Source organism: Heterodontus francisci, chromosome 38 (assembly GCF_036365525.1).
Source record: "Heterodontus francisci isolate sHetFra1 chromosome 38, sHetFra1.hap1, whole genome shotgun sequence".
NCBI lineage: Eukaryota > Metazoa > Chordata > Chondrichthyes > Heterodontiformes > Heterodontidae > Heterodontus > Heterodontus francisci.
Window position 1 is genome coordinate 7480902 of NC_090408.1, and position 1153433 is coordinate 8634334.

The 1153433-nt window shown below is 45.1% G+C and overlaps 2 protein-coding genes and 1 long non-coding RNA gene across 16 annotated transcripts in view; 2 read left to right on the plus strand and 1 right to left on the minus strand.

Annotated features, from left to right (window-relative positions):
• The window catches only part of cers3a (ceramide synthase 3a), a 202395-nt gene extending 193387 nt beyond the window's left edge, over nucleotides 1-9008 (plus strand). For 9 of the 13 annotated variants that reach the window (XM_068017697.1, XM_068017696.1, XM_068017695.1 and 6 more), the window contains one exon: nucleotides 2951-3032. Coding sequence is in view for 3 of the 13 variants with exons in the window: in XM_068017701.1 (XP_067873802.1) it covers nucleotides 2951-3073 (123 nt within the window). In the remaining 10 variants the exon portion in view is untranslated. Of the gene's footprint in view, nucleotides 1-2950; nucleotides 3642-8436 lie in introns of those variants that run through there. The other 4 variants (XR_010969695.1, XM_068017701.1, XM_068017702.1 and 1 more) reach the window with 4 other exon arrangements.
• Nucleotides 9009-265777: 256769 nt separating this feature from the next.
• On the plus strand, nucleotides 265778-944898 carry adamts17 (ADAM metallopeptidase with thrombospondin type 1 motif, 17). The gene is made up of 23 exons (XM_068017704.1): nucleotides 265778-265958; nucleotides 266216-266550; nucleotides 270539-270698; nucleotides 301600-301763; nucleotides 359356-359439; nucleotides 359981-360135; nucleotides 433901-433944; nucleotides 506662-506767; nucleotides 601708-601848; nucleotides 616250-616400; nucleotides 674356-674457; nucleotides 690122-690267; nucleotides 705483-705649; nucleotides 717583-717710; nucleotides 721352-721472; nucleotides 764866-764946; nucleotides 817793-817950; nucleotides 835865-836024; nucleotides 847076-847211; nucleotides 872510-872714; nucleotides 880187-880339; nucleotides 939131-939308; nucleotides 940514-944898. Exons 1-23 carry the CDS (start codon nucleotides 265883-265885, stop codon nucleotides 940663-940665), a joined length of 3303 nt encoding a protein of 1100 aa, XP_067873805.1. The 5' UTR covers nucleotides 265778-265882; the 3' UTR covers nucleotides 940666-944898.
• On the minus strand, nucleotides 716899-742092 carry LOC137352381 (uncharacterized). Of its 2 annotated transcripts, none has more exons than XR_010969697.1 (3): nucleotides 742036-742092; nucleotides 722695-722816; nucleotides 716899-719887 (listed from the first exon to the last, which is right to left on the minus strand). It is a non-coding gene; the product is annotated as an uncharacterized lncRNA (long non-coding RNA). The 2 variants fall into 2 exon arrangements; XR_010969696.1 differs by having other exon boundaries at nucleotides 741686-742050.
• Nucleotides 944899-1153433: the final 208535 nt, after the last annotated feature.

Here is a 1153433-nt window from a genome sequence, read left to right on the forward strand (position 1 = left end):
AAAGATAGGAAAGGAAAGAAAGGAGGAGAGTTAGCAGTATTTATTAAAGAAAACAATACAGTGCTGGAGAGAGAGGAATTCCGAGAGGGGTCAAGGACAGAATCTATTTGGTTTGAGGTAGGAAACAACAGAGGTACCATTATACTACTGGGTTGTGGGAAAGATGTTGAGGAACAAATTTGCAAGGAAGTTACAGAGAGGTTCAAGGATTATAGATTACTTATAAGGGGGGACTTTAATTCTCCTAATATTGACTGGGATAATAGTATTTAGGGCAGAGAGGGGCAAGAGTTTCTAGAGTGTGCTCAGGAGAATTTTCTCCATCAGTATGTTTCCAGTCCAATTAGGAAGGAGGCATTGCTGGATCTGGTTCTGGGGAAAGAGGTGGGTCAAGTGGATCAAGTGTCAGTAGGGGAACAGTGATCAAAGTCTCATCAGGTTTAGGTTAGCTTTGGAAAAGAACAAGGAGCAATCCAGAGTAAAAATAATTAATTGGGGGGAGGGCCAACTTCAGTGGGGTGTGAATGGATCTGGCAGACAAAACTGTAATGGAGCAATGGGCTGCCTTTAAGGAGGAGATTGTACCCAAACTATCATCATTCCCACAAGGAGGAAACGTAGGGCAAACAAATCCAGAGCTCACTGGATGATGAAAGAGGTAGGGTCAAGAACCAGAGGACATTGATTTAAGGTGATTGGCAAATGAAGCAATGGCAGCATGAGGAAAAACCTTTTTATACAGCGAGTGGTTGGAATCTGGAATGTACTGTCTGAGTGTGTGATGTGGAGGCAGATTCAATCATAGTTATCCAGTTCCCTTTAGAAAGCTATCTGAAGAGAAAAAATTTGCAGAGCTATGGGTAAAAGACAGGGGAGTGGGACTTGAGAGAGCTGCCATGGAAGCGACAGGCCAGTGGCAGCTTCCTGAGCTGTAACCATTCTATGATCCTATGATTTTACTCCAATGATATTTCTCGCAGTCCTGTCCTGGAGATTAATCTTCAATGCCTGGAGGCTCCAGGCCAATCCTGGAGGCTTCGCAAACCTGGCTTGATTTTTAGGCCCCGCCAGGGCTGGGCTTGGAGGCAGGCTGGCACTAAAAATTGCACCGCCGGCTGGCGTGCGGGTTCCCAGGCTCCATTCCGACCCTGGGCCATTTTTGCGGAAGCAGGATGGGAGGGCGCCAGGGCTACTCGCCTGCTTGGGCTGGTTTGCCGACCTGGCTCGTTAAGGGCCCATTCTAACTCCAATGAAAGGAGGCCGACTTGGATTTTCCAGACAGCCCCCGGGTTCCTAGAGGTAATGGGACTAGTTTAGCTGCCTGAAGGCAGCCTCCTGGTGGCAGAACAGGGTGGCAGCACTACAAGCAATCTTAGAGGTCCTCTCTGCCTGCCAATGTGCTGTAGCAGCCATAGGCTGCCCTTTAGAGAGGTTCCCTGACTTCCCCTTCACCCCCGCCACAGTTTTGGACTGACTGCAAAAGCCATATTTTATTTTAAATTCAAAAAAGTTTGGAGGGAAGTTTGAAGTGTCCTCTCCCTCACTTTCCTGCCATCACAGCCTGCTGCTGCTTTCAAGTTGGAAGACCTCTGATTGGCTCTCCAGCCTCGAGAGCTCACCCAGCTTGCTCTCCAGCCATGAATTGGCTGCTTCAGGGAAATCACAATGAGTGACTGTTTCCCACACACTGGATTTTAAGAGCCCGCCACCATGGTCTGCACGCGCTGGCTGTGTGCTGCGATCTACTGCGCGGTGGCTCATTTAAATACGTGGGTCAGCCCGCACCCCCCCCCCCTCCCAATCACATGGAGGGGGCGGGCTTACAGCATCAGCAATGGCATCAGATGCCTGTGTGCAGGGGTTGGTGCCAGTTTTAAAGGGCAGCCAACCCCTGCCAGTAGATTTAAATTTTTAAAGAGACTCCCGCCGCCAGCACTGTTGCAAACAAAATTCTAACACCTCTTTCCCACCCCCACCAATAACAATAAAGTTAAGTATCTGCTCTTCCCCAACACCCCCAAAAACACTTACCTTACAAATATGACCTCCCCGCCGCCCACCCAAACTCTACAAAGTTTAAAGTTCACCCCTTCACACCATCGCCTGCACTCATTATTGCCCCTTATCTTAAATCTATGCCCCCTGGTTATTGACATCTCCGCCATTGGTAAGATCAGGCCCAGCCCCCCTGACGTCGGACTCTGTGGCGGGCCTCTGCTGGAAGGATCTTCGGACATCCCCCCGCCCGCCACAGAGCCCGGTAAAATCCAGCCCAGTGCGGGGATTGCACCCACATTTGAACCTGACGGCGGGGTTCAGAAGTCCGCAGGGAAAATCCTGCACCCCTCACCGCCAGCCCAAGTTGGCCCCTAGGACAAGACCAAGTGGTCCTGTGTCGTTTTCTCAGTGACATTACTACATAAAAGAGCAACACTAGTGCTGGACCAGTGGCCCAAGAAATGTGGCTGCTGCCAGCTTCACGTACTTCTGGGCTGGATGCTGCTGCAAGATCTAATTAATGTATCTTAACCCACTCGGATCTGAATTAGAAACGAACTAGGATCATTCAAGCCACCGGAGACAGCAGACTTCCATCCCCTGAATCTGGGCTAGAGTCCAGCCCTGCACCTTTATTTACACTCACTGGCAAGCCAGCTGGATAAGATCCAAACCAAATCCTTTTTTATTGAGGCTGTCTGTGGAGGGTTTATTGCTGTGAATTACAATTTGCTGGGTGTCAATAATGTAGATCACGGTGAGCTTCAAACTGCATCCATAATACGGGAGTTGCATCTCAGCCATCTCATTTTACCAAGTTCCTGGGTCTTCTGGTGAAGTTTATTATCCTGACCTTGCAGTGGTTCAGGATCCAGTATGGTTTTAGTTAAAAATAAATACACATTGTATTGTAATTGGTCCATTAAACAGAGCAACATTGCTTATCTTTCAGCTGGATGGAGACGATCGGAGTGATCAGGAGGAGTGTGACGGGAGTGATGAAGAAGATGAGGGCATGAAGAATGGCGCTGGCTCCAAAAACAATCTGGTTGTTAACAGTCATCACAGTCACTGAGAATGAGACCAGTTTAGCTCCTGCGACACAGTAAGGAAACATGTGGAGCTGGTAGCGATGCCTGTGGAACAAGTATTGATGATAAATGAGTCATGTGTTGTTATTGGACCTGGAGTAAAGTGAGTGTTGGCTGCAGTCAGTCATATTTGTGGAACTCTTCCTCTTCAGAGTTCCCACAATTTCTATCAGAAACTGTCCTCAAAAAAAAAAAATCCGCAAGTGTTCACATTGATCTCAGTGTGAAAGTTAGATATTATCAGGCCAGTGCAGGCACGCACTGCCGGCAGGGTGTAAATTACAGGAAATCCAAGCCAGGTTCCCCATTGGCTGAATATATTTGAAAAATTGGTCCATAGGTTCAGTTTGTTTTTATTCTAAATCCACTGCACTAACATTGTGCTGATCTGCTTAACAAGGCACCTTGCAGTATTCCAGACTAATACATATCCAACATAGCACCCATCACGCTCAGCACCCATCACGCTCAGCTCCCATCACGCTCAGCACCCATCACGCTCAGCACCCATCACGCTCAGCACCCATCACGCTCAGCTCCCATCACGCTCAGCACCCATCACGCTCAGCACCCATCACGCTCAGCTCCCATCACGCTCAGCTCCCATCACGCTCAGCACCCATCACGCTCAGCACCCATCACGCTCAGCTCCCATCACGCTCAGCTCCCATCACGCTCAGCACCCATCACGCTCAGCTCCCATCACGCTCAGCACCCATCACGCTCAGCACCCATCACGCTCAGCTCCCATCACGCTCAGCACCCATCACGCTCAGCACCCATCACGCTCAGCTCCCATCACGCTCAGCACCCATCACGCTCAGCACCCATCACGCTCAGCTCCCATCACGCTCAGCTCCCATCACGCTCAGCACCCATCACGCTCAGCACCCATCACGCTCAGCTCCCATCACGCTCAGCACCCATCACGCTCAGCACCCATCACGCTCAGCTCCCATCACGCTCAGCACCCATCACGCTCAGCACCCATCACGCTCAGCACCCATCACGCTCAGCACCCATCACGCTCAGCTCCCATCACGCTCAGCACCCATCACGCTCAGCACCCATCACGCTCAGCTCCCATCACGCTCAGCTCCCATCACGCTCAGCTCCCATCACGCTCAGCACCCATCACGCTCAGCACCCAACACACTCAGTGAGCATTGGGGCACTAGGAGTCCACAGCCTCACAATCTTAAAATTAACCTACCCATCAACCATTGCTCCTGCCATTTTGCGGGCCATTCCATGAGCCAATGCACCCGGAGGGAAGCTGTACTTGTGCTGCGCAGCCCATGATTTTCCATCCATTAATTTTAATGTCGGAACCGTCCCTGTTGTGGGCTGACATTTGTAGCAGAATTATCCTGTGCCAAATTCTAACCTTGCAGTCCAAGAGGCAACATGGAAGTGTGAAAATATATAAATATACCTAGACATATGAGCTAGCGCTTTTAATTTAAGAAAGAACTTACATTTATATTTATACATTTCTCTAGTGCCTTTTACAACCTAAGAACATCCCAAAGTGATTTCTAGTCAATGAAGTAATTTTGAAGTGTAGTCACTGTTGTAATGTCGGAAACACAGCAATGAATATGCACAAAGCAAGCTCTCATAAACAGTGATGTTTTTTAATGCCCAGATAATCTGCTTTAGTGATGTTGAATGAAGGAGAAATGTTGACCTAGACTTCATAGTTAGTGAAGGCAATGATTAAACAGCTAAAATGAATCAGTTCCTAGGGAATAAGGTGGTTTGCGTTATCAAGTGAGTGAGCACATCATTTACCCTACTCTGTAAGCAGCTACCTCTCATCCACCAGCCACGAACTGGCTCCGAGAAGGATTGTCAGTGCCTAGAGCAGCACATCCGCCAGTTAGTCCGATCCCCCTACGACCTGGTCCATGTTCCTGCATCAGGATCAGTCTGTGGGGCGGTCTCACGGAGGCCTCTCTGCTCTTCAGTGTGGAGTTTGCCAGTGCAGGGGGTGGAGAGGGAAGTATTGGGGTCTTGTAGGGAGGAATAATCATGGCAATATCAGGAATGGGCAGGACAGGTTTGAAGGGGACAGAGACCCCAAAATGTTTTGGGGAAAGTTTGTAAGCCGCTCTGAATGAGCTCAGCACAACAGAGCTGCCCAGTGGAGAGGTGGGGGGAGAGAATTAGCTAGATCACCAAACTAAACCCTGTTCCCCTCCCAAAGCAATGCAGCTCCCACCCCCCTCCTGTCTTATGCCCTTCCTGTCCGCCTGTGTGGGAACAGCGGAGAATCAGCTGGAGTCTGGCACTCCCTCCACCCACTCTTGTTTACACATGTTCGAGCAGCCAATGGACAAAAGTGAACACAAGATCACAAGAAATAGGGGCATGAGTAGACCATATGGCCCATTGAAACTGCTCCACCATTCAAAATGATTATGGCTGATCTTAGGATTCAACTCTACTTTCCCGCCCCCCCTCGCCATATTCCTTGATTCTCTGAGAAACCAAAAATCTGTCTATTTCAGCCTTAAATGTATTCAACCATGGAGCATTCACAACCCTCTGGGTCAGAGAATTCCAAAGATTCACAACCCTCTGAGTGAAGTAGTTTCTCCTCATCTCAGTCCTAAATGATCTGCCCCTTATCCTGACACTGTGCCCTGTGTTTTAGATTCCCCAACCAGTGGAGATAATCTCTGTGTCTACCCTATCCAGCCCCTTCAGAATCTTGTATGTTTCAATGAGATCATTCTTCTAAAGTCTAGAGAATACAGATCCAATATACTTAGTCTGTCATCAGAGGACAACCCCCTCATCCCAGGGACCAATCTAGCGAACCTTCGCTGCACTGCCTCCAATGCAAATATATCCTTTCTTAAATGTGGAGACCAAAACTGCACACGGTATTCCAGATGTGGTCTCACCAAAACCCTGTACAATTGCAGCAATACATCCTTATTCCTGTACTCCATGCCCCTTGCAAAAAGGCCAACATGCCACTTGCGTTCCTAATTGCTTGCTGTACCTGTATGTTAACTTTCTGCATTCCATGTATAAGCACACCCAAGTCTCTTTGAATATCGACACTTACAAGTTACACATTTTTTAAAAATATTCTGCTTTTCGATTGTTACAATCAAAGTGAATAACTTCACACTTCCCTACATTATACACCATCTTGTTGCCCATTCACATAACCTATCTACATCTTTTTGCAGCCTCTCTGTATCCTCCCCACAGCTTACTTTTCCACCTACCATTGTATCATCAGCAAACGTAGACACATTACTCTCTGTCTCTTCATGTAAATCATTAATATAGATTGTAAATAGCTGAGGCCCAAGCACTGATCCTTACGGCACACCACTAGTCACGGCCTGCCAACTTGAAAATGACCTGTTTATGCCCACTTGTTGCTTCCTGTCTGTCGGGGAAATCTGTGGCTGGTTTCAGTGGTGGGGGGGTGGGGGTGCGATCCCCATTCCATTCTCCTTTATTCTCCTCCCCTTCACTGCTGCCTGCTTTGGGGCAATGATTCAATTAAAAATCCTCCTTGCTGACTCAAACGGATCAGCTACTTGTCCTGATGTATTACCAGGGACTCGGGCTAGATTCAGGTTTACTGCACAACACAACAGGGTAAATATGACAATGCTGTACTTCCACTGCAGGTTCTTACTCAAGAGGAGCCTGGCTCATGGGATCAGGAGGAATCTCTCCGTGAGTTATGTTGCTGTTTACCCATGCCCTGCATTGGAAGTGCAGTGTCTCTGAATTTACCCCGATGTTCAGTCAGTCCAATGATCAATATTTAATTTCTTCTATTTTTAAAATCGAAGTTAAACTTTACATTAAATTCCCAACAGTGATTAATTTTTGGCAAATATTTATCTCTCCTATCTTTATCATATTGCTGTTTGTGGGAGCTTGCTGTGTGCAAATTTGCTGCTGCATTTCCTACATCACAACAGTAACTACATTTTAAAAGTACTTTATTGGCTGTAAAGCGACTTGGGATGTCCTGAGGTTGTGAAAGGTACAAGATAAATGCAAGTCTTTCTTTCTTTAATATGAAACAAGCATTCTCCTCCACTGCAGTCGGCTGTTATTCTGGCACCGTCACTACAGGCTCAGATGCTGAGGATATAAAGTGTTGTTCAGCCTGCTGTGGATTTGCTACTTATCCTGAACTCCTACTCACAAAGGGACACAAAAATATTGTGATTCACACAGTGACTCAATATCCAGCTCCAATCATATTAAACTATGTCCATTCACATGACCAGTATAATGTGTAACAATGCAACACATTACAGATCAAATCGACCAAAGTAGAAACCATGACTATTTTACCTCATATAAGCTCCTTTCCATTTCATTTTGTGAGAATAGAAATCCAGTGATGAGATATAGAACTTACCCTCACTATTCCCCAGTCATTAGACTGTTGCACTGGGCCCTCTATGAATGCTCTTTTCTACCCTTCCCTAGTATTTAACTGGTAATGACCACTACTTGTACTCAATTTTATTCAAGTTTCTTTTCCAGTGCTGGTGGGTGTGATGTGAATGGTGATCTGTTAATGGAGTAGCAGTGCTGGATACCATCTTGTATCTAGTGCTGAACACGAATTTAGAATAGTTCCCTTGCATTTTGTTTCTTCGAGCTCTCCTGTCACATTCAGACTTCTTTTATCAGCCTGGAAGGTGGGATGGATCCAGGCCGAGGCTCTCTCCACATCTGTTCTCTGCGCTGCCCTGCATCAGCCAACAGGAAATGATACTTGTGGAACAAGCAGAAAGGCTCCTCTGTAAACCACCACCACCACCCCCCCCCCACCCTGACATGGAATGTTCCAGCACAGCCCAGAGCCAGAAAATCCCACGCCAACCATTTCTGTAGTTATATTGTTATTCAAACCCTGGAGAGCCGATTCAGTGAAATCCTGAGCAATATTTAAAAAGGAATAATCCTGAGAGGTTTTCAGTCTGCCTGATGTGAGTTCTGTACAAATGCTCCTTCACACTGTGTACATTGTGCTACTGATTCTGGATAAACAATTGTTCTCGAACGCCTTCCTCCTGAGTGTCCCGTACTTTAGATTGGGGAGGTCTCTGATCATGTGGACACTATATCCACACATCTCAAAGTTAAGGAGCAACATCTGATTCAGCCTGGGTTCAGAGACATTGCTGCTGTAACTCAGAGTGTAATTACTGCTAACAGCAGTTACACTGGCCTCCAACTCAGACCTGTAATATTAAAAAAAAACCATAATGGGCAGCATTTAGAAAGCCGTGATAACAAACACAGAGCAAGGAATCAAAATATTTATTTGAAATTTCTTTATGTTCTTCAGTCAAGCTGTCCTCAGTTACAACCCACAGTGCTCCTGTATCGACACTAAGGTCTACTTTCATATCCTTTCCAAGTCACGCTGGTACAGAGGGCCTGAGCTGTGTCGGGATAAAGATGACGTTGTGAGCTGATGAATTCAATAGTTGAATGACGGCTACTTTAACTGGTCCTGATCTGAACCTTGCCCATCACATGCAGCGGCTGAATTAGAAGCTAACAGAGCTGGCGGCTGGGCAAGAGATGATGTTCTGACCAGTAGATTGTGTGTCTTAATTTGCTCCAATTTCCGACATGTCCCCTCAGTGAGTGAAGCCCTCCTGCTGGCAGTGGGAAGCCAGCCATGAACTCCTTCTGCACCGGTACCTTTGTTTCATCTATTGATGTAACATCACATCCATTTTAAATAAAGTAATCCAACCAGAAAATACAAATGTCTAATATTTTTGTATTTTACTGAATAAGAGTAATTTTACTGATTATATTCTTATCATGTTTATATTCAGATAACTGTGAGCGCTAATGCAATAAGGACATTCGAGAATGTATTCTACTTTTGAAAATGTGAATGTTAAAATGATGGTAATTATAAATCTTGTTTACAATAAAACATTAGTTATCTGATTGTTATTGTGGTATTTTTCATAGTACATTACTGTAGTGGCAGTGATTGATTTGAGGGCTGATTTTTTTTGTAGATACGGCAGCTGCTGGAAATCTGAAGCAAAGCAGAAAATGCTGAAAATACTCAGCAAACCTGACTGATGACATAGTTAGGTCTAAGAAAGAGGTTTTTAATTTAGCCCCTGGGTGTTCATATTCCCTCAGCAGAACCACAAAGGTAATATTCTGGATTATTACCTGAGCCAGGGCAAATTGGCATAGGGTGAATAAGATCAGAGAGTTGAACGCATGGGTCAAAGATTGTACTGGGAGAAATGGGTTTCGATTCATGGGGCACTGGCACCAATACTAGGGAAAGAGGGAGCTGTACCATTGGGACAGGCTTCATTCGAACCACGCAGGGACCAGTGTCCTAGTGAAACATATAACTAAGGCTGTAGAGAGGGCTTTAAACTAAATAGTGGGGAAGGGAGAGTTAACGTGAGGGGAGATTAAGAAAGAAGAAAGCAACAGTGCAGGGTAGTGATATGGGTAATGGTAACCAGAATGTGACAGAGCCCAGAAACATAGGAGTGCACCAGCAGATAGGGTCAGACTAGGGAAAATTGGTAAAAAGACAGAATTAAAGGCTCGTAGCATTCGTAACAAGATGGAAAAATTGATAAAACAAATAGAAATAAATGAGTATGATCTGATAGCCATTACAGAGACGTGGTTTCAGAGTGAATATTCAAAACTATTTGACATTTCGGATAGCTAGGAAGAAAGGAAAAGGAGGAGGTGTAGCTCTGTTAATAAAGTATGAGATCAGTACCGTAGAGAGATATCATCTTGGCTTGGAAGATCAAGATGTAGAATCAGTTTGGATGGAGATAAGAAATAGCAAAGGAAAGAAGTCACTGGTGGAAGTAGTTTATAGGCCCTCTAAAAGTAGCTTCACTGTTAAGACAGAATATAAATCAAAAAATAATGGGGGCTTGTAAGAAAGGTACTACAATAATCGTGGGTGATTTTAATCTTTGTATCAACTAGACAAATCAAATTGGCAAAGGTAGCCTTGAGGATGAGCTCATAGAGTGTATTTGGGACAGTTTCTTAGAACAATATATTCTTGAATCAACCAGGCAACAGGCTATTTTAGACCTGGTATTGTGTAATGAGACAGGATTAATTAATTATCTTGGGAAAAGTGATCCTAACATTATAGAATTTCACATTCAGTTTGCGGGTGAGAAACTTGGGTCTGAAACTAGTGTCTTAAACTTAAATAAAGGAAGCTACAAAGGTATGAAGACAGAGTTGGCGACAGTGGACTGGGGAAATAGGTTAAAAAAAGTAACACGGTAGATAAGTAGACTTTTAAGGAAGAATTTCATAACTGTCAACAAAGATATATGCCATTGAGAAAGAAAGACTCTACAAGAAGGATGCACTGTCCATGGTTAAGGAATTTAAGGATAATATCAAATTGAAAGAACAGACATATATTGCTACAAAGATTAGTGGTAAGTCAGAAGATTGGGAAAATTTTAGGAACCAACAAAGGATGACGTCGGTAGTGGGGAAAATTCTAGAGTCCATTATCAAAGATTTTATAGCAGAGCACTTGGAGAACAGTGGTAGAATCGGACAGAGTCAGCATGGATTTACGAAAGGGAAATCATGCTTGACAAATCTACTAGAATTCTTCAAGGATGTAACTCGTAGAGTTGATGAGGGGAAATGAGTGGATGTGGTCCGAATGGCAGGGATAAATGGGTCTTTTTCCAAATGGCAGGCAGTGACTAGTGGGGTACCGCAGGGATCGATGCTAGGACCCCAGCTAATCACAATATATTAATGATTTAGATGAGGGAACTAAATGTAATATCTCCAAATTTGCAGATATTCCAGGTGTGGCCTCACCAAGGTCCTGTATAATTGCAGCAAGACATCCCTGCTCCTGTACTCGAATCTCTCGCTATGAAGGCCAACATACCATTTGCCTTTTTTACTGCCTGTTGCACCTGCGTGCTTACCATCAGCGACTGGTGTACGAGAACACCCAGGTCTCGCTGCATAGTCCCCTCTCTCAGTTTATAGCCGTTCAGATAATAATCTACCTTCCTGTTTTTGCTACCAAAGTGGATAACCTCACATTTATCCACATTATACTGCATCTGCCATGCATTAGCCCACTCACTCAACTTGTCCAAATCACCCTGAAGCCTCTCTGCATCCTACTCACAACTCACCCTCCCACCCAGTTTTGTGTCATCTGCAAATTTGGAGATATTACATTTAGTTCCCTCATCTAAATCATTAATATATATTGTGAACAGCTGGGGTCCTAGCACTGATCCCTGCGGTACCCTACTGGTCACTGCCTGCTATTCGGAAAAAGACCCATTTATCCCTACTCTTTGTTTCCTGTCCTCCAACCAATTTTCTATCCATCCCAATACTATACCCCCAATCCCATGCGCTTTAATTTTACACGCTAATCTCTTATGTGGGACTTTGTCGAAAGCCTTCTGAAAGTCCAAATAAACCACATCCACTGGCTCCCCCTCATCAACTCTACTAGTTACATCCTCGAAGAATTCTAGTAGATTTTTCAAGCATGATTTCCCTTTCGTAAATCCATGCTGACTCTGCCCGATTCTACCGCTGTTCTCTAAGTGCTCTGCTATAAAATCTTTGAGGACATATCAGAAGCACTGTCATGGAAGGTAGCATCATCAGAGCAGATGTGTCGGAGATGGAGAAACTGGGAGAATGGAATGGAGTCCTTACAGGAGGCAGGGTGTGAAGAAGTTTAGTTGAGGTAGCTGTGGGAGTCGGTGCACTTATAATGGATATTAGCAGACAGCCTATCCCCAGAGATGGAGATAGAGAAGTCGGGGAAGGGAAGTGTCGGAGATGGACCATGTAAAGGTGAGAGAAGGGTGGAAATTAGATAAAATGAGTAAGATTAGTTGATAAAATTTTCCAGTTCGGGGCAAGAGCAGGAAACGGCACCGATATAGTCATCAATGTACCGGAAAAAGAGTTGGGAGAGGGGGCCTGAGTAGGACTGGAACAAGGACTGTTCAACATAGCCCACAAAAAGACAGGCATAACTAGGACCCATGCGGGTACCCATAGCAACACCTTTTACTTGAAGGAAGTGAGTGGAGTTGAAGGAGAAGTTGTTCAATGTGAGAACAAGTTCAGCCAGGCGGAGGAGGGTGGTGGTGGATGGGGACTGGTTGGGCCTCTGTTCAAAGAAGAAGCGGACAGCCCTCAAACCATCTTGGAGGGGGATGGAGGTGTAGAGTGATTGGACGTCCATAGTGAAGAGGAGGTAGTTGCAGCCAGGAAACTGGAAATTATCAAAATGACATAGGGCATCAGAAGAGTCACAGATGTATGTGGGAAGAGACTGGACCAGAGGAGAAAAGATAGAGTCAAGATAGGAAGAAATAAGTTCAGTGGGGCAGGAACAGGCTGAAACAATGGGTCTGCCAGGACAGTCCTGTTTGTGGATTTTGGGAAGGCGGTAGAAGTGGGCTCTCCAGGGTTGCGGGACTATGAGGTTGGAAGCTGTAGAGGGAAGATCTCCAGAGGAGATGAGGTCAGTGACAGTCCTGTGGACAGTCGCTTGATGTTCGGTGGTGGGGTCGTGGTCCAGGGGGAGGTAGGAAGAAGTGTCTGAGAGTTGGTGCTGAGCCTCTGTAAGGTGGAGGTCGGTGCGCCAGACAACAACAGCACCACCCTTGTCTGCGGGTTTGATGACCATATCAGGGTTAGATCTGAGAGAATAGAGTGCCTCAAGTTCAGAGGGGGGCAGGTTAGAGTGAGTGAGGGGGGCAGAGAAATTGAGATGACAATGTCTCGCTGACAGTTTTCAATGAAAAGATCAAGAGCGGGTAAGAGGCCAGGGGGAGGGGTCCAGGTAGAGGGAGAATGCTGGAGATGGATGAATGGGTCTACTGATCAGGGGAAGGACTCCTGGTCAAAGAAGTGGGCCCGGAGGTGGAGGCGACGGAAGAAGAGCTTAACGTCATGCTGAGCGTGAAATTCATTGAGGTGGGGGCGTAAGGGGATGAAACTGAGACCTTTGCTGAGCACAGAACGTTCAGCGTCAGAGAGGGGGAGGTCAGAGGGTATAGTGAATACACGGCAAGGGGTCAGATCAGAAGGGGTGGGGTTAGAAGGAAGTGAAGGGGAAGAAGGATCTGGAGGGGCATTAGTCCCCATCAGCTGCTGGAGCTTGCATTCCTTGACACATGAAAGGAAGAAAAAAAGTTTTTTGTTCATGCATCAGATGAGACGAAGAATGAAATGAAACTGTGGAGTAGAACAGCTTTGAGATAAGGTGAGACGGTGCTGCTGGAGAGAGAGGTCCAGTGTGTGCATGTGGCGGCGCATAGCACTGAGTGTGGATCTCAGGATGCGGCGAGAACAGCAGTCCGAGGAACGTTGTATTTCTCGGAGATACCTGTGATCCTGGGTGGTTTCAAAACATGATAAGTGAATCTGCAGTTGGAATCCACGTGGAATAAGTCAGAGCCGGAGACTGAGGAAGGAGATGTGGCTGTGAAAACAAGTTTTGGTAGACACTTTATCAAACACCAGGAGGGAAATAGAAAGCAATGAAGGTGAACAAGGTAAAAGAGACAAATGAAAATCCTGTCAGACAGAAGAGCAGAACTTCTTCAAGATAGGCATTCCTGCAACAGAAGTGGCAGTGAATTAAACACTAAAATAAAAGCAAAATACTGCAGATGCTGGAAATCTGAAATAAAAACAAGAAATGCTGGAAATACTCAGCAGGTCTGGCAGCATATGTGGAGAGAGAAACCGAGTTAACGTTTCAGGTCAGCTTTCCTTTTCTGCCTTGTCTTACCCTGTAGGCTCCTTGACATCCATGGGGCTCTAGATTTGGCTGCCTCACCCTTTTTCTTTGTGGTAACATGTTTACCCTGAACCCCTTGCGTCTCCCCTTTGAATGTCTCCCACTGCTCTGACACTGATTTACCTTCAAGTAGCTGTTTCCAGTTCACTTTCGCTAAATCACTCCTTAGTTTAGTAAAATTGGCCTTACCCCAATTGAGAACTCTAACTCCTGTTTCATCTCTGTCCTTTTCCATAATTATGTTAAAACTGATTGAATTATGATCACTACCACCAAAATGCTCTCCCACTGCCACTCCTTCCACCTGCCCATCTTCATTTCCTAAAACTAAGTCTCAAACTGTGCCCTCTCTTGTTGGACTTGTTACATACTGGGCAAAAGAGTTCTCCTGAATGCACCTCAAGAATTTTGCTCCCTCAATTCCTTTCACACTAAAATTATCCCATTTAATGTTGGGGTAATTAAAATCCCCTTCTATTACTGCCTTATTGTTCTTGCACTTGTCAGAGATTTGCCTACATATCTGCTCTTCTATCTCCCTCTGATTGTTTGGGGGTCTATAGTACACTCTCAGCAGTGTGATTGCCCCTTTTTTGTTCCTTAGCTCAATCCATATGGCCTCATTTGATGAACCTTCCAACATATCATCCCTCCTCACAGCTGGAATAGTTTCCTTGACCTAAATTGCCACTCCCCCTCCTTTCCTATTGTGTCTGAAAACCCTGTAACCAGGAACGTTGAGCCATGTTTCTGTAATAGCTATGATATCATACTCCCAAGTGTCTATCTGTGCCCTCAGCAAATCTGCTTTATTTTCTATACTCCTTGCATTGAAATAGACACCCTTGAGCACTGCCAAACTCTTTTTTTTAATTTTCTAACCCTTGTTTCCTCTGTCTTCCAGACTCATCCATTAATTTTCTGCCTTCCATTTTAATTTCTGATTTTGTCCCAGCTGAGTCTACCCTCAGGTCCCCATTCCCCTGTCAAACTAGTTTAAACCCTCCCCAACAGCACTAGCAAAATGTCCCGCAAGGAACTCAGTCCTGGCTCTGTTCAGGTGCAACCCGTCCGGCTTGTACAGGTCCCATCTCCCCCAGAGCCAGTCACAATGTCCCAGGAATCTGAAGCCCTCCCTCCTCCACCATCTTTCCAGCCACGCATTCATCTGTCTTAAATAAAAGCAAAATACTGCGGATGCTGGAAATCTGAAACATTCATCTGTCTTATCCTTCTATTTCTATACTCATTTGCATGTGGCACTGGGAGTAATCCGGAGATTACTACTTTTGAGGTCCTGCTTGCTAACTTCTTACCTCGCTCCCAAATTTTAACTGCAAGATCACATCCCTCTTTCTACCTATGTCATTGGTTCCGATGTGGACCATGACTGCTGGCTGTTCACCTTCCCCCTTCAGGATGCTCTGCAGCCGGTCAGTGACATCCTTGATCCTGGCACCAGGGAGGCAACACACCATCCTGGATTCACGTCTGTGGCCACAGAAACACCTGCCTGTTCTGCCGACTATTGAATCACCTATCACTATGGCTCTTCCAGTCTTCCCTGTAACTCCTTGTGCAGCTGAGACACCCTTGGTGCTATGAACTTGGCTCTGGCTGCACTCCCCAAGTGAAGCATCACTTTCCTCAGTATTCAGAACTGAATACCTGTTGGAGAGTGAGATGCACTCAGGGGTCTCCTGAACTACCTGCCTGATTCTTTTTGACTGTCTGGAGGTCACCCATTCCCTCTCTTCCTTCATACTCTTAAGTTGTGGGATGACCACATCTTTAAACGTGTCATCCACGTAGCTCTCATCCTCATGAATGCACCCCAGTGTCGCCAGCTGCTGCTCAAGTTCCAAAACCCGGAGCTCAAGCTGCTTCAATTGACAACACTTCCTGCACAAACGGTTCTCCAGGATACGGGAAGCATCCTGGAGTTCCCATATAGCACAGGAGGTGCACTCTCGAGGTTGAAGCAATGCTGCCATTCCTTTATTTATTAGTTGACCCTTTGCTGCTGCGAAACAAAACTTTGTCAACACTACAACAGCTTAGAATTATTAATAAAACCTTACTAGTACTGATAAATCCTACTAATAATACTGTTCGCTAGTTAAAATAAACCTTATTCAAAAAACAATACCAGCTACTCACTTATTTCTTATTATTAAGCTATTTACTCACGTACCCTAACAGTAGGGTACTAACCCAGCTATTTAGAGTTATTCCCTAACAGCAGTTACTTACCAACCTTGCAGCTTTCTTGTGACATCACTGCTCACCTTGTTCTCCAACTCCGGTGCTCCTGGACTCCTCTCCGCGGCTCTCCCGGAAGGTAAGTGCTTGTAGCCTCAAACAGTAGAGCATCATGATCATGAGACTGAGCAGTGGCCTGGTCCCCAGAAGTCCTCCGATTGTCAGGGGATCTGGCTGTAACATGCTCCCTCAGCTACTGGAATGTGTCTGTCTTGTGCCCACCAGATTGTGACCCTGATTCTAATTGGAAACTCCCCATGGACCGTGTGGATGTATCTGTGCTGGAGGAGGTGGAAGAAGAGGCAGGTGACAGTGTACCCTCTGGGGCACTGGCAGCATCTTCCCCAGAGGCGGTGGCTTGCTCCTTGCAGTGTTCAGCTGGTCGAGTGCAGTCACCTACAGTGACAAAACAAACAGAGACACATTAAGCATCATTAAATCATGAGATCAGCACTTTAATACACATTCCTCTTGTGTTCACATATAGCTGCAACAGGAAATTTAACACTTTATCCTTACGTCTTGACAACCCTGCCTCGCCATCAGCAATTGCTCGACCTCCTTGCTCCCCAGCCAATTCTGCTGCCTCCTCCTCTGCTGGGGTCAGTATTCTTATGTCGGGCACTGCTCTACCCTCTTACGTCCACTGACGCTGATTGTGGGACTGTTTATCCTGCAGGAGAAGGTGCTGATCTAATGAGATGTCAAATAATGCCTCAGAAGTATTGTCCACATGCGTCGACATTACTCATTCTGGACTGTCATTTGCACACTGCATCCAAGCACAAACATACGCCACACTTACACATTCTGCACCACCATTCTTACACCATTCTGCACCACACAAAAAGCAGGACAAGTCCAACCCGGCCAACTACCGCCCCATCAGCCTACTCTCAATCATCAGTAAAGTGATGGAAGGTGTCATCAACAGTGCCATCAAGCAGTACTTGCTTAGCAATAACCTGCTCAGTGACGCTCAGTTTGGGTTCCACTCAGCTCCTGACCTCATCACAGCCTTGGTTCAAACATGGAAAGAAGAGCTGAACTCAAGAGGTGAGGTGAGAGTGACTGCCCTTAACATCCAGGCAGCATTTGATTGAGTATGGCATCAAGGAGCCCTAGCAAAACTGAAGTAAATGGGAATCAGGGGGAAAACCCTCCGCTGGCTGGAATCATACCTAGCACAAAGGAAGATGGTTGTGGTTGTTGGAGGTCAATCATCTGAACTCCAGGACATCACTGCAGGAGTTCCTCAGGGTAGTGTCCTAGGCCCAACCATCTTCAGCTGCTTCATCAATGACCTTCCTTCAATCATAAGGTCAGACATGGGGATGTTCGCTGATGATTGCACAATGTTCAGCACCATTCGTGACTCCTCAGATACTGAAGCAATCCGTGTAGAAATGCAGCAAGGCCTGGACAATATCCAGGTTTGGGCTGATAAATGGCAAGTAACATTCGCGCCACACAAGTGCCAGGCAATGACCATCTCCAACAAGAGAGAATCTAACCATCTCCCCTTGACATTCAATGGCATTACCATCGCTGAATCCCCCACTATCAACATCCTAGGGGCTATCATTGACCAGAAACTGAACTGGAGTAGCCATATAAATACCGTGGCTACAAGAGCAGGTCAGAGGCTAGGAATTCTTAGGCGTGTAACTCACCTCCTGAGTCCCCAAAGCCTGTCCACCATCTACAAGGCACGTCAGGAGTGTGATGGAAAACTCTCCACTTGCCTGGATGGGTGCAGCTCCAATAACACTCAAGAAGCTCGACACCATCCAGGTCAAAGCAGCCCGCTTGATTGGCACCCCATCTACAAACATTCACTCCCTCCACCACCGACACGCAGTGGCAGTAGTGTGTACAAGATGCACTGCAGCAATGCACCAAGGCTCCTTAGACAGCACCTTCCAAACACGCGACCTCTACCAACTAGAAGGACAAGAGCAGCAAATACATGGGAACACCACCACCTCCAAGTTCCCCTCCAAGTCACTCACCATCCTGACTTGGAACTATATCGCCGTTCTTTCACTGTTGCTGGGTCAAAATCCTGGAACTCCCTTCCTAACAGCACTGTGGGTGTACCTACCCCAAATGGACTGCAGCGGTTCAAGAAGGCAGCTCACCACCACCTTCTCAAGGGCAATTAGGGATGGGCAATAAATGCTGGCCTAGCCAGTGACGCCTGCATCCCATGAATGAATTTTTAAAAAACCATGTGGTATTTGGCACCAAGGCTGATCACGCATTTGAATGTATGTCATGACAGCCCACTGTTATAAATACACTCTTACAGAGCCAAAGAGCAAAACACTTGCTCAGCTTTGACGACATCACTTACTCTCGCAGATCTGAGCAAGTCATTGACATGTTTCCGACACTGTATCCAGGTTCTACGTGTGACCCCACGGTTCAAGACCTCCTCTGCCGCCTCCATCCAGGCCGCCTTGGTCAGGCAGGAGGGTCTTTTGAGTCCATCCCTTGGGAGGAAGACCTCCCGCCTTTTCCTGACGGCCTGGAGAAGAGCCTGCAGGGAGGCATCACCGAACCGTGGGGCAGGACTCTGCCTGCTCGCTGCCATGATGGTGCTGGTGTGGGTGGTGATGGTGAGAGGAGTAAAATAAAAAGGGGAATTAGTGCTGGTGTGGAAGAGATTGTAAGAGATGAAGGAGTGAAAAAAATACTTGATGTAAGCAAGGTGAAAAAAGACGTCCTAGATGAGATGAAAAACTGGGCAAGCTGCTGAAGCTCCAGGCTTGTACTGCGGAATGATTTATAGCCATGTAATTAACATGCTTTGCAGATTGACAGCGAGTTCCACCAATGAAAATCCGTCCCTACCACATGATTGCACATGTCTCCTGTGCCCGCCGCCGGTACTTAAATTTACATACTTGATTGCCCGGGAAATGGCAAAAAAGGGAAGAAATGGAACTGCCACCAACTTCTGATTCCGCCATTGGAGAGACTGCGGGATGCAGAGAGTGGAATGTGTGTGTGTGTATGTGTGAGTGTGAGAGAGTATGGACTGGATTTTATGGGCCCGCCTGAGGTGGGTTGGAGGTGGGGGAGAAAACATACCCAATGCCGCCCTCATCCTGATGACCACCTTTGTGTGCGGCTGCATCAAGCTGTGCATAGATCCCCAGTACGCAAACGCCAAGTGTCACTACGTGCTGAGGCTCTGCCTGTCCCCGGTGTTTCGAACGATGGGCCTGGTCACATTGCCGTGGAACACTCCATCCAGTTGGACCGTGCCGTACCACCTATCCTTCATGGAAAAGTTTCTGCAGAAAAACACCTTTTACCACCAATCCATCAGGCAGTGGTCTGCCCGGAATGTCCTCAAGGCCCTACGGGAAAAGGAGATGGTGGATCCTGTCAGATGGTTCCCTGAGCCAACTGCCAAAGTCATTTGGCAGAATGCCTCATCACCAGAACTTTCAAACAAGCACCAAGATGTAGCTTGACTGGTGGTGAGAAGAGCCCTCCCCGTCAGATCCTTCCTGCATGCCTGGAGTCTCCCCCCCTCCGCACAATACCCTCAAGGTGGCTGTGGTGGGCAAGAGATGGTTGCCCACCTCTTTCTGGAATGTGTCTTTGTAAAGCAGGTGTGGAAAGAGATGCAGTGGTTTTTGTTGAGGTTAATCCCAAGCAGCTCTGTAACACAGGAGTCTGTGCTCTATGGGCTGTTCCCAGGGATGCACACCGAGATAAACATCAACTGCTGCTGGAGGACCATCAACTCGGTGAAAGATGCTCTTTGGTCTGCCCGAAACTTGCTGGTCTTCCAGAGAAAAGAGTTTTCCACAACCGAGTGATGCAGACTGGCACATTCCAAGATCCAGGACTACGTGCTGAGGGATGCACTAAAGCTTGGGGCAGCCGCAGCAAAGGCTCAATGGGGAAAGACCACTGTGTAAGATCCTCCCGCCATAGTGAATCAAGGGGCTGGAACCATGGGAAACCCTTCGGGCTGTATCCAGAAAATATAGGTTTGCTGCAAAATGTACATGGCATGTAAAATGAAATGGAAGGGTTGTGAGGCAACTCACTCCTGTATTGAAGGAAACTGAGCTCCTTTGCACTTTTTGTATTGTCAACTTGGTGCTGTTTTGAACTGTTTTGTAATGTATTTTTTAACAGATTTTTATGAATAAAGTGTATTTTGGGGAAAAAAAGAAAACATACCCAACGTCGCCCTCATCCTGATGTGGCTGCATCAAGCTGTGCATAGACTCCTGGTATGCTAACACCAAGTGTCACTATGTGCAGAGGTTCTTTCTGGCCCTGGTATTGCGAAGGATGGGTCAGCCACATTGCCACGGAATGCTCCATTCAGTTGGACTGTACCGTACTATCTGTCCTTTGTGGAAAAGTTTGTTCCAAAAAATACCTTTGACCACAAATGCACGTAATGTCATCAAGTAGGAGAAAGAGATGGTGGATCCTGTCGGGTGGGTCCCTGAGGAGTCTGTCAAACTCATTTGGCAGACTGCTTCATCGACAGAACTTTCAAACAAGCACCAAGACGTAGCTACGGATCCTTCCTGCACGCCCGGAGTCTCACTGCTTCTGCACGCTGCCCTCGAGACGGCTGCAATGGGGAAGAGACCGTCGTCCACCTCCTTCTGGAATGTGCCTTTGCAAAGCTGGTCTGGAAAGAGATGCAGTGTTTTTTGTCGAGATTCATCCCAAGCAACTCAGTAATGCAGGACTTAATGCTCTATGGGCTGTTCCCAGGGATGCACACTAAGATAAAGATCAACTGCTGCTGGAGGACCATCAACTTGATGAAAGACGCTCTTTGGTCTGCTCAAATCTTGCTGGTCTTCTAGTGCAAAGAGTTGTCCATGACCCAGTGTTGCGGACTGGCACATTCCAAGCTCTAGGACTATGTGCTGAGGGACGCACGAAAGCTTGGAGCAGCCACTGCAAAAGCTCAAACCTCCTGCCGAGGGGCTAGACCCCATGTAAAACTCCTCGGGCTGTTTGTGCCAGAGAATGTTTTTATTATGTAATGCAAATGTACATTGTAAATCTTGCCTGGAATGGCAAGAGTGGTGAGGCACCTCATGTACTGTATTGAAAGAAACTCATCTTTATTGCAATTTATGAAAAGTCCAATTTGAATTCTTTTGTGATGTAGTTCTACAACTTTTTATGAATAAAGTTTTTTTTGGAAAAAGATAGAATCACAATGGGTTGGGGGGTGGGGGGGTGGTGGGTGGCAGCGACGGGGTGGAGCGCCTGTTGTTGCCCCTCGCCAAGTGATTTTCCCAGGGGTGGGATAGACCGACAACAGCCTTCTCGTCCAGAGGCCAACTGAGGCCCTTAAGTGGTGTATTAATGGCCAATTAAGGGCCTCTTCCCGCTGCCGCTGGGATCTTACCAGCGGCGGGAAGGTGGGGGGGTGGCGCCTCTACCACGTGGGCGGGCGCCTTATTAACTGAGGAGCCCTCCCTGCAGGCTTTGGAGGTGGGTCCCTCTTTCGTGGACAATCTGTGGCCCACAGAGGACCCCCACCGGAATGAACTTTACCCACTGGGACCCACATCCTCCTGGACTGCATCACCACCCCTTCTGCTTCCATCTCCCGGGGCCTTCTTGGAGTTGCCCCAGTGACCCTGCCTCACTTACCTGAGGTCCGGGGTTCCAGCGCTGGGCCTGGGTCCAAGGCCTCTGCAGTACTGGCAGTGGTCACTGCTCTTGGTGGCGCAGCCGATACTGCTGGGCTGCCAGCCCTCTGGTTGGCCAACAGCTCTTGGAGGCGGGATCTTTAAAGGGACGGGGATCTGGACTCGTGAAACTTAGATGTAAAAAAACTGGAGGTTCCCTCCGGGCTGGGGTGGGGGGGGAGGTAGGGAGGTGCCGGGTCAAAAAGGAGGACATGGTGCTCCCCCCACCTTTTCAGCCTGGTTCCGGGAGCCCTGCCTCCTCCACCAAATCCAGCCATATGAGAGTGAGTGTGAGTGAGTGTGTGAGTGAGTGAGTGTGTGTGTGAATGTGTGTGTGTGTGTGTGTGTGTGAGTGAGTGTGTGTGTGTGTGAGTGTGTGTGTGTGTGTGAGTGTGTGTGTGTGTGTGTGAGTGAGTGAGTGAGTGAGTGATTGGATTGAGAATGTGAGGGCACAGATTTAAAGTATTTGGTAAGAAAAGCAAAAGTGACATGAGGAAAAACTTTTTCACGCAGCGAGTGGTTAAGATCTGGAATGCGTTGCCTGAGAATGTGGTGGAGGCAGGTTCAATTGAAGCATTCAAAAGGGAATTAGACTTAGGGAGGTGGTGGCGTACTGGTGTTGTCAGTGGACTAGAAACCCAGAGACCCAGGATATTGCTCTGGGGACATGGGTTTGAATTCCACCACAGCAGAATGTGGAATTTGAATTCAATTAATAAATCTGGAATTTAAAGCCAGTCTCATGATGGAACCATTTCATCATTAGTTCATGAAACCGTTGTCAATTGTTGTAAAAACCCATCTGGTTCACTAATGTCCTTTAGGGAAGGAAATCTGCTGTCCTTACCTGGTCTGGCCTACATGTGACTCCAGATCCACAGCAATGTGGTTGGCTCTTACATGCCCTCGAAATGGCCTAGCAAGCCGCTCAGTTCAAGGGCAATTAGGGATGGGCAATAAATGCTGGCCTGGCCTGCGACGCCCACATCCCATGAATGAATAAAAAAAAATATGAAAAGGAAGAATGTGGAGGATTATGGGGTAATGGAACTGAGGGAATTGCTCTTTGCGGACACGATGGGCTGAATGGCCTCCTTCTGCACTGTAACGATTCTGTGAGAGTAAGTGTGAATATATGTGTGAGTACATCACCTAAGAATAGGATTAAGCTTTGCTGTGAAGACTTCCAAAAATATCCAGTCCTCAATGACAAGAATCCCAATACACAATTGGTGCAAGGAGGTGTTTTGGGAATTCTGCTATTCCTGATATCAAGGGCAATTATAGAGGTATGAAGAAAGAGTTGTCTAAAGCAGTCTGGGAAAATAGACTAAGAGGAAGGTCAGTGGATGTTCTGTGGCAGACATCTAAGAAATATTTCATAACGCTCAGCAAAGATTTATTCCGGTTAAAAAGGACTCAATGAGAAGGGTGAACCACCCATGGTTAACAAAGGTGGTCAAGGAGAGTATCCAATCAAAAACTAAGGCATACAAAGCGGTGAAAACTAGTGGTAGGCCAGAGGATTGGGAATTTTTTAGGAACCAGCAGTGGACGACTAAAAAGCTAATAAAGGGGGAGAAAATTGATTATGAAGGTAAATTGGCAAGAAATATAAAAACAAACAGCAAGAGCTTCTACGGTATAAAAAAAAGAAAGAGTAGCTCAAGTGAGTGTGGGACCCTTAGAGGATGCGACTGGAGAATTGATAACGGGGAACAGGGAAATATGGCAGATAATTTAAACCAATATTTTGCCTCGGTCTTCACGGTGGAGGACACTATAAACATCCCACAGATATCAGATAAGCAAGGAGCTAATGGGAGGAAAGATCTTGTAACAGTCTCTATCACGAGGGACAAAGTATTTGACAAACTGATGGGACTAAAGGCAGATAAGTTGCCAGGACCTGATGGCCTACATTAAAGGGTTTTAAAGGAAGTGGCTGCTGAGATAGTGGAGGCATTGGTCGAAATATTCCAGAACTCACTGGATTCTGGGAGGGTCCCAGCAGATTGGAAAACCGTGAATGAGACACCCCTGTTCAAGAAGGGAGGGAGACAAAAAGTAGGAAACTATAGGCCAGTCAGCCTAACATCGGTCGTTGGGAAAATGCTAGAGTCCATTATAAAGGAAGAAATAGCAGGACATTTAGAAAAGCTTAACGCAATCAAACAGAGTCAACGTGGTTTTGTGAAAGGGAAATCGTGTTTGACAAATTTGCTAGAGCTCTTTGAGGATATAACAAGCAGAGTTGATAAAGGGGAACCGGTAGATATAGTGTATTTAGATTTCCAGAAGGCATTCGATAAAGTGCCACATAAAAGATTATTGCACAAGATAGGAGCTCATGGTATTGGGGGTAACGTATTAGCATGGATTGAGGATTGGTTAACTCACAGAAGATGGAGAGTCGGGATTAATGGGTCTTTTTCAGGTTGGAAAGACGTAACTAGTGGAGTGCCACAAGGATCAGTCCTAAGACCTCAATTATTTACTATCTGTATTAGTGACTTGGAGGAGGGGGCAGAGTGTAATATATCCAAATTTGCTGACAATGCAAAAATAGGTGGGAGGGCCTGTTGTGATGAGGACATAAGGAATCTGCAAGGGGATATAGATAGGTTGAGTGAGTGGGCAAAACCTTGGCAGATGGAGTTTAATGTAGGAAAGTGTGAGGTCATGCACTTTGGTAGGAAGAATCAAAAGGCAGACTTTTAATTAAAAGGAGCGAGACATCAAAAAAGTGCAGTACAGAGGGATCTGGGTGTTCTTGTGCATGAAACACAAAAAGGTAGCATGCAGGTGCAGCAAGTAATTAAGAAGGCAAATGGAATTTTGGCCTTTATTGCTAGGGGGTTGAAGTTTAAAAGTAGGGAAGTCTTGTTACAACTGTACAGGGTGTTGGTGAGGCCGCACCTGGAGTACTGTGTACAGTTTTGGTCCCCATATTTAAGAAAGGATATACTGATATTGGAGGCAGTTCAAAAGAGATTCACTAGGCTGATTCCTGGGATGAAGGGGTTGTCTAATCAAGAACGGCTAAACATGTTAGGCCTTCATTCATTAGAGTTTAGAAGAATGAGGGGTGATCTTATTGAAACGTACAAGATTCTGAGGGGGCTTGACAGGGCAGATGTTGAGAAGATGTTTCCACCGGTGGGGGAACTAGAGGACATAGTTACAGAATAAGGGGACACTCATTTAAAACTGAGATGCGAAGGAATTTCTTCTCTCAGAGGGTAGTGAATGTCTGGATTCTCTACCCAGAGAGTTGTGGAGGCTAGATCACTGAAAGTATTTAAAGAGGAGGTAGATAGATTTTTGAAATATCGGGGAGTTAAGGGCTATGAGGAGCTGGCACGAAAGAGGAGTTGAGGTCTGGGGCAGATTAGCCATGACCTTATTGAATGGTGGGGCAGGCTAGAGGGGCCGAATGGACTACTTCTGCTCCTATTTCTAATGTTCTTATATGTTCTTATGTGTTGCCGGAGTACTGGAGAACAGATAACACCAGCTGAGAGATTCTAGTCTACAGGCTCTAACTCTGGCCCCATGTTCTGCTCTTCTAGTAGGTTTATGATACCAGTGAGTAACGAATAAAAATTGTGTTCGATTGGCCATAATTCATATAATTTGATCCTAGTCTGTCTCCAATGTACAGTAATAAATTTTAAAAATTGTGTAATTTTGGAATCACAGCTGTTAGATTAATAATCTGATTCTAATCTGTTATAATTAAAAGGTTTTAATTTTTAGAACCCAATGATCCTTTTAATTGTATTTATTGAAATACGGCAGGTACAATTTAAAAAAGAGAACATTCCGAATATTGTAAGAGCAAAATTGGAGGCAGAGTGGGAAGGGGCACAGCAAGGGAGGGGAAAATGGGAGCGGGCACAGTGGGGTAGGGGCATGGTAGTGGGAGATGAGGCAAAGCAATGGTGGGGCAGAGTGGGGTGGGGTAGAGCGGGGGTGGGGTAGAGCGAGGGTGGGTAGAGCAGGGGTGGGGTAGAGCGAGGGTGGGTAGAGCGGGGGTGGGGTAGAGCGAGGGTGGGTAGAGTGGGGGTGGGGAAAGTGGCGATGGGTAGAGCGGGGGTGGGGTAGAGCGGGGGTGGGGTAGAGCGGGGATGGGTTGGGGGTTGGGCTAAAGCAGGGCTGAGGTAGAGCGGGGGTGGGGTAGACGGTTTAACGTTTGGGGATGAAATGAGCCTAAGGACGGAACAAGCAGATCTGGGCCAGATTGATAAATGCTCACAAAGAAAAATTACGGCTCCGCACAGACTTCAACAACAGTAAACCTGGCCTTAATGATGAGATGAAATAGGCCAAAGCTGTGGAGCTGCCAAGGGTCCTGTTTAAGTGAGTGAGGTTAAATAGTGGGGGTGGGACCTGACTCAAGGTTGTGAAATTCAGCCTGGGACCTCATTTCACATGATTTAACTCTGGGTTGTTGTCTCCTCCTTTCAACCACCAAAGTTCAGGCCTTGCAAGCTGTGCTGTTACAAAACAGGGTGCCAGATTTGGCAAACTGTGCCCAGTGCCAGTGAGGGTCTGGAGGAACTCCATGAAATCAGGCTGAAAACACTAAATGGAAGCGATCGAACTGTCAACTTCACACCTGTTTCTCCCGTTACTCCTGAAGGTGGGTGGGAGCCACTCCAGGGACCATGTGGAATGGCATTGTAAACGTGTTTGTGAAGTTCTCCTCTGCTCAGAATACTTTAGGAATTTGTAAATATGTTGCAGTGCTACACAGCCTGTCTAGCCTACCCAAGATTGTGAAATGTTTGTAGTTAAATGGTGTTAATGAGAACAAATTGTGAATTCGAGAGGGAAAGTGGCGTCACACAGAAATATGAAACTGCAAATTCTGCCCAAAAATTTATCTACATAAATCAGTTGGAGATTTGCTGATTTTTCAGATAGAGTAAACTCGGGAAAATAATGCAAAAATGATCACAATCCCCTTTCATCTGTGCCATTAGCCGTGTCAAACTATTCTTTCAATCACTCTGTAGACCTTTCATTTATTCAGGTTGCTAAGTACCGTTACTGCCCTCATCTCCAGAAGTGGAACATTCCTGCGGAGTGAATGTTTTTCTTTCAATCAGTGGAACACGACTGTTTAATGTGCATAGTTAGCAATTTATTCAGAGCCAACAACCACATGGGCCTGACTCACAATTTGTTTTGAAGGTACAACATGTTCAACTACTGATCAATCGATGGAACATAAAGCAGTACGTTGGGATCGATCTTGGCTTTGTGAGATTGTGTAAAATGAGTGAGAGTGAGTCAGCAGCCTGCTTTACATCTCTGTCCATTTATATTTCCATTGTGATAGGAGGGAACAGTTTATGGCAGTAATGGTTTCTGCAGCTCCTAGCGCATTGCAGACCATTCCCTTGCTGTGGTATTTGAACTTTTCAGAACTGAACCCTGCCCCTCTGCACCGAGCATTAAATGGATTAGGGATCCCCACCAACCATCTACCATCGGTGAAAGCAAAGCACACAACATGCTAGCCCAATTTACCAGATGCTGCAAAGCACTGGAACCTTGCTCTGTACATCCTAATTACTCGTCTAATTCTTACCATGTGTGCTTCATCAGAGAATTCCTCCACAGCACTTGTGGCATCATGAGCAAAGGAAGAAGCTGATATTTCTCGTCACCTGGCAGGTATTCACTTCTGCCTAGGATTGATTCCACCCCTTCTGACATGTTCTGCAGGCCACATCCTTGACTACCTTTCAGCCATGATGGGACTAGAGCATCCTGCTCCCCTTCACCTCCTGAAGCAATTGACCCATCATTACCACAGGCTTCCCTGATTCTTCCTGCCGTCCTGATGGTGGAATGGTGCAAAAAGTGCTCCAGGGTTAGTTATTCAGCAGTTTTGCAGCTTCCAGAATATTCCCAGGTTTCCAAAACAGTTCATAAGGTGTAACAGCTCTTTAAAGGCCAGCAGGACACAGCAAATTCCTGTTCTTTCATTCCAGCATCCAATCACAGTACACATTCCACCCATAAAACTCCAGTGATATTTCAGTTAGTTCTAGCAGGGAATGAGGATGTGAGGCACTGGCTCCAGGTGGAGCATTCTTCCGCTGTGCTGTCCATGTTTGGACCCCACCTGCATGCAATTCAGGAGAATCGTCCCTATTGTGTCTCGTTCTGGGTGCATTTCTTTAGGAGGAAATGATGGATATGATGGACAAGAGGCTTTAGCTATGCGGATAGAGTGGAGAAGTTAGTGTTCCTTTCCTTAGAAAAAGGTTAAAGGGAGGTCTGATCGAAAGTGATAGAAGACTGAGGGGTTTTGGTAACTCAGGGAAAATGATTTACACTGGTTGGTCAGACGGTAACTGGAGGGAGATCAGACCCTAAAGAATGAAAGCAGAAGATCGGAGAAATCTATATACGCAAAGAGTTATTAGGACAGGGAATGCCCTACCAGAGACAACGGTGGAAGCAGAATCCATAGCAGCTTTTAAAAGGGATGTGAATAAATATTTGGAAAATAAATTTAAAAGGATATGGGGAAAGAGCAGGGGAATAAGACAGTGGAAAGCTCTTTCAGGGAGCTAGCACAGACAAATGGGCGGCACAGTGGCGCAGTGGTTAGCACCGCAGCCTCACAGCTCCAGGGACCCGGGTTCGATTCCGGGTACTGCCTGTGTGGAGTTTGCAAGTTCTCCCTGTGTCTGCGTGGGTTTTCTCCAGGTGCTCCGGTTTCCTCCCACAAGCCAAAAGACTTGCAGGTTGATAGGTAAATTGGCCATTATAAATTGTCACTAGTATAGGTAGGTGGTAGGGAAATATAGGGACAGGTGGGGATGTTTGGTAGGAATATGGGATTAGTGTAGGATTAGTATAAATGGGTGGTTGATGTTCGGCACAGACTCGGTGGGCCGAAGGGCCTGTTTCAGTGCTGTATCTCTAATCTAATCTAATAAAGTGGGCCAAATGGCCTCCGTCTATAGTATAAAATCCTATGATGTGAATAACAATAAGTTATGTCCACTGGAAAGCATGAACAAGTAAGAATTGAAGAAATTATAAGAACAACTGAAGTGGGGGTTACAGAGAGGGTGGTTAGAAGATGGAATTCTCTACCATGAATTGTTGTTTATAAATACTTTTCAAAGGGAATAGACAGTTGCTTGAAAAAGAGGAATTTTAACTGGTATTGGGGAGGGAGCAGGATCACAGGATTAGACTCGGTGACTCATTTTGGAGAAAAACATTAGCGTAGGGCCAAACATTCTGTTTCTGTGCTGAGACAATCCGTGGCCGAGAATTTCCTTGTAAACAAGGTTTCTGCAACACTTTCAACAATGTTATGGCTGCTCCAGCACCAAGGATATTCTCAGCCTCTGATTCTATAATTAAAACATGGAATTACTTTAGTGTGCAGTAATACTAAAAAAGGATATGAGGAGAGGACAAGGAAACGGGGTTGGATTGGATGAGTGCTATTGAAGAACTGGCTTCGGTTAAAGTCCACATATCAGGAGCACCTTGAATCAGGTGTTCTGGCCTCATGGTCAGTTCTCTGGTCCGATCTCCCATCAGATGAGACTCCATGCCGGGAGTGGAGATCTCTGTAAATGTTCTCTGGTGTTTTTAAAACAGGTTTGAAACTGAGAGTTGACAGTTCCATTGCAAAGCATAGAAACATAGGAAATGCTGGTCACATGATACAATGATAATGGAATTGTTGGCTAATAATAGCGATCAATAAGTCTACAACGGACTCAGACATGAGTCGATGATTGTCCTCGTGGTGGAGAGCAAGATGTCGTGATAAAAATGTTGCCTTGGTAAGGTGTGGGATTGTTATTTCACAGGTTTCGTTTTGGCTTTGACTTCATTTATACAAGCGACAGGTACCATGTTCAAAATATACCATCACAGAAGTATCTTGCCAAAATTTCAGATGGTGGAATATGTGGGTAAGCACTAGAACCAGAAATGGGTGTGAGCTGGGCAAAATTATTCATAGAAGCTCATGCCTTTATTCTGTTCAAAACAAACTAACCCTGGGGAATATAAACTGCTGCTGAGTAAGAATTTATTAACCCTCTAATGGGAAAGCTGGTAATCTCTTAATTTTGGGATGTTCACTCCTCGTGCACAATAGGAGTGGCACAGTGGAATTTTGACCTTGTTAACCTGCCACCATTTACCATGTTCATGTAGCATTTATCCTTCCCTAGGTGTCATTCATTTTAAAACACCAGCTTGAACATAAATAGAAACTGCTAAATAGAAGAGTGTCAAACATTCCTGTTTAATCATTCATGCACTGATATGTCAGTCATCCTAGACTTTAATTCTTACTCGTCTCTGGATTAAGATGGGGGCTTGAATGAATCTTTCCACAACTTGCCTCGCAGAAGAAAGTTCACTCAGAAAGGTATCATGGTGGAGTGGGAAAGATCAACTGAAAGCCTGTCCCACCTGGGGCACAGCAGTTCTCCATTTTGCTATGTCATGCATCAAGGCAGTCAGAGAGGACAAGGTTATGTGATGTCCTTTTTTGGCCTCCTTGTCTCGAGAGACAATGGGTAAGCACCTAGAGGTAGTCAGTGGTTTGTGGAGCAGCGCCTGGAGTGGCTATAAAGGCCAATTTTAGAGTGACAGACTCTTCCACAGGCGCTGCAGGTAAAATTGGTTGTCGGGGCTGTTACACAGTTGGCTCTCTCCTTACACTGCTGTCTCTTTTCCTACCAACTGCTGAGTCTCTTCGACTCGCCTCTCCTCAGCTCTGCCTTTATAGCTGTCCGCCAGCTCTGGCAATCGCTGGCAACTGGCTCCCACGACTTGTGGTCAATGTCGCAGGGCTTCATGTCACGTTTGCAAACGCCTTTAAAGCAGAGACATGGACAGCCGGTGGGTCTGATACCAGTGACGAGCTCGCTGTGCAATGCGTCCATGGGAATCCTGCCATCTTCCATGCGGCTCACATGGCCAAGTCATCTCAAGTGCTGCTGGCTCAGTCGGGCATACATGCTGGGGATGTTGGCTGCCTCAAGGACTTCTGAGTTGGAGATATGGTCCTGCCACCTGATGCCAAGGATTCTCCGGAGGCAGCGAAAATGTAATGCATTGAGATGTCGCTCTTGGCTGACATACGTTGTCCAGGCCTCGCTGCCGTAGAGCAAGGTACTGAGGACACAGGCTTGAAACACTCAGACTTTTGTGTTCCGTGTCAGTGTGCCATTTTCCCACACTCTCTTGGCCAGTCTGGACTTAGCAGCGGACGCCTTTCCCATGCGCTTTTTGATTTCTGCATCGAGAGACAGGTTGCTGGTGATAGTTGAGCCTAGGTAGGTGAACTCTTGAACCACTTCCAGAGCGTGGTCACCGATATTGATGGATGGAGCATTTCTGATGTCCTGTCCCATGATGTTCGTTTTCTTGAGGCTGATGGTTAGGCCAAATTCGTTGCAGGCAGCCGCAATCCTGTCTATGAGTCTCTGCAGATGCTCTTCTGTGTGGGATGTTAATGCAGCATTGTTAGCAAAGAGGAGTTCCCTGATGAGGACCTTCCGTACTTTGGTCTTCGCTCTTAGACGGGCAAGGTTGAACAATCTGCCATCTGATCTTGTGTGGAGGAAAATTCCTTCTTCTGAAGACTTAGGAAAGGGGTCTGATGAGGCACCGCTATGCTGAATTGTGCCTTTCATATTATCATGGAATGAGGTGATGATGAGGTAAGGACAAGTAAATCAAAGGTTTGAGGTGGTGAAACATCTGTGGACATTAATCCCAAACAAATCTGTATAATCACGAGTCCCCACCATTGAAGAGCTGGTTTCTGATGTCTAAAGCAATTATTCTGAACCATTATTTGGTATCTCAAGAAATATTGATGCGCTCCTGGGAATCCGGTACAAATATTGACACACTCCTGGGGACACCGTGTAAATACGGACACACTCTGATGGACTCCCTGTAAATACTGACACACTCCCAGGGACCCCCTATCGTCAGTTCTGTGTCAGCTACCCAAGGGAATTTTTTCTATTAGTGCACAGAAATAGAAGGTAATGTCCAAACCAATCAACACATATTGATAAAGTACAAAATTTAACAATGGACAGGCAACAATCTGATGTTACAAGGGAATGCATTCGGGTTAGCAGAGCCCAGTCTGAAAACTCACCAGAGAATGAAGATGCACCATGTGGCTCATGAGGGATGTAGAAGCAGATATACTTAATCACTGTTATTAGCTCTTGTACTGACAGAAACTGGGTGTATTCCCCAGTGCACTGGCTCCCTGCTTGTAGCCCATTCTCCATGTTACCTGAACCAATGTAAGATCTTTTGTGAGCAAAAGCATGAGAAGCTAGGCAGTTAACGGATGTCTAGGTGTTGGCACTTCATTGATCTGGAGGTCATCATGGTTACTAACAGGGCATTGTGAGATGATATATTGGCTTTGGAGATGGTACAGCTCATATTGCCCAGAATACCCCACCTTGAAGGGTTAAATTATGAGGACAGGTTGCATGAACTTGGTTTGTATTCCCTTGAGTTGAGAAGATTGAGGGGTGACCAACTGGTTCATCAGGCCGGCTCTGCACCATGATGGCCAGATACTTCCTGACTCCCTGTACCACACCCCTCCCCCACAGCCACGTCATCTCCAGGGAAAGGCAAAAAAACTAAGGAAAAACCTACGGAAAAGATACCCTGGCTAATTCTTCTCTAAACCCTTTGAGACCCAGTCCAAGAGATCACATGATTGAAGCCTTGGCTTAAAATAAGAGCTAATCCATTTAGGATTGAAATCAGGAAGCCCTTTTTCACACAAAGGGTATTGGAAATCTATAACTCTCTCCACCAAAGGCTGCAGTTACTGGATCAATTGAAATTTTCAAGACTGTGGTAAATAGATTTTTGTTAGGTAAATATGTCAAGGGAGATGGAGCCAAGGCTGATAAATGGAATTGAGGTACAGAACAAGGTTGAAGGTGGAATTTGTATTCAATTAATAAAAAAATCTGGAATTAGAAAAGCTAGTGTAATGATGGCCATGAAACCGTTGTCAATTGTAAAAACACATCGGGTTCACTAATGTCCTTTAGAGAAGGAAATCTGCTGTCCTTACCTGGTGTGGCCTACATGTGACTTCAGACCCACAGCAATGTGGTTGACTCTTAAATGCCCTCTGAAATAGCCCAACCATCTTCAGCTGATGTCACCTTCTTTCAATTATAAGGTCAGAAGTGGGGATGTTCGCTGATGGTTGCACAATGTTCAGCACCATTCACGACTCCTCAGATACTGAAGCAGTCCAGTAGAAATGCAGCAAGATCTGGACAATATCCAGGCTTGAGCTGATAAGTGGCAAGTTAAATTCGCGCCACACAAGTGCCAGGCAATGACCATCTCCAACAAGAGAGAATCTAACCATATCTCCTTGACATTCAATGGCATTACCGTCGCTGAATTCCCCACTGTCAACATCCTAGGTGTAACCATTGACCAGAAACTGAACTGAAGTAGCCATATAAATACCGTGGATACAAGAGCAGGTCAGAGACTGGGAATTCTGCAGCAAGTAACTCAACTCCTGACTTCCCAAAGCCTGTCCACCATCTACAAGGCACAAGTCAGGAGTATGATGGAATACTCTCCACTTGCCTGGATGGGTGCAGCTCCAACAACTCTCAAGAAGCTTGACACCATCCAGGTCAAAGCAGCCCGCTTGATTGGCACTCCATCTACAAACATTCACTCCCTCCACCACCGACGCACAGGGGCAGCACTGTGTACCATCTACAAGATGCACTACAGCAACGCACCACGGCTCCTTAGACAGCACCTTCCAAACCTGTGACCTCTACCACCTCGAAGGACAAGAGCAGCAAATACATGGGAACACCACCACCTGCAAGTTCCCCTCCAAGTCACACACCATCCTGACTTGGAACTATATTGCCGTTCCTTCACTGTCGCTGGGTCAAAATCCTGGAACTCCCTTCCTAACAGCACTGTGGATGTACCTACCCCACATGGACTGTAGCGGTTCAAGAAGGCAGCTCACCATTCTCAAGGGCAATTAGGGATGGGCAATAAAATGCTGGCCGAGCCAGCGATGCTCACATCCCATGAATGAGTAAAAAAAAAATGCAATCTAATTGAATGGTGGAACTGGTTTGAGGTGCAGGATAGCCTCCTGCTGTTCCTGTAATAGACACTAGAAGGGCTGAACTCTTCTACCAGATGTATCACTCGGATTGCTCACTAGAACTAAGGAGGTTTCTTTGGAAATTAACTCTATATAAAATGTTTTTTTTGGCATTAACTCCTCAGTTTTTAGTTTGGTTTTAGTTCTTGCAGTAGGAGGTGTAGGAGTTCTTAGTCGAGTGTATGTGGAAGGGTGTCAGAAAGTGCATCTCTGACAGACAGAAAGGTTTCAGAAATTCCCAAAGACTGGTTATATCAACCAGATACAGGCAGATACAGATGTGCCACATAGATTTACAAGTTTCCATGAGATTAAGGATGGTGTGATTTAAGATAGCTAGTTCAGATATAGCTAATGGTGTGAAGGGTGGATTTTCCCAGCAGGAGGGGATCCAAAAAGGAATGGATATCACCTCTCCAGACAGTTACATCACTATGATTTCTTATAAGGCTAACACCATCTTTCCAGATAAAGGCAAGGCAGCCAGCAAATCCACACCAGCCCATAAGGTCATATAAATTCTGGAAACATTATTAACTACAATACTATAATCTAGTCAATAGACTTGCTATCCAATGCTGTTAACTTGTCAGCTGTCTAAGAATTCTAATTCTAAATTGATCTCACCAATTTATATCATTCTCAGAGACTGATCTCAACTGTAAATTTATAATCAGCAACAATAATAAATTGAATTTATATAGTGCCTTTAACATAGCAAAACATCTCAAGGTATTTCACAGGATCGTTATCAAATAAAGTTTGACACTAAGTCAGATATTAGGAGAGGAGACCAAACCTTTGGTCAAAGTGGTAGGTTTTAAGAAAGGTCTTAAAGGAGAGAGAGAGAGAGAGATAGGCGAGGAGGTTTAGGAAGGGAATTCCAGGGCCATGACAGCTGAAAGCATGGAAAGCAATGGTGGAGTGTTAGAAATCAGTGATGCACAAGAAATCAGAATTAGAGGAATGTAGAGTTTATTTTTATTTTATTTTATTTTATAGATACAGCACTGAAACAGGCCCATCGGCCCACCGAGTCTGTGCCGACCATCAACCACCCATTTATACTAATCCTACATTAATTCCATATTCCTACCACATCCCCACCTGTCCCTATATTTCCCTACCACCTACCTATACTAGTGGCAATTTATAATGGCCAATTTACCTATCAACCTGCAAGTCTTTGGCATGTGGGAGGAAACCGGAGCACCCGGAGGAAATCCACGCAGACACAGGGAGAACTTGCAAACTCCACACAGGCAGTACCCAGAATTGAACCCGGGTCGCTGGAGCTGTGAGGCTGCGGTGCTAACCACTGCGCCACAGGATTGTGTGGCCGGAAGAGATTACAGATGTAGGGAGGGGAGAGGGCATGGAAGGATTTGAAAACAAGGATCAGAATTTTTAAATCAAGGTATTGCTAGATTGAGGTCCATGTGAGCTCAGTTGTGATGGATGAACGGGATTTGATGCGATTTAAGATATGGGAAGCAGAGTTTTGGCTGAGCTCAAGTTCAGATGATGATGAAATACTGTGACATAACTGAGCTATCTTTGTAACATCCACTTCTATTTTGTCAAAACCCTATTTATTAATTATTTGCATAGTGAATATTTCAATGCTTTTATCTAAGGTTCTAAGCTTTATAAATAGTTGTTAGTTCATCACTTTGTTGTCTGACCTCTTCTTTGGTAATTTCACTCAGTACCTTGGGCTGACACTGATGGGAGGTTAGTGGGGTAAATGCTAACATAATTTGAACTGGTTGATATTAGACAGTTGAGTGAGCCAAATTTAGTCATCGTCAACTCCACATATTGGATGGTAAATTCTAGGTGGTTCCTTCAAATCTGTTGTCATCATCCCTCTCCTCAAAAAAACAATCCTTGACTCGTCTCTCCTTGCAAACAACTCGTCCATCTCCAACCTCCTTTTCGTCTTCAAAGTTCTTGAACATGCTGTCACCTCCCTAATCCATTCCCATCTTTCCCGGAACTCCATGTTTGAATCCTTCCAATCAGGTTTCCACCTCTTCCACAGTACTGAAATGGCTTTTTACCAAAGTCACAAATGACATCCTATGTGACTGTGACAAAGGTAAACTTTCCCTCCTCATCCTGCTCGACCTGTCTGCAGCCTTTGGTATAGTCGACCACACCATCCTCCTCCAACCTTACCACCATCATCCAGCTGGGTGGGACTGCACTCATCTGATTCCATTCTCATTTATCTAATCGGAGCCATTAATGGCTTTTCTTCCCACTCCTGCACGGTTGCCTCTGGTGTGCTGCAAGGATCTATGCTCGGCCCGCTCCTATTTCTGATCTACATGCTGCTCTTCAACAATATCATCTGAAAACACATCAATTTCGACATGTAGACTGACAACAATCAGCTCTACCTCACCACCATCTCTATTGACCCAGTACTGGCTGAGCCAAAATTACCTCCAACTAAGTATTGGGAAGAGGGAAGCCATTGTCTCAGTGCCTGCTGCAAATTCCCTTCCCTGCTGCTGAAACCCTCATCAATGCCTTTGCTTCCTCTATAATTGACTATTTCAATGCACTTCTGGCCGGCCTTCCATGTTCCATCCTCCGTAAACTTGAAGTCATCCAAAACTCAGCTGACCATGTCCTAACTTGCACCAAATCCTGTTTACCCATCACCCCTGTGCTTACTGACCTACTTTGACTCCAGGTTAAGCAATGCCGCCATTTTAAAATTCTCATCCTTGTTTTCAAATCTCTCCATGGTCTCACCCTTCTCAATCTCGATAACCCCCTTCAGCCCTACAACCCAAAAAGATATCTGTGCTCCTCTAATTCTGGCCTCTTGAGCATCCCTGATTTCCATCACTCCACCATTGGCAGCCGTGTCTTCAGCTGCGAAGACCCTAAGCTCTGGAATTCCCTCCCTAAACCTCTCCACCTCTCTTTCCTCCTTTAAGGTACTCCTTGAAGCCTACCTCTTTGACCAAGTATTTGGTCATCTTCCTTGATATCTCCATGGTGGTTCACTGTCAAATTTTGTTTGATAACGCTCCACCAGAACCAGTGTGGAGCAGGCTGCATCTGCACTGACACTCTAGTGCAACTAAACGCTGGTGTCCCTATTGTTGGTGAGAATTTTTATGAGGTTGGGAATTTGTGTTTCCAGTTGCAGTGAGGTCAATCGAGCACAGCAGGAGCATCAGGAGATGGGAGGTCAGTGCTGGCACTTGGAGAATAGGGAAGCAGCAGTCTTGGTGTGCAGAGAGAGAGAGAGGAGGTACCAGAAGCAGCATTTTTTAGGGGTGAGTGCGAGGAAGCCAGGAGCAGCAATGGGAAGAGGAAGAGAGGAAGGTGAAGTCAACACTTTGACGGGGCCGGGGATTTGAGGTAGTGGAGGGAGAAGTTGAGAGCATTGCTGCAGGGCTTGGGGGGCAGTGTGCTTTGGGGGAGTTTGAAACCCAAATGTCTTTGTTTATCCCTTTTCACTATTAAAAATGATTAAAATTAACTAGAAAGCATCAAAATTGAATGTAAACATTCTAAATTATCCAGGAGTGTGAGGCCATTTAGGAGTAAAATCAAGACACACTTCTTCATACAAAAAAATCTGGAATTTTCTCTTGCAAAAGGCTGTGGATACTGGGGATCAATTATATTTTCAAGACTGAAATTGATAGAATTTTGTTGGTTAAAGGTATCAAGGGACATGGAACAAAGGCAAGTAATGGTCTGATTAAATAGTAGAACAGGTTTGAGGAGCTGAATGGCCCATTCCTGGTTCTATGCTCCATCAGACTCTCTTCAGAAATGTACCAGAATTGAGGGTGCGGTGGTGGGTTTAGCAATTTGAGAAGGATTGTTCCAACTGTAAATTTGCTGCCTCGAGCCCCGACTGAAATTATTCCATGATCGATAAAATTGGATTGAAACTCTATCTGCTATTAGGTAACTTCAAAAAGATTCATTATTTTTTCTGCCAGTAGAACCACCACGACTTAAAACATTCAGGTTTAAAATGGGCCAAAAAGCGCCATTAACTATTTATAATTTCAGTGTTGCCGGTTATTGTGTCTTTAGTTGCTGTATTTATTTATCACTGTTTAAGGTGCACCAAATGCAAGATCAAGCATAACATCAACCAAGCCACACCTCTTTAAGATCCATTCACCCTTTGTGTACTGGAGCTCCTCTAATTCCCTCCAGATGGTGTGGGATTATACTTGTATCAAGCACTGACTGATTAACATGACTTCAATAGTGATCTCCAGTGCCCAGTAGAACAGTGTCATAGCATTTTTTTTTATATTCATTCACGGGATGTGGGCGTCGCTGGCCAGGCCAGCATTTATTGCCCATTCCTAATTGCCCTTGAGAAGGTGGTGGTGAGCTGCCTTCTTGAACTGCTGCAGTCCATGTGGGGTAGGTACACCCACAGTGCTGTTAGGAAGGGAGTTCCAGGATTTTGACCCAGCGACAGTAAAGGAACGGCGATATAGTTGCAAGTCAGGATGGTGTGTGTCTTGGAGGGGTACTTGCAGATGATGGTGTTCCCATGTATTTGCTGCCCTTGTCCTTCTAGTTGGTAGAGGTCGCGGGTTTGGAAGGTGCTGTCTAAGGAGCCTTGGTGCATTGCTGCAGTGCATCTTGTAGATGGTACACACTGCTGCCACTGTGCGTCGGTGGTGGAGGGAGTGAATGTTTGTAGATGGGGTGCCAATCAAGCGGGCTGCTTTGTCCTGGATGGTGTCGAGCTTCTTGAGCGTTGTTGGAGCTGCACCCATCCAGGCAAGTGGAGAGTATTCCATCACACTCCTGACTTGTGCCTTGTAGATTGTGGACAGGCTTTGGGGAGTCAGGAGGTGAGTTACTCGCCTCAGGATTCCTAGCCTCTGACCTGCTCTTGTAGCCACGGTATTTATATGGCAACTCCAGCTCAGTTTTCGGTCAATGGTAGCCCCTAGGATGTTGATAGTGGGGGATTCAATGATGGTAATGCCGTTGAATGTCAAGGGGAGATGGTTAGATTCTCTCTTGTTGGAGATGGTCATTGCCTGGCACTTGTGTGGCGCGAATGTTACTTGCCACTTATCAGCCCAAGCCTGGATATTGTCCAGGTCTTGCTGCAGTTCTACACAGACTGCTTCAGTATCTGAGGAATCGCGAATGGTGCTGAACATTGTGCAATCATCAGCGAACATCCCGACTTCTGACCTTATAATTGAAGGAAGGTCATTGATGAAGCAGCTGAAGATGGTTGGGCCTAGGACACTACCCTGAGGAACTCCTGCAGCGATGTCCTGGAGCTCAGATGATTGACCTCCAACAACCACAACCATCTTCCTTTGTGCTAGGTATGATTCCAGCCAGCGGAGGGTTTTCCCCCTGATTCCCATTGACCTCAGTTTTGCTAGGGCTCCTTGATGCCATACTCAGTCAAATGCTGCCTTGATGTCAAGGGCAGTCACTCTCACCTCACCTCTTGAGTTCAGCTCTTTTGCATGACCCCATTATGCCGGCCATTGTGTGTAGCAGGCAAATCGCATGCGCATGCCCTCGTCTGCTACAAGCAGTAGGGACTGTAATATATCAGCTGTTGTTATTAAGGGTAAGAACTTCTAAAACTTGAAGAAAAAATTGATTTCCAAAATGCCTGCTCAAGGGGAGCTTTCAATAAAGTTCAGCAGAAGCTCTTTCCTCTTTAGATAAAAGGAACCATAATGTCCATGTTCTTTGTAGATTCCATATTAGTGAAAAATAAAATGTCCAAAATTTAAATTTTCAGCGAGGACAAGACCAATCAGAAAGCAACACGTTTTCTAATTTTCTTCCAAAGAGTCCAAAGAAATCTGTAATCCATCACAAACGTGTGGTTAAAAAACGATACAGCCGGCTTATTACCTTCTGTAATTTGTTGGACACTGAAATGGATCTTTTAAAGAATCAAGAGATTGGACATGAAGATTAGAGTGAAAAATGACACCGACATACAGAAACAGGTGTGTCATTTATACAAGGTCAGAATTGGGGCAGTTCGCTGATGATTGCACATTCTGACCTACCAGATGTGGAACAAGAATGTTGGTTTTCACTGATAATTTGGGCTTTCACCCTAATTCTTGCGACACACACTCGTGGCATGTGAGGCTGTGCATGTGATCATTAAAGATAGAAACATACGCCTTCGTGCTAAAACCTCATTAAGGACCCAGAATGGAAAGAAAAATATTGAAATTAATCTTTGATTTAATTTCCCAGTTTTTGTGCCAAGATTACACTTTTTCTTTCCCCTTCAAAGGACATTTTGAATACACTATGAAAGTCTTAAAGGGGAACTGGTCTTGGATTGTTCTCTTATGTTCTTTTATTTTTACAGTACTTGCTTAGTCCTGTTTTTATTTGCAACATTTTCCAATATTTCTGAAAATGTTATTAATAGTGCGTTAATAATGTGTGGAATAGTTTTTGGGGAACCATTTGCATTACAGAAAACCGGTTTTTACAAGTTCCAAATAAAATATCCATGGTTGCTCGTTATTGTTTGGGAAATGGTCTGTAAGTGATGTATTTACAACAACAACTTATATTTATATAGTACCTTTAATGTTATAAAACATCCCAAAGTGCTTCACAGGAGGATTGTAAAACAATGTATGGCACCGAGCCACATAAGGACATATTAGGTCTGTTACAGCCAGGTGAGGAGAGGGTCTCAGGTTCTTCCATTGCCCTTCCTCTTATTTGACCACAACAGGGTTTATTCCTTTTAAACAGTGGTTGTGCTCACCACCTCTGTGAGTATTTTACCTTTTTCCTTTACTGTGATCTTGAAAGAACCAATCGGACAGGTTTTCTGCAGTTTAAACAAGAAAGAGGTAAGTTTATTATACTTAACAATCTAACCCCGATTTAAAATAATAAAAAATACACTACACATTCACGCACATATTCACACCCAACCTAGGTCCAACCATCCTCAGCTGCTTCATCAATGACTTTCCTTCAATCATAAGGTCAGAATTGGGGATGTTCACTGATGATTGCACAATGTTCAGCACCATTCGTGACTCTTCAGATACTGAAGCAGTCCATAACAACAACAACAACAACAAAGAACAGTACAGCACAGGAACAGGTCATTCGGCCCTCCAAGTCTGCGCCAATCTTGATGCCTGCCGAAACTAACACCTTCTGCACTTCCGGGGCCCATATCCCTCTATTCCCATCCTATTCATGTATTTGTCAAGATGTCTCTTAAACGTCGCTATCGTATCTGCTTCCACCACCGCCCCTGGCAGCAAGTTCCAGGCACTCACCTCCCTCTGTGTAAAAAACATGCCTCGCACATCCCCTCTAAACTTTGCCCCTCGCACCTTAAACCTATGTCCCCTAGTAACTGACTCTTCCACCCTGGGAAAAAGCTTCTGACTATCCACTCTGTCCATGCCGCTCATAACTTTGTAAACCTCTATCATGTCGCCCCTCCACCTCCGTCGTTCCAGTGAAAACAATCCGAGTTTTTCCAACCTCTCCTCATAGCGAATGCCCTCCAGACCAGCAACATCCTGGTAAACCTCCTCTGTATCCTTTCCAAAGCCTCCACGTCCTTCTGGTAGTGTGGCGACCAGAATTGTACGCAATATTCTAAGTGTGGCCTAACTAAGGATCTGTGCAGCTGCAACATGACTTGCCAATTTTTATACTCTATGCCCTGACCGATGAAGGCAAGCATGCCGAATGCCTTCTTGACTACCTTATCCACCTGCGTTGCCACTTTCAGTGACCTGTGGACCTGTACCCCCAATCTCTCTGCCTGTCAATACTCCTAAGGATTCTGCCATTTACTGTCTACCTCCCACCTGCATTAGACCTTGTAGAAATGCAGCAAGTCCTGGACAATATCCAGGCTTGCACTGATAAGTGGCAACTAACATTCGCACCACACAAATACCAGGCAATGATCTGCAACAAGAGAGAATCTAATCATCTCCCCTTGACATTCAATGGCATTATGATTGCTGAATCCCCCCACTATCAACATCCTGGGTGTTACCATTGACCAGAAAATGAACTGGAGTAGCCATATAAATACTGTAGCTACAAGAGGAGGTCAGAGGCTAAGAATCCTGCGGTGAGTAACTCACCTCCTGACTCCCCAAAGCCTGTCCACCATCTATAAGGCACAAGTCAGGTGTGTGATGGAATACTCTCCACTTGCCTGGATGGGTGCAGCTCCAACAACACTCAAGAAGCTTGACACCATCCAGGACAAAGCAACCCACTTGATTGGCACCTCATCTACAAACATTCACTCCCTCCACCACCGACGCACAGTGGCAGCAGTGTGTACCATCTACAAGATGCACTGCAGCAATGCACCAAGGCTCCTTTGACAGCACCTTCCAAACTCGTGACCTCTACCACCTAGAAGGACAAGGGCAGCAAATGCATGGGAACACCACCACCTGCAAGTTCCCATCCAAATCCTGGAACTCCCTTCCTAACAGCACTGTGGGTGTACCTACCCCACATGGACTGCAGAGGTTCAAGAAGGCAGCTCACCACTACCTTCTCAAGGGCAATTAGGGATGGGCAATAAATACTGGCATAGCCAGCGATGCCCACATCCCATGAAGAACAAAATAAATGAGAATTACACACACACACAAACAAATAGATTACAGAGGGAAAAATAGATTTGGTGGTTGGATTAAATTTCGGAGTAAATGGAACTTAAATACACAATTTGGTAGTCCTCCGGCTGAAGCTGTATTCTTGAAGTCCCTGCCTAGTTAAAGTCCACTTTGTGGTTGGCCTACTTTGCTCAGGGTTTTCTTGAAGGCAGAGTGTTTGATGAGCTCTCTTCCCCTGGTCTCTGGGTGTAGCACTCTGTAGGCTTGGAGGGTCCACAGTCACAGACGGTTTTCAAACTTGATGTTTTCTGGAGAGAAAGAGAGAGAGAAAGGAAGCATGCAGCCTTCTCTGCTGCTGCACACACTGTTACTGCTTGTCTCTTCTGTGACTGTAAGAAAACTCCCAGTTTTCTCAGAGATGGCCAGACAGTCACATGACTGTCCCAGGATCTATCCCAGGTTACTGAGGGAAGCGAGAGAGGAAATAGCTGGGGCCTTAACAGATATCTTTGCAGCATCCTTAAACACGGGTGAGGTCCCGGAGGACTGGAGAATTGCTAATGTTGTCCCCTTGTTTAAGAAGGGTAGCAGGGATAATCCAGGTAATTATAGACTGGTGAGCCTGACGTCAGTGGTAGGGAAGCTGCTGGAGAAGATACTGAGGGATAGGATCTATTCCCATTTGGAAGAAAATGGGCTCATCAGTGATAGGCAACATGGTTTTGTGCAGGGAAGGTCATGTCTTACCAACTTAATAGAATTCTTTGAGGAAGTGACAAAGTTGATTGATGAGGGAAGGGCTGTCGATGTCATATACATGGACTTCAGTAAGGCGTTTGATAAGGTTCCCCATGGCAGGCTGATGGAGAAAGTGAAGGCGCTTGGGGTCCAAGGTGTACTAGCTAGATGGATAAAGAACTGGCTGGGCAACAGGAGACAGAGAGTAGCAGTAGAAGGGAGTTTCTCAAAATGGAGACGTGTGACCAGTGGTGTTCCACAGGGATCCGTGCTGGGACCACTGTTGTTTGTGATATACATTAATGATTTGGAGGAAAGTATAGGTGGACTGATTAGCAAGTTTGCAGACGACACTAAGATTGGTGGAGTAGCAGATAGTGAAGGGGACTGTCAGAGAATACAGCAGAATATAGATAGATTGGAGAGTTGGGCAGAGAAATGGCAGATGGAGTTCAATCAGGGCAAATGCGAGGTGATGCATTTTGGAAGATCCAATTCAAGAGTGAACTATACAGTAAATGGAAAAGTCCTGGGGAAAATTGATGTCCAGAGAGATTTGGGTGTTCAGGTCCACTGTTCCCTGAAGGTGGCAACGCAGGTCAATAGAGTGGTCAAGAAGGCATACGGCATGCTTTCCTTCATCGGACGGGGCATTGAGTACAAGAGTTGGCAGGTCATGTTACAGTTGTATAAGACTTTGGTTCGGCCACATTTGGAATACTGCGTACAGTTCTGGTCGCCACATTATCAAAAGGATGTGGATGCTTTGGAGAGGGTGCAGAGGAGGTTCACCGGGATGTTGCCTGGTATGGAGGGCGCTAGCTATGAAGAGAGGTTGAGTAGATTAGGATTATTTTCATTAGAAAGACGGAGGTTGAGGGGGGACCTGATTGAGGTGTACAAAATCATGAGAGGCATAGACAGGGTGGATAGCAAGAGGCTTTTTCCCAGAGTGGGGGTTTCAATTACTAGAGGACACGAGTTCAAAGTGAAAGGGGAAATGTTTAGGGGGGGATATGCGTGGAAAGTTCTTTACGCAGAGGGTGGTGGGCACCTGGAACGCATTGCCAGCGGAGGTGGTAGATGCGGGCACGATGGAGTCTTTTAAGATGTATCTAGACAGATACATGAATGGGCAGGAAGAAAAGAGATACAGAACCTTAGAAAATAGGCGACATGTTTAGAGAGAGGATCTGGATCGGCGCAGGCTTGGAGGGCCGAAGGGCCTGTTCCTGTGCTGTAATTATCTTTGTTCTTTGTTCTTTGTTCTATTCTCTCAAGCCCTTTTGTTTTTATTGAGGTCCAAAGTCTAAAGCCTAAAACTTCTCTTTAGTGGGGTTGTCAGTGTTTACCACCTGGAGGGACTTCTCCACTTATGAATGTCTCAAGATAGCTTTGACTGTCCCACTAACGAGGATGATTTGCATAATCTACTCAGTTAGCCAAAGCATTGCTCTGGCTGGGCGTCTTGTTAGACTTTTGTCTCCAGTTCAATCTCCTGATATTTCAGATACAAATTGCAATGGCCTTCTTAGTTGCTATTTTTAAAAAAAGTTAACTGTAGGATTTTTTCCATTAAAAGTCAATGTAAGTTTCCAACAAATGAAATTAATATTTCTTATTTGGCATATGGGTTTTCTTGACAGGTCAGATGACCAAAAGCTTGGTCAAAGAGGTATATTTTAAGGAATGTCTTATGGAGCAAAGCGAGGTAGAGAAGCAGAGATGTGTAAGTGTAGGGAGAGTATTCCAGAGCTTAAGACCTAAGCAACTGAAGGCACGGCCATTAATGGTGGAGCAATTAAAATCAAGGGTACACAAGAGGCCAGAATTAGAGGAGCTCAGATATCTTGGAGGGTTGTGGGGCTGGAGGAGATTACAGAGATGGGAGGGGTGAGGGCATGAAGGAATTTGATAGCAAGGATGAGAATTTTAAAATCAAAACATTGCTTGACCAGGAGCCAGTGTAGGTCAGCGAGCACAGGAGTGATTGGTGAACAGGACTTGGTGCAAGTTAAGACACGAGTAGCAGAGTTTTGGATGACCTCAAGTTTACAGAGGGTAGAATGTGGGAGACCAGCCAGGAATGCATTGGAATAGTCAGAGGTAGAGGCAACAAAGGCCTGAATGAGGGTTTCAGCAAAAATGAGCTGAGACGAAGTCAGGCAATGTTAAGAGTGGAAATGAGCAGTCTTAGTGCTGGCATGAAAATTAGATCGGAAGCTCATCTCGGGGTTAAATGTGACACTAAGGTTGTGAACAGATTGGCTTATCTTAGACTGTTGCCAGGAGAGTGATAAACTCAGTAGCTAGGGAACGGAGTGTTGAGCGGCAAACAATGGCTTCAGTCTTCCCAATAATTAATTGGAGGAAATTTCTGCTCATCCAGTACTGGATGTCGGATAAGCAGTCTGATAAATTAGCAACATGGAGGAGTAGAGAGAAGTGGTGGTGAGGTAGAGCTGAGTGTTGTCAGAATACATGTGGAAACTAATGCTGTGCTTTGGGATGATGTCACCAAGGGGCAACATGTAGACAAGAAATAGGAGGGGACCAAGTCATAGAGTCATAGAGTTATCCAGCACAGAAACAGGCCCTTCGGCCCATCGTGTCTGTGCCGGCCATCCAGCACCCAACTATTCTAATCCCATATTCCTGCACTTGGCCCATAGCCTTGTATGCTCTGGCGTTTCAAGTGCTTATCTAAATACTTCTTAAATGTTGTGAGGGTTCCTGCCTCCACCACCTCTTCAGGCAGTGCGTTCCAGATTCCAACCACCCTCTGGGTGAAAACTTTTTTCCTCAAATCCCCCCTAAACCTCCTGCCCCTTACACTAAATCTATGCCCCCCTGGTTCTTGAGCCCTCTGCTAAGGGAAAAAAGTTTCTTCCTATCGAACCTATCAATGCCCCTCATAATCCTCAATCATGTCCTCCCTCAGCCTTCTCTGCTCCAAGGAAAACAACCCTAGCCTTTTCAGTCTCTCTTCATAGCTGAAACGCTCCAGCCCAGGCAACATCCTGCTGAATCTCCTCTGCACCCTCTCCAGTGCAATCACATCCTTCCTATAGTGTGGTGCCCAGAACTGTACACAATACTCCAGCTGTGGCCGAACTAGTGTTTTATACAGCTCCATCATAACCTCCCTGCTCTTATATTCTAAGTCTCGGCTAATAAAGGCAAGTATCCCATATGCCTTCCTAACCGCCTTATCTAGCTGTGCTGCTGCCTTCAGTGATCTATGGACAAATACACCAAGGTCCTTCTGACTTTCTGTACTTCCTAGGGTCCGACCATCCATTGTATATTCCCTTGCTTTGTTAGTTCTCCCAAAATGCATTACCTCACACTTTTCAGGATTAAATTCCATTTGCCACTGCTCTGCCCATCTTACCAGAACATCTATATCGTCCTGTAGTCTAAGGCTTTCCTCCTCACTATTTACAACACCACCAATTTTCGTGTCATCCGCAAACTTACTGATCATACCTCCGATATTCACGTCTAAATCATTAATGTACACTACAAACAGCAAGGTCCCAGCACTGATCCCTGTGGTACACCACTGGTCACAGGCTTCCAATCGCAAAAACAGCCCTCGACCATTATCCTCTGCCTCCTGCCACTAAGCCAATTTTGGATCCAATTTGCCAAATTGTCCTGGATCCCATGGGGATCTTACCTTCTTAACCAATCTCCCATATGGGACCTTATCAAAAGCCTTACTGAAATCCATGTATATTACACCTACTACTTTACCCTCATTGACACATCTAGTCACCTCCTCGAAAAATTCAATCAAGTTAGTTAGACACAATCTCCCCCTGAAAATGTCATGCTAACTATCCCTGATTAATCCCTGCCTCTCCAAGTGAAGATTAATCCTGTCTCTCAGAATTTTTTCCAATAGTTTCTCAACCACTGATGTTAGACTCACCGGCCTGTAATTACCTGGTTTATCCCTGCTACCCTTCTTGAATAATGGTACCACATTCCCTGTCCTCCAGTCCTCTGGTACCTCTCCTGTGCCAGCGAGGATTTGAAAATTTGTGTCAGAGCCCCTGCTATCTCCTCCCTTGCCTCACATAACAGCCTGGGATACATCTCATCTGGGCCTGAGGATTTATCCACTTTTAAGCCCGCTAAAACAGCTAATATTTCCTCCCTTTCAATGCTAATATGTTCAAGTATATCACAATCCCCCTCCCTGAGCTCTACACCTACATCGTCCTTCTCCATAGTGAACACAGATGAAAAGTAATCATTTAAAACCTCACCTATGTCCTCTGGTTCCACACACAGATTGCCACGTTGGTCCTTAATGGGCCCTACTCTTTCCCTGGTTCTCCTCTTATCCTTAATATACTTATAAAATGCCTTGGTATTTTCCTTAATCTTGCCCGCCAGTGTTTTTTCTTGTCCCCTCTTCGCTCTCTTAATTACTTTTTTAAATGGCACCCTACTCTTTCTATACTCCTCTAGTGCCTCCGCTGTTTTCAGCGCTTGGGATCTCCTTTTATTTCCTGATCCAATCCTCTATATCCCTTGAGGGCCACCAGAGGTAACAAGGCGGAAGCAGAAAAAGAAGCCATTGCAAGTGACACTCTGGCTACAATTCGATATATAAGAATGGAACCAGGTGAGAGCAGTCCCATCCAGCTAGATGACAGTGGAGAGGTGTTGGAGGAGAACGGTGTGGTCAACTGTGTCAAAGGCTGCAGACAGGTCGAGGAGGATGAGGGGGAAAATTTACCTTTTGGCACAGTCACAGGATTTTAGGAGCAAAGGAACAGAGGATAAATGAAAAGGAGCTCTATTGTTACCAATGTTCATGGGAGCTAAGGAAGCCAAAAGGCAACTGTGTATAAGCTGCAGGCTCCCGCCAAGGCAGGTAGTGACCATGATTCAAGTATATTGTAGTTGGCATGGTACCAAATGATAGAAATCATGGGAGGGAGATCAGCTGCCAGCTGAGAGGCACTGATGACAGTTACCATTATATTTCCATGCCCTGACACACCTACCAGCAGTAATAGGAGTGCTGAGGGTGGAGGGGAAGGTGAGATTCTAGAAGTGGAAGGGGGTATGTGGGGACCCCAAGGTAGCAGCACCCCACATTATTCTTGGGGAGCTCCTAGGCACACCCGTGTTCCACTGGCTGCAGAAATAACGTTCTACCACATCCCTATCTGGGCCTCCTCAACTTGCTTGCTAAGATTTCCCAAGCTGAGCATCCACAACGCAACTATAATAAAAGCAAAATACTGCAGATGCTGGAAATCTGAAATAAAAACAAGAAATGCTGGAAATACTCAGCAGGTCTGGCAGCATCTGTGGAGAGAGAAGCAGAGTTAACGTTTCAGGTCAGTGACTGTTCTGATGAAGAATCCCGACTTACATCGATTTGTGAGGCTGCTGCCTGATTCGGTTTGGTACCTCAGCCAACCAGCAGCAAGCCTGGGAAATGTGGCAATGGAACAGGAATGTGGTCTTAAATCAAACAGCTTGATTTCAGTCTTGCTGCTGCTCCAATACGGCCAGTCAGGAAAATCCCTGTTTAATGTTTCAAGAATCTGCTGCCGTGTCTTTTGTTTTCATGAATTATTACTGAACCACACGACCGAACATTGGTCCTGAATTTCCTCATTGTTTGCCGCACCTATGCGAATTGTTAGGCCATTATTATGTCAAATAGAATGAGGAAATTTGTGTTTTAGTGCATTAGTTCATTTTGCCCTGAACACAAGTTTCCTTGATCTTTATAGCAGTGCAAATCTTTTGCCTCTCAAAGTTCCTCAGAGTTCCACGGTTCATGTACATAGCAGTCTCCTGGTTTTACTCTTGCAAACCATGCAATTTTGCACCCAAAAAAGTTTACTAGCTCCTCTTCGCACCAGACAAGTGCAAGTGAGGAGTTGGTGAGCTCAATACAGCGCCAACTTTACTAACTGATTACAGACTTCCTGGCAACTTTATTCATGGAATCATAGAACCATAGAATAGTACAGAACAGAAGGAGGCCATTCAGTCCATCGGATTTGTACCGGCTCTATCAAAGGGCATTCCAGTTAGTCCCACTTCCCTCTCTTTCCCCATATCCCTGCAAAGTTTTCTCCTTCAAGTAGTTATCCAATTTCCTTTTGAAGGCCACTATTGAATTTGTATCAACCACCCTGTCAACACAGTGCATTCCAAATCCCAATCACTCATTAGGTAAAACAGCTTTTCCTCATGTCACCTCTGACTCTTTTGCCAATTACCTTAAATCTATGCCATCTGGTTATCGACTCTTCAGCCATGGGAAACAGTTTCTCTTTGTTTATTCTGTCTAAACCCTTCATGATTTTAAACATCTCTATCAAATCTCTTCTTAACCTTCTCTGCTTTAAGGAGAATAACTCCTGTTTCTCCAAACTATCCATATGACTGTAATCCCTCATCTGTGGGACCATTCTAGTAAATCTTTTCTGTACCATCTCCAAAGCCTTCATGTCCTTCCTAAAGTGTATCATCGGGTCGTACAGCATAGAAACAGGCCCTTCGGCCCACCGCGTCCATGCCGACCATAATGCCTATCTATACTAATCCCACCTGCCTGCATTAATTCCATATCCCTCTATGCCTTGCTCATTCAAGTACCTGTCCAGATGCCTCTTAAATGTTGCTACTGTTCCTGCCTCTACCACCTCCTCAGGCAGCTCATTCCAGGTACCCACTATTCGTTGTGTGAAAAATTTACCCCTTTGATCCCCTTTAAACCTCCTCCCTCTCACCTTAAATCTATGCCCTCTAGTTTTAGTCACACCTACCATGGGAAACAGACTCTGGCTATCTACCCTATCTATGCCTCTCATAATTTTGTATACCTCTATCATGTCCCCTCTCAGCCTCCTTCGCTCCAGGGAAAACAGACCCAGCCTATCCAATCTCTCTTTATAACTCAAGCCCTCCAACCAGGCAACATCCTTGTGAATCTTTTCTGCACCCTCTGTGGAGCCCAGAATTGAACACAATGGTCCAGCTGGAGCCAAACTAGCATTTTATATAGGTTTAGCTCTGTGCCTCTATTTAGAAAGCCCAGGATCCAATATGTTTTTACAACTGCTTTGTTAACCTCACACTTTTCTACATTGAATTTAGTTTGCAATGTGTACACCCATTCCACCAGCCTATCAAATATGCCCTTTTGAAGTCTATCACTATCCTCCTCACTGTTTGCTGCACTTCCAAGTTTTGTATCATCTGCAAATTTCAAAATTGTGCTCTGTACCTGCAAGTCTAAGTCATTAATGTAAATCAAAATCAGCAGTGATCCCCAGTTCTGAAACCTGGGGAACACCATACCTCTCTCCAGTCTGAGAAACAGCCATTCACCACAACTGTTTGTTTTCTGTCCATTAAACAAATTCTATAACCATGCTGTTACTGCCCCTTTAATTCCATGGGCTTCAATTTCACCAGCAAGTCTAACATGTGTTTTTTTGGACACATTTCTACACATTTTTTGAAGCACAGGCACCTGCACGGCATTTTACTTTGGTGTTTTTCTCTTCCCAGAAAAAAATTGATGGGTTATCAACTTCTCCCAGCTGTCAACGCGTTTCTTTGTGTTTTCTTAAGCAACACAATGAGCTACGTGGATTCCAGTTTCTTGAAGATCTCTGGAAGATTTATTAACAGCTAAAACTAATACATACAACACAGAGCAAACTATATACAGAACATCTGTCCAGAGTGTTGCGGTGCAGAGTGTCTGTGGTTTCTTGTCCATGACTACATCCTGGTACTTAGCTCATTAACATACTGAGTTCATAAAAGGACATTACTCTTAAAGCGATCATACAACATCCCCTTGCTTTCCAAGTAAAAACACATAAAATTGATAATATCAAAATTAGCTTTACGGGTAAAGAGATTACAAAATTTGCAAATATAAGGATAGGGATTGCGAAATTTATGAGTGAAGAAGCTTAAGAGTCCATATATTGTTTTGTTGGTTTGAAACTCTTCCTGATCTTGTTATGGTATAACCTTCTGGGGATGGGGATTTCACCCTTGGCTGTTGGCTTGCAGACGTGTCGTCAATGTATAAGTTGTTGTCCTTTTGTTCCGTCACACCCTCATTGTCAGAGTGTGCTCTTTCAAGTCTGCTGTGCGCAATTGGAGTATTGCACACTTCTCTTAATTGGTTTTGGTTCCTCCTCAACACTGCTCTGTTAGGTGTTGTAACCTCATAGGAACTAGGCTCACTGCATATTTTGAATACCTCTATGGGTAACCATGTTCTCATTGTGGTGTGTATGAACCCGACCTTTGGTCCTACATGTAGTTGAGGTAGTTCCACCCCTGTGTGTCGGTCATGCACCATCTTCATTCTCCCTTGTTTCACCAGCAGTGTCTCCTGCATCTCGGAGAATTTGGTAAGATCGTTCACACTTGTCTGCCAAACATGATCGCTGCTGGTGATGGTAAGCCCATATCTGGTTTAGCTTTGAGGTGAAACATGGAAACATGAAAATCTTGGTTTGTTGTCCTACACTTCAGGATAAGCGATTTAACTGTGCGAACCATTCACTCGGCAAGACCATTAGATCTAGGGTAATGTTGTGAGGACATGGTTGAGGACCCATTTGGCACACATATCCCTGAAAGATTTGCCCGTATACTGTGGCCCATTGTAAGAAATAATTTCTTCAGGTGCACTGAATGGGCTGAATATGGCACTCAGTGTGTCTATGACGATGGATTTGGAAGTATCTGTTACCTATCTGGCAATTGGAAATTTGGAGAAATAGTCGGTGACTAAGATAAAGTAGTCTCCATTCATGGAAAATAGATCAGTGGCGATTTTGGACCAAGGGACTGATGGAATCTTGTGATGGTGTAGAGGTTCTTTACGCTGTTGTAGCTGGTGGCTCTGGCATGTCTTGCACATCCTCACTAACTTTTTGATGTCACCGTTGATCATCCGGCCAATAAACAGTGTCTAGTGCCAGTCATCTCATTCGCTGTATACCCATAGGGCCTTGGTGAAGTTGTGACAAGATGTCCTGTCGGAGAGCTTTGGACACAATCACTTGCCTTCCTTTGAAGGTGATGCCTCTCGAGGTACCGAGTTCATCTCTATAAGGCCAAAAGCATCTTGAGGGATTCTGGCACCTCTTTTATCGTATCAGGCCAACCTTCTATGATGACTCTCCACAGTGCCTTCAGTTGTAGGTCATTGGCTGTTTCCGGTTGCAGTTGGTCACATTTGAGCTGACCAAAATGCGATACATTGATTTCAAGCATATCTTCCACCTCAATGTCCACTTGTAGATCCAGTGGAACTTCTTCATTCTTGTTCGGATTTGGCAATCTGCTCAGTGTATCCGAGGTGACCACTTTGGTACCCGGTTTGTAGCAGACGTCGAAGTCGTATCCCTGTACTTGCACTAAGAGCAGCTGTAGTCGATGTGGTGCACTTGTCAATGGTTTACGCCAGATCATCTCCAGTGGTTTGTGGTCAGTTTCCACAGTGAACTGCTTACCAAACAGGTAGCTGTGGAACCTTGTGATCCCAAACACCAGAGCAAGTGTTTCATGCTCTATGTTTGAGTAATTGGACTGTGCTGAGGATAAACATTTGGATCCGAATGCAATTGGTTTGCCGTCTCCCAGGATGCACGCTCCTAGCCCTTTCTTTGAGGTGTTGACTTCCAGGATTGTCTTCTTCCTTGGATCATAGTACTGCAGGGTACAGGTTTCTGCTGACAATGCTTGTTTGAGAGACTCAAACATATGCTGATGGTCCTCCTGCCATTCATATGGTACATCTTTCTTTAAGAGCTCTCTCAATGAAGATGTTTTGTCAGAAAAATTTGGAATGTATGGTGCCAAGAAGTTAAAAAATCCAAGACATCTCTATAGATCTTCCTTGTCTTGTGGAGTAGGCATATGTCTTACATCTTTGACTTTGCCTGGGTCAGGATGGATTCGGAACCTGAATAGACAGAACCAAAGAAATTGATATGACTTACCTAGTACTTCTTGCTGTTAAAAATTAACCCTTTGCGATGAGCTACTGCCATCAGTGAATGAAGATTTCGATCATTCTCTTCTTTGGTTTTGCCCATTACCGCAATATCATTGGCAATGCATATACATCCAGGTGCGTTTTCTATAATTCTGTCCATATGCTGCTGAAACAAATCTTGACTGAAAAATAAGCCGAAGGGTAGTCGCTGGTAACAATATCTTCCAAATGGTGTTCTGAAGGTGGTGACTTCCTGAGATTCCTTAGCTAGGTGTACCAACCAATATCCATGAATAGCATCCAACTTGGAGAAGAATTTGTTTCCTGTAAACTTGGGATTCAATTCCTCTAGTGTTGGAATCTTGTGGAGGCATCTCTTTAGGGAGAGGTTTAGACGCTTCGGACCTAGACATACCCTGATTGCTCCATCCTTCTTCAGTACGCATGTAATTGAGCTGCACCAGTATGTGTGATGATGCACATGACGGACGATGCCGTTGCATTCCATGTCATCTAACTCGCGTTTAAGCTTTTCTTGTATGTGCACACTGCACTTTCTGGGAGGGTCGATTGACGGACTTGCATCCTCTCTGTGGTGCAGTACTGCATCACCTTTGAAATTTCCTATGGCGACGAACCTGTCTGGGTACATTTGTTGTAGGTCTGGACTGACTCAATGTGGGTACCTTGGTCTCTTCTGCTGTAATTGGTACCTTGGTGATCTCGTAGATAGTAACAATGTTACTATCCTTACATACTGGTAGTCCTGCCACTGTTGGTCCGCTTGTTTGTGATTTCCATGCCAACTTGCCATAGCTGCATTGCATTGTTAGTGTGCCACTGCAAGGATGGGTGACCCATTGTTTGCAGTTAACTTTACAGTTGTCAGTTGTATCATTAATTTCCAATGACCCCGGTTCATATCCTTCAGGATTCGGACTGGTAGGGTATTTGCACTAGCTCCCATGTCAATCTGAGTCCTGAGTGTGTGTTTACCAACTTGCTGTGGGTACATGATACTAATAGTAGCATATGTTTCCAGTTGTTTGACTTCATCAACTCAATGTGTCAGGTTCACAATATGAAACACCTGCTCATCTTCTGGCTGAGAATTGTTCTGCTCTGAGCCTTGTCTCAGTTCTATTTCGCTGTGGACTTCGTGTATCAACTTGTGTTTACGTAAGTTTCTGGCGCTCTCCTTGTTGCTGTTGCGATGTTGCTGCACCTGTCTTCTGTTTGTTTGTATCCTGTTGTGACTTCTGCTGTGTTTTTAGAGCCAGATTTCTTGTGCTGTCCTTTTGCACTGCACGCCTTGCACAGATCTTAAAATGCAGGACATCTTCGTGGTGAGTGGGACAAACCACACTTACCACACAGCTTGTTTGCTTTTTGCAACCTGGTTATTGAGCCCACACTGTCGGCTGTATCTAGTGCTTGTAGTTGCTGTTGTCCAGCTACAATGTCTTTGCATTTCATGCCATCTTCTAGCAGTGCATCAATGCTGTGACCTTTCTTTTTTCCCAAGAGGTCTTTTTGAAACACTTCAATAGGTATTGAGATGAGCACCAGCTCCACTATTCGCTCTGACAGCTCAGAATCTGAAGAATCGCATTCGTTGCCCTTACTACGGCATCTACTGATGAACTGATCTATTGATTCCTGCGGCTAAGGTAGATAAGGTAGTCAAGAAGGCATTACGGCATGCTTGCCTTCATCGGTCGGGGCATAGAGTATAAAAATTGGCAAGTCATGCTGCAGCTGTACAGAACCTTAGTTAGGCCACACTTAGAATATTGCGTGCAATTCTGGTCGCCACACTACCAGAATGACGTGGAGGCTTTGGAGAGGGTACAGAGGAGGTTTACCAGGATGTTGCCTGGTCTGAGGGCATTAGCTATGAGGAGAGGTTGGAAAAACTCGGATTGTTTTCACTGGAACGACGGAGGTGGAGGGGCGACATGATAGAGGTTTACAAAGTTATGAGCGGTATGGACAGAGTGGATAGTCAGAAGCTTTTTCCCAGGGTGGAAGCGTCAGTTACTAGGGGACATAGGTTTAAGGTGCGAGGGGCAAAGTTTCGAGGGGATGTGCGAGGCAAGTTTTTTTACACAGAGGGTGGTGAGTGCCTGGAACTTGCTGCCAGGGGAGGTGGTGGAAGCAGATACGATAGCGACGTTTAAGAAACATCTTTACAAATATATGAATAGGAAGGGAATAGAGGGATATGGGCCCCGGAAGTGCAGAAAGTGTTAGTTTCGGCAGGCATCAAGATAGGCGCAGGCTTGGAGGGCCAAATGGCCTGTTCCAGTGCTGTACTGTTGTTTGTTCTTTGGCTGTTGTCTGTAGGACATCAATTCCAGGTGATGAATTCTAAAATTCACTATTATTCGAAGCTGATCTTCTGGCACTTTCCATATCTTTGTGGGATCTTTCCGGTCTTCTTCAGATAGGCTAGAGATATTGATTCTGTATAACCCCTCATTTCCAACTGCTATCAGTATTTTTACAGCCTGCTTCTCTAGTTCTGCAACAGCTTGGTCTATGAAGTGCAACTGATTTCTTTGTTTAAAAAGTTTGAACTCGGATAAGATATCAATGGCCTTCTAGTTCATGCTGGGAAATTTGATATCCATCTTTCTGCTGTTCTTTTGCCTTTCTCGGACACTATGGATCTGCAAAGATGTTTCAGTAATCATGTTCTATAAAGATGCTCCGTATGCTCCTCCAGCAGTGTATCTGTTGTGCTTTCTGCTTTCTATTTCACTTTGTTCAGCTCTGTGTCTGCCTTCAGCATTGTACTTATTATGACTTTTCTATTTGTGACTCAAAATTTGGGCTATTGACTATTCACTGTTCCCAATTTCAGCCACTCTTTTTCTCTTTGCGTGAATTTTGGAGCCGTTTTTCTTTGCTCAGCGCGATACACCAGACTCAGCTGGCTGCTGGCCCAGACTTGCCCAGTTCAAACATGCTCACAATTTGTGGATTAAAATAAGCCTTATTTTCTTCTGTTTTCTGCACTACGGGAACTTCTGACTCCTGGTATTACATATAAATCTTGTTTGCTGTTTCACCCGTGGTCTTGAAGTAATCACCACTCTATACTATCACTGCCACCATGTCGTGCGTTTCTTTATGTTTTCTTAAGCAACACAATGAGGTATGCAGATTCCAGTTTCTTGAAGATCTCTAGAAGGTTTATAAAGAGCTAAAACTAATACATACAATACAGAGCAAACTATATAAAGAACCATTGTCCAGGGTGTTGCAGTGCAGAGTGACTATGGCTTCTAGCCCATGACTACATCCTGGTACTTAGCTGATTAGCATACTGAGTTCTTAAAGGGACATCACTCTTAAAGCGATCATACAACACCACATACCGGCACAGTGGCGCAGTGGTTAGCACCGCAGCCTCACAGCTCCAGCGACCCGGGTTCAATTCTGGGTACTGCCTGTGTGGAGTTTGCAAGTTCTCCTTGTGTCTGCGTGGGTTTTCTCCGGGTGCTCCGGTTTCCTCCCACAAGCCAAAAGACTTGCAGGTTGGTAGGTAAATTGGTCATTATAAATTGCCCCTAGTATAAGTAGGTGATAGGGACAGGTGGGGATGTGGTAGGAATATGGGATTAGTGTAGGATTAGTATAAACGGGTGGTTGATGGTCGGCACAGACTCGGTGGGCCGAAGGGCCTGTTTCAGTGCTGTATCTCTAAACTAAACTAAACACCAGCCCCAAACACACAGTCAGATTGATTTTGCATAAAGGATGGTATGGGGGCATCACTCTCTGGCATCATAATGCAGGGGGAAATGCAATAACAGCAGGGTCCAGGCCTGGAGAGTCAGGCAGTATCCGGGCCTGGAGAGTCAAGCAGTATCCGGGCCAGGAGAGTCAGGCAGTGCCAGGCCCTGGAGAGTCGGGCAGTGTCAGGGCCTGAAGAGTCAGGCAGTGTCGGGGCCCGAAGAGTCAGGCAGTGTCACGGCCTGAAGAGTCAAGCAGTGTCAGGGCCTGCAGAGGCGGGCAATGTCAGGCCTGGGCAGTCGGGCAGTGTTGGGACTTGGGGAGTCAGGCAGTGTCGGGGCTTGGGGAGTCGGGCAGTGTTGGAGCCTGGAGAGTCAGGAAGTATCCAGGCCTGGAGAGTCAGGCAGTATCCCAGCCTGGAGAGTTGGGCAGTATCCATGCCTGAAGAGTCAGGCAGTTTCTTAGTCTGGAGAGGCAGGCAGTATTCGGGCCTGGAGAGTTGGGCAGTACTCGGGCCTGGAGAGGCAGGCAGTGGCAGGGCCTGGGGAGTTGGACAGTGTCAGACCTGGAGAGTCAGGCAGTCAGGGTTGGAGAGTCAGGCAGAGTCGGGGCCAGGAGAGTCAGGCAGTATCTAGGCCTGCAGAGTCAGGTAATATCCAGGCCTGGAGAGTCAGGCAGTGTTGGGCCTGAAGAGTCAGGCAGTATCCGGGCCTGGAGAGTTGGGTTGTGCTGGGGCTTGGAGAGTCAGGCAGTATCTGGGCCTGGAAAGTCAGGGAGTATCTGGGCCTGGTGAGTCGGACAGTGCCTGGGCCTGGGGAGTCGGGCAGTGTCGGAGCCTGGAGAGTCGGGCTGTATCAGGGCTTGGAGAGTCAGGCAGTGTCGGGGCTTGGGGAGTTGGATGTGTAAGAGCCTGGAGGCAAAAACAAAAAGTGCTGGAAAAACTCAGCAGGTCAGTCAGCATCTGTGGAGAGAGAAACAAAGTTAAGATTTCAGGTCCGTGAACTTTCATCAGAACTGGCAAAGGTTAGAAAAGAATTAGGTTTTAAGCAAGTGAAGGGGAGGCAGGTGGGGGAGAGAACAAAGGGGAAGGTGTTTGATTGGGCAGGAGAGATTAAATAACAAAGCTGTCCTGGGACAAAGGCAAAGCGTGTGTTAATGCTTGTGGTGAAAGATAAAGTATTAGTCCAGAGAGTGTTAACAGTGGAATAATGAGCAGCTCTGACTACATGAAAAGCAGGTAGATGGTTAAAAAATGAAATATTAAAAAAGGCTAGTCATGCTCTGAAGTTATTGAACTCAATGTTCAGTCCACAAGGCTGGGCAGTGCCTAATCGAAAGATCAGGTGCTGCTCCTCGAGCTTGCGTTGGTGTTCACTGGAACACTGGAGCAGATCAAAGACACAAATGTTGGCATGAGAGCGGGGGGGAGTGTTCAAATGGCAAGAAACTGGAAGCTCAGGGTCATGCTTTGGATTGAGAGGAGGTATTCAACAAAGCAGTCACTCAATCTGCGTTTGGTCTCCCCAATGTATAGGAGACCACATTTTGTTGCTATGGGTATCTGCATGGGACCTAGTTATGCCTGTCTTTTTGTGGGATATGTCGAACATTCCTTGTTCCTATCCTACTCAGCCCCCCTCCCCCAACTCTTTTTCCGGTACATTGATGACTGTATCGGTGCTGTTTCCTGCTCCCGCCCCGAACTGGAAAACTTTACCAACTTTGCTTCCAATTTCCACCCTTCTCTCACCTTTACATTGTCTATCTCCGACACTTCCCTTCCCTTCCTCGACTTCTCTGTCTCCATCTCTAGGGATAGGCTGTCCACTAATATTCATTACAAGCCCACTGACTCCCACAGCTACCTCGACTACACTTCTTCACACCCTGCCTCCTGTAAGGACTCCATCAATTCTCCCAGTTTCTCCATCTCTGACGCATCTGCTCTGATGATGCAACCTTCCACAACAGCGCTTCTGATATGTCTTCCTTTTTCCTCAACCGAGGATTGCCTCCCACTGTGGTTGACAGGGGCCTCGCTTTGTCCGTCTCATTTCCCAGGCCTCTGCTCTCACCCCTTTCCCTTCCTTCCAGAACCACGACAGGGTTCCCGTTGTCCTCAATTTCCATCCCATCAGCCTCCACATCCAGAGGATCATCCTCTGCCATTTCCACCACCTCCAGCGTGATACCACCATCAAACACATCTTCCCCTCCCTTCCCCTGTCAGCATTCCGAAGGGATCATTCCCACCGCGACACCCTGGTCCACTCCTCCATTACCCCCACCACCTTGTCCCCTTCCCACGGCACCTTCCCCTGCAATCGCAGGAGCTGTAATACCTGCCCATTTACCTCCTCTCTCCTCACTATCCAAGGCCCCAAACACTCCTTTCAGGTGAAGCAGTGATTTACTTGTACTTCTTTCAATGTAGTATACTGTATTCGCTGCTCACAATGTGGTCTCCTCTACATTGGGGAGACCAAACGCAGACTGGGTGACCGCTTTGCGGAACACCTCCGCTCAGTCCACAAGCAGGACCCTGAGCTTCTGGTTGCTTGCCATTTCAACAACCCCCCTGCTTTCATGCTCACATCTCTGTCCTGGGATTGCTGCAGTGTTCCAGTGAACATAAATGCAAGCTCGAAGAACAGCATCTCATTTACCGATTAGGCACACTACAGCCTGCCGGACTGAACATTGAGTTCAATAATTTCAGAGCATGACGGGCCCCCCACCCCCCTTTTTATCTTTAGTTTTAGTTTTTTTTCTTTTTTCTTTGTTTATTTTATTTTAGTTTGTTTAGATAGTTTCTACTGTGTCTATCCACTGTTTTTTTCATGTTTGTGCTTGGGGCCAGGCTGTTCAGTTTTCTGTCAATTAACACCCTCTCTGTACTAATGCTTTGTCTTTCACCCCACCATTAACATACAGTTTGCCTTTGCTCCATAACCTTCTGGTCAGTTATTCTCTGTGACCTTGTCCTATCAACACCTTCCCTTTTGTTAGCTCTTGCCCCACCCCCACTTTACTTGCTTAAAACCTTTCACATTTCTAACCTTTGCCAGGTCTGATGAAGGGTCACTGACCTGAAACGTTAACTTTGCTTCTCTCTCCACAGATGCTGCCAGACCTGCTGAGCATTTCCAGCATTTCTTGTTTTTATTACATCTTCCCCTCCCGTCCCCTGTCAGCATTCCGAAGCGATCGTTCCCTCCACGACACCTTGGTCCACTCCTCCATGACCCTTGTCCCCTTCCCACGGCACCTTCCTATGCAACCCCAGGAGGTGAAATACCTATCCATTTACCTTCTCTCTCCTCACTATCCAAGGCCCAAAACACACATTTCAGTTGAAGCAGCGATTTACTTGTACTTCTTTCAATTTAGTATGCTGTATTCACTGCTCACAATGCGGCCTCTTCTACACTAGGGAGACTAAACACGGATTGGGTGACCGCTTCGTGGAACACCTCCACTCAGTCTGAAAGCATGACCCCGAGCTTCCGGTTGCTTGCCATTTCAACACTTTCCCCCCTTGTTCTCATGCCGACATTTGTGTCTTTGACCGGTTCCAGTGAACATCAACTCAAGCTCAAGGAGCAGCACCTGGTCTTTCAATTAGGCACTCTACAGCCTTGCAGACTCAACATTGAGTTCAATAACTTCAGAGCATGACTGGCCTATTTTTAATATTTTATTTTTTAACCATGTACCTGCTTTTCATGTAGTCAGAGCTGCTCATTATTTCGCTATTAACACTTTCTCTGGTCTAATGCTTTGTCCTTCACCACAAGCATTAACACTTTGCCTTTGTCTCAGGACAGCTTTGTTATTTAATCAGCCTCTACCCTATCAAACACCTTCCCCTTTGTTCTCTCCCCCACCCCCCTCCCCTTCATATGAACATACGAACATATGAATTAGGAGCAGGAGTAGGCCACTCGGCCCCTCGAGCCTGCTCTGCCATTCAATAAGTTCATGGCTGAACTAATTTCTCCACATTACCACCTACTCCCAATAACCTTTCATGCCCTTGCTTATCAGGAATCTATCTCCCTCTGCCTTAAAAATATTCAAAGACTCTGCTTCCACCAACTTTTGAGAAAGAGAATTCCAAAGACTCACGACCCACTGAGAGAAAAAAATTTCTCCTCATCTCTTTCTTAAATGGGCGACCCCTTATTTTTAAACAGTGACCCCTAGTTCTAGATTCTCCCACAAGGGGAAACATCCTTTCCACATCCACCCTGTCAAGACCCCTCAGGGTCTTATATGTTTCAATCAAGTCGCCTCTTACTCTACTAAATTCTAGCAGATACAAGCCTAGCCTGTCCGATCTTTCCTCATTAGATAGCCCGCCCATTCCAGGTATCAGTCTAGTAAAGCTCCTTTGAACTGCTTCCAACACATTTACATCCTTCCTTAAATAAGGAGACCAGTACTGTACACAGTACTCCAGATGCCCTGTATGACTGAAGCATAACCTCCCTACTTTTGTATTCAATTCCCCTCGATAAACGATAACATTCTATTAGCTTTCCTAATTGCGTGCTGTACCTGCATACTAACCTTTTGCGATTTATGCACTAGGACATCCAGATACCACTGCATCTCAGAGTTCCGTAATCTCTCATCATTTAGATAATATGTTTCTTTTTTATTCTTCTTTCCAAAATGGACAAGTTCGCATTTTCCCACATTATACTCCATCTGCCAGGTCTTTGCCCACTCACTTAACCTATCTATATCCCTTTATCGCCTCCTTAGGTACTCTTCACAACCTACTTTCCTACCTATCTTTGTGCCATCAGCAAATTTAGCAACCATACCTAATCCCTTGATCTAAGTCATTTCTATAAATTGTAAAAAGTTGAGGCCCCAGCTCAGATCCCTGTGACACACCACTCGTTACATCTTGCCAACCAGAAAATGACCCATTTATACCTACTCTCTGTTTCCTGTTAGCTAGCCAATCTTCTATCCATGCCAATATGTTATCCCCTTCACCACGAGCTTTTATTTTTTGCAATAACTTTGATGTGGCACCTTATCAAATGCCTTCTGGAAATCTAAGTATAATACATCCACCAGTTCCCCTTTATCCACAGCACATGTAACTTCCTCAATGAAATCCAATAAATTGGTTAAACATGATTTCCCTTTAACAAAGCCATGTTGACTCTGCCAGATTACCGTCAATTTTCCTAAGTGCCCTGCTATAGCATCTTTAATAATAGCTTCTAATATTTTCCCTAAGACAGATGTTAAGCTAACTGGCCTATAGTTTCCTGCTTTCTGTCTCCCCCCCCCCTTTTTGAATAAAGGAGTTACATTGGCTATTTTCTAATCTAGCAGAACCTTCCCTGAATCTAGGAAATTTTGGAAAATTAAAACTAATGCATCAACTATCTCACTAGCCACTTTTTTTAAGACCCTAGGATGAAGTCCATCAGGACCCGGGGACTTGTCAGGCCACAGCTCCAACAGTTTGTTCAATACCACTTCCCTGGTGATTGTCATTTTCTTGAGTTCCTCCTTCCCTTCCATTTCCTGACTTACAGCTAATACTGGGATATTACTTGTATCGTCAATAGCGAAGACCGATGCAAAATACCTGTTCAATTCATCTGCCATCTCCTTATTATCCATTATTAATTCCCCAGGCTCACTTTCTATAGGACCAACATTCACTTTGTTAAGTCTTTTCTTTTTAAAATATCTATAGAAACTCTTATTATCTGTCTTTATACTTCTAGCTAACATTCTCTCGTACTCTAATTTTACCTTCCTTATCAATCTTATAGTCAATCTTTGCTGTTTTTAACATTCTGTCCAATCATCTGACCTGCCACCCATCTTTTCGCAATTATATGCTTTTTCTTTAAGTTTGATACTATCTTTAACTGTTTTAGTTAACCACGGATGGCTGGTCCCAGCTTTGGAATTTTTCTTTCTCATTGGAATGTATCTATTCTGTGTATTCTGAAATATCCCCTTAAATGTCTGCCACTGCATCTCTATTGACCTATCCCTTAACTTAATTTGCCAGTTTACTTTAGCTAGCTCTGCTTTCATGCCCTCATAATTGCCCTTATTTACGTTTAAAATCCTGGTCTTGGACCCACTCTTCTCTCCCTCAAACTAAATGCAAAATGCAACCATGTTATGTTCGTTGCTACCTAGAGGCGCCTTAACTATGAGGTCATTAATTAATCCTATCTCGTTGCACAATACCAGGTCTAATATAGCCTGCTCTCTGGAACCTAATTCTTTTCTAACCTTTGCCAGTTCTGATGAAAGGTCACAGACCTGAAACGTTAACTCTGCTTCTCTCTCCACAGATACTGCCAGACCTGCTGAGCTTTACCAGCTGGAACAAGCATGCCTCTCTCCTGGCTGTCTCTCTCTTGCTTTCTGCCAAGCCATCAGACCCACGGAAGACACATAAACCTCAAGAGAGAAAAGACTCCGACATTGAAACAAGTTGAAGCGTGAACTGGGCCCCAACAAACAACAGAATTTACCGGCAACCAAACACTCCACATTGAACTCAAAGGACAGTAAATAACTAACAGATATTGCCTCAAACTGTTCCCTTTATTCTTTCTACTTTTTCTGTCTCTATCTGCGTGTGTATTTGTCGCGTATACATGCTAGCATGGTCGTGTCGCATAGTCGTAGTCGTTAATTGGATTAGAGTTTAAGATTAATAAACTTCTACCTTTCTTGTTTCAATCTAGGGAAACCTGTTTGATTTCTTTGCCTTACAATTGGAGCAGAGAACAAGGATTCACTGAGGGGGAGCTAAAAACATGGTGTTTTAAAAATTAAACCCTGTTATGGTTAAACCAGGCAAAGTCTGAGAGGGAAGCCCTAGACCCTTTCTCACCTGGTCATAACGTAAGCAAATTTAACAGTCTGTAAAATGTAGAGAAGGTTTGCTTATTCATCCAGATCTGGTTGAGCTTGTCTTGATAAATACCTTGAGATTCTGGTGACTCAGACCTCTGGCTGGCATGTTCTCTTTCAGTGTTTGTACCCTCCGTGCGTTTATCTCCAAATGTTGTTTTTGAACGTGTCCGAGATGCCAGGGGGTTGTCACTTGTAATGTTGTCAAACACCTCTCTGAGCTGACTCTGGCTTCTTCTGAGAAGCACACCACTGGGTGTCTGGACCTTGTATGATCTGGGCTGGTCACATATCCTAGCAAACTTTCACCAACTTCCCGACGCCTGATTGAGGACTTTGACCTTCTGCCATACCTGTATTCAAGCTAATTCTGGTTCAGCTTGCCTATCATATGGTGCCTTCATCTTCCCTTGTTTAGATAGAAGTATATCCTTTACTGTGGAAAACTTAGAGAGATGATTACTGGGCAGAGTAGCTGTCTTCCAAACATCAACTCTGCAGGCAACGGTAAGCCCATGTCCGATGGAGTAGTTCGGAGATGCAGCATTGCAACCTTGAGATCTTGTCCCGTCTGCCTACACTTCAAAATTAGAGATTGGAACGTGTGTACCATGTGTTCAGCCATGTCATTGGACTTAGGGTAATGTGGCGATGATGTCATGTGATGGACTCCCCACCCGGCACACTTGTCTCGAAATGGTCTTCCTGCCAATTGCCACCCATTATTGGAGACGATTTTGTCTGGCATGCCAAACAGGCTGAATAAAGCACGGACCGTGTTAGCAACTACTGCACTTGACATATCTCCTAGCTGCCTGACGATCGGAAACTTGGTGAAGTAATCCGTGACCAGGAGAAAATCATCACCCTAAACATGGAACAAATCTGTGCCGATCTCCACCCATGGGTGTGAAGGTGTTTCATGTGGGATGAAGGGTTCCTTCTGTTGATTTGGCTTACAGTTTGACATGCCTTGCAAAATTTCACTGCTGATTCCTGACCAGTATAACATTTCTCTGGCAAGGTGTCTATTCCTAAATGCTCTTGACGCAATTGGGCTAGAAACCAGACTGCAGGGCCTCAGGTATGAGGACTTGTTTATCACACTTTGTAATATACCGAGCTTGTCTCGATACAGCGTAGATGTTCGGTTACTTCCTGTATGGTGTCAGGCCATCCTTCCAGAATCACCTTCGACAACAATGCCATCTCATCTCTTATTTGTTCTCATTTGTGGGGTCTAAAACTCATGAGGCGGATCTTGAGGGCATCCTCAATCTCAGTATTCACACCATGGATATGCAAATCGAGTGATGCACCTGCATCTTTATGGGGGTTAGGCTTTATGGGGCTCAGGAGGCCTGATGTGACCATTTTGCCGCCCAGTTTATATCGTATGTCACAGTCGTAGCCCTGGACCTTCACTAGCAGACTCTGCAACCGTGGAGGGAAACTTGTGAGCAGTTTGCACCATATGGTTTCAAGCAGCTTGTGATCAATCTCCATGGTGAAATATTTTCCGAACAAGTAGGTGTGAAACCCCGCGATACCAAAAACCAGAGCTAAGGTTTCACGTTCAATGCTCGAATAATTGCATTGGGTTTGCGACAAACTCTTTGCAAAGGCGATTGCCTTCCCTTCCTGCATGATGCAGGCGCCTAATCCCTTCTGGGATGTGTCGACCTCAAGCATGGGCTCTTTGGTCGGGTCGTGATACTGTCGCACACCCACTTGACTTGACAGAACTAACTTTAAGAACTCAGGCACTTGCTGGTGGGCTTCCTGCCACAAGTAAGGGGTATCTTTGTGTAGCAGTTCCCTAAGCGGTTCTGCTCGTTCAGTGAAATTTGGAATGTACGGGGCCAAGAAGCTGAACAGCCCTAGACACCGTTGGAGGTCGTCCTGGTTCTGAGGAGTCTGCATGGATCTGATACCTTCGATCATATCTGGGTCTGGGTGTATTCCTGTGGTGGAATATATTGACCAAAAGAAGGTGATGTGCCCAATGTTGATCTGGCACTTCTTGTTATTAAACACATGGCCCTCATAATGAGCAGCCAACATTAGCAAATGCAAGTTTTGGTCATGCTCTGCCTTTGTCTACCCCATCACCGTAATATTGTCGGCTATACAGACACAGCCCTTTGTCTGCCCATCACCGTAATATTGTCGGCTATACAGATACAGCCCGGGACATCTACCGTTATCCCGCCCATGTATTTTTGGAAAATGTCCTGGCTGTCACACAGACTAAATGGTAACCATCTAAAACAGCATCCCTCAAATGGCATTCTAAAAGTTTTGAGTAGCTGGGACTTCTTGGCTAAATGGACAGACCAGTAGCCACGTTTCATGTCGAGCTTTGAAAAATACTTAGCACCGGTGAACCTAGGATTCAGCTCCTTCAGGGTTGGGATTTTCTGCAGGCATCTCTTGGGGGCTGAATTCAGTCATCGCAATCCTGAGATTGCCATCTTTCTTTAGCACACAGGTAATGAAGCTTCACCAATCAGAATGCTGGTGCACTTGGTGGATGACTCTATCTCATCCAGCTCCATTTTAAGCTTCTCGAATGTGGATGCTGCACTTAATAGGCCTGTTGATAGTAGGAACTGCATCCTACCTCACGTGCAATATGGCATCACCCTTGAAATCGCCGATTGTATCAAACCTGTCTGGGTAAAGTCATTTCAGGTCTTTAACTGACTCAATGCACTCCATATTGCAACCTTCCATACCTTTCAGTGTGGTGCTGACGATTTGTAAATCTTGGCATAGTGGAAGTCTTGCGACAGCTGGTCCAGTTATGCCTACAATATAAAAAATTTGTGGTCGCCATTCAGAGTTCCCATAGCTACACTGTAAGGTCATCATTCCAATGCACTTGATTGGAAAACCATTGTAGGCAGTCAGCCTAGCCGTGGTAGGTTATACCATAGATTCCCATTTCTTGGAGTACATGTCCTTCATTATATGGATGGGAAAAATATTTGCACTTGCACTGGTGTCGATGTTTACTTGGGGATTATGCTCGCTGTTCCTCCGTGGACATATAATCCCAATCATGGCAAATTCCTCAGATTGCGTAATAGCACTGGCATGTTGATCCAAATTGACAATGTGGAATGCTTGCTCACTGTTCACATGAGTGCACTCTTCATCAGTGTCCTCCTAGCAATCTGTCTCTCTGCTGACCTGATGTCCCTGCTTGGGCTTTTGTTATGTGTTGGCATACCTCATGTTTGCCATCCTGTCTTGCAGATGTTCTCTCTGCATGTGATCTGCGACCATTCCTGGGTGCAGTATTTGAGCTTGGCCTTCTGCACTGCCTTGCCCAATGTACTTGCATGCCACAAGCCTTGCACTGTTCCTGGTACGGCCATCAACCGCGAATTGGGTGAGTCAGGCCACATTTTCCACAAGGCTTAGCAGGTTTAGATTAGAGATACAGCACTGAAACAGGCCCTTCGGCCCACCGAGTCTGTGCCGAACATCAACCACCCATTTATACTAATCCTACACTAATCCCATATTGCTACCAAACATCCCCACCTGTCCCTATATTTCCCTACCACCTACCTACACTGGTGACAATTTATAATGGCCAATTTACCTATCAACCTGCAAGTCTTTTGGCTTGTGGGAGGAAACCGGAGCACCCGGAGAAAACCCACGCAGACACAGGGAGAACTTGCAAACTCCACACAGGCAGTACCTGGAATCGAACCCGGGTCCCTGGACCTGTGAGGCTGCGGTGCTAACCACTGCGCCACTGTGCCGCCCTAACCTTGGTAACCATACTGATTGTTGTAGCCACCTTCAATGCTTGTAATTGTTGATATCCAACCATGATGGCTTCAAATTTCCTTCCATAATTGAATAGTGCATCTATGGTGTGCCCTTTCTTCTTGTCTAGCAGGTCCTTCTGAAAAGCTTCAAGTAGGGTAGATATGACTACCAGCTCTATAACTGAGCTTTGTCTCAGCACCTTGCAACAAACTGGTTAATGGACTCATCTTGTCTTTGTTGATAGGACATAAGCTCAAGCCTATGTATGTGGAAATTTAGCTATACTTTCAGTTGCTGCTCCAGGAATGTGCAGATCTTGTTAGATGTGGTCAGATCCACATCTGACAATCCTGAGGGGTCGGGCCGTTTCAAACCTTCGTTGCCAAGTGCAATCTTAATTTTGGTAGCTGGTTTTCCTGGTTCAGTCACATCTTGGTCTAGGAAACACAGTTCCATTTGCTGTCAGAATAATTCAAATGCAGTTGCTATGTCTGACACCATCCAGTCCATAACTGGATATCTGAAAGCAATTGTTCTAATGATCCTGAGTTAATGTTTCAAATCTATGGCCTTTGAAATGTTGACCCTGTTTCACTCTCCACAGATGCTGCCAGATCTGCTGAGTATTTCCAGCACTTTCTGTTTTTATTTCAGATTTCCAACATCTGCAGTATTTTGCTTTTATATTATTGTCAGAATGATCCTTTTTAAAAAAAATGACTCTTGCAGGTATTTTTCACAGGAACACTTGTTTTGTTTCCTTTTTAAAACAAATTTGCTTTTGCAGACTGTTTTCCTTTTAAGAGAGATTTTTTTAATTGTGAGGCAGACAGGATGTTTGTTGACACAGCTGTGTTTACACAGGTTGGTTCTTTTTGTAAAATTGTGAACTACTATTTTTTTTAAAGATAACTGGAGCTTGCAGTACTTGCAGCTGCCACAGTCAGTCTTTCGCACTCTGCTGAACCGACCGTGGTACTGTCTAGTTCTTCCTGCTCTTCTGGGCTTAGCCCACTCACTCCACAAAGCAATAAAAACTGAGAAAGCCAAAACAGCAATGGCTTCAGCTTATTGCGTTTACATTTTTTTCAACCCACTGCCAAAGCTCGGAGCTCCTGGCAAATTGCCTGCTGTACTCAGAGAGTTCCAACTTCCTGGGGTCTTGGATGTGCTCTTGACTCACTGCAGTATTGTGGGGTCTCTTGCTAGCTGCTCTCCTGCTGGATCTTCGACTACTCAGTTAGGCAGCTTCTTGTTCCTTGTCTCTTTTGATGTATTCTTCGGGAGAAATCATAAGTTGTCACGATGTGATGTTCGCTGACTTTCAGATCCCGATGCAGCCACCAGGTAATAGTACATGTCCTTTGGTGTGTGATCTGTTGTTAAGAGTCACAGGACTACAAGTAATACCCAAAATGAACTTGGGGTTTTATTCTAATTGAACTGGAATATATATACATAAAAGGTTACTGCACGAGCTAGTCTTATTATCTCACCCACAATTTCCTGGTCACGGGTGACTCGACATCACTACCTCTGATGACTCGCACTTACAGTCCTTAAGGTGGTCCGGTCTTAAGGTCACCCTGCAACAGTGGTGCTCAGAGAGGAGAGGAACAGTGTGCTGGCGAGCGAGAGAGGGGTAACAAGTTACCTCACTTTCCCTTATGGAGTGTCTTCACTTCTTTCTGCTCCATTGATCAGTTTGGGGTGTTACAGAGTCAGTGTCAGTGCCAGTGCCAACTCGCTGCAGGTGGCACAATTGATATTGGTGCCTGGTTTGAGCCAGGAGTGGGAGGCTCCTGTTTTGTACCTTTGTCAGAGGAGGCGGCTGTTCATCCACTGCCTATTGTGGTGCCCCGTGGGCACAGCTTTAGCTGATGGTGCCAATCTAGACTGAGGCTGTGGGTGAGAGGTGCTATGAAGGGACTTGGTGAAAATTGCCAGCAAAACCATGTGTTGGCTGCTGACCATGCTGGACGGTGTTCTGACTCCGGGTGACTGGAGTTTAAACATTTACCCTGTTTTCGCACAGAAATTGTGGCACAGTGGAGTGGCGCAGTGGTTAGCACTGCAGCCTCACAGCTCCAGCAACCTGGGTTCGGTTCTGGGTACTGCCTGTGCGGAATTTGCAAGTTCTCCCTGTGATCGCGTGGGTTTCCGCCGGGTGCTCCAGTTTCCCCCCACAGCCAAAGACTTGCAGGTTGATAGGTAAATTGGCTATTGTAAATTGCCCCTAGTAGGTGGTAGGGGAATGGTGGGGATGTGGTAGGGAATATGGAATTAATGTAGGATTAGTATAAATGGGTGGTTGTTGGTCAGCACGGATTCGGTGGGCCAAAGGGCTTGTTTCAGTGCTGTATCTCTCTATGACTTTAAATTTCTGGAGTGTGAGGGAATGGGGAGATGGCCAGCAATGTAACCAGTTTCTACACTCAAGTGTTACGACCAGGTGAAAAAGGTGTCTAGGGGTCCGTAACAGACCCTAGACACCTTTCTCACCTGGTCTTATTGTAACGGGGTTTAATTTTTAAACACTCTGTGTTTTGAGCTCCCCTTTTGTTCACAGCTATCCAACTATAAGGCAAAGAAACAAACACAAACAGGCTTTCTCAGGTTTAAAGAAGAAACATGGAATTTATTAAACTTACTTAAACTGTAATATGGTTCCAGCCTACGGATATACGACGCGCCCACGCTAGCATGCACACGTGATATACACACGTGATATACACATGCAGATAGGGACAGAAAAGAGAAGAAAAGATAAAGAAAAGAAAAGAACAGTTTGAGGCAATATCTTGTTATTGTGCTTCAAGCTCACTTGATTGTAGGTAGTTTTGCTGTTCGTCGGGGCCCAATGTTCTTTTTAAACCTTGTTCCTGTAGGAGACTTTTCTCTCTTTGAGGTTCATGTGTTTTCACAAGATTCAGTTCTCTGAGAAGGAAATGGACAGGTCGACAGGAGAGGAGGCAATTCTTGCGTCAGTTCCAGGAGCACATGGCGTTCTGAATTCAAAAACTCTTGTTGGAAGTTCAAATCTCAACAACTCCAACAGCCAGTCAGTCATGTGACTAAAACTGGTCTGACCACTTCTTCTGCGATTGTGGATTCTGCTATCTTAGCAGTCAAACTGGAATGCTAGCTCACCCCACCTTCAAATTCTGGTGATCAAAAGTCCATTGTTGGTTGACTGTTACTATGCAAATGTCTTTCCAGTCAGGGACTTGAAATTTTAAGTTTTAATGTTCATGTGGCAAAATAATGTGTGCCTCAGTCTTGGCAGGTGAGGGGTGGGGGGGTGGGTGGGGTTGCCTGACACAAGTTACATCAGAGCTGTACCAAAAAATTTTAAATTAGCTTACTCCAGGAAACTTGCATGACTTGGTCTGAATGGCAGAACTTTCTGATGCAACAACAGTGTAACAATGGCATTGAGGAAATTTAGAGCACTTTTCTTTTTTTTTGATTCCCGGCAGATTCTTTGATGCAACCTGTTCATACAATAAATGTCAATAATGTCAGCAGGATCTTTACGATGGTGGCTGTTAATCTGCCAGGGTAGAATTTTTCACTGAGGCTGGTGTAACTGAAGCAGGGCACTATGAAAGGCACGGCCATGGCTTAAATACAACTGACATCTCCTGACTGTTACAGTATATACTGAAGTATTAATAGAGAATGTAAAAGTGCAATTAAGTTATTAGTAACTAATCCACCTGACAATGGATCTTATATCAATGTCTCCTCACTGCAAATCACAGATGCAGTTATATATGTCCCCACAATGAAAGCAATGATGTGTACTGATGTGGTGTAAATATCCAGTGTCTGTAAATCTTTTGCTTTGATTGTTAAACTGACCAAAAGCAGAGTTTGTAATCCCATGGAAAGTAACTGTTGGATTCACTGGGCCATTTATCTCCTACCTGATACATTATCTCAATAACATTTTGGCCATTTTAAAACAAGTCAATTAAACAATTTCTTTGAAAATATGTTATTATTATTGAACGCTAGTTACACTTTTCTAAGCTTTTTCAGATAGCCCCCGGTTTTAAAGCAGAAACCAGGCCAATAACATCCATTGTAAAATGCTGTGTGATTTTCACAGAGCAGCTCAGAAATGTGCCGCTCTTGGTGATCCTGATAAGAATTTGACAGGGACGTTGCTGCATTCCTTTTAACAGTCAAGCGATCCCAAGGATTGCCGGTGTAGCTGTGGTGGAGATCTGAGTTAGAAAGTTTGCAGAATGTGAAGAGAAGTACAGAGGCACTGCACATGAACTCCATTCACTTGTGAACAAGCTGCATATTGCATATGGATGTTCTGAGGTCAGGTAGGACACTGTAGAAATGCAAGTATTTCTTTTATTTGCACGTCACAATGTTTAATTTGTCTCCAGCTCATTGTGAGAGTTGGTTTGTGTGCCTTTCCTTTGTAAGTACATAAAGCACAATTAAAGTGAGCAGGCTGGATTCCTGTAGATTAGCAGCATTAAAAGTTTGTTGGTTTTGTGGCTGGAATCTATTATGCAATGAAGAGTGAAGTAAGGTTGAGTCAACACATTGCAGATTAAACCTTTAAATTCATATGTTCAGTAGAAACATATTCTTTGTGCTCGGAAAATGGAATGTAATCTGCAAACTGCTGAGTGCCAGTAGCTAAGTTCTCTAGGTGTGATGGATGTGTGCTGTGTGCTTTGAATGGGAAACCTCAGGGTCTTAAACCTGCACTTAAAGTTCTCCATATGAAAGATACCTGACACTTAACTCCAAGCTGCCAAACTTCCAAATATTCCCATTTCAAATTTTGTTTCTTTTGGCTCAAAATTGGGAACATTTGAGAATGTTTGGCCCCAGGATTTACAGGGAGGTGGGGAGGGTGTGGGAGGGAGAGGTCGGCAATTGGGAGTGGGGGAGAGAGGCTGTGATTGGGAGGGTGGGGGGAAGAGACAGAAGTATCGATCAGAAGGGGGGACACCAGTTCGCATTCAAAAGTGGGGGAGAGAGACTGTGATCGGGAGGGGGTAGACAGGTTGGCAATTGAGCAGCAGGAGAGAGGTCATGATTGGGAAGGGGGTATTGGGGGTTGCTGGTTGGTAGGGGAGGCTGGCGATCAGGGCTGGGGAAGACTGAAAGCTTCCTTGAGGAGTCAGGCAGAGAGTTCCTGCTTCTCCTGGCCCACAAGGAGAATAGAAACAACCATGTGGAGCCAACAGCTCCCACCTCCTTTTCGCAACCTGTTATCCCTGCAGTTAACTTCAAATTGGCTCTCAGTTTCACTGCTGAAGCCCAAGTTAAAGGTGTTCCACCTTCCCACGATGAGCCACTCAGATGTCTCGATATCCACCACCATAACAAAGGAGCCGCATTGAGGATGTGTTCCCTGTATTTAACTCTTTAACCTCCTCACCGATCCTCTCCCACCTATCATGAGGAGAACTGGGTGTGGGGGAATAGCAAGACCTTTATCTCAGAAATGAAAATGAAAATAATATCGCAGTATTTGGGTGGTGCAGTGGTTAGCACCACAGCCTCACAGCTCCAGTGACCTGGGTTCAGTTCTGGGTACTGCCTGTGTGGAGTTTGCAAGTTCTCCCTCTGACTGTGTGGGTTTCTACCAGGTGTTCCGGTTTCCTCCCACAGCCAAAGACTTGCAGGGTGTTAGGCAAATTGGTCATTGTAAATTGCCACTAGTGTAAGTAGGTGGTAGGAGAATTGTGGGGATGTGGGAGGGAATATGGGATTAATGTAGGATTAGTATAAATGGGTGGTTGATTTTTGGCACAGACTCGGTGGGCTGAAGGGCCTGTTTCAGTGCTGTATCTCTCTATAAAGTAAAAAAAGGAGCTTCATAAAAATAGTCTCAGTGAACTCGTTTCAGGAACAATTGTTGTGAAGCAATAAACTAGAGTCAAATTTGAAGCTGTTGGCTAAAACTTCAAAGAATATTATCAATGAATGCTGAAAACAACCTTGAAGTAGAATGACGATTTGGAAGTGATTTATTAAACCCTGCTTCAGCCAAAATTATGACTGAGTTGAGTTCAGTTTCAGTGGTTTCTGGGGGCAATCCTAGCTCAGGATGGCTGGATAAACCAAGGGCAGTTGTCTCCCCTCAGTCCAACAACTAAAAGCATAGCAGCATTGGCATCACAGTAATAAAAATATAAGAGTTTAAGAATGAGAGAAGGGCCGTCACCTGCATGACCTGGTGTATCATTAGGGTCCAGATGCAGCGACATCCATCTTCTCTTTGTTACTTGTTACCAAATGCCTATTCTTTATACATCCTCCGGAATCAACAACTGCCCTATTTATTATCTGACCACCCCCAGTTTCAGGGAAATTCCTGTTTCCCTGCACTGACTAGTTCTACTTTCTACACTGTGGTGTACGGGCTGAAAACAGCAGTAACATTATGGTAATAAAGAGCTATTCAAAACATGTGGCAATGGCTTATCATTGGAATCCGAATCACAATAAATATGAAGAACACAAACTTAACCAAATATAAGAAAAGCATAAACACTTTGTGGGTGAAATTGGTGTTTGGTGAAATCCTGAAGCAGGCAATAGCAAACCAAGCATTAGTTTTACACCCCCCGACTGTATTTTTTATTGATTTCAATGGGCTGCTGATTCTTTATCACGAGTATCACACATGTCACAGGATTCTTTATCACGAGTATCACACATGCATCAAAGGTCAATTTCACCCCTTAAATTCTGCTCACCCTCTTCCTATTGTCCCTATCCTTTCCTACTTTAATTTATATTTTTATTACCTAATTCAACCTAGCACTGTGGGTGTACCTACCCCACATGGACTGCAGCAGTTCAAGAAGGCAGCTCCCCACCACCTTCTCAAGGGCAATTAGGGATGGGCAATAAATGCTGGCCAGGCCAGCAACGCCCTCATCCCATGAATTAATAAAAAATTCGGGACCCACAGTTTCATTGCTGTCCTGGAGTCAACACTCATTCTACTTACCTTTGTATCATCAGCAAACTTAGATACATTACTCTCTGTCTCTTCATCTAAGTCATATATATCATCTTCATCTTCATCTTTGGCCTCCTTGTCTCTAGAGACAAATAGCAAGTACCTGGAAGTGGTCAGTGGTTTGTGGAGCAGCGCCTGGAGTGGCTATAAAGGCCAATTCTAGAGTGACAGACTCTTCCACAGGTGCTGCAGATAAAATTGGTTGTCGAGGCTGTTACACAGTTGGCTCTCCCCTTGTGCTTCTGTCGTTTTTCCTGCCAACTGCTAAGTCTCTTCGACTCGCCACACTTTAGCCCCGCCTTTATGGTTGCCCGCCAGCTCTGGCGATCGCTGGCAACTGACTCCCACGACTTGTGATCAATGTCACAGGACTTCATGTCGCGTTTGCAGACGTCTTTAAAGCGGAGACATGGACGGCCGGTGGGTCTGATACCAGTGGCGAGCTCGCTGTACAATGTGTCCTTGGGGATCCTGCCATCTTCCATGCGGCTCACACGGCCAAGCCATCTCAAGCGCCGCTGGCTCAGTAGGGTGTATATGCTGGGGATGTTGGCTGCCTCAAGGACTTCTATGTTGGAGATACAGTCCTGCCACCTGATGCCAAGGATTCTCCGGAGGCAGCGAAGATGGAATGAATTGAGACGTCGCTCTTGGCTGACATACGTTGTCCAGGCCTCGCTGCCATAGAGCAAGGTACTGAGGACACAGGCTTGATACACTTGGACTTTTGTGTTCTGTGTCAATGTGCCATTTTCCCACACTCTCTTGGCCAGTCTGGACATAGCAGTGGAAGCCTTTCCCATGCGCTTGTTGATTTCTGCTTCAAGAGACAGGTGATAGTTGAGCCTAGGTAGGTGAACTCTTGAACCACTTCCAGAGTGTGGTCGCCGATATTTATGGATGGGGCATTGTGACGTCCTGTTCCATGATGTTCATTTTCTTGAGGCTGATGTTTAGGCCAAATTCGGTGCAGGCAGCCGCAAACCTGTCGATGAGTCTCTGCAGGCACTCATCAGTGTGAGATGTTAATGCAGCATCGTCAGCAAAGAGGAGTTCCCTGATGAGGACTTTCCGTACTTTGGTCTTCGCTCTAAGACGGGCAAGGTTGAACAACCTGCCGCCTGATCTTGTGTGGAGGAAAATTCCTTCTTCTGAATACTTGGACGCATGAGAGAGCAGCAGGGAGAAGAAGATCCCAAACTGTGTAGGTGCGAGAACACAGCCCTGTTTCACGCCACTCAGGATAGGAAAGGGGTCTGATGAGGCGCCGCTATGCTGAATTGTGCCTTTCATATTGTCATGGAATGAGGTGATGATACTTAGTAGCTTTGGTGGACATCCAATCTTTTCTCGTAGTCTGAAGCAACCACATCTGCTGACAAGGTCAAAGGCTTTGGTGAGATCAACGAAAGCAACGTAGAGGGGCATCTGTTGTTCACGGCATTTCTCCTGTAGTTGTCGAAGGGAGAACAGCATGTCAATGGTCGATCTGCCCCATTTTTGCCCACTCGCTGCTTCCTGTCTATTAACCAATCCTCTATCCGTGCTAATATATTACCCCCAGCTCCATGAGCCCTTATCTTGCCTATTAACCTTTTAAGAGATGGGTGCAAATGTAGGAAAAGGTTGTGTCTTCATTGGCTGTAAGCATCTTTAAGGGACACTTTTTCAGCCAATCTAAAGAGTAGGCTTGAGTGATGGTTGCACTGTGACAGTTCAATTTCTCATGTGTTAAACCAGATGGGAACAGCCCTGACAATGTATTCAGCCGCAGCCCATAGGGACCAACAGGCTCAGTGTGTACTTTTCTTTCATGTTTGCTTGAACTAAATTGGCATTTGCTTTATATAGTGACAGTGGATTCCACAAGTTGCAATTCTAAGAGAGCAGTAAACTTTTAAGTCTCTTCATTTACAATCACTCTCTTGATTTTTCACAAAGAGCCCATTCATTCCTTTGACTTCCCTTCACCATTTAAGCATCTTGAATTATTTCCCCTCACACAATCCTTTCTACCAAACAAAGGATATTTATTCCCTTAGCCATCCTTTGTCTCATTTAAGACTCATAGACATACAAAAGAACACAAGAAATAGGAGCAGGAATAGAACATATGGCCCATCGAACCTGTTCCGCCATTCAAAATGATCATGACTGATCTTAGGATTCCATTTCACTTTCTTGCCCGCTCGCCATATCTCTTGATTCCCTGAGAGACCGAACATTTGTCTATCTCAGCCTTAAATGTATTCAACCGTGGAGCATCCACAACCCTCTGGGGCAGAGAATTCCAAAGATTCACAACCCTTTGAGTGAAGTAATTTATCCTCATCTCAGTCCTAAATGATCAGCCTCTTATCCTGAGACTGTGCCCCGTGTTTTAGATTCCTTGACCAGCTGAAACAATCTTTCAGTGTCCACCCTATCCAGCCCCTTTAGAATCTTGTATGTTTCAATGTGATCACCTCTCATTCTTCTAAACTCCAGAGAATACAGGCCCAATTTACTTAGCTTCTCATTATAGGATAACCCCCTCATCCTAGGGACTAATCTAGTGAACCTTTGCTTCACTTCCTCCAATGCAAGTAAATCCTTTCTTAAATGTGGAGACCAAAACTGTACACAATATTCTAGATGTGGTCTCACCAAAACCCTGCACAATTATAGCAATACTTCCTTATTCCTGTACTCCATGCCCCTGGCAATAAAGGCCAACATGCAATTTGCCTTCCTAATTGCTTGCTGTACCTGCATGTTAACTTTCTGTGTTTCTTGTACAAGCACACCCAAGTCTCTTTGAACATAGACACTTAGAAGTTTCACACCTTGTAAAAAATATTCTGCTTTTCCACTCTCACAACCAAAGTGCATAATTTCACATTTCCCTACATTATATGCTATCTGCCATCTTGTTGACCACTCATTTAACTTGTCTATATCTCTTTGCAGCCTCTCTTTATCCTCCCCATAGCTTACCTTTACACTTACCTTTGCATCATCAGCAAACTTAGATACATTACTCTCTGTCTCTTCATCTAAGTTATTAATATAGATTGTAAATAGCTGAGGCCCCAGCACTGATCCTTGTAGCATTCCATTACTTACTGCCTGCCAACCTGAAAATGTCCCATTTTTGCCCACTCGTTGTTTCCTGTCTGTTAACCAATCCTCTATTCATGCTGATATATTACCCCCAACTCCATGAGCCCTTATCTTGCCGATTAACCTTTTTTGTGGCACCTTATCGAATGCCATTTGAAAATCCAGGTATACTAAATCTACTGGTTCACCTTTATCTACATCCTCAAAAAACTCTTAATAAATTTGGCAAACAGGATTTCCCTTTAGTAAAACCATGTTGACTTGTTCTATGTATTTATTTGAATACTTTCCAAGACCAAGTTGATTGTCAACCACGTTTGAGACAGAAGGTTGTGCATTCAAACCTCACTCCAGAAACATGAGGATTCCATGCTGATAGACCCATGCAGTACTGAAATGAGTGCTACCCTGTTGGAGGTACCATTATGTTAATGAAATGCTAAGCCAAGGCCCTCTCAGATGGATGTAAAAGATCACCATGGCACTTTTTCAAAGAAGAACAGGGGAGTGCACTAGCCAAAATTCATACCTTAATCAACATTATAAATACAGACTGGTGTTGAAATTGGGCTCTGCAGATTCCAGTTTTTGGGTGCCATGAGGCACTTTCAGCATCAACATGGTGTCTGCAACGTAAGTGCACAATTCTGAAGGTAAGTGCTCAGCCCCATGCTCATGATGATCCTCTGCTTGTTGCTATGAGAAGTCTGCTGGATGTGCAGCAAAGCCATGTGGAAAATATGTCAGAGATACCTGAGGTCATATATGGCATTGCACATGCCCTGGATGAGTCCATGCAAGACATGACAACTGTCATGTCTTGCATGGACTCATCCAGGGCATGTGCAATGCCATATATGACCTCAGGTATCTCTGACATATTTTCCACATGGCTTTGCTGCACATCCAGCAGACTTCTCATAGCAACAAGCAGAGGATCATCATGAGCATGGGGCTGAGCACTTACCTTCAGAATTGTGCACTTACGTTGCAGACACCAACTGTCATGTCTAAGGCATATGAGTGTATGGCTTCCTTGGTTGAGAGTTTTGCGAGTTCCGTGGTGAGTCTGGTTGAGCACTGGAGTCATATGTGATCTGACCTGCACTCCATCGCTGTAGTGGGTTTCATGAAGTAGAATCTAAGCAAGAGAAGGACGAGGAACCTGGACCTCCCTACAGGTGCTCCTTCTCCTCAGGGAGACAGGCAGCTGCCATCATGCATCCAGATGGAGGGTGATTGTGAGACAGCTGCCCCGGGGCCCTCCTCTCAGAACACACCCAGGGGAAGCATCGTTTCGTCATTCCCCCCGACATTGACCCCCCTTACCTCCAGTGGGGGATACTCAAGCACCAGTGCTGCACACCCCAGTGGGATAGAGCTATCAAGGCCCCATTCCTCAGAAGTCACCCGCCACTGTCATCGACAGCAATGGGGCAGCGCACTGAGCAGACTGCCCCTACCTCAGCTGCTAATGTCGGGTTTGCACCTAAACGTGGTGGGAGAAAACATAAAAAGAAACAATTTTGAGCATGAATTTTGATGTTAATATTGTGCATGTATTTTTGAAGTTAAAATACATATTTATTTGCTCTAATATTTGATGCACTCTCATAAATCATTTGGTTTTTTTTGGTTGAAAAGGAAAATGCTTAATTGAGGCCTATGGCAGGATCGCATTGATGCTTGCAATGTGGATAAGGTAGTCAAGAAAGCATACGGCATGCTTGCCTTCATCGGTCGGGGCATAGAGTATAAAAATTGGCAAGTCAGCTGTACAGAAGTTTAGTTAGGACACACTTAGAATATTGCGTGCAATTCTGGTCGCCACACTACCAGAAGGATGTGGAGGCTTTGGAGAGGGTACAGAAGAGGTTTACCAGGATGTTGCCTGGTCTGGAGGGCATTAGTTATGAAGAGAGGTTGGATAAACTTGGATTGTTTTCACTGGAATGACGGAGGTGGAGGGGCGACATGATAGAGGTTTATAAAGTTATGAGTGGCATGGACAGAGTGGATAGTCAGAAGCTTTTTCCCAGGGTGGAAGAGTCAGTTACTAGGGGACATAGGTTTAAGGTGCGAGGGGCAAAGTTTAGAGGGGATGTGCGAGGCAAGTTCTTTACACAGATGGTGGTGAGTGCCTGGAACTTGCTGCCGGGGGAGATGGTGGAAGCAGGTATGATAGCGACGTTTAAGAGGCATCTTGACAAATACATGAATAGGATGGGAATAGAGGGATACAGTCCCCGGAAGTGCAGAAGGTTTTAGTTTAAACAGGCATCAAGATCGGCGCTGGCTTGGAGGGCCGAATGGCCTGTTCCTGTGCTGTACTGTTCTTTGTTCTTTGTTCTTATGCCCAATGTCCTTTTATTCTTGACATTTGAGCCTTCAGTCTTGAATGACGGCTGTTCTCTTTTGAAGATTTTGCACTTTTTTCCTGACTAACATGCCTTACATTTGTGGTTATGCAGTTAACACCTTACTTTCCTTGCATTGGTGTGTTTTCGGTTCCATTGTAACCCAGAGAACTTTTGATCTGCCGGTCACATCAAAGTGCTGCAATGTTGTAGCTTCCTGTATATGCAGGTTAATGCCTTGGTGTACCACAATATTTCCATGGAGACACAGGTCGCTTTTAATGATATCATACGGGCTGTTAGAGACATCTCCACATCAAGTTCATGTGCCATTGTCAGAAGAGCCCTTTTTTTCAATTGCAGCAATGAATAAGACCACAGGTGTATGTGAACATATTTGGAGAATGTCTTTTTCTCCTCCCAATATTCCTTTATGAAGTGCCTGAATGTTGATTGAAACGTGCAAATATGAGGTTCTCCTTGATATCCCTTGCATGTCTCTCCATGGCTCTTGTATCCTGAACGACATTGTTTGCATCGTTGTCCTCCTGCTCCTCACCTCTTCAAAGTCATCCTCATTGGAGGAGGACAGGTGTTCTTCCTGATCCTTTGGCTGCAGAATGTGACCACATCTAATTGCCAGGTTGCACAATGCAAGCAGACAATGATTATTTGTGACACCCTCTGTGGTGCGTACCAAAGAGCCCCTCCAGACAGGTCAAGGCAGCGGAAGCGCATTTTCAACATGCCAATGGTGTTTTCTATGATGGCTCTGGTGGATTATTGAGCAGCACTGTATTGCTCTTCAGCAGTGCTTTGGGGATGCCATATTGGTGTCATCAACCATGGACGGAGTGGGTAACCCTTGCCACCCAGGATCCAACCTTCCATATTAGCAGGTTCATCAAAAATTCCTGGCAGCCGTAAGTTCCTCAAGATGTATGAGTCGTGACAGCTCCCTGAGAAACATGTGCAGCTTGCATGATTCTTCTCCTGTGGCCGCAAACGGGTAGTACATTCAAAAAGTGGAAGTCCTTGCGATTCACAAATGCAGCAGGCTGGTCCCAGGGAGGCCTAATAGTCACATGAGTACAGCTGATCCCCTCTTGCACTCTACGGAAACCAGTGATGACGCCGACCTTGCTGCCTGGCTGTCCCCATCTACAGGTGAGTAGATGAAATCATTGGCATGATAAAAAAGGGAATTGGTCACCTCTTTGATACAGCTATGAGTCGCAGACTGTGATATGCCACATATGTCACTTGTTGATCCGTGGAAGGCCCTGGTAGCAAAAGAATTGAGTGCAGTCGTGAATGGTGGTGAACAATTAAACAACTAACTGGAGGAGGTGGCTCCACAAATATCCCCATCCTCAATGATGGGGGAGCCCAGAATATCAGTAGCGAAAGATAAGGCTGAAGCATTTGCAACAATCTTCAGCCAGAAGTGCCAAGTTGATGATTCACCTCGGCCTCCTCCTGAAGTCCCCAGCATCACAGATGCCGGTCTTCTGCCAATTCGATTCATTCCAAGTGATATCAAGAAACGACTGAAGGCACTGTATAGTGCAAAGGCTACGAGTCCTGACAACATTCCGGCAATAGTACTGAAGACCTGTGCTCTAGAACTTGCCGCATCCCTAGTCAAGCTGTTCCAATACAGCTACACCACTAGCATCTACCTGGCAATGTGGAAAGGTGTCCAGGTATGTCCTGTACACAAAAAACAGGACAATCCAACCCAGCCAATTACCACGCCATAAGTCTACTCTGCGTCATTGTAAAGTATTGGAAGGCGTCATCAACAGCGCTATCAAGAGGTACTTGCTTAGCAATAAACTGCTCAGTGATGCTCAGTTTGGGTTCTGCCAGTGCCACTGAGCTCCTGACCTCATTACAGCCTTGGTTCAAACATGGACAAAAGAGCTGAACTCAAGAGTTGAGGTGCGAGTGACTGCCCTTGACATCAAGGCAGCATTTGACCGAGTATGGCATCAAGGAGCCCTAGCAAAACTGAAGTCTTAGTTTAGTTTAGAGATACAGCACTGAAACAGGCCCTTTGGCCCACCGAGTCTATGCCGACCATCAACCACCCATTTATACTAATCCTACACTAATTCCATATTCCGACCACACCCCCACCTGTCCGTATATTTCCCTACCACCTACCTATACTAGGGGCAATTGCTAAATGGCCAATTTACCTATCAACCTGCAAGTCTTTGGCATGTGGGAGGAAACCGGAGCACCTGGAGGAAACCCACGCAGACACAGGGAGAACTTGCAAACTCCACACAGGCAGTACCCAGAATTGAACCCGGGTCGCTGGAGCTGTGAGGCTGCGGTGCTAACCACTGCGCCACTCTCAATGGGAATCAGGGGGAAAACTCTCCACTGGTTGGAGTCATATCTAGCGCAAAGGAAGACATTTGTGGTTGTTGGAGGTCAATCATCTCAGCTCCATGACATCACTGCAGGAATTCCTCAGGGTAGTGTCTTGGGCCCAACCCATCAATGACCTTGCTCAAATCATAAGGTCAGAAGTGGGAATGTTCGCTGATGATTGCACAATGTTCAGCACCATTCGCAACTCCTCAGATACTGAAGCAGTCCGTATAGAAATGCAACAAGATCTGGACAATATCCAGGCTTGGGCTGATAAGTGGCAAGTAACATTCGTGCCACACAAGTGCCAGGCAATGATCATCTCCAACAAGAGAGAATCTAACCATCTCCCCTTGACATTCAACAGCATTACCATCACTGAATCCCCCACTATCAACATCCTGGGGGTTACCATTGACCAGAAACAGAACTGGAGTAGCCATATAAATGCTGTGGCTACAAGAGCAGGTCAGAGGCTAGGAAATCTTGCGGCGAGTAACTCACCTCCTGACTCCCCAAACCTGTCCACCATCTACAAGGCACAAGTCAGGAGTGTGATGGAATATTCTCCACTTGCCTGGATGGGTGCAGCTCCAACAACACTCAAGAAAAACTTGACACCATCCAGGACAAAGCAGCCTGCTTGATTGGCACCCTATCCACAAACATTCACTCCCTCCATCACTGATGCACACTGGCAGCAGTGTGTACCATCCACAAGATGCACTGCAGCAACGCATCAAGATTCCTTTGACAGCACCTTCCAAACCCAAACCCAAGGACAAGGGCAGCAGATGCATGGGAACACCACCACCTGCAAGTTCCCCTCCAAGCACACACCATCCTGACTTAGAACAATATCTCCGTTCCTTCACTGTCGCTGGGTCAAAATCCTAGAACTCCCTCCGCAGGAGCACTGTGGGTACACCTACCCCACATGTACTCTGCAGTGGTTCGAGAAGGTAGCTCACCACCACCTTCTCAGGGGAAAATAGGGATGGACAATAAATGCTGGCCTAGCCAGTGACGCTCACATCCCAGGAATGAATTTAAAAAAATTGGCATGGGATTCTCACCAAACCCAAGCGGTTGCAGGTCATGCTGTAGATTTCTACAAATTTCTGTGACAATTTCACCTGACATCCTTAGGTGCCTTTGGCATTGCCTCTCTGACATTTGAAGTGATTTGTCCTTGTCCTGAGGATGCGATGACATGCCAGCGCCTGTCTGTGATAATGTCGTTCTTGGATGTTAGTATTTGGAGCATCAGCTTCGTGTCCTGCCTGTTGCTGGCATTCAGGTATTATGCATTGAGGGAAAAGAGGCCTCCTTAGTTGCTCCCTCTGCTCTTCCCGTGGTTGTAGACAATTGGGTGTAAGAGAGCCACGTCGCTACATCTTTACAGATAATAAATGAGCACAGCATTCCAAATCAGCCTTCTGTTGCCAGTCAGCTGAACCAGCACGGCAATGGGCAGTTTCCTTTAATGTACCTTAAATTTGCAGCCAGCAGGAAATCCCATCCGCCATCATTGGTCTCCTCCCACTCGACTTTTAATCTTGAGTGGCCACGTGGCTTGCATTATCGTTTGAGAAAATGGTGCGTGTGCAATTTAAGACAAGTTTCCTGACCTGCCAGCCTACTCCTGCCATCTTCCAGCCTAAACCCATCACCCTTGACCTCAGTTCTTCCCTCTGTTACCATTGAACTCCCCCCATTATCTCGGACAGTGTCATAATCAATTTATTCATGCCATCCTTCCCCACTGTTCCTACTCCCATTATGATCTAACTGCCAACTCTGACCTTTGATTATGCTCAAATTCATCTTAATGTTATTGCTAATTGCCGTTCCCCTCACTGTGATGCTATAGAATACTCAATCTTAAGTCTCGACTTTCCCCCCTACAGAACCCATTTGCTCCCATTGATTGTGACTGTTACCTCTGCCAGTCAGTACCCTGATTTTGCCCCACAGGTCTCTGATGTTGACAGCACTCATCCCTCCTTTAATCCCCTCATGACCATCTATTGACTGTAATGCTCAAATCAACCCATCACCCCTACAGCCACACACATCCAGCTTCAACAGCAATAGCAGCCGCTACACACCCTGGATGCTCCCCTCCTCCCTCCCCTGCTCCTTCATGCACCGATAGCCCCACCCTTTCCTCCCCAAGTGCCCTCCCCTGCTACTCCATGCACACACCCTCATAACTTCCCTGCCACGCCCTGTGAAGAATTGCCCTTGCTGGTGTCGAGCCTGGAGGCAAACATCCATTCCAATGCTGGCCTTCCTTGTGTTGATGAGTTCAAGACCTGAAACCACTGAGCTCAGACATAACTGTACAAAGCTGACTGGTGTACGCCAAATTTAGGCGAATGTTAACCGGGTGGCACCACTCGCCGCTCACTTACTCTGGCAGGTAGGTTTTAATTTGAACAAAGTGTAGGGTAATGAGTATACATGGTATGAAAATGAATGCAAAGCTGCAATCCGCCACTGTGTGGGGGGAGCTCTGGACTGCCGCAAACAAGCCACTGACTTAATTGCAATAAAAAATCCCACCATCAGAAGTCCGAAAAAACAACTCATGCCTAATGAAATCACCCAGCATGCCACCAAATCCACTCTTGCAGGGCCCATAAAATTCCTCCTCACATGTATCAAATCTAATGCCTTCAACTGAGATTCATGGGGAAGTGTGGAAAATGTCCGTTACTTCCCATATCTTGGAAGCTTTGTCCCAAAAAGCTGACACGGATATAGAACAATCTTCAGCCAGAAGTGCTGAGTTGATGATCCATCTCGGCCTCCTCCTGAGGTCCCCAGCATCACAGATGCCAGTCTTCAGCCAATTCGATTCACTCCAAGTGATATCAAGAAACGACTGAAGGCACTGGATACTGCAAAGGCTATGGGCCCTGACAATATTCCAGCAATAGTACTGAAGACCTATGCTCCAGAACTGGCCGCGCCCCTAGTCAAGCTGTTCCAGTACAGCTACAACACTGGCATCTACCTGGCAATGTGGAAAATTTCCCAGGTATGTCCTGATGGAAGTTGTTGTCGACAGTGCTATCAAGTGGAACTTGTTTCGCAATAACCTGCTCAGTGACGCTCAGTTTGGGTTCCGCCAGGGCCACTCAGTTCCTGACCTCATTACAGCCTTGATTCAAACATGGACAAAAGAGCTGAACTCAAGAGATGAGGTGAGAGTGACTGCCCTTGACATCAAGGCAGCATTTGACCGAGTATGGCATCAAGGAGCCCTAGCAAAACTGAAGTCAATGGGAATCGGGGGAAAACTCTCTGCTGGTTGGAATTGTACCTAGTGCAAAGGCTGTGGTTGTTGGGCTGATAAGTGGCAAGTAACATTCGTGCCACACAAGTGCCAGGCAATGACCATCTCCAACAAGAGAGAATCTAACCATCTCCCCTTGACATTCAATGGCATTACGATTGCTGAATTCCCCACTATCAACATCGTGGGGGTTACCATTGACCAGAAACTGAACTGGAGTAGCCATATAAATGCTGTGGCTACAAGAGCAGGTCAGAGGCTAAGAATCCTGCGGCGAGTAACTCACCTCCTGACTCCCCAAAGCCTGTCCACCATCGACAAGGCACAAGTCAGGAGTGTGATGGAATACTCTCCACTTGCCTGGATGGATGCAGCTCCAACAACACTCAAGAAGCTCAAAACCATCCAGGACAAAGCAGCCCGCTTGATTGGCACCCTATCTACAAACATTCACTCCCTCCACCACCGACGCACAGTAGCAGCAGTGTGTACCATCTACAAGATACACTGCAGCAATGTACCAAGGTTACTTAGGCAGCAACTTCCAAACCTGCGACCTCATTCAAATAGAAGGACAAGGGCAGCAGATGCATGGGAACACCAAAACCTGCAAGTTTCCCTTCAAGCTACACACTACCCTGACTTGGAACTATATCGCCATTCCTTCACTGTCAATGGGTCAAAATCCTGGAACTCCCTTCCTAACAGCACTGTGGGTGTACCTGCATCTACATGGACTGCAGTGTTCAAGAAGACAGCTCACCACAACCTTCTCAATGGCAATTAGGAATGGGCAATAAATGCCGGCCTGGCCAGCAACGCCCACATCCCATGAAATGAATAAAAAAAAGGTACATCACTGAATCCACTGTGCCAGCTCAGCCTGTGGTAAATTATGCACTCGAGTTTTGAGAATTGTGATATCAGACCCAACTCTAAACTCAAAGTGTTTCTTCCCATGCTTTTCTACAGTGCTGAAGCTTGGACAACTTATAGACACCATATCAAGGCCCTGGAACAACATCATCAACACTGTCTTGGAAGGCTTTCGCGAATCAAGTGGGAGGATAGGTATGAGCATCCTCCAAGACACAGATATGCCAAGTATAGAGACCATGATCATCTCACATCAGCTGAGATGCTTGGGGCATGTTGTCAGAATGTCCAACTCAACACTGCCCAAACAGGTTCTCTACTTAGAGCTACACCATGGAGCTCATTCACACGGGGGCCAAAGGAAATGTTTCAAAGACAATCTCAAAGCCTCCATGGAGAGCTGCTCTATTAACATCAACACTTGGGAAGCAGATGCCCAAATGTGACCAAAATGGTGATCCATCATCAAAAATGGTGTCAAGATCTTCCAATCAACAAGAGCAGCCACTGAGAGAATAATGCGAGAGAGATGGAAAGAGAGGGCAGCTGCTCAAAGCAAACATCCACCACCACCTCTACCAACTGACAACTGACGTCCTTGCTGTGGGAGAGCCTGCAAGTTTACAACAGAGCTCATAAGCCATCTGCAAACTCACAGCCAACACTGACACCGTACTTCCATCCAACCATCTGCAAGGAAGAATCATCCTCGACACGAGGGATTATCGATGATGATGGTTAGTGGCATTGGATAGGGGAGGGGAGTGGGGGGCAAAAGTGTTTTTTGCATGTGATTGTTAGATAGGCGTTATGGTGGAACCTAACAGAATCTGGCAATAATCTCAGCATCGCAGGCAGGAATGTGAATCACGAGAGCTGCATTGCCCTTATCACCTTCCTCGTCCTTGTCTTTCTCCTCCTCAGAATCCTCTGAAGAGACTCTGTGCTGTCTGCTTTGTTCCTCCTGCAGGTCCAAACCTCGCTGCTGTGTAACGTTGTGCAGAAGACCACGACCATTCTGAAGATGCTGACTGGTACGTACTGAAGGAGGCCTCCAGATCTGTCCAGGCACCTGAAGTGCACCTTCAGCATCCCAATGGCTTGCTTGTTGACATAGCTGGTGATGATATGGCATTCATTGTAGTGCTCCTGTGCCTCATTCTTCAGATTTCTGAGCAGTATCATCAGCCAGTCTTAAGTTGGTATCTGTTGACCCCAAGCAGCCAGCCGCTAACTCTGCTTCCAGGTGCAAAGATATTTTGAAGGGGGCACTGCTGCAGGACGAAATCATCATGGCAGCTGCCTGGGATCTTGTACATACCAACATAAAGATCATTTTGTAGTTGCACACCAGCTGCATATTGATGGAGTGGAAGCCTTTGTGGTTGATAAATACTCCTGGGTGATCTATGGGTGCCTTAATTGCCACATATCTGCAGTCGGCAATGCTCTGCACCTTTGTTAAGCCAGTCAGAGCTGGCATCATCACAGGCAAATTTGCCATATGTGGCTGCCCTGGAAAACAAGACATCAGTCATGTGGCTTATGCATTTGCAGTCCATTGACTGCGGGCTCCTTTCTGTCTCCAGAAGACCATCTCCCCTTGGCATTCAACAGCACTACCATTGCTGAATCCCCCACTATCAACATCTTGGGGGTCACCAATGACCAGCAACTCAACTGGACCAGCCATATAAATACTGTGGCTACAAGAGCAGGTCAGATGCTGGGAATTCTGCAGCGAGTAACTCACCTCCTGTCTCCCCAAAGCCTCTCCATTATCGAACAAGGCACAAGTCAGGAGTGTAATGGAATACACTTGAGTGGATGGATGCAGCTGTAAAACACTCAAGAAGCTTGACACCATCCAAGACAAAGCATCCCGCTTGACTGGCACCCCATTAACCACCCTCAACATTCACTCACTTCACCACCGATGCGCAGTGGCAGCAATATGTAACATCTACAACGTGCACTGCAGCAAATCACCAAGGCTCCTTCGACAGAACCTTCCAAACCCATGACCTCTACCACCTAGAAGGCACATGCATGGGAACACCACCACCTGCAAGTTCCCCTCCAAGCCACACACCATCCTGACTTGGAAATATATCGCTGTTCCTTCACTGTCATGGAGTCAAAATCTTAGAACTTCTGACCTAAAGCACTATGGGTGTACCGGCACCACATGGACTGCAGCCGTTCCAGAAGGTGGCTCAACACCACCTTCTCAAAATCAAATAGGGATGGGCAATAAATGCTGGCCTTGCCAGTGATGCCCATATCCCATGAACAAATAAAAAAGGATCCCAAGGCAGAAAAGTTGAGGGTGGTAGTGACTTTGATGGCCACTGGTAAAGCATGGCTTCCAGCTCCATCTGGCAGCAGGTCTTCTTCCAGTAAGCTGCAAATGTCTGCCACAACCTGATCTGCCACCTCCTCGTGACATCCTGAACCGCCTGAGCCACTGGTGTTTGAGCAAGCTTATCCTCTACCTGCAGGCCCTGTGTTATGACCTCCTGCGAGCTGCACGTCTCTGCTGCTGCCTTCTGTCCTGTGGAGTTACAGGTCTGTGAGCAGCAGGCTGGTGTTGGCACTGCTGCTTGTTCATGCTGGTTATCTTGGTCCTCATCTGAGGTCCAATCTAATTCAGCATAAGCAGCAGCCATGCTGATCAGAGCTCCAAAGTGCAGGTCAGTCCACCAAACCTCCAAATCATAGAATCATAGAAATGAACAGCTTTTATATTCTATGCCTCGGCTAATTTTTAAAAAATATTCATTTGTGGGATGTGGGGTCGCTGACTAGACCTGCATTTATTGCCTATCCCTAATTACCCTTAAACCGAGTGGCTTGCTCGGCCATTTAGAGTCATCGAGTTATACAGCACAGAAACAGGCCCTTCGGCCATCGTGTCTGTGCCGGAATTCAGAGGGCATTTAAGAGTCAACCACATTGCTGTGGGTGTGGAGTCACATTTTTTTTTTATTCATTCATGGGATTTGGGTGTTGCTGGCTAGGCCAGCATTTATTGCCCATCCCTATTTGCCCTTGAACCGCTGCAGTCCATTTGGACTTCGTAGCAGTTAGATACAACAGAGAGTCGGGATTAATGGGTCTTTTTCAGGTTGGAAAGACGTAACTAGTGGAGTGCCACAAGGATCAGTCCTAGGACCTCAATTATTTACTATCTGTATTAATGACTTGGAGGAGGAGGCAGAGTGTAATATATCCAAATTTGCTGACGATACAAAAATAGGTGGGAGGGCATGTTGTGATGAGGACATAAGGAATCTGCAAGGGGATATAGATTGGTTGAGTGAGTGGGCAAAACCTTGGCAGATGGAGTTTAATGTAGGAAAGTGTGAGGTCATGCACTTTGGTAGGAAGAATCAAAAGGCAGACTATTATTTAAATGGAGAGACTTCAAAAAAGTGCAGCACAGAGGGATCTGGGTGTTCTTGTGCATGAAACACAAAAAGTTAGCACGCAGGTGCAGCAAATAATTAAGAAGGCAAATGGAATTTTGGCCTTTATTGCTAAGGGGGTTGAAGTTTAAAAACAGGGAAGTCTTGTTACAACTGTACAGGTTGTTGGGGAAGCCGCACCTGGAGTACTGTGTACAGTTTTGGTCCCCGTATTTAAGAAAGGATATACTGGCATTGGAGGCAGTTCAAAAGAGATTCACTAGGCTGATTCCTGGGATGAAGGGGTTGTCTTATCAAGAACGGCTAAACAGGTTAGGCTTTTATTCATTAGAGTTTAGAAGAATGAGGGGTGATCTTATTGAAACGCACAAGATTCTGAGGGGGCTTGACAGGGTAGACGTTGAGAAGATGTTTCCACTAGTGGGGGAATCTTGAACCAGGGGACATAGTTACAGAATAAGGGGTCACTCTTAAAACTGAGATGCAAAGGAAATTTCTTCTCTCAGAGGGTAGTGAATGTCTGAAATTCTCTACCCCAGAGAGTTGTGGAGGCTAGATCACTGAAAGTATTTAAAGAGGAGGTAGATAGATTTTTGAAATATAGGGGAGTTGTGGGCTATGAGGAGCTGGCACGAAAGAGGAGTTGAGGTCTGGAGCATTGAATGGTGGGGCAGGCTTGAGGGGCCGAATGACCTACCCTTGCTCCTATTTCTAATGTTCTTATGTTTACAGCACAAGTACTGCAAATAAACCCTTTCCCACAGCAGGTAAGAAAGCAGAAAAAATACTGAGTAGTGATTAACATATTTCCGTGACATGGCTTCAACCCCCTCAGTTGCTGTTGTGTAAAGCCTGGCTATCTGAGCAGAACCCGACCAAACCCCGACTACATGTGTCGTGTCGGGTGGGGTCTATATTCTCTGTCCAGCATTTGGGTCGGGTCGGGTCGGGTTGGGCCGGGTTGGGCCGGACTGTACTGTTTTGTTTTGTATTGTTTTCTTTCTAATGTACGATTTTTTAAAGTTTCAATAACTGATATTTTCGGGTTGGGTTGGGCATGAGAAAATTATTGACGGACTTGGGCCCGGGTCAGGTTCGAGTTGGCTGTTGTCGGGTCAGGCCCAGGTCAGGTTTTAGTTTTATACCTGAGCCAAGCTTTACTGTTGTGTTCTTGTCTTGCTTTCACTGGCAAGTTCTGGGAAACCTGTGCCCAAAATTAAAGCTGAAAACCCACGTCAATATCACTCTAATTGAGTGATTAACGTATTAATATCGACAAGCTGCTTCTCCTGAGGGGGTTGCTCGCAGGCAGCCTAACACACTGGAGTCAAAAGCAGAAGTTGACGGGTTGCTGCCAAGTTCCCGATGCACTGTCAACTTTGTCGGTTTTAACCATTCACCCGCTCCCAAACCCCATGCCCCCCCTACTCATTAAAACCCTGCCATTGAATGCTACAGCATAGAAACCAGCCATTCAGTCCATCAAGTTCATTCTGGTGTTCTTTTCCACATGAGCCATCTAGTCTAATCCCACTCTCCTCCTCACTCGCAGTACCCTTTAATATCTCATTCAATCTTATCCCAATGTCCTGCATACTCCCCATGTTATTTAATAATGTGCCTAGTCTAATCCCATGCTCCCATTGAATCCCAAATGCAATAACATTGCTGCTTTTCAAGCAACTATCTAATAATGCTATTAAAATGAATTTATAAATTCTGCTTCAACAACAGTTTGCGGCAAGTAACTCACATTCTAACCCCCAATGATTTCCACCTCACCCCCCGCCTTTCAAATCTTTGCAGCAATTGGATGTGCGAACAATGATTGCCTATAACCATGCGAACCAACAGTGCAATTTGCAACGTTATCATGGAGCTGTGTTTTATTTTAAATATGTTTCTAATAAGGGGCCTCAGTGAATGCTTTCTATATAATCATGACCTCATCCATGTCTGTTGGCTGCATAACATTGGCAAAGAGTTTCCAATATGTTTGTTCAATCTGAAGTACCGAACAGAAATTGAGTGGTCTTTTGATCTATTGGTTTTCAAACATTTTTGTGCTGGAACTCATTACAAATACTGATGGGCTCCCAGGGACCTCCTATAAATATCTACACACTCCAGGGACCTTCTGTAAATACTGACACATTCCAGGTGACCCCTGCTACAAATACTGACACTCTCCAAGTGACCCCCGTACAAATACTGACACACTCCAGGTGACCAGCCCCTACAAATACTGACATATTCCAGGTGACACCCGCTACAAATACAGACCCATTCCAGGTGACCCCCCCCGACAAATACTGACACACTCCAGGTGAGCCCCCCTACACATACTGACACACTCCAGGTGACCCGCCCCCTACAAATACTGACACATTCCAGGTGACCCCCTCTACAAATAATGACACACTCCAGGTGACCCCACCCCCCTAGAAATACTGACACATACGAGGTGACCCCCCCCTACAAATACTGACACACTCCAGGTACCCCCCCTACAAATACTGACACACTCCAGGTGACCCCCCCCCTACAAATACTGACACATACGAGGTGACACCCCCTACAAATACTGACACACTCCAGGTGACCCAACCGCTACAAATACTGACACACTCCAGGTGACCCCCTTACAAATGCTGACACACTCCAGGTGACTGCCCCAACAAATACTGATAGACTCCAAGTGAACCTCCCCCCCTACAAATACTGACACATACGAGGTGACCCCTCCTACAAATACTGACACACTGCAGGTGACCGCCCCAACAAATGCTGACACACTCCAGGTGACCTGCCCCGACAAATATTGACACATTCCAGGTGACCCCTCCTACAAATACTGACACATTCCAGGTGACCAGCCCCTACAAATACTGACACATTCCAGGTGACCCGCCCTACAAATACTGACACAGTCCAGGTGACCAGCCCCTACAAATACTGACACATTCCAGGTGACCAGCCGCTACAAAGACTGACACATTCCAGGTGACCAGCCCCTACAAATATTGACACATTCCAGGAGACCAGCCCCCACAAATACTGACACATTCCAGGTGACCAGACCCGACAAATACTGACACATTCCAGGTGACCTGACCCGACAAATACTGACACATTCCAGGTGACCAGACCCGACAAATACTGACACATTCCAGGTGACCAGACCCTACAAATACTGACACATTACAGGTGACCAGACCCGACAAATACTGACACATTCCAGGTGACCAGCCCCGACAAATACTGACACATTCCAGGTGACCAGCCCCTACAAATACTGACACATTCCAGGTGAGCAGCCCCGACAAATACTGACACATTCCAGGTGAGCAGCCTCTACAAATACTTACACATTCCAGGTGACCATCCCCAACAAATACTGACACATTCCAGGTGACCAGCCCCTATAAATACTGACACATTCCAGGTGACCAGCCCCTACAAATACTGACACATTCCAGGTGAGCAGCCCCTACAAATACTGACACATTCCAGGTGAGCAGCCCCGACAAATACTGACACATTCCAGGTGACCAGCCCCTACAAATACTGACACATTCCAGGCGACCAGCCCCTACAAATACTGACACATTCCAGGTGAGCAGCCCCGACAAATACTGACACATTCCAGGCGACCAGCCCCTACAAATACTGACACATTCCAGCTGACCAGCCCCTACAAATACTGACACATTCCAGGTGACCAGCCCCTACAAATATTGACACATTGCAGGTGACCAGCCCGTACAAATACTGACACATTCCAGGTGACCATCCCCTACAAATACTGACACATTCCAGGTGAGCAGCCCCGACAAATACTGACACATTCCAGGTGACCAGCCCCTACAAATATTGACACATTCCAGGTGACCAGCCCCGACAAATACTGACACATTCCAGGTGAGCAGCCCCTACAAATACTGACACATTCCAGGTGAGCAGCCCCGACAAATACTGACACATTCCAGGTGACCAGCCTCTACAAATACTGACACATTCCAGGTGACCAGCCCCTACAAATACTGACACATTCCAGTTGACCAGCCCCTACAAATACTGACACATTCCAGGTGACCAGCCCCAACAAATACTGACACATTCCAGGTGAGCAGCCCCGACAAATACTGACACATTCCAGGTGACCAGCCTCTACAAATACTGACACATTCCAGGTGACCAGCCCCTACAAATACTGACACATTCCAGTTGACCAGCCCCTACAAATACTGACACATTCCAGGTGACCAGCCTCTACAAATACTGACACATTCCAGGTGACCAGCCCCTACAAATACTGACACATTCCAGTTGATCAGCCCCTACAAATACTGACACATTCCAGGTGACCAGCCCCTACAAATACTGACACATTCCAGGTGAGCAGCCCCGACAAATACTGACACATTCCAGGTGACCAGCCCCTACAAATACTGACACATTCCAGGTGAACAGCCCGTACAAATACTGACACATTCCAGGTGAGCAGCCCCTACAAATACTGACACATTCCAGGTGACCAGCCTCTACAAATACTGACACATTCCAGGTGACCAGCCCCTACAAATACTGACACATTCCAGGTGACCAGCCTCTACAAATACTGACACATTCCAGGTGACTAGCCCCTACAAATACTGACACATTCCAGGTGAGCAGCCCCGACAAATACTGACACATTCCAGGTGACCAGCCTCTACAAATACTGACACATTCCAGGTGACCAGCCCCTACAAATACTGACACATTCCAGGTGACCAGCCTCTACAAATACTGACACATTCCAGGTGACCAGCCCCTACAAATACTGACACATTCCAGTTGACCAGCCCCTACAAATACTGACACATTCCAGGTGACCAGCCTCTACAAATACTGACACATTCCAGGTGAGCAGCCCCGACAAATACTGACACATTCCAGGTGACCAGCCCCTACAAATACTGACACATTCCAGGTGACCAGCCCGTACAAATACTGACACATTGCAGGTGACCAGCCCCGACAAATACTGACACATTCCAGGTGACCAGCCCCTACAAATACTGACACATTCCAGGTGACCAGCCCCTACAAATACTGACACATTCCAGGTGACCAGCCCCGACAAATACTGACACATTCCAGGTGACCAGCCCCGACAAATACTGACACATTCCAGGTGACCAGACCTTACAAATACTGACTCATTCCAGGTGAGCAGCCCCGACAAATACTGACACATTCCAGGTGACCAGCCCCTACAAATATTGACACATTCCAGGTGACCAGCCCCGACAAATACTGACAAATTCCAGGTGAGCAGCCCCTACAAATACTGACACATTCCAGGTGACCAGCCCCTACAAATACTGACACATTCCAGGTGAGCAGCCCCTACAAATACTGACACATTCCAGGTGACCAGCCTCTACAAATACTGACACATTCCAGGTGACCAGCCCCTACAAATACTGACACATTCCAGGTGACCAGCCTCTACAAATACTGACACATTCCAGGTGACCAGCCCCTACAAATACTGACACATTCCAGGTGAGCAGCCCCGACAAATACTGACACATTCCAGGTGACCAGCCTCTACAAATACTGACACATTCCAGGTGACCAGCCCCTACAAATACTGACACATTCCAGGTGACCAGCCTCTACAAATACTGACACATTCCAGGTGACCAGCCCCTACAAATACTGACACATTCCAGTTGACCAGCCCCTACAAATACTGACACATTCCAGGTGACCAGCCCCTACAAATACTGACACATTCCAGGTGAGCAGCCCCGACAAATACTGACACATTCCAGGTGACCAGCCCCTACAAATACTGACACATTCCAGGTGACCAGCCCGTACAAATACTGACACATTGCAGGTGACCAGCCCCGACAAATACTGACACATTCCAGGTGACCAGCCCCTACAAATACTGACACATTCCAGGTGACCAGCCCCTACAAATACTGACACATTCCAGGTGTCCAGCCCCGACAAATACTGACACATTCCAGGTGACCAGCCCCGACAAATACTGACACATTCCAGGTGACCAGACCTTACAAATACTGACTCATTCCAGGTGAGCAGCCCCGACAAATACTGACACATTCCAGGTGACCAGCCCCTACAAATATTGACACATTCCAGGTGACCAGCCCCGACAAATACTGACACATTCCAGGTGAGCAGCCCCTACAAATACTGACACATTCCAGGTGACCAGCCCCTACAAATACTGACACATTCCAGGTGACCAGCCCCTACAAATACTGACACATTCCAGGTGACCAGCCCCTACAAATATTGACACATTCCAGGTGACCAGCCCCTACAAATACTGACACATTCCAGGTGACCAGCCCCGACAAATACTGACACATTCCAGGTGACCAGCCCCTACAAATACTGACACATTCCAGGTGACCAGCCCCTACAAATACTGACACATTCCAGGTGACCAGCCCCGACAAATACTGACACATTCCAGGCGACCATCCCCTACAAATACTGACACATTCCAGGTGACCAGCCCCTACAAATAATGACACATTCCAGGTGACCAGCCCCTACAAATACTGACACATTCCAGGTGAGCAGCCCCTACAAATACTGACACATTCCAGGTGACCAGCCCCTCCAAATACTGACACATTCCAGGTGATCCGCCGCTACAAATACTGACACATTCCAGGTGACCAGCCCTACAAATACTGACACATTCCAGGTGACCAGCCCCTACAAATACTGACACATTGCAGGTGACCAGCCCCTACAAATACTGACACATCCCAGGTGACCAGCCCCTACAAATAGTGACACATTCCAGGTGAGCAGCCCCTTTAAATACTGACACATTCCAGTTGAGCAGCCCATACAAATACTGACAAATTCCAGGTGATCCGCCGCTACAAATACTGACACATTCCAGGCGACCATCCCCTACAAATACTGACACATTCCAGGTGACCAGCCCCTACAAATACTGACACATTCCAGGTGAGCAGCCCCGACAAATACTGACACATTCCAGGTGACCAGCCCCGACAAATACTGACACATTCCAGGTGACCAACCCGTACAAATACTGACACATTGCAGGTGACCAGCCCCTACAAATAGTGACACATTCCAGGTGACCAGCCCCTATAAATACTGACACATTCCAGGTGACCAGCCCCAACAAATACTGACACATTCCAGGTGACCATCCCCTACAAATACTGACACATTCCAGGTGACCAGCCCGTACAAATACTGACACATTCCAGGTGACCAGACCTTACAAATAGTGACACATTCCAGGTGAGCAGCCCCGACAAATACTGACACATTCCAGGTGACCAGCCCCTACAAATATTGACACATTCCAGGTGACCAGCCCCGACAAATACTGACACATTCCAGGTGAGCAGCCCCTACAAATACTGACACATTCCAGGTGAGCAGCCCCTACAAATACTGACACATTCCAGGTGACCAGCCTCTACAAATACTGACACATTCCAGGTGACCAGCCTCTACAAATACTGACACATTGCAGGTGACCAGCCCCTACAAATACTGACACATTCCAGGTGACCAGCCCCTACAAATACTGACGCATTCCAGGTGACCAGCCCCGACAAATACTGACACATTCCAGGCGACCATCCCCTACAAATACTGACACATTCCAGGTGACCAGCCCCTACAAATACTGACACATTCCAGGTGACCAGCCCCTACAAATACTGACACATTCCAGGTGACCAGCCCCGACAAATACTGACACATTCCAGGTGACCATCCCCTACAAATACTGACACATTCCAGGCGACCAGCCCCTACAAATACTGACACATTCCAGGTGACCAGCCCCGACAAATACTGACACATTCCAGGTGACCAGCCCCTACAAATAATGACACATTCCAGGTGACCAGCCCCAACAAATACTGACACATTCCAGGTGAGCAGCCCCTACAAATACTGACACATTCCAGGTGAGCAGCCCCTTTAAATACTGACACATTCCAGTTGAGCAGCCCATACAAATACTGACACATTCCAGGTGACCATCCCCTACAAATACTGACACATTCCAGGCGACCAGCCCCTACAAATACTGACACATTCCAGGTGACCAGCCCCGACAAATACTGACACATTCCAGGTGACCAGCCCCTACAAATAATGACACATTCCAGGTGACCAGCCCCAACAAATACTGACACATTCCAGGTGAGCAGCCCCTACAAATACTGACACATTCCAGGTGAGCAGCCCCTTTAAATACTGACACATTCCAGTTGAGCAGCCCATACAAATACTGACACATTCCAGGTGACCATCCCCTACAAATACTGACACATTCCAGGCGACCAGCCCCTACAAATACTGACACATTCCAGGTGACCAGCCCCGACAAATACTGACACATTCCAGGTGACCAGCCCCTACAAATATTGACACATTCCAGGTGACCAGCCCCGACAAATACTGACACATTCCAGGTGACCAGCCCCGACAAATACTGACACATTCCAGGTGACCAGCCCCTACAAATACTGACACATTCCAGGTGAGCAGCCCCTACATATACTGACACATTCCAGGTGAGCAGCCCCTACAAATACTGATACATTCCAGGCGACCAGCCCCTACAAATACTGACACATTCCAGGTGACCAGCCCCTACAAATACTGACACATTCCAGGTGACCAGCCCCTACAAATACTGACACATTCCATGTGACCAGCTCCGACAAATACTGACACATTCCAGGCGACCATCCCCTACAAATACTGACACATTCCAGGCGACCAGCCCCTACAAATACTGACACATTCCAGGTGACCAGCCCCGACAAATACTGACACATTCCAGGTGACCAGCCTCTACAAATACTGACACATTCCAGGTGAGCAGCACCTACAAATACTGACACATTCCAGGCGACCAGCCCCTACAAATACTGACACATTCCAGGCGACCATCCCATACAAATACTGACACATTCCAGGCGACCAGCCCCTACAAATACTGACACATTCCAGGCGACCATCCCATACAAATACTGACACATTCCAGGCGACCAGCCCCTACAAATACTGACACATTCCAGGTGACCAGCCCCTCCAAATACTGACACATTCCAGGTGATCCGCCGCTACAAATACTGACACATTCCAGGTGACCAGCCCCGACAAATACTGACACATTCCAGGTGACCAGCCCCGACAAATACTGACACATTCCAGGTGACCAGCCCCTACAAATACTGACACATTACAGATAACCAGCCCCGACAAATACTGACACATTCCAGGTGACCAGCCGCTACAAATACTGACACATTCCAGGTGACCAGCCCCAACAAATACTGACACATTCCAGGTGACCAGCCCCGACAAATACTGACACATTCCAGGTGACCATCCCCTACAAATACTGACACATTCCAGGTGACCAGCCCCTACAAATACTGACACATCCCAGGTGACCAGCCCCTACAAATACTGACACATTCCAGGTGACCAGCCCATACAAATACTGACACATTCCAGGTGAGCAGCCCCTTTAAATACTGACACATTCCAGTTGAGCAGCCCATACAAATACTGACACATTCCAGGTGAGCAGCCCCTACAAATACTGACACAATCCAGGTGACCAGCCCCTACAAATACTGACACATTCCAGGTGACCAGCCCCGACAAATACTGACACATTCAAGGCGACCATCCCCTACAAAGACTGACACATTCCAGGCGACCAGCCCCTACAAATACTGACACATTCCAGGTGACCAGCCTCTACAAATACTGACACATTCCAGGTGACCAGCCCCTACAAATAATTACACATTCCAGGTGACCAGCCCCTACAAATACTGACACATTCCAGGTGACCATCCCCTACAAATACTGACACATTCCAGGTGACCAGCCCCTACAAATACTGACACATCCCAGGTGACCAGCCCCTACAAATACTGACACATTCCAGGTGACCAGCCCATACAAATACTGACACATTCCAGGTGAGCAGCCCATACAAATACTGACACATTCCAGGTGACCAGCCCCGACAAATACTGACACATTCCAGGTGACCAGCCCCTACAAATACTGACACATTCCAGGTGACCAGCCCCGACAAATACTGACACATTCAAGGCGACCATCCCCTACAAAGACTGACACATTCCAGGTGACCAGCCCCTACAAATACTGACACATTCCAGGTGACCAGCCCCGACAAATACTGACACATTCAAGGCGACCATCCCCTACAAAGACTGACACATTCCAGGTGACCAGCCCCTACAAATAATTACACATTCCAGGTGACCAGCCCCTACAAATACTGACACATTCCAGGTGACCAGCCCCTACAAATAATTACACATTCCAGGTGACCAGCCCCTACAAATACTGACACATTCAAGGCGACCATCCCCTACAAAGACTGACACATTCCAGGCGACCAGCCCCTACAAATACTGACACATTCCAGGTGACCAGCCCCTACAAATAATTACACATTCCAGGTGACCAGCCCCGACAAATACTGACACATTCAAGGCGACCATCCCCTACAAAGACTGACACATTCCAGGTGACCAGCCCCTACAAATACTGACACATCACAGGTGACCAGCCCCTACAAATACTGACACATTCCAGGTGACCAGCCTCTTCAAATACTGACACATTCCAGGTGACCAGCCCATACAAATACTGACACATTCCAGGGGAGCAGCCCCAACAAATACTGACACATTCCAGGTGAGCAACCCCTACAAATACTGACACATTCCAGGTGACCAGCCCCTACAAATACTGACACATTCCAGGTGACCAGCCCCGACAAATACTGACACATTCCAGGCGACCAGCCCCGACAAATACTGACACATTCCAGGTGAGCAGCCCCTACAAATACTGACACATTCCAGGTGAGCAGCCCCTGCAAATACTGACACATTCCAGGTGACCAGCCCCTATAAATACTGACACATTCCAGGTGACCAGCCCTTCCAAATACTGACACATTCCAGGTGACCAGCCCCTCCAAATACTGACACATTCCAGGTGACCAGCCCCTACAAATACTGACACATTCCAGGTGATCCGCCGCTACAAATACTGACACATTCCAGGTGACCAGCCCCGACAAATACTGACACATTCCAGGTGAGCAGCCCCTACAAATACTGACACATTCCAGGTGACCAGCCCCTATAAATACTGACACATTCCAGGTGACCAGCCCTTCCAAATACTGACACATTCCAGGTGACCAGCCCCTCCAAATACTGACACATTCCAGGTGACCAGCCCCTACAAATACTGACACATTCCAGGTGATCCGCCGCTACAAATACTGACACATTCCAGGTGACCAGCCCCGACAAATACTGACACATTCCAGGTGACCAGCCCCTACAAATACTGACACATTCCAGGTGACCAGCCCCTACAAATACTGACACATTCCAGGTGACCAGACCCGACAAATACTGACACATTCCAGGTGACCAGACCCGACAAATACTGACACATTCCAGGTGACCAGACCCGACAAATACTGACACATTCCAGGTGACCAGACCCGACAAATACTGACACATTCCAGGTGACCAGACCCTACAAATACTGACACATTCCAGGTGACCAGACCCGACAAATACTGACACATTCCAGGCGACCAGCCCCTACAAATACTGACACATTCCAGATGACCAGCCCCTACAAATACTGACACATTCCAGGTGACCAGCCCCTACAAATACTGACACATTCCAGGTGACCAGACCCGACAAATACTGACACATTCCTGGTGAGCAGCCCCTACAAATACTGACACATTCCAGGTGACCAGCCCATACAAATAATGACACATTCCAGGTGACCAGCCGCTACAAATACTGACACATTCCAGGTGACCAGCCCCTACAAATACTGACACATTCCAGGTGACCAGCCCCTACAAATACTGACACATTCCAGGCGACCAGCCCCTACAAATACTGACACATTCCAGGTGACCAGCCCCGACAAATACTGACACATTCCAGGTGAGCAGCCCCTACAAATACTGACACATTCCAGGTGACCAGACCCGACAAATACTGACACATTCCTGGTGAGCAGCCCCGACAAATACTGACACATTCCAGGCGACCAGCCCCTACAAATACTGACACATTCCAGGTGACCAGCCCCGACAAATACTGACACATTCCAGGTGAGCAGCCCCTACAAATACTGACACATTCCAGGTGACCAGACCCGACAAATACTGACACATTCCTGGTGAGCAGCCCCTACAAATACTGACACATTCCAGGCGACCAGCCCCTACAAATACTGACACATTCCAGGTGACCAGCCCCGACAAATACTGACACATTCCAGGTGACCAGCCTCTACAAATACTGACACATTCCAGGTGAGCAGCACCTACAAATACTGACACATTCCAGGCGACCAGCCCCTACAAATACTGACACATTCCAGGCGACCATCCCATACAAATACTGACACATTCCAGGCGACCAGCCCCTACAAATACTGACACATTCCAGGTGACCAGCCCCGACAAATCCTGACACATTCCAGGTGAGCAGCCCCTCCAAATACTGACACATTCCAGGTGATCCGCCGCTACAAATACTGACACATTCCAGGTGACCAGCCCCGACAAATACTGACACATTCCAGGTGACCAGCCCCGACAAATACTGACACATTCCAGGTGACCAGCCCCTACAAATACTGACACATTACAGATAACCAGCCCCGACAAATACTGACACATTCCAGGTGACCAGCCGCTACAAATACTGACACATTCCAGGTGACCAGCCCCAACAAATACTGACACATTCCAGGTGACCAGCCCCGACAAATACTGACACATTCCAGGTGACCATCCCCTACAAATACTGACACATTCCAGGTGACCAGCCCCTACAAATACTGACACATCCCAGGTGACCAGCCCCTACAAATACTGACACATTCCAGGTGACCAGCCCATACAAATACTGACACATTCCAGGTGAGCAGCCCCTTTAAATACTGACACATTCCAGTTGAGCAGCCCATACAAATACTGACACATTCCAGGTGAGCAGCCCCTACAAATACTGACACATTCCAGGTGACCAGCCCCTACAAATACTGACACATTCCAGGTGACCAGCCCCGACAAATACTGACACATTCAAGGCGACCATCCCCTACAAAGACTGACACATTCCAGGCGACCAGCCCCTACAAATACTGACACATTCCAGGTGACCAGCCTCTACAAATACTGACACATTCCAGGTGACCAGCCCCTACAAATAATTACACATTCCAGGTGACCAGCCCCTACAAATACTGACACATTCCAGGTGACCATCCCCTACAAATACTGACACATTCCAGGTGACCAGCCCCTACAAATACTGACACATCCCAGGTGACCAGCCCCTACAAATACTGACACATTCCAGGTGACCAGCCCATACAAATACTGACACATTCCAGGTGAGCAGCCCATACAAATACTGACACATTCCAGGTGACCAGCCCCGACAAATACTGACACATTCCAGGTGACCAGCCCCTACAAATACTGACACATTCCAGGTGACCAGCCCCGACAAATACTGACACATTCAAGGCGACCATCCCCTACAAAGACTGACACATTCCAGGTGACCAGCCCCTACAAATACTGACACATTCCAGGTGACCAGCCCCGACAAATACTGACACATTCAAGGCGACCATCCCCTACAAAGACTGACACATTCCAGGTGACCAGCCCCTACAAATAATTACACATTCCAGGTGACCAGCCCCTACAAATACTGACACATTCCAGGTGACCAGCCCCTACAAATAATTACACATTCCAGGTGACCAGCCCCTACAAATACTGACACATTCCAGGTGACCAGCCCCTACAAATACTGACACATTCCAGGTGACCAGCCCCGACAAATACTGACACATTCAAGGCGACCATCCCCTACAAAGACTGACACATTCCAGGCGACCAGCCCCTACAAATACTGACACATTCCAGGTGACCAGCCCCTACAAATAATTACACATTCCAGGTGACCAGCCCATACAAATACTGACACATCACAGGTGACCAGCCCCTACAAATACTGACACATTCCAGGTGACCAGCCCCTACAAATACTGACACATCACAGGTGACCAGCCCCTACAAATACTGACACATTCCAGGTGACCAGCCTCTTCAAATACTGACACATTCCAGGTGACCAGCCCATACAAATACTGACACATTCCAGGGGAGCAGCCCCAACAAATACTGACACATTCCAGGTGAGCAACCCCTACAAATACTGACACATTCCAGGTGACCAGCCCCTACAAATACTGACACATTCCAGGTGACCAGCCCCGACAAATACTGACACATTCCAGGCGACCAGCCCCGACAAATACTGACACATTCCAGGTGAGCAGCCCCTACAAATACTGACACATTCCAGGTGAGCAGCCCCTGCAAATACTGACACATTCCAGGTGACCAGCCCCTATAAATACTGACACATTCCAGGTGACCAGCCCTTCCAAATACTGACACATTCCAGGTGACCAGCCCCTCCAAATACTGACACATTCCAGGTGACCAGCCCCTACAAATACTGACACATTCCAGGTGACCAGCCCCTACAAATACTGACACATTCCAGGTGATCCGCCGCTACAAATACTGACACATTCCAGGTGACCAGCCCCTACAAATACTGACACATTCCAGGTGACCAGCCGCTACAAATACTGACACATTCCAGGTGACCAGCCCCTACAAATACTGACACATTCCAGGTGACCAGCCCCTACAAATACTGACACATTCCAGGTGACCAGCCCCTACAAATACTGACACATTCCAGGTGACCAGCCCCTATAAATACTGACACATTCCAGGTGAGCAGCCCCTACAAATACTGACACATTCCAGGTGACCAGCCCCTATAAATACTGACACATTCCAGGTGACCAGCCCTTCCAAATACTGACACATTCCAGGTGACCAGCCCCTCCAAATACTGACACATTCCAGGTGACCAGCCCCTACAAATACTGACACATTCCAGGTGATCCGCCGCTACAAATACTGACACATTCCAGGTGACCAGCCCCGACAAATACTGACACATTCCAGGTGACCAGCCCCTACAAATACTGACACATTCCAGGTGACCAGCCCCTACAAATACTGACACATTCCTGGTGACCAGACCCGACAAATACTGACACATTCCAGGTGACCAGACCCGACAAATACTGACACATTCCAGGTGACCAGACCCGACAAATACTGACACATTCCAGGTGACCAGACCCGACAAATACTGACACATTCCAGGTGACCAGACCCTACAAATACTGACACATTCCAGGTGACCAGACCCGACAAATACTGACACATTCCAGGCGACCAGCCCCTACAAATACTGACACATTCCAGATGACCAGCCCCTACAAATACTGACACATTCCAGGTGACCAGCCCCTACAAATACTGACACATTCCAGGTGACCAGACCCGACAAATACTGACACATTCCTGGTGAGCAGCCCCTACAAATACTGACACATTCCAGGTGACCAGCCCATACAAATAATGACACATTCCAGGTGACCAGCCGCTACAAATACTGACACATTCCAGGTGACCAGCCCCTACAAATACTGACACATTCCAGGTGACCAGCCCCTACAAATACTGACACATTCCAGGCGACCAGCCCCTACAAATACTGACACATTCCAGGTGACCAGCCCCGACAAATACTGACACATTCCAGGTGAGCAGCCCCTACAAATACTGACACAATCCAGGTGACCAACCCCAACAAATACTGACACATTCCAGGTGACCAGCCCATATAAATACTGACACATTCCAGGTGACCAGCCCCTACAAATACTGACACATTCCAGGTGACCAGCCCCTACAAATACTGACACATTCCAGGTGACCAGCCCCTACAAATACTGACAACTTCCAGGTGAGCAGCCCCTACAAATACTGACACATTCCAGGTGACCAGCCCCTACAAATACTGACACATTCCAGGCGACCAGCCCCTACAAATACTGACACATGCCAGGCGACCAGCCCCTACAAATACTGACACATTCCAGGTGAGCAGCCCCGACAAATACTGACACATTCCAGGTGACCAGCCTCTACAAATACTGACACATGCCAGGCGACCAGCCCCTACAAATACTGACACATTCCAGGTGAGCAGCCCCGACAAATACTGACACATTCCAGGTGACCAGCCTCTACAAATACTGACACATTCCAGGTGACCAGCCCCTACAAATTCTGACACATTCCAGGTGACCAGCCCCGACAAATACTGACACATTCCAGGTGACCAGCCCCTACAAATACTGACACATTCCAGGCGACCAGCCCCTACAAATACTGACACATGCCAGGCGACCAGCCCCTACAAATACTGACACATTCCAGGTGAGCAGCCCCGACAAATACTGACACATTACAGATAACCAGCCCATACAAATACTGACACATTCTAGGTGACAAGCCCATACAAATACTGACACATTCCAGTTGACCAGCCCCGACAAACACTGACACATTCCAGGTGACCAGCCTCTACAAATACTGACACATTCCAGGTGAATAGCCCCGACAAATACTGACACATTCCAGGTGATCCGCCCCGACAAATACTGACACATTCCATGTGACCAGCCCTACAAATACTGACACATTCCAGGTGATCCGCCCCGACAAATACTGACACATTCCATGTGACCAGCCCTACAAATACTGACACATTCCAGGTGACCAGCCTCTACAAATACTGACACATTCCAGGTGACCAGCCCCTACAAATACTGACACATTCCAGGTGAGCAGCCCCGACAAATACTGACACATTCCAGGTGACCAGCCCCTACAAATACTGACACATTCCAGGTGACCAGCCCCTACAAATACTGACACCTTCCAGGTGAGCAGCCCCTACAAATACTGACACATTCCAGGTGACCAGCCCCTACAAATACTGACACATTCCAGGCGACCAGCCCCTACAAATACTGACACATGCCAGGCGACCAGCCCCTACAAATACTGACACATTCCAGGTGAGCAGCCCCGACAAATACTGACACATTACAGATAACCAGCCCATACAAATACTGACACATTCTAGGTGACAAGCCCATACAAATACTGACACATTCCAGTTGACCAGCCCCGACAAACACTGACACATTCCAGGTGACCAGCCTCTACAAATACTGACACATTCCAGGTGACCAGCCCCTACAAATACTGACACATTCCAGGTGACCAGCCTCTACAAATACTGACACATTCCAGGTGACCAGCCCCTACAAATACTGACACATTCCAGGTGAGCAGCCCCGACAAATACTGACACATTCCAGGTGACCAGCCTCTACAAATACTGACACATTCCAGGTGACCAGCCCCTACAAATACTGACACATTCCAGGTGACCAGCCTCTACAAATACTGACACATTCCAGGTGACCAGCCCCTACAAATACTGACACATTCCAGTTGACCAGCCCCTACAAATACTGACACATTCCAGGTGACCAGCCCCTACAAATACTGACACATTCCAGGTGAGCAGCCCCGACAAATACTGACACATTCCAGGTGACCAGCCCCTACAAATACTGACACATTCCAGGTGACCAGCCCGTACAAATACTGACACATTGCAGGTGACCAGCCCCGACAAATACTGACACATTCCAGGTGACCAGCCCCTACAAATACTGACACATTCCAGGTGACCAGCCCCTACAAATACTGACACATTCCAGGTGTCCAGCCCCGACAAATACTGACACATTCCAGGTGACCAGCCCCGACAAATACTGACACATTCCAGGTGACCAGACCTTACAAATACTGACTCATTCCAGGTGAGCAGCCCCGACAAATACTGACACATTCCAGGTGACCAGCCCCTACAAATATTGACACATTCCAGGTGACCAGCCCCGACAAATACTGACACATTCCAGGTGAGCAGCCCCTACAAATACTGACACATTCCAGGTGACCAGCCCCGACAAATACTGACACATTCCAGGTGACCAGCCCCTACAAATACTGACACATTCCAGGTGACCAGCCCCTACAAATACTGACACATTCCAGGTGACCAGCCCCGACAAATACTGACACATTCCAGGCGACCATCCCCTACAAATACTGACACATTCCAGGTGACCAGCCCCTACAAATAATGACACATTCCAGGTGACCAGCCCCTACAAATACTGACACATTCCAGGTGAGCAGCCCCTACAAATACTGACACATTCCAGGTGACCAGCCCCTCCAAATACTGACACATTCCAGGTGATCCGCCGCTACAAATACTGACACATTCCAGGTGACCAGCCCTACAAATACTGACACATTCCAGGTGACCAGCCCCTACAAATACTGACACATTGCAGGTGACCAGCCCCTACAAATACTGACACATCCCAGGTGACCAGCCCCTACAAATAGTGACACATTCCAGGTGAGCAGCCCCGACAAATACTGACACATTACAGATAACCAGCCCATACAAATACTGACACATTCTAGGTGACAAGCCCATACAAATACTGACACATTCCAGTTGACCAGCCCCGACAAACACTGACACATTCCAGGTGACCAGCCTCTACAAATACTGACACATTCCAGGTGACCAGCCCCTACAAATACTGACACATTCCAGGTGACCAGCCTCTACAAATACTGACACATTCCAGGTGACCAGCCCCTACAAATACTGACACATTCCAGGTGAGCAGCCCCGACAAATACTGACACATTCCAGGTGACCAGCCTCTACAAATACTGACACATTCCAGGTGACCAGCCCCTACAAATACTGACACATTCCAGGTGACCAGCCTCTACAAATACTGACACATTCCAGGTGACCAGCCCCTACAAATACTGACACATTCCAGTTGACCAGCCCCTACAAATACTGACACATTCCAGGTGACCAGCCCCTACAAATACTGACACATTCCAGGTGAGCAGCCCCGACAAATACTGACACATTCCAGGTGACCAGCCCCTACAAACACTGACACATTCCAGGTGACCAGCCCGTACAAATACTGACACATTGCAGGTGACCAGCCCCGACAAATACTGACACATTCCAGGTGACCAGCCCCTACAAATACTGACACATTCCAGGTGACCAGCCCCTACAAATACTGACACATTCCAGGTGTCCAGCCCCGACAAATACTGACACATTCCAGGTGACCAGCCCCGACAAATACTGACACATTCCAGGTGACCAGACCTTACAAATACTGACTCATTCCAGGTGAGCAGCCCCGACAAATACTGACACATTCCAGGTGACCAGCCCCTACAAATATTGACACATTCCAGGTGACCAGCCCCGACAAATACTGACACATTCCAGGTGAGCAGCCCCTACAAATACTGACACATTCCAGGTGACCAGCCCCGACAAATACTGACACATTCCAGGTGACCAGCCCCTACAAATACTGACACATTCCAGGTGACCAGCCCCTACAAATACTGACACATTCCAGGTGACCAGCCCAGACAAATACTGACACATTCCAGGCGACCATCCCCTACAAATACTGACACATTCCAGGTGACCAGCCCCTACAAATACTGACACATTCCAGGTGAGCAGCCCCTACAAATACTGACACATTCCAGGTGACCAGCCCCTCCAAATACTGACACATTCCAGGTGATCCGCCGCTACAAATACTGACACATTCCAGGTGACCAGCCCTACAAATACTGACACATTCCAGGTGACCAGCCCCTACAAATACTGACACATTGCAGGTGACCAGCCCCTACAAATACTGACACATCCCAGGTGACCAGCCCCTACAAATAGTGACACATTCCAGGTGAGCAGCCCCTTTAAATACTGACACATTCCAGTTGAGCAGCCCATACAAATACTGACAAATTCCAGGTGATCCGCCGCTACAAATACTGACACATTCCAGGCGACCATCCCCTACAAATACTGACACATTCCAGGTGACCAGCTCCTACAAATACTGACACATTCCAGGTGAGCAGCCCCGACAAATACTGACACATTCCAGGTGACCAGCCCCGACAAATACTGACACATTCCAGGTGACCAACCCGTACAAATACTGACACATTGCAGGTGACCAGCCCCTACAAATAGTGACACATTCCAGGTGACCAGCCCATACAAATACTGACACATTCCAGGTGACCAGCCCGTACAAATACTGACACATTCCAGGTGACCAGACCTTACAAATAGTGACACATTCCAGGTGAGCAGCCCCGACAAATACTGACACATTCCAGGTGACCAGCCCCTACAAATATTGACACATTCCAGGTGACCAGCCCCGACAAATACTGACACATTCCAGGTGACCATCCCCTACAAATACTGACACATTCCAGGTGACCAGCCCGTACAAATACTGACACATTCCAGGTGACCAGACCTTACAAATAGTGACACATTCCAGGTGAGCAGCCCCGACAAATACTGACACATTCCAGGTGACCAGCCCCTACAAATATTGACACATTCCAGGTGACCAGCCCCGACAAATACTGACACATTCCAGGTGAGCAGCCCCTACAAATACTGACACATTCCAGGTGAGCAGCCCCTACAAATACTGACACATTCCAGGTGACCAGCCTCTACAAATACTGACACATTCCAGGTGACCAGCCCCTACAAATACTGACACATTCCAGGTGACCAGCCTCTACAAATACTGACACATTGCAGGTGACCAGCCCCTACAAATACTGACACATTCCAGGTGACCAGCCCCTACAAATACTGACGCATTCCAGGTGACCAGCCCCTACAAATACTGACACATTCCAGGTGACCATCCCCTACAAATACTGACACATTCCAGGTGACCAGCCCCTACAAATACTGACACATTCCAGGTGACCAGCCCCTACAAATACTGACACATTCCAGGTGACCAGCCCCGACAAATACTGACACATTCCAGGTGACCATCCCCTACAAATACTGACACATTCCAGGCGACCAGCCCCTACAAATACTGACACATTCCAGGTGACCAGCCCCGACAAATACTGACACATTCCAGGTGACCATCCCCTACAAATACTGACACATTCCAGGTGACCAGCCCCGACAAATACTGACACATTCCAGGTGACCAGCCCCTACAAATAATGACACATTCCAGGTGACCAGCCCCAACAAATACTGACACATTCCAGGTGAGCAGCCCCTACAAATACTGACACATTCCAGGTGAGCAGCCCCTTTAAATACTGACACATTCCAGTTGAGCAGCCCATACAAATACTGACACATTCCAGGTGACCATCCCCTACAAATACTGACACATTCCAGGCGACCAGCCCCTACAAATACTGACACATTCCAGGTGACCAGCCCCGACAAATACTGACACATTCCAGGTGACCAGCCCCTACAAATAATGACACATTCCAGGTGACCAGCCCCAACAAATACTGACACATTCCAGGTGAGCAGCCCCTACAAATACTGACACATTCCAGGTGAGCAGCCCCTTTAAATACTGACACATTCCAGTTGAGCAGCCCATACAAATACTGACACATTCCAGGTGACCATCCCCTACAAATACTGACACATTCCAGGCGACCAGCCCCTAGAAATACTGACACATTCCAGGTGACCAGCCCCGACAAATACTGACACATTCCAGGTGACCAGCCCCTACAAATATTGACACATTCCAGGTGACCAGCCCCGACAAATACTGACACATTCCAGGTGACCAGCCCCGACAAATACTGACACATTCCAGGTGACCAGCCCCTACAAATACTGACACATTCCAGGTGAGCAGCCCCTACATATACTGACACATTCCAGGTGAGCAGCCCCTACAAATACTGACACATTCCAGGCGACCAGCCCCTACAAATACTGACACATTCCAGGTGACCAGCCCCGACAAATACTGACACATTCCAGGCGACCAGCCCCTACAAATACTGACACATTCCAGGTGACCAGCCCCGACAAATACTGACACATTCCAGGTGACCAGCCTCTACAAATACTGACACATTCCAGGTGAGCAGCACCTACAAATACTGACACATTCCAGGTGACCAGCCCCTCCAAATACTGACACATTCCAGGTGATCCGCCGCTACAAATACTGACACATTCCAGGTGACCAGCCCCGACAAATACTGACACATTCCAGGCGACCATCCCCTACAAATACTGACACATTCCAGGCGACCAGCCCCTACAAATACTGACACATTCCAGGCGACCATCCCCTACAAATACTGACACATTCCAGGCGACCAGCCCCTACAAATACTGACACATTCCAGGCGACCATCCCATACAAATACTGACACATTCCAGGCGACCAGCCCCTACAAATACTGACACATTCCAGGTGACCAGCCCCGACAAATCCTGACACATTCCAGGTGACCAGCCCCTACAAATACTGACACATTCCAGGTGAGCAGCCCCTCCAAATACTGACACATTCCAGGTGATCCGCCGCTACAAATACTGACACATTCCAGGTGACCAGCCCCGACAAATACTGACACATTCCAGGTGACCAGCCCCGACAAATACTGACACATTCCAGGTGACCAGCCCCTACAAATACTGACACATTACAGATAACCAGCCCCGACAAATACTGACACATTCCAGGTGACCAGCCGCTACAAATACTGACACATTCCAGGTGACCAGCCCCGACAAATACTGACACATTCCAGGTGACCAGCCCCGACAAATACTGACACATTCCAGGTGACCATCCCCTACAAATACTGACACATTCCAGGTGACCAGCCCCTACAAATACTGACACATCCCAGGTGACCAGCCCCTACAAATACTGACACATTCCAGGTGACCAGCCCATACAAATACTGACACATTCCAGGTGAGCAGCCCCTTTAAATACTGACACATTCCAGTTGAGCAGCCCATACAAATACTGACACATTCCAGGTGAGCAGCCCCTACAAATACTGACACATTCCAGGTGACCAGCCCCTACAAATACTGACACATTCCAGGTGACCAGCCCCGACAAATACTGACACATTCCAGGTGACCAGCCCCTACAAATACTGACACATTCCAGGTGACCAGCCCCTACAAATACTGACACATTCCAGGTGACCAGCCCCTACAAATACTGACACATTCCAGGTGACCAGCCCCTACAAATACTGACACATTCCAGGTGACCAGCCCCGACAAATACTGACACATTCAAGGCGACCATCCCCTACAAAGACTGACACATTCCAGGTGACCAGCCCCTACAAATACTGACACATTCCAGGTGACCAGCCCCGACAAATACTGACACATTCAAGGCGACCATCCCCTACAAAGACTGACACATTCCAGGTGACCAGCCCCTACAAATAATTACACATTCCAGGTGACCAGCCCCTACAAATACTGACACATTCCAGGTGACCAGCCCCTACAAATAATTACACATTCCAGGTGACCAGCCCCTACAAATACTGACACATTCCAGGTGACCAGCCCCTACAAATACTGACACATTCCAGGTGACCAGCCCCGACAAATACTGACACATTCAAGGCGACCATCCCCTACAAAGACTGACACATTCCAGGCGACCAGCCCCTACAAATACTGACACATTCCAGGTGACCAGCCCCTACAAATAATGACACACTCCAGGTGACCAGCCTCGACAAATACTGACACATTCCAGGTGACCAGCCCCTACAAATAATGACACACTCCAGGTGACCAGCCTCTACAAATACTGACACATTCCAGGTGACCAGCCCCTACAAATACTGACACATTCAAGGCGACCATCCCCTACAAATACTGACACATTCCAGGTGACCAGCCCCTACAAATACTGACACATTCAAGGCGACCATCCCCTACAAATAATGACACACTCCAGGTGACCAGCCTCTACAAATACTGACACATTCAAGGCGACCATCCCCTACAAATACTGACACATTCCAGGTGACCAGCCTCTACAAATACTGACACATTCCAGGTGACCAGCCCCTACAAATACTGACACATTCAAGGCGACCATCCCCTACAAATACTGACACATTCCAGGTGACCAGCCCCTACAAATAATTACACATTCCAGGTGACAGCCCCTACAAATACTGACACATTCAAGGCGACCATCCGCTACAAAGACTGACACATTCCAGGCGACCAGCCCCTACAAATACTGACACATTCCAGGTGACCAGCCCCTACAAATAATTACACATTCCAGGTGACCAGCCCCTACAAATACTGACACATTCCAGGTGACCAGCCCCTACAAATACTGACACATTCCAGGTGACCAGCCTCTTCAAATACTGACACATTCCAGGTGACCAGCCCATACAAATACTGACACATCACAGGTGACCAGCCCCTACAAATACTGACACATTCCAGGTGACCAGCCCCTACAAATACTGACACATTCCAGGTGACCAGCCCCTACAAATACTGACACATTCCAGGTGACCAGCCCCTACAAATACTGACACATTCCAGGTGACCAGCCCCTACAAATACTGACACATTCCAGGTGACCAGCCCCTACAAATACTGACACATTCCAGGTGACCAGCCCCTACAAATACTGACACATTCCAGGTGACCAGCCCCTACAAATACTGACACATTCCAGGTGACCAGCCCATACAAATACTGACACATCACAGGTGACCAGCCCCTACAAATACTGACACATTCCAGGTGACCAGCCCCTACAAATACTGACACATCACAGGTGACCAGCCCCTACAAATACTGACACATTCCAGGTGACCAGCCCCTACAAATACTGACACATCACAGGTGACCAGCCCCTACAAATACTGACACATTCCAGGTGACCAGCCTCTTCAAATACTGACACATTCCAGGTGACCAGCCCATACAAATACTGACACATCACAGGTGACCAGCCCCTACAAATACTGACACATTCCAGGTGACCAGCCCCTACAAATACTGACACATCACAGGTGACCAGCCCCTACAAATACTGACACATTCCAGGTGACCAGCCTCTTCAAATACTGACACATTCCAGGTGACCAGCCCATACAAATACTGACACATTCCAGGGGAGCAGCCCCAACAAATACTGACACATTCCAGGTGAGCAACCCCTACAAATACTGACACATTCCAGGTGACCAGCCCCTACAAATACTGACACATTCCAGGTGACCAGCCCCGACAAATACTGACACATTCCAGGCGACCAGCCCCGACAAATACTGACACATTCCAGGTGAGCAGCCCCTACAAATACTGACACATTCCAGGTGAGCAGCCCCTGCAAATACTGACACATTCCAGGTGACCATCCCCTACAAATACTGACACATTCCAGGTGACCAGCCCCTATAAATACTGACACATTCCAGGTGACCAGCCCTTCCAAATACTGACACATTCCAGGTGACCAGCCCCTCCAAATACTGACACATTCCAGGTGACCAGCCCCTACAAATAATGACACATTCCAGGTGACCAGCCCCTACAAATACTGACACATTCCAGGTGACCAGCCCCTCCAAATACTGACACATTCCAGGTGACCAGCCCCTACAAATAATGACACATTCCAGGTGACCAGCCCCGACAAATACTGACACATTCCAGGTGACCAGCCCCTACAAATAATGACACATTCCAGGTGACCAGCCCCGACAAATACTGACACATTCCAGGTGACCAGCCCCTCCAAATACTGACACATTCCAGGTGACCAGCCCCTACAAATAATGACACATTCCAGGTGACCAGCCCCGACAAATACTGACACATTCCAGGTGACCAGCCCCTACAAATACTGACACATTCCAGGTGACCAGCCCCTACAAATACTGACACATTCCAGGTGACCAGCCCCTACAAATAATGACACATTCCAGGTGACCAGCCCCGACAAATACTGACACATTCCAGGTGACCAGCCCCTACAAATAATGACACATTCCAGGTGACCAGCCCCGACAAATACTGACACATTCCAGGTGACCAGCCCCTCCAAATACTGACACATTCCAGGTGACCAGCCCCTACAAATAATGACACATTCCAGGTGACCAGCCCCGACAAATACTGACACATTCCAGGTGACCAGCCCCTACAAATACTGACACATTCCAGGTGACCAGCCCCTACAAATACTGACACATTCCAGGTGACCAGCCCCGACAAATACTGACACATTCCAGGTGACCAGCCCCTACAAATAATGACACATTCCAGGTGACCAGCCCCGACAAATACTGACACATTCCAGGTGACCAGCCCCTCCAAATACTGACACATTCCAGGTGACCAGCCCCTACAAATAATGACACATTCCAGGTGACCAGCCCCGACAAATACTGACACATTCCAGGTGACCAGCCCCTACAAATACTGACACATTCCAGGTGACCAGCCCCTACAAATACTGACACATTCCAGGTGACCAGACCCGACAAATACTGACACATTCCAGGTGACCAGACCCGACAAATACTGACACATTCCAGGTGACCAGACCCGACAAATACTGACACATTCCAGGTGACCAGACCCGACAAATACTGACACATTCCAGGTGACCAGACCCTACAAATACTGACACATTCCAGGTGACCAGACCCGACAAATACTGACACATTCCAGGCGACCAGCCCCTACAAATACTGACACATTCCAGATGACCAGCCCCTACAAATACTGACACATTCCAGGTGACCAGCCCCTACAAATACTGACACATTCCAGGTGACCAGACCCGACAAATACTGACACATTCCTGGTGAGCAGCCCCTACAAATACTGACACATTCCAGGTGACCAGCCCATACAAATAATGACACATTCCAGGTGACCAGCCGCTACAAATACTGACACATTCCAGGTGACCAGCCCCTACAAATACTGACACATTCCAGGTGACCAGCCCCTACAAATACTGACACATTCCAGGCGACCAGCCCCTACAAATACTGACACATTCCAGGTGAGCAGCCCCGACAAATACTGACACATTCCAGGTGAGCAGCCCCTACAAATACTGACACATTCCAGGTGACCAACCCCAACAAATACTGACACATTCCAGGTGACCAGCCCATATAAATACTGACACATTCCAGGTGACCAGCCCCTACAAATACTGACACATTCCAGGTGACCAGCCCCTACAAATACTGACACATTCCAGGTGACCAGCCCCTACAAATACTGACACATTCCAGGTGACCAGCCCATACAAATACTGACACATTCCAGGCGACCAGCCCCTACAAATACTGACACATTCCAGGTGAGCAGCCCCGACAAATACTGACACATTACAGATAACCAGCCCATACAAATACTGACACATTCTAGGTGACAAGCCCATACAAATACTGACACATTCCAGTTGACCAGCCCCGACAAACACTGACACATTCCAGGTGACCAGCCTCTACAAATACTGACACATTCCAGGTGATCCGCCCCGACAAATACTGACACATTCCAGGTGATCCGCCCCGACAAATACTGACACATTCCATGTGACCAGCCCTACAAATACTGACACATTCCAGGTGATCCGCCCCGACAAATACTGACACATTCCATGTGACCAGCCCTACAAATACTGACACATTCCAGGTGCCCATCCCCTACAAATACTGACACATTCCAGGTGACCAGCCCATACAAATACTGACACATTCCAGGTGAGCAGCCCCTACAAATACTGACACATTCCAGGTGACCAGCCCCTACAAATACTGACACATTCCAGGCGACCAGCCCCTACAAATACTGACACATTCCAGGCGACCAGCCCCTACAAATACTGACACATTCCAGGTGAGCAGCCCCGACAAATACTGACACATTACAGATAACCAGCCCCTACAAATACTGACAAATTCTAGGTGACCAGCCCCTACAAATACTGACACATTCCCGGTGACGAGCCCCTACAAATACTGACACATTCCAGGTGATCCGCCCCTACAAATACTGACACATTCCATGTGACCAGCCCTACAAATACTGACACATTCCAGTTGACCAGCCCCTACAGACACTGACACATTCCAGGTGAATAGCCCCGACAAATACTGACACATTCCAGGTGATCCGCCCCGACAAATACTGACACATTCCATGTGACCAGCCTCTACAAATACTGACACATTCCAGGTGACCAGCCTCTACAAATACTGACACATTCCAGGTGCCCAGCCCCTACAAATACTGACACATTCCAGTTGACCAGCCCCTACAGACACTGACACATTCCAGGTGAATAGCCCCGACAAATACTGACACATTCCAGGTGATCCGCCCCGACAAATACTGACACATTCCATGTGACCAGCCTCTACAAATACTGACACATTCCAGGTGACCAGCCTCTACAAATACTGACACATTCCAGGCGACCAGCCCCTACAAATACTGACACATTCCAGGTGAGCAGCCCCGACAAATACTGACACATTACAGATAACCAGCCCCTACAAATACTGACAAATTCGAGGTGACCAGCCCATACAAATACTGACACATTCCAGTTGACCAGCCTCTACAAATACTGACACATTCCCGGTGACCAGCCACTTCAAATACTGACACATTCCAGGTGATCCGCCCCTACAAATACTGACACATTCCAGGTGAGCAGCCCCTACAAATACTGACACATTCCAGTTGACCAGCCCCGACAAACACTGACACATTCCAGGTGATCCGCCCCTACAAATACTGACACATTCCAGGTGAGCAGCCCCTACAAATACTGACACATTCCAGTTGACCAGCCCCGACAAACACTGACACATTCCAGGTGACCAGCCTCTACAAATACTGACACATTCCAGGTGACGAGCCCCTACAAATACTGACACATTCCAGGTGAGCAGCCCCTACAAATACTGACACATTCCAGTTGACCAGCCCCGACAAACACTGACACATTCCAGGTGACCAGCCTCTACAAATACTGACACATTCCAGGTGACGAGCCCCTACAAATACTGACACATTCCAGGTGACCAGCCCCTACAAATACTGACACATTCCAGGTGATCCGCCCCTACAAATACTGACACATTCCATGTGACCAGCCCTACAAATACTGACACATTCCAGTTGACCAGCCACGACAAATACTGACACATTCCAGGTGACCAGCCCCTACAAATACTGACACATTCTAGGTGACCAGCCCCGACAAACACTGACACATTCCAGGTGACCAGCCTCTACAAATACTGACACATTCTAGGTGACCAGCCCCTACAGACACCGACACATTCCAGGTGATCCGCCTCTACAAATACTGACACATTCCAGGTGATCTGACCCTTCAAATACTGACACATTCCAGGTGATCCGCCCCTACAAATACTGACACATTCCAGGTGAGCAGCCCCTACAAATACTGACACATTCCAGGCGACCAGCCACGACAAATACTGACACATTCCAGGTGAGCAGCCCCTACAAATACTGACACATTCCAGGTAACCAGCCCCTACAAATACTGACACATTCCAGATAACCAGCCCCTACAAATACTGACACATTCCAGGTGACCTGCCCATACAAATACTGACACATTCCAGTTGACCAGCCCCGACAATTACTGACACATTCCAGGTGACCAGCCCGGACAAATACTTACACATTCCAGGTGACCAGCCCCTACAATTACTGACACATTCCAGGTGACCAGCCCGGACAAATACAGACACATTCCAGGTGACCTGCCCATACAAATACTGACACATTCCAGTTGACCAGCCCCGACAATTACTGACACATTCCAGGTGACCAGCCCGGACAAATACTTACACATTCCAGGTGACCAGCCCGGACAAATACAGACACATTCCAGGTGACCTGCCCCTACAAATACTGACACATTCCAGTTGACCAGCCCCGACAATTACTGACACATTCCAGGTGACCAGCCCGGACAAATACAGACACATTCCAGGTGACCTGCCCATACAAATACTGACACATTCCAGTTGACCAGCCCCGACAATTACTGACACATTCCAGATAACCAGCCCCTACAAATACAGACACATTCCAGGTGACCTGCCCATACAAATACTGACACATTCCAGTTGACCAGCCCCGACAATTACTGACACATTCCAGCTGACCAGCCCGGACAAATACTTACACATTCCAGGTGACCAGCCTCTACAAATACTGACACATTCCAGGTGACTATCCCCTACAAATACTGACACATTCCATGTGATCCGCCCCTACACATACTGACACATTCCAGGTGACCAGCCCTACAAATACTGACACATTCCAGGTGACTAGCCTCTACAAATACTGACACATTCCAGGTGACCAGCCGCTACAAATACTGACACATTCCAGGTGAACAGCCTCTACAAATACTGACACATTCCAGGTGAACAGCCCCTACAAATACTGACACATTCCAGGTGACCAGCCTCTACAAATACTGACACATTCCAGGTGAACAGCCTCTACAAATACTGACACATTCCAGGTGAACAGCCCCTACAAATACTGACACATTCCAGGTGACCAGCCTCTACAAATACTGACACATTCCAGGTGAACAGCCCCTTCAAATACTGACACATACCAGGTGACTCGACCTTCAAATACTGACACATTCCAGGTGCCCAGCCCCTACAAATACTGACACATTCCAGGTGACCAGCCTCTACAAATACTGACACATTCCAGGTGAACAGCCCCTACAAATACTGACACATTCCAGGTGACCAGCCCCTACAAATACTGACAAATTCCAGGTGACCACCCTCTACAAATACTGACACATTCCAGTTGACCAGCCCCGACAAACACTGACACATTCCAGGTGACCAGCCTCTACAAATACTGACACATTCCAGGTGACTAGCCCCTACAAATACTGACACATTCCAGGTGACCAGCCTCTACAAATACTGACACATTCCAGGTGAACAGCCCCTACAAATACTGACACATTCCAGGTGACCAGCCCCTACAAATACTGACAAATTCCAGGTGACCACCCTCTACAAATACTGACACATTCCAGTTGACCAGCCCCGACAAACACTGACACATTCCAGGTGACCAGCCTCTACAAATACTGACACATTCCAGGTGACTAGCCCCTACAAATACTGACACATTCCAGGTGATCCGCCCCTACAAATACTGACACATTCCATGTGACCAGCCCGACAAATACTGACACATTCCAGTTGACCAGCCACGACAAATACTGACACATTCCAGGTGACCAGCCTCTACAAATACTGACACATTCCAGGTGACCAGCCCCTACAAATACTGACACATTCTAGGTGACCAGCCCATACAAATACTGACACATTCTAGGTGACCAGCCCCTACAAATACTGACACATTCTAGGTGACCAGCCCATACAAATACTGACACATTCTAGGTGACCAGCCCATACAAATACTGACACATTCTAGGTGACCAGCCCCTACAAATACTGACACATTCCAGGTGACCAGCCCCTACAAATACTGACACATTCCAGGTGACCAGCCCCTACAAATACTGACACATTCTAGGTGACCAGCCCATACAAATACTGACACATTCCAGTTGACCAGCCCCGACAAACACTGACACATTCCAGGTGACCAGCCCCTGCAGACACTGACACATTCCAGGTGACTAGCCTCTACAAATACTGACACATTCCAGGTGACTAGCCCCAACAAATACTGACACATTCCAGGTGACCAGCCTCTACAAATACTGACACATTCCAGGTGACTAGCCCCTACAAACACTGACACATTCCAGGTGACCAGCCCCTGCAGACACTGACACATTCCAGGAGACTAGCCTCTACAAATACTGACACATTCCAGGTGACTAGCCCCAACAAATACTGACACATTCCAGGTGACCAGCCTCTACAAATACTGACACATTCCAGGTGACTAGCCCCTACAAATACTGACACATTCCAGGTGACCAGCCCTACAAATACTGACACATTCCAGGTGACCAGACCCGACAAATACTGACACATTCCAGGTGACCAGACCCGACAAATACTGACACATTCCAGGTGACCAGACCCTACAAATACTGACGCATTCCAGGTGACCAGACCCGACAAATACTGACACATTCCAGGCGACCAGCCCCTACAAATACTGACACATTCCAGATGACCAGCCCCTACAAATACTGACACATTCCAGGTGACCAGACCCGACAAATACTGACACATTCCAGGTGACCAGCCCCTACAAATACTGACACATTCCAGGTGACCAGACCCGACAAATACTGACACATTCCTGGTGAGCAGCCCCTACAAATACTGACACATTCCAGGTGACCAGCCCCTACAAATACTGACACATTCCAGGTGACCAGCCCCTACAAATACTGACACATTCCAGGTGAGCAGCCCCGACAAATACTGACACATTCCAGGTGAGCAGCCCCTACAAATACTGACACATTCCAGGTGACCAGCCCCTACAAATACTGACACATTCTAGATGACCAGCCCATACAAATACTGACACATTCCAGTTGACCAGCCCCGACAAACACTGACACATTCCAGGTGACCAGCCCCTACAAATACTGACACATTCCAGGTGATCCGCCCGTACAAATACTGACACATTCCAGGTGACCAGCCCCGACAAACACTGACACATTCCAGGTGACCAGCCTCTACAAATACCGACACATTCCAGGTGACCAGCCCCTACAAATACTGTCACATTCCAGGTGATCTGACCCTTCAAATACTGACACATTCCAGGTGACCAGCCCCTACAAATACTGTCACATTCCAGGTGATCTGACCCTTCAAATACTGACACATTCCAGGTGACCAGCCCCTACAAATACTGACACATTCCAGGTGAGCAGCCCCTACAAATACTGACACATTCCAGGTGACCAGCCTCTACAAATACTGACACATTCCAGGTGACCAGCCCCTACAAATACTGACACATTCCAGGTGACCAGCCTCTACAAATACTGACACATTCCAGGTGACCAGCCTCTACAAATACTGACACATTCCAGGTGACCAGCCCCTACAAATACTGACACATTCCAGGTGACCAGCCTCTACAAATACTGACACATTCCAGGTGACCAGCCCCTACAAATACTGACACATTCCAGGTGACCAGCCCCTACAAATACTGACACATTCCAGGTGACCAGCCCCTACAAATACTGACACATTCCAGGTGACCAGCCTCTACAAATACTGACACATTCCAGGTGACCAGCCCCTACAAATACTGACACATTCCAGTTGACCAGCCCCGACAAATACTGACACATTCCAGGTGACCAGCCTCTACAAATACCGACACATTCCAGGTGATCCGCCCCTACAAATACTGACACATTCCAGGTGAGCAGCCCCTACAAATACTGACACATTCCAGGTGACCAGCCTCTACAAATACTGACACATTCCAGGTGACCAGCCCCTACAAATACTGTCACATTCCAGGTGATCTGACCCTTCAAATACTGACACATTCCAGGTGAGCAGCCCCTACAAATACTGACACATTCCAGGTGACCAGCCCCTACAAATACTGACACATTCCAGGTGAGCAGCCCCTACAAATACTGACACATTCCAGGCGACCAGCCCCTACAAATACTGACACATTCCAGGCGACCAGCCCCTACAAATACTGACACATTCCAGGCAACCAGCCCCTACAAATACTGACACATTCCAGGTGACCAGCCACGACAAATACTGACACATTCCAGGTAACCAGCCCCTACAAATACTGACACATTCCAGATAACCAGCCCCTACAAATACTGACACATTCCAGGCGACCAGCCCCGACAATTACTGACACATTCCAGGTGACCAGCCCGGACAAATACTTACACATTCCAGGTGACCAGCCTCTACAAATACTGACACATTCCAGGTGACTAGCCCCTACAAATACTGACACATTCCAGGTGACCAGCCCTACAAATACTGACACATTCCAGGTGACTAGCCCCTACAAATACTGACACATTCCAGGTGACCAGCCCTACAAATACTGACACATTCCAGTTGACCAGCCCCGACAAACACTGACACATTCCAGGTGACCAGCCCCTGCCGACACTGACACATTCCAGGTGACTAGCCTCTACAAATACTGACACATTCCAGGTGACCAACCTCTACAAATACTGACACATTCCAGGTGATCTGACCCTTCAAATACTGACACATTCCAGGTGACCAGCCCTTACAAATACTGACACATTGCAGGTGACCAGCCCCTACAAATACCGACACATTCCAGGTGATCAGCCCTTACAAATACTGACACATTGCAGGTGACCAACCTCTACAAATACTGACACATTCCAGGTGATCTGACCCTTCAAATACTGACACATACCAGGTGACTCGACCTTCAAATACTGACACATTCCAGGTGACCAGCCTCTACAAATACTGACACATTCCAGGTGAACAGCCCCTACAAATACTGACACATTCCAGGTGACCAGCCCCTACAAATACTGACAAATTCCAGGTGACCACCCTCTACAAATACTGACACATTCCAGGTGACTAGCCTCTACAAATACTGACACATTCCAGTTGACCAGCCCCGACAAACACTGACACATTCCAGGTGACCAGCCTCTACAAATACTGACACATTCCATGTGACCAGCCCGACAAATACTGACACATTCCAGTTGACCAGCCACGACAAATACTGACACATTCCAGGTGACCAGCCCCTACAAATACTGACACATTCCAGGTGACCAGCCCCTACAAATACTGACACATTCCAGGTGACTAGCCTCTACAAATACTGACACATTCCAGGTGACCACCCTCTACAAATACTGACACATTCCAGGTGACTAGCCTCTACAAATATTGACACATTCCAGTTGACCAGCCCCGACAAACACTGACACATTCCAGGTGACCAGCCTCTACAAATACTGACACATTCCATGTGACCAGCCCGACAAATACTGACACATTCCAGTTGACCAGCCACGACAAATACTGACACATTCCAGGTGACCAGCCCCTACAAATACTGACACATTCCAGGTGACCAGCCCCTACAAATACTGACACATTCTAGGTGACCAGCCCATACAAATACTGACACATTCCAGTTGACCAGCCCCGACAAACACTGACACATTCCAGGTGACCAGCCCCTGCAGACACTGACACATTCCAGGTGACTAGCCTCTACAAATACTGACACATTCCAGGTGACTAGCCCCAACAAATACTGACACATTCCAGGTGACCACCCTCTACAAATACTGACACATTCCAGGTGACTAGCCCCTACAAATACTGACACATTCCAGGTGATCCGCCCCGACAAATACTGACACATTCCAGGTGACCAGCCCCTACAAATACTGACACATTCCAGGTGATCCGCCCCTACACATACTGACACATTACAGATAACCAGCCCCTACACATACTGACACATTCCAGGTGACCAGCCCCTACAAATACTGACACATTCCAGGTGACCAGCCCCTACATATACTGACACATTCTAGGTGACCAGCCCATACAAATACTGACACATTCCAGTTGACCAGCCCCGACAAACACTGACACATTCCAGGTGACCAGCCCCTACATATACTGACACATTCTAGGTGACCAGCCCATACAAATACTGACACATTCCAGTTGACCAGCCCCAACAAATACTGACACATTCCAGTTGACCAGCCCCGACAAACACTGACACATTCCAGGTGACTAGCCCCTACAAATACTGACACATTCCAGGTGATCCGCCCCTACACATACTGACACATTCCAGGTGACCAGCCCCTACAAATACTGACACATTCCAGGTGACCAGCCCCTACATATACTGACACATTCTAGGTGACCAGCCCATACAAATACTGACACATTCCAGTTGACCAGCCCCGACAGACACTGACACATTCCAGGTGACCAGCCTCTACAAATACCGACACATTCCAGGTGATCCGCCCATACAAATACTGACACATTCCAGGTGAGCAGCCCCTACAAATACTGACACATTCCAGGTGACCAGCCTCTACAAATACTGACACATTCCAGGTGACCAGCCCCGACAAATACTGTCACATTCCAGGTGATCTGCCCTTCAAATACTGACACATACCAGGTGACCCGACCTTCAAATACTGACACATTCCAGGCGACCAGCCCCTACAAATACTGACACATTCCAGGTGACCAGCCACGACAAATACTGACACATTCCAGGTAACCAGCCCCTACAAATACATACACATTCCAGGTGACCTGCCCATACAAATACTGACACATTCCAGTTGACCAGCCCCGACAATTACTGACACATTCCAGGTGACCAGCCCGGACAAATACTGACACATTCCAGGTGACCAGCCTCTACAAATACTGACACATTCCAGGTGACTAGCCTCTACAAATACTGACACATTCCAGGTGACTAGCCCCTACAAATACTGACACATTCCATGTGATCCGCCCCTACACATACTGACACATTCCAGGTGACCAGCCCTACAAATACTGACACATTCCAGGTGACTAGCCTCTACAAATACTGACACATTCCAGGTGACCAGCCGCTACAAATACTGACACATTCCAGGTGACTAGCCTCTACAAATACTGACACATACCAGGTGACTCGACCTTCAAATACTGACACATTCCAGGTGCCCAGCCCCTACAAATACTGACACATTCCAGGTGACCAGCCTCTACAAATACTGACACATTCCAGGTGAACAGCCCCTACAAATACTGACACATTCCAGGTGACCAGCCCCTACAAATACTGACAAATTCCAGGTGACCACCCTCTACAAATACTGACACATTCCAGGTGATCCGCCCCTACAAATACTGACACATTCCATGTGACCAGCCCGACAAATACTGACACATTCCAGTTGACCAGCCACGACAAATACTGACACATTCCAGGTGACCAGCCCCTACAAATACTGACACATTCTAGGTGACCAGCCCATACAAATACTGACACATTCCAGTTGACCAGCCCCGACAAACACTGACACATTCCAGGTGACCAGCCCCTACAGACACTGACACATTCCAGGTGACTAGCCTCTACAAATACTGACACATTCCAGGTGACCAGCCCGGACAAATACTTACACATGCCAGGTGACCAGCCCGGACAAATACTGACACATTCCAGTTGACCAGCCCCTACAAATACTGACACATTCCAGGTGACCAGCCCCTACAAATACTGACACATTCTAGGTGACCAGCCCATACAAATACTGACACATTCCAGTTGACCAGCCCCGACAAACACTGACACATTCCAGGTAACCAGCCCCTACAGACACTGACACTTTCCAGGTGACTAGCCTCTACAAATACTGACACATTCCAGGTGACCAGCCCGGACAAATACTGACACATTCCAGGTGACCAGCCGCTACAAATACTGACACATTGCAGGTGACCAACCTCTACAAATACTGACACATACCAGGTGACTCGACCTTCAAATACTGACACATTCCAGGTGCCCAGCCCCTACAAATACTGACACATTCCAGGTGACCAGCCTCTACAAATACTGACACATTCCAGGTGAACAGCCCCTACAAATACTGACACATTCCAGGTGACCAGCCCCTACAAATACTGACAAATTCCAGGTGACCACCCTCTACCAATACTGACACATTCCAGGTGACTAGCCTCTACAAATACTGACACATTCCAGGTGACCAGCCCCTACAAATACTGACACATTCCAGGTGATCCGCCCCTACAAATACTGACACATTCCATGTGACCAGCCCGACAAATACTGACACATTCCAGTTGACCAGCCACGACAAATACTGACACATTCCAGGTGACCAGCCCCTACAAATACTGACACATTCCAGGTGACCAGCCCCTACAAATACTGACACATTCTAGGTGACCAGCCCATACAAATACTGACACATTCCAGTTGACCAGCCCCGACAAACACTGACACATTCCAGGTGACCAGCCTCTACAAATACTGACACATTCCAGGTGACTAGCCCCAACAAATACTGACACATTCCAGGTGACCAGCCTCTACAAATACTGACACATTCCAGGTGACCAGCCCCTACAAATACTGACACATTCCAGGTGATCCGCCCCGACAAATACTGACACATTCCAGGTGACTAGCCCCTACAAATACTGACACATTCCAGGTGATCCGCCCCTACACATACTGACACATTACAGATAACCAGCCCCTACAAATACTGACACATTCCAGGTGACTAGCCCCTACAAATACTGACACATTCCAGCTGATCCGCCCCTACACATACTGACACATTCCAGGTGACCAGCCCCGACAAACACTGACACATTCCAGGTGACCAGCCTCTACAAATACCGACACATTCCAGGTGATCCGCCCCTACAAATACTGACACATTCCAGGTGAGCAGCCTCTACAAATACTGACACATTCCAGGTGACCAGCCCCGACAAATACTGTCACATACCAGGTGACCCGACCTTCAAATACTGACACATTCCAGGCGACCAGCCCCTACAAATACTGACACATTCCAGGTGACCAGCCACGACAAATACTGACACATTCCAGGTAACCAGCCCCTACAAATACTGACACATTCCAGATAACCAGCCCCTACAAATACAGACACATTCCAGGTGACCTGCCCATACAAATACTGACACATTCCAGTTGACCAGCCCCGACAATTACTGACACATTCCAGGTGACCAGCCCGGACAAATACTGACACATTCCAGGTGACCAGCCTCTACAAATACTGACACATTCCAGGTGACTAGCCCCTACAAATACTGACACATTCCATGTGATCCGCCCCTACAAATACTGACACATTCCAGGTGACTAGCCTCTGCAAATACTGACACATACCAGGTGACTCGACCTTCAAATACTGACACATTCCAGGTGCCCAGCCCCTACAAATACTGACACATTCCAGGTGACCAGCCTCTACAAATACTGACACATTCCAGGTGAACAGCCCCTACAAATACTGACACATTCCAGGTGACCAGCCCCTACAAATACTGACAAATTCCAGGTGACCACCCTCTACAAATACTGACACATTCCAGGTGACTAGCCTCTACAAATACTGACACATTCCTGTTGACCAGCCCCGACAAACACTGACACATTCCAGGTGACCAGCCTCTACAAATACTGACACATTCCAGGTGACTAGCCCCTACAAATACTGACACATTCCAGGTGATCCGCCCCTACAAATACTGACACATTCCATGTGACCAGCCCGACAAATACTGACACATTCCAGTTGACCAGCCACGACAAATACTGACACATTCCAGGTGACCAGCCCCTACAAATACTGACACATTCCAGGTGACTAGCCTCTACAAATACTGACACATTCCTGTTGACCAGCCCCGACAAACACTGACACATTCCAGGTGACCAGCCTCTACAAATACTGACACATTCCAGGTGACTAGACCCTACAAATACTGACACATTCCAGGTGATCCGCCCCTACAAATACTGACACATTCCATGTGACCAGCCCGACAAATACTGACACATTCCAGTTGACCAGCCACGACAAATACTGACACATTCCAGGTGACCAGCCCCTACAAATACTGACACATTCCATGTGACCAGCCCCTACAAATACTGACACATTCCATGTGACCAGCCACGACAAATACTGACACATTCCAGGTGACTAGCCCCTAGAAATACTGACACATTCCAGGTGATCCGCCCCTACACATACTGACACATTCCAGTTGACCAGCCACGACAAATACTGACACATTCCAGGTGACTAGCCTCCACAAATACTGACACATTCCAGGTGACCCGCCCCTACAAATACTGACACATTCCAGGTGATCTGACCCTTCAAATACTGACACATACCAGGTGACCCGACCTTCAAATACTGACACATTCCAGGTGCCCAGCCCCTACAAATACTGACACATTCCAGGTGACCAGCCTCTACAAATACTGACACATTCCAGGTGAACAGCCCCTACAAATACTGACACATTCCAGGTGACCACCCTCTACAAATACTGACACATTCCAGGTGACCAGCCTCTACAAATACTGACACATTCCAGGTGAACAGCCCCTACAAATACTGACACATTCCAGGTGACCACCCTCTACAAATACTGACACATTCCAGGTGACCAGCCCCTACAAATACTGACACATTCCAGGTGATCCGCCCCTACACATACTGACACATTCCAGGTGACCAGCCCTACAAATACTGACACATTCCAGGTGACTAGCCTCCACAAATACTGACACATTCCAGGTGACCCGCCCCTACAAATACTGACACATTCCAGGTGATCTGACCCTTCAAATACTGACACATACCAGGTGCCCAGCCCCTACAAATACTGACACATTCCAGGTGACCAGCCTCTACAAATACTGACACATTCCAGGTGACCAGCCCCTACAAATACTGACACATTCCAGGTGACCAGCCCATACAAATACTGACACATTCCAGGTGACCAGCCGCTACAAATACTGACACATTCCAGGTGACCCGCCCCTACAAATACTGACACATTCCAGGTGATCTGACCCTTCAAATACTGACACATACCAGGTGACCCGACCTTCAAATACTGACACATTCCAGGTGCCCAGCCCCTACAAATACTGACACATTCCAGGTGACCAGCCTCTACAAATACTGACACATTCCAGGTGACCAGCCCATACAAATACTGACACATTCCAGGTGACCAGCCGCTACAAATACTGACACATTCCAGGTGACCAGCCCCTACAAATACTGACACATTCCAGGTGACCAGCCCATACAAATACTGACACATTCCAGGTGACCAGCCGCTACAAATACTGACACATTCCAGGTGACCAGCCGCTACAAATACTGACACATTCCAGGTGACCAGCCCCTACAAATACTGACACATTCCAGGTGACCAGCCCATACAAATACTGACACATTCCAGGTGACCAGCCCCTACAAATACTGACACATTCCAGGTGATCTGACCCTTCAAATACTGACACATACCAGGTGACCCGACCTTCAAATACTGACACATTCCAGGTGCCCAGCCCCTACAAATACTGACACATTCCAGGTGACCAGCCCCGACAAATACTGACACATTCCAGGTGACCAGCCCATACAAATACTGACACATTCCAGGTGACCAGCCGCTACAAATACTGACACATTCCAGGTGACCAGCCCCTACAAATACTGACACATTCCAGGTGACCAGCCCCTACAAATACTGACACATTCCAGGCGACCAGCCCCTACAAATACTGACACATTCCAGGTGAGCAGCCCCGACAAATACTGACACATTCCAGGTGAGCAGCCCCTACAAATACTGACACATTCCAGGTGACCAGCCCCTATAAATACTGACACATTCCAGGTGACCAGCCCCTACAAATACTGACACATTCCAGGTGACCAGCCCCTACAAATACTGACACATTCCAGGTGACCAGCCCCTACAAATACTGACACATTCCAGGTGAGAAGCCCCTACAAAAACTGACACATTCCAGGTGACCAGCCCCTACAAATACTGACACATTCCAGGCGACCAGCCCCTACAAATACTGACACATTCCAGGCAACCAGCCCCTACAAATACTGACACATTCCAGGTGAGCAGCCCCGACAAATACTGACACATTACAGATAACCAGCCCATACAAATACTGACACATTCTAGGTGACCAGCCCATACAAATACTGACACATTCCAGTTGACCAGCCTCTACAAATACTGACACATTCCAGGTGAATAGCCCCGACAAATACTGACACATTCCAGGTGATCCGCCCCGACAAATACTGACACATTCCATGTGACCAGCCCTACAAATACTGACACATTCCAGTTGACCAGCCTCTACAAATACTGACACATTCCAGGTGAATAGCCCTGACAAACACTGACACATTCCAGGTGACCAGCCTCTACAAATACTGACACATTCCAGGTGAATAGCCCCGACAAATACTGACACATTCCAGGTGATCCGCCCCGACAAATACTGACACATTCCATGTGACCAGCCCTACAAATACTGACACATTCCAGGTGACCAGCCTCTACAAATACTGACACATTCCAGGCGACCTGCCCCTACAAATACTGACACATTCCAGGCGACCTGCCCCGACAAATACTGACACATTCCAGGCGACCTGCCCCCACAAATACTGACACATTCCAGGTGACCAGCCTCTACAAATACTGACACATTCCAGGCGACCTGCCCCTACAAATACTGACACATTCTAGGTGACCAGCCCATACAAATACTGACACATTCCAGTTGACCAGCCCCGACAAACACTGACACATTCCAGGTGACCAGCCTCTACAAATACTGACACATTCCAGGTGACCAGCCCCTACAAATACTGACACATTCCAGGTGATCCGCCCCTACAAATACTGACACATTCCATGTGACCAGCCCTACAAATACTGACACATTCCAGTTGACCAGCCACGACAAATACTGACACATTCCGGGTGACCAGCCCCTACAAATACTGACACATTCCAGGTGACCAGCCCCTACAAATACTGACACATTCCAGTTGACCAGCCCCGACAAACACTGACACATTCCAGGTGACCAGCCCCTACAGACACTGACACATTCCAGGTGACCAGCCTCTACAAATACCGACACATTCCAGGTGATCCGCCCCGACAAATAGTGACACATTCCAGGTGACCAGCCTCTGCAAATACTGACACATTCCAGGTGACCAGCCCCTACAAATACTGTCACATTCCAGGTGACCAGCCACGACAAATACTGACACATTCCAGGTAACCAGCCCCTACAAATACTGACACATTCCAGATAACCAAACCCTACAAATACAGACACATTCCAGGTGACCTGCCCATACAAATACTGACACATTCCAGTTGACCAGCCCCGACAATTACTGACACATTCCAGGTGACCAGCCCGGACAAATACTGACACATTCCAGGTGACCAGCCTCTACAAATACTGACACATTCCAGATAACCAGCCCCTACAAATACAGACACATTCCAGGTGACCTGCCCATACAAATACTGACACATTCCAGTTGACCAGCCCCGACAATTACTGACACATTCCAGGTGACCAGCCCGGACAAATACTGACACATTCCAGGTGACCAGCCCCTACAAATACTGACACATTCCATGTGATCCGCCCCTACACATACTGACACATTCCAGGTGACCAGCCCTACAAATACTGACACATTCCAGGTGACCAGCCGCTACAAATACTGACACATTCCAGGTGATCTGACCCTTCAAATACTGACACATACCAGGTGACTCGACCTTCAAATACTGACACATTCCAGGTGCCCAGCCCCTACAAATACTGACACATTCCAGGTGAACAGCCCCTACAAATACTGACACATTCCAGGTGATCTGACCCTTCAAATACTGACACATACCAGGTGACTCGACCTTCAAATACTGACACATTCCAGGTGACCAGCCCCTACAAATACTGACACATTCCAGGTGACCAGCCTCTACAAATACTGACACATTCCAGGTGACCAGCCCCTACAAATACTGACACATTCCAGGTGAACAGCCCCTACAAATACTGACACATTCCAGGTGACTAGCCTCTACAAATACTGACACATTCCAGTTGACCAGCCCCGACAAACACTGACACATTCCAGGTGACCAGCCTCTACAAATACTGACACATTCCAGGTGAACAGCCCCTACAAATACTGACACATTCCAGGTGACCAGCCCCTACAAATACTGACACATTCCAGGTGACCAGCCCCTGCAGACACTGACACATTCCAGGTGATCCGCCCCTACAAATACTGACACATTCCATGTTACCAGCCCGACAAATACTGACACATTCCAGTTGACCAGCCACGACAAATACTGACACATTCCAGGTGACCAGCCCCTACAAATACTGACACATTCCAGGTGACTAGCCTCTACAAATACTGACACATTCCAGGTGACTAGCCCCTACAAATACTGACACATTCCAGGTGATCCGCCCCTACAAATACTGACACATTCCATGTTACCAGCCCGACAAATACTGACACATTCCAGTTGACCAGCCACGACAAATACTGACACATTCCAGGTGACCAGCCCCTACAAATACTGACACATTCCAGGTGACCAGCCCCTACAAATACTGACACATTCTAGGTGACCAGCGCATACAAATACTGACACATTCCAGTTGACCAGCCCCGACAAACACTGACACATTCCAGGTGACCAGCCTCTACAAATACTGACACATTCCAGGTGACTAGCCCCTACAAATACTGACACATTCCAGGTGATCCGCCCCTACAAATACTGACACATTCCATGTTACCAGCCCGACAAATACTGACACATTCCAGTTGACCAGCCACGACAAATACTGACACATTCCAGGTGACCAGCCCCTACAAATACTGACACATTCCAGGTGACTAGCCCCAACAAATACTGACACATTCCAGGTGACCAGCCCGGACAAATACTGACACATTCCAGGTGCCCAGCCTCGACAAATACTGACACATTCCAGGTGACCAGCCCCTACAAATACTGAAACATTCCAGGTGACCAGCCACTACTAATACTGACACATTCCAGGTGACCAGCCCCTACAAATACTGACGCATTCCAGGTGACCAGCCCCTACAAATACTGACACATTCCAGGTGACCAGTCCCGACAAATACTGACACATTCCAGGTGAGCAGCCCCTACAAATACTGACACATTCCAGGTGACCAGCCTCTACAAATACTGACACATTCCAGGTGACCAGTCCCGACAAATACTGACACATTCCAGGTGAGCAGCCCCTACAAATACTGACACATTCCAGGTGAGCAGCCCCGACAAATACTGACACATTCCACGTGACCAGCCCCTACTAATACTGACACATTCCAGGTGACCAGCCCCTACAAATACTGACACATTCCAGGTGACCAGCCCCTACTAATACTGACACATTCCAGGTGACCAGCCCGTACAAATACTGACACATTCCAGGTGACCAGCCCCGACAAATACTGACACATTCCAGGTGACCAGCCCCTACAAATACTGACACATTCCAGGTGACCAGCCCCTACAAATACTGAAACATTCCAGGTGACCAGCCCCGACAAATACTGACACATTCCAGGTGACCAGCCCCTACAAATACTGACACATTACAGATAACCAGCCCCTACACATACTGACACATTCCAGGTGACCAGCCCATACAAATACTGACACATTCCAGTTGACCAGCCCCGACAAACACTGACACATTCCAGGTGACCAGCCTCTACAAATACTGACACATTCCAGTTGACCAGCCCATACAAATACTGACACATTCCAGTTGACCAGCCCCGACAAACACTGACACATTCCAGGTGACCAGCCTCTACAAATACTGACACATTCCAGTTGACCAGCCCCGACAAACACTGACACATTCCAGGTGACCAGCCCCTACAAATACTGACACATTCCATGTGCCCAGCTCTACAAATACTGACACATTTCAGGTGACCAGCCTCTACAAATACTGACACATTCCAGCTGACCAGCCCCATCAAATACTGTCACATTCCAGGTGATCTGACCCTTCAAATACTGACAAATACCAGTTGACCCGACCTTCAAATACTGACACATTCCAGCTGACCAGCCTCTACAAATACTGACACATTCCAGGTGACCAGCCCCTACAAATACTGACACATTCCAGCTGACCAGCCACGACAAATACTGACACATTCCAGGTAACCAGCCCCTACAAATACTGACACATTCCAGCTGACAAGCCCCTACAAATACTGACACATTCCAGGTGACCAGCCTCTACAAATACTGACACATTCCAGGTGACCAGCCCCTACAAATACTGACACATTCCAGTTGACCAGCCCCGACAAACACTGACACATTCCAGGTGACCAGCCCCTACAAATACTGACACATTCCAGGTGACCAGCCTCTACAAATACTGACACATTCCAGGTGACCAGCCCCTACAAATACTGACACATTCCAGGTGCCCAGCCCCTACAAATACTGACACATTCCAGGTGATCCGCCCCTAAAAATACTGACACATTCCAGTTGACCAGCCCCGACAAACACTGACACATTCCAGGTGAACAGCCCCTACAAATACTGACACATACCAGGTGACCCGACCTTCATATACTGACACATTCCAGGTGCCCAGCCTCTAGAAATGCTGACACATTCCAGGTGACCAGCCCCTACAAATACTGACACATTCCAGGTGACCAGCCCCTACAAATACTGACAAATTCCAGGTGACCAGCCTCTACAAATACTGACACATTCAAGGTGACCAGCCCCGACAAATACTGACACATTCCAGATGACCAGCCTCTACAAATACTGACACATTCCAGGTGACCAGCCCCGACAAATACTGACACATTCCAGGAGACCAGCCCCTACAAATACTGACACATTCCAGGTGACCAGCCCCGACAAATACTGACACATTCCAGGTGACCAGCCCCTACAAATAGTGACTCATTCCAGGTGACCAGCCCCTACAAATACTGACACATTCCGGGTGACCAGCCCCTACAAATACTGACACATTCCAGGTGATCCGCCCCTACAAATACTGACACATTCCAGGTTTACCGGCCTGCAAATACTGACACATACCAAGTGATCCGCCCCTACAAATACTGACACATTCCAGGTGATCAGCCCCTACAAATCCTGACACATTCCAGGTGACCAGACCCTACAAATACTGACACATTCCAGGTGATCCGCCCCGACAAATATTGACACATTCCAGGTTTCCCGCCCTCCAAATACTGACACATTCCAGGTGACCAGCCCCTCCAAATACTGACACATTCCAGGTGACCAGCCCCCACAAATACTGACACATTCAAGGTGTTCTGACCCTTCAAATACTGACACATTCCAGGTGATCCGCCCCTACAAATACTGACACATTCCATGTGACCAGCCCTACAAATACTGACACATTCCAGTTGACCAGCCACGACAAATACTGACACATTCCAGGTGACCAGCCCCTACAAATACTGACACATTCCAGGTGACCAGCCCCTACAAATACTGACACATTCTAGGTGACCAGCCCATACAAATACTGACACATTCCAGTTGACCAGCCCCGACAAACACTGACACATTCCAGGTGACCAGCCTCTACAAATACCGACACATTCCAGGTGATCCTCCCCTACAAATACTGACACATTCTAGGTGACCAGCCCATACAAATACTGACACATTCCAGTTGACCAGCCCCGACAAACACTGACACATTCCAGGTGACCAGCCCCTGCAGACACTGACACATTCCAGGTGACCAGCCTCTACAAATACCGACACATTCCAGGTGATCCTCCCCTACAAATACTGACACATTCTAGGTGACCAGCCCATACAAATACTGACACATTCCAGTTGACCAGCCCCGACAAACACTGACACATTCCAGGTGACCAGCCCCTGCAGACACTGACACATTCCAGGTGACCAGCCTCTACAAATACTGACACATTCCAGGTGACCAGCCCCTACAAATACTGTCACATTCCAGGTGATCTGACCCTTCAAATACTGACACATACCAGGTGACCCGACCTTCAAATACTGACACATTCCAGGTGACCAGCCACGACAAATACTGACACATTCGAGGTGACCAGCCCCTACAAATACTGACACATTCCAGGTGACCTGCCCAGACAAATACTGACACATTCCAGTTGACCAGCCTCTACAAATTCTGACACATTCCAGGTGAACAGCCCCTACAAATACTGACACATTCCAGGTGACCAGCCCCTACAAATACTGACAAATTCCAGGTGACCACCCTCTACAAATACTGACACATTCCAGGTGACTAGCCTCTACAAATACTGACACATTCCAGGTGACTAGCCCCTACAAATACTGACACATTGCAGGTGATCCGCCCCTACACATACTGACACATTCCAGGTGACCAGCCCTACAAATACTGACACATTCCAGGTGACCAGCCCCGACAAATACTGACACATTCCAGGTGACCAGCCCTACAAATACTGACACATTCCAGGTTACCAGCCTCCACAAATACTGACACATTCCAGGTGACCAGCCCCTACAAATACTGACACATTCCAGGTGATCTGACCCTTCAAATACTGACACATACCAGGTGACCCGACCTTCAAATACTGACACATTCCAGGTGCCCAGCCCCGACAAATACTGACACATTCCAGGTGAACAGCCCCTACAAATACTGACACATTCCAGTTGACGAGCCACGACAAATACTGACACATTCCAGGTGACCAGCCCCTACAAATACTGACACATTCCAGGTGACCATCCCCTACAAATACTGACACATTCTAGGTGACCAGCCCATACAAATACTGACACATTCCAGTTGACCAGCCCCGACAAACACTGACACATTCCAGGTGACCAGCCCCTACAGACACTGACACATTCCAGGTGAGCAGCCTCTACAAATACTGACACATTCCAGGTGACTAGCCCCTACAAATACCGACACATTCCAGGTGAGCAGCCCCTTCAAATACTGACACATTCCAGGTGACCAGCCTCTACAAATACTGACACATTCCAGGTGACCAGCCCCTACAAATACTGACACATTCCAGGTGACCAGCCCCTACAAATACTGACACATTCCAGATAACCAGCCCCGACAAATACAGACACATTCCAGGTGACCTGCCCATACAAATACTGACACATTCCAGTTGACCAGCCCCGACAATTACTGACACATTCCAGATAACCAGCCCCGACAAATACAGACACATTCCAGGTGACCCGACCTTCAAATACTGACACATTCCAGGCGACCAGCCTCTACAAATACTGACACATTCCAGGTGACCAGCCCCTACAAATACTGACACATTCCAGGTGACCAGCCCCTACAAATACTGACACATTCCAGATAACCAGCCCCGACAAATACAGACACATTCCAGGTGACCTGCCCATACAAATACTGACACATTCCAGTTGACCAGCCCCGACAATTACTGACACATTCCAGGTGACCAGCCCGGACAAATACTGACACATTCCAGGTCACTAGCCTCTACAAATACTGACACATTCCAGGTGACTAGCCCCTACAAATACTGACACATTCCAGGTGACCAGATCTACAAATACTGACACATTCCAGGTGACAAGCCTCTACATATACTGACACATTCCAGGTGACCAGCCTCTACAAATACTGACACATTCCAGGTGATCTGACCCTTCAAATACTGACACATACCAGGTGACCCGACCTTCAAATACTGACACATTCCAGGTGAACAGCCCCTACAAATACTGACACATTCCAGGTGATCTGACCCTTCAAATACTGACACATACCAGGTGACCCGACCTTCAAATACTGACACATTCCAGGTGCCCAGCCCCTACAAATACTGACACATTCCAGGTGACCAGCCTCTACAAATACTGACACATTCCAGGTGAAGAGCCCCTACAAATACTGACATATTCCAGGTGACCACCCTCTACAAATACTGACACATTCAAGGTGACCAGCCCCGACAAATACTGACACATTCCAGGTGACCAGCCCCGACAAATACTGACACATTCCAGGTGACCAGCCCCTACAAATGCTGACACATTCCAGGTGATCAGCGTCTACAAATACTGACACATTCCGGGTGACCAGCCCCTACAAATACTGACACATTCCAGGAGATCCGCCCCTACAAATACTGACACATTCCAGGTTTCCCGCCCTACAAATACTGACACATACCAAGTGATCCGTCCCTACAAATACTGACACATTCCAGGTGATCCGCCCCGACAAATATTGACACATTCCAGGTTTCCCGCCCGACAAATACTGACACATTCCAGGTGACCAGCCTCTACAAATACTGACACATTCCAGGTGACCAGCCCCCACAAATACTGACACATTCCAGGTGTTCCGACCCTTCAAATACTGACACATTCCAGGTGATCCGCCCCGACAAATATTGACACATTCCAGGTTTCCCGCCCGACAAATACTGACACATTCCAGGTGACCAGCCCCTACAAATAATGACACACTCCAGGTGACCAGCCCCGCGAAATACTGACACATTCCAGGCGTCCAGCCCATAAAAGTACTGACACATTCCAGGTGACCAGCCCCTACAAATACTGAAGCATTCCAGGTGACCAGCCCCTACAAATACTGACACATTCCAGGTGACCAGCCCCGACAAATACTGACACATTCCAGGTGAGCAGCCCCTACAAATACTGACACATTCCAGGTGACCAGCCCCGACAAATACTGACACATTCCAGGTGACCAGTCCCGACAAATACTGACACATTCCAGGTGACCAGCCTCTAAAAATACTGACACATTCCAGGTGACCAGCCGATACAAATAATGACACACTCCAGGTGACCAGCCCCGACAAATACTGACACATTCCATGTGACCAGCCCCTACAAATACTGACACATTCCCGGTGACCAGCCCCTACTAATACTGACACATTCCAGGTGACCAGCCCCTACAAATACTGACACATTCCAGGTGACCAGCCCCTACAAATACTGAAACATTCCAGGTGACTAGCCCCTACAAATACTGACGCATTCCAGGTGACCAGCCCCTACAAATACTGACACATTCCAGGTGACCAGTCCCGACAAATACTGACACATTCCAGGTGAGCAGCCTCTACAAATACTGACACATTCCAGGTGACCAGCCGATACAAATAATGACACATTCCAGGTGACCAGCCCCTACAAATACTGACACATTCCAGGTGACCAGCCACTACAAATACTGACGCATTCCAGGTGACCAGCCCATACAAATACTGACACATTCCAGGTGACCAGTCCCGACAAATACTGACACATTCCAGGTGAGCAGCCTCTACAAATACTGACACATTCCAGGTGACCAGCCGATACAAATAATGAAACACTCCAGGAGAGCAGCCCCGACAAATACTGACACATTCCACGTGACCAGCCCCGACAAATACTGACACATTCCCGGTGACCAGCCCCTACTAATACTGACACATTCCAGGTGACCAGCCCCTACAAATACTGACACATTCCAGGTGACCAGCCCCTACAAATACAGACACGTTCCTGGTGCCCAGCCTAGACAAATACTGACACATTCCAGGAGACCAGCCCCGACAAATACTGAAACATTCCAGGTGACCAGCCCCTACAAATACTGACACATTACAGATAACCAGCCCCTACAAATACTGACACATTCCAGGTGACCAGCCCTAACAAATACTGACACATTCCAGTTGACCAGCCCCGACAAACACTGACACATTCCAGGTGACCAGCCCCTACAAATACTGACACATTCCATGTGCCCAGCTCTACAAATACTGAAACATTCCAGGTGACCAGCCCCTACAGACACTGACACATTCCAGGTGACCAGCCTCTACAAATACTGACACATTCCAGGTGACCAGCCCCTACAGACACTGACACATTCCAGGTGACCAGCCTCTACAAATACTGACACATTCCAGGTGACCAGCCCTACAAATACTGACACATTCCAGGTGACTAGCCTCCACAAACACTGACACATTCCAGGTGACCAGCCCTACAAATACTGACACATTCCAGGTGACCAGCCCTACAAATACTGACACATTCCAGGTGACTAGCCTCCACAAACACTGACACATTCCAGGTGACCAGCCCCTACAGACACTGACACATTCCAGGTGACCAGCCTCTACAAATACTGACACATTCCAGGTGACCAGCCCCTACAGACACTGACACATTCCAGGTGACCAGCCTCTACAAATACTGACACATTCCAGGTGACCAGCCCTACAAATACTGACACATTCCAGGTGACTAGCCTCCACAAACACTGACACATTCCAGGTGACCAGCCCTACAAATACTGACACATTCCAGGTGACCAGCCCCTACAAATACTGACACATACCAGGTGACCCGACCTTCAAATACTGACACATTCCAGGTGCCCAGCCCCTACAAATACTGACACATTCCAGGTGATCTGACCCTTCAAATACTGACACATACCAGGTGACCCGACCTTCAAATACTGACACATTCCAGGTGCCCAGCCCCTACAAATACTGACACATTCCAGGTGAACAGCCCCTACAAATACTGACACATTCCAGGTGACCAGCCCCTACAAATACTGACAAATTCCAGGTGACCACCCTCTACAAATACTTACACATTCCAGGTGATCCGCCCCTACACATACTGACACATTCCAGGTGACCAGCCCTACAAATACTGACACATTCCAGGTGACTAGCCTCCACAAATACTGACACATTCCAGGTGATCTGACCCTTCAAATACTGACACATACCAGGTGACCCGACCTTCAAATACTGACACATTCCAGGTCCCCAGCCCCTACAAATACTGACATATTCCAGGTGACCAGCCTCTACAAATACTGACACATTCCAGGTGAACAGCCCCTACAAATACTGACACATTCCAGGTGACCAGCCACGACAAATACTGACACATTCCAGGTAACCAGCCCCTACAACTACAGACACATTCCAGGTGACCTGCCCATACAAATACTGACACATTCCAGTTGACCAGCCCCGACAATTACTGACACATTCCAGGTGACCAGCCCGGACAAATACTGACACATTCCAGGTGACCAGCCTCTACAAATACTGACACATTCCAGGTGACTAGCCCCTACAAATACTGACACATTCCAGGTGATCCGCCCCTACACATACTGACACATTCCAGGTGACCAGCCCTACAAATACTGACACATTCCAGGTGACCAGCCTCTACAAATACTGACACATTCCAGGTGACCAGCCCCTACAAATACTGACACATTCCAGGTGATCTGACCCTTCAAATACTGACACATTCCAGGTGAAGAGCCCCTACAAATACTGACACATTCCAGGTGACCAGCCCGTACAAATACTGACACATTCAAGGTGACCAGCCCCTACAAATACTGACACATTCCAGGTGAAGAGCCCCTACAAATACTGACAAATTCCAGGTGACCACCCTCTACAAATACTGACACATTCAAGGTGACCAGCCACTACAAATACTGACACATTCCAGGTGATCCGCCCCTACAAATCCTGACACATTCCAGGTGACCAGACCCTAAAAATACTGACACATTCCAGGTGATCAGCGTCTACAAATACTGACACATTCCGGGTGACCAGCCCCTACAAATGCTGACACATTCCAGGTGATCCGCCCCTACAAATCCTGACACATTCCAGGTGACCAGACCCTAAAAATACTGACACATTCCAGGTGATCCGCCACGACAAATATTGACACATTCCAGGTTTCCCGCCCGACAAATACTGACACATTCCAGGTGACCAGCCTCTACAAATACTGACACATTCCAGGTGACCAGCCCCCACAAATACTGACACATTCCAGGTGTTCCGACCCTTCAAATACTGACACATTCCAGGTGACCAGCCCCTACAAATACTGACACATTCCAGTTGACCAGCCTCTACAAATACAGACACATTCCCAGTGACCAGCCCCGACAAATAATGACACACTCCAGGTGACCAGCCCCGCGAAATACTGACACATTCCAGGCGTCCAGCCCATAAAAGTACTGACACATTCCAGGTGACCAGCCTCTACAAATACTGACAAATTCGAGGCGACCAGCCTCTACAAATACTGACACAGTCCAGGTGACCAGCCCCTACAAATACTGACACTTTCCAGGTGACCAGCCCCTACAAATACTGACACATTCCAGGCGTCCAGCCCATAAAAGTACTGACACATTCCAGGTGACCAGCCTCTACAAATACTGACAAATTCGAGGTGACCAGCCTCTACAAATACTGACACAGTCCAGGTGACCAGCCCCTACAAATACTGACACTTTCCAGGTGACCAGCCTCTACAAACACTGACACATTCCAGGTGACCAGCCCATAAATTTACTGACACATTCCAGGTGACCAGCCCCTACAAATATTGACACATTCCAGGTGACCAGCCCCGACAAATACTGACAAATTCCAGGTGAGCAGCCCCTACAAATACTGACACATTCCAGGTGACCAGCCTCTACAAATACTGACACATTCCAGGTGACCAGCCCCTACAAATATTGACACATTCCAGGTGACCAGCCCCGACAAATACTGACACATTCCAGGTGAGCAGCCCCTACAAATATTGACACATTCCAGGTGACCAGCCTCTACAAATACTGACAAATTCCAGGTGACCAGCCTCTACAAATACTGACACATTCCAGGTGACCAGCCTCTACAAATACTGACACATTCCAGGTGACCAGCCTCTACAAATACTGACACATTCCAGGTGACCAGCCTCTACAAATACTGACACATTCCAGGTGACCAGCCCCTACAAATACTGACACATTCCAGGTGAGCAGCCCCTACAAATACTGACACATTCCAGGTGACCAGCCCCTACAAATACTGACACATTCCAGGTGAGCAGCCCCTACAAATACTGACACATTCCAGGTACCAGCCTCTACAAATACTGACACATTCCAGGTGACCAGCCCCTACAAATATTGACACATTCCAGGTGACCAGCCCCGACAAATACTGACACATTCCAGGTGAGCAGCCCCTACAAATACTGACACATTCCAGGTGACCAGCCTCTACAAATACTGACACATTCCAGGTGACCAGCCGATACAAATAATGACACACGCCAGGTGACCAGCCCCGACAAATACTGACACATTCCAGGTAAGCAGCCCCTACAAATACTGACACATTCCAGGTGAGCAGCCCCTACAAATACAGACACGTTCCTGGTGCCCAGCCTCGACAAATACTGACACATTCCAGGTGACCAGCCCCTACAAATACTGACGCATTCCAGGTGACCAGCCCCTACAAATACTGACTCATTCCAGGTGACCAGTCCCGACAAATACTGACACATTCCAGGTGAGCAGCCCCTACAAATACTGACACATTCCAGGTGACCAGCCTCTACAAATACTGACACATTCCAGGTGACCAGCCGATACAAATAATGACACACTCCAGGAGAGCAGCCCCGACAAATACTGACACATTCCACGTGACCAGCCCCGACAAATACTGACACATTCCCGGTGACCAGCCCCTACTAATACTGACACATTCCAGGTGACCAGCCCCTACAAATACTGACACATTCCAGGTGACCAGCCCCTACAAATACTGACACATTCCAGGTGACCAGCCCCGACAAATACTGAAACATTCCAGGTGACCAGACCCTACAAATACTGACACATTACAGATAACCAGCCCCTACAAATACTGACACATTCCAGGTGACCAGCCCATACAAATACTGACACATTCCAGTTGACCAGCCCCGACAAACACTGACACATTCCAGGTGACCAGCCTCTACAAATACTGACACATTCCAGTTGACCAGCCCCGACAAACACTGACACATTCCAGGTGACCAGCCTCTACAAATACTGACACATTCCAGGTGACCAGCCCATACAAATACTGACACATTCCAGTTGACCAGCCCCTACAAATACTGACACATTCCATGTGCCCAGCTCTACAAATACTGACACATTCCAGGTGACCAGCCTCTACAAATACTGACACATTCCAGCTGACCAGCCCCTACAAATACTGTCACATTCCAGGTGATCTGACCCTTCAAATACTGACAAATACCAGGTGACCCGACCTTCAAATACTGACACATTCCAGGTGACCAGCCCCGACAAATACTGACACATTCCAGGTGACCAGCCCCTACAAATACTGACACATTCCAGCTGACCAGCCACGACAAATACTGACACATTCCAGGTAACCAGCCCCTACAAATACTGACACTTTCCAGAAAACCAGCCCCTACAAATACTGACACATTCCAGGTGACCAGCCCCTACAAATACTGACACATTCCAGGTGACCAGCCTCTACAAATACTGACACATTCCAGGTGACTAGCCCCTACAAATACTGACACATTCCAGGTGACCAGCCCCTACAAATACTGACACATTCCAGTTGACCAGCCCCGACAAACACTGACACATTCCAGGTGACCAGCCCCTACAAATACTGACACATTCCAGGTGAACAGCCCCTACAAATACTGACACATTCCAGTTGACCAGCCCCGACAAACACTGACACATTCCAGGTGACCAGCCCCTACAAATACTGACACATTCCAGTTGACCAGCCCCGACAAACACTGACACATTCCAGGTGCCCAGCCCCTACAAATACTGACACATTCCAGGTGACCAGCCCATACAAATACTGACATATTTGAGGTGACCAGCCTCTTCAAATACTGACACATTCCAGGTGACCAGCCCATACAAATACTGACACATTCCAGGTGACCAGCCCCGACAAATACTGACACATTCCAGGTGACCAGCCCCTACAAATACTGACACATTCCAGGTGACCAGCCCCTACAAATACTGACACATTCCAGTTGACCAGCCCCGACAAACACTGACACATTCCAGGTGACCAGCCCCTACAAATACTGACACATTCCAGTTAACCAGCCCCGACAAACACTGACACATTCCAGGTGCCCAGCCCCTACAAATACTGACACATTCCAGGTGACCAGCCCATACAAATACTGACATATTTGAGGTGACCAGCCTCTTCAAATACTGACACATTCCAGGTGACCAGCCCATACAAATACTGACACATTCCAGGTGACCAGCCCCGACAAATACTGACACATTCCAAGTGACCAGCCTCTACAAATACTGTCACATTCCAGGTGGCCAGCCTCTTCAAATACTGACACATTCCAGGTGACCAGCCCATACAAATACTGACACATTCCAGGTGACCAGCCCCGACAAATAATGACATATTCCAGGTGACCAGCCCCTACAAATACTGACACATTCCAGGTGACCAGCCCCGACAAATACTGACACATTCCAGGTGACCAGCCTCTACAAATACTGAAACATTCCAGGTGACCAGCCACTTCAAATACTGACACATTCCAGGTGACCAGCCCATACAAATACTGACACATTCCAGGTGACCAGCCCCGACAAATACTGACACATTCCAGGTGACCAGCCCCGACAAATACTGACACATTCCTGGTGACCAGCCTCGACATATACTGACACATTCCAAGTGAACAGCCTCTACAAATAGTGACACATTCCAGGTGCCTAGCCCCTACAAATACTGACACATTCCAGGTGACCAGCCCATACAAATACTGACACATTCCAGGTGACCAGCCCCGACAAATACTGACATATTCCAGGTGACCAGCCCCTACAAATACTGACACATTCCAGGTGACCAGCCCCGACAAATACTGACACATTCCAGGTGACCAGCCTCTACAAATACTGACACATTCCAGGTGGCCAGCCCCGACAAATACTGACACATTCCAGGTGACCAGCCCCTCCAAATACTGACACATTCCAGGTGACCAGCCTCGACAAATACTGACACATTCCAGGCGACCAGCCTCTACAAATACTGACACATTCCACGTGACCAGCACCTACAAATACTGACACATTCCAGGTGATCAGCGTCTACAAATACTGACACATTCCAGGTGACCAGCCCCGACAAATACTGACACATTCCAGGTGACCAGCCCCGACATATACTGGCACATTCCACGTGACCAGCCCCTACAAATACTGACACATTCCAGGTGACCAGCCCCTACAAATACTGACACATTCCAGGTGATCCGCCCATACAAGTACTGACACATTCCAGGTGATCCGCCCCTACAAATACTGACACATTCCAGGATTCCCGCCCTACAAATACTAACACATTCCAGGTGACCAGCCTCTAAAAATACTGACACATTCCAGGTGACCAGCCCATACAAATAATGACACACTCTAGGTGACCAGCCCATACAAATACTAACACATTCCAGGTGACCAGCCTCTAAAAATACTGACACATTCCAGGTGACCAGCCCATACAAATAATGACACACTCTAGGTGACCAGCCCATACAAATACTAACACATTCCAGGTGACCAGCCTCTAAAAATACTGACACATTCCAGGTGACCAGCCCATACAAATAATGACACACTCTAGGTGACCAGCCCATACAAATACTGACACATTCCAGGTGACCAGCCCCGACAAATACTGACATATTCCAGGTGACCAGCCCCTACAAATACTGACACATTCTAGGTGACCAGCCCCGACAAATACTGACACATTCCAAGTGACCAGCCTCTACAAATACTGTCACATTCCAGGTGGCCAGCCCCTACAAATACTGACACATTCCAGGTGACCAGCCCCTACAAATACTGACACATTCCAGGTGACCAGCCCATACAAATACTGACACATTCCAGGTGACCAGCCTCTTCAAATACTGACACATTCCAGGTGACCAGCCCATACAAATATTGACACATTCCAGGTGACCAGCCCCGACAAATAATGACATATTCCAGGTGACCAGCCCCTACAAATACTGACACATTCCAGGTGACCAGCCCCGACAAATACTGACACATTCCAGGTGACCAGCCTCTACAATTACTGAAACATTCCAGGTGACCAGCCACTTCAAATACTGACACATTCCAGGTGACCAGCCCATACAAATACTGACACATTCCAGGTGACCAGCCCCGAGAAATACTGACACATTCCAGGTGACCAGCCCCGACAAATACTGACACATTCCTGGTGACCAGCCTCGGCAAATACTGACACATTCCAAGTGACCAGCCTCTACAAATAGTGACACATTCCAGGTGCCTAGCCCCTACAAATACTGACACATTCCAGGTGACCAGCCCCGACAAATACTGACATATTCCAGGTGACCAGCCCCGACAAATACTGACACATTCCAGGTGACCAGCTCATACAAATACTGACACATTCCAGGTGACCAGCCCCTACAAATACTGACACATTCCAGGTGACCAGCTCATACAAATACTGACACATTCCAGGTGACCAGCCCCGACAAATACTGACACATTCCAGGTGACCAGCTCATACAAATACTGACACATTCCAGGTGACCAGCCCCTACAAATACTGACACATTCCTGGTGACCAGCCTCTACAAATACTGACACATTCCAAGTGACCAGCCTCTACAAATAGTGACACATTCCAGGTGACCAGCCCTGACAAATACTGACACATTCCAGGTGACCAGCCCATACAAATACAGACACATTCCAGGTGACCCGCCCCGACAAATACTGACATATTCCAGGTGACCAGCCCATACAAATACTGACACATTCCAGGTGACCAGCCCATACAAATAATGACACACTCCAGGTGACCAGCCCCGACATATACTGGCACATTCCACGTGACCAGCACCTACAAATACTGACACATTCCAGGTGACCAGCCCCTACTAATACTGACACATTCCAGGTGACGAGCCTCGACAAATACTGACACATTCCAGGCGACCAGCCCCTACAAATACTGACAAATTCCAGGTGACCAGCCCCTACAAATACTGACACATTCCAGGTGACCAGCCTCTACAAATACTGACACATTCCAGGTGACCAGCCCATACAAATAATGACACACTCCAGGTGACCAGCCCCGACATATACTGGCACATTCCACGTGACCAGCCTCTACAAATACTGACACATTCCAGGTGACCAGCCTCTACAAATACTGACACATTCCAGGTGACCAGCCCCTACAAATACTGACACATTCCAGGTGATCCGCCCCTACAAATACTGACACATTCCAGGTGATCTGACCCGACAAATACTGACACATTCCTGGTGATCCGCCCCTAAAAATACTGACACATTTCAGGTGACCAGCCTCCACAAGTACTGACACATTCCAGGTGATCTGACCCTACAAATACTGACACATTCCAGGTGACCAGCTCCTACAAATACTGACACATTCCGGGTGACCAGCCCCGAGAAATACTGACACATTCCAGTTGACCAGCCCCTACAAAAACGGACACATCCCAGGTGATCTGACCCTACAAGTAGTGACACATTCCAGGTGACCAGCCCCTACAAATACTGACACATTCCAGGTGACCAGCCCCTATAAATGCTGACACAGTCCAGGTGATCTTTCCCTACAAATACTGACACCTTCCAGGTGACCAGCCCCGACAAATACTGACACATTTCAGGTGACCAGCCCCAACAAATACAGACACATTCCAGGTGACCAGCCCATACAAATACTGACACATTCCAGGTGACCAGCCCCAACAAATACTGACACATTCCAGGTGAACAGCCCCTACAAATACTGACACATTCCGGGTGACCAGCCCCGAGAAATACTGACACATTCCAGTTGACCAGCCCCTACAAAAACAGACACCTTCCAGGTGACCAGCCCCTACAAGTACTGACATATTCCAGGTGACCAGCCCCTACAAATACTGACACATTCCAGGTGACCAGCCCATACAAATACTGACACATTGCAGGTGAGCATCCTCTTCAAATACTGACACATTCCAGGTGACCAGCCCATACAAATACTGACACATTCCAGGTGACCAGACCCTACAAATACTGACACATTCCAGGTGAACAGCCCATACAAATACTGACACATTCCAGGTGACCAGCCCATACAAATACTGGCACATTCCAGGTGACCAGCCCCGACAAATACTGACACATTCCAGGTGACCAGCCCCGACAAATACTGACACATTCCTGGTGACCAGCCTCGACATATACTGACACATTCCAAGTGAACAGCCTCTACAAATAGTGACACATTCCAGGTGCCTAGCCCCTACAAATACTGACACATTCCAGGTGACCAGCCCCTACAAATACTGACACATTCCAGGTGACCAGCCCCTACAAATACTGACACATTCCAGGTGACCAGCCCATACAAATACTGACACATTCCAGGTGACCAGCCCCGACAAATACTGACATATTCCAGGTGACCAGCCCCTACAAATACTGACACATTCCAGGTGACCAGCCCCGACAAATACTGACACATTCCAGGTGACCAGCTCATACAAATACTGACACATTCCAGGTGACCAGCCTCTACAAATACTGACACATTCCAGGTGGCCAGCCCCGACAAATACTGACACATTCCAGGTGACCAGCCCCTCCAAATACTGACACATTCCAGGTGACCAGCCTCGACAAATACTGACACATTCCAGGCGACCAGCCTCTACAAATACTGACACATTCCACGTGACCAGCACCTACAAATACTGACACATTCCAGGTGATCAGCGTCTACAAATACTGACACATTCCAGGTGACCAGCCCCGACAAATACTGACACATTCCAGGTGACCAGCCCCGACATATACTGGCACATTCCACGTGACCAGCCCCTACAAATACTGACACATTCCAGGTGACCAGCCCCTACAAATACTGACACATTCCAGGTGATCCGCCCATACAAGTACTGACACATTCCAGGTGATCCGCCCCTACAAATACTGACACATTCCAGGATTCCCGCCCTACAAATACTAACACATTCCAGGTGACCAGCCTCTAAAAATACTGACACATTCCAGGTGACCAGCCCATACAAATAATGACACACTCTAGGTGACCAGCCCATACAAATACTAACACATTCCAGGTGACCAGCCTCTAAAAATACTGACACATTCCAGGTGACCAGCCCATACAAATAATGACACACTCTAGGTGACCAGCCCATACAAATACTAACACATTCCAGGTGACCAGCCTCTAAAAATACTGACACATTCCAGGTGACCAGCCCATACAAATAATGACACACTCTAGGTGACCAGCCCATACAAATACTGACACATTCCAGGTGACCAGCCCCGACAAATACTGACATATTCCAGGTGACCAGCCCCTACAAATACTGACACATTCTAGGTGACCAGCCCCGACAAATACTGACACATTCCAAGTGACCAGCCTCTACAAATACTGTCACATTCCAGGTGGCCAGCCCCTACAAATACTGACACATTCCAGGTGACCAGCCCCTACAAATACTGACACATTCCAGGTGACCAGCCCATACAAATACTGACACATTCCAGGTGACCAGCCTCTTCAAATACTGACACATTCCAGGTGACCAGCCCATACAAATATTGACACATTCCAGGTGACCAGCCCCGACAAATAATGACATATTCCAGGTGACCAGCCCCTACAAATACTGACACATTCCAGGTGACCAGCCCCGACAAATACTGACACATTCCAGGTGACCAGCCTCTACAATTACTGAAACATTCCAGGTGACCAGCCACTTCAAATACTGACACATTCCAGGTGACCAGCCCATACAAATACTGACACATTCCAGGTGACCAGCCCCGAGAAATACTGACACATTCCAGGTGACCAGCCCCGACAAATACTGACACATTCCTGGTGACCAGCCTCGGCAAATACTGACACATTCCAAGTGACCAGCCTCTACAAATAGTGACACATTCCAGGTGCCTAGCCCCTACAAATACTGACACATTCCAGGTGACCAGCCCCGACAAATACTGACATATTCCAGGTGACCAGCCCCGACAAATACTGACACATTCCAGGTGACCAGCTCATACAAATACTGACACATTCCAGGTGACCAGCCCCTACAAATACTGACACATTCCAGGTGACCAGCTCATACAAATACTGACACATTCCAGGTGACCAGCCCCGACAAATACTGACACATTCCAGGTGACCAGCTCATACAAATACTGACACATTCCAGGTGACCAGCCCCTACAAATACTGACACATTCCTGGTGACCAGCCTCTACAAATACTGACACATTCCAAGTGACCAGCCTCTACAAATAGTGACACATTCCAGGTGACCAGCCCTGACAAATACTGACACATTCCAGGTGACCAGCCCATACAAATACTGACACATTCCAGGTGACCCGCCCCGACAAATACTGACATATTCCAGGTGACCAGCCCATACAAATACTGACACATTCCAGGTGACCAGCCCATACAAATAATGACACACTCCAGGTGACCAGCCCCGACATATACTGGCACATTCCACGTGACCAGCACCTACAAATACTGACACATTCCAGGTGACCAGCCCCTACTAATACTGACACATTCCAGGTGACCAGCCTCGACAAATACTGACACATTCCAGGCGACCAGCCCCTACAAATACTGACAAATTCCAGGTGACCAGCCCCTACAAATACTGACACATTCCAGGTGACCAGCCTCTACAAATACTGACACATTCCAGGTGACCAGCCCATACAAATAATGACACACTCCAGGTGACCAGCCCCGACATATACTGGCACATTCCACGTGACCAGCCTCTACAAATACTGACACATTCCAGGTGACCAGCCTCTACAAATACTGACACATTCCAGGTGACCAGCCCCTACAAATACTGACACATTCCAGGTGATCCGCCCCTACAAATACTGACACATTCCAGGTGATCTGACCCGACAAATACTGACACATTCCTGGTGATCCGCCCCTAAAAATACTGACACATTTCAGGTGACCAGCCTCCACAAGTACTGACACATTCCAGGTGATCTGACCCTACAAATACTGACACATTCCAGGTGACCAGCTCCTACAAATACTGACACATTCCGGGTGACCAGCCCCGAGAAATACTGACACATTCCAGTTGACCAGCCCCTACAAAAACGGACACATCCCAGGTGATCTGACCCTACAAGTAGTGACACATTCCAGGTGACCAGCCCCTACAAATACTGACACATTCCAGGTGACCAGCCCCTATAAATGCTGACACAGTCCAGGTGATCTTTCCCTACAAATACTGACACCTTCCAGGTGACCAGCCCCGACAAATACTGACACATTTCAGGTGACCAGCCCCAACAAATACAGACACATTCCAGGTGACCAGCCCATACAAATACTGACACATTCCAGGTGACCAGCCCCAACAAATACTGACACATTCCAGGTGACCAGCCCCTACAAATACTGACACATTCCGGGTGACCAGCCCCGAGAAATACTGACACATTCCAGTTGACCAGCCCCTACAAAAACAGACACCTTCCAGGTGACCAGCCCCTACAAGTACTGACATATTCCAGGTGACCAGCCCCTACAAATACTGACACATTCCAGGTGACCAGCCCATACAAATACTGACACATTGCAGGTGAGCATCCTCTTCAAATACTGACACATTCCAGGTGACCAGCCCATACAAATACTGACACATTCCAGGTGACCAGACCCTACAAATACTGACACATTCCAGGTGAACAGCCCATACAAATACTGACACATTCCAGGTGACCAGCCCATACAAATACTGGCACATTGCAGGTGACCAGCCCCTACAAATACTGACACATTCCAGGAGACCAGCCCCGACAAGTACTGACATATTCCAGGTGACCAGCCCCTACAAATACTGACACATTGCAGGTGACCAGACCCTACAAAAACAGACACCTTCCAGGAGACCAGCCCCTACAAGTACTGACATATTCCAGGTGACCAGCCCCTACAAATACTGACACATTCCAGGTGACCAGCCCCTACAAATACTGACACATTGCAGGTGACCAGACCCTACAAAAACAGACACCTTCCAGGAGACCAGCCCCTACAAGTACTGACATATTCCAGGTGACCAGCCCCTACAAATACTGACATATTCCAGGTGACCAGCCCCTACAAATACTGACACATTCCAGGTGACCAGCCCATACAAATACTGACACATTGCAGGTGACCATCCTCTTCAAATACTGACACATTCCAGGTGACCAGCCCCTACAAGAACTGACACATTCCAGGTGACCAGCCCCTACAAGTACTGACATATTCCAGGTGACCAGCCCCTACAAATACTGACACATTCCAGGTGACCATCCTCTTCAAATACTGACACTTTCCAGGTGACCAGCCCCTACACATACTGACACATTCCAGGTGACCAGCCCCGACAAATACTGACACATTCCAGGTGACCAGCCGCTATAAATAGTGACACATTCCAGGTGACCAGCCCATATAAATGCTGACACAGTCCAGGTGATATGACCCTACAAATACTGACACATTCCAGGTGACCAGCCCCTATAAATGCTGACACAGTCCAGGTGATCTTACCCTACAAATACTGACACCTTCCAGGTGACCAGCCCCTACAAATACTGACACATTCCAGGTGACCAGCCCATACAAATACTGACACATTCCAGGTGACCAGCCCATACAAGTACTGACACATTCCAGGTGACCAGCCCCTATAAATGCTGACACAGTCCAGGTGATATGACCCTACAAATACTGACACATTCCAGGTGACCAGCCCCTATAAATGCTGACACAGTCCAGGTGATCTTACCCTACAAATACTGACACCTTCCAGGTGACCAGCCCCTACAAATACTGACACATTCCAGGTGACCAGCCCATACAAATACTGACACATTTCAGGTGACCAGCCTCCACAAATACTGACACATTCCAGGTGACCAGCCTCCACAAATACTGACACATTCCAGGTGACCAGCCCCTCCAAATACTGACACATTCCAGGTGACCAGCCCCTCCAAATACTGACACATTCCAGGTGACCAGCCCATACAAATACTGACACATTCCAGGTGACCATCCTCTTCAAATACTGACACATTCCATGTGACCAGCCCATACAAATACTGACACATTCCAGGTGACCAGCCTCGACAAATACTGACACATTCCAGGCGACCAGCCCCTACAAATACTGACACATTCCAGGTGACCAGCCCCTACAAATACTGACAAATTCCAGATGACTTTCCCTTACAAATACTGACACATTCCAGGTGACCAGCCCCTACAAATACTGACACATTCCAGGTGACCAGCCCCAACAAATACTGACACATTTCAGGTGACCAGCCTCCACAAATACTGACACATTCCAGGTGATCTGACCCTACAAATACTGACACATTCCAGGTGACCAGCCTCCACAAATACTGACACATTCCAGGTGACCAGCCCCTCCAAATACTGACACATTCCAGGTGACCAGCTCCTACAAATACCGACACATTCCGGGTGACCAGCCCCGAGAAATACTGACACATTCCAGTTGACCAGCCCCTACAAAAACGGACACATCCCAGGTGATCTGACCCTACAAGTACTGACACATTCCAGGTGACCAGCCCCTACAAGTAGTGACACATTCCAGGTGACCAGCCCCTACAAATACTGACACATTCCAGGTGACCAGCCCCTATAAATGCTGACACAGTCCAGGTGATCTTACCCTACAAATACTGACACCTTCCAGGTGCCCAGCCCCTACAAATACTGACACATTTCAGGTGATGAGCCCCAACAAATACAGACACATTCCAGGTGACCAGCCCATACAAATACTGACACATTCCAGGTGACCAGCCCCTACAAATACTGACACATTCCAGGTGAACAGCCCCTACAAATACTGACAAATTCCGGGTGACCAGCCCCGAGAAATACTGACACATTCCAGTTGACCAGCCCCTACAAATACTGACACATTCCAGTTGACCAGCCCCTACAAGTACTGACACATTCCAGGTGACCAGCCCCTACAAATACTGACACATTCCAGTTGACCAGCCCCTACAAGTACTGACACATTCCAGGTGACCAGCCCCTACAAATACTGACACATTCCAGGTGACCAGCCCCTACAAATACTGACACATTCCAGGTGACCACCCATACAAATACTGACACATTCCAGGTGACCATCCTCTTCAAATACTGACACATTCCATGTGACCAGCCCATACAAATACTGACACATTCCAGGTGACCAGCCCATACAATACTGACACATTCCAGGTGACCAGCCCATACAAATACTGACACATTCCAGGTGACCAGCCCCTACAAATACTGACACATTCCAGGTGACCAGCCCCTACAAGTACTGACACATTCCAGGTGACCAGCCTCTTCAAATAGTGACACATTCCAGGTGACCACCCTCTACAAATAGTGACACATTCCAGGTGACCAGCCCCTACAAATACTGACACATTCCAGGTGACCAGCCTCTACAAATAGTGACACATTCCAGGTGACCAGCCCCTACAAATACTGACACATTCCAGGTGACTAGCCCCTACAAATACTGACACATTCCAGGTGACCAGCCCCTACAAATACTGACACATTCCAGTTGACCAGCCCCTACAAATACTGACACATTCCAGGTGACCAGCCTCGACAAATACTGACACATTCCAGTTGACCAGCCCCTACAAATACTGACACATTCCAGGTGACCAGCCTCGACAAATACTGACACATTCCAGGATTCCCGCCCTACAAATACTGACACATTCAAGGTGATCCTCACCTAGAAATACTGACACATTCCAGGTGACCAGCCCCTACAAATACTGACACATTCCAGGTGACCAGCCTCTACAAATGCTGACACATTCCAGTTGACCAGCCCATACAAATAATGACACACTCCAGGTGACCAGCCCCGACAAATACTGACATATTCCACGGTGACCAGCCCCTACGAATACTGACACATTCCAGGTGACCAGCCCCTACTAATACTGACACATTCCAGGTGACCAGCCCCTACAAATACTGACAAATTCCAGGTGACCAGACCCTACAAATACTGACACATTCCAGGTGACCAGCCCCTACAAATACTGACACATTCCAGGTGACCAGCCCCTACAAATACTGACAAATTCCAGGTGACCAGCCCCTACTAATACTGACACATTCCAGGTGACCAGCCCCTACAAATACTGACAAATTCCAGGTGACCAGACCCTACAAATACTGACACATTCCAGGTGACCAGCCTCTACAAATACTGACACATTCCAGGTGACCAGACCCTACAAATACTGACACATTCCAGGTGACCAGCCCCTACAAATACTGACAAATTCCAGGTGACCAGACCCTACAAATACTGACACATTCCAGGTGACCAGCCCCTACAAATACTGACAAATTCCACGTGACCAGCCCCTACAAATACTGACACATTCCAGGTGCCCAGCCCCTACAAATACTGACACATTCCAGGTGACCAGCCTCTACAAATTCTGACACATTCCAGGTGACCAGCCCCTACAAATACTGACACATTCCAGGTGACCAGCCCCTACAAATACTGACACATTCCAGGTGACCAGCCCCTACAAATACTGACACATTCCAGGTGACCAGCCCATACAAATACTGACACATTGCAGGTGACCATCCTCTTCAAATACTGACACATTCCAGGTGACCAGCCCATACAAATACTGACACATTCCAGGTGACCATCCTCTTCAAATACTGACACATTCCAGGTGACCAGCCCCTACAAATACTGACACATTCCAGGTGACCATCCTCTTCAAATACTGACACATTCCAGGTGACCAGCCCCTACAAATACTGACACATTCCAGGTGACCAGCGCCTACAAATACTGACACATTCCAGGTGACCACCCTCTACAAATAGTGACACATTCCAGGTGACCAGCCCATATAAATACTGACACATTCCAGGTGACCAGCCCCTACAAGTACTGACACCTTCCAGGTGACCAGCCCCTACAAATACTGACACATTCCAGGTGACCAGCCCCTACAAGTACTGACACCTTCCAGGTGACCAGCGCCTACAAATACTGACACATTCCAGGTGACCAGCCCCTACAAATAATGACACACTCCAGGTGACCAGCCCCGACAAATACTGACATATTCCACGGTGACCAGCCCCTACGAATACTGACACATTCCAGGTGACCAGCCCCTACTAATACTGACACATTCCAGGTGACCAGCCCCTACAAATACTGACAAATTCCAGGTGACCAGACCCTACAAATACTGACACATTCCAGGTGACCAGCCCCTACAAGTACTGACACCTTCCAGGTGACCAGCCCCTACAAATACTGACACATTCCAGGTGACCAGCCCCTACAAGTACTGACACCTTCCAGGTGACCAGCGCCTACAAGTACTGACACCTTCCAGGTGACCAGCCCATACAAATACTGACACATTGCAGGTGACCATCCTCTTCAAATACTGACACATTCCAGGTGACCAGCCCCTACAAATACTGACACATTCCAGGTGACCAGCCCATACAAATACTGACACATTCCAGGTGACCAGCGCCTACAAATACTGACACATTCCAGGTGACCACCCTCTACAAATAGTGACACATTCCAGGTGACCAGCCCATATAAATACTGACACATTCCAGGTGACCAGCCCCTACAAGTACTGACACCTTCCAGGTGACCAGCGCCTACAAATACTGACACATTCCAGGTGACCAGCCCCTACAAATGCTGACACAGTCCAGGTGATCTGACCCTACAAGTACTGACACCTTCCAGGTGACCAGCCCCTACAAATACTGAAACATTTCAGGTGACCAGCCCACACAAATACTGACACATTCCAGGTGACCAGCCTCTACAAATACTGACACATTCCAGGTGACCAGCCCATACAAATAATGACACACTCCAGGTGACCAGCCCCGACATATACTGGCACATTCCACGTGACCAGCCTCTACAAATACTGACACATTCCAGGTGACCAGCCTCTACAAATACTGACACATTCCAGGTGACCAGCCCCTACAAATACTGACACATTCCAGGTGACTAGCCCCTACAAATACTGACACATTCCAGGTGACCAGCCCATACAAATACTGACACATTCCAGGTGCCCATCCCCGACAAATACTGACACATTCCAGGTGATCCGCCCCTACAAATACTGACACATTCCAGGTGATCCGCCCCTACAAATACTGACACATTCCAGGTGCCCATCCCCGACAAATACTGACACATTCCTGGTGATCCGCCCCTAAAAATACTGACACATTTCAGGTGACCAGCCTCCACAAGTACTGACACATTCCTGGTGATCTGACCCTACAAATACTGACACATTCCAGGTGACCAGCTCCTACAAATACTGACACATTCCGGGTGACCAGCCCCGAGAAATACTGACACATTCCAGTTGACCAGCCCCTACAAAAACGGACACATCCCAGGTGATCTGACCCTACAAGTACTGACACATTCCCGGAGACCAGCTCCTACAAGTAGTGACACATTCCAGGTGACCAGCCCCTATAAATGCTGACACAGTCCAGGTGATCTTTCCCTACAAATACTGACACCTTCCAGGTGACCAGCCCCGACAAATACTGACACATTTCAGGTGACCAGCCCCAACAAATACAGACACATTCCAGGTGACCACCCTCTACAAATTGTGACACATTCCAGGTGACCAGCCCATATAAATACTGACACATTCCAGGTGACCAGCCCCTACAAGTACTGACACCTTCCAGGTGACCAGCCCCTACAAATACTGACACATTCCAGGTGACCAGCCCCTACAAGTACTGACACCTTCCAGGTGACCAGCGCCTACAAATACTGACACATTCCAGGTGACCAGCCCATACAAGTACTGACACCTTCCAGGTGACCAGCCCATACAAATACTGACACATTGCAGGTGACCATCCTCTTCAAATACTGACACATTCCAGGTGACCAGCCCCTACAAATACTGACACATTCCAGGTGACCAGCCCATACAAATACTGACACATTCCAGGTGACCAGCGCCTACAAATACTGACACATTCCAGGTGACCACCCTCTACAAATAGTGACACATTCCAGGTGACCAGCCCATATAAATACTGACACATTCCAGGTGACCAGCCCCTACAAGTACTGACACCTTCCAGGTGACCAGCGCCTACAAATACTGACACATTCCAGGTGACCAGCCCCTACAAATGCTGACACAGTCCAGGTGATCTGACCCTACAAGTACTGACACCTTCCAGGTGACCAGCCCCTACAAATACTGAAACATTTCAGGTGACCAGCCCACACAAATACTGACACATTCCAGGTGACCAGCCTCTACAAATACTGACACATTCCAGGTGACCAGCCCATACAAATAATGACACACTCCAGGTGACCAGCCCCGACATATACTGGCACATTCCACGTGACCAGCCTCTACAAATACTGACACATTCCAGGTGACCAGCCTCTACAAATACTGACACATTCCAGGTGACCAGCCCCTACAAATACTGACACATTCCAGGTGACTAGCCCCTACAAATACTGACACATTCCAGGTGACCAGCCCATACAAATACTGACACATTCCAGGTGCCCATCCCCGACAAATACTGACACATTCCAGGTGATCCGCCCCTACAAATACTGACACATTCCAGGTGATCCGCCCCTACAAATACTGACACATTCCAGGTGCCCATCCCCGACAAATACTGACACATTCCTGGTGATCCGCCCCTAAAAATACTGACACATTTCAGGTGACCAGCCTCCACAAGTACTGACACATTCCTGGTGATCTGACCCTACAAATACTGACACATTCCAGGTGACCAGCTCCTACAAATACTGACACATTCCGGGTGACCAGCCCCGAGAAATACTGACACATTCCAGTTGACCAGCCCCTACAAAAACGGACACATCCCAGGTGATCTGACCCTACAAGTACTGACACATTCCCGGAGACCAGCTCCTACAAGTAGTGACACATTCCAGGTGACCAGCCCCTATAAATGCTGACACAGTCCAGGTGATCTTTCCCTACAAATACTGACACCTTCCAGGTGACCAGCCCCGACAAATACTGACACATTTCAGGTGACCAGCCCCAACAAATACAGACACATTCCAGGTGACCAGCCCATACAAATACTGACACATTCCAGGTGACCAGCCCCAACAAATACTGACACATTCCAGGTGACCAGCCCCTACAAATACTGACACATTCCGGGTGACCAGCCCCGAGAAATACTGACACATTCCAGTTGACCAGCCCCTACAAAAACAGACACCTTCCAGGTGACCAGCCCCTACAAGTACTGACATATTCCAGGTGACCAGCCCCTACAAATACTGACACATTCCAGGTGACCAGCCCATACAAATACTGACACATTCCAGGTGACCAGACCCTACAAATACTGACACATTCCAGGTGAACAGCCCATACAAATACTGACACATTCCAGGTGACCAGCCCATACAAATACTGACACATTGCAGGTGACCAGCCCCTACAAATACTGACACATTCCAGGAGACCAGCCCCTACAAGTACTGACATATTCCAGGTGACCATCCCCTACAAATACTGACACATTCCAGGTGACCAGCCCATACAAATACTGACACATTGCAGGTGACCAGACCCTACAAAAACAGACACCTTCCAGGAGACCAGCCCCTACAAGTACTGACATATTCCAGGTGACCAGCCCCTACAAATACTGACACATTCCAGGTGACCAGCCCATACAAATACTGACACATTGCAGGTGACCATCCTCTTCAAATACTGACACATTCCAGGTGACCAGCCCCTACAAGAACTGACACATTCCAGGTGACCAGCCCCTACAAGTACTGACATATTCCAGGTGACCAGCCCCTACAAATACTGACACATTCCAGGTGACCATCCTCTTCAAATACTGACACTTTCCAGGTGACCAGCCCCTACACATACTGACACATTCCAGGTGACCAGCCCCGACAAATACTGACACATTCCAGGTGACCAGCCGCTATAAATAGTGACACATTCCAGGTGACCAGCCCATATAAATGCTGACACAGTCCAGGTGATATGACCCTACAAGTACTGACACATTCCAGGTGACCAGCCCCTATAAATGCTGACACAGTCCAGGTGATATGACCCTACAAATACTGACACATTCCAGGTGACCAGCCCCTATAAATGCTGACACAGTCCAGGTGATCTTACCCTACAAATACTGACACCTTCCAGGTGACCAGCCCCTACAAATACTGACACATTCCAGGTGACCAGCCCATACAAATACTGACACATTTCAGGTGACCAGCCTCCACAAATACTGACACATTCCAGGTGACCAGCCCCTCCAAATACTGACACATTCCAGGTGACCAGCCCCTACAAATACTGACACATTCCAGGTGACCAGCCCATACAAATACTGACACATTCCAGGTGACCATCCTCTTCAAATACTGACACATTCCATGTGACCAGCCCATACAAATACTGACACATTCCAGGTGACCAGCCTCGACAAATACTGACACATTCCAGGCGACCAGCCCCTACAAATACTGACACATTCCAGGTGACCAGCCCCTACAAATACTGACAAATTCCAGATGACTTTCCCTTACAAATACTGACACATTCCAGGTGACCAGCCCCTACAAATACTGACACATTCCAGGTGACCAGCCCCAACAAATACTGACACATTTCAGGTGACCAGCCTCCACAAATACTGACACATTCCAGGTGATCTGACCCTACAAGTACTGACACATTCCAGGTGACCAGCCCCTACAAGTAGTGACACATTCCAGGTGACCAGCCCCTACAAATACTGACACATTCCAGGTGACCAGCCCCTATAAATGCTGACACAGTCCAGGTGATCTTACCCTACAAATACTGACACCTTCCAGGTGCCCAGCCCCTACAAATACTGACACATTTCAGGTGATGAGCCCCAACAAATACAGACACATTCCAGGTGACCAGCCCATACAAATACTGACACATTCCAGGTGACCAGCCCCTACAAATACTGACACATTCCAGGTGAACAGCCCCTACAAATACTGACAAATTCCGGGTGACCAGCCCCGAGAAATACTGACACATTCCAGTTGACCAGCCCCTACAAGTACTGACACATTCCAGGTGACCAGCCCCTACAAATACTGACACATTCCAGGTGACCAGCCCCTACAAATACTGACACATTCCAGGTGACCACCCATACAAATACTGACACATTCCAGGTGACCATCCTCTTCAAATACTGACACATTCCATGTGACCAGCCCATACAAATACTGACACATTCCAGGTGACCAGCCCATACAATACTGACACATTCCAGGTGACCAGCCCCTACAAGTACTGACACATTCCAGGTGACCAGCCCATACAAATACTGACACATTCCAGGTGACCAGCCCCTACAAATACTGACACATTCCAGGTGACCAGCCCCTACAAGTACTGACACATTCCAGGTGACCAGCCCCTACAAGTACTGACACATTCCAGGTGACCAGCCCATACAAATACTGACACATTCCAGGTGACCAGCCTCTACAAATAGTGACACATTCCAGGTGACCACCCTCTACAAATAGTGACACATTCCAGGTGACCAGCCCCTACAAATACTGACACATTCCAGGTGACCAGCCTCTACAAATAGTGACACATTCCAGGTGACCAGCCCCTACAAATACTGACACATTCCAGGTGACTAGCCCCTACAAATACTGACACATTCCAGGTGACCAGCCCCTACAAATACTGACACATTCCAGTTGACCAGCCCCTACAAATACTGACACATTCCAGGTGACCAGCCTCGACAAATACTGACACATTCCAGTTGACCAGCCCCTACAAATACTGACACATTCCAGGTGACCAGCCTCGACAAATACTGACACATTCCAGGTGACCAGCCCCTACAAATACTGACACATTCCAGGTGACCAGCCTCTACAAATGCTGACACATTCCAGTTGACCAGCCCCTACAAATACTGACAAATTCCAGGTGACCAGACCCTACAAATACTGACACATTCCAGGTGACCAGCCTCTACAAATACTGACACATTCCAGGCGACCAGCCCCTACAAATACTGACAAATTCCAGGTGACCAGACCCTACAAATACTGACACATTCCAGGTGACCAGCCCCTACAAATACTGACAAATTCCACGTGACCAGCCCCTACAAATACTGACACATTCCAGGTGCCCAGCCCCTACAAATACTGACACATTCCAGGTGACCAGCCCCTACAAGTACTGACACATTCCAGGTGACCAGCCCCTACAAATACTGACACATTCCAGGTGACTAGCCCCTACAAATACTGACACATTCCAGGTGACCAGCCCCTACAAATACTGACACATTCCAGTTGACCAGCCCCTACAAATACTGACACATTCCAGGTGACCATCCTCTTCAAATACTGACACATTCCAGGTGACCAGCCCATACAAATACTGACACATTCCAGGTGACCATCCTCTTCAAATACTGACACATTCCAGGTGACCAGCCCCTACAAATACTGACACATTCCAGGTGACCATCCTCTTCAAATACTGACACATTCCAGGTGACCAGCCCCTACAAATACTGACACATTCCAGGTGACCAGCCCATACAAGTACTGACACCTTCCAGGTGACCAGCCCATACAAATACTGACACATTCCAGGTGACCATCCTCTTCAAATACTGACACATTCCAGGTGACCAGCCCCTACAAATACTGACACATTCCAGGTGACCAGCCCATACAAATACTGACACATTCCAGGTGACCAGCGCCTACAAATACTGACACATTCCAGGTGGCCAGCCCCTACAAGTACTGACACCTTCCAGGTGACCAGCCCCTACAAATACTGACACATTCCAGGTGACCAGCCCCTACAAGTACTGACACCTTCCAGGTGACCAGCGCCTACAAATACTGACACATTCCAGGTGACCAGCCCCTACAAATGCTGACACAGTCCAGGTGATCTGACCCTACAAGTACTGACACCTTCCAGGTGACCAGCCCCTACAAATACTGAAACATTTCAGGTGACCAGCCCACACAAATACTGACACTTTCCAGGTGACCAGCCCCTACAAATACTGACACATTCCAGGTGACCAGCCCACACAAATACTGACACTTTCCAGGTGACCAGCCCACACAAATACTGACACTTTCCAGGTGACCAGCCCCTACAAATACTGACACCTTCCAGGTGACCAGCCCCAACAAATACAGACACATTCCAGGTGACCAGCCCACACAAATACTGACACTTTCCAGGTGACCAGCCCCTACAAATACTGACACATTCCAGGTGACCAGCCCCTACAAATACTGACACATTCCGGGTGACCAGCCCCGAGAAATACTGACACATTCCAGTTGATCAGCCCCTACAAAAACAGACACCTTCCAGGTGACCAGCCCCTACAAGTACTGACACATTCCAGGTGACCAGCCCCTACAAATACTGACACATTCCAGGTGACCAGCCCATACAAATACTGACACATTCCAGGTGACCATCCTCTTCAAATACTGACACATTCCAGGTGACCAGCCCCTACAAGTACTGACACATTCCAGGTGACCAGCCCCTACAAATACTGACACATTCCAGGTGACCAGCCCCTACAAATACTGACACATTCCAGGTGACCAGCCCCTACACATACTGACACATTCCAGGTGACCAGCCCATACAAATACTGACACATTCCAGGTGACCATCCTCTTCAAATACTGACACTTTCCAGGTGACCAGCCCCTACACATACTGACACATTCCAGGTGACCAGCCCCGACAAATACTGACACATTCCAGGTGACCAGCCCCTACAAATACTGACACATTCCAGGTGACCAGCCTCTACAAATACTGACACATTGCAGGTGACCAGCCTCTACAAATAGTGACACATTCCAGGTGACCAGCCCCTACAAATACTGACACATTCCAGGTGACCAGCCCATACAAATACTGACACATTTCAGGTGACCAGCCTCCACAAATACTGACACATTCCAGGTGACCAGCCTCCACAAATACTGACACATTCCAGGTGACCAGCCCCTCCAAATACTGACACATTCCAGGTGACCAGCCCCTACAAATACTGACACATTCCAGGTGACCAGCCCATACAAATACTGACACATTCCAGGTGACCATCCTCTTCAAATACTGACACATTCCATGTGACCAGCCCATACAAATACTGACACATTCCAGGTGACCATCCTCTTCAAATACTGACACATTCCATGTGACCAGCCCATACAAATACTGACACATTCCAGGTGACCATCCTCTTCAAATACTGACACATTCCATGTGCCCAGCCCCTACAAATACTGACACATTTCAGGTGATGAGCCCCAACAAATACTGACACGTTCCTGGTGCCCAGCCTCTACAAATACTGACACATTCCAGGAGCCCATCCCCGACAAATACTGACACATTCCAGGTGACCAGCCCATACAAATACTGACACATTCCAGGTGACCATCCTCTTCAAATACTGACACATTCCATGTGACCAGCCCATACAAATACTGACACATTCCAGGTGATCTGATCCTACAAATACTGACACATTCCAGTTGATCTGACCCTACAAATACTGACACATTCCTGGTGATCCGCCCCTAAAAATACTGACACATTTCAGGTGACCAGCCTCCACAAATACTGACACATTCCAGGTGACCAGCTCCTACAAATACCGACACATTCCGGGTGACCAGCCCCTACAAAAACGGACACATCCCAGGTGATCTGACCCTACAAGTACTGACACATTCCAGGTGACCAGCCCCTACAAGTAGTGACACATTCCAGGTGAGCAGCCCCTACAAATACTGACACATTCCAGGTGACCAGCCCCTATAAATGCTGACACAGTCCAGGTGATCTTACCCTACAAATACTGACACCTTCCAGGTGCCCAGCCCCTACAAATACTGACACATTTCAGGTGATGAGCCCCAACAAATACAGACACATTCCAGGTGACCAGCCCATACAAATACTGACACATTCCAGGTGACCAGCCCCTACAAATACTGACAAATTCCGGATGACCAGCCCCGAGAAATACTGACACATTCCAGTTGACCAGCCCCTACAAAAACAGACACCTTCCAGGTGACCAGCCCCTACAAGTACTGACACATTCCAGGTGACCAGCCCCTACAAATACTGACACATTCCAGGTGACCATCCTCTTCAAATACTGACACATTCCATGTGAACAGCCCATACAAATACTGACACATTCCAGGTGACCAGCCCCTACAAATACTGACACATTCCAGGTGACCAGCCCCTACAAATACTGACACATTCCAGGTGACCAGCCCCTACAAGTACTGACACATTCCAGGTGACCAGCCCCTACAAATACTGACACATTCCAGGTGACCAGCCCCTACAAATACTGACACATTCCAGGTGACCAGCCCCTACAAATACTGACACATTCCAGGTGACCAGCCCATACAAATACTGACACATTGCAGGTGACCATCCTCTTCAAATACTGACACATTCCAGGTGACCAGCCCATACAAATACTGACACATTCCAGGTGACCAGCCCATACAATACTGACACATTCCAGGTGACCAGCCCCTACAAGAACTGACACACTCCAGGTGACCAGCCCCTACAAATACTGACACATTTCAGGTGACCAGCCCCTACAAATACTGACACATTCCAGGTGACCATCCTTTTCAAATACTGACACTTTCCAGGTGACCAGCCCCTACACATACTGACACATTCCAGGTGACCAGCCCCGACAAATACTGACACATTCCAGGTGACCAGCCCCTACAAATACTGACACATTCCAGGTGACCAGCCCCTATAAATGCTGACACAGTCCAGGTGATCTGACCCTACAAGTACTGACACATTCCAGGTGACCAGCCCCTACAAGTACTGACACATTCCAGGTGACCAGCCCCTACAAATACTGACACATTCCAGGTGACCAGCCCCTATAAATGCTGACACAGTCCAGGTGATCTGACCCTACAAGTACTGACACATTCCAGGTGACCAGCCCCTACAAGTACTGACACATTCCAGGTGACCAGCCCCTATAAATGCTGACACAGTCCAGGTGATCTTACCCTACAAATACTGACACCTTCCAGGTGACCAGCCTCTACAAATACTGAAACATTTCAGGTGACCAGCCCCAACAAATTCTGACACATTCCAGGTGACCAGCCCCTACAAATACTGACACATTCCAGGTGACCACCCATACAAATACTGACACATTCCAGGTGACCATCCTCTTCAAATACTGACACATTCCATGTGACCAGCCCATACAAATACTGACACATTCCCTGTGACCAGCCTCGACAAATACTGACACATTCCAGGCGACCAGCCCCTACAAATACTGACACATTCCAGGTGACCAGCCCCTACAAATACTGACAAATTCCAGATATCCAGCCCTTACAAATACTGACACATTCCAGGTGACCAGCCCATACAATACTGACACATTCCAGGTGACCAGCCCCTACAAGTACTGACACATTCCAGGTGACCAGCCCATACAAATACTGACACATTCCAGGTGACCAGCCCCTACAAATACTGACACATTCCAGGTGACCAGCCCCTACAAGTACTGACACATTCCAGGTGACCAGCCCCTACAAGTACTGACACATTCCAGGTGACCAGCCTCTACAAATAGTGACACATTCCAGGTGACCACCCTCTACAAATAGTGACACATTCCAGGTGACCAGCCCCTACAAATACTGACACATTCCAGGTGACCAGCCTCTACAAATAGTGACACATTCCAGGTGACCAGCCCCTACAAATACTGACACATTCCAGGTGACCACCCTCTACAAATAGTGACACATTCCAGGTGACCAGCACCTACAAATACTGACACATTCCAGGTGACCAGCCCCTACAAATACTGACACATTCCAGTTGACCAGCCCCTACAAATACTGACACATTCCAGGTGACCAGCCTCGACAAATACTGACACATTCCAGTTGACCAGCCCCTACAAATACTGACACATTCCAGGTGACCAGCCTCGACAAATACTGACACATTCCAGGTGACCAGCCCCTACAAATACTGACACATTCCAGGATTCCCGCCCTACAAATACTGACACATTCCAGGTGATCCTCACCTAGAAATACTGACACATTCCAGGTGACCAGCCCCTACAAATACTGACACATTCCAGGTGACCAGCCTCTACAAATGCTGACACATTCCAGTTGACCAGCCCATACAAATAATGACACACTCCAGGTGACCAGCCCCGACAAATACTGACATATTCCACGGTGACCAGCCCCTACTAATACTGACACATTCCAGGTGACCAGCCTCTACAAATACTGACACATTCCAGGTGACCAGCCTCTACAAATTCTGACACATTCCAGGTGACCAGCCCCTACAAATACTGACACATTCCAGGTGACCAGCCCCTACAAATACTGACACATTCCAGGTGACCAGCCCATACAAATACTGACACATTGCAGGTGACCATCCTCTTCAAATACTGACACATTCCAGGTGGCCAGCCCATACAAATACTGACACATTCCAGGTGACCATCCTCTTCAAATACTGACACATTCCAGGTGACCAGCCCCTACAAATACTGACACATTCCAGGTGACCATCCTCTTCCAATACTGACACATTCCAGGTGACCAGCCCCTACAAATACTGACACATTCCAGGTGACCAGCCCATACAAGTACTGACACCTTCCAGGTGACCAGCCCATACAAATACTGACACATTGCAGGTGACCATCCTCTTCAAATACTGACACATTCCAGGTGACCAGCCCCTACAAATACTGACACATTCCAGGTGACCAGCCCATACAAATACTGACACATTCCAGGTGACCAGCGCCTACAAATACTGACACATTCCAGGTGACCAGCCCCTACAAGTACTGACACCTTCCAGGTGACCAGCCCCTACAAATACTGACACATTCCAGGTGACCAGCCCCTACAAGTACTGACACATTCCAGGTGACCAGCCCCTACAAATACTGACACTTTCCAGGATTCCCGCCCTACAAATACTGACACATTCCAGGTGATCCTCACCTAGAAATACTGACACATTCCAGGTGACCAGCCCCTACAAATACTGACACATTCCAGGTGACCAGCCTCTACAAATGCTGACACATTCCAGTTGACCAGCCCATACAAATAATGACACACTCCAGGTGACCAGCCCCGACAAATACTGACATATTCCACGGTGACCAGCCTCTACAAATACTGACACATTCCAGGCGACCAGCCCCTACAAATACTGACAAATTCCAGGTGACCAGACCCTACATATACTGACACATTCCAGGTGACCAGCCCCGACAAATACTGACAAATTCCACGTGACCAGACCCTACATATACTGACACATTCCAGGTGACCAGCCCCTACAAATACTGACACATTCCAGGTGCCCAGCCTCTACAAATACTGACACATTCCAGGTGACCAGCCTCTACAAATTCTGACACATTCCAGGTGACCAGCCCCTACAAATACTGACACATTCCAGGTGACCAGCCCCTACAAATACTGACACATTCCAGGTGACCAGCCCCTACAAATACTGACACATTCCAGGTGACCAGCCCATACAAATACTGACACATTGCAGGTGACCATCCTCTTCAAATCCTGACACATTCCAGGTGACCAGCCCATACAAATACTGACACATTCCAGGTGACCATCCTCTTCAAATACTGACACATTCCAGGTGACCAGCCCCTACAAATACTGACACATTCCAGGTGACCATCCTCTTCAAATACTGACACATTCCAGGTGACCAGCCCCTACAAATACTGACACATTCCAGGTGACCAGCCCATACAAGTACTGACACCTTCCAGGTGACCAGCCCATACAAATACTGACACATTGCAGGTGACCATCCTCTTCAAATACTGACACATTCCAGGTGACCAGCCCCTACAAATACTGACACATTCCAGGTGACCAGCCCATACAAATACTGACACATTCCAGGTGACCAGCGCCTACAAATACTGACACATTCCAGGTGACCAGCCCCTACAAGTACTGACACCTTCCAGGTGACCAGCCCCTACAAATACTGACACATTCCAGGTGACCAGCCCCTACAAGTACTGACACATTCCAGGTGACCAGCCCCTACAAGTACTGACACATTGCAGGTGACCATCCTCTTCAAATACTGACACATTCCAGGTGACCAGCCCCTACAAATACTGACACATTCCAGGTGACCAGCCCATACAAATACTGACACATTCCAGGTGACCAGCGCCTACAAATACTGACACATTCCAGGTGACCAGCCCCTACAAGTACTGACACCTTCCAGGTGACCAGCCCCTACAAATACTGACACATTCCAGGTGACCAGCCCCTACAAGTACTGACACCTTCCAGGTGACCAGCGCCTACAAACACTGACACATTCCAGGTGACCAGCCCCTACAAATGCTGACACAGTCCAGGTGATCTGACCCTACAAGTACTGACACCTTCCAGGTGACCAGCCCCTACAAATACTGAAACATTTCAGGTGACCAGCCCACACAAATACTGACACTTTCCAGGTGACCAGCCCCTACAAATACTGACACATTCCAGGTGACCAGCCCACACAAATACTGACACTTTCCAGGTGACCAGCCCACACAAATACTGACACTTTCCAGGTGACCAGCCCCTACAAATACTGACACCTTCCAGGTGACCAGCCCCAACAAATACAGACACATTCCAGGTGACCAGCCCACTCAAATACTGACACTTTCCAGGTGACCAGCCTCTACAAATACTGACACATTCCAGGTGACCAGCCCCTACAAATACTGACACATTCCGGGTGACCAGCCCCGGGAAATACTGACACATTCCAGTTGATCAGCCCCTACAAAAACAGACACCTTCCAGGTGACCAGCCCCTACAAGTACTGACACATTCCAGGTGACCAGCCCCTTCAAATACTGAAACATTCCAGGTGACCATCCTCTTCAAATACTGACACATTCCAGGTGACCAGCCCCTACAAATACTGACACATTCCAGGTGACCAGCCCATACAAATACTGACACATTCCAGGTGACCATCCTCTTCAAATACTGACACATTCCAGGTGACCAGCCCATACAAATACTGACACATTCCAGGTGACCAGCCCCAACAAATACTGACACATTCCAGGTGACCAGCCCATACAATACTGACACATTCCAGGTGACCAGCCCCTACAAGTACTGACACATTCCAGGTGACCAGCCCCTACAAATACTGACACATTCCAGGTGACCAGCCCCTACAAATACTGACACATTCCAGGTGACCAGCCCCTACACATACTGACACATTCCAGGTGACCAGCCCATACAAATACTGACACATTCCAGGTGACCATCCTCTTCAAATACTGACACTTTCCAGGTGACCAGCCCCTACACATACTGACACATTCCAGGTGACCAGCCCCGACAAATACTGACACATTCCAGGTGACCAGCCCCTACAAATACTGACACATTCCAGGTGACCAGCCTCTACAAATACTGACACATTGCAGGTGACCAGCCTCTACAAATAGTGACACATTCCAGGTGACCAGCCCCTACAAATACTGACACATTCCAGGTGACCAGCCTCTACAAATAGTGACACATTCCAGGTGACCAGCCCCTACAAATACTGACACATTCCAGGTGACTAGCCCCTACAAATACTGACGCATTCCAGGTGACCAGCCCCGAGAAATACTGACACATTCCAGTTGACCAGCCCCGACAAATACTGACACATTCCAGGTGACCAGCCCATACAAATACTGACACATTCCAGTTGACCAGCCCCGACAAATACTGACACATTCCAGGTGACCAGCCCATACAAATACTGACACATTCCGGGTGACCAGCCCCGAGAAATACTGACACATTCCAGTTGACCAGCCCCTACAAAAACAGACACCTTCCAGGTGACCAGCCCCTACAAGTACTGACACATTCCAGGTGACCAGCCCCTACAAATACTGACACATTCCAGGTGACCAGCCTCTTCAAATACTGACACATTCCAGGTGACCAGCCCATACAAATACTGACACATTCCAGGTGACCAGCCCCGACAAATACTGACACATTCCAGGTGACCAGCCCCTACAAATACTGACACATTCCAGGTGACCAGCCCCTACACATACTGACACATTCCAGGTGACCAGCCCCGACAAATACTGACACATTCCAGGTGACCAGCCCCGACAAATACTGACACATTCCAGGTGACCAGCCCCTATAAATGCTGACACAGTCCAGGTGATCTGACCCTACAAGTACTGACACATTCCAGGTGACCAGCCCCTACAAGTACTGACACATTCCAGGTGACCAGCCCCTACAAATACTGACACATTCCAGCTGACCAGCCCCTATAAATGCTGACACAGTCCAGGTGATCTGACCCTACAAGTACTGACACATTCCAGGTGACCAGCCCCTACAAGTACTGACACATTCCAGGTGACCAGCCCCTATAAATGCTGACACAGTCCAGGTGATCTTACCCTACAAATACTGACACCTTCCAAGTGACCAGCCTCTACAAATAGTGACACATTCCAGGTGACCAGCCCCTACAAATACTGACACATTCCAGGTGACCACCCATACAAATACTGACACATTCCAGGTGACCATCCTCTTCAAATACTGACACATTCCATGTGACCAGCACATACAAATACTGACACATTCCCTGTGACCAGCCTCGACAAATACTGACACATTCCAGGCGACCAGCCCCTACAAATACTGACACATTCCAGGTGACCAGCCCCTACAAATACTGACAAATTCCAGATGACCAGCCCTTACAAATACTGACACATTCCAGGTGACCAGCCCCTACAAATACTGACACATTCCAGGTGACCAGCCCATACAAATACTGACACATTCCAGGTGACCAGCCCCGACAAATACTGACACATTCCAGGTGACCAGCCCCTACAAATACTGACACATTCCAGGTGACCAGCCCCTACAAATACTGACACATTCCAGGTGACCATCCTTTTCAAATACTGACACTTTCCAGGTGACCAGCCCCTACACATACTGACACATTCCAGGTGACCAGCCCCGACAAATACTGACACATTCCAGGTGACCAGCCCCTACAAATACTGACACATTCCAGGTGACCAGCCCCTATAAATGCTGACACAGTCCAGGTGATCTGACCCTACAAGTACTGACACATTCCAGGTGACCAGCCCCTACAAGTACTGACACATTCCAGGTGACCAGCCCCTACAAATACTGACACATTCCAGGTGACCAGCCCCTATAAATGCTGACACAGTCCAGGTGATCTGACCCTACAAGTACTGACACATTCCAGGTGACCAGCCCCTATAAATGCTGACACAGTCCAGGTGATCTTACCCTACAAATACTGACACCTTCCAGGTGACCAGCCTCTACAAATACTGAAACATTTCAGGTGACCAGCCCCAACAAATTCTGACACATTCCAGGTGACCAGCCCCTACAAATACTGACACATTCCAGGTGACCACCCATACAAATACTGACACATTCCAGGTGACCATCCTCTTCAAATACTGACACATTCCATGTGACCAGCCCATACAAATACTGACACATTCCCTGTGACCAGCCTCGACAAATACTGACACATTCCAGGCGACCAGCCCCTACAAATACTGACACATTCCAGGTGACCAGCCCCTACAAATACTGACAAATTCCAGATATCCAGCCCTTACAAATACTGACACATTCCAGGTGACCAGCCCATACAATACTGACACATTCCAGGTGACCAGCCCCTACAAATACTGACACATTCCAGGTGACCAGCCCCTACAAATACTGACACATTCCAGGTGACCAGCCCCTACAAGTACTGACACATTCCAGGTGACCAGCCCCTACAAGTACTGACACATTCCAGGTGACCAGCCCATACAAATACTGACACATTCCAGGTGACCAGCCTCTACAAATAGTGACACATTCCAGGTGATCAGCCCATACAAATACTGACACATTCCAGGTGACCAGCCTCTACAAATAGTGACACATTCCAGGTGACCAGCCCCTACAAATACTGACACATTCCAGGTGACTAGCCCCTACAAATACTGACACATTCCAGGTGACCAGCCCCTACAAATACTGACACATTCCAGTTGACCAGCCCCTACAAATACTGACACATTCCAGGTGACCAGCCTCGACAAATACTGACACATTCCAGTTGACCAGCCCCTACAAATACTGACACATTCCAGGTGACCAGCCTCGACAAATACTGACACATTCCAGGTGACCAGCCCCTACAAATACTGACACATTCCAGGATTCCCGCCCTACAAATACTGACACATTCCAGGTGATCCTCACCTAGAAATACTGACACATTGCAGGTGACCATCCTCTTCAAATACTGACACATTCCAGGTGACCAGCCCCTACAAATACTGACACATTCCAGGTGACCAGCCCATACAAGTACTGACACCTTCCAGGTGACCAGCCCATACAAATACTGACACATTGCAGGTGACCATCCTCTTCAAATACTGACACATTCCAGGTGACCAGCCCATACAAATACTGACACATTCCAGGTGACCAGCGCCTACAAATACTGACACATTCCAGGTGACCAGCCCCTACAAGTACTGACACCTTCCAGGTGACCAGCCCCTACAAATACTGACACATTCCAGGTGACCAGCCCCTACAAGTACTGACACATTCCAGGTGACCAGCCCCTACAAGTACTGACACATTGCAGGTGACCATCCTCTTCAAATACTGACACATTCCAGGTGACCAGCCCCTACAAATACTGACACATTCCAGGTGACCAGCCCATACAAATACTGACACATTCCAGGTGACCAGCGCCTACAAATACTGACACATTCCAGGTGACCAGCCCCTACAAGTACTGACACCTTCCAGGTGACCAGCCCCTACAAATACTGACACATTCCAGGTGACCAGCCCCTACAAGTACTGACACCTTCCAGGTGACCAGCGCCTACAAATACTGACACATTCCAGGTGACCAGCCCCTACAAATGCTGACACAGTCCAGGTGATCTGACCCTACAAGTACTGACACCTTCCAGGTGACCAGCCCCTACAAATACTGAAACATTTCAGGTGACCAGCCCACACAAATACTGACACTTTCCAGGTGACCAGCCCCTACAAATACTGACACATTCCAGGTGACCAGCCCACACAAATACTGACACTTTCCAGGTGACCAGCCCACACAAATACTGACACTTTCCAGGTGACCAGCCCCTACAAATACTGACACCTTCCAGGTGACCAGCCCCAACAAATACAGACACATTCCAGGTGACCAGCCCACTCAAATACTGACACTTTCCAGGTGACCAGCCTCTACAAATACTGACACATTCCAGGTGACCAGCCCCTACAAATACTGACACATTCCGGGTGACCAGCCCCGAGAAATACTGACACATTCCAGTTGATCAGCCCCTACAAAAACAGACACCTTCCAGGTGACCAGCCCCTACAAGTACTGACACATTCCAGGTGACCAGCCCCTTCAAATACTGAAACATTCCAGGTGACCATCCTCTTCAAATACTGACACATTCCAGGTGACCAGCCCCTACAAATACTGACACATTCCAGGTGACCAGCCCATACAAATACTGACACATTCCAGGTGACCATCCTCTTCAAATACTGACACATTCCAGGTGACCAGCCCATACAAATACTGACACATTCCAGGTGACCAGCCCCAACAAATACTGACACATTCCAGGTGACCAGCCCATACAATACTGACACATTCCTGGTGACCAGCCCCTACAAGTACTGACACATTCCAGGTGACCAGCCCCTACAAATACTGACACATTCCAGGTGACCAGCCCCTACAAATACTGACACATTCCAGGTGACCAGCCCCTACACATACTGACACATTCCAGGTGACCAGCCCATACAAATACTGACACATTCCAGGTGACCATCCTCTTCAAATACTGACACTTTCCAGGTGACCAGCCCCTACACATACTGACACATTTCAGGTGACCAGCCCCGACAAATACTGACACATTCCAGGTGACCAGCCCCTACAAATACTGACACATTCCAGGTGACCAGCCTCTACAAATACTGACACATTGCAGGTGACCAGCCTCTACAAATAGTGACACATTCCAGGTGACCAGCCCCTACAAATACTGACACAATCCAGGTGACCAGCCTCTACAAATAGTGACACATTCCAGGTGACCAGCCCCTACAAATACTGACACATTCCAGGTGACTAGCCCCTACAAATACTGACGCATTCCAGGTGACCAGCCTCTACAAATACTGACACATTCCAGTTGACCAGCCCCGACAAATACTGACACATTCCAGGTGACCAGCCCATACAAATACTGACACATTCCAGTTGACCAGCCCCGACAAATACTGACACATTCCAGGTGACCAGCCCCTACAAATACTGACACATTCCGGGTGACCAGCCCCGAGAAATACTGACACATTCCAGTTGACCAGCCCCTACAAAAACAGACACCTTCCAGGTGACCAGCCCCTACAAGTACTGACACATTCCAGGTGACCAGCCCCTACAAATACTGACACATTCCAGGTGACCAGCCTCTTCAAATACTGACACATTCCAGGTGACCAGCCCATACAAATACTGACACATTCCAGGTGACCAGCCCCGACAAATACTGACACATTCCAGGTGACCAGCCCCTACAAATACTGACACATTCCAGGTGACCAGCCCCTACACATACTGACACATTCCAGGTGACCAGCCCCGACAAATACCGACACATTCCAGGTGACCAGCCCCGACAAATACTGACACATTCCAGGTGACCAGCCCCTATAAATGCTGACACAGTCCAGGTGATCTGACCCTACAAGTACTGACACATTCCAGGTGACCAGCCCCTACAAGTACTGACACATTCCAGGTGACCAGCCCCTACAAATACTGACACATTCCAGCTGACCAGCCCCTATAAATGCTGACACAGTCCAGGTGATCTGACCCTACAAGTACTGACACATTCCAGGTGACCAGCCCCTACAAGTACTGACACATTCCAGGTGACCAGCCCCTATAAATGCTGACACAGTCCAGGTGATCTTACCCTACAAATACTGACACCTTCCAAGTGACCAGCCTCTACAAATAGTGACACATTCCAGGTGACCAGCCCCTACAAATACTGACACATTCCAGGTGACCACCCATACAAATACTGACACATTCCAGGTGACCATCCTCTTCAAATACTGACACATTCCATGTGACCAGCACATACAAATACTGACACATTCCCTGTGACCAGCCTCGACAAATACTGACACATTCCAGGCGACCAGCCCCTACAAATACTGACACATTCCAGGTGACCAGCCCCTACAAATACTGACAAATTCCAGATGACCAGCCCTTACAAATACTGACACATTCCAGGTGACCAGCCCCTACAAATACTGACACATTCCAGGTGACCAGCCCATACAAATACTGACACATTCCAGGTGACCAGCCCCGACAAATACTGACACATTCCAGGTGACCAGCCCCTACAAATACTGACACATTCCAGGTGACCAGCCCCTACAAATACTGACACATTCCAGGTGACCATCCTTTTCAAATACTGACACTTTCCAGGTGACCAGCCCCTACACATACTGACACATTCCAGGTGACCAGCCCCGACAAATACTGACACATTCCAGGTGACCAGCCCCTACAAATACTGACACATTCCAGGTGACCAGCCCCTATAAATGCTGACACAGTCCAGGTGATCTGACCCTACAAGTACTGACACATTCCAGGTGACCAGCCCCTACAAGTACTGACACATTCCAGGTGACCAGCCCCTACAAATACTGACACATTCCAGGTGACCAGCCCCTATAAATGCTGACACAGTCCAGGTGATCTGACCCTACAAGTACTGACACATTCCAGGTGACCAGCCCCTACAAGTACTGACACATTCCAGGTGACCAGCCCCTATAAATGCTGACACAGTCCAGGTGATCTTACCCTACAAATACTGACACCTTCCAGGTGACCAGCCTCTACAAATACTGAAACATTTCAGGTGACCAGCCCCAACAAATTCTGACACATTCCAGGTGACCAGCCCCTACAAATACTGACACATTCCAGGTGACCATCCTCTTCAAATACTGACACATTCCATGTGACCAGCCCATACAAATACTGACACATTCCCTGTGACCAGCCTCGACAAATACTGACACATTCCAGGCGACCAGCCCCTACAAATACTGACACATTCCAGGTGACCAGCCCCTACAAATACTGACAAATTCCAGATATCCAGCCCTTACAAATACTGACACATTCCAGGTGACCAGCCCCTACAAGTACTGACACATTCCAGGTGACCAGCCCCTACAAATACTGACAAATTCCAGATATCCAGCCCATACAATACTGACACATTCCAGGTGACCAGCCCCTACAAGTACTGACACATTCCAGGTGACCAGCCCATACAAATACTGACACATTCCAGGTGACCAGCCCCTACAAATACTGACACATTCCAGGTGACCAGCCCCTACAAGTACTGACACATTCCAGGTGACCAGCCCCTACAAGTACTGACACATTCCAGGTGACCAGCCCATACAAATACTGACACATTCCAGGTGACCAGCCTCTACAAATAGTGACACATTCCAGGTGACCAGCCTCTATAAATGCTGACACAGTCCAGGTGATCTGACCCTACAAGTACTGACACATTCCAGGTGACCAGCCCCTACAAGTACTGACACATTCCAGGTGACCAGCCCCTACAAATACTGACACATTCCAGGTGACCAGCCCCTATAAATGCTGACACAGTCCAGGTGATCTGACCCTACAAGTACTGACACATTCCAGGTGACCAGCCCCTACAAGTACTGACACATTCCAGGTGACCAGCCCCTATAAATGCTGACACAGTCCAGGTGATCTTACCCTACAAATACTGACACCTTCCAGGTGACCAGCCTCTACAAATACTGAAACATTTCAGGTGACCAGCCCCAACAAATTCTGACACATTCCAGGTGACCAGCCCCTACAAATACTGACACATTCCAGGTGACCATCCTCTTCAAATACTGACACATTCCATGTGACCAGCCCATACAAATACTGACACATTCCCTGTGACCAGCCTCGACAAATACTGACACATTCCAGGCGACCAGCCCCTACAAATACTGACACATTCCAGGTGACCAGCCCCTACAAATACTGACAAATTCCAGATATCCAGCCCTTACAAATACTGACACATTCCAGGTGACCAGCCCATACAATACTGACACATTCCAGGTGACCAGCCCCTACAAGTACTGACACATTCCAGGTGACCAGCCCATACAAATACTGACACATTCCAGGTGACCAGCCCCTACAAATACTGACACATTCCAGGTGACCAGCCCCTACAAGTACTGACACATTCCAGGTGACCAGCCCCTACAAGTACTGACACATTCCAGGTGACCAGCCCATACAAATACTGACACATTCCAGGTGACCAGCCTCTACAAATAGTGACACATTCCAGGTGACCAGCCTCTACAAATAGTGACACATTCCAGGTGACCAGCCCCTACAAATACTGACACATTCCAGGTGACCAGCCCCTACAAATACTGACACATTCCAGTTGACCAGCCCCTACAAATACTGACACATTCCAGGTGACCAGCCTCGACAAATACTGACACATTCCAGTTGACCAGCCCCTACAAATACTGACACATTCCAGGTGACCAGCCTCGACAAATACTGACACATTCCAGGTGACCAGCCCCTACAAATACTGACACATTCCAGGATTCCCGCCCTACAAATACTGACACATTCCAGGTGATCCTCACCTAGAAATACTGACACATTCCAGGTGACCAGCCCCTACAAATACTGACACATTCCAGGTGACCAGCCTCTACAAATGCTGACACATTCCAGTTGACCAGCCCATACAAATAATGACACACTCCAGGTGACCAGCCCCGACAAATACTGACATATTCCACGGTGACCAGCCCCTACGAATACTGACACATTCCAGGTGACCAGCCCCTACAAATACTGACAAATTCCAGGTGACCAGACCCTACAAATACTGACACATTCCAGGCGACCAGCCCCTACAAATACTGACAAATTCCAGGTGACCAGACCCTACAAATACTGACACATTCCAGGTGACCAGCCCCGACAAATACTGACAAATTCCACGTGACCAGCCCCTACAAATACTGACACATTCCAGGTGCCCAGCCCCTACAAATACTGACACATTCCAGGTGACCAGCCTCTACAAATTCTGACACATTCCAGGTGACCAGCCCCTACAAATACTGACACATTCCAGGTGACCAGCCCCTACAAATACTGACACATTCCAGGTGACCAGCCCCTACAAATACTGACACATTCCAGGTGACCATCCTCTTCAAATACTGACACATTCCAGGTGACCAGCCCATACAAATACTGACACATTCCAGGTGACCATCCTCTTCAAATACTGACACATTCCAGGTGACCAGCCCATACAAATACTGACACATTCCAGGTGACCATCCTCTTCAAATACTGACACATTCCAGGTGACCAGCCCCTACAAATACTGACACATTGCAGGTGACCATCCTCTTCAAATACTGACACATTCCAGGTGACCAGCCCATACAAATACTGACACATTCCAGGTGACCATCCTCTTCAAATACTGACACATTCCAGGTGACCAGCCCCTACAAATACTGACACATTCCAGGTGACCATCCTCTTCAAATACTGACACATTACAGGTGACCAGCCCCTACAAATACTGACACATTCCAGGTGACCAGCCCATACAAGTACTGACACCTTCCAGGAGACCAGCCCATACAAATACTGACACATTGCAGGTGACCATCCTCTTCAAATACTGACACATTCCAGGTGACCAGCCCCTACAAATACTGACACATTCCAGGTGACCAGCCCATACAAATACTGACACATTCCAGGTGACCAGCGCCTACAAATACTGACACATTCCAGGTGACCAGCCCCTACAAGTACTGACACCTTCCAGGTGACCAGCCCCTACAAATACTGACACATTCCAGGTGACCAGCCCCTACAAGTATTGACACATTCCAGGTGACCAGCCCCTACAAGTACTGACACATTGCAGGTGACCATCCTCTTCAAATACTGACACATTCCAGGTGACCAGCCCCTACAAATACTGACACATTCCAGGTGACCAGCCCATACAAATACTGACACATTCCAGGTGACCAGCGCCTACAAATACTGACACATTCCAGGTGACCAGCCCCTACAAGTACTGACACCTTCCAGGTGACCAGCCCCTACAAATACTGACACATTCCAGGTGACCAGCCCCTACAAGTACTGACACCTTCCAGGTGACCAGCGCCTACAAATACTGACACATTCCAGGTGACCAGCCCCTACAAATGCTGACACAGTCCAGGTGATCTGACCCTACAAGTACTGACACCTTCCAGGTGACCAGCCCCTACAAATACTGAAACATTTCAGGTGACCAGCCCACACAAATACTGACACTTTCCAGGTGACCAGCCCCTACAAATACTGACACATTCCAGGTGACCAGCCCACACAAATACTGACACTTTCCAGGTGACCAGCCCACACAAATACTGACACTTTCCAGGTGACCAGCCCCTACAAATACTGACACCTTCCAGGTGACCAGCCCCAACAAATACAGACACATTCCAGGTGACCAGCCCACTCAAATACTGACACTTTCCAGGTGACCAGCCTCTACAAATACTGACACATTCCAGGTGACCAGCCCCTACAAATACTGACACATTCCGGGTGACCAGCCCCGAGAAATACTGACACATTCCAGTTGATCAGCCCCTACAAAAACAGACACCTTCCAGGTGACCAGCCCCTACAAGTACTGACACATTCCAGGTGACCAGCCCCTTCAAATACTGAAACATTCCAGGTGACCATCCTCTTCAAATACTGACACATTCCAGGTGACCAGCCCCTACAAATACTGACACATTCCAGGTGACCAGCCCATACAAGTACTGACACATTCCAGGTGACCATCCTCTTCAAATACTGACACATTCCAGGTGACCAGCCCATACAAATACTGACACATTCCAGGTGACCAGCCCCAACAAATACTGACACATTCCAGGTGACCAGCCCATACAATACTGACACATTCCAGGTGACCAGCCCCTACAAGTACTGACACATTCCAGGTGACCAGCCCCTACAAATACTGACACATTCCAGGTGACCAGCCCCTACAAATACTGACACATTCCAGGTGACCAGCCCCTACACATACTGACACATTCCAGGTGACCAGCCCATACAAATACTGACACATTCCAGGTGACCATCCTCTTCAAATACTGACACTTTCCAGGTGACCAGCCCCTACACATACTGACACATTCCAGGTGACCAGCCCCGACAAATACTGACACATTCCAGGTGACCAGCCCCTACAAATACTGACACATTCCAGGTGACCAGCCTCTACAAATACTGACACATTGCAGGTGACCAGCCTCTACAAATAGTGACACATTCCAGGTGACCAGCCCCTACAAATACTGACACATTCCAGGTGACCAGCCTCTACAAATAGTGACACATTCCAGGTGACCAGCCCCTACAAATACTGACACATTCCAGGTGACTAGCCCCTACAAATACTGACGCATTCCAGGTGACCAGCACCGAGAAATACTGACACATTCCAGTTGACCAGCCCCGACAAATACTGACACATTCCAGGTGACCAGCCCATACAAATACTGACACATTCCAGTTGACCAGCCCCGACAAATACTGACACATTCCAGGTGACCAGCCCCTACAAATACTGACACATTCCGGGTGACCAGCCCCGAGAAATACTGACACATTCCAGTTGACCAGCCCCTACAAAAACAGACACCTTCCAGGTGACCAGCCCCTACAAGTACTGACACATTCCAGGTGACCAGCCCCTACAAATACTGACACATTCCAGGTGACCAGCCTCTTCAAATACTGACACATTCCAGGTGACCAGCCCATACAAATACTGACACATTCCAGGTGACCAGCCCCGACAAATACTGACACATTCCAGGTGACCAGCCCCTACAAATACTGACACATTCCAGGTGACCAGCCCCTACAAATACTGACACATTCCAGCTGACCAGCCCCTATAAATGCTGACACAGTCCAGGTGATCTGACCCTACAAGTACTGACACATTCCAGGTGACCAGCCCCTACAAGTACTGACACATTCCAGGTGACCAGCCCCTATAAATGCTGACACAGTCCAGGTGATCTGACCCTACAAGTACTGACACATTCCAGGTGACCAGCCCCGACAAGTACTGACACATTCCAGGTGACCAGCCCCTACAAATACTGACACATTCCAGGTGACCACCCATACAAATACTGACACATTCCAGGTGACCATCCTCTTCAAATACTGACACATTCCATGTGACCAGCACATACAAATACTGACACATTCCCTGTGACCAGCCTCGACAAATACTGACACATTCCAGGCGACCAGCCCCTACAAATACTGACACATTCCAGGTGACCAGCCCCTACAAATACTGACAAATTCCAGATGACCAGCCCTTACAAATACTGACACATTCCAGGTGACCAGCCCCTACAAATACTGACACATTCCAGGTGACCAGCCCATACAAATACTGACACATTCCAGGTGACCAGCCCCTACAAATACTGACACATTCCAGGTGACCAGCCCCTACAAATACTGACACATTCCAGGTGACCAGCCTCTACAAATACTGACACATTCCAGGTGACCAGCCCCTACAAATACTGACACATTCCAGGTGACCAGACCCTACAAATACTGACACATTCCAGGTGACCAGACCCTACAAATACTGACACATTCCAGGTGACCAGCCCCTACAAATACTGACACATTCCAGGTGACCAGACCCTACAAATACTGACACATTCCAGTTGAACCACCCCGACAAATACTGACACATTCCAGGTGACCAGCCTCGACAAATACTGACACATTCCACGTGACCAGCCCCTAGAAATACTGACACATTCCAGGATTCCCGCCCTACAAATACTGACACATTCCAGGTGACCAGCCCCTACAAATACTGACACATTCCAGGTGACCAGCCTCTACAAATGCTGACACATTCCAGTTGACCAGCCTCTACAAATGCTGACACATTCCAGGTGACCAGCCCATACAAATAATGAGACACTCCAGGTGACCAGCCCCGACAAATACTGACATATTCCACGGTGACCAGCCCCTACTAATACTGACACACTCCAGGTGACCAGCCCCTACAAATACTGACAAATTCCAGGTGACCAGACCCTACAAATACTGACACATTCCAGGTGACCAGCCCCTAGAAATACTGACACATTCCAGGATTCCCGCCCTACAAATACTGACACATTCCAGGTGATCCTCACCTAGAAATACTGACACATTCCAGGTGACCAGCCCCTACAAATACTGACACATTCCAGTTGAACCACCCCGACAAATACTGACACATTCCAGTTGACCAGCCCCTACAAATACTGACACATTCCAGGTGACCAGCCCCTAGAAATACTGACACATTCCAGGATTCCCGCCCTACAAATACTGACACATTCCAGGTGATCCTCACCTAGAAATACTGACACATTCCAGGTGACCAGCCCCTACAAATACTGACACATTCCAGGTGACCAGCCTCTACAAATGCTGACACATTCCAGTTGACCAGCCCATACAAATAATGACACACTCCAGGTAACCAGCCCCGAAAAATACTGACACATTCCAGGTGACCAGCCCCTACTAATACTGACACATTCCAGGTGACCAGCCCCTACTAATACTGACACATTCCAGGTGACCAGCCCCTACAAATACTGACAAATTCCACGTGACCAGCCCCTACAAATACTGACACATTCCAGGTGACCAGCCCCTACAAATACTGACACGTTCCTGGTGCCCAGCCTCTGCAAATACTGACACATTCCAGGTGCCCAGCCCCTACAAATACTGACACATTCCAGGTGACCAGCCCCTACAAATACTGACAAATTCCACGTGACCAGCCCCTACAAATACTGACACATTCCAGGTGACCAGCCCCTACAAATACTGACACGTTCCTGGTGCCCAGCCTCTGCAAATACTGACACATTCCAGGTGCCCAGCCCCTACAAATACTGACACATTCCAGGTGACCAGCCCCTACAAATACTGACAAATTCCACGTGACCAGCCCCTACAAATACTGACACATTCCAGGTGACCAGCCCCTACAAATACTGACACGTTCCTGGTGCCCAGCCCCTACAAATACTGACACATTCCAGGTGACCAGCCCCTATAAATGCTGACACAGTTCTGGTGATCTTACCCTACAAATACTGACACCTTCCAGGTGACCAGCCCCTACAAATACTGAAACATTTCAGGTGACCAGCCCCAACAAATACAGACACATTCCAGGTGACCAGCCCACACAAATACTGACACTTTCCAGGTGACCAGCCCCTATAAATGCTGACACAGTCCAGGTGATCTTACCCTACAAATACTGACACCTTCCAGGTGACCAGCCCCTACAAATACTGACACATTCCAGGTGACCAGCCCCTATAAATGCTGACACAGTCCAGGTGATCTTACCCTACAAATACTGACACCTTCCAGGTGACCAGCCCCTACAAATACTGAAACATTCCAGGTGACCAGCCCCTACAAATACTGACACATTCCAGGTGACCAGCCCCTACAAATACTGACACATTCCGGGTGACCAGCCCCGAGAAATACTGACACATTCCAGTTGATCAGCCCCTACAAAAACAGACACCTTCCAGGTGACCAGCCCCTACAAGTACTGACACATTCCAGGTGACCAGCCCCTTCAAATACTGAAACATTCCAGGTGACCATCCTCTTCAAATACTGACACATTCCAGGTGACCAGCCCCTACAAATACTGACACATTCCGGGTGACCAGCCCCGAGAAATACTGACACATTCCAGTTGATCAGCCCCTACAAATACAGACACATTCCAGGTGGCCAGCCCATACAAATACTGACACATTCCAGGTGACCATCCTCTTCAAATACTGACACATTCCAGGTGACCAGCCCATACAATACTGACACATTCCAGGTGACCAGCCCCGACAAGTACTGACACATTCCAGGTGACCAGCCCCTACAAATACTGACACATTCCAGGTGACCAGCCCATACAAATACTGACACATTCCAGGTGACCATCCTCTTCAAATACTGACACTTTCCAGGTGACCAGCCCCGACACATACTGACACATTCCAGGTGACCAGCCCCGACAAATACTGACACATTCCAGGTGACCAGCCCCTACAAATACTGACACATTCCAGGTGACCAGCCTCTACAAATACTGACACATTCCAGGTGACCAGCCCATACAAATACTGACACATTCCAATTGACCAGCCCTGACAAATACTGACACATTCCAGGTGACCAGCCCCTACAAATACTGACACATTCCAGGTGACCAGCCCATACAAATACTGACACATTCCGGGTGACCAGCCCCGAGAAATACTGACACATTCCAGGTGACCAGCCTCTACAAATACTGACACTTTCCAGGTGACCAGCCCCTACAAATACTGACACATTCCAGGTGACCAGCCCATACAAATACTGACACATTCCGGGTGACCAGCCCCTACAAATACTGACACATTCCAGGTGACCAGCCCCTACAAAAACAGACACCTTCCAGGTGACCAGCCCCTACAAATACTGACACATTCCAGGTGACCAGCCCATACAATACTGACACATTCCAGGTGACTAGCCCCTACAAATACTGACACATTCCAGGTGACCAGCCCATACAAATACTGACACATTCCAGGTGACCAGCCTCTACAAATAGTGACACATTCCAGGTGACCAGCCCCTACAAATACTGACACATTCCAGGTGACCAGCCCCTACAAATACTGACACATTCCGGGTGACCAGCCCCGAGAAATACTGACACATTCCAGTTGACCAGCCCCTACAAAAACAGACACCTTCCAGGTGACCAGCCCCTACAAGTACTGACACATTCCAGGTGACCAGCCCCTACAAATACTGACACATTCCAGGTGACCAGCCTCTTCAAATACTGACACATTCCAGGTGACCAGCCCATACAAATACTGACACATTCCAGGTGACCAGTCCCGACAAATACTGACACATTCCAGGTGACCAGCCCCTACAAATACTGACACATTCCAGGTGACCAGCCCATACAAATACTGACACATTCCAGGTGACCATCCTCTTCAAATACTGACACATTCCAGGTGACCAGCCCATACAAATACTGACACATTCCAGGTGACCAGCCCCTACAAATACTGACACATTCCAGGTGACCAGCCCATACAATACTGACACATTCCAGGTGACCAGCCCCTACAAGTACTGACACATTCCAGGTGACCAGCCCCTACAAATACTGACACATTCCAGGTGACCAGCCCATACAAATACTGACACATTCCAGGTGACCATCCTCTTCAAATACTGACACTTTCCAGGTGACCAGCCCCTACACATACTGACACATTCCAGGTGACCAGCCCCGACAAATACTGACACATTCCAGGTGACCAGCCCCTACAAATACTGACACATTCCAGGTGACCAGCCCCTACAAATACTGACACATTCCAGGTGACCAGCCCCTACAAATACTGACACATTCCAGGTGACCAGCCCATACAAATACTGACACATTCCAGGTGACCAGCCCCTACAAGTACTGACACTATCCAGTTGACCAGCCCCTACAAATACTGACACATTCCAGGTGACCAGCCCATACAAATAGTGACACATTCCAGGTGACCAGCCCCTACAAATACTGACACATTCCAGGTGACCAGCCTCTACAAATAGTGACACATTCCAGGTGACCAGCCCATACAAATACTGACACATTCCAGGTGACCATCCTCTTCAAATACTGACACATTCCGGGTGACCAGCCCCGAGAAATACTGACACATTCCAGTTGACCAGCCCCTACAAAAACAGACACCTTCCAGGTGACCAGCCCCTCCAAGTACTGACATATGCCAGGTGACCAGCCCCTTCAAATACTGAAACATTCCAGGTGACCAGCCATTACAAATACTGACACATTCCAGGTGACCATCCTCTTCAAGTACTGACACATTCCATGTGACCAGCCCATACAAATACTGACACATTCCAGGTGACCAGCCCATACAAATACTGACACATTCCATGTGACCAGCCCATACAAATACTGACACATTCCATGTGACCAGCCCATACAAATACTGACACATTCCAGGTGACCAGCCCCTACAAATACTGACACATTCCAGGTGACCAGCCATTACAAATACTGACACATTCCAGGTGACCATCCTCTTCAAATACTGACACATTCCATGTGACCAGCCCATACAAATACTGACACATTCCAGGTGACCAGCCCCTACAAATACTGACACATTCCAGGTGACCAGCCCATACAAATACTGACACATTCCAGGTGACCATCCTCTTCAAATACTGACACATTCCAGGTGACCAGCCCATACAAATACTGACACATTCCAGGTGACCAGCCTCTACAAATAGTGACACATTCCAGGTGACCAGCCCCTACAAATACTGACACATTCCAGGTGACCAGCCCATACAAATACTGACACATTCCAGGTGACCATCCTCTTCAAATACTGACACATTCCAGGTGACCAGCCCATACAAATACTGACACATTCCAGGTGACCAGCCTCTACAAATAGTGACACATTCCAGGTGACCAGCCCCTACAAATACTGACACATTCCAGGTGACTAGCCCCTACAAATACTGACGCATTCCAGGTGACCAGCCCCGAGAAATACTGACACATTCCAGTTGACCAGCCCCGACAAATACTGACACATTCCAGGTGACCAGCCCATACAAATACTGACACATTCCAGTTGACCAGCCCCGACAAATACTGACACATTCCAGGTGACCAGCCCCTACAAATACTGACACATTCCGGGTGACCAGCCCCGAGAAATACTGACACATTCCAGTTGACCAGCCCCTACAAAAACAGACACCTTCCAGGTGACCAGCCCCTACAAGTACTGACACATTCCAGGTGACCAGCCCCTACAAATACTGACACATTCCAGGTGAGGAGCCTCTTCAAATACTGACACATTCCAGGTGACCAGCCCATACAAATACTGACACATTCCAGGTGACCAGCCCCGACAAATACTGACACATTCCAGGTGACCAGCCCCTACAAATACTGACACATTCCAGGTGACCAGCCCATACAAATACTGACACATTCCAGGTGACCAGCCTCTTCAAATACTGACACATTCCAGGTGACCAGCCCCTACAAATACTGACACATTCCGGGTGACCAGCCCCGAGAAATACTGACACATTCCAGGTGACCAGCCCCTACAAATACTGACACATTCCGGGTGACCAGCCCCGAGAAATACTGACACATTCCAGTTGACCAGCCCCTACAAAAACAGACACCTTCCAGGTGACCAGCCCCTACAAGTACTGACACATTCCAGGTGACCAGCCCCTACAAATACTGACACATTCCAGGTGAGGAGCCTCTTCAAATACTGACACATTCCAGGTGACCAGCCCATACAAATACTGACACATTCCAGGTGACCAGCCCATACAAATACTGACACATTCCAGGTGACCAGCCCCTACAAATACTGACACATTCCAGGTGACCAGCCCATACAATACTGACACATTCCAGGTGACCAGCCCCTACAAGTACTGACACATTCCAGGTGACCAGCCCCTACAAATACTGACACATTCCAGGTGACCAGCCCCTACAAATACTGACACATTCCAGGTGACCAGCCCCTATAAATGCTGACACAGTCCAGGTGATCTGACCCTACAAGTACTGACACATTCCAGGTGACCAGCCCCTACAAGTACTGACACATTCCAGGTGACCAGCCCCTACAAATACTGACACATTCCAGGTGACCAGCCCCTATAAATGCTGACACAGTCCAGGTGATCTTACCCTACAAATACTGACACCTTCCAGGTGACCAGCCCCTACAAATACTGAAACATTTCAGGTGACCAGCCCCAACAAATACAGACACATTCCAGGTGACCAGCCCACACAAATACTGACACTTTCCAGGTGACCAGCCCCTACAAATACTGACACATTCCAGGTGACCAGCCCGTACAAATACTGACACATTCCGGGTGACCAGCCCCTACAAGTACTGACACATTCCAGGTGACCAGCCCCTTCAAATACTGAAACATTCCAGGTGACCATCCTCTTCAAATACTGACACATTCCAGGTGACCAGCCCCTACAAATACTGACACATTCCGGGTGACCAGCCCCGAGAAATACTGACACATTCCAGTTGATCAGCCCCTACAAAAACAGACACCTTCCAGGTGACCAGCCCCTACAAATACTGACACATTCCAGGTGGCCAGCCCATACAAATACTGACACATTCCAGGTGACCATCCTCTTCAAATACTGACACATTCCAGTTGATCAGCCCCTACAAAAACAGACACCTTCCAGGTGACCAGCCCCTACAAATACTGACACATTCCAGGTGACCAGCCCCTACAAATACTGACACATTCCAGGTGACCAGCCCATACAATACTGACACATTCCAGGTGACCAGCCCCTACAAGTACTGACACATTCCAGGTGACCAGCCCCTACAAATACTGACACATTCCAGGTGACCAGCCCATACAAATACTGACACATTCCAGGTGACCATCCTCTTCAAATACTGACACTTTCCAGGTGACCAGCCCCGACACATACTGACACATTCCAGGTGTCCAGCCCCGACAAATACTGACACATTCCAGGTGACCAGCCCCTACAAATACTGACACATTCCAGGTGACCAGCCTCTACAAATACTGACACATTGCAGGTGACCAGCCTCTACAAATAGTGACACATTCCAGGTGACCAGCCCCTACAAATACTGACACATTCCAGGTGACCAGCCTCTACAAATAGTGACACATTCCAGGTGACCAGCCCCTACAAATACTGACACATTCCAGGTGACTAGCCCCTACAAATACTGACACATTCCAGGTGACCAGCCCATACAAATACTGACACATTCCAGTTGACCAGCCCCTATAAATGCTGACACAGTCCAGGTGATCTGACCCTACAAGTACTGACACATTCCAGGTGACCAGCCCCGACAAATACTGACACATTCCAGGTGACCAGCCCCTACAAATACTGACACATTCCAGGTGACCAGCCTCTACAAATACTGACACATTGCAGGTGACCAGCCTCTACAAATAGTGACACATTCCAGGTGACCAGCCCCTACAATTACTGACACATTCCAGGTGACCAGCCCATACAAATAGTGACACATTCCAGGTGACCAGCCCCTACAAATACTGACACATTCCAGGTGACTAGCCCCTACAAATACTGACACATTCCAGGTGACCAGCCCATACAAATACTGTCACATTCCAGTTGACCAGCCCCGACAAATACTGACACATTCCAGGTGACCAGCCCATACACTTACTGACACATTCCAGTTGACCAGCCCCTACAAAAACAGACACCTTCCAGGTGACCAGCCCCTACAAGTCCTGACACATTCCAGGTGACCAGCCCCTACAAATACTGACCCATTCCAGGTGACCAGCCTCTTCAAATACTGACACATTCCAGGTGACCAGCCCATACAAATACTGACAAATTCCAGGTGACCAGCCTCTACAAATACTGACACATTCCAGGTGACCAGCCCCTACAAATACTGACACATTCCAGGTGACTAGCCCCTACAAATACTGACACATTCCAGGTGACCAGCCCATACAAATACTGACACATTCCAGGTGACCAGCCCCTACAAATACTGACACATTCCGGGTGACCAGCCCCGAGAAATACTGACACATTCCAGTTGACCAGCCCCTACAAAAACAGACACCTTCCAGGTGACCAGCCCCTACAAGTACTGACACATTCCAGGTGACCAGCCCCTACAAATACTGACACATTCCAGGTGACCAGCCTCTTCAAATACTGACACATTCCAGGTGACCAGCCCATACAAATACTGACACATTCCAGGTGACCAGTCCCGACAAATACTGACACATTCCAGGTGACCAGCCCCTACAAATACTGACACATTCCAGGTGACCAGCCCATACAAATACTGACACATTCCAGGTGACCATCCTCTTCAAATACTGACACATTCCAGGTGACCAGCCCATACAAATACTGACACATTCCAGGTGACCAGCCCCTACAAATACTGACACATTCCAGGTGACCAGCCCATACAATACTGACACATTCCAGGTGACCAGCCCCTACAAGTACTGACACATTCCAGGTGACCAGCCCCTACAAATACTGACACATTCCAGGTGACCAGCCCATACAAATACTGACACATTCCAGGTGACCATCCTCTTCAAATACTGACACTTTCCAGGTGACCAGCCCCGACACATACTGACACATTCCAGGTGACCAGCCCCGACAAATACTGACACATTCCAGGTGACCAGCCCCTACAAATACTGACACATTCCAGGTGACCAGCCTCTACAAATAGTGACACATTCCAGGTGACCAGCCTCTACAAATAGTGACACATTCCAGGTGACCAGCCTCTACAAATAGTGACACATTCCAGGTGACCAGCCTCTACAAATAGTGACACATTCCAGGTGACCAGCCCCTACAAATACTGACACATTCCAGGTGACTAGCCCCTACAAATACTGACACATTCCAGGTGACCAGCCCCTACAAATACTGACACATTCCAGGTGACCAGCCTCTACAAATAGTGACACATTCCAGGTGACCAGCCCCTACAAATACTGACACATTCCAGGTGACTAGCCCCTACAAATACTGACACATTCCAGGTGACCAGCCCATACAAATACTGACACATTCCAGGTGACCAGCACCTACAAATACTGACACATTCCAGGTGACCAGCCTCTTCAAATACTGACATATTCCAGGTGACCAGCCCATACAAATACTGACATATTCCAGGTGACCAGTCCCGACAAATACTGACACATTCCAGGTGACCAGCCCCTACAAATACTGACACATTCCAGGTGACCAGCCCATACAAATACTGACACATTCCAGGTGACCATCCTCTTCAAATACTGACACATTCCAGGTGACCAGCCCATACAAATACTGACACATTCCAGGTGACCAGCCCCTACAAATACTGACACATTCCAGGTGACCAGCCCATACAATACTGACACATTCCAGGTGACCAGCCCCTACAAGTACTGACACATTCCAGGTGACCAGCCCCTACAAATACTGACACATTCCAGGTGACCAGCCCATACAAATACTGACACATTCCAGGTGACCAGCCCCTACACATACTGACACATTCCAGGTGACCAGCCCCGACAAATACTGACACATTCCAGGTGACCAGCCCCTACAAATACTGACACATTCCAGGTGACCAGCCCCTACACATACTGACACATTCCAGGTGACCAGCCCCGACAAATACTGACACATTCCAGGTGACCAGCCCCTACAAATACTGACACATTCCAGGTGACCAGCCCCTACAAATACTGACACATTCCAGGTGACCAGCCCCTACAAGTACTGACACATTCCAGGTGACCAGCCCCTACAAATACTGACAAATTCCAGGTGACCAGCCCATACAAATACTGACACATTCCAGGTGACCAGCCCCTACAATTACTGACACTATCCAGTTGACCAGCCCCTACAAATACTGACACATTCCAGGTGACCAGCCCATACAAATAGTGACACATTCCAGGTGACCAGCCCCTACAAATACTGACACATTCCAGGAGACCAGCCCATACAAATAGTGACACATTCCAGGTGACCAGCCCCTACAAATACTGACACATTCCAGGTGACCAGCCCCTACAAATACTGACACTTTCCAGGTGACCAGCCCCTACACATACTGACACATTCCAGGTGACCAGCCCCGACAAATACTGACACATTCCAGGTGACCAGCCCCTACAAATACTGACACATTCCAGGTGACCAGCCCCTACAAATACTGACACATTCCAGGTGACCAGCCCCTACAAGTACTGACACATTCCAGGTGACCAGCCCCTACAAATACTGACACATTCCAGGTGACCAGCCCATACAAATACTGACACATTCCAGGTGACCAGCCCCTACAAGTACTGACACTATCCAGTTGACCAGCCCCAACAAATACTGACACATTCCAGGTGACCAGCCCATACAAATAGTGACACATTCCAGGTGACCAGCCCCTACAAATACTGACACATTCCAGGTGACCAGCCCCTACAAATACTGACACATTCCAGGTGACCAGCCCATACAAATACTGACACATTCCAGGTGACCATCCTCTTCAAATACTGACACATTCCGGGTGACCAGCCCCGAGAAATACTGACACATTCCAGTTGACCAGCCCCTACAAAAACAGACACCTTCCAGGTGACCAGCCCCTCCAAGTACTGACATATGCCAGGTGACCAGCCCCTTCAAATACTGAAACATTCCAGGTGACCAGCCATTACAAATACTGACACATTCCAGGTGACCATCCTCTTCAAATACTGACACATTCCATGTGACCAGCCCATACAAATACTGACACATTCCAGGTGACCAGCCCCTACAAATACTGACACATTCCAGGTGACCAGCCCATACAAATACTGACACATTCCAGGTGACCATCCTCTTCAAATACTGACACATTCCAGGTGACCAGCCCATACAAATACTGACACATTCCAGGTGACCAGCCTCTAAAAATAGTGACACATTCCAGGTGACCAGCCCCTACAAATACTGACACATTCCAGGTGACTAGCCCCTACAAATACTGACGCATTCCAGGTGACCAGCCCCGAGAAATACTGACACATTCCAGTTGACCAGCCCCGACAAATACTGACACATTCCAGGTGACCAGCCCATACAATACTGACACATTCCAGGTGACCAGCCCCTACAAGTACTGACACATTCCAGGTGACCAGCCCCTACAAATACTGACACATTCCAGGTGACCAGCCCATACAAATACTGACACATTCCAGGTGACCATCCTCTTCAAATACTGACACATTCCAGGTGACCAGCCCATACAAATACTGACACATTCCAGGTGACCAGCCCCTACAAATACTGACACATTCCAGGTGACCAGCCCATACAATACTGACACATTCCAGGTGACCAGCCCCTACAAGTACTGACACATTCCAGGTGACCAGCCCCTACAAATACTGACACATTCCAGGTGACCAGCCCATACAAATACTGACACATTCCAGGTGACCATCCTCTTCAAATACTGACACTTTCCAGGTGACCAGCCCCGACACATACTGACACATTCCAGGTGACCAGCCCCGACAAATACTGACACATTCCAGGTGACCAGCCCCTACAAATACTGACACATTCCAGGTGACCAGCCTCTACAAATACTGACACATTCCAGGTGACCAGCCCCGACAAATACTGACACATTCCAGGTGACCAGCCCCTACAAATACTGACACATTCCAGGTGACCAGCCTCTACAAATAGTGACACATTCCAGGTGACCAGCCTCTACAAATAGTGACACATTCCAGGTGACCAGCCCCTACAAATACTGACACATTCCAGGTGACCAGCCCCTACAAATACTGACACATTCCAGGTGACCAGCCTCTACAAATAGTGACACATTCCAGGTGACCAGCCCCTACAAATACTGACACATTCCAGGTGACTAGCCCCTACAAATACTGACACATTCCAGGTGACCAGCCCATACAAATACTGACACATTCCAGGTGACCAGCCCCTACAAATACTGACACATTCCAGGTGACCAGCCTCTTCAAATACTGACATATTCCAGGTGACCAGCCCATACAAATACTGACACATTCCAGGTGACCAGTCCCGACAAATACTGACACATTCCAGGTGACCAGCCCCTACAAATACTGACACATTCCAGGTGACCAGCCCATACAAATACTGACACATTCCAGGTGACCATCCTCTTCAAATACTGACACATTCCAGGTGACCAGCCCATACAAATACTGACACATTCCAGGTGACCAGCCCCTACAAATACTGACACATTCCAGGTGACCAGCCCATACAATACTGACACATTCCAGGTGACCAGCCCCTACAAGTACTGACACATTCCAGGTGACCAGCCCCTACAAATACTGACACATTCCAGGTGACCAGCCCATACAAATACTGACACATTCCAGGTGACCAGCCCCTACACATACTGACACATTCCAGGTGACCAGCCCCGACAAATACTGACACATTCCAGGTGACCAGCCCCTACAAATACTGACACATTCCAGGTGACCAGCCCCTACACATACTGACACATTCCAGGTGACCAGCCCCGACAAATACTGACACATTCCAGGTGACCAGCCCCTACAAATACTGACACATTCCAGGTGACCAGCCCCTACAAATACTGACACATTCCAGGTGACCAGCCCCTACAAGTACTGACACATTCCAGGTGACCAGCCCCTACAAATACTGACAAATTCCAGGTGACCAGCCCCTACAAATACTGACACATTCCAGGTGACCAGCCCCTACAATTACTGACACTATCCAGTTGACCAGCCCCTACAAATACTGACACATTCCAGGTGACCAGCCCATACAAATAGTGACACATTCCAGGTGACCAGCCCCTACAAATACTGACACATTCCAGGTGACCAGCCCATACAAATAGTGACACATTCCAGGTGACCAGCCCCTACAAATACTGACACATTCCAGGTGACCAGCCCCTACAAATACTGACACTTTCCAGGTGACCAGCCCCTACACATACTGACACATTCCAGGTGACCAGCCCCGACAAATACTGACACATTCCAGGTGACCAGCCCCTACAAATACTGACACATTCCAGGTGACCAGCCCCTACAAATACTGACACATTCCAGGTGACCAGCCCCTACAAGTACTGACACATTCCAGGTGACCAGCCCCTACAAATACTGACACATTCCAGGTGACCAGCCCATACAAATACTGACACATTCCAGGTGACCAGCCCCTACAAGTACTGACACTATCCAGTTGACCAGCCCCAACAAATACTGACACATTCCAGGTGACCAGCCCATACAAATAGTGACACATTCCAGGTGACCAGCCCCTACAAATACTGACACATTCCAGGTGACCAGCCCCTACAAATACTGACACATTCCAGGTGACCAGCCCATACAAATACTGACACATTCCAGGTGACCATCCTCTTCAAATACTGACACATTCCGGGTGACCAGCCCCGAGAAATACTGACACATTCCAGTTGACCAGCCCCTACAAAAACAGACACCTTCCAGGTGACCAGCCCCTCCAAGTACTGACATATGCCAGGTGACCAGCCCCTTCAAATACTGAAACATTCCAGGTGACCAGCCATTACAAATACTGACACATTCCAGGTGACCATCCTCTTCAAATACTGACACATTCCATGTGACCAGCCCATACAAATACTGACACATTCCAGGTGACCAGCCCATACAAATAGTGACACATTCCAGGTGACCAGCCCCTACAAATACTGACACATTCCAGGTGACCAGCCCCTACAAATACTGACACATTCCAGGTGACCAGCCCATACAAATACTGACACATTCCAGGTGACCATCCTCTTCAAATACTGACACATTCCAGGTGACCAGCCCATACAAATACTGACACATTCCAGGTGACCAGCCTCTAAAAATAGTGACACATTCCAGGTGACCAGCCCCTACAAATACTGACACATTCCAGGTGACTAGCCCCTACAAATACTGACGCATTCCAGGTGACCAGCCCCGAGAAATACTGACACATTCCAGTTGACCAGCCCCGACAAATACTGACACATTCGAGGTGACCAGCCCATACAAATACTGACACATTCCAGTTGACCAGCCCCGACAAATACTGACACATTCCAGGTGACCAGCCCCTACAAATACTGACACATTCCGGGTGACCAGCCCCGAGAAATACTGACACATTCCAGTTGACCAGCCCCTACAAAAACAGACACCTTCCAGGTGACCAGCCCCTACAAGTACTGACACATTCCAGGTGACCAGCCCCTACAAATACTGACACATTCCAGGTGAGGAGCCTCTTCAAATACTGACACATTCCAGGTGACCAGCCCATACAAATACTGACACATTCCAGGTGACCAGCCCCGACAAATACTGACAGATTCCAGGTGACCAGCCCCTACAAATACTGACACATTCCAGGTGACCAGCCCATACAAATACTGACACATTCCAGGTGACCATCCTCTTCAAATACTGACACATTCCAGGTGACCAGCCCATACAAATACTGACACATTCCAGGTGACCAGCCCCTACAAATACTGACACATTCCAGGTGACCAGCCCATACAATACTGACACATTCCAGGTGACCAGCCCCTACAAGTACTGACACATTCCAGGTGACCAGCCCCTACAAATACTGACACATTCCAGGTGACCAGCCCCTACAAATACTGACACATTCCAGGTGACCAGCCCCTACAAATATTGACACATTGCAGGTGACCAGCCCGTACAAATACTGACACATTCCAGGTGACCAGCCCATACAATACTGACACATTCCAGGTGACCAGCCCCTACAAATACTGACACATTCCAGGTGACCAGCCCATACAATACTGACACATTCCAGGTGACCAGCCCCTATAAATGCTGACACAGTCCAGGTGATCTTACCCTACAAGTACTGACACATTCCAGGTGACCAGCCCCTACAAATACTGACACATTCCAGGTGACCAGCCCATACAATACTGACACATTCCAGGTGACCAGCCCCTACGAGTACTGACACATTCCAGGTGACCAGCCCCTTCAAATACTGACACATTCCAGGTGACCAGCCCCTACAAATACTGACACATTCCGGGTGACCAGCCCCGAGAAATACTGACACATTCCAGTTGATCAGCCCCTACAAAAACAGACACCTTCCAGGTGACCAGCCCCTACAAATACTGACACATTCCAGGTGGCCAGCCCATACAAATACTGACACATTCCAGGTGACCATCCTCTTCAAATACTGACACATTCCAGGTGACCAGCCCATACAAATACTGACACATTCCAGGTGACCAGCCCATACAATACTGACACATTCCAGGTGACCAGCCCCTACAAGTACTGACACATTCCAGGTGACCAGCCCCTACAAATACTGACACATTCCAGGTGACCAGCCCATACAAATACTGACACATTCCAGGTGACCATCCTCTTCAAATACTGACACTTTCCAGGTGACCAGCCCCGACACATACTGACACATTCCAGGTGACCAGCCCCGACAAATACTGACACATTCCAGGTGACCAGCCCCTACAAATACTGACACATTCCAGGTGACCAGCCTCTACAAATACTGACACATTGCAGGTGACCAGCCTCTACAAATAGTGACACATTCCAGGTGACCAGCCCCTACAAATACTGACACATTCCAGGTGACCAGCCCCTACAAATACTGACACATTCCAGGTGACCAGCCCCTACAAATACTGACACATTCCAGGTGACCAGCCTCTACAAATACTGACACATTGCAGGTGACCAGCCTCTACAAATAGTGACACATTCCAGGTGACCAGCCCCTACAAATACTGACACATTCCAGGTGACCAGCCCCTACAAATACTGACACATTCCAGGTGACCATCCTCTTCAAATACTGACACATTCCGGGTGACCAGCCCCGAGAAATACTGACACATTCCAGTTGACCAGCCCCTACAAAAACAGACACCTTCCAGGTGACCAGCCCCTCCAAGTACTGACATATGCCAGGTGACCAGCCCCTTCAAATACTGAAACATTCCAGGTGACCAGCCATTACAAATACTGACACATTCCAGGTGACCATCCTCTTCAAATACTGACACATTCCATGTGACCAGCCCCTACAAATACTGACACATTCCAGGTGACCAGCCCATACAAATACTGACACATTCCAGGTGACCATCCTCTTCAAATACTGACACATTCCAGGTGACCAGCCCATACAAATACTGACACATTCCATGTGACCAGCCCCTACAAATACTGACACATTCCAGGTGACCATCCTCTTCAAATACTGACACATTCCAGGTGACCAGCCCATACAAATACTGACACATTCCAGGTGACCAGCCCATACAATACTGACACATTCCAGGTGACCATCCTCTTCAAATACTGACACATTCCAGGTGACCAGCCCATACAAATACTGACACATTCCATGTGACCAGCCCCTACAAATACTGACACATTCCAGGTGACCAGCCCATACAAATACTGACACATTCCATGTGACCAGCCCCTACAAATACTGACACATTCCAGGTGACCAGCCCCTACAAATACTGACACATTCCAGGTGACCAGCCCATACAAATACTGACACATTCCAGGTGACCATCCTCTTCAAATACTGACACATTCCAGGTGACCAGCCCATACAAATACTGACACATTCCAGGTGACCAGCCTCTACAAATAGTGACACATTCCAGGTGACCAGCCATTACAAATACTGACACATTCCAGGTGACTAGCCCCTACAAATACTGACGCATTCCAGGTGACCAGCCCCGAGAAATACTGAGACATTCCAGTTGACCAGCCCCGACAAATACTGACACATTCGAGGTGACCAGCCCATACAAATACTGACACATTCCAGTTGACCAGCCCCGACAAATACTGACACATTCCAGGTGACCAGCCCCTACAAATACTGACACATTCCGGGTGACCAGCCCCGAGAAATACTGACACATTCCAGTTGACCAGCCCCTACAAAAACAGACACCTTCCAGGTGACCAGCCCCTACAAGTACTGACACATTCCAGGTGACCAGCCCCTACAAATACTGACACATTCCAGGTGAGGAGCCTCTTCAAATACTGACACATTCCAGGTGACCAGCCCATACAAATACTGACACATTCCAGGTGACCAGCCCCGACAAATACTGACACATTCCAGGTGACCAGCCCCTACAAATACTGACACATTTCAGGTGACCAGCCCATACAAATACTGACACATTCCAGGTGACCATCCTCTTCAAATACTGACACATTCCAGGTGACCAGCCCATACAAATACTGACACATTCCAGGTGACCAGCCCCTACAAATACTGACACATTCCAGGTGACCAGCCCATACAATACTGACACATTCCAGGTGACCAGCCCCTACAAGTACTGACACATTCCAGGTGACCAGCCCCTACAAATACTGACACATTCCAGGTGACCAGCCCCTACAAATACTGACACATTCCAGGTGACCAGCCCCTATAAATGCTGACACAGTCCAGGTGATCTGACCCTACAAGTACTGACACATTCCAGGTGACCAGCCCCTACAAGTACTGACACATTCCAGGTGACCAGCCCCTACAAATACTGACACATTCCAGGTGACCAGCCCCTATAAATGCTGACACAGTCCAGGTGATCTTACCCTACAAGTACTGACACATTCCAGGTGACCAGCCCCTACAAATACTGACACATTCCAGGTGACCAGCCCATACAATACTGACACATTCCAGGTGACCAGCCCCTACGAGTACTGACACATTCCAGGTGACCAGCCCCTTCAAATACTGACACATTCCAGGTGACCAGCCCCTACAAATACTGACACATTCCGGGTGACCAGCCCCGAGAAATACTGACACATTCCAGTTGATCAGCCCCTACAAAAACAGACACCTTCCAGGTGACCAGCCCCTACAAATACTGACACATTCCAGGTGGCCAGCCCATACAAATACTGACACATTCCAGGTGACCATCCTCTTCAAATACTGACACATTCCAGGTGACCAGCCCATACAAATACTGACACATTCCAGGTGACCAGCCCATACAATACTGACACATTCCAGGTGACCAGCCCCTACAAGTACTGACACATTCCAGGTGACCAGCCCCTACAAATACTGACACATTCCAGGTGACCAGCCCATACAAATACTGACACATTCCAGGTGACCATCCTCTTCAAATACTGACACTTTCCAGGTGACCAGCCCCGACACATACTGACACATTCCAGGTGACCAGCCCCGACAAATACTGACACATTCCAGGTGACCAGCCCCTACAAATACTGACACATTCCAGGTGACCAGCCTCTACAAATACTGACACATTGCAGGTGACCAGCCTCTACAAATAGTGACACATTCCAGGTGACCAGCCCCTACAAATACTGACACATTCCAGGTGACCAGCCCCTACAAATACTGACACATTCCAGGTGACCAGCCCCTACAAATACTGACACATTCCAGGTGACCAGCCTCTACAAATACTGACACATTGCAGGTGACCAGCCTCTACAAATAGTGACACATTCCAGGTGACCAGCCCCTACAAATACTGACACATTCCAGGTGACCAGCCCCTACAAATACTGACACATTCCAGGTGACCATCCTCTTCAAATACTGACACATTCCGGGTGACCAGCCCCGAGAAATACTGACACATTCCAGTTGACCAGCCCCTACAAAAACAGACACCTTCCAGGTGACCAGCCCCTCCAAGTACTGACATATGCCAGGTGACCAGCCCCTTCAAATACTGAAACATTCCAGGTGACCAGCCATTACAAATACTGACACATTCCAGGTGACCATCCTCTTCAAATACTGACACATTCCATGTGACCAGCCCCTACAAATACTGACACATTCCAGGTGACCAGCCCATACAAATACTGACACATTCCAGGTGACCATCCTCTTCAAATACTGACACATTCCAGGTGACCAGCCCATACAAATACTGACACATTCCATGTGACCAGCCCCTACAAATACTGACACATTCCAGGTGACCATCCTCTTCAAATACTGACACATTCCAGGTGACCAGCCCATACAAATACTGACACATTCCAGGTGACCAGCCCATACAATACTGACACATTCCAGGTGACCATCCTCTTCAAATACTGACACATTCCAGGTGACCAGCCCATACAAATACTGACACATTCCATGTGACCAGCCCCTACAAATACTGACACATTCCAGGTGACCAGCCCATACAAATACTGACACATTCCATGTGACCAGCCCCTACAAATACTGACACATTCCAGGTGACCAGCCCCTACAAATACTGACACATTCCAGGTGACCAGCCCATACAAATACTGACACATTCCAGGTGACCATCCTCTTCAAATACTGACACATTCCAGGTGACCAGCCCATACAAATACTGACACATTCCAGGTGACCAGCCTCTACAAATAGTGACACATTCCAGGTGACCAGCCATTACAAATACTGACACATTCCAGGTGACTAGCCCCTACAAATACTGACGCATTCCAGGTGACCAGCCCCGAGAAATACTGAGACATTCCAGTTGACCAGCCCCGACAAATACTGACACATTCGAGGTGACCAGCCCATACAAATACTGACACATTCCAGTTGACCAGCCCCGACAAATACTGACACATTCCAGGTGACCAGCCCCTACAAATACTGACACATTCCGGGTGACCAGCCCCGAGAAATACTGACACATTCCAGTTGACCAGCCCCTACAAAAACAGACACCTTCCAGGTGACCAGCCCCTACAAGTACTGACACATTCCAGGTGACCAGCCCCTACAAATACTGACACATTCCAGGTGAGGAGCCTCTTCAAATACTGACACATTCCAGGTGACCAGCCCATACAAATACTGACACATTCCAGGTGACCAGCCCCGACAAATACTGACACATTCCAGGTGACCAGCCCCTACAAATACTGACACATTTCAGGTGACCAGCCCATACAAATACTGACACATTCCAGGTGACCATCCTCTTCAAATACTGACACATTCCAGGTGACCAGCCCATACAAATACTGACACATTCCAGGTGACCAGCCCCTACAAATACTGACACATTCCAGGTGACCAGCCCATACAATACTGACACATTCCAGGTGACCAGCCCCTACAAGTACTGACACATTCCAGGTGACCAGCCCCTACAAATACTGACACATTCCAGGTGACCAGCCCCTACAAATACTGACACATTCCAGGTGACCAGCCCCTATAAATGCTGACACAGTCCAGGTGATCTGACCCTACAAGTACTGACACATTCCAGGTGACCAGCCCCTACAAGTACTGACACATTCCAGGTGACCAGCCCCTACAAATACTGACACATTCCAGGTGACCAGCCCCTATAAATGCTGACACAGTCCAGGTGATCTTACCCTACAAATACTGACACCTTCCAGGTGACCAGCCCCTACAAATACTGAAACATTTCAGGTGACCAGCCCCAACAAATACAGACACATTCCAGGTGACCAGCCCACACAAATACTGACACTTTCCAGGTGACCAGCCCCTACAAATACTGACACATTCCAGGTGACCAGCCCGTACAAATACTGACACATTCCGGGTGACCAGCCCCGAGAAATACTGACACATTCCAGTTGATCAGCCCCTACAAAAACAGACACCTTCCAGGTGACCAGCCCATACAAATACTGACACATTCCAGGTGACCAGCCCCTTCAAATACTGAAACATTCCAGGTGACCATCCTCTTCAAATACTGACACATTCCAGGTGACCAGCCCCTACAAATACTGACACATTCCGGGTGACCAGCCCCGAGAAATACTGACACATTCCAGTTGATCAGCCCCTACAAAAACAGACACCTTCCAGGTGACCAGCCCCTACAAATACTGACACATTCCAGGTGGCCAGCCCATACAAATACTGACACATTCCAGGTGACCATCCTCTTCAAATACTGACACATTCCAGGTGACCAGCCCATACAAATACTGACACATTCCAGGTGACCAGCCCCTACAAATACTGACACATTCCAGGTGACCAGCCCATACAATACTGACACATTCCAGGTGACCAGCCCCTACAAGTACTGACACATTCCAGGTGACCAGCCCCTACAAGTACTGACACATTCCGGGTGACCAGCCCATACAAATACTGACACATTCCAGGTGACCAGCCCCTACAAATACTGACACATTCCAGGTGACCAGCCCCTACAAGTACTGACACATTCCAGGTGACCAGCCCATACAAATACTGACACATTCCAGGTGACCAGCCCCTACAAATACTGACACATTCCAGGTGACCAGCCCATACAATACTGACACATTCCAGGTGACCATCCTCTTCAAATACTGACACTTTCCAGGTGACCAGCCCCGACACATACTGACACATTCCAGGTGACCAGCCCCGACAAATACTGACACATTCCAGGTGACCAGCCCCTACAAATACTGACACATTCCAGGTGACCAGCCTCTACAAATACTGACACATTGCAGGTGACCAGCCTCTACAAATAGTGACACATTCCAGGTGACCTGCCTCTACAAATACTGACACATTGCAGGTGACCAGCCTCTACAAATAGTGACACATTCCAGGTGACCAGCCTCTACAAATACTGACACATTCCAGGTGACCAGCCTCTACAAATAGTGACACATTCCAGGTGACCAGCCCCTACAAATACTGACACATTCCAGGTGACTAGCCCCTACAAATACTGACACATTCCAGGTGACCAGCCCATACAAATACTGACACATTCCAGTTGACCAGCCCCGACAAATACTGACACATTCCAGGTGACCAGCCCCTACAAATACTGACACATTCCGGGTGACCAGCCCCGAGAAATACTGACACATTCCAGTTGACCAGCCCCTACAAAAACAGACACCTTCCAGGTGACCAGCCCCTACACGTACTGACACATTCCAGGTGACCAGCCCCTACAAATACTGACACATTCCAGGTGACCAGCCTCTTCAAATACTGACACATTCCAGGTGGCCAGCCCATACAAATACTGACACATTCCAGGTGACCAGTCCCGACAAATACTGACACATTCCAGGTGACCAGCCCCTACAAATACTGACACATTCCAGGTGACCAGCCCATACAAATACTGACTCATTCCAGGTGACCATCCTCTTCAAATACTGACACATTCCAGGTGACCAGCCCATACAAATACTGACACATTCCAGGTGACCAGCCCATACAATACTGACACATTCCAGGTGACCAGCCCATACAAATACTGACACATTCCAGGTGACCAGCCCCGACAAATACTGACACATTCCAGGTGACCAGCCTCTACAAATACTGACACATTCCAGGTGACCAGCCCCTACAAATACTGACACATTCCAGGTGACCAGCCCCGACAAATACTGACACATTCCAGGTGACCAGCCCCTACAAATACTGACTCATTCCAGGTGACCATCCTCTTCAAATACTGACACATTCCAGGTGACCAGCCCATACAAATACTGACACATTCCAGGTGACCAGCCCATACAAATACTGACACATTCCAGGTGACCAGCCCCTACAAATACTGACACATTCCAGGTGACCAGCCCATACAATACTGACACATTCCAGGTGACCAGCCCCTACAAGTACTGACACATTCCAGGTGACCAGCCCCTACAAATACTGACACATTCCAGGTGACCAGCCCATACAAATACTGACACATTCCAGGTGACCATCCTCTTCAAATACTGACACTTTCCAGGTGACCAGCCCCGACACATACTGACACATTCCAGGTGACCAGCCCCGACAAATACTGACACATTCCAGGTGACCAGCCCCTACAAATACTGACACATCCCAGGTGACCAGCCTCTACAAATACTGACACATTGCAGGTGACCAGCCTCTACAAATAGTGACACATTCCAGGTGACCAGCCCATACAAATACTGACACATTCCTGGTGACCAGCCCCTACAAATACTGACACATTCCAGGTGACCAGCCTCTACAAATAGTGACACATTCCAGGTGACCAGCCCCTACAAATACTGACACATTCCAGGTGACCAGCCCCTACAAATACTGACACATTCCAGGTGACCAGCCCATACAAATACTGTCACATTCCAGTTGACCAGCCCCGACAAATACTGACACATTCCAGGTGACCAGCCCCTACAAATACTGACACATTCCGGGTGACCAGCCCCGAGAAATACTGACACATTCCAGTTGACCAGCCCCTACAAAAACAGACACCGTCCAGGTAACCAGCCCCTACAAGTACTGACACATTCCAGGTGACCAGCCCCTACAAATACTGACACATTCCAGGTGACCAGCCCATACAAATACTGACACATTCCAGGTGACCATCCTCTTCAAATACTGACACATTCCATGTGACCAGCCCATACAAATACTGACAGATTCCAGGTGACCAGCCCCTCCAAATACTGACACATTCCAGGTGACCAGCCCCTACAAATACTGACACATTCCAGGTGACCAGCCCCTACAAATACTGACACATTCCAGGTGACCAGCCCATACAAATACCTACACATTCCAGGTGACCCCCCCTACAAATACTGACACATTCCACGTGACCCCCCCCTACAAATACTCACACATTCCAGGTGACCCCCCTACAAATACCGACTCATTCGAGGTGAACCCCCTACAAATACCGACACATTCCAGGTGAACCCCCTACAAATACTGACTCATTCCAGGTGAACCCCCTACAAATACTGACACGTTCCAGGTGAACCCCCTACAAATACTGACGCATTCCAGGTGAACCCGCTACAAATACTGACACTCTCCTGAAGACTTTATTCAAATACTGCTACACCTGGGCACTTCTTAAGGGTTCGAACCCGAGGTTGAAATGTTACAATTCTGAGTCAGATTTTTCTTCTCAGACCTCATAGCAGGAACATCTTCTGTTAAGTCAAAGTAAAGTCTACATCATGAACATAGTCACAATTATTTTGTTGTTTTAAATAAAAGGAGCAAATGATTTCAATGCAGTCCTTCAGTTAATGGGAGAGGAGGTAGAAATATATGTTACAAAAATCAAGTCAGATAATAATACTGTCAGGGACAATTTGAGAAAACTGTAAATAACCTTCAACTTTCTAAAGTTAAACTGCATTAAGAAAGAAATAGCTCAGGATGTCCCAAAGCCTTTCATAACCAGTGAAGCATTGGTAAATTAGTTCAGATGCAGCAAGACAACATTCAGGATTGGACTGATAAATGACAAGTAACAGTCGTGTCACACAAGTGCCAGGCAATGACCCTCTCAAACAAGAGAGAATCTAACCATCTCCCTGTGATGTTAAATGGCATTACTTTCGCCGAATCCCCAACTATCAACTTCCTGGGTGTTACCAATGAGCAAAAACTGAACTGGACCAACTACATAAACACTATGGCTACAAGAGCAGGTTAGAGGCTAGGAATTCCGCAGTGAGTAACTCACCTTCTGTCTCCTCAATGCCTCTCCACCATCTACAAGGTACAAGTCAGGAATACTCTCCACTTGCTTGGACGGGTGCAGCTCCAACAGCTCTCAAGAAGGTCAACGCCATCCAGGACAAAGCAGCCCACTTGATCAGAACTCCATTTACCACCTTCAACATTCACTCCCTTCACCACCGATGCACAGTGGCAGCAGTGTGTACCATCTACAAGAAGCACTGCAGCAACTCACCAAGGCTTCTTCAACAGCACCTTCCAAATCCGCAACCTCTACCACCTAGAAGGACAGGGACAGCAGATGCATGGGAACACCACTACCTGCAAGTTCCCCTCCAAGCCACACACCATCCTGACTTGGAACTATATTGCCGTTCCTTCACTGTTGCAGGGTTAAAATTCTGGAACTCTGTTCCGAACAGCACTGTGGGTGTACCTACACCCCAAGGACTGTAACGGTTCAAGAAGGCAGTTCACCACCACCTTTTCAAGGGCAATTCAGGATGGGCAATAAATGCTGGTCTAGCCAGCGATGCCCACATCCCATGAATCAATAAAAAAAACAGCAACCAACTTGCACATAGCAAGGTTCCAGAAGCAGCAACTGAGAGTATTGAATATGGTGATGTTGGTTGAAGGATGAAGGTTGGCTAGGACATAGAAATACATAGAAGTCATGACACGGAAGCAGGCATTCGGCCTCACCAGTCCATGCTGGCATTTACCCTCCAAGTGGGCAAATAATTCAAATCACATTTATCCACTCTGTTCCCATACCCCCTCAACCCCTTTTCCTCTATTGAAACTAATCTTGATTGTTGACGTAGTTTCTGTCTCAGTCACTAACCTTGGAAGTGGACATCAAGAGAACACCTTACTCAATTCACATTAGAGCACTGAACCCATAATCGAATCTGACCCTCCAGTGCAGTACTGAGGGGGTGCTGCACTGTTGGTGGTGTTGTCTTTTTGATGAGATATTTGAACCTTTTTTGCCCCTCAGGTTGATGTAAAATATCCCATGGCACTATTCAAAGAACAGGGATTTCTCTTGGTGTCCTGGCCAAAACTTTCCCCTCCATTGACCTCACCCGAACAGATTATTTGGTCATTATCACATTGCTGTTTGTAGGACCTTGCTGTGCATATATTGAACTGAACTTAACGAGCCCGCTGCAGGTTTTTGCATGAGCCCAGAAAAGGGCGGCATTCCCATGCGTCACATATGCGGCAGCACTGCTGCAATTACATGGTAAGCAGCTATTTAGCATAAGGGAGATACCGAGCATCCCCAATCACTTGGTGGGGTGGGAGGCGAGACACTGATCACAGTGTCAGCTGACAGCAGATCACGTGCTGGCGCCATCTTTAAAATCCTGTTAGCCCTGCATTCACTCCTGCCTTGCAGTCAGTAGAAAGTCAGTTTACTGTGAGGTATAAAAAGTCACAGCACTGTTTCCAACAACACTCAAACCCTCCAGGAAGAGTGGAGAGGATGGCAGAGGGTAGACCAAGGGTGGCCCCATGCTTCAGTGATGCCTCCTAACTGATTCTCCTCCAGGCTGCAAGGGGAAGGTGGAGATTCTCTTCCCCAGTGATAGCAAGAGGTCCTTCCGTCTGTCCAAGCAAGTCTGGGTGGAGACCACAGAGGAGGTCAACAGCTGTGGGGGTCACCTGACGCAACTGGGTGCAGTGCAAGTAGAGGGTCAGTGACCTCCTGTGTTCAGCCAAGGTGAGTGCTCCATTCCAATGCTCTTTTCTGGTGTTTGGGTGTCACTACAGGGTGTATGACATGGTGAGACTGCCAGTACCACCACGGTGGCAGAGTGGTTATAACATCATGACAGATGTATGGCTGCATCGGGGCCACATGCCACCCTCGTTCATAGCTCACCCAGTAAATCCCACGACAGCGTGTGTTAACATGAGATACATCAGATCCTCCATTTGGGGACGAGGGGCCCATAGTAGCAGAACTGTCATGGTGAAAATTATGCCAATTTATAATTTCTCCATCCTTCCTCTTGCAGAAGAGAGTCCATAACAGGAAGAAGGTGGCCAGGAAAGGTGGAGGGGTCCCTAACATTCATCCTCTTAACCAGGCCGAGGAAGAGTCTTTAGAACTGCCGGGGAGACTGGGCAGACATGCTATATCTGCTGGGGAGACTGGGCAGACATGCTATATCTGCTGGGGAGACTGGGCAGACATGCTATATCTGCTGGGGAGACTGGGCAGACATGCTATATCTGCCGGGGAGACTGGGCAGACATGCTATATCTGCCGGGGAGACTGGGCAGACATGCTATATCTGCCGGGGAGACTGGAGTCCCAGCGCAAGAGTGATTATTGTTGTTCATCAAAAAACTCATGAATGATGGAGAGCCACCTCTGACATGTTTGGCGTAACACTCAAACCCTCCAGGAAGAGTGGAGAGGATGGCAGAGGGTAGACCAAGGGTGGCCCCATGCATAACCCACACATATTTCTGTTCTCTCACATAGTTCGGTGTTCGCAGGTGATTGCAGCCACAGAGGGACATCCGTCAACCTCTGAGGAGGGGGAGGATCACTCAGAGGATGCACCGTCCCATGACTCTCCTGCACCTTCCACCAGTGCAGATAGTCTCACCTCAGTGGGTAATCGATCGGCATTAGAATCTGGGTCACATCTGGTGAGAGCACCACACATGTCCCCGAGCAACTGGCTGAGGCTGAGACAGCCAAGGTCTCTGACAGCCATAGAACTGTGGTGGCCAGGCCCATGCTGAGCCCCAGGCTGATGACAGTACAGGACATGGTGGAGTTTTAGAGAGAGGCAAGGCAACATCTGGTCCATCCATGCCACGACTGCTGTCATGTCCCAGGCGTACGAGCACATGGCTCCCGTCATCGAGAGGTTGACGACCCACATGGAGAGCCACATTCCACAGATACGCCAGGACCCACACACCATCGCCTTGGCCATGAGGTCAATGCAATAGTGACAAGGCGAGAGAAGGACCAGGAGCCTGGTGACTTCTCCAGCAGCCTGTCCGTCATTGGTGAGCAGGGAGGCTACAGTGAGCCTTGAAAGGGAGGAGGAGAGGCTGTCCTCCACATCTGGGCGCTCCAAGTGTGAACCTGGCTCCTCAGCCCCTCTGCCACTGAACCCAGCTCCAGCAGCTGCAACACCTGAGGAGTGTCCAGCACCAGGCCTCAGGCAGCCAGAGGATAGCCACCAAAATCATTTCAGGCCAAGGGGTGTCCTGATCAGCAGCCTGCCTCCAGCACAGCTGCTACTGCAGGGGTCGCACCACGTAGGAGCACCCACAAGCATATTAAAAAAATCACCTAGCCACATTTGGGTATTCACAGGTGCTGCAAATGTTATTTGGAATGTGATTAAAAGCTCTTTTGTGCTAATCATTAGCCATCATTGTGTGAAACCCATGTTCCACATGCCTTAATTGTGACTTCCACCCTACCCCGTAGTTCAGTGCTAATGTATCATTCATTATCACGGCAATGTGACTGCAGATCTCATTAACACATGTTCTCCCACAAACACTAGTGTGCATTGCAGCTGGTCAGCATTCAGGGAACACAGATGGAAAGGAGGAGGAAGACTACTTGCATGAAGATGAGTCTTGAGGAAGACTACATGCATGAATGTGTAGATTGTGCAGAGCACAGCAGACCACCATGATATGTGAGACCCTCACTGGGGCATACTGCAGGACTCCACCGGATTGATTGAGAGAGCGGAACTTCATGTTCAGCAGCCTAATGGCCTGCTCGATGGTCACTCGAGTGGAGCCATGGCAGGTGTTGGACCTCTCCTCCGCTGTATTGCAAGGGTTCCTCACAGTCATCAGAAACTATATCTTCAATGGGTAGCCCTTGTCCCTGAGAGTCCCTGAAGGTGAATGGGTGGAATGAAAAGCTGAGGCACCAGGGACTGTCGAAGTATGTAGGTTTTGTGGCTGCTTCCTGGGAAATGGGCACAAACCTGCAGGAAATGCTTTTGGTGGGCACAGACTAGTTGAACGTTGATTGAATGGAAGTCCTTCCTGTTGATGAAGGTGACTGGCTGGTCTGTGGGAGCCTTGATGCCCAGGTGCATGCAATCTATGACACCTTGCACCTGTGGGAATCCAAAAACACAGGGCGTATAAGATCCATGGCAGGTGTCCTAGGGTCTGCGGATCGCTTCTGAAGGAGAGTCAAGCCTGCCTTGGAAACTATGCGTATCAATATTTGCTTGACACAATGCCTAATGCACCTCAGAACTAAAACCAACTGATGGGCCACCATCTTTTCGAGCAGTGTGAACCATCACATGCATTAACACAGCATTTATGATACCCTCCAATGTCCACTTACACACAACCTAAACCCTTGCAGAGCCCCACAATACACATAACCCCCTTGCAGACCCTCCGTTAGCAGAGCAGCAATGGCTTCAGAATCCCCTTCCCCCCACCACTTCTCCTATGCTGCAATGGTCAGAATACCTCCCTGTCATGGTAGTGAGGCCTCTTGCCTCAGCGCCGTCAGTTTTTAACAGTCACAAAGCTGAAGGCATGTGAGTGCCGCACACCATTCACAAAATCATGGTCCAGTCATTAAATCGGAGATAATTAAGTATAAATTCATGGTAAACAGCATTTCACCAATTTAAATTAGATTCCTGTCGTGTCATCAATACCACCATGGTATCTCCACGTCTCTTGACAAAATCGGGAAACTACGGAATGACGCCAGATTTCCAGGTGGATGGTTCCACTGTGATTCTCTGTCCCCCCATGCCACCAAACACACTTAAATGGCCGCAACAAATTCAGCCCATTGGCTGCACGATTTCCATACATTATAACAGTGACCAGACCTCAAAAGAATTTTGACAAGTTTTAAACTTCCTTCCTTCCTTCCTTTCTTCCTTCCTTCCTTCCTCCCTTCCTTCCTTCCTCCCTTCCTTCCTTCCTCACTTCCTCCCTTCCTCCCTTCCTTCCTTCCTCCCTTCCTCCCTTCCTCCCTTCCTTCATTCCTTCCTTCCTCCCTTCCTTCCTTCCTTCCTTCCTCCCTTCCTTCCTTCCTTCCTCCCTCCCTTCCCTCCTTCCTTCCTCCCTCCCTTCCTCCCTTCCTCCCTCCCTTCCTTCCTCCCTCCCTTCCTCCCTCCCTCCCTTCCTTCCTCCCTCCCTCCCTTCCTCCCTCCCTTCCTTCCTCCCTTCCTTCCTCCCTCCCTCCCTCCCTCCCTTCCTTCCTTCCTTCCTTCCTCCCTCCCTTCCTTCCTTCCTTCCTCCCTCCCTTCCTTCCTCCCTCCCTCCCTTCCTCCCTTCCTTCCTTCCTTCCTTCCTCCCTTCCTTCCTCCCTTCCTCCCTCCCTTCCTCCCTTCCTTCCTCCCTCCCTTCCTCCCTCCCTTTCTTCCTTCCTCCCTCCCTCCCTCCCTCCCTTCCTTCCCTCCTTCCTTCCTCCCTCCCTCCCTCCCTTCCTTCCTCCCTCCCTCCCTCCCGTCCTTCCTCCCTCCCTCCCTCCCTTCCTTCCTTCCTTCCTTCCTCCCTTCCTTCCTTCCTCCCTCCCTTCCTTCCTTCCTTCCTTCCTCCCTCCCTCCCTCCCTCCCTCCCTTCCTTCCTCCTTTGATGCTGGTAAATTTTAAATAGTGACAGTTAGGATTTTTCACTCATCCAGCAGCTGTCAATTGTCTGTATATTATGTTAGACTACATGTTCACATTCAAACCACCTCCCCCCCACTCCCCAAATGGGACATCATGCACTTTGCACTGATGGAATTACAGCTTATTCAATTTGTATTGACTGTGAATCCTGCAGCTTGGAGCATCGCCAACTGTGCCTGCTGTGTGCCAATCATGTCATTGTGTCAACGACATACCAAATCTGACAAGTTGCCTCTTCTGGTTTATTTCAATGAAAAGTTTGTTTCTCTGAACATTTTACCAAAGCGCATGGTAAGCCATCAGTTTACAATGTGAAGACTTCAGGGACAACAAAACATTGAATGAAATGAGGCTGGAAACTTCAGATAAAGCTGAGGTTTGTGCTCTCGGGAGTTCAATACTATGGGTTTACTGGCCTGTGAGACTTAATACAAGCAGAGGTTTAATGAAAGCTGGCTGTAAGTTGTAAGTGCGTGTTTGCATTCATGCTTCCAACATATGGGACAACAGTACAGTGTTCTAGGAAATGGGATATTTTTCCCTTTGCACATGACAGCATCTAATGTAGTCCAGAGAGATGGATATAACAGTGGTTTCCTACATAAGAACATAAGAAAGTTTTGTAAAGAAACCTGTTTGTGCGCCAAATTCCCAACGTACGGCACACTAGTTTAACTTTCCATTCCCTATATATACACCAAGCTTTTTGTGGGGTCTCACTGATGGAACTCCAGGCACTACATGCAAAATGGAACAAAGAAAGAACTTGCTTTTATACAGTGCCTTTCATGGTCGCAAGACACCCCAAATTACTTCACAGCTAGAAAAGTGTGATCATTGTTGTAACAATGATTTAAATTACCAGCATTGCCATTGCTGAATTCCCTACCATTAACATCCTGGGGGTCACGATTGGCCAGGAACTTAACTGGACTGGCCACATAAATACTGTGGCTACAAGAGCAGGTCAGAGACTGGAAATTCTAAGGCGAGTAAATCACCTCCACAAAGCCGGTCCACCATCTACAAGGCGCAAGTCAGGAGTGTGAGGGAATACTCTCCATTTGCCTGGATGGGTGCAGCTCCAACAACACTCAAGAAGCTCGACACCATCCGAGACAAAGCAGCCCACTTGATTAGCACTCCATCCACAAACATTCACGCCCTCGACACTGGCGCACAGTGCCAGCAGTGTGTACCATCTACAAGATGCACTGCAGCAACTCGCCAAGCCTCCTTTGATAGCACCTTCCAAACCTGCGAACTCTACCACCTAGAAGGATAAGGGCAGCAGATGCATGGGAACATCACCACCTGCAAGATCCCCTTTTTTTAAATTCATTCATGGGATGTGGGCATCGCTGGCCAGGCCAGCATTTATTGCCCATCCCTAATTGCCTTTGAGAAGGTGGTGGTGAGCTGCCTTCTTGAACCGTTGCAGTCCATGCGGGGTGGGTACACAGTGATGGTAGGAAGGGAGTTCCAGGATTTTGACCCAGCGACAGTGAAGGAACGGCAATATAGTTCCAAGTCAGGATGATGTGTGAATTGAAGGTGAACTTGCAGGTGGTGATGTTCCCATGCATCTGCAGTTCTTGTCCTTCGAGGTGGTAGAGGTTACGGGTTTGGAAGGTGCTGTCTAAGGAGCCTTGGTGCATTGCTGCAGTGCATCTTGTAGATGGCACACACTGCTGCCACTGTGCGTCAGTGGTGGAGGGAGTGAATGTTTGTGGATGGGGATGCCAATCAAGCGGGCTGCTTTGTCCTGGATGGTATCAAGCTTCTTGAGTGTTGTTGGAGCTGCACCCATCCAGGCAAGTGGAGAGTATTCCATCACACTCCTGACTTGTGCCTTGTAGATGGTGGACAGGCTTTGGGGAGTCAGGTGGTAAGTTACTCGCTGCAGGATTCCTAACCTCTGACCTGCTCTTGTAGCCACAGTCACAACATATATTTAAATGTTTACCTGGTTACTGGTACAGCCAATCATACAATCTATTTTTTTTAATCCCAGAATAAAATACACCAACCAGGTTTCTTTAATAAACAACAAAATTATCAGTTTATTATCAAACAAGAGTTAACCAATAATGAAGCCAAGCATTAACACACAGATTGAAATATAAAAGTTCCCTTTTTAAATTCCCCAATTACACACACTGGGGAAAAATACAAAAGTTCTCTTTACAGAGGTCTGTTACAAAAAAAAGACAAAAAAAAAGACTTCTTTAGCCAAATACTTGCTAATCCTTGGCGATAAAAAAGAGAAGATATGGAAGGATGTCTATTGCCCCTTTTTTTGGTCTGGCATCTGGGTATACGGAGACGGGTCACTGGGATTGTTTCAGAAACAGTCCATTCTGGAGATGTTGAGAATTATTCTTGTAGGCTTTCCAGGAGAAATGTGACATCGGGGTTTTCCACCAGCACACATGTGAATTACAGGATTATTTTTTCAGCTTCTCAGGAGCTATGCAGCACCAAGGATTTTAGCTCTCCCACACTGGATCTTTGCAGGATTTGTCAAAGAGGTAGAAAAAGAGGTGAGCTGAGTGGTTTCTTTTTTCTTTGGCAGGAAAACACCAACTGTCTTCAAACAGTTCACACCCAACGAAACTGAAAACAATATCCAAACCCCAAACAGAGAGTTGACCTCCTGACCTCCATAAACCTTGACATGTGGCTTCTCTGTAACCATTTTGCCCCAGGTCGCCAAGGGTTTTGTTGTTTACTGAGCCCAAAGCACATGACTTCCAGAACAGGGGGCTTTCAAACAATATCTCATGTGTTCTTTCGGTGAACTTGTTAAAATAAAAGACACATCCATGGAATCTTTTTAACACAAGTTCTCAAAAAAGTAAAATATTAAAAAAAGAGAAGCACCTTGGTAACAACAGGGCTAAGCGATCCCACAACCAATGGATCAGATCTAAGCTCTGCTGTCCTGCCACATCCAGTCATAAATAGTGGTGGACAATTAAACAACTGACAGGAGGAAGAGGCTCCACAAGTATCCCCATCCTCAATGACGGAGGAGCCCAGAACATCAGTGCAAAAGATAAGGCTGAAGCATTTGCATCCCTCTTCAACCAGAAGTGCCAAGTGGATGATCCATCTCGGCCTCCTCCTGAGGTGCCCAGCATCACAGATGTTCAGCCAATCCGATTCATTCCCCCTATTATCAAGAAATGGCTAAAGGCACTGAAGGCTATGGATCCTGACAACATTCCAGCAATAGTAATGAAGACTTGTGCTCCAGAAATAGCCACACCCCCTAGTCAAGCTGGTCCAGTACAGCGAGAACACTGGCATTTACCCAGAAATTTGAAAAATTACCCAGGTATGTCCTGTGCACAAAAAGCAGAACAAATCAAACCCAGCCAATTACTGCCCTATCAGTCTACTCTCAATCATCAGCAAAGTGATGGAAGGTGTCATCAACAGTGCTATAAAGTGGCACTTGCTCAGCAATAACCTACTCATGAACACTCAGTTTGGGTTCTGCCAGGGCCACTCAGCTCCTGACCTCATTACAGCCTGAATCCAAACATGGACAACAGAGCTGAACTCAAGAGGTGATGCGAGAGTGACTGCCTTTGACATCAAGGTCACATTTGACCGAATATGGCATCGAGGAGCCCTAGCAAAACCGGAGTCAATGGGGATCGGGGGAAAGCTCTCTGCTGGTTGGAGTCATACTTAGCACAAAGGAAGATGGTTGTGATTGTGGTCAATCATCTCAGTCCCAGGACATCACTGCAGGAGTTCCTCAGGCTAGTGGCCTAGGTCCAACCATTTTCAGCTGCTTCATCATTGACTTTCCCTCCATCGTAAGGTCAGAAGTGGGGATGTTCGCTGATGACTGCAGAATGTTCAGCACCATTTGCGACTCCTCAGAAACGGAAGCAGCCCATGTCCACATGCAGCAAGACCTGGACGACATCCAGGCTTCGGCTGATAAGTGGCAATTAACATTTGCGCCACACAAGTGCTAGGTAATGACCATTTCAAACAAGACAGAATCTAACTATCTCCCCTTGACATTCAATGGCATTACCATCACTGAATCCCCCACTGCCACCACCTTTGACCAGAACCTGAACTTGACCAGCCACATAAATGCTGTGGCTACAAGAGCAGGTCAGAGGCAGGGTATTCTGCAGCGAGTAACTCACCTCCTGTTTCCCCAGTGCCTGTCCACTATCTACAAGGCACAAGTCAGGAGTGTGATGATCCACTTGCCTGGATGGGTGCAGCTCCAACAACCCTCAAGAAGCTCGACACCATCCAAGACAAAGCAGCCCGTTTGATTCGCACCCCATCCATCACCTTCACCACCGATGCACAGTGGCAGCAGTGTGTACCATCTACAAGATGCACTGCAGCAATGCACCATGGCTCCTTCAACAGCACCTTCCAAACCTGCAACCTCTACCAACTAGAAGGACAAGGGCAGCAGATGCATGGGAACACCAGCACTTGCAAGTTCCCCTCCAAGCCACACACCATCCTGACTTAGAACTATATCGCTGTTCCTTCACTGTTGCTGGGTCAAAATCCTGGAACTCCAATCTTAACAGCACTGTGGGTGTACCTGCACCCCAAGGACTGCAGCAGTTCAAGAAGGCAGCTCTCAAGGGCAATTAGGGATGGCAATAAATGCTGGCCTAGCCAGCGACGCCCACATCCCACGAATGAATAAAAAAAACAAAATGAGTGAGCACTCAGATTTAGACCTCTGGCAGTCTTCCCACAATTTACAGGGTGCCATGAATTGCACACACGTGGCAATCTGAGTATCTTTCGGATGAGACATTAAACCGAAGAGCTATCTTCCTGTATTATCTCATCAATGTGCTATTAGTATTGACTGAGGAAGGCAGACTCTGGGTCAATGTTACGACCAGGTGAGAAAGGTGTCCAGAGGTCTGTTGCTATCTTCATCTGGTCTTATTGTAACAGGGTTTATTTTTAAACACACTGTGTTTTGAGCTCCCCCTTTGTGAATCCTTGTTCACAACTTTCCAATTATAAGACAAAGAAACCAATTCACACAGGTTTTCTGAGGTTTAAAGAAGAACAATGACATTTTATTAAAACTTAAACTCTAATATGGTTAATGCCTATAGATATACGATGCTAGCATGCCCATGCGATACACACATGTGAATAGGGACAAAATAGAGAAGAGAATATAGTAGAGAGGGGTTTGAGGCAATATCAGAAGAGTTTCCTGTTTACTGTGCTTCGAGCTCACTTGATTGTAGGTAGTCTTGCTGTTTGTTGGGGCCCAGTGTTCCTTTTAAACCTTGTTCACATAGGAGACTTTTCTCTCTTTGAGGTTCACGTATTTTCACAAGATTCAGTTCCGTGGAAAAGAGATGGAGGCAGGCAGGACTGGAGAGGAGGTTCTGTTCCAACCAGGAGCACATGGCTTTCTGTGTTCAAATCTTCTGTTGGAAGTTCAAATTCAAAACCTCCAACAGTCAGTCAGTCATGTGACCAAAACTGGTCTGACCACTTCTGTGTATTGGGGAAGCAATGACTGGGTCCCCATTGTTCCAACACTGTCGGTTAATCTGAAAATGTCTTTCCTGTCAGGGGCTTGCAATTTTAAGTTTTAATGTTCATGTGGTGAAATCATGAGTGCTTCAGTCTTGGCAGGTTGGGGGGGTGGAGGGGGGTGGGGGTGTTGCCTACCACTCAAATTAACAGGAGTTTAGGGTATCTGCATGAACACTGAGTAGCATGAGGTACAGACTTGTGACATCACATCCTGTGATAATGCTTAAGGTGTATAATCACAATCTACCCAGCAATAACTTATGGACATTATACTACACTTCCCTCTCAGGTGGCTGCAAATAATCCCAGGGCAGTCTCTGAAGAAGAGCAGGGGAGTTCTCCCCAGTGTTCTGGCCAACTTTTATCCTTCAACCAACACCAAAATCAGCTTTTATTTTATTCGGGGGATGTGGGCATCGCTGGCTAGGCCAGCATTTTTGCCCATCCCTAATTGCCCTTGAGAAGATGGTGGTGAGCTGCCTTCTTGAACCGCTGCACCCACAGTGCTGTTAGGAAGGGAGTTCCAGGATTTGACCCAGTGACAGTGAAGGAACAGTGATATAGTTCCAAGTCAGGATGATGAATGGCTTGGAGGGGAATTTGCAGGTGGTGATGTTCCCATGCATCTGCTGCCCCTGTCCTTCTAGGTAGCGGAGGTCGCAGGTTTGGAAGGTGCTGTTGAAGGAGCCTTGGTGCATTGCTGCAGTGCATCTTATAGATGGTACACACTGCTGCCACTGTGTGTCAGTGGTGGAAGAAGTGAATGTTGAAGGTGGTGGATTGGGTGCCAATCAAGTGGGCTGCTTTGTCTTTTTAGTTTAGTTTAGTTTAGAGATACAGCACTGAAACAGGCCCTTCGGCCCACCGAGTCTGTGCCGACCATCAACCACCCACTTATACTAATCCTACACTAATTCCATATTCCTACCACATCCCCACCTGTCCCTATATTTCCCTACCACCTACCTATACTAGGGGCAATTTTATAATGGCCAATTAACCTATCAACCAGCAAGTCTTTGGCATGTGGGAGGAAACCGGAGCACCCGGAGGAAACCCACGCAGACACAGGGAGAACTTGCAAACTCCACACAGGCAGTACCCAGAATTGAACCCGGGTCCCTGGAGCTGTGAGGCTGCGGTGCTAACCAGTGCGCCACTGTGCCGCCCTGGGAGTTCCAGGATTTTGACCCAGCGACAGTGAAGGAACGGCAATATAGTTCCAAGTCAGGATGGTGTGTGACTTGGAGGAGAACTTGCAGGTGGTGGTGTTCCCATGTATTTGCTGCCCTTGTCCTTCTAGTTGGTAGAGGTTGCGGGTTTGGAAGGCGCTGTCTAAGGCGCGTTGGTGCATTGCTGCAGTGCATCTTGTAGATGGTACACACTGCTGCGACTGTGCATCGGTGGTGGAGCGAGTGAATGTTTGTAAATGGGGTGCCAATCAAGCGGGCTGTTTGTCCTGGATGGTGTCGAGCTTCTTGAGTGTTGTTGGAGCTGCACCCATCCAGGCAAGTGGAGAGTAATCCATCACACTCCTGACTTGTGCCTTGTAGATGGTGGACAGGCTTTGGGGAGTCAGGAGGTGAGTTACTCACCACAGGATTCCTAGCCTCTGACCTGCTCTTGTAGCGACGGAATTTATATGGCTACTCCAGTTCAGTTTCTGGTCAATGGTAACCCCTAGGATATTGATAGTGGGGGATTCAGCGATGGTAATGCTGTTGAATGTCAAGGGGAGATGGTTAGATTCTCTCTTGTTGGAGATAGTCATTGCCTGGCACTTGTGTGGCGCGAATGTTACTTGCCACTCATCAGCCCAAGCCTGGATATTGTCCAGGTCTTGCTGCATTTCTACATGGACTGCTTCAGTATCTGAGGAGTCACGAATGTTGCTGAACATTGTGCAATCATCAGCGAACATCCCTACTTCTGACCTTATGATTGAAGGAAGGTCATTGATGAAGCAGCTGAAAATGGTTGGGTCGAGCACACTACCCTGAGGACCTCCTGCAGTGATGTCCTGGAGCTCAGATGATTGACCTCCAACAACCACAACCATCTTCTTTTGTGCTAGATATGACTCCAGCCAGCGGAGGGTTTTCCCCCGATTCCCATTGACCTCAGTTTTTCGAGGGCTCCTTGATGCCATACTCGGTCAAATGCTGCCTTGATGTCAAGGGCAGTCACTCTGACCTCACGTCTTGAGTTCAGCTCTTTTGTCCATGTTTGAACCAAGGCTGTAATGAGGTCAGGAGCTGAGTGGCCCTGGCGGAACCCAAACTGAGCGTCACTGAGCAGGTTATTGCTAAGCAAGTGCCGCTTGATGGCACTCATGATGACACCTTACATTACTTTACTGATGATTACAGGACATACCTGGGCAATTTTCCACATTGCCGGGTAGATGCCAGTGTTGTAGCTGTACTGGAACAGCTTGGCTAGGGGTGTGGCAAGTTCTGGAGCACAGGTCTTCAGTACTATTACCGGAATATTGTCAGGGCCCATAGCTTTTGCAGTATCCAGTGCCTTTAGTCATTTCTTGATATCACGCGGAGTGAATCGAATTGGCTGAAGTCTGGCATCTGTGATGCTGGGGACTTCAGGAGGAGGCCGAGATGGATCATCAACTCGGCACTTCTGGCTGAAGATTGTTGCAACTTGGACTTGGAACTATATTGCCATTACTTCACTGTCGCTGGGTCAAAATCCTGGAACTCCCTTCCTAACAGCACTGTGGGTATACCTACCCCGCATGGACTGCAGTGGTTCAAGAAGGCAGCTCACCGCCACCTTCTCAAGGGCAATTAGGGATGGGCAATAAGTGCTGGCCTAGCCTGTGATGCCCACATCCCATGAATGAATTTTAAAACAATTTAAGGACTTTAAGGACCAATGTTCTGGACTTTGATAGTTCCCAGAAAAAATAAATTCACACAACTATACAGATCAAGAAGAAGGTGAGAGGTAATCCTCCAACCATATATCTAAGCTGAAGCTTGATACTGGAGTACAAAGTAACATCATCCCATCATCATCAGATATACCAGAGGATCTTTCCAGAAAATTTGAAAGAGAATGTTTACACAAAGATTGAGACTCTGAAACTGAGCAGCGACATACTGACAGCATACGGTGGAACTGAGATTCTACAGCTAGGAACAACCCAAATCAGAGGGACACACAAAAGAAAAGACGTTAACTGTATATTTTACTTCACTGAAACGTTTGAGGTAGAGTAGTTGTGAACAGCTGCAGCCAATCTCGGTAAACCAAGAGATGAAGGAGGCATCAATGAAGGTTGGAGGTAGCACACCCATCAAAAAGTGCCCTCCAATTAGAAGCAAGGAATATCTGGTCCAAATGTATCCAGAATGTTTTGATGAGACGGTTGGATGCTTTGAAGATTTTGAGTATCACATCAGCATTGGCCCAGAGAAGAAACCAATGATTCATCCCCCACATAAAATGCCAATAGAACTAAAAGGAAAGCTTGCAAGAGAACTCAAAGAGATGGAAGAAAATAAAGTTGTGCCAGAGTCATAGAGCCTATCGAGTGGATAAATTCCATCATAGTGAGACAGAAGCCAAATAGACGGCTACAAATTTGCCTGAATCCCAATGATCTTAATCAAGCAATTAAGAGGAATCGCGACCCTACTCCAACACTGGAAGAGATCCCACCAGCACTGGCAAGGGAAAAAGTTTGTAATCTTGATGTCAGAAATGGCTACCCGGACATGAAGCTTGATGAGGAGTCTTCGCTGTTGACAACATTCAATACACCCTTTGGACAGTACAAATTCTTGCATCTACCTTTTGGCCTTAAAGTGAGCCAGGATGTTATCCAGCAAAAAATAGACGAGACGTACATGAAATACAAAGGAGCAATTGGCATAGTTGATAATATTCAGATCTATGGTGTAGATGGAAAAGACCATGACTACAATCTACATGAAGCCATGGAGAGAACCAAGAAAACTGCGATCAAGCTAAATGCAGACGAATGCATTGTAAAGGTGACAGAATTCCAATGCTTCGCAATGGTGTCCACAGCTAATGGAGTCAAGCCAAGTCCTGAAAAAGTCAAATCTATCTCTGAGATGGAAGCTCCAAGAGACAAGAGCTAAGAAGTTTTCTTGGCTTGATCCTGTACATGAGCTCTTTTATACCCTCACATGTCAGAGCACACAGCAAACCTACGAGAGCTGATGAGAGAAGATGTTGAGTACCAGTGGTCAGAGTCACATGAGGAGTTTCAGAAAAATCAAAGAAGTAATATGCAAGGGGACAAGTCTGTCATACTTCAACAGAGCAAAACCTGTCACTCTGCAAGTAAATGCTTCTACAAAAGGACTGGCAGCAGCCAGTATAAGAAAGAAAGCCAATAGGATTCGCATCCAAAGCTCTAATATCAGCTGAGACAAGACATGCCAACATAAAAAAAGAGTTTTTGACAGTGGTGTATGGATGTGAGAAATTCCATACATATCTCTGTGGGAGAAGATTCATAATGGAGAGTGATCATCATCCACTAGAACAAATCTACAAGAAAAATCTGTGTAGAACAGCAGCTAGACAACAGAGGTTACTCTTGAAGCTTCAGCGTTACGACTTCACTCTGAAATACAAGCCAGGAAGAGAAATTGTGCCAGTGGATACCCTTTCTCATCTGTCACCACAAGAGAAAAACATGATAAAAGATCTGGGTATAAAGACACATCACCTAGTGAATGTGATGCCACGAAAATTGAGTTAAATCAGAAATGAGACCAGTATAGACAAACAGTTATAGATGCTCTCTCAACAAGTGATTCAGGGATGGCTGGATAAGATTCAGCAAACACAAGTAACATAACAGTACTGATCAATCAGAGATGACATCTCACGAGAAGAGAGTGTTCTGGCCAGAACCAGAATCATTGAACCCAAAACAATGCAGAGAGAAATTCCCCGAAGATATACGAAGGCCACATGGAAATGGAGAAGTGTAAACTTAGAGCCAGATCAGCTGTGTACTGGACAGACATCTACAACAACATTGCAAAAATGGTATCTATATGCAGTGTATGTCAGAAGTATCGAAATACACAGCCAAAAGAGGAGGTGAAGGTTAGTGAGGTACCACCCAGACCATGGCAGACTGTGGGAGCCGTCTTATTCATGCACAGGCACAGGCAGAAAGGGAACGGGTGACCACCAGGCAGAGTAGAAGAACTAGGCAGGTAGTGCAGGAGTCCCCTGGGTCCATCTGCCACTCTAACAGATTTTCCGCTTTGGATACTGTTGAGGGAGATGGCTTCTCAGGGGAATGCAGCAAGAGCCAAGTCTGTGGCACCATGGGTGGCTCAGCTGCACAGGAGGGGCGAGAAAGAGTGGGAGAGCTATAGTGATAGGGGATTCTATTGCAAGCGGTACACACAGGCGTTTCTGTGACTGCATATGTGACACCAGGATGGTATGTTGCCTCCCTGGTGCTAGGGACAAGGATGCCATGGAGTGGCTGCAGGACTTTCTGAAGGGGGAGGTGAACAGTCAGAGGTCGTGGTTCACATTGGTACCAACGACATAGGTAGAAGGAGCGATGAGGTCCTGCAAGAAAAATTTAGGAAGCGAGGTAGCAGATTTAAAAGCAGGCGCTCAAAGGTTGTAATCTCTGGATTACTCCCAGTGCCACGTGTTAGTGAGTATAGGAATAGCAGGATAGAACAGATGAATGCGTGGCTGAAGAGATGGTGCAGGAGGGAGGGCTTTAGTTTCCTGGATCACTGGGTCTGTTTCTGGCAAAGGGGGGACCTGTACAAGTAGGACGGGTTGCACCTGAACTGGAATGGGACTGGGACCAACATCCTTGCAGGGTGGCTTGCTAGTGCTGTTGCGGGTGGGGGTGGGGGGTTTAAACTAATTTGGCAGGGGGATGGGATACAGTGTGGGGGTACAGTAGAGGGTGATGCACAGACAAATACAAAAGAGAAAATAAGTCACTCTGGAAGGCAGAGCAAATATAGACCAGTTAAGGCACAAGCGAATAATGCAAAGCTGGATTGCATCTATTTTAATGCAAGGAGTCTTACAAGTAAGGCAGATGAATTGAGGGCATTGATTAACACATGGGAATATGATATTATTGTTATCACAGAGACATGGTTGAAGGAAGGGCAGGACTGGCAGCTCAATATTCCAGGGTATAGAATCATCAGACATGACAGGGTGGGGGGGGCAGGGAGGGGGGTGTAAAAGAGGAGGTGGCATTGAACAGTTGATCAAGGAGCCAATTACTGCAGTAAGGAGGGATGATATTTATTTATTTAGAGATACAGCACTGAAACAGGCCCTTCAGCCCACTGAGTCTGTGCCGACCATCAGCCACCCATTTATACTAATCCTACATTAATCCCATATTCCTACCACATCCCCACCTTCCATCAATTCCCCTACCACCTACCTATACTAGGGGCAATTTACAATGGCCAATTTACCTATCAACCTGCAACTCTTTGGCTGTGTGAGGAAACCGGAGCACCCGGCGGAAACCCACGCGATCACAGGGAGAACTTGCAAACTCCACACAGGCAGTACCCAGAACCGAACCCAGGTCGCTGGAGTTGTGAGGCTGCGGCGCTAGCCACTGCACCACTGTGCCGCCCGAGATATCTTAGAAGGTTCCTCAATTGAGGCCGTATGGGTAGAACTTAAAAACAAAAAGGGGGACAATCACTTGGCAGGGAGTGTACTACAGGCCTCCAAACAGTCAAAGAACAAAGAAAAGTACAGCAAAGGAAAGGGCCATTCGGCCCTCCAAGCCTGCGCCGATCTTGATGCCTGTCTAAACTAAAACCTTCTGCGCTTCCGGGGTCCGTATCTCTCTATTCCCATCCGATACATGTATTTGTCAAGATGCCTCTTAAACGTCTCTATGGTACCTGCTTCCACCACCTCCCCCAGCAACAAGTTCCAGGCACTCACCACCCTCTGTGTAAAGAACTTGCCTCGCACATCTCCTCTAAACTTTGCCCCTCTCACCTTAAACCTATGCCCCAGTAACTGACTCTTCCACCCTGGGAAAAAGCTTCTGACTATCCACTCTGTCCATGCCGCTTATAACTTTGTAAACCTCTATCATGTCGCCCCTCCACCTCCGTCATTCCAGTGAAAACAATCCGAGTTTATCCAACCTCTCCTCATAGTTAATGCCCTCCAGACCAGGTAACATCCTGGTAAACCTCTTCTGTACCCTCTCCAAAGCCTCCACTTCCTTCTGGTAGTGTGGCGACGTGAATTGCACGCAATATTGTGTGGCCTAACTAAAGTTCTGTACAGTTGCAGCATGACTTGCCTATTTTTATACTCTATGCCCCGATCGATGAAGGCAAGCATGCCGTATGCCTTCTTGACTACCTTATCCACCTGCGTTGCCACTTTCAGTGACCTGTGGTCCTGTACGCCCAGATCTCTCTGCCTGTCAATACTCCTAAGGGTTCTGCCATTTACTGTATACTTCCCACCTGCATTAGACCTTCCAAAGTGCATTACCTCACATTTGTCCGGATTAAACTCCATCTGCCATTTCTCCGCCCAAGTCTCCAACCGATCTGTATCCTGCTGTATCCTCTGACAATCCTCATCACTGTCCGCAACTCCACCAACCTTTGTGTCGTCCGCAAACTTACTAATCAGACCAGCTACATTCTCCTCCAAATCATTTATATATACTACAAAGAGCAAAGGTCCCAGCACTGATCCCTGCTGAACACCACTAGTCACATCCCTCCATTCAGAAAAGCACCCTTCCACTGCTACCCTCTGCTTTCTATGACAGAGCCAGTTCTGTATCTATCTTGCCAGCTCCCCTCTGATCCCATGTGACTTCACCTTTTGTATCATTCTGCCATGAGGCACCTTGTCAAAGGCTTTACTGAAGTCCATATAGATAACATCCACTGCCCTTCCTTCGTCAATCATCTTCGTCACTTCCTCAAAAAACTCAATCAAATTAGTGAGACACGACCTTCCCTTCACAAAACCATGCTGCCTCTCGCTAATAAGTTCATTGGTTTCCAAATGGGAGTAAATCCTGTCCCGAAGAATCCTCTCTAATAATTTCCCTACTACTGACGTAAGGCTCACCGGCCTATAATTTCCTGGATTATCCTTGCTACCCTTCTTAAACAAAGGAACCACATTGGCTATTCTCCAGTCCTCTGGGACCTCACCTGTAGCCAATGAGGATGCAAAGATTTCTGTCAAGGCCCCAGCAATTTCTTCCCTTGCCTCCCTCAGTATTCTGGGGTAGATCCCATCAGGCCCTGGGGACTTATCTACCTTAATGCTTTGCAAGACACCCAACACCTCCTCCTTTTTGATAATGAGATGACCGAGACTATTTACACTCCCTTCCCTCGGCTGATCATCCACCAAGTTCTTCTCCTTGGTGAATACTGATGCAAAGTACTCATTTAGTACCTCGCCCATTTCCTCTGGCTCCACACATAGATTCCCTTTTCTGTCCTTGACAGGGAGAGATAGAGGAGCAGATATGTAGGCAAATCGCAGAGAGGTGTAAAAATAATAGAGTAATAATAATAGGGGATTTCAACTTCCCCAATATTAATTGGGATAGTCTTCGTGCAAAAGACTTTAAGGGGGCAGAATTCTTAAAATGCATCCAGGAAAGCTTTTTCAGCCAGCACGTAGAAAGTCCTAAAATAGAAGGGACAGTACTGGACTTAATCTTAGGCAATGAAGTGGTAGAAGTGTCAGTGGGGGACATTTTGGGGATAGTGACCATAACTCTGTAAGATTTAAGGTCGTTATGGAAAAGGACAAACATAGACTGGAAATAAAGGTACTGAATTGTGTTAAGGCCGTTTTCAATATGATAAAACAGGATCAGGCCAAAGTGGACTGGGAGCAGCTACTTGTAGGAAAGTCTACATCAGACCAGTGGGAGTCATTCAAAAAGGAAATAGTGAGAGTTCAGAGCCAACATGTTCCTGTAAAGGTGAAAGGTAGGACCAACAGGTCCAGGGAACTCTGGATGTCAAGGGACATAGAAGATTGGATCAGGGAAAAAAAGGAGGCTTATGGCAGATTCAAAGGGTTGAAAACAGCAGAGGCCCTATAGGAGTACAGAAAGTAATTAAGAGAGTGAAGAGGGGGCATGAAAAAGGACAAGATAAAGGAAAATTCCAAGGCGTTTATAATATATGAAGAGCAAGAGGATAACCAGGGAAAGAGTAGGGCCCAGTAGGGACCAAAGTGGCAATCTTTGTGTGGAACTGGAGGACTCAAGTGAGATTTTGAATGATTACTTTTCATCTGTGTTCACTATGGAGAAGGATGATGTAGGTGCAGAGATCAGGGAGGGCGATTGTGATATATTTGAACAAATTAACATTGAAAGGGAGGAGGTATTAGTGGTTTTAGCGGGCTTAAAAGTGGTTAAATCCCCAGGCCCAGATGAGATATATCCCAGGCTGCAATGTGAGGCAAGGGAGGTGATAGCAGGGGTTCTAACATAAATTTTCAAATCCTCTCTGGCCACAGGAGAGGTGCCAAAGGACTGGAGGACAGCAAATGTGGAACCATTATTCAAGAAGGGTAGTAGGGCTAGAACAAGGTTATTACAGGCTGGTGAGTCTAACATCAGTGGTAGGAAAACTATTGGAAAAAATCCTGAGGGACAGGATTAATCTCCATTTGGAGAGGCAGGGATTAATCAGGGATAGTCAGCATGGCTTCGTCAGGAGATTGTGTCTAACAAATTTGATTGAATTTTTCAAGGAGGTGACAAGGTGTGTAGATGAGGGTAAAGTAGTTGATGTAGTCTACATGGACTTCAGTAAGGCTTTTGATAAGGTACCGTATGGGAGATTGGTTAAGAAGGTAAGAGCCCATGGGATCCAGGGCAATTTGGCAAATTGGATCCAAAATTGGCTTCATGGCAGGAGGCAGAGGGTGATGGTCAAGGATAATAGAAGCAAAATACTGCAGATGCTGGAAATCTGAAATAAAAACAAGAAATGTTGGAAATACTCAGCAGGTCTGGCAGCATCTGTGGAGAGAGAAGCAGAGTTAATGTTTCAGGTCAGTGACCCTTCATCAGAACCGGCAGAGGCTAGAAATGTAATAGGTTTTAAGCAACTTAAATGGGGGTGGAGCAAGAGATAACAAAAGAGAAGCTGTTGATAGGACAAGGTTGCAGAGAATAGCTGACCAGAAGGTCATGGAGCAAAGACAAACGGTATGTTAATAGTGTTCTGAAAGACAAAGCGGGTGTTAATTGACAGAAAACTAAACAGCCCGGCCCCAAGCACACACATGAAAAAAACAGTGGGTAGGCACAGTAGAAACAAACTAAAATAAAATAAACACAGAAAAAATAAAAAAGAAGAAAAAATAACTCAAAATAAAAATAAAAAGGGGGGCCCGTCATGCGCTGAAATTATTGAACTCAACGTTCAGTCTGGCAGGCTGTAGTGTGCCTAATCGGTAGATGAGATGCTGTTCCTCGAGCTTGCGTTGATGTTCACTGGAACACTGCAGCAATCCCAGGACAGAGATGTGAGCATGAGAGCAGGGGGGAGTGTTGAAATGGCAAGCAACCGGAAGCTCAGGGTCCTGCTTGCGGACTGAGCGGAGTTGTTCTACACAGTGGTCACCCAGTCTGCGTTTGGTCTCCCCAGTGTAGTGGAGACCACATTGTAAGCAGCGAATACAGTATACTACATTGAAAGAAGTACAAGTAAATTGCTGCTTCACCTGAAAGGAGTGTTTGGGGCCTTGGATAGTGAGAAGAGAGGAGGTAAATGGGCAGGTATTACACCTCCTGTGATTGCAGGGGAAGGTGCCGTGGGAAGGGGATGAGGTGGTGGGGGTAATGGAGGAATGGACCAGGGTGTGACGGGGGGAACGATCCCTTCGGAATGCTGACAGGGCAGGAGAGGGGAAGATGCATTTGGTAGTGGCATCACGCTGGATGTGGCAGAAATGGCGGAGGATGATCCTTTGGATATGGAGGCTGGTGGGGTGGTAAGTGAGGACAAGGGGAACCCTGTCGTGGTTCTGGGAGGGAGGGGAAGGGGTGAGGGTAGAGGTGTGGGAAATGGGCCGGACACGGCTGAGAGCCCTGTCAACCACAGTGAGGGGGGAATCCTCGGTTGAGGAAAAAGGAAGACATATCAGAAGCGCTGTCATGGAAGGTAGCATCATCAGAGCAGATGCGCTGAGACGGAGAAACTGGGAGAATGGAATGGAGTCCTTACAGGAGACACGGTGTGAAGAAGGGTAGTCGAGGTAGCTGTGGGAGTTGGTGGGCTTATAAAGAATATTAGTGGACAGCCTATCCCCAGAGATGGAGACAGAGAAGTCGAGGAAGGGAAGTGTCAGAGATGGACCATGTAAAGGTGAGAGAAGGGTGGAAATTATAAGCAAAGTTGATAAAGTTTTCCAGTTTGGGGCGGGAGCAGGAAATGGCACCGATACAGTCATCAATGTACCAGAAAAAGAGTTGGGGGAGGAAACCTGAATAGGACTGGAACAAGGGATGTTTGACATATCCCACAAAAAGACAGGCACAACTAGGACCCATGTGGGTACCCATAGCAACACCTTTTACCTGAAGGAAGTGAGTGGAGGTGAAGGAGAAGTTGTTCAATGTGAGAACAAGTTCAGCCAGGTGGAGGAGGGTGGTGGTGGATGGGGACTGGTTGGGCCTTTGTTCAAGGAAGAAGCGGAGAGCCCTCAAACCATCCTGGTGGGGGATGGAGGTGTAGAGAGATTGGACATCTGGAATGAAGAGGAGGCGGTTGGAGCCAGGAAACTGGAAGAGACTGGACCAGTGGAGAAAAGATAGAGTCAAGATCGGAAGAAATAAGTTCAGTGGGGCAGGAACAGGCTGAAACAATGGGTCTGCTGGGACAGTCCTGTTTGTGGATTTTGGGAAGGAGGTAGAAGCGGGCAGTCCGGGGTTGGGGAACTATGAGGTTGGAAGCTGTAGAGGGAAGATCTCCAGAGGAGATGAGGTCAGTGACAGTCTGTGGACTGTAGCTTGTTGTTTGGTGGTGGGGTAATGATCCAGGGGGAGGTAGGAAGAAGTGTCTGAGAGTTGGCGCTGAGCCTCTGCAAGGTTCTGCAAGACGTCGGTAAGCCAGACGACAATAGCACCACCCTTGTCTGCAGGTTTGATGACCATGTCGGGTTAGACCTGAGAGAACGGAGTGCAGCAAGTTCAGAGGGGGACAGGTTAGAGTGAGTGAGGGGATTAGAGAAATTGAGATGGCCAATGTCTTCGCTGACAGTTTTCAACGAAAAGATCAAGAGCGGGTAAGAGGCCAGAGGGAGGGGTCCAGGTAGAAGGAAAATGCTGGAGGCAGGTGAATGGGTCTGCTGGTCGGGGGGAGGACCCCTGGTCAAAGAGCCTGGAGGAGGAGGCGAGGGAAGAAGAGCTCAACATCATGCCGAGTGCAAAATTCATTGAGGTGGGGGCATAAGGGGATAAAACTGAGTCCTTTGCTGAGTACAGAACGTTCAGCGTCAGAGAGAGGAACGTCAGAGGGTATATGAATACACGGCAAGGTGTCAGATCAGAAGGGGTGGGGTCAGAGGGAAGTGAAGAGGAAGAAGGATCTGGAGGGGCATTAGTCCCCATCAGCTGCTGGAGCTTGCATTCCTTAACATCTGAAAGGAAGAAAAAAAGTTTTTTGTGATGGTCGAGGGCTGTTTTTGTGATTGGAAGCCTGTGACTGTGGTGTACCGCAGGGATCGCTGCTGGGAGCCTTGCTGTTTGTAGTTTACATTAATGATTTAGATCTGAATATAGGAGGCATGATCAGTAAGTTCGCAGATGACACAAAAATTGGTGGTGTCGTAAATAGTGAGGAGGAAAGCCTTAGATTACAGGACGATATAGATGGGCTGGTAAGAGGGGCAGAGCAGTGGCAAATGGAATTTAATCCTGAAAAGTGTGAGGTGATGCATTTTAGGAGGACTAACAAGGCAAGGAATATACAATGGATGGTTGGACCATAGAAAGTACAGAGGGTCAGAGGGACCTTAGTCTACTTGTCCATAGATCACTGAAGGCAGCAGCACAGGTAGATAAGATGGTTCGGAAGGCATATGGGATACTTGCCTTTATTATCTGAGGCATAGAATATAAGAGCAGGGAGGTTATGATGGAGCTGTATAAAACACTAGTTAGGCCACAGCTGGAGTACTGTGTACAGTTCTGGTTGCCACACTATAGGAAAGATGTGATTGCACTGGAGAGGGTGCAGAGGAGATTCACCAGGATGTTGCCTGGGCTGGAGCATTTCAGCTATGAAGAGAGACTGGAAAGGCTAGGGTTGTTTTCCTTAGAGCAGAGAAGGCTGAGGGGGGACCAGATTGAGATATATAAAATTATGAGGGGCATAGATCGGGTAGATAGGAAGAAACCTTTCCCCTTAGCGTAGGTGTCAATAATCAGGGAGTATAGATTTAAGGTGAGAGGCAGGAGGTTTAGAGGAGATTTGAGGAAAAATGTTTTCACCCAGAGGGTGGTTGGAATCTGGAACACACTGCCTGAAGGGGTGGTAGAGGCAGGTACCCTCAGAACATTTAAGAAGTATTTAGATGAGCACTTGAAATGCCATAGCATACAAGGCTAGCGGCCAAGTGCTGGAAAATGGGATTTGAATAGATAGGTGCTTGATGGCCGGCATGGACACGATGGGCTGAAGGGCCTGTTTCTGTGCTGTATAACTCTATGACAACCAAGAACAGTATCTTATAGTAGCAGACTATTACTCCATGTTCCCATTTATCAGAAAGGTACAAGATTTGAGAGCTACTCAATTACTATAGCAGTACGAGTCCTGTTTGCTGAGCAAGGGATTCTAGAAAGGGTGATATGTGATAATGGACCTTAATTCACCTCCAGAGAGTTTAGGTTGTTTGCTGAACAGTATGGATTCAACATCATAACGTCATCACCACATTACCCATCCAGACAGTTAAGGAGACCCTCATAAAATGCCAAGAGACAAAGGAAGACCCTATACTTGCCTTTTTGTTACAATGAGCTACAGTTCTCAAGGCCAGCATGAAATTACCTGCAGAGCTATTGAAAGGCAGAAAATACAAGACAATTCTGCCAAGAAAGATACATCCTCCGAGTGAACATGAGGAAGTAAGATTACAAATCACTGATGCATAGGTAGAAGGACGTCAGGACTTCAACAAACATACCTGGTGACCGGAGTGGAGGCTGGCGGACCTGAGAGAAGGCTGTTCCGGAGCGGCAGCAGGCGCTCTCTCTCTCTGTACTGGTGCGCGCTGAGATTCGACAGAGGGGAAAAAAATTTAGTGACATCACGGGAAATCTGCAAGGTGATTGGTTGGGTAAGTAACAGCTGTTAGTGCATTTAAATAGCTTTAAAAAAAGGGAACTTTTTTTGAAAAAGAACCTCAAGTGGTAAGGTGAGTACGACTAAAATGTTTTTTTTTAATTAGTGTAATTTATTCAGAACTTTAGATTGTAGTGGGTATTGTTTGGAGTAGAACAAGGCCCCTAGTGTAATTAGCATTTTTTAAAGGGAGTAACTAATTAATCTAAAGGTAAGTCATGGCAGGAGAGCTCACACCCGTGAAATGCTCCTCCTGAGCTATGTGGGAAATCAGGGACGCTTCCAGTGTCCCTGACGACCATGTGTGCAGGAAGTGTATCCATCTGCAGCTACTGGCTACCTGCATTACGGAGCTGGAGCTGCGGGTGGATTCACTGTGGAGCATCCGTGATGCTGAGGATGTCTTGAATAGCGCGTTTAGTGAGGTGGTCACACCGCAGGTAATGGCTGCACAGGCAGAAAAGGAATGGGTGACCACCAGGCAGAGTAGTAGACGCAGGCAGGTAGTGCAGGAGTCCCCTGTGGTCATCCCCCTCTCAAACAGATATACCACTTTGGATATATTTGGGGGGGATGGCCTCCCAGGGGAAAGCAGCAACAGCCAAGTTCATGGCATCACGGATGGCTCTGCTGCACAGCAGGGGGGAAAAGACTGGGAGAACCATAGTGATTGGAGATTCAATTGTAACGGGAACAGACAGGCATTTCTGTGGCCGCAAACGAGACTCCAGGATGGTATGTTGCCTCCCTGGTTCTAGGGTCAAGGATGTCTCAGAGTGGCTGCAGGACATTCTGAAGGGGGAGGGTGAACAGCCAGTGGTCGTGGTACATGTCGGTATCAATGACATAGGTAGAAAAAGGGATAAGGTCCTGGGACTTCGGGACCGGTTCTGGGGAAGGTGGGACCTGTACAAGCGGGGCGGGTTACACCCAGGCAGGACCGGAACCAATGTCCTCGCAGGGGTGTTTGCTAGTGCTGTTGGGGAGGATTTAAACTAGAATGGCAGGGGGATGGGAACCTGAGTGGGGTGACTGAGGAGGAGGAAACAAGGATAGAAACGAAAGACAGGAAACAAAAAGGCAAAAGTGGAAGGCATAGAAATCAAGGGCAAGAAACAAATAGAGTCATAGTGTGAAATAATACTAAGATGATTCAGAATGTTACAAAAACAAGCCTAAAGGCATTGTGTCACAATGCGCGGAGTATTCGCAATAAGGTCGGTGAATTAACCGTGCAAATACATGTAAATGGATACGATATGGTTGCAATTACAGAGACATGGCTGCAGGATGACTTCAGGGAACTGAACATCCAAGGGTATTCAATATTTAGGAAGGACAGGCAAAAAAGGAAAGGTGGACTAGCATTGTTAGTAAAAGAGGAAATCAATACAATAGTGAGGAAGGATATTAGCTCAGAGAATCCTGATGTGGAATCTGTATGGGTGGAGCTAAGAAACACCAAGAGCAGAAAACATTGGTGGGGTTTATATATAGACCCCCAAACAGCAGTGGTGATGTAGAGGATAGCATTAAACAAGAAATTAAAACGCATGCAGTAAGGGTGCAACTGTAATTATAGGTGACCTTGATCTACATATTGATTGGGCAAACCAAATTAGCAATAATACTGTAGAGGAGGAATTCCTGGAGTGCGTATGTGATGGTTTTTTGTACCAATATGTTGAGGAACCAACATATGTGTAATGAGAAAGGATTAGTTAACAATCTTATTGGGCGGGATCGCCTGGGGAAGAGCAACCATAACATGATAGAATTCATCATTAAGATGGAGAGTGAGAGAGATGATTCTGAGACTAGGGTCCTGAATCTAAATAAAGGAAACTCTGAAGATATGATAGATTGGGGAACATTACTTAAAGGGTTGACAGTGGATAGGCAATGGCTAGCATTTAAAGAGCACATGGCTGAATTACCACAATTGTTCATTCCTGTCTGGAGCAAAAATAAAAATGGAAGGGTGGCTCAACCGTGGCTTAAAAAAGAAATTAGGGATAGTATTAGATCCAAGGAGGAGAAATATAAAATGGCCGGAACAAGCAGCAAAGCTGAGGATTGAGAGCAGTTTAGAATTCAGTAAAGGAGGACAAAGGGATTGATTAAGAAGAGGAAAATTAGTATGAGAGGAAGCTTGCAGAGAACATAAAAACTGACTGTAAAAGCTTCTATAGATATTTGAAGAGAAAAAGATTAGTGAACACAAATGTGGGTCCCTTACAGTCAAAAATGGGAATTTATAATGAGGAACAAAGAAATGGCAGACCAATTAAATACATACTTTGGTTCTGTCTTCACAAAGGAAGACACAAATTACCTCCCAGAAATGTTGGGGAACATAGGGTCTAGTGAGAAGGAGGAACTGAATGAAATCAGTATGAGTAGGGAAATGGTGTTTGGGAAATTGATGGGATTGAAGGCCGATAAAACCCCAGGGCCTGATAATCTACATCCCAGAGAACTTAAGGAAGTGGCCCTAGAAATAGTAGATGCATTGCTGGTCAGTTTTCAAAATTCTATGACTCTGGAACAGTTCCAATGGACTGGAGGGCAGCTAAAGTAACCCCACTATTTAAAAAAAAGGAGACAGAGAAAAAACTGGGAATTATAGACCGGTTAGCCTGACATCAGTAGTGGGGAAAATGCTAGAGTCCATTATAAAAGATGTAATAGTAGAGCACTTGGAAAACAGTGACAGGACCGGACAAAGTCAACATGGATTTACAAAAGGGAAATCATGCTTGACAAATGTACTGGAATTTTTTGAGGATGTCACCAGCAGAATAAATAAGGGAGAACCAGTGGATGTGGTGTATTTGGACTTTCAGAAGGCTTTCGATAAGGTCCCACATAAGAGATTAGCATGTAAAATTAAAGCACATGGGATTGGGGGTAAGGTACTGACATTGATAGAGAACTGGTTGGCAGACAGGAAACGAAGAGTAGGAATAAACGGGTCTTTTTCCGAGTGGCAGGCAGTGACTAGTGAGGTACCGTAGGGATCAGTGCTAGGACCCCAGCTATTCACAATACATATTCATGATATAGATGAGGGAATTAAATGTAATATATCCAAGTTTGCAGAGGACAAAAAGCTAGGTGGGAGTGTGAGCTGTGAGGAGGATGCAGAGAAGCTCCAGTGTGATTTGGACAGGTTGAGTGAGTGGGCAAATGCATGGCAGATGCAGTATAATGTGGATAAATGTGAGGTTATCCACTTTGGTGGCAAAAACAAAAAAGCAGATTATTATCTGAACCTTGATAGATTGGGAAAGTGGGAGGTGCAGCGAGACCTGGGTGTCCTTGTGCACCAGTCGCTGAAAGTATGCATGCAGGTGCAGCAGGCAGTTAAGAAGGCAAATGGTATGTTGGCCTTCATAGCGAGAGACTTCAAGTACAAGAGCAAGGATGTCTTGCTGCAATTATACAAGGCCTTGGTGAGACCACATCTGGAGTATTGTGTGCAGTTTTGGTCTCCTTATCTGAGGAAGGATGTTCTTGATATGGGAGGGAGTGCAGCGAAGGTTCACCAGACTGATTCTTGGGATGGCAGGACTGACGTATGAAGAGAGATTGAGTCTGTTAGGCTTGTATTCGCTAGAGTTTAGAAGAATGAGAGGGGATCTCATAGAAACCTACAAAATTCTAAAAGGACTGGACAGACTAGCTGCAGGAAGGATGTTCCTGATGGTAGGGTAGTCCAGGATCAGGAGCCACAATCTAAGGATAAGGGGTAAGCCATTCAGGACTGAGATGAGGAGGGATTTCTTCACCCAGAGAGTGGTGAACCTGTGGAATTCTCTGCCATGGAAAACAGTTGAGGCCAAATCATTAAACGTATTCAAGAAAAAGTTAGGTATAGTTCTTAGGGCTAAAGGAATCAAGGGAAACGGGGAGAAAGCGGGAACAGGGTACTGAGTTTGGACGATCAGCCATGATCTTATTTAATGGCGATGCAGGCTTGAAGGGCCGAATAGCCTACTCCTGCTCCTATTTCTATGTTTCTATGCCAAATCATTGGCTGAGTTGTTGAGAGGATAAATTGTGCATGTACAGGACTCAATCCTGAAAACCTGGACCCCAACAAAAGTTTTTGGTGAAGCTGAAGCTCCAAGATCATACATCATCGAGACTGAAACAAGTAAGCAGATGAAAAGGAATAGAGTCCATATTCAGCCTGCACCAGAACTGGTAAAGCAGGGAAGGTCATCAGCAACATCACCAACAAGAGGTACAATCTACCTGGAAGTTGGAGCGGACTTGTGGGAGACAGTTGGAAGCAGCAGAGCACCTGTAAATAAAGCCCAGGCATTGGAGTGCGGCCAAGTCCACTTGGGAGTTGGAGCGGATCTGCAGGAGACAGTTGGGAGCAGCGAAGCACCAATAAATAAAGCCCAGGGATCGCAGTGCGGCCGAACCTACCTGGGGGTTGAAGCAAACCTGCAGGGGACAATCAGGAGCAGCAGAGCCCACCATTTCAGCTGCTGTGAGCCAGCACATGTTCAGTTTGAAGCAACTGAATAAAAAAAAACTGTGACAGGAAACTGGTAAGTTGATTTGCTGGGAAGCACTTAGTGTAAGGGATAATGTGTTAATAGCCAGCTTAGGACACTGGAGTTAGGGAAGCTCGATAAATAAAAAGAAATAAAATTTTAAAATAAATACCTGAAACACATATCTGTGTAATTAAGAAATGTATAACTCTTAGTTGTAGGTGGTACTGGCATTTAATAAGCACAGTAAATATTAGTATGCATAGGAATTATTCGAAGTAAATTAAGAAAGTAATTAAAATAAATTATCTAAACAACATAAGTAACAATGGCAGGACAGGTGTGTTGCAGCTCTGGAATGTGGGATCTCCTGGACTGCCAACGCAATCCAGGACAAACATGTCTGTGGAAAGTGTAAGCAGCTAGAGGAATTCCAGATCAGGATTATTGATCTGGAAGCCGAACTGCAGACACTGTGCAACATCAGGGAGGGGGAGAGATACCAGGATACTTTTTACCAGAAGAACTTGTTATGAAAGTGCTTCCATTTTTAATTTTTTTTTTTGTGGACATGAATTCATTTTAGAAGGCTGAAGATTTCATAGATGCTGAACTTCGTGTTTTTGTTGAAAGTTCACTGAAAGGACTGGATATCACATGCCTTAGGCTCAATAAACGGAAACCTTGGTGAGTTGGGGGAGATGTTTACAGAGAAATGACATGTCAAGATTTATGAGGGTCAGGAGGTTCTGACTTGCTGTTTGGGGTTTTGTTTTTGAGATGTTGTTTTGGTTCAGTTGGGCTGTAGATTGTGTTGAAAGCAGTTGGAGGTCAGCCTGCTGAGAGATAAGACACTAGCTCATCTTTCTCTACCTCTTTGAAAACCTGCAAATGCAGAGTGGGATAACTGAAACCCCTGATGCCACATTTCTCCTGGAAATCCTACCAGACTACTTCTTGACATCCCCAGAATGAACTGCTCCAGAAAATATCCCAGTGATCTGTCTCCATACACCTGGACGCCAGACCAAAGGGGGCAACTGACATCCTTCCATATCTTCTCTTTTTTTTTTCAAGAATTAGCAAGTATTTGGCCAAAGTATTTTTGTTTTTTTTTTGTAGAAGAGCTCTGCAGAGAAAATCTCTTTATTTTTCAGTTAACTAGTGTGTGTGTTTGAAAGGGGCTAAGATAAAAAGGGAACTTTCATATTTCAATCTGTGTGTTCATGCTTTGCTTTGATACTGGATAAGTCTTGTTTTATAATAAACTGATAATTTTGTTATTTATTAAAGAAACCTGGGTGGTGTATTATATTCAGGGATACAGAGTAGAGTATATGATTGACCGTATCGGTACCTGGGTAACATTTAAATATATGTTGTGACCTGTGGGTAAGTGGAACTAGAAAAGACAGTGCAAGCCTCCTGCCTCAATCATAACATATAATTGGGGGCTCATCTGGGATAGCCTAAAGCTGACAACATGCAATTATAAATAGAGTAATACTAATTGAAAAGAGGAAAAGGTAAATCCAGATTTCTTGTGCATTAGAGTAAAGTTTACATTACCGGAATGGATTTGTCAGATGCTATGACCTTTCTGGAGAAGGACTTATCCCTGAGTGATTTGAGAAAATTAACCAAGGTTAAGCTAATAGCACTGGCAGCAAAACTGGGATTAGAGTTAAAACCAAGAGCTAAGAAAGCAGACATAATTGAAGTAATAGCACCACATTTGAAATTGGAAGAAAAAGGCAAACCAAATGGTGGTTCAGTTGAATTAGCTAAACTTCAGTTGCAGATGAAACAGCTTGAACTTGAAAGGGAAAAGGAAGAAGGAGAGGAAAGGGCAAAAGAAAGAGCATTTCAAAAGGAAAGAGAATTGGAAACAAAAAAAAACTTGAGTTTGAAAAAGAAAAAGAAATGAAGAAACTGGAACTAGAATTTCAAACAGACCATGAAAGAGAAGGAAGGGAATTCAAATTTTAAAAAGCTGGAACTAAAACAAAAGGCTGGCTTTGATTCCAGTGAAAGTTCTGAGGAGGAGGACGCTGACTCCAGCCCAGGACCCAGTGGAGAGCTGTTTAAGTTTGTGCAAGCCCTCCCGAAGTTTGAGGAAAGGGACATAGAGATGTTTTTCATTACTTTTGAAAAGATAGCTAAACGAATGAGATGGCCAAAAGAAAATTGGACACTGTTCATGCAAAGTAGGTTGATTGGCAGAGCTCACGAAGTTTATGCTATGCTTTCTTTTTGGTCTTTTTGAATGCCGAGTGATGCCCCAGCCACTTTTCAGAGATTAATGAACTATGTCGTAGTCAGTGTTCCTAACTGTGTGGTTTATCCTGACGATGTGCTGGTATACAGTGACACTTGCAAGGACCACTTGGAACAACTAGAAGCTCTGTTTAGAAAATTACAATCAGATGGTTTAGTGATAAACTTTGCCACAAATGAATTTGCAAAAGCAAGGGTTACCTACCACTGGCATATAGTAGGGCAAGGACAAGCATTGCCCAGAACAACAAAAGTACAAGCATTGGTGGAGTTCCCTGCCCTTAAGACAAAGTGAGAAATCATGTGGTTTTTGTGGATGTGTGGTTTCTACGGCAAGTTTGTACCAAAGTTTAGTACTATAGCTGCTCCACTGACAGATTTGCTTCAGGAAAAGAAAACAAGATAATGTGGTCAGTGGAGAGCCAAGCATCTTTTGAGAGGCTGAAAGCCATTTAGATTAATGGACCAGTGTTGGCTGCTGCAAATTTCACTAAGCCTTTTAAGATGGTAATTGATGCTAGTGACCTGTGGGTTGGTTCAAGATGATGAGTCACGCAGAGAAAGGCCTGTAGGATATTTTTCCAAAAAGCTAAATCAACACAAAATGAAATACTCAACAGTGGAAAAAGAAATAAAAACAAAAAATGCTGGAAATAGTCAGCAGGTCTGGCAGCATCTGTGGAGAGAGAAGCAGAGTGAACGCTTCAGGTCAGTGACCTTTCATCAGTTCTGAAGTGTTAACTTTAGGGCGGCACAGTGGCGCAGTGGTTAGCACCGCCGCCTCACAGCTCCAGCGACCCGGGTTCAATTCTGGGCGCTGCCTGTGTGGAGTTTGCAAGTTCTCCCTGTGTCTACGTGGGTTTCCTCCGGGTGCTCCGGTTTCCTCCCACAAGCCAAAAGACTTGCAGGTTGGTAGGTAAATTGGCCATTATAAATTGCCCCTAGTATAGGTAGGTGGTAGGGAAATATAGGGACAGGTGGGGATGTGGTAGGAATATGGGATTAGTGTAGGATTAGTATAAATGGGTGGTTGATGGTCGGCACAGACTCGGTGGGCCGAAGGGCCTGTTTCAGTGCTGTATCTCTAAACTAAACTAAACTAACTCTGCTTCTCTCTCCATAGATGCTGCCAGACCTGCTGAGTATTCCCAGCATTTTTTGTTTTTATTTCAGATTTCCAGCATCTGCAGTATTTTGCTTTTATTTTAGTGGAAAAAGAAATCCTGGGCTTATTACTAGCTCTTAAGCAACTTAAAGTCTATGTCCGCCATGACTACAGAGAGACACTGGTATATACTGATATACTTTGTGGAAACATTCAAAAGCCAGAATGCCAGACTATTCCAATGGATTTTACTATTGCAATCTTATCACTTAAAGATTATCCACATTGCCGGAAAAATTTATGTAATTGCAGATCCTTTAAAAATGGTGTTTCATTCCTCCAAGAATGAAGGTGTTATGAAATTGCAAACTTTTTTTGTTGAATTGGATTCATTTTGGAAGGCTGAAGATTTCATAGTGCTGAATTTTGTTTTTTTGTTCAAAGTTCACTGAAAGGACTCTTGAGATGTTGTGTTTGAAAACAACCTTTATTGGATTTCACATGCCTTAAGCTCGATAAACAACAGAAACCTTGGTGACTTGGGAGATGTTTACAGAAAAGTGACATATCAAGATTTATGTTGGTCAGGAGGTTCTGACTTTCTGTTTGGGGTTTCGCTTTTGAGATGTTGTTTTGGTTCAGTTGGGGTGTGGACTGTGTTGAAAGCAGTTGGAGGTCAGCCTGCTGAGAGATAAGACACCAGCTTATCTTTCTCTACCTCTTTGAAAAACCTGCAAATGCAGAGTGGGGAGGCGGTGGTGTAGTGGTATTATCACTGGACTAGTAACCCAGAGACTCAGGGTATTGATCTGGAGACACGGGTTAGAATCCCACCACAGCAGAAGGTGGAATTTGAATTTAATTAATACATCTGGAATTAAAAGCTAGTCTAATGATGGCCTAGAAACCATTGTCGATTGTTGTAAAAACCCATCTGGTTCACTAATGTCCTTTAGGGAAGGAAATCTGCTGTCCTTACCTGGTCTGGCCTACATGTGACTCCAGACTGAAATGACCTAGCAAGCCACTCAGTTGTACCTAACTGCTACGAAGTCAATAAAAGGGAATGTAACCGGACGGACCACCCGGCACCAACCTAAACACCGGAAACGACAATGGCATACCCAACCCTATCGATCGCTGTTCCTTCACTGTCGCTGGGTCAAAATCCTGGAACTCCCTTCCTAACAGCACTGTGGGTGTACTTACCTCACGTGGACTGCAGCAGTCCAAGAAGGCAGCTCACCACCACCTTCTCAAAGGCAATTAAGGATGGGCAATAAATGCTGGCCTGGCCAGTGACGCCCACATCCCACGAATGAATTAAAAAAAAACCTTAAACCCCTAATGCCACATTTCTCCTGGAAAGTCTCCAGAATACTTCTCAACATCTCCAGAATGAACTGCTCCAGAAAATATCCCAGTGTTCCGTCTCCATATATCCGGATGCCAGACCAAAAGGGACAACTGACATGCTTCCATATCTTCTCTTTTTTCCGTCAAGAATTAGCAAGTATTTGGCCAAAGTATTTTTGTTTTTTTTCTGTAGAAGAGCTCTGCAGAGAAAGTTTCTTTATTTTTCAGTTAACGTGTGTACGTGTACGAACACCCGTGTGTGTGCGTGTGTGGCTAAGGTAAAAAGGGAACTTTCATATTTCAATCTGTGTGTTAATACTTTGCTTTGTTACTGAATAAGTCTTGTTTTATAATAAACTGATAATTGTTCCTTTATTAAAGAAACTTGGTTGGTGTATTTTATTCGGGGATAATGAGTTGAGTGTATGATTGAGCGCATTGGTACCTGGGTAAACATTTAAATATATGTTGTGACCTGTGGAGAAGTGGAACTAGAAAAGACAGTGCATTCTTCCCACCTCAGTTCTAACAACGGTCACAACCCTTCGAATAGGGTCAACTGTAAGGGAAAGGACGCTGCGACCATGAGTGAAGCAGGTAAAGGGACAGAGGAGGCAGTAGCGGAGGAGCCTCAGCCTTTGCAATTGTCAAACAGGTTTGAGGTGCTTGCAACCTGTGTGGATGAAAGCCAGGTCTGTAGGGTAGATGAGCAGACTGGCCATGGCACCATGGTACAGGAAGCTGTTCAAGCAGGAGAAGCAAAAAGGAAAGTAGTGGTACTAGGGGACAGTATAGTGAGGAGGATTGATACTGTTCTGTGCAGCAAAAGCGAGAGTCCAGAAGACTATGTTGCCTGCCAGGGTTTGGGATATTTGTTCAGGGCTGGAGAAGAATTTACAGTGGGAGGGGGAGGATCCAGTTCTGGTGGTCCATGTAATTGCCAACAACATAGGTAGGACAAAGAAAGAGGTTCTGCATAGGCAGAATGAAGATCTAGGCACCAAATTAAGAAGCAGAAACTCAAAGGTAATAATCTCTGGATTATTACCTGAGCCATGTGCATAGAGCAAATAAGATGAGAGAAATGAATGCATGGCTCAAAGACTAGACGAGTAAAAGTGGGTTCCAGTTTGTGGGGCACTGGCAGCAGTATTGGGGAAAGTGGGGGCTGTACCATTGGAGCAGTCTACACCTGACCCAATGCTGGGACCATTGTTCTAGTGAGCTGCATAACTCGGGAGAGGGGGGACAAAAGGGATCAAATTTGGGAAGATGTGGTAAATCAAAGTAGAGCCAAGACAAGAGAGAAAGGTATTAATATGGGAAATGATAAACAGATCATGACAGGAAGGGACAGAGAGTACAAATCTAAGAGTAAATTGGCAGATAAGGCTAGAGGTCACAAAAATAATAAAAAAGGACAAAACTAAAGACTCTGTATCTGAATGCACATAGCATTCAAAACAAAACAGATGAACTGATAGCACAAATAGAAATTAATAAGTATGATCTGATAGCCATTACAGAGACATGGCTGCAGGACGACATAGATTGGGACAAGAATATTGAAGGGTACATGACATTTAGGAAGGACAGGAAGCTAGGAAAAGATGGAGGGGTGGCGCTGTTAATTAATGGTGGTATTAACACAGTAGAGAGGGATGACCTAAGTTTAGGAAACCAGAATGTAGAAGTGATTTGGATAGAGATAAGAAATGATAAAGATGGGTAGTCACTTGTGGGTGTGTTGTACAGTCCCATAACCATAACCACATGGTAGGACAGAGTAGGAAGAAATAACGGGAGCTTGTCAGAAAGGTACAGCGATAATCATGGGGAATTTTAACATAGACTGGAAAAATCAGATGGGCAAAGGTAGCCCAGATGAGGAGTTCATAGAGTGTTTTCAGGATAGTCTCTTAGAACAGCATGTTCTGGAGCCAAGTAGAGAATAGGCTATCCTAGATGAGGTATTGTGCAATGAGATAGGATTAATTAATGACCTCATAATGAAGGTGCCCCTAGGCAGCAGTGATCATAATATGTTTGAATTTTACATTCTGTTTGAGGGAGAGAACAGTGGGTCGAAGACTAGTATTTAAACTTAAATAATGGCAATTTTGAGGGCATGAAAGCATAGCTAGCTAAAATGAACTGACAAATTAAGTTAAAAGATAGGTCAATAGAGATGCAGTGGCAGACATTTAAGGGGATATTTCAGAATACACAGAATAGATACAATCCAATGAGAAAGAAAAATTCCAAGGGGAGGACCCGCCATCCGTGGTTAACTAAAACAGTTAAGGATAGTATCAAACTTAAAGAAAAAGCATATAATTGCGCAAAGATGGGTGGCAGGTCAGAAGATTGGATAGAATATTTTTAAAAAGCAAAGAATGACTAAAAGACTAATGAGAGTACGAGAGAAAGCTAGTTAGAAATATAAAAATAGATAGTAAATGATCTATAGATATTTTAAAAAGAAAAGATATAACAAAGTGAGTGTCCTATAGGAAGTGAGTCTGGGGAATTAATATTGGAAAATAAGGAGATAGCAGATGAACTGAACAGGTATTTTGCACAGTCTTCACATAGAGGATACAAGTAACATCCCAGAAGTAGCTGTAAATCAGGAAATGGAAGGGAGGGATGAACTCAATAAAATTACAATCACCAGGGAAGTGGTACTGAGCAAATTGCTGGAGCTGCAGGCTGACAAGTCCCTAGGTCCTAATGGACTTTATCATAGGGTCTTAAAAGAAGTAGCTACTGAGAAAGTTGATGCGTTGGTTTTAATTTTCCAAAATTCACTAGGTTCAGGGAAAGTTCCCTAGGTTCAGGGAAAGTTCCATTAGATTGGAAAATAGTGAATGTAACTCCTTTATTCAAAAAAAAGGAGGGAGTCAGAAAGCAGGAGATTACAGGCCAGTTAGCTGAACATCTGTCATAGGGAAAATGTTAGAAGCTATTATTAAAGACGTTATAGCAGGGTGCTTAGAAAAATTCAAGGTAATCAGGCAGAGTCAACATGGTTTTGCGAAAGGGAAATCATGTTTAACCAATTTATTGGAGTTCTTTGAAGTGACATGTGCGGTGGATAAAGGAGAACTGATGGATGTACTGTACTTAGATTTCCAGAAGGCATTTGATAAGGTGCCACATCAAAGGTTATTGCAGAAAATAAAAGTTCATGATGTAGGGGGTAACATATTTGAATGGATAGAAGATTGTCCAGCTAACAGGAAACAGAGTAGCCATAAATAGGCCATTTTCTGGTTGGCAAGATTGAGTGGTGTGCCACAGGGATCAATCCTGGGGCCTCAACTTTTTACAATTTATATAAATGACTTGGATGAAGGGACAAAAAGTATGGTTGCTAAATTTGCTGATGCCACAAAGATGGGTAGGAAAGGAAGTTGTGAAGAGGACATAAGGAGGCTGTAAAGGGATATAGATAGGTTAAGTGAGTGGGCAAAGATCTGGTAAATGGAGTATAATGTTGGAAAATGTGAAATTGCCAATTTTGGCAGAAAGAATAAAAACGAAGCATATTATCTAAATGGTGAGAGATTGCAGAGCTCTGAGATCCAGAGGGATCGCGGTGTCCCAGTGCATGAATCACAAAATGTTAGTATGCAATTTCAGCAAGTAATTAGGAAAGCTAATAGAATATTATTGTTTATTGCGAGGGGAATTGAATACAAAAGTAGGGAGGTTATGCTACAATTAGACAGGGTATTGGTGAGACCACATCTGGAGTATTGTGTACAGTATTGGTCTTCTTATTTAAGGAAGGATGTAAACGCTTTGGAATCAGTTCAGAGAAGGATTACTAGACTAATACCTGGAATGGGCGGGTTGTCTTATGAGGAAAGGTTGGACAGGCTAGGCTTGAATTTGCTGGAGTTTAGAAGAGTAAGAGGCGACTTGATTGAAATATATAACAAGTGGTATTGACAGGGTGGATGTGGAAAGGATCTTTCCTCTTATGGGAGAATCTAGAACCAGAGGTCACTGTTTAAAAATAAGGGGTCGCCCATTTAAGACAGAGACGAGGAGAAATTGTTTCTCTCAGAGGGTCATGAGTCTTTGGAACTCTCTTTTTCAAAAGGCGATGGAAGCAGAGTCTTTGAATATTTTTAAGGCAGAGCTAGATAGAATCTTGATAAGCAAGGGGGTGAAAGGTTATCAGTGGTAGGCAGGAATGTGGAGTTGAGGTTACAATCAGATCAGCTGTGATCTTGTTGAATGGCGGAGCAGGCTCGAGGGGCCGAGTGCCTACTCCCGCTCCTAATTCGTATGTTCATATTAGTAACATCACCCACGAGTAGCACAACTTCACCAACCAATCAACAAGCACCACTTATGCAACACCAGGAGCAACACGCACAACACCGCCAATATAGTGCACCAAGACATCGCAAAGAGGGATGACAACAACCAGATCCACGAGTTAGAGGTACAGCATCTTACCACCGGAACAATATCATGAATAATACTTTGAAAGGAAATGAGCCAAAGAAGAGTTTTAAGGTGTTTAGAATTATAATTTAATTGTAAACGTTGATTGTAAATTTTCTTTAGTAGCCAGAAAAAAATAATGTGTCGAAAAATTATGCTGATAGTAGATGACATTGCAATTTTTTTTAAAGAAATGGTGTTCTGGAGCTGCCCTCACTATTGATCTTTCAGTGTAACCCAAATTCTTTGGTGTCCTGTAAGAGACACTGCGGTTCATATTTTTTCTAAATAACTTAGAGGATACAATATTGTTCAAAGTTTTCAGTTTGCTGAGGTCACCTAATTGAGTGTGGTTGCCCATAATGCTAACCAATGTGTAATGATCCATAATGATTCATACATGCTTAAGTTATTGACATTCAATTCAAAACCGATAAGTGTAAAGTCATGAGACTAGGTGGATAAAGCAAAAATATGAATTATACATTAAATGGCTATGAATTTTAGATAACAGATTAGGAAAGTGATCGGGAGGTTTTGGTGGACAGGTTATTAAAACTGTTGTTTCAGTGTTCACAAAGTGGTGAATAAAAGAAAGGAATTGTTGGGATGGCCAAAGGGTGTGAGTTATAACCCTGTCGATGTTGAGGTTATGTCTGGCCTCTCCGTGCCACATCAGGATCACTGTGTTTATCTTTGCTCTGTATATTACAGAAAAGATATCAAAATATTAGATAAACTCTCGAGGAGGCTCTGAGGCTGATCTTGATTCAAAGGCTGAGTTATGAGGAAAGATTGTCTGCTCCAGCAGCTTACTCAATACAGAAAAGATAGGGATTTTTACATTTTCATGAGTTTGAAGAATTTAGATCCAGTTATTTTTCCTGTCACCATGATATTGGAAAACTAGCAAACTCAGTTTAAAGTTCCACCCACATAAACTTGAACTCATTCAAAACTCTGATGCCCATATCTTATCTTGCACCAAGTTATGTTTACCTGTCACCCCTCTGCATGCTTCGTGGCTCCTGGTTCCTGAATGTTTCCATTTTAAAATTTTCACCCTTGTTTTCAAATCTCCCCCCTATCTCTGTATCCTCTAGAAACCCTACAACCCACCGACATCGCTGCACTTCTCCAATTCTGGCCTCTTTTTTCCTTTGCTGCACAATTGGTGGCTGTACTTACAGCTGTCTGAGCATTAAGCTCTGGAATTCCATTGCAAAACCTCTCTACCTCTCTCTTCTTTAAGATACGCCTTCAAATCTTCCTGTTTGTTTGAGCTTTCGGTAACCTGTCCTATTGTCTCCTTCTTTGGTTTTGTGTTAATTTTTGCTCGATTGTGCTCCTATGAACACATTTTACTACATTAAAGTTGCTATATAAATGCAAATTGTTGTTGTTCAGGGTGGCAAAAATAAATTGGCATTGAAGCAACATTCTTTTAGTAAGAAAGTGATAGAATTGAGGAGCAGATTACCCACAGGGCTAGTCAATCAGAAAACCATGGTAGGGTTTAAAAATATACAATCATTGTTGTTAACCCAGCAAACAATTTTCTCCTTATCAAGATCCCAAAAACAGCAAATGAATGAATGACCAGTCAACCTGTTTTTGGCAGTTGTTGACTGAAAGAGAAATACTGACCAGGGCACTGAGAGGCCTGCCTGCCTTTTGAATATTGCCACAGGCTCTTTTACATGCTCCTGAGCAGAGATAGGGAATTGATTTATTATCTTATATTGATGTATTATCTTATTCTAGGATAGAACCTCTGACATTCCCTTAGCACTGCACTGATGGATCAGCCATGATTACATTCTCTAGTCTGCAGTGATGCTTGAGCAATACTTAAACAAATGAGATCACCCAAAGTACATTTGCAAATCCTTTTAGTTAGCATCTTGCTTTTTTAAAGATGAGGAACATAGAATTAAAAGTCTTGGTTTGGCTTCTGCTCTGCATTTCCTACATTACAACAGTGACTACTATTCAAAAATACTTAATTGGCTGTGAAATGCTTGGGGACGAACTGAAGGTGTAAGTTCAAGCCTTTCTTCTTTTCTGAGATATTTTCTCCTGGGCTTCCCTTTTAATTTTTCATATGATCAGTATTTGCTCTCTGATCTTTGCTGTCACTTGTCAGACATACAATTCTCTGTTACTTACATGAACAATTCTTCATTGCTCACACATAGAATTCTCTGTTACTTACATTATTTTCTGATACTCACATGCATTACTCATATTTACAGATAATGAAGTAGTCCGTGCCTGCATGCAGCAAAAGCCTAGAGAGTAGAATGTGGGTTGATAAGTGGCAAGTAACATTTGTGTCACACAAGTGCCAGGCAGTCACCATCCCCAAAAAGTGAGAATCTAACCACCACCCTTTGACATTCAACAACAACAACAACTTATATTTATGTAGCGACTTTAACGCAATAAAAAGTCCCAAGGCGCTTTACAGGAGCATTATAAAACAAAGTATGACACCGAACCGCAAAAGGAGATATTAGGTCAGATGATTAAAAACTTGATCAAAGGTAGCTTTTAAGGGGTGTCTTAAAGGAGGAAAGTAAGATGGAGAGGCGGAGAGGTGTAGGGAGGGTATTCCAGAGCTTGGGGCCCAGGCAATTAAAGGCATGGCCACTAACAGTGGAGCGATTAAAATCAGGGATGCCCAAGAGGGGCCAGATTTAGAGTAGCACAGATGTCTTGGAGGGTTGTAGGGCTGGAGGAGATTACAGAGATAGGGAGAGGAGAGGCCATGGAGGAATTTGAAAACAAGGATGAGAATTTTAAAATCAAGAGGATGCTTGACCAAGAGCCAGTATAGGTCAGTGAGCCCAGGGGTGATAGGGGAGCGGGATTTGATGCGAGTTAAGACACGGGCAGCAGAGTTTTGGATGACTTAAAGTTTATGGAGAGTAGAATGTGGGAGACCAGCCAGGACAGCATTGGAATAGTCAAGTCTAGAGGTAACGAAGGCATGACTGAGGGTTTCAGCAGCAGCTGAGCTAAGACAGAGGTGATCAGGCAAGGTTATGGCACTGGCATCACTGAATCCCCCATCATCAACATCCTTTCCTGTGGGGGTGAGTGGTGGGAGGGGGGGTGGGGGGCGGCGGTTTGGGCTGCACATTATCAGCAACATAAATACTGTGGCTACAAGAGCAGGTATGCTGGGTATTCTGTGGTAACTCATCTCCTGACTCCCCAAAGCCTGTCTGCCACTATCTGCAAGGCACAAGTCAGGAGTGTGATGGAATAGTGCCCATTTGACTGGATGAATGCAGCTCCAACAATACTCAAGAAGCTCAACACCATTTAGGACTATATGCATGCTAAACTGTGGCTGCAGCATGTTATACACAGAGCTAAGCAATCCCACAACCAATGGATCAGATCAAAGCTCTGGAGTCCTGCCACATTCAGTCGTGAATGATGGTGGACAGTCAAACAACTAACCAGAGGAGGAGGCTCCAAAAACATCCTCAATGATGGGGGAGCTCAGCACATCAGTGCAAAAGACAAGGCTGAAGCATTTGCAACCATCTTCAGCCAGTGGTGCCGAGTGGATGATCCTTCCAACACAAACTTCTACCTGACAATGTGGAAAATTTCCGAGGTATGTCCTGTGCACAAAAAGCCAGAAAAATCCAATCTGGCCATTTACTGTCCCATCAGTCTACTCTTAATCTTCAGCAAAGTTATGGAGGGTGTCATCGACAATGCTATCATGCAGCACTTACTCAGCAATAACCTGCTCACTGATGCTCAGTTCGGAACCACTCAGCAGGTCTGGCAGCATCTGTGGAAAGAGAAGCAGAGTTAATGTTTCGGGTCAGTGACCCTTCTTCGGAACTAGCAAATATTAGAATGGCCAGGGCCATTCAGCTCCAGGCCTCAATAGAAGCCTGGGTCCAAACATAGACAAAAGAGCTGAATTCCAGGGGTGGGGTGAAAGTGATTGCCCTTGACATCAAAGCAGCATTTAACTAAGTGTGACATCAAGGAGCCATAACAAAATTGAAGTCAATGAGAACCAGGGAAAACTCTCCATTGATTGAAGTCAAACATAGCACAAGGATTATAGTTGTGGTTGTTGGAGGCCAATCATCTCAGCTCCAGGACACTGCTGCAGGAGTTCCTCAGGATAGTGTCCCAGGCCCAACCATCTTCAGCTGCTTCATCAATGATCTTCACAGAAGGTGGGAAGTAGGGATGTTCACTGATGATTGCACAGTCTTCAGTACTATTCGCAACTCCTCAAATTCTGAAGCAGTCCATGCTTGTGTGCAGCAAGACCTGGACCAACATTCAGGCTTGGGCTGATAAGTGGAAAGTAACATTCGTGCCACACAAGTGCTTGGCAATGACTACTTCCAACAAGAGAGAATCTAACCATAAAATAAAAGTAAAATACAGCGGATACTGGAAATCTGAAATAAAAACAAGAAATGCTGGAACGACTCAGCAGGTCTGGCAGCATCTGTGGAAAGAGAAGCAGAGTTAATGTTTCGGGTCAGTGACCCTTCTTCGGAACTAGCAAATATTAGAAATGTCAAAGGTTATAAGCAAGTGAGGCGAGGGTGGGGCAAGAGATAACAAAGGAGAAGGTGTAGATTGGACAAGGCCACAGAGCTGACCAAAAGGTCATGGAGCAAAGGCAAACAATATGTTAATGAATCTAACCATCTTCCCTTGACATTCAAGTGTACTATCAGAGCAGAAACCCCACCGTCAACATCCTAGGGTTTACCATTGACCAGAAATTTAACTGACCAGCCATATAAATACAGTGGCTACAGGAGCAGATCAGAAGCTGAGAATTCTGTGGTGAGTAACTCACCTCCTGACTCCCCAAAGCCTGTCCACCATCTACAAGGCACAAGTCAGGAGTGTGATGGATAACTCTCCACTTGCCTGGATGGGTGCACCTCCAACAACACTCAAGAAGCTCCACACCATCAAAAGACAAAGCAACCTGCTTGATCGATACCCCATCCACCATCTTCAACAGACACTCCCTCCACAACTGGCACACAGTGGCAGCAGTTTGTCCCATCTATAAGATGGACTGCAGCATTCACCAAGGCTCCTTCCACAGCACCTTCCAAAACCATAACCTCTACCAACTAGAAGGACGAGGGCAGCAGGCTCACAGAAACACCATCACCTGCAATTCCCCTCCAAGTCACACACCATCCTGACATGGAACTATATCACCATTACTTCACCGTCCACTGGGTCAGAAACCTGGAACTCTTACCTTAACAGCACTGTTGGTGTACATACACCAGGTGGACTGCAGCAGTTCAAGAATTACGCTCACCACCACTTTTCAACATCAATTAGGGTTGGGCAATAAATGCTTACATCCCAAGAACGAATAAAAAATTAGAACACTTCATCTATTTGGTGCCTATTTAAATGAAAATAATTGTCCATCATGTCCCACAGACTGACTGTGACCATTAATGCAATATCATTCACATAACTAGGCTCAACTATCACCAGTAACCTGTCTCTAGATGCAGAAATCAACAAGCGCATGGGTAAGGCTTCCACTGCTATGTTCAGACTGGCCAAGAGAGTGTGGGAAAATGGCGCACTGACACGGAACACAAAAGTCCGAGTGTATCAGGCCTGTGTCCTCAGTACCTTGCTCTACGGCAGCGAGGCCTGGACAACGTATGCCAGCCAAGAGCGACGTCTCAATTCATTCCATCTTCGCTGCCTTCGGAGAATACTTGGCATCAGGTGGCAGGACTATATCTCCAACACAGAAGTCCTTGAAGCGGCCAACATCCCCAGCTTATACACACTACTGAGTCAGCGGCGCTTGAGATGGCTTGGCCATGTGAGCCGCATGGAAGATGGCAGGATCCCCAAAGACACATTGTACAGCGAGCTCGCCACTGGTATCAGACCCACCGGCCGTCCATGTCTCCGTTATAAAGACGTCTGCAAACGCGACATGAAATCCTGTGACATTGATCACAAGTCGTGGGAGTCAGTTGCCAGCATTCGCCAGAGCTGGCGGGCAGCCATAAAGACAGGGCTAAATTGTGGCGAGTCGAAGAGACTTAGTAGTTGGCAGGAAAAAAGACAGAGGCGCAAGGGGAGAGCCAACTGTGCAACAGCCCCAACAAACAAATTTCTCTGCAGCACCTGTGGAAGAGCCTGTTACTCCAGAATTGGCCTTTATAGCCACTCCAGGCGCTGCTTCACAAACCACTGACCACCTCCAGGCGCGTATCCATTGTCTCTCGAGATAAGGAGGCCCAAAAGAAAAAAAGAACTATAAAGGATCACTCCTATGCTCTTGACCTGACTAGCAATTACATAAGAACATAAGAAATAGGAGCAAGAGAAGGCCATTTGGCCCCTCAAGCCTGCTCCCCCATTCAATAAGATAATGGCTGATCTGACTGTGGCCTTAACACAACTTTCCTGACTGCGCCCCCCCCCCCCCCCCCATAACCCTTGACTCCCTTGTAGATCAAAAATCTGTCAAATAGCCTTGAATATATTCAATGACCCAGCTTCCAGTTCTCTCTGGGGAAGAGAATTCCAAAGATTAATTACCCTCTGAGAGAACAAATTCCCCCTCATCTCCATCTTAAAAGGGAGACTCCTTATTTTGAAACTGGTTCTAGATTCCCCCATGAGGGGAAACATCCTCTCAGCATCTGACCCGTCAAGCCTCCTCAGAATCTTTTATGTTCCAATAAGATCACCTTTCATTCTTCTAAGCTCCAATGAGTGTAGGCCCAACCTGCTCAACCTTTCCTCATAAGACAACACTTTCATCCTAGGAAAATGCCTAGTGAACCTTCTCTGAACTGCTTCTAATGCAAGTATATCCCTCCTTAAGTAAGGAGACCAAAACTGTACATAGTACTCTAGGTGTGGTCTCACCAACGCCCTGTACAAAACTTCCCTACTTTTATACTCAAACCCCTTGCAATAAATGCCAACATTCCATTTGCTTTCCTAATTACTTGTTGCACCTGCATGCTAACTTCTTGTAATTCATTTACAAGGACACCTAGATCCCTCTGTACCGCAGCATTCTGCAGTTTCTTTCCATTTCAATATTATTCTGTTTTTCTATTCTTCCCTCCAAAGTGGACAATCTCACATTTTCCCACATTATACTCCATCTGCCAAATTTTTGCCCACTTACTTAACCTATCTATATCTCTTTGCAGACTCTTTGTGTCCTCCTCACAACTTGCTTTCCTACCTATCTTTGCCTCATCAGCAAATTTGGCTACATTGGTCCCTTCATTCAAGTCATTATATAGATTGTAAATAGTTGAGGCCCCAACACTGACCGCTGTGGCACTCCACCAGTTACGGTTTGCCAACCTGAAAATGCCCCATTTATCACAACTCTGTTAGTTTATCAGTCCTCAATCCATGCTAATATATTAGCCCCAACACCATGAGCTCTTAGTTACCTGAGCAATTGGGTTAAATGACAGAAGATCAGTGGGAAGCGTTCAAAAACTAATTTAATGTGATACAGAACCAGATTATACTTCTTAAGGGGCAAGAGCCCCACTTGCCAAAAAGACAGCCAGGGATGACTAAAGAGGTAAGATACAACATAAAACTAAAAGAAAAAACATACAAAAATGCAAAAAAGAAAAAGCACAGATCCTGACAACTGGAAAAGATACAAAGAACAGGAAAGGGTGACAAAACAGATCATAAGAGTTACAGAAAAAGGAGTATGAAAAGAAACTTCCAAATGATATCAAAATCAACACAAAATATATTTACAATTATATTAGAAAAAGAAGGTAGTCCAGGAGCAATGAGGTCACCTTAATCTCACCATTATCCATTTTCAATGAAAATAAGGAAATGGCAGACATCACGAATCATTACTCCACTGCAGTGGAGAAAGAGGTCAGAATGCCAGACATCCTGAGGAAACTAATATTGAATCAGGGACAAGAACTCAACAAAATTAAGAAAACCAAAATAATGGTAATGAAGAAAATAATGGCACTAAAAAGTGACAAATCCCCAGGACCAGAGGGTCTCCCCTCCCCCCACAAAGATTTTAAAGGAAGTAGGTGAGTACATTGCAGGTGCCTGAACTATAATCTTCCAAAGTTTTCCTGATTCAGGAACTATTCAATTGGAATGGAAATTTGGACATGTCACTCTGCTATTTAAGACAGATGATAGAGGAAAACCAGGGGATTATAGTCCAGTTATACTAACATCTATGGTTCGGAAATTGCTGGAGTCTATAATTAAGGATAGGACCTTGAAAATTTCCAGCTGATCAGAGAGAACCAACATTTGTAAAGGGTAGGTCAAGCATGACTGAATATTTTGAAGAGGTGACTAAAGTAGTGGACAGGGGAATGTCTATGGACATCATTTATATGGATTTGCAGAAGACATTTGATGAAGTCCATCATAAGAGACTGTTAGCTAAAGTTGAAGTTCATGAAATTAAAGGCAAATTATTGAGCTGATTAGGAAATTGGCTGAGCGGCAGGAGACAGAGAGTTGGGATAACGGTCAGATACTCTCATTAGCAGGATGTGACTAGTGGTGTCCCACAAGGATCTGTGTTGGGGCCACAACAATTCATTGTATTTATCAATGACTTAGATGATGGGATAGAAAGTCACACACCCAAATTTGCTGATGACACAAGGATAGGTGGCAATGTAAGCACTGCAGATGGATGCATAAAATTTCAGAGATATTAGTAGATTAAGTGAATGGGCAAAACTGTGGCAAATGGGTTTCAATGTAGGCAAATGTGAGGTCATCCATTTTGGATCTAAAAATAGATAGAACAGGGTACTTTCTAAATGTTGAAAAGTTAGAAACAGTGGAGGTCCAAAGAGAGTTGGGGCCCTGATACATAGATCATTAAAATGTCATGAACTGGCACAGAAAATAATCAAAAAGGCTAATAGAATGCTGGTCCTTATAGCTAGAGGACTATAATACAAGGGGGTAGAAGTCATGCTTCAGTTATACAAAGCCTTGGTTAGATCACACCTGGTAATACTGTGAGCAGTTCTTGGCACCGCACCTTAGAAAGGATATACTGGCCTTGGCAGGAGTGCAGAGTAGGTTTACCAGAAGGATATCTGGACTTCAAAGTTAAATTACAGGATGAGTTTACACAAACTAGGGGTGTATTCCCTGGAATTTAAAAAGGTAAAGAAGTGATTTGATCAAATGTTTCAAGATATTAAGGGGAACTGATAGGATAGATAGAGAGAAACTATTTCCACTGGTTGGGGAGTCTAGGACTAGTGGGCAAAGTCTAAAAATTAGAACCAGATCTTTCAGGAGTGAAATTAGGAAACACTTCTACATAAAGCATGTAGAAGTTTGGAACTCTCTTCTGCAATGGGCAATTGATGATAGATTAATTGTTAATTTTAAATCTGAGATTGATAAATTTTTGTTAACCAAGGATATTAAGGGAGATGAGGCATGATCTCATTGAATGGTGGAACAGGCTTGCGGGGCTAAATGTTGCTATGTTCCTGTGTAGCATTCTCTCAGTAAAGCACTTCGAGTGCTAGTCAAAATTTTGTCTCTGGAGTGGGACTTTCCCTTTTCAAATAATTATCCATGTCTTCTTTAAAAGTTATTATTGAACCTGCTTCCCTCATGAAGTTCCATGTCCCAGCAATCTTCTGCATAAAAAAAAGTCTCTAAACCTCTCCACTCATTCTTTTGGTGATGATTTGAAAATTTATGGCCTCTAGTTATCGACTCACTAACCAATAGAAATAGTTTTTCATTATTTCCTTGAACAAAATATCGTAATTTTGAGTGACTCCATCAGAAATTGCTTAAGCTTCTTTGCTCCAGTGAAATAAACCTCAGTTTCCTCATATCTAAAGCCTTTCACCCCTGGTGTCATCTTAATAAAAATCTTCTGTTCTCTTCGCCATCATCTGGACATCCTAAAATCCAGAACTAGACACAATATTTCAGATTGCATATGGTGCTAAAGGTTACCAGCTCTGGTTGGACTTATTCCTGGAGGTTTCATCACATCACCTCCTACTACCAACTGCCCTGCCAGGCAAACAGCATTTTTCCCAGCTCAAATATTTTTACAGCAACTTATATTTGTAGAGGACTTTAACATAAAACATTGTCCTAAGGTGTTTAACAGGAGCATTATAAAACAAAATTTGATACTGAGCCACATAAGGAAATATTAGGGCAGATGACCAAAAGTTTGGTCAAAGAAGTAAGTTTGAAGAAGTGTCTTAAAAGAGCAAAGCCAGGTGGAGAGGCAGAGAGGTGTAGGGAGGGTATTCCAGAGCTTGGGGCCTTGGCAACTGAAGGTGCAGTCACCATGGTGGAGTGATTAAAATCAAGGATGGTCAGGAGGCCAGAATTAGAGGTGCACAGATATCTCGGAGGTTTTGGGGGCTGGAGGAGATTACAGGGAGGAGTGAGGCCATTGTTACAGCCACATGGTGAGATGTGGGTGGTTCCACTATTCAACTCTCCATCTGACAGCAGGAAGTGTGTTTTGTTATCAGGGTTTAACCCTTTGGTGTTTTGTCAAATAGGTTTAAAAACAGAAAATCAGTTGTTCATTGATCAATATGCCTTATCCTGAAATTGTCGCAACCGCTTCCATGCATTGACCCATGCACATTCACACACACAAGACAGATAGAGCGGAAGAAGAGGTAAGTTATTTTAAGTGGGTGGAGGGGGGGGGGGTGGGGGGGGAGGTAAATTACCAGTGAGGTCACGTAAACCTATTGACTTTTCTTGGAAATAGAGTTCTTGTGGGTTGCAGGCCTGAGGTGATTGTAGATTTCTCTTGGTTGAAGGTTCAGTTGAAGATGGTGGATCACTTCTAGTTCACTGTTGTCTAGTGTAGATGTAGGATTCTACAGCAGGGCACCTACCTTCTGATTTGCTGGAAACAAGCTGCTGGATGATGCTTTTCATCTCTCTTTTTTCTGGAGTCTCTCTCGCTCTAGGCTGCTTTTTTAAGGTGCAACTGTGTTACTTCTCACCTCCTGGTAGGAGATGCTTTGGTCTCTTCCCCATGGTTATCGCACAATGGCCCAGGATATGGCTACTTCACACCTTCTTTGTTTCAGAAGAAGGCAATCAATTTTGGAATGCTTTAGAATGGGCTTAGAATGGGTTCAATTGACACCTCTTAGCTTTGAAGGTTTTCCTTTCTTCCTGTCGGATAGTTTAAATACACAAATGTTCTTCGGTGGCCATATTAGGTATTGCTAATTATTACTCACTTTTTAAGAGAAAGGTTCATTTTTAAAAGACAAAGTCAGTTTTTACAACTCTTCCAATTTTCTTCACAATTGTCGTACCATCGCATTTCTTGTGTGCGTAACACCATTGGAGAGATTTGAAAACAAGGATGAGAATCTTAAAATTGGGTGTTACTTGTCTGGGAGCACAGGGGTAATAGGGGAATGGGACTTGGTGCGAGTTAAGACATGGGCAGCAGAATTCTGGATGACTTTAAGCTTATTGGGGGTAGAATGTGTGACCAGGCAAGTGTGTGTTGGAAAAGCCAAGTCTAGAGGTAACCAAGGCATAAATGAGGGTTTCAGCAGCAGCTGAGCCAAGATGGGCTGAAGTTGGGTGATGTTACAAAATAGAAATAGGCTATTCTAGTGATGGCACAAATATGGTCGGAAGCACATCTCAGGGTCAAAAGTGACACCAAGATTGCAAACAGACTGAATTAATCTCAGACTGTTGCCAGGAACAGAGTTTGGAGCAAGGTCCAAAAACAATGGCTTCAGTCTTCCCAATATTTAATTGGAGGAAATTTCTGCTCATTCAGTACTGAATGTTGGCTAAGCAGTCGATAATTTAGCAACAGTGAAGGTGTTGAGAAAGGTGGTGGTGAGGTAGAGCTGGGTGTTGTCAGCGTACACATGAAAACTAATGCTGTGCTTTCGGATGATGTTATCGAAGTGCAGTAAGTAGATGAGACATAGGAGGCGGCCAAGGCTAGATCATTGGGAACACGAGAGGTAATGGTGTGGAAGCAGGAAGAGAAGCCTTTGCAAGTGATTATCTGGTTACAATTAGATAGATAAGAATGGAACCAGGTGAGAACAGTCCTACTCAGCTGGATGACAGTGCGACGCATTGGAGGAGGATGGTGAGGTCAACCATGTCAAAGGCTGCAGACAGGTTGAGAAAGATGAGGAGGGAACGTTTACTTTTGCCATAGTCACATAGGATGCCATTTGTGACTGTGATGAGAGCTGTTTCGGTACTGTGGGAAGGGCAGAAACCTAATTAGAGAGATTCAAACATGGCGTTCCAGGAAAGATGGAAATGAATTTGGAAGGCGACAAGTTCAAGGACTTTGAAGAGTAAAGGGAGGTTGGAGATGGGACTGTAATTAGTAAGGATGGTGGGGTCAAGGGTTTGATTTTTGAAGAGAGGGGTGATGATGGTAGATTTAAAAGAGAGAGAACCATTAACAATATTGGCTAACATGGGGATCAAGACGGGAAGTTGGGTGGTCAGCAGTTTAGTGGGAATAGGGTTGAGGGAGCAAGATCTGGTTCCCTTGGACAAGATGAGCTCTGAGAGGGCATGAGGGAAGATAGGAGAGAAACTAGTGAAAGATGTGAGTTCAGGGTTAGGACACGGAGGAGCATTATAGGAATTTTGGGAGGTGAGCTACTGGAAAGGAGGGACACAGCAGAGGCAGGTGATGGTCTTGATCTTAGTAACAAAAAGGACATGAGCTCCTCACACTTATTGTTAGAGGTGACGGTGGAGGGGACAGGGGTTTAAGATGACAGTTTGTAGTAATATTAATAAATTATTGTATTCAATTGCAGTGTTAATTATAATTCAGTTATAGAGACAGGTTGTTGCCAGCAGCAGCCTGCCATTTACTGGTTACTCCTTTACCAGGCTCGGGGTGGGATTAAGTGCTTGGACTTAGTAAGTTTGCGGACAACACAAAGGTTGGTGGAGTTGCAGATAGTGATGAGGATTTTCAGAGGATACAGCAGGATATAGATCGGTTGGAGACTTGGGCGAAGAAATGGCAGATGGAGTTTAATCTGGACAAATGTGAGGTAATGCATTTTGGAAGGCCTAATACAGGTGGGAAGTATACAGTAAAAGGCAGAACTCTTAGCAGTATTGACAGGCAGAGAGATCTGGGCGTACAAGTCCACAGATCACTGAAAGTGGCAACGCAGGTGGATAAGGTAGTCAGGAAGGCATACGGCATGCTGCTTGCCTTCATCGGTCAGGGCATAGAGTATAAAAATTGGCAAGTCATGCTGCAGCTGTACAGAACCTTTGGCCACACTCGGAATATTGCATACAATTCTGGTCGCCACACTACCAGAAGGACGTGGAGGCTTTGGAGAGGGTACAGAGGAGGTTTACCAGGATGTTGCCTGGTCTGGAGGGTATTAGCTATGAGGAGAGGTTGCATAAACTCGGATTGTTTTCACTGGAACGACGGAGATGGAGGGGCGACACGATAGAGGTTTACAAAGTTATGAGTGGCATGGACAGAGTGGATAGTCAGAAGCTTTTTCCCAGGGTGGAAAAGTCAGTTACTAGGGGACATAGCTTTAGGGTGTGAGGGGCAAAGTTTAGAGGGGATGTACAAGGCAGGTTTTTTACACAGAGGGTGGTGAGTGCCATGAACTTGCTGCCGGGGGAGGTGGTGGAAGCAGGTACTATAGCGACGTTTAAGAGGCATCTTGACAAATACATGAATAGGATGGGAATAGAGGGATACGGTCCCCGGAAGTGCAGAAGGTTTTAGTTTAGACAGGCATCAAGATTGGCACAGACTTGGAGGGCCGAATGGCCTGTTCCTGTGCTGTACTGTTCTGAAGAAGGGTCACTGACCTGAAATGTTAACTCTGCTTCTCTCTCCACAGGTGCTGCCAGACCTGCTGAGTATTTCCAGCATTTCTTGTTTTTATTTCAGATTTCCAGCATCCGCAGTATTTTGCTTTTATATTACTGTATTGTTCTTTGTTCCTTGACTGGACACTGACAAAAGCGTCACAGTTCAGTCACAGAAGAGCTGTATTTGTCACTGAATTCGCACCCCTGCACTGTTACTTGCTGTGTAACAAAGCAATTCGAAATTGATGGAGTCAATTAGCAACTTGTGGTCATGTTTCAAATTAGCATTGAGTTTGGCTGTGACAGCTTCAGGAAACTAACGGGACACCTGAATCCATCAGTACATTATGTGAAATAAAAACAAGAAATGCTGGAACCACTCAGCAGGTCTGGCAGCATCTGTGAAAAGAGAAGCAGAGTTAACGTTTCAGGTCAGTGACCCTTCATCAGAACATTATGTGAAATCATTCCGTAACCAATACGAGAAACTAATCTTCAAAGGAGAGACAACCAGGCTGGCACTGTGACTGACAGCTTGGTCAACCAATCCGAACGTTCCTCGCTGGCAACCTGTTCGCAAAATGGAACGCGCCGACAACTATCTGGGCGGGGCCAGCGGCACAGGGCGTGGCCAGGTGGGTGTGTCCTGGGCACTGGGCGGGCCTGGAAGTGGTAGGCGTGGTCTGGCGGGCGTGTCCTGGGGCACTGGGCTCAGGTGGGAGATTCCTGGCAGTGGTGGGCGGGGCCAGGTGGGCGTGTCCTGGCAATCATGGGAGGGGACAGGTGGGCGCGTCCTGGCTGTGGTGAGTGGGGACAGATGGGCGTGTCCTGACAGTGGTGGGCGGGGACAAGTGGGCGTGTCCTGGCAGTGGTGGGCGGGGACAGGTGGGCATGTCCTGGTTGTGGTGGGCGGGTGGCATGTGGGCGTGTCCTGGTTGTGTTGGGCGGGGCTAGGTGGGCGTGTCCTGGTTGTGGTGGGCGGGGCTAGGTGGGCGTGTCCTGGTTGTGGTGGGCGGGGCTAGGTGGGCGTGTCCTGGTTGTGGTGGGCGGGGGCATGTGGGCGTGTCCAGCCGGTGCGGAGCGGATTAGGCTTCCCCGCCGGCCGGGACCTCTCAGTGTCGGTGGCGCTCTCGCTCCGACTTAAGCAGGAGAAGCTGCAGCTGCCGGAGCCGGGAGCCATGTGTGGCCGCTCGCTGCCTCGCCTGGTGCTGGCCGCCTGGCTCCTGCTGCTGTCCGAGTGGTGCCCCGGCCCAGGTACCCGCCCGCTCTCTGTCCTCTTTACCCCCCCCCCAGAGGCACTCCGGGGAAGGGGGAGGCTCCGGGCTGCCCCCTCCTTTCTCCCCCCCCCCCCCCCCACTACCCCCTCCTCCGTCCCCCACCCCATCTCTCTCCTCCGGTTACCGGGCACTCGGTCCTTCTCCCCCCCCCCCTCCCCCCCCTCCGGGTACTCGGTAGCGGGTTCGGTCTGTCCTGTGCCCCATTAACCTGCCCCCTTTCCCCCCTCCGTGTAGCAGCCGCCGAGCTGACGGTCCCGCGGAGGATCCCGGAGCACCGAGTCCGCCTGTCCGGGGAAGGAGCGCAGCGGCGGGCGCGGCGATGGATGCCGCCCGGTGATGGAGCGGCCAGCGGGGAGCAGCTTTACCTCAGCCTGCCGGCTTTCGGCACCGACCTGGGCTTGTACCTGACGCGGGAGCTGCGCTTCCTGTCGCCGGCTTTCACCGTGGAGGAGCGGGGCGAAGGGGAGCGGAGCGTCCTCCCGCTTCCTGCCGAGCGGCTCTGCTTCTACACCGGCTACGTCCTCAACCACAGCCGCTCCTTCGCCTCCCTCAGCACCTGCAACGGACTGGTAATAACTCGCTTCATACCATCTGACAGCACGGGGTGGGTGGGGGAAAGGTCGCTCGGCCCATCACCTCTATACTAGCTCGGTAGGCTGAATGTCCAATAAAGTCGTAGGGGAATTACAGATAAAACATGAAGCTGAACCCCTCAGCCTTTAGTCCGTCTCTATCTCGGGCTAGTTTACAGCGGGTTGACCCAGTCTGAACTTTAATTGTGTTGAGTCTAACTCCATTAACAAAGCGCTTCAGTGATATTTAATGGAGTGCGGTTTGAGCTCGGGGGCAAACTGCAGAGTGCTGTCACTTTGAGAGAGGGATTAATAGTTTTTTTTTACTTCGGGAGCTTTTTTGGGATGGGGGAGCGGCTATAAGGGTGATGGGTGATGCCCCTTTCCCCAAATATCACTTCAATAGCTTGAATTTGCTGTGATATTCATGTACTGGTTCAGGACTGTCAGGAAAGCGCGTTTAACCCAGGCTGAGTGCTGGAGTAAAGGGAACTGACTAGGAATAAAACCGGGGGACCTGGTAACAATTTACACGCAGCAAACCCTGGCAGGATGGTTTGGAATGAGGAGGCTTGGACTGGATCACTGACTGTGTGGCTGGGTCAGGTGTACAGAGATGTGCATTGGCAGCAGGAGCTGAACTGGGGGCTTGGCTCCAAGTCAGTAACAGGGAAAGCTGCAACTCGACTGGCAGCCAGAGGACGTGAGCTGCTTCCCTTGATACCTCGTCTTCCTTTCGAGGCTAAACGAGGGGGTCTGTAACTGATCGATGGTGAGAGCCTCCCGAAAAGTTTTCAAATCCAATCAGATTTACTTTGTGAAAAGTTGGAAACCCAAAGCGACTTAGTTCAGAGCCAGAAGTGACTTCTATTGACTCCAGAGTGAGAATTTAATTGGATGTTTATTATAGAAACACAGCTACTGGCAGTCAGTCTGAACTTGAATCCTGTGCCCGTTAACACACTCATTGGTTGATTTAATTTAGACTGACTATTTCTGCATAATTATTTTTCGAACCGAAAGGTTCCGAGGCATTTTTCTTACGAAAACGGAACGTCTCGATGAAAGCTGTACAATATTGTCATCGATTTCACACAGTTCATTCGCAGTTAATCTTTGTTTCCTAGATTGAACTTTTAAAACAATTGGGATTCATTGAAAGGAAAATAAATCCATTTTGAGAAGTTTGTAGGTTAACTCCCGGAGTAATTTACTGTAAAAACTCAGCGCCGAGGCTGAGTGGGGGAATCTGCAAAGCACAAACTTCGAGGTAGTTTCCACCTGTGATTAACCTGTTGTAGGGTGACCAACCCTGGTAGAATGACTGGTGCGTGGACCCTGAAAACCAATGTCTTGCGCCGTATTTCGTCGTTTGAGACCACTCTCGCCTCTGAGTCATAGATTCCTGGTTCTGCACAAATCAAGCTTTGACGCTCCAGTGCCGTACTGAGTGAGCCCTGCACTGTCAGAGGTGCCGTCCGTAGAAATGAGACGCTAAACCAAGGCCCCCTCAAGTGGATGCATATGATCACATGACATTTTGGAAGAAGAGTAGGGGAGTTATCCTTTGTGTCCTGGCCAATGTTGATCCCTCCAACAATCTCAAACAGGTTATCTGGTCACCTTCACATTGCTGTTTGTGGGAGCTTTCTATGTGCAAATTGGGCTGCCATGTTTTCGGCATTATACTAGTGACTACACTTCAAAAAAAAGTACTTAATTGGCTATAAAGTGCTTTGGGACACCCAGTGGTTGTGAAAGGTGCTATATAAAAGCAAATTTTTTTAAATACCCGAATTCATTGTAAGGAAAATATATTTTGCACTGTCCAGAAATTGAATTATTGAAATCCAGATATTACCAAATCTCGTCCAGCAGTGGTGTTGAGCCCATTTTGTATTCTTGGACTTGAGACATAAAGGTAAATATTTCTGTTGATAAACAGATGTTTGGACAGATGGGCCAGCTGTTTCCAGGCAGGGTAATCAAGGTCACAGTTCTCCTCCTAGTGGAAGTCTTTCATTCCACGTAGCTTTACATTATGGGTTAAGAGAAAAGCACAATGAGGAATTGTTTGCTTTGGTTCCCTTGAATTTAGGCAGCATTGGTAGCCTTTATAAGCCACTCCAGGCGCTGCTCCACAAACCACTGACCACCTCCAGGCGCTTACCCATTGTGTCTCGAGACAAGGAGGCCAAAGAAGAAGAGGTACAGACGGTAACTGTTAAGAGTCCAGGTTTAGTAAGCAAAATGGTTTGTTAGATTAATGAAGCAGAAAAACAAGTATTTACTTTGTAATAGTTCCCTAACATTGTAAATGTAGTTGTGATTTAGTAAAGTTAACCCTATGATCACATTTCTGCAAAACTTTTGTAAAACAAAAACTCTGCAGTGTTGAAATTTCTTAACGGTATATTAAAAACAAGGTTTTTTTTTTCATGTGCAAAGCAACCGCATATACAAACTGAATATATGGGTGCTTTAAGAGGCTTTGAAAGACTCTCAACATGATCAGTTATTGAAAAAGCTATGACTTTGCTGATTTCACTGGATTGCACTGAAGTGCTTGAGGATAAATCCTTGTAGCAGATGGGGGAGCAAGGAGCCTAATTTCCCTCTGTTACGACCAGGTGGGAAAGGGGTCTAGGGTTTCCTCTCAGCCTTCACCTGGTCTTACCGTAACGGGGTTTAATTTTAAACAGTGTTTTTAGCTCCCCCTTGGTGAATCCTTGTTCACTAACTTCCAATTATAAGGCAAATAAACTAGCCAAACAGGTTTAAAGAAAAAAGGTTGAACTTTATTAAACTTAAACTCTAATTCTATTAACGCCAATGGGTATCAAACAGACCCACGCTAGCATGCATGTGCAATACACACATACAGATAGAGACAGAAGAGCAGAAGAAATAGTGGAAAAGTTTGAGGCAATATCTGAAGATGGTTTTGGTTACTGTGAGCTTGCTGTAGAGTCCTTGATTGTAGGTAGGTGTTGCTTTTTGTTGGGGCCCAGTATTAATCTTTGTTCAGTGTAGGAGACTTCTGAGGTTTGCGTCTCTTCAGTGGGACTAGAGGCTGGTGAGAAAGAGATGGGTGCAGACAGAAGAGGTTTTCTAACTCCAGGAGCAAACAGTCTGAGTTCAAAAACATTGTGGCTAGTTTAAAAATCCCTGGACCAGCCAGTTTGTCATATGACCAGTTGGTTTAACCAGTCCTGGCTTTTGTGGATTGTATCACCTTAGCAGTCTCTGGAATGTGCTTCCTTACACCTTCAATGTCTGGTGATCAAAACCCATTGTGGGTTGAATGTTGAATGTATCAGGGAATGATCCTTTTGTTTCCACAAGCGCTGTCTTAGTATGCAAATGTTTTTCAGCTAATTGTCTGGCAGCCCTTATAACGAGCCTCTTTTTCCCAGCAAATTTGAAATCAATGTTCATATGACAAAATTAGCATAGGGGCCTGCATGACACCCTCCTTTGTCTTTACATGTAATCAATCACATACAGCAATTCTCAATTTGCACCAGAGGTTCAGTGAGCCAACTGTCCTGTAGCGTGTTCTCTTAACCAGAAACAACAATTTGAATTTGTACACCTTTAAAATAGTAAACCATCCCAAAGCACTTCATTAGCACTGTCAGATACTAATTTACACCAAACTACATAGGACAGGTGACCACAAGCTGATCGGGGTAGATTTTAAGGGCCATCTTGTTCCAAAGCAATCGGCTATTGTGTTTGCTGTCAAATTCTGATGCTCTGGAGTAGAAATGAGTGATGCAGCATTTTTGTAATAGTACACCTACATTCCTCTATATTTAGGACCTCAATTCTTTCTATGCTCTTGATCCTATGGTTCTGGTCAATGGTTGGGGGTGGGTGGTAAGTAGTGATGTGATATTAACATCAGGATTGGTTAAAATATAAATATTTCCTAATAAACTTTTCCTAATCAATGAAAACTGCTTTGAATTTTTTTTCCCAGTTCGGATACATCCAGATTGGGGATGATCTGTTGTCAATAGAACCTGTAAATAAAATGAACTCGTCGTTTAGTGGAGAAGTTCATCAAATCTACAGGCACAAACGGTCCCCCACATCGGAGAAAAAACGCTTCCCCCATGACTTCTGCAAAGTGATCAAAGGTAATCAATTTCAGCTCCAAAGAGGGTGGGGTGTGTGTGAGCAGCTGGGCTAAAGCCTAAATTATTCATATCAAGAGCAGCAAGAGGAACTGTGGTCAGCATGGATTTGTAGAGGTAAAGTCACACCTGACGAATCCGATTGAATTTTTTGATGAGGCGACTAAAGTAGTGGACAGGGGAATATCGGTGGATGTTATTTATATGGACTTCCAGATCTTTTGATGGAGGGAAGGCCATTGAAGCTGTTGGAGATGGTTGGGCCTACAACACTACCCTGAGGAACTCCTGTAGCAATGTTCTGGGGCTGAGATGATTGGCCTCCAACAACCACAACCATCTTCCGTTTTGCTAGGTATGATTCCAACCAGTGGGGAGTTTTCCCCCTGATGCCCATTGACTTCAGTTTGTCTAGGGCTCCTTGATGCCACACTAGGTCAAATGCTGCCTTGATATCAAGGGCAAGCACTCTCGCATCAGATCTGATTTCCAGGCTTGAATTCCTGATGCGCATTCCCATTGCATTAAATTCTGTGCTGCTGGATAGTTTTTAAAAAAAAAAAAAATTATCCTGTTGTTTCCAAATGGTGTTCCATTTATTTTGAGAGTTATATTTTTGGGATTCCAGCTTGACCTATTGGTTAATCTGCTGACCTAATGGCTCCTTAGTATGGAATACTCTGAAGGAAAGTTCTGTGTTTCCATGCTTCTTTGATTTCTCTACCTGTCTGTCATTGTTTATGACGCCAATTCGCCAAGGGTGATAGTTGTGAAATAGTGCATTCTGTTTACTTTGTACCCAGTGATGAGTCCCACTTCTAATCCAAGTGTTCAGTTTACCTTATCGATAACACACTGTTTGATCACAGCCTCTAATTAAAACCTCCAAGCAGACCTTTCCTATCCTTTCTTTCAAATGTCACAAATGGGGAATTTGTCATTAGAGCATAAATATCAAGGTTGGGCCGTACAACCCCTTTAGCCTGCTTCGCCTTTCGTTAGGATCATGGCTGAACTTTGATTTTAACTGCCCTTTGCTGCCTGATCCCCATTTCCAATCTGTTGGGACTGGATTAGGACAATTGACACTCCCATGTTGGATGAATAAACATTTGTGAACTTCAGGGCTAATGAAGATTTTCAGCTCATCAGTCTAATTTGATTTCAAATTAGAAAGCATAAAGTAATTTGCGAATGAATTTCAAGATGGGTAAGTGAGGTGATGCACTTTAGTGGGAAGAATGAAGAAGGCCACATACTCCTTTTGGATAATTGAATTGGGTTAGAGGAGCAAAGAATTCAAGGGGTACTGATAAACAAATCACTGAAAGCAGTGATGCAGGTTGATAAGGCCATTTAGAGCAAAACAAGCAAAGCACTGGAGTTTATTTCTGGAGGGATAGAATTGAAAAAATGAAGTCATGTGAAACCTGTATGGAATATTAGTTAGGTCACACTTGGGAGTACTGTGCACAGTTCTGCTCACCATCTTATATAAAGGATGTAGAAGCATTGGAGAAAATGTAAAAATGATCTACAAATCCGGAAAGGCTGAATACTCTGGGACTCTTCTTTAGAAAATAGGAGCCTCAGAAGTGATATTTAAAAATAATGAAAAGGTTTGATGGGTTGGACATGGAGAAAATGTTTCCACTTGTGGGGGAGTCTAAAACTAGAGGTCAGAAACATGAGTCACTAATAAACCCAACAGAGAATTTGGGAGAAGTTACTTTACCCAGGGAGTGGTTAGGATGTGGAACTTACTACCACAAGTAGTAGTTGAGGCAAATAACATAGATGTGTTTAAGGGGAAGCTAGATAAACACATGATGGAGAAAGGGTGAGAAGGAAATGTTGATGGGGTTCGATGAAGGAAGGCTTGTTTGGAGCATAAACACCGGCACAGCCGTGTTAGGCCGGTTGACCCTGTTTCTGTGCTGTAGACTTGATACAAGTTGCTCAATATAGTTGGATCAATGCATTTCTGTAATTCCTTAGCTCTAGTTTTGTTTTAGTGTCTGTCCTACTGTACAAATTTTTCACTTGATGTGCACTGGAACTATAGAGAGCATTCATGGAATTTTTTTTGATGCATTAAGTGTGCAGAAGGGATTAATTGCTTTGATGTTCAAGAACAGACCTTGTCCATTATCCTTTGCAAATTCCATTTTGCTACTTTTAGCTTGGGTTTCTATCTGTTAGAGTCTGAGACAATAAATGAGTAGTGGAATTAATAAGATAGAGAAGGATGTTTGTAGGAATAGTTAATGCAGTGATTGTTTAAACTACTGAGTGTAAGGAGGTGGTGGTGGGATTGCGTCTTTGAAGCAAGGCAGCTGTTTCTTGCATTTAATTCAGACTGGATCCGACACTCAGCGCCTGGAAAAATGTGTCTCTGATCTTTGTGTTTTCCTGGTTTTGGTGATTGAGCTTTTCCAGTTGACGTTAGCTGTGTATTAAAACATTTACGGCAACAGTAATAGATACTTGCTGAAGACAGGCTCCAGGCTTTGTGGTATTACATGCAGTTGGTTTGACGATTATGGCTAATGCAGAACTGTTTCAACAATTAAAGATTTTGGAAAGATGAAATGTGAAAATGCTGCCTTTGAAACTGTAAATGCAACTATGGTGTGTATTACAAATTGGGGCAGCTGTAGATACATTCTTGGGTTCAGTGTCATCAGATCCTGTAAATGTCTTTTTTTTTTATGGGGGTTGATTCACACTGCCTTATCATAATGGTCATGCAACCTAGGTGTGTAACATTAATACCCCTTGTGACCTGAACCAAATTGGTGTTTTGCAAGTATTCTACTTTAACCTGTTTGAAGGCAGATGAAGCAAACACTGTCAGAATAAGCCTTATAGGAATCTATATGCTGCTTTATTTCATACAGGTGAACATACAGTGCAGGTGTTCTAATCTGACTCGTAATTCAAACACTACAATTTATCTTTGGATAATACAAAATAAAGATTACGTCATGTTTCCCCATGTCAATGGATTGTTTGACATGACTTCAACAAAATGATTTCTGCCTCCTATCCTGCATTGTATCCATCTTTGTTTACCTGTTGCTATCCGTAGGTAGAATAGGAAATCTGCCAGGCCTCCTGTTCAGTGCCTGAGACGGGTGAGACTCTAACAATGTGTGAGCATCGTTTATTGATTACTGAGACTGGCTACCCAACAGTCCAATAATTTACATTTATATAGCTTCACAGGAGTGATTGTCAAAACAATTTGACATAGATCCACATAAGGGAAATATTAGGGCAGGTGAGCAAAAGCTTGGTCAAAGAGGGAGGTTTTAAGGAGTGTCTTAAAGGAGGAGAGAGGTGAAGTCTAGAGGGGGAATTCCAGAGCTTAGAACGTTGACAGTGGAAGCACAGCCACCAATGGAATGACGAAAATCAGGGATGCACAAGAACAGGAGGAGCACAGAGTTCTAGAAGGCTTGTAGAGCTGGAGGAGGTTCGAGATGGGAAGGAGTGAGGCCATGGAGGAATTTGAAAACAAGGATGAGAATTTGAAAACTCGTGTTGCTGCACCGGTTACCAATTGGGGTCAGTTAAAATATAGGCACAGTTTTGACTGAACTCAACTTTACGAAAGTTGGAAAGTGGGAGGCTGGAGAGTTGAATAGTTGAATTTAGAGGTAACAGGCATGGATGAGTGTTTCAGCAGATATGCTGATTCAGGGGTGGAGAAGGACAATGTTACAGAAGTAGGTGGTCTCGGGTGCTGGAGAGGATATGTGGTCAGGTTATCTTGAGGCCAAATAGGATGCCAAGGCCGTGAACAGTCTGGTTCAGTCTTAGTGGCAAGGGAGAGGGATAAATTTGATTACTAAGGAACTATGTGTGTGTTGGAGACTGAAGGCAATGGCTCCAGTCTTCCAATATTTAATTCAGGGCAGCTTCTGCTCATCCGGTACTGGATGTTGGGCAAACAATTCAACAAATTAGAGGGTGTGGAAGGGTCAAGGGTGGTAGTGGTGAGGTAGAGCTGATGTGTCATCAATGTACATGGATCCTGATGTGTTTTTGGATTATGTCACCAAGGGGCAGCGTATACATGAGAAATAGAAGAGGATTGCGCATAGATCCTTAAGGGACTGGAGAGGTAACTGGGAAGAGAAGCCATTGCAGATGATTCTCTGGCTATGATCAGATACATAAGAAAGGAATTAAGTGAGGGCAGTCCCACCCAGCTGGACAATGGAGAAGAATAATGTGGAGAACTGTATCAAGACTACAGACAGGTTGAGAAGGATGAGGATGGATAGTTCACTACAGATACTTGGCTATTTGTGACTTTGAGGGCTTTTTCAGTGCTGTGGCAGGGATGGAAGACTGACTTGAGATTGGAAAGGTGAGCATGGATTTCATTAGTGACAATACATTCAGGGACTTGAGAGGAAAAGGAGGTTAGAGGTGGGGTATTTTGCAAGGACTGAGGAGTCAAGGGTGGGTTTTTTGTTTATTGAAGGGAAGGGGACAGTACCTGAAGAGAGGAAACATCCCCAGGACCTGATATTCTACATCAGAGTGTTGAAATGTAGCTATGGAGATAGCGGATGCTTTGGTGATCCTCTTCCCAAATTCTGGAGCGGTTCCTGCAAATTGGAAGGTCGCAAATGTCGCCCCACTATTTAAGAAAGGGAAAGAGAAAACAGGGAATTACAGACCTGTTGGCCTTACATCAGTCGTTGGGGAAAATGCTGGAATTTATTCTAAAGGTTGTGATAAATGGACACTCAGATAATCTGGGCATAGTCAACATGGGTTTATGAATGGGAAATTATGTTTCACGAGCCTGTTGGAGTTTTTTGAGCATGTTACTAACAGGATTGATAAAGGGGAGTTGGTGGATGTGGTATACTTGGATTTTCAGAAGGTTTTTGATAAAGTCCCCCACAGGAGGTTGGTTAGCAAAATTAAAGCATATGGGATAGGAGATAATATGCTGACCTGGATTAGGATTGGTTAACAGGCAGAAAGCAGAGAGTAGGAATAAATGGGTCATTCGCGCGTTGGCAGCCTGTAACTAGGGGGGTACTGCAAGCATCAGTGCTTGGGCCCCAACCGTTCACAATATGTCAATGATTTGGATGTGAGGACCAAATGTATTTCCAAGTTCGCGGATGACACAAAACTAGGTGGGAATGTGTGTTGAGGAAGGTGCAGTGGCTTCAAGGGGATTTGGACAGAAAAATGTGAGGTCCTCCACTTTGGTAGGAGAAATAGATGTGCAGAGTATTTCTTAAATGGTAAGAGATTCAAAAGTGTAGATGTGCAAAGGGACCTAGATGTCCTTTATCAGTAGTCACTGAAAATTAGCATGTAAGTGCAGCAAGCAATTAAGCAGGCTAATGGTATGTTAGCCTTTATCGCAAGAGGATTTGAGTGCAGGAGTAGTGAAGTCTTGCTTCAATTGTATAGAACCTTGGTTAGACTGCACTTGGAGTACTGTGTGGTTTTGGTCCCCCTTACCTTGGGAAGGATATTATTGCCATGGAAGGAGTGCAACGAAGGTTCACCAGATCTGTTACCAGGATGGCGGGACTGTCCTATGAAGAGAGATTGGGGAAATTGGGCCTGCATTCTCTAGAGTTTCGAAGAATGAGAGCTGATCTCATTGAAACCTACTAAATACTTAAAGGGATAGACAGATGCAGCTAAGATGTTTCCCCTGATTGGAGAGTCTAGAACCAGTGTACACCATTTCAAACTTGGGACAGAGATGAGGAGAAATTTCTTTACTCAGAGGGTTTTGAATCTTTGGACTTCTCTACCCCAGAGGGCTGTGGAAGCTCAGTCATTGAGTATGTTTAAAGCAGAGATTGACAGATTTCTAAATACAAATGATATAAGGGGATATTAGAATAGTGTGGGGGGAAAAAAGGCATTGAAGTGGATGATCAGCCATGATCGTATTTAATGGCGGAACAGGCCCGATGGGCTGAATGGCCTGCTCCTGTTCCAATGTGTGCCATTAAATATGGGGGCCAGGAATGGAAGTTGGTCAGTCATTGGGTGTAAATAGGGTTGTGGGAGCAGGAGCTGTGTCTCGTAGGAATATGGGTAAGCCATTCAGCCTGTCCAGCCTGTTCTGTCTTCAGTGAGATCATGGCTCATCTGTATCCTAACTCCATCCACCTGTCTTGGCTCCATAAACCTAATAACCTTTGCTAGGGTCTCGTGGGGAGCTGGAGAGAGCTGTCCTTGAATGCTTTGGCTTGGGTGAAAGAAAGGGAGGACAGATGGCTAAATGGATAGTTTCAATTCTAGTGACAAAAGTCCATGAACCCTTCATTTGTTGGGGGTCTGAGGGACAAACATTAACACTTGCTCATTAGCATCTTAACGATGCACCTTGTGTGAGTACACTATCAAACACAGCACCAAGTAACTTTTATTCCAAATACTTTCTGTTGGGGAAAGTAAAATGATCTCTGTTCTGAAACTGTATTAATTGTTGAAATCTTTCTAATTTCTCAAGGGTTGTGTGTGCCATTTTCAGCTGATTTGCTTTTTCGAATGCAGGTGGAGAATCCAAGTTCAGATTGCTGCGATTAGTTCAAAGATGGGATGAAATTTTCACTGTCCACTGAGTGGTCTCATCCCAACTGCACAAACCACTGCGTGGGTGTGCATGGCGATAGCATTGGTGGTTTGTTACCTGGAGCCCAGTGGAGAAGTTAGGAATTTGTATCATTAACATCAAGTTCCCCCTTTTCCCCAGTAAATGTGCTTTCAGTAAGAGATCTACTGGCCACAAGTTTGTTTGTCTTTGGGAGAGTAGCTCTCTGTCACATCATACAGGAGCAAGCTCTGGTTTGGCCACAGGGATACCCATTCTGTGCCCCACTTGCCTCAGTCCAGGCAATTTACAGCTGAAATGGCAAATCCTCTTTCACTGAGTAATGCAATGGAAGAGCTGCTAATTTAAATAAAATAGAACTGCCCATGTCTTTTTTTTTTCTCTTAAAATTGCAATTGGGGTCCTAATTCCATCATAACAACCTGATTTGCTCAGTAAAGTGCCTACCACCTGAACCAAGCAGGTATTTCTGTTAACCATAAATTGCAGTGCCTCGAGGGTGTGTTTACTGACCCCATTTTGAAGCCACCAGCACCAATTTTCAGAGTTCAAATTGGGTTCCCTTACATGTGCTCCGTCAAACCTGAAGATTTCCATGATTGAGAGTGAGCTGATGACAGAAAATTAGATTCAAAGCAGCGCGCCTCCATTCGGGTCTGGGGTGGGGAACAGCGCACCTCCATGCAGGTTGGTGGTTGGGAATGGAAAAGGAAGACTTGCATTTATATAGCGCCTTTCATGACCACTGAATGTCTCAAAGTGCTTTACAGCTAATTAAGTACTTTTGAAATGTAGTCATTGTTAGTAAGTCGGAAATGTATTCAGAAATATGTAAATCATGAAATTGGGATGAGGTGTTGGTTTCTCATTACCATCTGTAATTCCCTGACGCACTCTGAGCTATTGACTGGAAAGGAGAGGGTGAATGTCTGGGTGAATTTGAACGTTGAGTTCAAAGGAACTGCAATCTTGGGATCACCATCATCCTTTTTTTCTTTCCTGGCTTGCAGCCCCTCAGTTCTATTAAACTGTGACTGCAGGAGGAGCTTGCTAGCTTAGCTTTGAACTTTGTGAATTGCTTTTGAGGAATCTGATAATGTCAGCTCCGTTCATAATTCCTCTGGTCCAAAAGTAGACCCTAGCAGGACCTGGATAGCGCCAAGCCAAACCTGCGTAAGTGGCATTTAAGTTCCGTGGGATAATGATCTTGAACAAGAGAAAACTCAACCTTCACCTTTTGGCTTCCAATGCCTAGTTCCCACCCTTAGCCTCCTGGATACCATTATTAACCACCGTGTGCAACAGGGCAGATGGAGGCTGTGGATACCTTGTAACTCTTAGCTCAAATCTTGATGACATCACCATCTGCACAGCTCTTGTCAGGAGTTCCATGGAATTACCAGCTGGGTGGGTGCAACAGCAGTTTGCATGATTGCCACTCCTGCCATTAGCCTCAAAATCAACATCTCCATCACCAGGGTACTGTGGCGACAGGATGTACTGGTGTAGCTCACCAAGGTTATTTAGACAAACCTCCCTCCCCTGTGGCCTCCAATACTAAGGAGGTCAAGAATAGCAATGTAATGGGAATGCCACCAACTCCAAGTTCCTTTTGAGTCCCACACCAACCTGACTTGACCATATATCACTCTTCATTGTTGTCAGGTCAGAATCCTGACATTGTCAACCTAACAGCATTGTGGGAGCATCTTCACCACAACGACTGCAGTGATTCAAAAGACAGCCCTCTGCCTCCACCACCACCACCACCACCGCACCCCTAGACAAGCTGTTCCAGTACAGCTACAACACTGGCATCTACCCAGAAATGTGGAAGATTGCCCAGGTAAGTCCTGTGCACAAAAAGCAAGACAAATACAATCTGGCCAATTACCACCCCATTAGGAGATTGATGGAAGGTGTTGTCGACTGTGTTATCAAGTGGCACTTGCTCTGTAATAACTTGCTCAGTGACACCCAGTTTGTGTTCCGCCAGGGCCATTCAGCTCTTGACTTCCTTACAGCCTTGGTTCAAATGTGGACAAAAGAGCTGAACTTGAGGTGAGGTGATATCAAGGCAGCATTTGACTGAGTATGACATCAAGGAGTCCTAGCAAAACTGGAGTCAGTGGGAATCTGACAAAACCCACTGCTGGTTGGAGTCATACCTTGCATAAAGGAAGCTGGCTTTGGTTGTTGGCAGTCAATCATCTCAGCTCCAGGACATCACTGCAGGATTTCCTCAAGGTGGTGTCCTCGGCCCAAACATCTTCAGTTGCTTCATCAATTATCTTCCTTCAATCATAAGGTCTGAAGTGGGGATGTTCACTGCACAATGTTGAGCACCATTCATGACTACTCGGGTACTGAAGCAGTCCGTGTAGAAGTGCGGCAAGACCTGGGCAATATCTAGGTTTGGGTTGATAGTGGCAAGTAACATTTGTGACACACAAGGGCCAGGCAATGACTATCTTAAGAGAGAATCTAACCATCTCCCCTTGACATTCAATGGCATTACGATTGCTGAATCCCCCACTATCAACATCCTGGGGTAACCATTGACCATACACTGAACTGGAGGAGCCATATAAATACTGTGGCTACAAGAGCATGTCAGATGCTAGGAATCCTGTGGTGAGTAACTCACCACCTGACTCCCGAACGCCTGTCCACCATCTACAAGGCACAAGTCAGGAGTGTGATGGAATACTCTCCACTTGCCTGGAAGAAGCTTGACACCATCCAGGACAAAACAAGCCTGCTTGATTGGCACCCCATCCACAAACATTCACTCCCTCCACCAGCAACGCACAGTGGCAGCAGTGTGTACCATCTACAAGATGCACTGCAGCAATGCACCAAGGCTCCTTTAGACAGCACCTTCCAAACCCGCAACCCCTACCACCTAGAAGGACAAGGGCAGTAGATGCATGGCAACAACACCACCTGCAAGTTCCCCTCCAATCCACACACCATCCTGACTTGGAACTGTATCTCTTTTCCTTCACTGTCACTGGGTCAAAATCCTGGAACACTCCCACCACCACATTCTCGAGGGCAATTAAGAATGGGCAATAAATGCTGGCCTTGCTAGTGACACCCACATCCCAGGAACGCATAAAAAAAAAACCACTGACAGCAACTTCTGAATTTTTGCGAATGCGCAGTCTCCAGAAATTGCTCTGTTTCAGTGGAGTAATTACCATGGCAAAATCTGGGCCAGCTTCTCATCCAAAAGGCAGCACCTCTGACAGAGCAGCACTCCTTCTATTGCACTAGATTGTTAGCCCAGATTTTTGTTTTTGCTGCAGTTCTTGAAGGGAGCTCGATCCCACACTTCAACTCTGAGGCAAGAGTGCTGCTGACTGAGCTATGGCTGACACGAGAGTGAGGAGAGGTTAGGAGAAATTTCTTCACATAAAGGGCTGTTGGAGCATGGGATGTGTTGTCCCAGGGAGAGGTTCTAACTTTTGGGCAAAACATGGATAGTTTTTTGAGGCAGAGGAAGATGTAGGGCTCCAGGGAGAGAGTGGTTCAGTGGGATTGCTTTTAGATGGTGCTGGAGGCGAACGTTGGCAGTGGTAGGAATCGTGCAGACATATGGACAAAATGGTCATTTCTTGGGCTGTAAACTGCAAGGCTTCTGGGGCTAAGTAAGGTTGCTTTTCTATTTTGAACAATGGGATATTTAGGATAGGAAATGCAATTTTAACAAGTGAAATTTTAAACCTAGAAATGTATTCGTGATATTGGGCAAACACTCAGCACATTCCATTGATGTGGTCTGTCCATTTCAGTGGCAGTGTTAGCCCTCTTAACACAAACTGATCAGTACCCGAATTGAAGGACTAGATAGAGGAATGGCATACAAATGCATTGTGTTTGACCAACGATATTGCCTGCAATCATTTCTACACTGTAGTGTTTTTAGAGAATTCATTGTCCTTTTTTCAGCATAAGGATATTTCTAGAGTCAGAATCCAAAATATCTGTGACCATATGACCCTGAGGGGTTAATTATATTTGTAAAACGTTTTTGTAATGCAAGATTGTAATGTTTAATGAAATGGAAATTTTGTTAGGAAATAACTATTCACCCAAGGACCCCTTATCAGTTTAGTGCATGTTGGTTTACTGTATTCTGAAAAAAATCCTGCTTGCGTTCTGATTTTTGCTGCTTGACTTGATTTAAATTGGAAACAGCAGCTCATGGTGTGGAGCATGTTCCCTGGGTGACCTGTATATACCCAGCTGTGTGCTGCAGAGTGCAGCATTGATCAATCATCTGAGCCAGTCTTGCAACCTCGTCACAGATTTTGTGGAAGAATTTGCAGGGGAAAGAGGAGAGACTAATTGGATAGCTGTTTTGTCGAGCTGGCACAGGCATGATCTGAATGGCCTCCTTCTGTGCTGATCATTCAATGATTCATTAAAGGGCTATTAAGCACGTAGACATGTCTGAGGATTAACTCCTGTCTGAAACCATATGGAGGTCAATCTAAGCTGCAGTACCCAACCCTTTTGGTGGGGACCATGATAGTGGCAACATTGCAAGACTTTAGAGCAGCCCAAACAATCATCATAGATATCTCCAGCCTATAATTGAGCATACTGAGCACTGAAAACCACTTGCACTGTGACTCCTGATTATGGGCTACGATTGCATGAACCTCTGCACAAAGTCACTAAATGTAACCCATTGTTCTCATGTTTGTGTTGCACAGATTTAAAGGGACTCGTTTCTCAACTGAAACACTTCAGGCAGTACTACACATACAGGCCTTTAAAAGCAAAATACTGCGGATGCTGGAAATCTCAAATAAAAACAAGAAATGCTGGAAATACTCAGGTCTGGCAGCATCTGTGGAGAGAGAAGCAGAGTTAAGGTTTCAGGTCAGTGACCCTTCAGAACTGGCAAATATTAGAAATGTAAAAGGTTATAAGTGAGTAAAGTGGGGGTGGGGCAAGAGATAACAAAGGAGAAGGTGTAGATAGGACGAGCTCACTGAATAGACCAGAAAGTCATGGAGCATCCAGTTCTGAAGAAGGGTCACTGACCTGAAACGTTAACTCTGCGTCTCTCTCCACAGATGCTGCCAGACCTGCTGAGTATTTGCAGCATTTCTTTTTATTACATACTACAATAAAACAAACAAACTGCCTGTAACACGTCTGTCCTGAAGTGATTTATAGCCCTGATTTTTAAAATTTGGGGTGGGACTGGGGTGGATACAAAGCCTCCATGATCTCCAGTGTGAGAGCTGCTCCATTTTACCTCTTCATTTTATTTAAATGATGCAAGAGTGACTCCTGCCCGAACCTGGGAGGCAAGAGGCCATTGTTGGGGTCCTGAGTCAACTGTCCCCAATAAAAGGTGATTGGGCTCAGGGGAGGGGCAGGGGTGTCCCAAGGTTATGACTGCCCTTCCACCCAGTGGATCCTCTCCCTATTGGGCTGTCAAAAGGCCCGAAGATGAGATTTTAGATGAGTCATCAAGCTCAGAGGATGTATTACTTGGGCAGATATTCCATGAAGGGACTGTTATTTAACTGAAGATTTGGCCCATATCCCATCAGCCTGAATGGGCTTGTAGCAGGTGTAACTTCATCGTAGTTCCATTTGGGTCAGCTGGGTTTTCTCTTTAATGCTTGCTATTAATTTCTATGGTTCTGCAACTGTTTGAACAGTGAGATAGTTAACGTGAAAAATGAGATACGAACTCCCAGAGCAATTTGAAGAATTACATGACAAGATTTCATGCTTTAAGACTTCTTATAACCACCAAACTAAAAAAAAAATCCTCATTAAATGGTACTTTGTAAGTAGCTGATACCTGAATTACAAAAAAGATATTTTCTTTGCTTATTAAAAATACTTGTAAACCTCACACCACACTTGTACGTTACACAGTTCTTTTGCTGGTGAAATCCTGTGGTGAAAAGTCCCAAACTCCTCTTAGTTGAAATGGGTTAATGGATTGAATCTTCCAGACTTTTTCACAAATCGAAGGCCTCTTTGCTCACTTCTTGGAGCGCTTTCGACCTGGGCATCTGTGAATTAGACAATTGCTGGTGATCCTGCTGGTCATCTACTCTGCAAGCTTCAACTTTCAAAACCGGTTCAAGACCTTGCATCCTTTCGCTCAATCAGGTTTCTGACAGTAGGTGTCCCCTCCCCCTCCCCATATGAATTAAGAGCAGAAGTAGATCATTCGTTCCCTCAAACCTGCTCTGCTATTCAATAAGCTCATAGCTGATCTGTTTCTGTCTCGAATTCCACACTTCCAACTACCCCCTGATAACCTTAGATTCCTGTTGGGTAAGGGAATCTATCTAACTCTGCCTTAAAATTATTCAATGACCCCACCTTTACACATTTATAATAGTTTTGTGTTTAGTGAGTCAGTATCTGTAAGCAGTGTGAATTTTGTAATGTAGACGAGGACTGCAGTCCTGTGCCTGTAAACCAGGAATGATTCACCACTCTTAAAATATTGCAATTTTAGTAAATATGAAATGTTAACCCTGTACTTGCACCCAGTACCAAGATCATGCAGGATTCTCTACTGCAGAAGAGGAACACGTTAGTCAGGTGTGTTAAACCCTCTTGCTGTCTCCCTTCTCCATCTCCCAATCTATGGCTATGATTTTACTCCATTTATTCTCGTTAGCTGCAGTTATATTATAGGCTTCAGCCTCAGTGACCCTTCTCACAGTTTCATCTCAGCTGTGATCTCAAGTTGTATGGAAAAACATTGGTGTTTTAAGGTTAGCAGGACATCTAGGCATATGACCAAAACAATGATACTGAGGCCTCCAGCTCGGTGATAATGAATCTAAATGTAAGCATGTACAAGCCTAGTCAGAAGCAGACTACAGTTAACTTTTGTACAGACTTTATACGGGACGTTTTATCGGTCTACAAAACTTAATATGGATGATTTATTTTCATCAAATGATTTAACCTTGCTATTTCATAATCTTAATCTCTTAATAGTGTCTCACTTCAAAAGCATCACATATCTTGTATGATCAAAAAATAGCAATTGGTTGAAATTAGCACTCTGGTCAATTTGCAAGCAGTTTCATTCATTAGGCATGTTGTAAAAGGAACCAAAGAACATCGAGTAACCAGCTGAAAATCTGGCCATCAAAAAAGGTGTTTCTTAAACTCCAAACCTGTTCACATTGCAGCACGCGCCACCTGTACAATTGCTCAACATATTTTGGCCTGCCTTCTTGCAGCCATCTTTTTCAGTCCAGCTGGCTGTATATTAACAAATCATAAAATATAAAAATAAATACTTTTCAAGTAAATGTGTAGTCCAAGTTGATTTACTTCTGAAATATCCATTGCTAAAATAAGTAAATAGTCAAGCTATAATATAGCAATATGGATTTACAGACAATGATTAGCCAACTAATGGGAAGACAGTCAGGCCTCCCCCACTCTTGAGTGTTGCACATATTAAGTTCAGTAGCTATTCGATAGGCAGCTGGTCATTGAGCCAGACTGTCGCAGTGAGAAATATTTCCATGTATAAACATTTCCAGGAAATGGAACCTTCTGTTGGTACATGAAAATACTTTGGGGGCAAGCTGGCTAAGGATGGGTATAGTTCTAATTAAGCAGCACATACAACTAGTTGTTTTTTTCATTCTGAAGTAATTAAGAAGGTGTAATTGTTCAATGGTGGAGGTAAAGTCTTGAGGACAGTCCCAAGTTTGAGAAGCAGGTTAATTTGATTCTGCTAATGCAGTAGAAAATGTGAGGCCCCAGTCACAAGCACACCTGCATTTTAAATTTAGTAAAAAGTGTGTATTTGATTCACTTTATCCTGATCAACTTGAGTGACTTTTTTTTGGCGTGGGGGTAACGCTCCCATGAAATGTGTCTGGAGTAAAAGCGTGGGTAGCTTTAACAGCCCTATTCTCAAGTAGCGATTTACCCTGGGTCCTTTCCCCCTCAGCTATTTCTTGTATCACTAGAAGTGCTGTCATGGAGCTCTGCGGGCCAGTGAAAACCCCGACTAGGAGTCATGGTATAGATGCTGGTTTAGGTGAAGTATCTTATCAGGAGAGTTAGCAAGGTGTTGCAGCTCGTTATTTTTGAATCCAAGGAGGAACAGTGAGTTAAAAGCTCTGTAAAAATAATGCAGACTTCCGTATTGTCACTTGTTACTCCTAAACTGTAATCTTTAATGAGCCTGTTCTATATTTCATAACAAATCATGGCCCGGTGGTTTTTACTCTTCTGCTTTCAGAAGATCGTGAGGGCTTGTGACTGGCCAGTGAGCTAAATCTGACAACAGAATCGTTACAGCGCAGAAGGAGGCCATTCGGCCCATCGTGTCCGCACTGGCTCTCAAAGAGCAGTTCCATTCCCCTGCCTTCTCCCCATGACCTTGCACATTCTTCCTTTTCATAGAACTGTCTAATTCACTTTTGAATGCTTCAATTGAACCTGCCTCCACCACGTTCTCAGGCAGCGCATTCCAGACCTTAACCACTCGTTGCGTGAAAAAGTTTTTCCTCGGGTCACTTTTTTGCTTTCACCCAATACTTTAAATCTGTGCCCTCTCGTTCTCGATCCTTTCACGAGGGGTAGCAGTTTCTCTCTATCTACTCTGTCCAGACCCCTCATGATTTTGAATACCTCTATCAAATCTCCTGTCAGCCTTGTCTTCAAGGAAAACCATCCTAACTTCTGCAATCTATATTCATAACTGAAGTTCCTCATTCCTGGAACCATTCTCGTGAATTTTTTCTGCCATCTGTCCGATGCCCTCACGTCTTTCCGAAAGTGCAGCGCCCAGAACTGGACGCTGAGGCCGAACTAGTTTCTTGTACAAGTTCAACATAACCTCCTTGCTTTTATGCCCCTACTAATAAAGCCCGGGATACTGTATGCTTTATTAACTGCTCTCTCAACCTGTCCTGCCACTTTGAATGACTTATGCACATATCCATCTCTATCCCTCTGCTCCTGCACCTGCTTTAAAACTGTACCATTTATTTTATGTGTTCTCTCCATGTTCTTACCAAAATGAATCACTTCACATTTCTCTGCATTGAACTTCATCTGCCACCTGTCTGTCCATTCCACCGACTTGTCTGTCCTTTTGAAGTTCTGCACTATCCTCCTCATCGTTTACAATGCTTCCAAGTTTCATATCATCTGCAAACTTTGAAACTGTGCCCTGTACACCAAGGTGTAGGTCATTAATATATATCTGGAAAAGCAAGCTCCCAACACTGACCCCTGGGGAACTCCACTACAACCCTTCCTCCAGCCCGAAAAACATCCATTAACCATTACTCTTTATCACTCAGCCAATTCCGTATCCAAGTTTCTATTGTCCCTTTCATTCCATTAGCTACAAGTTCGTTGTGTGGCACTGTATCAAATGCCTTTTGAAAGTCCATGTAGACCACATCAAAATCATTGCCCTCATCAGCCCTCTCTGTTAGCTGCTCAAAAAAAAAACCCAGCAAGTTAGTTAAACTTGATTTTTCCCTTAAGCAATCCATGCTGGCTTTCCTTAATGAACTCTCATTTGTCCATGTGACTACTGATTTTTGTCCTGAATTTTTTTTTCTAGAAGTTTTCCCACCACCAAAGTTAAACTGACTGGCCTGTAGTTGCTGGGCGTATCTTTACAACCTTATTTTGAACAAAGATGTAACGTTTGCAATTCTCCAATCCTGTGGCACACCCCTGAGTCTAAGGAAGACTGAAAAATTATGGCCAGTGCCTCTGCGATTTCCTCCCTCACTTCCCTCAGTATCATAGTCAGAGTTATACAACACAGAAACAGGCCCATCGTGTCTGTGCTGGCCATCAAGCACCTATCTATTCTAATCCCATTTTCCAGCTCTTGGCTCGTAGCCTTGTATGCTATGGCATTTCAAGTGCTCATGTAAATACTAAAATGTTGAGGGTTCCTGCCTCTACCACCACTTCAGGTTTCAATACCAACCACCCTCTGGGTGAAAACATTTTTCCTCAAATCCCCTCTAAACTTCCTGCCCCTTACCTTAAATCTATGTCCCCTGGTTATTGATCCCTCGCTAAGGGAGAAAGTTTCTTCCTATCTACCCTATCTATGCCCCTCATAATTTTGTATACCTCAATTAGGTTCCCCCTCAGCTTTCTCTGCTCTAAGGGAAACAATCCTAGCCTATCCAGTCTCTCTTCATAGCTGAAATGCTCCAGCCCAGGCAACATCCTGGTGAATCTCCTCTGCACCCTCTCCAGTGCAATCTCATCCTTCCTATAATGTGGTGCCCAGAATTGTACACAGTACTCCAGTTGTGGCCTAACTAGCATTTTATACAGCTCCATCATAACCTCCCTGCTCATATTCTATGCCTCCGCTAATAAAGGCAAGCATCCCTATGCCTTCCTAACTATATTATCTACGTGTGCCTTCAGTGATCTATGGACAAGTACACCAAGGTCCCTCAGATCCTCTGTATTTCCTAAGGTCCTACCATCCATTGTATATTCCCTTACCTTTAGTCCTCCCAAAATGCATTACCTCACACCTCTCAGGATTAAATTCCATTTGCCACTGCTCTGCCCATCTTACCAGCCCATCTATATCATTCTGTAATCTAAGGCTTTCCTCCTTACTAGTTATGAGACCACCAATTTTCATGTCATCTGCGAACTTACTGATCATACCTCCTGTATTCACTAAATCATTATTGTATCTTTGGGTGCATCTCATCTGGACCTGGTGTTTTATCCACTTTAAGTACAGACAGCCTATCTAATACATCCTCTTCAATTTTAAACCCCTCTATTGTCTGACTTACCTCCTTTTTCAACATTGCCTGGGTTGCATCTCTTCCTTGGTAAAGACAGATGCAAACTATTCATTTAATACCTCAGCTATGCCCTCTGCCTCCATGTGTAAATCCTATTTCTGGTCCCTAATCGGCCCCACTCTTCCTTTTGCCGCCCTTTTACTATTTTATATGCCTATAGAAAACTTTGGGATTTCCTTTAATGCTAGCTGCCAGTCTCTCTCCATGCTCTCTTTGCTTCTCTTATTTGCTTTTTCACTTCCCCTCTAGGCCTTCTGTATTCAGCTTGGTTCTCAATAGTATTTTCTACCTGGCATTTGTCATAAGCGCACTTTTTTAAAATCTTAATCTCTACCTCTTTTGTTATCCAGGGAGCTCTGGATTTGTTTGCCCTACTTTTCCCAATCGAGGGAACATATGTTGACTGCCCAAACTATCTCCTCTTTAAAGGTAGCCCGTTGTTCATCTACCAGTTTTCCTGCCAGCTTTTGACTCCAATTTATTTGCACCAGCTCCATTCTTACCCCATTGAAGTTGGCCTTCCCCCAGTTAATTATTCTTACCCTGGATTTCTCTCTCTCCTTTTCCATAGTCAGCCTAAACCTTATGATACAATGATCACTATCCTCTAAATGCTGTCCTACTGATACTTGATCCACTTGCTCCACCTCATTCCCAAGAACCAGGTCTAGCCGTGCCTCCTTTCTTGTTGGACTAGCAACATACAATTCTGGAAAACACACTCTAGGAACTCTTGCCCTTCACTGCCCTTTACTATTATCCCAGTCTGTGTTTGGATAATTAACATCATCCATTATAACTACCCTATAATTTTGGCACCTTTCTGTAATTTTCTTGCTAATTAGTTCCTCCACGACCTTCCCACTAGCTGGTGGCCTATAGACAACACCGAGAAATGTCACCGCGTGTTTTTTGTTCCTTGGCTCTAGCCAAATTGCTTCTGTCCTCGACCCCTCTGAGGCATCCTCTTTCTCCAGCACTGCAATGTTCTCCTTAATCAATACCGCCACTCCTCCCCCTTTTTTCCCTTTCCTATGTTTTCTTGTATCTGGGGATATTTAACATCCAGTCCTGTCCTTCTTTGAGCCAAGTCTCTGTTATAGCCACAACATCATATATCCACATGGCAATCTGCGCCTGTACCTCACCCGTCTTATTAACCATACTCCGTGCATTCACATACATGCACGTTACACCTGATTCAAACTTTATTACTTTCTCCCTTACTCTGACCCCACCTATTAACTTACTATTCCCTACTCTTGTGCTGTCTATCTCCCCTCAGTATTCTGTGCACCTTGGTATTCCTCTCTGTTACTTGCTCCTGGTTCCCACACCTCTGACAAGTTATCAGTTTTGCTTCCCTGCAATCTGAGCTCCCTCTCAGGTTCCCATCCACCTGACAATTTAGTTTAAACTCTCCCCAATAGCACTGGCAAATCTCCTTGTGAAGATATTTGTCCCAGTCCTGCTAAGATGCAACCCGACCATCTTGTACAGGTCCCACCCGCCCTAGAACCAGTCCCAATGTCTCTGAAATCTGATGCCTTCCCTCCTATACCAGTTCTCCAGCCACATGTTCAATTGCTCAATTCTCCTATTCCTATGCTCACTTGTATGTGGGACTGGGAGTAGCCCTGAGATTACTGCTTTTTGAGGTCCTGCTTTTTAATCTCTTAGCTCCCTAAAATCTGCTTTTAGGAGCTCATCCCCCTTCTTACCTATTTCATTGGTACCAATGTGGACCACGACCTCTGGCTGTTCATCCTCCTCCAGAAGAATGTCCTGCAACCGCTCCATGACGTCCTTGACCCTGGGGGGCCGGGCGTGGGGGGCTGGTATAGGCAGCTGGGATCAAACGAGTCCCTCTGTATTCGGGATGTCGGACTACACTTAAGGAAATCAGGAGGGCGAAAAGGGGCCATGGGATTTCCCTGGCAGATAAGATAAAGTAGAATCCTAAAAGTTTCTGTAAGTATATTAAGAATAAAAGGGTAGCTAGGGAGAGAGTAGGTCCCCTTGAGGATCAGTGTGGTGGTCTATGTGGAGCCACAGGAAATGGGCGAAGTCTTAAATGAATACTTCTCGTCTGTATTTACTGTGGAGAAGGTCATTGAAACTAGTGAGTTCAAGGGAGGGAACAGCAATATCCTGGAGCATATCAACATTACAAAGGAGGTGGTATTGGAGGTTTTGAAGTGCATTAAGGTGGATAAATCCCCAGGGCCTGACCAGGTGTATCCTAGGATGTTATGGGAAGCAAGGGAATGAATTGCTGGGGCCCTAGCAGAGCTTTTTGTATCATCGTTAGCCACGGGTGAGGTACCGGAAGACTGGATAGCCTTTAAGAAGGGCAGCAGGGACAAGCCAGGGAACTGCAGGCCGGTGAGCCTTACATCAGTGGTGGGGAAGTTATTGGAAGGGATCCTGAGAGACAGGATTTATATGCATTTGGAAAGGCGAGGTCTGATTCGGGATAGTCAGCATAGCTTTGTGCGTGGGAAATCATGTCACACGAATTTGATTGAGTTTTTGGAGGAGGTGACTAGGAGGATTGACCAGGGCAGGGCGGTGGTCGTTGTCTACATGGACTTTAGAAAGGCCTTTGACAAGGTCCCACATGGTAGGATGGTCCAGAAGGTTCGAGCACATGGGATCCAGGGTGAGCTAGCCAATTGGATACAAAATTGGCTTGGTGATAGGAGGCAGAGGGTGGTAGTGGAGGATTGTTTTTCAGATTGGAGGCCGGTGACCAGTGGTGTGCTGCAGGGATCGGTGCTGGGCCCTCTGTTTGTTATATATATTAATGTCTTGGATGTGAATGTCGGGGCATGATTAGTAAGCTTGCAGATGACACCAAAATTGGTGGTATAGTGGACAGTGAAGAAGGTTGTCTAAAGTTACAACAGGATATAGATCAACTGGGAAAGTAGGCAAGGGTTGGCAAATAGAATTTAATGCAGACAAGCGTGAAGTGATGCATTTTGGGAAGTTAAGCCAGGGTAGGACATATACAGTGAATAAGAACAAAGAACAGTACAGCACAGGAACAGGCCATTCGGCCCTCCAAGCATGCACCGATCTTGATGCCTGTCTAAACTAAAACCTTCTGCACTTCCAGGGTCCATATCCTTCTATTCCCATCCTGGCGCAGTGGTTAGCACCGCAGCCTCACATCTCCAGGGACCCGGGTTCGATTCCGGGTACTGCCTGTGTGGAGTTTGCAAGTTCTCCCTGTGTCTGCGTGGGTTTTCTCCGGGTGCTCCGGTTTCCTCCCACAAGCCAAAAGACTTGCAGGTTGATAGGTAAATTGGCCATTATAAATTGTCACTAGTATAGGTAGGTGGTAGGGAAATATAGGGACAGGTGAGGATGTTTGTTGGGAATATGGGATTAGTGTAGGATTAGTATAAAATGGGTGGTTGATGTTCGGCACAGACTCGGTGGGCCGAAGGGCCTGTTTCAGTGCTGTATCTCTAATCTAATCTATTCATGTATTTGTCAAGATGCCTCTTAAACATCGCTATCGTACCTGCTTCCACCACCTCCCCCAGCAGCAAGTTCCAGGCACTCACCACCCTCTGTCTAAAGAATTTGCCTCGCACATCCCCTCTAAACGTTGCCCCTCGCACCTTAAACCTATGTCCCCTAGTAACTGACTCTTACACCCTGGGGGAAATAACTCCTAACTATACACACTGTCCTTGCTACTCATAACTTTGTAATCCTCTATCATGTCGCCCCTCCACCTCCGTCATTCCAGTGAAAACAATCCGAGTTTATCCAGCCTCTCCTCCATAGCTAATACCCTCCAGACCAGGTAACATCCTGGTAAACCTCTTCTGTCCCCTCTCCAAAGCCTCCACATCCTTCTGGTAGTGTGGCGACCAGAATTGCATGCAATATTCCAAGTGTGGCTAACTAAGGTTCTGTACAGCTGCAGCATGACTTGTCAATTTTGATACTCTATGCCCCGACCGATGAAGGCAAGCATGCTGTCCACAAGTGCCTATCTGTGCCCCTGACTATAGAGTCCCCTATAGCTGTTGCTCTTCTGCGCTTTGTCCCTCCCTGCTGAACAACAGAGCCAGCCGTGGTGTCACTGCTCTGGCTGCTGCTGCTGTTTTCCCCTGATAGGCTATCTCCCCCCCACAACAGTATCCAAAACGGTATACTTGTTAGAGAGGGGGATAGCACTGACTGCCTGCCCCTTCTAGCGGTCACCCATCTATCTTCCTGTACCTTGGGTGTAACCACATCTCTAAAACTCCTGTCTATGATGCTTTCAGCCACCTGCATGCTCCTAAGTGCATCCAATTGCTGCTCCAACTGATCCATGTGGTCTGAGGAGCTGTAATTGGGAACACTTCCTGCAGATGTAGTTGTCAGGAATGCTGGACGCATCACGGATCTTCCACATTGCACAGGTGAAGCACTTTGCCCCTCTAACTGACATTTCTAGCATTAATTAATTTAAAATAAATAATTATTAAATCCTTACTAAATTAAGTTACAATTAACTATATGGTCCCTAGCGCTAGATTTCTACTATAAATATTAAATGCTAAGTACAGTAATCTCCTCCCTTTGGTTTATTCCTCTAATTAATTAGTTAATTAGGGTTAATTAGTTTATCAATGTTTTATTTTCAAATTCAGTGCAGATTCCCTACCAGCCAATCAGGTCACAGCTTTCCTGTGACGTCACTTTTTCAGCTTTTTTTTCCATCCGAGGTAAGTTACTCGATACACTCACTGCTTCAGTACTTCGCCCTCAGTCTTCTCCCTGGAATGGCAGGGCCCTGGGGAGTGTTGAGCAGAGAGACCTTGGGGTGCAAGTACCTAGTTCCCTGAAAGTGGCAACACAGGTAGACAGGGTGGTGAAGAAGGCGTATGGCATGCTTGCCTTCATCGGCCGAGGCATTGAGTACAAGAGTTGGGACGTCATGTTACAGTTGTACATAACGTTGGTTTGGCCGCATTTGGAGTACTGTGCGCAGTTCTGGTCGCCGCACTACAGGAAAGATGTGATTAAGCTAGAGAGGGTGCAGAAATGATTCACAAGGATGTTGCCTGGTTTGGAGGGCTTGAATTATAAAGAGAGATTGGATAGGCTGCGTCTGTTTTTGCTGGAGCGAAGGAGGCTGAGAGGGGACAGGATAGAGGTATATAAAATTGAGAGGCATAGATGGGGTAGATAGCCACAGTCTGTTTCCCATGGTAGGGGTGACTGAAACTAGAGGGCATAGATTTAAGGCGAGAGGGAGGAGGTTTAAAGGGGATCAGAGGGGTAATTTTTTTACACAAAGAATCGTGAATATCTGGAATGAGCTGCCTGAGGAGGTGGTGGAGGCAGGAACAGTAGTGACATTTAAGAGACATCTGGACAGGTACTTGAATGAGCAAGGCATAGAAGGATATGGAATTTATGCAGGCAGGTGGGATTAGTATAGATAGGCATTATGGTCGGCATGGACACGGTGGGCTGAAGGGCCTGTTTCTATGCTGTACAATCCTGACTGTGACTCTAACTTACTTTCCTATCTATCTTTGCGTCATCAGCAAATTTAGCAACCATACCTTCAGTCCGTTCATCCAAGTCATTGATATAAATTGTTAGAAGTTGAGGCCATAGCACTGATCCCTGTAGCACACCACACACAGCTTGCCAATCAGAAAATGACCCATTTATGCCTACTGTTCCCTGTTAGCTAGCCAATTTTCTATCCATGCCAATGTTGCCCTCCATGCCATGAGCTTTTATTTTCCACAATAACCTTTAATGTGGCACCTTATCAAATGCCTTCTGGAAACTAAGTACAGTATGTCCACCCGGTTCCCCCTTATCCACAGTAAAGGCCTGCTCAGGTCTGCAAAAAAAAAAAAAAAAAAACCTGACCCGAGCCTTGACAACCACATCCGACCCGGCCCGACTCCTTCCATTTTTTTTCCCACGCCCGACCCTACCTGACCATCAGTTAACTTCCCTTCTGTTTTTCACTTTACTGATCTGCATAAGCTTAAAATAACTAACAAAACCACCTTTCTAGTCAAAAAAATTAAATTAACAGAGCCACTTACCTGTGGAGCATGTCCGACCTGGCTCGACCTGAGCCCGAATGCCAGACTCTGATGTGCAACCTGACCCGAACCCGACATCATCGGGTCACATCAGGGTCGGGCAGCAGGCCTTTAATCCACAGCACAGGTTATTTTATTTAGAGATACAGCACTGAAACGGGCCCTTCGGCCCACTGGGTCTGTGCCGACCAACAACCACCCATTTATACTAATCCTACATAAACCCCATATTCTCTACCACATTCCCACCATTCTTCTGCCACCTACCTACACTAGGGGCAATTTACAATGGCCAATTTACCTATCCACCTGCAAGTCTTTCTCTGTGAGGAAACCGGAGCACCCGGCGGAGACACAGGGAGAACTTGCAAACTCCACAGGCAGTACCCAGAACTGAACCCGGGTTGCTGGAGCTGTGAGGCTGCGTTGCTAACCACTGCGCCACTGTGCCGCCCAAAGAACTCCAATAATAATAAATAAACTCCAATAAAATGATTTCCCTTTCACAAAACCGTGTTGACTCTGCCTGATCATCTCGAATATTTCCAAGTGTCCTGCTGTAACGTCTTTAATTCCAACATTTTTCCTAATACAGATGTCATGCCAACTGGCCTGTAGTTTACTGCTGTCTGTCTCCTTCCCTTTTTGAATAAAGGAATTACATTGGATATTTTCCATTCTAATGGAACCTTCCCTGAATCTAGGAATTTTGGAAAATTAAAACTAACGCATCAACTGTCTCATGAGCCACTTCTTTTAAGACCCTAGGATGAAATCCATCCATCAGCCTGCAGCTCCAACAATTTGCTCAGTACCATATCTCTGGTGATTGTAATTTTCTTGTTTATCCTTTCCTTCCATTTCCTGATTTACAACTATTTCTGGAATGTTACTTGTATCCTCTGTGGTGAAGACCTGTGCAAAATACCTGTTCAATTCATCTGCCATCTCATTTTCCATTATTAGTTTCCCAGACTCACTTTCTCACTTTGGGGGCATAGATTTAAAGTAAGGGGCAGGAGGTTTAGAGGGGATTTGAGGAAAAATTGAGGAATCTGAAACGCACTGCCTGTAGGGGTAGTACAGACAGGAACTCTCAACTTTTAAGAATTATTTAGATGAGCACTTGAAACGCCAAAGCATACAAGGCTACGGGCCAAGTGCTGGAAAAGTTTTCTCTTGTTGGAATGTATTTATTATGTGTATTCTGAAATAGCCCCTTAAATGTCTGCCACTGCATCTCTATTGACCTGTCCCGTAACCTAATTTGCCAGTTCACTTTAGCTCTGCTTTCATGCCCTCAAAATTGCTCATTGGCATCCCATCCACCACTTTCAACATTTTCACCCTCCACCACCGATGCACAGTGGCACCAGCGTGTACCATCTGCGATGCACTGCCGCAATGCATGAAGGCTCCTTAGATAGCACCTTCCAAACCTGCGACCTCTACCACCTAGAAGAACAAGGGCAGCAGATGCATAGCAACACCACCACCTGCAAGTTCCCCTCCAAGTCAAACACCGTCCTGACTTGGAATGAAATCACCGTTCTTTCACTGTTGCTGGGTCAAAATCCTGGAACTCCCTTCCTAACAGCACTGTGGGTGTACCTACCCCACACAGACTGCAGAGGTTTAAGAAGGCTCACCACCACCTCCTTGAAGGCAATTGGGGATGGGCAGTAAATGCTGGCATAGCCAGCGATGCCCACATCCCATGAACAAATTATAAAAAAAAAGTTTAAAATACTAGTCATAGACCCACTCTTCCCTCCCTCAAATTGAATGTAAAATTCAATCATATGATCGCTGCTGTCATGGTGCGCCTTCACTATGAGGTCATTAATTAATCCTATCTCTTTACACAATACCAGATCTAGTATAACCTGTCTCTAGCTCCAGGATGTGTTTGAAGAATGTTTCCAGGATAGTTTCTATGAGTTCCTCATCTAGGCTACCTTTGACCATCTCTTTTTTTTTTTCCAGTCTGTATGTGGATTGAAATCCCCTATGATTAACACCGTAGCTTTCTGACAAAGTCCCATTTCTTCCTTTTATACCCTGTCCTACTGTGGTTACTGTTTGGGGCCTGTACACCAATCCCACAAGTGACTTCTTGCCTTTATCATTTCTCATCTCTACCCAAATTGCTTCTACATTCTGGTTTCTTGAACCTCGATCATCCCCCTCTATTGCGCTAATACTATCATTAACAGAGCCAGCCCCTCCTCCGTCTTTCCCTAGCTTCCCTTCCTTTCCTTCCTAAATGTCATGTCCCCTTCAATATTCAGGTCCCAACCTATGTTGTTCTGTAGCCAGGACTCTGTAATGACTATTAGAAATAAATATGATCTATTTGCACCTTCAGTTCATCTGTTTTGTTTCAAATGCTACTTGCATTCAGATACAGGGCCTTTAGTTTTGCCCTTTTATTTTTGTAACCTCTAGCCTTGTCTGCTGATTTACTCTTCGATTTGTACTCACTGTCCTTTCCTGTCACGGTCTGTTTATTTTTTCCCATATTGTTACCTTTGTCTCTTGCCTTGTGTCTACTCTGATTTGCCACATCTTCCCAAATTTGATCCTTTGCCCCCACTATTTAGTTTAAAACCCTCTCCACTTCCCTACTTATGCAGCTTGCTAGAATATTGGTCCTAGCATGGTTCAGGTATAGACTGTCCCAATGGCACAGCCCCCACTTTCCCCAGTACTGGTGCCAGTGCCCCACGAACCAGAACCCACTTCTACCACACCAGTCTTTGAGCCATGCATTCATTTCTCTAATCTTTATTTGTCCTATGCCAAATTGCACATGGCTCAAGTAATCTACTGATTACCACCTTTGAGGTTCTGCTGCTTAATTTGGTGCAATATTAGCTCGTCCTTCTGCAACATTCCCATACTGGTCAGATCCCAGGATCCTGATGCGTGAGGTGTATACTGAGTGGAGCTTTGACTGTAGCTGGAAGGAATGCACGGGACTCGATTGATGCAATGAAATGAATCGGGGTGTGATAGTTGCTCAGTCTCTTACCCCCAGTTGCTTATTGGGAGATTGGACACCAGAATTCTGGACCCTGTCCCACCACCGGCAGACCTTTGGATAATGTATCATTTGTGGCTCAGTGGTAATACGTTCACTTGAGTTAGAAGGTTGTGTGTTCAAACTTTGCTCTAGGAAGCAGAGCCCATAACCCAGGCTGACACTCCAGTGCAGTACTGATGAACTGGTATACTTTCAGAGATGTTGTCTTTCAGATGAGACATTAACCTGAGGCCCTTTCGGCGCCTCAGATATATGTAAAATGTCTCTTGGCACTATTTGAAGAAGAGCATGGGAGTTCTCCCCGATGTGCTGGCCAACATTTATCCTTCAACCCAGATCACTAAAACAGATGATCTAGTCATTCTTGCATTGTTTGTGGGAGCTTAGTGTGTGCAAATTGGCTGCTGAAGCCACCTTTCCTACATTACAACAATGACTGCATTTCAAAAGTACTTCATTGGCTGTCAAGTGCTTTGGGATGTCCTGCGGTTTGCATGTCATTCAACTGTAATGTGTTTAATCTACTTGTGAAGGGAACAAAATTCAAGCTTATATTCATAGAGAAGCATTGCACAATGATTAATTTATACAAGCTCCTTCACAGATATGTTGCTGCCTCATTGCTGAAGGAAATCGAATTCAGGGGTGAGTCAATGTGTGAGGGTGGGTGTCATAAGTATAGTTGTCGACTTGCTTCAGACACGTTCCAGTTGTATGGATAACAAAGGCACTTTGCCTGAACGTCCTGTTCTTAAAAACAACGTGCAAAACTTCACACGTATCATTGTTGGTGTGCAACTGATTTTCCACTTGTTCCCACCTGCTCCATGTGTACCTTGCTGCATCATAATAAATGGACAGTTTAGGATGGCTGAGTGTAGTTCTATTGCATGGCCTGTAGCAGGAATAGACCATATCAGGCCTGCTCCGCCATTCAAAATGATCTGATCTTCGGATTCAACTCTACTCCACTTTCCCGCCCACTCGCCCTATCCCTTCATTCAGTGAGACCAAAAATCTATGCATTCCAGCCTTCAATGTATTCAAAACAGAGCATCCACAACCCTCTGGGGTAGAGAATTCTAAAGATTCACAACCCTTTTGAGTGAAGTAATTTCTGCTCGTCTCAATCTTAAATGATTGACCCCTTATCCTGAGACTTTGTCCCCGTGTTCTAGATTCCCTAACCAGCGGAAATAATCTCTGTCTACCCTATCCAGCCCCGTCAGAATCTCGCATGTTTCAATGAGATCGCCTCTCATTCTTCTAAATTCCAGAGAGGGCCTGCCCAATTTACTCAGCCTCTCATTATAGAACAACCCCCTCATCCCAGGGACCAATTTAGTGAACGTTTACTGCACTGCCTCCAATACAAGTATATCCTTTCTTAAATGTGGAGACCAAAACTGCACACAGTATTCCAGATGTAGTCTCATGTTGCGAATCACCTTTTAATTGATTAAATTAGATCAGTTAGATTATCATTTCCAAAGCTGAAGATAAGCATTTGACTTGTTCTGATTATTTAATATGAAGTTGTTTCAAAGATTAAACACAATCTTCAGTCACAGGTTTTTTATTACGTTCCCCATGGCTTGTTGGGGTGAGGAGGCTGGGAGGTGCAATAGCTGGGTTAGCGATAGTTGTGGTGTTGGGTAAGTCCAGGCCTTTGAGGTCGAAGGTCAACCAGAGGCTTGGATGGGTGTAGAACCATGACCTGAGGTAAATTTAGGACTAGTCAGGAAATTCTTCACAAGGGATCAAAGTATGGAACTGAATGCTGAAGAATAGTGGAGGTGAATACCCTGGAATTAATTAAATGCTGAAATGAGGGCACTTTAGGGCCTCTCTGGTTGGATCATGAGATAGGCTGAACAGCCTTCCTCATCAATAACTATGTTGTGACCTCAGGAATATAGCATGTTTTGCATTATTGCTGCTAAAGAAATACTACAAACTCTGTCTGCGTGTCCATCTATATTAAAATATTTCAGGTCTTATCACAGTGTAACAGATACTCTCCATCATGCTTTTTCTATCACAATTAATTTGTTTTATTTTCAGTCACAAGTGAGGAAAGTGTCCAGAAACACTGCTAAGGATTTGTGAAAATAACCAATCCTGAATGGCCAGTGAAAGGAAATTAAGCGGATATTTTAAAGTGCTGTTTGCTTTTGTGTGCCTGATGTGCACTGGTTAAAAACCAAAAGAGGTGATTTGAACTGTTCCCTGATGGGTGGGAAAGGAGCGAGGGGGCATTTAAAATGGAAAGGCTCCATTCCTCACTCTGTTGTGAAAGCTTATTTATGGAGTTGATAAAAGATTGGAAACTGCAGTCAGGAGTACAAGACTGGGCTTGATCCTGCCCAGAGCCACAGCAGAGGCTCCAAGCGCTGCATTTAGGTATATGGCAGCTTGATGGTTACGGTGCTGGATACGCAACCTGGAGGTTGACTGTTCAACTCTCGGCGTGGCAATTTGTAAAATTTGTAATTTTGTGAGCTTGCATCAAAAAAAACCCCATGAAAGGTAATGATTTTGTCAGGAAACTTTTGAGGAAGAGATCCTGCCAGGACTCTTCCTAGATTCTGAATGCCCTCTGACGTGGCCAAGCAGGACACTGTTGTACAAGGAATAAACCCTCTCGGTTCCTCCTTTTTTTTTTCCCTGCTCTGAGTCTTTTGTTGAAATGCTTGACAGCTGTTCTCCACTCGGGACTGAGGGAAGATTGCAGTTGGAGCCTGATTTGCATCTTTAAAGAAGGATCCTGTTGGCTTCAAGCAGGTCTCCTTCCTGCATGCTCGGGAGAGCAGGTTAAAATCGGGGTCCAGGTAGGAAATGGGTGGGTAAGGAATTTATGCGCTTGCCTGGTTTCTGCTGGATGGTGGGTTAGAGTCTACCCCCGCCTCACTTCATCCAACACCCAAAGTGCCTTACGTAAGAAGCTGTTTTGAGAGGGTAAAGCAGGCAAGAACCATTGCCCCACAGTGCCGCATCTTTTTTGTCGTAAAACTCTGGGCAAATATCAAGAACATGATGTGGATAAATCCATAGTTTGGGAAGTCTGTGCTTGTGGCTAAAGGACGAAGTGTCAAGGGTCAGAGCTGCAAGTTGGAACTTAGCTGGGAAATACTGTAAAATGATGTACAACTTACCAAAAGCTTTTGTGTCTTAAAGTTATGAATGTGACGATAAATATAATATATTTATAATGGCCCAATTTTTACAGTTAGTGGCGCACCGAGGGCGCTTGCTGCTGACCTTGCGGAAAGCTGCCCACATATCTAGCAATCCCTGTGGTGAGGTTTTCCCCCTTTCCCAACAACAGTTTATTTCTGGTGCCAAGTCATGGGGATGGCTTGGTGAACAACAGCAGTGATAGCAAGCAGGTAAGCAGCCAATCACACTGAAGTATTCACACACAACTAATCAGGAAGTTAAAAGCACTTAATATCCTTTTATTTTTGATTTAAAATTTCAGATGGTGAAATAAATTGGATTAAGGTAGAAACGAAAATGAAGAAACTTTAAATTTTTTTTAAAATGTGGTATTTCATTTATCATTATGGAGAAAATTGTCATTGCACGAATGTGAAATTAACTTCTCCGGGCCAGTGAGGGTGATTAACAGTAATTGTGAAGTTAGTATGCTGTTTACCCAGTTACAACTCATTCGACAAGGTGTAACTTTGTGGAGGGTGTTTACAGCGAGACCAGCTGTGTAAGGGGGAAAGTTCTTAATTTAATTGTTTGCAGTCTGGGGGTGCCTCAGCTGCACACCCTCTGGAGAAGTGTAGAATCACTGAACAACTTCTGGATTTCTGTGCTATTCTGTGTTGTGTGGACTACAGAAGTTGCTGTCAGTTTCAGTGTATTAATGACAGTAAAACAGCCAGTGTTCACTATTACCACTCAAATCTGGGCCATGATTTAATTCTTAATTTAGAACAGCATTTGCTTCATTTTGATTAGTTTAACTTTGAGGGATCGAAAGCCCTCTAGGATGGACCAGTGTAAAATCAAAAACTTATTTATATAGCGCCTTTAACATAATATGTCCCAAGGTGCTTCACTGGAGCATTATAAAGCAAAATTAGACTCTGAGCTATATAAGCCAATAAAAGGGATGATCTACATCGTCCTTGGATAAAGCGAATGAGGCAAATGGCAGGCTAGTGGGGTTTGAATGATGGGTAACCATAGGCTGTAGCCCTGTCTTCTGGTCAGGAGATAAAGGCTGTCACTACTGGGTTAATGGGTTGCCTGATGCTGTTTTGTATTTCTGAATGTTTGGGGTAGTTGAATGCGTCTATAAATGTATAAACTCTCCTCCTAGGAAGAAAGAAACTGAAGCAGGCCGCTGGCTGGCGGTCCAGAAGAAACGCAATTCATTTAACCAATGAATACACAGTGGAGACGTTGGTGGTGGCAGATTCTGACATGGTCGCGTACCACGGTGCTGAAGCTGCCCAAAGATTCATACTGACGGTCATGAACATGGTATGTTGCTTCAAGTACTGTCGTTTGTATCATCAATAAAAGCATAATTGCACTTCCCAGTGGATTAGACAGTTGGAGCCTGATATAACAGCGATCTTGCTGACTGTCTGAATAATACAATGTGATTCTGTGATCAAGCTAGTGTCTTCCTCATGCCCTTTGTATTAGTTGCTGTGATTAGCCGCCCTGTCTCAAATGCACATTACAAACCAAATGCAAATGGTGAAACAAGGAACTTGAAAGTGTTTCAAAAGGAGTTGGATAGATTCCTGTCAACAAATGGGATTCTGGTTTATTAGAAATGCCCAAAGAAATAAAAAGACTTGTATTTTTATTGTGCCTTTCACAACCTCAGGACATCCCAAAGCTCTTTACAACCAATGAAGTACTTTTGAAGTGTAAGCACTGTCGTAATGCAGGAAACTTTGCAGCCAAGTTGTGCAAAGCGAGCTCTCACAAACAGCAATGAATTAAATGACCGCTCATCTGCTATGGTTATGTTGGTTGAGGGATTGAATGTTGGCCAGGACATGTACTGTCTAGGTGGGCTAGATGGACTGAACACCCTCTCCTGTTTGAAATGTACTGTGTAAACTAATAACCTTTGGTGGACATCTTTGGCATTTGAATCGATGGTGCTTGACAGTTCCTGAGAGGAAAAGGAAAGATTGATTATACGTTATATTGTGGAAATTACATGGTCTGAAATGTTGCTGTGCCACGTAGATTTGTTCTATGTACAAACTGTTCACAAAAACAGTTTTTACGTTTTGGTTTAAGAAGATCGACCTCGTATATGTCCAATTTAGTGTGTGATGCAGACTTCTATTGGAGCCAAGTTTTTCAATAGTCAGTGGAGAGCTTTGTGCTTCTTGCATAGAACCAGAGGATTTTTAATATCCATTTGTAGAGGCAGATGGAAATTTCATTTAATAGTTCTTGACTGTATTGCACTGAGGGGCTAGCCTAGATTATGTGTCGAAGCCCTTGAATAGCATTTGAACCCACAATCTTCTCTAGCAGGAAAAGGTTCTACCAATCAAGTCAGACTGACAGGAGAGGTCATTTTATGAATTGCAATAAACAAATTTTTCTATGTTGTCAAAATTCCCAATGGTGAAGCTTTGCTCCACGAGTACCAACTCTGTTCCTGTTTGGAGCTCTGTGTAATTGTCACCCATTGATGTGTGGGCTGGTGCAGGCACACATCCATGCTCCTCCTCCCAATAACTGAGTGTATCTATCTGATGGATCTGGGGGGACTGCCCAACAGGGACTCTGTGTGTGTGCATGGGTGCACATGTCCTCCCATAAGGATTCTAAACTCTGAGCAACCCATAAATAACCTGTGTAAATCGTATAACACAGAACAAAGGTAGTGGAGATGGCTGAGAGCTTTCCTCAGTATAAAGAGGTTACCTTTCTGTTAATAAGCTGCCTTTTCACTCTTGGTGTGCTATGGATAATTTCTGGCTCTACTATTTTGATGGAGCCGTCTGTTTTTACTTGTTTCTGCACATCAATCTGGCTGGTCTTCATATCCTTGCTATCCAATTAGTTACAAAAATAAACTTTTGGACCCTGTTTTTAAGCCAATCAAATGAACTTTTTTTAAAGGTAAAATTACATGCAGCTCCAAAATGAGATTAGCAAGTGGGGACAATATTCTAAACTTTACAATAAAAATGTAAAAAAAAAATGTCAACCCACTTTTTTTCCTAATTTAACATTAAGGAAGGCTGTAGAAAGTGAGCACAATTTTTTGAAATGGTGTATCAGGCCTGATACTGTAAAGGGATAATGCCTGGAAAAAAATTGGTTCTATGCACAGGAAAAGTAAGCTCTAATCTTTTTTTGTCCATTGCACTGCCCTGAGCTTCCTGTGTGGCTTTTCAGCTGGTCGTAGCTGGCTGTGCCTCTAGAGGGGGCACTAATATAAATTTGAAGGCAAAAGCATGTTCAATGTGCACTCTGACTTCCTGCTGCAACACTTAGATGGCTGAGGCAAACCACTTCTCCCCACCCCCCCCCCCCCCCCAAAAAAACTTGGTGCTACAGTTTGCATCACTGCCATTTAGTTATCTCTGACTTGCTTTCTCCTGAAATTTGGCAGAGGTGGAGCTTGCAAACAGCAGGTTGTGGCATACTGTGTGAAGGGCCATTCTTGCTTTCTGATTTGCACAAACTTGGGTACAGGAGGCCGCCAGTCAGCCCTTCTAGCCTGTGGTACCATTCAGTTCGATCATGCTGATTGTACCTTGACTCCATTTTGCCCTGCAAATTTCAATTGCTTTTTCCCTAAAACACTCTTATTGGAAATCAAATCCAGGAAACTATTGTCATCACAGCTGATCTTATCCTCTTTTTTTTTCTCTTTCTAGGTCCAGTTTTAACTTTGGTCACCCTCCTACTGTGCTTCACTCCCCAGCCACCCATCCCCTGTCTGGATCCACTCTCCAATTTAGGTTGGAACCACTTGAAATTTTGCAACTGCATTCCAAACCCCTTACTATTCACGAGCAATCGTAATATTAAATGTCTTGGGAAAGCCAGCTTTTGACAGTATCAATAGCACACAAAAACACACTTTTTTGATTTCAAGATTTACTTTTAATATTTATCTGTCTCTCCAGTCTCTTGTAAAATAATTTGCATTTCCAGATCCATTTTTGCACTGATGAAACTTCTAACTTGAACAATCCATGGGCTGAGGGTGGAAGATGCTGCTGTAGTTCTAGTAGTTACTGCAGGCTTGCATCCACCATAGAACTTCACCTGCTAAACTAGTGGAGCAGAACACCAGGAATTGAGACCGTTGCCTGGCCTGAAAACCCATAGCGGCTGCAATGTCTCTGCATCTGATTTTCAGTTCCTTTTGTCCCTGATGTTTGGGAGCAGAATTTCTACACTATGCTGAACTGTCATGGTATCCTGCCAAATCTTAGAAACCAGAAACTAATTACTTAAAAAAAAAAAGAGAAATTAGAGTAATGTGAGGTAATGCATTTTGGAAGGTCTAATGCAGGTGGGAAGTTACAGTAAATGGCAGAACCCTTAGGAGTATTGACCAGCAGAGAGATCTGGGCGTACAGGTCCACAGGTCACAGTGCAACGCAGGTGGATAAGGTAGTCAAGAAGGCATACGGCATGCTTGTCTTCATCGGTCGGGGCATAGAGTATAAAAATTGGCAAGTCATGCTGCAGCTGTGCAGAACTTTAGTTAAGCCACACTTGGAATATTGCGTGCAATTCTGGTCGCCACACTACCAGAAGGACGTGGAGGCTTTGGAGAGGGTACAGAAGAGGTTTACCAGGATGTTGCCTGGTCTGGAGGGCATTAGCTATGAAGAGAGGTTGGATAAACTCGGATTGTTTTCGCTGGAACGACGGAGGTGGAGGGGCAACATGATAGAGGTTTACAAAGTTATGAGCGGCATGGACAGAGTGGATAGTCAGAAACTTTTTCCCGGGGTGGAAGTGTCAGTTACTAGGGGACATGGGTTTAAGGTGCGAGGGGCAAAGTTTAGAGGGGATGTGCGAGGCAAATTCTTTAGACAGAGGGTGGTGAGTGCCTGGAACTTGCTGCCGGGGGAGGTGGTGGAAGCAGGTACGATAGTGACGTTTAAGCGGTATCTTGACAAATACATGAATAGGATGGGAATAGAGGGATACGGTCCCCGGAAGTGCAGAAGGTTTTAGTTTAGGCAGGCATCAAGATCGGCACAGGCTTGGGGGGCTGAATGGCCTGTTCCTGTGCTTTACTGTTCTTTGTTCTTTAGAGTATGAGAAAGCTGGCTAAAAATATAAAAGCAGTGAGTTTCTACAAGTATACAAAAAGGAAAAGAGTAGCTAAAGTGAACGTTGGTCCCTTAGAGGATGAGACTGGGGAACAAAGAATTGGCAGATGCGTTGAACAGGTATTTTGTATCAGACCTCACTGTGGAAGACACAAAAAGCATTCCAAGAGTAGTTGAAAATCAAGAAGGTAAAGGGAGGAGCTTACAACAATCACTATCACTAGGGAAAAACTATTGGGACTAAAGGCTGACAGTCACCTGGACCTGATGGCCTACATTCTCCAGTCTTAAAAGTGGCTGCAGAGATAGTGGATGCTGTGGTTATTAACTTCCAAAATTCCCTAAGTTTGCTGATGAGACAGAGGTGTTGTGAAGAGGACATAGTTTGCAGAGGGTTAGAGATGGTGATTGGGCAAAAATTTGGCAGATGGAGTATAATATGGAAAAATGTGAGCTGGTCCACTCTGGCAGGAAAATTAGAAAAGCAGAATATCATTTAAATGGAGAGAGACTGCAGAAATCTGTGGCATAGAGGGATTTGGGTGTCCTCGTGCATGAATCTCTCAAAGTTAGCATGTGGGTACAGCAAGTGAGTAGGAAGGCAATGGAATGTTGACCGTTATTGCAAGGGGTATGGAGTATAAAAGTAGGGAAGTCTTGCTACAGGTGTACAGGGCCTTAGTAAGACTGCATCTGAAGTACTGTATCCAGTTTTAGTCTACTTACCTAAGAAAGGATATACTTGCATTGGAAGCAGTTCAGAGAAGGTTCACTTGGCTGATTCATGGAATGGAGGAGTTGTCTTATGTGGAAAGGTTCAGCAGGCTGGGCCTATACTCATTGGACTTTAGAAGATTGAAACAAGATTCTGAGGGGACTTGGCAGGGTGGAAGCTGGGAGGATATTCCCCTCATTGGGGAATCTAGAACTTGACGCACAATTTTAAAGTAAGGGGGAGTCTCATTTAAGACTGAGACGTGGAGGAGCTTTTTCTCTCAGTGGATCATTACACTTTGGAATGCTCTTCCCCAAAAAGAGGTGGAGGCTGGATCATTCAATATATTCAAGGCTGAGTTAGACAGATTTTTGATTGACAAGGGAGTCAAGGGTTATGGGGGACAGGCAGGAAAGTGGCGTTAAGGTCACAATCCGATCAGCTATGATCTTATTGAATGGCAGTGCAGGATGAGGAGCCAAATGGCCCACTCTTGCTCCTATTTCTGATCTCCTGTTCTTGCTCCAAGAGCAATGCCACAAGAAGATCACTAGTTTAAGAATCAAGTCTGCCTTCCCAGCCTTGTCATGGCTCCTCTGGTCTTTCTCTCCTCCTCCCTTGTCCGCTTGCCAGCAAGTAGCCAGTTGTGATTGTGCATGTCTTTATAAGCGCTGTCTCTTTGCAGGTAAGGACCTTGATTCTTCCAAGTCATGAGAACAGCAGTGATCACTGACTCACTGGAACTCTCAGTTCCCTCTCCAGTGCCTGGATATCTGACCCCACAAGCTGGGCTGCCAACTAATACATGTGTGCATTGAGCACCCTCTGGCCATTTCAGTCCAAAAAATGACATTTGGGATCCCCTGTATATAGCCAATTGCTGCTTACCAACAGTTTTGCACCAGGGTTCATGGTGCTGAGTGAAAACTGGACCAACTGACTGGCTATCAAATTTCTATTTGAGGGACCTTGTTTTATGCAACTTGGCCAAACAAATTCTACAATGGAATGTGCCACTGGTCCATCACCTGGGAACATTACAAGTGGCCTGGAATTTCCTAGATTGTATTTGCATGGAAGTTTATTCTGGTTTTTGCACTGATCTTTTTGATGGTAACTTGCACCCATAATTTCAGCAGAGCAAAACCTGTACAAAGGCAATAGCACTAATGGTATCAGTCATGGCCCAGTGGGTAGCACTCTTATTTCTGAATCAGAAGGTTGTGGGCTCAAGTCCCATTCCGGAGACTTGAGCATGGAATCTAGTCTGGCACTCCCTGTGCAATACTGAGGCAGTGCTACATTGTAAGAGATGCTGGTTTTCAGATGAATGGTTAAACTGAGGCACCCTCAGTGGCTGTAAAAGATCCCATGGCATTTTCTCGAAAAGGAACATTGCCGGTGTCCTGCCCAATATTTATCCCCCAAACAGCATCACATAAAAACAGATTAGGCTGTGTTTGCTGACAACGCAACCACTAGGTGGCGCTGTACTGGCACCTGTGCAAATGTAGCCTGTTCCACTAAAATGTCAGTCTGCGATGTTCAGGCAGCTGCCAGGACTACAGATGGCGCTGCTCAAATAATCACAAAGGCAATGTAAACACATGGCAGCACACAATGGCCGGAGAGCGGGTGGAGTGGGGGGAAGCGAGCTGGTGGGGAGGGGGGGAGCAAGGAGCGAGCGGCCTGCAGTCGGTGGCCGGGGGGTGCTCTCTCCCCGCTTTCTCCCCACCCCGCTTTCCTTCCCGCCACCCCGCATTAAGTGATGACGTCATCTGTGCATGCGTTAACCAGTCCTGGCAATATGGAACACCGCCCACGTGCAGAGAGCAGGAGCCTGTTTATGTATGTGCACAGCTTGGCGCAGTTGGACGTCCGCGGCCGGCTGCGTTGTCAGGTATCGCTTTGAACAGATTATCTGGTCATTGTCATATTGCTGTTTGTGGGAGTTTGCTGTGTGCGCCTCATTTCCTATGTTAAAACGTTGACTACACTTCAAAAGTAATGTATTGGCTGCAGAGTGCTTTGGGATACCAGGATCATGAAAAGTGCTGGAGAAATGCAAGTCTGTTTCTTTTCATCCTAGGGTGTTAAAAGAAGTGGCTAGTGAGATAGCTAATGCATTAGTTTTAATTCTCCAATATTCCCTAGATTCGGGGAAGGTTCCGTTAGATTGAAAAACAGCGAATGTAACTCTTTTTTTCAAAAAGGGAGGGAAACCAAAAGCAGGGAACCTACAGGCCAGTTAGCTTAACATCTGTCTTTGGGTGGGGGGAGTGTTAGAAGCTACTCTGGAGGTGGTGGCGTAGTGGTATTGTCACTGGAGCAGAGACAAAAGGTATTGCTCTGGGGACATGGGTTCAAATCCCACCATAGCAGAAGGTGGAATTTGAATTCAATTAATGGGGTGACGCAGTGGTTAGCACCGCAGCCTCACAGCTCCAGCGACCCGGGTTCAATTCTGGGTACTGCCTGTGCGGAGTTTGCAAGTTCTCCCTGTGACCGCGTGGGTTTCCACCGGGTGCTCCGGTTTCCTCCCATAGCCAATGACTTGCAGGTTGTTAGGTAAATTGTCCATTGTAAATTGCCCCTAGTGTAGGTAGGTGGTAGGCGAATGGTGGGGATTTGGTATGGAATATGGGATTAATGTAGGATTAGCATAAATGGGTGATTGTTGGTTGGCACAGACTCGGTGGGCCGAAAGGTCTGTTTCAGTGCTGTATCTCTGACTCTATTAAAAGTATTATAGCAGGGCATTTAGTAAAAAATTAAGGCAATCGGGCAGAGTTAACATGGTTTTGTGAAAGGAAAATCATGTTTAACAATTTATTGGAGCTCTTTGAGGGAGTTAAATGTGCTGTGGATAAAGGGGAACAGGTGGATGTATTGTACTTAGATTTCCAGAAGGCATTTGATGTGCCACACCAAAGGTTATTGCAGAAAATAAAAGCTCATGGTGTAGGGAGTAACATATTGGCATGGATGGAAGATTGGCTAGCTAACTGGAAACGGAAGGCATAAATGGGTCATTTTCTGGTTGGCAAGATGTAGCTAGTGGTGTGCCACAGGGATCTATGCTAGGGCCTCAACTATTTACAATTTATAGAAATTACTTGGATGAAGGGACCGAAGGTATTGTTGCTAAATTTGCTGATGAGACAAAGATAGGTAGGAAAATAACTTGTGTAGAGGGCATAAGGAGCCACGAGGGCATGCTGCAGCTGTACAAAACTCTGGTGCGGCCGCACCTGGAGTATTGCGTGCAGTTCTAGTCACCGCATTATAGGAAGGATGTGGAAGCTTTGGAAAGGGTGCAGAGGAGATTTACTAGGATGTTGCCTGGTATGGAGGGAAGGTCTTACGAGGAAAGGCTGAGGGACTTGAGGTTGTTTTCGTTGGAGAGAAGGAGGAGGAGAGGTGACTTAATAGAGACATATAAGATAATCAGAGGGTTAGATAGGGTGGATAGTGAGAGTCTTTTTCCTCGGATGGTGATGGCAAACACGAGGGGACATAGCTTTAAGTTGAGGGGTGATAGATATAGGACAGATGTCAGAGGTAGTTTCTTTACTCAGAGTAGTAGGGGCGTGGAACGCCCTGCCTGCAACAGTAGTAGACTCGCCAACTTTAAGGGCATTTAAGTGGTCATTGGATAGACATATGGATGAAAATGGAATAGTGTAGGTCAGATGGTTTCACAGGTCGGCGCAACATCGAGGGCCGAAGGGCCTGTACTGCGCTGTAATGTTCTATGTTCAATAAGGGATATAATCAGTTAAGCGAGTGGGCAAAGACCTGGCAAATGGAGTATAATGTGGAAAAGCATATTATCTAAATGGTGAGAAATTGCAAAGCTCTGAGATGCAGAGGGATCTGGGTGTTCTCGTGCATGAATTGCAAAAGGTTAGTATGTAGGTACAGCACGTAATTGGGAAAGCTAATAGAATGTTTATCGCAAGGGGAATTGAAGACAAAAGTAGGGAGGTTATGCTGCAGCTATACAGGGTATTGGTGAGACCACATCTGGAGTACTGTGTACAGTACTGGTCTCCTTTCGGGAAGGATGTAAATGTGTTGGCAGTGCAGAGGAGGTTTACTAGACTAATACCTGGAATGGGCGGGCTGTCTTATGAGGAAAGATTGGATGGTCTAGGCTTGTATCCGCTGGAATTTATAAGAGTAAGAGGCGACTTGATTGAAAAACATAAGATCCTGAGGGGTCTCGACAGGGTGGATGCGGAAAGGATGTTTCCCCTTGTGGGAGAATCTAGAACTGGGGGCCACTGTTTAAAAATAAGGGGTCACCCATTTAAGACAGATGAGGAGAAATTTTTTCTGAGGGGATTGAGTCTTTGGAATTCTCTTCCTCAAAAGGCGGTGGAAGAGTACATGAATATTTTTAAGGCAGAGCTAGATAGATTCTTGATGAGCAAGGGGGTGGAAGGTTATCGGGGGGGGTAGGTGGAAATGTGGAGTAATCAGTTCAGCCTTGAACTTATTGAATGGCGGAGCAGGCTCGAAGGGCCGAGTGGCCTCCTACTGCTCCTAATTCGTATGTACGTATGTTTGTACGTAACTAACACTGCTTTTGGATGATGCCACTCGAGGACATTTGTTATCGTCCGTGGAAAACATTATCCTGCTTTACACTTACAGCTGCAGTTTCAAAATCCCACTGCCTAGCCTTTGGTCCCCGTTCACCACAACATTTCTGCAGCTACTAATTTGCTCAACTGCACCCGTGCCTCCATCTTTGCTGTAGTACCCTATAGGACCATTACATTACTCTCTTAACTCTGCTTCTCTTTCTACAGATGCTGCCAGACCTGCTGAGTGAATCCAGCATTTCTTGTTTTTGTTTCAGATTTCCAGCATCCGCAGTATTTTGCTTTTATTTTAGTGTTTAATTCACTGCCACTTCTCTTCCAGGAATGCCTACCTTGAAGAAGTTCTGCTCTTCTCTCCGGGATTTTCGTTTGTCTCTTTTACCTTGTTCACCTTCATTGCTCCTTTGTTATCTCTTGCCCAACCCCCACCTCACTTGTTTATAATCTGTGACTTTTCTAATATTTGTCAGTTCCGAAGAAGGGTCACTGACCCGAAACGTTAACTCTGCTTCTCTTTCCACAGATGCTGCCAGACCTGCTGAGTGAATCCAGCATTTCTTGTTTTTGTTTCAGATTTCCAGCATCCGCAGTATTTTGCTTTTATTTTACATTACTCTCTCACCCTGGCTGTTGCCCCGGTGCAGCCATTATCTCCACTCCCTTACATCCAAGGGATGCAGACTTGAAAGGATGTGGTGGACAACAGGTTTAGCATCCACTGCCAGATCTGGCTGGACCACTTAAAACACTATTGGTTCCTGTTCCCATCTGTTACAACTGCATTCCAGGATCATCCTGGAATGCAAAGATTCCTGGCTTTTTTTTCTCTTCTACAAACTGTCTTTTTAAACCCTTCTCCCCTGTCCCCTCTGCCCTCACCTCTAACCAGTATGAGGAGCTCATGCACTGTTGTCACTAATATCGAGACCTTCTGATCAGCTCCCTCTGTAGAGTCCCTCCCTTCCACTAAGCCACCTGCTGAACTTCCAATAATGCTTCTCCCTGCCCTCGCCCTGAACTTCTTTCACCTAGTTTCTCTCCTATCTCCCCTCATGCCCCCTCGGAGCTCATCTTTCTATAAGACCCACCTCCTGCTCCCTTGACCCAATTCCCACTGAACTGACCACCCAACTTCCTCTCCTCGTCTCCATATTAACGGATATTGTTAACAGTTCTCACTTCAGGTGTTTTCTCTCTTCCTGCAAATCTGTTGTCATCACCCCTTTCCTGAAAAAAAAACTCTTGATCCCATCATCCTTGCAAACTACCATCCCATCTTCAACCTCCCTTTTCTCTCCAAAGTCCTTGAATGCGTTGTCACTTCCCAAATCCGTTCATCTTTCCTGGAACTCTGTTTAAATTCCTCCAATCCGGTTTCTGTACTGCCACAGTACTGAAACAGCTCTTACCAACTTCATAAATTGCATCCTGTGCGACTGTGACAAAAATAACACCCCCCACCCCGCCCCCCCCAACCGCCCTTTTCCTTCTCAATCTCTGTGCAGCCTTTGACATGATTGACCACACCATCCTCTTCCAATGCCTCTGCCCTGTTGTTCAGCTGGGTGGGACTGCGCTCACCTGGTTCCATTCTTATCTATCTGATCATAAACAGACAATCACTTCCAATGGCTTCTCTTTCTGCTTCTGCACTGTGACTTCTAGTGTTTCCCCTAGGATCTATGCTTGGCCAGTTCCCATTTCTTCTCTACGTGGCGCCTCTCCGTGACACCATCCGAAAACAAATATTAGTTTTTGTATGTATACTGACACCCAGTTCTACCTCACCACCACCTCTCTCAGATCCTCCACTGTTGCTAAATTTTCAGATTGCTTATCTGACATACAGTACTGGATGGGCAGAAATTTCCAACAGTTAAATATTGGCAAGACTGAAGCCATTGTTTTCGGTCCCTGCTCCAAACTCCCTTGCCTAGTTCCTGACTCCATTCCTCTCCCTGGCAACAGTCTGAGATTAAGCCAGTCTGTTCACAACCTTGGTGTCACATTTGACCCTGAGCTGAGCTTCTAACCTCCTATTCACGCCATCACTAAGACCGCTTATTTCCACTGCTGTGACATCACCTGACTTTGCCCTGTCTCAGCTCATCTGCAGAAACCCTCATTCTTGCCTGCATTACCTCTAGACTTGCACTCCTGTCTGGTCTCCCAAGTACTACTCTCCATAAACTTGAGGTCACCCAAAATTCTGCTGCCTGTGTCTTAACTCACACCAAGTCCCATTCTCCTATCACCCCTGTGCTCGCTAACCTTCATTGGCTCCTGGTCAAGCAACATCTTGATTTTAAAATTCTCATTCTTGTTTTCAATCCCTTAAGACCTCGCCCCTCCCTATCACTGTAATCTCCCCCAGACCCACAACCCTCCGAGATATCTGTGCTGCTCTAATTCTGGCCTCTTGTGCATTCCTGATTTTAATCATTTCACCATTGGTGGCCATGCCTTCAGTTGCCTAGGTCCCAAGCTCTGGAATACCCTCTCTTCCTCTCTACTACCTCGCTTTTCTCCTTTATAAGATGCTCCTTCAAACCTTCCTCTCCGACCACGCTTTTGGTCATCTGACCTAATATCTCCTTTTGTGTCTTAGTGTCATATTTTGTTTTGTAATGTTCCTGTGAAGCACCTTGGGATGTTTTATTATGTTAAAGGTGCTATATAAATTGAAGTGGAAGAAGTTTTAATGTTGGAGGTCTGCAAACAAAGTAGAAAACAAGAAATTGTTGCGAATATAGTGCAACCCATTCAGCGTTTGCAAGTTTTAGTATTTCAGATATGACTTCCTTTTGGCCTTTCTCCTTGATAAATCATTTATAATTGTAGCTACATTCTCATGAATTTGAGCGGTCACTTCCCCCCCCCCCCCCCCATTTTAAAGAATAGAAATTTAGAAGCAAAATGCCTGCCATTTCCTGAGCTGCATTCATTGCAATTGCTGCACCCTCAGGACTGTTAGATTGCAGCAGCCCTTTACTGTTTGCAGCAAATCTCCTGTGACATTCCTCAGTGAGTGGGAGGTTGTGCTGCAGCAGGCAGAGAAAGTGTTGGTATGTGAGAGTGGGTAAGGAATGAATGTGGCTATCCGCTCAATATAAATAATGCCTCAAATCTTATTCGATATGTTGTTGTTTCTTGTCAAAGTTACTGTGACGAGCACTATTTTTGTTTGTTTGACTGTACAAATCAGAAGTCCAAAGTTTCCCACTAGTTGTGTCTTTACAGGAATAGCTTTGTCTCGACGACTGGAGGATGGTTGTCTGTAAGATTCACCACATAATTGATCAGTCTTTTGGCTGAAATTGTTTTCCTCCTTGATGTTGCCGCCTATCAAGAAATTAATTAATTTTAAAAGATTGCATTGTCTGAAACAGCATCCTTTTGAGATAATGACCCTTGTGATTCAACAGACTGGTTGGGGAGGTCAATGAACTCATTGTTTCTGATGGCTGACCCTTTAAGGAAATGGATGAGAATGTCAAACATCCCAACTAGTAACAGCTGCTCATAACCCTGGAATGCAAACAATTCTTACCATTGGTAGTTAACACATTATTTCAGACCAAAGGCCTTCAAATATGCTGGAGAGATCTCTGTCTTTAGTTCAGTTCAGAAATGCATTATGACCAGGTGAGAAAGAGGTCTAGGGGTCCCCTTTCAGCCTTCACCTGGTCTTACTGTAACAGGGTTTTGTTTTTAAACTCTGTTTTGAGCTTCCCCTTTGGTGAATCCTTGTTCACCACTTTCCAATTATAAGGCAAAGAAATTTAGCCCAAACAAGCTTTTTTGGGTTTAAAGAAAAGTGAAGTTTATTTAAACTTGAACTCTAATTCAGTTAATGCCTACAGATACACGCCCACACTAGCATGCCAACGCGATACTGAAAAGGAATAGGGATAGAAAAGAACAGAAGAGAAGTCAAGTTTGAGGCAATCTCTGAAGGAGGTATCTTACTGTGTTTGGAGCTCGCTGTAGAATTCTTGATTGTAGGTAGATCTTGCTTTTCATTGGGGCCCAGTATTATTCTTAAACCTTGTTCACTGTAGGAGACTTTTCTCTCTTGGGGTTCATGTGTCTTCAGTGGATTTGGAGTTCCGTGAGGGATGAGAGCAGGCAGGAGGGGCTGCGGCAAGCCAGCCATGAGAGGTCTTGTCAGTCCAGGAGCAAACAGCTTTGAGTTCAAATTCTCTGGCAAGTTTTAAAAAAAAAACCTAACAGTCATGTGACTAAACTGGTCTGACCATGTCCTGAGGGTTCTTGACAGGGTGGATGTGGAAAGAATGTTTCCCTTGTGGGAGAATCTCGAACTAGGGGTCACCCTTTAAAAATAAGGGGTTGCCTATTTAAGAAAGAGGTGAGGAGAATTTTTTTTGAGCGTTGAGTCTTTGGAATTCTCTTCCTCAAAAGGTAGTGGAAGCAGAGTCTTTGAATATTTTTAAGGCAGAGGTAGACGGATTCTTGATGAGCAAGGGGGTAGAAATGTGGAGTAATCAGTTCAACCATGAACTTATTGAATGGCTGAGCAGGCTCGCGGGGCTAAGTGGCCTACTCCTGCTCCTAATTTGTATGTTTGTGTATTCAGCCATCTTAGCAGTCAACTTGAAATGCGAGCTCCTCCACCCTCAATGTCTGGTAATCAAAAGTCCATTGTGGATTGAATGTGTCGGGGCATGGTCTTTTGTCCCTTTTAAGTCCCTTTTAAGTACTTACTGTAAATATGCAAATATCTTTCCAATGAAGGGTCTGGTATTTTGTTTTTTAAAGCAAGTTCTTTCTTTACTCCAGTAACAATTTAAAAATCAATGTTCATGTAGTGAAATTAATGTGCCTCATTCTTGGCAGGTGGGGGCCTGCATGACAAATGGCTTTTGTCCAGGTGGCTGTCTAGGGACCTCACCGCCCATGTATAGCATTACGTTAAGTGTTCCATCCAAAGCCTTGTGTAATGAGTGTCAAAAATAGCACATGCTAGAAAAGGATATTCATGCCTTGTGGTTTTGTAAATATTGTACTTTTAATTTCCTGCCAGACAGCTAGCTGAACCATAATTACTTTAAATATAGTTCATGCTTTACATCAACCCTTTCTCTGTAACTTGCTCCAGCCCTACAATCCTCTGAGATTGCTGTGCTCGTCCAATTTGCTTATTGCGCAATAAAGACAAATGCTGGAAATACTCAGCAGGTCTGGCAGCATCTGTGGAGAGAAGCAGAGTTAATGTTTCAGGTCAGTGACCCTTCATCAGAACTGGCAGAGGCTAGAAATGTAATGGGTTTTAAGCAAATAAAATGGGGGTGGGGCAAGAGATAACCAAAGAGAAGGTGCTGATGGGACAAGGTCGCAGAGAATAACTGACCAGAAGGTCATGGAGCAAAGGCAAATGGTATGTTAATAGTGTGCTGAAAGACGGTGTTAGTGCAGAGAGAGTGTTAATTGACAGAAAAATAGAACAACCAGGCCCAAAGCACAAACATGACAACAAAAAAAAATGCAGTGGGTAGGCACCTGGGTTAAAAAAAAATAATGAAACAAAATGAAATAAAATAAAAAATAAAGAAAAAATAGCTGAAAATAAAAAGGGGGCCCATCATTCTCTGAAATTATTGAACTCAATGTTCAGTCTGTAAGGCTGTAGCGTGTCTAATCGGTAAATGTGATGCTGTTCTTCGAGCTTGTGTTGATGCTCACTGGAGCACTGCAGCAATCCCAGGACAGATATATGGACATGAGAGCAGGGGTGTGTGTTGAGATGGCCAGCAACTGGAAGCTCAGGGTTATGCTTTCGGACTGAGCGGAGGTTTTCTGCAAAGTGGTCACCCAATCTGCGTTTGGTCTTCCCAATGTAGAGGAGACCACATTAGAGTTATAAAGTCAGAGTTTTACAGCACAGAAACAGGCCCTTCGGCCGAATGCGCCTGCGCCGACCATCCAAGCACTGGTCCAAAACTAATCCAACTTTCCCGTAGTTGGCCCGCAGCCTTGTATGTTATGGTGTTTCAAGTGCTCATCTAAATACTTCTTGCGTTATGAGCCGCGAGTTCTTTTTTCTTTCTTTTGGGCCTCCTTATCGCGAGAGACAATGGATACGCGCCTGGAGGTGGTCAGTGGTTTGTGAAGCAGCACCTGGAGTGGCTATAAAGGCCAATTCTAGAATGACAGGCTCTTCCACAGGTGCTGCAGAGAAATTTGTTTGTCGGGGCTGTTGCACAGTTGGCTCTCCCCTTGTGCCTCTGTCTTTTTACCTGCCAACTACTAAGTCTCTTTGACTCGCCACATTTTAGCCCTGTCTTTATGGCTGCCCGCCAGCTCTGGCGAACGCTGGCAACTGACTCCCACGACTTGTGATCAATGTCACAGGACTTCATGTCGCGTTTGCAGACGTCTTTAAAGCGGAGACATGGACAGCCGGTGGGTCTGATAACAGTGGCGAGCTCGCTGTACAATGTGTCTTTGGGGATCCTGCCATTTTCCATGCGGCTCACATGGCCAAGCCATCTCAAGCGCTGCTGACTCAGTAGTGTGTCCAAGCTGGGGATGTTGGCCACCTCGAGGACTTCTGTGTTGGAGATACGGTCCTGCCACCTGATGCCAAGTATTCTCCGGAGGCAGCGAAGATGGAATGAATTGAGACGTCGCTCTTGGCTGACATATGTTGTCCAGGCCTCGCTGCCATAGAGCAAGGTACTGAGGACACAGACCTGATACACTCTGACTTTTGTGTTCCGTGTCAGTGCGCCATTTTCCCACACTCTCTTGGCCAGTCTGGACATAGCAGTGGAAGCCTTACCCTTGCGCTTGTTGATTTCTGCATCTAGAGACAGGTTACTGGTGATAGTTAAGCCTAGGTAGGCCTTCTAGAGCGTGGTCGCCAATATTGATGGATGGAGCATTTCTGACGTCCTGTCCCATGATGTTCGTTTTCTTGAGGCTGATGGTTAGGCCAAATTCATTGCAGGCAGCCGCAAACCTGTCGATCAGACTCTGCAGGCACTCTTCAGTGTGAGATGTTAAAGCAACATCGTCAGCAAAGAGGAGTTCCCTGATGAGGACTTTCCGTACTTTGGACTTCGCTCTTAGACGGGCAAGGTTGAACAACCTGCCCCCTGATCTTGTGTGGAGGAAAATTCCTTCAGAGGACTTTAACGCATGTGAAAGCAGTAGGGAGAAGAAAATCCCAAAAAGTGTGGGTGCGAGAACACAGCCCTGTTTCACGCCACTCAGGATAGGGAAGGGGTCTGATGAGCCACCATGTTGAATTGTGCCTTTCATATTGTCATGGAATGAGGTGATGATACTTAGTAGCTTTGGTGGGCATCCGATCTTTTCTAGTAGTCTGAAGAGACCACGTCTGCTGACGAGGTCAAAGGCTTTGGTGAGATCAATGAAAGCAATGTAGAGGGGCATCTGTTGTTCACGGCATTTCTCCTGTGTCTGACGAAGGGAGAACAGCATGTCAACGGTCGATCTCTCTGCACGAAAGCCACACTGTGCCTCAGGGTAGACGTGCTCGGCCAGCTTCTGGAGCCTGGTCAGAGCGACTCGAGCAAAGACTTTCCCCACTATGCTGAGCAGGGAGATTCCACGGTAGTTGTTGCAGTCACCGCGGTCACCTTTGTTTTTATCGAGGGTGATGATATTGGCATCGCGCATGTCCTGAGGTGCTGCTCCCTCGTCCCAGCACAGGCAAAGCAGTTCATAGCTGCAAATACAGTATACTAAATTGAACGAAGTACAAGTAAATCGCTGCTTCCTGAAAGGAGTGTTTGGGAAAGGGTCCTTGGATAGTGAGGAGAGAGGAGGTAAATGGGCAGGTGTTACACCTGTGATTACATGGGATTGCGTATCTGTTTTTTTTTTTTTGTTCTACTATTGAAGGCCATGCCTTCAGCTGCCAAGGCCTTAATTCCTTCCCTGAGCCTCTTCACCCCTCTACATCTCTCTTCCTTTTAAGTTGCTCTTTAAAATCTACCTCTTTGACCAAGCTGTTGGTCATCTGTCCTAATATCTCCTTGTGGCTCATTGTCAGTTAGTTTGTTAATGGCTCCTGTGAAGCACTTTGGGATGTTTTACTATGTTAATGAAATTATAAATGCAAGCTGCTGTTGTACAAAACCAATATTGTTACTTTTACTGTTCTCAATCTTTGGTGCTGTCAGTCCCTTTTTGCATTGCCAGATAGATGGGTGTTTACGAACAGCGAATTGTGGCAATTTCTATGAATGGCCAGCTTTTCTGGTCATTACTTAAACAAAAATCCTGTTATCTTGTGTTCCCCTTTCAGCTCCAAAGTCTGCTGCTGTTCATTAAACTTGGATAGGGAGCAGTCTAATTTGTATTGTTGAAACAAATGAGGGGAGGGGCTCACCATAACTGACATGAACCAGAACCATTTGGATGGAACCAATTGGCCCAGTTAGGTGGTAGACAACAGAGTGTAGGGATAATGAGAATGTCCTCAAATTGGGTGAAAGTGGTCAGTGGTGTGTCACAATGATCTGTGCTGGAGCCTTAACTAGTACCTATATTTATTAACAGCTTGGATGATGGGTTTGAGAGCCATATACCCAAGTTTGCTGACGTCACAACAATGGTATATAGTAAGTAGTTAGACAGGAGCATAAACTTATAAAGATATTAACTGATAAGGTGATTGGACAAAGTAGTGGAAAGTGGATTTCAATGCAGCCAAGTGTTGTCATTCATTGTGGACCAAGAAGGGATAAATCTGAGCATTCTTTAAATGAATAAATAATGGAGTTACAAAGCCCAACTCAATAATCAAAGATCCAGGTTGGTGCTTTCACAGTAGTCAGGGACTCCTGACATAAGTGCTCCGCAATGCGTTCCTCCAGTTCTGGCCTCTTGTGCACCCCCAGTTTCCTTCCCTCCACTGTTGGCAGCTGTGTCTTCTACTTGCACCTAAGCTCTGGAATTCCATCCTTCAAGTTGTTGCAAGAAAATGTGTTATAAAAATTGTTTTTACTCCGTTAACTCGATCATTTTACTTAAATTTGTAATTTCTTTGGATTTATGTTATAAATATTGTATGCTTTAGAAGGTATAATTAAGGCATTGCAAATCCAGGTCTCCGTGTTTTGAGCAATTTGACATCTACTTTCCAATTTGGAATGGAGCAAGAATGGGTGACTTGATGATTTGGCATGTACCTAATAACTAGATTGAACTGCATTTCATTTGTTCCTGCTCCATCAATGAAATATTTGGTAATTTAAGATACAAGTGGTCTTTTCAGCTGATCAATATTTTTTGTCGTATGAACACATCACACGTTGAGATATAATGCCCTGTGAGGTGACACTTGAGAAATGTGGCATCTCAGTGTTACATTAGCGATTATAGTCATAGAAAAGGGCAGCAGCAGTTAGGTTTTATAAATAGGCAAATAGAGTACAAGAATAAGGAAGTGATGAATTTGTATAAAACACTGGTTTGGTCACAGTTTTGGACACCCCATTATTGAAAGGACATTAAAGCCAAAGAGTACAGTGCTGCTGGTTTGGGGAATTCTAGTTGAGACACTTGAGATACTGGGACTGTTTTCATTGGAGCAGAGCAGGCTGAGAGGAGATTTAATAGTGTTACAACTGACCGCTCCTGTCAAAGCCCCCAATCAAAATATTCAATTCTGATTGTGTTGGGAGAGACGCACTGATAATTCAATCCCGTCGCTCCACAGATCGGCTAATGTATCATTTAAAACTTTCCAAATTAAAGAGACCCAGCCAAATTGTACCATCTATTAACCCCCGAACGAGGCTAATCAACCCAGGTGTCTTTACATCAACAAATTAACTCTTTAATTTGACAAACTATATTCTTAAACACTATAAATATATAAACAACATTTAAAATAGGAAAAAAAAATAGTCCTTGCAAATTTACAGTCCAATGAGGGGCATGGACAGGGTGGATAGGGAGCAGCTGTTCCCCTTAGTTGAAAGGTCAGTTACTAGGGGGACACAAGTTTAAGGTGAGGGGCAGGAGATTTAAGGGGGATTTGAGAAAGAACTTTTTTACCCAGAGGGTGGTGACTGTCTGGAATGCCCTGCCTGGGAGGGTGGTAGAGGCAGCTTGCCTTTTAAAGGTACCTGGATCAGCACTTGGCACGTCATAACTTTCAAGGCTATGGGCCAAGTTCTGGCAAATGGGATTAGGTAGACAGGTCAGGTGTCTTTAATGCATCAGTGCAGACTCGATGGGACGAAGGGCCTCTTCTGCGCTGTATTATTCTGTGAAGTCCTCGTAGCCATCTGATGGGAGAGAAGGTTCTTCCCCAGGAGAAGAGTCCGTTGTCTAACTCCAGCAATAGGTGATGTTTTCCTTCTCCAGCGAATTTCAACAATCAACAACTTGCGAGCATTTTCAATGGAATCAAGCTGACTTTAGAGTTCTTGAGGGATAAAAGATTCAGTCTAATTTCCCTTTCTTCAGTTCAAATTACCAGAGATCTCTGTTTTGGCTTGACTTTTTTTAGAATTTTGAGATAATTGAACAAACTAAAATCCTATTCCTTCAGTTTAAATGGTTGAGAGCTCTTTTTCCAGGTGCTGTCATCACGGCTATCTGTTAGAACAAACTCTCCAACTAAAAGCCAGTTCAAAACTGAATTGTAACAAATGTATCGCATGAGACTCACTCCCAGTGGCTGTTTCTATGGTAATGAGAATGCACCCTTTGAATCACAATCTCCAGATGTCTGTTTCTAAGGCAACAAAAATGTACCTTCCTATAACCCTTGAGGCTTGCTGGTTCTTAAAAACAATGCTGATCCTGAAAGCTTTAAAGGCAAACTGCATATTCCCAAGAAGAAAAAAATTACAGGACCATGACGATAGGGAATTTTAAAATTACGAAGGATCTGATCAATTAAGTAGGAAAGTGACAAAAGCAATTTCCATTTGTCGAGGAATCATGGATTTAAGGTTCAGAGTAAGGAGCAGTTGGGAGAAATTTCCTGTAGTGTTGGATTGTGGAATGCTTTGCCACAAGGAGTGGTTGAAGCAGAGATTATTGCATCTTTTAAGTAAAAATTCAATAAATATTTGAAGTTGAGGAATATGCAGGACTATGGGGAGAGAGCAGGACAATGGGGTTAATTTTGGACTAAAATAAAATAGAGAAAGTTGGAAATACTCAGCAGGTCTGGTAGCATCTGGAGAGAGAAACAGTTCACTTTTCAGGTCGGTGACCTTTCTTCTGAATTGGAAAAAGTTAAAGGTGTAACCCATTTTAAGCAAGTAGAGGCAGGGAGGGGGAGATGCGTTTGGTGCTGCCATTGCGATAGTGGTAGTGGAAATGGCAGAAGCGAGGAAAGGGGGAAGGAAAGAACAAAAGGGATGGTCGGTGATGGGCTGAAGGTTATTGAACGTCAAAAGGGATGATGGTGTAAGGCAAAAAGGGATGATGAGACAAAAGAACAAAGGGCCCAGAGGAGATGTAAATGGCTAGAGCAGAATAGTAGAAAATCTGGCAAAATGTAGAAGGCTCCCATGGCCCGGGAATGTGGTTGAGAAAGGTGGGTAGGTCTCTGGTATGGACCACTCTGTGTGTGTGTGTACAGTTAGCAGATCCCCACCCCAGCACCAGGCCACACCTTCACTCCCAGTTGACCCTAGTGCAAAGATGCTCCATTACCAGTACCTGCTGCCTTGAGAGAAAATGGGAAGGGGGGGGGTTAAGGTCTAAAGTTGTTAGACCCAATGTTGAAGCCTGGAAGGCTGCAAAGTGCCCAATCGAAAGATGAGATGCTATTCCTAAAATTTCTGGTGAGCTTCATTAGAACAGTGTAGGAGGTCTGATGAGAATGGGGCAGAGAATTAAAATGGTTGCGTTTGTGAACTGAATGGAGGTGTTCAGCCAAGTGATCACCCAATCTGCATTTGATCTACCGAAGAGGAGACTGCATTGTGAGCAGCGAGTACAATATACTAAACTGGCAAAAATACAAGAAAATCACTTCACCTGGGAGGCGTGTTTTGCAGCCTTGGATGGTGAGAAGGGAGGAAGTGAAAGGGCAGGTGTTGTATTGACTGGGTAAGGTACCCAGAGGAAGGGGAGCAGGTGATGGAAGAGTAGACCAGGGTGTCATGTGGGGGGTGGGTGGGAATGGGGTTGGCAGTGGAGGAATCTTTTCATTGGAATGCTGGGAGGTGGGGGGGGGGGGCGATGTGTTTGATGCTGCCACTGCACTAAAGGTAATGGAAGTGGAAATTGTTTTTATTTTGTTTTCCCAGCATCTGCAGTATTGTTTTTTGCAATAAATAAGTTTGCAGGATTTTTAATTAAATTGATATGAACACAGCTAATGGCCCAGAATTTCCTGCCAAAATAACAGTTTATTAATGTATTGCTGAAAATAGAGACATGTCGAAGCTTTTCATCTTGCACTCATGAGGTCGTCTCAAGAATGCCAATGTAAGGGAAAGCAACAACTTTATACTGAGAAGAGAGTGCTGATTGGTTGGGATATGGACTCTAGTAGAGGTGTTGCCATGGAGAATGCACCAGTTTATGGTGACTGACAGCTACCAAGCTTTATTTGAAATTTAAAACAGGCAGCTTGACCTGAGATCAAGGCATTGCCCTGAGGAAAGAACCAGCTGTCATTTATTTTGTTTAGCTGAAACAGGCGCAATGTGTGTACATGTTCTTTCTGTCTGCAAAGAACGGGGCCCTGTGTATTATATGTAGCTTCCAGTACATGTAAATGCGCCACACTGAGCCCGACTATCTTAAATTGGTTGTCAGCGTAATTCTTGGCGCACTGAGGATTATTTAGCAAATGTTGTCCAATTGCGGAATTGCATCTAATTTATTTATTTAGAGATACAGCACTGAGACAGGCCCTTCGGCCCACCGAGTCTGTGCTGACCAACAGCCACCCATTTATACTAATCTTACAATAATCCCATATTCCTTATCAACTCCCTACACTAGGGGCAATTTACAATGGCCAATTTACCCATCACCTGCAAGTCTTTTGGATGTGGGAGGAAACTGGAGCACCCGGCGAAAAGCCGCGCAGGCACAGGGAGAACTTGCAAACTCCACACAGGTAGTACCCAGAATCGAACCTGGGTCTCTGGAGCTGAGGCTGCGGTGCCCGCCACTGTGCTGCCCACGTTGGACACTGTTTTGAGTTTTGCAAGCACGGTCTGGTTGGATATAGCCTGTACCTTTCCCTTTGCAAACAGCAGAAAGGACATGTTTGATACGATCTGCCAGTCTTTGGGATGTACGGCTTATATACCTAGCATCACGCTGGCATTGAAATTCATGTATCATGTTACTCATTTGTGATGGGCATCCTGTTAGTGGCAATCACCACACATTTTGCTACTGCATAGTAGCAGTGTGAAAAAGCTAGCTTCACCTGTTGCTCAAATATTTGGGATACATTACCCTTCCTGTCACACAGCCAATTTTGTATCCATATTGCTATTGTCGCTTTTATTCCATGAGCTATAACTTTGCTCAAGTCTGCTGTGTGGCACTGTATCAATTATCTTTTTGAAAGACCATGTACACCACATCAACAGCGTTGCCTTCATCAACCCTCTGTTATCTCTTCAAAAAAAACTCCATTAAGTTAACACTCTTTTCCCTTAACAAATCCATGCTGGCTTTCTTTAACCTGCATTTGTCCATGCGTCTATTCATTTTTGCCCCAAGTTATTGCTTCTTGAAGTTTCCCCACCACGAAACTTAAACTGACTGGCCTGTAATTGCTGGGCTTATTGTTGAGCAGTCCTCTGGCACCATCCCAGAGTGTAAAGAAGACTGGGAAATTATGGCCAATGCCTCTGCAATTTCTGCTCTCATTTCCCTCAGTATCGGATGCATCTCATCCAATCCTGGTGTTTTACCAACTTTAAGTATAGACAGCCTATCTATTACCTCCTTATCAATTTTTAATTCTTCTCGTGTATTAATTAGCTCCTCTTTCTTGGTGGCCTGGGTAGCATCTTCCTTGTTCAAGTCAGATGCAAAGTATTCATTTAGCACCTCAGCTAATCCCCTTGCCTCCATGTGTAAATCCCCTTTTTTGGTCCCTAATTGGCCTATTACCACCTTTTTTTTTTACTGTTTATATGCCTACAGATTACTTTGGGATTCCCTTTTATGCATCCTTTCATACTCCCTCTTTGCTGTTATTTGCTTTAACTTCCCCTCTGAACCTTCTGTATTCAGCCTCGATCTCCATTATGTTATCCACCTGAGATCTGTCATAAGCACAGTTTTTCTTCATCATAATCTCTGTTTCTTTTTGTCATCCAGGAAGCTCTGGATTTGTTTGCCTTACCTTTCCCCTTAGAGGGAATATGCCTTGACTGTGTTTGAACTCTCTCCTCTTTGAAGGCCTTTGTTCAGGTACCATTTTTCCTGCCAATCTTTGATTCCAATTTATTCAGCCCAGATCCATTCTTATCCCATTGAAGCTGGTGTTCTCCCCCAGTTAATTATTGATATGGCAGCCGTTACTGAGACATGCCTGCAAGACGGTCAGCACTGGGATCTAAATGTAACAGGTTATAAGATCTACAGGAAAGATAGGGAAATGGTAGAGGAGGAGGCGTAGCCTTAGTTATTAAGGTTAAAATCACTTCAGTGATAGAACATAACGAAAAGTAAGCAGGCAGTGAAGACTTTATCGATTACAATTAAGAAATAGAAAGGGGTTTAAGACTGTGGGAGTTTGTGTAGAGGCTCCCTGGTAATAGTTGCGAAGTGACAATATATAGACAGATTTTAACTTCCATATGGATTAGGATCAACAAAGAAAGGTAGCAAATTTCAAGTGTCCAGGCTATGTTTCTGCAAAAAAATATGTGCTAGAAACAATAGGGGGGTAGGCTATATTATACATCATAATGAGCCAGATTTAGTTAACAGCCTAACGGTGCATGAACATTTATCTAACGGTGATCATAATGTGATCAAGTTCAATGGTTGTTCTCCTTAGAGAAGGTTGAGAGGAGATTTGATAGAGGAGTTCAAAATCATGAGGGATTGGCAGAAGGGCTGTGAACCAGAGGAAACTGATAGATGATGAATGGTAAAGGAACCAATGGTGACAGGAGGAAAGTTTTTTTTTTAATTCACAGCTTGTAGTTAGGATCTGGAATGCACTGCCTGAGTGTGGTGGAGACCAATTTATTCATGGCTTTCAAAAGGGAATTAGATAGGCACCTGAAGAGAAAATAATTTGTAGAGTTACGGGGAAAGGGCAGGGGAGTGGGACTCACTGCAGAGAGCCAGCATGGACATGATGGGCAGAATGGCTGCCTTCTGTGCAGTAACCATTCCCTAATTCTATGAATCGGGGACAGATACTCAAATTAACCTAAGAAAGATAACAGCAGAGAAGGTGATAATTGGACTGAAGAGTGACAAATCCCCAAAACCAGATGGTTTCCATGCCAGGGTTTTAAAGGAAGTCGGTGAGAACGTTACAGACGCCTAAGCTATAATCTTCCAAAGTTCTGTCGATTCAGGAACCATTCCTTCAAGTTGGAAAATTGAACACATCAGTCTGTTTAAGGAATTTATAAGAGGGAGAACAGGGAATTATAGATCAATTAGCCTAACATCTGTTGGGAAATTACTAGAGTCTATAGTTAAGGATAGAGTGACTGAACACCTTGAAAATGTTTTTTTTTAGATTTAGATATACAGCACTGAAACAGGCCCTTCAGCCCATTGAGTCTGTGCCGACCATTAACCACCCATTTATACTAATCCTACACTAATTCCATATTCCTACCACATCCTCACCTGTCCCTATATTCTCCTACCACCTACCTATACTAGTGACAATTTATAATGGCCAATTTACCTATCAACCTGCAAGTCTTTTGGCTGTGGGAGGAAACCGGAGCACCCGGAGGAAACCCACGCAGACACAGGGAGAACTTGCAAACTCCACACAGGTAGTACCCAGAATTGAACCCGGGTCGCTGGAGCTGTGAGGCTGCGGTGCTAACCACTGCGCCACTGTGCTGATCAGAGAGCCAGCATGGATTTGTGAAGGGTAGGTCTTGCTTGATAAACCAACATGAATTTTTGAAGAGCTGACTAAAGTAGTGGGCAGGATAATGTCTATGGATAGTATTTATATGGACTTCCAAAAGGCATCCAATAAAGTCCTTCATAAGTCACTGTTAGCTAAAGTTGAAGCCTATGGCATTGAAGGCAAATTATTGAGCTGATTAGGAAATTTGTTGAGTGACAGAAAAGAGTAGGGATAATGGGCAGGTACTCTAATTGGCAGGATATGACTAGTGGTGTCCCACAGGGATCTATGTTAGGGTCTCAACTATTCATTTTATTTACTGACAGGACAGAAAGCCACATTCAAATTTGTTGATGGGCAGCATTGTAAGCAGTGTAGATGGAAGCATAACATTACAAAGAGGTATTGATAGATTTAGTGAATGGGCAAAACTGGCAAATTAATTTTAATGGAGGTAAGAATGAGGTCATTTTACTTTGGACCCAAAAAAGATAGAACAGAATACTTTCTAAATGGTAAAAAGCTAGAAGCAATGAAGATCCAAAGAGACTTGAAGGTCCATGTACATAAGAACATAGGAAATGAGTACACCGTATACCTGATTGAGCCTGTCCTGTCATTCAATATGATCATGGCTGATCATCTGCCTCAACTCCGCTTTCCTGCCCACTCCATAACCCTCGATTCCCTGACAGATTAAAATCTATCTATTCCAGCCTTGAATATACTCAACAATGGAGCATGCACAATCTCTGGGGTAGATAATTCCAAAGATTCGCAACACTGAGGGGAAAAAAATTGCTCATTTCAGTCCTAAATGATTGCCCCCCTCTATAACGGAGACTCTGCCCCCTTGTTCCCCAGTCAGGGGAACCAACCTCAGTATCTACCCTGTCAAGCCCCTTCAGAATCTTTCATATTTCAATGAGATCACTCTCCTTCAAAGCTCCGGAGATTATATGCCCAGTTTACTCAGCCTCTCGTCACAGGGCAAACGCTCTTATCCCAGGAAAGCAGGACAACGAACCGATCTAGTGAACCTTCACTGTACTGCTGCCAAAAATTGTTCCTTAGATTTGGAGACTAAAACTGCACTCAGTACTCCAGATATTGGAGCAAGACTTTCTTGCTCTTATACTCCAGTCCCCTTGCAATAAAGGCCAACATACCATTTGCCTTCCTAATTCCTTGCTATACCTGCATGTTAACTTTGTGTTCCTTGTACGAGCACACCCAAGTCTCCTTGAACATCAAGATTTAAAAGCTTCACTCCTTTTTTTTTAAAAAAAAAGGCATTTCTATTTTTACTACCGAAGTGAATAACCTCACATTTCTCCACATTATACTCCATCTGCCACCTTGTCCACTTACTTGACCTGTCTACCTCTTTGCAGCCTGTGTCCTCCTCACAGCTTACATTCTTACCCCAGCTTTGTATTGTTGGCAAACTTGGTTACATTACTTTGTCTCTTTGTCTAAGTCATTAATGTAGATTGCAAATAGCTGAAACCCCAGCAGTGATCCTTGCGACTCTCCAGTAGTTTCAGCCAGACAAATTGAAAATGTCCCATTTATCCCTACTCATTCTCCAATCCTCCATCCATACTAAATTATTAACCCCAACTTCCTGAGCCCTCATCATTGCCCATTATCCTTTTGCATGACATCTTATCAAATGCCTTTTGGAAATCTAAGTATACTACATCTACTGGCTCCCCTCTATCTACCCTACCAGTTACATCCTGAAAAAACTCTAATGGATTTGTCAAATAGGATCTCCCTTTCATAAAATCATACTGACTCTGTCTGATCATACTATGATTTTCTTAGTGCACTGTTAAGACTTCCATGATAATAGATTCCAGCATTTTCCCCTATGACTGTCAAGCTAACAGGCCTGCAGTTCCCTGTTTTTTCGCTCTCCCTTTCTTGAATAGCAGTGTTAACTTTTAATCTGCTGAGATTGTTCTAGAATCTAGAATTCTGGAAAATCATAACCAGTGCATCCACTATCTCTACATCTACCTCCATTAGAACCCTAGGATGCAGGCCATCAGGTCCTGGGGATTTGTTAGCTGTTAGTCCCTCAAGTTTCTCAAATTTTTTTCTCTGATATTAATTACTTTAAGTTCCTCATTTATTACTCCTTGGTTACCCTCTATTTGTGATCTGTAAATTGCATCTTCTGCTGTGAAGGCAACAATATTTGTTCAGCATCCGTTATTCCCCATGATACCTTCTCCTGTCTCGGCCTCTAAGGCTTTAGCTATACTCCTATATAATAATAAAATCAAAATACTGCAGATGCTGGAAATCTGAAATAAAAACAAGAAATGCTGGAAATACTGAGGTCTGGCAGCTATTCTTTTATTTACTTCTAAGAACTCTTACAATCTGTTTTTATATTCCTGGCTAGTTTACTCTCGTATGCTATTCCCTTTTTATCAACTTTTTGGTCGTCCTTTGCTGCTTTCTGAAACTCTCCCAATCCTCAGGCTTTCTACTATTCTTTACAACATTATAGTCACATCGTTAATCTAATACTAGTAAGCCACGAATGGATCTTTCTTGCTGAGTTATTGTTTTTTAATGGAATTTATTTTTGTTGAACATTTTGAAAAATTTCTTTAAATGCTTCCCACTGCTTATTTACTGCTGTAGTCTATTTACCCAATCAACCTTAGCCAGCTCTGCCCTCATACCTATGTAATTGTCTTTGTTTAAGTTTAAGATAGTTCATTAAAATGTTATGGACCGATACAGGTTAGAAAGGCTAATTGAATGCTGGTCTTTAAATCTTGAGGACTGGAAGTGATGCTATAACTAGACAAAGCCCTGTTTCGACTAGACCAGGAGCAATTCTATGTACCTTAGGAAGATTTATTGGCCTTGGAGGGAGTGCAGCAAAGATTTAATACTTGGATTCCAATAGTTAAATTTCAAGGACACATTACACAAACTAGGGTTGTATTCCCTGGAATTTAGAAGGTTAAGGGGTGATCTGATAAAATATTTCAAGATATTAGGTAAAGAGAGGGTACATGGAGAAACAATTTGTACTCGTTGGAGTCTCTGACTAGGGGAAATAACCTAAAAATTCAGGAGTGAAAACAAGAAACCACTTCTACGTGGAAATGATGGTAGAAGTTTGGAACACTCTCCGCAAATGGCAGTTGATGCTAGATCAATTATTAATTATAAATCTGAGATTGAAAGAATTTTGCTAATTAAACTTATTCAGGTTTAGTCTTGCCAATAAGGAATTTGAAGTGCTCTCAAAATCCCAAAAGTATTAACAAATGTCTTATCTGAATCCAAATACCAAAGCCGCTTTACCATCAGGAGTTTAAGTCTCCGGGAGCTATTCCTTTATAGCAAACTATGATACTCTCTGCAGAGTTCAGGAAATCCTGCAGGATCTGCTCCTTAATCTCAGTACAAGAATCTTGCTGCCGCCTACTCCCAAATGGATTGCTTTCCATTTATACAGCAAGCTGTTTAATATGGAGATTGCAACATAACAGTGCTTCAGAGATCTTTCCAAAGGGAAAAGATGCACACCAAACAGGAAGGAGGAAATTGTGTGGGTGGGGAAATAGGGAATGCAAGATTAGGCTGAAAAGAGAGTACTTGTTCCAAGGAGGTTCTTGAAGACTGAGGTAGCAAGGCAAGTAGTTTTGGAAGAGAATTCGAAAGGGCAGTATTGGAATGGATACAAAATCAGCCTGTGATGGTAGAAAGAGCAGTGATGTAGGCAGTGAACTGGAATCAGGCATCAGGTGCTGCTTGAGTAGATTACAACAACTTGCATTTATATAGCATTTTAACATATTAAAACGTTCCATGGTGCTTTGCAGGAGTGTTGCCAAACAAAATTTAACACCAAGCCACTAAGGAGATATTAGGTCATGTCACGCCAATGAATGATTTTCTTCTTAAAAAAAAATAAATAAATTCAGATCTCCAGTCAGTGGTTTAAAGAAATTTTAAAAAGGGCAGATAGAAAAAGATGACTTTTCTAGCAGCATAAGATGGCCACCATGACAATATAAAAGGCACAATTCAGCATAGTGGCGCCTCATCGGACGCCTTTCCTATCCTGAGTGGCGTGAAACAGGGCTGTGTTCTCGCACCTATACTGTTTGGGATCTTCTCCCTGCTGCTGTCACATGCGTTCAAGTCTTCAGAAGAAGGAATTTTCCTCCACACTAGATCAGGTGGCAAGTTGTTCAACCTTGCCCGTCTAAGAGCGAAGACCAAAGTACGGAAAGTCGTCATCAGTGAACTCCTCTTTGCTGGCGATGCTGCATTAACACCTCTCACTGAAGAGCGTCTGGAGCGACTCATTGACAGGTTCGCGGCTGCCTGAAATGAATTTGGCCTAACCATCGGCCTCAAGAAAACTAACATCATGGGACAGGACGTCAGAAATGCTCCATCCATCAATATCAGCGACCACGTAGGTGGAGGTTGGTAGGTAAATTGGCCATTATAAATTTCCCCTAGTAGGTAGGTGGTAGGGAAATATAGGGACAGGTGGGGATGTGGTAGGAATATGGGATTAGTGTAGCATTAGTACAAATGGGTGGTTGATGGTTGGCACAGACTTGGTGGGCCGAAGGGCCTGTTTCAGTGCTGTATCTCTAAACTAAACTAAACACTCTGGAAGTGGTTCAAGAGTTCACCTACCTAGGCTCAACTATCACCAATAACCTGTTTCTTGATGCAGAAGTCAACAAGTGCATGGGAAAGGCTTCCACTGCTATGTCCAGACTGGCCAAGAGAGTGTGGGAAAATGGCGCACTGACTCTGAACACAAAAGTCTGAGTGTATCAAGCCTGTGTCCTCAGTACCTTGCTCTATGGCAGCGAGGCCTGGACAACATATGTCAGCCAAGAGTGACGTCTCAATTCATTCCATCTTCGCTGCCTCCGGAGAATCTTTGGCATCAGGTGGTAGTACTGTATCTCCAACACAGAAGTCCTTGAGGTGGCCAACATCCGCAGCATATACACTCTACTGAACCAGCGGTGCTTGAGATGGCTTGGCCATGTGAGCTGCATGGAAAATAGCAAGATCCCCAAGAACACATTGTGCAGCGAGCTCGCCACTGGTATCAGACCCACCGGCCGTCCATGTCTCCGCTTTAAAGATGTCTGCAAACGTCACATGAAGTCCTGTGACATTGATCACAAATCGTGGGAGTCAGTTGCCAGTGATTGCTAGAGCTGGTGGGCAGCCATAAAGGCGGGGCTAAAGTGTGGTGAGTCAGAGACTTAGCAGTTGGCAGGAAAAAACACAGAAGTGCAAGGGGAGAGCCAACTGTGTAACAGCCCCGACAACCAATTTTATCTGCAGCACCTGTGGAAGAGTCTCACTCTAGAATTGGCCTTTATAGCCACTCCAGGTGCTGCTTCACAAACCACTGACCACTTCCAGGTTCTTACCCATTGTCTCGAGACAAGGCCAAAGAAGAAGATGGCCACCTAATTTGTAACATTATATCCTACATTGCCAGGCCTGTGAGGAGGGAGGTGAAATGTCTGCTCATCCCAGCAAGAACCAAGACCCAGGAAGTTTAAGGGAACTGCTTGTTTTTTTCCTCGCAAGAATACTGCTAACTACTATGTTTGTGTTGGTGACTGTCATGTGACAAGCCGCCTTCTCCTCCCGCTCTCTTTCTCTCTCCCTTTCCCCCAACCCTGTGGTTTTCAGCTGGTGTCTCTGCAGCAGCAAGGACTTTTAACACGTGCGAACCCAAGTGGGGGTGTGTCTATCTCAAATCCTGCCTGTTGAGGGATGACCTCTGCATACTCTGGCTACAATCAGAAGTTCCGTTAGAGTAAATCATCCACATCGCTGTCTCCAAAAGACCCATTGAGTCATCTATCTAGTCAAACTAAAAAGCCTCGGGACCACCGAATTCCGCTAGCAGCCAGCTGAATCATCAAACTCCACAGACTGTATACCTTTTTTTTTCTATGCCCTTTAACTCGACCAATCTGTAACCTATTTGTGTGAGAACATCTATGTGTGTGCACACGCGCATGTGTGAAAGTTGGTGCGTAGTTTATTTTCATTAGTTTGGTTTAGATACAATAAAGTTAACCTCTTTGTTAAACTCGAGAAAATCCGTCTGTTTATTATCTAAGTCAGTAATAAAACACCTACTGAAGTGGCAGTACATCCACCTTAAAGAATTAAACCTATTGTGGTCAAACAAGGAGAGGGCCCTTTAACCCCTCCTCACATGACTAACAGTGAGATGACAAAACATTTTTTTCAGAGGTAGGTTTTAAGGAGTGACAAAGTAGGGTAGAGAGAGAGATGCAATAGGTGGAATGTTTAGGGAGGAATTCCAGAGTTCAGGTCCTCAGCAGCAGAAAGCATGGTTGCCAAGGTAGAAACTTAGAAAATAAGAGCAAGAGTAGGCCATTTGGCCATTCAAGCCTGCTCTGCCTTTCTTTATGATCATGGCTGATCATCAACCTGTTCCTACTTTCGCCTCATACCCTTTGATCCCTTTGGACCCAAGAGCTATATCTAACTCCTCCTTAAAAACATAATTTTTTGGCCTCAACTGCTTTCTGTAGTAGCAAATTCCAGAGGCTCACTACTCTCGGTGAAGAAATTTCTCATCTCAGTCAGAGATACAGCACTGAAACGGGCCCTTCGGCCCACCGAGTCCACGCCGGTCATCAACCACCCATTTATATCAATCCAACATTAATCCCATTTCCCCCTCCCATTCCCACCATTCCTCACTTCTCCTACCACACACCTACGCACCCATTTACAATGGCCAATTTACCTATCAACCCGCAAGTCTTTGGCATATGGGAGGAAACCCACACAGTCACAGGGAGAATTTGCAAACTCCACACAGGCAGTACCCAGAACCGAACTCGGGTCGCTGGAGCTGTGATGCTAACCACTGTGCTGCCCTGTGCAGTCCTGAAAGGTTTACCCCATATCCTTAGACTATGACCCCTAGTTCTGGACTCTCCCACCATTGGGAACATCCTGCATCTACCCTACCAAGTCCTGTTAGAATTTTATAGGTTTCTATGAGATCTCTCCCCAGCACCCACCCCGACTCTTCTGCTTGCGGACTGAGCGGAGGTGTTCTGCAAAGCGGTCGCCCAGTTTGCGTTTGGTCTCCTCAATGTAGAGGAGACCACATTGTGAGCAGCAAATACAGTATACTACATTGAAAGAAGTACGAGTGAAGCAGCGCTTTACTCGTATACTTGAATACTGTCCACATGCCTGGATGGGTGCAGCTCCAACAACATTCCACAAGCTTGACACCATCCAGGACAAAGCAACCCGCTTGATTGGCACTCCCTTCACCACCGACGCACAGTGGGAGCAGTGTGTAACATCTACAAGATGCACTGCAGCAACGCACCAAGGCTCCTTAGGCAGCACCTTCCAAACCCACGACCTCTACCAACTAGAAGGACAAGGGCAGCGAATGCATGCGAACACCACCACCTGCAAGTTCCCCTCCAAGCCACACCCCATCCTGACTCGGAACTATATCACTGTTCCTTCACTGTCGCTGGGTCAAAATCCTGGAACTCCCTTCCATAAGCACTGTGGGTGTACCTACACCACATGGACTGCAGCGGTTCTAGAAGGCAGCTCACCACCACCTTCTCAAGGGCAATTAGGGATGGGCAATAAATACTGGCCTAGCCAGTGAAGCCCACATCCCATGAATGAATAAAAAAAATTCTGGCTCTCATTCCAGTAGTCTTCAGCCTTATTCTCACAGGTAACAAGTACATTAAACCTGTGGGATAGGATCAATCTCTATACAGATTATCTGGTCATTGCCATATTACTGTTTGTGGGAGCTTGATGTGCACAAGGTGGCTGCCACGTTTCCTACATTACAACAGTAATTACTCTTCAAAAGTACATCATTGGCTGTAATGCGCTTTGAGACATCCAATGATTGTGAAAGGTCCTATATAAATGCAAGTCTTTATTTTTTTTTTATGAATCCTCGTTCTCTGTCTCATCTGGATTCCCCTTCCTCTGTACATTTATCAGTCACACCAACCCTGTTCTGATTCTGCATCTCTCTCAGGTGTGACTGAGGTTGGGAGCAAACTGTCCAGATACTTTTCCCCCTTCCCTTATGTGTTGGAGTGTCTCCAGCTCATTGATTGGAGAGATTTGAGATGGAGACCACGGCTGCAGATGCATTTGCTGGGATAGTCTCGCTGTCCACTAAGTCCCACATACTGCAGTCTAGGCACACAACCTGCTTTACCATATCTTAATCTCTTTCTACTTATAGATGAAATTCATTTATAAATTCTTTTGAAACTTTAAGGCTATTTAATTGTTTGACACTAAAGTGAAACACTAGGTATGAAAAATACTAGCCAATAAACTGTGTGGTTATCTGTAATTTACCCATGCTGCTCTGTGCTAACTATGACATTAGTTGTTGAGTTTTCCCTTTTTGTCAGGTACCTTCCACGCTGCTTCTCTTGATGGGCTGCGCTGCTGCTGACCCTTGTTTTAATCTGTTGCTCTGCCTTTTCCTAGGGGCTTTCCAGTTAGTGTGTTCCTGATCGTAACTGCTGTCTGTGTGAAACAATTTCTCTTTCCCCTCTAGTTCATGTACCAGTTATTCTAAATCAATGACCTTTTGCTATTGATCTATTTGTTAGAGCAAGTAGGGAGAAACGGTTTCCTCTATCAAAATCCCACCTAATTTTGAACACCTCTATTAGCTCTCCCCCTTAACCTTCTCTGCCTAAGGAGAACAATCCCAGTGCCTCCAACATCTCCACAAAACTGAAGTCACTCATCCCAGATGTTGTCCTGGAAAACTTCCTCTGCATCCTTTCCAAGGACACTACATCCTTCCTAAAATGTAGTGCCTAGAATTGTGCACAATACTCCAGCTAAAGCCAGAAATTTGTACAGGTTTAGCATGACTTCCATGTTTCTGCACTCAGTGCCCCTATTTGCAAAGTCAGGTATCCCATATGCTTCCTTAACCGTCTTCTCAACATGCCCACCTCCTTCAAAGATTTGTGAATATGCACCCTCCCACCCCGTATCTCGGTTCTTGCACCCACTCAAAATAGTACCATTTAGATTATACTGCCTCTCCAGCCTGTTTCTCCCAAAGTGTATAACTTCACACTTGTACACACGAAATGGACAGAAATCTAGCAAATGCAACTTAAACAGTCTGTGTCCTCCTGAAGTCGTCTGCTAGCTTGCATTTTACTACATTTTTGTATTTTTGCCAAGTTTTGTATCTTTGTTCATGGGATGTGGGCTTTGCTGGCAACTCCAGCATTGAATGCCCTTGAGAAGTGAGCCACTGCCTTGAACCACTGCAGACGGTGTAGTGTAGGTACACCAACAGTGCTGCTAGGGAGTGAATGCTAGGGTTTTGACCCAGCAACAGTGAAGGAACAGTGATATAGTTCCAAGTCGGGATGGGGTGTAACTGTGGAGAGTTTGTAGGTGGTGATCCCATACATCTGCCCTTGTTTGCATTGGTAGAGGTTGCAGGTTTGGAAGGTGCTATTAATGCAGTCTTGATGAGTTGCTCCAGTGCAACTTGTAGATGGAATGCACTGCTGCCGCTATTCACTGGTGGAGGGAGTGAATGTTTAAGGTGGCGGATGGGGTGCCGATCAAGTTGCCTGCTTTGTCCCAGACGGTATTCCGTTTCTTGTGTTCAAACTGCACTCGTCTAGGAAAATAGAAAATATTTTATCACACTGCTGACTTGTGCCTTGTAGTTGGTAAACAGGCTTTGGGGAGTCAGCAGGTGAGTTACTCACTGCAGAATTCCCACCCTTTCACCTGCTCTTGTAGCCTGGTATTTATAGGGCTACTGCAGTTAGGTTTTGGGTCAGTGATGAGCCCCCAGGATGTTGGAGGATTCGATGATGGCAATGCAGTTGAATTCAAGGGGAGGTGGTTTGACACTCTCATTGGAGATGGTCAATGCCTGGCTCTTGTGTGGCACAAATGTTATTTGCCACTTCAGCTGAAGCCTGAATGTTATCCCAGGTCTTGCTGCATGTGAGCATGGAATGCTTCATTTTCTGATGAGTTATGAATGGTACTGAACATTGTGCAACTATCAGTGAACATCCCCACTTCTGACCTTAGAACTTAGAATGTAGACCAGCACAGTACAGACCCTTCGGCCCACGATGTTGTGCCGAACCTTTAACCTACTCCAAGATCAAACTAACTACCGACCCTTCATTCTACTATCATCCATGTACCTATCCAAGAGTTGCTTAAATGCCCCTAATGTATCTGCTTCTACTACCACCGCTGGCAGCGCATTACACGCACCCACCACTCTCTGTGTAAAGAACCTACCTCTGACATCTCCCTGAAACCTTCCTCCGATCACCTTAAAATTATGCCCCCTGGTGATAGCCCTTTCCACCCTGGGAAAAAGTCTCTGACTATCCACTCTATCTATGCCTCTCATCATCTTGTACCCCTCTATCAAGTTACCTCTCATCCTTCTTCGTTCCAATGAGAAAAGCCCTAGCTCCCTCAATCTTTCTTCGTAGGACATGCCCTCCAGTCCAGGCAGCATCCTGGTAAATCTCCTCTGCACCCTCTCTAAAACTTCCACATCCTTCCTATAATGAGGCTACCAGAACTGAACACAATATTCCAAGTGTGGTCGAACCAGGGCCTTATAGAGCTGCAACATAACCACGTGGCTCTTAAACTCAATCCCCCTGTTAATGAAAGCCAACACACCATACGCCTTCTTAACAACCCTATCAACTTGGGTGGCAACTTTGAGTGATCTATGGACATGGACCCCAAGATCCCTCTGTTCCTCCACACTACCAAGAATCCTGTCTTTAAGCCTGTATTCCGCATTCAAATTCGACCTTCCAAAATGAATCACTTCACACGTTTCCAGGTTGAACTCCCTCTGCCACTTCTCAGCCCAGCTCTGCATCATGTCAATGTCCCGTTGCAACCTACAACAGCCTTCCACACGATCCACAACTCCAGCAACCTTCGTGTCATCGGCAAACTTGCTAACCCAACCTTCCACTTCCTCATCCAAGTCATTTATAAAATGGAGGGAAAGTCATTGATGAAACAATAAAGATGGTTGGGCCGAAAATACCCTGAGGAACTCCTGTAGAGATGTTTTCGGGCTGAGATGATTGTCCTCCAACATCCCCAAGCATCATCTTTTGTGCTAGGTAAGACTTCAGCCAGTGAAGAGTTTTCCCCTGAATCCCATTAACTTCAATTTTACTGGGACTCCTTGGTATCACAATCGGTCAAATGCTGCCTTGATGTTCTGGGCAGTCACTCCCGCCTCAACCCTGGAATTTGAAATGAAATCACCTGCAAATGTCAAAGTTGAAATTTTACCAAAGTCCAGGCTAAAGAGCAAGAAAAGCAATGATTCTAACAATCAACCCCCACTCCACACTTCTCACTTTCAGGAAAAACATCCGTTCACTGCTACTTTTTCTCCAGTCCCTTAGCCAATTCTATAACAATGTTACCACTTCCCTTTAATACCAGTTGCTTCTAATTTTCTAGTAATGCCGCTATTCATTTACCAAATGCCTTTTGAAAGGCCAGATGTGTAGTAGCTACTGCACAACTTACAATCCTCTGTCATTAAGAAACTCAATCAGGTTAGTCAAATGTGATTTGCCTTCATAAAATCCATATTGGCTGCCTCTTATTAACCCATGTTTCTCCAAATGAGTCTTAATTTTGTCCACGACAATGTCTCTCAGTTTTCCCACTGCTGATGTTTGACTGATTTAGAGTCATAGAGTCGTACAGCATAGAAACAGGCCCTTCGGCCCACCACGTCCATGCCGACCATAATGCCTATCTATACTAATCCCACCTGCCTGCATTAATTCCATATCTCTCTATGCCTTGCTCATTCAAGTACTTGTCCAGATGCCTCTTAAATGTTGCTACTGTTCCTGCCTCCACCACCACCACCTCAGGCAGCTCATTCCAGATACCCACTATTCTTTGTGTGAAAAACTTACCCCTTTGATCCCGTTTAAACCTCCTCCCTCACCTTAAATCTCTGCCCTCTAGTTGTAGTCACCTCTACCATGGGAAACAGACTCTGGCTATCTACCCTATCTATGCCTCTCATAATTTTATATACCTCTATCATGTCCCCTCTCCGCCTCCTATGCTCCAGGGAAAACGGACCCAGCCTATCCAATCTTTCTTTATAACTCAAGCCCTCCAAACCATTGTGAATCTTTTCTGCACCCTCTGTAGCTTAATCACATTTTTTTATATGCGGCGACCAGAACTGCACACATGACTCCAAATGCGGCCTAACCAACGTTATGTACAACTGTAACATGACGTCCCAATTCTTGTACTCAATGCCTTGGCCAATGAAGGCAAGCAAGCCATACGCTGCCTTCACCACCCTGTCTACCTGTGTTGCCACTTTCAGGGAACTATGTACTTGCACCCCAAGGTCTCTCTGTTCAAGAACACTCCCCAGGGCCCTGCCATTCACTGTACATGTCCTGCACTGGCTTAACTTCCCAAAATGCATCACTTCACACGTGTCTGTGTTAAATTCCATTTGCCAATCCCTTGCCCACTTTCCCAGTTGATCTATATCCTGTTGTAACCTGAGGCAACCTTCTTCACTGTCCACTATACCACTAATTTTGGTGTCATCTGCAAACTTGCTATTCATGCCCCTTACATTCACATCCAAGTCATTAATATATATGACCTACAACAGAGGGCCTGGCACCGATCCCTACGGCACACCACTGGTTACCGGCCTCCAATCTGAAAACCAACCCTCCACTACCACCCTCTGCCTCCTATCACCAAGCCAATTTTGTGTCCAATTTGCTAGCTCACCCTGGATCCCATGTGTTCGCACTTTCTGGACCAGCCTACCATGCGGGACCTTGTCAAAGGCCTTGCTAAAGTCCATGTAGGCAACGTCCATCACCCTGCCCTCATCAATCCTCTTGGTCACCTCCTCGAAAAACTCAATCAAATTCGTGAGACATGTTTTCCCACGCACAAAGCCATGCTGACTATCCCTAATCAGACCATGCCTTTCCAGATGCATATAAATCCTGTCTCTCAGAATCCCTTCCAATAACTTCCCCACCACTGGTGTAAGGCTCACTGGCCTGTAGTTCCCTGGCTTATGCCTGTTGCTCTTCTTAAATAAAGGCACAACATTAGCTATCCTCCAGTCTTCCGGTACCTCTCCCGTGGTTAACGATGATACAAAAATCTCTGCCAGGGCCCCAGCAATCTCCTCCCTTGCTTCCCATAGCTTTCTAGGATACACCTGGTCAGGCCCTGGGGACTTATCCACCTTAATGCGCTTCAAAACCTCCAACACCACCTTTGTAATATTGATATGCTCCAGGATATCGCAGTTCCCTCCCTTTAACTCACTAGCTTCCATGACCACCTCCACGGTAAATATGGACGAGAAATATTCATTTAAGACCTTGCCCATCTCCCGTGGCTCCACGCATAGATTGCCACATTGATCCTTAAGGGGACCTACTCTCTCCCTAGATACCCTTTTACTCTTAATATACTTATCGAATCTTTTAGGATTCTCCTTTATCTCAACTGCCAGGGGAATCTCAACGCCCCTTTCGCCCTCCTAATTTCCTTAAGTGTAGTCCTACATCCCCTATACTCTTCGAGAGATGCGCTCGATCCCAGCTGCCTATATCTGACATATGCCTCCTTCTGTGTCCTGACCAGACCCGCAATATCCCTCGTCAACCAAGGTTCCCTAAACTTGCTAGCCTTGCCCTTCTATCTAACAGGAACATGCCGGCCCTGAACTCTTCCGATCTCACTTTTAAAAGCCTCCCACTTGCCAGACGTCCCTTTACCTGTAAACAGCCTCTCCCATTCAACTTTTGAGAGTTCCTGTCTGATGCCATCGAAATTAGCCTTCCCCCAATTTAGGACTTCAACCTGAGGACCAGTCCTTTACTTTTCTATAACTATCTTGAAGCTAATAGAGTTATGGTCACTGGTCCCAAAGTGCTCGCCCACTGACACATCAACCACCTGCCCAGCCTCATTTCCTAAGAGGAGGTAGAGTGTATCCCCTTCTCTAGTAGGGCCATCCACATACTGCTTCAGAAAACTATCCTGGACACACTTAACAAATTCTTCCCCTTCTGATCCCTTCGCATTAAGGCAGTCCCAGTCAATATTAGGGAAGTTAAAATCACCGACTATTACGATCCTAGAATTCCTACACCTCTCTGTGTGGTTTCCCTACATATATGCTCCTCTACTGCACTCTGACTATTGGGGGGCCTATGGTATAATCCCATCAAAGTGATCACCCCTTTCTTATTTCTAAGTTCTACCCATATGACCTCGCTGGACGTTCCCCCCGGGATATCCTCTCTAAGTTCTGCCGTGATGTCCTCCCTAATCAATAGTGCAATTCCCCCTCCTCTCTTACCTCCACCTCTGTTACGCTGGAATGATCGGTACCCCGGAACATTGAGCTGCCAGTCCTGCCCATCCCTCAACCACGTTTCCACAATAGCTATAATATCACAATCGCATGTACTGATCCATGCTCTGAGTTCATCTGCCTTACCTGTAAGGCTTCTTGCAATAAAGTAAATTCAGTTTAGCCTACCAGACCTTCCAAGCTCCCTGTCCTGCCCCTGCCCGGCCTGCCTACTGGACTTGCTTTAACCTCTACATTTGCCTCAAATATCTCATCTGAGAGACTACCACTTTGGGTCCCACCCCCCTGCAAGACTAGTTTCACCCTCCTGAGTAGTGCTAACAAACCTCCCCGCAAGGATATTGGTCCCCCTCCAGTTTAGATGCAATCTGTCCTCCTTGTACACGTCACCTCTGCACCAGAAGAGATCCCAATGATCCAAGTAGCTGAAGCCCTTCTGCCTACACCAGCTCTTCACGCATTCATTTGCCTAATCCTCCTATTCCTACCTTCACGAGCACATGGCACAGGGAGTAATCCTGAGATTACAATCCTAGTGGTCCTGCTTTTTAACCTTATGCCTAACTCCCTATATTCACTTTGCAGAACTTCCTCTCTTCCTGCCTATGTCATTAGTACCAATATGGGCCACGACCTCTGGCTGCTCACCCTCCCCTTTCAGAATGTCCAGCAGCTGCTCCAAGACATCCTTGACCCTAGCACCAGGGAGGCAACATACCATCCTGGAGTCTGTTTGTCTGTAATTATCAGATTTATCCTCTTTCATTGTATAGGGTACAACATTTAGTCAACATCCATATGATCTACCTACAGCAAATCCATGCTGACTCTCTTTAATCAGCTCATAAGTGGTCAGTGGCTGAGTGAGATTTCGACAACAACCTCCCCCTGCCCCCGCCCCCCACCCACCCAACTGTTGTTAAACTGACCTGCCTGTGTTCTCCCACACTTCACTCTCTTCTAAAATAATGGAGAGACATTTGCAACTTTTTCAATCCAAAGACACAATTCCTGAGTCTAGAATGGTTTGGAAGGTTATGGCCAATGCACCTGCAATTTTCTTACTTTGTTTCCATTCTGAATATCAAGTCCTGTCTATTTGTTTTTCTCCATTATCATATTTTTTGCTTGCACTAAATCCACTAGGTTCCTCCACTGACTTATTGTAGCTTCCCTTGTACTGCTAGTATTTTGCCCTCTTCTGGCACTGTGAAACAGATCTAAAGTACTTAAGTCTTTTTTTTCTTGTCTAATATTGTCTTGCCCGCATCTGTGTTGAATGGATCACATTCCACTTGCCGCACTTTGTTGTGATGGGGTTTTGCATGACCGCTTTGTTGCTGATGCAAGTCAACTTCAAAAGATCTTTATTTTTTAATTTTTTATTCATTCATGGGATGTGGGCATCACTGGCTATGCCACCATTTATTGCCCATCCCTGATTGCCCTTGAGAAGGTGGTGGTGAGCTGCCTTCTTGAACCGCTACAGTCCATGTGAGCTAGGTACGCCCACCGTGCTGTCAGGAAGGGAGTTCCAGGATTTTGACCCAGCGACAGTGAAGGAACGGCGATATAGTTCCAAGTCAGGATGGCGTGTGACTTGGAGGGGAACTTGCAGGTGAACTTGCAAGTGGTGATCCCATGCATCTGCTGCTCTTGTCCTTCGAGGTGGTAGAGGTTGCGGGTTTGGAAGGTGCTGTCTAAGGAGCGTTGCTGCAGTGCATCGTGTAGGTGGTACACTGCTGCCCCTGTGCGTCAGTGGTGGAGGGAGTGAATGTTTGTAGATGGGGTGCCAATCAAGCGGGCTGCTTTGTCCTGGATGGTGTCGAGCTTAGAGTGTTGGAGCTGCACCCATCCAGGCAAGTGGAGAGTATTCCATCACACTCCTGACTTGTGCCTTGTAGATGGTGGACAGGCTTTGGGGGGTCAGGAGGTGAGTTAGTCGCCGCAGGATTCCTAGCTTCTGACCTGTTTTTGTCGCCATGGTATTACTCCAGTTCAGTTTCTAGTCAATGGTCGCCCCTAGGATGTTGATAGTGGGGGATTTAGCAATGGTAATGCCATTGAATGTCAAGGGGAGATGGTTAGATTATCTCTTGTTGGAGATGGTCATTGCCTGGCACTTGTGTGGCGCAAATGTTACTTGCCACTTATCAGCCCAAGCCTGGATATTGTCCAGGTCTTGCTACATTTCTACATGGACTGCTTCAGTATTTGAGGAGTCGCGAATGGTGCTGAATATTGTGCAATCAGCGAAATTCCTCACTTCTGACCTTATGATTGAAGGAAGGTCATTGATGAAGCAGCTGAAGATGGTTGGGCCTAGGACACTACCCTGAGGAACTCCTGCAGTGATGTCCTAGAGCTCAGATGATTGACCTCCGACAACCACAACCATCTTCCTTTGCTAGGTATAACTCTAACCAGCAGAGAGTTTTCCCCCTGATTTCCATTGACTCCAGTTTTGCTGGGGCTCCTTGATGCCATACTTGGTCAAATGCTGCCTTGATGTCAAGGGCAGTCACTCTCCCCTCACCTCTTGAGTTCAGCTCTTTTGTCCATGTTTGAACCAAGGCTGGAATGAGGTCAGGTGCTGAGTGGCCCTGGCGGAACCCAAACTGAGCGTCACAGAGCAGGTTATTGCTAAGCAAGTGCCGCTTGATGGTACTGTTGATGACACCTTACATCACTTTGCTGATTGAGAGTAGACTGATGGGGTGGTAATTGGCCGGGTTGGACTTGTCCTGCTTTTTGTGTACAGGACATACCTGGGCAATTTTCCACATTGCAGGGTAGATGCCAGTGTTGTAGCTATGCTGGAACAATTTGGCAAGGGGTGCGGCAAGTTCTGGAGCACAGGTCTTCAGTACTATTGCCGGAATATTGTCAGGACCCATAGTCTTTGCAGTATTCAGTGCCTTCAGTCGTTTCTTGATGGGGGGCTGAGATGGATCATCAACTCGGCACTTCTGGCTGAAGATTGTTGCAAATGCTTCTGCCTTACCTTTCGCACTGCTGTGCTGGGCTCCCCCATCATTGAGAATGGGGATATTTGTGGAGCAGCCACTTCTAGTTGGTTGTTTAATTGTCCTCCACCAAACACTGCTGGATGTGGCAAGTCTGCAGAGCTCCGATCTGATCCGTTTGTTATGGGATCGCTTAGATCTGTCTATCGCATGCTGCTTACGCAGTTTAGCACGCAAGTAGTCCTGGGTTGTAGCTTCACCAGGTTGACACCTGATTTTGAGGTATGCCTGGTGCTGCTCCTGGCATGCCCTCCTGCACACTTCACTGAACCAGGGTTGGTCTCCTGGCTTGATGGTAATGGTAGAGTGGGGGATATGCCGGGTCATGAGGTTACAGATTGTGGTTGAGTACAATTCTGCTGCTGATGACCCACAGCGCCTCATGGATGCTCAGTTTTGCATGCTAGATCTGTTCGAAATCTATCCCATTTAGCACGGTGATAGTGCCACACAACACGATGGACGGTATCCTCAATGTGAAGGCGGGACTTAGTCTCCACAAGGACTGTGCAGTGGTCACTCCTACCAACACAGTTATGGACAGATACATCTGTGGCAGGCAGATTCGCGAGGGCATGGTCAAGTATGTCTTTCCCTCGTGTTGGTTCCCCCACCTGCCGCAGACCCAGTCTAGTAGCTATGTCCTTTAGTACTCTGCCAGCTCGGTCAGTAGTGGTGCTACCAAGCCACTCTTGGTGATGGACATTGAAGTCCCCCACCCAGAGTACATTTTGTGCCCTTGCCATTCTCAGTGCTTCCTCCAAGTGGTGTTCAACAAGGAGGAGTACTGACTCATCAGCTGAGGGAGAGCAGTAGGTGGTAATCAGTAGGAGGTTACCTTGTCCATGTTTGACCTGATGCCATGAGACTTGATGGGGTGTGGAGTCAATGCTGAGGACTCTCAGGGCAACTCCGTCCCGACTGTAGACCACTGACCCGCCACCTCTGGTGGGTCTGTTCTGCCGGTGGTACAGGACATACCCAGGGATAGTGATTGCAGTGTCTGGGGTGTTGTCTGTAAAGTATGATTCCGTGAGTATGACCATTTCAGGCTGTTGCTTGACTAGTATGTGGGACAGCTCTCCCAACTTTGACACAAGCCCCCAGATGTTAGTAAGGAGAACTTTGCAGGGTCGACAGGACAGGGTTTGCCGTTGTCGTTTCTGGTGCCTAGGTCGATGCTGGGTGGTCCGTCCGCTTTCATTCATTCATTATTAGAAATTATTGCATGGGATTGCAAGACTTCTAGTCACACCAGTTTGCTATTGGGTGCTGGTTATTGAGGTAGTTTCTCAAGCTAACTGACATTGAAGCTTGTTAATCTGCATATAGTTTACAACTTTTTGGGTCATCTTCTCCTTGGTACCGCTGGGCTTTCTTGGAGTCTCCTTTCCTACGTGTCCCTCTTCTCTAATCGCAGCACATTTCATAATGTTGGAGAATGCACTAAAATATCTCATTAGTTAAAATTTCCTTGGGAGCATGAGCCCAGGTACCCCTAAGCAGCTCATGCCCCAGTACATCATTTCTAAATCGGTCACTGCAAAAATTACATGTTTGCATCTTTGTTTTTCCCTTTAATACAACTGAAGGAATATTGGTTTAATTTATACCATGACCTGTTCATGTCTCACTACATTCATGTTGCCTCTCTGTCTCATATGTGTGGTAATTGGGTTTCACTTTTCACAAGATAAACAACTTGAATTGTGGACTGCCATGTTCAAACACTAAATAAGATCCGAAAACCAATGAAATAATTGGAATTTAACTTCAGTCACCTTGAAACTGTGCGCTTGGTCATGGTTCACAGTTCAGGACTGTTCTTCAGTTGAACATTGACGTTTTGTGTTTTTTTTTTGAGCTATTCATCGTTTTGGAGTTTTGTTGATTTTTCAGTCTGAATTTAAACCCAGGTGAAAGGCCATTGTCCAGCCAATTGTGTTGTCCGTTCACCAGTCCGCACTTGTATACGTTTGGAAGTTACGTTCAAATGAATTGAAGAGACTGCTGCTGCTCTTGAATATAAACTTTTGCTGTTTGCCCAGTGAATCGAGTTCAAAAGCCATCAAGGCAAGGGTTGCAGTGAAGTCGGAACACTGTCTTCCTTGTATTTGTGGATATCACATCACCTGCGTACTACACTGTCTCAGATGGTTGTGAATACTTATGATTTGCTATGAGCTGTTGAATTAGGGTGGATTGTCCTGATTTTAACAGCACAGATTAGCTTCTGCACAAAACCTGATTATGCTATGACAGAAAAGGTAGAAGTTGAAAATAAGCATGTTGTGAAGGAAACTCCCCTGGCCTGTGGCAGTTGGGAATATATTTCATCAAAGACAACTTCCAGAGGCAAAATGTATGGGGCAGACACTCCCTTTTTTTGTTTGGAAGCAGATCAGTTGTACAATGAAACCTTACACCAGCGTTCTTAATATGTGTTGAATCCTGGCTAGTGCAGGAAGAGTAATGCACTCAAAACAGGCCAGATGTCAGCTGAAGCCCTTCAGCTATGATGTGACATCTGTAAAGTACAGTGTACTGCTTTGTGCGAGGGATTGTTTGCAGTGCACTTTGGATCAGGAGATACTGAATTGTCAGCTTTAAAAAAAGGACTTGTGATAAGTGATTGGAAAAGGTTTCTTGATTATCTTGTGTCCAAGTTTGGCCTGGATTTTATTGAAATGCATGATGGTGAGAGCTGGTAATACCTTCCACCTGGCAAGCTCTGAAAGGCTACTCACTGATATTCAGGATGGTGACAGGTTGCTACAATACTTTGTTTTATAAGATTCTTTTTGTTCTCTTTTCTATCACAGTTTCTGCTGCCCTTTTGGTCTCCTTTCCCTGGTACTGTTCATGACTGAAAGAAAAATAAAAGCACTTGGATTTATATAGAGCCTTTCACAACCTCAGAACCTTGACGACCAAGTACTTTTGAAGTGTAGTCACAGTTGTAATGTGGGAAACACGGCAGACTTTGTGCACAGCAAGATCCACAGTGTGATAATCAGGTAAACTGTTGTCATGATGTTGGTTGAAGGATAAATTTTGGTCAGGATCACCCTTGCTGCTCTTCAAAATAGTACCATGGGATATTTTCCATCCGACTGAGAGGACAGTCAAAGCCTTAGTTTAATGCCTTATCTGAAAGATGGCATCTCTGACAGTGTAGCACTCCCTCAGTACTATGTTTGAGTGTTGTCCTACTCCAGAGACCAGAGCACATAATCTAGGCTTTGAACCCACAACCTTCTAACTGAGTGCTACCACCTGAGCCACAGCTGACAACTCATGAACAGTTCAATGCAGTGAGGCGACTGGAGGGAGGGGGGTGGACATGGGAGTGGTGAAATCTGCCTCCCTCCAATTGCACCCCCTCTCGTCTCTTTTCATATCTTCGAATGGTCATGCTAATCGCAGGGCTCATCATGTGAGGAATTAGGGACAGACTTGTAACTTATGACCCTCTGGCTCATACCAAATCTACACAAATCTACCCCTAATCTTCCTTCTGGTGGCTTTAGGTTACTGCAGTGATCGTTCACCATTGTACAAAGGGAGCAGTACCTCCAATTCCATGAATGCTACTTCCCTTTATCAGCAGTGCGCTGATAAAAAAAAAAAAATAACCATGTATAACTCACCAGTGTGCACTGCCAGCAATCAGTGTCCCTCTCCAGGTCAATCATGGGGGATTACTTAAATGCCACTTAATTGGAAGCCAAGGGCTGGCCAAGGACTGCCTGATCAGCGCTTAGCTGTTCAGCACCCTCTTCGCACCCGCTCTAGGGTGTAAGTGACCAACGGTATATAAATAAAACCCACCAGTTAATATCAGTGCAGCCCTCCTGCTGTCTCTAGCGGGCAGGAAATGAACTTGTTGAGCAATTCCTTTTGCGACATGATAGAGGTTTACAAAGTTATGAGTGGCATAGACAGAGTGGATAGTCAGAAGCTTTTTCCCAGGATGGAAGAGTCAGTTACTAGGGGACATAGGTTTAAGGTGCGAAGGGCAAAGTTTAGAGGGGATGTGCGAGGCAAGTTTTTTTTTTTTTTTTTTACACAGAGGGTGGTGAGTGCCTGGAACTTGCTGCCAGGGGAGGTGGTGGAAGCAGATACGATAGCGACATTTAAGAGACATCTTGACAAATACATGAATAGGAAGGGAATAGAGGGATATGGGCCCCGGAAGTGCAGAAGGTGCTAGTTTTGGCAGGCGTCAAGATCGGCGCAGGCTTGGAGGGCCGAATGGCCTGTTCCTGTGCTGTACTATTCTTTGTTCTTTTGACAGCTGCAGTGTTAAAACCCATCCCCATTTTTATATCTGAGGAAACCGATGTGAATAGTTATTCACATGAATGTTTTGTTTAATGATTAAATTAGAGTCAGAGAGCCATGACAGCACAGAAGGAGGACACTCAGCCCATCAAGTCTATGCTAGCTCTCTGTAGGAAATCGCTGCAGGAGTTCCTCAGGGTAGTGTCCTAGGCCCAACCATCTTCAGCTGCTTCATCAATGACCTTCCTTCAATCATAAGGTCAGAAGTGGGGATGTTCGTTGATTGCACAATGTTCACCATTCGCGTCCCCTCGGATACTGAAGTAGTCTATGTAGAAATGCAGCAAGACCTGGACAGTATCCAGACTTGGGCTGATAAGTGGCAAGTGACATTCGTGCCACAGAAGTGCCAGGCAATGACCATCTCCAATGAGAGAGAATGTAACCATCTCCCCTTGACACTCGGCATTACGATTGCCAAATCCCCCACTATCAACATCCTAGGAGTTACCATTGACCAGAAACTGAACTGGAGTAGCCATATAAATACTGTGGCTACAAGAGCAGGTCAGAGGAATCCTGTGGTGAGTAACTCACCACCTGACTTCTCAAAGCCTGTCCACTATCTACAAGGCACAAGTCAGGAGTGTGATGGAATAGCTTCCACTTGCCTGGATGGGTGCAGCTCCAACAACACTCCAGAAGCTCGACACCATCCAAGCAGCCCAGTTAATTGGCACCCCATCCACAAACATTCACTCTCTCCATCACCAATGCACAGTGGCAGCAGTGTGTACCATCTACAAGATGCACTGCAGTAACGCACCAAGATTCCTTCGACAGCATTTTCCAAACCAGCGATCTCTACCACGTAGAAGGACAAGGGCAGCAGATGCATGGGAACACCACCACCTGCAAGTTCCCCTCCAAGCCACACACCATCCTGCCTTGGAACTATATCGCCGTTCCTTTACTGTTGCTGGGTCAAAATCCTAGAGCTCTCTTCCTTAACAGCACTGTGGGTGTACCTACCCCACATGGACTGCAGCGGTTCAAGAAGGCAGCTCATCACCATCTTCTCGGGGGCATGGGTAATAAATGGTGGCCTAACCAGCGATGCCCTCATCCCATGAATGAATTAAAAAAAAAAAAAGACCAATCCAGTCAGTCCCATTCCCCCACTCTATCCCTGTAAGCCCTCAAGTGCCCATCTAATTTCTTTATGAAATCATTGATTGAGAGGGATGGTGGAAGGAGAGCCAAAGGCAGAGTGTTCCAGGTCATTACCACTTGCTGTGAAAAAGTTCTTCCCATCTCCCTGTATTTCTTGCCCAAAATATTCAATCTGTGTCCCCTCGTCCTTGTGCCATCAGCTAATGAATAGTTTTTCTTTTGTCTAAACCTGTCAATCTTGTACACCCGTATAAAATCTCCCCTCAGCCTCCTTTGCTCCAAGGAGAGTAACTCCAGCTTCTCCAAACTAACCTTGTAGCTAAATTCCCTCATCCCTGGAACCATTCTGGTAACTCTCCTCTGCACCCTCTCATGGACCCTCACATCCTTCCTAAAGTGTGGTGACCAGAACTTGATGCAGTACTCTAGTTGTGGCCCAACCAGAGCTTTATACAGGTTCAGCAAAACCTACCTGCTTTTGTATTCAATACCTCTATTTACAAGCCCAAGGTTCTATATGCTTTACTAACCATTCTCTCAATATTCCCAGCCACCTTCAAAGATCTGTGCACATGAACCCCCAGATTCCTCTGTCCCTTTACACTCTTTAGAACTGTGCCATTAAGTCTATATTGCCTCTCCCTGGAACACCACTGTCTGCCATCCTCCAGTGTGAAAAACAGCTGTTTATCACAACACGCTGTTTTCTGTCCTTAAGCCAAATTTTTTTATCCAAGCTGACATGACTCTCCTTTTCCATGAGCCCCAATTTTGTTAACTAGCCTTTTATGTGGTATATTGTATTATGTTATCTTCCTGGACTTGGCTATACTGGACATAACTTCAAAGTTGACAGATGAGACAAAACTCATCAAGAATGAGGTGAATAGTAGTAGACATCAGGTGGACATAAACTAGTGAAATGGGCAAACACTTGGCAGATGAAATTTAATGCGGAGAAATGTGAAGTGATTCATTTTGAAGGACATATGAAAAGAGGCAATAAAAAATAAATAATACAAAATTAAAGTGGATGCAGGAGCAGAGCGACCTGGGGCTTATGTACACAAATCTGGGAAGCTGGCACGACAAGCTGATGAGGCATATTTTGGGAAAAATTGTGGGATGTTGGGCTTTATTAATAGAGGCATAGATTTCAAAAACAAAGAAGCTAGGCTAAACCTTTATAAAACACTGGTTTGGCCCCTCATGGAGTATTGTGTTCAATTCTGGCCATCACACTTTCAGAAGGATGTCAAGACCTTAGAGAGGATTGTCACGCATTTAAGAAGTGTGGCAATGGAATAGATAGAGTAAAACTGAAGAGTTATAAAAATTGACTTTACCTTTTTAAAATATAGACAATGCTGCTATAAATGGCTGCCAAAAGTAAACTACCTGGCCTTTGTATATTCAAATTGTCTGACAGGGACAAAGGAATACCTTTTGAGCTGGCAGGTGTCAATTACACCCATCCTGAAACATTCCTGAATTGAATGATTCTGAAACAAAGGAAGTATAAAGTAGAAACATCATGACTGGATTATTCTGAACCTGGACCCATCAAGAGGCACTTTTGAATTGAATGGGTTCTTCTGAAACAAAAAAGGTGTGAAGTAGTGACATCCTAGACCACTGTTGGTCACCACAGGGAGGGAGATCCACATCTCCCAACAGAGGCAAAGATGTGAAACTATTTTTGACGTTAAAGGTTTCTCCCTGAACTGAAAGAGACACCCAGAAACAAGCATCACCTAGACGCGTGTTTCCAGCTAAGATGCTAGGATAAATCCAGCAAGCCAGAAGGGATGCGCCCTGCTGTAGAATACGATATCTTTACTTATGCAGCAATGAATTAGAAGTGATCCACTATCTTCAACTGAATTTTCAATAGAGAGAAACATGGCGGCGCAGTGGTTAGCACTGCAGCCTCACAGCTCCAGCGACCCGGGTTCAATTCTGGGTACTGCCTGTGTGGAGTTTGCAAGTTCTCCCTGTGTCTGTGTGGGTTTCCTCCGGGTGCTCCGGTTTCCTCCCATAAGCCAAAAGACTTGCAGGTTGGTAGGTAAATTGGCCATTATAAATTGCCACTAGTATAGGTAGGTGGTAGGGACAGGTGGGGATGTGGTAGGAATATGGGATTAGTGTAGGATTAGTATAAATGGGTGGTTGATGGTCAGCACCGACTCGGTGGGCCGAAGGGCCTGTTTCAGTGCTGTATCTCTAAACTAAAACATAGAAACACCTCAGGCCTGCGACCAACGAGAATCTGACTTAAGAGAGAATTCAACAGGTTTACAGTGACGGCCGAAACCTACCCTACTCAAAACCACTTACCCCTTTTCTCTCTCTGTCTGTCTCCTCGTGTGTGTGTTTGTGCGCGCACAAGCGCGCCTGAGTGAATGTGAGTAGGTGCGATTTGAGAGAATTTCAGGATAAGGCATATTGCTCAATAAATAATTACTCTTCTGTTTTAAACCTACAAGAAAACTTGTCACTCTGTTTATTTCACAAATAAAACACGAAATGGTTCAACCCCAATAACAAAAACACTTGCTGTGGTCAGGTGGCAGATGAACAGTGGGAACCACCCACATTCCTCACCATGTGGCTGCAGATTAAATTTACTAGAAGATACCAGGGATGAGGGACTTCAAATATGTGGAGGGAATGGAGGAGATGGTGGAATACAAACATAAACTTCAAGTCAATGGTCTTTTGCATGCACAAATGGATAAAGCTTAAGGAACAGCTCCAATTTGTTATTCATCCACTTGAATACTCTGTTATACGTAGAACATGCAGATAGATCAAATGTGGAAGAACTCTGTGCAGAGATTAATTAGTTGCTGCAGTCAATTCTAGAAAAGAACTAAACTATTGGGATGTGATGGTTGTGAGCTGCTGGCACTCTGCGGTGATTACTAGCACAAGGTGCCCTGTTCTATTCTCCAGTGCAGTCTATGGCACTACATGTGTTTTCTCACATTCCAATGTGTTTGCATGGCTACCAGGTACACCATGCTATGGACTTCAAATGAGGCAAAACATTTCCCTTATGTATTGTCAAAGGGGCGTTATCTTCACAGAAGTATTTAGCAAGCTAAATTTTGTTGTCGGGAGGGTAAGAACTGATCCATGTTTCACTTCCATCATGTGCAGGTGATGAGCTTTAACTTGATTTGTATGGTTTTATTAAATGAGTGTTTTCTGGACACTACTTGCTTAATATGGAGGCACTCTGGTGTCACTTTAAGGGATTCAGCTCCTGGCATGCACCTGTGTACAACTCATGCATAATTTTTAGATTGACAGTAAGAATGGTGCTTTGTGGGATGTGCCAGGATTTATAGTGCTTAAGCCCCACTCTTCCAATGGAGAATTAGTGAGAACCAAACTGCCATACAGGGAAAGGAATTCTATAGATTTCTGGTGTAAGACCTGTGAATGTCGTCATGATCTGCCTCATGCAAACTGCATTGGAATTGCACCAGGCGCCGTATTGACCCAGGCAACTTTTAGCTGCAGGAGGAGGAGCGGGGGGGCCTCCAGTTGCCATCTTGACTAGAGCAATGACTGAGAGCGATGTCTGTCTGACTGACCTGACAGCAGCCAAGTGCTCCTCTTCTTTAATGGATGCAGACTGCCTTTAAATGGTGTCACTGAGGCCCGATTTCCCCACGCACCCCCACCAATCCGTTGAGCTGCCAATAAACGGTGTGAGTCGCGCTGGCAGCTCGCTGATTAGCATCAAATGAGGCCTCCGGACTCATTTTGCTGCTCCAGTTCCAATATAACCAAGAAGTTGGCAGGTCCTTTCCCAGTCTGTCTCTCCCTGGTGTTCACTGTTTGTGTCTGCAGAGTTCGTGAGTATGCTCTACAAAAGAGAGTGTTCATGTGTGGGCTATTTCTGCATTACGCATTCCAAGATGGAGGGAAAACAAGATTTCTGCTCACCTGGTGCATTCAGAGAGCTGTAGTCCATCACAGGGGGACACATATTGACCCTGGTGCACTTCACACATTTGCATTTTTAAGTAGGGTAAGTGTAATGTTTAATATCTTATTTTGTTACTGTCCTATGAGATGACCTACAAAATAAGATGGCAGCTAAAGAAAAAATGCAAATTATTTTGAACAGTTTCATTGTATCTCTTTGACTCAAACCTTTACCTCGAAGGCACCTCGGTTGAGGGGTGGGTTGGGGGGCTGTCATGGGGTGGCTTGAATCTGAAGGGTTCTGGGTTGGAGACCAGTTGCTCGGAGGATATGCTTCAGGACCTGTTTTGCAGGGTTTCTAGTTGGCAGGTGAAGTGGGGCAGAAGGAAACGATGACAGAGCTGGCAGGGGGCGGCGGTGGCGGTGGTGGAAGGAGGTCTGGCCAGCACAGCATTTCAGATTCACTGCAGGCATTGCATCTGGATCTGGTCTTTATTATCTTTGAATCATAGAAACTTACAGTGCAGAAGAAGGCCATTCGTCCCATTAGCCTCTGCTGGCTAATTGAAGGAGCAGCCACATATTCCTACATTTTGTCCATAACTCAGTAATTTCCTCATCCTCAAGTACCCGTGCTACTTGCTTGAAAATTATTTATGGAGTCAGCTTCCACCATTTTTTCAGGAAGAGCATTCCAGATCCCGACAAGTTAGTGAAAACATTTCTCTTCCTCGCCCCTCTAGATCTTTGTCCAATGATTTTGAATCTGTGGTTTATTTATTTAGAGATACAGCACTGAAACAGGCCCTTCAGCCCACCGAGTCTGTGCCGACCAACAACCACCCATTTATACTCACCCTACAGTAATCCCATATTCCCTACCGACACTAGGGGCAATTTATAATGGCCAATTTACCTATCACCTGCAATTCTTTGGCTGTGGGAGGGAACCGGAGCACCTGGCGAAAACCCACGCAGACACAGGGAGAACTTGCAAACTCCGCACAGGCAGTACCCAGAATCGAACCCGGGTTCCTTGGAGCTGTGAGGCTGCAGTGCTAACCACTGCGCATTGTGCCGCCCATTCGCCAGATGCAATAGTTGTTCTCTAGTTACTCTATCAAAACCTCATCATCTTGAAAAACTCTGAGGTCACCTCTTCACCTTCTTCGTTCCAAGGAGAACAGTCCGAGCTTTTCCAACCCCTCCTCATAACTGAAGTCCTCATCCCTGGGAACATCCTGGTAAACCTCCTTTATCCTTTCTAAGGCCTTTGCATCTTTCCTGAAGTGCGGTGCCTGGAATTGTTTACAATATTCCAGCTGAGGCCTAGCCTGTGATTTATAAAATTCAAGTATGATCTCTTTGCTTTTATATTCTATTACACTATTTATAAATCCAAATAACCCATCTGCCTTTATCAGCTTGTCAGCTTGTCCTGACAACTTTAAGGAATTGTGCATATGGACACCAAGGTGTCTCTGCTCATCGACACTTTTCAAAATCCTGCCATTTATAGTACACCGTCCTTCCATCTTAGTCCTTGCAATGTACATCACTTCACACATTGAACTCCATCTGCCATGCTTCACCATCCTGTCTATATCTTCCCGAAGCCTCTAACTATCCTCGTCATTGCTACATCTTGTATGTAAATTTGTTTCTGCAAAGTCATCTCTCAATGAAGAGAGGTTTTAGGAGGGAGTTTGCAGGAGTTTCTCCTGTTTTTTGGCAGAGCCCTGTGATAGTGATGGAACATGTTCATCCACAGTCTGAGCACAGAAACCGATTCAAACACTTTCAGTTCCCAAAGGGAAGAATTCCAATTGGGAAGGTGACTGAGTCTGGAGTGTACGTGTGACCGCTTTGAGACGACAATGGCAAGTTGGCTCTGGAACTGGGAGGACAGAGTGTCCTCCGGTCCAAGTGCTTTTCACTTTACACCTGCAGAGCTCTGAGATGCAGAGGGATCTGGATCTCCTAGTGCATGAATCGCAAAGGGTTAGTATGCAGTTACAGCATGTAATTAGGAAAGTGAATAGAATGTTATCATTTATGCGAGGGGAATTGAATACAAAAGTAGGGAGGTTGTGTTTCAGCTAAACAGGGCATTGGTGAGACCACATCTGGAATACTGTGTACAGTACTAGTCTCATTTAATGAAGAATGTAAATGAGTTGGCAGTACGGAGAAGGTTTACTAGACTAATACCTGGAATGGCCGGACTGTCTTACGAGGAAAGATTGGAGAGCTAGGCTTGTAGCCACTGGAATTTAGAAGAGTAAGAGGTGACCTGATTGAAACATTTAAGATCCTGGGGGACCTTGACAAGGTGGATGTGGAAAAGATGTTTCACCTTGTAGGAGAATCTAGAACTAGGGGTCACTATTTAAAAATAAGGGGTCGCCCATTTAAGGCAGAGGTCAGGAGTAATTTTTTTCTCAAAGGGTCATGAGTCTTTGGAATTCTCTTCATCAAACGGTGGTGGAAGCAGAGTCTTTGAATATTTTTAAGGCAGAGGTAGATAGATTCTTGATAAGCAAGGGGGTGGAAATGTAGAGTAATCAGTTCAGCCTTATTGAATGGCGGAGCAGGCTCGAAGGGCCGAGAGGCCTACTCCTGCTCCTAATTCGTATGTTGGTATGTTCTGACTGGTCGCGCTCTAACTGCAGGTTTAAAGTGTAAAGACCAAAAGTTCTGATTGATTCCTATGATTAAATGAAATGACCCATAATCCAGTTATGTATAAAGTATGTTTTTATTGATCATTGCTAGTTAAAGGAACTCTGTGATTTTGGCAGCGAGTCAGTAACAGGAAGATTAATGAACGAAATAGTTTTTTTTTTATTAATGCCATATAGTCAGGTAAGGATAGGAATATTAATATCTCTCAAATTGAGAAACAGGAAAAGCTAATTAGAATAGGTTTGTAGAGTGTGAAACATTAGTTAAAATAAACAGTAGTTAAAGTGAAGCAGTATTATAAATGGGCACAAGTTTATTCCTGATACATTGTCAATAAATAGTTACTAGAACTGAATGCTATGTTTCAGTGTGCAATTTGCTGCTTTACCAACAGGAGCTCAGGGTTTTCACATTTCATGGCTGTGGTTGGAAACACAGAAATCCTGAATTGTTGCTTTTTTGGGGATTTTTCCTCCATCTGTTTTTCTTGGGTTCAGCATGTTGGCCTAGTCTTGTAAGTGAGCTCTCATTTCCTGCGACCCGCAACGTGCCTCTACCTGTCCAATACCTCCCATGCCCAGGGATCAATGGCAAACCCTCATTTATATTTAGTTTGCTGGTTTTATTACACGCTCCACTAGACTGTTGCTTAAGCTATAACCTGATGGAGAGAATTATTAACCAGTAAACTGAGAAGTGAACACCAGCTGAACTACCCATCGTTGGAAGATGGGAGAGAAAGAAATTTGTATGGAATAAAGTAAATGCAAAAATGTACCTCTTCCAACGCTGAGCTATCAAAATAAAGATCGATTCAAAACAAACTCACAGGAGCCTAGTATTTCAATAGAATGGCAAGGGCAGTCTCTCATGTAGCTGCTGCTGCAGACATAACAGGTTGAGATTGGTCCTCATGACTATTTTACAATTGGTGCAAAAGGGACCAATTTTGGGACAGAGCTTCCAGTGCCTCGAAGACCCCTGAAAAGCATCCGACCCAAAGTCAGACCATTTTTCAGGGGTGTGGGATGGACACCTAGAAGGGGCCTTAGCATAGGCCCCTAACTAATGAGAGGCCCAATGCCTGATTAAACACTGGGCTGCCCTGAGTGACAAAACAAGAAATACTTCCTTTATACCCATTACTCTGCATTGTTTGTCTTTTTCTCCCTTATGTGCTCTCTGTATTCATCGAAGTGAGGGATGTCAGAGTTGGGAATAGAATGCTTTCCAATTAGTCACAATCAGGCACTCCCAGATGTGGAGTAAAGCTCCCTTTGATCTACTGCGATCTCAGAAAAGCAGCCTGTCCTGCACCAATGTTGCAGTTCCAACATCAACCATGCTAAAACCTACTAGAGTGAGATATCCAATTGTGGCAAAGTTAGGGCAATTTTGTGCTGTCTGCCTACAGCCAGTAGTAACTGACCTCTCCTTGGCTCTGTAACCTCTTCCACCATGGCAATCCACTTCCCTCCAACTCTCAATTCCCGATGAAAGGTCACAGACCTGAAACTTTAACTCTGCTTCTGTCTCCACAGATACTGCCAGACCTGCTGAGTATTTGCAGCACTTTCTGTTTTTTATCTCAATTCCTTCAACTCTGGTCTCTTGTATACCCTCCCCTTTCGCTCCACCATTGGCATCTGTGCCTTCATCTGTCTTGGACCCCATGCTCTGTGATTTCCTCCCTAAAGCTCTCCTCCACACCCCTCCCCCAACTTTGATTGTGGTTTTCTGATCGTAGTGACATCTGTTTATTTGGGTTACCGCTGATGGAAATAGCAAATGTGAGATGAGATATTATCCTTATCTTTGGGCTTCAGCTGAAGCTTTGTATAGGGTGGAATGGCCGCAATCAGTTTCGTTGCCATGCTCTGTGAGTCGTCCCCAATGCTGATGTGAGCCAAACTGTTCCTGTACTTCTCTGCTGGGATTGAGCACACAGTTGTTTATTTTAAGAGGTGATCTTCCTTGGGTAGACTGTTTAATATAATGCTGCATGCCCGCAATTACCCTGCTGGGAGCACCAGATAGAGTCGCTCGTTGTCCGCTGTCACTTTTGAGATATACTGTGTCCAAGAAACACATACCATCAGTTGTCTTTTTTTCCCTCCCCACCCCCGCTACAGAGAGTGCTATTTTCTTGGAACTGCATCTAGGAGATATTATCACCCATTACTTCTAAGCTACTTGGGCATGCTCCAGCCTGGTTGGGAATGTTGACCCTGTGCTCTCGGTATCTCCACTGATAGTCAAGCCCTGCCCTTTGCCCTGCCGGGTGAGTGCTGCATTGACTGGTCGAACTGAGCCCCTGAGGTACCAACAATGAGGCTTTGAAATCAATGTGTAAATCTTGCTTTCTGGCCAAGACATTTCCTAACTTGTCAGCTCGGTGCTGCAGCGGAGAGATGCTGTTAATAGTGAGGTAATTTGCACACAGGGAAGGAGTGAAAATGAAAGAATCACAAGGCATGATTTGAACACTGAACTTGAGACCAGCGCTGGCAGAGGCTTTGTCGCAGGATCCTGACCTCGGTCTTTCTGCTGCTATTTGCCCTCTCTGCTCCCTCACCCGCCCTCTCCTGCTTTCCTCTTGCCCCCACCCTCCCTCTCACTCTCCTCTCACCCCCACCCTCCACCTCTCTACCCTGCTAATGTGATGGTTGTGACAGTTTACAATAGTGTTAGTTTTCCTTTCTCAGTGTGGCTATGGTTGGATGTGTTAACCTGTTCGTGCAGTCTGCCTCCTTTCTCTGTTATCATTGCAGCTGAAAATTACATTTCATTTTGACAGGTATACAACATGTTTCAGCATCACACTTTGGGAATCAAGATCAATATTCAAGTGACCAAACTAGTCTTGCTTCACAGACGTCCGGTAAGTATAATAGGAGCAGGAGGCGGCCATTCAGCCCCTTGAGTCTGTTACACCATTCAATTAGATCATGGTTGATCTGTATATATCTATCCGCCTTGGTTCTGTAACCCTAAATACCCTTGCTTAACAAAAAAAACCTTTTGGATTTCACCCATCACAACATCTGCCATTAATCATAATAGCAACCCATGGTCACATGACTGGCTAGTATTCAGAGAGTGATGAGAGATCACATTGGGTTTATTTTGTATAATTTAATTAGAAAAGCTCAGCATTTTAATCTATAAAAATGTTAAGTCGTTTTTTAAATTCCTTTTGAATAACAAAAACAATTTCATACCACATCAATCCAAATTTTTTAAAGTTTCTACACCAAACTACAGTTGCTAAGCAACCAGTTAGTTACACATTGTAGAATTTTTCAGTACATTTATTCTTAAAAGCTAAAAATCACTTTTTTTTGGCAGTGATTTTTCTTTTGCTTCAAGTAGCTTTGGATTTTCCTTTTTTTGCATAATACATTTTGAAAACCTTTTCTTAGGAACAACTCATAATTGGCCATCATGGAGAGAAGTCGCTGGAGAGCTTTTGTCATTGGCAGTACAAGGAATTTGGAGTGAAATATCTGGGGAATAACCAGGTACCTGGTGGGAAAGATGACTTCCCAGCTGTCGACACTGCTGTATTTGTCACAAGGTACTTCTTTAGTTTCTGTCTCGCACAGAACTATTTGTGTTCTTTCAGCTGGTCAATACAGTGCTTTAGAGTTGAATAACATCCTCTCCTTGAGCTTGTATGTGAACGTGCAAAGCTTGTGCTTGTCTGAATTGCTTAAAATATCTCCCCCCATTGACATTAAACTCCAAACAGATTCTTGCACTCTGACCAGAACCTTGTGTCCATTATTGTGCTTGTGAGAACCTGAACTGTTGAAGGAGAACTGAATACTTCAAGTAATAACAACTTGCATTTATATAGTGCATGTAACACAGTAACATGTCCTGAAGTACTTCACAGGCGTTATCAGATGGAATTTGATACTGAGCCGCATAAGGAGATATTAGGACAGTGCAAATAACTTTGTCAAAGTTTTAAGGAACAGGAGTGAGAGGCAGAGAGGCAGAGAGGTTTAGGGAGGGAATTCTGTCTCTCAGAATAATTTAAGAATAACTTTTATTTCATATGGGACGTGCACCCAGTATCCAGCTCACGCCCTTCCTCATTCTCATCACTTCAGTGACACAGGAAAGCATGAGTTCATTGGGTTGCTTTGTGAGACTATCTCATAGATTATCAGCCTCTTATCAAATCACAATGATAATATTGGAAAGTGCAAGCAGCCATTTATAAATGACTCTTTTCTGGTTAGTCTTTTAAAATTTGTTCTTGGGATGTGAGCTGCACTGACTGTCCCTGGTTGTTCAGAAGATAAAGGTCAACCTGAAAGTGTGGGACTGGAGGCACGTGTAGACCACACCAGCTTTGGGGGGTGGCAGGTTCATTTCCCTGAAGGACGGCAGCACACTGGTAGCTTTTATGGCCGTTTGATCCAGTGCTAGATCACAAATTACCAGATTGTTTGTTTTGGATTTAATTTTCTCTGCTGGGATTATGCACTTGCGATCTCTAGGTTGCTTGAACAGCACGAATACGATTAAGCTGCCATAGCTGTCCCCATGCATAACTATATTTATGAAACTAATTACTATCAAGACAAATCACTTGTATGTTGGAATAGAACTTTTCTGTTCATCGTAATACCTGCCAGTCATATAAAATATTTTATGCAGTCTATCTCATAAAGGACTTTTGCAGCCAGAGTGTGAGGTAGGGTGGGCGGTGGACGATTTAACCCAAACCCAAAAGTACATTCAAAATATACATATGTGAGGGCTGTGGTAACAAGACCATCAGTTGCGGTTGAAGGGGGGCAGTGTCTGGCCCCAGACTGGGGCTCGCTGGTTGCAGTATAAAAAGAACCCGTGCCAAGTCCTACCAAAAATGTTTAATTTGCAGTCTGGTGGCCTTTTTTTTAAATTCTTTCAGGTGATGTGCATGTTGCTGGCTAGCATATATTGCCCATCCCTAATTGCCCTCACGAAAGTAGTGGTGAGCTGCCTTCTTGAAGCACTGCAGTCCACGTGGTGTAGGTACACTCACAGTACTGTTAGGAAGGGAGTTCTGGGATTTTGACCCAGTGACAGTGAAGGAACAGAGATATAGTTCCAAATCAGGATGGTGTGTGGCTTGGAGGGAACTTGCAGGTGGTGGTGATCCCAAGTGCCTGCAGCCCTTGTTCTTCTGTGTTATAGAGGTTGCAGGTTTGGAAGGCGCTATTAAAGGAGGCTTGGTGAGTTGCTGTAGTGCATCTTGCAGATGGTACGCACTGCTGCCGTTGTGAGTCAGTGGTGAAGGGAGTGAATGTTGAAGGTGGTGGATGGGGTGTCAATCAAGCGGGCTGCTTTGTCCTGGATGGTGTCGAGCTTCTTGAGTTGTTGGAGCTGCACCCATCCAGGCAAGTGGAGAGTATTCCATCACACTCCTGACTTGTGCCTTGTAGATGGTGGACAGGCTTTGGGGAGTCAGGAAGTGAATTACTTGCCATGGAATTCCCAGCCTTTGACCTGTTCTTGTCGCCATGGTATTTATATGACTTGTTCAGTTAAGTTTCTGGTCAATGGTGTTATGACCAGGTGACGGAGGGGTCTCGGGCTCCCCTTTCATACCTTCTCTGGTTTGACTGCAACAGGGTTTATCCTTTTTTAACAGTGATTTAACTTACCACCTCAGTGAGCGCTTGCTCTTGTTCCTCTAATAATTGACAAAGAACCAATCTGACAGGTTTTCTTGGGTTTAAACTCCCTGCTTCCACAAAGACTCCCCTTGGACTGGGCCACACCTGGGCAGGACTGGCTCAAGATGCAGGACACAGCACAAGGCAGGAGGTCCCCCTCCCCCATTCCCTGCTTCCACAAAGACTTCCCTTGGACTGGGTTACCTGGGCAGGACTGGCTCAAGGTGCAGGACACAGCACGGTGCAGGACACAGGGCAGGTCTCCCTCCCCTCCCCCACTCCCTGTTTCCACAAAGACTCCCCTTGGACTAGGTCACACCTAGTTACTAGGGGACATAGGTTTAAGGTGCGAGGGGCAAAGTTTAGAGGAGATGTGCGAGGCAAGTTCTTTACACAGAGGGTGGTGAGTGCCTGGAACTTGCTGCCGGGGGAGGTAGTGGAAGCAGGTACGATTGCGACGTTTTAAGAGGCATCTTGACAAATACATGAATAGGATGGGAATAGAGGGATACGGACCCCGGAAGCGCAGAAGGTTTTAGTTTAGGCAGGGATCAAGATCGGAGCAGGCTTGGAGGGGCCGAATGGCTTGTTCCTGTGCTGTACTGTTCTTTGTTCTTTATTATCCTTAACACTCTAAACCGGTTAATATTACTAAAATATGCTATGCTCACATTCACATGAGAGACACACACACACAAATAAATTAGAGAGAAACAGAGTAGGGTGGTTGGAGTAGAGTCTGAAATAAATAGAATTTAAATACAGTTCAGCAGTCTCTTAGTTGAAATTGTAGTCCTGAAGTCTTTGCTGGGCCACGTGCAAAGTTGTAGGTTTGCTTCTCAGGCTCCGGAAGGCAGAAGAGGGGGTTTAAATCATTGTCCCCAAGTTGTTGGTTGTGCTGGTCTGTAGGTTTGAGGCTTTAGCAGTTGTAGCTGGGCCTTCTCTGGATCTGTATTTGAGAGAGAGAATGAGATTGCTGCCTCCTTTATGGTTTCTCAGTTAATGTTCTGCTGTCTGAGTCACAACTCACAATCTCCTAGAGTTGCACGAGCAGTCTCACGACATGACCACCTCTGTACTTTAATGAGGTTCTTCTGAAATTTTCTCATTCAAGGCTCTTCCCTCAGGCTGTCCAGACATACTTGGTGGGGGGTTGGCTCTTTCAGAGTCTGTATGTCGATGGCTCTTGACGACTGTATTAATGAGGTAATTGAATCAGAGAGCATCCCATTGACTCAACCTAACCAGAACAATCATGTTTGTTTCAAGTCTGCTCCGTTAATGGTTCATGTGCAAATGCATTGGCCATCTTGGCTGCTAGCTTTTATTTTTAAAACATTATTTGTAAAAGCTTCCAGTAAAAGTCTCGGGCAAAGTTCCAATCGATGAAATTGATATTTCCCATTTGGCATGTTGTCATCCTGTTTTCTTTCCCTTGGGAAATATTGTGGTACATCTTTAAGGCAGCAAAAGATCACTTCTTTAAGGCAGCCAGCTGCATAAGTTACTTAGTGAAAGTGCATCTTGGTTGCCTAGATACAACCTTACAGAGAGGGAGAACCGGACATACAATGTTGCAGTTTGATTTGAAACTGGCTGGCAAAAAACTGTTTTGTTCAGAGACAGACGGACTCAGCTGCATGCTAGCACCTGAAAGAGCTCAGACAAATTTAAACTGAAGGAAGAGACGTTAGTTTGTTTATTTCTCGGTATTCTGAAAAGTCAAGCTATATTAATTGCTTAAAAAAAATAGCAAATTGTTGATCTTGCTGTGTTCATCGCTGGAAAAAGAGTAGCACTTCAACTCCTGAACTGGACTGCTGAATGTCCGTCCATTGAAGACCCTGTTTTTTTTTTTTCCCATCGGACAACTGCAAAGACTTCAAGCAACCTTGAACTGTTTCTGCATTGCAGATTCCATTTCATCAGGAACATAAATCTGCAAAGACTTTATTGTTATTTCTATTTGTTTGGGGAACTAATTAAACAACAAAAATACTATTAGTTTGAGTATATGTATGCGAACGCAGGAGTTAAATTTTTAAATAAGTTATAAGGTCTTTAGATATTGGTTTATCTTCGTGTTTAAGATTTTTAAAGTTTTTTTAATAAACATTTAATTTGTTGATATCGAAAGATACCTGGTTTAGTTCGCCTCATTTGGGGGTTGTTTCAATCCGGCTGCTGCTTTCTTTGATTTTGGAAAGCTTAAAGGTATGTATGATGTGACCTGTGGAGCAGCGGGACTGAATTGACAGTGCGTTGCTCCCATCACAGTCAGAATCATATATTTTGATTGGGAGCTTTGTCCTGAGCAGTCATGCCATAACAATGTGAGGTTTTCATAACACCAGGATGTTGATAGCGAGGGATTCAATGATAGTAATGCCATTGAACATCAAGAGGAGATGGTTAAATTCTCACTTATTGGAGATGGTCATTGCCTGGCAATTGAGGATACTTGCCTCTTATCAGCCCAAGCCTGATTGCTGTCCAGGTCTTGCAGCATGTGGGCATGGACTGCTTCAGTATCTGAGGAGTTGTGATTGGTGCTGAACACTGTAATCAGTGAGCATTCTGACTTTTATGATGGAGGGAAGGTCATTGATCAAACAGCTGAAGATGGTTGGACTGAGGACACTACCCTGAAGAACTCTTGTAGTGATGTCCTGTGGCTGAACTGATTGACCTCCAACAACCACAACCATCTTCCTTTGTGTTAGGTATGACTCCAACCAGTGGTGTGTTTCCCCCCGATTCCTGTTGATTTTAATTTTGCTAGGGCTCCTTGATGCCATACTCGGTCCAATGCTGCCTTGATGTCAAGGGCAGTCACTCTCACCTCACCTCTTGAGTTCAGCTCTTTTGTCCATGTTTGAACCAAGGCTGTAATGAGGTCAGGAGCTGAGTGGCCCTGGCGGAACCCAGACTGAGCGTCACTGAGCAGGTTATTGCTAAGCAAGTGTTGCTTGATGGCACTGTTGGTGACACCTTCCATTGCGTTATTGATGATTGAGAGTAGACTGATGGGGCGGTAATTAGCCGGGTTGGACTTGTCCCGCTTTTTGTGTACAGGACATACATGGGCAATTTTCCACATTGCCGGGTAGATGCCAGTGTTGTAGCTGTACTGGAACAGCTTGGCTAGGGGTGCAGCAAGTTCTGGAGCACAGGTCTTCAGCACTATTGCCGGAATATTGCCAGGGCCCATAGCCTTTGCAGTATCCAGTGCCTTCAGTTGTTTCTTGATATCACACGGAGTGAATAGAAGTGACTGAAGTCTGGCATCTGTGATTTATTTATTTTTTTTTATTTAGAGATACAGCACTGAAACAGGCCCTTCGGCCCACCGAGTCTGTGCCGACCATCAACCACCTATTTATACTAATCCTACACTAATCCCATACTCCTACCACATCCCCACCTTCCTCATATTCCCCTACCACCTACCTATACTAGGGGCAATTTATAATGGCCAATTTACCTATCAACCTGCAAGTCTTTGGCTGTGGGAGGAGCACCAGGCGAAAACCCATGCAGTCACAGGGAGAACTTGCAAACTCCACACAGGCAGTACCCAGAATTGAACCCGGGTCACTGGAGCTGTGAAGCTGCGGTGCTAACCACTGCGCCACTGTGCTGCCGCTGGGGACTTTAGGAGGAGGCCGAGATGGATCATCAACTCGGCACTTCTGGCTGAAGATTGTTGCAAATGCTTCAGCCTTATCTTTCGCACTGATGTGCTGGGTTCCCCCATCATTGAGGATGGGGATATTTGTGGAGCCACCTCCTCCAGGTAGTTGTTTAATTGTCCACCGCCATTCATTGCTGGATGTTGCAGGACTGCAGAGCTTAGATCTGATCCGTTGGTTATGGGATCGCTTAGCTTTGTCTTTCGCATGCTGCTTACGCAGTTTGGCATGCAAGTAGTCCTGGGTTGTAGCTTCACCATGTTGACACCTCATTTTGACGTATGCCTGATGCTGCTCCTGGCATGCCCTCCTGCACTCTTCATTGAGCCAGGGTTGGTTTCCTGGCTTGATGATCATGGTAGAGTGGGAGACATGCTGCGCCATGAGATCACAGATTGTGGTTGAGTACAATTCTGCTGCTGATGGCTCACAGCGCCTCATGGATGCCCAGTTTTGCATTGCTAGATCTGTTCGCATTCTATCCCATTTATCACGGTTATAATGCCACACAACTCGATGGACGGTATCCTCAATGTGAAGGCGGGACTTCATCTCCACAAGGACTGTGCGGTGGTCACTCCTACCAATACTGTCATGGACAGTTGCATCTGTGGCAGGCAGATTGGTGAGGACGTGGTCAAGTATGTTTTTCCCTCTTGGTTCCCTCACCACCTGCCGCAGACCCAGTCTAGGAACTATGTCATTTAGGACTCGGCCAGCTTGGTCAGTAGAGGTGCTGTTGAGCCACTCTTGGTGATGGACATTGAAGTCCCCCACCCAGAGTACATTCTGCATCCTTACCACCCTCCAAGTGCTGTTCAACATGGAGTACTGACTCATCAGCTGAAGGGGGGGGGGGGGGGGGGGGTGGGCGGCGGTAGGTGGTAATCAGTAGGAGGTTTCCTTGTCCATGTTTGACCTGATGCCATGAGACTTCATGGGGTCCAAAGTCGATGTTGAGGACTCCCAGGGCAATTCCCTCCCTACTGTATACCACTGTGCCACCACCTCTGCTGGGTCTGTCCTGCTGGTGGGACAGAACATACCCGGGGATGGTGATGGCAGAGTCTGGGACATTGTAAGGTATGATTTCGTGAGTATGACTGTCAGGCTGTTGCTTGACTAGTCTGTGGGACAACTCTCCCAACTTTGGCACAAGCCCCCAGATGTTAGTAAAGAGAATTTAGCAGGGCCGACAGGGCTGGGTTTGCCGAAGTCGTTTCCGGTGCCTAGGTCGGGTGTTCCGTCCGGTTTCATTCCATTTTATTGACTTCTTAGCGGTTAGATACAACTGAGTGGTTTGCTAGGCCATTTTAGAGGACGTGTAAGAGTCAACCACATTGCTGTGGGTCTGGAGTCACATGTAGGCCAGAGCAGGTAAGGACAGCAGATTTCCTTCCCTAAAGGACATTAGTGAACCAGATGGGTTTTTACAACAATTGACAATGGTTTCATGGCCATCATTTGGACTAGCTTTTTAATTCCAGATTTTTTAATTAATTGAATTCATATTCCACCTTCTGCTATGGTGGTCAAGTCAGTTTTTCCTTCACCACCTGCTGCAGGCCCAGACCGGCAGATAGGTCCTTTAGGACTCAGCCAGCTTGGTTAGTAGTGGTACTAGCGAGCCACTCTTGGTGATGGACATTGAAGTCCTCCATCCAGAGTACATTCTGTGCCCTTGTCCTTAGTGCTTCTTGGCGGAGGAATTGAGCAAATATTTTGCATCGGTCTTCACTACAGTGCAGGATACAAATAACATCCCAGAAATAATTGTGAATCGAGCTGAAAGGGAGGGAGGAACTGGACAAAATTATCATCACCTGGGAAAGGGTACTGAGAAAGTTATTAGAACTAAAAGCTGACAAGTCCCCCGTTCCTGATGGACCTCATCTTAGGGTCTTAAAAGAGGTGGCTGCATTGGTTCTAATTATAATTTTCCAAAATTCCTAAGACCCTGGAAAGGTCCCATTAGATTGGAAAAAAGCGAATGTAACTCTGCTATTCAAGAAAGGAGGGAGACAAAAAGCAGGAAACTGCAGGCCAGTTAGCTTTATATCTGTCAGGGAAAATGCTGGAATATATTAAGGAGGTTATGGTAGGTCATTTAGTATATCTCAATGCAATCAGGCAGAGTCAGCATGGTTCTGTGAAAGGGAAATCGTGTTTAACTAATGTATTAGAGTTCTTTGAGGGAGGAACAAGAACATGGATAAAGGGAAACCTGTGGATGTGGTGCACTTGGATTTCCAGAAGGCATTTGACAAGGTGCCACATCAAAGGTTACTAAACAAAATAACTCATGGTAACATATTAACAGGTATAGAGGATTGTTTAACTAATAGGAAACAGTAGGCGTAAATTGGTCATTTGCAGGTTGGAAATCTGTAACTAGTGGAGTGCCACAGGGATCAGTGCTGGGGCCTCAACTATTTACAATCTATATTAATGACTTGGATGAAGGGACAGAATGTATGGTTGCTAAATTTGCTGATGACACAAAGATAGGTAGGAGAGTAAATTGTGAAGAGGACATGAGTCTGCAAAGGAATATAGATAAGTTAAGTGAACGGGCAAAGATTTGGTAGTTGGAGTATAATGTGGGAGAGTGTGAACTTGTCCACTTTGGCTGGAAAAATAGAAAAGCGGCATATTATGGAATGAGATGCAGAGGGATCTGGGTGCCCTAGTCTACAAAACCCAAAAGGTTAGTATGCAGGTACAGCAAATGATTAAGAAAGCAAATGCAATGTTATCATTTATTGCAAGGGGAATGGAATATAAAAGTGGAGACATTTTGCTGCAGTTGTACAGGGCATTGGTGAGACCACATCTAGAGTATTGTGTACATTTTTGGTCTCCTTAATTGTGTTGGAAGCAATTCAGAGAAGGTTCACTTGACTGATTCCTGGGCTGAAAGGGTCATCTTATGTGTAAAGATTGGACAGGTTGGGTCTGTGTTCATTGGAGTTTAGAAGGATGAGAGGTGATCTTATTGAAACATGTAAGATCCTGAGGTGACTTGACAGGGTGGATGTTGAAAGGATGCTTGCCTTCTGGGAGAGACTAAAACTAGGGGGCACAGTTTTAAAAATAAGGGGTCTCCCATTTAAGACCGAGATGAGAAATATTTTCTGAGGGTCGTGAGTCTGTGGAACTTTCTTCCCTGGAGAGTGGTGGAGGCAGAGATACAGATTCTTGACAAATAAGGGAGTCAAAGGGTATCGGGGGTAGGCAGGAAAGTAGAGTTGAGTCCACAAACAGATCAGCCATGATCTTCTAGAATGGCTTTAGGGGCCGAATAGCCTACTCCTGCCCCTAATTTGTATGTTCCAAGTGGTGTTGAATATGGAGACCTCAGCTGAGAGGGACAGTAGGTGGTAATAGCAGGAGGGTTCCTTGCTCATGTTTGACCTGATGCCATGAGACTTCATGGGGGCTGGAATCAATGTTGACGACTCCCAGGGTAACTCCCTCCTGACTGTATAACCACTGTTCCGCCATCTCACAGAATCACAGAATCTCTGGTGGGACAGGACATACCCAGGGATGATGATGGAGGAAATGAAAACAAAAAGTGCTGGAAAATACTCAGCAGGTCTGGCAGCATCTGTGGAGAGAGAAGTGAAGTTAACGCTTCAGATCAGCTGAAAGGTCACTGACCTGAAACATTAACTTTGCTTCTCTCTCCACAGATGCTGCCAGACCTGCTGAACATTTTCCAGCACTTTTTGTTTTTATTTCAGCATTTGAAGTATTTTACTTTTATTATTATGGTGATGGAGGAGTCTGGGGCATCGGCTGTAAGGTATGATTTTGTGAGTATGACTATGTCAGGCTGTTGCTTGACTAGGCTCTGGGATAGCTCTCCCAATTTTGGCACATGTCTCCAGATGTTAGTGAGGAGGACTTTGCAGGGTCAACAGGGCAGCGTGTACTTTTGTTGTTTCCGGTGCCTAGGTTGATGCCAGGTGGCCCATCTGACTTTTCTGTAGTGGTTTGCTAGGTCATTTCAGAGGCAGTTTAGAGTCCACTGCATTTTGTATCATCCATATTTTAATGCTTTTCAGGAGCTGCTGTTCTCGTCTGCTATTGGACTTTGCATCCACAGTTGAATCTGCTGTGAATCAGTGACAGAAACTGAGTTCAGCAAACCAGGAAGGTCTTTGCTGAGTTTGCTGATCTCGATCTCTGCAGGCAGCCATAAGGGTGCGGGGACGTGCGGTACAGCTGTGTGTACGTGTGCGCGCTTCTAAGATTGAGACCTCCGTACAGCTGTCTATGTTACTGCCTCATTACCTGTCCTGTCTGCTTCTGGTCTCTTCCACCCCTATGAGCCTTTTGCCCAATCTACTTCTGATCTCTTGCAACTCTGTCCATTTCTCATTTCCTTTCTTGTCCTCTCCAAGCTCAACAATTCAACAAATTCCTCCCAACACCTGCTGCCCCCTCCACTCCAACGTTAGTAATGGCACTCTGTGCTTGGGCACCATCCTTCCAATGTTCAAAGCCATTGCAATTACCCCTCAAAAGAAACCATTCGCTGTCAACCAATCTGTCCTCTCTAACTACCTCCAAATCTCTAACCAGCCTTTATCAAAGGTTTTGAATGTCGTCATCTCCCAGCTTTTCCAAAGCTCCCTGCTCCCATTGCTTCACTTTGCTTTTTCCCATTTCACAGCAACAAAATTACCTGAGCCAATGTCATCAAGAACGACTTGTATTTGTATAGCACTACTAATGTAGTAAAATATCTGTTTCACAGGAACATAATCAGATAAATAAAATTGACACGAGATAAAGAAGAACACGTTAGGACAGGTGACCGTAGAGGTATGTATTAAGGAGCATTTTAAAAGAGAAATGGGAGGCGGAAAGGCTTGGGGAGGAAACTCCAGGGCTTCTGGCCTAGGCAGCTGAAGGCATGGCCACCGATGGTGGAGCAAAAGAATATAAGGATGCACAAGAGACCAGATTTGGAGGAGCAGAGAGATCTTGGAGCATTGTAGGACTGGAAAGAGTTAGAGATTGGGAGGGATGAGGCCATGGAAGGACTTCAACATGAGAATGAGTTTGGAATGACCTAATATTTATGAAGGATGGAAGATGGGAGGCAGGTCAGAGGTGCATTGGAATAGTCAAATCTTAAGGTAACCAGCATAAATGAGGGTTTTAACAAAAGGGCAGAGATGGGTGATATGCAGATGGAATTAGGCAATCTTTGTGATGGAAATGATATGGGGTGGCTCAGGGCCAAATAGGACAGCAAGACTGAGCAGTCTGGTTCAGCCTCAGACAGTTACCAGGGAGAGATGGAATCAGTGACCAGGGAATGGAGTTTGTGATACCTATGATACCACTCAGTTTCCTTTTTATACACTTAGTTGTTAAATTTTATTTATTTTCTTCTCTGTAAAGCACATTGGGACATTTTGTACTTAAAGCAGCTAAATAAATGCAGGTTGTTGAGATAATGAGACTGTGCATGTATTAATCTAGTTAAAGTACATAGAGTTGCAGTATAGAACTGCCCCTAATCTGGTACTAAATCAGACATGTTTGCCTCTTATGTGACTGAGGCTCGCTGTCTGGTAGGAGGAAGCTTTGCTTTGCATCTAAATGCACTAAAGCTGCCCACGAGTGCTTTATGCTGATATGTGCCTGAAGTGGAACGTAGTTTGTTCCCAATACCAATACTCTTCGTTTGAATTTACTTTGCTGTGGAAATGGCTTGAAATCAAGCCCAGACACAATGATGAGTGTGGTGTGAATGTATCTATAAGAGGTGTTTGTAAGCAGTCCAACCTGATTAACAAGCCATCTGGTGACAAAAGACCATTGATCTTTCCAGTGACTGTAGGTAAATGGAATTAGCAGCAGATGGCAGGTGTTGGAGGAATGTTTTACCTATTGGCTGAAAGCTGCGGTGCCACAGTTCCCGTCATAGCCGATCTGGAATTGAGCTTGTGTATTTTAGTTTCAAGCAGGGGTCAGGCTCTTTCCCCACAGGGACTAAGGCAATAAAAGATGGTCCCAGCTTCTTCTTCCAGCCATGACAAGGGAACCTTGCCTTCTCCCCAATTACATGTGTAGCATCTGCAGGTCAGTTACAGAACAGAATTAGTTGTGTTTCAGTTACTAGGAACAGTCTTGTGAAGTCCAGTTGGGAGGGAATTCAAATAAAAATATAAATCAAATCTACAACATCGAGAACGTCAAAAGGAAGTGAATCTGTGATCTCCAGCAAACACATTGGACTAGAAAGACAAGCTACTCTATCGCGCAAGGTCAGCACTAGTCATGTCCAGCTGGGTTGAATGAGGGGAGGCGGTGGTGTTGTGGTAATGTCACTAGATTAGTAATCCAGAGCCCAGGCTAATGCTCTGGGGACATGGGTTCGAATCCCACCCTGGCAGATGGTGAAATTTGAATGCAATTAATAAATCTGGAATTAAAGGCTCGTCTAATGGTGAATATGAAACCATTGTCGATTGTTTAAAAAAAAACCATCTGGTTCACTAATGTCCTTTAGGGAAGGAAATCTGCTGTCCTTACCTGGTCTGGGCTACATGTGACTCCAGACCCACAGCAATGTGATTGACTCTTAAAATGCCCTCTGAAATGGCCCAGCAAGCCAATCAGTTGTCCGGGGCAATTAGGGATGGGCAACAAATGCTGGCCTTGCCAGCGATGCCCACATCCCACAAACGAATAAAAAAAAAACGTGCACTTAGGACTAGGAACCTCATTTGCCATGAGGAACCATTAGGAAAACATGGACACACGACCCCTGATTTTTTTTCCATAGTAGGCCGTTCAGCCCCTCGAGCCTGTTCTGTCATTCAATTAGAACATGGCTGTAGATCTAATCTGGATTAGCTCTGTATTTTAAATCTATTTGCCTGCCTTCATTCCATATTCCTTAATACCCTTAGCTAGCAAAGATTTATCTCCGTTTTGAAATTTGCAATTAAATCCCAGCCCCAGCAGCTTTTAGAGGGACAGAGTTCCAGATTTCCACTATCTTTTGTGTGAAGAAATGTTACCTGACATCACCCATGAATGGCCTTGCTCTGATGTCAAGGGAATGGCCCTTGTTCTGGAGCTCCCCACTAGAGGAAATAGTTTCTCTCCATCTCTCCCATCATAATGCTTACACCTGATGTGTGCTCCAAGAATGTGATTTCAGAACTTTTTCCTGGAATCTATTTATATATTCTAGGATTTCAGGAATGAACAGATTGCAGGTACGATTGCCAACAGGCTCATAAATACAGAAGACGACCATTAATGGAAGTCGCAGCTGATCATTTTCTTCATTAACATTTGTTTTTCTTATGAAATTTCATGGAAATTATTGTTATTGTGCTAATCTAATAGTGGTTGAGAACATGTTAGTTGGTTTTAAGAACAAGTAACTCAAAGATAATTTAGCAGTGGTGGAAGCAACATTAGGAACAGGAGCAGGCCCTTCAGCCACTCGAGTCTGCTCCATGCAATTAGATCATGGCTGATCTGTACATTATCTGCATATCTTTTGATACCGTCATGAAAAGGTGCTAGGTCGAAGGATTTTTTTTTAAATCCACCAGCTGGAAACCTGAATATTAAACTGTTGGAGACAGCCTTGCAAGCTTCAAACTCTGCTGACTGTGCATATGAGCTGGTACTAGAGGCGTAACACCAAAAATTCCAAACTCTCCGAAAGCAGCCTGAACGAATTTACCTCAAATTCGAAAGGGTTAAGCAACTTGCTTTCAAACAATGGATATGGGCATTGAAGATAGAGCCCACCTATGAAAACCTCAGAGGCGATCCTTCTTGAGGACTTCAAAAACTTGCTTCCCCTTTCCATTAAAACCCACATGGAGGAACAAAAGGTTCCAAGAGCCAGGCAGGCAGCAACCCTGGCTGATGATTGAGCTTGTCCACAAGCCCTTTCCCCAAGTGAAACCCTTGCCTAGTCATAGTTATACAGCACAGAAACAGGCCCTTTGGCCCACGGCAGCCATCAAGCCTATCTATTCTAATCCCATTTTCCAGCACTTGGCCTGTAGCCTTGTATGCTATCGCATTTCAAGTGCATATCTAAATACTTGTCAAATGCTGAGGGTTCCTGCCTCTATCACCCTACATGCAGTGTGTTCCAGATTCCAACCACCCTCTGGGTGAAAATATTTTTCCTCAAATCCCCTTTAAACCTCCTGCCCCTTACCTTAAATCTATGCTGCCTGGTTATTGACCCCTCCGCTAAGGGAAAAAGTTTCTTCCTATCTATGCCCCTCATAATTTTGTATACGTTAATCAGGTCCCCCTCAGTCTTCTCTGCTCCAAGGAATACAACCCTAGCCGATCCATTCTCTCTTCATAGCTGAAATGCTCCAGCCCAAGCAACATCCTGGTGAATCTTCTCTGCACCCTCTCCAGTGCATTTCCAAAAACCTGAAAAGGATAGAAGGTGGGAAGGTGATAGGAGGATGGATAGCCATGAGCGAGAAGGGAGAGCTGGAAACACGGAGCCCTCCTCAGGCCAAAAAGGAAGGTGCTGAGAACAGGAGTGACGCCTGAAAATCTGTATGCTTCCATTGTAAAAAGGCAGGTCACCTTCGAGCTGACTGTTGGAAGTTATGGGGGAAGACCTGGAGGATTAATCAGGATATACCAGACCAGTGCACGAAAAGGGGCCCTGATCGAAAGCATAGCAGATCAAGCTTTAAATGTAGCAGTAAGACTCAGTAAACCTATCGTTGAGAGTGCGAGAGAACTTAACAAAATCCTTGAGAGTTACCAGGATTTTGGGTCAAAAGGAAAAGTGACCCCCCATATCCCTCGAGTGAGGCGAGTAAGCTCATAGCCATACTGAGGGATACAGGGGCCTCCCAAACCTGTTTTCTGGGAAAAGGCATGACCTTTTCCCGAGAGAGTGCATTGCATACCAAAGTATTAGTGAATAGTATTGGGGGAAGGTATATGCCCATACCTTTTATATCAAAAGCACCCGGAGTGCAACCGTGTTTCAGGACCGGTAATCGTGGGGGTTGTCCCTAGTTTACCTGTGGACCGGATTGACCTTCACCTTGGTAATGACCTGGTGGGGGCGAAGGTGGTAGCTTCCCCAGTGGTTTTAGAGAGACCGAAAAAGGTCAGGGAGCCGGAACAATTATGGGAAAAGGTTACTGGCATTTTTCCTGACTGTAGTGACCCAGTCCACGACCAAACAAGCTCTGTCAGAGGAGGCTGAATTGGCACTGCAGACAGATGATCGTGCTTTCTGGTTATCCAAAACCCTTTGGTTCCTCTAACTTCCCAAAGGTGAAGTGTTGAGCAGATCCTCCTTAGTCGAGGAACAGCAAGCTGACCCAGTGCTAAAGTTAGCATAGACTGCCCAAATTGAAGCTGAAGCAGAGCGAGTTCCAGAGTGCTACTGTTTAAAGAATGAGATGCTGATGAGGAAGTGGGGACCCCCTCACAAACCTGCAGACAAAGAATGGACAGTGGTTCACCAGGTAGTGGTGCTGCTGAGGTACCATATGGAAATATTGAGAATAGCCCAGAACGTTTCAATGGCTGGACATGTCAGTATCTGGAAAACCCAAGCCTGCATCAGACAGCATTTTTATTGGCTACAACTCCACAAGGATGTGGTGGAGTTCTGTCAAACTTGCCATACATGCTAGGTTGTGGGGAAGCCCCAACCTGCAATAAAACCTGCACCCCTAATTCCCATACCAGCTTTTGGGAAACCATTTAACAGAATGGTGGTAGATTGTGTGGGGGCCCTGCCGAAAACAAAATGGAACAAATGAGCACAGGTCTGTCAGGCAGTCAGGAAAGAGGAGGGCGAAAAGGACAGTGAGGATAAGTTCGAGGGAAGCCCAGAGGATTCCCAAATTGACCCACCTACCGTCCGGTTAACTAACATCGAAGTGTTAGGGAGATTAGACACTCTACTCTCCTATTTAAATGCAGAACAGAGAGGAGACCTCAGCAGGCTGCTCTGTGTTTCAAGAGATCCGCAGGGAGAGAGTTCAGAGGGTCATGAGTCTTTGGAATTCTCTTCCTCAAAAAGCAGTGGAAGCAGAGTCTTTGAATATTTTTAAGGCAGAGGTAAATAGATTCTTGATCAGCAAGTGGGTGGAAGGTTATTGGGGGTAGGTGGAAATGTGGGGTAATCAGTTCAGCCATGATCTTATTGAATGGCGGAGCAGGCTCGAGGGGTCGAGTGGCCTACTCCTTCTAATTTGTATGTTTGTATGACAAATGAGGTGCACGTGTGGATGTAGAAGAGACCCCACCCAGAAGCAAAATCCGTATCGCCTAGGTTCCGGGAAACTGACCCAGGTTCGGGAGGAAATTCAGTACATACTGGAGTACAAGCTGATTGAGCCCAGTCAGAGCAGCTGCAGTTCCCAGTTGTACTCGTGCCCAAGCCCAATGGCTCAACAAGGCTCTGCACTGATTACAGTAAGTTTAATGCAGTGATCTGAGCTGACTGCTACCCAATTCCCTGCCTGGAGGACTGTATCGATAGAGTAGGAAATGCCACCTACATAACAAAATTAGACGTTAAAAGGATACTGGCAGGTTCCTTTAACCACCTGAGCTAAAGAGATCTCTGCTTTTGTCACCCAAAACTGCTTATTCCAGTGACGGGTGATGCCATTTGGATTAAGAAATGCCCCTACCACCTTCCAAAGGCTGATGAACCAGGTACTGGTTGGTCTACCTGGATGATCTGTTGGTGTACAGTGACACCTGGGGAGAACCGCCTGGACCAGTTAGAAGCCCTCTTAATGTTACAGTCGGCTGACCTAGTGGTAAATCTCACAAAGAATGAGTTTGCTAAAGCTCAGGTAACCTACCCAGGGCCCGTTGTAGGTCAGGGGCGAGTGCTGCCCAGAGCAGCAGAGGTACAGGCGATGATAGATTTTCCCGTCCCCACGACCAAATGTGAAATAATGTGATTTTTGGGGATGTGTGGGCTTTACTGCAAGTTTGTCCCAAACTTCAGCTATATAGCCACCCCACTGACAGACTTATTACAGGAAAAAGCAAAGCTAATGTGGTCAGGGAGATGTCAAACAGCTTCTGAGAGGCTGAAAGCCATCTTGACCAACAAGTCGGTGATCGCAGCTCCAAATTTGTAACACAGCATTTAAAGTGGCAGTGGATGCTCGAGGCCTGGGGCTAGGTGCCGCCCTGCTCCAAGATGATGAGTTAGGCATTGAATGACCATTTGGGTACTTCTCCAAAAAAAAAATAAACAAAGGAGGTATTCTACTGTGGAGAAGGAAACTCTGGGACTATTACTGGCTCTTGAGCACTTTGAAGTATATGTCCAAAAGGGATATCGGAAGACCGTAGCTTATACTGACCACAATCCTGTGATATTTGTGGAGAAATTCAAAAATTAGAATGCAAGGCTATTGTGATGGAGCCTGATTTAGCAACCTTACCAGCTAAAGATTACCCATGTTGCAGGGAAAAACAATGTGATAGCTGATGCTTTATCCAGAGTTTAAGTCAGCACTGAATCATGCTGGATGAAAGCTAAATCAGAGCATAGCTATGACAGTGTGAGATTGAGGATGAGTGTATGTGTACAGTTTTTTGTTACTTTTACAACTTCATAATGAAATACTCCTGTCACAAAAACATGCTAAGTGGAAAGGCTGATTTTTTTTTTTAATCGACCAGCTGGAAACTTGAATATTAAACTGCTGGAGTCGAGCCACTCAAACTTTGCAAGCTTCGAACTCTGTCTGTTGACTGTGCTTGCTTATTTAAGCCTGATGGCAGAGCTATTGTGGCTGGAGAACTTTCCAGAAAGAACAGACCGTGATCTCCCTCAAAGGAATTCAGGCACATTGCTGTCTCCTGGAGAACCACTGAATCAATGTCCACCTTTTCAATCTGGAAGCCGGAGAACGACTGAATCAGTGTCCAGACCTTCAAACCGGAAGCATCGGGACCACCGAATTCAGTCTAAAGCCAGCCGAGTTGCAACCTCCACAGACTGTATACCCCTTTTATTTCTCTGGACTCTAATTTGACCAAACTATCCTTCCCCACTCTGTATCTAATAGTGTGTGTGTATTGTCAAGATTATCCACTTAAAGAAATAAATCTGTTGTGGTCAAACAAGGAGAGGGAAAAGAGGGGAGCCCTTCGACCCTCCTCACCTGATCATAATACCCTTACCCAACAACAATCCATTGATCTTGGTCTTGAAAGCTCAAATTGTGATTGCCAGCCACCATACACTTTTGGGGAGAAAGTTCCAGATTTTTTCCACTACCCTTTTTGTATGGAAAAAGTGCTTCCTGATTTTATTCTTGAAAAGCCTAGCTCTAATTTTAAGATTATACCCCATTTTTTTTTTCTGTATCTACCTACAAATTATTTTAACATTTTAAACACCTCATTAAATCACCCCTTAACCTTCCATACTCAAGCGTGAATGCAAGCCAGGTTTATGTGGTCTGTCCTCATAATTTAATCCTTTTAGCCCCGGTATTATGCTGCATCTGTGCTGCACTCACTCTGAGGCCAATAAATCATCCCGAGTTTCAGGGCCCAGAACTGAACACAGTTACTCCAGATGGGGTTTGACCAAGGCTCAAACAAAGGCATAACTTCCTTTCCTCTGTATTGCAGCCCCTTTGAGGTAAAGACCAACATTCCATTAGCCCTTTTGATTGCTTTTTGTGCCTGTCCGCTAACTTCAAATGATTTGCGGTCTTGGATTCCAAAATGTCTCTGCTCCTGTGCAGTTCCTGGTTTCTCACCATTTAGAAAATACTGTGATTTTTCTTTCTTAATTGCAAATTGTATGACCTCACACTTGCTTTGTGAGAGCTTTGCCAAATGTCTGGGTTTCTGCAAGATCAGCTCAGTGGAAGGTTTTCTGTCTGTCCTATACTCTTTCAGTAATTGCAGCAGTGAGGTCCTCCTGTACTGATCCACGGATTCTGTGTGGTCATGGAAGAAAAATCCTTTTCAAAAAAAAAATGTAGGATAGGCCTACAGTAGGCCTGATCTTTGAAAATCAGTAATATCCCAAGGTCAATCCCCTGATCTCAGGCAGGGTGGTGTTGTGGGTGTCCCTGCTGATTACCTGTTCTTTTCTGCTATCTCGTTAAATCATGTTTCAGGAGTGCAGACAAGGGTAGGCTCAGCTCTGATCACCTGCTGACACTCACTATCTAGGTTCAAAATGAGCAATACTGAAGTGGGTGAATTGGAGGAGGGCGGGGAAACCTATGGAACTTGAGATAATGACGGAATTGTGAGATAACATCTTTAGAAGATGCAAGAGGAATGGAATGAAAATTCACGTGGATTCTGGTTTTAGTATTTTTCTTTAAACGGGTACATTCTGCATGTTTAGGGGAGGAGGAGGAGATAGTTCAAACGCAGCTGTCTTACCGTGTACATATGGAGCTAGGACAGCAGCAGTCTTCATTTAAAAACTTTCTTGACCTGACTACATCTGTTGGGGGGAAAAAAAGAGTTTGTGATTTAAAAAAAAAAGCTGAAATTATTTTTGATAGCAAGGGATGCTATCATAGTGACAAGAAAAGGAGGAAGAGCCACCATTTGAAGATGTGCCAAAAGTTCTAAGACTTGTCAGTTTAAAACTATTTCTCTCCTGATTCACAAACGCACACCTGAACATCCCTGATTGTACAGGCACAGTGCTGCTGGAGATGTGGTGGGACAGCTGCAGGTTAGGTAGGGACCTGGGAAGGATGGCAGCCCTTGAACCGGCACTGCGAGGTTGGGTTCCTTTTGATGGATGGGGCTTTGAATGTGCCTCTGCCTGCAGGTGGGTATAAGCAAGGGAACCTTTCCCTTGCCCTAGGAAAGTATTCTGGGGTTGGTGATGGAGATTCCTAGAGGGCATGTCCTGGCACTCTTACCGGTAAACACAAAAACCCATCCAGTGTAGATAAATCTGCCCCTCTAACTCGTGGATCGGAGTTGCAGCATGTTAGCTGCCATATTAGAGTCCCACACTGGTCATTTGTTCTGACCTGTACAATAAAACAATTTAAAAATATCTCTTTAATCTTTGAGCCCTTTTATGTCATGATAATCTGGGAATGTGCCTTGTGTACCATGGTAATTTTACCATGTTAGCCTACGGTAGTACAAGTTGTGCATTGAACTTGATAATGCACCTGGTTTCCATGTGAGGATTCATATGGGATGATCATCACATTCAAAATGTAATTCTCTAATGGTCTCCAGTTCCCAGGGTGACTGCCCGCTGGGTCTCCAGTTCCCAGTAGAGGCCTGCTCAGGTCTGGAAAAAGAATCTGACCGAACCACAGTGGACCCGAGCCCGACCTGGCCCATGTCCCTCCTATTTTGCCACCGGGCCGGCCTGACCCGAATCTGCCCCGACTCCACTCTACCCGACCATCTCTTTACTGACATTCCGACTGGGAAGCTCCAGGAAGCTGCCGCACAGGTGCAATGATGTCATAGTGACATCACGCGCTCACTGCGCAGACTCCGTTTCGTCCCAGACTCCCAGCTCAGGTAAGTATTTTTTTTTTTTTTTGTTTTAATTTCAATGCTTAGCAGCAGAGCACTTACCATGTGTGCCCGGCCCGGTTGGACTCGACTCGACTTGGACTTGGCCCAACCCGACATGAACCTGACGCATGTCGTTGAGTTCGGGTCAGGTAGCAGGTCTCCACCTCCCGGGGGCGACTGTCCGCTGGGTCTGCACCTCCCGGGGGCGACTGTCCGCTGGGTCTGCACCTCCCGGGGGCGACTGTCCGCTGGGTCTGCACCTCCCGGGGGCGACTGTCCGCTGGGTCTGCACCTCCCGGGGGCGACTGTCCGCTGGGTCTCCACCTCCCGGGGGCGACTGTCCGCTGGGTCTCCACCTCCCGGGGGCGACTGTCCGCTGGGTCCAAAACTAATCCCATAATCCCTCTGCCCTTCCCCGAAGCATCTTTGGAACCTGTTATTCAGCTGAAGATCATTAAACATTTGTATACATGTTAATTAAGATCTTACAGCGGCATTATTCACAGAAAATACATGATCTCTTCAGCATAATGGCGATTATTTTGATAATAGAGGAATCTGAAATTGCTGGTTTCTCGAGTTTTCCTGTGTTTAGATAGTGAATGGCATTCTGATTATTTGGTAGAAGAGGAAACTGACTTTATGTATGGAGTTATCGGTTGATGCCATTTTTAATATAATTTTGTGCTTTTGGTGTTGAACAGTAGCTGTGAGGGATGGGAATGGGTTATTTACTACATTGAACAGGATTACTTTAAAGGAAATACTTTGGCATATCTTAAGGCACTGCATATTCTTTAATTCATTTTTCCCTCATTTTCACCACCATTCTTTTTAACTTCATGTGTTTGTGGGATGTGGATGACACTGGTAAAGTAAATATTGACTATTTCAAGTGCTGTCCAAAGGGCATTAAGAGTTGACCGCAGGCCCTAATTTTATGATAGGAATAATGGTGAGTTTCACTGTTATTAAGGAGTAAATTGGTCTGCAACTTTCGGCATCTGTACTTGCACAAATTAGGAAGTTCCTATCTGATTTGCCCTATTCCTCTGCAAGTTTTCTATACCTTACTGATGGCTTCAGTATTAAAACACATGTAAGGGAGTGAAGTTGCCATACTTCTTCTTTGGCCTCCTTGACTCGAGACAATGGGTAAGCGCCTGGAGATGGTCAGTGGTTTGTGGAGTGGCTAGAAAGGCCAATTCTAGAGTGACAGACTCTTCCACAGGTGCTGCAGATAAAATTGGTTGTCGGGGCTGTTACACGGTTGGCTCTCCCCTTGCGCTTCTGTCTTTTTCCCTGCCAACTGCGAAGTCTCTTCGACTCGCCACGCTTTAGCCCCACCTTTATGGCTACCCACCAGCTCTGGCGATCGCTGGCAACTGACTCCCATGACTTGTGATCAATGTCACAGGACTTCATGTTGCATTTGCGGACGTCTTTAAAGCGATTGCAGGGGAAGGTGCCGTGGGACGGGGTGGTGGGGGTAATGGAGGAGTGGACCATTACATTCTTTTTTACATTTTTTACAATCTTTTTTTTGCATTTATTTCATTTCATCTTAGTTTGTTCAGTCTGCTTACCCACTGTTTTTTTTTTTCAGGTTTGCACTTGCTGCTGTTCAATATTCAGTGTATTTACACCTAATCTGTACTAATGCTTTGTCTTTCAACACACCGGCGCAGTGGTTAGCACCGCAGCCTCACAGCTCCAGCGACCCGGGTTCAAGTCTGGGTACTGCCTGTGTGGAGTTTGCAAGTTCTCCCTGTGTCTGCGTGGGTTTCCTCCGGGTGCTCCGGTTTCCTCCTACATGCCAAAGACTTGCAGGTTGATAGGTTAATTGGCCATTATAAATTGCCCCTAGTATAGGTAGGTGGTAGGGGAATATAGGAACAGGTGAGGATGTGGTAGGAGTATGGGATTAGTGTAGGATTAGTATAAATGGGTGGTTAATGGTCGGCACAGACTCGGTGGGCCGAAGGGCACGTTTCAGTGCTGTATCTCTAAATCTAAATCTAAAATATTGTTTGCCTTTGCTCCGTGACCTTTTGGTCAGCTATGTGGCCTGGTCCAATCTAGACCTCCTTTGTTATCTCTTGCCCCACCCCCACATCACTTGCTTATAACCTGTGACTTTTCTAATATTTGTCAGTTCCGAAGAAGGGTCACTGACCCGAAACGTTAACTCTGCTTCTCTTGATACACTCGGACTTTTGTGTTCCGTGTCAGTGCGCCATTTTCCCACACTCTCTTGGCCAGTCTGGACATAGCAGTGGAAGCCTTTCCCATGCGCTTGTTGATTTCTGCATCTAGAGACAGGTTACTGGAGATAGTTGAGCCTAGGTAGGTGAACTCTTGAACCACTTGCAGAGCGTGGTCGCCGATATTGATGGATGGAGCATTTCTGACGTCCTGTCCCATGATGTTCGTTTTCTTGAGACTGATGGTTAGGCCAAATTCATTGCAGGCAGCCGCAATCCTGTCGATGAGTCTCTGCAGGCACTCTTCAGTGTGGGATGTTAATGCAGCGTCGTCAGCAAAGCGGAGTTCCCTGATGAGGACTTTCCGTACTTTGGTCTTCGCTCTTAGATGGGCAAGGTTGAACAACTTGCCACCTGATCTTGTGTGGAGGAAAATTCCTCCTTAAGACTTGAACGCATGTGAGAGCAGCAGGGAGAAGAAGATCCCAAACAGTGTGGGTGCGAGAACACACTGTTTCACACCACTCAGGATAGGAAAGGGGTCTGATGAGGCGCCGCTATGCTGTATTGTGCCTTTCATATTGTCATGGAATGAGGTGATGATACTTGGTAGCTTTGGTGGACATCCGATCTTTTCCAGTAGTCTGAAGAGACCATGTCTGCTGATGAGGTCAAAGGCTTTGGTGAGATCAATGAAAGCAACATAGAGGGGCATCTGTTGTTCGTGGCATTTCATTTCTCCTGTAGCTGGTGAAGGGAGAACAGCATGTCAGTGGTGGATCTCTCTGCTCGAAAGCCACACTGTGCCTCAGGGTAGACACGCTCAGCCAGCTTCTGGAGTCTGTTTAAAGTGACTCGAGCGAAGACTTTCCCCACTATGCTGAGCAGGGTGATTACACGGTAGTTGTTGCAGTCACCGTGGTCACCCTTGTTCTTATAGAGGGTGATGATATTGGCATCGTGCATGAGCTGTGGTACTGCTCCCTCGTCCCAGCACAGGCAAAGCAGTTCGTAGAGTGCTGAAAATATAGCAGGCTTGGCACTCTTGATTATTTCAGGGGTAATGCCGTCCTACCCAGGGGCTTTTCCACTGGCTAGAGAATCAATGGCATCACTGAGTTCCGATTTTGTTGGCTATACATCCAGCTCATGACTGGTAGAGACTGGGCTGCATTGAGGGCGGAATCAGTGACAACATTTTCCCTGGAGTACAGTTCTAGGTAGTGCTCCACCCAGCGATCCATTTGCTTGCATTGGTAAGTGATTTGTGTCCCCTGATTTAGACTTGAGGGGGGGCGATCTTCTTGATGGTTGGCCCAAAATCTCTCTTAATGCCATCATACATTCCTCTGATGTTGGTATCAGAGGCCAGATGAATATGACTGCATAGATGTTGCCAGTAGTCATTTGCGCAGCGCCTGGCTGTTCTTTGTGTAGCGCTTCTGGCTGCTTTAAGCACTATGGATGTTACCTTGCTGGGGGCTTTCTTGTAGTTCAGCAGTGCAATGCGCTTAGCGGCTATAACAGGTTCCAGCTCTTCAAAGTGAATTTGAAACCAGTCTGCATTCCGCTTCACACGTTTGCCATAGGTCGTCATTGCTGAGTCATAGATGGCGTCTCTGATGTGGGCCCACTTGGTCTCTGCATCCCCTGTAGGAGTGTTTTGAAGGGCTTTTTCAAGTGAATTTAGAAACTTGTGTAACAACAGCTGTGGGTGAGTCAGTGTAACCTTGCTGCGCACCAGGGAGTGGTCAGTGTCACAGTCTGCACTGTGGAAGCTGCGTGTGATTTGAACGTTGTTTATAGAGGCTCGCCTTGTGACGATGAGGTCTAGCTGGTGCCAACGACGTGATCTTGTGTGTCTCCATGAAACCTGGTGACAGGGTTTAGTGTGAAAGAACGAGTTGGTGATGCAGAGGTTATGATAGGTACACAACTCCAGCAGTCTCTGTCCATTCTCATTCATCCTTCCAATGCCATAGCGCCCAAGGCAGGAGGGCCATGAGTCATGGTCAGCCCCTACCCTGATGTTAAAGTCCCCCAGCAGGAACAGTAGTTCGGTATTGGGGATGCTACTAATATTATGGAGTTCCTCGTAGAACTGGTCTTTAGCTTCAGGTGGGGAGCAGAGTGTTGGAGCATAGATGCTGAGTAGGTATACTGGATCAGAGGTGGTGAACAGTCGGATGGACAGTATGCGTTCCGAGCCATTTGAAGGTGGCTCTATCATGCTGAGCAAAGAGTTTCTGATGGCGTAGCCCACTCCATGCTGTCTTGGTTCTTCAGGATCCCTACCCTGCCAGAAGAAGGTGTCGTCTTGCTCTCTTAGAGCTCCGCTCGAAGGGAGGCGTGTCTCCTGAAGTGCTGCAATGTCCACATTGAGTCTGCTGAGCTTGTTATTAATGATGGCAGTCTTCTGAGAATTGTTGATTTGTGTAAAGTCTTCCGACAGGCCAGGACACACAGTTCTGACATTCCAGCTTGCAAAACGAAGGGCTGGTACCTTCTTTCCTTTTTTTGTCGTTCTGTTTGGTGCGGTGTTTCAGTTCACTTGTCGGGCAATGACCCTGAGCTCCAAGCACCCATTGAAGCAGGTGGACTGTGGCGGGACAGAACCTTACGGACTGGGGGCTGCCTGGTTTGAGCCGGGCGGTAGCTGTCCAGTGAGATGCGATGACCTCTCCCACCGACTCAGGCAACCCGTGGCGCCCAGTCTCTACGCCAATTGAGCTGGACTTATAACCCATAACTGCTGCCTTCCGTGTTGTTTTGGTCACTGAGGCGACTATGGAGTGACCTCTCCATGGCGCATGCCTGGGTGGATGTATGGAGGTTGAGAGTTGCCCAAGTGTCAAAACCCCCCTCTCTGCCTTCCTGGTGGGGTCCAAAGGAGTGCAGAGCACTACGTTTGGCACCGGTATGGCTGTAGGAACTGCCGGAAGCATGCCAAGGTGACACATGACCACCTTCGGAGTTCCGCTCTGGATTTTCTGTTAGGGTTTATTCCCTTAGCCTTGGTCTCTCCCGAGACGCCCACAAGGCAGTGGGGTTGATAGGCCCCTGCTCAGGGATAGGTGGGCGGAAGGGGGTGCGAGGGGGAGATGGGAAGGGGGCTGTAGGGGGGTAGGGAAGATGCTGGGAAGGGGGAGCGGGGAGGAAGGGGGTGCAGGTAATAATACATTTCATCAGCTCCCAGCATCAGGAGTACTGCTCACAGTACTTGATGCTATTTGATCCACTAACTGATTTTTGATTTCTCCCAGAGAGAGATGGTCAAATCCAATGGACAGTGTACTGATACCTTTCAAACTTGGCCCTGCAGCTTGTAAAACCTCATTGTCGATCTTGTCCATTAACATACAGTACAGGCCATGTGCTCGTGTGAGCACATGGAGCCCATGACCTGTTCTATAAGTTGCTATACTTCCCCACAAGGTCATGTCTGGATTGCATTCTAGTGTAAGTGAATTTTTAATGGTGTGATAAATTTTAATTACTGCCAAGAAACCCCTGTGACCCTGAAAATGTAATTTTACAAGAGTGGAGTCTCATTTCTTCGGAATTTAATTATTGGAGATTTAAAAAAAAGTAAAAATTAAAATAAAACTTTGTCTCCTCATTCAATCTCATCTTTTCTTCCCTTTATTTTGAATTCGGTATATGATTTTACATTGAATGAAATATTCTAATTTGTATTTCCTGATCTAGACTCTGCATGTCTGAGAAGATTCTCAAATCTGATTGGCTGAAGAGATGCGTTGTTGCTAGCCCTACTCCTCACATGCCATAGATCCCCTGTAGCGGGCGTCACACTGAAAAGGATCTATAAATATCATACGTGGCTGCTTAAAAGCCCATGAAAAGATTGCGGGCAGCTTTGAGCATAGTGAGTGGCAAGCACCATTGCTTCACCACTGGCCACAAAATGCAGGCTATGATGTGGGACTAGAATCAGGGTTAGGGGTGGTTGGATCTTTTCTTTGAAGTACATTAGTGAAACAGCTGGCAATTTACGACAGCTATAAATGGTGGTTTTTCTCACAGATGACTCGATTTGCTGAATCCAATTTTGCAGCTTATCGTTGTGGGATTTGCCTGTAGATTGTATGTTCAATATCAAAATCTCTAGCCTACTGTTAAAAACCTTCTTTCTGAGAATGTCATTGTTGCCCGAACAGCTGCGCCATAATTACTTTTCTGAATTAGTGAAAAATGCTAAGCCACTTACCTTGCCTAGCAACTGTATTAATTAAATAAGGGGAATAAATTTGAGTGGAATTAACCTATACACCCGATTGATCTGTGAAAAGGCACAACAGGTTCAAAAATCTGTCAGTGAGAAACAGAGGTTGGTTGAAGGTGGCCATGTGATTGAGTGACTATATTTTGTGTGTGATTGAGTCATCACTCTAACAGTGAAAATGTGACATAATGTTCACTGAGGAACATTAGAAGTCTCGATTGTGGGGCTATAGAGATGCCAGTTACTAGATGAAGTCTGGTATTCAATTGAGATAGGTACTGCACATGAGTAAAAATGAAAATTGCAGCATATTTTATTTTTACAATGCGTACCTGGGCCAAGAATGAATGTGAAAATAGATGGGAGGTTCTGGTTGTCACAGCTGTCCAAATAATAAAAGTCTGGAAGGCCTCTTGACAAAACCTGGTTTAACCCAAGATGGATGTGATGTTTAAATGTTATATGACATGCAAACCTGTAGTCTGTCAATTCAGAGACTGATGAATTTCAGGCAATGACATATAGTCTACCAGCAAAAAAAACTCCTTTTCATAATACTGTGGAGAGGGTAAAGGAATAACAAGGTTTGCATAAAACTGGATGGCTTCTTTATGGCCAAAGAGGGATGTTTTCCCCCAACGCGGTGTTCATTTTGTAATTTGATTTAAAGACAACAATTAGAATGTTTTTCCATTGAGTTTATTCTGTAGGAAAGCATGCCAATTAGGATTCATCTCTAATAATTTTATACTAAGTAGTTTAAGCAACAAAGTTACAGCTGATGTTTAACGGATCTCTCTTTAAATCTGTGCGATCTATAATTCTTACCTCTCTGTGATTGGTTAGTTATTTCTGGTTTCCCATTGCTTATCACCTGAAATCCATGTCTGTGGAAGGATCACTGTAACCTGGAAACCTGACAGGATGTTAGTGCCACTGAAATGGTGGGAAATTGCCTGAAATGAAACTGAACAGCCAACTAGTCCAATCCGATTCATTTACAATGGCCATTGCCCGATTTATAGGTCAGTTTGAACTAAAGTCTTTGCTTTTATGGGTGACACCAACCTCTCAGTTTTGAAATCAGAAGTTCATGTTTTAAAAGTTGCCTGCATAGTTTGTACGACACAAGTAGATGATTTTTAAATGACTTTTGTGGTTTAGTTGTGATCATCCTTTGTAGTATTAGTGATTTGTTTAAATAAGCAAACCTTGAGATTGTCAGTTTCCCGCAAAGACCAATGAAGTTTATAGGTGAGCACAGCATTGGGCAGTTTACAGCTCATCTGTTTACAGTCCCCCAAGCCCAGCACTGCTCAGCTAATCTAAATACCAGAGAGCTGTTTAAAACCTGGTGTAGGTGGAATCTGTTTCTGGTGAAGCCTTGCTTCCTTTCTCCCACCAATGGCAACACTTAACCAATTAATGTACTGACTGTAGTTAAACCCCTATTGAACAGCTCTCTCAAAGGGTTTATTAAACTCCGATTCGATGGGAAAGCTAGTTCATACACAATTGTTTTTAATATTTCTCAGTAGAAAGTCACTGTGCCTTTTAAAGTTTTTAGCAAGCAGTGACAACAGTAAATCTTTACCCATTTCACTTGCCTTTTGTTTTTGGATTGGGAACAAGCAGCACAGAACAGGTAAACAACAAAACTAAGCTAATGTTTTCCAACCCATTTTAATGACCAACTCTCTCTCAGATACGTCATAACAAGTGTTCACTTAAACCAGTGGTAAAGAATTGGGGTAAAAGCAAAATACTTTGGATGCTGGAAATCTGAAATAAAAAGAGTAACTGTTGGAAATACTGAGCAAGTCTGGCAGCATCTATGGAGAAAGAAACAGAGTTAACGTTTTAGGTCTGTGATCTTTCATCTCAACTGGGATTGGCTGCACTTGAAAAGGCAGCATGAGGACAGGATTGGGGTGGGGGAATTGGATCACGGGTGATGGGGCAGAGATTAACTTGGGGGTACAGAGGAGAAGCACTGCTCCTCCTGGCCCACAAGTGCTGCTGGTAAGGCCCTTATCTGTTTGATCCAGTCCTCCTTGCCTTCCTTCAGCTCCTGGGTTTTGTGAACCCTGCAAAACTCAGCCTGCAGCATCTCCGAGTGCTTTACAGGGTGGCGGATAGTGAACAATCCCCAGCTAGACCTTGGAGGAGGTTTGGTCACTGGTTTTATTTTAACTAATGGATCAATGTCCACTTTGAACTACTGTGCATGTAGGTTTTGTGACTGTCTTTCATAAAAGCTAAATTATAGTGGAAGAATTTAACTGCCGACAAATGGGATTCATCGACTCCATAAATCAGCTGCTCACAGGCTATTTCAAACAAAATGGCCCCACCCAGTGGGGCTGATTTTCTCAAAATACTCTGGAGGCTGCAAATCTGCAAGGGAGACAGAAAATGCTGGAAATACTCAACAGGTCTGGCAGCATCTGTGGACAGAGAAACAGAGTTAATGTTTCAGGTTGATGACCTTTCTTCAGAATCTAGTACATGGTCTCGAACTGACCCTTGTCTGAGAAGTGCACAATGGTGCAAATGTGGGCCTACTCCCAGGATTTCTCATTAGGTGCTTTGGTTGAGTGAGAATCTGATCAGGAACATAGAATCGTACAGTATGGAAGAAGGCCATTGGCCGAATGTACCTATGCTGGATGTTTGAAAGAACTATTTAATTAGTTCCACTCCCCCAGCTCTTTCCCTATCGCCCTGCAATTTTCTCTCCAAGTATTTATCCAGTTCCCTATTGAATCTGCTTCCAACACTCTTTCAGACAGCACATTCCAGATCATAACTCACTGCGTTAAAAAGAAGTCTCCTCATCTCACTTCTGGTTCTTTTGTCAATTATCTGAAGTCTAACAGCATCTGTGGAGAGAGAAATGGAGTTAATGCTTCAGGTCTGTGACCTTTCATCAGAGCTGTTCTCCCCACTCCACAGATGCTGCCAGACCTGCTGAATATTCCCAGTGTTTTCTGATTTTATTTCAGATTTCCGACATCCGCACTATTTTGCTTTTATGTCTAAAGCCTGTCCTCTGGTTACCAACATGCATCAAGAAAGTCAGTGCAAGCATCTTAGAAAAAAGCTGTTGATGTCAAACCAGCCATGAGTTCCCTATGGGTTGTAATTATCTAGAGATAAATTACCTACAATGCAAACTTCTCTCCTTTTAATTTAGTTGGAAGAAGCTGCTGGGCAGAGACCAAACAGATGCTGAGTGATTCTAAACTGTAGCTGGGAATTCCATTTGTGTCATTGTATCTGCTGGATGTGGGGTTGCTATGTTATGAGTTCACTGGTGCTCATTTTAACATTTAGAATTAGAACATTACAGCGCGGTACAGGCCCTTCGGCCCTCGATGTTGCGCCGACCTGTGAAACCATCTGACCTACACTATTCCATTTTCATCCATATGTCTATCCAATGACCACTTAAATGCCCTTAAAGTTGGCGAGTCTACTACTGCTGCAGGCAGGGCGTTCCACGCCCTTACTACTCTCTGAGTAAAGAAACTACCTCTGACATCTGTCCTATATCTATCACCCCTCAACTTAAAGCTATGTCCCCTCGTGTTTGCCATCACCATCCGAGGATAAAGACTCTCACTATCCACCCTATCTAACCCTCTGATTATCTTGTATGTCTCTATTAAGTCACCTCTCCTCCTTCTCTCCAACGAAAACAACCTCAAGTCCCTCAGCCTTTCCTCGTAAGACCTTCCCTCCATACCAGGCAACATCCTAGTAAATCTCCTCTGCACCCTTTCCAAAGCTTCCACATCCTTCCTATAATGCGGTGACCAGAACTGCACGCAATACTCCAGGTGCGGTCTCACCAGAGTTTTGTACAACTGCAGCATAACCTCGTGGCTCCGAAACTCGATCCCCCTACTAATAAAAGCTGACACACCATATGCCTTCTTAACAGCCCTATTGACCTGGGTAGCAACCTTCAGGGATTCATGTACCTGGACACCAAGATCTCTCTGTTCATCTACACTACCAAGAATCTTCCCATTAGCCCAGTACTCTGCATTCCTGTTACTCCTTCCAAAGTGAATCACCTCGCACTTTTCCGCATTAAACTCCATTTGCCATCTCTCAGCCCAGCTCTGCAGCCTATCTATGTCCCTCTGTACCCTACAACATCCTTCGGCACTATCCACAACTCCACCGACCTTGGTTTCATCCGCAAATTTACTAACCCACCCTTCTACACCCTCTTCCAGATCATTTATAAAAATGACAAACCGCAGTGGCCCCAAAACAGATCCTTGCGGTACACCACTAGTAACTAAACTCCATGATGAACATTTGCCATCAACCACCACCCTCTGTCTTCTTTCAGCTAGCCAATTTCTGATCCAAAGCTCTAAATCACCTTCAACCCCATACTTCCGTATTTTCTGCAATAGCCTACCTTGGGGAACCTTATCAAACGCCTTACTGAAATCCATATACACCACATCCACTGCTTTACCCTCATCCACCTGTTTGGTCACCTTCTCGAAAAACTCAATAAGGTTTGTGAGGTACGACCTACCCGTCACAAAACCGTGCTGACTATCGCTAATGAACTTGTTCTTTTCAAGATGATTATAAATCCTGTCTCTTATAACCTTTCCCAACATTTTACCCACAACCGAAGTAAGGCTCACAGGTCTATAATTACCAGGGCTGTCTCTACTCCCCTTCTTGAACAAGGGGACAACATTTGCTATCCTCCAGTCTTCCGGCACTATTCCTGTCGACAATGACGACATAAAGATCAAGGACAAAGGCTCTGCAATCTCCTCCCTAGCTTCCCAGAGAATCCTAGGATAAATCCCATCTGGCCCAGGGGACTTATCTATTTTCACACTTCCCAAAATTGCTAACACCTCCTCCTTGTGAACCTCAATCCCATCGAGCCTAGTAGCCTGAATCTCCGTATTCTCCTCGACAACATTTTCTTTCTCTACTGTAAATACTGACGCAAAATATTCATTTAACGCTTCCCATATCTCCTCTGATTCCACACACAACTTCCCACTACTATCCTTGATTGGCCCTAATCTAACTCTAGTCATTCTTTTATTCCTGATATACCTATAGAAAGCCTTAGGGTTTTCCCTGATCCTATCCGCCAATGACTTCTCGTGTCCTCTCCTTGCTCTTCTTAGCTCTCCCTTTAGATCCTTCCTGGCTAGCTTGTAACTCTCAAGCGCCCTAACTGAGCCTTCACGTCTCATCCTAACATAAGCCGCCGCCTTCCTCTTGACAAGCGCTTCAACTTCTTTCGTAAACCACGGCTCCCTCGCTCGACAACTTCCTCCCTGCCTGACAGGTACATACTTATCAAGGACACGCAGTAGCTGCTCCTTGAATAAGCTTCACATTTCGATTGTTCCCATCCCCTGCAGTTTCCTTCCCCATCCTACGCATCCTAAATCTTGCCTAATCGCATCATAATTTCCTTTCCCCCAGCTATAATTTTTGCCCTGCGGTATATACCTGTCCCTGCCCATCGCTAAGGTAAACCTAACCGAATTGTGATCACTATCACCAAAGTGCTCACCTACATCTAAATCTAACACCTGGCCGGGTTCATTACCCAGTACCAAATCCAATGTGGCATCGCCCCTGGTTGGCCTGTCTACATACTGTGTCAGAAAACCCTCCTGCACACACTGGACAAAAACTGACCCATCTAAAGTACTCGAACTATAGTATTTCCAGTCAATATTTGGAAAGTTAAAGTCCCCCATAACAACTACCCTGTTACTCTCGCCCCTGTCGAGAATCATCTTCGCTATCCTTTCCTCTACATCTCTGGAACTATTCGGAGGTCTATAAAAGACTCCCAACAGGGTGACCTCACCTCTCCTGTTTCTAACCTCGGCCCATACTACCTCAGTAGACGAGTCCTCAAATGTCCTTTCTGTCGCTGTAATACTCTCCTTGATTAACAATGCCACACCCCCCCCCCTCTTTTACCATCTTCTCTGTTCTTACTGAAACATCTAAATCCCGGAACCTGCAACATCCATTCCTGCCCCTGCTCTACCCATGTCTCCGAAATGGCCACTACATCGAGATCCCAGGTACCAACCCATGCTGCAAGCTCACCCACCTTATTCCGGATGCTCCTGGCGTTGAAGTAGACACACTTTCAACCAGGTTCTTGCTTGCCAGTGCCCTCTTGCGTCCTTGTAACCTTATTCCTGACCTCACTACTCTCAACATCCTGTACACTGGCACTACAATTTAGGTTCCCATTCCCCTGCTGAATTAGTTTAAACCCCCCCGAAGAGCACTAGCAAATCTCCCCCCCAGGATATTGGTACCTCTCTGGTTCAGGTGAAGACCATCCTGTTTGTAGAGGTCCCACCTACCCCAGAAAGAGCCCCAATTATCCAGGAAACCAAAACCCTCCCTCCTGCACCATCCCTGCAGCCACGTGTTCAACTCCTCTCTCTCCCTATTCCTCGCTTCGCTATCGCGTGGCACGGGCAACAACCCAGAGATAACAACTCTGTTTGTTCTCGCTCTAAGCTTCCACCCTAGCTCCCTGAATTTCTGTCTTAAATCCCCATCTCTCTTCCTACCTATGTCATTGGTGCCTATGTGGACCACGACTTGGGGCTGCTCCCCCTCCCCCTTAAGGATCCCAAAAACACGATCCGAGACATCATGAACCCTGGCACCTGGGAGGCAACACACCAACCGTGAGTCTCTCTCGTTCCCACAGAACCTCCTATCTGTTCCCCTAACTATGGAGTCCCCAATGACTAATGCTCTGCTCCTCTTCCCCCTTCCCTTCTGAGCAACAGGGACAGACTCTGTGCCAGATACCTGTACCCCATTGCTTACCCCTGGTAAGTCGTCCCCCGCAACAGTATCCAAAACGGTATACCTGTTGTTGAGGGAAACGGCCACAGGGGATCCCTGCACTGCCTGCTGGTTCCCTCTCCTTCCCCTGACGGTAACCCATCTACCTACTTCTTTTACCTGAGGTGTGACTACCTCCCCATAACTCCTCTCAATAACCCCCTCCGCCTCCCGAATGATCCGAAGTTCCTCCAGCTCCAGTTCCCTTACGCGGTTCTCGAGGAGCTGGAGTTGGGTGCACTTCCCGCAGATGCAGTCAGCAGGGACACTCTTGGCGACCCTTACCTCCCACATTCTGCAGGAGGAACATACAACTGCCTTAACTTCCATTCCCTCTATTCTAAATTCCCAACAAATGTACTGAAAAACCAAAAAAAATATAGCTTTGGGACTGTTTAAACATCAGGCATCAGTGATGTCTTGTCCTACTCTATAAACGTCCAATTGAAACAAGACTTCATTCCATCAGTTTGCCTTATTGATGTTCCAATGCAGCATTATTTTTCCAGCAGCTGGGTACGAATGTTCAGAATTCTGTGTCAAGCCAGAGTGTCTTGTGCTTCAGATTTATCTGGACTAGTTTCCTTATGCGGCTGACACTAACCTGGACCAGGGAAGGAGGATTTCATGTTTTTTAAAACTGCACAGGACTGATTTTTTTTTTTCAGTTCAGTCTTCCTTGTCATTCTCAAGATTGCCTGAGTTTATCAATTTTGAGTGTGAATTGTTGGTGTTTTATGGGATTCACCTGAAGAGGCACCTGAGACTTCCCCAGGAAGTGAATGTGTGTTACATTGCGTAGACTCAGTGATGACTGAATTTCAGGTGGTGTTCTACTGCAATGAAAGACATGATGCCCTAAAGGAGCAGATCTGAGTCTGTCATGCATGATTTCCTGCCCGTCTCACAGGGACTGAAAAAGCTTTCAGCAAAACCTGCTTGCAGTGTTTTGTTAAACAGTGTACAATTGCATGCTATCCCTCCTCTCTCCTCCTGGATCTCGCCGCGTCTTTCAATAGTCGATCAGTCCATTCTCCTCCCCATTTCTGTGGAGTAGGCCTTAGTTCCATTTCTACCTATCTCAAAGGGGCTTCACCTCCTATTCTAACACCGTTGACTCCTGCCCACATGCTCCACCTTCAATGTACTCCTTTCTCTCAACTAATCTTGCCTCCCCAGCAAGACAAGGGGCCATTTCAAACTTGATTGCTTGGCAGAAACTGAAACCCATGGGATTTGCTTGCTGATGACTCACACCAATCCCACAGGCTCTGATTTTAACCTGTTCTGAAATAGTGGGTCCCTCTTCAGATGTTTAAAATAAAATGCAAATTGGGCTTTGCTGACACCATCAGGGTGTATATAACCCAACAGAGCAGGGCGAGGAGTCAGGGCAAGAAGGTGCCCAAAAAGACTAGTGCTTTTCCTTGTTTTTAGACTTTCTCGTGTCCTTCTTGGGCCCCACTGGGAATGTTTAGGCATCCCTGCCCCAGGCTTCTCTCCCTCCTTTGATTGTGAGGTCCTCCTTCCTTGGAGTTTACCCAAGTGCTGGGAGCAGTTCCTTCTGCCTGACATTGCACTGCCCCTGCTGGTCAGCTGCCAAAGCTCCCAGGTTAAGGCGGGAGACTGACTGACAGCAGGTGCAGATGAGGCCCAGGAGTTAAATCTCTCGGACTGCACATTGCTGAGTTTGGATGATTTACTACCTGCATTGACCTTCACCTCTTTCCTGCCCACCTGCCTTCATACAGCTACCCAGGTGATTATGTACAATATTCCAACAGTGACCTAGCCAATGATTTTCATATCTAACACTGTGAAGTGTGGTGGATGTGTTAGATGCACCAACAAGACTTTTAATAATAACAATAGAAACTCATTGATTTATTTCTCCAAGCGAACCCTAGAGTGGGCACTAAGCGCTCCTCCATAATTGGACATAGTACAAGTTTAGATATCAGTGCGACTGCACGCAACGTGGGCTCCACCTGCAATCAACTGGCTTTAGGCAGTTTGCATAGGCCTGAATCTCCCCTGGTGCAAGTCCAGCCCAGCCAGTGCTTGGAGAAAGGGGGAGGCAGGTTAGCTGCTGCAACACTGGGAATACCTCTTGGTGTTTAGGGCCTTCTGGCTGTTGCCCTTAGCCCTGCAACACCAAAAGTGCCTGTTTTGGGTCCTGTTACCTTCACTGATCCACCATGATTCGAGAGGGTGTGGGCATGGGGTCTGAGATGTACTTTTTCTGGGAGCCACTCAAAATGATCAACATTGCAGTGTTAGGGAAGGAAAATGATGTGGGAGATCCAGGAGTGCCTTCCATCACATTACCTGGCAACCTTTTAACCTGCGCCTGTTGTCTGCATTCTGCACGCCCTCAGCTAAAAGTGCAGACACCATGCAAGGTAAAGAAGCTGCAGACCCATGTCACTGTCTGTAATTTGCATCTGGAGAGTTAGAACTCCTAGCTGTCAGAGCTCCAGAAAATCAGCATTGTTGAGTTATTATGAGGAAGCAATAAACCAAACTATCCAGGATTTAAGTACAAGGCTTTATTTATAAATTAAGGGCAACAAAAAAAAGACATTGAGGAGGATCTCTTTTCCCTAAAAAGAGAGAGAGAGAATATGTGGAACAGATTACTGGCACAGGAGATGGAGCAAGAAACTTCAATGGGTTTTAAGAAGCAACTAAACCGGTTCCTGTCAACTAATGGGATTCAGGGTTATTAGAAATGCATCAAGAATACTGTGGATAGGTGGAAAAGATGGGCTGAGGGGTTTTGCCTGCTAGAACCAATTAACGAGTCACTCTGCTAACTATAGAGCTAAATCAATGGAGTACGAGGTGGAAGATGTCCTGCAGTAATTGTACAATGCTTTGGTCAAACTGCATCTCGAGTGTGCTTTTTTTTTTTTCGTTTGATGGGACAGTGTAAAGGGAGCTTTACTCTGTATCTAACCCCGTTTTTTTTTTTTCCGTTTTTTTTTTAAGGTGGCCTTTATACCCCAGGCCCCTTTTATATTTTCACATCGAGGGGGCCTTTATTCCTCAGGCCCCCTTTATATACATATTTACAGTTTTAAAATAACTTTATTAAAACCAGAGAAATCAACAAAAATCTCAAATTAAAATGCCATTCTCGGCGTCGACGATGCACTCCAGTCCCTGCGGTGCCCACCAGTCGCGGAAGGCCTCAAGCGTACCGGCGGACACCGCATGCTCCTTCTCCAGGGACACCCGGGCGCGAACGTAACCGCGGAAGAGGGGCAGGCAATCGGGGAGGATGGACCCCCCGACGGCCCTCAGCCTGGACCTGTGAATTGCCACCTTGGCCAGGCCCAGGAGCAGACCGACGAGGAGATCCTCCTCCCGGCCCAAGCCCCTCCGCACCGGGTGCCCAAAGATCAGGAGCGTGGGACTGAAGTGCAGCCAGAATATGAGGAGCAGCCCCTTCAGATACTCAAATAGGGGCTGCAACCTCGCACACTCCGTATAAATGTGGAACACGGACTCGTCCAGGCCGCAGAAAGTACAGGTGGCCTGGGAGTCCGTGAACCTACTTAAAAGCCTATTGCACGGGACTGCTCTGTGCAGCACCCTCCACCCCAGGTCCCCGATGTAAAGGGGGAAGACTCCCGCATAGAGAGACCTCCATCGGGGTTTCCCCTCGCTGCCAGATGGCAACGCGGACCGCCAGGGCGTGTCCGGCCGGCTGACGAGGGCGAGGAAGTGGAGAGTGTGCAGGAGCAGCCCGTACAGGAAACCCCTCCGCGCCGATTGGAATGGCACGGAGGGCATTTCCGAGAGGCGGCTCGGGTTGTGCGGGTCTGGCTCCCGAGGAGGGTTTCGGGGCCTGGGTCCGATGAGCAGTTCCGGCCGAGCGGGGGTCAGCTCGGCCGGGATCGCTCCGCACTCCCGAGCCCCCTCGCCACCCGCAGTGAGGGGCATCCCGGGGGTTTCGGCTACTCCTCCGCCCACCGGACCGTCCCCGGAGTCGGCCGCCCTGACAGCCGAGGCGCTCACCTCCGCCGGCGGGGGAGCGCCCTGACTGGAGGCGACCATGTTCCAGACTCGGAAAAGATCCCGGTAAAAGACAGGCAACTCCCTCAGAGAGGCGCGGCTAACGGACTCCACCGGGAGCTGCGTGTCGTCTTGAAGGCAGTGACACTGGCGGAAAAAATACGTCGCCAGCGCACACCATCTGGGAGGACGCTCGACGTACAGGTATCTCTGCAGGGTCCGAAGGCGGAGAGTCGCAGCCTGGGTGCGGACGCACACCAGCGACTGACCGCCCTCCTCGATCGGGAGACTCAGGTCGAGTGTGCTGTCCAATTTGGTCAAAAGAATCACTTTCAATGGTGTTGGGAAGACACAAGGCTGCCCCCTAGTGCCAGAGGAATTAATCGAAGGAAAGGCTGATAAAATGTGCCCTTTTCAGTCTTGAAAGGAAATGAGTTTGAAAGGAAATCTCCTGGAGGATACTACATTGTATGGAAAAGATAAATCCACAACACAGCTTCAAGTTAAAATTAACAGTAGGACTGGAGGGTACAGCTTCATACCAAGTCGAATTTAGTACTGATAGGATCATAGTTTACGGCACAGAAAGAGGCCACTTGGCCCAAAGTTTCTGTACCAGCCGAAAAGCCACCCAGCCTAATCCCACTTTTTCCACGGTGTTGGGATGTTTTTCGCACAATGAATGGACTGCGTAGTGTAGTAGAGACAATAACCCTGTCATCATCTTCATGCTCCTCCCTTATCCATATCCTCCATCCCCACATAAAACATTCCTGGCAATCTGAATGATCTGCAGGATGAAGGAAAAATGTAGACACAAGTCTGAGAGCGGGAGTGAAACAGAGGATGGGGGTAGCAAAGGGACAGTTGATCTTTAAGGTGTTGAAAGGAGTGAGCAGGTGGTGAAGTGCGGGAACTTGGTAGTGGGTTTTGAGAGGCAGGTGCATGGTGGTTGAAGGAGCATGTTGGCCTGCGGGAGAACTTGCTCCTTCTCTTCAAATAATACAATGGAGTCTTTTCCATCCATCTGAATAGACAGACAAAAATAAGACCAGCTTCAGAACATGTGAAGTTTTCAATTTCCTGCTCTTCCATAGTTAGACATCTCTGATACTGTTAATGTTTGCCTAATTGAGTTTTGTGTTGTGTACTTACACTGGCCACAAGATGAAGAGGAAAAATTTGAATGCTGGAAAGCTAAAATTAAATCATGCTACAAATGTACATTGAGTTGATCTATATCTGAAGGAAAAAGATGAGTGTTTTGGGTGACAACTGTCAGTGTAGCTACTGCTTAGGTTTGCCCAAAGCGCTCTCCACATAGAACCTTTGCATCCAGAGCAGACTTCAATCTCTCCCATTTGGGCTGTGTTAAAACCAGGTCCAGAGACGGACACTGTTCTATTCCAGGTGTGTCCAAACTCTGACCTTTGAGCCCGGGTAACCCTGCCCTCAAACTCGTGAATTTATTCCTGTTTGATGTATATTTCTTGTCTGTTGGTATGTTCTGTTTGACTTTCATGGATCTGGAGGTTTAGAAATGTCTGTTTTAACGATGTTGTCTTATTGGTGGATAAGTCTGGGGAACGAGGCAGGGAGTGGGACTAATTGGATAGCTCTTTCAAAGAGTCAGCGCAGGCATGATGGGCCAAATGGCCTCCTGCATCATTCACTGCTTCTGTAAATTCTGATTAAAAACAGCAGATTAATGGGAATGATTTAAATTTTATACATGATGCTCGAAGCTCCATTTTGCATGGCTGTTTCAGCTCAGGAGCATCAGCCGCCCCTGTAAGTGGACATCATTCCCTTCACTAACCGAGTTGACTCTTGTTGCCTGGTATCTACTTGTACAATACTTTAATCCAGAAATGTAACAATCCAACTCATTTTCCATACAAAATGGGTATTGTGTCAGCTGCATGTGCCCCCACCTGTGCTTCCCCAACCTATCAATACATAGAACTTGTGAATATGCTGGTAAGAAAAGGTTAGTGACAAATTAAGATTTTTGTACAGCGTGCATGAATTGAACAAAATAAGCAATTCCCGACTTTCTTCTACAACACTTCCAGTAATGAGACAAAACAACAATAGTGGATGGAACATTGACACTCGGTTTATTTTCCTTTTGGGTCTGTTTCTAGCTGGGAACAGGATCTGCTCTCAGAATTCCCAGCTTTGCTTTCTCTCAGTGTTGTTGACCGACTCTGAATGTGGATTTCTCTATCCTGTAATTCTGAACCTAGGGAGCCGAAGCTCAAGATCACTCCAGCAGCTCCTCTTGATCGAGCACCAGAATAGGAGTGAGCAGTCACTGAAATGTCCAAATTAATTTCCAGTGAAACGCATTGCTTCAGGAACCAGATCTGAGTCTTACTCTACATCTTCCATCGCTGCCGTCCTGTGAATTTTTAACTCCTCGAGCTCAGTTTAGCATTTTTAACGTGGACACCAACGTTCCCCGATGGCAGCACATTCTCACGTGTGGTGTTCGACATGGAGCACTGATCCATCAGCGGATGGAGGGTGATGGGTGGTAATCAGCAGGAGGTTTCCTTGCCCGTGTTTGACCTGGTACCATGAGACTTCATGTGGTCCGGAGTCCATGTTGAAGGCTCTTGGGGCAACTCCCTCCCTACTGTATACCACTGTGTCACCAGCTCTGGTGGGTCTGTCCTGCCGTTAGGACAAGACATACCCAGGGATTCTGATGGTGTTGTCAGGGGCATTGTAAGGTATGTTTCCGTGAGTGTAACTGTCAGGCTGTTGCTTGATTAGTCCATGGAACAGCTGTCCCAATTTTGGCACAAGCCACCAGATGTTAGTAAGGAGGGCTTTGCAAGGTTGACAGGCCTGGGTGTGCCATTATTGTTTCCAGTGTCTAGATCGATGCCGGGTGTCCTGTCTGATTTTCTTTTTCAACTTTTGTGTAGCGGTTTTGTACAACTGAGTGGCTTGCTAGCCCAGTTCAAAAGGCAGTTAAGAGTCAATCACATTGCTGTGGGTCTGGAGTCATATGTAGGCCAGACCAGGGAAAGACAGCAGACTTCCTTCCCTGAAAGACATTAGTGAGCTAGATGGGTTTTTACGACGATCAATGGTAGTTTCATGGTCACCATTCATGAGACCAGCTTTCAATTCTTGATTTTTGTGAACTTATTGAATTTAAATTTCACCAGCTGCCGCGGTGGGATTTGTCCCCCAGTGTATTAGCCTGGGTCTCTGGATGACTAGTCAGGTGACCTTCCCTCTACACACTCGCCTCTGATTCTGAAGGTCATGAGTTCAACACCCACTCCAGAAACTTGAGCACTACCTTTATGACCAAGCTTTTAGTTGTCTGTCCTACCATCTCTTTATGTGGCTCGGCCAAATTTTGTGTAATAACGCTCCTGTGAAGTGCCTTGGGATGTGTTGCTGTGTTAAAGATGACATATAAATGCAATTTATTGTTGAACGCTGAATTGTCAGCAGTGCCATATTTTATATGTAATTTTGAACTGAGGTCCCGTTTGCTCTCTTGGGTGGGTTCCGTAGGTCCTATGGCACTATTTGAAGAAGATGCAATTCTTCCTTGTATCTTGGCCAAAAACCACGAAAGCAGATTATCTTGTCATTTATCTGATTGTTGTTTGTGGGAAATTATGTTCAAATTGGCTGCAGCGTTTCCCACATTACAACCGTGACTATACTTCAACAGTACTTCATTGGCTGTAAGGCTCTGTGAAAGGTGTTCTAGAAATGCAAGTTTTCTTTCTTAGTGAAGAGTAAAACTGCTGTGATTCATCTTGATAAGTTTTTTGATTTGATGGCACACTCAGCCCATTAACCCTGGCCAAAAGCCCTTTAAGCAGTGAAGGTAATTTGAGTGTTAAAATCTCATTACATTATCAAAGCTTTTTTTTTTCAGAAGAAACTTCTCAAGTAAAATTTACTTGTGGCTTTTCCAATTTAAAATATTATGTTCTTATACTTTGCAATTAATAGGATGACATAGTGAATATAACCACCTTTGTAAGTCTGCCCAAAGATGCTTCACCTCCCAAAGGACGCGGATGAGCTTTCCGGACGTCGATGGTGGGAACTGAGGAAATGGCTTATTACCTGCACCCGCTTTCCCCTCCCTTCCCCTTCCCCCCACCCCCTTCCCTTCCCCTTCCCTGCTCCACCCTCTCAGCTCACCCCCTCGCATCCCCTACTCCCACTGGCATCATCCTACACCTGTGTAGGGGCCCTAACAACCCCACTGCCTTGTGGGCGTCTCGGGAGAGACCAAGGCTAAGGGAGTAAACCCTAACAGAAAACCCGGAACGGAACCCCGTAGGCGGTCATGTGTCACCTTTGGCATGTTTCCGGCAGTTCCTGCAGCCATACCGGTGCCAAACGTCGTGCTCTGCACTCCTTTGGACCCCACCAGAAAGGCCGAGAGGGGGGTTTTGGTGACTGGGCAACTCTCAACCTCCATAAATTCGCCCAGGCATGCACCAAGGAGAGGTCACTCCATAGTTGCCTCACAGCGACTGAAACAACACTGAAGGCAGCAGTTACGGGTTATAAGTCCAGATAAATTGGCGTAGAAACTGGGTGCCACGGGTTGCCTTTGTCGGTGGGAGAGGTCATTGCACCTCACTGGACAGCTACCGCCCGCCTCAAACCGGGCAGCCCCCGGTCAATAAGGTTCTGTCCCGCCACAGTCTACCTGCTTCAATGGGTGCTTGGAGCTCAGGGTCATTGCCCGAAAGGTGGACTGAAACACCGCACCAAACAACATGAAAAAAGGAAAGAAGGTACCAGCCCTTCGCTTTGCAAGCTGGAACGTCAGAACTATGTGTCCTGGCCTGTCTGAAGACCTTACACAAATCAACAATTCTCAGAAGACCACCATCATTAACAACGAGCTCAGTAGACTCAATGTAGACATTGCAGCACTTCAGGAGACACGCCTCCCCGCGAGTGGATCTCCAGCAGAGCAAGACTACACCTTCTTCTGGCAGGGCAGGGATCCTGAAGAACCAAGACAGCATGGAGTGGGCTTCGCCATCAGAAACTCTTTGCTCAGCATGATAGAGCCACCCTCAAATGGCTCGGAACGCATACTGTCCATCCGACTGCTCACCACCTCTGGCCCAGTACACTTACTCAGCATCTATGCTCCAACACTCTGCTCCCCACCTGAAGCTAAAGATGAGTTCTGCGAGGAACTCCATAATATCATGAGCAGCATCTCCAACACCGAACACCTATTCCTGCTGGGACACTTTAATGCCAGGGTTGGGGCCAACCATGACTCATGGCCCTCCTGCCTTGGGCGCTATGGCATTGGAAGGATGAATGAGAACGGGCAGAGACTGCTTGAGTTGTGTACCTATCATAACCTCTGCATCACCAACTCGTTCTTTCATACTAAACCCTGTCACCAGGTTTCATGGAGGCACCCAAGATCGCGTCGTTGGCACCAGCTGGACCTCATTGTCACAAGGCGAGCTGCCTTAAACAGTGTTCAAATCACACGCAGCTTCCACAGTGCGGACTGTGACATCGACCACTCCCTGGTGTGCAGCAAGGTTAGACTCAGACCAAAGAGGTTGCATCATTCCAAGCAGAAGGGCCACCCGCGCATCAACACGAGCAGAATTTCTCACCCACAGCTGTTACAAAAATTTCTAAATTCATTTGCGTCAGCCCTTCAAAACACTCCCACAGGGGATGCTGAGACCAAGTGGGCCCACATCAGAGACGCCATCTGTGAGTCAGCTTTGACCACCTACGGCAAAAGTGCGAGGAGAAATGCAGACTGGTTTCAACCTCAATGAAAAGCTGGAACCTGTCAGAGCCGCTAAGCTCATTGCACTGTTGAACTACAAGAAAGCCCCCAGCGAGTTAACATCCGTAGCACTTAAAGCAGCCAGCAGCACTGCACAAAGAACAGCCAGGCGCCGCACAAACGACTACAGGCAACACCTATGCAATCATATTCAGCTGGCCTCAGACACTGGAAACATCAGAGGAATGTATGATGGCATTAAAAGAACTCCTGGGCCAACCATCAAGAAGATCGCCCCCCTCAAATCTAAATCAGGGGACATAATCACTGACCAACGCAAACAAATGGACCGCTGGGTTGAGCACTACCTAGAACTGTACTCCAGGGAGAATGTTGTCACTGAGACTGCCCACAATGCAGCCCAGCCTCTACCAGTCATGGATGAGCTGGACATACCGCCAACCAAATCGGAACTCAGTGATGCCATTGATTCCCTAGCCAGCGGAAAAGCCTCTGGGAAGGACAGCATTACCCCTGAAATAATCAAGAGTGCCAAGCCTTCTATACTCTCAGCACTACATGAACTGCTATGCCTGTGCTGGGATGAGGGAGCAGTACCTCAGGACATGCGCGATGCCAATATCATCACCCTCTATAAAAACAAAGGTGACTGCAACAACTACCGTGGAATCTCCCTGCTATGCATAGTGGGGAAAGTCTTTGCTCAAGTCGCTCTAAACTGGCTCCAGAAGCTGGCCGAGCACGTCTACCCTGAGGCACAGTGTGGCTTTCGTGCAGAGAGATCGACCATTGACATGCTGTTCTCCCTTCGTCAGATACAGGAGAAATGCCGTGAACAACAGATGCCCCTCTACATTGCTTTCATTGATCTCACCAAAGCCTTTGACCTCGTCAGCAGACGTGGTCTCTTCAGACTACTAGAAAAGATTGGATGCCCACCAAAGCTACTAAGTATCATCACCTCATTCCATGACAATATGAAAGGCACAATTCAACATGGCTCCTCATCAGAGCCCTTTCCTATCCTGAGTGGCGTGAAACAGGGCTGTGTTCTCGCACCCACACTTTTTGGGATTTTCTTCTCCCTGCTGCTTTCACATGCGTTCAAGTCCTCTGAAGAAGGAATTTTCCTCCATACAAGATCAGGGGGCAGGTTGTTCAACCTTGCCCGTCTAAGAGCGAAGTCCAAAGTACGGAAAGTCCTCATCAGGGAACTCCTCTTTGCTGACTATGCTGCTTTAACATCTCTCACTGAAGAGTGCCTGCAGAGTCTCATCGACAGGTTTGCAGCTGCCTGCAATGAATTTGGCCTAACCATCAGCCTCAAGAAAACGAGCATCATGGGACAGGATGTCAGAAATGCTCCATCCATCAATATTGGTGACCAGGCTCTGGAAGTGGTTCAAGAGTTCACCTACCTAGGCTCAACTGTCACCAGTAACCTGTCTCTAGATGCAGAAATCAACAAGCGCATGGGAAAGGCTTCCACTGCTATGTCCAGACTGGTCAAGAGAGTGTGGGAAAATGGCGCACTGACACGGAACACAAAAGTCTGTGTGTATCAAGCCTGTGTCCTCAGTACCTTGCTCTATGGCAGCGAGGCCTGGACAACGTATGTCAGCCAAGAGTGACGTCTCAATTCATTCCATCTTCGCTGCCTCCGGAGAATACTTGGCATCAGGTGGCAGGACCGTATTTCCAACACAGAAGTCCTCGAGGCGGCCAACATCCCCAGCTTGTACACACTACTGAGTCAGCGGCGCTTGAGGTGGCTTGGCCATGTGAGCCGCATGGAAGATGGCAGGATCCCCAAAGACACATTGTACAGCGAGCTCACCACTGGTATCAGACCCATCGGCCGTCCATGTCTCCGCTTTAAAGACGTCTGCAAACGCGACATGAAATCCTGTGACATTGATCACAAGTCGTGGGAGTCAGTTGCCAGCATTCGTCAGAGCTAGCGGACAGCCATAAAGGCGGGGCTAAAATGTGGCGAGTCGAAGAGACTTAGCAGTTGGCAGGAAAAAAGACAGAGGCGCAAGGGAAGAGCCAACTGTGAAACAGCCCCAACAATCAAATTTTTCTGCAGCACCTGTGGAAGAGCCTGTCACTCTAGAATTGGCCTTTATAGCCACTCCAGGCGCTGCTGCACAAACCACTGACCACCTCCAGACGCTTACCCATTGTCTCCCGAGCTAAGGAGGCCAAAGAGAAATAAGAGGGAATAGGATGATGTAAGGAACAAATATATTCACATCATTTCCACTACATAAGTATCTCCCTATGACTCTATAAAGTTTGTGGAAAGCGGGACCTCACTTACCCCCAAAATTGAACATTTCAAAACTGAAATGAATAGATATTTGTTAGGCAGGGATATTAAGGGTGACAGAACCAAGGCAGGTAGATGGTGTTAAGATACAAATCGGCCATGATCTAATAGGATGGTGGACCATGCTCACGGAGCTGAATGGCCTCCTCCTGTTCCTCTGATCTACTGCCCATAATTTTATACTGGCTTCAATAAAATTAAATCTTCGGTCACCATCGCTAAGTATATGCTCGTGTTCCTTTTCCACACTTGAAACTATTTGGTATGCATCCGGGATGTGCATTTACAAATAAAGTCTGCACAGAAACAGGCCATTTGACTGAGTAGGTCTATGTCAGCATTGATGCTCCACAGCCTCCTCCCAACCTGCTATATCTCACCCTATCAGCATATCCTTCTATTCCTTTCTCCCTTGTGCTTATCTAGTTTCCCCTTAAATGCATCAATGCTATTTGCCTCTAGTATGCCTTGTGGGAATGATTTTCGCATTCTACTCATTCTCTAAAGAAGTTTCTCTTGAGTACTCTATTGGATTTTTTAATGCTGGTGCACAGCTGTTTCACAATGAATCACAGCAGCGAATGTGTGCCAGCAGCTACAGGTGCGAGTCTCAGGTCTGGGCGTGAGTCACTAGCGCTTGTGCCAGTTCTGCACCAGTCTGCCCCTTTGGCCTGAAGCTGCCACTGCATCAACTCTGTTATGAACGTCGCGCTGAGAGTTGCATCAAATAACAACTCCCGGCAAAGAACATTTCAGCCCATCTGAAAATGGTAAAGAAAAAGATCTGAACCCAGATACTCTCCTGCAGTCTTGGTAAAAAGCCAAAACTGTGACAAAGCTTCTAAGCCAGTTTAAATAAAGCACCCGTGAGAATTTTAATTTATATCTGTTTTCCAGAGTGATGTAATACTGAGAGCTTTGGGAAGATACATACTTCGAAAATGTAGATGTAAAGTCATGGGTGTCTGTAGCTTTAAAAGAAACTATTTGAAATGCTTCACAGGAAATTCAGTACTGTCAAGAGGATATTGCTTCAAATTCCCTGCACACACTCAGACACTGAGCTAGTTCAGGGTAAATAGGTCTGCTCTAACCCAAACCCTAAGATGATTGTTCTAAGGTGGTTCTACAATAAATACTGCATGTACAGATAAAATAGGTTTAGACTCATTTGGAAAGCTCCAAATCCCAAGTGTAGACTGAACTTAACCTAAGCCTGGGGCAGTGGGTTGAATGTGTATTTACGTTTTCTCTGAATAAAGGTGATTTGTAACTGTACTGATGGCTGTGCGTCACCCGGCGCTCTCTTGGGATCATCTCCTGAAGGGCAGACTGCCATGGACTGATGGTTTGGCAGCTGCAGTGATTGGAACCCAACATGCTGACTACCAACATAGTCCCAGCACTGGCTGCCAACTCTCTCTCCAGCGTCTCAACATCAGACCTGTTTTTGGTCCAATGCAATGGTACATAACTGCAGCAAAATTGCAGCCCTCTGTGCTGCTCTCTTCTTTTCACATTTATAACTTGCTGCTGCATTGTGCCTGCTGCATGCTGTTCACTGTATGGGATTGCTACTCTGGAGGCTCTATCACCACGCTTTTGAATGCAGGTCTGAATCACCGTCCCGTAGTTTCAATAACATGTCTGTTCTTTTCACCTATAGTTTGATTGAATACTAGTGAAATCATACAGTAAAAGGAGTTATTAATTTTTGGAATTGCAGGGCCTCACTACAAGTTGATAAGCAAGGATTAAATGTAGACGTTCTTATAACTGGAAACCATATGGATCTCATTTCATTGAGGGACTTGGCAGTTTGTGCACAACGTGGTACCTGAGGTTCCAGAGCTATAACCTTGAGAGGTTAGAAAGCTTGGCGCTGAGTTATTGAAGCTTTTTGTGCTGAAATTGGTCTTTATTGAAATCACGCAGCAGGCGATAGCAAATAGGCTGTCTGATTTACCCTCCCCTCCCCCCACCAACTGATTTATCCCCGCCTGATTATCCTCTTCACTTGAATTAACTCTGCTACTTGATGTACCCTCCCACCATCCCTAAGGGAGTGCTGCACTGTGGAAGATGCCATCTTTCAGATAAGACATTAAAGCTAGGCTGTGCCTGCCCCTCAGGAGGATGTAAAAGATTGCATTTGAAGAAGAGCAGGGGAGGTTTCCCCAGTGGCCTGGCAAATATATATTTTTCAGTCAACTGATCATTATCAATTTGCTGTGGGAGCTTGCTGTGCACAAATTGGCTGCTGTGTTTCCAACAGTGACTGCACTGCAAAAGTCTTTCATTGGCTGTAACGTATTTTGAGACATCCTGAAGTCGAAAAAGATGCTATATATAAATGTAAGTTTTTTTTTTAAGCCTCCAGGCCCACAAATTTCAATTGGAGCAAACCATTGAATAAGAACTGTAAGTGCCAACTAGACTGAGTTGTTTAGGCTTCTGAGCTGGATTTCCAGAGCTCAGAGCCTCCAGGCCTTGGTCTGGAAACCTCTGCTGAGGATAAATGGGAGATTGGAACAGGCCTAAGTGACCATTACTGGATTACACAGGATATAAGGCAAGAAAGAGGCCATTTGGCCCAATTAGTGCATGCCAGAGTTTATGCTCCACTCGAGCCTCCTCCCGTCTATCCTCACCTAGATCTATCATCGTAATCCTCTACTCCCCTCTCCCTCATATATTTGTCAAATCTTTCCTTAAATGCATCTATAATATTTGCTTCAACCACTCCCTGTAATCGTAGTTCCACATTCTCATCACTCTTAGGGAATTCAGAAGAAGCTTCTTTACCCAATTGTATTTCTTGGTGACTATCTTATATTGATGGCCTCTAGTTATGCTCCTACCCACAAGTGAAAACATTATCTGTGTATCCAATCTATCAAAAGCTTTCATAATTTTCACGACCTCTATTAGGTCATCTTTAAGAGAAAAGAGACACAGCCTGTACATTTTTTTTTTCCCCCCCAAAAATGTACTTTATTCATAAAAATCTTTTGAACAAAAATTACAAAACAATTCAAAACAGCACCAAGTTGATATTCCAAAAAGTGCAAAGGAAATCCGTTTTCTTCAATACAGGAATGAGTTGTCTCACAACCCTTCCGTCCCATTTTGCATGCCGTGTACATTTTACAGCAAACCCATATTTGGTGTATGCAGCCCGAGGGGTTTCCCATGTGTCCAGCCCCTCCGTTCACTATGATGGGAGGACCTTACACAATGCTCTTTCCCCACTGAGCCTTTGCAGCGGCTGCCCCAAGCTTTAGTGCATCCCTCAGCACGTAGTCCTGGACCATGGAATGTGCCAGTCTGTTCATCCTTTCCTGATATGTATACTCTCTCATTTCTGGTGGTATTGTTGTAAATCTCCTCTGCTTCCTCTGCAGTGCCTCTATATCCTTTTTATAATATGGCGATCAGAACTGCAGGCAGCGCTCTGTGGTCTGACCAAGGTTCGATACAGCTTTAGCATATCTTCCCTACTTCTCAACTCTATATCTTTAGAAATAAAGCCTAGTGCTTGGTTTACTTTTTCTTTTTAATGGCCTTGCTAACCTGTGGTGCAACTTTTAGTGATTGGTGTATTTGTACTCCGAGATCCCTTTTTGTTCCTCTACCCCACCTAAACTCGTACCTTCCAAGTAATGTGACCTCCATATTCTTCCTACCAAAATGTACTACCTTAGATTTATCCATGTTGAACCTCATTTCTCAATTATTTGCCCATTCTGCAAGTTTATTAATGTCCTCCTGTAATTTGTTGAAGTCTTCCTCAGTATTGACTACCGCCGCACCCCCACCCCCGTCCCAATTTGGTGTCATCCGCAAATTTAAAAAGTGTTTTTATTTTATTTAGAGATACAGCACTGAAACAGGCCCTTCTGCCCACCGAGTCTGTGCCAACCATCAACCACCCATTTTTATACTAATCCTACACTAATTCCATATTCCTACCACATCCCCACCTGTCCCTATATTTCCCTACCACCTACCTACACTAGGGGCAATTGCTAATGGCCAATTTACCTATCAACCTGCAAGTCTTTGGCATGTGGGAGGAAACCGGAGCACCCGGAGGAAACCCACGCAGCCACAGGGAGAACTTGCAAACTCCACACAGGCAGTACCAGAATTGAACCCGGGTCGCTGGAGCTGTGAGGCTGCGGTGCTAATTAATTAATGTAAATTGTGAACAGCAGTGGTTCCAGCAGTGATCCTTTTAAAACATCACTTCCCACTGTCTGCCACTCTAAATAACTATTCTTTACTCCCACTGAAATGAGGGAGAACAGAAAGTGCTGGAAATACTCAGCAGGTCTGGAGGCATCTGTGGAGAGTGAAAGAGTTAATGTTTCAGGTCTGTGACCTTTCATTAGAACTGGCAAAAGTTAGAAATGTAACAGTCTTTGAGCAGGTAAAGGGGGGGGGGGGGGAGAACAAGAAGGAAGAGCATTTCGGGAACAGTGACCATAATTCCATAAGTTTCAAGATACTTGTGGATAAGGATAAGAGTAATCCTCGGGTGAAGGTGCTAAATTGGGGGAAGGCTAATTATAACAATATTAGGCAGGAACTAAAGAATTTAGATTGGGGGCGGCTGTTTGAGGGTAAATCAACATCTGACATGTGGGAGTCTTTCAAACGTCAGTTGATTAGAATCCAGGACCAGCATGTTCCTGTTAGGAAGAAGGATAAGTTTGGCAAGTTTCGGGAACCTTGGATAACGTGGGATATTGTGAGCCTCGTCAAAAAGAAAAAGGAAGCATTCATAAGGGCTGGAAGGCGAGGAACAGACGAATCCCTTGAGGAATATAAAGACAGTAGGAAGGAACTTAAGCAAGGAGTCAGGAGGGCTAAAAGGGGTTATGAGAAGTCATTGGCAAACAGGATTAAGGAAAATCCCAAGGCTTTTTATACGTATATAAAGACCAAGAAGGTAACCAGGGAAAGGGTTGGCCCACTCAAGGACAGAGAAGGGAATCTATGTGTGGAGCCAGAGGAAATGGGCAAGGTACTAAATGAGTACTTTGCATCAGTATTCACCAAGGAGAAGGACTTGGAGGATGATGAGTCTAGGGAAGGGAGTGTAGATAGTCTGTCATCTCATTATCAAAAAGGAGGAGATGTTGGGTGTCATTCAAAGCATTAAGGTAGATAAGTCCCCAGGGCCTGATGGGATCTACCCCAGAATACTGAGGGAGGCAAGGGAAGAAATTGCTGGGGCCTTGACAGAAATCTTTGTATCCTCATTGGCTACAGGTGAGGTCCCAGAGGACTGGAGAATAGCCAATGTTGTTCCTTTGTTTAAGAAGGGTAGCAAGGATAATCCAGGAAATTATAGGCCGCTGAGCCTTACGTCAGTGGTAGGGAAATTATTAGAGAGGATTCTTCGGGACAGGATTTACTCCCATTTGGAAACAAATGGACTTATTAGGGAGTGGCAGCATGGTTTTGTGAAGGGGAGGTCGTGTCTCACTAATTTGATTGAGTTTTTTGAGGAAGTGACAAAGATGATTGATGAAGGAAGGGCAGTGGATGTTATCTATATGGACTTCAGTAAAGCCTTTGACAAGGTCCCTCATGGCAGATTAATACAAAAGGTGAAGTCACATGGGATCAGAGGGGAGCTGACAAGATGGATACAGAACTGGCTCGGTCATAGAAGACAGAGGGTAGCAGTGGAAGGGTGCTTTTCTGAATGGAGGGATGTGACTAGTGGTGTTCCGCAGGGATCAGTGCTGGGACCTTTGCTGTTTGCAGTATACATAAATGATTTGGAGGAAAATGTAGCTGGTCTGATTAGTAAGTTTGCGGACGACACAAAGGATGGTGGAGTTGCGGACAGTGATGAGGATACAGCAGGATATAGATTGGTTGGAGACTTGGGTGGAGAAATGGCAGATGGAGTTTAATTTGGACTAATGTGAGGTAATGCATTTTGGAAGGTCTAATGCAGGTGGGAAGTATACAGTAAATGGCAGAACCTTTAGGAGTATTGACAGGCAGAGAGATCTGGGCGTACAGGTCCACAGGTCACAAAGTGGTAACGCAGGTGGATAAGGTAGTCAAGAAGGCATACGGCATGCTTGCCTTCATTGGCCGGGGCATAGAGTATAAAAATAGGCAAGTCATGCAGCTGTACAGAACTTTAGTTAGGCCACACTTAGAATTTTGCATGCAATTTTGGTCGCCACACTACCAGAAGGATGTGGCGGCTTTGGAGAGGGTACAGAAGAGGTTTACCAGGATGTTGCCTGGTCTGGAGGGCATTAGCTATGAGGAGAGGTTGGATAAACTCGGATTGTTTTCACTGGAACGACGGAGGTGGAGGGGCAACATGATAGAGGTTTACAAAGTTATGAGAGGCATGGACAGAGTGGATAGTCAGAAGCTTTTTCCCAGGGTGGAAGAGTCAGTTACTAGGGGACATAGGTTTAAGGTGAGAGGGGCAAAGTTTAGAGGGGATGTGCGAGGCAAGTTCTTTACACAGGGTGGTGAGTGCCTGCAACTTGTTGCCGGGGGAGGTGGTGGAAGCAGGTACCATAGAGACGTTTAAGAGGCATCTTGACAAATACATGAATAGGATGGGAATAGAGGGATGCGGACCCCGGAAGTGCAGAAGGTTTTAGTTTAGGCAGGCATCAAGATTGGCGCAGGCTCGGAGGGCCGAATGGCCTGTTCCTGTGCTGTACTGTTCTTTGTTCTTTGAAGGACAGTGTTAGGACAGAGGGGGGAGAGATTAAATGGCAGATATCATGGAACAGAATGCAAATGGAATACTAAATAGTTGTAGCGAAAGACAAAGCACGAGTCCAGAGAGATTTACTTCCACTCTCTGCTTTCTGTCTTGAAGCCAGCTAGCAATCCATTCTGCCACTTGTCTCCTGACTCCACATTCTCTGACTTTCTTCATTAGTCTATTATGGGGCACCTTAATGAAGGCCTTTTGAAAATCCAGATAAATTACATAAATTACATAACTGCATTACTATTGTCTACTCTCCTGTCACCACCTCAAAGTTCAATAAGATTGGTCAAGCAAGGTTTTCTTTTTTGAAATCTGTGACTATTATAATTTGCATTTCTAGTTCTTTTATTCTCTCCTTTAGTAAGGATTGATTATTTTTCCAGCTACCGATGTTAAGCTGACTGGTCTGTAATTCCCTGGGCATGTTTTGTTCCCCTTGCATTTCGGAATTACATTAGCTATCTGCCAGTCCTGTGGCACTACACATTTTTCTAACAAATTATTAAATATGTGTAGTAATGCCTCTGTTATCTCATCCCTTAATTCTTTTTAAATATGTGAATGCAATCCATCATTATCCTCATTGAGTTTGATTTAGTTTATTCAATACATTCCCTTTTTCGTTTTAAATGCACTCATCTCATTATTCATCTCATCATACAATCTCATGTCTACCTGTTCTATCTCCCTGGTAAATATCGAAGCAAAATAATTATTTAATATTTCTGCCATCGCTCCATTGTTACCTGTGGTAATTTCCTGTCTATCGCTGAATGGCCCTATTCCCATCACAGCCTTTTTATTGATGTGCCCGTAAAATATTTTACTTTTTTGTTTAATGTTCCTTCATAATTTAATTTTATAGTTCCTCTTTGCCTTTCTAATTGTTTTTCTTGACTTCTCTCGTAATCTCTTCAAGTTGTTACAGTCAAGTGAGGAGGGGTTGAAGGGCTTCCCTATTTTCCCCCTCCTTGTTAGACCGCAGCAGGTTTAATTCTTAAAGTGGATGTACTAGCCAATTCAGTAGATGTTTAGTTCTTGTTATGATCATAGCAAGTAAGTAATCAATTGGACAGGCTTTCTTGAGTTTAACAAAGAATTAGGTTAACCTTATTGTACCTAAACCAAACTAATGAAAATAATAAACTACACGCCAACTTTCACTCACCCATGCACATTCTAGAAGTTTACACACAGAAATAGGCTATATAGTGGGGAATGGTATATTGGTTAAGGTAGAGTCCATAGAAAAAAGGGGTATACAGTCTGTGGGGTTTGGTGATTTGGCTGGCTTCTAGCTGAATTTGGTAGTCCTGAGGCTTTTGGGTTGAAGAGGTAAATGACTGGTTGGTTCGGTGGGTCTCTTGGAGATAGAGGTGTAGATGATTTGCTCCAATGGGATTTCTGATTGTAGCCGGAGTATGCAAAGGTGGTCAGTTAACAGGCAGAATTCGAAGCTTGTAAGCTGAAATAGAGAGAGGGACCTCCACTTGGGTCTGCACGTGTCACAGTCCAGATGCTTCCCCTCTGCTGCAGAGAAGCACAAGCTTAAAACCACAGATGGTGAGGAGCTTGTCACATGACTGTTTCCCCAGTGATTCAAACATAGCAGTTAGCAGTATTTCTTCTTGCTAAAAGGAAAAGAGCAAGCAATTCCCTTAAACTTCCTGGGGACTAAGCAGACATTTCGTCTCCCTCCTCACAAGCCTTGCAATGTAGGATACAGTGTTGCAAATTAAGTGGTTATCTTAAGCTGCTAGCAAAGTCATCTTTTTATCTGTTTTTTAAAAATTTCTTCAAAAAATATAAATTCAGATCTCTAGCCAGTGGATTGGAGAAAATTATCATTCAACAAGCAAATTGGCGTGACACCTCCCCACTACGTAAGGGTCACAAATTAAAAAGAAACTACACACACACTCATCAGTCTCACTATCATAGCCAAGCTCTGGTTCAGTTTTTTTATCCAGGATAGTTCCATGTGGAGCTAAACTCTTGATAAAGCATCAGCTATCACATTGTTTATCCTGGCAATGTGGATAATCGTTAGGTGGTAAGGTTGCAGAAGCAGTCTCCAATGAAAAAGCCTCTCATGCTTTGAATTTCTGTGCCAAGGTCAAAGGATTGTGGTCGGTATTAACAACGGTCTCTCTATATCCATTTTGGACATATACCTCACAATTTTTGAGAGCCAGCAACAGTCCCAGGGCTGCTTTCTCCACAGTAGAGTATCTCCTTTGATGTTTGTTTAATTTTTTGGGGAAATACCCAACTGGTCTCTCAATGCCTAACTCATCATCTTGGAGCAGGACAGCACCTGCACCTCGGTCACTAGCATCCACTGCTACTTTAAATCGTTCATTAAAGTTTGGAACTGCGAGCAGTGGTTCGTTGGATAAGATGGCTTTCAGCCTCTCTCAAGCTGTTTGGCACCTCCATGACCACACTACCTTTTGCTTTTTGCGGTTTAAGAAGAATACTGGGCCCCAATGAAAAGCAAGCTCTACCTACAATCAAGGACTACATCGAGCTCATAGCACAGTAACAAAAAACCCTCTTCAGAGATTGCCTCAAACTTTTCCACTTTATTTTTCTTCTCTTTCTGTCCCTATCTGCATGTGTGTATTGCATAGGCATGCTAGCGTGAGCACGTCTTGTATCCGTCAGCGTTAATGAATTGGAGTTTAAGTTTAATAAAATTTCACCTTCCTTCTTTAAACCTAAGAAAGCCTGTTTGTGCTTATTTCTTTACCTTATAATTGGAAAGCAATGGACAAGGATTCACCTGGGGAAGCGAAAAACGCTGTGTTTAAAAAATAAACCCTGTTACAGTAAGACGAGGTGAAGGCTGAAAGGGAACCCGAGACCTCTTTCTCACCTGGTTGTAACAATGTAAATGTGTTTGAGGCGATTCAGAGGACGTTTACTAGATTGATAGGAGGTCGTGTCTCTAACTTGATCGAGTTTTTTGCGGAAGTGACGAAGATGATTGATGAAGGAAGGGCAGTGGATGTCGTCTACGTGGATTTCAAGAAAGCCTTTGACAAGGTCCCTCATGGCAGACTGGTACAAAAGGTGAAGTCACATGGGGTCAGAGGTGAGCTAGCAAGATGGATACAGAACTGGCTCGGTCAAAGAAGACAGGGTAGCAGTGGAAGGGTGCTTTTCTGAATGGAGGGCTGTGACTAGTGGTGTTCTGCAGGGATCAGTGCTGTTTGTAGTATATATAAATGATTTGGAGGAAAATGTAGCGGACGACACAAAGGTTGGTGGAGTTGCGGATAGTGATCAGGATTGTCAGAGGATGCAGCAGGATATAGATCGGTTGGAGACTTGGGCGGAGAAATGGCAGATGGAGCTTAATCCGGACAAATGTGAGGTTAATGCATTTTGGAAGATGAAATACAGGTGGGAAGTATACAATAAATGGTAGAACCCTGAGGAGTATTGACAGGCAGAGAGATCTGGGCGTACAGGTCCACAGGTCACTGAAAGTGGCAACGAAGGTGGATAAGGTAGTCAAGAAGGCATACGGCATGCTTGCCTTCATCGGTCAGGGCATAGATTATAAAAAATGGCAAGACATGCTGCAGCTGTACAGAACCTTAGTTAGGCCACACTTGGAATATTGCGTACAATTCTGGTCGCCACAGATGTGGAGGCTTTGGAGAGGGTACAGAAGAGGTTTACCAGGATGTTGCATGGTCTGGAGGGTATTAGCTATGAAGAAAGGTTGGATAGACTCTGATTGTTTTCACTGGAACGATGGAGGTGGAGGGGTGACCTGATAGAGGTTTACAAAGTTATGAGTGGTTAGTCAGAAGCTTTTTCCCAGGGTGGAAGATTCAGTTACTAGGGGACATAGGTTTAAGGTGTGAGGGGCAAAGTTTAGAGGGGATGTGCGAGGCAAGTTTTTTTTTAAGAGGGTGGTGAGTGCCTGGAACTTGCTGCCGGGAGAGGTAATGGAAGCAGGTACGATAGCGACGTTTAAGAGGCATCTTGACAAATACATGAATAGGATGGGAATAGAGGGATACGGACCCCGGAAGTGCAGAAGGTTTTAGTTTAGACAGGCATCAAGATCGGCGCAGGATTTGAGGGCCAAATGGCCTGTTCCTGTGCTGTACTGTTCTTTGTTCTTTGAAACCTGAAATGAGTGGGTTGTCTTATGAGGAATGGTTGGGCAGACTGGGCTTGTTTTCACTGGAATTTAGAAGAGTGAGGGAAAACTTGATTGAAGTTTATAAGATCCTGAATGGTCTTGACCAGGTGGCTGTGAAAAGGATGTTTCCTCTTGTGGGTGAGTCCAGAACTAGGGGGCACTGTTTTAAAATTAGGGGTCACCCTTTTAGGACAGAGATGAGGAGAATTTTTTTTTGAGGGTTGTGCAACTCTGGAACACTCTGCCTCAAAGTGGTGGAGGCGGGGTCATTGAATATTTTTAAGGTGGAGGTAGATAGATTCTTGTTAGGCAAAGGAATCAAAGGTTACTGGGCGTAGATGGGAGTGTGGATTTCAAGACACAAACAGATCAGCCATGATCTCATTGAATGGCAGAGCAGGCTTGAGGGGCCGAATGGCCTACTTCTCCTAGCTCGTATGTTCATATGTTTGCAACTCCATCATATCCTTGTGGAGTTGTGGCCAGTGAAAATGCTGTCTGCGGGCTTGGGTTTTCAGATACCAACATGTCCAGCCATTGGAATCTCGTGGGCTATTCACAATATTTCCCTGCGGTATCTCGGCGGCACTACTACCTGGTGAACCACTGTCCATTCTTTGTCTGCAGGTCTGTGAGGATGGCTCCACTTCCTCATCAGCACCTCATCCTTTAAATTGCAGCACTCTGGAATTCCCTCTGCTTCAGCTTCAGTTTTGAGCTGTCTGGGCTAACTTTTTTTTTAACCCTGGGTCGGCTTGCTGTGCCTCAACCAAGGAAGACCTCTTTAACCCATCCTTTGGGTCCTCTAACTTCCCAAAGAAGGTGTTAGATAACCAAAAAGTAGGGTCATCTGTCTGCAGTGTCTGATGGAGCTTGTTTGGCCATGGACCGGGTCACCACACAGTCAGGAAAAATGCCAGGGACCTTTTGCTGTAACTGCCCTGTGTCCCTGACCTCTTTTGATCTCTGTAAAATGACTGGGGAAGCTACTAACGTCGCCCCTGTCAGGAGTAGGTCAACCCTGGTACTAGCTTATATGCACCCATGATAGCGTTTTTAGTCATCTCATAGTCTGATGAAATGTCAACAAGCAACAGTGGGTTTTCCCTGTTAGTTTGCATTGTAATAACAGTGCCCAGCTCTCTGCCAACCACTTCAGCTGTTTTGCAAACTTTTCAAAGCAAATGAAAAATGCTTCCACATCCCCCTCATTGAACTTTGGTATTAACTGGGAGAACATTAAGAGCTCAGCACCTGGTTCTGAGCTAGGGTTAACTCCCTCACTAGTGGTGCCTTCACTGGGTACATTGGGTCTTCCCCATTTCAGTTAGAGCTGCCTTAATTTCCTTTTGGAAAGTTTTTTTCTTTTTCCCTTTCCTCCCTTTCCTGGAATGTTCTCTCCCCTCTCTCTCTGGAAAGGTCCTTCTTTCTCCCTTTCCTGAAACACACACTGCTGTTTCTCCTTCTGGAATTCTAATTCTAGTCTCCTCTGTTCTAGTTGTCCAATAGCTAATGTTACTTTGGCTGTTTCAGATTCTATGCCTGTTTCTGGTTCTTCATTGTCAATTTTAAAAAGGTTGGCCACACGTTTAAGGATTTCAGGCTTCCTAGCTTTTGGCCAGATAGTAATCTCTAACTGCCCAGCTACATTCCTCAACTGTTCAACCTGGTCCAAGTTACTTTACTCTGTTCCAGGAAGGTACTGGCCTCAAATGTGGACATTTTAGTACTCTAGCACTGAAACCCGCAAGAAAACCTGTATTGAAGTTGTAAAATTATAGCTAGGGATCAATTTGGTTTCTCGCTTCCAATTTCCTGTTTGTCTTTGGGCTTGATCCCAGATGTGAGCCCCCAAATTGCTGTCATGGCCAAGTGAGGAGGGGTCGAAGGGCTTCCCTCTTTCCCCCCTCCTTGTTTGGCCACAACATGTTTAATTCTTTCTTAAAGTGGATGTACTGGGCAATTCAGTAGGTGTTTGGTTCTTGTTATGATCATAGCAATTAAGTAATTGGACAGGTTTCCTTGAGTTTAACCAAGAGATTAATGTAATTGTACCTAAACCAAACTAATGAAAATAATAAACTGTGCGCCAACTTTCTCACACACACGCACACTCGAGGTTTACACACAGACAAATAGGCTACAGAGTGGGGAAAGGTAGATTGGTTGAGTTAGAGTCCATAGAAAAAAAGTGTGTCTGCGGGCATTGGTAATTTGGTAGTCATGAGGCATTTAGGTTGAAGAGGTAGATGACTGGTTGGTTCGGTGGGTCCCTTGGAGACAGCAATGCAGATGATTTGCTCCACTGAGATTTCTGATTGTAGCCAGAGTATGCAAAGGTCAGTCAACAGGCAGAGATCAAAGCTTGTAAGCTGAAATGGAGAGAGGGAGGGATCCCCACTTGGGTCTGCACGTGTCACAGTTCAGAAGCTTCCCCTCTGCTGTAGAGAAACACAAGCTTAAAACCACAGATGGTGAGGAGCTTGTCACATGACCATCACTCACTGATTCAAACATAGCAGTTAGCAGTATTTCTTCTTGCTGAAAGGAAAAGAACAAGCAATTCCCTTAAACTTCCTGGGATATAACTGAGCAGACATTTCGTCTCCTTCCTCACAGGCCTTGCAATGTAGGATACAGTGTTGCAAATTAAGTGATCATAAGCTACTAGCAAAGTCATCTTTTTATCCTTTTTAAAATTTCTTAAAAAAATATAAATTCAGATCTCCAGTCAGTGGATTGAAGAAAATTATCATTCAACAAGCAAATTGGCATGACAATATTCTCTCTCATCATGCACTCTTGTGCTGTCTTTGTACTTAATATATGTCTCTTTCCACACCTCAATTGTTCCCTCATGATGTTCATCCATGGAGTTTCACTCTTGTTTGTTCTTTCCTTTTAGCCGAATATATTTTTCCTACACTCTGTTGAACATTGTTTTTAAATGTTTTCCATTGTTCTATATTGTTGTTTGCCTATATTGTTGCCCATTTTATTTTCCCAAATTTTATTCTCAGTCCCTCAAAAACAACTTTTCTCCAGTCTATTAACTTGGTTTTCATTGTAGTTATGTCCTTCTCTGTTATCATCTTAAAGCATGTTAAGTTATGGTCACTATTGCTTAGATGTTTCCTTACTTTTACTTCTCTTATCTACTCTTGTTCGTTCCCCATTCCTAGACCCCAGAGTGAATCTTCCCTTGGGTTTTTTACATCTTGGGTTAGAAAGGAGCCCTGTACACATTGTAGGAACTCCATTCCCTTATCTCCCTTATATACCTCTTCTGTCCAGTTAATTTTAGGGTAAATCCCCATGATTATTCTGTTTTTTTTTTTTACTCGGTTCCCTATTTTGTCAGTATAATACTTCCTCCATCTCCCTTCCACTAGTAGGCGGTCTGTAAACTCTACCTATTAGTGTGATTGATCCTTTATTATCTTTTTATCTCTCTATGGATTCTATTTTTGTCTTGCTGATGACTCTGTCCCTTTTTTCTCCTGCCATTAGGTTATCCCTAATAAGTACAGCTACTCCACCTCCCCATTTTTCCCTCTCTTGTCTGAATATGTTCTATCCTGTAATGTTTAATTCCCAGTGCTGATTTTCTGTAGCCATGTCTCAGTAATCCCTACTATGCTTCCTCCCAATGCATGATTGCCTTCAGCTCGCCAGTTTTGTTATGGGAACTGTGCATTGTTGCACAGACACTTTAATTTTAATAGGATTTCCTCTTACTTTATGTTTAACCATCTTTTTAGACTCCTGTTCTATAACTCTATTTACTCCCTTGCCATCAATGTTTATTTTTTCCTATGCTCTCCCTCCTTTTGTTTACATTCGGCTGCTTGCATTTCTTGTAGAAACTGCCCTCCTAAGGTTGTACCAGGTAGAACATGGATAATACACATCATCCATTGGCAAACATGTCATCTCTATTTCAGCACATTGACTTTAGTGATGCAGGGGTTCTACTTAGGAGCAAGAGGTCAAAAATTCTCTGAATTATATCACAGGTTACTTACTACAACAAGAAAAGGTATGTAGTAAAACATCACAAGGCACTTCACAGGAGCAGTATCGGACAAAATTTCACACTGAACCACATTGGAAGATATTAGGACAGGTGACCAAAAGCTTGGTCAAACTGTAAGTTTTAAGGAGCGAGTTGAAGGAGGCGAGAGTGGAGTAGAGAAGCAGAGAGGTATAGGGTGGAAGTTCCAGTGCTTGGGGCCTAGGCAGCTGAAGGCATGGCTGCTAAAAGTGGGCTGATGGAAATTGAGGTGCGCAAGAGGCCAGAATTGGAGGAGTATCGAGGTCTCGCAGGGCTGGAGGAGGTTATAGAGATCGGGAGAGGTGAGGTCATAGAGAGATTTGAAAACAAAGATGAGAATTTTAAAATCGAGGCATTGTAAGACTGAGAACCAATGTAGGTTAATAAGTACTGGGTGGTTGTGTGAATGGGACTTGGTGCGGGTTGGGATACAGGCAGCAAAATTTTGGATGAGCTAAAATTTATGCCGAGAGGTCCAACAGGATAGTATTGGAACTGTCAAGTCTGGAGATGTTGATTACATGGATAACAACAACAGTACCTTGTACAGCAAGACATCTCAAAGTGGGTGGGAGGGGGCAGGAGGGGAAAAAGATGTTTGGGGATGGTGAGAGTGACTGCCCTTGACATCAAGGCAGCATTTGACTGAATACGACATCAAAGAGCCCTAGCAAAACTGGAGTCAATGGGAATCGGGGAAAGCTCTCCGCTGGTTAGAGGCATACCTAGCATGAGGAAGATGATTGTGGTTGTTGGAGGTCAATCATCTCAGTCAGCTCTAGGGCATCACTGCAGGAGGTCCTCAGGGTCGTGTCCCAGGCCCAACCATCTTTAGCTGCTTCGTCAATGACCTTCCTTCAATCATGACAGAAGTGGGGATGTTCGCTGATTGTGCAATGTTCCTCACCATTCACGACTCCTCAGATACTGAAGCAGTCCGTGTAGAAATGCAGCAAGACCTGGACAATATCCAGGCTTGGGCTGATAAGTGGCAAGTAACATTCGTGCCACACAAGTACCAGGCAATGACCATTTCCAACAAGAGAGAATCTAACCATCACCCCTTGACATTCAATGGCATTAGCATCTGAATCCCCCACTATCAACATTCTGGGGGTTACCATTGACCAGAAACGGAACTGGAGTAGCCATATAAATACTGTGGCTACAACTGCAGGTCAGAGGCGAGGAATCCTTTGGCGAGTAACTCATCTCCTGACTCCCCAATTCCTGTCCACCATCTACAAAGCACAAGTCAGAAGTGTGATGGAATATTCTCCACTTGCCTGGATGTGTGCAGCTCCAACAGCACTCGAAGTTCGATACCATCCAGGTCAAAGCAGCCCACTTGATTAGCACCTCATCCACAAACATTCACTCCCTCCACCACCGACGCACAGTGGTAGCAGTATGCAAGATGCACTGCAGGAATGCACCACAGCTCCTTCCAAACTCATGACCTCTACCACTTAGAAGGACAAGGGCAGCAAATGCATGGGAACAGCACCACCTGAAAGTGCCCCTCCAAGCCACACACCATCCTGACTTGGAACTATATCGCTGTTTCTTCACTGTTGCTGGGTCAAAATCCTGGAACTCCCTTCCTAACAGCACTGCGGGTGTACCTACCCCACATGGATTGCAGCAGTTCAAGAGGCTGCTCCACACCACCTTCTCAAAGGCAATTAGGGATGGACAATAAATGCTGGCCTAGCCAGCGATGCCCACATCCCATGAATGAATTTTTAAAAATTCTGAATCTCCTCCTATTGCCATTTTAGAGTCAGAGTCCTAACAGCACAAAATGAGGCCATTTGGCCCATTGAGTCCATGTGGGTCTCTGTAGAGATATCCAGTCAGTCCCATTTCCCTGTTCTATCACCATAGCCCTGCAACTGTCCATCCAATTTCCTTCTGAAGTCATTCATTGTCTTCGCTTGCACCAGCCTCGTAGGCAGTGAGTTCCAGGGCATTACCAATGACTGCCTAAAAAGGTTCTTCCTCTCATCCCCTTTCATGTATTGCCTAAAAGGTTAAATCTGTGCCTTCTAGGTCTTGTACATTCCTTATCTAAACCTGTTGTAAGGTTGTACACCTCTATTAAATCTCCCCTCAGCCTTAATGTCTCCAACCTAGCCATGTAGATAGAATCCCTCATCCCTGGAACCTTTCTGGTAAATCTCTTCTGCACCCTGTCAAGGGCTCTCATATCCTTCCTAAAGTGTGGGGAACAGAACTGGATGCAATACTGTCATTGTGGTCTAACCAAAGCTTTATAAAGGTTCAGCATAACTTCCCTGTTTTTGTACTCTGTGCCTCTATTTATGAAGCCTAAGATCACATATGCTTCTTTCAGTATGTCCGGCTAGCTTCAAAGATCTATGCACATGAACTCACAGGTCACTGTATTCCTGTACACTCTTTTGAACGGTGCCATTAAGTCTATAGTGCCTCTCCCTTTTACCAAAATGAATCATCTCACATTTATCTCTTATTTCAGTTGATTGGTATCATCCTTACTGCTGCACATGCCAGTTTGGTATCATCAAATTTTGAAATTTTACTCTGCTCTAAAATGCAAGTCAAATATATATTAAAAAAGCAGTGGTCCTGGCACTGACCCTTGGTGAACACCACTGTCTACCATCCTCCATTCTGCAAACCAACCATTTACTCGGGCACTCTGTTGTCTGTCCTTAAGCCAATTTTTTTTTTATCCAAGCTGACACTGACCCTCCATTTCCATGAGTCTCACTTTTGTTACCCAGCCTTCTATATAGTACTTTGTAAAATGCTTTCGTAAAATCCATGATAATATCCACTGCATTCCCTTCATCAACCGTCTGTTACTTCATCAAAAAATTCAATTTGATCAATCAAATTTGATCTGCCTTTTACAAATCCGTGCTGACTCTCCTCTCCAAGTGCCTACTAAATCTTTCCTTGATTATTATTTCTAAAACCTTACCGACCAATGATGTTAAAGTGACTGACCTGTAGTTAATAGGAATGTAATATCTTTAGCAAACAGGGTTAAGGAAAATCCCAAAGCCTTTTATTCATATATAAGGAACAAGAGGGTAACTAGAGAAAGGATTGACCCACTCCAGGACAAAGGAGGAAAATTATGCGTGGAGTCAGAGAAAATGGGTGAGATTCTAAACGAGTACTTTGCATCGGTATTCACCGAGGAGAGGGACATGACAGATGTTGAGGTTAGGGACAGATGTTTGATTACTCTCGGTCAAGTCGGCATAAGGAGGGAGGAAGTGTTGGGTATTCTAAAAGGCATTAAGGTGGACAAGTCCCCAGGTCCAGATGGGATCTATCCCAGGTTACTGAGGGAAGCGAGAGAGGAAATAGCTGGGGCCTTAACAGATATCTTTGCAGCATCCTTAAACACGGGTGAGGTCCCGGAGGGCTGGAGAATTGCTAATGTTGTCCCCTTGTTTAAGAAGGGTAGCAGGAATAATCCAGGTAATTATAGACCGGTGAGCCTGACGTCAGTGGTAGGGAAGCTGCTGGAGAAGATACTGAGGGATAGCATCTATTCCCATTTGGAAGAAAATGGGCTTATCAGTGATGGGCAACATGGTTTTGTGCAGGGAAGGTCATGTCTTACCAACTTAATAGAATTCTTTGAGGAAGTGACAAAGTTGATTGATGAGGGAAGGGCTGTAGATGTCATATACATGGACTTCAGTAAGGCGTTTGATAAGGTTCCCCATGGTAGGCTGATGGAGAAAGTGAAGTCGCATGGGGTCCAGGGTGTACTAGCTAGATGGATAAAGAACTGGCTGGGCAACAGGAGACAGAGAGTAGCAGTGGAAGGGAGTTTCTCAAAATGGAGACATGTGACCAGTGGTGTTCCACAGGGATCCGTGCTGGGACCACTGTTGTTTGTGATATACATAAATGATTTGGAGGAAAGTATAGGTGTTCTGATTAGCAAGTTTGCAGACGACACTAAGATTGGTGGAGTAGCAGATAGTGAAGGGGACTGTCGGAGAATACAGCAGAATATAGATAGATTGGACAGTTGGGCAGAGAAATGGCAGATGGAGTTCAATCCAGGCAAATGCGAGGTGATGCATTTTGGAAGATCCAATTCAAGAGTGAACTATACAATAAATGGAAAAGTCCTGGGGAAAATTGATGTACAGAGAGATTTGGGTGTTCAGGTCCATTGTTCCCTGAAGGTGGCAACGCAGGTCAATAGAGTGGTCAAGAAGGCATACGGCATGCTTTCCTTCATCGGACGGGGTATTGAGTACAAGAGTTGGCAGGTCATGTTACAGTTGTATAGGACTTTGGTTCGGCCACATTTGGAATACTGCGTGCAGTTCTGGTCGCCACATTGCCAAAAGGATGTGGATGCTTTGGAGAGGGTGCAGAGGAGGTTCACCAGGATGTTGCCTGGTATGGAGGGCGCTAGCTATGAAGAGAGGTTGAGTAGATTAGGATTATTTTCATTAGAAAGACGGAGGTTGAGGGGGGACCTGATTGAGGTGTACAAAATCATGAGAGGTATTAGAACATTACAGCGCAGTACAGGCCCTTCGGCCCTCAATGTTGCGCCGACCTGTGAAACCATCTGACCTACACTATTCCATTTTCATCCATATGTCTATCCAATGACCACTTAAATGCCCTTAAAGTTGGCGAGTCTACTACTGTTGCAGGCAGGGCGTTCCACGCCCCTACTACTCTCTGAGTAAAGAAACTACCTCTGACATCTGTCCTATATCTATCACCCCTCAACTTAAAGCTATGTCCCCTTGTGTTTGCCATCACCATCCGAGGAAAAAGACTCTGACTATCCACCCTATCTAACCCTCTGATTATCTTATATGTCTCTATTAAGTCACCTCTCCTCCTCCTTCTCTCCAACGAAAACAACCTCAAGTCTCTCAGCCTTTCCTCGTAAGACCTTCCCTCCATACCAGGCAACATCCTAGTAAATCTCCTCTGCACCCTTTCCATAGCTTCCACATCCTTCCTATAATGCGGTGACCAGAACTGCACGCAATACTCCAGGTGCGGCCGCACCAGAGTGTTGTACAGCTGCAGCATGACCTCGTGGCTCCGAAACTCGATCCTCCTGCTAATAAAAGCTAACACACCATATGCCTTCTTAACAGCCCTATTAACCTGGGTGGCAACTTTCAGGGATTTATGTACCTGGACACCAAGATCTCTCTGCTCATCTACACTACCAAGAATCTTCCCATTAGCCCAGTACTCTGCATTCCTGTTGCTCCTTCCAAAGTGAATCACCTCACACACTTCCGCATTAAACTCCATTTGCCATCTCTCAGCCCAGCTCTGCAGCCTATCTATGTCCCTCTGTAAGCTACAACATCCTTCGGCACTATCCACAACTCCACCGACCTTCGTGTCATCCGCAAATTTACTAACCCACCCTTCTACACCCTCATCCAGGTCATTTATAAAAATGACAAACAGCAGTGGCCCCAAACAGATCCTTGCGGTACACCACTAGTAACTAAACTCCAGGATGAACATTTGCCATCAACCACCACCCTCTGTCTTCTTTCAGCTAGCCAATTTCTGATCCAAAGCACTAAATCACCTTTAATCCCATACTTCCGCATTTTCTGCAGTTGCCTACCGTGGGGAACCTTATCTAGACAGATACATGAATGGGCAGGAAGCAAAGAGATACAGACCCTTAGAAAATAGGCGACAGGTTTAGATAGAGGATCTGGATCGGCGCAGGCTTGGAGGGCCGAAGGGCCTGTTCCTGTGCTGTAATTTTCTTTGTTCTTTGTCCTTAGTTCCTTTCTTGAACTTTCACTTTCATTTAAGCTCCTTTGATTTTCCATGACTGTCCATCATATGTAAAATTATAAATATATAATACAATATAAAAACAAGAAATGCTGGAACCACTCAGCAGGTCTGGCAGCATCTGTGGAAAGAGAAGCAGAGTTAACGTTTCGGGTCAGTGACCCTTCTTCGGAATGTAAAATTATAGCTTGTTTTGTATTCCGGTGCCAGCACAGATACGATGGATGAAATAGCTTCCTCTCTTCTGTACGGTATCTTTGTATGATATGCCACTTTTTGGAACAGGATGATGCCATTCTGCCCCTCGAACCTGCTCTGCCATTCCTTTAGATCATGGTTAATCTGTGCCTCAACTCCAAATTTCTTGATAACCTGACCTAACAAAAATCTTATGAATCTCGATCTTGAAAACTCCAGTTGTCTAGGCACCATTGTCTTTTGGGGAATGAGTGCCAGATTTCAACTACCCTTTTTGTGAAAAGGTGCTTCCTGATTTTCCTTCTAAATGGCCTAGCTCTGATTTTAAGATTATGTCCCCTTGTTCTTGATTCCCCACCGGAGAAAATAGAGTAACTATCAAATCCTTTTAACATTTTGACCACTTCAGTGTGATCATCTATTAATCTTCTATACTTGTGGGAATACAAGCCAAGTATATGCAATGTGTCCTCATAATTTAAACCTCTAAGCCCCAGTATAATTCAGGTGAATCTGCATTGCACTCACTCCAAGGCCAAAATATCCTTCTTGAGGTCTGGTGCCCAACTGAATTCAGTACTCCAGATGGGGTCTGACCAAGGCTCTGTACAACGTAGTGCCTAAAGGGCGAACAGGTGCCCAGGCTGTTGCCAAAGATGTATTTTAGGCCTACACTTTCTCCTCGTAATCTTTATTTGTGTGCTGTTTTTACATCCGCTATCTGTGGGCAAAAATATATCAACAGTAACAGCAGCAGGTAACAATAGAATCAGAGAATGATGCAGCACAGAAGGAGGCCACTTGGCCCATTGTGCCACTGTTGGCTCTTTGAGCTATCCAATTAGTCCCACTCACCTGCCCTTTCTCCCTAACCTGCAAAGTTTTCCCTTTAAAGTACTTATCCAATTCCCTTTTGAAAGTTACTATCAAATCTGCTTCCACCACCGATTCAGGCAGTGTGTTCCAGGTTATCATAGCTATCTGCATAAAATTTTTTCTCCTCATCTCACCTCCGGTTCTTTTGCCAATTGCCTTAAATTGGTGACCTCTGTTTACTGATCCTTCTGCCACTGGGAACAGTTTCTGCTTATTCATTGTATCAAAACACTTCATGATTTTGATTACAGCTATTAAATCTCCCCATAACCTCTGCTCCAAGGAGCACAACCACAGCTTCTGTAACCTTTCCACATAACTGGAGTCTGCATCCCTGGTACCATTTGAGCAGATCTCTTCTGCATCCTCTCTAAGACCTTGACGTCTTTGCTCAAGTGTGATGCCCAGAATTGAACACACAACTCCAGCTGGGCTGTAACCAGTGTTGTATAAAGGTTTAACATAACTTCCATACTTTTGTACTTTGTGCCTTTGTTTATGAAGCCTCAGATATCATATGCTCTTTTAACAGCCTTCTCAACTTCTGCTACCACCTACAAAAATTCTTGTACATACAGCTCCAGGTCCCTCTGCTCCTGCACCTCTACACTTCCCTCCAGTCTGCAAACAACCGTTCACGATCTCTGTTTTCTGTCTCTTAAGCAATTTTGTATCTATGCTGCCACTGCCCCTTTGATCTGTGGGCTTTAAATCTTGCTATTTAGTCTATTATGTAGTATTTTATCAAATGCCTGTTTAAAGAGGGGCGGTTACAATAAAGCTCCCTTATTGTAACTACTAATTTTTTTTCACTCCAATTTGTGATGCTTACAAATATTCCTGCAGCAAGTTACTAGCAACTTGGTAGTTCCATAATTAAATAGAACTTTAGAACTGTACAATTTTTGATTAAATTTCCTCCAACAGCCAAAGACTTGCAGGTTGATAGGTAAATTGGCCATTGTAAATTGACCCTAGTATAGGTAGGTGGTAGGAGAATTGAGGGAAGGTGGGTAGGGATGTGGTAGGGAATACGGGATTAGTGTAGGATTAATACAAATGGGTGGTTGATGGTCGGCACAGACTCGGTGGGCCCAAGGGTCTGTTTCAGTGCTGTACCTCTCTATGACTCTATGGAGCTGACGGCACAGTTGAAGTTTTTTTAAAGCAGACTTTTGAAAGTTGAGAAGATATAGTCCAGAGTGAGACTAAGTTAGGGAATTCCAGAGTGATGGGGTGTATGACTTGAAAAAGTAGGCATCGTTCTGAACCTGAGGGATTGACGAACCAGGAGAAAACTGGTGTCAGGAGAATTCTGTGGGTGGGAATCAGGTAGGCTGGGGTGAGGCTAAAGAGAGGTTTGAAAATAAGTTGCAGCATATTAAAATCAATTTGCTGAGGTATGGGAGCCAGCAGAATTTGGTGAGGGCAATGTCGATGGGAGTTTTTGTGGATGAGGTTGCTACTTCCTGAATAAGTCACGAGTGGGGATGGGGAGCTTGGCTAGGAGAGTACATAAGAATTTGAGGTTTAAAGTGGTGGTGCAGATTGGGGATTCATTGGCAATCAGCTGTGGAAAGAGGCACATGGTATTTGGAGAGATCTGGGAGATTCAATAAAGACTGGGGCTGTGTGGAAGACAGTTTTCATTTTAAAGCGTAACCAATTCATATCTGGTTACTATAGATCCAACACCCTGATCCTGGCTAAACAGTCTCATAAGACATGTTGAGGATGTGACACTGCAAATTGATTGCCAAAGCAATATATAGTGTTCCTGAACCTCCAAAAGAGATTTTGTAAAAGTACCACAGAAGAGTCTGTTTTTCAAACATGATCTGATCTTGTGGGTATTGCAGACATGGGGGTTCCTCTCTGACTCTGCATGCCCAGTGGGAGCAGTACTTGAAAGAGGTGCAGGCTGGAGATTGGGCCAGCAGTGTTGTAGCTCTTTCTTTGACCTACAATTCCTTCCAGTATGAAATGCAGGGTTAGGGAACTTGCCCTAAGATATAGGGATGAATCAGTGCTGGGATAATTGAAAGGATGCTGTATTTTTATTTCATGGGATGTGAGCATCACTGGCAAGGCCAGCATTTGTTGCCCATCCCTAATTGCCCTTGAGAAGTTGATGGGGAGCCGCCACCTTGAACCGCTGCAGTCCATGGTAGGGTCATCCACACTGCTGTTGGTGGGACACAGGTTGACGTGAGGAGTTGTTGAATGGATTGCTCTAGGGGCAGTGCGTGAAACTTGAAAATGTTGATGTTCAGATAGTCTTGGGTGTGCTTGTACAAGGGACACAAAGTTATCAAGCAGCGACAGCAAGCAGGTAGTCAAATGGCATGTTGGCCTTTACTGCACGGGGATTTGAGTACACGAATAAAGTAATCTTGCTACACTTGTGCAGGGCTTTGGTGAGACCACACCTGAAATACTGTGTGAAGTTTTGGTCTCCATATTTAAGGAAGGATAATGCTTTGGAGGCAGAACAGTTGAGATTCACTAGGTGGGTCCCTGGATGACCAGCTGAGTAAACTGGGGCTATATTCTCTGGCATTTAGAAGAATGAGAAGTGATCTAATTGAAACCTCCAAGATTTTGAAGGGACTTGACAGAGTAGACGCTGAGAGATTGTTTCCATTGACTGGGGAATCTAGAACAAGGGGGCACAGTCTCAGGGTAAGGGGATGCTCATTTAGGACTGAGATGAGGAGAAATTTCTTCCCTCAAAGGGTTGTGAATCTTTAGAATTCTCTACCCCAGAGGGTAGTGGATGCTCCATTGTTGAATACATTTAAGGCTGAGATAGACAGATTTTTGGTGTCTCAGAGAATGAAGGGATATGGCGAATGGGCAAGAAAGTGGAGTTGAAGCCCAAGATCAGCCACGATCATATTGAATGGTGGAGCATTCTGGAGGGCTGTATGGTCTGCTGCTATTTCTTATGTTCTTATCTTGATTGAAGATGTGGATGTGTTATTTCTGTGCAAGTCGTTACATTTGCATGTGGAAGAAATCCAGGAGAGACTATGGAAACAGCTCAGATTATCAAAAGGATATCAATAGTGTTTGCAGTGGGCAAATTAGTGGCAAATGAAGTTTAATATAGACAAATGCAAGTTATTGCATCTTAAAAGTGAAATCTGGAAGTATCTGTATTCCATCCACTGGATTGCATTTTTCAAGGGAGAAGTTGTAAGAGAACTATCCGTTAGTTGGTTCCTCATTCTTCATGTTTGTCTGTTGCTGCTGCACATTATATAAAGGATGCTGGGTTATACTGCCAAATCAGCTGAGTTCAAATATTTCAAGTGCATGTGGGATATGCCCAGTCCTCTGGTGGAACTGGAATACTGTGTACAGTTCGGTTTACCATAGTAAAAGGAAAGACATATGACTAAAGTGCCACTTGCGCAGCAGAGAATGGAATGGGGCACTGAAATGCCAAAGAAGTGTTACGGAATGTAAATAAGTGTCAAGAAGAAATGGCCATCCTGCCAATCAAGCTACTCCTGCCATACAAGTTCATTTTGAGGACTTGAAATATTTTCATCTTCCTTCAGACATAATCTGAAATTCAAAGTACAACTCCCTTTTCAACCTGGAATCTATCTCCCCTCATTTTTCAGTCATATTCCTATTTTATTGTAGTTTGCATTGTATGGGTTAGAACTGAATGTACGGACAGGAAAAGACCAGTTGGTCCGTCAGTTGTTTCGTCCTGGCTTCTTCTCTCTCAGCCCACTCAAGCAGCTGCCCAAACTCCCTGAAAACACAGCGAGAGAAACCTTAGGCCAATTGAAGAAAACCTTGGCAAAATTTGTCTGAGGCACTGATGCTCCGGGTGACTCCTACCATGACCCCCAATGACCCACCTGTCTTCAATAGATGTTTGTGGAGTTGTGGAGGGGCCAAGTGCTGGAAAATTGGATTAGAATAGGTAGGTGCTTGATGGCTGGCACAGACACAATGGGCCGAAGGGCCTGTTTCTGTGCTTTATGACTGTATGACATCTTACTGAGAGAACAATTAAATAAATATAAAATTGAATAAAATCTAGTCACAAAAATCTTTTTTTATTTCCTATATTTTAGTTTGTATTATATATTTCATCCTTATAGAGCAGTTGGCTGGACACAAGCATGTGAGATGGTAATAAGGTCATAAGAAATAAGACAGAAGTAGGCCATTCGGGCCCTTGAGCCTGCTCTGCCATTCAGTGAGATCATGGTTGATCTGATTGTGGCCTTAACTCCACTTTGCTTCCTGTGCCTGCCCTCCTCGCCACGCCCCAATACTCTTGATTTCCTTATAGATCAAAAACCTGTCTAACTCAGCCTTGAATATATTCAATGACCCAGCCTCCGCTCCTCACTGGGGAAGAGAATTCCAAACACTAACGACCCTCTGAGAGAAGAAATTCCTCTCATCGCCATCTGAAATGGGAGACCCCTTATTTAGAAACTGTGTGCCAAGTTCCAGATTCCTCCATGAGGGGCAAACATCCTCTCAGCATCTACCCTGTCAAACTCCCTCAGAATCTTATATATTTCAATAAGATCACCTCTCATTCATTGAAACTTGATGAGTATAGGGCCAACCTGCTCAACCTTTCCTTATAAGACAACCCCATTATTCCAGGAATTAACTGTGTGGACCTTCTCTGAATGCTTCCAATGCAAGTATATCCCTCAAGTAAGGAGATGAAAACTGTATGTAGTACTCTAGCAGGGAATTTTATATTCTTCCCACCTCCACCCAAATTAGGTCCGGGGCGGGAAGGTCTGTGAACGGCCTTCCCACCCCGCTGCCAATCCCTCTTTAGTGGGAAATTAATGCCCAATTAAGGGCCTCATCTTGCAGCTGCCAGAATTAGCCCAGCACTGGGCGGGCCTGTCGCCACATGGGGAACACACGGAGGAAACGTGTGGATTACTTGCTGGCTTCTGGGGCGGGAGGGTCCCTCATTAAAAGGCACTTAGTGCCTGAACGAGCAGCTTGGCATCAGGAAGGGGGTCGGTAGGACCCCGCTGACAGCCAACCCCTGCCCTTGCTGTTAAATCCCCTACACCCCCTCCCCCACGAAACCCTTCCCGTCCTAACTCACCTGTGAGCTATGTCCAAAGCATTGGGTGAGTTGAGTACTGGCAGCTCCACCGCCTCCAAAGTGGTGCTGCTCAGTTAAAGAGCTGCCAGTCTCTGATAGGCTAACAGCTCTCAGCAGGTGGGAATTCTGTTGCCGTGGTGCTTGATCCCGGGGAAGGCCTGCTGCTGTCTACTTAAGTGCCTAATTGGCACGTGATCCAGCAGGCCTTTTCCAGAGATGGCGACGTAGGGCTCTTTCCGACGCTTTTGCCGGTTTTCGAGACCCCTGTCGCCAAGAGAAAATCCCTGCGCATGTGTGGTTTTATCAATTTATCCCGTTGCAAAGCCCACTAACAGTCACTCCCCCACCCCACTCCACTAACTCACCCACCTCCACAGCTTCCCACTCACCAAAGCCATGTTTGTGCTATTTGTGTGACACTTGCATTTATTTTCCTGCTGAGAGGTTTTATTACGTTAAAGGTGTTATATATAATAAGTTGTTGTAGGGCTTTGGAGGGGTCTCTGTTATGGTGGGTAGTGCAGCCTCCATTGTAAGTTGCTTCTTCCACTACCTTTCAATTATGGATCTTAGACTTGTCTTTTACAATACATCTCTGGGTAGCTGAAAGCTGCTTTCAAAGGCCGTTTTTTGCAGCTATTTGGAAGGGAGGATTTGCCTTGTTTATGTCCCCAGGGACCAAAAAGAGGATGGTCAATAGGCAGCTCAAGAGGTTAGCAGGACTTGCTGTACGGCGCACCAACACTTCCCCACTCAGTCCGCTTACACCCACCTGCTAATAGCTACCCACACAGCCCATAATACCCAGAGTGACAACAGAGTGACTTTAACTAAAAAAAAAAAATTTTGATATGATTTTAATTCATTCGCAAAAATCAGTATCCAATGTGGACTAATGCTGCCCAGCTGTTTAGTTGTGACAGGGATGTGTGAAAGATTTAACTTCAGAAAGTTATTGCCTCTTCCCATTTATTTGCAGGACCGACTTCTGTGTACATAAAGATGAGCCCTGTGATACTGTGGGTGAGTAGAAGTTTGTTGAAATAAGATCATTTATGAACAATATATTTATGTTGGTTAAAACATGATCTTGAATTTAAAAGAACTTGTTCTGACATTTTAAAATTGCTCCTGTAAGATTTGTGTCTAGTTTTTGTGGTGTTTGTTTTTAGTGTTTGTAGAGTTTATTTTTCCCTTCCATGTGTTTGATTTGGATGTAAATATGTATAAGCCCTGAAATTGCAAGATTCCACTCCTGATGTGAAGTCTTGCTTGACTGGACTCTCAATTTGCAGTGTTACCAATTTTCCAGCCACTTGGGTGCGTGCTCGGTTCTGCGATCTGTCTTCTGGCCCAGCCACACTCCACGCTGGGCGCAGTGTTAATTTCAAGCTATGATGTGTTTGGCTCAGTTAAACCCATCCTGAACATTCATTGTGAATAGTTTGCTTCAATAATCTTGGTATAGTTCTGCAGGAGTTGAGTGGCTTTGTAATCATACTTGCAGATTTTTAACCAAGTGCGCACATTCTGACCTGGACTGATATTTTCATTAAAAATAATTTCTACTTATCAGAGGAAGGATACTCTTGCCTTGGAGGGAATGCAAAGAAGATTTACTAGGCTGATTCCCGGGGTGGCAGGATTGATGTATGAGGACTAGACCTATATTCACGAGTTTAGAAGAATGCGAGGGTATCTCATAGAAACCTATAAAATTCTAACAGGACTAGACAGGCTAGATGCAGGGAGGATATTCCCATTGGCTGGGGAGTCCAGAACCAGGGGTCACAGTCCCAGGATGCGGAGTATGCCATTTAGAACCGAGATGAGGAGAAATCTCTTCACTCAGAGGGTGGTGAACCTGTGGAATTCCCTACCGTAGAAGGCATTGAAGGCCAAGTTATTAAATGTATTCAGGAAGGAGATAGATATATTTCTTAATGCCAAAGGGATCAAGGGATATGGGGAGAAAGCGGGAACAGTGTACCGAATTAGACGATTAGCCATGATCTTTTTTGAATGGCGGAGCAGGCCCAAAGGGCCGAATAGCCTACTCCTGCTTCTATTTTCTATGTTTCTTTGTTTACTTGAAATTGTTAGTATGAATAATGGAAAGCTGAGAAGATGCAGTGGGAATGGGGCAATGTTGCATTACATGAAGCTGCTTCACCCAATCCAGATCTTTGGAATTGATGACTGTGTTTTAATGGGATTGTGGGTCAAGTTTGTTTGACTATCCAGTGAAATATTAATCACACCATATTGTATTGGTAACTTTTGCAACCAAATCAAACCGTGATCGTTAAGGCACTAGTGAGTTCCCCATTGACATTACCCAAGGTATGCAAAATTTATGGAGAAATAATTTTCACCATGGATGCAGGTAAAATACTGGTGATTATGAATCTGTCTCCCACTTTACACCCTGCCTACTTATCCTGCCTATAGAAAGGAGAATGAAGAGGGTGTATAACAAAGACTAATTCTCAGGCAGTTTTATGCCTATGCCCAAAGTGAAAATTATCCACATGCTGTTTTATGAGGACTGATTTCATGAACTTGGCTTGTCTTCCCTTGAGTTTAGAAGATTCAGGGGCGATCTAATCATGTTGCTTAAAATAAAAAGGCTTTTAGTAAAGTTAATACAGAGAAACTATTTCTGCTGGTGGATGAATCCAGAACAAGGGGGCACGATCTTAAAATTAGAGCTAGGCCGTTCAGGAGTGAAATGAGTCGTCACACAAAGGGTAGTGGAAATCGGGAACTCTGTCCCCAAAAGGCTGTGGATGCTAGGGGCCGATTGAAACTTTCAAGACTGAGTTTGACAGATTTTTGTTAGGTGAGAGTATCGAGGGATGCAGAACAAATAGAATTGAGGTACAGATCAGCCATGAGCTGATAGCACACTCCTGTACCCGTGACTATTAATGCTTAATGTATTATTCTGCTGCTAAAGGGGCTGCTGCGTGACCTGCATTATTCCTTTAAGACCACAAGGTCTAATTGTTGAAAGGAGCTGAAGGAAACTGGAGCCAAAGTTGATTGTAGCTATCCTGAGGCCAACTCAAAGGTTTTCTTCCTGCGGTTGGGAGGGTTTCTCACTAGATTGGAAATGACTGGCTTTCTTTCTCTTTAATGAGGTGTAAATATGGCAGAAATTTGCGAGTGTAAGACCAGAAATCAATTGAATGTCTTACATACAAGAGATAAATGGAAGAGGGAGTATAAGTGATCAATACAACATTTTATTCTACACACTGCAGAACAATTCCATTTATTGTGGTGAACTCGGTTATGTTCAGGGTTGACTGGTTAATGCATTTACTTGTGATACTAGCTGTCATAATTCTGAGGATTTACTTGACTTAGCTTGATTTCTGGCAGTGGATTCTGATCCTGAGGTCAAAAGGGTATTTTGATCGTTGAGTTGTTTCAGATTGCAGGTTGTTTATCCTAGATGGATGGAGACCTGACTGGATATAGCACTACTACTGTTTATATAGTGCCCTAGCAAGTGCTGCAAATTTGTTTCAGCCACTGGTTTGCATTCATATATAAAGTCGTAGTGTCATTACAGCACAGAAGGAGGCCATTCAGCCCATCGCGTCCGTGCCTGCTTACTGTGTATGTTAACATTGTCACTCGTATTTGTAAATATAGAGTTAAACTCATCTACAAACCTGACCTCAAAAGAGTTGAGAGATTTAAGGTTGGATTCTGAAACTGTTCCGTAGCATCCTCGTGAATGCTGATATTTGATCAAAGGACTACTTTGACTTCTCTAAGTGCGAATTTTATTCTTTGCATCCTGTTGTGATTGAGTATGGTCCTATCTTCTTCAGCAATCCCTCGGGAACGAGGATGACTTTCTTCCACTCCAGGGTTGTAGATCCTTAGGTGATTGAATAGTCCAATTCTGGATCTTCACACTCTGCTACAGGTGGGGCAAGTGGTGTTTGGAGAGGTGTTTGCTGCAAAGTCACAGTTATAATCGCTACTCACTTAATGTTAACCCCACCCCACCCCCCTCACTTCATCCCCTCCCCTCTCATCCAAACCATCCACCCCTGGGGAGTGAGTAAAGTGATAGACCACACATCCCTGTGAGCTAAAGACACTGCCAAAGCAGACATGGGGTTGGTCAGCACTAGTTTACAATAGCTGCATTAGTCTTTCTTGCATTTCTCTCCATGGACCAACCTGACTGACTGACTGTCCTTCACATCTGGATTGTTCTTTTTTTCTTCGTGCATTCCCAAGAAGTAGGGCAGGGTGAGGGGCTTCTATCCTGAGCTCGGATAGGCAGAAACACATGTCATTTAACCCAGCAATGCTCCCCCTCTCCCCACCCGAATGGATTCTCAGCCAACGCCCATACTGGGCTCAAATGAAAGGGCCATCCCAATGATAATAGGTGTGGAAGTTTAGAAGCTGCCTGGAGCAAGATAATGCTTCATTGTGTAAACATATCTTCAGCATCTGGCTCAAAAATGTATAAACTCCACTTTGACTCTCTGGCTGTAAAGAGAATTTTAAATTTGTGTAGCTCTGATTTAATTTGAAACATACCACTTAAATGTAACTTATTAGCAAATCTTTTTTTGTAGACAAATGTTTTACAAATTGTTTTTAAAATCCTCAACCCATTCTGTGTCCTGCTGAACTGCTTGCCGTTGTAATGCCAAAAACAATAGCCCTGATTCTAACCTCCCCAAGCCTGACAAGAACAGGACGTGCAGGCGAGACTACAGTAGAGACAATGTGTAACTCACCATGTTCAAACACTTGGCATGCGGCATTTCAGCAGAGGCATTTTGATCAGCCAGCAAGGACATCGCCCCAGGCCTCGAGATTCAGGCATTGGGGTCTGAGGGCATGGTGGCAATTGGGACTGGTGCATTAAATTGAGGCCCAGGTGTTACATTGCCCCAGGCTGCATGCCCCTGAGCCAGATTGAACCCTGGCGCTCTGCCTGCTGGCCCCACATTTGCTCTTCAATCCCAGTTAGAATTGGGCTGCCTTACACGTTGCCATGCCTGCCCTTTTAAGCTGCTACTTGCCTCTAAGTCCTGTAGTAGTGCACAGTTTTCCCACTCAGCAATGGGTGAGCTTCCAATCAGACATATTGTCCATTTTAAGAGCTCCCAGTGGTTATGTTAATGCTGATCCCACAACAATGCGGAGGATCAACCACTTACCATTTACAGAAGGTCAGCTGTAATATTGAGTGCTGATTAGTTTTGGCCGTTGAACTGAGATGAAACATTGTATACGTTTCTACTATTTTAAATCTTTGCCCCCAGCACGTAAGGTGAGCAGGTCAGAGGACCACCTGATGGATGTGGTCTGAATGGAACTCAATCTGCCGCCCACACTGCCAGTATGAATAGTACTGCTCAGTCAGGAGCCTCTGATGCTCCAGCTATAGGTTATGCCCTGGAGAGCAGGGACAGGATTATAGTATCCAGTGACTTACAAGAGATATTCCACAACTGGTGGCATTGTAGGAGCTTGTTTAACCTGATCCACTACCTTTGAAGGTTCAGCTATGCTTCACTTGCTTTAAGATGTTAGCTTGTGCAGATTGGTGTAATTTCTGCCCGGGAGTCTTGCCCACCTGCGGTGCACATTGGAACTTGGTGCAGTTGAGCTACCTCAGCGGCCTGAGGTATTCACACTACTTGGGGTAAGTCTGGTCCTCCTCTTGTGCCCTCAGACCTTTCTGGTGCTTCTCGGCTACTCATCATCTTCGTACTTCTTCAGCGTGTTCAGCAAAATGGGACTCCTTTTTACTCATTTAGAGACAGGAGACAGGTATAGAAAGCAATCAGAAAGATGAGCAGAATATTGGGCTGGATTACAAAGGGAAGAAAGATGCTTCAGTTCTACAGAGCCTTGATCAGATCCCACCTGGAGAACTGCTTTCAGTTATGGGCACTGTATGTATCTCAGGCCTTGGAGAGGGTATAGTGCAGTCCAGATTCACCAGAATGATAACTGGGTTTAGAGGGTTAAATTCTGAGGACAGGTTGCACAAACTTGGCTTGCATTCCCTGGAATATAGAAAATTAAGGGGTGATCTGATCGAGGTGTTTAAATTAATAAAACGATTCGATCGAGTAGATGTTGGGAAACTATTTGCTCTGTTGGGGATCTCCAGAGTAAGGGGCTATAATAAAATTAGAGCCAGGCCATTCAGGAGAGAAATCAGGAAGCACTTCACACAAAGTGCAGCGGAAATCTGGAACGTTTTTCCTCAAATGTCTGTGAATGCAGGAGGTCAGTTGGCACTTTTATGATCGATAAGGAATTGCTACTCTTTCGGATTAGAAATTGCCTCCAATTTATAGACTCCAACTGCCCTGTGTAATTGACCGCAAACTTCAGATGTAGAGCTGGAAAGCTGTGCTTTCTGAACACAGCCCTTCCAGCTTGTGGTAGACCGTCACTTGGGAGCAGTATTTTCTTTGCCTGCCCGTATGTGTGAGTACTACTAGCTAGTAGGAGTTTATTTTAAGTGTTCATTTGTAGAGCATTTACAGCTCTTCAAACTGCAAAGGGCTCTCACAGATGTTTGATGGTCTGGGATGAATAAGTGAATCTGTCCCCAGGCCTGCACATTATTGGTGGATGTGGAGCCCTGTTCTTGCTTCAACTTGTCATTTAACCATTTGTTTAGTCCGGACAGGCTGATTTCCAATCAGTTTGTTCAGTTCTAATTTTCAATCGTGAATGTCCATTCTTTTGTCAAAGATTATTTTTGGCTAGGATTTTACTGTAAGATATCAAAGTCAAACCAATTCGAACCATTCCCAGCAGCTGTAGAATCACCAGGGCTACCAGATGAGCCTCAGGAACACCCTAGAAGCAGCTGCTGCTGACTATAAAAATATCCAAAAATGTAAACAGTGAGAGGACAAACATACTGCAAATAAATAGCTTCCACTGGGACTGGGAATTGAGAACTGCCTCCAAATATATAAATAAAGTCTGACACTGATGCTGCATACTGATGAGCCTGAGGCATGCCATCTCAATCTGCAGCAATTTAACGGTGAGCTGGAAATCAGATTGGAAACCCAGAGAAAGAGAGTGGAAACAATGGTGAAAGATAGAATGGAAAAGATGGAGAAACACAGCGTTGGAGAGACGGTGGAAGTGGGATAGACAAGTGGTGATACTCCCTACACTGATTTAAATGTACTCCCTATAGTAATTGAATGTTAAGGCCACATAATGTTTGAATAATTTGCCTTAATTCACTTATTGAAATGTTTTTCTAAGCCACGTCCTTTCCTTCCATCTTTCAATCAGTGCGGTGACCATTCCATCTGCCTCACTGATTTTTCTCTCTTTTGCTTTGTGCCTTACTCATCTCTCTTTCCATTTCTTTCTCTTTTTTTTCTCCCTTCTGTAACCTGTGTCACGCGCTGACTTTTTGTCTCCCTTCTTTCCTCATTTCCTCTCTCTCGCTCTCGCTTTCTCCCTTCATGCTCTCTCCCTCTATCTTTCTGTCGATATTTCTCTCTCTAACCCTTCTCTCCTACATTATATCTGTAGCCACATATTCACCTGTCAAATTCTATCCTACCTATGCTGTGCTCCATTGACACTAGTAGAATCCACAGATTAATATTCCGAAAATGCCTTTTGTTAATCTAGCGCCTGAAAATTTGACTGCCAGATCTCCAACTTGCACTTGCTTGCCATTGGTATTGATAATGGGGGACTTTGCTATCCCAACCTAGATTAGGATAATTAATCGTATACAGTGCACAGAGGGAGAAGAGTTTCTGACCTTGTCCTATCTACACCTTCTCCTTTGTTATCTCTTGCCCCACCCCTGCTTTACTTGCTTATAACCTTTTATATTTTTAATATTTGCTAGTTCTGAAGAAGGGTCACTGACCTGAAACGTTAACTCTGCTTCTCTCTCCACAGATGCTGCCAGACCTGCTGAGTATTTCCAGCATTTCTTGTTTTTATTTCAGATTTCTAGCATCTGCAGTATTTTGCTTTTATTTTATAGAAGAGTTTCTGAAGTGTGTACAGGAGAATTTTCTTGATCTGTACATTTTCAACCCAATGTGGAAGGAGGTATTGCTGGATCTGGTTCCGGGTAATAAGATGGGTCAAGTGGATCAGGTGTCAGTGGGGGATCATTAAGGGGACAGTGGTCATAGTATCATAAGGTTTAGATTAGCTATGGAAAAGGCAAGAGGCGATCTAGGGTAAAAATACTTAGTTGGAGGAAGGCCAATTTCAGTGGGTTGAGAATGGATCTGTCCTGGGTAAATTGGAGTCAAAGATTGGCAGGCAAAACTGAAACTGACCAATGGGCTGCCTTTAAAGAGGAGATAGTTTGGGTACCGTCAAGATATATTCCCATGAGGTGGTAAGGTAGGGCAAATCAAGTCGGAGCTCCTTGGATACCGAAAGAGACAGAGAGTAAGATGAAGCAGCAAAAGGGTGTGTATGACAGATGTCAGGTGGATAATACAGGGGAGAACGAGGCTGAATATAGAAAGTTCAGCGAGGCAGTGGGAAAGGAAATAAGAGGCAAAGCGAAACTATGAGAAGCGACTGGCAGCTAACATAAAGGAGAATTCAAAAGTCTTCTATAGGCATATAAATAGTAAAATGGTAGTAAAAGGAGGGTTGGAGCTGATTAGGGACCAAAAAGGGGATCTATGCATGGATGGCATATCAGGGGAAAACAGCAGCAGCCAGAGCAGTGGCACCACGGCTGGCACTGTTGTTCAGGGAGGGACAAAGCGCTGAAGAGCAATAGGTATAGGGGACTCGATAGTCAGGGGCACAGATAGAGAAAGAGACTCCAGGATGGTATGTTGCCTCCCGGGTGCCAGGGTCAAGGATGTCTCTGAACGGACAGGGGGCATTCTGAAGGGGGAGGGTGAACAGTCAGAGGTTGTGGTACACATTGGTACCAATGACATAGGCAGAAAGAGTGACTAGGTCCTGCAGGGGGAGTTTAGGGAGTTAGGTAGAAAGTTAAAAGACAGGACCTCTAGGGTTGTAATCTCGGGATTACTCCCTGTGCCACGTGCCAGTGAGGCTAGAAATAGGAAGATAGTGCAGCTAAACACGTGGCTGAACAGCTGGTGTAGAAGGGAGGGTTTCAGATATCTGGACCATCGGGATCTTTTCAGGGACAGATGGGACCTGTACAAGAAGGACGGGTTGCATCTAAACTGGAGGGGCACAAATATCCTGGCTGCGAGGTTTGCTGGCGTCACTCGGGAGGGTTTAAACTAGTGTGGCAGGGGGGTGGGAACCAGAGCAGTAGGACAGCAAGTGAAATAAATGAGGGGGAACTAGTAAATAAGGCCAGTAAGACTAAGAGGAAGAGTAGGCAGGGAGATGTTGCGGAGCACAGCGGGACTGGTGGTCTGAAGTGCATTTGTTTCAATGCAGGAAGTAGAACAGGTAAGGCAGATAAACTTAGAGCTTGGATTTGTACTTGGAACTATGATATTGTTGCTATTACAGAGACTTGGTTGAGGGAAGGACAAGATTGGCAGCTAAATGTTCCAGGATTTAGAAGCTTCAGGCGGGATAGAGGGGGATGTAAAAGGGGTGGGAGAGTTGCATTACTTGTTAAGGAGAATATCACAGCTGTACTGCGGGAGGACACCTCAGAGGGGTCGTGCAGCGAGGCAATATGGGTGGAGCTCAGGAATAGTAAGGGTGCAGTCACGATGTTGGGGGTTTTCTACAGGCCTCCCAACAGCCAGCGGGAAGTAGAGGAGCAGATATGTAGACAGATTTTGGAAAGATGTAAAGGTAACAGGGTTGTAGTGGCGGGTGATTTTAACTTCCCCTATATTGACGTGGACTCACTTAGTGCTAGGGGCTTGGATGAGGCAAAATTTGTAAGGAGCATCCAGGAGGGCTTCTTGAAACAGTATGTAGATAGCCCAACTAGGGATGGGGCCGTACTGGACCTGGTATTGGGGAATGAGCCCGGCCAGGTGGTCGAAGTTTCAGTAGGGGAGCATTTCGGGAACGGTGACCATAATTCCATAAGTTTTAAGATACTTGTGGATAAGGATAAGAGTGGTCCTCGGGTGAAGGTGCTAAATTGAGGGAAAGTTAATTATAACAATAGTGTTATGCTGCTTTACTATCTCACACTGAAGAGTGCCTGCAGAGTCTCATCGACAGGTTTGCGGCTGCCTGCAATGAATTTGGCCTAACCATCAGCCTCAAGAAAACAAACATCATGGGGCAGGACGTCAGAAATGCTCCATCCATCAATATTGGTGACCACGCTCTAGAAGTGGTTCAAGAGTTCACCTACCTAGGCTCAAGTATCACCAGTAACCTGTCTCTAGATGCAGAAATCAACAAGCGCATGGGAAAGGCTTCCACTGCTGTGTCCAGACTGGCCAAGAGAGTGTGGGAAAATGGCGCACTGACACGGAACACAAAAGTCCGAGTGTATCAAGCCTGTGTCCTCAGTACCTTGCTCTATGGAAGCGAGGCCTGGACAACATATGTCAGCCAAGAGCGACGTCTCAATTCATTCCATCTTCGCTGCCTCCGGAGAATACTTGGCATCACGTGGCAGGACCGTATCTCCAACACAGAAGTCCTCGAGGCAGCCAACATCCCCAGCTTATACACACTACTGAGTCAGCGGCGCTTGAGATGGCTTGGCCATGTGAGCCGCATGGAAGATGGCAGGATCCGCAGGACACATTGTACAGCGAGCTCGCCACTGGTATCAGACCCACCGGCCGTCCATGTCTCCGCTTTAAAGACGTCTGCAAACACGACATGAAATCCTGTGACATTGATCACAAGTCATGGGAGTCAGTTGCCAGCGTTCGCCAGAGCTGGCGGGCAGCCAAAAAGACAGGGTTAAAGTGTGGCGAGTCGAAGAGACTTAGTAGTTGGCAGGAAAAAAGACAGAGGCACAAGGGGAGAGCCAACTGTGTAACAGCCCCGACAAGCAAATTTTTCTGCAGCACCTGTGGAAGAGCCTGTCACTCTAGAATTGGCCTTTATAGCCACTCCAGGCGCTGCTCCACAAACCACTGACCACCTCCAGGCGCTTACCCATTGTCTCTCGAGATAAGGAGGCCAAAGAAGAAGAAGAGGCAGCAACTGAAGAATTTAGATTGGGGGCAGCTGTTTGAGGGTAAATCAACATCTGACATGTGGGAGTCTTTCGAATGTCAGTTGATTAGAATCCAGGACCAGCATGTTCCGGTGAGGAAGAAAGATAAGTTTGGTAAGTTTCGGGAACCTTGGATAACGCGGGATATTGTGAGCTGAATCAGAAAGAAAAAGGAAGCATTCATAAGGGCTGGAAGGCTCGGAACAGACGAATCCCTTGAGGAATATAAAGACAGTAGGAAGGAACTTAAGCAAGGAGTCAGGAGGGCTAAAAGGGGTCATGAAAAGTCATTGGGGCAAACAGGATTAAGGAGAATCACAAGGCTTTGTATACATATATAAAGAGCAAGAGGGTAACTAGGGAAAGGGTTGGTCCACTCAAGGACAGAGAAAGAAATCTAAGTGTGGAGCCAGAGGAAATGGGCGAGGTACTAAATGAGTACTTTGCATCAGTATTCACCAAGGAGAAGGACTTGGAGGATGATGAGTCTAGGGAAGGGAGTGTAGATAGTCTGTCATCTCATTATCAAAAAGGAGGAGATGTTGGGTGTCTTGCAAAGCATTAAGGTAGATAAGTCCCCAGGGCCTGATGGGATCTACCCCAGAATACTGAGGGAGTCAAGGGAGGAAATTGCTGGGGCCTTGACAGAAATCTTTGTATCCTCATTGGCTACAGGTGAGGTCCCAGAGGACTGGAGAATAGCCAATGTTGTTCCTTTGTTTAAGAAGGGTAGCAAGGATAATCCAGGAAATTATAGGCCGGTGAGCCTTACGTCAGTGGTAGGGAAATTATTTATTAGAGAGGATTCTTCGGGACAGGATTTACTCCCATTTGGGAAAAAACCGAACTTATTAGCAAGAGGCAGCATGGTTTTGTGAAGGGGAAGTCCTGTCTCTCTAACTTGATTGAGTTTTTTGAGGAAGTGACAAAGATGATTGATGAAGGAAGGGCAGTGGATGTTATCCGTATGGACTTCAGTAAAGCCTTTGGCAAGCTCCTGCATGGCAGACTGGTACAAACGGTGAAGTCACACGGGATCAGAGGTGAGCTGGCAAGATAGATACAGAACTGGCTCGGTCATAGAAGACAGAGGGTAGCAGTGGAAGGGTGATTTTCTGAATGGAGGGATGTGACTAGTGGTGTTCCGCAGGGATCAGTGCTGGGACCTTTGCTCTTTGTAGTTTTTATAAATGATTTGGAGGAAAATGTAGCTGGTCTGATTAGTAAGTTTGCGGACAACACAAAGGTTGGTGGAGTTCCGGATAATGATGAGGATTGTCAGAGGATACAGCAGGATGTAGATTGGTCGGAGACTTGGGCGGAGAAATGGCAGATGGAGTTTAATCCGGACAAATGTGAGGTAATGCATTTTGGAAGATATAATACTGCTGGGAAATATACAGTAAATGGCAGAACCCTTAGGAGTATTGACAGGCAGAGAGATCTGGGCGTACAGGTCCACAGGCCACAAAGTGGCAACGCAGGTGGATAAGGTAGTCCAGAAGGCATACGGCATGCTTGCCTTCATCGGTCAGGGCATAGAGTATAAAAATTGGCAAGTCATGCTGCAGCTGTACAGAACTTTAGTTAGGCCACACTTAGAATATTGCGTGCAATTCTGGTCGCCACACTACCAGAAGGACGTGGAGGCTTTGGAGAGGGTACAGAGGAGGTTTACCAGGATGTTGCCTGGTCTGGAGAGTATTAGCTATGAAGAGAGGTTGGATAAACTCGGATTGTTTTCACTAAGGTGACGGAGGTGGAGGGGCGACATGATAGAGGTTTACAAAGTTATGAGCGGCATGGACAGAGTGAATAGTCAGTAGCTTTTTCCCAGGGTGGAAGAGTCAGTTACTAGGGGACATAGGTTTAAGGTGAGAGGGGCAAAGTTTAGAGGTGAGCGAGGCAAGTTCTTTACACAGAGGGTGGTGAGTGCCTGGAATTTGCTGCCAGGGGAGGTGGTGGAAGCAGGTACGATAGCGACATTTAAGAGGCATCTTGACACGTACATGAATAGGATGGGAATAGAGGGATACGGACCCCGGAAGTGCAGAAGATTTTAGTTTAGGCAGGCATCAAGATCGGTGCAGGCTTGGAGGGCTGAATGGCTTGTTACTGTGCTGTACTGTTCTTCTTTGTTCTTTGTATAAAATGAGTACTTTGCATCTATCTTTACCAAGGAAGAAATTGCTGCCAAAATCATAGTGAAGTAGAAGGTAATTGAGATGCTGGATGGGCTAAAAATTGATAAAGAGGAAGTTGATACGTCACCAGGGCTGGATCCTCCTTTTACTATTTATATGCCTATAGAAAACTTTTGAATTCCGATTAGTCATATTAGTCTCTTCTCATAGTTTCTCTTTGCCTCTTTTATTTCCTTTTTCACTGCCTCTCTGAACTTTCTATATTCAGCCTGGTTCTCACTTGTATTATCCAGCTGGCATCTGTCATACGCACCCTTTTTCTGCTTCATCTTACTCTCTTTTTCATCATCCAGGGATGCATCCGAGGATGCTGAGGGAAGTAAGGTGTAAATTGCAGAGGCAGTGGCTGTAATTTTCCAATCCTCCTCAGGTACAGGGGTGATGCCAGAGGACTGAAGAATGGCAAATGTTACACCCTTGTTCATAAAATGTGTAACGATAATCCCAGCAATTGTAGGCCAGTCAGTTTAACCTCGGTGGTGGGAAAGCTTTTAAAAACGATAATCTGGGACTAAATTAACAGTCACTTGGACAAGTGTGGATTAATAATGGAAAGCTAGCACAGATCTGTAAAAGGTAAATCTTGTTTAACTAACATAGAATCATAGGAATTGTTACAGCACAGGAAGGGGCCATTTGGCCTGTGCTGGCTCTCTGCAAGAGCAACTCAGCTGGTTCCACTCACCCACCTTTTCCCCATAGCCCTGCAAATGTTTTCTGTTCAGCACTTATCCCATTCCCTTTTGAAGGCCTCGATTGAATCTGCCTCCAGTGCATTCCAGATCCTAACCACTCGTTGCAGAAAAACATTTTTCGTCATGCCATTATTCTTTTGCCAATCACCTTGAATCGTGTCCTCTGGTTTTGGATCCATCTGCCAATAGGAACAGTTTCTCGCTATCTACTCTGTCCAGACCCCTCATCATTCTGAACATCTCTATAAATCTGCTCTTAATCTTCAAGGAGAACTGCACCAGTTTTTCCAATCTATCCATATAATTAACGTTTCTCACCCTGGAACCATTCTCGTGAATCTTTTGTGTACCCTCTCTAATGCATCACCATCCTTTCTAAAATTTGCTGCACAGAATTGGACATAATACTGTAGTTGAGGCTGAACCAGTTTATGATCAAGATTCTTCATAACTTCCTTGATTTTGCAATCTATGCCTCTATTTATAAAGTCCAGAATCCTGTAGGCCTTTTTAACTACTTTCTCAACCTAACCTGCAATCTTCAATGATGTGTGCACATTTACCCACAGATCTGCTCCTGCACCCCCTTTAGAATTGTAAATGTTACACCTTTGTTCAAAAAAGGACGTGAGGACAAGCCCAGCAACTACAGGCAAGTCAGTTTAACCTTGATGGTGGGATAGCTTTTAGAAACGATAATTCGGGATATTAATTAATAGTCACTGGGACAAATATGGATTAATTAAGGAAAGCCAGTACCCATTTGTTAAAGGCAAATTGTGTTTAACTAACTTGATTGAGTTTTTGGGTGAGGTAAGATGATGTGGTGCACATGGACTTCCAAAAGGCATTTGGTAAAGTGCTACATAACAGACTTGTCAGCAAAGTTGAAGCCCATGGAATAAAAGGGACAGTAGCAGCATGGATGCAAAGTAGGCTGAGTGACAGGAAAGTGGTGAACGGTTGGTTTTTGGACTGGAAGAAAGTATATAGTGGGGTTCCTCTGGGGTCGGTGTTGGGACTCCTCCTTTTCTTTATATATATTGATGACCTAGATTTGGGTGTGCAGGGCACAATTTCGAAATTTGGGGATGACACAAATCCTGGAAGTATTGTGAATTGTGAGGATAGTGATAAACTTCAAGAGGGCATAGGCTGGTGGAATGGGCAGACACATGGCAGATGAAGTTTGATGCAGAGAAATGTGAAGTGATACCTTGTGATGGGAAGAATGAGGAGAGAGAATATAAAAATAAAGGATACAATTCTAAAGGGTTGCAGGAGCAGAGTGACCTGGGGATATATGTGCAAAAATTGTTGGAGACTGGTCAAGTTGAGAAAATGCTTAGAAAGGTATACTGGATTCTGGGCTTTATAAATCGAGGCATAGAGAACAAAATCAAGGAAGTTATGATGAACCTTTATATAAAACTGTTTTAGCTGCAACTAGAGTATTTTGTCCAATTCTGGGCAGCGCACTTTTGGAAGCATGCAAAGTCTTTAGAGAGGGCAGAAAATATTTATATGAATGGTTCTAGGGATGAGAGACTTCAGTTACATGGATAGATTGGAGAAGCTGGGCTTGTTCTGCTGGGCGGCACAGTGGCGCAGTGGTTAGCACCGCAGCCTCACAGCTCCAGCGACCCGGGTTCAATTCTGGGTACTGCCTGTGTGGAGTTTGCAAGTTCTCCCTGTGTCTGCGTGGGTTTCCTCCGGGTGCTCCGGTTTCCTCCCACATGCCAAAGACTTGCTGGTTGATAGGTTAATTGGCCATTATAAATTGCCCCTAGTATAGGTAGGTGGTAGGGAAATATAGGGACAGGTGGGGATGTGGTAGGAATACGGAATTCGTGTAGGATTAGTATAAATGGGTGGTTGATGGTCGGCACAGACTCGGTGGGCCGAAGGGCCTGTTTCAGTGCTGTAATGAAAAACAAAGAAAGGAGAAGGTTGAGAGGAGATTTGATAGAGGTGTTCAAAATCATGGGTCTAGATGGAGTAAAACTGTTCCCTTTGACAGAGGTCATGAACCAGAGGCCACCACTTGAAGGTGATTGGCAAAAGAACCAAAGGTGACTTGAAATTTTTTTTTACATTGCGAGTGATTAGGATCTTGAATGCGAGTATGGTGGAGGCAGATTCAATCGTGGCTTTCAAAAATGAATTGGATAAGCAGCTGAAGAGAAAGAAATGAGCAGCGTTACAAGGAGTAGGATTAACTGAATTGCTCTTGCAAAGAGCTGGCATGGACTTGATGGGCCAAGTGGCCACCTTCTGTGCTGTAACCATTCTATGATTCTCAGTTCTCACCTGAACCATGGCTGCAGGCTGCTCCTTCTCCCTTTTCAGACGTTTCTCTAGCTGTGACATTTATCTCCATCACTAGGGAGTCCAGAGACAGTCCTAGAAGCCTGATGAAAGCATGGGTTCTGAGACCAGACTGGATTTGTGATCAAGGAAGAGGCCCTAGGCCAAAGCACGAGACCTTAGACTGGACAGGACTCCTAGTCAGACCAAGAAGAAAGTTATTGTGCTTCTAATTATGAAATTTCCTGATGACAAGTTAATTACTTTTTGTCTTTGCTTCTGCCCCCTCCTTTTCTTAGCTCAGTTCCACTTCACCGATGTGGGAAGGCTTGTGTGATCCTGGAGCTATGCAGATAGAAGTATAACTCCTGGTTTTCCCTACATCCTTCAAAGTTGTGGTTGAAGTCAAAAGTCTTACCAAGATGTAAAGTAAATAATCTGGTTTCTGTTAAATTTCTCTGCTTTACTTCAGTGTGTTTTTAACTATGATGAATTGCTGAAGGTTGAAACAGTGGAGTAAGGTTCTGGCCCTTGAATTGAGGCTCTGCTGGAGTGCGAATACATCTCTCTTTTCAAGTACTTTCAAACTGAGTGTGCTAGTAGTTTGCACCAGGTCTGGGTTCACTACCTTGGTCTGATAAAACATCTCATTGGAATACTTCATCCTGCTTGATTAAGTTTTCTATTCCCTGTTCTTTTAATCGAATTTCTGGGAAAGTTTCATCAAAAGCTAAAATTTGGACAGTCTTTGTGTTGGTTTGGGATTATTCAACCGTATGTAGTAACTACTTATCGTCATCGGAGACTCTAATTTATTCCCTCCTGTATTCATTCAGGCTTGAGGCCACTGTTGTAAAATAAAAGGTTTCATGAAGGTTTGACACTGGGTACTATCCAACACTTACAACATTTCTGCAATGAATCCCGCAGCAGCATATCTGCCCCAAATTAAGATGTTAACGTAACTTGAGCAACCAGTTCTGCTGTTGTGAATGATGAATTATTAGTCTTTATATTCCCCAGTTCTGTATTGAGTGGAGAATACCTACATGTGTACGTAGAAAAGTTGTAAGTGCAGAGATTATAATGATTTTTGCACTGAGACTATTTTATTTTTCAGTTAACTTTCTTTAACCATTAGACAGATCGCCACTCCGCGGAATTCCTGGATCAGCCACTTTTTTGAGATTTCAATTGCTGAAGTATGCTCCACAGTAAAGTAAATGGTGTCCAGATGTTGGGGAAAGCTGTGTTAATGTTAGTGTGACACTACCAGTGTCCTGATCAATATTTATCCTTCAACCAACCGCACCAGAACAGATGATCTGATCAATTATCAGATTGCTGTTTGTGGGATCTTGCTGTGTGCAAATGGTTGCCATCTTGGCTACATTACAACAGTGGCTACACTCAAAAGTTGACTGTAAAGTGGTTTGGAGCATTCTGAGGGAATGAAAGGCTTTATATAAATGCAAGTCTGTCTTCCTGTTACTGAAAAAACACTTTAAAAAATTATAAATAAAAGTCTTAAAAACTTTACCTGTTTTGTGTCTGTCACCTCGGTCTCGCACCTCATTGGTGGCGATTGCAAATTAATGGGCCATTCTGTGAGTCTCCTCAGCAGTGCGAGGAGTTGTCAGATATTCAGCAGTACGTACCTTTCTGCTTCTTTAAATTTTGGCCCCAAAATTGTGGCCTGCATGTGCCCAAATTTCTGAATTGGCTGTCGGCTGTTGGCAGGATCCCAGAGCCAGGAAGTTGGAGAATTACTACACCATCCCCCCCTCCCCCCACCCTGCACTCTATTCATTCAACATTGTGTGTTGATGGGGATTGTGAATGTTTGAATTCTGATTTGAGCCCTTGGTGGTGAAGCTTTGAGCAAGAGCAAACAATTGATAATCTGACAATCAACATTGTGGCAAGGGAGAAATGAAAGACCTCTCCGATGGTAAGCAGATTTGAAAGCTGTTTCCAGGCATCCCTATGATGGATTGTTGGCGCTCAAGCTCGGTTGGCAGCCTGTGGAGACGACTATTGCCTGGCTTTAAATCATGACCAGATTTCTCTGAAACGTTGCTGGCTCCTCGCCCCAAAATTTGTTAGTCTTCAAAGTTCACCGGTCAGAACTTCTATTTAGACAGATCATATTGAATGTTTAAGGAGGTGTTGGCATTGAAACAAAGGCAGTGTTTTATAGTTCGGGGCATTTCTGTCTTCAGTGCATACTTAGAGGATTGGCTTCTTAATGTAGCATCTGAGCTGATTGCGAATCAGGTTACATTGCAAGGACCAGACAATTTCATTGAAAACAAAAATCTAACTGTACTTTCACTCAACCTCTGATGTGCAACATGGATACAGAATTTGACCATCACAGTTGTTGGAACCACTGAGAGAAATTCTCAATCTCTAAACACATTGTAACGCACAGCAGGATTGAAACAGCTTGTGCAGGGGTTTAATGAATGCAAGGAAATAGAAAGGTTTGCATTTCTATAGCAACTTTCACAATCGCAGGACATTCCAAAGTGCTTTACAGCCAATGAAGTACTTTTTGAAGTGTGGTCACTGTTGTAATGTAGGAAATGCAGCAACTAATCTGCGCACAGCAAGCTCCCACAAACAGCATTGTGATAAGATAATCTATTTTTTTGTAATGTTGATTGTGGCATAAATATTGGCCAGGACACTGGGGAGAACTCCCCAGCTCCTCGTCAAAATAGTGCCATGAGATCTTTTGCATCCACCTGAGAGGGCAGACGAGACCTCGTTTTAACATCTCATCCAATAAATGGCACCTCCCTCAATGCTGTGCTTGGGTGTCAGCCTTGCTTTTTGTGCTCTAATCTGGATTTGGACTACCCACTAAGCCATGGCTGACATTCTGCTTCATTTTATTTCTCAACACAAAACAGCTTGTATTTATTAGCATCTTTAACATAGTAAAACATCCCAAGGTGCTTCAGAGCTGTGTAATCAGACAAAAATTTCCACTGAATCAAAGATGTGGCAGGTGACCAAAAACTTGGTAAAAGGTAGGTTTTATGGGGCATCTTGAAAGAGGAGAGTTAGTGAGACAGAGAAGTTTAGGGAGGGAACTCTAGAGTTTAAGGCTAGACAGCTGGTGGAGTGATTAAAATTGGGGCTGGAAGAGGCCAGAATTGGGGGAGTGCTGAGATCTTAGAGGGTTGTAGAGCTGGATGAGGTTTATAGAGATATGGAGGGAAGAGGCTTTGGAGGGATTTGAACATGAGGGTGCAAATTTTAAATTTGAGGTGTTGATGGACCTCATGTCATTTTTATGATGCCTTTTCATCTTTCATCAATTAATATTTAAATTTAACAAACTACATTTATTTGAATTTCGCCAATTGAAAGTTACATTGACAGACCAATTTGCTTTCAAACATTGAGCTTTCTCTTGGATAGAAATATGCAGACCCAGAATGTCCTGCAATGCGAGGTCAGTGGTGAACATGATTAACAACTCCAGCATTTCCTGGGTGTCTAATCCGAATTTGCTGCAGCAGCTGTGTCTGCGAATCAAAAGCAGACCAACCATTGTTATCCAACGATTTAACAGCCTTAAAGAAATCAATTTACAGATGGCGGTTTATTTGTTCCTTCTAAAATGGTAGTGAATAATTATACAGGATTGATCCTCATTGTTTAACATGGAAATACAATAACACACGCAGCTCAAACATACTTGCCTTCCAACTTCTGGAAAAAGTATAAAAATGTAAAAGAGTTGACAGTGAGGATCCTTTAGGAGTTCAATAAAATATTCCCGAGTAGTGAATCTAATACTCCATCAATGCTCCATTATTATGGCACTATTTGGAAGATCGTTCCGGGCCATAGAAATGCAAAGAAATTACAGCACAGAAATAGACCATTCGATTCAAACAGTCTGCGTTGCCGTTTACCATTCACAAAACTAAATAGTTTTGATATTTACTCACTCTATTCTCATCTCCTTGTGTCCTCATCCACCTCTCCAATCTAATCTTGAATGTTGACTTTTTCTTTTACTGATGTTGGGCGGATTCCTGTGTATAAGGGTCTTGGAACATGGGAACAACCCATCAAGCCTGTTCCGCCGTTCAATATGATCATGGCTGATCCACTTCAATGCCTTTTTCCCACACTATCCCCATATCCCTTTATGTCATTGGTGTTTAGAAACCTGTCAATCTCTGCTTTAAACATACTCAATGACTGAACTTCCACAGCCTCCTGGGGTAGAGAATTCCAAAGATTCACAACCTTCTGAGTAAAGAAATTTCTCCTTATCACTGTCTTAAGTGGCTTCCCCCTTATTTTGAGATTGTGTTCCCTGGTTCTAGATTCCTCAACCAGGAGAAACATCTTACCTGCATCTACCCTGTCTATTCCTTTAAGTATTTTGTAGATTTCAATGAGATCACCTCTCCTTCTTCGAAACTCTAGAGAATACAGGCCCAGTTTCCCCAATTTCTCTTCATAGAACAGTCCCTCCATCCCGGGAACAAGTCTTGTGCATCTTTGTTGCACTCCCTCTATGACAATAATATCTTCCCTAAGGTAAGGGGACCAAAACTGCACGCAGTACTCCAGGTGCAGTCTAACCAAAGTTCTATACAGTTGAAGCAAGACTTCACTACTCAAATCCTCTTGCGATAAAGGCGAACATACCATTAGCCTTCCTAATTGCTTGCTGCATTTGCATGCTAGCTTTCAGTGACTTATTGATGAGGACATCCAGGTCCCTTTGTATATCTACATTTTCTAATCTCTTACCATTTAAGAAATACTCTGCACATCTATTCCTCCTACCAAAGTGGATAACCTCACATTTTTCCATCTGCCATGTTCTTGCCCACTCACTAAGTCTGTCTAAATCCCCTTGAAGCCACTTTCCATCTTCCTCACAACACACATTCCCACCTACTTTTGTGTCATCCGCAAACTTGGAAATATTACGTTTGGTCCCCACATCCAAATCGTTGACATATATTGTGAAGTGCTGGAGCCCAAGTACTGATCCTTGCGGTGCCCCACTAGTCACAGCCTGCCAATGCGCGAATGACCCATTTATTCCTACTCTATGTTTTCTGCCTGTTAACCAATCCTTAATCCATGCCTCTTGTGCCACGTGCTTTAATTTTACTAACCAACCTCGTGTGGGAGACTTTATCAAAAGCCTTCTGAAAATTCAAGTATACCACATCCACCGACTCCACTTTATCAATTCTGTTAGTAATATCCTCAAAAAACTCCAACAGGTTCGTCAAACATGATTTCCCATTTATAAATCCATGTTGACCATGCCCAATCAGATCATTATTATCCAAGTGTCCATTTATCACAACCTTTAGAATCGATTCTAGCATTATCCCCACTATTGATATAAGGCTAAGAAGTCTGTAGTTTCCTGTTTTCTGTCTTCCTCCCTCCCTTCCTTCTTGCTACCTTCCAATCTGCAGGAACCATTCCAGAGTTATAGAATTTTGGAAGATGATCACCAAAGCATCCGCTATCTCCATAGCTACCTCTTTCAAGACTCTGGGATGTAGAATATCAGGTCCTGGGGACTTATTAACCTTCAGCCCTATTAATTTCTCCGATACAACCTTCTTACCAATACTAATTTCCTTCAATTCCTCATTCTCCCTAGTCCTTTGGATCTCTAATTCGGGGAGGTTTCTTGTATCTTCCTTAGTGAAGATTACGCAGTAATTATTTAGCTTCTCTGCCATTTCTCTATTCCCCATTATAAAATCTCCTGACTCTGCCTGCAGTGGACCTACATTTGTCTTAACCAAACGTTTCCTTTTTACGTACCTAGAGAAGCTTTTACAGTCCGTTTTTATGTCTTTTGCTAATTTAGTTTAGTTTAGTTTAGAGATACAGCACTGAAACAGGCCCTTCGGCCCACCAAGTCTGTGCCGACCATCAACCACCCATTTATACTAATCCTACACTAATCCCATATTCCTATCACATCCCCACCTGTCCCTATATATTTCCCTACCAATTTACATTCATGTTCTATTCTCCCTTTATCAGTTTCTTGGTCCTCCTTTGCTGTATTCTAAAATCCTTCAATCCTCAGGTTTACTACTATTTCTGGCAACTTTATAGGCCTTTTAATCTTATATAATCCTTGACTTCCTTTGTTAGCCATGGTTGACTGCCTTTTCTTTTGGGGCTTTTGTGCCTTGAAGGAATGTATAGTTGCTGTAAACTATGTAATAATTCTTTAAAGACTATCCATTGCCTATGTACTGTCATACCTTTTAATATATTCACCCAATCCCCCTCAGCCAATTTGCCCTTCATACCTTCATAATTTCCTTTGTTCAAATTTAACACCTGACTTCAGATTGAACTACCTCAGTTTCAAACATAATGTAAAATTCTATCATATTATGGTCACTCATCCCTAAAGCTTCTTTTACAGCAAGATTATTAATTAACCCTTTCTCAATACATAATACTTGATCTAAAATAGCCTGTTCTCTAGTCAGTTTCTCAACATACTGCTCTAGAAAACCATCCATGACACTCCAGAAACTCATCCTCCATGAGTGAGTGCTCATTAGATTTACCCAGTCTGTATGCAAATTGAAATCACCCATGATGATTGTATTACCCATGCTACATGCATCTCTAATCTCTTGATTCATACCATGCCCCACACTACCACTACTGTTTGGTGGCCTATAAATAACTCCTACCAATGTTTGCTGCCCCTTGCTGTTCCTTCGCTCTACCCAAACAGATTCCACATTTTGTTTTTCTGATCTGAGATCCTGCCTTACTAATGTACTGATCCCATCCCTTATTATCAGCACAGCACCACCTCCTTTTCCTTTTTGCCTGTCCTTCCTAAATGTCGAATATTCTTGAATATTCAGTTCCCAGTCTTGGCCACCCTGTAGCCATGTTTCTGTAATGGCAATTAAATCATACCCATTTAGCTCTATTTGTGCCTTTAAATCATCTACCTTGTTGCGAATACTGCGTGTATTCATGTGAAGTGCCTTTAACCTTGTCGTCTTGACATTATTCTGCATTCTAAGTCTAGCTCGCTTTTGTTTCGACTGCTTTCTAATTTCGCTTGCTACTTTTCTACCTCCTGTTACCAGCTTTACTTCCTTCTAATTTTAGCTGCCCCTCAGGTTCCCATCCCCCTGACAAGTTAGTTTAAATGCTCCCCAACAGCACTAGCAAATCTTAGCTCTGGTCCTGTTAAGGTGTAGCCCGTCTATCTTGTACAGGTCCCACCTGCTCCAGAACCAGTCCCAATGCCTCAGAAATCTGATGCCCTCCCTCATCCACCAATTCTCCAGCCATGTGTTCAATTGATCAACCCTCCTATTCCTAGGCTGACTTGCATGTGGCTTTGGGAGTAATCCTGAGATTACTGCTCTTAGGTCCTACTTTTTAATTTCCTTCCTAACTCCCTAAAAATCTGCTTTCAGGACCTTCTCTCTCTTCCTGCCTATGTCATTGGTACCATGTGGACCACGACTTCTGGCTGTTCATCCTCCCCTGCAAGGATGTCCTGCAGCGACTCCATGACAGCCTTGACCCTTGCACCAGGGAGGCAACACACCATTCTGGAGTCATATTTACTGCTGCAACAATGCCTATCTGATCCCCTGATTATCGAATCCCCTATTACTATAGCTCTTCCATTCTTCTTCCTCTCCTCCTGTGCAGCTGAGCCACCTGTGGTGCCATGGACTTTGCACTGGCTGCACTCCCCTGAGGAACCATTGCCCTCACCAGTATCCAGAATGAAAGGGTTAATGTTGAGAAAGTGTATAGAATACCTCCTACCATGATGATGTAAGAGATCACATGTGAGAGACTTAGAGATGCAGCGTGGCTTCAGAGGAGTCACAGAGACTGGTGTGAAGCTGTATATAGTTATAATGTACTAAAGGTTAATGTTTTAAGTACTTGAGACTAAGGAATCTCTTTAAGTTAGACTAACCAAGTATAGTAAGGTGGCAGCATACCAACCAAACATACAACAAGATCAGCGGTGAGATCGTGAACAATGGTGGTTCTTACTATGTACCACACAGAAGAAAAATTTGAAGAAGGCTGACCTGAACTGCAGAACTGGAAGAAGCTGTGAAAAAGCTCCAGAGCTGCTCCATGGATGAAGGATGCACAGACAGTCGGAAAATCAGCTTGTAGAAATCCGCTCCAGCGATCGCAGGCTTTGAGTCGGAGAACCAGGCAACGATCGGGGATTTGGTGAGCAACCCTGAAAGAGGGTAATAATCACTAGGCACTAGACAGGCAGCACTGGGCAAAAATCAAAAGTCCTTTGCAAGGGCGGTTCCAAGGTTGGCGCCATTACATGTGGCGACTGGAACAAGCGAAATAAAAACAAGGCTGCAAATGCTCGATACTCTTGAGAAGGGGGATAAAGGAGTAGAGCAGTAATGCTACAAAACTGGGTGTAAAGTAAGGAGGAAATAAATCCAAAGTCCAGCAGCGAGATCTCACAGGGAGAAACGGTGATCAGAGCGGGAGTCAGCGTGGGACTGAAAAGCGTGGAAAACTTACCCTGAAAACGGAAGGGAAAAATTCAAAAGTGAAAGTAAACCAAATAGAAAGCCATGGATCTTAAATTCACGATACCAGAGAGGTAATTCAGAAAGATTTTTGAATTGCTTCCAAATGAGACAGCCAGACTGAAGCAGAGCAAGTTAACACATTGCTGTGTTACAATTGGGCAATAACAGATGATATTGGAAGACAAGGCATTAATGAGACATCAGCTAAATTCGATGAAGTTTTAAAAACCTTTTATAGTTATTTCAGCCTGTGCTGGGTCCATTAGGTCTGTTTTTAATTCTGGAGTTAGGTCCGGAAGAACAGCAGAGTAATCCTGAAAGGTGAAGAAAGACCTAGATTCAGGAAACCTCCAGCAACCATTCAGTTCCTTAATCAGAGGGCTGCAAAAGGAGGTGGGGGAGGGGGAGGGGAAAGTGCAAGATGCCATGGAACCCAGCCAGTGCTGTGGTGCCAAAAAGGCCCACAGGCACAAACTGTGTCCTGCAACAAAACAGAAAGCTTCCACTGTAAGAAAATAGAACATTTTGGAAAGGTGTTCTAAAGCCAAATCTCTACTCCTACAAGTTCAAAAGAAAAAGCATTCAAGCAGAGAGTGGTAACCAAGTTTAACAACCTCCATCAGGAGGGAAATCAAAAAAACGTCCTTTGTGAGATCAATGATCCTAATCAGGCATTTTGGTCTGCAGACATGTGTTAACAAACATATCATGAAACTGCTGTGCTGAACGATCATTTTTAATTCATCGATTGAAAACCTACATTTTACTTTTAAAAAGAAAGCAGCTAAGATGGCCACCATAATTTGCATTGAAATACCTCACATTCCAAGGTATCGAGGTGGAGACACATGGCTGAATAGCCCTCATCCGGAACAATGGCTTGAGCAACCTTGTATCGCCTTCATTAGCAAGACATTCAAAGCCATCTTGGAACATTGACACTAGTGGAATTGAACCTCAAGGGGTAAACATTGAAACAATAAGAGCGACTGGAATTTTTAGACTTATCTCATTAAAGTACAAAAGAGAATGCACTGGGACAATCATGTGACAGTCACTCCATCTGTGTGAAAACTTGGTTTTTCTTTTGGATATATCAGTGAAGCTTCTGAGTTTTAACCAGTGCAAGACCCAAGTTGGTCTGTCTCTCTCCTGGCCACACTAACTTTCGAGCCCTGCCTGTGGGCTGCAAAAGAGAGACTCTGGGGAGAAAGCCATCTACAACACTGTCTCCAAGAAAACCCTGAACCACGTGGCCAACCACCTCCACCAGCCAGAAACGTCAGGGCTACGAGGTCATCCGGAAGACAACTGAGTTACCAGACTCCACAAACTGTATATTCTTTTATTTGTTCTGGACTCTAATCCAATCAGTATATCCTTCTTCACTGTGTGTGTCTGTGTCTCTCTGTCTCTCTGTGTCTCTGTCTCTCTGTGTCTCTGTCTCTCTGTCTCTCTGTGTCTCTGTGTGTATATACACACGGACGAGTGACCGGTGGGGCATAGTCGCCTACGTGTACCTAGGCTGGGTCGTGCGTCAATACGATACACTAACCACCGTGTTGCAACTCATGAAAACCTGTCCCATTGGTTCTTTTCTGATCATACCACATAGTGTTACACGCCCACTCAGTTGGTAAGCACCTCCACTGTTTAAAACAAATAACCCCTCTTGCAGTCAAACAAGGAAAGGGACAAGAGGGGAGCCTTTTGACCCCTCCTCACCTGATCGTAACAGGTCATATCACTAATTCTAGATTGCACACTGGAGCAAGTGTAACTGTCTTATCAGACAAAGAGCCGTGGTTATCAACGCATTACCTGCAACCAACATAAACTCAGTTACATGGCCCCGGAGGGGTTGAACTGGATGTTAAGGGGCAGCTACAGGCAACACTCCAGTACAAGGGAAAGCAATTACTGTATGTTCTAAGCAATCAGGAATTCACTCTCAAGTAGAAGAGCTTGTATTGATATTCATCTTATAAAAGAAAGTGGAAGATATTAAGCAACAAGAATCCAGGACTAACTTCCAAAAAGAATTGCTGCAATTGTTTACTGGTCTAGGGAGACTGAAGATTCAATGTAGTATTACTTTGTGAAAAGATGCTAAATCAGTGTGTCTTTTCATACCCACTAATGAAGAAAGTCCAACATCAATTCGAAGACATGAACAGGATAGGAATCATTTCTCCTGTTACTGAACCTACAGAGGGCTGTTTGGGAAAGGTTTAGGAACTGGAGCCGAACGCTGATCTTCGCATTGTGTCGACGTAACTCAACGAAATAAGGCTGTGGCAAGAGAAGTTCATCCTATGTCCTCAGTGGATGAAAGCTCAGCAAAGTTATACAAAAGTACTACCTTCATGAAGCTTGATGCGAATAGTGGCTTTTGGCAAGTTCCATTATATAAGAAGTCAAGGTTATTGACAACCTTCATTACTCCCGTTGGAAGATTTTGTTTTAATCGTCTACCATTCAGTATAACATCAGCACCGGAAATATTCCAAAGAAATACGTTGAACATTCTACAGGGCCTTAAGGTGTAATATACCATATGGACAACATCTTAGTTCACAGTGAGTCCAATGAAGAACATAACCTGAGGGTTAGAGCGGTTTTGAATCGCCTGCAAGGCGAAGGCTTAACATTTAACGAGAAGTGTGAGTGTTCAAAAACGTCTATCCGTTTTTTAGGACACATTGTCAGTAGCAACAGCAAAATGGCAGACCCACAAAAGACGAGAGCCATTAGTGAATTCCCACTTCCTACTTCTGTCCGAGATCTTCAATGATTCCTTGGCATAGTCAATCACTTGGCACAATTTTTACCCAATCTAGCGCAAGCTACTGAGCCTTTGCGACAACTATTAAGGAAAGCTCAAGCATGGTGCTGGGATGCACATCAGAAACGAGCATTTCAAATGATCAAGAAGATGCTGATTTTGCTGGATATCTTAACACATTATAACCCTTCATTTCCAACCACAATTGCAGCAGATGTCTCATCTACAGGGATGGGGCAGTCCTTTTCCAAGAACAGCCAGATAGAAGTCGAAGACCGATTTATTATGTGTGACGATCATTGTCTGACACTGAGACGAGGTACACCATAATAGGGAAAGAAGCTCCCGCAATCACCTGGGCTTGAGAGGTGTTCAGATTATATTATCGGCTTAAATATTGTCATCGAGACAGACCACAAGCCCCTAGTTTCCTTATTTGATGAAAAGGAACTCGCTAGGAAGGCTCCGCACATCCAGAGATTTCAGTTGAGGCTAATGAGGTTCATGTATGAAACGGTATACTTACAGGGAAATCAACACGCAATAGCAGATGCATTGTCTAGAGCTACGGTTGACCATCCTACACAACAGGATGTTAACTTTATGAATTAAATTGAGTTGTATTCTCACTTTACTGCCTCACAATGGCTGGTATGTTCAAAAAAGCTCCAAGAAATTCGTCATGCTCAGATGCGAGATGAAGAATGCATTTACATCCGCCAATATTGCAAGCAAGGCTGGCGGCAGCAATGTCCCAGTGGTAAGAGGATGAAAACCTTCTTTGAACACAGAAGGCACTTTACTGTAGTAGATGATTTGCTGGTATATGACGAGAGACTGGTGTCACTCCGGGTACATATCTTGGAGAAAATACATCAGGGTCATATGAACATAACTAAATGTAGAGCCAAGGCTCAGGCATCCGTGTGGTGGCCGGGAATATCGAAAGATATAGAAGAAATGATTTCCATTTACCAGGTATGTGCAGTGCACAGACAGGATCAGAGGGGACCCGTTATCTAGACCCAATTCCCAACCAGACTGTGGGAACATTTGCTGATGGATCTATTAATGTTTAATGGAAAATCCTACCTGATTGTCACCAACTATTTTTCAAGGTGGATCAAAATCAAACGGTTGTAAACAATGACAACTGAAGAAGTCATTCTGATGTGTCTGATAATGGACCATAATTTGCAAATGACTACTTCACGCACTTTGTGGAAAACTGTGGATTTGTGCATCTTGCCAAATTTTCTTAGCTATCCACAATCTAACGGAGAAGCTGAGGGATGAGTCAGAACTATCAAAGCACTGTTAGAGGAAAATCTCGATTTTCAAACGGCACTACAGAACTACTCCATTGCGATGTGGATTAGCACCATCAGAACTGTTGATGGGAAGGAAACTTAGAACACAACTTCCCATTCTCCCGAAAAAGTTACTTCCAGGGCTACAAGTCCAGGATTATCAGAGAGTTCAAGACAGAGAACAGCCTTACAGAAAGCAACAAGCCAATAATTATAATAGGAAATACCGTACCAGCAGTCTACTGAAGTTGACAGAAGAACGAAAGGTATGGGTGTGAGACCAAAGCAGAGGAGTAATTGTCCAGAGAGATGAGAATCAACAGCGATCTTATTCAGTACATACTTCAGAAGGTACTATAAGAAACAGGAGGAATCTTATTCCATCAAAGACGTCAATCAGTCATAGACTTGGACGAACCAGACGTTGAACCTGAAATTCAGAAAGCACTGGTTACTACAAGCCTCAATGAAGGCCATCCAAAACCAGAAACGAAAGCTCGGAGAAAGCCTACCAATCTTCCGCATCTGACAACAACACGACCAGGGAGAGTTGTGAAACCTCCTGACAGATTGTATCTGTGATGTCAGAGACGTGGGGGAGATGGGGTAGTATGTAAAAATAAATATGTGAATGTATAAAAATGCATATATTTGGATCAAGACTTGGGGCAGAGAGGTAGTATAAGGGTCTGAAAGGGTTAATATTGAGTGTTGAGCCTCCTACCAAGATGATGCGAGAGATCGCAAGTGAGAGAGACTTGAGAGCTGCAGTATGGCTTCAGACTGGTGTGAAACTACATAGTTATAATGTAATAAAGGTTAATAAAGTACTCAAGACTAAGGAATCTCTCTAAGCAGGACAAACTAAGTATAGTAAGGTGCTGGCATACCAGCTAAACATACAGCACCTGGGGCTTGGGAATCCCATAGGTAAAAGCAGGTGGGAAGGGTCTCGATGAGGTAAGTGGATTTACAGTACTGCTTCTGGGCCAGGAGGAGCAGGAGCACTTCCCTCAGGCGCAACAATCCAATCTCTTTACAGACCCTGCGATCGGCCGATCCCCATGCCCCCAACCCTCCCTCCCCCCGTCTCCCCATAAACAAGTCTTTGCACAGTTTTCTGTGAAAATTGAATTAGTGGCCTTGATTATTATTGTATGTCCCTTCACCTCGCCATAATTGGCCACATCTCCTTTAACTTGGAGCTCTTTACCTTCCAGGGCTGCCTCTACTTTGGTGAGCTACTATCCCAGTAAGCCCAATATGGACTGGGAAACTCATTGTGGGCTGAGCTCAGGAAATCCTGAGAGTTAAGACAGTGGGACATTGGCGAGTACGAAGCCAGCTGCAATCTGCTCTCAGCACTTCGGCATGGGTTCTGGAGCAGTTACCTAGAGAGGAGCGACACCAGTAATCAGTGTTAAATTGAGTGCAGACTCCAGACTGGAGGCAGACTGGCCCACCTGAGTACCATATTCAGCTACCCTTCCCCAATCTCCAACACCAGGATTTTGTGCTGCGGGGTTTGTTTTAATGAATGCAGTATGCTATTGGTTTTGTTCCAGTACAAGGATATAAAGCCAAAAGAACAATGTAGGCCAGAAATTGCTGCAGCAGATAATGTTGAACAAACACCTAATGCATTGATATTTATCCTCTGTTTTAGTGGAGGTGTTATTCTGTTTATTTAAATGATTTGGATCTCTGTTAAATAGCAGACAGAGGATTAGGTTTTTACATAGGCTTGTCAGACCTTCATTTGCTGCCATTACTCTCAGTATTTTGTGGACTTGTGCGTTCTAAGGTTTTAAGAATGTAAGATGTTTGAAATGCCATTAATCAGTGTCTAAAAGAGGAAAGTATGGATTAATATTTAGCTTGTGACACTTCATCAGAAAGAAAAGAAAGACTTGCACAACCCCAGGATGTGCTAAAACGCTTCACAACCAATAAAGTACTTTTGAAGTGCACCCTCTGTTGCAATGTAGGAAATGTAGCTAATTGCGCACAGCAAGTTCCCACAATAGTAATGTAATCAATGAACAGATAATTTGTTTAATTGATGTTGATTAAGGGATAAATATTGGCCAGGACACCGGGCGCACTCCCTCGCTTCTCTTCAAAATAGCGAACATGCACCTGAAAGGGCAGATGGGGCCTCAGCTTAACGTCTCATTTGAAAGTCGGCACCTGCAATAGTGCAACACTACCTCAGTACTGCACTGAATATGTGTTGGAGTCTTTGCAGTGGGGCTGAATCCTCAACTTTCTGACTCAGGCGAGCATGCGAGCCACTGAGCCACGGCTGATGCTGATCTGAGTTTTGGGGCTGTAAGTTGTACCTGCATTGGGCAGCATTCCGTGTTTCCAACATGTCCAATGACACAGTCGCATTGTGGATGCAGGAAAAATGTTCCACCATCCCTCCAAGAATTGTAGGGAAATTTCCACGCAGTGGACTTAAACCAGGACCATCAATCTCCACAAAAAGTACCTTGTGTCCCTTGAAAGGTCTTACTATCCCATCAGAAAGTCCATCTAACTGGTGGCATGATTAACATGTTTGTTCCAGCAGGCAGTCCAGCACACAAGAGGTTAACCCAGGCAGGCTGTATTGAAATCCCTTCGCGTTTCATAGTTTTATTTTCCAGTCAATGGATTGTTTGGGACGAAAAAAACTCTTTTCTGTTTTGATCACATTTTAGGACAAAATTAGGTAAGTCTTTCACTGCAGATAACCTGCCTGGGAGGCACGAATGTTGAGTAAGTAAAGGTGAGTTACGGTAGCCAGTCTCTGCATATAACCCATTGTACAGTGGTATAGCCTGTTGTACCATGGCAGCGTTTAGGGGAGATGTAAGACCTTTTTGGGAGAAACTTGACTGGAACATAATGCACTTTGATTATTTTTGCATGCAAAATAAAATAAGCTTTTGTTAACAAAAAGCAATTGGAGAACCAGTTCCGTTGCTAACCCTTCATGACTTGATTTACAATACATGAGAACCAGGCACTCGTGAAGCACTCGATGCCTTGCTATGCTCAGTGTCTCTGGGCCTGAGAGGCAAACTTTCTTTAGTGGGGATGCTGCGCTGTAATATCCAGCCATCTGTTGCTATGTGCTGCTGGAGGAGGTGTTAGTAGCACCCTGAGCTCTTCTGTGTTTCGGGGTGTGGATCTCGATCTTCCCCAGGGGATTTTGATATCAGTGACTGCTAACAAAACATCTCCTAGGTTCAGGCAGGAGAATGGTTAGCTGGGCTGAGGAGTCCTGCAGCAACGTCACTGGCCATTGTGCTGTGCTCCTCAATGACCATGCTGTCTGCTGGGTGGCTGCGGGAAAAAGTTAGAGGAGAGCCAGTATTGAAGCCCTGATCAGCCGCCTTGTGGGGAATTCTGCTGCCTTCTAGCATCGGGGTGGGTAGGCCACATTTTGTGTGATTCTGATCCTAGTCATTGTGTATGGGGCCATAGGGTGTTGCTGATGACTGATCTGGAGGTACTGTAGGGTGGTGCTGCAGAGTATCAGTGGAAATATCAAGCATAGGCCTGTTCAGTGTTTGGAAGCTGCAGACAGGCTTGTTTCCAGACAGCCGATCTTGCTGCCTGTCTGCTTTTGCTGGAAGAATCACAGGTGCCTGGGTGCTTGGGAAATGAATAGATCAGGTTGGTCAAATGCAGAGTGTGTCTGTTTCCCAATTAGAGACTGATCAAACACCAGCAACTCGGGGTGGTTGGTGCTGGGCTGGATTGCTCAATTCTCTCTCTACCACAATCTAACCCTCTCAAATGCTGTTTTGTATCTGAGTTTCACTCTTGTCAATACAAGCTTTGACCCAATTTGATTTGGGCAGAATATTTTCTTAAGATGTTAGGCATGTAAACAAACCAACAGTTTATCTCCGTGAGATTGAATCGGTGGAATCAACCCTTTTTCTTTGCAAAGGGAAGGGATTAAAGCTCCACATGATTGCCCTGGGACACAGTTTAATTTGAACAGCAAGTTATCTGCATGATGCTTAATGCTGCTGCTGTCTCTACTCGTGAATGTCCATTTTCACCCCAGTGCTCTAATATGAAAAGCAGTTTATATTCACTTCAATTCTGTGAATTTATTGTCAAATCTTTGCCATTTTATCATGTGACCATTTAGCTTGTTTCATTGGAATGTTGACATCGCTGACTATTTTTCCGTCGAGGATTGAAACACATCCCCTGCCCTGAGACGTGATAAGGATTACTCCTGTAATTTAACTGGAGTTTCCAGTTACACAGAATTGGCTTTGTACTCAGTCAGTTCAGTAGCAAGTACTGGAAGTTTATTTTATTCGTTCAGGGGATGTGGGCGTCGCTGGCCAGGCCAGCATTTATTGCCCATCCCTAATTGCTATTGAGAAGGTGGTGGTGAGCTGCCTTCTTGAACCGCTAGTGTCCTTGTGGTGCAGTTACGCCCACAGTGCTGTTAGGAAGGGAGTTCCAGGATTTTGACCCAGCGACAGTGAAGGAACAGCGATATAGTTCCAAGTCAGGATGGTGTGTGGCTTGGAGAGGAGCTTGCAGGTGGTGATGTTCCCATGCATCTGCTGCCCTTGTCCTTCTAGTTGGTAGAGGTCATGGGTTTGGAAGGTGCTGTCAAAGGAGCCTTGGTGCATTGCTGCAGTGCATCTTGTAGATGGTACACACTGCTGCCACTGTGCGTCGGTGGTGGAGGGAGTGAATGTTGAAGGTGGTGGATGGGGTACCAATCAAGCAGGCTGCTTTGTCCTGGATGCTGTTGAGCTGCTTGAGACTTGTTTGAGCTGCACCCATCCAGGCAAGTGGAGAGTATTCCATCACACTCCTGACTTGTGCATTGTAGATGGCGGACAGGCATTGGGAAGACAGGAGGTGAGTTACTTACTGCAAAATTCCAGCCTCTGACCTGCTCTTGTAGCCACAGCATTTATGTGACTGGTCCAGTTCAGTTTCTGGCCAATGGTAACCCTCAGGATGTTGATAGTGGGGGATTCAGTGACAGTAATGCTATTGAATGTGAGATGGTTAGATTCTCTCTTGTTTGAGATAGTCATTACCTGACACTTGTGTGGTGCGAATGTTACTTGCCACTCATCAGCCCAAACCTGATGATATCCAGGTCTTGCTGCCTATGGACACAGGCTGCTTCAGTATCTGAGGAGTCATGAATGGTGCTGAACATTGTGCAATCATCAACGAACATCCCCACTTCTGACCTCATGATGGAGGGAAGGTCATTGATGAAACAGCTGAAGATGGTTGAGCCTAGGACACTATCCTGAGGAATGCCTGCAGTGATGCCCTGGGACTGAGATGATTAGCCTCCAACAACCACAACCCTTTGCACTGGGTATAACTCCAACCAGCGGAGAGTTTTCCCCCTGATTCCCGTTGACTCCAGTTTTGCTAGGGCTTCTTGATGCCATACTTGGTCAAATGCTGCCTTGATGTCAAAGGGCAGTCACTCTGACACTTGCACCATTGTTGGACTGAACTTGTTTACAGGCTTGAAATGGCCAGCATGCTCATCTGAAATTAGGCCTCAGGCCTCCTCTGAATAATTCCAGGCACCTCTTAGCTCTCCTGAAGCAGCAGCCTGTGGATCAGTTTTGCTGGGTGAGGTGCTGGTGGCGGCCTTCAGGCAGGTTCTGGGAGGAGATGAACAGGAGTGGGGCTATTGCGGAATGGCAGCAACCCACAGCAGTATTTTGTACCAGGAGGAGAACCTTTGCCGCTTCTAACTCCACGTGAAGATCAGTTAAACAGTAAAAACTGATCTCTGAGAACCTCAAGCAGTCCATTTAATTTCGAATTATTTTTTCATGGAATGTGGGCATCACTGGCATGGCCAGCATTTGTTGCCCCTCCCTAATTGCCCGTGACAACTGAGTGGTTTGCTGGGCCATTTCAGAGGGCAGTTAAGAGTCAAACCACATTGCTGTGGGTCTGGAGTCACATGTAGACCAGACTGGATAAGGACGACAGATTTCCTTCCATTAAGGACATTAATGAACCAGATGGGTTTTTATGACAATTGATGACAGCTTCATGGCACCATTACTGAGACTAGCTTTCAATTCCAGAATTCCTTTTGTATTAATAAATTAATTGAATTTAAATTCCACCAGCTGCTGTGGTAGGATTTGAGCCCATGTCCCCAGGGTATTAGCTTGGGCCTCTGGATTGCTAATTGTGACATTACCACTATGCCTCCGCCTCCTTTAATTACCATTGGTTCGGCTGCAGGATGACGGAATGAACCAGAAAAACTGTTAGGAGCATGTCCGACAGGGGCTCCGCTCGCTTCCTGACCAATTCCAGTGAAGGGTCCTTAAACAGGTATTCACCCCCACATTCACATATGCAAGGAGCCTAGCACCTGTTTAAGATAGCCACCAGTATGGAGTCTGAATATCGTCGGATGCACTTTTGGAATGAGGGAATTATCAGCCCCAGTCTCTGTTTAAATGTTCATACATGTAAGATTTAGTTTAGAGATACAGCACTGAAACAGGCCCTTCGGCCCACCGAGTCTGTGCCGACCATCAACCACCCATTTATACTAATCCTACACTAATCCCATATTCTTACCACATCCCCACCTGTCCCTATATTTCCCTACCACCTACCTATACTAGGGGCAATTTATAATGGCCAATTTACCTACCAAGCTGCAAGTCTTTTGGCTTGTGGGAGGAAACCGGAGCACCCGGAGAAAACCCACACAGACACAGGGAGAACTTGCAAACTCCACACAGGCAGTACCCAGAATCGAACCCGGGTCCCTGGAGCTGTGAGGCCCCTGTCCTGATGTCCTGATCTCAAACATGTGAGGGAGGGATTCCTTCAGTCCCTGGCCATCACAGCACTGAAGATATGGTTGTGAAGGTTTCCTGTTAGTTTTTATTTTGTGAAACTGTAAATGTATTCAGTTAAAAATTAGCCAGAAGGAATCTAAAATACTGTAGAGTCTTATTTTTTTTTAAATTCCCCTATAGTGAAGTTAAAGGAGCAAATTTATTTGCCTTACACAGCATGATATTAAGGAATTAATTATTTTTTCTCGAAGCTGTTACAAATGGATACATTAAACTTTAAATTAAATGTTTGCACTGCTGCTGTGTCCTGGTAGAGAAGCTCTTGATCATCAGTAAATGGGATATTTTGTATTCCTGGCCTTTGGATGATGAATGTTATAATTCATTAGATTTAAACATTTATTCCTATTCTGGAAATATTTTGTCATATTAAAATGAACAATGAATATAATCTTTCAGATGGATTTCTTAGAAATTAAATTAATGGAAGGCTAGAATTTTTTTGCCAACAGCATTCTAGTTGACTTACATTGGCTCCTAGTCAAGTTTAAAATTCTCATTCTTGTGTTGTAATCCTTCAGCCTTCCCTACCTCTGTAACCTCCTCCGGCCCTATAATGTTCCAAGGTGTCTCTGCTCCTTCAATTCTGGCCTCCTGTGAATCTCCATTTCCTTCGCTCCACCATTGGTGGCTGTGCCTTTGGCTGCTGATGACCTAAACTTTGGATTTCCCTCTGATACCTCTGCCTGTCCTCCTTTATGATGCTCCCCAAAACCTACCTGTTTGTCCAAGCTTCTAGTCACTTGTTCTAATATCTCTATTTGTCTGAAAACGCTCCTGTGAAGCACCTCAGGCATTTTATTATGTTAATGGTGCTGTATAATTGCAAGTTGCACTAGGTGTTGGCGAAGGCCAAGCAGCTGGAGAACCAGGAATGTCAGGGCAGAAATACTGGAAACAAGCCTCCATTAGAGGACACCACAAGGCCCAGTACATCCCTCTCAAGGAAAGAATTCCAACTATGTGGTGAATTATTTAATGATGACTGTGTCATTAGAAGAGAGATAAGCTGAAGTCTGATTGTTTCCGATTTGTCAGATTTACGTGATTTTGATCTGCAGCCACATTAAATTCATTGGGCTGTTCATGTTTGGATTATTTGCATCATTTTAGCTGCTTAAATAGTGATTTCTCCAGATCTCACAGCAGGTAAAGATTGTCAGCTAGTCTTCAATCAGTAACCAGCAGCACCAGGATCTGAAATAAAAGTAGAAAATACTGGAAATCCCCTGCACGTCTGGCAACATCTGTGGAGAGAGAAACAGAGTTACCATTTCAGGTCGATGATCTGTTGTCAGAACTGGAAACTGTTGGACATGAACAACTTTAAGCAAATACTGAGGCAGTGAGTGAAGAAAAAAACCAAAGGGATAGGATGGAGGGTAGGAGTGATTAAATGACGAAAGGGATGATGGTACGATGCAAAAGGTGATGATGAAACAAATGCAGAAACAAAAGGGTTCAGAGCAGGTGTAAATCATTGCAACAGAATAGTAGAGGGAAGCACAGGAAACCTGGTAACAAGGTGACAGTTGCCTTGGCTGTGGCCTGTGAACATGGCGAGATAACAGGGTAGACCCCAGGGGTATGGACCACTCTCGACAGTGTACCAATTGGTGGTCCCCACACCCAGCATTAGCCCGCACCTTCCCTCCTACACCCCAAGCACCAGTCCACACCTCCCCCACCCACACCCCTCCTTCCCCCAACACCACCTCTTCGAGCACCCCCCGCCCCCCGGGTCTCTGTTGCACTCTGTTGCAGCCATCTTCCATTACCTCTCCCATTGCTCCAAGGACCAGGACCCACCCCTCGGAACTATGGAGTTAGAGTAGAGAGCACTGAATATGAAACACAACATGAAAAGTGAGGAGCAACAAGTGCAAGATGCATTAACATCCTAGGGTTAACAACATTATTTATTAGAAAAGAAATGTCATAAACAATAATGAGATAAATCTATATATGAAAAGATTTTTTAAAAACTCCTTATTCTTCCTAGCCCTCGTGCACACACATGCAAAAACTGGTTAACCAGGGAAAAGGACTTATTGGGTTTGCAGCTGTTTCTTAGAAATAAAAAGGTAAAAAATAAAATGATTGTGTTTATTCTGGTAGAATGTTTTCGGTACGGTGAGGTGTCCGAGTTGAATAGTCGGATGCCGCTTGATGTCTCTCCAGGCAAGGTTGATGAACAGCCTGTGATGGGTAGGCAATTTGTCTGCAGCAGGCATCACACAGGTCTTTCAGCAGGAGTGCAGCAACCGATCTGCTCAGGACTCAGCAACAACACAGCAGTAGAAGTTTTTTGCAGGTTACTGGGTTTTCCAAAACACAGGAGGCAACAGGAACTGGGGCAGCGCAGTGTCGCAGTGGTTAGCACCGCAGCCTCACAGCTCCAGCGACCCGGGTTCAGTTCTGGGTACTGCCTGTGCGGGTTTTGCAAGTTCTCCCTGTGACCATGTGGGTTTCTGCCGGGTGCTCCGGTTTCCTCCCACAGCCAAAGACTTGCAGGTTGATAGGTAAATTGGCCATTATAAATTGCCCCTAGTGTAGGTAGGTGGTAGGAGAATGGTGGGGATGTGATAGGGAATATGGGATTAACGTAGGATTAGTATAAGTGGGTGGTTGTTGGTCGGCACAGACTCGGTGGAACTGGGTGGCCTGTTTCAGTGCTGTATCTCTCTATGACTCTAGGATGCAGGAATTCATTTCAAGAGATGCAGGTTTCCATTACAAAGGGAGGTCTTTTTCCCTGGTCTCACTGCCAAATTTCAAAAGCCTGCTCCTTGTCCAACTCTCTGGTCCTTTACAATCCAAAAGTGAAACTAACTAACTTCAACAATAAAGTCACATGACAATCCTAAATCGTTACCTGTCATTCTCCTCCTGAGTTGTTTGGAAACAGGTGCTTTGCAGTCTGTGTATTTCACTCAGTCCAAACCCGCCACGTTTCAGTGATCAATGTTCACAGAAAAATCCTTTCCTCAGTTTTTAAAAACACGCAGAATTCTAAGTTTTCAATACAAAAACAAAACTCTTGTAACAAGTGTTACAGACAGGTGGGAAATGGTGCGGGTGACTTCCACCTTTCACCTCTCAACTCACTGCAGATAGTTTTTTTTAAAAGTGTTTTAGTCCTTGAGCGGTTTAAGGATCAAATAAACAAATGACAGGTTTTCATGTAGGTTTAGAAAGAAAGAAACCTATTAAACAATACCTGAAAATGTTTGCAACCTTACCCACTCACACAGGCACACACACAAGAAAAGATAGAGATTAGAGTATAGCATGCATTTAAGTCCAATTTGTTGTAAAAAGAGTTCAATTTAAAACCTTTGTATTTGGGGAGGAATTTTAAACAGCATTGCAGGCCTGAAGTTCTTGTCTTGGGTTCACTGACATAGTCCAGATTCCTTTGTTTAAGATTCAGTCAAAATCAGTGGACCATCTAGTTAAAGTTCTCAGATGGGGAGTTTTCAAGGTCACCTTTTAGAGTCTTGGCCTCAGTGAGTTAAGGATGTACAGGGAGGGTCTTATTCTTGGTTAGATTGGATGTCTCAGCTTCCTTGTGGGTGGCTTTCTCTCTCTCTGTCTTAAGGGATTTTCTTAAAATAAAATTCTATCGGAATGGGTTTCAGTCAGGTGACTATAGATGTTCTCCCATGGTGTGTCCATTCTATGTCTTTGAATGTGGAACCATTGTTACACAATGGGGTAGGAATGTGGTTTATCTTGATAAAGTGGTGTTATTTCCCACTTGTTATCTTGGCTTTGCATCTGGAGTCACTCTGTCTGTGAAGGTCTTTGTCAGCCCAGTTCCTGAAGGTCAGAGCCATTTAGCATTGAATGGCCAGTTTAACATTTTAATGAATCTTCCCCAGAACTAGTCCAGACATGATGATGAGTTTTGTCTCCAACAGTCATGATGTATATTTGCAGTACAGGACGGTTCACTTGACCTTTTATTCCATCTTGTTTACAGCAAAATGAGTCTATTTTTTGGAGTTTAATTCACCAGTTCATGCAGTTCGTAATTGCTCCAGTTCACTTTAGTTTATAACTGTACCTTTCCTGAGTGTAGTAGAAAAGAGAGTTTGAGGAACATCACTTCATTGAGCTCTTTGAGAATGTGCAACGGACTATTGCAAGTATGATGGCTGGTATGGAGGAGTCCACTAAATGCATCTGTGTGGTGAACTGAGATTGCAGTCCAACCTGGAGTGTTTGTTACTTAAAGACATTTAGAGAGGAGTCCTTTCTTAAAGTTCCTAAAACAGCTTTGGGATCTCTCAGGTGCGGCGTACTGATGCCACAGATACATTGGGCACTGATCTCCATGACGCAGATCCTACTGGATCGTCTGTGTTGGAGATTGTCTTGACAGGACCTTCAGGCAGGGTTACTCACAGCCCACAGACTGCCCTCACATAATGACCATACATGTTATATTGTCAGCATCAACAGAAGTATCGAGGGAGGCAGGGGTGAGTGAGACGGTCACTCCACTCAGTCCTTTGCGAGAAGGTCCATGCAGCACAAGTGATACCTGCAGTTGCAGAGACATCTTCTAACTCTCCCACATTGTTGGGTAATTTAAGTGTTATAGGTGTACCGGAATACTTTGATTTGGAGAGGGAATGGGCTTTTGATTTTGAGACACAGGCCTACAGTACTAATGATGGGATATTATTGCGGGCTGTGGTCTTTGCTATCTAGTACACTCAGCTGTTTCTTAATAGCACATGGAGTGAATCTAATTGGCTGAAGAGTGGCATTTGTGATGGTGGAGAACATGGGAGGGCAGAGTGGGATCACCAACTTGGCCATTTTGGCTGAAGAAGTTTACAAACTCTTCAACCTTGTTTTTTCCAATCATGTTCTGTGTTTCAGCATGGTTGAGGTTGGAGCTGTCCATACATCCTGCTTCTCATGTGAGTTATCTGAGAGCCTGCCACTATTCTATATGTAATAAGGTTCCAGAGTTTTGCTCTGTCCTCGAGGTGCGCAGCTGCTGAAAATAGCGTTGCTGGCTGACGAGCTGTTTCCTGTCAGCGTACCTGCTGCTAGCGAGTTTCATCTGGGTGGGGAAAGGCCAGCCCTGAGAACTTGCCCGATTCACCAAATAAATCCAATTAAGCGAGTTAAAGAGCTCATTGAGAGCTCGTAGAAAGTCAGCTGGAGACTTTTGTGGAGGCACATGGGCTACAAGCTGGATCAGGGGAAGACCAGGTGAGCGGAAGTGGCACCATAGCGGGGAGTCAGTCATGGCTGCCCCATGAAAAAGAGAACGGCTGAGAGGGGCACTCAGCCATTGGCACACAGGTGCCATTGGGTGTGCACATGTTGCAGGGAGAGTGTTGACTCCACATTCAGGCAGTGCAGGGGGTTGTCATCTTCATGGTATTACAGGGGATAAGAGGAGGGGAAAAGGCTTCCAGACACAGTTGGGAGTCCACCTTATTGTAAGGAAGGCAGCAGCTGGCAATGGGAGCACGAATCTCAGATTTTGAGTCCAGTGGTTATGAGGAGCAACATTCAAGGCTGAGGGCATTCAAGGCTGAGTTAGATAGATTTATGATAGACAAGGGAGTCACGGGTTATGGGGGGAAGACAAGAAAGTGGAATTGAGACCACTTTACTAAAGAAGTTGAAGCGCTTGTCAAGAGGAAGAAGAAGGCTTATGTTAGGATGAGACGTGAAGGCTCAGTTAGGGCGCTTGAGAGTTACAAGCTAGCCAGGAAGGATCTAAAGGGAGAGCTAAGAAGAGCAAGGAGAGGACACAAGAAGTCATTGGCGGATAGGATCAAGGAAAACCCTAAGGCTTTCGAAAGGTATATCAGGAATAAAAGAATGACTAGAGTTAGATTAGGGCCAATCAAGGATAGTAGTGGGAAGTTGTGTGTGGAATCAGAGGAGATAGGGGAAGTGTTAAATGAATATTTTGCGTCAGTATTTACAGTAGAGAAAGAAAATGTTGTCGAGGAGAATACTGAGATTCAGGCTACTAGGCTAGATGGGATTGAGGTTCACAAGGAGGAGGTGTTATCAATTTTGGGAAGTGTGAAAATAGATAAGTCCCCTGGGCCAGATGGGATTTATCCTAGGATTCTCTGGGAAGCCAGGGAGGAGATTGCAGAGCCTTTGTCCTTGATCTTTATGTCGTCATTGTCGACAGGAATAGTGCCGGAAGACTGGAGGATAGCAAATGTTGTCCCCTTGTTCAAGAAGGGGAGTAGAGACAGCCCTGGTAATTATAGACCTGTGAGCCTTACTTTGGTTGTGGGTAAAATGTTGGAAAGGGTTATAAGAGACAGGATTTATAATCATCTTGAAAAGAATAAGTTCATTGGCGATAGTCAGCATGGTTTTGTGACGGGTAGGTCGTGCCTCACAAACCTTATTGAGTTTTTCGAGAAGCTGACCAAACAGGTGGATGAGGGTAAAGCAGAGGATGTGGTGTATATGGATTTCAGTAAGGCGTTTGATAAGGTTCCCCATGGTAGGCTATTGCAGAAAATACGGAAGTATGGGGTTGAAGGTGATTTAGAGCTTTGGATCAGAAATTGGCTAGCTGAAAGAAGACAGAGGGTGGTGGTTGATGGCAAATGTTCATCCTGGAGTTTAGTTACTAGTGGTGTACCGCAAGGATCTGTTTTGGGGCCACTGCTGTTATTTTTATAAATGACCTGGAAGAGGGTGTAGAAGGGTGGGTTAGTAAATTTGCGGATGACACTAAGGTCGGTGGAGTTGTGGATAGTGCCGAAGGATGTTGTAGGGTACAGAGGGACATAGATAGGCTGCAGAGCTGGGCTGAGAGATGGCAAATGGAGTTTAATGCGGAAAAGTGCGAGGTGATTCACTTTGGAAGGAGTAACAGGAATGCAGAGTACTGGGCTAATGGGAAGATTCTTGGTAGTGTAGATGAACAGAGAGATCTTGGTGTCCAGGTGCATAAATCCCTGAAGGTTGCTACCCAGGTTAATAGGGCTGTTAAGAAGGCATATGGTGTGTTAGCTTTTATTAGTAGGGGGATCGAGTTTCGGAGCCACGAGGTCATGCTGCAACTGTACAAAACTCTGGTGAGACCGCACCTGGAGTATTGCGTGCAGTTCTGGTCACCGCATTATAGGAAGGATGTGGAAGCTATGGAAAGGGTGCAGAGGAGATTTACTAGGATGTTGCCTGGTATGGAGGGAAGGTCTTACGAGGAAAGGCTGAGGGACTTGAGGTTGTTTTCGTTAGAGAGAAGGAGGAGGAGAGGTGACTTAATAGAGACATATAAGATAATCAGAGGGTTAGATAGGGTGGATAGTGAGAGTCTTTTTCCTCGGATGGCGATGGCAAACACGAGGGGACATAGCTTTAAGTTGAGGGGTGATAGATATAGGACAGATGTCAGAGGTAGTTTCTTTACTCAGAGAGTAGTAGGGGCGTGGAACGCCCTGCCTGCAACAGTAGTAGACTCGCCAACTTTAAGGGCATTTAAGTGGTCATTGGATAGACATATGGATGAAAATGGAATAGTGTAGGTCAGATGGTTTCACAGGTCGGCGCAACATCGAGGGCCGAAGGGCCTGTACTGCGCTGTAATGTTCTAATTCTAACTAGATGAGCCATGATCTTATCGAATGGCGGAGCAGACTCAAAGGGGCAAATGGCCCACTCCTACTCCTAAGTGCTATGTTCCAAGGGCAGCGCAGGGGGACAAGGGGCAGGAAGGCCATGGAAACCATACCCCCAGCATAGGATTTATCGGTGAAGAAGCAGCTGCCTTCAGATGACCAAGATTCAGTGTTGCAGGCGACCGTGACTCTCCAGGCAGGTGGTCGCAGAGATTTGTGCCCTTGTCATGGAAGAGCTCACACCTCACAGCACTGCTTAGCATGCCCTGCCAGTATCTGTGAATGTCACTGTGGCTGTGCATTTCTTTGCCTCCAGGTCCTTCCAAGGATCAGCCACAGACCTTGGTGACGTCTCTCAAATGGCTGCACACCACTGCATCTCGCAGGCCACTGATGCCCTTTTGGCGAGACCTGGGCAGTACATTAATTTCCAGACAGAGGCATCCTCGCAGGGATAAAGGGTAGTGGATTTCACCTCCATCGCTGGATTCCCCCAGGTACAGAGTGTCATCGATTGCACCCATCCAGACTCCAAGTGTGCAGCCAGGGAGATTCATTAACAGGAAAAGCTTCCACTCCCTCAACATTCAGCTGGTCTGCGACCATAACAAGAGCTTCATGCATGAGTGTGCTTGCTTTCCTGGCAGCTGCCATGACTCCTTCATTATCCAGCTGCCCAGGGTGCCACAGCTTTTTATTCTACCCCCTAAACTATGTGGATGGATTCTTGGGGACAAAGGTTACCTCTGGAAGAGATGGCTACTCATGACCCCGAGATGGAGCCACAGAGATGCTGCACCCAAAGTCATCTCACGTGCACCGACATTGAGCAGGCCATCGGGCTCCTGATTGCAGTTCCGGTGCCTGTACCAATTGGGTGATTCCCTGCAGTACACTCCTTCAAGGGTCTCACGCATTGTGGTGGTTTGCTACGCTCTCCATAACATGGCCCTCCACAGAGATGTGGACCATGAAGAAGGTGAGGCCCTGGAAGGATGCAGCTCATTGGAGGAAGAGGAGGAGCAGGACGTGGAAAAGGAGGATTTGATGAGGAACACAGAGGTGATTCGGCTGCACAGGGAGGTAGCTGTAGGGCGCAAGGGTCTCATCAGGATACCATCAACATGAGAGATCGTCTGATCCGGGCACCTTTCAGCTGAGTCCTAACGCAGGAGGATGGCATGATCTGGAACTCACTTTGAGCTGCCTGTGAGAACACTTCCATTAAAGACGCAGCCTGGAATAGATTCACTCTTACTGCTAATGAAGGATGCACATTAGTCCAGAGGTTTCACTGACCCAGTTCAAGGACCCTTGCTTCCCTTCACCACTTCGTCCCTTTTTTCCTGTATCACTGTTAAGGACTGGAAGCTCGCACATCTGGTGTCTTGTGTCAATATTTACCTGATATGGAAAAATAGAAGGTGCATCTTTACAGGTAATGCAAACCCCAGTGAGCCACTCAGTGCTCAGCCCAATGTGGTGATCTCACCTCTCAGCTACTTCTATGCAGTGCTCCCCTTGTGGCTTCAGATCAGGTGGAGCAGCCTGCTTGCTTGTCTCTGCTTGCGCTGAAGTGCATGTGGTGGTCATCCTCATTGTGAAGGTACCAGCGGGGGCACCTCCAGAAGCTACTGCACCAGTGTTATTGCAGGGACAGTCTCCATCACTGGGCACTGCTGCACAGATGCTCCCTCAGTCAGAGGGCGAAGGAGGCCGATGATGATGGTACCCTGTAAGGAGTGGCACCCTTATCCTCCTCGGAGACTGCCTTCGCCCTTGGCTGACACTCTGGATGGCTGGAGGGGAACGCCAGCTGGGGCACAACTGGTATCTCCTTTAAACATCTCTGCGTCACCAGTGCCACTGACATGTCCATGCTACAGAGTGTGGTATGCATTCTGTGAACGTCAGTGTGCAGTTTCTGCATGCACTCCGAGTGCTGCAGCATATGGCTCTCCATGAGGTTGGCTGCTGTCTCAATGGAGGAGCTCATGCATTCCAAGCCCTGAGCCATGGTGGTGCACATGAGCTGAATGGACTCCTCCATTCTCAGCCCATGACCCGTCACTGCCTCAGGGAACTCTGACCTATGGGAGCACATCTGTTGCTGCTGGCCTAAATAGAGCCGCCTTTCCTGTGACTGCCAAGGCCCTGCATCTGTGCCCAGCTGAACGCGGCTGTGTCTGCCCTCCATCCTCTGAGGGGCACTGCTCACATTGCCTCTGCCTCTCTCACCACACTGTGCTCATTCATGACCTGCTCATCGCCCAGTGCCACCCTTTCTAATCGCGTGTGAGGACCCACTGAGGTGACTGGTGGAGGGTGCATTGTAAGATGTAACAGTGCTTGCTCTGAGCACTCTGCTAGCAGCGCTTGCCCCGGTGATATTACAGGAATTAGTCTTTGCTCCTCGATCTCAGAACCTTGGAAGACAAGAAGAGATCATGAAAACTAGTCTTGCAGAGTAGAAGCCTCTGCAATGCCAAGGCTTCCCAATGCAGCTGAATCTTTGACATGCTGTCAGATGGACTGGACTGCATCCCCTTCATCTACACATTGCAGTATCTATTCACCCTCTCCACCAGGGATGCCCATCTTGCCTTCCCTGACTTGCTCATCACCAGCCACCCTGGCGATCTCCATTGCTCCCTCCTCCATGGCAGTGACTATGTGTAGATTGGGCACTTCTCCAGTCTGCACCCTTTCCCAGGCATTATGTGCCCTATTCTTCTGCAAGGACAATAGAGAGAGAGATAAGTCATGGCTGGCATCTAATGTTCAATGCCAGCGGCTCAATGACATAAGCTGTATGCAACAGTGCTGGCAGGTCCTCAGCAGCTCGATGGCTCTAAGTCTTGCTGAGGGGTCAGTAAATGTTCTGGGCCCACATTCCTGCCATGTTCAGGAGCAGCATGTACCCTCAGGCTCCTCAGCTGGAGTGTCTGCTGGAGTTTGAATACACAAGAGGCCTGTCTTAAGGGTCTGGTGTTGGATTCACCTCACCTGAGCGAATAAGATTATTGAACCTTATCTGGCACTAGACCCAGTTTCTTCTGACCGCACTTCGCCTGCTCACATTCTCAACCACCTCTCTGCATGCCTGCTTGTTTTGGGAGGGTGGCCTTCTCCGACCACCCTCCAGCAAGAGGTCCTCTCTCCTCTCCTTCACTCCCTCAAGGAGGACCTCCAGGTCAGCGCCTGTGAAACGCAGGGCAGCCCTGCTCCGGGTACCAGCATCCTTGGTGCTTGCGTCCTTGAAGTATGTTTTGTCTAAATTGTGCCCACACTTGCTCCATCTCACAGCTGCTACTTGGCTGCCAACCCCCACCTCCAGCCAGTTAGCAGCCTGCCTCTGTGAGAAAAGGGGGCTGCGTCCCCCTACAGGCGGGGTCGGGACTCGGAAACAGTCCCGACGCCAGTTTCCTGACCCCAGAAAGAAAATCAGGCTGCTAGTATCTATCTGTATCCTGCTGTTTTTGCTGTTTAGCATGGAGTTGGTCCTGTGTTGCAGCATCATTAGATTTAAAGTCTCTTTCAAAGGTACATTTGATGCTAATGTTGGCATGCCCTCCAACACTGCCCATTGAACCACTATTGGTTTCCTGGTTTGATAATGGTGATTGGGATTGAGGGATGTGCTGGGGCGTGAGATGATGTATTGTGATGGTAGATAATTCTGCTGCTGATGGCCCACATAGTCACATAGAGGCCCAGTTTTGGGCTGCTAGATCTGTCCCACTTAGTATGATGGTAATGCCACATTACATTGAGACTGAGGTAGTTACTCCCACCAGAGCTATTCTTAGAGGATTATAGAATCATACAGCACAGAAGGAGGCCATTTGTCCCATCAAGTCCATGCCTTACCTTTGCAAGAGCAGTTTAGCTAGTCACATTCTCCTGCCCTTTCTGTGTTGTCCTGCAAACTTTTTCTCTTCAGGTGCGTATTCAATTCCCTGTGAAAGTCACAATTGAATCTGCCTCCATTGCACTCTTGGGCAGTGCATTCCAGATCCTAAACACTCGCTGTACAAAAAAGGTTTTCCTCATGTTGCCTTTGTTTCTTTTGCCAATCACTTTAAATCTGTGTCCTCTGGTTCTTAACCCTTCTGACAATGGGAACAATTTCTCTCCGTATAATCTGTCTAGAGCTCTCATGATTTTGAACACCTCTATCAAATCTTCTGTCAACCTCCCCTTCTCTAACGAGATCAGTCCCAGCTTCTCCAGTCTATCCTTGTAACTGATGTCTCTCATCATTGGAACCATTCCTGTAAATCTTTCCTGTACCCTCGCTAAAGCCTTCACATCCTTCCTAAAGTGCAATGCCAGAACTGGACACAGTTACTCCAGTTGAGGCTGAACCAGTGTTTTAGAAAGATTCATCATAACTTGCTTGCTTTTTTACTCTCTGCCTCTGTTTATAAAGCCCAGGATCCTGTATACCTTATTCTCAATCTGCCCTGTCACTTCCAATGATTTGTGCCTTTATACTCCCAGGTTCTACAGCTCCTGCACCCTCTTTAGAATTCTACCCTTTATTAAATATTGTCTTTCTTCATTCTTCCTCCCAAAATATATCACTTCACATTCCTCTGTATGAAAGTTCATCTGCCACGTGTCTGCCGATTCCACCAGCCTCTTTATGTCCTTTTGAAGTCTATCACTCTCCTTTTCACAATGCACAATACTTCCAAGTTTTGTGTCATCTACAAACCTAAAATACCAGTGGTAGTGGAAGAAGGCCCTGAGTGGCAAGTAATTGGCCACTTAAGGGCCTCAATTGGCCTGGGGCAGGAGGGCTGTTTTCAACATCCCCCTTTGCTGGTAAAATGGCAGTGGAAGTGGGTAGCACCCCCCCACTTCCCACTTAATTTTATGCCCCCCTCTCCAGCCCACTTCCAGGGTCGGTGATGGGGGTGGGGGGTAAAATTCTGGCCTATGGCTTTGGCAGCATCCTCTTCCTTGGTAAAGCCAGGTGCAAAGGCTACTCATTTAGTATCTCGCTCAATGCCTCTGCTTGCATGCATATCTCTCTTTTTGATCCCGAATCAGTCCTACCCCTTTTTACTATTTATATGCCTATAGAAGATTTTTGGATTCCTTTTTATGCTTACTGCCAGTCTCCTCTCATACTGAGCTGTTCCTTTTCTTGCTGTGCAAGATGATAAGGGAGCTCACATGTCATCTAGTTAAAGGGTTAACCGTAGACAAACTAATTAGCACTTCGAGCAAACTCTGTATCCTGGCTGACATTCAGATCGATCAGCCTTGCCTGCTGCTGTGCATAGTGTACTCTGACCTTCCTGATATACTTGATTGTAGAAAGGTAATTTCTGTTTTAGCTCCATTTAAGAATTGTATAAAATAAAATCTGAAATAACCAATTAAGAGAATTGACACAAGTACCAGAGGGGAGATGAGAATTTTTTTTTATGCTGCAGGTTTTTATTATCTGAAATGCGCTACCTGAAAGGGTGGTGGAAGCAAATTCAATGGTAACTTTGAAAAGGAAACTTGATAAATATTTGAAGAGGAAAATTTAAACAGTTCTACACCATGAGGCAACTGGAGAGGGGGTGGGAGAAGGGATAGTTGTGGGACTGGTGAAAACTGCCTCACCCTCTGATGGCACCCTCTCTATCTCTGGGACTGTCTTCATGAGTATTTCATATCTTTTCCTGATGGTCAGGCCAATGAGAGGAGCTCATCATGTGAGGAATTAGGGGACGGCCTTGTACCTTATGACCCTCTGACTCATACTAAATATGCACAAATCTGCTGTACCCCTAATCTTCCCCTACCATTCAATACGATATAGGCTGATCTCATCTCGGCCTCAACTCCACTTTCCTGCCCAATATCCATAACCCTTCAACCCATTACTAATTTAAAAATCTGTCTATCTCCTCTTTAAATTTACTCAGTGTCCCGGCATCCACCACACTCTGGGGTAGTGAATTCCACAGACACACGACCCTTTGAGAGAAGTAATTTCTCCTCATCTCTGCTTTAAATCTGCAACCCCTTATCCTAAAACTATGACTCTCGTTCTAGATTGCCCCACAAGAGGAAACATCCTCTCTACGTCTACTTTGTCAATCCTCTGAATCATATATACCTCAATTAGATCTCCTCTCATTCTTCTAAACTCTAGAGAGTAAAGGCCTAAACTGCTCAATCTCTCTTCATAAGACAAACCCCTCATCTCTGGAATCAATCTAGTGAACCTCCTCTGAACTGCCTCCAATGCAACTACATCCCTCCAAGTAAGGGGACCAGGTCGTCGTCGTCTTTGGCCTACTTGTCTTGAGAGACAATGGGTAAGCGCCTGGAGGTGGTTATTGGTTTGTGAAGCAGCGCCTGGAGTGGCTATAAAGGCCAATTCGAGAGTGTCAGACTCTTCCACAGGTGCTGCAAATAAAATTGGTTGTCGGGGCTGTTACACAGTTGGCTCTTGCCTTGCGCTTCTGTCTTTTTTCCTGCCAACTGCTAAGTCTCTTTGACACGCCATGCTTTAGCCCCACCTTTATGGCTGTCTGGCGATCACTGGCAACTGACTCCCATGACTTGTGGTCAATATCACAGGACTTCATGTCGCGTTTGCAGACGTCTTTAAAGCGGAGACATGGACGGCTGGTGGGTCTGATACCAATGACGAGCTCGCTGTACAATGTGTCCTTGATGACCCTGCCATCTTCCAAGCGGCTCACATGGCCAAGCCATCTCAAGCGCTGCTGGCTCAGTAGGGTGTATATGCTGGGGATGTTGGCCGCCTCGATGACTCCTGTGTTGGAGATGCGGTCCTGCCACCTGATGCCAAGGATTCTCTGGAGGCAGCGAAGATGGAATGAATTGAGACGCTGCTCTTGGCTGACATACGTTGTCCAGGCCTCGCTGCCGTAGAGCAAGGTACTGAGGACACAGGCTTGATACACTCAGACTTTTGTGTTCCGTGTCAGTGCGCCATTTTCCCACACTCTCTTGGCCAGTCTGGACATAGCAGTGGAAGCCTTTCCCATGCGCTTGTTGATTTCTGCATCGAGAGACAGGTTACTGGAGATAGTTGAGCCTAGGTAGGTGAACCCGTGAACCACTTGCAGAGTGTGGTCGCCGATATTGATGGATGGAGCATTTCTGACGTTCTGTCCCATGATGTTTGTTTTCTTGAGGCTGATGGTTAGGCCAAATTCGTTGCAGGCAGCCGCAATCCTGTCGATGAGTCTCTGCAGGCACTCTTCAGTGTGGGATGTTAATGCAGCATCGTCAGCAAAGAGGAGTTCCCTGATGAGGACTTTCCGTACTTTGGTCTTCGCTCTTAGATGGGCAAGGTTGAACAACCTGCCATCTGATCTTGTGTGGAGGAAAATTCCTTCTTCTGAAGACTTGAATGCATGTGAGAGCAGCAGGGAGAAGAAAATCCGAAACAGTGTAGGTACGAGAGCACAGCCTTGTTTCACACCACTCAGGATAGGAAAGGGGTCTGATGAGGTGCCGCTATGCTGAATAGTGCCTTTCATATTGTCATGAAATGAGGTGATGATACTTGGTAGCTTTGGTGGACATCCGATCTTTGCTAGTATTCTGAAGAAACCTCGTCTGCTGACGAGGTCAAAGACTTTGGTGAGATCTATGAAAGCAATATAGAGGGGCATCTGTTTGCGGCACAGTGGCGCAGTGGTTAGCACCGCAGCCTCACAGCTCCAGCGACCCGGGTTCAATTCTGGGTACTGCCTGTGTGGAATTTGCAAGTTCTCCCTGTGTCTGGGTGGGTTTTCGCCGGGTGCTCCGGTTTCCTCCCACAGCCAAAGGCTTGCAGGTTGACTCGCTGGGCCGAAGGGCCTGTTTCAGTGCTGTATCTCTAAACTAAACTAAACTTCTGTAGTTGGCGAAGGGAGAACAAACAGCATGTCAATGGTGGATCTCTCTGCTCGAAAGCTACACTGTGCCTCAGGGTAGACATGCTCCGCCAGCTTCTGGAGCGTGTTTAAAGCGACTCGAGCAAAGACTTTCCCCACTATGCTGAGCAGGGAGATTCCACGGTAGTTGTTGCAGTCACCGCGGTCACCCTTGTTCTTATAGAGGGTGATGATATTGGCATCATGCATGTCCTGTGTACTGCTCCCAGCACAGGCAAAGCAGTTCATGGAGTGCTGAAAGTATAGCAGGCTTGGCATTCTTGATTATTTCAGGGGTAGTGCTGTCCTTCCTCCAGGTGCAGTCTCACTAATGCCTTGTACAGTTGCAGCAACACTCTCCTACTTTTATACTCTATTCCTTTAGCAATAAATGCCAAAATTCCATTTGCCTTCGTTATTGCCTGCTGTACCTGCATACTAGTTTTCTGCGATTCATGCACGAGGACACCCAGATCCATCTGCACCGAAGCACTCTGAAGTTTCTCTCTATTTAGATAATTTACCTTTCTATTCTTCCGACCAAAATGGATAACCTCACACTTATCCAAGTTAAACTCCATCTGCCAAATTTTGGCCCATTCACCTAACCTATCCATATCCATTTGTACATTTCTTATTTCTTTCTTGCAACTTACTATCCCACCTATTTTAGTGTCATCTACAAATTTGGCTATAGTACCTTCTATCCCTGCATCCAAGTCATTAATATAGATTGTAAATAGTTGGGGCCCGAGGACCAAACCCTGTGCCACCCCACTAGTTACATCTTGCCAACCAGAAAAAGACCCATTTATCCCGACTCTCTGTTTTCTGTTGGTTAGGCAATCCTCTATCCAAGCTAATAAATTGCCCCTAACCCCATGTGATCTTACCTTGTGTATTAACCTTTTGTGCGTCACCTTATCAAATGCCTTTTGGAAGTCCAGATATGCTACATCTACAGGATCCCCATTATCCACTTTGCTTGTTACATCTTCGACGAACTCTAGAAAATTAGTCAAACACGATTCACCCTTCATAAAACCATGCTGACTCTGATGGATTCTGTTTTGACTTTCTAAATGTCCTGTTATTACTTCCTTAATAATGGATTCTAACAATTTCCCAACGACAGATGTCTATAGTTTCCTACTTTCTGCCTCCCTCCTTTTTGAATAAGGGCATTATATTAGCATTTTTCCAATCCACTGGAACCTTTCCCGCATCCAGGAAATTTTGGAATATTATAACCAATGGATCCACTCTCTCCGCTGCCACTTCTTTTACGACCTTAGGATATAGGTCATCAGGCCCTGGGAACTTGTCTGCCTTCAATCCCAATAGTTTGCTCAATACTTTTTCCCTAGTGGTGATGATTGTTCTAAGTTCCTCCCTTTCTATAACCTCTGCATTACCTGTTACTATTGGGATGGTACTAGTGTCCTCCATCATGAAAACTGAGGCAAAATACTGATTTAGTGTTCCCTCCATTTCTGTGTTCTCCTATATTAACTCCCCAGTCTCATCCTCCAAGGGACCAACATTCACTTTAGCTGCTCTCTTCCCTTTTATATACTTAACGAAGCTTTTGCAGTCTGTTTTTATATTTTGCGCTAGTTTTCTCCCATAATTTACCTTTGCTCTTTTCATTACTTTTTTAGTAACCCTTTGTTGATCTTTAAAAGTCTCTTGGTGTCAGGTTAAACATGGGCAAGGAAACCTTCTACACATTACCACCTACCAACCCTCCTTAGCTGATGAATCAGTACTTCTCCATGTTGAACAGCACTTGGAGGATGCACGAAGGGTGGCAAGAGTGCAGAATGTAGTCTGGTGGAGGACTTGAATGTCCACCACAAGAGTAGCTTGGTAGGACCATTACTGACCGAGCTGGCCGAGTCCAGAATGACATAGTTGCTAGACTGGGTGTGCAGCAGGTGGTGAAGGAAACAACAAGACGAAAAATATACTTGACCTTGCCCTCACCAATCTGCCTCTCACAGATGCATCTGTCCCTGACAGTGTTGGTAGGCACGTCCACCACAGAGTCCTTGTGGAGAGGAAGTCCTGTATTCACATTGATGATACCCTCCATCGTGTTGTGTGGCACGATCACCGTGCTAAATGGGATAGATTTCGAACAGATCTAGCAATGCAAAACTGGGCATCATGAGGCGCTGCGGGCCATCAGCAGGAGCAGATTTGTACTCAACCACAATCTGTAACCTCATGGCCCGGCATATCCCCCACTCTACCATTACCATCAAGCCGGGGGATCAACCCTGGTTCTATGAAGAGTTTAGGAGGGCATGCCAGGAGCAACACCAAGCATACCTCAAAATGAGGTTTTCAACCTGGTGAAGCTGCAACCCCAGGACTACTTGCATGTCAAACTGCATAAGCAGCATGCAATAGACAGTGCTAAGTGAACCCACAACCAACGGATTAGATCTAAACTCTGCAGTCTTGCTACATCTAGTCATGAATGGTGGTAGACAATTAAACATTTGACAGGAGGAGGTGGCTCCACAAATATCCCCATCCTCAATGATGGAGGAGTCCAGCACTTCAGTGCAAAAGATAAGGCTGAAGCAGTTGCAACCATCTTCAGTCAGAAGTGCAGATGAGGGTAAAGCAGTTGATGTAGTCTACATGGACTTCATTAAGGCTTTTGATAAGGTCCCGCCTGGGAGATTGGGGAAGAAGGTAAAAGCCCGTGGGATCCAGGGTAATTAGGCAAATTGGATCCAAAATTGGCTTAGTGGAAGTAGGCAGAGGGTGATGGTCAAGGGTTGTTTTTGCGAATGGAGGCCTGTGACCAGTAGGGTACCGCAGGGATCGGTGCTGGGACCCTTACTGTTTGTAGTGTACATTAATGATTTAGATGTGAATATACAAAAATTGGTGGTGTCGTAATAAGTGAGCAGGAAAGCCTTAGATTACAGGACGATATAATTGGGCTGGTAAGATGGGCAGAGCAGTGGCAGATGGAATTTAATCCTGAGAAGTGTGAGGTGATGCATTTTGGGAGGACTAACAATGCAAGGGAATATACAATGGATGGTAGGACACTAGGGAGTACAGAGGATCAGAGGGACCATGGGATGCTTGTCCATAGATCACTGCAAGCAGCAGCACAGGTAGATAAGGTGGTTAGGAAAGCATACGGGATACTTGCCTTTATTAGCTGAGGCATAGAATATAAGAGCAGGGAGATTATGTTCGAGCTGTATAAAATGCTGGTTAGGCCACAGCGTGTACAGTGCTGGTCACCACGCTATAGGAAGGATGTGATTGCACTGGAGGGGGTGCAGAGGAGATTCACCAGGCTGTTGCCTGGGCTGGAGTATTTCAGTTATGAAGAGAGACTGGATAGGCTGGGGTTGTTTTCCTTGGAGCAGAGAAGGTTGAGGGGGGAACCTGATTGAGGTGTACAAAATTATGAGGGGCATTGATAGGTTAGATAGAAAGAAACTTTTTCCCTTAGCGGAGGGGTCGGTAACCAGGGGACATAGATTTAAGGCAAGGGGCAGGAGGTTGAGAGGGGATTTGAGGAAAATTGTTTTCACCCAGAGGGTGATTGGAATTTGGAACACACTGCCTGAAGGGGTGGTAGAGGCAGGTACCCTCACAACATTTAAGAAGTACTTAGATGAGCACTTGAAATGCCATAGCATACAAGGCTACGGGCCAAGTGCTGGAAAATGGGATTAGATTGGACAGGTGCTTGCTGGTCAACGCAGGCACATTGGGCCGAAGCGCCTGTTTCTGTGCCGTAAAACTCTATGACTCTAAGTGCCGAGTGGATGATCCATCTCTGCCTCCTCCTGAAGTCCCCAACATCACAGATGCCAGCCTTCAGCCAATTCGATTCATTCCACATGATCTCAAGAAACAACTGAAGGCACTGGATCATGCAAAGGCAGTGGGCCCTGACAACATTCTGGCAATAGTGCTGAAGACCTGTGGTCCAGAACTGTCCGTGCCCCTAGCCAAGCTGCTCCAGTACAGCTACAACACTGGCATCTACCCAGCAATGTGGAATGTGGAAAATTGTCCAGGTATGTCCTGAAAGTAAAAAGGACAAATTCAATCCGGCCAATTTCTGCCCCATCGGTCTACTCTTGATCATCAGTAAAGTGATGAAAGGTGTCATCAACAGTGCCATCAAGCGGCACTTGCTTAGCAATAACCTGGTCAGTGACACTCAGTTTGGGTTCCTCCAGGGGCACTCAGCTCCTCATTACAGTCTTGGTTCAAACATGGACAAAACAGCTGACCCTGAAGTGAAATGAGAATGACTACCCTTGACATCAAGGCAGCATTTGACTGAGTATGGCATCAGGGAGCCCTCGTGAAACTGGAATCTATGGGAATCAGGGGGAAAACCCTCCACTGGTTGGAGCCTTACCTCGCGCAAAGTGGCTGTGGTTATTGGAGGTCAATCATCTCAGCTGCAGGACATCACTGTAGGAGTTCATCAGGGTAGTGTTCTAGGCCCAACCATCTACAGCTGCTTCATCAATGACTTTCCTTCAATCACAAGGTCAGAAGTGGGGATGTTCGCTGATTGCACAATGTTCAGCACAATTTGCGACTCCTGTGATACTGAAGCAGCCCGTGTCCATATGCAGCAAGACCTGGACAATACCCAGGCTTAGGCTGATAAGTGGCAAGCAACATTTGCATCACACAAGTGCCAGGCAATGACTATCTCAAACAAGAGAGATTCTTTCCATCTCCCCTTGACATTAAATCGCATTAGAATCGCTGAATCCCCCGCTATCAACATCCTGAGGGTTACGATTGACCATAAACTGAACTGGAGTAGCCATATAAATACCGTGGTTACAAGAGCAGGTCAGAGGCTAGGAATCCTGTGGTGAGTAACTCACCTCCTGACTCCCCAAAGCCTGTCTACTTTCTATAAGGCACAAGTCAGGAGTGTGATGGAATACTCTCCACTTGCCTGGATGGGTGCAGCTCCAACAACACTCAAGAAGCTCGACACCATCCATGACAAAGCAGCCCGCTTGATTGGCACCCCTATCCACCACATTCAACATTCACTCCCTTCAGTGCTGCCACACAGTGGCATCAGTGTGTACCATCTATTAGATGCAGTACAGCAACGCACCAAGGCTCATTAGACAGCACTTTCCAAACTGCGACCTTTACCACCTAAAAGGACAAGGGCAGCAGATGCACGGGAACACCACCATCTGCAAGTTCCCGTCCAAGCCACACACCATCCTGGCTTGGAACTATATCGCCATTCCTTCATTGTTGCTGGGACAAAATCCTGGAACTCCCTTCCTAACAGTACTGTGGGTGTACCTACCTCACATGGACAGCAGTGGTTCCCGATGGTGGCACACCACCACTTTCTCGAGGGCAATTAGGAATGGGGAATATATGCTGGCCTAGCCAGTGATGCTCACATTCCATGAATGAATATTAAAAAAAACTAGCAGCAACTGCTGGCTGTGTAAGTCTTATAATTCTGCGTAATGAGAAAGGAGTGGCCATAGAATGAAAATCAGTTGATATTAAGGTTGGACAGGGATGACATGAAGTTGAAACAAGGAGCAGATGCTAAGCAAGTGAAGCGTGAGTCCATGTGCAGTCGGGAGATATTTCTCTTGCCAGTTTCACAGGAGGAGGACTGCTGGGAAGTGGAAAGACTGGCACTGTCACTTCATATCTTAGCATCTGCAACTGTTGGCTGAGAAAAGCTTTAATTCGTGCTGACATTGGAGGTGTTGATTCTGACTAATATTTATATGGTGAGGAAGTTTATCTTCTTAAACCTGCTGTTTTATGTTATTGACTTAGCTAAAAGTGGAATATTTTTGCAGTTCTTGTTGCCTTTTAATCACCAAAGGATTATGCCTTAGCAGATGTATGCCAGCATGTTCTTGGCTTCATGGCAGCATTACCCATTGGCATTGTATGTGTTAAGGCTTACCCCATTCATAAAAATATAACCAAGCATGATGAGAAGAAGGCTGTCCCACGGACCCTTGTATGAGTTGTTTCAACATGGATTCTGGCCAACTTGGTTATTCTGCTGAGGAAAGGTGCTGCAGTATTTTCGTATAAGTGTCTCAAAATTCAAATAAAACCATATTGTTTCTGGAGCTTCACGAGACATGAGCACAGGTTGGAGTCAGGGCTACAGCACAAACACCTAGGTTCTGCACGTGGGAGACACCATACAGTCAAGAGAACCTTGCTGAATTACAAATGAAAGCAAAATGCTGCGCTTGCTCGAAATCTGAAATAAAAACAGAAAGTGCTGGAAATATTCAACAGGTCTGGCAGCATCTGTGGAGAGAAGCAGAGTTTGTTTCAGGTCTATGACCTTTCATCAGAACTGGTAAAATTCAGAATTGTAATAGGTTTTAAGCAAGTACAGGGCGGGGGGGATGGTTGGGGGGAAAGAGAACAAAAGGGAAGGTGTGTGATAGGACAGAGGGTCAGAGAGATTAACTGACAAGGAGGTCATGGGGCAAAGGCAAAGAGAGTGCTAATGGTGTAGTGAAAGGCAAAGCATTAGTGCAGAGAGAGTGTTAATGACAGAATAATGAACAACCCTAGCCAAAAGCGCAAACATGAAAAACCCAGTTTAAGGTAGGCGCATGGTTAAAAAAAAACAATAAAATAAAATAATAAAAAGGGGCCAGTCATGCTGTGACACTATTGAATGCAATGTTCAGTCCGGAAGGCTGTCGAGTACCTAATGGCTAATCAGAAAATGAGGTGCTGTTCCTTGAGCTTGCATTGATGTTCATTGGAACACTGCAGCAGGCCACGGACAGACATGTGGGCATGAGAACAAGGGGCTGTGTTGAAATTGAAAGCAGTCGGAAGTTTGGGGTCATGTTTGTGGACTGAGCATAGGTGTTCCGCAAAGCAGTCACTCAATCTACATTTGGGCTCCCCAATGTAGAGGAGACCACATTATGAGCAGTGAATACAGTATACTACATTGAAAGACGTACAAGTAAATAATTGCTTCACCTGAAAGGAGCGTTTGGGGCTTTGATGGTGAGGAGAGAGGAGGTGAAAGGACAGGTATTACACCTCCTGCGCTTGCATGGGGAGGTGTCGGAGTAATGGAGGAGTAGACTGGGGAATCGTGGAGGGAACAATCCCTTCGGAATTCTGATGGGAGCGGAGGGACAGGTGGTGGCATCATGCTGGAGGTGGCGGAAATGGCGGAGGATGATCCTTTAGATGTTAAGGCTGGTGGGGTGGAAAGTGAGGACAAGGGGAACCCTGTCATGTTTCTGGGAGGGAGGGGAAGGCGTGAGGACAGAAGTGCAGGGAATGCGTTGGACACAGTTGAGGGCCCTGTCAACCACAATGGGAGGGGGGAATCCTCGGTTGAGGGACAAAGGAAGACATATCAAAATCTGAATTACACTTACTTGCCAATCTCGAAACCTTACAAAAAAAAAAGTCCAAAAACTTCAGTATATTTTGATAAACCCAACTACTCAAACATGCCTCTCAATATAGGCATATGACATGTGAAGACAAGTAAATATACTGAAATTGCAGTGGACATGCCCTTTTCATGACACAGGTGTCAGTCTTGGCTTAGTGAATCAGAAGGTTGTATGTTCAAGTTCCACTGTAGACATTTGAGCACTTTTTCCGGGCTGACACTTCAGTCCAAGGGAGTGTTGCACTGTTGGAGGTGCAGCCTTTTAGATGAGGCATGAACCCTGGCCAGTCGGCCCTCTCAGTGATGTAAAATATCCCATGGCAGTACTTGCATGGAATTCTCCAGTCCTGGGTCCCTTAACGAACACCACCAAAACAAATGATCTGGTTGTTCATGCTATTGCTGCTTGAGACCTTGTCAGTGCACAGATTGATTACCATGATTGACTACATTGCAACAGTACCTGTTACAACTCATAGCCAAGTGGCGAAGAATAGAACTCGAGCCTAGTCTTCAGACACTTACAAGCTTTTATTTACAGACACAATTACTTATCATGTACCTCCACCCAATAGCCAGTTTCAGCCTGCTTCTATATGTATAATGATCATAGATGAGTCCCCAGTTATGCCCACCACCTGAATACAAGTTAACACACATGTTATGAAAATGTGTTTTGTGATGACTGATGATTTTAATTGAATTGAATTTTTTTTTTAAATGAGTCATGCTGGCACTTAAATATGGCAACCCTAATTTTCATCACTGTACTTTCTACATCCCAATGGATTTGAGATGGAGACAGCATGTCTGCACAGACCCATCAAGGAATCCAAGTGAACCACCTATCCTGTACCCATTAACAAAGCGTCAAGGCCATTACCTGAATAGTCAACTGATAGAGACGAACCACTCAAGCCTAATCACTTGAACAATGGGACCCAAGCTGTGAGAAGGTAATTCCTGGAAACAGACTGATTTATTTGCAAGAGGGAATATACACTAGTAATCACGCTTGAATCATTGGTTGATGGTCATGTGACAGGCTCACCCTTCATGTGCTTAAGCTAGTATTTTCTCTGCAGTCGAGAGACAAGATGCTAGACACTGACAAGAGAAGACCTGAGTGGGATCCTTCCTTTGTCTCTCTCCAATCCACCTTGCAAGCTTTGAAACCTGTTTTCTAACCGAGACCACCCAGTGATGCCCCTACTGCAGACAGAGACTTTTTGAAGGAAATTAGCTGCCCTACTGTCTCCAGGCGAGACACTGAATCAACCATCCACATCTTCAAATCGGAAGCTTCAGGATCACCAAAGAAAAGTCGCACTACTGCCAAATTCAGTCTGAAGCCAGCCGAGTCACTAACCTCCACAGACTGTAAAGTCTTTTTATTTCTCTGGAATCTAATTCGATCGATCTACCCTTCCCCATTGTGTACCTTTTTGTGTGTGCGCGAATTTCGAGTGTGTGTGTATCGGAAAGTTGCGCCGTATTTTATTTTTACTTAGATTGGTTTAAGTACAATAAAGCTAACCTCTTTCATTGTTAAACTCAAGACAATGTATGACGTATGAAGAGAGATTGGGTCGATTAGGCTTGTATTTGCTAGAGTTTAGAAGAATGAGAGGGGATCTCATAGAAACCTACAAAATTCTAACAGGACTGGACAGACTAGATGCAGGAAGGATGTTCCCGATGGCAGGGGAGTCCAGGACCAGGGGTCACAGTCTAAGGATAAGGGGTAAGCCATTTAGGACTGAGCTGAGGAGGGATTTCTTCACCCAGAGAGTGGAATTCTCTACCACAGAAGGCAGTTGAGGCCTAATCATTAACTATATATGCAAGAAAGAGATAGATCTAGTTCTTGGGGCTAAAGGGTTTAAGGGATAAGGGGAGAAAGTGGGAACAGGGTACTGAGTTTGGATGATCAGCCATGACCGTATTGAATGGCAGTACAGGCTCGAAGGGTCGAATGCCCTACCCCTGCTCCTATTTTTCTATGTTTCTATGTTCTATGTTTCTAAACCTGTCTCATTGGTTCTCTTTATGATTATGGCATATAAACAGTTAAACACTCACTGAATTGGCAAGTATATCCACTTCAAAAAGAAATAAACCTGTTGCGGTCAAACGAGGAGATGGAAATGTTGGGGAGCCCTTTGACCCCTCCTCACCTGATTGTAACACCCAATTAATATGCAGTTAACTGAGCCAACACTTGATTGGTTGCAAAGTGCTTTGGAAAGTACTGAGGATGTGAAAGGCGCTCTATAAATGCAGGTTCTTTCTTTAAGCTGCTGAGCTGATTCTCAACATTCTATCACTTGTTGAAAAAAGAAAGTGATATTGAAGGGCAGGCGGTGGATCAGATGTTCTTGATGAGGGAGGTAAATATTGAAGGTTCAGAATGGATTTTCTAGAGGGTTTGGCAGCATATCCCCATACCAAACAAGTCCAGATTTTTACTAGTCTGGTACATTTTGAAGTATTGTTGAGTTCACTGCATGTTTGGATATCCTGTCAATGTAACATTTCACTGACTGTATGGAACGTGTGTTTTGATCATTTCAGGAACAGTAAACAAGTGAAATGGAATGGTTGAGATACAATATTAAACACTGGGTAAAATAAAGGGTATGCTTTCATTTTGTTCTTGTATGCTTGTGAATGCGAGCCAGCGAAATGATAATGTAGACACAGTTGTTAAATTGATACAGCAGTGTGTGTTGATAGAGCTCCTGCTACTGGGCACTGATGACAGATTGTGCAATCGCACAAATCCAAAGGAGATTTATTTGTGCAAAAAGTATATCTCAGTGAGTAGTTTAGCCCCCAGTTATATATCAGGATGGAACAATTTGAAGATTAAATGTATTTTGTTAATAATCCCCCTGGTAACTGCAGCTATAGGAAAGGATCATGGGAAGGATTGGCTGAGTGAGTGTGAGATTCAGCCCCTCCTGTTGCATTCTGGGAGATCATTGTGCGGTCCCCATTATTGCAGCCTGGGAGATGAGGCTTCGCATCAGGATCATTTATTTGGAGAATTGTCCCTGATAAGTACGTTCTGATTGTGCTATCACACTCTGCACGTTTGGTCTAAGTGCGAAATCAAACGAATTCTAGCACAAAGTTTAAACAATTTGTGCAGCTACCAACGCGTTAAATGCCCGCTGAGTGATGAAACATCACGGGTTGTACTACTTAATTCTATTTAGTTATCCCAAACAAATCAATTCCTTCTCAGTAGGAGGTAGGCTGCCTCCTGAATGTAATTAATTATAATTATGTGGCCATCATCTGGGATTTCGCTGCAATGAACTACAGCAGATCAAAGGCCGGAAGCTTAAACCTTTGGTAGTGTTCTGGTTCTCCATTTGGCTTTCTGCTAATGCTGGCTGCTTGTTCAGTTTGTCAACACATGAACAAACATGACTTTTTGATTCACTTTGTTTTCATTAGCTTCCTTTGGATGAAAACTGAGCATTGTAATCATTTAGCTCTGGTTTTAAAATTGATCGGCCTCTTGTTTTGGAACTGGGTTATCTCTCTCCCCTAATCTTTGCCTCACCAACCCTCTCAGGGTATGGGAACGCTGTGACGTGGCAACACGCACATTAAAATACATGTCATGTAACTTACCAAGCACAGGAGCCCTGAATTCCATTGGGACTAACTCAGCTTCATGGTAACTTTGAAACCTCTTTCCCCTTGCTCACTGAGCACTTTTGTGCCATTTAGTTCTCTGCTGCAGTACAAGTGAAGGAAAATTCAATATATCTGCAGTTTATGTTACAGTAAACCCATGATCTATTCTCAGTGTAACTACTTGCTTTCACACATCACATGCAAGGCTTTGGGTTTCAATTTCCACAAGATTATGAGCTGTTTATGAAGGTCTAAAAATGTAGGACACGTTTGTATTTTAAGTGGAATTTACCTTATTTAGCAGTTATATTCAGGGCTGTTTTATAATTGTCAGTTTTTTGAAACTTTCTCAGTTTTGCTAGTAATCTAGTTTTTTAATGCATTCATTCTATTCAGTGTTAGTCGATAGGCAATGCTTCTTACACAAAAGGAATAGTTTGCTTTTGATGACATTTGGATCATTGGTAGAAATAAAGTGGTGTGTGCTGCACTGTCTGAAACACAGATCAAATTGCTTTTTTTTATTTTGGCCAGTCAAGAACTGTAACATGGGAAGTGTGAAATGATGGATACGATGTGCATGTTATTGTACAGTTTTTATTTAATTATTGATAGATGTGCCAATGCTAACTTGTAATACAGCCCTTTGTGCAGTTCGTGATTAACTCCCACATTATTTGTGTACTTGGACACCTAAATCCTTTTTCTCCTCCACAGCTCCTCACTTCTCACCATTTAAAAAAAAATCAATTTTGTCTTTCTTGGATCTAAAATGGATGAGCTCACAGTTCCTCACATGGAACTGCATCTGCTATAGGTTTTCCCACTCACTCACTGCCTTTGTAACTTCCTGCTCCCATCCATCCAACTTACTGTGTCTCCTAACTTTGTGTCATTTGCAAACTTGGATAAAAAATATACGTATTCCAAAATTTTATATTCAGCTCTATTCCATTCAATTGTTCCGGAAGGGACAATCCTTTGCCGCAATTTCTAACTCTATAGCTATCTGAACAGGATTGTGATCTAAATATTCCAGGCTGTAGGATCTTTTAAAAAGGTCAGGGAAATTGGGAAAGAAAGTGTATAACAATACTGATAAAGGGCATAATTAACAGCTGTACGAAGAAAGGATTTCAGTAAGGGTGATTGGATGCAGTGGATGCAGTATGTATAGAGTTAAGGAGCAGTAAAGGATGTAAGACTCTGGTATGAGTTGGCTACAGACCAATTATAATGTTGTAGTGGGTGATGTATAAATAGGGAGATCGGGGAAGCATGATTCAAATAAAACCAGGTAAGTTCCCCTGCAAGTCACACACCACCCTGACTTGGAACTATATCGCCGTTCCTTCACTGTCGCTGGGTCAAAATCCTGGAACTTCCTTCCTAACAGCACTGTGGGTGTACCTACCCCACATGGACTGCAGCGGTTCAAGAAGGCAGCTCACCACCACCTTCTCAAGCGCAATTAGGGATGGGCAATAAATGCTGGCCTGGCCAGCGATGCCCACATCCTGTGAATGAATTAAAAAAAAAAGGTAAGTACAGACCTGTCAGTTTAACTCAGTTTAGTTTAGAGATACAGCACTGAAACAGGCCCTTCGGCCCACCGAGTCTGTGCCGACCATCAACCACCCATTTATACTAATCCTACATTAATTCCATATTCCTTCCACATCCCCACCTGTCCCTATATTTCCCTACCACCTACTTATACTAGGGGCAATTTATAATGGCCAATTTACCTATCAACCTGCAAGTCTTTGGCATGTGGGAGGAAACCGGAGCACCCGGAGGAAACCCACGCAGACACAGGGAGAATTTGCAAACTCCACACAGGCAGTACCCAGAATTGAACCCGGGTCGCTGGAGCTGTGAGGCTGCGGTGCTAACCACTGTGCCGCCCTTGCGCCACTGTGCAGCCCTGTTGGCGGGATGTTACTGGAATCTACCATTAGACAGAGTGACTGAGCACTTGGGCAAGTATCAGCTGATCAGAGAGAGTCAGCATGGATTGTGAAAGGTAGGATATGCCTGAGTAATGTAGCTGAATTTTCTGAGGAGGTCACTAACATGCCAGATAGGGGAGCATCCATGGATGCTGTCTATATGGGCTTCAAGAATGCATTTGATAAGGTTCCACACAAGAGATTATTAGCAAAAATGAGAGCATGGTATTGAAGGCAATGTTGCGACATGAGTTGCTACATCAGGTAGGAATAAAGGGTTTGTTCTGTGATTGGCTGTATGTGACAAGTGGTGGACCCAAGGGGTACTGGGGCCTCAGTTTTAATGACATGGTTGAAGGAATAGAAAGTTGTAAATCCAAGTTTTCAAATGTTGCAAAGTTAGGAGACACAGTAAGTAGTGTGGATGAGAACAGGCAGTTACGATGGGAGTAAGTGAGTGGGAAAGTCCATGGCAGGTGCAGACCGATGTGAAGAACTGAGCTCAACTACTTTGGATCTGAGAAAGGCAAATTGGAACTTTTTTTCAATAGTAAGAAGCTGGGAACTGTGGAGGAGGAAAAGATTTAGGTGCCCAGCTACGCAAGTCACAAAAAGCTAGAGCACTGGTACAAAAAAATAAACAGATTAATGGAATGTTGACATTTATCTCAAGGGAATTGGAATTCAAAGGAGAGGAGGTAATGCTTCAGTCATACAGAGCTTCGGTCAAACTCCATAGAGTCATATATAGCTGAGAAGGAGGCTATTCGGTCCATTGAGTCCATGCTAGCTCTCCACAGAGCAATCCAGTCAGTCCCATTCCCCCGCTCGATCACCGTAGCCCTGAAAGTTTATTTCCTTCAAGCGCCCATCCAGCCTCCTTTTGAAGTCATTGTCTTCACTTCCACTACCCTCATTGGCAGCAAGTTCCAGGTTATTACCACTCGCTGTGTAAAAAAGTTCTGCCTCATATACCCCTGCATCTCTTGCCCAAAACCTTCAATCTGTATCCCCCAATTAATATGTTGCAACCAAGGCAGGAGTAATGCACTGTTAATTCAGTCTCACTACTCCATTGGTCAAAGCATATCAAGAAAGTTTCCCACCTATTGAAGAATAGCCAAATTAGACACTCTATTTGTCCCCCAGAATAAAGCACACCGAACCAGGTTTCTTTAAACAACAACAGTATTAACTATTGGATAAGAAATAATAAGTCTTCACTACTAATTAAATAAATTTATATGTGTGAAAAGATTTTTTAAAACTCCTCATTCTTCCTTGCCCTCATGCATACACATTCAAAAACCGGTTAACCAGGGAAAAATTATTTTTTGGTTTACAGTTGTTTCTTAGGAATAAAAGGAAATAATAAAATGATTGAGTTTATCATGTTCTGGTAGGATGTTTTTGGTATGGTGAGGTGTCCGAGTCAAATAGTCGGATACCACTCGAAGTCTCTCCAGGCGAGGTTGCTGAATAGTTTGTGATGGGTAGGCATTCAAGACAATTTGTCTGCGGTTAGCTTCACATAGGTCTTTCAGAAAAGGCTGCAGCAACAAGTCTGCTTCGGTTTTAAAAACAGCAGTCTAGCAGTAGAAGCTTTCTGCAGATTCCAGGATCTCCCAAAACACATTGGATGCAGGAATTCTTCAGAGACAGGAGGCAATAGAAATCTGCCACTTTTCAAATGCAGGATTTCTTTTCAAGGGACGCAGGTTTCCTTTACAGAGAGAGATCTTTTCTTTGGTCTCCAGGCAGGTCACAGCCAGATTTCAAAAGTCTGCTCCTTGTCCAACTCACTGGTCTTTTCACAATCCAAAAGTGAAATTAACTTCAACAATCAAGTTGCATGACCATCATAAATCTGTCATTCCCCTTCTGGGTTGTTTGGAAACAGGTGCCTTGCAGTCTGTGTATTTCACTTAATTCAAACCCACCAAGTTTCAGCAATCAATGTCCACAGAAAAAAATCCTTTCCTCAGATTTTAAAAACATGTAGAATTCTAAGTTTTCAATACCAAAACAAAACTCTTGTAACATCTAGTCCTTATACCGTTAGTTAATGGGTACAGCTTTTCCCTTGTCTAACTTACATAAGCCTGTCATAATCTTGTACACCTGTATTATTATTTTTTGATCTAAGGAGAACAACCCCATTTTTCCAACCTAACCTTGCAACTAAAATCCCCCATCCCTGGAATCATTCTGGTAAATCTCCTCTGCACCCTCTCAAGGACCTTCCCATCCTTCCTGAAGTGTGGTGACCAGAACTGGACACAATACTCTAGTTGGGGCCTAACCAGAGCTTTATAAAGGTTCAGCATAATTTCCCTGCTTTTGTACTCAATGCCTCTATTTATGAAGCCCAAGATCCCATATGCTTTACTAATCACCCTCTCCATATGACCTGCCATCTTCAAAGATCTGTGCACATGTACCCCAAGTTCCCTCTGTTCCTGCACACTCTTCAGAACTGTGCTATTTAGTCTATATTCCTCCATTTCTTCTGCCAAAATACATCGCCTCACACCTTCTCAGTATTAAATTCCATCAGCCACCTGTCTACCCATTCTGCTAGCCTATCTGTACCCTGTTGCAGTCGATTGGTATCATCCTCATTATTTACCACACCCCAAAATTTGGTGTCTTCAAATTTTGAAATTTCATTCTGTACTCCAATATCCATATCATTTATAAATATCAAAAAATACCAGTGGTCCTAGGACTGACCTTTGGGGAACAACATTGTCTACCATCCTTGTCTGAAAAACAACCATTTACTACGACTCGCTGTTTTCTGTCCTTGAGCAAATTTTTTATCCAAGCTGACACTGACCCTCTTATTTCATGAACCTCAACTTCATTAACCAGCCTTTTATGTGGTGTTTTGTTAAAGGCTTTCTTAAATATCACATAGACAACATCCAGCTCATTCCCCTCATCAACCTGTGTTACTTCATCAAAAAACATCAATTAGATTAGTCGAGCGTAATCTGCCTTTTACAAATCCATGCTGGCTGTCCTTAATTAACTCAAACCTCTCCAAGTGCATGTTGATTTTTTTTCCTTGATTACTGTTTCTAAAACCTTACCCACCACTGATGTTAATGACTGGCCTATAATTACCAGGAATGACCTTATACCCTTTCTTGAACAAGGGTGCCACATTTGCCACTTACCGATCCTCCGACCCTTCCAGGTTCACTTCTAGGCACCAAGCCTCAGCAAAGATACATCGGCCTAGGAACGGATGCAATGCACACTCACCAGAATGAGGGTGATGCAAAACTCTGCACTTGGGGGAATTCAGAACGATGGGGCATAATGTTAAAATTAGAGCTGGGGTGTTCAGAGGTGACATCAGGAAGTTGTTCTTCACACAAAGGGTAGTGGTAATCGGGAACCTTCTTCCCCAAAACCCTGTAGATGCTGAGGGTCAATTGAAATTTTTCAAGACAGGTTTTTTTGTTAGCTAAGGGTATCAAAGGATATGGAGCAAAGGTGTGTAAATGGAGTTGAGGTGCAGATCAACCATGATCTAACTGAATGGCAGAGTAGGCTTGAATGGCTAGCCTCCTCCTCTTCCTATGTTCCTTTGTAACAGTAGCTTCTCTCCCTGGCTCTTAATCTAATCAATAGGCAGTACTGGGAAATAGGATTTTTGCTTGCCTCACGCTCTGTAACCGTTTTGTTAAACTGCTTTATTTTAATCAGCTTGGTGTTAATCAGATGAAGATGAGCCATCCTGAAGAAGACCTGAGTTTTTTTAAATTCCTTCTTGGGATCTGGGCATTGCTGGCAAGGCCAACCTTTATTGCCCATGCTGAACATGAAAAATTGCTAGGCCACTTCTGATGGCAGTTAAGAATCAACCATGTTGGTGTGGGACTGGACTCTAATACAGGCCAGACTGTATAAGAGCAGCACAGTGATTTGAAAAACAGAACCCAAACTGAAAAGTTATAAGAAATTGACTTTTCCTCAAAGTGGACAATGTGCTGCAAAATGGCCACCAAATGTGACTTGTCCCTGTATATTCAAAGTGTGTACTGTTTGGTAAGGACAAAAGAATGCATTCCAAGCTAGTAGGTGTTAATTACACCCATCCTGAACTCATCAAGAAACATTTTTGAAGTGAATGGGTTCTTCTGAAACAAAGAAAGTGTGAAGTAGCCATATCCTGAACCATTATTGGTCACCACAGGGAGGGGGCTCTGCGTCTCCCAACAGAGGCAACGTGAGAGAATTTTTGACCTTAAAAAATAGCTCTCTGGAGAGAGAGGGGGAGAGTCAGAACAAGATCACCAAAAGCCTGTCCATTCAAGAGCTGAGATTGCTAGCAAAAGCGCTGTTGTGAATACTACACTTCAATTTATGCAGCAGAGAACTGAAGGTTATCACTGTCTCCAGACTGAAATCTCAACCAACAGAAAAATCTACAAACAATCCAGGCCTGCAACTTTGAAAGAGAAATTGACGTCTGAGCAGATTCATCAGGTTTACTGTAAACCTCAAACATCTACCTCGCTTCAAACCACTTACCTCTTCTCTATCTGTCTCTCGTGTGTGTGTGTGTGTGTGTGTGTGTGTGTGTGTGTGTGTGTGTGTGTGTGAGAATGCATGTTTGGGTGGAGTTGCAACAATTTCAGGAATGAATCTTGCTGAAGAAATAGTTAATCTTCTGTTTTAAAGCTGCAAGAAAACCTGTCGCTATCTGTTTATTTGACAAATAAAACCCATGGCCATAACACTTCCCTAACGGAATTTAGTAAACAAATTGTTTTTTTTTAATGACAATCTGCCAGCTTCATAATTTTTACTGAAATCATTTTTTTTAAATTTCCAGCATTTTAAAGAAACCGAATTCAAATTCTCAAATTGTCATGGTGAAATTTTAATTCATCTCTCTGGATTATTAATGCAGGACTTGAGTAATTATTATTCGGGTAACATAACCACTACCATGCCCAATGTGCTATAAAAGAAATTACTAAAAATGGGACTTTTGGGATTTTTAGTCCATTTTTTCCAAAGTAATTGGGAAAGAAAGAGTTAAATTTAAGGGTTGTGCTTTACAACGCAGTGTATTCACACAAGTCTTTTTAAAAAGGTTCTGAGATGAAGGATGGTTAAAATGCTACTGACCTGTGCATTAACATTGTTTTCCACAAGAATGTAGACAAGCAATTAATCAGCCTATCTCAGTTATTGGTAAACAACGCACAGCCATTGTGTTGGGAGGTCCCTGGTCCCAGATGCTCGACAAGTGTTGTACAGCAGGGAGATAGAAATGGCCACAAAGGGACAGTCACTCAGTCAGGTTCTTTTTTAAAAAAGAACTGAAATCGAATTTTGGCCAGGCTCAGAAAATGAATCCAGGATGGTCATTTGGTGTTGAGCTAGATGACTTCTAATGTGGGGAAGGGTGGTGAATTTGTTATTTTATGTTTTTATGGAAAGACAAGTTGTAATTGAACGAAGTGAGTCTGATTACAACAATTTTTCTTTCAGTTTCCTTGCTGTGCAATAAAGCAGCTTAATAATTCATTTTTATCATTGTCTTACGAAGTATTTTCTCAGTGCTTCTTCAAAAAGATTTGGAGTTGTCTTGGGCATGTGCAAAAGACAGAAATATCTAGTTTAGATCACAAGCCGAATTTCGTGGTCAACTGTGTCAAAGGCTGCAGATACGCCGAGGAGGTATAGTTTACCTTTGTGACATAGTGTGTCAATTGTGACTTTGATAACGCTGTTTCAGTACTGCGATAGGGGTAGAAATCTGATTGAAGGGATTTAAGTGAGAAGTTCCGAGAAAGATGGGCACTGTTTTGGGAGGCGACTGCACGCTCAAGGACTTTGGAGAGAAAAGGGAGGTTGGACATGGGCTGATGGTTTGCAAGGACATAGAGTTTTTAAGGAGAGGGAGGCAGGATCTGAGGAGAGAGAAGTGTTAATAATGTCAGCTATCACAGGAGCCAGGAAGGGAAGCTGGGTGGTCAGCAATTTTGTGGGAATGGGGTCTCGAGAGCAAGAGGTGGGTTTCATGGGCACGATGAGCTCAGAGAGGGCATGAGGCAAATAGGAGAGAAATGAGAGAAAAATGTGAACTCGGGGTTAGGACAAGGGGGAACCTTAGAGGTTGGGGATGTGGGGGTAGGAGGAACAGCAGAGGCAGCTGATTGAATGGTCTCAATCTTTGTAACAAAAAAGTCTATGAGCTACTCGAACTTATTGTTGGATTGAAGATGGAGGAAGCAGTGGAGGGTGGTTTAAGAAAACGGTTAGTGAAGAGAAGCCGGATGTTATCTTTTTCTTCCTGGATGATCTTAGATTAGTTGTCCATTTTAGTGATGGAGAGCATTGCTCAATAATGCTTTAGGTGATCTCGACAGATCTGGCGATGAAAGGTAAACTGCCAAAGATATTCAAATCTGCATCACATAGACTGAAGGGAGCGGAGATTGTGGGGGGCGATACTGGGGAACGATTAGGTTGGGAAAGGGCAATAGTTCTCCTGGGGACAAGGGCATCAATGGTAATGCAGAGGGCGTGATTTAGTGAATCAATAGATGCCGAGATGTTATGATGAACTGAAGGTCAAAAGCTATATAGCTGGGAATTTGAGAGTGCAGTGGTAAGTGACTTGAGGGAGGGTTTTTTCCAGGGTCAGATATAGGAAAAAAAAAAGTGGACTTGGGGAGGGGAATGTGGGTTGAGAGCGATACAAGTAAATGATCAGAGATTGCCTTATTAATGATAGGGGTAGCGAGGCAGTATAACCTTACAAGATCAAGGAGCTGGCTGTGAATATGGGTAGGAGAGTTTATATGGAGGGAGAAAAGGAGGGCAGTGAGAGAGAAAGAGAACAGGAGTAGTTGAGATGGAGGTTCAAGTCATTCAGTGCAGAGGTTGAGGGAGGAAAGCAGAGCAGGTAACTCTCAGAAATTTGGAGTGATATTTGGGTGGGCGCTACAGAACAAGATTTTAAAATGTGAGGGTGGAACAAAGTGAGATGCTCAAAGGAGGAGGGTTGTCAGAGGAGTAGGGGGACAGACCAAGGTGTGATTGAGATAAAGGCTACACCGTCACTGCAATGGGGGCAAGTGGTGGAAGGTATCGCCAGGCAGGGAAGCTTCATTCAAGGGAACAATGTCAGATTTTAAGGTGATTGGCCAAAAACCCAGAGCCAATAAATGGAAAATCTTTTTTATGCAAAGAATTTGGAATGCACTGCCTGGTAGGGCAGTGGAGACAGATTCAATAGTAGCCTTCAAAAGGAAAATAGATAAATACTTGAAGGAGGAGAAAATTTGCAGAGATATGGGGAAGTGGGGGTAGTGAGACAAACTGGATTGCTGTTCGAATGACAAGGCACAGACTCAATGGGCTGAATGACCTCCTCCTGTGCAGGACTATTCTATTACTGTATCACCCCCTCAGCCATGTCGCTATCAAGGCCATAATGTCAATGTGATCATCCACAATAAACTCATGGATGGTAAGGCCTTTATCCACTTTTGAACCTATATTCTGGAGGGAGATGTGGAGGGGGCAGTGATAGCTGATCAGGCAGATTTTACAGAGTCACAGCTGGGAGCGATGACAGGGACAGGAACGAGGTTGGTGAGATTCACCACCAGCAGGCCGGCAGGGCAGGAAGGGTGGGGAAAGAATAGGATGAGGCAGTTGGGGTTGTTGCCCCTTAGGAGGCAGTGATGAATGCCTCAGTGAGACTTTCTGAGGATGCCAGAGAGGCACAGAAGGGAGGCTGTACGATAATTTAAGAGGGAGTCAAGCTTGGGATGGCAGCATGAGTGCAGGAAAAATGGAAAGAATTGGAGTTTGAGGTGGTGTGGAAATTTGTGAAATCCTGAGTAATGGATCTCTCAATAGTTAACCAGCACATTGAAGGCAAACTGGGGAAGCTGCTCTACATTTGACCCTAAAGCTCTCATAGCAACAGTTTGAACAACACAAGAGTTTTGAGATTCCCATTGTGTAAAGGACCTCTGTCACTGGTGGTACAGATGTAGATGCCCATTGAGTTGCTATGTGTTTCACACTGGTGATAGATGGTGAAAGCATGCTTACATAGATGCACTAGTGGTCTCCTCCAGAACTTTCCAGGGTGTCTTGCACCATGTCAAATAACCCAGAAGATAGTATTGTTCAGGTAGCAACCTTTGTCTAGATGCAGGATCCATGAGGTCAAATCCCTGGATCCTACAGCTGAGGAAGGACATGATTTGATCCATTGCTAGAAGATTTCTGTTCCTCCACTGCCACCACGTGTCCCCCCTCTTTTATGCTCTGTGATGCGCTTTCTCAAAGTGGAGACCCAAATCCCCAATGATTGTTGGAGCATGCAACACGTGGAGTGACGGAGTGAGGCACTAGCTGCTTCCATTTCCATGGTTGATGCAGCTGGTTCTTTATTTTACCTATAGAAACAGAAGAGGGACAGATGTTGGTGTTTTTTGTGAGGCACCCTTTCAAACATGGCATCTCAGCACACTGTCATGTTAAGAATGTATGCCAGAGAATTGAATGAGTGAAGAATAGATAACAGGAGAAGGAGGCTGGGCTATAGGAATTGATATTAAAAGACAAATATAAATTCCTATTTAATTACCTCAGCCCTGTTCTTATGGGAGTTGTTATTGAAGAATAGACATGATATTAATGTTAAAGCTTTTAACATAAAACCAGACAAAATTCAACCAAGAGCTCGATTTGGATCAGAATAAACTGTGTCCTTGCTGAGCTTTGATATCTTTGCAAACCCTGACTGTTTACAACCAAGAGAGACAACAACGTGGGGCCTTCTTCAAGTTCTGGTCCACCCCATTCCACTTCCACCTCCACTGTGTTATTTGTCGAACATCTGAGATGGCTTGTGTGTAAAATATTTCTTCTTTTTATTAACATGAAACTGCCATTCCACCAGCTCATGTGGAAACAAAATGTAATAAGGTTTTATATAAACTACTGAGTGAAAACTGAGCCAAAAAGACTCTTTGAATAGGAGATTTAGGCGATGGCATTAAGTATCAGACTGTGTAGAACTCAGGAAAGTGCAGTTGACACTGAATTCACTGTGTTACATATTCTTAGTGGAACCCAGCTGTTGTTCTTCACTCTTGATCATGAAGTACAAAAGCAGGTTTACTTTTACCTTGAATTTTACCTCTAGCAATTTAATCACCCTCCATTTTTGGATTCTCCCACAGGAATCGCATACCTTGGGGGGACATGCAGTCCGAAGCGCAAGTGTGTGCTTGCTGAAGATAATGGCCTCAACCTGGCTTTTACCATTGCCCACGAACTGGGCCACAAGTACGTTGATACCGAAGGCTCAATAAAACATTAATAATCATCCAAACATGAGACTATTGTATGTTAAAAATACTAGTTAAAATGTAAAGATGGTTAATTTAAATATATTTGAATTCCCAGATGTTTGTTGCACATTTTGCAGGATGAATATTGGGTTTCCACTCTAGTGTCTGATTGTATCTTTCGATAAGAAGTATGACATGTCTGAGGCAGTGTTATACCGTCCGTGGTGGTTTTGAGACAGTGTTATACAGTCCAGGGCAGTGTTCTACTGTCCATGCTGTATCCGGGGCAGTGTTATGCTGTCCATGGTGTGCCTGGGGCAATCCTTTTGAATTTACGTAGGTAATGCCCCTTTGTGTTGACTACTTTATCTCAATGTTTTTATATTTTGTGGTTCCTTATTACGAGACAAATCTACATTCTCTTCTCATAGAAACAGTTTTCATTGTCTGCTGTCAAGGTCTCACCATTTATTGCAAGTAAGCATTTTAAAACTTGACATAATCTCCCAGAATCCCAGTCTGCACTGAGTGTTGCTTGAGTGCACAGACTATTCTGCTATGAAAAAGGGCTAATTAACAATCGTGTTGTAAAGGAGCCTTTAGGAAAGAGTGACCATAATATGATAGAATTTTACATTAAGTTTGAAAGTGATATAGTTCAATCAGGAACTAGGGTCTTAAATCTAAGCAAAGGAAACTATGAAGGTACGAGGGGCAAATTAGCCATTGTGGATTCGGAAACTGCGTTAAAAGGTACAGAAACATAGAAAATAGGAGCAGGAGTAGGCCATTCGGCCCCTCGAGCTACTCAACCATTCATTATGATCATGGCTGATCATCCAACTCAGTAGCCTGTTCCCGCTTTCGCCCCATACCCTTTGATCCCTTTAGATCCAAGAGCTATATCTAACTCCTTCTTGAAAACATACAATGTTTTGGCCTCAACTGCTTTCTGTGGTAGCGAATTCCACAGGCTCACCACTCTCTGGGTCATCTCAGTCCTGAAAAGTTTACCCCGTATCCTTAGACTATGACCCCTGGTTCTAGACTCCCCCACCATCGGGAACATCCTTCCTGCATCTACCCTGTCAAGTCCTGTTAGAATTTTATAGGTTTCTATGAGATCCCCTTCACTCTTCTGAACTCCAGCGAATATAATGGTAGACAGCAATGGCTAACATTTAAAGAACTAATACATAGTTTACAACAAAAATACATTCCTGTAATGCACAAAAACCCAGCAAGGCAAGTGTTCTAACTGTGGTTATCGAAAGAAATCAAGGATTGCATTAGAGCAAAGGAAGAGGTGTATAAAGTTGCCAAAAAATGGTTAGCCTGAGGATTGGGAGCATTTCAAAATTCTGCAAAGGAGGACCAAGAAAAAGATTGAGAAAGGGAAAATAGAATATGAGAGTCAACTAGTGAGAAACATAAAAACAGACTGTCAAAGTATGTAAAAAGGAAAAGGTTAGCAAAAACACATGTGGGTCCATTACAAGCGGAGTCAGAAGAATTTATAGTGGGGAGTAAAGAAATGGCAGAGAAATATGGAGAATCTATAATAAATGATGTGACAGCAGGACACTTAGAAAATAATGGTAGGATTGGACAGAATCAACATGGCTTTATGAAAGGGAAATCATGTTTAACAAACCTGCTGGAGTTTTTTAAACTAGCAGAATAGATAAGGGGGAGCTGGTGGGTGAGTTGTGAGAAGGATGCAAAGACGCTTCCAGGGGATTTGGAGAGGCTAAGTGGGCAAAATTTTGGCAGATGGAGGTCAATGTGGAGAAATGAGGTTATCCACTTTGGTAGGAAAATCAGAAATACAGAGTTTAAAGAAATAAATGGTGAGAGTCAGGGAAGTGTCAAATTTCAAAGGAACCTGGGTGTCCTTGTTCATGAGTCACTGAAAGCTAACATGCAGGTGCAGCAAGCAATTAAGAAGGCAAATAGTATGTTGGCCTTCAGTACAAGAGGATCTGAGTATAGGAGTAAAGATGTCTTACTGCAATTATATGGAGCTTTTTTGAGACTGCACCTGGAGTATTGTGCGCAGTTTTGGTCTCTACCTAAGGAAAGATATACTTGCCAGAGAGGGAGTGCAACAAATGTTTACCAAAATAATTCCTGGGTTGGAGGTATTGTCATTTGAGGAAAGATTAAATAGACTGGGCCATTATTCTCTGGAGTTTAGAAGAAGGAGAGGTGAACTCATTCAAACATACAAACTGCTTGCAGGGCTCGACAGGGTTGATGTAGGAAGGATGTTTCCCCTGGCTGGGCGGTCTAGAACTAGGGGACACAGTCTTGGAATAAAGGGCAGGACGTTTAGGACTGAGATGAGGAGGAATTTCTTCGCTCAGAATTTGGTGAATCTTTGGAATTCTCTGCCTCAGAAGGCTGTGGCGGCTCAGCCATTGAGTATGTTCAAGACTGAAATCAATCGATTTCTACATATTAAAAACATCAAGCATTATGGGTCAGTGCAGGAAAATGGTGTTGAAGTAGAAGATCCTCCATGATCTCTCATTGAATGGCGGAGCAGGCTCGAAGGGCTGAATGGCCTACTCGTGCTTCTATTTCTTATGTTCTAGAATCCCTCTACCTTGACATCTTGTCTATACTGTACCATTTTCCTACTTTACCATACCACAAAGAAGGATTCTAATAAAGCTAAATGTTAGGTAATAATTTAAAAGATGATTGGGATAAAAATAATCTCCATAAAATACTGAGCCTTGATTCAATTTTAACATTTCTGTCTCTGTGTTAGAAGGTTGTGGGGCTTGAGCCCCACTCCAGACAGTCCTCGCGAGAGGAGATATGCAAGTCTCTGTATACTGGGTTGGCATCCAGTGGGGTATTCGCATCCACTGGGAGTGCAGTGTTTACTCCACCCCCATCCTAGACACAGTGAGCATAGGGTGGGTGGGTAGCACCTCCAAAACCCGTGACACATGGGAACACCAACACTCCAAGTCACACAGCATCCTAATTTGGACATTTGTTGAATGTTCCTTCACCATCGCTGGGTCAAAATCCTGGGACTCCCTCCCTAAAAGCACTCTGGACTGCAGTGGTTGAAGAAGAAGATAGCTCAGCACCACCTTTTTTGAGGCAACTATGGATGGGCAATAAATGCTGGGCTTGCGCATGTCCCGAAAATTTCAAAAAACATCCAGCAGGATACTTGTCTGATCGTCGTTTCCCCATCGCATCTAGCTCTCCTGGTAGGGGGTTAGAAATCAGATTAATGACCAGTCCATGTGAAAAGGGACTTTATTATGGAAACAACTCAAAACACCAAATGTTGGATGTAAAACAGCGAAGTGGTTGCCTCATGTGCCTCTCGGCACGGAAGAGAAGAATTTGCCTTGTAAGTGAATTTGTCGTCCTACTATGCTTGTCTTGTTTCCCCAAGTGATTTCAGTGCAAATGCTGAGTTCATGGCTAAAGTGTTGCACACAGATGAGGAATACTTTCTTTGTAGTTTAAATATTTCAGGGCAGGACAAGTGCCATAACTGTCTGTCTTTGTGATTGCGTGTAAATGTGCGACTGTGTGCAAGGAAGTCCATGTACACGTGTGTGTGTGTGTGTGTGTCTGCGTCTGTGTGTGCGATTGTAGGTGATAGATTGGGGAACTTTACTGAAAGGGTTGACGGTGGATAGGCAATGAATAATATTTAAAGAATGTGTGCATGAATTACAACAATTATTCATTCCTGTCAGGTGCAAAAATAAAACTGAAAGGGTGGCTCAACCGTGGCTTACAAAATGAATTAGAGTTAGTATCAGATCCAAAGAGGAGGCATATAATATTGCCAGAAAAAGCAACAAGTCTGAGGATTGGCAGCAGTTTAGAATTCAGCAAAGGAGGACAAAGAGGTTGATTAAGCAAAGGAAAATAGGGTATGAGAGTAAATTTGCGGGGAACATAAAAACTGACTGTAAAAGTTTCTATAGGTATGTGAAGAGAAAAAGATTACTGAAGACTTACAGTCAGAAACGGGGGAAATTATGATGGGGAACAAAGAAATGGCAGAACAATTAAACACATACTTTGGTTCTGTCTTCACAAAGTAGGATACAAATAACCTCCCAGAAATGTTAGGGACCAAGGGTCTAATAAGAGGGAGGAACTGAAGGAAATCAGTATTAGTAAAAAAAAAAATAGTACTAGGGAAATTAATGGGGTTAAAGGCTGACAAATCCCCAGGGCCTGATAATCTACATCCCAGAGTACTAAAAGAAGTGGCCCTGGAAATAGTGGATGCATTGGTGGTCATCTTCCAAAATTCTGTAGACTCTGGAGCAGTTCCTACAAATTGGAGGGTGGCAAATGTAACCTCACTATTTACAAAGGAGGGAGAGAAAAAACAGGGAATTACAGACCAGTTAGCCTTACATCAGTAGTGAGGAAAATGCTAGAGTCTGTTTTAAAGGATGTGATAGCAGAATATCTGGAAAGCATGAATGGGATTGGACAAAGTCAACATGGGTTTATGAAAGGGAAATCATGCTTAACAAATCTACTGGAGTTTTTTGAAGATATAACTAGTAGAATAGATTAGGGAGAACCAGTGTATTTGGATTTTCAGAAGGCTTTTCATAAGGTCCCACATAAGAGGTTAGTGTGCAAAATTAAAGCACATGGTAACATGCTGGCATGGATTGAGATTTGTTTGACAGACAGGAAACAGAGTAGGAGGAATAAACGGGTATTTCTTCGGGGGGGCAGGCAGTGACTAGTGGGGGTACCGCAGGGATCAGTGCTTGGGCCTCAGCTATTCACAATATATATTATTGACTTGGGTTAAGGAACTAAATGTAACATTTCCAAGTTTGCAGACGACACAAAGTTGGGGGGAATGTGAGCTGTGAGGAGGATGCAAAGAGGCTCCAATGTGATTTGGACAAGTTGGGTGAGTGGGCGAATGCATGGCAGATGCAGTATAATGTGGATAAATGTGAGGTTATCCACTTTGGTTGTAAAAACAGAAAGGCAGATTATTATCTGAATGGTGATAGATTGGGTAAGGGGGAGGTGCAACGAGACCTCGGTGTCCTTGTACACTAGTCGCTGAAAGCAAGCATTCAAGTGCAGCAAGCAATTAGGAAGGCGAATGGTATGTTGGCCTTCATTGCAAGAGGATTTGAATACAGGAGCAAGGATGTCTCACTGCAGTTATACAGGGCCTTGGTGAGACCACATCTGGAGTATTGTGTTCAGTTTTGGTCTCCTTATCTGAGGAAGGATGTTCTTGCCATGGAGGGAGTGCAAAGAAGATTTACTAGACTGATTCCTGGGATGGCAGGATTGATGTATGAGGAGAGATTGGGTCGACTAGGCCGATATTCACTAGAGTTTAGAAGAATGAGTGGGGATCTAATAGAAACCAATAAAATTCTAACAGGATTAGACAGGCTAGATGCAGGGAGGATGTTCCCGATGGCTGGGGAGTCCAGAACCAGGGGTCACAGTCTTAGGATACGGGGGATGCCATTTAGAACCGAGATGAGGAGAAATTTCTTCACTCAGAGGGTGGTGAACCTGTGGAGTTCTCTATCGCAGAAGGAAGTGAAAGCCAGGTTATTAAATATATTCAAGAAGGAGATGCATATATTTCTTAATGCCAAAGGGATCAAGGGATTTGGGGAGAAAGCGGGAACAGGGTACTGAATTAGACGATCAGCCATGATCTTTTTTGAATGGCGAAGCAGGCCCGAAGGGCTGAATGGCCTACTCCTATTTTCTATTTTTCTATGATTGCTTGCATGTGAGAATGTGCATATGTGCAAGAGTGCATGTTTGTGTGCATGTATGTACAGGTGTGTGCGCATGTACACGTACAATTTTTATGACAGTATCAGCATTATTTTCATGTCAAAGGCCGGGAAAAGGTGTGGAATTGATAGCCTGAGGTGACGTGATCTTTCACTCTAGCAGAGGGTAATGGAACGCTTCTGAACAGATCCACTTCAAACTGAGCTGCTCTGCAACATATTCACTGAAAGTAAACAGCAGTGGGGAGGAGGGGAGAATTGGTAAAGAGCAGTCTTTAGTGTAAATGCTGGTGCAATTCGTATTTCAACAATATGTATGCTTTGCTTTCTAAAGATTCCATCTTGTTTTACAGTGGCTGGGGGTTTTCCACAGATTTATTTCAATAAAATGACTTTTTATAAATACAAGCAGACACTGGACGGTGTCCCAATGTGATTTTATGTACAAGATAGTGATCATTGATTATGGGTAACAAGGCCAATAAATGTGTCTCATATTTTGGATAATCTGCTCTCAGTTAGAAGGAAATTTGTGCTTTGTTTGGTGGATGGATTCCCCAGTATTGCTGATTATATTGACAAATCATCATTTGTTTTGCATTAAATCTAATTATTTCAATACTTTAGAATAATTTTCAAAGTCAAATAATGAAATCCTGGGATTCTTTTGAATTTCTGTTTCAAAACATAAATCTATATGGAGCCTATGTCAGGACCATTTTTCATATCTCTCACACCACAGGCTTATATTGAAGCTTGCTGTTTTAAAATTATTGTTCTAGTTCTGTTTAGTATGCAGAGCTGTAATCAGCTGTCCCATTGTGAAAGCAATGGGTTTATATCAGCTGGGTCACATTCACTGCTTTTATCAGTAATTTGGATTTGTTTCAGCTTATTGTTAATAACCAACCCAGCAAGTGAGGGCAGCTGCAGAGGTGACAAATGTTCATTCGGAATGATAATGAATTAGCTACTTAAAGTCTCAAAAATAAGCTATGTAATTTTTCAGATTCCTCCCTTTTATGTTGAGTGCAAGACTTCTGTTCACTGTCTCTGCCCGGAGGAACGGGGTAAGTCGGTCGGCTAGTTGATGTTGGGTGCAAATGGTGAATCTTATCCTGAACTCACCTGATGGGCATATAGACACACCATTCCTGGCAGCAGTTACCAGGTGGCAATGTAGAACAGGAGCTAGCCCAGGGCCAGTGTTACTCTATCTGAAATGAGCTGACTTGGTGCAGGCCAGGGTCGAAGATTGGATTTTCCTGCTCTTCAGTGTTTACTGCTACTCAATGTGAACCATTGCGTTATCTATCTAAAAGTTTTCTGTCTAGCATATGACTGTTCAATCTTTTCTGATCTGTATACCCTCTCAGTTCTGGCATCATCCTTGGAAAGATATTTTTCCCCAGTGTCTCTGTACATTATACCATTTTTATAACATGGAGACCAGAACAATGCACAGTATACAAAATATTGTCTAACCAAGGTTCTATACAACTTTAACATAACTTCTCTACTTTTCAATTCTATTCCTCTAGAAATAAGCCCTAATACTTTGTTTGCTTTCTTTTAATGGCCTTATTAACTTGCGTTGCTACTTGGTAATCTATGTATCTGTACCCCCCCAGATCCCTCTGCTCCTCTACCCTGCTCAGACTCTTATTTTCCAAGCAGTATGTGGCCTCCTTATTTCACCTACCAAAATGCACCAACTCCCACTTATCTATATTGAAATGAATTTGTCAATTGCATGCCAATTCTGCAAGTTTATTTTTTCCTTCCTGGATTTTGTCACAGTCTTTCTCAGTATTAACAATTTGGTGTCATCCACAAATTGCGAAATTGTATTTTTTTTGTTCGTTTGGGGGATGTGGGCGTCCAATCAAGTGGGCTGCTTTGTCCTGGATGGTGTCGAGCTTCTTGAGTGTTGTTGGAGCTGTACCCATCCAGGCAAGTGGAGAGTATTCCATCATGTTCCTGACTTGTGCCACTTGTGCCTTGTAGATGGTGGACAGGTTTTGGGAGTCAGGAGGTGAGTTATTTGCCACAGAATTCCTAGCCTCTGACCTGCTCTTGTAGCCACGGTATTTATATGGCTGGTCCAGTTAAGTTTCTGGTCAATGGTAACCCCCAGAATGTTGAGAGTGGGGGATTCATCGATGGTAAGGCCATTGAATGTCAAGGGGAGATGGTTAGATTCTTTCTTGTTGGAGATGGCCATTGCCTGGCACTTGTGTGGCATGAATGTTACTTACCATATATCAGCACAAGCCTGGATATTGTCCAGGTCTTGCTGCATTTCTACACGGACTGCTTCAGTATCTGAGAAGTTGCGAATAGTGCTGAACATTGTGCAATCATCAGCGAATATCCCCATTTCTGACCTTATGATTGAAGTAAGGTCATTGATGAAGCAGCTGAAGATGGTTGGGCCTAGGACACTGCCCTGAGGAACTCCTGCAGTGATGTCCTGGAGCTGAGATGATTGACCTGCAATAACTTCAACCATCTTCCTTTGCGCTTGGTATGACTCCAACTAGCGGGAAGTTTTCCCCCCGATTCCCATTGACTGCAGTTTTCCTGGGACTCCTTGATGCCATACTCAGTCAACTGCTGCCTAGATGTCAAGGGCAGTCACTGTCACCTCACCTCTTGAGTTCAGCTCTTTTGTCCATGTTTGAACCAAGGCTATAATGAGGAGCTGAGTGGACCTGGCGGAACCCAAACTGAGCGTCACTGAGCAAGTTATTGCTAAGCAAGTGCTACTTGATAGCACTGTTGACGACACCTTCCATCACTTTACTGATGATTGAGAGTAGACTAATGGGGCGGTAATTGGCTGGGTTGGATTTGTCCTGCTTTTTGTGCACAGGACATACCTGGGCAATTTTCCACATTGCTGGGTAGATGCCAGTGTTGTAGCTGTACTGGAACACTTGGCTAGGGGCGCAGAAAATTCTGGAGCACAGGACTTCAGTACCATTGCCGGAATATTGTCAGGGCCCATAACCTTTGCAGTATCCATTGTCGTCAGTCATTTCTTGATATCACGCGGAGTGAATCAAATTGGCTGAAGACTGGTATCTGTGTTGCTGGGGACTTCAGGAGGAGGCCGTGATGGATCATCCACTCGGTACTTCTGGCTGCGAATCGTAGCAAATGCTTCAACCTTATCTTTCGCACTGATGTGTTGGGCTCCCCTATCATTGAGGATGGGGATATTTGTGGAGCCACCTCCAGTTAGTTGTTTTAATTGTCCACCATCATTCATGACTGGATGTGGCAAGACTGAAGAACTTAGGTCTGATCCATCGGTTATGGGATCACTTAGCTCTGTCTATCGCATACTGCTTACACTGTTTGGCACACAAGTAGTCCTGGGTTGTAGCTTCACCAGGTTGACAGCTCATTTTGAGGTATGTCTGATGCTGCTCCTGGCATGCCCTCCTGCAATCTTCATTGAACCCCATTCGATTTCTAAGTCCAAATCGTTTATGTAAGTGGTGAATAACAGTGATCCCAGCACAAATCCGCTTCCCACCGTTTGCCAGTCTGAGTAATTACCCTTAACCCCTAATCTCTCTTTTCTGTTTTGTAGCCAGCTTGTTATCCATTCCGCTACTTGTACCCTGCCTCCAAATGTTCTGACCATAGTCCTGAGACTGTGCGTTACATGAATGAAGGCCTTTTAAAACCCAAATATATTACACACTTCTGCAATTCTTCTCAGCCCTATGCCACAGCACATAGCATCTGATCTTGACTCTGATTTGCTATGTCTCTGACCCTTTTTCCATTGTCTATGACAGAGTTTTCTGTTTGTGTGCTCTTCATTCCAAGATTTTTCCTAAATCTTCGGCCTTGGCACCACTTTGTAAAGTGTACCCAATGCTTCTTCAACCTCACGTAATGTCTCTCCCATTACTTCCTCCGCTGTTCTGTAGTCCCCTGTTTTGTGATAAATGCTGTACAAATGTGAATACTTGTAAATGAAAACTTAACAGGAATCCTAAACTTCTTTTACTTCATTCACACAACTTGTTTATTTCCTGTAATTGAAGCTGCTGTTCAGGTTTTTGGTTGGATTTGAAGGGGTGCTGCTTAATGGAGATTGCCCAGGAGTAGTTTTCCAATGAATGCAGCAGTCTGACTTAGTGAATAGGAGCATTGAATACAAAAACCAAGAAGCCACGCTGAAACTTGACAAATGACGACAGTTTCGGCTTCAGCTGTAGTATTGTGTAAAATTCTGTGTTCCATACTAGAGGAAGAATGTCAAGGCCCTGGAGAGGGTACAGAGGATGTTTACCAGGATCATACCAGGAATGAGAGACTTCAGTTAGGTGGAGAATTTGGTAAAGGTGGAATTATTCTCATTAGAGCAAGGAAGATTAAGGGAAGACCTAATAGAGGTATTCAAAATTATGAATGAGTTTTTATTGAGCAAGTATGGAGAAGCTGTTACCTCTTTTATTTTAAAAAAAAGTGGGTCAGTAATTTAAAAGAATTGGCTCGAGCTATTTGGGGAAAAAGGAGAAATTATTTCGCAGAGGGTTATGATGATTTGGAATGCACTACCTGAAAGGGTGGTGAAAACAGATTCCATAGTAACTTTCAAAAGGCAATTGGGTATGTATTTGAAGAGGATTAATTTGCAGGGTTATGAGGAAAAAGCTGGACTGTGGGACAGAGTCAGCAGAGGCACGATGGGGTGAATGGCCTCCTGTGCTGTGAATGATACCGTCCCTTAAAGTGTTCAGTTATGAGGACAGATTTCATAGTCCGGCCTTGTATTCCTTAAGATTAAAAGATTAAGGAGTGATCTAATTGAGGCGTTTAAGATGATTAAAGGTTTCCCTCTACACTATTTCCTCTGATCAGAGAGTCCAGAACAGGGGAGCATAACCTTAAAATTAGAGCAAGGCAATTCAGGGTGATGTCGGGAAACACTTTTTTACACAAGTGGTTGTGAGAATTTGGAACTTACTTTCCCCCAAAAGTTTGGGAGTCAGTTGAAAACTTCAAAATTGAGGTTGACAGATTTTTTTTAGATGAGAGTAATAATGGGATATGGAATCAAGGTAAATGGAGTTAAGATACAGATCATCCATGATTTAATTAAATAGTGGAGCAGGCTTGAGGGACATAATGGCCTTTTGTTCCTATGTTTTAAATGAGCGGTGCAATGAAAGCCCATTGTCGGCTCCTGCAACTAAGGAGCAAAATCAAAACTGCACCAGCAGGGAAAATGAAGATTGCTTCATTCTATAATATTGAGTCCTTCCAGGTTCCTACCTGACCCAAACCCGACTGGACCCGACGACGTGTTGGGTTCGGATTGGGTCGCACTTCCGGGTCCGGCATTCGGGCTTGGCTCAGTTCGGACTGGGTTGGACACGCTCTATCACAACCTCAGGTAAGTGTTAATGTAATTATTGGACTAGAAAGGTGGTTTTGTTAGTTATTTTAAGCTTGTGCAGATAAGGAACAAAGTGAAAAACGGAAGGTAGGTTAAAGGTTGGGTCGGGCGCGGGAAGAAATGGAAGGACTTGGGCTGGGTCGGTCTCGGGGTTGGATGTGGTTGTGTCGGGCTCAGGTCACGTTTCATTTGCAGACCTGAGCCAGCCTTTACTTCCAGGCATCAGCAGGAGACACCAGTAGGGTTATCTGTTGTCATAGCAAGCCCTGTTTCTAATGCATCTGGCTACATAAACTTCAGTTCTGTGTGCTACAGTAGCTGGAGAAGCAGCATCAATTTTTTGAGACATTCCTAGGGTCCAAGGCACAATTGATTGCACTTACGTCATCATTCATTTCAAATTGGGGAAAGGCCAATTTTACTAAGCTGAGATGTGATTTAGCAAAAGTGGACTGGAGGTATGCAAGGAGAAGATAGGGGGGGTTCCAAATAAATGTATTCCTACAAAGATAAAAGGCGGCACTCTCAAATCTAGAGACCCCCCCCCCCCCCCCCCAAGATGTCAAAGAACATACTGGGAAGGATAAGGCGACAAAGGGAAGCTTATGTTCAATGCTGCAGAAAGCCTAGAGGAGTATAGAAATTAAACAGGAAATAAGGAAAGTAAAATTATTGGCAAGGAAAACACAGATGTTTTATAAATACATAAAGAGCAAGAGAAAAATTAAGTTAAGAGTAGGGCCTATTTGAGGCCAAAAAGGTAACTTGTGTGTGGAGGTGGAAGACATGGCGTGGTTCATAATGGATACTTGGTGTCTGTTTTCACAAAACAGAGGGATGATGCCAACTTTGTAGTTGAGGAGGAGGAGTGTGAAATATTGGATCGGATTAAAAATGGTGAAAGAAGAAATGTTAAGATGTTTACCATCTTTGAAAGTGGATTAATTTTTCTTTTATTCTTTCACGGGATGTGGGCTTTGCAGGCAAGGCAGACATTTGTTGTCCATCCCTAATTGCCCTTGACAACTGAGTGGCTTGCTAAGCTATTTCAGAGGGCAGTTACGAGTCAGCCACATTGCTGTGGATCTGGGGCCACATGTAGGCCATACCAGGTAAGGATGTCAGACTTCCTTCCCGAAAGGACATTAGTGAACCAGATGGGTTTTTAGGACAATCGATGATAGTTTCATAGCACTATTACTGACATTAGCTTTCAATTACAGATTTTTATTAATTAATTAAATTTAAATTCCATCAGCTGCCATGGTGGGATTTGAATCCTTATCCTCGGGGCATTAGCCTGGGTCTGCTGATTATTAGTTCAGTGATATTACCACTATGTCGCCATCTCTCCGAATAATAGCCTAACCCAGATGAAATGTAGCCTAGGCTGCTAAAAGAAGTGAGGGGGGGGAAAAGCGGAGGCTGTGACAATCATTTTCCAATTTTCTGGCTGCAGGAATGATGTTGGAGGACAGCTAAAATTATACTGTTTAAAATAGGAGGAAGGGATAGACTGAGTAATTACAAACCAGTGGTTGGCAAATTACTGGAAAAAATTCTGAGGGACAGTATAAATTCTCATTTAGAAAGGCAAGGATTATCAAGGACAGTCAGTATGGGTTTGTCAAGAGAGGGTCGTGTCTGACTAACTTGATTAAATTTTTCGAGGAGGTGACCAGGAGGATTGATGGGGTAGCTCCTTTGATGTAACCTACATGGATTTTAGCAAGGCTTTTGACAAAGTCCCACATGACAGAAAAGTAAGAACCCATGGGATCCAAGAGCAATTGACAACTTGAATCCAAAATTGTCTCAGTAGCAGGAAGCAAAGGATAACAGACTGGAAGGCTGTTTCTTGTTAGTTCCACAGAGCTTTTTGTGATATTTATAAATGATTTTGACTTAAATGTAGGGCACGTGATTAAGAAGTTTACAGGTGATACGAAAATTGGCCGTGTGGTTGATAGTGCGGAAGAAAGCTGTAGGAAGATATCAATGGATTGGTCAGATGGGCAGGAAGATGACAACTGGAACTCAATCTGGAGAAGTGTGAGGTAATGCATTTGGGGAGGGCAAACAAGACAAGGGAATACAGAATAAGTGGTAGGATACTGAGAAGTGTAGAGGAACAGAGGGACCTTGGAGTGCATGTTCTACAACAACTTATATTTATATAGTGCCTTTAATGTAATAAAACGTCCACAGATCGCTGAAGGTAACAGGACAAATAGACGAGGTGGTCGAAAGGCATACTGGATACTTTCCTTTATTAGCAGAGGCATAGAGTATGAGATCAGGAAGGTTATGTTGGAACTGTATAAAATACTAGCTAGACCACAGGTAGAGTACTGTGTATAGTCCTGATCACAGCATGATAGAAAGGATGTAATTGCACTAGAGAGGGTACAGAGGAGATTTAGGAAGATGTTGCCAGGAATGGAGAATTTTAGTTATGAGGAAAGATAGGATAAGCTGGGGTTGTTTTCTTTGGAGCAGAGGAGGCTGAGGGAGGTAATTGAGGTGCATAAAATTATGAGGGGATTAGATAGAGTGGATAGGAAGATCTATTTCCCTTGGCAGAGAGGTCAATAACCAAGGGGTGTAAATTTAAAGTAGTTGGCAGAAGGAAGTTAGAATTTTTCTTCACCCAGAGGGTGATGGGGGTCTGGAACACTTTGCCTAAATGGGTGATAGAGGCTGAAATGCTCATCACATTTAAAAAATACTTGGATATGCACTTGAAGTGACCTAAAGGGCTACGGACCAAGTGCTGGAAAGTGGGATTAGGCTGGATAGCTCTTTTTTTTTCAGGTGGCACTGACACGATGGATCGAATGGGCTCTTTCTGTGCCGTAAATTTACTATGTTTGTTTGTTTCTATTCACGCACTTGTCATCAATGTCCTGCCTTTTATCAACAGAAAGGTTGCATATTTCTTAACATTCACATTGTTTGCATGCTTTATGACCACTTGCAAAAGATTGTGAAAAATAAGCATTAACTTGAACAATGTTCACAGTGTAGGCACCACAATACAGTCGAGCATTTCCCAACTGTTGAGGGAGGACTACAAAACTGGTTCATGGATGGTTCCTTAGAGATACAGGTTACCCAGTGCAAATGTGGTTGATGACGTATACAAGACACATGTACCCCTTGACCCAACAATAATGAAAATTTGTGTGGTAAAAATGTAATGGGCACACCCATGGGGTTTTAAGTCAAAACTTTATATGCGCCTTTCGCAACCACAGGACATCCTTAATGGAGGAAACCTGGCAGCCAGTTTGCACACAACAAGTTCCCATAAACAGAACTGCAATGATAATCAGATAATCTGCTTTGGTGATGTTGGTTGAGGTGTTAATGTTCCCCCAGAACTCCACTGCTCTTTCTTGAAATCATGTCATGGGATCTTTTAGATCCACTTGAGTTGGCAGACAGGACCTTTGTTTCATGTCTCATTCGAGTTATACCTCAGCCAACAGTGCAGCACTCCCTCAGTACTGTATTGGATTATGTGCTCAAGTCTCTGACCCAGAGGCAACAGTGCTACCAGCTGAGCCATGGCTGAATCTAACATTCGAATTCCACATACCTACTGTCTAAATATGGGGAGTTTTGCTGTATGAGCAGGAGCAAGTTGGCCGAATAATGATAGTGTGTTGTGAGCTGCGCAATAGCCTATTGAAGGATGAATATACTTGCTTACTGAGGAGCAGCAACAAGGACAGGATAAGGGGGACTATGAATCCTTTGAGGTACAGCAGCTACTGCTTGGAGTGGTACCGGGTGTGATATGCATTCAATCAAGGATTTTTTTTCCCTTGAGGCTTGCACAGGGCAGTTGCTCCAACCAGAAGGACAGAATTTAGAACAGCAACGAGACATGTTTTACGATATAGTTCTCTATTTGTACTAAATCTGTTGATTGAGACAATATCTGCTGCCACCAGATGGTGCTAAAGCAAAATGGATGCATTGGGCAAGATTTTAACTCTGTTAAAACCCACCCACCTACACAGGGTTAAAATCAGGCCCATCTTGTTCACAGGCTGCTGTTAAAATAGTTTTTTTAAAAACTTTAATTATTCAGTTAAAGGGGAAAATTATGTCACCACTGACTGAATGTAAGCCATATGATGTTACCATAATGGGCTATGCAACTTATATTGAGCAAATGATGTTACCCTTCATACAAAATCTTACAGCTCTTAAAGCTTGGGGTTAAGGACCTTATGGGAATTTAGCTGGTAGTTATAGTTAGGAAATTCAAATTTCATTGTGAAAAGCAGCTGGTGAGTGAGTTAGTCTCCAGGTCCTTGCCCGAATTGAGGATAACAGCTGGTCATTGTAATTCTAAGGGTTGTTTATGATAGAATCAGAAATGTTCACATCATAGAAGGAGGTCATTGAGCCCCTCATGTCAATGCTGAAACCTTCGTGATCCTTTCAGGCCTGGCTTACAAATGAAGGATTTAGTATCAACTATTAGCTGAGCAGGATGTTACATTACAGAAAGCATTTGTCACAGCTTAAGGGATTGAAGCAGTGTGAGAAACAAGCAGAACACATGAATATTTTCTGAGGCAATATGGAGTAAGAATAGTAGGGCTTGGAATTTTCCGGTCTCGGCCTGTCACTGTTGCAGTAAGGTGGGAGCCAGCCCAGAGAAAGAAGAAGCTGTTGCTTGTTGATGGTGTTGGACAAAGGGATTACTGCACCTCTACAGAGATGGCTGCAAACCATTAAAAAGTATCACAGCAAAACATGATTTAGAAGCAAATGTGTAGTCTGAGTTTGAGCTCAGAGAGATCACAAGAGTACAACAGCAGCGACAGTGCTGGTGTAAGCTGAGTTTCATTAAACTCAAGTTTGAATTCAGCTGAAGTAATTAAGTGTAGTTGCTCTTCAAAGTGAAACTCATAGAAATGATAGTAAAGTTGGGAACTTTCATCTTAGTGTCATGAAGACCCCCATCTGCCAAGAATGAGGCAGATTAATCTCGTCTCATGAACATCAATTTTAAACTCTTGCTGGAGTGAAGAGATGACTTGTGAAGAGATGAGCAGTGGCTGGAAAAATATTTGCATACTAAGAGACAGTGCTTGGAGAGACAAAAGAATTGCTCACTGATTCAATTAACAGACAATGGTGGGCTGGACAATGGTGATCCACATCTTGTCGGTGTAAGAGACAGCACAACACCCCCCCCCCCCCCCACTGAGAGCTTTGGAATCCACAATCGCAGGAGTTTGTTTAAAAATAAGTCACATGACTAACCTGCTGGCCCAGGTCTGGTTTTGAACTGATCACAGGACAGCTTGGGTCAGACTGCAGATTGCAACTGAACTTGGAAGAAGAGAGCCTCTCTCTGTGTCTCTCTCTCTCTGTCTGTCTGTCTGTCTCTCTGTCTCACACTAATCTCCGGATCCACTGAAGTCACTTAAACCTTAAGAGAGAAAAATACTGCTACATCGAAAAAAGTTTTAAAGTCTGCACTGGGCTCCTACGAAATGGTAAGACTTACCAGCGACCAAAGACTCTACATCGAACTTAAAGGACCGTAACTAGAAACCCAGCTATTGTCTCAAACTTTTCACCTTTAGTCTTTCTACTTTTTCTGTCTCTATCTGCGTGTGTGTTTATTGTGTATGCATGCTAACGTGGTTGCGTCGTGTATTCGTAGTCGTTAATCGAATTAGAGTTTCAGATTAATAAACTTCCACCTGTCTGGTTTAAATCTAAGAAAACCTGTCTGATTGATCTCTTTGCCTTACAATTGGAAAGCAGTGAACAAGGATTCCCTAAGGGGGAGCTAAAAAAACTCTGTGTTTTTATAATTAAACCCTGTTATGGTTAAACCAGGCAAAGGCTGAGAGGGAACCCCTAGACCCCTTTCTCACCTGGTTGTAATATTAGTTTTTGGAGGCTTGTGGCAGACAGTTTTGAAGAAGATTCTGTGGTAACACAGTTGAAGACAGCAGTTTTCAGTTTTTATATTGGGATTCTCAGCTGCAAAATCAAAAAAAAACTCCCCCCTCCTCATTTCCCAATACCACAATGCTATTCTAAATTCCATAATGCGCTCCTGCTCTTGGGCAGTTTTTCCTTCATTCCGCATTGAAAGATGAGCTGTATACCCAGTGTACACCTCACTGCAGGCCCTGCCTAAAGCCATTGTTTTCCTCTAGGAATGTCTCAGGAACTCCCATATGAACATATAAATTAGAAGCAGAAGTAGGCCACTCGGCCCCTCAAGCCTGCTCTGTCATTCAATAAATTCATGGCTGATCTCCCTTGGTACATCAGTGAAATTAGTAAAGGAAATGCCCCTTTTTACTAGGGCAGAAAATGGTGAAAAGACTGATAAAATGAATCGAGTTTATGGGATCTTAGTCTGCCGTTCCTTTTGAAAGATATGCCAAAGATGCTTTGAGGGCAGTTAATGGAATTGAAGCAAAACTCAAGTTGACTGCTGAAGGGAATTTTAATCAGACACTGTGGTAACCAGAGGGGGCTGAAAAACTCAGCAAAGATTTCCTCTTTCGGAGATTCCTTTATCACCACAAATTATGTCTGCCACTATCTAAAGGATATATCCAAGCCACATACCATCCTGACTTGGAAATATATGGCTGTTCCTTCACTGATGCTGGATCAAAATCCTGGAACTCCCTCCCTAACAGCACTGTGGATGTACCCGCACCAGATGGACTGCAGCGGTTCAAGAAGGCAGCTCACCACCACCTCTTCAAAGGCAATTGGGGATGGGCAACAAACGCTGCCCTTGCCAGCAACGCCCATATCCCATGAACGAATTAAAAAAACATGCAAGTTCAGCGCCGTCTGCTACCTAATTCTTAATTCAGCTTAATATCTTGATAAATTTACCTGTAATTTTGCCCTTTGACCTCTCTATCATTTATATATTACCATCTTTTCTTGTCCCACTTTTTCAGCTTTCTTTTTTAATCCAGTAATGTTTGATTTTCCTTATTTAGTCTCTGTATCCCAATACGTTGTGGGATGAAATTCCCTTTGCACTATCTGGTTGCGTTGTCCTCTACTTCAGAGTCAGCTTCATTCTGTACCATACTCTGAATTCTTTGCATTCACTTTGATCATTCCTATGGAAGTTCTGCCAGCCTCCTGTTGGAATCATGGCACGATGATAGTACAATCCCATGGAATTCCGGGCTCAGTCAGCTCACACATTTACTTTCCCTGACACTGCTCCAGATGTATTTTCCTTCCACAATAGCTAGTGTCAGACAATTCAGTGCAGACAAAGGGCTGAACATGGGGATTCTTGGTTAGGATATCATACCAGATAGTACATTTAACCTATTGAGGTATTGAAGCCTGGGCTGAGAGTTTGAAGTGCATGGCCAGAGGGATGCTTGTTGCTGCTGATGAGCCACCCTTGTGATGATCATGCTGTTAGGATGGTACTCTGCAGTTGGGTGGGTGAAGTTGATTTCTTGATGTACATTTAACCTGGCAGTGAGAGAGAGCTGGGGCCCTAATTTTGTAATAATCTAATAGTGTAGTATGTTTTCATGTTGACCTGTGGTTGGCCCCTCAGTTCATGATAAGTTTATCTCCAATCACAGAGCAAGGAGACTAGCATCTGCTGCCTTTAAACAATGACAACCTGCTGTCCTGAGCAAGGGATTGCCTCAGGAGAGCACGCTTGTCGAGTAGTTAATAGAACGGTTAGCAGAGATGGCCAAAGGTGTGATTGAAAAGGGTTTAGAGCGGGCATTTAAAGACAAGGATGTAAAACAGATGTTAGAGAATCAGCAACACCTTTTACTTTATTGCCTTCCGTGGAACTAAAATTGGGGAGGGATATTTAATGTTCTTGCACAAAGTCAAAATGACCTCCACAGAGAGAAGTAGAAGAATAAGAGGATGGATGGAGGGAGACCAACTATGATTAAACCAATTGATTTGATAAGGTTCTAATTAGCTGGCAGATACAGAAAGTCCGACAGTTTTGACCCTCACTCGAACTTTAATCTTTATCAGCAGCGGGTCCTGCCTCACCCAGTGTGACTAACACTGAAAGAAGGTTCCTGCTGGCCTTAACTGTTATCAAACATTCAGCTCAATGGCACTGCTTCAAATGAGAATCTGGATCAGATTGCTGATCAGTAAAGCATATGCAAATAGCAGAAGCAGTTGACATGACCAGCTGGGAGCTCCAGAGCAGGCTGAAATCTTAACACTTAAATAAAATAAAACACGCTGCCGATTATAATTATTCTGCTATTGAAGAGAGAAACTGACTGACGGGAGATGATCGTGGAATGGATCATGTGATATTTCAAGAACTCTCTTGCCTGGCTGACCATGATATATGCTGCATTTCTTGGTATAATATTCCTGTCGTTATCAACAGCCTATCCTGTGATTTATTCTAAGAAATGTCCCGGGTTGTCTGCTAATACATACAGTGTCTCACTGCCAAATACTATGCCATGTACCAATTGGCTTGAGTAACATCTTCATAAATATCAACAAATCACAAGTGACCAAATATGGACATCTCTCACTGTTCATGCTTCCATTTGGAGTGTGCAGGCAGCTTGCCTGTGTCCAGGACTTGAACCTATTTAAATAAAGCTGTGAGCTGTGGGCTCAAATTGGGCATTTGATGCTGCTTTCTGCTTTTGGGCAGATGCAGCATCAGCAGCCTAGAGGGCACCGGGCCAGCAGCAAGGCAAGTTCTAGAGTGGGAACCAGACAGCAGAAGGGGTTGAGGATTGGGAACGTATGCATTTGGGGGAGCCCAGGAAGGGGGCCCACAGGATCTTGTGGGACTTGGAGCAGCATTTGTGACCATCAGTTTTGATGAAAGGTCACCAACATGAAATGTTAACTGTTCCTCTCTCCACAGATGCTGCAAGACCAGCATTTTCTGTTTTCATTTGTGTTTTATATAGGCTTAGCATAACTTCTTGCCTTTTGTATTCGGTCTCTATTTATAAAGCCCAGTATTCCATTTGTTAACTGTCTTGTTAATCTGTCCTACTACCATCAAAGATTTGTTCAATTGACACGCCAAGCATTTCTCTTCTTGTACCATTTATCCTGTATTGTTTCTCCTCATTCTTCCTATCAGAATGTATCACCTCACACTTTGCTGTTTTGAATTGCATCTACTCTGTGTTGACCCAGTCTGTCTATGTCCTCTTGAAGTCAATTACTGTCTTCCTCACTCTTTACTACATTTCCAAGCTTTGTGCCATCTGCAAAGTTCAAAATTGTGCCCAGGAACATAGGAGCAGGAGTAGGCCATTCAGCCCTTCGAGCCTGTTCCACCATTCCAGATCATGGCTGATCGTCTACCTCAACACCATATTCCCACACTATCCACATATCCCTTGATGTCATTAGCAACTAGAAATGTATCTATTTCTGTCTTGAACTTACTCAGTGAATGAGCTTCCAGCATCTGTGAGGCAGAGAATTCCAAAGATTCACCACCCTGAGTGAAGAAGTTCCTCCTCATCTCAGTCCTAAATGGCTTGCCCTTTATTCTGAGATTATGTCCCCCGGTTCTAGATCCCAGAGCCAGGGGAAACATCCTTTCTGCATCTACCTTGCCTATCCCTTTAAGAATATTGTAAGTTTCTATCAGATGGCCTCTCATTCTTCTAAACTCTAGAGAATACATAGTCATAGAGTCGTACAGCATAAATTCTCCTGTGTATCATAAAAGCAAAATACTGCGGATGCTGGAAATCTGAAATAAAAACAAGAAATGCTGGAAATACTCAGCACGTCTGGCAGCATCTGTGGAGAGTGAAGCAGAGTTAATATTTCAGGTCAGTGACCCTTCTTCAGAACTGGCAAATATTAGAAATGTAAATGGTTATAAGCAAGTAAAGCAGGGGTGGGGCAAGAGATAACAAAGGAGAAGGTGTAGATAGGACAAGGTCACAGAATAGCTGACCAGAAGGTTGTGGAGCAAAGGCAAACAATATGTTAATGGTGTGTTGAATGACAAAGCATTAGTGCAGCTAGGGTGTTAACGGACTTAAAATTGAACAGCCGCAATTACAAACATGAAAAAAACAGTGGGTAAGCAAACTGAACAAACTAAGATGAAATAAATTAAATAAACACAAAAAAATATAAAAAAAGGAAAAAGAAAAAAAATAACTAAAAATAAAAGTAAAATGGGGGGCCCGTCATGCTCTGAAATTATTGAACTCGATGTTCAGTCCGGTAGGCTGTAGTGTGCCTAATCGGTAAATGAGATGCTGTTCCTCGAGCTTGCGTTGATGTTCACTGGAACACTGCAGCAATCCCAGGACAGAGGTGTGAGCATGAGAGCACGGGGGAGTGTTGAAATGGCAAGCAACCGGAAGCTCAGAGTCCTGTTAGCGGACTGAGCGGAGGTGTTCCGCAAAGCGGTCACCCAGTCTGCGTTTGGGCTCCCCAATGTAGAGGAGACTAATTGTGAGCAGTGAATACAGTATATTACATTGAGAGAAATACAAGTAAATCGCTACTTCACCTGAAAGGAGTGTTTGGGGCCTCCGATAGTGAGAAGAGAGGAGGTAAATGGGCAGGTATAACACCTCCTGCGATTGTAGGGGAAGGTGCCATGGGAAGGGGACGAGGTGGTGGGGTAATGGAGGAGTGGACCAGGGTGTCACGGAGGGAGCGATCCCTTTGGAATGTTGACAGGGGAAGGGTGGAGGTGGCGGAAATGGTGGAGGATGATCCTTTGGATATGGAGGCTGATGGGGTGGAAAGTGAGGACAAGGGGAACCCTGTCGCGGTTCTGGAATGGAGGGGAAGGGGTGAGGTTAGAGATGTGGGAAATGGGCTGGACGCAATTGAGGGCCCTGTCAACCACAGTAGGGGGGAATCCTCGGTTGAGGGAAAAGGAAGACATATCAGAAGCACTGTTGTGGAAGGTAGCATCTTCAGAGCAGATGCGTCAGAGACGGAGAAACTGGCAGAATGGAATGGAGTCTTTACAGGAGGCAGGGTGTGAAGAAGTGTAGTCGATGTAACTGTGGGAGTCGGTGGGCTTATAATGGATATTAGTAGACAGCCTATCCCCAGAGATGGAGATAGAGAAGTCGAGGAAGGGAAAGGAAGTGTCGGAGATGGGCCATGTAAAGGTGAGAGATGGGTGGAAATTAGGAGCAAAGTTGATAAAATTTTCCAGTTCAGGGCGGGAACAGGAAACCACACCGATACAGTAATCAATGTACTGGAAAAAGAGTTGGGGGAGGTGGCCTGAGTAGGACTGGAACAAGGAATGTTCGACATATCCCACAAAAAGACAGGCATAACTAGGACCCATGCGGGTACCCATAGCAGCACTTGAAGGAAGTGAGTGGAGTTGAAGGAGATGTTGCTCAATGTGAGAACAAGTTCAGCCAGGCGGAGGAGGGTGGTGGTGGATGGGGACTGGTTGGGCCTTTGTTCAAGGAAGAAGCGGACAGCCCTCAAACCATCCTGGTGGGGGATGGAGGTGCAGAGAGATTGGACATCTGGAATGAAGAGGAGGCGGTTGGAGCCAGGAAACTGGAAATTGTCAAAATGACTTAGGGCGTCAGAAGAGTCACGGATGTAGGTGGGAAGAGACTGGACCAGCGGAGAAAAGATAGAGTCAAGATAGGAAGAAATAAGTTCAGTGGGGCAGGAAGAGGCTGACACAATGGGTCTGCCAGGACAGTCCTGTTTGTGGATTTTGGGAAGGAGGTAGAAGTGGGCTGTCCAGGGTTTCGGGACTATGAGGTTGGAAGCTGTAGAGGGAAGATCTCCAGAGGAGATGAGGTCAGTGACATTCCTGTGGACAGTCGCTTGATGTTCAGTGGTGGGGTCATGGTCCAGAGGGAGGTAGGAAGAAGTGTCTGAGAGTTGGCGCTGAGCCTCTGCAAGGTCGAGGTCGGTACGCCATACAACAACAGCACCACCCTGTCTGCAGGTTTGATGACCATGTCGGGGTTAGACGTGAGAGAACAGAGTGCGACAAGTTCAGAGGGGGACAGGTTAGAGTGAGTGAGGGGGGCAGAGAAATTGAGATGACCAATGTCTTGTCGACAGTTTTCAATGAAAATATCAAGAGCGGGTAAGAGGCCAGGAGGAGGGGTCCAGGTAGAGGGAGAACACTGGAGGCATATGAATGGGTCTACTGATCGGGGGAAGGACTCCTAGTCAAAGAAGTGAGCCCGGAGGCAGAGGCGACGGAAGACAAGCTCAACGTCATGCCGAGTGCGAAATTCATTGAGGTGGGGGCATAAGGGGATAAAATTGAGTCGTTTGCTGAGTACAGAATGTTAAGCGTCAGAGAGGGGGAGGTCAGAGGGTATAGTGAATACACGGCAAGGGGTCAGATCAGAAGGGGTGGGGTCAGAGGGAAGTGACGGGGAAAAAGGATCTGGAGGGGCATTAGTTCCCATCAGCTGCTGGAGCTTGCATTCCTTAACATCTGAAAGGAGGAATTCCTTTAATAAATTCTCCTGTCTCTGCCTGTAATGGATCCACATTTGGCTTTGCTAATTTTTTTCCCTTTGTACATACCTATAGAAGCTGTTAAGTACATCCAAGTCCAAGTCATTAATGTGTATCAAAAACAGCAGTGATCCTAGTACTCCATCTTGGGGAACTTCACAGTATACCTTCCTGCAGTCCTGAAAACTGCCTTTTTTTTCCTACCTCTTGTCCAATTTTGTATCCACGTTGCTGCTGTCCCTTTAGTCGCATGGGCTTCAATTTTGCTGACAGGCCTATTATATGGTACTTTATCAAACACCTTTTGAAACTCTATATATATATATATATATATATATCTCAGCTGTCCTCATCCACCCTCAAGCAGGTGGAACATAGGAACATGTTTGACCCTTAAATCCATGCTGGCTCTCCTTTATTAGTTCATACTTGTCCAAATGGCCATTAATTTTCTTCCTGATTATTCTTTCTAAAAAGATTTTCCACACTGACATTAAACTGACCTGTAATTTGCAGGTTTATCCTTCTTCCCCTTTTTGAACCAGGGTGTAAGATTTGCAATTCTCCAGTCCTCTGGCACCTCCCAGTATCCGAGAAGAATTTTTTAGTTTAGTTTAGAGATACAGCACTGAAACAGGCCCTTCGGCTCACCGAGTCTGTGCCGACCATCAACCACCCATTTATACTAATCCTACATTAATCCCATATTCCTACCACATCCCCACCTGTCCCTATATTTCCCTACCTCCTACCTATACTAGGGGCAATTTATAATGGCCAATTAACCTATCAACCTGCAAGTCTTTGGCATGTGGGAGGAAACCGGAGCACCCGGAGGAAACCCACGCAGACACGGAGAACTTGCAAACTCCACACAGGCAGTACCCAGAATTGAACCCGGGTCGCTGGAGCTGTGAGGCTGCGGTGCTAACCACTGCGCCACCCTGGAAGGTTACGATTCGCGACTCTGCAATTTTTACACTTACTTTCCTGAACAACCTTGTATCCCATCTAAACTGGGTGACTTATTCACCTTAAGTATTGCCAGTCTTCCTAGTACCTCCTCTACCTATTTTCATCTCATCTGGTATTCTGGTGACTTCCTTATTAACCATAGCTTTGGCAAAATCCTTTTCCATGATAAACATCAATGCAAAGTACTTATCTGTTATGTGAGCCATGCCACATTTCTCCACCAATAGATCTCCATTTTGTTCCCTAATCAGCTCCTCTGACAACCGTTTTACTGACAATATGCCGAGAGAAGACTTTTGGATTCCCTTTTATGTTAGCCGCCTATCTGTTCTCCTAATGTCTCTTAGTCCATCTTATCTCCTTTTTCACATCTCCTCTGAACTTCTATATTCAGCCTGATCTTCCCTTGTATTATTAAACTGACATCTGTCATATGCCCCATTTTCTGCTTCATCCTACACTTTAACTCCTTTATCATCCAGGGAGCTCTGAGTTTGGTTGCCCTCCCTTTCCCTCAGTGGGAATGCACCATGTAAATGCTGTCAATTTGAAAAGAGCTGCCAATCAAACTCAGTTGAACCAATCCAAAAAGGTTGATGTTTGAATGTATGTCTTGGGTCCCGTGTCCCTCCTAGGCCTGTCTTGCAAAAACTGCCTAATTCTATAGTAATAATATTACTTTAATTTGTGGCATGATTTCACTAACTTGAGCAGGTGTCAGGCTGGAGAATAACAAATCCTCATTCCCACCCACAACACCAAAAGCATGAAGCCGGGCAATTTTAACTCCTGGGCCTCATTTGGATGCTGCCCATCACCTGCACGCTTAAGATGGGAAGCAGGTTGGCACCAATGCTGCGGTCATTGGGAACAAATTAACTCCAGATCCTGGCCCTACAGGGAAAGTGAAAAAGAAACTTGCCTTCAATGGCTAGAATGGTCCTGGATTCCCCATGCAGGCCACAGCTACAATTATATTGGAGTTAAGGGTGGGAATTAATTTGCTATTCCTCATCCTCCCCTTGCCTTTGAGCTATTTTCCTAGATTAAAGGCACTATATAAATGCAAGTTGTTATTAATGCCTGCCATCACCACCACCCCCATCCCCCACCTCCTCAGTCTCCCCCTGCCCTAGCGCTGGTTCCCATGAAGTCTAATTTCGGATTATTTCAAGCTGGAGTCTGGTCTATGTCACGGTACAGCAACCTCCTGAGTCGAGGTAACCCTGTGTGATTAGTGCAAAAATCTTGGTGTTGCATTTTCTGATTGTGTACCTTATACAGATGATGGGCAATAAATGTTCACCAGCAGCAGCTGATTCAATTCAGGATTTTGGGCTTTGCAGCAAGGCATTCTGACATCAGCTGGATCTTGTTCTGTTATGGGACCTAAAACAGAAAATGCTAGACACGCACTGTAGGTCAGTCAGAAGCTATGAAGGGAACAGACAAGTTCACGTTTTAGGTGCAGAACCTTCCTGCAAACCGATTTCTAGCGTCTGTTGTATTCTGCTTTTTACTTATTCTGTGATTAGCTGCCTGCTGTAATTTGTGAATTCAGGGACTGAGAGTTCAGATAGCAAACCCTTTATTACCTGAGTTGCATTATAATTGCACAGATGGGAAGTGAAACAAATTGACAGTAATAACAGACTGTGTTGTGGACTGTTACTGCCATTAGGAAAATATTAATAGCTGTTTTGCCAGTTATAGAATAGTAATTTTACTTAATTATAGTGTTGAGTTGTGGAATTGCAGACAAACAATTAACAGCTTTGTGGCTGTAATTGTTTGCAATGAAGAATAAATACAAATGAGGATTGCAGCTCCTTCGATGCGCCAGCTGGCGATGGCTGAGCCATGGAACCTTCCAGACTCAATTCCCAATCTCTGCTCAGTTAGTTGACTTCAGGCTGTGTAGTTAGTCTTCTTGTCCCTCAGTTAGAAAAGGTCACAGTCCTGAAACGTTAACGCAGCTTCTCTGTCCACATATGCTGCCAGACCTGCTGAGTATTTTCTGTTTTTATTTATTATGCGGTCTGGCTTGCTGCTCTGGATCTGTAGCTGGTAACTCTGTTAGGAGGGGCAAGTTCGATGAGAGTAAGTTGGGGCTGGGTTGAGTTGTCCCTCACATGCTAATAGCCTGCTAGCACTCACTATCTGAACTCACCTGGGTGAGGGCATGCAGGATGTCTGCTGCCTGTGGAACTGTATCTGGCTTAGAGTCAGTACTCTCAGGAGAGGGAGAAGAGTAAAATGAATTTAGCCATTCATCGCCAGATCTGGCTGGACCACATAAAGTATTATTGGGTCCTGCTCTCATCTTCAAAAACTGCTTACGATCTCTTTGTCACTAAAATTAAACCATCTGATCAGCTGCCTCTGTCACTTCCTTCCCTTCCCCAGCCCACCGGGCTGAACTACCTCTAATGTTGCCCACGCCTGAGCCCTGGCCTCACATCTTTCTCTAGTTTCTCTTCTATTTCCCGTCATACCCTCTCTGAGCTCATCTTGTCAATGAGAACCATCTCTTGTACCCTTGATCATATCCCCACCAAACTGCTAGCAACTCAGCTTCTCTTCTTGACTCCCATGTTAACTGATACTGTTAATGGTTTTGTCTTCAGGTAACATGTCCCTCTCCTTCAAATCTGCTGTTATCGCCCCTCAAAAAAAAACCCTTGACCGCCCCCCTCTCCATCCTACCTTCCCATTTCCAATCTCCCTTTCCTCTCCAAAGTCCTTGTAAGTGTTGTCACCTCCCAATCTATGCCCATCTTTCCTGGAACTCCTTGTTTGAATCCTCCAATCAGGTTTCCACCCCTGCCACTGTACTGAAATGGCTCTTACCAAAGTCACAAATGACATCCTGTGTGACTGTAACAAAGGTAAACTTTCCCTCCTCGTCCTTCTCTACCTGTCTGCAGCCTTTGACATGGTTGACCTCACCATCCTCCTCCAATGCCTCTCCACTGTCGTCCAGCTGGGTGGGACTGCTCTCACCTGGTTCCATTCCTATCTATCTATTCGTAGCCAGAGAATCACCAGTAGTGGCTTCTCTTCCTGCTCCCACACCATTAGCTCTGGTGTTCCCCCAAGGATCTATCCTTGGCCCCTCCTATTTTTCATCTACATGCTGTCCCTTGGTGACACCATCTGAAAACATAGCGTCAGTTTCCACATGTACGCTGACAACACCCAGCTCCACCTCACGACCACCTCTCTCGACTCCTCCACTAAATTATTGGATTGCTTGTCTGACATCCAGTACTGGATGAACAGAGATTTCCTCCAATTAAATATTGAGAAGACCAAAGCCGTTGTCTTTGGTCCCTGTCACAAACTCTGCTCCCTTGCCACTGAATCCAACCCTCTTCTTGGCAACTGGCTGAGGCTGAATCAAACTGTTCACAACCTCGGTGTCGCATTTGACCCCAAAATGAGCTTCTGATGACATATCCGTGTCATCACTAAGACTGTCTATTTCCACCATCGTAATGTCACTAGACTTTGTCCCTGCCTCACCCCATCTGCTACTGAAACCCTCATCCATGCTTTGTTCCAACACACTGCTGGCTGATCTCCCACACTCTACCCTCGGTAAACTTGAGGTCATCCAAAATTCTGATGCCCGTGTCCTTATTCGCATCAAGTCCATTCACCCATCAGCTCTGTCCTTGCTGACCTACAATGGCTTCTGATTAAACAGTGCCTCGATATGAAAATTCATATCCTCAGTTTCAAATCCCTCCATCGCCTTGCTCCTCACTACTTCCGTAATCTCCTCCAGCCCTGCAAACTTCCGAGATATCTGAGCTACTCTATTTCTTCCCTCTTGAGCATCTCCAATTTTAATTGCTTCACCAGTAGTGGCTGCTGTGCCTTCAGCTGCCTAGGCGCTAAGCTCTGGAACTTCCTCGCTAAATTTCTGCGCCTCTCCACCTCACTTTCCTCCTTTAAGACACTCCGTAAAACCTCTTTGACCAAGCTTTTGGTCTTCGGCCCTAAAATCTCATTGTGACTAAATGTCAAATTATGTTTTATAACACTCCTGTGAAGTGCCACAGAACCTTGTATTATGTTAAAAGGTGCTATGTAAATACAGGTTGTTGCTGATAACTCAAAACTTGTGAAGATATTTCTTATGAGTTACTTGGATCTCTGGACTGGAGTGACTTGCTTAGTTGCTGCACTCAAAGCCAATTGAGTTGCTAAAAAGAATGTGAAGAAGGGCATTGCTTGTGTTTGAATATGAGAGAAAACACATCCTACAGCAACTACAGTTGGTTACTTGTTCAGAAAGCTGAATCTTCTGAGCAGGGTTAAGATCATAAGAAATAGGACAGGAATAGGCCATTCAGACCCTCGGGCCTGCTTCATTCAATAAGTTCATGGCTAACTCCACTTTCCTGCTTGCCTCTCATAACCCTTGACTCCCATGTAGATGATAAAACTGCCTAATTTAGCCTTGATTATAATCTATGATGCAGCCTCCACTACACTCTGGAGGAGAGAATTCCAAAGATTAATGACCCTCTGAGAGCAGAAACTCCTCCTTATCTCCAGCTTAAATAGGTGACCCCTTATTTTTAAACTGGGCCCCTAGTTCTAGATTCCCCTAAAGGGGGAAACATCCTCTCAGTATATAAATAAAAGCAAAATACTGCAGATGCTGGAAATTGCAGTATACTACATTGAAAGAAGTACAAGTAAATCACTGCTTCACCTGAAAGGGGTGTTTGGGGCCTTGGATAGTGAGGAGGTAAATGGGCAGGTATTATACCTTTTGTGATTGCAGAGGAAGGTGCCGTGGGAAGGGGACGAGGTGATGGGGGTAATGGAGGAGTGGACGAGGGTGTCGCGGAGGGAATGATCCCTTTGGAATGCTGACGGGAAGGGAGGGGAAGATGCATTTGGTAGTGGCATAAAATTGAAATAAAATAAATAAAATTCTAACAGGACTCAATAGGGTAGATGCAGGAAGGATGTTCCCAATGGTGGGGGAGTCCAGAACCAGGGGGTCAGAGTCTAAGGATATGGGGTAAACCATTCAGGTCTGAGATGAGGAGAACTTTCTTCACCCAGAGAGTGGTGAGCCTGTGGAATTCGCTACCACAGAAAGCAGTTGAGGCCAAAACATTTTATGTTTTCAAGAAGGAGTTACATATAGCTCTTGGGACGAAAGGGATCAAAGGATATGGGGGGAAAACGGGAACAGGCTACTGAGTTGGATGATCAGCCTTGATTATAATGAATGGCAGAGCAGGCTTGAAGGGCTGAATGGCCTACTCCTGCTCCTATTTTCTATGTTTCTATGGCATCACGCTGGATGTGGCGGAAATGGCGGAGGATGATCCTTTGGATGTGGAGGCTGATGGGGTGGCAAGTGAGGACAAGGGGAACCCTGTCGTGGTTGTGGGAGAGAGGGGAAGGGATGAGGGTAGAGGTGTGTGAAATGGGCTGGACATGGTTGAAGGCCCTGTCAATCACAGTGGGGGGGAATCCTCGGTTGAGGAAAAAGGAAGACATATCAGAAGCACTGTCTTGGAAGGTAGTATCATCAAAGCAGATGCGTCAGAGACGGAGAAACTTGGAGAATGGAGTTCTTACAGGAGGCAGGGTGTGAAGAAGTGCAGTTGAGGTAGCTATGAGAGTTGGTGGGCTTATAATGACTATTAGTAGACAGACTATCCCCAGAGATGGAGGCAAAAAAGTCATGGAAGGGAAGTGTCAGAGATGGACCATGTGAAGGTGAGAGGAGGGTGGAAATTAGAAGCAAAGTTGATAAAGTTTTCTAGTTTCGGGCGGGAGCAGGAAATGGCACCGATACAGTCATCAGTGTACAGGAAAAAGAGTTGAGGGAGGGGGCTTGCGTAGGACAGGAACAAGGAATGTTCGACATATCCCACAAAAAACAGGCATAACTAGGACCCATGCGGGTACCCATAGCAACACCTTTTACTTGAAGGAAGTGAGTGGACTTGAAAGAGAAGTTGTTCAATGTGAGAACAAGTTCAACCAGGTGGAGGAGGGTGGTGGTGGATGGGGACTGGTTGGGCCTCTGTTCAAGGAAGAAGCAGAGATCCCTCAAATTGTCCTGGTGGGGAATGGAGGTGTAGAGCGATTGGACGTCCATAGTGAAGAGAAGGCGGCTAGGACCAGGAAACTGGGAATTGTCAAAGTGACCTAGGGCATCAGAAGAGTCACGGATGTAGGTGGAAAGAGACTGGACCAGCGGAGAAAAGATGGAGTCAAGATAGGAAGAAATAAGTTCAGTGGGGCAGGAACAGGCTGAAACAATGGGTCTGCCGGGACAGTTCTGTTTGTGGATTTTGGGAAGGAGGTAGAAGCGGGCTGTCCGGGGTTTGCGGGATTATGAGGTTGGAAGCTGTAGAGGGAAGATCTTCAGAGGGGATGAGGTCAGTGACAGTCCTGTGGACAGTCGCTTGATGTTCGGTGGTGGGGTCATGGTCCAGAGGGAGGTAGGAAGATGTGTCTGAGAGTTGGCGCTCAGCCTCTGCAAGTTAGAGGTCGGTACGCCAGACAACAACAGCACCACCTTTGCCTGCAGGTTTGTTGACAATGTCGGGGTTAGACCTGAGAGAACGGAGTGGGGGTCAGGTTAGAGTGAGTGAGGGGGGCAGAGAATTTGAGACGGCTGATGTCTTGCCAACAGTTTTCAATGAAAAGATCAAGAGCGGGTAAGAGGCCAGGGGAGGGGTCCAGGTAGAGGGAGAATACTGGAGGTGGATGAATGGGTCTGCTGGTCGGGGGAGGACTCCTGGTCAAAGAAGTGAGCCCGGAGGAGGAGGCGACGGAAGAAGAGCTCAACATCATGCCGAGCATGAAATTCATTGAGGTGGGGGCATAAGGGGATAAAATTGAGTCGTTTGCTGAGTACAGAACGTTCAGCGTCAGAGGGTATAGTTTCCACTTTCTGCGTCTCCGACGCATCTGCTCTGATGATGCTACCTTCCATGACAGTGCTTCTGATATGTCTTCCTTTTTCCGCAATTGAGGATTCCCCCCCACTGTGGTTGACAGGGCCCTCAAGGGTGTCCGGCCCATTTCCCGCACCTCGACCCTCACCCCTTCCCCTCCCTCCCAGATCCACAACAGGGTTCCCCTTGTCCTCATTTTCCACCCCACCAGCCTCCACATCCAAAGGATCATCCTCCGCCATTTCTACCACATCCAGAGTGATGCCACTACCAAATGCATCTTCCCCTCCCTTCCCCTGTCAGCATTCCAAAGGGATCATTCCCTCTGCAATACCCTCGTCCACTCCTCCATTACCCCCACCACCTCATCTCCTTCCCACAGTACCTACCCTTGCAATCACAGGAGGTGATTGTGTAACACCTGCCCATTTGCCTCCTCTCTCCTCACTATCCCAGGCCCCAAACACTTCTTTCAGGTGAAGCAGCGATTTACTTGTACTTCTTTCAATGTAGTATACTGTATTCGCTGCTCACCATGTGGTCTCCTCTACATTGGGGAGACCAAACGCAGACTGGGTGACCGCTTTGCGGACCACGTCTGCTCAGTCCGTAAGCATTACCCCGAGTTTCTGGTTGCTCACCATTTCAACACCACCCCCTGCCCACATCTCTGGGCTTGCTGCAGTGTTCCAGTGAACATCAACGCAAGCTTGAGGAACAGCATCTCATTTACCGATTAGGCACGCTACAGCCTGCCGGACTGAACATTGAGTTCAGTAATTTCAGAGCATGACGGGGGCCCCCCTTTTTATTTGTTGTTATTTTTTCTTTTTTCTTCTTTTTATGTGTTTTATTTTAGTTTGTTTCTACTGTGCCTATCCACTGTTTTTTAAATGTTTGTGCTTGGAGCCAGGGCTGTTCATTTCACAGTCAATTAACACCTTCTCTGCACCAACGCTTTGTCTTTCAGCAAACCATTAACATACTGTTTGCTTTTGTTCCATGACCTGTTGGTCAGTTATTCTCTGTGACCCTGTCGTATCAACACCTCTTTTGTTATCTCTTGCCCCACCCCCGCTTTACTTGCTTAAAAACCTTTTACATTTCTAATATCTGCCAGTTCTGATGAAGGGTCACTGACCTGAAACGTTAACTCTGCTGCTCTATCCACAGATACTACCCGACCTGCGGAGTATTTCCAGCATTTCTTGTTTTTATTTCTCTCAGTATATACCCTGTCAAACCCCCTCAGAATCTTATGTTTTAATAAGATCACTTCTCTCTTCTAAACTCCAATGATTATAGGCCCAACCTGCTCACTCTTTCCTCATAAGACGACCCCTTCATCCCAGGAATTAACCTAGTGAACCTTCTCTGAACTGCCTCCAATGCAAGTATATCCCTCCTTAAATAAGGAGAACAAAATTGTACACCGTACTCCAGAAGTGGTCTCAGCAACACCCTGTACAGTTGTAACAAGACTTCCCTACTTTTATACTCCTTCCCCCTTGCAATAAAGGCCAACATTCCATTTGCCTTTCTAATAAGTTCCTGTACCTGCATGCTAATTTTTTGCAATTCCTGTGCAAGGACAGATCCCTCTGTACCGCAGCATTCTGCAGTCTCTCTACAGTTAAATAATCTTCTGTTCTTCCCACCAAAGTGGACAATCTTACATCTTCCCACATTATACTCCGTCTGCCAGATTTGTTCCCATCACTAACCTATCTATTATCCCTTTGGAAACTCTTTGTGTTCTCCTCACAACTTATTTTCCTACCTATCTTTGTATCGTCAGCAAATTTGGCTACAAAGCACTCTGTCCCTTCATCCAAGTCATTAATATAGATCGTAAATAGGAGTGAATAGTAAAAGGTTGCAAATGGTCAACAGCTAACTCCAACGCTTTCGCAACTGAAACATTTTTTTAAAAGTTAACCACTGAATTGCAAATTAATTTTATTCTTCATGATCTATAAAGCAGGACTCTGTGTACCAAAATATTTTATCCCAATTCTCTGGATTTATTGACAACCCTTAACACTCCCAATATAGCATATTTGAATTTTGAAAAGGCATTTGATAAGGTGCCACACAAGAGGTTGTTTCACAAGATTAAGGCTCCTGGGATTAGAGGTAACATATTAGCATGGATTGAGGATGGATTAATGAACAGAAAACAGAGTTGGAATAAATGGCTTATTTTCAGTATGGCTGATTTTAACTAGTGGGGTGCCACTTGGGTCCGTGTAATGTATCCAAGTTTGTTTATGATACAAAGTTAGGTGGGAAAATAAGCTGAGAGGAGGACACAAAGAGGCTGTGCAATGGAATATAGACAGGTTAAGTGAGTGGGCAAGAATGGGGCAGATGGAGTATAATGTGGGGAAATATGAAATTATGGACTTTAGTAGGATGAATAGAAAAGCAGAATACTTTCTAAAAGGTGTGAGACTGGGAAATGATGGTATTTAGGGGGATTTGGGTGTCCTTGTACACAAATCACAAACTTAACTTGAAGCTACAGCAAGCAATTAGGAAAGCAAATGGCATGTTAGGCCTTATTGCAAGGGGATTGGGACATAAGAGTAAGAAAGTTTTGCTGCAGTTATGTAGGCCTTTGGTGAGACCACATCTGGAATACTGTGTACAGTTTTACTGTCTGTACCTAAGACAGGATATATTTGTCTTAAAGGTTTGCAACAAAGATTCATTAGACTGGAATAAGGGAATTGTCCTATGAGGAGAGATTGAGTAGAATGAACCTGTAACCTCCTGGAATTTAGAACAAGATGTGATCTTATTGAAACCTATAACGTTCTTAGGCCATTTGACAGGATAGATGCTGAGAGGGTGTTTCCCTTGTCTGGAGAGTCTAGAACTAAGGGCACAGTATCAGGCTAAGAGGTCAGTCATTTTGGACTTTGAGAAATTTCTTCACTCAGAGGGTTGAGAATCTTTGGAACACTCTATCCCAGAGAGGTGTAGGTGCTCAGATGTTGAGTACATTCAAGTCTGAGATCAATAGATTTTTGGATGCTAAGGGAAACCAGGAATATGGGGATTGGGCGAGAGGGTGAAGTTGAGCTTGAATAATAGTCATGATTGAATAGTGGAGCAGACTTGAGAGGCCTTATTGCCTGCGCCTGCTGCTATTTCCTATGCTGCCCAGTGCTCGTGATGCTCCCTTGCCCACATGCTTCACACCCGAACTCTAATTATTTCTGGAGCTTTCTCCATCTTGCAGCAGAATGTTGCTCTCACACTGTCTGCCTGGTTTTCTGTGGTTTTGTTCACTATTCCTGCAGGAGGCAAAAACAAGAGAAAGGGAAGCATATCATCAATTGTGTTGAGGTGTTAAAGCACTTGAGAGGCATGATGGCAAACTACCAAAGAATAGCATGATGTCAGAGGGCTGCCATGTCAGACTGGAAGGTTAACCTTGTCAAGCAAAGGAAACTACAAGAAATTTCCTCACCGAGGAAAGCTCTGGTTGCCTGTCGAAAGGGCAAGCTGGATGAGGCATTCCCCCTGTAAGTTCCATAAGAACAGTAAAGGAATTTGGGATTAGTGAGTAAAATAAAAGCAAAATACTGCAGATGCTGGAAATCTGAAATAAAACCAAGAAACGCTGGAAATACTCAGCAGGTCTGGCAGCATCTGTGGAGAGAGAAGCAGAGTTAACCTGAAACGTAAACTCTGCTTCTCTCCACAGATGCTGCCAGACCTGCTGAGTATTTCCAGCGTATCTTGTTTTGTTTGGGATTAGTGACTGTGGGCTATGGGATAAAACACAGAAGTAAATAACTTAACATGCTGTGTATAATGGCAGTTGACAATAACACCCAAGTGTTAAGACAATTTACAGTTGGTTCTCATCTGTTCCTGACATTTCATAATACAAATGATATCCCTAAAGTCAATCCCAATCACTTGCAGCAGTGCAGTCTCCAGGCATGAGGAATAACCCAATCTTCTCCATTCTGGCCAGGAATAGTGGTGTCACTATATGCAGCAGTTTAGGATAGCCTATAAGGGGACTAATACGATCACTGGCTGCATCCAATCCACTCAAAGCATTGTATTCAATGAGGAGCATTGGCACCAAGTGGATTTTTATTGTGTTCCTTTGATTCATATTGGGCTACACAAAAGGCAGTGTATTGTTCGTGTTCATGATTTTTGAGTTTCTTCTTTATGGCTGTCTCAAATGAATGTTTGTCCAGTATTTGGTGTCACATGTCAGATCCCAGCTGTTTGTGCTGTTTCTCTGTGGGTTCTGCCTATTCCCCACCAGAGACTGGGAGAACCTCTGCAGAATTTCAGCACTGAGTCACTTTACAAAACCGACACTTTAACCATGAATGTGAACCAGGAGTTGGGAAGAAGCCCGATCTGCTACTGGCTGGCTGGCTGAAAAGTGTAGAATCTGTCTTTGCTGCTGTACAGACGAGGCACTCCCTGCTATAACATCCTATGTTTGGCAATGCTGAGAACCCTTGGTATAGTACAGGTGGTGGGGAAATCTGGTCAGGCCCCACTTCTCAGCTGCAACTCACCTCTTGTTCACAGCCAAGCCCAGTCCAGTCTAACTGATTGCAAAGCTGCTCACATAATGTTTCCATTTTCAATTTCTGCTTTGAGCCAATTACGGAAGCAGGAATTTCCCGCCAAGGCCACCCTGAGCGTGGACAACCTCCCAGTGCACGCTGCCTGACCTGGCAGGATGAATCCAGACATTGGCACTCTGTCAGCTGAAGCTTCCAGACTGCTTTCAAGCATTACTGAATTACTGGACCATAGTTGAATAAAATAATCTGAAAACAAATGCAATAAAAGCAACCAGTACAATGGCACTGCCAAGGGTTGGGTTACAGAAAGAGTCTCAGTCTGGTTTTCTTCAGTAGGCTGTGTGTCCTACTGTATGTACAAAATTAAAACTGTTCCAAACAAAGACAGTCATATGAACCACGATGGATACGGAAAGCCCTTCTAGTTCATCTAACCTGTCCCACACAACTGTGATGCCCCATGCATTACAATATGTAGTCCTCCCACCTCACGTAGGTACCAACAACGTAGGTAGGACTAGGAAAGAGGTTCTGCTGAGGGACTTTGAGCAGCTCTGGGCTAAATTAGAAAGCAGAACCTCAAAGGTAATAGTCTACAGATTACTAGCTGAGCCACATGCAAATTGGCGTAGGGTAAATAAGATTAGAGAAATAAGTGCGTGGCTCAAAGATTGGTGTGGGAGAAATGGGTTATGATTCAGTGGGGCACTGGCACCAGTACTGGGGAAAAAGAGAGCTGTTACATTGGAACGGGCTTTATTTGAACCATGCTGGGACTAGTGTCCTGGCGAATCGGATAACTAGGGTTATAGATAGGACTTTAAACTAATTAGTTGGGGGAGGAGGGTTCAATTGAAGGGAAGTTTCAAAAATCAAAAAGAAGCGAGAGAGCAGAGGTGCAGGGTAGTGAAGAGGCGAACGGTAATCAAAGTGTGACAGGAAGGGGCAGAAAATATAAGCAGAGGAGTGCAGCAGAAATTAGAACCAGAATGAGTAATAATGGTAAAAAGTCAAAGCTTAAGACTCTTTATCTGAATGCACACAGCATTTGTAACAAGATAGATGAATAGACAAATAGCAATGAATGAGTATGACTTGATAGCTATTACAGAGATGTGGTTGCAGGGTGACCAAGACTGGGAACTCAATATTCAAGGGTATTCGACTTCCAGAAAAATAGGCAAAAAGGAAAGGGAGGTGGGGTAGCTTTGTTGATAAAGGAAGGTATCAGTGCGGTGGTGATTAGTGATATTGGTGAAGTAGATCGAGACGTGGAATCAGTTTGGGTGGAAATAAGGAATAGCAAGGGGAAGCAGTCACGGGTGGGAGTCGTCTATAGGCCCCCGAAGAGTTGCCTCGCTGTAGGACAAAATATAGATCTGGAAATAATGGAGGTGTGTAAGAAGGATGTTACAGTTGTCATGAGTGATTTTAATCTGCATATCGACTGGACAAATCAGATTGGCAGAGGTAACATGGAAGACAAATTTGTAGAGTGTATCAGGGATTGTTACTTAGAGCAATACATTGCAGAACCTACCAGGGAACAGGCTATTTTAGATCTAGTAATGTGTAATGAGGTAGGATTAATAAGAGATATTGTAGTTAAGGATCATCTAGAGGGTAGTGATCACAACATGGTAGAATTTCAAATTCAGTTTGAGGGCGAGCAACTCGGGTCTCAAACCAGTGTCTTCAACTTAAACAAGGGCAGTTACAGAGGTATGAAGAAAGAGTTGTCTGAAGTGGGCTGGGAAAATCGACTAAGGGGAAGGTCAGCTGATAAGCAGTGGGAGACATTTAAGCAGATATTTCATAACACTCAGCAAAAATTTATCCCGGTCAGAAAGAAGGACTCGATGAGAAGGATGAACTACCCGTGGTTAACAAAGGTGGTCAAGGAGAGTATCCAATCAAAAACTAAGGCATACAAAGTGGCGAAAACTAGTGGTAGACCAGAGAATGGGAATTTTTTAGGAACCAGCAGCGGATGACTAAAAAGCTAATAAAGAGGGAGAAAATTGATTATGAAAGTAAATTGGCAAGAAATATAAAAACAAACAGCAAGAGCTTCTACGGTATATAAAAAGAAAGGGAGTAGCTAAAGTGAGCGTGGGACCCTTAGAGGATGTGGCTGGAGAATTGATAATGGAGAACAGGGAAATGGCAGATAATTTAAACCAATATTTTGCATCGGTCTTCACAGTGGAGGACACTATAAACATCCCATAGATATCAAATAAGCAAGGAGCTAATGGGAGGAAAGATCTTGTAACAGTCTCTCTCATAAGGGACAAAGTATTTGACAAACCAATGGGACTAAAGGCAGACAAAAAGAAGTGGCTGCAGAGATAGTGGAGGCATTGGTCGAAATATTCCAGAACTCACTGGATTCTGGGAGGGTCCCAGCGGATTGGAAGACTGCTAATGTGACGCCCCTGTTCAAGAAGGAAGGGAGATAAAAAGCAGGAAACTGTAGGCCAGTCAGCCTAACATTGGTTGTTGGGAAAATGCTAGAGTCCATTATTAGGGAAGAAATAGCAGGACATTTAGAAAAGCTTAACGCAATCAAACAGAGTCAACGTGGTTTTTTGAAAGGGAAATAGTGTTTGACAAATTTGCTAGAGTTCTTTGAGGATATAACCAGTGGAGTTGATAAAGGTGAACCAGTAGATGTAGTGTATTTTGATTTCCAGAAGGCATTCGATAAGGTGTCACATAAAAGATTATTGCACAAGATAGGAGCTCATGGTATTGGGGGTAATGTATCAGCATGAATTGAGGATTGGTTAACTCACAGAAGACAGGGAGTCAGGATTAATGGGTCTCTTTCAGGTTGGAAAGATGTAACTAGTGGGGTGCCACAAGGATCAGTCCTAGGACCTCAATTATTTACTATCTGTATTAATGACTTGGAGGAGGAGGCAGAGTGAAATATATCCAAATTTGTTGACGATACAAAAATAGGTGGGAGGGCATGTTGTGATGAGGACATAAGGAATCTGCAAGGGGATATTGATAGGTTGAGTGAGTGGGCAAAAACTTGGCAGATGGAATTTAATGTAGGGAAGTGTGAGGTCATGCACTTTGGTAGGAAGAATCAAAAGGCAGACTATTATTTAAATTGAGAGAGACTTCAAAAAAGTGCAGTACAGAGGGATCTGGGTGTTCTTGTGCATGAAACACAAAAAGTTAGCATGCAGGTGCAGCAAGTAATTAAGAAGGCAAATGGAATTTTGGCCTTTATTGCCAGAGGGTTAGAGTTTAAAAATAGGGAAGCCTTGTTACAACTGTACAGGGTGTTGGTGAGGCCGCACCTGGAGTACTGTGTACAGTTTTGGTCCCCGTATTTAAGAAAGGATATACTGATATTGGAGGCAGTTCAAAAGGGATTCGCTAGGCTGATTCCTGTGGTGAAGGGGTTGACTTATCACGAACAGCTAAACAGGTTAGGCCTTTATTCATGAGAGTTTAGAAGAATGAGGGGTGATCTTATTGAAACATACTAGATTCTGAGGGGGCTTGACAAGGGTAGATGTTGAGAATATGTTTCCACTAGTGGGGGAATCTCGAACTAGGGAACATAATTACAGAATAAGGGGACACTCATTTCAAACTGAGATGCAAAGGAATTTCTTCTCTCAGAGGGTAGTGAATGTCTGGAATTTTCTACCCCAGAGAGTTGTGGAGGCTAGATCACTGAAAGTATTTAAAGAGGAGGTAGATAGATTTTTGAAATATCGTGGAGTTGAGGGCTATGAGGAGCTGGCATGAAAGAGGAGTTGAGGTCTGGGGCAGATCAGCCATGATCTTATTGAATGGCAGGGCAGGCTTGAGGGGCCGAATGGCCTACTCCTGCTGCTATTTCTTATGTTCACTCAAAAGCCATGTGATCTCTTAGGAGAGGCAAAAAACTCATCAGTTTGGAGTGTGGGGGTTGTGGGAATATGGGAAATTCCTCTGCAGCTCTGTTGGTCGATTGAACATAATCTAGGAGATCACTCTGGCCGACTCACCTGGCTGTGCCAACCCAAAGTGATCTCCACACCAGCCAGAAACAGGCCCAGCTCTTGCTTGATAAAATTCAGTGAATCAATGCTGCTGCCTTGATGTCTAACATTTCCCAAATAGAGTTTTTGACTCTTATTACATTTGGATGTAAAGGATTGTCTCAGTGCAGCTTCTAGAAGAAAATCAACTGCGAAACATTGGACTTTAGAGTATTGTATGCAGATCTGGAGTCAACATTCTAAAAATGATATAGAGGCTTTGGCGAAGATGCAAAAAAGATTTACAAGGATGATACCAGAATTGATAGATTATAACTATCAGGAAAGACTGAATAGGGTAGAGTTCTGTTCTCTGGAAAAGAGAAGGCTGAGAGCTGACCAAATAGAGGCTTTTAAAATTATGAAGGGGTTTGATAGGGTAAACATAGAGAATATGTTTTCACCGGTGCGGAGTTCAAAACTTAGGGCCATCAATATAAGATAGTCACTAATAAATCCAATATGGAAATCAGAGAACCGTCTTTACTCAGAGTGGTTAGAATGTGGAACTTGCTACCACATGGTGTAGTTGAGGTAAATAGCATAGGTGCATTTAAAGTCATGCCCACGTTTCTGTCCTTGGCTTGCTGCACTGTTCCAGTGAACATCAACGCAAGCTCGAGGAGCAGTACCTCATTTTCCAACTGGGCACTCTACATCCTTCTGGACTCAATATTGAGTTTAATAATTTCAGACCGTGAGCCCATTTTTTTGTGTTATTTTTATTGTTATTTATTTTTATGTATTTTATTTTTTATTTTTTAACCGTGTGTCTTAAACTTATTTTTCATGTTTCTGCTTTTGTACAGACCTGTTCATTATTCTACCATTAGCACTCTCTCTGGAGTCATGCTTTGTCTTTTGCTACAACTATTTAGTATTCCATTTGCATTCTGTTCCATGACATCTGCCATTTAATCTATCCCCCCTCCGTCCTATCACAGTCCTTCCTCCTTGTTCTACTTCCCCCCTCCATCCTCTCACTTGCTCAAAGACTGTTACATTTCTAACTTTTGCCAGTTCTGATGAAGGGTCGCAAACCTGAAATGTTAACTCTGTTTCTCTCTCCACAGATGCTGCCAGACCTGCTGAGTATTTCTGGCACTTACTTTTTTTTAATTCATTCATGGGATGTGGGCATTGCTAGCTAGGTCAGCATTTATTGCCCACCCCTAATTGCCCTTGAGAAGGTGGTGGTGAGCTGCCTTCTTGAACCACTGCAGTCCACAGTGCTGTGAGGAAGGGAGTTCCAGGGTTTTGACCCAGCGACAGTGAAAGAACGGTGATATAGTTCCAAGTCAGGATGGTGTGTGGCTGGGAGGGGAACTTGCAAGTAGTGGTGTTCCCACGCATTTGCTGCCCTTGTCCTTCTAGTTGGTAGAGGTCATGGGTTTGGAAGGTGCTGTCTTAAGGAGCCTTGGCGTGTTGCTGCAGTGCATCTTGTAGTTGGTATACACTGCTACCATTGTGTGTCGGTGGTGGAGGGAGTGAATGTTTGTGGATGGGGTGCCAATCAAGCGGGCTGCTTTTGACCTGGATGGTGTCGAGCTTCTTGAGTGTTGTTTGAGCTGCACCCATCCAGGCAAGTGGAGAGTATTCCATCATACTCCTGACTTGTGTCTTGTAGATGGTGGACAGGCTTTGGGGGTGAGTTACTCGCTGCAGGATTCCTAGCTTCTGACTTGTAGCCACGGTATTTATATGTCTACTCCAGTTCAATTTCTGGTCAATGGTATCCCCTAGGATGTTGATAGTAGGGGATTCAGCGATGATAATGCCAATGAATGTCAAGGGTAGATGGTTAGATTCTCTCTTGTTGGAGATGGTCATTGCCTGGCACTTGTGTGGCATGAATGTTACTTGCCACTTATCAGCCCAAGCCTGGATATTGTCCAAGTCATGCTGTGTTTCTACACGGACTGCTTCAGTATCTAAGGAATTGCGAACGATGCTGAACATTGTGCAATCATCAGCGAACATCCCCACTTCTGACCTTATGATTGAAGGAAGGTCATTGATGAAGCAGCTGAAGATGGTTGGGCCTAGGACACGACCCTGAGGAACTCCTGCAGTGATGTCCTGGAGCTCAGTTGATAGACCTCCAACAACCACAACCATCTTCCTTTGTGCTAGGTATGACTCCAACCAGTGGAGCTTTATCCCCCTGATTCCCATTGACTTCAGTTTTGCTAGGACTCCTTGATGCAATACTTGGTCAACTGCTGCCTTGATGTCAAGGGCAGTCACCTCACCTCTTGAGTTCAGCTCTTTTGTCCATGTTTGAACCAAGGCTGTAATGAGGTCAGGAGCTGAGTGGCTCCGGCGGAATCCAAACTGAGCGTCACTGAGCACGTTATTGCTAAGCAAGTGCCACTTGATGACACTGTTGATGACACCTTCCATCACTTTACTGATGATTGAGAGTGATGAGGCGGTAATTGGCCGGGTTGGACTTACAAAGATACAAAGAACAAAGATAATTACAGTACAGGAACAGGCCCTTCGGCCCTCCAAGCCTGCGCCGATCCAGATCCTCTCTCTAAACATGTCGCCTATTTTCTAAGGTTCTGTATCTCTTTTCTTCCTGCCCATTCATGTATCTGTCTAGATACATCTTAAAAGACTCCATCGTGCCCGCATCTACCACCTCCGCTGGCAATGCGTTCCAGGTGCCCACCACCCTCTGCGTAAAGAACTTTCCACGCATATCCCCCCTAAACTTTTCCCCTTTCACTTTGAACTCGTGTCCTCTAGTAATTGAAACCCCCACTCTGTGAAAAAGCCTCTTGCTATCCACCCTGTCTATACCTCTCATGATTTTGTACACCTCAATCAGGTCCCCCCTCAACCTCCGTCTTTCTAATGAAAATAATCCTAATCTGCTCAACCTGTCTTCATAGCTAGCGCCCTCCATACCAGGCAACATCCTGGTGAACCTCCTCTGCACCCTCTCCAAAGCATCCACATCCTTTTGATAATGTGGCGACCAGAACTGTACGCAGTATTCCAAATGTGGCCGAACCAAAGTCCTATACAACTGTAACATGACCTGCCAACTCTTGTACTCAATGCCCCGTCCGATGAAGGAAAGCATGCCGTATGCCTTCTTGACCACTCTATTTACCTGCGTTGCCACCTTCAGGGAACAGTGGACCTGAACACCCAAATCTCTCTGGACATCAATTTTCCCCAGGACTTTTCCATTTACTGTATAGTTCACTCTTGAATTGGATCTTCCAAAATGCATCACCTCGCATTTGCCCTGATGAACTCCATCTGCCATTTCTCTGCCCAACTCTCCAATCTATCTATATTCTGCTGTATTCTCCGACAGTCCCCTTCACTATCTGCTACTCCACCAATCTTAGTGTCGTCTGCAAACTTGCTAATCAGACCACCTATACTTTCCTCCAAATCATTAATGTATATCACAAACAACAGTGGTCCCAGCACGGATCCCTGTGGAACACCACTGGTCACACGTCTCCATTTTGAGAAACTCCCTTCTACTGCTACTCTCTGTCTCCTGTTGCCCAGCCAGTTCTTTATCCATCTAGCTAGTACACCTTGGACCCCAAGCGCCTTCACTTTCTCCATCAGCCTGCCATGGGGAACCTTATCAAACGCCTTACTGAAGTCCATGTATATGACATCGACAGCCCTTCCCTCATCAATCAACTTTGTCACTTCCTCAAAGAATTCTATTAAGTTGGTAAGACATGACCTTCCCTGCACAAAACCATGTTGCCTATCACTGATAAGCCCATTTTCTTCCAAATGGGAATAGATCCTATCCCTCAGTATCTTCTCCAGCAGCTTCCCTACCACTGACGTCAGGCTCACCGGTCTATAATTACCTGGATTATCCCTGCTACCCTTCTTAAACAAGGGGACAACATTAGCAATTCTCCAGTCCTCCAGGACCTCACCCGTGTTTAAGGATGCTGCAAAGATATCTGTTAAGGCCCCAGCTATTTCCTCTCTCGCTTCCCTCAGTAACCTGGGATAGATACCATCTGGACCTGGGGACTGGTCCACCTTAATGCCCTTTAGAATACCCAACACTTCCTCCTTCCTTATGCCGACTTGACCTAGAGTAATCAAACATCTGTTCCTAACCTCAACATCCGTCATGTCCCTCTCCTCGGTGAATACCGATGCAAAGTACTCGTTTAGAATCTCACCCATTTTCTCTGAGTCCAAGCATAACATTCCTCCTTTGTCCTTTAGTGGGCCAATCCTTTCTCTAGTTACCCTCTTTCTTCTTATATATGAATAAAAGGCTTTGGGATATTCCTTAACCCTGTTTGCTAAAGATATTTCATGACCCCTTTTAGCCCTCTTAATTCCTCGTTTCAGATTGGTCCTACATTCCCGATATTCTTTCAAAGCTTCGTCTTTCATCAGCCGCCTAGACCTTATGTATGCTTTCTTTCTCCTCTTAGCTCGTCTCACAATTTCACCTGTCATCCATGGTTCCCTAATCTTGCCATTTCTATCCCTCATTTTCACAGGAACATGTCTCTCCTGCACGCTAATCAACCTCTCTTTAAAAGCCTCCCACATATCACATGTGGATTTACCTTCAAACAGCTGCTCCCAATCTACATTTCCCAGCTCCTTCCGAATTTTGGTATAGTTGGCCTTCCCCCAATTTAGCACTCTTCCTTTTGGACCACTCTCGTCTTTGTCCATGAGTATTTTAAAGCTTACGGAATTGTGATCACTATTCCCAAAGTAGTCCCCTACTGAAACTTCAACAACCTGGCCGGGCTCATTCCCCAACACCAGGTCCAGTATGGCCCCTTCCCGAGTTGGACTATTTACATACTGCTCTAGAAAACCCTCCTGGATGCTCCTTACAAATTCTGCTCCATCTGGACCTCTAACACTAAGCGAATCCCAGTCAATGTTGGGAAAATTAAAATCTCCTATCACCACCACCCTGTTGCTCCTACATCTTTCCATAATCTGTTTACATATTTGTACCTCTATCTCACGCTCGCTGTTGGGAGGCCTGTAGTACAGCCCCAACATTGTTACCGCACCCTTCCTATTTCTGAGTTCTGTCCATATTGCCTCACTGCTCGAGTCCTCCATTGTGCCCTCCTTCAGCACAGCTGTGATATCCTCTTTGACCAGTAATGCAACTCCTCCACCCCTTTTACCTCCCTCTCTATCCCGCCTGAAGCATCCATATCCTGGGATATTTAGTTGCCAATCATGCCCTTCCCTCAACCAAGTCTCAGTAATAGCAATAACATCATACTCCCAGGTACTAATCCAAGCCCTAAGTTCATCTGCCTTACCTACTACACTTCTTGCATTAAAACAAATACACCTCAGACCACCAGTCCCTTTATATTCATCATCTGCTCCCTGCCTGCTCTTCCCCTTAGTCACACTGACTTCATTATCTAGTTCCTTACAGGCTTTTGTTACTACCTCCTTACTGTCAACTGACCTCAATTGGTTCCCATCCCCCTGCCACATTAGTTTAAACCCTCCCCAACAGCGTTAGCAAAAGCACCTCCAAGGACATTGGTTCCAGTCCGGCCCAGGTGTAGACCGTCCAATTTGTAATAGTCCCACCTCCCCCAGAACCGGTCCCAATGTCCCAAAAATCTGAACCCCTCCTTCCTGCACCATCTCTCAAGCCACGCATTCATCCTGACTATTCTTTCATTTTTACTCTGACTATCACGTGGCACTGGTAGTAATCCTGAGATTACTACCTCTGAGGTCCTACTTTTTAACTTGGCTCCTAACTCCCTAAACTCTGCTTGTAGGACCTCATCCCGTTTTTTACCTGTACCTTTTTGTGTACAGGACATACCTGGGCAATTTTCCACATTGCAGGGTAGATGCCAGTGTTGTAGCTGTACTGGAACAACTTGGCTAGGGGCGTGGCAAGTTCTGGAGCACAGGTCTTTAGTACTATTGCAGGAATATTGTCAGGGTCCATAGCCTTTGCAGTATCCAATGCCTTCCGTCGTTTCTTGATTTCACGCGGAATGAATCGAATTGGCTGAAGTCTGGCATCTGTGATGCTGGGGACTTCAGGAGGAGGCCAAGATGGATCATCAACTCAGCACTTCTGGCTGAAAATTGTGACAAATACTTCAGCCTTATCTTTTGCACTGATGTGCTGGGCTCCCCCATGATTGAGGATGGGGATATTTGTGGAGCCACCTCCTCCAGTTAGTTGTTTGTTCTCATTTCAGAAAGTTTTGCTGTTAGGGAGAGATGAAGCTTAGTGGGAGGAGGCTCATGTGGAGCATATACACCGGCATGGACTATACGGTTTGTCCTGTGCTGGACATTCTGTGTAACTGAAAGCAGGGAGGCTCCGTTACAAGTTTGCAATCCCTCTGACTAGGTTTTCCTCTATGTTCTATGCCCAGGGGGCTCTTTTTGTGCAAGTGGGTATTGCAGGATAATCAGTCCCTCTACATTCCTGTAATCCAAGGTAACTGTTTCCAAAACCCTGTTCATCCTATCAACTTTGAGCTCTGGAGTTTAACTCCAGAATTCAAATGTCATGTGTGAGACTGGAATCTCTTCAGGTTTTGTAGAATTTGATTGCAGAGTTTCTTTAGTATACAAATAACCTCCCTGTCTTAAGCAATTATATCCACACCAGAATGACAGTAGGTTGCTTGGCAACAAGATCAGCAATTAAGATGATGTCAGCTATGCCTGTTGACACCTTATTGGCAAGTGTCTTTCATTGCATGCTTAGCCTGCTAATCGAGCTGTTCTACTGGGAAATGGTGCAAAATATGCAGCTTCATCAAATCAAACAGAGTTACTGAAAAGTTATTTAGAATCTTAAGGCCTGATAAATTCCAATGGAGTGTGTCAACACCATTCTGGATGAAGTTGTCAGCCTGATCAGTATACCCTATCCACCACTTTCACTCCTTCCACCAGCAGCACACCATGACTGCTGTCTGTACTATCAATAGGATGCACGACTGCACCTCCCAAACCCATAGAATCATAAACTTTATGGCACAGAGGAAGCCATTTGGCTGAAAATGAGTCCTCCAGTCTCATCTCACTTTTCAGCTCTTGGTCTGTAGCACTGTTGGTTATGGCACTCCAAGTGCATAGCCAAGTGCTTTTTAAATGTGATGAGTTTCTGCCTATACCTTCCTTTTAGTCAGTGAGTTCCAGATCACCAACATCCTTTGGGTGAGAGAAAGAAAGCAATACTTCATTTGTATGGTGTCTTTCATGACCATAGAACCTCCCAAAGCCCTTTACAGCCAATGATGTACTTTTGAAGTGTAGTCACTGTTGTAAGGTAGGAAAGGCAGCAGCCAATTTGTACACAGCAAGGTACACAAACAGCAATGTGATAATGACCAGATAATCTGCTTTTCTGATGTTGACTGAGGGATAAATATTGGCCAGGACACTGGGAATAACTCCCCTGACCTCCTTCAAAATATCGCCATGGGATCTTTTATATCCACTTCAGAGCACAGGTGGGGCCTCGATTTAACATCTTATCCAAAAGATGGCATCTCTAACAGTGCAGCACTTCACCATTATAGCACTGGAGTGGTGACTTTGTTTTTTTATGCTCAAGTCCTAGAGTGGGACTTGAACCCACAGCTTTCTGACTCAAAGGCGAGAGTGCTGCCAACTGAGCCACAGCTGACACACTGACTTGAAAAAAGATCTCCTCAATTCTCCTTTAATATTTCTTCCAATTACTTTAAATCAATGCCTCCTGGTTATTAACCTCTGTGCTAAGGGAGATAGGCCCTTTCTATCCACTCTATCTTGGCCCCTCATAATTTTATAAAGCTCAATTCAAGCTCCCCTCAGCCTCCTCTGTTCCAAAGGAAAAAAATGCATGGCCTATCCAATCCTTTCCTTGGAGCAAAAGTTTTCCAGTCCCGGCAACATCCTTGTAAATCTCCTCTGCACTCTGTCTAGTGTGATCACATCCTTCCTATCATGCAGTGACCAGAACTGTATGCTGTACTCTAGATGTGGGCTAACTAGTGTTTTATCTAATTCTAGCATTACCTCCGCGCTCTTATATTCCATTCCTCGGCTATTAAAGGAAAGTATCCCGTATGCCTTCTTAACCACCTTTTGACCTATCCTGCTACCTTCAGGGATCCACAAACATGCACTCCAAGATCCCTCTACTCCTCAACACTTCGCAGTATCCTACCATTTACTGTGTATTTCCTTGTCTTGTTTTCCCTCCCCAAATACGTTACGTCACACTTCTCCAGATTGAATTCCATTTGCCACTTTTCCGTTCGCCCATCCAGTCGACTGTTATCTTCCTGCAGTCCACAGCTTTCTTCCTCGCTATCAACTACATGGCCAATCTTTGTATCACCTGCAAACATCTCATCATGACCCCTACATTTAAGTCCAAATTATTTATATATTATTATTGGCTATCCCTCGCAGGCGACAATGATTGTCTTTCGTGAGTCTGAAGATGGCTGATGAGGCCAATTCGGGATTTTTTTAATTCATTCATTCATGGGATGTGGGCGTCGCCGGCCAGGCCAGCATTTATTACCCATCTCTAATTGCCCTTGAGAAGGTGGTGGCGTGTTGCTTTCTTGAACCTCTGCAGTCTATGTGGGGTAGGTACACCTACAGTGCTGTTAGGAAGGGAGTTCCAGGATTTTGACCCAGCAACAGTGAAAGAATGGTGATATAGTTCCAAGTCAGGATGGAGTGTGGCTGGGAGGGGAACTTGTAGGTGGTGGTGTTCCCCTGCATTTCCTGCCCTTGTTCCTCTAGGTGGTAGAGGTCGCTGGTTTGGAAGGTGCTGTCAAAGGAGCCTTGGTGCGTTGCTGCAGTGCATCTTGTAGTTGGTATACACTCCTGCCACTGTGCGTTGTCGAACCTCTTGAGTGTTGTTGGAGCTGCACCCATCCAGGCAAGTGGAGAGTATTCCATCACACTCCTGACTTGTGCCTTGTAGATGGTGGACAGGCTTTGGGGAGTCAGGAGGTGAGTTACTCGTCGCAGGATTCCTAGCTTCTGACCTGTTCTTGTAGCCACGGTATTTATTTGCCTACTCCAGTTCAGTTTCTGGTCAATGTTAACCCCCAGGATGTTGATACAGACTTTATGGCACGTAGGGCATTTGTTGTCATGTGGGATCTCTGGTCGTGTATTATTAGTTTGGGTCATGGCTTGTTCTTTCCGCCGCTCTTGCTTTTCCTCTTCATTTTGTCGTCGTTTTGTCTCAAAATGCCGGGATCCTTCCCACAGACTCTGCCTCCATCTGGTTCAGTCCAGAGTGATGGTCTCCCAGGAGTTGATGTCAGTGTTGCATTTCTTCATGTTCATTGATATATACCACAAAAAGCAAGGGACTTGTTACTGAGCTCTGCAGAACCTCACTGGCAGCAGCCTTCTAGTCACAAAAATACCCGTCGACCATTATCCTTTGCTTCCTGCCACTGAGCCAATATTGGATTCAACTTGTCACTTGCCCTTGGATCCCATGAGCTTTTACTTTTTTAACCAGTCTGTCATGTTGGAACTTGTCAAAAGCTCGCTAAAATCCAAGTGGACTACAGCAATTGCAGCATCCTCATTGGTCCTTCTTGCTACCTCCTCAAAAAATTCATGCAAAAAATTCTATCCCCAGAAGGGCAAGGGCAGCAGGTGCATGGGATCACCTCCAAGTTCCCCTCCGATTCACACATCATTTTGACTTGGAAATACATCACCATTCCTTCATTGTCGCTGGGTGAAATTCCTGGAACGCCCTCCCTGACATTACTGCATGTATCTATACCACATGCACTGTGGTGGTTTAGGAAGGCGGCTCACCACTTTCTTGAGAGCAATTAAGGATGTATAATAAATATTGGCCTTGCCAGCGACCCCCACATCCAAATCATTTAAAAAAAATCCTGTTTGTTGAATCAAGATAAAGAATGGCTGTGTGAACTATTTGTTCAGAAAAGAAAGAACGAACTTGCATGTATATCATGTTTTTGTGATCTCGGGACATTCCACTGGGCTTCATAGCCAATGAACTGCGTTTGAAGTGTAGTCATTGTTGTAAGTGTTATGATCCCTGTGGAGATCAACAAACCAAAAAGAACTGAATTTACTGAAAGACCCCAATGAAAAAAACAACAAATGGACAAGATTTCACTTTTATAACTTCTACTTGAACAATCATACCAAAATCAACATAAATTAAACATGATTTAACAGACAAATCATGGTCAACATATATACATATATAGATAGCAAATTACACATTAACTGTCAGATACAACAAAGATAGATCTCACAGATTTACTGTGCAGTCCACTCAGCAAATACGGCATCAATTATAGCCACAAAGTTCTTCAAAGCTCTGAACTTTCTCAGCTCCTTTCGTCCAAGACGCGGCCACTGGTTCTCATTCAACAGAAGTTCCCCTGCAACCCGATTTCCATTGATATGGTCTTTACCAAAACAGTGCACCTCTCCAGATTGCAGCTGTACTCAAGACATTCTTTATGGTGTGGATCCACCAGTATTACCTTAAGTAATGGAAACAGCTGCAGGAAATTGGATCTGCCTAATGCTAGCTACTGGACCCAGCCTTCATTTTCTTCAGCTTGCCTGCACTCCACCACTGTGTGATCTGAGATTTGACAGCTCTGTCTTTTAATCTGGTTCTAACCAGTTTCTGTTTCCCAGAAACCTGAAGGTTTAGTTTCCCTTTCAGTTAGGGGCTGTCTCAAAAAAAAAAGCTTTGAAACCAGGGTCCGTGCACTTAACAGAACATTTGACAAGTTATCTGTTCAGACAACAGCTCACACCCCACCCTGGTCCCGCAAAACCGTGGATTTCATCTCATAAGATAGGGAAATATGATAGCCAATATGCACACAGTGGTAGTGAAGGTGCTCCCACAGTGATGTTTTGGTAGTGTTGAATGAGGGTTAAATGTAGACTAGACACAAAGTGAAATCACCTGCTCTCCTTTGAATAGTGCAATGGGATCTTTCTTGTTCACCTGCGAGGACAGACAGAGATAAAAACAGGAAGTGCTAGAAATACTCAGCAGGTCAGGCAGCATCTGTGGAGGGAGAAGCAAAGTTAACCTTTCAGGTCTGTGACCTTTCATCAGAACTGACAAAGGTTAGAAAAGAATTGGGTTTTAAGCAAGTGAAAGGAGGGGGAGGGGGTGGATGTTGGGGTTGGTGGGGAAGAGAACAAAAGGGCAGAGGGCAGGAGAGATTAAATAACAAAGCTGTCCTGGGACGAAGGCAAAACCTAATTCTTTTCTAACCTTTGCCAGTTGTGATGAAAGGTCACAGACCTGACAGCAACATCTGGAGTCTGCAGTTGTGCAGTTAAGTACAGAAATCCAAAAGTTGCTGTCAGTGATTATATACTTCTCGAGAGGGTGTACTGTTGAGGTTCCCCCAGACTGCAATCAATTGGAAATTACTGAACTGATGGGAACATGGAATCATAGAATTACAGCACAGAGGAGGATCTTCAGCTGTCTGCAGGAGCAACTCACCTAGTCATACTTCTCTGCCTTTTCCCTACAGCTGTGCAAAGACTTCCATCCTGATGCTGTTGTACTAACCTCATAATCACTGCTAAACAGCCTCACTGGCCCTGAGAAGCTAGTTTTATATATGTGGAATGCCAAATTTCTCCATCATGATAAAATTCCACATTTTTAGAATAATTTTCAAAGTTTATCCTTATTTTAGTTTCTCAATCCAATCATCATTTATTTCACTATCTTAAAATTTGAATTAGAAGTCAAGGATATGAAGTGCTTTTAATCTCCTGGTTTTCTCTGTATGGATACTTCAATGTGATTGGCTGCTTACCTGCTTGTTGTCATCATTGCTGCTGTACGCCAACCCATCCCCATGACATGGTGCCAGAATTAAACTGTTGTTGGGAAAGGGGAAAACGGCGCCAGAGATTGCTAGCAGTATGTGGGAAGCTGTCCTTGTGCTCAGCAGTGAGTGCGGTTAGAACCATAGAAATGTTACGGCACAGAAAGAGGCCATTCAGCCCACTGTGTCTGCGCCGGCTGAAAAAAACTAGCCGCCCAATCTAATCCCACCTTCCAGCATCCGGTCCATAGCCTTGCAGGTTCCAGCACTTCAGGTGCAGGTCCAGGTACCTTTTAAATGAGTTGAGGGTTTCTGTTTCCACCACTGATCCGGGCAGTGAATTCCAGACACCCATCACTTTCTGGGTGAAAAAGCTTTTCCTCATGTCCCCTTGAATCCTTCTACCAGTCACCTTAAATCTGTGCCCCCTGGTGATTGACCTGACTGCAAGGGGAAACAGGTCCTTCCTCTCTATTCTATCTAGGCTCTTCATAATTTTGCACATCTCAATTCAGTCACCCCTCAGCCTCCTCTGTTCTAAGGAAAGCAACCCTAGCTTATCCAATCTTTCCTCATAGCTGCAATTTTCAAGCCCTGGCAACATTCTTGTAAATCTCCTCTGTACTCTCTCCAGAGCAATGATGTCCTTCCTGTAATGTGGTGACCAGAACTGTATCCAATACTCCAGCTGTGGCCTAACAAGCGTTTTATACAATTCCAGCATTTCATCGCTGCCTTTGTATTCTATACCTCGGCCAATAAAGGAAAGCATTCCATATGCCTTCTTCACCACTTTATCAATCTGTCCTGCCACCTTCAGGGACCTGTGGACATGCACTCCAAGGTGTCTCACTTTCTCTACCCCTCTCAATATCTTCCCGTTTCAACTGTTGCAAAATCCGGGACTATGTGATGTGAGAGTGCTACCCACTGACACCAGAAGTCCAGTTGTGGGAAAACAAATGGCTTAGTTGTTACAGAGCCTCAAGATCCTCAGCTCATCTATTTCAGCCGTCCTAGACTCATCCTGTGGCCTGTTTGTGCATGCATCATCATAGCTGCATAAAAGTAACATTATTTCAGGTGGCAACGTTACCTGGAAGGGAGTCGTGTAATATTTAGCCACTGGGATTCTTTTTCAATGTTTTAGATCAATACTGAACAAACTGCCAATCACAGGGCTGATTTTACCGTGTGCTTCCTTTCTAAATTGCACACTGCCTGAGGCAGACCCTAGAGCCCACTCCAGGGTGCCCCTTGAAATGAGGGCTCTGTTAGTGACAAAGCAGGAAAGAGGGGAAGGGCGGGGACCCTTGTGCCTATTACAGATGCAGGCACTCTCCTCTCTTCTTTCCCCTACCCCGTCCTGGGAAGCTCCATATATATCTCGGGATAATGATTAGGAAGCTGAGACTCGGCATCACAGGTTCTGCCCCTTTTTCTCTGCTTCATGCCCAGGAAATAAACATTCACTGGGGGTCAATCTCAGGTAAACCATGCCTCTTATGTTCTCTGAATAAGCACAGATGCACTTGCTTATGTAACAGCAGTTCTTGTAGTGGTGTTCCAGTTACAACCTTGCAGAGATTTTACTGCTTGATCACTTCTCTCCAACCTTGTGGGCATTAATGTAAGACCAACCTCTTCCAGTCCAGTGTTCTTCATGGACTGTAGACTCGGAGTAAGAGACGTGCTTTCTCTGCAACCTACTAAAAGGCTAAAATATTAGTTCATTTAATAGCCTCGAAGAACATTGGCATTGCTGTTAGTGCTAGTAAGCTTCTTTAGATTTCCTAATCTGATAGTTTTTGCAGGCAGCTTTAGCTTTGCTAGCTCAGGCAGAATGACTATGTTAGGAAGATAAATGGTTTAATTGAAAGGAGGGATGTTTCGTTTGTGTACATGCTGAATGGTGGATCTCCATTGGTCCCATTCAGCAACTTTCACATGTACAATAAGATCTTTGTCAGTGTTGCCATAGAGACCATTGGAGCCCACCAGGCCATGTGGACAGTCTCTTTCATGTATCTGGAGATTGAAGGAATGGAACTTGCATTTAAAGAGCACCTTTCGTGTCCTCAGGACGTCCCAAAGCAATCAATTATTTTTGAACTGCAGTCACTGTTGTTGTGTTGGCAAACACCTAATGTCCAGCTCTGAAACCCAGTGGTGGTGATAACTTCAGTTAAAGGTGACAAACCTTTCAAGCCAGTGGTGGAACACAGATTGGTATTTCCTTGATGTTGACTCATTAGTAAGTTTTTTTTTTGGAGCTGTTAACTGTGCTTTGTGATTTGATAAGAGTTGGAAAGAAAGCTATACTGATTTTTGACATTAAGAACTTTAGGGCAGTTGATTATTTTGTAGTTCAATTTGTTGAATCTGAAGACTAGATCCGCGCTGATTGCACAAATGGGCAGACATTTTGGGGAAGAACTTCCAGAGCTGTTTCGTGAGCTGTCCTTTCCAATAACTCCTGCTCCGGCTCACTTGTGTTTCTCTGATTTACCAGGTGCAGATCTGTCTGACTTGCTAATTACTCCCCCCGGAATGCCAATTTCCTTAGGGGTGGAGTGTGAGTTGGTGCTTCTTCAGGAGGATTTTCCTTCTTTGAGGCATGTTCTTCAGACTAACCGTTTAAATGGAGAGAGGGGCAAAGGTCAGCATAGGATGGCTAGGCAGTAGCCGATGATTGGCAGCACTATGTGGCACCAGGTTGCTAAGCTGCTTGAATGCACGCTTGATTGGGGAAAGAGAAAAGGTATAAGTAGTAGGCAGAGAACTGCTCAGCATGGTCTCTAGTCTCGGCATCACTTCAATCCATGATCTGTTTGTCCCAATGATGCTCATGGCTTCCTGTGCCATCCTGGGTTCTGCCCTCCCACCTCCAGTCTGCCCCTCACCCTCCCCATGCTCAGTTTTGCTCTTGCCTGCAAAATGTTGCTCTCCAGAAACTTCCCAATAGCAGTCTGCTGTCTCACTTTAACAGGTACATTCACACTTTAAATGGGTGTCCGGCCTGCCAGTAATCCTGCCCTCCAATTGGCTGGATTGCCTGTTACTGCGAGAATGTTGTGGACAGCCCACCAATGAAATGTGAATGAAGCTGGACCACTAAATGGGGCGGGTCTTGTGTGGATGATGCAGGGCGGCCGATGGGCATCACTCTGCCCAAAAACCATCTGCAGGAAATGGCAACCCACTGTCAATCACGCTGTGATTTTGGAACTCACTGGGGAAAATCTTGGCATTGTGCAGTAGAGTAAGATAACAAACCTCTGACCTTCCTGCGATGCTCACATCACATGAACAAATTAAAAAGTGTGCTGAAGCCTACAATGTGACAGATATCAGAGTTATACTGCAGATCTTGAGTTGGAGTGCTATAAAAAATCTCCATAGCAAGATCTACAGTTTTGCTGGGACATGAAGATCATTGGCAGTTAGACTGGAGACTGCAGAACTTCCTCATTCTGCCTTTACAAATGACACATAATATTTACACATGACTATTCTTCCTGGGAGAGGTTAGCAGTTTCATTAACCTTTCCTCACTAAATATTAAAATATTTAAGTTAAAAATATTTCCATCTGTCCTCCCACAACCTGACACGTTGTTTGAGTCTAATTAGCCATTTTGTAATGTTATATGTCTTCTGTAACATAAGTGGGATATTTTTGCCCATAGTTTATACATTTCTTTTCTGCATTGCATTTTTAACTTAAAATAGATTATTTTAATACAGTTACCATCCTTAAAATGGTCTCTGCAGCTACATGCTGGGAGACTTTTCAATTCTTTCACGGGGTGTGGGCATCGCTGGCTAGGCCAGTATTTATTGCTGACTCGCAATTGCTGTTGAGAAGGTTGTGGTGAGCTGCTCTGCACTGCTACCGTCCACCGGAGTTCTACTCTTGTAGTTGTCAGCCTCGCCTCCATGGTTATCCTCTAACCTCTGAGTTAGAAAGTTGTGGGTTCATACCCCACTCCAGTGACATGATCAGATGATCTAGGCTGACCTTGCAGTGCAGTACTGAGAGAGTACAACACTGCCAGAAGTGCCATCTTTCCAAGGAGACACTAAACTGTCTTCTTAGGTGGACATAAAATATCCTATCATTCCTATTTTATGAAAACCAGGCAAGTTGTTCCTGCCAATATTTATCTCAAGCATCATCACCAAAAACACATTATCTGGTCATGTACATCATCACTGTTCGTGGTATTTTGCGATGTGAGAGCTTTCCATCATGCTTCTTCTTTTATTACAGTGACAGCATTTAAAAATTACATCATTGTTTGTAAAGCACTTTGAGACACCCTGAGGTTGTGAAAGGGTGCTATATAAGTACAAATCTTTCTTTCTTGGATCTGAATGAAATGCATAAAAACACAGTCGATAATCAGTCATATGTGTCTTGTAAACAAGGCTGGAAATAATTATGGTGCATCATTAGGACATTAAACAATGACGCAATCTAATCAGGAGAGCCTTGATATCAATAAAAATGAACATCAGGCAGGGTGTATAGCGAGCTGCCAGTTTGTTAACACACATTTCAATTTCACGCCCGGCACTCGTCAGACATCACAGGCAGTCATCATCATGTATTTGCGCTCGGGGAGCTTTCCTGTCCATGGTTCAACTAAAGTGCCTCTGTTGTGCCGACTGGCTTTTTAAAGGTGCGACTGTCTTCTGAGGATTTTTTTTGTGTAAAACGATCAGACATGCTGATATGTTCGTTATTGTTCTGGCCCAGCCAGAATTGACATGGAGGCCCGACAACAGCTGCATATGCATTTTGAACAAAGACACTCGCTTGTAGTACTGAAGAGTTGCTGCACGGTGTCTTTCAAACGGGTTGTTAATCAGGCAGCCTGTCTAGATGGGTATAAAAGATCTCATGGCACTATTCAAAGCTAAACAGTGCAGTTCTTCCCGTTTTCCTGGCGAACACTTATCGCTCAATCAACATCATTAAAGACAGATTAATTGGACATTTCTCTTATTACTATTTGGAGCACCTTGCTGTTCACAAATTGCCTGCCATGCTTAGCTATATAACACTCCAAAAATACTTTATTGGTGTATAGTGCTTTGGGATGCCTTGAAATGTGAAAGATGTGCTCCAAATAATAGTTTGATCTTTTTTCCCTATGTTACAACAGTGACTGCACTTTTTAAAGAGTACCCCATTGGCTGTGGGACATCCTGAGACTGTGACAGCCTCTAATAATTGCAAGCCTTTTTTTCTGTTCTATCAGCCATGGCTCATTGGGTAGAACTCTTGCCTCTGAATCAGAAGGTTGTGGGTTTAAGCCCCATTCCACAGAGTTGAGCACAAACATCTAGGCTTATACTCCAGTACTGAGGGAGTGCTGCACTGTTGGGGGTGCTGTCTTTCAAATGAGATGTTAAAACTGAGGCCTTGTCTGCTCTCTGAGGTGAATGTAAAAGATCCCATGGCCACGATTTGAAGAAGAGTAGGGGTGTTATCCCCAGTGTCCTGGTCAATATTTATTCATCAACCAACACCGTGATAAGCACATTATCTGGTCATTATCACATTGCTGCTTGTGGGAGCTTGCTGTGTGCAAATTGGCTGCGTGTTTCCTCCATTCCAACAGTGACTTTAAGAAGTACGTCATTGGTTGTATAGCATTTTTGGATGAAAGGTGCTATATAAATGCAAGTCTTTTCTTTCCATCCACCCTTCTCCCCACCTCCCTCTCTGAACTTTACCATTCGTCCTGCTCCAGGAAAGTTAACACCCTTCCTCCTAAGGGTTATGCCTGTAGCTACCAGTCAGAGTTTGGATTCCAGAGAAACAGAGACATGTCATCTGCATTACCTGTTTGGAGTAGTAACAGTTTTGTTTAAGATATCAATGTGCTGTAACTGGGCACAACATTGGGCAGAGCTGGCCCCAGCAGTTTAAATTGAAGCTGTTAGGACTACAGAGTGGGCAGAATCCTTGCTCTCTTGAAGGTAGACAGGTCTAAAAAATGTCCTTCTGAGCACTTTGTAAAGCAGATTTCACATCACACTGGATTTGCACTCAATTCGGTCTCAAACTGAACTGGACAGAGACATCGTCCTACAGGGAGCCTTGTTCTAGATCCTGGAGAGAACTTGACTTTGGCTTTATTCTACTAGTTTAGTATTAATATGGAAATTGCTTCTAATGGATGTTAAGCATACCATAGTAATGCAACATTAATTACTGAAGTTGTTATACGTCCCTGTTCATGGAACCATAGAACGATACAGCACAGAAGGAGACCATTTGACCCATTGTGCCTGGGCCAGCTCCTTGAAAGAGTAATTCAATTAGTCTTACTCCCATGCCCTTCTTCCATAGCTCTGCAATTTTTTTCCTTCAAATACTTCTCTAATTCCCTCTTTTAAAGTTACTATTAAATCTGCTCTACCATCCTTTCAGGCAATGCATTCCAGAACCTCCTGGCTCTCCAGTTTCCCCTTATTTACTCTATAAAAGCAGTTCATGAATTAAATCTTCCCCATCCTCAGCTCTGAGGAGAACAACCTCAGCTTCTCCAGTCTCGACACGTAACTGAAGTCCCACATCCCTGGTGCCCTTCTAGTAAATCTCTTCTGCAACCTAAGGCTTTGACATCCTTCTTCAAGTGTGAAGCCCAGAACTCTGGCTGGGCCCGAGCCAGTGTTTTATAAAGCTTTAGCATAACTTCCTTACTTTACTACTCTATGCCTCTATTTATAGTGCCAAGGATCCTATATCGAAAGATATGTGTACATACACCCGCACGTCTCTCTGTTCCTATACCCTCTTTAAATTGTACTGTTTGCATTGCCTCTCCTCTTGCTTTCTTAGGTTTAAAAAAGAAAAGTTGAAATTTATTAAAGTTGAATTTAAACTCGAATTTGGTTAGCGCCTGCGGATACACGATGCGCCCATGCTAGCATGCATACACGATACACACATGCAAATAGAGACAGAAAAGAGCAGAAGAAAAATAAAGTGGAAAGGTTTGAGGCAATATCTGAAGAGTTTTTGTTACGGTTCTTCGAGCTCACTGTAGAGCCCTTGATTGTAGGTAAATGTTGCATTTCATTGGGGCCCAGTTTTCTTCTTAAACTTTGTTCACTGCAGGAGACTTTTCTCTCTTCGGGTTCTTGTGTCTTTAGTGAGTTCAGAGGCTTGTGAGAAAGAGATGGGAGCAGACAGGAAAGATCTTCTCAGTCCAGGAGTAAACAGACACTCTCAGTTCAAACTGTTTGGACAATTCAGAAAAACCCAGGTTGCCAAGCAGGTTGGTCATGTGACTAACTGGTCTGACCATGTATCACCTTAGCAGTCTCTGGAATGCTCCTCTTACACACAATTCCTGGTGATCAAGGTCCATTGTGGGTTGAGTATGTCAGGGAATGGTCCTTTGTCCTTCCAGTCACCATCGGTTAATATGCAAATATCTTTTCCAGCCATGGCTGACCTGTTTAATAAGTCCTTTCTTCATTCCAGTAACTGTTTAAAATCAATGTTCATGACAAAATTAATGGGCTTCATTCTTGGCAGGTGGGGGCCTAGCATGACAATATGACAATCCACTTTGGTAGCAAAAACAGGAAGGCAAATTATTATCTGAACGGCTATAAACTGAGAGAGGGGAATATGCAGCGAGACCTGGGTGTTCTCGTACACCAGTCGCTGAAGGTAAGCATGCAGGTGCAACAGGCGGTAAAAAAGGCAAATTGTATGTCGGCCTTCATAGCGAGAGGCTTCGAATACAGGAGCAGGGATGTCTTGCTGCAATTATACAGGGCCTTGGTGAGGCCACACCTGGAATATTGTGTGCAGTTTTGGTCTCCTTATCTGAGGAAGGATGTTCTTGCTATAGAGGGAGTGCAGCAAAGGTTTACCAGACTGATTCCTGGGATGGCAGGACTGACGCATGAGGAGAGATTGATTCAGTTAGAATTATATTCGCTGGAGTTCAGAAGAGTGAGGGGGGATCTCATAGAAACCTATAAAATTCAACAGGACTTGACAGGGTAGATGCAGGAAGGATGTTCCCGATGGTGGGGGAGTCCAGAACCAGGGGTCATAGTTGAAGGATACGGGATAAACCTTTCAGGACTGAGATGCGGAGAAATTTCTTCACCCAGAGAGTGGTGAGCCTGTGGAATTAACTACCACCGAAAGCAATTGAGGCCAAAACATTGTATGTTTTCAAGAAGGAGTTAGATATAGCTCTTGGGTCTAAAGGGATCAAAGGGTATGGGGCGAAAGCAGTAACAGGCTATTGAATTGGATGATCAGCCATGATAATGAATGGCGGAGCAGGCTCGAAGTGCCGAATGGCCTACTCCCGCTCCTATTTTCTATGTATGTTTCTATGTATACAAAAGAGGGCAGTGGTCCAAATAGTGACCCCTAGGGAACACCACAGTATACTTCCCTCCAGTCTTAAAAATAACTCTTTACTGCTACTCTCCGCTTTCTGTCCATAGCCAGTTTCATAACCTGCGTTGTCACTGTTCTTTAATCCCAAGGGCTTCAGTTTTGCTGACAAATCTATTATGTGGCACTTACTCAAATGGTCTTGAAAGTGCACGTGCACAACATCAACCACCCTACCCTGATCCACCTTTTGTTGCTTCATCAAAAACTCAATTAAGTTAGACAAACATGATCTGCCTTCAACAAATCTGTGTTGACATTAACTCGCGTTTTTACAAGTGACAATTTTGTCCTGGATTATTGGGCTGGAATTTGTGCCCATGGCAAGGCTCCCGGTGCCACGCCAAAATGGTGGAGGGCTCCTGCCTCGGCCATTTGGACCCCCTCCTGCACGATTCTATGGCACCAGGCCAATTAACAGCCTGGTGCCGGGATCTCTGTCCCTTTAAACACGGGGATTACTGCCTCCAACAGCTGTGAGCCAATCACAGGGCTGGCAGCTCAGCAGTATCAGCCACACCACTGTCAGTGGTGGCACTGCTGGTACTGCAGAGGTCTTGGACCCAGATCCAGCACTGGAGACCCGGACCTCAAGTAAGTGAGACAGTGTCAGTGGTGCCAGACTAGACTGGCCCCAGCGAGAGTGGGTAGGAGGGTGGGCGTTAAATGCAAGGGGAGGGTGGTTTAGGGAGTTGCAGGTTTTCCTCGCGACAGATTGCCCATGGAGGAGCCCACCAAGCCCACAGGGATGTTGCCTCATTTTAATGGGTGACCTCCCCACCACTGGTTAAATCCCAGCGATGGCAGGAAGATGCTCTTAAGTGGCCGTTAATTGTCCACTTAATGATCTCAATTGGCCTCTGGGCGGGAAGGCTGTTGTCAGCCTGTCCCGCTCCTGACAAAATTGCGTTGCGATGGGCTTTCTGCCCCCCATCCCCCATCTCCTGTTGCAATTCTATGGGCCCCCTCTGCCTCAGGACCCATCTCAGGGGGCCCATAAAAGTTTCCCCACCACCAACATTAGGTTGACTAGCCTGTGGTTGCTGGGTTTATCCCTCCTTTTTTGAACAGGGTGCAAGATTTGCCATCTTCCAGCACCACCTCCATACCTAAGGAGGTTTTAACTTGTGGCCAGTGGCTCCATATTTCCACCCTGAGTTCCTTCAGCAACCTAGGATGCATTCCATCTAGACTTGGTGACCTGTCTACTATGAACCTGCCAACCTTTCTCCTGCCTTTTCTTCTGGTGAAGAGAGATGGAAATAACTTGCTTAGTACCTCAGCCATGCCCGCTGCCTCCACAAAAAGATCTCCTTTTTGCTGACTATAAATAGTAAGCGAGTAGTAAGAGGAAGAGTGGGACCTATTAGGGACAAAGAGGGTAATATATACTTAGAGGCGTAGGGCAAGGCTAATGTACTTAATGCACTTTGTATCAGTGTTCACTAAGGAAATGGAGGCTGACAAAATATCAGTAGAAGCAGAGAGAGTAGAGGCAATGGACAGGATAAAAATTGAGAGCCGGAGTGGGAGGGTGGGCGGGGGGTGGTTGCTAAAAAGCCTGGCTATGCTTAGGGTAGATAAGTTAACTGGTCCAGATGGCTTGCATCCTAGTTTGCTAAAGGAAGTGGGGATGGAGATAGTGGAAGGGCTTGCCATAATCTTCCAATCTTCCCTGGATACTGAGAAGGTGCCAGAGGATTGGAGAGTGGCAAATGTGATATCCTTATTCAAGAAAGGGTGTAAGGACAATCCTAGCAACTACAGGCCAGTTAGTTTAACATCAGTGGTGGGTAAGGTTTTGAAAACAATCAGGGAAAATATCAACAGACACTTGGAGAGGTTTGGGTTAATTAAGGATAGCCAGCATGGATTTGTAAAAGGCAAATCATGCTTGACTAATCTGATTGAGTTTTTTTGATGTGGTAATGGAGAAGGTTGATGAAGGGAATGTGGTGGATGTTGTTTATATGGATTTTTTAGAAAGAGTTTGATAACCAGCCTTTTATGTGGCACCTGAATAAAATTGAGACTCATGGAATAGGAGGTCAGAGTCCAATTGGATAAAAAATTGGTTTAAGGACAGAAAACACCGAGTCGTAGTGAATGCTTTTCAGACTGGAGGATGATAGACAGTGGTGTTCTCCATGGGCCGGTGCTGAGACCACAGCATTTTTTGCTCTATATAAATGCTTTGGATCTTGGAATACAGAATAGAATCTCAAAATTTGCCAATGATACCAAACTTGGTGGTGTGGCAAACAGTGTGGATGATATGAACAGCCTGCAGCAGGACATAGATAGTCTAGTGGAGTGCGCAGACAGGTGGCAGATGGAATTTAATACTGACAAGTATGAGGTGATGCATTTGGGCAGGAGGAATAGGGAGAGGCAATATATACTTAATGGCATTGTTTTAAAGAGTGTGCAGGAACAGAGGGACCTACAGGTGCATATGCATGGATCTTTGAATGTGGCAGGACATATCTAGAGAATGGTTAGTAAAGTGTATGGGATCTTGGGCTTCATAAATAGAGGCATTGAGTATAAATGTAGGGAAGTTATGTCAAACCTTTATAAAGCTCTGGTTAGGCCCCAACTAGAGTATTGCATCCATTCTGGTCACCACACTTCAGGAACGATGTGAGGGTCCTTGAGAGGGCGCAGAGGAAATTTACCAGAATGGTTCCATGATGGAGGATTTTAGTTACAAGATTAGGTTGGAAAAGCTGGGTTTGTTCTCCTTAGAACAAAGGAGATTGAGGGGAGATTTAATAGAAGTATACAAGATTATGACAGGCTTAGACAAGGAAAAACTGTACCCATTAACTAATGGTACAAGGACTAGGGGACACACATTAAAAGTTTTGGGCAAGAGATGCAGGGGGAATATGAGGAAGCACTTTTTTTAAGCAGTGGGTGGTAATGACCTGGAACTCACTTCCCACAGGGTGGGGGAAGCAGAGACGATCACTGACTTCAAGAGGAAGTTGAATAGCCACTTGAAGGAAATAGACTTGCAGGGCTGTGGGGATCGAGCAAGGAAGTGGGACTGACTGGCTAGCTCTGTGGAGGGCCAGCATGGACTCGATGGGCCGAATAGCCACCTCCTGTGCCGTAAATGACTCTATGACTCCCTTTTTACTATATGTAACGTATAAAAGATCTTTGGGTTCCGTGTTGTGATTGGAAAGAAATCCAGTAAAGCAGTACCAAGTGGGGGGTAAGTAAATGCCAAACTGGTAATTTCCATAGCTGGGAATAAATCCTCAAACGCCGCAAACTCTAATCATTCAGAAATTTCTATCATTGGACATGGTCTTTCCAATAATTAATCTTCCAACTATTAAATGCTGCTTTTGAAATTTAGAAAATGAATTTTCAGCGTGTTGGATCTTGTAATGAGTTAATCCCCATTGCTTAAAGCAGCATTTTTTAATAACACACTCTGTGTGTTGGGAATGGTTCAACTTTCTATATTTGTTGTTCAAGTACAGTTTATTTTTCCTGTTCAGAATTGAATTCTGTCTGGTTTAGGAAAAGCTGAGACTACTAATGTAATTTTCCCCATTCCTCTATAGACTAGTTTGTACTTCTGTGCCATCCGGCTTGGATTTCAGAGTGAAATATGAAATGATTTTTCACCTAGTTTAGTGAGTAGGAAACAACTGGGAGAAGGCAGCTAAGAAAGCTGATCTAACAGTGCACACTGTATTTATATTTTGCAAATAGATACCAGATGGAGGCAGTGCCTAAAAGCATGCATTAAAAAGAGCACCACATGTTTAACTAATAGCAAGTGTGCATTGTCAGTGGTCTGATTTTATTGTAACTGCTGCTCACTAAAATAACTGTTCTTGATCCCAGGAATGTGCAAGTGGCTTGTGGGCAAACAATTTTCACGTCCATTTCACACCAATTTACCCATGGATGGCCTTGGTCCAGCCAACGTGTTTGTGGTCTGCTGGCTAAGCTCTGTGCAGTTCTGCTTCATCCTCCTTTTGCCGTTGGTTTACAGCCCAGCCTGGCAGCTACATGATTTTTTTTTCATCAGTTAAGCTGTCCAATTGGAAAGAAAGAAGAAGGATTTGCATTTTTATAGCATCATTCATGACCTCAGGGCAGCTCAAAATGCTTTGCTGCCAATGAAGTACTTTTGACGTGTTGTAATGTTGGGAACATGGCAGTCAATTCATGCACAGCAAGGTTCTACAAACAACAATGAGTTAATGAGGATATAATCTGTGTTACTGATGATGGTTGAGGGACAAATGTTGGCCAGGATACTGGGGAGGATTCCCCTGCTCTTCAAATTAATGGTATGGAATCTTTAACTCCACCTGAGAGAGCTTGGTTTAACAGCTAATCCAAAAGTCATAAAATATCACACTCCCTCAGTACTGCACTGAAATGTCAGCCAGATTTTGTGCTCAGGCTTCTGGAGTGGGACTTAAACCCACAACCTTCTGACTCAATAGTGAGTGCTACAAACTGAGCCACAGCTGAAGTCTTGAAAAGGGCATCGTTGTGCTTTAGGGAAAGCTCCAATATGTGGGTTATCTTCTCATTTGTGATCAGCTGAATATAGAAGGATGTTGAGTGTTAGAAGGGGAACATGACCTGTTTGGTAATACTCTGCTAGAAGTGAAACATTGACCTAGTGTCAACGATGTGCATTGGAAATTCAAATAGGAAAAATTGTGATAGTAAGTAAAATAGCAGAGATGGAGACAGAACTAAAGAATGATCCAATTGTTGTGATCTACAGCAAATGCAGCCTTCAATAATAGGCCTGTTATGAATTTCATTAATGTGTTTGCTCTCACCAAAGCCCATCATGTCTGTGCTGACTCTGCAATAGCAAGTCAGCCAGTGCCACACCCCTGCCTTTTCCCAGTAACCCTGCAATTTTTTTTCTCTTCAGGTGGGTTTATCCAATTCACTTTTAAAAGCCATGAGTGAATCTGCCTCCACCACACTCTCTCAGGCAGTGCATTCCAGATCCTAACCACGTGCTGTGTAAAAAAAAAGCTTTTTGTCATGTTGTCGTTGATTCTTTTGCCAAACACCTTAATTCGGTGTCCTCTGGTTTTCGACCCTTCCGCCAATGGGAACAGTTTCACACTATGTACTCTGTCTAGGCCCTTCATGATTTTCTAAACTCTATCAAATTTCCCCTCAATCTTCTCTTCTCTAAGGAGAACAGTCCCAGCTTCTCCAGTCTATCCAGGGAACTAAGATCTCTCATCCCTGGAACTGTTTTCAAATCTTTTCTGCACCCTGTCTCAAGACTTCACAGCTTTCCTAAACTGTGGTGGCCAGAAATGGTCCAATATTCCATTTAAGGCCAAACCAGTGTTTTATAAAGATTCATCATAACTTCCTTGCTTTATGCTCCTATCTAGAAATCCCAGGATCCCGCATGCTTTTTAAACCACTTTCTCTACCTGCCCTGCCACCTTCAGTGATTTGTGCACATATTCCCCTAGTTTTGTCTGCTTCTGCACCCCCTTTAGAATTGTACCCTTTATTTTTGTTTGGCCTCTCCTCATTCTTCCTACCAACGTTTATCCCTTCACATTTCTCTGCATTAAATTTCATCTGCCACATGTCCACCCATTCCATCAAACTGTCTATGTCCTCTTGAAATCTATCACTATCCTCCACACATTCGCAGTACTTCCAAGTTTTATGGTATCTGCAAATTTTGAAATTGTGCCCAGTACAGCCAACTCTAGGTCATTAATAAATATCAAGAACGGGTCTTAGTTCAGTGGGGATCCCCACTGTATACCTTCCTCCAATCTGAAAAACAACCGTCCACCACTACTCTCTCTTTCCTGTCACTCAGTTAACTATGTATCCATGCTGCCACTGTCCCTTTTATTCTATGGGCTTTAACTTTGTTGACAAGACTATTATGTGGCACTTTATCCAATGCCTTTTGGAAATCCATGTACTTCAACCCTGCATTACCTTCATCAGCCATTTCTTTGATATCATCAAAAAACTCATATCAAGTTAGTTGAACATGATTTACCTTCAATAAATCCATGCTAGCTTTCTCTAATTAATCCTCACTTGTCCAAGTGGCTATTAAATTTGGCCTGGATTATCATTTCTAAAGACCATCCCACAACTGAAGTTAAGCTGACTGCCTTGTAGTTGCTGGGGTTATCCTTACATCCTTTTTTGAACAAGGGTGTAACATTTGCAATTCAACAGTCCTCTTGCACCACCCCTGTAACAAGGGGGATTTGAAGATTATGGCCAGTGCCTGTGTAACTTCCACACATACTTCCCTCCGTATCCTCAGATGCAGCTCATCCATTCCTGATGACTTCACAACTTTAATTATAACTTTAATTATAACTTTCCAATACCTCCTCTTTGCCAACTATTAGCCCATCTATTATCTCAACTACCTTCTCTTTCACTATGACTTTGGTAGCATCTTCTTCCTTGGTAAAGAGAGATGCAAAGTACTCATTACCTCAGCCATGCCCTCTGCCTCCATGTGTAGATTATTTTTGTCCCTAATCATCCCTAGGCCCCTCTCTTACTATCATTTTACTATTTATATTCCTATAGAAAACTTTTAGATTTGCTTTTATGTTAGCTGCCAGTCTTCTCAAACTCTCTTTTTGCCTCTCTTTTTTCATTTTTCAATTCCCCTCTGAACTTTCTATATCCAGTCTGGTTCTCGCTTGTATTATCAACCTGACATCTGTCATGCATCTCCTTTTTTTGCTTCATCTTATTCTGTATCTCTTTTGTCATCCAGGGAGCTCTGGCTTTGGTTGTCCTACCTTTCCCCCTCGTGGGAATGTACCTCAACTGTACCTGAACTATCATCTTTGAAGGCAGCTCATTGTTTTGCTACAGTTTTGCCTGCTAATATTTGACTCAGTTTACCTGCCACAGGTCGACTCTCACCCCACTGAAATTGGCCCTGCTCCAATTAATTATTTTCACTCCAGAGTGCTGCTTGGTCTTTTCTATAGTTAATCTAAACCTTCTGATATAATGATCACTGGTCCCTGAATATTCCCCCACTGACACTTGATCCACGTGACCCACCTCATTCCCCAGAACCAGACTGAGCAATGTCACTTTCCTCATTGGGGCGGAATCGTACTGATAAAGAAAATTCTCCTGAATACACTTCAGAAACTCTTGCCCTCTCTGCCCTTTACACTATTACTATTCCAGTCTATATTAGGATAATTAAAGACCCCCATTGTCACTACTCCTTAGTTTTCATACCTCTATGTAATTTCCCTGCAAATTTGTTCCTCTATATCTTTCTCACTAGTTGGCCTAGAGAATACACCCAGTTATGTAACGCTACCTGGATTGTTTCTTAACTCGAAGCAAATAGATTCTGTCTTTGACCCCTCTAGTAGAACTTTAACATTTACCTGTCTCAAGGAGGTTGGCAAATCCACATCATTATGTTCAAAGTCAGAACGCTTTTATGATTTACAATCACTGGGGCCCAGATTTGAGCCTGCGTAATCTTATTCCACTTAGAACATTAAAAAGCTGCGAAACAAGGCTTTCACCCTACCTCTCTCGGCTGGATTTGAGGCTAGGTTCAAATGACTCAGAAGCAGTCCATTGCCAAGACAGTTCAGTTCAGTCCTGTCCTGTCTAGCCCAGTACACTGTAGTTCAGCACAATGCAGTCCAGTGTCATCTAGTTCTTCACATTCATTCATTTCTGAAATTAATGTGATAGGGCTTGAACCAATAAGGTAGAATTAAACATTGGCATCCATGCAACCACAGATAACTGCGGCTTAGAATCATAGAGTCATTATGGTAGAGAAGGAAGCCATTCAGCCCACTTTGTCCATGCCGGCTCTCTATAGAGCAATCCATTCAATCCTATTCCCCCGCCCTATCCTTTAGCCCTGCAAGTTTATTTGCCTCAAGTGCCAATCCAATTTCCTTTTGAAATCATTTGTCTGTGCTCCCACCACCCTTATAAGCAGAAAGTTCCAGGTCATTACCACCCGCTGCATAAAAATGTTCTTCCTCACATACCCCCTGTATCTCTCACCCAAAACCTTAAATCTGTGTCCCCTGGGCTCTTGTACTATCAGCTAATGGGAACAGCTTTCCTTTGCCTGCCTTATCTAAACCGTTAATAATCTTGTGCATCTCTGTTAGATCTCCCTTCAATTTCCTTTGTTCCAAAGAGAACAACTGCAGCTTCTCCAACCTAACCTTGTAGCTAAAATCCCTCATCCCTGGAACCATTCTGGTAAATCTCTTCTGCACCCTCTCAAGGACCCTTACATCCTTCCTAAAGTGTGGTGACCAGATCTGGATGCAGTACTCTAGTTGTGACCTAACAGAGCTTTGTAAAGGTTCAGCATAACGTCCCTACTTTTGTACTCAGTACCTCTATTTATGAAGCCCAAGCTCTCAAGTACTTTGCTAGTTACTCTCTCAATATGTCCTGCCGCCTTCAAAGGTCTATGCACATATGCCCCAGGCCCCTTAGGAGGTCAAAGGTATTCGGTCCCAAACTATATCCAATTTCAACAAGGTTTTAGGAAAAAACTTTTCCAAACAGGTGAGTGAGAGCCACACCTCAAAGGATTCTCTTAGCGTTTGTTCATCACAATAACGTGTAACACTGTGAGGTGAATTTTGACTCAGGTAGTAGTGCAGAGTGGGCCATAGTGAATTGGCAACCCATTTTATAGCCTTTCCATTAAAAGAAAATTGGGCGGAGTATAAAACAGATTTGCTATTGGCGGTTTGGCATTACAGCACAGGACGAGTTCTACCCTCCCCTTTCACCATTCAACCCACATCTATTACCCTGTAACTATGCTCCTTGGGACTAGTTAATTGCTCATGGAGAGGCCAAGAACAGGCTTGATGGGTCGAATGGCCTCCTTCTTTGCTGACACTATTCTATGATTCTTATACTGATGAGAAAGAAATAGTTTGAATTTACATTGTATTTTATTAGAACCTCAGAACTTCACAGCCAATCAATTACTTTTGAAGTGGTGTCACTGTCATGATATATGCAAATATAGCTGTCAACTCATGCACACAATCCCACAAACAACAACGAGATAAATGATGAGTTAACGCATTAATTTAGAGAAGAATGATGGCCAACTCACCAGGAAGACTTCCTGCTCTTCTTTGAAAAACACTGGACACCTTTTACACCCTCCTGACCCACTGGAACAAGTAGATGCTTCACATCTCATTCAAACGATGACATCTTTGACAATGCAGCACTCCCTCAGTACTGCAGCCTGGATGATCTGCTCAAGTCTCTAGAGTGAGGCTTGAACCCCTGACATTGCGTGCAGTCAGTTTTAGTAGTACCACTGGGCCAAACTGACGCTTGGCTACATACTCCGTACGCACAGAGGACTGGACTTTGTTCTCCTACAGGCGTCGGGTTCCGTGGCGGGGGGGTGGGGGGGGAGGTGGGGATGTTGGGGTCTGTTGATGGCTCCAGCTGAGGCCCTCCACGGACCTAGACGGCGGGAGGGCCCAGCCCGATCCTCCTGGTGATGACCCCTCCGCTGCTGGGCAACGGGACCACAATTTAAATATTCAAATGAATAAATTTCCATGGACTTACCTGTAATCTTGAGGGCCCCCTGCGATCTTCAGTGGTTTGTCAGTGTGGGGGTGGAGGGGAAATGGGGTCAAAGATACATAATGGGTGTAGGGGATGATGGGAAGGGTTGAACCTTTGGTCAGATGTAAAAACTAAGTGTTTTTTTTGGGGGGGGAGGGCAAATAGTTATTGTAATTGATATTGGTGGGGTGGGAAAGGGGCATTAGAATTTTATTTAATTTTGGGTGTAGGACTTTAAAAATTTTAATTGGGCGGCAGGGTTGGCTGCCCTTGAAAAATGGCGCCAACGCCTGCGCACAGGCAGCTGACACCATTGCCAAGGATGGACAGCACCCCTCCCCTCCATGAGATTGGGGTGGGGGGAGGGGCCATTCCAGCTATTTAAATGTACTGTGGCGGCTCTTTGGGGTGCGGCCCCCATTTTTTGAGTTCGCTGCCTCTTAAAATTGAGCCCAGAATTTTTTTTACTTTAACTCTGAAAAGAAAAACAGAAATATCAATGAAAGGACAATTGTGAAACGCACTAGGTGGTGGAAGCATACACAACACCCTATAAACACTAGCCTCACTGAATATAGCCACATAAACTGAAACTGAAAGAGCAGATTATTTTCACACTTGTCTAGTATATCGGGAAAGAGTTTTGAGACTCTGAATGTGACTGAGAGTAGGGAGTTCTACTTACATGCCGCTAATTTGCAAATTCACAAAATGAAGTGCTCCTGGGATATTCCTGGGAAAGAGGACTAACTTCTGACATCATTCTGGTTCAGCTAGAGAGCAAAATTAAAATTCTGCCCATCAATTCTCCCACCTAACACACATATACACAAACACACGCATGCATGCAATAAAAAAATGTCCTGCTCTGAAGTAAGATCTGAAACCATCCTGCTGGCAAATCTCAGTAAGATGGATACAGTTGAAAATCTAAAGGGTTAACTATATAAGGGTCTATAGCCCTGGAACTTTTCCACAAGATCCAACAAACAATGCAGGACGCCTCATTATTAGATATCCACCGTAATTGATTTCACAGGACGCAAGACCATCGTAACAAGGATGTTTATTATGTTTTGGGTTTTCGAGGGGCAAGTTTCCTCCCCTTTCTTTGTCATTTTGAGCAGGATTTTTAGATTCTGATGGGGATGGGCGGGTATGAAAATTAGCACTGCTGGCCAGTGTGCTGTTTTTACTTTGCCGTTCCTACCTCCAGCGATTTTTCTGAGGAAGGGAGAAGGTGGTTCGGAATCCCACCCAATTTGGAAAAGAGGCCAGTTAACCTGTTAACGAGCTCACTATTTGCTCGTTAAGGACCAGTTTGGAATTTTGGTGGGGCTGCACAGGTTGCAGGCCAGAGGCGAAGAGTTCTGTGGCAAGTAACTCACCTCCTGTCTCCCAAAAGCCTGTCCACTATTGACAAGGCACAAGTCAGGAGTATGATGGAATACCCTCCACTTGCCTGGATGGGTGCAGCTGCAACAACATTCAAGAAACTCAACACCATCCAGGACAAAGCAGCCCGCTTGATTGGCACCCCATCCACCACCTTAAACATTCATTCCCTCCACCACTGATGCACAATGGCAGCAGTGTGCACCATCTACAAGATGCACTGCAGCAACTCACCAATACTCCTTCGACAGCACCTTCCAAACCCATGACCTCTACCACCTAGAAGGACAAGAGCAGCAGATGCATGGGAACACCACCACCTGCAAGTTCCCTCCAAGCCACACACCATCCTTACTTGGAACTATATTGCTGTTCCTTCACTGTCACTGGGTCAGAATCTTGGAACTCCCTCCCTATCACTGTGGGTGTACCTACGTCCAAAGGACTGCAGTGGTTCAAGAAGGCAGTTCATCACCACCTTCTCAAGGGCAATTAGGGATGGGCCTAGCCAGCGACACCCACATCCCATGAATGAATACAGGTTGCAGGGAGCATGGTCTGTGTGCGCTCAGGCAGTGAAGGGGCTTGTGACACTCCTGGCACTGCGGGGCCATAAGAGGAGGGTTAGGGTTCCAGACATTTTTGTGAGTGCAGCAGTACTGTAAGGCAACAGCTAGTATTGAGATTACAGTTCTCAGATATTGGGTCAAGCGGCAATGAGAATCAACATCCTTCACAGCAGAGACAGAACCCCAGGCACGAAGCGGGCAGAGAAGAGAAACAAATCCAGGAATGCAATGGAGGCCGTACCCTCAGAATAGACAGAGATGTTTGCACTGGAGTGCTGACTTGGGTTGCATTAGAATGTTAAAGTGGAAGTTTGGTGACTGAGGATAATTAAGGGTTAATTTTATCTTAAGTCTAGTCTGTCTTTTATTTAGCAGATTAACTTAACAGTTGCTGTTTGGGTTGGAGAAGGTGAGTTTTAGACCAGCTTTAAACAGAGTTCACTCAGGCTCTGCTTGCAGCTGCACCTTGTTAATTAGAGAATTGGCTTAAACCAGTTTTCAGGGGCTAGACTCAGTCAGTATAAAAGTGAGCCATCTTACAGTGCTGACTTTGTTTGCACTAGAGTGCTACAGTGCAAGTTTGGTAACTGAGAAAGTTCGGTAAGGAGGGAGCGAGGAGCTCCTTTCATTTCCTACCTGTCCTCAGAGTGAGGGGAGCTGAGAGTCTCCAAAGAGCACAGCTGACTGGTGAGTAAGTCCTGGTGGGTATTTTTCCAAAGTGGATTGAATTGTAAGTCATTGTTTTAGCAAGTTTTTTAAAAATTATAATCTTCTAAAGTTTTAAATTTAAAGGGTTTAGTCATGGCATTAGAGCTTCAAGCTGTGGTTTGCTCCTCTTGCTGCATTTGGGAATACGGGAACATTTCCAGTCCCTGGGACCAGCATGTGTGCAGGAAGTGTGTCCAGCTGCAGCTCCTGGAAGCTCGCGTTTCAGAGCTGGAACGGCGGCTGGAAACACTGTGGAGCATCCGCGAGTCTGAGAGCATCGTGGATAGCACGTAAGAGAGGTGGTCACACCGCAGCTGAAGGGACTTGAGGAAGGAAGGGAATGGGTGACCACCAGGCAGTCCAAGAGAAACAGGCAGGTAGTTCAGGAGTCCCCTCGGGTCCCACTTGTAAATCAGTATTCCATTTTGGAGGCTGATGAGGCTGGTTCCTCCAGGGAGTGCGGACAGAGCCAAGCTTCTGGCACCACAAGCAGCCTGTCTGCACAGAAAGGGGGAAAGAGAGGAAGAGCAATAGTAATAGGGGATTCTATAGTCAGGGGAACAGATAGGAGCTACTGTGGCCATCAACGTGACTCCAGGATGGTGTGTTGCCTCCCCGGTGCCAGGGTCTGGGATGTCACTGAACGGCTGCAGGGCATCCTGAAAGGGGAGGGTGATAAGGCAGCGGTCATGGTACATGCTGGTACCGATGACACAGGTAGAAAGAGGGATGAGGTCTTGCATCAAGAATTCAGGGAGTTAGGCAGTAGACTAAAAAGCACGACCTCTCAGGTTGTAATCTCTGGATTACTCCCAGTGCCACGTGCGAGCGAGTATTAGAAATAGGAGAATAGCACAGATGAATGCGTGGCTGAAGGGTTGGTGCGGGAGGGAGGGTTTTAGATTCCTGGATCACTGGGACCGTTTCCGAGAAAGGTGGGACCTGTACAAGCGGGACGGTCTACATCTGAACCAGAGGGGGATGAACATCCTTGCTGGCAGGTTTGCTAGTGCTGTTGGGAGGAGTTTAAACTAATTTGGCAGGGGGAGGGGATGCAGACTCCTAGCAGAATAGGGACACAGCTAAACACAGGAAAGCGAACAAGTCAGAGGGAATACAGCGGAAGTAAGTTTCAAGGGAGTAAGACCAGGATGGAAGGCCTCTACTTTAATGCCAGGAGTATTGCAGGTAAAACGGATGAATTAAGGGCAATGATTGACACGTGGAATTGTGATATAGTAGCCATCACTGAGACATGGTTGAGGGAGGGGCAGGATTGGCAGCTCAATATCCCGGGATATAGAATCTTCAGGCGAGACAGAGGAGGGGGTAAAAGAGGAGGGGGCATTGCAATATTAGTTAAGGAGTCAGTTACTGCAGTAAGGAGAGATGATATCTTGGAGGGGGCATCAAATGAAGCTTTATGGGTAGAGTTTAGGAATAAAAAAGGGACAGCCACATTGCTAGGTATTTATTATAGACCCCCAGATAGTCAGTGGGAAATTGAGGAGCAAATATGTGCGCAATTTGCAGAGGTGTGTAAAAATAATAGGGTAATTATATTAGGTGATTTCAACTTTCCAAACATTAATTGGAATAGTCATCGGGTTAAGGGCTTAGATGGAGTGGAGTTCTTAAAATGTATACAGGAGAATTTTTTAGCTCAATATGTAGAGGATCCAACAAGGGAGGGTGCAGTGCTGGACCTAATTCTGGGGAATGAAGCTGGACAGGTGGTTGATGTGTTGGTGGGGCAGCATTTTGGTGATAGCGACCACAACATGGTACAATTTAATCTTGTTATGGAGAACGAAAGAGACAAGTTGCAAAAAAATGGTTTTGGATTGGGGGAAAGCGAATTTTAGTAAAGTAAGGCAGATCTGGCCAAGGTAGACTGGAAAGAGTTACTTGGAGGACAGAAGGTGTAGGATGGAGCTTAAGAAAGCAATTAGGAGAGCAAAGAGGGGATATGAGAAAGCTCTGGCTGGTAAAAGTAGGGAAAATCCCAAGATATTCTAGAAGTAGATCAATGGGACGAGGATAACCAGGGAAATAGTAGGACCCATTAGAGACCAAGGGGAAAATTTGTGGGCGGAGCCAGAGGACATTGGTAGGGTGTTGAACGAATACTTCACATCTGTCTTCACCCAAGAGAAAGAGGATGTAGATATGGAACTTAGAGAGAGAGACTGTGAGGTTCTTGAGCAAATTGTCAGAGGGAGTGACAAGGTATTGGAGGTTTTGGAAGGCTTAAAAGTGGACATATCTCCAGGTCCGGACAATTTGTGCCCCAGGATGCTGTGGGAGGCGAGGGTGGAGATTGCAGGGGCTCTGACCCTAATTTTTAATTCCTCTCTGGCCATGGGGGAGGTGCCAGAGGACTGGAGAACAGCTAATGTGGTCCCACTATTTAAGAAAGGTTGTAAAGATAAGCCAGGGAACGACAGACCAGTGAGTCTCACGTCAGTGGTAGGGAAACGATTGGAGAAAGTTCTGAAGGAGAGAACCTATCTCCACTTGGAGAGGCAAAATTTGATCAGGAATAGTCAGCATGGCTTTGTCAGAGGGAGGTCATGCCGAACAAATTTGACTGAATTTTTTGAGCATGTGACCAGGTGTGTACAAAGAACAGTACAGCACAGGAACAGGCCATTCGGCCCTCCAAGCCTGCGCCGATCTTGATGCCTGCCTAAACTAAAACCTTTGACACTTCCGGGGTCCGTATCCCTCTATTCCCATCCTATTCATGTATTTGTCAAGATGCCTCTTAAACGTCGCTATCGTACCTGCTTCCACCACCTCCCCCGGCAGCAAGTTCCAGGCATTCACCACCCTCTGTGTAAAGAATTTGCCTCGCACATCCCCTCTAAATTTTGCCCCTCGCACCTTAAACCTATGACCCCGAGTAACTGACTCTTCCACCCTGGGAAAAAGCTTCTGACTATCCACTCTGTCCATGCCGCTCATAACTTTGTAAACCTCTATCATGTCGCCCCTCCACCTCCGTCGTTCCAGTGAAAACAATCCGAGTTTATCCAACCTCTCCTCATAGCTAATGCCCTCCAGACCAGGCAACATCCTGGTAAACCTTTTCTGTACCCTCTCCAAAGCCTCCACGTCCTTCTGGTAGTGTGGCGACCAGAATTGCACACAATATTCTAAGTGTGGCCTAACTAAAGTTCTGTACAGCTGCAGCATGACTTGCCAATTTTTATACTCTATGCCCCGACCAATGAAGGCAAGCATGCCGTATGCCTTCTTGACTACCTTATCCACCTGCGTTGCCACTTTCAGTGACCTGTAGTTCTGCACGCCCAGATCTCTCTGCCTGTCAATACTCCTAAGGGTTCTGCCATTTACTGTATACTTCCCACCTGCATCAGACCTTCCAAAATGCATTACCTCACATTTGTCCGGATTAAACTCCATCTGCCATTTCTCCCCCCAAGTCTCCAACCGATCTGTATCCTGCTGTATCCTCTGACAATCCTCATCACTATCCGCACCAACCTTTGTGTCGTCCGCAAACTTACTAATCAGACCAGCTACATTTTCCTCCAAATCATTTATATATACGACAAACAGCAAAGGTCCCAGCACTGATCCCTGCGGAACACCACTAGTCACATCCCTCCATTCAGAAAAGCACCCTTCCACTGCTGCCCTCTTTCTTCTATGACCGAGCCAGTTCTGTATCCATCTTGCCAACTCACCTCTGATCCCATGTGACTTCACCTTTTGTACCAGTCTGCCATGAGGGACCTTGTCAAAGGCTTTACTGAAGTCCATATAGATAACATCCACTGCCCTTCCTTCATCAATCATCTTTGTCACTTCCTCAAAAAACTCAATCAAATTAGTGAGACACGACCTCCCCTTCACAAAACCATGCTGCCTCTCGCTAATAAGTTCGTTTGTTTCCAAATGGGAGTAAATCCTGTTCCGAAGAATCCTCTCTAATAATTTCCCTACCACTGACATAAGGCTCACCGGCCTATAATTTCCTGGATTATCCTTGCTACCCTTCTTAAACAAAGGAACAACGTTGGCTATTCTCCAGTCCTCTGGGACCTCACCTGTAGCCAATAAGGATGCAAAGATTTCTGTCAAGGCCCCAGCAATTTCTTCCCTTGACTCCCTCAGTATTCTGGGGTAGATCCCATCAGGCCCTGGGGACTTATCTAGTTTAATGCTTTGCAAGACACTGCTTTTTGTCAATGAGATGACTGAGACTATCTACACTCCCTTCCCTAGGCTCATCATCCACCAAGCCCTTCTCTTTGGTGAATACTGATGCAAAGTACTCATTTAGTACCTCGCCCATTTCCTCTGGCTCCACACATAGATTCCCTTCTCTGTCCTTGAGTGGGCCAACCCTTTCCCTAGTTACCCTCTTGCTCTTTATATACATATAAAAAGCCTTGGGATTCTCCTTAATCCTGTTTGCCAATGACTTTTCATGACTCCTTTTAGCCCTCCTGACTCCTTGCTTAAGTTCCTTCCTACTATCTTTATATTCCTCAAGGGATTCGTCTGTTCCTAAAATCCAGCCCTTACGAATGCTTCCTTTTTCTTTTTGACTAGGCTCACAATATCCCGCGTTATCCAAGGTTCCCGAAACTTGCCAAATTTATCCTTCTTCCTCACAGGAACATGCTGGTCCTGGATTCTAATCAACTGATGTTTGAAAGACTCCCACATGTCAGATGTTGATTTACCCTCAAACAGCCACCCCCAATCTAAGTTCTTCAGTTCCTGCCTAATATTGTTATAATTAGCCTTCCCCCAATTTAGCACCTTCACCCGAGGACTACTCTTATCCTTATCCACAAGTACCTTAAAACTTATGGAATTATGGTCACTGTTCCCGAAATGCTCCCCTACTGAAACTTTGACCACCTGGCGGGGCTCATTCCCCAATACCAGGTCCAGTACGGCCCCATCCCTAGTTGGACTATCTGCATATTGGTTCAAGAAGCCCTCCTGGATGCTCCTTACAAATTCTGCCCCATCCAAACCCCTAGCACTATGTGAGTCTCAGTCAATATCGGGGAAGTTTAAAATCACCCACCACTACAACCCTGTTACCTTTACATCTTTCCAAAATCTGTCTACATATCTGCTCCTCTACCTCCCGCTGGCTGTTGGGAGGCCTGTAGAAAACCCCCAACATCGTGACTGCACCCTTCCTATTCCTGAGCTCCACCCATATTGCCTCGCTGCATGACCCATCCGAGGTGTTCTCCCGCAGTACAGCTGTGATATTCTCCTTAGATGAGGGTAGTGCAGTTGATGTAGTTTACATGGATTTCAGCAAACCCTTTGACAAGGTCCCACATGGGAAACCTATCAAGAAAGCAAATGCACATGGGATACAAGGTAACATGATAAGGTGGATTCAAAATTGGCTTAGTTGTAGGAGACAGAGAGTGATGACAGACGGCTGTTTTAGTGACTGGAAGCCAGTGTCCAGTGGCGTACCACAGGGATCTGTGCTGGGTCCCCTATTGTTTGTCATTTATATAAACGACATAGATGACTATGTCGGGGGTAGGATCAGTGAGTTCGCGGATGACACAAAGATTGGCAGAGTGGTTAACAGTGAGGTGGAGTGTCTTGGGTTACAGGAAGATATAGACAGGATGGTCAAATGGGCAGAAAAGTAGCAGATGGAATTTAACCCTGAAAAGTGTGAGGTGATACACTTTGGAAGGAGTAATGTGAGACGGAAGTATTCAATGAATGGCCTGACACTGGGAAGTTCCAAGGAACAAAGGGACCTTGGCGTGTTTGTCCATAGATCTCTGAAGGCAGAAGGGCAGGTTAACAGGGTGGTGAAAAAGGCATATGGGACACTTGCCTTTATCAATCGAGGCATAGATTACAAAAGCAGGGAGGTCATGTTGGAGTTGTACAGAACTTGGTAAGGCCACAGCTGGAGTACTGTGTGCAGTTCTGGTCGCCACATTATAGCAAGGATGTGATTGCATTGGAGGGGGTGCAGAGACAATTCACCAGGATGTTGCCTGGGATGGAACATTTAAGCTAAGAGATGTTGGATAGGCTTGGGTTGTTTTCGCTGGAGCAGAGAAGACTGAGGGGTGGTGACCTGATCGAGGTGTACAAGATTATGAGGGGCATGGACAGGGTGGATAGGGAGCAGCTGTTCCCCATAGTTGAAGGGTCAGTTACGAGGGGTCACAAGTTTAAGGTGAGGGGCGGGAGGTTTAAGGGGGATTTGAGGAAGAACTTTTTTACCCAGAGGGTGGTGACGGTCTGGAATGCCCTGCCTGGGAGGGTGGTAGAGGCATGTTGCCTCACATCCTTTAAAAAGTACCTGGATGAGCACTTGGCACGTCATAACATTCAAGGCTATGGGCCAAGTGCTGGCAAATGGGATTAGGTAGACAGGTCAGGTGTTTTAATGCATCGGTGCAGACTCGATGGGCCGAAGGGCCTCTTCTGCACTGTATTATTCTATGATTCTGTGATACCTGGACATGTCTGAGAACAAGTGCTGCAGGAGCCTATGCCTATCCAGGCAGATGGTCACTTGAGATTTGTGCCCTTGTAACAGAAGACCTCATACCAGCAGCACTGGTTACCATGCCGTGCCAGTAGCTGTCAAAGTCACAGTGGCCTGGAAGTACTTCGCTTCTGACTCCTTCCAAGGATCAGTAGCAAATTTTGGTGGCATCCAGCAAAGGGCTCCACACCACTGCATCACGCAGGTGTCATGGAAGTGTTTTTTTTCCTCTTTAAATACTAAGGGGGGTCTGTGTGCCTTTATGACTGAGGGAAGTTTTTATATTTTTTGGGAACAGTGTTTGTGAGCAGCAAGCCTGTTCCTAAGCAACAGAAAGAGAGATGCAGTCACATGCTGTATTGTATCTGTTTGAACATAGAACATAGAATATAGAACATAGAACAGTACAGGCCCTTCGGCCCACGATGTTGTGCCGACCCTTTAACCTACTCGAAGATCAAACTACCTACATACCCTTCATTCTACTATCATCCATGTACCTATCCAAGAGTCGCTTAAATGTCCCTAATGTATCTGCTTCTACTAACACCGCTGGCAGTGCATTCCACGCACCCACCACTCTCTGTGTAAAGAACCTACCTCTGACATCTCCCCGAAACCTTCCTCCAATCACCTTAAAATTATGCCCCCTGGTGATAGCCCTTTCTGCACTGGGAAAAAGTCTCTGGTTATCCACTCTATCTATGCCTCTCATCATCTTGTACACCTCTATCAAGTCACCTCTCATCCTTCTACGCTTCAATGAGAAAAGCCCTAGCTCCCTCAACCTTTCTTCATAAGACATGCCCTCCAGTCCAGGCAGCATCCTGGTAAATCTCCTCTGCACCCTCTCTAAAGCTTCCACATCCTTCCTGTAATGAGGTGACCAGAACTGAACACAATATTCCAAGTGTGGTCTAACCAGGGCTTTATAGAGCTGCAGCATAACCTCGCGGCTCTTAAACTCAATCCCCCTGTTAATGAAAGCCAACACCCCATACGCCTTCTTAGCAACCCTATCAACTTGGGGGCCAACTTTGAGGGATCTATGGACGTGGACCCCAAGATCCCTCTGTTCCTCCACACTGCCAAGAATCTTGTCTTTAAGCCTGTATTCTGCATTCAAATTCGACCTTCCAAAATGAATCACTTCACACTTTTCCAGGTTGAACTGCATCTGCCACTTCTCAGCCCAGCTCTGCATCCTGTCAATGTCCCGTTGCAACCTACAACAGCCCTCCACACTATCCACAACTCCAGCAACCTTTGTGTCATCGGCAAACTTACTAACCCAGCCTTCCACTTCCTCATCCAAGTCATTTATAAAAATCACAAAGAGCAGAGGTCCCAGAACAGATCCCTGCGGAACACCACTGGTCACCGAGCTCCAGGCTGAATACTTTCCATCTACTACCACCCTCTGTCTTCTATGGGCCAGCCAATTCTGTATCCAGACAGCCAAATTTCCCTGTATCCCATGCCTCCTTACTTTCTGAATGAACCTACCATGGGGAACCTTATCAAACGCCACATCCACTGCTCTTCCTTCATCAACGTGTTTTGTCACATCCTCAAAGAATTCAATCAGGCTTGTGAGGCATGACCTGCCCCTCAGAAAGCCATGCTGACTATCTCTAATCAAACTATGCTTTTCCAAATAATCATAAATCCTGTCTCTCAGAATCCTCTCCAATAATTTGCCCACCACCGACGTAAGACTGACTGGTCTGTAATTCTCAGGGTTATCCCTATTCCCTTTCTTGAACAAGGGAATAACATTTGCCACCCTCGAATCATCTGGTACTACTCCAGTGGACAGTGAGGATGCAAAGATCATCGCCAAAGGCGCGGCAATCTCTTCCCTCGCTTCCCGTAATAACCTTGGGTATATCCCGTCTGGCCCCGGGGACTTATCTGTCCTCATGTCTTTCAAAATTTCCAGCACATCCTCCTTCTTAACATCAACCTGTTCGAGCATATCAGCCTGTTTCACGCTGTCCTCACAAACGTCCAGGTCCCTCTCACGAGTGAATACTGAAGCAAAGTATTCATTAAGGACCTCCCCTACCTCCTCCGACTCCAGGCACAAGTTCCCTCCACTATCCCTGATCGGCCCTACCCTCACTCTGGCCATCCTCTTGTTCCTCACATAAGTGTAGAATGCCTTGGGATTTTCCTTAATCCTACCCGCCAAGACTTTTTCATGTCCCCTTCTAGCTCTCCTAAGTCCATTCTTCAGTTCCTTCCTGGCTACCTTGTAACCCTCTAGAGCCCTGTCTGATCCTTGCTTCCTCAACCTTAAGTAAGCTTCCTTATTCCTCTTGACTAGCTGTTCCACATCTCTTGTCATCCAAGGTTCCTCCACCCTACCATCCCTTCCTTGCCTCATCGGGACAAACCTATCCAGCAGTTGCAGCAAGTGCTCCCTAAACAACCTCCACATTTCTGTTGTGCATTTCCCTGAGAACATCTGTTCCCAATTTAAGCTCCCCAGTTCCTGCCTAATAGCATTGTAATTCCCCCTCCCCCAATTAAATATTTTCCCATCCCGTCTGCTCCTATCCCTCTCCATGACGATAGTAAAGGTCAGGGAGTTGTGATCACTATCACCGAAATGCTCTCCCACCGAGAGATCTGCCACCTGGCCTGGTTCGTTGCCAAGCACCAAATCCAATATAGCCTCCCCTCTAGTTGGCCTATCTACATATTGAGTCAGGAAACGTTCCTGGACACACCTGACAAAAACTGCTCCATCCAAACTATTTGCACTAAGGAGGTTCCAATCAATATTAGGGAAGTTGAAGTCACCCATGACAACAACCCTGTTACTTCTGCACCTTTCCAAAATCTGCCTCCCAATCTGTTCCTCCGTGTCTCTGTTGCTATTGGGGGGTCTATAGAAAACTCCCAATAAAGTGACTGCTCCTTTCCTGTTTCTGACTTCCACCCATACTGACACAGTTGACAAACCCTCCTCGACGACCTCCCTTTCTGCAGCTGTGATACTATCCCTGATTAGCAATGCCACTCCCCCACCTCTTTTACCTCCCTCCCTATTCCTTTTGAAACATCTAAACCCCGGAACATCCAACATCCATTCCTGCTCCTGTGATATCTAAGTCTCCGTAATGGCCACAACATCGTAGCTCCAAGTACTGATCCATGCTCTAAGTTCATCACCCTTATTTCTGACACTTCTTGCGTTAAAATAGACACACTTCAACCCATCATACTGGCTGCAACTTTGCCCTGTCAACTGTCTAACCTTCCTCGGAGACTCTCTGCACTCTGTATCTGCCTGTTCAACAGCTACCCCATCCACTGATCCATAGCTCCGGTTCCCATCCCCCTGCCAATCTAGTTTAAACCCTCCTGAAGAGCTCTAGCAAACCTCCCGCCCAGGATATTGATGCCCCTCCAGTTCAGATGCAACCCGTCCTTCTTGTACAGGTCCCACCTTCCCCAGAAGGTATCCCAATGATCCACATATCTGAAGCCCTCCCTCCTACACCAGCTCTGTCGCCACGTGTTCAGCTGCACTCGCTCTCTGTTTCTAGCCTCACTAGCATGTGGCACCGGTATCAATCCTGAGATTACTACTCTGCTCGTCCTGCCTTTTAGCTTCCAACCTAACTCCCTATATTCGCTTTTCAGGTCCTCATCCCTTTTCCTAGCGATGTCATTGGTACCGATGTGTACCATGACTTCTGGCTGCTCCCCCTCCCCCTTAAGAATCCTGTCGACTCGATCCGAGACATCCCTGACCCTGGCACCCGGGAGGCAACATACCATCCTGGAGTCTCGTTCGCGACCACAGAATCTCCTGTCTGTTCCTCTAACCATTGAATCTCCTATCACTATCGCTCTCCTATTCTCCCCCCTTCCCTTCTGAGCCACAGAGCCAGGCTCAGTGCCAGAGACCTGGCCGCTGTGGCTTTCCCCTGGTAGGTCGTCCCCCCCCAACCGTATCCAAAACGGTATACTTATTATTGAGGGGAACGGCCACAGGGGATCCCTGCACTGTGTGCCTATACCCTTTCCCTCCCCTGACGGTCACCCAGCTACCTTTATCCTGTAACTTAGGTGTCACTACTTCCCTATAACTGCTCTCTATCACCCCCTCAGCTTCCTGAATGATCCGAAGTTCATCCAGCTCCAGTTCCCTAACGCGGTCTGTGAGGAGCTGGAGTTGGGTGCACTTCTCGCAGGTGAAGTCAGCAGGGACACAAGTGGTGACCCTTACCTCCCACATCCTGCAAGAGGAGCATGCAACTGCCCTAGCTTCCATCCCCTCTGCTCTAAATTGACAACAGCGAATAAAAAAAAATAAAGGAAAACCTTACCTTACCAAACCCTCCACACAAGAGTACTTTTTTTTTGGTTAGAGGAGGAGGATGGGTGGGAAACACTGCACGTGTAGTGTTTCGGGTTTAGCCACTGCCCGAATATATAAGTTCACTTACCCAGCAGTCCCCGTGTCCGCGTCCGCCGAATCACGAGGTAAGTACTTTATAGCTCAACTTACCTTCCCGTTTCTGGCGCGTTTTTTAAAATCTGCGGTCCTGCTGCTCCTCGGGCTGTTCTGGCTCCTCTCACTCTCTCCTTCACGGGTTTTGGCGCGTTTTTCTTTTGACTGTGTGTAAAGACTGGCTAGAACTGGTTTGATCCGGCAGACCAGCTAATCGTGCTCTCCCTGAAGGAAGATTTGATTTGTGTCTCTTAGCAAAAAAATTTACATTGGCCTACAGTTTGTGTTTCGCCTAAAGAGGAAAAGACCCCTGGAAAGGAATCTTTGCATTGTTGGAGGCAGCAATTTCCTTTTTACTTCTCGTCTCTAAGATGTCTGTGTCTCAGAAGTGCCTTTCTATTGTCTTTTGTGTTTCTGGGAGTTCTGGAAACTCAGTAAAGTTTCTACTGTTAGACTGCTAACTCAAAATCCAAATAGACCTGCTGCTATACTCCTTGTTGAAAGATCTGTGTGATGCCTTCTGTGCTGCAGTGCCATGAACGCCTATCCATTACAGACTGTTCATCAAATTCACTTGTAGTCTTCGAGTGGCATCGGACTATTCGACTCTGGGACACCTCATTGAACTGGGAAAACAATCCACCAAGACTTAAAACCCAGTTATTTTATTATTTCTAAGAAACAGCTTTAATTTAAAACATAATTTTTAAACCCGGTTAAACGTTGGTTTTTGAATATATGTGTGTGTGCATGAGGGTTAGGAGGAATAAGAAGTTATAAAGTCTTTTTAGACATAAATTTATCTCAATAGTGTTTAAGATTTAGTTTATTAATAAATGGTTAATTTGTTGTTTAAAGATATCTGGTTTGGTGTGTTTTATTCTGGGGGTTAATAAAGTGTTTAATTTGATTAATTTTCAGTAGGTGGAAACTTTAATAATATGCTGTGACCTGTGGAGTAGTGGGACTGAATTGACAGTGCACTACCCCCACCTGGGTCATTACACAGGTCACTGATGCCCTTTTTGCAAGACCTGGGGTGGGAGGTTTCAGTGAGGTCTCCCAGAGTCAAATAGTCCGATACCACAGTACATTCAATTTCAGACAGGTGGGGTCTCACAGGCACAAAGGGCTGTGGATTTTGCTTCCATCGCTGGATTCCCATAGGTGCAGGGCATCTATGAGGCCATCATCAAGGTGCCCAGTGACTGACCAGTCAGATTCATCAAGTGGAAAGGCTTCCATTTCCTCAATTTCCAGCTGGTCTGCTGAAGCCATCTGCACTCAAGGACAGCCATCAAGCAGGCCATCAGGCTTCCGAAGATGTGGTTCAGGTGCCTCCACCAGTTGGGTGGCACCCTGCAGTACACTCTTGCAAGGGTCTCACGCATTCTGGTGGTCTCCTGTGCTTTCCATGACATGGCCCTCCAGAGAGATGTGGATCTTGAAGAGGGTGAGGCTCTGGAAGGACACAGCTCATTGGAGGTAGAGGAGGAGCAAGAGGTGTAAGAGGACGATGCAAAGCAGGGAGGTGCCAAGGCTGTGCAGGGAGTGGCCAGGCTGGTGCAGGACTCGAGGGTCTCGCCAGGATGCTGTCAGTGTCAGGAATCATCTAATCCAGGCACGTTGCAGCTGAGCCCTTCTAACCCAGGAAGATGGCATGGTCTGGAACTCACTTTGAGCTGCCTTTGAGAACACATTGAAGACGCAGCCTGGGATAAGATCCCATCTTATCACCAATGAATGATGCACATCTCTCCAATGGTCTCACTGTCCTTCTTCAAAGACTTTTGATTCCCTTCACTACATCCCTCTTTTCCAGTATCGCCATTAAAGAATGAAAGCTTGCACATCTGGAGTCACATGTGAATATTTACAATGTGTTTCACATTTACAAGTGAAGAGAGCGCCAGTGACCCACTCAGTGCTCTGCCCGCAGTGGCGTCCGTTCTTGGTTCTTCTATGCGGTGCTCCCCTTCTGGCCTTTTGGATGTCACAGCTTGAAGCTGAGAAGCACGTGGCATGGTGATTGCCCTCATTGTGGAGGTGCCGGGGGGACACCTCCAGAGGCTGCTGCACCTACGTCAATGTTGCATAGATAGTCCCTGAGTCAGAGGGGCCTAAGAGGCCAATGATGATAATGCCCCTCGAAGGGTGGTTTCCTCATCCTCATTGGCTACTGCCTCAGCCCTTGTATGGTCCTCTGGATGGGTGGAGGGGCCCATCAGCTGTGGTGTAACTGGCATCCACTCCAAACATCTGTGGACCGCCAACACCACTGACATGTCCATGCTACAGAGTGTGGTATGCATTCTGTGAACGTCAGTGTGCAGTTTCTGCATGCACTCCGAGTGCTGCAGCATATGGCTATCCATGAGGTTGGCCGCTCTCTCAATGGAGGAGCTCATGCATTCCAAGCCCTGAGCCATGGTGGTGCACATGAGCTGAATGGACTCCTCCATTCTCAGCCCATGACCCGACACTGCCTCAGGGAACTCTGACCTATGGAAGCACATCTGTTGCTGCTGGTCAAAATAGAGCCTCCTTTCCTGTGACTCCCGAGGCCCTGCATCTGTGCCCAGATGAACACGGCTGTGTCTGTCCTCCATCCTCTGAGGGGGATTGCCCACAGCTGCCTCTGGCTCTGTCACCTCCTGCTGCTCATTTGGGCTGTTCACCCAGTGCCACCTTACCTAACTGTGCGTGAGGACCCAGCAATGTGAGTATATCTACACTGATGGAGAGTGTGCTTGTAGGATGTGACAGTACTGGCTTTGCTGTCTCAGGTTCCTGTGATGGCCCCAGTGCCATGCCAGCACTCAGGTGCTCTCCCTCCACAACAGAACTTAGGAGAGACCCAAGAAGGAGATCATGAGAACTAGCCTTTGACAGCAGAAGCCTGTGTTGTGTGAGGCGTCCCAAGGCAGCTGCGTCTTTGGCATACTGTCAGATGGTTAGGAATCCACTCCACTCCCTTCATCTACAGATTGCAATATCTGTTCACCCTCTCCTTCAGGTATGCCCATCTCTCCTTCCCCAACTGTGTCCTGAATGGTCATTCTGGCAATTTCCATGGCTCCCTCCTCCATGGCCGTGACCCGTGGCAGCCTGGGGCACTCCTCCAGTTTGAGCCCTTATAACATCGCTTATACAGCACTGAAACAGGCCATTCGGCCCAACCAGTCCATGCCAGCGTTTATGCTGCACTCGAGCCTCTTCCCATCTTTCATAACCTAAATATATCATTGTAACCCTCTATTCCCTTCTCCCTGATATGCTTATCTAGCTTCCCCTTAAATGCATCTATACCATTCACTTCAACTACTCCCTGTGGTAGCGAGCTCCACATTTTCACCAATCTTTGGATAAAAATGTTTCTTCTGAATTCCCTATTGGATTTCTTGGTGACTATTTTATATTGATGCTTCTAGTTCTGCTCTTCCCCTCAAGTGGAAACATTCTCTCTGTATCCACTTCATCAAAACCTTTCATAATTTTCATGACCTCTATTAGGTCACCCCTTAGCATTCATTTTATCAAGAGAAAAGAGACCCAGCCTGTTCATCCTTTCCTGATATGTATACTCTCGCATTTCTGGTATCATCATAGTAAATCTTCTCTGCATCCTCTCTAGTGTCTCTATACCCTTTTTATAATATGGCGACCAGAACTAAGTGTGGTCTAGCAAGGTTATGTGACCTTTTCTCCTGCAAGGACGTAGAGAGATAAGGCCCTGCTGGCCTCTCTGACCACTGCCAGTGGCTCATATACATAAGAAGCTGCATGTATCAGTGCTTCCAAATCCTCAACAGCACTCGGGCTCTGAGCCTTGCTGAGGGGTCAGTAAATACTCTGGGCATTCATCTCTCCCGTGTTTAGAAGTAGCATGAACCCTCAGCTGGTGTTTGCTGGCGGTTTTAGCTACCTCGATCCATGCCTGCTTTGTTTGGCTGGGTGGCCTTCTCCTTCCACCCTCTAGAAAGATGGCCTCCTCACAGCCTCCAGGAAGAGCTCAAGGTCGGGGATTACTGTAGGGTTAGTATAAATGGGTGGCTGTTGGTCGGCACAGACTCAGTGGGCCGAAGGGCCTGTTTCAGTGCTGTATCTCTATTTTAAAAAAAAAGGTCAGCATCAGGGATGTGACAGGCATCCCTGCCCTGGTGCCAGACCTCTACTTCTCCTCCTGTTTCCCTAGTTCTTGCATTTCTTCATTCAAATAGCTGTGACAGTCATGGCTGCCGTCGTGCCTTTAAATTGGGCCTGCAATTCAGCAGTCCCGCCTCCATCCTGCACCCACGGCCACTAATTGGCCACCCAATCCACCCTCCAGCCAATTAGCGGCCCGCCTCTGCGAAAATCAGACTATTTCCTCATCCCAGCACCCCCCCCCCCCACCTCCCCCGGATGGGGTCAGGACCCGGAAACATTCCTGATGTTGGTTTCCCGACCCAGGAGGCAAAATCCTGCCATTTATCTCTGGCCTGACACTTCTGAAAATTAGAATGTAGGTGCATGACCTGTTAGCAGGGCCCCAGTGAGGCCCCTGTGACCAATCATCAGGAGGCAGCAGGAACCACCAAATGTGACTACGCCCGCTGATTTTTCCCTTACATCTGATGGTTCCTCAGCAAGGTCTGCTTGTTGCCTCAGTAATGTTATCAAGATTGGAATGTAAATGAAGAGGGGCTCAGTTGCATTCTTTGTCACTCCTTGATAAGTGTTAGTATGTTCAAAGTTACCACACCAGCACAGGTAGTGTCACTGAACCCAACAAAATAATGGCATCAGATCATTGACAATCTCCAAGCACAAATCTGAGCCCTGCCACACTGACTATGCATACAGGAGTATAAAATGTCAATGGAGTATTGTAATCTGCTCTTTGCAAAAAGTAGTAGCTGATGTGACAAAGCAGCTTGGCCCAGGTGCAGCACTCCTCACCTATATGTGGGTTTCAGCTGCACTCCGGTATTCTAGACTGGCTGTTTAGTGACACACTGTTGGAGGTGCTGTTTTTCAGCTAGGTTTGCACTTGGGTTCTGTCTGCCTGTTGAAGTAGTTGTGAAAGATACCATGGCACTATCTGAAGAACACTTATCCCTCACTGAACTCCACCAAAAACATATTAACTGGTCATTGATCTCATTGCTCTTTGTCGGACCTTGCTGTGTACGAATTTGTTGCTGTGTTTGTTTACACAACATTGTCTGCACTTCGAAAGTACTTCATTGCCTCCGAGATCCTTGGGCCATCTTGAAGGCAAGACCGGAATGAATTATAAATGCAAGTTAATCATTGTGGTAACCTGACCTCCGACCTGCACTCCCATCAGGGGCAGCTGGGAGTTCAGGATTGACAAATATACCTGATTATTTCACTTCACATTTTCCATGCAGTGTTGCCTGCTACCTTAAGCTCATTATTCTACAGGGGTTGTCCCTTGCATCCTCATTCTCAGCATCAGTGTACTCAATTTCATGACAATGGGACATTTTTTTTTTTACAAAGTATCTTTTCTGGACATCCTATTTAAGCTGCAATCTGTGCTGTTTATTATTCTTTTACTTTAAAAAAAACACAATTCAATTTTTGCTACAAGTTTTAAAAATTCAAAATTCCACTGATTTACTAGAGTAAATTTTACAAGTTAGCCCTACTAGCACAGACCAACCTCGCTGGGAGGGGGTTCCACACGATCAGGCACGGAGGTAATGGTGTCTGATTTACACCCTTTCTAATTTTGCCCTTTTTCCCAAATAGGAATTATGGACGCCTGCAGATCGGGGATAGCTGGGGATCAGGGAAAACTGCAGGTCAGGTATAGCTGGGAGTCAGAGAATCTTGGCCCGGGATGCCTGGCAATCAGGGATGGTTAAGGATCGGAGAAGCCTGCCCAGAGGCTGGGATTTGAGAAGGCTGAGGATCAGGAATGCCAGGACTTGGGGAAGGCTGGAGGTTGGGGTTCAGATATACTGACCTCTGACCCCGATTGTCTGTTCTGTCTTCATCAGGTGAGGTTCTGCACCAGGAACCCCAATCTGTAACATTCACCACACCATGCTTCACTGAATCTCGTGCCAGAAACCAACTAGTGACGTCACCATTCGTTGGTGGAAGGGTCTGGATGAGAATAAACATATTAGCTGATCTCTGGCACAGGGATTGATTTGTTTTCCGGTGAAGTGCTGCCAGTGGCCAGGGGATAATCAGGCAAGGATGAACAGACATCTGATGTTGGAAATCATGGACTATGCTTGCCTGATCAGCCAAGTGTCCTTTTTCAATGCTGTATCATTCTGTGAAAAGACTACTTATACATACACGGAACTATTAAATAGTAAAAAGGATTTCAAACTTTAGGATTAACCAAAATTTTTTTATCACGAATGTATGTAATACAAAGAGCTAAGCTGTGTTTTACATTTGCAGAACTTCCTCTCATCTTTTCCATTATAATTTCCTAGTCCCACAGCGGAACCTGCCTCTCACCTATAATTACACCCACCTCCACCATGGCGGTGCTGCTGTGTTACCATTGGCCGCAGGGTCTGAGTGCTTTCAAAGGCAGATTCCACAATAAAAGTGGACTTAGAGTCGATAATGAAACAATAAAAATAAGAACGATGCGTATTTCTTGCCAATCAGTGTTCCTGTGAGAATTCTTGTTAGAGTGCTAGATTGTTCGTTGGGCGGATAGACAAGAATGTTCTTTTCAGTATTATTCATGTGGCACACTATTATCCAATAATCTGAGATTGAAATACTTTGAAGTAATGTTTATAGGGAAACATGGCCCCCATTCTGTGCCAGAAACATCCCAAACTGCAGTGAGACGAATGGCCATTTAATGGGCTTCTTGTGGTAATAGTAGAGGAAGGGGCTTACTAGACCATTGAAAATTCTCCCCATTCTTGAAATAGCACCATGGGATTTTCAGTGTCTCCTCAAACACGCAGATGGAACCTTGATTAGTGTCTGATCTGAAGGTTGACACCTCTGACAATGCAGCAGTTCCTCAGTGCGCAGTGCTGCCCTGAGGTGTCAGCCTGGATTAAGTGCTTACACTTACACATTGTTAATCTTGCTCTAAATATCAATTATTTTGAGTGTATGACGTCCTATTGAGGAAATGTCAAACATAAGCCTTGCCTCAAAAGGATCTGCATGCATCGTACCTCAGGGAACAGCTGTTGAAACTTTGGTACTTCAACTCGAATCCAGCCCATTGTGATGTGATGAAAATCTTTCTTTAGTTGTAAGATGCCTGTGTGAAGTAACTACTGGGAATCTGTTTTTATTTGTTTTTATTTTTTGAATGCAAATATTTGCTTTGGTAGTAAGGCTGAGATTTTCTAGTAATTGGCCAGGCTGGTAAGCTCCCACCATGTGCTGCAGCACAGGCAGGCAGTGAAGAGACAGGAACATGGAGAGAATGACTGTTTTTAATGGTGTGATTTTCCTAGAACCATAGAAAAGCTACGGCACAGAAGGAGCCCATCGTGTCTACGCTGACCAAATAAAACTAGCTGCCTGATCTAATCCACCTTCCAGCACCTGGTCCGTAGCCTTGCAGGTTACAGCACTTCAGGTGCAGGTCCAGGTACCTTTTAAATGAGTTGAGGGTTTCTGCCTCCACCACCGATCTGGGCAGTGAATTCCAGACACCCATCACCCTCTGAATGAAAAAGTTTTTCCTCATGTCCCCTCTAATCCTTTTACCCATCACCTTAAATCTGTGTCCCCTGGTAATTGTCCTCTCTGCTAGGGGAAGCGGGTCCTTCCTGTAAACTCTATCTAGACCGCTCATAATGCTGTATACCTCAATTAAGTCACCCCTCAGCCTCCTCTGTTCTAAGGAAAACAGCCCTAGACTATCCAATCTTTCCTCATACCTACAACTTTCAAGCCCTGGCAACGTTCTCGTAAACCTCCTCTGTAATCTTAGTCAATCCTTTGCTGTGTTAACCTTTGCCATGGAGAATTCAGTGTCTCATTCCATCTTGCCCTGTAGAGGCTGCAGGAAACGTCTAACAGGGGAATGGGAGAGGATATGAAGGGCAAGAAATCCTGGGGTCCCTGCTCCATCACTGAAGGTGGTTCAGAGGGTATCTCCCACCACTTAAAGGTACACATACAGATCCCATGCCCAGATTGCAGGGACAGCACCATCTGTATGCTTAGGGTGGTCACATTGCCTGGAATATTGGAGTGGCTGTATGTGATTTTGACTGAGCGGAGAAGGTCCTGGAAGGATTCAGTAGAGTGAGCTTTTTTTCTCGATCTTCAGCTGTGGGACACTGTTATGACCAGGTGAGGAAGGGGTCTAGGGCTCCCCTCTCAGCCTTTTCCTGGTTTGGCCATAATAGGGTTTAACTTTTAAAACACCGTGTTTTTGGCTTCCCCTCAGTGAGTCCTTGCTCACTGCTCTCTAATTGTAATGGCAAAGATATCAACCAGAAAGGTTTTCCCAGATTTAAACAAGAAAGGTGTAAGTTTATTAAACTTAAAACTCTAATTCAGTTAAAACTACTAAAAATACATATGCGATAATACACATGCAAATAGAGACAGAAAAGGAGAAAAAAATCAAAGGGGAAAGGTTTTAAGTAATAGATGGAATTCAGTTACTGATTCTGGGTTGGATGTAAAGTCTTTGATTGCAGTTAAGTCTTTCAGTTCTCATTGGGGCCCAGTGCACACTTTCAAACTTGTTTCGCTTGTCTTCTGTTTTGAGGTTTAAGTTACTTCCTTGGGCCCCTGGAACATTGCGTGCGACAGAGAGAGAGAGATGCTCTCTTCTTGAAGTTCAGTTGCAGTTTCTTCCAAAACTGTTCTGTGCCAGGCACAATTCAAAAAACCCCAGATTGGCCAGCAGGTTAGTCATGTGATTAGCTCCTTGTGTGGAGCAGCCTCGCCTGCGAGATTTATGGATTCCTCCAAGCTTACCAGACACACTCAGTGGTGGGGTGGGGGGTAGTGGAATGCTGGCTCAATACTCTCAGTGTCTCTTGATCATCACTCTTGACAAAACCCATCTAGCTGATTGAATCAGGGAGTACTCCCATTGTCTTCTTCATGCAGCTATCTTTTAGAATTAAAATGTGCAGCCATGTTTTCAGCCACTGTTGTGGTCTTTTTAAACAAGTTATTTCAAGTCCAGTAACAGTTCAAAAATAATGTTCCATATGATGAAATTAATATGTCTCATTTTGGCAGGTGTGGTTTCCATCACAGACACCTTCTTGTTGGTGGATGCTTTCTGGGATCAACTATCTTTGGGTGTCCAGGTGTCGGGGCATTTCCTGGACCCTCAGCAGGATGCACACTAGGTTAAGTGGATGTGGATTCAGCTGTGGCCATTTGAGTGTGTAAAGAATAGAAATCCTTTAAACTTCCCTGGGTGAGCCCGTTTGGCATAGGGGAGTAGGCAGACAAGCACCCATGGCTCCCCATATCAGAAAATGGAAAACGGAGCAGAATACTGGCAGGGCTGGACTCTGTCCCATTTTCTGATTGTGTTAAAAATGGTTTGTCAAGGGTTAAGTTATACAAGTTAGTGTAATTCAAGTTGCAAAGTGAAAATAGAGATGTTCTGTTCTCACTGATGGATATTTCTCACCACATCTCATTTATTTTCTTGCTTCTGTTTTATAAGAGCTATTTCCTGCTTCAGTATAGGTGAGTTCTGTCAGTCAGTGGCTATGTTGGTCCCTGAGTAATCACTAGATGCTTCATTTGAGGCAGGGGTAAAGAACAGAATACCAACGCTCAGTGTACTGGTTAACTTCCTTCCTCCATACTGCCAGCTCCTTGCTGCCCACAGCAGATTTGCCACTCCAGTCACTATACAATGAACCTCATCAGTTCTCAGCTGAGCTGCTGGATTGGGCATCAGCCCCTTGAGGTGAGGAAACCAAAACTTCATCTGTCTCCAAATGTGTCCGTGTCATCGGAGCCAAGGAAGCTCTTGATGTCAGAAATGAAATAGAATGCCATAATCACAACAGGAGCTCCTCAGCGCACACATTCATGTGGGAACCAGAGCCGCAGATAAGTTTGTGTTTCTGTTACACATTGTAATTTAAAGCAGATGTTTCCCAGATTTACCGGCTAGCACTTTACAGATGTTCTACAGTAAATCAGGCGGTAATTACAGTTCAGACTTTGTAATGATAGGTGCAGGAAAAGTAACAGCAGTTTGTAATTGGCACAGCTGTCAGTTGAGTGATTTGGACAAGTTGTTGCGAGTTTTGCTCCCTTACTCATACTCTCCCTCTCTCTCCTTCTCACCTTCTCTCTCCTTCTCACTCCCTCCATCTCGCCTCCTCTCCCTCTCTCACCCCCTCCCCTCATGTGCTCTCTCTCATCCCTGCCCCCTTCTCTCATTCTCGCTCTCTGTCCCCCTCCTGCTCTCTCCCTTCACTTTCTCTCTTCCTCTCCTCTCTCTTCCCCCCTCCTCGCTCTCTCCGCCCTCCTCTCGCCTGCTCTCTCTCCCACCTCTCCCCCCTTTCCCGCTCTCTCTCTCTCTCACCCCTCTCTCCACCCTTCTCTTACCCTTCTATCCCTCTCCCCCATCTCCACCATCCCCCATCTCCACCATCCCCCATCTCCACCATCCCCCATCTCCACCATCCCCCATCTCCACCATCCCCCATCTCCACCATCCCCCATCTCCACCATCCCCCATCTCCACCATCCCCCATCTCCACCATCCCCCATCTCCACCATCCCCCATCTCCACCATCCCCCATCTCCACCATCCCCCATCTCCACCATCCCCCATCTCCACCATCCCCCATCTCCACCATCCCCCATCTCCACCATCCCCCATCTCCACCATCCCCCATCTCCACCATCCCCCATCTCCACCATCCCCCATCTCCACCCCTCTCTCCCCCACCCCTCTCTCCCCCACCCCTCTCTCCCCCACCCCTCTCTCCCCCACCCCTCTCTCCCCCACCCCTCTCTCCCCCACCCCTCTCTCCCCCTCTCTCTCCCCCCCCCCTTCTCTCTTTCCCGCTCTCTCTCTCCACACCCCCCCCACCTTTCTCCTGCTCTTCCCCCTTTCTCTCCTTACTCACTCCCTCATTCCCGTTCTCTCTCGGACAGCATGGGGATGAACCACGATGCTGATCATTCCTCGTGTGCCGAACACTTCCACATCATGTCTGGAGAATGGGTCAAGGGAAAGAATCCAAGTGATCTGTCCTGGTCTGCGTGTAGCCATGACGACCTGGAGAATTTCCTGAGGTAAGACTTACACTTCTTTTAAATGGCAACTTTTTCACAACAGAATATTTCCTAATATAAGACCTCATTAAATACAGTCTGGTCTGGCTAGGTGTTCACTGCCTTCATAAACCTAATAACATCACCACCTTCCTGGAGTTTTCTACGACTGCAATGGGACAACTAAGATACTTCAATCCTCACAGGGCACCATTAGGTAAGCTCACTGACCCCGTGTTTCTAGTGTGGAGCCTCTCTCGATGGGAATGCAGCCCAAGGAATCAGCGTTACAGTATAGTATCTCTACCTCCAACTGGCACTCCAAGGCTGAGATCGATTGTTTTTTTTGGGGGGTTAAGCCTATCTGAGGCTATGGAGAAAAATTGAGTAAATGGAGTTGAGACACAGATCAGCCATGATTTAATTGAATGGTGGTACAGGCCCGAGGGGATGAATGGCCTGCTCCTGTTTCTGTGATGTTTGTGAATACAGTGGGACAGCTAAAATCACCTTTACTTCTAACTTTTTAATCAGACAAACCCAGTACAAACGTCACAGTCTATATAAATCGGAAATTGTAGGTACTTCAGACTAAAATTCATTTGTAGTTATCATGAATTCCTCCTTAAAAGTGTAACCAGAAATAAGAGTCATGCACAGAATAAGGCAGGCTTGTAACTTTACACAGTGCTGGATAGGGTGGGGCTAGCATGGTATTATTTCTGTCAATTGATCCTATTTAACACATCTCGATAATTCATAGTAAATGACTGATTCTGGATTGGCACAGTCAGGAATTTGGGGAGGACCCCTTTTAAGATAAACACTGCCGGTACCAGCAGAGGTTTCTCTCAAACTAGCCACACCTGCTCTGTTCATATCACCCATTTTGAGCACAGATTCATAAACATGCACTACACCCAGATCAGCAGCGGAGTCTTCGGGATATCAGTTGGCTGGTGCAAGAGCTAATAGAGATGATGGCTTCGCCAGGGAATTGCAGTTTCTAGGTATCTTCAATAGTATGTAGAACTGTACTCCAGCAGCTAGTGTCTGACAAAAATGAACTTCTACACAGGAAAATGTCAAAGTGAATTTTCCAACAAGCTACTACCAATTGCTCACTGTTTTGGAAAGCCTGCCCTGCAGCTATTTTTAGCAGATTGTTCATTGTTATCCACTGTCTCAGTGATTTTTCACTATATTTCACTCAATGGGTGCAGGACAGCTATTAACACACAGACTTCTGTTCAATCCTGATCTCTTGTGTTAAACTTACTCTGTTGACATTCCTAGCTTCAGTGTGCATTTTAAACAGGATATAAGAACTTATGAGGACAGGGGAAATATGTTAGGTCCAAGAGTCCTTGATAGATCAGTTCCACCCAGTCATCTTCCCACTACATCCCTCAAACCCTTCTCTTCCCAGAAATGGATCTAATTGTCTGTTCAATCTATTTACATTGCCCACTTTTGGTGGTCTTCCCTGGCAAATTATCCCATCATTCTGGTGCCCTTTGTGTGAAAAAAGTTTGATCCCACTTCCCTTCTTGCTCTGACTTCCTCATTTTTGACAAATGTCCTCTGAGATTTGAACCCACACTGTAGTGAGCGATTTACCTGGTTCAACTTTGTTGCTTTTCTTCATAATCTCACAGCATTCAGTTTGGTCACTTTGCAGTTTCCTATTTTGAAGAAAACAAGACCAAATTCTACAAACTTAACTCATTAATAAAATTCCTAATTCCTTGAATCATCATTGTTGACCTATGATAAGGTGACCAGAACAGCGTACTGTGTTTCAGGTAGGATGTGAGCCATGCCTTATACTGGTATTTGAATTGTCTTGTACCCTTGTGATTTTGCATGGCAGTTAATAACGTAAATTCCTGATCCTGCATTTGAACTGGAGAGCCTTTCCTGAAAGGAGCTCTGCGGTATTGTTCCTCTCTGTCTCTCTCTCTCTGTCTCTCTCTGACCTATGCTCCTGTCAACTGATACTCTGCGGGCGAGTGGGACAGGTATATTTCTCCAGATTTGCTTTTTTTCAGCACACAAGCACAATGTTGACAGTTTCATTGATTTACTTGCTATAACCCAGGATCTGTTTCCTGATCACAATATTCCTTTGACAGTGCTCCTGTAATAATTATATTGCCATTAACTACATTGAACTACATCTGCCACCAGTAACCACATTCTCTGACCTGGGTTGCAGTGAATCTCATTACTTACTTTTGAAGTTTTGCTTATGATACACTTGTCCAAATCATAATATATATTAAAAATGCTGAGATTTGCAGGATTGCCCAAAGATGTCCTCTCATATCATCTTGCAAGTGTGAAAAGTCACCATTTATACCTGCCCTCTCTAACCTGTTTTTAAGAGAAATATTTATGTAAAGACAAAATTCGCTTCCAATCTGCCGATCCTTACCTGAGGCATTAATTACTGAAGCAGAGCTTTATCTAAAGCTTTCTGACAATCCATGTGTATGATCTGAACTGCATTTCTTCCATCCATTCTATTAGTAATATCTTTGTAGAACTTTGCAGATTTATTAAACATTGCATCCCTTTCCTGAATCCATGTTGTCAGTTCTTTAGTAAATTACTTTTGCTTTTGTGAATCTCCACCAGTATATTTCTCACCTTTAGTTTAGAAACCTTTCCTACGAAAGATGCTATCAGTCTATAGTTTCTAGGACTATCTCCTGATCTTTTCCTATTAGCTACATTAAGTGCTCAGGAAACTCATCCTGAATTTTTTGAACTTATAAAAATGTCTGTTAAAACTTCATTAATTTCGGTCCCATTCTCTTTTAAGATGCTGGCTTAAAACTGTCTGGACCAGGTGCTTTGTGAATTGAACTTGTATCATAGCTATCAATTGTTATCAGCATAATATCTAGTTCCTTCTCCAAACCAAAAACAAAGAAAGCAACAACAGCTCGCATTCATATAGCACCTTTAACATAGCAAAATTTCCAAAACACTTCACAGGAGCGATTTTCAAACAAAATTTGACACCAAGCCACACAAGGAGATACTAAGACAGTTGACCAAAAGCTTGGTCAAAGAGGTAGGTTTTAAGGAGTGTCTTAAGGACTTGTTAGCAAAATTGAAGAAGGAGATGAGCTTCCAGCAGCATTACCATCTACTTCCCGTCTGTAACATCGCTCATCTCTGCCCATTCCTCAGCTCATCTGCTGAAACCTTCACCCATGTCTTTGTTACCTCAAGAATTGACTATTCCAATACAATCCTGGCTGGGCACACTCCATAAACTTGGCTGCTCCAAAACTCTGCTGCTCATATCCCAACCCATACAAGTCCCATTCACCTATCACCCCAATGGTCACTGACCTACATTGGCTCCCAGGCTGGCATGGCCGTGACTTTAAAATGCTTATCCTTGTTTTTATGCCTCCTCCAATCCTACAACTCTCTGAGATCTCTGTGCCTCTTCAATTCTGACCTCCTGCACATCCCTGATTTTATCACTGCCATTGATGACCATGCCTTCAGCTGTCTGGGTCCTAAACTCTGGAATTCCCTCCCTAAATCTCTCCACCTCTTCACCTCTCTCTTCTCCTTTAAGTCACACCTTAAAACCTACCTTTTTGACTAAGCTTTTGTTCAACTGACCTAATATCCTTTTGTGGCTCAGTGTCTGCTCCTATTTCTTATGATCTTATGTTCTAGTTTGCTTTATTCCCATTCAGTACCTGGGTAATAGACATCCCCTCCCCCATGATTGATGCTCTGGCCTTTTTGCAGGGTCTTGATCTGTAAGAATAATCCCTGGTTGCCCTCCCCTCTGCCTGGACCCTCCCTTCCACCCAGACACTCCCTCCTGCATGGATCCTGCCCTCGGCCTGAGCCCTCTCCTCTTTCAGTGGATCAGTTTTTTCATTTATCCCTCCTGTCACTCCTCCACCTGCTTTCTTGCGCTCATCCTTTTTGTAAACCCCATATTCCGGAATTGCAATCTGTCACTCATTGTCCTGATATAACTGGGTGTCTCTTTCTGTTATTCCAATTATCTTACACTTTTCCTCCAACTTATGTTTCAATTCTGTTCCTAGACTCCAGTGCAGTATTGAGGGAATGCTGCACTGTCTGAGGTGCCTTTTCTCGGATGAGACATTAAACCGAAACTCTGCCTGCTCTCTCAGGGACGTAAAGGCTTCCATGACAATCTTCTCTAGATGTTTGGCAGCGTTCCCTCTGGTGTCCTGGTCAATATTTATCTCACAACTAACATCACTAAAACAGATTGTCTGGCTATTATCACATTGCTCTATGTTGGAACTTGCTGTGTGCAAATTGGCTTCTGCATTTCCTCTGTTACAACACTGACTACATTTTAAAAATACTTCATTGGCTGGAAAGGACTTTGGGGCATCCTGAAAATATGTTATATAAATGCAGGTTCTATGTTTGTTCTGCACCCTCCTTGCACTATTATCAGTACAGAAACATTTTATTATTGTCTCTCTTTCATTACATCTCCTGCCGTTTGTTCCCTTTTAACAAAATTGCATTTTCTTTGGGACTCAACGATTTCCTTTTAGGTCTGCTGCACTTCTGCACCTTAGTGTAGTATAAAAAACTGCTGGTAATTTTCTATGGGCTGGATTTTATGGTCCCTCCTGAGGCGGAGTTGAAGGCGGGGGGTGGGGGCATAGAATCGTGACAGGTGGCGGGGCAGGGGGCCTGTCGCTGTCCCCATCGCCAATTTTACTGGGGGCAGGATAGGCCTTCCCACACAGAGGCCAATTGAGGCCTTTAAGTGGTCTGTTAATGGCCACTTAAGGACCTCTTCTGCTGCTGCTGGGATTCAACCAGCGGTGGGTGGTGCCCCAGCCCTGTGATTGGCTGACAGCTCTTGGAGGAAGGATCCCCGACTTTAAAGAGTCAAGCATCCTGGTGTGGACGCTTCGGCTGCGAAACGACGGAGGATCATTCTGGCGTGGTGGCGGGGGCAAGAGAAGGCCTTTTTGGCCCAGTGCTGGGAGCCCTACCTTCTCCACAAAAACCCTATATTGGCAGCTAGTCTATCTTCTGGTTGATAAAGCTGCAGCCCGTCTCTCCAATCATCACACTTTTATTCTTTTCCTCCTCCAAAAAAGGGAATGGTGTCTTGAAAACAACAGCAGCCCTTTATAATCTGCTGATAATAGATTCATGCCATTTCCATGGTATGTTCCTCACATATCATACATATGAGGATTATAAGAAATACTCTTTTGCTGATCTTGCAATGTCCAGTGACGTCAGTGTCTTGACACTATTTCCTCTGCACCGCGACTACATTTGTGGCCTGTGAAGTCTACTCTAAAACTCTTAAGGGACTGCTGAGTTCCTGAAAGGCTTGTGCCATCTGTAACTTCCAAAAGGTGCAGAAACCATAGTCAACAGAGTTTATTCTTCCTCTAATACAACATACCTTGTGGAATCAGGGCAGAATGATCTCTTGATCTTGTTTCAATCACCTAAGGAGATCAGAGAGGAATTTTCCAGATTTTCTCCTCCCTAATTGGCCTGGGTTTTTAACCTAGCTTTTATCTCCAAGGAGATAACATGGTTCCAGGTGGAGTTGGCAAGTGTCTGTATTGTGATCATAAGGCATCACAATTGTGCGGGACAGGGGTTCTTTTCAAGTCCATCATTTCTCATGTGTTCATATTCCAACCCATACTTTGCAGCAACAACAATGAACAGTTTTGATTTTGTTAGTTGAACTAAAACATTATCTATCATAAAATTAACTTGATAGTAAATCAGGTGGCCATGAATTGGATTGTCTGAGCTCCAGGGTCAATATTCCCACCTGAATCAGCCAATTTATCCTGGAATTGGTTAGCACACATCTGACCATCTACAGATTCAGCAGGAGCATGTGGTCACGGCTCGAATCACCAACTGGTCTATCTACAGTTTGTAGCCACTTCTGTGGCTTTATTTCAATACCTGGATTATTGTGCACGAGTTGCAAACAGTTCCGTTGTTTACACTTCCGACCCCAGCAGGACATCTTCCTCTTTTCTAGCGTGACGTTTTCCATGGTATTTCCAATCCATTTCAGGAGCTATCCAAAATTTCTAGAATCTGATTTTGGAATTCTCTTTACCATTGCAGAATATACAATTTCATACAGGGCACTTATTTTTATTTTCAGCTGCTTCTCTGTCGATTCACTAGCTTTAGATATGTTAATTACATGTTTTGATATCAATTTTCCCAAGATGAGCTTCTGACCACAAGGCCACCCTTTTATAACTCCGTAACATTGCCCGAATCAGCTCCTGCCTCAGCTCATCTGCAGCTCATCCAAATCTTTTGTTACCTCTAAACTAAACTATTCCGACGTACTCCTGGCTGGCCTCCCACATTCTACCCTTTGCAGACTTGAGGTCATCCAAAACTCTGCTGCCCGTGTCCTAAATCGCAACAAGTCCCATTCACCTATCACCTCTGTGCTTGCTGACCTACACTGACTCCCGGTTAAGCAACGCTTCGATTTAAAAATTCTCAACCTTGTATTTCAAATCCTTCCATGACTTCACCCCCACAAATCCCCAATGCAACCCGAAAACCCTCCCTTCAAATCTGCCCTGTTCAGCACCCTGGACTTTAATTGCTCCAACATTGGTGGCTGTGCCTTCAGTTGCCCAGGCCCTAAGCTCTGGAATTCCCTGCCTACATCTCTCTTCCTCTCTCACCTCTTTTAAGACACTCCTTGAAACCTACCTCTTTGAGCAAGCTTTTTCCCACCTGCCTGATATCTCCTAGGTGGCTCAGTGTCAAAATTTGTTTGATGTGCTTCTGTGAAGCACCTTGGGACTTTTTATTATGTTAAAGATGCTATATAAATACAATAAAAGCAAAATACTGCGGATGCTGGAAATCTGAAATAAAAACAAGAAATGCTGGAATCACTCAGCAGGTCTGGCAGCATCTGTGGAAAGAGAAGCAGAGTTAACGTTTCGGGTCAGTGACCCTCCGAAGAAGGACCCGAAACGTTAACTCTGCTTCTCTATATAAATACAAGTTGTTGTTGGTTCTTGCAACAATCTGCTACAGTTCTACATCCCAATAACTATTAGACATTCTTCTGGAGACTCACAGTTAGTTGTTCTAACTATGGTGTGCTGATTCTCTGCAAACGACTCCACTATTTCATCAGAATCTTGGTACCGGGTGTCATAACATTCATAGCTTTCATTAGCTATCCCAACACAAATGGTTTCCATCTAAGAACAACCTGTATTGGTCTTGTCTTCATCTGTCTCAAGCTAATAATTGTAAGTATTTCCAATACCTACCTGAAAAGGTGGAAGCTGATTCCATAAATAATTTTAAAAGGGAGCTGAACAGAAACTTGAGAACAAGAAACTCACAGGGTTATGGACAAAAAGGGGATGTGGAACTAACCATGAGCCTTTGAAGATCCAGCACAGGCGCAATGGGTTGAATGGCCTCCTCTGTGCTGTACGTTTCTTTGATTCTATGACTCATCACGCAAATTCATAGTTGCCCCACATTGTCCTAAAACCTTTCCAGTTGTTCACTACATTGCCTGCTGGGAATGATTCAGGGTTTGGAATAGATTCACAGAAATATACACTGGGCTGAAATCCCGCTGTTGATTTTGATTTTATTTCCATTTTGCATGACTTCCTGGTCCGTACAGTAGTATAAAACAGCTTATGTGGTGGGTAACAATCAAATAAAAATAATACACTTGTTATGGTCAAGTGAGGAGGGGTCGAAGGACTTCCCTCTTTTCCCTCTCCTTGTTTGACCACAACAGGTTTAATTCTTTCTTAAAGTGGATGTACTGGGCAATTCAGTAGGGCTATGATCATGACAACCAATCGGACAGGTTTTCTTGTGTTAACAAAGAAAGAGTTAACTTTATTGTACCTAAACCAAATGAATAAAAATAATTATCAACGCGCCAACTTTCACTCTCACACACACACAAATAGGTTACAGAATGGGGAAACGTAGATTGGTTGAGTTAGAGTCCATAAAAAAGGGTAAACAGTCTGTGAAGTTTGGTGATTTGGCTGCTTCTAGCTGAATTCAGTGGTCCTGAGGCTTTTAGTTTGAAGAGGTAGATGACTGATTTGGTGAGTCCCTTGGAGATAGCAATGCGGGTCATTTCCGCCAATGGGGTTTCTGATTGTAGCAAGAGTGTGTGAAGGTGGTCAGTCAACAAGCAGGATTTGAAAGCTTTCAAGTTGGAATGGAGAGAGAGAGAGAGAGTGGGACATCTGTTTAGGGTCTGCTGATGTCAGAGTCCAGTTGCTTCTGCTCTGCTGCAGAGAAAAAGACCAGTTTGAAAACCACAGACGGGGAGGGGCTTGTCACATGACAGTGACTCAGTCATTCAAACATAGTATTTAGCAGTATTTCTCTACTTACCTCTTGGCTCTTGCTTCTTGCTGGGAAATGCACAGACATTTCGTCTCTCTCTTCACAGTCCTTTGCAATGTAGGATCATCTTCTTCTTTGGCCTCCTTGGTTCGAGAGACAATGGGCAAGCACCTAGAGGGGTCAGTGGTTTGTGGAGCAACGCCTGGAGTGGCTATAAAGGCCAATTCTAGAGTGACACACTCTTCCACAGATAAAATTGGTTGTCGGGGCTGTTACACAGTTGGCTCTCTCCTTGCACTTCTGTCTTTTTTCCTGCCAACTGCTAAGTCTCTTCGACTCGCCACTCTTTAGCCCCGCCTTAATGGCTATCTGCTAGCTCTGGCGGTCACTGGCAACTGACTCCCGTGACTTGTGGTCAATGTCACAGGACTTCATGTCGTGTTTGCAGACGTCTTTAAAGTGGAGACATGGACGGCCGGTGGTTCGGATACCAGTGATGAGCTCGCTGTACAATGTGTCTTTGGGGATCCTGCCATCTTCCATGCGGCTCACATGGTCAAGCCATCTCAAGTGCTGCTGGCTCAGTAGGGTGTATATGCTGGGGATGTTGGCTGCCTCGAGGACTTCTGTGTTGGAGATATGGTCCTGCCATCTGATTGCAAGGATTCTCCGGAGGCAGCGAAGATAGAATGAATTGAGACATCTCTCTTGGCTGATATACGTTGTCCAGGCCTCACTGCCGCAGAGCAAGGTACTGAGGGCACAGGCTTGAAACACTCGGACTTTTGTGTTCTGTGTCAGTGTGCCATTTTCTCACACCCTCTTGGCCAGTCTGGACACAGCAGCAGATGCCTTTCCCATGCGCTTGTTGATTTCTGCATCGAGAGACAGGTTACTGGTGATAGTTGAGCCTAGGTAGGTGAACTCATGAACCACTTCCAGAGTGTGGTCGCCGATATTGATGGATGGAGCATTTCTGACGTCCTGTCCCATGATGTTCGTTTTCTTGAGACTGATGGTTAGGCCAAATTCGTTGCAGGCAGCCGCAATCCTGTCGATGAATCTCTGCAGACACTCTTCTGTGTGGGATGTTAATGCAGCATCGTCTGCAAAGAGGAGTTCCCTGATGAGGACTTTCCGTACTTTGGTCTTCGCTCTAAGACGGGCAAGGCTGAACAACCTGCCATCTGACCTTGTGTGGAGGAAAATTCCTTCTTCTGAAGACTTGAACGCATGCGAGAGCAGCAGTGAGAAGAAGATCCCAAACAGTGTAGGTGCAAGAACAAAGCCCTGTTTCACGCCACTCAGGATAGGAAAGGGGTCTGATGAGGCGCCGCTGTGCTGAATTGTGCCTTTCATATTGTCATGGAATGAGGTGATGATACTTAGTAGCTTTGGTGGGCATCCGATCTTTGCTAGTAGTCTGAAGAGACCACGTCTGCTGACGAGGTCAAAGGCTTTGGTGAGATCTATGAAGGCAACGTAGAGGGGCATCTGTTGTTCGCGGCATTTCTCCTGCAGCTGGCGAAGGGAGAGCAGCATGTCAATGGTGGATCTCTCTGCTCCAGAGCCGCACTGTGCCTCAGGGTAGACGCACTCAGCCAGCTTCTGGAGTCTGTTTAAAATGACTTGAGCGAAGACTTTCCCCACTGTGCTGAGCAGGGAGATTCCAAGGTAGTTGTTGCAGTCACCGCGGTCACCCTTGTTCTTATAGAGGGTGATGATAATTTTGGCATCGTGCATGACCTGTGGTACTGCTCCCTCGTCCCAGCACAAGCAAAGAAGTTCATGGAGAACTGAGAGTATAGCAGGCTTGGCACTCTTGATTATTTCAGGGGTAATGCCGTTCTTTCCAGGGGGTTTTCCACTGGCTAGAGAATCAGTGGCATCACTGAGTTCCAATTTTGTTGGCTGTTCGTCCAGCTCATCCATGACTGGCAGAGACTGGGCTGCACTGAGGGCGGTATCAGTGACAACATTTTGTCTAGAGTACAGTTCTAGGTAGTGCTCCACCCAGCGGTCCATTTGCTTGCGTTGGTCAGTGATTATGTCCCCTGATTTAGATTTGAGGGGGGTGATCATCTTGATGGTTGGCTCAAAAGCTCTCTTAATGCCATCGTGCATTGCTCTGATGTTTCCGGTGTCAGAGTCCAGCTGAATACGACTGCATAGGTGTTGCCAGTAGTCATTTGCACAGCGCCTGGCTGTTCTTTGTGCAGCGCTTCTGGCTGCTTTAAGTGCTACAGATGTTAACTCGCTGGGGGCTTGTAGCTCAACAGTGAAGTGCGCTTAGCAGCTATGACAGGTTCCAGCTCTTCAAAGTGAGATTGAAACCAGTCTGCATTCTGCTTCTCACGTTTGTCAAAGGTGGTCATTGCTGAGTCATAGATGGCGTCTCTGATGTGGGCCCGCTTGGTCTCTGCATCCCCTGCAGGAGTGTTTTGAAGGGCTTTTTCAAGTGAATTTAGAAACTTATGTAACAGCTGTGGATAAGAAATTCTGTTAGTGTTGAGGCATGGGCGGCCCTTCTGCTTGGAGCGATGTAGCTTCTTTGGTTTGAGTCTAACCTTGCTGCACACCAGGGAGTGGTCGGTGTCGCAGTCCACACTGTGGAAGCTGCGTGTGATTTGGACACTGTTTATAGAGGCTCGCCTTGTGACGATGAGGTCCAGCTGGTGCCAACGACGTGATCTTGGGTACCTCCATGAAATCTGGTGACAGGGTTTAGTATGAAAGAACGAGTTGGTGATGCAGAGGTTGTGATAGGTACACAACTCCAGCAGTCTCTGTCCATTCTCATTCATCCTTCCAATGCCATAGCGCCCAAGGCAGGAGGGCCGTGAGTCATGGTCGGCCCCTACCCTGGCGTTAAAGTCCCCCAGCAAGAACAAATGTTCGGTATTAGGAATGCTGTTAGTGGTATTATGGAGTTCCTCGTAGAACTGGTCTTTAACTTCAGGTGGGGAATAGAGTTTTGGAGCATAGATGCTGAGTTGGTGTACTGGACCAGAGGCGGTGAACAGTCGGATGGACAGTATGTGTTCCGAGCCATTTGTAGGTGGCTCTATCATGCTGAGCAAAACGTTTTTGATGGCGAAGCCCACTCCATGCTGTCTTGGTTCTTCAGGATCCCTCCTCTGCCAGAAGAAGGTGTAGTCTCGCTCTTTTAGAGATCCACACGCAGGGAGGCGTGTCTCCTGAAGTGCTGCAATGTCCACATTGAGTCTACTGAGCTCGTTGTTAATGACGGTGTCTTCCGAGAATCGTTGATTCTTCTGTCTTCCGACAGGACACATAGTTCTGACATTCCAGCTTGCAAAACGAAGGGCTGGTACCTTCTTTCCTTTTCTTGTCGTGCTGTTACCTTCTTTCCTTTTCTTGTCGTGCTGTTTGGTGCGGTGTTGCAGTCCACTTGTCGGGCAATGACCCTGAGCTCCAAGCACCCATTGAAGCAGGTGGACTGTGGTGGGACAGAACCTTAGTGACCGGGGGCTTCCCAGTTTGAGGCGGGCGGTAGCTGTCCAGTGAGGTGCGATGACCTTTCACCGACAAAGGCAATCCGTGGCGCCCAATCTCTACGCCAATTGAGTTGGACTTATAACCCGTAACCGCTACCTTCTGTGTTGTTTTGGTCGATGTGAGGCAACTATGGAGTGACCTCTCCATGGCGCATGCCTGGGCGTAATGTATGGAGGTTGTGAGTTGCCCATGCGTCAAAACCCCCTTCTCAGCCTTCCTAGTGGGGTCCAAAGAAGTGCAGAGCACGACGTTTGGCACCGCTTTGGCTGCAGGAACTGCCGGGAATATGCCAAAGGTGACACATCCGCTCCGGATTTTCTGTTAGGGTTTACTCCTTTAGTCTTGGTCTCTCCTGAGACGCCACAAGGCAGAGAGGTTGTTAGCCCCTATCCCTGAGCAGGGGCCCTAACAAGTAAACTGTGCGATTTCATGGAGGGAGAGGGAAGGGGGGAGGGAGTGCGAGGAGGGTGGGGGAGCGGGGGGGGTGACGGGGTGGGGGTGGGGGTGCAAGGGGTGGGGGGAAGGGTGTGCAAGGGGGTGGGGGAAGGGGGTACGAGGGGGGATGGGGAGCGGTGGGGGGGGAAGTGGGTGCGAGGGGGGAGAGGGTGAGGGGAAGGGGGTGAGAAGGGGGAAGGGGTATGGGGGGTAGGTGAGGGGCGGGGGAGGGGGTGGGGGGGAAGGCATCTGAGGGGGTCGTGACCCTGGTGAGTGGGCCAGCCCACAGCCTGCATGGCCTCCTCGATATCAGCGTCCTCCAGGCTGACGCTGCACTCGTGGTCACCATCGCTGTGACAGCGGAAGGATGACCGAAGCTGGATTGAGGCCCTGAGCCACGGCGACCGCCTCATTGGCACTCGGGTCACCTGCTCCTCCCCGTCGAGCTCCCAGTAGAAATCCCTCCACGCAGTTGGTCCTTCCAGTGAAAATTATTGCTCCACGAGCCAGGTTGACCCTTCCTGACCCTCCTTCTCGACTGCAGCCCCCACAGAACAAACCCCTTGGTCGTTACCAATGTTGATTGTAGGCCTGGACCTGAGAAGACCAGTCCCTGTCCTTCTTCACATAACTATTATTCGGATGCAGTGTAGTAAACTAGGTGATCATCTTAAACTGAAAGGATGACTTTGCTGACAGCTTGTCTTTCTACAATGTCCTTTTAAAAAAACAAATTCAGATCTCCAGTCATGGATTAAAGAAAATTATCATTCAACAAAACACATTGGTGTAACACATTAAATAAACTGAACTGAAAAGCGCACACATGGAGATTGTTACAGGTTTCAGGCCTACCTTAGATATCTTTTCAGGTACAGTGATACCGGTCACTCTCATAGACAGTCCAAGCACATTACAATCAGGACTGCTTAATACCACATCATATAATAGTGTAACCCAGGGGTGTAGTAACAGGACTTCCTTGTGATCTGAACTGGATATTGTATGATCAAGGGTTTAGTTTAGTTTAGAGATACAGCACTGAAACAGGCCCTCCGGCCCACTGAGTCTGTGCTGACCATCAACCACCCATTTATACTAATCTTACACTAATTCCATATTCCTACCACATCCCCACCTATATTTCCCTACCACCTACCTATACTAGGGGCAATTTATAATGGCCAATTTACCTATCAACCTGCAAGTCTTTGGCATGTGGGAGGAAACCAGAGCACCCGGAGGAAACCCTTGCAGACACAGGGAGAACTTGCAAACTCCACACAGGCAGTACCCAGAATTGAACCCGGGTCGCTGGAGCTGTGAGGCTGCAGTGCTAACTACTGCGCCACTGTGCCGCCCTAATTGAGGTGTTATTAATGATTAAAGGATTTGATAGGGGAGATAGAAACTGTTTCCTGTGGTGGGAGAGACCAGAACAATGGAACATAACTTCAAAATTAGCACCAGGCCATTAAGGGGTGATGTCAGGAAGTACTTCTTCAAATGGTAGTGGAAATCAGGAGCACTCATCTGCAAAATGCTGTTGAGTTTACATCAGATGAAAGTTTCAGAACCCAGATTGCTAGATCTTTGAAACGAGAACAGAAAGTGCCAGAAACACTCAGCAGGTCTGACAGCACCTGTGTAGAGAGAAACAGAGTTAATGGTTAACGGGGATGTCCTTCTTGTTCTTCTCCCCCCCCCCCCCCCCCCCCCCCGCCTTTTCTCTAACTCAAAGACTGTTACATTTCTAACTTTTGCTGGTTTTGGTGAAGGGTCGCACACTTGAAATGTTAACTCTGTTTCTGTCTCCACAGATGTTATCTGAGCTGCTCAGTATTTCCAGCACTTTCTGTTCTTGTTTCAGAGTTCCAGCATCTGTTAGGAAAGGCAATAGGGTGATGGAACCAATACAGGTCATTGGAGTTAAGCTACAGTTCTGCCATGATTTAATTGAACGGTGGAACAGGCTGGAGGAGCTGCTCCTATGTTCCTAGTGGGAATTGTTAGTGTTTTGTTTAACACACTTTACAGGGCTAAACATAGTTAAGGCTTTTGTCTTTGTTGTCATTAACAGGTTGAAGATCAGTGCCTGCCTCCTGGAAACTGACCCGAGAAGCCATTATGCAACGAGACTCCCACCCAAACTGCCAGGCATGCACTACAGTGCTGATGAGCAGTGCCAGATTCTTTTTGGAACCAATGCAACTTTTTGCAAAGATATGGAGGTAACTTTACACAGCATTGATCTTAATGTCAACATAATTGTGATTGGTTGGAGGTCTCTACCTCACCTGCCACCCACTTCAACAAAATAAAATCCGTTGTAAATCAATGGAAATGTAAAACACCTTAAAATTAACAAGAACCTTTGAACGGCAAAAGCTCTGTCGATTAAACTTCCTAAAGCAGTTTCTTGCAAAGCAGATTCTCCACAGGGGATGGGTGTGAACTGGAGGGACAAGTGACCAAGGGATCTTTGGATTCTGTTTAAAATTGTGTTTTTACAAAAACAACAACTAGGATTTCTGTTGTGCATTCCAAGGAGCTTTACAGCCAGGGAGAAAGAGCAAACACACATACAGGGTGGCGCAGTGGTTAGCACCGTATCCTCACAGCTCCAGCGACCCGGGTTTAGTTCTGGGTACTGCCTGCGCGGAGTTTGCAAGTTCTCTCTGTGACTGCGTGGGTTTCTGCCGGGTGCTCCGCTTTCCTCCCACAGCCAAAGACTTGCAGGTTGATAGATAAATTGGCCATTGTAAATTGCCCCTAGTAGGTGGTAGGAGAATGGTGGGGATGTGGTAGGGAATATGGGATTAATGTAGGATTAGTATAAATGGGTGGTTGTTGGTCGGCAGAGACTCGGTGGGCCGAAGTGCCTGTTTCAGTGCTGTATCTCTCTGACTCTATAAAAGGTAGAAATGAACTGTCGTCTAACCAGCAACAACTTGCATTTGTATAACACCTTTAATTTAATAAAACCTCCCAAAGTGCTTCACAGGAGTGTTACGGAACAACATTTGAGTGCGAGCCACATAAGATGATATTGGGCCAGATGACTAAAAAGTTTGGTCAAAGAGGAAGGCTCTAAGAAGAAACTTCATGGAGGAGAGGGAGGAAGAGGAGCAGAGAGGTTTTGGGAGGGAATTTCAGAGCTTCAGGCTGAAAGCACGGCCACCAATGGTGGAGCAACTAAAATTGGGAATGCTCAATAGGGCAGAATTGGTGGAGTGCAGAGATCGGGGCTGCAGGGGGAGTGTTGTGGGGCTGGAGAACATTACAGAGAGAGCAAGGGGCAAGGCCATGATGCTATATGAAAACCAGGATAAGAATTTCAAAATCAAGGCATTGCTTGACTGGGAGCCAGTGTAGATCAGTGAGCACAGGGGTGATGGGTGAATGGGATTTAGTGCGAGTTAGGTAACGGGCAGCAGAGTTTTGGATCGAAGGTAGTGGAGGGTAGAATGTGAGAGGCCAGCCAGTAGTGCATTGGAATAATCTAGTCTAGACTGAGAATTTCAGCAGCAGATGAGCTGCGACAAGGGCAGAGTCGGTCTATGTTATGGTGATGGAAATAGACGATCTTAGTGATGGGGCGAATTTGTAGTTGGAAGCTCACCTTGTGGTCAGATATAACACCACGATTGCAAACAATCTGGTTCAGCCACAGACTGTTGAAGGGGCATGACATCATCGTGAGTTTGTGATGGGACTGAAAACAATGGCTTCTGCTTTCCCAGTATTTAATAGGAGGAAATTTCTGTTCATCCAGTATTAGATATCAGGCAAGCAATCTTACAATTTGGAAACTGAGGAGGGTCAAGAGAGGTGTTGGTGAGGTAGAGCTGGGTATCATCAGCGTACATGTGGAAACTGACAGTGTTTTCAGATGATGTCATCAAGGATTAGCATATAGATGAGAATTAGGGGGGGGGCTCAGCATAGATCCTTGGGGAACACCAGAGGTAATGTTGTGAGGGTGGGAAGAGAAGCCATTGTAAGGGACACTCTGGCTATGACTAAATAGCTATGAATGTGAAACCAAGTGAGAGCAGTCTCACCCAGCAGGATGACAATGGAGAGCATTGGAGTAGAATCTTGTGTTCAAATGTGTGAAAGGCTACGGACAGGTTGAGGAGAGATAGTTTCCCTTTGTCACAGCCAATTAAGATGCCATTTGTACTTTGGTAAGAACAGTTTTAGTACTGTGTCAGGCAGAAACCTGATTGGAGGGATTCAAACAAGGAGTTCTAAGAAAGGTGGGCACAGGTGCGGGAGACGATAACACATTTGAGGAAAGGGAGGTTCGAGATGAGGCGGTAGTTTGCAAGGGCGGATGGGTCAAGGGTTGTTTTGCTTGAGAGGATTGACAATGGAAGATTTGAGGGAGAAAGGGACAGTATGAGAGGAGAGAGAATGGTTAACAATATCTGCTAACGTGGGAAGCAGGAAGGAACGTTGGGTGGTCAGCAGTTTGGGAATAGGGTCGAGGGAGCAGGAAGTGGGTCTCATCAACAAGATAAGCTCAGAGAGAGGGTGAGGGAAGGTTGGAGAGAAATAGAGAAAGGTGTGAGTTCAGGGTTAGGGTACGGTGGAACCTTAGAGGTGGGTTGGCCCGGTGGGCTAGGGGAATGGAGGGAAGTAGCTGATTGGATGGTAACAAAATTGTCCATGAGCTCTCACTTATTGTTGGAGGTGAGGGTGGAGCAGGCAGTGCAGAGGGGTTTCAGAAGATGATTAGTAGTGAAGAGAAGCTGCGGGTCACCTTGCTTTCCTGGATAATCTTTGAATAATTTTAGTGATGGAGAGCATTGCCCAATAATGTTTTAAATGGTCCAGCCAGATCAGACGATGATTGGTTAAACCAAAAATGTTCAGATCTGCACCCCTTAGACTTAAGGGAGCGGAAATGGGGGATGGTGGGAGTGGGGGGTGGGGGGGGGAGAGGGGGGCGGGTATACCAGGTGAACGATTAAGATGGGAAAGAGCAATAAGTCTCCTGGGGACTAGAATATCACAGGTGGTGGAGATGGTGTCATTTAGCAAATCAATAGCTGTCAAGGTATTATGATGGATTAAAGTTCAAAGGATAGATAGTTGGGAATTTGAGAATACAGTGTTTAGTGACTTGACAGAGAGATTTTTCCAGAGTCGGCACAGCAGAAGTGGGCTTGGGGCGGGGAGGGGAATGTGAGTAGAGTACTACAAGGAAATGATCAGAGATTGCCTTGTCATTGATAGTAACGATAGGGGTAGCGAGCCTGTATGACATTACAGGATCGGGGGGGTGGGGGGTTGCAAGGTGAGATCCTCAAAGGATCAGAGCAGTAGGGGGACAGACCAAGGTGTAATTTAGAGATAAAGGCTACACCACCACTGCGATGGATTGAGGAGGGCAAGTGGTGGAAGGTATCGCCAGGCGGGGAAGCTTCATTACAGGGAACAAATCATCACCCCTCAGCCACAATAAGCTCATGCATGGTAAGGGCTTTATGGGCAATTGAACGTACATTCTGGAAGGAGATGCGGGGCAGAGGGGACAGTGCTAGCTGGTCTATAGGCAGAATTCAGAGGTTCAGAGCTGGGAGCAATGAGAGTGGTAGCAATGAGGTTGGCGAGATTAGCCCCAAGCAGGCAGGTAGGTTGGGAAAGATAGAGAGAGAATAGGAGAGAATAGCAGTTGTGGTGAGAGAGTTAGGCAAGCTTGGAGAACTTGGCTGAAAGGTGGGTTATGAGGAATTTAAAGATGGAGAAAGAGGTGGACAATATGAAGAATCTGTGGGGAGTTCCAGAATGTGGTTGAAATGGCTGAAGACTTTGCTTTCAGTGGTGGGACAAAAGAAGATTGAGAGCGCTTATACTCTGGAGGGTGTTGTGCAGACAGGGTGGGTTAGGCTGTGGAAGTTTTGAAGATGATGCATTTTAAATGTTAGATAATTAGAAATGAAAACACACAGGTCAATTTTAACACTCACTGGCCAGCAGAGCAGCAGGTTACATGCCCGCTTTGCCTTGTGACCTTTCTCTGAACTTTAACCCTCGGGGTTCCGCAGACGGTTAATGCATTCCCATAAATCAGGCAGGAGCCTCATGCACTTATGTAGATGGGTGCCTTATTGAGTCAATAGTATCCTGATTGCATTTTAATTTGAGACAGAGTGGGGAAGCTGCCACATTTTCCTGCTCAGCTGCAGCAAGTCTAAAGACTGAAGTGTAAAACTTTCCTGTGTGGACCGGGCAAAGCCGGACTGTTCCACCTCCAGCTCCCACACGGAGAGTCATCGCCTCACCTGCCCACACAACCCCCACAACCACCCTCCCGCTTCAAAACAAAATCAGTTGTAAATACAACTAAATGTAAAGCACCTTGAAAAAATCAACGAGAAGCTTTGTAATGTAAAAGGTTGTTTAATAAATCGATTGAAATGACACTCGCTCCTGAATGCTTCTGCAGGGCAACAACACATCTCCACACCTCCTGACAAGACTGTCAAACTTCCTAAAACAGTTTCTTGCAAAATCATATCTAAAGGACTGGAATACAAGGGGGGTAGAAGCCATGCTTCAGTTATACAAAGCCCTGGTTAGACCACACCTGCTGCGCTGTGAGCAGTTCTGCCCACCATACCTTCGGAAGGATACATTGACTTTGGAGGGAGTGCAGTGTTGATTTGCCAGAATGATACCTGGACTCCAAGGGTTAAATTTTGAGGCGAGATTACACAAACTAGGGTTGTATTTCCTGGAATTTAGAAGGTTAAAGGGGGATTTGATTGAAGATTTCAAGATATTAAGGGGAACAGATGGGGCAAATAGAGAGAAACTATTTCCGCTGGTTGAGAAATATAGGACTGGGGGCATAGTCTAAAAATTAAAGCCAGACCCTTCAGGAGTGAAATTAGGAAACACTTCTACATACATAGGATGGTAGAAGTTTGGAACTCACTTCCGCAGCCAACAGTTGATGCTAGATCAATTGTAAATTAAAATCTTAGATTGATAGATTTTTGTTAATCATAGGTATTAAGGGGTATGGGACAAAGGCCCATGGAGTTAGGTCGTAGAGCAGCCGTGATCTCACTGAATGGCAGCACAGGCTCGAGGGGTTAAGTGGCTTCCTCCTGTTCCTATGTTCAATTCTCCATCACCACTTCCACTTGGAGAGTGGATAAATTATAAGCACCCATCCTGCAAATGAAAACTTGATTGAGAACGTCAATATTCCTACAGCTGAAAAATCGCCCCTTGGGGGCAGCCTAACTCCGCCCCCCCCACTCCCCCTGTCTCCCTCCTTTGTCCTGGGAGATAGATTTTGAGCTCTCAGAATGAAGGGATATGGGAAGCAGACAGGAAAGTGGAGTTGAGGCAGAAGATCAGCCATGATCGTATTGAATGGAAGAGCAGACTTGAGGGGCCGAATGGTCTACACCTCCTAATTCTTATGTTCCTTTATTCTCTCTCTCTACATTTTCCCTTCCTCTTCTCTCCTGTTCCCAATTTCGTTCTCCTGTCCTTACCATCTTCTCTCCTCCTCTCTCTGCTCTTCCCAAACTCTTGCCCCTTCTCCTCAGTCCCTCTCCCTCCTCGCCTGTTCCCTCTCTACTTGCTCTCTTGCCGCTCGCTTCTCTCCGTCTCATTCCCTCTTCCTCCTCTCTCCACCTTGGCAGATCTTCCCATGGCAGATCGACTAATATGTGAAAAATCTGTTGCCTGTTCTCTCACTTTAGTTTCCCCCCCCCGCCCACCCCACATCTTTCCTTCCTTCTCCCACCTCATGCTGCAATGGCAGCTCATGGTTATTGACTTGCTGCTGGTGTCTGAAGTTCCAGCCATCCTGTGCTCCTGCAGTGGACTGGGAGCATCGGCACATTATCTAAAGGGGCTGACTTTATCAACTGAGCTCAGCTCACTTTTGCACAGGGGTAGACAGCGATGCCAGCCTTCCCTCTGGGCTATAGGAACAAGCGAGGCTTTGGTAGGACTGTCCAATTTAATGCTGGATTCATGGATTTCAGTTGATAAATGCAAACCATGAATGCATGCACCATGATATTGCTAGACAGCAAACACCATCTAAACAGCTACATTTTCAGCAAACTGAAGCCTGGAAACACATGTGCCACAGTGGCAGCAGAAGAGATCTATAAAATAGGGCCTTTGTTCTTGCATGAATTTCTTGAAGTCTTGACCTCACTCATGTCGAGCTTTTTCTGTGAACATATGGAGCTGATTAGGGAACATGAAATAAACAATGAAGAGCAGATGCTGCCTGAGACCAGTTATCCAAACCTGCCTTTTACTGTGCTCTACTGGTGAGGTATCAGCCTGCACCCCAAGAAGAATGTCGACCGCCAAGCATTGCCATCAAGGGAACTGAGCTGAATGCCATCAAGCAATTTACCTATTTGGGGAGCATCATCTTATTTGATGCCTTCATAGACAAGGAAGTGGGCAATAGGCTCTCAAAAGCAAATAGTACATTCAGCAGACTCTACAAATGAGTGTGGAATAACCACAGCCTCAGAGCAGAGACCAAACACAAAGTGTACAAAGCCATGGTCCTCACCAGCTGCCTTAATGGTGCCAGGTCACGGGCCCTGTACCGCTGTCATGTACGCCTTCTAGAGTGCTTGCATCAGCGCTGCCTCTGCAGCATCCTCAAGATCCGCTGGCAGGACCCTATCAAAGATTGAAGTCCTGCAAATAGCCAACATCACCAGCATCGAGGCCATCCTATGTATCCTCTACCCACTTTTTGTTTAGATGGAGCCCATCTGGTCCGTGTAAGCTCCTCCTGTCCCACCATTTGAGGAACAAAACGCTGATTCCCGACACCAAAACCTTGGCCGCATTGGTGCCTAACTACCTTCCGTCTCTTCACCAGCACATGGCATATTTCAGAAAATACTACACTCCGGGCCCTTTCCTTAAGCTTCAGGACATTTCTTTCTATAACAGCTGAAGGAGACAGATGTTTCATATGGAAGTTTCCTAAATGTAATTCTCCCTCCTATTTCCTCTCTCCACTTTTTCCTGCAAATTTGATATTGATGATTCTAGAATGACAATTCATAGCCATATTTATAATATATATTTACCAGTGACAGAGAATATTTAGGAAAATTAATATATAATATACTTTAAGAGTCTGGATGACAGTGTAGAAACTGACAAGTTACTCATTTTGTATGACTCGTGTCTCAACACAAAATCTCTCAATGTTAATTTCAGACAGTATTACTGCACTGGATTATTTTGGAGATGGAAAAACTGACTGTAACTGAGGTTGGGAATTTGTATCCTGCCTTTCTGTGTAATTCAGGACACTAACACCACACCGCATGGGATTAGACCTTTCATTGAATTTCACAAATTGAGCATAACCTTTCTCTGAATTCTTTCATAAAACTTTCTGTGTCTGTGGCTGTTTAAAAATTCGGTCCCGTTTCTTTCACTCTGTTTCCTGAATGTTTTTGAACATGAAAAGAGTAGTCTTTACTTGCAATTTAATTTATTCCGTCCTAGCCTGTGGTCATTACACTGGAGGCTAAGATCCTTTGGATGAAACCTCTGTTAATCTCACTCTTTCCAGCCGGTGTAGCACTCTAGTTTGAGTCTTTCAACAAAATTTTTCTCAATTGCCATTTATAAACATCTCTTTGAGTGTGGCTTTTCATTACAACATTCTGGGAGGTAGTGCATACTCAGATGGTACTGAAGCTGGTTGGTTGCTGTAGAGTGGCAGAGCACAGGTGCATCAGATTGTTTCCTGGGATGACAGGATAGCCCTCTGATGAGAGGCTGAGTAAATTGGGCCAATACTCTCTGGAGTTTAGAAGAATGAGAGGTGATCTCATTGAAACATAGAAGATTCTGAAAGGGCTGGACACTGGGAGATTGTGTCTGCTGGCTGGGGAGTTTAGAACATGGAGACACAGCCTCTAGATAAGGGGTCGATCATTTGTGACTGAGATGAGAAATTTCTTCACTCCAATGGTTGTGAATCTTTGCAGTTTTCTACCTCAGAGGGTTGTGGATGCTCCGTCATTGAGTATGTTCAAGGCTGAGATAGAGAAAGTTTTGGTCTCTCAGGGAATCAAGGGATATGGAGAGTGGGCAAGAATATGGAGTTGAGACATATGATCAGTCATGGTCATATTGAATGGTGGAGCAGGTTTGAGGGGCTGTATGGTCTACTACTGCTCCTATTTCTTATGTTCTTATGTCTACATGTAATTCTCTAGATAGCACCTTACAAGCTAGGCTGGCAAAGGGAGGCAGTAAGAGTGGTAAGCTATAAGTGTACAAAAAAAGGAAGGATAAAGCTTCTGATCAAGTGGCTCAGGGCCGTCTGGTGGGTCTCCTGATGTGTTACAATGTGTTTTTGATGTGCGTCCAGCCATCCTCAACTTACTGATTGTTGTGTTTGGGAGGGGACTGAATATCCACACCCAGAATGATTTGTATGTCGGCACAATCATCACCATGTTTGTCATAGCAGGGCAATAGGCTTGAGGTATCACCTATGCACCCCAAAACCAAATGTACAACTCATGCTGATAAAGAATTGAAACTGTCTCTTCAACCATGCACCCTCTGTCAGATGGTCTGGAATGCCCTGTGAATTTGCGTCGAAAGTCACATGGAATCAGGACGTAAAATCAATTTCCCGGTGTAAAAGATTCCGGAAATGAGGATGTGATGTGTCCCACACGTGCTTGCGCTACCTCTTAGTTTCCTTGATCTCTTCCTTTTGCTCGTAGAATCATGTGCTGGCTGCAGCATGGCTTTTCCCCAATTTAAGGGGTCATACACTCCACTTTCCTGCAATTACATTGGTTCGAAATTTTAGGCGCAGCGGGAAACAAAGTCACATGTTCGGGGTTTTATGGGGATTTTTAAAAGCGATTTTTAAAAGAAATGTATCCTTACTGAGACCTGCTCTGTATTTTTTATTAAATGCATTTTATGCTATCAATGTGAGTCACATTAAAAATTGGAAAGATTCCACTTCTCCCTTTTCTTAAACATGCTGTGCCTAATGTGCATGAGTGATGGTTAGATGGCTTGAAACTTATAATTTTCATACTTTAAGAAATGTAGAGTGCGAGCTCTGCACTTTCCTCACACCTCCATTGTTTTATGTTCTGGTATATGCCAATGAGATAGGCAGGAAATTTTCGCTTAAGTTGCTGTTGGCAAAATGGGAGTAGCAACTGACGTAGTTTCAACGTAGCTTGTGCCCCCACAGGAAATTCTAGGCTGACATCCTTAGCCCCCAGAAAATGTCAGGATAGATTTTATGCTTACACTGGAGGGTCATGATTTAATTGTCGTGTGCAGCAAGTCTTGTTTCAATTTTTCGGCCCACTCCCCAGCCTCCCACTCACTCGGAATGGCTTAGAACCACCTTGACCTTTCTATCCCATCATTAGTGAGGAGGAGAAACTGCAGTGTGTGGAACTGAGGAGGATAAGACAAGGAAGAAGACACCAGCCTACCAGGGACTGCTCTTGACCATGTGTCTATAGGTAGCACTGCTCCTTTGAGGATCTCTTGGAGGAACTTTGTGTTTGAAGGTTGTTGTTGCTTACAGCTATCATGCACCACTGCTGCCACCTACTTGATAAAGATCTTCAGTCTCGTTCCATTGCCAGAACCGCTTTGTCGCAGTGAAAGTTACCATGCCCTGATTTTTTTTGGCAGCGGATCTCGTCATGGCAACACAGGGCTCCCTGCAACAACAGCCAGGGTGTGGCCACTTGATAGATCATGGGCATGTTCTTCAACAGAGTCACGGAGTTCTTCCACTTCAGCAGCGCATGCAGGATAGAACATAGAACAAAATACAGCACAGAAGGAGGCCGTTCAGCTCAACATGTCCACACTGGCTGAATAAGCTATCCACCCAACCAATCCCACCTTCCAGCACCTGGTCCATAGCCCTGCAGGTTACAGCACCTTAGGTGCATGTCTAGGTACCTTTTAAAAGAATTGAGGGTTTCTGTCTCCACCACCGACCCTGGTAGTGAATTCGAGACACCCACCACCCTCTGGGTGAAAAAGTTTCTCCTCATGTCCCCTCTAATCCTTCTACCAATCACCTTAAATCTGTGTCCCCTGGTAACCGACCTCCCCGCTAGGGGAAACAGGGCCTTTCTCTCTAGTCTGTCTAGTCCCCTCATCATTTTGTACACCTCAATCAAGTCACCCGTCAGTCGCCTCAATTTTAGAGAAAACAACCCAAACCTATCCAATCTTTCCTCATAGCTGCAACCCTCAAACCCTGGCAACGTTCTTGTAAATCTCCTCTGTAATCTCTCCAGAGCAATTATGTCCTTTCTGTAATGTGGTGACCAGAACTGTACGCAATACTCCAGCTGTGGCCTAACCAGCATTTTATACAGCTCCAGCGTCACATCCCTGCTTTTGTATTCTATACCTCAGCCAATAAAGGAAAGCATTCCATATGCCTTCTTCACCTATCCTGCCACCTTCAGGGACCTGTGGACATGCACTCCAAGGTCTTTCACTTCTTCTACCCCTCTCAATATCCTCCCATTTATTGTGTATTCCCTCACTTTATTTGTCCTCCTCAAATGCATCACCTCACACTTTCTGGATTGAATTCTATTTCCTCCCACAGCCAAAGACTTGCAGGTTGATGGGTAAATTGGCCATTGTAAATTTCCCCTAGTACAGGTAGGTGGTAGAGGAATTGAGGGAAGGTGGGGATGTGAGAGGGTAATGGGATTAACGTAGGATTAGTATAAATGGGTGGTTCATGGTCGGCACAGACTCGGTGGGCCGAAAGGCCTGTTTCAGTGCTGTATCTCTAAATAAAATAAAATAAATAAATATACCACCTGAGGGGGCAAGTAGAGCATCTGTTCAAAAAAGACAGCACGTCTGGCAGTGCAGCACACCCTCAGTATTGTACTGGAGGTTCAGCCTACACTAAGTGCTCAAGTCCCTACAGTGGGGTTTGAATCCACAACAATTCTGACTTGGAGGTGAAAGTGTTACATGCTGAGCTATGGCTATCACTGGGATGAAGTCCCTCAGCTCATAGCAGCTCCTGACAGTGAGCCACTGCTGACTATACCTCTGGAGGGAGTTGGTGGGCACCCTCTGCAGGCAGTGTGCTTCGCGATGGACTGACTGAGTCCAGGTATGTACTTGTCAGGTTCAGGCACCGCCATCTCATTGGGCCCAGGGAACTGGAGGTACCAATTAGTTCCTGGCAGGCTCTTAACAGGGGCTCTTCAGCAGATGACACGCTCTGCAGAGAAGCCAAAGTGTCCAAGAAGTTGTACCAAAGGAGCGATGCGGGCTCAACAGCTATGCTGGCAAATTGCCATAAATCTTAGGAGATTGTTCTCAGAGTCTGTATGTACGACCAGTGTTCCTCAAAACCCTTTTTTTTTAAGGCGAATGCTGCTGAATTTTAGCACCCAAGATGCTGTGGCCGTCACAATTTTCTCAGTTTTTACTGGGAAGAGGGTACATCTTCACCCACCTCTGTGCTGGACGATTCTACTGGTGACACTTCCTGGACCTCACTGTGTACATTTGCTAGAGCTTCCAAGCTTGATGCCTTGCAGTGACCATGGGTGGGGTTAGGAATAAGCCAGATGGGTGCAATCAGACTGCTGGCTCGGTGCTGTGGTTGGTGATCTGCTGTCCTTGCCAACCACCAGTTTCTGCCTCCATTGCCGAAAAAGGGCACCGGTTCTCTTCCTCCTCTTCTTCAAAGTCCTCCTTTATCATTGCATGGCTGCAGTACGTGTGTAGGGAAGGATGGCAGAATGTGAGAAGGAGTAAACTTGCTTCCCCTCAGGATGAAGGAGACTTGAAAAAGGAGGTGGAATGTTGAGTGTATGTGGTTATGCCAGGGTGGGATCACAGTGTTGCAGTACTCACCTGACAGTACTGATGTTCTGGCTCAGCACTACCTGTAGTAATGGGGCAGCACATGGCCAGGATGTCCAAGGTCTTCTGCTGCACGGAGCGGGGGGTGGTGGCGTGGCAGGGAAGGTTGAGTGATGACAAGTAAATGAGGGCTAACCTTGCAGTTAAGAAGTCTGAAGTCTGTGATAAGAGTAAAGAGTGTGATAAGTGTGTGTCAGTCATGGCATAGTTGGTAGCCTGTATAGTTCCCACGAATAGATTTATCACCTTAAAAAGTGAAACAATGATGACATTGTGGAAGTCTTCCCTGATTTTTGTCAAAAAAAAGGTCTGAGAGTTTGAGCGAGAGTTCATGACCACCAGCTTTATAGATCTCTGCAGGAATGTTGTCCGGACCATATGCCTTGTTGCTATGCATCTGTTGGATAGCCTTTTGTATCTCAGCAAGTGTTGGCAACATTAACCCAAATATGATCTCTCAGGCTGTTGAGGGATTGTTTTGATGATTTTCTCTGATACTGCTGACGCCTGATTAGGAAGGTTCTGGTAGTGCTCCTTCCAATGGTCTTGGATAGCTGCATCATCTTTGAGAAGAGTAATGCCGTTTCCAGCTCGGAGTAGGGGGGTGGGGGGCGGTGGTGGGGGGAAGGGAGCATTTGTTTTTGGTCCATAGATGGTATTGGTGGCCTGGAAGTAGCTGCACATGTTGTGCAGCTCTGTGTAACGGCCTTCCCGACCCATCACTTATTCTTGATTGCACTCTCGCCTCTGAGTCACAAGGTTCCAGGTTCAAGACCAGACTTGAGCACAAAAATCAAGACTGACACTTCAGCGAAGTACTGAGTGAGTGCTGCATTGTCGGAGGTACCGTCCTTCAGATGAGACGTTAAACTGAGGTCCCGTCTGCCCTCTCAGGTGGACGCAAAAGATTCCATAGCACTATTTCAAAGAAGAGCAGGGGAGTTATCCCTGGTGTCTTGGCCAATAATTATCCCTTAATCAACATCACAAAAACAGACTATCTGGTCATTATCAGATTGCTGTTTGTGGGAGCTTGCTGTGCACAAATCTTCTGCTGCGTTTCCTACATCACAACAGTGACTACACTTCAAAAATGTACTTCATTGGCTGTAAGGCACTTTGGGACGTCCTATGGTCATGAAAGGCGCTATTTAAATGCAAGTCTGTCTTTCTTTACATGGGGAGCAGAGGTGAAAGGTAGTGTGGGCCTCAGTGAAGGAATGTATTTTGGGATCATGCAAGGCAGTTGTATTGTGCTAGGGAAGATGGGTGGACATAGGGCAGGAGAGGTTAGGGCACTGAAGCAGAATGGAAGGTGAAGTTTAGTAGTGTGTGTGTTGCTGCAAGAGGGTTGAGAGTGTTGCTGCCGAGTGGTCAAGGAAGAAAGTGTAAAATATACAATCTACCTCACCTTACCTTCCCTGCTCTCGTGCTGTAAATGAAAAAGTATTTGTATTTCTGCAGTGCCTTTTATGACCACAGGACATCCCAAAGTGCTTTACAGCCAATGAGGTACTTTGGAAAATATAGTTACTGTTGTCATGCAGGAAACACAGCCACTAATTCATGCACAGCAAGCTCCCACAAACAGCAATAAGTCAAGTAATGTTGGTTGAGGGCTGAATATTGGCCAGGACACCAGGAGAACTCCCCTGCTCTTGTTTAAATCGTGCCCTGGGATCTTTTACATCTAACTGAGGGGGCAGACACCGCCTTGGTTTAACCTTTCATCCAACACTTATGTTAAATTGTACCATAAGTGTAGCAAAAGCAGATTAAGCACATGGAAACCAGTGCAGGAAACACAAACTCTATGGAAACACACACAGGCTGCAGCTGTTACCAATCTTTTTTTCTGAATAAATGGACAGTAAAAAGCTCCTTGAGGAGCACTTCAAATGTGACTTTGTTTAGATAGAATATTGAGAAGAAAATTACATGAGCATATGTTGGGATGTGTGCTGGAGAATCACAGTACAAGCTCTGAGGTCTGCTGTCAGGAGAGATAAACTGAACTTTGTATAAAAGTAGCAAGTGAGGAGTATTTATTATGGTGATTAATCTTTTATAGAATTGCTTTCTAACATCAGTCCTGAACTTGCCTGTTGCCAGTTTGTATGTCTCTCTGCCCCTCACAGAATCACAGAATTGTTACAGCGCAGAAGGAGGCCATTCAGCCATCGTGTTCACACTGGCTCTCTGAAAGAGCAATTCCCTCAGTTCCATTCCCCTGCCTTCTCCCCGTAACCCTGCACATTCTTCCTTTTCATATAACTGTCTAATTCCCTTTTGAATGCTTCAATTGAATCTGCCTCCACCATGTTCTCAGGCAGCGTATTCCAGACCTTAACCACTTGCTGTGTGAAAAAGTCTTTCCCCATGTCACTTTTGCTTCTCGTAATAGTTAACTTTTTCTACTTTATAAGCAGCTTCTTTGCCTCCTTTCGTGTGCCTGGCCTTTGCTTGTAACTCAGTACTTGGACACAAGGGGACAGCCTCATCATCCCACCCCCAGAGCCTCAGTGCCCATAACACAGGGGTCAGGGAGTGGCTTGCCCAGAGCATGATGCAGCCTCAGTATAATGATCACAGACATTCTAATGGCCATGCAGCCAGGAGGAAAGAGGAGGGACAGGGCTGTGCCTTTTTGAGGCACTGGGTAGGCAAAGGTTTGCCTGGGGAGGAGGAGTAATGGGGTGGGGAGAGAAAGGACTGTCAGGGACACACCTGTACCCACAACAGGCATAAGTTACATGGAAATAAGGCAGGAGTGACCTCACAGTGCCTCCTGTCCCATCTTTCTTGAGTGTCAGTCTTGCTCAGTGGACCAGAAAGTTGTGGTTGTACTTCCAGCAGATGGTGGAACTGTTCCGTCTCCACCATATTTAAATGAGGTGGTAATAACATAACTGCAACAACTCTTTAAATTGTTATCCTGGAGCCATTTTACTTTTTGCTTGTTTTTATTTTTGCTGCTGATGATTGCATCAGCATCAACATTTTATCTTTGCTTCCCCCAATCCAAAGAGCTCAGCGTGGCATTTCAATAGGGTTTCACTCTATCTCTGTGGGGTGAATATTAACTCCCAAAAATGACTGGGTTGGGGCCAGGTGAGAGATTAAAACTTTAAACCCGTCCCCACCCTGCCTGCTTCCAGGTGCAACAAAGGCAGGACCAGGGCCAGGCAGCCGATCTGCTTCCAAGAGGCAGGTTTAGTTTAGTTTAGAGATACAGCACCGAAACAGGCCCTTCGGCCCACCGAGTCTGTGCCGACCATCAACCACCTATTTATACTAATCCTACACTAATCCCATATTCCTACCACATCCCCACCTGTCCCTATATTTCCCTACCACCTACCTATACTAGGGGTAATTTATAATGGCCAATTAACCTATCAACCTGCAAGTCTTTTGGCTTGTGGGAGGAAACCGGAGCACCCGGAGGAAACCCACGCAGACACAGGGAGAACTTGCAAACTCCACACAGGCAGTACCCAGAATTGAACCCGGGTCGCTGGAGCTGTGAGGCTGCGGTGCTAACCACTGCGCCACTGTGCCGCCCACTGGGCAATTTAAATATTTTAATGAGGCTGACATCTTCTGATTTAACCTGCTTTCCTGGAGGGAAGGTTGTGCCAGCTTCAGGGTAAAATTAAGTGCCTTTCCAGCACTGCTTGTGGGCTAGGAGCAGAAATACTCCCAATTTTGCCCTTATCTTAGATCAAACTTCCCCCTGCCCTGGATTGAGAATTGGACAACCCATCTCCCCAGGGTCAGGGGTTGGACAATTCCATATTCCTACTAAGAGCTGCAGGCTCCTTAGCTGTGGCTGTGCCTACTCTGGAATGCTTCCTGCCCTATTGGAAGCCGGGTCTATCAATCAGGCTGTCTTCCAGGTGGGGATACTGGTAGAAAAACAGACACATGCTGTGGAGTCAAAACCACAAATCATGACACAAAGTCTGGACTTCCTGCTGATAGCTGGCTTCTTTGGCCCTTTAGCAAATGCTTTAAATCCTGGAGCAGTGGCTTCTTTTCTGTCTCCCAAGAACCCCAGCCATGGTGACCACCCAATCAGAGCCATATTACTGTTAGGAGCACACCTGCAATAATTAATTTAAGCTGACTGGAAAATACACTGGGTTCGGGATTCCTGGGATTTTCTCATTTCCCCACATGCTTGCTCCAATCTGTGTTGGCTTTTTGAGGTTCCTCGTCCGTGAATTTTTTTAATTGTTGAAATTAAAATAGTGCTTTTTTCAGAACGGGCACAAGCCAGAAGAAGAAAAGTCAGCAGCCTTGGTGGTTGGGGAAAACAGGAGCATTCAAGGAGTGGAAATTGTTAGACCCAGGTCAGGGGATGAGTTATCGCCAAGTTGGGGGAGGGAAGGGAGAAACTAGTCAATTTGGAAGATTGAACAGGCCAATGAGATGAACAGTTATGTATTTTCATGGGCCAAATGAATACAATGAAGTTGAGCTTTGGTGATAGGCTTATGTATTTTTTCTTAATAATATATGTGCCTGACTTAAATATATTTCAAAAAGGGGTGGGAAGTCGCACAGTGAAAGCCTCCTGTATTAAATGTATTTTCTACTTGGAAATTCTGGGCTGTCCAGTCAGGAACTTCTGTGGCAAATGTCTCATTTGGATTAAGATTTCCCCATCGCCTTGACACAGCTCATTCATTCCTCAATCGTTCACCCTATCACTTTGCCTCTTCAAAGCAGGTGACTTGGGTAATATCTTTGTGTACACCCTAGGCAAAGAGTATACAATAATGATAGGTCATCATTACCATCAGATCATTATTACAATGGTTCTTGTAAATAACTGCAATTAAGAATCACACACCTCCCTTTTCACAACATGCCCACACACTACCAGACACCGAGTGTTCACTTAGACAAAAGCACAGATTACCAATTAAAACGATTAAATAGTTAATAGATTGCAGCAAACCTCGTTTTCCCCTACCACCCAACATCTGGACTCCACGACTGAGTCATAATGTACCACTTAATGATGTCATGTGGAGCTATTTCATTCTCGATTATAGTCCACTTCCGCTGTGCTTTAAACAAGAGAAACCCAAAACACTTAAAATAATATTGCTGCTTAGGTTTAAATGCACAGATGAAATTGAGAACAGAATGGCTGGCGTTCGCATCAATGCTGCTGGATGGGCCTGGCCCCTGTAATCGGCTCATGACTTTAATGCTCATTGATTGTGCAGCTGTGTCTATTGAGAGAGTGGGTTTGATGCACTCTCAGTATTGCTGCTTTCACAACCGAGGATTTACACAATGCTCATGTTTGATCGTTCTAACATTTTTAGTGCACACTTGTTACACAATTGATTATATTGGCATTTAGTTCAGTAACTATTTAACAAGCAAATGCAATCTAAGGTTCTCCATCCATCCTACATATCTTTCTGCTAAGTTTTTGCTGATGGATTTTTTGCCAGTTGTTCTCTCGTGCACTGCTCCCAGTATATTAATGACAGGTAGTTTAACAGCTCACTGGGCTGTCAGACTCACTGTCGGTGATGTTTGAATGCTTCAGGTGCCAAATTCCTTTCGCCGCTTTTTTAATGGAGTCATTAATCCATTTAGAATAAATATTTAAACAAGCTACTCCCCGGTGCAAATATCCTCACCGAGGTGACACTGGGGGCCCGCTTTGGTATTTTTCATGCCCTGAAAGTGAGCACAGGTAGGCACCACTATCCATGAAACTGAGCAGAAATCAGTTCTATTTGATTTCCACCACATTTGGGCCACTTTAGGTTTAGAACAGATAGAAACAGGAGGAGGTCATTCAGCCCCTTGAAACAGTTCCACCATTCAGTTAGATCGTGGCTGATCTGTATCTTAATTCTATTTACCCATCTTGGTTCTGTAACCCTTAATACCCTTCCTAAAGAAAAATCTATCAATCATAGTCTTGAAAATTTCCATTGACTCCTCACCCCAACAGCTTTTTAGAATATTACAGCGCAGTACAGGCCCTTCGGCCCTCGATGTTGCGCCAACCTGTGAAACCATCTGACCTACACTATTCCATTTTCATCCATATGTCTATCCAATTACCATTTAAATGCCCTTAAAGTTGGCGAGTCTACTACTGCTGCAGGCAGGGCGGTCCACGCCCCTACTACTCTCTGAGTAAAGAAACTACCTCTGACATTTGTCCTATATCTATCACCCCTCAACTTAAAGCTATGTCCCCTCATGTTTGCCATCACCATCCGAGGAAAAAGACTCTCACTATCCACCCTATCTAACCCTCTGATTATCTTATATGTCTCTATTAAGTCACCTCTCCTCCTCCTCCTCTCCAACGAAAACAACCTCAAGTCCCTCAGCCTTTCCTCGTAAGACCTTCCCTCCATACCAGGCAACATCCTAGTTCGGGGCGGCACAGTGGCGCAGTGGTTAGCACTGCAGCCTCACAGCTCCAGGGACCCGGGTTCGATTCTGGGTACTGCCTGTGTGGAGTTTGCAAGTTCTCCCTGTGTCTGCGTGGGTTTTCTCCGGGTGCTCCGGTTTCCTCCCACAAACCAAAAGACTTGCAGGTTGGTAGGTAAATTGGCCATTATAAATTGTCACTAGTATAGGTAGGTGGTAGGGAAATATAGGGACAGGTGGGGATGTTTGGTAGGAATATGGGATTAGTGTAGGATTAGTATAAATGGGTGGTTGATGGTCGGCACAGACTCGGTGGGCTGAAGGGCCTGTTTCAGTGCTGTATCTCTAATCTAATCTAATCTAATCTAATCTAATCTAGTAAATCTCCTCTGCACCCTTTCCAAAGCTTCCACATCCTTCCTATAATGCAGTGACCAGAACTGCACGCAATACTCCAGGTGTGGTCTCACCAGAGTTTTGTACAGCTGCAGCATGACCTCGTGGCTCCGAAACTCGATCCCCCTACTAATAAACGCTAACACACCATATGCCTTCTTAACAGCCCTATTAACCTGGGTAGCAACCTTCAGGGATTTATGTACCTGGACACCAAGATCTCTCTGTTCATCTACACTACCAAGAATCTTCCCATTAGCCCAGTACTCTGCATTCCTGTTACTCCTTCCAAAGTGAATCACCTCACACTTTTCCGCATTAAACTCCATTTGCCATCTCTCAGCCCAGCTCTGCAGCCTATCTATGTCCCTCTGTAACCTACAACATCTTTCGGCACTATCCACAACTCCACCGACCTTAGTGTCATCCGCAAATTTACTAACCCACCCTTCTACACCCTCTTCCAGGTCATTTATAAAAATGACAAACAGCAGTGGCCCCAAAACAGATCCTTGCGGTACACCACTAGTAACTAAACTCCAGGATGAACATTTGCCATCAACCACCACCCTCTGTCTTCTTTCAGCTAGCCAATTTCTGATCCAAAGCTCTAAATCACCTTCAACCCCATACTTCCGTATTTTCTGCAATAGCCTACCATGGGGAACCTTATCAAGCACCTTACTGAAATCCATATACACCACATCCACTGCTTTACCCTCATCCACCTGTTTGGTCACCTTCTCGAAAAACTCAGTAAGGTTTGTGAGGCACGACCTACCCTTCACAAAACCGTTCTGACTATCGCTAATGAACTTGTTCTTTTCTAGATGATTATAAATCCTGTCTCTTATAACCTTTTCCAACATTTTACCCACAACCGAAGTAAGGCTCACAGGTCTATAATTACCAGGGCTGTCTCTACTCCCCTTCTTGAACAAGGGGACAACATTTGCTATCCTCCAGTCTTCCGGCACTATTCCTGTCGACAATGACGACATAAAGATCAAGGACCAAGGCTCTGCAATCTCCTCCCTAGCTTCCCAGAGAATCCTAGGATAAATCCCATCTGGCCCAGGGGACTTATCTATTTTCACACTTTCCAAAATTGCTAACACCTCCTCCTTGTGAACCTCAATCCCATCTAGCCTAGTAGCCTGAATCTCAGTATTCTCCTCGACAACATTTTCTTTCTCTACTGTAAATACTGACGCAAAATATTCATTTAACGCTTCCCCTATCTCCTCTGATTCCACACACAACTTCCCACTACTATCCTTGATTGGCCCTAATCTAACTCTAGTCATTCTTTTATTCCTGATATACCTATAGAAAGCCTTAGGGTTTTCCCTGATCCTATCCGCCAATGACTTCTCGTGTCCTCTCCTTGCTCTTCTTAGCTCTCCCTTTAGATCCTTCCTGGCTAGCTTGTAACTCTCAAGCGCCCTAACTGAGCCTTCACGTCTCATCCTAACATAAGCCGCCTTCTTCCTCTTGACAAGCGCTTCAACTTCTTGAGTAAACCACGGCTCCCTCGCTCGACAGCTTCCTCCCTGCCTCACAGGTACATACTTATCAAGGACATGCAGTAGCTGCTCCTTGAATAAGCTCCACATTTCGATTGTTCCCATCCCCTGCAGTTTCCTTCCCCATCCTACGCATCCTAAATCTTGCCTAATCGCATCATAATTTCCTTTCCCCCAGCTATAATTCTTGCCCTGCGGTATATACCTGTCCCTGCCCATTGCTAAGGTAAACCTAACCAAATTATGATCACTATCACCAAAGTGCTCACCTACATCTAAATCTAACACCTGGCCGGGTTCATTACCCAGTACCAAATCCAATGTGGCATCGCCCTTGGTTGGCCTGTCTACATACTGTGTCAGAAAACCCTCCTGCACACACTGGACAAAAACTGACCCATCTAAAGTACTCGAACTATAGTATTTCCAGTCAATATTTGGAAAGTTAAAGTCCCCCATAACAACTACCCTGTTACTCTCGCCCCTGTCGAGAATCATCTTCGCTATCCTTTCCTCTACATCTCTGGAACTATTCGGAGGTCGATAAAAGACTCCCAACAGGGTGACCTCACCTCTCCTGTTTCTAACCTCGGCCCATACTACCTCAGTAGATGAGTCCTCAAACGTCCTTTCTGTCGCTGTAATACTCTCCTTGATTAACAGTGCCACACCCCACCCTCTTTTACCATCTCCTCTGTTCTTACTGAAACATCTAAATCCCGGAACCTGCAACATCCATTCCTGCCCCTGCTCTACCCATGTCTCCGAAATGGCCACTACATCGAGATCCCAGGTACCAACCCATGCTGCAAGCTCACCCACCTTATTCCGGATGCTCCTGGCGTTGAAGTAGACACACTTTAAACCAGGTTCTTGCTTGCCAGTGCCCTCTTGCGTCCTTGTAACCTTATCCCTAACCTCACTACTCTCAACATCCTGTACACTGGCACTACAATTTAGGTTCCCATTCCCCTGCTGAATTAGTTTAAAGCCCCCCGAAGAGCACTAGCAAATATCCCCCCCAGGATATTGGTACCCCTCTGGTTCAGGTGAAGACCATCCTGTTTGTAGAGGTCCCACCTCCCCCAGAAAGAGCCCCAATTATCCAGGAAACCAAAACCCTCCTTCCTGCACCATCCCTGTAGCCACGTGTTCAACTCCTCTCTCTCCCTATTCCTCGCTTCGCTATCACGTGGCACGGGCAACAACCCAGAGATAACAACTCTGTTTGTTCTCGCTCTAATCTTCCACCCTAGCTCCCTGAATTTCTGTCTTAAATCCCCATCTCTCTTCCTACCTATGTCGTTGGTGCCTATGTGGACCACGACTTGGGGCTGCTCCCCCTCCCCCCTAAGGATCCCAAAAACACGATCCGAGACATCATGAACCCTGGCACCTGGGAGGCAACACACCAACCGTGAGTCTCTCTCGTTCCCACAGAACCTCCTATCTGTTCCCCTAACTATGGAGTCCCCAATGACCAATGCTCTGCTCCTCTTCCCCCTTCCCTTCTGAGCAACAGGGACAGACTCTGTGCCAGATACCTGTACCCCATTGTTAACCCCTGGTATGTCGTCCCCCACAACAGTATCCAAACCGGTATACCTGTTGTTGAGGGAAACGGCCACAGGGGATCCCTGCACTGCCTGCTGGTTCCGTCTCCTTCCCCTGACGGTAACCCATCTACCTACTTATTTTACCTGAGGTGTGACTACCTCCCCATAACTCCTCTCAATAACCCCCTCCGCCTCCCGAATGATCCGAAGTTCCTCCAGCTCCAGTTCCCTAACGCGGTTCTCGAGGAGCTGGAGTTGGGTGCACTTCCCGCAGATGCAGTCAGCAGGGACACTCTTGGCGACCCTTACCTCCCACATTCTGCAGGAGGAACATACAACTGCCTTAACTTCCATTTCCACTATTCTAAATTCCCAACAAATCTACTGAAAAACCAAAAAAAAATGTCAAAACTTGTTAGGTTAGCAATCCAACGGACAGAACTTCTTAAATAAAAAGCTTACCTTATCAACACACCAGAGTCCTTTTTTTTTGGTTAGAGGAGGTGGGTGGGTGGGAGACACTACATGTGTAGTGTAGCTTTTTGGCAGAGAAAAATTCTGCATTGATATATTTAAATATGGCCAAAGTGATGTCATTTGAATAGCAATACAAATTTTTGCATTGCTTTTACCCCAATAAAACCAACTTCTGGTCACATCAACAGGCCTCGGGTATTGAATGATGTCAGGAGGTTACTTTAAATGAGACGAATTTAAAGGAAACAGCACCTGATACAATTGTTTTCTTTGTTACTGCAACAAATGAGTTGGTGATAATTGGCGACACTCTGACAGAGTTTTCAGGAGGATTTATTGGGCCCGTTTTTACAATAGCTGAACTCTCTGCTCGGTGGTAGTACCTATGCGGATATAAATACATTTAGGAAAAGACGGAAAAACAAACAGGGAGGTTTCTAAAGGTACATACAGTATGTCAGAGGAGGCTTGCTTTACCCTTCCAAACCGGCTGTACGTTATGAGCACTCTTGCAGTTCACAGAAACATGTCCTTCAGCTGGCAGGCAGTGACTTGTGTTACCAGCTGTAAGTTAATTCGTCGGCAACTTTCAGGGCAGCCACAGCATTGCCCGTTACAATCAAGGAACTGCGACCCTCTATGTGTTTTTTTGCCTCTGGCTCTTTCTAGGTTGCTGCAGGGGATGACAGTAATATCAGCCAATCTGCAGTTCATACATGTATCAGAGAGATGGCTGGCACAGTGGTTTCCAGAGTAAAGACCATCATCACTCTCCTGGACATCTGGGAATTGCAGGAGAGGCCCTTGCGTTTCTATCTGCCTCAGCACAACCACTGATGTACATAAGAGCTGACTCTAGCACCTTTTCATGAAGGAGGTTCCATAAGCATCCCCAACCTCAATGATGGCGGAGCCCAGCACGTTATTCAAAAAGACAAGGCTGAAGCACTTGCAACCATCTTCAGCCAAAAGTACCAAGTGGATGAACCATCATGGCCTCCTATGAGCTCTCCAGCATCACAGTCTTCAACTAATTTGAGTCATTCCGCATGATATCAAACAACTGCTGAGCAGACTGGATACAGCAAAGACTATGGGCCCTGACAACATCCCAGCAGTAGTACTGAAGACTTGTGCTCCAGAACTAGCCATGCCCCTAGCCAAGCTGCTCCAGTACAGCTAAAACACTGGCATCTACCTGACAATGCGGAAAATTGCCCAGGTAAGTCCTGTCCACAAAAAACAGGACAAATCCAATTAAGCCAATTACTGCCCAATCAGTCTACTCTCAGTCATCAGCAAAGTGATGGAAGGTATCTTGATCAGTGTTATCAAGCAGCACTTGTTCACTAACAATCTGCCAGTAGCCCTCGACTTCAGACCTCATTACAGCCTTGGTCCAAACATGGACAAAAGAGCTGATTTTCAGAGGTGAAGAGAGAGTTGACTGCCCTTGACATCAAGGCAACATTTGATTGAGTGTGGCATCAAATAGCCCTCGTACAATTGAAGTCGATGTGTATCAGCAGGAAAACTCTCCACTGGCACAAAGAAAGATAGTAGTGGTTGTTAGAGGCCAATCATCTCAGCCCCATGGCATTGTTGCAGGAGTTCTTCAGCGTAGTTTCCTAGGCCCAACCATCTTCAGCTACTCCATTAGTGATTTTCCTTCCAACATAAGGTCAGAAGTGGGGATGTTTGCTGATGATTGTACAGTTTTCAGTCCCATTCGCAACTCCTTAGATACTGAAGCAGTCTGTGTCCACATGCAGCAAGACCTAGACAACATTCAGGCATGGGCTGTAAGAGGTTAAGTAAGATTTGTACCACACAAGTGCCAGGCAATGATCATTTCCAGAAAGAGAATATAACAATCTCCACTTGACATTCAATGGCATTATCGTTGCTAAATCCCTTACCATCAACATCCTGAGATCACAAGTGACCCGAAACTTAAATGAAGGGCAATTAGGGATGGGCAACAAATGCTGGCCTTACCAGCGATGCCCTCATCCCAAAAAAATTTTTTTAAAAGTTCCAGGCTTTTGACCCAGTGACAGTGAATGAATGGCGATATAGTTCCAAGTTACAATGGTGTGCGGCTTGAAGTAACTTGCAGTTGGTGGTGTTCTCATGTGCCTGCTGCCCTTCTTCTGGATGGTAGTGATCCGGGGTTTGGAAGGCGCTGTCAAAGGAGCCTTGGTGAGTTTAGTTTAGTTTAGAGATACAGCACTGAAACAGGCCCTTCAGCCCACCGAGTCTGTGCCGACCATCAACCACCCATTTTATACTAATCCTATACTAATTCCATATTCCTACCACATCCCCACCTGTCCCTATATTTCCCTTCCACCTACCTATACTAGGGGCAATTTATAACAGCCAATTAACCTATCAACCTGCAAGTCTTTGGCATGTGGGAGGAAACCGGAGCACCCGGAGGAACCCCACACAGACACAGGTAGAACTTGCAAACTCCACACAGGCAGTACCCAGAATTGAACCCAGGTCGCTGGAGCTGTGAGGCTGCGGTGCTAACCACTGCACCACTGTGCCGCCCAGTTGCTGCAGTGTACCTTGTATGTGAACCATAGAATCATAGAATGTTTACAGCACAGAAAGAGGCCACTTGGCCCATCGTGTCTGTGCCAGCTGAAAAACATTCCACCCATTCTAATCCCACCTTTCAGCATTTGGTCCATAGCGCTGCAGATTACGGCACTTGAGGTGCATATCCAGACTCCTTTTGAATGAGTTGAGGGTTTCTGCCTCAACTATCCTTTCAGGCAGTGAATTCCAGACCATCATCACCCTCTGGGTGAAGAAACATTTCCTCATCTGCCCTCTGATCCTTTTATCAAGCACTTTAAATCCATACCCCTTAGTTACTCACCTCCCTGTGACTGTTCTATCCAGGCCCCTCACAATTTTGTGTATCTCAATCAAATCTCCCATCAGAACTGTCTGCTCCAAGGAGAACAACCCCAGCCTATCCAATCTTTCCTCATAGCTGCATTTTTCCAGTCCCAGCAACATCGTCATAAATCTCCTCTGTACCCTCTCTAGTGCAATTACATCCTTTCTGTAATGAGGTGACCAGAACTACACACAGTACTCAAGTTGTGGCCTAACCAATGAGTTATACAGTTCCAGCAGAGCCTCCCTGCTCTGGTATTCTATACCTTGGCTAATAAAGGGAAGGATTCCATATGCCTTCTTAACCACCTTATCGACCTGTCCTGCTACCTTCAGGGATCTGTGGACATTCACTCCAATGTCCCTCACTTCATCTACACCTCTCAGTACTTTCCCATTAATCATGTATTCCTTTGCCTTGTTTGACTACCCAAATGCATCACCTGACACTTCTCTGGGTTGAATTCCATTTGCCACTTTTCTGCCCATCTGACCAGACCATCAATATCTTCCTGCAGCCTACAGCTATCCTCCTTGCTATCTACCACACGGCCAATCTTTGTGCCTTCTGCAGACTTCTTGATCATGCTCCCCACATTTACGTCCAAATCGTTAATATATACCACAAAAAACAGGGGACCCAGTACTGAACCCTGCTGAACCCCACTGGAAACAGCCCTCCATTTGCTAAAACACCTGTCAACAATTACTCTTTGTTTTCTGCCACTGAGCCAATTTTATATCCACCTTGCTGCATTTCCCTGGATCCCATGGGATTTTATTTTTTTAACAAGTCTGCCATGTAGACCACATCAACTGCACCACCCTCATCTATCTTTTTTGCTACTACTTCAAAAAATTCGATCAAGTTGGTCAAACACGATCTTCCCTTAACAAATCCATGTTGACTATCATTGATCTGTGCCTTTCCAAGTGACAGTTTATCCTGTCTCTCAAAATAGATTCAATAATTTGCCCACTACTGAGGTTAGACTGACTGGCCTGTAATTATTTGGTCTATCCCTCTCTCCCTTTCTAAATAGAGGTACAATGTTAGCAGTCCTCCAATCCTCTGGCACCACACCTGTATCCAGTGAGGACTGGAGGTCTCCATACTTTCCTCTCTTGCTTCTTTTAATAGCCCGGGGTACATTTCATCCGGCCCAGGTGATTAATCAACTTTCAAGGATGCTAATCCCATTAATACGTCCTCTCTCCCTATGTTGATCACATCCAATACTTCACACCCCTCTTCCTTAACTACAATATCTGCATCATCCCCCTCTTTTGTGAAGACAGACGCAAAGTATTCATCAAGAACAATACCAACATCTTCCGCCCCTACTCATAGGTTACCCTTTTGGTCTTTTATGGGCCCTACTCTTTCCTTAGTTATCCTCTTACTCTTAATATATTGATAAAACATCTTTACCAATATTCTTTCATGCCCTCTCTTAGCTTTCTTTATTTTCTTTTAGATTTCATCCCTCCACTTTTTATACTCCGCTCGTCTTTCTGTAGTATTGAGTTCGTGGTGTCGGGCGTAAGCTTTCCTTTTCTGCCTCATCTTACTCTGAAAGCTCCTTGACATCCATGGGCTCCAGATTTGGCTGTCTCACCCTTTTACTTTGTGGGACCATGTTTACTCTGAACCCCTTGAATTTCCTCTTTGAATGCCTCCCAATGCTCTGACACTGATTTACCTTCAAGTAGCTGTTTCCTGTCCACTTTTGCTAAATTACTCCTCAGCTTAGTATAATTGGTCTTGCCCCAGTTGCGAACATTAACTCCTGTTCTATCCTTGTCTTTTTATATAATTATGTTAAAACTAACTGAATTATGATCACTACCACCAAAATGCTCTCCCACTGCCACTCCTTCCACCTGCTCATCTTTATTTCCTAAAACTAAGTCCAAAACTGCACCCTCTCTTGTTGGACTTGCTACATACTGGGCAAAAATGTTTTCCTCAATGTACCTCAAGAATTTTGCTCCCTCAATTCCTTTCACACTAAAACTATCCCAGTTAATATTGGGGTAATTAAAATCCCCTACTATTACTGCCCTATTGTTCTTGCACTTCTCAAAGATTTGCCGACATATTTTTTTTAAATTCATTCATGGCATGTAGGCGTCACTGGCCAGGCCAGCATTTATTGCCCATCCCTAATTGCCCTTGAGAAGGTGTAGTCCATTTGGGGTAGGTATACCCACAGTGCTGTTAGGAAGGGAGTTCCAGGATTTTGACCCAGTGACAGTGAAGGAACGTCGATATAGTTCCAAGTCAGGATGGTGTGTGACTTGGAGGGGATCTTGCAGGTGGTGGTGTTCTCATGCATTTGCTGTCCTTGTCCTTCTAGTTGGTAGAGGTCGCGGGTTTGGAAGGTGCTGTCTAATGAGCCTTGGTGCGTTGCTGCAGTGAATCTTGTAGATGGTACACACTGCTGCCACTGTGCGTCGGTGGTGGAGGGAGTGAATGTTTGTAGGTGGGGTGCCAATCAAGCGGGCTGCTTTGTCCTGGATGGTGTCGAGCTTCTTGAGTGTTGTTGGAGCTGCACCCATCCAGGCAAATGGAGAGTATTCCATCACACTCCTGACTTGTGCCTTTTAGATGATGGACAGGCTTTGGGGAGTCAGGAGGTGAGTTAGTCACCTCAGGATTCCGAGCCTCTGACTTGCTCTTGTATTTATATGGCTACTCCAGTTCAGTTTCTGGTCACTGGTAGCCCCTAGGATGTTGATAGTGGGGGATTCAGTGATGGTAATGCCGTTGAATGTCAAGGGGAGATGGTTAGATTCTCTCTTGTTGGAGATGGTCATTGCCTGGCACTTGTGTGGCGCAAATGTTACTTGCCACTTATCAGCCCAAGCCTGGATATTGTCCAAGTCTTCCTGCATTTCTACACGGACTGCTTCAGTATCTGAGGAGTCACGAATGGTGCTGAACATTGTGTAATCATCAGCGAACATCCCCACTTCTGACCTTATGATTGAAGGAAGGTCATTGATGAAGCAGCTGAAGATGGTTGGGCCTGGGACACTACCCCGAGGAACTCCTGCATTGATGTCCTGGAGCTCAGATGATTGACCTCCAACAACCACAACCATCTTCCTTTGCACTAGGTATGACTCCAGCCAGCGGAGGGTTTTCCCCCTGATTCCTATTGACCTCAGTTTTGCTAGGACTCCTTGATGCCATACTCGGTCAAATGCTGCCTTGATGTCAAGGGCAGTCACTCTCACCTCACCTCTTGAGTTCAGCTCTTTTGTCCATGTTTGAACCAAGGCTGTAATGAGGTCAGGAGCTGAGTGGCCCTGGCGGAACCCAGACTGAGCGTCACTGAGCAGGTTATTGCTAAGCAAGTGCCACTTGATGGCACTGTTGATGACACCTTCCATCACTTTACTGATGATTGAGAGTAGGCTGATGGGGCGGTAATTGGCCGGGTCCATAGCTTTTGCAGTATCCAGTGCCTTCAGTCGTTTCTTGATATCACGCGGAGTGAATCGAATTGGCTGAAGTCTGGCATCTGTGATGCTGGGAACTTCAGGAGGAGGCCGAGATGGATCATCAACTCGGCACTTCTGGCTGAAGATTGTTGCAAATGCTTCTGCCTTATCTTTCGCATTTATGTGCTGGGCTCCCCCATCATTGAGGATGGGGATATTTGTGGAGCCACCTCCTCCAGTTAGTTGTTTAATTGTCCACCACCATTCACAGCTGGATGTGGCAGGACTGCAGAGCTTAGATCTGATCCGTTGGTTATGGGATCGCTTAGCTCTGTCTATCGCATGCTGCTTACGCAGTTTGGCATGCAAGTCGTCCTGTGTTGTAGCTTCACCAGGTTGACACCTCATTTTTAGGTATGCCTAATGCTGCTCCTGGCATGCCCTCCTGCACTCTTCATTGAACCAGGGTTGGTCTCCTGGCTTGATGGTAATGGTAGAGTGGGGGATATGCTGGGCCATGAGGTTACAGATTGTGGTTGAGTACAATTCTGCTGCTGCTGATGGCCCACAGCGCCACATGGATGCCCAATCTTGCATTGCTAGATCTGTTTGAAATCTATCCCATTTAGCACGGTGATAATGCCACACAACACGATGGACGGTATCATCAATGTGAAGGCAGGACTTCGTCTCCACAAGGGCTGTGCGGTGGTTACTCCTACCAATACTGTCATGGACAGAAGCATCTGCGGCTTTTCCCTCGTGTTGGTTCCCCCACCACCTGCCGCAGAACCAGTCTAGCAGCTATGTCCTTTAGGACTCGGCCAGCTCGGCCAGTAGTGGTGCTACCGAGCCACGCTTGGTGATGGAAATTGAAGTCCCCCGCCCAGAGTACATTTTGTGGCCTTGCCACCCTCAGTGCTTCCGCCAAGTGGTGTTCAACATGGAGGAGTACTGAGTCATCAGCTGAGGGAGGGCGGTAGGTGGTAATCAATAGGAGGTTACCTTGCCCATGTTTGACCTGATGCCATGAGACTTCATGGGGTGCGGAGTCGATGTTGAGGACTCCCAGGGCAACTCCGTCCCGACTGTATACCACTGTGCCACCACCTTTGGTGGGTCTGTCCTGCCGGTGGGACAGGACGTATCCGGGGATGGTGATGGCAGTGGCTGGGACATTGTCTGTAAGGTATGATTCCGTGAGTATGACTATGTCAGGCTGTTGCTTGACTAGTCTGTGGGACAGCTATCCTAACTTTGGCACAAGTCCCCAGATGTTAGTAAGGAGGACTTTGCAGGGTCGACAGGGCTGGGTTTGCCGTTGTCCTTTCTGGTGCCTAGGTCGATGCCGAGTGGTCCGTCCGGTTTCATTCCTTTTTATTGACTTCGTAGTGATAAGGTACAACTGAGTGGTTTGCTCGGCCATTTCAGAGGGCATATAAGAGTTAACCACATTGCTGTGGGTCTGGAGTCACATGTAGGCCAGACCAGGTAAGGACAGCATATTTCCTTCCCTAAAGGACATTAGTGAACCAGATGGGTTTTTACAACAATTGACAATGGTTTCATGGCCATCATTAGACTAGCTTTTAGTTCCAGATTTATTAATTAAATTCAAATTCCATCTTCTGCTGTGGTGGGATTCAAACCCATGTCCCCAGGGTCTCTGGGTTACTGGTCCAGTGATAATATCACTACGCCACCGCCTACCCACTGCTCTTCTATCTCCCTCTGACTGTTTAGGGATCTATAGTACACTCTCAGCAGTGTGATTGCCCCTTTTTTGTTCTTTAGCTCAATCCATATGGCCTAATTTGATGAACCTTCCAACATATTTTCTCTTCTCACAGCTGTAATAGTTTCTTTGACAAAGATTGCCATTCCCGCTCCTTTCTTATCCCCCACCCTATCGCGTCTGAAAACCCTGTAACCAGGAATATTGAGCTGCCATTCCTGTCCCTCCTTAAGCCATGTTTGTGTAATAGCTATGATATCATACTGCCACGTGTTGATCTGTGCCCTCAGCTCATCTGTTTTATTTGCTATACTCCTTGCATTGATATAGATAGCCTTGAGCACTGCCAAACACTTTTTAATTTTCTAACTTTTGTTTCCTCTGTCTTCCAGACTCATCCATTAATTTGCTGCCTTCCATTTTCATTTCTGATTTTGTCCTAACTGAGTCTACTCTCAGGTCCCCAGCCCCCTGCCAAATTATGGTATAGACTTCTGCCACAGTGCGTCGATGGTGGATGAGGTGCCAATCAAGCGGGCTGCTTTATCCTGGATAGTGTCGAGTTCTTGAGTGTTGTTAGAGCTGCATTTGTCCAAACAAGTGGAGAGTATTCCATCACACTCCTGACTTGTACCTTGTGGAGGCTTTGGGGAGTCAAGAGGCGAGTTACTCACCACAGAATTCCCAGACTCTGACCTGCGCTTGTCGGCACAATATTTATATGGTTGGACTAGTTAAGTTTCTGGTCAATGGTGACCCCCAGGATGTTGATGGTGGGAGATTCAGCGATGATAATGCCATTGAATATCAAGGGGAAACGGTTGGAGATGGTCGTTGTCTGGTACTAGTGAAGTGCGAATGTTACTTGTGTCGTGAAGGTGCTTCCAGTATTAAAAATTTTTGAGGACTTGTGTTTAAAAGACTGTGGAAAATACCTGAGGAGATGCTGGACTTGTTTTTTTTAAAAGGGTCACTGGAAGGACACTTGGGACTTTGTTTAAAAACACTTAATGGTAGTTGCATGTCTTAATCTAAGCCTGAGAATCCAGTGTGAGCTGGAGAACCTGATGCAACATTTCTCCTGAGAAACTACTGCAAGACTTGCTCTCGATGTCTCCTGAACAAACTGCTTCTGAAAAGATCTCGTAACAACTGCATGTGTTTAGTGACATCCGTCTACGTATATTAGGATGTCATCTGGAACGTTCCATATCTTATCCTGTTTCTTCAAGAATTAACAAGTATTTGGCCAAGTATTTTTGTTTTTGAAAAGATGATCTCAGCAGAGAAAGCTTCTTTATATTTCCTGTGTGTGTGTGTTGGGTTATTTAGAAGGGAATATATTTATACTTTCATATTTCAACATGTGTGTTAGTAAGCTTTCCACCTTTGTTGAATAAGCCTTGTTTTATAATAACTTAATAAATTTATTGTTTCTTAAAGGAACATGGTTGGTAGATTTGTATTCTGAAACAGATAGATAAAAGTATATAATTGGCCATATCCATAACTGGTTAAAATATTTTTAAATACATGTTGTGACCAGCGGAGTAATGGGACTAGAGGGAGACAGTGCACTCCTCCAACCTCCGTCATAACATATAGTTGGGGGCTCTTGCAGGATTCGAAATCCAACGATAAATATGAATGCTGGGACTTGCTGATGTTAAGGCTGATTAAGATTTTTACAATGAATTTTGCTATATATATATATAGAAAATCAAAATGGCTTTGTCAGTTGCCAGAGAGGGAGGATTTATCTCTGAGTGATTTGCAAAACTTAACCAAGGCTAAGCTAATAGCATTGGCAGAAAAGTTGGAGTTAGAGTTAAAACCAGGGGCTATGAAAGCAGACATAATTGAGGTAATAGCACAGCATTTGAAATTAGAAGAAGGAAAAGGAAATTGTTATGATCAGGTGAGAAAAGGGTCTAGGGTTCTCTCTCAGCCTTCACCTGGTCTTACCATGACAGGGTTTTGTTTTAAACATACTGATTTTTATTAGCTCCCCCTTAGTGAATCCTTGTTCACTATCACTAAGGCAAAAAATACTAGCCAAATAGGTTTTCTTCGGTTGAAAGAAAAAAGGTTGAACTTTATTAAATTTAAACTCCAATTCGGTTACGTGGCACGCCCACGCTAGCAGGCATACACGATACACACATGCAGATAGAGACAGAAAAGACCAGAAGAAATAAAGTGGAAAAGTTTGAGGCAATATCTGAAGATGGTTTTGGTTTCTGTTCTTTGAGCTCGCTGTAATTGTAGGTAGATCTTGCTTTTCGTTGGGGCCCAGTATTCTCCTTAAACCTTGTTCGATGTAGGAGATTTTTCTCTCTTGAAGTTCATGTGTCCTAAGTAGGCGCAGAGGCTTGTAAGAAAGAGATGGGAGCAGACAGTAGAGGTCTTCTCACTCCAGGAGCAAGCAGTCTTCCGAGTTCAAAAACTCTGTGGCTACTTCCAAAAACCCTGGACCAGCCAGTTAGTCATGTGACCAGCTAGTTTAACCAGTCCTGGCTTTTGTGGATTGTGTCACCTTAGCAGTCTCTGGAATGCTCTTCCTTACACCTTCAATGTCTGCTGATCAAAATCCATTCTGGGTTGAATGTGTCAGGGAATGGTCCTTTTGTCTGCACAAGCACTGTCTGTTAGTATGCAAATGTTTTTCAGCCAAGTGTCTGGCAGCCCTTGTAACAGGCCTTCTCTTCCCAGCAAGGTTAAAATCAATGTCCATGTGACAAAATTAATATACCTCATTCTTGGCAGGTGGGGGCCTGCATGACACAACCCAGATGATAATTCAGTTGAATTAACTAGAATTCAGTTGCAGATGAAACAGAATGACCAGGTAAAAGTAATGATAAAACTTGAATTTGAAAGAGAAGCACTTCAGAGAGAGGAAAAAGAAAGGGCATTTCAAAGGGAGCAAGCGAACGGTAGGGGATGGAAAAGGAAAGAAAAAAAGAAGAAAGGGAGCGAGAAAGGATATTCTAATTTAAAAAGCTGGAGCTAAAACAAAAGGGTGGCCTCCACCCTGATGAAAATTCTGAGGAGGGAAGACTTGACTCCAACCCAAGATTCGATGGGGAGCTTTGTAAATTTGTACAAACCTTCCTGAAGTTCGAGGAAAGGGACGTTGAGGCATTTTTCATTTCTTATGCAAAGATAGCTAAACAGATGAGGTGGCTCATGCAAAGCAGGTTGATACACAGAGCTCATGAAGTTGATGCTATGCTTTCTGAAGAGGCTTCCGCAGATTAAGAAATGGCAAAAAGGTATATTCTCATTGCTTTTGAGTTGGTCCCAGAAGCTTACAGGCAGAAATTTCGGAACGTCCAGAAACAGCCTGGGCAGACTTATATAGAATATGACAGGGTAAAAAAAATTAACTTTGATCGTTGGATGTGGGCATTAAAGCTAGAGGCCATGTATGAGACCCTTAGGGAACTAATTCTCCTGGAAGAATGAAAAAATTCACTCCCTCTGTTAGAACACACATACAGAAACAGAAGGTTTCAACAGCCAGCCAGGCAGCTGAGATCATTGATAATAATGAGATTGTCCACAAGCCCAAATCCTTTTCCTGTCACCCCCACAAACCTGAGAAGGTGGGAGGGTGAAAGGAAGGCAAGTAGCTAGGAACGAGAGGGTCCAGCTGGGAACGCTTCAGGATCTCCTCCTCAGACCAGAAAGGAAGGTGTTGAGTGTGGAAGTGAGGTCCGAAAGCCTAAGTATTTCTTGTCACAAGGGGGATCACCTTCGTGCTGAATGCTGTAAGGTCAAGTATAACCACCGCTGTCAGTGCGGGGATGGTGAACAAGATACCCGAGAGCTACAGGGAATTCTTGTCAAAAGGAAAAGTAACTCCCTACCCCTCAAGTGAGGCAGGTATACTTAGGAATACAGGAGCCACCCAAACTCTTTTGCTGGGGAAAGTAATGCAGTTGCAGTTGCATGAAAAGATTCCAAGATTTTCTCCATCATAGAGTTATACAGCACAGAAACAGGCCTTTTGGCCCATTGTGTCTGTGCCTGCCATCAAGCACCTATCCATTCTCATCCCATTTTCCAGCACTTGGCCCGTAGCCTTGTATGCTATGGCATTTCAAGTTTCAAATGTTGTGAGGGTTCCTGCCTCTACCACCCCTTCAGGTAGTGTGTTCCAGATTCCAACCACCCTCTGGGTGAAAAATTGCTTCCTCAAATCCCCTCTAAACCTCCTGCCCGCTACCTTAAATCTGTGCCCCCTCGTTATTGACACCTCTGCTAAGGGAAAAAGTTTCTTCCTATCTACCCTATCAATGCCCCTCATAATTTTGTTTACCTTAATCAGGCCCACCCTCAGCCTTCTCTGCTGTAAGGAAAACAACCCTAGCCTATCCAGTCTCTCTTCATAGCTGAAATGCTCCAGCCCAGGCAACATCCTGGTGAATCTCCTCTGCACCCTCTCCAGTGCAATCACATTCTTCCTATAGTGTGGCGACCTGAACTGTACACAGTACTCCATCTGTGGCTGAACTGGCGTTTTATACAGCTCCATCATAACCTCCCTGCTCTTATATTCTGTGCCTTGGCTAATAAAAGCAAGTATCCCATATGCCTTCCTAACCACCTTATCTACCTGTGCTGCTGCCTTCAGTGATGCATGGACAAGTACACCAAGGTCCCTCTGACCCTCTGTACTTCCTGGGGTCCTACCACCCATTGTATATTCCTTTGCCTTGTTAGTCTCCCAAAATGCATCACCTCACACTTCTCAGGATTAAATTCATTTGCAACTTCCCATCTTACAAGCCTATCTATATCGTCCAGTAATCTAAGGCTTTCCTTCTCACTATCTACGACACCACCAATTTTCGTGTCATCTGCAAACTTACTGATCATACCTCCTATATTCATGTCTAAATCATTAATGTATACTACAAACAGCAAGGGTCCCAGCACCAATCCCTGCAGTACACCACTGGTCATCAGGCTTCCAATTGCAAAAACAACCCTCGACCATCACACTCTGCCTCCTTCCACTAAGCCAATTTTGGATCCAAATTGCCCTGGATCCCATGTGCTCTTACCTTCTTGACCAATCTCCCATGCGGGACCTCATCAAAAACCTTACTGAAGTCCATGTCGACTACATCAACTGCTTTACCCTTATCTACACATCTCCTCGAAAAATTCAATCAACTTTGTTAGGCATGATCTCCCCCTGACAAAGCCATGCTGACTATCCCTGATTAATCCCTGCCTCTCCAAGTGGAGATTAATTCTGTCCCTCAGAATTTTTTCCAAAAGTTTCCCTACCACTGATGCGTAGTGAGCGAGCAATGACTAAATAAGTTCCACCATCAGAGATCAAGTTGGCACCACAGTCAAATATTTGGCTATCTGAAACTCTCTCTGGTGATTTGGATAATCCAAAGGAAATGTTCAATAGGTCTTCTCTGATCAAGGCTCAGCAAACCAGTCCAGAGTTAGCAGGATAACCGGCTCAAACTGAGGCTGAGGCAGATGGAGCTCTGGAATGCTATTATATTAAAAAAGGGGTTCTGATGAGGATATGGAGACCTCCTCACAGACCTGCGGACGAAGAATGGATGATAGTTGACCAGATAGTGGTATCGCCCAAGTATCGCCAGGAAATTCCTATAGCAGGGCATGGGGGGATCCAGAAGACCCAATCACATTTGAGTCAACATTTTTACTGGCCAGGTCTTCACAAACACATAGTGCAGTTTTGTAAAACGTGTCACATGCCAGATTGTGGGAAAACCACAACCTGCAATAAAGCCAGCACTAATTCCCACGCCAGTTTTTGGGGAACCATTTAGTAGGGTGTTAGTAGACTGTGTGGGACCTTTACCAAAAACAAAAGCAGGATTTCATTATATACTCAGTATTATGGATATAGCTACTCGGTTTCCAGAGGCCATTCCTTTGAGCACAATTTCTGCTAAGGTGGTGGTAGAGAAGATAACCTAGTTCTTCACTCGATATGGATTACCCATTGAGATCCAGTCGGATCAAGGTTCCAGTTTTATGTCTAAAACTTTTCAGAATGGTATGAATAATTTGGGTATAACACAGTTAAAGTCCTCAGCATACCACCCACAGATACAAGGGGCTTTAGAACAGTACCATCAGACCCTCGAAACGATGATCAGGGCATATTGTCATGATTGGGACAAAGGGCTGGAAATTCTTTTGTTTGCCGTGAGGCATTAACCTAATGAGTCCACCATTTTTAGTCCTTTTAAATTAGTAAGAGGTAAGAGGTCCTCTAAAACTAATCAAAGAAAAGATTTTAGAACAGAGGGACGAATCTTCCATGTTCTCGTATGTACGTGTTCTGGGAGTACTCATGAGAGCCTGCAAAGAGGCTCAGGAATACCTTAAAGCTTACCAAACAACCATGAAGAAATGGGCAGACAAACATGCCAAGACCCAAACATTTCAACCAGGGGCTGATGTGTTAGTATTACTGCCCATACAGAATGAACTACTGAAAGCACAGTTCTGTGGTCCATATAAAGTAGTGAGGAATCAGAGTCAAGCTGCCTGGTTTAAATTTCAAACAAAATGTGGCAGTTAACTGTCACTCACCCTAAACTGGTGCATTCTCCATGGCAATGCCTCTACCATTCAGAGTCCACTTTCCAACCAATCAGCACTCTCTTCTCACACAATATAAATTTGTTGCTTTCCTTACATTGGTATTCGTGCAAATTGTCCTGATGAGTGCAAGACGAAAAGCTTCGACAAAATGTCTCTATTTTTAGTAATACTCAAGTTCTGTACCACTAAACAACTATTTGTAATACTGAATTGTAAGGGAGATTCGACACTAGACTTTCATATTTAGATGCAGAAAAACGAGGAGACCTAACAAGGCTACTCGCAGCATTTAAAGGAGTCTGTAGAGACACGCCAGGCTGTACAACTTTAGCAATACATGATGTGGATGTAGGGGAATCCTCTCCTATAAAACAGCATCCTTATCGCTTACGTCCAGAGAATCAGGCTCCTCCTTCCTTTTGGCCTCCTTGTCTCGACAGACAATGGGTAAGCGCCTGGAGGTGGTCAGTGGTTTATGGAGCAGCGCCTGGAGTGGCTACAAAGGTCAATTTTAGAGGGACAGACTCTTCCACAGGTGCTGCAGATAAAATTGGTTGTTGGGGCTGTTACACAGTTGGCTCTCCCCTTACACTTCTGTCTCTTTTCCTGCCAACTGCTGAGTCTCTTCGACTCACCTCTCTTTAGCCCCGCCTTTATAGCTGTCTGCCAGCTCTGGCAATCGTTGGCAACTGACTCCCACAACTTGTGATCAATTCACAGGACGACATGTTGCGTTTGCAAACGTCTTTAAAGCGGAGACATGGAAGGCCGGTGGGTCGGATGCCAGTGACGAGCTCGCTGTACAATACGTCCTTGGGAATCCTGCCATCTTCCATGCGGCTCACATGGCCAAGCCATCTCAAGCGCCGCTGGCTCAGTAGGGCATACATGCTGGGAATGTTGGCCGCCTCGAGGACTTCTGTGTTGGAGATACGGTCCTGCCACCTGATGCCAAGTATTCTCCGGAGGCAGCGAAGATGGAATGAATTGAGACGTCGCTCGTGGCTGACATATGCTGTCCAGGCCTCGCTGCCGTAGAGCAAGGTATTGAGGACACAGGCTTGAAACACTCGGACTTTTGTGTTCCGTGTCAGTGCGCCATTTTCCCACACTCTCTTGGCCAGTCTGGACATAGCAGTGGAAGCCTTTCCCATGCGCTTGATTACTGCATCTAGAGACAGGTTACTGGTGATAGTTGAGGCCAGTTAGATGAACTCGTGAACCACTTCCAAAGTGTGGACGTAGATATTGATGGATGGAGCATTTCTGACGTCCTGTTCCATGATGATCGTTTTCTTGAAACTGATGGTTAGGTCAAATTCGTTGCAGGCAGCAGCAATCCTGTCGATGAGTCTCTGCAGACATTCTTCTGTGTGAGATGTTAATGCAGCATCGTCAGCAAAGAGGAGTTCCCTGATGAGGACCTTCCATACTTTTGTCTTCGCTCTTAGTCGGGCAAGGTTGAACAACCTGCCATCTGAGCTTGTGTGGAGGAAAATTCCTTCTTCTGAAGACTTGAATGCATGTGAGAGCAGCAGGGAGAAAAAAATCCCAAAAAGTGTGGGTGCGAGAACACAGCCCTGTTTCACACCACTCAGGATAGGAAAGGGGTCTGATGAGGCACCATTACGCTGAATTGTGCCTTTCATATTGTCATGGAATGAGGTGATGATACTTAGTAGCTTTGGTGGACATCCGATCTTTGCTAGTAGTCAGAAGAGACCACATCTGCTAATGAGCTCGGAGGCTTTGGTGAGATCTACGAAGGCAACGTAGGGGAGCATCTGTTTGCGGCATTTCTCCTTTAGCCGGTGAAAGGAGAACAGCATGTCAATGGTGGATATCTCTGCTCGAAAGCCGCACTGTGCTTCAGGGTAGACACACTCAGCCAGCTTCTGGAGTCTGTTTAAAACGACTCGAGCGAAGGCTTTCCCCACTGTACTGAGCAGGGAGATTCCACGGTAGTTGTTGCAGTCACCGCGGTCACCCTTGTTCTTATCGGACAAAGAACAGTACAGCACAGGAACAGGCCATTCGGCCCTCCAAGCCTGCGCCGATCTTGATGCCTGCCTAAACTAACACCTTCTGCACTTCCGGGGACCGTTTCGCTCTATTCCCTTCCTATTCATGTATTTGTCAAGATGTGTCTTAAACGTCACTATCGTATCTGCTTCCACCACCTCCCCTGGCAGCAAGTTCCAGGCACTCACCACCCTCTGTGTAAAAAACTTGCCTTGCACATCCCCTCTAAACTTTGCCCCTCGCACCCTAAACAAATGTCCCCTAGTAACTGACTCTTCCACCCTGGGAAAAAGCTTCTGACTATCCACTCTGTCCATGCCACTCATAACTTTGTAAACCTCTATCATGTCGCCCCTCCACCTCCGTCGTTCCAGTGAAAACAATCCGAGTTTATCCAACCTCTCCTCATAGCTAATGCCCTCCAGACCAGGCAACATCCTGGTAAACCTCCTCTGTACCCTCTCCAAAGCCTCCACGTTCTTCTGGTAGTGTGGCGACCAGAATTGCACGCAATATTCTAAGTGTGGCCTAACTAAGGTTCTGTACAGCTGCAACATGACTTGCCAATTTTTATACTCTATGCCCCGACCGATGAAGGCAAGCATGCCGTATGCCTTCTTGACTATCTCATCCACCTGCGTTGCCATTTTCAGTGACCTGTGGACCTGTACGCCCAGATCTCTCTGCCTGTCAATACTCCTAAGGGTTCTGCCGTTTACTGTATACCTCCCACCTGCATTAGACCTTCCAAAATGCATTGCCTCACATTTGTCCGGATTAAACTCCATCTGCCATTTCTCCGCCCAAGTCTCCAACCAATCTATATCCTGCTGTATCCTGACAATCCTCATCATTATCCGCAACTGCACCAACTTTTGTGTCGTCCGCAAGCTTACTAATCAGACCAGCTACATTTTCCTCCAAATCATTTATACATACTACAAACAGCAAAGATCCCAGCACTGATCCCTGCGGAACACCACTGGTCACATGCCTCCATTCAGAAAAACACCCATCCACTGATACCACTGAGGGTGATGATATTGGCATCGCGCATGTCCTGTGGTACTGCTCCCTCATCCCAGCACAGGCAAAGCACATGGAGTGCTGAACGTATAGCAGGCTTGGCACACTTGATTATTTCAGGGGTAATGCTGTCCTTTCCAGGGGCTTTTCCGCTGGCTAGAGAATCAGTGGCATTACTGAGCTCTAATTTTGTTGGCTGTTCGTCCAGCTCATCCATGACTGGCAGAGACTGGGCTGCACTGAGGGCGGAATTAGTGACATCATTTTCCCTGCAGTACAGTTCTAGGTAGTTCTCCATCCAGCGGTCCATTTGCTTGCTTGGGTCAGTGATCATTTCCCCGGATTTAGAGTTGAGGGGGGCGATCATCTTGATGGTTGGCCCAAAAGCTCTCTTAATGCTATTATACATTCCTCTGATGTTTCCGGTGTCGGAGGCCAGCTGCCTACGACTGCATAGGTGTTGCCAGTAGTCATTTGCACAGCGTCTGGCTGTTCTTTGCGCGGTGCTTCTGGCTACTTTAAGTGCTACGGATGTTAACTCGCTGGGGGCTTTCTTGTAGTTCAACAGTGCAGTGCACTTAGCAGCTATGACAGGTTCCATCTCTTCAAAGTGAGATTGAAACCAGCCTGCATTCTGCTTCTCACGTTTGCCAAAGGTGGTCATTGCTGAGTCATAGATGGCGTCTCTGATGTGGGCCCACTTGGTCTCTGCATCCCCTGCAGGAGTGTTTTGAAGGGCTTTTTCAAGCGATTTGAGAAACCTTTGCGAGTAAACCTGTGGGTAAGAAATTCTGTTACTGTTGATGCACGGGCGGCCCTTCTGCTTGGAGTGATGTTACTTCTTTGGTTTGAGTCTAACTTTGCTGCACACCAGGGAGTGGTCGGTATCGCAGTCCACACTGTGGAAGCTGCGTGTGATTTGGACACTGTTTATAGAGGCTCGCCTTGTGATGATGAGGTCCAGCTGGGGGCAACAACGTGATCTTGGGTGTCTCCATTAAACCTGGTGACAGGATTTAGTTTGAAAGAACGAGTTGGTGATGCAGAGGTTGTGGTAGGTACACAACCCCAGCAGTCTCTGTCCATTCTCGTTCATCCTTCCAATGCCAAAGCACCTGAGGCAGGAGGGCCTTATGGATGCCCAGTTTTGAGCTGCTTGTTCTAAATCTGTCCCATTTAGTGTGTACATGGGACTTTCTCTCACCAAGGATTGTGCAGTGGCAGTGGTCACTCCTACCAATATTGTTATGGACAGATGCATCTGTGACCAGTAGTTTGGTGAGGGGGAGGTCATGTAAGTTTTTCTCTCTTCTTGTTTCTCTCACCACTTCCCGCAGGCCCAGTCTGACAGATATGCCTTTCAAGACTCGACCAGCTTGGTCAGTAGTGGTGCTAATGGTCCACTCTTGCAGATGGGCATTGAAGTCCCTCACCCAGAGTACCCTTGCTATCGTCAGTGCTTCTTCCAAGTGGTGTTCAACATGGAGGAGTGTTGATTCACCAGCTGAGGGAGGGCAGTAGGTGGTAATCAGCCGGAGGCTTCCTTGTCTGTATTTGACCTGATGCCGTAAGGCCTGGAGTCACTGTTGAGGACTCCCAGGGCCACTCACTCCCGATTATATACCACTGTGTTGGTGGGACATTATATACCCAGGGATGGTGATGGAGGAGTCTGGGGCATTGGCTGTAAGGTATGGTTCGGTGAGTATAACTATGTCAGACAATTTCTTGACTAATCTCTGGGACAGCTCTCCCAATTGTGATACAAATCCCCAGATGGTAATGAAAAGGACTTTGCAAGGTTGAGTGGGCAGCATTTGCCATTGTCGTTTCCAGTGCCTAGGTCGATGCCAGGTGGTCTGTCTGATTTAATTTTTCAATATTTTCTCTAGCAGTTTGATACAACTGAGTGGCCATTTCAGAGGGCAGTTAAGAGTCAACCACATTGCTGTGTGTCTGGAGTCAGATGTAGGCCAGACCTGGTAAGGGTAGCAGATTTCCTTCCTGAAGGACATTAGTGAAGCAGATGGGTTTTTACAACAATCCAGTAGTTTCACAGTCACCATTACTGAGACTAGCTTTTTATTCTAGATTTATTAATTAATTGAATTTAAATTCCACCAGCTGCCATGTTGGGATTTGACCTCATGTCTCTGGAGCATTAGTCCAGGCCTCTTGATTACTAGCTCAGTAACATTACCACTATTTCACTATTTATTTCAGATTTCCAGCAGCCGCAGTATTTTGTTTCTGTAGGATTACCACTGTGCTACTATTCCTGATTTGGAACTATATCGTTGTTCTTTCACTGTTGCTGGGTCAAAATCTTGGAACTCCCTCCCTAACAGCATTGTGGGTGTACCTACTCATCGTGGACTGCAGTGTTTCAAGGTGGCTCACCACCACCTTCTCAAGAGTGATTAGGGTTGGGCTATATATTGGACAAAACTCCCCTGCACTTCTTTGAAATAGTCCCATGGGATTTTTTATGTACACTACAGAGGGCAAATGGGCTCAGTTTAATGTCTCAATCGGAAGCTAACACCTCAAAAGGTTCAGCACTCCCTCAGTACTGCATTGGAGTGTCAGCTTAGATTTTTGTGTTCAAGTGTTTGGAGTGGGACTTGAGCTCACAGCCCTCTGAGGTGAGAGTACGATCCACTGAGCCATGGCTGGTAATATTGAGTGCCAATTCATCATCAAAAAGACATTCCTCATGGCATTCCATTGTCTCTTGTTTGAGTTATCCGGTAGACCCAGGGCAAGGGATAAGATGGAAGAGTTATGAACCAGCAGTTATGGCAGCATCTCCAACAAAATAAATCGATTGAATTGGTGAGAAACCTGCTGCGGGTTAATCATTTGAGCTTTTAAAAATGATTTCCTTCTTTTACATGCCACATACCAACAGTAGTGGATATTGGCTCTTTCCTCTGTAGATGTTGTAATGATAGAAGCAACTTCTTTGTCTTTTCGATCAAATGAATGTGGGGCATTTCCCCTGTCATTATACTGGAACGTATAAACTTACAGCTCGATGACCATTAAACAAAATATGAGACATAAGCTGCTGACAGTTTTACAACACGGAGTGGTTACTGGAACCAGTCCTAGTTAATAACCTTTTTACCATCTGTGCACCCATGCCTCAGGCAATCTGGCCCGTATGTAAAAGGCGTATCCTCCATCTGAAGACATAAAGCAGTTGAAAACCTGAGACCAAATTCCATTCGAGTTTCAGGTCAAACTCTTCAAGGTTTCCTTTGAAGAATATTATAGTTATGTCTGATGTGGAAGTGGTTCAAATTCTAGGAATCTGAACTCTTCTGGTATATCATTAATATCATTCATAAAACAAGAGTGTCGCTTTGGAAAAATTAATTAATTTTCATTTCCCATTTCAAGAAGGCATTTCTGTGTTTCCTTCAACTTGGCACACAGGTTTGGCAGTCTGTGGATCTGTTTTGTGTTAAAGGTGTTTGTCATTGTTTATATTACAGCTGTCACACACTAATGAGCATAATTACACCCAACAAGTGCTGTGCTTATATTTTTTTCATCACTTGAACAATGCAGCCAAGCTCACACTTTTCCAGTGCAATCAAAGAATATCTCTTTTGGAAGGAGGCTGCCGTTGTGTTCTTGATAACTGCAGGTGCTGAGCAACATGTTGGTTTATTACAAATTGTCAAGGGTTATTTAGTACTGAAGTCAGAATGAATAAGCAATGCCTCTTGTATGTCAAACTTGTGTCAGTGGCCATTTCAACACAATGTGGTTTTAACAGAAATAGAACAAAGTTTAAGTTCAATTGCTGAAAGTTTTTTTCCCTTTAAGTTATTACAGATTTTCCTTTTGTCCTTTAGATGTTGGCAAGAAGGTAGCCTTCTCTTGGAGCCTCTATAAGTGCTGCTCTGTAAATATATTTAAGATGATGTTTGTCCAAGCTCACTATGCCCTCGTGCACTGTGTATCCTGACACATTTGGAGACCACACATAAAGATTAAGTCTCTGTTCCTGTTAATATGCAGATATCGCACGGATCTTAGTGTTCCCTACATTACAACAGTGACTACATTTCAAAAGTACTTCACTAGCTTTGGGATGTCTGGAGGTCATGCATGAAAAACACTCTATAAATGTATGTATCTCCTTCCTTCTAATTCAGTGCTAAGAGTAGTCCTTTCCAAACCTCCAACCCATAAAATTCAACAGGACAAATTAGTGAGTGACAACAGCTTTGCCTGGGCTCCAAAGAACAGATTGGCAGAGTTTGGGGTCTTATAGTTTTCACACCCTTGTGCCAGAGTGTGTGCAAGTGTGGCTTAGGGATTTCAATTTCTCTTTTTGCCCTTTGGGATGTTCTTAGTCCCCACCATTGACCTTCTTTATCTGAGAGAGCTGAAACTGGAATTCATCTATTATGAACTGCTTCCTTGTCACCCTGTCCAAAAAACAAAATTTAGTTGGTTTTCCCTTTAGGACATTTTACATCATCAGCAAGTGTGTGGCTGTCTGATCTCTTGAGGCAGAAGATTGTGGATTCAAGTCCCACTCCAGAGACTAGAGCACAGAATTAGGCTGAGGGAGTGCTGTACTGTTGGAGGTACTACTTTAGATTGAGCCTTTAAACTGAGGCCCCATCTGCCTCTCAGGTGAATGTAAAAGATCTACCTGGTTTCCTGGCTAATATTTATCCTTTAACCAACGTCACTAAAACAGATTATCTGGTCATTATCACATTGCTGCTTATAGGACCTTGGTGTGTGCAAATTGGCTGCTTCATTTCCTGCAGTGACTACACTTCAAAAGTGCTTCATTAGCTGTGAAACACTTTGGGATATCCAGAAGTCATGAAAACACTATATAAATGCAAGTTATTTCTTTTACTGCTGAGGGGACTGCAGGGAGAGTCAGTAGAGCAGATTGAAACAGCCTTCAGTCTCCCAACCCTGCTGCAGCACAAAGTTAGTTCACAACTGTAGTACCTCAACAACAACAACTTGCTTTTATATGGCACCTTTAATGTGGGAAAATGTTCCAAGATGCTTCACAGGAGCGTTATCAGACAGCATTTGTCAGTAAGCCACATAAGGAGATATTAAGACAGGTGAGCAAAAGCAAGTCAAAGAGGTAGGTTGTAAAGAAGGTCTTAAAGGAGGAGAGAGAGGTTCAAGGAGAGAATTCCAGAGCTCAGGGCCTAGGCAGCTGAAAGCTAATGGTGGGTTGAAGGAAGTGGGGGAATCGCAAGAATTGGGAGTTTATTCCAAATTGTCCAAAAATGGAACGCCTTGTAATGCAGAGGTGTACAGACAACAAGACAAATGTCACCCCTGCCTCTTCCTCCTGCTCTGCCTCTCATTGATCCTTGAAGGGGGTTCAGTGTCAGGCAGCAGCCTGGTTAGATTGTGCCTTATATTACAAATAGCCAATATTTATCCTTTAGCCAGCATCACTTAACAGATTGTCTGGCCATTTCATCTCATAGTTGTTTGTGGGATCTTGTTGTGCTAAAATTTGTTACTCCACTGACTACAGTGACAACACTTCAAAAATACTTCTGTTCAAAAGTACATCCCGATGTCGTGAAAGGCACAATATAAATACAAGTTTCTTTTTATTAATTATTGGAACTAAATAGAAAAACAAAGAGAATTAGGCTTTTCTAGAAAATCCCTATTTTTACTGGGGAATGCAGCTCTTGTTTTTGTTCAAAGAATTCTAGTAACTTTTGAGGAATCCTTCTTGATATCCCCATAAAACTTGTAAACATTTATTGCTTCAATGCTCAGATCCTAAGATGAGTTCAGTTTGGCAACACTTTAAAAATTCTGTGAGAAGGACTGAACAATCTGCCAGATTCTTTCACTCTACTTCAGATGTACGCGTGCTTGTTAAGCAAGCTATTAATTTGAACTTTCTTCCTTCTTGTCCTGAAGGAAAACTCCTACCAACTCAGGACAATAAGGATTTTCACAAGAAAATTTACAAGTATCTGTTTGGCTTATTTGATTGAATGAACACATCTGAGTTTGGAGGTTATAGATTTAAGCCCCACTCTAACTTTTGAGCACATGATGGAGGCAGTGTACTACTGAAGGAGTGTTGCATGGTTAGCAACGTCATCTTCTAGGTGAGATGTTATACTGAGGCCTGCAGTTTAGGTGCATGCAGAAGGTCGAAGCCATTATCTGAAGATGAAAATGAAGTTCTTGTGTCCTGGCCAGCGTCCTGCCTTCATCAACACCACCGACTGAAAGAAGCATCGCTGGTCATACATCTCATTTGCTATTTGTGGGACCTTGCTGTGTAAACATTGGCTGCTGTGTTCACCTGCAAAACGGCAGTGGCTATTTATTGGTTCTGAAGAGTCTCTTGAAGATGAGATAAAATGCTAAATAAATTCTTGTCTTTTTTAAACCAGTGGAAAGGTTTAATACAAGGAATCAGATTCTATGGGCTGAATTTTCCGTGCGGCAGGCGAAAAAAACGGTGCGGGCCTCACGTAGCGGAGCCGCCAGAATCTTCTGTTCGGCGGCTCATTTAAATAGCCGGGCAGGGTGGGCCATCCCCTCCCGCCACCCCCCAGCCCCGATCACGTGGAGGGGCTGGGCTGTCCATCCCCAGCAATGGTGTCAGCTGCCTGTGCGCAAGCACTGAGGCCATTTTTAAAGGGCTTTCAGTCCTACTGAGAAATTTAAATATTTAAAGGCAAAGTAAATAAAAAATGTCTTCTGCCCCTCTCTCACCCGATCCAATAACAATTAAATTAACAATTTCCCCCTTCTCCCCCCCCCAAAAAAACACTTACCTTGTCCATCTGACCTCCCCCCCCCCCCCCACCACCCCCACAACTGCATAAACTTTAAACTCCAACCCTTCCCACCATCTCCTACACCCATGACGTTACTTTGACCCCGTTTCCCCACCCCCCAGCACTGATAAACGTACCTCCTCCCCCCTCCCCACCAGTGTGGTACCTCATTTCCCCGGATGGGGATCCGAAGGCGTGGGAGTCTGGCTGCCGGTTCAAAGATCGCAGCGGGACATTAGGCGGTGATGTGAGTGTCATTAATTCATTCTTTTTAATTAATTCAAATATTCAAATTGGGGTCCCGTCGCTGAGCAGTGGGGGGGGGGGGGTCGCCACGAGGCCTAACCACCACCTGTGATATTGGGCTGGGCCCTCCTGGTCTCAGAGTGCATGGCGGCCCTCTCCTGGAGGCATCTTCAGGCCCCCCCCCCCCCCCCCCCCCCACCATGGAACCCTACGCCTGGGGGAGAACAAAATCAAGCCCTACAACACATAAAATGCTAATTGTGCAGAAGCCTCCCAGTCTATAGTAGGCTTGCTCCATCCTTAGCACGTCTGCTGCAATATGATTGTGGCTGATCTTCCACTTCAACTCCATTCTATTGCCTGCTTTCCATAACCCTTGATTCCCTGTGAGATCAAAAATCTGTCTATCTCAGCTTTGAACATACTCAATGATGGAGCATCCACAACCCTCTGGGGTAGTGAATTCCAAAGATTCACAACTCTTTGAGTGAAGAAATTTCTCCTCATCTCAGTCATAAATGTTTGACCTCTTATCCTGAGGCTGTGCTCCCCTGTTCTAGATTCCCCAGCCACAGGAAACAACCTTTCAGTGTCTACCCTGTCAGCCCCTTCAGAATCTTGCATGTTTCAATGAGACTACCTCTCATTCTTCTAGATTCCAGAGATTATAAGTCCAATTTACTCAGCCTCTCATTATAGGCCAACCCTGTCATCCCAGTGAACCTTCAGTGTACCCAATGTACTGATAAGGTGATGGTGAGCTGCCTTCTTGAACCTTTGCAGTCCATGTGGGGTAGGTACAACTACAGTGCTGTTAGGAAGGGAGTTCCAGGATTTTGACCCAGCGACAGTGAAGGAACGGTGATATAGTCCTAAGTCAGGATGGTGTGTGATTTGGAGGGAATTTGCAGGCAGTGGTGCATGCATTTGCTGCCCTTGTCCTTCTAGGTGGTAGGGGTCACAGTTTGGAAGGTACTGTCTAAGGAGCCTTGGTGAGTTGCTGCAGTGCATCTTGTAGATGATACACACTGTTCGCCAATAGTGGAGAGAGTGAATGTTGAAGGTGGTAATTGGAGTGCCAGTCAAGTAGGCTGTTTTGTCCTGGATGGTGTCAAGCTTGTTGAGTGTTGTTGGAGTTGTGCTTATCCAGGCAAGTAGAAAGTATTCCATCACACTCCTGACTTGTGCCTTGTAGGTGGTGGCCAGGCTTTGGGGAGACAGGAGATGAGTCACTTGATGCAGAATTCCCAACCTTTGACCTGCTCTTGTAGTCACAGTATTTATGTGGCTGGTCCAGTTCAGTTTCTGGTCAATGGCAACCTCAGGATATTGATGGTGGGGAATTCAATGATGTTAATACCAATGAATGCCAAGAGGAGAGGGTTAGATTCTATCGTTGGATATTGTCATTTCTTGGCACTTCTGTGACACAAATGTTACTTGCCACTGACCAGCATAAACCCGAATGTTATCCAGGTCTTGCTGCATGTGGGCAGGGACTACTTCAGTATCTGAGAAGTTGCGAATAGTGCTCAACATTGCAATCATCAGCAAACATCCCCACATCTGACCTAATGTTGGAGGGACGGTCTTTGATGAAACAGCCTAGGTTGGGCCTAGGACACTACCCTGAGGAACTCCTGCAGTGATGTCCTGGGACTGAGATGATTGGCCTCCAACAACCACTGCCATCTTCCTTTGTGCTAGGTATGACTCCAGCCAGCGGAGGGTTTTCCCCTTGATTCCCATTGACTTCAATTTTAAAGGGCTCCTTGATGCCATACTCGGTCAAATGCTGCCTGATGTCACGGGCAGTCACCCTCACCTTACCTATGGAATTCTGCTCTTTTACCCATGTTTGGACCAAGGTTGTAACGAGATCTGAAGCCAAGTGTTCCTGGCAAACCCAAACTGAGCTTTAGTGAGCAGGTTATCGATGAGTAACTGCTAACGACACCTTCCATCACTTTGCTGATGATTGAGAGTAGACTGTTGTGTGGGGTGACTGGAGAAGCTGGGATTGTTCTCCATAGGGCCAAGAAGAGTAAGCAGGGTTTAATAAAGGTGTTCAAAACAATGATTTTGATAGACTAGTTAGTGAGAAACTGTATCCGCTGGCAGGAGGGTCGGTAATCAGAGGACAGAGATTTAGAATAATTGGCAAAAGATCCAGAGGGGAAATGTTTTTATGCAGTGATTTATTTTGTTCTGGAATACACTGTGTCAAGGCTAGTGGAAGCAGATTCAATTTTAACTTTCAAAAGGGGATTGGATAAATACTTGATTGGGAAATGTTTACAGGGCTATGGAGGAAGAGCTGGGGAATGGGAATAATTGAATAGTCTTTCAAAGAGCTGGCAGAGCTATAGTGGGCCAAATGGCCTCCTCCAGCGATGCATGATTCTATGATCTCTATATGAGCTCTGTCCTGTTTCAGTGCTGTGGAACAGGCAAAGGGATCCTCACTGAAAGAGTCAGTGGTTTGTTAAATATCAGGTTTGCTTTTATTGAAAAGACGTCCATAGGTTCCTGCAGGTTAAAAGGTGCCATATTTTGTCAAAGGTTTGCCGTTTGCTTCAGTTTTGGAAGTCAAGGCTGTGCAGAATCCTGAGCTCTCTAGATTACTTCAGCATGGAGACCCTGGATTGCAGTGTCAGTTCTCTTCCAACTTGCTGCCACAATGAAGAAGCAATGGAGGGAAGTTTCCACACTCCCTGTTCAATCAAACTCATTTTATCCCCACAGTATGAAAACGTCATCATAGCACAAGTACCTGGAGGAACAGCCATTTATACATTGGCATTAAGAGGTGAAAACCATACAAGGAAACCCTTATATCTTCCTATATTGGGGAAAACGTACTACAACGAAGAGGTGTATATTGTTGACTTATTGGGATTCACTTTTAATGTCACCCAGCACCACCCACCCCCGACCCCAGAAACAATGGGCTGCTTTTTCCCAGGCCTGCAGAGATGGATTTAGAGGTGGGACTGGGAACAAAATGAGAGAATCTCACATCAGGCAGCTCCCCGAAGCATTCCCGCCTCCGAACGCTCTTGCTGGAGGTGGGGTCTGACCTGCACCAGCTACCCAGCCCGCAGCAGTGCATATCTAAAAAGGCTCAATTAAGTGGTCAAGCTGCCTGGATGTTCCCGACAGCAGAAGAGCCCCCTGCTGAGGCCAAATTCTGGCAGCTGCCTGGAGGCAGCTTCCATGCGGTAGGCCAAGTGGCCAGCGAAGTCCCCTTTCATGTCACCTCCAACCCCGGAGTAGCGGGTGCTACAGGGCTATATCTGTGCTGAAGGTTGTCCTGCCGAGGGGGTTCTTCCTCCACACTGACGGTCTGGCAGCTATGGCTACATTTATTTTTAACAATTTTATCATTCTTCAGAGGACAGCTCCATCTGGAAGGGGCCCTCGCGTTCTCCTACCTCCATCAGTAGTGTCCACTTCTCCCGGTGGGACTGCCGGTCGGACATCACTGTGGGCCTTCTGATTGGGCCTGCTGGTTCCCTGGATTGCCGGCTGTCCTTAATTGGACGGGGCTCCTGGAGGCAGCTTCTTAATTGGCTGTCTCCAGGAAGATTGCGACTGATGTCCCACCACAGGCACTTCCGGGGTCAGTTATTCTCTGTGACCTTGTCCTATCAACACCTCCCCGTTTGTAACCTCTTGCCGCACCCCCTCTTTGCTTGCTTAATACCTATTACATTTTTAATATTTGCCAGTTCTGATGAAGGGCCAGTGACCTAAAACGTTAACTCTGCTTCTCTCTCCACAGATGTTGCCAGACCTGCTGAGTATTTCCAGCATTTCTTGTTTTTATTCTGGGTTCCTGACCCGGAATTAAACCCAATGTTGGGGTCCCAACGATCTCAGCAAAATCCAGCCTGATGCATTGAGAGTAGTTGAAACCTGGCAATCAACTTACTCTGGTTCCATTCCCATCTAGCACATTTCTATCCCACTACAGGCAGGTGAGGGCATCATTCTAATGTAAAAGTTGTGTCCTGATAATATCATTGGCGCAGGGGGGAGTGGTTTGGTGGAAGGAGGAGGTGCCTGGTGACAAATCCACTGGAGAAACCTTGCGAGAGGCAGCAGAGGTCAAGGGAAGTTTCACTGTATACTCTTTGGGATGATTCATTGGGGCCAGGAGGAGCAGGAGTGCCTTCCCTCACCCTGCTCTCCCTCTGCTGCAAACCACCACACCCTCTCCAACATTTACCTTTTGCCAGGGGCTCTAGTAGAGTACGCGTTTTTCACTAATTCCACTCTTACCTGCCAGCCTTGGCATCATTCTCCCGGTCTAGGCATCATTCCCCCGGTCTAGGCATCATTCCCCCCAGCTTCAGCAGGAGACAGATGTGAAATATTAAAATGAGGCCCAGGCGTTAAAGTTGACCTACTTTCCAAATGCTACATTCACCACCTGTTTCAGTCTCCTGAGGCACTGATCCCATCCTGAGTTAAGCTCAGGAGATTCATAGCTGCATTTGCCCTATATTTTGTTTACTCAATATTGCTTTCCATTGTGACTGTGTCCTTTGTCCAAAAGCGAGTTTACCCTGGATTGTGGCTTCTCCACAGGCATTCTGAAGAATGCAGCAAGCTCAGGAGGTAGATAGATGGTACTCCATCTGTGGGGGTACACAGACTGTTCATCATCTGTGGAAGTACACTAACACATTGTGCTCAATCTGTTGGGGGTACACAGACTGTTCATCATCTGTGGAAGTACACTAACACATTGTGCTCAATCTGTTGGGGGTACACAGACTATCCAATCTGTGGGTGTACACAGACTGTACTCGGTCTGTGGAAGTACACTAACACATTGTACTCAATCTGTCCACCTATACTTCTGCAGGATGGGTTTTCTCAGCCACATTCTTGTGCCTCCCCTTCTGATGTAAAATTATTTTTACAGCTCCATCTCACAGCTTCGTTGGGAGCTGGCAATACACATGCATTGTAGAGGGAAGGTTCTACAATGAGACCAAGATTCAGACTTTAAGCTCTTCTGTGTAAATGATGAACTGTTGGTCCTTGCTCTCAAATTTTAATCAGAGTCATTCTGTTTTAAAATTGGTTCATTTTTAGGCACAAGAAAAGGATTGTTGTTTTTCACTGGGACAGATTCAGGGGCTCTAGTCAAGACTTTCACCATTTTTGAAGTTTTGTAGGGGTGTAAAGGAGATAGCTTCTGTATTGTGTGGGGACCTGCTCACTGCCCAAGCATTGATTGTGGAAATTAAACCCCGCACCACCACCATTTAAAAGGGAATTGTATAATTATTTAAAGAGGGTGAATATAACAGGATATTGGGATGAGCGGTGCTTTGTGAGTAGAGTAGCTGGAATGCTGGGATTATACAAGGGCAGTCAGGAGCTGGTACAGGCACACAATCCCTTCTGTGCAGTAAATTTTATAATGCATTAAAATCTGAATTAAAAGGAGTAGCAGTTCTTGTTTATCGGTGACTGCTACGACCTGGTGAGAAAGATGTCTAGGGGTCCCTTTCAGCCTTCACCTGGTCTTACTGTAACAAGATTTAATTTAAACACACCATGTTTTGAGCTCCCCCTTGGTGAATCCTTGTTCACCGCTTTCCAATTATAAGACAAAGAAATGAGCACAAACAGGCTTTCTTAGGTTTAAAGAAGAAAAGTGAAATTTATTAAAACTTAAACTCTATTTTGATACACGCCACGCCCCATGCTTGCATGCATACGCGAGACGCCCGTGCAAATAGAGACAGAAACTAGCAGAAGAAAAAAATAAAGTATAGAGGTTTGAGGCAATATCAGAAGAGTTTCTTGTTTCTGTGCTTCGAGCTCACTGTTGGCCTTTTGTAGGTAGTTCTTGCTCGTAGGTCATTCTTGCTTTTCGGTGGGGCCCAGTATTCTTCTTAAACCTTGTTCACTGTTGGAGACTTTTCTCTCTTGGGGTTCCTGTGTCTTCAATGGATTCCAAAGCTGGTGAGAAAGAGATGAGAACAGATAGGGAGAGGCTGCGACGAGCCAGCCACGAGAGGTCTTTTCAGTTCAGGAGCAAACAGCTTTCTGAGTTCAAATTCTCTGTGGCCAATTTAAAACTCAAAGCCAGTGAGTCATGTGACTAAACTGGTCTGACCAGGTATTCTGTGTATTGGGGGAGCAGGGACTGGTTCCTTTGTTCCAACACTGTCTGCTAGTATGCAAAAAATGTCTTTTCGGCGAGGGGCCAGGCAATTCCTTTTGATAGACCCTCTTTTCTTCCCAGCAACAATTTTAAATTTAATGTCCATGTGGTGAAATTAATGTGCCTCATTCTTGGCAGGTGGGGGCCTGCATGACAACGACTGTTAAAAGCACCGTGCATAGAGAAGAAACTATCTGTACTGAGCAGCTCTGGGCAATATAGATTAAAGTTCCTTAAACATCTGTTTTTAAAGCAAAATTTACTTCGTATTCACTTAAGCAGCTTATAACGATTAGAGAAGCAGTTTATATTCTTATTTGTGCTCATTATATGGCTGTACAAAGCCACGGTTTTCTCCTGGTCTGATGGTTCTGCTGAACCCGCTCCGTCAGACTTGCCCAGTGTGCATGAAGCGATGGGGCTTGGCTGCCCCACAGTGGCGGCTATCCCAGGGTTGGGGCCATTTTCTGGGCAGGTTTTGCTGGCGCCCCTGCCCCAGATGGAGAGGGCAATGGCCGTGGTACCTTTTCCAGTCTAGTGGAGCCTGAAAACATGACTGAAACAAACCAAAATCTCCCAGCTTGCCTAGTGCAACCAGTGAACAGGCAATAGGCAAGGTGCCTCTTTAACATTTCAATTGACCCTCCATGCCTAGATGGGAAATGCACATCAACAATTCTAGCACCCAGCATTGCTGTGATACAAACAACAGGAAATAAATAATATGTAATTGTATTATTTGCATCTCATTATGACACATTCGACACTGCTTTCGGCAGCAATGTACAGCAGTTGATATATACTTGAGAAGGAAAAATGCTAAGTCTATGGGTAAAATTCGGGGAACTTTGGACTAATTCGATAGCTTTTTTAAAGAGCCAGCATGGGCACAATGGGACAAATGGCCTCCTCCTGTACTGTACAATTCTATGTAGTGGTATTGAATGGTTGGTGAGTTTCCTCCCCCTCTTGCTGCAGGGAGTTGGCATAACTGCAAAACCTGCGCTAGAGATCGAATCCCCTCAGACCAGTTCAGAGGCTGTAACAGTCGGACAATGCAACATAACATAATTAGAATACTGTACAGTCAATGGCTATTTCTACAGTCACAGTCAAAGTTGTATATAACCCATGCAGTGCAACAATGATTAAATACACATACACAGCCTGAATTTATGAAAACACATTTCTGGCAAATGCATGGAGCACCGATCAGGAAATTGGCAACGTGATGCTTATTATTTTCTGTCCAAATGCAGTCCTGGGTAACCACCTCCTGCCAAAAGTGGCACTGAACCGGTCAGTAATAGTTATTGACCATACCATGCTGAGCAAATTCTGGCTTAGCTACCCTGTCATTGAACAAACTCCAACTCACTGGGTGAGGAAATTGCTACCTGAAGTTTTAATTTCCTCCATTGGAAAGCTGCTATGCCTTTCTGTGAAAGCTCATTAATAAAGTATTAATGAGCAGCAGCAGATTTTTGGGAGGAGAAAAATAACGAATGTCGTACCTTTTTTGAGGGGGAAGGAATATGGAGAAATACAAAACAGAAAAACGCTGATGGTTTCAGTTTAACTCCTGATTTTCCACCAGTTTTAATAAACTGAATTTCTATAGCGCTTTTCCTGACCTCAGGAAGTTACAAAGTGCTTGACAGACAATTAAGTACTTTTGAAGTGTAGTCAGTGTTATAATACGGGAAACGCATAGAACTTTGGTTAGACTGCACCTGGAGTATTGTGTGCAGTTTTTGGTCCCCTTACCTTAGGAAGGATATTATTGCCATAGAGGGAGTGCAATGAAGGTTCACCAGACTTGTTCCTGGAATGGCGGAACTGTCCTATGAAGAGAGATTGGGGAAACTGGGCCTGTATTCTCTAGAGTTTCAAAGAATGAGAGGTGATCTCATTGAAACCTACAAAATACTTAAAGGGATAGACAGGGTAGATGCAGCTAAGATGTTTCCCCAGGTTAGGGAGTCTAGAACCAGGGGACACAATTTCAAAATAAGGGAGAAGCCACTGAGGACCGAGATGAGGTGAAATTTCTTTACTCAGAGGGTTGTGAATCTTTGGAATTCTCTACCCCAGAGGGCTGTGGAAGCTCTGTCATTGAGTATGTTTAAAGTAGAGATTGACAGATTTCTAAATATCAATGACATAAAGGGATATGGAGATAGTGTAGGAAAAAGGCATTGAAGTGGATGATCAGCTGTATTGAATGGCGGAGCAGGCTCGATGGGTTGAATGGCCTACTCCTATGTTCCTATAAACAATTAGTGCACAGCAAGGTCCCGCAGACAGCAGAGAGATAAATATTGCCCAGAACTCCCCTGCTGTTCTAAATATTGCCATAGGATCTTTTATGCCCCCGATATGACAAACGGGGCCCCGGTTTAAGGTATCACTTGAAAGATGACACCTCTGACAGTGTAGCACTCCCTCAACACTGTATTGGAGTACCAACTTAGGTCATGTGCTCAAGTCTCTGAAGTGTCACCTGAACCCACAACCCTTTGATTCAGAGACAGGAGTGCTCTCCACTGAGTCAAGGCTGACACTTGGATGACTATCTCTGTCAGCAGCACCATTAAACAACCTCAAAAACCACCCAGAGTGAGATGGACACAGATATACAGTGACAAGAGAAGACAAATGCCTACAATTTCCAATTGGCTGTTAGCCTGACTGAGAGTAGGCCTGCGCTGGACCTCAGCTATCTGGCACATGAATACAGGATGATTTCAGTAATGGACGGCCAAGCCATAATGCCAGTTCGATACCGGAAAGGCAATTTATAAATCTATCCTGCAATTGCCCTCCCTGTGGAGTCAGATTAACTATTATCCTATGGGTGTGATGCGGTCATGCAGAATGCTGTAATTGGAAGCTCACCTGCCACCAGTTTTAGCATGGATTTGGTGCAGGAAGTGGGACTGGCCTCCAATAACAGATGGTCCTACCGTGTAAACAGGATATTGTTACGACCAGGTGAGAAATGTGTCTAGGGGTCTTTTGCTGTCTTTACCTGGTCTTATTGTAACAGGGTTTAATTTTAAACACACTGTGTTTTGAGCTCCCCTTTTTGTGAATCCTTGTTCACAGTTTCCAATTATAAGGCAAAGAATTGAGCACAAACAGGTTTTCTTTGGTTTAAAGCAGAAAGGTGAAATTTATTAAACTTTAAACTTAAACTCTAATCCGGTTAACGCCTACGGATATACGACACACCCACGCTAGCATGCACACGCAATACACACATGCAAATAGGGACAGTAAAGAGCAGAAGAAAAGATAAATAGAACAGTTTGAGGCAATATCGTGTTACTGTTTCTCGTCCTCGTTCTAGTCCTTGATTGAAGATCTGGTCTTACGTTTCGTTGGGGCCCAGTGTTCCTTTTAAACCTTGTTCACGTAGGAGACTTTTTCTCTCTTTGAGTTTACGGGTCTTCAATGGTTTCTGAAGCTGATGAAAGTGAGATGAGGGCAGACAGGAGAGCGGTCTTATCAAACCAGAAGCCAGGGGCTTTCTCAGTTCGAATCATTTGTTGGGCCAAAGAAGAAGAAGAAGAAGTTCAAATCTCAACAACCAGTTAGTCATGTGGCTAAAACTGGTCTGACCACTTCTTCTGTCTATTGGGGAAGCAACGGCTGAATCCCTTTTGTTCCAACACTGCTAGTACTATACAAATGTCCTTCCAGTCAGGGTCTTGCAATTTTAAGTTTTAATGTTCATGTGGCAAAATGATGTGTGCCTCAGGCAGGTGGGGGTTTGCCTGACAATATCAATTGCCATTTTGGAACCAGCTGCTGGCCCAGCTGAAGAGGATCCTGTAGGTGAGTTCCTCTTTCTTATTTTGCGCTTGCAGCGAGCAGGATGTGTCCTGCAGTATCCATGAATCCATGGTCTGCACCATTCCAATTCCAGCAGCCAGAATTGGCCAGACCTCATACCGTGACTACCAGGCAACTGGCCAGTGAATTCCGCCAGTCAGCAGGCCAAGGTGGAGGGAGAGGAGGGGAGGGAAATCCACCCTGTTTCCACAACAGCAATGGGTGAACTGTTGATGTATTTAAGGCTGCAGTGAGACTGAAGAAAACATGAGATGCTGCTTTTCTTTTGGCAAGGAAGCAGGCAGGTGGATGGAGTTAAGATACATATCAGCCATGATCTAACCGAAAGCTCCTGGTTTGATAAGACCTCTCTCTTGTCTGCCCTCATCTCACTTTCATCAGCTTCTGAAACCAGGTGGAACAGGCTGGAGGGGCTGAATGGCCTCCTCTTTCTGCTTTCCTGTTCTTATCGTCCAGTCTACCTGACACCAACAACACAGGAGATCCACTCTTTATTACTAATATTTACAGATATTAATTTCTCATTACCTACAAAATTCTAACAGGACTGGACAGACTAGATGCAGGAAGGATGTTCCCGATGGCAGGGGAGTCCAGGACCAGGGGTCACAGACTAAGGATAAGGGATAAGCCATTTAGGACTGAGATGAGGAGAGATTTCTTCAACCAGAGAGTGGTGAACCTGTGGAATTCTCTACCATGGAAAGCAGTTGAGGCCAAATCATTAAATATATTCAAGAAAGAGTTAGATTTAGTTCTTAGGGCTAATGGGATCAAGGGATACGGGGAGAAAGTGGGAACAGTTTACTAAGTTTGGATGATCAGCCATGATTGAATTGAATGGCGGAGCAGGCTCGAAGGGCCGAATGGCCTACTTTATTTTCTCTATTACAGGATGGGAAATGTTATTTAATTTATTTTTGATAACCTGTTTGTTTTGTTGATGATATGTTCAGTTATTTAAGATATGATGGCCTCAAAATCTAACCCTCAATTTTCCTTCCTTTTTTAGCATTTAATGTGCGCTGGTCTGTGGTGTCTGGTAGAAGGGGACCAACCATGCAAAACAAAATTGGATCCTCCGCTGGATGGCACAGAATGTGGTGTTGACAAAGTAAGTTAAAGATCTGTAAAAGTCCAATAGATTCTCTCTTCAATAGTTGTATCTATTGCTGTGTATTGATATTATGCAGCCAGAGAGTCGCCATGGGCCAGTCAATTCCTACTATTGCAAAATCAGGTAGGACAGCTATGAGCCAAGGGCATGTTATTTTTAAAATTATTTTTCCCACCCAATTTCTCCTAATCATGCACTGTTTCAAATCATTATTATTTGTCGCCCCCCACCCCCCCCCCTTCTGCCCTGCTCCACCATCCTCCTTGTTGCCAGTTTCTAAATGTCAACGCCCTAACATCCTTCTTGTTATATGTACCTTTTGCTGGCACTCTACATCAGCCTGAGCCTTAGCAGCCAACCTTCAGCTTTATTAAAACTGTTTTTCCGCCCTATTGGTTCCTGCTCTTCCCCCACAGTCACTCTTTTTCCACTCACTACTAGCTCCTCGTCTCTCCCAGGGTCACAAAATGGCTCCTCCCTTCAAGAGAAACAGCTCTAATTAAAGCAATCATTGAAGATTTAAAAGAAAACAAGTACTTGCCCAACAGACATGGAAGAAGATGAAGCTTTTTGGCCATCAGCCCTGAAGTTCAACCTAATACCAGACCCCAGCTCTTACTCCATCCAAGAAACCAGCCCCTTCACATCTTCCGGCTGTTCTTTCCTCATGAATGTTGCAATAGCGCCTTGACACACCTTGGCAAGATGCGCCCACAATGCGCTGGACACTGCACCAGTTTTGCCAAGGTGGGGTTACGCCTAGAGTCCACACACACTCATTAGCATAAACCGGAATGTAAAATCTCCCATGAATCAGTGTCAACAAGCAGCCTAATCGGTTCACAATCAGTCACAAAGAGGAGTGGGTTTGCCAGGACATTAGCCATTCTGCAACTTCTTGAACTAAGTGATGATTTCTGCAGCAGCAGCAGGGCAGATCAGTTGACTAATTTAATGCTATTGGCCTTATATTTTATTGGTTTCAGTTGACTGCTGGCTTCTTTTGACTACAGGTGCCTATGTACCCAAGAATGTGGGCGCAGTGTGATGAACACCTCCCTCAGCCCGCAACCCCACCATGAGCACAATCGGCAGGAACTCACATTTGTGACTTGTGGGGTTGGGGGATGCAGGGTGCCCAGATTAGTGGACAGGGGCTGCTTCAGATGAAGGGATAATTGAAGTGCCGTAAAAGGTCATGGATGCTTGAGTGTAAAGTAGTTATGGATACAACTTATACTTAAAATTCCACATTCTTTTGCGTTATTTCATTTAATTATAGATTAAGCTGTTATCCGGCATAAATCCTGCGGAAAATCCAGGCCACAATCTCATCTTGTCAATAACCTCCTCTGTTAACACTTGACTGAATCAGTGTGAGTGACATATAGAAGAGGTGATACATAGAAGGAAAGAGAGAGTTTCAGAAAGAGGTAGAAATAAAGGGTTAGAAACACATGAGAAAGTTTGTAAGGGCAAAAGAGAAGGGAAATGGGAAGAGTTTAACATGAGGAAAGAGAGAGAAGGGAAAAAGATGTTGTTGCAACAAAAGTGAGAAATAACTTTTGAACATCTGTTATACCAACTGGTGCAGTTTGTAAATTCTCTGTTCGTAAGGGACAAAAATCTCAGAGAGAAACAGGAGCACTAGCTGATCAGAAATTAGTTAAATTGAAGAATTGTCTCTGACTATTGTGAAGAGGTGGATCATAGCCAGTAAGTTCCAAGTCAAAGGCTAGCAGTAAGTTATATTCCAATTGTTATGAATGCTGGACTTTGTAGTGTGGTTATGTTTTAAAAACTGGGATATTTAATGCAGTGTAAAATGGACATTCAGAAGAAACAATGTGACCTCATTCAAAACTCTGCCCAGAGACAAGCCAGAAGTCTTGGTTACCATGAGAACAAGGATCCCAGATCAAAGACCCTTTTGAAAGCAGGATGCAAGGTTGTAAAACCTAAAGGACAATGGGTTTCGCTCTCCCAAACTCAGATTGTAAACAGGGAGCCAAGGGCGCTGAAATACAAATTCAAGTTGCAATTTTTATACCTGGAAACAAAGGAAGGCCCTGGTAGTTTTGCTATGGTCAGTTGTATGGTCTCTGAGAATTGTAAAAGGCAAACGATTATTGACTTTTGATCTGGATAAATTTGAAAGGCTTTCCTAGGACTGGAGGCTGAAAGGAAGAAACGAAGACCAGCAGAGTTGCACAGCCTGAAGAGAGAGAGAGAAACAGCTGCTGTCAGATCACCGATGCAGCAAAAAGCTGCTCAGATTTGAACCTACTTTAAAAGTCGAGGTTTGCAGAGGAGAAAAGACCAACAGGATTACCAGGGATTACCTTATTAACGGAAGGTTTTTTTTTCTATTTTTTCATTTGTTGCCCATCCCTAATTGCACTTGAACTGAGTGGCTTGCTAGGCCATTTCAGAAGACAGTTAAGAGTCAACCACATTGCTGTGGGTCTGGAGTCACATGTAGGCCAGACCAGGTAAGGATGGGAGATTTTCTTTCCCTAAAGGACATTGAGGAACCTGATTGGTTTTAACTACAATTGATGACAGTTTCATGGCACCATTACTGAGACTAGCTTTCAATTCAGATTTTTAAGTGATTGAGCTTAAATACCACCAACTGCTGTGGTAGGATTTGAACCTGGGTTCCCAGGGCATTTGCCTGGGCCTTTAGATTAGTCCAGTGACATTACCACTATGTCACCATCTCCCCCTGCTCAGTCGAATATGCTTGGAAGAAGTGAGCAAAGAGGACCTTGGCTTTGAGACGGACACTGAGAGATCCAACCCATTGCAGCTGGGAGGAGTTCGGGACTTTTAACTGCAAGGATGCCTTTTCCATGAGAAGACTGTGTAACATATACAGGTAGTGAGGGGGATTTCAAGTGTGTTAATAAGTTAATGGGAAATACCTTTCTCTGTAATTTAGTGTATTAGCTACCTACTGAGTACTGTTTAGGTAATGTTGATTTTCAGTTTAGCTGTTATAGTAAAAGCCTTAAAACGTGAAATCTTGTCGTGTAATTCTTTAATTGGTCTGGGGAGTTAAAAATCTCTTGTTTTAAAGTTAACGATCTCTACTGAGTTCGTAACACAATTCATTTCCATTTTATTAGAGCTTGGCCAGACCACTAGATGGAGCACTTTTCACCAGTGGAGTGCCCTATCTCAAGGAAGTAGAGTAAATATGACAAGATTTGTGCAGCAGACATTGTTGGCAAGTCTGCTTCTAAGGCTGTTCATTCTCCTCATTGAGGAAGGAAATGTGGTTAAAAGACACATAGGTAGGCGAAAATTGGGAGCCAAATCCATAAAAAACTGTGCCCATTGGGCAGCCAGATAAATCTTACCAACTGCTGTTAATGACGCTTCTAGTCTGCTTTTGTTGTTTGCAACCTTTGTGTTCTTCTTGGCTCTGAGCTGGGTTTCCAACCTCATATCCTCTCCATCACCATGACCACCTATTTCCACCTCCATAACATTGCCCATCTCTGCCCCTGCCTTAGCTCAGCTGCTGACGAAATCGTCATCCATGCCTTTATTATCTCCAAACTCAATTATTCCAATGCTCTCATGGCTGCCCTCCCACTATGCACGCTCCATAAACTTGAGCTTATAGAAAACTGCTACCCGTATCCTAACTCGCACCAAATCCTGTTCACCCATCACGTTTCTTAAAACCTACCCATTTAATGAAGGTCATCTTATAAGACCTGTGAAGCACTGGGACCTTCTACCATGTTAAAACTGTATAATACAAGCTGTTGTTGTCGGTGATTTTTCACTAAAAATGGGCGCGTGTATGTTTAAAATAATATAAATTTGACCTGGCCAGTGAGAGAGTAGTCTTGAGTTAAGAGAGGCTGTAAAGTGCAAATATAGTGTGGAGACCAGCTTGAAAGTTTGTGCATTGGTGAGGTGTAGTGGTAAATCGGAAGGGTTAAATCAGTAAATTGTTTTTGATTTTATTAAATTTTTGGAGAGATGGTAGTTTGGTATGTGAAAGAGTAGAAGCCTTTAGTGTGCGATGAGCCTGGACCTGGATGACCTAGCAGCTCAAAGTTGGGCATTTTTGAGGCACTTTGGGCCATCAGCGGAATTGTATTCAACTACAATCTGTAACCTCATGGCCCAACATACCCCTCACTCTATTATTACCATCAAGCCAGGGGACCAACCCTGCTTCAATGAGGAGTGTAGGAGAGCATGCCAGGAGCAGCATGAAGCATGCCTAAAAATGAGGAGCCAACCTGGTGAAGCTACAACGCAGGACTATATGCATGTTAAATAGCAGAAGCAGCATGTGATTACAGAGCTTAGCGATCCCACAACCAACAGCTCATATCGAAGTTCTGCAATCCTGCCACATCCAGTCATGAATGGTGGTGGACAATTATACAACTAACTGGAGGAGGAGGCTCCACAAACATCCCCAACCTCAATGATGGGGGAGCCCAGCACATTGAGTGCAAAAGACAAGGCTGAAGCATTTGAAACCATCTTCAGCTAGAAGTGCCGAATGGATGATCGATCTTTGCCTCCTCCTAAGGTCTCCAGCATCACAGAAGCCTGTTTTCAGTCAATTCGACTCGCTCCATGTGATATCAAGAAACGGCTAAAGGCACTGGATACAGCAAAGGCTTTGGGCCATGACAGCATCCCGTCTGTAATGCTGTGCTCCAGAACAAGTCGCCAACCCGCCCCACCCAGCCCAGCTACAACACTGGCATTTATCTGGCAATGTGGAAAATTGCCCAGGGTATGCCCTGTCCACAAAAAGCATTTGGATTTCTGTTTGTTTTAAAAAAAACTGAAAAAAGGATTTTGCTCATTGAAAGACATCTGCAAAAATAATTGGAATTCCTGCAATGTTTTGGAAGGAAGTTCACAACAAGAGTTAAACTTTATGGGTGTTTTTGAAAGGAAGTTAAACTTGTAAAAGGACAGGAGGGTCAGCAGTTTCAAAGAAACCCCAGGGATTTGACCTTTCTTCAGAGCAACTTTTGAACCAGGGAGAGACACTGAGTCTGGACATGTGACCATATTCAGGAAGGTTCTTTTTTCACTTTGGACCCTTCAAAAAAGCCTGTGAATTAGACAAAGGGCAGGCATTTGAAATCTTTGCTTGACCTATCTGTAGCAAGAGAGAAAAGGCCCAGAAAAGTGCTACCTCTCTCTCTGTAAAGGAAGCTCGCATCTCTTGAAAAGGAATCATGCATTTGAAAGGTGGCAGATTCCTGTTGCCTCCTGTCTCTGAAGAATTTCTGTATCTAGTGAGGTTCCTGCTGCCTCCTGTGTTCTAAGAAAATCCTGAAATCTGAAGAATTCTTCTACTGCTAGACTGCTGCTTCATAACCCAAGCAGACCTATTGCTACACCCCTGATGGAAGACCTATGTGACGCCTGCTGCAGTTAAATTGCCATGAACACCTACTCATCACAGACTGTTTATCAACCTCGCCTGGAGAGACTTTGAGTAGCATCCAACTATTCAACTCTGGGACACCTCACCATACTGAAAACCTCCTACCAGAATGTGAACTTCAATTTTTTATATATATATTCCTTCTATTCCTAAGAAACAGTTATAATCCAAAATACCCTTTTGAAACCGGTTAACCGTTTCTTTTTGAATGTATGTATATGTGCATGAGGGTTAAGAGAAACAGGGGTTTTTCATGTATAGATTTATCTTGTTAGGAGTTAAGACCTATTATTTCTTTTCTAATAAATAGTTAATGTTGTTGTTGTTTAAAGGAACCTGGTTTGGTTTATTCTTTATTCTGGGGAAAATACAGTGTTTAATTTGGCTAGTCTTCGGTAGGTGGGAAACTTTATTTGTTATACTATGACCTGTGAAGTAGTGGGACTGAATTCACAGTGCATTACTCCTGCCTTGATTGTAACGTTAGGGAGGGTTTAAACTAAATTGGCAGGGGGTTGGGAACCTAAGAGGGAGCTCAGACTAGAGGGAAGCAAAAATGGTAACAAGAAGTAGTAAGTGAAATTGGAAGGCAAACAAGGCAAAGGCAAACATCAAATATGATCAGAATGAAGGATAATGTTAAGGCGCAGTGGTCAGCACCGCAGCCTCACAGCTCCAGTGACCCGGGTTCAATTCTGGGTACTGCCTGTGTGGAGTTTGCAAGTTCTCCCTGTGTCTGCGTGGGTTTCCTCTGGGTGCTCCGGTTTCCTCCCACATGCCAAAGACTTGCAGGTTGATAGGTAAATTGGCCATTATAAATTGCCCCTAGTATAGGTAGGTGGTAGGGAAATATAGGGACAGGTGGGGAAGTGGTAGGAATATGGAATTAGTATAGGATTAGTATAAATGGGTGGTTGATGGTTGGCACAGACTCGGTGGGCCGAAGGGCCTGTTTCAGTGCTGTATCTCTAAACTAAACTAAACTAAACAAAGTTAAGGGCACTCTATCTGAATGCACAAAACATTCACAACAAGGCAGATGATTTGAAGGCACAAATAGAGGTAAATGAATATGGACGTAATTGCCATTACGGAAACGTGGTTACAGGGTGACCTGGTCTGGGAACTGAATATTCAGGGATATTCATCATTTAGGAGGGATAGGCAGAGAGGAAAAGGAGGTGGAGTAGCGCTGTTAATAAGGGACGAGATCAGTCCATTAGCGAGAGAGGATCGTAGATCAAAGGAGCAAGATGTAAAATCAGTTTGGGTGGAGCTGAGGAATAGCAAGAGGCAGCAAATATTGGTGGGAGTTGTTTATCGGCCACCAAACTGTAGTGGTAATGTTGGGCACAGTATAAATCAGCAAATTAGAGCTGCAGGTAGCATAGGCAATACAGCAATAATGGGCAACTTCAATTTACATATAGATTGGGCAAACCTAATTAGCACTAATGCTGTGGAGGATGAATTCCTGGAGTGTGTCCAAGATGGGTTTCTGGAGCAGTACATAAAAGAACCAGTTAGGGATCAGGCTATTTTAGATTTAGTACTATGCAATGAGAAAGGGTTAATTAATAACCTTGCTGTAAAGGAGCCATTAGGATATAGTGACCACAATATGATAGAATTCTACATTAAGTTTGAAAGAGATATAGTTCATTCTGAAACTAGGTTCCTAAATCTGAACAAAGGAAACTATGAGGGTATGAGGGGCAGTTGGCTATGGTGGATTGGGAAAATACATTAAAAGATTTGACAGTAGACAGGCCAACAGGAAAGGTGAATCAACCGTGGCTTACTAAAGAAGTTACGGATTGCATTAAGTCAAAGGAAGTGGCTTATAATGTTGTCAGAAAAAGTGGTAAGCCCGAGGATTGGGAGTAATTTAGAATCCAACAGAGGAGGACCAAGAAACTTAACAAGGACGAGAAAATAGATTATGAATTTGATTAATTGCATTGAAAGTTGATAAATCCCCTGGACCAGATGAGCTACATCCTAGAGTATTGAAGAAGGTGTCCATAGAGATTTTAGATGCATTAGTGGTTATCTTTCAAAATTCTATAGATTCTGGAAGGGTTCCTGCAGACTGGAAAGTAGCAAATGTAACCCCACTATTTAAGAAGGGAGCGAGAGAGAAAACTGAGAACTATAAACTTGTTAGTTTGACGTCAATAGTAGGGAAAATGTTAGAATCTTTTTATTTATTTTATTTTTTTTTTAAATTTATTTTTGAATCTGTTATAAAGGATGAGATAACTGGACATTTGGAAAATAATTATATAATTGGGCAGAGTCAACATGGATTTGTGAAAGGGAAATCATTTTTGACAAACCTATTGGAGTTTTTTGAGGATGTTACTTGTAGGATAGATAAAGGAGAACCATTGGATGTTGTGTATTTGGATTTTTTAAAATTTGCTTATGGGATATGGGTGTTGCTGGCTAGGCCAGCATTTGTTGCCCATCCCTAACTGCCCTTGAACTGAGTAGCTTGCTAGGCCATTTCAGAGAGCATTTATAAGTCAACCCATTGCTGTGGGTTTGGAGTCATATGGAGGACAGACCAGGTGAGGATGGGAGATTTCCTTCGCTGAAGGACATCAGTGAACTAGATGGGTTTTTACAACAATCAACATGGTCGCCATTAGACTAGCTTTTAATTCCAGACTTATTAATTGAGTTCAAATTTCACCATCTGCCATGGTGCGATTCGAACCCATGTCCCCAGAGCATTAGCCTGGGGGATTTGGATGACTAGTCCAGTGACACTACCAATATGCCTCCCCAGCCTTTTCAGAAGGCTTTTGATAAGGTCCCACATAGGAGGTTAGTAAACAAAATTAGAGCACATGGGATTGGGGGTAATATACTGCAATGGATTGAGAATTGGTTAACAGACAGAAAACAAAGAGTAGGAATAAATGGGTCATTCTCAGGATGGCAGGCTGTTACTAGTGGGGTACTGAAAGGATCAGTGCTTAGGCCACAGCTGTTTCCAATCTATATAAATGACTTGGATATGGGGACCAATTGTAATATTTCCAAATTTGCAGATGACACAAAACTAGGAGGGAGTGTAAGTTGTGAGGAGGATGCAAGGACGCTTCAAGAGGATTTGGACAGGCGAAGTGAACGGGCAAGAACATGGCAGATGGAACATAATGTGAATAAGTGTGAAGTAATCCACATTGGTAGAAAAGACAGAGAGTATTTCTTAAATGGTGAGAGGCTGGGAAGTGTTGATGTCCAAAAAAACCTGGGTGTCCTTGTTCATGAGTCACTAAAAGCTAGTACGCAGGTACAGCAAGCAATTAAGAAGGCAAATGTTGGCCTTCATTGCAAAGGGATTTCAGTACAGGAGTAAAGATGTATTGCTTCAATTGTATAAAGCCTTGGTGAGAGCACACCTGGAGTATTGTGTACAGTTTTGGTCTCCTTATCTAAGGAAGGATATATTTGCCATAGAGGGAGTGCAACGGAGGTTTACCAGACTAATCTTTGGGATGGTGGGATTGTCTTATGAGGAGAGATTGCAGAAACTGGGCCTGTATTCTCTAGAGTTTCGAAGAATGAGAGGTGATCTCATTAAAACTTACAAAATTCTTACAGGGCGTGACAGGGTAGATGTGGATAGGATGTTTCCTCTGGCTGGTGAGTCTAGAATAAGGAGACACCGTCTCAGAATTAGGGGCAGGCCTTTTAAGACTGAGGTGAGGAGGAATTTCTTTACTCAGAGGGTGGTGAATCTGTGGAATTCTCTACCCCAGAGGTTGTGGAAGCTCAATCACTGAGCATGTTCAAGTCTGAAATAGATAGATTTCTGAATCCTAACGGCATCAAGGGAAATGTGGATAGTGGGGAAAAATGGCGTAGAGATAGATGATCAGCCATGATCTGTTTGAATGCAGGTTCATGGGCCAAATGGCCTACTCCTGCTCCTATTTCCTATGATTCTATGTGAGCAGTCTAGTCGAGAGATTCTGCTATATAAGTGAAGAAAGGGTGGGGGTGTAAAGTTCATGACATGACCATATGAGCATTGATGATCAGCTCTTCAAGCACTTTGGTGGTTATATGTTGCAGGCCTACTTAATGCAGTGCAGCCTGGAAGATGTAGCTGGCAACTCTCACCTTGCCTGACCTGGGAAGGTCATTAAACATATTTTGCATCAATGACTAATCATTTGCCAATGTTTGCATTTGGCACTGAATGCCTTGGCAACCTCCTTCCACTTCTCTGCTGCTGCTCTCCTTGGAGCCAGCTGCTTGTCAGAGATGAGCTCCAGTCCTTAGCATCCTGATGGGCCACTTCTACATCTGCCTTTCCCAGGAGATAATGTGAATTGTGGCTGGACGAGGCTGCACCATCTGTGATGGGCCGTCTGATCTGTTCCTGTCCTTTGTTTGCTCCATCTGATATTTCAATATCTGTGGCAACTTGCATTTATATAGCCACTTTAACGTAGTAAAACATTCCATGCTGCTACAAAATTTGAGGCACATAAGGAGATATTAGGATAGGTTACCAAAAGCTTGGCCAAAGAGGTGGGTTTCAAGAATCTTTTTAAAGAAGTAGGGAGAGGCCAAGAGGTTTAGGGAGAGAGTTGCAGAGTTTAGGGTCTGGAAAGCTGAAGGTATGGCTGCCAATGATGGAGCCATTAAAATCGGAGATACGCAAGAAGCTGAAGTTGGAGGAGCGCAGAGATCTCAGAGGTTTGTAGGGCTGGAGGAAGTTAATGAGATAGGGAGGGCGAGAGGGATTTGAAAATAAGAATGAGAATTTCAAAATTGAGATGTTGCTAAACCGGGAACCAATGTAGGTCAGTGGGCACAGGGGTGATGGATGAGTGCGACTTGGTGCAAGTTAAGATACAGACAGCAGAGTTTTGGATGAGCTCAAGTTTACTGAAGATGCAAGGAGAGAGGCTAGCCAAGACAGCATTGGAATAGTCATGTCCAGATCTGGTTTTAGATCTAGTGTTGTGTAATGAGACACGTTTAATTAGCATTTAGTAGTAATTAGTAAAGATCCTCTGGGGAAAAAGTGATCATAGTACAATTCCATATCAAGTTTGAGAGCAACATACTTCAGTCCAAACATAAGAAATAGGAGCAGGATTACGCCATATGACCCCATGAGCCTGCTCCACCATTCAGTAAGATCATGCCTGAGCTTCTGCATCAACTCCACTTTCCTGCACTATCCCATATCCCTTGATTCACTTAGTGCCCCAAAACATATCTCATTCTTGACTATACAAATTGACTGAGCATCCACAGCCCTCTGAAATAGAGAATTCCAAAGATTCACAACCCACTGACTGCAGACATCTTTCCTCAGCTCATTCCTATTTGGCAGACCCCTTATCCTGAAACCTTGACCCCTAGTTCTCGACTCTCCAGCCAGGGAAAACAGCCTCTCAGCCTCTTCCCTGACAAGCTTTCTAAGAATGTTATACATTTCAATGAGATCATCTCTCATTCTTCTAAGCTCCAGAGAATACAGGCCCATTCTCCTCATAGGAAAACCCTGCCATCCCAGTAAACAATCTAGCGAACCTTTGTTTCAGCCCCTCTCAGGAAAATATTTACTTCCTTAGGTAAGGAGACCAAGACTTTACACAGTACTCCAGGTGTGGTCTCACCAAAGCCCTTTATAACTGTAGCAAGACTTCCTTGCTCTTATACTCTAGCCCCCTTGTAATAAAGGCTAACATATCATTTACCTTTCTAATTGCTTGCTGTACCTGCAAGTTAACTTTCTGTGATGCATGTACAAGGACATCCAACTCTCTCTTAATACCAATGTTTATTAGTCTGTCACCTTTTAAAAATTATTCTGCTTTCCTATTCTTCCTACTCAGTTGAATAATTTCACGCTTCCCCATGTTATGCACCACCCGCCATTTCCTTGTCAACTCATTTAACCTGTCTATATTCCTTTGAAGCCTCTTTGCATCCTCCTCACAGCTTACTTTCTCACCTAGCTTTGTATCATTAGCGCACTTAAATACATTGCACTCAGTCTCCTCATCTAAGTCATTGATATAGAAACATAGAAAATAGGAGCAGCAGTAGGACATTCGGCCCTTCGGGACTGCTCCGCCATTCCAAAAAGATACATATATATATCTTCTTCTTCTTTGGCCTCCTTGTCTCGGGAGACAATGGGTAAGCGCCTGGAGGTGGTCAATGGTTTGTGGAGCAGCGCCTGGAATGGCTATAAAGGCCAATACTAGAGTGACAGACTCTTCCACAGGTGCTGCAGAAAAAATTGGTTGTCGGGGCTGTTACACAGTTGGCTCTCCCCTTGCGCTTCTGTCTTTTTTCCTGCCAACTGCTAAGTCTCTTTTATATATATATATATATTATATATATATTAAATAGCTGAGGCCCAAGCCCTGACCCGTGTGGCCCCCTATCAGTGCCATCCTGAAAATGACGCATTTATTCCTACACTGTTTTCTGGTTATTAAGCAATCCTCCATCCATGCTACTGTCATAGAGTCGTACAGCATAGAAACAGGCCCTTTGGCCCACCGCGTCCATGCCGACCATAATACCTATCTATACTAATCCAAGCAGCCTGCATTAATTCCATATCCCTCTATGCCTTGCTCATTCAAGTACCTGTCCAGATGCCTCTTAAATGTCGCTACTGTTCCTGCCTCCACCACCTCCTCAGGCAGCTCATTCCAGATAGCCACTATTCTTTGTGTGAAAAATTTACCCCTTTGATCCCCTTTAAACCTCCTCCCTCTCACCTTAAATCTATGCCCTCTAGTTTTAGTCACCCCTACCATGAGAAACAGACTCTGGATATCTACCTTATCTATGCCTCTCATAATTTTATATACCTCTATCATGTCCCCTCTCCGCCTCCTACACTCCAGGGAAAACAGACCCAGCCTATCCAATCTCTGTTTATAACTCAAGCCCTCCAAACCAGGCAACATCCTTGTGAATCTTTTCTGCATCCTCTCTAGCTTTACCACATCTTTCCTGTAGTGCGGCGACCAGAACTGCACACAGTACTCCAAATGCGGCCTAACCAACGTTATGTACAACTGTAACATGATGTCCCAACTCTTGTACTCTGTACCAGCCCCAACTCCATGAGCCCTAATCTAATGCAACAACCTCTACTGTGACACCATATCAATGCCTTGAAAATTCAAATGTACTACATCCCCTGGTTACGCCTTGTTTACCCTGCTACCTCAAAAAACTCTATTAGATTTGTCAAACATGATTTTCCTTTGATCTGCATAATCATATTCCAATTTTCCAAGTGTCCGGTTACCATAGATTTTAGCCTTTTCCCTATGATTGGTGTCAGGCTAGCTGCCTTATAGTTCCCTGTTGTAACAAAGGAATGGATGAGGGTTTCAGCAGCAGATGAGCTGAGGCAGGAGCAGGGACAGGTGATATAATGGAGGTGGAAGTAGATGATCTTGGGATGGTGCAGATATGTGGTTGGAAGCTCAGCTTGGGAAAATAGGACAACAAGGTTGCGAACAGTCTGATTCAGCCTAGACAGTTGCCAGGGAGAGGGATGGAGTCGGTGGCTAAGGAACAGAGCTTGTGGTGGGGATGGACAACAATGGCTTTGATCTTCCCAACATTTAATTTCTGCTCATCCGATGCTGAATGTTGGACAAGCAACATGCCAAATCAAAGGGAGTGGATGGGTTGGGAGAGATGTGGTGGTGAAGTAGAGCTGGGTGACATTTTTCCAAGCAAGAAGACTCCTGTCTTGAGTTGATGCTTAGCCCCTTAAGCTGCTTCAGGCACTTATAAACTGCAGTAGCACACCGTTTCCCCTCCCCAAATGATCAAGACCCCAGTGGCAAGAGTTCACAATGCCTGCAGCTCACCCACACTGTTTTTTATTGAAGCTTACTCTGGACAGTGTGCTGGGGACAGCGTTGGTGAACTCCCATATGATTGTATTGCAAAGGAAAATCCAGGCTTCAGAGCATGTTTAAATCTCACTCAATGCACTCCTTGAAACCTGAAACCTCTGTGATTATGCTCCAGTTATTTGATCCCTGATGAGCTCATGCCAAATATATCCAAGAGCTTTCTGGGCCTTATTAAGTGGAGTTCTCCTGCAAGCAATAATAAAGAGTATTGATTAAATGAGAATCGCCTCTAGCACATGTGAACTTCTCTTTGCTGTAGGTCAGGTTTTCCAACCACTGATTGTAGAAATGATGATGCACAGCAGAGAGATGGAGCACAAACATTTGGGAAACCAAGTCCACAAGCCATTTAAATCCATTGCACAGGCACAAAAAGGAATCAACCAGGATAGTGGAACGTTGACCTTTAACTCAAGGGGGCTGGAATACAAAGGAGAGGAAGTGATGCTTCAGTTGTACAGAGCCTTAGTCAGTCTGGAGTAACTGTGTTCAGTATCCTCAGCAAGGATATATTAGCCTTGGTGAAGCTGCAGCACAGATTCACCATGAACAATACTGGGGCTTAGAAGTTTAAATTATGAGGAAACGTTGCCTAGACTAGGCTTGTTCTCCCTTGAGTTTTGAAGGTTAGGGGTGACCTGAGCAAAGAATCACAGAATTGTTACGCCATAGAAGGAGGCCATTTGGCCCACTGTGTCTGCACCGACTCTCCCAACGATTCACTTAGTGCCATTCCCCGCCTTCTCCCCATAACCCTGCACATCATTTGAATGCCTTATTTGAACTGGCCTCCACTGCACACTCTGGCAGTTTATTCCAGATCTGAACCACTCATTGCATGAAAAAGCTTTCCCTCTTGTCACCATTGATTCTTTTGCTAATTACCTTAAATCTGTGCCCTCTCGTTCTCGATCCTTTCATGAGTGGGAACAGTTTCTCTCTATCTACTCTGTCCAGACCCCTCATGATTTTGAATACCTCTATCAAATCTCCTCTTAGCCTTCTCTTCTCCAAGGAAAACACTCCCAATTTCTCCAATCTATCTTCATAACTGAAGTTCCTCATCTATGGAATCATTCTCGTGAATCTTGTTTTCACTCTTTCCAATGGCTTCACATCTTTCCTTAAAAGCGCCGCCCAGAACTGGACTCAATTCTCCAGTTGAGGCCGAATCAGTGTTTTATACATGTTTAACATAACTTTCTTGCTCTTGTACTCTATGCCCCTATTAATAAAGCCTAGGATACTGTATGCTTTATTAACTGCTCTCTCATCCTGCCACCTTCAATGACTTATGCACATAGACACCCAGGTCCTTCTGCTCCTGCACCCCCTTTAGAGTTGTCCCCTTTATTTTATTTTGGCCTTCTATGTTCTTCCTGCCAAAATGAATCACTTCACACTTCTCCGCATTGAACATCATCTGCCAGTTGTCCGTCCATTCCAACAACCTGTTTATGTCCTTTTGAAGTTCTACACTATCCTCCTCAAAGTTCACAATGTTTCCAACTTTCCTATAATCTGCAAACTTTGAAATTGTGCCCTGTACACCGAGGTCTAGGTCATTAATATATATCAGGAAAAGCAAGGGTCCCTGGGGAACTCCATTACAAACCTTCTTCGAGTGCAAAAAACATCCATTAATTCTCTGTTTCCTGTCACTCAGCCAATTTCGGATCCATGTTGCTACAGTCCCTTTTATTCCATCAGCTATAACTTTGCTCAAATCTGTTGTGCGGGTACTGTATAAAATGCCTTTTGAAAGTCCGTATACACCACATCAACAGCATTGCCTCATCAACCCTCTCTGTTACCTCTTCAAAAAAAAATCTCCAGCAAATTTGTTAAACACGATCATGGTGTTTGAAATATTAAAAAGATTTGATAGGGTGGAGACAGAGAAAATATTTCCTCTGGTGGGGAATCAGGAACAGAATTTTAAGTAATGCCAGGCTGACCACTTAGGAGGAAATTCAAGAAGCACTTTTTCACACAAAGGTTAGTGAGAATCTGGCACTCATTCCCCCAAAGGCTGTAGATGCTGGAGGTCAATTGGAGTTTCCAAGACTTAAATAGATGTTTGTTGAATAAGTGTATCAAGGGATATTTAGAGTAAATGTGGGAAAATGGAGCTGAAATACAGATTAGCAATGATCTGATTGAATGGTGGAGCAGGCTCGAGGGGCTGAATGGCCTCCTCCTCTTCCTGTGTTACTAGCAGAGAGTGCATTTGGTAAACAGCTGGTGTGGAGGTGCAGATTTTAACATATGCTTTCTGCTGTGATTTAAGTGGTGCAGGGCGGGGGAGTGTGTCAGCAAAACACCAATCCCGGAGCACGTGGATGGAGACTGGAGCACCTGGAGCCAGTGGAGTATGTGCAGCCGGACATGTGGAACTGGAGCCAGGTTTAGACAAAGAAAATGCGACAATCCCCCGTAAGTGATTTTGGCAAGTTCTACTGCAAAATGTGCTGTGTTGCCTAATCAGGAGGTGCCTACCTTTGCCAGACCACATGGTGTAACCCTGATTCTAGGAGCACATGGTAGTAATGCTTCAATATCCAAAGCAATTGCGTATATAATAGGAAGAAAGCTTGTTTCTCATCTCAAACATTTAGTAAAAATTAATAGTGACCCAAAGATGTCAGAAAGCTCTTGGATTATGTATGCACGTTGTTCAAGGTTCAACTCATTATATGCAAATAACTTTTGGCTAAGCATCATTTTTAAATTCCATTTCTGGCTTTCTTTAGTTGCTCTGCGGCTCTGGCTTTCCTTTAGTCAGATAGAGGCAGGGCATGTGCTAAGCAGATGGGGAAGAGGAAGTTCTCTCTGGAATCTCTGCTCCTACCCCCAAAAGCACTGAATCTCCCAGCCCATCATTCACGCACTCCTCACTAACACTAGCCTGGAGACAGAATAAGTCAGAGAACACCACACAGGGCGCTGTAACAATCATGAATGGGCTCGAGAGGTGGAGAGGCCAGAGATAGAAATGTGATGGACCTGAATGGAGGGTCATGGGATTATAATCCCTTGGATGAATCTACAAATCCTTAAGAAGAAAGGTCCCCGCAGACCATTACACCGTGTACAGGCACAGTGGACAGTCTCTCACCACGTACAGGCACTGTGGACAGTCTCTTACTGTTTACAGGCACAATGGACAGTCTCTCACCAATACAAGCACTGTGGACAGTTTCTCGCCATGTACAGGCACAATAGACAGTCTCTTGCCATGTACAAGCTCTGTGGACAGTCTGTCACCATGTACAGGCACAGTGGACAGTCTCTAACCATGTACAGGCGCAGTGGATGGTCTCTAACCATGTACAGGCGCAGTGGATGGTCTCTCACCATGTACAGGTGCAGTGGACAGTCTATCAACATGCACAGGCACTGTGGACAGTCACTCACTGTGTACAGGCACAGTGGATAGTCTCTTGTCATGTACAGGTGCAGTGGACAGTCTCTCACCATGTACAGGCGCAGTGGACAGTCTATCACCATGTATAGACACTGTGGACATTCACCATGTATAGACACTGTGGACAGTCTCTCACCATCTACAGGCACAATGGCCAGTCTCTCGCCATGTAGAGGCACTGTGGGTATTCACTATGTACAGACACTGTGGACATTCACCATGTATAGACACTGTGGACAGTCTCTCACCATCTACAGGCACAATGGCCAGTCTCTCGCCATGTAGAGGCACTGTGGGTATTCACTATGTACAGGCACTGTGGGCAGTCTTTCATCGTTTACAGGCACAGTGGACAATCCCACACCATGTACAGGCACTGTGTACATTCACTATGTACAGGCAACGTGGATAGTCTCTCTCTATTTATAGACACTGTGGACAGACTCCCACCATGTACAGACACCGTGGACATTCACTATGTTCAGGCATGTGGACAGTCTCTCACCACGTACAGGCACTGTGGGCAGTCTCTCACCATGTACAACACAGTGGACATTCAACATGTACAGGCACTGTGGACATTCACTATGTAGAGGCAGTGTGAACATTCACTATGTACAGGCACTGTGGACAGTCCCTCACCATGTACAGAAACTGTGGACAGTCTCTCGCCATGTACAGGCACTGTGGGCAATCTCTTGCCATCTACAGGCTCTGTGGACATTCACTATGTACAGGCACTGTGGACAGTCTCTCACTATGTACAGGCACTGTGGACAGTCTCACTAAGTACAGGCAGTGTGGACATTCACTGTGTACAGGCAGTGTGCACAATCTCTCACCATGTACAGCACTTTGGACATTCACTATGTACAGGCACTGTGGACAGTTTCTCTCCATGTACAGGCACTGTGGACCATCTCTCGCCATATACAGGCACTGTGGACAGTCTCTCGACATGTACAGGCACTGTGGACAATCTCTCAACTGTTTATAGGCACTATGGACAATCTGTCACCATGTACAGGCACTGTGGACATTCACTATGTACAGGCACTGTGAACATTCACTATGTACAGGCACCGTGGACAGTCTCTCATCATGTACAGGCACTGTGGACAGTCTCGCACCATGTACAGACACTGTAGACATTCACCATGTACAGTCACTGTGGGCAGTCTCTCGCCATCTACAGGCACTTTGGACATTCACTATGCACAGAAACTGTAGACAGTCTCTCGCTATGTACAGGTACTGTGGACCATCTCTCACCATCTACAGGCAAAGTAGCCATTCACCATGTACAGGCACTGTGGTCAGTCTCTCATCATGTACAGACACTGTGGACAATCTCTCGCCATGAAGAGGCACTTTAGACAGTCTCTCGCCATGCACAGACACTGTGGACAGTCTCTCACTGTGTACAGGCACTGTGGACATTCACTATGTGCAAGCACTGTGGGCAATCCCTCACCGTGTACAGACACTGTGGACAATATCTCACCATGAAGAGGCACTGTGGACAGTCTCTCACCATGTACAGGCACTGTGGGCAATCTCTCAGTGTTTACAGGCATGTTTTACAATCTCTCACCATGTACAGACACTGTGGACAGTCACTATGTACAGGCACTGTGGACAGTCTCTCCCAATGTACAGAAACTGTGGGCAGTCTTTCTCCATGTACAGGCACTGTGGACAATCTCTCACCATGAAGAGGCACTGTGGACAGTCGCCATCTACAGGCACTGTGGATGGACATTCAATAAGTACAGGAACTGTGGACAGTCTCACCGTGTTCATACACTCTGGATAGTCTCACCATGTGCATACGCTGTGAACATTCATCATGTACAGGCACTGTGAACAGTCTGCCACCTTGTAGAGGCACTGTGGACAGTCTCTCGTCATGTACAGGCACTGTGAGCAGTTTCTCGTCATGCACAGGCATTGTGGACAGTCATTCACTGTGTACAGGCACTGTGGACATTCAATATGTACAGACACTGTGGACATTCAATATGTACAGGCACTGTGGACAGTCTCTCACTGTTTACAGGCAGTGTGGACATTCACCTTGTACAGGCGGAGTGGACAGTCTCTCACTGTGTACAGGCACAGAGGACAGTCTCTCACCGTGTACAGGCACAGTGGACAGTCACCGTGTACAGACACTGTGGGCAGTCTCTCGCCGTGTACAGGCACTGTGGACAGTCTCTTGCCGTGTACAGGCACAGTGGACAGTCTCTCACCGTGTACAGGCACTGTGGGCAGTCTCTCACCATGTACAGACACTGTGGACATTCACTATGTACAGACACTGTGGACATTCACTATGTACAGGCACTGTGGACAGTCTCTCTCTGTGTACAGGCACTGCGGACAGTCTCCTGCCATGTACAGGCACTTTGGACAGTGTCTCGCCATGTACAGGCACTGTGGACAATCTCTCACTGTTTACAGGCACTGTAGACAATCTCCCACCATGTACAGGCATTGTGGACAGTCTCTCGCCATGTACAGGCACTGTGGACAGTCTCTCTCCATGTATAGGCACTGTGAGCAGTCTCTCGCCATGTACAGACCCTGTGGACATTCACTACGTACAGGCATTGTGGACCATCTCTCATCGTATACAGGGAGTGTGGACATTCACCATGTATAGGCACTGTGGACAGTCTCTCGCCGTGTACAGGCACTGTGGACAGTTTCTCACCATGTACAGACAATATGGACCTTTACCGTGTATAGGCACTGTGGACCGTCTCCCGCCGTGTACAGGCACTGTGGACATTCACTGTGTAAAGATAATGCCGATAATTGGTTCAGCTACTGCGAGCAGGAATCCTATGTTCATTAATTGGTGAAATTGATGGTTCTGCTCCCTCAGCTTTGACAGTAGTTTGGAACTGGGGTAGTGATATTTGATGCAAAAACAAGAAATGCTGGATTCACTCAGCAGGTCTGGCAGCATCTGTGGAAAGAGAAGCAGAGTTAACGTTTCGGGTCAGTGACCCTTCTTCGGAACTGACAAATATTAGAAAAGTCACAGATTATAAACAAGTGAGGTGGGGGTTGGGCAAGAGATAACAAAGGAGAAGGTGCAGATTGGACCAGGCCACATAGCTGACCAAAAGGTCACGGAGCAAAGGCAAACAATATGTTAATGGTGTGTTGAAAGACAAAGCATTAGTACAGATTAGGTGTGAATATACTGAATATTGAACATCAGCAAGTGCAAACCTGAAGAAAAACAACCTGAAAAAAACAGTGGGTAAGCAAACTGAACAAACTAAGATGAAATGAAATAAATGCAAAAAAAGATTGTAAAAAATGTAAAAAGGAATGCAAAAAAAAAGGAAGAAAAAATAACTAAAAATGACTAAAAATGAAAGTAAAGTGGGGGTCTGTCATGCTCTGAAAGACCCTGAGCTTCCGGTTGCTTGCCATTTCAACACTCCCCCCTGCTCTCATGCTCACATCTCTGTCCTGGGATTGCTGCAGTGTTCCAGTGAACATCAACGCAAGCTCGAGGAACAGCATCTCATCTACCGATTAGGCACACTACAGCCTGCCGGACTGAACATTGAGTTCAATAATTTCAGAGCATGACAGACCCCCACTTTACTTTCATTTTTAGTCATTTTTAGTTATTTTTTCTTCCTTTTTTTTTGCATTCCTGTTTACATTTTTTACAATCTTTGTTTGCATTTATTTCATTTCATCTTAGTTTGTTCAGTTTGCTTACCCACTGTTTTTTTCAGGTTGTTTTTCTTCAGGTTTGCACTTGCTGATGTTCAATATTCAGTATATTCACACCTAATCTGTACTAATGCTTTGTCTTTCAACACACCATTAACATATTGTTTGCCTTTGCTCCGTGACCTTTTGGTCAGCTATGTGGCCTGGTCCAATCTGCACCTTCTCCTTTGTTATCTCTTGCCCAACCCCCACCTCACTTGTTTATAATCTGTGACTTTTCTAATATTTGTCAGTTCCGAAGAAGGGTCACTGACCCGAAACGTTAACTCTGCTTCTCTTTCCACAGATGCTGCCAGACCTGCTGAGTGAATCCAGCGTTTCTTGTTTTTGTTTCAGATTTCCAGCATCCGCAGTATTTTGCTTTTATTTTAGTGATATTTGATGAATGGGGGCTGTCTGTGAATGGTAATGCAGAGAGATTGTGGGGAGGGGTTGGGTGTGGGTGGATCGGCAGGGACACTGTTAACTGGGCAGTGTTAACTGCAACTGTGGGGAGTTGGTGTTCAGAAAGGAATGACCGTGAATGTCTTGGGCTACTGGCAAATACTTCTCCTGTGCGACATATTCTTGCTGCTGCTGGTTTTATTTATTTATTTAATTTATTTTGAGATACAGCACTGAAACAGGCCCTTCGGCCCACCAAGTCTGTGCCGACCAACAACCACCCATTTATACTAACCCTACACTACTCCCATATTTTCTACCACATCCCCACCATTCTCCTACCACCTACCTACACTAGGGGCAATTTATCATGGCCAATTTACCTATCAACCTGCAAGTCTTTGGCATGTGGGAGGAAACCGGAGCACCCGGAGGAAACCCACGCAGACACAGGGAGAACTTGCAAACTCCACACAGGCAGTACCCAGAATTGAACCTGGGTCGCTGGAGCTGTGAGGCTGCGGTGCTAACCACTGTGCCGCTGTGGTGACCTCCCTCCCTCCCTCCCCCTCTGCACCACCGTAATGCCGGTCTGCCACATTCCTCCTCTTAGCCCCTCTTTGAAGAAACATCATAATTATGGAGAGTGAAGCACACCAATGCTGTCCTAGATAGCATGTGCAGGACTGTACTGCAGAGTCCTACCAACTCATCAGGGTGCCTGAACAATATGCTGTTGGTGACAGAATGGAGCTCAGTGTCTTGGAGAACAGCACGAGTGTCAGTAACCAAGCTGTAAGCCTTCATACCCAGCAACAAGCTGGATGCTTACTGTGAACTAACGTGCTTTAATATATATGCTCGGCAGTTCCAAGGGAAATGAACATTAATACGCAGTATACAGTGCTGGCGGTCACAGACTTAGCCTATGTCGATGTAAGGTATAGCATTAGTGAAAGGACCATGTGTAGCAACATGAACTCAAATGTACAACCCAGGAATTTTTAGACACCCTGCGATGTACAAAAAAAACTTACTTTTATATTGAGTGTTTTTCTTAAAAAAAAGAGAAGGCTGTGAGGAAAAAGGAGGAAGAATCAATACATTTATAAAGCACCTTTTATAAATCAGGCAGTTCAAAAGTGCATCACAGCCAAAGGTTTCGCCAGTGCTGACCTTCTAACAGTGCAGCACTCCCTCAGTACTGACCCTCCGACAATGCAGTACTCCCTCAATACTGCACCTCTGAGAGTGCAGTGTTCCCTCAGTACTGACCCTCCGACAATGCAGCGCTGCCTCAGTACTGCTACTGCCCCTCCGACAGTGCAGCGCTCCCTAGGTACTGACCCTCCGACAATGCAGTACTCCCTCAATACTGCACCTCTGAGAGTGCAGCGCTCCCTAGATATTGACCCTTCGACAATGCAGCGCTGCCTCAGTACTGCCCCTCTGACAATGCAGCCCTCCCTCAGTACAGCCCCTACGACAATACAGCATTCACTCATTACTGCCCCTCCAACAGTGCAGCGCTCCCTCAGTACAGCCCCTCCGACAGTTCAGCCCTCCCTCAGTACTGCCCTTCCGACAGTACAGCGCTCCCTCAGTACTGTGCCTCTGACAGTGCAGCGCTCCCTCAGTACTGCCCCTCTGACAGTGCAGCGCTCCCTCAGATCTAACCCTCCGATAATGCAGTGTTTCTTCAGTACTGCCACTCCGACAGTGCAGCGCTCGCTCAGGACTGCCCCTCCGACAGTGCAGCACTCCCTCAGTATTGTCCCTCCAACAGTGCAGCACTCCCTCAGTACTGACCATCCAACTGTGCAGCACTGCCTCAGTACTGACCCTCTGATAGTGCAGCTCTCCCTCAGATCTAACCCTCCGATAATGCAGTGTTCCCTCAACGCTGCCCCTCCAACGGTGCAGTACTCCCTCAGTACTGACCCTCCAACAATGCAGCACTCCCTCAATACTGACCCTCTGACAGTGCAGCACTCCCTCAATACTGACCCTCCGACAGTGTAGCACTCCCTCAATACTGACCCTCTGACAGTGCAGCACTCCCTCAATACTGACCCTCCAATGGTGCAGCACTCCCTCAGTATTGTCCGTCCAACAGTGCAGTACTCCCTCAATACTGACCCTCCAACAGTGCAGCACTCCCTCAATACTGACCCTCTGACAGTGCAGCACTCCCTCAATACTGACCCTCTGACTGTGCAGCACTCCCTCAATACTGACCCTCCAATGGTGCAGCACTCCCTCAGTATTGTCCGTCCAACAGTGCAGTACTCCCTCAATACTGACCCTCCAACAGTGCAGCACTCCCTCAATACTGACCCTCTGACAGTGTAGCACTCCCTCAATACTGACCCTCCGACAGTGCAGCACTCCCTCAATACTGACCCTCTGACAGTGTAGCACTCCCTCAATACTGACCCTCCAATGGTGCAGCACTCCCTCAGTATTGTCCGTCCAACAGTGCAGTACTCCCTCAATACTGACCCTCCAACAGTGCAGCACTCCCTCAATACTGACCCTCTGACAGTGTAGCACTCCCTCAATACTGACCCTCCGACAGTGCAGCACTCCCTCAATACTGCGCTGATGTCAAAATCTTGGTGGTGATAATTCCTCAGGTACCTATATATACAGCTCTGCAAGCTGTTTGACTGTCATTCTCATTGTTTCCTGTGGCCATTTTCTTTAAATTGAAATCCACCGTCCACATACCTTCCCTGTGCCGCAGGAAGACTGCTCTTCACCCGCTGTGCAACAACCTCCCACAATTACTGGCTGCAATGTTGATTGCCTCTGATTCAAACAGGATATTGTTCCGTACAGTTCCATAATAATCAGTAAAGCCTCAGGTTTTTAACCAGCTCCTTCCGGTCAGTGTGAATGTTCAGAGTTAGTGCAGTCGCTTGTTAAACTAACTGCCTGGATTTTCATTTGTTATAGAGTCATAGAGTTATACAGCACAGAAACAGGCCTTTCTGTCCACCGTGTCCGTGCCGGCCATCAAGCCTATCTATTCTAATCCCATTTTCCAGCACTTGGCCTGTTGAGCAGACTGTTTCCAAGCAGCCCCCAAAGGAGGACAATTAGACAGGCAGGTCCAACACCAGATCCCTGCCACAATAACCTACCAGACACATTGAGCTCATTTTTAAAAATTCATTCATGGGATGTGGGCGTCACTGGCCAGGCCAGCATTTATCGCACATCCCTAATTGCCTTTGAGAAGGTGGTGGTGAGCTGCCTTCTTGAACCGCTGCAGTCCATATTGGGTAGGTACACCCACAGTACTGTTAGGAAGGGAGTTCCAGGATTTGACCCAGCGACAGTAAAGGAACGGCGATATAGTTCCAAGTCAGGATGGTGTGTGACTTGGAGGGGAACTTGCTGGTGTTCCCATGCATTTGCTGCCCTTGTCCTTCTAGTTGGTAGAGGTTGCGGGTTTGGAAGGTGCTGTCGAAGGAGCCTTGGTATGTTGCTGCAGTGCATGTAGATGGTACACACTGCTGCCACTGTGCGTCGGTGGTGGAGGGAGTGAATGTTTGTGGATGGGGAGCCAATCAAGCGGGCTGCTTTGTGCTGGATTGTGTCGAGCTTCTTGAGTGTTGTTGGAGCTGCACCCATCCAGGCAAGTGGAGAGTATTCCATCATACTCCTGACTTGTGCCTTGTAGATGGTGGACAGGCTTTGGGAGGTGAGTTACTCGACGCAGGATTCCAAGTCTTGTAGCTCTTGTAGCCATGGTATTTATGTGGCTACTCCAGTTCAGTTTCTGGTTAATGGTAGCCCCCAGGATGTTGATAGTGGGGGATTCAGCGATGGAAATACCATTGAATGTCAAAGGGAGATGGTTAGATTCTCTCTTGTTGGAGATGGTCATTGTTTGGCACTTGTGTGGCGCGAATGTTACTTGCCACTTATCAGCCCAAGCCTGGATATTGTCCAAGTCTTGCTGCATTTCTACATGGACTGCTTCAGTATCTGAGGAGTCACAAATGGTGCTGAACATTGTGCAATCATGAGCGAACATCCCCACTTCTGACCTTATGATTGAAGGAAGGTCATTGATGAAGCAGCTGAAGATGGTTGGGCCTAGGACACTACCCTGAGGAACTCCTGCAGTGATGTCCTGGAGCTCAGATGATTGACCTCCAACAACCACAACCATCTTCCGTTGCGCTAGGTATGATTCCAACCAGCAGAGGGTTTACCCCCTGATTCCCATTGACCTCAGTTTTTCCAGTGCTCCTTGATGCCATACTCGGTCAAATGCTGCCTTGATGTCAAGGGCAGTCACTCTCACCTCACCTTTTGAGTTCAGCTCTTTTGTCCATGTTTGAACCAAGGCTGGAATGAGGTCTGGAGCTGAATGGCCCTGGCGCAACCCAAACTGAGTGTCACTGAGCAGGTTATTGCTAAGCAAGTGCTGCTTGATAGCACTGTCGACGACACCTTCCATCACTTTGCTGATGATCGAGAGTAGGCTGATGTGGCGGTAATTGGCCGGGTTGGACTTGTCCTGCTTTTTGTGTACAGGACATACCTGGGCAATTTTCCACATTGCAGGGTAGATGCCAGTGTTGTAGCTGTACTGGAACAGCTTGGCTAGGGGCACGGCAAGTTCTGGAGCACAGGTCTTCAGTACTATTGCCGGAATATTGTCAGGACCCATAACCTTTGCAGTATCCAGTGCCTTCAGTCGTTTCTTGATATCACGCGGAGTGAATCGAATTGGCTGAAGTCTGGCATCTGTGATGCTGGGGACTTCAGGAGGAGGCCGAGATGGTTCATCAACTTGGCACTTCTGGCTAAAGATTGTTGCAAATGTTTCAGCCTTATCTTTCGCACTGATGTGCTGGACTTCCCCATCATTGAGGATGAGGATGGGGATATTTGTGGAGCCACCTCCTCCAGTTAGTTGTTTAATTGTCCACCACCATTCACAGCTGGATGTGGCAGGACTGCAGAGCTTAGATCTGATCCGTTGGTTATGGGATCGCTTAGCTCTGTCTATCGCATGCTGCTTACGCAGTTTGGCACCCAGATAGTCCTGTGTTGTAGCTTCACCAGGTTGACACCGCATTTGAGGTATGCCTGGTGCTGCTCCAGGCATGCCCTCCTGCACTCTTCATTGAACCAGGGTTAGTCTCCTGGCTTGATGGTAATGGTAAAGTGGGGATATTCTGGGCCATGAGGTTACAGATTGTGGTTGAGTACAATTCTGCTGCTGCTGATGGCCCACAGCGCCTCATGGATGCCCAGTTTTGCATTGCAGAATCTGTTTGAAATCTATCCCATTTATCACGGTGATAGTGCCACACAACACGAAGGAGGGTATCCTCAATGTGAAGGCGGGACTTCCTCTCCACAAGGACTTGGTTCCCTCACTACCTGCCGCATACCCAGTCTCGCAGATATGTACTTTAGGACTCGGCCAGCTCAGTCAGTCGTGGTGCTACCGAGTGAGTCTTGATGATGGACATTGAAGTCCCCCACCCAGAGTTAATTCTGTGCCCTTGCCACCCTCAGTGCCTGCTTCAAGCGCTGTTCAACATGGAGGAGTACTGACTCATCAGCTGAGGGAGGGCGGCAGGTGGTAATCAGCAGGAGATTTCCTTGTCCATGTTTGACCTGATGCCATGTGATGTCATGGGGTCCAGAGTCGATGTTGAGGACTCCGAGGGCAACTCCCGCCCTACCGTATACCACTGTGCCGCCACCTCTGCTGGATCTGTCCTGCCGGTGGGGCAGGACATACACGGGGATGGTGTTGGCAGTGTCTGTGACATTGTCTGTTAGGTATGATTCCGTGAGTATAACTATGTCAGGCTGTTGCTTGACAAGTCTGTCAGACAGCTCTCCAAACTTTGGCACAAGCCCCCAGATGTTAGTAAGGAGGACTTTGCAGGGTCGACTGGGCTGGGTTTTCCGTTGTCGTTTCCGGTGCCTATGTCGATGCCGGGTGTTCCGTCCGGTTTCATTCCTTTTTATTGACTTCGTAGAGGTTAGGTTCAACTGAATGGTTTGCTAGGCCATTTCAGAGGGCATGTAAGAGTTAACCACATTGCTGTGGGTCTGGAGTCACATGTAGGCCAGACCGGGTAAGGACGGCAGATTTCCTTCCTTAAAGGACATTAGTGAATCAGATGGGTTTTTACAGCAATCGACAATGGTTTCATGGCCATCATTAGACTAACTTTTAATTCCAGATTTATTAATTAAATTCAAATTCCACCTTCTGCTGTGGTGGGATTTGAACCCATGTCCCCAAAGCAACACTCTGGGTCTCTGGCGTACTAGTCCAGTGACAATACCACTACGCCACCGCCTCCCCTCCCATTGCCTTGCATGGAGCTGTCTTCCCCAGCCACTGCTTCCTCCCCATGCCAGTGGATGTTGCCACTTCTCCCTCTCGGCCACTCAGTGACCACCATTGGAAAGAAAAGCCTTTGAGAAAGGGGCATCACAGCAGTTTGCTGAAGGCTTTATCACTGAAGGCCAGAAAGAAAGTTGAAAAGTTTTATATCTTAGATTTTGCAACAATATTAGTTTTTTAAGAGTTTTTTTGTAAAATTCCTTTTTTAAAAGATTGTTAAGAGTATATTTAAGAATTTTTTTAAATGCCTTTTAAGGATTTTTTAAAGTTCAATTTTGCAACTGGACCTCAGGAACCCTTGAGCCTCGCCCCTGAAGGGGCAGAGGATCAGGAGGCCCTTTAACGGGATACCAGCCTGATCAGACCCTCACCTGCTGTAGTCACGCCTCCCTTTCTGAAGATCTAGGTAGGCTACTTCACCATGACCCTCAGCAATGCTTCAGAAGACTATACATCTTCACAAAGCAGTAGCTGAATTGTGCAAAGACAGTTAAAGGCACAGATAATGGGCTGGATTTTGTGCTGGAGGCGGGGGTCCCGGGACTGAGCCGAAAAGGTGGGGAGAGCTCCGCCTCTGCCTTTATGTGCCCCCCCCTCTCCCTCCACCACCGGAGCGATCCTCCAGACTTTTAAATCTAAGTTTCAGGAGCCAGGGTCGCCATGCCTTTGAAGATGGGGATCCCACCTCCAAGAGCCGTCAGCCAATAAGAGGGTTGGTAGCTCAGCAGTAACGGCAGCGCCACTGGGAATGTGGCCACTGCTGGTACTGCAGAGGCCTCAGCTCCAGGCCCAGCGCTGGGACCCCGGACCTCAGGTTCGTGAGATGGGGTCGCTGAGGCCAGTTAAGAAGGCCCCGGTGAGGGGATCTTGGAGGGAGGTTGATTGTGCAGACCAGGGGGAGAGGTGTTCTGGAGGGTAAAGTGGTTCCCGGCAGGGTTCCTCTGTGGGCTACAGATTGTCCACGGAGGAGGGACCACCCCCAAAACCCACAGTTGTTTCAAGGCATCCTCCCCATGTGGCGGAGACCCCCCCTACCCCCCCCCCCCTCCCCAATCCCCGCTGCTGGTAAGATCCCAGCGGTGACAGGAAAAGGTCCTTAATTGGCCGTTAATAAGCCACTTAAGGGCTTTGATTGGCCTCTGGGCGAGTAGGTCGTTGGCAGCCTATCCTATCTCCGGGAAAATTACTGGGCGACGGGGCCTCATCCCCATTTAAGACACTTCAGTGCCTACCATTGGGCATCTTTTCAAAATTGGCCTCTTACTTTTCCTACAGTGGCAGGGTTTTATGAGGTGTCCAACTGATGATTTGCAGCAAGACCTTTGAGGGATTGATATAGTGCTTCCTTAGCTTTGGTTTTGGGCCATTTCCCCTCTAAGAAGAGAGTAAGTGCTTGCATTACAAAGCACTTCACAGCCATTGAAGTCATGTTATAACACAAGCAGCATTCCATTCCCACCATACCCCCACCCCAGCATCCTTCTCCCCCCTCCCCCCTCCCCCCCCCCCCCCCCACCCCCCCACCACCATCACAAGTCAAGCTACTGGTTGGGAAGGAAAATAGCTCTTGAAGCCTCCTGATTCAGTAATGAAGGTGCACTTGGGAGAATAAAGCAAATTACTGCGATGCTGGAAATCGGAAATAAAAACAAAAAGTGCTTGAAATACTCAGCATGTCTGGCAGCATCGGTGGAGAGAGAAACAGAGTTAACGTTTCAGGTCAGTGACCTTTTATCAGTGCACTTAGGAGAATTGGATACAAACTCAGAGATAAAATACAGAGAGATTGGTGAACAGTTCCAATGCATTCACTGCCAACAATAAATCCACAGATGAGGAAATCCAGTTTTAGAAGTTAAGCATACTGCTCGCCTGCCTCCTCAATCAGTAACAAGTGATTCCATATATTATTACAAGTTGACCTGATTGACTTGACTCCTGAGTTGCACATTACTTGTCAAGCAGGCCACCTTGAAGAACATGTATAGAGTTGAGTTGTGCATTTTTGTGAGAATGTTTAGAAAAAATAAATGTGCTAACCAGGGCACTGAGAGGAAATCCACTCGCATTCTTTCTTGCCAGGTTGGTTCAACGACAGCACTTGTGTCAGAAGGTTGAAGGTTCAAGCCCCACTCTAGGCCTAGACTTCAGTGCAGTCCTGCATTGTTGGAGGTGCCACATTTAGGTGAGATGTTAACCCACAGCATTGTCTACCTTTTCAGGCTGGCATAAAGGATCCTATAGCATATTGTAAGGAATAGAATTGTCCTGGTCAACATTTACACCCCAACCGACACTACCAAATTCAATGCACATGACATGGATTCCTTTGCAGCTTGTGTGACCCTACTGTGTGCAAGTTGACTGCTGAATAACAATAGCGACTACACTTCAAAAGAAATTAGTTGGTTGGGACATGCTTTGTGAGTTTTATTCAGAATCTCTCTCCAAACGTAAATTATGTTACAGTTCTTCCAAAGCTTGCTACTGTCTATACAGATCATTTTGTTATCTGGCTGCTCAAGCTCCAAGGTAAGTATCAATAAATGAAATACTTTAAATGTTTAAAATGATTTACAAAATATAAAACCTGTGCTTCCCCATTTCCCAGTTTTCTCCCTGAATTTATTCAGCTCCCTTGCCATGTTTGCTGACGGCTGGATATCGGTGCAATTTTGCTTTCCACATTACTTCAGAAAACGTTGAAGAGTTCATGCTTTGCTTTGTTGTTGATGTTTCATTTTTTAAAAATCTAATTTTGGTTATTGTCATTGCTTTCAAAAATTGGTTTCCTTGGTGATTTTCTCTCACAATTTTCCATTGTTACTGTGGAATGCAAGAGTGAACCGAGTTCATAAACAGCAGGTCATAGCACATTCTGTGAATGGCCAGTCTGGCTATTAATCATTGAAGATATTCTAGAGATTGCAGATGCATGTTGGGATCTTAGCTTGTTTCCGAGATGAGTCTTAATCATAAGGACTATGTTAATCATAGTTCTGGAGGTCGAGGCTGAGGTCTAGGCCTCTCACATAGACAAGGGTTTCCAAGGGAAACTCATGTTGCAGGCAGAAGGTATTATTGTATTTAATCCATTTTTTTGGTAAATTTGTCATGTTCTCTTTATTGTCCTATGATCATTAATTCTATTGGTAACTTTCTTATCTCAGTGTTTCCTGAAGGATTTTCAAAACTACTTTGAGCATTTTCTTTGATTTCCCATCGCTTTTTATGGGTAGTTTTCACCAACTGTTATTTGCTTGTTTGCCTATACAAATGTTAATTTTTCACTGGGCGCTTTGTCTGCTTCCCACTGGTCGATGCAATATCTGTTCAGTTGTAATTTGCTTAGTTTCATGAATATAAAATTTGAGCCAGTGACTATCAGAGGACAACGATCCATTGGATCAGGTGTATCAGAGTTTGCCATCTGCTGCAAGATGAAGTTCATTAAACCATGTAGTATACTAATAGGTGCTAAGAATATTATTTATTAATTGTTCGAGAGTAATTGAGAAGCTTTAAAACCAGTTTCTTCTATTTTACGCACTTGTTTCTAAAATGTGGTTTGACATTGGGGACCAGGAGCTTGTCAGCAAGGTAGAGGGTGCTGGAATGGTGCAAGATAATTTATGCGTGTCTAGCCCTTAACCAGTTTGGTGATGCTTTGTACCTTGTGCTTCCCAGTCCAGGGCCAGGAGGGACAAACTGCCAGGGAGCCAGTGTGGAACACAAGGTGTGTGAGAACTTACCCTGTACCAAGGGATTACCCAGTTTCAGAGATCAGCAGTGCCAGTCCCAAGACAGACAAGGTCATAAAAAGAAAAAGCACTGGACTGCAGTCCTCAATGATGGTGAGCACATGTTAAACTGTTTGCTTGTTGAGTAAGGATCATTACAAGGCTGAAAGATTATCGACAAAGTGCATACTAAAGGCGGTTCTATTTTTCTTTCCAGTTACTTCTCTCTGTAAACTGCTAAAATATATACTTGCATTAAGTTACACCTTAGCCCTCCTCATGATGTCCCAATGCACTTCACAGACAATGAAGTGTTTTTGGGCTAATGTCTACACAGCAAGTTCCTACAAACAGTAATGATACAGATGATCAGTATTTCAGTTAAAACTTTTACATCACCCTGAACAACATGGCAAAAATGTTGCACCTGTAGGTGGAGATATAAGCATAAGATAACATGGCTTAACGTTATGTGACACAGCACATAGAGCAGAAATAAAGAACCCACATTTGGAACTAGGCTTGCAACCCACCTCCTCACCTTTTAATGGTAACTCACAGGGAACCCCCGTAGTCATGTTTATTTTGGGGACCCCGGTGTAAAGGTTCAGTTTGGAGTCCCTGCATTTCATTCGACGAAGATACTGAATACTATCGGCTTATTCTGGTGTCAAATCCACACATGTACAATCGTGAGAAGATGAGTTTGTGGTAGGTAATTTAAAGATAATTGACAAAATGATAAGTGATTGATAATACAAGAACAAATGACATCAAGCAGTTGTAAGCGTCTTGAAAGATAATTTCAGTGTCTGAATGTTATGACAATTCAGAAACCAGCTTTCCGTGCTTTCACTGCGGTGAGGTCTTATATAACATCTGAGCAGACGAGTGGTATTTCCACCTGCTTCTCCCACCTCAGCCATGACTGCGGGAGGGTGGGTGCTGATGTCAAAGTCTGCTGTAGGCTTTTGCGCATCCTCTGGATTACAATTCATATTATGGCTCACATCCTCCCCTGCTTACTCACTGACGCGCACTCTTCCACTCACTATCACTAACACTCTTAGACATTCAAACTCTCTCATCACTCAGTCACTCTTAGATCAAACAAATCACTCAGTGACTCACCCTCTCATTTACCCCTTTACTCTCATATGCACTTACTCTCTCACTCTCACAGTCACATTCTCATGATCACTTATTGTCTCATTCAGTCTTCTATTGAGTCACTCAATTACACTTTCTCTTACTCACACACTCTTAGTCATTCACACCCTCATTGATTCACTCACTCATTCCCTCCCTCTCATTCAGTAACTCTGCCCCTTTGCTCGTGATCACAAGCAATTTTAACTCTGCCGGTTCGGTAGAATGAACCAGGGGAGCAATTAAAATGGAACGGCTCCATTTCTGGCTCCATTCCCGCCGATTCACCATTTTAACGGTGCTTTTTTAGATGGTGGATGCGGCCCTCACCAGCAAGTACTGCTGTTTAAAGAATAACTCTGCTCCACCCCTCACACGGAAAGTATGGGCTTTTGCTGAACAGACTCTTGCCCTCCCCGATTGGCAATCCCTGGAAGCAGCACGTCCTCTCCCATACTTAGCTTGCTGCTGGCAGCCTTCTCTCTGTGGCAGCAGGCAGCAATCTGCCCAATCGCTGCCCACCTAAATCAACCAGCTTCCACTTTCTGCCAGAACAAGCAGCCATGATAATGAGGTGCAGCATTTAAAATCTGCTGTGCTTACTGTTACGACCTCAGTGAGACCATTAAAACATTAAAAATACAAGATATGAACCCCAGACCAATTTAAAGAATTACACAAGATTTCACGTTTTAAGACTTATAATAACAACTAAATGAAAAGAAATCCCTATGAACTAAATAGTACTTTGTAAGTAGCTGATGCCCCAAATTACAAAGAAATGTATTTTCTTTACTTATTAAAACGCTTGAAAACCTCACACCACACTTATACGTTACACAGTTCTCTTTGGTGACGAAATCTTTGCAGCTTAAACTCCTCCCAGTTTCAATCGATTGGAAGGTGGAATTTGAATTCAATTAATAAAATCTGGAATTAAAAGAAATAGCCAGTCTAATGATGGCCATGAAACCATTGTCGATTGTTGTAAAAACCCATCTGGTTCACTAATGTCCTTTAGGGAAGGAAATCGGCTGTCCTTACCTGGCCTGGCCAACATGTGACTCCAGACCCACAGCAATGTGGTTAACTCTCACATGCCCTCTGAAATGGCCTAGCAAGTCACTCAGTTGTATCTAACCTCTACAAAGTCAATAAAAAGGAATGAAACCGGATGGAACACCCGGCATCGACCTAGGCACCAGAAACGACAACGGCAAACCCAGCCCGGTCGACCCTGCAAAGTCCTCCTTACTAACATCGGGGGGCTTGTGCCAAAGTTGGGAGAGCTGTCCGACAGACTAGTCAAGCAACAGCCTGACATAGTCATACTCACGGAATCATACCTGACAGACAATATCCCAGACACTGCCATCACCATCCCCGGGTATGTCCTGTCCCACCGGCAGGACAGACCCAGCAGAGGTGGCGGCACAGTGGTATACAGTAGGGAGGGAGTTGCCCTGGGAGTCCTCAACATCGACTCCGGACCCCATGAAGTCTCATGGCATCAGATCAAACATGGACAAGGAAATCTTCTGCTGATTACCACCTACCGCCCTCCCTCAGCTGATGATTCAGTACTCCTCCATGTTGAACACTACTTGGAGGAAGCACTGAGGGTGGCAAGGACACAGAATGTACTCTGGGTGGGGGACTTCAATGTCCATCATCAAGAGTGGCTCGGTAGCACCACTACTGACCGAGCTGGCCGAGCCCTAAAGGACATATCTGCTAGACTGGGTCTGCGGCAGGTGGGGAGGGAACCAACAAGAGGGGAAAACATACTTGACCTCGTCCTCACCAATCTGCCTGCCGCAGATGCATCTGTCCGTGACAGTATTGGTAGGAATGACCACCGCACAGTCGTGGTGGAGACGAAGTCCCGCCTTCACATTGAGGATACCCTCCTTCATGTTGTGTGGCACTACCACCGTGCTAAATGGGATAGATTTCAAACAGATCTAGCAATGCAAAACTGGGCACCATTGTGGTGCTGTGGGCCATCAGCAGCAGCAGAATTGTACTCAACCACAATCTGTAACCTCATGGCCCAGCATATCCCCCACTCTACCATTACCATCAAGCCAGGAGACCAATGAAGAGTGCAGGAAGGCATGCCAGGAGCAGCACCAGGCATACCTTAAAATGAGGTGTCAACCTGGTGAAGCTACACCACAGGACTACTTGCGTGCCAAACTACGTAAGCAGCATGCGATAGACAGAGCTAAGCGATCCCATAACCAACGGATCAGATCTAAGCTCTGCAGTCCTGCCACATCCAGCCGTGAATGGTGGTGGACAATTAAACAACTAACTGGAGGAGGTGGCTCCACAAATATCCCCATCCTCATCCTCAATAATGGGGGAGCCCAGCACATCAGTGCGAAAGATAAGATGAAGCATTTGCAACAATCTTTAGCCAGAAGTGCCGAGATGATGATGCATCTCGGCCTCCTCCTGAAGTCCCCAGCATTACAGATGCCAGACTTCAGCCAATTCGATTCATTCTGTGTGATATCAAGAAACGACTGAAGGCACTGGATACTACAAAGGCTATGGGCCCTGACAATATTCTGGCAATAGAACTGAAGACCTGTGCTCCAGAACTTGCTGCGCCCCTAACCAAGCTGTTCCAGTACAACACTGGCATCTTCCCTGCAATGTGGAAATTTGCGCAGGTATATCCTGTACACAAAAAGCAGGACAAGTCCAACCCGGCCAATTACCGCCCCATCAGCCTACTCTCAATCATTAATAAAGTGATGGAAGGTGTCATCAACAGTGCCATCAAGCAGCACATGCTTAACAATAACCTGCTCAGTGATGCTCAGTTTGGGCCACTCAGCTCCTGACCTCATTACAACCTTGGTTCAAACATGGACAAAAGAGCTGAACTCAAGAAGTGAGGTGAGAGTGACTGCCCTTGTCATCAAGGCAGCATTTGACCAAGTATGGCATCAAGGAGCCCTAGCAAACCTGAGGTCAATGGGAATCAGGGAGAAAAATGTCTGCTGGCTGGAGTCATACCTAGCGCAAAGGAAGATGGTTGTGGTTGTTGAACTCACTGCAGGAGTTCCTCAGGGTAGTGTCCTAGGCCTAACCATCTTCAGCTGCTTCATCAATGACCTTCCTTCAATCATAAGGATGTTCGCTGTTCGCTGATGATTGCACAATGTTCAGCACCATTCGCGACTCCTCAAATACTGAAGCAGTCCGTGTAGAAATGCAGCAAGACCTGGACTATATCCAGGCTTGGGTTGATAAGTGGCAACTAACACTTGCGCCACACAAGTGCCAGGCAATGACCATCTCCAACAAGAGAGAATCTAACCATCTCCCCTTGATATTCAATGGCATTACCATCACTGAATCCCCCACTATCAACATCCTAGGGGCTACCATTGACCATAAACTGAACTGGAGTAGCCATATAAATACCGTGGCTACAAGAGCAGATCAGAGGCTAGGAATCCTGCGGTGAGTAACTCACCTCCTGACTTCCCAAAGCCTGTCCACCATCTACAAGGCACAAGTCAAGAGTGTGATGGAATACTCTCCACTTGCCTGGATGGGTGCAGCTCCAACAACACTCAAGAAGCTCGACACCATCCAGGACAAAGCAGCCCGCTTGATTGGCACCCCATCTACAAACATTCATTCCCTCCACCACCAACGCACAGTGGCACTAGTGTGTAGCATCTACAAGATGCACTGCAGCAATGCACCAAGGCTCCTTCGACAGCACCTTCCAAACCCGCGACCTCTACCAACTAGAAGGACAAGGGCAGCAAATGCATGGGAACACCACCACCTGAAAGTTCCCCTCCAAGTCACATACCATCCTGACTTGGAACTATATCGCCGTTCCTTCACTGTCGCTGGGTCAAAATCCTGGAACTCCCTTCCTAACAGGACCGTGGGTGCACCTAGCCCATATGGACTGCAGCAGTTCAAAAAGGCAGCTCACCACCAACTTCTCAAAGGCAATTTGGGATGGGCAATAAATGCTGGCCTGGCCAGCGAGGCTCACATCCCATGAATGAATAAAAAAAATTCCCGGAACATCTCAAAGTCAGTTTCCTCTTTGCTCACTTCTCTGAGCACTTTTGACATGGAGATCCATGAATAAGGTGATGCCTGGTGATCCTGTTCATTTTTACTTCTCTGCAAATGTCAATTTTCAAAAGAGGTTCAAGTCTTCTCCACCTTTCACAGTATCAGTATTCTGAGAGTAGGTGTTCCTTCTTTCTTCCTTGAGCCTGCCACCACTGGTAGTCTTCCTCTCTCACAGCCTGTCTTCCTTCAGAAAATCTGTTAAATCTATCTAGAATCAAAAGTCAGTAGCTGATTGTCCTTTTCCATTATGTAAAGTCCAGAGGTCTGGCTTCAGCGGAGTCTCCCAGGCTGTTCATTGATTGCAGGCATTAGCAGCTGTATGCACATTTGCATCTTCAGAATCATTGATTCCTTGCTTACGATCTGAAAGTCTGGGAGGCTGAAAGCCATTGTCCTTCAGGTGTTATACCCCTGCAGTGTCTATTTTTCAAAAAAAGTCTTTGATCTTGGATCTTTGTTGTCCTGATAACCGTGATTTCTGTCTTGCCTTTAAGCAGAGTGGATGTGAGGCCACCTGAGTTCTCTGTTTCCATCTTAAACTTTAACAAAAATCACTGTTTTTAAAACATGGTCATGTCACCAGCATTTATAATATTACGATGAAGATTCACACCGGATTGCCACCTCTCCCACTAGGAGTTAAAATTGCCCTCGAGTCTTGCCCATCTGTATTGGAACTGATTCTCAGTATATTCACCAGTAGTTCACTTTCACATGGCAACAGTGATGGTTGAGGTGCTGCATATGGTCAGAACACTGCTGATATTACAACACTAAAGAAATTGCTGCTAAAAATGTCCGAGCCGTGAGCAAGAGGAAACAGTGAGGACTGAGCCTCTGGGAGGTTTTGTCTTGTTTGTATAACTTCCTCTCCAAGTTTCACATTGACGCAATCCAAGCTAACTGCTTTCAACACTCCATTTTTTTTTAGAAGCCCTGAAACACGGGTGCAAACACAGTGGATCTGTGCAACCAGTGGTGCAAATTCCAAATTCCGTCTATATTTCTTTCCTCGACTATTTTTGAACTGAAATTTTAAGTCATACTCCAGAAGAAAAAGTTGTTATTTGTCAACTTTTCATGAGCTGAAAAGAAAGTCTGGGAATGCTTCTCACTCAGTTGGAAAAGAATGAGAATGCTGCCAATGTGGAAGCACAGGGCACTGAGCCAGAACCCGAACAGTCTGTACAGGGCTGCAAAATGGTTTCAAGGTGATCAGCTGCTTGCCAAGTACTTCTTTCCTAGAAACTCGCCTAAATTAATTTTCATATGACATTGGGCAGTGGTGGGGGACGTGTTGGGGGATCATTTTCACTTTCCCCACTGGGAGAAATCAATGGAAATGAAAATCGGGCAGTTTCTGGATCAAGCACTTGGCCTGTAGTTTACTGCCCGAGAATAAAGGTAAAAATTAACCACTTAAACATTAATTAATGGAAATTGAATTGTGAAACAAAATAACTGGCATAGATCTGTTGGGCTGAATGGCCTGTTTCTGTGCTGTAAATTCTGTGTGATTCTATGTAATTCTATGTAAAATAGAGCTTCTGACACGGACCAAATGTTAGGGCAGGAGAAAAGTATGGGTAGATATAACTTGATAGCATGAATTTAAAGAGGCAAGGTTATGGAGAAATACTAGGGACATTCCAATACATTTGGCCGCTTGCCTGGCCAAGCCAGGTTTGAAGCATCCATTGCCATCTCTGATTGTTGACTGCTCTTATGAAGGATTAGCAATGAAAATTAATACTGAGGTATGTTGCAAACTGGCCAGTTGCTTGGTTTTAAAGCTCGTCAAAACTGGAAAGTTGGCCGGTGGAGTTTCCAGCCTTGACTCTGCACAATAACATGTTTAAATAGCTTGAGTAGAGCCAAATCAAGAGAGATTTGGACTTGGCTGCAATTCAGTCGAATCAGAGAAATCAGGTATGCTCACATTTTGAGTTTGACTCTCCTCTCAAAATACAGTGCTATTGAAATTGGCCTATTTGGTCAATTTACATTGGAATGCCCAGAAGTGGGAGAGGCCATTGTGGTGAAACTAGGCAGTACCAAAGTTCAAAACATATAGCACGCTGTCTCTCACACTCCTCAATCCCTGTCTCTACAGGAATGCAGAGCTATACAGGAAAGAGAGAGACCATTCTGCTCCATTTGGCTGGTCTCAAATTTAGCAAGTGAAAAGGCTGCTTTCTGCCCTGATTTATCAGGAGAGCATAAAATTTGGCTCTATTTTGTTATATGTGGAGAAATGATGAATTGCAACTCACAATTTACATCCAGCATTGCAAAGATTTATTTTGCAGTGAATAACATGTGACAGCAAACTAATTAACTAAACCTTGTTTCATTGCGAATGAGTTGGAAGGACTATATAAAGATCTCCAGGCTGGATTTGCCATATTGCTTTTTACCACGAGAGTCCTACACTCTGGAACTCTCTTACCTCAGGGCATTGCTTCATGCCAAATCAAACATTTGTATTCATTTTGAGCACCACCTTCTGAAAAAAACACAGATTCTCGAACCTATCATCCAGGTGAAACTGATAAACAGGCAGGAAAATCCACAGGGCCAATGTTCCTCAACTTTACCTCCAGAGAACACCCAATTCCCATGTGCAAAAATCAGCAAAGTGGGGCAGAAACCTGCTCCACACTCTCTTGCTGACAATTCATTTCCCCATTTAACACTGAGAGATGATCCTGAAATTATTAAGCCTGTTTTTGACACGGCTGAAAACAGCCCCAGCTGCAGTATCACAAGCACAGTCTTAGCCAGCAATTTAAAGCAGTGGACAGGAGTTAACTGTAGAGGAAGTCCGAGCTACAGCATGTGCTCAGGTAGCAAGTCCAATGCTAAAAGGATAGCTTTTAAGCTTTTTAAGTTCTAATCTTTGCCCTGTCAAGACACCATGGTGGTGGTGTGGCACTTATCACCAAATCACACCTTCACCTGACCCCCTACTCCTCTGGCAGGTTCATTTCCTTTGAGCATCTCACCTTGTTCCACCCCACTCACCTCTCTTTTTAAATCATTGTTCTCTACCGCCCTCCCAAGTACGATAAAAATTTTCTCACTGAGATATCTTCACTGCTTTCCTCCCTCAGCCTCTGTACTAAACGATTTTTCATCCTCGGTGATTTCCGTCTCCATCTCAACTCATCATATTCCCTCTCCTCTGAGTTCACTGCCCTCTTGTCCTCCCTAAATCTCTCCCTCCATGTAAACTCCCCCAACCCACATTCATGGCCACCACCTTGATCTTTCCATGTCATGTGGTTTTGCTAGTCCCATCCGATCAATCGCAGATAAAGTCATTTCTGATCACTTCCTTGTATCAGCCTCCACCCACATCACCCTACAACGCCCCAAACACTACCTCCTTCTGTATCTGCCCCTGGAAAAAACTATTCCTCCAAATTCACTTAAAACTGCCCTTTCAAAATCCCAACTGTCTAGCCTTTGGCCCTCTGTTTGCCACAACATTTCTTCAGCTACTGATCTGCTCAACCACACCCTCACATCTACCTTTGATGCCCTAGTCCCCAATAAAACCGTTACTCTCCCTCATTCACCCTGGTATGGCCCTCATCTCCATTCCCTTTCAGTCCAAGGGACGCAGACTTGAAAGGATATGGTGGACAACTGGTTTAGCCACTTACTGCCAGATCTGGCTAGACCACATAAAACACTATCAGGTCCTGCTGTCATTTGCTTAAACTGCTCACTATTTGACTGGAAAGTGCTTTGTGATATCCAGAGTTTAAAGGCACTATATAAATGCCAATCCTTCTTTCTTTTGTTATCTTCTTATTTGTTTTTTGTCAAGTGCTTCTAAGTTAGCCTTATGAGCAAGGTTTAGTCAGTAAATGTAGACTGAGCAGAGTCGACTGTATGAAATTGTACCACTGGTGTGAAGCTGTGTACGAGAGGAGCATGTATTAGGATCGCTATGGGAAAACTGCAGTACCTGTTGCTCTTCACAATCAATGTGCTCTAGCCCAAGAAAAGTTTTTCACTGAGTGCAATTTCATAGAATCTGGTATTACATTTACACAACTAGAGCATTAGAAATGGCATTCTCATTCCAAAGCTCCTTATATGGAACTTATCATTATATTTTAGGTTTATACAACTTGAAGTCATGATACTGAGGGATATTTTATATTGTCATATTAACACATGCTACCTAATGAAGTCATTGTGAATTCAGAGTACACTTCAAAAAATTAGCTTTCTCAAGCTGCTGAAGTCACTTCAGTGGGAACCACTTTTGCTTCTGAGTTAGTGGTTCAAGGCTTACTTGAGTTTGAATATATAATCTGAGTTGACAATTCAGTTCAGGGCTGAGGGAGCATGGTACTGTTCTGAGATTTTGTCTGCCCTTTTTAGGTGGATGTAAAAGAACAATGAGGAATTCTTCCACTCTTCCTTTTGGCCAATACAAACAATTTGTTATTTTGGGATTTTTTTTTTTGTGCAAATTGCTTGCTGTGTTTGCCTATATAACGACAGTGACTGTATTACAAAAAGTTACCTGTGAAGTGCTTTGGGGTGCCCTGTGGATGCAAGCACACAGTATAAATGCAAGTTCCTTCTTTAATTAAAATTAATTCTGAGGCATTGTCCTCTGTTAGCCATCAGAAACATATCACTCTAATAATTAAGTTAATGGTTAATATCCAATGGCATTAAACTCAGGAACTCAAGTGTAATTTTGAGGTCAAGCGGGATCATGATGTATCTCAATCCCCATTTTATAACAACAACACTTTAATTTACACAACACCTATAACATTGTAAAATGTTCCACAGTGCTTCACAGGAGAATTTTCAGATCAAAGTTAACACAAAGCCACATAAAGAGATATTAAGACAAGTGGCCAAAAGCTTGGTTAAAGAGGTAGGTTTTAGGGAGAGACTGAAAGGAGGAGAGAGATAGGCAGAGTGGCTTAGGGAGGGAATTTGGGGACTTCACAATTGAAGGCACAGCCACTGATGGCGGAGCAATTAAAATCAGGGATGTGCAAGAGTCTGGAACTGGAGGAGCTCAGATATCTTAGAGGATTGTAGAGCTGGAGGAGGTTACAGAGGCAGGAAGGGGCAAGTCCATGGAGGGATTTGTACACAGGATGAGAATTTTAAAATACAAACATATGAATTAGGAGCAGAAGTAGGCCATTCGGCCTCTCAAGCCTGCTCCGCCATTCAATAAGATCATGGCTGATCTGTTTGTGTCTGGAATTCCACACTCCCATCTACCCCTGATAACCTTGATTCCCTTGCCTAACAGGAATTTACCTACCCCTGCCTCTACCACCTTCTGAGGCAGAGTGTTCCAAAGTCGCACAACCCTCTGAGAGAAAAAATTTCTCCTCATCTCTGTCCTAAAAGGGCAACCCCTAATTTTAAAACAGTGCCCCCTAGTTCTGGACTCATCCACAAGAGGAAACATCCTTTCCACATCCACCTTGTCAAGACCGTTCAGGATCTTATATACTTCAATCACCCCTCACTCTTCCAATCTCCAGTGGAGACAAGCCCAGTCTGACCAATCTTTCCTCAAAAGACAACCCACTCATTCCAAGGTATCAATCCAGAAAACCTCCTCTGAACCGCCTCCAACACATTTACATCCCTCCTTAAATAAGGAGACCAAAACTGCACACAGTATTCAAGATGTGGTCTCACCAATGCCCTGTATAACTGAAGCATAACATCCTTACTTTTATTTTCAATTCCTCTCGTAATAAAAATGGAGGTGTTACCAGACCAAGAGCTAATGTAGGTCAGCAACAGCACCTTCCATTCTTGATTTGAAATAATACTTTTGATTTGGTATTATTATAATAAGCTAGAAAAACAGGGCAATTTAGCAGCAGAGAAGTAGAGTTGGTCAATGTCTAGGAGTTGCTCTGCAGAGGAGCTGGGAGACGTGAAACTGGCGTCACTGCTGGCAGACCTGTGTAATTATATTGTAACAAGTTTACGTTGGGAGTTTCCAATATAAATACAGATATAGGAATATAGAATGGGGACAAAAATGTGATCTGAAGATAAAGTTTTATAGACAGGAAGCATTTGGAGACATAAGATTTTTATTATTGATAATACTTGTGAGACATTCTACATTGGCAACATCCCACAAACAGCAGTGAGGTGAATGAGCAGTTAATCATTTTTTACTGTTGATAGTTGAGAGAGGAATGTTAATCAGGACTCCGGGAGAACCTTCTACTGTTAGTGTCTTTAACGTCGACCTGAACCGCTAGAACAGAGTGCACTCACTTGAACAAGGACAATTTTGCGTAATCATATTTTGGTTAGAGAGCCTCACCCATCAGCAAGGAGCATCAGGAATTGAGGTGCCTGCACAAACTCCAGATGTGGGACTGGCCTCTCAACAGGAGCAAGATTATCCCAAACATCTAATACAAGAGGCAGCACTACTGGCAGTGCAGCACTCATTAGTGTACTGGAGCACCAACTGGCCTGTGAATTCAAACACTGACATGTACTTTAACACATAATCTTCTGACCCATGGAGCAGAGTGCAATTGTTATGCCAGCTACACCAAGAATTGTTTAAGGATCTGTTGCATTTATACGTCAAATGTTAGTTTGATTTAAATTCAATCACTTAACTCAACCCTATATATTTTGCTTGTGAGTGTTTAAAATATGAGACTGATATTTCCTTGAGAGTTGCACAGAGTTAATAACCTGACTCGTGATCAAACTTTGCTGATCAGAACTACATTTTCCCATTTCAGACAAGCCTTGCGCTTTGTATTGCTCCCCATTTGGAAAAGAGTCCCCTGTCCTGATAGCTGAGAGAGTTCTTGACGGTACTCCTTGTGGGCCCTATGAGACGGACCTTTGTGTGAATGGCAAATGCAAGGTGAGTCCCAGTGAATATTCCTTTGAAAGAATATCCACTCTGTTGTTTTGCCTCAATGAAAAATGACTAATTCATTACTAGGATGATATTTGGTTACAGGTTGACACATTCACATCAAATTCCTTCGTTTCCAGGTTTATTAAAGGCTTCAGAATATTTTTTGATGTCTCAGTGAAAAGTCTCAACAAAGGAATCTCATAAAAACACATTAATAGGATACTATCAACCCGTAGGGTGTTTCTATCATTCATTAAGTTGAGTGTTGTCATGGAGACCATTTCAATTGTGCTCTACCTCTCTATTCAGTGACATTTTCAAGGAATGTGTTTCCTAGTGTCAAGTGGTGTGTTTTAGCTCCATTTGAGATCACATTCTGAACACAAATGAGTAACAAATCAAATTAGCAAAGCTGGTCTGGAAGATGGGTTTGTAGAATACTTTTGTGACATTTTCCTGGAACAATACATTGTGGAACCAACTAGGGATAAAGCTATTTTATATCTAATATTTGGCAATGAAGCAGGTTTAATTAGTAATCTCATAGTAAAAGATCCGCCAGGAAATAGCGATCACAATACAGTTGAGTTCCATATTAAGTTTGAGAGCGACATACTCCAGTACTAAACAAGAATCATAAACATAAACAAAGCCAATTACATAGGAAAGTTGGCTAAGATTGATTGGGTAAATAGACTAAAAGGTATGGCAGTTAATAAACAGTGGGGAATATTTAAAGAAACCATTCAAAATGTTCAACAGAATACATTCCATTAAAAACAAAAATTCAGCAAGTTGGATCCATGTGTGGCTTACCAGAAGTAACCAGATAGTATTAGATTAAAAGAACAAGCTTATAATGTTGCTTAGAATAGTAGTAAGTCTGAGGATTGGGAGAGTTTTAGAAACCAGGGGCTGAATTTTCCCAGCCCATTAGGGTCTGGCTAGGAGGTAGGAAGGCTGGCAATATGGCAGGGGAAGCCGTTGGGAGGGGAGCCCAATGTCTTCCCGCCACTGTGGCATACTGCCACTGGTAGGCATCTCAGTGGCTTAGCAGTCTACTGGTGGCCAATTGAACCAATTAAAGGCCACTTTCTGCTCCCACGGGCCATTCTTTTATTTTTTCATGAGATGCTTGCATCACTGGCAAGGCCAGCATTTGTTGCCTATCCCTAATTGCCCTTGAACTACCTCTAAATGTTAATGTTCAGGAATGTTTGGGTGTACTTGTACAAGGAACAGCGAAAGTTAGCATGCAGGTACAGCAAGCAATTAAGAAGGCAAATGGCATGTTGACCTTTATTGCAAGGGGATTGGAGTAGAAGAATAAGGAAGCCCTGATACAATTTACAGAGGCTTTGGGTGAGACAACACCTGGAAAGCTGTGCGCAGCTTTGTTCTCCGTGTTTAAGGAAGGATATGCTCGTATTGGTGGCGGTACATTGAAGATTCAGTAGGTTGGTCCCTGGGATGAGAGAGTTGACCTACAGGCTGAGTAAATTGGGCCTTACTGTCTGAAGTTTAGAAGAATGAGAGGTGATCCCAGTGAAGCTTACAAGTTTCAGCTATGAAGAGACACTGAAAAGGTTAGGGTTGTTTTCCTTAGAGCGGAGAAGGCTGAAGGGGGACCTGATTAAGGTATACAAAATTATGAGGGGCATTGATAGATTAGATAGGATGAAACTTTTTCCCTTAGTGGAGGGGTCAATAACCAGGGGACATAGATTTAAGGTAAGGGGCAGGAGGTTTAGAGGGGATTTGAGGAAATTTTTTTTCACCCAGCGAGTGGTTGGAATCTGGAACGCACTGCCTGAAGAGGTGGCAGAGACAGGAACGATCACAACATTTAAGAAGTATTTAGATGAGCACTTGAAAAGACATAGCATACAAGGCTACAGGCCAAGTGCTGGAAAATGGGATGAGAATGGTGCATTCTCTATGGCAACGCCTCTACCAATCAGAGTCCACTTGACAACCAATCAGCACTCTCTTCTCATACGGTATAAATTTGTTGCTTTCCCTTACATTGGTATTCTTGCGAATTGTCCTGATGAGTGCAAGATGAAAAGCTTCAAAAAAATGTCTCTGGTTTAAGCAATACTAAAAATAAAGTTGTTCAAAACAGCTGTCAGAAGCATCCTGGCCATTCGCACAGAGCTGTTCAGAATAGATGTGCCTGACTGTGTGAAAGAGAAAGAGGTTTATTATAACATTCTGCAACCTGGACAGAACAGGTGTGTTCTGCACTCAGGGTAAGCATCTCACTGACTGATTATTGTGCTTAATTTCACTTGTTGAAAGCAGATCCTGTTATCACTAGGACATGTACATAGATTCAAAGAACATGTGTGGCGGCTGGGCTGAGTATTTCCTTTATTTAAATGTATCATGTTAAAATACAATTCCAGATTCATTTGGCTATAAGATGTCTGTTTAAAGGTCATTATCCTATTTTATGTTAAGCTTGATCTTCAGGATTTGTAATAGCATCATGAAGAAGACTTTTAAAACATTTTTAAACCAGTAATCTCGTTTGTAAAGAGACAGACCTTAAAAATAGTATGTCATCTTTTTATGAAACTAAAATCTGCACTGTTTACCTTTCCCCCACTGTAATGAAGGATTCTGTGGAAATACATAACCCTGTCTCAGTGGAATTTGAACCGGAGACTAATGGATGATAATGGGCTTGGCTCAAAACTCAGGCATTTATGTACTTTCTGGAACCAATTGAACAGAATAGTCTGCTTGGGAAGATTTAGGAAATGTTTATAACTCTTTCCAATAACTTTGTGTGTGTGTTTTTTTAAATTTAAGTTTCTGGATGGGATAAAGATTTAATAACTGGAAATCAAAGATAATTGTGAGAGGGTAATGATTCTTCTATTTAGTGAACCTCAGGTCATTATCATTGATGCAATATGTCAATTTTACCCTATGGCTGGGAATTATTATTCAGTATTCTTATCTCCAAAGCCTGGTTATTTTCCAGTGACTTGTGTGAATTTAATTGAGGTTTTCACATAATAGAATGCGCCCAAAAAATCAGACAGGTGTTTCAGTTCATTGTGACATTTCTGCAATACCAATATCGTTGCGGAGTTTGCAAGTCCTCCCTGTGGGTTTTCGCCAGGTGCTCCGGTTTCCTCCCACAGCCAAAGACTTGCAGGTTGATAGGTAAATTGGCCATTGTAAATTGCTCCTAGTGTAGGTAGGTGATAGGGGCATTGAGGGAAGGTGGGGATGTGGTAGGAATATGGGATTAATGTAGGATTAGAAAAATGGGTGGTTGATGGTCGGCACAGACTCGGTGGGCCGAAGGGCCTGTTTCAGTGCTGTATCTTTAAAATAAAATAAAAATTTTTTAAAAATCGTGGCCTGATATACTGAGTAACATCAGTTGACGCTCTGTAAAATAAGCCAAATTTCATATGAACCTGATTTTTACCTGGTAACATTCTGTTGAGCTAATTAGCAGCATAGTTAGGACAGCAATATAGGTCTCAGGCCCTGTTGTGCCATAATATTCTGCTCATAATAAAGCCCAAGGTATCCGGAAACAACACCAGGAGATTGCCTGTAATTAAATCTCGCTGAGTTTTATTATGGAACCAATAACAGAGACACCTGTTTGTTATTAACAGAAGATTGGCTGTGATGGAATCATTGGCTCAGCAGCCAAAGAGGATCGCTGTGGGGTGTGTAACGGTGATGACAAGTCCTGCAAGATCATCAAAGGAGATTTCAATCAAAGCCGAGGAATGGGTGAGGACAAAAAATAGAGGCCACTGTAGCCAGCCTTTTATCATCTTCCGGAATGTCTGGCTTAACAGTGCCGTGTTTATAAAACCCACACATTGTAGTGACATGAAATCCATTTGGACAACAATAAATATTTAGGACTCCTTTAGGCTACAGGCTGTTTGGGAACTGTTTCCTTGGCAGATCACAAAGCTAATCATTGTGTTTTGTTATATGAAAATCAAACTCAGTATTTTCATGTAGTCTAAAATTACTACTAACCGAATTAAACTGTGACCATCATATTAGATTTCTAAAGTTGTGGCCAGTTTTCCTATTAGCAGGTAGAGCAGAGCTGAGTTTCCAGGAATCGTGGAGAGGAAAGATGGAGTTCATTATGCCAGCACTGTGCTCTCATTCCCATTCTCCTGGGATTTCCAGGACTTATCCGAATGGGCAGACTGGGACCTGACCTGCACAGTCATGGTATTGCTCGGGAACCTGAGATGGAAGGGAGCCTTCCTCGCTCTCTAGACTCAATTCCCTCCATGTGCATCCGAGGAGTGATGGGGTGGAGGCGGGCTCCACAACACTGCTCATGGGACTTGTGCATGGCTCAGACCAGAGGTCGGAGGAGGCCCAGAAATGACACACAGAGCAGCACCACAACAAGTGAGTCTGTTTCTCCCCTCCCCCAAAAAGGCTCCTCCGACCTGGGGCCTTCTGACAGCTGATTCCGTGTGCCTTGAATGCCCTAAACCAACAGCGGCAGGCGGCAAGCCTCTGCCGGGGAACATCTGCGCCATACTGCACCCCTCCAGTGCCCAAGTGAAGGTGATGGGCCCTGAGGTTAGATTATGTATTTAGAATTTTACAGCACAGAAAGAGGGCATCTAACTATCCACCCAGTTTCAATCCTCCTGCTCTTTCCCTGTAGCCCTGTAATTGTTTTCCTTTTCAAGTATTTATCCAATTCCCTTTTGAAAGTTGCTATCGAATCTACTTCCACCATCCTCACAAGCAAGCAGTACATTCCAGATCATAAAAACTTGCTGCGTTAAAATAAAAATGTCCTCGTCTCCCCTCTGGGGGGTTCTTTTGTTAATTATCTTACATCAGTCTTTTGATGTTACCAATTTTCCTGCTAATGGAAACAGTTTATCCTTATCTACTCTATTTAATTTATAAAATACTATTTTCTTTTGGTACATCACAAAACAGTTTTTATATGAAGGATGTGGATTACCTGGCTGTCAAAAATAATTTTTCTTCTTTTTGCAATGGATGTAGTAAGATGAGAATTGTTTAGAAGCTTCTATTGGAAACCATCTAGATGTCTTGAAGAATGTTGGAGGGACAGCGGTGCAGCTTTGGAGTTTAACAAAATGGAAAGAGTAGATGATGAAAAATCCATTCTTAAAATAATTTCATTTCATTTTTTGAGGGCATGGTTATGGCACTGCACTAGCAATCCAGAGTTCAAATCCTATCATATGCAGTTGTGAAATTCAATTCAATAAACCTGGTAAACATGTGGGTTGGCACCAGATAAATTGAGCATGAAACTGCTGGATTGTTGCAAAAACCCAACTGGTTCACCACTCTCAGGGAGGAAAACCTGACACCCCCTATCCAGTCCAGCCTACATGTGACTCCAGTCTCATACCATGTGGTAAGCACTTCATGGCCTCTGAAACTGACTTTACTCAGTTGTAAATAAATAGTTGAGAAGGGCTCACCATTGCCCTCTCAGGGCATCTAGGGGTGGGCAATAAATGCAGCCTTGCTTTTATCCGGAAAGCCAATCAAAAAGATGTGCCCAAAATTTTCAGAGGTGTGGTTTCCGCAGGGCATAATGGTTGGAATTCATGGGGTAGCCTGGAAATGCCCTGGACACACCCCAATGTGGTCTTCTGGTGTGGAGAAGGCAGATGGAGGACACACTTACTTCCCCACCCCGAACCAGAATTTGGACAACTTGTTAGTCGGGGCCTAGCAAATCTGTGTTCAGCCTGAAATTGCACAACCCACCCACTTGTTCCCCATAAAATTCTGGGTACTTGAACTGTTTCCCGAGCTACATGAATTATGTCATGCCTTCCAAAGCGTACGCCATTCCCCCGTGTTACTAGTGTAGGTGTCTAGATGTGGAAATGTACCTTCTGATTTGTTCAGAATGGACAAGCATTTGAATTCACTTTTAAATATCCAGCAAAAAAAAGCTGCTATCAGTAAAAGTGACCATGAAGCTGTCATCAGATTGTGGAAAAACCCAACTGATTCACTCATGTCCTTTAGGGAAGGAAACCTGCCATCTTCACCCAGTTTGACTTATATGTGACTCCAGTCCCTCATCAATGTGCTTGACATTTAACTGTGCCGGGCAAACCACTCAGTTCTATAAACCACTACAGAACAACCAGGGATGGACAATAAATGCTGGCCTTCTCAGTAATGCTGCACATTCTGAGAATTATTTGAACAAAGGTCCTGCTCTGTGACTCCTATTTGCAAAATATTTACTTCAAGGCAATGGGTTAAATTTCTGGGGTGGGTAGGGGGAAGGATTGTCCTGCTTGTGCACCATTTTTCTAGCATTTCCATGGATTTTTAGTCAAACTTATGTGAACAAGCAGGAAAACCCCATGGAAACTCATCTAGATAACTTGAAAACTTAGACAATTACTGCATTTGTAATTTAAGATACATCATGTTGCAGTTCAGACAGTAAATTGTAAATGTATGAAACTAGAATCCTGTTTTGTAGTTGATTGGTCTTGGAATATAACTCACTTCCTGGAGTTTGGATAAAGGGTAAATCCACTTTAATAAGCCTGCTACTCTTCTGACTGCCACACAATTGGCTACTTCCGACAGGATTCACATGTAGTTCCTTTTATAATTTTTATTCTCCATTTTTTCAATTTAATAGGTTTTCTGAAACTAGCCAAAGCCCCTCCTTCAACATGGTTGTCCCTGCAGCCTGATGAGGAAGATCAGCAGCTGTGGCATGAACACAGTACCAGCTCTGTCCTGTAGCTTCATAGATAGTCTTGAGATGTTTGTTGGCTAAGCAGTGTCAGCTGGTACTTGGGCTGAGACTCGACACCAATGTGATGCATACGGTTTCATTTAATAGACTATCAGACATGGGCATAATGGGCTGAATGGCCTTCTGGGCTGTAAGATTCGTTGATTTCACTCTTCAAATGGCTGATCGATGTGGGTCAACTCCCAATTGCATTGGCTATTAATAACTGTTGGACCTAGAGGCTTTAAACCTAACTTTCATCCTCCAGATGTTAGTCCACTCTTGTACTCTAATTGGAACCGCTGTGGCAGTCAGAATGTCTAACCATGTTACTGATCAAAGTACCTTTAATGTGATCCATTGATCAATGTCCAAATGGCTTGTAAGTCTCTTGATATAATCATGAAAAAGTACCATTGACTGAAAATTATTTGGTTGCTGAAAAGGTCTGTATTTCATCAGCAAACAGCTGATGATCAGGGAGATCTGTACACGAACCATGTATTTTAGGCTGTTACAGCCACTCTCCTTTCCGGTCATTTTATATATTTACTGAGCATTTTTCTGGAACTATGGTAGACCAGTGTTACTGACTTCCGATCAATTTAATTTTTTTTTTATTCATTCATGGGATATGGGCGTCACTGGCTATGCCAGCATTTATTGCCCATACCTAGTTGCCCTTGAGAAGGTGGTGGGGAGCTGCCTCCTTGAACTGCTGCAGTCCATGTGGGGTAGGTACACCCACAGTGCTGTTAGGAACGGAGTTCCTGGATTTTGACCCAGCGACAGTGAAGGAACGGCGATATAGTTCCAAGTCACGATGGTGTGTGACTTGGAGGGGAACTTGCAGGTGGTGATGTTCCTATGCATCTGCTGCCCTTGTCCTTCTACCTGGTAGAAGTCATGGATTTGGAAGGTGCTGTTGAAGGGGCCTTGGTGCATTGCTGCAGTGCATCTTGTAGATGGTACACACTGCTGCCACTGTGCGTCGGTGGTGGAGGGAGGGGATGTTTGTGGATGGGGTGCCAATCAAGTGGGCTGCTTTGTCCTGAATGGTGTCGAGCATCTTGAGTGTTGTTGGAGCTGCACCCATCCAGACAAGTGGAGAGTATTCCATCACACTCCTGACTTGTGTCTTGTAGATAGTGGACAGGCTTTGGGAAGTCAGGAGGTGAGTTACTCGCCACAGGATTCCTAGCCTGTGACCTGCTTTTGTAGCCACGGTATTTATATGGCTGGTCCAGTTCAGTTTCTGGTCAATGGTAGCCCCTCGGCTGTTGATAGTGGGGGATTCAGCGATGGTAATGCCATTGAATGTCAAGGGCAGATGGTTAGATTCTCTCTTGTTGGAGATGGCCATTGCCTGGCACTTGTGTGGTGCAAATGTTACTTGCCACTTATCAGCCCAAGCCTGGATATTGTCCAGGTCTTGCTGCATTTCTACACGGACTGCTTCAGTATCTGACGAGTCACGAATGGTGAACATTGTGCAATCATCAGCGAACATCCCCGCTTCTGACCTTATGATTGAAGGAAGGTCATTGATGAAGCAGCTGAAGATGGTTGGGCCTAGGACACTGCCCTGAGGAACTCCTGCAGTAATTTCATAGAATTGTACAGCACAGGAGGACATTTGGTCCATTATACCTGTGCTGGCCCTCTGAAAAAGCTATTCAATTAGCCACACTCCCTGTTCTTTGACCATAGCCCCTGTAAGTCTTCTCTTTTTGAATTACAGCAAAACCTCATCCTACCACCACGCGCAAATAACAGACAACTGTAAAATACAGGCACTTCACGATCGTCACAAATATTTTATAAGAAACAAAGGCACTCAACCAATGGACAATTACACATTATAGTCAGCCTTCAATTACCTGTCCTTATATACTTAAGTCTATTTTGCACCTTAAAATGTGGGACAGTGAAACTTTCCTAAGGTGATGAGCTCAAAGCTGAATATAGTGCTGCAAATGAAGTCTGACCAATGATCTTTGTAACTACAGCAATAATTTTTGGTTTTACATTGGAAACTGCTTGTGAAAAAACCCAATATCCTGACAGCTTTTTAATCACTTTCTGATGTAAAGACACTGATGAATCAGTGAATAGATCAGTGTTGGGTAACGGCATTTGGGAACGGGACGTAGTGAACTCTCTTCTAAAGCAAAAGAAATCACCAATCATCTTCTACAACTAATCTGGAAACCAGAAATAAAAGTACAAAGTGCAGGAAAATACTCAGTCCAAAAGACAACACTGATTCCTCTACTTGGCTCATGCAGTATGAGGCGGACAAGAGTGGTATGGGAAGGATCTTTCCTTGGTCTGTTTTTTGTAATTCATTCTCGGCATGTGGGTGGAACTGGCAAGGCTGGCATTTTAGACCTTTATTGCCCATCCCTGGTTGCCCCTTTAGAAGGTGGTGGTGAGCCTTCTCCTTGAACCATGACAGTCCTTGTGGTGAAACTGCTCCCACAGCACTATTGGATAGGGATTATCATGATTTGAATCCATTGACATTGAGTGATATAGTCCAGTCAGGATGGTGTGTGGCTTGGCGGGGAACTTGCAGGTGATGGTGTTCCCATGCGTCTGCTGTCCATGACCTTCTAGGTGGTAGAGGTCCCGGGTTTGGAAGGTGATGCTGAAAAAGCCTCGGTGAGTTGCTGCAGTGCCTCTTGTAGATGGTACACACTGCAGCCATGATGCACAGTGGTGGAGTGAGTGGATGTTTAGGCCAGTGGATGGGATGTAAATTAAATGGCTTGCCTTGTCCTGGATAATTCTGAGCTTCTTGAGTGTTGTTACAGCTACACTCATCCAGGCAAGTATTCTATCACACTCCTAACTTGTACCTTGTACGTGGTGCAGAGGCTTTGGAGAATCAGCAGATGAGTTATTTTCCATATAACTCCCGGCTTCTGACCTGTTGTAGTAGTCACAGAATTGATGTAACTGATCCAGTTCAGTTTTTGGTTAATGGCAACCCCCAGGTTGTTGATGGTGATAAAACATGATGTAAACAAAATGTTAATAGGGAGTCGAGTTAGGCCTATTCTTTTACAGAAACTAATCTGGGACAAGATTAATTGGCACTTGGAAAGTATGGGATAATAAATGAAAATCAGCACAATTCATCAAAGGCAAACTGTGTTTGCCTAACTCAATTCTGTCCATTGATGAAGTAACAAAGGGCATTGATTAAGGTTATGTATAGGAACTTTCAAAAGGTATTTGATAAAGTACCACATAATAGAATTATAGCCCATGACAGTAGCAACATGGATATGAAATGGATTAAGAGATTGAAATTAGAGAGTATTGGTGAATGTTCTTTTAAGATTGGAGCAAGGTATGCCGTCATGTTCCCCAGGGATTGGTATTAGGACCACTGCTCTCTTTAATATATCTTAATGATCTGGGTTTGGGTATACAGGGCATATTTCAATGTTTGCAGATGACATGAAACTCAGAAATGTAGTGAACAATGAGGAAGATAGAAACAGACTTCAGAAGGACATAAACAGACTGATGAAATGGGCAGAAGAAAATTAACACAGAAAAGTGTGAAGTTATGCATTTGACCACAAGAAATAAGAGCAGGTGTGGGCCATGTGGCCCCTCAAACCTGTTCTGCAATTCAGTAAGATCATGGCTGATCTTCTACCCCAATTCCACTTTCCTGCCCTATCCCCATAGTGATTCCCTTAGTGTCCAAAAATTTATCAATTTCAGTCTTCCATATGCTGTTCGACTGAGCATCGACAGCCCTCAGGGCAAAGATTCACAAGCTCTGAGTGAAGAAATTTCTCCTCATCTCAGTCGGAACACAGTCCACCCAAGGAAAACAGCCCCTCAGCATCTACCTCGAGCCCTCTAAGAAGTTTGTACATTTCAGGGTAAATCGTATTTAACCAACTTGCTAACGTTTTTTGATGAGGTAACAGAGCAGGTTGATCAGAATAATGCTGTGGTGTACATGGACTTCCAAAAAGCATTTGATTTGATACAGTGCCACGCAACAGACTTGTGAGCAAAGTTATAGCTCATGGAATAAAAGGTACAGTAATAACAGGGGTACAAAATTGGCTGAGTGACAAGAAACAGAGGGTAGTGGTTAATGGATGTTTTTCGGGATGGAGGAAGGTTTGTAGTACAGTTCCCCAAGGGTCGGTGTTAGGACCCTTGCTGTTCCTGATATATATTAATGAGCTAGATCTTGGTGTACAGGACAAAATTTCAAAATTTGTTGATAATATGAAAGTTGGAAACATTGTGAAGTGAGAAGGATCGTGCAGGACGCCAAAAGGACATAGAAAGGTTGTTGAAATGGGCGGACAAGTGGCAGATGAAATTTAATGCAGAGAAGTGTGAAGTGTTTCCTTTTGGTAGAAACAATGCAGAGAGCAGATATAAAAAAAGGTTGAGATTCTGAAGGAGGTGCAGGAGCAGAGGGATCTTGGTGTATATGTGCATAAATCATAGAAGGTGGCCGAAAGGTTGAGAGAGCAGTTAATAAAGCACCTCCTCTCTCTATCTCCTCCTTGAAGACGCTCCCTAAAGCCTGCCTCTTTGACCAAGCCTCCTTATGTTACAGGTCTCAATTTTTATCAGATGATGCTCACTTGAAGTCCTTTCAGATGTGGAATTGAAAGCTATTCTCAGTAATGGCGCCTTGAAACAATCATCGATTGTCGTAAAAACCCATCTGGTTCACTAAAGACCTTTAGGGAAGGAAATCTGCCATCCTGACGTGGTCTGGCCTATATGCGACTCCAGACCCACAGCAACGTGGTTGACTCTTAAGTGGTCTCTGAAATGGCCTAGCAAGCCACTCAGTTGTATCAAAACGTTACTAAGTCTCGCCAACTTTAAGGGCATTTAAGTGGTCATTGGATAGACATATGGATGAAAATGGAATAGTGTAGGTCAGATAGTTTCACAGGTTGGCGCAACATCGAGGGCCGAAGGGCCTGTACTGCGCTGTAATGTTCTATGTTTAAAAGGAATGAAACCGGACGAACCACCTGACATCGACCTAGGTACCGGAAACAACAACGGCAAACCCAGCCCTGTTGACCCTGCAAAGTCTTCCTAACTAACATCTGGGGGCTTATGCCAAAATTGGGAGAGCTGTCCCGCAGACTAGTCAAGCAACAGCCCGACATAGTCATATTCACGGAATCATACCTTACAGACAATGTCCCTGACACTGCCATTACCATCCCCAGGTATGTCCTGTCCCACTGGCACGACAGACCCAACAGAGGTGGCGGCACAGTCGGGAGAGAGTTGCCCTGGGAGCCCTCAACATTGACTCTGCAACCCATGAAGTCTCATGGCATCAGGTCAAACATAGGAAAGAAAACCTCCTGCTGATTACCACCTACCGACCCCCTGGGCCGATGAATAAGTGCTTCTCCATGTTGAACGCCCATTGGAAGAAGCACTGAGGGTGGCAAGGGCACAGAATGTACTCTGAGTGGGGGACTTCAGTGTCCATCACTAAGAGTGGCTCATTAGCACCACTACTGACCGAGCTGGCCCAGTCCTATAGCTGCTAGACAGGGTCTGCGGCAGGTGGTGAGAGAACCAACAAGAGGGAAAAACCTACTTGACCTCATTCTCACCAATCTACCTGTCGCAGATGCATCTAGCAATGACAGTATTGGTAGGAGTGACCACTGCACAGTCGTTGTGGAGACGACGTCCCATCTTCATATTGAGGATTCCCACCATTGTGTTGTGAGGCACTATCACTGGGCTAAATGAGACAGAATTTGAACAGATCTAGCAACTTAAAACTGGGCATCCATGAGGCACTGTGGGCCATCAGCAGCAGAATTGTACTCAACCACAATCTGTAACCTCATGGCCCAGCATATCCCCCACTCTACCATTACCATCAAGCCGAGGGACCAAACCTAGTTCAATGAAGAGTGCAGGAGGGCATGCCAGGAGCAGCACTAGGCATACCTCAAAATGAGGTGTCAGCCTGGTGAAGCTACAACACAGGACTACTTGCATGCCAAACAGCAGAAGCAGCATGCGATAGACAGAGTTAAGTGATCCCACAACCAGTGGATCAGATCTAAGCTCTGCAGTCCTGCCACATCTAGTCGTGAATGGTGGTGGACAATTAAACAACTAACCGGAGAGGGAGGAGGCTCCACAAATATCCCCATCCTCTGTTAATCTGTTAATTGTGTATCAATGATTTGATTATATGCAGGTGAAGGGTGTTAATTGGGGTCTTAGCAGATCACTTATAAGCAGACACTGACTGAGACTGGTGGAGGGTTTGAGTGAGGAGCTACATGTTTGTAATCCTTTTATTCTGCACAATAAATGTGAAACTGAGTAAATATAGGGTCCAGCATTATCCTTCCATAACAAGCTTTCTGGAGTTTAATATCCTCAATGATGGAGGAGCCCAGCATATCAGTCCAAAAAACAAGGCTGAAGCATTTGCATCTATCTTCAGCCACAAGTGCTGAGTGAATGATCTTGGCCTCCTCCTGAGGTCCCCAGCATCACAGATGCCAGTATTCAGCCAATCCGATTCACTCTACGTGATAGCAAGAAATGGCTGAAGGCACTAGATACAGCAAACGCTATTAGTCCTGACAATATTCTGGCAATAGTACTGAAGATCTGTGCGCCAGAACTTGCCATGCCCTTAGCCAAGCTGTTTCAGTACAGCTACAACACTGGTATCGACCCGGCAATGTGGAAAATTGCACAGGTATGTCCTGTACACAAAAAGCAGGACAAATCCAACCCTGCCAGTTACTGCCCCATCAGCCTACTTTCGATCATCAGTAAAGTGATGGAAGGAGTCGTTGACAGTGCTATCAAGCTGCACTTGCTCAGCAATAACGTGCAAGTTGACACGCAATTTGGGTTCCGCCAGGGCCGCTCAGCTCCTGACCTCATTACAGTCTTTGTCCAAACATGGAATAAAGAGCTGAACTCCAGAGGTGAGGTGAGAGTGACTGCCCTTGACATCAAGGCAGCATTTGACCGAGTATAGCATCAAGAAGCAAAACTGAAGTCAATGGGAATCGGGGAAAACTCTCCACTGGTTGGAGTCATACCTAGCACAAAGGAAGATGGTTGTGGTTGTTGGAGGTCAATCATCTCAGCTCCATGACATCACTGCAGGAGTTCCTCAGGGTAGTGTCCTAGGCCCAATCATCTTCAACTGCTTCATCATGACCTTCCCACCATCAAAAAATCAGAAGTGGGGATGTTCTCTGATAATTGCACAATGTTCAGCACTATTCGCGACTCCTCAGATACTGTCCAGATGCAGCAAGACCTGCACATCATCCAGGCTTGGGCTGACAAGTGGTAAGTAACATTCATGCTGCACAAGTGCCAGGCAATGACCATCTGCAACAAGAGAGAACATAACCATCTCCCCTTGCTGTTCAATGGCATTACCATCACTGAATCCCACACTATCAACATCCTGGGGGGTTATCATTGATCGGAAACTGAACTGGGCCAGCCATATAAATACAGTGGCTACAAGAGCAGGTCAGTGGCTGGCGATTCTGTGGTGAGTAGCTCACCACCTGACTTCCCAATGCCTGTCCACCATCTACAAGGCACAAGTCAAGAGTGTGATGGAATACTGTCCACTTGCCTAGATGAGTGCAGCTCCCACAACACTCAAGAAGCTCTGCATCATCCAGGATAAAGTAGCATCCCATCCACCACCTTCAACATTCACTCCCTCCATCACTGACGCACAGTGGCAGCCGTGTGTACCATCTACAAGATGCACTACAGCAACGCACCAAGTCTCCTTCAGCAGCACCTTTAAACCCGCAACTTCTACCACCTAGAAGGACAAGGGCAGCAGATACCTGCAAGTTCCCCTCCAAGCCACACACCATCCCGACTTGGAACTATATCGCCGTTCCTTCACTGTCGCTGGGTCAAAATCCTGGAACTCCCTTCCTAACAGCACGATGGGTGTACCTACACCCCAAGGACTGCAGCGGCTCAAGAAGGACGGTCACAGCCACCTTCTCAAGGACAATTAGGGATGGGCAATAAATGCTGCCCTAGGCAACGATGCCCACATCGCATGGATGAATAAAAAACAAATTACATTTCCCCACATTATACTCCATCTTCCTCCTTATTGCTCACTCAATCTGTCTATATCTCCTTGCAGCCACTTTGCATCCTCCTCAGAGCTTACATTCCCAACTAGCTTTGTATCACCAGCAACCTCGCATACATTACACTTGGTCCCCTCATCTAGGTCATTGATGTAGATTGTAAATATCTGAGGCCCAAGCACTGATCCTTACAGCATCCCGATAATTACAAGCTGTCAAACTGAAAGTGACCCTTTTTTCCTACTCTTTTCTGATTGTTAACCAATCCTCTATCCTTGCAATCCGATGAGCCCTAACCTTGTGTAACAACCTTTTGTGTCGCACCACAATTTTGAAAATTCAAATATATTACATCCACTGTCCTGCCAGTTGCACTCTCAAAAAACTATAATCGATTTTTCAAACACAATTTCCCATTCATAAACCCTATTGACTCTGCCTAATCATATTATGCCTTTTCTAAGTGCTCTGTTACCACATCCCCAACAGTAGATTCTAGCATTTTCCCTACAACTGATGTCAAGGTAAATGGCCTGTAGGTCCCTGTTTTCTCTCTTCCTCCTTTCTTGAATTGCAGGGTTACATTTGTTAACTTCCAGTTCACGAGGACCGTTCTAGAATCTAGGGAATTCTGGAAGATCAAAAGCAATGCATCCACTATCTCTGAGCCACCTCTTCTAAAACCCTAGGATGTAGGCCATTAGTCCAGGGTATTTGTTGACTTCCATCCCATTAATTTCTCCAGAACATTTTCTTTATTCATATTAATTACTTTAAGTTTCTCACTCTCATTAGACCCTTGACTCGTGCTATTTCAAATATGTTTTTTCTATCTTTTACTGTGCTTCTAAGTAGGAAGAACAGGGGAAGATAATTCAACTAAATGATATAATTTTACAGGTGGTGTAGGAACAAAGAGATCTGTGGGGGCATGTACACAAATCTTTGAAGGTTGTTAAAAAAGCATATAAGATCCTTTGGTTTATTAATGGAGTACAAAAGCAAGAATGTTATGCTGAACCTTTAGAAAACACTGCTTAGGCCTCAGCTGCTGTAGAGTGTTCTATTCTACACACTACAGTTCAGGAAAGATGTCAAGGCCTTGGAAAGAGTGCAGAAGGGATTTACCAAAATGATACTAGGGATAAGGGACTCCAGTTATGTGGAGAGACTGTAGAAGTTGGGTTGTTCTCCTCAGAATAAAGAAGGCTAAGAGGAGATTTGATAAAGGTGTTTAACATTATGAAGGGTTTAGGTACAGTAAATAAAGAAAAATTGGTTCCAGTAGCTGATGGATCAATAACCAGAAACCGCAGATTTAAGGGGATTGGCCAAAGAACCAGAGGTGACATGAGGAAATGTTTTTACGCAGCGAATTGTTGTGATCTGGAATGCACTGCCTGAAAGGACGGTGAAATCAGATTCAGTTATAACTTTCAAAAGGAAATGGGAAGGGTTTTAGGTTAAAGTTTATGTACTTTGGGGGTTGGAAGGGCAGGTGGATAAGGTAAGTGTGTAAGTGTTTTGGGGGGGGGAGAGGGAATGCAATTAATTTTATGGTTATTGGGGAGGGTGGGAGAGGGGCAAAATAAATATATTTTTTAAAAATTCACTGTTTCTTTAAATATGTAGAGCTCAAGGTCCTTAAAAATGGCATCAGCGCCTGCGCAGAGGCAGCTGAAGCTATTGCCGGGGCAGCCAGCCCGTCCTCTCCATGTGATCGGGGGGGCTGGGCCATCCCAGCTATTTACATGAGTTGCCGGAAAAAAAGGGGGAAAAAAAATTAAAGGCCTATGGGGAAAGAGCAGAGGAGATGGCACAGCCGAATGGCTTCCTTCTGTGGTGTATCAGTCTAGGGGCTGAAATTTATACTCCTGCTGCCGAAATTAGCAGCAGGCGAAAACAATGACGGCCCACGCGGCACAGAGCCGCCATGATCCTAAGCGCGGCAACTCATTTAGATAGCTGGGGTGGCCCCCCGCCTCCCCCCCCCCCCCGATCACATGCAGAGGATGCTCTGATGCCATTTTTAAAGGACTTTGAGCCTTACAGTTATATTTAAATATTTAAACAAACAGCGAATTTTTTAAAAAACATTTATTTTGCCCCTCTCCCACCCTCCCCTACACCAATGATGTCACTTTGACCCCGTTTCCCACCACCCCCCCTCACACTGAGAAACTTGCCTACTCCCCCCTCCCCACTAGTGTTCCACCTCGTTTCCCCGGATGGGGAACTGAAGGCGCAGGATTGCTGGCCAGCGGCAAGAAGATCACACTGGGACAGACGGCGGGAACGTGCGTATAATTGATGCACTCATTTACATTTATTTAAATGCCATGCAAATGGCGTTTCCGTCGCTGAGCAGTGGGTGGGGAGGTCGCCACAAGGCCTCGCCGCCATCAGCAATATCGGGCCGGGCCCTCCCAGTGTCGGGGTGCATTGCGGCCCTGTCCCGTAGGCATTTTCCAGCCCCACCCATCACGAACCAGATGTTTGGGGGTGGGGGGGGGTGGGTGGGTCTGTAAAATTCAGCTCTTGGATTTTGTTTAGAAGTCCAGCATTCCAACACTGAAGGTATTCAGCCACTGGTATAAATATTAAAATACTTTTGGGGGAAAATGAAAGAATATTTGAGCAGCAATTCAACATCTCATAAATCTAAGAGAATCCTTTCTGTTCTGAATCAGAATCAACCTATTGATACTAGCACCTGTTCAGTTCCTGTTGCTTGGCTGATTTTAACTTTATCAAGTAGAATTGAATTTGAAAAGTAGATTGATGGAAAAGAATACTGTGGCTTCAACTGAGAGTTTCTGTAACACTGTGCTTTATGATGCTTGGCACTACTGGCTCATTATAAATCTTCCATACAGCAATGAGCCTTCCCAACTGAGTGTATCTTCAGAGCACGCATGCTATGGTACCAATTTATTAAGGTCTCATCTGTACAGATAGAATTCGTTGTTAAATTATTTTCAATCAAGTTTGGTCACTGAATGGGAACAAGGTGCATGGGGTGTTTTTGTATCTGTGGCATGACACGCACTCAGTCATGCACCTTAAAGTGATCTATTAAATGCTGGGTGTCGAACTTATGACAAAAGGAACATTTGTTTGAGAAGGCTCGTTCTGTGCAGCATTTAAAATCTGGATTCCCATCACTCTTTATGTAACCGTAACAAATGCAATCCTTGCGGGAAACTGTTCTTTGAAGGTCGGTTTAAGATTGATTCAGAATGTAACGTTCTATTCAAATCACGTGACTTTAGTCTTTGTAATAAAACATTAAGATGAATGGAGAAATAATGAACATGCAGTTGGAGCCAGATGCATTAGGAATGGTAATATTATATCATCCCATTGAGTTAGTTTGCATTTTCTAATTCCCTGGAAACAGAGTAATTGATATCTTACAGGCTGTTGTATCTGCTTACCTGTCAATGAAATGAATGTGTCTTTAAAACTGCTATATTAACTTACTATAAACTTTTTACTGATTTCACCTCACTAGGCATTGTACCGCTTTGATAAAGGGCAGACTTGACACATCTGCTTTAATTCAGCTGTAGCTGAAGCTCTAACTTAACAGCATAAGAAATATGAGGAGTATGGCCCTTCGAGCGTGCTCCACAATTAATAAGATCATAGCTGATCTTCTACCTCAATTCCACTTTCCTGTCCTATCCCCATATCCCTTGATTCCCTTAGTGTCCAAAAATCTATCAATCTCTGTCTTGAATATACTCAACGACTGAGCATTCACAGCTCTCTGGGGTTGAGAATTCCAAAGATTCACAACCCTCAGAGTGAAGAAATTCCTCCTCATCTCAGTCCTACTGGAGACTATGACCCCTTGTTCTAGACTCTCTAGCCAAGGGAAACAGCCTCTCAGTATTTACCCCTCTAAGGCTTTTATATGTTTCAGTGAGATCACCTCTCATTCTTCTGAACCCCAGGAAATATAGGCCCATTCTATTCATTTCCTTCTCATAGGACAAACTTCTCCTGCCAGGAATCAATTGAGTCTCACTCAGCTCTGCTCCTCCTGTTTGGTGATGTGTTTGCCTTATTTATGAGGGCTAGAAATTGTCACATGGATTGTGTTTAAAGTCGGATACATCCCTCTACAGGATGCAGGTCCATTCACTCCCAATTAACTGTTCCCATCAAATGATATTAGCTCCATTACCAAGAAGAAATTAGTTCAATATCCACCTGGTAGAATGTGGGTTGCGTTCTGACCAGTGTGATGATGAATTTAATACAGTAATAATGCGTTTTGATTTTCAAAAGCAGATTCACACCCGAGGCTGCAGAATTCTGTATCTCTGCAATTCTTAAAGGAGACATGGGGTTTTTGGGCACCTCTAAATCAGTAGATTGTCTGTCCTTGTAATGGAAGTCTCGTGACAGTGAGGCTTATTTTAACTTTAGGTTATGGTGCTAATCATGCATTATTGAATTAGCTGCCCGTTATCCACCCCACCACAAGTTCTCTTCTCTTGGAATGAGTGGAAAATGGGACCTAGTGTATAACTGAGCTAAGTCAATATTGCCCATTGTACACCATTGGCCAAACTATCCAATGTTTCTTTGATATTTTTATGACCGTTGATTGTGGTTAGATTAGCTACAAGCTGTGTCCTGCTTTTCTGCTTCTACAAAGTTAAGTAATAATTAGCAAAGCTCAGAAAATTCTCCAACAATCCCTCCTTTTATCATACCATGATAACACAATATCATCGTATGTGGAGGGGAGAGGTATTTAAAGTAGTCATTGAAGCATAATATCTTTCCTGCCATCGCGCTGTGCCAGCCGCAAGGCCAAGTTAGCAATACATGATTGATTAATCTCAGCTTAAATGTCCCCATAAACTCTGTTCTTAAAATTCTAAAATTCTGTTCTCACAGTCCCCTCTTGACTCTTCTACAACCCTTTTAAGAATCCTTCCCTTGATCCCACCTAGGTGCCTTTAATGGTCTCTATTTGTCTAGAAACAGCCTTCAACACCCGGAGGGGTCGCACTCAATACGTTGTCTGCTTATATCACAAGGGGGCAGCGGGAACTCTGTAAAGGCATACGTTTTGCAGGGGCTTCAAATACTTGTTTACAACATAAAAGATGGTACACTTGTACATTTACCATCTCAATTAAGCATCACTGTTACATTATCGATTGTATAAACATAATACAATTTCATAAAGTACATTGATCATTCATTTGCTCACTTTAAGTATATATGAAAAGGTTATACAATTACCCTTTTTATGGCATAACTAATTGTCCCTCCTTTTACAGAGCAAGTTCAAACACTAATTGCTTTTCGGGTAGCTGTTCAACCTGTGTTCATACATCCTCTTGCATTGCCTAATTAATTTCTTAAGTTGCCAAATTAAGTATGTCACATCTAACACCATGATACCCAAAACCACTATCAGGACATGGGAGATAATTCTAAACCAGGGGTGTATCCGCACGTCTGACCCCCAGTTCCATAAATCCTCCTGCCAGGTAGAATCATTTATCTTGTCAATCTCATCTTGTAGCATCTTCGACTGTTGTTCCAGCTTGCAATGGCTTCCAGCTGCTGTCTCTCTTTACCCAAGCGTGTGAGCAATGGCTGAATAGTATATTCATATTCTCGGAATAATTTGTCAAATCCTCCTTAATACTTTCTGTCACAGTTATCGTTTCTGTCTTTTGTTTATGTATTTCTACCAACTCCATCTTCCCTACTCGGGTTGGTATTTGTGGGTTGAACCAAAATGTACTGTTGCTCACTGGACAAGTCCGTTTATGTCCATACTGGGACTCCTTCGCTGTGGTGGTGAAGCAATATCTCCCCTTTCCCATATAGGCCACATGGGTTAGTTCTGACAATGCTTTCCCAGCCTCCCTGGTGCAATTTACAGTGGCATTAAATCCACATTTTGATTCTGCCGTTTTATATATAGGATGAGGACATATGATCACCTGGTTTTCCAGACTACACTCAGACAATGGACAATGTTGTTCCAATTACCTCTTTTCCAATTTCCATAACATAGGGTAAAATATCATTGTATTTTATGTAATCTTTTTATCATTTTCTCATTACCAAATTCCTGTCTCAACAATTGTTACAGTAATACCTTGTACAATTCTCGGGTCTTCTCAGGGCACCAGCCAGGTAGCTGGATATCTGAGAAAATCAATATTACCGGTACCAACTCAAGCTTTACAATATCATATACAATTTTATTCGTTTTTTATTATCGCAAGTCCATTTTCTGGTCCTGTAGTCAATGCAAGGCAAGGGAGACCAGTCACTTGTGGCTGTTGGGTCGTAACATTACTCGTCAGTAATTCGAATGTGGGGTTAACCGTGGGGGTTGGTGCTTCTTGTCTGTTTAATCTCACAACCTGAAATAGGAACTGTCTTTTTTAGAGCTTTAATATCTCGCGCTAGGGGGAGTTCGAGGATTGGCTGCTCTCACTTTTGCTCTGTCTCATGCTTTCCCTGTGTTATTACTATTCCCAAATAAGAAACCTTTTCCTTCATTATCGGTGCCATTTTCAGCTTAACTTTCACTCTAACCTTCTTGAAAGAAGGTGGAATATCGATGGATTATTATAAAATCCCTGGGAGAGACACGTCCAGATATACTGTTGTCCCTTGAACGTAAATGCAAATTTATTTTGACACTCTTGTGCCAACTGTATGGACCAGAACCCATTGCTAATGTCCAACACAGTAAACCACTGATTTGCTATTTTCTAAAACTTTGATTGTCCTCTTAAATATCAGATAAATTTCCCTTTTAGTGCTTTAAAATAACCGCTCATATCAGTTAAATTTTGTTTATTGATTCCAATTTCTTATGCCCAGACTTGGTTGTACTTTTTGTACGTTAAGGACAGAAGTGTTTGCAACTATCTTTCCTTCTCAAGCATTTTGTCTCATTGATAAAGGTGCTATGATATTTGATGTCTGCAATTCAGTTTTAAATTCTCAAAGCTGCTGGTTCTCTTGTTGTGGCATCAGTTCTCATGTGGCCTTGGAACCTGCCGTCACCTGCTTAAAAAGAATCCATTGTGGCTCTGCCCCTGAGCTCAATGGGTTAATTTGTCCAATTCTATCTGTTAACTTAGAAACGTAAAATTTGTCAATGTCCAATATGTATAAATTTGACTCTCAGCAATGCAAAAATCTGCAGCGGGTTAAGTTCTTTGTTTGTCTCCAAGGGGGCGGAGCAAAACATTCTCAGCTTCGTCACTTTACGAAACCTTTCTTTTCTGATCGAAAAGAACTATCTATTTTAAACCTTTTCAATCCTTTTGGTATCCTTAGGGTTTAAGAACAACAAAATCATGTGTAACATTTTTCAACTTCAAAGGAAAGCATCTCCATCAGGAAAGACAGCATTTTAGATTAAACTCCAATTGTTTCCAAACTTTTTGTATCTTTTGTAAGAGGTTCCTAATCCAAGGATTTTACAACAAAGATGATTCCAATTCCAATTCACTGCAATAATATTTTTTTTTAAATTAAAACTGCTGATGTTATATGAGTGAGTCCCACGTCCGGAACTTAAGACTCCTCCAAAACATGACATAATAAACTTGAAAGTTCATTGTGGTTGCAAATGACATTTCCAGTTCTTCAACTTAAACAGGTCAATTAACCTTAACAGTATTAATTCAATTCAGACTTATTAACTTATAATACTTATTAACTACACACAGAACAGAATAGCACGTGCTTATTTTAAAAGATAGGTAAATTACATCATTTTCTTGCTCTTTCTTCAGGCGCCTTTTCAAATGACTGTAATAAAACCAAAAACTAAAGAAAAAGTTATTTAACATTCTTACAACAAAAGACTTAACACTAGGTCCTTACACAAACTTTAATCTTTTTAAACAGACAGAATCTTTCCTATATCTCCTTTTCTATCCTTTCTTTCCCTTAAAACAATATAACAGTCAGTAAAACATGTCTTCAAATTTAGACTGTAAAATAAAACAATAGCAGAGTTTCCAATTAAAACAATGTTCCAAACCCCAAATTAGATTTCTGCCAGACATCTTCAGATCTTCAAGGCTGAAGCTTATCCCTCAGAAAATTGTTCATTGCCTTTTCACAATTGCAAAACCAACTAAAAATAAAACTTTAACTTAAAATGTAATTCAATTTTATATCCCATTCCTGGGTGCACGACACTAAATAGAAATGAACACACTGAACAATCACTTTTCACAATCATTCAATTCCAAACAACATAATCGAATTCAATTTTCAACATTAAAGCCAGACAACAAAGAGTTAACAACAGTCAGTTTTACAGAACACAAACTGTACATCCCAGATATTCAATTCATTCATGGAAGCTTCCAACATTCTCACAATTGAATCAAAGACACCGTAACTTGTTTTTACTTTAAAACATACCTATCTTTAAAACACATATTTACCGTGGCGCTTCTGCGTCTCCTTCGAGGGGGCAAACGGACGTGAGTCGCCTTTCTCCAGAGGACATGGTTTACTTGTCCTCGGGGGCAACCCTTCCTTCTTGGAAGCCATTTAGTCCACTCTTACTTCTACTTTCTCAAAACCTTCTAATTTTACGAGTTAATTTCTATGGAGTAAACAACATTAACACAAACAAAAGACAAAACCACACACAAGGAGACGAACAGGCGCAGTCAATGTTAAATTCTCAAGGTCAGCTAACCAGCTCATCCCTGTCTCTTCAGGTCAACGGTATTTTCGTTCTCCAACTCTTGTCACCCGCATCTTTCTCTAGGGCCAGATCAGCGGGTGTACTCAGGAGCCCCGAAAACGTGCCTGTTAGGTCAATTTGGTAATTTAGTTACAGCCCCAGTCATCTCTGTCCCATATCTTGTCACCGCATTTTACTCACTTCCCATGTGTGAGATTTAGCTTCATATACTCAACGAGATCAGTTATTCGGCCCAGCCGTCTATTGCAGATTTTTAAATTTACTGGATTTTCCACTTATCTACTTTTCAACTTCACCTCGCATAATTACTCACTTCCCATGTGTGAGCTTAACTTACTCAATTTTAGAACTTTTCTGCTCAGGTTTCAGCCAATTCTTCCTTGACCCCTTTGTTCCCTTCGCCCATTTAATTCCTGGCCTTCACGTGGGACCTAATTGTCCTCTTAATTCCGGCTCAGGCTGGGTGATTGGGATATCAGGGTCGCAGAAAAGTTGACTTACCCCTGATCCTGTTAATTATTTTTTTTCACTAGGTTCTTTTGGATCCCGTGAACTCAGGGATCCTGCCGACTACGCCAAACTGTTGAAGAAAATCCAGATTGTGCCCAATTGCTGAACAAATTCTCCGGACTCAGACGTTGAGAACAAACACTTTATTGCATGATATCATGGGGAATAACACCTTACCTAAATGCGGTTCAGTGCTACTCCCCCAAAGAGCTACAGATCGCCGTGGATTTATATAGTATAAACGAGGCAGAGCTAACAGTTTCACAATTAGATAAACACCCACAAGACTGCCTACGTAACGGTGCACCATGCAGGGTCCGAGGTCAGCAAAACATCAGTTTCAACAATAACAAGCTAGTTCCTTAATTCAATGCCCACTCCAGACACCATATCTGGCCGTAACGTCTGATTGTGGTTAGCTGCTCTGTCTACATTTTATGACCGTTGGTTGTGGTTAGATTAGCTACAAGCTGTGTCCTGCTTTTCTGCTTCTACAAAGTTAAGTAATAATTAACAAAGCTCAGAAAATTCTCCAACAATCTCATTCCCATCACAACCAAGGAACTTGAAACTGATTAGAAAATACAACTTTCTGATATGGAAAATTTGAATTGGTTTCTAACTTTCAAAAAAGAAAAAATGTGACTCAAGACAGTACCAGTGGGGAGAAAATAAGTCAGGTTTGAATGAATTCAAATAATGTCCTATTTTCCTTACCACAAAAATGGGAAGGTGCAAATACAGGAGCCTGAGCTCCATACAACTCATTTACAGAAAATATCCTCCACAAACAGCCCTGCAGAATCAGAACTCCTTTGAAAATCAGGCCACAAAGTTGATAGTGATATCCTAGAAAAGTAATAAGCAATATCAATCTCCTGAGGAATTATCTATCAATCTTAGAATGGCATTATGTCATCGAACCTGTAATGATGTCAGATTGAAAGCGTTTATAATAAGTTATAAATATATACAGGGTGGCTGAATATGAAGCTAGGAATTGACATTCAACTTCCCATTTTACCCGTGCTGAGCTTCCAGTGCCCATATGCTCTCTTTCACAAAGACCACCCTCTTCCACCTCTGTAATATTGTTCATTTGCCCCACCTCAACTCATCTGCTGCTGAAACTCTTCTTCATGCCTTTGTCATCTCCAGATGCAACTATTGCAACGCTCCCCAATCCAGCCTCCCATTCTGTATGCTCTGTAAATATCAGTTCATCTAAAAACCATGGGTTGCACATATCCTATCCTGCACAACATCCCATTCACACCTCGCACTGCTGCTTGCTGATCTACATTGGTTCCCAGTCCTCCAATGTCTGAAATTTAAAGTTTTCTCCCTCTTATTTAAATCCCTTCATATCCTTGTCCCTCCCTACCTCTATAATCTCCTCTTGTCCGATCACCGTCCAAGAACTCTCCAACTCTGGCCTCTTGTGCTTTGCTGTCTCACTTCCCAGCTCAACGACAGTGCTTCAGATGCCTAAGCCCGTGTTCTGGACTTGCCTCCCTAAATCCTTCTGCCGTTCCAACTACCTTTCTTCATTTACGATCCTCTTTACAACTCACCTCTTTAACCAAGCTGTTGGTCACTTCTCCTAATATCTCCGTCTTTGTCTCAACATCCAGTTTTGTCTGATTCTCTGTGAAATTCTTTGGACCTTTTCTCCACATTAAAGGTGTGATAAAAATGCAAATTGTTACTGTTGTTGTAATAAAATTTAGACCCCACTTGGAGTGTTGTATGCACTCTGGGCAGTCCTATAGGAAAAAATATTAAAGCTAATTAAAGGGTACAGGGAAGATTTAACAACAACAACAACTTTCATTTATATAGTGCTTTTAATGCAGTAAAACGTACCTAAGCACTTCAAAAGAGCTTAGTCTAACAAAATTTGATACTGAGCCACATAAGGCAATATGAGGATGGAAAACAAAAGGCTTGGCCAAAGGGGTAGTTTTATGGAGCATCTTAAAGGAGGAAAGAGAGGTGGAGAGGAATTTTAGAGTTTAGGGTCTAGTCAGTGGTGGAGCAATTTAAATCACGAATACGCAAGAGGTCAGAATTGGAGGAGGACAGAGACCTCGGAGGATTGTGGGTCTAAGAGATTACAGAGATAGGGAGGGTGTTGCTTGACAGTAACGTAAGTCAGCAATCACAAGAGTGATGGGTAAACAGGACTTAGTGTGAGGTAGGACATGGGCAGCAGAGTTTTAGATGAGCTCAAGTTTATGGAGTGTGGTCGTTTTCTTCAATATTCATTTGTGGGATGTGGGCATCGCTGGCTAGGACAGCACTTATTGCCCATCCTTAATTACCCCTGAGAAGGTGGTGGTGAGCTGTCTTCTTGAACCGCTGCAGTCCATGTGGGGTAGGTACACCTACAGTGCTGTTAGTAAGGGGGTTCCAGGATTTTGACCCAGCGACAGTGAAGGAACGGCGATATAGTTCCAAGTCAGGATGGTTTGATTTTGATTTTGTTTGATTTAGCGATACAGCATTGAAACAGGTCCTTCAGCCCACCGAGTCTGTGCCGACCATTAACCACACATATATACTAATCCTACACTAATCCCATATTCCTACCACATCCTCACCTGTCTCTATATTCCCCTACCACCTACCTATACTAGGGGCAATTTATAATGGCCAATTTACCTATCAACCTGCAAGTCTTTGGCATGTGGGAGGAAACCGGAGCACCCAGAGGAACTCCACGCAGGCAGTACCCAGAATTGAACGCGGGTCGCTGGAGCTGTGAGGCTGCGGTGCTAACCGCTGCGCCACATGGTGTGTGGTTTGGAGGGAAACTTGCAGGTGGTGGTGTTCCCATGCATCTGCTGCCCTTGTCCCTCTTGGTGGTAGAGGTTGTGGGTTTGGAAGGTGCTGTCGAAGGAGCCTTGGTGCATTGCTGCAGCGCATCTTGTAGATGGTACACACTGATGCCACTGTGCATCGGTGGTGGAGGGAGTGAATGTTTGTAGATGGGGTGCCAATCAAGTGGGCTGCTTTGTCCTGATTGGTGTTGAGCTTCTTGAGTGTTGTTGGAGCTGCACCCATCCAGGCAAGTGAAGAGTATTCCATTAGACTCCTGACTTGTGCGTTGTAGATGGTGGACAGGCTTTGGGGAGTCAGGAGGTGAGTCACTTGCTGCAGGATTCCTAGCCTCTGACCTGCTGCTGGAGCCATGGTATTTATGTGGCTGGTCCAGTTCAGTTTCTGGTCAATGGCAACCCCTAGGATGTTGATAGTGGGAGATTCAGGGTTCGTAATGCTATTAAAATTATTTTATTTTTTATTTAGAGATACAGCACTGAAACAAACCCTTCGGCCCACTGAGTCTGTGCCGATCAACAACCACCCGTTTATACTAATCCTACATTAACCCCATATTCTCTGCCACATCCCCACCATTCTCCTACCACCTACCTACACTAAGGACAATTTACAATGGCCAATTTACCTATCAACCTGCAAGTCTTTGGCTGTGGGAGGAAAACGGAGCACCCAGTGGAAACTCACGAAGACACAGGGAGAACTTGCAAACTCCGCACAGGCAGTACCCAGAACAGAACCCGGGTCACTGGAGCTGTGAGGCTGCGGTGCTAACCACTGCACCACTGTGCCGCCAAGGCACAAATGTTAAGGGGAGATGGTTAGATTCTCTCTTGTTTGAGATAGTTATTGCCTGTTACTTGCCACTTGTCTGCCCTAGCCTGGATATTGTCCAGGTCTTGCTGCATTTCTACACAGATTGCTTCAGTATCTGAGGAATCGTGAATGGTGCTGAACATTGTGCAATCATCAGCAAACATCCCCACTTCTGACCTTATGACTGAAGGAAAGTCATTGATGAAGCAGCTGAAGATGGTTAGGCCTAGGACACTACCCTGAGGAACTCCTGCAGTGATGATTGACCTCCAACAAGCACAACCATCTTCCTTTGTGTTAGGTGTGACTCCAATCAGCGGAGAGTTTTCACCTTGATTCCTATTGACCTCAGTTTTTCTAGGGCTCCTTGATGCCATACTCGGTCAAATGCTGCCTTGATGTCAAGGGCAGTCACTCTCACCTCACTTTTGGAGTTCAGCTCTTTTGTCCATGTTTGAACCAAGGCTGTAATGAGATCAGGAGCTGAGTGGACCTGACGGAACCCAAACTGAGCGTCACGGAGCAGGTTATTGCTAAGCAAGTGCTGCTTGATGTCACTGTCGACGACACCTTCCATCACTTTACTGATGATCAAGTGTAGACTAATGGGGTGGTAATTGGCTGGGTTGGATTTGTCCTGCTTTTTGTGTACAGGACATACATGGGCAACTTTCCACCTTGCTGCGTGGATTCCCGTGTTGTAGCTGTACGGGAACAGCTTGGCTCGGGGCGCGGCAAGTTCTGGAGCAAAGATCTTCAGTACTATTGCCGGAATATTGTCAGGGCCCATAGCCTTTGCAGTATCCAGTGCTTTCAGTGGATTCTTGATATCACGTGGAGTGAATTTAATTTGCTGAAGACTGGCATCTGTGATGCTTGGGATTTCAGGAGGAGACTGAGTTGGATCATCCACTCAGCACTTCTGGCTGAAGATTGTTGCAAATGCTTCCGCCTCATCTTTTGCAAGGTGAGGTGCCAGCCAGGAGAGCCTTGAAATAGTGAAGTCTAGAGGTAATAAAGGCATGATGAGGGTTTCAGGATAGATAAGCTGAGGCAAAGGTGGAGCCAGGTGATTTTACAGAAGTGGAAGTAGGTGGTCTTAAATGATGGTGTGGGCATGTGGTCAAAAGCTCAAATACGACATCAAGGTTCTATGTTGTCTTGTTCAGCTTCAGATAGTGGCCAGGGAGAGGGATGGAGTCGGTGGCTACGGAATGGAGTTTATGGTGGATGCTGAAGACAGTGGCTTTGGTCTTTAATTGAAGGAAATTTCTGTTCATCTAGCACTGTATGTCAGAACAGCAGTATGTCAAATCAGAGATTATGGAAGGGTCGAGAGAGGTGGTAGGGAGGTAGAGCTGGGTGTTGTCAGTGTAGATGTGTAACCTGATGTTGTGTTTTCCAGTGATGTTGCCAAGGGGCAGCACGTAGAAGAGAAGTAGGAGGGGGCAAAGAATAGATCCTTGGGAGACACCAGAGCTAACGATGCAGGGAGTGAAAAGAGAAGCCATTGCAGGTGATTCTCTGGCTACAACTGGATAGATTAGAATGAAACGAGGTGAGAGCAATCTCACCAGCTGGACGAAAGTGGAGAAGTTTTAAAGGAGGGTGTTGTGGTCAACCATGTCGAAGGCTGCAGACAGCTCGAGAGGACAAGGACGGACAGTTTACCACGGGCACAGTCACATAGGATGTCATTTGTTACTTTGATAAGGGCTATTTAGTACTGTGGCAGGGGTGAAACATGATTGGAGGGTTTCAAACATGCAGTTGAGGAAAAAAGTGGGCACATATTTGGGAAGTGAAAACATTTTCAAGGACCTTGAAGAGGAAAGGGAGGTTGGGGACGGGGCGGTAGTTTGCAAGGACAGAGGGTCAAGGATTAGTTCTTTGAGGAGAGTGGGACAGTACCTTAGGAGAGGGAACTGTTAACAACATCATCTAACATAGGGGCCAGGAAGGGAAGTTGGATGATCAGCAGTTTACTGGGAATAGGGTCTAGGGAGCAGAAGCTGGGTCTGATGGACAAGATGAGCTCAGAGACGGCAGGAGGGGAGAGAGGAGAGAAACTGGAGAAAGATGTATGTGCAGGGCTTGATTGGGAGGGAACCTTAGGAGAATTTGGCCCAGTGGGTTAGGGGAAGGGAGGGAAGCAGCTGAATCATGGTCTCAATCTTAGTGACTAAGAAGTTCATTAACTCCTTGCACCTGTTGTTGGAGGTGAGGGTGGAGGAGACAGGGGTTTAAGAAGACAGTTTATAGTGGTAAAGAGAAGCCAGGGTTTATCTTTGCATTCCAGAAGGATTTTGGAAATAGTGAGCAGTTTTGGAAAAGGAGAGCAGGATGTGTTGATGCTTTCTGTCATCCAGCTCAGATCTGCACGTAGATCAGGCTAAGTCAATTGTCTGTCATAAGCATTCAAGTCTAAGAAATATACCAGGCATGCTCAAAACACTGGGGCTTTTTCCCTGAAACAGCAATCATTAATAGGAAATCGAATAGAGATTTTCAAAATTGTGTAAGACTTTGAGAGGATAGATAGTAAAAGATTTCTGAATACGGAAGGCTTCCGGCCTTTGTGTGTTTCCACAAAGATGTGTTTGAGGTGAAACCTCACACTGCTGAAATGAAAGGAGACGTACTGGCCACCCAGCTGGTGGAAATAGAAACAGGAGGAGGCCATTTAGCCCATTGAGCCTATTCGACCATTCAGTGAGATCATGGCTGATCTGTGATCGAACTCCATACATCTGCCTTCGCCCCATATCCCTTAATAGCTTTGATTAACAAAAATCTATCAATCTCTGATTTAAAATTAATTGACTGCATTGGTTGTCATTTGTGGAAGAAAATTCCTAACTTCTACCACTCTTTACGTTTAGAAGTGTTTCTTAACTTCACTCCTGAAAGATTTTTTGACTATGTCCCCTAGTCCTAGACTCTTCAACCAGCAGAAATGGTTTCTCTCTATCTATCCTATCAATTCTCCTCAATATCTTGAAAACCTTGATCAAATCACCTCTCACTTGCCCTCTAAATTTGAGGGAACATAATTCTAGTTTGTTCTGACAAAGGGTGACAACCCTGAAATGCTAACTCTGTTTCTTTTTCCACAGATGCTGCCAGACCTGCTGAGTATTTCCAGCATTTTCTGCTTTTATTCCTAGTTTGTGTAATCTCTCCTCATAATTTAACCTTTGCAGTCCAGGTTTCATTCTGGTAAATCTAAACTGTACTCCCTCTAAGGTCAGTATATCCTTCCGAAGGTGTGTTGCACAGACCTGCTCACAGTAACTTCAGGTGTGGTCTAACCAGGGCTTTGTATAACTGAAGCAGGACTTATATCCCCTTGTATTCTAGTCTTCCAGATATAAAGGCCAGTATTCCATTTGTCATTTTGATTAATCTCTGTACCTGTTTGTGACATTTTAATGACATTGATCCTGTGTACCTGGACCCCTTAATCTCTTTGGACCTCCATTGTTTCTAGCCTTTCACCATTTAGCAAGCACCCTGTGCTATCCTTTTTTAGATCCTGAGTGGATGACCTCACATTTGCCTCCATTGAAATCCATTTGCCACAGTTTTGTCTATTCACTTAGTCTAGCAATATCTCTGCAATTTTACTCTTCCACCTACACTGCTTACATTGCCATTAACTTAGAAATGTGGCTTTCTATCCTTCATCTAAGCCATGAAATTAGTTGAGGCTCCAACACAGATCCTTGTGGGACACCACTAGTCACATCCTGCCAATTAGTGCACCTGTAATTCTCCTGACTCTTTCTCCTGCCGCTCAGTCAATTCCCTAATCAGGACAATAGTTTGCCTTCAATTCCCTCCTGCTCCTCACTGACCCCCTTTCTCTTTGCTGCCCTGTCTGCTCCTCACAGCCACTTCTCCTGCGCTTTATGGCCTTTGTGTGTGTATGTCCAGGTGAAGTTTCCGCATGGGCAACAGCAAATTTGTATACAACACATGATTCTCTTCTATTGAAGTCAGTAGAAAATTAAATTGGGCAAAGAGCAATTTCACTCCACTTGAGACCTGACATGAGGATGTGATTGCTCAGTAGAACAGAAAGTGAGTTTAGAATTTAATTTTGAAACACAATCTCTGCCGTCCTCTCCCCTGGGCACAAAAGTAAACATCTTGCTGCAGAAGGCACCATTGAATCAATAACTATATCTTATAAGCAGATTCTGAAAATCTGAAAAACTGAAAGTGATGGAAGTACTCAGCAGGTCTGGCAGCATCTGTGGAGAGAGAAGCAGAGTTAATAGGCTGAATTTTACCATGGGCTTCAGCACTCTGGTATCAGGCTGCAAAGCGGGTCCCAAGCTCGCACCTGCCAGCAGTGGGACCGGCTCAGTGATATCACCAGAGGTGGCCACCTATTTGGCCACCAGTGGGCCTGCCATCCAATTAAGGATGGCTGGAAGGCTCATGATGCTGCCGACCCAATCAGAGGGCCAGCAGCTCTAGAGCCTCAGCAGCCCCACCAGGGAAGGTGGACATTGCTGAGGCAGGTCGGAGACCTCGAGAGCTTCAAATTAGAGGTGCCCTCGGACAGATAAGTATAAATTACGATTTAAGGAATCAAGCCAGTGGGCCAGTTGGGACAGAGGGGAAACCCCTCTGGGAGGATCGTTGGGGCCGTGAGGGCTGTCATTCACACCTGTGCCCCCTCTTTAGTCCATGGAACCTCCGACTTCGATAGCCCCCCTCCAGCCTGCCACAGGGAGGCCGCCTCCATAAATCTTTCGGCCTCCCCATTCAGTGGGGGTGCTGCCCCACCATTGGCAAAATGGTGTCAGCTCCACAAAATGGCCTTTATTAGGACCTTTAATTATGCAAATAAGCTGCCCCGGCACGACTCCCGGCTATTTAGCTGTCCAAATCACCTCCGTTCCCTCTGCTCAGGGGCCGGTAAAATTCCTCCCGTTATGTTTCAGCTCAATGACCTTTCATTTTATCTTACAAATTCACTTCATGTTTTTGGGTGCTTTAATTCCCTCAGTAGTCACAAAACCTCTTTCTAAAGGCAGTTTGCTTCAAACCATTTACATTTGTGGATCAATATAAGATGCTTCATCACCATTACTCACCAAGTTACTTCTTGGTTTGCATTGAAATTGCCGAGTGATTCTTCATTGAACCCCTCAACTGAGCTGTTCGACTGCATTAACAATGTGTAACACCTCTATAACTTCACAATGTTTTGTTAACGTTTAATCAGGCTTGTTTCACAGGTGCTTTGATCCCAAGTAAACTGTATGATCAATTCTATGCACATATTAGGAAATCACACATCCTGCCTTGATTTTTCACCCATTAAGTGCATAAATGGAAAGCTTTCACTTGTATTTATATAACTTCCAATCCCAATAACTTAAGTTGATATTTTCCAGCTGGCATCGTGCATTGAGATACACTGCTGCAGTCTCCCATCTGTTCACGTCCAGATGTCAGTCATGTCTCTGTGAGCAGAGAGAAAGAAAGAAATATTTGCATTTCTAAAGTGTCTTTCACCATTTTAGGACATCCCAAAGCTCTTCAGAGTCAATGAAGTACTTTTGAAGTGTGGTCACTGTTGTAATGGAGGGAAACACAGCAACCAATTTGCGCACAGCAAGTTCTCACAAACAACAATGAGATAAATGACCAAATAATCTGCCCATTGGTTAAATGTTGGGAGAATTCCCCAGTGCTTTTTTGAATAACACGGAAGGGCTTCAGCTACTTGGATCATTGGGATCTCTTCTGGTGCAGAGGTGACCTGTACAAGAAGGACGGGTTGCATCTAAACTGGAGGGGGACCAATATCTTTGCAGGGAGGTTTGATAGTACTACTCGGGAGGGTTTAAACTAGTCTTGCAGAGGGGTGGGACCCAAAGTAGTAGTCTCTCCGATGAGATAGTTGAGGCAAATGTAGAAGTTAAAGCAAGCAAGTCCAGTAGGCAGGCCAGGCAGGGGCAGAACAGGGAGCTTGGAAGGTCTGGTAGGCTAAACTGCATTTACTTTAATGCAAGAAGCCTGACAGGTAAGGCAGATGAACTCAGAGCATGGATCGGTACATGGGATTGTGATATTATAGCGATTACGGAAACTTGGTTGAGGGATGGGCAGGACTGGCAGCTCAATGTTCCGGGGTACCGATCCTTCCGGTGTGACCGAGGTGGAGGTAAGAGAGGAGGGGGAGTTGCACTATTGATTAGGGAGGACATCATGGCAGTACTTAAAGAGGATATCCCGGGGGGAACGTCCAACGAGGCCATATGGGTAGAACTTAGAAATAAGAAAGGGGTGATCACTTTGATGGGATTATACTATAGGCCCCCCAATAGTCAGAGGGAAGTGGAGGAGCATATATGTAGGGAAATCACAGATAGGTGTAGGAATTATAGGGTTGTAATAGTAGGTGATTTTAACTTCCCTAATATTGACTGGGACTGCCTCAGTGCTAAGGGATCAGATGGGGAAGAATTTGTTAAGTGTGTCCAGGATAGTTTTCTGAAGCAGTATGTGGATGGCCCTACCAGAGAAGGGGCTACACTCGACCTCCTGTTAGGAAATGAGGATGGGCAGGTGGTTGATGTGTCAGTGGGGGAGCACTTTGGGACCAGTGACCATAACTCTATTAGCTTCAAGATAGTTATGGAAAAGGATAGGACTGGTCCTCAGGTTGAAGTCCTAAAATGGGGGAAGGCTAATTTCGATGGCATCAGACAGGAACTCTCAAAAGTTGAATGGGAGAGGCTGTGTACAGGTAAAGGGACGTCTGGCAAGTGGGAGGCTTTTAAAAGTGAGATAGGAAGAGTTCAGGGCTGGCATGTTCCTGTTGATGGAAGGGCAAGGCTGGCAAGTTTAGGGAACCTTGGTTGACGAGGGATATTGAGGGTCTGGTCAGGCCAAAGAAGGAGGCATATGTCAGGTATAGGCAGCTGGGATCGAGCGAGTCCCTCGAGGAGTATAGGGGATGTAGGACTACACTTAAGAAGGAAATTAGGAGGGTGAAAAGAGGCCATGAGATTTCCCTGGCAGATAAGATAAAGGAGAATCCTAAAAGATTCTAAGTATATTAAGAGTAAAAGGGTAGCTAGGGAGAGAGTAGGTCCCCTTAAGGATCAGTGTGGCAATCTATGTGTGGAGCCACAGGATTGGGCGAGGTCTTAAATGAATATTTCTCATCCGTATTTACCGTGGAGAAGGTCATGGAAGCTAGTGAGTTCACGAGAGGGAACAGCGATATCCTGGAGCATATCAACATTACAAAGGAGAAGGTGTTGGAGGTTTTGAAGCGCATTAAGGTGGATGAATCCCCAGGGCCTGACCAGGTGTATCCTAGGATGCTATGGGAAGCAAGGGAGGAGATTGCTAGGGCCCTGGCAGAGATTTTTGCATCATCGTTAGCCATGGGTGAGGTACCGGAAGACTGGAGGATAGCTAATGTTGTGCCTTTATTTAAGAAGGGCAGCAGGGATAAGCCAGGGAACTACAGGCTGGTGAGCCTTACATCAGTGGTGGGGAAGTTATTGGAAGGGATTCTGAAAGACAGGATTTATATGCATCTGGAAAGGCATGGTCTGATTAAGGCATGGCTTTGTGCGTGGGAAATCATGTCTCACGAATTTGATTGAGTTTTTCGAGGAGGTGACCAAGAGGTTTGACGAGGGCAGGGCGATGGACATTGTCTACATGGACGTTAGCAAGGCCTTTGACAAGGTCCCACATGGTAGGCTGGTCCAGAAGGTTCGAACACATGGGATCCAAGGTGAGCTAGCAAATTGGATACAAAATTGGCTTGGTGATAAGAGACTGTTTTTCAGCTTGGAAGCCGGTGACCAGTGGTGTGCCGCAGGGATCGATTCTGGGCCCTCTGTTGTTTGTCATATATATTAATGACTTGGATGTGAATGTAGGGGGCATGATTAGTAAGTTTGCAGATGACACCAAAATTGGTGGTATAGTGGACAGTGAAGAAGGTTGTCTATGGTTACAACAGGATATAGATCAAGTGGGCAAGGGAGTGGCAAATGGAATTTAATGCAGACAAGTGTGAAGTGCTGCATTTTGGGAAGTTAAACCAGGGCAGGACATATACAGTGAATGGCAGGGCCCTGGGGAGTGTTGTTGAGCAGACAAACCTTGGGGTGCAAGTACATAGTTCCCTGAAAGTGGCGACACAGGTAGACACGGTGGTGAAGAAGGCATATGCATACTTACCTTCATCGGCCGAGGCATTGAGTACAAGAGTTGGGACGTCATGTTACAGTTGTACATAACGTTGGTTCGGCCACATTTGAAGTACTGTGTGCAGTTCTGGTCGCCGCACTGCAGGAAAGATGTGATTAAGCTACAGAGGGTGCAGAAAATATTCACAAGGATGTTGCCTGGTTTGGAGGGCTTGAGTTATAAAGAGAGATTGGATAGTTTGGGTCTGTTTTCCCTGGAGCGAAGGAGGCTGAGAGGGGACATGATAGAGGTATATAAAATTATGAGAGGCATAGATAGGGTAGATAGCCAGAGTCTGTTTTCCATGGTAGGGGTGACTAAAACTAGAGGGCATAGATTTAAGGTGAGAGGGAGGAGGTTTAAAGGGGATCAAAGGGGTAAATATTTCACACAAAGAATAGTGGGTATCTGGAATGAGCTGCCTGTGGAGGTGGTGGAGGCAGGAACAGTAGCGACATTTAAGAGGCATCTGGACAGGTAGTTGAATGAGCAAGGCATAGAGGGATATGGAATTAATGCAGGCAGGTGGGATTAGTATAGATAGGCATTATGGTTGGCATGGACGCGGTGGGCTGAAGGGCCTGTTTCTATGCTGTATGACTCTATGACTGTGTGACCTTTTACATCCACCTGAGAGAGCAAATGGAGCTTCGTCCAAAAGATGGCACCCCTGACAGTACAGCACTCGCTCAGTACTGCACTGCAGTGTCAGTACTGATTATATGCCCAAGGCCAAGATTTTCTCAACAGATAAGTAGTCCCGCCTACTGGACTGAAAGTGGGATCTGACCCTGTGCAGGCAGGCGGTCTACATGTGACTCCAGACCCACAGCAATGTGGTTGAGTCTTAACTAAGCTCTGAAATGGCCTAGCAAGCCACTCAGTTCAACAGCATTTAGGGATGGGCAAAAAACACCAGTGGCATTCACATCCTATGAAAGAAGAAGTCAAAAAAATGTTTCCATGCCGCTGAGTTTCCCACCGCTAGCAATATCCTACGGCTCAGGAAGACTTCAGACTTCCCTCCCACCACTATTTTACGATGCCTGCAGCCTCCCAGCCCGTCTCCAGAGGGCTGGTAAAATCCAGCCCCAACTGACTGCGGCTGGTAAAATCCAGCCTGAAGTGTCTGGAGTGGTACTTGACCCCCATGAACTGGCTCAGAGAGTGCTACCCATTGACCATGCTGACAAAATGAGAAGTCCTCAGAGCGGGAGAGAAATTAAAGGATGTGTCATCTCATGCACTAACCAATTGGTAAGTTTCAGACTAGCGCTGATAGAGGCCAAGGAGCACCAGTCACCCTCTCGGCAGTGGGTGTTTTATAGTTGTACTTGGCTCAATGGTAGCACTCTCCCTCTGAGTTAGAACACGTTAGATTCAAGCCGCACTCCAGCCTTGAGTACATGATATAGATATAACAGTGCAGTGCTGCATTGTTCCCTTTTTTGAATTAGCCTTTAAACTGAGGCCCCATCTGTTCAGATGGATGGAAAAAATCGCATGACACTACTTGATGAAGCACATGAGTATCCTGTTCAATATTTATCCCTTTACCAACCCCATAAAAACAGATTCTGTGCTCATGATGCTGTGGTCATGGTAGGGCTGGCTGGATGGGCCAGATGCTCTTTTCCTGCCTATTAATTTCATGTGTTTACTATCTCATTGCTCTATGCAGGATTTTGCTGAGTGCAATTTGGCTGCATGGTTTCCAGATATTATCCCTCCTTTGCCTTTCTGCCTCCTCCAGCACAGTTGTCTACCTCATCCTCCTCCACCATCTTTACCTCCACTGAACATCTGCAAACTAAAACACCACTATTAGACTTTCACCAACTCCATTCAGTTCTGCACCTCCTTGCTGAAGCTGAACCTGACAGCCTATAACCCCACAGTTCTCTTTGACTCTGAGCTGAGCTTCAAGCGCAATATTTCACCCATCACCTGTTCTACCTTCTGAGTATTGTCTATCTCACCCACAATACTGTTAAAACCCCCCTCCACATGTTCATCACTTCTAGTTTGATTGTTTAAATGATTTCTTGAGCTTCATCCTAAATAAATCCCAATTTATCAAAAACTCTTCCACCTGCACTTCATCCTATTTTAATCCCATTTACTCCACTACTTCCCAAATACGTCCACTTAAAAAAAGATCCACAATTACACCTCCCCCACAGCCCAGCACTGTAGAACTCCCTTCCTGAACCCTTCCTCCTTTGCTACCTCTGCTTCCTCAAGATGTACCTCCTCAATCAGAGCGTGGGTTATCTCCTGTAACTTTTCTCCAATTTCATATTCACTGTCTGTTTCTCACTCTTTTGTCCTAACTCTTATTTAGTGTATCTTTTTCTCCATCTTGTTTTGGATCTTTATATGTTAGGTAAGGTGCTATGTAATCACAAATGGTTATGTCAAAAATGAGCCACACAAGTGTAAATTCAGTGATTCTGCTTTCCCACCTGGGACACTCAGTTGGGAGGGGAACAGGTTGCAGAATCAGCCTGATAATGTTAAGAGGCTTAGCTGTGACCCACTCCTCTTCAACGAGATACCTTCCCTTCCCCACCACTCTTGCTCACAGCATTTTCCAATTTCCCTGCAACAAAGTGTACTTTTGAATCAGTGCTCAAGCACTAAAACAATGGGAATGTATTGTCGAGTTCAAAACTTTGGGGAGCATTTTTGGCGCTGTTTCAGCTTGCCAGTGTGCATAATTCATTCTCTAGAGCGGGAGAAGATAATTTCATGAACTTTGCACACATTTCTAGTTTACTTTGCATTTTAGTTTGGTATCTAGAATTGATTATAGACTGCAGGGAGTACATGGAACAGGAGTGGTGCACAGGGCCCCGAGGGTCCATGAGTATTGGATGTCGGACAAAGTTTGCTTGGATTTCACTCAGATTCTGAAACACTCAGATTTGTATCTTTATGAAGGGGTTTGATAGGGTAGATGTAGAGAAATATTTTCCGCTTTGGTGGGAGTGCAAAACTAGGGTCCACAAATGTACGTCAGTCACCAATAAATCCAATAAGGAATTCAGGAAAAGCTCCTTTATCCAGAGTGTGGTTAGAATGTGGAATTAGTTGAGACGAAAAGCATAGATAAGGTACAATAAGAAGAAAGGAATACTAGATCTGCTAATGAGGTCAGATGGAGTAAGGTGAGAGGAGGCTCTTGTGGAGTATAAACACCGGATCAGACCTGTTGGGCTGAATGGCCTGTTTCTGTGCTGTAAATTCTGTGTAATTTTGGCAGATAAATCTGGCAGTTTGTCTTCTCTGAGGGCCCAGTGGAACTCTGCCATAATTACTGAACATTTTCAAAAACAAAACAAGGTATGTTGTAATGATGGAGCTATTCATTGCACATAAAGATGAATGACATCAAGAAGGTAAGTCATAATAGATGTTACCATCTTAAATCAAGCAGCTTCTCTTGTTCCAGTGAAACAGGGTATTATTAATGGTCATCAATAGTAATTATCAGAGTGCAGTCTTTCTCATTAACTGACTTCTACGTTAAGATCTGCAATCTATATAATCGCTCCTGCTGCTCCCATCTAATTGATTTTCAGCTGTGAGATAAATGAAGGTGGGTAATTCTGACCCTGTTAATTGTCCTTCATCTGTGTGACAGAGTTTCAGGAGGGCATTGTGTTCTTCCTCATGGAATTAACACCCAAACCACTGAATCTGCCTTTCAAGGTCCTCAGCTTCCTCTCTGGGTGGTGCTTAAACTTCTGTGTCAGAAACATTGAGCTGGATTTTAAGAGCGACGGTGAATGATCGCCGAGCCGCCACGATCTACCGTGTGGTGGCTCATTTAAGTACACGGGTTGGCCCGGCCCGGCCCCCCCCCCAGTCACGTAGAGGGGGTGGGGGTGCTGTCCAACTCCAGCAATGGCATCATCTGCCTGTACCCAGGCACTGGTGCCATTTTTAAACAGCAGCCAGCCCGGTCGCTTAATTTAATACTATCGCCCCTTTCCCACCCCCCCAATACCAATAACATTAAGTATTTGCCCTTCCCCCCCCCCCCAAACACTTACCTTTACAATATGACCTTCCCCCCCCCCACCTCCACGAGACTGTACAAAGTTCGCAGTTCACCCTTTCCCACCATCCCCCACACTCATGACGATTAGTTGACCCCGTTTCCCCCCCTCCACCCCTACACTAAAAATCTTATCTCTCTCCCTTCCCCACCAGTGTCGTGCCTGCTTTCCCCAGACGGGGAAGTGAAGGCCGGGAGTGCTGGCTGCCACACTGAAAATCACGGAGGGCCCATATGATCCCAGCTAAGTGCATGTTAATGTATTCATTTTATTCATTTACATATTTAGATGCAGATCCCGTTGCCCAGCGGTAGGGGTGCCACGGAGCCTCGCCACCGCCGGGAAGATCAGGCCCAGCCCTCCCGGCATCGGACTCTGTGACGGGCCTTGGCCGGAACGATCTTCTGCCCCCTCCCCACTCCCCCACCCCACCATGGAGCCTGCATCGGGAGCTCGGTAAAATCCAGCCCATTCATTCTGAAATAGCGGCGTTTCATATTCAGGTGCCACTGGTCCATTGTGACTTAGTTCAGGATGCCCCTGGAGACAGTACCGATTGTTTGAGTGGTGTCACTGTCTAACACTGGGGTACAGTACTGGTGGGGACAGGTCTGTCACTGGATAACACGGGCACATTGGCGTAGTGGTTAGCACCGCAGCCTGACAGCTCCAGCGACCCGGGTTCAGTTCTGGGTACTGCCTGTGCGGAGTTTGCATGTTCTCCCTGTGACCGTGTGGGTTTCTGCCGGGTGCTCCGGTTTCCTCCCACAGCCAAAGACTTGCAGGTTGATAGGTAAATTGGCCATTGTAAATTGTCCCTAGTGTAGGTAGGTGGTAGGAAAATGGTGGGGATGTGATAGGGAATATGGGATTAATGTAGGATTAGTATAAATGGGTGGTTGATGGTCGGCACAAACTCAGTGGGCCAAAGGGCCTGTTTCAGTGCTGTATCTCTCTATGACTCTCTGGTGCCTGTTTGAAAGGCTCAGTGTTGTTTACTGTCTCCATCCCCAACAAACAAATTTCTCTGCAGCACCCGTGGAAGAGCCTGTCACTCCAGAATTGGCCTTTATAGCCACTCCAGGCGCTGCTTCACAAACCACTGACCACCTCCAGGCGCGTATCCATTGTCTCTCGAGATAAGGAGGCCCAAAAGAAGAAGCAGGTGCATTGTGCAATTGGTGGTTTTTGTAATGTAGCATACCACTTTAAAATTGTACCCTTTCACACAAAGTCTCATTCAGCAATGCAATATCCTTATAACAGCCAATTGTAGCAAAGATACTAATCTTGGACTCAACATCCATAGCAATAAATTATGTGAAAATTGAAAAAGCGAAGGAATGCGCTTACATTTCTATAGTGCCTTTCATAATTCTAGGACATTCCAAAGCTCTTCACAGCCAATTAAATGCTTTCGAAATGTACTCAATGTTGCAATTTATGCAAAGCAAGCTCCCACAAACAGCAAAGAAATAAATGACTGGATTATTTGTTTTAGTGATGCTGATTGAGGGGTAAGTATTGGCTCTTCTTCGAATAATCCTGTGGGATCTTTTGCATTCACAATCGGAAGGATATGCTTCCAAAAGTGCCGCATTCCCTCGGTCCTGCACTGAAGCATCAGCCTAGATTATGTGCTTAATTCTGTGGAGTGGGACTTGAACCCACAACCTTCTGATTGTGAGGCGAGCATACCACCAACTAAGCCAAGGCTGGCAAGATAACTCTGATTTTAACCTAACCTGCCTGTCAGGTGGGAACAGGACGGGATTGGGTCAGATGCCCATTTTATACACTGCCCGTTTTTATTCTCCATTGACACGTCATTTCCACTTGGTGGGTTAGGTTAAAATCGAGGCTTACATCTCGCTTGTTACCTTGAATTTAGAGCTATGGAACAGAAATGTTAAATCCAAAAAATATGTAGATTAGAAACCAATCCACAGCCAGATTGTAGAAGAGAAAGCTGGATTACTTAAGGGGCCGACTGCCACCCCATCACTTCTCTGTGTTATTGTACAGTACTTTTGCACTTTTCTTTGTTCAGCTCAGGTAGCTGGGAGAACATTCACTACCTCTTCTTGATTGCCAAACCCCTTGGGATATTCTTCTATGTTGATTTGTATATTTGAATGTTAGCATTGCTGTGATACAAGCTGCAGCTCCAGTAGTGTCAACAAACATCTGGGAAAGTAAACATCAGGGCATGCAATCATCTAGTTTGCTAATTGAATAAATGTGCTGTCTTCAGCTGTTTGGAGTAAAGATTAGAATCTGGTCAAAGCTGCCTTTTAAAGGAATGCTCATCAGTACCTTGTTCAAACAGGCCACCAATGGTCTGAAACGACATGACAGTTACCAACACTCTGTTTCATCTCATGTCACCCAAGCTGAGTGTTGGCTGTACAAGTGCAGCTGGTTCTTAGTGTTGTTCTCATCCTTTAAGTATCAGCTTTCCGCCACATTGCAATCTTATCCAGTCATCTGTCATCTGTTTAAGGCACATGATTTTTTATTTTTTATTTTAGAGATACAGCCCTGAAACAGGCCCTTTGGCCCACTGAGTCTGTGCCGACCAACAACCACCCATTTATACTAACCCGACACTAATCCCATATTCCCTACCACCTACCTACACTAGGGGCAATTTACAATGGCCAATTTACCTATCACCTGCAAGTCTTTGGCTGTGGGAGGAAACCGGAGCACCCAGCGAAAACCCACGCGGTCACAGGAAGAACTTGCAAACTCCACACAGGCAGTACCCAGAATTGAACCCGGGTCCCTGGAGCTGTGAGGCTGCGGTGCTAACCACTGCGCCGCCCTACTGCGCCACTGTGTCAAACAACAATGTTATTGGCTAAAATATTATACATTACCAATAAAAGCAGTAGTAAACAGGGGCAGAATACAGTATTTTGTTAACTGGAGGATACATCATTCAGCACTTACTGTTTTAATGCTTTATTTTGACTGCTTTTCCACACATTTAGTTGAAGAAGGGATTTTATTTAAATTTGGGTTTCACATTGAACATATGAAAAATGGTAGGTAAAGACTGCACCATCAATCCATTGAGTCTGTCCTCTACTGGAACAGTGTGAACATCATCATCCCTATCCACCTGTCTCCTGTACCCACCAGGCATCTAATCTTCTGGGAGATGGAAGATACCGTGGGCCAATGTAGGAAAAGACTGGGGGACGTTCTTCTCTGACCACCCACAGCACCCCCTCCTCCCCCCTCCCCCCACTGCAACAAAGGGCAATGAAGTAAATCCCAGGAAAGCGCAGTGACTGGGAGAGAATCCCCAGTGACCTTCCTTCCTTCTCTGTATTGGTCAATCTCAGGAACTCTTCCAGCTTCCTTTTTAATGCTGTTAGCAAACCCACACTCACTGCATGAGCCAGTAACTTATCCCTGATATAACAACAGAAAATGCTGCAAGCACCCAGCAAGTCAGACAGCATCTGTGAAGAGAGAAACAGAGTGAACGTTTCAGGTTGACAAATACAAAAAGAAGAATCTCTTAACATTGAACCTCATTCTATTTTTATGTAACGGATACTGTTGCCTCCCTAATCCGTCCAGCTCATATAGCCAGCATGCAAAATATCCAGTAATAAATCAGTACTGTTCTTCACACTAGGAAATGTCAATGAACTGTCTAAAGACAACACATACCATGGCCTCCTCACACTTGCCCAGAAAGTGATGTCAGTCACTTTGCCCATCTTAGTTCAGTCTGGTAGCCTTCACTGTGAATGGGACATAATGGAGATGTTTATACTACATTTATTTTTAATCAAATTACAAATGCAATTTCTGATAATTTTTTATATTTTGAAATGGTGTTGGCATTGCAGCTCTAAATGTGCACCTCTCAACATGGAATAAGCAACCCAGGGCGCATCACGAAGCAGAAGAGTGGAAGTCAGGTCTTATTGGCAGGACTAGGAGAGATCACTGATGCATGATCAAGTGTTTTGAGAAGGCTTTTACAATGGGGGGGAATTTCCAAAGAGTAGGGTTGTAAACAGTCTCTGTCTCATCCCATTGATGTCAGTCTTACCTATAGAATCATAGAGTCATACAGCATAGAAACAGGCCCTTTGGCCCACCACGTCCATGCCGAACATAATGCCGATCTATAGTAATCCCATCTGCCTGCATTAATTCCATATCCCTCTATGCCTTGCTCATTCAAGTACCTGTCCAGATGCCTCTTAAATGTCACTACTGTTCCTGCCTCCACCACCTCCTCAGGCAGCTCATTCCAGATAGCTACTATTCTTTGTGTGAAAAATTTACCCCTTTGATCTCCTTTAAACCTCCTCCCTGTCACTTTAAATCTATGCCCTCTAGTTTTAATCACCCCTACCATGGGAAACAGACTCCAGCTATCTACCCTATCTATGCCTCTCATAACTTTATATACCTCTATCATGTCCCCTCTCAGCCTCCTTCGCTCCAGTACTCCAAATGCGGCCTAATCAACGTCATGTACAACTGTAACATGATGTCCCAACTCTTGTATTCAGTGCCTCAGCCAATGAAGGCAAGCATGCCATAAGCCTTCTTCATCTGTGTTGCCACTTTCAGGGAACTATGTACTTGCACCCCAAGGTCTCTCTGCTCAACAATACTCCCCAGGGCCCTGCCATTCACTGTATATGTCCTGCCCTGGTTTAACTTCCCAAAATGCATCACTTCACACTTGTCTGCGTTAAATTCCATTTGCCACTCCCTTGCCCACTTTCCCAGTTGATCTATATCCTGTTGTAACCTTAGACAACCTTCTTCACTGTCCACTATACCACCAATTTTGGTGTCATCTGCAAACTTACTAATCATGCCTCTTACATTCACATCCAAGTCATTAATATATATGACAAACAACAGAGGGCCCAGCACCGATCCCTGCGGCACACCACTGGTCACCGGCCTCCAATCTGAAAAACAACCCTCCACTACTGCCCTCTGCCTCCTGTCACCAAGCCAATTTTGTATCCAATTTGCTAGCTCACCCTGGATCCCATGTGTTCCAACCTTCTGGACCAGCCTACCATGCGGACCTTGCCAAAGGCCTTGCTAAAGTCCGTGTAGACAGCGCCCTTCGCCCTTCCCTCATCAATCCTCTTGGTCACCTCCTCAAAAAACTCAATCAAATTCGTGAGACATGATTTCCCACGCACAAAGTCATGTTGACTATCCCTAATCAGACCTCGCCTTTCCAGATGCATAGAAATCCTGTCTCTCAGAATCCCTTCCAACATCTTTCCCACCACTGATGTAAGGCTCACCGGCCTGTAGTTCCCTGGCTTATCCCTGCTGCCCTTCTTAAATAAAGGCACAACATTAGCTATCCTCCAGTCTTCTGGTACCTCACCCGTGGCTAACGATGATACAAAAATCTCTGCCAGGGCCCCAGCAATCTCCTCCCTTGCTTCCCATAGCATCCTAGGATACACCTGGTCAGGCCCTGGGGATTTATCCACCTTAATGCGCTTCAAAACTTCCAACACCTCTTCCTTTGTAATGTTGATATGCTCCAGGATATCGGTGTTCCCTCCCTTGAACTCACTAGGTTCTATGACCTTCTCCACGGTAAATACAGACGAGAAATATTCATTTAATTCATTTCCTGTGGCTCCACACATAGATTGCCACACTGATCCTTAAGGGGACCTACTCTCTCCCTAGCTACCCTTTTACTCTTAATATACTTATAGAATCTTTTAGGATTCTCCTTTATCTTATCTGCCAGGGAAATCTCATGACCCCTTTTCGCCCTCCTAATTTCCTTCTTGTGTAGTCCTACATCCCCTATACTCCTCGACGGATTCGCTTGATCCCAGCTGCCTATACCTGACATATGCCTCCTTTGTCCTGACCAGACCCTCAATATCCCTCATCAACCAAGGTTCCCTAAACTTGCCAGCCTTGCTCTTCCATCTAACAGGAACATTCGGCCCTGAACTCTTTCTATCTCACTATCTAGAAATATCTAGAATCTTAGTAGCTGTTTTGCGTTTCTGCCTTGTATCCGCTGGAATTTAGAAGAATAAGAGGCGACTTGATTGAAACATATAAGATCCTGAGGGTTCTTGACAGGGTAGGTGTGGAAAGGATGTTTCCCCTTGTGGGAGAATCTAGAACCAGAGGTCACTGTTTAAAAATAAGGGGTCGCCCATTTAAGACAGAGATGAGGAGCAATTTTTTCTCTCAGTGGGTCGTGAGTCTTTGGAATTTCTCTTCTTCAAAAGGTGGTGGAAGCAGAGTCTTTTAATATTTTTAAGGCAGAGGTAGATAGATTCTTGTTAAGCAAGGGGGTGAAAGGTTATCGGGGGTAGGTGGAAATGTGGAGTAATCAGTTCAGCCATGAACTTATTGAATGGCGGAGCAGCTCGAAGGGCTGAGTGGCCTACTCCTGCTCCTAGTTCGTATATTCGTAAACAATATGTTAGACTTGATCATATTATGATTGCTATTAGATAAATGTTGATGCACCATTAAGCTGTTAACTAAATCTGGCTCATTACTTATTACTAAATTTAATATATGGAGAACTTCCACCAGCATTTCAGGGCAACTAGGGATGGGCAATAAATGCTGGCCTTGCCTGTGTCACCCACATTCTGAGAACAGATTAAGTAAGAAGTGAGGAACATATTAAGTCCCATTAGGAACAGTGATACTATCTGAAGTACCATCCATGCTTATTAGAGTCTGGTAGAACAAGCGTAACTGAGTGTCAGAGGAGCCACTTACTGTGAAGTGCTGAAAATTCTCTTTGGTTAACAGCTCACTCCTGCCGAGCAGTAGCTTCTCAACATAATTAATTGTATATTTTGAAAGAGTCCCAGCACTCCTCAGACTTGGTCTGCATAATTGGGTCAGTATCCAAAAGCTGTACCATGTGTAGATTCTTGATGTGGTTTGGACTGTTGAATCTTTATGCAATTGCTGGATTGAGACATTGGAAAGGAAGCTGTTGAATGCCATTCGTAGAAAACCCTCCTGATCTATTTAACTTTTGTTGCCTCAGGTTACGTAGAAGCTGCTGTGATCCCTGTCGGTGCCAGGAGGATCCGCGTAGTTGAGGAGAAACCAGCCCACAGTTTCCTGGGTAATTAATAATGATTTGCTGCCATTCACAATTTTTCTGTTGTAGTTTTTTGCCAAACAAACTAAACCTGCTGGGACAGATTTCACTCTTCATATACTTGGGTGTAAAGGAGCACCACTAGAGCAGAGCATGTAGTAAGAAGCCAGAGTGGGGAGGATCCCAGCTGGGGACAGAATGCACCTGATTGCTTACCAGTTTATGAGTAAAGAATGAGGCTGGGTCTGTTCCCAGCTGCGATCTTCCTGCCTCAGTTTCCTCTGTGCTCTGCACGTAGATGATTCATTGCACTCAAATACAGAATCAGGAATATCTGATCTATGTGTTATCTGTCTTATTATTTTACTATGTTGAAGGCACTATATAAATGTACACTGTTGTTGCTTTATTTTTGCTTTTGTTCCCTTTCCTCTGTGACAAAGTTAAATCCACTCATCTGTAAACACAAATCAGGAATGCAATTAAGTTACTGCTCCGCGACCATGTCTTTCTGATAGTCAGAATGGCTGGTCCCAGTAAGTCAACCCTCTATTTCCTCTTGACCTGGGATGCCATCATTCTGCTGTTTAGCACTGTGATAGTCTGGATGTGAAGCACTTTGCTTCTTTGTATGTGACAGTAATATAGGGAAGTTTTTTGCACTTATTTCCTCAGAAGATTTTTATGATTACATTGACATTAAACCAATTGATTTTCATGTTGGGAGAATTCCTGCTCGAGGGATCAGATGCAATGGGAAGAATGGCCCAGTAAAGAAAAAACAGAAAGAACTTGCACCTTTCACAAGACGTTCCAAAGTGTTTTACAGTCAATGAAGTACTTTTGAAGTGTACTCACTGTTGTTATGTAGGAAATGTGGCAGCCAATTTGTGCAAAGCAAGCTCCCAGCAATGTCATAATGAACGGATTATCAATTTTAGTAATATGGGTTGAGGGATGGACACCAGGGAGAACTCTGCTGCTTTTATTCAAAGTAGTCCCATGGCATCTTCTACATCCACCTGAGAGGGCAGACAGAGTCTTGATTTAACATCCCATCTGAAAGATGGCACCTCTGACAGTGCAGCACTCCCTCAAAGCTATACTGGAATGTCAGCTTAGATTTTCAGTTCAAGTCCTGGAGTGGCCCTTGAATCCACAACCTTCCAACTCAGGAGTGAGAGTGCTACCCACTTAGGGGCAGTTGTTACGTTCATATATTTTATTCTAGTCATTGCCTTGTTCAAACCTAACAATGAAGAGATAACACCTTGCAGCCTTGGCGTACTCTTTGAGCTGAATTTTGTGCTCCTGTCCAAGGTATGCTCGGTAGCGTCGGGGGACGGAGAATAGCCGCAAAGCCGTCTGGCCCGAAACCCAGTTCTGTGCTGCAGTGTCCCGATTTTGTCAAAAGTGGGGAAGTAACATAGCAGTATTGACACCCTGACGCGACGGCAACCTAACTTAAATTGTTAAAATGCTGTTTATCATTAATTTGAATGTAATTATTTGCGATTCTATGAATGGTCCGTAATTTCGTAGATGACATGCAGCAATCATGTGCCTTCAGATTCGCGACCCTCGGAGCGGCCTCAGTGCCACAAAAATGAAGGTTACCTGATCATAGCTGCAAAGGGGAAGTCAGGGTTACTGCAGCCATTGCTGCTATGCTGAGTGTGCAAGGGGGTTCTGTGTACCGGGGATGTTGTACAAGGGAGTTCTGTGTACCGGGGATGCTGTACAAGGGGGTTCTGCGTACCGGGGATGCTGTACAAGGGGGTTCTGCGTACCGGGGATGCTGTACAAGGGAGTTCTGCGTACCGGGGATGCTATACAAGGGAGTTCTGTGTACCGGGGATGCTGTAGAAGGGGGTTCTGTGTACTGGGGATGCTGTACAAGGGGGTTCTGTGTACCGAGGATACTGTACAAGGGGGATGTGTGCAACAGGGGTGCTTTGCAAGATGGGGGTGTGTAACAAGGTTGCTCTGCAAGATGTGTGTGTGTATCAGGGGGGTTCTTTGCAAGGGTAGAGGCTGTGTGTGTTGGAGGGCCATTAGAGCGTACCATAAATTATGTAATGTGTGTGTTGTCTCACACAGCTGGAAAAGATGGTTGACCAACATTAACCTTTAGTCTTGAAGCACATTAGGCATCCAGACGAGCAAAGGCTGACATACATAGTTGCCTAGACAGGCTCCTGTCTGCATCTGAAGGGAGCTGAAGGCCCCAGGGCACCTGCCATGGGTCTCATTCACCCTGTGTTTCTGGGTCCCCTTGGTGTATTGAGGCACCTCCGATCTAGGCCGGCCAAAGAGGCAGCTGTGCTTCACCCAGAAGCTTCAAGACGCAGCAGCCGGTAAGGTCAAGAAGGACCCACGTATGCCATAGAGTCTACAGGACTCACATCACCTATCTCCAGATGTTGCAGTGACACTGTCAGCGAAGATTACGGCTGTCCAGGGAAGCTGTCACAGACCTATCTGGCCTTTTGCAGGATAATTTGTGACCAATGGGATTTGGGGGGGGGGCACCCTATGCCAGTGGCCCTAAAGATAACCGTGGCACTGGACTTTTATGCATCGGGATCTTTTCAGGGATCCAACGGGGACATTGGTGGGGTCTCCCAAGCAGCAGCCCACTGCGGCATCAAGGAGGTGACCAGTGCCCTGTTCAAGATGGCCAGCAACTAAGAGCACTACCAGACAGACGCTGACAGTCAGGCCGAGAGGACCATCGGCTTCAGAGCCATAGCTGGATTCCCAGAGTTGCAAGGTGTAATTGATTGTACACCTGTGGACATCAAGGCTCCCATGAACAAACCAGCCGCCTTCATCAACAGGAAAGGCTTCCATTCAATCAACCATCAATGGTCAGCAACCACCGAAAGTGTTTCCTGCAGGTGTGTTCCCGCTTCCTGGGAACCAGCCATGATGCCTGCATACTTCAACAGTCTCAGCTGCCTCAGCTTTTCACTACCCCCTCTCGCCTTCAGGAGTGGATTCTTGGGGACATGTGTGGCCCATTGAAGACATCGCTTCTCACACCTCTGAGGAACCCTTGTAATGCTGCTGAAGAGAGGTACAACACTTGCCACGGCTCCACCCAAGTGACCATTGAGAAGGCCATTGGGCTGCTGAAGGTGAGATTCCGCTGCTTTGGTCAATCTGGTAGAGCCCTGCAAGTATGTCCCAGCGAGGGTTTTGCATATCGTGGTGGTCTGCTGTGCTCTGCATAATCTAGCACTACAGAGGGGGCATGTCTTACATGAGGAAGACCTGTGTGAATGACAAGCATCCTCTGATGAAGAGGATGCAGAGGAGAGACAGGGCCAAGCAGCTATGGAAGATGACAACACAGCGATTGGGGCGAGGCATGGTGAGCGATGCGCAACGGAGGCAACAGACAACCTCATAATGATCTGCTTTCAGCCACCCTGATGTCTACTCAATGAGAATGCTTGTAGTCTTCTGCCTCCTTCCTTTCTGTGTTACCTGAATGCAGAGCAACTACATTGTGTGCTAGGGCCCATGGGAGAGCATATTGTTGATTAGTTCTTCAGTCACATTGCCATGATAATGAAGCCCCTAGTCACTTTGGCACTGCACTAAGGGGTATGTTCGAATTTAAAGGCTCACAATTAAGGCATGGTGGAAACTGGTTTTCACACAATGAAGGCTAATGATTGGCACAAAAGAGCATTTAATTGCACTGTATATAGCATAGTTGTGTCAACCGTGAATGCCCATGTGTGAATTAGGTGATTTTATATGCTTGCAGGTGCTCTTACGCAGTGTTACCTCTGTGCTAGCAGCTGTGCTGGAGGCAGGCTGCTGAACAGGACACCTCTGGGTGCCTGAGATGACTTTGGCAGCCGCCCTCTGGGTGCCTGAGGCCTGGAGGGCCCCGGCTGCCTGAGGGTCTCCTGTACTGGTACAGGACTCTCCTCAGGCCACGTGGCTGCTGGAGCTGGGCTCACTGGCTTAGGGGCTGAAGAGCCGGTTTCACACTCAGAGCACCCTGACGGGAGCCCCCATTATGTGGAGGGCAGCCTCTCCTCCTCCCTTTCAAGGCTTGCAGGAACCTCCCTGCCCTCCAGAGAAGGACTAGGATTAGGAAAAGTCTCCAGGCTTCCTTCTTTTGTCTTTCCACTGCAGATCCGAGCTCATGGCCAAGGTGATGTTGTGCAGGTCCTGGCGTGTCTGTGGAATGTGGCTGTCCATGAGGGTTGTGACTCTGATTCTAAAGCTGAGCGGTTGCCCACCAAGGTAAAAGTATCTGCGCTGATGGAAGGTGCAGGAGAGTCATGAGGCTATGCATCCTCTGAGTGTTGCTCCTCCTCAGAGGTTGAAAGGAGTCCCTCTGGGGCTGCGGTCACCTGTCAATGCCAATCTGCAAAATACAAGATGGGCTACACGTATCCATCCCATTAAGGTCAACATGCCAGAGGTAGCTCTCCATTTTTAAAGAATTTTTTGATGAGAGGCAATAATCACTGTCTTGCACAGGGACCCCAATCTCCCTGTCTGACATAGCGCGTCCAGCTTGGCTCCCCACTAGTTCTAGGGTGTCTCCTTTGGCCTGGCTGAGCGGACACATGTCTGGCACACTGCCACTCGTCTTTGCTGCTTCCCTCATGTTATGGGCCCTCTCCTGTAAAAGGAAGGACATTGCAAATATAAATTTCACCAGGACCATTTAAATAACATGGGCTCCTCGTCACCAACTGGGGAATGTAATATATTTCATACTGACTCACCCTGTGATGGGATTTACTTGTGCTGAGGTATAAATGGGGGAATGTTTCACAGATGCAGTCATGCATCTAACATGATTCTGTTATTACTTCCCTGCCTTTGGAATGGCAGTGGCACCTTCACCATGTGACACACTGTATAGTGACATCCAAATCCCACAAAGCAACTTTGGAATTAGGTATTTACCTTGGCTGAACGCAGGAGGTCATTGTCCCTCTTCCTGCACTGCACCCAGTTGTGTCAGGTGATCCCACAGCTGCCGACCTCCTCTTCGATCCTCGTCCAGGTTTGCTTGATCAGGTGGGAGGACCTGACTTCTTGCCATCACTGGGGAAGAGAACCTCCGACTTTTCCCTTGCAGCCTGGAGGAGAAGCAGAAGGGAGGCATCACTGAAGCCTGGGGCCACCCTTGCTCTGGCCATGAAACCATTGTCGATTGTTGTAAAAACCCATCTGGTTCACTAATGTCCTTTAAGGAAGGAAATCTGCCGTCCTGACCTCGTCTGGCCTACATGTGACTCCAGACCCACAGCAATGTGGTTGACTCTTAAATGCCCTCGGAAATGGCCAAGCAGGCTACTCAGTTATTTGTAACCGCTACGAAGTCGATAAGGAATGAAACCAGACAGATCACCCGGCATTGACCTAGGCACCGGAAACGACAACGGCAAACCCAGCCCTGTCGACCCTGCAAAGTCATCCTTACTAACATCTGGGGGCTTGTGCCAAAGTTGGGAGAGTTGTCCCACAGACTAGTCAAGCAACAGCCTGACATAGTCATATTCACGACATCATACCTGACAATGTCCCAGACACTGCCATCACCATCCCCGGGTATGTCCTGTCCCTCTGGAAGGACAGACCCAGCAGAGGTGGCGGCACAGAGGTATACAGTAGGGAGGAAGTTGCCCTGGGAGTCCTCAACATTGACTCTGGACCCAATGATGTCTCATGGCATCAGGTCAAACATGGACAAGGAAACCTCCTGCTGATTACCACCTACCGCCCCCTCCCCGCACCCAGCCCCCTCAGCTGATGAATTAGTACTCCTCCATGTTGAACACTACTTGGAGGAAGCACTGAGGGTGGCAAGGACACAGAATGTACTCTGGGTGGGGGAACTTCAATGTCCATCACCAAGAGTGGCTCGGTAGCACCACTACTGACCGAGCTGGCCAAGTCCTAAAGGACATAGCTGCTAGACTGGGTATGTGGCAAGTGATGAGGGGACCAACAAGAGGAGAAAAACATACTTGACCTCATCCTCACCAGTCTGCCTGCCGCAGATGCATCAGTCCATGACAGTATTGGTAGGAGTGACCACCGTGCAGTCGTTGTGGCGACAAAGTGCCGTCTTCACATTGAGGATACCGTCCATCATGTTATGTGGCACTACCACCGTACTGAATGGGATAGATTTCGAACAGATCTAGCAATGCAAAACTGGGCATCCATGAGGAGCTGTGGGCCATCAGCAGCAGCAGAATTGTACTCAACCACAATCTATAACCTCATGGCCCGGCATGTCCCCCACTCTACCATTACCATCAAGCCAGGAGACCAACCCTGATTCAATGAAGAGTGCAGGAGGGAATGCCAGGAGCAGCACCAGGCATACATCAAAATGAGGTGTCAACCTGGTGAAGCTACAAAACAGGACTACATGCCAAACAGCATAAACAGCATGCAATAGACAGAGCTAAACAATCCCACAACCAACATTTCAGATCTAAGCTCTTCAGTCCTGCCACATCTAGTCATGAATGGTGGTGGACAATTAAACAACTAACTAGAGGATGTGGTCCAACAAATATCCCCATCCTCAATGATGGGGGAGCCCAGGACATCAGTGGAAAAGATAAGACTGAAGCATTTGCAACAATCTTCAGTCAGAAGTGCCGAGTGGATGATCCATCTCGGCCTCCTCCTGAAGTCCCAAGCATTACAGATGCCAGTCTTCAATAGCAGTAGTACTGAAGACCTGTGCTCCAGAACTTTCTGCGCCCCTCGCCAAGCTGTTCCAGTACAGCTACAACACTGGCATGTACCCAGCAATGTTGAAAATTGCCCAGGTATGTCCTGTACACAAAAACCAGCACAAATCCAACCCAGCCAATTACCACCCTATCAGTCTACTTTAGATCATCAGAAAAGTGATGGAAGGTGTCGTCGACAGTGCTATCGAGCAGCACTTGCTTAAAAGTAACCTGCTCAGTGACGCTCAGTTTGGGTTCTGCCAGAGCCACTCAGCTCCTGACCTCATTACAGCCTTGGTTCAAACATGGACAAAAGAGCTGAACTCAAGTGGTGACTGGCCTTGATATCAAGGCAGCATTTGACCAAATATGGCAAAATGGGAATCAGGGGGAAAACTCCCCGCTGATTGGAGTCATACCTAACGCAAAGGAAGATGGTTGTGGTTGTTGGAGGTCAATCATTCCAGCTCCAGGACATCACTGCAGGAGTTCCTCAGGGTAGTGTCCTAGGCCCAACCATCTTCACCTGCTTCATCAATGACCTTCCTTCAATCATAAGGTCAGAAGTGGGGATGTTCGCTGATGATTGCACTAGATTCAGCACCATTCGCGACTCCTCAGATACTGAAGTCCGTCTAGAAATGCAGCAAGACCTGGACAATATCCAGGCTTGTGCTGATAGGTGGCAAGTAACATTCGTGCCACACAAGTGCCAGGCAATGACCATCTACAATATGAGAGAAACTAACCAAAACCCCTTGACATTCAATGGCATTACCATCGCTGAATCCCCCACTATCAACATTCTGGGGGTTACCATTGACCGGAAACTGAACTGGAGTAGCCATATAAATACCATGGCTACAAGAGCAGGTCAGAGGCTAGGAATCCTGTGGCAAGTAACTCACCTCCTGACTCCCCAAAGCCTGTCCACCATCTACAAGGCATAAGTCAGGAGTGTGATGGAATACTGTCCACTTGCCTGGATGGGTGCAGCTGCAACACTCAAGAAGCTTGACACCATCCAGGACAAAGCAGCCTGCTTGATTGGCACCCCATCCACAAACATTCACTCCCTTCACCACCGACGCACAGTGGCAGCAGTGTGTACCATCTGCAAGATACACTGCAACAATGCACCAAGGCTCCTTAGACAGCACCTTCCAAATCTACGACCTCTACCAACTAGAAGGACAAGGGCAGCAAATGCATGGGAATACCACCACCTGCAAGTTCCCCCCCAAGCCACACACCATCCTGACTTGGAACTTTATCGCCGTTCCTTCACTGTCATTGGGTCAAAATCCTGGAACTCCCTTCCTGACAGCACTGTGGGTGTACCTACCCCACATGGACTGCAGCGGTTCAAGAAGGCAGCTCACCACCAACTTCTCAAGGGCAATTAGGGATGGAAAATCAGTGCTGGCCTGGCCAGCAATGCCCACATCCCATGAATGAATAAAAAAAATCTCTGATATCCTCAACAGTTTTTCCAGGGCATGCTGCTTGTTGAGGTTGCAAGTGATGTTAATTTAGAAATCTTTCGAATGAATGAGTTAGGGAAGGCAGTGGTGTAGGGTAATGTCTGTGGTTTAGTAATCCAGAGCCCCAGGCTCATGCCCTGGGGACATGGGTTCAAACCCCACCATAGCAGCTGGTGGAATTTAAATCCAGTTAATTAATAAAATAATTTTAACAAATTTGGAATTGAAAGCTAGTCTTAGTAATGGTTCCACGAAACGATCATTGATTGTCATAAAAACCCATCTGGTTTATTAATGTCCTTCAGGGAACGAAATCTGCCATCCTCACCTGGTCTGGCCTGCAAGTGAGTCCAAGCCCACAGCAATGTGGTTGATTCTTAACTGCCCTCTGAAATGGCCTAGCAAGCTACTCAGTTGTCAAGGGCAATTTGGGATGGGTAACAAATGCTGGCCTTGCCATTGACGACCACATCCCATGAAAGAATTTTTAAAAAGCTGCTGTGGATTGCAAGGAAAGAGTGAATGCAGGGCTGGCAGGCTTTTAAAGATGGGGCCAGCACCTGCTCCAATGTCAGTTTGTGCCTTGATCAGGGTCTTGCCTGCTGCCCCTGCTGTGTGATTGGGGAAGATGACCGCTGCCATTATGTTAAATGGCCGCCCGCTGCATAATCGCAGTGGCGCGGCCACTCACATGATACGTGGGACCGCCACCATTTTGCGTGCCCACCGTTGGTCCTGGCGGCAGGTTCATTAAATTTAGCCCTTTGTACATCATACACTGTGTGCTTGGTGTACAACCTAAATTTTTAAAAATTAACTGACCTCACGCAATGCGATAAGGTCAACTTGCAGCTTCACAGATGCAGCCTGTTCCCCATGTACAGTCATACTAATGCCTTGGGCTGTGTCGCTGACCCCAGTACCATCAATTAAAGTAGAATTGGATAAGCAGTTAGAAAGGATATATATGGAAGGATTGGGAGGGAGATAAAGCTGGGAACTGGGATTAGCTGTAATGGAGGAGCTAGTATCAGGGCAGACATAATGGGCCCACTGTCCTCCAGCTGTGCTGCAAATCTATGAAAAGTACAGAGCCTGTGAATCAAAGACTGCAGCATTTATTTTTGCAATGTGGTTTATTTTCATTCCTTCCAGCAATTTGGTTGATTTCAGAATATTTAATAGATAAGCATTTTGTCAGCAGGCTAACGTGGTCTTTCTTCCCTGACGTTTGGGGCAGCTATTGAAACATAATTATTAGTGCAGCTGGAGTTAAGATATAGATCAGCCGTGATCTAATTACAGAACAGGCTTGAAGGGCTGAATGGCCTACTCCTGTTCCCCTGTTTCTATACTCTTCTCTACGTTGTTCAAAGGTAATTAAATCTATTTATTATTGCAACTATTAAGTATATATTATTAGTTTTTTAAATATGTTTCCTAAGTTTAATGGGAGTGTCCCCCCCCCACACCTCACCAACCCCCCACCCCTCACCCCCCCACCCCCTCACCACCCCCCCCCCACCCCCTCACACCTCACCCCCCCCACCCCCTCACCACCCCCCCCCACCCCCTCACACCTCACCCCCCACCCCCTCACCGCCCCACCGCCCGGCCCTGCGTTTGCTAGGTTTATACTCATTGCTCCTCTGGGTTGGGTCATGGCTGCTGCTCACTCTACATGAGGAGCTCTGAGACCTTGGTTGTCTTTTCTGTATCACAGTCATTTTCTTACCGTCCAACAGATTACCAGAGCCATTAACGTCTCATTAACTTGGTAACAGGTGCTTCCATAACATGCTGCATGCTGATTGGCTCACCAGTGGGCTGTATCTTGTGACAAATCCCATCTTGCCAACGCCTATGCTGAACATCATGTGTTTCAGAGAGTGCAGAAGGAGTTTCTGCAAAATCGTTAGTGCTCATCTAACATACACAGAGAGGAATTTCAACCCCAGATATGTTCTTTTAAACTATTAAGTATATTTAAATGGCAATATATGGTTCCACGTGACCAATCAGAGCCTCATTATTAAATATTCACTTGTGTTTGGTTGTGCATATGTCTGGTTAGACCACACATGGAGTACTGTGACATGTTCTGGGCTCCATATTATAAAAGGAAGGATATAGAAGCAGCACTGGAGAAAGTGCAAAAAAGATTTACAAGGATCACACCAGAACAGAGAAGTTTTACCTATCACACTGGTGCTCTTTTCTCTAGAAATATAGAGGTCTTTAAAATAATAACGGGTTTGATAGGGTAGACATAAAGAAGATGTTTCCACTTGTGTTGGGAGACCAGAACTAGGGGCCATAAATATAAGATAATCACAAATAGGGAATTCAGGGGAAATTTGTTTACCAATAGAGAGGTGAGAATGAGAATTTTGCTATCATAAGTAATAGTTGAGGCAAATAGCATAGATCCATTTAAGGAGAAGATAGATAAGCACTTAAGGGAGAAAGGAATTGAAGGAGATGCTGATGTTTTCAGATGAAGAGTGGTGGGAGGAAGCTGAAGTGAAGTATAAACACTGACATAGACCAGTCATACTGAATGGCCTGTTTCCGTGCCATGCATTCTATATAATTTTTGAAATCGTGAACTGTGTGACACGCACTTTCGATGAGCGAGGCTTCTCAGCAGTAACAGACTCAAAGTTTCCTCCTCCGCAGTCCAAAATAAAATTACCTGTTTTATTACTGAAACAACTGTCTGCAGTGTGCAGAGCAGGACCAAAACCAACCACCATGACACAGTTTTCAATGAGCAAATGCTAACCAGGAATACAGTAGCTTGAAGAACACATGGCCACTGTATGTGCCGTCAGCACACAAACGGCCGCCAGCTGTGAGGTTTGTAAAGCTGAACTTGTAAGCATGACTGATTATGGAATCAAAAGCCTACACTGTGGTCAACAGACTGAAGTTTGCACCCAAAACTTTACGGGAAACTCATTGAAGCTTTTGGAAATCTATAAACAAACAAGAAGAATAAGTTGTATATCAGAAATTGTTGTTTGCTGGAGACTCAAGGGTTGATTTGTTGAATCTGATTCCCAACAGGGAGTCTTGTCCACCAGCTGCACACTTCAGGAAACCATGGGCATTCTGTGCACCATTTTCCAGCCTGCCTCCTCGCTAACAGCACACATGTAGTACATCGATCCTTTCCTGCAGTGTTACGCACCAGCTCTTTCAACAATAGTTTCAACCCCAACCAATGGCTTGCTGAATAGCCAGCCTCAAGAATGCTGCAACACCCAACCAGTTCACTAATGTCCTTCAGAGAAGGAAACCTGCTGTTCCTTACCCAGTCTCATCTATTTGTCACTCCAATCCTACACCAAGGTGGTTGACTCTTGTCTGCTCTCTAAAGGGGTCTAGCAAGCCACTCAGTTGTATCAAACCTGTAATGGGCAATAAAAGTTGCCTTTGCCAGTGATGCTTACATCCTGAGAATGAATAGAAAAAGCCATGAAGTGATGGGACTGCAGTCCGTGCCTGTCATTCCTCACAATGAGTTTCTGACTTTAATACTGCAGTTGCAATTGGCGATAAGATGCTTTCACACAGACAGAGAGCTTGTCAATAGCTCAATGAGTTAGTTCAGTTTTAACTGGGTTCTTTCACTTTTCTGCAGAGGCTGAGGGGACCCTGCCTGCTTTATCTGCTCTTGCTGTAGAGCAAGGGAAGGCTTTTTAAAAAATTCATTCATGGGATGTGGGCGTCGCTGGCTAGGCCAGCATTTATTACCATCCCTAATTGCCCTCGAGAAGGTGGTGGTGAGCTGCCTTCTTGAACTGCTGCAGGCTTTGGAGTCTAGGTACACCCACAGTGCTGTTAGGAAGGGAATTCTGGGATTTTGACCCAGCGACAGTGAAGGAATGGCGATATAGTTCCAAGTCAGCACGGTGTGTGTATTGGAGGGGAACTTGCAGGTGGTGGTGTTCACATGCATCTGCTGCCCTTGTCCTTCTGGTAGAGGTCGCGGCTTTGGAAGGTGCTATTGAAGGAGCCTTGTTGAGTTGCTGCAGTGCATCTTGTAGATGGTGCACCCTGCTGCCACTGTGCATTGGTGGTGAAGGTAGGGAATGTTGAAGGTGGTGAATGGGGTGCCAGTCAAGCAGGCTGCTTTGTCCTGGATGGTGTCGAGCCTCTTGAGTGTTGGAGCTGTACTCATCCAGGCAAGTTGAGAGTATTCCATCACACTCCTGACTTGTGCCTTGTAGGTAGTGGACAGGCATTGGGGAGTCAAGAGGTGAGTTACTTGCTGCAGAATTCCCAGCCTCTGACCTGCTCTTATAGCCACAGTATTTATGTGGCTGGTCAAGTTCAGTTTCTGGTCAATGGTAACCCCCAGGATGTGGAGGATTCAGCGATGGTAATACCATTGAGCATCAAGAAGTGATAGTTGGAGTCTCTCCTGTTTGAGATGGTCATTGCCTGGCAATTATGTGCTGCGAATTTGGTGCAAATAGCATCTAATCCCAGTGTGGTCGGTATTCAGCAGGCAAGCCGGAATGACAGCTGAGAGACACTAGGAACAGCAGCTCAGAAGAGAGTAACATGTGAAGGGGAGGTGGGCCACTAATGGTCCCTGGCCCATGTTATCACACAATGGACTCACTGCAAACACTGCATTGTTGGCCATCAACTTTTAAAGAATATTGAGCAAATTACATTTCCATTGAGTCTGTGCGGTTCATAATTGTAACAATCATGTATAATATTAAGTTGCATGTGCAACATTATTAATATAGGATCCCAGAAGGTTACGCAGACTTTAAGCAATAATGTAAAACTGAAATAATTAATTGAATATATGGCCAGTAATAAAACATAACTGAATCATTTGACCAAACGATAATTCTGATTCACCTCGATAATAGGCACAAAAGGAAGAGCAAAGTGTCACATGATCAGCAACACGTCCCAAACAGCACGATGTTGCTGTGAATTACTGTGATGATTTGTATAATTGTAGGATCTTCCAACAACTTACAACACACTGGGAGTTAATTGATACAGAGCATCAGGAATAGCTCACAGGCTGGTTGTGGGTTAAGGTGCAGCAATTTTGTTCATCAGCATTAATGAATTAGACACTAATTTCAGTCTCTCTTCTTCCAACTGCACCTGATATTAAACGGGTGTAATGTATATTAATCCACAGACTCAGCAACAATTATTTTTGTAGTTAAGTCCTTGTTAAGGAGTAATTTGCTCTGATTCATACATCACAATAAATTTCCAGAATTAAAGCTGGTGTGAAAGCACCAGAGGATGCAGGCGGGATTTCAGCAGTGAGCAGAGCTCACAAATATTGTCAAAGAAGAAATCAGAGTGTGGACTTGATCTGAGTTTGGCAACAAGTCTCTCTCTTTATTGGGTACTTCGAAAGAAGCAGAGCAGAACAAAAGGAGGCCAAGGCCCTGGGAGGTTCAGCAGGTGGACATTCAGCACTTGCTACTACCCAAGGCAAGGCGACCGCTGGTGATCTGACAGTTACCTGGACCATCACAAGGAACAAGAGCTTTGCCTCACCAGATTCAGATTTCCTGGCATGTGTCAGCTCATCGGGCCTGACCTGCAACAAGCTATAACATCCCAATGAAAGTGAAATGACCATCACTCTTCACACTAGATCTTTCAGCCACCAGCTGGGAGCATCAAAAGTGTCGGCCAGCATGCAGTTCACAAAGGAATAAAAAATGCCAGCCTTGTATTTCCATGGGGCCATTTCACTAGCACAGGACCCCAGAGACGTGACTCCCTGACTCCCTTGGTGTTTCTGATGAGTTGCCTTTGTAATATCTGGCAAGGCCTACTCATTCCGATGCAGGAGGACACAGTGAGTTCAGCCAATAGCTATGGCATAGTATACTAATACCAGTCGTTCCACATGCCCATGGAGATCTGTGCAATTTGAGAAGAGGTCTCCGAACAAGTGCCCTTGCTATGTATTCCACTTCCTTTGTTGATATGGTTTCATATGGACTGGAAACCTTTAGTGAAGGATAACGGACAAACCCAAACCCTCCTCCTCCTCCACATTATTGGATTTGCAGTCTCCCTGTGTCTGCTGTTTCCTGTTCCGATCACTCCTGCTTTCCATTCATCTGCATCAAAATTCACATTCCTGGTGTGGAGCCTCATCTGTTGAGAGTACTTATGGAAAATCACGGACCCACTTCCCTGATCTTCCACCTATTCATTTGACAGACTTATCCTGAAACCCTAGACCCAGCTTGTTAATCGATTCAGAATGCTGTTTGTCTCTTTTGTGCTTCTCGCCTAGCCACACTGTTTGATGTCATCAGACTAACAGATTTGTTAGAAAAATTGAAGTCCATGCAATTAAAGGATCAGTGCCTATGTGGAAATTGGCTCTGGGACAAAAAGCAGCGAGTAGTAATGGATGGTTGTTTTTCAGATTGGAGGGAGGTATACAGTGGTGTCCCCAACAGTTGGTATTAGGATCACTGCTCTTAGTGTTATATGTTAATGAGCTGGGCTTGGGTACAGATAGCATCATTTCAAAGTCTGCAGATGGCATGAAATTCAGAAATGTAGCAAACAGTGAGGGGGATAGTAACAGACTTCAGGAGGACACAGAAATACTGGTGAACTGGGCAGACACATGCCAGATGAAATTTAATGCAGAGAAATGTGAAGTAGTTCATTTGAAAGGGGGTGCAGGAAGTGTACATGCACAAGACTTTGAAGGTGGCAGGACAAGTTGAGAAAACTGTTAAAAAGGCACATAGGATCCTTGAAACACAAACAAGAAATGCTGGAAATACTCAGCAGGTCTGGCAGCATCTGTGGAGAGAGAAGCAGAGTTGACGTTTCAGGTCAGTGACCCTTCTTCAGAACTGGGATCCTTGGCTTTGCAACCAGAAGCATTGAGTATAAAAGCAAGGAAGTTATACTAAGCCTTTACAAAACATTGGTTAGGTCCTAACTGAAGAATTGCGGCCAATTCTGGGCACCCAACTTTTGGAAGGGTGTCAAGGCCTGAGCGAGCCTGCAAAGGAGATTTACTCGAGTGGAACCAGGGTTGAGGGGCTTCAGTTATGTGGAGAAACTGAAGAATCTGGGGTTGCTCGTCTTCAAGCAGAGACGGTTAAGAGGAGATTTTATAGAGGTGTTCAAAATCATGAACTATTTTGATAGAGTAAGTAAAGAGAAACTGTTTCCGGTGGCACTAAGGGTCAAAAACCAAAGGACACATTTAAAGTTATTAGCAAAAGAACCAAAGGTGACATCAGGAAAAAAATATTTTACACAGTTATGATCTGGAATTCACTATCTGAAAGGGTGGTAGAAGAAAATTCAATAGTAACTTTCAACTTTAGTGGAGGCAGTGGTGTAGGGGTATTGACACTGGACTAGTAATCCAGCTAATGCTCTGGGGACATGGGTTTGAATCCCACCACGTCAGAGGGTGAAATTTGAACTCAATTAATAAAAAAGTCTGGAATTAAAAGCTAATGGTGACTGAAAAACCATTGTTGATTGTTGTAAAAACCCATCTGGTTCACTAATGTCCTTCAAGGAAGGAAATCTGTTGTCCTCACCTGGTCTGGCCTACATGTGACTCCAGACCCACAGCAATGTGATTGACTCTTAAATTACCTAGCAAGCCACTAAGTTCAATGGTAATTGGAAATGGGCAACAAATGCTGGCCTTGCCAGCAACGCCCACATCCAATGAATTAAAAAAAAAGGGAATTGGATAAATACTCAAGAGGAAAAATTTTCAGATCTATGGGGAAAGGGCAGGGGAGTGAGACTAATTGGACAGCTCTTTCAAAGAGCCAGCATAGGCATAATGGGCCAAATAGCCTCCTTCTGTGCTGTATCGTTCAACAGTTCTATGATTAGAAAATATTGCAGCAAGTGCACAGGCCAGAACTCCGCTGGTCACCAGGACTTGTGGCTTTTGCCATTGATCAGCTGGATTTTCACGTCATGACCATTGCTTCTAAATCCATGCTGCCCGCTCCTGTGGCATCTGCACCTGGGAGACAAACACTGGGTAACATGTGAAGACTTCATCCAAAACTCCAGAACTCCAGAACTAGGCAGTTTCTCTGAGCACAAGCTGATTTTCCAGCCACTCGTGCTGGTGGGAGTACATTTACTGAGGTGGTGCTAACTGGCCTGTAATTCTCAACTTGATTTTTTGGATTTGACAGTATATCATTTACTGTGGAGAAGACCTCAGATACTGCTCCGAGGGTGTTGTGTAGCGGGTAGTGGGGGTGGATAGTGGGTCACACAAGCCCTCAAATAATCGTCCAGGAAGGGTAGGCTGTTGATTGACCTGCCACCATTACGCCTGTGGATGCTGAGCTCCCTTTCTCCGCACAGCTCTGCAGGTGATACTGAACAGAGTCCGGACCTAGATAACATTCTCAGTATTAAGAAGGCTTTGACAATGCTACAAAGATAGTGAATCGAAACCCGTTGCTCCTGCAATCTCTGTAGGGGTCTCATCTCTACTCCCCATCCTACCCTGGCAGCAGACTGACACCAGTCCAAGTGCCTGGCAGCACAATGGGGCGTATACCCTGAATATTAAACCAACCTTCTGCCCGAAAATTGGGATCAGAAGAATGTGGAGGTCCCACCCAGTCACACTTCACCCTCTCCTCAAGGTCCATGAGACTTTAAAGTGCCAGCATTTACAGGAAGTGGAGAAGTGTTCCTGGTTTATTTCTGTGGTATTTTGTTGATACCAGCCTGATGTGAATCTCTAAATTTACAGCTGGTTCCAGAGGTGAAAACTCCAAGGATAATCTCTATAATCTCCTCCAGTCCTACAACTCTCCAAGCTTCCTGTGCTCCTTCAATTCTGGCTTCTTACGCACCATTGGTTGCCATGCCATCAGCTGCCTAGACCCTAAGCTCTGGAATTCCCTTCCTAAACCTTTCCGCCTCTCTAAATCTCTCCTCATTTAAGACACTCCTTTGACCAAGCTCTTGGCCACCTGCTGTAAAATCTCCTTATGTAGCTCAGTGTCAAATTTTGATTGATAGTATTCCTGTGAAGCACCTTGGGATGGTTTACGACATTAAAGGCACCATACAAATGAAAGTTGGTGTTGTTGGAGTAACTGAATATTTATAATGCAGATTGGATCTTGGTCCCAAAACGAGGGTTAGTCATAGAGTCATAGACAGAGGCTTTAACATGAAAGAGGTTTCAACCTTCAGTGGTATCTGCAGCTGCACCAATAATGGTGGGAGGAAAGTGTTTAGGGAACGGATTTACACCCAGCCCCAAGATTTCAGTGGAAAGCAAAATCGGGCAGCCCATCCAATCCCATCAGCTTCCTGCCAGGTGGGTTAGGTTAAAGTCACCCCACACTAGGCCATCTCAACTAACAACAGGAATTACTCCCGTCCACACTCATCCAATCAATTTGTCCTTTTTGTCAATCAGCTATTCTGGATGCTGATGGATATCATCTCATGCTGGGCTCCAGCTCTCAACCTGACTGTCAGCTGCTAACCATCTGCTCTCTATTTTTGCAGCTAATTAGACTGCTGAAAGAGTTTAGAAATCTATAAACTATTAAAACTTGACAACGTTTGAAGAATTACATATGAAGCAATTTATTCTCTGCATGTCTTGCTGCAATGACACAGTTGCCCACAGGGAAAGGGGAAAGCAAGGATTAACACAAGAATATCACTGGGCTGAACATCAGCATCTCCTAATACCTGAATCGGGAGCAGCATTGTCGGAGGGCTGGAAGGAGGCAAAAGTTAAAAGCAAAAGCATCACCAAATGCTGTAAATCTGAAATTAAAGCAGGGAATGCTGGATAAATGAACAACTCTAAAGAGAAATGACAGGTTAATATTACAGGGGTAGACCCTTCATCAAAAGTGAGAGCTGAAAGGTGAGAGACATTTTTAATAGATTGATAAACAAAATAGAAGGAGAAGAGAACAAAGTACCAGACACTCCTGTCACAGAGAGGAAGTTCATAGGTTGAATGGTTCACAAAATGCTGAAAAAAGGAGGAATCTGTTAAAACATGATATAAAACATCATTTCAATGACATGTAAAGATATGAACAGATTAAAAGAAGACGTAAATATATGATGGTGAAAAAGGACGTGAGGGCATAAGATGCAAATATATTCCTTAAAATGGGGAGCATGTACCTGCAGAATATAGTTTACGCAACAAGGTGTGGGAGTGAGACACATCGCCACTGGAAGTGATCAGTACAAAGGACAAAAGAACAAAGAAAAGTACAGCACAGGAACAGGCCCTTCGGCCCTCCAAGCCTCCGCCGATCCAGATCCTCTATCTAAACCTGTCGCCTATTTTCTAAGGGTCTGTATCTCTTTGCTTCCTGCCCATTCATGTATCTGTCTAATTGGAAAGAAGCATTTAGGTTTCAAAAAGGTTACCTCACATTCAGAAAGATAACAGTATAATATTGCTCAAATTTTGCAGTGATCAGCTAGAAACAATGGGCTGGACTTTACAGGGTCCCCAACATCGGGCTCCATGGCGGACGGGCCGGAGGATCATTCTGGCAGAGGTATGCCATGGAGCCCAATGCCGGGAGGGCTGGGCCCGATCTTCCCAGCAGTGGTGAGGCTCCTCTGCCCGCCCCCACACCACTGGGCGACGGGACCCAGATTAACATAGGTAAATTAATCAAATGAATAAATTAAAATACGCTTACTTGCCATCTTATGGTCCTGCTGTGATCTTCAGAGTGGTGGCTGGCACTCCCTCACCTTCACTTTCCCATCTGGGAAAAGCAAGCGCCACACTGGTGGAGAAGGGAGCAATGCAGGATTTTTAGTGCTGGCGTGGGGGATGAGGTCAAATTATTATCATTAGTGTCGGCGATAGTGGAAGGGTGACCTGTGAAATTTGTTCAGTTTGTGGGGGGGAAGGTCATATTTGAAAGGTGAGTGTTGGACGGGGGCTAAGGGCAAATACATATTGTTCTTGGGGAGGGGGAAAGGGGTGATAAAATTTTGATTGCAACAGTGGGGTGAGGGTATGTGTTCAAAACTTTAAATGACGTGGCAGGGCAGGCTGCCATTTAAAAATGATGTTAGTGCCTGCGCAGAGGCAGTTGATGCCATTGCCGGCGTCGGAGAGCCCACCCCCTCCACGTGATTGATGGAGGAGGTCAACTGGGGTATTTAAATGAATCGCCGCGCGGGAGACCACGGCGGCATGGCAGCAAGTGGCCATTTTGTTCACCTGCTGCTGCTCCTGGCAGTAGCCACATAAAATCCAGACCAATATCAACTATTAGGTAGATTTTTTTTCTCATTGTTCCCTTAAGCAGTAATTCACTTTATGAGGCATTACAACCAATCCCATCAAGAGTGCAGTCAATTGTATAAAAGACCTCTCTCATATTTAAACTCATTTTTATTTACCAATGTATCTTCCCGTTCCTCTCCCACTGCTGTTCCCAGACTGAGACAGGAGACATTTACCCTGATACTGTGCACAAGAGCAACCTGGTTGACTGATTGAGGGTGTGCTACATTTCAGTGCCATCATACCTCGATGTGTCCATTGATAAAGGATTCCTGTATGAGAAATGATGACTGCATCTGTGTGAGAAATGATGGATACAGCTCTGTGAGAAATGATGGGTGCAGTTCCATGAGAAATGATAGGTACAGTCTTGTGAGAAATGATGGGTACAGTTCTATAAGAAATGATGGGTACAGTCCTGTGAGAAATGATTGGTGCAGTTCTGTAAGAAAGGATGGGTGCAGTTCCAGGAGAAATGATGGGTACAGACCTGTGAGAAATGAAGGGTACCATTCTATAAAAAATGATCGGAACAGTCTTATCAGAAATATCGGTACAGTCCTGTGAGAAATGATGGACACAGTCCTGTGAAAAATTATGGGTACTGTTCTGTAATTAATGATTGGTACAGTCCTGTGAGAAATGATGGGTGCAGTTCTATAAGAAATGATGGGAACAATTCTATAGGAAATGATGGGTACAGTTCTATAAGAAATGATGGGTACACTTCTATAAGAAATTATGGGTACAGTTCTATAAGAAATGATAGGTACAGTCTTGTGTGAAATGATGGGTACAGTTCCATGAGAAATTATGGGTACAGTTCTATAAGAAATGATGGGTACATTTCTATAAATGATTATGGGTACAGTTCCATGAGAAATGATGGGTACAGTTCTATAAGAAATAATGGGTACATTTCTATAAAAGATTATGGGTACAGTTCCATGAGAAATGATGGGTACAGTTCCATGAGAAATGATGGGTACATTTCTATAAAAGATTATGGGTACAGTTCCATGAGAAATGATGGGTACAGTTCTGTAAGAAATAATAGCAATAGTTCTGTGGGAAATGATGGGTACAGTTCTATAAGAAATGATGGGTACAGTCTTCTGTGAAATGATGGGTACATTTCTATAAGAAATTATGGTACAGTTCTATAAGAAATGATGGGTACAGTCTTCTGGGAAATGATGGGTACATTTCTATAAGAAATTATGGTACAGTTCTATAAGAAATGATGGGTACATTTCTATAAGAAATTATGGCTGCAGTCTTGTGAGAAATGATGGGTACAGTTCTAAAAGAAATTATGGTACAGTTCTATAAGAAATGATGGGTATATTTCTCTAAGAAATGATGGGTACAGTTCTGTAAGAACTGATGGGTACAGCTCCATAAGAAATGATGGGTACATTTCTATAAGCAATACTGTGTAAAGTCCAATATGAAAAGATCAGTACAGTTCTGTAAGAAATGGGGGCTACAGTTCTATCAGAAATGATGTGTACATTTCTATAAGAAATGATGGGTACAGTTCTGTAAAAAATGATGGGTACAGTTCTGTAAAAAATGATGGGTACATTTCTATTAAAAATGAAAGGGTACAGGTCTATATGAAAAGATGGGTCGAGTCCTAAATGAAATGATGGGTACATTTCTGTAAAAAATGATGGGTACGGTTCTGTAGGAAATGACGGGTGCAGTTCTGTAAGAAATGACGGTTACATTTCTATAAGAAATGATGTGTACAGTTCTGTAAAAAATGATGGGTACATTTCTATTAAAAATGAAAGGGTACAGGTCTATATGAAAAGATGGGTAGAGTCCTAAATGAAATGATGGGTACATTTCTGTAAGAAATGATGGGTACGGTTCTGTAGGAAATGACGGGTGCAGTTCTGTAAGAAATGACGGTTACATTTCTATAAGAAATGATGGGTACAGTTCTATAAGAAATGATGGGTACATTTCTATAAGAAATGATGGGTACAGTTATGTAATAAATGATGTGTACAGTTCTATAAGAAATGATGGGTACAGTTCTGTAAAAAATGATGGGTACATTTCTATTAAAAATGAAAGGGTACAGTTCTATATGAAAAGATGGGTAGAGTCCTATATGAAATGATGGGTACATTTCTGTAAAAAATGATGGGTACGGTTCTGTAGGAAATGACGGGTGCAGTTCTGTAAGAAATGACGGTTACATTTCTATAAGAAATGATGGGTACAGTTTTATAACAAATGATGGGTACAGTTCTATCATAAATGACGGGTACATTTCTATATGAAATGATGGGTGCAGTTCTGTAAGGAATGATGGGTACAGTTCACAAGAAATGATATGTACAGTTCTATAACAAAAGTTGGGTACGGTTCCATGAGAAATGATGGGTACAGTTCTATAACAAATGATGGGTACAGTTCTATCATAAATGACGGGTACATTTCTATATGAAATGATGGGTGCAGTTCTGTAAGAAATGATGGGTACAGTTCACAAGAAACGATGGGTACAGTTCTATAACAAAAGTTGGGTACGGTTCCATGAGAAATGATGGGTACAGTTCTATAAGAAATTATAGGTGCAGTCCTGTGAGAGATGATGCATACAGTTCTGTAACAAATAATGGGTATAGGTCTAGAAGAAATTATGGTACAGTTCTATAAGAAATGATGTGTACAGTCCTATAAGAGATGATGGGTACAGATCTTTGAGAAATGATGTGTACAGTCCTATATGAAATGATGGCTACAGTTCTGTAACAAATGATGGATACATTTCTACAAGACATTATGGCTACATTTTTATAAGGAATGATGGGTACAGTTCTATAAGAAAATATGGGTGCAGTCTTGTGAGAAATGATGGGTACAATTCTATAAGAACTTCGGGTACAGTTCTATAAAAGATGATGGGTGCAGACGTATAAAAAATGATGGGTACAGTTCGGTAAGAATAAAAGGGTACATTTCTATAAGAAAGGATGTATACAGTCCTATAAGAAATGATGGGTACAGTCCTATATGAAATGATGGGTGCAGTCCTATAAGAAATGATGGGTACAGTTCTGTAAGAAATGATGGGTACATTTCTGTAAGAAATTCTGTTACAGTCCTATAATAAATGATGGGTGCAGACCTAGAAAAATGATGGGTACAGTTCTGTAAGGAATGATGTGTACAATTCTATAAGAAATGATGGGTACAGTTCTGTAAGAAATGATGGGTACATTTCTGTAAGAAATTCTGTTACAGTCCTATAATAAATGATGGGTGCAGACCTAGAAAAATGATGGGTACAGTTCTGTAAGGAATGATGGGTACAATTCTATCCGAAATGATGGGTACAGTCCTATAAGAAATGATGGGTACAGTTCTGTATGAAATGATGGGTACATTTCTATACAAAATGATGGGTACAGTTCTGTAAGAAATGAGGTGTACATTTCTATACGGAATGATGGCCACATTTCTATAAGAAATGATGGGTACAGTTTAACAAGAAATGATGGGTACATTTCTATACAAAATGATGGGTACAGTTCTGTAAGAAATGAGGTGTACATTTCTATACGGAATGATGGCCACATTTCTATAAGAAATGATGGGTACAGTTTAACAAGAAATGATGGGTACAATTCTATAAGAAATGATGGGTACAATTCTATACGAAATGATGGGTACATTTCTATAAGAAATGTTGGGTACATTTCTGTAAGAAATGATGGGTGCATTTCTATAAGAAATGATGGGTTCCATTCAATAAGAAATTATGTGTGCAGTCTTGTGAGAAATGATGGGTACATTTCTATAAGAAATGATTGGTACAGTTCTGTAAGAAATGATTGGTACATTTCTGTAAGAAATGATGGGTACAGTTCAATAAGAAATTATGGTACATTTCCATAGAAAATGATGTGTGCAGACCTATAAGAAATGATGGGTACAGTTCTGTAAGAAATGATTGGTACATTTCTGTAAGAAATGATGGGTACAGTTCAATAAGAAATTATGGTACATTTCCATAGAAAATGATGTGTGCAGACCTATAAGAAATGATGGGTACATTCCTATAAGAAATGATTGGTACAGTTCTGTAAGAAATGATGGGTACAGTTCAATAAGAAATTATGGGTGCAGTCTTGTGAGAAATGGTGGGTACAATTCTACAAGAAATGATGTGTACTGTCCTATAAGAAATGATGGGTACATTTCTATAAGAAATGATGGGTACAGTCCTATAAGAAATGATTGGTACAGTTCAATAAGAAATTATGGTACATTTCCATAAAAAATGATGGGCACAGTTCTATAAGAAATGATGGGTACAGTCCTATACTAATTGATGGGTATAGTTTTGTAAGAAATGATGGGTACATTTCTATAAGAAATGATCTGTACAGTCCTATATGAAATGATGCGTACAGTTCAATAAGAAATTATGGTACATTTCCATAAAAAATGATGGGCACAGTTCTATAAGAAATGATGGGTACAGTCCTATACTAATTGATGGGTATAGTTCTATAAGAAATCATGGCTACATTTCTATAAGAAATGTTGGGTACAGTTCTGTAAGAAATGATGGGTATAGTTTTGTAAGAAATGATGGGTACATTTCTATAAGAAATGATCTGTACAGTCCTATATGAAATGATGCGTACAGTTCAATAAGAAATTATGGTACATTTCCATAAAAAATGATGGGCACAGTTCTATAAGAAATGATGGGTACAGTCCTATACTAATTGATGGGTATAGTTCTATAAGAAATCATGGCTACATTTCTATAAGAAATGTTGGGTACAGTTCTGTAAGAAATGATGGGTATAGTTTTGTAACAAATGATGGGTACATTTCTTTAACAAATGATGAGTACACGTCTGTATGAAATGATGAGTACAGTGCTATAAAAATGATGGGTACTGCTCTGTATGAAATGATGGGTACAGTTCTGTAAGAAATGATGGGCACATTTCTATAAGAAATGATGGGTACAGTTCTATAAGAAATGATGGGTACAGTTCTATAAGAAATGATGTGTACAGTCCTATACTAATTGATGGGTACAGTTCTATAAGAAATGTTGGGTACAGTTCTGTAAGAAATGATGGGTACAGTTCTATAAGAAATGATGGGTACAGTCCTATACTAATTGATGGGTACAGTTCTATAAGAAATCATGGCTACATTTCTATAAGAAATGTTGGGTACAGTTCTGTAAGAAATGATGGGTACAGTTCTATAAGAAATGATGGGTACAGTCCTATACTAATTGATGGGTACAGTTCTATAAGAAATCATGGCTACATTTCTATAAGAAATGTTGGGTACAGTTCTGTAAGAAATGATGGGTACAGTTTTGTAACAAATGATGGGTACATTTCTACAAGAAATGATGGCTACATTTTTATAAGGAATGATGGGTTCAGTTCCATGAGAAATGATGGGTACAGTTCTATAAGAAAATATGGGTGCAGTCTTGTGAGAAATGATGGGTACAATTCTATAAGAACTTCGGGTACAGTTCTGTAAAAGATGATGGGTGCAGACGTATAAAAAATGATGGGTACAGTTCAGTAAGAATAAAAGGGTACATTTCTATAAGAAAGGATGTAGACAGTCCTATATGAATTGATGGGTACAGTCCTATATGAATTGATGGGTACAGTCCTATAAGAAATGATGGGTACAGTCCTATATGAAATGATGATTGCAGTCCTATAAGAAATGATGGGTACAGTTCTGTAAGAAATGATGGGTACATTTCTGTAAGAAATTCTGTTACAGTCCTATAATAAATGATGGGTGCAGACCTAGAAAAATGATGGGTACAGTTCTGTATGAAATGATGGGTACATTTCTATAAGAAATGATGGGTACAGTCCTATAAGAAATGATGGGTACAGTTCTGTATGAAATGATGGGTACATTTCTATACAAAATGATGGGTACAGTTCTGTAAGAAATGAGGTGTACATTTCTATACGGAATGATGGCCACATTTCTATAAGAAATGATGGGTACAGTTTAACAAGAAATGATGGGTACATTTCTATACAAAATGATGGGTACAGTTCTGTAAGAAATGAGGTGTACATTTCTATACGGAATGATGGCCACATTTCTATAAGAAATGATGGGTACAGTTTAACAAGAAATGATGGGTACAATTCTATAAGAAATGATGGGTACAATTCTATACGAAATGATGGGTGCATTTCTATAAGAAATGATGGGTTCCATTCAATAAGAAATTATGTGTGCAGTCTTGTGAGAAATGATGGGTACATTTCTATAAGAAATGATTGGTACAGTTCTGTAAGAAATGATTGGTACATTTCTGTAAGAAATGATGGGTACAGTTCAATAAGAAATTATGGTACATTTCCATAGAAAATGATGTGTGCAGACCTATAAGAAATGATGGGTACATTTCTATAAGAAATGATTGGTACAGTTCTGTAAGAAATGATTGGTACATTTCTGTAAGAAATGATGGGTACAGTTCAATAAGAAATTATGGTACATTTCCATAGAAAATGATGTGTGCAGACCTATAAGAAATGATGGGTACATTCCTATCAGAAATGATTGGTACAGTTCTGTAAGAAATGATGGGTACAGTTCAATAAGAAATTATGGGTGCAGTCTTGTGAGAAATGGTGGGTACAATTCTACAAGAAATGATGTGTACTGTCCTATAAGAAATGATGGGTACATTTCTATAAGAAATGATGGGTACAGTCCTATAAGAAATGATTGGTACAGTTCAATAAGAAATTATGGTACATTTCCATAAAAAATGATGGGCACAGTTCTATAAGAAATGATGGGTACAGTCCTATACTAATTGATGGGTATAGTTCTATAAGAAATCATGGCTACATTTCTATAAGAAATGTTGGGTACAGTTCTGTAAGAAATGATGGGTATAGTTTTGTAAGAAATGATGGGTACATTTCTATAAGAAATGATCTGTACAGTCCTATATGAAATGATGCGTACAGTTCAATAAGAAATTATGGTACATTTCCATAAAAAATGATGGGCACAGTTCTATAAGAAATGATGGGTACAGTCCTATACTAATTGATGGGTATAGTTCTATAAGAAATCATGGCTACATTTCTATAAGAAATGTTGGGTACAGTTCTGTAAGAAATGATGGGTATAGTTTTGTAACAAATGATGGGTACATTTCTTTAACAAATGATGAGTACACGTCTGTATGAAATGATGAGTACAGTGCTATAAAAAATGATGGGTACTGCTCTGTATGAAATGATGGGTACAATTCTGTAAGAAATGATGGGCACATTTCTATAAGAAATGATGGGTACAGTTCTATAAGAAATGATGTGTACAGTCCTATACTAATTGATGGGTACAGTTCTATAAGAAATGTTGGGTACAGTTCTGTAAGAAATGATGGGTACAGTTCTATAAGAAATGATGGGTACAGTTCTATAAGAAATGATGGGTACAGTCCTATACTAATTGATGGGTACAGTTCTATAAGAAATCATGGCTACATTTCTATAAGAAATGTTGGGTACAGTTCTGTAAGAAATGATGGGTACAGTTCTATAAGAAATGATGGGTACAGTCCTATACTAATTGATGGGTACAGTTCTATAAGAAATCATGGCTACATTTCTATAAGAAATGTTGGGTACAGTTCTGTAAGAAATGATGGGTACAGTTTTGTAACAAATGATGGGTACATTTCTACAAGAAATGATGGCTACATTTTTATAAGGAATGATGGGTTCAGTTCCATGAGAAATGATGGGTACAGTTCTATAAGAAAATATGGGTGCAGTCTTGTGAGAAATGATGGGTACAATTCTATAAGAACTTCGGGTACAGTTCTGTAAAAGATGATGGGTGCAGACGTATAAAAAATGATGGGTACAGTTCAGTAAGAATAAAAGGGTACATTTCTATAAGAAAGGATGTAGACAGTCCTATATGAATTGATGGGTACAGTCCTATATGAATTGATGGGTACAGTCCTATAAGAAATGATGGGTGCAGTCCTATAAGAAATGATGGGTACAGTTCTGTAAGAAATGATGGGTACATTTCTGTAAGAAATTCTGTTACAGTCCTATAATAAATGATGGGTGCAGACCTAGAAAAATGATGGGTACAGTTCTGTATGAAATGATGGGTACATTTCTATAAGAAATGATGGGTACAGTTCTGTAAGAAATGAGGTGTACATTTCTATACGGAATGATGGCCACATTTCTATAAGAAATGATGGGTACAGTTTAACAAGAAATGATGGGTACATTTCTATACAAAATGATGGGTACAGTTCTGTAAGAAATGAGGTGTACATTTCTATACGGAATGATGGCCACATTTCTATAAGAAATGATGGGTACAGTTTAACAAGAAATGATGGGTACAATTCTATAAGAAATGATGGGTACAATTCTATACGAAATGATGGGTACATTTCTATAAGAAATGTTGGGTACATTTCTATAAGAAATGATGGGTGCATTTCTATAAGAAATGATGGGTTCCATTCAATAAGAAATTATGTGTGCAGTCTTGTGAGAAATGATGGGTACATTTCTATAAGAAATGATTGGTACAGTTCTGTAAGAAATGATTGGTACATTTCTGTAAGAAATGATGGGTACAGTTCAATAAGAAATTATGGTACATTTCCATAGAAAATGATGTGTGCAGACCTATAAGAAATGATGGGTACATTTCTATAAGAAATGATTGGTACATTTCTGTAAGAAATGATGGGTACAGTTCAATAAGAAATTATGGTACATTTCCATAGAAAATGATGTGTGCAGACCTATAAGAAATGATGGGTACATTCCTATAAGAAATGATTGGTACAGTTCTGTAAGAAATGATGGGTACAGTTCAATAAGAAATTATGGGTGCAGTCTTGTGAGAAATGGTGGGTACAATTCTACAAGAAATGATGTGTACTGTCCTATAAGAAATGATGGGTACATTTCTATAAGAAATGATGGGTACAGTCCTATAAGAAATGATTGGTACAGTTCAATAAGAAATTATGGTACATTTCCATAAAAAATGATGGGCACAGTTCTATAAGAAATGATGGGTACAGTCCTATACTAATTGATGGGTATAGTTCTATAAGAAATCATGGCTACATTTCTATAAGAAATGTTGGGTACAGTTCTGTAAGAAATGATGGGTATAGTTTTGTAACAAATGATGGGTACATTTCTTTAACAAATGATGAGTACACGTCTGTATGAAATGATGAGTACAGTGCTATAAAAAATGATGGGTACTGCTCTGTATGAAATGATGGGTACAGTTCTGTAAGAAATGATGGGCACATTTCTATAAGAAATGATGGGTACAGTTCTATAAGAAATGATGGGTACAGTCCTATACTAATTGATGGGTATAGTTCTATAAGAAATCATGGCTACATTTCTATAAGAAATGTTGGGTACAGTTCTGTAAGAAATGATGGGTATAGTTTTGTAACAAATGATGGGTACATTTCTTTAACAAATGATGAGTACACGTCTGTATGAAATGATGAGTACAGTGCTATAAAAAATGATGGGTACTGCTCTGTATGAAATGATGGGTACAGTTCTGTAAGAAATGATGGGCACATTTCTATAAGAAATGATGGGTACAGTTCTATAAGAAATGATGGGTACAGTTCTATAAGAAATGATGTGTACAGTCCTATACTAATTGATGGGTACAGTTCTATAAGAAATGTTGGGTACAGTTCTGTAAGAAATGATGGGTACAGTTCTATAAGAAATGATGGGTACAGTCCTATACTAATTGATGGGTACAGTTCTATAAGAAATCATGGCTACATTTCTATAAGAAATGTTGGGTACAGTTCTGTAAGAAATGATGGGTACAGTTCTATAAGAAATGATGGGTACAGTCCTATACTAATTGATGGGTACAGTTCTATAAGAAATCATGGCTACATTTCTATAAGAAATGTTGGGTACAGTTCTGTAAGAAATGATGGGTACAGTTTTGTAACAAATGATGGGTACATTTCTACAAGAAATGATGGCTACATTTTTATAAGGAATGATGGGTTCAGTTCCATGAGAAATGATGGGTACAGTTCTATAAGAAAATATGGGTGCAGTCTTGTGAGAAATGATGGGTACAATTCTATAAGAACTTCGGGTACAGTTCTGTAAAAGATGATGGGTGCAGACGTATAAAAAATGATGGGTACAGTTCAGTAAGAATAAAAGGGTACATTTCTATAAGAAAGGATGTAGACAGTCCTATATGAATTGATGGGTACAGTCCTATATGAATTGATGGGTACAGTCCTATAAGAAATGATGGGTACAGTCCTATATGAAATGATGATTGCAGTCCTATAAGAAATGATGGGTACAGTTCTGTAAGAAATGATGGGTACATTTCTGTAAGAAATTCTGTTACAGTCCTATAATAAATGATGGGTGCAGACCTAGAAAAATGATGGGTACAGTTCTGTATGAAATGATGGGTACATTTCTATAAGAAATGATGGGTACAGTCCTATAAGAAATGATGGGTACAGTTCTGTATGAAATGATGGGTACATTTCTATACAAAATGATGGGTACAGTTCTGTAAGAAATGAGGTGTACATTTCTATACGGAATGATGGCCACATTTCTATAAGAAATGATGGGTACAGTTTAACAAGAAATGATGGGTACATTTCTATACAAAATGATGGGTACAGTTCTGTAAGAAATGAGGAGTACATTTCTATATGGAATGATGGCCACATTTCTATAAGAAATGATGGGTACAGTTTAACAAGAAATGATGGGTACAATTCAATAAGAAATGATGGGTACAATTCTATACGAAATGATGGGTGCATTTCTATAAGAAATGATGGGTTCCATTCAATAAGAAATTATGTGTGCAGTCTTGTGAGAAATGATGGGTACATTTCTATAAGAAATGATTGGTACAGTTCTGTAAGAAATGATTGGTACATTTCTGTAAGAAATGATGGGTACAGTTCAATAAGAAATTATGGTACATTTCCATAGAAAATGATGTGTGCAGACCTATAAGAAATGATGGGTACATTTCTATAAGAAATGATTGGTACAGTTCAATAAGAAATTATGGTACATTTCCATAAAAAATGATGGGCACAGTTCTATAAGAAATGATGGGTACAGTCCTATACTAATTGATGGGTATAGTTCTATAAGAAATCATGGCTACATTTCTATAAGAAATGTTGGGTACAGTTCTGTAAGAAATGATGGGTATAGTTTTGTAACAAATGATGGGTACATTTCTTTAACAAATGATGAGTACACGTCTGTATGAAATGATGAGTACAGTGCTATAAAAAATGATGGGTACTGCTCTGTATGAAATGATGGGTACAATTCTGTAAGAAATGATGGGCACATTTCTATAAGAAATGATGGGTACAGTTCTATAAGAAATGATGTGTACAGTCCTATACTAATTGATGGGTACAGTTCTATAAGAAATGTTGGGTACAGTTCTGTAAGAAATGATGGGTACAGTTCTATAAGAAATGATGGGTACAGTTCTATAAGAAATGATGGGTACAGTCCTATACTAATTGATGGGTACAGTTCTATAAGAAATCATGGCTACATTTCTATAAGAAATGTTGGGTACAGTTCTGTAATAAATGATGGGTACAGTTCTATAAGAAATGATGGGTACAGTCCTATACTAATTGATGGGTACAGTTCTATAAGAAATCATGGCTACATTTCTATAAGAAATGTTGGGTACAGTTCTGTAAGAAATGATGGGTACAGTTTTGTAACAAATGATGGGTACATTTCTACAAGAAATGATGGCTACATTTTTATAAGGAATGATGGGTTCAGTTCCATGAGAAATGATGGGTACAGTTCTATAAGAAAATATGGGTGCAGTCTTGTGAGAAATGATGGGTACAATTCTATAAGAACTTCGGGTACAGTTCTGTAAAAGATGATGGGTGCAGACGTATAAAAAATGATGGGTACAGTTCAGTAAGAATAAAAGGGTACATTTCTATAAGAAAGGATGTAGACAGTCCTATATGAATTGATGGGTACAGTCCTATATGAATTGATGGGTACAGTCCTATAAGAAATGATGGGTACAGTCCTATATGAAATGATGATTGCAGTCCTATAAGAAATGATGGGTACAGTTCTGTAAGAAATGATGGGTACATTTCTGTAAGAAATTCTGTTACAGTCCTATAATAAATGATGGGTGCAGACCTAGAAAAATGATGGGTACAGTTCTGTATGAAATGATGGGTACATTTCTATACAAAATGATGGGTACAGTTCTGTAAGAAATGAGGTGTACATTTCTATACGAAATGATGGCCACATTTCTATAAGAAATGATGGGTACAGTTTAACAAGAAATGATGGGTACAATTCTATAAGAAATGATGGGTACAATTCTATACAAAATGATGGCTACATTTCTATATGAAATGTTGGGTACATTTCTGTAAGAAATGATGGGTGCATTTCTATAAGAAATGATGGGTTCCATTCAATAAGAAATTATGTGTGCAGTCTTGTGAGAAATGATGGGTACATTTCTATAAGAAATGATTGGTACAGTTCTGTATGAAATGATGGGTACAGTTTTGTAAGAAATGATTGGTACATTTCTGTAAGAAATGATGGGTACAGTTCAATAAGAAATTATGGTACATTTCCATAGGAAATGATGTGTGCAGACCTATAAGAAATGATGGGTACATTTCTATAAGAAATGATTGGTACAGTTCTGTAAGAAATGATTGGTACATTTCTGTAAGAAATGATGGGTACAGTTCAATAAGAAATTATGGTACATTTCCATAGAAAATGATGTGTGCAGACCTATAAGAAATGATGGGTACATTTCTATAAGAAATGATGGGTACATTTCTATAAGAAATGATTGGTACAGTTCTGTAAGAAATGATGGGAACATTTCTGTAAGAAATGATGGGTACAGTTCAATAAGAAATTATGGTACATTTCCATAGAAAATGATGTGTGCAGACCTATAAGAAATGATGGGTACATTTCTATAAGAAATGATTGGTACAGTTCTGTAAGAAATGATGGGTACAGTTTTGTAAGAAATGATTGGTACATTTCTATAAGAAATGATTGGTACATTTCTATATGAAATGATGCGTACAGTTCAATAAGAAATTATGGTACATTTCCATAAAAAATGATGGGCACAGTTCTATAAGAAATGATGGGTACAGTCCTATACTAATTGATGGGTACAGTTCTGTAAGAAATGATGGGTACATTTCTATAAGAAATGATGTGTACAGGCCTATATGAAATGATGGGTATAGTTTTGTAACAAATGATGGGTAAAGTTCTGTAAGAAATGATGGGCACATTTCTATAAGAAATGATGGGTACAGTTCTATAAGAAATGATGGGTACGGTTCTATAAAAATGATGGGTACGGTTCTGTAAGAAATGTGGGTACATTTCTATAAGAAATGATGGGTACATTTCTGTAAGAAATGTGGGTACATTTCTATAAGAAATGATGGGTACAGTTCTATAAAAAATGATGGGTACGGTTCTGTAAGAAATGATGGGTACGGTTCTGTAAGAAATGTGGGTACATTTCTATAAGAAATGATGGGTACGGTTCTGTAAGAAATGTGGGTACATTTCTATAAGAAATGATGGGTACATTTCTATAAGAAATGATGGGTACGGTTCTGTAAGAAATGTGGGTACATTTCTATAAGAAATGATGGGTACATTTCTATAAGAAATGTGGGTACAGTTCTATAAGAAATGATGGGTACAGTTCTATAAAAAATGATGGGTACGGTTCTGTAAGAAATGATGGGTACGGTTCTGTAAGAAATGTGGGTACATTTCTATAAGAAATGATGGGTACGGTTCTGTAAGAAATGTGGGTACATTTCTATAAGAAATGATGGGTACATTTCTATAAGAAATGATGGGTACAGTTCTGTAAGAAATGATGGGCACATTTCTATAAGAAATGATGGGTACAGTTCTATAAAAAATGATGGGTACATTTCTATAAGAAATGATGGGTACAGTTCTATAAGAAATGATGGGTACATTTCTATAAGAAATGATGGGTACGGTTCTGTAAGAAATGTGGGTACATTTCTATAAGAAATGATGGGTACAGTTCTGTAAGAAATGATGGGCACATTTGTATAAGAAATGATGTGTACAGTTCTATAAGAAATGATGTGTACAGGCCTATATGAAATGATGGGTATAGTTTTGTAACAAATGATGGGTACATTTCTTTAAGAAATAATGGGTACACTCCTATATGAAATGATGTGTACAGTTCTGTAACAAATGATGGGTACATTTCTTTAAGAAATAATGGGTACACTCCTATATGAAATGATGTGTACAGTTCTGTAAGAAATGATGGGTACATTTCTATAAGAAATGATGTGTACAGTCCTATACTAATTGATGGGTACAGTTCTATAAGAAGTCATGGCTACATTTCTATAAGAAATGATGGGTACATTTCTATAAGAAATGATGTGTACAGGCCTATATGAAATGATGGGTATAGTTTTGTAACAAATGATGAGTACATTTCTTTAAGAAATAATGGGTACAGTCCTATATGAAATGATGTGTACAGTTCTGTAAGAAATAATGGGTACACTCCTATATGAAATGATGTGTACAGTTCTGTAAGAAATGCTGGATACATTTGTATAACAAATGATGGGTATACTCCTATATGAAATAATGGGTACAGTTCTGTAAGAAATGATGTGTACAGTTCTATAAGAAATGATGGGTACATTTGTGTAAGAAATGATGGGTACACTCCTATATGAAATAATGGGTACAGTTCTGTAAGAAATGATGGGTACATTTCTATAAGAAATGATGTGTACAGTCCTATACTAATTGATGGGTACAGTTCTATAAGAAATCATGGCTACATTTCTATAAGAAATGATGGGTACAGTTCTGTAAGAAATGATGGGTACATTTCTATAAGAAATGATGTGTACAGGCCTATATGAAATGATGTGTACAGTTCTGTAAGAAATGCTGGATACATTTGGATAACAAATGATGGGTATACTCCTATATGAAATAGTGGGTACAGTTCTGTAAGAAATGATGGGTACATTTGTGTAAGAAATGATGGGTACACTCCTATATGAAATGATGTGTACAGTTCTGTAAGAAATGCTGGATACATTTGTATAACAAATGATGGGTATACTCCTATATGAAATAATGGGTACAGTTCTGTAATAAATGATGGGTACATTTGTATAAGAAATGATGGGTACAGTCCTATAAGAAATGATGAGTACATTTCTGTAAGAAATGATGGGTATAGTCCTATAAGAAATGATGGGTACATTTGTATAAGAAATGATGGGTACAGTTCTGTAAGAAATGATGGGTACATTTGTATAAGAAATGATGGGTACAGTCCGATAAGAAATGATGAGTACATTTCTGTAAGAAATGATGGGTATAGTCCTATAAGAAATGATGGGTACATTTGTATAAGAAATGATGGGTATAGTCCTATAAGAAATGATGAGTACATTTCTGTAAGAAATGATGGGTATAGTCCTATAAGAAATGATGGGTACATTTGTATAAGAAATGATGGGTACAGTTCTGTAAGAAATGATGGGTACATTTGTATAAGAAATGATGGGTACAGTCCTATAAGAAATGATGAGTACATTTCTGTAAGAAATTATGGGTATAGTCCTATAAGAAATGATGGGTACTGTGGGAACAGATTAAAAGTAAGCTAATCAGCTAACAGACTATCTGTGAAGCCGTGGTGCCAATTTATAAAAAATAACAAGCAGAAGCTAACAGGACAGCTGCAGATAGCTTACTAGTAGCTTATTGTTTAATAATCAGCCTAGCAGTTCAAGGAGGGGGGATGTGAAACTACTGAAATAAGATGCAAGTTTAAAATGCTGAGACTAATGAACCAATCATGCACTGATAATAGAAGTCTGCAAACCACTCAGAAACAAGAGGTGGGGGGGGGGCGTTATTAGTTTTGTTTGAATAACTATAAGAAAGGCTTGCTGTAGTGAGCACATGTTCTTTTGTTTCTTTCCTTTGTTTTGTTCTTTTGCATGTACTTTTGTTTTGCTTTTTGTTCCTTTTGTATCCTTGCAATGTTAACAACCATATACTGCAATAAAGTTTCTAAAAGCTACGGTCGGACTTTGTCTCTCTTTGTAACTGATGGGATCCAACAGGTACAGTTCTGTAAGAAATACTGTGTACAGTTCTATAAGAAATGATGGGTACATTTCTATAAGAAATGATGGGTGCAGTGCTATGAAAAATAGAGTCATAGAGCGATACAGCACTGTAACAGGCCCTTTGGCCCACCAGGTCTGTGCCAACCATCAACCACCCATTTATACTAATCCTACATTAATCTGATATTCCCGAAATCATTCCCACCTTCCCTCAATTCTCCTACCATCTACCTACATTAGGGGCAATTTGCAATGGCCAATTTACCTATCAACCTGCAAGTCTCTGGTTGTGGGAGGAAACCGGAACACCCAGAAACCCATGCGGTCACAGGCAGTGCCCAGAACCAAACCCGGATCGCTGGAGTTGTGAGGCTGTGGTACTAACCACTGCGCCACTGTGTTACCTACAGTTTTGTAGGAAATGATGGGTACATTTCTATACGAATTGAAGGGTACAGTTCTGTAGGAAATGATGGGTACAGTACTATAAGAAATGATGGGTACAGTTCTGTAAGAAATGATGGGTACACTTCTATAAGAAATGATGGGTACAGTCCTATATGAAATGATGGTTACAGTTCTGTAAGAAATGATGGGTACAGTTCTATAAGAAATAATGAGTACAGTTCTATACAAAATGATGGGTACAGTTCTATAAGAAACGATGGGTACATTTTGATAAGAAATGATGGGTACTGTGCTATAAGAAATGTGGGTACAGTTCCGTAAGAAGTGATGGGTGCAGTTCTGTAAGAAATGATGGGTACAGTTCTGTAAGAAATAGAAGAATTGAAAATAGGAGCAGGAGTAGGCCATTCAGCCCTTCGAGCCTGCTCCGCCATTCTTTATGTTCATGGCTGATCATCCAATTCAGTAGCCTGTTTCGGCTTTCGCCCAAACCCTTTGATCCCTTTAGACCCAAGAGCTATATCTAACTCCTTTTTGAAAACATTCAATGTTTTGGCCTCGACTGCTTTCTGTGGTAGCGAATACCACAGGCTCACCACTCTCTGGGTGAAGAAATCTCTGCTCGTCTCAGTCCTGAGAGGTTTACCCCGTATCCTTAGACTATGACCCCTGGTTTTGGACTCCCCCACCATCGGGAACATCCTGCATCTACCCTGTCAAGTCCTGTTGGAATTTTATAGGTTTCTATGAGATCCTTCCTCACTCTTCTGAACTCCAGCGAATATAATCCTAACCGACTCAACTCTCCTCATATGTCAGTCCTGCCATCCCAGGAATCAGTCTGGTAAACCTTCGCTGCACTCCCTCTACAGCAAGAACATCCTTCCTCAAATAAGGAGACTAAAACTGCATACAATATTCCAGGTGTGGCCTCACCAAGGCCCTGTATAATTGCAGCAAGACATCCTTGCTCCTGTATTCGAATCCTCTCGCTATGAAGGTCAACATACCATTTGCCTTTTTTACCGCCTATTGCACCTGCATGCTTACCTTCAGTGACTGGTGTACGAGAACACCCTGGTCTCACTGCATATTTCCCTCTCTCAGTTTATAGCATTCAGATAATCTGCCTTCCTGTTTTTGCTACCAGAGTGGATAACCTCACATTTATCCACATTATACTGCATCTGCCATGCATTAGCCCACTCACTCAACTTGTCCAAATCACCCTGAAGCCTCTATGCATCCTCCTCACAACTCACAATCCCACCCAGTTTTGTGTCATCTGCAAATGTGGAGATATTACATTTAGTTCCCTCATCTAAATCATTAATGTATATTGTGAATAGCTGGGGTCCTAGCACCAATCCCTGCGGTACCCCACTAGTCACTGCCTGCCATTCGGAAAAAGACCCGTTTATCCCTACTCTTTGTTTCCTGTCCGCCAACCAATTTTCTATCCATCGCAGTATACGACCCCCAATCCCATGCGCTTTAATTTTACATGCTAATCTCTAATGTGGGACTTTGTCGAAAGTCTTCTGAAAGTCCAAATAAACCACATCCACTTGCTCCCCCTCATCAACTCTACTAGTTACATCCTCAAAGAATTCTAGTAGATTTGTCAAGCATGATTTCCCTTTCGTAAATCCATGCTGACTCTGTCTGATTCTACCACTGTTCTCCAAGTGCTCTGCTATAAAATCTTTGATAATGGACTCTAGAATTTTCCCCACTACTGACGTCAGGCTGACTGGTCTATAATTCCCTGCTTTCTCTCTACCTCCCTTTTTAAATAGTGGGATTATATTAGCCACCCTCCAATCTGTAGGTACTGTTCCAGAGTCTATAGAATCTTGGAAGATGACCACTAATGCATCCACTATTTCTAGGGCCACTTCCTTAAGTACTCTGGGATGCATACCATCAGGCCCTGGGGATTAATCGGCCTTCAATCTCATCGATTTCCCCAACACCATTTCTCTACTAATAATGATTTCTTTCAGTTCTGCTCTCTCTCACTAAGCCCTGTGTTCCCCACATTTCTGGTATGATATTTGTGTCCTCCTTTGTGAAGACAGAACCAAAGTATGCATTTAGTTGGTCAGCCATTTCTTTATTCCCCATGATAAATTCCCCTGTTTCTGACTGTAAGGGACCTACATTTGTCTTCACCAATCTTTTTCTCTTCACATACGTATAGAAACTTTTACAGTCTGTTTTTATGTTTCCTGCAAGCTTGCTCTCGTACTCTATTTTCCCCTTCTTAATCAATCCCTTGGTCCTCCTTTGCTGAATTCTAACTGCTCCCAATCCTCCGGTCTGTTGTTTTTCCTGGAATATTTATATGCCTCTTGGATCTAATCCTATCTCTAATTTCCCTTGTAAGTCATGGTTTGGCTACCTTTCCCGTTTTACTTTTGCGCCAGACAGGATAAACAATTGTTGCAGTTCATCCATGCGCTCTTTAAATGTTTGCCATTGCCTATACACCGTCATCCCTTGAAGTAACGTTTCCCAATCCGTCATGGCCAACTCGCGCCTCACACCTTCGTAGTTTCTTTACTAAGATTCAGGACCCTTGTCTCAGAATCAACTTCTTCACTCTCCATCTTGATGAAGAATTCTATCATATTATGGTCGCTCGTCCCCAAGGGGTCTCGCACCACTAGATTGTCAATTATTCCTCTCTCATTACACAATATTCAGTCTGCGATGGCCTGTTCTCTAGTTGGTTCCTCAACGTATTGGTCCAGAAAACCATCCCATATACACTCCAAGAATTCCTCCTCTACGGTATTGTGACGAATTTGATTTGCCCAATCTATATGCAGATTATGGACACCCATAATTACAGGTGTTCCTTTATCGCATGCATCTCTAATTTCCAGTTTAATGACATTCCCAACATCACCACTACAGTTTGGGGGTCTATATACAACCCCCACTCACGTTTTTAGCCCCTTAGTGTTTCTCAGCTCTACCTATACAGATTCCACATCGTCAGAGCTAATATCGTTCCTCACTATTGCGTTAATTTCCTTTTTAACCAGCAATGCAACTCCACCACCTTTTGCTTTTTGTCTGTCCTTCCTAAATATCTCTGGATGTTCATTTCCCATCCCTGGTCACCTTGCAGCCATGTCTCCGTAATCCCGACTATAGCATACCCATTTACATCTATTTGCGCGATTAATTCATCCAGTTTATTGCGAATGCTCCGCGCGTTAAGGCCCAAAACCTTGAGGCTAGTCTTTTTAACATTACTTGTCCTCTTCCCAATATTTTTCACTGTGGCCCTGTTTGATTCTGCCCCTTGATTTCTCTGCCTATCACTTTTCTTATTCCCCTTACTATCTTTTGTTCTTGTCTTTGATCCCCCCTCCTCTGGCTCCTTGCAAAGGTTCCCGCCCCCCTGCCATTTTAGTTTAAACCCTCCCCAACCACTCCAGCAAATTCTCCCCCGAGGACATCAGTCCCGGTCCTGCCCAGGTGTAACCCGTCCAGTTTGTACTGGTCCCACCTTCCCCAGAACCGGTCCCAATGCCCCAGGAATCTAAAACCCTCCCCCTCACACCATCTCTTCTGTCACGTGTTCATCCGATATGTCCTGCAATTTCTACTCTGACTAGCACGTGGCACTGGTAGTAATCCTGAGATCACTACCTTTGAGGTCCTACTTTCAACTTATTTCCCAGCTCCCTATATTCTGCTTTTAGGACCGCATCCTTTTTTTTTTGACCTATGTCGTTTGTACCAATGTGTACCACGACCACTGGCTGTTCACCCTCCCCCTTCAGAATGTCCTGTAACTGCTCTGAGATATCCTTGACCCTAGCACCAGGGAGGCAACATATCATCTTGGAGTCTCTTTTGCGGCCACTACAATTTTCCCATTACAATTGAATCCCCTATAACTATTGAATTCCCACGCCTTTTACTCCTCCCCTGTGCAGCAGAACCAACTGTGATGCAATGAATTGGGCTGTTGCTTCTTTCCCCTGAGAGGCCATTCCCCCAAACAGTATCCAAAGCAGTATATCTGTTTTGCAGGGGAATAGCCAAAGGAGATTCCTACCCTGCCTGCCTGGTACTCTTGCTCTGCCTAGTGGTCACCCATTCCCTTCCTGCCTGTGGAGTTTGAGCCTGCGGTGTGCCCACCTCTCTATACGTGCTACCCACGATACCCTCTGCCTCCACAGTGTCCCCAGCTGCCGCTCCAGCTCCGAAAACCGGGCTTCCAGGAGCTGCAGCTGGACACACTTCCTGCACACATGCTGGTCCCGGGCACTGGAATTGTTCCCGGCTTCTGAAATGGAGCAGGAGAGGAGCACACCACGGCTTTGATCTCTCCCGCCATGATTTAACCCTTTTAATTAAATTAAACCTCCTGGAAGATCTTAATGTCCAATAATATCAGTTAGTCTCAGGCCCTTCTTCCCTGGTCCTTGTTACTACTGAACTCCCTAAAAAATAACTCGACTTACTATATTTGAAATAAACTTTAAACTTTTCTTACCTGGGCTAATTACCCAGCTATTTAGAGCTATTCCCGAACAGCAGCGACTCACCAACCAATCACCTTGCAGCTCTCCTGTGATGTCACTGTTGGCTTTTTTTTCTTTTTTTCAAAACTTCAGTACGCTGGAAGGGCTCCTCTCCTCCGCTCCCAGAAGGTAAGAGACTGGGCCTCGAACCTCGGGCTCGATTTATAGGCTCCACTCTCGGCATTCTTCCCACTCGTCCGCTCCGCTCCTGGAAGACAAGAGACTGGGCCTCAATCCTTGTGCACGATTTATAGGCTCCGCTCTCGGCGTTCTACCAAGGGTCCGCTCCGCTCCTCTCCCGGAAGGTAAGAGCATGATGGGTACAATTCTATAAGAAATGATGGGTACAGTTCTGTGAGAAATGATGGGTACAGTTCTGTAAGAAATGATGGGTACAGTTCTATAAGAAATGATGGGGACAGTCCTGTGAGAAATGATGGGTACAGTTCTGTAAGAAATGATGGGTACAGTTCTATAAGAAATGATAGGTACAGTTATAGAGTCATAGAGTCGTACACAATAGAAACAGGCCTTTCGACCCACCATGTCCATGCCGACCATAATGCCTATCTATACTAATCCCATCTGCCTGCATGAATTCCATATCCCTCTATGACTTGCTCATTCAAGTACCTGTCCAGATGCCTCTTAAATGTCACTGCTGTTCCTTCCTCCACCACCTCCTCTGGCAGCTCATTCCAGATACCCACTATTCTTTGTGTGAAATATTTACCCCTTTGATCCCCTTTAAACCTCCTCCCTCTCACCTTAAATCTATGCCCTCTAGTTTTAGTCACCCCTACCATGGGAAACAGGCTCTGGATATCTACCTTATCTATGCCTCTCATAATTTTATATACCTCTATCATGCCCCTCTCAGCCTCCTTCGCTCCAGGATAAACAGACCCAGCCTATCCAATATCTCTTTATAACTCACGCCCTCCAAACCAGGCAACATCCTTGTGAATCTTTTCTGCACCCTCTCGAGCTTAATCACAACTTTCCTGTAGTGTGGCGACCAGAACTGCACACAGTACTCCAAATGCAGAATAACCAACGTTATGTACAACTGTAACATGATGTCCCAACTCTTGTACTCAATGCCTCGGCCGATGAAGGCAAGCATGCCATACGCCTTCTTCACCACCCTGTCTACCTGTGTTGCCACTTTCAGGGAACTATTTACTTGCACCCCAAGGTCTCTCTGCTCAACAGCACTCCCCAGGGCCCTGCCATTCACTGTATATGTCCTGCCCTGGTTTAACTTCCCAAAATGCATCACTTCACACTTGTCTGCGTTAAGTTCCATTTGCCAATCCCTTGCCCACTTTCCCAGTTGATCTATATCCTGTTGTAACCTTAGACAACCTTCTTCACTGTCCACTATACAACCAATTTTGGTGTCATCTGCAAACTTACTAATCATGTCCCTTGCATTCACATCCAAGTCATTAATATATATGACAAACAACAGAGGGTCCAGCACCGATCCCTGCGGTCCACCACTGGTCGCCGGTTTCCAATCTGAAAAACAACCCTCCACTACCATCCTCTGCCTCCTATCACCAAGCTAATGTTGCATCCAATTTGCTAGCTCACCCTGCATTCCATGTTTTCGAAATTTCTGGACCAGCCTACCATGCGGGACCTTGTCAAAGACCTTGCTAAAGTCCATGTCGATAATGTCCATCGCCCTGCCCCCATCAATCCTCTTGGTCACCTCCTCGAAAAACTCAAATTCGTGAAACATGATTTCCCACGCACAGAGCCATGCTGACTATCCCTAATCAGACCTTGCCTTTCCAAATGCATATAAATCCTGTCTTTCAGAATCCCTTCCAATAACTTTCCCACCACTGATGTAAGGCTCACCGGCCTGTAGTTTCCTGGCTTATCCCTGCTGCCCTTCTTAATTAAAGGCACAATGTTAGCTATCCTCCAGTCTTCCAGTACCTCACCCGTCGCTAATCATACACCTATCTGTGATTTCCCTACATATATGCTCCTCCATTTCCCTCTGACTATTGGGGGACCTATAGTATAATCCCATCAAAGTGATCACCCCTTTCCTATTTCTAAGTTCTACCTATATAGCCTCGCTGGACGTTCCCCCCGGGATATCCTCTCTAAGTACTGCCGTGATGTCCTCCCTAATCAATAGTGCAATTCCCCCTCCTCTCTTACCTCCACCTCTGTCACGCCGGAAGGATCAGTACCCCGGAACATTGAGCTGCCGGTCCTGCCCATCCCTCAACCACGTTTCCGTAATAGCTTTATCTCAATCCCATGTACCAATCCATGCTCTGAGTTCATCTGCCTTACCTGTAAGGCTTCTTGCATTAAAGTAAATGCAGTTTAGCCTACCAGACCTTCCATGCTCCCTGTCCTGCCCCTGCCCGGCCTGCCTAATGGACTTGCTTGCTTTAACCTCTACATTTGCCTTAACTATCTCATCTGAGAGACTACTACTTTGGGTCCCACCCCCCTGCAAGACTAGTTTAAACCCTCCCGAGTAGTACTAGCAAACCTTCCCGCAAGGATATTGGTCCCCCTCCAGTTTAGATGCAACCCCTGTCTCTTGTACAGGTCACCTTTGCACCAGAAGAGATCCCAATGATTCAAGTAGATGAAGCCCTCCCGCCTGCACCAGCTCTTCAGCCATGCATTCATTTGCCTAATCCTCCTATTCCTACCCTCACTAGCACATGGCACAGGGAGTAATCCTGAGATTACAACCCTCGTGGTCCTGCTTTTTAACCTTCTGCCTAACTCCCTATATTCACTTTGCAGGACCTCATCTCTCTTCCTGCCTATGTCGTTAGTACCAATATGGTTCACGAGCTCTGGCTGCTCACCCTCCCCTTTCAGAATGTCCTGCAGCCGCTCCAAGACATCCTTGACTCTAGCACCAGGGGGGCAACATACCATCCTGGAGTCTCGTTTGTGGCCACAGAAAAGCCTATCTGCACCCCTTACGATAGAGTCCCCTATGACTATAGCTCTTCCACCCCTTTCCTCCCCTGCTGTGCAGCATTTCCCTCCGTGGCGCCACGAACTTGGCTGTTGCTGCTTTCCCCTGGGAGGTCATTCCCCCTCCAACAGCATCCAAAGCGGTATATCTGTTTGAGAGGGGGATGGCCACAGGGGACTCCTGCACTACCTGCCTGCGCCTACTACTCCGTCTGGTGGTCACCCATCCCTTTTCTGCTTCTGCAACCATTAGCTGCGACGTGACCACCTCACTAAACGTGCTGTCCACGATGTCCTCAGCATTTCGGATGCTCCACAGTGAATCCACCCACAGCTCCAGCTCTGTAATGCGGGCAGCCAGTAGCTGCAGATGGATACACTTCCTGCACACATGGCCGTCAGGGACACTGGAAGCGTCCCTGATTTATTTATTTTTAGAGATACAGCACTGAAACAGGCCCTTCGGCCCACCGAGTCTGTGCCGACCATCAACCATTTATATTAATCCTAACTTAATCCCATATTCCTACCACATCCCACCTTCCCTCAATTCCCCTACCACCTACCTATACTAGGGGCAATTTACAATGGCCAATTTACCTATCAACCTGCAAGTCTTTGGCTGTGGGAGGAAACCGGAGCACCCAGCGAAAACCCTCGCGGTCACAGGGAGAACTTGCAAACTCCGCACAGGCAGTACCCAGAATCGAACCCATTTCCCACATAGCGCAGGAGGAGCATATCATGGGGCTGAGCTGTCCTGCCATGACTTACCCTTAGGTTAATTAGTTACTCCCTTAATTAAAAAATACTAATTATACAAGGGGCCTTGTTCTACCCACTTCAATCTAAAGTCCTTAACAAAAAACACTTTAGTAGAACTCACCTTATCACCAGAGGTTTTTTTTCCATTAAAAAAAAACAACTTTCCCCTTATTTTTTTAAGTTATTCTAACAGCTGCTACTCACCAACCAATCACCATGCAGCTCTCCTCTGACGTCACTGTTTGCCTTTTTTCACAAAACTCCAGCGCGCTGGAAGAGGTCCTCTCCGCTCCGCTCACGGAAGGTAAGAGACTGGGCCTTGATCCTCAGGGTCGATTTATAGGCTCCACTCCCAGCTTTCTGCCACAGGTCCGCTCCGGTCCTCTGCGCTCCGCACCCGGAAGGTAAGAGACTAGGCCTCGATCCTCGGGGTCGATTTATAGGCTCTGCTGCCGGTGTTGTCCCCACAGGTCCGCTCCGGGCCTTCCGCTCTGCTCCCGGAAGGTAATTGGTGGGTACAGTTCTATCAGAAATGATGGGTACAGTTCCATCAGCAATAATGCGTAATGTCCTGTGAGAAAGGATGGTGACAGTTCAATAAGAAATGATGGGTTCAGTCCTGCGAGAAATGATGGGTACAGTCCTGTGAGAAATGATGCATACACTTCTATAAGAAATGATGGGTATAGTTCTATAAGAAATGATGGGTACAGTCCTGCAAGAAATGATGCATACACTTCTATAAGAAATGATGGGTATAGTTCTATAAGAAATGATGGGTACACTTCAACAAATATTGGGTACATTCCTGTGAGAAACGATGAGTGCAGTTCTGTGAGAAATGATGGGTACAGTTATGTGAGAAGTAATGGGTACAGTCCTATAAAAAATAATGGGTACAGTTCAAAAAATATTGGGTACATTCCTGTGAGAAACGATGAGTGCAGTTCTGTAAGAAACGATGGGTACGCTTCTACAACAAATATTGGGTACATTACTGTGAGAAATGATGGGTACAATTCTCAAAGTAATGATGGTTACCATCCTGTGAGAAATGAAAGGTACATTCCTATAAGAAATGATCGGTACAGTTCAATAGGAAATGGTGGGTACAGTCCTGCAAGAAATGATGGGTAAGGTTCTATAAGAAATGATGGATACAGTCCTGTGAGAAATGATGGGTACATTTCTGTATGAATTGATGGGTACAGTTTCTTATGAAATGATCGGTACAGTCCTGTGAGAGATGATGGTTAAAGTTCTGTAAGAAATCATGGGTACAGTCCTATAAGAAATGATGGGTACAGTTTTATAAGAAATGATGGGTACAATTCTCAAAGAACTGATGGGTACCATCCTGTTAGAAATGATAGGTACAGTTCTATAAGAAATGATGGGTACAGTTTTATAAGAAATGATGGGTACAATTCTATAAGAAATGATAGGTACAGTGGCGCAGTGGTTAGCACCACAGCCTCACAGCTCCAGTGACCCGGGTTCAATTCTGGGTACTGCCTGTGTGGAGTTTGCAAGTTCTCCCTGTGTTTGCGTGGGTTTCCTCTGGGTGCTCCGGTTTCCTCCCACATGCCAAAGACTTGCAGGTTGATAGGTAAATTGGCCATTAGCAATTGCCCCCAGTGTAGGTAGGTGGTAGGGAAATTATAGGGACAGGTGGGGATGTGGTAGGAATATGGGATTAGTGTAGCATTAGTAAAAAAAAAATGGGTGGTTGATGGTCGGCACAGACTCGGTGGGCCGAAGGGCCTGTTTCAGTGCTGCATCTCTAAACTAAACTAAACAGTTCTATAAGAAATGATGGGTACAGTCCACTGAGAAACGCTGGGTGCAGTTCTGTGAGAAATGATGGTTACAGTCCTGTAAGAAATGACGGGTAACATCCTGTTAGAAATGAAATGTACAGTTCTGTAATAAATGATGGGTACATTTCTACAAGAAATGAAGGGTCCAATTCTCAAATAAATGATGGGTACAGTTCTATGTGAGATGAGGTTACAGTTCAATAAGAAATGATGGGTACAGCCCTGCAATAAATGATGTGTACAGTCCTGTAAGAAATGATGGGTACCATCCTGTTAGAAATGAGGGTACATTTCTATAAGAAATGATGGGTACAGTTCTGTAAGAAATCATAGGTACAGTTTTATAAGAAATGATGGGAACAATTCTCAAAGAAATGATGGCTGCCATCCTGTTAGAGATGATAGGTGTACAGTACTATAAGAAATGATGGGTACACTTCAGTAAATATTGGGTACTTTCCTGTGAGATGCGTACAGTTCTGTAAGAAGTGATGGTTATCATCCTGTTAGAAATGAAAGGTACATTTCTATAAGAAATGATGGGTACAGTTCTAAAAGAAATGATGGATGCAGTCCTGTGAGAAATGATGGGTACAGTTCCATAAGAAATGATGGGTACACTCCTGTGAGAAATGATGGGTACAGTTCCATAAGAAGTGATGGGTACAGTCCTGTGAGAAATGATAGGTACAGTTCCATAAGAAATGATGGGTACACTCCTGTGAGAAATGATGGGTACAGTTCCATAAGAAGTGATGGGTACACTCCTGTGAGAAATGATGGGTACAGTTGTATAAGAAATGATGGGTATAATTGTATAAGAAATGATGGGTTCTGTCCTGTGAGAAATCATGTGTACAGTTCTACTTGAGATGATGGGTACAGTCCTGTATGAAATGATGGGTGCAGTTATGTAAGAAAAGATCGGTACTGTTCTATAAGAAATGATGGGTGCTGTTCTATAAGAAATGATGGGTACAATTCGATAAGAAATGATGTGTGCAGTTCTGTAAGAAAGGATGGGTACCATTTTGTTAGAAATGATAGGTACAGTTTTATAATAAATGATGGGTACAATTCTCAAAGAAATGCTCGGTACCATCCTGTTAGAAATGATAGGTACAGTTCAATAAAAATGATGGGTACAATTTTCAAAGAAATGATGGATGCAGTCCTGTGAGAAACGATGGGTGCAGTTCTGTAGGAAATGATGGGTACAGTCCTGTATGAAATGATGGGTACAGTTCTGTATGAAATGATGGGTACAGTTCTGTATGAAATGATGGGTACAGTCCTGTATGAAATGATGGGTACAGTTCTGTAGGAAATGATGGGTACAGTCCTGTAGGAAATGATGGGTACAGTCCTGTATGAAATGATGGGTGCAGTTCTGTATGAAATGATGGGTACAGTCCTGTATGAAATGATGGGTGCAGTTCTGTATGAAATGATGGGTACAGTTCTGTATGAAATGATGGGTACAGTTCTGTAGGAAAGGATGGGTACTGTTCTACAAGATATGATGGGTACAGTCCAGTGGCAAATGATGTGTACAGTCCTGCGAGAAATGAAAGATACAGTTCTGTATGAAATGATGGGTATAGTCCTGTGAGAAATGGTGGGTACAGTTCTGTATGAAATGATGGGTACAGTTCTATAAGAAATGATGGGTACAGTCCTATGGCAAATGATAGGTACAGTCCTGCGAGAAATGATAGATACAGTTCTCTGTGAAATGATGGATACAGTTCTATAAGAAATTATGGGTACAGTCTTGTGAGAGATGATGGGTACAGTTCTATAAGAAATGATGGGTACAGCCCTCTGAGAAAGGATGGGTACAGTTCTGTATGAAATGATGGGTACAATTCTTTAAGAAATGATGTATGTAGTTCTGTAAGAAATGATGGGTTCACTCCTGTGAGAAATCGTGGGAACAGGTCAACAAGAAATGATGGGTTCAGTCCTGCGAGAAATGATGGGTACAGTTCTGTAAGAAATGATGGGTACAGTTCAATAAGAAATGATGCAATCTGTCCTGTGAGAAATGATGGGTGCAGTTCTGTAAGAAATGATGGGTACAGTTCAATAAAAAATGATGCATTCTGTCCTGTGAGAAATGATGGGTGCAGTTCTGTAAGAAATGATGGGTACAGTACGGTATGAAATGATGGGTACAGTTCTGTAAGAGATGATGGGTACAGTTCAATAAGAAATGATGCATTCTGTCCTGTGAGAAATGATGGGTGCAGTTCTGTAAGAAATGATGGGTACAGTTCAATAAGAAAAGATGGGTACAATCCTGTTGGAAATGATGGGTACAGTTCTATAAGAAATGATGGGTACAGTTCTATGAGAAATGATGGGTACAGTCCTGTTGGAAATGATGAGTAAAGTTCTGTAAGACATGATGGGTACAGTCCTGTATGAAATGATGGGCACAGTTCTGTATGAAATGATGGGTACAGTCTTATGAGAAATGATGGGTACAGTCCTCAGGGAAATGATGGGTACAGTCCTATAAGAAATTATGAGTACTGTCCTGTGAGAAATGATGGGTACAGTCTTGTGAGAAATGATGGTTACAGTCCTGTGAGAAATGATGGGTACAGTCCTGTGAGAAATGAAGGGTACAGTCTTGTGAGAAATGTTGGGTACAGTCCTGTGAGAAATGATGGGTACAGTTCTGTAAGAAATAATGGGTACAGTCTTGTGAGAAATGATGGTTACAGTCCTGTGAGAAATGATGGGTACAGTCCTGTGAGAAATGATGGGTACTGTCCTGTGAGAAATGATGGGTACAGTTCTGTAAGAAATAATGGGTACAGTCTTGTGAGAAATGATGGGTACAGTCTTGTGAGAAATGATGGGTACAGTCCTGTGAGAAATGATGGGTACAGTTCTGTAAGAAATATTGGGTACAGTCTTGTGAGAAATTATGGTTACAGTCCTGTGAGAAATGATGGGTACAGTCTTGTGAGAAATGATGGTTACAGTCCTGTGAGAAATGATGGGTACAGTCTTGTGAGAAATGATGGGTACTGTCCTGTGAGAAATGATGGGTACAGTTCTGTAAGAAATATTGGGTACAGTCTTGTGAGAAATGATGGTTACAGTCCTGTGAGAAATGATGGGTACAGTCTTGTGAGAAATGATGGGTACAGTCCTGTGAGAAATGATGGTTACAGTCTTGTGAGAAATGATGGGTACAGTCCTGTGAGAAATGATGGGTACAGTTCTGTAAGAAATGATGGGTACAGTCTTGTGAGAAATGATGGGTACAGCCCTGCATGAAATGATGGGTACAGTCCTGTAAGAAATGATGGGTACATTCCTGTATGAAGAGATGGGTACAGTTCTGTAAGACATGACATGTACAGTTCTTTAGGAAATGATGGGTACAGTGTTATTTGAAAGGATGGTATCAGTCCTGCAATAAATGATGCTTACAGACCTGTGAGAAATGATGGGTACTGTCCTCTGAGAAATGATGGGTACAGCCGTGATAGCAATGATGGGTACAGGTCTGTAAGAAATTATGTGTACAATTCTATAAGAAATAATGGGTACCATCCTGTTCGAAATTATGGGTACATTTCTGTAAGAAATGATGGGTGCAGTCCTGTGAGAAATGATGGGTACAGTTCTGTAAGAAATGATAGGTACAGTCATGTATGAAATGATGGGTACATTTCTGTAAGAAATGATGGGTGTAGTCCTGTAAAAAATGATGGGTACAGTTCTGTGAGAAATGATGGGTGCAGTTCTGTGAGAAATTATGGGAACATTTCTGTAATAAATGATGGGTACAGACCTGTAAGAAATGATGCGTACAGTCCTATAAGAAATGATGGGAACAGTCCTGTGAGAAATGATGGGTGCAGTTCTATAAGAAATTATGGGAACAGTCCTGTGAGAAATGATGGGTAAGTCCTATAAGAAATTATGGCAACACTCCTGTGAGAAATGATGGGTACAGTTCTATAAAAAATGTTGGGTACAATTCTATAAGAAATGATGTGTACAAGTTTGTAATAAATCATGGGTACAGTGCCGTACGAAATGATGGCTGGAATTTTTAAGCCCCTCCCGTTGAGCCCACAGGCGAGCAGAGTCGGAGATCTAAGCATCATGAGAGCAAGATGAGGCATGATCTTCAAAGGGACAAAGTGGCATTGCACCGACCATCCTCCTGCAAAGCGTACAGATGGCTGCACCTCACCTGCAAAGAGATCCACCAGATGGTACTGAGCGGAAGGGATTGCCTACTGGTTTCATTATGAGGAGCGTGCCTTCATCTTGGCCTGCCAGCTTTTGCTCCACTCCACTCAGCAACACACCGCCCTCACATTGGGGCTGGCAGCCACCCTTTACTTAAAGCCCTCCGATTGGCCCTCCCGTGCCGCAAGCCTGCCTGCCGACCCAAGTTGGACTGTGAACGTGGAGGTGGCCTGTTAATTGGCCGCCTCCCATAAGATTTTGCTGGAGGGTGCACTCGTGACGCGAGCAGGGTCAGGACTCAAAAATGGTCCTAATCTCTGATTATATTCAAAGGCTGGAAAATTCCAACTGATGGGTCAGAGATCCTGGTTTCAGAATTCACTCCACGGACATAATCTAGGCTGACACTGATGTCTTTTGGATGAGACATTTAACAAGGATGTCTTTAGCTGAATTAAAAGATCCCATGGCACTATTCAAAGATGTATATCCCTCAATCAACACCTCCAAAACTGGAGTAGCTCGTCATCTACCTCATTTGAATTTTGTTTTGAGCTTGCTGTGCATAAATTGGCTGATGCATTTACCTACATTACAGCAGTGACTGTACTTCAAAAGTAATTAATTAGCTGCAAAGCACTTTGAGACATCCTGCTAATGTGAAAGATGTTACATAAATGCAATTTTTAACTTTCTCAGCACCTAGCCATTATTGCGATGACTAAAACAATCATTATACAGGAACAACCCAAAGTGAAAACAGGGACAGAGGCACCAGAGAGCTTCCATTCCACAGGACATCTTCCAAACATAATTAATGATTCGAAAGGAACATTTTACTTGCTGCGGCTGGATTCCAAAACATAGTGGGGCTGAATTGGCTTCTGCCAGGGGCTCCTAGCACACCAACGGCTAGTTTTACAATGGGAAAAGAAATGAAGCATGTAGAATGAGGTACTGATCTCACTGTGAGCACATTTTGTGCTACTGGCAAAGGCCAATTTCACCCCCAGTCACTGTTTAGCAGCTGTACATCTGGCTTACGATCAATCAGATGAAAAGAACCACTTTAATTTCAAAGTGAACTGCCTAAAACCATAGATACAGCACAGAAAGAGGCCATTTGGCCCCTTGCGCCTGTGCCGACTTTTTGAAGGAGCTATCCAATTAGTCCCATTCCACAGCTCTGTCTACATAGACCTGTAAGTTTCTCGCCCTTCAAGTATTTATCCAATTCCCGTTTGTAAATTACTGTTGAATCTGCTTCCTCCGCCCTTTCAAGCAGCACATTCCAGATTATCATAACTTGCTGTGTAAAAAAAATTATTTTGCCTATCACCTTAAGTCTGTATTCTCTGGTTACCAACCCTTCGCCACTGGAGTTTCTCATTATTTACCCGACCAAAACAGTTCATGGTTTTGAGCACCTCTATCATATCTCCTCTTAACTTTGTCTGCTCAATGGAGAGTAACCCCAGCCTCTCCAGTCTCTCCACATAACTGAAGTCCCTCATCCCTGGAACCATTCCAGTAAATCTCCTCTGCACCCTCTCTAAGGCCTTGACATCCTTCCAAAGTGTGGTGCCCAGAATTAAACACAATACTCCTGCTGATCTCTAAAAAGTATTTAATGTGGGTTTAACATAACCTCCTACTCATAACTACTGTATGCCTCTGTTTATAAAGCCAGGGATCCCTTTTTAACAGCCTTCTCAGCTTTTCCTGTGACCTTCAAAGATTTGTGTACATATGCCCCCAGGTGTCTCTGTTCCTGCACGCCTGTTAAAATTGTTCCACATGTATCATATCCTCGCCTCCATCTTCCTAGGAAGATGCATCACTAATATCCTCCTGAAGTCTGTAAACCCTGAATCTACATCCTCCTGTTTATTATTAAAATAATTTGGTTGTAACAAAGCTGTGTGACAGCCTTTTAGGAAAAGTTATATTGCAGTTGTCTGACTCTGTCTGGAGCAATAGCCAATTGGCCTTCATTTAGCACAACCAGATGGTGGCCTTGAGAAACATTGAGCTACAGTCCCACTCCTAGTTTATTCATTTGGATTGTAGCTGTTCAAAGAAAACTAAAGTAATGGCCCTGGCCAATAATTCACATGCACATTTCAGATGTTTTGAAATTTGTTGTAAGCTCTCTTGGAAGATGCACATTCTAAGCCAACTGTGTAAGTGTTTCTATGAAGCTACTTGCCGATTCCTCTCAGACTGAGAAAAAATGTTTGATCACAAATGTTCCACAAGTTAATTTGTTTGATATTTATATTTCACTAGCTTTAAAGGATTCCACAAAACAATCCATCAACAGCGACTGGAAGATTGAACTCCCTGGGGAGTTTCCAATGGCAGGAACCACAGTCCGTTACGTGCGGCGGGGGCTGTGGGAAAAGATGTCTGCTAAGGGACCAACTAAAACACCACTTCATTTAATGGTAGCTTCTGTAATCTTTCTGTCTTCTCATTTGGAATGCTGAGCTCCTAATGGATCTTCCTTAATTTAATATGTTTTTTGGAAACTGTTGTGACGAAGAAATTACTTTGGTTCCGTGTTAGTATTTAAACTTTAGTGGTAACTAGCTTAACCTCTTGAGGATTGTATTACATTAGTGTCCGGGTAAGGTCTGCCACATGGAGACAGAGAAACAAGCAGTGAGATTCTGCCAGGGCACAGATTAGAGTGGGAGATCAAACTCAATTTTCTAACCTGTTTTCTTCATTACAGTTTAAGTACACTTGTCTTCAGGATGTGAGCAAAGCTGGTAAGGCCACATTTATTCCCCATTCCTAGTTGCCCTGATGTTTTTTGATCACTTCAGAGGGCATTAAGAGTCAAACATGTAGGGGTAGCTTTCTCTGACAGAGACAGTTGACAATCTAGCACCTTTCATGTCAGTTTTGTCTGGTGCCACCTCACAAATTCCCAGATTTATTGAATTCAGTCTATCATGCTAGGCCCCCAGCTGCCAAGAATGAGGCACATTAATTTTGTCATGAACATTAATTTTAAACTGTTACTGGAGTGAGGGGAGGACTTGTTGAACAGCTCAACCATGGCTGGAAAAAATAATTTCATATTAACAGATGGTGATTGGAAGGACAAAGGACCATTCCCTGCCACATTCAACCACAATGGACCTTGATCACCAGGTATTGTGTGTGTAAGAGGAGCATTCCAGAGACTGCTAAGGTGATACAATCCAAGACATGGTCAGACCAGTTGGTCACATGACTAACCTGCTTGGCAACCTGGGGTTTTCTGAATTGTACAAACAGTTTGAACTCAGGGTGTCTATTTGCTCCTGGACTGAAAAGATCTCTCCTGCCTGGCTTGCCACAACCTCTCCTGTCTGGCTCTCCATCTCTTTCTCACAGAACTCCAAATTCACTGAAGACACATGAACCCCAAGAGAGAAAAGTCTCCTACAGCGAACAAGGTGTAAGAAAAATACTGGGCCCCAACAAAGAGCAAGATCTATCTACAATCAAGGATTCTACAGTGAGCTCTAAGAACCGTAACAAAAACTCTTCAGATATTGCCTCAAGCTTTTCCACTTTATTTTTCTTCTGCTCTTTGTCTCTATTTGCATGAGTGGGTCACATATGCATGCTAGCATGGCGTGTCATGTATTCGGAGGTGTCAACTGAATTAGAGTTTAAGTTCAAGTTTAATAAATGTCAACTTTTCTTCTTTAAACCTAAGAAAGCCTGTTTGTGCTGGTTTATTTGCCTTATAATTGGAAAGCGATGAACAAGGATTCACCATTGGGGAGCTAAAAACACAGTATATTTAAAGTAAGACCAGGTGAAGGCTGAGAGGGACCCCTAGACACTTTTCTTACCTGGTCGTACAGAAATTTGGGTGCTAATGTCCAGATTTGACCCACAGACAAACAAGAGAAATTGGAAGTGGGAAGCCAAATTGTTCCCAATCAAAAAGAGCAAGTTTTCAATACAGGTTTTCTTGTGGTTGTGTGTGCTTGAATACTAACAGGTTTGCAACTGAAGCCAGTAACTCCCCAAGCCAAGGTGAAGTAATTTGGGATAAGTTAAAGGCACTGTCTGTGGAGGAGTTGAAAAAATGGTTGAGCAGTGTGGGATCACTGTACATGGCAAGACTAGGAAGTGTGAACTCCTAAGACGAGTGGCCAAACATTTTTCCCTTGAATCTGAAGAAGCAGAAACAGGGTTAGAAGCAGACACCGGCAGGTTAGTGCTAGCAAAGATACAATTGGAACAAAGGAAACTTGAATTTGAGGAAAGGAAAAAGAGAGAGAGAGGCAGGAGACAGAGAAAGAAAGAGCCTTCCAGAAGCAACGTGAAGACAGAGAGAGATAGGAGAGAGAGAGAGAAAGAACCTTCCAGAAAGAATGCAAAGAAAGAGAGCTGAGACGACTTGAGTTAACTAGGACGCGACAGAGTAACCCCAGTGGAAGCATGGCCAATATGGAGGAGCGTAATTCAGGGCTGGGTACAGAATTGTTAAACTAGCTCAACTAATTCCAAAATTCAATGACGAGGATGTAGAAGAATTTTGGTGTCCTTTGAGAAACTGGCAAGGCAACTAAAATGGCCAACTGCGACCTGGCCCCTTTTACTACAAAGTAAGCCAACTGGAAAAGCCCATGAAGTTTATTCTATTTTATATGGGAGTTCCTCCAATTATGAACTGACAAAAAATGCTATCCTCAGGGCATATCAATTAATACCCGAAGCCTATCGCCAAAAGTTTTGAACCCTCAAGAAGCAAGCTAATCAAACTTATCTGGAGTTTGAAAGAAGTAAAGGGCTGGCTTATGACCAGTGGCTGAAGGCTCTTAAAATACAGCTCAGCCATGAGAATCTCAGAGAAGTAATTCTGTTAGAGGAATTTAAACACTCTCTCACGCTCTCCATAAAGACCCATGTTGAGGAGCAGTGTTTCCCAGGGGAGAACCTTTCCTAATCACCCCCACAAATCCAAAAAGGACAAAAGGTGTGAAGGTGATATCTGCCCAAGCAGTCCTGGGAGAGAAAGGAAAGCTGGAGACACAGGGGGCCCTCCTCCAGCCAAAAGAGAAGGTGCTGTGAGCAAGAGTGAGACCCGAAGACCTGTGTGCTTCCATTGTAATAAAGCAGGGCATTTAAAATCTGACTGCTGGAAACTAAAGGGAAAACTGGTAGGACTAATCAGGGCACACCCGCTCAATGAAGACACGACCCTGATGGAAAGCACAGCAGAACAAGCTGTGGCTTTAACTGCAGTAAGAGTGCAACCCAGGAAGCTTACCACAGCCAGTGCAGGAAAATATAATAGGATTCCTGCAGGTTATCAGGGTTTTGTGTCTGAAAGTGAAGTAACCCCGGACCCCTCGAGTGGGGCAAGCAAGCTCATAGTGATTCTCAGGGACACAGGGGCCACTAGATCCTTTTTACTGGGAAAAGGCCTGATCTTTCCCCCAGAGAGTGCAGTGAACACCAGAATGGTGATGAATGATATTGGAGGGCAGCATATGCCTGTACTTGTACAATGGCTGCACCTGGAGTGTGACCTAGTTTCGGGACCAGTGACCATAGGGATTGTACCTAGTTTGCCTGTGGACGGGGTTGACATGCTCCTAGGTAATGATCTGGTAGGGATGAAGGTGGTAGCCCCCCCAGTAGTGAAAGAAAGACCGCAGGAGGTCAGAGAGACAGGGCAGTGGCAGGAGACGGTCCCCTGCAGTTTCCCTGAATGTGTAGTGGATCAGGCCACGATCAAACCAGCTCCCCCAGAGGAGACTGCATTGGCACTGCAGGCTGATAACCATGAGGTCTGCGTGTCTGAGACTTTCTTTGGAAAGTTAGAAGACCCAGGGAATGAGTTAAATAAATCTTGCCTAGCTGAGGCTCAGCGAGCTGACCCAGTATTGCGAGAGTTAGCACAGGATGCCTAGTCTGAAACTGAAGCAGAGGGAGTCCCTGATTGCTACTACTTAAAGAATGAGGTACTGATGAGGAAATGGAGTTCTCCTCAGAGACCTGAGGGCAAGGAGTGGACAGTAGTTCACCAGTTAGTGGTGCCGCAGAGGTACCGGACAGAAATATTAAGAAGGGCCCACGAGACTACAGTGGCTGTACATGTCGGTATACGAAAGGCCAAAGCCCCCATAAGACAGCAGTTTGACTGGCCAAATTTTAACAACAATGTGGTGGAGTACTGCAGGAGTTGCCACATGTGCCAGGTTGAGGGGAAACCCCAACCTACAGTGAAACCTGCACGCCTAAGTCCTGTACCGGTGTTAGGAAGACCCTCCAGCAGAGGGCTAGTGAACTGTAAGGGACCCCCACCGAGAACAAAAAGGGACAGGCAGGCACGAGGCTGACAAAAGGTTATACAGGGAAGGGGAAGAAATGACCAAGAGGGCAAGTTAAAGGAAGTCTGGGAGGAATTCCGGATGAAAACCCCTACTGTCCGGTCAGCCAACCCCGAAGAATGTGAAAAGTTAGACCCCACATCCTCCTACGTAAATGCAGACACTAGAAGCACCCCACCAGAGTTGCTAACATCCTTTACAGGAACCTGCAGAGGCAAAGAAAGACCTCTAGGGGCAGAGAAACCGTGAGGGTGTTGCCTCACCAAGTCGAAGGGCCACAGGGTAGTGCAGTAGAGTCTGTACAAATACCTTCAGGCAGGAGTGTCCCAGAGGACAAAGGGGAGAGTAGCAAAGAATCCTCCCCCGCAGTCAGAAAAAAGAAAACCACCCATCCCCCTAAAGCCAAAAGCTTTTGCATGACTCAGCAAAGCACTGAAGGAGAGTTCAGGGTAGACCCACCCACTACTGACTCTCCTGAAAAAAAATTACCTCAACAGGAACAAAGACCCTTGGCAGCCATGGAAATGGGCAAATGGAAGAGAAACCTCCCCAAAAAAGAACCACATGTTTATTGGGATGCCAAAAAAGGGGCGATTTTAATAAGTTTTAGGATTTGTGAATGAATGAGAGAAATGCATGGATTTTTTTCTGTATCTTATATTTTCTCTCGGCCCTTTTAATGAAATGTGCCTTTTCTCAAATCGCATTTCATTCCGCTGAATGTGGAGGTGTCATGCTAGGCCTTCACCTACCAAGAATGAGGCACATTAATTTTGTCATGAACATTGATTTTAAACAGTTACTGGAGTGAAGAAAGGACTTGTTAAACAGATCAGCCATGGCTGGAAAAGACATTTGCTTATTAACAGACGGTGATTGGAAGGACAAAGGACCATTCCCTGACACATTCAGCCCACAATGGACCTTGATCACCAGGTATTGTGTATAAGAGGAGCATTCCAGAGACTATTAAGGTGATACAATCCAAGACATGATCAGACCAGTTGGTCACATGACAAAGCTGCTCGGCAACCTGGGGTTTTCTGAATTGTACAAACAGTTTGAACTCAGGGTGTTTGTTTGCTCTTGGACAGAAAAGATCTCTCCTGCCTGGCTCGTCACAACCTCTCCTGTCTGGCTCTCCATCTCTTTCTCACAGAACTCCAAATCCACTGAAGACACATGAACCCCAAGAGAGAAAAGTCTCCTACAGCGAACAAGGTTTAAGAAAAATACTGGGCCCCAACAAAAAGCAAGATCTACCTACAATCAAGGACTCTACAGTGAGCTTGAAGATCCGTAACAAAAACTCTTCAGATATTGCATCAAACTTTTCCACTTTATTTTTCTTCTCTTTTCTGTCTCTATTTGCCTGTATGTATCGCGTATGCATGCTAGCATGGGCGCGTCGTGTATCCGTAGGCATCAACCAAATTAGAGTTTAAGTTCAAGTTTAATAAATGTCAACTTTTCTTCTTTAAGCCTAAGAAAGCCTGTTTGTGCTGGTTTCTTTGCCTTATAATTGGAAAGCGATGAACAAGGATTCTCCAAGGGGGAGCTAAAAATACAGTATATTTAAAATTAAACCCTGTTATGGTAAGACCAGGTGAAGGCTCAAAGGGAACCCTAGACACCTTTCTCACCTGGTCATAACAAATTTCTGAGCTTGCCACACCAGGATCTCCCATCATCATCTCTAAGCTGCTGATCCAGTAGCACAACTATTTGATTGTCATACGTATATAACATGGATGCATAAAACATCCATGGCTAAGCAAGGAAGTTAAGGATATCATAAAGACAAAATCTAAGGCATACCATATTGCAAAGGCCAGTGGCAGGCTGGAAGATTGGGAAACTTTTAAAGATCAACAAAGGGTTACTAAAAAACTAATAAAAAGAGCAAAGGTAAATTATGAAAGAAAACTAGCACAAAATATAAAAACGGATAGCAAAAGCTTCTATAAGTATATAAGAGGGAAGAGAGTAGCTAAAGTGAATGTTGGTCCCTTGGAGGATGAGACTAGGGAGTTAATTATGGGAACACAGAGATGGCAGAGACACTAAATCAGTATTTTGCCTCAGTTTTCACAGTGGAGAACACTAGTACCATCCCAATAGGAAGTAATGCAGAGTTTATAGAAAAGGAGGAACTTAGAACAAGCATCATCACTAGGGAAAAAGTACTGAGCAAACTATTGGGATTGAAGGCAGACAAGTTCCCAGGGCCTGATGGTCTACATCCTAGGGTCTTAAAAGAAGTGGCAGCGGAGAGAGTGGATCCATTGGTTATAATATTACAAAATTTTCTGGATGCGGGAAAGGTTCCAGTGGATTAGAAAAATGCTAATGTAACGCCCTTATTCAAGAAGGGAGGGAGGCAGAAAGTAGGAAACTATAGACCAGTTAGTTTAACATTTGTCATTTGGAAATTGTTAGAATCCAATATTAAGCAAGTAATAACAGGACATTTAGAAAGTCAAAATGCAATCCATCAGAGTCAGCATGGTTTTATGAAGGGTAAATCGTGTTTGACTAATTTGCTGGAGTTCTTCGAAGATATAACAAGCAAAGTGGATAATGGGGACCCTGTAGATGTAGTATATCTGGACTTCCAGAAGGCATTTGATAAGGTGCCGCACAAAAGGTTAATACACAAGGTAAGATCACATGGGGTTAGGGGAAATTTATTAGCTTGGATAGAGGATTGGCTAACCAACAGAAAACAGAGTCGGGATAAATGGGTCCTTTTCTGGTTGGCAAAATGTATCTAGTGGGGTGCCACAGGGTTTGGTCCTCGGGCCCCAACTATTTACAATCTATATTAATGACTTGGATGCAGGGATAGAAGGTACTATAGCCAAATTTGCAGATGACACTAAAATAGGTGGGATAGTAAGTTGCAATAAAGAAATTTACAAATGGATATGGATAGGTTAGGTGACTGGGCCAAAATTTGGCAGATGGAGTTTAACGTGGATAAGCGTGAGGCTATCCATTTTGGTTGGAAGAATAGAAAGGCAAATTATTATCTAAATGTAGAGAAACTTCAGAGTGCTTTGGTGCAGAGGGATCTGGGTGTCCTCATGCACGAATCGCAGAAAACTAGTATGCAGGTACAGCAGGTAGTAAGGAAGAAAAATGGAATTTTGGCACATATTGCTAAAGGAATAGAGTATAAAAGTAGGGACATGTTGCTGCAACTGTACAAGGCATTAGTGAGACTGCCCCGGAGTATTGCGTGCAGTTTTGGTCCCCTTACTTGAGCAGGGATGTAGTTGCATTGGAGGTAGTTCAGAGGAGGTTCACTAGATTGATTCCAGAGCTGAGGGGTTTGTCTTATGAAGAGAGATTGAGCAGTTTAGTCCTTTAGTCTCTAGAGTTTAGAAGAATGAGAGGAGATCTAATTGAAGTATATAAGATGATTAAGGGGATTGACAAAGTAGAAGTAGAGAGGATGTTTCCTTTGGTGGGGCAATCTAGAATAAGAGGTCATAGTTTTAGGATAAGCAGATTTAAAACCGAGATGAGGAGAAATTACTTCTCTCAAAGAACAAAGAACAGTACAGCACAGGAACAGGCCATTCGGCCCTCCAAGCCTGCGCCGATCTTGATGCCTGCCTAAACTAACACCTTCTGAACTTCCGGGGCCCATATCCCTCTATTCGCTTCCTATTCATATATTTTTATAAGGGTCGTGAGTCTGTGGAATTAACTACCCCAGGGTGCGGTGGATGCCAGGACATTGACTAAATTTAAGGAGGAGATAGACAGATTTTTACTTGGTAATGGGTTAAAGCATTATGGAGAATGGGCAGGAAAGTGAAGTTGAGGCCAAGATGAGATCAACCATGATCGTATTGAATGGCGGAGCAGGCTCGAGGAGCTGAATTGCCGACTCCTGCTCCTAGTTCTAATGTTCTTATGTTTGATCATCCAGTGCGCCATGAATTTACAATGTTATAAGTATATTCACCCAGTAAAATTTATGCTCTGCTGCATTGCAGTGACATATCCATCAAAGCACAGGGACATGAAGGAATAGAATCTTAGAATTTTACAGCTCAGAAGGAGGCCATTCGACTCATCACACTTGGTTTCTCTCATCTCTGAGAGAATGGTCCACATTCCCCAGATTTTTCCCCAATTATTTATTTGTTCATTTTCAGATACTTTTCCACATTGGAAAGTTATCCTGGATTCTGCTCCCCTACTATGTCTGGTTGGGCAGTCCATGTCCAAACAAACCTCTGCATAAAAGCATTCTCCTAACCTGTCCCTTTTTCCTTTTAGCCCTGGTGCCTCTCCTTCTGTTATTCTATACTCCATGAAGAGAAAATCTTCAATAATGGGTTTGTTGGGTCTGCAAATTGACACCACACCTCTGCTTCATTTTGTTCATAGGTGCAAGTGGCCTTAGGATGATGTCACATAGTAACTGTGCAAGGAACATGGGAACAGGAGGAGGCCATTCAGCCCCTCGAGCCTGCTTTCCCTTTCAACTAGATTATTTCTGGGTGATTCGTACCTCAACTCCATTTACCTGCCTTTGCTTCAGAAACTTTGATACCCTTACCTAACAGTCTCAGTCTCCCAGTTGACACCCAGCATCCACAGCCTTTTGGGGGAGAGAGTTCCAGATTTCTACTCAAATCCTGAGCTTGTTTCTATGTCAGCTGTATCACTTTTAAATCAACTTGGTGTCAGGCAACACTTCGACCAGTTGGAAATTTGAATTTAAATCCTCTTCCAAATAATACTGCTGCCATGAAATAAGGGCGGCACAGTGGCGCAGTGGTTAGCACCGCAGCCTCACAACTCCAGGGACCCGGGTTCGATTCCGGGTACTGCCTGTGTGGAGTTTGCAAGTTCTCCCTGTGTCTGCGTGGGTTTTCTCCGGGTGCTCCGGTTTCCTCCCACAAGCCAAAAGACTTGCAGGTTGATAGGTAAATTGGCCATTATAAATTGTCACTAGTATAAGTAGGTGGTAGGGGAATATAGGGACAGGTGGGGATGTTTGGTAGAAATATGGGATTAGTGTAGGATTAGTATAAATGGGTGGTTGATGTTCGGCACAGACTCGGTGGGCCGAAGGGCCTGTTTCAGTGCTGTATCTCTAATCTAATCTAATCTAAAAAACTTTACACTTCTCATTTTTTAAGGTGCTGCTACTTACTGTATATATCCACAGTCTGTTACGGCACAGTGGTTTACAAGCGGTTAAAACATACTATTACAACCTCAATAGAGACCGCCAACTTTAAAACAAGATATACGAATTTCCCAGATTTATTAAAGAATTACACAAAAAGATTTCACATATTAAGACTTCTACGATAACAACTAAACTAAATATCAATTTAACTAAACAGTACTTGGTAGGTAGCTAATACACTAAATTACAGAGGAAGATATTTCCCATTAACTTATTAACGCACCTGCAAACCCCACACCACATTTATACGTTACACAATGTTCTCAGCGAAAATGTATCCTTGCAGTTACAAGTCCAAACTCCTCCCAGCTGCAATGGATTGCATCTCCCAGTGTCCTTCTCAAAGCCAAAGTCCTCTTCGTTCATTTCTTCTGAGCACATTCGACTGGACTTATGTTAATAAGATAAGCTCTTGTGACCCCATTGTTCTTTCCTCCTCCGCAAACCTCAAGCCTTCAAACCGGGTTCACATCTTCAAAGCTTTTTGCTTTGAGAACAGCTGTTTCTCCAGAAACAGCCGCTGGCCCCTCTGTCCCTTTATTTAGGTCGCACATCTGACTGCTGGTCTTCACTTCTTCTTTTCAGTCTTCAGACCTAGGAAAGCCTCGAATTTATCCAGCTGAAAAGTTAATAGTCATTTGCCTTTTACCATATTCCAGATCGTAAGTCTGACGAGGGAAAAAACATCTGGGCCTTCCTTTGTTTCCAGATGTTAAAAATTATGACACAAATCTGTACTTTAGAGCCTCCGGCTCCCTGTTTACAATCTGAGAGTCTGGGAGAGCGAAACACATTGTCCTTTAGATGTTACAACCTTGCACCCTGCTTTCAAAAGGACCTTTGATCTGTGTTCCTTTTTCTCACGGTAACCAAGACCCCTGGCTTGTCTCTGGACTGATTTGAATGAGGTCACATGTTTTCTCTGAATGTTCATTTTACATTGCATTAAAGATCACAGTTTTGAAAACATAACCATACTACAAAGTCCAGCATTCACAACAATACTTTAACCAACACTCCAGTGTATTATTGTGTACACTGCATAGAAGTATGGGCTACATTTACTACCTGTTGACCATGAATGGACAGGAAAATCTAGCCTGTAGCAATTTCTTAGGCCTTGAAATTAGGAGAATATTGATCAGTTTACATTTATAATGATAACAAGGTGAGCGCTTCTAATTGATTTGACATAGAACCTGTCTCCTCGGTCAAGCAGGGTCAGTAGCTGTATCTGATTTCACAGTATCTGAAAATACTTTCTATCCATGGATCTGTGATATTAAGTTTCAAATCTGTCATCCAAATTCAAGCCTTTGTGTCCAGGAGACCAGCGTGAGGTGAGCTGCCATCATTTATTTCAAGAATGCCATTTTTAAAATGGAAAATCACGGATCTTATCTGCGTTGCTGGGAATTTCAATCTTAAATAGTCCGCACAAGCTGCAATGGTTCAAGAAAAGGATCCCCACTTTCTCAAGGGAAAATAATAATGGGCAGTAAATGCCAGCTTTGTCAGCGATGCCCCCATCCCGAGAATGAAATTTTAAAAATGTCACTGTTTTAAGTTACGGGGGCTATCAAGAGCATGCTGGGCAATTGCAGTGTCATGGGACTGCAGTACTGGCATTGCTGCCTTACAGGGACACAGAGAATTGTAACTAGTTAAAACACTGCTACCAGACTGCACTCTGGATCAATTCATCCCTAATTTGTCACACGCAGCCTTTAACCTCACATACACGAACTAGATTAAAATGCAGGATGTGAAATGTGAACTAGACATTTGATTACCATTTAGCTGAAGTGTTGCAGGAAATTGTTCACTGAGCAATAATGAGAACTTTCTCAAGAAGCTACCGGTCATTATGGAATTTGTCTTTATTAAATCAGTTCATCTATAATTGGCCGTGGCAGGAAGGCTGTTGTGTGAGTCTGATTGTGCAACTTTCAAGTAAAAATTCCAGGAGATACTGAATGGAGTTTTCCTGATCTGAAGGAAACAATCCAAGCCAATTACTGCATTAATGTTTACTTGAATAAAGAATGACAGTTGTATAATTGGTTCTGACTTGCATGTTGCGTCTTGGCATTCTAGCATCAGTTTTAAAGGTCATTTGTTTCATCACAGGAAAGGAGTCCAATTCTAGTGAGATTAGATCTTACATCCAGCTGCACTCATGTCCAACAATTAAAGCTGTGACATGTACATGCCAACACAGGAAACAAGCAAAACTGGCGAATAATGTTGACAACTGAGCATTTTTTGAATCAAGTCCTATGGCATGTTGTTGCATAGAAGGTACCACTAATGATCATCTGCAGGCTTGGATTTTTAAAAATTAATTCTCTGGGTGTGGATGTCGTTGGCATGGGCATTTATTGCTCATCCCTTGTTACCTTCTTTAAACATTGCAATTGCAGTTTCGTACAATTGCCAGACCATTTCAGAGGGCACTTAGGAGTCAGCCACATTGGTATGGGACTAGAGTCACATACAGGCCCAGATGAGATAAGGACAGCAGCTTTCCTTCCCAAAAGGACATGAGTGGAACAGTTGTGTTTCTTTGACGATCTGACTGCTTCAGAGTCACTTTTACTGATGCCAGATTATTTGAAGATTTTTAAAATGGAATTAAAATTCTGCTAATGCCATGTTTTCTGGATTATAACCTCGACCTCCAGGGTTACTGGTCTAATAGCATAACCATTACATTACAGTTCGCTCTAACCTCAACCCCCAAATCCATTAGTATAGAAGGGTTGATGCCTTTCTCACCAGCCCCTGCCTGTCTCATGCTGCAGCTGCTACCACTGGGAGGAGCCTGTTGCTTTGACCCCACACCCAACCCTGGCCACGTGCTCTTTCAGCCCTTGTTAAGGGGGCTTAGCCAGAATTTTTAAAAGGTTTGAGTGCAAGCTGCTTGGACCCCACCGTCCCCATCTCCCCACCCCACTCCCAGGGAGGCCCCTTGTTCGTAGAATCATAGAAAGTTTGCGGCACAGAAAGAGGCCACTTGGCCCATCGTGTCTGCGCAGGCCGAAAGAGAAAGAGCCACCCAACCTAATCCAACTTTCCAACATTTGGTCCATAGCCCAGATTACGGCACTTCAGGTGCACATCTAGGCACCTTTTAAATGAGATGAGGGTTTCTGCCTCTACCACCCTTACAGGCAGTGAGTTCCAGACCCCTACCGCCCTCTGGGTGAATTTTCTTCTTCCTTATGTCCCCTCTAATCCTTCTACCAATCACTTTAAATCTATGCCCCCAGTCACTGACCTCTCTGTTAAGGTAAATAGGTTCTTCCCATCCACTCTATCCAGGCTCCTCACAATTTTGAACGTTTCAATCAAACCTCCCCTTAGCCTCCTCTGTTCCAAGGAGAACAACCCCAGCCAATCCAATCTTTCCTCATAGCTACAATTTTCCAGTCTTGGCAACATGCTCATAAATCTCCTCTGTACCCTCTCCAGTGCAATTAAATCCTTTCTGTAATGAGCTGACCAGAACTGTAAACACTACTCAAGTTGTGGCCTAACTAATGTTTTATATAGTTCGAGCATAACCTCCCTACTCTTTTATTCTCGGTTTATAAGGGAAAGGATTCCATATGCCTTCTTAACCAGTTTATTGATCTGTCCTGCTACCTTCAGGGAACTGTGGGCATACACTCTAAGGTCCCTCACTTCTTCTACACCTCTCAGCATCCTCTCATTTATTGTGTATTCCTTTGCCTTGTTTGACTTCCCCAAATGCATCACCTCACACTTCTGTGAGTTGAATTCCATTTGCCACCTGACTAGTCCATTAATATCTTCCTGCAGCCGACAGCTATTATCTTCACTGTCAACCACGCCGCCAATTTTTGTGTCATCTGCAAACTTCTTGATCATTCCCCCTAGATTTACATCCAAATCGTTAATATATACCACAAAAAGCAGGGGACCCAGTACTGAGCCCTGCAGAACCCACTGAAAACAGCGCTCCAGTTGCAAAAACACCCATCGACAATTATCCTTTGTTTTCTGCCACTGAGCCAATTCTGTATCCAACGTGTTACATTCCCCAGGATCCCGTGGGCTTTCATTTTTTTAACCAGTCTGCCATGTAGGACCTTGTCAAAACCTTGCTAAAGTCCATGTAGACTACATCAACTGCACTACCCTCATCAATCCTCCCTGTTAATTCCTCAAAATATTCAATCAAGTTAGTCAGACACGACCTTCCCTTAACTAATCCATGCTGACTATCCTTGATTAATCTGTGCCCTTCTAAGTGACAGTTAATCCTGTCTCTCAGAACCGATTCCAATACCTTGCCCACTACTGAGGTTAGACTGACTGGCCTGTAATTATTCGGTCTGTCCCTCACTTCCTTTTTAAACAGAGGTACAACGTTAGCAGTTCTCCAATACTCTGGCACCACACCTGTATCCAGTGAGGACTGGAAAATAATGGTCATACCTTCTGCTATTTCCCCCCTGCTTCTTTTAACAGCCTAGTGTACATTTGATCTGGCCCTGGTGATTTATCAACTTTCAAGGATGCTAACCCCCTTAATACTTAATCTCTCTATGTTTATTACATCCAATACTTCACACTCCTCCTCCTTAACTACAATGTCTGCATTGTCCCCGTCTTTTGTGAAGACAGAAAAGTATTCATTAAGAACCATCCCCACAACTTCCGCCTCCACACATAGGTTACCTTTTTGGTCTTCTATGGACCTACTCTTTCCTTAATTATCCTCTTACTCTTAGTGTATTGATAAAACATCTTTGGGTTCTCCTTGATTTTACTTGCCAATATTATTTCATGCCCTCTCTTTATTCTACGATAGGTGTCACCACATTTGAGTCAGAGTGCTGGGGCTGAATATTTGGGTTCCGCCAGGGGCGGGAACAGAGGCGGGCAGGGGACAAAAGCTCCGGTCAGTCTGCCGTTTCCTAATGCCATTCCCAGTGCCAGCAGCTTTCACCAGGGCAGAGAGAGGGCAGCCCCAAGTTCCTGCCCAATTCATTAACAATGCCAATTAAGATGGTTAAAGAGCTCATTGAGGGCTCAGTAAGGGGCATGTTCTGATTTTGACAGGGACGCAGTGGCTGCATGCGCAGTCTGGGGCAAACCAGGTGAATGAAGGTGGACACACAGTGGGGAGCCAGTCATGGCTGCCCCAGGGAATTAGCTGGGCCCCATGAAAAAGGTGAAGGGCATAGAGGGGGACTCGGCCATTGGCAAACAGGTGCCATCAGCTTAGCACAGGTTGTGGGGAGAGTGGTCAAAATGTGCTCGGCAGTGTAGGGTGTCATCACCCTCCTGGCATAGCAGCTGCATAAGAGGAGGGGAGAAGGCTGCCAAACACAATTTGCAGGCCACCTGAGTACAAGGAATGCTGTAGCTGGCTGTGGGGGTACAACTTTCAGACTTTGGGTTCAGTGGCAATGAGAAGCAACACCCTGTGCAAGAAGAGCAGAGCCCCGGGCATCAGGAGGGCATAGGAGAGGGATGAACAACAGGAAGGACATGGACGCCATATACCCAGCATAGGAGCTACTGGCGAAGAAGGAGCTACCTTGAGTTAATTGAGAGCCAGTGCCACAGGAGACTGCAACTCTCCAGGCAGATGGTCACAGAGATCTGTGCCCTCCTCGCCAATGTCCTTGCAGCTCGCAGCACTGGTCACCATGCACTGCCAGTAGCCATCAAAGTCACTGTGGCTTGGAACAATTTTGCTTCTGGCTCCTTCCAAGGGTCAGCTATGGACCTTGATGGCATCTCGTAAACGGCTGCACACCACTGCATCTCGCTGGTCAATGATGCCTTGTTTGCAAGAGCCAGACAGTACATTCAACTGCAGACAGCTGTGGCCTCACAGGCACAGAGGGCAGTGGGTTTCGCCACTATCACTGGGTTCTCCAAGGTGCAGAGGGTCATCAATTGCACCCATGTGGCCATCAAGGCATCCAGTGAGCAGCAAGTCAGACCTATTAAGAGGAAGAGCTTCCTCCATGTGTGCGTCGCTTTCCTGGCAGCTGTCATGACTCCTTCATCCTCTGCCAGTCCAGGCTGCTGCAGATCTTCCCCCCCCCCCCCCCCCCACTCCCTCCCAAAAAACCCTTTGGATGGATTCTAGGGGACAAGGGATATCCCTTTGCAGCGATGGCTACCTTTTCAAGAGCCCAAGATAGAGGTGCTACAACTGAAGCCATCTGCTCAGTAGGAAAAAACATTAAGTAGGCCATTGGGCTTCTGAAGATGCGATTCCAGTGCCTGAACTGGTCAGGTGGTGCCCTCCAATACAAACCTAGGTTACAACCTCAGCCCTTGGCTGGTGCTCTAGATGCACATTTGTCCTCCATCAGCGCCACTGATCAGTCCATGCTACATAATGTGGCATGCATCTTGTGTATATCAGTGCACAGTTCCTGCTTGCACTCCCAATTGCTGCTGCATATGGCTCTCCATGAGGTTGGCCAATCTTTCAATGGAGGAGCTCAGGCACACAAAGCCCTGAACCATGGTAGTACACATGAGCTGAATGGACTCCTCCATTCTCACTCCGTTGCATGCACTGCCTCAGGGAACTCCGATATGTGGGAACACTGCTGCTACTGGTCTTTCCTGTGACTCCTGAGTCCCTGTGCCTGTGCCGACCTGAGCAGGGCTGTGTCTGACCTCCATCCTCCAAAGGGACTGCCTACAGCTGCCTCTCCCTTTGGCATCTCCTCATCGCCCAGCGCCATCCTGTCTAACCGCATGCGAGGACCCGCTGTTGTTACTGTATCTGTGCTGGTCGAGGGTGTGCTTGTAAGGTGCTGCTTCTGAGCTCTGCTGTCACTGTGCTTGGTCTGGTGATGGTGATGGTGATGGTGAGGGTTCGTCTCCTTGCATTGACATCTGCAACTGTGGGAGAGACAAGAGATTGTGAGCACTACCTTGGAGAGCAGAAGCTGTGGCTTCCCAATGCATCTCAGTGTTCAGTATGCTGTCAGACAGGGTGGAGTGCATTACACACTGAATGAATGCATTGCACTTTCTAATCACCATCTCCACCACAGATGCCCATTTCGCCATGCCTGACTTTCTCACTGTCCATGACTCTGGTAATGCCTACAGCTCTCATGTAGATAGGGAACCCCTCCATCGGTCTGGGTCCTCTCATGGGCTTTATGAGCCCACTTCTCCTGCAAGGAGAAAAGAGAGTGTGATAAGTCACCACTGGCCTCTATGACAATGTCTGCTGCTACAATTCTTTAAAAGTTGCATGTTTCAGTGCTGGCAGATTCTCAGCAGCACTATGGCTCTGAGCCATTCAGAGGGGTGAGTAAATGCCCTGGGCACACGCTGCTCCCATGTTGAGGAGCAGCATTATTCCTGAGGCTCCTCAGCTGGTGTCTGCTGGAGGGTGAATACCCAGAGGCCTGACCTGTGGGCTCAGCATTGTACTCATTTTGCCAGAGTAAATCAGGTCATTGAACCCTTACCTACACCGGACCCAGTTTCTACGCACTGCATTCCATCTGCTGAATGTGTCAGCTGTCTCCATCCAGACCTGCTTGGCCTGTGTGGGTGGCCTCCTCCTGCCACCCTCCAAGAAGAGGACCTCCCCCCTCTCCCTCACGGCCTCAAGGAGGACCTCCTGGTCCGCATCAGCAAATTAAGGGGCTGCTCTGCCCTGGTTCCTGGCCTCTGGTTTTCCTGAGACATCTTTCAAGCTGATGTAAAGCAGTAATGACTGCCATGGTCTGTTTAAATTGGGTGCGCACTTGAGCTAAAAGCCGTTTCCAGGCCAATTAAGGTGGCGCCCTCTGAAAGTCGAGGCTGGTGACTGTTACACGCCGGGGATGGGTTCGGGACCTGGAACTGTCTCGACTTACGTTTCCCATCCCTGGAAGGAAAATCCTGCCTTTGGTCTGCGGTACGGCACTTGGCACTGAGTGAACCTAGAGAATGGGATTTGCAGGTTTAAGGGAATCCCTGCCTGCTTAGTGTCGACATTTTGTACAAGTTGAGCCCCTGACAAAGGAAAGTGGAAAATCCCAGAAATGTGATCTATGCTCCCAGTCAGACAAATGATGTCGGCAGTTTAAAATGTTTGGATTCCTTGTTGCCAATGTAAATGTTTCTGTAATTTTACCACCCTCCCTTACTTCCAAACAGTGATGAGAGCTGGCTGCGGCAAATGATGATGGCAAAACCAGGAAAATAGAGACACCTTCAGCTTCACTGGATGCCCCAACATTTTTCCATTTCCCACATCAGCAAACACATTTTCACAGCTCTAAATAGTTAGTATCTAACCTACATAAAATTCAGTTAATTGCTAATAAAGAATAAACAATTCACATGGCTTCTTTCACAACATCCTTGAAATTCTTTATTCAAAAACGCACTCATATGTTTCATTTTTGATGAACACTTAACAATGTGTGGACAAGAGATCAATGGTAATGTCGAGAGAATGACATTTTCTCAATGACTGCACTGTGAACATTTCAGTTACCCAACCTCATATACTTCAGCAGTTTGTAGTTAAATCCATTAATGCACACTCTGTGGATTTGCTGTTTTGAGATGATTTTAATTCCAAGGCAGCGTAAGTTACCACTGATTAATTATTTAAGGACAAACAGTGTAAAAATGCCAGACTTATTAATTGTGGGAGCTTTGCTCTGATTCAAAGCTGATGTGTTGATAATGACATCATTAATAAAGCTCTTAAATTAACAGTGTAATTTCATGGAGAGTTAAGAGGTTGCTGGAATTTGCATTCTAACAGATTTTTGTTTCACACAATAGGTGCTGCTATTCCATGATCAAAGTTACGGCATCCACTATGAATACACAATCTCGGTGAACAACTCCATTGAAGGAAGAAACAAGGTGCAGAAACAGCTGGAACCTCTTTACTTGTGGACAAACACTGGCTGGGGAGACTGCAGTGTACAATGTGGAGGAGGTACAGTCAATATATCGCTTCCATTTAGTATTTATCTGGGACAGGCAAATGGTATCAGAGATACTCCCAGGTTCCAACTGTATTTGTATAATATAGTTAACTTTGCTTCACAACAACAGCAATTTACCTCTATATAGTATCTTCACTCTAGAAATACGATGCCAGTCACTTCAAAGAGAATAAAATAGAGACTGAGCCAAAGAAGATATTATGAATTGTGACTCGCCAAAGAGGTCAGTTTTAAGAAGAGGAGGGAGGTGGAGGAGTTGAGGAAGGGAATTCTAGAATGTGCGATGTGGATGGTTAAAGTCAAGGCCACCAATGATGGAGTGAAGGGACATACACAAGAGGAATGGGAAGTTTGGGATGAGAAGGTTACAGAGATGGGGGAGGGGGGGGGTAGTGAGACCACGGATGGATTTGAAAACATGGATAAGGATTTTAAATATAAAGCATTGGAGAAACAGGAGCCACTGTAGGTCAGCAAGGACAGGAGTGGTGGGTAAATGGCACTTCTTGCAATATCGGATACAGGCTGTAGAGTTTTGGATGAGCTGAAGTTTGCGGAGGGTGGAGTATGGGAGGTTGGTCAGGAGTACGTGGGAACAGTCGAATATGGAAGTGAGCAAAGGTATGGATGAGGGTTTCAGTGACAGATGAGCCTTGCCAGGAGGCAGAAATGGGCACTGTTACTGAGTTGCAAGTAGGTGGTCTTGGTGATGGTGAGGTTAAGGGGTTTGAAACTTAGCTCAGGTTTTACCAGGGTGCTGAGGTTGCGAACAGTCAAATCCAACCTGAGACAGTGGCCAGGGAGGAGGATGGCATGGGTTGCTAGGGAATGAAGTTTGCAGTAAGGCTGACGGCAATGGTTTCGGTCTTTCCAATGTTTAATGAAAGGAAGTTGTGGATCATCCAGGACTGGATGTCAGACACACAATCTGATAACATGGAAACAGTGTAGGGGTAGAGAGAAATAAAGATTGTTTAGGATTCGGATGCTTAGGGATGTGTCAAAAGTCAGCCATGCTGGTGTGAGACTGGAGTCACATATAGGCCAGACTGGGTAACGACTGCTTTTATTCCCTCAAGGACATTAGTGGACCAGTTGGACTTTTTTGACAATCCAACAGTTTCATGGTCACTTTTACTGATACCAGCTTTTTATTTCCAGATTTTATTTTACCCTGAATTCAAATTCTCAGATTGCCAGTGTGGGATTATGAACTCCCACTCTCTGGATTATTGGTGCGAGTTTCAGGATTACAAGTCCAGTAATGCCCAGAACCCATTGCACAGCGCTGGCCACCAGCCATGTGTGTCTGGAAATCAGAGGCATGTTGCCCACCATTTTCCAGCCAGTAAAATAATGGAAGACAATCAGCCGGTGAATTCCTAACACATGCGGTTGATCAGCAAGCGATGCTGAGTCGTAAAATAGAGAAAGGCAGGAACTGTATGTCAGTCACTGGAAAAGAGCAGATGATAATGAATAAAAATCTGTTCTTCCCTGACAACTGCTCGCAAAAACAGTTTCTCAACATAACAAGTTTCAGAGTTAAATATGAACGAGCAGATTTCACAAAATCGCACTGGTGGCGAGAAGCCTTATCAGTTGGGAGCTGCCCCTTCAACAGCGCAGGCTTGTTCCATACCTTATCACTGCAAGCAGAGATCATGTAAAATCCACCTCTTAAATGTGTGAATTATTCATCAATGCTTAAAGGGAGCAATTGATTGAAATTGCTAGCAGGAACGAGCATGATAGGTGTCACTGGGAAATAGTTCGAAATGTTAGATGCATAAAACCACCATTAAAGGACCCAAGCCACCACACCAGCCAGACTGGTGGAAGCAACTGTATCTGTCACACTCGCTCAGAAAAAGACCATGCCCTGCTCAAAAATACTGATTCTTCAATCAAATAAAATTGGACATGTGACTTTCTGCAGCGGGACAGGGACAATGAAAAAGAAAGACATTTCCAGACCACTTTTCACAGCCTCAAGCCGTTTCAAAGTGTTTAACAGCCAGTTAAACATGTTTGAAGTGTAGTCACTGTTGTGTTGCAGGAAACTCGACTGTCAATTTGCGCACAGCACGGTCCCACATCCAGCAACGAGATAATGAGCAGATAATCTGTTTTAGTGATATTGGTTGAAGGACATATATTGGTCAGGACATGGGGCGGACTTTCCCTGCTCGTTGAATAATACCGTAGGATCTTTTATGTCCTCCCGAGAGGGTAGAGAGGGCCTCAATTTAACATCTCATCTGAAAGATGACTCCTCTGACAGTGTGTAGGGTTGAGGGTGAGCCCCTCTATAGGGCGGCCCATCATGTCTATGCCGGCCATCAAGCACCTAACTATTCTAATCCCATTTTCCAGCACTTGGCCCATAGCCTTGCATGCTATGGCATTTCAAGTGCTCATCTAAATACTTCTTAAATGTTGTGAGGGTTCCTGCCTCTACCACCCCTTCAGGTAGTGTGTTCCAGATTCAAACCACCCTGGGTGAAAATATTTTTCTTCAAATCCCCTCTAAACCTCCTTCCCCTTACCTCAAATCTCTGCCCCCCAGTTATTGATCCCTCCACTAAGGGAAAAAGTTTCTTCCTGTCTAACCTTTCAATGCCCCTCATAATTTTGTATATCTCAATCAGGTCCCCCCTCCGCCTTCTCTGCTCTATGGAAAACAACCCTAGTCTATCCAGTCACCCTTCATAGCTGAAATGCTCCAGCCCAGGCAACATCCTGGTGACTCGCTTCTGCACCCTCTCTAGTGCAATCACATTCTTTCAATAGTGTGGTGACCAGAACTGTACACAGTTCTCGAGCTGTGGCCTAACTAGCGTTTTATACCGTTCCATCATAGCCTCCCTGCTCTTATATTCTATGCCTTGGCTAATAAAGGCAAGTATCCCATATGCCTTCCTAACCACCTTATCTACCTGTGCTGCTGCCTTCAGTGATCTATGGACAAGTACATCAAGGTCCCTCTTACCCTCTGTACCTCCTAGGGTCCTACCACCCATTGTATATCTCTTGCCTTGTTAGTCTTCCCAAAATGCATTACCTCACACTTCTCAGGATTAAACTCCATTTGCCACTGCTCCACCTATCTTACCAGCCCATCTATATCGTCCTGTAATCTAAGGCTTTCCTCCTCACTGTTTACGACACCACCAATTTTTGTGTCATCTGTAACCTTACTGTTCATACCTCCTATATTCACGTCTAAATCACTAATGTACACTACAAAGAGCAAGGGTCCCAGCACCGATCCCTGCAGTACACCACTGGTCACAGGCTTCCACTTGCAAAAGCAACCCTCGACCATCACCCTCTGCCTCCTGCCACTAAGCCAATTTTGGATCCAATTTGAAAAATTGCCCTGGATCCCATGGGCTCTTCCTTTCTTAACCAATCTTCCATGCGGGACCTTATCAAAAGCCTTACTGAAGTCTATGTAGACTACATCAACTGCCTTACCCTCATCTACACATCTAGTCACCGCCTCGAAAAATTCAATCGTTTACTAGACATGATCTCCCCCTGACAAAGCCATGCTGACTATCCCTGATTAATCCCTGTCCCTCAGAATTTTTTCCAATAGTTTCCCCACCACTGATGTTAGACTCACTAGCCTATAATTACCTTGTTTATCCCTGCTACCCTTCTTGAATAATGCTACCACATTCGCTGTCCTTCAATCCTCTGGTACCTCTCCTGTGGCCAGAGAGGATTTGAAAATTTGTGTCAGAGCCCCTGTGATCTCCTCCCTTGCCTCACATCTTCCAGACCAGTCCTGCCAATTTCATTGTGCCACTCTATATGATGATTAAAGTCCCCCATAATTATTACATTGCCTTTGTTACAAGCTCCAATAATTTCTTATTTAATGCTCTGTCCAATGGTATAACTACTGTTAGGGGGCCTATAATCTACTCCCAACAATGTTTTCTGATTCTTGCTGTTCCTTAGTTCTGCCAATACTGATTCTACTTAATGATCTTCTGAGGCCAGATTCTTTCTCACTAATGCCCTTATGTCATCCTTTACCATCAGTGCTACCCCTCCTCCTTTGCTATTCTGTCTTTCTGAAATTGTGTACCCTGGAATATTTATTTCCCAATCTTGATCACCCTGTAACCATGTCTCTGTAATGGTGATTAGATTTAAATCATGTATCTCTATTTGTGCCACTAGTTCATCTATCTTATTGCAGATGCTTCGCGCATTCAGATATAGAACCTTAAATTTCATTTTTTTGCGTCTATTCCCTTAAATGACCTTATTTGCTGATGTTAAATTTCTGTTAAACTCTCTGTCCCTTCCTGTCCCATTCTGCTTGTCTTTACCCACAGCACTGTACTGTTCCAATGCTATGGCCTTTCTCTATGGATTTCTAAATCTCACCTCTCCTGCATCCTCCCCCCACTCTGTTAGTTCACACCCTCTGCTGGCTCACTCTTGAGTTTGTATGCACTGTCCCTTCCTGCCGCACCCTGATTATCATTATCCTTATTGCTATCTTGCTTTCTTGCCTTCTCCTCTCTCTTTAAATTCCCTCACTTGATCCCTCGCCCCTACTGTTTAGTTTAAAGTTCTCTCTACCACCCTAGTTATAAGACTCTGGTCCCAGCATGGTTCAGGTGTAGACTGTTCCAACGGTACAGCTCCCACTTTCGCCAGTGCCCCATGAATCGAAACCAATTTCTCCCACACCAATCTTTGAGCCATGCATTTAATTGTCTAATCTTATTTACCCTATGCCAATTTGCTTATTTGCTAACCTAAAGATTATTACCTTTGAGTTCTGCTTTTTAATTTAGCCCCTAGCTGCTCATACTCCCTATGCAGAACCTCTTTCCTAGTCCTATCTATGTCATTGGTACCCACGTGGACCACGACAACTGGATCCTCCCTCTCCCACTGCAAGTTCCTCTCCAGCCCCGAGCAGATGTGCTGAACCCTGGCACTGGGCAAGCAACACAGCCTCTGGACTCTCGTTCTTGGCTGCAGAGCATGGTGTCTATCCCCCTGACTATACTGTCCCCTACTACAACTACTTTCTCATTTACTCCCCACACTTGAACGGCTTCCTGTACCATGGTACTATGGTCAGTTTGCTTATCCACCCTGTAGCCCTCGTTGTCATCCATACAAGCTGAAAGAAGCTCAAGCCTGTTGGACAATTGCAAGGGCTAAGTCTCCTCCACTTCTGCCTTCTCAATTCCCTTACTTTCTTCACTCGCAGTCACACCTCCTGTCCCTGACCACTGACCAAATCAGAAGACCCTATCCTATGGGGTGTGACTGCCTTCTGGAACAAAGTGTCCCAGTAACTTTCTCCCTCCCTGGTGCATTGTACTGTCTGTAGCTCAGCCAGCAGCTCATCAACTCTGAGCTGAAGCTGCTCGAACTGCAGACACTTACTGCAGACATGCTTGCCATGGATCACACTGGCTTCCACCAGCTCCCACATACTGCAACTGCAACACATCACTTGCCATCATTATTATGTTTTAAATAACTAATTAATTATTTACTTAATTAATAGGAAATACTCACCAGCCAATCTATTAAGTTTCCCTATTATTAGTAAATAAAACCTTACAATTACTAAAATTACCCAAGTTTTGAAAGATAAACGAGAAAAACCCACCATCCAATCAACTACTTGTTTTCCTGTGAGATCACACTTTGATTTTTCTCAGAATGCGATCGCTCCGCTCTGGTGGCCTGGACTGGCTAGGATAGCTCAGTCTCTCTCCTTCCTGACACTCTTTTAAACAGTACCAGTCTCGTTCCTTCCTGCTACCACTGGTTTTTTAAACTTTATTGTGGTAGCATAGATCTAGTGTTGTCTACAGAAGTCTCTGAGTAATTATAGGGCTAAAGAATAGCTCATTTATTATATACGTATAATTATTTACACTCTCCACAAACCTGTCTAGCCAGCACACCTCGTGCTGCTTCTAGCTTCTTCCCAACCTAATACCCATGTGACTATTACATCACCATCACTACAGTGGGAGGGGTTTACTCTCACTGTGTCAAACATTAATCCTTTCAGGCCCTTATACTGCATGTCCCCACCCTCCAAGTCTTTGTCCATATCTATTTCTGATATATATACATTCATTCATTTTGACTTTACACACTGCCCCATCTGAATTTCTTCACTCAGAGGGTGGTGAATCTTTGGAATTCTCTACCCCAGAGGGCTGTGGAAGTTCAATCATTGAGCATGTTCAAGACAGAAATCGATAGATATTTGGATACTAATGACATCGAGGGATATGGGGATAGCGCGGGCAAGTGACATTGAGGTAGATGATCAGCCATGATCTAATTAAATGGCAGAGCAGGCTCGATGGGCTGAATGGCCGACTCCTGTTACTATATTCCTATGTTCCTCCCCAAGTCTCTGTCCGTCACAAATTCAGCCTATCAGGAGGCTTCACAACTCTCCCTGATCTTGTTCTTATCGGGGTTTGAAAATCGGTAGTCTTGCTTGAAAGTCTTTTTGGATGACTTGGATGGCCTTCACCAATGTTTATAGTATCCTGTTGTCTCTGGGTTTCTTGATCAGCATCTGGTTCATCCAGATAAATGATTGCTTGTTTCTTCTGTAGAATCGGGATGATGTTTTTCCTATTTCATCCTATTGTACTCTCTGTCATGCGTACTAGATCTGATCTCTGATAATTTTCATCTTTTTGGATGACAACATCTTCCCATTCTAGGTCTCGTATCCAGACCTTCTCTCCTTTCTTTAGCTGAGGCAAGTTTCTGGCGCAAAATCTTTTGTTGTAATTGTGAACTAGTTGATTCCTGTAGTACTGCTCTTTTTCTTGGACGTTTCGGTAGTCTTTGACATTTAGCCTGGAAGTAGTTTTCTAGGCAATATGAGAATTTGGGTTTTTATCTTCCTCCCATCAACAGCACAGAAGATGATAGTCCACGCAACAACGGAGTAGATTGATAGTTAATCAGTGTGGTTGGAAGATGTTTGTTCTTCTTTCACAACGCCTTTATGGTTCTTCCTCCTCTTTTAGCTTCACCATTCAACTGAGGAGTGAACTCGTGAGATGTTCAAATCCCCATTTTTTGCAAATTGTGTGAAGTATTCATTTGCGAACTGTGGACCATTGTCTGACACGACTTCGTCAGGGATACCATGCGTTGCAAAGATCTCCTGCTCACCTTTTTACTTCAATCCATAATGAGAAATAATCGATCACGATTATATAGGATTTTCCATTGTACATAAATAAATCCATCCCTAGCCATTCCCACGATCTGGTTGGAAATTTTGTTGTAATCAGAGTTTCTCGCTGCTCCGGTCTATGTATTGCACATATTTGGCAGTTCAGGACTATGCTTTCTATGTCTTTGGATATTCTTGGCCACCACACGGATGACTGAACCCGTGCTCTACACTTCTTAATGCCCACGTGGCCTTGATGTAGATGTTCCAAGTGAATTCAGAATGACTAGCCTATCATTATACACCAGCAAACCAATACCCAAATAACTATTACCTCGTCATCCCTACAGTGCGAGGGGTTTACTCTCACTGTCTCAACGTTAACCCTTTCAAGCCCTTATACAACAAGTTGATAGTTGCAGAGTTGAGAATTGAAGTCTATCATTGTGTATTTTGGGCCTGTTTCCCATCAGCCTGTCATTATTCACAGTTACTGTAAAACAGAACTTTTTGGCTTTGGTGGAGTGTGGTGAGTCATATAAAGGTTAGCCAGTGTGACCTGAGGCTTCTGGGAATGTCGCCCATATTCCACTGGGCTTATGGTGTCCATTTCATCTTTGGGAAATGAACACTAAGGCAGTGTGCCTAGCTGTCCTTTGCAAGAGCTGCCAGGCCACCAGACTTACAGCAATGTGTAAGAGAGTAAATAATATTGACCAGCAAGGTTTGCAAACAGGTGTGCAAAAATGTAGTGCATTATGCTCCATGTTTCAAGTTTATAGCTGATCGCTGAAGCAGAAACTTCTTCCCCCAATGAGTTTTGTTCCAATGAGTTTTGTTTTGCAATTCTCCTTTGAATGCCACCGATGAAATCAAACTAGAATCATTAATTTGTGGGAGTTTGTCTTGATGTTGGATGGAATTTTGTAAACCCCCCCCACTTTCGGTAGAGTTTTAGTTTTAAATCGGGTGTGGCCTCCCCATGGCTGCAACATCAGTGCATGTACACACCCTGGTCAGAATACCTTGTGTGTGCCCTGTGCAGCACTTGTGATGTCCATGTCATCTGGATCCACCATTGATATGCTGTTCTCCCTTTGCCAGCTACAGGAGAAATGCCGCGAACAACAGATGCCCCTCTACGTTGCTTTCATAGATCTCACCAAAGCCTTTGACCTCGTCAGCAGACGTGGTCTCTTCAGACTACTTGCAAAGATCGGATGTCCACCAAAGCTACTAAGTATCATCACCTCATTCCATGACAATATGAAAGGAGCATAGCGGTGCCTCATCAGACCCCTTTCCTATCCTGAGTGGTGTGAAACAGGGCTGTGTTCTCGCACCTACACTGTTTGGGATCGTCTTCTCCCTGCTGCTCTCACATGCGTTCAAGTCTTCAGAAGAAGGAATTTTCCTCCACACAAGATCAGATGGCAGGTTGTTCAACCTTGCCCGACTAAGAGCGAAGACCAAAGTATGGAAAGTCCTCATCAGGGAACTTCTCTTTGCTGACGATGCTGCATTAACATCCCACACAGAACAGTGTCTGCAGAGACTCATCGACAGGTTTGCAGCTGCCTGCAATGAATTTGGCCTAATCATCAGCCTCAAGAAAACGAACATCATGGGACAGGATGTCAGAAATGCTCCATCCATCAATATCAACGACCACGCTCTGGAAGTGGTTCAAGAGTTCACCTACCTAGGCTCAACTATCATCAGTAACATGTCTCTCGATGCAAAAATCAACAAGCGCATGGGAAAAGCATCCGCTGCTAGGTCCAGACTGGCCAAGAGAGTGTGGGAAAATGGCACACTGACATGGAACACAAAAGTCCGAGTGTATCAAGCCTGTGTCCTCAGTACCTTGCTCTATGGCAGCGAGGCCTGGACAACATATGTCAGCCAAGAGCGACATCTCAATTCATTCCATCTTCGCTGCCTCCGGAGAATCTTTGGCATCAGGTGGCAGGACCGTATCTCCAACGCAGAAGTGCTCGAGGTGGCCAACATCCCCAGCATATACACCCTATTGAGCCAGCGGCGCTTGAGATGGCTTGGCCATGTGAGCCGCATGGAAGATGGCAGGATCCCTAAGGACACACTGTATAGTGAGCTCGTCACTGGATCAGACCCACCAGCCGTCCATGTCTCCGCTTTAAAGACGTCTGCAAATGCGACATGAGGTCCTGTGACATTGAACACAAGTCGTGGGAGTCAGTTGCCAGTGATCGCCGGAGCTGGCGGACAGCCATAAAGGCGGGGCTAAAGTGTGGCGAGTCGAAGAGACTTGGCAGTTGGCAGGAAAAAAGACAGAAGTGCAAGGAAAGAGCCAACTGTGTAACAGCCCCGACAACCAATTTTATCTGCAGCGCCTGTGGAAGAGTCTGTCACTCTAGAATTGGCCATTATAGCCACTCCAGGCGCTGCTTCACAAACCACTGACCACCTCTAGGCGCTTCCCCATTGTTTCGCGAGACAAGGAGGCCAAAGAAGACTACAGGCACAAAGGGCCAACTGGACTTGTCATAGAGTTATACAGCACAGAAACAGGCCCTTCGGCCCATCGTGTTTGTGCCGGCCATCAAGCACCGAACTATTCTAATCCCATTTTCCAGCACTTGGCCTGTAGCCTTGTATGCTATGGTGTTTCAAGTGTTCATCTAAATACTTCTTAAATGTTGTGAGGGTTCCTGTGCTATATTGTCTATGGACGTCAGACAGCAGAACTAGCAAATGGCCAAAAATGTATAATTCATTTCTTTTAACAAAGGTTTTGTACTTGCAACTGGGGACAGACTGTTGGAGTACCGGAAAAGAGAAGGGAAAGTGTTTTTAGTGACATTCTGAGCAAAAAAGTCTTGGGACAACCACAAACATTTAACTATTGTAAAAAAAAAAGTACTTAACGTAAAGACGCATATGTCTGAAACATAGAGAGCTCGCAATATGCAGGCGCAGTTCACCACTAAGATGCAGCATTAGATGTACAATGGCATATTTTACAAATGCATGACCATGCAAATGGAGCGTCACATGCTGTGAGCACAAATCAGGAAAATGTCCACCATACTCCCATGGGAATCAATGGAAAATTGTGGGCAGTGTCAAATTACATATTATTGATACCAGCTTTCGTGTAACTCCATTGATTTTATATTCAGTGCATTTCACCAGCTGAAGAGGGACCTCTGGTACAGCCTGCTTGGGGCCCACAGTTGCTTTGCAATATACCAATTTGAGGCTGGGACTTTTTAAGAAATGACCTGAGGTTCAGTCCAAGGATTGAAATGAGACATTCTGAACAATTTATAATATTTCTCAGCACCTCAGGCCACGCCAGGTAGATTGAAATTGTGGAGAGAGACCTAAAGACAAATTCTGTTGAATTAGCACTGTGGTTGTGCTGCAGGTCTGTCTTTGAAGCATGTGCAATGTGCAGTTCAGAGGTCACCCAATGAACAGTGTGGCGACAGATTGATCACTGTTCATCCTGTGCTTTCTTCAGCATGTTACATCGTGACCTCATCACAGAGCATTCCGAATTCCCTTGTGCATCATCCTGCTATCACTGCTGATAGAGTTTGAAGAGCAACAAGCACCAAGATCCAGTCTAATTACGTCTTTCCAGATGGCATGCCAGCAAAACCCAATTTATTGAGCTGCTAGCAGCATTAAGGTTGGGCTGTAGAATCCAGTGCACAAGGGCAATGCAAGAGCAGCTTTAGTGATCGAACAGAAAGGCCGAGTATTTGTGCAGCCCTGTGTCAGTAAGATGTTTTAGATTGCAGTATCCTTATTTCTTTTTTCTCTTCATACTCTGTTCCTTGTTTTCAGGTGAGCGCAAAACGATTGTCCGTTGCACCAAAATTATCAATAAGACGCTGGTGGTGGTGAATGACAGCGACTGTCAAAACCTGGCTCGTCCGGATCCACAAGTCAGGAAGTGCAATATACATCCATGCCAGTCACGGTAAGAACCTCTGTCATATGCAAGAACTACTCACTGGTACACAGATACCACAGACAATTTTTCCTTCAGTTAAAGGTAACGTTCCTGTGCTTTACGAAAAAAGCTTGCATTTATATAGTGCTGGAAGTGATCCTAGTGTTCCACATGCAATCTATTGTTGGGACACAGTGACTCTTGTTCTGTTTGTGAATTTGTCACGGCAAAGAACAATGAGATAAATGATCAGTTAATCTATTTTTTGATGGTGTTCATTAGAGGAGGAATTTTGGCCAAGGAGAATTCCCTGTTCTTTCAGTAGTGCCATGGGATCGTTAACATCCACCTGAATCATCAGAACAACAGGTTTAACATTTCATCCAAAGACAGCACCTCTAACAGTGCAGCACTCCCCTGGCACTACACTGGACTGTCAACTTGGATTATGTGCCCAAGCTTTAGTCTTGAATGGCTCAACTCTAAGAGAGCCTGAACTGACAGAAACTATTTTAAAAAGTCAGTCCATCTTTAATCTGGGATCAGCTATATCAATGAATGCATGTCAAGTTTTATCAAAAATTGAAACTAAAGAGGCACAATATGGAGGTAAAGCACTAAGGAATCTGTCCCTGCATTGCTACCGATAGTCAGTCTTGTTGACTAGCTAAATGTGTTTACGTATCACTTCTTAAGGGCTAATAAAGGAGAGGACTAAGAACTCCAGCAGGTGCTGGAGACACAGAGGCACACACAGACACACACACACGAAGAAGTCCCATGCCATTTATATAGCGCCTTTGACAGTAACACGTCTCAAGGTGCTTCACAGGATAAAAGTTGACAACATGCCACATTAGGAGATAATGGGACAGGTGACCAAAGCTTGGTCAAAGAGGTAGATTTTAAGGAGCGTCTTAAAGGAGGGTAGAGGGGCAGAAGGGAATTCCAGAGCTTAAAGCCTCAATAACTGAATGTACAGCAGTCAAAGTTGGAGCAATTAAAATCAGGGATGCGCAAAAGGCCAGAATTGGAGGAGCACAGTTATCAAAGAGTTGTGGGGGCTGAAGGAGGTTACAGAAATAGGGAGGGATGAAGCCATGGAGGGATTTGAAAACAAATTGAGAATTTTTAAATCGAATCGTTGCTTAACCAGGAACCCATGTATGTCAGCAAGCACAGGGCTGATAGGTAAACAGGATTTGATATGAGTTAGGACACGGGCAGCAGAGATTTGGATAACCTCAAGTTTATGGAGGGTAAAACGTGGAGACGAGTCTGATTTCATTAGAATAGTCAAGTCTAGACATAACAAAGGCATGAATGAGGGTTTCAGCAGCAGCTGAGCTGAGGCAGGAGCAGAGTCAGGCATGTTGTAGAGGTGGAAATAGGTGATCTTATTGGCGATGAGGACATGTGGCCAAAAGCTCATTTGAAGGTCAAATATGACGTCAGGATTGTGAACAATCTGGTTCAGACTCAAGGCAATTGCCACGGAGAGGGATGAAGACAGTGTCTAGGGAACAGGGTCTGTGACGGGAATTGTACACAATGGCTTCAGTCTTTCCAATATTTAGTTGGAGGAAATTTCTGCTCATTCATTACTAGATGTCAGAAAGCAGTCTGACAATTAGAGACAGTGGAAGGCTCGAGAGAGGTGGTGGTGAGGTAGAGCTGGGTGTTGTCAATCTACATGTGGAAATGAATTCTCTGTTTTGGGCTGATGTTACTGAGGGGCAGCATGTAAATGAGAAATAGGAGAGGGGCAAGGATAGATCCTTGGGGGACACAAGAGGTAACTGTGGGGGAGCAGGAAGAGGAAACATTGCAGGTGATTCTCTGGCTACAGTTAGATGGATAAGAATGGAACCAGGTGAGAGCAGTCCCACCCAGCTGGATGACAGTGGAGAGGTATTGGAGTAGAATTACATGGTCAACCACGTCAAAGGCTGCAGACAGGTGGAGAAGAATGAGGAGGGATAGTTTAACTTTGTTACAGTCACATAGGATGTTATTTGTGACTTTAATAAGAGCCATTTCAGAACTGTGGGAGGGCAGAAACCTAATTCAAACATGGAATTCCGGGAAAGACAGACACAGATTTGGAAGATGACAACACAGTCAAGGGAAAGGAAAGGTTGGTTGAAGCTGCGGTGGTAGTTTGCAAGGACAGAGGTGTCAAGGGTTGTTTTTTTGAGGAGAGGAATGATGACTGCAGATTTGAAGGAGAGATAACAGTATCTGAAGAGAGAGAACTGTTAACATATCTACGAACATGGAAGCCAGGAGGGGAAGTTAGGTGGTCAGCAGTTTAGTGGAAATAGGGTCAGGGGCGCAGGAGGTGGGGCTCATGGACAAGATGAGCTTGCAGAGAAACTAGGGAAAGATGCGAGTTCAGGGCTGGAGCAGGGGGTAACCTTAGAGGACGTTTGGCCTGTTGGGCTAGTGGAAAGGAGGGAACAGCAGTTGATCAGATGGTCTCAATCTTAGTGACAAAGAAGTCCATGAGTTCCTCACACTTGCTGTTGGCGGGGGAAACAGGGAAAAGCAATTTACAAAGACTCTTTGCAGGAGTATAAAGAAGCCAGGGGTTATCTTTGCATTCCATGATGAACCTGGAATATTGAGCAGTTTTGACAGGCGAGAGCAGGACCTGACAGTACTTAATGTGGTCCAGCCAAATCTGGTGATGGATGTCTAAACCAGTTGTCTGCCATATCCGTTCAAGTCTGCATCCCTTGGATTTAAGGGAGTGGAGTTGAGGGCCGTCTCAGGGGGAAATCCAGGGTGAGAGAGAGTAATGGGGACCAGGGCATCAAAGGTGGAGGCGAGGTGTGGTTGAACAGATCGGTAGCTGCAGAAATGCCATGGTGAATGGAGAACCAAAGGCTGGACAGCTGGTATTTTGAAAATGCAGCTCTAAGTGAACTGGCAGAGAGGTTTTTCCCAGGGGAGGATACAAAAGGAAGTAGGTTTGGGAGGGGAAAGGGGGAAGTGGGTGGAGAGTGATACAAGGAAATGAGCAGAGATAGCCTTATCTGTGATAAACACAATGGGAGGAGTTGAGAGGCCATGTGAAATAGCAAGGTCAAGGGAGTGTTTGTGAATATGGGTTGGGGAGTTTACATGGAGGGTGGGATTAAGGGAGGAAAGGAGAGCAGTGAACCTAGAGGAGAGAGAGCATAATGAACTTATTTAGAATCTTGGTTAGCCCACGTTTGGAGTATTGTGTACAGTTCTGTACCGCCATATTACAAAAAGCCTGTAGAGGCAGTGGAGGAGGTGCAAAAAAGATTTACAAGGATGATACCAGAACTCAGAGGTTCTAACTATCAAGAAAGGCTGAAAATGCTGGAGCTCTTTTCTCTAGAAAGGTGACCTGATACAATTATGAAGGTGTTCGATAGATAGAAATAGAGATCTTTCCACTTGTGATTGAATCCAAAATATATAAATATCCATAAATATAAAATAGTCATTAATAAATACAGTAGAAAATTCAGGAAAAATGTCTTAACCTGAGAGTGGTGAGAATGTGGAACTTGTTACCACGGAATAGCATAGATGTATTTAAGGGGAAGCTAGATAAGTTCATAAGAGAGAAAGGAATAGAAGGATATGCTGATAGGATTAGATGAGATAAGGTGGGAGGAGACGCGTGTGGACACAAATACCAGCATGGACCAGTTGGGCAGAATGGACGGTTTCTCTGCTGTAAGTTCTACGCAATCTTGCAACAGTGAACAAGTGTTTAAAGGAGCAGGTGGAATGTTGAGGATGACCAGGGCTACCCCCTGCAGTCTTGTTGGCTATTAACACCAGTCAGGTACCCCTACATCAGGGCAGAAGGAAATACAATTAGACCAAAGCCTCCACCTGAATTCTGGTGGAATATTCCACTAGGCTATTGAAACACTGATTCCACTGTCTGCAGGGGTCAGGTGGGGTCTTTAATGCACAACCCCGAGAAAGGTTCATGGTCATCAGCATCTGCTGTTCATAGAGGGAAATCCCTGCAGCCAGAATGGCTGGAAGGTGAGCAGAAGCTCTTTGACTGCAGAAAAGAAAGAATGTGGAGAGGAGAGAAGAACTGGCCAACACTGATGTTCTGGAATTCTCTTCCATGAAACTCACAGCCTGTCCCACCTCCCTCTTCTCCTAAAAATCTGCCTTTTTGACCAAGCTTTTGTTCACCTATCTTAATATCCCCTTATGTGGCTCAGTGTCAAATTTTGTTTTATAATGCTCCTGCAAAGCACTTTGGGACATTTTACTAGATTAAAGATGCTAGTTAAATACATGTTGTATCACCAGGCAGACTGGTGCATGAAGGATGGATTGACAGGACTTGCAGAGGAAAGAAACTCTTGATTCCCTACATGAGCGGTCCTCTGGTCCTCTCCGTACCACACTCGCCCCACACCATGTGCTAATCTAAACACCCCCTCTGCTTCAGTGTAATCCCGACTCTGTTTTCTTCTAGTACCCATGTTCATATGTCCCTTATGTCCTAAAGTTCAACTTCAGATATTCCTAAGCTGATAACAACCCAGTCTGTCCTTCAGTCACCGCTGGCTTCCCAGGGTGGCCCTTGGTGACAGTGGGCTGTATCTATCGGCGGCGAGCGAAAAAAACGGTGGCCTGCCCGTGTCGGCTGCATGTCGCGGAATTGCTGCAATCTTCCGTGCGGCGGCTCATTTGAATTGCCGGGATGGCGTCAGCTGCCTGTGTGCAGGCACTGACGCCATTTTTAAAGGGCTTTCAGCCCTACTGGCATATTTAAACATTTAAAGCTAAAGTGAATAAAAAAATTAAATACATTTATTTTGCCCCTCCCCTACCCCCAATAGCCATAACATTATTAATTTTCCCTTCAACCCCCACAAAAACACTTACCTCTACAATCTGACCTTCCCCCCTCAAAACTGCATAAACTTTAACCTCCAACCCTTCGCACCATCCCCTACACCAGTGATGTTACTTTGACCCCGTTCACCCTCCCCTGCCGCACTGAGAACCTTACCTCCTGCCGCCCCCCCCCACCCCCCCCACCACCAATGTGACACCTCATTTCCCCAGACGGGGATCCGAATGCTCGGGAGTGCCAGCCGCCGGGCCGAAAATCAGTGCGGGAACTCAGGCAGCGATGTAAGTATGATTAATTCATTAATTTTAATTTATTTAAATGTGCAAATAGGGATGCCGTCACCAAGCGGCAGGGGGTCGCGCCACGAGGGCTCGCCACCACCAGCAATATCGGGCAGGGCCCTCCCGGCGTCAGGGTGCGTGGCAGCCCTCTCCTGGAGGCATCTTCAGGCTCCCCCCCACCATGGACCCCGACACTTGGGGAAAACAAAATCCAGCATAGTGTGTGTCAACTCCTTCCTCATCATCTGCTCTTTCTAAGTGCCACCTCAGTGGGAACAAGTGTGATATCTGTTGCTGGTCCTTGGACTAACCTATGGCAAAAAAGAGCTTTAAGCACAGAGCTTGGTGAGATTTGGGTGAATCTGCTGAACAGCGTGACAATGGGAATTTGGTGGGAGTGGTAATGCAGTGCAGACGAGGAAGAAAGCGCTGAGTACTTTAAAACAAAGGGCAACATTCATAAGTCAGTGTATAAATAATGAGAATAATTAATTAGATCTCGGTGGATAAAATTAAAATTAACTAAACTAAGAAGAGGAGACCAACATTAAAGGGGTCTAAATTGCATTAAATGAAAATTTGGTAGGTATAAATAATAAATAGGATTATGAGAATACTAAACTCAAATTTACAAAGAACAGGTAGGTAGACTTTTAAGCAAAATGATGGGACAGCTGAGATTCATTGTTTGCCATGTGGGAATTCCAGGATGCTTCATGTGTCCTGGATATGTAAATGTACAGGAAGTGCCTCCAGTTGCTCAAACTCAAGCTCAGTGTTTCTGAACTTGAACTGGAGCCAGTGTAGGGTATACGGGAGGCTAAGAACTTCCTGGAGTGCACATTCCAGGACGTGGTCACCCTGCAGCTACAGAGAGTCCTGGAGAACAGTAAGTGGATCGCCATCTGGTAGGGTAAGAAGAGGCAGGCACTGCAGGGATCATCTGGGTATTAGGCGCTTAATACCAGCGAGGGTGATGACACCTTGGGGGCATGCAGTCTAGCGCACAGCCACAGCACCAGCGGGTAAATGACTGCACAGGAGGGAACAGCAAATTGTAGAAGTGTGGTGATCATGGGGGATTCGATAGTCGGGGGATAGACAGGTATACCTGCGACTGCCGAAGTGAGTCCTGCATGGTAAAGGACATCACTGATAGGGTGCAGAACATTGTGAGGTAGGAAGGGTTACAGGGTTGAGGTCTGCAGCAGAGTTTCTGGAGCTTGGGAGAAAATTTAAGGGCAGGACCCCAAAGCATCTCTGGATTACTCCCAGTGCCACAAGCTGGGAGGTCCAGGATAGGAAGGACCTGTTCAAAATGAACAGATTGCACTTCAACAGAGCTGGGACCAATGTTCTTGCTGGAAGGTTAGCTAATGATGTGGGGCAGAATTGAAACTAATTTGGCAGGGTGTTAGCTGTCAGGATAAAATATTAGAGAGGAAAAATGGTGAATAGAGGACTGGAAGAGACAAACAGCACTAGAATAAAGAATAGTTCAGAAATAGGATGAATCAGACAGGGAAAAAGTGAGGCAGATTAGGGTGGATTTGGATCGAATGTGCATACGTAAATGGAGAGTGATAAATAAGGTTGGGGAGCTGCAGGCGCAGCCATCACATGGGCCTACGATATTTGGCAATACAGAGATCTGGCTCAGTATGGGATTGAGAACCTAATATTCCTGGTTACAATGTAGTCACAAACTATAGGGAAGCAAGAAAGTGAGGGGTGGTGACAATATTAATCAGAGTACCATTATAGCAATGGAGAGGGATGATGTGATTGAGGGGCTAATAAGTGAAAGTCAGCAAGGATTTGCTCAAGGCAAATTATGTTTGACTAACTTGATTGAGTTCTTTAGTGAACTAACAGAGAGGGTTGATGAAGGGAGTACAGTTGATGTCATGTATATGGACTCTCAAAAGGCACTTGACAAAGTACCACACAATAGATTGTTAGCAATTTAAAACCCATGAGATACAAGGGCAGTGGTTTTGTGGGTATAAAATTAGCAAAGGGACAAAAAGCAGAGAATGTTTGTTTTTTAGACTGATGGGAAATATAGTGTTGTCCCTAGGGTTCGGTATTAGGGCTACTGCTCTTTTAAATATACGTTAACGATCTGGACTTGGTATATAGGGCATAATTTTAAAGTTTGCAGATAACATGAAACCCAGAAATGTAATTAACAATGAGGAGGATAGTAACAGATTTCAGGAGGATATAGATTGGTAAAGTAGACAGACACATGATTGGTGAAACTTAATGTGGAGAAGTATGAAGTGATGCATTTTGGTAGGCAGATTGAGGAGAAGCAATATAAACTAAATGGTATAATTTTAAAGGAGGTACAGGAACAGAGCGACCCAGGGGTGTAGGTACACAAATCTTTGAAGGTGGCAGGACCAAGTTGGAAACACTGTGTCAGCCATGGCTCAGTTGATAGCACTCTTGCCTTTGGGTCACAAGGTTGTAGGTTGAAGTTCTACTCCAGAGACCTGAATGCAAAAATTGAGGCTGACGTGGGAGTGCAGTACCGAGGGAGTGCCACGCTGTCAGAAGTGCGATCTTTAGGATGAGACATTAAACTGAGGTCCCATCAGCTCTCTAAGGTGGGCGTAAAAGACCCCATGATGCTATATTAAAGAAGAGCAAGTGAGTTGTTTCAGTGTCCTGGCCAATATTTAACCTTGAATCACCGTCACAAAAACAGATGATCTGGTTATTATCATATGCTGTTTTTGGCAGCTTGCTGTGCGCAGATTAGTTGCTTACATTGCAAAGGTGACTATACTGCAAAAGTATTTCATTAGCTGTGAAGCAGTTTGGACATGTTGAGATTGTGGAAGGTGCTAAAGTCCATTTTTTATTTTTAAAACAACAACTGGGATCCTGAACTTTATAAACAGAGGCATTGAGTACAAAAGCAAGGAAGTTATACTAAACCTTTATAAATCGCTGATTATGGCTCAGCTGGAGTATTGTATCCAATTCTGCACACCTCACTTTAGGAAGATGTCAGGGCCTTAGAGAAGGTGCAGCGGAGATTTACTAGAATGGTACCAGGGATTTTAGTTATGTGGAGAGACTAGAGACTAGTGACCACCAGGTGGAGTAGTAGCCGCAGGCAGGTAGTGCAAGAGACCCCTGTGGCCATCCGCCTCTCAAACAGATATACCGCTTTGGATACTGTTGGGGGGATGGCCTCCCAGGGGAAAGCAGCAACAGCCAAATTCATGGCACCACGATGGCTCTGCTGCACAGCAGGGAAGGAAAAGGAGTGGAAGAGCTATAGTGATAGGGGATTCTATCGTAAGGGGTACAGATAGGTGTTTCTGTGGTCGCAAACGTGACTCCAGGATGGTATGTTGCCTCCCTGGTGCTAAGGTCAAGGATGTCACGGAGCGGCTACAGGACATTCTGAAGGGGGAGGGTGAGCAGTCAGAGGTCATGGTACACATTGGTACCAACGCTATGGGTAAAAAGAGGGACGAGGTCCTGCAACAAGCATTTAGGGAGCTAGGTAGCAGATTAAAAAGCAGGACCTCAAAGGTTGTAATCTCTGGATTGCTCCTGGTGCCATGTGCTAGTGAGTCTAGGAATAGCAGGATAGAACAGATGAATGCGTGGCTGAAGAGATGGTGCAGGAGGGAGGGCTTTAGTTTGCTGGATCACTGGGTCTGTTTCTGGCAAAGGTGGGACCTGTACAAGTTGGACGGGTTGCACCTGAACCGGAACGGGACCAACAACCTTGCTGGGAGGTTTGCTAGTGCTGTTGGGGGGATTTAAACTAATTTGGCAGGGGAATGAGATACGGAGTGGAGGTACAGTAGGGGTGATGCTCAGTCAAATATAGAGGAGAAACTGGGTCAGTCTGGAAAGCAGAGCAAATATAGACTTGTTAAGGCACAAGAGGAGGTGGTGGAGGCAGGAACAGTAGCAATATCTAACAGACATCTGGACAGGTACTTGAATGAGCAAGGCATAGAGGGATATGGAATTAATGCAGGCAGGTGGGATTAGTATAGATAGGCATAATGGTCGGCATGGATGCGGTGGGCTGTAGGGCCTGTTACTATGCTGTACGACTCTATGACTCTAAAAGGAAACAATGCAAGGCTGGATTGCATCTATTTTAATGCAAGGAGTCTTACTAATAAGACAGATGAATTGAAGGTGTTGATTAGCACATGGGATTATGATATAGTTGCTATCACAGAGACATGGTTGAGGGAGGGGCAGGACTGGCAGCTCAATATTCCAGGGTATAGAATGTTCAGGCGTGACAGGGGAGGGGGTAAAAGAGGAGGTGGCATTGCACTGTTGACCAAGGAATCAATTACTGCAGTAAAGAGGGATGATATCTTAGAAGGTTCTTCAAATGAGGCCATATGGGTAGAACTTAAAAACAAACAGGGGGCAATCACTTGGCTGGGTGTGTACTACAGGCCTCCAAACAGTCAGGGAGAGATAGAGGAGCAGATATGTAGGCAAATCTCCGAGAGGTATAAAAATAATAGGGTAGTAATAGTAGGGGATTTCAACTTACATAATATCAACTGGAATAGTCTTAGTGTAAAAGGCTTAAAGGGGGCGGAATTCTTAAACTGCATACAGGAGAGCTTTTTGAGCCAGTACGTAGAAAGTCCTACAAGAGAAGGGGCAGTACTGGACCTAATCCTAGGGAATGAACCTGGCAAGTGGTAGAAGTGTCAGTGGGGGAGCATTTTGAGGATAGTGACCATAACTCTGTAAGGTTTAAGGTATGTATGGAAAAGGACAAAGACGGGCTGGAAATAAAGGGACTGAATTGGGGGAAGGCTGATTTCAATATGATAAAACAGGATCTGGCCAAAGTGGACTGGGAGCAGCTACTTGTAGGAAAGTCTACATCAGACCAGTGGGAGTCATTCAAAGAGGAAATAGTGAGAGTTCAGAGCCAACATGTACCCGTTAAGGTGAAGGGTAGGACCAACAGGTCCAGGGAACCCTGGATGTCAAGGGATATAGAGGATTGGATAGGAAAAAAAAGGAGGCTTATGGCAGATTCAGAGCACTGAAAACAGTGGAGGCATGAGAGGAGTATAGAAAGTGTAGCGGGCTACTACAAAAAGTAATCAGGAGAGCAAAGAGGGGACATGAAAAAACACTGGCGGGCAAGATAAAGGAAAATCTTAAGGCGTTTTATAAGTATATTAAGGGCAAGAGGATAACCAGGGAAAGAGTGGGGCCCATTAGGGACCAAAATGGCAATGTGTGTGTGGAGCCGGAGGACATGGGTGAGGTTTTAAATGATTGCTTTGCATCTGTGTTCACTATGGAGAAGGACGATGTAGGTGTAGAGATCAGGGAGGGGGATTGTGATATACTTGAACATATTAGCATTGAAAGGGAGTAAGTATTAGCTATTTTAGTGGGCTTAAAAGTTGATAAATCCCCAGACCCAGATCAGATGTATCCCAGGCTGTTATGTGAGGCAAGGGAGGAGATAGCAGGGGCTCTGACACAAATTTTCAAATCCTCTCTGGCCACAGGAGAGGTACCAGAGGACTGGAGGACAGCGAATGTGGTACCATTATTCAAGAAGGATAGCAGGGATAAACAAGGTAATTTCTGGCCGGTGAGTCTAACATCAGTGGTAGGGAAAATATTGGAAACATTTCTGAGGGACAGGGATTAATCTCCACTTGGAGAGGCAGGGATTAATCAGGGATAGTCAGCATGGCTTTGTTAGGGGGAGATCGTGTCTAACTAACTTGATTGAATTTTTCGAGGAGATGACTAGATGTGTAGATGAGGGTAAAGCAGTTGATGTAGTCTACATGGACTTCAGTAAGGCTTTTGATAAGGTCCCACATGGAAGATTGGTTAATAAGGTAAGTGCCCATGGAATACAGGGCAATTTGGCAAAGTGGATCCAAAATTGGCTTAGTGGCAGGAGGCAGAGGGTGATGGTCGAGGGTTGTTTTTGCAAGTAGAAGCCTGTGACCAGTGGTGTACCACAGGGATCGGTGCTGGGACCCTTGCTGTTTGTAGTGTACATTAATGATTTAGATGTGAATATAGGAGGTATGAACAGTAAGTTTGCAGATGACACGAAAATTGATGGTGTTGTCAATAGTGAGGAGGAAAGCCTTAGATTACAGGATGATATAGATGTTCTGGTAAGATGGGCAGAGCAGTGGCAAATGGAATTTAATCCTGAGAAGTGTGAGGTGATGCATTTTGGGAGAACTAACAAGGCAAGGGAATATACAATGTATGGTGGGACCCTAGGAAGTACAGAAGGTCAGAGGGATCTTGGTGTACTTGTCCATAGGTCACCGAAGACAGCAGCACAGGTAGATAAGGTGGTTAGGAAGGAATATGGGATACTTTCCTTTATTAGCCAAGGCATAGAATATAAGAGCAGGGAGGTTATGATGAAGCTGTATAAAACACTAGTTCGGCCACAGCTGGAGTATTGTGTACAGTTCTGGGCACCACACTATAGGAAGGATGTGATTGCACTGGAGGGGATGCAGAGAGATTCACCAGGATGTTGCCTGGGCTGGAGCATTTCAGCTATGAAGAGAGACTGGAAAGGCTAGGATTATTTTCCTTAGAACAGAAAAGGCTGAGGGGGGACATGATTGAGGTATGCAAAATTATGAGGGGCATTGATAGGTTAGATAGGAAGAAACTTTTTTCCCGTAGCGCAGGGGTCAATAACCAGGAAGCATAGATATAAGGTAAGGGGCAGGAGGTTTAGAGGGGATTTGAGGAAAAAAATTTTCACCAGCGGGCGGTTGGAATCTGGAACACACTGCCTGAAGAGGTGGTAGAGGCAGGAACCCTCACAACATTTAAGAAGTATTCAGATGAGCACTTGAAATGCCATAGCATACAAGGCTACGGGCCAAGTGCTGGAAAATGGGATTAGAATAGTTAGGTGCTTGATGGCCAGCACGGACGCGATGGGCCGAAGGCCCTGTTTCTGTGCTGTATAACTCTATGAGAAGCTGGAGTTGTTCTCCTTAGAGCAGAGAAGGTTAAGATGAGATTTGATTGAGGGGTTCAAAATCATGAACAGTTTTGATAGAGCAAATAAGGAGGAACTGTTTCCAGTAGCAGAAGGGTCAGTAACCAGAGATCACAGATTTAAGGTAGTTGTTGGAGGTGACATGAGGATTTTTTTAACGCAGCAAGCTACGGTGATCTGGAATACACTGCCTGAATGGCTGGTGGAAGCAGATTTAACAGTAATTTTCAAAAGGAAATTAGATCAATACTCAAATGGAAAATAATTGCTGGACTATGGGGAAAGAGCAGGGGAGTTGGACTAATTGATAGCTCTACCAAAGAGTCAGCAGAGGCAGGATGGGACCAATGGCCGCCTCCTGTGCTGTATGAATCAATGAAATATTATTTCTGCTGCATTATATGCCTGTGTCCCACTGTTGCCAACACCTTGACAGTGCCCTGCCCAGCAGCTCCAGGCCCCTACCTGCCTCTTCCACAGATCTCAGAAGGGGGTCAGCAAAGAGGCCATCATCCAGGGAGCTTCTGGAATTTTTCTGGATTTATTTTTGAGGGTCAGGTGAGTTTATGCAAAATGGTCCCCGAGGAATTAAACAGTAGAATTTATGAGGGAGCTGCATGTAAAAAAATGTAAAGCAGGCACAGGGTACTGAGTTTGGATGATAAGCCATAATCGTATTGAATGGCGGAGCAGGCTCGAAGGGCCGAATGGCCTACTCCTGCTCCTATTTTTCTATGTTTCTAAAACATTGGGTGGGATAACTTGGCATTTGTTCCATAGTTTGTTAATTTATATATTGCTCTTCAAAGAAGGATCAGCTAAAGAAAGGACTGTTAAATTAAAGAGATGCTATTGGTGGTATTCTCTGTAATAGCAGCACTGTCCCCTAAAGCTACTCAGTAAATAAGTGCAGATTAATGTGAGTTCAAATGACTCTGTTTCAGAGATATCACTCTGTGAGTTAAAGTAAATAAGTGGCACTTTTGCTTCATGATGTTTTCGCTGGATTAGTGCTGATAGTTTGACACTGGTATTTGTTGAAGGACACAGCTTTGCAGCCTGTGTTCTTCCTTTTAATTGTAAAGTCTGCAGTGGACCATGATTCCATCTCCTTGGAGGCCAGAAATAGCTGATGTTACGTGCACCTGGATTTTTATCCAATATCCTACCCCAAGTCAGGAGAGAGATTGGCAGAACCTGAGGTGATGAGGCCTATGCCAGGTCCCTTCTCTGACCTCAATTTTTGTCTCCCCATCCCCGACAGGACTGAAACTGGGCCTTTCTTTCCTGCCCGGTGCATTACAGTGTGTAGGCAGGGAAGAGGGGACCAGTAGCAACTGCTCATTTCCCTGCCTTCTGCCTGCTCCCGTGCTGCCCACCGGGCACTGTTAGCAATCCGGCCATGCAGCCTTTTGGACGGAGAGGGTACATCATGAGCTTCTCCCTCTAATCATGGGCTCCTACCCCTCCTTGCGGATTCCTCACCCTCATTGTGGGCTCCTGACCCTCTGTTAAGGCCTCTTTTCAATGAGGCAGTGCGGCTCCTCCTCCACCTCCTACTCCCACTCTTCCTACGACTCCTTCCCTCCTTTTCATCCTCCACTGCCTCTTCCACCACCTCCTCATCTCCTCATCCTTCTCCTCCCTTTCACCTCCTCCTTTCTACCTCTGGCTCCTCCTCAACCTCTTAAAATCATAGAATCATAGAAAGTTTATGGCACAAAAAGAGGTCAATTGGTCCACCGGGTCTGCACCAGCTGAAAATGAGAGCCACCCGGCCTAATCCCACTTTCCAGCATCTGGTCCATAGCCCAGGTTACGGCACTTCAAGTGCACATCCAGGCAGCTTTTTAAATGAAATGAGGTTTTCTACCTCTACCACCATTTCAGGAAGTGAGTTCCAGACCCCTACCACCCTCTGGGTGAAAAAAATATTTCCTCATCTCCCCTCTAGTCCTTCTACCAATTACTTTAAATCTATGCCCCCTAGTCACTGACATTTCTGCTAAGGTAAATAGGCCTTTCCTATTCACTCTATTCAGGCCCCTCACAATTTTGTACATCTCAATCAAATCTCCCCTTAGCCTCCTCTGTTCCAAGGAAAACAACCCCAGCCTATCCAATCTAGCCTCATTGCTGCAATTTTCCAATCCTGGTAACATCCTTGTACATCTCCTCTGTACCCTCTCTAGTGCAATTACTTCCTTTCTGTCATCAGGTGACCAGAACTGCACACCTCCTCCACCTCGTCCCCCCACCCCCTGATCATCTCCTGCTCCTTCACCTGCCCCTCATCTTCAGCCTAGTCCAAATCCTCCTCCTAGTCGAAATCTTCCTCCTCAACGTCCTCTGCTTCATTCTTCTCATTTCATTGTCTTTCTAACCTTCTCATCCTCCTTCACTTCATCTCCTTCTTCTCCACCTCCTCTAGCTCCTCCACCTCCTCTTTTACCACCTCCTTTACCTTCACCTCCTCCTCCTCCTCCTCCTCCTTCTCCACCTCCTCTTCCTCCTCCTCTTCCTCCTCCTCCTTCTCCACCTCCTCTTCCTCCTCCTCCTCCTTTCTCTATCCCAGCCTCCTCCTCCACCTCCTGCTATGCATCACCCTGTGAGATCCCAGACTCTGCTCTGCCTCTCCCAAAACCCGCACAAGAGAAATCTTACCAAGTCTCATAAATATTGCTTGCAATAAAATAAAATCATTGTATTTGCTTTATTCTGAATATTTTTGATGAAGTGGTGAGTATTTAGTTTGGAATGAGTTACCATGCATGACGATGAGGGATCTGGTACACAATTCAAGTGACTTGGGCCAGAATTTTACATTGGGCGGGAGACCCCGCCCACCGGCCGAAAAGTTGGGGGCTAGCCCACCTTTGCCAAGCCAGGGGAGTCAGGCTTGGATTTCTCTCTTCCCAGGCCCTTAATTCACCTTGGCGGGACTTCCACCTTCTTGAGGCAGGAAGTCCTGTCTATTGGAGCTGCTGGCAATTCGGCAGGCCAGCAGCCCTTAGTCCCAGCATCGCCACCGAGAGCAGTAGCCACTGCTGGGACTACACCCAGTCATTGTAGGTAAGAGGAAGGACGACCCCGGAACTCAGATAGGTTTTTATGACCTCGCCAGGGACAATCGGCTGACCACAGGGAGGCAAGGGGGTTTGGTTGGTGGGGAGGTGGAGTGTTGCGGGTTGGGGCCGGTTGGGACTTTGGGGGTGGCCCTCTGTGGGGCACAGGGTGCCTGATCAGGAGCGCCCCCCCCCCTGCACCCCCTCCCCCAGCCCGCAAGAAGGCCGCCTGGTTTTGCCAGGCATGGTTCATATGAACATATGAATTAGGATCAGGAGTAGGCCACTCGGCCCTTTGAACCTGCTCCGCCATTCAATAAGTTCATGCTTGAACTGATTACTCAACATTTCCGCCTACCCCCAATAACCTTTCACCCCCTTATCAAGAATCTATCTACCTCTGCCTTAAAAATATTCAAAGACTCTGCTTCCACCACCTTTTGAGGAAGAGAATTCCAAAGACTCACGACCCTCTGAGAGAAATAATTTCTCCTCATCGCTGTCTTAAACGGGTGACCTCTTATTTTTAAACAGTGACCCCTAGTTCCAGATTCTTCCACAAGGGGAAACATCTATTCTACATCCACCCTGTCAAGACCCCTCAGGATCTTATACGTTTCAATCAAATCGCCTCTTACTCTTCTAAATTCCAGCAGATACAAGCCTAGCTTGTCCAATTTTTCCGCATAAGACAGCCCGCCCATTCCAGGTATTAGTCTAGTAAACATTCTCTGTCCTGCCTCCAACACATTTACATCCTTCCTTAAATAAGGAGACCAATACTGTACACAGTACTCCAGATGTGGTCTCACCAATGCCCTGTATAGCTGAAGCATAACCTCCCTACTTTTGTATTCAATTCTCCTCGCGATAAACAACAACATTCTATTAGTTTGCATAGTTACGCGCTGTACCTGCATACTAATCTTTTGCGATTCATGCACTAGGACACCCAGATCCCTCCGCATCTCAGAGCTCTGCAATCTCTCACCATTTAGATAATATGTTTCTCTTTTACTCTTCCTGCCAAAATGGACAATTTCACACTTTCCCACATTATACTCCATTTGCCAGGTCTTTGCCCACTTGCTTAACCTATCTATATCCCTTTGTCCTCTTCACAAGTTACTTTCCTACCTGCCTTTGTGACATCAAATTTAGCAACCATATCTTTTGTCGCTTCATCTAAGTCATTTATATAAATTGTAAAAAGTTGAGGCCCCAGCACAGATCCCTGTGGCACATCTTGCCAACCAGAAAATGATCCATTTATAATATATAAAAGCAAAATACTGCAGATGCTGGAAATCTGAAATAAAAACACGAAATGCTGGAAATACTCAGCAGGTCTGGCAGCATCTTTGGAGAGAGAAGCAGAGTTAACGTTTCAGGTCTGTTAGCTAGCCAATCTTCTATCCATGTCAATGTGTTACCCCCTACACCATGAGCTTTTATTTTATGCATTAACCTTTGATGTGACACCTTATCAAATCTCTTCTGGAAATCTATGTACAATACATCCACTGGTTTCCCTTTTATCCACAGCACATGTAACTCCGTCAAAGAACTTCAATAAATTGGTTAAACATGATTTCCCTTTCACAAAACCATGCTGACTCTGCCTGATTACCTTGAATTTTTCTAAATGCCCTGATATAACATCTTTAATAATAGCTTCTAACATTGGGCCCTTTGCCATCTGGCTACCGAGAGTAAAATACCTGTGGCGTAGGCGGAGGCCCTTAAGTGGCAGTTAATTGCCCACTTAAGGGCCTTGATTGGCAGGGGTGGACAGGCCGTTTCTCACTGCCGCCCCCTGTAAAATTGCAGCGAGGGCGGTACGGGGTCGGGAATGAGGCTCCCCCCCCCCCCCCCCCCCCCCCGGCTTGCTTGTTGCGGGGGGACCATAAATATCCAGCCTTGGTGACTGAAACTCTCCAAATTTTGCCTCTTTTTACTGCAGTTTGAAGCAGAATTTACATCTGCTTCGACATTAATTTGATGCAGAGTTCCAGGATAGACAATCCAACTGGCTGATCTATCTGTACTGCCCTCATCAAATTCTACCAATTAGGTACCTTACATAGAATTAAATAGAATTTACAGCACTGAAACAGGCCATTTGGTCCAACCGCATCAGTGTTTAAAGCTCCACAGGATCTTCACCCCTTTTCATCTCATCCCCTCAGCATATCCTTTTATTCCTTTCTCCCTCATGTACTTATCTAGCTTTCTCTTAAATGTATCGATGCTGTTCACCTCAACTACTCTTTGTGGTAGTGAGTTCCACATTCTAACCACTCTCTGAATAAAAAAATGTTTCTCCTGAATTCCCTATTGGATTTACCGGTGGCTATCTTATATTTACAGCTTTGCTTTTTTACCTTATCTAAACCTGTCATAATCTTGTACACCTCTAACAGATCTCACCTCAACCTCCTTTGCTCCAAGGAGAACAACCACAGCTTTTCAAACCTAACCTTGTAACTAAAATGCCTCATCCCTGGAACCATTCTGGTAACTCTCCTCTGCACCCTCTTTAGGACCTTCACATCTTTCTTAGAATCATAGAAGGTTTACAGCACAGAAAGAGGCCACTTAAAGTGTGGTGACCAAAACTAGACACAATACTGTTATTGGGGCCTAACCAGAGCTATAAAGGTTCAGCATAACTTCCCTCAATTTGTACCCAATACCTCTATTTATGAAGCCTAAGATCCCACATGCTTTGCTAACTACTCTCTAAATATATCCTGCCGTCTTTAAAGATCTATTCACATGAACCCCCAGGTCCCTTCTTTCGCCCTACGCACTCTTTTGAACTGTACCATTAAGTCTACATTGCCTCTCCCTATCCCTCCAGCCAAAATGCATCACCTCACACTTCTCTGTATTTAATTCTATCTGCCACTTGTCTGCCCCATCTGCCAGCCTATCTATGTCCTGTTGCAGTCGATTGGTATCATCCTGTGCTGTACTGTTCTTTGTTGTTCTTTGTTCATCCGCACTGTCTGTCACACCTCCAAGTTTGGTATCATTGGCAAATTTTGAAATTGTACCCTGTATTCCAATATCCAGTCATTTATATATATCAAACACGTAGTGGTCCTAGCAGTGGCACTTGGGGAACACCACTGTCTACCATTCTTCAATCTGACAAACAACCATTTGCCACGTGCTGCATCTGCAGTATTTTGCTTTTATTTGCCACATCTCGCTGTTTTCTGTCCTTAAGTCAATTTTTTATACAAGCTGACATTGACCCTCTTATTCCATGAGTCTCACCAGCCTCTTATGTGGTACATTGTCAAACATCTTCTTAAAATCCATTTAGAGAACATCCACTGTATTCCCTTCATCAACCTTCTCTGTTACTTTGTCAAAAAATTCAATTTGATAAGTCAAACACAATCTGTCTTTTACAAATCCATGCTGGCTCTCCTTAAGTAACTCCAATTTCTTCAAGCATCTGTTAATTTTTTCCCTGAATATTGTTTCTAAAACCTTACCCACCACTCATGTTAAACTCTGAAATTATTGAACTCAATGTTCAGTCCGGCAGGCTGTAGTGTGCCTAATCGGTAGATGAGATGCTGTTCCTCGAGCTTGCGTTGATGTTCACTGGAACACTGCAGCAATCCCAGGACAGAGATGTGAGCATGAGAGCAGGGGGGAGTGTTGAAATGGCAAGCAACCGGAAGCTCAGGGTCCTGCTTGCGGACTGAGCGGAGATGTTCCGCAAAGCGGTCACCCAGTCTGCGCTTGGTCTCCCCAATGTAGAGGAGACCACACTGTGAGCAGCGAATACAGTATACTACATTGAAAGAAGTACAAGTAAATCGCTGCTTCACCTAGGGATTGCTGCAGTGTTCCAGTGAACATCAACGCAAGCTCGAGGAACAGCATCTCATCTACCGATTAGGCACACTACAGCCTGCCGGACTGAACATTGAGTTCAATAATTTCAGAGCATGACAGCCCCCCACTTTACTTTCATTTTTAGTTATTTTTTCTTCCTTTTTTTTGCATTCCTTTTTACATTTTTTACAATCTTTTTTTGCATTTATTTCATTTCATCTTAGTTTGTTCAGTTTGCTTACCCACTGTTTTTTTCAGGTCGTTTTTCTTCAGGTTTGCACTTGCTGATGTTCAATATTCAGTATATTCACACCTAATCGGTACTAATGCTTTGTCTTTCAACACACCATTAACATATTGTTTGCCTTTGCTCCGTGACCTTTTGGTCAGCTATGTGGCCTGGTCCAATCTGCACCTTCTCCTTTGTTATCTCTTGCCCAACCCCCACCTCACTTGTTTATAATCTGTGACTTTTCTAATATTTGTCAGTTCCGAAGAAGGGTCACTGACCCGAAACGTTAACTCTGCTTCTCTTTCCACAGATGCTGCCAGACCTGCTGAGTGAATCCAGCATTTCTTGTTTTTGACTCATGTTAAACTGATCGGCCTGTAGTTACTAGGGGGGAGTTTTATGGGGCCTGCAAGAGCAGCTTTCATGGCAGGCGGAAATTAATAATTGATTTCCCAACAACATGTTCAATTTTAGAGATTAGGTCAGCATTGTGTTTGTGGCGGGTCATGCCTCACGCTGTCATGTTGTGGGTTCCAACTTTTCATACATCTGCATACCATGAATAATCATTACCTTATAATTTATTTGAAACTAAGTCCTATTTACCAGATTATCAGCGGTGCACAGGAATTTGTGGCACCCGGTTCACATTTGTTTAAAGGTGGCTTTGTGCGGTTTGTGTCTGAGGTCAGTGATTTTCTTTCCTGAACTGTTCGGCACAAAGATTGGAATGGAGGTTTTGCGCCTGGCTCAGGATCAGCAAGAGCGTTTCTTTTCGGGGGAGGGGATTGGAGAGGATGGGATATCAGGTGCATTGAGGTGGGGAGGAGGGAAGCCCGGGAGGGCAGAGGGAGGGGTATCGGGTGCCTGGAGGTGCAAAGGATGGAATGGCCCAGTGTTAACGGTGTGGAGTCGATGGTACTGGTGGTGGTGTTGTGGGGGGTGATGTGTTTGGAGCAGTCAGTATTGTCAACGTTGGGGTCCTGTAGGGCGAACTCAGGGTGCTGGCTGACGGAAGGAACGGTCACAGTCACGGGGCAGTGGGATTCAGTAGGGGGGCAGGTCCAGAGTCATGGTTGGATACTGGAAGAAATCGTAGAGCTGGGCGCAGGATTGGGCGACTACATTAAGGTGGATAATTGGAGGATCTAGGGTGAGAGTGGGCATTTTGATGGTGATGGATGTAGGCACAGGGGGGAGAGATGGCATGTAAATGTCAACAATGATGCAGTCCAGGGTAATGGGGGAGGTTCGAGGGTCACAGAGAGAAGGTTCAAAGTAATGTTGGGTGGGTCAAGGGTGATGGGGGCAAGCTGGAAGGTGGCAGGAGGAGGGTGGAAGGTGGAGGAACCTGTCTTGAATCTGATACAAAGAACAAAGAAAATTACAGCACAGGAACAGGCCCTTCGGCCCTCCAAGCCTACGCCGATCCAAATCCTCTATCTAAACCTGTCGCCTATTTTCTAAGGGTCTGTATCTCTTTACTTCCTGCCCATTCATGTATCTGTCTAGATACATCTTAAAAGACGCTATCATGCCCGCGTCTACCACCTCCGCTTGTAATGCGTTCCATGCACCCACCACCCTCTGCGTAAAGAACTTTCCACGCATATCCCCCCTAAACTTTTCCCCTTTCACTTTGAACTCGTGTCCCCTTGTAATTGAATCCCCCACTCTGGGAAAAAGCTTCTTGCTATCCACCCTGTCTATACCTCTCATGATTTTGTACACCTCAATCAGGTCCCCCCTCAACCTCCGTCTTTCTAATGAAAATAATCCTAATCTACTCAACCTCTCTTCATAGCTAGCGCCCTCCATACCAGGCAACATCCTGGTGAACCTCCTCTGCACCCTCTCCAAAGCATCCACATCCTTTTGGTAATGTGGCGACCAGAACTGCACGCAGTATTCCAAATGTGGCCGAACCAAAGTCCTATACAACTGTAACATGACCTGCCAACTCTTGTACTCAATACCCCGTCCGATGAAGGAAAGCATGCCGTATGCCTTCTTGACCACTCTATTGACCTGCGTTGCCACCTTCAGGGAACAATGGACCTGAACACCCAAATCTCTCTGTACATCAATTTTCCCCAGGACCTTTCCATTTACTGTATAGTTCACTCTTGAATTGGATCTTCCAAAATGCATCACCTCGCATTTGCCTTGATTGAACTCCATCTGCCATTTCTCTGCCCAACTCTCCAGTCTATCTATATTCTGCAGTATTCTCTGACAGTCCCCTTCACTATCTGCTACTCCACCAATCTTAGTGTCGTCTGCAAACTTGCTAATCAGACCACCTATACTTTCCTCCAAATCATTTATGTATATCACAAACAACAGTGGTCCCAGCACGGATCCCTGTGGAACACCACTGGTCACACGTCTCCATTTTGAGAAACTCCCTTCCACTGTTACTCTCTGTCTCCTGTTGCCCAGCTAGTTCTTTATCCATCTAGCTAGTACACCTTGGACTACGTACCATCTTTCGAAATGAGACCATAAATTACGTGGGCATGCAAAGATTGCAGATCGAAATGGGAGGAGTCCAGAGCTGGGTGGGTGAAGTTGCGACTGTGCACAATGGGGGACGCGTACAACCTATTTGCTCATGAGTTCAATGGTTGAGCATCATAGGCAAACAAGGTTTAAGTTTAACGCTTGTCTCAATCAAACAGTTACAAAGTTGCAATGACATGGGTATCATACACACAATATTCTTGCTACCTCGTGAACAAGACTGAGGAGGTCTCTTGCCTCTCAGTGGCTGATGCTGCAATGACATCAGCAGGCAGCACAGCACCATCGAGGAACCATAGAAAAATGACAGCACAAAAGGAGGCCATTCAGTCCGTTGTGTCTGTGCCGGCCGGAAAAAAAACTAGCCGCCCAATCTAATTCCACCTTCCAGCACCTGGTCCATAGCCTTACAGGTTACAGCACCACAGGTGCATGTTCAGGTACCTTTAAAAGCGTTGAGGGTTTCTGCCTCCACCACCGTTCTTGGCAGTGAATTCCAGACACCCACCACCCTCTGGGTGAAAGACTTTTTCCTCATGTCCCCTCTAATCCTTCTACCAATCACCTTCAATCTGTGCCCCCTGGTAATTGACCTCTCTGCTAGGGGAAATAGGCCCTTCCTGTCCACTGTATCTAGTCCCCTCATAATTTTGTACAACTCAATTAAGTCACCCCTCAGCTTTCACTGTTCTAGCCTATCCAATCTTTCTTCATAGCTGCAACTTTCAAGCCCTGGCAATATTCTTGTAAATCTTCTCTGCACTCTCTCCAGAGCAACTATGTCCTTCCTGTAATGTGGCAACCAGAACTATACACAATACTCCAACTGTGGCCGAACCAGCATTTTATACAGTTCCAGCATCACATCCCTGCTTTTTAATTCTGTACCTCGGCCAATAAAGGAAAGCATTCCCTTCACCACTTTACCTGTCCTGCCACCTTTAGGGACCTATAAACATGCACTCCAAGGTCTCTCACTTCTTCTACTCCTCTCAATATCTTCCCGTTTATTGTGTATTCCCTCACTTTATTTGCCCTCCCCTAGTGCATTACCTCACATTTCTCCAGATTGAATTCCATTTGCCACTTTTCTGCCCACTCAACCAAACCATTGCTATCATTCTGGAGTCTACAGCTATCCTCTTCACTATCAACTACACGACTAATTTTTGTGTCATCAGCAGATTTCCCACTCATGCTTCCCAATTTAAGTCCAAATCATTAATATATACCATAAACAGCAAGCAATCTAACACCGAGCCCTGTGGAACACCACTGGAAACAGCTTTCCATTCGCAAAAACATCCGTTGACTACAACCCTTTACTTCCTGTCACTGAGCCAATTTTGGATCCAATCTGCTACATTCCTCTGTATCCCATGGGCTTTCATTTTACTGACCATTCTGCCATACAGGACCTTGTCAAATGCCTTACTAAAATCCATGTAGACCACATCCACTGCACTACCCTCATCAATCCTCCTTGTTAATTTCTCAAAGAATTCAATTAAGTTAGTAAGACATGACCTCTTAACAAATCCATGCTGACTATCCCTGATCAGTCTGTGCCTTTCTGAGTGACAGTTTATCCTGCCCCTCAGGATTGATTCTAATAATTTACCCACCACTGAGGTTGGACTGACCAGCCTATATTTATTTGGCCTACCCCTCACAACCTTTTTAAACAATGGTATAAGGTTCGCAGACCTCCAGTCCTCTGGCACCTCGCCATATCCAGTAAGGATTTGAAGATGATCCTCAGCACATCCATTATTTCCTCCCTGGCTTCCTTTAACAACCTGGGATACAATCCATCCAGTCCTGGCGATTTATCCACTTTCAAGGATGTCAGACCCTCCAGTACTTCCTCTCTCATTATGCTTATCATATCTAATATTTCACACTCCTCCTCCTTTACTACAATGTCTGCATCATCCCTCTCCTTTGTGAAGACAGAGACAAAAAATTCATTAAAAACCCTGCCTACATCATCTGCATCCACGTGCAAGTTCCCTTGTACATCTGATAGGCCCTACCCTTTCCTTAGTTATCCTCTTGCTCTTAATGTACTGATAAAAACATCTTTGGGTTTTCCTTGATTTTACCTGCTAATATTTTTTCATGTCTTCTCTTTGCTTTTCTAATTTCCTTTTTTATTTCACCCCTGCACTTTCTATACTCCTCTCGGCTTTCTAAAGTATTAAGTTTTTTGTAATCATCATAAGCTTTCTTTTTCTGCTTCAGTTGTAAGTCTGTAAGCCCCCAGATAACCAGGGGGGTCTAGATTTGGCCGTACTACCCTTTATCTTTGTGGGGACATGCCTACACTGTGCCTGTAGTATCTCACTTTTGAATGCCTCCCACTGGTTTGCCACTGAATTTCCTTCCAGTAGCTGTATCCAGTCCACTTTCGCCAGATCGCCTCTCTGTTTCCTAAAATTTGCCTTCCCCCAATTTAGAACTTTAACTCCTGTCTTATCTTTGTCCTTTTCCATGATTATGCTAAAACTAACTGTATTATGATCACTATCTCCAAAATGGTCACCCACTGCGACTTCATCTACTTGCCCAGCTGTATTACCAAAGACTAAATCTAGATTTGCGCCCCTTTCATTGGACATGTTACGTTGCTGGCTAGAAAAGTTCTCTTGAATGCAGTTCAAGAATTTGTGCCCTCTGTGCCCTTCACACTGTTTGTATCCCAGTTGATGTTAGGGTAGTTGAAATCCCCAACTATTATTGCCCTATAGTTTTTACACTCTGCTTCTGCTCTCAGGCTTCGGGTCACCACTCCTTATATCCCCATCTCTGCTCCTGCTCTCACTGCTGCTGCTGCTCTGTTTAATAACATGGAGACCAGAACTGTTCACAGTACCCTTAAGTGTGGCCTAACCAAGTTTAGTATAACTTCTCTGCTTGTCAATTCTATCCCTCTAGAAATGAACCTCAGTTTGTATTGCCTTATTAATCTGCTTCACTACTTTTAGTGATTTGTGTATCTGTACCGCTGGATCCCTCTGCTCCGCTACCCCATTTAGACTCTTATTTTCCAAGGAGTTTGTGGCCTCCTTATTCTTCTTACTTCCTCACACTTTTTGATATCAAAATTAACTTGCCATTTATATACTCATTCTGCAGATTTATTAATGTTTTCTTATATTTTGTCACACTCTACCTCAGTGTTAACTACACTCCACTTGCTGTCATCCACAAATTTTGAAACTGTGCTCCCTATACCTCAAAACTAAAAGAAGTTTTCAGAACAGAAGGAGGTCATTTGGCCCATCATTTGGCTTTTTACTAGACCATATTGAAAATAAGGAACACTCTAAAAAGAAGACTGCGAGCAACCTATTCATAGAAATAACCTTTATCAATTCTATTTTTGCTCATTGCCTCTACTTTTCAATGTATAAAAATGATTTATGTTTTTTGGCGATGATTGAGATACAGTTGTGATTTTCTTTTTCCCCAGCTGGGTGGGAGGTGACTGGACTCAATGCTCCAGCACCTGTGGAAAAGGCACTCAGTTTCGGAATGTGACCTGTGTTTATCAGCTGCAAAATGGCACGTATTTCAACACAAGAAATCTCTACTGTCTTGGTCCAAAGCCGGCTATGGTACAGGGCTGTGAAGGGCGTGATTGTCTGTCGCTGTGGGAGGCCTCAGACTGGTCAAAGGTATGTGCTTCTCAACGACTATACTGGACAGACAAGTTCATATTTAGTAATCTGAGCCCAGTAATGATTAATCTCTTCTGTCACCCCGTCACCATACTGTGCCTGTCGGTAATTGAGTTCTTTCTCAATCATCTAAAGAATTATACTCATTACCAGGATCCCATAGACTATATCTGAATAGTGAAATTTGGTGAGTTCTTAACTGCACTGTTGGTTACTTTGCAGAGATAAAGCATATTTAGTTTTGTCACATTACCATAGGACTGATCCCCATATTTTAGTCATGTTGTTGTACTAATAGGAGAGATTCCCCCATATTTTAGTCTTTACAGTGCTAAAGGGCTGATTCCCCATATTTTAAAAAACTAATTTATTTTAGTCATGTTACAATCTTGTGAAGCTGAATCCACCAATCAGGCACTCCCAGCTTTCACAGGAAGCACCGGTCGGGAAATGAGAGGTCTGATTCTCTGTCTGCTTATGTTCATGGTTGAAATGTCAGGTCTGTGGGCCAGCAATATACAACCATTTCCCTCGGAACATGGCTCCTTGCCAGGAACTCTTGATTGAGGAATCGACCCATCACATCAGCCGTGAATTACAGATGCCCAGCTTTGCTCCATGAAAGCAAACTTCAGGGAGCTTCTCCTGAGGGGTTGAAGAACCACAGTCACTATTGTTGTCATGAAGTTCAGATTTTAAGGAATTCTAAAAATGACTCAAACTCCCCTGCTCTTATTGAGCGAGATTGTAGATTTGTTAGTCGTCAATTCTGATTAAGTGTTTCATAATCTCTTGCCCTCAGATGCTGATCATCCTTTTGTGCAATTCCAGCAATTTCTGCTTTCATTTCAGATTTCTAGCATTTGTCCTTTTTTTTTTATTCGTAAACTGTTGCAAGATAGTAGTTCGGCTGAGTGAAGGAACACTGTCCACTGAGAGAGCCCTCCCTCTCTGGGAGTAACAGGACCAGTCAGTAACAAACTTCATATCATCCAGTCACGGGGGAGTGTTGTTGGCTGTCACTCAGTCCTGGGTAGGGGATAGGAAAGGCAGAAATCGAGAAATGGTGAAGGAATATATTCATTGAATCATACACACAGAATGTCATCATTCAGCCCATCGTGCTGTCTACCAGCCCATACCCTGCCTGTTCCTCATAGTCCGGCAATTTTTTCCCCTTTTTAAGTATATATCCAGCTCTCTTTTGAAAGCTACTATTGAATTTGCTCTACCACCATTTCAGGCAGCACATTCCAGATCACAACAACTCAGTGTGTAAAAAAAAAAATCTCCTCATCTCCCTGTTCAGTTTTTTGATATTTGTCTGAAATCTGTGTCCTCTGGTTACTGACCCTCCTACCAGTGCAAGTTAACCTGTACAAGTCTGACCAGTATTTCCTGTGTAAGTAGACTCATCTAAAGTGCTCTGTGTAAGAAACACTATCAATGCCGTTTTGGCCTTTGGTGTTTGGGGTATATTAAATGTGCCTCTCTGGGTATCGATAGTGCTGAAATACTGCACCCATCCAGTAAAATTCTTGACTTAATTACATTGCCATTCGGTGATTTTGTTTTTTGTCCACACAGTAGGATCAGTGCCGCTGCCATTAGGCCAGAGGCTTGAAAGTGGATTGTGCATCTGGCCACTTCCCTTTAACCATGATTACCATGTAGCCAAGGTAGATCATGAAAGGTACATTATCGTGGGAGTGACACTTGATTTCCCACAAAAATTGGCCATGTACACATTGCTTGGGCACTCTGGGGTTACAAAGTGTGCCACTGGACATGATAGGCATGTTGAATGATGACATTCCTGTCAGCATTCAATAACAACAACAACTTATATTGATATAGCGCCTTTAACATGTAAAATGACCCAAGGCGTTTTACAGGAGCATTATAAAACAAAGCATGACACCAAGCCACAAAACGAGATATTAGGTTAGATGACCAAAAGCTTGGTCAAAGAGGTCGGTTTTGAGGAGTGTCTTAAAGGAGGAAAGCGAGGAGGAGAGGCGAAGTGATTTAGTGAGGGTATTCCAGAGTTTGGGGCTGAAACAGCTCAAGACACGGCCATCAATGGTGGAGCGAATAAAATCAGGACTGCTCAAGAGGCCAGAATTAGAGGAGGGTTGGAGAGCCAATCAGAGAGCTGGCCGGCAGCTCAGCAGTTTCAGCAGCACCACCAGGAGCGGTGGCCACTGCTGGTAATGCAGAGGCTTTGGATCCAGGCCCAGTGCTGGAACCCCAGAACAGAGGTAGGTGAGGCGGGGTCATAGAGTTATTAAGCACAGAAACAGGCCCTTTGGCCCATCATGTCCATTCCGGCCATCAAGCACCTAGCTATTCTAATCCCATTTTCCAGCACTTGGCCCGTAGCCTTGTGTCAGTCCAGAAGGCCCCAGCAAGGTGGGGTGGTCATGCAGTCCATGGGGAGGGGGAATCGCAGAGGGTAAAGATGTTCCCAGTGAGGGTCCTCAGTGGGCCACAAATTGCCCACGAAGGCAAGACCCCACCCCCCACCCCCTGGGTTCTTCCTTGGTAAAGACACATGCAAAGTATTCATTTAATACGTCAGCTATGCCCTCTGCCTCCATGCGTAAATCCCCTTTATGGTCCCTAATAGGCCCCACTCCTCCTTTTACCACCTTTTTACTATTTATACGTCCAAAGAAAACTTTGGGATTCCCTTTAATGTTAGCTGCCAGTCTCTTTTCATGCTCTCTCTTTGCTTCTCTTATTTGCTTTTTCACTTCCCCTCTGGACTTTCTATATTCAGCCTGGTTCGCAATAGTATTTTCTACCTGGCATCTGTCAGAAGCACACTTTTTCTTCTTTATCTTAATCTCTACTTTTTCATCCAGGGCGCTCTGGATTTGTTTCCCACACCTTTCCCTTTCGAGGGAACATATCTTGACTGTGTCCAAACTATCTCTTCTTTGAAGGTAGCCCATTGTTCAGCTACTGCTTTTCCTGCCAACCTTTGACTCCAATTTATTCGCTCCAGCTCCATTCTTACCCCATTGAAGTTAGCTTTCCTCCAGTTAATTATTTTTACCCTGGATTGTTCTTTGTCCTTTTCCATAGTCAGCCCAAACCTTATGATACAATGGTCACTTTCCCCCAAATGCTCTCCGACTGATACTTGATCCACTTGGCCCACCTCATCCCCAAGAATCAGGTCTAGCAGTGCCTCCGTTCTCATTGGACTAGCAACATACTGTTGTAGAAAATTTTCCTGAACACACTCTAGGAACTCTTGCCCCTCACTGTCCTTTACACTACTATTATCCCAGTCTATGTTTGGATAATTAAAGTCTCCCATTATAACTACCCTATAACTTTTGCATCTCTCTGTAATTTCTTTGCAAATTTGTTCCTCCACGTCCTTCCCACTAGCTGGTGGCCTATAGACACCACCGAGCAATGTAACTGCACCTTTTTTGTTCCTTAGCTCCAGCCAAATTGATTCTGTCCTCGACCCCTCTGGGACATTCTTTTTCTCCAGCACTGCAATTTTCTCCTTAATCAATACTGCCATCCCTCACCCTTTTTCCCCTTCCCTATCTTTCCTGAACACCTCATATCAAGGAATATTTCACCCCCAGTTCTGCCCTTCTTTGAGCCAGGTCTCTGTTATAGCCACAACATCATATTTCCACAATCTGCAATCTGCGCCTGTACCTCACCAATCTTATTAACCACACTCTGTGCATTCACATACATGCACATTCACCCTGATTCAGACCTTATTACTTTCTCCCTTACTCTGACTCCACCGACTAACTCATTATTCCCTAATCTCATGCTATCTATCTCCCCCAGTATCCTGTGCATCTTGTTTTTTTCTCTCTGATACTTGCTCCTGGTTCCCAAACCTCTGACAAGTTACCAGTTTTGCTTCCCTCCAATCTGAGCTCCTTCTCAGGTTCCCACCCCCCCTGACAATTTAGTTTAAACCCTCCCCAACAGCACTAGCAAATCTCCCTGTGAGAATATTAGTCCCAGTCCTGCTAAGATGCAACCCATCCATCTTGTACAGGTCCCACCTGCCCTAGAACTGGTCCCAATGCCTCATAAATCTTATGCCCTCCCTCCTACACCAGTTCTCCAGCCATGTGTTCAATCGCTCAATTTTCCTGTTCCTATGCTCACTCGCGTGAGGGACTGGGAGGTCCTGCTTTTTAATCTCCTTCCTAGCTGCCTAAAATCTGCTTTCAGGCCCTCATCCGCCTTCTTACTTATGTCATTGGTGCCAACGTGGACCACGATCTCTGGCTGTTCACCCTCCCCTAGAAGAATGTTGTCCTGTAGCCGCTCTGTGACGTCCATGACCCTGGCACGAGGGAGGAAACACACCATCCTGGAATCACATCTACAGCCACAGAAGTGCCTGCCTGTTCCCCTAACTAATGAGTCCCCTATCACTACTGCTCTTCCACTCTTCTTCCTCCCCTCCTGTGCAGCTGAGCTACCTGTGGTGCCACAAACTTGGCTGTGACTGCACTCCTCTGAGGAACCAACACCCTCACCAGTATCCAAAATTAAAAACCGATTAGTGAGCGTGATCGTCTCAGGGGACTCCTGCACTACCTGCCTGGTTCTTTTAGATTGCCTGGCGATCACCCATTCCCTATCTGCCTGCATGCTCCTCACCTGCGGTGTGACCACCTCCCTAAACGTGCTATCCACATAGTTCTCTGCCTCGCGAATGCACCACAGTGACTCCAGCCGCCGCTCAAGTTCCCAAAACCTGGAATTCAAGCTTGTGCAGCCAATGACACATCCCGCAAATGTGTTTGTCTAGGACAAATGGTAAGTCCATGACTTCCCACATGCCACAGGCTGTACATTACACTCGGCCAAGCTGCCCTGCCATACATTTAACTTTACAGACTATTTATTATAAGTAGAATAGCTTACCATTTACTCACCAACCAGCTCCTTCCACTGCACCAAAGTAAGAACCAATTACTCGAGAGTGAAAAAGGAAGAAAAAAGGAGAACCTCCTCCCCCACTTCCACTGTACTCCCCACTCACCAAACTCATATCTCCACACTCTGCTTGCAATCTGCACGCTGTTTGCAGGCTGCATCTAGACCTCTGTATTTATACTTTTTGAAGCTGAAACTGCAGCAACCAGATTGGACTAGTTAGCTACTTAACTAGTCAGCTATTCTGCAGTAGAGTTTGTTAATCCCTGCCTAAGGCTGGAAAAACTTTACTTTCTTAACTTTATTTACTTTATTTAGAGGGTAAATCCCAGTTAAATGCTAACTGCAGACTAGATTTTTAGAAAGATATTGACACTTAAAAATCCCCACTCACTAAACTTGTATCCCTACTCTCTGCTTGAAATCTGCTATAAAAAAAATTGCTTTGTCTATCATTACCATTTAATCCTTATCCCCATTTAGTAACTTCTGAGTAAAACAATCATTAGTGGAGTTTTAATGATGATAAATGGAGTTTGAGTGACAGTTTGTTGTATCAGTACTAGACAGCATCAGGGCAGTGCACCAGGGCTGAGACTGGCCTATTTCCAAGGCTGCATTGGCCAATTGCCACACTCTGCTGCAGGTTCCCACATTCAGACTGAGTGTGGGGTGATTGATTAAGAAAGGACTTAATTCAAGGCAGATTACTGGGATAAAAAGAAACACACAAATTCTGGAAATCAGAAATAAAAGTCTAAATTGCTAGACATACATAGTGAATGGTCTGCATTTAGAAGTATAAAGAAAACAAGCTTAATATTTCAGATGGTGACTCTGTGAAGGGAATGGATTTGTTGCATTTCCCACAAAATGTTAGGTAATTTTCAAAAGAACTAGAGGCGAGATGAGTAGAATTTATTTTCTGAGAAACAGATTCAATTGGAACTTTAAAAAGGAACTGGATAAATAATGGAAGGGGGAAAATTTGCAGGGCTGTAAGGAAAGAGCAGCGGACTGGGAGTAATTGGGTAGCTCTTTCAAAGAGCCAGTACAGGCACAATGGACTGAATGGCCTCCTTCTGCACTGTATGATTCTGTGATTAAATTAATTGAGATGTTATATGATATCACAACGAATTAAAATCATTTTTTTTTTGTTGGCTTTGTTTGACACTCTAACCATTTACAATCCAGCTATTCCCTCCTGGATTTCACCTTGAAATCAATAACCAATGAAGCAATGTTCTAAAGAGTTTCATTCCTTGCATTTGCTAATTTTACACGATGGGTCGAAGGGCCTGTTTCTGTGTTGTATAACTCTATGACTCTATGAAACTTTGCTGACCAATAATTTATGGTACTGAAACTGGAAGTTCTAATTTAGTGGAATGAATTATTGCTTAAACTGACTAAAAATGATCACTGCTGCACCAGGGGTAAACAGACAATCACACCAGTGACAGCCTGATTAAGACTGGCCCATCCCCGGTGAGAAAACCCTTCATAACTCCTCCACGTCTGGGACCGTCATGAGTTATGGGACTTTCATAGTCTTAAAAATATCCCTGAAATACATCCAACAAGAACACCATCACAAACATACCAGCTTTTTTATTTCCAATTTGTGTATTTAACTGATTTCAAATTCACAAGCTGTTGGTGGGGTTTCAACTTATTTTAACTTTATTTCAACTTCCTGATGAAAGGTCACTGACCTGAAATGTTAACTTTGCTTCTCTCTCCACTGATGCTGCCAGACCTGCTGAGTATTTCCAGCACTTTTTTAGTTTTATTTCAGATTTCCAGCATCTGCAGTATTTTGCTTTTATTTCAACTTATGTTTTCTGATTAGTAGTCGAGTAACCTAACCACTACACTACCATGCCCCAGCGTAAAGTAATGTGCGTGTGCTAACACTGTAGAAAGGAGATCTGGCAGTCTGGAAAACAACTGAAGTGTTGGAATGTGTAATGAGGGGTGTGACATCTAAGTCAAAGGAGGTGGCACTGAAGTTGTATCTGGTGAGGCTGCCCCTAGAAATATAGTAAAAACCTCACCAATTCCAAAGGCACTGAAACAAGATTGAAAATAACTGATAACTCAAACAGTTTGAGACCTATTTCTAAGTCATCAAAATGAAAAGCAGTAGTCGTAGGGTTAACGTTTCAGATCGATGGCCATTTTATTTCAGACTTACAGCATCTGCCATATTTTGCTTTTGTATTTGAAAATGCAACTTCCCTCAACGTCACCTCTGCTGTGCTCTGTTAATACTGGATCTGTCAACCTGGCCTATGCTGGTTTTACTACTTTAAAGATGGTATATAAATGCAAGTTGTTGTTGTTTTATTCATGAACACAAACTCTGATAGTTGACATTTTCAGAACAAACATGTACAGAAGACATTGTTTATCTTGATAAACTAATTTTAATAGTGAGTAGAAACCTGCAGAATAGGGTTAAAAATTGAAACAGCTAAAAGGTGTGACTGGAGAATTGAAATACTAACTGCAACCAATTCCTGCAGTGCTCTACAGATTGTGGTCGAGGAATCCATCTAAGGACAGTGAATTGCACCAATCCGCAAAGCAAGTGTGATCTTGCAACTAAACCCAATGAGGAGGAGGAGTGTGAGGACCACACAAATTGCTACAAGTGGCAGACAGGAGAATGGTCAAAGGTACGTAACTCTATTCTTACCTGTTATTACCCTCATGTGATAACTTATTACCAGAGTAACATTAGTCCTGTATTTGTTAATGGCACCCACTTTTGTACAGAAATAAATTGTTGTCCCAACTTCTGACAATGCAGTAGACACAGAAATAGTGACTCTGTGTTCCCATTCACGTAAACACCATGAACATGATTCTTAGGACAAGCATTTAATCCACAAAGGAAATAAAAGCTAATAAAAAATGAGTTCCGAAGAAGGGTCACTGACCCGAAACGTTAACTCTGCTTCTCTCTCCACAGATGCTGCCAGACCTGCTGAGTGGTTCCAGCATTTCTTGTTTTTATTTCAGATTTCCAGCATCCGCAGTATTTTGTTTTTTATAAAAAATGAGTTAATTTGATTCCAATTCAGATGTATCTGTCCCATTGAGAAAATTACATAGACACACACCCCCACGTATACATGCGTGAACTGGCAAGACGATAGATTTTCGTCCTTAAACGATATTAGTGAGGTAGTTGTGTCAGCTTCAAGGTCAGCTTACAGATACCAGATTTTTTTTTTGTTTCCAATTTGTATATTTAACTGAATTCAAATTCTCAAGCTGCTATGGTGGGATTTAAACTCACATTGTCTTGATTAGTAGTCCAGGAACATAACCATTACATTACTGTGCCTCAGTGTAGAATAATGTGTGTGAGCTAACACAGCAGAAAGGAGATCTGATGATTCTGATGGGTGGGTTATTAAGCCCATCACTGGCAGTCTTATTAAACAAATAGAGTGTTGGGATGTGTAATGAAGGGTGTGATATCTAAGTCAAAGGAGGTGACAGTGAAGTTGTACCTGGCCTTGGTGAGACTACATGGAGTTTTGGTCTCCGTATTACAGGAAAGATGCATAAATAAAGTGGAGCTTTAAGATAGATTCCTGAGCTTAAAGGCTAAGTTATGAGGAAACTTTGTCTGCCCTGGGACATTTCTCTCAATGGTTTTCTGCTGTCCAAAGCACGACTGTTGTTAATCTTCCAGTCTTTATAGCATTAAGAATTGTTGAACATCAAAAGTAAGTTTGACAAAAGAAATTTGTTTTGAAGACAATTGAGAGATCTTTGGAGGTGATCTGGGAGTTTTATCTGATATCAGAAGATTATTGATTCTATTCTATGTCCATGAACTTTTTCAGTGCATGCCTCAGTACAAAGAATATCCACTTCTTCATTTCTAACAACAAAAGCTTAATAGGCAGCATCTGTTGTTTGAAGCTATGAAGCTATTGAAGAAACCAGGACTACAATGGGACAAGAGAAACAGATTTCCATTGTCCCATGGAAAGGCTTGTAGGAGATCGAGGCAGTAATTTAGTCATTACAATGCAAGAGGACTGCAGATTGTGAAGAAAATGCAAACATAAATATCTAAAGGCGGTTAATGAATGTAGAATGAATCAGCTTCAAAAGTGCTGAAAGGGCTGGACAATGACTAGATCATATGTTTTAATGAGGGCGGTTGAGGAATTTTACATCCACCTGACAGGACTGGCTGTCTCATCCAAATGACAACACCTCTAACATCACCCATTCGTCTCCTACCTCAGCCCATCACCTGTGTGCTCATTGACCTACATTGGCTCCCGGCTGCCGGAATGACAAAGCATCAGATTTAAAATTCTCATCCTAGTGGTCAAATTCCTTCATGAACTTGCCCGTCCCTACCTCTGTAATCTCCTCCAGCCCTACAACCTTTTGAGATATCTGCATTCTCCCTTTCTGGATTCTCCCCCAAGACATTATGCCCACTCCCCGGAATTTGACACCCCTCTCTCCTATTGTGCCACCCATCCCTCAGACATCTGCTCTCCTCTCACACGTGTCTCCACTTTAAACGTTTACAACAAAAAGCATTTTCTAAATATGGGGGAGAATGTTAAGCTCCAGAACAAATGAGCTGAGGGAAGGTGGGAACTTAAAATTTTCAATCAGGAACACAACCGAGCTCCAACACGCCCAGTTCTGGGTTTAATGGAGGCGCGTTTGGATATCGGCGAGGAATTTACTCTCTGAAGTCGGGGATTTATCTATTGCAGAGAGGCGGGTAATTATTGGGGCAATTTACAACCTTAGGAGACTTTAATAAAGAACAAAGAACAGTACATCACAGGAACAGGCCATTCGGCCCTCCAAGCCTGCACCGATCTTGATGCCTGCCGAAACTAACACCTTCTGCACTTCCGGGGCCCATATCCCTCTATTCCCTTCCTATTCATATATTTGTCAAGATGTCTGTTAAACGTCACTATCGTATCTGCTTCCACCACCTCCCCTGGCAGCAAGTTCCAGGCACTCACCACCCTCTGTGTAAAAAACTTGCCTCGCACATCCCCTCTAAACTTTGCCCCTCGCACCTTAAACCTATGTCCCCTAGTAACTGACTCTTCCACCCTGGGAAAAAGCTTCTGACTATCCACTCTGTCCATGCCACTCATAACTTTGTAAACCTCCATCATGTCACTCCAAATGAGGTGTTTCAAAATTGCTTTTATCTTTGCTCCAAATTTAACATGTGCCGCATGGATTTCCCAGGGCTTGAGATTGAGCAGTTCAGGGTGGGAGGTGTGTTTGACAGCAGAGGGGCAAGACCATCACCATCCATGCCATCGATGATGTACAGTGGTGGGATCGCCATGTACACAGGAGGGAGTTACACAAGACAGAGGTGCACAGGAGGGAGGGACACAGGAGGGAGAGACACAGGGGAAGGTACACAGCTGAAGGGCTGAGGTTGCAGGAGACACTACCACGTCACAGGATTTACAAGCGGAGGCTCAGCTTCCTTCATCTCTCGGAAGAGCAGTGCCTCCACAGGCTGAGGTTGTCACGATAGTTGTGACCTGCTGGTCACGCATTACCAGCGGCCATGAAAGTGACCACTGACCTCAACTGTTTTACCTCTGATCCTGCTAGGGCCCTGATGATGACATATCCATGATCTCCCAGTTGACTGCATATAAAGGCATAAGGCATGGATTGTTTGACGGATAAATTGTTTGCCACTGTCGGCAATTTTGTAATTTCACCTATGATGACAGTAGCCAGAATGAGCGGGCACTCAGATTCGCCTCTCTGGCTCTCTTCCCACAGGTGCAGGGTGCCATCGATTGCACGCACATGGCAATCCAAGCACCACCATAGCAACCAGGAAACCGCAAAGGATATTTGTCCATCAACGGGCAGCTGATGGGCAACCACAAGAAAAGGTTCATTCAGGTCTGCCCCAGATTCCCTGAGAGCTGTTACAATGCTTTCATACTGCAGTAGGCCAACGTTCCAGACCTTTTCATTCCAGGAAGCAGAGTTAAGGACTGCTCGTAGGAGACATAGGATACCAGAGAGGAACCCACCAATGAGGCACACATGACCACCAGGTGTGTCACTGAACAAACCATTGGAATGTTGAACATAACGCTTCACGCTTCAATTGCCTGGACAGGTCTGGAGGCACCCGTCAGAACTCACCAGCGATGTTTTCCAGAATGATTGTGGTGTGCTGCATCTTGCACAACGTTGCACAGCAGACAGGATTACAAGTGAAGGAGGATGAAAGGATGAGGAGATCATGGAGAAGGAGACTCAGGGCCTTCCACTTACCTAGAGAGAGTGGGGAGCGGCGACGGCAGCAGACCAGCATGAAACCTACGACCTGTACGCGCCGGAGTTTGGAAAAAAAATGCAAAGAGAAAAAGAATCAAATTGTGACATCAGAGGAAAGCAATGAGTTGATTGGCTGGTGAGTTGTGCTACTTTGGGAGTTTGGTGAGTGAGGGAATCATAATGGTCAATCTCTTTCTAAAAATCTAGTCTTGTCTGCATTCAGCATTTAACTGAAATGTATTGTTTAATTAAGTTCCTTCCAGCCTTAGGCAGGGATAAACAAGCTCTCTACTGGACAGCAGCTGTAATTAGTTATTTAGGTAACTAGATTAATCTGGTTTCAGTAGCTGCAGATACAAGGGAAGAAGCTGATTGGTCAGTAACTGGTAAGTATTCTACTTATAATAAATAGTCTGTAAAGTTAAGGTATGGCAGGGCAGCTCAGTCGAGTGGAATGTGCAACCTGTGGCATGTTGGAAGGCATGGATGCACCATGTGTTCTAGTCTGATACATCTGCAGGAAGTGTCACCAGCTGCAGAAGCTTGAGCTCCGGGTTTTGGAACTTGAGCAGCGGCTGGAGTCACTGTGGCACAACCATGAGGCAGAAAACTACATGGGTAGCACATTTAGGGAGGTGGTCATCTAGTCATAGAGTTATACAGCACAGAAAAAGGCCCATCGTGTCTGTGCTGGCCATCAAGCCAATGGTCACACCACAGGTTAGGAGCTTGCAGGCAGATAGGGAATGGGTGACCACCAGGCAGTCTAAGAAAACTAGGCAGGTAGTGGATACTGGTGAAGGCAAAGGTTCCTCAGAGGAGTGCAGCCAGAACCAAGTCCGTGGTATGCTGTCTCGCTGGTGCCAGGGTCAAGGATGTCATAGGGTGACTGCAGGACATTCTTCTGGAAGAGAGTGAACAGCCAGAGGTCATGGTCCACGTTGGTACCAACGACATAGGTAGGAAGAGGGATGAGGGCCTGAAAACAGATTTTAGAGAGCTAGTGGAAAACATAAAGTCAGAATGTAAAAGCTTTTTTAGGTATGTGAAAAGGAAAAGATTAGCAAGGACAATTGTGAGTCCATTACAGGAGACAAGAGAATTTTTAATGGAGAATACGGAAATGACAGACAAACTAAACAATTACTTGGTGTCTGTTGTCACGGAGGAAGATACAGAAAATCTCTTAGGAATACTAGGGAACCAAGGGATTTGTGAAAATGAGGAACTGAAAGAAATTAGTAGTACTCGAAAAACTAACTGGCTTGAAGCTTGATAAATCCTCTGGACCAGATGAGCTACATCCTAGAGTGTTGAAGGAGGTGGCTATAGAGGTAGTGGATACACTGGTGGATATCTTTCAAAATTCTATAGATTCTGGAAAGGTTCCTGCAGACTGGAAAGCAGCAAATATAACCCAACTACTGAACAAAGGAGGCAGAGAAAAAACAGGGAACTACAGACCTGTTAGTTTGACGTCAGTAGTAGGGAAAATGTTAGAATCTGTTATAAAGGATGTGATACCTAGACACTTAGAAATATTATTGGGCAGAGTCAACATGGATTTACGAAAGGGAAATCGTGTCTGACAAACCTGTTGGAGTTTTTTGAGGATGTTACCTGTAGCATAGATAAAGGAGAACCAGTGGATATGGTGTATTTGGATTTTCAGAAGGCTTTTGATAAGGTCCCAGACAGGGGGTTAGTGTGCAAAATTAGAGCACATAGGATTGGGGGGGAATATACTGGTGTGGATTGAGAATTGGTTAACAAAGAGTAGGAATAAAAGTGTCATTCTCAGGATGGCAGGCTGTTACTAGTGGGATGCATCAAGAATCAGTGCTGTTCACAATTTATATAAATGATGTGGGGACTAAATGCAATATTTCCAGATTTGTTGAAGGCACAAAACTAGGTGGCAATGTAAGTTGTGAGGAGGATGCAACGAGGCTTCAAGGGGATTTGGACAGGCTAAGTGAATGCGTAAGACTATGACAGATGGAATATAATGTGAATAAGTGTGAAATTATCCACTTTGTTAGAAAAAACAGAAATGCAGTGTATTTCTTAAATGGTGAAAGTTTGGGAAATGTTGATGTCCAAAGGAATCTGGGTCTTGGTTCATGAGTCACTAAAAGCTAGCATGCAGGTGCAGCAAGCAAATAGGAAGTAAAATGGTATGTTGGCCTCCATCACAAGGGATTTTGTGTATAGGAGTAAAGATGTTTGGCTGCAATTGTATAAAGTCTTGGTGTGACCGCACCTGGAGTATTCTGTACGGTTTTGGTCTCCCCATCTAAGTAAGGGTATATTTGCATAGAGGGAGTACAACAGAGGTTCACCAGATTAATCCCTTGGATGGCGGGATTGTCATTTGAGGAGATATTGAGGAAACTGGGCCGGTATTCTCTAGAGCTTCGAAGAATGAGAGGTGATTTCATTGAAACCTACAAAATTCTTTAGGGTGCGACAGGGTGGATGTAGATAGGATGTTTCCCCTGGCTGGTGAGTCTAGATTTAGATTTAGATTTAGAGATACAGCACTGAAACAGGCCCTTCGGCCCACCGAGTCTGTGCCGACCATTAACCACCCATTTATACTAATCCTACACTAATCCCATATTCCTACCACATCCCCACCTGTCCCTATATTCCCCTACCACCTACCTATACTCGGGGCAATTTATAATGGCCAATTTACCTATCAACCTGCAAGTCTTTTGGCTGTGGGAGGAAACCGGAGCACCCGGAGGAAACCCACGCAGACACAGGGAGAACTTGCAAACTCCACACAGGCAGTACCCAGAATTGAACCCAGGTTGCTGGAGCTGTGAGGCTGCGGTGCTAACCACTGCGCTGCCCCCTAGAACCAGGGGACCTAGTCTCCTGGATAGGCTATTTAAGACTAAGATGAGGAGGAATTTCTTCAATCAGACGGTGGTGAATCTTTGGAATTCTCTACCCCAGAGGGCTGTGGAAGCTCAAACACTGATCATATTCAAGACAGAAATTGATAGGTTTCTGGAAGCTAATGATATCAAGGGATATGGGGATAGCGCGGGAAAGTGGCGTTGAGGTAGATGATCAGCCATGATCTAGTTAAATGGCAGTGCAGGCTCAAATGGCCTACTCCTGTTCCTATATTCCTATGTTCCTAAGCCCAACCATCTTCAGCTGCTTCATCAATGACCTTCCCTCCATCATAAGGTCAGAAGTGGAGATGTTCAATGATGATTGCGCAATGTGCAGCACCATTCACAACTCCTCAGATACTGCACATGCAGCAAGACCTGGACAGTACTCAGGCTTGGGTTGATGAATGGCAAGTAATATGCATGCCACACAAGTGCCAGGAAATGACCATCTCTAACAAAAGAAAATCTAACCATTTCCCTTGACATGCAACAACATTGTCATCACTGAATCCCCCACCATCAACATCCTGGGGGTTACCATTGACCAGAAACTTAACTGGATCAGCCAGATAAAAATACAGTGGCTACAAGAGCAGGTCAGAGGCTAGGAATCCTGCGGCAAGTAACTCACCTCCTGACTCCCCAAAGCCTGTCCACCATCTGCAGGACACAAGTCAAAAATGTGCCTGGATGGGTGCAGCTCCAACGACACTCAAGAAGCTTGACACCATCGAAGACAAAGCAGGCCACTTGATTGGCACCCCATCTACCATTTCAAACATTCACTTCCTCCACCACGGGTGCACAGTGGCAGCTACAAGATGCACTGCAGCAACTCGCCAAGGCTTCTTTGACAGCACCTTCCAAACACACGATCTCTTCCACCTAAAAGGACAAGGGCAGCAGATGCTTGGGAGCGCCACCATCTGTAAGTTCCCCTCCAAGTCACACACCATCCTGACTTGAAGCAATATCACTGTTCCTTCACTGTCGCTGGATCAAAAACCTGGATCTTCCTTGCTAACAGCACTGTGGGTGTACCTGCATCAGATGGAATGCAGCTGTTCGAGAAGGAGGCTCACCACCACCTTCTCAAGGACAATTAGGGATGGGCAACAAATACTGGCCTTGCCAGCGACACTCACATCCCATGAAAGAATAAAAAAATTGAAGATGAGGCATCCATCGCCATGCCAGCTGTTGCTGCCCTAATATAATGAAGGTTAACCTGGTGTAAAACATAACAAATGAAATTCTGTGGTCCACTTCCACCACCAGGGCCATAAGCTCCTCTCTCCCTTTGCACAAAACATTCCTTCAACCACTCATCTACCCAATGCATACCCGCCCAATGAGTCTGTCATTTATTGCCATTCATCACAAAACAAGTGAAAGGGTGAGTCAGCATCCAGGACACAATAATGGGCAAGAGGTGGAAGTGATGCTGATAAATATAAGACATTATAAATTAGAAAACGTAACAGCATAACATTTTGTCAAACACCCATGCTGCCTACTCTTGGTGATTTAGAATTTATTGAATTTATACTTCCTACTGCTTCTCCGTGATACAGCCCCTGTGGCTTCAGCAGAGGTAGAGGCAGGCTGCTCATATCCCTGCTCCAGCTGTTCGGATACTCTTGGCCGACATTCTCTGTATTTTGAAATCTGTGCAGACCCCACCAGACACTGCCCCACCCACACCTGTGCAGGGACAGACTCGGCCATCGAGATACGAGGCAGCACATTGGTGCTCTGGTTTGTGGGGAGAGGCAACAAGTGAGAAGTGGGAGTACTTTGAGTGGAGTTCACACTTCCATGTCCCCTTTCACCCTCAGCCCTCTCCTGGGCCAGCACCACCTCAAGTTGCAAATTAAAAAGTCCAAAGCATTAATGTTACTAAGCCTGGGTGAAAGGGACCTTATCTTGTGACAGTGATTGTCAAGATAGTTGCATCAAACACGGAGTGGCTAAGCAGACCGAAACTCAACACACCCATTGCATAATCCTTGCTGTTGCTTCACTCATGTCAGTCACATTTAAATTAATCCCCTGTCTATTTTGCCACATCTGAATCTTTGCTAGTAAAAGCTCACGCACATTCTGCAGGGATATATTTGTCATTTCCCAGTAATCCCATGTTATGGGAACCCTAGACACAGGATTGGGGAGCAGCTGTTCCTCCAGTGTTAATACTTGCCACTCAATATTCCCCCTAATCTAGTTCTATTCAAATATGTAATGCAGCAGAGGAAAGAAGATTTAAGAGGACCATTACAATTTATTGTTTCCTTGCTAACTATTTCATGATTATAATAAATTTCTGTAGTACTTACATTATGTCACACATGGTAGGCAAGGTTTTTATTGACTGAAAACTTGGAAAATATGTATTCCATGCAATTAACGACCAGTCATAAATAATCATCACTTTAGTAAGCTTTTCAGGTAGCTTTCAGCTATCAAACTAAAAGGAAATTTTAAAGTCAAGGAGATAAAATTGCAACAAATTGAAAGCAACAAAATGACTGCAGATCAATGCAAGCTAAGGAGGTGTTATTCTGCTGGAGAATTCAGATCTCTTGAGCAGTGTGATCGGAGGCAGAGGTTTCTGTGAAAATCCTCACCACCATATTTCCTCCCCCCGCCAACCTCACCATAGAGTCAATCAACTGAGATGTTTGGAACAAGAGTTGCATTTTATTTTGGGCGATAAAGATAACGGAAGCAGTACACTACAATCCATTTCCAGTCAGTCAACAGCAATGTGAAACTACATTCTCATTTCCATAGACTGCAAAATCATCTTCTTGTATTAGATTGTGGAAATTCAAAGTGTTGGCTGAGAATGTGGGCTAAGCTTTCAGGAGTTCCACTCCTCGCACAGGTTAGAGTCAGGTACAGAGGTCACACCTGTGGTGTTGCTCATTGCTCACGGCGAATCTGTGCAGCAGCTGTTTTGTAACAATGAGTGTGAAGCATGTTGTACTATTGAGGTCACTGATCTACAGTGATAGAATAAGTAAAATTCCACATATATTAAACGGTGTTTTGGGGTTTTTACTACTGCTTTGGGGGTTGATTTCCACAAATCTATAAGTCAGCATCCTTTATATTCCTTTACCTATACATACAAATTTTACTCCCTTAGAATTTTGCAAGTTGACAATACATAGCAATATGTACCAGTTAGAAATCAGTACCAGATATTAGTGGGGATGGGTTTAACAGCAGTGGAGCACAGTCCTGTGAGGTCATAGAATTATAGAATGTTTAAGGCACAGAAAGAGGCCACGTGTGTTTCTTTTATTTGTTCTTAGGATGTGCTCAACGCTGGCAAGATCAAGGTGGGCCTCCTCTTTGCCTCATAGTGGTTGATTTTACTACTGAATGGCTTGCTGGGCCACTTCAGAGGGCAATAAGAGTTCATCACATAGTGCAGGACTGCAGTTCAGAGAAGGTTCACTCGACTGATTCCTGGGATGAAGGGGTTGTCTTATGAGGAAAGATTGAGCAGGTTGAGCCTATACTCATTGGAGTTTAGAAGAATGAGAGGTGATCTTATTGAAACATATAAGATCCTGAGGGGACTTGACAGGGTGGCTGCTGGAAGAATGGTTCCACTTATGGAGGAGACTAGAACTAGGGGACACAGCTTAGAAATAAAGCGACTCCAATTTAAGAAGGAAATTAGGAGAATCTTTTTCTCTCAGTGGATCATTAGTTGGAATTTACGTCCTCAGAGAGCAGTAGAGGCTGGGTTATTGAATATAGTCAAGGCTAAGTTAGATATATTCTTGGTAGACAAATGAGTCAAGTGTTATGGGGGGTAGACAGGAAAGTGGAATTGAGGCCACATTCAGATCAGCCATGATCTTATCAAATGGCAGAGCAGGCTCGAGGGGCCGAATGGCCTACTCCTTATATGTTCACATGAAGTCACTTGTAGAGCACAGTACTTTCGAGGGTCAGGTTCCCTTCACTCAAGGAGATTGGTGACTAGTTGTTTTTTTACGACAATCCAGAAATTTTCAAGGCTAGTTTTCCTGAAGCCAGCCCACAAATTCCAAATTTATTGAATTCAACTTTGCAACTTTACTATGGTGAGAATTGAACCCATGACATCTTTGTTGTGTGTCCAGCTAAGGGTTCTCAGAAGCCTGATGATTGAGTTAATTATGAGCAAAGTAATGCACGATTACACTATGAGAACCACTCTTGTCCCACCCCCGCTTTATTTGCTTAAAGCCTATTACATTTCTTGCCTCTGCCAGTTCTGATGAAGGGTCACTGACCTGAAACGTTAACTCTGCTTCTCTCTCCACAGATGCTGCCAGACCTGCTGAGTATTTCCAGCATTTCTTGTTTTCATTTCAGATTTCCAGCATCTGCAGTATTTTGCTTTTATTACTATGAGAACCATGTTGGTTTGAGTGTCCACATTTTAAACAAAAGAAAGTGCTGGACATACTCAGCAGATCTGGCAGCATCTGTGGAGAGAGAAGCAGAGTTAACGTTTCAGTTCAGTGACCTTTCATCAGAACTAAGTATATGCTCATTTTAAAGCTGGATCCTACACATTAACTATAATTATGTGCTCTTTGGAACATTTTATACCTTGCAAGTATTTTCATAATTAGCTGAGTGGAGCATTTATTTATCGGGAAACACATTACTGTCTATAATTGATGTAACATAGGGCTTGGTCTTGTACCTTGGAGAGTTTTGAATGATGCATTACTGGCAGTCTTGGAAATAATGTGCTGTGTACTTTTTATTAGTCTATTAAGCGTGTTTAATTATTGAATTAAACCAATTACCTAGCACACAAATTAAACAGAACTCCTATTTCTGGAGGAATAAATTCCTGTGAAATGTCCTTCAAGCTACCGAGTCAACAGATCAAACAAATCGGTATGGCACTGAAAACCATTCAGCACCACTTCTGGTAGCATTAACAACAACAACTGCATTTATACAGTGTGGCTAACATAGTAAAACATCTTAAAAGTGTCAAACAGGAGCATAACTAGATATGAATTTGATACAGAGCTATATAAGCCGATATTAGGACAGGTTGGTCAAAGAGGTACGTTTTAGTTTAGTTTAGAGATACAGCACTGAAACAGGCCCTTCGGCCCACCGAGTCTGTGCCGACCATCAACCACCCATTTATACTAATCCTATACTAATCCCATATTCCTACCACATCCCCACCTGTCCCTATATTTCCCTACCACCTACCTATACTGGGGGCAATTTATAATGGCCAATTAACCTATCAACCTGCAAGTCTTTGGCATGTGGGAGGAAACCGGAGCACCCGGAGGAAACCCACGCAGACACAGGGAGAACTTGCAAACTCCGCACAGGCAGTACCCGGAATCGAACCCAGGTCCCTGGAGCTGTGAGGCTGCGGTGCTAACCACTGCGCCACTGTGCTGCCCTTGAGCTGAGCTTCCGATCCCATATCCTCTCTAAGACTGCCTATTCCCACCTCTGTAACATTGCCCGACTTTGCCCCGCCTCAGCTCATCTGCTGCTATAACCTCATCCAAGCCTTTGTTAGCTCCTGACTCGAATATTCCAATACCTGGATTCCAATACCTTTAAGGAGCGTCTTAAAGGAGGAGAAAGAGGTGAGGAGCTCAGGGCCCAGGCAGCTAAAGGCACAGTCACCAATGGTGGAGTGAAGAAAAATATGGATGCACAAGAGGCTAGAATTAGAGGAGTGCAGAGATTTCGGAGGGTTGTAGGGCTAGAGGAAGTTACATGGGTGAGGCCATGGAGGGATTTGAAAACAAAGATGAGAATGTGAAAATTGAGACATTTCTGGACTGGGAGCCAACATAGATTTGAGGGCACAGGGGTGATGGGTGCATGGGACTCGGTGCAAGTTAGGATACGGGTAGCAGAATGTTGGATGAGCTCAAGATATAGAGGGTGGAAATTGGGAGGCCATCCAGGTATTGGAATAGTCGAGTCAGGAGCTAACAAAGGCTTGGATGAGGTTATAGCAGCAGATGAGCTGAGGCGGGGCAAAGTCGGGCAATGTTACAGAGGTGGGAATAGGCAGTCTTAGAGAGGATATGGGATCGGAAGCTCAGCTCAAGATCAAATAGGACACTAAGGTTGCAAGTACTGTGGTTCAGCCTCAGATAGTGGCATGGAGAGGAACGGAGTCCATGACTAAAGAACGGTGCTTGTGGTGGGGAACAAAGACAATGGTTTCGTTCTTCACAATGTTTAATTGGAGTATATTTCTGCACGTCAAAAATTGCATGTTGGACAAGCAGCATGACAAATCAGAGGCCGTGAAGGGCTCAAGAGAGCTGGTGATGAGATAGAGCTGCATGTCATCAATGCACATGTGGAATCTGGCATTTTATTTTAGGATGATGTTGCTGAGGGGCAGCATGTAGATGAGAAATAAAAAGGGGCCAAGCATAAATCCTTGGGGGACTCCAGAGGTCATGGTGTGGGAGAGTGAAGGGTAGTCATTGAAGGTGGTTATCTGACTACAGCTGGATAGACAGGAATGGAGCCAGGCGAGTTGCAATGTGACCTACCTGGACAATGGAGGAGAAGTGTTAGAGGAGGATAGTGTAGATGGCATGGTCAGCTGTGGTGAAGGCTTCAGACCAGGCCAAGAAGGATAATGAGGGATTGTTTACCAGGGTCACAGTCCCATAGGATGCCATTTGTCACTATGCCAAGGACCGGTTCAGTGCTGTGGAAGGGGCAGAAACCTGATTAGAGGGATTCAGACTTGGAGTTGCAAGAAGGATGGGCACAAATGTGTTCGGTGACAATATGTTCAATGACTTTGCAGAGGAAAGGGAGGTTGGGGATGGGGTGGCAGTTTGCAAGGACAGAAGGGTCAAAGGTGGGTTGTTTAGGGAGGGTAATAACAGCAGGTTTGAAGGAGATGGGAGTGTGGTACTACGTAGTATTTACAGCACAGAAACAGGCCATTCATCACAACTGGTCCATACCAGTGTTTATGCTCCACATGAGCATCCTTCCATCCTGCTTCATCTAATCCTATGACCATATCCTTCTATTCCTTTCTCCCTTATGTTCTTATCTAACTTTCTCTTTACTGTGTCAATGCTATTCACCTCAACTACTCCATGTGCTAGCAAGTTCCACATTCCAACCACTACCTAGTTTCTCCTTAATTCCTTATTGTATTTATTAGTGACTACTTCTTCTTTGGCCTCCTTGTCTCGAGAGACAATGGGTAAGCGCCTGGAGGTGGTCAGTGGTTTGTGAAGCAGCGCCTGGAGTGGCTATAAAGGCCAATTCTAGAGTGACAGACTCTTCCACAGGCACTGCAGGTAAAATTGGTTGTTGGGGCTGTTACACAGTTGGCTCTCTCCTTGCTCTACTGTCTTTTTTCCTGCCAACTGCTAAGTCTCTTCGACTCGCCACTCCTTAGCCCTGCCTTTATGGCTGTCCGCCAGCTCTGGCGATCACTGGAAATTGACTCCCATGACGTGTGGTCAATGTAACAGGAGTTCATGTCGCGTTTGCAGACGTCTTTAAAGCAGAGACATGGACGGCCGGTGGGTCTGATACCAGTGACGAGCTCGCTGTGCAATGTGTCCTTGGGGATCCTGCCGTCTTCCATTCGGCTCATATGGCCAAGCCATCTCAAGTGCTGCTGGCTCAGTAGTGTGTATAAGCTGGGGATGTTGGCCGCCTCGAGGACGTCTGCGTTGGAGATACGGTCCTGCCACCTGATGCCAAGGATTCTCCGGAGGCAGCAAAGATGGAATGAGTTGAGACATCACTCTTGGCTGACATACGTTGTCCAGGCCTCGCTGCCGTAGAGCAAGGTACTGAGGACACAGGCTTGATACACTCAGACTTTTGTGTTCCGTGTCAGTGCGCTATTTTCCCACACCCTCTTGGCCAGTCTGGATATAGCAGCGGAAGCCTTTCCCATGCGCTTGTTGATTTCTGCATCGAGAGACAGGTGATAGTTGAGCCTAGGTAGGTGAACTCTTGAACCACTTCCAGAGCGCGGTCGCCGATATTGATAATTGGAGCATTTCTGACGTCCCATGATGTTCGTTTTGTTGAGGCGATGGTTAGGCCAAATTCGTTGCAGGCAGCCGCAATCCTGTCGATGAGTCTCTGCAGACACTGTTCTGTGTGGGATGTTAATGCAGCATCGTCAGCAAAGAGGAGTTCCCTGATGAGGACCTTCTGTACTTTGGTCTTCGCTCTAAGACAGGCAAGGTTAAACAACCTGCCGTCTGATCTTGTGTGGAGGAAAATTCCTTCTTCTGAAGACATGAACGCGTGTGAAAGCAGCAGTGAGAAGAAGATCCCAAACAGTGTAGGTGCGAGAACACAGCCCTGTTTCACGCCACTCAGGATAGGAAAGGGGTCTGATGAGGCACCGCTATGCTGAATTGTGCCTTTCATATTGTCATGGAATGAGGTGATGATACTTGGTAGCTTTGGTGGACATCCGATATTTTCTAGTAGTCTGAAGAGACCACGCCTGCTTACTACTATCTTTTCTTTAAACCCTCAGTTTTATACTCCCCCAAGCAGAAACATCTTCTCCACATCTACCCCATCAAACCTCGTAATAATCTCAAATAACTCTATTCAAAATTCAGAATTGAAGTGGTGGACTGGCTAATAATTGCTTTGTTTGCTCTCTGCATAATCAGGACTTCACAGTCATGTTCATAAATTTATGGTGACATCAATTCTGCTATCATTCCACACAACCATACACACTGGAAGCAGTTGTGAACAATTTGTGAGAGATTAACTGCATAGAAAAACACTGAAATATCTTTAATGTGAACCCTGACCCATTCTACTCCATAGAAATCGAGAAATGAGTGTGAGGCGGTTTCAGTTTTAGTACAACTGCAGCTGAAAACTCTGCTTTAAATTTTCTGCTGTTCACTCACTGCAACATTAAAATAAAATGCCTAAAAATAAAAAGTATTTACTAAGATTAACATAAATAAGTCTGATCTGTGCAATTGAAAATTCATGATGTGCTAGTTTTCATGCTGACTTATCCACCTATTTAGGGATTTACACCCAGTCAGCTGTCCTTAAGGCAGATTACCAGGTTGGTGAAAGACAAATATTCTTTGTCAATCATTTATCAACCGTAAACAAAGTTGTAGGATTATTTAAATAAGAGGAAATCATGTAATATCATCCCGTAAAACTTTTAAAGCCTGACTTGCTGAAAAGTACGATCAACTGCACCAACTGAGATATCATTGCCCATTGCAACTCATACAGCCTCCTTCAGTTATTGACAGATGGTTTCATACCAGCCCCAGGCACTGTTAGCACGATGTACCTTCAGCCGGTCTGGATCTGCACTTTGTCTACTGGTCAAGAAACTCCAACTAGGAGAAGTACTGTCATGCGTAACCTCACCACTTTCACATGTCCCAACTGGTCTTCGATATCCCACAAGTTATTTGTTAAAACAGTCCATTGCCTCTTGTCAACTTTCTCTTCTTCAATGATTTATGTGTGTATTGGCCGGTGTAGCTCCTAACTCTCCTTAGGTGTAGTGCCAGAGAAGAAGACCTTTCTCAGGTATTGTAACAGAGCAAGACTCCACTCAGCTGCTGGGCATGGGGTTGCTACCATTCTGCAAAAGGAATCCTGACGTGTTCTTGAGAAAGGAGCACATTTGCAGTTATAAGTTGTAATCATGCATAGTTACGGGTTACTATAGAGTCATAGAGAGATACAGCACTGAAACAGGCCCTTTGGCCCGCTGAGTCTGTGCTGACCAACAACCACCCATTTATACTAATCCTACATGAATCCCATATTCCCTACCACATCCCCACCATTCTCCTAACACCGACCTACACTAGGGGCAATTTACAATGGCCAATTTACCTATCAACCTGCAAGTCTTTGGCTGTGGGAAGAAACCAGAGCACCCGGCGGAAACCTACGCAGTCACAGGGAGAACTTGCAAACTTCGCACAGGTAGTACCCAGAACTGAATCCAGGTCACTGGAGCTGTGAGGCTGTGGTGCTAACCACTGCACCACTCCTATAGTATACAAGTGTCTTGCTTCATTGAGAGGAATTTCTCTTTGTTTTTCCCAAATTGACCACAGTTTTTTCTGTGTTTTGCACGTTTTAAGAGTGTCTGTACAGTGTATAATGTACAACTGCATCTTGTAGGTGGCACATACTGCAGCTACTGTGCACCGACGGTGGAAAGAGGAAATAGTTAGACTGTCTTTTGATGGAGATAGTAATTGCCTTGCATTCCTGTGACACAAATGTTACTTGCCACTTATCAAAGAACAAAGAACAGGACAGCACAGGAACAGGCCATTTGGCCCTCCAAGCCTGCGCCGATCTTGATGCCTGCCTAAACTAACACCTTCTACACTTCCAGGGCCCATATCCCTCTATTCCCTTCCTATTCATATATTTGTCAAGATGTCTCTTAAACGTCGCTATCGTATCTGCTTCCACCACCTCCCCTGGCAGCATGTTCCAGGCACTCACTCACGACCCAAGCCTTGATGTTGTCCAGGTTTTGTTGCAAGTAGGCATGCACTGCTTCAGTATCTGAGGAGTTGCAAATGATCTGAACACTCTGGAATCATCAGAAAACCTCCCCACTTCTGATCTTATATTGTAGGGAAGGTTGTTGATGAAGCAGCTGAAGATGGTTAGGCCTTGGACATTATCCTGATGAACTCCTGCAGCGATCCCCTGGGGCTGAGATGATTGGCCTCCAACAACTACAACCATTTTACTTTGTGCGAGGTATAATTTTAACCAGTGCAGAGTTTTCCCCCAATTCCCATTGACTTCAATTTTACTGAGGCTCCTTGATGCCACGCTCGGTCAAATGTTGCCTTGATGTCAAGGGCAGTAACTCTGCATTCAGTTCTTTTGTCCATGATTGGACCAAGGTTTGAACGTGATCCGGAGCTGAGTGGGCCTGGCAGGAGGCACATAGGGGAGCAACTAAGATGATTCTGTGTTGAGAATTGAAGTTAAAGAAAAAAATAAATTAGATTTGAAGGAAAGGTGACAGATTCTCCTTCCAACGCCTAACTGGGGAGGCAGCATGATCCTCCAGCCCGCACTACGCCTGTGCCCCACATCCTTGTCTGCACCGGGTCTGCAGTCCACAATCTGCCCATATCATGCCTGCCACCCAATCTAGTCACTTTCCTAGGGCTGCTGCCATCAAAATCCACCATGGATGCAAGGCGAGAGAGCAATAGCGGCAATGCTTGCCATAGTGCAGTGTGACCAGCATCCCTGGCAGGGAAAAATATTGCAAACTTTACCAAAATAGATTGTAATTTCCAGCCTTGCCTAAGAAGGCTCTGTGATCAATTACACTGTGTAGAGCAGACATTTCAAGTTAAAACCCCTCCATCATTTGGCCAACCCTGAAGACTTGGACCACCCGAAATCCCAGCCTTATAATGCTGAAATTCACAAGAAATGCACCATATGACTAGTTTGTCACTTGCAATGAATTGCAAGACAAACTCACACTTGACTGAATATTTCTTACACCCAACATCACTCTCAGTAGGAGATTGCAGAAACAGCAATAAGTAACATCAAGACATGGAAGAATGGCCCGCTGCCAGATGTTCCCCCAGCCGCCACTACCAGGGAGCCAGATTTAATTGCAGAGAAACATCTGCACTAAAATGGCTATAAGATGATCCACTAAAATTTTGCAGATGTTGAAGGCAATTGGCATGAATCAATGCAGGCAAAGTGTTCAATTTGGGGAAGGTTTCAAATACTGAGGAAATTGTCGAAGATCAGCAAGTTAGTAGTAGGGAGGGAACAATAACAGCAATTTATAGTTATATAGCACCTTTAACCAAGGGTAGACAGTGGACTAGTGGTATTATCACTGGACTAGTAACCCAGAGACCCAGGGTATTTCTCTGGAGAAATGGGTTTGAATCCCACCACAGCAGAAGGTGGAATTTGAATTCAATTAATAAATCTGGAATTTAAAAAAAAAGCTAGTCTAATGATGGCCATGAAACCATTGTCGATTGTTGTAAAAACCCATCTGGTTCACTAATATCCTTCAGGGAAGGAAATCTGCTGTCCTTACCTGGTCTGGCCAACATGTGACTCCAGACCCACAGCAATGTAATTAACTCTTACATGCCCTCTGAAATGGCCGAGCAAGACACTCTGTTGTACCTAACCGCTACGAAGTCAATAAAAAGGAATGAAACCGGACAGACCACCCGGCATCGACCTAGGCACCGGCAACGTCAACGGCAAACCCAGCCCTATCGACCCTGCAAAAGCCCTCCTTACTAACATCTGGGGACTTGTTGGGAGAGCTGTCCCACAGACTAGTCAAGCAACAGCCTGACATAGTCATAATCACAGAATCATAACTTACAGACAATGTCCCAGACACTGCCATCACCATCCCCGGGTATGTCCTGTCCCACCGGCAGGACAGACCCACCAGAGGTGGTGGCGCAGTGATAAACAGTAGTTGCCCTGGGAATCCTCAACATCGACTCTGGACCCCATGAAGTCTTATGGCATCAGACCAAACATGGGCAAGGTAACCTCCTGCTGATTACCACCTACCGCCCTCCCTCAGCTGATGACTCAGTACTCCTCCATGTTGAACACCACTTGGAGGGAGCACTGAGGGTGTCAAGGGCACAAAATGTAGTCTGGGTGGGGGACTTCAATGTCCATCACCAAGAGTGGCTTGGTAGCACCACTACTGGCCGAGCCCTAAAGGACATAACTGTTAGACTGGGTCTGCAGCAGGTGGTGGGGGAACCAACACGAGGGAAAAACATACTTGACCTCGTCCTCACCAATCTGCCTGCCACAGATGCATCTGTCCATGACTGTATTGGTAGGAGTGACCACCGCACAGTCTTTATGGAGACGAAGTCCCGCCTTCACATTGAGGATACCGTCCATCGTGTTGGCACTATCACCGTGCTAAATGGGATAGATTTCGAACAGATCTAGCAATGCAAAACTGGGCATCCATGAGGCGCTGTGGGCCATCAGCAGCAGCAGAATTGTACTCAACCACAATCTGTAACCTCATGGCCCAGCATATCCCCCACTCCACCATTACCATCAAGCCAGGAGACCAACCCTGGTTCAATGAAGAGTGCAGGAGGGCATGCCAGGAGCAGCACCAGGGATACCTCAAAATGAGGTGTCAACCAGGTGAAGCTACAACACAGGACTATCTGCGTGCCAAACTGCGTAAGCAGCATGCGATAGACAGAGCTAGCTAAGCAATCCCATAACCAACGGATCAGATCTAAGCTGTGCAGTCCTGCCACATCCAGCCGTGAATGGTGGTGGACAATTAAACAACTAACTGGAGGAGATGGCTCCACAAATATCCCCATCCTCAATGATGGGGGAGCCCAGCACATCAGTGCGAAAGATAAGGCTGAAGCATTTGCAACAATCTTCAGCCAGAAATGATCCATCTCGTCCTCCTCCTGAAATCCCCAGCATCACAGATGCCAGTCTTCAGTGAATTCGATTCACTCTGCGTGATATCAAGAAATGACTGAAGGCACTGGATACTGCAAAAGCTATGGGCCCTGACAATATTCCAGAAATAGTACTGAAGACCTGTGCTCCAGAACTTGCCGCACCCCTAGCCAAGCTGTTCCAGTACAGCAACAACACTGGCATCTACCCTGCAATGTGGAAAATTGCCCAGGTATGTCCTGTACACAAAAAGCAGGACAAGTCCAACCCGGCCAATTACCGCCCCATCAGCCTACTCTCAATCATCAGTAAAGTGATGGAAGTTGTCATCAACAGTACCATCAAGTGGCACTTGCTTAGCAATAACCTGCTCAGTGACACTCAGTTTGGGTTCCGCCAGGGCCACTCAGCTCCTGACCTCATTACAACCTTGGTTCAAACATGGACAAAAGAGCTGAACTCAAGAGGTGAGGTGAGAGTGACTGCCCTTGACATCAAGGCAGCATTTGACCGAGTATGGCATCAAGGAGCCCTAGCAAAACTGAGGTCAATGGAAATCAGGGGGAAAACCCTCTGCTGGCTGGAGTCATACCTAGCACAAAGGAAGATGGTTGTGGTTGTTGGAGGTAAATCATCTGAGCTCCAGGACATCACTGCAGGAGTTCCTCAGGGTAGTGTCCTAGGCCCAACCATCTTCAGCTGCTTCATCAATGACCTTCCTTCAGTCATAAGGTCAGAAGTGGGGATGTTCGCTGATGATTGCACAATGTTCAGCACTATTCGTGGCTCCTCAGATACTGAAGCAGTCCGTGTAGAAATGCAGCAAGACTTGGACAATATCCAGGCTTGGGCTGATACATGGCAAGTAACATTCGCGCCACACAAGTGCCAGGCAATGATAATCTCCAACAAGAGAGAATCTAACCATCTCCCCTTGACATTCAACGGCGTTACCATCGCTGAATCCCCCAATATCAACATTGACCAGAAACTGAACTGGAGTAGCCATATAAATACCGTTGCTACAAGAGCAGGTCTGAGACTAGGAATCCTGTGGCGAGTAACTCACCTCCTGACTCCCCAAAGCCTGTCCACCATCTACAAGGCACAAGTCAGGAGTGTGATGGATTACTCTCCACTTGCCTGGATGGGTGCAGCTCCAACAACACTCAAGAAGCTCAACACCATCCAGGACAAAGCAGCCCACTTGATTGGCACCCCATCTACAAACATTCACTCCCTCCACCACCGACACACAATGGCAGCAGTGTGTACCATCTAAAAGATGCACTGCAGCAACGCACCAAGGCTCCTCAGACAGCACCTTTCAAACCCGCGACCTCTACCAACTAGAAGGACAAGGGCAGCAAATACATGGGAACACCATCATCTGCAAGTTCCCCTCCAAGTCACTCACCATCCTGACTTGGAACCATATCGCCATTCCTTCACTGTCGCTGGGTCAAAATCCTGGAACTCCCTTCCTAACAGCACTGTGGGTATACCTACCCCAAATGGGCTGCAGCGGTTCAAGAAGGCAGCTCACCACCACCTTCTCAAGGGGAATTAGCGATGGGCAATAAATGCTGGCCTGGCCAGTGACGCCCACATTGCATGAATGAATTAAAAAAAAGGCGCTTCACATGAGCATTATAAAACAAAATATGTTAGCAAGCCGCAAAACGAGTAATTAGGTCAGATGACCAAAATGGCCAAAGAGGTAGGTTTTAAGGAGTGTCTTAAAGAAGGAAAGTGAAGCAGAGAAGCAGAGAGGTGTTGGGAGGGATTCCAGAGCTTGAGGCCTAGGCAACTGAATGTGCGATCACCAATGATGGAGTGATTAAAAGCAAGAATGCACGAGCGGCCTGAATTAGAGGAGCACAGATATCTCAGAGGGTTGTGGGGCTGGAGGAGATTACAGTGATAGAGAGGGGAGAGGTCAGGGAGGGATATGAAAAACACGGATGAGAATTTTAAAATGAAGATGTTGCTGGACTGGGAGCCAGTGTAGGTCATCGAGCACAGGGGTAATAGGGGAACGGGACTTGGTGAGAGTTAAGACAAGGGCAGCAGAGTTTTGGTGACCTCAAGTTTACAGAAGGTAGAATGTGGGAGACCAGCCAGCAGTGCATTGGAATCGTCAAGTCTACAGGTAATGAAGGCATGAATGAGAGTTTCAGCAGAAGATGAGCTGAGACAAAGCCGGGCAATGTTACAGAGATGGAAATAGGTCGTCTTAGTGCTAACTCAAATCTGAGATCAGAAGCTTATCTTGGGGTCAAATATGACACCAGGGTTGCGAACATACTGACTTAATCTCAGACTGTTGCCAGGGAGAGAGATGGAGTTGGTAGCTAGGGAACAGAATTTGGAGTGGGGAGTGAAAACAATGGCTTCAGTCTTCCCAATGTTTAATTGGAGGAAATTTCTGCTTATCCAGTACTGGATGTCAAATAATCTGTCTGATAATTTAGCAACAGTGGAGGAGTCAAGAGAAGTGGTGGTGAGATACCACTGGGTGTTGTCAACATACATATGAAAATTAACACTACTTTCAGATGATGCCACTGAGGGGCAGCATGTAGATGAGAAAATGGAGGGGACTGAGGATGGATCCTTGGGGGACACCAGAGGTAACAGTGCAGGAGCAGGAAGAGAAGCTGTTGCAAGTGATTCTCGGGCTATGATTAGATGGATAAGAATGGAACCAGGTGAGGGCAGTCCCACCCAGCTGGACAACAGTGGAGAGGTGTTGGAGGAGGATGGTGAGGTCAACCATGTCAAAGGCTACAGATAGGTCCAGAAGGATGAGGAGTGAAAGTTTACCTTTGTCACAGTCACATAGGAGGCCATTTGTGACTTTGATAAGAGCTGTTTCAGTACTGTGACAGGGGCAGAAACCTGATTGGAGAGAAGGAAGTCAGGTGAAACTTTTCATTAAAGGGTAATAATTCCTGAAATTTCTGCTACTGTCTCCTGAAATTAGTACGGGAATGATTTCCGTCCCGCAGAATTTCAGGGCTGTAAAGTTATGGAATAAATTACGTGAAAGGTGATTGTAGTACGCAGTAGAAATAGACAACTTCATGTGTTTCTGAAGATGGAAGTGATCAAGAGATATGCCAGGAAATCTGGTCATTACAAATGATCCCTTTGGGCAGTTGGAGCCCAGCACATGTCATGTCTCCATCAGCCGTATCTCCAACATCACATGTCCTTTCTCCCCATGCTGTATCTCTCATCCACCTTACCATCTGCTTCTGCACAATTAGATTTTTGGTGTGGAAAATGGCCCCAAAAAACAAATGAACGAACAAACGTGCATTTCCAAAGCACAATCGTAGGATGTCCCAAAGCACTTTACAACCAATGAAGTACTTTTGAAGTGTAGTCACTGTTGTAATGTAGAAATACAGGTGCCAATTTGCACACAGCACACTCCCACAAACAGCAATGTGATAACTGATCAGATAATCTGTTGTAATGGTGTTGTTTGAGGATAAGTATCTACCAGGACACTAGAAGATCTTCACTGCTCTCCTTTGAATAGAGGCTACGGCTTCTTTTACATCCACCAGGGAGGACAGACAAGGCTTCAGTTTAACATCTTATCTGAAAGAAAGCATTATCCAACAATGCAGCAGTCCCTCAGTACTACACTGGAGTGTCAACTTGGATTTTGTGCCTAAGCCTCTGGAGTGCAAGTTAAACCCACAACCTTCTAACTCCGAGGCAAGAGTGCTACCAACTGAGCCACAGCTGATACCTTAGTGTTAGCTCTCTGTAGGTTTGATTAAAGGCACAGAAGAGATGAACTTCAAATAAAAAACACAAAGACAAGGCTTTGTTGTGAAGAAGTCATAATATTTACTAAAGATACATGCAAAAAATCCTAAACTACTGCAGGATATATCAAGAAAGAAAATATAAATGTAAATAACAGGGTTTTGCAGATTATGTAGTGATTCCATAGCCCTGATGAGGAAGATCATTTGCAGCACCATGGGCTAACTCACACAGGCTCAATCCCCACTGCTTTTATGTTTCAAAATAAACTTGTATATGACTAAAGGTCACAGCTAGGAACAGATGGTGGATGCACAGATACAAAACAGCTCAGTATTGTTGAGCTGCTTGGGAGGCAGAGTATGAAGGCACACAGCTGCAGCAGTTGTTGGAGAGTGCAGTACTCTGTAAAGCCATAAATATTTACCCTCAGAAGAAGGCCATTCAGCCCATCATGTAGGCTCTTTGCTAGATCAATCCAAACTAACCCCACTGCCCATAACCTCCCATATCCCTGTATCTTAAAAGATGCAATGGTCTCTGCCTCAACCACTCCCTGTGACAAAACATTCCAAGATCCAGAAATCCTCTACATACAGAAATTTGCTGTAATGTCTCTCCTCGCTCTCTTAATGACCATTTTAAGTTAATGACATCTCATCACTAACTGCCCAGCCAGAGGGATAGAATGAAATAGAAATGACTAGCAAAGCCATTCATAATTTTTAAAACTGCTATTACATTTCCTCATGGTAATTATGAGATTATTCCAGTATTCTGTGATTTGCAGTGTTTATATCAGCTACCCATATAGAGTTGTACTCAAGAATGCAGTGACCGAACACATAAGTATGTTTATTTATTCAAAAGCACCAACTGCTCTCTTCACTGTGCAGTTAATCCAAAGCCAAACATGAATAGTGTTACTTCCCACAGCACCAACTGCCACCATACACATTGAAGCAAGCACCAGCACAGTACCCACACTGTTTGGGGTGATTTTAATCTAACCTGCCTGTCGGGGGACTGACAGGACTTTGTGTAACAGTGAATTTACACCCAGCTCAATTCTGCTTTCTACTGAAATCGCTCAATTCATTGGTTAAGCAGCCACCCAGCACCACCCCCCCCCAACCCCCCCCACCCCTCACCAACTGCCTGAGTGCCCCTGCTTTGACTGTGTGCATGTAGCACAACAGGCAGCACGGGCATCATGAGACGCAACAGATAAAACTTCTGGCAAAACCAATTAACTCAAACCCCACTAGCACTGGACAACTCAATAATTTGTGTTCACTTTTAATATATTTTCCAATCTTTTATTTGGGCAGAAAATAATACAAGAATGGCCGACTGCAAGATTTATTAACATTATCAATATTTAATATTTAATATCTGAGGAGATGAAAGGGCAGATTTCCTGTGTGGGAAGCCTGGCTTAGCGGCTGAACGTGTTGGAAAATCATTACTCAGAAAGTTGGCCCCATTAAGTTCTCTGTAAAAACTAAACAACTGAAACAAAAAGTGACTCCATCATTGCAAATATGATCAGTGGTAAGTAATAGTACCGCGTTCGCCGGAATAACTGGTCAATGGGACATCACTCACTTATCCCCATCCTGCTGGTGGCTTTGACTTTCTTGACTTGCACTCATTCATGGTCATGGCTAAGCTTATCAGTGGTGTTGCTGGTGGTGTCAGCTGTGACTCAGTCATGAATCAGAAGATTGTGAGTTTGAAGAAGAGCAAGGGAGTTCTCCCCCAGTGCCCTGGCCAATATTTATCTTTAAACCAGCTTCGCTGAAACAGATTCTCTTTCTCTTTTTATTTAGTTATGCACAGGTTGTATGCATTTCTGGCAAGGCCAGCATATAATTCCCTTGATAAGATGGTGGTGAGTTGTCTTTTTGAACCGCTCCAGTCCGTATGGTGAAGGTGCTCCCACAGTGCTGCTAGGGAGGGAGTTCTAGGTTCTTGACCCAGTAACGATGATGCATATGCGATATATTAGCAAGTCAGCATGGTGTGTGACTTGAATGTGGTGGTGTTCCCATGCGTCTGCTGCCTTTGTCCTTCTAGGTGGTAGAGGTTGCAGGTTTGGAAGGTGCTGTCAAAGAAGCCTTGGAGAGTTGCTGCAGCACATCTTGTAGATCATATATGCTGTAGCCACATTGTGCCAGTCATGGAGAGAGTGAATGGTTAAGGTGGTGGACGTGGTGCCAACCAACCGGGCTGCTTCATCCTGGATGGTGGTCGAGGTTCTTGAGTGTTGTTGGAGTTGCGCTCATCCAGGCAAATGGAGAGTATTCCATCTCCCCTTCTCACTTGTGCCTTGTAGATGGTGAAAAGATTTTGGGGAGTCAGGGGGTGAGTCACTTGCCATGGAATGCCCAGCTTCTGGCTGGCTGTTGTAGCCACACAATTTATGTGACTGGTCAAGTTAAGTTTTTGGTCAACATGACCCCCAGGATATTGATGGTAGGGTTTGAAAGATGTGGTTGAATGTGAAGAGGAGGTGGTTAGACTATGTCTTACTGGAAATGGTCATTGCCTGGCACTTGTGTGGTGTGAAAGTTACTTTCCACTTATTGGTCTAAGCCTGGATGTTGTACAGGTCTTGCTGCACGTGGGCCCGGACTGCTTCAGTATCTGAGGAATTGGAACTGAACACTGGTCAATACATGTGTTGGGATTCTTACAGTTTCATGCTATAAGATTGGCCTTATTAAATAGGGCCCGAGCCATTTGCCCACCATGCAAGCTTGATGCTGAAATAGGATTAATCAAAGGCATCCTGCGTGACGATGTCTACCCTGATCAGATCATTTCTCGCTGTATATCGCACAAACTTATGAACAGGCCTAAGGCTGTCATTTTCAGCCCTGAAAAGTGCCCAGTCTACCTCAGATTACCCTGGAATCCCAAAAATCTGAGCAACAGGTAAAGCTACTGCTTCACTGTTTCCTACTGCATGGTAACGTGTGTGGTGTTCGCCACTAACAGGATGCTGCTGTCAAGCCAAAAAGACGTTCTGCCGATCACACAAATGAGTAATGTGATATATGAATTTCAATGCCAATATGATGCTCGGTATATAGGCCGTATGCCCCCAAAGAAAGGCGGATCGTATCAAACTACATGTCCCTTTCGCTGTTCAGAATGGGCAAGGTACAGGCTGTACCCAACCAGCCCGTGCTTGCAAAACTCAAAATACAGTGTCCAACATTAGATGTGATTCCGCGATTGGACAACATTTGCTAAATAATCCTCAGTCTGCTAAGAATTACACTGACAACCAATTTAAGATCATCGGTTGGGCTTGCAGTGTGGCGCATTTGCGCATACTGGAAGCTACATATTATTAATACACGGGCCCCTGTTCTTTGCAGACAGAAAGAACATGTACACACACTGTGCCTGTTTCAGCTCAACAAAATAAGTGACAGCCATTCACTAGTTCATTCCTTAGGGCAATGCCTTGACCAATAACAGTCAAGCTGCCTGGGTTAAATTTCAAACAAAGCTTGGCATTTAACTGTCAGTCACCATAAAACTGGTGCATTCTCCAATCAGAGTCCACTTGCCAACCAATCAGCACTCTCTTCTCATACAATATGAATTTGTTGCGTCCCTTACATTGGTATTCTTGCGATTTGTCCTGATGAGTGCAAGACAAAAAGCTTCGACAAAATGTCTCTGTTTTCAGCAATACTCAACTGAACACTGTGCAATCATCAGCGAACATCCCCACTTCTGACCTTATGATGGAGGGAAGCAGCTGAAGATGATTGGGCCAAAGCACTACCCTGAGGAACTCCTGCAGCGATGTCCTGGAATTGAGGTGGTTGATCTCCAAGAACCACAACCATCTTCCTTTGTTTTGGATATGAATTGAGCCAGTAGGGAGTTTGCGCCCGATTCCAATTGATTTTAATGTTACTCGGGCTCCTTGATGCCGTACTCAGTCAAATGCTGCCTTGTTAACAAGGGTAGTCACTCTCACCTCACCTCTGGAATTCAGCTCTTTTGGTCATGTTAAGGCCAAGGGTGTAATGAAGTCTGGAGCTGAGTGATCCAATGGTAGGTTTTCTCTCATGTTGGTTCTCTCACCATCTGCCACCGGCCCAGTCTGGCAGATATGTCCTTCAGGAGTCAGCCAGCTAGGCCTGCAGTGGTGTTACTGAGCCACTCCTTTTTTTAAATTTATTATTCATTCACGGGATGTGGGCGTCGCTGGCCAGGCCAGCATTTATTGCCCATCCCTAATTGCCCTTGAGAAGGTGGTGGTGAGCTGCCTTCTTGAACCGCTGCAGTCCATGTGGGGTAGGTACACCCACAGTGCTGTTAGGAAGGGAGTTCCAGGATTTTGACCCAGCGACAGTGAAGGAACGGCGATATAGTTCCAAGTCAGGATGGTGTGTGACTTGGAGGGGAACTTGCAGGTGGTGGTGTTCCCATGTATTTGCTGCCCTTGTCCTTCTAGTTGGTAGAGGTCGCGGGTTTGGAAGGTGCTGTCGAAGGAGCCTTGGTGCATCTTGTAGATGGTACACACTGCTGCCACTGTGCATCGGTGGTGGAGGGAGTGAATGTTTTGTGATGGGGTGCCAATCAAGCGGGCTGCTTTGTCCTGGATGGTGTCGAGTTTCTTGAGTGTTGTTGGAGCTGCACCCATCCAGGCAAGTGGAGAGTATTCCATCACACTCCTGACTCGTGCCTTGTAGATGGTGGACAGGCTTTGGGGAGTCAGGAGGTGAGTTACTCGCCTCAAGATTCCTAGCCTCTGACCTGCTCTTGTAGCCACGGTATTTATATGGCTACTCCAGTTCAGTTTTCGGTCAATGGTAGCCCCTAGGATGTTGATAGTGGGGGATTCAGCGATGGTAATGCCGTTAAATGTTATGGGGAGATGTTTAGATTCTCTTTTGTTGGAGATGGTCATTGCCTGGCACTTGTGTGGCGAGAATGTTACTTGCCACGTATCAGCCTAAGCCTGGATATTGTCCAAGTCTTGCTGCATTTCTACACGGACTGCTTCAGTATCTGAGGAATCGTGAATGGTGCTGATCATTGTGCAATCATCAGCGAACATCCCCACTTCTGACCTTATGATTGAAGGAAGGTCATTGATGAAGCAGCTGAAGATGGTTGGGCCTAGGACACTACCCTGAGGAACTCCTGCAGTGATGTCCTGGAGCTCAGATGATTGACCTCCAACAACCACAGCCATCTTCCTTTGCGCTAGGTATGACTCTAGCCAGCGGAGGGTTTTCCCCCTGATTCCCATTGACCTCAGTTTTGCTAGGGCTCCTTGATGCCATATTCGGTCAAATGCTGCCTTGATGTCAAGGGCAGTCACTCTCACCTCACCTCTTGAGTTCAGCTCTTTTGTCCATGTTTGAACCAAGGCTGTAATGAGGTCAGGAGCTGAGTGGCCCTGGCGGAACCCAAACTGAGCATCACTGAGCAGGTTGTTGCTAAGCAAGTGCCACTTGATGGCACTGTTGATGACACCTTCCATCACTTTACTGATGATTGAGAGTAGGCTAATGGGGCGGTAGTTGGCAGGGTTGGATTTGTCCTGCTTTTTGTGTACAGGACATACCTGGGCAATTTTCCACATTGCAGGGTAGATGCCAGTGTTGTAGCTGTACTGGAACAGCTTGGTTAGGGGCGCAGCAAGTTCGGGAGCACAGGTCTTCAGTACTATTGCCGGAATATTGTCAGGGCCCATAGCTTTTGCAGTATCCAGTGCCTTCAGTCGTTTCTTGATATCACGTGGAGTGAATCGAATTCGCTGAAGTTTGGCATCTGTGATGCTGGGGACTTCAGGAGGAGGACGAGATGGATCATCAACTCGGCACTTCTGGCTGAAGATTGTTGCAAATGCTTCAGCCTTATCTTTCGCACTGATGTGCTGGGCTCCCCCATCATTGAGGATGGGGATATTTGTGGAGCCACCTCCTCCAGTTAGTTGTTTAATTGTCCACCACCATTCACGGCTGGATGTGGCAGGACTGCAGAGCTTAGATCTGATCCGTTGGTTATGGGATCGCTTAGCTCTGTCTATCGCATGCTGCTTACGCAGTTTGGCATGCAAGTAGTCCTGGGTTGTAGCTTCACCAGGTTGACACCTCATTTTGAGGTATGCCTGGTGCTGCTCCTGGCATGCCCTCCTGCACTCTTCATTGAACTAGGGTTGGTCTCCTGGCTTGATGGTAATGGTAGAGCGAGGGATATGCCGGGCTATGAGGTTACAGATTGTGGTTGAGTACAATTCTGCTGCTGCTGATGGCCCACAGCGCCTCATGGATGCCCAGTTTTGCATTGCTAGATCCGTTCGAAATCTATCCCATTCAGCACGGTGAGAGTGCCACACAACACGATGGACAGTATCCTCAATGCGAAGGCGGGACTTCATCTCCACAAGGACTGTGCGGTGGTCACTCCTACCAATACAGTCATGGACAGATGCATCCGCGGCAGGCAGATTGGTGAGGACGAAGTCGAGTATGTTCTTCCCTCGTGTTGGTTCCCCCACCACCTGCCGCAGACCCAGTCTAGCAGTCATGTCCTTTAGGACTCGGCCAGCTCGGTCAGTAGTGGTGCTACCGAGCCACTCTTGGTGATGGACATTGAAGTCCCCCACCCAGAGTACATTTTGTGCCCTTGCCACCCTCATTACTTCCTCCAAGTGGTGTTCAACATGGAGGAGTACTGAGTCATCAGCTGAGGGAGGGCGGTAGGTGGTAATCAGCAGGAGGTTACCTTGCCCATGTTTGGTCTGATGCCATAAGACTTCATGGGGTCCGGAGTCGATGTTGAGGATTCCCAGGGCAACTCCCTCCCTGCTGTATACCACTGTGCCACCACCTCTGGTGGGTCTGTCCTGCCGGTGGGACAGGACGTACCCGGGGATGGTGATGGCAGTGTCTGGGACATTGTCTGTTAGATATGATTCCGTGAGTATGACTATGTTAGGCTGTTGCTTAACTAGTCTGTGGGACAGCTCTCCCAACTTTGGCACAAGCCCCCAGATGTTAGTAAGGAGGACTTTGCAGGTCGACATTGAAGTGCCCCACCCAGAGTACATTCTGTGCTCTTGCTGCCTGCTTCCAAGTGGTGTTCAACATGGAGGAGTACTGATTCATCAGCTGAGGGGGTCGGTAGGTGGTAATCAGCCGGAGGTTCCCTTGCCCATGTTTGACCTGATGCCGTGAGACTTCATGAGATCGAGAGTCAATGTTGAGGACTGCCAGGGCCTCTCCCTCCCGACCGTATACCACTGTGCCACTGGGGCAGGACATACCCAAGGATGGTGCTGGTAGAGTCTGGGACATTGTCACAAAGGTATGATTCAGTGAGTATGACTATGTCAGGCTGCTGCTTGACTAGTCTATGGGACAGCTCTCTTAACTTTGGCACAAGTCCCCAGATTTTCGTAAGAAGGACTTTGCAGGGTCGATTGGGCTGGGTGTTCCTTTGTCATGTCCGAATTTGATGCCTAGGTCAATGCCAGTTCCTTCTGGTTTTATTCTGTTTGTAATTTTTTTTGTGTAGTGGTTTCAAGCAACTGAGTGGTTTGCTAGGCTATTTCAGAGGGCAGTTAAGAATCAACCGCATTGCTTTGGATCTGGAGTCTCATGTCGGCCAGACCGGATAAAGACGGCAGATTTCCTTTCCTAAAGGACATTATTGAACCAGTTGCATTTTTATGACAATCAATGATTTCATGGCCACCATTATTGATGCCAACTTTTTATTTATTCTAGATTTATTTAATAAACTGAATTCCAATTCACAAACTACCATGGATTTGAGCTTACATCTCCAGATTATTAGTCCAGGCCTCTGGATTACTTGTCCAATAACATAACCACTGTGCTGCAATACTCATATCTGATCATTATCGCATCGTTGTTTGTAGAACCTGGTTTTGCGCAAACTGGCTGCTGTGTTTCCCTCATTTGAATAGTGACTACACTTCAAACATACTTCATTGGCTGTGAAGTGCTTTGGGACATCCTGAGGTCAAGTAAGGTGCTCTATAAATATAGTCTTTCTCGCTGCATTCTGCTATAATTCTGCAAACCTTTGTTGGCAAATTGTTTCACCGCTGTAATTTTTTCCAACAAAGAGAAACATCAGCACAGATCAGATGGGCCTAATGGCCTGTTCATGTGCAGTAACATTATACAATTGTATGATTTCTCCACCAGCAACTTTTGTTCTCTAGAAATATAGTTATTTACAATGTTAGTGTCATGTGTTAATAATGATCATGAAACTACTGGATTACTGTAAAACTCCATCTGGTTCACTAATATCCCTTTGGGGAGGAAATCTGCTGTCCTGACCCAGTCTAGCCTACAGCAGTGTGGCTGATTCTTAACTGCCCTCTGAAATGGCCTATCAAGCCACTAAGTTGTATCAAACTGCAACGAAAAAAAGCACTGTAGGTGTACCTACACCACATGGACTGCAGCAGTTCACCACCACCTGCTCAAAGGCAATTCGGTGGGCAATAAATGCTGGCCTTGCCAAATGATGCTTACATCCCAAGAATGAGTGAAGTCACAGATGTGTTCTCATTAATTTCAGACCACACATGGAGTGTAAAACAGCAGCATCGCCATTCACCCTCCAAGGAAACATTTTAAACTTGGAAAAATCATATCCAATTTCTGTCAGTTAATGGGAGGAGAGGGTGCCACTGTTCTGATTGTAGTGATTTGATTTGCGTTGAATAGTCTAATAAAAGAGGTGGTTCATTTTTGATTATTTTGAAGTGAAAATGGCTCATTCATTCCCTGATCCCTGCAGGTTGTCTGAAGGGCATCATCCTATCAGGTAGCAGTGGGATACCAAGTCAGTATTGGTGCAGCTGCTGCTGAATGAGACAGCAGTGACATTACAGGTTTTCTTTTCCTTTTTGTAGTTACAGCGAAAGAATTTATATTTATATACTCCGTGTGTCAGCCATGGCTCTTATAGCACTATTACCTGTGAATCAGACGGTTGTGGGTTCAAGCCCCATTCCAAAGACCTGAGCATAAAATCTAGGCTGACACTTCAGCACTGTTGGAGGTGCCGTCTTTTGAGGAGCAGGCGGCTTCTCCCTGGTGTCCTGGCTAATATTTATCCCTCAACCATCAACACTAATCTGGTCATTATCGCATTGCTGTTTGTAGGAACTTGCTGTGCACAAATTGACTGCCACGTTTCCTACATTTCAACCGTAACTACACTTCAAAATTACTTCATTGCCTGTAATGCGCTTTGGGAGCTCCTCAGGTGGTGAAAGGCACTATATAAATGCAAGTTTTTTCTTTTATTATGTCATTGGGGCATCTCAAAGCTCTTCACGTTGATTGGATGGCATTTTAAATGCAGTCACTATCATTATGTAGGCAAATGCAATTTGTGCACAGCAAGATGCCATGATTCCAGTTCAGGTCAGAATGCATTCTTGGGGTCAGTGCCATCAGTCATTCCCATAAGTGTTCTGTGTGTTTTACTTTCGTAAGAGTTAACTCAAACTGCCCTATGGCAGCATAACACGGGGGTGCAACAATAGCATCGCCTTATTATCTGGACAAATAACTCATGGTTTTTGCACATGCATCTCTTCAATCTCTCTGAAGATTGACCAAGATGAGATTGTCAGCTCGTTTTCTTAATATTCAGGGTGAAACATGCAGAGAATTAAACATGGACAGAGTCTCTTAGTTCTGTCTGTACAACTTAGATTTGCGAACTGGTATAGAACACGCTCACTGCCCCCAATTCAGTGGATCATTTTACTTACTTTAAACAGAGTAATCACTCTGTATGGTGTTCTGCAGCCCAGAGTGGAACCATTCCATCTGCAGTTCCCCCATCCTGTCTTTAGCAGCCTTTTCCAGCCGCCTGCCTTTGTAGTACCTGTTTTTCAAAAGCCCTTCCTGCTGTTTGTGCTCTGTACTTAAAAGGCTCTCACTCTGTATCAAAAGGGTTATCCCTCTCTCAGTATGCGAGAGATCAAAGAGTTCGACAACACAATGGCAAGAGGTGTCCTGAATATCCAGACACACTAACAAATGGCTTATTGTTTAGTCTCTGGAAGAAGCAACTTCCAATCAGCATATTATCCATTTTTCAGCAGGGAACTTCCTTTCCTTTAACTTGTGAGGATACACATTGCTTTTAAAAACCTAACATATAAAAAAAACTCTTTTCCCAACATCCTTCTGAGGAAAACGGTAAAACAATTCTGAAAGGTTCAGCTACCAGAAGTAAATGAGATGCATAGCTAGTTAACCTGTTTCTGGTGGTGTTGATTGAGGGTGCAGTACAGGGCGAGGACGAAAGGAGATATTTTCCTCAAATACATCTGATGACTACATCAAACAGTCAGATGAACAGGAAAATGCAGATTTGTTTTAATGCCTCATCTCAAAGATGATGATCACAACAGTGCAGCACACCCACAGTACTGCGCAGCCTAGATTATGTACTCAAGTCCTAGAGTTGAGCTGGAACCTGTGGCATTCTGAATCAGAGATAAGATTTCTACCACTTGAGCTGAGGTGGCACTTAAAAATATTCAAATTCTAACCAGATGCAATGTGGCAAATTTCTCTCAACCAATGGGTTACTGGTTTGTACAGTTCTCCCGCAATTTGCTTTAAAGCCACTGGTAAGAGGAGACCAATACAATAAGGCTGGTGGCATAGTTAGACAAACTGGGATATAACATTTGGCATATCAGAATCACGGGATTCTGTTGATGATGATCAGGAAGAAGGGGGATGGAAGTGAACAAATATAGCAACTGGGAAGCGCTGTAATTTTTTTATATTCATTAGGCTAGGCCAGCATTTATTGCCCATCCCTAAATGCCCTTGAGAAGGTGGTGGTGAGCTGCCTTCTTACACCGCTGCAGTCCTTGGGGTGTAGGTACTCTAACAGTGCTGTTAGGAAGGGAATTCCAGGATTTTGACCCAGCGACAGTGAAGGAACGGCAACGACATAGTTCTAAGTCAGAATGGTGTGTGGCTTGGAGGGGAACTTGCAGATAGAGGTGTTCCCATGCACCTGCTGCCCTTGTCCTTCTAAGTGGGTAGAGGTCATGGGTTTGGAAAGTGCTGTCGAAGGAGCCATGGTGAGTTGTTGCAGTGCATCTTGTATATGGTACACATTGCTGCCACTGTACGCCAGTGATGAAGGGAATGAATGTTTAAGGTAGTGGTAGGGTGCCAATCAAGTGGGCTGCTTTCTCCTGGATAGTATTGAGCTTCTTGAGTGTTGTTGTAGCTACTCCCATCCAGGCAAGTAGAGAGTATTTCATCATACTCCTGACTTGTGTCTTTTAGATGATGGACAGACACTGGGGAGACAGGAGGTGAGTTAATTGCCGCAGAATTCCCAGGCTCTGACCTGCTCTTGTAGCCACAGTATTTATGTGGCTGGACCAGTTCAGTTTCTGGTCAATGGTAACCCCTAGAATTCAGTGATGGTAATGCCATTAAACATCAAGGGGAAATGATTAGATTCTCTCTGGTTTGAGCTGGTCATTGCCTGGCACTTGTATGGCGTGAATGTTACTTGCCACTTATCAGCCCAAGCCTGAACGTTGTCCGGGTCTTGCTGCATCTGGACATGGGGTTATAAAGGGGTTATCCTGTCTTGTTGGTAGCACCAATAATTTGGGCCACTATCCTTGTGGTATGTGCAGTGAATGCATTGCCTGTCCTTCTCTCCATGGGGTTAATGAGGTAGATACAGTATAGAGCATTGGGGAAAAGGTCAGTGCGGCCTTGTATTTTTCCAGCCTTATTCTTTGATTAAATATTATTTATTCTAGCTGAGACACAACCCAGTGATGTTGTGTGCACATAATGGTGTTGATGACAGAATTCTTCACCATAGTAGGCGACAGCATCTTCTTTCTGGGTTCCAGCACAGCAGGTAAAGGAGCGAGTCTGAGGAGATCTTTGGCTTTTGTGGCATCATAGACTATCTGTAGAATGGCTGGAGTTGTGGAGGTGCTGAAATGTGCTCGCCTGCTCTCGGCTTCCTCAGTCAGAAAGGGGTAGAATCTGTGCAGCTGGTGTAGGATGTAGTGTGTTCAGTTTATGTGGTGAGTTGATTCTCACATATTTTACTGAATGCAATGTTATGATGATCTGAGTCCAAACTTTTGTCCATTCTTTAGTTGTTATCTGGTTGTATAACTTTCAGTCCAATTTAGCCTTTGTGTGGAAACGTATTAATGTCAAAGTGACCATGGTGTACAGGAGACGTATTTAGGAATCTCTTTGGGGTTGAGGAGATGCAGTTTTCAGGTGCTGGGTTTGTAATGACTGGAGGTGAAGAGCTGCTGTGTTCTGGGAGAGGATCCCGTGTTGGGCCAGGTGGAATTTACTTTACGGGGGGACAGAAACTTACCCTTGAAGTAGTTGAAGTAATCAAGTGAGATCCTCATTCCAGCTTCTAAATCCACCCTTAGCAAGCAGATTTTGGAGCCATCTTGAAGCATACGAAGGAGGAAAGGGCTAAACAACATGGTGGGATCTTTAGTAAAGAGCATAAGTTTCCCTGACAGGAAGAATTATGAATAAGTAGAAGCTTGCACATCTGATGAGTGATGCAGATCCTACCTGACATCTACGTCAGCATAAATGCTCACTACGGAGAGGGAAAGGGCTAATTCCTTTGTTTTAGGGTTAAAAGTGTGGCGCCCATATCTCCTCACATAAGGAGGCAAGATTCCCATTTGAACATGGGGCTGCACTTAGTTTGTAGCCTGAGAGTTGGCCAAATCTGTTGGTATTTCAGAAGATAATGGATAGCAAGTTGGTTTGAATAGTAACAAATCATGGACATAAAGTGAGATTTTTGGGGCTAGAAATTGGATTGCACCTGAATTGGGCCACCTAATGAGGCCAGCAGAATGGTCACAGCAAATAGGTCCATCTGCCTCTTTAGTACAGTACTGCCAGTGCAGTACAGTGGGAACCGATCACGTCCCGAGAAGTAGCTCACCAGTTATGCTGGAGTAGAAAGATCGGCTGGCTGGGATGCTGACTGAGGACCTAAGGTGAGTCCAAGGGGCTGAGAGCTTTCGGTGGGGGACAGGGGTGAGCGGTGGCCAATAGAGACCCACAATTTTAATGTGGAACCAGGAGAAGCATTATTGGCTCCACGTCTGCATTTAAAAAAAACTTCTTTCTGATGATAGCCTCCAGCATCCCTTTAACAGTTAACATCCCTTTTAACTAAGGAAGGATATACTTGCTTTGGAGGGAGTGCAACAAAGGTTCACTAGACTGATTTCCTGGGATGAGGGGATTGTCCTATAAGGAGAAATTGAGTAGATTAGGCCTATATTCCCTGGAGTTTATAAGAATAAGAGGTAATCTCATTGAAACATATAAAATGCTTCAGCGGATTGACAGGCATTACGGACAGATGACAGATGATAGAGATGGCTCACCCTTTTTCACCCACAACTGACCAAAAACAGCGTATTTTTAAAAAAAGGTGTTTTTAACCTCTGAGCGCTTTAATTGTCAAGGGCAGACAAATGAGAGGTTTTCTCCTAAGTTTAAAAGAAAGCTAAATATTTATTATCCAAAAAAGATACATTTTTATGATACGTCACTGGAAATATAGGCAACAACACCCACTCTCACACTCATACAGATATACACACACTCAAGAAAAGATAGAGATTATAAAGATAACATGCATTAGAGTCATAGAGTCGTACAGTTTAGAAACAGGCCCTTCATCCCACCGCGTCCATGCCGACCATAATGCCTATCGATACTAATCCCACCAGTCTGCATTAATTCCATATCCCACTATGCCTTGCTCATTCAAGCACCTGGCCAGATGCCTCTTAAATGTCGCTACTGTTCCTGCCTGCACCACCTCCTCTGGCAGCTCATTCCAGATACCCACTATTATTTGTGTGAAAAATTTACCCCTTTGATCACCTTTAAGCCTCCTCCCTCTCACCTTAAATCTACGCCCTCTAGTTTTAGTCGCCCCTACCATGGGAAACAGACTCTGGCTATCTACCCTATCTATGCCTCTCATAATTTTATATACCTCTATCATGTCCCCTCTCAGCCTCCTTCGCTCCAGGGAAAACAGACCCAGCCTATCCAATCTCTCTTTATAACTCAAGTCCTCCAAACCAGGCAACATCCTTGTCAATCTTTTCTGCACCTTCTCCAGCTCAATCACATCTTTCCTGTAGTGCGGTGACCAGAACTGCACACCGTACTCCAAATGTGGCCTGACCAACGTTATGTACAACTGTAACATGACGTCCCAACTCTTGTACTCAATACCTCGGCCGATGAAGGCAAGCATGACATACGCCTTCATCACCACCCTGTCTACCTGTGTTGCCACTTTCAGGGAACTATGTACTTGCACCCCAAGGTCTCTCTGCTCAACAACACTCCCCAGGGCCCTGCCATTCACTGAATTTGTCCTGCCCTGGTTTAACTTCCCAAAATGCATCACTTCACACTTGTCTGCATTAAATTCCATTTGCCTCTCCCTTACCCACTTTCCCAGTTGATCTATATCCTGTTGTAACCTTAGACAACCTTCTTCACTGTCCACTATACCACCAATTTTTGTGTCATCTTCAAACTTACTAATCATGCCCCTTACATTCACATCCAAGTCATTAATATATATGACAAACAACAGAGGGCCCAGCACCGATCCCTGCGGCACACCACTGGTCACCGGCCTCCAATCTGAAAAATAACCCTCCACTACCACCCTCTGCCTCCTATCACCAAGCCAATTTTGTCTCCACTTTGCTAGCTCACCCTGGATCCCATGTGCTCGAACCTTCTGGACCAGCCTACAGTGTGGGACCTTGTCAAAGGCCTTGCTAAAGTCCATGTAGACAATGTCCATTGCCCTGCCCTCGTCAATCTTTTTGGTCACCTCCTCGAAAAACTCAGTCAAAGTCATGAGACATGAATTCCCACGCACAAAGCCGTGCTGACTATCCTTAATCAGACCATGCCTTTCCAAATGCATATAAATCCTGTCTCTCAGAATCCCTTCCAATAACTTTCCCACCACTGATGTAAGGCTCACCGGCCTGTAGTTCCCTGGCTTATCCCTGCTGCCCTTCTTAAATAAAGGCACAACATTAGCTATCCTCCAGTCTTCCAGTACCTCACCCGTGCCTAACGATAATACAAAAATCTCTGACAGGGCCCCAGCAATCTCCTCCCTTGCTTCCCATAGCATCCTAGGATACACCTGGTCAGGCCCTGGGGATTTATCCACCTTAATGTGCTTCAAAGCCTCCAACACCTCCTCCTTTGTAATGTTGATATGCTCCAGGATATCGGTGTTCCCTCCCTTGAACTCACTAGCTTCCATGACCTTCTCCACGGTAAATACGGATGAGAAATATTCATTTAAGAGCTTGCCCATTTCCCGTGGCTCCACACATAGATTGCCACACTGATCCTTCAGGGGACCTACTCTCTCCCTAGCTACCCTTTTACTCTTGAGATACTTATAGAATCTTTTAGGATTCTCCTTTATCTTATCTGCCAGGGAAATCTCATGGCCCCTTTTCGTCCTCCTATTTTCCTTAAGTGTACTCCTACATCCCCTATACTCCTCGAGGGACTCGCTTGATCCCAGCTGCCTATACCTGACATATGCCTCCTTCTTTGTCCTGACCAGACCCTCAATATCCCTCGTCAACCAAGGTTCCCTAAACTTGCCAGCCTTGCCCTTCCATCTAACAGGAACATGCCGGCCCTGAACTCTTCCTATCTCACTTTTAAAAGCCTCCCACTTGCCAGACGTCCCTTTACCTGTACACAGCCTGTTCCATTCAACTTTTAAGAGTTCCTGTCTGATGCCATCGAAATTAGCCTTCCCGCAATTTAGGACTTCAACCTGAGGACCAGTCCTATCCTTTTCCATAACTATCTTGAAGCTAATAGAGTTGTGGTCACTGGTCCCAAAGTGCTCCCCCATTGACACATCAACCACCCGCCCATCCTCATTTCCTGAGAGGGGGTCGAGTGTAGCCCCTTCTCTAGTAGGGCCATCCACATACTGCTTCAGAAAACTATCCTGGATACACTTAACAAATTCTTCCCCATCTGATCTCTTAGCACTAAGGCAGTCCCAGTCAATATTAGGGAAGTTAAAATCACCTACTATTACAATCTTATAATTCCTACACCTATCTGTGATTTCCCTACATATATGCTCCTCCACTTCCCTCTGACTATTGGGGGGCCTATAGTATAATCCCATCAAAGTGATCACCTCTTTCTTATTTCTAAGTTCTACCCATATGGCCTCGCTGGACATTCCATCCGGGATATCCTTTCTAAGTACTGCCATGATGTCCTCCCTAATCAATAGTGCAATTCCCCCTCCTCTCTTACCTCCACCTCTGCCACACCGGAAGGATCGGTACCCCGGAACATTGAGCTGCCAGTCCTGCCCATCCCTCAACCACGTTTCCGTTATAGCTATAATATCCCAATCCCATGTACCGATCCATGCTCTGAGTTCATCTGCCTTACCTGTAAGGCTTCTTGCATTAAAGTAAATGCAGTTTAGCCTCCCAGACCTTCCACACTCCCTGTCCTGCCCCTGCCCGGCCTGCCTACTGGACATGCTTGCTTTAACCTCTACATTTGCTTCAACTATCTCATCTGAGAGACTACTACTTTGGGTCCCACCCCCCTGCAAGACTAGTTTAAACTTTCCCGAATAGTACTAACAAACCTCCCCGCAAGGATATTGGTCCCCCTCCAGTTTAGATTGAACCCGTCCTTCTTGTACAGGTCATCTCTGCATCAGAAGAGATCCCAATGATCCAAGCAGCTGAAGCCCTCCCGACTACACCAGCTCTTCAGCCACGCATTCATTTGCCTTATCCTCCTATTCCTACCCTCACTAGCACATGGCACAGGGAGTAATCCTGAGATTACAACCCTAGCGGTCCTGCTTTTTAACCTTCTGCCTAATTCCCTCTATTCACTTTGCAGGACCTCATCTCTCTTCCTGCCTATGTCGTGAGTACCAGTATGGACCACGACCTCTGGCTGGTAACCCTCCCCTTTCAGAATGTCCTGCAGCCGCTCCGAGACATCCTTGACCCTAGCACCAGGGAGGCAACATACCATCCTGGAGTCTCGTTTGTGGCCACAGAAACGCCTATCTGCACCCCTTATGATAGAATCCCCTATCACTATAGCTATTTCAACCCTTTTCCTCCCCTGCTGTGCAGCAGAGCCCTCCGTAGTGCCACAAACTTGGCTGTTGCTGCTTTCCCCTGGGAGGTCATCCCCCCCAACAGTATCCAAAGTGGTATATCTGTTTGAGAGGGGGATGGCCACAGGGGACTCCTGCATTACCTGCCTGCGCCTACTACTCCGTCTGGTGGTCACCCATCTCTTTTCTGCCTGTGCAGCCATTACCTGCGCTGTCACCACCTCACTAAACGTGCTATCCACGACATCCTCAGCGTCGCGAATGCTCCACAGTGAATCCACCCGCAGCTCCAGCTCTGTAGTGCGGGTAGCCAGTAGCTGCAGATGGATACACTTCCTGCACTCATGGTTGGCAGCAACACTGGAAGCGTCCCATATTTCCCACATAGCGCAGGAGAAGCATATCACGGGGCTGAGCTCTCCTGCCATGACTTACCCTTTCGATTAATTAGTTACTCCCTGAATTAAAAAGTACTAATTACACTAGGGGCCTTGTTCTACCCACTTCAATCTAAAGTCCTTAAAGTCCTTAGGTCTGATGATTTTAAAGGAGTCCTCTGTTAAACTTGCTTTTCCTTGGGTGAAGACTTGAAACGGTGCAGGCCTATTATCTTTTTCCTTGTTCACTGAAGAAAAACTTGGGAGGTTCAGAAAGATGGATGCGCTGTTGCTGGCTGCTTTTGTTATATTCCAGCTGAAGGTCAATGGTGAAGTCCTGGCACGTTTTCTCAAGTAGGGAGTTCAAGGCCAAACTCCAGTCTCTGCCTGCATGTAGTTCAAAGCTGGTAATCTTAGGCAGGGCCCTTTCTCTTCAATGGCATAGATGGATCTCCTTTGTCTGCCCAGAATATACCTTATCAGAAACCTAGTTTCTGTCATATGACCAGAGTTTCTCTTTCCATGGCTTTCGTAGATATTTTCTAACGTTGAGGCCATTAGATTAGATTAGATTAGAGCTACAGCACTGAAACAGGCCCTTCGGCCCACCGAGTCTGTGCCGAACATCAACCACCCATTTATACTAATCCTACACTAATCCCATATTCCTACCAAACATCCCCACCTGTCCCTATATTTCCCTACCACCTACCTATACTAGTGACAATTTATAATGGCCAATTTACCTATCAACCTGCAAGTCTTTTGGCTTGTGGGAGGAAACCGGAGCACCCGGAGAAAACCCACGCAGACACAGGGAGAACTTGCAAACTCCACACAGGCAGTACCCGGAATCGAACCCGGGTCCCTGGAGCTGTGAGGCTGCGGTGCTAACCACTGCGCCACTGTGCCGCCCTCCATTGTTAGACAATGGAGTCCCAGTGTCATTCATCCTCGTCTCACCTTGATAAAGTAGAACTTCCCACACCCATTCTTTGGGTTAACAATGATGTTGCAGATTTTTTGACACCAAACCTAAATTCCAATCAGTTGGAGAAAAGCAGGCATTACCACAGAAAGGGTCATTTTATTTTAATGATTTCTCAGGGATGGGTCCAGAAAGGTGGTTGTATTTTAATGACTTCTCCAAGACTTGTTCAGCCATGAAAATTCGCTCAGGGTTCTTGTAGTTCTATGTGTATTGGCAGGAAAGGAAAGGTCACCTGACTTGAACTCCATTTTGTTTTACAAGAAAAATATCTCTTTTGCATTTATTTCATAAGTTCATTTTATCGTTCATAAGTTTGGATTGTGTGGGCATGGCAGAGGGTGTGTTCTGAGAGGATGTTTCCTCTGGCTGGGGCTTCTGGAACATGGAGTCACAGTCTCATAATAAGGGTTCGGCTATTTAAGATCAAGATGAGGAGAAATTTCTTCACTGAAAGGGTTGTGAATCTTTGGAATTCTCTACCTCAGAGCGCTGTGGATGCTCAGTTGTTGCATACATTCAAGACAGAGATTGATAGATTTTTTTGAATATTAAGGGACTCAAAGGATATGAGGATAGTGCAGGAAAGTGGAGTTGAGGTTGAAGATCAGCCATGATCTTAGTGATCTTATTATGGAGCAAGCTCGTGGGCCTCCTGCCCTATTTCTTATATTCTTATAAACAATAGTCATCGGGCAATTCCTGTAACCGTCTGATTACGTAGTGGTATCTTCCAACCTCAGAAATGCTGACAGTGCTGAATGATTCGTACAAAATGAAGCAGACTCTTGACAGTCCTGCACAATCCAGTTGTGATTGAATGCAAGACAACAGGAGATTGATATGGAATGTTGGGTTAGTGTTGTGAACTGGCTCTCAGTAGGATCAAGCCAGATGGAATTTTTCCCACTTCCAATCTAGGAATTCCTTGAAGCTCAACTGTCTTACCACAGTTTGGCCCGAAATGCTTTCCTTTCTCGTTTTCTGGACTGGGGATGCCCAACCCTTTCAAAGCTCAGAAAATTAGTTCTGTACTGAAAAAGAGCCACATGTTTAACTATGAGAATGGCTTGTCTAATCAGGAGTGCCCATGAGTTGTGACACTTGCAGCGAACACTGGTAAAAATAAAATCATAGGCTGGAAAGCCCTGATTTTCTGTCAGTTGTTTTAAATAATAACTTGAGGCTTGTCACCAATTATTACTGACAGGGGCAGGGAGGGTGCGGAGAGGGCTGAAAAAGGCTGAAGAACCTGGCAAGGCCGTGGATTTGAAGGATCTGCCATTTTTAAATGGCCTCCCACCCAGCAGCCAGTCAAATTAGCAACCTGGCTTGGCGGTGTGGCAGGTGGGAGGGAGAAATAGAAGACCGCAGCTGGGTAACGTGGGGATGGACCCAGGCACTGGGAAGGAAGCATCAGCTCCAGACCCCAAATGGGAGGGATGCAGAGGTAGGGTGCCAATTAGGGATGGAGGTACCGGGGTCAAGAAGCCAATGGCTTTCTTGAGGGCTCAAGGGGAAGCACTCCATCTCAAACAAGAGAGAATTTAACCATATCCCCTTGATGTTCAACGGCATTACCATCGCTGAATCCCCCACTACCAACATCGTTAAGGGTTGCCACTGACCAGAAATTGTACCGGACCAGCCACATAAATACTGTGGCTACAAGAGCAGGTCAGAGGCTGGCAGTTCTGTGGCAAGTAACTCACCTCCTGTCCACCATATACAAAGGACAAATCAGGAGTGTGATGGAATACTCTCCACTTTCCTGGATGGGTACAGCTCCAACAACACTCAAGAAGCTTGACACCATCCAGGATAAAGCAGGCTGTTTGATTGGCACCCCATCCACCACCTTCTACATTCACTCCCTCCATCACCGCCGCACAGTGGCAGCAGTGTACACCATCTACAAGATGCACTGCAGCAACTCACCAAGGCTCCTTTGACAGCACCTTCCAAACCTGTGACCTCTACCACCTAGAAGGCCAAGAACAGCAGATGCATGGGAACACCACCACCTGCAAGTTCCCCTCCACACCATCCTGACTTGGAACTATATCGCCGTTCCTTCACTGTCGCCGGGTCAAAATCCTGGAATTCCCTTCCTAACAGCACTGTGATTATACCTACACATCAAGGACTGCAGTGGTTCAAGAAGGCAGCTCACCACCACCTTCTCAAGGGCAATTAGGGATGGGCAATAAAATGCTGACCTGGCCAGCGATGCCCACATTTCATGAATGAATTTTTAAAAAACTGCACATCCTGGCCCACAGGAGTGCTGAAAGAGCCACTTACCTTGGGGAGCTGGTAATTCCTGCCTCTGATCAGCTGCCAGGAATCCCACAGCTCAGGCCTCTCCTTCCCCCGGCTATTAAATTTAAGTTGCGGTATCGATAATTTCATCAGGCCTCGACTTTGATGTTAATTAGGCCCCACCTGCCTTTTGTGGGAGCTTCATCCTGATTCCTGCACATTTAATTTAAAGGAACATAAATGGGGTCAGTTGGGGAAGGCTGCCCGATCATGATATTTAAATCTCCCACCCCGCTCTCCTGCCTGTCAGGAGATGGGAATTTTAAAAATTGAGGTTTTGCGTCGGGCCCCTCATTGGGACTGACCAGTCAAGGAATAAGTCTGAGAGTGCACTAATAATCTGATCGTGACTGTGACTGGTGCAGGACATTTTCAAAGCTAGCCCCTCTGTGACTTCTCAAATTTTTTGTTGCCATTTTCTTAATTTCAGGATTTTTATCTGTTACTCCTCCCTCTCATTCATCCTTCCTTTTCATTCTTGTTCAGCCTCCATCTTCTCTCATTCCCTGTACTGTATAAATCCATAACATGTTTTATATATTGATATCAGGAGGAAAAAATACCTTTCATGACCTCAGGATGGTCCAAAGCACTTTACTTTCAAAGCGTAGTCATTGTTATGGGGTAGGAAATTTCCACACAGCAAGATCCCACAAACCTCAATGTGATAATTATCAGATAATCTGTTTGAGTGATCCTAGTTGAGGGATAAATATTGGTCAGGACACCAGGAACTCCCCTGCTCTTCTTTGAAATAGTGCCATGGAATCTTTTATAGCTACCTGAAAGGGCAGACAGGGCCTCAGTTTAACATCTCATCCAAATTGTGGCTGCTCTAACAGTGCAGCACTCCGTTTGTACTACACTGGAGTGTTAGTTTGGAGTTTGTGTTTAAGTCTCTGGAGTGGAGCTTGAGCCCATAATCTTCTAATTCAGAGGTGCGAGTGCTACCCACTGAGCCACAGTTTACACTGAAAGGGCTGAATACCTAAATAACTAAAAGGAAGAACAGCTGAAGAAAGCAAAGCTTGAAAGTATTAAATATATCAGCAGACGTGTTCAAGCAGTGAGTGGGACTTGTTCCTCAGAATATGTTATAAACTGATAGGGAGTAATTTTCCAAGCAGGCACGCCCTGTAGGGGATACTCCCTTTCCGCCTTCTCATTAAACAGAGGAAAGTGCCTTTTGTTTTTTTTGAACTCCTGCTGATCTGCTTTGCTCTATAGCTAGAGTAAGAGGCACTAATCTCAGGCAACAATTTATCACAAAGACTTCTCTTTATATTATGCAATGTTGAACATTCCTTATATTCTTCCTCAGAGTGAGCCATTCTGCGAGCCCCTTGTGGGCCTTCCTAGGATTGAATCAGGAGTGACTACATGGGATTGGACCATGATACCTCAGTGGCCACATTTGACATTAAACCTATTAATTTGCAGCTATCTCAAGTTGCAGACGCTAACAGATCTGGTGCTGGTTTTATGTTCATCCACCAATGAGGCAACAGCACTAAGGTTGGCCCTTTTCCAAATGGAAGGCCCAAGAGAAATTCAAACGTGAAAACATACTGAATATTAAATGTAAGTATGTACATCTCTGCTGCCCAGGCCTCAAAGGCCAGACTACCAAGAGTCAGGAATCTACACAGTTCACCGTCGCTGTTTACCATGGACCTACCTATCAAACCTAGATCCCTGTTTTAGAGCTTTCATAGAATGATACAGCACAAATGAGACTATTCCTCCCATTTTGCCTGTGCTAGCTCTTTGAGAGAGCTTTCCAATTCGTCCCACTCCCATTCTCTTTCCCATAGCCCTGCAATTTTTTTCCCATCAAGTATATATTCAATTTCCTTTTGTAAAGTTACTAATGAATCTGCTTTCCCCATCCTTTCAGGCAGCGCATTCTAGATCAAAACAATTCACTGTGTAAAAAAATTTCCTCCTCATTTCCCCCTGGTTCTTTCGCCAGTTACTTTAAATCTGTGTTCTCTGGTTACCGACCCTCCCACCATTTGGAACAGTGGCAGAACTGTTATCATCTCTGAAATCTTCTTGATGAAAGTACCTTCAGCAGACTAAAAGAACCCTGTGTCACTACAGTCCACAAGCATCACTACTGCTGCATGGGTCAGAAGCAGCTCTAACATTCTGAGGACAATTGACATTTATTGTAATGTTAAATAAAAAATTAAACCTTATATGAACCACATTCTGCATAGTCCAAGGGGACACTGATAAACCACCACTGAGTTACCACACAGCATTATAACTGGGGCTTACTTAACTCAGTTCCAACTCAAATGAGGTGCAAAGTAACTCCACAATGAAAAGATCACTGAATAACCTGACCCCTTTAATCATAGTCATAGAGTCATTACGGTACAGTGTAAGCTGGCTCTCCCTGGAGCAATCCAGTCAACCCCATTTCCCTCTCTATCCCCAGAGTCCTGCAAGTTCATTCCCCTCAAGTGTCCATCCAATTTCCTTTTGAAATCATTGATTGTCTCTACTTCCACCAGTCTTCAAGGCAGTGACTTCCAGGCCACTACCACTCGCTGTGTAAAAAAGATCTTCCTCACATCCCCATTTTTATCTCTTGCCTAAAACCTTGAATTTGTGGTGGGACCTCAAAACTCAAAGATAGGGAATGCAAAATAATGTTCTCTGATATACTTCTGGTGTTTGGCAAAGGAGGGGAGTTCAGACAGAACATTGACAGTAACTAATGGGCGAGCAATCTGGTGTGAAGTTAATGATGCTATTTTCCTCAGCAACTGGGAATATGTTCAGCCCAAAAAAGTGACACATTCAGCAGTGCAACACTGCAGATTAACAAAGCAAGAACAACGAGACTTTCCAGGAGTAGCTATTAAGAATCATTTCGAAGGTGTAGGGAGGGCAGGGAAGAAATTGGATCCCAGAAAAGACTGATTATAGAATGGAAGGTGATCAATGGTGGATGATAGAAACACAAGGGAAGCAGATACAGCCAAAAAAATGTGGTCAAAGAAGTTGGCAGATCTACAATAAGATGAATGCTAGAAATATTAGAAATAAGTTACTGAAACTGTGCCTGTGTGGCATTAAGAACATTAGTTGTTCTAGGATAACAGAAACATGCTGACTCCAGAAGTTGGTAATGATTACAACATACAGGGGCATAGAAGGCTGAATTTTACAGACCCCCCCCTCCCCCCACCCAATGTCAGGGTTCGTGGGGGGTGGGTGGTGTGTGCAGAAAATGCCTCCGGGAGTGGGCTGCCACGCACCCTGAAACCGGGATGGCCCAGCCCGATATTGCCAGTGATGGCAAGGCCAAATGGCGACCCCCCCCCCCCCCCCACCACCACGAGCCGCTCGACGACTGGACCGCCATTTAAATATTTAAATTAATTAAAATTAATGAATTAATTATACTTAACGCCACTGCCTTCCATCCCGTTGCGATCTTCCTGCTGCTGGCTGGCACGCCCACTCATTCGGATCCCCATCCGGGGAAACGAGCTGGAACACTTGTGCGGAGGGGGGAAGAGGTAAGTTTCTCATTCCGGGGGTCGGTGGGGGTGGGGAAACAAGGTCAAAGGAACATCATTGGTGTAGGGGATGGTGGGAAGGGGTTTAGGTTGAAGTTTATACACTTTGGGGGGAAGAGGTCAGGTGGACAAGGTAAGTGTTTTGGAGGGGAGAGGGCAAGCAATTAATTTTATGGCTTTTGGGGGATGGGAGAGGGAAAGTTAAATGTATTTTTTTTTCACTGTTGCTTTAAATATTTAAATTTCCCAGTAGGGCTCAAAGCCCTTTAGAAATGGCATCAGCACCTGCGCATAGACAGCTGACGCCATTGCCGAGGATGGGCAGCCTGCCCCCTCCATGCGCTTAGGATTGTGGCAGCTCTGTGACATGTGGCCTGCACGGGCAGGCCACCGTTGTTTTCGCAAATCGGTGGCGGGAGTATAAATTTCAGCCCAGAGTGTTAGGAAAACACACAGAAGGCAGGAAAGGAGGCAGTGTAAACCTATCTGTCAGGGACACCTGGGAGGCTAATGGTCCTGCAGGCCCCCACCTGCCAAGAATGAGGCATACTAATTTTGCCACATGGACATTAAATTCCAAATTGTTGCTGGGAAGAAGAGAAGGCCTGTGACAAGGGGTTGCCAGGCCCCTGGCTGGAAAGACATTTTTGCATATTAACAGACAGTAATTGGAACAAAGGAGCTACAGGTCTGCAAAGGAAACCCGACCGAGCCCGAATGCCGGACTCGGAAGTGCGACCCGACCCAACCCAAACCCGACACCTTGTCTGGTCCCGTCGGGGTCGGGTCGGGTAGCAGGCCTTTGCATCAGTACATGGGAGCTATCCCCTGCTCCAATGCAATCCACAAAGGCCAGGACTGATTAGACCAGCTGGTCTCATGACTACCCGGCTGTTCCAGGGTTTTCTTTTGGAGCTGGCCACAGAGAGTTGGAAGGCAGAAAGCTGTTTGCTCCGGGATTGAAAAGACCTCTCCTGGTTGGCTCACCACAGCCTCTCCTGTCTGCTCCCATCTCTTTCTCATGGAACTCAAAAACCCACTGTAGATACATGATACAGGCGGCACAGTGGCGCAGTGGTTAGCACCGCAGCCTCACAGCTCCAGCGACCCGGGTTCAATTCTGGGTACTGCCTGTGTGGAGTTTGCAAGTTCTCCCTGTGTCTGCGTGGGTTTTCTCCGGGTGCTCCGGTTTCCTCCCACAAGCCAAAAGACTTGCAGGTTGGTAGGTAAATTGGCCATTATAAATTGTCCCTAGTATAGGTAGGTGGTAGGGAAATATAGGGATAGGTGGGGATGTGGTAGGAATATGGGATTAGTGTAGGATTAGTATAAATGGGTGGTTGATGGTCAGCACAGACTCGGTGGGCCGAAGGGCCTGTTTCAGTGCTGTATCTCTAAACTAAAAAAAAAACATGAACACCAAGGGAGAAAAGTCTCCTACAGGGAACAAGGTTAAAGAGCAATACTGGGCCCCAACGAAAAGCTAGAACTACCTACAAGCAAGGATTCTACAGTGAGCTTGAAGACCCGTAACAAAAACCCGTCAGATATTGCCTCAAACTTTTCCACTTTATTTCTTCTGCTCTTTTCTTTCCCTATCTGCATGTGTGTATCACGTATGCATGTTAGCAGGGGCGCATCGTGTAATCATAGGCGTTAACCAAATTAGCGTTTAAGTTTAATAAAATTTCACCTTTCTTATTTAAAGATGAGAAAGTTTGTTGTGCTGGTTTCTTTGCCTTATAATTGATGATTCTATTGGATGTCAAATGTCACACAATGAAATATTTTTGTTCGGTATCCTTAACATGACAGAGAAAAGCTAACACAAGTGTATGTGACAAATTATCAGGTCAGAACATGGAGGAAGACCGTTTGCGTTCTGATGAGAAAAGGTTATTTTCAAACAGGAGCAATAATAGTTTGCATTTATATTGGACCCTTAACGTATCCTTCACAGAGCCATCATCAAACAAAAATGGACATTGAAAAAATAAAATCATTCTTGAGATGTGGACATCGCTGACAAGGCTGGCATTTATGGCTCATCCCTTGTTGTCATTTGAGGTGATGAGCTGCCTTTCTGAACCGCTGCAGTACGTGTGGTGTAAGTACACCTGCAGTGCTGTTGAGAAGGAAGTTCCAGGATTTTGACCCAGCGACAGTGAGGGAACAGCAATAGATTTCCAAGTCAGGATGATGTGCGACATGGAGGGGAATTCGAGAGTGACGATGCTCCATACCACGTCCTTTTAGATGTTAGAGGTCACAGGTTTGCTGCTGAAAAAAGAGATATTAGGAGAATTTACCAAATGCTTAGCCTGAGGTGGATTTTAAGGAGGATCTTAAAGGAAGAGAGGGAGAGAAGTATAGGAATGGAATTCCAGAGCATGAGGCTTAGGTGACTGAATGCATAAATGCCAATATTGGGGAGAAGTGGAAGGGAAATGTACAAGAGGCCACATTTAGAGGAATGGAGAGTTATGAGGTGGGGGGGGGGGATGATGGGCTGGAGGAAGTTACAAAGATAGAGATGAGTGAGGTCATGAAGGGATTTAAAATCGAGGAAGAGAATTTAAGTTGGAGATCGTACTTGACTAATCTAATTGAATTTTTTGATGAAGTAACAGAGAAGGTTGATGAAGGGAAAACGGTGGATGTTGTTTATATGGATTTTAAGGAAGCATTTGATAAGGTACCACATAAAAGGCTGGTTAAGAAAATTGAAGCTCAGGGAATAGGAGGGTCAGTGTCCAATTGGATAGAAAAATGGCTTAAGGACAGAAAGCAGTGAGTTGTAGTAAATGGTTGTTTTTCAGACTGAAGGATAGTAGACAGTGGTGTTCTCCAAGGGTCAGTGGTAGGACCACTGCTTTTTTTGCTATATATAAATGACTTGGATCTTGGAATACAGAGTAGACTCTCAAAATTTGCCGATAACATCAAACTCTAAGGTGAGGCAAACAGCGAGGATAATGTGAACCGCCTGCAACAGGACATAGATAGGCGAGCAGAATGGGCAGAGAGGTGGCAGATGGAATTTAATACTGACAAATGTGACATGCATTTTGGCGGAAGGAATAGGGAGAGGCAATATATACTGAATGGCACAGTTCTGAAGAGTGTGCAGGAACAGAGGGACCTGCGGGTAAATGTGCATCAATCTTTGAAGGTGGCAGGACATGTTGAGAGAGTGGTTAGTAAAGCATATTGGATCTTGGGCTTCATAAATAGAGGCATTGAATTAAAAAGCAGAGAAGTTATGCTGAACCTTTATAAAGTTCTGGTTAGGCCCCAACTAGAATATTGGATCCAGTTCTGGTCACCACATTTCAGGAACGATGTGAGGGTACAGAGGAGATTTACCAGAATGGTTCCAGGGATGAGGGATTTTAGCTACCAGGTTAGGTTGGAAAAGCTGGGTTTGTTCTCCTTAGAACAAAGGAGATTAAGAGGAGATTTAATAGAAGTGTACAAGATTATAACATAAGTTAGACATGATAAAGCTGTTCCTATTAATAAATTGTACACATACTAGGGGACACAGATTGAAAGTTTTGAGCAAGAGATGCAGGGGGAATATGAGGAAGAACTTTGTCACACAGCAGGTGGTAATGACCTGAAACTCGCTGCCCACCAGGCTGGTGGAAGTTGAGACGATCAATGACTTCAAGAGGAAGTTGGATAGCCACCTGAGAGAAATAGACTAGCAGGGCTACGGGGATCGAGTCAGGGAGTGAATATGACTGCATAGCTCCATGGAGAGCTGGCATGGACTCGATGGGCTGAATGGGCTCCTTCTGTGCCATAAAGGACTCCGTGAAGGTGTATAGAAACCAGGAGACAATGAGGTCAGCGAAGGCAAGGGTGATAGATGATTAAGACTTGATCCAAGATATAATATGGGCAGTAGAGTTTTCAAACAGCTGAAATTTATGAAGGCCAGAAGACGAAAGGGCAGCAGGAGACATGGAATAATCAAATCTGGAGGTCTCAATGGTCTGGATGAGGGTTTCACCTGAAGAAATGGATCCTGAATTAGATAGAATGTGCAGCTCAGAATTAGGGGAGATCAAGACATAAGTCATGCAACACAACAGCAATTATTAAAGAAATCTTTGCACTTGTAAAAATTGCCACTAAAACATTTTAAGCATCAGTAAGGTTGTTTTATTTTACATGGAATATTTCCTTTTGCTTTTACGAGAGGTGAATATGGCCGTAGTGCTGCTGGAGCTGGCGCTGTGGAAACCGGAGAAGCTGAAAATGGGGCTGGAAAGCTTCTGGCCGACTCCCACACAGCCCACGTGGCACGCCCAGGCTGACAGGGCACTAGTGTGGGTGTGCCATGCATGTGCCGGAAACATCCAGAGTAGACAGATTGTGACATCAATCAGCCTCTTTGGCTGATTTGACATACATTCTGCCAATTTGGACTGCACAGGTCCAGTTAACACCTTCCTCTATTCACTCAAAGCTGAACATGTGATTAGCCAGCTCCGACACCCACCCCCGCCGATCACCATTTAAAGGGCCAGGCATCCAGCTTGCAGATGGGGTGCTTTTGACTTACTTTTGCTCTTGCAAAGTTTGTAGAAGTACTGTGGTGTACTCTTGGCACAGTGTTGGTGACATTTTGGATTTTGAAGGCAGTGTTACTTCATTCTAACAGGGAGGTCAGAGGAGTTTTCTGCTCTGTCAACAGAAAACCAGTAGAATTCTGGTGACTATAGTTGAGGTCCATCTGGGGTTGCAGCATGATAGGCCAGGGAGATGGAGCACAGGCTGCAGAGAGGGGAAGCTGTGCACAAAGGGAGGAGGAGGTGGTGTACCACAGGGATCGGTGCTGGGACCCTTGCTGTTTGTAGTGTACATTAATGATTGAGATGTGAATATAGGAGGTATGATCAATAAGTTCGCAGATGACATGAAAATTAGTGGTGTCGTAAATAGCGAGGAGGAAAGCCTTAGATTACAGGACAATATAGATGGACTGGTAAGATGAGCAGAGCAGTGGCAAATGGAATTTAATCCTGAGAAGTGTGAGGTGATGCATTTTGGGAGGACTAACAAGGTAAGGAATTATAAAATGGATGGTGGGACCCGAGGAAGTACAGAGAGACCTTGGTGTACTTGTCCATCGATCACTGAAGGCAGCAGCACAGGTAGATAAGGTGGTTAGGAAGGCATATGGGATACTTGCCTTTATTAGCCGAGGCATTGAATATAAGAGCAGGGAGGTTCTGATGGAGCTGTATAAAACACTAGTTCGGCCACAGCTGGAGTATTGTGTACAGTTCTGGGCACCACACTATAGGAAGGATGTGATTGCACTGGAGAGGGTGCAGAGGGGATTCACGGTATGTTGCCTGGGCTGGAGCATTTCAGCTATGAAGAGAGACTGGATAGGCTAGGGTTGTTTTCCTTAAAGCAGAGAAGGCTGAGGGGGGACCTGACTGAGGTATACAAAATGATGAGGGGCAGAATAATTAGGTAAGATAGGAAGAAACTTCTTCCCTTAGCGGAGGGGTCAATAACCAGGGGGCATAGCTCTAAGGTAAGGTGCAGGAGGTTTAGAGGGGATTTCACCCAGAAGGTGGTTGGAATCTGGAACATACAGCCTGAAGGGGTGGTAGAGGCAGGAGCCCTCACATTTAAGAAGTGTTTAGATGAGCACTTGAAAGGCTATAGCATACAAGGCTATGGGCCAAGTGCTAGAAAACAGAATTAGAATAGATAGGTGCTTGATGGCCGGCACGGACATGATGGGCCGAAGAGCTTGTTTCTATGCTGTATAACTCAATGACTCTATGAGACTGTACCCACCTAGAGCACTCAGGGAGCACTTCTCCTACCTGGGGTGGCACCTCTGCAATCCTCGTAATCTGCTGAGTACAGATTGCTGGACTACCGTGTGGGTCTGTAATCCCCAGTTGAACACTGGTATCAGCAGCCAAAATGGCAGCAGTCTGACCCTGCATTGCCAACAAGCATGGATCCCTTGACCTCTGTCTGAGCTTCCACTGAGACGTAGGGTGGCTTCGCCTGTGCTGCATTGGAAGCTGAGACGTCAGCCACCAGACACTGCATCATGGCTGGGTCTGCAAGTGCTGCCTCTGAGTTGGCCACCACTTCCACACTGGAAAGGATATAAAAGAACAAAGAACAGTACAGCACAGGAACAGGCCATTCGGCCCTCCAAGCCTGCGCCGATCTCGATGCCTGCCTAAACGAAAACCTTCTGCATTTCCGGGGTCCGTATCCCTCTATTCCCATCCTATTCATGTATTTGTCAAGATGCCTCTTAAACGTCTCTATGGTACCTGCTTCCACCACCTCCCCCGGCAACAAGTTCCAGGCACTCACCACCCTCTGTGTAAAGAACTTGCCTCGCACATCCCCCCTAAACTTTGCCCCTCTCACCTTAAACCTATGTCCCCTAGTAACTGACTCTTCCACCCTGGGAAAAAGCTTCTGACTATCCGCTCTGTCCATGCCGCTTATAACTTTGTAAACCTCTATCATGTCGCCCCTCCACCTCCTTCGTTCCAGTGAAAACAATCCGGGTTTATCCAGCCTCTCCTCATAGCTAATGCCCTCCAGACCAGGCAACATTCTGGTAAACCTCTTCTGTACCCTTTCCAAAGCCGCCACGTCCTTCTGGTAGTGTGGCGACCAGAATTGCACGCAATATTCTAAGTGTGGCCTAACTAAAGTTCTGTACAGCTGCAGCATGACTTGCCTATTTTTATACTCTATGCCCCGACCGATGAAGGCAAGCATGCCGTATGCCTTCTTGACTACCTTATCCACCTGCGTTGCCACTTTCAGTGACCTGTGGACCTGTACACCCAGATCTCTCTGCCTGTCAATACTCCTAAGGGTTCTGCCATTTACTGTATACCTCCCACCTGCATTAGACCTTCCGAAATGCATCTGCCATTTCTCCGCCCAAGTCTCCAACCGATCTTTATCCTGCTGTATCCTCTGACAATCCTCATCACTGTCCGCAACTCCACCAATTTATGTCATCCGCAAACTTACTAATCAGACCAGCTACATTTTCCTCCAAATCATTAATATATACTACAAACAGCAAAGGTCCCAGCACTGATCCCTGCGGAACACCACTGATCACATCCCTCCATTCAGAAAAGCACCCTTCCACTGCTACCCTCTGCCTTCTATGACCGAGCCAGTTCTGTATCCATCTTGCCAGATAGACTCCAAGCTCTGCATGAAGCCCTGTGCCAAGCTGGAGCCGGGCCCCTCCATGCTCCGTGACAGTGACAGGACGTTGTCTGGCTGGTCTGCCAATGCACCCAGTGTCTCAGAGCCCCTTTGAAACCGTCATTTGAGTCCCCTGCTGCAGAACTCATCTGCGACCTCACCCGCTCGTGAGGTGACACACAAACTATATTTTCCCTCTGGCCTGGTTGCAACCCACAACGCACTCTTGCCCGGTGACTCACCACATGCAGATCCTGGCCATAAACTACCCTCTAAGGTACACTCAGTGCAGTGATTATGGCTGTGATTATCAGATCAAGTGACGGGGCTTCTTCCTCAGAGGTCGGTAGCAGCTCTCACCCTTGCACATGAGGCTGCACTGGCTGGCCGGCCGGCCGGCCAGGTGGCAATTCCTGGGTGTCTGAAGGCAGAAATGCAGATGGGAAGGGTTTGGATGAGGGAAGGGGGTGGGGTGGAAAGCAAGAGGTCCATGGTCACACAATCTGCAGCTTACACTTCATGCTAGAGAGCAGGATGAGGGTGATGTGGGCTTTCAGAAGGGGACTAAGGCAGGAAGCTAACATCATCCTGGATGTGCTCTGCAATGTCAGATGCAACGGCCTTTGTCACAGCCAGTCTCATGATGCAGAGCACCATCTACCCCAGAGGGCTAAAGGGATGCAGGCCCGCCCTGCCTGTCCCCCCACCAGGCCTGCTCTGCTCCCTTCCTGTTATTGGTCACCTTGTCCTGCAAGAGAGAGAGAAGAATGTCAGTGACTATGTTTGGATGATATGCCTGCCATAGCTGAATAGCTGGAGGTATATGGAAGCAGCAAGAGGGGTTTATGAGGCTGTCAGCTTTGGAATGTTTGTGAGGGTGAGATGGAGTCTCTGAATGTTAGACGTGTGTCCTGATTGCTGATGGGTGAGTAATGGGGCTGTGATTTATTGAGCAGTTTAGGAGGTTGGTGGTGTGGTGAGTAGGAGATGTCATGTGAAGATGTATTCACTGACATTGACCAGCCATATGAGGTCGTTGAATACTTGCGGCACTGCTATCAGGTCCTCAGGGCCAGATTCCAGGAATTGACCTCCCTGGCCACCTGCTGCCATTCCCTTCTGAACATTTGCCTTGAGAGCCTCCTGGCCCTTTGTGGGAACATTGCTTCTCTCCTCTTTTGCATTTCCTGTATTACTTCCTCCTGCACTGCCTCAGAAGCCCTGGGAGCTCTCTCTCTGCTCTGCTGCTCCATTTGGTGTGCTGCTGCTCGTAGCCACTTCCTCCACAGACATTCAGCAGCAGATTCTATATGATGAATGCAACTCCTCTTTAAGCTGTCTTTAAGACTTGCAGGCCAGCGGAAACAGATGCTAGCCACCCACACTGCTGTGTCCCCTGTTGCGCCTTCAGCCATCCAGCAATGCGCCTGGTGCTGGGCTACATGCTGAAATCATTCAAATGAGGAGGCAGCAGGAGGTTTGTGTGCTGCCCGCCTGAACAGGACTGGGTGCAGGCTAATGACAATTCACAGCACCCTGCCGGAAAATGGCATCAATCAAATTTTTCTCTCTAAATGTCCAGTTTATTCTGCTTAGTTAGCACGTCTGCTCTTATCATTCAGGATTAAAAGAGCAGCATGTTGTACTAAAATAAAAGTAAAATACTGCAGATGCTGGAAATTTGAACTAAAAACAGGAAATGCTGGAAATACTCAGCAGGCCAGGCAGCATCTGTGGAGAGAGAAACAGAATTAATGTCGCCAGGATTGGCACAGGTGGACGCTGCTGCTGCTGCAGGATGAGGACCGCGAGGGTACTTTCTGAAGAGATATTCAATTGAATAAAATAAACAGTGGCCACAGCTGCCAGGACACCCCTGTAGAGGGGGAAGCCCCTCCACAGAATGGCTGGTGGCCACAGCTGTGATCCACTGATTGCTGCGACTCCAATGGAGGGGGAGAGGGGGGGAAAGAACACGAGGCCTTGCGGGCTTGGCCCTCAGTGTGGGGGGGTGGGGGGGGGGTGCATCTGTCACCAGGAAGATCCCATAGACGTCCCCAATCACCCCACAAATGGGCAGTTAATTATTCAAATTTGCTACTCACTGCTGCTGGGCGGGAAGCCATTGCCGGTGATGACCCACCTCTGGGAAAATCACCTGGAAGCGGGAACGTGTTGGACCGCTGACCCAATGTCGAATTTTATGAATTGCCTCCCGGTCCCTCCTTCAAGCCCCGCCCCCTCCACCCCCATCCCCATCACCTGCGGGACTGGGAAGATTCAACCCATAGTCTCCAATACTTTGGGGAATTCTGTAATTGTTTCCCAGCGGATGCTGATGTTTTAGTAATTAGTGGCAATTTCCAAACTGTGAACACTTCATATTTATTGTAAGAGTTAGTTCACCTTTTATTGTCTGTCCATTTGGTTTTCGCAGTGCTTAGTTTAAATAATCAGTGTTGTGGCCATTACCATAGTGACACTGAATGGATGAATGAGCTGAATTGATCTGAAACGGCAGAATAGCAGATTCTACCTGGGTTACTGATCATCCGTCTACTGGTGTTAACTCACCTCCCTCAGACTGCCAGACTCATTCAGACAGGTTTTGCAAGTTCACCATCTGGATACAGCCTTGTGAGCAGGTATCAGGAGATATTGCTGACCTCTACACCATAATTCCTGCTAAGCATTCCTGCTGCTTGGGCCCCAGCAATGGGAGTATGGATTTATAAAACCTCCCAGTAACTTCCCCAAGTCAGTTCCCTAATTTAACTTGAAGTTCCTACTATATAGAAACAGAGCAGTGAAAATATATTGCATTCTGTATTATCTTTTTTGAGGTTGTCATGTTAAACGAAATTTGTGTTTTTAGAGCAATTGTAAATTAAGTTCCACTCAAAAGTTTTCTAATTCATGCCAGATTTCACCAGTTTCCTCATTGCCTATTAAGAATTATAAATATATGTAATGTATAATATATTACAATGCATAATAAAGAGAGAGGGTGTGTTCTGATGAAAGGTCATTGACCCAAAATGTTAACTCTGCTTTTCTCTTCACAGATGCTGCCAGACTTGAGGAGTATTTCCAGCATTTTCTGTTTTTATTTCAGATTTCCAGCATCCGCAGTATTTTGCTTTTTATATAAAAATGTACATTTTGTTGAGTATGAGTAACTAATTGCTAATGATCCTCTGTGATGATTTTTTTTCAGTGTTCCTCTACATGTGGCAAGGGCCTGCAGTCCAAGGTGGTTCAGTGTATGCACAGAGTCACTGGGCGCCATGGCAACGAATGTCCATCTTTAACCAAACCACCAGCTTATAAGCAATGCCACCAGAAACCCTGCAATGAAAGTATAAATGTCAACACGATCACCTCACCCAGGCTTGGTGAGTGTCACTACAACTGTTTTACCATAATGTTGGATTGTAGAGAAATCAATTAACATATGAAGCCTGACAAATCATTAGGGGAGAGGGAGCTAATCACTGATACAAGTACAAATGTGACCTGTACAGTACCCAGCACTATTGTAAAGACACTGACCCCTGTACAGTACCCAGCACTATTGTAAAGACACTGACCCCTGTACAGTACCCAGCACTATTGTAAAGACACTGACCCCTGTACAGTACCCATCACTATTGTAAAGACACTGACCCCTATACAGTACCCAGCACTATTGTAAAGACACTGACCCCTGTACAGTACCCAGCACTATTGTAAAGACACTGACCCCTGTACAGTACCCAGCACTATTGTAAAGACACTGACCCCTGTACAGTACCTAGCACTGGAATGTCAGCCTAGAAAAATTAGAGGCTCACTATCACCAAGTCACTCTTCCAGTTATTCCCAATTACATTGTGTGATCAGCAAAAGCCCAGAAGTAGGTCACCAATCTGCAACCAGACCCAGGGAACTGGCTGTAACCAAAGCCATAAAGGCGAGGCTATAGAAATAAAACAGACACTAAACGAGCTATTCCAGTCCACTGTGCCCTGTATACAATGAGAGCTAATATCAGGGAATTTCACCCCAGCCACAGATTTAAGATGAACAGCGGATAATCAAGGGCTGGGCATTGTAGGATTTCCCAATATGCACAAATAATATTTGACAAAATGATACAGGGGCTTAAAGGGTTAAGTTAAGAAGACTTGCTACATAAACTGCCTTGTGTTCCTTGAGTTTAGAAGTTGAAGGGTAATCTAATGATAAAATAATTAGATTAACAAAAGCTATTTCCTCTGATGGGGAAAACCAGAGCAAGGGGGATCAATCTTAACATTAGAGCTAGGCCTTTCAGAAGGGAAACAAGGAAGCACTTCTCCACACGAAGGCTAGTGGAAATCTGGAATGCTTGTCCCCAAAAGACTGTGAATGCTGGAGGATAATTGGAAGTTTCAAGACTGAGATAGGCAAATTTTATTCTATTAGTTAAGGGTATCGGGGATACGGAGCAAAGGCAGATAAATGGAGTTGAGGTGCAGATCAGCTGGTGCTCAGTGTTGGGCAGTTTGGTGAAGTTGGAGACTGTAAATCATTGTTGTCCATTAAAAACCTCTTGTAACAGCCTGCCTTGCTCTCCCAGCTGCCTTGACGTACAAGTGCATGGGAGATCGGTGGACGGTGTACTGCAGGGTGATCCGAGAGAAGAACCTGTGTCAGGACATGCGATGGTACCAGCGCTGCTGCCAGACCTGCAGAGATTTCTACGCAAACAAGCTGCACCACGGCAGCTAATCACAGGTTTTACTGCAGCGTGAGCTAATTGAAGAGAACCTTTACTTTGTCTGATCCTGAACAGAATTGGGGGGGAGGGTGGGGTGTACAGTTTCTAAAACTGGAAGAGAACAGTCCTCAGACATGCTGTGGGCTCCACAACATTGTTACCCACACTCTGCAAAAGATCTCTGTAGTTTTGGATTGTGCTGCATAAACTGCTGTTACAGCATTAGAAGCCAAGCCAGCGACCTTTTTGAGAACCGCTGCCTGTGAACATTCTGTGGGTTCTGCACTTACCTATCACTACAACATTAGCAGCCTGTCTTAATCAGTGGGGAAAAAGAGTTTAAACAACAGCCTCATTTTTACGAAACAAAAAAGGTGTTTATAATCTCTCACTGCATGTTTTTGCAGAGTTAATATTATGAACTTGAATTGTTTCCAGAAGAAAGCAAAGGACAATGAAGGAGCTGAAGAACCATCACTTCAATGCACAGTTCAGGTGGAGATGTGTTTAGAATCCCAATCCACTGTTTCTTTTCACTGTTGTCATTCTGGGATATTTGAATAATGTAACAAGTCTCTCCATCCAGAGTATTGATCAAACCACTCGCTTCAGGAACAAATGTGCAACTCGATAACTTCACTTATAGCAACTTGAGTATTTACAGTTTTTAGCAATGCAAAGGCAAACTTGAATGGTGCTGTTTAACCTTTTCACTACTGTTTCAGGTTTTAGGCCAACCTTCCTGTAATCATAGCACGAATCCTGTTAGTGATTATAATGGGAAGACAACAGTCCTGGAGAAAAGCAGGCAAAGTACATCTGACAGTTTGCAGTCTGGTGGTGATCAGGAGCAGCGTCACTGCTAGGGGAAATTTGGATTTCTACCTCCTGGGAGCAGTAAGCTAACTGTGTTCCGTTTCCCCATCTTTGTGAGCACTAGGGGTTGTGAACTACCTTGGGTGTACAGAAATTGGACACGTTGCTGCACGAGGGCATAGACCTTGAGTGCTAACAACCTGATGCTGGATTTTCCTTTTTTGTGAACACGGGGCTGGAGTTTTGAGCTTGCTCTACCACTGCATGGCCATCAATACAACCTGAGCTGTCTCTCCCATACAACATCAATTGGAGGTCTTTGGGAGGGGAAATAACCAACATACAATTTCCCACAGATTTACTGATCAGGTAGTATTCCCACTAAATGGGCACAGACTGAGAGAAATGGCACCCTTGGCATGGAAAGATAATGATGTCAATGTTACCATTTTCCCATGAGAGGGAAGTTCTGCTCTTGACGCCACTGACCATTCCTACCCTTTCTAGTGAAAGTTTATGCCCTAAAATCACACATATGTGTCAGTGACATGTAGGAATGGTCACGGATGTATTTCTTGTACATGTCACTCTCTGCATATATGGGGAACATTGAGGTAACTGTCACTGACAAGTAGACATATGCTAGTTCAAGATTTCATTGCACAGAGATCCTTTCTTACATGCACCAATACCATTGCACAGGGTTGGGCCTGGCTCAGTTTTCCAATATAAGCAATATTCTCCTATTTTGAATGGGCTACAAGAGAGCCTTATCCTTCAACACATTTGATTAAACTTCAAAAAATTGGTTTCAGAGCAGCTTCTAAAGGGCTGCAGTCCACCATAAAAGGGAATGGAATAGTTGTCAAGTTATTCACAATGGCACAGAGGAGACTTTTGGGCAATGCAGTCTCTCAAATCAGTGCAGTCACCCAGCTTCCATGTACCTGGTTGAAAATGAGCAGCAAGTTGAAGGTGAGTGTGCTTCACACTTCCACCCACATTTTGAGCAAGGCTCATCAAGTGGGACAAATTAAGTTAGAAACTCAGCAATCTCCTGGGAGGTATCATTTCATGCATTGTATACAGTCATTCCCTAGGAGGCAAGAGACTCTGGCCTACAGGTGGAGTGGCACAACCCTGTTTGGATGCCTGACAGAGTGGAGTTGATTCTGCCTGGCGACAGTGAGGAGGTTACATAGAATTTACAGCATAGAAACTGGGCTGTGCCAGTGTTTATGCTGCACAAGAGCTTCCTCTCACCCTATAGCATATCCTTCTCTTCCTTTCTCCCTCATTTGCTTATCTAGCTTTCCCTTAAATGGATCAATGTTATTTGCCACTTTCTGTGGTAGCGAGTTCCACATTCTCACCACTCTCTGAGTAAAAGAATTTCTCTTGAATTCCTTATTGGATTTATTACCATCTATCTTCTATATATGCTCCCAGCTTGGGACTCGCCTACTCTGTTTGCTACTCCTGAGTACTCTCTCTGTAGGGCAGTGTGCAAAGAGGCAGAGATGGCCATTCTTGCCACTAGCAGTGCCAACCTTCTGATACGTATTAGCTGTTGGGTGCCCTTGCAGCCAGCAGCACAGTTCTGAAACTGCCTCCCTGATAATTTGGAATGTTTGCAGGTAGAGTTACTCTGGCACATCCAAGTAGGTGTGTGCCAGAATCTGTAAGTGTGGGTGTGAGGCTACCAGTGAGTGGGCATAGTCTGCAGGGTTGCAGCTTAGCCAGGTTGATATCAATTCTCTTGCTCCTCCTCTTCTGTCTCCAGGTAAGTTCCAATTAGGCAAAACCCCTTCTGTCATTGTGGGCATTCCAAAACCAAGACTTTGACACAAATCCTCTGAAGAACAAAGTGCCATCAGGGCACAAGGTATCAGAGCTTTGAAATACAGCAATATGTGTGCTCACAGCCTTCATTAAAAGCACTTCAACACACAGCACTGCTCTCGCTACCACTAGACCTCTATTTTTTACTCCAGCACAATCTTTGGGAAATTGCATGAATGTCTAAGCGACATTATCAGAACCTCAATTATATATTGCAGCTGGCTAACTGCTGCACAGAAAACCTGGTTGGAAAATTAAATGGGTCATGACACAGTTAGAGGTACAACAGAATTGACCTCCGCCTGCAATTCTGATCAGTTATACCCAACTTGTGCCCATTCACTGGGCGCTCCGTAGTGTGAGCCTGTGTACGAAGTGGGTTTAATGACTCAGTGAGTGAGTAAATGATCAACTTGGTGCCTAAATCAGTCAGTTCTGAAGGTTTGGTACCGTGTTGGGAGCCACACAAGATCCCATAACCAGACACACACACCACAGACACACTGACTCACACTCACCATAGACACACACATAACACACACACTCACCACAAACACACTCACATACACCACGTATACACTCACTCACAATCACCACAGACATACACGTGACAGACACACTGACTCACACTCACCAGACACACGCACATCACAGAAACACACACTCACTGCAGACACACATATACTAACCACAAACACACTCACTTACACCACGCATACACTCACTCACCCATCCTCAGACACACATTATACACGCATAGCTGAGGCCATAACCTTTTACTGTAGTTTTCATTCTTTTTAAAAATGTGTTCTAATTAACATAAAGTAAAAATAAGAAGGTAAATTTTCTGATTGCACATTCCTGAGCTTGGCACATCGAAAGCACAAATCAGGAAGATGTACCTGAGCAGTCAATCACGAATCCCAGCCAAAGATACTGGTAAAGACACAGTAACATCAGTATCTCATGGGCCTGTTCGCTAAGTTTCACAAGTAGCACAGCTGTGTGAAAGCAACATACGGATCCCTCTCTTGATCTGTGACTCAACTTAACCACTAAACATAGATTAGCCCCTGCTAAGAGACAGTAGTGAAAAGGTTATTCTGTTTCTGAATGTGGCAGAGCTTGTAAGCTGCAAGGTTTATTTTTTTGGTGTTTATTTTAGTAGTGCTATTTTTTCTGCAATTTTGTTTTATTTCTGTTTTACACAGTAAGCAGCGTGCTATTCCAGTTGTACTGTTAAATGTTAGTTGCACAAGTGACTGCCACTATATTCTACATGGTGCTATCCTATTGGAACAATAATCTTTGTCAGAAGGTGCTTGTTATTATCGTAATGTCATACTGAGATATATTCATCATGACTAGCTTTTTATTTACAAAATGGAATGTCATGTTGGCAGTTTTGCCAACACACATACTGTATTGATGACCTGCAGTATATTTATGGTTTTCTTGTGTCAGAGAAAGAATGCAGAAAATGCTTGAGAAATTATAACAAAGCTAATGAACCCCCGGGCAGCCAGTCCTCCTGTTAGTGGAAGAATATTTTGCGGAAAATTTCATATTAAATTTATTTTCATCAAGTAAGAGGCCCGGTGCTTTAATTGAGTGTCTTTGTTCCGATTTCTGTTCTGCCATTACGTGGATCATTTTCTGGGAGAATCGTCGGAATCATTAGATTAAAGAAGACAAGGTCCATCTAGTTCACCTTCTACAATCCAGGTAGTTACAAGATTAAATGACAATGGAGGTGTTGATGAATCATAGCAATCAATCTCCATCAGTTAGTCTCGAACAGACACAGACATGAGAAGAGGAAAACCCCAGTGGTGAAGAGTTTCGGGAACCATGGTCCATAATCACTTGTTGCTCAGCAGTTTGCTACACTATCCACACATCATGTCTCAAATTACTCATATATTCTGAAAGAAATAGCGAATTTGTGTTTGAATGAATCAATATTATCTGCTTTCACCAACTAGGAATGGAGGTGCCCTCTCCCTCTCTTACCTGAACTGCAAGCTGCTGCCTCTTCAGTGCTGGAGGGCCTCCTGTTGGGGGTCATGACCCCCATTTAACCCTGATATCAGGGTCCCAACCCAAAGGGCAAAATCCTGTCCCAGGTAGCTTGTGATTCTCAAACAAAAGAAAATGGTGACTGCATCGCTTATGGGTATATTAGCTATTCACCAATAGTGAATTAAGGCTGTCTTTAACAATGGCAGAGATACTTGGTAAAGGAAAGCTTTTCAACTTACGTAGAGGGTCTCTTTGGCTTCCTGGCAGCTTTACCTGACAGCCAATTCAGTAGTGGATTGAAAGGACATTGAAAGGGGACCATGTACATAATGGGAACCCAATTATTAATAAGGAATCTACCAGACTCCACAGGGCTCCATCCACCACCAACACCAATGGCGTTAAAATGAGGAAGCAACATGAAATAGGGCAATTTAATTTTAGCAGCTCTGTCACTCCTTTCATACCAATTGCAGAGAGTTAAAATTGCTTCTGAGTGTTTTTCCTTTGAGAAATATCCTATGTAATCACGTTTTAATCCTATATAGACTGACCCAAGCGATACACAAACACCAACTAAAAAATTCAGCACAGACGAAAAGACTGTGACATCTTGTCACAGATCTCGAGTTTGGGACTCACCCAAAGGAAACAGTCTTTAATATCTATCTGTTCATTCCTTTCAATCCCTCAGTCAAATCACCTCTTAACCTTCCCACCTCCAGAGAATGTAACACAAACTTAAGTCCCTCATGACAGCCTAGTCCCTTCATCTTAGGTACCACCTTGGTGAATTTCTCCAAGGTCACTATATCCTGCCTAAGGTGGTAGAACCTAAGAACGTAATATAAGAACATAAGAAATAGGAGCAGGAGTATACCATACAGCCTGTCAAGCCTGCTCTGCCATTCAATATGATCATAGCTGATCTTTGGCTTCAACTCCACTTTCCCACCTACTCCCCATAACTCTTGATTCCCTGAGAGACCAAAAATCTGCCTATCTCAGTAGAGAATTCCAAAGATTCACAACCCTTTGAGTGAAGAAAGTTCTCCTCATCTCAGTCCTAAATGATCGACCCTTTATCCTGAGGCTGTGTCCCCATATTTGAGATTCCCCATCCAGAGAGTATAGACTCAATTTACTCTGCCTCTCATCATAGGTCAACCCTTTCATCCTATGGACCAATTTAGTGAACCTTCGCTGTACCACCTCCAATGGGAGTTGAGAGCTGAACACACTAGGGGTGAGACCATAGTGCAAAGGAGACAATAGGGAATCAAAAACCCACATCTCCAATACTGTGTGCAGTTTTGGTCTCCTTATTTAAGGAAGGATGTGAATGAGTTGGGAGGTGGTTCAGAGGAGGTTTACTAGATTGATACCTGGAGTGAGTGGGTTGTCTTATGAGGAAAGGTTGGACAGACTGGGTTTGTTTTTACTGGAGTTTAGAAGAATGAGGGGAGACTTGATTGAAGTATATAAGATCCTGAACTGTCTTGACAAGGTGGATGTGGAAAGGATGTTTCCTCTTTTGGGTGAGTTCAGAACTAGGGGGCACTATTTTAAAATTTGGGATCTCCCTTTTAGGACAGAGATGCGAATTTTTTTCTCTGAGGGTTGTGCAACTTTGTAACTCTGCCTCAGAAGGTGGTGGAGGCGGAGTCATTGAATATTTTTAAGGCGGAAGTAGATAAATTCTTGTTAGGCAAGGGAATCAAAGGTTATCGGGGGTAGATGGGAGTGTGGAATTTGAGACATGCGCAGATCAGCCATGATCTTATTGAAAGGTGGAGCAGGCTCGATGGAGCGAATGGCCTACTTCTGCTCCTAATTCATATGTTTATACACTGCCCAAAAGAATCTATCATCCGTTTTGTGCTATCCTTCTCTCCAGGACCTATTTGACTCCAATATTCTAAATAACCTTGAACTGTGCTGTTGAACACAAAAGGGGGGATTTTAGCCATAAAAACAGGGGTTGGGGGGTTAAAATGTTCAAAGTCTGAATGCTGAAGCCAACCCAGCTCTAACCCTCCCACTTCAGTTTTTAATAGAGGGGAAACAGTGGAGTGGGCAGGTTGACACTTTAAATATTATGAGGCTGCGTGTCTCATTTGTAATTCACCATTTAAGATTTAAACCTAGCTGATCAGCTTTCTCAGGCCTTGGGAAACCCACCAGAAACACTGTGTTGAGGGAGTGTTGGATCAGGAGGTTATTGCCTTTCCATCTACCTATCTATTACCCGCCTGGCAACTCCTCGTGTTCGGACACCCCCCTTCCAATCTCCCTGTGAACTGCCCCCCACAAGGCTACCGATCAACCCCACCCACCAAAACCCCCAACTGTCCACCCCCCCCCCCCCCCCCTCCACCAACCACCCCACCCCGGCCTCCAATCTCCCCTCTACCGAAGAAATTAGGAACTAACAGAGGGACAAAGGGTGTTTTCGATGAACCAAAGGATTTAGAGGGTCAGGTATATTAACACAAGCTCACAGGCAATGTCCCCTCTAAGTTGTGCAGCAACATAGCAACTCGAAAGCTCCCATGCAGGCTGCACATAGGTCAACCCTTTAAGTTACCATGCATGCTCGGCCGTGCAAAAAAATTTAAAGGGGCCACACATTTAAACATCTTGGCCATGCAGTACAAAAGAAACTTAGAGGGTACGTTTTTCACAGATCTGATAAGTGACCAAACAGACTATTGGATTGTTGAGCATCATTGCAAGAACAAAGAACAAACAAAGAACAAGGAACAGTACAGCACAGGAACAGGCCATTCGGCCCTCCAAGCCTGGGCCGATCTTGATACCTGTCTAAATTAAAACCTTCTGCACTTCCGGCGTCCGTATCCCTCTTTTCCCATCCTATTCATGTATTTGTCAAGATGCCTCTTAAACGTCGCTATCATACCTGCTTCCACCACCTCCCCCGGCAGCAAGTTCCAGGCACTCACCATCCTCTGTGTAAAGAACATGCCTCGCACATCGCCTCTAAACTTTGCCCCTCTCACCTTAAACCTATGTCCCCTAGTAACTGACTCTTCCACCCTGGGAAAAAGCTTCTGACTATCCACTCTGTCCATGCCGCTCATAACTTTGTAAACCTCTATCATGTCGCCCCGCCACCTCCGTTGTTCCAGTAAAAACAGTCCGAGTTTATCCAACCTCTCCTCATAGCTAATGCCCTCCAGACCAGGCAGCATCCTGGTAAACCTCTTCTGTACCCTCTCCAAAGCCTCCACGTCCTTCTGGTAGTGTGGCGACCAGAATTGCACGCAATATTCTAAGTGTGGCCTAACTAAAGTTCTGTACAGCTGCAGCATGACTTGCCAATCTTGGAGTTTTGGAAAAGAAATTCAAGGAACTACCACTACAGTTACACAGAGCTGCATTTAGCTACTATTATAACAAAGTTATATTATCCCTTTTTGTGAGTCCATATTTTATTCTATACATGTTCAATTGTAATTGTTACGGCCAGCTGAGGAGGGGGGGGTCTCAGGTTCCCCTCTTGCCCTTCCTCTTCATTGACCGCAACAGGGTTTATTCCTTTTTTAAACAGTGGTTGTGCTTACCACCTCCATGGGTGTTTTTTCTTTTACCTTTACTGTGATTGTGAAAGAACCAATTGGACAGGTTTTCTTGAGTTTAAACAAGAAAGAGCTAAGTTTATTATACTTAATACCCAATTTAAAAATACTGAAAAATACACTACACATACGGGCACACATTCACACAAGAATCACACACGTACAATTAGATTACAGAGGAAAAAATAGATTTGGTGATTGGATTAAAGTCCAGAATAAGTGGAACTTAAATACACAGTCTGTGAAGTGGATGATCCGGTAGTCTTCGGCTGAAGCTGTATTCTTGGCTGACAAAAGTGCGCTTTGTAGTTGGCCTGCTTTGCTCAGGGTTTTCTTGAAAGAAGAATTGCAGTTGGCTCTCTTCCCTGGTCGCTGTCTGTAGCAGTCTGTAGGCTTGGAGGGTCTCCCAGTCACAGACAGTTTTCAAATTTGATGTTATCTGGGGTGAGAGAAAGAGAGAGAGAAAGGGAAGCATGCACCTTTCTGTGCTGAAAACACTGGTACTGCTTATCTCTTGTCTATGTAATAACTCCCAGTTTCTTCAGAGCTGGACAGACAGTCACATGGTTCTCTCAATCCCCATGTTTTTAATGAGTCTAAAACCCAAAACCTTTCTCAGGTGGGGTTGACAGTGTTTACCCCTGTGGGAATGTCCCACTAATGAGGGTGATCTGGCTAATCTACTCAGTTAGCCAAAGCATTGCTCTGGCTGGGATTCTTGTTAGATCTTTTGTCTTCAGTTCAATCTCCTGGTATTTCAGATGCAAATTGCAGTGGCCATCTTGGCTGCTAGTTTTTTTTTAAAGTTAACTTGTAGGATTTTTTGTATTAGAAGTCTACTGTAAATTTCCAGCTGAAGAAATTAATATTTCTCATTTGGCATATTGGGTTTTTTGACATAATTATGTGCCCTCTTCTTCACAATTCACCAGTTCAGTTTCATGGTGACTATTGGATTTCCTCACCTGCAATAAGCTTTATCAATAGGGGCAAAGAGTACAAAAGCAAGGAAGTTATGTTAAACATATAAAGCACTGGTTCGACCTCAACTGGAGTATTACATCCAGTTCTGGGCAACACACTTTAGAAAGGATGTGAAGGCGTTCGAGAGGGTGCAGAAAAGATTCACAAAATTGGTTCCAGAGATGAGGAACTTGAGTTATATGGATAGATTGGAGAAGTTGAGACTGTTTTCATTGGAAGAGAAGGTTGAGACGAGATTTGATAGAGGTGTTCAAAATCATGAGGGGTCTGGACAGAGTAGATAGGGAGAAACTGTTCCCATTGGCGGAATGATCCAGAACTAGAGGACGTGGATTTAAGGTAATTGACAAAAGAAGCAATGGCGGCTCGAGGAAAAACTTTTTCGCACAGCAAGTGGCTAGGATCTGGAATGCACTGCCTGAGAGTGCGATGGAGGAAGATTCGATTGAGGCATTCAGGAGGGAACTGGATTATTATCTGTAAAGGAAGAATATGCAGGGCTACGGGGAGTAGGTGGAGGAGTGGCACTAGGTGAATTGCTCCTTCTGAGAGCCAGCACAGACACAATGGCTGAATGGTCTCCTTCTGTACTGTAATCATTCTATGATTCAATATCAAATCTTTTCCAACAGTGTTTTGAGGTGGGGGTGGGGGGGGGGGGGCGACACTTATTTCTAAAGGCTTAGATTAATATGCCCAGGTAATTGACTCGCAGCCTCTGTTCATCATTGGAGGTGAAATACTCAGAGCTGAGATTCATCCTGTCAATCTTAGTGACATCGTCAACAAATGTCAGCTCAGTGGCTCTCGGCTGACTCTTCGAATAATTTGAAATACTCAACGTCTCATTAGTTCCTTTTTTGATGATAATGTGGCAACACCTTTAATGAGATTTTAATGGTTTTCTGATATATTTTTGGAGTGAAAGCAATAGAGAAAAGAAGTGGTAAGAATCATTTAAGAAGTCTTTAATGTGTCCAACTTGCAACATGCTTCATCCACTTTCCGTTGCCAGAAACCTGAGGACTCTTCCAAGATGCTAGAATATTTTGAGGGTGAATTTCTGTAGCATTTGATCCTCTCGTCTATCATAAGCTGCACAAAAACAATTTTTCAGGTTTTCACAGCTGCCAGTTACAGCAGACGAGCGGGAAAACCCACCCCTACCACCACCCTCACACCCCTGTGAGAGTTCATCTCCATTGTATTGATACACTAGGTCATAACATCACAAGTTGGAATGGGTGGAGGTGTGCACAGGTGTTAATGAATAATTGAAAGTAAAGCAGGGAAAAAATCCAATGACCTTGATTTTAAAGCCTCAATTTTAAAATCCCTCCCTAAATCTCTCCATCTCTTTCCCTCTCTCTCCTTGTTTAAGTCACTCTTTAAAACTCACCCCTTTAGCCACACTTTTGGTCAATAGTCCTAATATCATCTTATATTGCTCAGTGTCAAATTTAGTTTGACAGCACTCATGTGAAGCGCCTTGGGACTTTCTACTACATTAAAGCAGCTATGGAAATGTTGTTGTTGATCACCCTGTGGAGGGGTAATCACCACTTCGTTCCTGGAGAGAAACATAGAAATATAGAAAATAGGAGCAGGAGTAGGCCATTCGGCCCTTCGAGCCTGCTCCACCATTCATTATGATCATGGCTGATCATCCAACTCAGTAGCCTGTTCCCGCTTTTGCCCCATTCCCTTTGATCCCTATAGAAACTAAGTGGAGAGAGCGAGCCTGAGGGGAAACAGTGTGAGAGGTCAACAGATAAAAGCAGGAGAACTGGCAGCAGAGAGTCAGTGAGAGGGGAGAGAGCAACTCTGAAGGTATCAGAGTGCGAGCTGAACATGGAAAATTTGGAAAGAAATTCAACAGTGATGTTTCTGCAGTGGAGCAAGGGATGGGTGGGTAACAGATAAGTTTGTTCCATTAAATTGTAAGTGTATAAAAACCAGGAGACAATGAGGTCAATTTTTCATTGATAATTCACTTGATGGTAGCTTCTATTTGTTTTATCAATACTGGTATATTTAGATAACATTACCTTTTTAGTGTTTTTAGAATCTTATTATATTAGAGGTAAGTCTCTTAGTGTCTCAGTATCTCAGATGTAAGTTTCTTAGAATTTTTAGCATTCAGTATCCATTTTTAGTGCTCAGGGTCTTAGTTGTTTAGAGGTCAGTGGATCCTGTTCTATGTGGCAACTCCTGGACACTCCGTGCAGCAAGTGGCAGCAGTGGCTCGAGCTCAAGTTCCAGGTTTTGAAGTTTGAGGAGCAGCTGGAGTCATTGCAATGTTTCAGAGAGTTTCCTTGGGCATACGTTCCAGGAGGTGATCATCCCACAGCTACAGAGGTTGCATGAGGTGAAGGAATGTATGAGCACCAACTGAGTAGGAGAAAGACACAGGCAGTGCCGGAAACTCCCAAGCCAGTGGCACTCACTAGCTGGTTTCCTTGGATGAATGCAATAAAATTCAAACTCCCAGCACCATGGAGATTTCACTGCACACAGGACAAAAAGAAAGAGTCGAAATGTAGTAGTGACAGCAGATTTGATCGTTAGGGGCATAGACAAGTGTTTCTGTAACCGCAAATATGTTTCCCTAGTGCCAGGGTAAAAGACGTTTTTTTTTATTCGTTCATGAGTAAGAATCAATCACATTGCTGTGGATCTGGAGTCACATGTAGGCCAGACCAGGTAAGCACAGCGGATTTCCTTCCCTAAAGGACATTAGTGAACAAGAGGGGTTTTTACAACAATCGACAATGGTTTCATGGTCACCATTAGACTAGCTTTTTAATTCCAGATTTATTAATTGAATTCAAATTTCACCATCTGCCGTGGTGGGCTTCGAACCCATATTGCCAGAGCACTGGCCTGGGCCTCTGGACTACTAGTTCAGAGACATTACCACTACACCACTGCCTCCCCTCTGTCACTGAGCAGGTGCAGAATATTCTGCGAGGGGAAGGGGAACAGCCAGACGTTGTGGTCCATGTTGGAACCAATGACGTAGGTAGAAAAAGTGTTGTGCTGCTTCAGGAAGTTTCCAGAGCTACAAAAACATACTGAAAAACAGGACCTCAAAGGCAGTAATCTCAGGATTGCTCCAGTATCATGTACTAGTGGGTATAGAAACAGGAAGATGGTGCTGGCAAATGCGTGACTGGAGAATTGGTGCAGGAGGGAGGGTTTCAGACTCTTGGGGCATTGGAACCAATTCTGGGGGAAGTGGAACCTGTGTAAGATGGATGGATTGCACCTGAACAAAGGCTGGACCAATGTTCTTGCTGAGAAGTTAACGAGTACTGATGGGGAGGGTTTAAAGGTTCACCAGACTGATTCCTGGGATGGCAGGACTGACGTATGAAGAGAGATTGGGTCGATTAGGCTTGTATTTGCCAGAGTTTAGAAGAATGAGAGGGGATCTCACAGAAACCTACAAAATTCTAACAGGACTGGACAGACTAGATGCAGGAAGGATGTTCCCGATGGCGGGGGAGTCCAGAACCAGGGGTCACAGTCTACGGATTAGGGGTAAGCCATTTAGGACTGAGACGAGGAGAGATTTCTTCACCCAGAGAGTGGTGAATCTGTGTAATTCGCTATCACGGAAAGCAGTTGAGGCCAAATCATTAAATATATTCAAGAAAGAGGTAGATATAGTTCTTAGGGCTAATGGGATCAAGGGATACGGGGAGAAAGTGGGAACAGTTTACTAAGTTTGGATGATCAGCCATGATTGAATTGAATGGCGGAGCAGGCTCGAAGGGCCGAGTGGACTACTCCTGTTCCTATTTTTCTATGTTTCTAAACTGATTTAGCAGGGGGAGGGGAACCAGGAAATAGCAGAAAGGAGCAGAAATGAGATCTGAGGACAAAGAAATATAACGAGCAGTAAAGTTAGAAATATCCCCAAAAGTGCAGAGACCAGATTGAAGAAAATAGCAAATGTGACGAAACAGGTATTACACTACATGTACATCATTGTCTGTAGTTGGTGAACTGCAGGCACATGTTGCCACATGGAATTATGATGTGGTTGCATTAACAGAGACATGGCTTTAACAAGGTCAGGAATAAGAAGAAGATAGATAAGCAAATGTTTGGCAAATTTCAAAAACAAATAAAAATAGATTAATAATATTTGGAGACTTTATTACCCTAATTATAGACTGAGGAAAGCATAGGGCTAAGGGTAGGAAAGGAGAGGAATATCTGATACATGTATAGGAGAACTTCCTCAATCAATTTGTCTCCAGTCCAACAGGAGGGAAGCAATAATAAAAACAGTAAGTGCTTCAAATACACAGCAGATCAGACAGCATCTGTGGAGAGAGAAACAGAGTTAACGTTTCAAGTCTGTGATCTTTTACAGGAAGGAAGCAATGTTGGATCGCTTTTGGAAATGATATGGGGAAAATGGAGTGTGTTCCATTAGGAGATCATCTAGCTCTGGGAATGGTGGGATAGCATTCCAGAGGTCTGGAGTAATGCTGCACAGACTTGAGTTCAAATCCCACCATGGCAGCTGGGGGAATTTAAATTCAAATAAATAAATCTGGAATAAAAAGCTAGTCTCAGTAACGATGATCATGAAACTACTGGATTGACGTAAAGACCCATCTGGCTCACTAATGTCCTTTAGGGAAGGAAATCTGCTGTCCTTACCCAGTCTGGCCTACATGTGACTCCAGATCCACAGCAATGTGGTTGACTCTTAACTGCCATCTGATATGGCCTAGCAAGCCACTCAGTTACATCAAAACTGCAACAGAAAAATTTAATAGGAATAAAACCAGATGGACCATTCAGCATCAACCTAGGCACAGGAAACGATAAAGGGCCACCTTGCCCAGTCAATCCTGCAAAGTCCTTCTTGCTAACTTCTGGGAACTTGCACCAAAATTGGGAGAGTTGTCCCAGAGCAGAGTCCAGTAACAGCCTGACATAGTTATACTTACTGAATCATACTAATGTCCCAGACCCCTTCCACCGGCAGGACTGACACAGTGGTATCCAGTAGGGTGGGAGTGGCCCTCAACATTGACTCCAGACCCCATGAAGTCTCATTAGGTCAAAAATGGGCAAGGAAACCTCCTGCTAATTACCACTATCCTGCAACCGATACTACTTCAAGTTGAACGCCACTTGGAAGAAGTATTTAGGGTAGCACAGGCACAGAATGTACTCCAGGTGGGGAACTTCATTGTCCATCATCAAGTGTGGCTCAGTAGCACCACTACTGACTGAGCTGGCCAAGTCCAGAGGGACACATCTGTTAGACTGGGCCTGCGGCAGGTGGTGAGGCAGCCAACAAGAGGGAAAAACCTACTTGGCCTCGTCGTCACCAATCTACCTGTCGCAGCTGCACCTGTCCATGACAGTATTGGAAGAAGTGATCATCACACAGTCCGTATGGAAAGGAAGACCCATCTTCACACTCACGACATGCTCCACTGTGTTGTGTGCGACTACCACCGTGCTAAATGGGACAGATATCCAGCAGCTCAAACTGAGCATCCATAAGGCACAGTGGACCATGAGCAGCAGGAGAATTGTATTCCACCACAAGCTGTAACACCATGGCCCAGCATATCCCTCACTCTACCATTACCATCAATTCTGATTCAATGAGGAGTGCAGGAGAGCATGCCAGGCATGCCTAAAAATGAAGTGCCAACCTGGTGAAGCTACAACAAAAGACTACATACATGTTAAACAGCAGAAGAAGCATGCTATAGAGAGAGCTAAGCAATCCTACATCAAATGGATCAGATCAAAGCTCTGCTGTCCTGCCACATCCAGTCATGAATGGTGGTGGACAATTAAACAACTAATGGGAGCAGGAGGCTCAACAATCATCCCCATCCTCAATGATGACGGAGTCTAGCGCGTCAGTACAAAAGACAAGATGAAACGGTTGCAATCATCTTCAGGGAGAGGTGCCGGGTAGATGATCCATCTAGGCCTCCTCCTAAAGTCCCCAGCATCACAGATACCAGTCTTCAGACTATTTGATTCAGCCACATAAATACTTTGTCTACAAGAGCAGGTCAGATGTTGGCAATTCTGTGATGATTAACTCACCTCCTGACTGCCCAAAGCCTGTCCACCATTTACAAGGCACAAGTCAGAGATGTGATGGAATACTGTACACTTGCCTGGATGGGTGCAGCTGCAACGACACTTAAGAAGCTGGACACCATCCAAGACAAAGCAGCCCTCTTCATTGGCACCCAAACCAGATGCACTGCAGCAACTCACCAAAGCTTCTTCGACAGCACCTTCTAAACCTGCGACCTCTACCACCTAGATGAACAAGAGCAGCAGTTGCATGGGAACACCACCACCTGCAAGTTCCCCTCCAAGCAACACACAACTTGGAACTATATCGCCGTCCTTCACTGTTGCTGGGTCAAAATCCTGCAAGTCCCTCCCATGTGGATGTACCTACATCAAATGGATTGCAGTGGTTCAAGAAGGTGGCTCATCACCACCTTCTCAAGGGCAATTAGGGATGGGCAGCAAATGCTGGAATTGTCAATGATTTCCATAGCCAAAGAATAAAAAAATACAGTGACCACAACGTGATTCAGTTTTGAGCAATCATGGATATCGACCAGAAGATATCAAAGGTAAAAATGCTCAACTGGGGCCAATAAGACCAGGAGGAGGCCATTTAGCCCTTGAAACTGTTCTGCCATTCAATGAGGTTATGGCTGATCTGTGACCTACCTCCATATACCCACCTTTGCCCCCATCACTTAATACCTTTGCCTAACAAAAATTTCCTTTGCCTAACAGAAATCTATCAGTCTCAGATTTCAAAGTAACAATTGTTCTAGCGGAAGCGTCTTCCCAAACATCTACTACCCTTTACATGAAGAAGTATTTCCTAAGAGCTAATTTCAGTGATTTGAGAAGGGACCAAGCACAGGTAGATTGCAAAAGGGTAACATAGTTACTGAGCAATATTAGTCATTCAGTGAAGAGATAGTTCAGTTACAACCAAAGTATATTTCTTTGATGAGAATGGGTAGAGTATTCAAATTTAATGTAAACTCATGTTCCTAAGTAAACCCATAAAGAAGGGAATGAACACAGACAGGAGCAGATTCTCCTAATATGAGATCTTTAATACAGCAAGAGGAGGAAGCACTGGAAATCCTTGGAAGAGAGACCATAGATGGTACTGGAACTGGGAGTAGGATTGCTGCTGCCACCTTCTCCTGCTCATTGACTCTGGTCTCTTTTCCCCTTTCTTCACTGAATGAGTATTTTCTCCACATCCCTTCTGCAGGAACCAGCTCTCTCTCTCTCTCTGTGCTATCCCTCAATATGGGTCTCCCTCTCTGTCTGTCTAGACAGCATTTTACAGGCCCCAGGTGGTGGGAATGGCAGCGCGGTGCCAGTAAAGTAGCAGGGAGCCGTGTCAGGACAGCGTCCCGCTGCTGGGGAAGTTTCTTCTTTACCTGTCTCTTGTGTCTCTTTGTTTATCTCTTTCAACATCTCTGTCTCTTTCAACATGTCTGTTTCTGTGGTTCTGTCTCCGTTTGTTTAGTTCCGTCTCTGTCTCTCTCTTTCTGTCTTTCTTTCGCTCTCCCTGTGTCTCTTTCTGCCTCTCTCCCTATTCTCCATGTCTTCTTCTGTCTCCCTCCCTGTCTCTCTCCTTCTGTCTCTCTCCCTGTGTCTCCTTCTGTCTCTCTCCCTATTCTCCATGTCTCCTTCTGTCTCTCTCCCTGTGTCTCCTTCTGTCTCTCTCCGTGTCTCTTTCTGTCTCGCTTTCTCTGTCTCTTTTCTCCTACCCTTTTCCTCTTTATTCAAAAATCTCCAACCTGCGTTGTCAAAATGAGCAATTATTCTTTTGGATAAATAGAAAAAATATATAGAAAGGATGGAATAAGTTACCTTTTCATTTGCTTAAATAATTATATTATTTAACAACATAATTGCTAGGGTTTTTAGCAAAGCTGCTCGCTTGCTGCTGATTCCAAACATGACAAACCCTTTGGAAGGCAGATCAGTTTATAATTACAGAGTGAAACATGTCGCCAGCCCTTTCAATCCACTTTTATATCAGCTAAATATTTAGATCTTTCAAACCAGGGGATTCAACTTACAGCTGAATGAGGTTAAGTGTTTCTAAACAAACATGAAATGCCAGCACTGGCACAGGCAGCAGGAGACAAGTGGTCTCTTGCTGTGCTGTAACCTCTGTGGTTCTCAATGGCATTGCACTGAGGTCCTGAAATGTGCCAGTCAAGCTTCAGATTCATGCTGACCTGGCAGTGAAAATTTGACCTCCATTACCCACGATGCTGCCTTCACAAAGCTCCAATGTTCTGAGCTCAGCCGCGTTCGATGGTTTGTCATAGAATCATGCAAATTACAGCACAAGGCCATTCGACCCATTGCACCTGTACTAGTATTAGCTCTTTTACTGGAGCTGTTGGCCAATTAATTCTGCCAAACTTTGGGATGTAAACAGGGCAGACCCCTATCTGTCATTTAGGCCTGGCTAAAATCGCATCCCAAATCGAGGGGATGGGATCACTTAAATAATCTGGCAGGTGAGCCCTGACTGTGGAAGTGTGACACTGGAATTGCAAAGCAGCACACACCATTCTGAGAGGCAGAGCCCTAAGGGTTGCCAACCCTCCAGGATTGCCCTGGAGTCTCCAGGAAATAAGGATTAAACTCCTTGACACTGTGTGAGCAAAACCTGAGAGAAAAATTAAAAAAAATGTGTTTTTGTTTCATTTTGCTTGAACACTTTTTTGTTTACTAGTTATGAAAAATATTGGAGATGGGAAAAAGATTATTGGCTGAATGTCAACAATCATCCGACAGGTAATGTAGTCTGTTCACGTTCCAGTTGGGTGGGAAGGGGTGCGTGGTGATGATGGATGTGTCAAGTAACCAATCGCTGAAGAGTGGGGCTGGGAGGTTATGTGCTAAAACCAGGCAGAGTTGGCAACCCCAAGAGCCTAGAGCCTTTTTCGTGCTGTAAGCATTTTTTCAAATCCCTGCCTGAAGTATTTTCCCAGGTAGTGGAAGTATTCAATCATTCTGGGATTAATTACCTTTGCAAAATCTCATCCTTGGTACTTTAGCCGAACTGTGACAAAATGTCAGCCTGTTCTCAGGGGGTGGTGTCTGTTGGGCGGAAGTGAGATTTAACTGGGTGGATCTCCAGAGGACAAGAGCAACGTACTGTGCACCTCTGCTCTCATCCCCTCCCGCCCACTCCGAGAACCACAATAGTGTTCCCCTTGTCCTCACCTTCCACCCCACCAACCTCCGTATTCAATGGATCATCCTTCACTATTTCCATCATCTCCAGCATGATGCCACCATCAAATACAACTTCCCCTACCCTCCTCTTTCAGGATTCCGAAGAGACTATTCCCTCCGCGATACACTAGTCCATTCCACAATCACCCCAACACACGCTCCCCTTCCCACGGCACCTTTCCATGCAAGTGCAGAAGATTCAACACCTGCCCTTTTACCTCCTCTCTTCTCACCATCCAAGGCCCCAAACACTCCTTGCAGGTGAAAGAGTGATTTGTGTGTATTTCTTTCAATTTATTGTACAGTATTCACTGTTTACAATGCAGTCTGCTCTAACAGAGATTGGGTGACTGGTTTGCAAAACACCTCCATTCAGTCTGCAGTGTGACCCCGCGCAACACCCCCCCCCCCCCCCCTCCCCATGCTTCCAGTTATCTGTCATTTTAATTCTCCACCTTGCTCCCTGTCTGACCTCTCTGTCCTTGGCCTCTTACACCATCCCAAATAAGCCCAAGGAACAGTGCCTCATCCTTGCAGACTCAATGTTGTGTCCAACAATTAAAGATCAGAATCTCTGTCCCCATTTTTTTGTTTGGACAGCAGCTGCTGGTCTTGATTCTACTTTTCCCATTTACACCTCCTTTAAACACATCTTTTGTTTCATTACTTGTCCCATTACTCTCTCTTTTTGCCTTGCACTATTATTCCTTTTGTCATTTAATTTCTCCTGCCTTGCACCTTAGCAGAGACCTTCCCTTTTCTTGTTTTCTCACCTCACCCTCTTTCTCTGCCTTGCTTAAAAACTGCTACATCTCCAAGTACCCTCAGTTCTGACAAAGCGTCACAGACCCGAAATGTTAACTCTGTTTCTCTCTCCACAGGCGGTTTGTCATAGAATCATAGAAATTACAGCACAGGAGGAGCCTGACCTGCTGAGTATTTCCGGCATTTTTTTGTCTTTATTGCAGATCTCCAGAGGATCTTTGAAACAATCCCCAAGATATTTCCAGGCCATACATGGGGTTTGCAGAAAATGCACCAGCCCCTGCCCGGGCTCGAGTCTGTAGGTAAGTGAAATGGGGCAGAAACCCAGCAGATCTGGAGTACCTCCAAATTCTGCACCCACTTCCCACCCATTCCCATCCTTAACACAGTCCATCTGTAAACTACACCGCCAAGAAATGGAATTTCTAGCCTGTCTATTCATGCCACCTCCTGCCCTTTCCACATATCCTTTTATATTCTTCCTTTTTATATACTTGTTCAATCCCCTTTTAAAAAATTACAAAAAATCCAGCAAAATTATACCTCAGTTACTGAAAATCTGAAATGATATTGCTGGGAAACACTCAGCAGGGTCAGGCAGTACCTGAGGGGAGATCAGAGGAGTTGATGTTTTGGAAATTGACTGTTGATCAAAACCAATGCTGTCAGAAAGGCACCAACTTAATCAATATAAATAAAGAGCAAAAAACTGCAGATGCTGGAAATCTGAAACCAAAACACAAAATGCTGAAAATGTTTCTCTCTCCACAGATGCTGCCTGGCCTGCTGAGTGTTTCCAGCATTTGCTCTTTCTTTGCTCTTTCTCTTCTCCTTTATGTTATAGCCCAGAATTTTATTGAAGCTCCCTCAGTACTGCTGCTGTGAGAATGGCGAAAGTCCCTATTTGCGTGTTTCTCTTTAAGAGTTTCCTCTGCACGTCCGAGGATGTTATGGTGGAAAGGCCTGAAAGGATGAACAGGTAGAAAAGAGAAGACTGAGGGGTAACCTGATAGAGGTCTTTAAGATTATGAAGGAGTTTGATAGGGTAGAAGTCGAGAAATTATTTCCATTTGTAGGGGAAGGTGAAAACTAGGGGTCATAAATATAAGATAGTCACTGATAAATCCAATAAGGAATTCCAGAGAAGCTTCTTTAAACAAGAACTTTGTATTGATTTTCACAGTAGAGGAAGAGGAGAAAATAACAGTGATAGAAGTGAATTTAAAAATAAATCAAAGGGGACAACTTACTGGATTCAATATAAATAGAAAAAAATACCAATAGAGAAAACAATGGGACTTACAACTGATAAAACTCCAGGAGCTGAGGGCGGCATTGGGTCCCACCACCTCCAGAACGTGAAGCAATTTTGAAAGGGACGCCAGGAGAGGGGGAACGGGAAACCCGGACACCTCCAATGTATTAGCTGTTGAGCTCGTTAAGGAGCTCATTGAAAAGCTTGTCAGGAGCTGTTTGTGATATTCAATGGAAGGACACGGGGAAAAGGCGGGGTCAGGACCAGGTCCAGTTGTGATTGTAAAAATCGGGGTCCCAGAGGGCATCTCTGAATCCCGATGCCTCCAGGACAGAATTCAATTTTTAAAGTGAAGAGGGGGGAGAGATGTGGGGTGGGACCTCCAATTACCAGCCCATTAAGTTCCTACAGAAATAAAAACAAAAAGTGCTGGAAATACTCAGTAGGTCTGGCAGCATTTGTGGAGAGAGAAGCAGAGTTAACGTTTCAGGTCAGTGACCTTTCATCAGACCTGGCAAAGGTTAGAAATGTAATAGGTTTTCAGCAAATAAAGTGGGGGTGAACAAGAGAACAAATGGGAAGGTGTTGACAGGATAGAGGGTCACAGAATAACTGACAAGGAGGTCATGGGGCAAAGGCAAAGACAAAGAGTGTGTTAATTGTGTGGTAAAATACAAAGCGTCAGTGCAGACAGGATGTTAAATTACAGAATTATGAACAGTCCTAGCCAAAAGCACAAACATGAAAACAAAAGTGGGCAGGCACATGGTTAAAAAAAGTGTAATGATGAAACAAACTAAAATAAAATGAAATAAAAATAAAAAATACAAAGTAAAACTTAAAAAAAGGGGACCAGTCATGCTCTGAAATTATTGAACTCAATGTTCAGTCCGGCAGGCTGTAATGTGCCTAATCGGTAAATGAGATGCTGTTCCTCGAGCTTGCGTTGATGTTCACTGGAACACTGCAGCAATCCCAGGACAGAGATGTGAGCATGAGAGCAGGGGGGAGTGTTGAAATGGCAAGCAACCGGAAGCTCAGGGTCCTGCTTTCGGACTGAGCGGAGATGTTCTGCAAAGCGGTCACCCAGTCTGCGCTTGGTCTCCCCAATGTAGAGGAGACCACATTGTGAGCAGTGAATACAGTATACTACATTGAAAGAAGTACAAGTAAATCGCTGCTTCACCTGAAAGGAGTGTTTGGGGTCTTGGATAGTGAGGAGATAGCAGGTAAAAGGGCAGATATTACACCTCCTGTGATTGCATGGCAAGGTGCCGTGTGAAGAGGATGAGGTGTCGGAGATAATGGAGGAGTGGACCAAGGTGTCACGGAGGGAACATAGAAACAAAGAAAAATAGGAGCAGGAGTAGGTCATTCGGCCCTTCGAGCCTGCTCCGCCATTCAATACGATCATGGCTGATCATCCAAACTCAGCAACCTGTTCCCGCTTTCTCCCGTATCCCTTGATCCCATTAGCCCTAAGAATTATATCTAACACTTTCTTGAATATAATTTATAATTTGGCCTCAACTGCTTTCCGTAATAGAGAATTCCACAGGTTCACCACTCTCTGGGTGAAGAAATCTCTCCTCATCTCAGTCCTAAATGGCTTACCCCTTATCCTTAGACTATGACCCCTGGTCCTGGACTCCCCCGCCATCGGGAACATCCTTCCTGCATCTAGTCTGTCCAGTCCTTAGTTTAGTTTAGAGATACAGCACTGAAACAGGCCCTTCGGCCCACCGAGTCTGTGCCGACCATCAACCACCCATTTATACTAATCCTACACTAATCCCAGATTCCTACTACATCCCCACCTGTCCCGCTAATTCCCTACGACCTACCTATACTAGGGGCAATTTTATAATGGCCAATTAACCTGTCAACCTGCAAGTCTTTGGCATGTGGGAGGAAACCGGAGCACCCGGAGGAAACCCACGCAGACACAGGGAGAACTTGCAAACTCCACACAGGCAGTACCCAGAATCGAACCCGGGTCCCTGCAGCTGTGAGGCTGCGGTGCTAACCACTGCGCCACTGTGCCGCCCAAATTCCTGTTAGAATTTTGTAGGTTTCTATGAGATCCCTTCTCATTCTTCTAAACTCTAGCGAATATAAGCCTAATCAACCCAATCTCTCTTCATACGTCATTCCTGCCATCCCAGGAATCAGTCTGGTGAACCTTTGATCCCTTCGGAATGCTAATAGGGGAGGAGAGGGAAGATGTGTTTGGTAGTGGCATCGTGCTGGATGTGGCAGAAATGGCGGAGGATGATCCTTTGGATGTGGAGGCTGATGGGGTGGAAAGTGAGGACAAGGGGAACCCTGTCGTGGTTCTGGGAGGGAGGGGAAGGGGTGAGGGTAGAGGTGCGGGAAATGGGCCGGACACAGTTGAGAGCCCTGCCAACCACAGTGGGGGGGAATCCTCGATTAAGGAAAAAGGAAGACATATCAGAAGCATTGTTGTGGAAGGTTGTATCATCAGAGCAGATGCGCCGGAGATGGAGAAACTGGAAGAATGGAATGGAGTCCTTACAGGAGACACGGTGTGAAGAAGTGTAGTCGAGGTAGCTGTGGGAGTCGGTGGGCTTATAATGAATATTAGTAGACAGCCTATCCCCAGAGATGGAGACAGAGAGGTTGAGGAAGGGAAGGGAAATGTTGGAGATGGACCGTGTAAAGGTGAGAGAAGGGTGGAAATTGGGAGCAAAGTTGATAACATTTTCCAGTTCAGGGCGGGAGAAGGAAATGGCACCAATACAGTCATCAATGAACTGGAAAAAGAGTTGGGGAAGGGGGCCTGAGTTGGACTGGAACAAGGAATGTTCGACATATCCCACAAAAGGACAGGCATAACTAGGACCCATGTGGGTACCCATAGCAACATCTTTTACTTGAAGGAAGTGAGTGGAGTTGAAGGAGAAGTTGTTCAATGTGAGAACAAGTTCAGCCAGGCAGAGGAGGGTGGTGATGGATAGGGACTGGTTGGGCCTCTGTTCAAGGAAGAAGCGGAGAGCCCTCAAGCCGTCCTGGTGGGGGATGGAGGTGTAGCGAGATTGGACGTCCAATGTGAAGAGGAGACGGTTGGGGCCAGGAAACTGGAAATTGTCAAAATGACGTAGGGCGTCAGAAGAGTCACAGATGTAGGTTGATTCCTACAGAAGCTTTTTAAGGGGCCGGGGAGGTTCGGATTGGAATTTCCAAATTGGGTTCTGGCAAACACAAGCAGTATGGGGAAGGTTTGTGCACGGATGTCAGCTTCACAGCCCGGGAAAAGAACATTTTTTTGGATGTAAAATTGTGGGGCCCTCGGGAATGTTGTGCATTTCTTCACTTTTGGATGTTTGCACACCTTCTTGTTGTTTTATGCTGTTGGCCGTCTAAAGAACTGCCTGCTCTCATCGGCAAGGCAACAGCAGATACCATCATGGCTGCTGCCTGCATTTGCTGATCGCGCTGTGCAGGCCGCTTCCCGCTTCCCGGAGACACGGTGCCATTAATTGGGCAGCGAACCCGCCTCTTGCCCAATTAGGGCATTTACATTTCAAAACAGCGTCACGTGAGCAATGTAGTTGAGGTGTGGGGTCGTGTCTCGGAAATTATCCGGGCGGCAGGTTCCCGACCCTGTTTTGAGAATTCGACTGTAGAAGTCACACTGCAGGAGGCTGTGAGAACTATTGGAAGGGCGGGTTAACATATTGTAGAGGCCCAGAATAAAGCTCAGCTGCTCAAACTGTGGCACAGACGAGCCATCGCTGGAGCTGAAAGACTTGCATTTGTGGGTGGTGAGTGGTAGGATTCTGGAGAGGGATGTCAGGCTGCTGGCATCAATTGGGCAGCTGGATTTGGCAGAGGAAGGCCTAGTAAGTCAACGGGTACCAGCTGAAGGAGCTGAGATGGGAGCAGGCTACTCTGACATTGAATAGAGCAGCCAGGATGACCTACTGCAGTTGCAACCTCCTAGACAAGAGGAGGGCAGAGGAGCACATTGGGGGGCTGCAAGGGAAAGAAGTTGCTACCCAAAACATTGAGTCTACTGCCCATGAATTAGTTACCTGCAACATACAGAGTGCCAGTGCCATAGGAGGGTGTGCCAATCCAGGCAGATGGTCTTGGACATTTGTGCTCTGTTCTACAGTGATCTGAGGCCTCACAGCCCTCATGACAGTCTCTTACCTGCAGCCATCAAGGTCATTTTTTGCATTGAGCCATTCCAGGGATCAGCTGAGAACCTGGGTGGCATCTCGCAGTTGGCAGCTCATCACGCTATAAGCAGGTCACAGATGCCATATTTCGGAGGGCGGGGGGCTGCATGCACTTTGACACAGATGGGCCAGCGCAGGCACAGAGGGCATTGGGATTTTCCGCCATTGACGAATTCCCTCGTGCAGGGCATTATCGATTGCACCCACATGGCCATCAAGGCACCAACACACCAGCCAGCCAGATTCCTGAACAGAAAAGGCTACCACTCACTGAAAGTCCACTGGTCTCTCACCATAGGAAGTGAATCTTGCAGGTGTGTGCCTGAATCTCATCAGCTGTCAGGACTGCTTTACCCTCTGCGTATCCCAGGTGCTGCACTTTTCAGGCCCATACTCAGATTCTGTGGGTGGCTGCTGGGAAATAGGAGTTATCCCCTAAAGAGATCGCTCCTGACACCCATCTACTACCCAGATATGGGTGGAGAGCGGCATTGTAACCAGAGCCACCTACTAACACCAGCATGCATTTAACAGACCATTGTCCTCTTCGGTTGCCTTGGCAGGTTAGGTGGTTCCCCCCAGTACGAGCCAGCCAGAGGCTCTCATATTGTGGTCGTCTGCTGCGCCCAGCACAACATGACATCACTGTGTCTGTCCTCTGTCCTCCGAGAGGGACTGCCCACAGCTGACTCTGCCTCACTTTCCTCCTCCTGCTCATGTGCGATCTGGGGTTCACCCAGTGCTCCCTGCTCTAAGCTACTGAGCCAAATCGAGGTGAGTGTGTCTGCGCTGGCAGAAGGTGCTGAGGAATGATATGATGGTGCTGGCTCTGGTAAGCCTTCCCCTGCCGAAGAGGGCGGTGCCGATTGTGCTTGGCCACTCTCCTCCCCCTCTGCAACTGGCCCTGTGGAAACTCAAGAAGGTGGTTTTGAGCACTCAGCCCACTCAGCAAATACCCCAGCACAACCAACCCCTCAGGCAACAGAGTCAAAGAGCCACAGCACGCATTGGGCAGGAATCTCCTCCATGCCCTTCACCTCAGGGCAGAGCTGTCAAGTGGCCCTGCTGTTCACGGCCTCCTGTCTCGCCATCGTTCACGGACTGACACACTGGCATCCTGGTGATATCCAGTGCCACCTTCTCTATTGGGGTAAGAGTGTGGAGGTGGGCTACACCACCACCTATTTGAACTATATCCCGTGAGTTGTGGGCTCTCTTTTCCTGCAGGATGAGGGGAGAATGATTTATGAGTAGGCTGCCCTCCCTCAGCACTTCCAGCATGACATACACATGAACTGCTGCTCCCCTCAGTGATGCAGCCCCTTCTCAATAGCACACATATGTGAGGGTGGCTTCCGTCTCGGTGATGCAACTGGACACTTGATCTGACAATGTTGGGGAGACCTTTGGACATTCTATGAGTTCAGTTCACCTGCATGCTGCTGCATACAGAGTTGGTGACCTGTCAGCTGGCTCATTGAATCTCTATTGACACTGCAACCACATCCTTCAGGTCACTGCTCAGCTGCTGACCTCCGTCACCAGCTCCATCCAGTCGCTCTTTGTTTCTCACGGAGTGTTCCTTTTCCCAGATTCCGGGAATAAAATACATTGCCTGTCCACAACTGCTTCATTTAATGCTTCAAGGGAGGCATCAGAAAAGTGTGGACTGCCTGTGGATGCCTGCCCATGACAGCGCTGGCCCTTTCAGTCCCTTGCGGATCCATCTCTTCAGCGACTGCATGCCCAGTCATTGCTGCCAATCGCCTTTTCAAAGAACCCGCATTTTCTAAGTCCCGTCTTCATGCCAGGCCCTGCGCCACACTCGTCCTCTGGCTAATTAGGCCGTTTGCATTTTTAAATTGTGTTGTGTCAGCGTTGCTGATGTAACACAGGGTCGGAACCCGGAAATGTTCCAGGTGTCGGGTTCCTAACCCTGGAAAGAAAATTCAGGCCCCTGTGTCCAGAATTTTGATTTTAGTTGTGATAAATCTTGCAGCTAACTATCTTGGGGAAAAAAAACTTGAGAAATGAACACATGACCAAAAAAGAAACATACAGTGAAAAATTCAGCTCCCAAAAATCCAAAGATAAACTCTCATACGTGCTTTTAACATAAATGCAGCTGTTTCCCCTTCAAACACAGCCTTACAGTCAGATCAGGCCACAACCTGACCCTAAAGGGCATTTACTGCAGGCAATCTAAACAGATAGCACATTCCCTGTGAGAAATTGAAAATCACACCAGCACTGATTTCCACTATGTTGCCATTCACAGTAATGTTCAAATGAAGCTCTTGATTTTGCAGGGGAACATCTTAGAACAATCGAAAATCTGCCAAATTTGGTGATGGAAATTCCTTTCCGGATTTCTTGGACCCTGGTTGCCCATTCTATCTAAGCGCCACCAGGAATGACAAGCAGGAAAGTAGTGTAAAATTTGCAGATATATAGGTTGTAGGTTGTAATTTCTAAATATCACAGTTTAACTGTTGACTAATAAACAAGACCCCATTGACCTTTTCGTCATGCTTAAAGAAACCCTTCGAATAGGGACACCTACCAGCAGACGTAGCTCAGTCCTGAAATCATGGTGTTAGCTCCATGCCGTCACAGTTGCTACCAGTTTGGATTGGCAAACCATTTCTTTGAAGTGAGTCGTGTCTCTCCAATTGTTCTCTTTCTTTGAACGTCCCTCCACCAACCAACAATCTACCTAATCACCAAGGTTGAACAAAGCTCCAGATCCAAGGTAATTATGTGATGTGTTACTTCCAACCTGGAGCCTGGTGACATCTAAGGATGTGAGTCATAGATGGGGTGATATTATAAGGTCGATTCTGTGTCAGTCATAGGATATCAAACCACCTGCAGAAACTGAGAAATGCCAACACTATGCTATGTACCAGACCTCTGTTTTCTCTTACTGTTCTAAATAACTGTGTATGCCACTATTCATTACTATTATTGGCTGCAAACCTTACAGTTAATTATAGCAAGAAAAAACTTACATAGAATTTCTTAGAATTTACGGCATGGGAATAGGTTCCGTCCAACTATTCTATGCCAGTGTTTCTGCTCCACATGAGTCTCCTCCCACCCTTCTTCATCTCACCCTTTCAGCATATCATTCCATTGCTTTCTCCCTTGTGTGTTTATCCAGCTTCCCCTTAAATGCATCCAAGCCTCAACTACTCTTTGTGATAGAGAGTGCCATATTCTCAGGGTAAGGAAGTTTCTTCTGAAATTCCCTATTTGAAATATTAGTGACCAACTTATTTATCTGGAGAAAAGAGCCCCAGCCTGCTCAATCTTATATTTATATCTCCATTGGCCATGTGAGCCGCATGGAAGATGGCAGGATCCCCAAGGACACATTGTACAGCGAGCTCGCCACTGGTATCAGACCCACCGGCCGTCCATGTCTCCACTTTAAAGACGTCTGCAGACGCGACATGAAGTCCTGTGACATTGATCACAAGTTGTGGGAGTCACTTGCCAGTGATCGCCAGAGCTGGTGGGAAGCCATAAAGACGGGGCTAAAGTGTGGCGAGTCGAAGAGACTTAGCAGTTGGCAGGAAAAAAGACAGAAGCGCAAGGGGAGAGCCAACTGTGTAACAGCCCCGACACCCAATTTTATCTGCAGCACCTTTGGAAGAGTCTGTCACTCTAGTATTGGCCTTTATAGCCACTCCAGGTGCTGCTCCACAAACCACTGACCACCTCCAGGCGCTTACCCATTGTCTCTTGAGGCCAAAGAGAAGAGAGAATTGTTGTAATGTAGAAGACCGGGTAACCAATTTTCACACAGTAAGATCCCACAAACAATGAGAAAGATTAACAGGTAATCTGTTTTAGTGATGTTGGTTGAGGGATCATTATTGGCCAGAATAACTCCCCTGTTCTTCTTTGAAATAGTGCCATGGCATACTTTACACCTTTCCATCCACCTGAGAGCGTTGATACGACTTTGGGTTAATGTCTCGTCTGAAAGATTTCAGGGTCATTTTATGAGCCCCAGATGCTAATAGGATGTTGTGCCCACATCGGGCATTCTGGTACGAGCTGCCAAAAATTTTCAAGCCTTATGGACATTCTGTGCCCAATTTTCTGACATACCATGCCAGTGGTTAAGGTTCTCCTCTGGGGTCACTAATCAACCCTTTGCATTTTGTAAGCAGTGATCTGCCTATTTGCTTGATGGTAAAGTAGTAGAGACAAGGCTGGATATCAGCAATACAAACTCTCCTCAGTTAACACTGAGAGTTCCTTACACTGGATCTAGATGTAGGGAAGACTGACCCTTTCCCCACCACCCCCCTCAACCCCTCTCAGGTTACAGCTGTGTTTCGACAAATGTTAACCTTCCTATCTAATTGAGATGGTTTTCTTAGAACTGTTCACTGACCACAGCGAATATTGGGAAATTGGGTGGGCGCCTTTACAAATGCATGCTCGGCCCTGTCTTAGGAATCGCTGCAGCCAGGGGTTCCAGTGCCCCTGGAGACACTCCCAGGAAAGTCACAAGTAGGCCCAGACTGAGGAGGGGAGGCAGGTTCCTTCTCTGACAAACATCAGTGAAGCAGTTGGGTTTCTTTTCATAATCCAGCAGCCTTTATGTTGTATTTCTTCTGGTATGAATCTACGAATTGCCAGATTGTTGAATTCAGTTTTTGATTTCACTATCTCTTGGTGCTAGTCCACTACCATAACCATTTGGTTACCTTCTCCATAACTGTGATGCATATATTAATGAGCAGTTCTGCAGACGCTAGAGGCTGGATTTTCCTGCGGGTTTTGGGACCCCAATGTCGGGACCAAATGGGAGTCTGGAGCCCACACTTGGCAGGAGCGAGATCGGCTCAGCAATCTTCCCCGAGGCAGCCTTTTAATTGGCCGCCTCCGGGCTCACCACCCATTAAGGACAGTGGGCGGGCTCTCGATGCTGCTGGCCCAATCAGGTTAGTAGCTTCGGCAACCCCACCATGTGAGGGGAGTGCTGCTGAGGCAGGTCAGGGACCATGAGGACACTTCAACACAGAGGCTCCCTCACTGCCCTGCACAGCAATGCAGAAATTAACAAGATTGAAGCCGGCAGCTCCATCGAGATGGAGGGGAAACCCCTCTGCTGGATCAGGATCGGCTACGATTGTGGCCTTTCATGCTTGAGGCCCCGTCAATGAGGCATGGAGCCTCCGGCTCCAATGGCCCTACAGCCTGCTGAGCTGGCAGCCTCCACATACAGCGGGGGTGGTGGTGGGGTCACTCTGCCAGCCACAAAATGCTGGCAAGGCCGCAAAATTAGGGATGGGCAATAAATGCTGGCATAGCCAGTGACACCCACATCCCATGAATGAATAAAAAAAATCACCTCTAATTAGGGTTGCAATCACCTTAATTGGCTGCCTGCCTCTGTGGTGTGGGCAGTCGATCTTCTTCCCAACCCACCCCTGGGAAAATTTCCCTGGAGGGGGGGGAGTGTATCAGGGAGCTGTCCTGATGTGCCCCCCCCCCATTTTCACAGACCACCCCCCTCCAACCACGTCTCCACGGGGCCGGGAAAATCCAGCCCTACGACACAAGACTGCTTCTCCATTGCTCTTCAAGAGCAAGAACTGGATTCCTCACCCTGCTCCCTGGATCAACAAGCTTCCTACAGACCATGAAAAAGCAGACAGAGCAACTGGCAGAGAGGGCAACCTCTTCCCCCCATTCTTAGCTGTTAAATCGCACCATGCTAGAATACCTGTGAAGTAACTTTGCTAAAGCTTCTGTTATGACCGAGGCGGGAGCAACGCACTGTCAATTCAGTCCCATCACTCCACAGGTCGCAGCATATTATTACATTTTTCCCACCCAACTGGAAAACAGCCAAATTAAACACTCTAGTAACCCCCAGAATAAAACAGACCAAACCAGGTATCTTTAGACAACAACAAATTAACTATTTTGACATGCAGACCCGCACCTGCCAAGAATGCGGCATATTAATTTTGTCATATCAGCATTGATTTTAAACTGTTGCTGGAGTGAAAAAAGGACTTGTTAAAAAAAATTACCAGACACCTGGCTGGGAAAACGTTTGCATACTAACACACAGTGCTTGGAGAGACAAAGGACTATTCCCTGGTCCGCTTAACCCAAAATGGACTTTTATCACCAGACATTGAAAGTGAGGAAGCTCACATTCCAGGATGATTGCCACTTTAATGAATTACATGACAAGATTTCATGTTTTAAGTCTTTTGTTATCCCAACTATATTAAAGAAATCCCCAATTAATGAAATAGTACTTTGTAAGTAGCCGATATCCCAAATTACCAACAACGATATTTTCTTTACTTATTCAAAACTTGAAAATCTCACACCACACTTATACATTACAGTCCTTTTTGATGACAAAATCATTTGCGGTTAAAAGTCCCAAACTCCTCCCAGTTGCAATAGGTCGGATCTCCCAGACTTTTCAAAAATCAATGTTCGCTTTGTTCCCTTCTCGGAGCACTCCCAACCTGGACATCTGTGGATAATGTGATTTCTGGTGATCCAATGGGTCCTTTATTCCTCTGTAAGCTTTGACTCTCAAAACAGGTTCAAGACTCCACAGCCTTTCACTGTATATCTTCAGAGAGCAGGTGTTCTCTCTCTCTCTCTAGCTGCCACTGCTGGGTGTCTTCTATTATAATTTGCCTTGAGGCTGCAACCTGATGGTTCTCTCCTTACAGTCTGCTTGACTTCAGAAAATCTGTTAAATTTATCTTGACTCCGAAAAGTTGGTTTGACATCCTTCCATGTACGAAAGGTGATGGACACGCAGCAAACATTCCATTTAGGTGGGGTGTCTTCTCTTGGTGCACCTTTTCTGATGGTTGTGAAGGCTAATCCTTGAGAGGCAGGTTCTGCCACAAATGCTGCACATGAAGCTGCCAAGTGACGCTGTGAATTGTTGTTTCTGACGCTGGTGCCTGTTGCCAAGCTGCTGCAGCAACTGGTCATCGTGGCAGTGCACACCAGTCCACAGGATGTGTCACCATTTCCCTCTTTCGCCAGCTCGTGACTCCCATGTGTGATAGTCGACATTTAAGATCTTCATGTCACGCTTGCAAGCATCCTTGAAGCGGAGCTTTGGGCGTCCCACTGGTCACCTAGTCCCAGCTACCTCACCATATAGAAGATCCTTGGGTCTGTGACCGTCTTCCATCCTTTGGATGTGTCTGATCTACCGAAGCCGCCTCCGCTTGATTAGCGCCAACACACTCGGGAGCTCTGCCTTTGAGAGCACTGCCACATTTGTGATTTTGTCCTGCCAGGATATACCCATAATACACCGCAGACAGCAAAGATGGAAATTATTGAGCTTCTTTTCCTGGTAGCTGCAAGGTGCTGAGAACACAGGCCTTATAAACCATCAGCTTGGCCCTAAGGGTCAGCTTGGTGTTATTCCATGTGCATTTTGCAAGTTGGCCAAAGGTGGTAGCTGCTTTCCCTACGTGTGTATTGAGCTTTGCATCAAGGGACAGATTGTCTGACACTGTGGACCCAAGATAGCAGAATTTTTTAACCACTTCGGGTGGGGTGTTATTTCCTGTGATCTAGGTTGGAGATGCAACACCTTGTCCCATGACCACGGTTTTCTTCACACTTATTCTCAAGGAGAACAAGTTACAGACATGGGAGATGCAGTCAATTAATAAATCTAGTGGTGACCATGCAACCATTGTCAATTGTTGTAAAAACCCAAATGGTTCACTAATGTCCTTAAGGGAAGGAATTCTGCTGTCCTTACCTGGTCTGACCTGCATGTGACTCCAGACCCACAGCAATGTGGTTGACTCTTAAATGCCCTCTGAAATGGCCTAGCAAGTCACTCAATTCAAAGGCAATTAGGGATGGGCAATAAATGCTGACCTAGCCAGCGATGCCCACATCCCAGGAACAAATAAAAAAAAGTCCATGAGTCTTTGTATCTGAGTTTCCGTATGAGCTGCTAGCGCAGCATCACCAGCGTAGAGGAGTTCTCTGATCAGGACGTGATGTGTTTTTGACTTTGCTTTCAGCCTTGATAGATTGTAGAGCTTGCCATCTGACCTAGTGAGCAAGTAGGCTTTTTCCAGATCTGCAGGGAAGACAAAGGTCAGGATAATGGAGAAGAAGATGCCAAACAGAATGGAGGCTAGAACACAACCCTGTTTCACTCCATTCTTCAGTCCGAAACTGTCAGAAGTGGAGCCATCAAACTGTACAGTGCAATGCACCAAGAGAAGACACCCCACCTAAATGGATTGTTTGCCGGCGTGCATCATCTTTCGTAGATGGAAGGATGTCAACCATTGTTCTGCTCCAAAATGCAGAGACCAGTAGTCTGAGTTCACAAAGCTATTTGGGCTTTTCCATTGTCCCAGATGTTAACACCTGCCTGGTTCATTTACAAATTCCCAATTCTCCTTGTTTTGTGATCCAAAAGTCTTAGAGGGCGAAGCCCATTGTTCTTCAGGTGTTAGGTCTGTAACTCTGTTTTTAGAAGACAGTCTTTGATCTGTATTCTCTGTTGGCCTGGTACCTTTCGCAGAGTGGAGGTGAGGTCAGCTGACCTTCTGGATTCCACCTTGAACTTTTAAAAATCACAGTTTTTTAACACATAATCATGTTACAAGGTCCAGCGTTCATAGCAATAGAAATGGGAAAAGATGAGTGAAACAAATTGGATCCAGTAAACATTTCCACAGTGATGGGAGATATTTACAAACTATAGGCAACAAAAGGACAAAGGAAATTCAGGAGGAAGACTTTCACTAGAACTATGATTATGTGCAACAGAAGGAGCAAGTGGATTTCATAAAAGGAACAAGACAGATTCTTGTCAATAAATGGGATTGTGCATTATTAGAAATGAACCACAGGAACACAATTGATATGTGAGCTAGATGGGCCGAAGGTCTCCTGACTGAAACTGTTACTATAAGACAACGGAATGATAATCAGTACAAAGGGGTTATGGCTATTGTCTGGCTGTGGAAGGAAATACAACTGCAATTGTCCCACATGCATTGGCTCTGATATTCACAGGACTGAGCATTTGGGGAGTGGGGGGAGGAGTTATGGTTGGGAAACTTGACATTGTAACCTATTGCAAATGTAAAATACTGCAAATACTGGAAATTGGAAATAAAAACGGAATTGCTGGAAACACTCAGCAAGTCAGACGGCATCTGTGGAGAGCGAAGCAGAATTAATGGGCCCAATTTTAACTCTGTGCAGGTGAATGGGTTTTGAGTGTTAAAATCTCATCATTGACTGCTTCAGGTCAATAACCTTTCATTAGAACGGAAGATGGTAACAGGTTTTAAGCCAAGATTGTCCCTCCCGCTTTTTCCATGACTCTGTAACTTGCTTAAAAACTGTTAGATTTCTAACATCTTACAGTTCAAAGGTCATCAACCTGAAACATTGGAGGAATTTTCCCAGGTCGCTGAAGGTGGGTTCGGGGGTGAGTGGATTGGAAACATTCCAGAAAGTGTCGTCAGCTCTGGGTCCCAACGTGATCCTGCCCTCTGCCCCTTTCCCCGGGGTGGGATTCAATGAGAGCTGGAAACTCTTGTGGGAGGTAAGTAATTTAGAAGTTGTAGATCTTGTTGAGAAGCCACTTACGAGGCATTTAGCTCTGAATCCTGGATTTTCCAGCTTTGGAAGCTGCTTCCCAACCTGTGAGCAACTTGCCAGGGTCACCAAGGCAAGTGCACAGCGGGAGGAGCTTCTTCAGTGAAACTGACAGGCTGGGAAGGCTTTGATCAGTTACACTGAAGAGCTCCAGTCATGGCCAGGTGAGAGACTGCTGTTCAAAGCACTTCTTATCTCAGAGAGTGCTTTCACTGATTTAGAGGTGATTGTCAACTTTTTGGAGGGCACTTCATCTATCTAGCACATCACCCACCTTCAGCAACACTTCCCTCCTGTCAGCTTTCACCTCGGCATGGATACAGATTATGCAGCTCCTCCTTCTACCTCTGCTCAGAGGCAGAGGCCACACCACAGCTAACAGCAGCAGGAACAACACCAACAGCAGCACCAACTGCCTTCTCCTCAGCCGCATGCCCCTCCACAGGGCAGATAGGATGGGCACCTAGTTGCAGCTGGGAGGAGGTGATACCCCCAACATGGGGTCTACAGGCAGAGGATCAGCTCTCTCGCCACATGTCTGAGCTGTGCCTCAGGAGGCCCAGGCTCTTATGATAGGTCGTTGCTGACATCTGCCATCCCCTGGAATCAGGCCTCCTTCCCAGTGCAGCAGTTGGGCACGCATTGCCACTGGATGCCAAGGTTCCTGTCACTGGAGGCCCTTGCCCCTCCTTCTCCACCCATTCCTGCCCCCCCGCCTCTCATCAAGTTGCATGCTCTCTATGCTACCAGGAGAGAAATCATAAAGGTGTGAATGCTGGTAAATGCTTGTGTGCCGAGGAGTGAAGGTGCCCATTTGTGGAGGGTGACTGTGAGGCATGGGTGCAAGCGAGCAATACACTGAGGGTGAGTATGAGTGTTGGCTACTCAGATGGGAATGTGAGGTACCTGAAAAGAGAGGAATGCGTGAAGCTGCAAGGTGTGAAGACCTGAGGAGTGCTGTGCAGGAGAATACTGAACACGTCAGAGTGTGGGGCTTGGTACCTGAAAGTGTTACACTACTCACCTTCCTGTCCTCGCAAGGTTCTGGATACTCTCGGCACACTGTCTCAGATTGAAGGGGCCACACTCCTGCTGCTGACTTCCTTGGCCATTTCCATCCACATCTCCTTAGTTGGAGAGGCTGTGCTCCTCCTCCTGTCCTTTGGAGAGCTTGCCTCATTGCAACCCCTCAGCTCCATCAGCTGGTCCTGCAGGTAAGAGTGAGAGACCCAGGGAGCAGGCTTCCCAGTTTTCCTGTCTGTTCCTGTGGTTGCAGTACTGATGAGCTTCTCTGACACATGCCGTGGTCCCTTTAATTAGAAATCCTTCCTTTGACAAAATGGACGCATCATCCCATCCTCCCTCCCTAATTGGTCGGGGAGCCCAGAGGCAGGCTCTCAATTGGTTTGCTCCAGTAAAGAGCAACTGCAAAGTGGGCATATCAAGGAGTCGGGTTCCAAACCTAAAAGTGGTCCCGCTGTCGAGCTGATAAGGCAGCAAGATTCTGCTCATTAACTCTGTTTCTCTCTCTATAGATGCTGCCTGATCTGCTGAGTGCTTCCAGCATTTCCTGTTTTTATTTTGGAGTCCATGGTGTAACCTTACAGAAACACCGCGTTACCAAAGCTTTGAGAGCTTAGGAGCAGGTTAATGGAGCCAAAACTTAGTAACTGTCAAACCTGCACATAGGTACAGCTGGAGTTCGGCCAGTAAAACTGCACGAATGTGCACTAGTGAGCTTCCTGCTGCTTAGCTAGGTCTATCTGGAGGAAGGCAAGAACAAACTCAGGCCCCAGTAACTGGATTACCCCTCCATGTTCCATCAGCAAGCAAGGCTGGCTGGTCAATCATCATCACTTACCTGATTCATGCATCAAATTCCTGAGGCTGTCACTCTAGAAGGTTGATTTAGTTTTGAACTTCCATCACCAGGTGTGCCATCTTGGGACTTTACTGTCACAGCCTGGTTGCAAAGTGTTGTATCCAGGCTGAAATTGGCATCGATCAGCTCCCCCAGCTATTAACATGAATCAGTATCTTCTAACCAATAACACTAAGGTTCCATTTGAGCCCTGCAAAGCCATAATATTGGTTTCGGAGACCCCACCATGAAATCCCACTTTTAGCCCATTATCCAAGACGGTGAGTAGTCATTGGATCCCCAAGTACTACAATCTCCTCTGTGAGCAAGAGCATGTGATACTTCCAGAAACACCTAAAACAGAAACTCCGAGGCCTTGTCTCTACATCATTGATGAAAGCTTTGAAAAGGATGTGTGATGGTGAGCAGTAGGTGCAGAAAGTCTCTCATCCACACTCACGTGGAGTTTGGATAAAACTCAGGATCTGGTCATAGTTTTCAGCTTCTTCATGAGGGTCACATGAGGCATGAGGTTAAATCTGTGGGAAACTCAATGAGCTGCAAACTTACATAAAGTCACCACCTGTCCTGTGCATTTCTCATGAGACAGCAATCCAGGCAGTTCCATTCTGATTACTCCATCAGCTTCCAAAACATCTGCTCTGTGTGTCACAGCAACTGGAAGAAGCACTTGAAAAGCCTGTGATATCAGTGAAATTCTCTAATAGTTTCAATCTGGTTAGGTTGCTGATTCTTGTGGCAGAAACCATGGACTAAAAATTCAATGGCACCATTATTCGGGTGTGAGGGTTGTGATTTGCAACCAGCTCGCGCCAGTCTCCATTGAGGTAGGTGGCATGTAAATTTCAAGCTGCATCCTCATTTATATGATTGTGGCATGCAGCAGTGGCATGCAGCTGAACACTGCAGGCTGCATGCATGCACAACTGGGGGCTTAATAGTGTGCAAGGCTATTAAATGTTCGAGCTAACCGCCAGCACTTAAAGGCAGTCTGTCTCTCTTAAAGGGAAGCTGCACGGGAGAAGTGAAGGCTGCAACAAAGACATGATTGGGAATTGAAGGTGAAGACAAATGGGATACCAGCCAAAGGAGAGGGCTCCAAGATTCAGTAATGCTGCACTGGAGGCACTAGGCGTGGAAATGCACTCAAGAAGGGAAGCAATGGCTAGAATTTTCCGCACCCCGCAGGAGTGAGCTGGAGGCAGGGGCAGAGGCGGGGGTGGGGGGTGCCGTTTCCATCACCTTCTCACCCCTGCTGCAATTTTACGAGTGGTGAGGGAGGTGAGGAACAGCCCACCTGCCCCAGGCCAATTTAGGCCCATAAGTGGCCAATTAATTGCCACTTAAGGGCCACCTCCCACCACCACCGGTATTTTATCAGTGGCGAGCGGGCGGTTCAATAGCTCAGAAGGCCGCCCAGTAAAGCCTAGCGGCCTCTTGCGAGCTGAGGGGCCCTCCCCCAACACCCCACCCCCCCCACCGCACAAGCCGTCCCCACTGGAGGACCTCCCCCCTCCACCCTGCATCACCAGGGCCCAGCCGATTGTCCCCAGCGAGGCCCTACACACTTGCCTGCATTCCGGGGCCTCGTCCATGTTGCTAGTCTGGCTGACTGCAGTCCCAGAAGTGGCCACCGCTCCTCATGGCGCTGCTGAGACTGAAGAGCTGCTGGCCCATTGATTGGCTGGCAGCTCTTGGAGGCAGGAGCTCCTGCTTCAGAGGGTTGGAAGTCCCTACCGAGGCCAATTAAGGGCCTGGGCCACGTAAAATTACAGTGTGGCTTCCAAGCCCAGTGGAGCTGGGCTCTCCACTAACTCTTTCTATCAGTGAGCATGGCCTCTGGCCTGACGTAAAATTCCAGCCAATGTTTCCACAGAGGGCCATGAGCCTCCAAAGTGAGTGGGAGCAGGTTACAAGGCAGGTAAATGCTGACAGTCTGGTTCGAAGGACCTGGCAGCAGTGCCAAAAGAAGTTTAATGGCCTCACAAGGTGAAGGTCAGTGAATGCATCTTCACATCACCAACCACTCCCACTGCTCAATGCACCACACCTACATCACGAACCTGGTACACACACTAGCACTCAGGACTCAGGCCCAACATTCACATACTCCATCTCACCTATACACATCTTCTAGCCGGCCTCATACCCATCTTTCACTGCCTGCACAAAGCTGCAGTTATACAGCTATGGCAGACACATCACCCAAACAAAGCGCCACACAACCACTGACATTCGGCAGGACAAGGTCGCTCATAACCTCAGAGAGAACCAAAGAGGCAGGAGGGCCCACCATCACTCCAGCTCAAATCACGGGGCCAGCTGCAAAAGAGCCTGTGGCATCCAGCGTCACCCAGGCCATCACGGAGAATGGTACGTTACTCCCTTGTGCCCCTTCTCAACTCCCTCTTCACCCTCGTTCTGAGATCTGGCATGAGGTGAAAGTTGCAGATGGTGTGACCATAGACCTCTTGCTTTCCACCCCACCCCCTTCCCTCATCCCAACCTTCCCCTTTCGCTGTTATGCTTTCAGAAACCGAAGAACTTGCACCTGGCCAAATGCAGCACAACCAGGAGGAGGCGGGAGAGCAACCCCACACCAGTAATGAAGAAACACCATCACTTGATCTGACACGCGTAGTCACCAGGTCTCATACTGGCACTGTGCGTATCTGTGCATAGAGTTTGCATCTGTCTGTAGTGAGTCACTGAACACAAGAGGGCTGAAGGTAGGCCAGGGGAAAGGATAGTTTGTGTACCCAGCTCACCGGAGGAAGAGATCAGAAACGCATTCTGCTGTGGGGACTTAGATAAGGACTTTGATGGGGCAGCCTACAGGAGAAAGCTATTGGCATGCACACATAGAAACACAGAAAATAGGAGCAGGAGTAGGCCATTCGGCCCTTCGAGCCTGCTCCGCCATTCATTATGATCATGGCTGATCATCCAACTCAGTAACCTGTTCCTACTTCCCCCATACCCTTTGATCCCTTTAGACCCAAGAGCTATATCTAACTCCTTCTTGAAAACATACAATGTTTTGGTCTCAACTGCTTTCTGTGGTAGTGAATTCCACAGACTCATCACTCTCTGGGTGAAGTCATTTCTCCTCATCTCAGTCCTGAAAGGTTTACCCCTTATCCTGAGACTATGACCCCTGGTTCTGGACTCCCCCACCATTGGGAACATCCTTCCTGCATCTACCCTGTCAAGTCCTGTTAGAATTTTATACGTTTCTATGAAATCCCCCCTCACTCTTCTGAACTCGAGCGAATATAATCCTAACCGACTCAATCTCTCCTCATACGTCAGTCCCGCCATCCCAGGAATCAGTCTGGTAAACCTTCGCTGCACTCCCTCTATAGCAAGAACATCCTTATACAGATAAGGAGATCAAAACTGCACACAATATTCCAGGTGTGGCCTCACCAAGACCCTGTATAATTGCAGCAAGACATCCCTGCTCCTGTACTCGAATCCTCTCGCTATGAAGGCCAACCTACCATTTGCCTTTTTTACCGCCTGTTGGACCTGCATGCTTACCTTCAGTTTTGCTTATTCTCTCTGGAATGCTGTAGGCTAAGGGAGATGCATACTACTGCACCCATGTCTAGGGGCAAGTGGTTTGTGCACAATCCTTGAAGTTAGAATAAATTCCTACAGCACATGCCACATCACTCCCTGTAGACTCAGCAACTTTAAACAACTCTGGAAACTGCCAATCACTTCTACAATCACAGCAAGAGCCAGTAAAAATTAATCAGCAGTTACTCTAAAAGAAGTTGATGATCCCTTGAAAAAGCGCTGGTGTGGGGTCCTTCCTGCTGCTGAACTCATTTTCAGCTGTGCAAAGTTGAAAGGATGTTAGCTGGGGTGTTGAGCTCCAAAGTGGCAGCACTGGTGTCAAATCAGCTTTCAACACTGATTGATGTCACAATCTGCCTACTCTGCATACTGCTGGTTGACGCTGGCAGACTACAGGCGGCACAGTGGCGCAGTGGTTAGCACCTCAGCCTCACAGCTCCAGCGACCGGTGTTCGGTTCTGGGTACTTCCTGTGCAGAGTTTGCAAGTTCTCCCTGTGACTGTGTGGGTTTCCTCCGGGTGCTCTGGTTTCCTCCCACATGCCAAAGACTTGCAGGTTGATAGGTAAATTGGCCATTGTAAAAATTGCTCCGAGTGTAGGCAGGTGGTAGGAGAATTGAAGGGATGAGAGAGGGAAAATGGGATTAATGTAGGATTAGTATAAATGGGTGGTTGATGGTCAGTGTGGACTCGGTGGGCCAAAGGGTCTGTTTTGGTGCTCTATCTCTCTATGACTCTATGACTGGTGTACAAGAACACCCAGGTCTCACTGCATATTCCCTGCTCTCAATTTATAGCCGTTTAGATAATAATCTGCTTTCCTCTTTTTGCTACACATAACCTCACATTTATCCACATTATACTGCATCTGCCATGCATTAGCCCGCTCACTCAACTTGTCAAAATCGCCCTGAAGCCTCTCTGCATCCTCCTCACAACTCATCCTCCCCACTCAGTTTTGTGTCATCTACAAATGTGGAGATATTACATTTAGTTCACTCATCTAAATCATTAATATATATTGTGAATAGCTGGGGTCCAAGCACCGATCCCTGTGGTACCCCACTAGTCACTGCCTGCCATTTGGAAAAAGACCCATTTATCCCTATTCTTTGTTTCCTGTCTGCCAACCAATTTTCTATCCATCGCAATACACTACCCCCAATCCCATGCGCTTTAATTTTACACGCTAATCTCTTATGTGGGACTTTGTCGAAAGCCTTCTGGAAGTCCAAATAAACCACATCCACTGGCTCCCCCTCATCAACTCTAACAGTTACATCCTCGAAGAATTCTAGTAGATTTGTCAAGAATGATTTCCCTTTCATACATCCATGATGACTCTGTCCGATTCTACCACTGTTCTCTAAGTTCTCTGCTATAAAATCTTTGATAATGGACTCTAGAATTTTCCCCACTACCAGCATCGGGCTGACTGGTCTATAATTCCCTGTTTTCTCTCTACCTCCCTTTTTAAATAGTGGGGTTACATTAGCTGCCCTCCAATCTGTAGGAACTGTTCCAAAGACTATAGAATCTTGGAAGATGACCACCAATGCATCCACTATTTCTAGGGCCAATTCCTTAAGTACTCTGGGATGCAGACCATCAGGCCCTGGTGATTTATCAGCCTTCAATCCCATCAATTTCCCCAACACCATTTCTCTACTAATACTGATTTCCTTCAGTTCCTCTCTCTCACTAAGCGCTGTGTTCCCCAACATTTCTGGTATGATATTTGTGTCCTCCTCTGTGAAGACAGAACCAAAGTATGCATTTAGTTGGTCAGCTATTTCTTTGTTCCCCATAATAAATTCCCCTGTTTCTGACTGTAAGGGACCTACATTTGTCTTCAGTAATCTTTTTCTCTTCACATACCTATAGAAACTTTTACAGTCAGTTTTTATGTTTCCTGCAAGCTTACTCCCGTACTCTATTTTCCCCTTCTTAATCAATCCCTTGGTCCTCCTTTGCTGAATTCTAAACTGCTTCCAATCCTCAGGTCTGTTGTTTATTCTGGCAAATTCGTATGCCTCTTCCATGGATCTAGTGCTATCTCTAATTTTCCTTGTAAGCCATGGTTTGGCTACCTTTCCCGTTTTACTTTTGCGCCAGACAGGGATAAACAATTGTTGCAGTTCATCCATGGGCTCTTTGAAAGTTTGCCATTGCCTATCCACCGTCATCCCTTTAAGTAACGTTTGCCAATCCATCATAGCCAACTTGAGCCTCATACCTTCGTAGTTTCCTTTACTAAGATTCAGGACCCTTGTCTCAGAATCAACTACATCACTCTCCATCTTGATGAAGAATTCTATCATATTATGTTCGCTTATCCCCAAGGGATTCGCACCACTAGATTGTCAATTATTCCTCTGTCATTACACAATACACAGAGATGCTTGGCAAGTGGCAGAATTGCCTGTCACTGCCAAGGAGCATGGAGGAGTCTGGCTCCAATGTGGCAGACAGCATTGTGCAGAGCTTGAAGCCCAGGAAGTGGTGGCCAACTCCATGACAGTACTTTCAGACCCAACCGTGATGGAGCAGCTGGTGGCTGCTGTCTCAGCTTCCACTGCAGCACAGGCAGAAGCCACCCAACATCTCAGTGCTGCAGTGGAAGCTCAGATGGAGGTCATGAGATCCATGCTTGCTGCCATGCAGACTGAGGCTGCTGCCAACATGGCTGCGGATACCAGTGCTGAGAGCATGGCTACCCGACCCGAACCCGACTGGGCCCGACGACATGTGTCGGGTTTGGGTCAGGTCAGGTTGCTTTCCCGGATCTGGTATTCGGGCTTGGGCCGGGTCGGACACAATGACAGCCAGGATGTCAAGGCAGGAAACGTGCATCCAGACTCCGCACTAGTCAGCAGTGAGCGATTCCATCCAAGGTAGAACACAACCTCTTTAATATAATCAACTTCATTCCGGTGGTTGGGTCGGGTTGGGCGCGGGAAAAAATCAAAGGACTGGGGCAGGCCGGGCTCGGGTCGAATGTCGTTCTGTTGTGCTTGGGTTTCAATTGAAGACCCGAGCAGGCCTTTACCAGTGCTCAACTAGGCATGTAGGCTGCTATGGCAGTCCAGCAATCTGTGCTCGAACAGATTGTGAGGATTACTGAGTTTTTGCCCCATTGGAGTGGCAGTGACTCTGTGGAGCACAAAACTGTCCTCTCTCAGTGAAAGTCTGCAGCCTTCCACAAGCCATGCTGCAGTGGCACCCCAAGACAGGCACGAAGGGAATGCATAAGGGTGAATAGTTCATTTCTGTTTATTTAATTGGATGTGTAGTTGGAAAAGGATGCTATGGAAAGGTTAATGTTGGTGGCTTTTATTGTTGGAATAGTGGCCAATGGAACACTGTGATGGGGCGTCTCAGATGGATGTAATGGTGGGCAATGGTGGATCCATGTTGCTTTGGGGATGTTGCTTCACTGAAATTAGACCTGATAACCCACTCGCTCATAGCCTGTCCAGTTACAAGAGATCCAAGACACCTCATCCCTGCCTCCTCCTGTTCCTCCGCCTCCACCTCCGAGTTGGCGTCTGGATCCCTGGAGCTAAAGGCTGCACCCACATAATGGCGAGTTGTGGAGGATGCAACAGATCATTATGAACATTAAGACACGCTTTGGTCTGCACTGCAGCGCTCCCTCCGAGTGTTCAAGGCATCAGAAGTGTTGTTGAGACAGCCAATTGCCTGCCAGCGATGTTCCAATGGCTCCGTGACTCTCATTGTAGGCCCACTCTGCTGGTGTAGTAGATGGCGGGGGAGGATCATCAGGTCATCAGCTTTGTACAGAGGGGGTACTTTTGTCCCCAAGCAGCCAGCCTCTGGGTCCTCTAGGAGGGCTGAAGATGGTGGGTAGGGCCGATTAGCACAGGATGACAGCATCATGGCTGCTGCCAGGATAGTTGGCATTTACCAAAATGGGGTCTTGGCAAGGTTGCACACCAACTGCACCTTAATGGAATGGAAGTCCTTGTGGTTCCTCTGACATGTGGTGCGGGGGGTGGCGGGGGGTGGGGGGGGGGGTGGTGTTGTATGCAGAGTCTCGTGTGTGCAGTTGATGACTCCCTGCTCTATCGGGAATCGCACTATCCTGTCCCTGCCCTCACATGACCTTCTGGATGCTGCAGTGGACAGCATATTGGGAATTGTTGCTGAGGTCTCCCACTCCCGCATGGATGGACCTGCAGGCATAAAGATTGAGTGTGACAGTGATCTTTACTGACACTGGCAGTGTTGTCCTCGCCCTGCTGTGAGGTTCCAGGTCGGGTTGAAGGAGGTGGTACAGTTCAGTGACCATCGTTGTTGAACGTCAATTGCCTCATGCACTGCTCCTGAGTGAGATGTAGATACAAGAAGTGCTCTCGACAACTCCTTGGTGGGAAGGGCCTTTTGTGTAGAGCTGTCCTCCTCCTCCCTCCTCACAGAGCAGCCGTCTGCGTCCTCTGCTCCATTGCCACCACACAATGCAGAAGGAGGTTATTCGGCCCATCGTGTCCGCACCGGCTCTCTGAAAGAGCAATTCCCACAGTTCCATTCCCCTGCCTTCTCCCCGTAACCCTGCACATTCTTCCTTTTCATAGAACTGTCTAATTCCCTTTTGAATGCTTCAATTGAACCTGCCTCCACCACGTTCTCAGGCAGCGCATTCCAGACATGAACCACTTGCTGCATGAAAAAGTTTTTCCTCAGGTCACTTTTGCTTCTCTTACCAAATTCTTTAAATCTGTGCCCCCTCGTTCTCGATCCTTTCATAAATGGGAACAGTTTCTCTCTATCTACTCTGTCTAGACCCCTCATGATTTTGAATACCTCTATTAAATCACCTCTCAGCCTTCTCTTCTCCAAGGAAAACAGTCCTAGCTTCTCCGATCTATCTTCATAACTGAAATTCCTCATCCCTGGAACAATTCTCATGAATCTTTTCTGTACTCTCTCCAATGTCCTCACATCTTTCCTAAAGTGCGGCTCCCAGAACTGGACACAATACTCCAGCTGAGGCCGAACTAGTGTCTTATACGAGTTCAACATAACTTCCTTGCTCTTGTACTCTATGCCTCTATTAATAAAGCCCAGGAAATAGGCTTTATTAACCGTGCTCGCAACCTGTCCTGCCACCTTCAATGACTTATACACATATACATCCAGATCCCACTGCTCCTGTACCCCCTTTGGAATTGTACCCTTTATTCCATATTGTCTCTCCACATTCTTCCTACCAAAATGAATCACTTCACATTTCTCTGCATTGAACTTCATCTACCACCTGTCTGCCCATTCCACCAACCTGTCTATGTCCTTTTGAAGTTCTACACTATCCTCCTCCCAGTTCATAATGCTTCCAAGTTTCGTATAATCTGCAAACGTTGAAATTGTGCCCTGTACACCAAGGTCCAGGTCATTAATATAGATTAAGAAAAGCAAGAGTCCCAACACTGATCCCTGGGGAACTCCACTACAAACCTTCCTCCAGCCCAAAAAACATCCATTATCCACTACTCTTTGTTTCCTGTCAATCAGCCAATTTCATATCCATGTTGCTACCGTGCCTTTTATTCCATGAGCTACAATTTTGCTCACAAGTCTGTTGTTTGGTTCTGAAAAACTATCTCCAAAAGCCCAGCACAGTGTTTCCTTTAAGCCGAAGTAAGTCACGAACACCTGACCTGCAACTTGTTGACTGGCCGTTTAAATAGCGTTGATGCAGGGTCATCCTGCAGCTAAATGCTTTGATCTTTGTTGAGTGCTGTGTGGATTTGTTGAGTGGAGCGGCGCGGTCAAATTTGGAAACTGGGCATCACATCAGCCGCTTTGATTGTCTGATGTCATGATCTTGTCAGGTCTGTTGCTTCTGGTGCTCGCAGGGGATGCCCACGCAGGTGCCCTTCTGAAACTAGTGTGGCATGCCTAAAGTGGCTGGCAGTTCAGCGCACACCTCCAGAAGGGTGCTCAGCTTCAGCAGTGCTACTGATCCGAATTCCACTCCCCACATTTATTCTTTGAACCACTAAGGTTTTGCCTCAAACACAAGCCTTTTCACCAACCTGTGAGGGCAACTTCAGAGTGAGCTAGTGGGTCCTGGCACTGTCCTCTGGGATAATGTCCTTTAGGGAAGGAAATCTGGCATCCAAACCTGGTCTGGCCTACATGTGACTCCAGACCCACAGCTAGGTGGTTGATTCTTAAATGCCCTCTGAAATGGCCTCGCAAGCCACTCAGTTATACCTAACTGCTAGAGAAAAGTTTACACGGAATGAAATCAAACGAACCTCCTGACATCGACCTAGGCACTAGAAATGACAACACACACCCAGCCATGTTGACTCTGCAAAGTCCTCCTTACTAACATCTGGGAGCTTGTGCCAAAGTTGGGAGAGCTGTCCCACAGCCTAGTCAAGCAACAGCCTGACATAGTCATACTCACAGAATCATACCTTACAGACAATGTCCCAGACACTAGCATCACCATCCCCAGGTATGTCCTGTCCCACTGGTAGGACAGACCGACCAGAGGTGGTGGCACAGTGGTATACAGTCGGGAGGGAGTTGTCCTGGAGTCCTAAAAATTGACTGTGGACTCCATGCAGTCTCATGGCATCAGGTCAAACGTGGGCAAGGTAGCCTCCTGCTGATTACCACCTACCGCCTCCCCACAGCTGATGAATCAGTACTCCTCCATGTTGAACACCCATTCGAAGAAGCACTGAGGGTGGGTGGCAAGGGCACTAAATGTATTCTGGGTGGGGGACTTCAATGTCCATCACCAAGAGTGGCTCGGTAGCACCACGACTGACCGAGCAGACTGAGTCCTAAAGGACATAGCTGCTAGACTCAGTCTGCGGCAGGTGGTGAAGGAGCCAATAAGAGGAAAAAACCTACTTGACCTCGTCCTCACCAATCTACCTATCGCAGATGCATCTGTCCATGACAGTATTGGTAGGAGTGACCATCGCACAGTCCTTGTGGAGACGAAGTCCCATCTTCACATTGCGGAAAACCTCCATCGTGCTGTGTGGCACTACCATCACGTTAAATAGGATAAATTTCAAACAGATCTCGCAAGTGGATGATCCATCTTGGCTCCCTCCTGAAGTCCCCATCACAGATCCAATCTTCAGCCAATTCGATTCACTCCACGTGATATCAAGAAACGACTGAAGGCACTGGATACTGCAAAGGCTATGGGCCCTGACGATATTTCGGCAATAGTACTGAAGATTTGCGCTCCAGAATTGGCCAAGCCCCTAGCCAAGCTGTTCCAGTACAGCGACTGGCAACTACCTGACAATGTGGAAATTTGCCCAGGTATGTCCTGTACACAAAAAGCAGGACACATCCAACCCAGCCAATTAACGCCCTATCAGTCTACTCTTGATTATTAGCAAAAATATGGAAGGTGTCGTCGACAGTGCAATCAAGTGGCACTTGCTTAGCAATAACCTGCTCATTGATGCTTAGTTGGGTTCTGCCAGGGCCACTCAGCTCCTGACCTTATTACAGCCTTGGTCCAAACATGGACAAAAGAGCTGAACTCAAGAGGTGAGGTGACAGTGACTGCCTTTGACATCAAGACAGCATTTGACCAAGTATGGCATCAAGGAGCCTTATCAAAACTCGAGTCAGTGTGTATCAGGTGGAAGACTCTCCACTGGCTGGAGTCATATTTAGCTCAAAGGAAGATGGTTGTGGTTGTTGGAGGTCAATCATCTCACTCCCAGGACATTACTGCAGGAGTTCCTCAGTGTAGTGTCCTAGGCCCAACCATCTTCAGCTGTTTCATCAATGACCTTCCTCCCATCATAAGGTCAGAAGTGGGGGTGTTCGCTGATGATTGCACAATGTTCAGCACCATTCATGACTCCTCAGATACTGAAACAGTCCATGTCCAGATACAGTGAGACCTGGACAACATCCAGGCTTGGGCTGATAAGTGGCAAGTAACATTCATGCCACACAAGTGCCAGGCAATGACCATCTCCAACCAGAGAGACTCTAACCATCTCCCCTTGACATTCAATGGCATTACTATCGCTGAATCCCCCACTATCAACATCCTGGGGGTTACCATTGACCAGAACGTGAACTGGAGTAGCCATATAAATACTGTGGCTACAAGAGCAGGTCAGAGGCTGGGAAGTTTACGGTGAATAAGTCACTTCCTGACTCCCGAAATCCTGTTCACCATCTACAAGGCACCAGTCAAGAGTGTGATGGAATTGTTGGAGAAAATCCAGTTAAAACCCAATGATTCAACAAATTCTACGGACTCAGACTTTGAGAATAAACAGACTTTATTCATGATATCATGGAGAGCACACCTTACCTAAAAGCGGTCCAGTGTTACTCTCTAGAACAAAGGAAATCCACAACGGATATACAGTTACTCAGCCCATCCCGGCTGGACATAATCCAATCAGAATGGTTATTGATTACATACATTACACATAGTACCAATTAAATCACTGATTAGGCATCATGTGGCGACCTGATCAGCTTATGCCGGCCCTGATCATCAATTGATGAGCTCAGGTCCCATCCATTGTCCTGAAGTCTCCCAATTGTCACTTTAAATGGGCCTGCATTCCTGAAGGTGCCGGGCAGTCTGCAGATTCACTGATAAGAGGGGCCCCCTCTCGTTATCTGTGTTATTCTGTACCAAGCTCCAACTGTGAGCTCACTAAATCTGTCCCACAGTGCTTCGGGCTAAAACTCCATTTTGTATCAATATGTGGCTATACTTTCAACTCATATAAGAGAGAATATGTGTATACGTTCTCACTAGGATTATATTAATCTACTTACAAAATAATAGGTATAGAAGCAAAACTCAGCAAAATTGCTCCCACAATCCCTCCTTTTATCATACCATGATAACAAACCCTCATCGCATGCAGAGGGGAAAAGTAGGGGTTCAAATGTTGTTAAAGCACAATGTCCCTCCCCCTCCACACTGCACCAGCCGCAAAGCCAAGTTGCCTCAGCAGCCCTGAAGCTATAAAGTAATTTCTGATAAGCTGTCTCTCCCTGCAGCACTGAAGCTTAGCCTGTCAGTAATACATGATTGATTAATTTAGTTCATCCTAAATGTCCCCATAAACTTCTGTTCTTAAGCTTCTAAAATTCTGTTCGTTCACAATATAAAAGGAGGTACACTCATACAATCATCATCTCGTTTAAGCTTCACTGTTACATAATCGATCATACAAACATAATACAATTTCATCAAACATTGATCATCCAATTGCTCACTTTTGTATATTAAAAGGTTATCCCTTCATGGGATAATCAAAAGATCGAAAGAGTAGATTAGGCTCCTCTGCAAAAGGGGGAATGTAACTGGAGCCTGGGGGGTTATCCAATGGCGGGGGTTCGGTATCGGGAGGGTACTCTGTGGGGAACTCCCCAGGATAATAGTACTCAGGGTAGTGCTGCAGGAAATCAGAGTACTGCCAAACGGAAAGGTCATCCTCCGCAACCGACGGTTCCATGTCGGAGCAAGGACAAGCTGGGTTGGGGCAAGGGATTTCAGACTCGTGAAAAGGGAGTACAGACCACGGAGGGGTTTCCTCCTTAGGGAGCGCAACCATTTGGGATGTTATGGGGGCTTTCAGGTCGGGCAATCCTCGCGAAGTGGTTCTAATGGCAAGGCGTTTACAGCAGGCCCTACAGCAAAATGGGATAGTACCGACTAATATGTAGATAAGGAGGAGTAAAGCAAGGCCGAGGGCAAGGTACTTGAGGATGGTTTTGAATATTCCCCTGAGCCCCCCGCCTATATCAGGAAGCTAGCCCCACCAATTAAAGGGCTTCACTTTAGCACCAAGTTGAGGGTGCGCACCTGGTCTTGGATGACATGCACGTCTGTCTCAATTTGCTGATCTTTATTGACGTAGAAGCAACATGTCTCATTTATGGCTGCACACACCCCTCCCTGGGCTGCTAATATAAAATCAAGGGCCATTCGGTTTTGGATTACTACCTTGGATAGGGAGGTGATCTCTAACCGCATATTCAGAATAGCATTTACCGTTCTTTTCTCAATCATTTCCATGGTAGCTGAGATATTAATTATGGCCTTTTCGAGGTCTGACACCCCTATTCCCGGGAGGATGACTCTGATAAACTGGTGGAATCCCGTGTTACGGGTAATTAAAGGGTTGTCTGGAACCGATCGTTCACGACGTGTCGTGGCTCCTAGGTGATTATGACGGGAGTGGACGGTGAGGTGCTTAACTCCAAAGGCCTCAGGAACAATATTGCCAACTGTGCAGGTCCCAGCCCAGTCGACGGGGAGGGTCTTGTATGCCTTGTTCCCACACAGCCAATAGGAGCCATTGCGAACAATGGTTTGGTGCCAGCGAGTAGAATTGTGGCACCAGTCCACCCAGTACTTGTGCAAAGCAGTCTGCTTCATTATGTGTCAACGGAGGCGACAAGACTGACTAAGCCGTATCGCCCTCAGCACCATCAAACTGGGGCACCTGGATCGGTCTCTGGCATCGCATGGGCCAGTCTCCCTCCTCCCAAAGGAGCGGTGGCCGTTAGCGGCCCATGTGGATGTGTGGTTATTTAAGGTCAGATTGTATTCTCGCTGACACTCGCATCCATTTTCCTTAAAGCGGATCTCATGTTCGGATTTAGGGGCTTGCAAGAGACATGCTAACTCATCCCTGCTCCCACTACAATCCCAAAAGGAAACCATAGGGCCGGATAGATTGTGGAACCGGAACCGAGCGTATCGCCAGTCGTAATCTGCAAGGTAGACGCAGGAAGTCAAAGGCACCTCACCTACCCATTCCCGACTGGCAGGGAGTTCCAGTGTCCCATCCTTGGTGATGTACTGATCATGGGTAATGTTATTTCTAACACATAACCAGGCTAGTCCTTTAATGGCCACCGGGTTGGGCTGCCGCCTCCAAAGGGGTGCCTGCTTAATGATAGTTGCTGTATTACCTAGGGACCATGTGGGTGCTGAGGGAAGAGCCAGGAAATGCATTTCTGAATTGGAGGGGTTAGTGGGGAACCGGGTACAAAGCCAGCATTCAGTGTTATGGCCCTGTGAGGCAATGGCCTGCATCTTTTGAATCGCCGAATTATCAGCCCAAATGTGTGCAAAAATCACACAGAAGAAGGTCAGAATCACCATCCGCGTCGTCCTCATCCTCTATTCGTGTCCCTCTGGGGGTGGCGCTTTCTTGCAGCGTGTTCCGTGCGTCCACTCAGGTCTACCCTCGACCTTGACAGCCGTCCGGGTTACCAGCAGGACGAGGTACGGGCCTTTCCACCTAGGAGAAAAAGAAATCTTCTCTAATGATTTGGTCATGTCATAGTCCCCAGGTTGGAAGGGATGCATTGGGTCATCACTAGGAGAGGGAATGGCCTCTTTTACCAGATCCTGGTTACGGGTAATCATTTTACAGAGTGCTTTAGCATGGTCTAGAAGGGCCTCCTGTGTCAGGAGTAATGCCGCGTCCACAGGAGATTTGGGAGGTCTTGCCCCTGTGGGCATCGGTCTTCCCATTAGGACCTCAAATGGGGTAAGTCCTGTAGTTCTGTTGACCTGATTTCTTATTGTGTACAGGGCCAAGGCAGGCCCGTATCCTGTGTGATCTTTGTCAGAGTGGTTTTAAGGGTAGCATTCATCCGTTCCACCATACCTGAGGACTGGGGCTGATATGGGATATGATATTTCCATGCGATGCCCAATGCTTTGCTAACACTTTCTGTGACTGCTGCGGTAAAATGGGTGCCTCTGTCACTGTTAATGCTCCCTGGAATCCCAAACCTAGGGATGACATCCTTCATGAGGCATTTGACCACTGTTCTGGCATCGTCTTTCCTTGTGGGGAAAGCTTCTACCCATTTGGAAAACATGTCAACAATGACCATCATGTACTTAAAACCCTGTTTAGCTGGCATGTGTGCGAAATCAATCTGTAATTGGTTAAAAGGTCCGTCTGGGGCTGGCAGATGATCATATTTGGCTACAGGTTTAGCACTATTATTTTGTAGACATATCAAACATCTTGATACTAATGCTTGTGCTGCTGCTGCAAAGCACGGTGCGTACCAAGCTTTCTTTACTGCATGTATCATCCCCCTTTTTCCTGCATGGCCGACCCCATGGGCGGCCAATGCAAGGATATGCAAGTGGGCTCTAGGGCAAACAAACCTGCCGTCAGGATGCATCATTAGTCCCATAATGGGGGATTCCTTAGCTCCTATGCGCGTCCAGTTGTCTTTCTCAGCTTGTAGAGCGCTTTCTTGTGCTTCCCTTATTCCCGCTATTAGATCTAAACTTGTTGCTGCTTTTTCTGTTTTGGGGGCCTGTAGTACTCTTACGGTGGGAGATAAAGCTGCTTGTCGAGCAGCTTGGTCAGCGTGGGCATTTCCTTGGGAGATTGGGTCGCTTGCGGCGGTATGGGCAGTACATTTTATAACAGCTACTGTAGCGGGGAGCATAATAGCCTGTAGAAGATTGTTAATGAGGAGAGCATGTTGCAAAGGTCGTCCGGAAGACGTAATAAACCCTCTATGTTTCCAGAGAGTTCCGAAATCATGAACCACTCCAAAAGCATATCTAGAATCTGTGTAAATATTAACAGACTTGCGGTCAGCAAGGATACAGGCTCTGGTAAGCGCAAACAGTTCAGCTGCTTGCGCAGAGGTGCCTTCTGGCAAGGCAGCAGATTCGAGGGTTTCAAAAGGTGTGCATATCGCATAACCCGCTAACATTTGGTGATCAGAGGGTCGAAAGGAGGAGCCGTCTGTGAAAAGGATCATGTCTGGGTTGTCTAACGGAGTTTCAAGAAGGTCTGGGCGCGGGGTGACAACCTCGTGGACGGTGTGTATACAGTCATGGTCCGCGGTCGGGGATTCCTGAATAACAGGGAGAAGTGTAGCGGGATTTAGAGCGGGGACGCGCTGGAGAGTAAGATTGGTACGAGAAAGTAAAACGACCTCATAGCCAGTTCTCCTTGCCACTGTAAAATGTTGAGTCGCTGCAGAATTTAGCAGCAGGGAAACCGAATGAGGAACGAACACGGTGCAAGGATAATCCAGTACTATAGGGGTGGACTTTTCTACCATTACAACGGCAGCCGCCACAGCTCGCAAACAGGCCAGCATTCCCCTTAAAACAGGTGGTAATTGTACAGAATAAAAGGCTACGGGGCGCCGGAGATCCCCATGCAGTTGTGCTACAATTCCTGACGCGTACCCTTCCTTCTCATTAACATACAGTTGAAATGGTTGTGTATAGTCAGGGATGCCCAGAGCAGGTGCTGAGATCAAGGACCGTTTAAGTTCCTTAAAAGCCTGTTCCATCTCAGGTGTCCAGTTCACCTGGGTTGGCTGTTTCGGCAAGGATGCCTCGCGAAGTGGCGCATCAATAACTCGATAATCTGGTATCCAATGTCTGCAGTAATTTACCATTCCTAAAAAGGACAAAAGTTCAGTTCTTGTGGTGGGAGGCGAGAGGTTAATGATGGCTGTGATGCGATCTTGTGACAATGCTTTGAGACCGTGTGAAAGTTTGTAGCCCAAATATTGTACTGCCGTTTGGCAAAATTGCATCTTCTGAACTGAGACCTTATGTCCATCCTGAGCCAAACAGCAGAGCAATGTGACAGTGTCATGCATACAGGCAGCAGGTGAATCGGAGGCCACTAATAAATCATCGGCATACTGAACTAAGGTGCTTTTACATGGCAGGTGGAGGTCTTTCAGGGTTCGATGTACTGCAGAGGCATATACAGTGGGGCTCTCCGTGTACCCTTGGGGAAGCCGTGTCCATGTATATTGGCGGCCGCCGTAAGTAAAGGCGAAAAGGTATTGGCTGGCTGGTGACAATTTAATGGAGAAAAAGGCTGAACAGAGGTCGATGACAGAAAAGCAAGTAGCAGAAGCAGGGAGGCTAGTAAGGATAGCATTGGTGTCTGGCACTACTGGGGAGCAGGGGATAACAATGGCGTTGACTGCCCTCAAATCTTGCATAAATCTCCATCGTCCCGATTTTCCTGGCTTAGGAATAGGGAGGATGGGAGTGTTACAAGGACTTGTGGTAGGTACCAGGGTGCCTTGTTTTAGAAGGGAGTCAATAAATGGTTTTATCCCTTCCTGGGCTTTGGGTGACACATTGTACTGCCTAATAGACGGTAGGATGGCCCCTGGTTTCACAGTGACCGTGAGGTGGGGCCGAGATGATTAGGCCCGCGTGATTGGCGTGCCGTGCCCATAAGGATGGTGGCACAGTGTCGAGCAATAAGGGGTTGTCATAGGAGGGGGAAGGGGGCGGAATTTGCAAGGTAAAAGTCGTCCTGCCGGACGAGGGAGGGCAGTGCACGCAAAATTCTTCCCATCCCAAGCAGGCAACTTGCATAGAGTCGGGGTCTGTTGGGTCCAGGGGTTTAAATTCCTTTAACAGATTTTGGAGTCTGTTCCAAGTCCTTGGGGTGCCCCGGGGCTTTGACGATTAGGGAAACGTGGGGAAAAGAGGCAGGGTTATTTCGGAATAGTGGCCTCTGCTCTGCAGTGAGCAGAACCTCTGCTGCTAATCCCTCTTCACCCACATAATAAAATCCAGTTAAAGTTAGTTTAGAAGGTAGATTGAGATAGGGGTCTACTACAGCCGAATAAGCAGGATCAGGGTGATCCAGGTAAACTGCAGTGCAGTGTAGCTTGCGCAGGAAACGGCCAGTCCATACAATCCAACGAAGGAAACCGATCGTAGGAGATGGGGGGGCATGTTCCAAATGCGAGAGTAACGAGGTAAGATTAATATGTATCAGGTCACCCGAAAATGTCCATGCGTACAGGGAAGGAGTAGGAGAGGAAGGTGGCGGGGTTACCGTCATGGCTGCCTGCAGTAGGGGGAGACCAGAGTCAGGGATCTCTAAAATGAGACCCTGTGGGGAACAGTGAATGGAGGCGTTGAGTTTGCAAAGGGTTTGGCGACCGAGTAGGGCCACCGGGCAAGAGGGGGAGACTATAGTGATGTCGGGGACTGTTACAGGTCCGGCGCCAATGGGTACGGGGGTAGAAAGGGGTTCAACCATGGGCACTCCAGAGACACCCACAGTGCGGACAGTTTTGGAGCTTAGAGGAAGACCCGCTGAGGGAGGTGCAGATGAGTGGGTGGCTCCGGAGTCCACCAAAACCGAGACGATGCGACCCCCCATATCTACGTCCATCATGGGATTTTCCGATGGGAAATGGGAGAGTCGTATCGTGGCGGCCTGCAAAACCTGCCTCACGCGGCAACCCTAGGCATTAGGGCTGTACGGAAAAGGGTCATTAATGGCATAGGGGGCCCGCTGCTGTGTGGCTCGGATAAATTCCCGTTGGGCTTACTGCTGCGGCTGTCGCGACATCTGCCGCGGGGGTCCGGACGGGCAGTCACGAGCCCAGTGACCCATTCCCCCACAGGCGAAGCATTTGTGTCCGCTTCTTTCCTTACGTTGCTGTCCCTTCCCCTGATATTGTTCCTGATTCCATGTCTTTATCAGTTGGGGGTATGCCTCCTTTTCCCTTTTATTATCAAAAAGACCCTGTCTGTCCATATTGGTGAGGCTATTAAGGACCTGGGGCCAGCTCTGTCCTTGCCATTGCAGGTTGTGGGACTTGTAGGTCTGGGCATGTCGAGACTGCATACAGTTGACAAGTGTTTGAACTGCCAACCGATGGTTATCTGCAAGGGGGATTCCCGCAGATGACTCCCACGTTTCTTGAAACCGGGCAAGGAAATCGGGTATAGGCTCAGTGGTCTTTTGAAGACACCGAGTAACTTCCCCAAAATCCGCTTGTTGTCGTGCGGCGGTCGTAATGACGGCTTTTGCGGTGTTTTCGAGCCACTCACTACACTGTGCCCTTGTGGTCCAGGGTGTTTGGGGGAACGTGATGGAGCCTTTTATTGTTGCCCAATGGGTTCCATAGGCCAGATGCATTAAAGTGTGTACATCTTGAGGTAGGCAGTTATAAATACCACAAATTTGTACCAGCAATTGTAAAAGTCTGTCGGGCGTTTTAGTGGATTGGGGGCGTCTTGGAGCATGCCCCGGACCTCCGCATAGGTCCAGAGTTTATCAAAAGCTGCTTCACCGATCATTACTCGGGGAACTTGAGTAGCACTGGACCGATTTCGGAGGTTATATAGAAGGGCATTGGGTCTTCGAGGGGTGACGTTCTCCCCAGGGGGCTCTAAGGTTATCCCACCCGACGTGGAGGAGATAGAACCTTCCTGCAGGGGTGCCGCGGAACCTCCGTTGTTGGGCAAGGCATCAGTGTTGTCCTGTGCTGCCACATTACTCAGGATGGGGGCCGCAGCCGGTCGTGGACGAGTGGCAATAAAGGCCACCACTTCGTCAGGGGGTTCAGTGTCCAGGGCGGGGACGGGAAGTTTCGGGTACTGAGCTGCTTGGGACTCAGGGCTATACGGTGGCGGCGCTGAGGGAGGTTTACTTGAGGGTTGGCTTCGTTGTGGTTGGTGGGGGTGGCTTTCTTTGTTCTTAGTCTTAGGGGGTTGATGGCCTTTTGCAATTTCCCTGAACTTATTTAAACAATGGATCATGTAGGCATTATCCCAGGTGGGGTCTCCGCACCCGTTTTCGATACATGTCTGCCAATAAGCTATCTTTTCAAATTTAAAGGACCCTCCATAAGGCCAGTTGCTGTGAGATTACCTGTAAAGATCGGAGGTGAAAGGAACAACATATCTGCTATTACCTGTTTCTTTCCATACAATATCGGCTGGTGACCCTGGCGGCACCAGGGGGTCTCCTACCTTTTCCTTACATTGAACGATTTTACCGTGCCTTTTCTTCGTTCCTTTTGATGGGGCAAACGGTCGTGGGTCGCCTTTCTCCAGAGGACACAGATTACTTGTCCCCGGGGGCAACCCCTCCTTCTTCGAAACTGCCGAGCCCATCCTTCTTTCTGCTTCTCCTACCTTTTCAAAACTTCGTGACACTCGCTTAGTGTTTCTTTCTATGAGGCAAGTGGCATTAACACAAAAGACAAACAACACACAACAACGGAACGAATAGACACAGTTAATGTTAAATTCTCAAAGTCAGCTAACCGGCTCACCCCTGTGTCTCAGGTCAATGGTCTTTCGTCCTCCCTCCGTTTCACAGCCTCTCTCTCTAGGGCCAGATCCCGGCTCGTGCACTCAGGAGCAACAGTCACGTGCCTGTCGGGTCAATTGGTATTAATTAGTTATTGCCCTAGGCTTTACCGTCCCAGACCATTGTCCTAACTCCTTTTGTCCCACAGCCTCTTGACTCCACCCGGTGGAGGAACAGCTCGTGCAAACTCAAGTTACGACTACTGCTACACCAAATTAGCCAAATTTTACTGGATTTCATCTAAAATTCTCTAGACCATTCCTGATCAGATTTCAGCCAATTCCTCCTTGACCCCTCGTCCCCCTCTCCCAGATATCCCTGGCCTTCATGTGGGGCCCAATCGCCCTCTTAATTCCGGCTCAGGCTGGGTGATTGAGACATTAGAGTCGCAGAAAAATTGACTTACCCCTGATCCGGTCGATTAGGTTCTTTTGGATCCCGTGAACTCAGGGATCCTGCCGACTACGCCAACTGTTGGAGAAAATCCAGTTAAAACCCAATGATTCAACAAATTCTCCGGACTCAGACTTTGAGAATAAACAGACTTTATTCATAATATCATGGAGAGCACACCTTACCTAAAAGCGGTCCAGTGTTACTCTCTAGAACAAAGGAAATCCACAACGGATATACAGTTACTCAGCCCATCCTGGCTGGACACAATCCAATCAGAATGGTTATTGATTACATACATTACACATAGTACCAATTAAATCACTGATTAGGCATCATGTGGCGACCTGATCAGCTTATGCCGGCCCTGATCATCAATTGATGAGCTCAAGTCCCATCCATTGTCCTGAAGTCTCCCAATTGTCACTTTAAATGGGCCTGCATTCCTGAAGGTGCCGGGCAGTCTGCAGATTCACTGATAAGAGGGGCCCCCTCTCGTTATCTGTGTTATTCTGTACCAAGCTCCAACTGTGAGCTCACTAAATCTGTCCCACAGTGCCTCGGGCTAAAACTCCATTTTGTATCAATATGTGGCTATACTTTCAACTCAAATAAGAGAGAATATGTGTATACGTTCTCACTAGGATTATATTAATCTACTTACAAAATAATAGGTATAGAAGCAAAACTCAGCAAAATTGCTCCCACAGGAATACTCTCCACTTGCCTGGATGGATGCAGCTCCAACAACACTCAAGAAGCTCGACACCACCCAGGACAAAGCAGCCCGCTTCATTGGCACCCTATCCACCACCTTCAACATTCATTCGCTCCACCACTGGTGCACAAGATGTACTGCAGCAACTCATCAAGGCTCCTTCGACAACCCCTTCCAAACCCATGACCTCTACTACCTAGCAGGACAAGAGTGTTAATTCTCTATCAATTGTTTAATTATATGCAGGTAGAGGGTATTAACTGGGGTCTTACTTGAGTACTTATCAAAAAGGAGGAGGTGTTGGGCGTCTTGCAAAGCATTAAGGTGGATAAGTCCCCAGGGCCTGACGGGATCTACCCCAGAATACTGAGGGAGTCAAGGGAAGAAATTGCTGGGGCCTTGACAGAAATCTTTCTATCCTCATTGGCTACAGGTGAGGTCCCAGAGGACTGGAGAATAGCCAATGTTGTTCCTTTGTTTAAGAAGGGTAGCAAGGATAATCCAGGAAATTACAGGCCGGTAAGCCTTAAGTCAGTGGTAGGGAAATTAGTAGAGAGGATTCTTCGGGACAGGATTTACTCCCATTTGGAAACAAATTAACTTATTAGTGAGAGGCAGCATGGTTTTGTGAAGGGGAGGTCGTGTCTCACTAACTTGATTGAGTTTTTTGAGGAAGTGACGAAGATGATTAATGAAGGAAGGGCAGTGGATGTTGTCTATTTAGACTTCAGTAAAGCCTTTGACAAGGTCCCTCATGGCAGACTGATACAAAAGGTGAAGTCACACGGGATCAGAGGTGAGCTGGCAAGTTGGATACAGAACTGGAGGATAGCAGTGGAAGGGTGCTTTTCTGAATGGAGGGCTGTGACTAGTGGTGTTCCGCAGGGATCAGTGCTGGGACCTTTGCTGTTTGTAGTATATATAAATGATTTGGAGGAAAATGTAACTGTTCTGATTAGTAAGTTTGCAGACGACACAAAGGTTCGTGAAGTTGCGGATAGTGATGAGGATTGTCAGAGGATACAGCAGGATACAGATCGGTTGGAGACTTGGGCATAGAAATGGCAGATGGAGCTTAATCTGGACAAATGTGAGGCAATGTATTTTGAAAGATCTAATACAGGTGGGAAATATACAGTAAATGGCAGAACCCTTAGGAGTATTGACAGGCAGAGCGATCTGGGTGTACAGGTCCACAGATCACTGAAAGTTGCAACGAAGGTGGATAAGGTAGTCAAAAAGGCATATGGCATGCTTGCCTTCATCGGTCGGGGCATAAGGTATAAAAATTGGCAAGTCATGCTGCAGCTGTACAGAACTTTAGTTAGGCCACACTTAGAATATTGCATGCAATTCTGGTCGCCACACTACCAGAAGGATGTGGAGGCTTTGGAGAGGGTACAGAAGAGGTTTACCAGGATGTTGCCTGGTCTGGAGGGCATTAGCTATGAGGAGAGGTTGGCTAAACTTGGATTGTTTTCACTGGAACGACGGAGGTGGAGGGGCAACATGATAGAGGTTTACAAAGTTATGAGTGGCATGGACAGAGTGGATAGTCAGAAGCTTTTTCCCAGGGTGGAAGAGTCAGTTACTAGGGGACATAGGTTTAAGGTGCGAGGGGCAAAGTTTAGGGGGGATGTGTGAGGTAAGTTCTTTAGACAGAGGGTGGTGAGTGCTTGGAACTTGCTGCCGGGGGAGGTGGTGGAAGCAGGTACAATAGCCACGTTTAAGAGGCATCTTGACAAATACATGAATAGGATGGGGATAGAGGGATACGGACCCCGGAAGTGCAGAAGATTTTAGTTTCGGCAGGCATCAAGATCGGCGCAGGCTTGGAGGGCTGATTGGCCTGTTCCTGTGCTGTACTGTTCTTTGTTCTTTGTTCTTTTGTTCACTTATAAGGAGACACTTGCTGATACTGGTGAAGAGTTTTGAGTGAGAAGCTACATGTTTGTAATCCTTTTGCTTTGTACAATAAATGTGAAACTGAGTAAAGAAAGGCACCAGCATTATTCTTCTACAACAAGCTTTCTGGAATTTAACAAAGGGCAGCAAATGTATGGGAACACCACCAAGTTCCCCTCCAAGCCACACACCATCCTGACTTGGAACTATATCGCTGTTCCTTCACTGTCACTGAGTCAAAATCCTGGAACTCCCTCTCTAACAGCACTGTGGGTGTACCCACACCTCATGGACTGCAGTGGTTCAAGAAGGCAGTTCACCACCACCTTCTCGGGCAACTCGGTATGGGCAATAAATGCTGGCCTTGTCAGCGATGCACACATCCCATGAAAGAATATGTTTAAAAAATGGTGTTACCCCTGATTTCACTTACAGCAACCCTTCTGAGCTCAGCGTGTATACCATCCATTAGTTAGGTGATGCAGTTGGAATTCACTCCCGTCTGTGCCAGCTGTGATTCAGTGGATAGCTTCTGAATCAGAAGGTCATGGGTTCATGTTCCATTCCAGAGACTTGAGCACATAATCCAGACAGACATTCCAGTGCAGTACTGAGGGAGTGCTGCATTGTCAGAGGTGCTGTCTATCAGATGAAATGTTAAATTGAGATCTTCTATGTCCTCTCAGATGAACTTACAAGATCTTATGGCAGTATTTAAAGAAGAACAGGGGAGCTCGCCCTGGTATCTTGGCCAATATTTAATCCCTCAACTAGCATCACTAAAACAAATTACCTGGTCATTATCATATGGCTGTTTGTGGGAGCTTGCTGTATGCAAATTGGCAGTCGCATTTCCTACATTACAAAAGTGACTACATATCAAAAGAACTTGATTAACTAGAAAGTGTTTTGAGATATCCTGAAGTTGTGAAAGGTGGTATATAAATGAAAGTCTTACGCACATAACAAATGCAGCTAAAAGCTCCTGAGCACTTGTTTTTGAAGTTCGTGTCAAGTTCCAGCTCATCACAGAGCCTGAACCAGAGATCCTGAGCAATTCCTTAACATATAGCTATTTACAATATATGCTGATTTACCAAATCCAATTGGATGGAGGTGTCAACGAGGAGAAAAATCAATTTTGTTGCGGTGGTCGATAAACTCTTTGCATAAATTAATGAACTGGGTCTTTGACCTCTGACTGAGCCAGCTACCCATTGCTGCTGTATGAGAGACCACATGAATCAGCTTCACTTTCCCTCTGTACGTTAACTTTTGACCCAGAGTAATTTTAAAATGAAATTACCCCATTAAATTACATTTTCCAGGAAATTATCAGCATAAAATTGGCTGCTTCTCCATTAAATGAAAGGGGTGCCTAATGTTTCCAAGATTAGTTTGATTTTTATGATTGTTCCCATTTTGATTCTTCTGCAATTAATGGCTTTTTGAAACAGGCTGGCTTATCATTAATGTACCAGTGATTTACTCACTGGTAAATGTGACCAGCAGAATGCATGGATCATTTTCAAATTAGCTCAAGAATCTGTGGAAAATATGCAACAATTAAGAAGATAAATGACATTGCACATTGCCCCTTTCTGGTAGTATGAAATAGCCACATCTTGACCAACCCTGCAAGCTCCTGAGGCGTTTGTTCTTTATAAAACTGCCTGATTTGCAAAGTGTTGTCCACTGTGCCTTAAACCCGGGTTGTTCAACTCACCCCCCAGCAGCACTGCCCAGGAACATAGGAATAGGATTAGGCCATTCAGCCCCTCAAACCTATTCCGTCATTTAATTAGATTATGGCTCATCTGCCCCTCAAATTCCATTTACCTGCCTTTGCTCTATTTCCCTTGATAACCTTACCCCCAAAAAATCCATCAATATCAGTCCTGAAAGCTCCAATTAACCTCCAGTATCCACAACCTTTTGGGGGACAGAGTTCCAGATTTCTACCACCCTTTGTGTGAAAAAGTCCTTCCTGCTTTCACTACTAAATGGCCTAGCTCTATTTTTAAGCTAATACCCCCCTTTTAAACATTTTAGAAAACATTTATGACATACTGTATCAAGCTATTTCTTCTATTTCTTCTCACTGTCTTGTGGACCTTGGGTGGTTATGTGTTTATGTCTTGCATCAAGAGAGGGCTTAATATGATACGTCAAAACCAATGGATAGAAAATCAGATCTCCATGCCAAAATTTCTGATATGCACTCCCCTGATGTGAACATGTGTGTTGGTGCTGTGAACTCATACAGTGCAACCAAGAGGGGTTACTTATAGAGGGGACTTTGGCAGAAAATAATAAGTTTGGTATTCAGCGCCGTTCATATGTTTGGACCTGAACCCTCATTGCAAAACATTAATTTCTCTGGTCACTATGCACAGTCACATCGGAAATTCATTGAGAGTTACTTTGGGAGAAACACTAGTTTAGAATGCATTATAATTCCAATAGGGATACCAAATTGGAAATATTTCTAAACACAGTTACAACAGTAAATGCATGTGTAGGCAATTAGAGCTTTGTCATGGCTTATAGGCATGGCCCAACAAGAGGTGTCCACTACCCAGCTGTGCAGAACCAAGCCCAATGGCTTTGCAGCACTGCAGTCCATCCTGAAATGTATGGCGACTCTGGAGCATCTGCAGTGGAGAATCTATAAGCAGGCTGTTCTTTCTTAGTCAATGCTAAGACTTTTTTTTATTCGTTTGGGGGATGTGGGCATCGCCGGCCAGGCCAGCATTTATTGCACATCCCTAATTGCCCTTGAGAAGGAGGTGGTGAGCTGCCTTCTTGCGATTGCAGTCCTTGGGATGTAGGTACATCCACAGTGCTGTTAGGAAGGGAGTTCCAGGATTTTGACCTAGTGACAGTGAAGGAACAGTGATAAAATTCCAGTTCAGGATGGTATGTGGCTTGGAGGGGAACTTGCAGGTTGTGGTGTTCCCATGCATCTGTTGCTCTTGTCCTTTTAGGTTGTAGAGGTTGTGGGTTTGGAAGGTGCTGTCAAAGGAGCCTTGTTGGTGAGTTGCTGCAGTGCATCTTGTAGATGGTACACACTGCTGCTACTGTGCATCGGAGGTGGAAGAGTGAATGTTGAAGGTGGTGGATGGGGTGCCAATCAAGTGGACTGCTTTGTCCTGGATGGTGTCGAGCTTCTTGAGTGTTGTTGGAGCTGCACTCATCTAGGCAAGTGGAGAGTATTCCATCTCCTGACTTGTGCCTTGTAGATGGTGGACAGGCTTTGGGGAGTCAGGAGGTGAGCTACTCATCGCAGAATTCTCAGCCTCTGACCTGCTCTTGTAGCCACAGCATTTATGTGGCTGGTCCAGTTCAGGTTCTGGTCAATGGTGACCCCCAGGATGTTAATAGTGGGGGATTCAGCGATGGTAATGCCGTTGAACGTCAAAGGGAAATGGTCAGATTCTCTCTTGTTTGAGCTAGTGTTATGAAAGTGCCACCATTTAAAAAAAATTTCTTTTGAGGACATCTGTTGAAACTGGAAAAGATTTCATGGTTGTGTTTTTTTTTTACTAAGTTCACCAACAGGACAAGATGTCGTTTGAAAGTCACTTGTGCTGGAGGTCACTTGTGATTTGGGCTGAGAAAAACAGCAGAAGCCTTGGCAACCGTGGAAAAAAGTGGTTACAGAGAAGCCACATGTCAAGGTTTATGGAGGTCGACTCACTGTTTGGGGTTTGAACATTGTTTTCAATGTTAAGCTTGTAGTGTGAACTGTTTGACGACAGTTAGTGTTTACCTGCCAGGAGAAAAGAAACCACCCAGCTTACCTCCTTCTCAACTTTTTTGAAGAAATCCTGCCAAGATTCAGTGTGAAAAAAAATCCCTGGTGACGTACAGCTCCTCAGGAGCTGAAAAAAAATCCTGCAATTCAAGCATGTGCTGGCGGACAAAAAACGTGATGCCACATTTCCCCTAGAAAGCCTTCTAGAATAATTCTCGACATCTCCAGAACAGACTGCTTCTGAAATAATCCTCATTACCCATCTTCGTATACCCAGATGCTAGATCAAAAAAAGGGCAACTGACTTCCTTCCATATCTTCTTTCTTTTTTCATCAAGAATTAGCAAGTACTTGGCCAAAGTAGTTTTTTTTGTCTTTTTTTGTTACAGACCTCTGCAGAGTGAACTTCTGTATTTTTTCCAGTTTGTGTGTGACTGTAGTTGGGGAATGTTTAAAAAGGGAATTTTCATATTTTAATTGGTGTGTTAATTCTTTGCTTCGTTACTGGTTATGTCTTGTTTTATAATAAACTGATAATTTTGTTTCTTATTAAAGAAACCTGGTTGGTGTATTTTATTCTGGAATAAAGAGTAGAATATATGATTGGCTGTATTGGTAACCAAATAAATATTTTAATAGATGTTATGACCTGTGGAGATATGGAACTAGAAAAAACAGTGCACTCCTCCTGCCTTGGTCCTAACAATGGTCATTGCCTGGCACTTGTGTGGTGCAAATGTTACTTGCCATTTATCAGCCCAAGCCTGGATGTTGTCCAAGTCTTGCTGCATGTGGACGTAGGCTGCTTCTGTATCTGAGGAGTCGTGAATGGTGCTGAACATTGTGCAATCATCAGTGAACATCCCACTTCTGACCTTATGATGGAGGGAAGGTCATTGATGAAGCAGCTGAAGATGTTTGGGTCTGTTTGCAGTAATGTCCTGGTACTGAGATGATTGACCTCCCCATTTTCTGCACACACAGACAGTTTTTCAATATACAGCACACACATCATCTTTGAGACATAATACTGCCATAAAATCTGGGTGCATTGGGGAGAAGTCTCTTCGGCGAAGGGTTGCCACTGAGTTGGAGATATGAATCTCACAGGTCATTGCCCATCTCTTTGACATAATTCCACTTTCCTCCAGATTGATAACTGGAGCTGGAACAGCCCAGTACATAGCAACATGGCAGAAATAGGCATGCATGATGCTGCTGCTGTCTCTTAAGATAGCCCTCCCAACAGACCCCTCCAATGCTAACACATATGTAGGGCTAGGCTCCAACACAAGCGATACTGCCTGCTGTAAGTCCAAATATACTGCAGTGAGATGTGGCCCATCTCTGTCCCAAGAGACTCATACAGAAAGCAGTAGCCAGATACCTCATTCACTCCTATGACCACCTAGGAGGAGAACAGATCCAAGTTTTAAGAGTGCACACTTCCCACACTGGCACTAAGGGGAAGCATGGAAGTGAGAAGCACCATCATATACACACTATGGGATTTCATTAAATTCTGGTTAAAGTTAAGTTATTGTGTACTTAGCAAGGTTTGGAAGCTGTGTCATGAATAGGGACTGATGCATAGGGAAATGGTCTGTTGGTGATGGAACGGTAGAAAGGACTGTGAATTATTAGTAAGAGAATGGCTACTGTATCAGCGTGCCACAAATATTGTCCTCTGAGCCTCTTCAAACCACTGCTTCATTTGCTGACCTTGGGGCTGAAATTTCACAGGGATTTCACCAGTCGAGCACTGGGAGTACAGCAGGCATCTCAGCTCCTCGTTTTCTGCGCAGAGAGAATGTTTTTCAATATGTAGCACACATCATCATCCTTAAGAACCAAGCTGGACTCTATTGCAGGATGGCCCCAGATCGAATCGGGCTCTTAAAGCCTGCCTTCAATATGTCAATGGGGCAACTGATGATTACTCTGCTACCTGATGGGAACTGAAGACACTGGTGCTCAGCTTGTGTGATCAGCAATGATTACACAGGGCAGTCATAATCTCCCACACTATTTCAGAGATTTTAATGATCAAAGAATGCTGGCACAGTGAACTGCCTTGAAATGAAGACATGGTGCCTGCTCCCAGGGAAACCTTTCTTATGACAGGAAGGGAAGATCACTGATAAGGCAGCTAAAGATGGTTGGGCTGAGGTTGTTTCCTTGGGGAACTCCTGCAACAATGTACTGGGGTTGAGATTGGCCTCTCAACCAAAACTGTCTTCCTTTGTGCTGGGTATGACTCCAGCCTCTGGAGAGCTATCCTTTTGATCATCATTGACTTTAGTTTTACAAGGGCTTCTTGATGCCACACTTTGCCAAATGCTGTATTGATGTCAAGGGCAGTATCTCTAATCTCACCTCTGGAATTAACCTTTTGTGTCCATGTTTGGGCGACGGCTATAATGAGCTCTAGATCCAAGTTGTCCTTGCAAACCCAAACTGAGCATTGGTGAGCAGGTTATTGCTGAGTAAGTGCTGCTTGATAGCACTGTTGATGACACCTTCCATCACTTTGCTGATGATTGTGATTAGACTGATGGAAGTGTAATTGGTCAGATTGGATTTGTCCTGCACTTTTGGGATTGGACATAGTTAGATAATTTTCTATGTGTTTGGGTAGATGCTAGTGCTATAGCTGTTCTAGAACAGCTTGGCTTGAGGCATGGCTAGTTGTAGAGCACAAGTCTCCAGCACTACAACCAGGAAATTATCATGACCCGTAGGCTTTGCTGTGTCCAATGCATTTAATCATTTCTTGATGTCACGTGGAGTGAAGACTGCATAAAGACTGGCATCTGTGATTGAGGGGACCTCAGGAAGAGGTCAAGAAGGATCATCCACTTGGCACTTCTGGCTGAAGATGGTTGCAAACACTTCAGTCTTGTCTTTTGCACTCATATACTGAGTTCCACCATCATTGAGGATGTGGATGTTCATGGAGCCTCCTCCTCCTGTTAGCTGTTTAATTGTCCATCACCATGCATGACTGGATGTGACAAGACTCCAGAGCTTTGATCTGATCCCTTGGTTACAGCATCACTTAGCTCTCTCTATAACATGCTGCTGCCACTGTTCAGCATGCATGTAGTCCTGTGTTGTAGCTTCACCAGGTTAGCACCTCATTTTCAGGTACACCTGGTGCTGCTTCTGGCATGCTTTTGTGCACTCCTCATTGAATAAAGGTTGGTCGCCTGGTTTGATGGTAATGTAGAGTGACAGATATGCCAGGCCTTGAAGTTACAGATTGTGGTGGAATACAATTCTCCAGATGCTGATGGACCATAGCACCATAGTCAGTTTTGAGCTCCAGGGTTTCATGCCAAAGAGGTCGGGTCAGTTTGTTAACTCCCTCAGCCCCCATTGGCATGACTCCTGCCTGAGTTAAAATCAACCCCATTGTTTTCACAACAGAGTGAGAATTGACAAATAAAAGAACAAATTCTGTTCAAAATGAATGTTTTGTGATTTCACTTAACTGGTTAAATGGCTAATATGGCATTCAGGCCACAGGAGGTATGTCCATATAACTGAAGAAATGAAAGAATAAATAATTCATCTGGGTCAGGCTAATCAGACATGTCTTGGTAACAAGTACTGCCATTCAGCTCATATGCTGAACTGCTGCACATTGATTACTGTCTATTACCTAATAATCAGTAAAAGTTACCCAATATTAGTGAGATACACTCTTCAACGAGCACCCTGGTGACACTGCTTTTAATATTTAATGTGCGTGAGTGATACAATTGATCAACTCCTGAAGCATTTGTCGTGCATTCCAATAAATCTCCAGCAGTCATGAATTCCCATGGCAACAGCACAGAATTGCACCTGGGAATGGTATAGCCAATCAGGTCCATACACTGAGGGAGAAGATTTATCAAATCTTTTCTGTTAAATACCCGCTCGGAAAGCTCCAGTCAATTTGTGAATTATGATCTCTTGCTGCTGAATATATTTCACGCTTTCTCTGCCTTGTAGATAAACATTGCCACTAATGTTCTCGAGCATTTTTTTTATTCGTTTCATGGAATGTGGGTGTCAACATTTATTGCCCATCCCTAATTGTCCTTGTGAAGGTGGTGGTGAGTTGCCTTCTTGAACCGCTGCAGTCCATGTGGGGTAGGTACACCCACAGTGCTGTTAGGAAGGGAGTTCCAGGATTTTGACGCAGTGACAGTGAAGGAACGGCGATATAGTTCCAAGTCAGGATGGTGTGTGGCTTGGATGGGAACTTGCAGGTGGTGGTGTTCCCATGTATCTGCTGCCCTTGTCCTTCTAGGTGGTAGAGATCGCGGGTTTGGGAGGTGCTGCCTGAGTAGCCTTATTGCGTTGCTGCAGTGCATCTTGTAGATGGTACACACTGCTGCCTCTCTGCGTGGATGGTGGAGGAAGTGAATGTTTGTAGACGAGGTGCCAAACAAGGGGGCTGCTTTGTCCTGGATGGTGTCGAGCTTCTTGAGTGTTGTTGGAGCTGCACCCATCCAGGCAAGTGGAGAGTATTTCATCACACTCCTGACTTGTGCCTTGTAGATGGTGGACAGGCTTTGGGGAGTCAGGAGGTGAGTTATTCGCCACAGGATTCCTAGCCTCTGACCTGCTCTTGTAGCCACGGTATTTATATGGCTACTGCAGTTCAGTTTTTGGTCAATGGTAACCCCCCCGAATGTGATAGTGGGGGATTCAGTGATGGTAATTCCATTGAATGTCAAGGGGAGATGGTTAGATTCTCTCTTGTTGGAGATGATCTTTGCCTGGCACTTGTGTGGCATGAATGTTACTTGCCACTTATCTGCCCAAGTCTGGATATTGTCCAGGTCTCACTGCATATGGACACAGACTACTTCAGTATCTAAGAAGTTATGAATGGTGCAATCATCAGCGACCATCTCCACTTCTGACCTTATGATTGAAGGAAGGTCATTGATGAAGCAGCTGAAGATGGTTGGACCTAGCACACTACCCTGAGGAACTCCTGCAGTGATGTCCTGGAGCTGAGGTGACTGACCTCCAACAACCACAGCCATCTTCCTTTGCGCTATGTATGACTCCAACCAGCGGAGAGTTTTCCCCCTGATTCCCATTGACTCTAGTTTTGCTATGGCTCCTTGATGCCATACTCGGTCAAATGCTGCCTTGATGTCAAGGGCAGTCACTCTTACCTCACCATTAACCCAACTACAGATATCAGGCCATCTGGTCTAACTCTTTTTTAAACTATTGGACTTATATTTGCCACCTTGTAATTTTCAGATCCTATATTTGCAGAACTCCTAATAATATTAAGCAGAGCATACGAACATATGAATTAGGAGGAGGAGGTAGCCACTTGGCCCCTCAAGTCTGCTCCGCCATTCAATAAGATCATGGTTGATCTACTTGTAACCCCAACTCCACACTCGCGCATCACATGTTTCCCTCTCATTTTCCAGAGGATTCAAGTGGTGTGTTCTTCATGTTATTGTCCTCATTAAGGTTTCACCTAAGTGATAAACAACAACCACAACAAGCATTTATATAATGATTTTAATGTAATAAAATGGAAACAATGTGCTTCCTATGGATAGTGAGAGACAGAACAAGTTGTTAATGATGTAAGAGAGAGTCAGACTGAGTTACAACAGAGCAGCACATTACTTCCACCTCCCTTTTTTCTCTCTGGATTCCTTTCAGGCCTTTCTCATCTCCCATTTCTCTCATCCGGTTTTGCCATTTTTCATTTCTCCCCACTCTGGCATTTCTTCCCACCACCCCCCAATCGCTAAGGTGTCAGCTCTGACTCATTAGGCAGTACTCTCACCATTGAGTCAGAAGGTTGTTGGTTCAAGTCCCAGTCCAGAGATTTGAGCACATAATCCAGGTTGATGCTCTAGTGAAATGCCAAGGAAGTGCTATCCTGTCAGGGTTGCTGTCTTTCGAATGAGATGGCATTCTGCCCTCTCAGGTAGTTGTAAAATATCCTGCGGAACTGTTTTGAATATGAGCAGGAGAGTTCTCACCAGTGTCCTGGCCAACAGTTCTCCCTGAATTAACACCTAAAAATACATTAAAATAAGAGCAAAATACTGCGGATGCTGGAACTCTGAAATGCGAACAGAAAGTGCTGGAAATACTCAGCAGGTCTGGCAGCATCTGTGTAGATTAACAAGAGTTAACGTTTCAGGTCTGTGACTCTTCATGAGAACTGGCAAAAGTTAGAAATGTAACAGTCTTTGCACAAGTGATAGGGGGGAAGGGGGAAGAAGGACTGTGATAGGACGGAGGGGGGAGATTAAATGACAGAGATGTCATGGAACAGAATGCAAATGAAGTGCTAAATAGTTGTAGCAAAAGACAAAGCACGAGTCCAGAGAGAGTGCTAATGGCAGAATAATGAACAGGTCTGTACGGAAGCAAAAACATGAAAAATAAGTTTAAGACTCGCACACGGTTTAAAAATTAAAAAGAAAAAATATATCTGAATAAATAATAAATAAAAATAATAAATAAACAAAAAATAATGGGACTCATGGTCTGAAATTATTGAACTCAGTATTAAGTCCAGAAGGCTGAAGCGTGCCTAATCGGAAGATGAGGTGCTGTTCCTCTATATTTCCTTCCAGATTGTCCATTCACCTGGAATCAACACCTTGAGATCTACAACCTTATTGTGGATGTTTAGATTAGATTAGAGATACAGCACTGAAACAGGCCCTTCGGCCCACCGAGTCTGTGCCGAACATCAACCACCCATTTATACTAATCCCATATTCCTACCAAACATCCCCACCTGTCCCTATATTTCCCTACCACCTACCTATACTAGTGACAATTTATAATGGCCAATTTACCTATCAACCTGCAAGTCTTTTGGCTTGTGGGAGGAAACCGGAGCACCCGGCGAAAACCCACGCAGACACAGGGAGAACTTGCAAACTCCACACAGGCAGTGCCCGGAATCGAACCCGGGTCCCTGGAGCTGTGAGGCTGCGGTGCTAACCACTGTGCCACTGTGCCGCATTTTTATTAGCATCCTGGCTAAAACGGAAACTTGGCTCTTGGGTAGCAATGCATGTGTCCAATTAAAACCTCCTTGCCTGGATATATTTTCCACCACTGCCCCTGTGGCAGTGTGTCCTGACCATCAGTCACAACTTGGTCTCTGCCTTACACCTCTGGTAACTTCTCTTTTGCGCACCTCCCCTTGTTCCACCCTCTTGCACTCCGAGTTTTCACTCCTCACCTCAAGAACCACCCCAAGTCTCAGCCAAAGATATCCTGCCTCTTTCTCCTTTAGTCTCTACACTGAGCGACTCCTCATCCTCAATAATTTGAATCTCCATCTCAACTCATCTTGCTCACTTTCCTCTGAGTTCATTGATCTCTTCTCCTTTCTAAACCTCTCCCTCTTCTATATATACTCTTCTATTCATATTATTGACCATCCCCTTGACCAGGCCATCTCCCAAAATGTCTCTACTCTTAAGGTTCATTGAGGAGGCCATGCCCAACCACTTCCTTATATCCCTCACCACCCACATCCCCCGACCACTCATCCAACCCAACAAGCTTCTGCATTATTCCCTAGAAACAGTTCTCCTCTAATTAATTTCACTGACACTTTCAAACTCCCAATTGTCTAGCTCTTGGCCTTCCATTCACCACAATGCATCTGCAGCTGTCCATCCGCTCAATCACTCCCTCACATCCACCTTGTCCCCAACAAAACTCTTTCTCTCTCCCACTCTAGTCATTTCATGGCATGGCCCCCATCTTTGCTTCCTCAAGCCCAAGGGATGTAAACCTGAGAATATCTGGCACAGAGGTTTAGCCATCCACCACTCGATAAGGATCAAATGTTAACAGGCCTTACTTACCTTTCCTCCAGGATCATCAACAAAGACAACACTGGCTTCTTTTCTCCTTGGTAGGGAGGGTCCTCTTGCGAGGGCAGCCCCCCTGTTTTTCTGACGCCTCACTTGAGATGTTGTTGGAAGCAGTGACAGAGTGCCAAAGGCAACAGAAAGCCTGCAAAGCTGATCAAGAAGGCATGGCTGGGCATGGCTCATAGGAAAGCAGCAGAGGAATAGTGAAGAGGAACTGGATCCAGTGCAGGAAACATTTCAATGAGCTGTTTAGGTCTGGCAAGGTGAATCCTAAGATAAAACCAGATGGCATGCCTCCTGGTCAGCAGTAACCAGGATGCAAACGCGAAGGGCATCTTGAGGGCAGATAGAGTTCTCCGGATGATCGGAGAGATTTGTGCTCAGCATCACTGATGACTCATAAACATAGCTCAATTATCTTAGAGCTATTGGACAGTGGGCTCCGGAGAAGTCTACAATATGCGAATGAAAAGCTGCAATTGGTGGGGGAAAGAGGCATTGTCCTAACATCAAGGGCACCATAAAAGGGCTGAGGCGGCGACTGATGGTGATGACAGGGCCGCCTCTCATGGGTCTCCTTCATTATCATCTGCCTCCATGGCCTCTCTGACATCTGTAGAGTGACACCCTGTAACAGAAGATGCCCCTGCAGTGATGCCAGTGCAGCAGCAAAGAACAAAGAACAGTACAGCACAGGAACAGGCCATTCGGCCCTCCAAGCTCAGGGCAAATGCGAGGTGATGCATTTTGGAAGATCCAATTCAAGAGTGAACTATACAGTAAATGGAAAAGTCCTGGGGAAAATTGATGTACAGAGAGATTTGGGTGTTCAGGTCCATTGTTCCCTGAAGGTGGCAACGCAGGTCAATAGAGTGGTCAAGAAGGCATACGGCATGCTTTCCTTCATCGGACGGGGTATTGAGTACAAGAGTTGGCAGGTCATGTTACAGTTGTATAGGACTTTGGTTCGGCCACATTTGGAATACTGCATGCAGTTCTAGTCGCCACATTACCAAAAGGATGTGGATGCTTTGGAGAGGGTGCAGAGGAGGTTCACCAGGATGTTGCCTGGTATGGAGGGCGCTAGCTATGAAGAGAGGTTGAGTAGATTAGGATTATTTTCATTAGAAAGACGGAGGTTGAGGGGGGACCTGATTGAGGTGTACAAAATCATGAGAGGTATAGACAGGTTGGATAGCAAGAAGCTTTTTCCCAGAGTGGGGGATTCAATTACTAGGGGTCACGAGTTCAAAGTGAAAGGGGAAAAGTTTAGGGGTGATATGCGTGGAAAGTTCTTTACGCAGAGGGTGGTGGGTGCCTGGAACGCGTTGCCAGCGGAGGTGGTAGACACGGGCACGATAGCGTCTTTTAAGATGTATCTAGACAGATACATGAATAGGCAGGAAGTAAAGAGATACAGACCCTTAGAAAATAGGCGTCATGTTTAGATAGAGGATCTGGATCGGCGCAGGCTTGGAGGGCTGAAGGGCCTGTTCCTGTGCTGTAATTTTCTTTGTTCTTTGTTCTTTGATCTTGATGCCTGCTGAAACTAACACCCACAGCACCTCCACACTGAGGCCGGCTGCCACGGGTATCTTAGGCCTGGACAGGCACTAGCAAGCAGACTGCCTCCACCTCACCCTCAATCACAGGGAAGCACCTCATAGGAGTGGCTGTGAGCGCAGGCCACAGCATCGTTATGTCACTTTGTGGGTCACTTGGGGGTGTTTATGTTGACTTTTGTTCTTGACGGATTCTTGCGCTCACTCAGATGAAGGAGAACTTCCTCTCCAAATGTCCTGTAGACTGAGACTCACTCAGGTGAAACATGTCTGGGTCAGAGTCGTCCTAAAGTGTCCCTGCCATCCTGATAAGCACTCTGCCTCCTGAGCCGATCACGGCGACATCTCTGCACAGCATGGGGACCATTCTCCTGTTATCCTTCAGCCTCATCCTCATCTTCGCTTTCTTCCTCCTCCGAGGAGTTGTGCCATTCCAGCACGACCCCTCTCCAAGGTCCAAGGTGGGCCATGTTATGAACTGTGCAGCAGACCACCACAATGTGTGAGACCCTTGAGGGAGTGTACTGGAGGGCGCCACCTGACTGGTCAAGTCACTCGAACCTCATCCCCAGCAGGACGAGGACCTGCTCAATAATCACCCTTGTGCTCAGTGGTATTGGTTGCAGTGTCTCTCAGCCTCCATGGTAGGGTTGGTGTTATCAGTCATCTCCTCATAGAAAAAGCCTTATCTGCGAACAGTCATCCACGGATTTCTGATTGCTCCATCAAGAGCTGCGGCACCCGTGATTGCCGAAGGATGAAGGTGTCGTGGCAGCTTTCAGGATAGTGTGTACACACCTGCATAAAACACTTGCTGTGGTCACAGGCCTGCTGGATATTTAGGGAGTGGAATCACTTCCTGTTGAGGAATCTCCCTGACTGGTCAATCAGTTCTTTGAAGGCCACATGGATGCTATCAATGATCCCCTGCACCTGAGGGAATCCAACGACGGAGGCAAAGCCCACTGCCCTTTGAGCTTGAGTGCCATTATCCACCTTGAATTCAATGTAATCCGCTGCCCTCTCGAACAGGTCATCCATTATCTCTGTGATGCAATGATGTGCTGCTGCCTGCGAGATGCCACCAATGTCTCTCGCTGCTGTTAGTAAAGACCCAGTTGCAAAAAAGTGCAAACTACAGGAAGGCCATGGTGACGATTCCTATGAACCCTCGGATGACCCTCAATGAGGGCATACAAGTCAGCAATCATCTCATGAGTCCGGGAGGCGCGTAAGCTGAGGTACCCATCCAAACCCATGCCCCCACAAAGCCGAGCCCCTCAAAATGCCTTTGTCAAGAGTGAAGAGATATGACAGGTAAATCTCCTGACTCTGTACAGCTGGTTGTCTGTGAATGAGGGCCTTTTCTGAGCCTCCCCTCTATAATGGTGCCTCTTGCTGCTGTCCTGCCATTCTGACTGTCCTCCACTGTGTTTGTGCCTCCTCCTCTCTGTCCTAGTTGAGATCCTGCGTGTATCCCCTGTCTTACAAAGAAAATTCTAACGAACTGACAACAAGCCTGTTAGTAGGTTTAACTGGTTATTAATTGTTCTCAGGCAGGTTGCCTGTTATGGCTCCCAGCAGAGCCTTTTAAATTTTGAGTGTGTCGGTTTCACAGTGGGAAACTGGCGTGTCGACACAGGGGGTGGATTTAAACGATTACCTGTCCCTGTTCCTGCTTTCTAATCTAAATAAACATCCCGATCAGAGTGACAGAGCATGTGAACAAGTGTGAGCTGATCAGAGAGAGTCAACATGCATTGTGAACGGCAGGCAATGTCTGACTAATCGAATAAAAAGAAAAGCAAAATACAGCAGATGCTGGAAATCTGCAATTAAAACAGAAAGTGCTGGAAATACTTAGCGGGTCTGGCAGCATCTGTAGAGAGAGAAGCAGAGTTAATGTTTCAGGTCTGTGACCTTTCATCAGAACTGGCAAAGGTTAGAAATGTATTAAGTTTTAAGTATGTGAAGGGGGGGTGGTGTTGGAGAAGAGAACAAAAGGCAAGGTGTGTGATAGGGCAGAGAGCAGGAGAGATTGAATGGCAAAGATGTCAATGGACAAAGCCAAAGGTAGTGTTAATGGCAGAATAATGAGCAGCTCTGTCGAAAAGCTGACTAATCGAGTTGAATTTTTTGAGGTGGATAGGGGAGCGTCTATTGACGTTGTCCATATGGACTTGCAGAAGGCATTTGAAAAGGTTCCACATAAGAGATTATTAGCTAAAGTGAGCATGTGGAATTAGAGGTAACCTAATGACATGGGTTGGTAATTGATTGGGAGGTATGAGACAGAGTAGGGCTAAAGGGAATATACTCTGATTGTGTTGCTCCCCAGGATAAGTAACTTAGCTTTAGGATGAAGGAATACAGCTTTGGAGGTACAATGGAAATAAATTCAGGTGGGGTGTAAAATGAGCTTCTAATTTAGTCTCACCCATATTGCAATACCAAGCAAGATGAGTTTATCTCCCTTTGGCCCGAAAATTTATTTGTGGAGGGTTTGGTAATCTCTGGCTAGAACTCAAGTGAAATATTGACAGAATACCCCACACCTGACTCCTCAGGTCTCTGCCAGCTCTTGAAGTTTTTTGGCTGCTTTGAAGATGGCTGAACTTCTGCAACACCTTTTGCCAGGCAAATGATGGCTCAGGATGGAGAATCCCGAAGCCAGGACTTCCCATTCCTCAGGCTGGAAGGTGACGTGGTGTAGTTGCTGGCAGAATCGCCAAGTGAGTGGAGGTATTGCAGCCTCCTTGAATGTGTAACCTCTCTACTGAAGCCCAAGCTAGGCATGCAGCCCCAGGCCTCTGGAAAATGTCACCATTAAAAAAAGAAATCCTTGCTCAGAGGGCTGATAGGGTCTTTGGCAGGGGAAGCGTGGGGTTAGGGGTGAGGAAGAGACCCAGGCACACACCTACCCTGCAAAAAGATGGCTAAGCACCAGAGTCTCTGACAGGCAGGGGCAGGCGGGCACCAGATGTGTGGCCAAAGAGGTGCCTGCACCAGAATGACCCATGTAAACTTCGCAGTGTCAGAGTTGGAGAGCATTACTGATCGGATTGTGGAATTTGTGGACACTATAATGGGAAAAGATGAAATAAAACTAAAACAGAAAATGGTATTAACTTGAACGTTCAAGAAAGGGCTGACTGAGGATGACAAGAGATCTAAATGCTAGCTCAGCAAAGATCTTAAATTTGATCACCTGACTTGTAGGCCTCCAAAATCATAGGGTGGAACCAAATAAATTGCTTCAAACAGCTGGCAGGATGATATTGTCATGGTTACAATATAGATTTATACACCTTCCCTTTGAAGAAAAAAAATAACTGTTCCATTCAAACCAAACTTATAAATCAATCACAGTTTGACTTTGGGTTTGATTTATTCATCACATTTTCCAAACTGTCTCTAGAAACAGCTCTGTTGGCTGACAATCTCACAGTGAAAAACACATCAAACTCACAGAGCAAATCTTGCCTGATTACAAACTGCAAAATATACCAACATGCCTCAGAATCCACTTAAAGTTACTTGGGGCTGAATTTGTTCTGCTCCTCCTGCCTCACTTATCTTGGAAGGTTTCCACTTCTGTCTTTGACAGTTTCTACTGAGCATTATAAATGCCCTAGTGTCTATCTATGTAACAGGACCTCGATCAGTATAAATGTATGAAAATCCTGCTTGAGTCAGGTGGGCATCTCAGATACCCAGTTCTAAGTTGACTGCAGGGCAGTAAAAGAAGGCTTGGATTTTGACGCCCATATTGATGGTTTTCACGCTGTTGAGCACAGCTGGTAACAAGAAACAACATGACCTCGCCAAAAGGGAGGCGGTGGCGTAGTGGTTTTGTCACTGGACTAGTAACCCAGAGACCCAGGGTATTGCTCTGGGGATAAAAACAAGAAATTCTGGAACGACTCAGCAGGTCTGGCAGCATCTGTGGAAAGAGAAGCAGAGTTAACATTTTGGGTCACTGACCCTTCATCGGAACCTTTTTGCTCTGGGGACATGGTTCGAATCCTACCACGGCAGAAGGTGGAATTTGAATTCAATTAATAAATCTAGTCTAATGATGGCCATGAAATCATTGTCGATTGTTGTAAAAACCCATCTGGTTCATTAATGTCCTTTAGGGAAAGAAATCTGCCGTCCTTACCTGGTTTGGCCTACATGTGACTCCAGACCCACAACAATGTGGTTAACTCTTACATGCCCTCTGAAATGGCCTAGCAAGCCACTCAGTTGTGTCTAACCACTGCTGAGTCAATAAAAAAGAATGAAACCGGACGGACCACCCTGCATCAACCTAGGCACCGGAAATGACAACGGCAAACCCAGCCCCGTCAACCCTGCAAAGTCCTCCTTACTAACATCTGGGGGCTTGTGCCAAAGTTGGGAGAGCTGTCCCACAGACTAGTCAAGAACAGCCTGACATAGTCATATTCACGGAATCATACCTTGCAGACAATGTCATAGACACTGCCATCACCATCCCCGGGTATGTCCTGTCCCACCGGCAGGACAGACCCAGCAGAGGCAGTGGCACAGCGGTACACAGTCGGAGGGAGGTGCCCTGGAATCCTCAACATCGACTCCGGACCCCATGAAGTCACATGGCATCAGGTCAAACATGGGCAAGGAAACCATCTGCTGATTACCACCTACCACCCTCCCTCAGCTGATGAGTTAGTACTCCTCCATGTTGAACACTACTTGGAGGAAGCACTGAGGGTGGCAAGGGTGCAGAATGTACGCTGGGTGGGGGACTTCAATGTCCATCACCAAAAGTGGTTCGGTAGCACCACTACTGACCGAGCTGGCTGAGTTCTAAAGGACATAGCTGCTAGACTGGGTATATGGCAGGTGGTGAGGGAACCAATAAGAGGAGTGACCACCGCACAGTCCTTGTGGAGACGAAGTCCCATCTTCACATTGAGGATTCCCTCCATCGTGTTGTGGGCAGTACCACTGTGCTAAATGGGATCGATTTTGAACAGATCTAGCAATGCAAAACTGGGCATCCATGAGGCACTGTGGGCCATCAGCAGCAACAGAATTGTACTCAATCACAATCTGTAACCTCATGCCCCAGCATATCCCCCACTCTACATTACCGTCAAGCCAGGAGACCAACCCTAGTTCAATGAAAAGTGCAGCAGGGCATGCCAGGAGCAGCACCAGGCATACATACCTCAAGATGAGATGTCAACCTGGTGAAGCTACAACACAGGACTACTTGCAGGCAAGACTGCGTAAGCAGCATGCGATAGACAGAGCTAAGCGATCCCATAACCAATGGATCAGATCTAAGCTCTGCAGTCCTGCAATTTGCAGCAATGAATGGTGGTGGACAATTAAACAACTAACAAGAGGAGGTGGCTCCACAAATATCCCCATCCTCAATGATGGGGGAGCCCAGCACATCAATGCGAAAGATAAGGCTGAAGCATTTGCAACAATCTTCAGCCAGAAATGTCGAGTTGATGATCCATCTCAGCCTCCTCCTGAAGTCCCCAGCATTACAGATGCCAGGATTCAACCAATTTGATTTACTCCGCGTGATATCAAGAAATGACTGAAGGCACTGAATACTGCAAAGACTATGGTCCCTGATTATATTCCGGCAACAGTAGACCTGTGAACTGAAGACCTGTACTCCAGAACTTGCCACAGCCCTAGCCAGGCTGTTTCAGTACAGCTACAACACTGGCATCTACCCGGCAATGTGGAAAATTGCCGAGGTATGTCCTGTACAAAAAAAGCAGGACAAGTCGAATCCGGCCAATTACCGCCCCATCAGTCTACTTTCAATCATCATTAAAGTGATGGAAGGTGTCATCAACAGTGCCATCAAGCGGCACTTGCTTAGCAATAACCTGCTCAGTGACGTTCATTTTGGGTTCCGCCAGGGCCACTCAGCTCCTGACCTCATTACAGCCTTGATTCAAACATGGACAAAAGAGCTGAACTCAAGAGGTGAGGCGAGTGTGACTGCCCTTGACATCAAGGCAGCAATTGACCGAACTGAAGTCAATGGGAATCAGAGGGAAAACTCTTGGCTGATTGGAGTCATACCTAGCACAAAGGAAGATGGTTGTGGTTGTTACATAGAAACATAGAAAATAGGAGCAGGAGCAGGCCATTTGGCCCTTCGAGCCTGCTCCGCCATTCATTATGATCATGGCTGATCAGCCAACTCAGTAACCTGTTCTGGCTTTCCCCCCATATCCTTTGATCCCTTTAGACCCAAGAGCTATATCTAATTCCTTTTTGAAAACATTCAATGTTTTGGCCTCAACTGCTTTCTGTGGTAACGAATTCCACAGGCTCACCACTCTCTGGGTGAAGAAATTTCTCCTCATCTCAGTCCTGAAATGTTTAGTCTGTATCCTTAGACTATGACCCCTGGTTCTGGACTCCCCCACCATCGGGAACATCCTTCCTGCATCTACCCTGTCAAGTCCTGTTAGAATTTGAGAGGTTTCTATGAGATCCCCCCTCACTCTTCTGAACTCCAGCGAATATAATCCTAACCGACTCAATCTCTCCTCATATGTCAGTCCCGCCATCCCAGGAATCAGTATAGTAAACCTTCGCTGCACTCCCTCTATAGCAAGAACATCCTTCCTCAGATAAGGAGACCAAAACTGCACACAATATTCCAGGTGTGGCCTCACCAAGGCCCTGTATAAATGCAGCAAGACATCCCTGCTTCTGTACTCGAATCCTCTCGCTATGAAGGCCAACATACCATTTGCCTTTTTTTACCGCCTGTTGCACCTGCATGCTTACCTTCAGCGATTGGGGTACAAGAAACCAGGGTCTCGCTGCATTTTCCCCTCTCTCAGTTTATAGTCATTCAGATAATAATCTGCCTTCCTGTTTTTGCTACCAAATTGGATAACCTCACATTTATCCACATTATACTGCATCTGTCATGCATTAGCCCACTCACTCAACTTGTCCAAATTCACCCTGAAGCCTCTCTGCATCCTCCTCACAATCCCACCCAGTTTTGTGTCATCTGCAAATTTGGAGATATTGTACTTAGTTCACTCATCTAAATCATTAATGTATATTGTGAATAGCTGGGATCCTAGCACTGATCTCTGCGGTACCCCACTAGTCACTGCCTGCCATTCAGAAAAAGACCCATTTATCCCTACTCTTTGTTTCCTGCCGCCAACCAATTTTCTATCCATCGCAATACACTACCCCCAATCCCACGTGCTTTAATTTTACACGCTAATCTTTTATGTGGGACTTTGTCAAAAGCCTTCTGAAAGTCCAAATAAACCACATCCACTGGCTCCCCCTCATCAACTCTACTAGTTTAATCCTCGAAGAATTCTAGTAGATTTGTCAAGCATGATTTCCCTTTCGTAAATCCATGCTGACTCTGACCGATTCTACCACTGTTCTCCAAGTGCTCTGCTATAAAATCTTTGATAATGGACTCTAGAATTTTCCCCACTACCAACGTCAGGCAGACTGGTCTATATTTCCCTGCTTTCTCTCTACCTCCCTTTTTAAATAGTGGGGTTACATTAGCTGCCCTCCAATCTGTAGGAACTGTTCCAGACTTTATAGAATCTTGGAAGATGACCACCAATGCATGCACTATTTCTAGGGCAACTTCCTTAAGTACTCTGGGATGCATACCATCAGGCCCTGGGGAATTATCGGCCTTCAATCCCATCAATTTCCCCAACACCATTTCTCTACTAATACTGATTTCTTTCAGTTCCTCTCTCTCACTAAGCCCTGTGTTCTCCAACATTTCTGGTATGTTGGAGGTCAATCATCTCAGCTCCAGGACATCATGCAGGAGTTCCTCAGGGTAGTGTCTTGGGTCCAACCATCTTCAGCTGCTTCATCAATCAGCTTCCTTCAATCATAAGGTCAGAAGTGGGGGTGTTCGCTGATGATTGCACAATGTTCAGCACTATTCGCGACTCCTCAGATACTGAAGCAATCCGCGTAGAAATGCAACAAGACCTGGGCAATATCCGGGCTTCAGCTGATAAGTGGCAAGTAACATTCATGCCACACAAGTGCCAGGCAATGACCATCTCCAACAAGAGAGAATCTATGCATCTCCCCTTGACATTCAATAGCATTACCATCGCTGAATCCCCACTATCAACATCCTAGGGGCTACCATTGACCAGTAACTGGAGTAGGCATATAACTACCGTGGCTACAAGCGCAGGTCAGAGGCTAGGAATCCCGAGGCGAGTAACTCACTTCCTGACTCCCCAATGTCTGTCCACCATCTACAAGGCACAAGTCAGGAGTCTGATGGAATACTCTCTACTTGCCTAGATGGGTGCAGCTCCAACAACACTCAAGAAGCTCGACACCATCCAGGACAAAGCAGCCTGCTTGATTGGCACCCCATCTACAAACATTCACTCCCTCCACCACCGACGCACAGTGGCAGCAGTGTGTACCATCTACAAGATGCACTGCAGTAATGCACCAAGGCTCCTCAGACAGCACCTTCCAAACCCGCGACCCCTACCAACTAGAAGGACAAGGGCAGAAAATGCATGGGAACACCACCACCTGCAAGTTCCCCTCCAAGTCACACACCATCCTGACTTGGAACTATATCGCCATTCCTTCACTGTCGCTTGGTCAAAATCCTGGAACTCCCTTCCTAACAGCACTGTGCGTGTACCTACCCCACATGGACTGCAGCGGTTCAAGAAGGCAGCTCACCACCACCTTCTCAAGGGCAATTAGGGATGGGCAATAAATGCTGACCTAGCTAGCGACGCCCACATCCCATGAATGAATTTTAAAAATGGCAGGTAGGCAAGTTCCGGGTACCACTTTATTCTCTTCTGCAACAGGCAGGTTCTACAACTTAATGCGCATCCCATCCCTCACAATTTCTTCACTTTCCCATGAGTCACTTTCACTATGTGCCTTGCACCAGCCCCTTCCCCCCTCAGCACAGCACAGACACACATCGCAAAGCTGGCAAATCACAATGTCTGCAATTTGATACATCTTTCTCTTCTCTCTTCATACATGGGATCAGGTGCTTTCAATTCACAGTTCATCACCTTCTTTATCCCTGCTTCACATTTTATAGGAGAAAGCACACAGCAGGAGAGAGAACACAGAGCATTGATCAGAGTCCTCATCCTATTTAAAGAGGGGACTCTGGACATTCAAGGCCGCAACAGACATGAGTTAGGGTATAGGGTTTGTATCCTGAGAATCCTTTCTACTCTCCATGCAACATCCTTCCTTACACTCAATCACAAAAGCTGACAACATTGTTCCATCTGCTTGCTCAGGACTGCTCAGCTCTTCCTTGGTACCTCTCCTCTTTCTCACTACTTTTTCTGTCTTTGTAGGAGTGGCTCAGGATTCAGAAACTTGGCCCTCCGGGAGTTGTTGTCCAGTAGGAAACATCCCACACCCTTTCACTGACTCTCACTGCTGTAAGCACCACTGCTTAGGGATTTAGAGAACCAGATTCGGAAAAGTACAGTGGGAATAGGTGGAGAACAGGATTTGCTATGGTTTCTTGTCACAGTGGAACTTAGCCAGCAGAAAATTCCAAACAACTAATAACTTCTCTAAATGTTGAAGTTTTCACTTTGCCTCATGCAATCGATTGGCTCTGCTAACACATTGACAGGTCATATAATTCAGGCTAAAAATACTCATAAACATTTATTCATAAATAAAAATAACAGAATCAGTAAGAGATTTAATTAATATTTGAAGCACAGGAAGATGTAGGGCTCTGAGGAGAGAATGGGGCAGCAGGATTAGTATTGGAATGCTTTAGCTAATGACAGCATATTCATGATGGGCCAAATGGCCTCCTCCTTTGCTGTAAATCTCGGTACTTCTATAACAATTTTGACTTTACTTGAAAAGTAATCCACTGGTTGTAAAGAACTTATGAGCATCCTGAGAACATGATAGGGCATGACGTAAATCGAAGTTCTTTCTGACGTTCCCTACAGTAACCTTAGCAACGTAGGCTGTGTGTCCTTGATATGAGAAAGAATCAAAACTGCCAATCAAAATAGACTTCAAAGCCACCAAGATGAGGTCAATGGCAGCCTGATGGCTATTAGAAAGAACAAGACTGCATTCATACATAGGCTGTGGATTAGTGGGTAGCAGTTTCACCACTGAGTCTGAAGGATATGGATTCAAATTCCACTCAAGAGAATTGAGCTCATAAACAAACCTGACACTCCAGTGCACTACTGAGGGAGTGCTGCACTGTCAGAGAGGTGTTGTCTCTCAGATGAAAAATTAAACCAAGGCCCTGTTGGTTCTCTCAGGTGGATATATAACATCTCATGGCATATTTTCCTGGTGTTCTGACCAATATATAACCCTCAACCAATATCATCAGAATAAATTATCTGATCTCATTACTGTTTGTGACAGCTTGCTGTACTCAATTTGGCTGCAGCGTTTCCTACATAACATTTCAAAATACATCATTGGCTGTAAATCACTTTGGGATGCTATATAAATGTAACACCTTTCACTACCTCAGGATATCCCAAACTACTTTACAGTCAATGAAATACTTCTGAAGTGTAATCACTGTTGCAATACAGGAAATACAGCAGCCAATTTGTACACAGCAAGATCCCACAAACGGTGATGATTTATTGATATTGGTTGAACGATAAGAATTGGCAAGACCACTTCCTCTGCTCTCCAAGTAGGGCCCTGAAATCTGTTAAATCCACTTAAGAGGGCAGACAGGGTCTCAGTTTCATATCTCATCTGAAAGACAGCACCTCTGACCATGCAGCACTCCATCACTGCACTGAAGTGTCAGCCTTGATTATACACTCAACTTTTTGAAGAAGAGCTTGAACCCTCAATCTCATGACTCAGAGTGAAACTGCTACTACAAAGCCATGACTATATTTAATGTTAAGTAGTTCCATCACCAGGATGGGCTTTGCATCTTCTGACACTTACTATAAATGCAAATTGGTCCCAATTGACCACATGCTGCTGCCATAACCAGGAGATGACCCATAGTGCACCTGCCTAGTTTTTGGCATTAGGTTTAATGCTCGTGTCTCCTCTCAGCGACAACCTTAGATATATTAACATAGCACAAGCCTGAAGTGCTGACCGAACCATTTGTACCTAATGGAGGATTGTTTACAGATATAAGTGAAAAGCAGACCCATTTCCTCATCACCAACCAGACAGACAGTATATTCTCTCCCAGAAACCAGCCCTAGAAGATCATTTTAAAATTGATACACACTTTCATAGTCACTCACTCCTATCAAAATCAATAATATACAAATACATATTATTTGAAAAAGAATGTATCTCCAATTTGTCACAGAATGGACTCAAGTACCAGACAACAATAATCAAATTCAATTGACATTAGCTACAGAAAACACGAGGCACTTTTAACCCAACCTGCCTGGTGGAAAATTGATGTGTCTGGATTGGCCTCCCATTTTTATAGTCCACTCGATTTTACTTTTCATTATGAACCAATAAACATGTATTTCTACAGCTTCTTCTATGACCTCATGATGCCCCAAACCACTTTACAGCCAATGAAGCACTTTTTGAATTGTGGTCTCTGTTGTAATGTAGGAAACATGGCCGCCAATTTAAATACAACAAGTTCCCGCAGTGACTACACTTCAAAAGAACTTCCTTGACTGTAAAGTATTTTGGGATGTCCTGAGACTGCGGATGAGCTTTATTACACTCTTTCTTTGTTGCTCTATCCAGATCAGTACACCCCTGATTTACTTCTCTCATGGGGCTGGACCCTTGGGAAACCCCTCGGGCTGTTTACACCAAATATGGGTTTGCTGTAAAATGTACATGGCAGGTAAAATGGAATGGAAGGGCTGTGAGGCAATTCATTCCTGTATTGAAGAAAACTGATCTCCTTTGCAGTTTTTGGAATGTTACCTTGGTGCTGTTTTGAACTGTTTTGTAATGTATTTTTTTTGCAGATTTTTATGAATAAAGTATATTTTGGAAAAAAAAGGATTTACTTCTCTTATATCCTCTTGTATCTCGCTGTATACAGCACACACAACTGAATGAAGTACTTTAATAAAAATACAATATTTACAAAGAAAATTACACCATTATCAGAAATGGAATGTAATATATCAAGAAAAAATAAATGTGCTTTATTGAATAAAATAAATCCAAGTACCGAGGATACAATTTCAGTGGCTGCATAATTAGTGATATGAATCGCTAATGCATTAATTAGCTGTTGTGAATAATTTGTACATCAATTCCCATTTTCTTAGCACATTGTAATTTATCCACTGACTTTGTGTCTTTTGAGATCCAAGCTCTACAGATACCAGTCACTGGCTGCTGATGAAATATGCTGCCAGCAGATCTGAGCTATTCTGCCAGCTGTAAGTTGCATTGAGCTATGCTGCTCAGTGCCTAATTAGCTTATGGAAGAATGGAGTCTTGATTTGTGGATAGTGTAAAATGGGTGATAGTGAATCAGCAGCCTGTTTTACATCTCATTTTTATTTCTATTGACTTCTGATTCACTTTCATCCATGTTATATTATGCACAAAGACAAAATGACTCCAGTGAGCGGGCACAGCATTCTCCGAACATTGAAATGACTCTACAGCCCAACCACCTCTATTCTTGCTCACCTACATTGGCTCCCAGTCCAGCAATACCTTGATTTTAAAATTATCATCCATGTGTTCAAATCCCTCCATGGCCTCGCCCATCCCTATCTCTGTAAGCTCCTCCAGCCCCACAATCCTCTGAAACCCTGGACTCCAACAATTCTGGCCTCCTGTGCATCCTCTTTTGTTCCACCATTGGTGCCCGTGCCTTGAATTGTTTAGATCCTATGCTCTGGATTTCCCTCAGCCTCCCTACCTTTCTCACCACCTTTAGTTCACTACTTAAAACCTACCACTTTGATCAAACTTTTGGTCTTCTGCCCTAATATCTCCTTAAGTGGCTCAGTGTCAATTTCTGTCTGATAACCCTCCTGTGAAATGCCTTGGGATGTTTTACTACATTAAGGGTGCTATATAAATACAAATTGTTGTTGTAAGGTGATAAAGTGTCCTGGTCTCTGGTGGAGTATTGGGTCGAATTCTGATCAGTGAGACTCAAGGGAGATATTCAAGCACTGGGGATTCTACCAACTGTTTTCTGTAACTTTGACAGAGAACTGTGGAAATTCCGGAATGAAGGGTGTAAAGACTATTTTTCTGGGGTTTTGTGGCTCTTCTTCCATAGATACAGTGGATGCTCAGGAGAAACTCCTGTGGAAATTCACAGTCCTAGTGTCGGGGTCTGAGCTATGAGGAAAGACGGGAGACATTTGAGCTGTTCAGCTGTTGACAGAGGCAACTGATTGAGTTATGTGACCTTATTGAGGTTCATAAGCGATAGAATCATAGAATAATACAGCACAGAAGGAAGCCATTCAGCCCATCGTGCCTGTGCAAGCTCTTTGAAAGAGCTCTCCAATTAATTCCACTCCCCTGCCCTTTCTCCATTGCCCTTTTAAAAACTGCCCTTCAAATACATATCCAGTTCCCTTTTGAAAGGTACTTTGGAATCTGCTTCCACCAACCTTTCAGGCTGTGAATTCCAGATCATAAAAACTTGATGCATAATAAAAATTCTCCTCCTGTCACTTCTGGTTCTTTTGCCAATTATCTTAAATCTGCATCTTTTGGCTACCGACACTTCTGTTACTGGAAACAATTTCTCCTTAATTACTCTATCAAAACCCTTCAGGATTTTGAACGCCTCGATCAAATCTTTTATATGGAGATGATCAGTCTTGGATGTTAAATTGAAGACTAGGAACATGGGTCCAAGCTAATAAAAGATTAGGATTGATCTTCTCCACACAAACAATGAATAACACGTGGACTGGACTCAAAGATAGAGTGGTGGAGTCGAAAACTTTGGAATTACCCAGGGAACAGTTAAATGTTGCAATGGAGGTAGTGCAGGGTCCTTCTGGATGAATAGATAAAGAGGAATTAATTGCCCCTCCATATCCATATTGATATTAAGATCATAGGAAATAGGAGCAGGAGCAGGAGTAGGTCATTTAGCCCGTCGAGCCTACTCTGCCATTCAAATGGATCATGGCTGATCATTTACCTCCACACCATTTTCCCCCACTATCCCCATATCCCTTGATGTCATTAGTATTCAGAAATCTATCGATTTCTGTCTTGAACATGCTCAATAATTGAGCTTCCACAGCCCTTTGGGATAGAGAATTCCACATATTCACCACCCTCTGAGTAAAGAAATTCCTCCTCTAATCTTGTTCCTCGTACTTTTTAAATGGGGTATTGCACCAAGGAAAAATATCCCACACAGGTACGAAGCCAAGTGATGTGAGACTTCCTATTGAGATACCACTAGAGATGGTGTCACACCTCCTGCTTTCACTCAGTAATATAGCAATCACCGCATAATAAGTTTTAATATTAAATTAATGTTAAAATAAAGTTTGGGAAGGATATAAGTAAGACAAAGACCAAAGTAATAAATTGGACGAAGCTGATTTTCAGGGGATGAGAATGGAACAAAGGAAAATAAACCGGAAAATTTACTGCCAAACAAAGAGGTAGGCCAACACTGAAAAGCACTTAAAACTGTGATCAATTCAGTCCTGGAGAATTATATCCCACTAAAAATCAGGAACTAACAATCCAGTAATGGGAAACCATGGACGAATAAAGAAATAAGGGTACAATTGAAACTAAAGAAAAAGGTGGACACTAAGTTCACAGCCAACAAAGGAGAGGATGACAAAAGGTAATATAAAAAGGTTAGGAAAGAAGTCAAAGAATTAGGAAGACAAAGAGAAACTATAAAATTAAATTACCACGCAATATAATAAGAAAGAGCAAAGTATTCCACCTACACATAAATAGCAAAAGAAAAATTGGGATAAGGATAGGACCACTGAGGAATACACATGGTAGATAAACTCACAGACAATGACAGCAAAATAGTCAAAATATTGAGTAGTTACTTTTCTTTGATATTTACCACTGAGACCAACACAGTGGACATGACATTAGAAGAAGAGGTCAAAGAAGATATAAAGATATTTAAGATAGAAAGGCAGGAAGTGCAGCAGGGGGGTGGGGGTGTGTGAAATTGATTAACTAATCAGACTTCAAAAGGATAAAACCCCTGGTCCGGTTGGACTGCATCGTGTATATTTAAAAAAGTTAGTGAACAGATAACAGAGGCATTATTACATAGATATAATATATATTATATATACATGTTCTGTTCTTCTTGTTCTTTGGCCTCCTTGTCTCGGGAGACAATGGGTAAGCACCTGGAGGTGGTCAGTGGTTTGTGAGCAGCGCCTGGAGTGGCTATAAATGCCAATTCTAGAGTGACAGACTCTTCCACAGGTGCTACAGATAAGATTGGTTGTTGGGGCTGTTACACAGTTTGCTCTCCCCTTGCGCTTCTGTCTTTTTTCCTGCCAACTGCTAAGTCTCTTTGACTGGCCACACTTTAGCCCCGCCTTTATGGCTGCCCCGCCAGCTCTGGTGATCGCTGGCAACTGACTCCCACGACTTGTGATCAATGTCACAGGACTTCATGTCGCGTTTGCAGACGTCTTTAAAGTGGAGACATAGACGGCCGGTGGGTCTGATACCAGTGACGAGCTCACTGTACAATGTGTCCTTGGGGATCCTGCCATCTTCCATGCGGCTCACATGGCCAAGCCATCTCAAGCACCGCTGGCTCAGTAGGGTGTATAAGCTGGGGATGTTGGCCGCCTCGAGGACTTCTGTGTTGGAGATACGGTCCTGCCACCTGATGCCAAAGATTCTCCAGAGGCAGCGAAGATGGAATGAATTGAGATGTCGCTCTTGGCTGACATACGTTGTCCAGGCCTCGCTGCCGTAGAGCAAGGTACTGAGGACACAGGCTTGATACACTCGGACTTTTGTGTTCCGTGCCAGTGTGCCATTTTCCCACACTCTCTTGGCCAGTCTGGACATAGCAGTGGAAGCCTTTCCTATGCGCTTGTTGATTTCTGCATCGAGAGACAGGTTACTGGTGATAGTTGAGCCTAGGTAGGTGAACTCTTGAACCACTTCCAGAGCGTGGTCGCCGATGTTGATGGATGGAGCATTTCTGACATCCTGTCCCATGATGTTTGTTTTCTTGAGGCTGATGGTTAGGCCAAATTCATTGCAGGCAGTATACATACATATATACATGATATATAGACGTGCAGGTGATAGGTAAGTTGGCTGTTGTAAATTGCCCCTAGTGTAGGGAGGTGATAGTGAATATGGGATTACTGTAGGGTTAGTATAAATGGGTGGTTGTTGGTCGGCACAGACTCGGTGGGCCGAAGGGCCTGTTTCAGTGCTGTATCTCTAAATACAATAAAATAAAATAAAATAAAATAAAATATATACATGTATATATCAAAATTTATTAGGAAAGGGAATAGTGCCAGAGGACTGGGAGACAGTTAATGTGATTCCTCTATTTAAGAAGGGATAAATCCACAGAGCTTAGACTAATCGGCTTAATGTTGGGTAGTAGGAAAGGTAATGGAATCCTTAGTCAAAGACTGAGGGGTGACCAGATAGATGGATTTCAGATTATGAAGAGGTTTGAGACGGTAGCCATAGAGATGTTCTCAGCTGCAGGGGTGACCGAACTAGGAACTATAAATATAAAAGCAAAACACTGTGGATGCTGGAAATCTGAATAAAAACAGAAAATGCTGGAAATACTCAGCAGATCTGGCAGTATCTGTGGAGAGAGAAACAGATAAATATATAAATATAAGATAGGCAATAATAAATCCAATAGGGAATTCTAGAGAAACTGCTTTACTCAGAGAGTGATTAGAATGTGGAACTCCCTGTCACAAGGAATAGTTGAGATGACTACAGTAGGAGCATTTAAGGGAACATTAAATAAATGCATGAGGGAGGAAGGAATAGAAGGATATTCTGATAGGATAGATGAAGAAAAGTGGGAGGAGGCTCATGTGAAACAAAAAGACCGACATTGACCAGTTGGGCCAAATGGCCTGTAAATACTATGTAATTCTATGTACTATGTTTAAGATGGAAATCATGACCAATGTCTTAATTATAGGTCAGCTTTTGCATTGCTGTACCACTGAAACTGCTTCATATTAACATGATAGTGACAGTGTGACGACATCCAAAGAACTGCTTGTATTAGAAACTAATCCCATTAAAGCTGATTTTCCTCAGGGCAGCAGGTTTGTTGTTTCAGGTAGTTTGCATGGCATTGGTAGAAGGGTATCCCAAATAGGACCCCCATGGGGTTAAAGGGAATGGTGGGTTCCAAAAGCTTCCCAGGCCTTCCTTAAAGCATCTGCCTGAATTGCACCCCAGTGCAACCAAAAGGTTCACAGTGGTTAAACTTTAATCCTAACAAACTACCAAGCAACTTTCAGCCCGTCCCTTTAAACCTGGCAACCACTGAAGTATGGCCAGGAACACTGGATTTAAATAAGGGCAGCTTGTGCCTGATCTCTGAGCAGCAGAAATGGATGCGAGCTGGTCACAGGACTACAGACCTTACTTGACGCCTAGTTAAATCCAGTTTAAAACTCGGTAGGAGTGAAATTGTATGTGGGCGGGGACACCGTTATATGGCATGCCTGACAAGCATTATTGGAATGGAACATATGAACATACAAATTAGGAGCAGGAGTAGGCCACTCGGCCCCTTGAGCCTGCTCCGCCATTCAATAAGTTCATGGCTGAACTGATTTCTCCATATTACCACCTGCCTCTGATAACCTTTCACCCCCTTGCTCATCAAGAATCTATCTACCTCTGCCTTAAACATATTCAAAGACTCTGCTTCCACCGCCTTTTGAGGAAGAGAATTCCAAAGACTCACGACCCTCTGAGAGAAAAGATTTCTCCGCATCTCTGTCTTAAATGGGCGACTCCTTATTTTTAAGCAGTAACTCCCTAGTTCTAGATTCTCCCACAAGGGGAAACATCCTTTTCACATCCACCCTGTCAAGACCCCTCAGGATCTTATATGTTTCAATCTAGTCGCCCCCCCGAAACTAGGAATATTGGGCTTGGAGCATAACAAGTGACTGATGAAATACTGCTCGTTATGTATCCCCCAACCAAGTCCAATATCACCCCCAGTGTCTCTTTGCAAAGAAAGGAGCTCCAGCAAGTCCAGCTGGGTGATATAAGCAAAACAATCAGGGCAAGTCCAGGCATAATGAGGTTCCATCCCTTTCCTCTGATTTGAGCCCTCAACGTTGATGGGCTTGTAGCACATAGCACTGGAAAATCTGTGGAGTTGCAAAGGAAATTATGGCTTGTGAAGAAAATAGTTTTCTGCTAATGATTTGTTGACAATGTGAAATAAAACTAGGAAATAACAAGCAATTAAAGCAGAGCAGTGTAACAGGAAGACATGAATTGTTAATTAGAAAATTTCAGAGATAAAAGCACCAGTATATCACTCTTCAGGATTTTTTGAATCATGTTCAATTATTTTATGTTCAAATGCCTGATGTTTTTAGTTTAATGTTCTTTAAAATCATTTGTTGCTTTTTATATATGCATTTCTTTCCTCGGTTTATTTTGATACGTTATGCCAATGTTGTCCTCCCTTTATTTTCTGTTGCTTAGGTTAGCTTGCTGCCTCTCTACATGCTCCCAACATATGCTCGCATCCAGACGGTAGTGGATGGTCAGTAAGTGGGGGAGGGTTCTCCTATAAAGACACATTGCTCTGTTGTCCCACCTGTATTAGAGGGTGCAATCCGCTCAGCTCACTGCAGATCTGCCCTCGAATATATTAATTACACTGTTCCTCTACATTGTATTTGTGAGCACTGACTCAAGGGTGTTAATCCAGTTGTGTTGACTTATCACAAGACTTTAGAATGAGAGGGCAGTGAGAACCGGCAGATAGTTTTGGGAACTCCACAAATTGACAGGAGACATTCTAAGGAATAAAACCACTGCAAGCAAGCACAGTATTGAGTTACAAAAATGCATAAGCAGGCAGCAATGAAAACAAGCATTTTTTTCTATTTTGATTGCATTTAAAAAAAGACCTGTATTTATATAGATCTTTTCACAACCTAGGACATCCAAAAAGAGCTTCACAACCAAAGAAGTACTGTTGAAGTGTGTGAAACACAGCAGCTAATTTGTGTACAGCGAGCTCCCACAAAAGCAAAGAGTTGCACCATCATATCATCTATTTATTTGACTTTTGTCTCCTTTTTTTCCTTACTCCATACTTGCCTCGCACATCAACCTGCCGGCCTCCAGCTGTGGCCAACTCTTGTCGCTTCCTCATTTCTCTTCATTCCCTGTCTACTTCCAATCCCATACCCTCACTGTCCATCGTGATTTTTACATTGGTGAGGGTTTCCCCCCAAAGCCAGGAGCTTGTACTGCAAAAAGAGCTCACATAGTGAAAAGCAGGGGTTGCTGAGATACATGGCTATTGTGAACCATCAAACAGAAAGAAGATAAAAGCAAAAGCAAAATACTGCGGATGCTGGAAATCTGAAATAAAAACAGAAATTCCTGGAAAAACTCAGCAAGTCTGGCAGCATCCGTGGAGAGAGAAGCAGAGTTAACATTTCAGGTCAGTGACCCTTCATCAGAACTGGCAGATATAAGAAATGTAAAATATTTTAAGCAAGTAAAGCGGGCAGGAGATAACAAAAGAGGTGTTGATAGGACAAGGTCACTGAATAGCTGACCAGAAGGTCGTGGAGCAAAGGCAAACAACATGTTAATGATGTGTTGAAAGTACAGATAGGGTGTTAATGGACTGAAAAACTGAACAGCCTCAAGCACAAACATGAAAAAAGTGGGTAGGGACAGTCGAAAAAAACTGCCAAACTAAAATAAAATAAACACACAAAAAAAAGAAAAAGAACAAATAACTAAAGATAAAAGTAAAATGGGGGGCCCGTCACGCTCTGAAATTATTGACGTCAATGTTCAGTCCGGCAGGATGTAGCTTGCCTAATCGGTAGATGAGGTGCTGTTCCTCGAACTTGTGTTGATGTTCACTGGAACACTGCAGCAATCCCAGGACAGAGATGTGAGCATGAGAGCAGGGGGGTGTGTTGAAACGGCAAGCAACCGGAAGCTCAGGGTCCTGCTTTCAGACTGAGCGGAGGTGTTCCGCAAAGCAGTCCCCCAGTCTGCGTTTGGTCTCCCCAATGTAGAGGAAACAGAAAGAAGAAATACGTTTCAATTACTAAAAGAAAAAATGTTGGAAACACATAACAGGCTTGGCAGCATCTATATAGAGGGAAACAGTGTTAATATTTCAGGTTGTTAACTTTTCATCAGAACTGGCAAAAGTCAATGATGCTGTCTGGCCTGCTGGATGTTTCCAGCATTTTCTGTTTTGATTTCAATTTTACAGCATCTGTAGTGTTTTGCTTTTGTGATAGATTTCAATGTCAGCGTCAAATCCTCATTGAAACTGTCAGTATTAAAAGGTTTAACACATGAAACCTTATTGAGGAAGCTTTGATTAAAGGATCCTAGTCTTAAATCTGTTGGCCAAGATACTGGTATCCCTGAGTGATTCCAGATTTTCTATTGGCCATAGAACTTTAATTTCTCTACAGAATGATTAGTCCTCTGAGACCCAGTCACACATCAACCATTTCAAGATCGTCATTAGAATTTTCACAGTGAGACCATGATAAACAAAACCTCATGCTCCAATAATCAGAATTAAGCTTTTCTCCCCGATAAATTTAGAGTCAATTAAATCTCAGAGAAACCAAAGACTCTCACAATTGTTATTGCGATGTTTAATTATAAATAGAGATAATGACGCCAAGAGTTATTGCAAAAGCATTAGATTGGCAAGATGTACAGAATGAGGTGTCTGTCATCATGGACGCAAGGTACAGAACAACAGCAGAACATTAGGTCCTTATTTTATGGTTGTCAAGCTGTGGTAAAATGGTTTCGCTGCTATATGGGTGTAGGTACTATGTAAGATGCTGAACTTTGTTACTGGCATGGAGCAGGACGAGAGCACAAAAGAGGAGACATTCAGTTATTGCAGGTATGGCACTTAAAAGGCAAACATTTAAATGTGGGGTGGGACAGGTATAGATCAGGAGTTAATGATCTGATTAATGGGGCAGGTATCGATCAGGAGTTAATGATCTGAGTGATGGGGCAGATATGGATCAGGAGTTAATCATGTGATTGATGGGGCAGATATGGATCAGACGTTAACGATCTGATTGATGGGGCAGGAATGGATCGGGAGATAATGATCTGATTGATGGGGCAGGTATGGATCGGGAGATAATTATCTGATTGATGGAGCAGATACGGATCAGAACATAATGATCTGATTGATGGGGCAGATACGGATCAGAACTTAATGATCTGATTGATGGGGCAGGTATGGATAATGGGTTAATGATCTGATTGATGGGGCAAGAAAGGATGAGGAGTTAATGAACTGATTGATGAGGCAATTATGGATCAGGAGTGAATGATCTGATTGATGGGGCGGATATGGATCAGGAGTAAATGATCTGATTGATGGGGCGGATATGGATCAGGAGTTAATGATCTGATTGATGGGGCGGATATGGATCAGGAGTAAATGATCTGATTGATGGGGCGGATATGGATCTGGAGTTAATGATCTGATTGATGGGGCGGATATGGATCTGGAGTTAAAGATCTGATTGATGGGGCGGATATGGATCTGGAGTTAATGATCTGATTGATGGGGCGGATATGGATCGGGAATTAATGATCTGATTGATGGGGCAGGTGTGGATCGGGAGTTAATAATCATATTGATGGGGCAGGTATGGATCAGGAGTTAATGATCTGATTGATGGGGCAGGTATGGATCAGGAGTTAATGATCTGATTGATGGGGCAGATATGGATCAGGAGTTAATAATCATATTGATGGGGCAGGTATGGATCAGGGGTTAATGATCTGATTGATGGGGCAGGTATGGATCAGGAGTTAATGATCTGATTGATGGGGCAAATATGGATCAGGAGTTAATAATCATATTGATGGGGCAGGTATGGATCAGGAGTTAATGATCTGATTGATGGGGCAGGTATGGATCAGGAGTTAATGATCTGATTGATGGGGCAGATATGGATCAGGAGTTAATAATCATATTGATGGGGCAGGTATGGATCAGGAGTTAATGATCTGATTGATGGGGCAAATATGGATCAGGAGTTAATAATCATATTGATGGGGCAGGTATGGATCAGGAGTTAATGATCTGATTGATGGGGCAGGTATGGATCAGGAGTTAATGATCTGATTGATGGGGCAGGTATGGATCAGGAGTTAATGATCTGATTGATGGGGCAAATATGGATCAGGAGTTAATAATCATATTGATGGGGCAGGTATGGATCAGGAGTTAATGATCTGATTGATGGGGCAGGTATGGATCAGGAATTAATGATCTGATTGATGGGGCAGATATGGATCAGGAGTTAATAATCAGATTGTTAGGGCAGGTATGGATCAGGACTTAATGATCTGATTGATGGGGCAGGTATGGATCAGGAGTTAATGATCTGATTGATGGGGCAGGTGTGGATCAGGAGTTAATAATCAGATTGTTAGGGCAGGTATGGATCAGGAGTTAATGATCTGATTGATGGGGCAGATATGGATCAGGAGTTAATGATCTGATTGATGGGGCAGGTGTGGATCGGGAGTTAATAATCATATTGATGGGGCAGGTATGGATCAGGAGTTAATAATCATATTGATGGGGCAGGTATGGATCAGGAGTTAATGATCTGATTGATGGGGCAAATATGGATCAGGAGTTAATAATCATATTGATGGGGCAGGTATGGATCAGGAGTTAATGATCTGATTGATGGGGCAGGTATGGATCAGGAGTTAATGATCTGATTGATGGGGCAGGTATGGATCAGGAGTTAATGATCTGATTGATGGGGCAGGTGTGGATCGGGAGTTAATAATCATATTGATGGGGCAGGTATGGATCAGGAGTTAATAATCATATTGATGGGGCAGGTATGGATCAGGAGTTAATGATCGGATTGATGGGGCAAATATGGATCAGGAGTTAATAATCATATTGATGGGGCAGGTATGGATCAGGAGTTAATGATCTGATTGATGGGGCAGGTATGGATCAGGAGTTAATGATCTGATTGATGGGGCAGATATGGATCAGGAGTTAATGATCTGATTGATGGAGCAAATATGGATCAGGAGTTAATAATCATATTGATGGGGCAGGTATGGATCAGGAGTTAATGATCTGATTGATGGGGCAAATATGGATCAGGAGTTAATAATCATATTGATGGGGCAGGTATGGATCAGGAGTTAATGATCTGATTGATGGGGCAAATATGGATCAAGAGTTAATAATCATATTGATGGGGCAGGTATGGATCAGGAGTTAATGATCTGATTGATGGGGCAGGTATGGATCAGGAGTTAATGATCTGATTGATGGGGCAGGTATGGATCAGGAGTTAATAATCATATTGATGGGGCAGGTATGGATCAGGAGTTAATAATCATATTGATGGGGCAAGTATGGATCAGGAGTTAATGATCTGATTGATGGGGCAGGTATGGATCAGGAGTTAATGATCTGATTGATGGGGCAGATATGGATCAGGAGTTAATAATCATATTGATGGGGCAGGTATGGATCAGGAGTTAATGATCTGATTGATGGGGCAGGTATGTATCAGGAGTTAATGATCAGATTGTTGGGGCAGGTATGGATCAGGAGTTAATAATCAGATTGTTGGGGCAGGTATGGATCAGGAGTTAATGATCAGATTGTTGGGGCAGGTATGGATCAGGAGTTAATAATCATATTGTTGGCGTAGGTATGGATCAGGAGTTAATGATCTGATTGATGGGGCAGGTATGGATCAGGAGTTAATAATCAGATTGTTGGGGTAGGTGTGGATCAGGAGTTAATGATCTGATTGATGGGGCAGGTATGGATCAGGAGTTAATAATCAGATTGTTGGGGCAGGTATGGATCAGGAGTTAATGATCTGATTGATGGGGCAGGTATGGATCAGGAGTTAATAATCATATTGATGGGGCAGGTATGGATCAGGAGTTAATGATCTGATTGATGGGGCAGGTATGTATCAGGAGTTAATGATCTGATTGATGGGGCAAATATGGATCAGGAGTTAATAATCACATTGATGGGGCAGGTATGGATCAGGAGTAAATGATCTGATTGATGGGGCAGGTATGGATTAGGAGTAAATGATCTGATTGATGGGGCAGGTATGGATCAGGAGTAAATGATCTGATTGATGGGGCAGATATCGATCAGGAGTTAATAATCAGATTGTTGGGGCAGGTATGGATCAGGAGTTAATAATCATATTGATGGGGCAGGTATGGATCAGGAGTAAATGATCTGATTGATGGGGCAAATATGGATCAGGAGTTAATAATCATATTGATGGGGCAGGTATGGATCAGGAGTAAATGATCTGATTGTTGGATCAGATATGGATCAGGAGTTAATAATCTGAGTGATGTGGCAGGTATGGATCTGGAGTTAATGATCTGATTGATGGGGCAGGAATGGTTCAGGAGTTAATGATCCGATTGATGGGGCAAATATGGATCAGGAGTTAATGATCTGATTGATGGGGCAGGGATGGATCTGGAGTTAATGATCTGATTGATGGGGCAAGTATGGATCAAGAGTTAATGATCTGATTGATGGGGCAGGAATGGTTCAGGAGTTAATGATCCGATTGATGGGGCAGACATGGATCAGGAGTTAATGATCCGATTGATGGGGCAGACATGGATCAGGAGTTAATGATCTGATTGATGGGGCAGATATGGATCAGGAGTTAATGATCTGATTGATGGGGCAGGTATGGATCAGGAGTAAATGATCTGATTGATGGGGCAGATATGGATCAGGAGTTAATGATCTGATTGATGGGGCAGATTTGGATCGGGAGTTAATGATCTGATTGATGGGGCAGGTATGGATCAGGAGTTAATGATCTGATTGATGGGGCAGGTATGGATCAGGAGTAAATGATATGATTGATGGGGCAGGTATGGATCAGAAGTTCGTGATCTGATTGATGGGGCAGATATGGATCAGGAGTTAATGATCTGATTGATGGGGCAGGAATGAATCAGGACTTAATGATCTGTTTGATGGGGCAGATATGGATCAGGAGTTCATGATCTGATTGATGGGGAAGATATGGATCAGGGGTTAATGACCTGATTGATGTGGCAAGTATCGATCAGAAGTTAAAGATCTGTTTGATGGGGCAGATATGGATCAGGAGTTAATGATCTGATTGATGGGGCAAATATGGATCAGGAGTTAATAATCATATTGATGGGGCAGGTATGGATCAGGAGTTAATGATCTGATTGATGGGGCAAATATGGATCAGGAGTTAATAATCATATTGATGGGGCAGGTATGGATCAGGAGTTAATGATCTGATTGATGGGGCAGATATGTATCAGGAGTTAATGATCTGATTGATGGGGCAAATATGGATCAGGAGTTAATAATCATATTGATGGGGCAGGTATGGATCAGGAGTTAATGATCTGATTGATGGGGCAAATATGGATCAGGAGTTAATAATCATATTGATGGGGCAGGTATGGATCAGGAGTTAATGATCTGATTGATGGGGCAGATATGGATCAGGAGTTAATGATCTGATTGATGGGGCAAATATGGATCAGGAGTTAATAATCATATTGATGGGGCAGGTATGGATCAGGAGTTAATGATCTGATTGATGGGGCAGATATGGATCAGGAGTTAATAATCATATTGATGGGGCAGGTATGGATCAGGAGTTAATGATCTGATTGATGGGGCAAATATGGATCAGGAGTTAATAATCATATTGATGGGGCAGGTATGGATCAGGAGTTAATGATCTGATTGATGGGGCAAATATGGATCAGGAGTTAATAATCATATTGATGGGGCAGGTATGGATCAGGAGTTAATGATCTGATTGATGGGGCAAATATGGATCAGGAGTTAATAATCATATTGATGGGGCAGGTATGGATCAGGAGTTAATGATCTGATTGATGGGGCAGATATGGGTCAGGAGTTAATAATCATATTGATGGGGCAGGTATGGATCAGGAGTTAATGATCTGATTGATGGGGCAGATATGGATCAGGAGTTAATAATCATATTGATGGGGCAGGTATGGATCAGGAGTTAATAATCAGATTGTTGGGGCAGGTATGGATCAGGAGTTAATAATCCGGTTGATGGGGCAGGTATGGATCAGGAGTTAATGATCTGATTGTTGGGGCAGGTATGGATCAGGAGTTAATGATCTGATTGATGGGGCAGGTATGGATCAGGAGTTAATGATCTGATTGATGGGGCAGGTATGGATCAGGAGTTAATGATCTGATTGATGGGGCAGGTATGTATCAGGAGTTAATGATCTGATTGAGGGGGCAGGTATAGATCAGGGGTTAATGATCTGATTGATGGGGCAGGTATGTATCAGGAGTTAATGATCTGATTGATGGGGAAGGTATGGATCAGGACTTAATGATCTGATTGATGGGGCAGGTATGGATCAGGAGTTAATAATCAGATTGTTGGGGCAGGTATGGATCAGGAGTTAATGATCTGATTGATGGGGCAGGTATGGATCAGGAGTTAATGATCTGATTGATGGGGCAAATATGGATCAGGAGTTAATAATCATATTGATGGTGCAGGTATGGATCAGGAGTTAATGATCTGATTGATGGGGCAGGTATGGATCAGGAGTTAATGATCTGATTGATGGGGCAAATATGGATCAGGAGTTAATAATCATATTGATGGTGCAGGTATGGATCAGGAGTTAATGATCTGATTGATGGGGCAGGTATGGATCAGGAGTTAATGATCTGATTGATGGGGCAGGTATGGATCAGGAGTTAATAATCAGATTGTTGGGGCAGGTATGGATCAGGGGTTAATGATCTGATTGATGGGGCAGGTATGGATCAGGAGTTAATGATCTGATTGTTGGGGCAGGTATGGATCAGGAGTTAATGATCTGATTGATGGGGCAGATATGGATCAAGAGTTAATGATCTGATTGATGGGGCAGGTGTGGATCAGGAGTTAATGATCTGATTGATGGGGCATATATGGATCAAGAGTTACTGATCCGATTGATGGGGCAGGTATGGATCAGGAGTTAATGATCTGATTGATGGGGCAGGTATGGATCAAGAGCTAATGATCTGATTGATGGGGCAGGTGTGGATCAGGAGTTAATGATCTGATTGATGGGGCAGGTATGGATCAAGAGCTAATGATCTGATTGATGGGGCAGGTGTGGATCAAGAGTTAATGATCTGATTGATGGGGCAGATATGGATCAAGAGTTACTGATCCGATTGATGGGGCAGGTATGGATCAGGAGTTAATGATCTGATTGATGGGGCAGGTATGGATCAAGAGCTAATGATCTGATTGATGGGGCACGTGTGGATCAGGAGTTAATGATCTGATTGATGGGGCAGGTATGGATCAGGAGTTAATGATCTGATTGATGGGGCAGATATGGATCAAGAGTTAATGATCTGATTGATGGGGCAGGTGTGGATCAGGAGTTAATGATCTGATTGATGGGGCAGGTGTGGATCAGGAGTTAATGATCTGATTGATGGGGCAGATATGGATCAAGAGTTAATGATCTGATTGATGGGGCAGATATGGATCAAGAGTTAATGATCTGATTGATGGGGCAGGTGTGGATCAGGAGTTAATGATCTGATTGATGGGGCAGATATGGATCAGGAGTTAATGATCTGATTGATGGGGCAGGTGTGGATCAGGAGGTAATGATCTGATTGATGGGGCAGGTATGGATCAGGAGTTAATGATCTGATTGATGGGGCAGATATGGATCAGGAGTTAATGATCTGATTGATGGGGCAGATATGGATCAGGAGGTAATGATCTGATTGATGGGGCAGATATGGATCAGGAGGTAATGATCTGATTGATGGGGCAGGTATGGATCAGGAGTTAAAGATCTGATTGATGGGGCAGATATGGATCAGGAGGTAATGATCTGATTGATGGGGCAGATATGGATCAGGAGGTAATGATCTGATTGATGGGGCAGGTATGTATCGGGAGCTAATGATCTGATTGATGGGGCAGATATGGATCAGGAGTTAATGATCTGATTGATGGGGCAGATATGGATCAGGAGTTAATAATCATATTGATGGGGCAGGTATGGATCAGGAGTTAATAATCAGATTGTTGGGGCAGGTATGGATCAGGAGTTAATAATCCGGTTGATGGGGCAGGTATGGATCAGGAGTTAATGATCTGATTGTTGGGGCAGGTATGGATCAGGAGTTAATGATCTGATTGATGGGGCAGGTATGGATCAGGAGTTAATGATCTGATTGATGGGGCAGGTATGGATCAGGAGTTAATGATCTGATTGATGGGGCAGGTATGTATCAGGAGTTAATGATCTGATTGAGGGGGCAGGTATAGATCAGGGGTTAATGATCTGATTGATGGGGCAGGTATGGATCAGGAGTTAATAATCCGATTGACGGGGCAGGTATCGATCAGGAGTAAATGATCTGATTGATGGGGAAGGTATGGATCAGGACTTAATGATCTGATTGAGGGGGCAGGTATAGATCAGGGGTTAATGATCTGATTGATGGGGCAGGTATGGATCAGGAGTTAATAATCCGATTGACGGGGCAGGTATCGATCAGGAGTAAATGATCTGATTGATGGGGAAGGTATGGATCAGGACTTAATGATCTGATTGATGGGGCAGGTATGGATCAGGAGTTAATGATCTGATTGATGGGGCAAATATGGATCAGGAGTTAATAATCATATTGATGGTGCAGGTATGGATCAGGAGTTAATGATCTGATTGATGGGGCAGGTATGGATCAGGAGTTAATGATCTGATTGATGGGGCAAATATGGATCAGGAGTTAATAATCATATTGATGGTGCAGGTATGGATCAGGAGTTAATGATCTGATTGATGGGGCAGGTATGGATCAGGAGTTAATGATCTGATTGATGGGGCAGGTATGGATCAGGAGTTAATAATCAGATTGTTGGGGCAGGTATGGATCAGGGGTTAATGATCTGATTGATGGGGCAGGTATGGATCAGGAGTTAATGATCTGATTGTTGGGGCAGGTATGGATCAGGAGTTAATGATCTGATTGATGGGGCAGATATGGATCAAGAGTTAATGATCTGACTGATGGGGCAGGTGTGGATCAGGAGTTAATGATCTGATTGATGGGGCATATATGGATCAAGAGTTACTGATCCGATTGATGGGGCAGGTATGGATCAGGAGTTAATGATCTGATTGATGGGGCAGGTATGGATCAAGAGCTAATGATCTGATTGATGGGGCAGGTGTGGATCAGGAGTTAATGATCTGATTGATGGGGCAGGTATGGATCAAGAGCTAATGATCTGATTGATGGGGCAGGTGTGGATCAAGAGTTAATGATCTGATTGATGGGGCAGATATGGATCAAGAGTTACTGATCCGATTGATGGGGCAGGTATGGATCAGGAGTTAATGATCTGATTGATGGGGCAGGTATGGATCAAGAGCTAATGATCTGATTGATGGGGCACGTGTGGATCAGGAGTTAATGATCTGATTGATGGGGCAGGTATGGATCAGGAGTTAATGATCTGATTGATGGGGCAGATATGGATCAAGAGTTAATGATCTGATTGATGGGGCAGGTGTGGATCAGGAGTTAATGATCTGATTGATGGGGCAGGTGTGGATCAGGAGTTAATGATCTGATTGAGGGGGCAGATATGGATCAAGAGTTAATGATCTGATTGATGGGGCAGATATGGATCAAGAGTTAATGATCTGATTGATGGGGCAGGTGTGGATCAGGAGTTAATGATCTGATTGATGGGGCAGGTGTGGATCAGGAGGTAATGATCTGATTGATGGGGCAGGTATGGATCAGGAGTTAATGATCTGATTGATGGGGCAGATATGGATCAGGAGTTAATGATCTGATTGATGGGGCAGATATGGATCAGGAGGTAATGATCTGATTGATGGGGCAGATATGGATCAGGAGGTAATGATCTGATTGATGGGGCAGGTATGGATCAGGAGTTAAAGATCTGATTGATGGGGCAGATATGGATCAGGAGGTAATGATCTGATTGATGGGGCAGATATGGATCAGGAGGTAATGATCTGATTGATGGGGCAGGTGTGGATCAGGAGTTAATGATCTGATTGATGGGGCAGATATGGATCAGGAGGTAATGATCTGATTGATGGGGCAGATATGGATCAGGAGGTAATGATCTGATTGATGGGGCAGGTATGGATCAGGAGTTAATGATCTGATTGATGGGGCAGGTATGGATCAGGAGTTAATGATCTGATTGATGGGGCAGGTATGGATCAGGAGTTAATGGTCTGATTGATGGGGCAGATATGGATCAGGAGTTATTGATCTGATTGATGGGGCAGGTGTGGATCAGGAGTTAATGATCTGATTGATGGGGCAGGTGTGGATCAGGAGGTAATGATCTGATTGATGGGGCAGATGTGGATCAAGAGTTAATGATCTGATTGATGGGGCAGATATGGATCAGGAGGTAATGATCTGATTGATGGGGCAGATATGGCTCAGGAGGTAATGATCTGATTGATGGGGCAGGTGTGGATCAGGAGTTAATGATCTGATTGATGGGGCAGATATGGATCAGGAGTTAATGATCTGATTGATGGGGCAGGTATGGATCAAGAGTTAATGTTCTGATTGATGGGGCAGGTGTGGATCAGTAGTTAATGATCTGATTGATAGGGCAGATATGGATCAGGAGTTAATGATCTGATTGATGGGGCAGGTATGGATCAGGAGTTAATGATCTGATTGATGGGGCAGGTATGGATCAGGAGTTAATGATCTGATTGATGGGGCAGATGTGGATCAGGAGTTAATGATCTGATTGATGGGGCAGGTATGGATCAAGAGTTAATGTTCTGATTGATGGGGCAGGTGTGGATCAGGAGTTAATGATCTGATTGATGGGGCAGATATGGTTCAGGAGGTAATGATCTGATTGAAGGGGCAGATATCGATCAGGAGGTAATGATCTGATTGATGGGGCAGGTATGGATCAAGAGTTAATGTTCTGATTGATGGGGCAGGTGTGGATCAGGAGTTAATGATCTGATTGATGGGGCAGATATGGTTCAGGAGGTAATGATCTGATTGATGGGGCAGATATGGATCAGGAGGTAATGATCTGACTGATGGGGCAGGTGTGGATCAGGAGGTAATGATCTGATTGATGGGGCAGGTATGGATCAGGAGGTAATGATCTGATTGATGGGGCAGATATGGATCAGGAGTTAATGTTCTGATTGATGGGGCAGGTGTGGATCAGGAGTTAATGATCTGATTGATGGGGCAGGTATGGATCAGGAGTTAATGATCTGATTGATGGGGCAGGTATGGATCAGGAGGTAATGATCTGATTGATGGGGCAGGTATGGATCAGGAGTTAATGTTCTGATTGATGGGGCAGGGATGGATCAGGAGGTAATGATCTGATTGATGGGGCAGGTATGGATCAGGAGGTAATGATCTGATTGATGGGGCAGGTATGGATCAGGAGTTAATGTTCTGATTGATGGGGCAGGGATGGATCAGGAGGTAATGATCTGATTGATGGGGCAGGTATGGATCAGGAGGTAATGATCTGATTCATGGGGCAGGTGTGGATCAGGAGGTAATGATCTGATTGATGGGGCAGGTGTGGATCAGGAGTTAATGATCTGATTGATGGGGCAGGTATGGATCAGGAGGTAATGATCTGATTGATGGGGCAGGTATGGATCAGGAGGTAATGATCTGATTGATGGGGCAGGTGTGGATCAGGAGGTAATGATCTGATTGATGGGGCAGGTGTGGATCAGGAGTTAATGTTCTGATTGATGGGGCAGGTGTGGATCAGGAGTTAATGATCTGATTGATGGGGCAGGTATGGATCAGGAGTTAATGTTCTGATTGATGGGGCAGGGATGGATCAGGAGTTAATGATCTGATTGATGGGGCAGGTATGGATCAGGAGTTAATGATCTGATTGATGGGGCAGGTATGGATCAGATGTTAATGATCTGATTGAAGGGGCAGGTATGGATCAAGAGTTAATGTTCTGATTGATGGGGCAGGTGTGGATCAGGAGGTAATGATTTGATTGATGGGGCAGGTGTGGATCAGGAGTTAATGATCTGATTGATGGGGCAGGTATGGATCAGGAGTTAATGATCTGATTGATGGGGCAGGTATGGATCAGGAGTTAATGATCTGATTGATGGGGCAGGTATGGATCAGACGTTAATGATCTGATTGATGGGGCAGGTGTGGATCAGGAGGTAATGATCTGATTGATGGGGCAGGTATGGATCAGGAGGTAATGATCTGATTGATGGGGCAGGTGTGGATCAGGAGGTAATGATCTGATTGATGGGGCAGGTATGGATCAGGAGGTAATGATCTGATTGATGGGGCAGGTGTGGATCAGGAGGTAATGATCTGATTGATGGGGCAGGTGTGGATCAGGAGGTAATGATCTGATTGATGGGGCAGGTATGGATCAGGAGGTAATGATCTGATTGATGGGGCAGGTATGGATCAGGAGGTAATGATCTGATTGATGGGGCAGGTGTGGATCAGGAGGTAATGATCTGATTGATGGGGCAGGTATGAATCAGGAGGTTATGATCTGATTGATGGGGCAGGTGTGGATCAGGAGGTAATGATCTGATTGATGGGGCAGATATGGATCAGGAGTTAATGTTCTGATTGATGGGGCAGGTGTGGATCAGGAGTTAATGATCTGATTGATGGGGCAGGTATGGATCAGGAGTTAATGTTCTGATTGATGGGGCAGGGATGGATCAGGAGGTAATGATCTGATTGATGGGGCAGGTATGGATCAAGAGGTAATGATCTGATTGATGGGGCAGGTGTGGATCAGGAGGTAATGATCTGATTGATGGGGCAGATATGGATCAGGAGTTAATGTTCTGATTGATGGGGCAGGTGTGGATCAGGAGTTAATGATCTGATTGATGGGGCAGGTATGGATCAGGAGTTAATGTTCTGATTGATGGGGCAGGGATGGATCAGGAGTTAATGATCTGATTGATGGGGCAGGTATGGATCAGGAGTTAATGATCTGATTGATGGGGCAGGTATGGATCAGGAGTTAATGATCTGATTGATGGGGCAGGTGTGGATCAGGAGTTAATGATTTGATTGATGGGGCAGGTATGGGTCAGGAGTTAATGATCTGATTGATGTGGCAGGTGTGGATCAGGAGTTAATGATTTGATTGATGGGGCAGGTGTGGATCAGGAGTTAATGATTTGATTGATGGGGCAGGTGTGGATCAGGAGTTAATGATCTGATTGATGGGGCAGGTGTGGATCAGGAGTTAATGATCTGATTGATGGGGCAGGTATGGATCAAGAGTTAATGTTCTGATTGATGGGGCAGGTATGGATCAAGAGTTAATGTTCTGATTGATGGGGCAGGTATGGATCAGACGTTAATGATCTGATTGAAGGGGCAGGTATGGATCAAGAGTTAATGTTCTGATTGATGGGGCAGGTCTGGATCAGGAGGTAATGATCTGATTGATGGGGCAGGTGTTGATCAGGAGTTAATGATTTGATAGATGGGGCAGGTGTGGATCAGGAGTTAATGATCTGATTGATGGGGCAGGTATGGATCAAGAGTTAATGTTCTGATTGATGGGGCAGGTATGGATCAGACGTTAATGATCTGATTGAAGGGGCAGGTATGGATCAAGAGTTAATGTTCTGATTGATGGGGCAGGTATGGATCAAGAGTTAATGTTCTGATTGATGGGGCAGGTCTGGATCAGGAGGTAATGATCTGATTGATGGGGCAGGTGTTGATCAGGAGTTAATGATTTGATTGATGGGGCAGGTGTGGATCAGGAGTTAATGATCTGATTGATGGGGCAGGTATGGATCAGGAGTTAATGTTCTGATTGATGGGGCAGGTATGGATCAGACGTTAATGATCTGATTGAAGGGGCAGGTATGGATCAAGAGTTAATGTTCTGATTGATGGGGCAGGTGTGGATCAGGAGTTAATGATCTGATTGATGGGGCAGGTATGGATCAGGAGTTAATGATCTGATTGATGGGGCAGGTGTGGATCAGGAGTTAATGATTTGATTGATGGGGCAGGTATGGGTCAGGAGTTAATGATCTGATTGATGTGGCAGGTATGGGTCAGGAGTTAATGATCTGATTGATGGGGCAGGTATGGATCAGGAGTTAATGATCAGATTGATGGGGCAGGTATGGGTCAGGAGTTAATGATCTGATTGATGGGGCAGGTATGGGTCAGGAGTTAATGATCTGATTGATGGGGCAGGTATGGGTCAGGAGTTAATCATCTGATTGATGGGGCAGGTGTGGATCAGGAGTTAATCATCTGATTGATGGGGCAGGTGTGGATCAGGAGTTAATGTTCTGATTGATGGGGCAGGTGTGGATCAGGAGTTAATGATCTGATTGATGGGGCAGGTGTGGATCAGGAGTTAATGATCTGAGATATGGGGCAGGTATGGATCAGGAGTTAATGATCTGATTGATGGGGCAGGTATGGGTCAGGAGTTAATGATCTGATTGATGGGGCAGGTATGGATCAGGAGTTAATCATCTGATTGATGGGGCAGGTGTGGATCAGGAGTTAATCATCTGATTGATGGGGCAGGTGTGGATCAGGAGTTAATCATCTGATTGATGGGGCAGGTGTGGATCAGGAGTTAATGTTCTGATTGATGGGGCAGGTGTGGATCAGGAGTTAATGATCTGATTGATGGGGCAGGTGTGGATCAGGAGTTAATGATCTGAGATATGGGGCAGGTATGGATCAGGAGTTAATGATCTGATTGATGGGGCAGATATGGATCAGGAGTTAATGATCTGATTGATGGGGCAGGTGTGGATCAGGAGTTAATGATCTGATTGATGGGGCAGGTGTGGATCAGGAGTTAATGTTCTGATTGATGGGGCAGGTATGGATCAGGAGTTAATGATCTGATTGATGGGGCAGGTGTGGATCAGGAGTTAATGTTCTGATTGATGGGGCAGGTGTGGATCAGGAGTTAATGATCTGATTGATGGGGCAGGTGTGGATCAGGAGTTAATGTTCTGATTGATGGGGCAGGTATGGATCAGGAGTTAATGATCTGATTGATGGGGCAGATATGGATCAGGAGTTAATGATCTGATTGATGGGGCAGGTATGGATCAGACGTTAATGATCTGATTGAAGGGGCAGGTATGGATCCAGAGTTAATGTTCTGATTGATGGGGCAGGTATGGATCAAGAGTTAATGTTCTGATTGATGGGGCAGGTATGGATCAGGAGTTAATGATCTGATTGATGGGGCAGGTATGGATCAGGAGTTAATGATCTGATTGATGGGGCAGATATGGATCAGGAGTTAATGATCTGATTGATGGGGCAGGTATGGATCAAGAGTTAATGTTCTGATTGATGGGGCAGGTATGGATCAGGAGTTAATGATCTGATTGATGGGGCAGGTATGGATCAGGAGTTAATGATCTGATTGATGGGGCAGATATGGATCAGGAGTTAATGATCTGATTGATGGGGCAGGTATGGATCAGACGTTAATGATCTGATTGAAGGGGCAGGTATGGATCAAGAGTTAATGTTCTGATTGATGGGGCAGGTATGGATCAAGAGTTAATGTTCTGATTGATGGGGCAGGTATGGATCAAGAGTTAATGTTCTGATTGATGGGGCAGGTATGGATCAGGAGTTAATGATCTGATTGATGGGGCAGGTATGGATCAGGAGTTAATGATCTGATTGATGGAGCAGGTAAGGATCAAGAGTTAAGGATCTGATTGATGGGGCAGGTATGGATCAGGAGTTAATGATCTGATTGATGGAGCAGGTAAGGATCAAGAGGTAAGGATCTGATTGATGGGGCAGGTATGGATCAGGAGTTAATGATCTGATTGATGGGGCAGGTAAGGATCAAGAGTTAAGGATCTGATTGATGGGGCAGGTATGGATCAGGAGTTAATGATCTGATTGATGGGGCAGGTAAGGATCAAGAGTTAATGATCTGATTGATGGCGCAGATTTGGATCAGGAGTTAATGTTCAGATTGATGGGGCAGATATGGATCGGGAGTTAATGAAATGATTGATGGGGCAGGTATGGATCTTGAGTTAATGATCTGATTGATGGGGCAGGTATGGCTCAAGAGTTAATGTTCTGATTGATGGGGCAGGTGTGTATCTGGAGTTAATGAAATGATTGATGGGGCAGATATGGATCGGGAGTTAATGAAATGATTGATGGGGCAGATATGGATCGGGAGTTAATGATCTGATTGATGGGGCAGATATGGATCAGGAGTTAATGATCTGATTAATGGGGCTGATATGGATCAGGAGTTAATGACCTGATTGATGGGGCAGGTATGGATCAGGAGTTCATGATCCGATTGATGGGGCAGATATGGTTCAGGAGTTAATGATCTGAATGATGGGGGAAGTATGGATCTGGAGTCAATGATCCGATTGATGGGGCAGGTTCGGATCAAGATTTAATGATCTGATTGATGGGCAGGTTCGGATCAAGATTTAATGATTTGATTGATGGGGCAGATATTGATCAGGAGTTAATGATCTGATTGATGGGGCAGGTATGGATCAAGAGCTAATGATCTGATTTTTGGGGAAGGTATGGATCAAGAGCTAATGATCTGATTGAAGGGGCAGGTATGGATCAGGAGTTAATGATCTGATTTTTGGGGCAGGTATGGATCAAGAGCTAATGATCTGATTGATGGGGCAGGTATGGATCAGGAGTTAATGATCTGATTTTTGGGGCAGGTATGGATCAAGAGCTAATGATCTGATTGAAGGGGCAGGTATGGATCAGGAGTTAATGATCTGATTTTTGGGGCAGGTAAGGATCAAGATTTAATGATCTGATTGATGGGGCAGGTATGGATCAGGAGTTAATGATCTGATTTTTGGGGCAGGTATGGATCAAGAGCTAATGATCTGATTGAAGGGGCAGGTATGGATCAGGAGTTAATGATCTGATTTTTGGGGCAGGTATGGATCAAGAGTTAATGATCTGATTTTTGGGGCAGGTATGGATCAAGAGCTAATGATCTGATTGAAGGGGCAGGTATGGATCAGGAGTTAATGATCTGATTTTTGGGGCAGGTAAGGATCAAGATTTAATGATCTGATTGACGGGGCAGGTATGGATCAGGAGTTAATGATCTGATTTTTGGGGCAGGTATGGATCAAGAGCTAATGATCTGATTGATGGGGCAGGTATGGATCAGGAGTTAATGATCTGATTTTTGGGGCAGGTAAGGATCAAGAGTTAATGATCTGATTGATGGGGCAGGTATGGATCAGGAGTTAATGATCTGATTGATGGGGCACGTAAGGATCAAGAGTTAATGATCTGATTGATTTGGCAGGAAAGGGTCAAGAGTTAATGATCCAATTGATGGGGCAGATATGGATCAGGGGCTAATGATGTGATTGATGGGGCAGATATGGATAAGGAGTTAATGATCTGATTGATGGGGCAGCTATGGATCGGGAGTTATTGATCTGATTGATGGGGCAGATATGGATCAGGGGCTAATGATGTGATTGATGGGGCAGGTATGGATCAGGAGTTACTGTTCTGATTGATGGGGCAGATATGGATAAGGTGTTAATGATCCGATTGATGGGGCAGATATGGATAAGGAGTTAATGATCTGATTGATGGGGCAGGTATGGATCAGGGGCTAATGATGTGATTGATGGGGCAGGTATGGATCAGGAGTTACTGATCTGATTGATGGGGCAGATATGGATAAGGTGTTAATGATCCGATTGATGGGGCAGATATGGATCAGGAGTTACTGATCCGATTGATGGTGCAGATATGGATCAAGAGGTAATGATCTGATTGATGGGGCAGGTATGGATCAGGAGTCAATGATCCGATTGATGGGGCAGATATGGATCAGGAGTTAATGGTCTGATTGATGGGGCAGATGTGGAGCAAGAGTTAATGATCAGATTGATGGGGCACATATGGATCAGACGTTAATGACCTTATTGATGGGGCAAGAAAGGAGAGGACTTAATGAACTGACTGATGAGGCAAGTATGGATCAGGAGTTAATGATCTGATTTTTGGGACAGGTAAGGATCAAGAGTTAATCATCTGATTGATGAGGCAGGTATGGAAAAAGATTCAATGATCTGATTGATGGGGCAGGGATGGATCAAGATTCAATGATCTGATTGATGGGGCAGGGATGGATCAAGAGCTAATGATCTGATTGATGGGGCAGATATGGATCAGGTGTTAATGATCTGATTGATGGGGCAAGTATGGATCAGGAGTCAATGATCCGATTGATGGGGCAGATATGGATCAGGAGTCAATGATCTGATTGAAGTGGCAGGTATGGATGAGGAGGTAATGATCTGATTGATGGGGCAGGTATGGATCAGGAGGTAATGATCTGATTGATGGGGCAGGTATGGATCAGGAGTTAATGATCTGATTGATGGGGCAGGTATGGATCAGGAGTTAATGATCTGATTGATGGGGCAGGTATGGATCAGGAGTTAATGATCTGATTGATGGGGCAGATATGGATCAGGAGTTAATGATCAGATTGATGTGGCAGGTATGGATCAGGAGTTAATGATCTGATTGATGGGGCAGGTATGGTTCAGGAGGTAATGATCTGATTGATGTGGCAGGTATGGATCAGGAGTTAATGATCTGATTGATGGGGCAGGTATGGATCAGGAGGTAATGATCTGATTGATGTGGCAGGTATGGATCAGGAGTTAATGATCTGATTGATGGGGCAGGTATGGATCAGGAGTCAATGATCTGATTGATGGGGCAGGTATGGATCAGGAGGTAATGATCTGATTGATGTGGCAGGTATGGATCAGGAGTCAATGATCTGATTGATGGGGCAGGTATGGATCAGGAGGTAATGATCTGATTGATGTGGCAGGTGTGGATCAGGAGTTAATGATCTGATTGATGGGGCAGGTATGGATCAGGAGGTAATGATCTGATTGATGTGGCAGGTATGGATCAGGAGTTAATGATCTGATTGATGGGGCAGGTATGGATCAGGAGGTAATGATCTGATTGATGGGGCAGATATGGATCAGGAGTTAATGATCAGATTGATGTGGCAGATATGGATCAGGAGTTAATGATCAGATTGATGTGGCAGGTATGGATCAGGAGGTAATGATCTGATTGATGTGGCAGGTATGGATCAGGAGTTAATGATCTGATTGATGGGGCAGGTATGGATCAGGAGGTAATGATCTGATTGATGTGGCAGGTATGGATCAGGAGTTAATGATCTGATTGATGGGGCAGGTATGGATCAGGAGGTAATGATCTGATTGATGTGGCAGGTATGGATCAGGAGTTAATGATCTGATTGATGGGGCAGGTATGGATTAGGAGTCAATGATCTGATTGATGGGGCAGATATGGATCAGGAGTTAATGGTCTGATTGATGGGGCAGAACAGGAGCAAGAGTTAATGATCAGATTGATGGGGCAGGTATGGATCAGGAGTTAATGATCTGATTGATGGGGCAAGCATTGATCAGGAGTCAATGATCTGATTGATGGGGCAGATATGGTCAGGAGTTAATGATCTGATTGATGGGGCAGGTATGGTCAGGAGTTAATGATCTGATTGATGGGGCAGATATGGTCAGGAGTTAATGATCTGATTGATGGGGCAGGTATGGATCAGGAGGTAATGATCTGATTGATGTGGCAGGTATGGATCAGGAGTTAATGATCTGATTGATGGGGCAGATATGGTCAGGAGTTAATGATCTGATTGATGGGGCAGGTATGGATCAGGAGGTAATGATCTGATTGATGTGGCAGGTATGGATCAGGAGTTAATGATCTGATTGATGGGGCAGGTATGGATCAGGAGGTAATGATCTGATTGATGTGGCAGGTATGGATCAGGAGTTAATGATCTGATTGATGGGGCAGGTATGGATCAGGAGTCAATGATCTGATTGATGGGGCAGATATGGATCAGGAGTTAATGGTCTGATTGATGGGGCAGAACAGGAGCAAGAGTTAATGATCAGATTGATGGGGCAGGTATGGATCAGGAGTTAATGATCTGATTGATGGGGCAAGCATTGATCAGGAGTCAATGATCTGATTGATGGGGCAGATATGGTCAGGAGTTAATGATCTGATTGATGGGGCAGGTATGGTCAGGAGTTAATGATCTGATTGATGGGGCAGATATGGTCAGGAGTTAATGATCTGATTGATGGGGCAGGTATGGATCAGGAGGTAATGATCTGATTGATGTGGCAGGTATGGATCAGGAGTTAATGATCTGATTGATGGGGCAGGTATGGTCAGGAGTTAATGATCTGATTGATGGGGCAGGTATGGATCAGGAGGTAATGATCTGATTGATGTGGCAGGTATGGATCAGGAGTTAATGATCTGATTGATGGGGCAGGTGTGGATCAGGAGTTAATGTTCTGATTGATGGGGCAGGTATGGTCAGGAGTTAATGATCTGATTGATGGGGCAGGTATGGATCAGGAGTTAATGATCTGATTGATGGGGCAGGTAAGGATCAAGAGTTAATGATCTGATAGATGGGGCAGGTATGGATCAGGAGTTAATGATCTGATTGATGGGGCAGGTAAGGATCAGGAGTTAATGATCTGATTGAAGGGGCAGGTATGGATCAGGAGTTAATGTTCTGATTGATGGGGCAGGTAAGGATCAGGAGTTAATGATCTGATTGATGGGGCAGGTATGGATCAGGAGTTAATGATCTGATTGATGGGGCAGGTAAGGATCAGGAGTTAATGATCTGATTGATCGGGCAGGTATGGATCAGGAGTTAATGATCTGATTGATGGGGCAGGTATGGATCAGGAGTTAATGTTCTGATTGATGGGGCAGGTATGGATCAGGAGGTAATGATCTGATTGATGTGGCAGGTATGGATCAGGAGTTAATGATCTGATTGATGGGGCAGGTGTGGATCAGGAGTTAATGTTCTGATTGATGGGGCAGGTATGGTCAGGAGTTAATGATCTGATTGATGGGGCAGGTATGGATCAGGAGTTAATGATCTGATTGATGGGGCAGGTAAGGATCAAGAGTTAATGATCCGATTGATGGGGCAGGTATGGATCAGGAGTTAATGATCTGATTGATGGGGCAGGTAAGGATCAGGAGTTAATGATCTGATTGAAGGGGCAGGTATGGATCAGGAGTTAATGTTCTGATTGATGGGGCAGGTAAGGATCAGGAGTTAATGATCTGATTGATGGGGCAGGTATGGATCAGGAGTTAATGATCTGATTGATGGGGAAGGTAAGGATCAGGAGTTAATGATCTGATTGATGGGGCAGGTATGGATCAGGAGTTAATGATCTGATTGATGGGGCAGGTATGGATCAGGAGTTAATGTTCTGATTGATGGGGCAAGTATGGATCAGGAGTCAATGATCTGATTGATGGGGCAGATATAGATCAGGAGTTAATGTTCTGATTGATGGGGCAAGTATGGATCAGGAGTTAATGATCTGATTGATGGGGCAGGTATGGATCAGGAGCTAATGATCTGATTGATGGGGCAGGTATGGATCAGGAGTTAATGATCTGATTGATGGGGCAGGTATGGATCAGGAGTCAATGATCTGATTGATGGGGCAGATATAGATCAGGCGTTAATGATCTGATCGAATGGGCAAGAAAGGATGAGGAGTTAATGAAGTGATTGATGAGGCAGGTAAGGATCAAGAGCTAATGGTCTGATTGAAGGGGCAGGTATGGATCAGGAGTTAATGATCTGATTGATGGGGCAGGTATGGATCAAGAGCTAATGGTCTGATTGAAGGGGCAGGTATGGATCAGGAGTTAATGATCTGATTGATGGGGCAGGTATGGATCAGGAGTCAATGATCTGATTGATGGGGCAGATATAGATCAGGCGTTAATGATCTGATTGAAGGGGCAAGAAAGGATGAGGAGTTAATGAAGTGATTGATGAGGCAGGTAAGGATCAAGAGCTAATGGTCTGATTGAAGGGGCAGGTATGGATCAGGAGTTAATGATCTGATTGATGGGGCAGGTATGGATCAGGAGTTAATGATCTGATTGATGGGGCAGGTATGGATCAAGAGCTAATGGTCTGATTGAAGGGGCAGGTATGGATCAGGAGTTAATGATCTGATTGATGGGGCAGGTATGGATCAAGAGCTAATGGTCTGATTGAAGGGGCAGGTATGGATCAGGAGTTAATGATCTGATTGATGGGGCAGTTATGGATCAAGAGCTAATGGTCTGATTGAAGGGGCAGGTATGGATCAGGAGTTAATGATCTGATTGATGGGGCAGTTATGGATCAGGAGTTAATGATCTGATTGATGGGGCAGATAAGGATCAGGAGTTAATGGTCTGATTGATGGGGCAGTTATGGATCAGGAGTTAATGATCTGATTGATGGGGCAGTTATGGATCAGGAGTTAATGATCTGATTGATGGGGCAGGTAAGGATCAAGAGTTCAGGATCTGATTGATATGGCAGGTATGGATCAAGAGCTAATGATCTGATTCATGGGACAGGTGTGGATCAGGAGTTAATTATCTGATTGATGGGGCAGGTATGGATCAAGAGCTAATGATCTGATTGATGGGGCAGGTATGGATCAGGAGTTAATGATCTGATTGATGGGGTAGGTATGGATCAGGAGTTAATTATCTGATTGATGGGGCAGGTATGGATCAAGAGCTAATGATCTGATTGATGGGGCAGGTATGGATCAAGAGCTAATGATCTGATTGATGGGGCAGGTATGGATCAAGAGCTAATGGTCTGATTGAAGGGGCAGGTATGGATCAGGAGTTAATGATCTGATTGATGGGGCAGTTATGGATCAAGAGCTAATGGTCTGATTGAAGGGGCAGGTATGGATCAGGAGTTAATGATCTGATTGATGGGGCAGTTATGGATCAGGAGTTAATGATCTGATTGATGGGGCAGGTAAGGATCAAGAATTCAGGATCTGATTGATATGGCAGGTATGGATCAAGAGCTAATGATCTGATTCATGGGACAGGTGTGGATCAGGAGTTAATTATCTGATTGATGGGGCAGGTATGGATCAAGAGCTAATGATCTGATTGATGGGGCAGGTATGGATCAGGAGTTAATGATCTGATTGATGGGGTAGGTATGGATCAGGAGTTAATTATCTGATTGATGGGGCAGGTATGGATCAGGAGTCAATGATCTGATTGATGGGGCAGGTATGGATCAGGAGGTAATGATCTGATTGATGTGGCAGGTATGGATCAGGAGTCAATGATCTGATTGATGGGGCAGGTATGGATCAGGAGGTAATGATCTGATTGATGTGGCAGGTGTGGATCAGGAGTTAATGATCTGATTGATGGGGCAGGTATGGATCAGGAGGTAATGATCTGATTGATGTGGCAGGTATGGATCAGGAGTTAATGATCTGATTGATGGGGCAGGTATGGATCAGGAGGTAATGATCTGATTGATGGGGCAGATATGGATCAGGAGTTAATGATCAGATTGATGTGGCAGATATGGATCAGGAGTTAATGATCAGATTGATGTGGCAGGTATGGATCAGGAGGTAATGATCTGATTGATGTGGCAGGTATGGATCAGGAGTTAATGATCTGATTGATGGGGCAGGTATGGATCAGGAGGTAATGATCTGATTGATGTGGCAGGTATGGATCAGGAGTTAATGATCTGATTGATGGGGCAGGTATGGATCAGGAGGTAATGATCTGATTGATGTGGCAGTTATGGATCAGGAGTTAATGATCTGATTGATGGGGCAGGTATGGATTAGGAGTCAATGATCTGATTGATGGGGCAGATATGGATCAGGAGTTAATGGTCTGATTGATGGGGCAGAACAGGAGCAAGAGTTAATGATCAGATTGATGGGGCAGGTATGGATCAGGAGTTAATGATCTGATTGATGGGGCAAGCATTGATCAGGAGTCAATGATCTGATTGATGGGGCAGATATGGTCAGGAGTTAATGATCTGATTGATGGGGCAGGTATGGTCAGGAGTTAATGATCTGATTGATGGGGCAGATATGGTCAGGAGTTAATGATCTGATTGATGGGGCAGGTATGGATCAGGAGGTAATGATCTGATTGATGTGGCAGGTATGGATCAGGAGTTAATGATCTGATTGATGGGGCAGATATGGTCAGGTGTTAATGATCTGATTGATGGGGCAGGTATGGATCAGGAGGTAATGATCTGATTGATGTGGCAGGTATGGATCAGGAGTTAATGATCTGATTGATGGGGCAGGTATGGATCAGGAGGTAATGATCTGATTGATGTGGCAGGTATGGATCAGGAGTTAATGATCTGATTGATGGGGCAGGTATGGATCAGGAGTCAATGATCTGATTGATGGGGCAGATATGGATCAGGAGTTAATGGTCTGATTGATGGGGCAGAACAGGAGCAAGATTTAATGATCAGATTGATGGGGCAGGTATGGATCAGGAGTTAATGATCTGATTGATGGGGCAAGCATTGATCAGGAGTCAATGATCTGATTGATGGGGCAGATATGGTCAGGAGTTAATGATCTGATTGATGGGGCAGGTATGGTCAGGAGTTAATGATCTGATTGATGGGGCAGATATGGTCAGGAGTTAATGATCTGATTGATGGGGCAGGTATGGATCAGGAGGTAATGATCTGATTGATGTGGCAGGTATGGATCAGGAGTTAATGATCTGATTGATGGGGCAGGTATGGTCAGGAGTTAATGATCTGATTGATGGGGCAGGTATGGATCAGGAGGTAATGATCTGATTGATGTGGCAGGTATGGATCAGGAGTTAATGATCTGATTGATGGGGCAGGTGTGGATCAGGAGTTAATGTTCTGATTGATGGGGCAGGTATGGTCAGGAGTTAATGATCTGATTGATGGGGCAGGTATGGATCAGGAGTTAATGATCTGATTGATGGGGCAGGTAAGGATCAAGAGTTAATGATCTGATAGATGGGGCAGGTATGGATCAGGAGTTAATGATCTGATTGATGGGGCAGGTAAGGATCAGGAGTTAATGATCTGATTGAAGGGGCAGGTATGGATCAGGAGTTAATGTTCTGATTGATGGGGCAGGTAAGGATCAGGAGTTAATGATCTGATTGATGGGGCAGGTATGGATCAGGAGTTAATGATCTGATTGATGGGGCAGGTAAGGATCAGGAGTTAATGATCTGATTGATCGGGCAGGTATGGATCAGGAGTTAATGATCTGATTGATGGGGCAGGTATGGATCAGGAGTTAATGTTCTGATTGATGGGGCAGGTATGGATCAGGAGGTAATGATCTGATTGATGTGGCAGGTATGGATCAGGAGTTAATGATCTGATTGATGGGGCAGGTGTGGATCAGGAGTTAATGTTCTGATTGATGGGGCAGGTATGGTCAGGAGTTAATGATCTGATTGATGGGGCAGGTATGGATCAGGAGTTAATGATCTGATTGATGGGGCAGGTAAGGATCAAGAGTTAATGATCTGATTGATGGGGCAGGTATGGATCAGGAGTTAATGATCTGATTGATGGGGCAGGTAAGGATCAGGAGTTAATGATCTGATTGAAGGGGCAGGTATGGATCAGGAGTTAATGTTCTGATTGATGGGGCAGGTAAGGATCAGGAGTTAATGATCTGATTGATGGGGCAGCTATGGATCAGGAGTTAATGATCTGATTGATGGGGAAGGTAAGGATCAGGAGTTAATGATCTGATTGATGGGGCAGGTATGGATCAGGAGTTAATGATCTGATTGATGGGGCAGGTATGGATCAGGAGTTAATGTTCTGATTGATGGGGCAAGTATGGATCAGGAGTCAATGATCTGATTGATGGGGCAGATATAGATCAGGAGTTAATGTTCTGATTGATGGGGCAAGTATGGATCAGGAGTTAATGATCTGATTGATGGGGCAGGTATGGATCAGGAGCTAATGATCTGATTGATGGGGCAGGTATGGATCAGGAGTTAATGATCTGATTGATGGGGCAGGTATGGATCAGGAGTCAATGATCTGATTGATGGGGCAGATATGGATCAAGAGCTAATGGTCTGATTGAAGGGGCAGGTATGGATCAGGAGTTAATGATCTGATTGATGGGGCAGGTATGGATCAAGAGCTAATGGTCTGATTGAAGGGGCAGGTATGGATCAGGAGTTAATGATCTGATTGATGGGGCAGGTATGGATCAGGAGTCAATGATCTGATTGATGGGGCAGATATAGATCAGGCCTTAATGATCTGATTGAAGGGGCAAGAAAGGATGAGGAGTTAATGAAGTGATTGATGAGGCAGGTAAGGATCAAGAGCTAATGGTCTGATTGAAGGGGCAGGTATGGATCAGGAGTTAATGATCTGATTGATGGGGCAGGTATGGATCAGGAGTTAATGATCTGATTGATGGGGCAGGTATGGATCAAGAGCTAATGGTCTGATTGAAGGGGCAGGTATGGATCAGGAGTTAATGATCTGATTGATGGGGCAGGTATGGATCAAGAGCTAATGGTCTGATTGAAGGGGCAGGTATGGATCAGGAGTTAATGATCTGATTGATGGGGCAGTTATGGATCAAGAGCTAATGGTCTGATTGAAGGGGCAGGTATGGATCAGGAGTTAATGATCTGATTGATGGGGCAGTTATGGATCAGGAGTTAATGATCTGATTGATGGGGCAGGTAAGGATCAAGAGTTCAGGATCTGATTGATATGGCAGGTATGGATCAAGAGCTAATGATCTGATTCATGGGACAGGTGTGGATCAGGAGTTAATTATCTGATTGATGGGGCAGGTATGGATCAAGAGCTAATGATCTGATTGATGGGGCAGGTATGGATCAGGAGTTAATGATCTGATTGATGGGGTAGGTATGGATCAGGAGTTAATTATCTGATTGATGGGGCAGGTATGGATCAAGAGCTAATGATCTGATTGATGGGGCAGGTATGGATCAAGAGCTAATGATCTGATTGATGGGGCAGGTATGGATCAAGAGCTAATGGTCTGATTGAAGGGGCAGGTATGGATCAGGAGTTAATGATCTGATTGATGGGGCAGTTATGGATCAAGAGCTAATGGTCTGATTGAAGGGGCAGGTATGGATCAGGAGTTAATGATCTGATTGATGGGGCAGTTATGGATCAGGAGTTAATGATCTGATTGATGGGGCAGGTAAGGATCAAGAATTCAGGATCTGATTGATATGGCAGGTATGGATCAAGAGCTAATGATCTGATTCATGGGACAGGTGTGGATCAGGAGTTAATTATCTGATTGATGGGGCAGGTATGGATCAAGAGCTAATGATCTGATTGATGGGGCAGGTATGGATCAGGAGTTAATGATCTGATTGATGGGGTAGGTATGGATCAGGAGTTAATTATCTGATTGATGGGGCAGGTATGGATCAGGAGTCAATGATCTGATTGATGGGGCAGGTATGGATCAGGAGGTAATGATCTGATTGATGTGGCAGGTATGGATCAGGAGTCAATGATCTGATTGATGGGGCAGGTATGGATCAGGAGGTAATGATCTGATTGATGTGGCAGGTGTGGATCAGGAGTTAATGATCTGATTGATGGGGCAGGTATGGATCAGGAGGTAATGATCTGATTGATGTGGCAGGTATGGATCAGGAGTTAATGATCTGATTGATGGGGCAGGTATGGATCAGGAGTCAATGATCTGATTGATGGGGCAGATATAGATCAGGCCTTAATGATCTGATTGAAGGGGCAAGAAAGGATGAGGAGTTAATGAAGTGATTGATGAGGCAGGTAAGGATCAAGAGCTAATGGTCTGATTGAAGGGGCAGGTATGGATCAGGAGTTAATGATCTGATTGATGGGGCAGGTATGGATCAGGAGTTAATGATCTGATTGATGGGGCAGGTATGGATCAAGAGCTAATGGTCTGATTGAAGGGGCAGGTATGGATCAGGAGTTAATGATCTGATTGATGGGGCAGGTATGGATCAAGAGCTAATGGTCTGATTGAAGGGGCAGGTATGGATCAGGAGTTAATGATCTGATTGATGGGGCAGTTATGGATCAAGAGCTAATGGTCTGATTGAAGGGGCAGGTATGGATCAGGAGTTAATGATCTGATTGATGGGGCAGTTATGGATCAGGAGTTAATGATCTGATTGATGGGGCAGGTAAGGATCAAGAGTTCAGGATCTGATTGATATGGCAGGTATGGATCAAGAGCTAATGATCTGATTCATGGGACAGGTGTGGATCAGGAGTTAATTATCTGATTGATGGGGCAGGTATGGATCAAGAGCTAATGATCTGATTGATGGGGCAGGTATGGATCAGGAGTTAATGATCTGATTGATGGGGTAGGTATGGATCAGGAGTTAATTATCTGATTGATGGGGCAGGTATGGATCAAGAGCTAATGATCTGATTGATGGGGCAGGTATGGATCAAGAGCTAATGATCTGATTGATGGGGCAGGTATGGATCAAGAGCTAATGATCTGATTGATGGGGCAGGTGTGGTTCAGCAGTTAATGTTCTGATTGATGGGGCAAGTTTGGATCAGAAGTTAAAGATCAGTTTGATGGCGCAGATTTGGATCAGGAGTTAATGTTCAGATTGATGGGGAAGATATGGATCGGGAGTTAATGATCTGATTGATGGGGCATGTATGGATCAGTAGTTAATGATCTGATTGATGGGGCAGGTATGGATCAAGAGCTAATGGTCTGATTGAAGGGGCAGGTATGGATCAGGAGTTAATGATCTGATTGATGGGGCAGGTATGGATCAAGAGCTAATGATCAGATTCATGGGACAGGTGTGGTTCAGGAGTTAATGTTCTGATTGATGGGGTAGGTATGGATCAGGAGTTAATTATCTGATTGATGGGGCAGGTATGGATCAAGAGCTAATGATCTGATTGATGGGGCAGGTATGAATCAGGAGTTAATGATCTGTTTGATGGGGTAGGTATGGATCAGGAGTTAATGATCTGATTGATGGGGCAGGTATGGATCAGGAGTTAATGATCTGATTGATGGGGCAGGTAAGGATCAAGAGTTAAGGATCTGATTGATATGGCAGGTATGGATCAAGAGCTAATGATCTGATTGATGGGGCAGGTGTGGTTCAGGAGTTAATGTTCTGATTGATGGGGCAAGTATGGATCAGAAGTTAAAGATCAGTTTGATGGCGCAGATTTGGATCAGGAGTTAATGTTCAGATTGATGGGGAAGATATGGATCGGGAGTTAATGATCTGATTGATGGGGCAGATATGGATCAGGAGTTCATGATCTGATTAATGGGGCTGATATGGATCAGGAGTTAATGACCTGATTGATGGGGCAAGTATGGATCAGAAGTTAAAGATCAGTTTGAAGGCGCAGATTTGGATCAGGAGTAAATGTTCAGATTGATGGGGCAGATATGGATCGGGAGTTAATGATCTGATTGATGGGGCAGATATGGATCAGGAGTTCATGATCTGATTAATGGGGCTGATATGGATCAGGAGTTAATGACCTGATTGATGGGGCAAGTATGGATCTGAAGTTAAAGATCAGTTTGAAGGCGCAGATTTGGATCAGGAGTAAATGTTCAGATTGATGGGGCAGATATGGATCGGGAGTTAATGATCTGATTGATGGGGCATGTATGGATCAGTAGTTAATGATCTGATTGATGGGGCAGATATGGATCGGGAGTTAATGATCTGATTGATGGGGCAGATATGGATCAGGAGTTCATGATCTGATTAATGGGGCTGATATGGATCAGGAGTTAATGACCTGATTGATGGGGCAGATATGGATCAGGAGTTCATGATCTGATTAATGGGGCTGATATGGATCAGGAGTTAATGACCTGATTGATGGGGCAAGTATGGATCAGGATTTAATGATCAGATTGATGGGGCAGGTATGGATCAGGAGTTAATGATCAGATTGATGGGGCAGGTGTGGTTCAGGAGTTAATGATCAGAATGATGGGGGAAGTATGGATCTGGAGTCAATGATCCGATTGATGGGGCAGATATGGATCAGGAGTTAATGGTCTTATTGATGGGGCAGATGTGGAGCAAGAGTTAATGATCAGATTGTTGGGGCAGGTATGGATCAAGAGCTAATGATCAGATTGTTGGGGCAGGTATGGATCAAGAGCTAATGATCTGATTGATGGGGCAGGTAAGGATCAAGAGTTAATGATCTGATTGATGGGGCAGGTATGGATCAGGAGTTAATGATCTGATTGATGGGGCAGGTTCCGATCAAGATTTAATGATCTGATTGATGGGGCAGGTGTGGATCAGGAGCTAATGTTCTGATTGATGGGGCAGATATGGATCAGGAGCTAATGATCTGATTGAAGGGGCAGATATTGATCAGGAGTTAATGATCTGATTGATGGGGCAGATATGGATCAAGAGCTAATGATCTGATTGATGGGGCAGGTATGGATCAGGAGTTAATGATCTGATTTTTGGGGCAGGTATGGATCAAGAGGTAATGATCTGATTGAAGGGGCAGGTATGGATCAGGAGTTAATGATCTGATTTTTGGGGCAGGTATGGACCAAGAGCTAATGATCTGATTGATGGGGCAGGGATGGATCAGGAGTTAATGATTTGATTGATGGGGCAGATATGGATCAGGAGTTAATGATCTGATTTTTGGGGCAGGTATGGATCAAGAGCTAATGATCTGATTGATGGGGCAGGTATGGATCAAGATTTAATGATCTGATTGATGGGGCAGGTATGGATCAAGATTTAATGATCTGATTGATGGGGCAGGTATGGATCAAGAGCTAATGATCTGAATGATGGGGCAGGTAAGGATCAAGAGTTAATGATCTGATTGATGGGGCAGGTATGGATCAAGAGCTAATGATCTGATTGATGGGGCAGGTAAGGATCAAGAGTTAATGATCTGATTGATGGGGCAGGTATGGATCAGGAGATAATGATCTGATTGATGGGGCAGGTATGGATCAGGAGTTAATGATCAGATTGATGGGGCCGGTATGGATCAGGGTTAATGATCTGATTGATGGAGCAATTATGGATCAGGAGGTAATGATCAGATTCATGGGGCAAGTATGGATCAGGAGTCAATGATCTGATTGATGGGGCAGATATGGTCAGGAGTTAATGATCTGATTGATGGGGGAAGTATGGATCAGGAGATAATGATCTGATTGATGGGGCAAATATGGATCAGGAGGTACTGATCAGATTCATGGGGCAAGTATGGATCAGGAGTCAATGATCTGATTGATGGGGTAGATATGGTCAGGAGTTAATGATCTGATTGATGGGGGAAGTATGGATCAGGAGATAATGATCTGATTGATGGGGCAGATATGGTCAGGAGGTAATGATCAGATTCATGGGGCAAGTATGGATCAGGAGTCAATGATCTGATTGATGGGGTAGATTTGGTCAGGAGTTAATGATCTGATTGATGGGGGAAGTATGGATTAGGAGATAATGATCTGATTGATGGGGCAAATATGGATCAGGAGGTAATGATAAGATTCATGGGGCAAGTATGGATCAGGAGTCAATGATCTGATTGATGGGGTAGATATGGTCAGGAGTTAATGATCTGATTGATGGGGGAAGTATGGATCAGGAGATAATGATCTGATTGATGGGGCAGATATGGTCAGGAGGTAATGATCAGATTCATGGGGCAGATATGGTCAGGAGTTAATGGTCTGATTGATGGGGCAGGTATGGATCAGCAGTTAATGATCTGATTGATGGGGCAGGTATGGATCGGGAGTTAATGATCTGATTGATGGGGCAGATATGGATCAGGAGTTAATGATCTGATTGATTTGGCAGGTAAGGATCAAGAGTTAATGATCTGATTGATGGGGCAGGTAAGGGTCAAGAGTTAATGAGCTGATTGATGGGGCAGGTAAGGGTCAAGAGTTATTGATCTGATTGATGGGGCAGATATGGATCAGGAGTTACTGTTCTGATTGATGGGGCAGATATGGATAAGGAGTTAATGATCCCATTGATGGGGCAGATATGGATAAGGAGTTAATGATCCAATTGATGGGGCAGATATGGATCAAGTGTTAATGATCTGATTGATGGGGCAGGTATGGATCAGGGGCTAATGATGTGATTGATGGGGCAGGTATGGATCAGGAGTTACTGATCTGATTGATGGGGCAGATATGGATAAGGTGTTAATGATCCGATTGATGGGGCAGATATGGATCAGGGTCTAATGATGTGATTGATGGGGCAGGTATGGATCAGGAGTTACTGATCTGATTGATGGGGCAGATATGGATAAGGTGTTAATGATCCGATTGATGGGGCAGATATGGATAAGGAGTTAATGATCTGTTTAATGTAGGAAGTATGGATCAGGAGGTAATGATCTGATTGATGGGGCAGGTATGGATCAGGAGTTACTGATCCGATTGATGGTGCAGATATGGATCAGGAGGTAATGATCTGATTGATGGGGCAGGTATGGATCAGGAGTCAATGATCCGATTGATGGGGCAGGTAAGGATCAAGAGTTAATGATCTGATTGATGGGGCAGGTATGGATCAAGAGCTAATGATCTGATTGATGGGGCAGGTATGGATCAGGAGTTAATGATCTGATTGATGGGGCAGGTAAGGATCAAGAGTTAATGATCTGATTGATGGGACAGGTATGGATCAGGAGTTAATGATCTGATTGATGGGGCAGGTATGGATCAGGAGTTAATGATCTGATTGATGGGGCAGGTAAGGATCAAGAGTTAATGATCAGATTGATGGGGCAAGTATGGATCAGGAGTCAATGATCTGATTGATGGGGCAGATATGGTCAGGAGTTAATGATCTGATTGATGGGGGAAGTATGGATAAGCAGATAATGATCTGATTGATGGAGCAATTATGGATCAGGAGGTAATGATCAGATTCATGGGGCAAGTATGGATCAGGAGTTAATGATCTGATTGATGGGGCAGTTATGGATCAGGAGTTAATGATCTGATTGATGGGGCAGTTATGGATCAGGAGTTAATGATCTGATTGATGGGGCAGTTATGGATCAGGAGTTAATGATCTGATTGATGGGGCAGGTATGGATCAAGAGCTAATGATCTGATTGATGGGGCAGGTATGGATCAGGAGTTAATGATCTGATTGATGGGGTAGGTATGGATCAGGAGTTAATTATCTGATTGATGGGGCAGGTATGGATCAAGAGCTAATGATCTGATTGATGGGGCAGGTATGGATCAAGAGCTAATGATCTGATTGATGGGGCAGGTATGGATCAAGAGCTAATGATCTGATTGATGGGGCAGGTGTGGTTCAGCAGTTAATGTTCTGATTGATGGGGCAAGTATGGATCAGAAGTTAAAGATCAGTTTGATGGCGCAGATTTGGATCAGGAGTTAATGTTCAGATTGATGGGGAAGATATGGATCGGGAGTTAATGATCTGATTGATGGGGCATGTATGGATCAGTAGTTAATGATCTGATTGATGGGGCAGGTATGGATCAAGAGCTAATGGTCTGATTGAAGGGGCAGGTATGGATCAGGAGTTAATGATCTGATTGATGGGGCAGGTATGTATCAAGAGCTAATGATCAGATTCATGGGACAGGTGTGGTTCAGGAGTTAATGTTCTGATTGATGGGGTAGGTATGGATCAGGAGTTAATTATCTGATTGATGGGGCAGGTATGGATCAAGAGCTAATGATCTGATTGATGGGGCAGGTATGGATCAGGAGTTAATGATCTGATTGATGGGGTAGGTATGGATCAGGAGTTAATGATCTGATTGATGGGGCAGGTATGGATCAAGAGCTAATGATCTGATTGATGGGGCAGGTATGGATCAGGAGTTAATGATCTGATTGATGGGGCAGGTAAGGATCAAGAGTTAAGGATCTGATTGATGGGGCAGGTGTGGTTCAGGAGTTAATGTTCTGATTGATGGGGCAAGTATGGATCAGAAGTTAAAGATCAGTTTGATGGCGCAGATTTGGATCAGGAGTTAATGTTCAGATTGATGGGGAAGATATGGATCGGGAGTTAATGATCTGATTGATGGGGCAGGTGTGGTTCAGGAGTTAATGTTCTGATTGATGGGGCAAGTATGGATCAGAAGTTAAAGATCAGTTTGATGGCGCAGATTTGGATCAGGAGTTAATGTTCAGATTGATGGGGAAGATATGGATCGGGAGTTAATGATCTGATTGATGGGGCAGATATGGATCAGGAGTTCATGATCTGATTAATGGGGCTGATATGGATCAGGAGTTAATGAGCTGATTGATGGGGCAAGTATGGATCAGAAGTTAAAGATCAGTTTGAAGGCGCAGATTTGGATCAGGAGTAAATGTTCAGATTGATGGGGCAGATATGGATCGGGAGTTAATGATCTGATTGATGGGGCATGTATGGATCAGTAGTTAATGATCTGATTGATGGGGCAGATATGGATCGGGAGTTAATGATCTGATTGATGGGGCAGATATGGATCAGGAGTTCATGATCTGATTAATGGGGCTGATATGGATCAGGAGTTAATGACCTGATTGATGGGGCAGATATGGATCAGGAGTTCATGATCTGATTAATGGGGCTGATATGGATCAGGAGTTAATGACCTGATTGATGGGGCAAGTATGGATCAGGAGTTAATGATCAGATTGATGGGGCAGGTGTGGTTCAGGAGTTAATGATCAGAATGATGGGGGAAGTATGGATCTGGAGTCAATGATCCGATTGATGGGGCAGATATGGATCAGGAGTTAATGGTCTTATTGATGGGGCAGATGTGGAGCAAGAGTTAATGATCAGATTGTTGGGGCAGGTATGGATCAAGAGCTAATGATCTGATTGATGGGGCAGGTAAGGATCAAGAGTTAATGATCTGATTGATGGGGCAGGTATGGATCAGGAGTTAATGATCTGATTGATGGGGCAGGTTCGGATCAAGATTTAATGATCTGATTGATGGGGCAGGTGTGAATCAGGAGCTAATGTTCTGATTGATGGGGCAGATATGGATCAGGAGCTAATGATCTGATTGAAGGGGCAGATATTGATCAGGAGTTAATGATCTGATTGATGGGGCAGGTATGGATCAAGAGCTAATGATCTGATTGATGGGGCAGGTATGGATCAAGAGTTAATGATCTGATTGATGGGGCAGGTTCGGATCAAGATTTAATGATCTGATTGATGGGGCAGGTGTGGATCAGGAGCTAATGTTCTGATTGATGGGGCAGATATGGATCAGGAGCTAATGATCTGATTGAAGGGGCAGATATTGATCAGGAGTTAATGATCTGATTGATGGGGCAGGTATGGATCAGGAGTTAATGATCTGATTTTTGGGGCAGGTATGGACCAAGAGCTAATGATCTGATTGATGGGGCAGGTATGGATCAGGAGTTAATGATCTGATTTTTGGGGCAGGTATGGATCAAGAGCTAATGATCTGATTGATGGGGCAGGTATGGATCAAGATTTAATGATCTGATTGATGGGGCAGGTATGGATCAAGATTTAATGATCTGATTGATGGGGCAGGTATGGATCAAGAGCTAATGATCTGATTGATGGGGCAGGTATGGATCAAGAGCTAATGATCTGATTGATGGGGCAGGTAAGGATCAAGAGTTAATGATCTGATTGATGGGGCAGGTATGGATCAAGAGCTAATGATCTGATTGATGGGGCAGGTAAGGATCAAGAGTTAATGATCTGATTGATGGGGCAGGTATGGATCAGGAGTTAATGATCTGATTGATGGGGGAAGTATGGATCAGTAGATAATGATCTGATTGATGGGGCAAATATGGATCAGGAGTTAATGATCAGATTGATGGGGCCGGTATGGATCAGGGTTAATGATCTGATTGATGGAGCAATTATGGATCAGGAGGTAATGATCAGATTTTTGGGGCAGGTATGGACCAAGAGCTAATGATCTGATTGATGGGGCAGGGATGGATCAGGAGTCAATGATCTGATTGATGGGGCAGATATGGTCAGGAGTTAATGATCTGATTGATGGGGGAAGTATGGATCAGGAGATAATGATCTGATTGATGGGGCAAATATGGATCAGGAGGTACTGATCAGATTCATGGGGCAAGTATGGATCAGGAGTCAATGATCTGATTGATGGGGTAGATATGGTCAGGAGTTAATGATCTGATTGATGGGGGAAGTATGGATCAGGAGATAATGATCTGATTGATGGGGCAGATATGGTCAGGAGGTAATGATCAGATTCATGGGGCAAGTATGGATCAGGAGTCAATGATCTGATTGATGGGGTAGATTTGGTCAGGAGTTAATGATCTGATTGATGGGGGAAGTATGGATTAGGAGATAATGATCTGATTGATGGGGCAAATATGGATCAGGAGCTAATGATCAGATTCATGGGGCAAGTATGGATCAGGAGTCAATGATCTGATTGATGGGGTAGATATGGTCAGGAGTTAATGATCTGATTGATGGGGGAAGTATGGATCAGGAGATAATGATCTGATTGATGGGGCAGATATGGTCAGGAGGTAATGATCAGATTCATGGGGCAGATATGGTCAGGAGTTAATGGTCTGATTGATGGGGCAGGTATGGATCAGCAGTTAATGATCTGATTGATGGGGCAGGTATGGATCGGGAGTTAATGATCTGATTGATGGGGCAGATATGGATCAGGAGTTAATGATCTGATTGATTTGGCAGGTAAGGATCAAGAGTTAATGATCTGATTGATGGGGCAGGTAAGGGTCAAGAGTTAATGAGCTGATTGATGGGGCAGGTAAGGGTCAAGAGTTATTGATCTGATTGATGGGGCAGATATGGATCAGGAGTTACTGTTCTGATTGATGGGGCAGATATGGATAAGGAGTTAATGATCCCATTGATGGGGCAGATATGGATAAGGAGTTAATGATCCAATTGATGGGGCAGATATGGATCAAGTGTTAATGATCTGATTGATGGGGCAGGTATGGATCAGGGGCTAATGATGTGATTGATGGGGCAGGTATGGATCAGGAGTTACTGATCTGATTGATGGGGCAGATATGGATAAGGTGTTAATGATCCGATTGATGGGGCAGATATGGATCAGGGTCTAATGATGTGATTGATGGGGCAGGTATGGATCAGGAGTTACTGATCTGATTGATGGGGCAGATATGGATAAGGTGTTAATGATCCGATTGATGGGGCAGATATGGATAAGGAGTTAATGATCTGTTTAATGTAGGAAGTATGGATCAGGAGGTAATGATCTGATTGATGGGGCAGGTATGGATCAGGAGTTACTGATCCGATTGATGGTGCAGATATGGATCAGGAGGTAATGATCTGATTGATGGGGCAGGTATGGATCAGGAGTCAATGATCCGATTGATGGGGCAGGTAAGGATCAAGAGTTAATGATCTGATTGATGGGGCAGGTATGGATCAAGAGCTAATGATCTGATTGATGGGGCAGGTATGGATCAGGAGTTAATGATCTGATTGATGGGGCAGGTAAGGATCAAGAGTTAATGATCTGATTGATGGGACAGGTATGGATCAGGAGTTAATGATCTGATTGATGGGGCAGGTATGGATCAGGAGTTAATGATCTGATTGATGGGGCAGGTAAGGATCAAGAGTTAATGATCAGATTGATGGGGCAAGTATGGATCAGGAGTCAATGATCTGATTGATGGGGCAGAAATGGTCAGGAGTTAATGATCTGATTGATGGGGGAAGTATGGATAAGCAGATAATGATCTGATTGATGGAGCAATTATGGATCAGGAGTTAATGATCTGATTTTTGGGGCAGGTAAGGATCAAGAGTTAATGATCTGATTGATGGGGCAGGTAAGGATCAAGGGCTAATGATCAGATTCATGGGGCAGGTGTGGTTCAGGAGTTAATGTTCTGATTGATGGGGCAGATATGGATCAGGAATTAATGACCTGATTGATGGGGCAAGTATGGATCAGAAGTTAAAGATCAGTTTGATGGCGCAGATTTGGATCAGGAGTTAATGTTCAGATTGATGGGGCAGATATGGATCGGGAGTTAATGATCTGATTGATGGGGCATGTATGGATCAGTAGTTAATGATCTGATTGATGGGGCAGATATGGATCGGGAGTTAATGATCTGATTGATGGGGCAGATATGGATCGGGAGTTAATGATCTGATTCATGGGGCAGATATGGATCAGGAGTTCATGATCTGATTAATGGGGCTGATATGGATCAGGAGTTAATGACCTGATTGATGGGGCAAGTATGGATCAGGATTTAATGATCAGATTGATGGGGCAGGTATGGATCAGGAGTTAATGATCAGATTGATGGGGCAGGTGTGGTTCAGGAGTTAATGATCTGAATGATGGGGGAAGTATGGATCTGGAGTCAATGATCCGATTGATGGGGCAGATATGGATCAGGAGTTAATGGTCTTATTGATGGGGCAGATGTGGAGCAAGAGTTAATGATCAGATTGTTGGGGCAGGTATGGATCAAGAGCTAATGATCAGATTGTTGGGGCAGGTATGGATCAAGAGCTAATGATCTGATTGATGGGGCAGGTAAGGATCAAGAGTTAATGATCTGATTGATGGGGCAGGTATGGATCAGCAGTTAATGATCTGATTGATGGGGCAGGTATGGATCAAGAGTTAATTATCTGATTGATGTGGCAGGTATGGATCAGGAGTTAATGATCTGATTGATGGGGCAGGTTCGGATCAAGATTTAATGATCTGATTGATGGGGCAGATATGGATCAGGAGCTAATGATCTGATTGAAGGGGCAGATATTGATCAGGAGTTAATGATCTGATTGATGGGGCAGGTATGGATCAAGAGCTAATGATCTGATTGATGGGGCAGGTATGGATCAGGAGTTAATGATCTGATTTTTGGGGCAGGTATGGATCAAGAGCTAATGATCTGATTGAAGTGGCAGGTATGGATCAGGAGTTAATGATCTGATTTTTGGGGCAGGTATGGATCAAGAGCTAATGATCTGATTGATGGGGCAGGTATGGATCAAGAGCTAATGATCTGATTGATGGGGCAGGTATGGATCAGGAGTTAATGATCTGATTTTTGGGGCAGGTATGGACCAAGAGCTAATGATCTGATTGATGGGGCAGGGATGGATCAAGAGCTAATGATCTGATTGATGGGGCAGGTATGGATCAGGAGTTAATGATCTGATTGAAGGGGCAGATATTGATCAGGAGTTAATGATCTGATTGATGGGGCAGGTATGGATCAAGAGCTAATGATCTGATTGATGGGGCAGGTATGGATCAGGAGTTAATGATCTGATTTTTGGGGCAGGTATGGACCAAGAGCTAATGATCTGATTGATGGGGCAGGGATGGATCAGGAGTTAATGATTTGATTGATGGGGCAGATATGGATCAGGAGTTAATGATCTGATTTTTGGGGCAGGTATGGATCAAGAGCTAATGATCTGATTGATGGGGCAGGTATGAATCAATAGCTAATGATCTGATTGAAGGGGCAGGTATGGATCAGGAGTTAATGATCTGATTTTTGGGGCAGGTAAGGATCAAGAGTTAATGATCTGATTGATGGGGCAGGTATGGATCAAGAGCTAATGATCTGATTGATGGGGCAGGTAAGGATCAAGAGTTAATGATCTGATTGATGGGGCAGGTATGGATCAGGAGTTAATGATCTGATTGATGGGGGAAGTATGGATAAGGAGATAATGATCTGATTGATGGGGCAAATATGGATCAGGAGTTAATGATCAGATTGATGGGGCCGGTATGGATCAGGGTTAATGATCTGATTGATGGAGCAATTATGGATCAGGAGGTAATGATTAGATTCATGGGGCAAGTATGGATCAGGAGTCAATGATCTGATTGATGGGGCAGATATGGTCAGGAGTTAATGATCTGATTGATGGGGGAAGTATGGATCAGGAGATAATGATCTGATTGATGGGGCAAATATGGATCAGGAGGTACTGATCAGATTCATGGGGCAAGTATGGATCAGGAGTCAATGATCTGATTGATGGGGTAGATATGGTCAGGAGTTAATGATCTGATTGATGGGGGAAGTATGGATCAGGAGATAATGATCTGATTGATGGGGCAGATATGGTCAGGAGGTAATGATCAGATTCATGGGGCAAGTATGGATCAGGAGTCAATGATCTGATTGATGGGGTAGATTTGGTCAGGAGTTAATGATCTGATTGATGGGGGAAGTATTGATTAGGAGATAATGATCTGATTGATGGGGCAAATATGGATCAGGAGGTAATGATCAGATTCATGGGGCAAGTATGGATCAGGAGTCAATGATCTGATTGATGGGGTAGATATGGTCAGGAGTTAATGATCTGATTGATGGGGGAAGTATGGATCAGGAGTCAATGATCTGATTGATGGGGCAGATATGGTCAGGAGGTAATGATCAGATTCATGGGGCAGATATGGTCAGGAGTTAATGGTCTGATTGATGGGGCAGGTATGGATCAGCAGTTAATGATCTGATTGATGGGGCAGGTATGGATCGGGAGTTAATGATCTGATTGATGGGGCAGATATGGATCAGGAGTTAATGATCTGATTGATTTGGCAGGTAAGGATCAAGAGTTAATGATCTGATTGATGGGGCAGGTAAGGGTCAAGAGTTAATGAGCTGATTGATGGGGCAGGTAAGGGTCAAGAGTTATTGATCTGATTGATGGGGCAGATATGGATCAGGAGTTACTGTTCTGATTGATGGGGCAGCTATGGATCTGGAGTTACTGATCTGTGATGGGGCAGATATGGATAAGGAGTTAATGATCCCATTGATGGGGCAGATATGGATAAGGAGTTAATGATCCAATTGATGGGGCAGATATGGATCAAGTGTTAATGATCTGATTGATGGGGCAGGTATGGATCAGGGGCTAATGATGTGATTGATGGGGCAGGTATGGATCAGGAGTTACTGATCTGATTGACGGGGCAGATATGGATAAGGTGTTAATGATCCGATTGATGGGGCAGATATGGATCAGGGGCTAATGATGTGATTGATGGGGCAGGTATGGATCAGGAGTTACTGATCTGATTGATGGGGCAGATATGGATAAGGTGTTAATGATCCGATTGATGGGGCAGATATGGATCAGGAGGTAATGATCTGATTGATGGGGCAGGTATGGATCAGGAGTTACTGATCCGATTGATGGTGCAGATATGGATCAGGAGGTAATGATCTGATTGATGGGGCAGGTATGGATCAGGAGTCAATGATCCGATTGATGGGGCAGGTAAGGATCAAGAGTTAATGATCTGATTGATGGGGCAGGTATGGATCAAGAGCTAATGATCTGATTGATGGGGCAGGTATGGATCAGGAGTTAATGATCTGATTGATGGGGGAAGTATGTATAAGGAGATAATGATCTGATTGATGGGGCAAATATGGATCAGGAGTTAATGATCTGATTGATGGGGGAAGTATGGATCAGGAGATAATGATCTGATTGATGGGGCAAATATGGATCAGGAGGTAATGATCAGATTCATGGGGCAAGTATGGATCAGGAGTCAATTATCTGAATGATGGGGCAGATATGGTCAGGAGTTAATGGTCTGATTGATGGGGCAAGTATGGATCAGGATTTAATGATCAGATTGATGGGGCAGGTTTGGATCAGGCGTTCATGATCCGATTGATGGGGCAAATATGGATCAGGAGTTAATGATCAGATTGATGGGACAGATATGGTTCAGGAGTTAATGATCTCATTGAAGGGGCAGGTACGGATCCAGATTTAATGATCTGAATGATGGGGCAGGAATGGATCAGGAGTTAATGATCTGATTGATGGGGCAGATATGGATCGGGAGTTAATGGTCTGATTGATGGGGCAGATATGGTTCAGGAGTTAATGATCTCATTGATGGGGCAGGTACGGATCCAGATTTAATGATCTGAATGATGGGGCAGGAATGGATCAGGAGTTAATGATCTGATTGATGGGGCAGATATGGATCGGGAGTTAATGGTCTGATTGATGGGGCAGATATGGATCAGGAGTTAATGATCTGATTGATGGGGCAGATATGGATCGGGAGTTAATGATCTGATTGATGGGGCAGATATGGATCAGGAGTTAATGATCTGATTGATGGGGCAGATATGGATCGGGAGTTAATGGTCTGATTGATGGGGCAGATATGGATTGGGAGTTAATGATCTGATCGAATGGGCAGGTATGGATCGGGAGTTAATGGTCTGATTGATGGGGCAGGTATTGATCGGGAGTTAATGGTCTGATTGATGGGGCAGATATGGATCAGGAGTTAATGATCTGATTGATGGGGCAAATATGGATCAGAAGAAGAAGATCTGTTTGATGGCGCAGATTTGGATCAGGAGTTAATGTTCAGATTGATGGGGCAGATATGGATCGGGAGTTAATGGTCTGATTGATGGGGCAGGTATGGATCGGGAGTTAATGGTCTCATTGATGGGGCTGTTATGGATCAGGAGTTAATTTTCATATTGATGGGACAGGTAAGGATCAAGAGTTAATGATCTGACTGATGGTGAAGGTATGAATCAGGAGTTACTGATCTGATTGAAGGGGCAGATATGGATCAGGAGTCAATGATCTGATTGATGTGGCAGATATGGATCAGGAGTTAATGATATGATTTATGGGGCAGATATGGATCAGGAGTTAATGATCTGATTGATGGGGCTGTTATGGATCAGGAGTTAATTTTCATATTGATGGGACAGGTAAGGATCAAGAGTTAATGATCTGACTGATGGTGAAGGTATGAATCAGGAGTTACTGATCTGATTGAAGGGGCAGATATGGATCAGGAGTCAATGATCTGATTGATGTGGCAGATATGGATCAGGAGTTAATGATATGATTTATGGGGCAGATATGGATCAGGAGTTAATGATCTGATTGATGGGGCTGTTATGAATCAGGAGTTAATTTTCATATTGATGGGACAGGTAAGGATCAAGAGTTAATGATCTGACTGATGGTGAAGGTATGAATCAGGAGTTACTGATCTGATTGAAGGGGCAGATATGGATCAGGAGTCAATGATCTGATTGATGTGGCAGATATGGATCAGGAGTCAATGATCTGATTGATGTGGCAGATATGGTCAGGACTTAATGGTCTGTTTGATGGGGCAGATGTGGAGCAAGAGTTAATGATCAGATTGATGGGGCCGGTTTGGATCATGGTTACTGAACTGATTGATGGAGCAATTATGGATCAGGAGTCAATTATCTGATTGATGGGGCAGATATGGTCTGGAGGTAATGGTCTGATTGATGCGGCAGATGTGGAGCTAGAGTTAATGATCAGATTGATCGGCCACATTTGGATTAGGAGTGAATGATCTGATTGATGTGGCAAATATGGATCAGGAGTTAATGATCAGATTGATGGGGCAGGTATGGATCAGGAGTCAATTATCTGATTGATGGGGCAGATATGGTCAGGAGTTAATGGTCTGATTGATGGGGCAGATGTGGAGCTAGAGTTAATGATCAGATTGATGGGGCCGGTTTGGATCATGGTTACTGAACTGATTGATGGAGCAATTATGGATCAGGAGTCAATTATCTGATTGATGGGGCAGATATGGTCAGGAGTTAATGGTCTGATTGATGGGGCAGATGTGGAGCAAGAGTTAATGATCAGATTGATGAGGCAGATATGGATCAGGAGTTAATGACCTGATTGATGGGGCAGGTATGGATCAGGGTTAATGATGTGATTGATGGAGCAATTATGGATCAGGTGTTAATGATCAGATTGATGGGGCAGATATGGTCAGGGGTTAATGATCAGATTGATGGGGCAAATATGGATCAGGAGGTATTGATCAGATTGATGGAGCAATTATGGATCAGGAGGTAATGATCAGATTCATGGGGCAAGTATGGTTCAGGTGTCAATGATCTGATTGATGGGGGAAGTATGGATCAGGAGATAATGATCTGATTGATGGGGCAAATATGGATCAGGAGGTAATGATCAGATTGATGGGGCAGGTATGGATCAGGAGTCAATTATCTGATTGATGGGGCAGATATGGTCAGGAGATAATGGTCTGATTGATGGGGCAGATGTGGAGCAAGAGTTAATCATCAGATTGATGGCGCACATATGAGTCTGGAGTGAATGAACTGATTGATGGGGCAGATATGGATCAGAAGTTAATGATCTGATTGATGGGGCAGGTATGGATAAGGAGTTAATGATCCGATTGATGGGGCAGTTATGGATCAGGAGATAATGATCTGATTGATGGGGCAAGTATGGATCAGGAGTCAATGATCTGATTGATGTGGCAGATATGGTCAGGACTTAATGGTCTGATTGATGGGGCAGATGTGGAGCAAGAGTTAATGATCAGATTGATGGGGGCAGATATGGATCAGGAGATAATGATCTGATTGATTGGGCAAATATGGATCAGGAGTTAATGATCAGATTGATGGGGCAGGTATGGATAAGGGGTTAATGATCTGATTGATGGGGCAAGTATGGATCAGGAGTCAATTATCTGATTGATGGGGCAGATATGGAGCTAGAGTTAATGATCAGATTGATGGGGCAGATGTGGAGCTAGAGTTAATGATCAGATTGATGGGGCAAGTATGGATCAGGAGACAATGATCTGATTGATGGGGCTGATATGGTCAGGAGTTAATGATCAGATTGATGGGGCAGGTATGGATCAGGAGTCAATTATCTGATTTATAGGGCAGATATGGTCAGGAGTTAATGGTCTGATTGATGGGGCAGATGTCGAGCAAAAGTTAATGATCAGATTGATGGGGCACATTAGGATCAGGAGTTATTGATCAGATTGATGGGACAGGTGTAGAACAGAGTTAATGATCTGATTGATGGGGCAGATATGGTTCAGGAGTTAATGATCTCATTGATGGGGCAGGTACTGATCCAGATTTAATGATCTGATTGATGGGGCAGGGATGGAACAAGAGTTAATGATCTGATTGATAGGGCAGGAATGGATCAGAAGAAAAAGATCTGTTTGATGGGGCAGATTTGGATCAGGAGTTAATGTTCAGATTGATGGGGCAGATATGGATCAAGATTTAATGATCTGATCGAATGGGCAGGTATGGATTAGGAGTTAATGATCTGATTGAATGGGCAGGTATGGATCGGGAGTTAATGGTCTGATTGATGGGGCAGATATGGATCAGGAGTTAATGATCTGATTGATGGGGCAAGTATGGATCAGAGTTAATGATCATATTGACGTGGCAGGTATGGATCAGGAGTTCATGATCCGAAAGATGGGGCAGATATGGATCAGAGTTAATGATCATATTGACGTGGCAGGTATGGATCAGGAGTTCATGATCCGAAAGATGGGGCAAATATGGACCAGGAGTTAATGATCTGATTGAAGTGGCAGATATGGATAAGGAGTTAATGATCTGATTGATGGGGCAAATATGGATCAGGAGTTAATGATCAGATTGATGGGGCAAGTATGGATCAGGAGTCAATTATCTGATTGATGGGGCAGATATGGTCAGGAGGTAATGGTCTGATTGATGGGGCAGATGTGGAGCTAGAGTTAATGATCAGATTGATGGGGCAAATATGGATCAGGAGTGAATGATCTGATTGAGGGGCAGATATGGATCAAGAGTTAATGATCTGATTGATGGGGCAAATATGGATCAGGAGTTAATGATCAGATTGATGGGGCAGGTATGGATCAGGGGTTAATGATCTGATTGAGGGGGCAAGTATGGATCAGGAGTCAATTATCTGATTGATGGGGCAGATATGGTCAGGAGGTAATGGTCTGATTGATGGGGCAGATGTGGAGCTAGAGTTAATGATCAGATTGATGGGGCAAATATGGATCAGTAGATAATGATCAGATTGATGGGGCCGGTATGGATCATGGTTACTGAACTGATTGATGGAGCAATTATGGATCAGGAGGTAATGATCAGATTCATGGGGCAAGTATGGTTCAGGAGTTAATCATCAGATTGATGGGGCACATTTGGATCAGGAGTTAATGATCTGATTGATGGGGCAGATGTGGAGCAAGAGTTAATGATCAGATTGATGGGGCAAATATGGTCAGGAGTTAATGGTCTGATTGATGGGGCAGATGTGGAGCAAGAGTTAATGATCAGATTGATGGGGCAATTATGGATCAGGAGGTAATGATCAGATTCATGGGGCAAGTATGGTTCAGGTGTCAATGATCTGATTGATGGGGCAATTATGGATCAGGAGTTAATGATCTGATTGATGGGGCAATTATGGATCAGGAGTTAATGATCTGATTGATGGGGCTGATATGGTCAGGAGTTAATGATCTGATTGATGGGGCAATTATGGATCAGGAGATAATGATCTGATTGATGGGGCAGGTATGGATCAGGAGTAAATTATCTGATTGATGGGGCAAATATGGATCAGGAGTTAATGACCAGATTGATGGGGCAGGTATGGATCAGGAGTAAATGATCAGATTGATGGGCAGGTATGGATCAGGAGTTAATGACCAGATTGATGGGGCAGGTATGGATCAGGAGTAAATGATCAGATTGATGGGCAGGTATGGATCAGGAGTTAATGATCTGATTGATGGGGCAAATATGGATCAGGAGTTAATGACCAGATTGATGGGGCAGGTATGGATCAGGAGTAAATGATCAGATTGATGGGCAGGTATGGATCAGGAGTCAATGATCCGATTGATGGGGCAGATGTGGAGCAAGAGTTAATGATCAGTTTGATGGCGCACATATGGATCAGGAGTTAATGATCTGATTGATGGGGCAGATATGGACCAAGATTTAATGATCTGATCGATGGGGCAGTTATCGATCAGGAGTTAATGATCTGATTAATGGGGCAAGTATGGATCTGGAGTTAAAGATCAGATTGATGGGGCAGGTATGGATCAGGAGTTAATGATCTGATTAATGGGGCAAGTATGGATCTGGAGTTAATGATCAGATTGATGGGGCAGTTATGGATCAGGAGTTCATGATCCGATTGATGGGGCAGATATGGATCAGGAGTTAATGATCTGATTGATGGGGCAGGTATGGATCAGGAGTTAATGATCTGATTGATGGGGCAGGTATGGATCAGGAGTTAATGATCTGATTGATGGGGCAGGTATGGATCAGGAGTTGATGATTTGATTGATGGGGCAGATATGGACCAAGATTTAATGATCTGATCGATGGGGCAGTTATCGATCAGGAGTTAATGATCTGATTGTTGGGGCAGGTATGGATCAGGAGTTAATGATCTGATTAATGGGGCAAGTATGGATCTGGAGTTAATGATCAGATTGATGGGGCAGGTATGGATCAGGAGTTAATGATCTGATTAATGGGGCAAGTATGGATCTGGAGTTAATGATCAGATTGATGGGGCAGGTATGGATCAGGAGTTCATGATCCGATTGATGGGGCCGATATGGATCAGGAGTTAATGATCTGATTGATGGGACAGATATGGATAAGGAGTTAATGATCCGATTGTTGGGGCAGATATGGATCAGGAGTTAATGATCTGATTGATGGGGCAGGTATGGATCAGGGGTTAATGATCAGATTGATGGGGCCGGTATGGATCGGGAGTTAATTATCAGATTGATGGGGCCGGTATGGATCAGGACTTAATGATCAGATTGATGGAGCATGTATGGATCAGGAGTTAAATATCAGATTGACGGGGCAGGTATGGTTAAGGAGTTAATGATCCGATTGTTGGGGCAAATATGGATCAGGAGTTAATGATCTGATTGATGGGGCAGATATGGATTGGGAGTTAATGATCTGATTGATGGGGCAGATATAGTCAGGGGTTAATGGTCTGAATGATGGGGTAGATGTGGAGCAAGAGTTAATGATCAGTTTGATGGGGCAGGTATGGATCAGGAGTTAATGATCTGATTGATGGGGCAGATATGGATCAGGAGTTAATGATCAGATTGATGGGGCAGGTAAGGATCAAGAGTTAATGATCTGATTGATGGTGAAGGTATGGATCAGGAGTTAATGATCTGATTGATGGGGCAGATATGGATCAGGAGTTAATGATCAGATTGATGGGGCAGGTAAGGATCAAGAGTTAATGATCTGATTGATGGTGAAGGTATGGATCAGGAGTTAATGATCTGATTGATGGGGCAGGTATGGAACAGGAGTTACTGATCTGATTGATGGGGCAGATATGGATAAGGTGTTAATGATCCGATTGTTGGGGCAGATATGGATCAGGAGTTAATGATCTGATTGATGGGGCAGGTATGGATCAGGAGTTAATGATCTGATTGATGGGGCAGATATAGATCAGGGGTTAATGATCTTATTCATAGAGCAATTATGGATCAGGAGTTAATGATCAGATTGATGGCGCACATATGAGTCTGGAGTGAATGAACTGATTGATGGGGCAGATATGGATCAGAAGTTAATGATCTGATTGATGGGGCAGGTATGGATCAGGAGGTAATGATCATATTGATGGGGCAGGTATGGACCAGGACCTAATGATCTGTTTGATGGAGCAACTATGGATCAGAAGATAAAGATCTGATTGATGGGGCAGATTTGGATCCGGACTTAATGATCAGATTGATGGGGCAGATATGGGTCAGGAAATAATGATCTGATTGATGGGGCAGTTATGGATCAGGAGTTAATGATCTGATTGATGGGGCAGGTATGGATCAGGAGGTAATGATCAGATTGATGGGGCAGGGATGGATCAAGAGTTAATGATCTGATTGATGGGGAAGTATGGATCAGGAGGTAATGATCCGATTGTTGGGGCAAATATGGATCAGAAGTTTAAGATCTGTTTGATGGCGCAGATTTGGATCAGGAGCTAATGATCTGATTGATGGGGCAAGTATGGATCAGGAGTTAATGATCTGATTGATGGGGCAGGTATGGATCAGGAGTTAATGGTCTGAATGATGGGGTAGATGTGGAGCAAGAGTTAATGATCAGTTTGATGGGGCAGGTATGGATCAGGAGTTAATGATCATATTGATGTGGCAGGTATGGACCAGGACCTAATGATCTGTTTGATGGGGCAACTATGGATCAGAAGATAAAGATCTGATTGATGGGGCAGATTTGGATCCGGACTTAATGATCAGATTGATGGGGCAGATATGGATCAGGAGTGAATGATCTGATTGATGTGGCAGCTATAGATCAGGGGTTAATGACCTTATTCATAGAGCAATTATGGATCAGGAGTTAATGATCAGATTGATGGGACAGGTATGGATCAGGGTTAATGATGTGATTGATGGAGCAATTATGGATCAGGTGTTAATGATCAGATTGATGGGGCAGGTATGGATAAGGGGTTAATGATCAGATTGCTGGGGCAAGTATGGATCAGGAGTCAATTATCTGATTGATGGGGCAGATATGGTCAGGGGTTAATGGTCTGATTGATGGGGCAGATGTGGAGCTAGAGTTAATGATCAGAATGATGGGGCAAATATGGATCAGGAGTTAATGATCAGATTGATGGGGCAGGTATGGATCAGGAGTCAATTATCTGATTGATGGGGCAGATATGGTCAGGAGATAATGGTCTGATTGATGGGGCAGATGTGGAGCAAGAGTTAATCATCAGATTGATGGCGCACATATGAGTCTGGAGTGAATGAACTGATTGATGGGTAAGTATGGATCAGAAGTTAATGATCTGATTGATGGGGCTGTGATGGATCAGGAGTCAATGATCCGATTGATGGGGCAGATGTGGAGCAAGAGTTAATGATCAGATTGATGGGGCAAATATGGATCAGGAGATAATGATCTGATTGATGGGGCAAGTATGGATCAGGAGTCAATGATCCGATTGATGGGGCAAGTATGGATCAGGAGTCAATGATCCGATTGATGGGGCAGATGTGGAGCAAGAGTTAATGATCAGATTGATGGGGCAAATATGGATCAGGAGATAATGATCTGATTGATGGGGCAAGTATGGATCAGGAGTCAATGATCCGATTGATGGGGCAAGTATGGATCAGGAGTCAATGATCCGATTGATGGGGCAGATGTGGAGCAAGAGTTAATGATCAGATTGATGGGGCAAATATGGATCAGGAGATAATGATCTGATTGATGGGGCAAGTATGGATCAGGAGTCAATGATCCGATTGATGGGGCAAGTATGGATCAGGAGTCAATGATCCGATTGATGGGGCAGATGTGGAGCAAGAGTTAATGATCAGATTGATGGGGCAAATATGGATCAGGAGGTAATGATCTGATTGATGGGGCAAGTATGGATCAGGAGTCAATGATCCGATTGATGGGGCAGATGTGGAGCAAGAGTTAATGATCAGATTGATGGGGCAAATATGGATCAGGAGATAATGATCTGATTGATGGGGCAGATGTGGAGCTAGAGTTAAGGATCAGATTGATGGGGCAAATATGGATCAGGAGTGAATGATCAGATTGATGGAGCAATTATGGATCAGGAGGTAATGATCAAATTCATGGGGCAAGTATGGATCAGGAGTCAACTATCTGATTGATGGGGCTGATATGGTCAGGAGTTAATGATCAGATTGATGGGGCACATTTGGATCAGGAGTGAATGATCTGATTGATGGGGCAGATATGGATCAGGAGTTAATGACCTGATTGATGGGGCAAATATGGATCAGAAGAAAAAGATCTGTTTGATGGCGCAGATTTGGATCAGGAGTTAATGTTCAGATTGATGGGGCAGGTAAGGATCAAGAGTTAATGATCTGATTGATGGGGCAGGTATGGATTAGGAGTTAATGATCTGATTGATGGGGCAGATATGGATCAGGAGTTAATGATCTGATTGATGGGGCAGATATGGATCAGGAGTTAATGATCATATTGATGGGACAGGTAAGGATCAAGAGTTAATGATCTGATTGATGGTGAAGGTATGAATCAGGAGTTAATGATCTGATTGATGGGGCAGATATGGATAAGGAGTTAATGATCCGATTGAAGGGGCAGATATGGATCAGGAGATAATGATCTGATTGATGGGGCAGGTATGGATCAGGAGTTAATGATCTGATTGATGGGGCAAATATGGATCAGGAGTTAATGATCAGATTGATGGGGCAGGTATGGATCAGGAGTCAATTATCTGATTGATGGGACAGATATGGTCAGGAGGTAATGGTCTGATTGATGGGGCAGATGTGGAGCTAGAGTTAATGATCAGATTGATGGGGCCGGTATGGATCATGGTTACTGAACTGATTGATGGAGCAATTATGGATCAGGAGGTAATGATCAGATTGATGGGGCAAATTTGGATCAGGAGTTAATGATCAGATTGATGGGTCCGGTATGGTTCAGGAGTCAATTATCTGATTGATGGGGCAGATGTGGAGCAAGAGTTAATGATCAGATTGATGGGGCACATTTGGATCAGGAGTGAATGATCTGATTGATGAGGCAGATATGGATCAGGAGTTAATGACCTGATTGATGGGGCCGGTATGGATCAGGGTTAATGATGTGATTGATGGAGCAGGTATGGTTCAGGAGTCAATTATCTGATTGATGGGGCAGATGTGGAGCTAGAGTTAATGATCAGATTGATGGGGCAATTATGGATCAGGAGGTAATGATCAGATTGATGGGGCCGGTATGGATCAGGAGATAATGATCTGATTGATGGGGCAAATATGGATCAGGAGTTAATGATCAGATTGATGGAGCAATTATGGATCAGGCGTTAATGATCTGATTGATGGGGCAGATATGGATCAGGAGTTAATGATGAGATTGATGGGGCAGGTATGGATCAGGAGTTAATGATCTGATTGATGGGGCAGATATGGATCAGGAGATAATGATCTGATTGATGGGGCAAATATGGATCAGGAGTTAATGATCTGATTGATGGGGCAGGTATGGATCAGGAGTCAATTATCTGATTGATGGGGCAGATATGGTCAGGAGTTAATGGTCTGATTGATGGGGCAGATGTGGAGCTAGAGTTAATGATCAGATTGATGGGGCAAATATGGATCATGGTTAATGATCTGATTGATGGAGCAATTATGGATCAGGAGGTAATGATCTGATTCATGGGGCAAGTATGGTTCAGGTGTCAATGATCTGATTGATGGGGCTGATATGGATCATGGTTAATGATCTGATTGATGGAGCAATTATGGATCAGGAGGTAATGATCTGATTCATGGGGCAAGTATGGTTCAGGTGTCAATGATCTGATTGATGGGGCTGATATGGATCATGGTTAATGATCTGATTGATGGAGCAATTATGGATCAGGAGGTAATGATCTGATTCATGGGGCAAGTATGGTTCAGGTGTCAATGATCTGATTGATGGGGCAAATATGGATCATGGTTAATGATCTGATTGATGGAGCAATTATGGATCAGGAGGTAATGATCTGATTCATGGGGCAAGTATGGTTCAGGTGTCAATGATCTGATTGATGGGGCTGATATGGATCATGGTTAATGATCTGATTGATGGAGCAATTATGGATCAGGAGGTAATGATCTGATTCATGGGGCAAGTATGGTTCAGGTGTCAATGATCTGATTGATGGGGCTGATATGGTCAGCAGATAATGATCTGATTGATGGGGCAAATATGGATCAGGAGTTAATGATCTGATTGATGGGGCAAATATGGATCAGGGCTTAATGGTCTGATTGATGGGGCAGATGTGGAGCAAGAGTTAATGATCAGATTGATGGGGCTGATATGGTCAGGAGTTAATGATCTGATTGATGGGGGAAGTATGGATCAGGAGATAATGATCTGATTGATGGGGCAAATATGGATCAGGAGTTAATGATGAGATTGATGGGGCAGGTATGGATCAGGAGTCAATTATCTGATTGATGGGGCAGATATGGTCAGGTGCTAATGGTCTGATTGATGGGGCAGATGTGGAGCAAGAGTTAATGATCAGATTGATGGGGCACATTTGAATCAGGAGGTAATGATCTGATTGATGGGGCAGGGATTGATCAGGAGTTAATGATCTGATTGATGGGGCAGGTATGGATCAAGAGTTAATGATCTGATTGATGGAGCAATTATGGATCAGGAGGTAATGATCAGATTCATGGGGCAAGTATGGTCAGGAGTTAATGATCTGATTGATGGGGCAAATATGGATCAGGAGTTAATGATCTGATTGATGGGGCAGATATGGATCAGGAGTTAATGATCTGATTGATGGGGCAGGTATGGATCAAGAGTTAATGATCTGATTGATGGAGCAATTATGGATCAGGAGGTAATGATCAGATTCATGGGGCAAGTATGGATCAGGAGTTAATGATCAGATTGATGGGGCAGGTATGGATCAGGAGTTAATGATCTGATTGATGGGGCAGGTATGGATCAAGAGTTAATGATCATATTGATGGAGCAATTATGGATCAGGAGGTAATGATCAGATTCATGGGGCAAGTATGGATCAGGAGTTAATGATCAGATTGATGGGGCAAGTATGGATCAGGAGTCCAATGATCCGATTGATGGGGCAGATGTGGAGCATGAGTTAATGATCAGTTTGATGGCGCACATTTGAATCAGGAGTGAATGATCTGATTGATGGGGCAGATATGGATCAGGAGTTAATGATCTGATTGATGGGGGCAGATATGGACCAGGAGTTAATGATCTGATTGAGGGAAGTATGGATCAGGAGATAATGATCTGATTGATGGGGGCAGATATGGATCAGGAGTTAATGATCTGATTGATGGGGCAAGTATGGATCAGGAGTCAATGATCAGATTGATGGGGCAGGTATGGATCAGGAGTTAATGATCTGATTGATGGGGCAAGTATGGATCAGGAGTAAATGATCAGATTGATGGGCAGGTATGGATCAGGAGTCAATGATCCGATTGATGGGGCAGATGTGGAGCAAGAGTTAATGATCAGTTTGATGGCGCACATATGAGTCTGGAGTGAATGAACTGATTGATGGGGCAGATATGGATCTGGAGTTAATGATCTGATTGATGGGGCTGTGATGGATCAGGAGTTACTGATCTGATTGAGGGGGCAGATATGGTCAGGACTTAATGGTCTGATTGATGGGGCAGATGTGGAGCAAGAGTTAATGATCAGATTGAGGGAAGTATGGATCAGGGGTTAATGATCTGATTGATGGGGCTGATATGGATCTGGAGTTAATGATCTGATTGATGCGGCAGATATAGATCAGGCGCTAATGATCTGATTGATGGGGCAGGTATGTATCAGGAGTTAATGATCTGATTGATGGGGCAGGTATGGATCCAGAGCCACTGTTCTGATTGAACGGGCAGATATGGATCAGGAGTTCATGATCTGATTGTTGGGGCAGGTATGGAACAGGAGTTACTGATCTGATTGATGGGGCAAGTATGGATCAGGAGTCAATGATCTGATTGATGGGGCAGATATGGATAAGGAGATAATGATCTGATTGATGGGGCAAATGTGGATCAGGAGTCAATGATCTGATTGATGGGGCAGATATGGATAAGGAGATAATGATCTGATTGATGGGGCAAATATGGATCAGGAGTTAATGATCTGATTGATGGGGCAAGTATGGATCAGGAGTCAATGATCTGATTGATGGGGCAGATATGGATAAGGAGTTAATGATCCGATTGTTGGGGCAGATATGGATCAGGAGTTAATGATCTGATTGATGGGGCAGGTATGGATCAGGAGTTAATGATCTGATTGATGGGGCAAGTATGGATCAGGAGTCAATGATCTGATTGATGGGGCAGATATGGATAAGGAGATAATGATCTGATTGATGGGGCAAATGTGGATCAGGAGTCAATGATCTGATTGATGGGGCAGATATGGATAAGGAGATAATGATCTGATTGATGGGGCAAATATGGATCAGGAGTTAATGATCTGATTGATGGGGCAAGTATGGATCAGGAGTCAATGATCTGATTGATGAGGCAGATATGGATAAGGAGATAATGATCTGATTGATGGGGCAAATATGGATCAGGAGTTAATGATCTGATTGATGGGGCAAGTATGGATCAGGAGTCAATGATCTGATTGATGGGGCAGATATGGATAAGGAGATAATGATCTGATTGATGGGGCAAATATGGATCAGGAGTTAATGATCAGATTGATGAGGCCCGTATGGATCAGGGGTTAATGATCAGATTGATGGGGCCGGTATGGATCAGGAGTTAAATATCAGATTGATGGGGCAGGTATGGATCAGGAGTTAATGATCTGATTGATGGGGCAAGTATGGATCAGGAGTCAATGATCTGATTGATGGGGCAGATATGGATAAGGAGATAATGATCTGATTGATGGGGCAAATGTGGATCAGGAGTCAATGATCTGATTGATGGGGCAGATATGGATAAGGAGATAATGATCTGATTGATGGGGCAAATATGGATCAGGAGTTAATGATCTGATTGATGGGGCAAGTATGGATCAGGAGTCAATGATCTGATTGATGGGGCAGATATGGATAAGGAGATAATGATCTGATTGATGGGGCAAATATGGATCAGGAGTTAATGATCTGATTGATGGGGCAAGTATGGATCAGGAGTCAATGATCTGATTGATGGGGCAGATATGGATAAGGAGATAATGATCTGATTGATGGGGCAAATATGGATCAGGAGTTAATGATCAGATTGATGAGGCCCGTATGGATCAGGGGTTAATGATCAGATTGATGGGGCCGGTATGGATCAGGAGTTAAATATCAGATTGATGGGGCAGGTATGGATCAGAAGTTTAAGATCTGTTTGATGGCGCAGATTTGGATCGGGAGTTAATGATCTGATTGATGGGGCAGGTATGGATCAAGATTTAATGATCTGATTGATGGGGCAGGTATGGAACAGGAGTTAATGATCAGATTGATGGGGCAAGTCTGTATCAGGGGTTAATGATCTGATTGATGGGGCAGTTAAGGATCAAGAGTTAATGATCTGATTGTTGGGGCAGGTAAGGATCAGGGGTTAATGATCTGATTGATGGGGCAAGTCTGGATCAGGGGTTAATGATCTGATTGATGGGGCAAGTCTGGATCAGGGGTTAATGATCTGATTGTTGGGGCAGGTAAGGATCAGGGGTTAATGATCTGATTGATGGGGCAAGTCTGGATCAGGGGTTAATGATCTGATTGTTGGGGCAGGTAAGGATCAGGGGTTAATGATCTGATTGATGGGGCAGTTAAGGATCAAGAGTTAATGATCTGATTGTTGGGGCAGGTATGGATCAGGGATTTAGTTTAGTTTAGTTTAGAGATACTGCACTGAAACAGGCCCTTCAGCCCACCGAGTCTGTGCCGACCATTAATGGTCTGATTGATGTGGCAGGTAAGGATCAGGGGTTAATGATCTGATTGATGGGGCAGGTATGGATTAGGGGTTAATGATCTGATTGATGGGGCAGGTATGGAACAGGGGTTAATGATCTGATTGATGGTGCAGGTATGGATTAGGGGTTAATGATCTGATTGATGGGGCAGGTATGGAACAGGGGTTAATGATCTGATTGATGGGGCAGGTATGGATTAGGGGTTAATGATCTGATTGATGGGGCAGGTATGGATTAGGGGTTAATGATCTGATTGATGGGGCAGGTATGGATTAGGGGTTAATGATCTGATTGATGGGGCAGGTATGGATTAGGGGTTAATGATCTGATTGATGGGGCAGGTATGGATCAGGGGTTAATGATCTGACTGATGGTGCAGATATGGTATGAGGGGTTAATGTTAGTTTTCATGGGATGTGGATCAATGATGGGTAAATGGAGCTGAGATTAAGATCAGCCATGATCTAATTGAATGGTGGAGCAGGCTTGAGAAGCTTTATGACCTCGTCCTGTTCCTGTGCGATTGTATAAAGAGATAGTGTTCTTATAATAGTGATACAAGGAGCTGGTACAGACTCATACCTGTCTGATCTCCTGCTCTGGCACCTCCTTGGATTTTTATTTACTCTGTAACTCTATCTTTGGCCATCTATTGCCACCTTTTCCCTTTCTCCCACAATTTCCTCTCTTGCACTGTTAATGATTCCCTGGCTCTAATATTGGGTGCATTTTAGTCCAAACTACAGGGTCAAGTTGCAAGTTTATAGTCACCTGGTCTCATTACCCATTCTCCAACCATGCCTGCTCTGTTTGCATCAGAGAGCACTGGATCTTTGCTCAAATTTGGCTTCCAAATTCCTGGAATTCTGTGCCAGCAAGACAACTATTTTTACATTGGACTCCACTGTATACCTCAGCTGCAGTGACTTTGATCTGCTATTCAGTTGTTTCAGTTTTATGTTAACTTTGTCTAACCTACAGCCCATCCCCCACCGCTGCTGTTGCCCACTGAGTTTATGATTGTCCTATTGGTCCTATTTGTTTGCAGTTTTATTTTGCTACAGTTTGCTCCTGGCCAGACATTCACTCTCCTGGGCTGCTGTCCATTTCTCTGTCACCTCCAGATATTATGGTGACCTCTAACTTTGCACCATTATTCTTCCCCACGATTCTGGACAGTTCGTGGCTTTTCATTTCCACAAAATTACCTCCAGAAATCTATCCTTCGATACCCTGCCCTTCAAATAACTTCTGACCTCACTCGGCCTCCACACCTGTCTCCGATCCTGGACATCAGTTCATCAATGCTCCAAGCTGACTCCACCCTATCTACGTCAACTTTATCCCACCATGGGACCTCTGACTTTTAATCTGGGCTCCCTATTATTGCCTCCTCTCTATTCCCATTTTCTACTAGGACACCTCTATCCTAATCTTCCGATGTAACCATGCCTATGTAACTTGGGTTTGCCTTTTCCATTCATGCGCACATTTTGCTGCTGCTCCGGACCTGAGGCCATCACATCTATTTCCCCTTTTTATTCTTCTTTTCTATTTATCCCTCCTAGGCCCCTTTCTCCTGTCAGCATACCTCCTTTCCTTTCTCCCCTCTCGAGTACTCTGCCGCTCCAAATCCCTACCCTAACTGTTCACCCTTCCTTGGTCTTCTTACTCTCCTGTCACTGTCTCAGGCTTGACTCCTTTTAGATAAGCCTACAGCTTCCCTCTTTGCCAGTCTTGGCATCTGTTGAAAGGTCCATTGGGGCATGGCACTGCCTCCTTATGAGCAGGAACTCCAACTGCTCCCTCCTACTCTGTCGCTGACTTTCTTGCCCAGCACCCACTGGGGGCTAACCTCGCCAACTTCCTTCTCTTCCTGCTCACTCCTCCCAGTGCCAACCCTATCGAGGCTGCCAGCAGATCAGCTTTCACGACCCCTCTACCCATCTCGCTCCAGTAGGTCCATTCAGTTGTGAACAAGGCCCTTGCCATCATGAGTTTATTGTGAATGATTGCATTAACATCATGGCCTTGACAGAAATTTGGCTGATGGATGATGACAACTTCCACCTAAATGAAACCTCCCTTTTCACCACTTACCCTGCCCTGTTGTGGCAGTGTGGCTCTTTTCAACAATCACTCCTTGGTCTGGCCTCTGGCACCTTCTCCTGCTTTAAGCATCTCAGCTTGTCCTATCCCTTTCGCCTCTTCTTTAAAATCTGCGTTCTCTGCCACCCATCCAAGTCACACACCGAGTTTCTCACCGAAATATTTTCATTACTTTCTTCCCTCAGCCTCTTCACTGAGTGATTTCCCATCCTCTGTGATTTCAACCTCCATCTCAATCATTATGCTATCTTTCCTGTGAGTTCACTGCCCTCTTATCTTCCCTCCTTATAAACTCACCTCCCATATTCAGAACCATCACCTTGATCTTACCATCTCATGTGGACTTGTTACTCTTATAACTGATGGCCTCATTTTCTGTATTTATAATTAAACATCGCAATTACAATTGTGCCACTCATCCCCCTTTCCAACCTCACTTCCATCTGTGTCCACCCCTGGAAAAAAGGTCTCCCCCAGTCACATACAACTGTACTTTCAAATTCCCGTCTATCTAGTCTTTGGCACTTCATTCACCATGATATTTCTGCAGCTACCGATCTGCTCAATCACCCCCTCATTTCTACCTTTGGCACCCTTGTTCCTAATAAAACTACTACTCTCTCTCATCCTGGTCGCTCCCCTTTGTTCAACCTACATCTCTTCCCCATCTTCCCCCTCAAGTCTAAGGGATGCAGATTTGAATTATTATGATAGACAACTGGTTTTGCCATTCACCCCTAGATCTAGCTGGATCATATAAAGCCCTATTGGGTTCTGCTCTCCTCTGCCCAACTCCAGGATTATCCTAGAATACAATGATAACCTCTGGCTTCTCTTCTTCACTACAAACTGTCTTCTTAAACTCTTCTTTTCTGCCCCTTCCACCCGCACCTCCAACAACGTACAAGAAGCTCAAAAATTTCTTTAACATCAAGGTTGAGACCATTTATTCAGCTTTACTTCATTCCCATAGCCCACTAAGCCAAACCTACCCAAGGTGTCTCCCTGCCCTAGCACTGAACTCACATCTTTCTCTAGTTTCACTCCCATCTCCCCTTTTGTGCTCTCAGAACTCATCTTGTCCATGAGACATACTTCCTGCTCCCTCAACCCTATTTCCACGGAACTGCTGACCACCCAACTTCCCTTCCTGCCCCCCATATTAGTTGATGTTGTTAATGGTTCCCACTCCTCAGTTACTGTCCCCCTCCCCTTCAAATCTGCCACCATTACCCCTCCTCAAAAATCCACTCTTGACCCCTCTGTCCTTGCAAACTACTGCCCATTCCCAACCTCCCTTTCTTCTCTAGATTCCTTGAAAGTGTTGTCCCTCCAAAATCCATGTCTAACATTCCCACAACTCCACGTTTCAATCTCTCCAATCAGGTTTCGCACCACAGCACTGAAATGTTCCTTATCAAACTGATAAATGACATCCTATGTGAGTGTGATCCCATTATAAACTATCCCTCTTCGTCCTTTTTGACCTGTCTGCAGTGTTTGACACCATTGAACATGGCATCCAGCTCCAACATCTCTCCTCCATCATCGCGCTATCGCCTGGTTCCTTTCTTATCTATTCAGTTGTAGCAGGAGAAAAAACTGCAATGGGTTCTCTTCCCACTCCGACACCATTATCTCTGGTGTCCCCCAAGGATCTATGCTTGGCCCCGTCCTATTTCTCATCTACATGCTTCTCCTTGGCAACATCATCTGAAAACATAAGGTTTCACATGTACACTGATTACACCCAACTCTCTCAACCCCTCCACTATATCTGATTGGTCATGCTGCTTATCTGACAACCAGTATTGGATCAGCAAAAATGTATTCCAACTAAATATTGAAAAGACTGAACCCATTTTTTCTGGTCCCTGTCACAAACTCCATTCCCTAGCCACTGACTCCATCCATCCCCCCAGTTGAACCAGACAGTTTATAACAGCAGAAGTGCCGAGTTGATGATCCATCTCGGCCTCCTCCTGAAGTCCCCAGCATCGCAGATGCCAGACTTCAGCCAATTCGATTCACTCCGCGTGATATCAAGAAACGACTGAAGGCACTAGATACTGCAAAAGCTATGGGCCCTGACAATATTCCGGCAATAGTACTGAAGACCTGTGCTCCAGAACTTTCCGCACCCCTAGCCAAGCTGTTCCAGTACAGCTACAACACTGGCATCTACCCTGCAATGTGGAAAATTGCCCAGGTATGTCCTGTACACAAAAAGCAGGACAAGTCCAACCCGGCCAATTACTGCGCCATCAGCCTACTCTCAATCATCAGTAAAGTGATGGAAGATGTCATCAACAGTGTCATCAACAGTGCCATCAAGTGGCACTTGCTTAGCAATTACCAGCTCAGTGATGCTCAGTTTGGGTTCTACCAGGGCCACTCAGCTCCTGACCTCATTACAGCCTTGGTTCAAACATGAACAAAAGAGCTGAACTCAAGAGGTGAGGTGAGAGTGGCTGCCCTTGATATCAAGGCTGCATTTGACCGAGTATGGCATCAAGGAGCCCTAGCAAAACTGAGGTCAATGGGAATCAGGGAGAAAACCCTTCGCTGGCTGGAGACATACCTAGCACAAAGGAAGATGGTTGTGTTTGTTGGAGGTCAATCATCAGAGCTCCAGGACATCATTGCTGCAGTTCCTCAGGGTGGTGTCCTAGGCCCAACCATCTTCAGCTGCTTCATCAATGACCTTCCTTCAATCATAAGGTCAGAAGTGGGGATGTTCGCTGATGATTGCACAATGTTCAGCACCATTCACGACTCCTCAGATACTGAAGCAGTCCGTATGGAAATGCAGCAAGACCTGGACAATATCCAGGCTTGGGCTGATAAGTGGCAAGTAACATTCGCGCCACACAAGTGCCAGACAATGACCATCTCCAACAAGAGAGAATCTAACCATCTCCCCTTGAAATTCAATGGCATTACCATTGCTGAATGCCCCACTATCAACAACCTAGGGGCTACCATTGACCAGAAACTGAACTGGAGTAGCCATATAAATACCGTGGCTACAAGAGCAGGTCAGAGGCTAGGAATCCTGAGGCGAGTAACTCACCTCCTGACTCCCCAAAGCCTGTCCACCATCTACAAGGCACAAGTCAGGAGTGTGATGGAATACTCTCCACTTGCCTGGATGGGTGCAGCTTCAACAACACTCAAGAAGCTCGACACCATCCAGGACAAAGCAGCCCGCTTGATTGGCACCCCATCTACAAACATTCACTCCCTCCACCACCGACACACAGTGGCAGCAATGTGTACCATCTACAAGATGCACTGCAGCAATGCACCAAGGCTCCTTAGACAGCACCTTCCAAACCCACGACCTCTACCATCTAGAAGGACAAGGGCAGAAAATGCATGGGAACACCATCACCTGCAAGTTCCCCTCCAAGTCACACACCATCCTGACTTGGAACTATATTGCTGTTCCTTTACTGTCGCTGGGTCAAAATCCTGGAACTCCCTTCCTAACAGCACTGTGGGTGTACCTACCCCAAATGGACTGCAGCGGTTCAAGAAGGCAGCTCACCACCACCTTCTCAAGGACAATTAGGGATGGGCAATAAATGCTGGCCTGGCCAGTGATGCCCACATCCCATGAATGAATAAAAAAAAAACATAAGCAGCATTTTTGACCCAGTGATGAGCTTCTCAAACCATAGCCGCTCCATCCACCTACTTCCACCTTTGCAGCATCTCCTGTCTCTGCCCCAGCATCTCCACAACTGCAGCTGAAAACCTCATCCATGCCTCTGTTGCCATTAGCCCCGACTATTCCAATGCTCTCCTGGTTGACCTCACACCTTGCACCCTTTGTAAATTTGAGCTCATCCAAACTTTTGCTGCCTGTACCCTAACTTGCACCAAATCCCATTCTCCTTTCACCCTGCACATGCTGACCTAGATTCATCCCTGATCCAACAATGCCTTGATTTTGAAATTCTCATCCTGTTTTTTAAATCCTCCATGGTCTCACCCCATCCTATCTGCAACCTCCTCTAGCTCTACAACCCTCCGAGATCTCTGCACTCCTCCAATTCTGACCTCTTATGCATCCCTGATTTTTATTGCTCCAAAATTGGCAGTAGTGCCTTCAGCTCTCTTGTCCTTAAGTTCTGAAATTCCCTCCTTAAACATCTCTACCTCTTTCTCCTCCCTTAAGCCGCTTCTTAAAACATACCTAAACAACAACTTACCTTTTTATGGTGCTTTTGTCAGAGTCACATAGGATGTCCTTTGTGACTTTGATGAGAGCTGTTTCATTACTGTGGCAGGAGCAGAAACCTGATGAGAGGGATTCAAATATTGAGGTCTGGGAAAGATAGGCATGGTTTTGAGAGGTGTCCACACATTCCAGGACTTTGTAGATGGGCCAGTAGTTTGCAAGGATGGTGTGGTCAAGGGTTGTTTTTTGAGGAGAGGGGTGATCTGGCAGATTTAAAGGAAAGGGGGACAGTACTTGAGGAGAGAGAACTGCTAATAAAATCAGCTTACATGGGAACAAGTCGGGGAAGTTGGGTGGTCAGCTGTTTAGTGGGAATAGGGTCGAAGGAGCAGGAGGTGGGTCTCATGGACAAGACAAGCTTAGATAAGGCATGAGGGTAGATAGGAGGGAAACTAGAGAAAGATATGAGTTCAGGGCTAGAGCAATGGTGGTGGGAGGGGGTTGCAGTGTTTAGAAGAAGTTTGGCCCGGTGGGCTAGTGGAAGGGAGGGAAGTGGCACAGGGAGCTGATCAGATGGTTTTGATCTTAGTGACAGAGAAATCCATGAACTTCTTACAATTATTATTGGAGGTGAGGGTGGAGGAGACAGGGAAGAGGGGTTTAAGAAGATGGTTTCCAGTTGAGAAAAGAAGCCGGGGGTATCTCTGCATTCCAGGATGATCCTGGAATAGTGAGGTGTTTTAGTAAGCAAAAGGAGGATCCGATAGTGTTTCAATTGGTTCAGCCAGATTTGGCAGTAAATGGCTCAACGACTTGTCCGCCATATCCTTTCAAGTCTGCGTTCCTTGAACTTAAGGGAGCAGAGATGAGGGTCATACTAGAGGAATGGCAAGGGTGAGAGAGAGTAATGGTTTCATTGGGGACGAGGACATCAGTAGCTGCAGAAATGTTGTGGCAAACAGAGGGTCAAAGGCTAGATAGTTGTGATTTTGAAAGTGCAGCTATAAGTGAAGTAGGGAATAAATTTACCAGGTGCGGGTACAGAAGGAGGTAGGATTGAGGCGTGGAAGGGGGCTGTGGGTGGAGAGTGATACAAGGAAGTGAACAGAGATGGCCTTATCTGTGATTGATCCGTTTGGCACAACAAGACCACGTGAGATGGCAATGGGGTGGTCATGAATATGGGTTGGGAAATTTACATGGAAGGGGAGCAAGCTTTTGATCACCAATTCTAAAATTGTCCTTATAGTGTCAAATTTTGTTTGATAACCACATGGAAGAATGGAGGGTAAATGGAATTTGGATACAGGTTACCCGTGATCTAAAACATCATCATGTGGCTCAATGTCAAATGTTGTTTGATATCACTCCTGTGAAGTGTGTTATCAGTAGGTGAGGAAGGGCTCTCAGGCTCCCCCTTTCGCCCCTGCTCTGATTTGACCACAGCAGGGGTTATCCTTTTAACACAGTGATTGAACTTCCCACCTCAGTGAGCACTTGCTCCTGTTCCTCTAATATAATTGCAAATGAACCAATCAGACAGGGTTTTTTGAGTTTTAACAAGAAAGAAGTAAATTTATTAACCTTATCAGTCTCAATCAGTTAAAATGACTAAAATACACTACGCATCCACACCCCACATTTACACAAGAGACACTCACAGACACACACACACACACACACAGATTACAGATGGAAAAACAGAGTTGGGAGGTTGGAGTAGAGTCTGTAATAAATGGAAATCAAATACCGAATCTCAGTCCCAGAGTTCTTAGTTGAAATTGTAGTCCTGAAGACCTCGCTGGGCCATGTGCACAGTTTGGGCTTGCTTCTCAGGTTCTAGTTGCTGGTTGTGCTGGGCTGTCGGTTTGAAACTTAGTAGTTGCAGCCGAGGCTTCTCTGGGACTTTTTTGGAGAGAAGGAAAGAGAGAGGGAAAGATTGCAGCTCCCTTGATGACTTACAGTTACAGTCTGCCTTCTGAGTCACCACTCACAATCTCTAGAGTGCCCCAAGCAGTTTCATGACATGACCACCTCTTTGTATTTGAATGAGAATCTTCTGGAATGGTCTCTGAAATTCAAGGCTCTCCCCTCAGGCTGCCCAGACATACTTGGTGCAGTGATGGTGGAGGTTGGCTCTTTCAAAGTCAATGGGTGTCGATCGCTTTTGATGACTAACAAGGCTATCTCAGATAATTGAATCAGAAAGCACCCCATTGTTCTGGCTAGGCTGCATCAATCATGTCTGACTCCAGTCTAATCCTTTTTTATATGCAAATGTTTGTGGCCATCTTGGCTGCTAGCTGTTCTGTTCTAAAAATTATTTGTAACAATTTCCAGTAAAAGTCTCAGGCAAAGTTCCACATGAGTAAATTAATATTTTCCATTTGGCATGTGGGGTTTTCATCACAAGTGCTGTAGGCTGTTTTACTATATTAAAGGGCTGTATAATTGAAAGTTGTTGTTAGTTAATTAGCTCCATTACTGTGGGGGTGGTTATAGTATGGGGATGGTGTTTCTAAGGTGGTTACTGTATAAGTAACTAATGCTTATAATGAGCTGGGTAGGTATTTTATAATTGTGGGTTAGCTTAATTGTTAATAGCTTTTATCACACAATGGTGACACAATGATGACAGAACGAGTACCTTACTGAATTCTATCATTAAGTGCAGCTGAGAATGAAAGTTGGGAAACCAAATGTACTTTGAATTGATTATTTACTACCACAGAGCTGTGCCTTTCAGGTATAAAACCACTCGAGTGGAAAATGAGGACCAAATAATAACTCATTGATAATGGGTTGCTGAAGTAATGCAGCCGAACAGGAAGGAATCGATATTCTGGTTAACTCATGTTTGTTTGGATTAATAAATTTTGTCTTGAAATGTTGCCTTACATTCTGACTTTATTGAACATTGCATTTTGACAATGTGAGGATGCTTTTGCAATACAAATGACCCGGTCTTTGTGTAGCGAGCAGGACCAGACATCCCAAAGGTTTTATGAGACTTAATGCTTCAGTGTAAACAATTGTCACACAAACTCAGTTCTACTTTTAACACTTAAATGGATTCTCCACCCTTTCCTTGACTGCTGAAAATGATGGAGTTTATTCTGACAGGAAGACCAAATCTTTCAACGTGAATTTTGTTTTCCTTTTGAATGCTGAACATTGTTTTGTGGAATATTCCAGAGATCTTTGTTAGAAAGCACATGGCTGTGCATATTAAAAAAGACATGATTGGACATGGCCGTTCAGCTCCCTTGGAAGAACAGATTTCTGACATTCAAGGGCAGAAATTGAGAGGCTCTGTTAGTGGTGCAGAGTTGCACCAGTGTGGGGAACAGTGCCCTTCAGAGTCTGGGCTTCCACATGAAGAATCATTAATTGGTTGTGGGACAGATACTCATGTTACTGGTACCCATTATACTGGTGCCTGTGAGCCTATTGCCCATTATGAGACTGATGGCCCAATTGTTTTCTAAGTGTTAAGACTGAGGCAAAAACAAAATTGATGCCAGTAACAGTAGCAATACTGAAGACTTAGGAAAAAACAAAAATTAGTTGCATACAAAGAGAAATCTTTCCTCACTATGTGATCTTTGACTGACCCTCTGGTTTCCCACCATCATCAGATGACCCTTTCATATTTTGGTACTCGTGGAGCAAAGACAGAAAAGGATGAAAATGGACCGGATCAGATCATTTTAAAGAGAGTTTGAATGCTGTGGGTTGATAACCAATAAGCAGCACATGATATTGCCAACAGAGCCTGAGAGAAATTAGAGCAATTATTGGGGGCTTTAGTATTTGGTAGTATGTCACCCACTCCATTTCCTTTGTCGCCACTCCAGGAGCTCCCGAACATTGGCACAACCATGAAGGAAATCTATCCATCACTGTCCTGGCTCACACATGAAGGATAAGACAGGGTGCTGAATGATTGCTGGTGCCCATGGAACTTTAACCAGAACCCAGTGCCAAACTCTGCGGGAGAGGAAAGGGAGTCAAAGATAGAAGAAAACATTGGCTAAAACTCAGCTCATGTTATATTCAGACTTGCTTTACAGATCATGTTCATATTGGAAAGTAAGCCAAGCTGTGCTTGTTTACGAACTAGGAAGGTTTCCTGTTTCCCTTCGCTGGCCCTGGGACACTGAGACCAACTATCATCCCACTGTTTCCCAATTAAAGCCCACTAGCTCAACAGCTGCAAACCACCACACTGTAAACTCCAATCCCCTGTTGACTGTAGATCACTACTGTGAACTCAGCACTGTTGTGGCCAGGGAATGAGACTGGCCAGATTTGCAATCATGCTTGTGAGAAACTTTTACTTTTAAAGGCAGAGCACACTCATCCCGAATCCAACCAGGTCTCCAGTTCATGACCTTCAATCTTAGTTACTGTCTGACCTTCTGAAGCTCATGGCTCGCCTGTGTGAAAATGACACCAGCAAACAGTGAAGTCACAAATTAAAACATAATAAAAACAAGTAATCAAATCAATCAATGGGTAGGCCCCACAGCAATATCAAAAGAATATTCCATCAGTTTCAGTAGGTTCTAAAAAGCATGAAATAAAAGATACGGTCAGTAACAACCTGAAATCTGTAGGCTTTGTAACCTACAAGTGACTTTTCCTAATCTTTGGTGTATATCATGATTTAAGAGACAAGAAGGTTGTGACTGGATGGAAAGTAATCTCCTCTGGGAATCCCTGACGGACAGAACCATTCACTGATACTGACACGAACCCACTCACAGTGAAAAACATCTTCCAGCTATTGACAGCACAGCATTAAGTGTCAGTGTCAATACTGGCTGAGATATTTTAAATCTAAGTTATAATGAAGGGAAGATGCCAAGTGTCAGCAATTTTGTTTGACACTCTCACAGCACCTGGAAACAACAATAACACTCCTTTCAGGTGAAGCAGCGATTTACTTGTACTTCTTTCAATGTAGTATACTGTATTCGCTACTCACAGTGTGGTCTCCTCTACATTGGGGAGACCAAGCGCAGACTGGGTGACCGCTTTGCGGAACATCTCCGCTCAGTCCGCAAGCAGGACCCTGAGCTTCCGGTTGCTTGCCATTTCAACACTCCCCCCTGCTCTCATGCTCACATCTCTGTCCTGGGATTGCTGCAGTGTTCCAGTGAACATCAACGCAAGCTCGAGGAACAGCATCTCATCTACCGATTAGGCACACTACAGCCTGCCGGACTGAACATTGAGTTCAATAATTTCAGAGCATGACAGCCCCCCATTTTACTTTCATTTTTAGTTATTTTTTTCTTTCTCTTTTTTTTTTACATTCTTTTTTACATTTTTTACAATCTTTTTTTTTTGCATTTTTTTCATTTCATCTTAGTTTGTTCAGTTTGCTTACCCACTGTTTTTTTTCAGGCTTGCACTTGCTGCTGTTCAATATTCAGTGTATTAACAGCTAATCTGTACTAATGCTTTGTCTTTCAACACATCATTAACATATTGTTTGCCTTTGCTCCGTGACCTTTTGGTCAGCTATGTGGCCTGGTCCAATCTAGACCCCCTTTGTTATCTCTTGCCCCACCCCCACCTCACTTGCTTATAACCTGTGACTTTTCTAATATTTGTCAGTTCCGATGAAGGGTCACTGACCCGAAACGTTAACTCTGCTTCTCTTTCCACAGATGCTGCCAGACCTGCTGAGTGGTTCCAGCATTTCTTGTTTTTAATACAGCGTGCCCGTCTGGCAGGAATAGAGCCTTCCAATGTCTAAACGAGGACGAGCATGCCAATAATAGATTTATCCTGCTGGTCTAGCAATTATGTTTTTTAAATGAGAAGTTGATCAATTCTAACATGGCCACATCAAACTGTCTGATCAGTTTGCAGAGGGAAGGGACAGTAGAGTGGAAACATTGCTCTGTCACATTGCCCCTGTCTTCATTCCTGCCTCAGTCCATCTGCTGCTGACACACTTATCCATGCTTTGTTACCACTAAACTGGATTATTCCAGTGCTCTCCTGGTAAGCTTCCTTTCTTCCACACTCTATAAACTTCTGCTTATCCAAACTCGTATCCTAATTCACACCAAGTCCCATTCGCCCATTAGACATGTGCTTGCTGATCTACATTGGCCTCCAGTCCGGCAACACCTCAATTTTAAAATTCTCATCCTTGTGCTCAAATCACACTATGGCATCATCCTTCGATACTTCAATTACCTCCTCCAGCCCTACAATCCAATGAGAATTTTGCATTCCTCCATATCTGATTTCCTATTCATCCCTCATTCCCTTTGTTACATTATTGTTGGCTGTGCTGTCAGTTGTCTAGGCCATAATCTCTGGAATTTCCTCCCTAAATCTCTCGATCTCTGTACCTCTCCTTAAAACCTTCCTCATTGACCAAGCTTTTAGTCATGCCTCCTAATTTCTCCTTCTTTGTGTCAGTGTCAATTTTTGTCTAATTACGCTCCTGTGAGATTCCTTGGGAAGTTTTCCTACATTAAAGAAGCTTTAAAAATGCAAATGGTTGTTTGTTGGAAAGGACAGAAGAATGGGAGTCATAATGAAATGGACAGGAAATCATCACCAAACGATATAGGGACAAAAACTCATTTGCGCTGCTTCACGTTGATTGCCCAGGGCAGGCGGTGCCTCTGGCCCACATGGCATTCAGCAAAGATATTAATGAAGAAAGCCACGCGAACTGCGCAGCTAATGGTATCGCCTGCCCCTCTCCCCCCCCGTGCCTAACCCCTTGGAAAGCAAGTGGCACTAGGTGAATGATTTTTTTCCCTCTATAATCTTAAAGGTGTGAGGTGAATTATTTAAAGATTGGACCTTAACAACAGGTTGTATGTAATACATCTATTGATTTCTGCTGCTTAATACAGTACAGATTATTGCTATGCTAGACATTCCATCATATTACAGTATTAATAATGCTCTCCAGAGCCTTTAGAATATTAGAAATCTACAATAATGAGTTTCAAAGAGGTTGAATATATTAATATAAGACTAGTGGATCTCCCAGGGAATTGCTCATAGTGAGTCAGCGGATATGCTATTTTCTACACTGTAACATACCATATATGATCAGGGCCACTTTTTTTTTAGGGATTGAATAAATGAAATTGTGTTTTTCTAAGAATAGAGTGATATTTTAGGGATCTCTGTGATTGTGCACATATTTGCATGTAAACTGGACAAGCTGGGCTGGTAAGTGGCAAGTAGCATTTGCGCCACTCAAGTGCCAGGCAATAACCATCTCTAACAAGATAGCATCTAACTATCTCCCCTTGACATTCAATGGCATTACTATCACCAAATCCCCCAATATCAACATCCCGGGCGTCACCATTAACCAGAAATGTAACTGAACCAGCCACATAAATACTGTGGCTACAAGAGCAGGTCAGAGGCTGGGTAATTTGTAGCAAATAACCCACCTCCTCACTCCCCAGAACCTGTCCACCATCTACAAGCCACAAAGTAGGAGTCTGATGGAATACTCATTAATTCCCTGAATGAGTGTGGCTCCAACAACTCTCAAGAAACTCAACACCATCTAAGTCAAAGCAGCCCGCTTAATCAGCATTCCATCCACCACCTTAAACGTTCACTGTCTCCGCCTCCAGCCCACAGTGTATGTCATCTATAAGATGGCGTATACAGCAACTCACCAAGTCTCCTTCGGCAGCATCTTCTAAACCTGATACTTCTACTGCCTAGAAGAACAAGGGCAGAAGATGCATGGAAACACCACCACCTGCAAGTTCCCCTCCAAGTCAGTCACCATCCTGACTTGGAACTATATCACCATTCTTTCATGTCTCTGGGTCAAAATCCTGGATCTCCCTCCCTAACAGCACTGTGGGTGTACCTCCAGCACACAGACTGCAGCAATTCAAGAAGACAGCTCACTGCAATTAGAGATGGCAATAAATCCTGGCTTTTCCTGTGACACTCACATCCCATGACTGAGCAAAAAACAACTGTAAATCAATGATCATGTATGTTCATTAAGGTATATGTTCAGCTGTATCACTAGCAATTTTTAAAGCCCAGGTTATAGAGGAAGGCAGGAGGGAATGTGTTCCAGTGGGTTGTTGATAGGCTAGAGGGAATATTAGTAGTGGGGAGTTTGGGGGCGTCTATGTGCACTGCTAGTGTTGAGAGGTAGAACCTAGAGTTTGAAAGTAGGGATCAGGGTATGGCAGAATATTACAGTTACAAGGGTCAGGGACATGTGGTAGGAGGTTGCAGTATATCAGAGCACTAGAAGAGACATTCATGGTGTCTGGGATGGGGTTTGACAGGATATGATAGCGCTCTGGGGAGGGTGTGTGGTCCTAGGCTGTGGGAGCATTGAGAGTGGGTCTGGGAGAGGTGGGAGCAGGCTGTGGGAGTACTAGGATAGTACTGGGATTAAGTTTAAGTATTGGGATGAGGTTGCAGGTTGCTGCTGAAAAAACGTGGTGATAAGGGTTTTCTTGGGGTGGCTCAGAGTGGAGGGAAAGACATTGGTGCTCAACGTGGTGGATGGGAGCTGCAGGAGGGAGTGAGAAGATGGGGGGATGGTATGGATTCTCAAAGGAGCGGTCCAATCGTTAGGGTGATGGCGGCAGCATTGGGGGTGCAGACTCCATAAACGGGTCCCCCTGTCAGAACCTGTATCATTTAAAATAAATACTGCTGAGTATTTAATGCTAAATATTGTACATTTTTCCCACTTTATGATTGGGAAAACTCAACAAATCCCACAACTTCCCCATTATCATAGATTGGCTTGTGAAGTAATGGGCCCTCTATGACTCTATGACAAGCCCCAACATTGAACCCCAAATCCCATTGTCTGAGTCTCGATCCTACACTCACAAAAGCAACATTTCCCCCACCTCTGGGAACCAATTCAACATTCCTTAATTCCACTTGTAGTTCTATTTTTTTTATGGACGATGAAAACAAAGCTGGAGAACTTTAAGACCAAATGCTGGCAATAGCCTCATGTCTCCAGGCTAATGATCAGGGCTCAGGGCATGGCCATGATGGGGGAGCTGGTCATGGTGGAGACAGTCTACCCTGTGTGTTTGGCTATTCGAGTCAGAGCAGTGCAGGAACAGGTGGAGGATCTCAGGTCTGGACAGTCAGCTCTGTGCCATAGGCCTAAGTCATAACATCACCTACCTGCCAGATAAAGTTTAGGGATTCAATCAGAGATAAGAGGAATAAATTGCTAAGTTTAAACATGACAAACAAGCATAACAGGAAGAAATAGGTGTAACAGAAAATTGTGATAGCAAGTGTACACATATGGAGGACTTTTAATATATTATTCATTGACCACCCATAATATTGTAGAGAGCGAGACATGAGCAAGAGTTAAATGGGGTTAGGGGAGGTAGGATCATTGGACCAGGGCCATATATGCAGTACACTCCTGATTTTAAAGTTACAAATTCTGTGCTCATTTTTAGATTTCTATTACAAATTCCTGCATTCATAATTATAATGTAAACTGCCTGTGTTATACTGTAGTTACACCCTTTCACCAGTGAGGTACCTTCAGTGGCTCCAGGTGTAATCACGTGTGATGTGTTTACATCAGAAGTTTTCCTTATAAATGTACATAGAATTACATTGAATGTACAGCATAGAAACAGGCCATTTGGCCCAACAGATCCATGCTGGTGTTTATGCCCCACATGAGCCTCCTCTGACCCCTCTTCATCTATAAGCATATCCTTCGATGTCTTTCTCCCTCGTGTTTATCCAGCTTCCCCTTATATGCATTAATGTTATTCACCTCAACCACTCCTTGTGGTAGCAAATTCCATGACAAAGGAATTTATACTGTCAAAGTTTTTCAGGTAGTGCACAAAGACTTTTAATATTGTTGTGCCAATGTGCTTTGCTGAATGATAATTTTCTTTAATCCACTGACTGGAGATATGAATTTATATTTTTAAAGACATTTTTAGAAGACAAGCTACCAGCAAAATCATCCTTTCAGTTTAAGGTGATCACCTAGTTTGCTACACTGTATCTTACATTGCAAAAGGATTGTGAGGAGGGAGACAAAATGTCTGTGCATTTTCCAGCGAGAACCATGACCTAAGAAGTTTAAAGGAACTACCTGTTCTTTTCAGCAAGCAGAGAAATACTATTCACTGCCATGTTTGAATCACTGAGTGACTGTCATGTGACAAACCCCTCTTCATCTGTGGTTTTTAAGCTGGTGTTTTTCTCTGCAGCAGAGGAGAAGCAACTGGACTCTGACATGAGCAGACCCTAAGTGGGGGTCTCTCTGTCTTCATTCCAGCTTGAAAGCTTTCAAATCCTGCTTGTTGGCTGACCACCTTTGCATACTCTGGCTACAACCAGAAACACCAGTGGAGGAAAGTACAGTGACCATAATTCCGTAAGTTTTAAGGTACTTGTGGATATGGATAAGAGTAGTCCTCGAGTGAACGTGCTAAATTGGGGGAAGGCTAATTATAACAATATTAGGCAGGAACTGAAGAATTTAGATTGGGGGTGGCTGTTTGAGGATAAATCAACATCTGACACGTGGGAGTCCTTCAAACGTCAGTTGATTAGAATCCAGGACCAGCATATTCCTGTGAGGAAGAAGGATAAGTTTGGCAAGTTTCGGGAACCTTGGATAACGAGGGATATTGTGAGCCTAGTCAAAAAGAAAAAGGAAGCATTCGTAAGGGCTAGAAGGCTGAGAACTAACAAATCCCTTGAGGAATATAAAGAAAGTAGGAAGGAACTTAAACAAGGAGTCAGGAGGGCTAAAAGGGGTCATGAAAAACCAGGATTAAGGAGAATCCCAAGGCTTTTTATATGTATATAAAGAGCAAGAGGGTACCCAGGGAAAGGGTTGGCCCACTCAAGGACAGAGGAGGGAATCTATGCATGGAGCCAGAGGAAATGGGCGAGCTACTAAATGAATACTTTGCATCAGTATTCACCAAAGAGAAGGACTTGGTGGATGATGAGTCTAGGGAAGGGAGTGTAGATAGTCTGGGTCATGCCGTTATCAAAAAGGAGGAGATGTTGGGCGTCTGGCAAAGCATTAAGGTAGATAAGTCCACAGGGCCTGATGGGATCTACCCCAGAATACTGCGGGAGGCAAGGAAGGAAATTGCTGGGGCCTTGACAGAAATCTTTGTATCCTAATTGGCTACAGTGGAGGTCCCAGAGGACTGGAGAATAGCCAATGTGGTTCCTTTGTTTAAGAAAGGTAGCAAGGATAATCCAGGAAATTATAGGCCGGTGAGCCTTACGTCAGTGGTAGGGAAATTATTAGAGAGGATTCTTTGGGACAGGATTTACTCCCATTTGGAAACAAATGAACTTATTAGTGAGAGGCAGCATGGTTTTGTGAAGGGGAGGCCGTGTCTCACTAACTTGATTGAGTTTTTTGAGGAAGTGACGAAGATGATTGATGAAGGAAGGGTGTTGTCCACATGGACTTCAGTAAAGCCTTTGACAAGGTCCCTCATGGTAGACTGGTACAAAAGGTGAAGTCACACGGGATCAGAGGTGAGCTGGCAAGATGGATACAGAACTGGTTCCGTCATAGAAGACAGAGGGTAGCAGTGGAAGGGTGCTTTTCTGAATGGAGGGCTGTGACTAGTGGTGTTCCGCAGGGATCAGTGCTGGAGCCTTTGCTGTTTGTAGTATATATAAATGATTTGGAGGAAAATGTAACTGGTCTGATTAGTAAGTTTGCGGACGACACAAATGTTGGTGGAGTTGCCGATAGTGATGAGGATTGTCAGAGGATACAGCAGGATAGAGATCGGTTGGAGACTTGAGCGGAGAAATGGCAGATGGAGTTTAATCCGGACAAATGTGAGGTAATGCATTTTGGAAGGTCTAATGCAGGTGGGAAGTATACAGTAAATGGCAGAACCCTTAGGAGTATTGACAGGCAGAGAGATCTGGGCGTACAGGTCCACATGTCACAAAGTGGCAACGCAGGTGGATAAGGTCGTCAAGAAGGCATACGGCATGCTTGCCTTCATCAGTCGGGGCATAGAGTATAAAAATTGGCAAGTCATGCTGCAGCTGTACATAACCTTAGTTAGGCCACACTTAGAATATTGCGTGCAATTCTGGTCGCCACACTACTAGAAGGTTGTGGAGGCTTTGGAGAGGGTAGAGAAAAGGTTTACCAGGATGTTGCCTGGTCTGGAGCGTATTAGCTATGAGGAGAGGTTGGATAAACTCGGATTGTTTTCACTGGAATGATGGTGGTGGAGGGGCGACATGATAGACGTTTATAAAGTTATGAGTGGCATGGACAGAGTGGACAGTCAGAAGCTTTTTCCCAGGGTGGAAGAGTCAGTTCCTAGAGGACATAGGTTTAAGGTGCGAGGGGCAAAGTTTAGAGGGGATGTGCGAAGTAAGTTCTTTACACAGAGGGTGGTGAGTGCCTGAAACTTGCTGCCGGGGGAGGTGGTGGAAGCAGGTACGATAGCGACGTTTAAGAGGCATCTTGACAAATACATGAATAGGATGGGAATAGAGGGATACGGTCCCCGGAAGTGCAGAAGGTGTTAGTTTAGACAGACATCATGATTGGTGCAGGCTTGGAGGGCCGAATGGCCTGTTCTTGTGCTGTACTGTTCTTTGTTCTTTCATAGGGCTAAATTTGACCAGTCCCTCAACATCGGGGGTCATGGCGGGAGGGCCCGTAAAATACTTGCGAGAGCGGCCCGCCACAACCTCCGATGCTGGGAAGGCCCTGTTGCATTTTCTGGTGGCAGCGAAGCCTCGGTGTGCACCTCCCCCCACCCCGCCGCCGAGTGATGGGGCTTTCATTAGTGTATTGTAATGAATGCAAATATATGGTAAACAACTTACCTAGACCCGGTGGCCATCCCACGCGATAGTCTGGCCTGTAGCTGGAGGTCCCGTCCCTTCCGATCCCCATTTGGGGATTCAAGACAAGACACTGGTGGGGAGGGGGGGAAGTGTTTGATTTTCAGGTCAGGAGGGAGGGAGCAGGAGAAATACTTTTTATTGGCTGTGGGGATGGTGGGAAGGGGTTAAAGGGCAAAAGTGACGAGGTTGTGGGGAGGTAAGTTCCGGTTGGTAGTAAAGTAAATTGTCTACATATTTGTCAATAAAAAATCATTGGCAGGGTTGCGGGGTGGGGCGGGGGCAGTGAGGGGTGGGGAAAGTCTTCCAGCTTTTAATTATTTTTGAAATGACAATGCACGATAATATGACTTTAAAAATTTAATTTGTCCTAAGGGCTTGAAGCCATTTAAAAATGGTGCCAGCGCCTGTACGGTGGCGCCGGGCGCCATTGCCGGGGATTGAGCGGCCGCCCCTCTACTTCACTGGGGATGCCGCTCTGCCCCCTCCAATTCAATGAGCCCGCATGTAAAATATTGCGGGGCTCAGTGGCGGTGCTTCCATGTCTGAAGGCCGCCAGACTTCAAAGCGTGTCGCCGCGATGTGCGGCCGCTAATAAAATTCAGCCCATAGTGTCTAATCTTCCTAATAATTCAGTATTAGCTAACTGGTTCAATTTGAGAATTGTCTAGGCCTCCTTCTGCCTCCTCCTCACTATCCCTTTCATCCTTCACTGTCCCTACTACCTCATGTACCTGTGCTCGCTCATCCTACTCCCGGCGATGATATTGTTTCAACATATTGATGCGACGCAGCCGATTCTTTTTCCGGTGATCTGGGGTATCAATCAAATAGTTTACTTTAGAAAGCCTATTGACTTAACACCTCATATCCTGATTGAAATGTTCAGGTCTTGGCATGCTTGTCTGCCCATTTCTTCATGGTTGTTTGGGAAGATTTAAGGTGTTCCTGAGCTGCTTAGCTGTCTCTCGTGAGCCGTTCCAAACGCAGATGTTTCGCTTCTCTGTTCTAAAAGTTTTTCTTTGATTATTTTTAGAGGATCTCTTATCTCATGTCCATAAACTAATTCAAAAGGACTAAAACCGGTAGAGTCATTAAGTGAATCCCTAGTGACAAACAAAAGAAATTCTAGGTCTTTATCCCAATCATGGGGATATTCATAACAGTATGCCCTGATCATTGTTTTGAGGGTCTGATGGTACCATTCTAAAGCCCCTTGTGTCTGTGGGTGGTCTGCTGAGGACTTTAACTGTGTTATACCCAGATTACTCATAACTTCCTGAAAAATTTTAGACATAAAATTGGAACCTTGATCCGATGGATCTCAATTGGTAATCCATATCGAGTGACGAACTGGGTTATCTTCTCCAGCACTACCTTAGCAGAAATTGTTCTCAAGGGAATTGCCTCTGGGAACCAAGTAGCATAGCCATAATAGCGAGTATATATTGATGTCCCGCTTTTGTTTTTAGTAAAGGTCACACACAGTCTATCCTCTTCTTTCTTTCTTTGGCCTCCTTGTCTCGGGAGACAATGGGTAAGCGCCTGGAGGTGGTCAGTGGTTTGTGAAGCAGCGCCTGGAATAAAGGCCAAGTCTAGAGTGACAGACTCTTCCACAGGTGCTGCAGATAAAATTGGTTGACAGAGCTGTTACGCAGTTGGCTCTCTCCTTGCGCTTCTGACTTTTTTCCTGCCAACTGCTAAGTCTCTTCGACTTGCCATGCTTCAGCCCCGCCTTTATGGCTGCCCGCCAGCTCTGGCGATCGCTGGCATCTGACTCCCATGACTTGTGATCAATGTCACAGGACTTCATGTTGCGTTTGCAGACGTCTTTAAAGCGAAGTCAAGGACGGCCGGTGGGTCTGATACCAGTGACGAGCTCGCTGTACAATGTGTCGTTGGGGATCCTGCCATCTTCCATGCGGCTCACATAGCCTAGCCATCTCAGGCTCCGCTGGCTTAGTAGGGTGTATATGCTGGGGATGTTGGCCACCTCGAGGACTTCAGTGTTGGAGATACGGTCCTGCCACCTGACGCCAAGGATTCTCCGGAGGCAGCGAAGATGGAATGAATTGAGACGTCGCTCTTGGCTGACGTACATTGTCCAGGCCTCGCTGCCGTAGAGCAAGGTACTGAGGACACAGGCTTGATACACTCGTACTTTTGTTTCCGTGTCAGTGCGCCATTTTCCCACACTCTCTTGGCCAGTCTGGACATAGCAGTGGAAGCCTTTCCCATGCACTTGTTGATTTCTGCATCGAGAGATAGGTTACTGGTGATAGTTGAGCCTAGGTAGGTGAACTCTTGAACCACTTCCAGAGTGTGGTCACCGATATTTATGGATGGGCATTTGTGATGTCCTGTCCCATGATGTTCGTTTTCTTGAGGCTGATGGTTAGGCCAAATTCGGTGCAGGCAGCCGTAAACCTGTCGATGAGTCTCTGCAGACACTGTTCAGTGTGAGATGTTAATGCAGCATCGCCAGCAAAGAGGAGTTCCCTGATGAGGACTTTCCGTACTTTGGTCTTCGCTCTTAGATGGGCAAGGTTGAACAACCTGCCACCTGATCTTGTGTGGAGGAAAATTCCTTTAACTGAAGACTTGAATGCATGTGAGAGCAGCAGGGAGAAGAAAATCCCAAACAGTGTAGGTGCGAGAACACAGCCCTGTTTCATGCCACTCAGAATAGGAAAGGGGTCTGATGAGCCACCACTATGCTGAATTGTGCCTTTCATATTGTCATGGAATGAGGTGATGATACTTAGTAGCTTTGGTGGGCAACCAATCTTTTCTAGTAGTCTGAAGAGACCACGTCTGCTGACAAGGTCAGTCTATCACAGTCTACCAACACCCTATTAAATCGTCCCCAAAAACTGGTATGGAAATTAGAAGTGCCGGTTTTATGGCAGGTTGTGATTTTCCCACAATCTGGCACATTTTACAAAACTGCACCACGTCCTTGTGAAGACCTGGCCAGTAAAAATATTGACTTATTTGTGATTGGGTCTTCTGGTTCCCCACATGTCAGCCATAGGAATTTCATGGGCTATCCTTGATATTTCCCAGCAATACTTAGGCGGTACCACTATCTGGTGAACAACTGTCCAATCTTCATCTGCAGGAATGTGAGGAGTTCTCCACTTCTTCACCGGAATCCCATTTTTAATATCCTTCTGGAACTCTCTTTGCTTCAGCTTCAGTTGGAGCGGGGGGGATTGTGCCACTTCATTTAACTCTGGATCGGCTTGCCGAGCCTTGATCAGGGAAGACTTACTGAACATTTCCTTTGGATTACCCAAATACCAAAAGAAAGTTTCAGATATTCAGCTATCTGTCTGTGGTGCCAATTTGACCTCCGACAATGGAACTTGTTTAGCCATTGCTCGGGTCAGTACACATGAAGGAAAAAGTCCTGGAACCTTTTCCTGCAACTGCTCTGTCTCTTTGACTTCACTTGGTCTTTCCGTGATTACTGAAGAAGCTACTACCTTTGCTCGGACCAAATCATTCCCCGGGAGTAGGTCAATTCCGTCTACAGGTAAACTATGGAAAACTCCTATGGTTACTGTTCCAGACATTAGGTCACACTCCAGGCACACCTGATACAAAGGTATGGGTATATACTCCCCTCTGATACCATTCACTAAAACCTTGGCATTCAATGTGCTCTCTGGTGGAAAAGTTATGCCTTTCCCCAGCAAAAGAGTTTGGGTGGCTTCTGTATCCCTAAGTATAACAATAGGTTAACCTGCCTCACTTGAGGGATAAGGAGTTACTTTTCCTTTTGACAAGAATTCCCTATAACTCTCAGGTATCTTGTTCATGACACTCACACTCACAGTGGTTTATTTTACTTGGCCTTACAGCTGCAGTCAGAGCTACAGCCTCATCTGTCATACTCTCGGTCAGGGCTCCTTTCTCTGCATTGGCCTTGTGTAACCCAATAAGGCCCATGGGTTTACCCCGCAACATCCAGTATTCTGCACAAAGATGTCCCACCTTGTGGCAATGGAAACACTTAGGTTTTCAAACTTCACTTCCACCCTCAGCATCTTCCTTTCTGGCCTGAGGAGGAGATCCTGGAGCGTTCCCAGCTGCCGCTTCTTGTCCCCGGCTGCCTTCCTTTCACCCTCCCACCTTCTATCCTTCTTGGGTTTGTGGGGGTGATGGACAAAAGGTTTGGGCTTGTAAACAAGCTTGTAATCATCAGTGATCTTAGCTGCCGTCTGGCTGTTGAAACCTTCTAGTTCTCTATGTGGGTTCTTACTAATGAAGGGAGTGAATTTTTAAATTCTTCCAGAAGAATTATTTCCCTAAGGGTCTCATACGTGGCCTCTACCTTTATTGCCCGCAACCAATGATCAAAGTTAATTTGCTTTACCCTCTCAAATTCTATATCAGTCTGCGCAGGGTGTTTCCGGAGGTTCCGAAATTTCTGCCTGTAAGATTCAGGGACTAATTCATAAGCAGTGAGAATAGCTTTTTTGCCACCTCATAATCTGCAGAAGCTTCCTCAGAAAGCATAGCATAAACATCATGAGCTCAGCCCATCAACCTGCTTTGTATGAGCAGTGTCCAGCTTTCCTTCGGCCACTTCATCTGTCTAGCTATATTTTCAAAAGAAATGAAACTGCCTCTACTTCCCTTTCCTCAACTTTGGGAGGGCTTTAGCAAATTTAATCCACTCTCCACTGGGTCCTGGGTTGGAGTCAGGTCTTTCCTCACCAGAATTTTCATCAGGGTTAAGGCCATTCATTTTACTTTGTTCTAGCTTTTTTGATTGGAATATCCTTTCTTGCTCCCTTTCTTCTTTTTTCTTTTTCTCTCTCCTGCCACTCTGCTTGCTCCCTTCGAAATTCTAGTTGAACTTTTCTCATTTCTTTTTCTCTTTCAAGTTCAAGTTTTTTCATTTCTTTTTCTCTTTCAAGTTCAAACTGCTTCATTTGCAATTGAATTCTAGCTAATTCGACTGAACTATCCTTTGGAATTCCTTTTCCTTCTTTCAATTTCAAATGCTGTGCTCTTGCTTCAATTATTTCTGTTTTCTTTGCCCCTGGTTTTAACCCTAACTCCAACTTTTCTCCCAATTCTTTTAGCCTAGTCTTGGTTAATTTTTTCAAATCACTCAGGGATAAGTCTTCCCTCTCCAGAAAGGTCATAGCAACTGACAAAGCCATTCCAGTAATGTAAACTTTACTCTAATGCACAAAAAAGCTGGAGTTTTCCTTTATCCCTTTTCAATTATCATTAAACCACTTACAATTGCATGTCGTCAGCTTTGGGTTATCCCGGACGAGCCTCAATTATACATTACGACCGATGCTTGAGGAGTGCACTGCCTTTCTCTAGTTCCTCTACATTTAAATGTTTTACCCAGTTATGGATATGGCCAATTATATACTTTATCTATTTTAGTTTCAGAATAAAATCCACCAACCAGGTTTCTTCAATAGCCAACAAAATTATTAAATTATAAAACACGACTTATTCAATAAAGATGCAAAACCTATTAACACACAGGTTGAAATATGAAAGTTCCCTTCGAAATTAACCCAACACACACACACACACTGGTTAAAGAAAAAATAAAGAAGTTTTCTCTGCAGAGATCTCTTTACAAAAAGGACAAGAAAAATACTTTGGCCAAATACTTTTTAATTCTTGAAGGGTAAGATATGCGATGTTCTCCACTGGCCCTTTTAGTATGGTGTCCAGATACTTGTAGATGGCTGTCACTGGGATCTTTTAGGAAAAGTTCTTTTCAGGTAACATCGAGGATTAGTCTGGCAGGCTTTTCAGGAAAAATGCGACATCAATTTCTCCAGTCGACACACTGGATTCTCAGGGTTTCTCAAAGAGGTAGGAAAGGATGAGCTGGTGGCTTCTCTCTTAGCAGGCTTACCCCCAACTAAACCAAAACAATATCCAAAACAAAATTCTTGACCCACCATAAATCCTGACATGTCACTTCTCTGTAAGCAACTTCCCTAGTCAGAAGGCTCCTGCTGTTTACTTAGCTAAAGACATGTGAATTCCCGTAGGCGTGCTTTTAAACAAAGTGCTAAAGTCCTTTCAGTGATCTTTTTAAAAAAACAAAGTCCAGCATCTATGGAACCTCTTCAGTCTTTCAAATGAATCAATTTCCAAAATTTTTAAACATGAGTCCTCAAAAAATATTTTATAAAGGAAGCACTTTCATAACAGTACCTACACCAGATGGACTGCAGCGGTTCAAGGAGATGGGTCACCACCACCTTCTCAAAGGCAATTAGGGGCAAGTGACAAATGCTGGCATTGCCAGCAATACAGCCCATGAAAGAATTTTTAAAAAATTACTCCTTTATACCTTATTCCTCTTTTCTACTTCCATATGCTGGCGCCCATCCCCCTGCCAATGTAGTTTAAACCCTCCCCAACCACACTAGCGAACCTCCCCGTGAGAACTTTGGACCGAGTCCTGTTGAGGTGCGACTTGTATCTTTTAAGTAGGTGCCTCCTGCCCCAGAACTGGTCCCAATGCTCCAAAAATCTGAAGCCCTCTCTCCTGCACCATGCCTGAAAACACATTGGTCCTCCCTATCTTCCTATTTTTACTCTTGCTAGCTCAAGGCACTGGGAGTAATCCAGAGATTACTACCTTTAAGGTCCTACTTTTTAACTTCCTCCCTAGCTCCTGAAAGTCTGACCATATCATCTCAATACCTGCCCTCTCTAATTCATTGGTACAGATGTGTACCACACCTTCTGGCTCACTCCCTTCCCCCTACAAAATATTCTGCACCCTCTTTGTGATGTCTTTTACCCTGACACAAGTGAGGCACTGCAGCATGCAGGGCTCATGATAACAGTTACAGTCCCCCTAACTATGGAATCTCCTACAACGACTGCATTGCTATGCTTTTCTGTTCTGTCCTGTGCAGTCCCTTGTCCATTGGTGCCCTGGTCTAGACTGCACTCCTACAAGGTGTCGCCACTCCCAGCGGTCTCCAATGTTGAATAGCTGTTTGTAAGTGGCACATACCCCAAAGACTCCTGCACTTCCTGCCTCTTCCTGCTCGTCCAGATGGCAACCCATCTCATACCCTGAACTGTCTCTGCCTGTCGGATGGCCACCTCCTGGAATGTACAATCCAGGCAACTCTCACCCTCCCTGATGCTCTGCAGTGACTCCAGCTGCCCCTCAAGCTTGGAAACCCTGATCTCAAACTCAAGCAGCTGGAGACACTTCCTGCACACATGGTCCCCCAGAACAAATGAAGTGTCCTGAAGTTTCCACATGGTGTAGGAATTGCAAGCCACAGGTCTCAGCTGCCCATCAATAATCTAAAAAATCTCTATTCCCTCTTTAGAATCTAGTTAGAATTTTGTTTAAACTATTAATTTTAATTAATGCTTCTCGACCTTCTCTGGGCTAATACTCTCATTATTAAATCATTTGCTCCACTTGTCCTTGCTGATAGTTACATGCCATTAGACTGAAAGCAGCTTATCTGTTTTCTTCTACTCATTGTGGATACATCCTCAATCTCATTACTGCTTAGTGTTCCAACATTCAGGCTCTTTAAATTATAATTGGGATCTCACGAACAGACAGGCCACAAAGCACGGGGGAATGTATCTTAAAATGAGAGATACATTAAGCTTCAACTCTTGAAGGTAACTTAAGCTTTCATAACAGAGATTGCTTACTAAGGTCTGCAGTTTATACCCTGAAGATTGTAACATGCTCCATTTATCGATTCAGAATGCATCAGAAGCAAAAAATAAATTCTGGAAGTTCATTTGAGAAAATGTGCAAAACAAATCTGGTTTATGGCACTTCAGGGTTTGCTCTGGGGCATAACTTTCTGTCTAAGGAAGATGTACCAGTTATTCATTTATCACTGAGGTTCATCTCCTCTCACAGTCAGGCTGATAAAACCCATCTGTTAATGAGAAACAATTTGCCACCACATCTTAGAATAGATTTTTGAAAGCATAGTCTGGTTAGTTTTCCTGTCAATGGCACAGGGATCATAATAAATTCAGTTCAGCTAGAAGGGAAGCAATTAATGTTTCATATGCAGTTCAATCCCAATAAATCTACAACTAGTTTGGTGAAAAAATATTGTGCTTGGATCAGAACTTCAATGCAAAAAATCCACTGCTATATCAGTGATTCAGATTCTTAAGTATGTTACTCTCTGTTGCTGTGGCAATACTCACTGAGTGCCTCAACTCAGGGATGCTAGGTTAAACATGGCACAATGGCCTAACTCCCTGCCGCCTGGAGGGTCCCTGGACGTTGCGGGGGCAGCTTGAAGATGTGCAGATGACTGTTCCGATTGTTATTATAATAGTCCCCAAAACGTCTGGAGGCAGCTGGTGCCTGAGATTATAGAATCATAGAGCACAGAAGGAGGACATTTGTCCCATTGTGCCTGTGCCAGCTCTTTGAAAGTGCAATCCAATTAATCCCACTCCCCTGCTCTTTCCCCATAACCCTGCAAGCCTTCTGGCTGCTGATGAAGTTGCACAACTAGAAAAGCCTGATCTTGAAGTCCCCACAGGTGGCTGCACCCACTGTACAGTTGCAGGGCTCAGCATGAAGGCGAGACTTGCCACGGACACACAAAGGCTACTAACAATGAATACTTCTCACTTACAAAAAATACGAGGTAAGAAATAACAGCTAACATGGATTTGTTGAAGGCAAATCATGTCTGACAAACTTGGTCGAGTTATTTGATGAAATAATGGATGGGGTTGATGAGGGTAGTGAGGTTTATGTTATGTACATGGACTTTCAAAAGGCATTTAAAAAGTGTCACATAATAGACTTGTTAGCAAAATTAAGGTCCATGAGATTTAGGGGACGGCGGCAACATGGACACAAAATTGGCTGAGACAGACAGCAGGGAGTTGTGGTGAACAGTTGTTTTTCAGTCTAGAGGGAAGTGTGCAGTGATGTCCCCAGGGGTCAGTGTTAGGGCCACTACTCTTTTTGATATATATGAATGACCTGGACTTGGTTGTACAGGGCATCATTTCGAAGTTTCCAAATGACACAAAACTTGGAAATGTGGTAAATATTGAGAAGGATAGTAAAAGACTTCAGGAGAATATAGACAGACTGGCAAAATGGAAAGACACATATAATTTGATACAAAGAAGTGTGAAATATTATGAAGAATGAGGAGAGGCAATATATATTAAATGGTTCTATTCTAAAGCGAGTGCAGGAACAGAGAGACCTTGAGCGTTGTTGGAGCTGCACCCATCCAGGCAAGTGGAGAGTATTCCATCACACTCCTGACTTGTGCCTTGTAGGTAGTGGACAGGCTTTGGGGAGTCAGGAGGTGAGTTACTCGCCGCAGGATTCCTAGCCTCTGACCTGCTGTTGTAGCCACTGTATTTATATGGCTACTCCAGTTCAGTTTCTGTTCAATGGTAGCCCCTAGGATGTTGATAGTGGGGATTCAGCAATTGTAATGCCTTTGAATGTCAAGGGGAGATGGTTAGATTCTCTCTTGTTGGAGATGGTCATTACCTGACACCTGTGTGGCACAAGTGTTACTTGCCACTTATCAGCCCAAGCCTGGATATTGTCCAGGTCTTGCTGCATTTCTACACAGACTGCTTCAGTATCTGAGGAGTCGCGAATGGTGCTGAACATTGTGCAATCACCAGCGATCTTATGATTGAAGGAAGGTCATTGATGAAGCAGCTGAAGATGGTTGGACCTAGGACACTACCCTGAGAAACTCCTGCAATGATGTCCTGGAGCAGAGATGATTGACCTCCAACAGACACAACTGTCTTCCTTTGCGCTAGGTATGACTCCAATCAGTGGAGAGTTTTCCCCCGATTCCCATTGACTCCAGTTTGCCTGGGGCTCCTTGATGCCATACTCAGTCAAATGCTGCCTTGATGTCACTGAGCAGGTTATTGTTAAGCAAGTGCTGCTTGGTAACACTGTCGACGACGCCTTCCATCACTTTGCTGGTGATCAAGCGTAGACTGGTAATCGGCCAGGTTGGACTTGTCCTGCTTTTTGTGTACAGGATATACATGGGCAATTTTTCACATTGCCGGGTGGATGCCAGTGTTGTGGCTGCACTGGAACAGCTTGGCTAGGGGCGTGGCAAGTTCTGGAGCACAGGTCTTCAGTACTATTGCCGGAATATTGTCAGAGCCCATAGCCTTTGTAGTATCCAGTGCCTTCAACCGTTTCTTGATACCACCTGGAGTGAATCAAATTGGCTGAAGACTAGCATCTGTGATGCTGGGGACTTCAGGAGGAGGCCGAGATGGATCATCAACTCGGCACTTCTGGCTGAAGATGGATGTAAATGCCTCGATGGGAAGGCACAGTCCCCAGTGATGGGTGAAGGAACTGGGAAATGCTCAAGAGGCCAGATTTGGAGGAAGGTGGGGCTCTCAATGAGTTATAGGTGGATGTGGTTACAAAGATCGGAATGGTTGAGGCCATGGAGAGAGTTGAACACAAGAGTGAAAATTTTAAAATCAAGGCATTTATGGCCGGGAAGCCATTGCAGGAAATAGGAAGGGGCCAAGCATAGATCCTTGGGAAGGCCAGAGTAACGATGTGAGGACATGGAGAGAAGCCATTCCAGGAGATTCTCTGGCTATGACTGCATAGGTGAGAGTGGAACCAGGTGAGGGCAGTCCCACTCAGTTGGACAACAGAAGAATGGCCAAAAGTGTGGGCTACCATGACAAAAACTGCAGACAGTTCGAGAGGGATGAGGAGAGATTAGCTTATCATGGTCACAGTCACTTTGGATGCAATGTGTGACTTTTAACTGGGCAGGTTTCAGAAACCTGTTTGGAGAGATTCAACCATGGAGTTGCAGGAAAGATGGCCACAGATTTGGGAGGCGACAGCACCTTTGAGGACTTTAGTGGGAATAGGCTTGCACCTTTCCACTATTTGCGTGGACTTTCCAACTCGCTGTCATTTGGAGAATGACACTCATTTTTGGACAATCACCTATAATTCTTAATATGCATCTATTTATCTTATTACTTTGTTTATTAATGTACTTTCTATCATAATGAATAAACTAGACTATGATATATATATTTTAATCCAAGCCTTGTGAAGATCTAAACAGCCTCTGAATCCTCAGCTAAGTTGTCTTCAACTCCTGCTCTCTATACTTGGATGAATCTTTACCTTTATTAAACGTCAGATTAAAATTCTTGCTTCAATACAGAAATATAACCATTATGCACTTGAACCTATAAGATATTTCCAATATGACACACACTTCATGGTCTTTTCTGTCTAAAATCTTGTACTTCTAACAAATGATTCCTGTTGAGGCTTTTAATCAGGTTTCAAATTCACTGTTTTGAAAAATTATTGAATGAATCAGTAGATTTGTGTCGTTATAGCTGTAGTAACTTCTATATAATGGAGTGATAGAGAGCACTGAACCCTCCCACACATCATTATTTATCATAAGTATCAATCTTATGGCTCAGTGTTCCTCTGAAACAGTTCAAGCCCCACTTCAAGATTTCAGCATATAATCTAAACTGACAGTTCAATGCAGTATTGCAGAATGCTGCAATGGTCATAGTAACTACATTTTAAAAGTATGTGTCAAGCACCTTGGGATGCCATAAGGATGTGAAAGATGCTACATAAAAGCAAGTTCTTTGTTATAAATAAAAGATTTGCTCTTGTGGAATATGAATGTAGAGCCTTGTGGATATATTGCATTTCCTACACCTTTACAAACACCACACTGCAGTGTGAGCCAATGTTTGGAGCTCATTAGGTGCATGGTCAACAACATATTATCAGTATTAACAGCGTTACTGCGAGTGCAACCCTTTTGGCTACAGTTGTGCATTAGTTAGAATGCAGCCAAGAAATCAAGAATATGCAGGAATTACACCTGTGGATTGCTGAAAGAACATAAAAAAAGTGAATTTGCCCACAAAGGCCGGGATTTTGTTTGGCCCCCTAAGATGGGGTTGGAGGTCGGGGGGGGGGGGGGGGGGGGTGTGGGAGATGCGGGGAGGGGTCACAGACTATTGCAATGGGTGGCGGGGGGATGGGGCAGGGTGGTGGAGGGCCTGTCGCCTCCCCGTCACCAAACAATCTTCCCGGGGGCGGGATAGGCCGATGACAAGTTTCCCACCCAGAGGCCAATTGAGACCCTTAAGTAACCTATTAACAACCAATTAAAGACCTCTTCCCACCACCGCTGGGATCGCACTAGTGGCGAGGGTGCCTCTGCCATGCGGGGAGGACCCCTTGTAAAAGGAGGCACCCTCCATGCGGGCTTTGGCAGGGTGGCCCTTCCTTTGTGGGCAATTTGTGGCCTACGGAGGACCTGCACCTGTAACCACTTTACCCCCCAGGATACCCCCCTCCCTCTGGACTGCACAACCAATCCCCAGGCCTCCTCTTCTTGGCCTTTCGGACTGGCCCTGGCGACCCTGCCTCACTTACCTCTGTTCCGGGTTTCCAGCCCTGGGGCCTGGGTCCGAAGTCTCTGCAGTACCAGCAATGGCCACTGCTCCCAGTGATGGTGTTGCTGATCCTGCACAGCTGCCGGTGCTCTGATTGGCTGGCAGCTCTCGAAGGCGGGATCCACATCTTTAAAGGGATGGGGATCCCAGCTCCTTAAACTTTGATTTACAAATACCGAAGGATCGCTCCAGGGAAGGCAAAAAAAGGCAGAGGCATGGTTTACCGCCTTTTCGGCCCAGTGCTGGGAGCTCCGCCTCTGGCGCAAAATCAACCCAAATAATAATTTCACCCAATATAGTTTGCACTGTCATGCGGGTACCCCATCCTGAGGAGATGACTGCCCTCAAAATAAATTAAAGCTGTGTGAAATTTCCCTGCAATCCCCCCAGGTTATCTAGCAAAATTTCAGGATATCAATCTAATGTAGCGAGTGATGAGATTCAATCATGAGCACTTATACAGTCGAACATTGGTTTCAAGAGGTTATTACCCAGAGAAAGAACAACACAAAGCGATGCAGCAGAGAGAGGAAAGGAAGCTGTGCAAGCAAAATAAAAACACCACAGCCCAGCATTTCTAATTCCTCAGAACAACACAACTATCATTTCACAATAAGAAACAAAGACTTGCATTTATATAGCACCTTTCACGGCCTTAGGATGTCCCAAAGCACTTCACAACCTATTAACTACTTTTGAAGTGTAGACGGTGTTCTAATGTGGAAAATACGGCAGCTGATTTGCGCACAGCAAATTTCCGCAAAGAGCAAAGTGGAACTGACCGGATAGACTGTTTTAGTGATGTTGGATGAAGGATGGATATTAGTCAAGACACCTGCCCTTTTCAAAATGCTGCAGTGTGATCTCTTACATCCACCTGACAGGGCAGATGGGGCCTCGGTTTAATGTCTCAGCATTCCCACAAGACACTGGTAAATGTGCTACCACTGAGCCATGACTGACAATAACATTGGGGACTATCCTACAGCAGGGACATATCGTATAACATGTCAAAGATGCTTTCGCATAAATAAAAAGAGAATTCTGGAAATACTCAGCAGGTGGCATCTGTGGAGACAGAAACAGAGCTAACATTTCAGATCGATGACCTATTGTGAGAACATTTCTGATAAAAAGTCATTGATCTGAAACATAGGACTGAATTTTTAAATCTTGACGGAGGTGGGCCGGCCCAGAATTTTGGACCACTGACCATTGTGCTGGTTTGGTGCCACAGTCCCACCCCCAAGCCATTTTTAAAATGGCCAATTGGGTTGGGGTTGAGGCCAATAAAAGGGATTTTCCAGTTGGCATACAGGCTATGCACAGTGGCCAAAACACGGCAACAAGGTGGTTCATGGCGGGAGAGGAGGATGCCATGCTTAATCTCGCGAGGGACCCCCCCCCCCCCGTGGCACTCATCATGAACGCCGTGCCACAGCTGGAGCTGTTGCCTGTCCCATGGAAGGGTTGCCCCTCCATGGTCACAGCCAGGCATCTGTGGCCTTATTTTAATTTTATAAAACTTACCTCTTTTTCAGAGGATATCTTCAAGTTGCGGTGCTCTCTCTCTCTCTCTCTCTCTCTCTTCACTTGCATTGGCAGTTCCCATCTAGGCCAGTGAGGCTGCTGACATGTCACTGCTAGAGAGCCTCCATTGGCCCTCCAGCCTCATGAGCCCACCCGCCATCCTTAATTGGACAGCAAGGCCTGCTCCCTGGCCAATGATTGGCCTGACAGTTCGAAAATAGCTGAGGGCAAGTTAGGCCCACTCAGTGAGTGGTCAGGACCCAGGAGTTTTCCCAATGTCGGGGTTCCGACCCTAGAATAAAAATACGGCCTATTAACCCTGCTTCTCTCTCCACAGATGCTGCCAGACCTGCTGAGTATTTCCAGCATTTCCTGTTTTTGTTTCAGATTTCCAGCATCTGCAGTATTTTCTTTTTGTATTAATGCTTTAGTATAATGTGTTTCTCTTTTGCAGATTGACTCCACTGTTTGCACTTGTACGGTGAATCACAAATTTGAAAATAGAAACAGATAAAATTAGACAATAATTATATCCATTAATAGTCATCCAACCCCCACCATAATGGAGCCCCATTCACATTCAGCAGGAGGCATGTTCACTTTCTTCTACCCTAGCACCAGTGTACCAGCAGCACCATTCATTCTCAGTAAGTGCCTGTAAACACTATCATAATTAACAATAAAACAATTCTAGGTGATTAGACATATATTGTCAAGATGTCTGTCTTTCCAGCAGATAGTGATAGCTACTTTCATTTTAACATCTGAGATTATTTGTTTACTTGATAACAGGAGGGTGTCTCCAAACCTTACCTCCATCAAATGCTAGTCACACACACTGTACATTGTAACCAGTGCTTTGTGTAAAATAGGACATGATATTTCTACTAATTAGCATATGGGTCAACAGATAGACATTCCCAATATGGGTGAGGGATACTCCTCATTCACTCAAATTGCATTTCCCCATACAGACTCTTACAGAACAAAAGTAGCCTAATCAGCTTATTGTGCCTGTGTGGCTCTTTCAAGGAGCTATCCAAATAATTCCACTCCTCTGCTGTTTTCCCCATAGCCCTGCAAAATGTTTCTTTTTCAAGTACACATCCAATTCCTTTCTGAAAGTTACTATTGCATTCTAGATCATAACTCGCTACTTAAAACAAAATTCTCCCCGTCTTCCTTCTGTATCTCTTACCAATGACCTGAAATCTGTGTTCTGTGCTTATTGATCGCCTGCCAGTGGAAACAGTTTCTACTTATTTACTCTATCAAAACACCTCATAATTTTGAACACCTCTATTAAATCTCTGCTTAAATGTCTCTGCACTAAGGAATCAATCCCAGCTTTTCCAGTCTCTTTGCATAATTGAAGACACTAATCCCAGTTATCATTCAGGTAAATCTGCTCTGCACCCTCACCAAGGCCTTGACATCCCCTTCAAGTCTTGATAACATGTAGCGTTGTCTACAGTGGAGTGAGATGGAGAGAAATACTAATGCATATAAATAAATTATGTTACTTTTTATAAGTAGCTGCTTTTCATCCACCTCCAGTCCCATTGGTAAATGCTATTTGGATGCTCCAGGGCAAGCAGAGAACAGATTGATTTATTCCCACATCAGCGCTAAATCGTCATTACTAAGATGGAAACAACATAGTTTCTATTGATCAGCCTCCACATCTTTTGGAATATTACAATCGCAGCCCCCTGGGTCACAGTGCAATCCTGGGGTAATGGATCCAGGAAAAGACATTGAAAATGACTGCTATGCTGGTTTTGTAAAGTTGGATTCGGGCTTGCAGCAGTAAACCAGCCAATTCCACTCTCATGAACTGCCCAGTAAGAAACTGATGAGCATAATAATCAGCCATACAATATGCTCCAAAAAGATATTGGATGCCAGCAGTGATTACATCCTGAAACTTAATGATTGAATCCATTAGATCATTGCTTATAACTGTGAATTCTTACAATGCAGACTGTTCACCAACGCAGCACAACACATTTTGAAATCACATTAGTACTAATAGGCACTATTAAATGATAAATCAAATGCTATGTGTATTGCTGGATTTCTGTAATTATTATAACAATTTTACTTTGTATTGCTTAAACTGTTTTGACAGCAGTAATCAGTTTACGGATCTGTTCCAGCTGTCTCGGTAAAAATGGGATTACTGGAGATGCCATCTAAACATAATCCAAGCTTTTCAAAAGGATGAGGAGAAGAAATCAGGAGAATATCACCTTTTGGATTATTGATTTTTGTTTCACAGAAAAGATTGCTTTTGAATTTGATTCAAACGCTGCATTTAGAGAAAAAAAGCAGTGAATTTACACAGGTTTAAAAATCAATAGACCACAGCATGGACAGGACAGCAAAGTTTTAATGAGCTTGGTAATGGAGAGGCTAGGGCCATTGAGCAATTTATTATCTCATTTCAAATTGTTAACAAACATTCACACCAATTGTGATGAAGATGATTCTATATATCTGGGCACAACATGCAGTGTACTGTTGCAAGAGAGAGCAGTCAGTTAGCTCGACAGGTGAATCCCTGAATGGGGAAAGTGTGAGTGATACCATCCTTCTGCTTCCTGGGGTCCAAATGAACAAAATGAGCTGGGGGGTGGGGTGAGGGAAGTCAGGTTTTGAGCAAAGGACTGCAAGGGTGCCCTTGTTCTGGAACTGAATGCTAAAAATGCAGCTGGTCAGTCTTTGCAGTTAGAGGTTACCTAGTAAGAATGACAATGTTAAAAATGTTAAGAACAAGTATGTTATACACAAGGGGAACAAGGTGCTGAGGTTGTTACTTATTCCCATTTTTTGAAGAGGGAAGTAAGATTGAATGAAGTAGAACTTACTTTTACTGTTACTCTGTAATTTCACATACTTTCTGTAAATAATATAATTTAAGGTATCGACCTCACTCTGCTTCGTTAACTGTTTCTCAGTCTGCCTTCAGCGAGATTGGAGAAGCACACGAGGACTCATATGAAAGACATGAATATCCAGTTCAGATCACAAAGGGGCCTTTGTTACAGCCCCAGGTAGATTTTGGGCAGTATGGACACAGCCTTAAACATAAGAAACTCAGATTGCTTGCAGGAGTGACCAGTACCACTATACCCAGGAAAATTTCTAGGCAGATCCTAAGCATGCAATAGCATATATGTGGGTATATTTTACCTCCTGTCTCTCAAGGTGAAATATTTTGCATGGAGTGAGTGCATACTGGAAAACTGCAGGTCCACTGGCTGTTAAAGAGATATCTGTGCAAAACCGGAGCCAGAGGAGATAATTAAACTAAAGAAACCAAGAGTTAAACTCCATTTAGCCAATAACATTGGGCTGGAATATACATCGAGCTGATGCAGTAGTGAATTTGGAGCTGGATTCTGTGGATTACTTGCAATTTAGCTGCCAGCATACGGAAATACATTTGGGCTAAGAGGAAGGAGAATAGTGGTCAAAATGGGCCTCGAAATCAAATCTGCGTAATGGAGTGAACTGTGTGGGTCTTTTCTTTCTTGTGCTATAGAACTAATAGTGCAAAAGGAGGCCATTCAGCCCATTGTGTGTCTCTTGGTTCTAGCTCTTCAATTGGAGTTACCTACTCTACTCCCACTTTCCTGTCATTTCCCTGAATCCTTTTATATTCTTCCTTTTTGAATACAATCCAATTCCTTTATAAATGAATGCTAGAGTCTGTGCCTCACTCTTCCCTTATGGTATGGTACCATCTGTTTTAATGTAGCTGTGTAAAAGTTCGGTCTCTATCCCTTTGTTACTGGAAATCATTTTTCACTTTTTACCCTCTTAAAATATTTCTTGAAAACCTCTATTAGATTCCCCACTAACTTTCTATTACCTTCACTAAAACAGTACCAAATCTTTTATCCTTTTTCATAACTATAAACTGTCATTCATTATCTTATACTAATAAATCTTTCCTGTGGTTTTCTATGGATTTAATAAACATGCCATAATGGGATGTCCAGAATTGCATACAATAACCAGAATTTTCCTTTAGTGGCAGGGTGATGGAGGCGGAAGTCGAAGTGGGTAGTGAAGACCCTCCCACTCTGACCTCTGCTCCTGTTGTGACTGCATGCTAAGTGGCTAATTAGCAGTCAGCAAGCAGAGTTGACGACGAGTCCACAATCGGGGGCGGGAGGTAAGGTGGTGACTACGTCATCCCGTGACCCGGAAGAAGGTGCTGATGCATGTTTAAAGGGCCGCCATATGCAGATGTCTCAAGGAGGAAGCCTGGAGTTTGATGAATGCCCTCATCTGCGTGAAACCCTAATCCATCACAGAAGAACATTCCTCATCTGCCTGTGAAAACCCTCTCATCTGCCTCACCACAGGGAACCCCCTTCTGTCTAACACCAGCCAAGCAAGCCAACTGGAAAGCCTGTGGGCATGGCAGAAGCAGCAAGCTGGGTGGCCCCACAGTTCAGTGATGACTTCCTGCATGTCCACATCTAGGCTGCTCGGGCAAGACGGGAGGTCCTCTTTCCTAGGGATCAAAGGAGGAGATCCCCGGCACTGAACCAAGCAAGCCTGGATGGAGGTCGCAGAGGAGGTCAGCAGCCATGGAGTCATCCAGAGAACATGGATCCAGTGCCTCAAGTGGTCAACAACCTTCTCTGCTCTGCCAAACTTCAGTCTCCTTTAGGACACCAGCAAATGGGAAAGTGCAGTGATGTGGATGCTGAAAGACAGAGCCCACCATACGGAAGGAATGGCTGCAGCTCTGTCAGGAGGCGTGAGCCTGGCACTGCCGACCCCACACGAGCTCCATACCACTAGCCACAGAAGCTGCGGCAGGCATGCAAAGCTCTTAGGCATTGTGTTTGCAGTAGTCAAGCCAATGACATCATTCCCCTGTCTCTGCAGGAGAAGAGGGTGCAGAACACAGGGAGAGGGCGTGGGCCAGTGGTGGCATCTCACTCCTCATGATACTGACCCCGATCGAGGAGGAGGTACTAGAGCTGGCTGGATACCAGGGCGGCCACTTCAGTGTAGATGGTGAGGCTCGAGCACAAACAGATGAGGGTGAGTCGCTTTGGAAACAGGCACGGGGCAAGCATCATGCGAGCATGGTGGATGGTTGCACCTTCCAAGTAACAGACAAGTAACAGTTTGAGCTGCAGCCGATTATGAGGGCGCCTGTCTGGAGGATTGTGTGGGCCTGATCATTCCATTTTCTTACATAGGTCAGTTGCAGGACCGGACAGGCGCCATCTCCGGGGTTCATGCATCCACCTCTGAGGAGAAGGAGGAGACCTCAGAGGATGCAGCGACACATCCTTGCCCCGTGCCCTCCACCAGCTCAGATGCTGTCACCTCGACGGCTATGCGTGCAGTATTAGATCTGGGGTCACAAGCTGGAGATAAGGAGGAGCACTGTTGTGTTTCCTATGCTTACTACTGAACACAAACACACCAGCTACTCAAATGGATTGGTAAACTCAAAGGTGGGTCCTTTATTCGTGAAGATTAAGCAGCACGTGCACAATTTTGGAGAGCTCTTAATAGCATGTCTTACTTGGATGATTACACACTGCAAGCTAACTATCATGTGGTCTCTTACATCATTTCCTATCTGGTGATGTACATAGATCATAGCCACACCTACTTAAAGGTGTACCACAACACCCCCTTTTTTCTAACTTAAAAGTATCCCCTATTAATAAGCAACCAACAGCTATTTACATTACAGAAACTCTTTTACAGTACAAATGTACAACTTCATAAGGTTGTGATCTTATGAGTCTATGAAGTGTGATGGTGGTTTGCTGATATGCTCTGATCTGGCCACTGTAAATCTAGTCTCAGGTTGCTGATCATTCTCACAATGATCTGTATCTGGAGGAGGGTTGTGCTTAGATTTTGCCTTTGACCTTGTTCTGCTTGCAATAGAATTGCTTGTTGTTTCATGATTAGGAACTTCTCTGATTTGACAATGATTCCGTCTCAACGTCATGCCATTTGATGTGAGTACCTCGTAAGATCTTGGTTCAGGACATACTTTCGCTTCCTCGGCTGGATTCCATGTTCCGTCAGTGGGATGTAAAATCTGAATTTTCCGTCCAACCATTAAATTGGAGTTCTTTACCAGCCTGCTGGTCATGCACATCCTTCATCTTCCCCTGTCTTAGAGTCATAGAGTCGTACAGCATCGAAACAGGCCCTTCGGCCCACCGCGTCCATGCCGACCATAATGCCTATCTATATTAATCCCACCTGCCTGCATTAATTCCATATCCCTCTATGCCTTGCTCATTCAAGTACCTGTCCAGAAGCCTCTTAAATGTCGCTACTGTTCCTGCCTCCACCACCTCCTCAGGCAGCTCATTCCAGATACCCACTATTCTTTGTGTGAAAAATTTACCCCTTTGATTCCCTTTAAACCTCCATCCTCTCACCTTAAATCTATGCCCTCTAGTTTTAGTCACCCCTACCATGGGAAACAGACTCTGGCTATCTACCCTATCTATGCCTCTCAATTTTATATACCTCTATCATGTCCCCTCTCAGCCTCCTTCGCTCCAGGGAAAACAGACCCAGCTTATCCAATCTCTCTTTATAATTCAAGCCCTCCAAACCTGGCAACATCCTTGTGAATCTTTTCTGCACCCTCTCTAGCTTAATCACATCTTTCCTGTAGTGCAGCGACCAGAACTGCACACAGTACTCCAAATGCGGCCTACCCAATGTTATGTACAACTGTAACATGACGTCCCAACTCTTGTACTCAATGCCTTGGCCGATGAAGGCAAGCATGCCATATGCCTTCTTCACCACCCTGTCTACCTGTGTTGCCACTTTCAGGGAACTATGTACTTGCACCCCAAGATCTCTCTGCTCAAGAACAGTCCCCAGGGCCCTGCCGTTCACTGTATATGTCCTGCCCTGGTTTAACTTCCCAAAATGCATCACTTCGCACTTGTCTGCGTTACATTCCATTTGCCACTCCCTTGCCCACTTTCCCAGTTGATCTATATCCTGTTGTAACCTCAGACAACCTTCTTCACTGTCCACTATATCCCCAATTTTGGTGTCATCTGCAAACTTACTAATCATGCCCCCTACATTCACATCCAAGTCATTAATAGCATATATCCTAGTCGTAGCCTTGTACCTTAACTAAGAGACGTTGTAACCTAGGAGGTACGCTAGTTAACGGCTTCTGCCAAATCATTTTGCACAGTCTGTGGTCAGCCTCCACCACACATTTCTTCCCAAAGAGGAAGGTATGGAATCGCATGATCCCAAACATGAGAGCTAATGTCTCCCACTCTATGTTGCAGTAGTTTGATTGGGCTGCTGATTGGCTTTCCCTTTTGAAGTAGACAGGCTCCTAGCACTTTTTGAAAAACATCTACTTCCCAATATAGGCTCTTCCCTTGGATCATAGCATTGCAGTGAGGATATTTCCTCGGGTAGCGAATTCTTGAGCTCGTTGAACATATGTAGGGGTCTTTGTGCCAAAGAAAAGGCACTTCTTTCCTGAGCAATTCCCGAAGTGGTGGTGCTTTCTGCACAAAGTTGGGAATATATGGAGAAAGAAAGCTGAACAATCCCAAACAGCATTGAAGATCCTCCTTATCTTGTGGAGTTGATATTGCAAGTAAATCCTCCAATTTACTTGGGTCTGGATGGATACCACTGCTTGAGTAAATCGAGCCAAAAAAATTGATTTGTTGAACGTTGACTTCACACTTGCGACTGTTGAAGTCCCTCTCTACGTGCTGCCTCCATCAATAGAACTAGGTTATGATCGTGTTCCTTCTTTGTTTTATCGATGACAGCGATATTATTTGTATTGTGTTTTCTTTTCCTTGTGCAAACTAAGACTTCGAACATCAAGGCATTAACTACGAATCAGTTAACACTTAAATAGTGTTGTATTGAGGGTAGTAGCATGGCATTACATTGCAAGATGTACATGTCTGGTCTGTTTGGTGATCAGCAGCAGACTGAGGATGCGACTCAATTACATGGTATGTTACATCATTTCCTCTCTAGCAAGGTGTACTCAAAATATAACCATATCCACTTAAAAGTGTACTATAACAATCTGCTAAACAGATACACCCTGGCACTTCACAAGTGATCCTGTCCATATTTTGTTGAAAGAGGTCTTGGCTGATAGACAGACTGAAGGATAATCATTAAAAGCAATAACGCCCAAGTGGAGTCCTAAAAGTAGTCAACGCCTGTGAATTTTTCACCAAGTGAACTGACCAATAGCCATTCTTTGAATCCAGTCTGAGAAAAATCTTGCCCCTGCAAACTTAGGATTTAATTCCTCCAGTGTAGGAATTTTACGCAGACAGTGTTTAATGCTCTAGTCAGACGTCTAGGGTCTAAGCATACTCTGATTGATCCCCTTTTTTGACAACACATGTTATGGACCTACACCCGTCTGTATGTTCCTGAACTTTGTGAATGATCCCGTCTCATTCCACCTTATCTAACTTGACCTTGAGCTTGTCCTTAATATGGACACGACATTTACAGGAAGGTCAACGGATGGAATGGCGTCTTCTAGCAAGTGTAAGACTGCATCTCCTCTAAAACCACCTATTGTGTCAAAACAATTTGGGCAATGCAAGGTAAGCTCGAGAACCGAATTGATCGGTTTGTCCTTTACATCTGATCTTCCTTCAGGCATTTAACCAATCCCATGGATTGTAACCAATGTGAGGTCTCTACACGCTAGTAGGCCTGCAATTGCAGGACCTTTGGTGTTGATGATGTAGAATAACTGCAACGACCATTCTGATTGCCTATATCTGCACTCCAATGTTATGGATCTAATGCATGGAATTGCCCATCCATTGTACTTTGCAGTTGTTGGCTGTGCCATTGTCTTCCATTTCAGTGGTACATGTCATTTAGGATTCTAAGAGGGCGGATATTGGCATTGGCTCTGGTGTCAAACTTTGTCTATAAAGTGTGTTTTCCAACTTTGAGGACACATGATGTTCATTGTTGCGAATGCTTCTAACGATGCAATGGCATCCATGCATTCCGTGATATTGATGGTATGAAATGCTTGCTCACCACGCTCTGTAGGACTTTGGTCATCATCGTCGTCCATTTCTTTAGTTCTGCTAGCCAATGCATGGATGTGTTTCCCATGGTGCTTGGCATGCCCTCTGCCCCTGCCAGAGTGTTGGATCTGCTTGTCACTTATCTGGGTTTCGTCAGGAGCTTTGGTAACCCCTGCTGGGTTGGGTTTTTCACACTGGTGCTTCCAGTGCCCTTTGATGCCACACGCCTTGCAAATGTCATGCTGTGCTGAACAACTATGAGGTGCATGCTGAAAACCAGATGTTCCACATGATGTGCTAGGTTTGTTGACCTAGCTACCATGCCAATAGTTGAAGCATTGCACAGGGCTGGTAGAGCTTCATATTTGTGCCTATCCTTCAGTAGTGCTTCGAAAGTGTACCCGTTTGGCTTTTGAAGAAGATTGTTTTGAAAAGCATGAACAGGTTGTCATGCAGACCCCCACCTGCCAAGAAGGTGCCTCAAATGAGGCCATATAAACAAAAAGGGGGCAATCACTTGGCTGGCAGTGTACTATAGGCCTCCAAACAGTCAGGGAGAGATAGAGGGGCAGATGTGTAGGCAAATCTCAGAGAGGTGTAAAAATAATAGGATAATAATAATAATAATAGGGGATTTCAACTTGCCCAATATCAACTGGGATAGTCTTAGTGCAAAAGGATTAAAGGGGGCGGAATTCTTAAAATGCATACAGGAGAGCTTTTTGAGCCAGTACGTAGAAAGTCCTACAAGAGAAGGGGCAGTACTGGACCTAATCCTAGGGAATGAAGCCGGACAAGTGGTAGAAGTGTCAGTGGGGGAGTATTTCAGGGATAGTGACCATAACTCTGCCAATTAAAGGAATGGAAACTATGCTTGAGTTGACTGCTAACTTTCACAAACTTCAAACATTCTTTTGTTCAATAACCAGAAGATTGAGAAGAAGTTAGAATGCCTTAAGCAACCTTTGGTAACAGAAATGGTGACAGAAGATGTTACAGTCTGGATGTGCAGTGACCATAAGGCTCACTGTAGCCCTTTCCTAGATGCACATCAATGCCTGTTGCCAAAAATTGATGATTTTTTTTTCAACTTTGATCATAGAGGAATTATTTATGAAAGTTGTTTTGAGACAGGAACTGCCAACCGTCAGCTCACATCATGGGCTCCACCAATGTACAAGAATGCTGCTTGGGATTGGCACTTTGCCAGCCTTTTTCTAGTGGATCATGGAGAAGTTGACAGGTCACATCGAGGACCTAATGCAGCAGTAAGGAATTCATAGTAAAATAAACAATTCTGGTGATTCTTGTTTACCAAAAACAAACTCATCCTCTTCACTTGAAATGGACCTGATAGTCAATGACCAAAGTTCTAGAATTTCTTTTTCCTTTTTTAAGGCTAGTAAATTGAGAATTAAAGTTCAAATCTGTCGATGGAGGTTTGAGAATTTGAATTCAGTTTTAAACTTTTGGAAATAAAAAGCTGGTGTCAGTAACAGTTACCATAAAGCTGTCAGATTGTCATAAAAATCCAACTGGTTCTGTACTTGAGGGAAGGAAACCTGCTGTCCTTACCCAATCTGACCTATGTGTGACGCCAATCGCATACCAACATAGTCGACTCTTTAACTATCCTCTGATGTGGCCTAGCACTCAGTTGTATCAAACTTGGACAACTAGGAATACACAATAAATGGCTTTTCCAGTCATGCCGAGATCCTGAGAATATATTTTAAAAAAGCAATGAGCAACCTAAACCGCTTTGGCTGCTTTTGTAGCTGAGGAGCTATCAGGAAAAATATGAGAGATGCCAGTCTCAGGATGTTACCATTTTAAAGCTGGTGCAGGAACAGGGTTTAATAGAGATAGTTATTTGAAGGTGACCCAATAAGTTAAGATATAAGGGAGCTTAGGCTTTATTAAAAATTGTGACCACTCATTCAGCTATTTCTGTTTCCCTCCCTTCCCATGGCCCAGCAAACTGAACTCCCTCTGAGGCTCCTCCCTACCCTACCTCTGAACTCGCGTCTTCCTCAAGTTTCTCTCCTATCTCCCCTCATGGGCTTTTTGAGCTCATCCTGTCCTTGAGACCCTCTCGCTCCCTTCACCTTATTCCCACTAAACTGCTGACCACCTAACTTCCCTTCCTGGCCTCCATGATAGCCAATAACTTTAATTGTTCTCTCTCCTCAAATACTATCCTCCTGTCCTTCAAATCTGCCATCATCACCCCCTCCTCAAAAAAATGCTCCCTCTATCCTTAATATAAGAACATAAGAAATAGGAGCAGGAGTAGACCATATGGCCCTTCAAGCCAGCTCCACCATTCAATATGATTGTGGCTGATCTTTTACCTCAACTGCATCTTCCTACACTTAATATCCCATATCCCTTAATTCCCTTAGTAACGATCTCTGCATTTAATGACTGAGCATCTATAGACCTCTGGTGTAAAGAATTTTCAAGATCCACAACCCTCTGAGTGAAGAAATTTCTCCTCATCTCAGTCCTAAATGGCCGACCACTTAGTCTGACACTGTGACCCCAAGTTCTAGACCAGGGTTGTCCAACATTTTCATGTGGGGGCAGGGGCAGGGGTGCCACATTACAATTTTTGTTTTACATGGGGGCCGGTGAGACAATTTTTGAACGATAAAGGCATGAAAAATTTATTTTGCTATTATTCAAAACAATGATAAATGTGCATTTTTGTGAAGAAGCTTTAAATGAGAAAATTGATTTATTGACTTACTTTCCTGTCACTATGTTATAAACTGATTTAGTCAGATACCTGGCATTATTTTGCTTGCACAAGTAGTCAATGTTTGCTTGCATACTTGTAGCGATGTGGAATATTCCAGATATATGTCCATCTGTCAGGAGTGATCTTGATCACTCTCTCTCCCTCTCTCTGTGTCCCCGCCCCCCCATGTTGTTCCTCCCTCTCTGTGTTCCCCCTCTCTCTGCCCCCTGTTCTCTCTCTCTCTCTGTCTCCCTCTCTCTCTCTGCCTGCTCTCTCTCTGTCCCCACCTCTCTTTCTGTCCCCATCTCTGCACTGGATTTTGTTCTCCCCCAGGTGTCAGGTTCCATGGAGGGGTTGCCTGAAGATGTCTCCGGGAGAGGGCTGCCATGCACCCCGATGCTGGGAGGGCCCGGCCCAATATTGCCGGCGGTGGCAAGGCTTTGTTGCGGCCCACCTGCCGCTTGGCGATGGGACCCTAATCTGAATAAATTAAAATGAATGAACGAATGAAGCTCATGTCGTCACCTGATGTCCAGCTGCGATCTTCGGCCCGGTGGCCAGAACTCCTGCGCCTTTGGATCCCCATCTGGGTAAACGAGGCACCACACTGGTGGGGAGGGGGTAGGAGGTAACTTTATCAGTGCGGGAGCACGGGGAACTGGGTCAAATTAATGTCATGGGTGTAGGGGATGGTGAGAAGGTTTATGGGGAAAGTTTGTGCAGTTTGCAGAGAGGAAAGGTCAGATGGTAAAGGCAAGTGTTTTGGGGGGGGGCAAATAATTAAATTAATTGTTATTGGGGGGTGGGGAGAGGGGCAAAAGAGATGTATTTATTTATTTTAATTCCATTTCCCTTTAAATATTTAAGTCTCCCGGTAGGACTGACAGCCCTTTAAAAATGGCATTAATGCCTGCGCGCAGGCAACTGACACCATTGCTGGGGACGGACAGCCTGCCCCCTCTACGTGATCCGGGTGGGGGGGTGCCTGTGGTGGGGGCGGCCCACCCTGGCTACTTAAATGGGCCACTACATGAAAGATTGTGGTAGCTCCGCGACATGTAGCCCGCACAGGCAGGCAGCCATTTTCTTTGCCCACCGCCAAGATTGGCAATGGGCACATAAAATTCAGCACTCTCTCTCTATCCCTCTCTCTCTCTGCCCCCCTCTCTCCCTCTGCCCCCCTTTATCTCTGCCCCTCTCTCTCTCTGCCCTCTCCCTCTCTCTGTTCCCCCCTCTCTGCCTCTCTCTCCCTCTCCGCCCCCGTCTTTCTCTCTCTGACAGTTGCAGTGCATGGGATGCTCAGCACAGCAGCTTTGTGGTTGGTCTGTTTTTTAAAAAATCACGCTGTCAGTTTCACAGCTGACAGGTGCTGGAAGCAGGAACATCGATCTGTGAACCTAGGGCAGATTCGGGGTTTTCTGGCGGTGTCCGACTTTTTTTTTTAAAAGCCTGCCGGCAAACCCCAAGTCTCCGCGAAGTTCAGAAACCGCTGTTCCCACTCTCAGCACTGTCAGCTGTGAAACTTACAGCCCAATTTTTTTAAAAAGCCGCTCTGGAAGAAGAAGCCAATAGGAAATTTCTCATTTCTGAAATACATCTACGGACTGGATGGAAACCTTTGGCAGGCCAGATCCTGGCCCACTGGCCGTATGTTGGACAATCCTGTTCTAGACCACGGAAAACATTCTCAGCATTTATCCTATTGAGCCTTGAAGAATTTTATATGTTTCAATGAGATTACTTCTCATTCTTCTAAATTCCTGGGAATATCTTCTTTGGCCTCCTTATCTCGAGAGACAATGGATAAGCGCCTGGAGGTGGTCAGTGGTTTGTGAAGCAGCGCCTGGAGTGGCTATAAAGGCCAATTCTAGAGTGACAGGCTCTTCCACAGGTGCTGCAGAGAAATTTGTTTGTTGGGGCTCTTACACAGTTGGCTCTCCCCTTGCGCCTGTCTTTTTTCCTGCCAACTACTAAGTCTCTTCGACTCGCCACACTTTAACCCCGTCTTTTTGGCTGCCCGCTAGCTCTGGCGAACGCTGGCAACTGACTCCCACGACTTGTGATCAATGTCACAGGATTTCATGTCGCGTTTGCAGACGTCTTTAAAGCGGAGACATGGACAGCCGGTAGGTCTGATACCAGTGACGAGCTTGCTGTACAATGTGTCCTTGAGGATCCTGCCATCTTCCATGTGGCTCACATGGCCAAGCCATCTCAAGTGCCGCTGACTCAGTAGTGTGTATAAGCTGGGGATGTTGGCCGTCTCGAGGACTTCTGCGTTGGAGATACGGTCCTGCCACCTGATGCCAAGTATTCCCCGGAGGCAGCGAAGATGGAATGAATTGAGACGTCGCTCTTGGCTGACATACATTGTCCAGGCCTCGCTGCCATAGAGCAAGGTACTGAGGACACAGGCCTGATACACTCGGACTTTTGTGTTCCGTGTCAGTGCGCCATTTTCCCACATAGTGTATTCAATCTATCCTCATAGGACAATCCCCTCAGTCCAGGAATCAGTCTAGCAAACCTTTATTGCAATCCTTCCAAAGCTGGTATATCATTCCTAAGGTAAGGAGACCAAAACTGTACACAGTATTCTAGGTTTGATCTCACCAACATCCCATACAATTGTAGTAAGACTTCCATCCCCTCATAATAAAGGCTAACATATCATTTGCTTTGCTAATTGCTTGCTGTACCTTAATGTTAACTTTCTGTGATTCATGTACAAGGTCAACCGGTTCCTCTGAATACCAACATTTCACAGTGTCTCACCATTTAAAAAAATTCTGCTTTTCTATTTTCCTTTCAAAGTGAATAACTTCACATTTCTCCACACTGTATCCCATCTGCCATGTTCTTGCCCACTCACTTTCCTTGTCTATATCCCTTTGTAAACTACCATCCCATCTCCAAACTCCCTTTCCTCTCCCAATTCTTTGAATGAGCTGGTGCCTCCCAAATCCATGACAATCTTTCCCGGACCACCATGTTTAAATCCCTCCAATCAGCTTTCCACCCATGCCACCGTACCAAAACAACTTTTATCAAAGGTACAAATGACATCCTATGTGACTGCAACAAAAGTAAGCTTCCTTCCTTGTCCTTCTTGACATGTCTGCAACCTTTGTCAGGGTTGACCGCAAAATCCTCCTCCAATGTGTCTCCACTGTCATCCAGCTGGTTGTGGCTGCAATTGCCTGGTTCTTTTCTTATCTATCCAGTAGTAGCCAGAGAATCACCTGCAATGGCTTTTCTTCCCACACCTGCACCATTACCTCTGGTGTTCCCCAAGGATCTATCCTTGGCCCCCTCAGAGGAGAAGGATGGGCATGTGGCACTGGTCAGTTTCCGCATGCACGCTGAGGTCAGCCAGCTCCACCTCACCACCAGCTCTACTCCACAGTCTCTAAATTGTTGAACTGCTTGTACAACATTGACTGCTTGTACGAAGGTAAGCATGCAGGTGAACAGGCGGTTAAAAAAAGGCAAATGGTATGTTGGCCTTCATAGCGAGAGGATTCGAGTACAGAAGCAGGGATGTCTTGCTGCAATTATACAGGGCCTTGGTGAGGCCACACCTGGAATATTGTGTGCAGTTTTGGTCTTCTTATCTGAGGAAGGATGTTCTTGCTATAGAGGGAGTGCAGTGAAGGTTCACCAGACTGATTCCTGGGATGGCGGGACTGACGTATGAGGAGAGATTGAGTCGGTTAGGATTATATTCGCTCGAGTTCAGAAGAGTGAGGGGGGATTTCATAGAAACGTATAAAATTCTAACAGGACTTGACAGGGTAGATGCAGGAAGGATGTTCCCAATGGTGGGGGAGTCCAGAACCAGGGGTCATTGTCTAAGGATACAGGGTAAACCTTTCAGGACTGAGATGAGGAGAAATTTCTTCACCCAGAGAGTGGTGAGCCTGTGGAATTTGCTACCACAGAAAGCAGTTGAGGCAAAACATTGTATGTTTTTAAAAAGGAGTTAGCTATAGCTCTTGGGTCTAAAGGGCTCAAAGGTTATGGGGCAAAAGCCAAAACAGACTACTGAGTTGGATGATCAGCCATGATCATAATGAATGGTGGAGCAGGCTCGAAGGGCCGAATGGCCTACTCCTTCTCCTATTTTCTATGTTTCTATCCAGTACTGGGCGAGCTGAAATTTCTTCCAACGAAATATTGAGAAGACCGAAGCCATTATCTTTGGTCCCCACCACAATTTCTGTTCCCTCGTCAGCGAGAGCATTCCTCTTTCTAGCACCATGTTTTTTATATTCATTCATGGGAAGTGGGCATCACTGGCAAGGCCAGCATTTATTGTCCATTACTAATTCTCCTTGAGAAGGTCATGTTTGGCTCCAAGGTGAGCTTTTGACTACACGTCCGTGCCACCACTAAGACCACCTACTTCCACCTCCATATTATTGCTCGGCTCTGGCCCTGCCTCTGCTCATCTGCTGCTGAAACCCTCATTCATGCCTTTGTTATCTCTCGACTTGACTATTCTAATGCACTCCTGGCTGGCCTTTCATCTTCCATCCTCTGAAAACTTAAGGACATCCAAAACACTGCTGCCTGTGCCCTAATTCGCATGAAGTTTTGTTCACCCATCAACCTAGAGCACATTGGCTCCCAATTAAACAACGCTGTGATTTGAAAATTCTCATCCTATTTTTCAAATCATAAAGAGATACAGCACTGAACAGGCCCTTTGGCCCACCAAGTCTGAGCTGACCATCAACCACCCATTTATACTAATTCTACATTAATCCCATATCCCCTCCCACATCCCCACCTTCCCTCAATTCTCCTACCACCTACCTGTACTAGGGGCAATTTACCTATCAACCTGCAAGTATTTGGCTGTGGGAGGAAACCAGAGCACCCAGCAGAAACCCACACAGTCACAGGGAGAACTTGCAAACTCCACACTGGCAGTACCCAGAACTGAACCCAGGTCGCTGGAGCTGTGAGACTGCAATGCTAACCACTGTGCCACCCCACAAACCTTTTTAGTGTTTTATCCCTTCCTACGTATTTAATCTCCTTCAACCCTACAACCCTCTGAAATATCTGCGCTCATCTAATTCTAGCCTTTTATGCATCCCTGAAGTGAATCAGTCCACCATTGGTGGCCGTTTCTTCAGTTGCCTCAGCCTTACGCTCTGGAATTCTCTCCCTCAACCTCTCCACTGCTCTTTCCTCCTTTTAGACACTCCTTAAAACCTACCTCTTTGACCAAGCATTTGGTCATCTTTCTCAATATCTCCTTATCTGCTCAGTATCAAATTGTGTTTCCTAATACTCCTGTGAAGCACCTTGGGATGTTTTACTATATTAATGGTGCTATATAAATTTAACATCATAAAATTCAACATCAGAAAACATGATCTGGTCATTATCATATTGTTGATGAAGCGTAGCAGAGAGCGGATGCAGGGGGTGCGCACAGACCTTCACAGTATGTCCTTATCCGTGAGGACTGTGTTGGATGAGTGGGTGAGATCTGCCAGCCACACATCTTCGCATTGCCAGGAGCTAAACTACTCCAAGCAACCACGGGAGTGCATGTGGGGCCTGAAAGGGCAGAGGACGGGCAGGATGAAGGCAAGGGGGGCTTCTCTCAAGCACTTCAATCACTGAAGACGTATCTTCAGACCCTTTGACGGTGCCACCAGTGCCGCCTGCAGGTCTGACGACTGAGGCGGTTCCTGCACAGATGCAGGTGTCTCCGAATCTGCTGAGCTCCAGCAGGGTTCAGGCACCCAGAGGGCACAGGTCACAGTCATCTCATACACTGGAGCGAGAAAGGCAGCAGCCTGTCTCACATCAACTCCAGGCACAGGGAGAGTATCCCATAGAAGTGACAGTAAGCGAGCGTATAGACATTAAAAAAACAAAGATGGCAGGTGTGATTGATGGGGAAAAAAACTGGCCAACCAGGAAACTCCATGTAAGGATCCTAAGAAATATGGAAGGGGTCCTGAAGGAGGGAACAAAGGTGTCCTGAAGGAGAAATGTAGGCCAATAAGAGGGTGTCAGGGTGTTCTTTTGGGAAGGAAGTGACTCATGACAAATTTATTGGACTCTTTCAAAAAATACTGGCCTTATGACATCATGTTTTTGACTTTAACTTTTTGACACTGTTGCACAGGAGTTTGGAAAATAAATGAAGAAACTGGAAAATAATATATTTATGTTATATTTATATAGTGTCCTTATCACATCTGTCAGAAGCATTTTGACTGTGTTTGGTGTTCTCCAACTCTTTCCTCTTTTAAGATGCTCTTTAAAATCTATCCCTCTGAGCAAGCTTTCAGTTCGAATGAGTCAGTGTCAATTTTTATCTGATATAACTCTCCCATAATGCACCTTGGGATGTTATATTAAGTTAAAGGCATGATATAAATACAAGTAGTTTGAGGGAATGATGCTGGCCAGGATACAAAGAGAACTCAAAGCTCTTCTTCAAATAAAACCACCTGAACCAGCAGAATATCTTGGTTTGGGATTTCATCCAAAGGATTGTCTCTGTGATAATAGAGCACTTCTTCCTACTGCACTGCAATGTAAGCTTAGATTATCAGCACATTATTCAAGAAGGGTAGCTGGGATAAACCAGGTAATTACAGGCCAGTGAGCCTAATGTCAGTGGTAGGGAAACAATTGGAAAATATTCTGAGGGACAGGATTAATCTCCACTTGGAGAGGCAGGGATTAATCAAGGATAGTCAGCATGGCTTTGGCAGGGGGAGATCATGTCTAACAAATTTGAGTGAAGTTTTCGAGGTGGTGACCAGATGTGTAGATGAGGGTAGATGTTGATAAGGTCCCGCATGGGAGATTGGTCAAGAAGATAAGAGCCCATGGGATCCAGGGCAATTTGGCAAATTGGATCCAAAATTGGCTTAGTGGCAGGAGGCAGAGGGTGATGGTCAAGGGTTGCTTTTGCGATTGGAAGCCTGTGACCAGTGGTGTACCACAGGGATCGGTGCTGGGACCCTTGCTGTTTGTAGTGTACATGAATGATTTAGACATGAATATAAGAGGTATGACCAGTAAGTTTGCAGATGACACGAAAATTGATGGTGTCATAAATAGTGAGGAGGAAAGCCTTAGATTACAGGACGATATAGATGGACTGGTAAGATGGGCGGAGCAGTGGCAAATGGAATTTAATCCTGAGAAATGTGAGGTGATGCATTATGGGAGGACTAACAAGGCAAGGGAATATACAATGGATGGTTGGACCATAGAAAGTACAGAGGGTCAGAGGGACCTTGGTGTACTTGTCCTTAGATCACTGAAGGCAGCAGCACAGGTAGAAAAGGTGGTTAGGAAGGCATATGGGATACTTGTCTTTATTAGCCGAGGCATAGAATATAAGAGCAGGGAGGTTATGATGGAGCTGTATAAAACCCTTGTTAGGCCACAGCTGGAGTACTGCATACAGTTCTGGTCACCACACTGAAGGCAGGTGGGGTGGGCGTGTTTGATTGAGGTATATAAAATTATGAGGGGCATAAATAGGGTAGATAGGAAGAAACTTTTTCCCTTAGCGGAGGTGTCAATAACCAGGGGGCTTAGATTTAAGGTAAGGAGCAGGAGGTTTAGAGGGGATTTGAGGTATATTGTTTTCACCCAGAGGGTGGTTGGAATCTGGAATGCACTGCCTGAAGAGGTGGTAGAGGCAGGAACCCTCACAACATTTAAGAAGTATTTAGATGAGCACTTGAAAGGCCATAGCATACAAGGCCAAGGGCCAAGTGCTGGAAAATGGGATTAGAATAGATAGGTGCTTGATGGCCGGCATGGACACAAGGGGCCGAAGGGCCTGTTTCTGTGCTGTATAACTCTATAACTCTATGACTATGACTCTAAATATGGACTGGAGGTTGAATGGAAAACTTTGAGTTCTGATGTGAGATTGAAACAAAGAATGGTATAGTGGGGTGCAGTGATTTTTGAAGTTTATTGGAAGCTAACTTACATGGTGGATAGGAAATGAATCGTAAATGGAGGAAGAGCAAGGATATATGCAGCTGCATCACTTTGGAATGAATTGAGAGGCCAAAAGTAGGTAAAAGGGTTAAATTATGAGGACAGGTTGCATACGCTAGACTTAGATATAGAAAATTAAGGGGTGATCTAATTGAACTGTCTAAGATAGGGCAGTTAGGGAGAAACAATCTCCTCTGAAGTGGATATTTAGAACAAGTGGGCACAACTTTAAAATTAGTACTAGCCAATTGCGAGGTGATGTCAGGAAGCAATTCTTCACACAAAGGGTAGTGGAAATCTGGAACTCTCTCCCCCAAGAAGCTGTTGAGTCTGGGGGCTAATTAAAATTTTCAAAACTGAGATGGATGGCAAGAGTATTAATGGTTATGGGACCAAAACAAGTAATTGGAGTTAAGGTACGGATCAGTTATGATCTAATTGAATTCAGAACAGGCTCAAGGAGCTGAATGGCCTACTGCTGTTCCTATGTGCCTTGGTTGAGACCTGGGGTTGTTGCCGTTTACAATGTGCAACGGCAATTTAAAATAAATTGCCAAAGTTCACTGATGACATCAAACAAGATGGGGGATTGTGAACCAGGAATAAACAAAATATAGAATTGTATTTGCGACGTTGAGATGACAAGTGGCAAATGTTGATTTATGCAGAGCGATGAAATGGGAAGGGGAAGAAGCAAGCTGATTATAATGGTTTATCGGACTTAACACAGGATACTGCAGCATCAGTCACTAAAACCATTAGTGCAATTTGCAAGGAAAGTCATGGCTAGCACATGACTGAATTTCTTGGTTCCCACTGGATTGGTAAGTGTCTTATTAAGAAATTGCTGCTGATTAATTTTCCTCTTCTTGTTCTGGTTTCTTTCTGCAGTTCAGGTCACACTGGGAGAGCAAGCTCATAGAATGATCCCTTTATTACAAAGTCAGTATTAATCCGAGTCTGCTTTTGATATCATCACATAGACTGTTCAGCAGTATCTACAAAAATGCTTGTAAGTAAGAATTCCTGTTTGTGCTGACTGTTCCATTTCTCTATTTCATCAAATCTTTGGTTAGTACTGGTCAAATACTCCACTTTTACTATGGTAAAACTTCTGACACAGTGAAAACTTATGAGGGTACATTCCTCAGCCCCAAATAACTGTCCTTACCTCTGAGTCAGGACATTGTGGGTTCAGGTTACAGTCCAGGGACTTGAGCACATCCTCCAGGCTGATGCTTCAGTGCAGTACGGAGCGGGTGCTGCACTGACAGAGGTGTCATCTTTCAGATGAATTGTTAAACTGAGGCCCTGTCTGGCCTCAGGTGAATGTAAAAGAGCCCATGGTATTATTTGAAGAAGAGCAGGGGAGTTCACCCCAGTGTCCTGGCCAATACTTATCCCTCAACTGAAACCTAAAAACGGATTATTTAATTGTTGTTTGTGGGAGCTTGCTGTGCACATATTTGCTGCCACTATTTCTACATTACAGCGATGGCTACAACTTCAAATGTTCTAAATTTGCCTTTAAAGTGTTTTGAGACATCCTGAAACTATGAAAATCATGACATAAATGCAAGAGCTGAACTCAAGAGGTGAGAAGAGAGTGATTGCCCTGGATATCAAAGCAGCATTTGACTGAGTGTGGCTTTAAGGAGCGTTAGCCAAACTGAAGTCAATGGGAATCAGGGGGAAAACACTCCACTGGTTGGAGTCATACCTAGCACAAAGGAAGATGGTTGTGGTTGGTGGAGGACAATCATCTCAGCCCGAGGACATTGCTGCAGGAATTCCTCAGGGTAGTGTCCTAGGCCCAACCATCTTCACCTCCTTCATCAATAACCTTTTCTCCATCACAAGGTCAGAAGTGGGGATGTTCACTGATGATTGCACGATGTTCAGTACCATTCACTAGTTCTCATTTACTGAAGGATCCCATGTCCATATGCAGCAAGATCTGGACAACATCCAGGCTTGGGCTGATAAATGGCAAGTAACATTTGCCACACAAGTGCCAGGCAATGACGATCTCCAATAAGATCGAATCTAACCATCTCCCCTTGACATTCAATGGCATTACCATCACTGAATTCCCCACTATCAACATCCTGCCAGTTACCATTGACTAGAAACTGAACTAGAGTAGACACATTAATACTGTGGCTACAAGAAAATTCTAACAGGACTGGACAGACTAGATGCAGGAAGGATGTTTCAGATGGCAGGGCAGTCCAGGACGAGGGGTGCTGAACCTGTGGAATTCTCTACCACAGAAAGCAGTTGAGGCCAAATCATTAAATATATTCAAGAAAGAGTTAGATATAGTTCTTAGGGCTAAAGGAATCAAGGGATACGGGGAGAAAGCGGGAACAGGGTACTGAGTTTAGACGATCAGCCATGACCGTATTGAATGGCAGTGCAGGCTCGAAGGGCCGAATGGCCTACTCCGGCTCCTATTTTCTACGTTTCTATGTTTCTAAGAGCAGGTCAGATGCTGGGAATTTTGTGGCGAGCAGCCCACCTCCTGACTCTCCAAAGCCTGTCCACCATCTACAAGGCACAAGTCAGGAGTGTGTTGGAATACTCTCCACTTGCTTGGATGAGTGCAGTTCCAACCACACTCAGGAAGCTTAACAACATCCAGGACAAAGCAACCTGCTTGATAGGCACCCCTTCCACCACCTTCAACATTCAGTCCATGCATCACTGAAGCACAGTGGCAGCACTCTATATCACCTACAAGATGCACTGCAGCAACTCGCCACATCTCCTTTGACAGCACCTTCCAAACCCACAAGCTCTTCCACCTAGAAGGACAAGGACAGCAGACGCATGGGAACACCAACACCTGCTAGCTCCCCTCTAACTCACTCAACATCCTGACTTGGAACTATATCACCGTTCCTTCACTGTCACTTGGTCAAAATCCTGGAACTCTCTTCCTAACAGCACCGTGGGTGTAGCTACACCACAAGGACTACAGTGGTTCAAGAAAGCAGCTGACCACCTCCTTCTCGAGGGCAATTAAGGATGGGCAAGAAATGCTGGCCTTGCCAGCGATGCCCACATCCCATGAAAGAATAAAAAAGTCTGTCTTTCTTCATTCCTTCAAGTGATGTTCCCCTCCAGAAGCACAGAATTGGGGAATATCTCCAGCTGTACAAGTCAACTTTGAGCTAAAGATTGCAAACTCAATACTGGTTTATTTGTGAAGATTTCAAGCTAAAATTGGTGTTTAGCAATTTAATAGGTGTTTGTATTGTGATGAAATATAGGTATAATAGGCTTAATTAGGTAGAATTTTAGATATAATTAACACATTCTACCTTTTAGAATTAAAGATTGAATAAATAGTCAGTTTTCAAGGCTCACTGAAATTCCCTTTAAGGGCAAAGTTAAAAATCCATGAACATCCCTGTTACAATGGAATGTGTAGCAGATACACCTTTTGAGTTAAATGAGAGAGGGTATACATGTTACCTACCGATAACTATAATCCTAATTAGTTGATAATATTAACTATATAGACAGACTGACTTAAAGAGATGGTACAAGTACCATCAAAGAACCATCACAGATGATCAATCACAAAATTGAATGTTACCTACAAAACACAGAACCCAATTTAACCCAAAAAGGAAAAAACAGTTACTGCACAAATTTAATTAAAAATCTTTTAAGTATAAAACACATTTATAAAGTTAAGTCTTAGTGTTGCTATAAAAAAACACTTTGATCAGATAAAAGCTCACAACTTCATGAGAAGGGAATTCTCAGCAGATAATTAATTGGGAATAAGTAGCTAATGATATTACCATAATTAGGAATAAGTAATGATATTACCATATATGGATAACAAAAGCAGGAAAAACATGCACAAAAAGGTAACACCTACATTTCAAAAGATGAGTTAATAGATTAGAAACAGTATAAACGTGAAAGCTTTGAATTGAGAAATCAGCGGTATTGAAATTCCTCATCAATACTACTCAACCTATGGTAAGAACGACTGACTGCATGACAAGAGAATTCTGCTCTTAACTGAGAGTGTTTTGTTTTGTTAGGCAGGAAGTTTACTCGGGGAATTTAAGGTAAGTTTACTTTGAATTTTGATGGATATTCTGAGATATTTTGTTGTAACATTGTCAAGGATGAAATTTTGGATTCTATTTTAGAAATAAGATTATGTTTTACATCTCTTAGTCATCTTTGATATTATAGTATACTTATCCACTTAAAAGTACATTGCATGTTAAATTCTTTCATAAATATATAAAAGTTAATAAATCATCTCATGTAGCATTCTATATACAACTACAAGAACCCCCTCCTAGTGTCTCTATAAATGGAGAGATACGTATTGAAGAGAGTTTCCCAGACTCTTGTAATACCTGGGATATTTATGACTTAGCCAAAATTTTTTAAAATAGGGTATCTGAAAGATGGTAATATTCTCCATTAGTTTTCTTTCTTTGAGGGAAAACTAGTTCAATTCTTTGGACCCAAAATAAGTGTCTATAAGAGTTTGTCTGGTTTGAACTTAATTAAAGGAGGTTAATAGAGATGTACTCCTGATTTGGTTTAGCCCCTATCTTTGGCCTCCTTATCTCGAGAGACAATGGGTAAGCTCCTGGAGGTGGTCAGTGGAGTGTGGAGCAGCGCCTGGAGTGGCTATTAAGGCCAATTCTAGAGTGACAGGCTCTTCCACAGGTGCTGCAGAAAAATTTGTTTGTCGGGGCTGTTACACAGTTGACTCTCCCCTTGCGCTTCTGTCTTTTTTCCTGCCAACTGCTAAGTCTCTTCGACTCGCCACACTTTAGCCCCGCCTTTATGGCTGCCCGCCAGTTCTGGCGATCGCTGGCAACTGACTCCCACGACTTGTGATCAATGTCACAGGACTTCATGTCGCGTTTGCAGATGTCTTTAAAGCGGAGACATGGACGGCTGGTGGGTCTGATACCAGTGACAAGCTCACTGTACAATGTGTCTTTGGGGATCCTGCCATCTTCCATGCGGCTCACATGGCCAAGCCATCTCAAGCGCTGCTGACCCAGTAGTGTGTATAAGCTGGGGATGTTGGCCGCCTCGAGGACTTCTGTGTTGGAGATACCTATAAGGGGTTAAAGCCATAAATCACTTCAGTAGAAAGCACAAACCTGCAAGTTTATGCTCTCAATCCAATAGACTGCTGATTCACGAGATCCATTGCCCTCACTGACAGGCCTGACAGTCCCATCTGTAATTACTACTTGTAAGCAATCTGTGTGAAACATTGTACAATCATTCAAAGGGAAGATTAGCTAGAAACTTCAGAATTGAACTCCAATCGCAGTACTTTAATAATCAGCTAGGATACAATGACATGGCAATTCTTTAATTGTCAAACACCCATAAAAGCTGCTGACGCTATACAGAACTTCTTATCAATGAAACTGAAACATCCCATAAAACATGACGCACTGGAAAGGTCACAGGACTGATGACAGATTGTCCTGAAAGCATTCAATAAGATCTACTGCTCCATCAATGACCATATTTTGGACAAAGCCAGGAAGAGGTAGAATCTATAAATCAATACATTGTGGTAATAGCGCTGCCTGAGGCCAACCTAATGCCTGTGCAGACTATGGAAGACAATGTGGGCTAGAAGCGTGTCGAGCCTGTGCACTGGGCTGTGTGAAAAGTGCATTCTGGCCACCTCAATTTTATTTGATATAGAGCAAAGCTCCAGAGTGCACCTGAACAGAGCTTCAGATGGTCAATGCCTATTTCAAACTGCAAGGGGAATTGTTCAGTGTTGGTTAGTGCAGAAATTGCCTTTGCCAGCCCATTCATTTTTCTCCTATATTACTAGTTCTGTGCTGCAGGGCAGGACACTCGGATGTCAATTTGTTAGTTTTGGTGCCTAGGCACAAGCTGTACAATCACTACCATTTTTAAAATTCATTCTTGGGATGTGGGCATCGCCAGAATTTATTGCCCATCCCTAATTACACTTGAGAAAGTGATAGTGAGCTACCTTCTTGAACCACTGCAGTCCATGTGCAGTAGGTACACCCACAGTGCTGTTAGGAAGGGAGTTCCAGGATTGTGACATAGCGACAGTGAAGGAACGACGATACAGTTCCAAGTCAGGATGGTGTGTGGCTTTGAGGGGAACTTGCAGGTGGTGGTGTTCCCATGCATGTGCTGCACTTGTCCTTCCAGATGGTAGCGGTCACGGGTTTGGAAGGTGCTGCCAAAGAGGCCTTGGTGAGTTGCTGCAGTGTGTCTTGTAAATGGTGCAAACTGCTGCCACTGTGTGCTGGTGGTGGAGGGAGTGAATGTTTTAGGTGGTGGATGGGGTGACAATCAAGTGAGAGGCTTTATCTTGGATAGCGACAAGCTTCTTGAGTGTTGTTGGAGCTGCACTCATCCAAGCAACAGGAGTGTATTCCATCATATTCCTGACTTGTGCCTTGGTGGGCAGGCATTGGGGAGTCAGAGGGTGAGTTACTCACCATAGAATTCCGTGCTCTTGTAGCCACAGTATTTATATGACTAGTCCAGTTAAGTTTCTGGTCAATGGTAACCCTTAGGATGTTAATAGTGGGGGGATTCAGTGATGGTAATACCATTAAATATCAAAGGGAAATGGTCAGATTCTCTCTTGTTGGAGATGATCATTTCCTGGCACTTGTGTGGCACAAATGTTACTTGCCACTTATCAGCCCAAGCCTGAATGTTATCCAGGTCTTGCTGCATGTCGGCATGGACTGTTTCAATATCTGAGGAGTTGTGAATGGAACTGAACACTATGCAAGCATCAATGAACATCCCACTTCTGACCTTATGATTGAAGGAAGGTCATTGATGAAGCAACTGAAGACACTAGGACACTATCCTGAGGAGCACCTGCAGTGATAGAAGATAGAAGATAGAACATTACAGCGCAGTACAGGCCCTTCGGCCCTCGATGTTGCGCCGACCTGTGAAGCCATCTGACCTACACTATTCCATTTTCATCCATATGTCTATCCAATGACCACTTAAATGCCCTTAAAGTTGGCGAGTCTACTACTGTTGCAGGCAGGGCGTTCTACGCCCCTACTACTCTCTGAGTAAAGAAACTACCTCTGACATCTGTCCTATATCTATCACCCCTCAACTTAAAGCTATGTCCCCTCGTGTTTGCCATCACCATCCGAGGAAAAAGACTCTCACTATCCACCCTATCTAACCCTCTGATTATCTTATATGTCTCTATTAAGTCACCTCTTCTCCTCCTTCTCTCTAACGAAAACAACCTCAAGTCCCTCAGCCTTTCCTCGTAAGACCTTCCCTCCATACCAGGCAACATCCGAGTAAATCTCCTTTGCACCCTTTCCAAAGCTTCCACATCCTTCCTATAATGCGGTGACCAGAACTGCATGCAATAGTCCAGGTGCGGCCGCACCAGAGTTTTGTACAGCTGCAGCATGACCTCGTGGCTCCGAAACTCGATCCCCCTACTAATAAAAGCTAACACACCATATGCCTTCTTAACAGCCCTATTAACCTGGGTGGCAACTTTCAGGGATTTATGTACCTGGACACCAAGATCTCTCTGCTCATCTACACTACCAAGAATCTTCCCATTAGCCCAGTACTCTGCATTCCTGTTACTCCTTCCAAAGTGAATCACCACACACTTTTCCGCATTAAACTCCATTCGCCATCTCTCAGCCCAGCTCTGCAGCCTATCTATGTCCCTCTGTAACCTACAACATCCTTCGGCACTATCCACAACTCCACCGACCTTCGTGTCATCCGCAAATTTACTAACCCACCCTTCTACACCCTCATCCAGGTCATTTATAAAAATGACAAACAGCAGTGGCCCCAAAACAGATCCTTGCAGTATACCACTAGTAACTAAACTCCATGATGAACATTTGACATCAACCACCACCCTCTGTCTTCTTTCAGCTAGCCAATTTCTGATCCAAAGCACTAAATCACCTTCAATCCCATACTTCCGTATTTTCTGCAATAGCCTACCGTGGGGAACCTTATCAAACGCCTTACTAAAATCCATATACACCACATCCATGGCTTGACCCTCATCCACCTGTTTGGTCACCTTCTCAAAAAACTCAATAAGGTTTGTGAGGCACGACCTACCCTTCACAAAACCGTGCTGACTATCTCTAATGAACTTATTCTTTTCAAGATGATTATAAATCCTATCTCTTATAACCTTTTCCAACATTTTACCCACAACTGAAGTAAGGCTCACAGGTCTATAATTACCAGGGCTGTCTCTACTCCCCTTCTTGAACAAGGGGACAACATTTGCTATCCTCCAGTCTTCCGGCACTATTCCTGTCGACAATGACGACATAAAGATCAAGGTCAAAGGCTCAGCAATCTCCTCCCTGGCTTCCCAGAGAATCCTAGGATAAATCCCATCTGGCCTAGGGGACTTATCTATTTTCACACTTTCCAAAATTGCTAACACCTCCTCCTTGTGAACCTCAATCCCATCTAGCCTAGTAGTTTGAATCTCAGTATTCTCCTCGACAACATTTTCTTTCTCTACTGTAAATACTGACGAAAAATATTCATTTAACGCTTCCCCTATCTCCTCTGATTCCACACACAACTTCCCACTACTATCCTTGATTGGCCCTAATCTAACTCTAGTCATTCTTTTATTCCTGATATACCTATAGAAAGCCTTAGGGTTTTCCTTGATCCTATCCCCCAATGACTTCTCGTGTCCTCTCCTCGCTCTTCTTAGCTCTCCCTTTAGATCCTTCCTGGCTAGCTTATAACTCTCAAGCGCCCTAACTGAGCCTTCACGTCTCATCCTAACATAAGCCTTCTTCTTCCTCTTGACAAGCGCTTCAACTTCTTTAGTAAACCATGGCTCCCTCGCTCGACAACTTCCTCCCTGCCTGACAGGTACATACTTATCAAGGACACGCAGTAGCTGCTCCCTGAATAAGCTCCACATTTCGATTGTGCCCATCCCCTGCAGTTTCCTTCCCCATCCTACGCATCCTAAATCTTGCCTAATAGCATCATAATTTCCTTTCCCCCAGCTATAATTCTTGCCCTGCGGTATATACCTGACCCTGCCCATCGCTAAGGTAAACCTAACCGAATTGTGATCACTATCACCAAAGTGCTCACCTACATCTAAATCTAACACCTGGCCGGGTTCATTACCCAGTACCAAATCCAATGTGGCATCGCCCCTGGTTGGCCTGTCTACATACTGTGTCAGAAAACCCTCCTGCACACACTGGACAAAAACTGACCCATCTAAAGTACTCGAACTATAGTATTTCCAGTCAATATTTGGAAAGTTAAAGTCCCCCATAACAACTACCCTGTTACTCTCGCTCCTGTCGAGAATCATCTTCGCTATCCTTTCCTCTACATCTCTGGAACTATTCGGAGGTCTATAGAAAACTCCCAACAGGGTGACCTCTCCTCTCCTGTTTCTAACCTCGGCCCATACTACCTCAGTAGACGAGTCCTCAAACGTCCTTTCTGCTGCTGTAATACTCTCCTTGATTAACAATGCCACACCCCCCCCCTCTTTTACCATCTTCTCTGTTCTTACTGAAACATCTAAATCCCGGAACCTGCAACATCCTGGAGCTGAGAAAACT

Bases quoted from the DNA above. Each gene is read 5' to 3' on its own strand.
- adamts17 (XM_068017704.1), top strand. From the start codon at position 265,883: ATGTGTGGCCGCTCGCTGCCTCGCCTGGTGCTGGCCGCCTGGCTCCTG. The intron at 674,458-690,121 runs GTAAGTTAAAGA...CTGTGATTTAAG, and splicing joins CAGAATGTGGTGTTGACAAA to TGGTGCAGGGCGGGGGAGTG. The intron at 880,340-939,130 runs GTACGTAACTCT...ATTTTTTTTCAG, and splicing joins AGACAGGAGAATGGTCAAAG to TGTTCCTCTACATGTGGCAA.